An 897,501-nucleotide genomic window follows, 5' to 3' on the forward strand; every position below is an offset into this window, starting at 1 on the left:
CATTGGATTCTCAAGCGATGGTGTGACAGCAAAAACGGATCCGCTGATGCTGCCATCAGCTAGTGCACCATATATACCTGCTACTGGAACAGATGGGAAGTGACGGGTGGTTCTGGTGGACATTGATCCCATCGGCCTGGAAGGACCTTGGAACGTAGGGTTTTGTCAGGGTTAGGTTCTGCTAGGTACTGTGTACTGCCATCGCATGGGCATGGAAACGCAATCTTCATCTGGGTTGGGTACACACGGGCACCTAGGCACCTTCAGGTCGTGTCAACGGACTGGCAGCACCGGGCCTAGGTACCTAGGTACCTTACGCAGCAGACCTGATGAACACGCACGTCTCCCCGACCACCTCACCTTCTCCCAACCCTCCTACCAGCTCCCAGCGCCTACTGTGTACGGTGCAAGCATGTCGAGAGAGACCTGTCTCAGGATCGGCATGTGTCAATGCTCGGGCCCCGTCAAGGCCTGAGCTGTTCTTCCCCTGTTGGGTGGGCGACCTCGGGAGCCAAGAACCCCCAAACGCTTGGAACCCTTGGGCCAATCGACGCTGGACAACAATCAACCTTCCATTTCCGATCGCCATGCGAAAACCTGCAAGGCCCTGACCGGTCCCCAGGTCCCCATGACCTCGGTTCTTTCCGAGCTGAACTCTACCGAGCTCAGGCTCGCTCCCTACCTGCTGTGTGCAGTGCAGGCACCACACCCGACCCGCCAGCACGTGTTCGGGCTGCCCCAAGGGATTCCAGGCTTGGGTTGGGTTTCTCTTGAGCTTCATCGTTCTTCTTCGCCCGTGCTCAAGCCGACGTCCCCGCTCTCTCTCCACACTCCGCACGGCACCTGCACGAAGCCGTTGGCTTTTCTTTTTTTGTCTTGTTGTTTTGGTTTTTGGTTTTTGGCTTTTTGCCAAAACCTGGGGGACATCTGGGGTCTCCAGCTGGGGTAGCAGCCGGCGTTGTCACGTCGGGGTTAAACGACCCAGGGCAGCGGCAAGACATCGGTGTTTCTCTGCTCGTCGCTTAGGCCCGGTTTTGTCTTTTTTGGCAAGATTCCAACCTCTCGACGTCCCCGCCGTCCCCACGCTCGGCATCGCGTTCCCTTGGCAGGTCCGAGTAGCTGTCCGAGTGCAACGGCGTGAGACACGGCAACGGCCCGGTCGTCGCCTGCCTGACGTTACACCGGCGTCCATAGCTGCGGCATCAGGCTGGTGAATCGTCGAATCGATCGAGAAGAATAGCACCGAAGCTCCAGGCTTCCAAGCCGCCGCGCCCTCGACTTGTCGGCCCTTCCCTGCATGGGGCCGGTGACGACGACAACGTCGAAGACAACAGCTACCAAGGGTCCCCCCCTGGCAGCGATCGGCCGCCCCTGGCAGCATTGTGGTGATCCCCAATTTGGAAATACCTGTGTGCGCATGACAACGGTGGGAACCGGGAACCCTTTGGCCGCCGGCAAGGCCGTGGGAAGAGGCTAAGACTTGGGATATTTCAGAAGGCCTCTTTGCCCGTCATGGCCGGACTGGTTGTTCAGCAGCTCCAGGGCTATCTGCCATCCCTCCCAGCAGCCGTCAACGCAACCGGCCTCGTCCTGCCCGCCATGCACGCTCTCTCCAAGCTGGTCGTCCTGGGCTCCGCCGTCCAGGGAGTCTTTGGGCTTCCGGACGCGGCCGCCCGCGCTCGCCGCGAGGCCGTCCTCACCAAGCGCGCCGTCGACTCGTACATCGAGAACCAGCGGCCCATCGCCTGGGAAAAGCTGCTCTGCAACATCGGCCCCAACGGCTGCGCTGCCGCGGGTGTCGCCTCGGGCATCATCATCGCGAGCCCTTCCAAGCACGATCCCGACTGTACGTGATGGCCACCCGACCCTTGCCTCTCCCTCTCTGAGCACACCAGCTAACGCGGCATCGCCTCAGACTTCTACACCTGGACTCGCGATGCCGGTCTCGTCGTGGCGGGCCTGGTTGACTCGTTCGCCCACAACTACTCGTCCATCCTGCAGACCACCATCCAGAACTTTGTGGTCTCGCAGGCCAAGCTGCAGACCGTCACCAACCCCTCGGGCCGCTTCGCCGACGGCACCGGTCTCGCCGAGCCCAAGTTCGAGGTCAACCTGACCCCCTTCACCGGCGAATGGGGTCGCCCGCAGAGGGACGGCCCGCCGCTGCGCGCCATCGCCCTGACCCGCTACGCCAAGTGGCTGGTCGCCAACGGCTACAAGGACACGGCCAAGAACGTCGTCTGGCCCGTCATCAAGAACGATCTCACCTACACGGCGCAGTACTGGTGCGTGCAAGGCCGTCTTGGGGAGAAGCAAGCGTTACACCACGGCAGCTGACACGGTTCCCAGGAACGAGACGGGCTTCGATCTCTGGGAGGAGGTCCCCGGCAGCTCCTTCTTCACCATCGCCAGCTCCCACAGGGCCCTGGTCGAGGGCGCTCTCCTGGCTACTCAGCTGGACACCGAGTGCCGCGCCTGCGTCACGGTCGCTCCCGACGTTCTGTGCTTCCAGCAGAGCTTCTGGAAGCAGTCGGCCGGCCACATCGTCTCCAACAGTAAGCAATTCCTCCCCCCCAACAAGAAACGCGCGAGCTGACGGTCGGGTCCCTAGTCAACGGCGGCGAGTACCGGTCCGGCAAGGACGCCAACTCGATCCTTGTGGCCACCCACAACTTTGACCCGGAGGCCGGCTGCGACAGCACCACGTTCCAGCCCTGCAGCGACCGTGCTCTGTCGAACCACAAGAACTACGTCGATTCGTTCCGCTCCATCTACTCGATCAACAGGGGCATCCCCCAGGGCAAGGCCGTCGCCGTGGGCCGTTACGCCGAGGACATCTTCTACAATGGCAACCCGTGGTACCTGGCCACCTTTGCCGCCGCCGAGCAGCTCTACGACGCCCTCTACGTTTGGGACAAGCAGGGCAAGATCGACGTGACGCCGCTGTCGCTGGCCTTCTTCCGCGACCACGTCCCCTCCGTCTCGACGGGCAGCTACGCCAAGGGCTCCTCGATGTACAACTCCATCGTCAACGCCGTCTCGGCCTACGCCGACGGCTTCTTCGAGGTCGCCGCCAAGTATACCCCGTCCAACGGCGCCCTCTCGGAGCAGTACGACCGCAACCACGGCGGGCAGACGTCGGCCCGCGACCTGACGTGGTCGTACTCGGCCTTCCTCGTGGCCGCGGAGCGCCGCGCCGGCATCATCCCCGACAGCTGGGGCGCCGCCCTCGTCAAGAACTCTCTGCCGTCCCAGTGCTCGCGCGCCCAGGTCGCCGGCACCTACGTCGCGGCCACCGCCACCTCCTTCCCGGCCAATCAGACCCCCAACCCGACGCCCACCCCGCCCGTGTCGCTCCCCAACACCTGTGCCAACCCCAACGAGGTGTACGTCACGTTCAACGAGCGCGTCAGCACCCAGTGGGGCGAGACGATCAAGGTGGTGGGCAGCGTGCCTGAGCTGGGCAACTGGGACATCTCCAAGGCGGTGACCCTGTCGGCCTCGGGCTACACCTCCAGCGACCCCCTGTGGAGCCTGACGGTGCCCATCACCGGCAACGGCAAGACGGTTGAGTACAAGTACATCAAGATCTCCAACGGCAACGTCGTCTGGGAGTCGGACCCCAACCGCCGCGTTACCCTGCGCGGGGCGAGCTCCCAGGGAGGGTGCGCCGCCCAGTCGGTCTACGACCACTGGCGTTAAGGAACCGAGAAGCTTCCAGGAGGGTGCTTCTCGACGAGGGACCAAGATTCACAAAGGACCATGGAGGGATACGGCATCGCTCCAGCTCTCTGGGGTCGTGCGTGCATGTTTGCATTTCACTTCTGGTACATAGTAGCTGTCATAGAAGGGAGCATCTTTGAGCAATTCAGCATCGGTGCGGATGTCTTGTGCCAACCTAGGTTTTTCTTCGCTCCACTCTTGTCCTTTTCTGTGATTCTCGCCAAGTGTCGCTCCCGTCTTGACCGTACAACGCCAAGGCCCCCTGGGCCAAGCCCATCCATCATGGCTTCGGCTGGCCCAAACAGATCCTCTCCAGCTCCTCCATGACCACCCCGACGGCCCACTCGGCCGCGTCCCCAAAGTCTACGTCTTCGCCTCGGTCCGCCATGGCGTGGATCCCCGCCTTCCGTAGCACGTCTTGGTCCAGCACGCCTCCGTCGACGACATCGTCTTCGCCGGCGTCTCCGTCGCCGCGGCCATGCCCGGCGCCGACAAACATCCAGCGGTGGTGCTTGACGTAGCCGGGCCAGACCACCCGGTCGACGTAGCCCGGCGGGTCGGCCCAGAAGCCCTCGAGCGTGACGTAGCCGTCGCGGCGGGCGCGGCGGTCGAGGGCCGCGCGCTTGGAGGCGCGGAGGAAGAGCTTGACGTCGAGGAGGGCCATGACGGCGGAAAAGCGGGGCGGGGAGAAGAGGAGGAAGCCTTCGAGGATGCAGATCCTCGTCTTCGTCCTGGCGGCGGCGGCGGCAGCGGCGGCGGCGTTGCCGTCGGGGCTCGGAGGGGGGAAAATGTCGGCGCCGGGCCGGCCCGGTTGGAGCCAGGCGCGGACCTTGGATTCGAGGGCGGCCCGGCGGGCGGGGGTCAGCGGGCTCGGGCCGACCGAGTTGAGGTCTTCTTTGGAGTTGAGCGTGGGCTGTTCCCGCCGGGGAAAAGGGAAGCGGCGCGGCGCTGTGGTGAGCGAGGGTTCTTTCTTTATGAATGGGGGGGGGGGGGGGGGGTCATGGCTGAACGAGGGGAGGAGGAGGAGGAGGAGGAGGAGGAGGAGGAGGAGGGAAAGGAGAAAAGACCGGTGCGGCGCTTACGCAACCGTGGTCGGCGCGGTGGGAGAGGCGGCGGCGGCGGCGGGAGGTGGGTGTGTTGCTGCTGCTACTCACGGGTAGGGTGCCCGTCGCGCGGATGTGGACGAGGGCGGCTTCGAGGTCGGGGATGGAGATGGCCTCGGGACAGTCCCAGTCGACGAAACCATGGGTCTGAGGGAGTCTTTTTTTTTTTTTTTTGTTGTTGTGAGCGAGCGAGTTGGTTTACCCCCCCTCTCTACTAAACAAAACGAAAAGCAAAAAAAAAAGAGCGTCTTCATCTTACTCGGACTCGGGCTTGTAAAAGTCATCCTCGTGGAGGATGAAGGTTTCTGGGAACCAGTCACGAAGCAGCCTCGCCAGCGTGGTTTTGCCGCTCGAGGAGCAGCCGCTGATGCCAATGAGGATGGTACGCGGCTTGTCCATGGTGAAATTTACAAACGAAACATCAATATCATGCACCCATGATGGAGAGGATCCTCGTCTTGTCATGGAGAGGTTTGTATCTGGGATGAGCGAGACATGTGAAAGGAAGGTCAAGAGTGAGGAGGGGAGATGAGATGAGGGTTGAGGAGGGTTGTGAGTGAGGAACCGTGAGAAAGACAGTATGCAAACCGTGTATTGGATGCTGTCGGGGTCTCACCACCCCCTTCCGGGAGATGTTTATGTTCCCGTCACCCAACGCTTCGAAATCCTCCAGTTGCCCAAAGACCGAAGGCCGAAGGCCAAGAAGGACATGAGTCTCTTTTGTTTTTTTTTGTTGAAGTTCATGCAGGCAATCCCATCCATAGAGGACTCGAAAACAAAAAGCGTTGAGCCTTTGATTTGCATTAATACCACGTACAAACCCGAGCCACCTCGTACAGTGCGATTACAATATATACAAGACGCCCGGTGGGTCTTTGCGCCCTCGGGGCCTTGGATCCATCCAGCCCGGTCTCCCAGGGGCGGCGGATAGCATGACTTGACCATCACCTGTTTGCCTCAACCTTCGTGATGCCCCAGGACCACCCCCTTGCGCCAGCCGGGATCCAGGTTCCAGGAGGGCACAGAGCAGGAGAGCATGGAACCTCCCACCCCTGAGCTCTCTCTTTTCTCTTTCCAGCGGCCCCCAACCGTGCCGATCCCAAAGTGTGTGCGTGTGTGCGCCTTCCCTTCGGCCCGCATCCAAGCCCGTGATGATGTCCGTACAGTCCCCGTCGTGAAACTCGCTTCTTCTCTAGAGCACCGTTCCGGCGCCCGCCGTCCATCCATCCGCCCATGCAGCCGCATCAACCGCCCCTCCTGTCCCTACCGTCTCCGCCACCACCCTCAAATCTCCCCCTCGTCGTCCTCTTCCTCGCCGTCATCCTCCCTTCGCACCGCCGCCACCTTGCCCACGTCCACCGCCGCCTTCGCCGCCGCTACGGGTCCTCCGACGGGCTTTCTCTCTTCAGGGCCGCCGCCGCCGCGCCCTGCCTTGAACGCATCCACGCTCCCGGGGCGCAAGAACTCCTGAACGTAGGGCCGGGCGGTCTCGGCGTGGCGCGTCGAAATGTACCAGGTGACCAAGAGGATGAACGCGAACGTGCCAAAGTACAGGAGGATGAAGCGTGGGGACCGCCGGCGGCGCGGGGTGTAGATGGAGAACGCTCGGACCATCGTTGCCTTTTTTTTTTTTCTGGCTGTCGTTCTTTTCAAACGTTGGCTTGCAAGGGCCGTGGGAGGGATGGTGGTGGTGGTGGTGGATGTGCGCTATAAGTACGTGCGGCTGAACGGGAGGTGCAGATGCAAATTATATAGGAGCGGGTATGTCCGACCCAGCCGAGCAGGCGAGTCAGTCAGCCAGCGAGCGAGGAAACAAGCTCTCTGACGGACTCGTTGAAGAGGATGAAGAAGGAGGACCGGACGGGGCGGGAGAGAAAGAGAAACGCCAGCCGAAGCAAGCGAGGAGATGGAAAACGGGAAGCGTAGAACCAGCCAACGGCTCTGTGGTTGCAGCGCTGTACTATGTAGTAGGCTGTGGTGGTAGTGCCAAGCTTGGGTGCTTGGGTGTTCGGGTGTTCGGGTGCTTGAGGAGTGGACGCGGGAGAAAAAGAGAAGAATTGGTGACGTCGGACCCGTCGACGTTGGGACGAGGCGAGCGATGGACGGGTGGAGCCGCTCAACGGCTGCCGTGCAAGTGGACCCGCCAAGCCCAGCCACACTGTGTCCGCTGAGCACCGTGCACACGGTCCGCACGGTACGTTTGAGAGGCCTTGGGCCTTCGCTTCTAGCTATATGCGCGAAACCCTAACCCTCGACGATTGACGTCTCCCTCCGCTTACACGCTCCTCAACACAAACAACACCGAGCATAGTATATGTAAAATCCTCATGGAAGCTCTCGGGGCTTGGTCAAAATGAGGTGCGAACATTGATGAAAACCCAGTATTCCAGTACTCAACGGTAATGAACAATGCAAAACACCGCAACCCAAAATTTCCTAAATCTCGGTCTCAACGTCGGGGGACCGCCCAGAGAGACTGCCCACCCTCATCACCCGGCGTGCCGCAAACACCGCCTCGTCTTTGGCGAACTGGATGTTGCGCATGGGTTTCCTGTGTCTCGGCGTCAGCATCATGACCCTGGGGGGGGGGGGGGGGGAGGAAAGGTACATTCACCGTAATGAATGATCACGGAAAAAGAGAAGAAGAAGAAGAAGAAAAAACTCACCACTGCATCAACCCCCGGTGCTTTCGGTGCAAGTCCTTCTTGCGGTCGCGGAACTCGCGCCACTGCTTGAGCGGGTTCCTGCTCCTCGGCGACTTGCCCGACGATGTCGTCTCGTCCCCGTGGCTGTTCGCGGAGGGTTGCCTGTCAACGGCATGGCTAGGCGGCGGGTTCCAGGTGTAGTGGCCCTCCTCGCTGCTCGTCGCGACGCTCCCCTTTCTCTCGTTCTCGTTGGCGCTCTCGCCGTGCGTCGCGTCGACGATGCCCAAATCCACCGCTCCTCCCGCCTCCGTTGCCTCTTCCTCCTTTTCATGCTCCCTGATCCTGCTATTGTTGTTGTTGTTGTTGTTGTTGTTGCTAGTGCTGCTGCTGCTGCTGCTGCTGCTGCTGCTGCTCTCTTCGTCGCTCTCCCCCTCGTCGTCGTCGTCGTGGTCGTCATCGTCGTCGTCTTCTTCCCTAGAGCGACGGCCCACCACGCTCATCCTCCTTGCCTCGCCCGTGGCCACCAGCTCGCCCGGGTCGCAGCGGAACGCGGCGCTCCAATCCTCCCCGTCCTTGGACAGCCACCGCTGCTTGTCCTCGTCGGGCGCCTCGGCCAGCACCTCCCTCCCCTGGTCGAGGCTCTCCTCGTGCAGGGCCTGCACCTCGGGCGGCACCTCGGCCTCGACCTCCTCCGTCCTGGCCCCCTCGGCCAGGCACGCCTCCCACGTCTCGACCGTCTCGCGCGAGTCGTTGTCCACGACGAACCGCGCGTGGTCGCGGTCCGCGCCGGGCTTGAAGCGGCCGCGGAACCGCAGCCGGCCGACCTCCTCGACGTCCAGGTCCGGGACGCTCGCCACGTTGTCCGGCGTGATGTAGCTCTGGGCCAGGCGCGTCGGGTTGGAGCACCGCCAGATGGGTATGTCAAAGTCCTGCTCGGCGCCGTCGGGCACGTCCTGGAGCCAGAGCGTGGCGTAGGCGTCGGCCTTGCCCGGGCGGAGGGCGCCGCCGGCGAGCCGCGGCGCGTGGAAGGAGAAGAAGAGCGGGGAGCGGTAGCGATAGCGCACGGGGAGGCGGATGCGCCGGCGGGCCGGCCCGTCCTCCCCCGAGGCCGACGAGGGAGCATCGCCGTTGACGCGAACGTCCCACGTCAGACCGCCGCCGCCGCCGCCGCCGCCGCCGCCGCCGCCGTCGTCGTCGTCGTCGTCGCCGAACCGGCGGCACCTGTCGCGCCCGACCGTCGCCGAGCTGCCGCCCGTGCGCACGCGGAGCTTGGTCCGGTCCGAGGGCGCGTAGCCGACCGCCTCGACGGCGTCGGCCGTGAACTCAAAGGTGCCGACGTCGCCGAACCCGACCTGGGCCGGGGGCAGGCGGAGCTCGACGCTCCGGAACAGCAGGCTCAGGCGCACGCGGCCGAACCCGATGCCGCCCGCCAGCGGGTACCAGCGGGTGCACTGGCTCTTGGCGCGCAGCACGTCGGCGAGGCGCAGGGGCACGACGCCGAGGATGGGGTCGTGCTCGCGGTGGCGGGCGTCGCGGACCGTGACGGTCACGACGCACGAGCGCCAGTCGCGCACGAAGCGCTCGGTGCCGGCCTCGAAGATGGGCCGCGACGAGACGGCCTTGGTGCGCGTCTTGTAGACGAGCTCGTCGTTGACGAGCACGGTGCAGTAGGCGCTGGTCGCCGGCCTCGGGCCGGGCCGGCGCGAACTCGCGGCGCGTGCCGCTGCGGTCGCCGCCCCGGGAGCCGCGCACGTTGCGCGCCTCGAGGTTGACGATCTGGTGCACCACGACCGACAGGATGCCGCTGGGCCAGAGCGGGTCCGGCGGCGTGTGCATGACGGCGTCCTCCTCGGCCGTGTCGAGGGTGCCGCGCTCGTCCTGGAGCTCCGGGCGGCCGCGCAGGGCGGCGGGCAGCGAAGGGTCGAGCCCGTCGGTGCGCAGGGCCCGCCGGAACCGCGTCCTGCCGAAGAAGCCCACCTCCCAGTGCAGCTCGCCCGGCATGGTGGTGTCGGCCCGGACGCCGCGCAGCGACGAGACCTGGGGGAACATGCGGCCCGGGTGCTGCATGAGCTTCTGGATCGAGAGCGTCACCTTGCCGACCACGTCGTCGGCCGAGGTCCGGTCGCTGTCCCAGAGCTCGAGCGACAGGCGCTCGTCGGCCTTGATGACGTCGGGCGTGACGAGCAGGGCGCACGTCTCGGCGAAGATGGGGTTGAGGTTGTCCTGGATGACGCGCGTGCAGTACAGGGGCTTGCCGAACTTGGAGAAGCTCACGCAGATGTACGGGTCGGAGCCGCCGCCGGCGCTGCCGCGGCGGTCCTGCTTGCTGAGCCCGACGGCCTTGTGGATGCGCACGAGGAGCACGCCGAGCGCGTTGGTCTCCTTCTTGACGGCGTCGCCCTGCAGCAGCTTGCCGACGTCGAGCGTCATGGACTTGGGCGCCACGTACATGCTGGCCGCCGCCGCGATGGCCCAGTTGACGAAGCGCGAGATGAGCGGCAGGTTCAGGACGTTGGCGCCGCGGCGCACCAGCGGCACGCAGCTCGCCTCGACCTTGGGCAGGCCCATGAGCGTAAGCGTCAGCGTCTTGACGAAGGGCGCGTCCGGCCCCAGCGACACGCGCAGCCGCACCGTCGCCATGAAGCGCCGCAGCTCGACCCAGATGGGGAACGGCACGCCGAACAGGCCCTTGACCCCCGGGTACAGCACCACCTGCATGCCCATGTTCTTGTCCTTGGACGGCGCGTCGGACGAGGACGACGACGACGACGACGAGGACGACGACGACGCCGCCGCGTGGTACGCCACGGTCGCCTCGAGGTTGTAAAAGTCGCCGCCTTCCTCGTCGGCGGCCAGCTCGACGGGGTCCTTGGTCCGGCGGTCGCGCTCGTGCATGTCGCGCCGCAGCTCCTCGACCTCGCCGTCGGGCAGCGCCCGCAGGCTCAGGATGCGCAGCGGGTTCGACCCCTGCGTCAGGTCGTTGACCTTGACGCGCTCCACCACCTTGGGCAGGCTCGCCTGCATGACGTCCTCGAGCGTGTCGGCCACGGCGGCGAAGGCGTCCGGGTTGACGAGGCCCCAGACGAGCCCGACGGCCGTGTTGAGCCACTCGACCGACTCGGGGATCAGGTTGACGACGGCCGTCTCGCCGCGCCGCCGCTCGGCGCTCCACTCGCCGGCCCGGCCGCGCGCCACGAGGTCCTTGGCCCACAGGACCACGCCCGACGCGACCGCCGCCGCCAGCGGCAGCATGAGCCACAGGCTGCCCCCGCGGCCCGGCCGAGCACGGCGACGCCCGCGAACACGCCGAGGCCCAGCGCCTCGGCCCGCCGCTCCGCCTCGTCGAACGCCGGCTCGTGGCTCACGCTCGGCATCGGGTGGAACAGCACGTTGGTCTTTTCGCCGTGGATCGGCAGGTCGCTCGTCGCGCCCGCCGCCACCGGGGCCGGCGGCGCCGTCACGTCCTGGGCGGCGCGGTACTCCTCGCCGCTCTGCTCCGGCGTCGTCCGCACGGGCGCGTCCCGGCCCTCGAGGTTGGCGTTGGGCACCGTGATGCGCGGGTCCGACGCCGCCTTGAGGTGCTTCGACGATATGTCCTCGATCTCCACCTCCCGGCCCGTCACGGGGTCGTGCACGACGCGCCGGTTCTTGCCGGAGGCCTCGGGGCCCGCGGCGGACGACGACGATGACGACAACGACGGCTCCCCATCGGGACGGCGGGACGACGGGTCCGCGGCGGCTTGAGGCGGGTTGGACGGAGCCTCGGCTTGCGCTTCTGCTTGCGCCTGGTCGCGGTCGATGGCGGCGTCCCGGGATTTCTTGGACGGGTCCAGCGAGTCGACGAGCTGTTGGATGTTGGGGATGCGATGGGCGCCCGAGTAGTGGTGGCCCGGGGGCACGATGGTTTCGTCGGGAGCGGACATGGTGAGAGAGAGAGTGTGCGTGAGAGAGAGAGAGAGAGAGAGGCGAACGTTTACGTTGGTTCACCTGGGTCTCCCGATGGCGAAGGGGAGGAGCATGTGCAATGCGAAAGATGGCAGAGACAAGCACAAGTTCAGCAGGGCTGCTCCTCCATTCCTATCTTCTTCTTGTTCTTCTTCTTTTTCTTCTTCTCTCCATGACCAAAGCCAGGAAGCCGGGGAGGCGGAGGAAGAGAGGCGGAGGAAGAGGGGGGGGAGGGGGCGGGCAACCTGTTATGACGGCGCACCCACTCCTCCCCCCCCTTCTGACGTCTGTTACGTAGCTACTAGTATCTCTCTCTCTCTCTCTCTCTCTTTCTCTCTCATACAAGCTCAATGCATCCCAGGTCCCAGGTCCCAGGTCCCGGGTCCGGGTCGCGGGGATCCGATGGCCGTGGCGAGTCAGGCGATGGCCAACGGGTCATGGCTGTTGGCCTTGGAGTCGGGCCTTCGACTTTTGACATCCTGTCCCCCAAGCAGGCTTCCAAGGTGCGTGCAAGCATGCCTAAAAGCACCAACGCCGTGCAGAGGTGGGGGCGGCGGGCATCCATGACGTTGTTGGTGGCGATGGCAACCCGGGTTGAGCCCCGGCGGTTGGCCAGGACCCAAGCAAAGTGACGTCGACACCAAAGGTGCTTCATAGCCACCCGCCGACCGTTGCCATTCTTCTTGAGCTTGTTGTTGGACGTTCTTCGCTGGCGTTGCCTCTCTGCGCCGCGCTGGGGGGCCGCTCTCTCATGAAACGAGACGCTCCCACGCTGCAGCGAGGAACGTAGCCGTCGTAGCACTAGTAATAGCATTGGCAGGAAGAGTCCATTGGGCACGCGAGCGTCATGATGTATACCGTGTAGATCAATTGTACATTTTCTTATACACGGGAGCTCATATCATCAAGTCGGTTCATCCCGTCATCCCTATCGTCCCATCATAACTCATCACCAGCGCGCCATGGATCCCATGCGTGGAATGTACCAACCTCGTTTCATGACCCGATCAACCAGAAAACCATGTCCGGGCGCCGTAAACCCCTCGTTTCCAACCGCCATGCCCAACCATTACCCATCCAAATGCATCAAAGGATTTCTTGTGGTTCGCTTAGGAACTCACCCCTTCCCGCCATGGCGCCGCCCATCCCCTCTGCATGCCGCCCCCGATGGGCCGCGCCGTTAGCGTCGGCGTGTCCTCGTCCATCGCATCCGCGCCATCCGCGCCATCCGCCTCGCCAAGAGGATCATCATATGGACGACGATGGCCTGCCTCCATCCCGAGGCCGACCACACCGACGACGTCCAGCGACAGCCCCAGCCCCCCGAGCGCGGCGCTCGGGCCGTACCACCTCCCGGCCTTCGGGGCAGGAGCCTCGGCGTCCTCGACCGAGGTCAGGCTGCACGCGTCCGACATGTCCGCGTCCTCGCCGTGGTCCGTGTCGCCGTCGATCGAGTGCACCGACGAGACGGTGCTGGTGGTGGAGGCCATGCTCGGCGTGTGGGGCGGCGGCGGTGCGGGCTCCGCCGCGGCGCCCGTCGTGGTCGGGGTGGTGACGGCCATGTCGGGGAGGGGGGCTGCATCGCGGGGGGGTTGCAGCTGGGAGGGTCTTGTGGGCTCCTGCTGCTCCGGCTGCGCGGACAGAGGCCGAGCGTCCGAGCGCGCGTCGACGCCGTCGGGCTGTTGAGCCCGCGATTCGCCACCCTGTCGAGGCTCGTCGCATGGCTGCGCGGGCGGGGGCTGTGCCTGCGGGCGACGGGCGGGAGGGACCGGCACGGAGAGCAGGGGGGGCGGTTGGGCCTGAGGCGCAGCAGGAGCCGGCTGCGCCTGCGTCGCTTGGGCGACGGCCCGGGCCATGGCCTGCTGAAGGCGCGTGCGCGGCCGAGGGCTGGGCACCGAGAGGATCGGGACCGACGGCGCCGGCAGCGCTGTGCCGGCGATGACGGCGGTCGGCGGATTCGGGACGTCGGCGTGGCACGACTCGCCCTCGTCGTCCTGGCCGATGGTCCACACCCACCGGCGCTTCTTCTCCCGCCGCTTGCCGCCGCCGCCGCCGCGCTTCCGAATCCCTCCGCTCGTGGGCGACAGGGCCGTCGGCGTCGAGGCGTGCATGTTGGCCATGCGGCGACGCATCTCCTCAAAGGGCCCGGGCGTTTGGCCGCCGTCGCGGGTCTCGGGGGCGTCCGGCATGGCCTGGTCCGAAAGGCTGTCGCAGTCGTCCGAGGAGACGGACGCCGGCGAGACGGGCGTGTTGGTGGCGCTCGAGTCTTCGGCCAGCAGGTCGATGTGCGACCTGACGTACTTGGTGGTGGTGATTTCTTGGGTGAGCGGGCTGTGGTAGGCGACGCGGCGGGCGGCCTTTTCCTGCAAGCGCAGCGACTGCCGCCGGGGCGACTCGGGCGATTTGGTGCTGGGAAGCGGCGAGTTGCGCAGGATGCTCCGGAGGCTGCGCGGGTGCGTGTACGGCAGCTTGGCGTGGCTGCTTGCGGGGGTGGTGGTTCGCCTCTTGGGGTTCGAAGCCTGCTGCTGTTTTTGTTCCTGCTGCTGCGCGACCTGGGCGGACGGCGCCGTCCCGTCAAACGTAAACACCTGAGCGTGGCTCTGCTCGTGGGCTTGCGCCGACAGCGGGGGGGTCGCCGTCATGGCGCTCGGGAAGCACACCGGAAGGGCGACGGCCGCCGGCGAGATGGGCTGCGCGGTGACGGGCGTGTCGAGGTACGGCCCCAGGTAAGGGCCGGCCGAGGCCGGGTTCGCATTCCTCGCGGCGGCGGCACCCACGCCCTGCGTCTGCAGCTTCAGCACGGGTCGCCTGCCGAGCGCGGCGGCCGCGGCGGCGGGAGGGTGCTCTTGGACCGGCGTGGACCGGTCGACGGCGGTGGCGTAGACGTTGGAGAGGGTGTTGAACGAGGTGGGCGACGTGACGTCGACGCCGGCGGCGGCGAGGCACCTCGAGGTCCGCACGCTCGGGCCGTTCGCGAGGGCCTTGATCTGGAGAGAGAGCCTCGGCCTCTTGGGAGGGCTCGGAGGACACGACGCCATGTTGCAGCGTCGGATAGGCGACGGCGACGGGCGTCGGATAGGCGACGATGTCGGCGAAGCCTGGATGGATAAGCGGGAGCGGAGGCCACCCTGCGACTCTAGGTTCCTAAGCCAGCTAGGAAAGGCAGGTAAGACAGAGGCAAGGAGGCGAGCACACAACCTCCTCTTGGGCCAACCGACGCAAAAGGACAATCTGAGCGAGTCCCGAGGGGGAGGGGGGGGGGGGGGGGTCTGATCGCCGGGGAAGGCGCCTAGGTATGTATATGAGAAAAGAAAAGAAAAACAAAAAAACCTGCTGGCGGCTAGGGAGAAACAGCCCAGGGGGAGGGGGGGGGGACAAGCGCCGATCCCTCCAGGCTTTGAGGAAGCGTGAGGAGTCACTGGCTGACCCGCCTGCAAGCCTCCGGCACCCGAGCGGACAGCCAGAGACGAGAGACTCTTCCCCTCTCCACAAGCTGTTTCCGCCCAGCATGGCGAATCCTGCAGGCGCCATTCCGCGGCAGGCGACCAGGGGGGGAGGGGGCAAGTAGCGTACTGCGTATGTATGTAGGGTGTGACACGAGGGAGCAACGCAAGGCCGGCCAAGCCGTGTGGTTGGCTGTCCGGACAGAGGAGCAGCGGTCGCGACGAGTGGCCGGCACAAGCACGCTGCAGCGCTGCAGCATGCAGCGCACCAGCAGCGGCACCGCACAAGCGCCGTCGCCCCCCTCCCACCCCCAGGGCGCCGCCAATGGCGAGGCGGCGTCGGGCTGAGGGGTCCCACCCTCCCACCTGCAGGCCGAGTCACATCGCGTCTATTTTTCCCGCCGAGTCGAATTTAGAAGCACCCATCGATCGGTGCTCTGGGCGCTCAGCACCAGGACCAGGAGATCAGAACATCAGGACCTACACAGCATGTAGCGAGCGAGCGAGCGGACCGGGGGAGGGGAGGGTTGAGGGTGTCTCGGTGATGCTGGGCCCTGGCCTAGACCCCTGGGACGATTCCGGTGGCCTTCTAGAAGGATGACCAGGAAGAGCATGCAGTAGGTTCACGGTCGCGTTGGGTGGATGAGGGCTGATGATGATGAATGTCTGCACGGCGGTGACAAAAAAAATGAGGGCGTCTCTGTCACCACCACCGCGACGGTCCCGACCTAACCGGACCTGGCCCCGATCGAGAACCGTCGAGGGTGCAGCTAGGCCCGGCCGTGGGGTCTCCCGTTGGGCCCGGACCGTTGGACACGTACTTGGTCAAGCAGCGTGCCGAAGAGGCCTGCTCGCGTAGCCGATACCATGGAAGCACATGGACCACGGGCAGCCCGATGCTTGACGAAGAAGATCGTTACATGCTGATGATGCTGATGGTGTGCCACGCCGACGCCGGGCCGTTTGCCAACGTTCCGGTGGACGAGAGGGCAGGACCTTGCGCTGATCACGGGAGTCTGTTTCGTCGGTGGGAGGTCCGACACCCAGGATCTCTGCGTTGCGTTGAGCCCGGGGCCGGGGGGGGGGGGAGGGGACGAAAATAGGACCAGGCTAAGGATTAGTTAGTGCCATCGGGATCTGCGGAGTCGCATAACCATGTACACAGTAATGCCCTGCGATGCGATGCCCGGGTCGACGCCGGCAGAGCAAAGAGGGATTCTGGGCGGCCGGTCGGCGTTGAATTGCATCCCGCGACATGTTTCTGTTTCGACTTGTTTTTTTCATGTTCCATGGCAGATGAGATGAAGCCCACAACCAAAGAAAGACGACCAAAAGACAAAGCATTGGCAGAAGAAGAATGAGATGGTGAGATGAGATGAGATGGGATGAGATGGATGGAAAGCCAGCCGAAGACGCTCACCAGGGAGTGGGTGCGCACTGTGATCCGTACTGTGTACATCGTAAGCTTAGCCTACCTTGGCATGGCCCCACCCGCTCCTCTCCGACGCAGGTCGGGTCGGCCACTCGCAACCCTGGACCCCCCGGGTGGATCCCAGCCCCAGCCTCAGCCCCAGCCCCAAATTTAGAATTTGGCCACCGAGCCCAAGGGTTCGGGTTAACTAGTTGGTTAGTTCCCTGCTTGGTGGACCTGGCCGTGCCGGTCGTGGTCTGTACATACGCAGTACGCAGTAACGTTAGAGAACTGCACAGCACTGAGTACTGCGTAGCTAGTGAACTACTACTAGTGTGTTACTTTGTACCTTACCATAGTACACAGTACAAGCAAACTCCTCCTGCGTTGCAACCCTTGTCTCGCCCTTGGCCCGCCTATCCCCCATCTCCCTCCCATACTGCGTACGCCCGTCCACCCATCCACCCCCGTCTTTGCAAAGCCGAGAGCACTTCTCGAGCATCACTTACTATACACCCTGGTGCCCACCTGGGCTTCGTTCCCTTTCCTGCATGACTCGCCCCGTGACGTGTCGGCTCGTCACCGCCTCGGTCCAAGACGACCATCGGTGCCCATCATCAGGCCACCAGGCCTCATGGAAGCCCTCTCCGTTGCCGGCACCGCCCCTCGCCGTCTCCAGGCTCGCCGCCATGACCGCGTCATCCTCCACATAGTACGGTGCTTCCCACCCTGCTGCTGCCCCGGCGGGAGGCCCAGCACCATCGCGGCTGAGGCCTTGTTTGCGGGTTGTTGTTCCGGGGGGGGGGGGGGGGGGGTGGGGTTACGCGCTCTGACACCTCGTCGTCCTAGGACCTCGACTGCTTCTACGCTCAGGTAACTACGTAGCGTACCCACCGCACACTACTCTATAGAGTATACACGCCGCACGCACGTGGTCGTCGGCCCGCCGTTGACCCCTGGTTGAATCTTTTTTTCCCCCCAGTGCGTCGAGAACCGTCAACCCGCCCTCCGCGCCCTCCCCCTCGGCATCAAGCAAAAGGGCATCCTCGCCACTTGCAACTACGTCGCACGCCGCCATGGCGTCAAGAAGCTCATGACCCTCGCCGAGGCGCGCCGCGTCTGCCCGGACCTGGTCCTGGTCGACGGCGAGGATCTCTCTCCCTTCCGCGACGTCTCCAAGCGCCTCTACTCCCTCGTCCGCGCCTGCTCGTGGAACGGCCGGGTGGAGCGCCTGGGCCTCGACGAGATCTTTTTGGACGTCTCCGACATGGTCTCGTACAACGCCGACCGGCTCCACCCCGACGCCCTGGCCCGGGCGTGGTTCCGCCTGTCCCGGTCCGACCCGGAGGCGGGGTTCGCCTTTGACGCCTCCTCCTTTGCCGGCTGCGTCCTCGGGCCGGGCGACGACGAGGACGAGGCGCGCCGGCCGGCCGGCCCGGCCTGGCGTACGCGCCTCCTCCTGGGCTCCCACCTGGCCCGCTACCTGCGCGGCAGGATCGAAGACGAAGGGTACACGTCGTCGTGCGGCATCGCGACCAGCAAGGCCCTCGCCAAGCTGGCCGGGGAGAAGAACAAGCCGCGCAACCAAACCACCCTGCTCGCCGCGGCGCCCGAGCACGTCCTGGCCTTTGTCGACCCCCATCCGCTCCGCAAGATCCCAGGCATCGGCTCCAGGATGGCGCACCTCTTGCAAGGCTTCGTCCTTGGCGCCGCCGGCGGCGAGCCCCCGCCGCCCAGCGACCTAGGTGGCGTCTCCCTCACGGCAGGGCAGGTGCGCACGCACCCGGGCCTCTCCGCCGCCGCCTTGGAACGCCTGCTCGCCGGCCCCGGCGCCGAAAAGGGCGTCGGGCGCAGGGTCTGGGCGCTGCTGCACGGCCTCGACGACGCCGAGGTCAAGGCCGCCCGGGACGTGCCGACGCAGATCAGCATCGAAGACACCTTCAAGGGCGGCCTCGCCGCGCTGCCCGAAATCCGTCGGGCCCTGGTGGCCATCACGGCTTCCCTGCTGAGGAGGATGCGCGCGGATCTCCAGCAGCAGCAGCAGCAGCAGCAGCAGCAGCAGCAGCAGCAGCAGCAGCAGCAGCAGCAGCAGCAGCAGCAGCAGCAAGAACCCGCCGGCTCGACGCGCGACCCGGACGCGGCAAGCACAAGACCCCCGGCGAGATGGCTCGCCTGCCCGCGCACCATCCGCCTCTCGACCCGTCCGTACGTGAGCCCGGCCGAGAACAAGCCGTACGGCTTTGCTCGCGCCTCGAGGAGCGCCCCGCTGCCCTCCTTTGTCTTCTCCGCGTTGGCACGGAGCGCCGGCGGAGCCGACGACCGCCCCGACGACACGGCCCTCTCCCCGACCGCCGAACGCCTCGTCGCCACCACCCTCCTCCCTCTCTTCCACAAGCTCCACCCCGTCGGCAGCAGCAACAGCAGCAGCAACAACAACAACAACAGCAGCAGCAGCACTGCCAAGAGCGCCCGGTACAACATCGGACTAATCAACGTCTGCGTGACAAACATGTCGGGCGGCGGCGCGGGGGGAGCCGAGGGCATCGCCGACCTGTTTCGTCGGCAAGAAGAGTGGCTCGCCGGATTCCCAGTCGCGGACGGCCACGGCGGCCAGCAGGGCAGAAAGCGCCGCCGTGGCCAAGACGACCAGCCGGATACGAGCTCCCGCCCGCCGGATCCGGGCCGTCACGGCCCCGGAAAGGCCGAACGCAGCGCGGATGCCGGGACCAACCTCGTCGCCAGCCCTCGTGACGCGCCGCGCGGCCCCGAGGAAGAGGATGCGGCGTGGGAGTGGGAGGAGGACTCCCAGGACGGCGATGCCGACAGCATGACGATGGACGGGCACAACGAGAGCGGCCGCGGCGGCGGCGTCGGCGCCGCGGCGCTCTGCCCGCTTTGCGGGCGCGGCATCCCGCTGTTTGCGGTGGCGGCGCACGAGAGGTATCATGCTCTTGAGGAGGAAGAGGAGGAGGAGGAGGAGGAGGAGGAGCGGGGGCCGTAGACGCTGAACGCCTGCCCGCTTCTCGGGAGAATCCACGAGGACGCAAGAATCCTCTCGTGTGTCCAGCGGCCCAAGCCCTCGGACGCAGGACCCTCGGCACGAGACGTGCCAAACCTGTTGCGACCGTGCGGCGAGACGACGAAACGTTGCCGGTTGCGAAAGCCGGATGGTGTGCCGCCGGTCGCCCGCCTGTGCCTTGGGACCCGAGACAAAGACCATCGATCATCGACCATCGACCATCGCAGCGAGCAAGCTGCTAGTGTAGGCGGGGGGGAAACCCACTTGCCCGTTTCGGAGCCAGCTACGTTCCCATTGGTCGTCCGTTACCCTCTTTGTCGTGCGGATGAACGTTGGCCCGGGATGCCTGGGGGCGTAGGCCCCCGTCGCAATCCCTCTCCTGCTTGCCTTGCCTTGCCTTGCCTTGCCATGCCGGCCGTTCTGCTCTTCAAGCCAGGAACGCAAGCCGTGCGAGCCAACGCGGCCGGGCTCCATCCTTCAACAAGGACACGATCGTTCCGAGCTCGTCAGGGCCGCGGTCGAGAGCGTGAGGAGCCGGGATGGAAGCAAGGATCCGAGATGAAAGAGGGTCCGAGGGGGAGGATCTGAAGAAGCCCTTTCCCGACCCTGATGGGCAAAGGCCGATCGATTGCTGCTGCTGCTGCTGCTGCTGCTGCGGAGCGCCGGTCTCGACGGGCTGGAATCCCGGAAAGGGGCAGATGGCTTGGGAAGGGCGGTGACGTGGGGGACGGAGAGGGCTTTGCTCGCGCGCGCCCGTCGGGTTTTGTCAGAGCATCGCCGAGCCATCCGAGCGGAAACAAGCGTACCCCATCATCATGTACATTACCATGGTATATACCAGAAAAACAAAAAGAAAAACTCCATGCCCATGCGCACATGCTGCCCACCTCCGCCGCAGGTCCCCCCCGTTCGTGACAAGCCGCGATATTCTATCCTCCCCTCCTTGCAACTGTGACATTCGACGTCATGATATCGTACACGCATGCATTCTCGTCTCCTCCAAGTCCTTATATCCAGAAAAGGGGGGAGGGACTATGCCTCCCAACGCCTACCGCATCACCAGCTTCCCTCCGCCGTCCTGCGCCATGGCCATCTCTTTCCTCTTCTTTCCCTCCTTCTTCTTCTTCTTTTGCCGGCTCATCTCGAGCACGCTCGGGCCCATCCTCCCGGGGGCCACCTCGTCCACCTTCCTCCGAAGGTCGTCGTTGCCCAGGTGCATGCTCTCGAGCAGGTCGGCGACGATCCTCAGCGTGGCCGCCTTGCTGTGCCGGCCGTCGCGCACCTCGGGGATCAGGGAGCGCAGGGCTTCGTAGTTGTTCTTTGTGTAGCCGCGACGGCGCTGCTCGCTCTGGTTGTGGCGCTGGCGCTTTTCCTCCTTGGTGAGGTTCTGGCGGCGGGGCTTGGGCCCCGGGGCAGCGGGGCCGGCGCCTGCGCGGCGGCCGCCGCGGCCTTTCTTGGCCGGAGGCGCTTCCGGGAGGGGCGGCGCGCCGCCGGGCGGCAGCTTGCGGGGCTGGGACGCGGGATCGGCCGGCGCGGCCGTCGTGCCGGGAGCCGGTCGTCGCGCCGCGCCGTCGTGGGCGGGGGTCGGCAAGCCGCCGACGCCTGCGGCCCACGTCACGCCGTGGGCCGGCGCGTCGTAGCCGTCGCCGTCCTTGTTGCTCCTTCTCCTCTTTCGCGCCGAGCCGCCGTCGTGGTCGGCGCCGAGCGCGGGCTGGGGGGCGTGGTTCGTCCGAAGGGACCGCGGGGAGAAGGCCAACGAGTCCGTCCTCGCGTCTGGGGCGTGCGGCGGGAACGAGACGGGGCTCTGGGCCCGCGTGGGCGCGGCGCTCTCGGTCCTCTCGAGGCACTTGAGGGTCTCCATCTGGATGGCCGACAGGGCCTCGGTGGTGTCCTTGGCCGACCTGGGCACGAACGTGTTGCGGTTGAAGCTCGGGTCGGAGCCGAACCGCACCTCGTCGTGCGGCACGCGGGGGCGCTTGCTGTAGAGGCGGCTCCCGGCGAAGGGGCCCGCGGGCGAGGGGCCGCCGTGGTGGGGGCCGGCCGCGCCGAACGAGAAGGGCCCGCTCTGCGGCTGGCCGGAAGCCATACGATAGGGGATGGGGTGCTGGTGCTGGTGCTGGTGGCCCGGCTGGCCCGGCTGGCCGTCGGCGGGCGACATCGTGGCATCGTGACGGTACGTCGGGTGGAACGACTGGCCGGCGTGGGTGAGCGCGAGGGCGGCCGCGAAGGCATCGGCCTCGCCGGGCACGTCGGAGCGGTCGGGACGGGGCGGCTGGGGCTGGTCGGACCCGGAGGCGGCGGGCAGCATGGAGCCCAGGATGGCCGAGGTCAGGTGGGCCTCGTCGGCGTAGATGCCGTCCTCGAGCTGCATGTCACCGTACGTGACGTTGTGGCCGACCACCTCGAAGGGGGTGCGCCAATCCTCGGTGTGGATGTGGTGCATGTGGAACAGGTCCGGGAAGCCCGGCGGGTCGGCGGGGGCGCCGTTCTGGAGGGTCGAGTTGACGCCCAGGAGGAACGAGGTGAGGTATTGAAGCTCGTTGTTGTCGAGGAGCGGGTTGCCCGAGGGCGCGGGGGGCTCGTCGAAGTCGGGCTGCAGGGGAGGCTCGAAGCCGGGGTTGATGAACGAGGACGGAGGAACTGCGAGGGAGCTGCCCGTCAGGACGCCCCCCGGGGAAGGGGCTTCGTCGAGGGATTGCAACGGACGGGTCGGCGGGAGAAACCCACATTTGGAGCGGAAGCCTCCCGCTGCGGCGCCCATGGCGTGGTCCATGGCTGTGGCTGCGAGGGCCGAGGAGAGAGAGAGGAGCGGGTTGCGGGAAGCAGGACGGCGCAGGACGGCTCGGGTCGCTTTGTCGCCATGCAAACCATGCAGAAGCTATCGACGCATGCACGCGCGTTGGAAGCGTGGCGGCAGGCCCTGGCGGTCGTTTACCCAGGGATGACGACCAATGCGGATGCGGATGCGCTGGTTGTGGGCGACGTCGTTGTCTTTGCCGTCCGAAACCGTGCGCTTGACGTTGTTTCTATCGAACGAGGTCGTTTCGGGTGCCGGGTCCTTGGTCGCGGCGTTGACACGCAAAAGGCGGCTCCAAAATCCTGGCGTCGCCGGTTGCTGCGTTGGCTTTCCAGCAGGGAGGAGAGGGTGTGTCGAGTCTGCGTCGAAAGCGGTGATGAGGATGGTGAGGATGGTGAAAGTGGGATGTGCATGTGAGTGTGTGTGTGTGTGTGTGGTGTGTGTGTGTGGGGGGGGGGGGGGGGGGGGGGGGAGAGACAGAACCACATGCCAAAACCTCCCGCCAGAGTCAAAAAGTCGTCACCCAACAGAAGAAGCTCGTGACGGGAAGGGAGCGGAAAGCAAACTGGAAAGTGGGAACTAAGAGGGACGGACGGGACAGGCAGGGGTGGGCCCGGGTTCACGCACGGGGTTTGGCCTTGATTTGCGGGGAAGGCCTTTCTTTCCCTGAAATCCTTGGGGCTGTTTCAAGGTAGGAACCATCGACAACGGCCATTCCGAAGCATGGTCCATTTGGGTGGGGAGCGAAAGTCAGCAGGTCACACCCGCATTGGCAGTTTGCCCAGCGAGAAACGGCGGCGTTTGACTGCAAGTTTACCATGGTCATTGCTGGCATTCCTGGCATTTCTGGTTCGAGTCTCTCTCTCTCTCTCTCTCTCTCTCTCTTGTGGCTGCATGCGGAATCTTTTGTCGTTTGGTTGGCGCTGCGCTGTCTTACGCGGCCTGGAGGTCCATGCTGAATATTGTTTCAAGGAAAAGAAACTACCAAAAACAAACCAAAACTGCTTTCGGAAGGGTCTCCAGCATCCGTCTGCATCTGCATCGGCCCATTATTTTGTTTTGTTTTTTTTTTTTTTTTTCTTTTGACGAATTCCATACCTGCTTCTACGCTACTTACTACCCACAGGCTTGGCCCAGCGGTCGGTCAGGATGCTGCTCCCTGGCCCCATCTGCAACGGGGACGGGGGACCGCAAAGCGACAGGATCACATGCTCGATTTTGAAACTGGTTTGCCCTGCCTGCCTAGAACCCCGCAAAAGCTTCATCAGGAGGGCGCGCCCCACTGCCCCGGCTTCTGCGGCTTCTGCGGCTTCTGGGCAGGGGCTTGTCGTTGCTCCAAGCTCCGTTCGCGTCGGGCTCGTGCTCGGGGCGCTTTGCCCCGTTGGACTCGGTTGCTCTTTTATAGATTTTGACGTTTGTCCAGGCGCAGGGCGGGAATTTCGGACACGACAACCTAACCGCATCCATCCGTCCATTCATTTACCTACCTATCCAACAGGTCTTGGGGCATTCTTACTGGTTGGTGTATACAGTACATGAGGTCCAAGCCGGGGGTAATAATATGGATTCAATGCATCGCGATGCACGGGTGGTGCATACGCAGTAGTGTACAAGGAGTGTCCAGCGCCAGGATGCCGAGAGGAAAAGGAAACGAAAAGCTGGCTGGGCGACATGCGTGATTTGAGGAATCACTGTGTGGTAGTTAGGCGAGACCAAGAAACCCCCCCCCCCCAAAAAAAAAAAAAAAGACAAATTGGCCCGATCTTACACACACGCATGTCTGTCACCTAGCCATGACTCCCAAGCTTCATTGCTCATCCGAGAGCCACTCAGGGACGGGACGGGATGCAATGCTCCAAGTAGAATGACTACCTAACCTCGCTCACCATGGAGGAATCAAGGCCGGCCAGGCGGTTGCTGGTTGGGCAGCATCTTTCCCCCGGATTCGTTTCGTTGGCGCACGCTGCGTCACTTCCCCTTGGGGCTGGGGGCTGGGGGCTTGGGGCTTTCCTGCTGTATGTACTGCGTACGCAGTAATATAATTGCTGTGTACTAGTCCTAGTCGTGCAGGGCGGGCTGCTCCACCGATCGGGACTGGCCGCAGGTGCGAGGTGCGACTTGGCTGCATTGGGCAAGACCATCGGGGTGCCATCCCATTCCCGAATTCCTGGGTTCCACTTGGCTCTCTGTCTCTCTCCGCCTGTCGCCCTGCCCGCCTGCCGCCTGCCGCCTGCCGCCTGCCGCCTGTCGTCTGTCGTCTGTCGCCCTGGCCGCCTGCCCGCCTGCCCACATGCTCACATGCTCACATGGCACATGCTTCGATTTCCCATGATGCATGCTGCCAGAGGAATTCGACGGATTCCAACTCGCCCGGAAATGAAACCCAACCGGCCAAGGCCGCCATGCCATCATGACGGGTCTCCATCCTGAGACCTGGTCCACCCCCCAAACAACGGCTTTCCCCCCCCTTCATTGACTCGTCGCCGTGGCTCGTCGGAGCTGCTGCTCAGGTGGTTTGTGTTCCCGGGTTGCTGGCCGGCCGAAAGCGCCGGGGTATGCCTCTCTGAGAGATCCGAGGCAAATCCAACCCAACGTCTCACTTTCTGACTTTCTGACCGCGGCCAGCTAGTTATTCGTTTCTTTTCTTTTCTTTTCTTTCCATCCCTCCTCGTCATGAACCCAGGGGCCGCCATCTCTCCCATGGACCGACCACAACAGCATCAAAGGGAACGTCGCGTCTGACTGTGCGTCCAATTGAACCGACATCCTCTCACACACACATGCTCACTCGCACACATACACACGCAGACATCCACGATACCAACATCGCCAAACAACAACACCAACCCAGCTAGGCTCAGACTCTGACACTCGCCGGCTCGCCCTCTCTCCTTCGTCGCCGCGGCCCCATCATGGCCTCCGCGGCCGCCATGTCCAACGCCCCCCGCCGGTGGGACAGGGCCATCCCGCCCGTCCTGCGCCCGGCCGTCCGGGCCTACCTCCTGGGCTACGCTAGCGCCGTCGGTCCCCGGCTGCTAACCCTGGTGCTGCGCCATCTCGCCCTGGCCCGTCGCTCCGGCCGCCACACGCCCAAGCCCCCCGCCGGCAACGACGGCAAAGAGGCCCAGACGCCGTCCTCCTTCGCCGACGACCTCCGGCACGTCCTCGGGAGCGCCTTGGGCTGGCAGCGCCTCCCGGCCTTTTGCGGAGCTCTCGTCGGCGGGGCCACCTTGCTGGAGGTGAGCTGATGGGCACCAACATGGACCCGGCACCGTGATGGAGCGCATCGGGCCTTGCTAACGTCCATGTCCTCGCGTCCTCCCCCCCCCCACCCCGCCCCCAGATCCCCCTCCGGTCCGTCCTGGCCCGCCATGCCCACGGCCTCTCGGAGCTGGCCCGGACAAGGTGAGCGCTTCCCGCCGGCGTCCATCATCCTTCCAACGCATCATCGTCATCATCATCCTGACCATCCTCCCTTGTCCGCCAGGCTCGCCCGGTGGCTCGCCTCCTTCCTCTCGGGCTGGTTCAGCCTGCGTTGCATGCTGCAATCCAAGCACACCCCGAGCTTCACCGACGTCTTGCCCGCGGCGTCGCCCGACGGCAAGCCCGTCACCGTCCGCTACGGCGGCCGGACCCTCGACCTCACGTTTCTCGCCGTCACGGCCGCCGTCGACACCCTCCTCTCGACCCTGTGGCACCGCTACCGATCCTCTCCCTCGGTCCGGAACCGCCCTCCCTCGTCCCTCCTCAACCGCCTCGACGCCCTGGCCGCCCGCCTCGCCGACCCCGCCCTCTTCGCCCTCTCCTCGGGCCTCGTCATGTGGGCCTGGTTCTACCACCCCGCCAACCTCCCGCGCTCCTACCACAGGTGGATCTCGAGCGCCGCCGCCGTCGACGGCCGCCTGATCACGGCCCTGCAGCGCTGCCGGGACGGCTCCATCGTCTACGGCCGCGACACGGGCCAGGCCCCGCTGCTGCAGGCCATGTGCGACGACTACGGCTGGCCGCGCGAGTGGGGCGACCCCGAAAAGAGCGTCCCGTTCCCCTGCGAGCTGGTGCACATGGGCGTCGGCCCCTCGTGCGAGCGCCACGCGCTGTCGCGGTTCGCGCGGTCCTTCCGCTGGGCCATGGCGACGTACCTCCCCATCTCGCTGGCGCTCGGCGCCCGCCGCGCCCGCGGCCCCAAGATCCTCCCGGCCTTCCGCCGCGCCCTGCTCGGCGCCGCGCGGAGCTCGACGTTCCTGGCCAGCTTCATCGCCCTCTTCTACTACGGCGTCTGCCTCGCCCGCACCCGCATCGGCCCCCGCCTGCTCGGCAAGGACGCGGCGGCCCGGCAGCGCATCGACGGCGGCCTCTGCGTCGCCACGGGGTGCCTGCTCTGCGGTTGGAGCGTCGCCGTCGAGACGGCCGCCCGCAAAAAGGCCATCGCCCTGTTCGTCGCGCCCCGGGCCCTGGCCACCCTGTTCCCTCGCAGGTACGACGCGGACAAGCAGTGGCGGGAGACGCTGGCGTTTGCGGCGAGCGTGGCGGTGGTGGTGACGGCCGTCAGGGATCCGAGGGGGAGGCCGAGGGTGAGGGGCATGGTGGGGAGCGTCGTGGGGAGCGTGTTTCGCGAGTAGGAGAGGGAGGGGAAGAGAAAGAGGAGAGGGAGGGGAAGATGGCAGAGGCCATCTTGCGAGTGTACCATTACGCTGTACAATTCGTCAGGCAGACGGGTAGACTGATTGCACCTCTGCGGAGCAGGCAGGCAAGGCAGTCGGAGATGATACGCCTCAGAAGCATGGCGCTGTATATAATGTTAGGGAAAAAAAGGCGGCGCCGATGCAGCAGCGCCGTTTCACGATTTCTTTACCCTGGGTTGTTGGTGATGACAAACTGGCAGGCCTTGCCAATACATTACCGAGATGTCGATGTCAAATCGAGCCTCTCCGCATAGCATGGCCGGCTTGTATTCCTTTTCATATTCATGCCCTAGATCTACACCCGACCTCGACCGACCAAAGAGCCAAAGAGCTTCCTCTCGGCGGAAGATTTCCTTTCCCTCTCCCCCCAAAGCGTTCACCCTGTCTTCTTTTGTTTCATTTTGTTTTTGAAAGAGAGAGAGAGAGAGAGAGAGAGAGAAGAAAAAAAAAAAAAAGAACAATGCCAGAAGCCTCGAACATTCCTAGCCTTCAACTCGGGGAAAACGACAGCGGTACCAAGTTGCCAAAAAGAAAAAAAAGAAAAAAAAAAGAAAAGAAGAGAAGAAAAATAGCCGGGTCCTCACCAGGATCCTCTACAATTTCGGACCCCCCGATGATGATGACGACGACGAAGACGACGAAGACGACGACGACGACGACGACGACAACAACATCGACGCGGCGGCGGCCGCCTCGTCGCCGAGCCTCCTGCCCATCCCTTGGCTCAGCGGCACCCTTTCCCACCAGAACCTGCACGCCTCCTTTTCCAGCTCCGTCATGTCCACCACCTTGACGGGCGTGCCGCGCCGGGTGCCGCCGCCGCGCTCGTCGTTGCCCTCGCCAAACACGAGCATCTTGCCCGTGCCGGGGACGCCCCTTTCGTCGACGGAGAACGGGCTGACGAACCGCGGCCACTCGACCTCGTCGCCGCCGCCGCCGTTGAGCGCGCCCGCCGCGAAGCGCGCGAAGCGCCCGTGCATGGCGTCGGCGACGCGGGCGAGGCCGGGCCGGCCGCGGAGCGCGTCCGGGTCGTGGGCCACGACGGGGGCCTCGTCGGCGTGGTTGGCGGCGCCGTGCAGCGCCGTGGCCGCGTAGCGGTAGACGTAGACGTCGGCGACGCCGGCGCGCTGCATGTGGTGCGCCGTCTGCAGGACGGGGCAGATGTAGGCGTAGTGGGCGTAGGCGGCGTCGAGGCGGGCCCACTGGGCGCCCATGCCGCGCGGCACGCGGCGGTAGGTCGGCGCGGACGCCGGGTCCGGGTACAGCGCCTCGAGCCGGTCGAGGTCGGCCGCCGTCAGGCCCGGGATGAGCTCCTGGAAGAAGGCGCGAAAGTCGGCGTTGGTGGCGGCGCGGGGCGGGATGAAGCCCGTGCCTTCGTTGGTGTTGAAGCCCGTGACGATGGGGAGGCGGAGGTGGCGGGACGAGGACAAGGCGCGGAGCGGGAGGGTGGGGATGATGGGATCGGCGGCGGCGGGGGACGGGTCGGCGGGGGACGAGGCGGCCCAGGGGTTGGGCCCGTCGATGACGGGCTGGAACGGCCAGGTGACGGCGGGGGCGTGCTTGTCCCAGACGACCTTGGCGGCGCGCACGAGGGTGGCGAGCGGGAGGGCGCGGAGGTGGGGGACGAGGTCGGCTTCGGGGACGTGCGACGCGCCGGCGGCGTCGAGGAACTCGCGGAGCTGGGCGAGGTGGCGGGGGTGGGTCGGGTACAGCACGGAGCGGGCCGTGGCGGCGCCCGACTCGAGGATGGCGCGCCGGAACGGGGCCGGGCCGGCCCGTCGCGGTCGCGGTCGCGGTCGCGGGCGCGGCGGTGGTGATAGTGGATGATGTGGTGGCCCACCGAGTGGGCGCCGGCGCTCAGGCCCATGACGGTGACGTTGGCCGGGTCGCCGCCAAAGGCCTCGATGTTGGCCTGGACCCAGGCGAACAGCATCTGCTGGTCGCGCAGGCCCAGGTTCAGCAGGCCCTCGCGGGCCGTCGCCTCGCACGGCAGGAACCCCAGGGGGCCGACGCGGTAGTTGAAGCTGACGGCGACCAAGGGGGGCTCGGCCCAGGCGACGAAGCTGGCCATGTTGCGCTCGGCGCCGTGGCCGACGTTGAAGCCGCCGCCGTGGACGTAGACGACGACGGGCAGGCGAGGCCGCCGCCCGGAGCCGTCCCGCGCGAGGCCGTCGCCGCCCACGAGGCCGGCCGGCCGGTACACGTTGGCGTTGAGGCAGTTCTCGCTCATGTTGCGGCGCACGACGCCCTCGGCGGGGCAGATGGGACCAAAGGCGACGGCGTCGAACGTCTCGGACGAGGCCGGCAGGGGCTGCGGCGGGCGCAGGCGGTTCGCGCCGCCCGTGTCCTGGGCGTAGGGCACGCCGCGGAAGGCCTCGATGGCCTTGGGGAAGCGCCGCGAGGCGGGCAGCGTCGTGCCGACGTAGGTGCCCTGGGCGAGCACCACGGTGGGCCTCTGGGCCGAGGAAGACGGCGAAGGCGAAGGAGAAGAGCCGGGCTTCATGGCGGCTGCGGGAGGGGAAGGACGAGGAGGAGGAGGAGGAGGAAGAAGCGTGTCAAGCGATGCCGTCTGGGCGTTGTGTTGTGGCAAAGACGCACCCTTGGAGGGAGCGGCGGCGGCGGCGGTGGCAGCGGCGGTAAAGTCGAGCGACGAGCCGGGCAGCTGGTGGTAGTCGAGGCCGAAGCCGAAGCCGTAAAAGTAGATGCGGGCCAGCAGCAGGCCCAGGATCAGCGAGAACCAAACCCAAACCAGAACCGTCCAGCGGCGGGCGGGAGACGGCTTCGGGAGCTCGAGGGTCCACGACATGCCTCGAAAGGCCGAGGCCGAGGCCAAGGCGGACCGCGGGCGCGGGCGCGGGCGCGGGCGCTGGCGCCGGGGACGAGAGGGGTTTGCCGGGATCCTTTGCGACGCTCGGCCTAACAGAGCGCATGGGGCATCTCGGCATGGACGGGACGGTCCCTCGTGCGCCCCCCCCCCCGTGTGCGCAAAGCTCTGGAGGAAGCTCGGGGAAGCCTTGGGGGAGCTTGCAATGCTTGGGGTACGTGCGTACGCAGTACTGCCGAGGATGCGATGCAGGCGTTCGGCGCGGTTCCCGCCTCTGCTCAGCCGTCGGCCGCTACGCAAGGCGCTCACGACAGCCTCCGAGCTCGTACGCCGGGAGAGGGCGTGGCTAAAGGTTTCCGGCGGACCATGGGAGCTTGCGCCAAATAGGGGGAAATTACACCAGCCTCCACGGCCGGGAACAAGACGGATGCACGCGTGGGAAGCGAGACGGCGGCGATAAAGGTTCGGCTCAGGTATGGAATGCTACTGCGTACTGCGCATGCAATGCGACTGTTGGACTTGGCGTGGTCGCGCTGACACGCTGACGTCCAAGGCGGACGGCGGACGGCGATCCGTTCGCCCCTTGTGTCAGTGAGTCATGCAGCGCTGCTGGCTTCACGGCCTTGGAGGGTTGTTTGCTGTAATACCTGTACGGTGGTAGTTGTCGTATATACGTAGAGCACTGACTGTGCGGCGCAGCGATGCGGTGGCACGGTAGCATTGTAATAACGCAGCGCTGTAGCACCCTACGGTAGCCACCGTATTTCACCCGCAATCCCCGAAAGCGCACTGCGCACAAGCCTGCCCAGCTCCTCGAGAACCCCGATCTCTCGCTCTTGCAGCGCAAGCTTGGTCTCTGTTGTCGCTGCTGCACGGCTGGGAGAGCGTTAACTATCCTACACGAGAACGACATCCACGTTTTGCTCCCTTTGCGAGAGCTGGATCCAACCATGGATGAAAGGAACGACGAGGCGTTGTTGGTGTGATGCCGCATGAATGGTTCCTACCCCTATTCCTTCTCCCAAAAGATCCCAGGGCCAGAGAACGCGCCCCCAAAACACCCGTCTCCTCCGACGACCTGGATGCCTTTCAACGATACAAGTAGGTAGGATCGAATTCCTCGTCGGCCCCAAGGATGCATGCCCCCCATGGCTCAGCAGTCCCGTCGCGATGCGCAAACGCCCAGTTACGCCGTGGCTACCGTGTCCTTTCTGTCACCGGAGGGTTCCTCCGTGCCAACGCAACGCGTCGTCGTAAGCCTCGTCGCCCAAGCGCTCGTTGCAATCCCCCAGGCTCCCAAGACCCCCGCGAAAAGACACGGATGCCAGCCAAAGATGGGCTATTCTTCGCTGCTTGGCTGGCTGGCAGGCGAGCTCTCCAGTTCCTTTTGTTGCTCGTCGGAACGACGTGGCCGACCGGATCGGGGCTTGACATCAGGGGTACCTTCGCGGAGCGTGTATCGCACTTGGTGTTTCGAGAAGCCCGTGATTCGCACAATCTCGGCTTGGTTGAACCGGCCGTCCTTGAACAAGGTCAAAATCCGGAGACGGTCGTCACGAGAAAGGTGTCTGCGGCTGGCCATTGTTGATGTTGCTGCTGCTGCTGCTGCTGTCGTCTTGTTGGAAAGGTGTTTGCAGCCGGCCGTTCGTGGTGTCGGAGTAGCTGTTGATCAAGGAGACCAAACAGCGGTGTGTTTTCCACTTGTGGCTGTCGATCCTGGCGGTGACCTGGCTGGGAGGCCAAACTTCTGCACCACATCGCAGGACATAGTATTACCGCCCGAGTGGTCCAGGGTCCAAACCTCGCCGGCCTTGGGAGGGCTGCCAAAAAAACAACCTGCATCTTCACCATGACCTTCAAAGACGGACCATCACCATGGACAAATGGATGACAATCGTCTGGTTACCATGTCCTAAAAGCACTCTCTGCTTAACCATACCCTAAACACAAGAACCACGCAAGAATCCCTCAACGTCCTCGACTCCTGGCGTTTCTGTTTCTCAGGACCGCGCCGCATCCATCCATATCCATCCATACATACCCTAAAAGCATGCTTGCTTGTTGACAAGAGTCCCCTCTCCCCTTCCTTTCCTACCTAACCTCCAACGCCCGTAGGATAGAGATAGGCCTACTACGAAAAGAAAGAAAAAAAAAAAAGTACCAAAACACCCACGCCCTCGTCCAGGAACCCCCCCTCCAATGGTTACCACGCCGTCGCAATGCAGCAAAACAGTGACTCCGCATCCTCCCTGTCCGACACGCTCTCACCACACCTCGCAAGGTAAGACAACAAACATCAAGCCGCTCCCGCCATGGCCTCCGCCGCGCCGGCCCCCTCAGCAGCCGCCAGCTTCTTCTCCCTCTCCTTCTTGGCCCGCTGCTTCTCGGCCCACCGCCGCGACTGCTCGCGCGACCACTCGGCCGCCTCTTGCCTGGCCGCCCTGGCCGCGTTCTCGCGCTCGCGCCTCTCGCGCTCCCGCTCCATCCGCGGCGCCTTGTCCCGCGCCGGCACCTCCTTGCCGTGCAGGCCCGCCTGCGACGACGAGCGCGTGCTAGCTCCCGACGCCGTCGTGGCCATCGACGCCGACGTCCCGGGCCGGCCGCGCATCGGGAGGGTCGCCGACTTGGCCGAGGACGGGGTCGGCGAGGCGGTCCCAAGAAGGGATTGGCGCTTGCTGTTGCTGTTGCTGCTGCTGCTGCTGCTGCTGCTGCTGCTGCTGCTGCCGCCGGCCTCGGCGCGGGACCCGGACGGCGTGGCGGGGTGGCCCGACGGGTCGGCCTCTCCGGAAACGGCGGCGCGGCGAGCCAGGCTGGCGAGGTTCTCGCGCGGCAGCGTGGTCGGCGCGGCCAGGCTGGCGCGGATAGGGCGGGCCTTGAACTCGCGCTGGCGGCGCTCCTCCTCCTCCTGGGCCCGCAGCTTGGCCTCGAGCTGCTCGCGCTTGCGCCGCGAGATGGCCTCGCCGGGCAGCTCAAACTGTGGCACCGTCGGGGGCTTGGCCGACCTGAAGTGCGGCTTGGACGGCGTGTAGTGCGCCGGCAGGGCCGGCGGGCTCGACGCCTCCGACGACATCTGCGACAGTCGCTTCTCGCGCTGCTCCTTGAGCTTGCGCGCCACCGCCTCGCCGGGCAGCTCAAACGTGGGGACCGTCGGGGGTTTGTTAGACCTGGCGAGCGGCTTCGGGGGGAGGAGGCTCGCCGGCCGGGGCACCCGGCGGGCCGACGACGAGGCCGAGCCGGGCGCCGACGTCTCGCCGCGGTCCTCGGCCGACGGAGCCGGAGCCTTGCGGACCGACGAGCTGCGCTCCAGGGCCTTGCCGCGGGCCGACGACCCGCTGCTGGCGCCTACCCGGACCGACGCCGCGCGCCGAACCGGAGTCGTCGTTGCCGCCGTCGTCTTGGAGCTCGCGTCGGCAGCCGCCTTGCCCTTCTTGGCGGCAGCCTCGGGCGAGAGGACGGCGTGGATCTGCGTGGCCTCGCGAAGCGCCTCGATTTCCTCCTCGAGCCTGTCCAGCGCCTCGACCGAGTCCTCGATGCGGGAGACGGGCCGGGAGCGCTCGTCGCCGCTGCCGACGGAAGCAGGCCCCTCCCGGGTCTCGATGGCGTCGCTCATCTCCGGTTGCTGCTCCTGTTGTTGCTGTTGCTGTTGCTGCTGCTGCTGCTGCTGCTGCTGCTCCTCTGGCTCCTGCTGCTCCTGGAGGCTCTTCAGCCTCTCAATCTCCGAATCCATCAAAAGCCCAAACTCGGTCGTGCTTGAGATGCGGGTGGCTAGCAATGTGTACACGTTAGCTCGCTTGTTGCCGTCGTCTCCTGGGTCGTTGCCGTGATCGCAGGCAGAAGCGGATCGCGAGCGGCGTCGGCAGACCAGGTTGCAGCCAAAGTACAGCGTTTCGCCCGCCTCTCCGGGCCCTCCTGATGGCTCAGGTCTTCCCCAGCGGCCACTGCACGGGGGAGGGTTGCCGCCGCCGCCGCCGCCGCTGCCTCGGGCGTCGGGGCCGGCCGAGGTGGCCCGCTTGGGCGGCACCGGGATCGAAAGCAGCCACTCGAACTGACCTTGCTGGTGCTTGGCCAGCTGCTCCTGCGTGCTGGGGAGCTGCCGGCTCGCCTGAGCGAGGGGGTTGGTCTCCTCCCACGAGCCTGCGTCGTGCCTTTGTGTTAGCCGACCCCAGCTGCGCTTGCATGGAGAGCCGCCAACGTACCTGGAACCGCGCGCGGCGTCGCCGACCGGTCCTGCGACCTCGAGCTCGTGCGCTCGGGCGGGTCCCGTTCCGCGGACCGGTTCTCCTTGTCGTAAAAGTGCAGGCCGTCGAGCCGGCGTGTAACAGACTCAAGGCTCGAATTCCTGGGCTGGAGGGCGTGGACGCTGTTGAGCGGAAGCTCGCCCAGGGCGGTCGTCGTCGTCGTCGTTGTCGAGGTGCCCGACAACGGCTCCTTGTGCGAGTGGTCGTCGAGGATGAAGTCGTCGTCAGGGGGAGCAAGGGCGACGCACGGTCGACGGCGTGGAGCGGCGAGCACCATGGTTCCCTTAAAATACTGTTTCCGTCTTGGTACTGGCGTCCGAGGTTATTCCCACGCGGCGGCAGGGCCCGAAATTGTCAAGCCAAGATGGAGTCCAAGGGGGCCGGGGGGCTCTTTCAAGCCACGATGTTCCCGGGAAGCACGTCTAATTTCGCGATGCACAACACGCGATTGGCCGGCGCTGTGAATGAGGGGTGGTTCGGCGTTTGATCTTCGAGAACGGCAGCCCGCCCAGACAGAATCTGGGGATCTGGATCAATGATCAATGGAGGATGGTATTCCTGGAGACGGGACAAGCAGATAACTAGTTACGTGTACGTAGCACTCTCTGTACATACGCCAAGTTGGGTGTGTGAGGGAGAAAAGAGTCAGCCGAAGGGCCAAAGGAGAGGCATACTACAGGATTTTATTCGCCATGGTCGTCCCGGAGGGGTCCGTCGCAGGCTCCTGTTTTGTTTACATTGCTTGCTTTGCCGCTTCTTCTTGGCCGAGAGACGGCATCGCTTGCCCTCGTCCCGTTCGGTTCCCGCGTTGCGCCTGCTGCAACCTTTCCCCAGCCTTCCCGCCTTCCTTCCCTTCCTTCCCTTCCTGTCGCTCCGCAACAGCCAACGGAAACACGGAAACCGCAAGGCTCTCTCTGTCTTTGCCCCTCCGCGAAGAAATTGAAGCAGGAGCTTCGGCCCCGCTGCGGCTTGCCGAGCCCCTCGGTGCCTGCCCCAAGCCCCCAGACTTTTGTCGCGTGGCGCCAGGGATGCCTCCGCGGGAAACGCAACGCGGCGGCTTCGGAGCTGCACGCGCCCACTCCCTCTCTCCCCTCCCCCCTCCCCCGTGGGGCCTTTTCCCATCTGTCCATCTGTCTGGGCGTGGCACAGCGCAAGCAAACAGCCAAAAGGACTCGTGGGCCCGAGCTGCGTTGTGTTCTCCGTCTCGTCGCGTACAGTAGTTCGTGTACATACGGTACAAACACACACCGTGGCTGCAGACACACCACCTCTCTCTCTCTCTCTCTCTCTCTCTCTCTCTCTCTCCAGCTAGCTTTCTGGTCCATGAGGCCGTTCGCCAAAGTGTGTGTGTGTGGTGTGTGTGCGTGGGGATGGGCAGCACTGGCGCGGCTCATGACCCTCTCCATGGGTGTTACAACGTGGTCGGGATGCCACACGGCGACGGCAGAGAGCATCGGCTTGGCCTGGCTTGGCCTGGCCTGGCCTGGCCTGCACCCGTAGAAGCAGGGCGATGGAGCGGGCCACGCCCATCCCCTGAGCGTAGGAGCGACGACGATGACGACGACGCTTGCATGCATCACCCCGATTCCTCCCCGGCCGCGTTGTCGGCGTGCGCCTGCAACGTCGGAGCGTGCTCGGTGGGAATGCGGACCAGCGTCTCGGGGAGAGCCGCCCCGGCGCCGGCCGGCTCGGCGGCGGCGGCGGTGGCGGCGGCGGGTTGGGGAAGCTTGGCTGCTTCCGGTCAGCTCTCGCATTTCTTTGTCCTCCTCGCAGCGGAGAAGGCTTCGCTTACCCGATGCCATGTTGATGGCCCGCAGCACGTTATGCCAGTTGCTCAGCACCACGGCGATGGCTGGAAGACGGCCCCAAAGCGTCAGCGTCATGGCTGGCGTCACCAAGGCCGCTCCTTCGGTCCCGTCGGTCCCGTCGGTCTCGTTCGGAAAACACGCACCTTCTGTTCCGTCCGACAGCGTGGCCAGCTTCTGCTCGAGCGCCTCCATCTGGGCGGCCACGGCGGCGCTGAGGTCGCGCAGCTCCTTGAGGTTCTCCAGCTCGGCCTTCTTCTCGTTGACGCGCGCCAGCAGCGCCGGCGACTGCCCTCCTCCGAGATGGGCGGAGAGCGAGGGTTGCCGCATGTGCGAGGCCAGAGGACGAGGCGGGATTCCAGCCATGTTTATCTGCGTCTTTTTTTTTTTTTTAATATATAAGGAGCCTGCGATGTTGTTTTGCTGGACCTTGATCAGCCAGCCTGGATGGCTTGGCGAGCAGAGACTCCTGAGACTTGGTTGCATGCCCCGCAGATGCACGCGATGCGCGTGGCCTGAAGGAAGCGCGGGGACCCGTTCAACGGCGGGATGACTAATCCATAACTAGTACCATGTACATACAACATGTAGTTACAACCCTCCGACCTCCGACTTGACATGTCTCTCCCCTAACCCTGACGGCCCCTCGTTGGCCTTGTTGGCATTCGAACCCAAGACTGGGACCAGGCACAATGCCTTGTGGAAGGGCGGCGAATCTATCTCGGCCAACCATCTAGCCAGCCGTGTGTATTTTCACCATGGGCGCAGAACCAGACTGCAGCCTGCGTGCCAGACTGAGCCGTCATGCGTCGTCACCCGCTGGCCCTCAGGTCTTGGATGGCCACGACAAGCTGGGCGATGCCCACGAGCAGCTGCAGCACCGAGAGCACAGCCACGCCGATGCCCAGCAAGACGGCGGACCGGATGGTCCACAGCCGGTTCATGTCGCGGCGGTCCTTCAAAAGGGTCCAAAAGCCCCCCGGGTTCTGCGTCTTGACAAACTCCTGAAGGGCCATGAGCCGGTCGGCAAAGTGAGGAAGCTCTTCGTCGACGGCGTACGCGGCCTTGGCCGGGCCGGAGCGGACATGCTCGTAGGCATCCACGCGCCGCCAGTCCTCCCCGCAGAGCCTGGCCAGCAAGGGGTCCCCCTCGGAATCGCCTGCCGGGGCCTCGTTGAGAAAGGGCGCCATGTTGTCATTGAACCCGCGCCACCACCGCCACTGCCACCATCGGGGTTGGTATTGTGACAGGCTCAGCCTGTTGACCATGGATGCGCTGTCCTGGCCAAAGATGATGCGAAAGGTGAGGACGATCTCGCGATGGTACCTCTGGTCCCTCGACGACAAGAACTCGGCGTCGGCAGCGCCCGCGGTATCGGCGCCGAGGACATCCTGGAAGATGCCGCCAGGGGTTTCCTTCTTAGTTCAACCGCAAAATCATCAGGAGGCTGGCATCCTCATGCCGCAGATGCCCTTTGGGGCGATGGATCGAACGCACCGCGAAAGATAGGTTGCCTTGGGCCCGGGGTCGTCTCCGGTTTTGGGCACGGCCATGATGGCGCAAAACAAGGGATGCCGAAAGAGCTTGAGCACGTTGTCCCGGAGGTCAAGCTCGAGATGCTCGCACGAGGAGCTGGTCCACAGGATCCGAATGCCTGCCACGTTCCGGAGCGTGTGGAACGAAATGTTGGCGCTTTCCAGAGATCGGGGCGATGAGGCCTGATTCTGCGGCCGGAGGGAACGCGTGCCGGGGATAGGACCCCCGTACGTGCCAAAGTTTCGTAGGATCCCCGCCAGGGAGGATCCACGAGAGAGCGGGATGGCCCCAACGACCCAGGTCGCAGAGCTGACGTTCAACCCCCCGCGGTCAAGTTCAAGGTAGCCCTCCCGCGGCGGCAAGGCCGGCGAGTACAGCATGGTCAGCCATCCCAGGAGAACGAGGACGAGCTGGGCCTGGAAAGGCCGTGCATCTTGGACATCTTCCAGGTAACCCTTGCCCTGAAGAACGCGGACCAAGGTCGCCAACGATATCTCGTGCTCTTCGCAGATGGCGCTTTTGAGTTCTTCCATGGCGCGAAGCATCGTCGACATCGTCCCTTGCGTTTCATCCCGGAGTCGAGCCTGACGGACAAACTCACGCGGCAGCCGGGAAACTTGTCCGTTGAGGTATGCGGTGTAGGCAAGCCCATAGTGCTCCAGAAAACCATCCCTGGTCAAAAACAATCGAAAGAATCTTAGGTCGGCTAAGGCCCGTCATCTATACTTGCACCTGCACTGCACAAAAACACCTTGTTCAGCATGACGTACAAGGGTTTCGATACCAGGGTTCACACATGGCGGCTGGTATATCAGAAACGGCGTTGGATAGGCAGCAAAACGGAGGTCCCTCAGGGAGAGGCAGAAGAAGCCGTTCAGCATGGATGGTGAGGGTGCACAAGAGAAAGCGAAGAGGGTTGGGCTGGATCGAACGGCGCGAAAGTGCCGGGAGCTAGGGAGGTACTGTACCCAGGTACGCAGTAAGCAGAGCGGCGGGGTAGCCGGTTCGTGCTCAGTACGCACCTAGGTAGTAAACACCGTCCTCCCAATCCGATCTCACGTCGCCGTCAGCTTCCGTCTTCCGTGCTTTTGCTTGGTATATACCTGCTGCATACGCATCAGGCATCGAGGCATCCCGACATCCAGATGGCCTCTCCTGGGCCGCCCTGCCCGACCAGCATTGGGCAGCCGGTCCGGCTTTTCCTGGTGAGGAAGTCTACCCGAAGCCAATCAAGGGATCCAAGCACCTGGAGAATGTCGAAAATGCCATGCATGGGCATTGTGTTTTGCAATCTTCACGTTTTTTCATGGCGAGAAGCGCAGAGGGTGGGTTCCAAGCCTGGAAGTTGGGGGGAGGGTACGCAGTATAATACTGTGTAAGTGATGGCTGAACAGTGCCATCCGAGTCAATCCCGACGGTGACGCACTGTGCGTTTTTCGGGGTTTCCCCGTCCTGTTCCTGCCAGTTGCTGCAAGACCCACATCAACAGCTTGCCGACACGCTAGTCCGCCTTGGGAAACAAAGTAAACACGGCGCGACGGGACGACGAAAGGGCGGAGAAAAAGAACCAACCAGCCGTGCTGGCCAGCCTCCATCGCCAACCCCGTGATCCTCAACCACAAATCGCTTTTTTTTTTGACGCGACGCCTCGCCTTGACACCCCGAAAAACGCCCTCGCCGGCGCCTATATTGCCCGGCCGTTCACCATGGCGCGTCTCAACGAAGCCTCGGTGCCGATGGAAAGCCATCTCGAGATACGTACGTGAAGCCTACCGCCGCCGCCTCCTCCTCCTCCTCCTCCTCACGGATCGCGTCTCTAACCTCGCTTCCCCTCCCTCCGCACAGTTCGACGCAAATTCCTCCGCCAAAACCGCGACATCGCCCGCATCAACTCGGACCAGTCCCAAAAGATCCGCCGTCTCGAGAACGACTGCGCCCGCCTGCTCTCCGAGAACCTCGAGCTCCGCAGCCGCATCCTGCGCCTCGAAAAGCAGCTCGAGGACGGCAGCGCCCGCCGCATCGCCGACCACGCTCTCGAGGTCAAGGCCCGCCTTGAGGCCCAGCTCGCCGACTTCGCCGCCCTGCTGGGGTCCCTCGGGTCCGAGCCCCCCGCCAAGCGGCGCGCGTCGGGAGAGGGGATCCGCGCCCGGTCGCGTCCGAGCGCCGTCGCGCACCGCAGCCCGCCGCCGCACAGAAGGAGACGCGAGACGCCGGCCGAGGCCGAGGCGTCGGCGGAGCAGGAGGGCCGGCTGCCGCCCATTTTTGAGAACAAGACGTATCCGAGGGCTACCATGAGGTGCGTGGGATCGAGCAGGAAGCGCGCGGTCGGGGGGTGTGGAGACGTACTGATGGCACGTTGCAGCACCGAGGAGATTTTGGCCCTGTGCGCCGCCGCCGAGGACGAGAACGAGTCGCCCGACCTCGGGCCGCCGCCGATCTCGCGGTATGCCGACGGACCAGCAGAAGAAGACGAGGAAGAAGAAGAGGAGGAGGGGGAGGAGGAGGAGGAGGAACCCGTGAAGCAGCCGAGGCCATCGCCCGAGCCGGACCGCGTGCCGGAGAGCCCGGTGCGGTCCATGAAGCTGTCCACGCCGCCCAAGCTGGACTACAACAGGAAGCCGCTCGCGAGCCCCGAGCCGACCAAGGAGGCCGACGAAATCGTGGTGCAGGAACCGACGCCCGCGGAGCCGAAACCCGCGCCGGCGCTCGAGCCCAGCCCGCCGCCGGTGCGAGCGGGCGCCAAGAGAAAGTACGGAGACGAGAACGGGCCCACGCGGAGCGTTGGAGCGGGCAAGGAAAACGCCGCGCCGACGGAAAAGCGCGGCGGCCAGAAGAGCCAGGGCGGCCTGGCGGAGGCGGCCGGCGGCAAGCCCGAGAGGAAGACCAAGACGCCGCTGGGCCCCAAGAGGACGCCGCTCGCCGCCAAGAGCACCAACGACGACATGCTCTCGCCGCGCAAGGCGACGAACGGGAAGCCGTTGACGAAGGAGAAGCAGGACCGCGCTGGCAAGGACGGCGGCGCGACGCGAAGGCTCAAGCTCGACGCGGTCGTCCTCCCCGACCCGCCCGCCGCGGCCGAGATGGATTGCGTTTTGCCCTCGGCGGCGCCCAGCTCCCCGGCGACCCCCGACCGGCCGGCCCAGGAAGACGTCCAGCACGACACGCCGCCGCCCGCCGACATCTCGTCGACGGGCCAGACCGCACGGCCCACGCGCCGCACGCGGCCGGCCATCAGCTACGCCGAGCCGAACCTGCGCGACAAGATGCGCCGGCCGACCAAGGAGCTGTTCGACGCCGTCACGGGCGAGGGCAAGTACGCTCACCGGCTGAGCCTGACGCTCAACGGCCGGGCGTCGGTCTCGTCGGCCGACGACCATCCCGCCGCGGCGCCCGCGTCGTCCGGCAGCAAGCCGAGAGCGGAGAGAGGAAGCTCCGTGGCGGGGGGGAGCCACGGCAAGCCGAGCTCCTCGGCGGCAGGCGATGCTTCGTCATCGTCCAAGACGCAGCAGCAACAAGAACAACAAGCGCCGACCAGCCCCCTCGCGCAAAAGAAGCATCTCTCGGAGCTTCTCCCCTCCGGCGCCACCGTCACCGAACGACGGCGCAAACGCCCCTCGGCGGCGCCGGTCGAGGGCGCCGTCCCCTCCGAACCTGCCCCGCCTGCCCGAGAGCCGGATATTTATGATTTCACCGCCTCGTCCCCTGCACCACCACCACCACCAACAACAACAACAACAACGCTCCCCATGACGAAGAAGACGACGACCTCATCATCATCATCCTCATCTGTCTCTCAACCATCATCCGACACCGCCGCCTCCGCCTCCTCCGAGCCCGCCGCCCGACCCGCCCGCGCGGCCAGGAAATCCTCCATGGCCGCGGCCGCCGCGCTCCGCCACATCCTCGACGACGAGGACAACAGCAACGACGACGCCTACGAGCCGAGCGGCCGCGCGGGCGCCAGGTCGCGACCCGGAACCACGGCGGCGGGGGCGGCGGCCGGGGGCTCCGTGACGCGCAAGAGCCGGGCGTCCATGTCGGCCGTGTCCCTGTCGCGCAGGACGGAGCTGGCCGCTGCCGCCGCCGCCGCCGAGGCCGACGAGGACGTGGACATGGAGGCCGACGTGAGCGGCACGTCGATCGAGAGCGGCGGCGGGAGCGGCGAGGTGGAGATGGGCGCGGCGGGCCGAAGGGGCGGGAGGGTGGTCAGGAGGAGGAGCATGATGATTTGATCGGATGCCTTTTTCTCTATTTTTTTTCGACTTTTCCATGTCGCTTGTTCGTTGGCTGGTGGGATTCGTTCGGGTCGTTGGGAGGGGGAGGGGGGACGGAGGGAGGAGCAGGAGATGCGCAGGGCTTGTTTCATGGGGTGTTGTGTCGTTGTGTCTTTGTGTATCTCGAGACAAAGGTTGTGTGGCGTTCCCAGTTTGTTGCATCGGCCAGCGCCTGGCGTTTTTTTTTTTTTTTTTTTTCTTGTTTCGTTTTTTTGGTAGGGGGGAAAAAAGGTGTTGGGGATTTCGCGGCGCGAGGGATCATCATCATCATCATCATCATTACATAGGGATGGATAGCAGCAGCTTGCGGTGTTGGGAGTTGAGGGTTGGGTGTTCTCCATGTTGCCGGGCCTACGTAGCGCAGGGCCTAAGCTTTTCTCATGGATCACAATCATCGTTCACACGCCTTGGGTTCGAGCGTCGACCGGCTTGACGCTGCCTCGAGAGGGTGGCTGTGCGTATGCCGTGTGTACCTTGTGCCATTGGACAAGCCGACAGGAGATCCAAGGACAATGATTCATGGTATAATTTCTTCTCCGTTCGTGAACGCTGGCTCGGGCGCCGCAGGTGGCCCAGCCAACCCCAGGCCGTGCCAGCTTGCGCGCCGACTCTCTCGTTGTTCCCTCTATTAACAAACCCGTGATCGGCTGGGTTCCCTCGGAGCGGATCTCCCGCCCCCTCTCATCGGTCCCATCGTGTGCTCCGTGCTTTCTTGGTGTCCTGGCCAGCGTCCGAGGACCCAGCGACCCAACGCAAGCCTGGCGGCTCCTCTGTTGTAACCGGTCGGGGAACCGTGGATCCCTGAAACTCGTGGTTGTTTCTCTCCTCCTCCCCTTCTTTTTTTCGCCCGCCTGGGCCTGTGGTGGATGCTTGAGCTCTCCTTCCTAGGTATGTGCCGTGAAAAAAAAAAAAAAAACAAGGTCCCACGCCGTTGGCTTCGTATCCTCGTGCCCGCGTGCTGGGTTGCCTCATGAAGCTCCCGTCGGCTCGACAGGTTTGGTATACGTGACCTTTTCGACGGCCACGTTCTCGGCGCCGTTCTCGCCTTTCCTCAGCTGGTAGACGTAAAGGGTTAAGGAGATGCCTTGGACCTGGCGCAGCATGGGCTCCGTCAGCGTCTTGTTTCCCCGACAAAAACAAAGCCGACAAGATACTCACGTCCATCAGGCAGAAGCTAGGCACCACATCGTCGTCGTCGTTGTTGTTGTTGTTGTTGTCGCTGTTCCAATCGGGCGTCATGGCGCCGGTGGCGCTGCCTGGGTTCACAAAGAACTTGTCCATGTACTCGAAGCACTCGAACCGGTGAGAGCCGCCCGACCAGCACAGGATGTCCACGTCGAGCCGGTTGGCCTCGGCCAGGAGGACGTCGGGCTCGTCGCTGACGAGGGTGAAGCCCTCGAGGAAGCCGATGCGCAGGGCGCCGTGGGTGACGACCTGGGTCAGGGGCAGCGAGGCGGCCTCGACGTCCATGCGCCCGCGCACGAGGCGCAGGTCGGGCGAGATGCTCCGCAGGTAGTCGTAGGTGGCGCGGTCGGTGAGGTTGCCGAGGCAGAGGGTCTGGGCGATCTTGCCCGGGGAGAGGAGCTTTTTGAACTGGGGTGGGGGGGAGGCGGGTTAGACGAGCGAAGACCGAGGGACAGAGAAGAGGATCCGGACCTTGGGGGGGATGTCGAGGGCACGGTCGGGTATGTGCAGATCGCCGATGACGAGGATTAGGAAGGCCATGGTGGTGGTCTGGTGGTGTGGTGGTGGTGGTGGTGATATAAGAGACGAGGACGCGGCAAGAGGATGCGCGGATGCGAGGGGGGAAGCTCGGGAGCGGGAGAAGCAAGCCGTTGGCCAATGGGTCTGTCTGGTGGGAGCTCGATAGGCGACTGGATCGAACGGGTTTGGCGGCGATGCACGAACGCGGGGATGTGTTGAGGGGGCGGTCGACGGTTGGGATGGATGTTGACAAGATGAGGTGGGAAGCCGGGCAGTGGGTTGAGCGGGAGGTGGACGTGGACGTGGACGTGGATGTGGACGGGAAGCTGTCAGCCGCCGCCGCCGCCGCCGGTCAGGTCGAGCAGCTCGCTCAAGCGTCACGACACGGCGGGACATTGGGGGGGGGGGAGGGGGCGGTCAGGGTTAGGGTCAAAGCGGCTGCTTGGGCTTCTTGGTCCCATGACATAATAATAGGTAGTTACTGTGTACACAGTAGCTAGCTGTACATGGCCTCCCTCTGGCCAAGCTACAACCCCAACATCGATGGCAAACAGGTGTCGAAAGGGTTTCTTCCCGTCTCCGTATAGTACTCGCCTCTGCGCTCATGATACCCTGGCTCTGCAACCCTGGATGGCCCATCTCTTCCTGGTGGTGACCTATGCTCCTCGGCGAGGCATTGTACAAGCCTAGGTCGGTAAGCTACGGTACCTAGCTTTGTTGTCCGTCGTCGGGAAACCCGGGGGTTTCCGTCTTGTGTAGGTAGGCACTGCACGAATAGACCAAGACCGTTGCAAAAACGCATGGGCACGCCAACCAATTGGCCATGGTTGGACACCATGGGAACGACCCAACGGCGGGAGCCGAGCGTTCCAGTGTGGCAGTTGGGCAGTTGGGCAGTTTGGCCGCCAAATAAAGAATGCTCGGGTCTCGCTCGGCTTCCCGTTCTTGGCGCGCCGGCGTCGGGGTTCGGCTCTGTCCGCCCGCACGCCCGCGCGGCCGGGCCCGGCCCGGATGCAGCGCCTTGCTGTGTGTGCAGCAGGCCGCCATGCGACGGGACAACCGGGCCACAGCAAGGAAAATGGAGGGTTGGAGGAAGGACATGAAACGGCCGGAAACCCGTCTCTGCACCGTCTATAGTAAGCCAACGTTGGGCCAATCTGCTTGGTGCTTGATCAAGTTTCCCAAATCGGCATGGACCAGGGTCATGGCGAATCCCGAGGCTGCGGCCCGCAGAAGCTGGAACGGAATGGAGGGAGGGCAGGCGGCGCCCCCCCCCCATTTGATACTCGTGTAACTACCTTGTTGCTCTTGTTTCTCTTGGGCTCGGGTCGGCTCAGGTCCCTTTCGGCCAAACACAGCTCCATGCCAATCCATCCGCCCTTCTTCCTTTTGCACGCTGCGGTATAACCCAGAAATACCTTTGTAGGGCATAGTAGGGCATGCCATTCTCCCCAGGATCCATCGCCGCCTCGGGGGCTGCTCGGACGCTGTGCAGACGACTCGGCCAGCCAGCTCGTGCTTCGAATCCTGCTGCTGCCCGGACCCAGACCAGGTCCTGGACCTCGATGCCCCGCAGCGGCGACGACACCACCGACCCTCCGCAAAATCAAGACGCTTCTCGCCCCAATCACCCCGCCCGCCTCTCCCTCATCCAGCGTCACCTCCGTCCCGTCCTCCCCATCAACACCCCCTTCACCGTCGAGCGTCTTCCCGACACCATCGCCACCTCTCTGCTGCCTCGCTCCGTGTCGCGTCGCCTGCTGTCCATCCTGTCGCCCAACATGTCGTCGTCTTCGTCGTCGCAGCCCCCGCACGCCACCCTGCTCATCCCGGGCCCCATCGAGTTTGACGATGCCGTCCTCAACGCCATGAGCCACTACAGGTTGGTCCTTTTTTTTTTTCATTCTTCTTAGCAGCCATTCCGTTCTGACCTTTGCGTCTCTTCCAGCGAGAGCCACGTCGGCCCCGCCTTCGTCCGCACCTTTGGCGAGACCCTGTCCATGCTGCGCAAGCTCTTTCAGACCTCGGACCCGGCCGCCCAGCCCTTTGTCCTCTCGGGCTCCGGCACCCTCGGCTGGGACCTCGTGGCCGCCAACATCGTCGAGCCCGGCGACGAGGTCCTCGTCCTCGGCACCGGCTACTTCAGCGACGGCTTCGCCGACTGCCTGCGCGTCTACGGCGCCAACGTGACGGAGCTCCGGGCCCCCGTCGGCACCCGCCCCAAGCCCGACGAGATCGAGGCCGCCCTCAAGGAAAAGAAGTTCAAGGCCGTCACCGTCACCCACGTCGACACGAGCACCGGCGTCCTGAGCGACCTGCCCACCGTCAGCAGCCTGGTCCGCCGCGTCTCCCCCGACACCCTCGTCGTCGTCGACGGCGTCTGCAGCGTCGCCTGCGAGGAGATCGACTTTGACGCCTGGGGGCTCGACGCCGTCGTCACGGCCAGCCAAAAGGCCATCGGCTGCCCCGCCGGCCTGTCCATCTCCATGTTCAGCGCCAGGGCCATGCACGCCTTCCGCTCCAGGCAGTCCCCTCCGGGAGCTTACTTTGCGAGCATGGCGAACTGGACCCCGAGTATGTTTTTTTTTTTTTTTTTTTTTTTTTTTTTTTTTTTTTTTTTTTTTTTTTTTGTTTTCCCCTTTCCTCTTCTTCCCCGCGCAAACAAAACCTCCGCCTTCTAACCACGCCGCGCCGCGCCGCGCCGCGCCGCGAACCCCCACCGCCAGTCATGCAAAACTACGAAGCCTTCAAGCCCTCCTACTTTGCCACCCCGTCCCCGCAGCTCGTCCGCGCCCTGCACACGGCCCTGACGCAGATCCTGGCCAAGCCCCTCGCCGACCGCTTCGCCCTGCACCGCGCCGCCTCGAACCGCGTCAAGCGCGCCGTCGCCGCCCTCGGCCTCAAGCAGGTCGCCGCCCACCCGGACGAGCAGGCCCACGGCATGACCGCCATCTACCTGCCCGACGGCGTGACCCCCGCCGACGTCCTGCCGAGGCTGGCGTCCCGCGGCGTCGTGTTTGCCGGCGGCATCCACAAGGAGATCGCGTCCAAGTACATTCGGCTGGGCCACATGGGCGTGAGCGCGGTACGCTTTCCCTTGTCCTTTGCGATGCGAATCCTGGCTGACCCCATCGTCTCTTGTCTCGTTGGCAGACCGACCCCGACCGCGGCGACCTCGAGCGCGCCATCCTCGCCCTCGAGGAGTCCCTGGCCGAGTGCGGGTACAAGAAGCCCGAGTAAGACAAGGCGTGTATGATACTAATATCCGGGAGCGCGGTGCGGGAAAGGGTGTATGTGTACATGGGATTGCATATCTGCCTATCGTATATCTATCTATTAGTACCTACCTATCGATTCACGCGAGCCAAACCAAAGAGGAAGAGACGGGATGGACGCTACAAAGACACAAAAGATGGGACACCAGGGTAGACAACTCGAATAAATAGCCAATCGAAATCTCAAACAACAGGTGGTGGTATATCCTCATGGGAGCTGCAAGCATCAGTCGCAAACCATCTCCAATCTCCTTCTCTGGTTGTAGGAAACCAGGGCCCAGCAAGCAAAGGCAGACACGACACCGGACTCCTCCCACAAACAACCCTCCCCCACCCTCAGTTCCATTCTTTATACCCTTCCCAAGATCCATGACGTCTCATCGACATTATCTTCTCCATCATGATCATGCATAAAAAAAAGAAACCAAACGCGGACCCAGCTTCGATGCCACGTCATTGAAGCTGGGTTAAAAAAAAAAAAAAACATCCCGGCCCTTTCTTCTAAAAGACGCTCCCCATCACCGTCTTTTCCTCCCTCTCCTCCTCCTTCAACAAGACCTTCTCGTCCGCCTCGTCCGCCAGCTCCTGCGTTTCGTCATCCGACGGCACGGCTGCCGGCGGCAGCGGTCCCGGCGGCGGCGGCGGCGCCGAATCGTCAGCATCGTCAAGGATTTCTCCAACCGGAGCCGCGGCCGGGGCCGCAGCAGGGACCGAGGCATTCTTTCCTCCTCCTCCGTCGTCGCCGCCGCCGACGGCGCTCTTCGCTCTCAGCGGCAGCTTCACGCTCGCCCCCTGCTTGTTGCTCTCGTCGTCCCCGTCCTCGCCGCAGACGCTGCACGCATCGCCGTCGCTCTCGTTCTGGTCCCGCTCCGTGTCCGCCTCGTGCTCGCCGTCGCTGCTGTGGTGGTCGCCCAGCCGGTTGGCGCGCATGCCGCGGCCCATGCGCGAGGGCGGGCGGTTGTGCGAGCCGTGAACGTGGCGGTGCGGGCGGTGCGGGCGCATCGACGTGGCGCCCGTGGCGGCTGGGCCCTTGAGGCTCCCGGGCCGGGGCGTGACGGCTGCGCTTTGCGAGGCCGACGAAGAGGAAGAGGTGGCGGTTCCGGTGGGGATCGTTACCGTCGCCGATACGGCGGCGGCGGCGGCGGCGGCGGTGGTGGTAGTCGTCGTCGTCGTCGTCGTGGCGGTGGTGGTTGTTACGGCAGCGGCAGCGGGGTCGAGCTTGCTGTCACCGGCCGCGGACGGCTGGCCGAGCGGCGGCACCCCGCGGGAACGGGCGCCGTTGATGTCGTCGTCCGACGACAAGCCAACGTCGTCCCCATCGTCGCTGTGGCCGCTGTAGGTCCCGCCAAAGTCGCGGCCGACGTGCAGGTAGACCGAGCCGAGCGAGGCCGGGGGGTTCGGCGGCGGGGGGAGGTTGGGGCTCTTGAGATGGGCCCGCAGGCGGTCGTCGACCGAGATGAAGGACGGCGTGGCGTCGGGGCTCGAGACGAGCTCCTCGCGGGCCTTGTCGATGTCGATGCGGGGCCCTCCGGGGGTCCTGGTGCCGTTCTGGTCGCCGTCGGCCGCCTCGTCTGGCGACCGGAAGCGTTTGCTGGCGGTGGGCCGGCGGGTGATGAGGCTGGGGGTTTGAGTGCTGTTGGCGGTGCCGTTAAAGGACGGGTTGACGGTGGCACCGTTGGTAGTGCCGTTGGCGGCGGGGGTGGTGGTGCCGTTGGTGGTGCCGTTGGCGGCGGGGGCGGCGGTGCTGCTGCTCCCGCCGTTGGCGGTGGTATCGTTCTCGCCGTTGGTCAGGCCCGAGGCGCTGCTGGCCTGCATGTGGTCGGCCTTGACCAGGTCGGCGAGGGTCGAGCGGACGCGGAAGCTCTTGTCGTGGTTGCAGCCGTTGGGACAGCCTCCCCAGCGGCGGCGGACCTCGATGGAGCCGGTGCGGGCGAGGGTGGCCATGTCCTTGGAGCTGGCGTTGCCCTGGGATTTGGCCAGCTGGGCGGCCCGCTCGCGCTTGAGATCGGACCAGGTGCGCAGCTTGTTCTCGAGGATGTACTTGCCCTGGTCGTTGCGGCGCATGATGAGGAACTCGCAGTGGTTGATGTTGCGCAGGTCCTCAAAGTGCTCGACGCTGAAGTGGTACCACTTCATGAGGAAGACGCGGGACATGAGGCCGTGGGTGACGAGGACGCAGACGCTGGCAAAGTCGTCCTCGCCAAACTGGCGCCACAGGCTCTCGTTGAAGCCGCTGATGCGGTCGTAGGCGTCGGCGGCGCTCTCGCCGTTGGGGATGCGGTAGAAGAAGTGGCCGTAGTCGGCGCGCTCCTGCCACATGCGCTCCATCTCGGCGCTGCAGGGCTGAAAGTTGCCAAAGTCCTGCTCGCGCAGGCGGGGCTCCTCGTAGACCTTGATGTTTTCGCGCTTGAAGGGGCTGGGCTCCGGGTCGTCGCTGGTCAGCGTGGCCAGGATGCCTTCGGTGGTCTCGCGGGTGCGGCGGTAGGGGCTGGTGAAGAAGTGGAGGGTGTCGTCAGGGCGCAGCATGGCCCGCAGGCGGCGGCCGGCATCGTAGGCCTGCTGCCACCCTTCCTGGGTGAGCTTGACGCGGTGGTCGGGAACCGTCTGGTGGATGTCGCGGTTTTCTGTTGGGAGGGAGGGTGTGAGCGAGCGAGAACCAGCATCTTGGGGGGAAGAAGGTGGGCAGGAGGAAACCTACTGTTGCCCTCGGACTGGGCGTGGCGAATGACAATGATTAACCTTGGTCTCCCCATGGTTGGATCGCCGAATCAAAGAGCGTCTGGGTGCAATCCTTTTTGTGCTTCTTGCTTTGGAGGTCCTTTTTTTCGGGGGGTTCTCCTCGAGGGGGTTATGTCTCGGTTGTTTGTTGGGTCCAAGTTTGTTCGTCGAGCAAAGTCCAAGTCGGCGGCGGGCCAGTGGAAGTTGAGAGTTGGAGCCGAGCGTTGGCGGGGCAGAGAGGCACAGCAAAGAAAGTAGGCAGTTTCAGGTACCCTTGGGCTACTGTGCTAAGTGGGCTCAGGAGGACGGCAAGTGATCCAATGCCAGCAGCAGGCAATGGTATAGTCTTGTTGGGGGTTGTGTTGTTGTTGTTGTCGTTGTTGTCGTTGTTATCGTTGTTGGTGGGTGAGAAGAAGATGGAGTGGATTCTGTTTGCATTCCGGCCCGGAGGCAGCCGGGTGCTTGATATGTGCTTTCCAGTTCATGGACTGGATGGAAACTTTCCCTTGGGTTGAGCTTTCCCTCCCCCCCCATCATCTCCATCCATCCACCCCCCTCCCGCCTTCCCCCCCGGTCCCAATCTAGCATGGACAAAAGGGAAACGCCATCGGCTCATCCAGATTCCCGGGTCAGCTGCCTGGCACTCCCTGTCCCGTCTCTTGGAAGCCTGAATCCCTCGCAAGGACTCCCCTGAGGTGTCATGCTTTCTGGTCTGGCGAAGGTTCCGTCGTGAGAAAAAAAAAAAAAAAAATCAGGCCCTCGTCCGAGACGGGAGCACCCAGTCCACCTCACGTCAGGCCAGGTACTTTTCATACTGTTGTGTTTCCCCAGCCCGCATCTCTGCATTTTCTGCGTGCCTAATCAATCGACTGGCCGTCTTTGCCATGCATAAGCTCCTTTACGTATGCGCCCCCCACCTTGGCTGTTCAAGGTTTCCGCGTCTCTGCTGCTGAGGTGGTTTGCGACGGCAAGGCTTTTTCTGCTTGTCTCTGGTCGGCCGGTCCCCATTGGGCTCCCTGCTCTCCCTCGGGCTGGACGTGTCTCGGCAGCCCGTTGTGCTTTGCTTGCGATTGGAAACGATGGCAGGCTTGCAGGTGTGCAGGTTTCCGGCATCCTGCTTGGTAATGCCCTACTACACAGTACGTACACCACCCGCTAGTGCCCGAGCCGGGGCCCATCGCACCATGCACCACGCCTCTTGGGTCGTTTCCATCTCGGACCTCTCTGCCAAGGTCCTCCCGCCATTTTCCTGACAAACCTTTGGTGCCATTTCTCTTGCTTCTGGTGCCACCCCGCCTGTGCCGGTCCGGGTGGTGAGCCAGGGGGGGGGCGGGGGGTTCCCAGGCTGTCCGAGCTCGGGCGGTGGCGCCCGTCCGGTGAGCCACGCGAAGTTGCAGAATCCTCAACGGTTGGCACCGAAGCCAGGAGAAAGTGGTCGGTCGCTCGGCAGTTGCCCGCCTATCGCGACGTCGCTTGTCGGCGCTTGGGATTTTACACAAGCGCTAATCCCCCGTCGCCTGATTGGCCGGCAGGCGAGCGTCGCTCTCGCATCGGCGGCTATGCAAGCGCACGCTTCACGGCTCAACTGCATGGGATATTGCCCATGCAACCCTCTCCTGTTCCCATGAACACGATCTGGGGCCTGGGACGACTGCAGGTCCCGTCTCGTGATCTCGCCCTGTCAATCTTGGTTGAGCTCGGGCATCTCCGCGGCTTGTGCAACCATGTGGTGTGGCGGCGTGGCTGAGCCGCGGCGTGCCAAGAAATGCCAAGACCAGGTGATCTCGAGACGGGGAGGCTCGCCAGAGGCCCACTTTCAACGTGGACTTGGAACCTTGGGGACGGACAGCCCCGTGGGTGAGCTCACTTTCTTTCGCGACGCGACCACGACGCAACCAAGATCGCAACCCGCTCAGACACGAAACATCATCGTCCATCACCGCTTCAGCAATCCATCCACTTCAACCGCACCAGTCACAACCTCCCAAATCGCTCTTGTGTCACGTGCCTCGATTTGAAGCCTTTTTCACCACCACCACCACCACCACTACCACCACCACCACCCGGGCCACAAAGCGAGCCAAGCCCTCGACAACAGCTCTCAGCCCATACCCTTTTTTTCCCTCTTTTACCTCTCGAACCACCATGGCCACCCGCCCCCCTCCCGCAAAGCGCCGGAGGGCCCTCTCCCCGCACTCGGCCCAGGCCTCCCACCTCAACTCCCTCTTCAGCAAGCCCGACCAAGAGATCCGCCTGCCCCCTCCCCCCGGGACGGTCGACCCCCTGGGGCGCAAGCCCCTGCCCCCGCCGCCGGAGATCGTCACCAACGTCCAGGGCTCGTCGGCGGGCGCCGGGTCGGGCGAGTTCCACGTCTACAAGGCGGCGCGGCGGCGCGAGTACGAGCGCCTGCGCCGCATGGAGGAGGACCTGGCGCGCGAAAAGGCCGAGGAGGAGTTTGAGCGGCGCAAGGCCGACAAGGAGAAGGCGGACGAGGAGCGCACGCGCAGGAACCGCGAGAAGCGCGAGAAGGCCAAGCGGCGCAAGATGAAGGCCAAGGTCGAAGGGGCGAAGCCGGCCGAGGGCGGCGGCGGCGGCGGTAGCAGCAAGAGCGGCGAGGCGGGAGCAAGGGAGGCGACGGCCGAGAGGGACGGTCAAGAAGTCAAGGAGGAGGAGGAGGAGGAGGAGGAGGAGAAGAAGAAGAAGGTCGGCGGCGGCGAGGAGACCGGGACGAAAGGGCCGGCCGAGCAGCAGGAAGAGGGAGGGAAGAAAGAGGACGGCACGAGCAGCGAGGGGAACGCGCCGCGAAAGCCTCAGGCCTCGGCCGCTGGGAAACCGACGGCCCCGGCCCCGCCTCCGGTGCCCGTTGACGCGCCGGGCCTGGTGATTCACGACGACGACTGAGCCTTGCGACGCAGGAGGAAACCAGGCTTTTCTAGATGGGGAAAAAAACCGGTCAAGGTGGGCGGGGGATCCATTTGTCTAGAGCGTTTTGTTTTTATATTTTTCTCTTTCCATGGGATACGCACACACACGCACGATTACTGTGTACCTTGAATTTCTAACAGGGCGGAATCCGGCCCCCCGATAGACCAGCGTTTACCCGTTTATTTTATTTTGCTTTCCTCCTTGACTACGTACCCCCACCCCGCTTCACTCATCCGTCCCGCCGCCGCCGGTGCCCACACCCGGTTGCGCCTTTCTCGCGCTGCAGATGTCGTCGACCCTCAACAAGAGACACGCGGCCTGTTTTGTTACCCACGGGGTTAGCAACGCTGTCCATGCGTAGGAATGGCAAGAAAGAACGCAGCAAAATTACCTCGATGGCCGTCTTCATGCTCTGCACCTTGATGGCCTCGGGCTCCCACACGCCGTACTCCTTCATGTCGACCAGGGCGCCCGTGTCGCCGTTGACGCCCCACGAGCTCTTGCCCTCGGCGTGCTTGGCGCGCAGCTCCGTCAGGACGCGCACCGGCGACTTGCCGGCGTTCTGGATGAGGGTGCGGGGGATCACCTCGAGGGCCTCGGCGACCGCCTTGTAGGGCCACTGCTGGACGCCCTCGATGCTCTTGGCCAGCTGCGCCAGGCGCACCGAGACGGCCATCTCGGTGGCGCCGCCGCCGGGCGACAGGCGGGGCTGGAACATGACGTTGCGGGCGACGCCCATGGCGTCGTGCAGGTTGCGCTCGATCTCGTTGAGCACGTCCTTGGAGGGACCGCGCAGCAGGACGGTGCAGGCCTTGGGCTGCTGGCACCGGGTCAAAAAGGTAAAGTACTCGTCGCCAATCTTTTCGATCTCGAACAGGCCGCAGCGGGTGCCAACGTCCGACTCCTGCAGGTCCTCGACGCGGTTGACAATGGTGGCGCCCGTGGCGCGGGCTATCCGGTTGTTGTCCGTCTTGCGGACGCGGCGGAGGGCCGTGACGTTGGCCTTCATGAGGTAGTGCTGGGCCAGGTCCGAGACGCCCTTTTCCGTGATGACGAGGTCGGGCTTGACGGCCAGGATGGCGTCGCACATGGCCTTGACCTGCTCCTCCTCGATCTGCAGGATGCGGTTCCAGTCCTCCTCCTTGGTGATCTCGATGTTGGTCTGGGACTCGCCCTTCTTGTACTCGAGCGGGCAGTCGAGCAGCACGATGCGCGGGTTCTCGATGCGCCGCCGCATCTTGGGGTGCGTGATGTCCTTGTTGAGCATGACGCCGTCGAGGACGCGCGAGTCCTCGATCTCGCCGCCGGGCACCTTTTCAACGCGCGCGTACCGCTTGATGTCGACCTCGCGCCGCCCGTTGCCCACCTCCCACGTCACGGTGCGCACCGCCTTGAGCGCCAGGCCGCACATGAGGTCGGACCAGCGCGACACAAACTTGGTGCCGATGGACGCCGAGATGAGCTGGCGCATGGCCTTGTCGTCGTGGACGTCGATGGGGATCGAAATGTCCTCGATGATCTGCAGGGCGTCCTTGAGCGCCCGCTTGAAGGCCTGGATGATGACGACCGGGTGGATGTTGCGCTCGAGCTGCGGCAGGGCCTGGGCCAGGATCTCGCCGGCCAGGATGATGACGGTCGTGGTGCCGTCGCCCACCTCCTCGTCCTGCGTCCGGCTGAGCTCGATCATGCTCTTGGCCGCCGGGTGCGACACCTCAATCTCGCGAAGGATGGCGTGGCCGTCGTTGGTCAGCACGATGCCGCCCATGGGGTCGAGCAGCATCTTGAGCATGGCCTTGGGGCCGAGGCAGGACCGGATGATGTCGGCGACGCTGCGTGCAGAGAGGGCCCATGTGAGCGGGGTTTCCCGGCGGGTGGTCGAGGACAAAAGGGGGGGGGGGGGGGGGGGGGGGGAGGGGGGGAGGGGAAAGCCTACGTTTTGGCGGCGGCGATGTTGGACAGCTGGGCCTTGCGGCCGGTCTGCCTGTCACCGCTCTGGGTGTCTGCGAAGAAGGGGAAGCCATCCCCGGGTCAGCCAAGGCGCCGTGGAAGCGGACCGAGGGAGGATGGATAGGATGGACGCACTCATCACCAAGACAGGGGCCTGCATCTTGCCTGTCGTTGGCAGTACCTAGCCGTGCGGGATGGTGGTGTTGCTGTCGGAAATGGTTTCTATTCAAAGAGGCCCCAGCAGAAAATTCAAACGAAAAACGGAAAGCCGGTCGAGGGGTGTCGAGGATCCAAAGGTGGCTCAGAACGGCAGAAAAGAGGGAAGGGGGTTTGGTCGGTTGGTGTCTGTCGGGCTACGCAGCAAGGCAGCTCGCTGGAGTCGCTGCTCGAAGGTGGGATGCCCCGAAAAGTTCAGAACCGGGTGGAGGACCCACTCGAGCTCCCCTCCTATTCAAGGTGGGGCAAACGGATCAACACCGCTTCCACGTTCCGCCTCATCGTCGGTCGGACCAAGCCCATCAGCTCGTGAGATGCCTTTTTACTTCCATGGCTTTCCGGGCCTGGTTCATCAGCTAGTTTCATCTTTCGCAGACGACTTTGCATCCTTGGACAGTTTTCCACTCGACACTTTTTTTTTTCCACAGGGGGCCGATTACCACAGTAACACATTGGAGACTCTTTTTCTGTGTAAACACACAAGTCCACCCGCCCCCGCTCTCATGACGACGAGAACCATTTGGAATTTTCCCAGTCTTCTTTACTGAAGTCACGACTCTCGAACAAGACATACAATGCGCAGAGGTTCAACTTAACCCCTCTGTCCTCACCATCCCTCCCCAAGTAATCACCCAAAAAAATCCCAAATCCCAAGCCACCCACCCAGGTCTCATGATATACCAAGACAGAAAATAAATAAAGGGAAACCAATGAGGAAAAAAAATAAAACAAAAGAAACATCGAGCCCGGAGGCCAGTAGTTCACATATAGTCCACATAGAACATCGAAATTACATGTAAAAGAAGAACGTTGGGCGTCGGTGCTTGTGTTTCCCTTCCCTTCCAACGAACCGCCGAGGAACGGACCGAGGGTCGGGTGACAAGCACCAACGGCCGGTCATGGACAAAGAAAGCAAGAAAGGAAAAAAAAAAAAGACAGACGACATGATGGTTAGGCTTCGGCTACCCCGCGGGCGGGATCAAAAGTTCTGCGAGATCCCTGCCGTCTGCTGCGGGTAGTGCCCCGTGTTTTCGATGCGTGTGTTCCGCCGGGCCGTCACGTCCCGGATGATGGGCGAGCTGCCGCCGCCCGAGAGCTCGGCCGGCGGGTTGGACCCGGGGAGCTCGGCCGTGGGGCTGCCGTAAAAGTTGTTGCCGTAGGGATTTCCGCCGCCGTACTGGTCGTAGTATTGGTTGGGGTCTCCGTAGGCAACGCCCACGGGGGCGTCGCCCGACCCGTCCGACCGGCCCGCGGCGCTGTACGACGACGAAGCGTTCGACGGCCCGCGCCGCACGTCGGCGCGGTTCTTGGAGGCGGACGGGCCCATGGCGCCGAGGATCTCGCCCTCGGGCGAAGGCGCCGCGTCGTTCACCAGAGGCTCCACGGTGCGCGCGGTCGGCGAGGTCCCCACGTCCGAGTAGGCGCCTCCGACGCCGCCCGACATGGCCGTCGACCCTTTCCTCGCCGCGGAGCCGGCCGCCGTCGTGGAGCCCCAGCCGCGGTAGCCGGCCGAGCTGTCCTCGCGCATGTCGTACGCCGCCACGGCGGGAATCGTCGGGGTGGGATCCGCGTTGGGGTTGTAGCCGTAGTCCTCCACCTCCTTGCGCCGCTGCTCCTCGGCCGCCTTCCGCTGCTTCCGCCTGCGCCACAGGAAGATGCCCGCCAGAACAAGGATCGCGACCGCCGCGATGGGCACCACGACGGCGATGGCGATCTTGGCGCTGTTGTCGAGACCCCCGCTGGAGCCGCTGCCTGGGCTGACGGAGGGCGGGACCGACGAGGTGGGCGACGCCGATTGTCCCGGATCGCCGGGCGTTTGCGTGGGCGTGTAGTACGAAGTGAGGGTCGTGACGGCGGTGCTCGTGGGAACCACGGGGGGATCGGTGGGCACTTGGGGGTTGGGAGTGTCCGTCGGGACGGGATTCGGCGTCTCGGATGTGGGCGGTGGAGGAGGCGGTGGTGCAGGCGTCTCGCTGGTGGAGCTCGAGTCTGATGTCGGCGGCGGCGGCGGCGGTGACGTCGGCGTCGTAGGCGTGGGCGCGGGCGGATCGCTGGTGGGAGGTGGCGGCGAGGTCGGCTGGTCGGTAGGGGTAGGAGGGACGTCGGGAGGGTTGGTGGGCTCCTGGGGGGTGCCCGGGGTGGTGTTATCGGCCATGGCGAGTAGCTGCTGCCCTAACCGAAGAGAATTCCTGCGAGAGCGCAACGCGTCAGCCCAGCGTCCGCGTCGTGGGCGGGCACAATGTGTCGCTGGACACAGGATCGCCGGACGGGCTGGGTGTGGTACCCTGAGCGAGGGCGGCAGGGGGGGAGGGAGGCTCGAGGCGAGGGGTGGGTATTTGTTGTTGTCGGTGGGGTGGTTGCGCAAAAACCAACCTTTTTGGCAGAGAATGAGAGGAAGAGATCGCTCCGAGTGACCGAAGCCGCGGGTTGGAAGAAGGGTGGGCACCGAGGAAAGGGAGAGAGAAGGAGACTGAGAGAATCAAGGGACTGAGGCTGAAAGGACTGGGCCGATGGTTGCAATGGCGCGACGGTGGCTGCGCTCGGCACTGAGGCGTCCGTCCTTGCGCTCACCCGTCGGCGCAGCTAGAAAGGGCGTATAGAAACAAATAAAAAAAAATAAAAAAAAAAGACCAAAGGCGCTGCAAGCGACTAGTACATTGGCCCTTGATGGTACAAAGGTATGTACTGACCTCGCCGTGGTCGTTGTTGTTTGTTGTCGTCGTCGTCGAGAGGCACGAGGCGAGGTTGCAGACGCAAGGGAGCGACGGGAAGGGGGTTGGTTGGATCCAAAGAACGAAAGGGAATGGACGAGGGCCGTGGGTGCTGGGAACGAGAAATTGGAGGTGGGCGGCTTTCTATTTCGGGGCAGCTGGCATTGCAAGCCAGCCCATGGCTTCTCCATTCGCAGCGGGGAGGGGGGAGCCACTCGCAAGGAAGGGCTTTTTTCCCCCCCAGCGGGCTGTGCCGGATCACTTCCCAATCCAGTTTGGATGCTTACTCCGTCTCAAGGGCGTGCCTAGGTACCCAGCCATTTTCCGCACGACCTTTTCCTCCTTGAGGTCACACCAAAGACACGTGCTTCGACCCTTACATACTGCTACGTGACATCTCGTATCCCCCCCCAGCGGCGATCCGCCAACGCGACAAAACGAGCCCCTGACCTTGAAGAACGGCGGGCGAATCGACCATGGAGGAAACCGAGGCAGCGTTGGCGACCGGTTCGGACGACGGTTCGCCCGGCCGCTGCTGGCCTGCCCGGTTCCTGGCCTCGCCAATTTGAGCTCGGTGGGCCCCCTCCCGCCCGGCCCCCAAAGGACGATGTGACGACAGTTCCAGGTTCCTGACAGGCGTGAAAAAAAAAAATGGCTGTTTGGCGATGGCAAAGAAACCTGAAAGTTGGCTGGCAGCCGATACGCGGGCCGTTGTCCCAGAGCAGCACGGAATGATTCGAAAACAATACAATTGTGACCAAAAATTGTCTTGATAGCGGGCCTCGGAGAGCCACTGCCCGGTCATTCGCCTGACTCAAGCAAAAGAGAATGCGAGGGCTTTCATGCCCGGGCCAAAAGTGGAATCTCCGAATGCCTGCTCAGGGAACATCGCTCGGGCAAGGGTCATTTCCCTGGTCCCATACTTAATGCGATCGCCGCCGGGCTGTATCCAAACCGTCGGGCCGGCCGGACATGTCGTCTTCCTCGGGCGATGTTGCCAGCGGCAGAAACAGTGGGACAAGCCGTTTCTTGCTCCGTCTAAAAAAAAAAAAAATCGCCATCTGGCGCCCGCAGAAGTGGCGCGTGCTCTGCTCGAACCGCTGGAAAATAACGATGCTAGCCTACGAGCGAGCTCAGGATGGCCTCGTCGCGCCCCATCAACAATTCGGACGCACGCTGGAAACCAACGGACAACGGATGACAGGGCAGCTCGCAAACGTCGCGGCCGAGCAGCCTTTGACCCGGTCATGGCAAAAAAAAAAAAAAAAATGAAAAAAAATTAAAAAAAAAATAAAACCAGGAGGCAGACAGCTGAGAGAGACAGTATAGTAGTCTACATAGTAGTCGTGCTGCGGTTCTACGATACAGGCCGGCAACGAAGAGGCGAATTCGTCGCATGCCAATGTGCTCTCGGGCGCTCTTGATTTGCTCCACCTAGCTTGACTCCTCCGGCGACAAGTAAGACACGGAAGGTGGCGATTGACGTCAGAAACCTGTCTTAGCTCGGTGCTGGTTGGCGATGTTGGACAGGAAGCATGTGCGCCAACGCCACGCTACGGATGGGGTTGAAATGACACCCAAACGGAAATGACGGAAACGTTTTTTTCTTCAAGGCTCTCGGGGCTTGGAGAAACTTGGGAAGTTGATCGGCATGTTTCGAGCCGCGCCAAAAACCCCCCAGCCTGAGAGGGAGGCAGGCGCTGGGGGATGGGGATGCCACCAACACCATAGTTCATTCGATTTCCAGACCACCAATTTCAACCAACAACAGGGGCCTTGGCGCAACGGTAGCGCGTTCGACTCCAGCTACTCCAAGCCATCGAAAGGTTATCCGTTCAAATCGGGTAGGCCTCAAGCTGTTCACTTTTGCCGGTAGTTTTGGTTCCGCGCAGAGCCTTTTTTTGGCCTGGGACTCCACTGCATGAATCTCTTGTCGTCCGTCCGATGCTGGGCTCCACCCGGGAATGGATCCTGCAGGATGAAGATTGAAGGATTCGGGTGGCTGACAATTGTAACTTTTTTTTGTTGCATCAACCAAAAAGAAAAGGGACGACAACAGCAAACCGGAAATTCGGCCACAGCCCGAGGACGAGATTTGTCGGTCGGAGAGGTGGATGCGAAGCCCGGGCTGTGTTTTGTTGGCAGCCCGCTCCTGGCCCCGGAAGACGCTACTACGCATAGGCGCCTATATCAACATCCAATGCCGTCGTCTCCGGGCAACCCGCAGATGGCAAAACGGCTTTTGTAAGCGCGCGAGGGGTTGTGGATCGAGGCGGGTTGTTTATGTCATTGACTCCAATTCGAGGTTGTTGATTTCCTATCTTGGGGGGGCACAGACCAGATGTGAACAGCGCCCATCTGGGAGGATTCCGAGGCTTTGACAGCCGATGCAATCTCTTGCGGGACGTTCAGGTCCTTGTTTTTGTATTTGTTTATTTTTTTTTAATTAGAATCCGGTGTTGGTACATAGTTTGACCGGTGGATGGAAGAAGCGGTTAGCGAGCAGCAGAGGCAGTCAGGCCAGTCAGTGGAGCCGCATGGAAGCTTTCTCAGTGCCAGCACAGCGGGCCGAAGGCGGGGTTGCAGCAACAATCAAGAGGCTGGTGGGGTCAAGTCGGTCTTTTGGAGCTTCCATGCTGCCAACCCGACCTCAATCTTTCAGTCTCAAACTGTTTCTCCTTCTCGATGCTTCGTCATCCCACTCCCAACCCTCTTCCTCTCAGCGAACAGGAGCCTCGATCCAAAAACCTCTACCTGCCCCTTACCTAGTACTCCCCGCCGCATCTCCTTGACCGCCTCAGATCCTCCCGGTCTTTTCTTTTTTTCACAACCCAACCTCCCCCCTCCCCGCCTCCCGATCGCGACCAACCTGCGTTCTTGGTCGTTTCTTCTTCCTCCCCTCCCCCGCATCCCGCACATCCTGCATCTAGCACCTCGCCGGCGTCGTCGTCTCTCTGCAACCCGTTCGCTCTCCCGCGATTCCTTTCCCCCCCACCCCTTCCATTTGGGAATCGACACCCCTAGACAAGGCTTTGACCGACGATGCCCGTCTCCATCGAGGAGCTGGACGCGACCGTCCGAGCCTTCTATGAAGGCCGCGGCGAGCAGGTGCGGAATGCCTCCTCCCCCAGGCCGGTCCAAGAACCGTTTCGCTGACGCCTCACCCCCCTCCCCAACAGCAAAAAGCTGCGCAAGCCGCTTTGAACCAGGCACGTTTGACCCCCTCGTTGCGCCCCTCCCCCCGGGTCGGGTACCCCGCATCGACCCGAGCTAACCGCCGGCTGCAGTTCAAGGAAGACCCCGATGCCTGGCTGATGGTCGACGAGATCCTTTCGAGGGCGACATACGAGCAGACCAAATGTTTGCGCCCTCTTGTACCCCCCCCGTCCCCCTTCCAACAGCTCTCGAAACTGACAGCGAGACGGCAGTCCTGGGTTTGCAGGTTCTCGACAACGTTATCATGACGAGGTGGAAGGTGTTGCCACGGGAGCAATGTCAAGGCAAGCCGGCGATGCCTCTCGTGGATGCCACGCCGCCGACACCGCCCGGCTGACACGGTCCCAGGAATCCGCAACTTTGTCGTGCAGTACATACTGCAGTGCTCCAGCTCCGAGGAGTCCCTCCGCGCGCATCGTACCCTCCTCAACAAGCTGAACCTGGTGCTCGTCTCGGTGCTCAAGCAGGAATGGCCGCACAACTGGCCGACCTTCATCAACGAAATCATCTCGGCCTGCCACTCGAGCTTGTCGGTCTGCGAGAACAACATGATCATCCTTCGCCTCCTCTCGGAGGAGGTGTTTGACTACTCGGCCGAGCAGATGACGTCGACCAAGACGCGCAACCTCAAGTCCACCATGTGCGCCGAGTTCTCGCAGATCTTCCAGCTCTGCCAGGAGATCCTCAACAGCGCCACGCAGCCGAGCCTCATCAAGGCCACCCTCGAGACCCTCCTGCGCTTCTGCAACTGGATCCCCCTCGGCTACATCTTCGAGACGCCCCTCATCGACACCCTGCGGTCACGGTTCCTCGAGGTGCCCGAGTTCCGCAACGTCACCCTCCAGTGCCTGACCGAGATCGGCGGCCTGCAGACGGGCGGCCCCGGCCAGATCAACTCGTACGACGAGCAGCTCGTCAAGATGTTCACCGAGGTCCTGACCTCCATCTCGAACATCATTCCCCTCGAGATGGACCTCAAGTCGACGTACCCGCAAAGCAACTCGCGGGACCAAGAGTTCATCCAGAACCTGGCCTTGTTTCTGTGCAACTTCTTCACGGTGCACCTGCCGGTGAGCTTTCCTTGTTGGACCCTGTGCACCTCTCCCCGCCGCGGGGCTGACCGACGCCGCGCAGCTCATCGAGAACCTGCCGAACCGTGACTTCTTGACCCACGGCCACTACTACCTGATCCGCATCTCCCAGATCGACGACCGCGAGATCTTCAAGATCTGCCTCGACTACTGGCTCAAGCTCGTCCAGGAGCTCTACGAAGAGATGATGAACCTGCCCATCGCCGAGATGAAGCCGCTGGCGCTCGGCAGCGGCGGCGGCGGCGCCCCGAACCCCGCGATCCTGGCCAACTACCCGCTTCGCAAGCACAAGTACAACGAGGTGCTGTCCAACCTGCGCGTCGTCATGATCGAGAAGATGGTGCGCCCCGAGGAGGTGCTGATCGTCGAGAACGACGAGGGCGAGATCGTCCGCGAGTTCGTCAAGGAGACGGACACGGTCCAGCTCTACAAGACGATCCGCGAATGCCTCGTCTACCTGACCCACCTCGACGTCGTCGACACGGAGCAGATCATGACCGAGAAGCTGGCCCGCCAGGTGGACGGCTCCGAGTGGTCCTGGCACAACTGCAACGTGCTCTGCTGGGCCATCGGCTCCATCTCGCTGGCCATGAACGAGGAGACGGAGAAGCGCTTCCTCGTCACCGTCATCAAGGACCTGCTGGGCCTCACCGAGATGAAGCGCGGCAAGGACAACAAGGCCGTCGTGGCCAGCAACATCATGTACATCGTCGGCCAGTACCCGCGCTTCCTCAAGGCCCACTGGAAGTTCCTCAAGACGGTCGTCAACAAGCTGTTTGAGTTCATGCACGAGTCGCATGAAGGTGAGCGCAACCTTGGCGCCCCGGGACCGCGAGAGCGCCGCCCCTCCCCCTCCCTGCCTCTTTGCTAACCGAGCACCGTTTGCATCCAGGCGTTCAGGATATGGCGTGCGACACCTTCATCAAGATTGCCAAGTCGTGCAGGCGCCATTTTGTGGCCCTCCAGCCGAGCGAGAACGAGCCTTTTATCGAGGAGATCATCAAGAACCTCGCCAAGATCACATGCGACCTGACCCCCCAGCAGGTTCACACCTTTTACGAGGCGTGCGGCTACATGGTGGCCGCCCAGGGGGATAAGAACCTGAGGGTGCGCCTGCTCGAGCAGCTCATGGCGATCCCCAACGCCGCCTGGGACGAGATCATCAAGCAGGCCACCATCAACCCCGCCATCCTGCAGGACGCCGAGACGATCAAGATCATCGGCAACATCATGAAGACCAACGTGTCCGCCTGCTCGTCCATCGGCACCTACTTTTACCCCCAGATCGGCCGCCTTTACAGCGACATGCTGTCCATGTATGCCGCCACGAGCCAGCTCATCTCGGAGGCGGTGGCGCGCGAAGGTGAGCCGCGTTCCTCCCTTCCCCCTTCGTGTTTTGCCTCTTTTCTCGCGTGCCATGGATCCCCCTCGAGCTAACCGTCGACCGAGCAGGCGAGATTGCGACCAAGATGCCCAAGGTCCGCGGCCTCCGGACCATCAAGAAGGAGATCCTCAAGCTGGTCGAGATCTTTGTCGAAAAGTCGGAGGACCCGCAGGCGATCCGGACCGACATGGTTCCGCAGCTTCTCGACTCTGTCTTGGTCGACTACAACCGCAACGTCCCTGGCGCCCGCGACGCCGAGGTGCTCAAGGCCATGACGGCCATCATCACCAAGCTCCAGGGCCACATGGAGGACCAGGTGCCCGTCATCATGGAGAACGTGTTCGAGTGCACGCTGGACATGATCAACAAGGACTTTTCCGAGTTCCCCGAGCACCGCGTCGAGTTCTTCAACCTGCTGCGCGCCATCAACCTGCACTGCTTCCCCGCGCTCCTCAAGATGGACAACCGGCAGTTCAAGTTTGTCATCGACTCGTGCCTGTGGGCCAGCAAGCACGACAACCGGGATGTGGAGACGGCCGGCCTTAACATGTGCCTGGAGCTGATCAACAACATCGCCGAGAAGACGGACTCGCAGACGTGCAACGCCTTTTTCCAGCAGTTCTTCATCCCGATCCTGCAAGACGTCTTCTTCGTCCTCACGGACCAGGACCACAAGGCCGGGTTCAAGACGCAGTCGCTGCTGCTCATGCGCATGTTCTTTTTCGTGTCGCCGGCCGACGGGTCGCAGCCCAAGATCACGGGCCCCATCTTCGAGGCGAGCCAGGTGCCGCCGGGCACGGGCAACCGCGAGTTCTTGGGCGGCTTTGTTAGCACCCTGCTGCAGAACGCGTTTGCCAACCTGACCCCGTAAGTTTTGCCGGCCTCCTTTTTTTTTGCCGCGGTGCCTCTGGGGGCCGACGCTAACCGTGTGTTCGCCATGACAGGGTCCAAGTCACCCAGTTCGTCGAGAGCCTCTTCAGCTTCAACACGCAGTACGACAAGTTCCGGCTGGCGCTGCGCGACTTCCTCATTTCGCTCCGCGAGTTCGCGGGCGACAATGCCGAGCTGTACCAGGTGGAGAAGGAGCAGCAGGAGCGCGACGCGCGGGCGGCCGACATCGAGCGCCGCTCCAAGGTGAGCGGGTTGCTCAAGCCGTCGGAGCTGGAGGACGAGGAGTTGTGACTGGTCGGGGTGGAGTTTCGAGGCGAGCTTGCGCCGGGGTATGAGAAGGGCGGCAGAGAAGGGAACGACGGCATCGAGGCTGGGGACGGATGGGAGTTTTACGGGTTATGATGGCGGTTGGGAAGACACGAGGAAGGGGGGGAAAGGGGAGGGACGGAAAGGAGCGAGGCCGAGGACCGAGGCCCGATGCCCGATGCCCGATGCCCGATGCCCATCTCCCGCGGGTGCTTGCCTGACCTGCCTACTACCTCCCCTATCCCGGCTGCTGGGCCTCTTCCTCCCAAGGACTTTGGGAGGCGAACTGGCGGAGGGGAAATGGATTGGAGGCGAACAGATAATAATATCCGGTGTGATGTTTTTGTGCGCGCGTGCGGGCTCCTTCTAGCTGGGGGGCGGTGGCTTTTCTATGTGTGCTTGTGTAGTGATACCAATAGAAAACCTGAGGGTCCTGATGCGGCGTGGGTGCGAGAGCGGCGGCGGTGGTGGTTGGCATGTGTTGCCGTCATGAAGCGTCATGAAGAAGAGGGATGCGGCGTGTGTCCGTTGTGCTCGCGGTGTCGGCAAAACAGGAACGTCTCGGATGGCCGCTGCGGCATGCGGTGCGACGACGGTCCCATGGAGGAGGTATACGCAGCATACGCAGGCGGGCGTGTCTTGTGGGCTGCCACGATGGCGGGCGCGCTTGGACCGTCCATGCCTCCCGTTCCGGTGACGGGCACGGGGTGTCGGTCGAGCGTTTGAACGCGGTGGGCTACGGTGTCTGAGGGGAAGGAGGATGAAACTTGGTATTCTCCAACGGATCTGAAGGTCGGAGGGGCCAAGCGTGCCGATCTGCTTGGTTTTGCTACGAAGTAATGCTCCATAGAAGAATACGAGGAATTGAAACGGTGGAGAGAGGTCATCCATCCTCCGCTGCCGGGTATGGCTCTGACATTTGTGGGATTTTTCTTTTCTTTTCTTTTGTTTTTGTCTTGTATATTCTCAACGGGATCGTGTGTGCAGGTGCAGGTCCAGCCAGCGGTTTGGGCGGCTTGGTGGTGTTGACATGTTTAACGTGAATTACTTGTTTACTGTCGGGTACTGAATGTACATAGTTAGTTAGTAGCTAGCTCACTAGTTATACGGAGTCAGATCAGGGGGGGGGTGGGTTAGCGATGTCCAGGGGCGGCGACAAATGCGGCGGGCATCAAAGACACGGACGACATGGATTGGGCTGGGGGAGCTCAGCCCCGTCTGGGAACCGTTACTCTACCCCATTTTGCATCTCTATTGGCGTCAGCAAGAGCTGAAGAAATGGTGCCACTTTCTGTCTTTTTATTTTCTTGATTTTTTGTTCTTTCTTGTGCTTGCTTCCCGTTCGGCTTGAAGATTGCCGGCCCTGGAGAGACGAAGACGAAGACGACGACGACGACGACTGGACGCCGGATTTCTTTTGTTGAGGTTGTCGGCCGTCCGGCCAAAAAAGCCCCGTTGGGTCCAGGGGCAGAGCATTTCTGAAGTTCAAGGTTACAGCGCTGTACCTACTTGTACGGCTAAGCATCCTTAGCGACTGGTACCCGACATCAATGCGTCGTTGACTCGGAGGGGAGCCGGCCTCGACTCATGTTCCTCGGGCCATGAGCACAACGACCCCGACGTCAAGACAAAGGAAGCCCGTTTGGGGCCGTGAACAAGGTGCTGTACATGGTAATTAGCGGATAGGTCAAGGCAGACCATAACCACCGCCACCACCACCACCACCACCACCACTACCACCACCGCCGCCGCCGCCGCCGCCGCCGCCGCCGCCGCCGCCTTCGCCTTCGCACCCTCACGGCGACGGCCAGGGGCCCGCCATCCGAGCCCATGGCACCAACACCAGCGGCCAACAGCGGCGCCCGCTACCGCAGCGCCTCGCGCGTCGAGGAAATCGACGTCTGGGACACGATGCAGGGCCATCAGCTGCAAGGGGAAGGGGACTCGAGCTCGTCCGATGAGGGCATCCACCCTCGCCGCCGGCAAAAGTCCCGGTCCCGGTCCCGGTCCCGGTTGCGGTCGCGGTCGCGGTCGCGGTCGCAGTCGCAGTACCAGCACCAGCAGCACCAGCAGCAGCAACAGGCACATCAACAACAGCAACAACAACGCCTGCAGCCCCCTCGTTCGCGCCACGCTCGCTCCCTCAGCCACCCCTTTCTCTTTTTTGGTCGCGGAAAGAAGAAGGCCGGCGCTGCGGGAGCCGGGGGCGACGGCGATGACGACGACGACGACGATGACGATTACGGCATCCCCCGCGGCGGTGCGTCCGGGTCCGGGTCCGGGTCCAAAAGCTCGGGGGCTCTCGCGCCGCCGCCGGGACCCATGCGCGGCCACGTCCGAGGCCATTCGACCGCCGGGGTCCGGAGCACCAGCTCCCATCGCGACTTTGCCACCGGCCGCTGCATGACGTGCGCTTCGCTCGTCCGCTGGCCCAAGGACCTGCCCGTCTTCCGGTGCTCCATCTGCCTGACCATCAACGACCTGGCGAGGGCTCCGGCGGCGGGGACGCATCGCCGGACCGGGTCGGGGATGGTGGTTCCCGAGGTGGCCGTCACGTCGGACGACGCGCCGCCGCAGCAGCCGCCCGAGCTCAAGGGTAAGCAAAGGAGCGGTCCCGGGAGGGGAAAAAAAAAAAAAAACGACGGACGCCGTGCACAGGTTGTCGCATGCACGCTGACGCTCTTGGCAGAACGACCCATCTCGCTCGGCCATACCGGGTTGCTGGTTGATCAGTGCCTGCGCTCGTTCCTTGCGTCGGCCTTGAGGAGGTCGTCGCCGGGGAAGGGCGCCGTCCCGGGCCCAGGGGCAAGGGCCCCTCCTTCTCTTCATCCCCGGCCGGGTCACGACGGCACGCCGGCCCCTGCGAACCCGGCGTCTTTGCTTCCCCTGCGAGCCAACAAGCCGCTGGACTTGGAGCCGCGCTGCTTCCCGGGCTCCTCCCCGGGCCCGTCTCGTCACCAAGGCCACCGCCGCCGCGCTCCCAGCTGGGCTGGCGCTTCGGCGACATCCTCTCCCGCTTCGTTGCTTGACGGTCGGCCACCCGCGCCGGCACCGGCACCGGCACCAGCATCGGCACCGCCGCCGCCCACACGCCCTCCGCCCCCGAGCCCGGCCGAGGCGGCCAAGCGCATCTTTCGGCCCCTGGAGGACTACATCACGGCGAGCGTCACGTCCTTCGCCTGCCTCAACCGATCGTTTCTGGTCCCCCGAAGCCACCCCGCGAGCGGCCCCTCGGGACGCCCCAGGTCCCGTCGCCCTTCCGAGAACGTCGCCGCTCCGCGCAGGGAGGTCCGCAGCGCCAGCACGAGCCAGCCCGTGCCGGACCTCGACCCGAAGCTGCTGCTGCTGGGCGACGTCGCCGAGAACGGCACCTGGTGGACGGGGCACAACCCCGATGCCGGGCTCCCTCCTCAGAGCGGCAGGACGCTGCATCCCGGCAGGAGCCTCGACGGCAGCGGCGGCGGCGGCGGCGGCAGCCCCTCGATGGTCAGCTCCCGCAGCCCGCACATCGACTGGGCCGAGATGGACGCGTGGTACGCCGCCGTTCTCGAGCCGGCGCGGCGCTGGCGCGCCATCTACGAGGGCATGGTCGCGCAGGACCCCGCCCTGGCCCTGTCCCCCGCCGAGCTGCGAGACGTCGAGGCCCAGATCCTCGTCGGCCAGGAACGGGTGCACCGGGCCCTTCTCAAGGCCAGCGAGGCCATCCTCAAGCGCCCCGGCCGCCGCCTCCTCGAGCCGCAGGAGCTGCGGTTCCTGCTCATCCTGGCCGCCAACCCGCTCCTTCACGCCTGGTACACGCCGTACGCCGGAGCGTTTCCGCCAGCGACCGGCGGCAGCGCGGGCGGCGGCTCGTCCTCTCAGAGCGGCGCAGGCCCGTCGTCGGGGCGATACTCGGTCATCATCAAACGCATCGCGGGGCTCCTGTCCAACGTGAGCTCGCTCTGCCAAGACCACCTGGTCGGCTGGCTGGCCCGGTACCCGGAGACGGCCTTTGTGCGGACCAAGGAGCTCTTCTCGGGGTTCTTGACGTACCGGCTCGTGCGCCAGAACGAAAAGAAGTACCAGGCCGAGATCGATCTCATCGGCGGCCTGGTTCCCAGCTTCGGCCCCAGCTCGACGACGGCCGCCCTGCACGCGGCCCTGGGCAGCGGCGGCGGGGCGAGCGGCGGCAGCCGATCGGGCCCGGGAACCACGCAACGAGCCAGGAAGCAGCAGGAGAAAAAGAACAAGGTGGTGTACCGGGAGGATTGGCAGATCCGCGCCGCCGCAAAGGTTCTCGGCTTGTTGTTTCACGCCAACAACATGACCCATGTCCGGCGCGGCCCGTCGAACGAGGGCGACGGCAACACCAACAACAACAACAACAACACGAGCAGCCGCCGGTGGCACAACCTAACGCAGCGAGCACCATCCTGCGGGCTGGTACGAGCCCCGGGCCAGGTCCTCGCCACGAGCGATTTCTACATGACCTTGCTCGACGACTCCGACCTGGTGGTCGATTTTGACGTTTGGGAGAGCCGTCGCCAGCAGGCGAAGCAACACTCCCACCACCACCATCAGCAGCAGCTCCATCAGCAGCAGCAGCAACAACAACAACAACAACTACAACAACTACAACAACAAAATGAACAACAGCAAGGCCCCTTCACCTTTTGCCAGTACCCCTTCCTGCTGAGCATGGGGGCCAAGATGCGCATCCTCCAGCACGAGGCCCGCCGCCAGATGGAGACGCGCGCCCGCGACGCCTTTTTCGACAGCATCCTGTCCAACCGCCTCGCCCAGCAGGTCTTTCTCCTCAGCGTCCGCCGCGACTGCCTCGTCGAGGACAGCCTGCGGGCCGTCAGCGAGGCGGTCGGCGCCGGCGGCGGCGATCTCAAAAAGGCCCTGCGCGTGCGTTTCTTGGGCGAAGAGGGGCTGGATGCGGGCGGCCTGCGGAAGGAGTGGTTTTTGTTGTTGGTCAGGGAGGTGTTTAGTCCGGAGCATGGTACGTCTTTTTTTTTTTTCCTTTTTTTTTTTTCGTCATCATCGTCGTCGTCGTTGATGATGTTGTTGTTGTTGTCCGACTGCCGTGACTTCGATCCCCTCCCCCTTTTTTTCCGTTTCAGTGACTGACCAACCATCTCGCTCGTGGCTCTCGTAGGCCTCTTCCTGTACGACGAGGACTCGCGCTACTGCTACTTCAACCCCAACGCTCTCGAGCCGTCCGAGCAGTTCTTCCTCGTCGGCGTCGTCCTCGGCCTGGCCCTCTACAACTCCATCATGCTCGACGTCGCCCTGCCGCCCTTCGCCTTTCGCAAGCTCCTTGCGGCGGCCCCCGCCTTTTCTTCGTGTTACTCCTCGTCGTCCCCTGCGACCGCCACCGCCCCGTCCCCCTCGTACGCGCCGACCCTCGACGACCTCGCCGAGTATCGCCCGTCGGTTGCCCACGGGCTGCGCCAGCTCCTCACCTACGACGGCGACGACTTTGAAGACACGTTCGGCCTCGTCTTCTCCATCGACACCAACCGCTACGGCGCCGTCGAGACCGTGCCCCTGTGCCCCGGCGGCGCGACGAGGGCCGTCACGAGGGACAACCGAAGGGAGTACGTGGATGCCTACGTCAGGTACCTGCTCGGCACGTCGGTCGCGAGGCAGTTTGAGCCGTTCAAGCGCGGGTTCTACACCGTGGTGGACAGCTCGGACGCGCTGCCCCTGTTTCGGCCCGAGGAGATCGAGCTGCTGCTCCGCGGGAGCGGGGGCGTGGGCGAGAAGCTGGACGTCGAGGTGCTGAAAGGCGTGGCGATCTACGAGGGCTGGGGCAGCGGCAAGAATCCTGCTGCTGCTTCTGCCGCGGCGGCGGCGGCGGCGGCGGCGGCGCGCCGCGAGAGCGAGCGTCGGGCAAACTCCACCGCCGCGATGCCCGCGAGCAACAACCGCCGCTCCAACCCCCCCGACACCGGCACCGACTCCGACGCCGGCTCCGACGCCGACGCTTCCCCAGCCCAACGGCAGCCGGAAGCGCAAGACGACGCCGAGAGGGAGCCGACGGTCCGCTGGTTCTGGGACGCCTGGCGCCGCGCCGCGCCTCAGGACCAGCGCCGCCTGCTCGCCTTCATCACGGGCTCGGACCGCGTCCCCGCCGCCGGCGAGGCCGCCCTGTCCATCCGCGTCGCGTGCCTGGGCGACGAGTGCGGGCGGTTCCCGACGGCGAGGACGTGCTTCAACTCGATCGGGCTTTGGAGGGCCAGGGTGCCGCCTCGGAACAGTCAGGACAACGACGACGACGACGACGACGACGACGAGGATGAGCGGCGGAGGGAGGCAAGGGCGCGGTTCGAACAGGTGCTGTGGAGAGCGGTGAGGGAGAGCGAAGGGTTTGGCCTGAGGTAGTAGCTTGTTGCTTGTTGCGTGGGCGGGTGCGTGAGATGGGATGGTTGAGGGCAGGGGTGTGAAAACGAGGTGGGATGCGCGGGACGATGAGGAGCGCGCGTGCGCACGCTTCGGTGGATGGCGTTTGCACGTATGCCTAGGTATATATATACATATAGATATAGATATACATCTACATATCTGATCGTGCAGATGCCGTTCCGTTCCAAACAACGGCGCCCATGAGCCGCAGGGACGCTTCCAACCAATCATGGAAAGAAAATCATGCGATGGCGCGAGAGCTTCTTCTCAACACGGCCCGCCGGTGATGTCATGGGATTCCTGGGACAGAGGGGAACGTCCGAACTGCTCTACGGAATGCCATGCTGATTCACAGTACAGCCTAGCGATGGGACGCTCTGGCGTGCCAACGGTTCTCACGCTAGACATGTCATAAAGGAAATGGAGACTCGGAGAGATACATTCTGCACGGTGAGCTGCCTACGCAGATGCGCATGAATAACGGTCCTTGCTTGTTCCGTCTCGCCTCTGGGTCCCTTCTATCCCCTCCACCAAGCCCCCACCCCGAGCACAAACACGCAAACCAGCACGTCCCCGCGGACCCTGCCGGCCGCCTCGGCGTACCGCATCGCCAGCTCGACCCTCGCCTTGGCCGCCGGCGGCAGGAAGCCCGCGGCCAGGCCCAGCAGCCCGCCCGCGCCGCCGCCCGCCGCCGCCGCCGCCGAGGACGAGAGGCGGCTGCCGCCGCGGTCGACGAGCCACCGCGTCCCGAGCAGGGCCGCCTCGGCGGTCGCAAACGCCCAAAAGAAGCGGTCCCGCGCGGCGCCGAGGCCGTCGCCCAGCAGCGCGCGCTCCTCGGCGGACCCGGCCTCGGCCGCCGCCGCGCGGTCGCGGGCCAGCTTGGTGCCGGTGAAGGGGGTCGCCAGGACGACGTAGAGGCCCAGGGAGAGGGCGATGAGGGTGTGCAGGATGCGCCAGAGGGAGGCGGCTTTGGAGGGGAGCGGTGGCTGGGCTTGGTGTTGGCCTGGCCCGGCGCCGGGTGGTCGTTGTTGTTGTTGTTGTTGTTGCTGCTGCTGCTGCTGCTGCTGCAGAATGGCCGCGAAGGGGTTGGCGGGGGCATCACCTCCGGGTCCACCAGCACCACCAGCACCGCCGCCGAGCATTTGCATCATGAGCTTCATCATCGGGTCGTCCCCTTCCGGCAAGGTGCCCGGAGAAGCGCCGGCACGGGCCGGGGGGTCGAAGCCGAGCATCATGCGGCGGAGCTGGGCCTCGTCGAGGACGGGTCCCTCCTCCGCGGGACCGGCCGGTGGTGCCGAGGGGCGCGGGGTCGTCTTGGGTTCGTAAAAGTGCTCCGAGATGTCGACCTCGGCCGGATCGGGGTGGTGCTTCTTCGCCTGCTGATCCGACGATGTCGACGATGCCGCCGTGGCCGCCGTGGCCGCAGGAGCAGCGGGGGCGGTGGAAGACGGAGCGGGAGGGGGGTCTGGGACGCATCGAGGTTAGCCGCGGGCAGACGGAACGGACGGACCCAACCGACAGGAACGCCAGGCTTCCTCGTACTCTTGGGCACACCGCCGGCCAGGCCGGTGATCTTGCTCAGCCTGTCGCCGGCGCCGGCCTTGATCTTGGCCTCGCGGCGGGCCTTGCGCAGGCGACGAGCCTCTTCTTCGCGCGCCGCGGCGGCGGCCTCTTCCTCGGGGGTAAGCTCGGCCATGGTGGAAGCCGATGGACGTCAACAACGAGAGACACCGGCTTCTTTTCTTTTTCTTTGTGCCTCGTACAAGCCCGATGTGCCGATGACCGAGTCGTAATGGCGTGGTTGTGTGTGGTTCGTTGGGTGGTGGGTGGGTGGGTGGGTTGAAAGGAGGACGGACGATGGTGTTGGTGTTGGCTCGTTGTGTGTGTGTGCTGGTCGTCCGATGCCAGCTTACACCCGCACACGCCTTATCTTATCGAAGCTCAGCTCCACCACCCCCAGGGTTAGGGTTGACGGCAGCCGGAGACAACGCATCGAATTGGTCAGAGCCGGTCGTCAAACGAGCCCAGCCCTGTGACAGAAGCACGCCCGCTTCACGCACGGGGCAACACACAGAGAGAGAGATGGACAGGGGCGGACACCAAGACGGACAGGCTCAGCAGGTAGGTCGCTGCGAGCCGCGCTTTTTTTGCAAAACAAACCAAGACGAAGACGACACCCAAGGCGAAATGTACCACCAACAGTGCTCATTCATCATCACCAGTCTACATTCTGATCTGAGCCGCTCCCACCACCATGACAACCACAACGACTCGCTCATCACGCCCTGCTTCTTCTTCAAGGCGTCGCCTTGCTCATGCTGATCAGCCGCTTGAGCCCCGTCTGCATCCATGTTAGCACCGTCCTCTCTCAACGCAACGCGGTCCAGGTCGAGCGCGACAACAGAAAAAAAAAAAAAAAACAACTCACCATCCACTGCCCGCATTCTTCCGTCTTGGTCTTGAGCACCTCGGTCTGGATTCTCGACGCCTCGTCGTAATTCTTGGCCGCGATGGCCTCGGCCACCAGCGTCAGCTGCTCGATCGTGTCCGGCTTGACCAGCTCGTGGTTGTTGAGGTGGTCAAACAAGATGTTGAGCCGCTTCTGCGTGTCCCGGACCTGCGGCGCGAACGTCGCCGGCGCCTTGGCCGCCACCCGCTGCATGTCGGCGCTGAGCACCTCCACCAGCCGCTGCGCGTTCGGCGGGATGTTGGACCGGTCGCCGGGCGGCCGCCTCTCGGCCTGCGGCGGCGGAGCAGGGGGAGGGTCGCCGCCTGCGCCGGGGCGGGTCTTGGCGAGGCCGCGGCCCCTGCGGCGGCGGGGCGGCCCTAGGCGGGCCGGCGGCCGCCGCGGGAGAGCCCGCCTTGGGCGGCGGGCCGAGGGGAGGGCGCGAGGCCTGCGGCGGCGGGGCCGTCGCGAACTGCTGCTGCTGCGGCGGAGGCGGGGCGCGGCGTAGGGGCTGGCGGCCGCCGGGGAGGCGGGGCGTACGACGACTGGGCCGGCGCCGCCGCCGGGGCCGGCGCGTACCGGTTGGACGGCGGCGGGCCGGCGGGAGGCGGGTTGTACGGCGACGCGGTGCGCGGGGCAGGCGGAGGGACCATGGGCGACGGCAGGCCGGCCGGCGGAGGCGCCGCGGGAACGTAGGGGTTGGTCGACGCGTTGGAGGTGACGGACGACGGCCGGGGCGGGATCTGGCCCGCCTGGGGCGGCGGTCCACCGACGGCGTGTTGCGAGGCGGCCCGGCCTTGGGAGGCGGCGGCGGCGGGGTCGGCGCGCTCCTCTGGTACGCGCCGACGGCGGGGGACCTTGCAGGCCGGCGGCCGGGCCGGGGAAGGGGGCCGTCACGGGCGCCACGCTCGGGGTGCTCTTGCGCACGGGCGCCTTCACCACCATGGGCACGTCGTTCCAGTTGCCCACGTCCTTCCTGGTCGCGGCGGGAGGAGGCCCGGCGTTCCTAGGAGGCGGAGGGGTCGGCTGGCCGTACGGCTGCGGCGGCGCATACCCGCCCGCGGACGGAGGGGCGTAGCCGCCGCCGGCAGGAGCGTACGGTTCGGCGCGCCGGAGCCGGGCCGGGGCCGGAGGGCTGGATCAGGTTCGGACCCGCCGGGGCGTACGGGTTGGACGAGACGGCGGCGGGCGGCTGGTAGCCCGCCGGCGCGGCCGTGGGCGGGGCGCCGTGGGAGACGGGGGCCGAGGATTGGATCAGGCTCGGGCCCGCCGGGGCGTACGGGTTGGACGAGGCGGCGGCGGGCGGCTGGTAGCCCACGGGCGTGCCCGTGCGGTCGCGACGCGCGAGGCGGGGGCGGCGGCGTGGCGCTGGCCGGCGGCGGCCGCCGACGGGGACGCCTTTTGGGTGGCGAGGCGGACGCGGTTCCTGGCCACCTCGGCGGCGGGGAAGTGGGTGGGGAGCAGGTCCAGATACCGCTGGGCGACGGCGAGGTGGCCCTGGGACGCGACGATCTCGGCGTACTCGACGTACTTGTCGTAGAGGGAGGCGAGCTTCCAGCCCTCGCGGAGCTCCTTCTCGCCGTCGGCGAACCGGGTGACGTGGCGGAAGACGGTCACCTTCTCGATGAAGTGCTGCAGGGCGCGGGCGTGGATCGAGAAGCTCGAGTCGTTGGCGGTGGCCTCCTGCAGGCCGCTCTGCTCGGCCTCGGCGAGGGCGGCCAGCCAGATGTCGACCAGCTTGTCGAGCTTGGAGCCCACCAGGTAGCAAAAGGACGCGTCCTGGCGCGAGCCCGACTCGAGGATGCGGTCGCCGAGCGCCTCGCAGAGGTCGGGGAACTCGGACGGCTCGGCAAAGGTGCACAGCGTCACCATGGCCTCCTTCCAGTGGTCCAGGTCGGCGTTGTACACCACGTCCCACAGGTTCTTGTGGAGGATGGAGCCGACGAGGCGCAGGTAGCTCGGGGAGCCCTTCTTTTGGGCGAGGTAGGCCGCCTGCACCTTGTCGACGAGCTCCTTGCCGCCGCAGTTGGCCAGGAGGAAGGCGTCGGCGACGCGGTCCTGCTTCAGGGCGACGTCGACGGCCTTGGCAAAGTCGCCGAGGATGACGGCCCGCGTGATGCCGTCCTCGGCGGCATCGCCCTCGCCGAGGAGCCGGAACGGGTTGTCCGTCTTGGCGCCCTTGGCCGGGGCGAGATCCGACAAGAAGTCGTCCTCGCCGTCGTCGCCGTCGCCGTCGGGCCACGCGCTCGCCGCGTCGCCCTTTTGCGGCTTGTCGGCGGCGGGGCGGCGGCGGGGGCGGCGGCGGGGCGGCGGCGTCGCCGTTGGCCCGCCCGGCCGACGCGTCTTGGTCCTCGTGCGAAGCCTCGCCGTCGCCGGCGGCCTTGGAGAAGCCCAGGTGGTCGAGGATCTTTGTGCGGCCGTCCGACTCGCTCAGCGTCTTGAGGACGAGCCAGTCCTCCTTGTCCTCGTCCGTCTTGGCCTCGGCGGCGCGCTCGTCGCAGATGGAGGCGACGTCGCCGGCGCGGAAGGCCTCCTCGAACCTGTCGGTGGCGGAGCCGATGTCCGAGTCGACGGTGAAGCCCGTGATGAGGATCCTGGACGAGCGGGGCTGGCCGGCGGGGGCGTCGTTCTTGCGGAACAGGACGATCTTGCCGCCGTAGCCGAACGAGACGCCGACGGGCCGCTCGAGCCAGACGGGGGCGCGGGGCAGGGAGAAGGAGGCGCCCTGGATCTGGGTCGGGGCCTTGGAGAAGAAGTCGTCGTCGTCGAGGGCGGACTGGGCGGCGGGGACGGCGGCGGGGTTGGTGTTTTGCAGGGTGTGGATGGAGATGCGGCCGTCAAAGGAGGCGACGGCGACCAGGTTGGGGTGGCCCGGGTCGAAGCGGGCCGAGAAGATCCAGTTGGTGGCCTCGGGGAACTCGCCGTAGCGCTCGCCCGTCTGGGGGTTCCAGACGAGGGCGCGGTTGTCCTTGCCGCACGAGACGAGCAGGCCGGCGTCCTGCTGGCACCACGACAGGGCGAGGATGCCCTGGTCGTGGCCCTGCAGGGTGCGCTCGGGGGCCTGCGAGTTGCGGAGGTTCCACAGCAGGACGACGGGGGTGTTGTCGTCCGAGGTGCCCGTGAGGAGGGTGGTCGAGTTGTTGGGGTCCCAGGCGAGGGCGCTGACGGGCTTGCGGTTGTTGTTGAGCGTCAGCGACGCCTTCTTGGTCTTGAGGTCCCAGACGGTGACGAAGCCGCCGGCGCTGCCGGTGGCCAGGATGTTGGACACCTTGCGGTTCCAGGCGACGCAGTCGATGTCGTGGGCGGCGGCGGTGCCGAGGCGGAAGGCGGTCGACGTGTCGTTGACGTCCCAGACGAACAGCTCGCCCTTGGCGCCGGCGGTGGCGAGCACCTGGGGCCGGAGGGGGTTGAACTGGAGGGCCTTGATGGGGCCCGTGTGCTTGACGTCGCGAGACAGGAGCGCCTCCTCGCCGGCGAGAAGCTTGGCGGCGTCCCAGAGCTGGAGCGCGCCGTCCTCCATGGCGCCGGCGATGACGCCCCGCGGGTGGTCGTCGCTCGGGGCGCCCCAGGCTATGTCGTAGAAGCTGCAGCGGTTTCCCTGGGCGTCAGCATTCCGCTTTGGAACCCCTCCTCCCCGCCACGACCGGCCGGGGCGGCCGGGGCGGCCGGGGCGGCCGGGGCGTGCACGGGGATGTCTGGCTTGGGCGCGTACCGCGACTCGGTGCTGATGCCGGCTATGGGTTGCAGCTCGAGGCTCTGATCTTGGGCATCGAGGTGGAGGTCCCACAGCTCGAGCTTGGTCTCGTCCGAGAAGTCGGCATCGACGGCGCCGGACCGGGTGCCGGTGACGAGGATGGGGACGGGCCCCGGCGACCATGCAAAGGCCGCCGTCCGCGGGATCTCTCTCAGCCGGACCATGGTGTCGGCTGCGGCTGTGGCTGCGGCTGCGGTGCGTGCCGTGGACGGTGGACGGTGGACGGTGGACGGTGAGACGGCGGACGGTGGGCGGCGGACGGTGCGATGCTCGGACAAAACGAGCCGACGAGGAACGAGGGACTGAGGGGCTGGGCTCGATGGGGATGCGGGCGTCCTGGGGGTGGTTCGCAAGAAAAGAAACGCTGCAACAATGGGTAAGGGTGGAAAATCAAACCCACCGCGGAGGCCCTCCGGCAATGCAATGTCGAGCCGTGAGGGCGTGTGAGGCGAGGTGCAAGGGCTAAGAAGCGGGAGCAGCAGGAGGAGGAGTCGACCTTTTGGAGTCGTGGACGGTGCGACGAGTTGCCAGATTGCCTCGACCCGCCGGCTGTCCAGGGGACCGACGCCATGCGCCAGATGGGTCCCCTCCCAACGTCCAACCCTAACCCTACGTTACCCCTCCAAAAAGAGCTCCAGCTTCCAGCTTGGGACGCGACTTGCATTCATTCGTTCACATGCATGTCCTGGGCTGCTGCGTAGTAATATTGGCATTCATAGCATGACAGCTCAAGAGACCCAAGTATCTATCCTCTATGGGGTTTTTTTTCTGTAGGTTTTTTTTTTTTTTTTGGAACAACAACCAAGCTCCAGAGCTGCGCGTCCACGTTGGTGCCGTGAGGGAGCTTCCTTGGGGTCCTTGTCGGTTGGTGTCCAACCTGAAATGGACCCGACCTCCGCTGGAAAGCTGAAGTGGGGCTCGAGGTGGGAAGGTGGCATTGCATCTCCAACCCTGTCGGGCTGTCGCTGGGTCTCTCGACCTCTCGGGCACCTCTCACCTCCAACCCTCAACCTCCCTGACGCGTGCAAGAAAGCCTGCTTGCTAACACGGCACGTGATATCCCTTCCACCTTCAGAGCTGCCTTGGCTTCCTGGAACACCTGAGATCCAAGACGGGAGACGGCTCGGACGGGGGCTTTTTCTGCTGTCCTGTATCATAACTATACCTATACAGCATCACCCCCCCCCCCCCAAGCCGGACAAGACATCAAGTCCCCAAGGTCCCTGGTTACCTACCGTCCCACGACAAGGCCCAATTCATCCCCTTTTCTCATCTCACACACGCCCTACCATCTCTCTCGCTTTCACATCACCTCCTCCTCCTCCTTCCCCTCCTCCTCCTTCTCATCATCATTCTCCTCCTCTCACCTCCCGCACAAGTGCACACTCGCTCAAAAGGCAAACACCATGTCCGACGCCGCCCGCTGGAAAGCCACCGTCTACGTCGGCGGTCTCGCCGCCGGCGTCACCCCCACCATCCTCCGCGAGGCCTTCCTGCCCTTTGGCGAGATCGTCGACGTGTCGTTCCCCCGCAACGACCCCCACGCCAACGCCCCCAAGCCTCAGGCCCAAGCACCGCCTTTCGCCGGGGGCGGCGCCGGGGGCGGAGACGCCCACCGCGGGTTCGCCTACGTCGAGTTCGAGGACCCCGACGACGCGCGCGAGGCCGTCGACAACATGGACCAGGCCGAGCTGTTTGGCAAGGTGATTCGCGTCTCGGCGGCCAAGGCGCCCAAGTCGGCGACCGCCCAGGGCCTGCTGAACGCCCGGACGGCGGTCTGGGAGCAGGTAAGCCCCCCCCCCCCCTCCTCCTTCCCCCCACAGCCCGAAACCGCGCCATGGATGCGCGCGCATGGGGATCTGGAGAGCTCGGCGCGTGACTAACGTCTGCGACAGGAGGGATGGCTGGCGGAGCACGCCGTGAGCGAAGAGGACAAGCAGGCGGCCGAGATGGCCAAGCTGAATTCCGTTCCGGAGGATCCCATGCAGGGGCTCGAAGGGCTGGATGTTGCCGGGCCCAAGCCGGAATGAGGGGCCGCGGCCGGCGGGCCTTTCTGGTCGATGGAGGGTTGTGAGTTTGCGTGCAAAGCAACAGCAAGAAAAAAAGTTTTGAGGGACGAGGTTTTGTCGATACCCAAGGGCAGCATGGCGAGGGCAGGTTCGGCGTTGGGGATTACGGATTTGGGGATACATGGGTTCTCAAAACGAAAGCGGCGGAAAGAATGCGCACGGCCGGTCGGCCGCATCGGGTCACCATGGCGGATCACGGCATGTCGGGAGAAGAGATACGATCATGAAAAGGAGGAGGAGGAGGGGACGGGGGGCGGAGGGGAGGGGGAGAACAATGACAATGATACATCTTCAGGTCCCATGTTCTTGCCTGTCAATATACAAAGTCTCCCTCCCTCCCATCTAGAGAAAATTCTGGCGCATCATCCCTCTCTTCCGGAACCACCACCTCACCCGGTCGCAGCCTTCCCTTTTGTTTTGCCTCGGCTTTACTCCTCCTTCTTCTCCTCCTTGGCCTCGACGGCCTCGGCAGCGGCCTCAGCCACGGGCTCAGCCGCAGGCTCGGCAGCAGGCTCGGCGGCCGGGGCGGGCTCCGGGGTGGGCTCCGGGGCGTGGTGCTCCACGGCGGCGTGGTGGTGGTGGGCGGCCGCCTCAGCAGCGCGGTTTTGCCTCTTGAGGCGGATGGTCTTGTCGACAATCAGGTGGCGCGTGCTCGAGTAGATGGCAGCCGAGACGGCGAAGGCGACGACGACGGCTGGCGGGCGGGGCGGAACATGACAAGACATGCCAGCATGAGCATGATGAAAATCAACGCCAACACGAGCACGCGCGGCGGCATGCTCTTTTTCCGAGGGAGGAGGGGGGGGGAGGGAAGCTGCTCACCAAGGGGGTACAACTCAGGCGGGACCGACTTGATGCGGGAGCGGAGACGCTGCGAGACGGTGTGCGCTGTTGGGTTCGCAAGGCGTTGATAGCAGACTCGGGTCAGCCTGGGTCCTTTTTGCCTCTCTCTCTCTCTCCTGCCGGCAAGATGCATTGCCAATCCTCTTCACTCTCGTTTCGGGGTCGTCGCGGCCCAATTGGCCTTGTACGTACCAGCCTGCTCCTCCTTCTGTATCACGACGTGGGTTAGTCAGTCCGTACGGTCCCCTCCCCCACCCCAACCTGAGGTTCTGACGCAATCCATAAAAACTGGCGCAAAACGACAAGCCACTCACCGGGATCGGCCGCATCAGGCGAACCGTCGGGCGGAACATGTTCCGCATAGCCCGGGTAGCGAACATTTTGAAAGAGGAAAAAAAACGGAGGGGAGAGTGTGCCTTGGGGCGGACGGGGAAAAGGATGTGTTGCCGTGGCCTGTGTGGCGGCGGTGGTGGTGGTGGTGGTGGTGGTGGTGATGGTAGTGTTGCGCAGCAGCAAGCCCGCTCTGGGGTAAAGGAAAGCTTCGGGAAGTTGGTTCCAGGTCGAGCCATGAGGAGCTCGGTTCCCATCCTTGTTCGAGCACGTCCCCGCATTCCCATTGGGCAACATCAGCCCACACAACCCGGGGCCAAGCCCAGAGGGCAATTCCATTGCCCGGATCGCATGTGGGCGAGCAAAAAATCGTGGCGCATGTGGCATGCTTTCTACCGGGTCCACCGGGTGTGGCTGGCTCCCCCCCACCTTGCCTCCAGCCTGTGGCGCCGGGTTTCCGTCATGCCCGGGGCCCGGGAGAGGCGCGTGCCAAGATTTCCCGCCCAGACTGAAAGCTGCCCTTAGGTGACCTTTCCCAAGCAAAAGACTGGGGACCTGAGGTGGACTTTGCCGCTCTCCCATCCCACCCGCCTCTCTCCGAGCTCCGACTCGACAACCACACACCACACCCGCTACCCGCCGCTGCTTCAATTGACACCGCGATACGCTTGCCCACCATGTCGTCCGACGACGAGCGCGTTACCAAGCCCTTCAAGTTCGTCACTGGTATGTGCAGCCACCACCGCCGTCCCCTCTCCCCCCGGCCCGCCCAGGCAAATTGCCTCGGCGCGAGAAATTCCAGGATGGCCTGATCCGGGGGGTCCCTCCTCATCCTTTTGTGTGTGCACCACGTATGGGGATCAACGTTTCGCTGACCACGTCGCCAGCTGGTATGCACCCCCCCCCACCCACCGTTTTCCTTGTTGGCTTCGATGCAGTCGTCTTGAGATGCGGAGAGAGGAGGGGGAGGAGTTGTTTCTGTTTACGTCATGGAGAAAAGAAGAGGAGGGGGGAGGAAGGACTTGGGAGGAGGAGAAGGAGGAGGAGGAGGATCGGGGGTGATGGGACGACGGTGAAAAAAAAAAAAAAAAAGAGCATCGGACGGCGACGCAGCGACGACAAACCTCGATGACGGCAACGACGAGGACGATGCAACCGTTGGGGCTCGGGTCCTGGATGGCGCATTTCTAACGAGGACGCTCGCTTTTCCCTCTAGGTGTCGACGCCCGCTTCCCCAACGTCAACCAGACCAAGCACTGCTGGCAGAACTACGTCGACTACCACAAGTGCATCCTTGCCAAGGGCGAGGACTTTGCTCCCTGCCGCCAGGTGAGAAACAAGCCCGACCCTGTCGACGGCCCGCGTTTTGCCTTCTCGGTCGATCTTGGCTCGAGGAGGGGGAGGTGGTTCACCTCCAAGCTCGCCAGCCAACACCGCGACGGAGAGAAGGGCGCGCCCCGTGGACCCCAGAAGAGGCTCGTCTGCTAACGGTCCGCCCGCGCTAGTTCTGGCTGGCCTACCGGTCGCTCTGCCCCAGCGGATGGTATGAGCGGTGGGATGCCCAGAGAGGTACGTTTCGGGTGATTCACACACGCCAGCGCGGATCGACGACGTGCTTGCGAGAGAAGGAGAGGCATGCTAACACATCGCACCCATCCGCAGAGGCTGGCAACTTCCCGGCCCGTCTGGACCAGTAAAGGGAGAAACTTGCTGCTGCAGGTCGTCGAGGGGTAGAAAGGCGTGGCAGCCAGGCGAGGGACGACGACGTCATGGACCTTGTCCCGGGCTTGTCACGGTAGAAAGAGACTCGATAGGTGACGGCGAGGAATGCACAGAGAGTTTCTGGGTGTCCATTGTTGGCCCGCGCTCGTCATGGTGTGAACCAAGGACTCGTGGCACATGCATGTTGGATGCTGCGGTCGTCGCTCCAGCCGGCGAACCGCCGTGTCTTGTGATTCTGCGTAGTTGCCGTGATCAAACCTCCAACGCCATCCCAAAACGCCGCCTAAAGAATTCTCCCAACGGCCCATAGGCCATGTTCTACGCACGCCCGGTTCGGCCATCCGCTAGCACATTACAAACATCAACAACCTGGGGCATTCCTCCCGGGGGTTTCCCCGTCCTACTCGTCGTCCGAGCTCATAAACTCTTCGTCCTCGTCGTCGAACCCGGCGAACTTCTTGACCGGCGGAGGCGCCGCCGCGGGGTTCTTCAAGACCTCCTTTTCTTTGCCCTTGCCCTTCTCGTCGACCGGCGGCTCGGGCTCCGAAGGCGGCGTTGTGGCCTTGGAGCCGCCGCTCTCGTCTTCCTCGTCGTCCTGGTCGTCCCGCATGTCCTCATCCCCCTCGGACGACGCGCCGCTCCCCGCCGGCCCGGCGCCGCGGCTGCTCCCCTCCCCGTTCCCCACCTGCAGCAGCAGGTTGTCCCGGTACCCGCCCCGCCGCATGGCCTCGAGGACCGCCTCCCTCGTCCTCTCGCCGGCCTCCTCCTTCTCCTCGACCCACTTGCCGTCCATGAAGGCCTTGCCGCCGCCGCTCCCGCCGCTGCGTATCTCCTCCTGGCGCCGCTCCGTCATCTCGACGATCTCCTGCCAGCGCTTCCGGCGCGCCTCCTTCTCGCGCCGCTCCATCTCGGGCTTGATGGCCAGGTACTCGGCCAGCGCCTTGGCCTCGGTGACGGTGCGCAGGCGCCGCCCGTCCAGGTTGCGCGACGACCCGTTGTCCTCCTGCCCCGCGTTCTTCTTCTTCTTGGACATGCGCCCGCCGGCGGCGCGGAGCTGGCTGCCGAAGCCGCCCTTGCCGCCGGGCAGGGGGCAGGCGAGGCGGAGGGCAACAAAGTCATGGTCTGGCGAGAGGAGGCTGGAGAGAGGGGAGGCGGCGGCGGCGGCGGCGGCGGCAGCATCAGCAACAGAACGGCGCGGGACGAGGCGGCCGGAGAGGGTCGTCAGCAGGAGGCGGTCGATGGAGGCGTTGGGCGGGAGGCGGGCGTCGAGCTCGTCGGCAAGGGAGGCGATGGGGGTGCTGGGGGGCAGGGCGAGAGAGAGCGTCGAAGGGAGGCCGGTGCCGGCGAAGCTCGTGATGAGCACGTTGATCTTGCTGGGCGCCATCGTGTCGGCTGCCTTGTTGGACGGGGCGACGGTGGCTCGATGGCCGTGGCGGGAGCCAAAAAAAAAAAAAAAAAAAAACGAAAGGGGACTGGAAGAAATCGCCTGGCTCGCTTGCGATGGATGGTCGGATATCCCAACTCCAAACTTCACCTTCACGCTCGTTGTGTTGTGCTGGCCAGGATCACCGTCAGGCACAAAACATTCAGCTTCCGGAACGACGCTGGGAGGGTGTGAATCCCGCAAGGCAACGCGGTCCGTGTGTTGTTGCGCGTGGGTGGGTGATGGCCGTCTTCTCATCAAATCGTCCGTCTTGCCTTTGCCATGCGCCGAGCGGCAAGGCTTTGTTACGTAATCACGCGACGGGCAGGTTCCAGGCTGGAAGGCGGGCCAAGCCACTTTTGGCGCGGCTGCCACCAGCCACCAGCCACGCCGCATCGCGGGCCGCCCCACCCTCAGCTGCCAAGACCGGGCGCCCAGCTGTGGCGCAGGCCCCGCTCATCCCCGAGCCCTACCGGATTGGAATTTTGGCGCCGCGTGCCCACAAATCATCCGCCCTCTCTTGTCGTCCTGAATTTTGGAAGAGCTCGTCCCTGCAACGCCGACCCTCTCAACCCCCCCCCAAGACCAATTCGCAGATTGTGTCGACAACCGGTTCAGCCTCCAAGATGCTTATTCCCAAGGCTGATCGCAAGGCGATCCATGAGGTAGGTTGGCTCCTGGGAGCGCCGGTCCCATCCGGCAAACCGACGCGAGAAAGCAGAGCTGACGTGGGCTTGCAGTACCTCTTCCGGGAGGGCGTCATGGTCGCCGAGAAGAAGTAGGTTGCACCCTCGCCGATTCTTGGTTTTTCCCGAGCCTGCGGTTTCGATCGTCGTTGTCCCCTCGAGAGGCATACGCCGCCTTGTTCTCGACCGCCATACCCCGTCCGACGGCTGCTGCTGCTGCTGCTGCTGCTGCTGCTGCTGCTGGCTCCTCACGGCTCGAACCACCGCCGCCAGCGCCCCGATGGGCCTCCAACCTGCTGGACCCGGATGGCTAACCCGTTGCCCGCAGCTACGAGTCGACCCACGAGACGGGCATCCGCAACCTCTACGTCGTCAAGGCCATGCAGTCCCTGACGTCCCGCGGCTACGTCAAGACCCAGTTCTCGTGGCAATACTACTACTACACCCTGACCCCCGAGGGTCTCGACTACCTCCGCGAGTGGCTGCACCTGCCCGCCGAGATCGTTCCTGCCACCCACATCAAGCAGCAGCGCTCCCACGCCCCGCCCCGCGGCATGCTCGGCGGCGACGAGCGCGGCGAGCGGAGGTTCGGCGGCCGCGGCCGTGGCGACCGTGGCGACCGGGAGGGCGGCTACAGGCGCCGGGATGAGGACAAGGATGGCGGTGCGCCGGGCAACTTCAACCCTCAGTTGTGAGTGTTTTCTTTTTTCTTCTTTTCGTCCTCTCGGGACAGGCGGGGGGCGGGCTTTGGAAAGATGAGGAAAGGAAGGATGGTTCAGGATTTGCTAACCAGCTGGGCTCTCCCTCCCTCTTTCTCTCTAGCCGTGGTGGTTTCGGTCGTGGTCGTCCCCGTGAGGCTGCTGCTCCCCCCTCGTAAGATATGAGGGCGGATAATTTTGCACGCGGTCTCTCTCTCTCTCTCACTCGCATTCTTCTCGCTTGGGCTGCCAGGGTATGATGGCACATAAGGGCATGGCACGGGCATGTACTCTACTTCGACAGAGCAAGAGGGTCGACCGGCAATGCGCCCAACTCGCCAGGAACCGGAATGGTTTGGGCGTGGAGTTGGTGGTTAGAGAACGATTCGGAAAAAAGTCGCGCAGTCAGGGTCCTCATTTGCGGTCATAACGGTTTTTGCTCCCTCTCGGTTTCCCCCACGGTGTTGAGGCGACGGGCCGGTCGTCGGAATTGATGAGTTTATGAAGAAACCCGAGGGACGCAATCGGTTCGCCGCGTGGGCCGTGATAGTGGGGGTTGGTGAATCGAGCCGTGGTGGACAAGTTGAGTGCCTGGTGTTTTGCTCGCGGTGGTTCGTGCTAATGATTGGGGACCTCCCCCCGCCCCACGACTTTGTGCATCGTCGACATGTCTCTCTCTCTGCGCTCTGCCTCTTTGTCTGTCGCCATGCCGAGTTCTACATACGCAGTAGGCGGCTCGCGCCACCCGGGAATCGGTCGGCCGTGGGTTTGGGCCGACAACCTACACAGTGTAGGGGCCAAGCCTTTGTTGGACGCTGGCCCATGGGCTCCAGATACCCGGGTTTGCATCGCCATCCTTGCCTTGTGCAGCTTCTCGCTGTCGTCTCCGATAGGCTCTCCGTAATTCTTGGCTCCGGCTCAACGACAGAATCGCTAAACGGGCGCTCGTCTACTTATGTAGCAAGGTAGTCTTGGTGTCAAAGAGTTCTTGTACCCTTGCTCGATCAGCCGGGCTTTGTTTGTTGCCCCCCCCCTCCTCTCTCTCACACAGCTCGCTCTGGCTTGGCACCCCCCCCCCCCCCCTTTCCAGTCCTTTCCAGTTCAGACAAGATGGCTTCCCTACCGACGCTCCCGACGGAGATGAAGGCGTTGAGGTATGCTTCTTGAGCCTCCGGCTGGCTTCGTAACCGAGTTCATCGCAGGCTGATGATGATGGGGCCGCCGACAGATACAACAAGCCCGAGGAGTTCGAGATCGTCAAGGTGCCCCTCCCCACGCTGCGCGACGACGATGTTCTGATCAAGGTCAAGGCCTGCGGCGTGTGCGGGACAGACTTGGTACGTGCTGCTGCTTATCCTCCTCCTCCAGCACGGAGCCAACCCTCCAGGCACGCAAAACGGCGACGGGGGGTAGGGATGCTAACAGCCAGGGCCCAGCACATCCACGAGGGCGAGTTCATCGCCACGTTCCCGCTCATCCCGGGCCACGAGACGGTCGGCGTGGTTGCCGCCGTCGGGCCCAAGGTGACCGACTTTCGGGTCGGCGATCGCGTGGCGGCAGACGCCTCGGAGCCCTGCGGCCGCTGCTTTTACTGCCGCCGCGGCGACAAGCTCATGTGCGAGAACGTAGGTCCACTTCCCCCGACGGAAACGAAGAGGGCGGGGGGGAGCGGCGGACGACCGGCCGGCAGACCGAGTGACCGGGTGACCGATCGATTGAGCGACCGAGTGACTGACCCAAACGCCCTTCTCCTCTTGTCGTTTCTCGCCAGTGGATCGCCCACGGAATCAACGCCCCCGGCGGGTTCGCCGAGTACTGCGCGTACCCGCAGGCCAAGGTCTTCCCCATCCGGAACCTGAGCGACGTCGACGCGACGCTGATCGAGCCGGCCTCGTGCGCCGCTCACGGGCTCGACAAGATCCGCCCGCGCCTGGGGTCGAGCGTGCTCATGTTTGGCGCCGGGCCGACCGGCTTGGTATGGGCCGCTCTCTTTGTGTCTCTCTCTTTCGCTCTCTCTCCTTGATATCTTCTCGAGAGGGGTGCGTACGTGTGCGCATGCGAGCTGACGCTCTCGCCGCCCAAGATGCTCGCCCAGCTCCTCCGCCACAACGGGTGCTCCCGCGTCACGCTCGCGGCCCCGCCCGGCCCCAAGATGGACGCGGCGCGGCGGCTCGACGTGGCCACGGCGTACGTCGAGCTGCCGCGGGACGACGCGGCCCAGGCAGCGGCGCTGGACCGCCTGCGGGCCGAGCACCCCTACGGGTTCGACATTGTGGTCGAGGCCACGGGCTCGGCGCGCATCCTCGAGGGCGCCATCGACTTTTGCCGCCGGGGCGGGACGTTGGTGGTGTACGGGTGAGTAGAGTTGATCGATCCATCCATCCATCCATCCGTCCGTCGAGCATGGGGAAGGTGGGAGAAAAAAGGAAGGAAGCCGAAGCTAAAACAAAAGGAAAAAAAAACCCCGATCCAGCGTCTACCCCAACGCCGCCCGCGTCAGCTGGCCGCCGGCAAAGATCTTTGGCGACGAGATCCGCATCATCGGGTCCTTCTCCCAGCTGTACATGTTTCGTACGTCTTCCTCTCCCGCGTCCGGCTTCCCCCCCCCCCTCACAGAGAGAGAGAGAGAGAGAGAGAGAGAGAAAGAGATGCCTTGAGCTGCGCAAGGCTGACGACCAGGTACGAACCCGGCGCCGTGGGGGCGGGAGGGTTCGACCAACCCAACCCAACAGCTCAAACCATCGATTACCTCGACTCGGGCCTCATCAAGACCCAAGGCATCGTCAACAAGACCTTTCGGCTGGAGCAGTACGGCGAGGCGCTGGCCAGCATCCGCGACAAGACGGCCATCAAGGCTGCCATCGTGTTTGACGACTAGGGCAGGGACAGGCGGACGAACACGACAGGTCTTTGAGGAGGGGGGGAGAGGGATTCCCCCTCCGAAGAGACGGATGAGCTGTGTGCGATACGCTGGCACCGTCTCAGGGGAGGGGGGCACACACGGCGTCCCATCCTCTCCCATCCCCCGTCTTCCCCTGTTTGTCGTAGGAATGAAGGACCTACAGATCACACGCATCAGATGGTTCCAGAGAAAGACAAGTTGTTCAGTGAAAATAGCAAACAAGCATTATACCCTCATTTCCGCCCATCTATGTACAGTATTGTGTATGTATATATAGGTTAGCTGTGTGTGTGTGTGTGTATATGTGTGCGAATGCCATCGACAACCCCAACCCTTTCACACCCAAAAACAATGGTCATGCTCTTCTCCCCCTTCCCCGATTTGCCGTGCACCTAACAACCGTCCGTGTCCCACACAAGTCCAGCCAGAGGCAGCATGCCGCCCATCGGCCCATGAAAAGGTGAGCAACCCAGAGAGGCGCGTATAGGAGGGTGGTGGTTTTTCTTTTCGGCGCGAATGGGGAAGCAGAGGGGAATGATGAATACCACATCCAAAAAACGGAGAAAGAGGGAGGTCATCATGGCTCTTGGGGAGGGGTTCGCGTAGAAGCGAGGAAAGGGGTTGTTGTGTCTTCCCCCCCGAAGACTCCCCCTCCGCGAAGCCTTGACCAGAGAGAACAAGAAAAAGGAAACCAGGAACAAGCGATTGATGTAATTTTGCTGATGCGTGACGCCGATCCATGCTGCAAGAGTGAGAGAAACGTTTTTTTCCGCCGACCACACCATGATGATGACGACGACGAGACGTGACACCGAAGAAGAGACACCACCCAGAAGCAGTGAAGAACGAACCCGACGACCCGAACCGGTAGGGGGCATGCACCGAAGAAGAAGAAAAAAAAAAGAAACAACCAGCGGCCCGCGCGCGCCAGACACAGCCGAAGGAAGAAATGCACTCAAAACGCCATTTCATTCGTGTATCAGAGTACGTTGTTTTTTTCTTTTAGGGTTTCTTCCTCTAATCGCGCATTCCCCACTGCGGCTTCAGCGTCTCCGCCATGGCCGACTGGGTGAAGACCTGATCGCCCGGCAACCTGCTCACGCGGCCGGCGCCGTTGCGGATGGCGCTGGCGTGCAGGGCCGACAGGCCGCTCTTGTTGCTCCGGATGGAGCCGGCGTCGCTGCGGGCGTCCGAGTCGACAAACTTGCGCGGCGGCGCAAAGTCGAGGGCCGTGAAGGTACCGGATTTGCGGAGGAGGTGACTGGGAAAGCGAGTTAGCGTTTGTCTTGACTCGTGATCCATCTCCTCTTGGACGGGACAACAAAAAAAAAAGACTTACGGGCTCGGCAGGGCGGGCAGCTCCTCAAAGGCGTTGGCCAGCGGGCTGTGCACGGCGGCCGGGGGCCTGTACGGCCTCCGCTCGCCCAGCGGGCTCTGGGACCGGCCGCGGGCGCGGCTGGCGAAGCTCTCGGGCGGGGCAAAGTCGATGGCGCCGAGGATGGCGAGCGAGTCGTCCTTGAGCTTGCTCGGCGTGGGCAGCGTCGTGAGGTCGGCCGGCGGCGGCATGGGCTTGCGCGGGCCTCCGGCGCGGCTTCCGGCGCGGCTGCCCGACATGGCCGACCCGGCGCGCGGGCGGCCGTAGGGACCCGACATGGCGGAGCCGGGGCGCGACCCGCCGGGGCCGCCCATCTGGTTGGAGACGGAGGAGCCGGGGCGCGGAGGGCCGCGCATGTTGGGCGGGAAGGCCGGGCCGCCGCGTGGCGGACCGCGGGGGCCGGGGAAGCGCTGGCCCGAGGGGGGAGGGGTCATGGCGCGGCGCGAGACGGGCTGAGCGTAAGGCATGACGAAGGAGTTGGTGGCGGGGTCGAAGTAGGGAGCGTCCTGCATGTACTGAGGGTCGTAGTCCTCGTAGTAGCCTTGGCTGGCGCCCTGGCCCTGGCCCTGGCCGTGCTGCGGCTGCTGCTGCTGCTTCTGGTGCTGAGGCGGCAGCTGAGGCACCGGCGGCCGGTCCTCGGGCCTGGTCTCGTCAAAGTACTCCTTGTAAAAGGAGCGGATGCGGTTGGCGCGGTACTCGGGATCCTCCGAGTCGAGGATTTCCTCGGGCGGCAGCGGGCGGTAGCCGACCGAGAGGCGACGGTTTTCCTGCTGAGGGACGCCCAGCTGGCTTTGACGGGCGGCGGCGTTTTGCTGCTGCTGCTCGTACAGGTGCGACATCCTCTGCATGTTGCGGCCGCGGGGCTCCTCCACGTCCAGGTTCGCGTTGGCGGCGCTGTTGCCGTTGACGGGCGAAGGCGACCGGGCCTCGCGAGGGAGCTCGGGCATCTCGGCAAACTCCATGTCGCCGTACATGAGAGGCTCGGGCTCGGCGATGACGGGCGGCTTGGACCCGGAGGCCGCTTGCTGGCTCTGGGGCGCGGGGCTTGACGAACGGCTGCCATACGAGGAGGAGGCGCGGGAGTCGTCGTGCCGGGGCTGCCGGGGGCCCTCGGCGCGGTCGTCGGTGGTGAGGCCGAGGCCGATGTCGGAGGGCCTATCGTCGATGGGCGTGTCGACCTCCTGGGCCAGGGGCTTCTCGAAGGGGTTGCGGACCTCGCCGTACTCGACGGCCATGCCGGCGTCGGCCGGGTTCGACTGCGAAGGGGCGGGCGTGGGCCTCGCGGCGGACCGCTGAGCGACCGGCAGGGGCTCCTGGAGGGCGACGCCGATGGGGCCGTTCCCGTCGTGCGAGATGGCGGTTCCGATGGGCGGCAGAGGACCCCTGGGCGGGCTGCTCGGGGGCGACATGGACTTGTCGGACCTGAGGCGAGGGGGCGAAGGCGAGGCCAGGGGAGACTTGGGGTACGAGTCCTGGCGGTGGAACGGAGGAGGGCTGTGGATGGCGGGCGAGCGAGGACCGCCCTCGGCGCGGCTTTCGGAGCGGGTGTAGATGGAGCCGGGCTTGTTGCCGGTGCGGAACGAGCGGATGGAGCCGGTCTCGCTGGCGGCGTACTGGGCCACGGGCCGGTAGGGGTCCTCGTTGCCGTGCAGGGTCCGGGCGAGCGAGTGGAGGGATTCGCGGGAGCCGTGGGCCTCGGGGGGCAGGAGGTAGGGGCTCGTCAGGTTCATGTCCATGGACATTTGCTGGCGCTGGTAGCGGGACGGATGGCCGCCTTCCTTCTCGCGGCTGATGAGGCTCTTGCGGGAGCTCTGGGGGCCGCCCTTTTGCTCGAGGCCGAAGTCGAGCGACTTGTGGGGGTCCTCCATGTCCTCGAGCATCTGCTTCTTCTTGTTGCGGCGGTGCAGGTAGAAGAGGACCGAAGTGATGGCGATCAGAGGCAGGCTGCAAAGAAAGAAAAAAAAGGGGGGAAGCGTGAGCGAGGATGGACTTTTTCATGTTGGTTTCACGGCGCACTTACCACACGCCCAGCACGATGGCGATGGTCATGCCGGACGAGCCGACGGGCTTCTCGCACATCCTGGGATCGGAGCAGTCCTCGGTTGTCTGGGCGGCCCTAGGGACGATGACGCGAGACGGGGCTCGCATGTCCAGCGTCGACGTGGCCATGTCGAGCGACGACGAGCCGCGAGCCCCGATCGCCGGGACCCTCGAGCCCATGGCGTAAGGGCGTCCAACATATCCACTCGTTCCCATGGTGGACGGCCGATGTTCCTCCGCAAGCACCATCTATCTATACACGTTGGAGGCGACAGGTTGGCGGATCCGCAGCGGCGGGCGACAGGTGGTGGTTTGTATTGCGTGTTCGTGTCGTTCAAGGTCCTAGACCGGGGGAGGAAAGAAACGTCGACTCTATCGCGTGGAAAACAAGCTCGTCATAACAGTCGTGGCCCAAGAAGCAGCATCAAGAGAAGATGAAGGAGGGACAGATTTGTCCGGGATGCCGAGTGAGCAAGCTCTCGAGGGAGAGAAAAAACGAAAGATACAACGACACGAGCGGAAAGGCGTTGTTGGTCAGGTTCCCAAGAGAGGATGGGCAAACCCCGACAAGAAACAAAAAAAAAAAGAATGGACACGTCGGGGACGGAGGCGAGGCCGGTGACGCGAAAGCAAGAAACGAAGGTGGTGACGAGGGAAGTCGTCGCTTTTGTCGGCAAAGGTGTGCCAAAAAGGAGCGGAACGCCGGCGAGAGCAGGCTAGTAGTGAGTTGGTGTAGGCGGTGGATGGCCGGGTTGGAATGGAATTCCGCGAAACGAGTGGAATGATCGCAACGTCTGGAGGAGAGAAGGATGGCTTGGTCCGACGAGGCGAAAGGTCGGAAGGGGGGATTTCGCCGTCTGGCCTCCTCGACAACGAGAGCGGTCGTGGGGGGGATGAAAGGGGAGAGAGAGGTGAAAGAGAGAAAGAGGCAAAAGCGAGAGAAGGATTGGAATCAAAGAATTACCTTTGGGAGGTAGGTACTAACGAAACGGTAAGGGTGTAACTTGGTTGGGGAATTACGGACCTCAGTTCCATCTCGGGATCCTGAAGCGACGGCGGCTCTCGATCAGGGACCACAGAGGGTACAAGGGACCGCGATACCCCCCTAGCATGGACTCCTTGACGATGGCACCGGGGGGGAGGGACCAGTACCAGTATGTAGTGTAAGTTACGGCACAACAGAGTGGAAAAAAAGAGAGACCAGGGACCCAACAAGGGAACCGGGGACGGGAATGAACATGGGCAGCCAGGGAGGAAGGGGGGGTAAGCTAACGTTATCGCAACGCTTCCGCCTAAGGTAAGGTTCCTGAGGTCAGCCCCCCCCCCCCCCCCCCCGGACCCGTCTGGTTTCGGGGAGAGCAGCGGTGGTGCAGCGGTGGTGCAGCGGTGCAGCAATGCAAGCCAGGGACCGAGCGAGCGAGCGAGTGAGAGAGCGAGCGAAAGAGAGGGGAGAGAGAGAGAGAGGGTAAGAGAGAGACGGTCCATGACACCCACCCACGCCCAGGCGCATAACCGTCAGCCGGACAGGCCAGTCAGGCCAGTCAGAGCCATCCATCCAGTAGGTAGGGTCCCTTAGCCCTCTCCTCCACTCGTACGCAGTATGTCGGCTCGCTTCCCATCGCCGCCGCTGTCGCCGCCGCCATCACCGCCGCCGCGCGCGCGCCGTTGTGTTGGTTGTCCACTTTGTCCACTCTTCATCAGCGTCGCGGAGCTTCTGTCGAGCGAATGAAAGGCGCTAATTTCGTCTCGCTCACAATCAAAAAAAAGGGGAGGTCCCACGTGTGGGGCCTCCCCCATGTCCCGGGGCTGCAGTCACCGCTCAGGCACACCAATAAAATCGCTTTACGCCCGACAGGGGGTCCCCTGGTCGAAGGGAGCGGGCCGTTTGGGGAAGAAGGAGGAGGGGGGGAAACAAAGAAGCCCAATTGCAGAATGGAATCAAGTGAAGCAAAAAGCACAACTGGATGAAGAAAACGGAGCAGCTCTGTTGCCCTGCGCTGCTTTGCGCTGCTCCGCTTCTTCTTCAACACCGTTCGTTTTTTTTTTTCCCTCCCCTTCTTCTTCTTCTTCTTGAGAGCTGGCTGATTTTGTTTTCCATTCTACTCAATCTGTCTGAGGTGTTGGTCCAATGAAATTAAACGTCAGCACATAACTGCTGTGTAGGGGAACGGATCTGATCTCTCTGGTCATGATGAGCCTCGAGGTGGTCAAGTCGGTGAGACGTTCCAGTCTCCCCTTGCAGACCGTTCCAGGCCTCTTCCCTGTTGCCGGCTCCCGAAGATGCAGAACCCTACTGTGGTACCTGCGCAGCACCTCGCAGCACCTTACCGCACCGTGCTTGCCGCAGCAATGCATCCAGATGGCGCTAATCTCGCGTGCCCGGGAGCAGGCGCCAGGGGGGGGGGGAGGCCCGCGGTCCAGAACGGGGGAACCCAACGGAATAGGCAATGCACCAGAGCAAAGCCCTCGTCCGTCTCAGGGGACAGGAGAAACTTCTTTCTTTGCCGAGATGAAGGCACCCCCGTTTTTTTTTTTCTTTCTTGCTTTCCCCGGGGCAGCCCGGCGCGCTGTCAAAGCAACAAGACATTCCAGAACGACATTCTCCTTCATGCGTTCCAGGGTGTGTTTTGCTTTGTGCCCTTTTCACATGTTGCGTTGCTCCCTGCGGCCCTGCGTGGTGGCCTTGTGTTGTGCCACGCAGCCTTTCCCCCCCCCCCCCCCCCACACCCCGGCAGCAGCGTTGATGCTTGGATGCGCTGGCTGGCTTGTTTCAACCGCGTTTGTCGTCGCATCACGCTGCTTGGCCTTGAGCCGAACAAACGGTATGTAGGCACCTCATCGTGGCTGCATCGATTTGGTCGATTTGGTCGATTTGGTCGATTTGGTCGATTTGTCGTTGGGACGTATGTGCTGTGCGTCGTGGGGTCCACGGGTATGTACAGGTATGTTGCATCGGCTGTATGTACGACCGGCCAGAACGTCTCGAAGGCCCGAGAACACGCCTCGAGTCCTGACCCCAAAAAGGATCCCCCTTGACGTGGTAACGTGAGCCACCACGCGCCGTTGTGGCGGTCGGCTTATCTTAGGCGAAGGCTGATCTCATCCATGACAGCTCGCTACCCGAGGTAGCATTGGACGGGGGCTCACCACAACGGTGCTGACTGGCGATGAATTTCAACAGCATGCGTACCGCAACGGCGGTGAAATGCGCAAGAGCATGTCCGATTCTCGCGCAAGCCATGTATGTATAGTAGCTACGTAGTAGAGCAGAAAGCAATTCGAGTGAGCCTCCAAGACCCCGAAGGGTCAAGAGATCACATCAGATCATATCAGATCAGGTCAGGTCAGGTCAGGTCAGGGAGGAAAAAGAGGTATTGTAGGTCCAAGGTAGGTGGCCAACCGACGGCCTCAAGCCGCCCTACCTAGGTATGTCGCCCAAAGATAAACCGCCTCAGCCGGCTTTGTAATACTCGGGGGCGTACTCGAGCAGCCAGCTCTTCTCAATCTTGGTAATGTCCCGGATAAACGTCTTGTCGCCCGTCTCGACCACCTCGTGAAACACGACCCAGTCCGCCTTGCGGTTGAACAGCACCGAGCTCGGGTGCGCGTGCAGCACCGTCGATCCCGACACGGGCCGGAACGTGCCGTCGGGCTGCATGCGCGCCGCGTGCGCAAAGTAGCCCGCCGTGAGGCATCGCCGGATCTGCTCGGCCTTGCTTTGCGACCCCGGCGCTGTCGCCGTCGCCGTCGACGACGAGCCTCGGGTCTCCGCGTCGTCGACGGGGATGCCGAACCTCTCCAGGTACCGCTTCAGCTGCGCGCGGATGCTCACCGCCCGCGCCATGGCCTTGAAGTTGAGCAGGTTCTCCTGGCAGAACCTCGCCTCCTTCCTCCCCCGCGTCGCAAACGCCTGGTACGCGTTGAGCAGCGTCAGGTGGTCGCCCTCGTCGGCCGCGAACCGCCGCCGCGCGCTCTCGCTCCTTTTCCGCTCCCCCTCGTGCTGCACCCACGCGCCGCCGCCGAGGCTCGTCATGGCCGCGATGGTCAGCATCTCGCCGAGGCACCCGAAGCCCGGGGCCGCGAGCAGCGCCTTGGCCATCATGGGCTCGACGGCCAGCTCGGCCATGCGCAAGCCCAGCGGCCGCGTCAGCTTGGCGTACTCGTCGAGCGCGCCGAGCGCGTAGAGCAGCTCGAGCGCCCGCGCCAGCAGCTCGGCCGGCGGCGGGGTCAAAAAGTCGAACCGCAGCACGTTGTCGATCCCGAGGGCCTTGAGCTGGAGCACGACGGGCGCCAGGTTGGTCCGCTGCACCTCGGGCGCCGCCGCGTCGGGCAGCGCCAGGTACGCCTCCTCGGTGTACAGCCGGAAGCACTTGCCCGGGCGGGTGCGCCCGGCCCGCCCGGCCCGCTGCGCCGCCGACGCCTTGGACACGGGCGTCGTCGTCAGGCTCTCGATGCCCGTCTGCGGGTTGTACGCGCGCACCTTGACGAAGCCCGCGTCGACCACGTACGCGACGCCGTCGATGGTGACGGACGCCTCGGCAATGTTGGTCGCGAAGACGACCTTGCGGCAGCCGGCCGGCGCCGGCTCGAACACGTACATCTGCTGGTCGGCGTGGAGGCCGGCGTAGAGCGGCAAGGGGAGGAGGGACGGGGGCCCGGCGCCCGGCCGGGCGGAGCGCTCCGACACGGCCTGCACGGCCTGCTCGATCTCGTCGCGGCCCGTGAGGAAGACGAGTATGTCGCCGGGGCCCTCGGACGCGTGGATGTCCAGGACGGTGGACACGGCCTTGTCGAGGTAGTCCTCGGCGGGCTTTTCGAGGTAGAGGACGTCGATGGGGTGCGTCCTGCCCTCGAGGCTGATGATGGAGGCGACGGGGCCGGGGCCGGGGCCGGGGCCGTCCCCCCCCGTCTCCTCAAAGAAGCGGCGGAAGCCTTCGGCCTGCAGCGTGGCGCTGCTGACGATGATGCGCAGCTCGGGCCGCTTCCGGCGTATCTTTTTGAGCAGGCCCAGCAAAATGTCGGAGCTGACGGAGCGCTCGTGGGCCTCGTCGACCATGATAACCGAGTACCGGGACAGCAGCGGGTCGACGAGGGCCTCGCGCACGAGGAGGCCGTCCGTCAGAAACTTGATGCGCGTGCGCTCCGACGTCACGTCTTCGAAGCGGATCGAGTAGCCGACCTCCTGGCCGACCTCGCAGCCGTACTCCTCGGCCACCCGGATGGCGACCGTGGTCGCGGCAACGCGGCGGGGCTAGGGGCCCAAGGACCAGGGCCGGTCAGCGCGTGAAACCTGCCAGGCACCTTGCCTCGCCTCCGGGGAACGTACCTGCGTGATGCCGATGACCTTGCCGTCGGCGCACCAGCCCGCCTGCTCGAGGAACTGGGGGATCTGCGTGCTCTTGCCGGACCCCGTCTGGCCGATGACGATGGTGACGGGGGACGTCTCGACGAGGTACAGGAGAGCCTCGCGGTGCTTGGCGATGGGCAAGAGGGCGGCCGGCTTGTGGAGGGCCGGGATGAAGGCCGCCCCAAGGTCCAAGTCGGCCATGGTCGCCGGAACGAAGAGCACCGTTCAAGAGGGAAACGCTCTCGGCATCGAGACCATGGCTCTATGTCATGCCGCAGCACAAGCACGCCGTTCTCGAGACCGCACGGCCCAGAGCCGTCCGTTCAGGGAGCCCCGGCCGGCGGCGTTGCTGACAACGTCTATGGTAATAATAGCGGTAAACCTCGCTGCTCGCCTCACGCAACGGCTCCGTCCTGCGTTTCTTGGCGGGCAACAGCTTTCGCCGTGATTCCCTCGGCACTTCACCCACCGTCTGTCTCCCCTGCACGAGGTTTCCAGAGACGACGTGTCCGTCAGTAAAAGCCTGTTCCAGCCGGCGACGCAGATGGTGTTGCATTGTCTTTGGTCGACGAGACTTGTTGCGGGCGAGCGACGACCAACCACCGTCCGGGCTGCCGGCTGGCGGTCTCGTGCTGACGGCCGGCAAAGACAGGCAAGCTAGTCCCGTTGAGGGAACAGCCTTTTTGGGCGCCGAAAAAGCTCATGGGCCGACCTGCCTGGTCGGCCAGCAGCCTCCAATCCCCGTGAACAAACAGCTCATGAATCGGACGCTTGCAACTGCCATCGTGTTGCCCGGAGGGAACGGGTTCATAACTTGCCGGGTTCGTTTCCCACCTAGTCGGCACGCCCATCAAGGAGAGAGCACGTGCTCAGCCTAGCTTTTTGCCCGAGGACACCTACCTAGCTGGAGCCATCCAGAAAAAAAAAAAACAAAAGGTGAAAGCCTGGGATACGCTCCATCATTCATCTTCCCTATCCACCTCGCAAACTCCCTTTGCGATATCTCTCGGCCTTCATCCAGCTCGCTCTGCTCTGGAGAGCCGATCTAAGGCAGGATCTTGGAGTTTCTTCTGCCGCCCCTGAGGCCCTGGGGATTCTGCAACCATCTTCTTCTTCTCAAATCGAGCTTCTTTTCCGTGGACCGGGAATTGCATCCTGACCTGCTAGCAAGAATCTGTCGGATCCCCTCTTCCCCGGGATTTCCTATCTCAGGATCGTCGGATTGTTGCCTTTCTTCTGCCGGATCATCTCGCCGTCTCGTGGCGCCCCTCCCTATTGCTTTTGCCCTTCCCCCGTCTGCTCGATCTCTCTCCGCTGCTCGTCGGCCGGGGAGGTTCCCAGCAGCCGCGGCTCCGTTCCACCTTGCCGTCGGAGCCCACCGATGAGCGCGTGTTGCGTGCGTGAAGGGAAAGAGACGGCCCCCCGAAGGAATGAGACAGGATCTTCGGTTCCTCTCGGTCCCGTGATGGTTGGATGAGGCCGGCGGCGACCGTGGATGGTAGCACCGAGGGGACGTTTTGTTTCTCTTGTCGTTTGACTGACCTCCAGGCCACAACAGCGGCGCACATGACGTCTTCCAGGCTCTCCGCGACGACCGTCTCGCAGACATGGGCAAAGCAAAAAAGGCCGCTCCGGGGCCCGCCTCGGGCTCCCATGCCAAGGAGCGTCACAAAAGAGACCGCCGAGGCGCCCGGTATCTGGACCCCTCGGCCCCGGTGCCTCCGGAGTTGGTGGTCCGCCGCGAGCGGCCCCACATCAGCTCCAAGCACAAATCGTGGTTCGAGTTCATCGAAAACAAGGACAAGAAGAAGAAGCTCGAGATCGAGGTACCGGGCCCCGCCGTCTCTGGAGGGAGCCGCGCGGAACGCGCCTTGCTAACCTGGCCCGATCCCAACCCCAGTTCACCACCAACGTGGAGCCGCCGCCGGGCTTCGAGTTTGTGCCCATAGGCAACCCGGCCCTGACCAAGGCGTGCAAGGAGCTCTCGAGAGAGAAAGACGCCATGATCTTCATCGTCACGGTTGGTCAACGCACGCCCCCCCTTTGCGCCGCCCGCGGCTTCTGACAAGAACCTCTTCCTCCCAGGACGGCATCGGAGAGTCGGAGCACTTCAGCCGTCACGTGGACCGTGTTGGCCACCACATTCGCCAGTCGATCGTCGAGCAGGCGCGCTCAACGCTCAGCGAAGACGAGCTCAAGGGCCTCAACTCGAACCCCCTGGCTCCCGAGCCCATCCCGGAGAGCCAGGAAGACATCAACCGGCAGGCCGACGCGGCCATCCGGGACCTGTTCCCGCGCATCCCCAACCCGGACCGCCAGGCCATCATCGAGCACGCCTTCAACAAGGTACGTGACCTGCTCTCGCGCCCTCGCACGCCCGGCGCCCGGCCGAGGCCAGGAGCGTCCAGCCATCTTACGTTGCGATCTAGGCTGCGTCCGAAGAAGATGTCAAGAACGGCAAGGACGGTCGGGTCGGGCTCGCCGGCCATCTGACGCTTTCCAAGCGCGTGCAGCTGGCGGTGCTTGCGCATATTCGGCACAACCATACCAGGTACGACGAGCTGCTCCAGGAGAAAAAGGCGCCTTACGCCATGGTGAGGAAAGCCGTCATGCCCGTGTGCCTCGACATTTTGCTCCAGTGGCGGGGAGACGAGGAAACCGGACGGGACCAGCTCGACGAGATCCTCTGCGAAGTGATTGAAATCTCGGACTCGGAGAGCGAAGAATCCGACGGCTCGGACGACGATGACGACGACGACGACGAAACAGAAGACAGCAGCGATGACGACGAGGCGTCATCCGAGAGCTCCTCGGTCGAGGAGATCCCGGCAGACCGCGCCGCGGCCGACGAGAGGTCGGCGGCGGGGACAAACATGACCCCGGTCAGCGCCTCGACCGCTTCCCGGCCTGCCAACAACGCCGGGCCGGAGGAGCGTCCCCGGGCGAGCCACGCGCCTCAAAAGATCACCAAACTCTCGACCCAGGATAGGAGGGCAGCGAAGTGGGGTCGGCGAGGCTTCAACCGCTACCAGGCAGTTTTGGATGAAGCTCTGGAGCGACGACGGCAGCAGCAGCAGCAGCAGCAGCAGCAGCAGCAACAACAACAACAACAGGCCCAGGAGGCGTTTCATCCGGGCGGCGCGGTCCGCTCGGTGGACGACCCGCCGTCTTGGTTACGCGCCGACCGTGGCCGTCCGGAGCATCCCGCCTGGGCAGGCGGCGGGAGCGCGGAGCCTTTGTACTATACTCGCCGCCCGTACGGGACCCCGCTGCCCGCCGGAGGCGAGCGGCAGCAGCCGGCCGTCGCCCGAGAGCCCTACCGGGCATCGCCCATGACCATCGTCCGGGAAACGCCACCCCCCCGGGCCCGTCCGCCGCTGGCCGCGCCGGCCGAGGTCGAGCGCGTCAGCTACCAAGGCCAGGATCTAAAGGACTATCTCGTCCCATCCGTCGAGCATGCGTCCCCCGAGTCCTCCCCGTACTCTCGCTTCCAGCCGTCCAGCCGTCGTCCTGGGCAGGCCGTTCTGCAGCACTCGGAGAGGCTGGCCGAGGTGATGCAAGGGCGCACCTACCTAGCCGTGGAAACCCGCACCCCGCCGCAGCCTTCCCATGCTGCCTTCTCCGGCGAGGGTTTCATCAGGCTCCCTCCGCGGCCCGAGGCAGGCCGCCCTGCCCCCGAGCACCTCGCAGAGCCCTTCATCCATCTGAATCCGCAGCCGGCCAGGAGGCAGCAAGAAGAGGTTCGCGGCACGGGCCCCTCGCCTTCTGCAGCGAGCATGCAGCATCCCTCCGCATGGAGGGATGCCGCTCCGGCGAGACCGCATGAGCCGAGAGCGCCGCCCGCCTGGCTCGACCGCGACGGACGAAGCCTCAGGTCGGAGGCGCGCTCGATCGTCATGGACGACGCGTATGCGCCGCCGGTCCGAGCTCACGAGCCGCATCCGCCGTTCGCCTGGATCGACCGCGACGGAAGAATCCGTCGACCGGAGGCGTCCCCGGTCGCGACGGACGACGCGCCCTCGCAGCTTTGGCTGCCGCGAGCAGAGCATCCTCAACGCGCCCCCGTGGGCGATCGTGCGGCGGCTCCGGACTCCTGGGCCGATCCCCGCCAGGCAGGCCCCGGCTGGTCTCGATCCCGGACGCAGGCGCTTGACGCCGGAGCTGACCGTTACGCCGACGCGCCACGGGATGGCCCCGACATCATCGTGGTGTCGAACAAGTTTCCGCGGCAGCACGACAGGCGCCCGAGCCCCGTCGCATCGGACTACGAGGCTCGCCAGCAAGCGTACGCCCGTCCCGTGCAGCCCGTGGCCAGGAGCCTCTGGGAACCCGAGCCTTTGTACGCCGAGCGCTTTCCCGACGGCGGCGGTGGCGGCGGCGGCGGCGTTCCCAGGCCGGACCATGCTGCTGGTGCTCCGCCGCCGAGCGCCGGCTATGGACCCGTCAGGTATCCGGCCGAGCAAGAGCGCGCCGTCGGGATCGAATACGTTCGCGTCCACGAAAGGTAATGCGATCATTCGTCTGTCTGTCCTCTTGCTCCCCCCCCCCCCCCCCCCCCCCCCAACCCTACGATGGACACTGATGAACCACACCATGACGAACAGCGTCAATGCTCGCCGCTACGCGGAGCACGATTCTGCCTACGGTGCCACCAACGTGACGTACGACTCGCCCTCAAGCTACGCGGTTCCTGCGGCGCATTCGGGGCCGCTGCCCCAGCGATCGCGAACGATCCAACCGATTCCCAGGAGGGACTAGGTGATTTCTTGGATGACCGAGGGAGCTGCATCGACAGGAGTCGATGACGCGCCATTCGGATTTTTTCTTTGCCTTGTCAGGTAGGACCTTGGGCGATTGTCAGAGTACTACTATATACGTATACATCTTATCAGCACAGAGATGCATGGGAGCATCTCGGGGGTATGGTTGGCCGCCCTGAGGACGTTCTTGGCCGAATGTTGGCATTTACACACGGAGTTGCGGTTGTTGGAGCGAGATGAAGGGGTTGGCTGCATGGAAATGGTGTTCGGAAATACCCCCCCTCCACCCCCCATGTTTGGCATTTCATCGACAGGCATTGTAGGCATTGTACATAGCATTCGATGCATCGGTGTTTGGGAGCAAAGGGAAGCGAGGTTCGAGATGTTGGACGTTGGTACATGTGTCGGACCACCACGCCGAGACGACCTATCGGGGCGCTGCAGGAGATCCAAAGACAGCTTTGATTGAAACCTAGCTGATGGATTTCGAACCGAGGATGTCTTTACCTCGTGTCTAGATACGACATGGATACTTGATGCATGTCAACCGCCCACGCACTGGTTGCAACACCGCCCAAACGCCGTTCATGCCATGACAAACCAAGAAAAGAAAAGAAAAGGAAAAAGAAAAAAGAAAAAAACCGAGTTGATCGGGTTCAACTCTTGCTCCTGCTTCCCCCAACGCCGCCGCCGCCGCTCTTACGCCATCTTTACACCCCCTCCCCTTCTGCCGAGGACACCACACCACACCTCAGGTAAGCGAGGAACCTAGGTACCTAGGTAGGCAGATCAAGCCGGCACGGCCTGCCGCTCCGGTTGGCTCCGCGCCGGCGGTTCTTCCTCCTCGGCCGCCCCGGCAGGGACCTTTTGCGGCGGCTGCGGCAGCCGCAACGGGACGTCGGGCATGCCGTCGGGCAGTTTTTGCGGTGTCTTTGCGGCGGCGGCGACCTGGGCCTCGAGCGCCGCCAGCTCGTCCTCGACCTCCTCCTCGTCCTGGACGGACAGGCGGCCCGCGAGGGCTTCCGAGACCTCCTGGAGATGGCGGGAGGCGGTTAGACGACGGTTCTTTGCTTCCCTTGCTCTTGCTTTTCTTGATTTCTCACGCCTCTTTGCAGGCCAGGCCAGGCCAGGCCAGGATGGAACGGGGGGGGGGGGGGGGGGGGGGGGGGCAAAATAGAAAGACGGCACCTTTTGGTAGGCGATGGCCTCGGCCGTCTCGCCCATGAGCTTCTCGACGTTCTCGAGGCCGCCCATCTGGGCGTGGATCTCGCGGAGGACGGCGGTGCCCTGCCGCAGGCCAAAGAGCACGTCCTTTTGGATCTGCGCGAACTCGACCGACGAGACGAGGCGCTCGAGCTGCTCGAGCTGCGCGTCCGTCTTGGCGAGGACCGACTCCTGGTACTTTTTGCGGCGGAGGGCGAGCAGGGCGCGGGCGCGGTCGCCCCTGGCGAGCAGGGTGCGGGCGGCGTGGGTCTCGAGGGAGGTGAGGTGGGTGATCTTTTTTTGGTACTGGCGGAGCTTGTCGCGCTGGTTTTTGAGATCGAGGATGGCTCTGGATTCGGGGGAGAGAGGGCGGATATGGTTAGTTGGTTCGTCGGGAGGGAGGAAGAGGAAGGGGAAGAGGAGGAGGAGGAGGAGGAGGAGGAGGAGGACGAACTGGTCTTGAGCCGTTATCCGGCTGGACGAGTTCCCCATGGTGGCGGCATGGACATTGGGAGCTTGCGACGGCGACAACAAAAAAACAAAAAGCCGTCGTTGAGCAGCGGTGGAGGAGGAGGAGAGAGCGCCTGCGAGCGCGGCTGGATGTGTCGTGTGTCGTACAAGCGTCCAGTCCGTCCGTATCGGCCCTGGCGCTGGATCCCGTCTGGATGGCGGGGGATGGAGGTTGGCGGTCACCGAGGGCAGCCTCGGCGCGGTTGGTCAGACAGTCCCCGACGTCACTACGCGGCTCGACAGGGGTGGTTGGGCTTGCAGAACGGATGCGCCCGTCTACTGTACTATATAGTAGTAGTAACTTTGACGAGTTCCAAGCCGTACGTTACGGTACCTGGCCTGACCGGGGGGTGGGGGAGGCGGCAGGTAATTACTGTGGTAGTTACTGTGTATTGGTTCTCTGTCTGTGTAGGACCTTACAGTAAACAGATGCACCTCAAAAGCTTTATTTAACAAAAGAAATCCCCCGAGGCTGGCCTGGACCATAATTACCGGACCCCTTCAGAATTCCCCGTTTCATCCTGGCCATCGGGAGTAGGTTCCGTTGTACTTTGACGAGATTCCTCCCAAGGCATTGTGTAACGCATCTTGTGACGTTATCGATAGTCGTCGTCATGCGGCGCGCGGCTTGGGTGGGGTGGGGGGGGGGGGGGAAGGTCCAAGGCGGGGCGACGTAATCTAGCACATGGATGGGGGAGGCCTGGGATTCCCAAACACGCGCAAACACACGCATCCTTCTACATAGGTTACGGTCGACATTCTTGCCTCCCTTCTTCCCATCTTTGGCTGTCGGCAACATTCCCGGGCTGTTGGGAATCCCCTCGTCTGCTCCACCCTCCTCCCTAGCATCACCACAATCCGAAATTACAATGTCGGCAGAAGCGGTAAGCCACCCTCTCCCTGCCCCCTTTTCCCCCTTTCCTCCCCCTTGACCCAACACCTGTCATGAGCGTCTTGGCTTACCTTGTCCGTCACGTCTCCCAACAGACCAAGACGCCTCCGGCGCCTGAATCTCCCACCACAGCAAGACCTCTCGAGATGGATGACGACGACGTCCAGGAGACCGGAGCTTCGGGCACCGAGGATGCCGCCCGGTCCGGCGCGACGACGACGACGGCCGCGACGGCCGCGACGACCACCACCGCCACCGCCACGACCTCGGACGCCGCCGGATCCGCCGAGGTGCCTCCGCCCAAGCCCCCCCGGCCGCTGACCGAGGAGCAAAAGAAGCAGCAGACGCTCAAGGAAGCCTTCCCGACGGTCGACGACGCCGTGATCCGGGCGGTGCTCCGGGCCAGCGGCGGGCGCATCGAAGCCGCCTTCAACGCGCTGCTCGAGATGACGGACCCGGACGCGGTGGCGCGCGAGCAGGAACAGGAACACGAGGAGCAGCAGCAGCCGCCGCCGCGCCCTCCCCGGCCCGCCGCGCCGCAGTCGACCGGCGTCACGGGGGGCACCCCGCTGACCCAGCTCGAGGCCGACGAGCTGTACGCCCGCCAGCTGGCCGAGCACTACGAGAGCGTGAGCGCGTACGAGGCGAGGACCGCCAACCGCCACCATCCCGGCCACCACGGCGGCCGGCCGCCGCACCGGCGCGACGACTCGCTGGACCGCGAGCACAGCTTCATCGACGACGACCTGCCCGTCATCAAGGAGAGCCTGCGCAAGGGGTTTTTCGAGACGCAGACCAAGGTGAACGCCTGGTTCAACAACCTCAAGAAGAAGATCGACGAGACGTTTGACGAAGAAGAGGAAGAGCGGAATCGGCAGAACCAACAGGCCGGCAGCTCCTTCCTCGGCCGGCCGACGCGCGACCAGGCGAGGCGGAGCGCCGACTACGACCGCTACGACGCGGATCCGGAGCTGCTGAGCGACGATTTTGCGGGCATGAGGTTCCACAGCGATGGCAGTAAGTGCTCCCCCTTTCGGCAACGTGACAAAGACGGCCCCGGCCCGGCCGCTAACTGGGAAACGTAGCGCCCGTCCGGGACCCGCGTTCCTACGGCGGCAGCAACCCCAACCTCTTCAAGCCGCCGCCGCCGGCGCCCTCCAAGTCGCCCCGGCCCGGCGAGGGCCGCAAGGTGTCGTTCCGCGACGCGGTCGAGGACATCGACGCCTACCAAGCCGCGCACCGGGCCGCCTTCGGCCCCGGCTCGGGCCGGACGAGCCCCGGCGCCAGCGCCGGCGCGAGCTCCGGCGGCGCGGCCCCGACGGCGGCGGCGGCGGCCAAATCCAGCAAGTGGCAGCCGCTGTCGCCGGTCGACCCGAACCCCATCGCCGAGGCCGAGAACGATCCGTTCAGCCTCGGCGACAGCGACGACGAGCGCGACCTGGGCAAGGATAGGCCGGGGACCAGCGGGGGGATCAAGATGGAGGATACCGAGAGGCTGAAGCAGGCCACGGCGGACGCCATGGCCGAGAGCCTCGTGGAGGATAAGAACAAAGCAAGCGGAGGTAGCAAGGATGGTGGGAAATAAATACAGGGGGGGGGGAAAGAGGGGGGGCTCTTTGGCGATGGGGTCTTTTGATACGGAGAGAGGATTGAATGCTGGAAGGAAAAAGGAGCAAAGCTTGCGAACGTCTCTCTTTTGTTTTTTTCTCCTCCCAACGTCATGGTTGAGCCCTGAGCCCGGTGCGTGCGTGCGTGCGTGCGTGCGTGTGTCCAAAGGCCATCGCCATCGGTGGAATAGGATGTGGGGTCTCCCCGTCGTCGTGTTGAGCGGGATTGGGGAAGAAAGACAAGACACGACGTCAACCAACCACCAACGTCCCCCCCCCAAAACAGCGGGCCAAGCTTGGGATCGCTTCCAGCACTCGATCGAAGCCTTTCCCGGTCCCTCGAGGCTCATTCTCCACTCTCCCCTCTGCCCGCAACCCATGCATGCGGAGCCGTTGCCCCTGGACCGTCCGTGTCAGCCTCGAGCCTTGATGCACGAGAAAACCGGCACATGGCCCGACGCGGGCACCCCATTGGCGGTTCCCCAGGTGCACACTGGTACCTCCGGCGGAAAGAGTTCACGTCACCTGCTGCAACTCGACGCGAAAAAAAAAATAGTCGAGAGCTGCTGGGAAGAGGGGGGGGAGGTGAGGGTCAGGTGAGCAGAGTTGTCTTTTTTTTTGGGCGTCCCGAAGCCGCCCTCGTCCTGTTGTATCCCCAAAGTTTGTTGGAAGGGAGGGGGGGCAGGTTGGTGTGCGAGAGGGACAAGCATTCGTTTTCCGTAGAGGCTGCAATTCTGGGGTGTGTGACGGTGTAACAGTACAGTACGACAGTACGATACGGTATGGAATAACTACGTACCTATTAACTACTCCCTACTATAATAGTGAGCACACATTCCAGTCGCGTCCAAGACGTTGAGGATCGTTATCTCCTTGGGTGACAGAACATGGCATGACGTTCATGCTAGAGACGGGTTGATGAGAATAGAAAAACAGTCTGGGAATCCGTTTTTGAGACGATAGGATGCTCTTCTCGAGAAGCAAAAAAAATAAGAAAAAAAAAAAAAAAAACAGAAGCCCCTCATGGTTGCTCCCTTGCTTCTTTCTTCCTTGTTGTTGGCTCATGATAGCTGCCGAAGGAGTTTCCCGCTTCCACCGGTTTCCGTACCGTATCGGATTTCCCTCTTTCGTTACCACAGGTAACTAACGGTACACGGTACGTTCTGGTCATGGCCCCGCTCCGCCCGAGACGGGGCCTGGCCTGGCCGGCCGGGCCATTCTTTGGCACCTTTCAATCAACCGACTTGAACATCAACGACGGTTCCGTCCGTGCCCTTGGGTTTGGCCGCAAAAGCACAACATCCAAGCGGGATACCGGAGCTTCATGTACCCAAGTAAGTGTCTTTCCCCCCCCCCACCTTTGGCTTGTACAATTTCTGGTTTTTCTTTTTATGATTCCAACGGAGCGTCATGGTCTTCACGGTCGTCTCGTTCCCTGGTTCCAGCACGTCGGACATCTACAAGTTCCAACCAAGCGAGATGCGCTCCCTCCAACGCCCCGGCACCAATCTATCTCGTCCACATGAACTGACACCAACCTGCAGCAGCAGCAGAAGCAGCAGCACCTCCTTGCCCTTGCAGCGATCCTCCATCCATTGCTGCCCATCGGTGTCAGATTTGGGTGCTGATTCTCTAGTTATCTTTTTTGTTTTGTTTCGTTTTTTTTTCCCGAGCTCATCCTGAGGACCCGCGACATCTGGGTCCCGGCTCTCTCGCCTAGGCACATACCACTCGTGCCCAGCCCCTCCGGCGTTACCCGACATCGCATTCACCGGTACGCCTGGGCCATCGACAGGCCATCCTCTCCAAAAGAGGCCCCTGAAGCTGTCTGGTCCGAAACCCCGGCACCGATGGTTGACGCACCATGTGAGTAAACGGTTGAGCACCACTGCCTCTGACAAGCCCGTTCTCCCGCTCACCCCGGCCCAAAGGAAGTTCGGAAAGCAAATCCAAAAGCGCCAGCTCGAAATCCCCGAGTATGCTGCCAGCTTTGTGAACTACAAGGCCCTCAAGAAGGTGCCGTCCGTCCCCATCTCCCAAGGATCGATGCCGTGAGCCTCCGCGACCGCTCTAACACGCCGCACAGCTCATCAAGAAGCTCTCGGCCACCCCTCTCCTGCCTGCCCAGGATGGCGCCTTGCGCCCGGCCGCCCCCCTGGGCGCCGCCGACTCTCAGGCGGCCCTGCAGGCCAACAAGGCCACCTTCTTTTTCCAGCTGGTTCGGACGCCCAAGCCCCAGGATCCCCTCATGTCTCGCGGTTGTGCTCACGCCCTTTCAGGAGAGAGAGCTGGAAAAGGTGAACGCCTTTTACCTGCAAAAAGAGGCCGAGGTATATGGTCTTATCCGCCGCCCTCCTTCTCAAGGAACGCGCCGCTGACCTCCGCAGCTCAAAGTCCGCCTCAAGACCCTCCTCGACAAGAAAAAGGTCCTGCAGTCCCGCCAGGGAGCGGCCCGACGCTCCGCCAAGCTCACCACCCTCCAGGAGGGCTTCCAGCAGTTTGCCAACGACCTCGACAAGCTGCAGCAGTTCGTCGAGGTCAACGGCACGGCCTTCTCCAAGATCCTCAAAAAGTGGGACAAGACGTCCAAGTCGAGGACCAAGGAGCTGTACCTGTCGCGCGCCGTCGAGGTCCAGCCTTTCTTCAACGCGACCGTCATCAGCGAGCTGTCGGACCAGGCCACCACGAGCCTCCAGGAGATCGGCGCCTGGGCCGACGGCGAGGCCATCTCGTTCGAGGCCCGTCCCGAGCACGTCGTCAGCGCCCAGCCCCTGGCCGGCACGGACGAGGGGGACGCCGACACGCTGCTCCTCGACACGGTCCTCTCGGGGGACCTGGACGCGCTCAAGGACCTGCTGGCCCGCATGCAGTCCGCCGCCGTCCCCGCCGACGCCTCCCTGATGGAGCGCTTCACGCGAACCTTCCTCTCGGCCGTCCACGGCGCCCCCGCTCACTCCCTGCAGCTGCTGCTGGACACGGGCCTCGTCGACATCCAGTCCGAGGACGACATCAACGAGCGCAACTGCCTGCACCAGGCCGCCATCTACGGAAACGACTTTGTTCTCCGGTACGGCCTCGACAAAGGGGTGGCCGCCGACAGGACCGACGTCTACGGCCGCGTGCCTCTGCACTACGCCAGCATCCACGGCCGCCTCGACATGATGGACGCGCTCTTGGCAGGCAAGCTTTTGTGCCCCCTCCTCCCCCCTTTGGCAAGACATGATGGGGTTTGCGTGGCTGACGTTGCATAGCCGCCCCTCCAACCATCAACCTCATCGACCACGACAACTACACGCCGCTCATCCACTCCATCGTCCACAAGCATCTGGATTGCGTCGCCCGGCTGCTGGAACGGAACGCCCGCCTCGACCCCGTCTCGGACACGGACCACGTTCCTCTCAACATCGCCTGCGAGCGCGGCTCCCTGGAGATCGCCGAGCTGCTCCTCCGGCACGGCGCCCGGATCTTGCCCGACGCCGAGGGGCTCTACCCCCAGCATCTCGTGGCCAGGTCGGGCCAGACCACGGCGCTGCTCCTGCTCCTCAAGAACCACGGCGCCGACCTCGACCAGATCGACAAGCTCTACGGCTGGACGCCCCTGGTGCACGCCGCCAGCGAGGGCAACGTCCCCTGCCTCCGCGCCCTGCTCGACGAGGGCGCCGACCCCAACATCCTGGACGAGAAGGACCTTCCGGCCCTGTACTACGCCGCCTGGGAGGGCCACCTCGAGTGCATGCGCCTGCTCACGCCCTTTGACCGCGCGGGACCCAAGGCGAGCCCGTCGCGGCCCGGCGGCCGGTCGTCGGCGCGCCTGGGCCCCGCCCCGCCCCCCGTGCTCGGCCTCGGCAGCAGCAGCGCGCCCATCCCCATGGCGCTCGACGCCGACGCCATCCCGGACCTCGAGCTGCCGCCGCCCATCATCCCGCTGCGGCGCTACGGCCACAACTTCCTCGACACCAAGACGGTCGTGCAGCTCAGCTTCGACGTCCGGGACGAGCCGCCGCTGCTCTTCTTCCACGACAGCAAGTACCCCGCCGCCCGCCTCACCATCTCGTCCAAGGCATCGGACGTGATCCCCAAGAACATCATGCTGCCCTTCCAGGAGGACACGCGCCTCGTCTCGTTCCAGGTGGACAACTTCGAGTCGTTCACGCTCGACCTGGACGTGTTCCCGGCCTACGGCGCCAAGGTCATCGCCAAGACGGTCGCCCTGCCCGCCGTGTTCCGCGCCCTGCTCGACAGCAACACGGGCGTCGCCTGCCTGCCGCTCTTCGACCCCCGCCTGCGCGCCATCGGCCAGATCACCTTCCGCGTCCAGGTCATCAAGCCGTTCCGGGGCAAGCCGCTCGAGATCACCGACTTTGAGACGTACTGGAAGGCGACGAGCCAGGTCGGCGGCTCCGCCGTCATGACGCCCACCTTGTCCGGCACCCTCGGCGGCCCGGCGGGGGCGAGCACCTTCGTCACGGGCTCCAGCCTGTCGGGCGACTTTGTGCGCCTCTACGTGCAGCACACGGCCGACGGCGTGCCGGTCCTCTGGCCGCGCTGGACCGTCCGGTGCGGCGTCGTCGACGTGCCCGTCTCGCGGCTCGCCCTCGCCCAGTTCCGCCTCGCCACCGCGGGCTCCCCGGACGGCGCGCCGGGCTTCCGGGAGCCCCTCCCCGCCGACGACGTCGCCGCCGTCCACCGCATCCTCGCCACCGCCGGCGGCACCACGCTCGCCGACGCCCTCGCCCGCCTCCCGCGCGGCATGCACGTCAACCTCCAGGTGCTCTACCCGACGGCGGCCGAGCGCAAGCGCCTGGGCCTCCAGGCGCCCAGCCTCAGCGCCGATCTGAACGCCCGGGTCGACGCCGTGCTGGCCGTCGTGTTTGACCACGCCCGCGCCCAGCGCCAGCACGGCGCCCCGCACGGGCACGGGCCGTCGATGGCGAGGTCGGTCGTCTTCAGCTCGTCCAACGAGAGCGTGTGCGCGGCGCTCAACTGGAAGCAGCCCAACTTCCCCGTGTTCTTGTGCAACGATCTCGGCAAGACGTCGGGGCCGTCGCAGGAGGGGTTGGAGGATGGCGGAGGCGCGGCAGCAGAGGAGGGGGAGGAGAAGAAGGAAGAGAAGGGCAGCAGGCAAGGCGCGAGCTCCTCGATCAAGGACGCGGTAAGGACGGCGCAGACAAATAATCTGATGGGCTTGATCTGCTCCGAGAGGTTACTGGTAAGCATTGCCCCCCCCCCCCCCCCCCCTTTTCTCTTGTCGTGCCACGGCCACCATGCACGGCCGGCTAACCTCGCATCTGGCAGGACACGGTCCCGGCGCTGGTAGACGCCATCAAGTCGCACGGGCTGGCGCTCGTGGTGGATCGGTCCGGGACGGCGCACGCAGATACGGCGGCTCCCACGAGGTTGCCCAAGGGCGTCGATGGAGTGCTGCAGGGGAACGGCGTGTTGCGGTTTAACGAGTCGATCGACGTTTGAGGGTTCCATCCTCCATACGGCTATCCTGCCTGGCCTGGAATCCCGGGGTCACCACAGCCATGCGGAGCAGGGGATCGAATGGCTCTGTGCGCTCGAATCAAAACGAATCATTGTCGTTGAGGAGGGGGTATCATTGGACCGAATGATCTTGTCTAGGTGCCCACACACGCGCGCATACACACACACACACACACACACACACACACACACACACACACACACACACACACATATATATATATATATATACCATACATACATACACACGCATGATGACTCTTGGACGCCACGGGCTGCTCTCTCACCCTTCTTCTTCTTCTTCAGTTGTAAAAATAGTCCTTAGAGTAGCTCGAGCTCCATTCTCCAACAATGGCCACGCCGGGTGGGCCCAACTCTTGAACACCCGAACGCCCGAACGCCCGTGAAACCTTTTTTTTTTTTGTCTTTTTCCCTAAATACCCAACGGGTTGGCTACGCCCCTTTATACCCATACTTGAGCCCGCTCAGCTCCCTTTCCGGATCCACGCTCGCCATCATGACCTTGGCCCCGACCACCACGCCGTACACGACCCCGGGCAGCGCCCCGAGCAGGAGGGGACTCGCCCCCCCTGGCGGCGACGAGGACGCGGACCCGAGCTTGACGTGCTCCAGCAGCCCCGTCAAAAACACCAGCACCGCGAGCGCCGCGTTCAAGACGGGCAGGTGGCGCTCCAGCGGGGACCTGCTGCGCAGCCCGGCCGGGAGCAGCGCGGCGCCCGCGCCGAGGAGGCCGGAGCGGGAGTGAGAGCGGGAGCGGCGCCGCGCCAGGCCCAGCCCGCCGAGGCCGAGACCTCGACCTCGACCACCTCCCGCCGCCGCGGAAGAAGAAGAAGAAGAAGAGGAGGACGACGACGACGACGAAACGCCGCCGCCCCGAAACCTCGCGTCCAAGCTCGCGAAGCCCGTCTCGGCGGGCTCGAGGCGGGCCAGGAGCCAGGCCGTGGCGAGCAGGGAGGAGAGGCCGAGGAGGGGGAGGAGGAGGAGGGGAGGGCGCGGGGAGGGTCGGCGACGCCGGTCTTGGCGGCGGGGGAGGAGCCTAGCAAGAGGCGCAGGAGGAGCGGCGCGGCGGAGAGGGCCGGGAGGAGGAAGAGGAGGCGGGCGTGGGAAGCGTTGCGGGCGCGGTTTTCGGCGGCAAGGGTGGAGATGAGGGATTCTTGCTCTTTTTTTTTGTTAAAAAAAAAGGTGAGGTTAGCTTTGGTTTTTTTTTCTTGGTGGGTTGTTGGTTGGGATTGGGAGGCTGGACGTATAAGGCCGGGGTAGGTTGGGAGGTAGGTAGGTAGGTAGGTAGGTAGGTAGGTAGGTAGGTAGGTAAGGAGGGTTGTGAGGGTGTGGAGGTGCGTACCTTGTTCGTCGAGAAACTCGGGGGTGGAAGGGGTGGAGGCGTCATTGTCGTCGTCGTCGGAAGGGTAGTGGAATGTGCGGCGAAGACGGGTTGCCGGGGTGGATTTTGCCATGGTGGTGACGGCGGTGGTGGCGGTGGTGATGGTGGTGGTGGTGGTTCAACGTGAGGTTTTGCTGTTTGGTTGAAGGTGAAGTACTGCGTAGCTCGCAAGGCTGACATGCAGCCGAACGGGCACGTTGAATGACGTTGACGATGCAGGGATCCATGCAGGGACCGGGGGGTTTCCCTTGGCATCCACCATACGCAGTGTACCGCTGTAAGTAGGTGTACTTGCAGACATATAGTGGATATAGCGGTAGCATAGGGAGATGCTCTTCTACTATACTTAGGTCGCCTTTGCTTACAACCCGCCTTTGCAATTCCAGTCATGAGAAGAGAAAAGAAAAAAAAAAAAAAAACATATACAGTTTGCTTTTCTGGTACACTCTTTCATGCTCTGCGGCAGATCGGGCCAGGTCCCTGGCTCCAACTTTCCCATCTCCCTCTTCCTCATCTCCCTCCTCCAAGAGGCTAACAGGGAGCGGGTCGGTTGGTGATGGACATGGCAAAGTGGCTCGTCAGACAAAGAAGATCCGCGGAACTTGTGGCATGTGTATTTCAAGAGAAGATCAGACGGCTCTGGGATTTGGTAGGTCGAAAAAGGGAAGCAAGAGGATGTTGTGAGTTGGCCTCTGAGCTCGATAGCCTGATAACCCGCTAGTCGCATATCAACTCCCTCTCGAGGCAGTTAGTTATCAGCTTAACGAATCTGCAGAAATCCAAAGCTAGGTCCCTCCAAAGTGGGCTGAGACAGAGGAACAAGCACCTTCACCACGGCTCCAGCAAAACCACCCACCACACCAGCTCCTCGCCATGCTCTTGAGGTTAGCCCAGCGCAGGGCGGGTGCCCCAACCCTCCGGCTCTCGCCGGGGAGGACAACAACAACAACACCAACAACAACACCACCAACAGCCCGGCTCCCCCGCCCGCAACACACCCAGCGACGCACCCTCATGGCCGCCCCCAAGAAAGGCGACGGGCCCCTCCTCGAGCGCCGTCCCGACCGCGAGCTGCCCAGTACGCATACCTTTTCCCGGCCTTACGATGAAGAACAAAAACAACAACAGCAAAAAAAAAAAAAAAATGCTAACCCAACAAACCATAGGCCTCAACCAAATCCGGTCTCCCTGGCGCCGCACCCTCCCCATCTTCGCCCTCACCATCGCCGTCGCCTCCCTCGCCATCTTCAACTACCAAAAGCTCTCGAGCCCCGTCGTCTCGGCCACGCTGTACGCCCTGCGCACCTCCCCGCGGGCGCGCGCCGCGCTGGGCGACGAGATCTACTTTGCGCGGCGCATCCCGTGGATCGGCGGCGAGCTCAACCAGCTGCACGGGCGCATCGACGTGCGGTTCCGCGTCAAGGGGACCCGCGGCGAGGGCACGATGCGGTTCGCCAGCGTGCGGCCGAGCCCCAAGGGCACCTTCGAGACCACCGAGTGGAGCCTCCAGATGGACGACGGCGAGGTGATTGACCTGCTCGAGGAAGGCGATCCGTTCCGGGCCATGACGGGGGCCGACGGCGGGGGCCTCGGCGCCTACCTGGACGTCGACGGCGGCGACGACGACGGCGACGACGCGAGGGCCATGGCCAAGACGAGAGGGTTCCGGCAGAGGCCGACGTGATGCTCATCATCGTTATCGGTCATCATCTGAGCGAGCTGAGGTTTTGAAAAAGAAGAGGAGGAGGAGGAGGAATCTTTCAGAATCATTGAAGGGGAGGCGGACGGGACCTCTCTCCCTCATTTTTTTTGGGTTGTTTTTGGTTGCTCCCTACTGTACACTACTACATTCATTGTGGGCTCCTGTATGGCATGACATGTATGATACATGAAAACAAAACAAAACAAAAAAAAAAGGACAAAATCCGGTGTTTAAAAGGAAAAAAGATCTTGTACATGCCAACCTCCAAAATCTAAGCCATCACCTCGGCGTTGCGTCCTCCCTTGTCCTCCTCTTCCGCCGCCGCCAGGATCTGCTCGATTTCGTCGGCCTGGCTTTGCGGCACCGTCAAGCCGCCCTCGAGGAGCTCGGCTATCCTCTTGTCGCGGCGGGCCGCCTTGAGCTCCAGGTGCCTCTCGCGGGCCGCCTGCAGGTGGGCCTCGGCGTCGGGGAAGCGCTCCTCGAGCCGCTGGCGGGCCTGTTGGACAAAGTCGCGGGCCGGGGGCTCCTTCTTGCAGGCGTCCTGGATGCGCACGATGCAGCCCTTGGGCCCGGCAACGCAGCCCTTGACGACGACGATGCCCAGGTCGTTGTCGACCAGGAGCACGGGCAGGTTCTGGACCGTGACGCGCTGGTTGCCCATGCGGCCGGGCATCTTCTTGCCGGGCAGCACGCGCGAGCCGCTGCCCTGGCTGGGGCCGACGGAGCCGATGGTGCGGTGGTTGAGCGAGTTGCCGTGGCTCTTTTCCTGGCCCGCGAAGCCGTGCCGCTTCATGCCGCCGGCGAACCCCTGGCCCCGCGAGTTGCTGCGCACGTCGACGCGCTGCCCGACCTGGAACCAGTCCGGCTGGAGCTGCACGCCCACGGGCAGCAGGCCGCTCTCGTCGCGCACGCGAAACTCGGCCAGCACCTGCTTGGGCGGGATGCCCTTGGCCTCAAAGTAGCCCAGCAGCGGGGCGCCGACGTTGTCCGGGTGCCGCTCGCCCATGCCGACCTGCACCGCCCAGTAGCCGTGCTTGGACCGCGTCTTGTTGAAGACGGTCTGGACCCGGTCGAGCTGGAGCACGGTGCACGGGATGCGCGCGCCGCGCTTGCCCATGAAGACGGTCATGCCCTTCTTGACGGCCAGCACGCCGGCGCGGACCGGGGTGGTGCGCTCCTTGCGCTTGAGGGCGGCGGCGGGGCCCGTCGTGGGGGCGGGCAGGCCCGAGGTGACCTGGTTGAAGCGGTACGGCTTGGCGGTGCGAGGCGGGAGCGTCGACCACCCGGTCCGGGCGCAGCGGGCCGAGGCGGTTGAGAGGTAGGTGGAGGCGGCGGGGGCGGAGAGGGTGACGGGCGTCGGGGCCGGAAGGCGGCATGTTTTGGAGAGGAGAGACGACGACGGCGAGAGGGCGGATGGCGACGAAAGCTGCCGCCAGCAGCGGGCGGGCAGCCGGGGCGCCATGGTTGTGTGTGTGTGTGTGTGTGTGTGTGTTGTATGTATGTGTGTGTGCGTCTAAGAAAGACGGTGGGGTAAGTTGAAGCCGTCGATGTCGGCCGTTTGTTTTTTGAGGTCAATCGTCTGCGGGCTCAATCAATCATCGCCGGGTCGTACTCGGTCGGGGAGCTTCGGCATGGGTGTGGCGGCGTAGGGTGGGTGGGTGGTTAGGGGTATGGTCGGATCCCAGCCTCGACGACGACGACGGCGAGGTGGGTGGTGTGGTGGTGGTGTTGCAAGTGTGTTTGGCGGGCAAGAAATTTGAGAAGCGGCTCTTCCCGTCCCACCTTCAGAGGGACGACCGATGGCGCTTTTCCTAAACGGGTCATGCATTTCATCACCCTAACCCTCGCCTTCACCCCATCTTCCCCCAAAAGAGACCCCTCCAAACCCTCTCCAACCCTCTCCAACCCTCTCCAACCAACCCTCCATCCATCGCCTCTCATTCCCTCCCTCTCCACTTTGTCTTCACCCCCAAAGGCGCCCCCGGACTTACATTCTCCCCTTTCCAAAACAAGAAAAAGAGCAAAGAAAACAAAACAAAAGGGAAACCAAGCAGTGCGTCTCAGATACACACCGTCATCCTTACTACACACATACATACACACACAAAACAAATGGTCTACTACTTCACCTCCAACGTGGTCGACCCGCCGGCCTTCATCTACGTCGGCAAGGACAAGTTTGAGAGTGAGCCATGGCATCTTGCTTGAGACCTCGCATGTTTCCCTTACCACCAAATGTCCTAACACGGGTTTATGTATTGAGATGAGGACCTGATCAAGTATGGCTGGGAGGAGGATGTCTGGTGGGTTGCTCCATGACTCCATGAGTTTTTCTTTCTCTTTCCTGGCCACCCTTCTCACCTCTCACAGGGTAGGAAACCAACCCCCCCCCCCCCCCCTTCTTCCCCACGGCCTCTCTCCCCCGAGGCGATCGCCGTAAGCTCACCAGGGAATGCATCGCCATCGCTAGTTCCACGTCGACAAGCTGTCCAGCGCCCACATCTACCTGCGCCTGCGCGACGGCGAGACCTGGGAGAACATCCCGCAGGACTTGCTCACCGACCTGGCTCAGCTGACCAAGGCCAACTCGATCGAGGGTACGCAGCAGCTCAAGCTCGAGGGGAGGAGGTAGAAAGGGCAGCGCAATGCTAATGAATGACAAAAAAATAAAGGAAACAAAAAGGACAACATCACCATCATCTACACCCCCTGGTCCAACCTCAAAAAGGACGGCAGCATGGCCGTCGGCCAGGTCAGCTTCAAGGACCACAAAAAGGTCAAGAGGGTACTGGTGGCCCAGCGCGAAAACGCCATCGTCAACCGCCTCAACAAGACCAAGGTCGAAAAGTACCCGGACCTGCGCCAGGAGAGGGAGGACCACCTGAGGGAGCTGCGCAAGAAGGACCAGGCGGCGCAGCTGGCGAGGGTGAGTGCTTCGACGGAATCTCCATGCCTCTCCTACTTCTTTTTATCCTCTGCTTCTGTTGTTGTTGTTGTTGTATTTGCTGCTGCTGCTGCTGCTGCTGCTGCTGCTGCTGCTGACACGCCATGGCTCCGACAGAAAAAGGAAGAGGCCCGCATCGCCAAGGAGCGCGCGGAGAAGAAGTGGCAAAAGGAGCATGCGTACGACGACCTGTTCACCGAGGAAAACATGGAGAGCACCAGCAACCAGAACCGGGATGAGAACTGGGAGGACGATTTTATGTAGGCGTAAGGGGGTTGGGGGGAAAACAGGCCAGGGACTGTTGGTGTTGCCCCGAATTTCAGCCCAAGCCATGTTGACAAGACGCTGGTCTGGTTTTCTTGACGTTGCTCATGTCCATGGACAATCTTGCCCGCCTCCTTTTTCTCCTCCTCCTCCTCCTCCTCCTCATCCTTCCAACCATCCGTCACACCCCCGGCCCCCGCCCGCCAATCCCGCTCCCCATCTGATTCACGCTCGTGCCCTTGATGGCGTGGTCGCTCGGGTTCGCCGCCGCCTCGTAGATGATGTTGGCCGGCGCCCGCCCCAGCGCCATCCACTCGCCCTTGAAGCCAATGTACGAGATGCGCGTCACGTCCTCGTCGCCGTCGCCAAAGTTGTCCGGGAAGAAGAGCGCCAGCCGGCGGACGGCGTTGAAGCGCGCGCGGCGCTGGGTCACACGCGCGCGGCGGGTCAGCTCGCCATGTTCGTTCTAGAGAGAAGCTCGGGGGGGAAAGGGGAAGAGAGACCCTACCACGGGCAGCTCCTGCACCTCGGCCGTACGGCTCAGCTCAAACTCCTGCGTCGGGCTCGTCTCCTCGGCCACGCCAAAGTCGACGTCGTCGCGGTTGATGATGACGCGCAGCGTCTTGGGCGCCGAGAGCGAGTCGGACGTGCGCAGCAGGATCGAGTGAAGCTTGACCTGGCCCGTGAATCTTGCCCCGCCGTCAGCCTCGTCATCTCATCCACCGCTGTGTTGCTTTTCCTCTCTCTCTCTCTCTTTCTCTCTCTTCTTCTAGGAGGGGTGACCACACTTACGGCACGTTTACAATCAGCTGCTCATCGACATCGCTCTCCAGCTCCGGTTCTATTTGCAGCCGTTCCGCCCTACATGCGTGCGCATGCGTGCATGTGCATAGGTGTGCATGAGTAAATCGCCCGTCACAACTCCCCCGTTCCCAACGCCGTCTTGATCCAACCAACAACCCCCCGGGTGCTGTGAAAGATGCATAGGTAGAGAGTCTCAACCAGGGGCAACGGGAGCAAGACACCAACGAAAAACAAGCAGCATCAAAACAACAACAGCAGCAGCAGCAGCAGCAGCAGCAGCAGCAGCAGGCGGCGAATGAAGAATGAAGGTGAAGCAGGTTGTAATACTAAGAACCAAAGGAGAAAAAAAAGACAAGGAAAAAAAAAAAAGAAACTCACCAGGTCTTCTTGACAACATCCCTCGCCGCCCCGTGCCGCGCCTCGTTCAACGCCGTCACCTCGTCAAAGTGAATGTGCTGGTACAGCGAGTGCTGCAGGGCGGGCGTGATGTCGTCCGAGTGGTCATGCTCGCCGTGGCCGTGGACGTGCTCGTCCTGGCAGTGGTGGGACATGCTTTGGCCGGTTGTTGTTGTTGTTGTTGTTGTTGTTGGTGGTGGTGGCGGTGGTGGTGGTGGTCTACTGTGGGTTGGTTGCGGGGTTGGTGTTGGTGATGGTGGGGTGGGTTTGTTTTGCGCCGATGAGATGACCGTTTTCCTCGCGGCGGCAGTGTTTCCCGAAGAGTGAAACACCAAACGGCCGGGCGGTGAGCTGGTGGCTTACCGTTCCAGGGGCTGCTTCAAGAGCCAAAGCTTCGAGGTTGAGGAAGAGCGGATAAGGTTGCGTTCAGATGATGAGACGACGGTTGCCAAGGTTTCAGTGAATCAATGACACAAGCGGTGGAACGTGTGGAGGTGCATCAACAATTTTGCATGGGGCGGATCCGTCTGCATGGACAGGCACTGCATCCACTAATAATAATTCAAGTCCAGCTGGGCCTTACCTCACAGGACCGCTTACACCAAGCAAGGCTTCCCGGAAGTCCGTCTCATAACACAAGGCAGGACAGCTTCGCTGGTTAAACATGGGATGAATATGGCTTCATTTTCTTCCGTCATCACAAGGTATCTTGGCCAGCTCGGACTCCTTCCAGACAAAAATAACCCTCCCCCCCCCCCCCCTTTACCGAAACCCGCTCAGTCTAGCCTCGCTCTTCCTCTTGCCCTTCTTCATTACGCTTCTCTTGAGCGGCGAAAACGACGGCCTCCCGCCAAACAACCCGGGGAACACCTGCGACCTGGGCTGCGACGGCGTTTCCTGCGACCCTCCCCCCGCGCCCTCCTCCCTGCGATACTCCCTCCGAAGCGGCGACGGCGCGCGCACCCTTGGCGTCCCAAACGGCATCCTCCCCGGCGTCCCCAGCACCTGCTGCGACGCGAACCCCCACGGCAGCGCCGGCGGCTGGCTGTGGCCCTGAGCCTGGCTGTGGCCCTGAGCCTGGCTGCTGCTCCCGCCGGGTTGGGTCGAGAGGATCGGGGGCAGCTGGTGCGCCGACGACCCGGGCATGCCAAAGGACTGCGACGACGAGAAGGCTCCGCTGCCGAGCGAGTCGTCGCCAAAGATGCGTTGCGAGAGCCTCTCCGCCTTGCGGCGGCGTGCCTCCCATTTGCGGCGGCGGCGGTTGATGGCGTCCTCGGCGTCCAGGTCCTGCCCGGGATGCCACGTGATGTCGTCCGGGTCGGCGCCCAGATCCCAGCGCGACAGGGCCACGACGGTCTCGCCGTGGATGGTCGGCGAGGGGTCGAGAGCGGCGTACTTGCGCAGGCGGAGGACCGATGCGTCGCCGCGGTCTTCTTCGTCCGACGCGTCTTGGATCGCCAGGCCTTTGCCTTTGGACGAGCCGGGTAGTCGCAGCTGGGACGACGATGGCAGGATGGAGGGCGAGCTGGGGAATGGCAGGGAGCTCGGCGCCTCGGTCTCTGCGGACGTCCAAGATTGCGGCAGCGACGAAAGGCCGATGTTGCTGAGAAACATTTCTGCGGCGATGGCCCGCAGCGCTCTCTCCCGCGAAGCCCGGCAGGGGGCGTCGTCCGGCCGAAGCCCGAGGAACAGCTCTTTGAGCTTGTCGAGCAGATCATCCGGACCAAAGTCCATCAGCGGGCGGCGGGCCTCGGGAACGAAGCTCCAGTCGATGGCGCTCCGATGCAGCACGTCTTGTTGGGCATCCCACCGGCGGGCCAGTTCGAAAAGGCGGTCCTTGGGATGCTCCGCTGCGAGGTCCAACCTAAAAGCAACAACAACAAAAAGTCGTCAGCAAGCTTGCCTGAACGAGCCTCGTCATCGAGACAACGTACAGTGACTGCCGAGGCATGTAGCCGTCTTGTTTTCTCCCTTCGACCGCCTTTTCCAGGAAGTCGAGGTCGATGCCTCTCTGAGAGCCTCCCTGCCGTCCCTCTCCAGCCTCCCGACCCGCATCCTCCACCAGCCTCTGCGCCACAAGCCCCATGTCAACGCGCTGCTGCTTCCCTCCTTCCAGCCTTTCCAGCTCCGGCAACTCGAGACCGTGCTTCCCAAACACGATGCGTTCGTCAAACTCATCGGGCACGGCAAAAGCATCCGTCAGGCTCTGGAGAAGCTTGAGCCGCCACTTGCCGTGGCTCGTCAGCCGCTCCCGGAGATCCGGCGGCGGGACCGCAAGCCCTGGCTCGTCCGACCAGGCGCAGAGCGCGCCATGGACGGCCAGGTCCTGGCCGAGGGTCAGGATCTGAAAGAACCTCAGCCCGGCCTTGTGCAGGGAACGGCCGGCGGGCGAGGTCGGCTCGTTGCCGATGCGACGGCCCGCCGGCATGACGTGGAGGCCGACAAAGTTGGACGGGCTCTTGAGGGAGATGACCTCTCGGTGGTAGCGGACGGGGGAGCCCTTTTCGGGTTGGATGAACCAAAAGATGGCCATCTCGGTGTCCCGGGCGGAGCGGACGGCGACGAAGCATGCCTTTTGGCCGCGGACGTAGGCTCCCGGCGAGACGTCCATGCGGACGGTCGGGTCGTTGACGTCTTTTTGGTGCGGGCACGAAGCGAGCACGTCCAGGGCCAGCTGGCCCTTCTTGCCCTCGCAGACGGACACCCAGAAGAGCGACGCGCTCGTGAGAACGAAGGCCTGGCCGGCGTCCAGCCGCGACGGCGCCGCCCCCAGGATCCGGTGCGTGTCCCTGGGCAGGAGCGCTTGGGAGACGAGATGCAGCTTCTGGGACTCGAGGTCGAACAAGCGTATCGCCTTGGGGCCGCACAGCAGCAGCAGCCGTCGGGGCCGCCCATCGGCTTCGGCGCGAGGCTGGGACGAGCGCTTCTTTTTGGACCCTCGAGAGACGGCTGGCGGCGGCCGAAACGACAACCAAAAGACCCTGTGCGGCTCCGGCTCCGCCATGGGGTTGGGCGGCGGCAGCTTTGGGACGCAGCCGGAGGCCCAAGTGCCCTGCATCTTCAGAACCGGGGTGAGCTTTCGCGGGCGCGCGCTTCGGCGGCCCGCGATGTCCCACAGGCTCCAGCATCCCGTCTTGTCCACGATGACAAGCTGGGGCGCGTCGCCTGGGCCGTGCCGGGCGAAGCAGACGTCGGCTTGAAAGCCCGGGCCCGTGCGCTCGCGGGGGATGGTGAAGAGCGGGTTGACAAAGAACTGGTTCGCGGCCGCGGCGCCGCGGGGGCGGGTCGTTGGAGCGGCCGGCATGGGTATCATGCGCAGCTCGGGCTCGTAGACGGTGGTGGATGCGCCGTTGGAGACGAGCAGCCAGCGGATGGGGTCGGGTTTCCGCGAGTCGACGGCGAACTTGACGAGCGAGATGGGCACGGCATCCCGGCAACACTCGCCGGTGATGTTGGCGTCCGGGACGTGGAGGCGAACCCGGATGTCGGCCTCGTTCCAGACCCACTCCTCCTGGGCGAGGCTGATCAGGCGCAGGGCGTTTCCCGAGACCCCCGAGGCGACGGCGAGGACGGGATGGCCTTTGCAGGATTGGCCCCGCCTCACGTCGGCGACCTCGCCCACGGAAAACAGAGGGGTTGTCTCCGCCGGGGCGGGACCCCTTGCGGCCTGGGAGGCGGCGATTTCCTCCAGCAGCAAGGAGCCCATGTCGTCGCCAAGGAACGAGGCCTCTGGGTGGTGCTCGAGCAGCCAGTTCCTCTGGGACCGGGCGAGCTGGAACGGGCCCATATCGCTGGGCGGGGCCGCCGTCTTGGACGAGGGACACCATGGCTCAAAGGCCGTCACCTGTTTGAAGCGTGGCGCTACATCGACCCGTCAGCAGTCCAGGAGCCTCGAGAAGCACATGATCTACGGCCGGCCTATGCACCCACTCTCATCCTTGGCCCGATTTCTCCGGATCTGGCCCAGGGGCTGGTTGCCCACCGCGGGGGTGTAGGTGAGACGGCCGATGATGCCGTCTGCGGGGATCCGATGGGATTTGGCGTGGTGGCCATGCCTAATGGCGTTGCGTGTATCATCAGCCATTGGGACCTATTGCGACTCGGAGCGGGCGGCCGGTCGTTGATTTCATTCTTTTCATGAGACGCGACAGAGATGTGCGTATCCGGGGGGCGAATGGGGCAGATCGAGCAGACGGGAACCAGGGTGGACTATGGCAGCATGGGGCAGCTCAGGTTGTTAAGGTCCATGTCTTCTCACCGTGCACGAGAGAGGAGGGGTGAGAGGACGTTGATGTTGGTTGACAAAGGATGGATTTCCGAGCGAGAGAACCGCAAGCGTGAGAGCCGCCTTTGGCCCAGAACTTTTTAAGTGGAGCTGCCAACGGACGCGGACCAATGGGAGCACCGACGGATGCCAAGAACGGCTGCGTCTTGGCGCACGGTGTCCCGGAAACCTGCTGAAAGTGGCATTGAGATAAACATTCCGTTCGATTTGTGTCCCGCATCGATCGAATCCCGCCATCGCGTCGCAAACCATCTGCCCACCCCGCCGCAACCAGCTGCCGCCCTCCCCCGCTCCCTCCCTACCAAACGCCTGGGCTCCGAGCCGATCCAGGGTCGAGATACCCGCCCTGCCGCACCGAAATGTCAGCCTTCGAGCCCTCGCTCTCCACGAGCCGGCCGCCCCTCGGCGGGCCGTCGCTCGCCGACACCCTACCCACCATCAACTTTGGCTTCGACGAGCTTCGCGACCGCATGGCCAAGTTCACCGCCAAGTTTGACGCCTTTATCGAGCAGGGGCGCAAGCGCGTGCTCGAGGAGCGCAACCAGTTCCGCATGAGCGTGGCCGAGCTGCAGGGTGCGTAGCCCAGCCCAGCCCCGAGAGGAGGGGAGCGGCGGGACCCGAGGAAGAGGGGAAAAAAAAACAACAACAGGAACGCTGACGATGCGCTGCTTGCTTGCTTCAGAGGACCAACGCATGAAACGAAAAGACATTGAGATCCTCCAGCTCAAAACCAACACGTACCAGCAAACCATGGCCAAGGAGGCCGCCGAGACGCGCGAGATGCAGAGCGCCATCGCCGAGCTCGAAGCCCAACGAGACCGCCAGCAGGCCGCCCGGGACGCCCTGCGCGAGCAGATCGCCGCGACGCAGCGCGACATCGACGCGCGGCTGGCGGCGCAGCGGGCGCGCCAGGCCGAGCTCGAGGCCCAGGCCCGCTTCAACGTGCCCGAGCTCGACTTTTGGGTCACGAACCTGTGCTTGCGCATCGAGGGCGCGGGCGCCGAGGACCGGCTCAAGTTTGTCTACACCCACCTCGACGAGAAGAATTGGGAGAGGGAGGCTTGGTTCGAGCTGTGCACGGGCCGTCGGGACTACGACGTCCGGCATTGCAGGCCCAAGCTGGAGCGCGAAAAGGTCGAAAAGGTGCTGGAGCGGGTCAACGAGACGAGGGAGCTGGTTGTATTGCTCAAGGGCATGAGGGAGCTATTTGTCGAGGCGATGCGTTCGTGAGGAGGCTGGCGGTGGCGGCATGGACGCCGATGATGCGAACGGCTTGGCTACTGGCGTTGGGGATGGATGGCGGTTCATGGGCACGGAGGTCGGTTGGCTTTATTACTGGGCGCTTTGATACCTTGCGTATCCTTACCTATCTGACAATTTTGACTTTTGGAGATGACCATGTCAAAGTCTCTAGGTTGCTTCTCTCTTTCTCTCTCTACATGTATATATATATATATATATATATATATATATGTGTGTGTGTGTGTGTGTGTGTGTGTGTGTGTGTGTGTATCTGTGTATCTGTGTAGATGTGGCTGTTGACTTGGTGTGCTCGTTTGCGATCCGAATAACGAACCAGGCATGCTCATGCTCATGCTCATGCTCGCTCGCTCCAGCGCGTCAGGCCCCGCCAATCCAACCAACCACGCGCAACCACTCACCACCGCGATCTGCATCTAATTACCGTCACTCAACAACCGTCCTTCCACCATCAACACCCAGACATCATCAACCTACCACACAGCCCAACCCCCCACCCCCTTCATCGTAGCCTCTCTCAAAAGCAAGGATGCCGCCGCCATCCGAGCGCGCTGGGAAACAGGCGGCCGCCCAGCAGGCCGTCGACATCCTGCACGAGATTGCCACCATCCTGGTCCGTCTCATCCCTCAGTTCCCGGTGGCACATCACCGCTCACAAGCCAAGCTAACATGACAAAACCAAATACCTACAGAACACCCACCTCGATCGCCGCACCCTCTCCATCTGCATCTCCATGATCGAAAACGGCGTCAACCCTGAAGCATTGGCCGTATGTCCTTTCCCTCGTGCATTTTTTCCCCTTTCCCTTTCCCTTCCCCTTCCGCCCCATGCCATGCTTTCATGATTTCGTTGCACGCCCTCCTCATCTCCCGTTGTAACCATCCTCTGCCCGCCTGCCTGCTTGTCTGTCTGTCTGTCTGTCTGTGCGCCATGCTCAGCCTAACTCTCCGATCCAGATCGTCATCAAAGAGCTCCGGAAACGGGGGCAAGAAATCGAACTGGAAGCGGCGGCCGCAGCGGCCGGGGTGTCGACGGTGCCGACGCGTAGGCGATGAGGCTTCCTTGTAGCTACAGATCCGCTTTCCAGGAACCTCTTTGCTATTCTTTTCGTTTTTCATTCTATACCTACCTAGCACTCATGGTCTTCACTTCTCGGGCGGCGGGGCGGCGGGCGTCACGGGTATGCAGGGTGGAGCGAGCAGATGATGAAGAAATAACAACAACGACGACGACGATGACGACGACAGGCGTTCAGGTCAGGGTCGGATTCCGCAGGATAGGCCAGAGGAAAGGGGTGTCCCGAATCAATACTATTACGCATTTCTCTCATGGTCGCCAACAACAAAAAAAAAAGCCTTGTCGATTCCAGTACGCTACTACAAGCACAGCCACATTCCCCAACGTTGTCCTGTGAGTTGCACGATCCGTCATGAAGCATCGCAAAGCCAGAGAGTCCTGGATCCCATCGCTATCTCGCATTCTCGAACCTCTGGACAAAAAGACTCGACCTATGTGCCTGCCTGTCCAAATGCATATCCACACCCAACCGTCTGGAGAGCCAACCCCCCGTCCATGCCGTACGCCACTGTAATCAAGAAATACGATTCCCAACCCCCCCTTCCCCTTCCCCTCCTCTAATCCTACAAACCCAAAGCCGGAACAGCAGGCATTCTTTGGGCCGACCATCTTCTTCTTCTCCATCCCTACGCAACAAACCGCTTGCTCCAAAAGAGCGACCCAAGAGCACGGGCTTTAGCGATGCCCCAGAAGCAGGATATCGTCCTCCTCATCCTCCTCGTCCTCCTCTTCTTCAACGTCCTCTTCCTCGTCCGAGCTCTCCTCCTCCTCTTCCTCTTCCTCGTCATCGTCGTCGAACCCCGCGGCGCTTTCGGCCGACGTCAGCCCCGTCACGCGATCAGAGTCCCTATCACGCATGCCAAAGAGGTCGAGCATGTCGTCGTCCGCGTCGTCATACTCGTCGTCGTCATCGTCGATCGCATCCTCGTGCCTCTTCTGGCCCGGATCCGAGAGGCAGGTAGCGCGCAGCTGGTCCGTGATGGATCGCTCCCCGGCCGGCTCCTTGGGCGATGACGACGCCGCTCCTGCCGCCGCGGCAGCGTCGGGTCCGGAGGAGGATGGCGACGGTGACGACGACGACGACGACGACGACGACGACGAGGCCGGCCTCGCTGCGGGGTCCTTCGCCGACGAGGAGGCAGGGGTGGAGGAGCGGTTGAGGAACCGCGCCAGGAACGCGGCCGAGTACGCCGAGGGCGAGCTCGAAAGGATCCCGAAGCCGCCGCTGCCGCTCGATCCATCGCTGCCGCGCCGCGCCATCGCTCGGCGCGAGGCTCGGATCCGACGCCGCAGCTCCTCGGTCACGATCGCCGGGTCCAGCGCCACCGGCTCGTGCCGGGGCCGGTTCGGCGGCCCGTCCTCTTGGTCCCCGCCGGGCATGTTGAGCAGCTGCAGCTGGTTCGTGTTGTACGACCCGCACACGGCGCACTTGAGGCCGAGCCAGTGGTAGGGCGTCTCGCTCTTGGCGCGGCAGTCGTTGCACGAGACGACGGCGCGGGCGTTGGCGTAGTCGGCCGGCATGGGCTGGTGGAGTATCTCCATGTCGAGCTGGCGGAAGCGGGACTCCATGTTGACGCACGACTTGTTGCACAGCGGGCACCGGTACGACGTCTTCTGGAGCTCCTCGAAGCACTGCGCGTGGATGCTGTGGCCGCACTGCATCAGGGTGACGGGCCGGGGTGAGCTGAAGAGGTACTCGCCGCAGATGGGGCAGTCCGCGTCGGTGGCGCGCTCGACGCACTTGTGGCCGTTGACGCGGGACATGGAGATGCACGCCATGCATTTCTGGGAGGCCGGTGGTTAGCGTACCGACCAGTCATGCGCGCGCTGGTGGCGCGGGACGGCGAGCGCCGGCGTACCTTGCAGTGGAAAAAGTCCTTGTTCAGGCCCTGGCCGATCCGGCACATGCCGCAGTCGGGGCAGTGGTAGATGGGCCGGCCGGGATCGTCGTTCCAGAGCTTGCAGATGCCGCAGTAGTAGACCGACTGCTGCCCGCACTTGGTGCAGGCCCCCGAGGCCTTCTGGGCGCTGCCGCAGAGCATGCAAAGCATGTGCTTGGTCCTCTGGCGCGGGAGGATGTGATTCTCGACGGCGTCGTGACAGTACCGGCACGTGTACCAGCGCTCGCAGTCGGCGCACTGCAGCTTGACGTTGCGGCGATAGTGCTCGCAGCCGAGCTGGGGCTCCTCGCCGTAGCCGTCCTCGTCGGGCGCCTCGGCCGCCTCGGTCAGCCACCACTTGCCGGTGCCGTCGGAGGGTGGCGGCGGCTTCTTGGGCACGTACGTCGGGGCGCGGTCGGCATCGCTCAGGGGCAGGTCGAGCGGGCCGGACGATTCGCCCAGCGGGGTCCACATCCTCAGCACCGAAAGCGGCCCGGCGTGCGTCGCGGCCTCGCGCGCGTCCCGTGCGTCCGGGGGCTTGGGCTGGGCGGGGACGCGGGCCGGATCGCGCTCTGGGCGCCCCGGGGCGAGCCGTGGATCTGGGTGTACTTTTCGGTGAAGAGATGATGCATCATCCGGGCTTTCTCCTCCTGGGGCACGGCCAGCTGCTGGATGGCCTGGATCCTTCGCCGCAGGTCTCCCATGCCGTCGTCCTCGGGAAGCGGGCCGGGCGGAGGGCCGGCGGCCTCGGGCGCGGCTGCGAGCTGGGACGCATCGCGTCTCGTGCCCGGCTCTCCGGCACCGTCGTCGGGGCGGGACAGGACAGGCACGGGGTTCAGATCCGGAGGATCCGGCAAGGAGGCGGCGGTCGGGTGCGGCTCGGGTGCCCTGGCGGTCCTTGGCAGCGCGGCAACCTCGTCACATTCCAGGATCGCAGACGTCGAAGCGGCGGATTCTCTCTCCGAGAGCCCCGCGGACGAGGCTCGCCGGAGCTGCCGGTGGGCGGGGCGGTCGGCGTCGGTGGCCGGGGTGTCGCTCGGGGCGAACCCGGCCGAGAAGCGACGGGCTTGGCGGAGAACTGGCGTAATCAGAAAGTCCGACACCAACTGTGCCATCGCAAGGGAGATGGGGCTGCGTTAGGGAGCGCGCTATCGACCGGAGGTGGAGGGAGCACCGCTAACAGACGTTGGAGACCGCACTTGATGTTGTTAAGAGATGTTTCCCGGGGGGGGGGCGATGGGTCCAGTTGGGCGGGTTCCGCGCGAGTCGATCGGGACTTTGTCCCGAACCCGCCAAGCCTGGTTTCCCTGCGGTGGAGCCGTGCTCCGGCCGTATGATTGGCCGCCTCATGAAAAGTGGGAACAATCCGGGCCAATGAGGAGCACGCTAGACACGGAACGAGCCATCGCCAAGCCCAGCCTTGTCGTGCAAGCCACTTCGATTTCCATTTTTGGCAAAATCACATGCTCGTCTTCCCTGACCGCATCAACACGTCTCATCACGCTGTCAGGGATCTCCAGGTTCGCGAGGACTACGGGGTTGAAATGGGAATAAGCGCTGTGCTAAGCAACGCTAGGGGAAACCATCTATAGTACTGTGTACGCTGTACAAGCATAGACAAGGACTCTACATCGCTGGCGTCTCAACCCTCCCCAAGACCCCCTCACATCCAGCCCTCTTCCGACAACATAGGATAGTAGAGCTCATTGCCATCGACCTCGTCATCCACGATCCACTCTCCCATCTCCTCGCCATCCTCATCCTCATCCTCATCCTCCTCGTGCTCCTCCTCTTCATCCCCGATCCATCCCGGCTGCCCCTCATTCCCCTGCTCCCCGCCGTCCTCGTCCTCGTCATCATCATCATCATCATCATCATCATCCACAATCCACTCGCCCTCTTCACCCTCGTCCTGCTTTACCGCAAACACCGCCTCCACGCCCAGGTGATCCGACGCCCACGGCCTGGCCAGCCGCCCGTGCTCCAGCAGCTCTCTCTGCGCCCACGGATCCGACACCACCGCCTTCTTGCCAAACGTGTCGTAGCAAAGCACCGTGGCGTGCCCGCAGAAGAGGATCTTGTCCGTGCGGTGCGGCCCGATCGCCCTGACGTCCCTCAGATCCGCCGTGGGCCCGAACGTGGCGGCTTCCTTGTCCCTCTCGACGCCGCCCTGCTCGAGAAAGGCGTCGCGGAGCCTGTTTTCCGCCGCCGCCGCCGCGTCCCAGGCGGTCACGGCGTGCAGGTCGCCCCCGAGCACGCCCAGGTGCGCAAGCCGGAGGTGGGCGGCGGCTTTGGCGAGCACCTTGGCCCGCTGGCGGGGGAACAGGCCGGCGAGGTGCGCGGTGCAGAGACGGAAAACCCGCTCGCCGGCCTCGGCGGCGGCGCTGCTGTTGCGATTCGTCAGGGCCACGTCCACGAAGAGCAGGTCCCGCGGCGTCCCTCCCTTCGTGACGCCGCAGGGGACCCGGTACACCGTCTTGATCGGGAACAGGCGCGGGATCAGCATCAGAGTGCCCGACGCCGGCGGCGACGCGGCCGTGTCGGAAATGTTGAAGTGCATCTTCACCCAGAGGGTTTGGCGGAGCCGCTCGAGGCACGGCGGCGTCACCTCGCTGAGCATAATGACCGGCAGGATCAGCACGGGGCAGTTCTCGACCATGATTCGGAGCTGCAGAAGGATCGAGTCGATACGGGCGTCAAGCTCGGGCCTCCTGGCGTCGAGATTCCATGTCAAAACAGAAAACCGTATGTTCGTGCCCAACGCGGGGGCTGCCGAGGGCATATGTTCCTGAGCGGGCTGCCAGGCGCCGTGGCGCATCGTCAAGTATGGTTGCTCGATGACATCCGCGGGCTTCCAGCCTGACGGGAGCTGCATGTAGTTCACCATGATGGCGGCCTTGAGAGCTGTGATTGCAGAGCTATCCAAGCAGGACGCGATCGATCAAGATGGTTATCACTGGATTGAACCTTGGTGCGCAGAAAGCTACAGAGTCTCCAGGCGTTGGGTCGGGTCTTGGATATCTAGTGCGATGTGGGTTCTAGTAGAGCTTGTCTCCGTGTCGTATTTTTTCTGTCATGTCAGTTTGGATCAGAGAAGTCCGCTCCTGTCCTCGGGGCGACCAAGGTGGTTTATATAGTCGGGCCTCCTGACGTGGACGTTCCTTTCTTCATGACTAGACTTGACCCACCACGATGATTCTAACTCCCCATGACGGCGTCGAATTCCACGTCCTGTAGCTGTGAGTCAGGCGCCAGTGATAGAATTCATGGCGAGGCATTGTGCTGTTGACGGCCACGGTCTATTCTGCGACGCCTTGACTGTCACTATCCATGGGTTTCAACAAACAGGCCGTTGTCTCCATGATCACATCTAGAGCCAGAATATCGCTAGGCTCCTCTTCCTTTCGCTCAGGCATGGGTTGTCTCCTAACATGGGGAGCCCCTCCGATCCGAGGAATGAACACACGTATCCGTTGAATCTATTATCCCATCGACGCTCATATGAAGCGTATTGGAAACAAACGGCCGCGCTAAGCTAAGTCTAGGAACTACAGCGGAGCCCGTTTCAGTATTACACTTTCTGCTTCGCATCGCCCCAAGTGAGCTAACTGATGTGTTGGGAGTCGTGAGCAACCTTGAGTCATCAATGTAACAGATTTCAGAACCATTCGGAGTCATAGGTTGGCCTGGAGTCCTCGTACAGTGTAACCAAAGGGAGTGAAGGCAGGCACAGCGGATATGTAGAGGACGGAATATGTTTCTGATAAGTTCTAGAGTAATTAGGCGTGGTTTGATGCCCTCCATCGCGGGGGTGTGTTGAAGCGAGTCGAACGCAACATGATCAACCATTCTGAAGACAGCGCTTGAATGAATCCCTATTCTTTCCAGGATCCGCACTGGATGTACGGCCTCTGTTTGGTTGCAGTCCGTACATTCTCATCGCATCTGCCTCTTGGGTTCAAGACAAACCCAGCCATCGTACTGTCCCTCAACACAGAATGAGATGTATCAAGACCAGTCCTACAATCGGCCCGCCCGATCACTCAGACTCACTCTGCGTGTTTCGATGCCCTGTCGTGACCACCGTGCACGTGTGATATGCCAACGGCTTCTGGCCTTCGGGTCTTGTCCATTTCTCGTCTCTTCACCTCTCAGCCAGGTACAACGCAACCCACAAGAGTCGGTATCTAGCTGACCTCTTGCCGGCCCGGCCATCCTCAGCAGAGCACGTCAAGGCGATAGGTGGACCTCGATAAGCTGGTCTTATTTCCGACGATTTAGTAACGTTCTGTTCAGCTAGTGACGGATCAACACTCCTTGCATAAGCCCGGGGGGTTGGGTGGCGAGCAAAGCAACGCGCAGATGCGCGCTCTCGGGTCCTGAAAGTGCAGAAATGGACGACCTCAGCCAATCAGCAAGATATCACAGCCGAGGCTTGGACTACAACCCCTCAATGTGCAGATGCCTTTGGAGAACCCGGTGAGGCGTCGAAACGTGGCACTCTCACACTCCTGGTCGCCGGTCAAATTGGAAGCACCTGAGGAGCAGCAATAGACACTATTATGTACAGCACCAGAACGCCAACTCTCTATCGTTCATGTTTAGGATTCCAGGCCTGAACGTGGAGGCTCCAGGCCGAGGGCCCTGACACCGTCATAGTCTTCAAGACAACGGGAAGCCCCATCACCGAGAATGCTCGGTCTGTAGCGATGCTCCCTCAAGGGCCATTTCCTACAACTCATGGCCTACAGATATTGATATCCGAAGCAGTTGACCACCAGCAAGGTAGTTAGTTACCCTCCAGTTCAGGTATGGTTGTCTGCGAGCCCTCGTTCTCACCCCTCACCTTGAGGCCAATCATCCATCAAACTCTCACGCCTTGCATCCAAGCAGGTAGCGAGCTGTCCCCCTCCAGCCCCAAAAAAGGATGCACGCCTATCGCCATGCATCAAGCACTCCCGTATTGTCCAAGTAGAGTAGCGCACACCATGCATCTGGCGGACTTGAACCCCTCCGCCCGCCTCTTTTCTGAAGCCCTGTTTACCAGTCAATGCATGCGTCTTGTCAGGTTCCATTCAACACTTTTCTCATCATCACGCCACCAGCCAGCAAGTGCCTCGAACGTCCAATTCCAATGGAGACACCCCGATTGCTGCTCCCTTCCTCATTGATGACCCAGCAGCTCAGCCCAGCCACTCGGAAGGTCCCCTTAGAAACCCGGGAGCAGGGGATTGTGCTCAAAACCGCTCCTGCAGCGGAACCGGCGGTTGATATGACGGGCAATAGAGAGTTCTGAGTGGAAAATCCACCCGCCAAGGGCCCCGGTTCTACGTACTACAGCAGACCAGCGACGCGGTGAACCCCTCTACGCAGTCTTACGTCCCACCCCCAGCAGTTCGGGGACTTCACATACTGCGTCTGACAGTCCCAGCTCAGCCAGGCCCAGGATGTCCTTCTTGACTTTGTCCGGAATCAAATTCTTGTAGCCGCTCTTAGTCAACCGTAGCTACGGACTACGAATCACGAAAGCGACTTGCTGCACCCTCCCCCCCCCCCCCCCCCCCCCTCCCCGCTCTACTCTGTGTTGCCCGGCATGAACGCGACGTCTGGCATGAGAAGAGGATGTGGAGAATGGTGTCCTAAGAACACACCACCAGCCACCACCAAGCGCTGAGCCGGTTGTCTGGACCTGATGGACGAGAGTCTGCCTTGTTCCTTGCTTTGCCCGCTTTGTCCGGGTGGGTTGTGTCACGGCCGGGTTGGGAGCTCGAAGACAGCAATGCCAGGAAGAAGCTACGCCGCAAATTAAGGGCTCGTCGTTCCTGCTTGCCCTTGCACAAGGCCCCATGGAGACCGCGAGCGGGACAGCGGGCTCAGCAGGCCCATCCAAGCTACCTTACGTACTTCACCGTCGGCTTTCATGGACGGCACATCGAGACGCTCGTGGAATGCCGCGGCCAGGCCGCTGCCTCCGCGGTGGAGCAGCCTCCCAGCAGAATTACGAATTGTCTGGCCATCATGACGGAGCTGAGGTGATTGTTTCATCCTCCGGCATCGAGGAATCCTGCAACCTAACAAGTCGGGGGTATGAAACAAGCAGTCTCGGAAGCTTCCGATATCCCGATACGGCCTCGCTGGGCCTGCGTCACCTAACAACCAGAAAAAGAAAAAAAAAACAAGCAACGCATTCCAAGCATCCCGAGACGCTTCAAAACACCCTGCGGGCCATGGACCGCAACCCTGTGCCTGTGAATACGAAACTTTGGCGTCTCCCAGGACCATGACGTTGGTGATGTTGGTGAGACGGGCTCCACTCTCCGTGCCTGGCCAAGGCAGCGGTGATGGACCCGGCACCCGGATGGATCTTTTGAGCTCCAGCTGTCCTGTTCTGGCAGGGCACGGCGGGGTGCGTTCTGACGTGCGCGAGCGAAGCGGCCCTGCCAGCTGGTGGTGACCGACCTGTCAGCCGGGCATGCGATCCTCAATGGCGGCTCGTGTTTGTTGTGTTGTTGTTGCTCCGGCTCAATGCAGCTACTCGGACAAAGAACACCGAGTCGGGCCTTCGCTGGCCGACATGTGGCGGGGTGGAACCAGGCGGCAACATGGCGGGGGCCCCCAGGCCGTCGATTTCATGCCCGTTCCGTCCTTTGCGGTGATGGGGAAGCGTGGTGGCATCTTTGGCCTGGTTTGGCAGCATCGTCGCCGGGCCGGGACGAAGGTCCAGACGGCGGCCACCACCCCTGGGAACCTCGAAGGAGGCAAGCATCCAGGTCTGCCTGGAGCGCCTGGAGCGCCAGGCCGCACGCTACCCGGCCAAGACCACGGAAGCCTGACCCGCCCCGCTTCGGAGGAGCCGACCAACCACGGCGCGGAGCGGGGCCCCTGGCAGACCTGCCGACCCCGGCTCCGCTGCCCGACCGGAACGCGTCCCTGGTCCTCTCAGTCCGGCGGATCCGCCTTTCGGGCTGCTGTGCAGGTACAGCTCCGAGCTTGTGTACCCCGCAAGCGCGCAACGGAAGCCACCGCACCGGGGGCTGCCGCGAGCAGGACGAGCGAGCGGCTGACACGTCGATTCGCTCAGGGGGGGGGAGGCGACGGTGTGTCAAGGCCGGATCTGCTGCGCAACTTGCCAGGAACGAGCGACCCGGCGGCCAGCTGGCCCGGGTGGAGTTCCCGATGAGGTGTGCAGGACAAGCCGCTCCGGCATGATCAGGCTCGGGCGAGCCGACCATCGGGACGACGACAACACACGGTGCAGCATGGCGTACATAGTTTGTACATGGTGCACCAAAGAAGCGAATGGCGGAGGAATCGTCCAGCTGGCTGGCGGTGGATCCCAGGTGCAACCGGCCGTCGCCTCCCCTGGCTGCGCTTCCAGAAACGCGGCACACCTGCCTGATGGGGGCTCGGCTCCACGTCGATCAGAATCGCGGAAGCCATACCCGTGTGCGGCGTGTGCGGCCCAGCGCGAGGGGGGGGGTGAGAGCAACGGCTTTGGATTGCGTCTGACTCGTTGGCGGAAGCGAAAGATGCGGCCCAGCGCGGAAAGAACCAAGTTTGGGTAACTACGCTAGACGAAATTCCATCGCTTGGTTGATGCGCCGCAAGGCAGTAGAGAGAAAAAAATTGTTGTTGTTTTGCTTTTCCCACCTAGGTGCCACAGCTTGGCTGCGACTCGCGTTAGGCTCCCAATGACGAACGGTCATGGGTGTGCAAAGAAGGTTCTGGTCGACCACGAGGGAAGACATGGTTCCAAACCTGATTGATGGAAAACGCCCAACGTTGAATGCTCCATCGCCGGTCGTTACCAAGGCAAGGCGTGCCAACCGACGATGGAGCAAGCCCAAGCATCGAACGCGATGGAACGATGTGACGCAATTCGCAACTTGGCTGTCCACCAACGAGCTACGCGAAGGTCGGGTGCCCAGCAGGAACGGACGGCGCGCGCTGTCAGCTGGCAGGACCCGCCGAGCAGCAAGGAACCAACTGCCGAGACGGGCCCGGAATCTGATCTGGCAGACGGGACAGATCGCTGGCCAAGGTGCTTGATCCGGAGGGGTGCGGTACGGGAAGGGACCTTCTCTTGCCGCTGTCCAATCAGCCATCGAGACGGGGCCCGTGTCATTCCCAACAGCAAGGGTCGCTCGAACCGCCCCGTTTCGACAGCAACGCATCGCTTGGAACCGCCGTTGATTGGTCCTGACATAGATGAGACTCGGGAAGTACCGAGAGCCAACCAAGAACAATGAGGATCTCCCTTCATAGGGCTTCCAACAACACCGAGTCAGATGCATGCTGCCATTGACATTGTGTGTTTTTTTTTTTTTTTTTTTTTTTTTTTTTGCAAAGCGCAACAAGACGTTATGGCGGGGCGTCGAGGATGGAATTTTTCGAGATGTTTCAAATGGCCGATGATCCCATGTGTGGGCCCTGCGGAAAGCAACTGCAGATCGCCCAAGCTAACCCTGAAAGAAAATTTTGCCGATGGAACCCTGTTCCGGTCGAGAACGTGGAAAAAAATCCCATCATCGAACCATACCAGTGTGACTCAACACCATGAGTTTCCACCATGGCGTGAGAGAGGTCTTCTATGGAGTATGCAAATTTCGCACTTGACGAGCTCGTGACCCTCCAAGTTTTATTTTTTTTTTTTCGTCTTTGGTTTTTACTGTGTACAGCACCTGACACTTGGGAAGAAAGGAAGGGGGGTGGGAATTCCAAATGTCCCTCGTATCTCGAACCCCTCTGACACAACCCTGCTTCGCGGAACAAGCCGGCCTAGAACAATGGCCCTTGGACCTGCATGCAGGTCGTGGCTGAAAGCTCCAGTTTCTTCCGCCTTTTCGGTGGCTGATGACGACAACAACGACCGCAGCAACGACGACGACAACGACGATGGGTGCATGTTGTCTGATCGTCGGTCCCAGCCCTTCGATGTGATCCATTGATCGTCATGCCCCGTTGCCGCCAACCTCGGCCCCGACAGGTCGTCGCTTTGCTGGCCAGTCGACGAGGCCCGTGGTAAATGACGGAGAGCAAATTTCAGATTTGACAGGCCCTGCTGTGCAGTAAAGTACTTACCGTGTATTGCCCGGTGCCTCCAGGTTTCACGAGATGATGCTTTTCGGGGCCAAGCGCCGGGCGCATCTCTCCGTGCAACAGTCGCATCATCCACGTTGGGAAGGTCGTTACGCTGTAAAAGCGAAGCGGGGCTGTTCAGTGCCCACCAACTAACTACACTACTATAGTATATCATATCACGGTGGACGCTTATATCTGGTGGGTAAGCGGGAGTCTCTGCCACAGAGCAATATGAGGATACCTGGACCCTAATTTCCCTTCATCGAGAAGGGCCATGTACAGCGGCCGCGCTATCTCGGAAGTCCATGCCGACTTTTTTTTGGACCGGCGCGGCGGTTCTGAGGTTCGTGTATTTTGGTACGACTCATTACGCCGAAACGAAGCGGCGCTGGCCAAACCGGGATAGATGCCTGTCGCCGGCGTTTCACGATGGGACGGCATAATTATCATGAAGTTGCATGAACGCAGAGCTACTCAGAAATCTCTACTCTATACCGATCTCTCTTTCTTTCCAGGCAAGCTGGAAGCGGCCTGACAGAGCTTACGCAGTACTGTGTACACAGCAGAGGCGGCCTCTCCAACGACAGGCTCTCTGAGACATGCACGGCGGGCAGTGGGAAAGCGAGCGATCCCGTTGGTCAGCTCGGTGAAATGCCTTCGCTACCTTAGCCCTATCACTTCGTTTCAGGCACAGCTGTGGCAAATCTGTCGGCACCGCAAGCCAGACGCCGAGTCGCGGATTTTGGGGGGAAGGACGACGGAAACTGGCCGGGCTCGCTAGGAGCAAAGTTGCCAAATGTTTTTTTTTTTTTTTTCCTTTTTGCTGCATCGGGGCTGGAAGCCGGTTCTGTGCGCCGATGCAAGCGGTAGCGACCTCGTCAACAGTCGGGGGCAGTGTTGTTGCGACCGCCGGTAAGGGAGGTTGGTGATGCTGTTGTGTAACAAACAACCGTCGTTGGACCGCTTGCGCGTCACACCACCAACCACACCACAACACACCACACCACCGGCACCCGCAGGGCAGATCGCCGGTGTTTTGCCCAAGCCACGGACCAACCGGGACCCAACCGGGACCCAGCAGGGGGCCGCGCGGCACGCGGTCGGCGCGAACCACAGACCGTGAAACCGTTGCACCATCGACCGGCGGGCGTATCGCAGCACGGCGGTCCATGGCGCCGCAATCCCTTTTTGTTCCGGCCCTCCCCCTACCTTGTCCTCCCGGGCCGCTGCGCTGTGGCGACCGGCAACGCGCATCGCGGGTCAGGATGCAGCAAGGCGCTGAGGGATTGGCCGGTTCTGTGACTTGTTTGAGACCTCCACCCTCCTTCGGTATTTTACCAACTAGGCAGATAAACACTGACAAGAAGCTGAAGCTGAAGCTGAGAAAAAAAAACAAAGCGGAAGAGGGGCGCAAGATCGACATGACGTGCATACACCGCACCGACGCCAGCGACGGCGGGACGGTTTTAGGTCCCGCAACCGCCGCGCCCCGCGGGAAGTTCCGGGAGGCTAAGCGGGTGGCCTACTACGCAGTACTATAGTAAAACGTCACCTCCTGCATCCGACTGAAAGGGCAGCAAGGATGACCGCTTGCTTACTGCGCAGTTCTGTGACAAAAAAGATCGCGCTCAATTTAGACTTCTGATGGCTGCCGACACGGGGCGCAGCTGTTCCCTTGGGCGCTGCACAACGCAAGCCCTGGTCTCCATCTCGGGGAGAGAAGACGGTATGTCCAAGGAGGGGCCCCTTTGGTGATGCGAACAATGCGCGTCATCTGCTCCGCTCGGAATTCGCGGGGTACGGCATCTATGCACCACCGCGAGAAGCAGCGGAGCGGCCGGAAGCAGGATGCCGGGACGGCGAGCTTTTTTTTGCTTTTTTGCTTCCCTCCTCGCCGTTCCGACCTGCTCCCTCGGGCCCTCGGGTCCTCGGGTCCTCTGCTGGCGTACACCGCCGACGCAACTGACGTACGTGTGCGTCAACAAAACGCCCGTGGGGGACTCTGCTTTCAGGGAGAGTTCCGTGATCCAGTCATCCTGGAGATCAACAAAGCCGGCAGATCCAACCGCATCACATCGGACCAGTAACGCATCCAAGACCGGGAGGGGTGGTTGTCGACGTCATATCCTGCTCAGCCTTTTTTTTCTCTTTGAACCGCCCATTCGGAGTAGATGACCGCGAGAATCCACCATTGAGGCAACGCTCATGGCTGGAATCGCCTGCTGGGCCACCTGGCAAGGCCTGGCAGCGACGGTGCGAGAAGAGTGGCGGATCGAGAGGGTCGTCGTGATGATCCACGGGGTGCTTGAAGATGCCGGGCCCGAGAAGTGAACAAAACTTTTTGGTTCCCATTCCAAGGGGGCGACAATGGCAAATCACAATGGCGAACGCCAGCACGCACCTCGGCCTGGGGGGCTGCGCCGATGGAGATCGCGGTGGCGTCGCTCCCTCGCTCCAGGGCCTGGGCCCCCGTGACGATGACAAAACTTTGGGAGAGGTGGCCAGGGGAGAGTGGACAGAGCGATGCTGGTGCATGTCATTGTTAGGTACGTAATTCGGCGCCGGGTAAGGTGACCCCGAGGCAAAATCCGGGGTTGGCCACCAGCAACGAAGCGCCGAGCCCGCGGTACCTTAGGAGGCGGCTTTCGCTGCCGGGAAGGGTTACGGGGCCCGGCCGATGGTTACCTGACAACCAACGGAGAGACTCGATGGGTGATAGCTGGCGGGTGACTTGTGCCAGCAAGGCTGCTGCTGACGGGAACTACTCTGACACAAAAAGAACTTTTATCACAACAAAGAACCATTGGCGGTGAGATGGTCCGAAGGTAGCGGAAGCGATCGTTGCTCCCAAGTCTTTTTTTGACCCCATTGAGTCCCGCCGTCGGTCTGCCGTCTGCCATGGTGGAGTCCCAGCCTCTCGGAAGCCGGAACAAAGTCTCCAGCCAGCCCCGGCGGGATGATCTCTCTCAACCCCCCGTGCCGTGGTCTGGCGTTGGGAAAACGAGGCCGTGGCCGGGAAGCCCGCGTTGCGGTAATTAGTTAGTTGAGCGAGCCCTGATGGTGTACGATCCCCTAGCTCCATCGCACCAAGGGAACCCCCCCCATATCCCCCTTGGGCCACTCACAGAACTCTCGCGAACCACGGGGAGCTTTCCCCAGGTTTGGTTTCTCGAAGGGCGGCGGTGGATCCCTCCCCCTTTGACACAAAGTTCGCCGCCAAGCGGGCGGTGAAGCGGGGGCGGAACGTGCTCTTGGACAGTTGCGTGAAGGATTCCCCATGCTCTGGTTGCGTTGTTGCGTCGTACCAAGGGGATCCACAGTGGAATTTTTCTTTTCGCATCTCGAACGCCAGAGAGGGAAAATGATACGATGAGTCAGCTGGCCCCTTCTCCATCCCCATGCCCTCGCCGTATCCGCAGTGGCTATAGTACTAAGACGATGGAACAAACTCCTGAGGCTTGTTTAGCGTCCGGCGCCTTGAACGGGGTTGACGCTGGTTGCCAGAGAGCACGAACGGACGGGCAAGAAGCCCCTAGCGAGCCACATGACTAGTCACGATCGTGCCAACGTGCCGTCCCTGACCTGTATCAACTTTTTTTTCTGAGGGGCCCAACTCCACACGATCAAGGGGAAAACAAGGAAACCGTCCCGTGACCGTTGGCTTGGACCTCACCTGACGGAGGATGGTTAGGTAATAACCTAGGTAGGAACTTCAGCCCTTTGACGCTACGCCCCGTACTGCGTAACCATGGATGGCAAGGCCTGGGTAGGGAGGGGTGAAAAATAGTCAGTCAACGCAGGGTAACGTGGCACAAGGTGGCGGTTGGTGTTGTCGTTGTCCAGGGCATGTAAGACGGCAGGATGGGTCGTTTCGGAGAGGCCGGTAAGAAAGGGAGAGAGAGAGAGAGCCCAAGCTGCGGCGTCCAAGGCAAAGACCCGCTAGCTGACGAAGGGCATTGAATGCCCCGTGCTTCCATTCTAGTATAGGGGGTTGCGGGGATCTATGCTGTGTATGTGTATGTACGGCGTTGCGGCGTTGGAACCCCTCCAACTGGTCTTTGTTCGACTGGCGATGAAACCGACTTGCCCCACCTCCCGAACAAAGCGAGATGATGAAGAGCGAGAGAGCGCGGCCAATGCCAGGGAGAGAAAATAAAAAAACAAGGCCCCTCGTTGAGAAACGTCCGGACGGCTTGATGCCCGTTGGAGGAACGTCCTGGGCCAAAGATCAAACAAAGCGTTGAAGTCGAATGATGTCAAGCAATGTGGTCCAATGGGACAAGAAGTGTGGAAACCGGGGCACGGGTTGAGGTTGCGCTGCTGCTCCGCTTGTGCATCTCTGGCAGCAAGGCAACGGCCCAAAGATCAGCAAACCAAGACGGCATGTGCGGAGACGAAGCAATAAGACTGGCCAGCAAAGCTCGCTGGCAGGCGAGAGCCGGGTCAAGCATTCCAGGGGTACAGCGGAGAGGGGAGAGAGGAGAGACACACACAACATCGTAGCACGGATGGCAAAAAGGGGAACAAGAAAGTGGTTGGCCCGGAATAAGGTTCGGATTTTTGGATGGCTGTCAAACCCCGAGAAAATTTCCCAGAGGCGAGAAACCCACCACCGCAGTAGTCCCTATCCCCTTTGTATCCAGACCCCCAGTGCCTTTGGGCACCCACAAGCTCCAGCGAGCTGTGATCAACGCCAAATGTTCCGAAGTTCGAGGTCGAGCAACCCAATTGGGGCCCGACAGTCTGTCCAGTGTCCCTTCGCCCAACACCCGTTTCCATATCCCATACGGCTTTCCTTCAGCCCGTGATCCTAAATCCATACCGATGCAAGAGGCAACTGAACCCGCCCAAGTGTATCGCTGTGTAATACACGAGACCCATTCCCGAAACCCCAAAACAGAGACGCCTTGCCAAAAGCCCAATAAACAAGAGATACAGAAAAACGCGAAACCCCAACCCAATCCGAAATCCCGATTCCAAGAAAGACCTTTTTATGATGCTGAGCTCCGATGGATGCAATCCTTTTTTTTTGTTACAAGAACCGAGACCGGAAAAAAGGATAAAAGAAACGCCGCGTGCGGTGAAGACTGAGTCGTGACGGTCATTCAATGACCCGATGATGAGTAGGGAGAACTTGTCGTGCCATGAGGAGAGTGTGTGTGTATGTGTGTAATGCGCTGGTCGAGAGAAGGAGCGGATGCGAGTGACCTCTCATGCCGAGCGGCGGCGCTGGTTGCGGACCGACTCGAAGGAGCGGGCGTAGGCGCGCAGTTCCCTCGCGGCCTTCTCCGTCAGCTGGGTGGCGTCGGCGGTCGACGTCGAGGTTGTGCTGCGCATCGAGCAGAGGCTGGTGAAGGACGGCGACGGCGAGAGGCTTTGGGTCGAGCTCCTCCGCAGGCTGGGTTGGCTGCTGTTGAGGGAGAAGTCGTAGGCCGGGGAGAGGTAGGACTTGGGGCTGCTCGTCATGGTCCTCGAGGGCATGGCGGTCCAGTCGAGAGGCGTCGTCAATGCGGGCGAGCTCGCGGCCGAGCTGGGTGTTGATGACCGCTCATAGTCCGCCAGGCGGCAGGCTTCTGTGCAGTAGGTGGCGCCGTCGGTTTGCCTGTCGCAGCCGAGGCAGTACTGGGGTTCCCAATCGAACGACATTGTTGCGGTGGGGTGTGTTGGTGTTGTTGTTGTGGTGGTGGGTGGTGGTGGGTGGTGGTGGTGGTGGTGGTGGTGGTGGGCGATGCTGTTGTTCTTGTTGACTTGAAGAGAGCGAGAGAGAGAGAGCCAGGAGCTTCACGGGGTGGAAGCGTGAGTTATAATAAGCAGTTGGAAGAAGGTTGACTCATAGCAGACGCCAATTCGAGACAACAGTCGAAGTGGAAACAAGGAGAGTGGGTGTGTCTGAGGAGGATGGAGAGCTGTCGTGATGCCACAGCGGGAAGTGAGGTCGAGCAAAGCTGGGGGAAGCCTGGTTAAGTATCTTGGGCCGGCGGTTGCGTGCTAGTGCGTGACTGACGAGCGACTTGACGACTGAGGCAGAGAGCCCATGACCACCCAGGACCCACGGGGACTGAGGCACCCACACCTGGAGGGGTACGTGGCAGCCGGCTGCCAGCATGTATCTTTGGGCGGCGTTGCAGCCTCGAGATACCCAGGGCCTGCGCAGAATTGAGTACCCCTGCGGCCTGGGTTGGCCATCGCAAGTTGTGGGGCTCTATGTGGAGCCTGTGTCGCTGCGGACAGAGGGCTGTAATCTGCACTAATCCCAATTTGTCATAGTCTCAGGACAGGGGGCCTGGGGGTGTACGAAAAAGTCTTTTTGCGCACGACCAGGGGGGGTGTTGGCATAGCATGGCCTTGTCGTGGCACCACCCCCCGTCATTTGTGAGCCATAAGTGGAGCCGGTCGCTTGACGCCATCTTGGCGGGCCTGGGTACCATAACGGGCTCCGTGAAGGGGGCGTGAAGGAAGGAAACCTGAAGGGAGGGCGCGCGAGAAGGTGTGCTGCGTGCGCAATCGCCCATCCTCCATTCGCGATCCATGACGAGGCCGTCGCCATCTTCCCGCTGGGCGACCAAGGGCTCGCGCGTCATGAAGGGCGTGTTCATGCTATAATTTGCCAAGCCGCGCTGGCAAATTCTGTCTGTCTGAGGTGACTGAGGTGGGCTGTCTCTGTTCCAGTCGTTGCTCTGCTGATCGCTGGAAATTTTTTTCCATGATTTCTTCGGCTTGGTTCCATTCATCCCCGTCGGCTGTCAGCCGTGAACCGACAATGACGACTTCTCCCCCTGATTTGTCCGTCCAAGGCGAGAGAAGGGGGGGGGAAGAGATTTTTCTTGTCAGGCGGCCACTATTGAATGCGCAGCTCTTTACTTGGGGGTGCCGCTAACCTCAGGACGCTGTTTTGCGGCCTCAGACCTTGCCCGGCCTCAGCGATCAGGCGTTTCGCAACCTGCGTTGCTCTCAGACGGGCGCACCAGCTGCAAATTTTTCCTCTGCAGGACCATCCAATCGAGGTTCATGAGAGGCGTACGCCGGCGTCAATTGGCAGATTTTCGAATTTGCATGTCCACAGACCAGCAGCAGCTGTTGGTGCTGTGGTGTCCCTTGGTGCTCGACGGTCCCTTCATCATCACCATTATGAACTCCGAGTGCTCGTTTCTCTCTCTCTCTCTCTCTCTCTCTCTCTCATCCTTCACAACTGCCAAGATGGGAAGCCAGAGGAAAACAGCAGGTGCGAGGAAACCAGCAGATAGGCGCGTGGGGGGGGAGGTTGTCTCTGGCTCGTCCGATAGGATATTATCCTCCGGCAGCGCAGCATATCCGGCCCTTGGGGGTTGCAGAGCACACGCAACCTTCGTATCGCAGGGTACACTGGCCGATAGGTCAGGCTTGCTGCAAGCTGCGGCCGCTTCAGGCGGCTCGTTAGGACGCTGTACCTGAGCCAAACCTCGGGACACACTCATCACCAGCCGCTGCGGGGAGCAATTGGATGCGTGAACCTCAACAACGAGACCAGCGAGGGCTCAAGCTCTCATGCAGAATGCAGTACAACCCTGAGGTCCTGTGTACTGGGCAACAACCCCCAACCTTTCTCACCCATCCATACACATCCATACACATACACACACACAAAAGCCAAAGAAGTTCCTCCTCTAATCCGGCCTGCATCGAATTGGACCATACGGCACAACCCATGCAGATGCGTTATCCAGCCTCGGCTTGGCCGACCCCCTGAAAGGTACCCCGACACCCCGTCCTGGGAGAGGGACTCATCGTTCAATGGCTAGCAATCGTTGCCCAAGTCCCTGAGGAGGATAAGCGCCTTTTTTTTATCCTGCTGGTCTTGCTGCTGCAGGAAAGAAGATGTTGGCGATGTTCGCCGGACCCAAGAAACATTTCATCGTTGCCAATCAGGTGAGGAGGAGGACTTGCGCTACTCCCACGCCGTCGAGCAGAAAAAAAAAGACTCAAGGCGTGGGTGGAATGGGCATCTTGCCACTTGTTGCTACGATCTGGTTTCTCAGCGTGACATACCGCTGCATGGATGCTGGATGCTGCGAGCACCTGCCACCCCTTCGGGATGCCCATTTTGGAGTTGTGTCCTGTGACGGTCCCCGGTGGCATGTTCGCACGCCGTGAGCTGACCTCCAACTGGGACCATCCGTGATTGGGGAGCATGTCTCTCCCAGCCGCCACTGTTGTGTCTGTCGTACGGGGGGACGTCTCTTTGGGTCGTGGCCTGTTCTGTTTTTGTGTACACAGTACTCGATCGGCAAGGTCCTCCCCGCATCTCCCCGTTCCAACTGAGACAAGACGCCTAAGTTGGGGCGGGTGTCGCAGCTCAAACTCAGTTGAGGCCGAGGCAAACCGTACAGATCCGTACCGATCCATGGACAGCCGTCCAGGGCCGGCGCGAAAGAGAAAAAAAAATGGAATGGCAGGGAGGCAATGGGGGAAGGGAATCAACAGAAACGCCATGCATTATCATCATCGACATCGTCATCATCACCTCAGCGTTGAGATCCCTTTTGATACCAGATCTGCGACCGCCTGTTCTCCACTTTCCTCCCGTCCCCCCGAATCCCCTTGCCTGTCCTGCCGTCGCCGTCGCCCCGCCCGAACCCCCGGCCTCATCGGTCGGCCGCCGCTGTGGGGAAACGAGACCACCCTGCCCGACCTGCCCCCCGAGCTAAACCGCTTCTGATCGGACCTGCAGCTGTGACGACGAATCATGGCACGTCTTGTTGCAACAAAAAAAAGAGGCGCCCGTCCGTCTCTGTCTCTGCAGCGCAGAGGCATGCAGAGACGAGTTGGGGAAGTGCAGCAAGCAGTTGCGCTAGCAACACCAGTCGAAGAGGCATCCATCCGCCTTAGCCAGTCCCGCCGTCCCGTTTCAGCATGGCGTGCCGGCAAAAGGCCGCGCCCGAGGCTGCTGTGCGTGGGCCGGTCAGGAGAAAAGAAACCCAACGTCAGCCCAGCTCTTTGTTCGCCATCCCAAAACAAATCCATGACGTCCTGGTTCTGGCACAACACGCAGCCGGGGGCGTGTATGTACAGAGGACGCAGCGTAGTTGGCGTCAGAACCCCGAAATGGGATGCGTTAGGTATCATCGCCATGCTCCCCATGCTCCGTCCGGGCTCAAGACTCCATGTTCCACGTTTCAATATTCTGGCATCACCGCCTTTGGGATGGGCTTATTATCACTGCCCAAAGCCGGAGCGTTGGGAGCATTCCAGGACGTCCTGCTCCGGTTCCGGATCCCTGCTGATACAGGCTCCGATACATGGCGGACGCAACCCCGACACAGCACGGCCTATCTCTCTCTCTCTCTCTCTCTCTCTTTTGCTGCGTTCCTTTGCTGCCACAGCATCAACAACCTCGCCGTTGTCATCATCGGTCGTTCCACCCGCCCAAATCCGCAAAGATGCGATTTGCCGCCGGCCCCCACCCGACTCTTCATGAACCGACGCAGAGCGCGGCGAGTGTGTCACGTCGGAACCATCGACCAACGTCCTTTTTCCGACGAGACATTCCGCTCGAGGTCCTTGTCATACCCATCTCGTTGTGTTGCGACACAACCATTCCCTGACCCCATCTCCCGGCAGTTGACGGGGCCGGTGGGCATGGGAGCAAATCGGATGCGTCGCGAAGGACATGGGCAGAAGCCAAAGTAACATCATCAACTGCCCACTTTCTTTCGCTGCAATCTCGAGATTGGGGGGACGGTTGCGGAGACTGAGCGAGTTTCCCATCATCTCATCGGCCGTTCCCGCGGCGGGCCGTGGAACGACGCCCATGCAAGAATGCCCTCGTGGTCGCGCCAGACGGAGAGGCTATGGGACGATCCCATCCACTCTGGATGCGACGCTTGGCGGGGAGGGTTGCCTTACCACGTATGTGCATGCAATGACTGCGACATGGAGCCCGTGAGGGAGAGTGGCAGGTGGGGGTTGGGGAATCACGCCGTTGGTTCGGGCAACCTCCCGCTGGCGCATGCTGCCCGTTCTATGTACATTCAATCCGTAACCATAGCAGAGCATGTATAAGTAAAGGGAGGGAGCGGGGGTCAGCCACTGCTGCTGCTGCTGCAACTGCAGCTGCTGCATAACGCCCTGGAGGGTTGCGGTGATGGTGGAGCAAGTTTTGGCTACTGCGTAGTTATCTCGAGAGTCAACCGCCAACGGACACTCTCCCATCTCCCACGTGGAGAGTGGTGTTGGAGGCTGAAAGGGGGAAACGGATCCACTGCCTCCCACGGCATCCCTGGCGATTTATGTAGATGGCCGACGATCGTTGCAATCCCCTTTTCTCTCTCATTTCCCATGTTCGTCTGGTGTTCTCCGACTCATCTCCCCCCCATGTCGCGATCCCAAGAGGGAATGGTGCCCGCGGATTCCTTGGCTGCCGAACTCCGAAGGCTCCATCGGCCCCCCCTTGTGTTGATGAGATCATCATTGAGAAATGCCGGGGAAGAATGTTGAAATTTGTCGATCTCAGGGAAATCACCTGTTGCGCGGCTGGTCATGGCGATGGTGCCATTCTTTGGTGGGTTTTGCTCACGTTACCTACCTTAGCATGCAAGGTATCACGGCCGGCTTTGCGTGCTCCGTAGGTCCCGTGGTTGCGCCTCGCTGTCGTCATAGAATACGCGTCAACGCGCCTCCGCTTCTCCGCCGGGCATGCCTAGGATCGTCTGCGTCGCTTGTCGGTCGTCGTCAGCGGGCATCGACTTTGCCTCGGCAGCTCGCCCTGTTCTGTTGCGACCGCAGGAGCCCTATGTAGGATAGCCTTCGGGAAGGGCACGCACAATCCGTTGCACCAAGCCGGGTAGGCGACGACCAACAACTAGCGTGGGTTTCGGGTCGCGATACGCCGACTGACCCCCACGGCGACGGTGGGGGACAGAGATAGAGAACCCTGTGGGTTTCCTGCGGCCGGTCCGCCCAGCCTCCGAATCGTACCAAAGTCGACCTCGTCCGGTTCCGAACTCGTAACATACCGCGGCAGAAGGGGCAAGCAGGCAGGCAACGAGACGGACAAGAAAAAAAAAAGACACGAGGCAGGACGCACGTACATACGGTGGTAGGCCACACAGCCAGGGATCAACCACTACATGCTACGCTACGTACACCGGCCAACAAGGTTCTGAGCCAAAGAACATGGCGCACCACCATCCCCATCCCCCCTCAGATGAAACACGGCGAACGCGAGCGCGGGTGGGGGGTGGGTGCGAACACTTCGAAACCAGCGGTCGCCGGAATTGACCTTCCTGTTGTTCCCGAAGACCCAGCCCGATGGATAGCACCGATAACCATCTCGCAGCAAAGGCGGCAAGGCGGCTCCTCAAACGGCAGCCCGCCCCAGCTCACCGAGGCGCCGATCTGAGCCCAGAACACGGCTGAAAAGAAACAGCCTTCGCCCTACGACGGCTGTGGCTTGCAGCAGCCGGTCTGGCCGATCTCTCACCGGTGACGTGACATGGCTGTCATCACGGTAGGTGGTTGCGAAAAAGAAAAATGGAACAAAAAAAAGCTTCGGAGGAAATGTTCATGATCTCTACACAGTACTATAGCTATGCCGCCATTTGTGATGAGGCATGGCGACAGAGCCATCGGCAGGGATTCCGAAGCTATTCACACACGCTCCCCACGCCGATCGTTTCTTTTTCAACGTTGACCGAAATCAACCTAGCAGGTCCATAGACGTCACCCCGAGCCATGCTTCACGCCCGGTCGCGTGCATTTGGAGATGGATGAACAACAAATGTTGGCGATCACCGGGAAGGCTTCCCTGGCGTTGTGTCAAGCCGAACGAGGTACCTACCTTACACGGTAGTTCGCTGGCGGCTGAGGCGAGTGGCTCCGGCGGTGGTGAATGATGGACAAGCTGAACCACTTCGGTGAAGAGTCAATCATTCCTTGTAGAACCGAGGTTGAGGCGGCTTGTGCGGTGAAGCTTTGGCTTCAACTGGGCTTAGCGCCCCATGATTGGAGGCTCAGCGAAAGATGACGATGACCGTCCAAAGCGGAAATGCCGACGCGGTCGTCTTCACGCCCGCCCGCTGTGCTCGATCGACAGGACGCCACCTGCGCCATGTCGCCGTCTTGGTGACGATCCCCGTTCAAGGCAAGCCCTGAAGCTTGCACAACAAGGGGATAATGAAGAAAAAAAATGTTTGGAATTGTTTCTCCTCGAAGCTCGGGTTCACGGCAACGTCCTCGTCCCCGTTCGGCAACCCTCCTGTCTCAGCCAGCGTGCAACACGAGCCCGGAACCCTGAGCCCTGGTGTATACTGCGTAGTAGCGCATACTGCGTATTAGTACATAGTCCCCTGCCAAGCTGCCTGCCAGGTTTCCTGCGTTTGGCTTGTGCGCACACGGCGAAAGGAAGACAGCCGAGAGAGAGCACAGGGGTCCAAGGGATCCAAACACAGATTTCACCTACTGTGTACGCAGTAGGCTCGTTGATCCATCATCAGAAACTCGCCGATTGCACACCCTCCGCAATGTTTGAGCGGCTGGTTGATCTCAACCTCGATCCCGGCTTGGTTAGACTCCGACAAGCTCCCCCTAGCCGCAAAGAGTTCATGAGCCTGGACAAAGTTGACGCCATGCTCCCCGACCCCGGACGTTGGCTGCTGTCATGGTTGCATTGTGGCTAGCGCGAACGAGTTGAGTCACAGACAGTCAGCGCCAGGGTTTTTTCTTCACATTATCGAACAAAAGCCCAGTTCTGAACGCGATTCGCACAGGAACGGCCAGCCCCCTTGAGATCAAAACTGTTAGGTCCGGCGTGTCCGTCATGTTGGTGTATGTATGTATAGTAAGTTAAGGAAAGGAAAAATAAAACTTCGTGGTGGGGTGGGTTGGCAGGTTCCTCTGCAAACCCCGGGCTTCTGCATCTCTCCCTCCTAATGCAGCTCGGCGTTGCATCGCGCTGGTGGGCGGCAGAGCCGGGCGTTAACCTCAGGGTTCGTGTTTGTGTTGGTAGCATCTCTGCTGTGCTGCATCGGCGCGCACAGCTCTGCGCACACGCCTCGGAGGTTGCTAGGTCCGGGCAACGCCCTGCCCTAATCTCATATCCGATGGCCACCAGATCTGCGACGGCAGTTGGTGATGCTCTCTGTGTCTCTCCTCTCAAGGCTTGCCTTGCTGGGATGGTCGCAGTCTCGACGTTAGGCCCAATGTTGCCTAGACCCATCTCCGGGCGCGCATAAAAGCTGTTTCGCCAGAAAGGGTCCCTATCACCGGGGCACGGATGGATGGGGGAGAGCCACCCCCCTTTTTTTTCCCCCTTCACGAAACGGCCGGCAGATGCATGGAGAGCACGCGAGAATGGAGACGATGGGGTTCGTTATCGAGATCTCCTCTGCGAAGCCATCTCCTTTCTGCGGTCTTGGCCCGTGTGTCGTGCAGCTGGCCGCGCAGCGTCACATCCCATGGCGGGACGTCTCCAGACCTAAGGAGGGCCCCGAGCCTCGCTAGCTTTGCGGGTGCCTTGATTGGCCAGAGGTTCGACAAGGCTTGAAGGAGCCCGCTCCTGGACGGCTATCATTGGCCACGGCCTCGCCTTGGCTCCTTCTTCTCTTGCGCCCTCCCGCAAGGACCTTCGTTAGCGCTCCGGGGCTTTTCTTCCTTGGTGTATATACTATATGTACGCAGTGCTCGGTAGCTACCTGCTGTATGTATGTATGTATGTATGTATGTAATGTTGATGCATGCAAGATGCAACCCTTCCAGTCGTTCACGTTTGCTCCGTGCCGTGTTGGACGTATGAAACAATCCAGCGAGCGGACCTCGCGATGCGGGAAGGCAGAGTGCTCCAGCAACCTACTATAGGCAGGGTGCTTCAGCAAGGCAGGGGACACTACGTTAACTACCTAATACCTACTGCGTATAGTACACAGTGTATGTATGTACACTATGTATACACTTGCACGTCACATACCTACTACCTAGGGTTGAGGGGGGTGAGAAGAACAAGAAGAGCAGGGGATGGAAAAGTGTGAGCGTCTCGCTCGGTTGTGAATTTAGGGCGCCTTTTTTTGTCAGACAACTAACTCGATGCCAAGGCACACAAGAGGCGAAACATCGAGATGTTGAACAATGGAGGTTTTGAATTGCTTCGGGGCTCCAAGGACAGGGCAAAGAGCATGGCCCAGCCCGAAAGCACAAATTCCCCGTCCCCTCCTTTGCCAGACTGGGTTTAGGAAAGTTGCGCTCGAGGATCGCAAACAGGGTTGTCATCAGCCTCAACGGCTGAGTAAGGCACGACACAGCACGGGGTTTTTGTCATGTTTATCCAATGGCTCCCCTTTTTGGAATGAAGGCTTGCATCCTTCGCCAGAGACTTTCAACCCCCCTCCATGTTAATGGTTTTCGTGTTCCGGGGGGGGGTGGAGGAGGGGGATCAGGGTCAGGAACATGGGAAAACAGCGTTGGTGCGCCCATCATTCTGTTGCCAAGCCCCTTGCAGCAGCAACCCTCGTGGAAGAGCAAGGCAGCCGTTCAATCCCTGGACGAGCCTTGCGTTCACCCCCCGCAAATGCAGGCGTAGCAGAAAAGGGAATGGTGAGTTTTCGCTGACGGTCGGAAGACCGCCAATCAGGAATCGTTTCGGTCAACTCACCGAAAGCCCTAGAAAGGGTCTCACTCGGCAGGCCATCAGCCTGCAATTTTCTCCCTCTCCCCCCTTCTTCTCTCGAGCCAAGGATTGTGGCAGGGTAGCCTGTGTATGTACTATACATACATATTGATGAACAGAGCAAAAATGCTAAGCCAAGGTTGTGCTCGCGTATGCGTGTGGATGTATAGTATGTGCTCGTGCATGTTGACTACTAGTATATATGTGTGTGTACATACATATGGTGTCCTCAGCAACATGGATTTTGTCCGGTGTGCGGTTGGGTTGCAGCGCACACCGAACATCACGTGAGCGAATTCGAGCGCGGATATCCGTGATGCTCGGGACGAAAGGCATGGCAGCTCGTTGTTTCACGCCGACACGGCTTGAACACAGGGTTCCTGCTGGGGGACCGCCCAGGCGTCTTTTTGTGCGTCTTGGGGATTTTCCCGTTTCGCTCCCGCTGTCCAAGCATCAAAAACACCATCGTTCCCGCTACCACGGCGCTAGCGTCACGACCCAAACAGAAACTGTTCCCGGGACCGCAATGCTTCCCATGGACACGGTAACGATCGGGAAACAAACCCCTATCCGAGACGGGCATGGCGTTATCCAGGACGGAGCTCCGGCGCAGAGACAACGTGCGTGTGAAGGTTGGGGCCTGCAAACCACCCGGGGTGCTGTCGAGACGGTCTCGGGCACACGCATCGTTGGATGCCGTGCTCCTGCGACTCGGCGCCATCATGGCTGCTGAATTCTGGCCGGAACTTTTCATGTCTTGATGACACATCCGCTCCATCCATCGCCATCGGGCTCGTTTGAGCTCATGTGTGGCTGTTTGGGCTTGTCCAAGAATGGAATTCGATAGGGCGCCAAAATCTGGGGAAATTGGAGGCTGTGGAGTCTGATCCCTGCCGAGAAAGTGGAGCCTTGCGATCCGCAAGATCCTCCTCTTTTGGGGCACGGAATTGGGTCGTTTCGTCTCGTCTCGACGGACGGAAAGGCACGCTATGCGGTCGTTCGGAAGGCTCGGGGCTTTCGCTTGATGCCTCCAACAAGGAAAGAAAAGGCGAAAAGATACACTTTAGGCTTTTACATCGTGTACATACTGTGTAGGTACAAGTGTGCTAGCGGGCATCGGACTCAACAGGAAACCCGAAATCCAACGGTCATGTTCAGGCAGTTGATCAGCCACCAACCCCACATTGTCATCTTTCGTGGTCATCTATGTAGTTACTAGTAACTACATACAACTCACCAACCACGCGCTAACGAAACACCAACAATCTTGACCTTCACATGCAACGCAACCGTCAGGTGGATGGGAGGAGAAAAAAACACGTACCCCCCTGTGTGCATACCCCTGGCTTCTTCCGGGTTTGCATTCATTCAATGGGCCTGCCAGTGACGAAATGCATCCAAGGGGAGCGGGGAGGGGGGTGGGGGGGGGTGGTCATGAATTGATACCCTTATCTCGTCTTGGTTCACGCGCTAGCTCCGTTGAGCACCATGCAGTAGCGTCCTGCGCCATGCACGAGAGCAACAAGCCCCCTCTCAGTCCCCACCAGCCAGAGCGGACGGATGGAACGGGACCAGACAAGACCATGCCATGGAATTCCAATAGACCGGCGATGGTGATGCCGACAACGAGGAGGACGATGATACGGTTGGCGATAACGTCACCGACGTGTCAGCGCTGGAAGTTACCGTCCAAGAAGAAAAAAAAAGGCCACATGACACACAAATGCCTTGCCGGGAGGGGGGAATGATCCTCAAAATGTAGCGTACCGTGTTGTTGTACGCTCGGCGTACGGTCGCCGACGCTGCCGGGCGGGCTGGTGCTGCGACCCAATAATGTTCACCTTGCCCCAGGCAATCGCCACCACCTGCAACCGGCCATTTCAACATTGATGCACTGCGACGGTTTCGTCGTGAGGGAGGGAGGGTCCTTTTCACCTAAGGTGTGGCCGAATGATGAAAAAGCCCAGGTCCGAGGATGCGCGCGTGAGCGTTGGCAATCCTGTCTCTTAGTCTCCATGATCCCACCCGAGTCACACCACCCACCCACGCACACACATACAGACAGAGAGGGAGAGAGACAGAGAGAGGACACCACACGCGGGATGACGTCGTCAAGGAGGAGATCGGCGGCCTGCCTTCCTATCTCTGTCCGTCCATGTGTTTATCTGGCCCGGAGTAAGTACTAGGACGTATAACTTTATGTCGCCAACTCCTCCCGGCAGGCAACGCTTTTCCAGGTGGGTGGGGTAGCAGGCCGGTGTCCCCCAGACGAACCTGCAAAGCCACCGACGAACGCACTGCAGTATCCCGTCCGAGTGCGACGGCAGAGGCCAACGTTGGATTTGTACTTAGTACTAGGTAGTTATGGCCTGGACCTGAAACCGCTGTAAGTTGGTCCTGGCAGACGGCTAGCGGCATCGTCGGCTGATCACGAGCGAGGGCGAGCTTTGTCAGATGGGCTCTCCTGATCTACCTAGCTACACTCCGCAGTACTATACTATACATACACGGCGCCGGGCAGGGATCTGCAGGGACCGGTCGCACGCCATCAGGTCGTCCGTTCTCCTTGGTTTGCGCGATCTAAGGCGTAATGGGGGCTGGGCTGCTTGTGTTTCAGCACCAAGCTGCTCTCCGTGCGTCTCTTAACGGCGCTGCCCCTCCCCCCCCCTCTCGCTCGCGCTGCTGGGTCCCTCTCTTTGGCTCCAAGGACCCTCCCGCCATTGCATGCGTGATGAGACATTGGGAGGTTCGGGTGCGATGCTCAGGGTTTGGTGGTGGTAGTGGTGGTGTGATGGGGGTGGGTGGTGGTGTGTTGCACAGTTCACGCCATGGACGAGCGAGACCTGATTGACAAAAAGGCTGACTGGCCGGCATACTCGATCTGGCACTAAGCTATCTCTCCAGCCACACACTCCCCCACCCCGCAGGTTTCCCGAACGAGTACGTGAGAAGAGAGATCCAGGACGACGCTGGTGCTGATGTCTGATCCGGAGGGATGGCTGCTGCATTGCAGGGAAGCATTTGGGGAGGAGGAGGGGGCCCGCTCAGACGGGCATACTTCATGGCCGACAAGCCGTTCACTAGCTCCTACGTAGAGTACCACTTTTGGCACCATCAACGGTCTGGTGTCGCCACCTTGGCCGGCCCATTCAACGTCAACGACTCCCTCCCAAACAAAGGGACCGGCTGTACCCCCCACGCATGACCACACCCACTTCTGCTCCCACCCACCATAACGTACCCTCCATCACCACACCTGTCCCGCAACTCAGCGGTACGCTGCATAAGAGCCAGCAGCAAAGTACGGGGCGATGGTGGGAATCCAAGTGGGGGGGGAGGGAGGAGGAAAGATACTGAATCATGTCAGCTGAAACATCACATGCTCTCCTCAAGAGGAGAACGGCATCAAACAAACAAAAAAAAAAGAAGCTAGCGATCCACTTCAGATAGGAGAACGGAGGGTTGCTAAAATAGGAGATGGTTGCTTCGAGGAGATCAATCTCCGTTGGGTGGCTGTTTACAGCAACAAGTTTGCCACTGCTTTGATCCCCCCCTTTTCCTCAGCGCAAGCAAGGCTCACCTAAAAAGTCCCTCACCCCAAAGACCACCGGGTTATGCGTGGTCATGTCCCAAGTCACAAGACTTGACAGGTGACACAGCGTAGCAATCACATCCAACAAACTTCTTAGCCAAGACACAAAGCTAGCATCTGGCTGTTCCGTCATAACGACAGACACCACCACTGCTAGCCTTGTCCCTTATCGTCTTGTCCGACGCGGGGAGGGAGGGCTCATCTCACCACCTCACACCCGATCCACCCACCCATCTTCAACACCACCACTCACCCCACCTCCCATCTCCACGAACTCCCCGTTCGAGCACCCACGAAACTGCCTGGGCGGCGCAGCACAACAGATCTCGCATTCAGAAGGCTGACTGGGTAGGACGGGTGGCCTCCTGCTAGGCGACGAGAAGGGGGGAAGCTCGGCCTCGGCGGGATGAGGTGCGCACAGGGAACGGAAGATGGGGGGTGGGGGGGGGGATACACAGGACTGCAAGGAGACAATTGTTCATACACAAATATTAACGGAGAGAGAAAATAAATTTCTTCACAAATCTTACCATGAAGTAGGTATAGTATGCCATCCATCCACACGCGCCCTTCACCCTTCACCCCCATCCCACCAACTACTGTGTACATGCATACTTTGTAGACCTCACGGCGCTTGCAGTGGCCTACCACACGTCTTTCCTCGCTTGGCTTGGCGCAGAAAGTCTTTCCTGCTCGCTCGCTCTCGCCCTCAGCTCACCTGGTGGCTAGCCGTCTCTACACACACACCCCCTTCCCTCCCCCTTCCCTCCCTCCTCCTCCTCGGGATACGCCGCGTCATGTTGCTGGCGTTCTGAACCACACCTGTCTCTCTCTCTCTCTCTCTCTCCCGTGGCTGTGGCTGGCTGAGGCGCCGTACCGTCTCAAGCACGGTGCGTCCGACCCATCCAAGACCTCGGGTTTGTTTCAGTGCCTCTGGTCCAATCAACGAGAGAGAGACAGAGATAGAGAGAGAGAGAGAGAGAGAGAGATTAGGGTGAATGTCTTAGATGACGACAATGGGAACGGCTTGAAAATGTGTTCGCCCCTCGGGCCGCCGATGCTGGCTGCTCTGACCCTCGCGCCGTCTCCCCCGTCCTAGCCCGAAGGAGACTCGATGGTAAAGAAAAAAGGGCCGTGTGGCGCTTCTGCTTGGGCTTAGTGCGAGTTATCGCCGCGTGCTAAGGTATGTACTACAGCCATGACATCACACGATGGCTCACCTGGCCCATTGGTTCCTTGGTTTTTCCCTCTCGCTTGTCTCGTGGTGGCAAGACGGGCAAGAGGAGGCTGATGTACTATAGTATGAAACGAAAAAAAAAAAGCAATGGGGAGGGGGGATAGGAAGGAAACTAAGACAGCGAGACAGCAGGAGCCGTCAGCGTTGCAGCCCCGGATGCGCCTCTGGCCAGTCACCTCGTCACACCGAGACCGCGGAAAAACAGCGAGCATGTCTGGGATGATGACGTCGTAGGTAGGGCAGCCATGGGGTTTTGTCTTGATCACAGATCCCTTCTCGGTTGCATCGAGCCGAACAAAGCCTCCGCGAAGCGCACGGGGGGTGCGACCATTGTGTAGGGATATCGTTCCTGGAGGCTTGTGTGCCGTCCCATTCCAAGACAAACCGGCCACGGTATGATGGGATGTGATGCCAATTGTGGGCTGAGAGTACATCGCCATGCCCTCTCGTCCATCTCACCCACCCTCCGTCCTCTCCCCTCCCCCTCGAAGGATGTGTCAGTCGACCATGTCAAATCCGACCTGTTCACGCACCAAGTGTCTTGCTGCGTCATCGTGTACGTTGTAGCATCTTTCCATGCTTCTGAAGCCACAGAGAGCCGCTCGCCAGCCACAATGGCTACACGTAGCGACGTCCTCGCACAAAAGAACAAAACAGCACGCAGCTGGCCCGGAGATTCGGGCATGGAGAAGGACACCGGTTCACAAACAATCCGTCCAACGCTACGACCGGGCCGGAGGACCGAGATGATGATTTGTGCTTCTCTATGTCCTCATACAACAGCCACTTTGTGATCCTCAGAGCTTATAGACCACGGCGATCCTTGCTCCAAGGCCCTTCCACAACTCCACGATCAGCTGTAGCAGCAACACAAGGCGGAGACTCGGGCCGTCTTTGTACGCCCAAGTAGCACACCTGAGTTGTGTTGATGGCACAGATGCTCCTCGCTGCGCGAGGCGAAGGGCTTTCTTGTTTATGTGCCTCCAGCCCTTTTCCCCAAGAGTGAAGCAAAACAGACTCCTTCCACAATGAACAAACCAAGCCTGCCACGAGTCTGATGACCTTGATGTTGGTATCTTCCACCTCACCCCTTGACCCATCCCATACCTGCTTTTTGTGCCCTTACCCCCCGCTCCGAAATCGAGGACGACTCCAAAGGTACCGCTATCTAACAGACAAGCCCCGAGAAGCAGAAAACAGGTTTCCCATGTCATAATGTCATCATGTCTTTCATGTCATGTCCCTGCGCAATAACGCCGTTCCAGCCGTCCGTCCTTCTTGCCCCTTGCTCAAAGTAAACAAACTAATAGAGGAATTACGAAAGGAAAAGGAGAAATAGAATACAATTAATGGACCGAGAAGCCCCAGAGACGGGGGAAATACAAAGGAGACATCAAAAGAACCTTGACAGCGCTCGGCTTAGGTCGATAAAATCGACAGGCTTGGTGAGGTAGTCGCTAAACCCCGCCTCCGTGCACCGCTCCTGCACGTCCGACATCACGTTGGCCGAGAGAGCAATAATGGGCAGGGGTGGTCTTGACCCTCCGTTGCGGGCTTCCCAGGCTCGCACCTCGCGGCAGGCCTGGTATCCGTCTTTGCGCGGCATGTGGAGGTCGCACTGCGGCAGGCCTTCGTGTCAGCGGCGTCTGTGTTTTGCGTCGCAACGACGGTTGGGTTGGTTGGGGTGTGGAATGGGATCGGCGTGAACCGTGAGAAGAAAACGACTCACAAGAATCAACGAAAAATGCTTGCCGCCCCCCTTTTCAAACACCATATCCGTACACTCTACCCCATCCGTCGCCACCTCTACCTCCAGCCCAACCCTCTGCAAATACTTTCGCAGCACCTTCTGATTCACCGGGTTGTCCTCTACCAGCAACACTCGATATCCCTTGCCTCTTAGTCGTTTTGCCAAGTCCAGGTAGCTGCGCCGCTGATCCTCTACGATTCGCTGCGCCGACGAGCGGTTGAGGTCGATGCTCAGATCCCGCTCGCGCGCCGGGTCGAAGATGACGGCCAGCCGAGAGGGCTTGACGGGCTTGTAAATGTACGTGACCTTGTCGGCGAAACGCGCCTCGCTCGGGGTGCCTGCCATGAGTTTGGAGACGGCCTGGCGTTGGACCGAGTCGGAAACGATAAGGATGCGGATGTCGTGAGGGAGCTGGGATGTTGGACTCGCGATCTGGTCTACGAGGGTGACAATCTCTTCGTCTGATGGGAGGTTGATGACAATGTGCGTGAATCGGATGGCTTTGTCGCCGCTGCCGCTGCCGCTGCCGCCGCCGCAGAGAAAAGGGTACGCTTCGTCGACGGTGGAGACGGCGGTAATCTGGTGCGGTGCGTCCTTGGGCAGCGTCATCTCGATGTGTTTGGTGATGGCCTCGCGGCTGTGAGTTTGCGTGCAGATAACGAGGATAGAGTACTTGGGCGGCCGAGGGTATTGTTGCTTCGTGCCGAACTCCACGCCTTGGTGTGTTCCTGGCAGCGCTGCGGTTGCCGGCGTTTCTTCGGCCGTTGCAGAGCTGCACCCAGGGCACGGCGGCAGTTCCATTTTCAACAGCTGCGAGGAATCCTGGCCGCTCACGCGCGCCGCCTGGCTGAAGCGGATCAAGCCGGTCCCCTTGACCGACGAGACGGACGAGCAGCACGACAATCCGCTCTGCCCCGACGACTCCGACAAGTCGGATCCCGCGCTCGAGGCGCCCGTCACCGAGGCGCTATGATCGGCGTCTATCGTGACCAGGCTGCCCTGGGACGCCACGAGGGGAGGAGGCGAGACGGGCAATGCCATATCCTGCGGAAGACCAGGCGTCGGCTGCGGAGCCGTCGTTCTGTCCGGGTGGTCGTCGTTGGTCGGCAGGCCGAACCTTGCCGTGAAGGTAAAGGTCGAGCCCTTGCCGGGAACTGCCGTGCCCACCATTTTGCCGCCGTGGAGCTCGACGAGCTGCCGCGAGATGACCAGGCCCAAGCCGCTGCCGCCATGCTGGCGCGTGCTGCTGCCGTCGATCTGGCTGAAGGGCTTGAAGATCAGCTCGGCCTCCTTTTCGGTGAATCCGCGTCCCGTGTCGACGACGGAGAACTCGAGCATGATCTCGTCCGGGCGCAGCTGCTCTCCCCCCGGGGCCACAACGCGGCACCTGCTAAACACCTCGCCCTGGCTGGTGAACTTGATGGCGTTGCCGATGACGTTGAGCAGCACCTGGCGGATGCGCACCTTGTCGCCCTTCACCCAGGACGGCACGTCCTCCTCGACGACGTAGTTGAGCTCGAGACGCTTGGCGATGGCCATGGTGGATACCAGCTCGTTGACGTCCTCGATGAGGGAGCGCGTATGGAACCACTCGTGGTTGAGCTTCATCATGCCGGCGTCCACCTTGGACAGGTCAAGAATGTCGTTGATGATCATGAGCAAGCTGTTGGCGCTCGTCTGGATCGTGTTGGTGTAGTCGCGCTGCTCCTCGGTGAGGGTCGTGCCCTGCAGGAAGCTGACCATGCCCGTGATGCCGATGAGGGGGGTGCGGATCTCGTGCGACATGTTGCTGAGGAACCGGCCCTTGGAGTCCATGGCCTCCTTGAGCTTGGCTTCGAGGAGCTTCAGGTCGTTGATGTCGGTGGCGGATCCAAAGTAGGAGCTCTCGCCGTTCCCAAAATCGACGTTGTCGATCTCTACGCAACGGATCAGGTGCCAGCGGTATTCGCCGCTCTTGGAGCGCAGCCGAATCTCGGTCGTGTACGAGAGCCGGCCGCTGCTGTCCGTTGCGGCCTTGATGACGCCGTGTTTTGCGAACTCCTCAAGGTTAGGCGTCGGGAGGTTGGGGTCCGACGGCGAGGCCGCGCTGCTTTGGCCATCCAAGCTGGCGCCTCGGCAGCCCGCGTCGCTCCTCCGCCGCAGGCAGAAGGGGATGCGGCACTTTGCCAGATCGTCGGGATGCACAAAGTCCATGAAGCCGAGCCCAAGAGCGCCGTCAAAGTCCTGGCCCGTGTACGACAGCCACTGGTCGTTGGCAAAGGTGATGCCCTCGCCCTCGGTGGCGGTGAAGATGATCTGGGGGATCAGGTTGGCAAGCAGGCGGTGCTTCGCCTCGGACGCCATGATCTCCTCCTGCCTCGCCGCCTTGAGCTCGGCAACGTGCTGGTCGTGAATGTCCATGTACGAGCCCAAGAACTGCATGATGACGCCCCGCTTGTCCTTGGAGGCGACGGCGCGGGCGTAGAACCATCGGTACGCGCCATCGAAGCGGCGGATCCGCACTGTCCTCGAGAACTGCTCGCCGGTCCGAACGGACTGGGTCCAGGCGCGAAGGTAGTCGTCCCGGTCGTCCGGATGGATGCTGCCCCAAGGGTTGGCAGCCAACTCGCTCGAGGCCTGCCCGCGGTATGATAGGAAGCGGCTGTTAACCCAGACGATCTCGCCCGTCGGAGGCAAGGCTACAAAGACGTGCGCTGGCAGCGAGTCCAAGATGAGCCCCTTGAGCCGGTCCGACGGCGGGATCATGCCCGCGTGCGAGACCGAGCTGGACCTAGCCGATGGCGCCGCGGCGTGAGGAGCGCGGGGGATGGTCGAGCTGGGCGGAAGGGACTGGAATGTGGATGTAAAGTCGGCACCGTACGAGTGCAGCTTGGTGTGGTCGCGGGCTGCCGGTGTCGAGCCCACGCTGCCCGCACGTTTCCTTGCCGGGCCGCCCGCTCGCTCCCCGGGCGCCTGGTCCAGCTCCAGGGACAAGCTCCTCCGGGCTGCGGCAAGGGCAGCAGCCTCTTGAGAATCCTGCCTGCGCTGCTGCTGCTGCTGCCCCGCGTTGATGGTCGGGCCGAAATACCCTTCCGTCATAACGGGTGGCGTGTTCGTTGCGGTTACACGCTGGTCGGGGCCAAAGCCGGACGGCGGCGGCAGCAGCGGCAGCGGCTCCCGGTTCGGTGTGCCGAAAGGCGAGCTAACGGCGCTCCGAGAGGGGCCCGACGGGGCTGAGCACTCGCTTGGGCTTGTCAGGCTGTCGGCAAGAGAAGCCAGCGAGGCGGCGACGTCGGTAGGCGGGCTCATCGGCATGGAGGCAAGCGCTGAGGGGTTGATCAAGAGGGACCGGGATGGCGGCCGGTTCTTCTTCAAGCCGTTCAGCTCTGTCTCAAGCTGGGTATAGTGGCGGGCGAGAGAAAAGGTCGTGGCGAGGTGAGGGGCCAAGTGCTCGAGCGAGTGGCGCAGGTTGGACGGGTATGGGATGGTGGAACTCAAAATGGACAGAATGGCGACGGGTGAGTGCTTGTCCTTGACGGAAGGGCTGGGAGAAGGGCTGACGGGAGGAGCATGGTTGGCGGCCTTGCGGTTTGACATTTTCATTTCCATAAGCAAGGGATCTAGGCGGAAGGATGGATTAGGCTTGGAGAGCAGCACATGGGTCAGCGGGATGTGGAGCACAGTCCACGAGTTGTCGACGCCGATAGCTTCGGCAGGCGACATGGCTGAATAGTCGGGCGGCACCAAAGATGGGTTGAAAGAATCTTCGTCAACGACGGCGTCGGCGAAGAAGGGGTTGTCGGCTGGATCGGCCCTGGCGGCAGGCGTAGGGGCCGGCGACTGCGACCAGGGGGACGGCGGGGTCTGTTCGTACTCCTCGTACTTGGGAGTGGCCAGCTTCGGCGGCTCGTCGTTCATGCGCGAGGCCAGCGTAGGCTTCCTCTCGGGGGCTTGGGCTTTGGAGACGTGACCCGGGATAGGCGAGGCGGTGGCGCCGCTCAGGAACGATGAGAGCTTGGTCAGTTCATCCGAGCGTAGCCTTTTCGTCTTTGCGCCGCGGGGCGGGTCCCCCGCCCGGTTATCGAGCGATCTCCTGGAGCCTGGTTCCGGAGTGTTGAGGTAGGGGTACGTCCTGGTCAGCGCCACGACGCGGCCGCGTTCTAAGATGCGCATGACGCCGTTGTGGTCGATCAACGGGTCTGCCTCGTCGTTGAGCGGCCGCAAGACCTGCAGAACCCGGCCGCGTCCTTCCGTGGGGTTCGCAAAGGGCATCTCCCAGCTTGGAATCTTTTGGTCGGCCCCCAGAGTCTTGTCATGCTGCTCAAGGGCCTCTTGGTTCAGGACGCTCAGAACCTGGTCATGGTTGCAAGAGCCATCGCGGGTTGGGATGGATTGGCTCCTTGGGAGGGGGGGATGAGGCCGAGGTGAGACCTCGGGGCCTGCCACAGGAGGCGGGTCGTCGGATGGGCTCGGCTGGTCTTTCTCGCCGGGCGTGAAGGAATGCCGGCTCTGCAGCGGAGCCCGCTGAGGGGTCTTTTGTTGGCTGCTGCCGAAGGCGTCAGCCCGCGAGAGGCCCTCTGGGGGGATCTCATCGGCGCTGCAGGGTCCGAGGCTGGAGTCCCTGGCCAGGTATCCGAGGCTCATGTCGTCGCGCGGTCGGGCATTATAGGTTGCCTTGAGGCCCCATGGCACGTTCTCGATGTCTGTTGGGTCAGCAGGCACGGCGAGGGTCACACGCTCGGCCTTGTACATGTCCACCATAATCTGCACCACGGCGTTCCACCACGCCTCCAAGCCCGGCTCGGCGGAGAGCATGAGGGTTAGCTCGTAGATGTTTGGGCTTGGGTAGTCGTGGTGTTCAGGCGCGGCTTGCTGGCATGCCGGCGGAAAGAACATCAAGTTGGACACGGTCGGCGCAGAAGACGTGGAGGTAGGGGTGTCATGAGCCCGGAAGATGCCCGAAGGGCGGCGGGCGGCCTCGGACAGAGGCGTCTGCGAGGAGGCCGCGGAGGAGCGAGGCCCGGCTGCGGACGAGAGGCTGGAAGACGAGGCCATGCGAGGGAAGGGGTAGGATGGGGTCGCCAGGGACGCACCGGCCGGGCTTACAGAACCGCGAACCGTGTTTGAAGACCCGATCGAGGCCGTCGCGGACGTGTCCAGCGGCTCCGAGGCGAGCGACGGGGCCTGGAACGACAGGAAGGGTTCCTCTTGGATGGGGGACACTCGCATGCGGCCCAGGTCCGGCCGGCCCTCGCCTCTTGGTCCCAGCTGTCGCGTTTCCATGTGTCGGAGAAGCGTCTCGCGATACTCGTTCAGCTGCCTCTGCGGGTTCCCGACGCTCTCCGTCGAAGCCTGAGCCATGGCGTCGGGAGCTGGTTTCACTGGGCCAAGGTCTGGAAACCCCGCTACCTCTCTCCGGGGTGTCTTGTCCCGGCGGAGCGGGTCTGCCGTGCTGACCTGACCAGCACCCGCCTCTCCAACAGCGATGGTCCCAGGGCCTTCGCCACCCATCATGTATTGTATTTCAGGCACAACGATGGGTTGGAATGTGTCATGGTCGAGGCAAGGCGAGGCCAATGCTGAGTCAAAAAAAAAAAAAAAAAAAGAAATCAAAAAATAAGCTGCCTCTCTGGTTGCCGTGATGGCTGGCTGCTGTCGTGAAGTCGATCCGCGGTGATGTCGGTGGATGGTCTCGGGCACAAGATGAGGGGGGAAGGGTCTTTCGTGGTGAAGAAGGAAGAGGCGAGCGTGCGTGAGAGCGAGAGGGAGAGAGAGGCAGATGAGGACGATCGACTGTCAGTCAAGACTCAAGACCTGAGTCACTAAAGTCAGCCAGGACCAACAGAAGGCTTGGTGATGCCGTAACCGCTGGGGCATTGTAAGACATACGTCTGAATATCGGGGCTGGTTATTGGGGCTGGGTCCGTTCAGAGGGCGTATCCATGCAAGATATGCAGAGCGCTCAAAATACCCTTATGCAAAAGGCGTAGAGGGGGCACGGCAACATCAAGAAGACGATCGAGGGGGGCGGGTCGGGATGGATGCTCTTGTTGGGAGGGTACAGCAATTGGTCGTTCCCGTGGAGGTGATGGAGACGCCGGGGCGGATGCCGGGGCAGCTTAGAGCCGGGTCGGGGCAGGTGGAGAGCCGAGGAATTGGAACCTTGAAACTTGGAAAATGGCAGCTCGATTCAGAGGGTGAGGAACAGAACTTGGTCCGCCAGCCGGTTACCTAATGCTGCAGACATGGAAAAGAGTTTGGCAGTGGACAGGAGTTGCCAGAAAGAGCAACTATGACGTACGGGGGCTGTTGGCTCCTCCCAAAAAGAAAGAAAAAAGGGGGCGCGCGGCACAGCAATCCCGCAGCGAAGCCAGCAACAGAATGAACAACCCAGGGCTTTTTCTTTCCATTTGCCTTCCAGCTGGTTCCATTCGGACCCGACCCGGAGGGCTGACGGGGGGCCGGAAAACATGATGACTTATACCCTCCGTGGATTCGTCGTTGGTTCTTCCCACCTGCATATCCACCTGGGGTTGTCCGTCTGCCACCCAAGGAACGGGTGCATCGGTGGGACGGACAGCTCAAAGCCACCGGCACGCTCATTGGATCTCAGACACGCAGAACTGGTCACCCAGCCCTGCCGGATTGCGCCCGTCTTGGCGTGGGAAACCTGCAGGTAAGCGTTGAACCCAGGCGTTACCCACGGTGGGAGACAGGTCAAGCCACTGAACACCGGCCAGCTGGTCGCGCAATCCTCCAGCCCCCTTGGTCGAGTGGCAAAGGAACGAGGCCCAATGGTACCCACCTATAGGTGTATCGATGAGAGAAGAAAAAAAAATAAAAATAAACAAAAAGAAAAATACAAACGAAAAGAAAAGAAAAGTGACAAACATGTCCAACAACCAAGATCCCTGGAAGCAGATTCCAACGCACCACCCTCGCTGGCCGTGATCGGTTGGCTGATTTTCTCTCACGATCCGTGACGTCATCCCGCGTCCACGGGTCTGCATCTCGCGTTCCCCTCGGATGACGGGACCCACCTCGACAATGCCTTCTGATGGATCCCTTTGTGGCCGACTTGTGATCGTCGAGAGATAGAATGCAAGGTCTTTGGTTCTCCCCTTTTCTTTGGCTGTACCCACCTCTCTTCTGATGGCCGTTTTTTTTTTTCTTTTTTTTTTTCTTTTCTACAAACACACAAGTAGTTGTAAAACCATCATGTCATCATAGGTTGCAGGCTCAGGTTATTTCGGCTGCCACGTGCCCGCCCGCTGATATGGATGCTGATGTACCTTACCGGCTCCTCCATTCTCCGTGCGGCGTAACCAACCAGCCCTGGCCAGGCTGTCCTTAGTACTCGATACTCGCTTGCCTGAGGGGCTCCGTAGGCTGTAAGCTGTACGCAGTAGGTAGTTACTTCGCAGCACGCAGACTTACAGCACAGACGTGGTGCAGACAGTGTGACCCCGAACGGCCTGCCCCATGCGTACTGTGTTTGCGTCGAAGTGAGCCAGCACAGCTATCTGTCAGTGGACGCTGTTCAACTCGGTCCTCATCGACATCGGGACCCTCGACGCTTTCTGAAAATGGCCATCTATTCTTGACTCCATTTTTATCACTTTTAGAGCATTGTATTTTTCTATACCTATGCTCCTGTGTGTTCCATTCATCTAGGCTCTTGAGAACTGGTGTTTCCCCGAGCCATCCTAGCGTACTGCGGTGCAGTGCATATATTTCCACCCCCAACCAGGTCACTGCCAGGACCCACCACATAAGCCACAAGTGTAACTTACAGCCATTTACAGGTGGAAAATACGCATCACACCGCTGCTTCGTCTTCTTGGTCAACACTCGGACAATCACAATAAGAATGGCCAGCTGCAAACATCTTTCCAACAGCAGCAACAAACAACAATGGCTGGCCGCAAACACCTTTCCCGTGACGATCGTCTACGGATTTTGACTTTGTTTTATGATAGCCATCTGAACCAAGCCGAAATCATGCGAATGGGTTACGCAGTAAAGAGGCTTGGGAGGAGTTGCCCAATGAGTATTGGAAGGACTTGCTGGCTTCGATGCCAGAGCGCTGCCGGGCTGTGATCGCTGCGGATGGGATGCATATCCCATACTGAAATTTGTATGGTAAAATGGAGGAAACTGGTGAACTGAGAGGTCTGGTTTCATTGGTCTGTAGCCCCTGTCAAACGTAGTGGGTCAACAAAGTAACCTGTTTAGGAGTGGAAACATACCCCTAGGGGGTACATAGTACCTGAGTGTTGCTGCTGAAGGAAAACTCCAAACGCTGATTGGCTCGGGCGGACAAGGAGGCCCCACCCGACCACGAGGCTGCTGCTTGGGTCTGGAACACTTCTCTCCGACTTTCATCAGCCTCGTCCTTTTTTCTTGGGACGAGAGACCTGAATGCCCGGCCGCTGCTTGGCCCAGTTGCAAGTTTGTGCGGCCTGCTGCGGCCGACCTCGAGCCACCGTCTGCCCGATTTTGTTGCTTCGGACCGCCCTGCACACGACTCGTCCTCCCAATCCCCCCGTCTCCGATCCGCCCTCCTCGTTGCGTCGCCCGTCGTGCTCGCGGTCCTGCTCCTCTCGATTCAAGTCCCGACCCATCTCCTGACTCCCGCCCATAGGCCGCCCAAGATGGCCGACTCGGACGGCGAATACGTTGGCGACCTGTCGGACGACGAGCTCCAGCCCACGGGCAACGCCGGCGACAAGGCTGGCTCGCACGGCGCGCGGTCCAAGTCCGGCGGTGCCAGCAAGGGCAAGAATGGCGACGCGCGCAAGGGGGCCCGCACCAAGGCCGCCTGGGAAGACATCAAACGGTCCTGGGAGACGGTGGTCGAGACCGAGGACGGGGGCATCAGCATCGAGGCTCTCATCGAGGCCGAGAAGCGCCGCCGGCTCCTCCGCGACACCACGCCCCTGCAACGCGGCATCATCCGGCACCTCATGCTGGTGATCGACATGAGCTTCGCCATGGCCGAGAAGGATCTGCTGCCCAACCGATACCTGCTAGCCCTCAACTGCGCCATTGACTTTGTCCGCGAATACTTTGAGCAGAACCCCATCAGCCAGATGGGTATCGTCGGCATGCGGGACGGCATCGCCGTTAGGATCAGCGACATGAGCGGGAACCCGGCCGACCACATCGAGAAGCTGCGCACCTGGGCCGACCAGCAGGAACCGCAGGGGAACCCGAGCTTGCAAAACGCCCTGGAGATGTGCCGGGGCGCGTTATTGTGCGTAGAGCCGCTCACCACCTGCCAGCTTCCTGGCATGCCCATGGCTTTCTCGCTGACGCCCTTACCTCCCGCAGTCACACCCCATCACACGGTACCCGCGAAGTTCTCATCGTTTACGGCGCCCTGCTCTCGAGCGATCCGGGGGATATTCACGACACCATCCGCAGCCTCGTCGCCGACCGCATCCGCGTCTCCGTTGTTGGTCTCGCCGCCCAAGTCGCCATCTGCGACGAGCTCTGCGCCCGCACCAACGCCGGCGACCGCTCCAGCTATGCCGTCGCGCTGCACGAGCAGCACTTTCGCGAGCTCGTCCTGGCCGCCACCACTCCGCCCGCGACAACAACAACAACAACAACTTCAGGGCAGGATAACAACGGTGATAGCTCCAGCGCCAACAACACGACCACGCCAAGCAACCAAGCCTCCCTCCTCATGATGGGCTTTCCCTCTCGCTCCCTCGCTTCCAAGGACCACATCAGCCTCTGCGCCTGCCACAACCGCCCCACGCGCGAGGGGTACGCCTGCACGCGCTGCCGCACCAAAGTCTGTCGCTTGCCGGCCGAGTGTCCCGTGTGCGGCCTGACCCTCGTCCTGAGCACCCACCTGGCCCGCTCCTACCACCACCTGTTCCCGCTGCGGGGGTGGGTGGAGGTGCCCTGGTCCGAGGCGGGCCGGTCGGTGGCGTGCTACGCGTGCATGACGCCGTTCCCGGAGCCGCCAGCAGCTGGGCAGGAGAAGGAGAAGGGGCAGCAGAAGGACGGCTCCGCAGGAGGCGGAGCGCAGAAAGCGGGAAGCGCCCCCCTGGCTGCCGCCGCCGCCGCCGCCGAGATCAAGCCCGTCGGGGTCAGCGAGAGCGGCCGCTACGCCTGCCAGGTGTGCGGCAACCACTTCTGCATTGACTGCGATCTGTTCGCGCACGAGGTGGTTCACAACTGCCCTGGGTGTCAGAGCGACAAGAGGATCATTTCCAGACAGCTGGCGGGGGCTGGGAGAGAGGGTGAGAACGGGAACGGAGCCATGGACGGCGTGGAATCGCACAACGGGTTTGGGGATGCCATGGTGGTGGACTCTTAGCATGGCTACCTGCTCTCCCTCCATAGGTGTTTTGGAACCAGCACCGATGGGCGCTTTTTTTTTTTTTTTTTAGGACCACCATGTATCGGCCTGGGAGGTAGTGTCTCCCGAGACGCTGTTGGGGCATTGGGTTTTCGGCGTTTTGTTTGGATGGTACGCATGGTACGCATGGTGTGTGTGTGTGTGTGTGTATGTGGTTTTTGGGTCGGAGGAGGCGTTCTCGAGGCTGAATAGGTACCTAACTGATCTGAACGCATGCATAGAAAAGGCATCCATCCCCCCATGAGGTCAAGACAGGCAATGAAAATCAATACACATGAATGATCATGAATCATGATGATTACGAAAAAAAAGTCAGAGACGAAAAAAAAAAAAAAAAGTCAGATTGCATTTACGAGGAGGCCCCTCGATGCTGTTAAACCCAGCCTATGGTAATATCATGATCTCATGTCGTCCAACTCCCATGATGACTCGCTTGCTCAAACCATAAAAACATACAAACAATGCAAACAACCCTCCCCATCTCCCAACCTTCATAAACCCCTTTTTGTTTTTTTACAGATTCCCCCGCTCGGCCTGCTCCCTCTCAATCGCCTCGAACAAGCTCTTGAAATTGCCCGCGCCAAACCCATCAAAGTCGTTGCGCTGGATGATCTCGATAAACACCGTGGGGCGATCCATCAAGGGCTTGGTGAAGAGCTGCAGCAGGTAGCCCTTCTCATCGTAGTCGATCAGGATGCTCAGCTCCTCGAGCACGTCCATCTCCTCATTGAGCTCCCACCCCCTCGGCTCCACCTCGAGCCGCTTCCTCATCGTGTCGTAATAAGTCCTGGGCACGTCGATGAACTGCACGCCCCGGGCCCTCAGCGCGCGCACCGCGGTCACGATGTCGGGCGTCAGCAGCGCGATGTGCTGCACGCCGGGCCCGGCGTTGAAGAGCACGTACTCCTCGATCTGGGAGCGCTTCTTGCCCGGGGCGGGCTCGTTGATGGGCATCTTGACGAGCTCGTTGCCGGGCGAGGCCATGACGACGCTGCGCAGCGCCGAGAACTCGGTGCAGATCTGGCTGTCGTCGACGGACCAGAAGCGGTGGAACGAGAGGCAGCGCTCGTAAAAGGCGCAGGCCGCGAGCATGTCGTTCCAGTCCTGGTTGCCGACGCAGTGGTCGATGCGGGCGAGGGGCACGTCCGGGAAGGGGATCGGGCTCGGCGCCGCCGGCACGGCGCGGAAGCCCGGCAGGAAGGCGCCGCGGAAGCCGGCCCGCGAGATGAGCGTGTGCGTCGTGTCGCCGTAGGTGCGGATGGCGGCGGTGCGGACGAAGCCCGTGTTCTTGTCGCCCTGCGTCTGGGGCGGGCGCACCGAGACGGCGCCGGCGGCCACGGCGCGGTCGTAGACGGCGTCGACGTCGTCCACCTCGAAGGCGACGTCCTTGACGGCGTCGCCGTGGCGCTCGAGATGGGCGTGCATCTCGCGCAGCAGGGCCCGGTCCTCGGGCGAGATGGGCTCGTCGGCGGGTAGGTGCTCGGCCGAGCGCAGCGGAGACGTGAAGACGAAGCGCACGTCGCCGTTGGCGAGGACGTACGACGCAAAGTAGCGGCTGCCCGTCTCGAGGCCCCGGTAGGCGACCGTGTGGAAGCCGAAGAAGGTCGTGTAGTAGCCCGCCGTCTGCTTGGCGTTGCCTACCCACCAGTGGACATGGTCGTAGCCGGTGAAGGAGGGGCTTGTTGAGCTGAGGTCCCCAGAGGACTGGTAGGTCTCGGAGATGGCTGCGGGGGCCATGATGATTCCTGGAGGTTGCGGAGAACAGGAGATGACGATGACAATGACGACGACGATGATGATGATAAGCTCTCAGGTGCACGTGGGCGGTCTGGAACCCGTTGTTTACAGTGGGAGGCCGAAGTGATGGAGGCGATTAGAAACCTTCCAAGTTTATCGGGTGTTTTTTTTACTTGCCATTCCCGTAAGCAGGACGACCCGAGAGAGGGACGGGCTAGGAGACGATGGACTTATATGGCAGGAATCAGCAGAAGGAAGCCGAGCTTACGGAAACGGGCTTCGGCTTAGCAGCGGCCACGAGCGCCGTGCTACCTGACCTCTTCACGGCCGAATCCATCGACAGGACCCCCCTCCTCCAGACATGCATGGTGGGAACACCTTGACCTGGCGCGCTACGCCGCACAGTACATATCTGTCGGCTCGACGCAGAGACACAGCCCGCGTGTGGCGTCCCGAATGCTCACTATCAGACCAACTACCTGCCGTCCTGAAGCACCGAGGCGTAAGAGAAGCCGGTCTCCGGGGTTCAATGGCCGCCCTCGTGACTCCCTGGAGAGCAGCAACCCCCGGCGTCTGCTGCAGGGGCGGAGCCATCACTAGGGTTGTGGTTTCCCTTCGCACGGCCCTAGATAACCGTCTCGAAGGCTGTCTGCGCGAGCAATGACGCCGCTCATCGAATAAAGCCGAACCCAAGAGCAGTTGTTGATGTCCCGGACCACTGACAGTGGAGACGCGGAAGCTCACCGCAGCGCGTGGGGCCGGTCGCTAAAGCCGCCCCATGCCGCGCCTTGCCGAGAGCCGCAACATGGTCGATGCGCTGTCCCTGGGCCGATCGCACCGCGCCGCCCCCGACGGGGAGAGACGGTCAGCAACGGCGAGCCATTGATTCGCCGCAAGCAGGATAGGAGAGGAGGCACGGGGCCGCGGCAATCCAGGATTAGCGAGAGGGTCCCCATCGTGGGCTCCTCTTCAACGCACCCGTCAACTCGAGCATCTTTTTCTTTTTAAAACGACTCGAAGAGTGTACGTATCATTGTTGTATCGGAGATCCTGCGTACAGAGCGGTGGTGATCATTGACGGTTGCTTGCTCCGATATCCTCTTGAATAATCGATCGTATTTGTGCTGGACCGGTCGGGACCTTGCTGAAGGAATCAACCACCATCACCACCACCTCCTCCACCACACAAATCCCGTATACGCTCAAGTGCTCGTCATCACAATGGCGCACGTCAACTTGGGACGCACCAAGCTGAGCCTCCGGGACTTGCACGTCCTGGAAAAGATCAAGGACCCCGAGTCCGACCCTTCGCTCATGGTCCAGGTTGATACCACGCTGCCCAAGGATCCCCACCTCTCCGACCCTTCCGAGTACGAGCGCGTCGCCCAGCAAGAGCGCAACATCATCCTCTCCCTTCAAAAGCTCGAGACCAGCGGGACGCCGGCCGCCGACGTCATCGCCGGATACCGCAGCTGCGTGGCCCAGCTCGGCCAGCTCATCTCGGCCCACCCGCAGTACGCCAGCGCCCGCAACAACCAGGCCCAGGCGCTTCGGCGATTGTACGGTGACACCCTGCTCGTTTCCAACGCGCCCCGGAACCCCGACGCCCTGCTCTCCTCGGGGGTTGACGACGCCGAGAGGCGGCAGGCGGCCCAGACGGCGCTTGAGGCCCTCGACCGCGCCATCACCCTGCTCTCGCCGACAGCGCCGCGCTCCAGACTGTCGCCTCAGGTGGCCCGGACGCTGTCCAACGCCCACACGCAGCGCGCTGCCATCTACCTCGCCACCTCCAAGCTGCTGGGCGGCGAGGGGCCGTTCTCGGTGGATGTCGACAGGCCCGAGGCGGGGTGGTCGAAGCTGGATTTCGAGGAGCGCGCCTCGCGGGATTTCGCCATGGGAGGGAGGTACGGCAACGAGATCGCCCGGGCCCTCGCGGTCAGCACGAACCCGACGGCCAAGCTGTGCGGGCAGATGGTGAGGGAGGCCATGAAGAAGGAGTATGGGCCGGCATTTTCAGCGTGACGGTTCTAGCGTAATGACCAACAGGGAGGCATTTCTGCATGAGATTTCGGTTGGGTTCTCTTTTTCTTTTTACAACGGCGTCTTGGGTTTGGCAAGGGGTTCGAGAGAGCAACGGCACCCGGGGATCGGAGTCGGCGTTTTTGTCCATAGCGAGCTGGTGTGAGAATGTTACGTGCTCTTCAAGTGGTATGCGATGCGGCTGTGAAAGGTCCCGTGTGAGCGATGCCTCCCGACTATGTATGCCATTGACGTGGCGACGTACCGACGTAGCGCCTCGATGGTCTCCTGCGTCGTCCTGCCCTTCTCTTTCTCCTCGCGGTTGATCCTCAGGGCGGCCGCAGAAATGCCAATGAAGACGGCGAAAATCGGGTCCGCGACCCTCGAGATGATGTATACCGGCGCAGCCATGACCGTGCCGTTGGAGTTGCTTATGCAATGTGGAGCGTGGTGCGGTTAGATCGAATCACCAAGTGTTGCTTGCTTGCGCGTTACCGGTGGCACGGAAAGGGTCGAATTTCCCTCGATCCGTGTTTCCAGGTCGAGTCTGCTGCAGCACTTCGGAGCCCCGCGGGACCTCGACCGGGATAGGTGGGACCCAGCAAAGGTACGTACCTTGGGTGCCCACCACGCAACTGACCCGACTCCATGCCAAGACCCTTTCTGCCTGGCGCTTGGCCAATGACGCTCGGGCCAACCATTAGTCATCCATCCCAGCCAATGCGCGCCGTTTGCCAAACCCGCGAATTTTGGCAGCCCACAAACTCGAAATTATTCTCGGCAACGACCTCAAGCTTCTGTCTCGAACTTCTGTGAATCGACTCCAGGCTAGGCCCGAGGAAACAACACAGGTATGCATCTTCGCATTGGTCGATAACGCATTGTTTTTGGGAGCCAGCGTCCCCGGATTCCTTGTTTACTGACGTCCCGTCTTGCTGCAGAACCGACAACATGAAGTTCCTGAAGACGTCGAGGGTCTGCCTCGTGACCCGGGGCCGCTACGCCGGCAAGAAGGTACGCCATTCGCACACACCGGGTTTCTGTTTCGTTGTCGAGCCTGCCGATGGTTTGTGAGGGGGTTCGGGTCGGTTTCGGACGCGCTAGGGGGGAACGACAGAGTTTGCGGCCGTGACGTGGATGGGGGGACAGCTGGGCGCAGACAATCCGGGAGAGAGGATACGGGTGTTCGAAGAGGGGGGCGGAGCAGCTGCACGATGGAGCGAACTTGCGAACGAACGGACGGCAAAAAACAGAGCAGAAACGCTGACATGTCTGCTTCTCCCGGCAAACAGGTCGTTATCATCCAGCCCGTCGACAACGGCAGCAAGACACACCCCTATGGCCACGCGCTCGTCGCTGGCATCGAGCGCTACCCCAGCAAGATCACCCGCCGCATGTCCAAGACGAGGCAGGAGAAGCGCTCCAAGGTCAAGCCCTTCATCAAGGTCATCAACTACAACCACCTGATGCCCACCCGCTACACCCTGGAGCTTGAGGGCCTCAAGTCGGTCATCTCGGCCGACACCTTCAAGGAGGTCAGCCAGCGCGAGGAGGCCAAGAAGACGGTCAAGAAGGTGCTCGAGGAGCGCTACACGAGCGGCAAGAACCGGTGGTTTTTCACTCCTCTGCGTACGTCTTTTTTTTCCCAGACCGTCCACAAACATGCAATCCATCGCCCAACGAGAGCATCTATGCTGACCGTGTTTTGCAGGGTTTTGATCGGGTTTCCTCACGTTTGGCTGGGCGGGGCGAATGGTTTCTTTTCGGGGCTGTAAACAGCATTCATCGCGGAAATCAAAATCTGAGGCTCACTAGCTAAATACCACACGACATTTTGACGAAACGAACACCAGTCGTCCGGGATCTCCCCGTCTTCCCGTCTCCCCATCTCCTCGTGTCAGCAACAGCGCATTGGGTCGGAGGGGGGGAAAAGGACGAGCAGGGGCTGCCTGGTGGTGGTGGGAGAGGCAGCACGGAGCCAGCAGAGCACACCGCGTGGCTCAACGCCTTGGGCGTCCGTAGGCCGATTCATGATATCCTAGCCTAACAGGAAGAAACCCTCCGCCCGAGGAGGGGTTGAAAAGGCCAGCAGAGCCCTTCCAGCTGTTGTGTTGTACGTCCATGTTTTTCACACACCGTGACCATCCATGTCTCTTGACGATTGTAGACGAACGGAGGCTTGGTGGTGTTACACCACGCCTACGTGACGGGATCCCCCCATGCCAACGATTATCTCTTCCCGTTGGCTTGCAACGCATCTGTTTGTCTGGTTCTGGCAAACGGCCCCGTCTCTCTCCCCCTCTCTCTCTCTCTCTCTCAAGGATGCGCCAGTCTGCCATGGATAAACAGGTGGTCTGTGCCCACCCGCAACCCAGCACGCAAAGAAAGGTGGGGCGCTGCAAACCACCATGCGTGCACAGACCAAATTCCGTCTATATAACCACGTCGACCCCTCCACCAATTTTGGTCTCTTTTCTTCTTTTCTTCTCCAGCTCTCTTTGCCTTTTGGCTTAGATCAAGTGTAGTATCTGTTCTTTTCAGTTTAATCTCTGAAACTGCTCTACGGAGCAGATTTATGGATTAAATCAATTTTTGTCGCCGCCCGGCCGGCCTCTGGACTTGTCCACGCCGCTGGGCTAGTGTCTCCGGTATCACACTGCCTCCGGACGACGCGAACTTTTTCTCATTTCCACGCCCTTTTCATTGCAATCCTCGGGCTTGTTCTCGGGGTGTGAGGAAGAGCGCGCGCCCAAGCATGGACGGTCGGTGCAGAGCCTGTTGTTGGTCTACCCGAACCTCCTCCAGAAACACATAGTGAAGAGAGCAATCAGATATGTTGTCACCAGCGTTCCCTGCCACTCACGACCCACGACCACACTGATGAGCATATCGTCGTTGCACGTTCTATCGAGTCTATGTCCCGCCCATGGGGCCCTGATCATCTTCCCCTCCCCAACCATCTCGGCCAGTCCACCAGCAGCCTGCCAGACGAGCCACAACGGAGCAATGAAGTTCTGCCGCCCAAGTCACCAGCTCGCCAAAGCCATATACCATTCCCTGGCAGAGGATGCCCGCAAGAACCATTCATTCATCCATTTCATATCATCCATCCATCCATCCATCCATCCATCCATCCGTCAGAACCATCTCGTCCTTACCATGCTACCGTACCATGCCCATGTTCCTGTCCCTGCCGACCGTGTCTCATCCATTAACCCCCGTCTGTTATATATTGTTGTTGTCAGGTCTATGAAACAAGGAAAAGATAGAGACGAGGAAAATGAATCAGGGAAGGATTCACCACACAATCAAAAGCAGACGGAACAACAGCCATGTATACATGTGGGAGGGTAGAAAAAAAACACTAGCCGCCGGCGGCGGGGTTCCAAGTCATAGACGCAGACCGAGACAGATACTTTTCTGTTGTCATGCCCATTCTTCATGATCTAACCACCCACCCATCCACCCTAAGCCCTTTCCCCGCCTCTTCCAAAAAGAAATAACCCCCGCCTCGTTTGTCCTTGCTGTTACCGTGAACTCCAGTGCATTAAATCATTGTATGGTGGAAGAAAAAGTAGGGGGGGCGTGCGTAGCGATGAAGCCGGAAACGAAGTCAAGTCCCACGACGATGTGGATCCCCCCCTTTTCTCCAGTGTTTCTCTTGTTCGCTCAGAGCTTGGCAATGCCCATCTTGCTCTTGGCCTCGCTCAGGACCTGCGTCGCGTTGTCGTACGAGGCCGGGGCGAGCCCGCCGAGCAGGACAAACGTGGTCATGAGCACCAGCGCGATGACGGCGACGCGGCGCAGGACGGGCTGGCGGTTTCCAAACTCGGACCACTGGCGGCCGGCCTCGGCAGCGTAGCCCTTGATGGCCTCGTAGCCGAGCTTGTAGTAGATCATGCCGCCCAGGGCGATGCTGTAGCCGAAGAACTGCAGGCCAGTGACGGGGCTAGCGAAGAGGATCATGGACGCGACGACGAGCAGCACGTCCTTGAGGACGCCGCAGAGGGTGAGGACGAGGGAGGACGTCTTGCCGATCTGCATGATAACGTGGGTCAGCCACATTCAGAGCACGGCTGGCGGGGTAAGAGTCAAGGCGGCAGGCGTGCGTACCAAAAAGACGACGGAAACGTTGAGCAAAAAGGCGCAGAGGCCGTTCAGGAAGAAGTGAACAAGGCCGACGCGGTCCACATCGGCCATGCTGATCTTGGGAAGCTCCCAGAAGACGGCGACGACAAAGTTCATGACGGCGCAGACCGGCGCAAAGTAGTAGAGCGAGACGAGGGGGTCCATCTTGAACTCGGCCGAGCTGAGGAGGCGCTGAACCATGGTGAGGCGGAGGGCCTCGAAGATGATGCCCGTGATCTGGTAGATGAAGCCGATCCACATGAACCGGATCTCACCGATCGAGGCGATGATGACACCAACGACGATGACCGACACGTTCAGGAAGACCCGGAGATTGGGCTGGGAGACGCCGAGCATCCAGCTCGAGAACAGGACGGCAACAGGCGTGGTGGCCTGCAGGGAGAAAAAGCCGGTCAGCAGGCGACGTCGCACATGCTTTTCTGGGACGCTGCGCACGAACCTTGAGCATCTGGATGAAGGCGACGCTGAGGTAGAGATAGGCGCGGTTACCGCAGATCAAGCTCAAGCTGAAGAAGAAGCCGATGGGGACGATGGCGCGCAGGTAGACGCGGCCCGTCATCTTGACGGTTTTCCGGCCATCGAGCAGCGTCGTGTACCGGGCGAGGAGCTGGGTCATGACGGTCGCAAAGGCGAGGTGATAGGTGGTCAGGAAGACCGGGAACTCTGTCGAAGGAGTCTTAGCCCGCCGTCCTGTGCTCCCCGCCAAAGCTAACTTCTTGGGTCGCGTGCTTACCGAACTTGCGCTCCGAGAGGATCCATTTGTTGTAGAGAATGACGGAGGAGCTCAGGGCAATCCAGACGCTGGGAGCTGGTGTCAATGGGCTGTCCCTGGGCGGCGACCACGCTCTTTTTTCGGTTGCCCAAGCGGCGATGGCGCTGCTCACCTCACGTAGAAGGCAGGGTGGAGTGATTGCTTGGGGGGCTGCGCACGTTCGGCCTCGGGGTTGACGGTGGGGAGCACGGAGCCCTGCTCTCGGGGCTGCTCGCCCGAGGTACGCGACTTCTCCTCGGTTCCCATGGTGTTGAAGTCTGGCTGCAAATCGGACTCAAACGATGCGTCAATCGCGCGTAGCGAGGTGGCAGGAGAGACAAACGGGACGCGACGAGAGCGACGAACGACGGCGTGAGAAGCAATGATGGCGGATTTGTCGGTGACGGGGGGGGGGGGGGGGTTAGGAACGAACGGATCGCCGAGCTGGCTGTCGGGAAAAGATCGGAGACGACCCTCGATGGAAGAAGCTAGAGACGACGGGCAGCACTTGGACGGGTTGCGATCGGTCTCTGGCTGGGTGCAAGGAAAAAGAGCGGGCAGCGTCTGCGATGGAGTTTGTGGATGGGACAAGTCGAAGTTCGTCCCCCGTACTTGACTGGACTTTTTTGGGCTCAGGGGAGCGATTGCAACGCAAGGACAAGGGTGCAATACCACAAGCAGCGGGACCCGTTCAACTTGAAGATGGGACCAGGGGCTGTATGTGGGTCTCACAGCGTGGCGTTCCCAAGATCCAGACCGCACTGGACCTCCGATTGTGGGTCTTGGCAACAGTCAAGGTTGGGAAGAACCACGACGGGATGCACTGCACGCGGGGGGCCAGAGAGCTTTTATCACGGTATGTTTTCATGGTTCACGCCTTGAGGGAAGCGGGCTGAGAGGACTCCGTCGGTTCCATGGAGGTCTCTATCTTCAGGGTAGGTATGGACTTTATTCGCTAGAGGCGAACTGCCGTCTAAGGCAGCACCATCTAGGTACGCAGAGGTAGTAGTATGTACGTACACAGTAGGCTGATAGAGTTTGCTTGGCTGCCGCAACGGCAGGTCGTGTCTCGGCCGTTGGAAAGGTGGTGGAGGTGGGAATATTCAAGCTACTCGTGCCCTCTGCTTCTTCTCCAGCAGGAGGGCTGCCGACTTCGTAATCCCGGGCAGAACACGAGGTTGGCCCTCTCAGCACTACGTTACAATCGTGAATGTGGCACAGCGCGCTGTACCCCGTTGCTGACCGCCTTGAGTATGCCTTCTTGACAACAGCAATCTCCGCCGGAGAATCCGTCCCATACCGCCGTGTCGATGCCATGGCCCGGTTCAGCCTTGTCGTGTCAAAGACCCGAAGAGAGTTCAGCCCTTTCCCAGCAGCTCGAGAAGGCAGGAGGCTGTTTGGTTGGTGGAGCAAATCATGAAACGAGAGCGTTTGTTTGGCCTTTTTTCAACGTGTGAATCGCCACGGTTTCATACCGAAATGAGATGAGATGAGCGGAAGCGGACGGGATGGAGGGGGTTACTGTGTATAGTATTGTACAGCCAGGAAATTACCAATGGCAACCCAACCCAGATCGAGGGCAGCTACTCCGTCGACCACGTTTAACGCAGTTGAGCACAGGCGACGGGACCCTCCTCATCTCAGGTCGCCGCCCTGGACGGCTGCGGTATCCATGGGGTGTGGCGCTCCCAAGGGTAGGTGCCTATACGTGATTGTTTGACAAGGCCGGGTGATTCTGAGTGTTCAGAGCAGCTGTTCTACCGTCTCGTCTGCTGTAGTGGTGTACCCTCCTTGGCGCTATACCGCGGACCCCATCCCATGTTGCCATCGTGTCGATGTGTCTGTCTTGTGGGTGCCGCGCAAAGATGGCTTGAGCGTCCACGGCAATCCGAAACGCGGTGGAACCCAACATGCTGCATCTGTCAGTTCAAACCCCCACACCACAGGGCCTGTATTTCCCACTTAAAACCCCCAAAACGGACTGCGATGGCGTGCATGCAGAGGTGCCGACAGTCCTTTCGTTTCGGGGATCTTAGATGTTACCAGAGGACCGAGCCGAGGACCGCGTCGAGGACTGCGTAGGTCGAGGAGGTCCATGTGAGATCCCGACGACTCTCTTACCCAAATGGAAATGTTCTGGTAATGATTACCATAACGGTTATCGTTGGTGGCGCTTGGAACATGAATGGGACCCGGCGGGACGGGACGGACGTCGAGACACCTCATCTTGCATGCAAAGCAAACAAATACGTACGCTAATGATCGCCTTGGATGGCCAACGCCGGATGCAAGACTTGTCTGTGCCTCAAGACGGATACGACCCCAAAGGTAATGAACGAGCATCCATCCCGCCATCCCGCCCAACTGGGAGGTTCTAGACGGGCTCCATCTCTTATCGCTGGGGCCGCAATTTTACCGTATTCCCCAAGTAGGCACTGCAGTCGTCCAATAGACCCCTGAGCTGAGCGGGGCTGGCCCGTCTGAAGCCTCCAGCTCCCAACGCCTCCCTGGCAAGCGGAGGCGGTATGGCCCAAAAGTCAACAACAAACTCTCTTGGGTTGAAAAAGTGCAACCATCGCCTTCCAATTCTCAAGATCTCACTTGAAGCAGCCGCTCCAAGGTCGGTCACCGCCTCTCCACCCTCCTTATAGCCACCATCTGCTCCGAGTTGCTCAGAAGCTTCTCGCCTGCAGCCTCTTGTCACTTTCAGCGCTGACTTCCCATCCCACAGCTTGTCCGCTGAGCCCAACCCACCCTCGTTTCGACTGTTTTCTCTGTTGTCCAAGATGGCGGATATGTAAGTCCAAAACGACGGCGCAGCGTCAGAGCATTGGTACAATGCCAGAAAGAGCACCTTGGGTTGCTGACGAGAACCCCTCCCCCCTCAAGTAATGTTGACATCCTCGTCATCGGCGCCGGCCCAACGGGTTTGGGTGCCGCCAAGCGTCTCAACCACATTGTAAGTTCATGTTGCCGGTCAGCTGCCTTGCCGCACAGCCTTGCTGACGAGTTCTGAACACCCAGAACGGCCCCTCGTGGTTGATTGTGGACGCCAATGAGAAGGCTGGCGGTCTTGCGTCGACCGATGTTACTCCTGAGGGCTTTGTAAGTGTTCTCCCTTGCCCCTCATTCTCCTCATCCTCCTCCTCCTCCCTTGGTCGCGACCCCTCGGCTCATACGTTCAGCTCTACGATGTCGGTGGTCACGTCATCTTCTCGCACTACAAGTACTTCGACGACTGCCTCGATGAGGCGCTGCCCAAGGAGGATGACTGGTACCATCACCAGCGCATCTCGTATGTGCGGTACAAGGGCCAATGGGTTCCGTACCCCTTCCAGAACAACATCTCCATGCTGCCCAAGGAGGACCAGGTCAAGTGCATCGACGGGCTCATCGACGCCGCCATGGCGGCCCGTGTGGCCACGACCAAGCCCAAGGACTTTGACGAGTGGATCCTGCGCACCTGCGGCGAGGGCGTGGCCGACATCTTCATGCGGCCGTACAACTACAAGGTGTGGGCAGTGCCGACCACCAAGGTACGTTATCATGGACTCTCTGCCCAAGCGTCTCGTTTTTGTCCTCTCGCACATCCTAACAAGACGGTCAGATGCAATGCCAGTGGCTCGGCGAGCGCGTGGCCGCCCCGGACGTGAAGCTGGTGACGCGCAACGTCATCCTCAACAAGGTGGCGGGCAACTGGGGCCCCAACGCCACGTTCCGGTTCCCTGCGAGGGACGGTACGGGCGGCATCTGGATCGCCGTGGCCAACACGCTCCCGGAGGAGAAGAAGCGGTTCGGCGAGAAGGGCGAGGTGGTCAAGGTGGACGCGCACAAGAAGATTGTGACGCTCAAGGACGGCACCACGGTCGGCTATGACAAGCTCATCAACACGATGGCGGTGGACCACCTCGCCGAGAAGATGGGCGACCGGGAGCTGATCACGCTGTCCAAGGGCCTCTACTACTCGTCGACCCACGTCATCGGCGTGGGCATCCGCGGCGAGCGTCCGGAGCGCATCGGAGACAAGTGCTGGGTGAGTGCTGGACCTCCGCATGCATGTGACGTTGGGAAGGGCCAAGCTCTAACGCATCGGGCTCCAGCTGTACTTCCCCGAGAACAACTGCCCGTTCTACCGGGCCACCATCTTCTCCAACTACTCGCCGTACAACCAGCCGCAGGCGGACGTCAAGCTCCCGACGCTGTACCACGCCGACGGCAGCAAGCCGGCGAGCGGCGAGGCCAAGGAGGGCCCGTACTGGTCCATCATGCTGGAGGTGTCGCAGTCGACCATGAAGCCGGTGGACGAGGCCAACCTCCTCAAGGATTGCATCCAGGGTCTCATCAACACGGAGATGATCAAGCCCGAGGACGAGATCGTGTCGACCTACCACCGCAAGTTCGACCACGGCTACCCGACGCCGACGCTCGAGCGCGAGGGCGTTCTCAAGGAGCTCCTCCCCAAGCTTCAGGCCCTCGACATTTGGTCGCGCGGTCGGTTCGGCAGCTGGCGGTACGAGGTGGGCAACCAGGACCACTCGTTCATGCTCGGCGTGGAGGCGGTCGACAACATCGTCAGCGGGGCGGTCGAGCTGACGCTCAACTACCCGGACTTTGTCAACACGCGCCAGAACACGGAGCGTCGGCTCGCGCAGAAGGTGTACAGCGTGGCCGGCTCCTCGGGAAGCAGCGACATCCCTGTCCGCTCCAGCGGTCAGGCTTGAAAGGGTACGGGGGTACGGTACCTCGTCGGGGAGATGGGTGGGGGTTGAAGTTGCGTTGGGGGGTGTCGAGGGAGAAAAACGTGGCCGAGCCTCAGGGGAGGAGGGTGCATTTCGCCAAGGCAAAGGGAGGGGGGGGGGGAGGATTTTTCTGATGAGGATCTGCGCAAATGGTTCGGGCTTCCCGTGGCTGTTGCGCTGCTGCTAGATGGCTGTGGATGCAGAGATTCCAACATGCTCAGTAGAAAGAGAGGCAATCAATCGCCTGAATAATAGAACCAGGGCAAACCAACAAAGAGCTCTTGCTGAGCTGGTCTGCGGGACGACGACCACGGGGCAAGTCGTGTCAGTGTGCCGTTGGGTTAATCTCGATCTTGATCCCCTTTTGCTTTTTTTTTCCTGACTGAACCCACGGACCGCCGCGCAAGACGTTTGTCCTGCATTGCATGCGCCTTGGTCAAGATTGGCAGCCTGGTACAAGCGAGGAAGCGCAGGCTCCATGTGTGTTACGGCTCGGGAGGCCAGGCGGTTGGCCGTGGGTGGCTGGTGACGTCAATGGCGCGGGAGGGAAGACGAGGGGCGGGGGCCGGTTTCGTCATCGAAAAAAGGGTGACAGGGGGTCGATGGCAGAGACCGCTTCACAGTACATGATGGCCGTAGAAGAGCGCTTGAGGGGAAAACGCAGCCAACGTTGTGACGAGGGAGTCTGGCGAAAGGGGCTATGATGATTGATTTAAGGCACCTCACACCACCTGAAGGCTTGGGTATCCCTACGCTACCTGAGCTTCAGCCATTTCAGGGCCGCAGCGGAAACAGGAACATCGAGTCAGATGCCTGCCGAAGAGGATGCAGATCCCCATCGCTCTCATCTCACCGGTGATCCATCTTGGCAACTGGGAGGGTGGGGTGGACCGGCGCTCGCACCAGAGAACTGGGTGAGCCGAGAGGGTGACGAGGGAGGTGGGAAGGGACTTTACGCAGCACCCTGGGTAAGCGACGGAAAAGAAGGGAGGAAAAAAAAACCTCCTTGGATAGATGGGAAAAGTCCCGAGAGTCACCTCCTCAACCGACCGCCACTCTGCGCTTTTTTTTCTTGATGACTGACAGCCAACCTGGGAACTTGGGCACCGACGCACGAAATGGTAGTTGCGGGAAAACGTGCGTCCATCCATTTCCACGGCCCTGGAACCAGTTTCTACTGTAGTAAGTATAATAGTATACGCAGGTGGTGGGGGCCCCATGTCGTTTACGCTACTGTGTACGGCCATCATTGGAACTTTTGCGAGGCGTGATGTTTGGGTTTGGCATGCCGGGGTCGGTGATCTCTCTCTCTCTCTCTCTCTCTCTCTCTCTCTCTCTCTCTTATTCTCTCCCAACTTTTGACGTTCCGATGCCAGTCGAGCGTGTGTCTAACGACCAGGCAAGTAAGTACCTAAGGCATCTCTCGACACAGCACCTTAGTGCACAGGGCATGCTGCGTACGTACTCAGTACACCATACCTCGGGTCGTTGATGCATCGGGAAATTGTGAGGTGGACGCATTTGTGTGGATTTACCGTCCTTGGAACCCATCCAAATCCGTCAGAGAGGACGCAACATCGCATCCACCTCCCGTCCTGCCCACCTCCCGCCCTGCCCACCTCCCGTCCTGCCGCTCTTGCAGTCGCATCGGTTGGCTTTCCTTCCTTCCCAAGGTTCCAAGGTTTGGCTGACTGAGGGAGGTGGACCGGGAAGGCAAGTGGAGCCCGGTTTTTCTTGTTCGACTTGCCGTCCCATTCAGGCTACAGCACATGCCCAGCTTGCTCTCCTTCCAGCGTGTGTGTGCCTTCACCATCCCAACCAAGGCAGGGCCGGGATTTTGCCTGTCATCTGCCATCTGCCACCTCTCCCCCTTCCATTGTCCACTTCCACTTCCACCACCAGGCTTTTGGCACCCCGCCTCATGCACTGAACAATTTGACACCAACCTACGCAGTAGACACCTAAACAGCAGTACAGCACTGGACGATACGACGTGAGGTGGGAGAGTGTCAGCCAACTCCAACGTCGGCTCGTGGTGAGGGTGGTTTTGCTCAACCTACCTGTGAGGCGCATCTGACCTCTCTCTTTTCTTTTTGCGGTGTGTCGCCCACCAAGCACAATCCCGGCCAAGTCTCCATCCGTCCCGTTTCTTCCCCAGGGCTGTTTTCTTTCTTTCTTTCTTTCTTTCTTTCTTTCTTTTTTTTATTTTACAGCAGATCGGTTACCCTCGAACCTCGCCCAGCGCCCAGCGTCTGGCCCCGCCAGCCCCGAATCCGGTCAAGGTTCGTTGGCTCACCACTTACAGTTCCCGCACGCGCACGTTCGCCACCGGGGGCACGAAACCCTCTTCCAAGCTCCTCTGGCCGGGTTTACCCGCTTGTCTCTTGTTTTCTAAAGGGCAGGGTACGGCGGTGGACGGGTTTGAAGCTTAGGCATTCGTCAAGTCACGGATGGTGATTGCTGTTTCTGCATTTCACACACACCCCCCGCCTACGCTCAAGCTCTCGCAGGCACGCCAGGTAAGGTTCCCCGAGGACAACGACCAGCTTCCATCCCTGACTCGCCTCCTGTGGATATTGGTGGATCTCCCGGCGGGAGCGTCGACGTACCACGGCTGGGACACGTCCGCTCTGGCATCCTCTGCGGGCAACACGCGAACAGCGCGCTCACCTACCTGGCAGCCCTCTAGAAACCAGGCGCTTTCCTCACGTCTCGAGGGCTGCATCACCCGGGTCGCTGCGTGGACAGATACCCGGCTTGAACCAGGACAAGACGCCTCTTGAAGCCGCCGTCCCCCCTCCCCTCCCCCTCCCCCCCCTCCGTGCATGCTCACGCACGCCTCGGCTCATCCTACCTCTCCCTTCCACCGGCGTTTTGCTCTCGCGACTTAGGGGGTCGATCTACGGGCCATGCTCTTCCCTCTCATCATCGTTCCCTGAGAACATGACAGCCCTGTCGTCGTCGACTCCTGGCCGGCCAGCTTTGACTACTTGAGTCCCACCCCTCCCCCTCCTCCTCCCCGGGCGCCTGTCAGCGTCAACGCCACTCGACACCATGGACTCACCCGTCGCTGCCGCCACTGTCGACGTCGATGTTCCGACCGACCGCGCCCTGGACGACCAGCTGCTCGACTTCCCTCCCCGCATCCTGAGCCGTCTGAACCAGATATCGGGCTACACATGGGACGAGACGCGGCCGCCCTTCCACTCGACCTACGACAACTGGCACGTCTTTGGCACGAGGTTCGTGTCGCCCTACTCGACACCCCCTCTGGCTGCCAACCAAGCCGCCGGCGGCGCCGGCAACCCCCACTCGGCTCCTTACCATCACCCTTCCAGCCCCTCGGCCGTCCCCAGCCTCGCCCCCTTGAGTCGCGCTTCCTCCATCGACCACCGCTCTTATGCCTCCGCGTCCGAGAACGGTTCCTTTTCGGACCGTTCCGCCGCCAACACCACCACCACCGGCGACTCCCCCGTCATCGAGCAGCGCATTGTGGCCAGGGTGTCGTACCATGTCCTCCGCGAAGAGCGCGCCTTTTACATCTGCAAAAGCCTGGTCGCCAACGTCGATCCCGAAGGTTCGCGCATCGTCAAGCCGCTCGACGTGCTGCGTCTGCCTCCGGCACCGGGTGACCGAGGCCCCATCATCGTCGCCGTCTACGAAGACCCGGGGCCCAACAGCCTGTTCGAGCTCCTCGACCTTGGCCCCGCCTTCTACTTTGCCAGGAAGGAGGGGGACCGCTGGGAGGCGTACCGCAAGGAACCCCCGCGCCTGGCGCCCCCGGTCAGCCTCAAACACTTTCTCGACTTCGCCATCGGCGCGGCTCAGTGCCTCGAGATGGTCCACCACAGCCAAGGCATCGTGCACGGCGAGATACGCGGGGATGCGTTCCACTACAACATGGAGACGAACCAGGTCAAGATAGTGTCCTTCGGCTCCGGGCTGCGGTCCTTCGAACACGGCCTGACGAGCACGGGCTGGTCGGCCCTGTCCAAGACGCTGGGTGCCAAGCATAAGCTGCAGTACATTAGTCCCGAGCAGACGGGACGCATGACGGCCGAGCCTGACACCCGCACCGATATCTACTCGCTGGGCATCCTGTTTTGGAGCCTGCTGACCCAGCAGCCCGTGTTCCCGGGCGAGACGCCTCTCGACGTCGTCCAGGCCGTGCTGGGCCGGAGGATACCTAACGTCACCGCCATACGCATGGACGTGCCAGAGGTCATCGGTCGCATCATACAAAAGTGCACGGCCAAGAACGTGCACGACAGGTACTACTCAGCCGGCGGCCTCCGCTATGACCTGGTGGCCGTTCAGAAAATGCTCGGCGACGGCGACTCGGCTGCCCTGCGCGACTGGCACGTTGCCTCCCGAGACGTCTCGTCGACCTTCCGGTTGCCGACGCGCATGCTCGGCCGAGACCGCGAGCGCGCCGAGCTCGTCAAGCTGATTGAAAAGTTTGCAAAGAACCACGCCCTGACGACCGGCGCGGGGGCGGCCCCCTCGCTGCCTCGAAACTCGGATGCCTCGAGCTTCTGCACCGATGCCAACGAGGCCGGCGATGCTTCCAGCGACGGCGGCGTGAGCTCCGCGAGCGGCACGAACCGCCAGTCTTCCCCCGCCCGCATTTCCCAGGCGGACCTTCGGGTGCGAAGCGGCCTGCAGCAGCCGACCCCGACGCCGTCCGACTCGACGGCGACCTCCCTGTCCGCCCTCTCGTCCAACGCGTCAACCATGTCGGCCAACCCTCCCCGGCCGACGCGCCCGTGGGACAGACCCGCCGTCGTCCCGTATCCCGACGCCTCGCTTGGGCCCGACAGCTTCAACTCTGCCGAGTCGTCGCGCCTCGGGACCAACGCGGGAACGGAATCCTCGTCGACAAGCCTGGCCCGCCAGCTCGGCGCCGTCAAGCTGCGGAGGCACGGCCACTGCGACATCGTCCTGATCGAAGGGGCTGGCGGCGTTGGAAAGAGCTCGCTTGTCCAGTCGATCCTCCCAGACGCCCGCAGGCGAGGCTACTGCGCGACCGCCAAGTTTGACAGAGCTCGCAAGACGCCCTTTGGGCCGCTCCTGGGGCTGCTCGGGTCCTTGTTCCGCCAGCTCCAGGGCGAGAGGAACACGGACACGGCCCTGAACCAGTCGCTGAGGCAGTACGTCCGGCCTGTGTGGCCGACGTTGCACAAGGTGTTGGGGCTGCCGGACTTTCTCCTGCCGCCGGCGGATTCGCCCTCGGTTCTGCCATCCCCCACCGCCGCCCAGGATGCGTCGAGGCCCAGCCCGGAGCCGCGCGGCGCGTCGCGCGGCGCGTCGCCCGAGGTGACCTTGCCTTCGGCCGTTTGGTCGTCGTCGTCGTCCTCCTCCTCCTCGGGCCCCGTCGGGCAGAGCCCGCGCGACATCCTCCGGGCGGGCACGTCGGCAAAGACGAACCGGCTGATGAACACGTTCCTGGACGTGCTTCGCGTGTTCACCCAGCACAAGTTCATCTGCCTCTGCCTCGACGACCTGCAATACGCCGACGCCGAGTCGCTCGAGCTCATCTCGCAGATCATCAGCGCCCGCCTGAAGCTGATGCTCATCCTGACGTATCGTCCCGAGGAGATGTCGCCCGAGGCCGTGCTCGGGCAGCTCAGCCCGCCCAAGTCCGACGACATCCCCAAGGGCGCGGCCGGGCCATCCATCACCATGGTCAAGCTCGCGCCGCTCGGAGAGGACGAGATTGTTCAGTACGTCTCGGAGACGCTGTCGTTGCCCAAGGAGCGCGTGCACCCGCTGGCTCGTGTCATCCAATCCAAGACGCGCGGGAACCCCTTTTACATGCGCGAGATGCTCAGCGCGGGGTACCGCAAGAAGTGCATCTGGTACGACTACATGGCCGGCATGTGGAGGTACGATCTGGACAAGCTGGTTGATCAGTTCCAGGGGGAGCAGGACTACGATGTGCTTGACACGGCCTTCATCACGCGCCGCCTGAGCGAGCTACCGCCCGCGTCCAGGGCCATCTTGGCCTGGGCCGCCCTGCTGGGGCAGACCTTCTCGTTCGACCTCATCCGCCGGTTGATGAGCGGGCGTCAAGATATCGACGACTGTTCCGACTGCCCCAACGACCTCATCTTGAAGCCGTCGCAGGAGGAGGCCGTGGAGGGCCTCGAGGCCGCGATCCAGGCCTTCATCATCGTCCCGAGCGACCGCGACGATCACTTCCGCTTCGCCCACGACCGCTACATCCAGGCCGCCTCGGCGCTCAAGGAGTGCAGCACCCGCAAGATGCACTTCGTCATCGCCCAGGTCCTGCTCAAGCACTGCTCCAACGACCCCGCCCTCCGCGACAGCGCCGCCTCACACATCTGCGAGTCGGTCGACATCATCAAGAAGCGCGTCGCCCACCGCCGCCCCTTTCGGAAGCTGCTCTTCGAGCGCGGCAGCGAAGCCACCGAGAGCGGAGCACGCCCGACCGCCGCCAAGTACTACAGCAACGCCGTCGCGCTGCTGCAGTCGAACCCGTGGGACGAGGGCGCCGAGGACGTGTCGTACGTCGAGACCCTCCAGCTGCACCTGCACGCTGCCGAGTGTTATCTGTTCATGGGCCACCAGAGCGCCGCCAACGTGCTCCTGCAGACCATTTTCGACAACGCGCGCACCGCCACGGACAAGGCGCCCGCCTGGGTGCTGCACTCGCGCATCTACGCCCAGAGCGGCGACTCGCAGCAGGCCCTGGAATCGCTCAAGCAGTGCCTGCACGCCCTCGGCGTGGTGCTGGACGACTGCCCCACGCTCGAGGACTGCGATGCCCGCTTCGAAAAGCTGGTGGGCAAGATCACCACCGTCGATCGAGAGCATGCCCTGAACCCCCCGTGCGAGAAGGACCCCATGCTGGCGGCGGTCGGCGCCGTGCTCGCCGAGACGGTCAGCGCCGGGTGGTGGAGCGACTCGGTCGTGTTTTACCAGCTGACGCTGCTCATGATGGAGACGCACCTCACGCGCGGCGCGTACCCGCAGTCCAGCATGGCTTTTCTCAACATGTCCATCATTGCGCTGTCGCGGTTCAACAAGGCGAAGCTGGCCGCCGAGCTGGCGGGTATGTATCTTGAGCTGGTTGAAAAGTTCCGGGACCCCTTCTCGATGGCGAGGGGGTACATGATCTATGCCAACTTCATTGGGCATGTGCAGGACCCGATTACCGTCTCGGCCGGGCAGCTCGAAGGGCTGCTGGATTATGCCGCCAGCGCGACCGATCGCCTGTCGACCATCCTGAGCATAGGCCTTTGGGCCCAGCTGCGATTGTTCGCCAGCGATAACGTCGCCGAGCTCGAGGCGTTTTGCCAGTACGGCTGCGAGGACATCCCCAGCTGGCACCTCGACACCCGCGGCGGGACGATCCTGATCGCGGTGCGGCAGGTCTGCCGGGCCCTGCAGGGAAAGACAAGCGTCACGGACCCGCTGAGGGTCATGAGCGACGAGCACCACGACACGCCCACCTACAAGAGCTGGCTGGAGGCGCATACCAACAACGGCGGCCGATCGCTGCTCATCTACGAGACCCTCGAGATCGCGCCGCTATTTCTCTACGGCCACTACGAGCGCGCCATTGAGATCGGCCGGGCCTGCCTTGAGCGCGAGACGCTGCTGTGGTCGGCTCGCAACACGAGGCTGGCGATGCTGATCTACGGCCTGGCGCTCGCCGGTGTCGTTCTTCGCCGTCAGGGCGACGCGCGGTCGGCGGGCGACGTGGATGCTTCGCCGTCCAGGGAGGAAGTTGCCGGAACGGTGCGCGAGATCGAGATGCTCGTCGGCAAGATCAAGGACTGGCAGGTCGTCGACAGCGTCAACTACCTGGCGTGGTCGAAGCTCCTGGAAGCGTCCGTGTCGGAGGTGCTGGGGGATGTGGGCGCCGCGATACGGCAGTACGAGGAGGCGCTGGACCACGCTGCGGAGCATAACTTCACCTTTGAGGAGGCGCTGGGCAACTACCTCATGGCCAACGTCTTCGTCCGCAACTCGGCAGGGCGCTCGGCGCGCTCGGCGCTGCGCGATGCGATCTCGCTGTATCGCCAGATGGGCGCGACGGGCGTCGCGGATAAGATCGAGGCCGACCACAGCAGCCTTCTCCAGCGCGCCGCCAGAAACCCGCGCACCATGGACCAGGGCGTGCAGACGGACTTTTCGGCCGACGCCGCGACCGTCCAGTATCGAGGCGCCGTCGACAGCGACTCCCCCGACGAAAACCCTCAGGCAACACAGGCCGCCGTGGCCGCGCTCAAGGGCGAGCGAATGTCGGCCTGGCGCGGGTCGATGCAGCCCGAGGTGACGTGCGCCGGGGGCGCGGGGCTGCCCGCCTTGGACATGATCGATCTGCACGCGATCTTGGTGAGCTCGCAGGTGATCTCGTCGGTGCTGAGGGTGGACGAGCTGCTAAAGACCATGTGCGACGTCATACTGCAGACGTGCAGCGGGTCGGCGACGCTGGCGGCGATCGTGGTGCAGGACGAGGGGAGCCCCGAGGAGTGGTGCGTCGCCGCGAGCGGGGATCCGGAGAGGGGCGCCGAGGCGCACATGCCGGGGATCCCGCTCAGCGTGACGGACCTGGTGGCCGAGAACGTGGTGCTGTACTGCACGAGGTTCCGCGAGGTGATCTTCCTGCAGGATCTGATCAGCGACGAGCGGTTTGGGAACGTGGGCGAGGCGTGGCTGCAGCGCAACCCGGGCAGCAAGGCGGTCATCGCCATGCCGATATGCCACGGCGACAAGCCGCTCCTGGGGGTGCTGTACCTCGAGGGCGCCCCCGGGTCGTTCACGGACCGCAACGTCAGCGTGCTGCAGCTGCTCGTCAACCAGATCGGCATCAGCTTCTCCAACGCGCTCGCCATGAAGGCGGTCGAGAAGGTGTCGGCCGAGAACATCTCAATGGTGGAGCTGCAGAAGAGAGCGCTGGCCAAGGCCATCGAGGCCGAGGCCAAGGCCAAGGACGCCGAGGCCGAGGCGATTCGCAACGTCAAGCTCGCCGAGGAGGCCACCAAGGCCAAGTCGATCTTCCTGGCCAACGTGTCCCACGAGCTGCGCACGCCGCTCAACGGCGTCATTGGCAACTCGGAGCTGCTGCGCGACAGCAACCTCAACAAGGAGCAGCTCGAGATGGCCGACTCGATCCGCGTGTCGGCCGACCTGCTGCTGACCGTCATCAACGACATTCTCGACTTCTCGCGCATGGAGGCCGACAAGATGAAGCTTTACATCATCGCCTTCAACCCGGAGGAGATGGTGCGCGAGGTGGTGCGCGCCGCGTCGTACAGCAACCGCGAGAAGACGCGCAAGAAGAACGTTCGCATCGTCCAGGACATCAACCTGCCCCCCATGCTCATCTACGGCGACCCGATCCGCCTGCACCAGGTGCTGGGCAACCTGATCAGCAACAGCCTCAAGTTCACCGACCGCGGGTCCATCACGATCGGCGCTCGCATCGACGACGAGACGGACGACAAGGCAACCTTGACGTTCTGGGTCAAGGACACGGGCATCGGCATCTCGCCGCAGCAGCTCGAGAAGCTGTTCCAGCCCTTCAGCCAGGCCGACGCGAGCACGGCGCGCAAGTACGGCGGCAGCGGGCTCGGGCTGAGCATCTGCAAGTCGCTCATCGAGACCATGATGCACGGCACGATCCGCCTCGAGAGCCAAGAGAACGTAGGAACCACGGCGTGGTTTACCGTCACGTTTGAGAAGGCCCGCCCGGAGGTTGCCGCCGGCGAGGAGCAGCTTCTGTCCAACGCCGGGAGGTCGGACGGCAATCTCCCGGCTGCTCGCCAGCCCCCATCCCTTTTCAACGATGCCTCGTCTCCCACCGCCCTCACCCGCCCGCTTCGACCCCCGCCGATCGACCTGACCAATATCCCCAAGCACGAGCTGCGCATCTGCATCGCCGAGGACAACGCCATCAACGCCCGCATCGCCCTACAGTACATGCAGCGCCTGGGCTACCCCAACGTGGACACATATGACAACGGGCTCAAGGCCGTCGAGGGGCTCCGCGCGCGCGCGCGGGAAGGGCGGCCGTACCACATCATCCTGATGGACGTGCAAATGCCCGTCCTGGACGGGTACGAGGCGACGAGGCTCCTGCGCGGGGACGAGCTCGAGGAGGTGAGGAAGGTGCTGGTGATTGCCATGACGGCGAGCGCCATCCAGGGCGACAGGGAGAAGTGCCTCGAGGCGGGCATGGATGATTACCTAGCCAAGCCGGTGAGGAGCGAGGTGTTGCGGAAGAAGCTGGAGGCGTACTTGAAGCGACCGGCTGGCGAGGAGGAGGAGGAGAAGGAAAAGAGGGGGGAGAATGGGGTGAAGAGTTGAAAATCTAGGAAACGATCCCCCCCACCACGACACGATACGACATGACACGACACAACACAACATGAGAAAGGGGGGGACGGATGCTGGAGTCTCGAAACTTGATCCATCTCAACAATGCAATACCTAGTGTATTGGATGTTCCAAAGGGATGGATGTGCAACACAGGCCCTTTGTATCATCAGGTGGTCTGGCCTGGATTGTGGATCGTGGGGTTGGCAGTTTGGCCGCGGCCATGACGGCCAGGGGATTTGGTTTGGTTCAGGACACGTGAGGGGGATCTTGGTATTACACATGGGTTATAGGCGGGCACATGTCTTTTTCACTTTGGTTTACTCTCGTACGGATCGGTCGGTCGGTCGGTGGGTTGGTTGGTCATGAAGGGGCATCGGGTCATATACGGTCATCAGGTCATCGGTCCGGCTAGTGTTTGATGGGTTTAATCCCGGTTCCGGTCACAGGTTGGGTTGGAACATTTTGATATCAGAGAGGGTTGGGCATTGTAGCGGGCCTTGCCGCGGGGGCTGCATTTGGGCAGGACAGTTGAGGGGCATGATTTGGTGTTGGCGACGGCATGGCGGGGCGATAGGTGCGGCCTTATACCGCCTGGTTGGTTAGGTTGGTTTGTTGGTGTACATATGTAGGTGCATACCCCCTGACGATCTCAGTGGTGCCATAGCCACTTTTCATGCTCCTTTTATCCGTGGGCATGACCATTTCCATATATTCGTGTATCTATATTTATCACCATGTCGACCCAAGGAGGGAAAAGGGCGGATAAGTAGGTAGAACAGTCCCTCCGTGCACTATGTCTGCCGCCGCCGGTCACCCCTAAAGACTATGTATTGCCCACCGAACCCAACCGAGTATGTGCCCCCCCCTCCCCCAGTATGCAATTAGATTCCAGGCCGCCGACAAAGGGAAGAAAGAAGATCAAGGAAACAAGGGAAGAGATGACAAAAGGGAAGAAAACCAACCCCTTTCAGCATGCCACCACCACCACCACCACCACCACCGCTCCCACTGCCAACTCTTCCCTCCCACTCTAAACCAAGCCACAATCACCCTGTTCCCTCATAACCTTGCCGCCCACCAGATAACCCAACCTTATAAGTGTGTACAATTTTGCCAGCCTCGCAACGGAGACAGAGAGAAACAAAAGCAAAAGCGCCGGCAAGGAACACGCCCATATGACAAACACACACAAGATATACACATACATATACACACAGAGAAGGTAACAAAGATGGTCACCGCGCCTCTGGGCCGTCAGGTTGGGCATCCTGGGCCGAATCAGACGTCGTCCATGGCCTTGATCCTCTTCTTCAAAAACTCAAACGACGAGAAGAAGACGGCGTTGACGGCGCACGAGCGGCCCATGGACACGCCCAGGCCGCGGTACATGTTGCGCTGGAAGAAGCGGATCTTGACGGGCTCCACCTTTTCGCCCTTGGTGTAGAGGAGCGAGTTGCGCTGGTAGATGCTCTTGGCCGAGTCGACGGGGTCTGTGTTTTTTTTTGTTGGGTTTCATCAGTTAGTCGTGCGGTGGCGAGAATCACAAAGAGGAGGAGGAGGAGAAGGAGTAGGGAACACGGACAGATGAGGGCCCACGAAACAATGCCGCACAAGCCGCCGGCCACCAGCACGGCGAGCGGGTTCGAGTGGGTGCCGTCGCCGCCAAAGGTGGTGAGCAGCTGCTTGCTGCTCTCATACGTCATGAAATAGGTGGCCGTTCCCAGCGTGTCGCGCACTACAGAGAGGGAGACGCGAACGGACGGACGGTCGGCCGTTAGTCATCGCATGGCTCACTTGATTTCCGGCTCGGGGCCGAGAAAAGGTCGGGGGAGCTTACTCAGGTGTAACCTGAACCCTGTATACAGTCCTCCAAAGCCCCGGTGCTTGATGATGTTTCCCAGGGTTTTGAGGGTGCCCTTGTTCTGGTAGCTCGCCGCGATGGCGTGGCTTTCCGGCTTGGGGCAGTTCTTTTTGTCCGCCAGCAGGACGGACACCTGGGCGCTGAGCTTGGTTAATTCGAAGGGGCCTGATGCGCACACCATGGTCAGTCAGCCTGTGGATGCCACCTCTGCGTTCTCGCTGCTGCTGCTGCTGCTTCTGTTGTTGTCCTTACAGGCAATCACCGTGATGCAAGACCCCGCGGTCGCACCGGCGGCACCAAAGGTGGCGATGGACCACGCATTGGGGTAGGTCCCTGGCGACATGACATGCGTCATGACGTCGACGCCAAAGTGGCGCTTGATCCAGTCGGAGTAGGCATACTTGGAGCGCTGGTAAATGGAGAAGGAGACTGTGCGGACGAGGGTGATGCTGGCCATGGGGGCCGTGACGCCGCGGAAGAAGCCGCGCAGCTTCTCCGTCCGGTAGGTCTGGCGGACGCAGTCGATGAAGCCGGCGTAGCGGTAGGTTTGCATGCGCGTCTTGACGCTGTCCAATGGGAACGTCGTCAGGGTGGAGAGCACGCTGGATGCCGAGGCGGCGACCTCGGTGCGGTACCGCTTGACGAAGCGGTGATAGCCGGTCACGGCATGGCTGCCGAGGGCGCTGTTTCCGGCGACCGGAGGGCCGACGGGCGGCTGCGAGCTGCGGCGCAGGGCGGCGGCGGCGGCGGCGGCCCCGGCGGCGAGCCGGGGGTCGGGACAAAACTCGTCTTCGGATTCCACCTGGGCGGGCCGGCGTTCGTTCAATGCGGGGTGCCCTGGAGGGTGGGATTGTGTGTGGGTGCGCGTTGGCTGCTCCTGCTGGCCCTCGCGCTGGTTGGACTCGGCCGGTGACGAAGGCATGATGGGTAACGGGAGACCACGGCCGCGGGCCGGACCATCTTGGAGCAGTCTCGGGCGCTGGGTATGGTCGTGGGAAGCGGATAGTTCGGCAGGCATAGTCTCTGCCCGGCCCTGTTGGCGTGTCTCGTGTCTCTCCTTGTCGTCCGGTTGGGTTCCTGTCTTGTCTACCTCGTCCCATCCGAGTCCCCGGCGGGCGCGCCTCTTTCTGTCACGTCACGGGCTGGCGGCCAACGGGCCACGGTCTCGGGGAACCGCCGAGACACGGGTCCTCAGCGGTACGGTTCGCGAACGGGCCTTCGTCTTCCAGAGGGGGAGGGTCCATAAGAACCCCCTGCCGCCCTGGGAGATGAAGGGAGATGTCTCGGAGCGCTGGTTGTGGCCGTCTCCCTGGGGTGTTGGAATGGGGATAGAATGGTGGCCGTTGCAGAAGGCGGGAAGGGGGGGGGGGGGCCACCGAGGGGCGAGATATCGAGAGGGACGAAGGGTGGCGAGTCAGCACGGATCCAAGGGGCGGACAGGAGCGTATGAAGGTGGGAGCTTGGAAAAGCTCGGGGAGGGGTGTCGAAGAGAGTGGAGGGAGAGAGAGAGAGAGAGAGAGAGAGAGACGACGGGTCCGGCTGGGGTTTGGCCAGCAATTGGCTGTCAACGGCGGGGCTTTGGAGGTTGAGTCGGCCTGATTCGTGCAACCGGCGATAGGGAGCGAGGTGGGCGGAAACAGTAGGTAGTAGTAGTGAACCGGAGGGAGGGGCGGGCCAGAGCTGTGACAGTGCGATCGGTGTAGATGGGCTGCGGGGTTCCTGTTACGCCCCCAAGAAAGCTTGCTTGGAGTACTCGAGGGGCCAACGTATGAGCGAAGAGAGCTGGAAGCGTGTGTGACTCCCGTCTCCGGGGTGGATGTGGGTGTGGGTGTGGGTGGAGCGGTGGTAGATTTGGAGATGCAAGCTCAGGTCGAACTCTAAGCTTCCCGTTCCAGCTCTCCAATTCCCCCCATGCAGAGAGAGAAAGCATGGGTCGGCCTTGGCACTTACCACCACCGTACTGCGTAACTTACAATATAATATTGTACACCGCACACCGTATGTACTGCGTAGGCGCTGCCTACTGTAGTAGTTCTGTGTGGACAGAGGATGCAGCGGCGATCCGTGGGCCCGGTCAACGTGGGAGAGAGGGTTCGTCAGCGTCAGCGACGAAGAACGGAAACAAGCCGTTGGAGGGAAGTCGAGGTCGGATCGCCCGCGATTTCCACAAAAGCTTCCTTTCTTCCTTCCCTGTTCTCGGGTGGCCGGTCCAGGGGGGGCCAGGCAAGAGCCGACCCGACAATGGCTTCATTCCCATTCCGGGCCCACCCACCACCACCACCCACCCCCGACAGGGGCCTGGCTCCAGCGAACGTCATGCCGGGTTGCCCACCTGCAGCAAGCACAGCATCCTTTCCTCACCATCTTGCATCCAGCCCGCCATGTGCATATTGATACCCTTACACTACCTGCTGCGGACTGTGCCGACTTGACCAACCTCTAACAAACATGGCCAGATGCCCTCCTCCAGGATGCGACACCGGCTCCCTGGCCCGCCTGATCCTGCTGACACATGCGCCGATACCCCTGCTGCCACCAAGTTTGAGCCCTCTCCCTCGGACGCCGCGGCTATGGCCGAAACGACCCCACCGCAACAGACCCGTGACTCCGATTGCGCCAGGCCTAGAAGGGGTTCAGCGCATGGTATGGTGGGCTCGTAGGCTCGTCCCTCAGGCGTGGACAAGCCCATTGGCGTGTGATAAGACCCTGATAGGAACACCGCCGGGCGCCGACGGCCGCTTCGGAGCGGTTTAGGAGGAGCAGCGTGGGAAAATCCCCTCCCCCTCTCCTCTCTCTCGCCGTTACGCAGTACGCAGCAGCGTCCGGCTCCGATCAACCGGGCCGGGAGAGCTCGGCTATGAGACCCGGAGCCAAGGGGGAAAAAAAAGGATGCGGGAGTCCTGGCCCGTTGGGAAGCCCAGCTGCGCCAATGCACCCATCCTATGGGCAAAAAAAGCAGCCACCAGATTCCATTCCAACCTGGATGGGGCCTATGGTAAACCACCAACCCGCCCACCAGGCTTATCGCAGACACAGGCCCATCGAGTCGTTAAGCATGGCAATGGTGCGGTTGTAGTGTTCATACCGGTGGTCCGAAATGATGTCTGGCTCTCTTTACAGAGCACACACACACGCGCGCGCACACACACGCAGAGGGTCAGTCGGTCAGCAATCCACGGCTTAGAGGGTCGAAGAAAAAAAAAAAAAGAATGCTTACTTTCCCTTTTTCCCCCTCGCCTCCATCTCGGACCGGTCCTTTTCCAGCCTCATCTTCAGCTTATACCCCAGCCTCCTCCGTTCGTGCGTCTGCTCCCACCCGACCCGGCACAGCGTCTTCATGATCTTGTGCTCCAGCCCCCGCGCCTGCGCCGCCGCGTTGAAGAACCACACGGTGCGCCGCACCCGCTCCGGATCCAGCGTGCCCTTGGGGTCGCGGAACCCCTCCCGCAGCCGGTCGACCACCGTGTACCGCGACGGCTTGCTGAACTGCACGGCGCGCAGGGCCGACCGGAGGAGGTGTCGGTAGGCGTGGATGAGCTCGGTGGAGGCTTTGGTGGCGGGGGCTGCTGGGGATGCCATGCTTTTTTTTTTTCTTCACAAAGGCCGGGGTGTTGTTGATGGCTGACAAAGAGATGGGGAAGATGGTTTGTTGGATCATGAGTGTGTCAAGTCTGCGAAATTCTAGAAATTCAACCTGGGCTTGGCGCATAGGGATCCATCCAACGGCTTCAGCATCACCACCACTCCGCCTCTCTCTCACGCACCCCTTCGGGTCACTCACTCACTTGGCCAACAACCCACAACGAGCGGGTGAGGAAAGGGAGCAATTGACAAAATGAACAGGAAATCTGACCGATAGGCAAACTTGAACCATGAATGATCCTAGGGAAGTTTGTGTTTATCTTGTTTTGTTTTTCATTGTTTTTTTTTCACGTTCCTTCCAAACACTCGCTCCAAATTCTCAACGAGCCACACCACCTTGCCGAACAGGCATTGGAAAGAAGATCCAACGTATATTATACGCTGAGTGAAAAAAGTCCAATCCAATTCCACGATTTCCCATGTGTGCATGGCAAGGGGCGACCTGCGTCATCTCTATACAAAATTCCAAAATTCCACCCACCAGGCCAGCAAGTATGTATCATACATTCCCCATGGTCAGCCCCCTTAAGGGTAATCATAATTCCCACCCCCAGGGCCTGTTTTCCATCTTCCAAATCAATCCTCCTGCCCGACCGGCGCATAGCCTTCCCCCCCTCTCTTCCTCCCCAGCACCCTCGAGAACCATCCCTGCTGCCCCTCAGCCGAGGCGGCAGCGGAACGGGAGGAACCCAAGAATCTGTCTCTGACGCCACCGCGTCTTCCACTCCCTCCCACGTGGCCATCGAGCGGCGATGCTGGCGTAGCAGGAGGCAGCAGGGCGTCCGACTCGGCGCGGAGCGCAGGCGTGGACGCGCTATCGCCGGGTGTGCCGCGGGGGTGGGTGGAGTCTCCAAAGAGGACGTCCATGTCCTCGAGGCGGACGCCGCGGGTTTCGGGGTAGAGGAAGTAGACTACAAGAGGAGAGGGGAGGGAAAAAAATCGTCAGCCGGGGCAAGACCTCACAAGAACAGCGCTGCACGATAGGTAGAAAAGGGCTTGGTTTGTCCTCGTGAACGTACCCACGACGAAGCTCACGGCGCACCAAAACGCATGCACCAGGTACAGCCTCCACGTGATCCACTGCTGGAGGATGGGCGTCATCTCGCCGACGAGCCAGTTGAAGGCCCAGTTGGTGGCGGTCGACAAGCTGGCGCCCTTGGAGCGGATCTTGAGCGGCAGGATCTCGGGCGGGTAGAGCCAGGGGATGGGGCCCCACGAGTACCCAAACGCCGCGTTGTACACGACCACGAGGGCCACGACCAGCTGCTGCGTGGCCGGCACGTCCAGGTAGCTGACGTAGGCGATGAGCGACAGCGACGCCACCATGGCGAGGGCGCCCGACAGCAGGATCGGCCGGCGGCCCCAGCGGTCGACCATGTACCACGGCGGGATCGTCGAGAGCACGTACGTGATGCCGTTGAGGCCCGCCATGAGGATGGCGTCCTGCCCCTGCCAACCCGCGCGCTCAAACAGGTACGGCGCGTAGTACGAGATGACGTTGATGCCGTTGAGCTGGGCCAGCGCCTGCGCCGACATGGCGATGAGGACGCGCCGGCCGTAGCGGCGAAACATGTCGCGGTACGTGCGCTCGCCTTCCTGGCGGTGGAGGAGCACGTTGAGCTTGATGTCGCGGAACTCGTCGCGGGCCCGCGGGCTGTGGATGTCGCCGCCGCCGTACAGGTTGGCGATGACGAGCATGCCCTCGTCGTCGTGGTCGTGGTCCAGGAGCCACCTCGGCGACTCGACGATGACGAGGCTGCCGAGGCCGAGCAGGGCGCCCATGACGCACTGCATGAGCAGCGGCAGGCGCCACGACAGGTCGCTTTTGATGAAGCCGCAAAAGTAGTCGACCCACACCGACGTGGCGTAGCCGATGATGTTGCCCGTGAACTCGATGCAGGCCAGCTTGCCGCGGTTGTGGGGCGGCGAGATCTCCGACTGGTAAACGGGCACGATGGTCGAGAGCATGCCGACGCCCAGCCCGGCGAACACGCGCCCGGCCATCAACCAGGCCATGCTGACCGCAAAGGACTGCATGGCGCCGCCCACGAAGAAGACGCACGACCCGTACAGGATGGTCTTGCGCCGCCCGATCACGTCGCCGATCCGGCCGACCACGAGGGACGAGACGAAGGCGCCGACCTCCAGGATGGCCACCATGGTGGCGATCTCCAGGGCCGAGGGCTCGTGGAAATAGGCGCGGAAGTACTCGCCTCTGGAGAAACATTGGACGTCAGCATCCGGGCCGGCCAGCTTCTTCGACAGGGGTGTGCGACGAGGCGTTCGTACATGATGACCCCCGACATGACGCCCTGGTCGTACCCGAAGAGGAAGACGCCCAGGGATACAAAGATGGAGGTAAAGTATCTACGGAACGCGTCAGCCAAGGTGATGCTTGGCCCCGACGGGCTTTCTCGAGGACCAACAGCAACGGCTTGCCCGTCAGGCCGTGGATGGGGCTTCTACCGCCCATCATGATGGCTGCGAGCAGGCGTTCCGCGCAGGACGGCCTGCGGTGCGGAACCGTGTCGGGGATGCGGATGGCCTCCTTGAGGACCGAGGAGCTCCGGCGGCGCCGAGAGGAAGACCGGCTCCCGTCCGACGACAACGACGAATCTCGGGAGCGGCCGGGCCTTGGCTGGCGCCCGTCGGTCTCCTTTCTCTTGCTGCTGCCGTTGCTGTTCAAAACCTCCGCGAGCGGATCGTCGTCGCCCAGGGCCTTGCTCACCCGCTCGCGAAGCGGATCCTCCTCGGCGAGCTGCTCGGCGATGTCGGCCGTGTCAGTCCAGGAGTCGGATTCGTCGTCATGCGACTCAGACGAGCCCGGGGCGTCGGCGGGGTGGCTGTAGCCGTGACCGTGGTGCGGGAGGCTCCAGGATGACTGGTAGGGCTGAGGCGGCTGGTGGCGCTCCTGGGGCAAGGGGAGCGTGCGGAGAGGGATGTTGGAGGGGAGGCGGGCAGAGCTGGAGGCGTGAATCTTGCCGGTGTCGGGGCTGTTTGGCAGCAGCCCACGTCCGCGCGGAGTGCAGCACGGGATCTTACAGCAGCCAGGCGTGGGAAGTGGGGGGAGGCGTCGGCGCGGCGTGGGCCAGGGTCGACGATCGCGCAGGCGGAGGAAATCATGGGGCGGCCAGCAGGGCCTGGCTTGGTGGTGGTCGGGGTCTTGATAGGTTGGTTCAGGGTAAGATGGTGTTTGGGGTCACAAGGTCTCCTACACCGTATGTACAAGTGGCGGTGGAGCAGAGGGGGAGGGGTTGCTGCGTAGTGTATAGTACGAAGTGTACTGCGTACGCAAGGTGTATGGTATTAGGTAGCAGAAGGGAATTTGTTGCAGGACGGGAGCGGGACTTGGCCGATGATTGAACGTGCGACGTTTGCAGCCCTTCACACATTGTCGAGTTTCTCGCAGCGCCCTTACCCAGTGATCAGGGCCCACAAACATCCGGAACAGGCGACGCGGCCCGGTGGGCGTCTCTTTACGGCGAGGGGTCCCTGCCGTGGTTGACTGGATGCCAAGCCCGTCTCGGCACAGGTCTTGGCACGCGGTCGCGGAGACAATTTCCGCCTCTATGCTCGGGAAGGTTAGCTTGGTTTGCCTCTATTTCTTTTCTTCCGACCACACTTCACCATCAGCACCATCCGACTGCCCATCTCGTACAAGCTCGTCAATCATTCCTGCACTTGGGAGCCACGGCAACTCTCACAAGCTTACATACTGCGTACTGTGATAGCCCCTACACTCGCTGACCATGACGCGTTGGTGCACCGTGTGCTGCGGAAACCTGTGGGCCTGCGAGAGAGGGTGGAAGGGCCCGGCCAGAGGGTTTGGGGTACCACGCGCTGGGCCATGAAGGATTCCGAGGGGATGCAAAGGAAAGGCGTCTGGTGGAGGCCGAGGAGGCGTTTGGCACGAAATCCAATGGCTGATCCGATGGCAAAACGTAAGTGAGCCTCCACCTACCGTGTATACTAACTGCGTAGTAGGCGCGCCTGCGCATTCGAGCCGGGAGGGGCCCTGGAGATTACAAAAAGACAAGCATGCGAAAACAAGGGGAGCAAAAAGAAACAGAAACCATGCTCCCGCGGCCCGTGTCTAAGGGTCATCTGTGGCGTTCACGATCTGGAAGGATCTCCAGACCCGATCTGCAGGTGGCAGTCCAGGGGCCCAATTCCTCCGTCGAACCAACAGCTGGGCAAAAGACGCGAGCGCCCCCCCCCCCCCCCCCCCCCACAGCCTGGGCCATGATGCCTAGGTAGGTCGAAACCGACAATGTTCCAGGTCGCCCGTTCACTTTTTTCCGAGAGGCTTGCGTCAATAGATCCCCTCGGGCTCTTTGTCGCCACTGACATTTGTGGCGCGTCGTCGGCCTCGGACTGCCTTGCGCAGTACCGTCCGCGCCGTTGCGTGTCCATAATACATACTACACACCCAGCAAGACTGTTCGACTCATCCGCATTGGCGAGATCGCTGCTGGCGAGGTCGGAGACGTTTCCAACCGACTCCCGGGCCCAGGGATCGGGTTCCGCCACAACGGTCAAGCATTGCCTGGAACCAAGCCGTACGGGGAAAACGAAAAAAGACGCTGCTGTCACACCTGTGGAGGCGGGTTGAAATATCGATCGTCGACTTTCCAGCTCCGTTGCGGGACCCTCAGCCCTGCCCCAGGAGAACCTCCAGGGCGCAAAAACCACACCGTGTGCCCGTGCGGTGGGTGATGGGCGCATCCCGTACGAGGCAAGGCGCTCGTCGCTCAGATCTTAGCAGGAGAGCTGTTCAGCCTCCTCCTCTTCCTCCTCCTCACGCTTATTCTTCATGCACCTCCTGCCCTTCCAAGCTCAGCCACGTCCTGCGCGACAGATGACGAGCATGACAAGGCTGCCAAGATGATGCCGTCGTGTCTTCCCACGCCCGAGGAAACGGGCCGGCTGGCCACGGAGCGCCTTGGCGCCGCCGCAGCATCCCCAGATCTCTTGTGTGGCTTACAGGGAGGTGTTTCGGAGGAGACCGTCATCCAACAACTCATCATGCAGGCAGCGAATGAGGGGACTTCATGCCCGCAGCCCAACTCCACGTCCGGTTCCGTCATCGGCAAGCAATCAGGCGGCACGGACGGAGTACCAGGTTGGGCTGGTGAGCAACGCTGTCTGGTGATGATGCGATGATGATGATGATGATGAAGATTCAGGCATCATGATGCGAAAACACGTTCAGCGTTCGGCGATTTGCGCTACCTACAAACGCGGGAACTCGTCGTCCGAAGTTTGTTGTCAAGTGCCTGGCTTTGGGACGACGGCGTCAAGTCAAAAACAACGGCATCCAACACAGTAAGACGAAAGGGAGAGGGGGGGGTGGGGGCCGGGCGAGAACGATCCACAGGCGGTGCCGCCCTCGTTAAAACGGGAACGCTGAGATTTTTTTTTTCTAGACGCTGTCTCAGTCTCATATATAGTTACTGCGTAGGAACGTATGCTGCGGAAACTGCATTTGCGACATGCGCGTACGGTTGTGCCGCAAACCTTGGCAACAGCCGCCGCTAGCTGCCCTGCTGCATTGGCTGCCATGTGCTCTTCTCTGCTGCTCTGCTGCTTTCGCCGGGACCCTGAAGCGACGGGATGGCGGATGGAACAGCTGAATGAATGCTGCAAGGCACTGCGGAGTTTTTCAATGCAACGTTCCCCATCATCGACTTTTTGTCGCCTCCGAGGTTGAAGGAAAGTGGATTGGCGCTGAGTCCCACTTTGTCATTTCGCGAGGTTGAAGGCTGGGCGAGTTGCCGACCGGTTGCCTGGAAGGGGAAAGCTTCCCAGGCAACCCACCAATCGTGCGTGCCTGACGGGGAAGCGGGCCAACCCCCCCTGTTGTTGGAAAACGGGCGTTGGCTTTTGGGCAGCTGGTAGTGTGGCAGATCAGCCCGTGCTCAGGTTCGCTGTTCCTGCTGCCCTGCTGCATCAACCCGCCCCCCCCCCCCGGCGTTGGAACGTGTGCGTTCAACGTTTATATTTGCCGAGCTCAGGCCACGGCTGCACCTTGGCCGCCCTTTGGGTTCGTGCTTTTCCGCATCACCACCAGCCTTCCCGCTCCGCCCACCCAACCTTCACCCGGTGCGGCCTCCCGATCCAAGTGCCTCCTGCGCGTCCTCTTCGGTCCGAGTCGCCTTCGCTCGCCGCGCACGACCACGGAGCCATTGACAGGTACAGCCTGCGCTGAAAAAGGGGGAACGCTGTGTGGTCTTCGCAACACGCCGAGCCGTACACGCATTGCCCGGCACGAAACGCCTCCGATTGCGTCGGCTTCGATTCGGTTCTCCGCGACACGACATCCCACGCCAGCCCTCCGCAACAATCGGACGGGGAATACCAAGGGCTCGGTGGCCTGCAAACGACGCCGCTGTCGAATCCGATTGTTTTTCCGCCAGCAATTGCTCGTTGACGACGGGCGGTCGCCGGTTCCAGAATCTGACTCGACGATTGAGCAAACGACCCACCGCTCCCCGCCACGCGTTAACGAATCGTCAAGATGGGCTCGACAAGATTTGGCAACTTTGATGTGAGCGACGCGAAGCAGCACCGGCCGTCCCAGGGATTTCTTTTTGGCCGGGGGATGGCGATTTCTGGTCGCATGGGAGCTAACCGCCCGCCAAACAGCAATTTTGCGCCGACACCACCCTCCCCGTGTGCAATGTGAGTGCGCGCCCAAAAACCCTGCGTGGCACCCAGGAGAAAAAGACGACATGCTAACTCGCCCGCCCTTCACAGCTCCTCTCGCCTACCGACAACCAAGCGGGACCATGGGACGGCTGCGAGCTGAAGGGCATCCCGCTGTCGGGTGACCGCCGCCTTGGCAACCTGGGTTCGTCCTGGCCCCGTTTCTTCTGCCTTGCGACGACAGTCCCATTGACACTCTTTAGGGTCGATACTGCTCTGCGGCATCGCCATCGTCTCGACGCTGGGGCTGCTCGTTCGGTCCGAGAGAAAGCGGGCCGCCGTTGGCAGGAGGCAAGTCATGGTCCGGTCCCGCCACCGCCGCGCACCGTCGTGCTAACCGTGTGTGCAGAGAGATGCAGCTCTTCCTTCTCGGGTACTTGCTCATCTCCATCAGCGAGATCTTCTCCGTCGGAGAATTTCCCATCAGCTCCAAAGTGCGATTGGTACGTCGGCTTGCCGTCATGGGGGGTGCTCTCGAGCCGTCTCGCTGACCAACCATCCACATGCAGGCCTTTAGCGCGATCAACATCGGCGCCATCGCCGCGACAACATGGGTGCTGTTCCTCAACGCTCTCGTCGGCTACCAGTTCATGGAGGACGGAACCCCGATCTCGGTGGCTCTGGTCGGCGGCTCGGGTCTCGTCTTCCTCGTCGGCGTCGGCTACATCGCCCTCGACACGGGCTTCTCCTTCACCGGCTTCTGGAACTCGAGCCTCGAGCTCCCCAACCGCAGCATCGCCCTCTACGTCCTGTACCTGATAGTGCCGCTCTTGTGGATCGTCCTCTTCTTCCTCCTCGAGTCCGTCCTTGTCCTCCGCGTCCTCGGCGAGATCCGGCCCATGCTCTTCCTCGTCGGCGCCGCCGCGGCCTTCGCCGCGGGCCAGGTCTTCAACTTCGTTGTCAGCCCGTACATCTGCAACGGCACCTCGGGCGCCATCGACGGGTCGCTGTTCCAGACCCTTTTCACGCTTGTTTCGGTGATTCTTGTCTGGCTCTTCTGGTCCAGCATCACCGAGGACGACTGGGAAATGGAGCCCTTTGGTCCATCTTACGCCTCGGAATCCAACGCGATTCCGGGGAGGCGCACTTACGCCTCTGACTACAACACGATGTCAGGGACGCGTCCCTACGCCGAGACTTCGGAGTACAACGGCGCTCCAGGTGCGCGTTCTTACATTGACGGTCCTGACTACAGCGGGGTTGCCGGGATGCATCCTTCATCACGAGCCTAGAAAATAAATAAGCTTCTCGCCGCTCACCACAGGGGGAGATACCCGCGCCCTTTTTTTTTATTTTTCTCCTGGGCGCACCTCAGTACACAGGATAGGGTTATATCGGAGTTTGGCGGTTGGATGGGTTTTTCACGACGCTCTTTTTCCTATGCCTTGATGAACACATCCTTTTTTTTTTTTCATTTTTTGGGAAGCTCTTGCTCTCCCCCCTTTATTTTTCAGCTTGGCGGGAAACGTCGGCGTCCAGTGCGAATCGAAGCAACAACACAACCAATGACAGCAAAACGCAGACAACGGCACGCACCAAGAGGAGGTAAACGACTGGGTATGGGGTACGACGTAATACTTGGTGCGGAATGGACGACCACTTGCATCTGATGACCGAGGAGCGGCTGCGCAACGGCTGTGACGGGCCGGCTTATCCCGCTCGGGGCTGGGAAACGGGAGCAGCGCTGCGGGTACGGCTTCATCCAGCACGGTACGGTTGCGGGGGGGTGATGGCGGATGGGGAACGATGTAATGAGGCGGCATGGAAGCTGGCTTCTCGGGGAGGAATGGCAGGTGGCATCCATGTTGAACGTTTTTGTATCGAGCTGCCGGGATGGGTTAGAATATGTTTGGAAGCTTGGATACCCAGAGATGATGGAGAGCCGTAGCGTAATGACGGGAAAATTCAAGCATTTCGACCGGACTGGCTTCGGGACGGGTTTCTGTGCAATGGTGAAAGCAAGGTGCCGTATTCTCGACGCAATCCTGTCGCTACTACAACTGTGTCCCTACACTCCGTTTCTCCAGACTCCTAGAATCCGAAACCGATACTGGCGAATAGCAAAGAATCCAACGCAAACCACGCCCTCCAAGCAAAAACCAAAAAAGAAAAACAAAAAAAAAAAAAAAAAACCTCGTCATGTTGGTCATCTCACGGCATCCCAAGCTACGTCACATCCAGCGCCCTCTCACCACTTAGCTCCGCTGGATGCCCAGCTTCCGAGGATGGATCCGGGGGAACACGCCAGCGACAATCAGGGCCACGCCCAGCAGCACCGGCCAGAACTTTACCTCAAGCACCTTCTTGACGTAGTCCGTCTTAGCGGCCGTCGTGACCGTGGCGAGCAGCGAAATCAGCACCGCATAGCCAACCCACCGGTCTGCACGCCATCGTATCCATCACATGTTAGCAATCGCCTTCCATCAAGCGAACTCTCCGCCGGATAGACGCAACAAAATTGAAAAAAAAAAAAAAAAGCGGGGAGAGACGGAGGAGGGAAAGAAGAACGCACGATACTTCCACAGCGCCTTTGCTTGGTCCACGCCGCCCCAAACCCGCGGCACCGCCCAGATGGTCAGGCCAAACGCCCCCTGCAGGGCCAGCAGGGCCAGCGTCGCCACGCCCAGGTACGCGTGGGCCGAGTGGAAGTGCGGCAGGCCGTGGGCGCGCTTGTTGGCCTCGATCACGGCCGCGCCGGCCACGAGCAGCGCCACCGCCAGCGCCTGCAGCGCCGCGTGGGCCGTCTGGCCCGCGGCCTTGGCCTCGGGCGTGAAGGTGGGCTGCAGCACGAGCACGGCCTGCACGACGGCGACGACGCCCAGGGTCTGGAGGAGCGGGTGGGGCGTGACCAGCGGCAGGGCCGGGTGGGTGAGGACGGCGACGAGGACGGTGGCGAGCAGCACGAGGGCGCCGAGCTGGGCGAGCCAGGCGGTGCCGAGGACGAGGTTGCGCGAGAGCGGCGAGTCGGGCTTTTGGGTCGCGTCGCCGGGGCGGCCGAGGAGGGGGGCGCTTTCGGTCGGGGGGGAAGGGTCGGTCTCCGGGGCGGCGGAGGCCGGGCCGGAGGCGGTGATGGCGGGTGCCTCTCCTGAGGGAGGAGGTGAGGAGGACATGATGGGGGGGGGGGGGGGTGGCGGGGGTGATGTGCTGTGTATGTACTATGCAGATCAGGTCTCGGGAGAGAGAGAGAGAGAGGGAAACCAAGGAATGAATGACAAGTTTGTTGGCGTTGAAACTGCAACTTTGAGCTGGGCCTATTACCGTAGGATGCTGATCACGATGAAGCGGAGGAGAGGGGGTTGTTGCGTGAGGCGTTGGAAGCCTGTAGAAAGCTTGAATCCCTGTTGCACGAAACAAAGCTTCCGTCACGTCACGTCACGTACTTTTTGCCCTCTTATCGCTGCTGCGCGACCGCTGCTTTTCTGGGAGCGAGCGAGCATGCCGTCGATGGCGCGGTCGAGCCTGGCAATGACGCACCCAGCAACAGCGCCGACCAATGAGCGCTCCGCCGTTTCCCCAAACGGGGCCGCGCCGGCCGGGGGCTCACGTATTAGTTATGCACCGTACTGACATACGCTCGGGAGACCAAGGCGCCTAGAGCTCGGGCAACGCTGCGCTGCAGTGGCTTCCTGCAGCGTCCCGGGGTGGCCCCGCCCTCGGGATTCTTGGCGTCCGTCGCTGGGCATGCATGGAAGCCAAAGCCGTCGCTCCAACAAACGTCCTGCATCCCTGGCCTTGTCGGAATCGGGCCTGTTTTTTTACGTATCATCAAGAGTCGTGACTGGGCCGTCTCCATCGGGCTTGTCTGGACCCATCGGCACAGTATCCGTCACGGCTTCTTGGGGCCATCAGGCAGTTTGATGGCACCGCCGGAGCTGCCCGACATGACGCTGCTCTCCGGCGAGGACACCAACGGCCCTCGGTGGAGCCTGGAACGTTCCATGCAGCTTTCAACAGAGATAAGGACCACGAGCCCGGCAACGGGCCGTCCTGCTTACCCCCCCCCCCCCCCCCCTTGAAGTCCGAAGCGCTCGCCGTTGATATAACCTCATCTTCCCCCGATGCGTAACAAGTAACTACCTGAATCCGAGGTAGTAGCAGCGCTAGCTAGACCCTCTTCAGCATCTCTGTGAATCTGACCTCGCCACCCCTCATGGATGCCGTCGAGTACAAGCTTGAGGCCGTGCCGGCCACCCGGGTCCCGGCCGATCTGATCGACTCGACCCTTCGCGCGGGCCGTCTAGGTCAGTGATGTACATTCCTCCCTTCCCTCCTCCCCCCCCTGCCAGCTCGCCACCCGGCCCCGACCCAACCTCCCCCACCTGACTCGGCTCCTAGATCTCATCTCGTCGGCGCTCGGGGGCAAGATCCTGGGCTTCTCGGACGAGTGGTTCGCCGAGGCGGCCAACCTGATCAACCCCGCCGCCCCGATCCGGCAGCCCGGCAAGATGGTGTTTACGGGCGCCTGGTACGACGGCTGGGAGACGCGGAGGCACAACCCGGAGCCGTTCGACTGGGTCGTGATCCGCCTGGGCGTGGCCTCGGGCACCGTCGAGGGCGTCGAGGTGGACACGACCTTCTTCTCGGGCAACCACGCGCCCGCCATCTCGGTCGAGGGCTGCTTCAGCCAGGACGACGACGAGGTGCTCTCGTGGAGCGGCACGCGCGGCGGGTGGGAGACGATCCTGGGCATCGAGGAGTGCGGGCCGAGCCAGCGGTTCGGGTGGAAGCTCGATCGGCCCACGGACAAGCAGTACACGCACGTCCGGCTCAACATGTACCCGGACGGCGGCATCGCGCGGTTCCGGCTCTACGGCCGCGCCGTCCCCGTGTTCCCCGAGGACGTGGGCGCCGTGTTCGACCTGGCGGCGGCGCAGAACGGCGGCCTGGCCGTGGCATGCAGCGACCAGCACTTCGGGTCCAAGGACAACCTGATCCTGCCCGGGCGCGGCAAGGACATGGGCGACGGCTGGGAGACGGCGCGGTCGCGCACCAAGGGCCACGTGGACTGGGCCATCCTCCGGCTCGGAGCCCCGGGCTACGTGCAGAGCTTCGTCGTCGACACGGCGCACTTCCGCGGCAACTATCCCCAGGAGGTCCGGCTCGAGGCCATCGAGTGGACCGGCGAGGGGGACCCTGCGGCCGACGCCCCGGGCTGGGTCCAGGCGGCGGATCCCATCCGGTGCAAGCCGGACGTGGAACACCCGGCCGACAGCCTGATCCAGGACCGCGTGGTGACCCATGTCAAGCTCACCATGGTGCCGGATGGCGGCGTCAAGAGGTTGCGGGTGCTGGGACGGCGGGCGGTCTCTGCGAACGGAGCGAGTACGAAATAGTTGAACAACACGGCACAAGAAGGGCTTTTTGGTAGCGTTTCAGAGTAACTAATAGATAAACAATGAGCCCAGAGCTCTTTTGGGAATCGGGCATTGTCTCTGGCGACACGACCAGAGGCGGCGGTCAATGGCTCCAGCCCGGTCAGGTACCTGGGATACCTTGGCAGGTTGCACAACAGAGGGAGGACCTGACGGGTGTCTTTGTTCGCTGTGACGTAATTTACGGGCTCTCCCACGGCGTGGCTGACGACCCGGAAGGGCATCCAAGAAAACAGCCATCATCAGAACACGAAAGGAATACAGGCAAATAATGGACAGATTTCGGCCCAATCGACAAGCGACACGATCCAAGGCCGGGCATAATTACCTAGGGAATGAACAAGGTCAAGGGATGCATCCACCAGGCCGACCCTCCAGCACCACGTTGGGCCTGACCTAACAAGACTCACTAGTTCACTAATAACGAACTATGGAGTACACAGTACGTCCCCCCAGACAGACTCACAGACCGACACGCACGGGCCATCCGGCATGTGGGGAGAGGTTGAGCTTCGACGGCCCGTGGACCCACCTCCCTCTTTAGGCTTGGCCACGGCCCCTAATGTCCGGTCCATCTTGGAGGGGGGGGAAACTCCCAACTCACCCAGGAACCATCTTGACACAAACGACACCGGGACACAGGCGCTCGCCATCGCTACCTTGGCATCTGACCTCGAACCCTCGGCTTTCTCTCCCGTCCCTGCACATCCCTGCCCGTTTCCCGTTCCCGGTTCCTAGAGAGCACGACCGGCGCTCAGCGAGATTCCGGGCCCCATGCCTGCCGCCACTTCCGGGAGCGTGCGCACATGAACCCATGAGCGGCCGTCGAACGCCGCACGAACCGGTCAAGACCCAAGGCCATGGATCTCGGGGACTCTGAGGGCGGATTCGGCGCCCTGGGAGGCGGCGAGCCTCCCAAGAAGAGGGTCCTCCCCCCGGATCTGCCCACCTCCCTGGACGACAGGCGCCGCCCCGCCGACATTCTGGTGCCCGAGACGGAGCTCTACGACGGATGGCAGGGTGCGTTTGCCGACGCCGTGGCCCGGCCGGCCGTGGACCCTCGCTTTTCTTCCTGTCCGCCCGCGGGAGGCTCGGGGCTGATGAAATGGTGTGGACTCAAACAGGGCAGTCGCAGTTCCTGACGTCGCCGATCCTCGCGAAGCCCCTGAGCTTCAACGACCTGACGCTCGACGACAACTACGGCGACGACCTGACCAAGGGCGGCCCCGAGAGCGAGGCGCGCCTGATGGAGATGCTCGCCGCCCAGGCGGCGCACGCCGCCAGCGCCGCCTTCGAGGACGAAGATGCCATCGCCCAGGACGAGCACCGCTCCGAGGCGGAGAAGCGCGACATACTCCAAAAGGCCTTCATCATGGCCGCGAGCAACGGCAGCGTCGATTCCGTCGCCAAGATCCTCCACGGCAAGGCCCGCCAGTACATTGACGTCAACGCCCCCGACGACGAGGGCACCACCGCCCTCATCTACGCCAGCTGCTTTGTGAGTTGGGATCCAGCGCTCGCCCGGTTTTGACAGACGGAGCCCCCCCCCCCCGGAGCTGACGACGCGCGCTCTTTCCGACCTCTTAGGGCCACGAACCCGTCGTGCAGGCCCTCATCGAGGCCGGCGCCGACGTGGACAAGCAGGATCGCAACCAGTGGAGCGCCCTGATGTGGGCCATGACGAACCGCCACAAGGGCATCGCCAAGCTGCTGCTGGATAGCGGCGCCTCCACCGAGACCAAGACGTCCACCGGCCGGACCGCCTTCGACCTGGTCGCCGCCGACACCGACATGTCCTTTTACCTGAGCGGATACGGCATCGGCTCGGCCGGCACCGGCGACGACTTTTACAACCCGGGCTTCAGCCAGGACCGGTTCGAGGAGGAGCTTGCCGAGAACGAGATGCGCCGGCGCATGATGATGGAGAGCGCCCGCGACCTCGAGGTGGACTTGGGGAACGTAGGCATGGATGACCAGCCCGAGGTGAGCGATCCGCAATCCGGCCGAGAGGTTGGTGGGAGAAGGGCGGGGGGAAAGGTGCGGGGGCGCGAACAGCCAAGCTAACGGTGGCCGCAGTCGCCGGAAGAGCTGGAGGAGGAACAAGAGTTCGACTGGACCAGGTGTCACCACGACCAAATGTTTGTGTTCCAGGAGAACGAGCTGGAACGGATCCTCGACATCGTCATCACCAACATGACGCCGCAGCGATCCCCCTCGCAGAAGCCGGTGCCCGCCAACATGATCTTCCTCGGCGCCCGGTACGCGCACTACCACGCCAGCCCCGAGCTCCTGGCGAAATGGCTGCTCAGAGCCACGGACAAGATCAACGCCGTGGTCGAAAAGCACCAATGGGACATGACCATCCTGGCCTTTTGGATGTCCAACGCCACGCTCCTCGTGCACTACCTCAAAAAGGACGCCGGCCTCGTCGAGGCCACGGTCGAGTTCCAGGTGCAGCTCGCCGAGCTGATCAACGAGATCTTTATCCTCATCGTGCGCGACGCCGAGCGGCGCCTCGACAAGGTCCTGGACGCGGCCATGCTGGACCACGAGACGATCCCCGGGTTCGAGGACATCACGTTCCAAAACGAGTGGAAGATCTTCAAGCGGAAAAAGGAGGTCAAGGAGGAGCCCCTGGAGAAGCGGCTGCGGCCGCCGTCCCCCAAGCAGCGGGCCAAGCCGTCGCCGCGCAACGTCACGTCGCTGCTCTCGTCGACCTTGTTCGTGCTCGACCTGTACGACGTGCACTCGGTCATCACGGCCCAGATCATCTCGCAGCTCATCTACTGGCTGGGCGCCGAGCTCTTCAACCGCATCATGTCGAACCGGAAGTACCTGGCGCGCACCAAGGCCATGCAGATCCGCATGAACGTGTCGACGCTCGAGGACTGGGCGCGGCAGAACAACCGGCAGCCCGAGCACTACGAAAAGGGCGAGATGAAGTCGTCGGGCGAGACCACGGTCGAGGCCGCCCGCCGCCACCTGGCGCCGGTGATCCAGATGCTCCAGTGGCTCCAGTGCTTCTCGTCGCTCGGGGCCGACGACCTCGAGGCGCTCGTCGGCACCCTGCAGCAGCTCCGCGCCCTCAGCCCGCAGCAGCTCATCCACGCCGCCACCCACTACCGCCCCGAGGTTGGGGAGAAGGGCCTCCCCAAGAGCGCCTTGAAGTACCTCGAAGCCATCCAGAAGGAGGCCGCTCTCAGGAGGGAGCGAAACCGGGCCGCCGCCGCCGCCGCCGCCGCCACGTCACCCCCGGCGACGCCGGGTGGGAGGTTATCGAACGGAGGGCCATCATCGCCCAAAGCACCCGACACGCCGACCTACATCCAACCATCGCAACACAACGAGGAGGAGGACGATGCGCCGCCGAACCTGCTCCTCGACCCCGCGCTCATGCTGCCTTTTACGCTGCCCAGCGCCACCGACATGCTGGTGAGCTACGGGGCCGGGTTCGGCGGGGTCAATCGCGAGAGGGAGCGCAAGTACATACCGACGATCCCGCCCGAGTTTTTGGAAAAGATCGAGGCCGAGATCAACGGCGGGAAAGACTCGGGGGCACAGGAGGGGGAGGGGGAGGGGGAGGGGGAGGGGGAGGGGGAGGAACCCGAGGGGGGTTGTATGCGGGAAGGGATTGGGAGGCGGAGGGGTATGATGATTGACGAGACGCAAAGTCCGGTCATATCCCCTGGGTACCGTACGTCGATTGAGAAGAGAGAGAGAGAGAGAGAGAAAGAACAACGCCGTGGTTACAAGGGAGTTGGGAGAATTGCAACGGCCTAGAATTGGGCCTCCATTCTTGCTGCGTGCCTGGATTGTGAGGTCTTCCCATGATGACGGAGTGTGCGTCTGCGTGTCTGCCCTGTCTGTCCTATCCCCGGGGAGATTGTGTGCGAGGCGAGGAGTGGCTCTTGCTCCATGTTCCTCGCGCCTGCATGCATGCATGCGTGCCTGTGCGCGCGTGTGCGTATATATGTGTGTATGTATATATATGTATATATATATGTGTGTGTGTGCGTGCGTGCGTGTGTGTGTGTGTGTGTGTGTGTGTGTGTGGACGCAAGCTGCAAGGGACGAGAGAATTCTCACTGGACGACGTGGTTGGGTTGGGTAGGGCATCTTACCAGGACGGCTGCCGTGCCAGCTGGGCTCTCCAGCGAACAAACCACCACCGACACATCGCCGCCACCACCACCACCCACCTTTTACGATACATACCGCCGAGCATGCACGACCGGGCGGGAGATTGAGGGCTTGCGCCGCCCGCCCGTCCAACCGTCCCAATGCGATCTGCCGGCATTCGATATTTTCCGTCTGCCGGCCGGTCCAGGAACGGGCTGGCGAGCGGACGGCGCCCTGGATCTGCTGCCCGACATGTGCAAATATTGGCGCGGGTGGGATGTAATACGTTGGCTGGGTCGGCGAGACCCTGGGATCTGGGACCTGGAAATCTGGGACTTGGAGGAACGTGGCCGATGCTGTGTGGAGCTTCGTCCGCGACGCGCATGCAGCGCAAGGGGAATGCGATATTGGAGACGGGCGATGGTGATAGGATAATGATGATGATGATAGTGGGACATCCCGATCGTGAGGGATTATTTTACTTTTCCCGAGGGAGGGGAATCCGTCCATGGAAGACGAAGGGATCAGTTCTTTTCCACGGCTCTGTCTGTCCGGGTGCCAATTGTCCAGTTGGGTTGCGATGCTTCTCCCCCCCCCCCCCCCCCTCCCCCAGGATCCCATCGCGGGAGCTCCTCTCACCAACCAGATCTCCCAATTGCAAGGATGGTCATCTCCCATCCCACATCCCACCTCGACAAGGGGGTAAAATCTTTGACAGATGGCTTGCCTGGGTTGGCTAGAGGGGTTGCTGCGAGAAGTGCGTGACAACCGAGACATGCAGAGGAAGAATCAGCAGCAGCAGCAGCAGCAGCAGCAGCAGCACGGCAAGGGACGTTGAGCCGGTTTGCTTGCATGTCGTTGGGCATTGGCGACCGTCGGCTTACACAGTAGGATCTTCTCCCCCCCTGGCGACGGGGGCCCAGGTGGAATCTCCTCTCCCATCTGTCATGCTGGGTTCAGCAAGGCATATGAAGGCACATGAAGAGAAGGCGATGCGCCAAAAAAATGCCGAAACGCTGCCCACTGCCGCGGGATATGTATGTAGTGCGCAGCGCTGGCCCGAAAAAAGAAAATTTACCGCGTCCCGAGTGCTTCCTCGTCCCGTCGGGACCGGCGCGGGATCGGCCGAGTACGACGGGGAGCTGGCTAAATCGATGCCACGTCGCAAACGCCGCAGTGCCCGCTCTGTAGGTTGTAGGTGGTGGTGTGGGCGCATTTGTTCGATGATGATAATGATGTTGATGATGGGAGGAGGCTTTTGGGACGTCATCGGTCGTGTGCAAAGCCGGACCACGGACTCCGGGACCCTCCAGTCAGCATCCATGGGAAGCATCGTTGAGTTTGTGACCGGTCGGACCGTTGACCGGGCGTCCCGTCGCGCTACGCCATAGTGATGGACCCAACCCTGCCGTGCCACACCCACACCCACACACACACACACGCACGCACGCGTGCGCACACATATACACGCCGCCACGGGGAACTTGCTCCGGCCGGAAAAGGCATCATGCTTGGGGAGGACGGAGGGAGAGGAAGAGAGAGCGCCGTGAAAAAAGAGGCAGGCTTGGGGAAAGTGTGGGGAGCTGTCCGTTGACATTGGGAGTGGGGTTAGCGCAGCATGGTCAGTGCAGAAAACGCGGGGCAGTGGGTCATTCGTCAAGGTTCGTTCGTTCGTTTGCGGATCTCGGCCGCTTCATCCACCCGACCAGCAACCCCTCCTTCGGTCAAACGGTTTGCCTTGGCACGGAGGGTTGGCATGTCATTTGACGAGGCCCGGGTCTGGGGCGGGAAGTTGGACGAGGGGATTCGGCGAGGATGAGAAGACAACAAGGGCGGGAAGCCGACAACGATTCTCTTCTGTGGCAGAGCATGCCCGGCGCATTGGGCAAGCGACCGTCATGGTGGGCGGGTATAAGTGAAGCATGAAGGGACGGGGTTCTCGTCCACCGGGGCCGCAACCGAAGCGAGACATCTCCGGCAGAAGCTTCTGTCGGCAAAATGCAAAGCAACGTCCGGTTGCACTAGGCTCGGTGCTTTGGTGCCCGTCCAACCTTGTGAGTTTAGACTCTGGTCGCGGAAAGGTTGCATGCAGCGGGATGCGAGCTCAGGTTGGACTTCCTGTACCCATCCTGGCGGTCACACACGCCCGCCAGCAAACAGAAAACGGCAAACGGCAGGCTGGCAAGTGGCAGCCGAATGCTGGGCGGCTTTTCGGGACCCTACATAGCAAGGTCGACCACCTCATGGAGAGGGAGGGGGGGGGGGGGGGGGGTGTAGGTGGAGGTGGAGGTGGTGGGACACACCCGGACCCGACACACCGCATCACGGCCCACGGCCCGGGCGATCAGCAAGAATACCAAACAGGGAAGGGCCCGGCGTCGTTGGGCCATTGGGCCATGAGAGACGGGAAGGAGAAAATGCTTCAAGACGCCCTCGTGCCGCCCGGCCTCGGTTTCGTCTTCCTGATCTAGGCCACCGAGGGGCTCTACCTCTGACTTGCGCATCCTGCTGGAAGCCGACAAACACGCTTCTACTCTTGAGTTTGGCGCGGCCGTGGAACAAGACCGCGGCATCGCTCACCTCACCGCACACGGGATCGGACGGCTTGAAAGCGCATGACGCGCCTCCTCAGGAACACCCAGGCTTGGTCAGACCTGGTCGAGCGTCGCATGTGGAACACGCGGGAGGCCTAGACCTCGCAGGCCCTCCCTTTTTGAGAGATCCAGCGGCCTCGTCTCTCGCCACGCTTGCTTTGCATTGCGCTCTTTGAACCGCCGGGAACACGGAGGAGCTCGAGTGGACCGAGACGTTCGGGCGAGGACAAGGGAACAGATCAACGCACGACTCTCAGCCACCCTGGCTGGCGCGTCCTCACCCCCCTCCCACCCCCGCCATCATCCACTGGCTCAACAAACCATCATGGCTCCTCCAAGATTCGGCAGCTTGCGCCGGAGCAGGCCGGAAACACACCGTCTAACTCCCTTCCGAGACGACACGGGGCTTGTGGCGCTTCGATACGAGCAGACAAAGCAGGCCGAGCCCCCGATCCCCATCCCTCCGCCGCGAAACCCTCGCCGGCTCACACGCGGCCTCTCGGCCGAGACGACAACGACGACGACAACGACGGCGGCAACAAGGACAACGACCGTCACCACCTCGTTGCCGCTCCTCACCTCGTACACCTCAACCACCGCCCCTTCGAGCCCCGTCACGGTGGGCCCTCCGCGGGGCCTGTTGTTGCTGACGTCATTGCCGCCCGTGCCGCCACCGCAGGAAGAACACCCGTTGTTTCGCAACCAGCGAAGAGAGCCCTCCGAGGCGGAGCACGACCCAAGGAGACGCGACTCGGGTGCCCCGACGGTGTCGACAACCACGCTCCGCGAAGAGGGGGCCGAAGATCTGACCCGGCACAAGATGCTGGATGACTCCTGCGACACGCCTTGGGTCTATTCCCACGACGAGACGCAACCGCAGCAGCAGCAGCCCATGGCCAGCCACCTCCCTCGGCCCCGGGTGGACAATCCGCCTGCAGCGACGGCCGCGACCGTACCAACAACACCACAACCGCAACCGCAACGGCCGAGGGTCTCCACCACGCAGCGCGTCGAGGAAGCGCAAGCGCAGCAACCCCCGCAAGCCGTGACGCCCACCCGGTCACTCTCGAAAGCGCGCAAGATCTCGTTGAGCCTCAGCGCCAAGCCCAGCGTGAAAGAAGCCTCTCCCAAGAAGCTGCAGAAGAAGAATAAGCAGCAGCAACAGCAGCAGCCAATTCTTGGCAACGCTCCACGAACAACCGGACCTGTGGCGGTCGAGGCGGGTGCGCCACCGACGTTACCCCCTGCTCCAGAGCGGGGCTCGGGACAAGGTCCCGACGAATCGCCGGCCAGCCCCAAGCTCCAGCCTCCGCTCCGGTTGGTGGCCCCACCGCCGGCGGATCTCGAAGCCGGGGGTTCCCACTCCGCAGCAGCAGCTGTCGACAGGGGCCAGCCTCACGCCGACCAGCCCCCTTTCCCATCGTCTCCAGGTCCGCCCCCCACGGGTACTGCTGCCAGCAACGCCAGCAACGCCAGCGGGTCCAGCTCCCCGTCGTTTTCCCCCATCACGACTCGCATCCCAGACGATAGCCTCTGGGACGACGTGGGCAACGTGTCGTTTTCGCACCGGGGGAGCCTCATGCTGCTGGGCGGGAAGCGGAAGAAGCAGCCAGTTCCCGATCGCGACAATCACAACAACAGCAGCAGCAGCAGCAACGACGGCGCCGACCCCCCCAGCCACCAAGACAGCGATCGCCGCAAAAACCCGCCGCCGATCTCGTTCCCCCCCTCCTCCTCCTCCTCCTCCTACTCCTCCTCCTCGGCTGCCGCCATGGCCATGCAACCGCCTGACGGCCCCGGCATCCAAGAAGCGCATCCCACGCCCGCCATCAACTCTCACCATGACGGCCCTGCAGACGCTCCGGCTCCCGTCCTGGCCGACGCGCCTGCGCCGTCCGTCCCAAGCATTCGCGTCTCGTCCATGGACGTAGAGAGGGAATCACAAAAGGTGAGATCGCTCTATGAATCTGGCGACGACCTGAATTGGGAAGATGGCGCTCGCCTCTCGTTTGTCGAACGCCTCGAGCCCACCGCTGAGGTTCCGTCCGACGAGGAAGAGAACTGCGTGTACGGTTTTCCTTGCGTCTTTCTGGCTAGTGATTTGGCCTCTTGTGTCTTCTCTCTCTTTTTTTTTTTTTTTTCTCTCTCTCTCTCATGCGTCTTGGACAATGCCTTGCTGATACCCTGGATTCTTGGACTCTTGACAGGTCTTCCCGCCGCCTCGATCTTCCTTCACCATCGGACGCAACAGCCATCAACGGCGACGCTCTGCACCCCCACCCCTCAACTATTACGCCACGTTCGGCACTTTCCTTGTCTCCCCTACGAGATAGCCGGCTGAGGAGAGATTACGAGCCAGCCGGCGGCATCGAGGACTGGGCCGACCTCGACGGCGTCGAGGTGGACCGCTATGGCTTCATCACCCCGAAGCGTCCCGTCTCGCGCGCCGGCTCGGCGGCTGCCGGCCCCTCGCCCTTGGTCACGGCCCGCAAGCGCAACGTCCTGACGAAGCGCCCGTCCACGTCGCACTCTTCGTCGCTTCCCGGCGGCTTCATCCGCCCCCCGAGCCGCAAGGTGTCGGCCCGCTCGCTCAACACGTACACCTCGGAGCTGTCGTCCGTGTCGCGCCGCTCCACCCACTCGTCCATCCGCTCTGCCACGAACCGTTTGACCCATAACCGCGATCGCCGCTGGCTGGACGGGGCCTCCGAGATGCTCTCGCTGCAGGCCGGACTGGCGGGGTTCAACGACGACGAAAAGATGAGCAAGCTGCTCGAGGCCCAGAAGCGCAAGGAGGCCGAGCGCTCCGAGAAGTGGCGTAAGATGGCTATCCCGGTCAACAAAGCGGTCGCTCCCGCTTCTGCTGCTGCTGCTGCTGCTGCTACTGCTGCCGGCGGCAGGCACGCGCACACATCCTCTCTGTCGTCCTTCTCCACCACCAACACCCAACCAGCGCCCGGGGCCGTGGTGTCCCCTCTCGAGGGCCTATCGTACACGTTTGACACCACCTCGCCCAAGCTCATCGACCGCACCTGGAAGGGCATTCCCGACTGCTGGCGCTCCGCCGCCTGGTACTCGTTCCTCTCGGCCAGCGCCCGCGCTCACGGCAGCCACGAAACCGAGGACTTCCTCATAGCAGAGTTCCGCCGCCTGCAGGGGGTGGCGTCCCCCGACGACGTGCAGATCGACCTGGACGTGCCGAGGACCGTGAGCGGCCACATCATGTTCCGCCGCCGTTATCGTGGGGGCCAGCGGCTGCTGTTTCGCGTCTTGCATGCCATCTCGCTCTACTTTCCCGCGACGGGGTATGTGCAGGGCATGGCCTCGCTAGCGGCCACCTTGCTGTGCTACTTTGATGAGGAGAGGGCGTTTGTCATGATGGTTCGCCTGTGGCGGTACCGCGGCCTGGAGACGCTGTACCAGCCGGGATTCGCCGGCCTGATGGGCGCGTTGGCGGATTTCGAAAAGCACTGGCTCGGCGGCGCGGCGAGGGATGTCGCGGCCAAGCTGGTACGTCTCTTGTTCGCATCTTTTCCCCCTTTTGGCAGAACAGCAAAACTGACCACGTCTGCAGAACGAGCTCGCCATCGACGCCACCGTCTACGGCACGCGCTGGTACCTGACCCTCTTCAACCTCTCCATCCCCTTCCCGGCCCAGCTCCGCGTCTGGGACGTCTTTATGCTGCTCGGCGACTGTCCGCCCGACTCCTCCTCCTTCTCCCCGCCCTCCCAGCCGTCGTCCTCGACGAACCCCGCCGAGCCATCCAACCCCGACAGCCGCGAGGCCGAAAGCCGCACTCCGTCCTCGGCCTCGCAGCCCCCGAAGGGCCTCGACATCCTCCACGCCACCGCTGCCGCCCTCATCCATGCCCTCCGCGACGTGCTGCTCGACGCGGACTTCGAGAGCGCCATGAAGACTTTGACGGCGTGGATCCCGGTGCGCGACGAGGACCTGCTGATGAATGTCGCCAAGGCGGAGTGGAGGCGGCATCAGGAGAGAAAGCGGGGGGGGAGGCTGTGGGAGCGGGGCCGGGAGCAGCAGCCTCGGGAAAAGGAGAAGGAGAAGGGGAGGGGGATCGGGAGGTTGTGGGAAAGGGATAAAGATCGGGAAAAGGACAAGGGTAAGGAGAAGGATAGGGAGAACAACAGGGACAAGGAGAAGAAGGACGCCGCGACGGGGGCTTAGGGCCGCTTGTCTGGGGTTGATGCCCTCTCTTCGGATCCCCGCTGCTCTGGTTCATGGTTTGTGGTGGGCACGAGTTGGACCTCTGGTTCAGCGCCTTTGGTCCTCACAAGTCCCGCTCCTTGCTTTACCCTCGGCCTTTTTGCTTGTATTGTTTTCTTCTCTTCCCTTCGCCCGGTGGCATGCATGAACAGGCCCATGGTGTCGGGCTTGCTTGGTCGGGTCGGGCTGGGTCTGGAAAAGGCGCAGCCAAGGATGCGATTGCGTGTTTTGGTGGGCTTGGCTTTGGAGCCGGATTCTTTCTTTTGCGCTTCTTTCCGCCTTATTCCCCCCTTGCCTGTTAGCTTGGTTGGCCGTCTGTACTCTGGTGGATTCTTCTACTCTGACGGTTTGTTCTTTCTTCTCTGGCCTTTGTCCGCAGAGAGTCTGATACCCCCTTTCTTCTGTCCATGCTCTCCGTCCCTAGGAATCCTCTACGTATCCTTCTGCTTCTAATGCCCATTATTTATCTATTCATTCTACACCCACCCCCAATACTCTTGAGCTTACACCCCACACATTGATACCTTTTTCTTTTTTTTTTTTTTTTTACGCTGGGCAACAGGCCCTTCTTCTTTACCTACTATAGGTACTTGTTCACCTTGTCTTAGAACCTGCTTGGGGACGCGGAATGGTGAATGGGTTCAACGTAATGACGTAATGCCGTTTGTACGGTCCTGATGGGATAAATCCATGAGTGGAAGGACGTCGCTCCTTTTTTAGAAAAAGAAAAAAACAAAGAAAAGAAAAGAAAAGAAAATCGTTTCCCTACTTCGTACCTTGCCTCCTTCTACCCTGTTGTTCTTTTCCTCTAATTATCCTAAGGTATGTCAGGGGTTGCATGCTTGGTGGCTGCTGAAGAGCACTCTCGACAGCGCAACTTTATGGTGGATGGCTGCGGCAAGGCACGGGTCGCATTTGTGTCTCAGAGATGGTGCTTTCGGGGTCACGAGGAAGAGGCGGAGATTGTAGAGGGAAGACTGAAGGAGAGATACAAGATGCTGTATCTACGCCACCCCAAGCACCCCGACGCAACGAAAGCCCCTGTGTTGAATGGCCGGTCTATTATGCTGCTAGTGTTGTCGCCGCGAATACATGTACATATACACCTCTCCCAGCTGCAGCCGTGGTACCTATATTATCCGTACCCACGTGTCGCGTGGCCGAAATTCCCTGCCCTCAACCACTACAGATTGAAGATAAAATCGAGTTTTAACACCCCCGAAGCTACTTGAAACTGAAGGCCTCATCCCCAGCCTGTACGGCAGCAATCCTTCCCGGCGGGAGAGCCATCTTTGTTGTACGCTGCTGCTTGTTCCCTTCTGACATTTACTGAACAATTCTTCCCAAAAGGTGGGATTTTCATGGAAGAGCTGCTTGACCAAATCTTTCAGAGAAACAACATGGGTAGGGTAATCTATATCCCCTGCTCGAAGCTTGAAGTAGGCATTCGGATCGACTGCGCCCGTCTTCAGAAACAGCTCTAATATGGGCCCGTATTTCTTCCGATGGAAGTCTTCCATAGCCTCAAACTCGGAGCTGTAGATAATCTGTCCCGCGAAGAACAAACAGAAGATAGTCCAGACCGATTCCTTAGACCCCCAGGAAAACTCTGGGTCTTTCGACAATTCATAATATAAAGGACTGTGAAAACATACGGCTTCCTCGTTTGGTGACGCACCCTTCTCCAAGAGATATTGGACCGTGGCAACACACGGACTTTGAGACAGAATAGCCGCGAGCGAGAGAGACCGCTCGCCGTCATTTGAGTGTATTGCTTCTGGTGTATCCTCGAGTCTGCGTTGTAGGTATTCGGTGGAGCCACGAATTTCGAAAGCGACCCAGAGCAGATGGTGACAAGGTGATGGTTTCGCATTGGCGATTAAATTTTCGGTCGTATTCAATAGAGTACGATTAAGCAATATTAAATACCACCAACCCTGAAGATACGGAGTGATGCGTTCCATGGCGTCAAGACACTGATATCTCTCCTTCGTACTATTGTTCCAGGCCTCAAGGTCGTTTAGATTGGCTGCCAAGCCGATCAGGGAACTATCCCTAGGAATGGTACTATTAAGGAACGAAAGATGGGCGAGCTGGTCCTTGGCCATTAGGAAATGCTCGTTCAAGTTCGGGTATTTGGAGCGTATCTGGCGAACTTGTAGGCTCTGCTGTAAAAAGTCGTAGGCGGTACGGTGAATGAAGTCCACCTTTGGGAAGTCATTGCCCGAAGTCTCGAGAAGCCCTTTTGTCAAACTGACTCGATAATCCCCCAGCCTGAGCCGTCTCTCGCTCTCTTGATTTGATAGATCGATTGTGCTGGGCATTGGGAAGTCTGGGTCATCGAAAAGTTGGCCGATCCAAGACATGCTGAAGGTAGAACACCTCGTTCCGCGGCGGCGGGCGATGATGGCCCATAGGAGCATCTGATACACCGTGTCCCGGTGAATCGGATTGATTGACTCAATGAGTTCGTTGTACAGGGTATCCAGACCTGGATTCCGATCGAGAAGGTTGCGTAGCGTCCTCTCATCTTCGCCGGCTGCGGCCAGGTTGCAAAGCTCTCTTGTCATAAGAAGAACCCACATGAAGACTCCCTCTGCTTTGATCACTATCTCATCCACCAAGGATCGATAGTAGGGCTTTACATGTTGGAACGTGTCATGCTTCTTGAACATGTTCAGCGCCATCCTTCCGATGTCAGGTTCGGTGAGATGGTGGAGATGGACTTGTAGCCTCTCCGGGGCGAGCGTCTTGAAGTCTGTTTCTGGGCGAGAGCTGACGAGGAATTTGACATCGCTTCCTTGAGCCCACAGCCGTAGCTTTTCGCAGAGATCTGCGTAGCTGTGCCGTTGCGTAATATCATTCTCGAATTCGTCCAGGCCGTCAATCAAGAAACAGATGCGAATTCCTTTGGCGGAGCTGAGAGAAGCAAGCCTCCTTAGAGCCGCGTCAAGCTTGAGAGGCCGAAAGTGGTTCTGGTCGATATACGGTTCGCATGGAGTTACCGAGAAGGCCATTGTTGCGTCGGGGAAGACGAGGGGGATCAGATCCATACGGCGCACGAGGACAGCGAATAGCATGAACCGATAAAGCCCATCAAGGGAGTGCTGTTTCTTAGCTCCGGTCCTCCATGCGAAGAATGGAGCAAAAATGAGATGTTTGTGACCGGCCCATCTTTTCAGCTGCTCTTGGGTTCGCGCATGACCGGCGATCAGCTTCATCAATGTCGACTTTCCTGATCCCGCCTTCCCTAAGATGTGGAAAATGCCGTTTTCTTCAGCGAGCCAGCGGAGGAGAGATTCCCGCGCTTCTGCCTGGAGAGCCCGCGCTTTGTTCTGGAGATAACGCGCATGAACGTCAACGGCGATGTACTGGCTAGAGTCGCTGATTTTATCATCAGAATCATAACCTGTGACATTGGTGTCATCAAGAATCCACCGAAAGGTTCCATCAGCAGCGGTTGAAATCTCGTCTTCTCGAGCAAACATCTCTTCAAAGTATAGTTGCCGCAAGACTCTTGTCTCCGGGGTCGGCGGACGTGTCGCATCAAGCAACTGCTGGACTTTGGCGCAGAGTTCGTCGACATGCTTTTGGACTTTGTCACCCAACGCGCTCGCGCCGCCCAGGATTTCTTTGGCAAATGCCGATAGGCTTTCTTGGAGCCTCTTCAGGTCGTCAACGTTGGAACGGATGACATCAATATGCTCTCCGAGGCTGGCGATTTGAACCGAAGTGGAAAGCTGTCGCTCACTGTTTTCTGGTCAGCATGGATTTACCCTCGCTCGGCTCCTACGTAGGGGGGGCGTACTTCAGGATGAGAGAAAGGCGAGTGAGAATCTCGGAGCGGCACTCCCGAAGCTGAGCCATCAGCGTTTCAACCTCCCCCTTCTTGGAAACGGACCGAAGGGCCACCCTGACGGCGTCCCTCCTGGAAACCGTGGACGTTCTGGGATCTGGCTGGGCGGTCAACTTCTGGAGCTTTCTGGAGTTTTTCCGATAGCTTTTTGCAGTCGGCGGCCAGGCTTTTCAAGGCAGTTACATGTTCGGACTGCTCCAGGAAGTCGACCTCCAGCGCGGTGGTGACGTTCTGCAGTTCTTTGGTCACTTTTCCCCAGTGTTCGTTTTCCGTTGTCGAGCCAGCGTTGATCACTTGGAGTGTGCCGGTGATGAGTTTGTGTGAAAAGTCGATAAATGTCACAATGGACGCGGCGAACCCAACAGCCGTGGCAGGTTCCATCGCTGCCCGCTGCCTTGCAGGTTCTGAGCCGGTGATTCAGATGTCTCCTTAGCGGCTACCCTTGGGCGTCAACTGTCACCTGGAGCTGAGGCAGAAGGAGGAGGAGAAGGAGGAGGAGGAGGAGGAGGAGGAGGAGGAGGAGGAGGAGGAGGAAGTGATGTGGCGAGGCTGCGGTTGAAATGAGGGGTCTCACCTGGAGGCCCGATCCTGCTGCATGTGTGCCCGACGAGAAACGCCTCAGCCTTGCAACCTTCAAAGCGTTGTGAAAGCCAATGCTCGAGGAGGCGGTGTAATGCCAGAGCGTGGGAGTGCAAGAGCGGCTGCTAGCAAACACTTTGCAAACGCGCGAGGATTGCGATGGTCATGCGTATGCCTCTCAAGCTAGGGGCATGCCGGACTACCTGAAGGTATCTTGGACTCTTGTTCCCAGCAACTACCTGTCCGCCAACAACATGGAGCCTTCAAGACATCTCGGCACCTGTTTTGCGCCGTGGATGAGAGCCCTGCCCAGCACAAGTCGTCCGCTCTCCCCGGCGGAATCCTACTCTTGCAAGCGTCCCTACGTAGGGGGAGAGTGGACGGGATCCCGTGCTTTGCTGCGGGAATGACCGCATGTGCCAGCATCCTGCGAAATGACATCGAACGACGCAGGGCAATACAAACATAAAAGAGAGGAACAGCCTGATGTCGTTCCGGCACCGCTCGTGTTGTTTCTACGTTACCACCGGGCCCTTGTTATGATCCGCACCGCGGGTTGGGTCCCAAACCCTGCCAACATACGGTATCGGGGAGGGCGAAGCAGCTCGAAAAGAAACCCGAGCCGTGCTATTTTGGTTCTTGTTTTTTGGTTTGACCTTTCACGCAGACCCGGACTCCCGATTGACCGCGATTGCCAGGAGCGATTTGGCTTCGGAAACCAAACACCCACGGCGCTCGGCTCAATGTAACCCGCCAGCCTCGGACCGGGGACCGGGTCCCGGGAACCTCAAACTCAACCAAACCAAACCCAACCCCCTACGCCAGAGAATGGTGCTCAGGAACCAGAGGGTCAAGTACAGCCATGTGTTTGGGTTGGGGCGCGCGCGGGGGGGGGGGGGGGGGGGTTTGATGTGCCGGTATATGATTGATCTTCGGGCCCCGCGGCGGGGGAGACGGCATGAGCATGTTCCAAAAGAGTCATGAGGAGGAGGGGGAAAGGGGTTCGCAGGGAGGATCTGAGTTTGATGTTTCCAAAACTACTGGTTTCCCGTCACCTCATGTGGATGAACAACAAGTCTCTCGGTCGAGCGAGGATGGTTTCGATGGGTGAACGAAACCTCTGCCGCCAGAGAGGGGAAGGAGGGGGCAGTGTACGCCGCGGCGAAACGATTCAGAACAAGTCACTCCGCCAAACATGGTGTTGCTCTGCCCCAATCTGCGGGTGCGGGAGGTTTTTTTTTTTTTTTTTGTTTTGTTTGGAGGGAGATCGACAGGCGTGCTGCTCTATTTGTTATGCAACGATCTGTCCCGTGTTGCAAGCGTCAAGCAGGTGAGCGCAAAGAAGGCTGGTTGGGCCGTTTTGGGAGACGGTGCCGAGGATGAGAAAGAGTTGAGAGAACTGTACATGCGTGGGATGTGTTGCCTTGGATGCCTAGGTTCATGCCCCATACCACCACCATGCCTGGTGGCCCATGTGCCTGGCCGTGCTCAACACGTGTAAGCTGACGGTACGCCGGGTCGGGGAATGCAGCAGAGAAGGAACAGGATGGCGTGGTGGCCTCGAGGTGGCCAGCCCAGGCGGTCAGTACGTACATGGCACAGATAGCTTGGCGCGTCTGGTCAGGTCTCGCAAGTGGCCGAGTCGTTGCTTGGGGAGACTACCACGGGCGCGGTAGCAGTTCCTGTCCGCTGCGGGCACCATTTACGTAGTATTCTGGCTTGCCTCGGACACTGCTAGCATCCGAAGCACAGCGAATCCAGTCCGATGGTGGCTTCATGCCCATGCCGGCAATGAAGAAGAGGTGGCGGTAGGTGGTGGCACGCTCACTCCCGAAGCTCGGGAGTCCTGTGATTTACCGCCTTTTGATCCTTCTCGAAGGCCCTGAGGGCGAGATAATACTGTAAAGCGATTTTTTTTTTCTTTTGGGGGGGGGGGGGGGGCGGGAGAGAGAGGAGGTCAGGGTGGCTGAAGGCGAATCGAGATATGGCACCACCGTGTGGTTGGCTTACCGTGGAGAGCCCCCTTATGTCCGCTCCCGCTGTCGGCTTCCGAACTATAGAGGCCCAGGGCCGCAGGAGAATAACACGATGCGGATCATTGGAAGGGACATACACCGTACTGGGCCAGATGCCGCGATGCCCAAGGAGCTGACACGCCACGGTGCTTTAGTTCTGGGAGGGGGCGCTTCTCCCAATCCCAACAGGAACTTTTCCAAAAGCCTGGCCCTGCTCCAACACACAAAGCTTGCTCTGGCTGGCGTTTTCATGTCAGAAGGGGTTTTGCTGTGCCTCAGCCACTACATATCATGTCGTACGGCTTTTTGGAGATGGTGGTTGGCATCGAACTGGAAGGATCGGGCTAAGATCCATGGATACGACCGATCACATCGTGTGGGCTTTGCGGGCGATCCCAGCTTTAGCACAGCAATACTGTGGCATCTTCAGGCCAATAATACCAACGGAATGCTGCTGCGCAGTCTTTTTTTTTTATTTTTGGCCCCTCGATCAATGGGTGTGCCCAGACATCGACGCTGTCGAGGAAGTCTTGCTCAACAAACACCCTGCGAGTAGGAGATCGATATAGGTCAACAAGGAACTTGTGTTCCTAGAGGCGGCATCGTAGACACACGCCCAAAGGGGTCACTTGATCAGGGTACTTTTCCCCACCTCTTGTGCGCAGCAGTCCAGCTTGTCCCTCTCCTCTGGGCCGCCTGGTCCCGGGGGAGCGCAGCGGCGGCCGAGCGAGTTCCCCTCCCGGTGAAGCTCTGTTCCGAGAGGCGCCAAAGCGAGTCCCGAAAGCTCGCGGGCAGTCCGGGTGGTGACATCGGGCCGTGGCAGCATCTCCTGGTCGGGTCGCAAGTCTTGCTGCCTTTGGGACAGGGGCCGTGTTTCAGAATGCCATGTTCCGGGAGCCCACGGTTGGCGCAGATGGGAGTCGACAGTCTACTGGCCACTCTGCTGTGGCACGGGACCGGGACGTTGGTAAGGACAACACCCCAGGTTAGATGCAGAATCAGAGGGTGTTTGGCGGGTTATGAAGGGAGCTTGGTGGTCTGGGGCACCGGAAAGCGGATGGACCGCGGTTTTAGAGCATGTATGGGCTGCAAGCCTCTAGATCAACACACACAAAGCATGGCATGTCCTCCCCTGCATGTGGTGCGAGGTGGAGAGAGTTCAGCACGGGGAATGACAGGCCGGTGGCGCCTCCATGCGGGTATATAGTACTACTAGTATGAGCAGCAAAAGCAGACAAGCGTGGCAGGAGCTTGCTTCCATCCGCGCTACCATGCCGCTTGTCCCAGGTAGTGTGCGACAGCAAGAAAGAGGCTAGGATGGCCATGGTACATGACGGCGAGGATGGTGTTGGAGGTTGGACCGCAGCATCAAGGGCCGAAGAAGCCGGTTCTTACTGCCGTTTCGAGAAGAATGGCCGAGGCTTACACGGGAGGAAAACCAGACCTTCGAGAGCTCATGTGGCCAACGCTCGTGACGGTTGCAGCGGTTGCCTTGTTTGGCCACGAGACTCCTCGCAGCTGGCCTGACTGCAGTCGTGGGCTCGTCGTGCCGCAGAGGAGCGTCAGGGCTCAGGACCACCTCGGAAATTCTCGCATGCGGCGTCAAATGCGGTGTCTCTATGGATTTGTTCAGCACAAAGTCTTGCACGGTTCTTGGAGGGAGCGGCTGCGAATCTTGTCGATCTGATGTTATTAGGAGGGGAAGGGGGAGCAATCCCCCGCATCAGCAGCAGCGATCCTGTTTGGAGCCATGTCTGCTCCACAGCGTCAAAGACTCGGGTTCCGATGGCGGAGAGGCTGGAGCGGGGTGAAACCTGTTGAGGCGTGCTGGTGATTGTTTTGAATCGAATATCCGACGTGTTCGTGTATGAGCATCCCGCAGGTCCGCAATCCTGGTAACGACAGGATGGATGGATGGATGGATGCCCGCCGGAAACGAACGGGGGATTGACCGAACGAAACGACGCGGAATGTCCATCGCCCTCAGTTCCAACAGTGATCACACACGCTGGAGACGCCGCAATGGCTGCAGAGGCTGCAGAAGCTGCAGGCCGCATGCGTTGGGAGGGTGTGCTTGGGTGCGATGGATGATACGACGAGAGCCGCCGCGATGTTGCCCCCGGGGGACCTCCCCTCGCCGTGGGCCAATTTGAAACCTGCTGTTAGCGCTCACGACCTACTCACTGTCCAGCAGGCGGGTTCCCACGCATATCGGCTGCGTTGCATTGGTATTGATGTGTTTGACGCGTTGGCGTAGGGTGACGTGCATGGTGGTGGTGGATAAGAGAAGATGAAATGAGAATGACAAAAGTCCACGATCCCAGGAACGGCCTAAACATTCAGCCCCGATCTTGTGTCGGTAACACGGCGGCATAACCCGGCTCGGAGCCACGGGAAAATCCACATTTCGAGTTTATTGTTTATGCATTGAAGTCGAATATTTGCTTCTCGAATTTGCTGGAGCTTGGATGAACCGATGATTTTCGCACAATCAAAAATTTCCGTCGTCATCTGCCCGTGATTATGCCGCTCCCAAGGGGGAGAGCTGATCAGGCTTCTGATTTCTGGAAGGCTGTGCCTCCTCAGCGACTTGCCAAGCCTTTCGTTACCGCTTAAACGTTCGTTACCGCCAATACGCCATGACATGGGATGATACACACCTGTACACGTACACGTACTTGTACTGTGTAGTGTACACTACAGCTCGGGTAGCGTTCCACGGTCCCCCGGGGCTCGTCGAGTGTCAACCGGAAAGCAACAAGATATGACGAATGCAACTTGGTAAAACAGTCATGGTCATCTCGGCGGAGCCATGAGAAAAAAAAAATCAACCACTCAATACCTCCGGACATGGTTCGTCCGGTCCTCAAACTTGCGATGAAGGAGAAACCAACTTGAAGCGATATGTGAAGCAGCTCGTGTGTTCGGTTTGTGACGCTTGGACCAGCGAATCGCTGAATTGGATCGCTGAAATGTAACACAGCCATGCCCACACCCCCCGTCAACAGTTCAGGGTTGCCGGAACAAATGCCCGAACATCCGGAGGATGACGGATTTCCTCCGAGCCCTCAGGTCCTTGCTGGGTGTGATGGCGGCCTCCGTACTTCTCCTCCCCCTTTTTTTTCCTTTCTTTTCTCGATCCAAAGTCGGCAGCCTGGAAGGCATGTCCCGGTTGGTCTCTGCAGCCAAGAGGATACGACATGTAGGCTTTCAATTGATTTCTTCCGAATCGGTTCCCCCAGCAGATCCTGTCTGGGTGTTGTTCATGCTAAGGCTGGGCGGTCGTTGCCAGATCGGTGTCTGGTGGGGATTCAATAACACCTGATTGGCCCGCCTTGGGGAGTTGAGAAGCCCTGGCGCCTGGCGTCTGACGCACGGACCCTGCCTGACATGGAAGGAGGACCCCCTGCCTTGAAAAATAAACTTGTCTCTTGCCCACAAAAATCCAATTCTGGTTCAACAACTGCATTGAATTAGTTTGTCCCGGACTTGTCGACCCTTAACACGTCCTCGCTATAGCCAAGTGCCGGCGTTTTTTTGTCAGGCACCATACGACGCTATCGACGCTATGAATCAGCGTTCCGAACCCAAGCCCGCCGGATCGGTGGGACCCTCCTGCGAGTTCGGTTCGATCAGACCGATCGGCCCCGTTGGCGGCAGATCCTCTCAGAACCGAGCTCCGTCCCCCCCCTCCACCCCCCCGCGCGCATTGAGACGAGCGTGGCGGTGTGCTGAGCATGTGCGCAGCTGGCCGGGTTGTACATACAGTTGGGATAGCGGCACGTCTTGGACGGGGGAATCGAAAGAGGGCGGAATGGTCATGACATTGAGCATCGGGGCTCGAGCCGCCCCTCGATCGCCTCCGATAGGTTCCCATTGCCATTCATTCCAGTCCGGGCTTGGCGGCCTCGGTCCTTTGCCCGTACCTAGCCTCACCCTTTCTCGCTCGCTCTCTTCTTTTCTCTCGGCCTGCTGCAGATCCAACGTTTTACCCGCTTCATCGTGTCCTGAATCCCCCCGTCTTTGGGCGCTGCCGTGCCTACCTCCCGGTATTGTGGGCTGCGGCACGATAACACTCATCAGCCTCATTGCGGCAGAAAGACAGGCTCACAGATATCCCCGCGTCTGCCCTGCATCTGCCAGCTAAGACGCGGCTCGCTAGCAACATACCGCATGTCTGTTTGTGTGGATCATCGCTCGAGCTGCGCGCCTGCGTCAGCAGTTCCCCATCTTGTCTCCACGCCGGCATAACATCCAATGTCAAAGCGCCGTATCCTTCCTCGGCGAAGCCCCCTTCAAGGCGCTTCCCATCAGAGGACGTGCCGGGTCAAGATGTGCACCGGCAGGAGGCCGACCGACGCTTTGGGTTCTTGGTTACCTTCGGACCGCCAGGACCTTGGTCCCAGTTCCCGTCCCGCAAGCACGATCTCCCCGCGGCCTTGCAGGGTGGCCGCCAATAGCCCAACACAGCGTAGCACTACGTACACGACCCGTTGGTCATGCAGCACGCTTGTCTCTTCGATCGCCCCGTCCCTGCAACAGGGTCGACGAGGCATCCCACTGGCTGGCTGCTCCTCTGGAGGTGGGTTGCAGCCCACTCATGTGCCTGCCCTGCTGTCCTAAGCGGCTAACTTGGCCACGATGCTGCGCTCGAACCCAGACGGCCTCGGCTTACCTCTCAGGTGCGTCTCTCGGCCTTGGATCTCGTTGGGCCAGCATCAAATGCCTCTTCGCTCTGCCATGTTAGCCCCCCCTGGAAGCTTTGGGGTCTTGGTTCGCCAGTCAGTCGAAGCCCCAACAGTACCTCGCCTGGCACCTCGCAGCCGGCCGTTTGTGCAGATACACCATGTAACTACGCAGTAGAGAGTTGGCTTTTTGAGTCCTGGGCAGAGGAGAACCGCAGGCCCGCCCCTCCTCCTCGGCAGCCACGCTCCACGATCTTTTTGCTCGGCTGCGGTCCTCGGCAACGGTTCGTTTAGTCCCACCCCTTGAGCCCTCAAGCCCTCAAGCCCAGGGGGGGTCCTTGCTGGTTTGTCCATTTCCCTTCTCCTGTCATCATCGTCACCAGACGCGGATCAGCCCTGCGTTTCTTTCTTTCATTCTCCCAAGGAATCCCACCTCCCGCCGTGGTTCTGTGCTTCGTCACACGGCTCACCCCCTGACACAAACCGATTGACCAGGGCCCAGAACGGCGTGCTAAAAACAGTGGCTCACCACCCACCCTGTTCTGCATCTCCCCCATCTGAGCAAAAACGCGACTGGTCCAGCCCTGTCTCGCTCCCCTCCGGCTGGCATGGCCGTTGCCAGGATGAGGACCCCACATTCGCACACACCCCTAACCTGTTGTGTCGTCTTGTGTCCCCAGTCCCATCGGCGCTGAATTCCCGGTAACGTCATGGTACGGTACGGTACTGCACAATACGTACGGAGCATCAGGGCGAACGGGGCGTCCAAGCGGACGGATCACCAAGTTTTGCTTTGTTCTTTCGATGTCCGGGCCCGTGGCGCATGCTCTTGTTTCCTCTCCGCATGCTCGCTCATCAATGTTCCTGTCGTCGTGATCCCGCTGATCGACTGGCCCCGAGCGTCAGAGGACGGTCTGTTTACTCCTTACTCCCTCCCCCCTCCCTCCCTCCCTCCCTCCCTCCTTGCCATCATCACCCCCGGCTTCCCGTCTCGAGTGTTCCGCTACCCGTTTCGTTCACTGCTCAACCACTTCTCCGAAACCCTTGCGCCAATCTGTTCTCATACGCGCCGCTTTTAAATGAAGAGCTTAGGGAACCTTGGGGCGCCTTCTGCTCCACATCTTCCCGCTTGGTTGCTTGTTTGCTTGCCTAAACCGTCGACCACGAGGCCGGTTTACAAATTGCCTGCCCTTCCCTCTCGTTCCGTTCCTGGCTGTCCCGTCTCGTCCCCCGCTCGTCTTCGACTCCCAATTCATAACCTTAAATCACTCCCTTTCTTGCTGCCTTACACCAACCACCCTTTGCTTTCATATCAAATCCACAACCCACAACCCTGCCTCTCCACAGCGAGGCGTACGCTGTTGAGGTGAGGCGCCGGAAAAGGGGGCTACAGGAGGCACAGAGCCAAGGGTCCTCCCCTCTCCCGGCCTGACGCTAGCTCGGCCCCAAAGGTAGTGTGTGCTGTCGGGTACCGTCCTGGAGCAGCCGCTTGCTCCGGCTTGGGGACATTCTTGCGCTGCCCTCCACCCATCGGCCGGCCCCGCCTTTATCCAACCCCAGCAAACCTCTTATATTTCCATGCAGCACGCCAATGGCCAAATCTGGGTGGACTCTGTCATAGTACTTGGACGTTTCATCACCGCACACGCCCCGCCTGCTGCCTTCGTTGCGACCATCACTGGACTAGCCGCCACATCCAGCTTGTCTTCCCTCAAGGTTGATTCTACTTCTTCCTTTCCCGTCCCGGGCTTCCCTCCCTTTCCACCCCCCCCCCCCCACCCCCGGCCCCCGGTTAGTTTACCTGTCCGATCCATTGGACTAGCCTCAACTCGACGCACCTTTCACACCCCCCCTGTATATCACCCCCACAACACGGACAACCCCCGAGATACCTTTTAACACAAGTCTCTCCCACTTATTCCTTCGTCTCTTCTTCTTGCTCGGTCACATCCTCCGTCTTCCTCTCCCGCTCTCTCATCTACGAGGATGCTTACCATCGCCAAGCCAGCGCAGTACGGCTACCAGCCCGTCCATGACCTGCCAACCCCGCCGAGCACCTCCCGCCCATCTCCGCCGCCACTGACGTACCCGGAGCCGGGCCAGCAGCCGCCGCTTGCCACCCACGGGGCAGGCAACCCGCCCGATCGGCTCATGTCGGCGCCTCCTGGCCGTCTGCCCCCGCCGGCGGCTCTGCCTCCCGTCCAATCGCCTTCCGGGTCCGGACCTTCACAACCGCCGCCGAGCCTCTCAGGAGGCCCGTTTGGCCCGCCGCCGCCGACTCATACCCACGGTCAGAGTCTGGGGCAGCTGCCCCCAGGCCCAGCATGGAACGAGGAGTCCCTGAGAGCTTGGTGCACTGCCAAGGCCGAGGAGGAGCGTCGCAGGCAGCAAGAGGAGAAGACGCGACAGGAAGAGGAAAGGACGCGCCAGGAGAGCTTCCGCCTCGAGCAGAGGAAGATGGAGGCCGAGATCCTAAGGACGTCTCTGGAGGGCGGGATACCACCCCCCCTCGTCCCCGTCGTCTTCGCCGGCATGGGAGGCAGCACGCTCTCCCCAGTGGCTCTGGAATGGGCGCAGCAGTTCATGGCGGCACAGACGTCAGGGCAGCCGGCGCCCGCCTTGTTGCCTGCAGGAAGCGTCTCTTCGGAACCCTCGAGACGAGACTCGCACGCCCCATCATACGGACAGTACCCAGCCTCTGCCGGCGGCAGCGGTGTTCCATCCACTCCAGGCTCAGCACCAGGAGCTTCGAACCTGTTCGCTTCGGGATATCCGGGCTCCCCGGCAAGGCCAAGGGGACAAAGCGTCCCGGGGCCGATGACGGGACGATCGCTCCTCGGCAGCGCACCTCACCTTTCCGGCCCCAACAGCAGCCATCCGGGCGGCTCGTCGAACCCCCACCTCGGCTTCAACCAGCCGCAGCCGCAACAGCAACAAGAAACACAGGCATCGCCCATTTACTTCCATCACTGGCAGCCCCCGGCAACGCAGTCCTCAGGAGGACGGAGCGCGGCTGATCAGCCGGCGACACCCTCAGGTTCGTCCAAAGCACAATCAAAGCTCTCGAGGGGTTCGGAGGCGAGGATCTGGGGTCGCTGACCGGTTTCTCTTTCCGCCAATTAGGGGAATCGCCGCGGAAGCGAAAGGCGCCGGGCTCGCAGCCATCAGCGCCATCGGCGACGGGGACCCCTCGGCAGCGGTCTCCACCGTTTGCGCACATCGCCAATCCGCCCCCCGGGCGCCGTAGGGGACACTCGAGGCAGCGGAGCGACCTGGGATCCTACCGGCCAGGACCTGCTGGTCGGCTGCGCGCCGAGAGCTCGGGTCCTGGACGTGAAATGTCGCCGATGCTCACGTCAGGGGCCAGCTCGGCGCGGGACAGCGGCGAGCCGGCGTCATCATCCTCGACACTTCAACAGTCCCATCAGCAACATCAACAAACCCAGGGCCCGCCGCTCGCTTCTCCTCCCGTGCAAGCCCCGCCGTCCAGTCGGATGGGCCCGCATTCGGTTTCATCCCTGTTGTCGGACCACCCGCCATCCCCTCGAGCCGTGGCGCCTCAAGGCCAACACCATCCTCCGCAACAACAGCAACAACACGACCACGCAATGCAACATCCCCACCAACCTCAGTTTGGCGAAAACGAACACAGGCGCTCTCCGCGACCATCCGAGTCATAGCTTAACGGTGCTGGAAGTGGGGTCCAAGGATCTTCAGCCAGCGGCCAGGCGGTAACCTCGGAGCCTTACTAATTTCAGCGAATGTTTCAGCCTCGCGGAACCGGGCCAAACTTGGTGCGGTTTTGGGTACGGTTTCCTCGTTTCCCTTTGCGGTAAGGTCCAATTGCCCCGAGCCTGGGAGCGATTTCTCGCACCGTTGCGAGGGGTTGCGACAGGGGTTTTGTCAGCCTGTCCTTGGCCCTGTCCCTGGCCACACCCCCCCGCGACAAAAGACGCCAGAGAAGGGGGGAAAAAAGAGGGCAAGCAATTCCTGGAAAGGGAACGCGCGAGTCTCCGACAACGTGGGCCCGTCGACCATTCGACTCGCTCTTCGACACGGGCCGCTGCCCATCCGCACCAGCCAACGTCCCCCCCTGGCCAGGGACCGAACACAACGCCAGACTCTAAACGCATCATCTCCCTCGCCATCCGCAGCACCGCGCAAGAATTCGGGGGCCCCAGCAGCCCGTGGCCCATTGTCATCAGAAGTCCTCAACCGTGGCGTCTGAAGAAGAAAAGGAGCCGTCAAGGGGGAAGGATGGACATGACTTCCAAATCCGTTCGTCAGCCATGGACGACAGGGAGAGAGAGCTTCAATTCTTCGGATTTCTTTGCAGAGCGAGAGGTCTGTTTTTTTTTTTTTTTTTTTTTTTTTTTTTTTTTTTTTTTGGCTTTGCCTTTTCTTGGTCTGCTCTGAGGGGAGACGTTCATCTCCGCGTCTCCGGCCGAAGATGGGTTGATTCCAGAACCCTTTCTGCGGTATCTCTGGTGTATACTTTACCGTGTATTATAACATTCCTGGGTTTGTTTTCTTTTCTGGTTTATCCTTTGGGTCTGTATTACCATCACCAAGTTTATTTCTTATGGTTCTGTCATATGTATTGTTACACATATTTTGTGGTTTGTCGTTTCACTTCACTTTCCATGTGTCTTTTTGCGTTTGGGTTTTTTTTTCTTTTTTCGTTTCTCTCTCTAACCTATCTCTCTCTCTCTCCCTCCCTCCCTCTCTCGCAGAACGGCAGCTCCATAGGAAGCGGAACAACTTGCAAACGACGGCAGAAATGGGATACAAAAATCGAGGCTTGGATTTCAACGCAACTGTCTGATGGCCAACCTCGCCCCAGGGTATGTTTTGTTGTCAGGGCCGGTTTCCCGGTTCCTCGGTTTGCTTTTTTTCCCGTCTTTCGTTGCACCGCCCGTTGAGTCCAGGATTCACCGTGAGCACAGGGTGGTGTTGTGCTGGCTCTCGATGGTGCCAGGAGATGATGATGATGGCACGGAAGAAACAACAATAAAAGTACCTCAACATGGATAACACCAAACAATGATTTCCAAATCCAGAAAGTGGAGCGGTATTGAGTGGGTTGGGGGTTGTGGCAGTGGGGCCTTCTTGTACGTAGTGGGACCTGTGGTGTGGGGATATGTGTGGGGCGACCGGGGACCCCTGGAACCCGGCATCCAGTCCACGTTGACTGAGGCTCGGGTTCCCGAACCGTCAGGACTGGATCGAAGGACAACAAGCCTGGGGAGCTGGAACCTGGAAACGCCACGGACAGCCCCCCGAAAACAACCTAGAAAGGGCAAGAAGGTGAGAAGGCACGGACGATTTCCCGTTGTCGATGGCGCTTCGCCGTTCACACCGAGAGGAAACCCCCGGTCATAACGACTCAACATGCCCTTGCCTCGGGTTGTTTCGTGGTCTTTTGGTTTCCCAGGGTTCCATGCTGCGCGTTTTCTTGCTGCTCACTTCACCACCACGGTGTCCATGGTGTGACGGTTATGGTTGAGGCGACGGCGACGGTGACAGTGACGACCGTGATCAGGCCACGTCATGCTCCGTAATGAGAGGGGGGGCGGAAGGGGGAAGGGCAAAAAAAGGAATAAAAAAAGAAAAGTGGACATTGGGAACCCTCGGCCCATGGCAGCGTGACGAGGGATGAGGTGTCCGGGGCGACAACGGCGATGGCATTCTGGGCTCCTCTCATGGTACATACAGTAAAGTACAAACAATAGGGTCAGGTACCTAGGTATGTATTCCGGCTTTCATCGAGACGAGACATGGAAGCGTCGCAGATGCATGCGACAGGTGACAATATCCATACGTGGTTGGGATGCAAGACTATAGCGTCCTGTGGAAATCTTGCCATCCCTTGCTTTTTGCGGAGCTTACCTTGTCGTTTTGTGCATATGTACCGAGACAAACCCCCCACCCCCCCCCCCCCTCCCGTGCAAGGTACCGGGTACGGCTTGCAGACGTCTACTGTAGCATACGCAGTACAAACGACAGCGGACTAGCGGAGTGCGAGTTTCGATGTGGCTTGCAGCAGCAACACCAGCATCGGGAATCGGCTCCCTCGGGATGGGCTCACTCATGCCATGCCCTGGGCGAAGGTTGTCGCAGGTATATTGTTTCCCTGCAGCATGGCAATTTCCCACATCTGTCTGGCTTCCCACGATCCATGGGAAGTGAGGCGAGGTGAGATGCAGCAGCGAGGTGCAGCACGCAGCGCAGTGCCGCCATCAGCTCCCGGGGTCGCTTCCTATGTTCCCGCGTGTACATGCGAGACCCAGCCTTTGTCATCCACGGGTTTGGCGCGGAGGTATGCCCAGGTTGAGGATTCGGTCGTGAACGTGGGCAAGGCCCCCGTGGAGTCTTGTCGTCTTACCAAGTCATGACGAAGACGGACAAGTTTCCGATGAGCCTTGAATGCTACGAACAAGACGACCCCGGAGAGGATCCGCCGAGGGTGCATTTTTCACACACAAGGTCCCGGACCTCGGAAGGGCCAGCAGCAACGCTCTGAAGCAACGGGGGCTCTGCAGTGGATATGCAACAGGAGGAAAGCTTTCTTCCGGCCATCCATCCATTCTCATCACGGCCACAAGGTGGGCTGACTACTGCGTATGTACTGCGGAGTGTGTATAGTACAGCAGCAGCTGAGCCATGTGATACATATTTACCCTACATAAGGTACACTGCCTAGGCATGCAAGGATGAGGGGGGGGGGGGGGGGGCTGGTACCTGCAGATCACACCAATGTCCTGCAGTTAACCCAGTACGGGGGAATATGAAGTGGCACTCAGCGCTTATCAACCAGCCGCTGCCGCTGCCGAGCCGCGACCGAGGGGTCTGTTTTTGTGTCCCAACGAGGGCGAGAGGAGGAGGAGGCTTTTTTCATTCGACCTTGGGGAGCACAACGCATCGCCAACCTTCTGCGTCTGCCCGCCATGGTTGACGAAAGCGGAAAGTGATCGTCTCGGAGATGTGAAGAAGAAGAAGAAGAAAGCGCCGCTGCAAGTCGGCTGGGCCACGCGGTTTCGGAGCTGGGTGTGCTGCTAGCGGCCGGCCCAGCGGGGCTGTCATCCTGTATGTTACAGTACGTTACACAATACGCAATACATACGAAGCGTGGGACAGCGGGAGATGATGGAGGCGGTCGCCGAGCCTGGATGCGGTGCTGTGCTGCGCATACGCAGCATATTAGTATGGATGCCAGATCGAGTCCAAGTGCTACCTACTATACACAGTACTACCAACAGGAACATGGCCTTGCAGACATTGGGTGTTTGTCGAGGTAGATCTACCAACTAAAGTAACGTTGGTGGCCAACTTGGTGCCTGTGTCGGCCGCAAGCCTACCTCCCTTACCTATCCACGCTGCTTGGGTTGGTCCCGGTCTTGAATCCCAATCCACGGGATACGCTGTTACCTCCGCCCTCGGAGATCCCCTCGCCTGCGCTTGTCGCTTACTTGTACATGGAGCACGCAGACCCAAAAAGATGCTCTCCGGGAGGGTTGCCGAGGTGCCGCATCGTCAAGTCGGGTGAAAACACGATGACCCCGCGTTTCGGTAACACGGCCCATCTTTGGGCAGTATTCTTGCGCGGACAAGCGCCTGAGACGGTGCTGCAGAGCTTGCCCCAACGTGGGATGACCTGTTGGAGGGCAGGTCCGGCAGGTCCATCGTAACGTCGCTTGGATGTGTCGGTTTCTGCGCTCCGGAACGTACTGGGGACAAACGGCCTCGGAGGAACTCGACTCGCAAGTCAAAACAACACGGCACAGCTGTCAAGCGACAAGCGTGTAAGCGACAGATGGGTCGGGACGCACTCTTGGACCGAATAGGTAGGTACATACGATCTTTGCGACCCGTCTGAGGGTGTTTGTTGTCATTCGTCGCGCCTTGAGTGACCAATACGTTCAACTTTTTTTTTTTTCTTTTTTTTCTTTTTTTTTCAGCATCCCACCAATACCATCCCCAATACTAGGTACCTCTACGACCAACAGCCGCAGCCGCCAACAACGCTGACCCAACTTTGGTTCACGCATACCCCGAGTAGTGGTGTATCCATGTATCCACAGGGGAGAATGGAGCAACAAGGGGAACGGGAACTTGGATCAGCCAACGGCGGCATTTCCCGCGGCAGCGGCTGCTTGGATGACGGGCATGACGAGCAGGGCAACATGGCAGCATGACATGACAGTTCCCGCAGCCGAGCGGCGGCAAAATCGGGAATGCTACTCTGCAAGGCACCATTATCACAGAAGCACGCAGACACAAAAAGGCACGCGCGAGCCAAGGGGTCCTTGCTATGCTGTACGTATGCGCTTTGTTGGTGTCACTACTACCGGGGGTGGTTCGGTGTCAAGCCTGCCCTCGTGGTCGATGCGGCTGGGGGCGTCGCTGGCGATCGTTCCTGGACGATCCTCTGATGCAACATTGGCGGCCTGTTTGTTATGATGGATGCCGCGTTCCTTCATATGCGCTGCTCGGTCTGTTTGGTACTCCAATCAACTATGGTGAAGCCCCGACGGCGCTTACACGAGGCTGGGAGGGGGGGCAACGGTCACCAACCACGCGGCTCCCTCAGCAACAAGAACAACACACAGCACAGAGGCGGCTTGGTTGTGTCGCCTGTTGCGTTGACAGCATATTATAGACTCGCACACACGCACACACGCACACACGCACCGCCACCTACGTAAGAGACCATGATCCATTCATCTCCCTCACACAACGCCAGGGTGATATCATGTTCGCATGGATCATTGCAAAAAAAAAAAAAAAAAAAAAAATAAAAGAAAAATGTGACGGACGGTAACTTCAGTACGCGCTGCCCAGACCGTCCCAGTCGAAGGACCTCTACTTCTTCGGTTCCGAGCGATAAGCCCCATGGTGCCCGGTGGAAATATAATACCTCGAGCCCACCCGCCAATTCATCAAAAATGCTAGGGCACAATTAAGGAACGCTGCGGCTGGGCCCGGGTACCCATTTTCCCCGCCATGGCAGGGCTCGTTTTCCTCTTCCCCCGTCCTTCTCGCTCGGGGTTGAACTTTGGCCGATCGGATCCATGCAAAAAGAGCGTCGAGAGCCTGCTCTGCCCCAGCATGGTCGAGCGTAGCAACGGCACCGCATACCCGTCCGGAGGTACCGAGAAGCGGGAGGCCCGGAGCCATGGCGGCATCGCATACACCCGACGGTGTCAAACATGGGGTCCCGATATTTTCCAAGATTACATGTTTCTTTTTTTTTTTTTTTTTTTCCTTCCCAAGGTCCGGACCAGAGGAGCCGGCTCCCGAATTGGTTCCAGGACCACAACACAGCTGAATACGGCTGCGGTAGGGCGTGGAAGTTCCATGATGACGTGGCGGGATGAAGGGCATGGAGGTTGTGAGGGGGGGGGGGGGGGGGGGGGGCATCATTGAACCCTCGCCGGCTCCAGTTCTCGGCTTCTGCCCACGGGGGTTGGTAGCGTAGCGATGGCTTCTAGAAGGCGTCCAGAAACGGGGAAGACCGGAAGAATTCAAGGGGGGCAACTTAACCGGTGGGTTAAGGTACCTGAAATGCCTCTAGGGCCGTGACTACGTAATCCGCCGCGCCTTCCCCCCCCCCCCCCCCCAGCACCGGCCGCGCGACAAATTGAAGGTTGAACAGAACCCTGATCGCTCTCGAGGCTAGCTTGGCTACAAGAAAAGTTCGTAGATGAACTGCCTGATGGGTGGGCGAAGGGCGATGCCGGTTCGGGAGCACCCGCGTTTGACGGCGGCTGGATGAGTGCGGCATCTCGAGCTGGAGCACACCTTGATGCATGCAGGAGGTCCTCGCTCGACGAGGAAGACGGCTCAGCGCCACGTCTTTTCCATTCTCTGGATAACTCTGTGGACAGGCCGTTGGTAGGAAGGCATGCCCCTGTCTGGGAGCCCAAGATAATCATGTCGAGGGGACGAGCACACGGCGATGGCGCGTCTGCGTTTCTTGGTCATCAGGGCCTCAGATAGAAGTGAACTTTGTTGAGTAGATAGATAGCTTCTATGATGGATGCTTTGGGCTTTTTTTCTTTTTCTAAAAAAAGTCTTTTCTTGCTTTTCCTTTTTGATTATAAAATTGACAAACCCGTCACCGGGCAATAGACAGTGCCTGGCAGTCCCCTATACGGGACCAAAGATGGAGATGCAGTCTATTGATGAGTGTGATACAAAACCACCAAACTGCCAGGTTGGGAATACGTGAGTGTGAGTAAGCTTTGGAATTTGGTTGACCAGGGCTTTCCCTCCAGAAACGTCGTGAGACGGGGCAGGCAATGGCTTTGTTTTGGGTGCGTTCCAGAAGAGAAATAGGACAAGGCAGAGAAAGCCACTAGGAGGATATATAATTGAGTGAGAAGTGAGAAATGATAGAACGATACACATGTACTGTGCTGTGCTGTATTGTATCACCTCCTGTCTCATGGATTGAGTAAACAAAGAGCAGCTCTCCAGGGATTTGTTACTCAAGAGAGTCCCCATGTAAAAAAGAAAAAAAGAGCAAAACAAAGCCTGCGAGAAGCCGGTTCGAGCATCCCCGCGAAGGCCTAGCGGCTCTCCTTCCCATTTGTGACGTTTGTCGTTCAAGGCGTCTCCGGAGAAGGGTAGGATGGGGAGGTCAGAGAGTACGAACTGGGATAGATGAAGCACCGGGGCATACGGGTAAGTGCGCCGAAGGGCCCGGGGCGACCCGGACTGTGCCAGGCCGGATTATCGGCTCTTTGTAGACCGGACCACCGGGTGGTCCGACTTCGAGGAGGGTTTGTCGCCGTGCTCCCGGGGCTAGGGGGCTAGGAGAGTGGACAGTGATGCATGGAAGAGTTTGAAGGGGGTCCGAGATGCTTCGATGGGGGCATGAGAAGGAGGATGGAGCATTCAAAGGGACTATTCGTGGATGGGATATGTATATTATGGGGCAATGGGTTTTGGAGCCTCGACTCAGACGATTGTAGGAGCACTCCTTAGGATGCGACTTTCTGGCAAGAGAGCACCAGAAGAGCCAACCAAAGTCGCCCAATTCAACATGCTCACGCACTATGCGCACCACGACGAGGAGTACCTGATCACTGGCTGCTTAGGGAGCGGCGGATTTGGGTCGGTCTGGAAGGCTCGCCATCGCAGGACCGGTGACTGCATCGCCCTCAAAGTCTTGGTCCCGCGCCGCGCGGACTCATGCTGGTTTGAAACTCGCCGGGCTACGGCCCAGGGCGAGGGCCACATCCTCCCTAAGCTCGATCACGTCCGCCTCTCTTCATCGTCCCCACAGGTAGAGGCTCGGCTGACTTCTCTTGTCCGTAGGAGCACATCATTCGCTTTCTCTTTTCCTCCGGCTGGGACACCAACCGGGTGGTGATTGGCCTGGAACTCATGGACGGTTCTCTCAAGACGCTGGCCCGGTCGGCGCCCTCCCCGCTGCCGCGCAACCTTGTTCGCCGCGTGCTGCATCAGATGCTGCAGGCCCTGGACCATCTCGCATCGCTGGGCCTCGTCCACCGCGACGTCAAGCCCGACAACATCCTGTACACGACGACGTGCTCACTGCGGAGCTCCTACCCCGGAGTCCTAGCGGTCAGCTGTTACCACTTTCGGCTCGGCGACTTTGGCCTGTGCGAGTTTGAGTCCAATCAGCCCGAGCACTGCGGCACCTTTGGGTACCGGGCGCCCGAGGCGTACGGCTCGGGGTACTCGTCACACAAGTCGGACGTGTGGGCGTTGTACGTGACGGTGCTGTGGCTGTTGGACTTGGACAACTTCCGGCACAAGATGGCGGGGTGGGGGAACATCCAGCGGGAGAAGAAGATCCACGGGGCCATCGGAAAACTGGCCCACCATGAACAGGTCTTCGAGTTCAGGGGAATGGGCGAGTTCTCTCCCGAGGCCAGGATGACGGCCCGGGATGTCTTGGACGAGTGCTTTGGCGGCGAGGGGGTCGCCGAGAGGTGGGAGTAGAAGAAGAAAGCAGGGCCGATCCGAGTTGATGTGTAAACAAAAACGTCTTTTTTGGATAGAGTATTGAGTGGCTATCTGGTTCTAGAGAGGTCAGGTTATTGACGTGATGCTGGGCCGCGAAGGGGTTGCTGAGAGGGTTTCTGGATTTGGCAACTCGCCAATGTCGCAAGTCAAAGCGATGGACCGACCCAAACCGTCGGGTTTCTGAGTGGAGTCAGTACAGTACAGCGAGACCGTGCGGGAGTTCTCTCGTATGCCTTGAAATACGGAAACTCACTGTCTGATACGGTATGTTACAAAGATACGTGAGCAAACTTTCATGGTCGATTTTTTTTCCTCATGCTCTCTCTATCACACACACACACACACACACCATCACCATCATCCCCCATCCCGTCAACGTCAGAGTGAGAGAGACTCTTGTGAACCGAATACAACAAGGAAACGAAAATCACAGAGATTCTCATAATGGGTATCTTCTGAACTTAGATTCTAATTGAAAATCCCATCTCGGTTTCTTTTTTTTTTTTCTTTCAAAGATTTCTGTGTATACCCCATGATACCATGTCACGGCGACCTCAAGTGAACTTGAGACTAGGCCTGGACCGAGACGTCTACCAAGTCGTGCTGAAGCTCGAGGAGCAGCAGGAGGACGATACCGGGCGCCGGCCACGTCTCACCGTCGGGTCCGTTTACGATGCCATCAAGCGGTCCAACTCGAGCCTCGCCCGTCAAAAGAAGCGCCCGCTAGAGGACTCGATCGAGCGCGTGCTCGCCGTGCGCCAGCAGCAGGTCAAGGTGGACGAGGAGGAAGATTCGGACGATCTGCTCGAGGCCCAGGAGCGCGCTAGAGCCGCCAAAGCCGAGCGCGACCAGAACTTGCTCAACCGCCAGATCGCCAAGTCGTGGGGCTTTGCCAGCGAGAAACCCGCCCCCGGTTCCGGCTCGGCGACCACGCCCGCAGCTGCCACCACACCCGCTGCGACGCCGGACGCGATGCCCCCGGAAAGCACCGCGGGTCCCCAGGGGACGGAGACGCCCGCCGGGACCGCCGATCGCCAGCCCAACGGCGAGCCGAGGCCCAAGAAGCGGAAGGGCGCGCCCAAGGAGGTGGACCGCAGCCCGCCCACGGGCGTGTCCATCCTGGACATCGCCGGCGTGGACGACACGCTGGACAGGCTGCTGGACGAGGTCTGGTTCCCGCTCTGCGCCGGCGAGGCGTGCGAAAAGATGGGCTACCGCTACGACAACGGCGTGCTGCTCCACGGCCCGTCGGGCTGCGGCAAGACGACGCTCGCCCACGCCGTCGCCGGCAGCATCGGCTGCGCCTTCATCCCCGTGTCGGCACCCTCCATCGTGGCCGGCACGTCGGGCGAGTCCGAGAAGAACATCCGCGACGTCTTTGACGAGGCGATCCGCCTCGCGCCGTGCCTCGTCTTTTTCGACGAGATCGACGCCATCGCGGGCCGCCGCGAGAGCGCCAACAAGGGCATGGAGGGCCGCATCGTGGCCGAGATCATGAGCGGCATGGACCGCATCAAGCAGCAGACGCCGCTGGGCAAGAACGTGGTGGTGCTGGCCGCCACGAACCGGCCCGACTTTCTGGACCCGGCCATCCGCCGCCGCTTCAGCGCCGAGATCGACATGGGCATGCCGAGCGAGAAGGCGCGCGAGCACATCCTCCGGTCGCTGACGCGCGAGCTCAGCCTGGCCGACGACGTCGACTTTCGCGAGCTGGCCAAGCTGACGCCGGGCTACGTCGGCAGCGATCTGCAGTACGTTGTCAAGGCCGCCGTCTCGGGCAGCTGCCGCGGCAAGCTCGACGCGTTGCTCCAAAAGGCGCGCGCCGAGGCGGGCGACCCGGGCTTTCTCGCCTCGGCCTCGGCCAAGCAGCGCGACTGGGTCCTCCTCCAATCCCACCGCACGGCGCCCTGGGACGAGAGCCGCATCGCCATGGCCCAGTTCCGGGCGGCGGTCGCGCGCGTGCAGCCCGCCTCCAAGCGCGAGGGCTTCAGCACCATCCCCGACACGACGTGGGCGCACGTCGGCGCGCTGGGGGAGGTGCGCAAGCGCCTCGAGATGTCCATCATCGGCCCGATCAAGAACCCGGAGCTCTTCTCGCGCGTGGGCATCAAGCCGGCGGCGGGCATCCTGCTGTGGGGCCCGCCGGGCTGCGGCAAGACGCTCGTCGCCAAGGCCGTGGCCAACGAGTCCAAGGCCAACTTCATCTCCATCAAGGGCCCGGAGCTGCTCAACAAGTACGTGGGCGAGTCGGAGCGGGCGGTGCGCCAGCTCTTCGCGCGCGCAAAGTCGTCGGCGCCGTGCATCCTCTTCTTTGACGAGATGGACGCCCTGGTGCCCCGGCGCGACGACTCGCTGTCGGACGCCAGCGCGCGCGTCGTCAACACGCTCCTCACGGAGCTCGACGGCGTCGGCGACCGCTCGGGCATCTACGTCATCGGCGCCACCAACCGGCCCGACATCATCGACGAGGCCATCCGCCGCCCGGGCCGCCTGGGCACCAGCATCTACGTGGGCCTGCCCTCGGCCGAGGACCGCGTCGACATCCTCCGCACCATCTACCGCAACACCGTCGCCAAGGCCCGGCGGGACGCCGCCGCCGCCGCCGCCGCCGCCGGCGAGGACGGGGACGTCGCCATGGCCGACGCCGCCGCGGCGCCCGAGGTCCCCGAGGCGGACCTGGAGAAGGTGGCCCGCGACCTGCGGTGCACGGGCTTCTCGGGCGCCGACCTCGGGAACCTGATGCAAGCGGCCGCGCAGGCCTGCTTGGAGAGGGTGTACCTGACGCAGCGGCTCGGCGTCGACAGCGGAAAGGAAGGCCAGGCCAAGGTGGCGGCCATCGACCCCGTCATCACCATGGAGGACTGGGAGAGGGCGCTGGACGAGGTGAAGCCTAGCGTGAAGGATGCCGAGAAGTACGTGTTTGACGGGTAGGGAGGGAGGACTGCGTGCGTTGCGGTTTCAATTCAAGCGTGTGAACGGGGGATATCTTTTGGGCGTGCTGGATGGGGTTGAGATACCCTCTAGAAGCAAAACCTCTGGCTGGACCTTTGCCAGGCTACACATGAATCAAGGCGCAGAGGCCACCTCGGCTCCATGACCTCTTCTTGCGTGTCCGGCATGTTTGGGACCCTGGCTCTGCTCCCATCCTTTCGCGTGGTTCACGGTGCAACACCCCCTCGATGAAGCATCAACAAAACCCCCTTTCCATGGCTTCCACCGCCCACTCAAGCATGGATGGCCTGTCCATTTCAACTCAAGGGGGGCAGCTCACCAAGTCAAACGGCCATGCAAAGTGAGAGAGCAGAGATTTGTTTTTTTTTTTTTTTTTTTTTTTTTTTTTTTTTTTTCGCCACCCGCCCCATGAAAAACAGCACGGGTCATAAGCAAACACTCAAGAAATACGTACACAACATCGTCTAGTAGAGATCAGTTCCGGTTTTTTTCTTCCTTTTCGTCATCGTTAACCCCCCGTCCATCCCCCGCCTTTCTTCTCTATGGTACAAGTACAAAGTGGTGGTGGTGGTTGATGGATGGTATCGTTGTAGGTTGTGAGGTTGGGGGGGTTTCCGGCATCTCGGAGGAGTACCGTTGCCGCCTCGGAGAAGTTGCCCACCGTCTAATGGAAGGAAAGGACAAACGGACAAACACCCCCACCCACTTCTTGCGTTTCTTTGGATATGCCGCTCCTTTCCTCTTCCTCAACCCCGCAACGCCCCGTGAAAAGAAACTCGTTTTCGTTCGCCTGTGTTGGCCGGAAAGGCAAAGGGAAAAAAAGGGCAGGTGGTGGTACAACAAGGATGGAGCAAGGCCTTCATGTCCCGGGAGCGCCCGAAACTTAAGCCGTCGACTGCTTGAGGTAGCTGTAAGGAGGGAAAGGGAGGGGGGCCATGTTAGCCTTTTTGCTGCCGAGGAGCGAGTGGAGCAGAGCAAGCCTGGGAAAAAAAAAAGGGACATACGTGATCAGGTCGTTCCTGTCCTTCTCCTTCTTGAGACCGCCGAAGGCCATCTTGGTGCCGGGGATGTAGGCCTTGGGGTTCTCGAGGTATTTGAACTAGAGAGAAGAAGAGCGAGGTTAGACAAGATGGGCCAGACGGAGAGGCGGTGCCGAGTCAGCGTCGGCGGGCAACGTACCAGAGTCTCCTCATCCCAGGTAACGCCGGCCTGCTTGTTGGCGTCGGTGTAGGCGTAGTTCTCGACGGCGCCGGTCTTGCGGCCGAAGAGGCCGTAGAGAGCGGGGCCGATCTTGTTGCCGCCGTCCTTCTCGACGGTGTGGCACTGGGCGCACCGGGTCTTGAAGAGGTTGGCACCCTTCTTGGCGTCACCTAGGGAGCGGGGAAAGAGAGCCGTGTTAGCTTGCGGCGTTCTTGGTGGACGCAACCAACGTCTCGCCCCGTCCGTCCACGGCCGCTGCGGCGCATCCGTGGCTCGTTGCGGCGCCCCATATATGCCGGTCGTTGGCAGAGCTGAAAGGCCGGCGAGGGAAAATGGCGCAGGAGCTCAGGACTGCGCCGAGGGCTGACGGCGGGATGGATCGGGCAGAGCCAAGGACGCGGTGACTTCCAGAGACGGACGGGCCATGGAGGGGGCCCAACGCCGTTCGAGGGGGGAACCTCAAGAGCGGCTGGGGGGACCTCAATGGCTCCGTCCGGCCGTGGGAGGCGCGGGCGGCCGGGACGAGCAGAGACGGCAGAACGGGCACGTACCAGGAGCGAAAGGCATTTTGGGCGGTTGGGTGGTATTAAAGAAAAGGGTGGTGTCTAAACAAGGAGGCGTAGACGGGCGAGGGTACGTCGATGGAAGCCGATGTGGGCAAAAAGAAGGTCGAGTTGGCGGGTGGGAAAGAAGGAGAAGGGGAGAAGGGAGGGAGGAAAAAAATTCGAGGACCAGCTGCCGTGTTAACAACAAAAAAAGTTGTGGCAGGCTGATAGGCCGCCTGAGCCTTTCGGCGCCGGAAATTTTGCCTTGGCCTTGGAATCCCGGTTTTCCAGTGCCCGGTTGTCAGCCAGCGACAGCCGTTCCTGAGCTGCCAAGGTCGCGTCATGCCACCAAACCTCCCAAGACTAGTGGTGGAGACCGGGGAACGTCATCCACTTTGCGGTCAAAGACGGACCAATCGCAGCTCAACCGTTAGTCAGTGAGGGCGGGCAAAGTCGGGAGCGGTCGGCTCTCTCGCATCCGACCCTGGGGCTTTTTCTCGAGGGTTGAACGGGGGGCTGAGCTCTCTCGCTGGGTTTGGAGCCCTGAACCCAGAACCTGGAACCCGGAACCTAACCCAGACCCTCCAACCCTGAGCCTGACGTATGCGCTTTGAAGCGTTTGGTTCGTACCTCGTATGGACGCTGAGCAAACGGACTACTATACACAGTACTCAGTACATAACGTTACTACACTAGTACGCAGAATGCCAAGCAGCCAAGAAGGAGGCTAACCCCGAACAGGAAAAAACCGCCCAATCTGCATCACGTCACCTTTTGTCTAGACTGTTTTTTTTTTTTTTTTTGTTGACCACTCGTACGGCTCCCGATTGAGCCGCACCGTGTGCGCCTGTGTCCGAACCTCTTCCGGCCCGCCGAGCCCCGAAGCCGACCTCACCACCGCCTACGGCCGACGCCGATTGCCCACCCCCAAAGCCCACACATACTGTGCAGACCTGGTTTCCCCGACTCCCACATCCAGGCCCCGGACCCTCTCCACGTCTGCTCGCAACGCAAGCATCTTTTACACTTCACCCCTCCACCATGGCGTCGCCGGCCGCAACGCCGCCAGCTCGGCACCTCCTCCGGCAGGCCACGGGGCTGCTCCGCCGGCGGCCCTCTCCGGCTCCCCGCTTCCTCCTCCTCCTCCTCCGCCGCTCCAGCAGCGCCACCAAACCACCCCCCAAGGTCCTGGCCAAGCCCGAGCGCTTTACCCCGCCGTCGCACGGCTCCCGGCTGCCCCGCAAAACCCCGCGCCACTATGGCGGCGATCTCTCGGCCGAGGAGAAGGCCGCCCAGGAAGTCCGCGAATACCCCGGCATGCCGCCGGCGCCGGGGTCGCAAGCCCACCGGATCCTTCACAGCCGCTGGATTCACGTCGTCATCACCGTCGTACGTTGAATCTCTCCTCCCCTCCCCCCTCCTCGTCTTTCCCTTCTCCAACCCCAGAAAGAATAAGAAAAAAAAAAAGTCTACTAACAATTTGTCTACCGCAGGGCACCCTCACCTCCCTCGCCATCTACACCTTCGTGCTCAACTTCCAGCGCACCTCGCCCTTCGCCGACTTGCTCCCCGCCGCCTCCGACTTCGTGTCGCACCCCATCCTGTCCGCCCGCGCCCTCGCCGACGTGATCCGCATGCACGAGACGCACAAGGCCGAGCGCATCGCCGAGAAGCGCGCCCGCGAGGTCGAGGACGTGGCCAAGCGCCGCCTCTACCGCCGCGCCCACGGCCTGCCCGACGAGGTCGGGCTGTTCAACCAGTCCCTGGCCAAGACGAAGGCCGAGGCCGAGGCGGCGGCGGCGGCGGCGGATGACAATTCTCCCGTGAACGCGGCTGCGGAAGCTGCTGCTGCTGCTGCTGCTGCTCAAGGGGAGACGGTCGTGGGGAACGCGGAGGCCCCCCACGCCCACGGGGCGAGGAGGTTGAGCGAGCAAGAGCAGAAGGAGGCGGTGGACAAGGTGAAGAACAAGCGGTTTGGTATCTTTTAAGGGAGATGCGCTCTAGGAGCGGGGCTGCGCGCCTGGCCGGCGTGGCGTAGCGATGATGGCCCGGCGCAAGGTCCCTTGGCTCACCTACCTACTACACAACCACTTGCTGGTGGTGATGATGATGATGATGATGGAGGCAGATGGATGCTTCTGTACATAACCGCTGGGTGGGGCATGATCCCACGGTGCTCTCTGTACAATACCCTAGACATGACGGATGGGAAGGATGGCGATGGCGTTTGATGGGGACACAAAAAGAAAAACAAACAAACACAAGCAAAATGCCCGCTCCATGGACCCCGCTCTATATCCCATCCATGCATGACGGTTTCGATCCCCTACGGCCCGTCGCCACGACACCGCATCCAACCAGCTGGCGCATGACTTGCTCAAGCACCTAGCCCAAGTCGACGGCCTCCAGCGCATCCAGCACCTCGTCCACAACCCCGCCCTTCTCCAACACCTTACCCACCAGCGCTGCGAGCACCGCCCGGCTGGCACCGCCCCTGGGCGCCCGCCACACTCCTTCGACCGCCTCCGTCTCGGCCGTTCTCGCCTCGGCCGCCTTTTGCTGCTGCGCGCTGCTGCCGAGGTTGTTGAGGTTCGCCGCGCCGTACGCCGCGTTGGCCGCGTTCGCCACGCCCGGGGGCGTCAGGCGCGAGGGCGGGTCGATGGTGCGGATCGAGAGCAGGCGGAGGGAGCGTTGCGACGGGCCGGAGGCGTCGGCCGCGTTCCCTCCCGGGCCGGCCTGCGACGCGCCGCTCGTCACCGACACGGCCAGCGCGACGTCGGCGACCGCGAGCTCCTCCTTGGACGGGTCAAACAGGATGTTGTTGCCGACGGCCATGACGAGGAGGGTGATGGGCGGGCGCGCGGCGGGCCGGCCTCGGCTGGGGCTTCGCGGGAACAGGTACGGGGCGGCGGCCCAGTCGTCGTCGAAGAAGGGGTCTTCGTCGCCCTCGGACTTGAGGCGCGGCAGGCGGGTCGCGAGGAGCGCGAGGTGCGTCGTGAGCGAGAGCAGCGGGAGCGGGTAGGATAGCGGCGGGGAGATGAGGATGATCTGCGTCACTCCTTGGTCAGCGGCTTGTTCCCCTGTCCCCTTTCTTTTCTTTTTTTTTTTTTCCTTTTTTTTTGCGTCTCCGAGAAAGAGGAGAACCCCCCCCCCCCCCCCCCCTCCAAAAAAAAAGAAAAAAAGAAAAAAAAAAAAAAAAAAAAACTCACATCAATGTAAAGCTTCCAATGAAACCTCCGATTAATCCACAACCTCCTCACCAGCTCCCCGTCCGCCAGCAGCGCCTCGCTCAGCATCGCCGCCACAAACACCGTCCCCGAATCGTCGTCCCTCACCCCGGGGATCTCCACCGTCAGCTCGACCCACGCCGCCTCGCCCTTCCTCTCGCCTTTCCTCCCGCTCGCCTCCCCGAGGGCCCCTGGCCCCGCTTCCCCGTCCTCCCCGTCCTCCTCCCGCTCGTCGCCCGCCTCCCCGCCCCCTTCTTCGAGGAACACGGTATCGTCCCCGGCCCTCCTCGCCGTCCTCTCCACCTCGGCCTTGACGCCGGCGATCGCCTCGGTGCCGTCGGCGAAGCATATCCTGGCGCTGCCGTTGGCGCCGGGCAGGATGCCCGTCTCGGCGACGAGCGGGCGGAAGTCGTTGGGCCCCCGGCCGTCGGGGCGGATGGGCGGGACGAGAAGCAGCGAGTCGTGCAGGTAGGCGAGCTCGGCGGGGGAAAGGAGGACGTGGGAAGGGTGGTGTTGGGTGGAGGCCATGTTGGGCGGCTTGTTGGCTTGGGGAGGAGAGAGGCCGGTTGCGGGTGTGGGTTGTTGTGTGGGTTGTTGTGTTGCGTCGCCTTTGTTCTATGTCGATTGTCTTTGCTTCTTTTGGGTAGGAATTTGCACCTTGGTCTGGGCGATGAGGGTGGTGATGGCGGAGTCGTCTCGACGGAGTTGGTCGCTCAATTGGACAAGACGGAGGCTCCCGTCTGGCGATCCAAGCTCTCTGTCGCTGTCTGTTCCTTGGGGCGGTGGCTGCTTTGTTTGTTTGGGGATACGGTCCGAAATTTTGGAGGTGAGGGGCCACCTGAAAGGTCTTGGCAGAGCTGAGAGACGTGGGGCGGTAAGGCTGGGCGCAGCTGGTGGAGACCCGCCGCCGTTCACCTCGCTTTGGTCCCAAGGGAAGGTCGGTAACGTAACGAAACGAAACGTAACGATTACACGTGCATACCTGACGTGCGCCGGTTTTCCATCTGTACGCCTAACTCAGGTACCTACCCCTAACCTGCCCTGTGAAATCTGAAATCAAAGAAGCAGGGCAGCTCTCCCGGGTTTCACTATGGCACTCGATAGACGCCAAAAAAAAAAAAATCAATGGGCAAAGTTGGAGGCAACGTTAGGATCTCTATCGATGCTGGCTTGCCCTGGGTACCTAGGTACTTTGGCACCTGGGGGTAAGGTAAGGTACATTACCCTGCAAAGAGAAGACCTAGACCTCGAGAACAGCTCTGAGCAGCCGACGAGAATACTGTAAGTCTGACTGAGATGGTACAGCATCACACATGAATCTGACCTCTGTTATCTCCGCACCACCGCTCGACCTGAGCAATTCAGTCAATTAAAAAAATACCTCAAGATAACACTGTCAAGGATTCAATAAAACCGAAGCATACAAATAACGCATGCCCCTCAATACCTACCCCCCCCCCCCCCCCCCCCGGATGGCTGAAGATACGCCAGGTCCCGTCCCAATCTGACCTCGAGTCTTGGCATGGTGGGACAGTCGGGTGCGGTACCCACCAACCGCCTCGTCTCGCCATCCTCGCTGCTCATCTCCAGTCCCGTCTCTGACACACATCCACTCTGCTCATGCTTCTCTTGTGCCATGCGTGCCATCCTGAATCTGTGTTTGTGAGAAAGCAAATGCTCTCTTGTCGCGAATTTGCAAATATCATCACGGCCATCCCAACAAACGAACCGGTAGCAATGCGAATACCCCCGAGACTCTGACCACCACAATGTACCCTCTTTTCCTCTCTCTCTCTTCTCTCTCTCTCTCTCTCTCTCTCTCTCTCTCATTCCCATTTACATCACCATCCCAGAGAAAGCAAACAGAAGAAGCGCCCCCCCTTTTCCTCCCTAAACACCAGCCGCCGTAGTCCTCCACTTCTCGGGCATCACCCATCCATGCGTCGCCGCCGCCCTCGCGTACGCCTCCATCGCCTCTCCAAGCCCGTAGTCCCCCCTGCCCCAGGACGCGGCCCCTCGCGTCGCCTTGGTTCGAACCCCCGGGTGGAGCCTCGCCGGCCTGGGCTCTGTGCTGCACAGCGCCAGGCGCACCTGCAACAAGACGCTCTCGAGGCTCGTGACGGGACTCCACCCGGTGGCCGTGAGCAGCTCCATGCACATGGCCCCGCCGGCAGTGACGTGCCCGCCCCCGCCCTCCAGGAAGGGAAGGAAGCGCGGGCGAACGACGCGCACAAAGGGCGGGGAGAAGGGAAAGTCGGGCCCGAAGCGAAGCTCGAGGACGATCGAGGCAATCCCGGCAGCCTGCATGTCTTGGGCGAGGGGGAGGGACAGGTCAAAGCTGTGCAGCTGCACGATCCACTGGTACAGGTTGGCCAGGCCGTCAAAGTCGATGTGCCAGCCCAGCTCGTGGGGCGGGCTTGTTGCCTGGGTTGCTTGGAGCTTCTTGACCTCGACGCTCAGGGACCGAGTTGCCGAGGGTGTCGCAAAGGACGGCGGTTGGAGGCGCGGGATGGACGAGAGGTCGACGGCATCGGGCTGGAAGGTCGTCACGGCCAGCGGAACGGCAGCTGGAGCTGGAGCTGGAGCCGGCGCCGGAGCAGGAGCTCTGTCAACCCAGCGGTTAGCCTGGTTCGGCACAAAGCTTGGACGGGGCTTCGCGTACTCGGGCTTGGCCTGCTTGACGGGCTCCCCCGAGGCGCGCGATGCCGGCATTTGGGTCGGCAGGGCATCCTCGTAAATCTCGAGCTCGTCGCCGCTGAGAAACAGCAAGCCGTCGTCTGTGTCATCATCGTCGCTTCCCGTCTCGGGAGCTTTGCGCTTAGCGCGGATCGGCAAAGAGCCCTGGGAGACCGCCGTTCGTTGTGACATCGCCGACAGGGGGATCTGAAGGGGTACGCCGCGCACGCCGTACACCTGGAGATCCGGCGGCTGCTGAACAAAGGGACCACCCGAACCCCCCTGCGCGGACGGGAACGCGGGGGTGGCTTGCGTGCCATATGCCAGAGACCTCCGGGCGAACAGATAGCGGCACTGATGCCAATCCTCCTGGGCCACCACGAAGTGCGGGCGCCGGGAGACAAACTCTTCTGGCGCGTTGATGATTTCGACAAGGCTCATGCAAGTGTCGATCTTGAGGTCCGAGTTGGGCCACGGATGACCGAGCATCGCATAGCTGGCGCTGGTGTTGTACTGGGAGCTGAAGTAGACGCCGTGGCCAAAGGCGCGACCGCAGGAAATCTCGGTGAAGTCGAGGCCGGTCCGGATGATGCTGTGCCAGTTGCCCAGGTAGCTGCCGTGCCAGGCAAAGAAGGTGGGATGGTCGTTGGTGCCCTTACGCCCCACGACCTCGCGGAGCGCCCGGCGAAACCGCAGCTCCCTGTCGGGTGCGCCCTGCGCAAAGCGGAACTGCACCCATCCATCCATGCCGAGTATTCGCTCGTGTTCCCTGTTCCGGCCTCTTCTAGCGACCTTGGGAGCCGGCCCGCCTGCGGGCTTGTCTCGCCCTTGCAGCGGTGGAGCGAGGCTCGCCCGAGGAATATTCCTCGACCGTTCGATCTGGAAGATGCAGGATCGGTTCGAGCCCACGATCCAGGTGAGGAGCGACAGCGCCGCCGGGGAGACGTGCTCCAGGAAGCGGAGGCTCCTGTTTGGATGGCCGAGGAGCCATTCCTCGAGCTGGAGGATCGACGGAAGCGTGTCCAGGACCATGCGCATGGCGACTCCCTTCCTGGCGTCATCCAGGTCATCAAAGTCGGTGTCGTAGGGGAAGACGTCGACGACCTCGCCGTCGGACCACCGGAGAAGGCTGTCGACCGCGGGACCTGAGGACGGGCCGAACGGCGGCGGCATGGTATAGCCGACGGGGTCTGCTATTCCCGCTGGCAGGGCGGATTTGGACGTCATCTGGATCGTGACGGATTTGGAAGTTCCATGCACCTCCAGGATCCGCGCGTGCTGCATCACGGGCAACGTTCCCGTCAGCTTCCGCAACGCGAGCCACTGAGCCGGCGCCAGGCGCCTGCTGACCGAGCCCCAGATCCCCACGTCGTCGAAAACGAGGCGGGTGCAGTCGTTGGCGAGCCGGGCGCGCGCCGGCTTGGTTCCCCCCAGCACGTCCGGAACCTTGAGCCGCAGGCCTACCGGGAGAGTACGGATCGGGAGGCTGGGCTTCTTGGCGGAGGGGTTGTGAGGGACCTGACGTGGATTCTCCTGGGTGGCGGCGTAGCAAAGACTGACCAAGAGGTCGACGACGTAAGGTTCTGCGAGGATCTCGTGCTCGACGGATGGACCGAGCCCCATGGCCACGTACTGGAAGAGGCACAACGGGTTGGAGCAGACGTAGGGGCGCAAGGCTTCCAAGTCCTTGTCGAGCCGGCGGTGACACCTCAGGCAGTATTCGGTGCACTTGACAAAGTAGCGCAAGGCGAACTGCATGACGACGAGCGGAAAGCTACGCTCCTGGGATGGCCTCTTCTCCAACAGATGGTCGGGATCCAAGACCCTTTGCATCTCGGGCGCCGGAGCGCCGTCTTGGGACGTCGGTGCCGTGCCTTTCTGCGGGCCGGGAGGGAGCTTATCACCCGAGTCGAAGAGGCCCCTCGCTCTCAGGAGGTGCTCGTTGGCCTGTTCCCAGTCGAGCCCGTGCTCCTCGCGGATCTTGAGGAGAGAAATGAAGCTCTGGCACAGGAACGAGTCCATCGAGTTGGAGATGAGGAGCTTCTCAAACGCCACATCGCTGTCGGTCGGGCTTTCGGGTTGGGAGTCGTCGGCTGAGAAATGGCCGCGGTCAACAAACGCGCTGGTGGCCTGGCGCAGGGTCGGCTTGTACCGGTTGCATTTGCCAAAGCGGAACTGGACGTCGTTCTCGTCGGCCGCGAGTTCAAGAAGGCGTTCCAGGGAGCGGTACGTTGTGCCGGTAAAGCGAAGCAGGAGGACGGCATAGTCGGTGGGTTGGACGTCCCATGCCTCCATCGCCTGCTCCGAAAGGCCAAGCTTGTTGATGCGGACCGAGATGGAAACAAACCCGGACGCTGACGTTTTTCCAAACCCGTCGAGGAGTCCGACCCTGAAACCAGCCTTTCTCACCTGGCGGAGGTCCCATCTGATGCGTCGCAGGGCCAAATCCTGGTTGCCCAGGACCGCGCTCGAGGGGTCGAAAAGGGTGGATGCGACAGGCCCGAGACCGAATTCTTGTTCCTCCTCCTCGTCGTCGTCGTCATCATCGTCGTCGTCGGAAAGGTATTCGTCGTCCAAAGCAGCGCCAAAGTCGTCTCCGTCCTCGTCATCCACCTGGGTCGGGGAAACAGGCTCGTCAAGCGTGTCCGCGAGTGCCCTGGTGAGGCGATGTGCAAGCAGAGTCGCCATGTCGGAGACCGACAATCCGGAGAGGTAATCCTGGGCAGAGGCAATGGCGGCAACCACGGGCTGTGGGGGCTCGGGATCATTGGTCCAGAGCAAGAAGGTGTTGCCGTCAGGATACTCTTTAATATCGTGAGCAAGGGCTTGGATGACAACGGGGTTTGGAAGACTGGTATGCTGGTATGCGATGGTGACCTCGCCGTCGGCCTCGCCCTTGTTGATGCTCTGGACACCGGGGACGGAGCCTGTGGTGGCTAGCTGAGCCGCGACAGAAATGTCGGCTTGAAAGTTCTTGAATCCCATGGCTGTTGTCTGTTGCGTTCATGGATGGATGGAGAACTGGGCAGAGGTCGGAGAATAGGTGGGGGGGGGGGGGGGGGGAGGGTTGTATAGGCTCTCTTGAAGGACATTTGTTGGGCTTATTCCCTTCTTGGATCATGCCTATGAATTGTCTGACCAGTCGACCCCAAGCCTGGCGGGCAAACCCACGAGAACTGTAAGGATGGTGTGTAAGGTTGTTTGAGAGAGTTCTATGGAGGTGGTGGGACGACAGAGATGAAAGAGGGTGGGTGGGTAAGGTAATCGAAAAAGAACCAAGAGACAAGGCTGAACAGCACCGCAGTTGTGCGGTTTGGAGACTCAGGATGGCAGTAAGCGCACAGGACCCAAGGAAACTTGAAGCGGCCTGGTGTACTAGTAGGTGTCGGGGATGGGAAGGCAGGGAAAAGATGAGATGCAGCTTGGGAGCTGAAGCCGTGTGACTGCAGGCTGCGTAAGGTAAGGAGGTACTTCAAAGGGCATTTCCGGTCTCTCTCTCTGATGGTGAAACAAAAGGGACCTCCCTACCTGCCTAGGTACCTGACAGTGCCGGGCAAGCAGGCAAACGGGTGGCTCAGGTAGGCTTCCGGTCCATGGAAACGCAACTTTCAATGTCTCCTGGGCATGATTCATCCATCTTAGGGACTTGTGGAATTAGCCACCAACCTCACCTGCCTCCCGCATCCATATGGGAAGAAGGTATTTTGGGATCCAAGGAGGTGGGGGCCAACGGAGCGAGTCCCAGGCAGCAGCAGCACTTGGCGAGGCTGGAGGGACGATTAGAAGAAGGAATCAAGACACAAGCCATCTGCATTCCAGAAACTCCAAAGCGTGTCTGCGAGTAAAGCTTCCCTGTATGGTACCTCGGGTATGTGAGGTACCTCCGCTGTCTGAGGTATGACAAGAGGCTTGACGTTCTCCTCAGTGAAGCAGAAGGCCCAGGGGGGGAGTCTCGTTCACACCCTTGAACGGAGCTCTGTGAGATGGATCCGATGGCCCGTCCAGCTTCCATCAGCCTGAACCCCCCATCTTGCTGTGCAGGTCTTAAGCCTGGTACTATGCATGCTGACCAGGTCGTCCTGATTGACTACGCATTGCAATGGTCATGGCAAAGTGCCGAGAAGAAAACAAAACCCTCAATCAAGGTTGGTAAGCACCTTGTAGAACAACCACCGACGCTGGCCCAACAGCTGCGCAGCCGGCGTTGTCTGGGTGGTCTTGTGTCAGTGCAAGGGGACGCTCACCAGCTGTGTGCAGCTGTCATCCTCCCTGCGAAGAGGAGTCCACCAGCCCCACCTGGGCCTGGCAACAGCAGCGCTTCCCTGACCTGGTTGGGGCCATGGTTCATTCAACCTCGACATCGGCAACCACCACAAGACAAGCAGCTCAGTGGGGTGTTGTCAATTTGTGTTTTGTTGCAGGAGAATTGGCATTGCCATTTTATATCAGAGAAGCCCCAAAGAATACCCAAGGACGGACTGTGAAAAGCAGGGGCAACAAGGACGGGGAACCACAGCAAGGAACGAGCTCATCCCTTGGCGATACCTAGGCCACTCTCACTCTCACTCTCACTTTCAGTCTCGCTTTCACCCTCAGGTCCTCAGGGACCTTACCCACAACTTGCCTCTCATGGTGGCCTGGGACTCCCAACCCACCCGTCGGCGACAGAGCAGCGCTGCATCGGCCACACGGAGCATCGCCGCGCATGCACGTCAGCAGTCAAGGAGAGTTGTCCAGGCCCGATCCCAGCATGTCGCCGACCCGTTTCTGCAGGACTTTCTGAGTCCATCGTTTGACGCTGCCGCCTATCTCAACGCCACCCTCCCTCCACTACAGACCTCCTCCTCCTCCTCCTCCTCCTCGTCATCGTCTTCCTCCAAGGGTCCTGGGGGCTACGCCTCGGGAAACAAACCCCCGGTTCCGCTGGCCGACCTCTCCGCCCAGGCCCAGGCCCTCGTGACCCAGCTCAACGCCCACACCACCCGCCTCACCAACACCCTGACCGACCTCACCAACGACATCCTCCGCAGCGGCGGCCGTCTGGCCTACGAGGTAGAGCTTCTGCGCGGCGAGACCGTGGTTCTCGCCGACACCCTCACCGACGCCCTGGAGGCCGACATCGCCAGGTTCGTCCCCAACGGCGTCCGCGACGCCGTCCTCGAGCCAAGGACGACCGCCGCCGACAGCCATGGCGCAGCGCCGTCCCACCACCAACGCCGCGCGTCCATCCTCGGTCCCCGCCGCCGCCCCAGCAGCAGCCGGAGCAGACCGCCACCCTCCTGCCGGCACCGCCGAGCCCAACGCCGCCGCCGCCGCCGCCGCCGCTCCCCCCACCGTCCCTGACGAGCCGCCCTACATCGCCCAGCTCCGCACCCTCACCCTCGTCCGCGCCCGCCTCGACGAGGTTGTCAAGACCTTTGGCGACGCCATGGACTTTGCCTTCCCGCCCAGCGAGGTCTCGGTCACGTCCTCGTTCCTCTCCGTCTCGGCGCCCGCGCCGCCCGACACCCCCACGGGCGACGGCAGCGGCGCCGCCACGGGCCCGAGCCTGGAAGAGAAGGGCCAGCAGACCCTGCAGAAGCTGCGCGACGAGATCGCCGCGCTGCTCCAGCCGCCCTCGGGCAGCAGCAGCGGCGGCGGCGGTGGTGCCGTCGACCCCATCAAGGGCGTTGAAGACGCGGCCAAGCGGGTTACGCAGCTCAAGGAGCTCGCTTCCGTGTGGAAGGGCACGGCCGAGGAGAAGGGGCGTGCCAAGTTTGTGGATAGCCTGGCGCGAATGGTGGAGGACAGGCACAAGGAGCTGCTAAAGGAAATTCAACAACAACAACAGCAGCAGCAGCAGCAGCAGCAGAAGCAACAACAGCAGCGGGCAAGAAGCGGTAGTGTGAAGGGGCTAGGCGAAGCGGGGGCAAAAGCGGCTGGCAGCAGCGGAAGTGGTGCGGACGCGGATGCCGCGCAGGCAGACAAGGGGTATGGAGGCGCGTACGGATTGCTGAGCCAGTTGCAGAAGCTGAGGAGCGGGTTGTGATGGGAGGGGGCCAAAAAAAAAAAAAAAGAAAAAAGAAAAGGTGGAATGTGGCGCGGTGGTGTGTTCGTTTCGTGTAGGCAGGCGTGTGTGCTCTAGGCTCTAGGTGAGCGGTACGCTTAGAGAGGCCGCCGGTCTCTCTATCGAGTCCCAACCACGCAAGGAATCTCCACCATGACTTGCAGAGGAAAAGAAAATAAAGCATTATCCATCCATTCATCCACACACACACACACACACACACACCCTTGTCTACAAACTTTCAGCCCCATTCCCATTCTGGCTCCTCTTCCAAACCAACAGCCTCTCCCCAAGGCGTCCGGACTCCTTCCAAGAGATTCAAGCTCAGTGCGCCCTCCTCTTCCGGAAATCCACGCAAATCTCACCCATCAAGTCCGGCCCAACAGCCGCCACAAGCTCCGCAATCCTTGACTTGAGCGTGCCAAACTGTCCGACGCGCTCCGTGTCCCAGATGACAAGCTGCGACGCAAGAATCAGGTTATCCGAGAAGTCGGAGCGGAGCACGAGACCGTCCATGTTGAGAGCTTCCATCTCTGCGAGGGTGGGGATGCCGGGCATGTTGCTGGCCAGGAGGAAGGCGTCTTCTTCGTCTTCCTCCTCTTCTTGCGCTTCTTCGTCGTTGTCCGTGGTGCGGGTGGTATCTTGGCTGTTGGGGGAGCTGCCGGGAGGGCCGGCTGCCTGGCCGCTAGTTTCATGTTGTTGTTGTTTTTCTTGCTGCTGCTGCTGGTGCGGTCTAGGTTTCGACAAACAGACGTAGTGTGACTTGTCAAACAACGCCAGCGCCTCCGCGTCGAGCGGGTACCAAGCCAGATCCTCCGGATCGAGAACCTGCTGGGGCTTGTACTCGATCTTGTAGCGCATCTTTGCGCACCCGTGGACGTAGTAGCCGGGGTACCACCAGCGGTATCCCGCCTCCTGGGCCAGGGCGATCTCGCGCAGAGCGCCCAGCTTTCCCGGGTTGAGCCAGTGGATGGACTCGTGGTACAAAAAGTACACGGCGCTAACGCAGTCCGGAAGGAGGTCGAGAACGCCAACGGCCACAAGACGTCCGTCGATGCGGTAGCACTGGTGGAACGAGCCCACGGGCCGGCGGCGGCCGTCCGATCCCGCAACGCTGCCGCGCTCCAGGGGCGAGTCGCACAGGAAGCGGCGGAAGCCGTCGCGCGTAATCTTGTCGGGCGGCTCCCGGTGGACGATGCGCTGGTAGTTCTCAAAGACGGCGTACTTCTCCTCGGTGAAGGTATCGGGCTCCAGGGTGACCTTGAAGACGTGGTCTGGCACCGGTGGCGTCTTGATCACCCCGGTCTCGGGCTCGTGGATCCTCTCGACGAGGTCAAAGACGTTGTGTCTCCGTCGTGCCTCGGCGCGCGTCCGTGGATGCCGCCGAGCGGCTTCCCTAGGATACGTGGGCCCGATGATGTGGCGGTTGAAGCGGTTGATGGCTTGGCGCTGGGCCTTGCTCGGCTTGAACGCGGCCGAGTCGAGACGGAGGGTGTAGTGAGGACAGCATGAGTGCTTTTGGTTGGGCCGGTAGAGAAGGGTACCCGAACGCCTCCAACAACGATCGACAAGCTTCTGGTAAAAGGTTGGCGTCAGGGATGTCGCAATGGCGTAGTAAGAAAAGCCTGTAAACGGATGGTTAGATGGGCGATGGGCGGGGGTCAAGGGGTCATGGCACCGAGGCGTCGAGCGAAGCGGTTATGCGCATGGAGAGAAAGAGAGAGAGGGGGGTGGGCGGGGGGGGGGGGGGGGGGAGGACAAGGGCGAATGCCGGGAGGAACTTTCACGTTTTGCGGACTGACCACTGCGAGTCCTATGACAATACCCGCACTCGGAGGAATTGCTATAACCTAAACGCAGTTTTGGTCAGCATCGTGCTGGTGACGGAAAAGGCATGAACGCGCGTGGGACAGAGGCATGGGCAGCGGTTGTTCCAGGATGTTCATGTCGTGGAAGAGTCAATGCGGTGTGTGTTGATCCTTGTGTTCCTACACTCCCATCGTGGCGTCTTCCGAGGAAGTGTCCTGACCGGGGCCTTGAATGCTTGACAGATGGAAACGATTTTTTGGCCTGGACAGCGCGAGGACATGCCATCGATGAGGATGCTTGACCCGAAAGCGAAGACATCCCGTGAGTCCCGCGCGGAGTGGACCATTTTGTGGCTTTGTGGGAGACATCACCAAGTGCAGGGGGGCATGGGAGGACGTAGCGTGGCGGCTGGGGGTGTGTGGTGTCGTGAAGAGAGTCCGACCAACGATATGGCGGTATTCAGACACATGGTGCAACGGTTGGGTGAGACGACGCGAGACATCGGGGGCTCACCGATAGGGAAGAGGTACGAGTACCGCTCTGCGGCATCTTCCTCCACATGCACATTGACTTCCATTCTCATGTTGTGCTGTGTTTTGGGTTGCTGTGTCGCAGAGCAGGGAGGGCTTCCCCACGCTTGGTCTCGCGTGCTCGACACAAGGCGGCCGGCACAACGGTGGATGATAGAAGAAGATTGTGGGTCGGAGAGTTGTATCGTGCAGCAGCGGTGCGGGGGGGGGGGGTTAGGCGGTGGTCACGGCGGAGGAGGAGGCAGCGGTAGAGGTCGGGCTTAGAGAAGCATCGCGGTGGCCGAGCTGAGAATGATGGGCGCACCAAGTCCCGAAGCGTTGGTGTAGTTATATCCAGGCAGCCCTGGACGACCTGGTTGTCGAGGCTGGCGCCAGGCGTGCGGCGATCCCAAACGTCCCCAACGCCGAATTCGAGACAGATGGCCAGGTCGTGCCGGTCAGTGACAGACCCAATTCCGATGTCCGTCTTCGTGCCCGTTTGTTGCCAGGACCCCTCGGCCGGTTGCTTGTCTCAACGCCGAGTCCGTCTCCTTTTGGTGCCCCGCGCCGGCGGTCCTGTCCCCGGAGCGGGGTGGGGGTCGTTGTTGCTGCGGTGGAGGCGATGTGGGTTGGACGGCGCTGATTACGGCACAGGAACACAGGAATCCTGTCCGAGGTGGTCCGAAGAAGATGAGGGATGTCGCCGTGGGTGGATGGTGTGGGATGCCGCAGAGCCTCCCGCCGTCGCGTGATGCTTTGGGTGCCGAGCCAGGAGGCAAAGCGAGCTGAAGTCCAGCCCGGCTTCCAGCTCGTAGGCCGGCTGGAGCTGGACGAGCTGGCTGCCCCGCCGTTTATTACGCCGTGCAGTACGGTACCGTACAGCACGGAGAAGGCTCCGTCAGGGACACGACGGTCCTCACACCCGGACGCCGCCAACCATAAGATGCAGCCTTGGTTGCCTGAGGATGGGAGGTCGGTACCGGACATTGTGGCGGAGGATGCAGACAGACATCCCGTCTCCAGCCAGGGGTACAAAGGCTGTGCGACCTCCCGGGGCCGATGGCCTGCATGTCATGACTTACACCGTCCAGCAGCGGACGAAAACGCTGTCTTGGGATCGGGTTCCTGCTCCCCACGTCTTGGGCAGGTTCAGGGCTCCCGGCATGGAGGTGGAAGGTGGGAGGAGGGACGGGAGACGGCTCCACTCTCTTCTTTTCTCGTCAACCTTCAGCCTGGAACGAAGGAAGGACGTGGGCAGCTAGCTCGGTCCCGCCATCCGGGCAGGTCCGCCCCGGAATTCGTGGGGCGGGGCTCGTTGGCTTGAGGTTCACGTCAGGTTGCGTCTTTCTTGGGGTCTCGGGTCTTTGTGCGTCTTTCTCCCCTCCCCGCCAGGGACGCCCCGCCCCGCCTCCGCCCTTCAGGTCGTTCCATGAAGGTCTGTCTCCTCCCGACGGGAGTTCTCGCCGCGAGTTGGCTTCTCCCGGCCTGCCGTGACCACCACGCCGCCGCCGCCGCCGATGTGGGGTGCAGCGCATGGCCAGCAGCCACCCTTGTTCCCTGTTCCCGCTCACCAGCTGCGAACAGCGGGAATGCCAGGCAAAGCCAGGCACTCGTCACTGCTTGCCAGCCTGTCGGCTCTCGACCGTCTCGTCTCTACGGCTTTGGCCGGAGAGCGGAGGCATTTCGTGCAGTTTTTTTCTAGTCTTGTACTCCCCCCCCTCTCTCCCCCCCCCCCCCCCCCCTCTCCTCAAAATGAAAAGAAAAAGACAAAAAAAAAACCCCCCCGTACCATGAAGGAACTGCCTGACTCTGTACCTCCCCAACGTATAAAGCCCCTGTCTCTCCAGCTTTCCCCGGTCCCGAATAGGGGGCCCATCAACTCGAGCTGGGGGCAACCAGCAGCCCACCTACCCGCCCGCAGAGCAAACGAGCCCGAGATTTGACGCTTAGTTCGGCTCTTGCACGCCGAACGCCGCCCGCTCCATCTTGATCCCGTTCCAAATCTGCTCACCTGTCATTTTCGCTGCAACTTTGGCCGGCACCTGGCCTGCGACCCTGAGAGTGTCACTGGCTGCAACTTTTTCGGTTGCGTCTGTTGCCCCGTTGCGGAGTTGCAGCCATTTTGCCCCCGAGTCCATGCTGCCAAGCGCGTGTTCTGGTGAGAGCCGCCAAAAAGTTCTGTTCCGACAACCGCAGCCCGAGCCCCTAAGAGCGCCTCGACGACGTCTGGTCCGCCTTGCGAACAGCACCCGGCCAACTTTTCCCGGCCCAGGGTTCTCAGAATTGCTCTGCTGAGCACCCCGTTGGCTGGAGAGCGCATTCCGCAGCCGTTCCCCAGGCTCCTGGCGCAGGCTGACCGACCTCTGCTGCGATTCGGGAAAACAGGGGACCACAGGCCCGGCCTTGAGCACCCAAGGCCCTAGACGTTCACCTCGCATCGTCCCTCACTCGTGCGCCTCTCATTCCCCGAGACTTGCTCTCTTGTGTGGGCGTTTCCTTGGGTTGCGCAGTGATCCTTCTTCGTGCGCAAACCTGGACGTCAGAACCGCCGTTCTCTCTCATTCGCGCGCAATTCGAAAGACGACACAGCCTTGAAGCCTGCTAACTCACCGCCACGTTCGAGCTCAAAATATCGTCACCATGTCACGCACGGTTTTGTGAGGACGGGTCGCTCACTACCAATCCAGCTCTCTGGGGGACAGAGTTTGTTCTTTTTTTCCCATTCCTTTTTGTTCATTCGCCAACCAACCACCCGCAACCCCCCGTCAAATCAACAACAACCCATCAATTCCTCATCCGAATCCATCCATCCGACACCATGGCTGCCACAAACGGCAACAATCGCTCGATGGAGTCGAGGACGGGGAGGACCAACCAGAGTGAGTTTATTTTCTCTGTCTTTTACTGAGCACCCCGGCGCGCGCGCGATGACGGGGCAAGCCATCCGGGCATCGCTCCATGGCCGGGACGAGGTTGACTCATTCTCCTTCTACTACAGGATACAACGCCAAAGGCGAGCGCCTTGTCGCCGGCGTGGTGCCTCTGACCGAGGACAAATCCTACGTCATGCTCATCCAATCGACGCGCCGCAAGGGCTGGGTTCTGCCCAAGGGCGGCTGGGAGACCGACGAGGAGTGTCACGAGGCGGCCGCCCGCGAGGCCTGGGAGGAAGCCGGCATCTGCGTCCACATCGACTACGACCTCGGCGAGATCCAGGAGACGAGCCCGCGCAAGAAGTCGTCGACGTCCTCTTCCAAGGAAAAGGACGGCAAAGAGAAGGCCCGCTCCCTCTACCGCTTCTTTGAGGTCACCGTGACGAGCGAGGAGCAGGAGTGGCCCGAGCGCGAGAAGCGCATGCGGAAGTGGTTCACCTTTGAGGAGGCCAGAGAGCTGCTGAAGGATCGTCCCGAGCTGCAGACGGCGCTCGAGCGGTCGACCATGAAAAGGTAGCTTGTTGACACGAGCTTCTTGCCGCGGAAAGGGGCCGAAACATCTGCGGTCTTGCGCGGTCTTGGTTTACAATCCGGCGTCGTTCCGAGCGGAGTGGAGTTTGAGGTTTACGGTTCGCCAGGAGAATGAAAACGTCAAAAAAGAGGCAACGCGCTCGTCGCCTCTTTCTTTCGCATGGGACCAGGGGTCGGAGACCCGGTTTTCTTCTGGCTTTGTACCTGGCATCATCACCCTGGTGTTTTTCTTCTGTTTGGGAGTTTGCTTGCATGGGTCTGTACTAGATGGATGGGATATCTGCGCTTTGCTGTTGTCTTTTGAGCTGCCCTCCCCCCCCCCCCCCCCTTCCCCCCCTTATTTCTCTCTCTCTTTCTCTCTCTCTCTCTCTCTCTCTCTCTCTCTCTCTATTTCGCTGGTCCCAAATGCATATCATGCGTATCATCATGGGCCAGTTATCCAAAGCCGGTTGGTCGGTGGGTCGGACAGGCAGGTGGGCGGGCGGGCGGGCGGGCGGGCGAGCTTGAGTGCCACGAGGGATTCCAAAAAGAAACAAGACACTGGTACGTACTATACATGGATACATGGTAACGGGCGGAAGTTTGCTTTGAGGTGCTGCATGGTGGATGGGTTGGAGGTTTGCATGGGGTGAGGTTTTAGAGGCTAGGTACTTGTACGGGACAAATACGATGCGCTGAATGGTACCAAGGTGCTTTTCAAGGTCATCTGGGACCATGGTGTACCTAATAAGAAGCGGCGTTTTGGGGTAGACAGACTGGCATCCAACCGCCTGAGTGTACATGGTGCCAATGTTTCTGATAAATACATCTTTCCGTCTGCCCATTCATCCGTGTCTACGCTGTAGGCAAGAATTCGATTCCGTCCACCATACGTTGTGCCTTACGCACCAAGGTAATCGATTCCAAGCTATGGAGGAAGGGAAGCGTGCCACGGACCCCATCGCACCTGCCGTTGGTGATGCTCACCACCTCCAGAGCTCCCTCCCTCTCCCGAGCCATTCGTCACAGGCTGTCTCCTGCCATCGATGAATAAATCTTGACCAAATCAGAATCATCAACGTCCGCCACGGCCATGCACATGGACGATTTCTTGCTTTGCCATCATCATCCATGGCCCAACAATATCCAGCCCATCCACTTCGCTGAAGCTACGCACATATACACGTCCATCCTATCACAGCAAGACGACTTGCTCAACGATACCTTCTCGGCCTTGAGCTACCTACCCACCGGAGATCCCATCGTCGCCATGTCCCGCATCTCCATCTCTCTCAACCTCGGCACCATCCGCGTCTCCTCCACCGCCGACAAGAGCAAGATCAACGACAAACGTCCAAACCTCTCCCTCGAGCTCTTAAGCTCGTGCTTCATTGCCCTTCCCGTCGCCGAAGGTGGATTTTGTCCTCCTGCGGAGTCCCCGACAACCCCCAAGGACCTGCGCCGCGCCTCGGCGTCCGGCGAGCTCTGGATCGCCAAAGCCGGAGCTTGTCGAGTCGATGTCCAGACAAAGTTCAATGGACAGGTGCCAGACGAGGGGATGGTGGATGCGGGACTTGTGAAGGGGGTAGCGGATCTTCTCGGGGGGCTGCCGGTGGGTGTTGACAATTACATCCGTCCATGTCTGATCTGTTTCTTTCCCTTCGCAGCTAGAACCCACCACACGAACTCCGAACTGGGCCTGGGCTGATCTTGTCCGCAGGTCTGGCTCCGCACCGGCCTTGAGCTCCGGGCGAATCACTGCGATGCTGATGGCAGTACCAGTGCGGCCGGCAATTACGCATCGGCGTCGTACTTTCTCCACCATCCCGACCTCTCATCCGAGATGATTGCCCCAGAGGGTGTTCCATTGGCGCTCTTTGAGGGGCTCAGGTGCGAGGTTGACTATCGGTTTGGGAACGTGGAGAGGCGCGTTTCTGCGAAGGCCGAGGGCGGAGGGCTTATCATGCTAATCTTTGCCGGAGCAGACGAACTCACGGCAAGAAGACGAAACCAGCTCAGGATGCTGCCGACAGTACCGCTTTTGGCAAGGAAGCTGCGTCCACCGCTTTCTCTCTGCCTGGTCACAACGGGGCCCAAGAAGAAGGGGACGACCTCGAGCTGCTCGTTTCCGAGGCTATCGCCGCCATGGCTTCTCTCTTGGACTTTGCGTTTCAGAAGCTTGTTGGACTTAAGGGGATACAGCCGGGATGCAGAACGCTGAAGAGCACGATCTCGGTCTCCTTGATCGAGATGGCCCCAGCCGTGTGGAATCTCCAATATCTCCGTGTACGTGTCTTCTCGTGCGGCGAAAGGCTCTGCTGACCTTCTGCTTCAGGCCATGTCCATCCACGCACGAATTATTCCTTCAATCTCTTTGGGACTTGCCCGACTCTGCGGTACTCGATCAGCCAGTCTCCGAGCGAAGCTGGAAGCTCTTCGGTCCAGTCACTCTTCCGACGACGGCGTTCAGCTCGCATCAAGCACAAAGCCTCGTAGCATCCGTGAGGATGTACGGCGGTGCTTGTGGAGGATATGCCATACTCGGATTCCGCCAGACACAGGAAAGGGATTCTCCTCTATCTCGACAAAAGCCAAGACGAACACAACAAACCAACCGGAAGCCCTTTGCTGCCTCACTGGCCATGGCTTGGATCAGCTTACGCATCACTTTGGGGATTTCTCCGGGTATCCACGAATGGCCGAGCAATACAATTCAATGTTGGACGATGAGAACGCCATCTTGCCAGAAAACCTACCTGTAACCATGTACGCTGATCAAGGCCATCTACGCGAGGACGAGGGCTCGTCCGAGTGGATGCAGAGCTCTGAGGGCGACTATTTTTACACCGACGGACAAGGAAACGTCTACGAAATCGACAAGCCGGCGGTACATGAAGACGATAGCGTGGCAGAGTGGCCGTCAACGTACCACCTTGGTTGTGACGAACTTGGAGACCCTGATCAAGAAGACGCGGACGGCTTTGAAGAAGGGTATGACGAAAGCGACAACAACGCCAAAGAAACATATATTATATACGATGAAGTCGAATACTGGGCCCCTGTCCAAGGAGTCCGGTTTCCCCAGGAAAACACGCTCACTCCCTCACTCCCACCGCCATCATCACCATGTCCGACCGACTGCCTTCCCATCGACTGGACCGGAGATTGACCCAGCGTTAGCACGCACAATCTCCGCCAACAGAACCCATGGCTGATGGATCACCATGATCCAGAGCGCGAGCCTCGACCCGCAACGATTCCCCACGCCGCTCTCCAGGCTTGGTGCCTGAGAAGGGTTACCTGAACCCAAGAACCGAAAGGCGATCGATCGCAGCATTTCCTCCCGAGCCTTTCCGATCGACGCGGGGGAAAACCGTTATCCCAGGTCTCCGGACTCGCCAGCTTGTATGCGGGGCATGCGCGCTTCTGTGCTCGACCAGCAGCGCCCGTCACGAGGCTCCGTTGCTTTCCCGTTCCCTCAGCCATGACATCCGCCCCAAGATGCGACGCACTTCCGCTTATTTCTTTGCCGCAGGCCCCTTCTTGTTCTTGGCATCCTTCTTCTTCTGCTTGGCCGCCCTCTGCTCGGGCTTCATGGTGGCGTAGTGGATGTACCAGAGCAGAACGCACTGGCCGATCAAGACGACGAGGACGATGAGGAGGATGGTGAAGAGGATGGGCTGGTCGTTGAGGACGGCGACGGCCTCGGGGGTCGCGCCCAGGCTGAGGAACCAGTCGAATTGTCCCGAGGACATGTTGTCGTTGGGATGCTAGGTTTTTTTTGAGGGGAGGTGCGGTGCGGTGGTGGCGAGCGCGGGTGTGTGATTAGGCGGTTGGGGGTGGATGATTAGGCTGATGATGATAATGATGATGGCCGCCCAGCGGATCGGTGGTGAGGTGGGAGCGGGTTTTGCGGCAACGAGCGAAAGAGGAAACAAAAAGATTAAACAGCAACCGTACAAGCTTGGTTGACAGAAGGGAATGAAGCTGGGAAGAGAAGAGGTCTGGAGTTGTGAGGGCAGGCGAGCCGGCCGCTTGGCGGGAGCTATATGAAACCGTGAGGTCCCAGCGTCCCTGCGCTAACCGCGACGCTGCAAGGCCACGCTCTTGGCTCTTGGCTGGCGGCAAGCCTGGCCTGCTGTCGAAAGGGGGGGAGGCCGGTTTCCTGGGGGGTGTTTCAGAATTGCGACAGAATCAGACGACGGATTAGCTAAGCGGGTTCCACGGTTGCGATTGGTCAGGGCTCTTTGAAGAACGGACGACGGCGCAACTCGCTCTTGGCTACGCGAAGACCATCATCTCATCAGCACTGGGAGCTTTGATGGTACGGGAGAATGCCGTTGTCAGCATTGTATGTACATATGGGTGATCCAGGGTGATCCCACCGCCCTGGGGGAGGATGCCGTCTCCTGTCCGTGGTCACATGATATGTCACATGATCACGAGCCGTTTGTGGTGGAGAGGTTCGGGACGGGACCCATCGGCCCGGATTCTAGTCCGGTGTGTGGCCTGAGATGCCAAGACTTGGATGCCCCGCCATTGAGGCATCCATCCAACCCGGCGGGCCAGGACGGAGCAAGCTTGGACCAAAAAAATTCCCCCCCCCCCAAGGTCCGGACCCCGAGATCGTGGTGGGCAGAGCCCCGGCTGAAGAACAGGACGACCAAGCAACCGATCGGGAACGGCCCGCGGCTCTCTCGTCAGCCAGCACACAACACGCGGGGCTGCGGCGAGTCAATTGGATCCTCCCGAGAGCCATGAGCGCAGCACGACCGGCAGCGGGGAGGCTGCTCTCCGGAGCATGCCTCGCCGTGAGGCCCAAAGCAGCGGCGGCGACGGCCACGGCGGCGACGACACTACCGACCGGTGCGACAACATCACCCCACGCGGCCGTGGCCTCCGCCTGCTACTCCCCGTCGTCCTCATCACCATGCCTCGGCCGGGTCCTCGCCCGTCCCTTCCACAGCTCCCCACATCTCTCGGCCCGGCGGCGGCCACGGTTCGCCAACGTGCGCGCCTCCGACATGGGCCTGATGGACGACAAGCAGATCGACGACTTCACCAAGGACAAGTTCCCCAAGTACACGCCCGAAGAGCTCGCCCACCTCCGCACCCTCTACTCGCCCGAGCAGATGGCGGCGCTCGAGGCCGGCGAGGCCGCCATCAACCCGCGCGACCTCACCGTGCAGGGCCGCCTGCGCACCGACCCGTACCGCATGCCCTACATTGACGACTTTGCCGAGACGCAGCCCGTCATCGACAAGCGGGCGCGCAACAAGGCCCCGCCCGACCCGCACGCCCGCTTCATGGACCTCGACCAGTTCGCCCGCGACCTGATCGACTGGGCCGACAAGCTGCCCAAGGGCGAGGTGACGGGCAACCTCAAGCGGCTCCAGGACTTTGTGCCCGAGGCGTACCGGGCCCGTCCCGAGACCCAGTGGCCCGCCGAGGTGCGCGACGAGGCCCGCGCCAAGTTCCAGCGGTACATGGAGGGCGAGGTGGCCAAGCAGCAAAAGGCGCTCAACGCCAAGGGCAGCGACGCGCTGTCGGACCTCGGCGGCGGGCCGACCGACGCCGACATCCTGCAGTACATCCTCGAGCGGTCCGTCATGACGGACGCCAACCGGCAGACCGACTCGTCCATGGCCCCCGCGCTGCCCAACAAGGTGCCCGGCGTGGCGGGCCTGTACAAGACGGTCATCGACCCGGAGGACCAGGGCAAGGACGACCTGGGCATCTACCAGGACGTGAAGCGGCGCACGGGCATGACGGTGCGCGAGATCCTGAACCTGCGCGACAAGCAGCTGCTGGTGCGCTTCGTGTCGAACCAGACCCGTCTGGGCAAGGTGCGGAGCTGCTCCGTCATCCACATCGTCGGCAACGGCGACGGCTGGCTTGGGTACGGCGAGGCCAAGGGCACCGAAACCCAGCTGGCCTTCCGGAAAGCCCGCATCAACGCCCTCCTGAACCTGCGGCCCATTCGCCGGTACGAGAACCGGACGATTTACGGGTCGATCACGTCCAAGATCTCGGCCACGATCGTGAAGATGGAGGCGCGACCGCCAGGTATGTTTTTTTGTTTTCTTTCCTTTTCCCTTCGTACCAACTCCCATGAAAAAGGGAAAGAAAAAAAAAAAGAAAAAGCTGACCGATTTGTCTAGGCTTCGGCCTGCGCGTGCCATACCGCATCTTCGAGATGTGCCGTGCCGCCGGCATTCACGACCTGTCGGCCAGCATGCCCCGCGCCCGCAACCCCATGAACTCGATCAAGGCCGCCTACTGGGCTCTCTGCAACCAGCCCGACCCGGAGGAAATCGCCATGGCTCGCGGCAAGAAGCTGGTTGACGCCCGCAAGGTGTACTACGGCGGGGCTGTGTATTAATGTCGGGTCCTCTTTTTTTGTCTTGTTGTAAATGAACGAGTCTCATCTCATCTCACAGGCCACGCGTGACATGCATGGTGCATGGTGATGTGGGGGTTGAGATGGGCGGCCCTGTACTTTGTATAGAAACCATGTAGAATAGGTATCTTTGGTCTCGCCATGCGGTGTCTAGGTCGCAGGGGGGAAGGGAGGGGAGGGGAGGGAGGGGTGTTGCCCGCTGCTGTTGACAATGTGTCGATGCGATGGTGAGGTTCGGATTCGGATCGGATTCGTCCCAGAGGACGATACGACGCCTCCTCCACACCACGACGGCTTTCTCTCTCTCTCTCTCTCTCTCTCTCTCTCGGACCCAGCACGCATCAGGCATGCTCATGCGACGTAGCTCCTCGGTCCGGCGTCAACACAGGACCCCCCATCCACGCAGGGTAACCCGGGCCTTGCTTGCCCGCCTGCGTCCTCAACACCTTTAGAGGTCATTCAGACAGGACCGCTCGACCAAGCCGCCCCAGCTCAAGACACCAAAAAAGCACGATACAGTAATCATCATCATCATCATCATCGTCAACACAGCAACAGCAACAACATCAAATCCAATCACAATCCTCCCTTCCCAAGCCTCCCCGAAGAAACCTTGTCATCGCCCCGCCCTCCTCACTCGTCCTCCTGCCCATCATCCCCATCCCCATCCCCATGCCCCAGCCCTTGCCCGTGGCCGCCGCCGCCGCCGGCGGCGGCACCGCCCCAGTCGATCTCCTGCTGCAGCACGATGCTGTACACGCTCGCCTTGAGCAGCGTGAACACGAGGCTCGTCTTGCGCTCGAGGTCGCGCAGGCCGTCGAGTATGTCGGTCGCGGGCGCGCTGGCGAGGTGGTCCAGCAGGGCGGCCAGCTGTCGCGTGCGCGCGCGTCGTGCGGGTTGGGGTTTTCCAAGCGTCAACCACCGCTCATGCTCTTCTTTCCTTGCCTTGCCTTGCCTTGCCTTGCCTTGCCGCGATGCAAGGAGGGAGACGGCGAAGGGGGGCTAAGGGGGCCAAGGGGGCTAGGGGTGTGGTGGATAAAAGCCCCAGGGAGAGATGGGGGTTATCCTCTTACCGTTTTCATGTTCTCTGCTAGACGCTCGTACTCGTCCAGGACCTCTTGCTCGAGAGGGCTCAGCTCGGGAGGGGCGACGAGGAGGGAGCTTTGGGGTCTTGGCGGGTGGTCCATGTCTTTTTTATTTTTTGGAAGGGGGGGCGGAGGGGTATGTTCTTTTACGTCATCGGCTTGAGGATAAGTGAGTGAGTCTGGACGTTGGAATGAGAAAAGAGGACGCAAATAGCGAGGGGCCCAGCGGAGATGGAAAAGACGTGATGTGAGGTTTTGAGAGACGCGATGTTGATGTTGAGGATTGGGCAACTACGCAGTAACAAACGTTATAGCAACTGCTTGCTGTAATTATGGTGGGGACGAGGAGCGTTGCAGCGTTGCAGCGTTGCAGCGTGACGGTTTGTTACGAAAGGAGGTGGGTTGATGTAACATACGTCACCATGCGTTCTGCATCGATGAACACCGCAAAGTGAAAAAGAAGCCACGCAAAGCCGGGCTTCAGACATGCTACACGCCCTGCCCCTTAGGTCGTATCTCGGAACTTTGTGCGTGCTTCGTTGAAATCCATAATCGCCACTTGAACCAGAACACGGGGTTTCTGCCTCCATTCAAGTCAGCACTACCTCCGCTCCCGAACTCTCGCGGTCCTCCCGACGCATCGGTAGACACACGATCCTCTCCATCAGTTGGTTTCCTTTTGCAAACGAGACTTTTTAAAAGAGAGAAACCCAGACGACAGATCAACTAGAAAGCAAAAGGAGCGCGGATTAACTCTGAAAGGGGAAAAAAAAGGGGGAGGGGGGAAGAGGCATAGAACGCCCAATCCATAAACTCCGTCTCCGGCTTCTCTTATATAAGTAATATCACAAGGAGAGACCATTGGGAGTATTGTATCTGTCAAGGGTCCAAAATTTACCCCTCACCTTTTCCCCCCGAGACCCAAAGGAGTGAGAGACCCGGGGTGTGAGTTGGGTGAAAACGGGGGAGAAAGGAGTGCAGTGGACAGACAAACAGACAGACGAAACGAGACGGCCGACAACCGTCGTCGACAGCGCGCGCGAGGAAACCCTCCCAAAAAACCAACCCAACAACCCAAAAGATACCCGGACCAAAAGCAAGAAAAAAAAAGGAACAGACAAAACAAGCCCACCTCGAGAGAGAACCAACCAACCAACCATCCATCCATCCATCCATCCCCCCTCCCAACCTTTCGGCCCAACCCGCAATCCACAATCAAAACAGATCTCGCTTCGTGTGACGCCAGGCCATGACACGCCACGCCACATATCGCACATCACACGCCTACTACCCTTCCTTCCTACCCTCCTCCTTCCTTTTCCACTCTTCCAACAACAACAACAACAACAACAACAACAACCCACCGCAGCAGCAGAATCTACCGCTCGCTACCGCTCCAGTCATCCCCGTCGTGGTGCAGCGTGACGCTGTTGAACTCCTCGAACGGATCCGGCGTCTCGGCGCCGGGGGTGGCCTGCCCGCTCCCGCCCTTCTTCCAGGGCCTCGACCCGCTAATGTCGACGCTCTCGCTCTCCTTGACGTTGCGGAAGTTGATCGTGTCGATGCCCCGCCCCTGGTGCGGGATGATGGGCGGCTTCATGTGGCGGATCAGGGCCCACTGGGTGGTCCGGAAGAAGGGGTGCGACTTGATGTCCGAGGCTCCGGCGCGGGCGCCGAGGCGGCGGTTCTCGTCCTTGATGAGGAGCTTGCGGATGAGGGATTTGCAGAGGCTGGTGAGGAGGAGGAGGAGGAGAGGTAAAAGAAAAAAGTTAGCACGCGGCGGCGGCGGCGGCGGGGGGGAGAAAGAAACGTCTGGAGACCTGGGAAGGGAGAGGAAAGAAAGGGAGCGAGACTCACTTGGATATTTGCGGCGCACCCGCGTGGTCCGGGAACGGGATGTCCTCGCGCAGGATGTTGGCAAAGGTCGCGTTGCGGTTCTTGCCCTTGAACGGGGTCGTTCCGTACAGCATTTCGTAAATCAAAATGCCCAGGGTCCACCAGTCGACGGCGCTCGTGTGGCCGCTGCCCTTGATGACCTCGGGCGCGATGTACTCCTCGGTGCCGACGAACGAGTTGGTGCGGAAGTCGGCAATGCACGAGCGCGTGTCAATGGTCGGCAGCGAGTTGGGGCTCGTGCCGTTTTTGCCAATGATCATGGTCGGCTTGCCGCCGGGGCCGGATTGCTTGGACAGGTCAAAGTCCGACAGCATGATGTGGCCCGACTGATGCAGGAGAATGTCTGCGCGAGGTTAGCAGGGGTGGTGAGTTGAGGCTATTTCGGCGGCCGTGGGGGGGGGGGGGGGGGGGTCGCGGCCCACGTACTCTCGGGTTTCAGATCCCGGTAGATGAAGCCCATCAGGTGCAGGTACTCGAGCGCGGCCGTCACCTCGGCGGCGTAGAAGCGGGCGTCGTCCTCGGGGATGCATTTGCCCGGACGGGTCTGCAGGGCGCGGAAAAACTCGCCGCCGCTGCAGTACTCCATGCACAGGTAGAGGTAGTCCTCGGACTGGAACGAGTGGTACAAGGTCACGATGAAGGGGTGATTGCTCGTCGCCAGGATCTCCTGCTCGGCCAGGGCGCGCTTGATCTTGTTGCGCTTGATCATCTCCTTCTTGCTCAGCACTGCAGGCCGGGGGGTGATGGATTGTTAGCAAAGGGGCAAAACCAGACACGACAAAAAAAAAAAAAAAAAAAAAAAAAGACGCACCCTTCATGGCGTATAGCCGGCCGCTCTTCTTCTCCCTCACCAGGTACACCTTGCCAACGTCGCCCTTGCCGATCAGCTTGATCTTGTCGAAGCTCTGCGGGCCGACCTCGACGTCGCGGACCTTGATGGAATTGGAGCTGTAGGTGCGGCGGAAGGCCAGGGCCGACTGGTTCGGGGGCGGCGGCAGGGCGCCGAGGCCGTCGCGGTCCGCGGCAGCGGCCCCCTCGGAGCCGGCCGAGGACGAGTTGGCGAAGCCCAGCTTCTCGTCGTCGTCGTCGCCGCCGCCGCCGCCGCCCTCCTTGGGCTCCTTCTTGGGCGCGTCGACGGCGCCGGGCTGGCTCGCGTCGGCGTTCCCGACGGAATTGGCCGAGGCGGCGGCGGCGGCGGCGGCTTTGGCGCCCTTGGAGAAGAGGCCCTGGGCATTGGGGGCGCTGGCGACCCTCCGGAGCTTCCGGGCCAGATCCTCCTTGCGGGCGGCGGTGGCCTTGTCGGCAGGGTCGTCCGGGACGGCGTCGATGTGGATGGACGGGGTGTCGGGGGGGCTCGGGGGGACGGAACCGTCGTTGTGATGGCGCAGGCCGGGCTGGCCCTGGTGGGCAAAGTAGGGGTTCGCGTGGGCCGTTGGGCTCAGGACCTCGGGGTCGAGGGGGTTGCCTTCGCTGGCGGTGGTAGCGCTGCGGAGGCGACCGACGGTCCAAAACTTTGTCTGGCGAAAGGTGTGCTTGTTGCCGTCGGAGCGCGGCGTGCTGCTGGCGGCGTGGGCGGCGGTGGCGTTCTGGCCGGCGGGCGTGTCGGCCGCGCGGTCGCGGTCGCGGTCGCGGTCGCGGTTGGACGAATTGCGGGTGAACCAGCCCTTCACCTTTTGGTGAAAGTGCATGTCGCCATTGGCGGCCTTTGTGGATGGCATCCTGGCGGCGATGGTCGCGGCGTGGACGTGGCGGTGGTGGTGGTCGGCAGCGGCGACAGCGGCGGCGGCGTGATCGGCTTGGTGGTGCTCATGCGGAGCCGACCATGGTGCGGGCTCGCGGGCAAGAGGCTGAAGGAATCGAGGGTCGCCCGGCTGGGAGTGGTGGGCTCGTTGGGCGAGGGGCTCGGGCTGATAGCACGACCGAGGGAGGGCAGGGAGGAGGAGCGACGGAGGCGTGTTCTGGTGCTGGTGGTGAGGCTGTTGGCGATGCTGATGCTGATGCCGATGCTGATGCTGAGGCGGCGGGTGCTGAGGCGGCGGGTGCTGAGGCGGCGGATGCTGGTGCGGACTTTGGGGGACGGTGGCCTCCATTGAGAGACGGGCCACAGTGGGCGGACGCTGGCAGCCTGCGGTCCGCTTAGCGACAGCGGCCGCTGATCAACAGCGGGGGGTCACGGGACATGCCGCCGCCAGTTCCGGGGGATGGGGGATCCACTTCCCTCATCCCCTCTGCCCCGGTTTTGTCATCCACCACCACCACCGGGCACCACCACCACCCCAGGGCTCCTACCTTCCATTTCACTGTTGGTTCTTAGGCGGTACACCGTACAGTACCTGCCTACCGGGTACCGAACCTTCCAGGTTCCTTACCAGGGAACCTGAGCCACCGAACGTATCCTTTCCGTTTCACATTTCCCGTGGGTAAACATCCTAGATGGGAACCCCGTGCATGCCTGGTTCTGGCCAGGCCCTTCGGTGGCATCCGTCTTATCGTTCTCCCGTTTTTCCTCCCCTCTTTCTACCAGGGGCTACGTGGACAGCTACTTCAGCCTCAAGTCGTGGTGCACAGCATGGCGTGCGTGGTGCATGGTGCGTGGAGCGCAATTGGTAAAAACTCGGCTTGGAGGAAACGGAACCCCCCTCTCCCTCCTTTTCCCGGCCTAGGCCTCCCCGAGAGGGTTGGGTGGCCATAACGAAGGCACTGTGTACTGTGCGACGCAGTAACCAACGTTCGGTGGCTTGTAAGGACGCTCACTGCCCAAACTCTGCAAAATAAAGCAATTGGCCATCCATCCATCCACCCACCACACCAGCCGGGCATTTTCTTTTGCGAGTAGTACACGCAGTAGGCACTCTGCAGATAGATACGGTACGGAGCGTTCACCTTGTCGGATCCCGTCGGTTGGCCGTGAAGGCTCTCCTTTCTTGGCATCGCGAGCCGACCGCGTCATGGATCTCGCCATTCCCGTCGCGATCCGTCTCGGTGCTTACGGAAACCCAGAGAAAGGGCTTTCCGGGTTTCGACTAGCGCCCTCGTGTCCCAACATCGCATCGAACCTCCAACAGGCCCCGGGTGGAACTCGCCCACCTGCCCGGTTGGGAACCTCCGAATCCGAGTCGTCGGTGGGTTGGGAAGCCCGCGGGTTCACCTGTACCTGATGCTCAACCGGCCTTTGGACCGAGCAGATACACAAACACCCCTTTTCTGGAACCACAGCGTTTGCTATGTACTATAGTTATTACACATACCGTGAAGACGCTTGCCCCCTCCCCCTCCCCTCCCCTCTCCCCCACCCTCCCTTCAACCCAGAACGCCACCGCAAGGATGTATGATCTACACAGCGCCGTGTCCTGCGTGCTATACACCCAGGGGACAGATCGTTGGGCCGGCCGTGAAACAGCCTCCACACGCGCTGCTCAGGAAACAGCCATGCCGCGATCAGGCGAATGGGTCGGGTCGGGCTCCGCCACGGCAACCGGAGAATGCGGATCCTCGGCACTGGAACCAAAGCCCAGCCCGCCGGCGGCTTCTGCTGAAAGAAGTGGCTGGGGTTACAAAAGCTGGCTGCGGTGTGGATCGTCAGCGAGTCAAGCTGGCGTCTCGGTTCAAACCGCCGTCGCCCGCTCATCCACCCACAGACACATGCCACAGCGAGCGACCCAAAACAACGGCCGGGATGCCCTGGACAAGGATGGCCGACATCGACCGGCCCAGGGACCGGGCCACGCACCCATTCATCGGAAACCGCTGTTCGTTGGTATATCAAATGTCGTGTCTCTCCAGGTCGTACAGCGGCGATGGTCTCCTGTTGCCCCAGAGATAGGCATCCTCGATGGGTACCGTGTATTACGGTATGGTTACAGCCTCGAGGGCGGAATGGAATGTGCTCATGCATCATGATCCAATGGATAATAATAAACCACCGTCTCTGTTGCGCCGTCTCTCGCCCGCTACCCGCTAACCATCCAGGTCCAACGCCAACCTCTCCTAGACAGAGCCAGCCAGCCCCTTCATGGAAAAGAAACGCCCAAGCCATGAAGAGAAAGGGAGAGAAAGAGAGAGAGAGAGAGAGAGAGAGAGAGAGAGAAGCAGGTATTACAATAACATTAGAAGAAGAAAAAAAGGCAGCGGACATCACCGCACCACCCACCCCTCGACCTCCTCCCCGCCCCGCATCAACCTCTCCGCGTACTCCTCCAGCATCTTCCTCTTCTCCTGCCTCTCCCGCGCCGCTTTGGCGATGGCCTGCATCTCACGGGGGGTAAGCTCCGGCTCGGCCGGCGCGTTCTGGTCCTGCAGCGCCAGCACCCGCTGCACCCGCTGCGCTCGCCGGCGGCGGTCCTCTTCTGTCTCTGTTTGCTGGTCGCGGATCGAGGGCGTCACCTGCTCGCCGTCGGCGTTGAAGAGGTAGCGAGGGAGCGGGGGGTCGGCGTCGTCGTCGAGGTTGTCCGTCGTGCTCGTAACGGCGGCGGCGGCAACGATGCGCCGCTTGCTGATCCCCGTCTTGGTCAGAGGCAGGACGACCGCGGACGGGGTGGTGTTGCGCGGTCCGTCGCCGACGTGCCAGAGGAAGGGCGCCAGGTGAGCCGCCTCGGCGTGCGCGGCGAAGTCCTCGAGGGATCGGAAGGGCTCCACCGTGCAAGAAGCCCACCGGCAGCTGATGATGATGGTGGTGGCCGAGGAGGAGGATGCCGCGGGCTGGGCCGCCGCCCCCGAGGCCTGCCTCTTGCCGTGCACGACGTGGATGTGCTTGCGCAGCGTCTCGAGGTTCTGCAGCTCGGCCGGGCAGCCCTCCCACTCGCAGCGGAACGAGAGGAAGTGCGGGTTGAGCTTCAGGTAGATCTGGCGGGCCGTGGGCGCAGGCTTCCGGCCGGGCCGACCGCGCGGTTTGGGTTCGCCCGTGGGCTTCTTTGGCTTGGGCCGCGGCGTCGCCGATGCCGCCGCCGGCGTGATGCCGGCGCGCATGGCGGCGTACGAGCCGTGGCCTAACCTCCAGCCTACCGGACGGCCGCGCTTCTTCGGTTGGGCCGCGATGGTTGTCGGTGGCAGAGCGGGGCCGGCGGGCGGCGGCGTCGGAACGGCCGCTGACGCTGGCGGGAACGGGGGTCGGGGTCCTGCCGGCGGCATGTTCGCCGGCGTTTGCCCTGTCGCTCGTGCCGGCGGTCTGCCTCTGCGTTTTGGCCCTACAATGTCCGACTTGACAACGTCGGCCTCGTCCTGCTTCTCCCCTGCGGAATCCTCGGGGGGGAGAACGTGCGCCGGCTTCCGGGGGCTCGAATGAACAACGATCTCAGCAACAGCTTGCTTCGCCAACAAATCCGCTCCTGGAAATGGCAGGCGGCTGCCTGGTGTCGCGTCGGGGGCGTTCTCTCGACTTCGACGTGGCCCTGGTTCGGGCTCGTCGAGGTCCATGCCGTTCACCAAGTCATGCCGCCCTAGGCCGGCGTTGACGTCTTGTCCCGGGGCTTCTTCCCATCGTCTGCTCGAAATTTCTTCGGCGTTGTTCTCCGGCGCCCAGCCGTGGCCGCAAAGCACAGAGCCGTGGTTTCCGGGCTCTTTGCCGGGCTCTCCTTCAGGATCCCAGTCTGGGTCGTAAGGCATTGTGGGAGCGCAATACCCACTGCATCCAAATAAAAGGCGTGGCAGGCGTCGAGATTGCCGTTCGGCCCGCTCGCCTTGGGCCGCAAAAGCCGGGGATCACAATGAAGATGAAAAAAAAAAAATTAAAAGTCAACCATTCATCTGTCTCGAATTTCCGAAGGGAGTATGACAGGAAAGAAAACACATCAAAAGACGTCGATGGTGAAGATGGGAAATGAAATGAATTGTTGACCTTGGAGAGATGGAAGCGCACATCCCCCGCGGCCCTTCGTGGAGCGCCATAGATAACCCTTACCCTGAAACGCTGCCTCAACCCATACCGTGTACTATAACTATGTAACAAGATATAACTAGGCACTAACTTCACTTATTCAACCCTTACCCTCCTTGTACTTCAAACCCCTCCCCCGGGGCGAACCGATCCTCTTCCTCTCCCCAAACACATAGGTATTGCAAAAAGATGTGCGGTTTTGCTCCAGGATTCTCAATGGCAAGCCGGGCTGCGGCATGCCTTGTCGCGGGCTCTAGGCTGTAAAAGACCGGTCCACCCGAGATCGCCATCTGCACCTCCCGTGGTACCATGCAACAACCGCGGGGTTCTCATTATTAATCCGGACGTTCATGGATGCCCTTGCAGCTGCCAGCATCGTCATCTCGATGCATATTTAAGCCCAGGCTCTCCGTCCAGCTTGGGGAGTAGCCGTCCTTGGCAGCACAGCCCCGGCATCTCAGCATCCAGGAGCCCGTTCCCGGCGCGTTCCCGTACAGCCCTTGGAGTTTACAAACCTCAAGACAGACACCGAACCACCCTCCGCTCTCCACCTCCCGGCCAAGGACAATAACGGGCGCCATGTCCACCACCGGCGCCGCCCCCGGCCTCAGCAAAGCCTTCTACGCCATCATCGCCGGCGTCGGCGGCGGCACCGGCCGCGCCGTCGCCCTGCGCTTCGCCCGCACGTACCCCGTGGCCTTGCTCGCGCGCGGCGAGGCCAGCTACGCAGATGTCGTGGCCGAGATTACTCGGAACGGCGGCGAGGCGGTGGGCGTGAGGGCCGATGTCTCGGATGAAAAGTCCCTGGCGGCGGCTTTGGAGGTGGTGAAGGGAAAGTTCCAGGGGAAGGGCTTGGCGGTCGGCGTTTGTAAGTTTTCCTCCCCGTCTCGCTTTGGGATTCTCGTAGAATGTTGGAGGGGGGTTGTCCCGTTTGGGATTGGTAGTTTTTTTTTTTTTTTTTTTTTTTTTTTTTTTTTTTTTTTTTTTTTTTTTTTTTTTTTTTTTTCCTTTTTTTCTGGGGGGAAGGTAGAAAATAGAAAAGAAAAGAAAAGAAAAAGGGGCCGTTGGAGGGAAAGGCGATGGTTAACCATCTCCGGAAATGCGGAACGGGCGAGCAGTCAACGTCAGCAGCCCGGTCTCCATCAAGCCGTTCCTTGAGACGAAACTCAAAGACCTGGACCAAAGCCTGGCGGCCAACGCGTACGTGTCTATAATAGTCCTACGTCTTACCTGCTCTTCCCAGCGGGCCTTCCATGATTGACCTCAACCACAGGCGCGGCCTCTACAACTTTGCCCACGCCACCCTTCCCTCGCTCGTCGAGTCCGTGTCCGCCAACCCCCCGTACCCTCCCACGCTGCTCGTCACAGGCGCGACCGCGGCGCTGCGCGGCTCGGCGGGCTTTGGCGTGTTTGCGGCAGGCAAGTTTGCCGTGCGTGCTCTCTCGCAGAGCCTGGCGCGCGAGTTTGGCCCGCAGGGGGTGCACGTGGCGCATGTGGTTGTAGATGGGGTGATTGAAGGCCCGAGGACAAAGGGGTACATCGTGGAGGGGGTGGAGGACGGGAAGCTGAATCCTGCGGCGGTGAGTCCATTCTTCCCTGGGTCATGTTCCGTAACCCTGGGGTGTTGGGGTTGCTCGAGGTCCTCGGGGGGTACGCGAGTCGATGGGGGTGCTGACCGGTGAACTAGATCGCCGAGAGCTACTGGCATCTGCATACCCAGCACCGGTCGGCGTTTACACACGAGCTGGATCTGAGGCCCTACGCCGAGAAGTTTTAATTTTCATGTGGGGAAGGGGGGGGAGGGGGTCGGAAACGGCCTGTACTGTCGTCGCTGAGAGGAAAAGACATGTCAGTGCAACTCTGAGGATCCGGAGGTCAACGGTAGCAAGTTGCAAGATGGAAGCACGGACAACAAAACCGGGGCTGGCCGTGGTAGTGAAAAGAACCGCGTGCGTGCGCTTCGAGATCGAGTGTATTGGTCGTGCTCCCTACATAAGCCGGTCCTGCGCCTCGTCACCTAGAATACACACCACATACAAACTGGTTTCTTGCTGCCTTTGCTGATGGACTCGCCGCCGCAGTCTCCCAACATGACCGTTACTATAGAGTATGGCGTCTTCTCCCAGCGTAGGCGACGCCGGGCGGCGGCTCGGGAGGAGCGCACCCTCGGGGCTCGCTGCCCTCGCACGACCGCTCGCGGCATCCTTGATTGGTTTCCTCGGTCGCAAAACGACCTTCAGGTGTTGGGCGTCGCCTCGGGTTCCGCGGCGGCCCCGGGCTCGGCATCGTTTGCCTCCGTGTCGGCCCCTTCGCTCGCGTCCGCGGCAGCGTTTGGTGGCGGCAGACCGTGCAGGGCAGCCAGGCGCTCCTCCTCCTTCCTGAGGCGCAGCGCTTCGGTCTCGCGGCGCAGCTTCTCCAGGTTCCAGGTGTCCTCCTCGTCCTCCTCGTCCTCGGACTCGTCCTCCATCTTCCAGTTGCCGCTCTCGAACAGGGCACGACCCGTCGCCTCCTTGGCCTTGCGCAGCTGCTCCTCGGCCTGCTTCTTGTCGAGCCGCTCCTTCTTCCACTTGGCGAACGACTCCGGGGTGACGGGCGTCAGCTTGCCCGTCAGCTTATGCCGCTCCGACTCGATGAACTCTTCGAGGGTCAGGGTCTTGAGGGGGGACTTGTCCATCAAGGCCTTCTCCGCGGCTCGCTGCTCCTTGGTCTTGAGGACGAAGCTGTGCGGGACGGTTAGCATGAGCACGCCAGCGATGAGCCGGAAAAGAAAAAAGGAAAAAATAAACGTACCCAGGCGGAAGAGCATGCTTGTACATGCACTTATCGCCGTTGTTGGGGCACACCCAGAACCAGCCGTACTTGCCGTCCTCGATGGCCTGGATGAAGTATTTGCACACCTTGTCGGTGGTAGTGCGTTGGTTGCCCTTCTTGGACAAGACCACGGAGCGCAGCTTCTCCTCGTCCCAGTCGGCCGACGTCTCCTGGCGCTTCTTCTCATCCTCGTCGGCGCGCGTGTCCTGGTAGATGTTCTTCTTTTCGACCTTGCGCTCGACCTCGAGGTCGTGGGCAAACTTGCACTTCTTGCCCTTTTCGCAGTTGCCCTTCTTGTAGAAGATGCACACCACCGTCTTGGGGTCGACGCCGAAGGGCACCTTCTGCACCTGGGCCGGCTTGTTGAGCAGCATCTCGGCCTCACGCTTGGCCTCCTCGGCGGCCTTCTTCTCGCGCTCGCGGGCGGCCCGCTCGGCCTCGCGGCGCTTTGCCTCGGCGTTGGCGCTCGCGCTCGATTGCAGCTGCGCGATCATCTTCTTGGCCACGGCGCCCTTCTTGTTCTTCATGCCAAAGGTCTTGTCTTCGACAATCTTCTTGACGTCGGGCTTCTTGCCGCCCTTGTCGTTCTTTTTCGGCGGCATGGCGGGCGATGTCTGTCGAGTCTATCGGAGCTGTGGAGCTGTGGTGAGATGGAGCGGCCGTGTTGTGCGTCTAGGCACGCCGGCGGGATGGATACGTCGTGGGTGTCGTGGGTGATTGTTCGGTGGTTCGAGGGGTGGATGGAGCGGTGGGATGTGGCTGCAAAAAGGCAAACCAAGGCGGGGACGCAACCTTCGAGATTCGGTTGCTTGGCTTGGACGTGCGTCAATGTGAATGGTTTCTCGTCTCGGGTTTTGCCCCCACCGCCACAGCCAACCCTGACTTTGACGTCTTTGCCACCTGGGGGCCTCTAGGGTGTAGGCACGTGATCTCCATGTCGATGAACGTTGGTTGTGGGGGAGGGCGGGGGGGGGGGGGAGCGCGGTTGTGCCTGTCCCAGCTCAGCGCAGCATCGTTACGGTATGGTACAGCGTGCAGTACGGCTGGTAACGTTACCCTTGTCGTTGCACCTTGGACCGACCGGACCAGGCCTTGAGCTTCCCTTCCGGTGCCAAGCGCCAATGCTCTGGAAAGCTGTCCAGATCCACGCGCCTTCGAGAAGCACCCGCGACGACAAGCCATCCCACCCAAACCACTGCCCAGCGACCCTCTCCCGAATTGATTCCCCAGCAACTCCGGCTTTGTTGATTCAAACCCCCCTCTCCGGGCTCTCTCGATCGACCTACTGCACACGCCGATCCCCCCTCCTGCCATGATCAGCGACACGGAGCTCTACCGCCTTGCCATCGTGCTCGGCTCGGCGGCGGCGTTGCTCATCATCCTGTACCACTTCCTCGAAGTCAACATCGGCAAGAACGAGAGCGGCGCCGTCAAGGAGAAAGCGGCGAGGAAATCGGGGGCGCAGACCACGGCGGCAAAGACACGATAGACAGCATGGCGGAATGACTGGAAGACAAGCTGCACGAGATGGCAAGACGCCGCCACGACTTTGCAGCTAGGCACGGGCGACACACTGCGACCAGCATCTCGGGCTCTGGGCATCGTCCCGGAGGGGTGCACATTGGCAACCCCGTGTGTTGCTTGAGCGCATCCTCTTTTTTCTGAGACCGAAAAAGCAATGGGAGGGGGAGGGGCACCATCGGGAGGGGCTTGGCCTGGACGGCAAGCGATAGGGAGACGGACAGTTGGCGACCGGTCGAACGGTAGCGGCACGTGGAGGGGGAAATCGCTTTGAATGGACAGGCCCCAACAGTCTTGGGCATCCGTCCTGGAGAACCTTTGTGGACGTGGGGGAAAGGGGAAGGTGACCTACTAAGGTTGTGGTCATGAAAGATGCGAGGTTGATAGGTACGGGGTAGGCATGCTGGCCGCGATGCCTGCGGCGAGGGTCGGGATGACTTTCAATGATACCACCTGAGAGAAGCATGCGAAATCAAGGACCTCTGGTTTGTTTCTTTTTTTTTTATTGTTGAAATATTGAAACCTCTTTGTTGTCAGTTGGCTGCCGTTCCATTCTATGAAATCCCCCAGAGTCATGAATAATACCTGGGGGAATCCTGCCCTCCATCCTCCACCAGGCTCAGGCTATCACCTCGAGACTCGCACCGCACCGCCCCCCAGCGTTCCAGACCAGCTCATGCTCTGTACACTAGGCACGCCTGGCAGCCATCACACGTTTGATTGGCTGCGTGGCTTACGACATGGTTACGCGTTCGTACGGTCCCAGCGTCATCCGGCGTTCCCCATTACGGCTAATCCAGATTAGGTAAGGAGGCGGCCTTATACGGACACGCTGCGCCCATCTGAGCCGGCCTCGGGGCAGCCTTGGCGTTTTCTGTTGGCTGCCTGACTCTGACTCTGCGCGCTCTTCCTTGGAGAAGCTGGAAGCCCCGGGGGGCCGGTCTCTTTCTTCCCGCCCTGGCTCCAGCTTTTCTCGCGCAACCCAAACGCGCGACCCGCTTCGCCCTTCCTCCTTTCTCTCTCTCACTCCAACCCACCCGCCTCTCTCAACCTTTTGCCATTCAACCAAAAAAAAAACAACCACACTCTCGTTCATCGCGTTGGGCTTGCAAATCGACCCGTCTGCCAGAACGCCTTTCCTTTTACCATCAGTGACCACCTCCTCCAACAAGCCGACCATCTTTTCTCTTTGCTGCCTGACGGCACCGATCGCGAGTCGAACGCGCGTCGAGCAACCATCGAGGCACCAAGCCACAGGTGACTCTCGACCACCTTCTCGAACCTGCCACCCTTTCCCAACGACAAGCCAAGGCCAAACAAGCCGCCTTTGCATCGCGCCGCCCACCAAACACCAAGGGTTGCGCCTGTCGTTTCGCCATTCGCCTGTCAAGAAACCCCGTCTTCCTCGCGCCGACCACACATCCTACATTCGCCACCATGTCTGGCAAGCTTGACAAGTCTCTCGACGAGATCCTCTCGAGCCAGAGGAAGACTCAGGGTCGCCGCCGTTCTACCCGTCGCTCGTCCGGCGCCGCTCGGCCCGCCAACACGGCCCCGGCTGGTGGCATCCAGAAGAGCACCAAGCCCGCCCGCGGCGCAACCAAGCCGTCCCCTGCCAAGAGCGCTGGCCTGACCGGCGAAAGCAAGATCATGGTCAGCAACCTGGTATGTCACGACGCGCCCAATTCACCCCCATCATGGACATTGACGCGACGGCTGCTAACGCTTCCTCAGCCCAAGGATGTGTCCGAGGCGCAGATCAAGGTATGTTACTACCGATGAGGCCCGATGCCTGCGGACTCTCGTCGACGCATCTTTCTCGCCGCGCGTTCTATGACTCTCTATCCGGTCCTCCGCGGACCATGAGGGTGGTCCTTTGGTCCCCCTCACAGCCCTCCCCAGCGCCCGCAGGCGGCTGTCATGATGCCTAGTTCCTTCCCTCGATGCGCAGGCCCGGAAACCGCTCCCGCCTCTTTGCGCCATCGCGGCTCCGCAACCCGAAAGGGTTCGAGCCTTGGAAGTCGAGCGAGCCCCGACCGTAACTGCGACTCCATGTACCCAGGGCGAGCCTGGCAAGCTCCCGTCATCTGGAGACATGGCGTCGGTTGGAGGGCGACGGCGTCATCAGACGCGCCTGGCTGGGTGAGGTGTGCGCATCGTCTCGGCCGGCTGGTCACCGGACCGATGACGGCGCTCCAGCGAGCCTGGCAGTGAACCGAGGATGCATGCAGCTCTCGCACATCTCCCGAACGCATGCTTGGAGTGTCTGGCTTCATCCCGGTGGTGGAGCTCCGAATGCCCTTGCCGTCGAACTCGTTCGGCAGCGCAGCGGCATTGTTTCCTCTTGACGAGTTTTGTCACTTGGAATGGGACGCGCAAGTCCAGGTTGGGTTGGGATTTTTCAGCACGGTCGGGTCACGCCGCACGCACTGTCGCCTCTCCACAACGGTTCCGTGGTCCTCGGGCACGGAGTCAGTCGAACGGTCTCAGCGAATGTCGGACGTGGCTTTGCCTGCGAGTTGTCGGTTTCACTGCTTCGCTCGCTTCTCCTTCTGGCTCCCCTCCCTGGCGGACGACCTGCGATGATGGATATCCACTCGGACTTCGACCCGTCGACCTTGTCACGATGCAACGCGCGCGCGATTCCACCGTCGTTCCTTTGACGCTAACCACCGACCCCTCTCGATAGGAATACTTCCAGCAATCCGTTGGCCAGGTCAAGAAGGTTGAGATTTCGTACGGCCCCGGCGGCGTCAGCCGCGGCATTGCGCACGTCACCTTCCAACACGCCGACGGCGCCAGCAAGGCCTTCCAGACCCTCAACGGCCTTCTGATCGACAACAGGCCCGTCAAGGTAGGCCTCGGGAAACCCGCCATGGTGTGTTCTCGAACCTGTTCCCGAGCTCTAACGCCGTTCCAGGTCGAGGTTGTTATTGCCTCCGCCGATCTCATTCCCCAGCCGAAGCCGCTCGCCCAGCGCATCGTCCAGCCCAAGGCCCAGCCCAAGTCGGCTGCCACGGTCAAGCAGAACGGCGCCACGGCCAAGGCCGGCGCCGCCGGCGCCGCCGCCAAGGGCGCCAAGAAGCCTCGCCGCGGCCGCAGCCACCGCCCCGTCAAGAAGACGGCCGAGGAGCTGGACTCCGAGATGGCCGACTACTTCGACAACGCCAACGCGGCCGACAACAATGCCAACGCTGCCGCTCCCGCCGCCGCTGCCGCTGCTGCGGGCGGCGACGCGCCCATGGAGGAGGATGTTCTTTGAAGGAGGGGAAGCACGAAATACAAGGGTTATTACAGGAGAGGAATAGGGCCGCGATGGCCAGGAACCATGGGATCTTTTTCGTCAAATTTCGGGTTTCGCGTCATCATCACGTGTACGAAATGGGATTCGGGTCGGGTCGGTTTTACAGGCGGGGGTTCAGTCGGACGCAAGCTTCGACGTTGCTGCATTTCTCTCTATCACAGATTGACACCTCGGTAACGCTTGTCGGGGAGCTGTATATTTTGAGCGCTTTGTTTTTAGACAATGGTAATGTCAGCGTGGTTGCTGTGGGAATAGGGGCCCTTTCCTTTGCCTAACGACTGAATATCTTGGGGTGCTTTTCTATGCCATGCAGTCGACTCGCAGTAAACTCGAGTGAGGGATCCAATGTTGGATTGTTCGACGTGTCTTCTCTGATGTTTCTCTGTTTCTAGTACCAGGGGTCCGATGCCGTCCATGTGCTCCGCAGGACCTCCACACGCGACCAAGATTCATTCACCCTCTTGGACTCAAAACGTTCTACACAGTAGTCTGGATGAGCCAATCACCACCGTAGGTGGTCTGCAGAACAAGGACAAGGGGGTTGACGGGCCGCTGGCTCCTGGGGACTCGGGCCACCGGAGATGTCCGCATAAAGCAACGCGGGCGGTGCGAGTCCTGGGGCAGACGTTTCGGATGAGAAGCTCCCTGACGTATCGACGACGTTTTGTGGGTGCTGAAGCGGTCCCAAGCACGAGCCTACCCTCCCGAGTCCCTTCGGGCGGACCCTCGCGTTCCCGCGAAGTCGGTCACTGCCCGTTCAGAAGCCCCGTCCGGCTCGGTAGCCAAGGATCGGCACTTGGTCGCGGGATTGCTCTTCCCTGGGACCGTCCGACCAGCAATGAACGAGCTTCGGACCCTCCGAGCGCGCGTCGAGCACGGCTGTTGCGGCTCTCCCTGTCCGGACTCCCTCGACGCACATGGGGGGGATGGTGACCGACCAACAGTCTGGTATGGCACGGAGCAACACAAGACGCGCAGATGTTGAATACCCAATGCACCAGAGGCTGAACGGCGCGCCGCTCTCGAAGGTACGTCCCTCGACTACGCATGGATGCCGGGAATGACATCAACGAACCAGGCACGGTGGGATCAAGTGATGCAGCATCGTGCTGGGACCATCCAACGGCGCAGTGGAGAAGCTTGCGCACGAAAGCAAGCGGTTAGTGCCTGTATCGAACGAAACGTGCCGTGCATTAGAGCTTGAACTACCCATGCTGTATGGACGGGATAATATCTTAGCGTTTTTGCTCGACGTGCCGATGCCATGGCACGCTCGGCAATCGTGGTCGGGCCCATGTTGTTGAGGGATCCGGGGGCCGGAGGCGTGGGGAGTAAGGGAAGTACTACGTAAGTGTAAGAGGCACCAATCCGGGACTGCGGAGGAATCAAGTCCGACGAGTGACGCGGTCGGCTGGGTCGCCTTGGATGAATGGGAACTGCGTCTAGACAGTACTGCGTACACAGCAAGGCATGGTAGGGCCCAGCACCGAGCGCGAATCTGGAGTGCCATCGCTGGACCCAACGCAGGTACTGCGGCTGCGACCGCCGGCGCCAATATATCGCAATATACGCTGCCCGTTTACCGTAGCATCCTCCTCCAGCGCCGGGGGCGTGAATCCTGGCTGGCGGACGCGGTCTCATTTGTATTTAAAGCTGGGGTGCAAAGGGACGGCATGGAGAGGAACAGCCCCTCCTCCCTCACCACCAGCGAGGCCAAGCCCATCTTGAGGAGCGCACCGCCGTCACCGACTTCGCCGCCGCCGCCACCATGAAGTACCTCCTCGCCGCCCTGGCAGCCGCCACCTCTGTGTCGGCCCACGGCTGGGTCGACAATGCAACCATCGGGGGCGTCTTCTACCAGGCAAGCCTCCCCTCTCCTTCAGTTCCATCCATGTCCACGCCCTCTCTAACACGCTCTGCTCCAGCTCTACCACCCGTACCAAGACCCCTACATGGGCGAGTGGGCGCCCCCGCGCATCTCGCGCAAGCTCGTGACCAACGGCCCCGTGCTGGACGTGACGTCGATCGACCTCCAGTGCGGCGGCAGCACGGCCGAGGGCCAGATCGGGACCGAGCCGGCCCCGCTGCACGCGCCCGCCGCGGCTGGCTCGCAGGTCAACCTGCGCTGGACCTACTGGCCGGACTCGCACATGGGGCCGATCATGACCTACATGGCGAGGTGCCCGGATGAGGGATGCGATACGTGGCAACCGGGAGAGGCGTGAGTGTGCCCTGCCTGGGAAGCCGCCGACAAGAGCGCGAGAGGGGAACGCTGACGACGAGGTGCGCGCGACAGGCCCGTCTTCTTCAAGATCCACGAAGCCGGCCGGTACACGACCGACAAGGTCTGGCCTGACGACATCTGGGAAGTGGTATGTGCCTGATACAAACATCATCATCAACGACAACCCCGTCCTGCCCCCGCACGCACGCACGCAGCGGAGCAAACCACCCAGGCTAACCCCATGCCGCGTACAAGACCAAGCTCATGTCGTGGACCAACGAGGGCTACAACTACACCATCCCCGCCTGCCTTGCCCCCGGCCACTACCTCGTCCGCCACGAGATCCTTGCGCTGCACTCGGCCTGGGCGAAGGGCGAAGCGCAGTTCTACCCCCACTGCCACCAGCTCACCATCACGTCCGGCGGAAACGTGCGCGAGGCTCCCGAGGAGTACCGCGTCAGCTTCCCGGGCGCGTACAAGGATGACGACCCGGGGATCTTTTTTAACGTTTGGACCCGTACGTCTCTCTCTCTCTCTCTCTCTCTCTCTCTCTCTCCCCTTTCCTCCGTTCCCGAGGACGACCCACCCTCCCAGAGCGGCATGGAGCTGACCATCGGACGTTTGACAGCGGGTGACTACACCATCCCGGGGCCGCCGGTGTGGCAATGCCCCGAGTCCGAGTGAGCGAGCTCGTCTGTCTCTCGTGGCAAGGGAGGCGGCGTTGATGGGTAGAACCAGGACAAGAAGGCGCTCCGAGGAGTGGTAATTGGAGGGAAGAAACAGGTTGAATCTTTGTGTGTGTGTGTGAGAGAGACAGAGAGAGAACCGTAAACCCAAAGGAAAAACACCCGGTCAAACGCCAGCCACCCATCATCATCATCATCGCCAGTATCGTCATGGTCATAAAACAGCATAATCATAATCATGATCCTACAATGCAAGGCCCTGAAAACACCTCCTTCTCCTTCTCCTTCTCCTTCTCCTTCTCCCTCCCCTCGCCGTAGCCCAAAATAATAAGAAAAGAAAATGATACCCCACGGCCTAACCGCCTAACGCCCGCCATCCCATCCCAAATCCCACCCACAGCGCCGATTCTCCTGACCAATGTACTATATTAATGCATTCCAGCCCCTGGCTCCCCTCCCTCCCCAATCGCGCGCCTCTTTTTTTTTTTTTTTTTTTCTTTCAGTCCAACAGAGGGGGCCACCAGACCTCGTCAGACGGCCACGCCACCATGCACGCCCCCAGCCTCGAGAGCTCGGCGGCGTCCTTGGCGAGATAAGGCGTTTCGTCGGCCGGGGGGATGGTGGTGGCGGCCGACGCCGAGGTGGACGTCGACAGCAGCGAGCCGGCGGTGCTGAACGCCGAGAGCGACGACGAGGTGCTGCTCCGAGGGCTCGGGGCGGGTTCGGCGCGCGGCGAAGCGCCGGATGGGGAGGAGCGGGAAGGCATTTTTGTTGTTGTTATTGTTGTTGGCTGGGTGGTTGAGGGCGGCAGAGAGTGGTGTATAAGGCGGGTGTAAGTGGTGGAGCGACGATATGCGGTTGATGCCAGCAAACTCGAGGTCCGTCCACCCAGCAAAAGGCGCGTTATGGGTAAGGTAGGGGAGGTTGAATGGGTAAGGTAGGCATCAGGTAGCAAGGCTCGTGAGTGCGATGGTGTGTATATGTATACATGTATGTAGGTAGGTAGGTAGATAGGTATGTGTGGATGTGTATAAGCGCCCGGGCTCCGCCTGGCTCTTCCCGTCTGGCTCTGCTGGACCCAATAGCCCCTCGCTGCCAAACACCAGCACTAGTCCGCAACTAGTGTAGGCGATGCTGTCAGGTAGAAGAAGCTCGTGGTGGTGGTGGCGGCGGTGGCCACCCAACTATAAATACAACGAATCCCGAGTCAGTGATCAATGCGTCGGGATCCTGCCCCGTGCCAAACTGTTGAGTCTTGCTTGCCTTTCCGTAGTTTAGCAGACACGACGGATGGTAGCTGGAAACAAGGGCTAGCGATGCTAGTGTACCGCCCGGAAGACAAGGGGTTGGGGGAGGGGGGAGGTTGCAGGTCTTGACGAGACACCAAAAGACACCCGCTAAGCCAGGTGCTTTTAAAGTGCCATTCAGGCCCAAGCCCAAGAAGCAAAGGGGCGCCAAAGGCGGTCAAATCGAAAAGAGAACCCCGCTCTCTTCCATGATTCACATTTCGCATTCGAGGCAGTGCGAGCCCGAGGCCGCCCAGCTTGTCAAAGAACAGACGACACAAAGAAGCCAGGCATAAGTTAATACACTGTCCAGCCTGCGAGGTTGTGGCATTTGAGTGCCACCACGGTACAGAACCGTCCGAGCCAAGTCCGATGGGCTGGGGGGAGGGGGGGGGGGGGTGCAGCCGCCCGACTGCAGGCAACGGTAGATGGACGGTTTGCTGGCTGTGGGGAGTGGCTTGCGGCGGCAACGTCAAGTCGGTCAGGTCAGTTGGGCGTTTTGTTGGCACGAGGCCAAAGGTCGGTACGGTTTCAATGCGGCGGTGTCGCGGGGTAAGCACATTGCCATGTTTGCTTTGCACTCAGGACGTTGCATTGGGCGATGAGGTTGACGGGTTTGTCACGAGACAACCGATCGGGGTGTGCAAGGTGGTGGCCGCTTGGGAACGGATGCAGATGGAACAACGGGAAGCGAAGCGAACGACAGAGAAACAAGTGTTGCTGTGTGTCTCTGGGGTCTCCGCTTGTGTTCCTGGGGGGTGCCGTATCCGAAGCGCCTTACGGCCGTCTCGGACCCGGCGTCGGTTGCGGTTCGAACTGCCTGTGATGCCGTGTCATCGTCAGGCTTGTCTCACATGCTATGGGCCGCTCCCAGCATACCTAGGTATGCACCCAGGTGCGAGATGGGCGTGCCTGCGTACCTCTCTTCCTTCATCGCACGTCGGTCAGTCCCGGTCAGTCAGTCAGTCAGTCAGCCAGTCAGTCACGTAGTCATCCTTTTCTCGCTGCGCCCTGCCCTGCTGTCAGCTTGAAGCAGCCTTGTGGCTCAGCGCTTCAAACGTGATCAAACTTGGTTTCCCGTCCGGAGGCAGCGAACCATTCGATTTGCCTAGGTACCTAAAGTAGGGTAGGTAAGGTAGAGCAAGGCAAGGCAAGGTCAAAGTACGGCAAGGTAGGGGTTCCAGCTGAGGGCTACACCTGGTCTCGGAGGGTTCGGCGGGCCGCCTCCGATCACTGGTCTCGGGATCTTGACCACGTGCGCCGACGCAGCATCAGAGGCTGATGCGCTGCGCGCGGGGGGGGGGGGGGGGGGGGGGGGGATCACCCTTCCGAGGTTCCGTGGTCTCAAAATCCCGCGACATCGAGGACCCTGCAGGTTCCGCCCGAGACACCTCGATCTGATTTCTTGGTCTACCCTCCCTTACGAAGACATCACCACCTCCTTGGCATCCCTCACGATATCCTCGGCCTTCTCCTCCTTCTTCTCTCCTTCCTCCTCCTCGCCCTCAAGTGGTGGCATGTCGTCGTCCGACTCGTCGTCATCGTCGCCACCCGCGTCGTCGCCGCCGCCGAGTTTTGAGAAGTCAATGTTACCAAAATCGTTCCCTAGAAGCCAAGCGTTAGCCGTCTGAGGCGCGAGGGCTGTCGCCATGTGCCAATGTGCTAGAACACGCCGCCGCACGCGCATCTCCGAGACCGTTCAACCTAGGGCATTCACGTACCCATGCCCCCGGGCAGCCCCCCTAAGGTTCCATTTTAGCCCGAAAGGAAACGGGAAAACAAGGTGGGAGAGAAGGGGGCAGGGTAGGAACATGAAGGCCGTCGTGGAGATGGGTTTTGCAGTGGTCTGCGCCCCTGGGATCTCGGGGCCGAAAAAAGAAGAACAACGCCAAAAGAAAACAACCCCAATGCTACTCACCCATGCCGCCAAAGTTGGCAAAGTCATCATCCGCCGCCTCGTTCTGCTCGTCCTCGTCCACCCACTTGTCAAAGTCGGTCTTGAGGAAATGAGCCTTCTTGGAGTCCTTGAGCAGGCGCGGCCAGTACTCTTCCTTGAGCTCCTTCTTGCGCAGCTTCAGCTCGACATCGCGAGCCGAGTGGTTGATCTTGCTCTCCTTCTCGTCGATCTCGGCGTAGAACTCGAGGTCGAGCTTGTACGTCTTCTTGAGCGTGTCCGAGTAACCTTCGAACGACAGGGTGGTCGGCGTCAGGTCGAGCCTGAACTTGCCCGTCGGCACGTCGGGCACCTTGATGGTGAGGTAGATGAAGTTCTTCTCCGGGTCGCTGTTGGACGAGCGCTGGGCCCAGAGGACTGGCGGTGCGTGTTAGCGCTGGGGAACCTGCGAGGAAAGAAGGCTGCTTCCGAGGGAGCCGGCAAGGCTAGCCGCGACGGCCATGCCAACGGCGCCGGCTGCCAACTCTCTCCCATCTCCAAACTGCGCGGAGGCTTACCCTCGGGCGTCACTGTGGTGGTGGCCATTGCGATCTGCTCGGGACCAAAGGTGAGCTGGTAGTTCGATGGTTGGTAGCTGGTGGAGGAGGGGTAGCTCGGGGCTGGACGAACGTTGAGTGAGCGAGAGTGGGGTGAAGATTCGATGGCGGGTTTTTTTGCTTTGGGCAGAGGATGAGTTGCCGTGGTTGAGAGCAACGAGACAAGGTGACGATGCGATTGAATGCGCTATCGAGGTCGGATCACGACGGGGGGTCGAAAGGGGGAGAGGGGCGGTTGGTGGTTGCGAATCCAGGAGTTCAAAAGAGAGGAGACGGCGCAAAAGGTGGGATGCGCGAGGCTGCCAATTTGGGTGTGATGGCCAGGGTCACGGTGGAAATCGCCAGAAGCTCAAAGATACCGGCCGGCGCAATTGGCACGGGCCAACCTGGGGACGTGAAGCGGCAGGAAGCGGCAGGGCTGACGCCGCCTCGTTTCAGGCCTCGAGGTGGGGTTCTTCTCCCACTGCTGAGACGCTTCTAGAATGATGAAGGTGGTGAGGGTGGAAGCGGCGAAGAAGGCGTACCGAGCTAATTTACCACCTAGCACCTACCTCCGACCTCTTGGTTGGAGAATGATGATGGAGCTCTCTCTCTCTCTCTCTCTCTCTCTCCCTCTCCTTTTTTTTCCCCTTTCTCTTCCTCTCTCTTCCCCCTCTTCCCACAGGTTCAAGCTCACATCATGGGTATCTCAAGAGGTAGGTAGGTAGGTAGGTAGGTAGGTGGGGCTACAGTTGGTTTGGACATTTTCGGGGAGCAAGTTGAAGAGAGCGGCAATCAAGCGCCAACCTTCCTGCCATTGTCCGGGCTCTCCATAAAAACAGCCATGTTGGTTGTTTGGACAACCCTCGCCTTTCGACAACCAACATCATGTACTACCTGTAATAGTACCAGTACCAGGTATGGAACACTGCCCCCAACAGCTGCAAGCAAAAGGATTGGTCGAGCTGCCTTCGGTATCGATATCCGGGCCCCAAATCAGCCTTCTTGAACCCACCTGACCTACGGTACCTACCCAAGACACCTTCATGGCGAGATTTCACAAACTGCTGCGAGTTCTACCTCGGGTTGTTATTGCTTGGCTTCCATGCAAGCCCAGAGACGAAACGATGAGGTGAGATAGGTGGCCCGGATTGGCCGGGACCTGGGTCCTGGAAATCCATGGCGGGGTAACTTATCTGCTGCCCGTTCTGCGTGCTGTGTACTGCGTAGTACACAGTGGGTAATAGTTGGTTACCTGTTGCGGGGTCCCATTGGCAAGCGGCTGGCCAGCTGGCGGGGTCCTCTAGCCTGACGTCTGCTCAGCTGCCGGACAGCCCTGTCCTGATTAGGTCACCCAGCCACGGGCCCGGGCAACGTCGGCGGTCGGCCAGTTCTCCAGTCCCGCCAACCTGGAACCCGCCGCCGAGCCATCAACCACGACGTCAGCGTCGGCGCTGCAACACAAGGCGACCACCCTCGATCGCTGCGGGTACCGCCCGCATCCGTCGCCATCAAAGCCGCTCATCTCGAGCTGATACCAAGCTCACCAACCAGCCTCTCCCGCATCGTCGCCGCCCCCCCATCTCTCCCCCCCCCGCCGAGCGACGGCGAACCACCGCAGCCATGGAGACCCTTCGGAGCATGTTTGCAAAGCCCGACCCGCAGGCCCAGGTACGTCTGGTAGCCCCCAGCCCGGAAGAGAAGAAGCAAAGAGCAGGAACCCGCTCCCTAACACGTTGCCCCTGCCCTCCCCCCTCCCCTTCCCTTCGCAGTACCGCAAATGCAACGCCCTCCTCCGCGCCAACATGCGCAAGCTCGACCGCGACATCGCCCAGCTCAAAGCCACCGAGACCAAGACCAAGAACCTCATCATCGCCGCCAACAAGCGCGCCCAGCGCTCCCCCGACCCGGCCCGCCAGCGCCAGGCCCAGCGTGAGGTGCGCGACTTCGCGCGCGAGCTCGTCCGCACGCGCCGCGCCACCGACCGCCTCGTCACGGGCCGCGCCCAGCTCGCCAGCGTGCAGATGCAGGTCAGCGAGGCCTTTGCGCTGCGCCGCATCGAGGGCAGCATCAAGGCGAGCGTGGGCATCATGAAGGACGTCAACTCGCTGATCCGGCTGCCCCAGTTCGCGCAGACGATGCGGGAGCTGAGCGTCGAGCTCATGAAGGCCGGGGTGATTGAGGAGATGGTTGACGAGATGCTGCCCGTGGACGCGGATCTCGAGGTGGAGGAGGAGGAGCTGGCCGAGTCCGAGGTGGACAAGGTGCTCGGGGAGATCCTCAAGGACCGCATCGAGACGGCCGGGACGCTGCCGACCACGCCGCTGCCGAAGCAGCAGGTGCCGGCGGAGCAGCAGAAGCAGCCGCAGCTGGAGGAGGAGGACGAGGAGGACACCGAGGCGATGATGGATCAGATGAGGAACCGGCTCGAGGCGCTGCGGAGCTAGCCCGTCGGAGCAAGGTCAGAACAAGGTCGGAACGGCGAGCTGCTTGGCGCGAAGTCGCGCGGGATGCGCAGGAGGGAGACGGGCTTACGGAGGGAACCAGCGGCGTTGGGCGTTTTGGGTTGGGTTGGCTTCTTGGGCAAGCGGGCTGCTTTCCTTCTCCTTGGCTCTGAACACTGGCGGGATGCATGCTGGGAAGATAGGGTCGCTGCGGTATGCTAGGTGCTCTTCCATGGTGATGCCAGTCTGTGTCACGTCACATCTACGGCTGAAGGGTTGGCATGTCTCAATCTTGCCTCCACAGGCCCCGTTGCAGTTCAGGACGACCGCCTGTGCACAAGGACGAACCCTCCACCACGTCTGCCCGGACCCGCCCTAGGACCCCTCTGGGAGTTGGAATGTTCCCGCGGCAGCACACGTCTCCCGTTGTTTGTCCTGTCTGGGCATGAGGGTTGCTTTTCCCTAGGGCAGACAGGCTCCTTGCGGCTTGTCCAACTTCATCTCCCTACCTCGGGTACACTACCTCGGCAAGAGGATCTATTACTTGAAGGAGACCCACCAGGCTCGAGGCAGAACAGTCTACGTATATGGAGGCTGCTCGACATGCTGGCGTTACAGCTCGGCGTCGCCTCGCTTGCAGCGCTCCGTGTCCTGATCATCCTCTCGTCATATCGATCAAGTCGGGAATCAGGGCAAAGAACGGCGCAACCAGGCAGGCTCCCAACCGCGCCATGGTGATCTGATGCACTTGACGTCCCGTCCGGATGTGTTGTTGCCCAGAACCATGCCATGGCTGGCCTGCATATAGGTTGTTGTTCCCCCGGGCTCATAGTTGTTGTTGTTGTGACGAGTCGATCCGGCGCCCTTCGCCTTCCTCGCAAGCCCTTCCACAATCGCGCCGTCTGCAGACGATACAGTCCAACAACACGATCTGCCTTTCTCCGGTCTGCCGTCCCAACCGACATTCTGCGCCGTGGTTCGGGGATGCTGTCCACCTCGTCCCTAACTCGTCTGGCATTTTTCTCCCCTCCGTGCACGACGGCTTCCACCGTGGCCCAAGCTGGAACCCCCTCGCATCGTCACAAACGACAAGGAAGCGAGATTCAACCGGAAGCATGTCTCTCCCTTCACAGGGATGCTCAAAAAAATCCCCATCACGATAATCACCAGTTGTTAGGTATTACAGCCGCCAGCCGCACTGATCCGCCCGGCCCTGGACTAGACGGTAAGACTGGCCTCCGTTTTTTTTTTTTCCCCCAGGGCGAGGCGTGCAGCGGTGAGGGTGATTCGCCATCAAGCAGGACACTTGCCGATAATGTGACGGGTAGTGAATAGCTAACTATAGCAATGGACAAACGCGCCATGCGCATCAGAGCCAGGGAGCGTCGGAGCTAGGTACGACGCAGGGCGGGTCGCTTGCTTGCTTCCCTTGCCTGCACCATCCCGAGTCCACCCGGCACCTAACCGCGTGTTGAGACATGCAGAAAGCATCTAGAGAATTCCCTTCCCGCCGTTTTCTTCGCCCGCTTGCTTGATGCGATTGTGATTTCTCTGTCTGCTTCCGAACCCTCCCCCCCGCATTTCTCCCGTTTGAGCAGCTTTTTTTGTGATTACAACCGAGAGAACCGCGGGTGGCCGTCACATATCGGATGCATATGTGACACAAATGTGACGGATGGCCGTATTGGAGCTCGGATCCCCCACCCTTCACTCCCACACTCCCACACTCCCACACTCAGCTTGCTCAGCTCGTCACTCGTCACGTTGAACTTTGGATGGGGGGTTTGGGGGTCGGAACCAGGCCTGGGCTGAATGAACTCGCAATCTCGGGAGTGGGACGGGGAGTATGCGCGGGACGGAAAACGTGACTGATCCGACATGCACGGTTGATCATGGCAAGCCCGCAGGCAGGGCCTATGGGATGTGAAATGCGGATTGAACACATGAGCCCTCGTTGTGGTTGGATAGACTCTCCTTGCGCCTAGGATTGGCGCTGAACCCTGTGGGCGGTGACGACGGCGGAAGGATTGTCGAGTAGGAGTCGAGACAAACGTCACCTGCGTAGCGAGCGAGTTCCGAGTCGTGTGTTCGCAACCAGAGCAGCAGGCTCACCAATCTCCATCGTCTCTCAAGCCGAGGACGGCTGGACAGAAGCGCCCGCGCCAGAGCGCCGTGCCATGAGCCCAGCTCCAACGGCTGGTCGCAAACTGGTCGCAACCCCTCAATTTCCCCAGCCTCACCCTGCCGGTACCGAAAGGAATGAAGGCGATGCAATGGTCCGCAAAACACGGATGGCTTTTCGACCTATACATTCTCTCTTTCTCCCTTGCGGACAGCAAGCTGCCGTGGCCTCCGAGCAGGACCAAAGGGAGAGGATGCTTGATTTGCTCAGCACCCCTCCGACAGCAAAGTGACTCATCTTCAAGGACAAACCCATCCGCCTGTTGTCGCACAGCCTCACCGCAACTCGACATGTGGCTCCCTTGCTCCCGCAGGCCATTCGCGGGGGAACGGACGGGAAAACGGAGGGAAGGGGGGGGGGGTGTGCACTCCGAAAGATGGCTGTTTGCCTGTCAACGTTGGACCGCTAGCTTCCTCTGAGACAATAACATGATGAGCTGGCTATTGTTGATGTGCGACTGGATGACAAGTCCTCCTGGGCGGTTGGGCGGCCTTCATCTCTCACCTCGATGTTGTTCTTGTCGTTTGGTGTCGTGTAAGTCGAGGTCCACTTGTCCCCCCGGCCGTCCCCGTCCCCCGCCGAAGACCCGCATCCCCCGGAGTTGGCCCACATGGACTGCCGGGTTGATCTCCACCCGGGGATGTTGGGAAGACCCATGGAGAGCTGCCTGGCGACGACGTCACCGCTTTGCAGTGAGTTGGCGGGCTCTGGGTGGACGGATCCGCTTCTCCAATCGCTCCGCGAAATGGCGGCCTTATAGAGTCATTGGGCGGCCACGGAGGCAGCCAAGTCGTTGGCCGTCGAGACGGTGGTTTGAAAGTCACGCGCCTCGGCATGACGACAACCTCTCATTGCTGCCCGCTGGAACCGGGGCGCAAACATGGAACCGGGGCACAAACATGGAGAGAGCCTCGCACGGTTTGTCTGCACATGTACCTGTACCTGGATGACGTCGACAACGCCTTTGCTCCGTTTTGCATGTGAGACCGACAGACGCGCACACATACTATACACTCGCACACACAATACACACGCACACGCGCACACACACGCGCGCCAGGGTCGTCGTCTGCTTGTGCCTAAAGATGACAGCGATGCCAACACCTTCCGGCCTAAGCCAGATGGGCGCATCCGTGTGTCCGTGTGAGCCTGGGGGCTCTGGTCACCCCCGCGCAGGCAGAGGGTTGCGTGGAAAGCCATCATGACGGTTACGTGCTCTTTGATGCCCCCTCTTCATCCCCACGCGCGTCAAAATGAGCCCTCAGGACAAACTTGGAAACACCAAACACACCTCGCCCGCACCCCGCGCTTGAACGCATAAAAGTCGCAAGGCAGTGGGGGTGCTATCGTGATCCCAGCCTGGCGTCCCACGTGGTGGTGGAAGGTGAGTTTCCGACGCTGCACCCGCGCTGTCGGGAAGAAACGGAGGGACCAGGCGGGCAGGTGAGGCACCTCCACGCACCCTCCCGTCCTCCCCGCCCCTCTTTTCTTCATCGCAGGTAGGACAACCCCCACGTCCGAAAAACCTGGGGAGAGCAGCAAGTGAGCGAAATCCCGACCCGAAGCACCCCCACTCCGCTCCAGCCCTTTTCAGCCACACCAGCCTTCCCAACTTCCCCTTTCAGCGCCGGTGGCTGTGCCATCGCAAACAAACCCTGAAATGTTGCACACCCTCGCGCGACGGTCTCCTTCCCAGAAGGAGACCGTCGGGGGAGCGGCACAACGGACAAGCGTCCACGTGCACCCGTCCGCCGGGGGGCCGGGCCGAAGGCGTCCGGACCTCCCCAAAACAGCAATCTCGTCGAACTCGTCGACCTTCTTCGCCGTCTTGGTCGAGGGGTCTGGACCAGCCCAAGCGAGCGCAAGCGATGCCTCGACGCGACCCGACGGCTCGTTAGCGAAGTGAGCCGTTTCCCGGGGAGACCGCCCCCCCTGGCTCCCGGATCCTCTGTGCCCTCCAGCTGGGACGCACCAAGCCGGCGAGGGCGAAGCGAATGAAGAACGGGCCTCCACGCGCCCACGCCAGGCCGTCGCCCCGGGTCCTCTAGCGTGTTTTGTAGCACCGTCTCTTGTTTTTGAGCAACAAAGTTGACTAGTTCACTAATAGCGAGTCTGGGGAAGCAACAAGGCGAGTGCGCCACGCGGGCGTCTCGTACCATCCCAAAATCATTCGGGCTCCCACTCCGCCGCTGTGGCGGCCCCCCCCCCCCGGCAGCGACCATCAGGGAGCTAATGAAGCGCCTTCAAGGGGGTTGCAGATTTCTGGGACGCATGGTGGCTTTTTCCCTTTTCTTTTCTTTTTTTTTTGCTGCAAGGGGAGCAGGTCAGACACCGGCGGGCTGGAACACAATGCGCGCGGAACCAGGGGGATGTGGGGCCGGAGGCCACTCCCGGTGCTTGGCTGTGGCCGGGGAGAGAGTTCCGGCGCCAACTGAGCCGGGGGTTGGAGTGGGGAGGGAGAGGCGCTCATGTCCCAGATGGCCGGGTCAGCAGCACCTTCGCTTGATTGTTTGATCAGACCGTCCCGCTGGGTTGGGACCTCGTCGCAGGTCTAATTTTATTTTGCGTGATCCGCGGCATTGGTAAACTATGTACTATAGTTACATACTATGGTTAACGAACCATGAGAAAAACGGCAACGGGGGCGTGTTGGTTCTGGCGACGGAGCCACCACGGCGACGGGACCCGTGACTTGTGCCTGACGAACTACGTACCCTGGGGCACCTTGTTGGTCCCCCGCCACCTTGTCGCTGGAGCGAAGGGTTCACGTCAAAGCCAACGTTATGTAGCGCGGCAGCGCTTCAGGTGGACGCGCACGAAGGGGAACGGAAGGGAGCTGGTTAGCTGCCTTTGTCCGGAAGAACGATTGGCGTCGGGCTGGTTCCTGGATGCCTGGGAAGGGTGGCCACGGCGAAGCAGAACTGATAGCAGGTTACAAACACCACTTGAAACCAACGCCACTCGATTCATCCGTTCCTCCATGTTAGAACTCCATCGCAAAACATACTGCGTATGCTGGAAATGCCATGGCGGCTGCCAAGGGTCTTGCTGCCCCTCCCCGTGGAAACCTTCAACCGGCTGCCTCAACCGAGCAAAGCCGCGAGGTATCCGGCTGCTTGGGACCGGTCCCTATAGTAAAAGCCAGATGAGGCAAGCCCCCAAAAAAGAAAAGAACGTGGAACGAGATGAAGAGCGCCCGCGTTTCTTTTTCCCGGTTCGATTAGCATATCAACAGCGCCGGGAAGGGTTTCCGGGCCATTTTCGCTTCGCATCCCACGCGGCGGGCACTTCCCACCCGTCTGGCTCGCAATCTAACCCTGGCCCGAACCCCGGTTGTTTTCGTCGCGTCCCGGCTTCCGCGGTATCGATAACCCGGGTCCGACTCAGGGTTACCGAGGGCCCCAGCCCATGCAAAGTCTCCCCCCGTTCGCGTCACTTGCTCTGTTGATGGTGAAATATGCTGGATTACGAAATGGAAGAAAAAAAACACACACACACACACAGACAAAAAAGAAAACTACTATACACTAGGCACACTAGACCGACTTTTTCTTGTGCCTTCCAAAACGTGACTAGGAGATGGTGTGCTGTCGGTGATGTGTCTCTTTGGGGAGGCCGCAAGATACCACCTTCCGTCTCTTTTTCAAGCGCTATCATCTCTACTGTGTACAACACCATGACCGAGCTCCTCCTCGTGTTTGATAAGAAATGTTTTTTTTGTGTTCCAGGTTGTGTGGCCCCCTCCTCGGCTATCCGGCGGGTCAACGGGCGGGCGTGGAGCAATGGCGGTGCGTTGTGGATTCCCACGCGATCCGGCACGGCAAGAGGTGGAAACGGTGGACCTGGGGATCGCCCACCGTTTGCTCGCCGCGGCGGACGACGCATGGAACGTGGAACCACGACGGGTGGATGATCCCCCTGGCGCGCCAAGATTGGTGGATGATCGCGGGACCCGCCTTCCGGTCCGTCCGTCAAGCCGCCATCCGTTGGTGGAACAAGCAAGTCAAGGTCCAGACCCTCTGACGGGGATGAATCCGGGGTAAGAACAACGCAAGGGGTTGGCCGGCGTGTCCGTTGACCTCAGCTAGTGTGGCTCGCTGCCCGCATCGACGACAAGCTACGCGGACACGCACGCCCACGCATCCGGCAGAAAGGCGGTCTGCTCTGGTTGTTTCAAGACCGTCTCCAGGACCGATTTAGCGCTGGCAAATGCAAAGGCTGTTTTTTTTTTTCCTTCTCGATCCTGCATTCGCGCATGCACCTTGACAGGTTGTGCGTTGATGGGGGAGATCGGAGCTCTGCCCGACCAAAGATTTGTTGGTGGCTTACGGAGTAGCGTGTCTTGGGCCCCAAGCTGGGATTCCGTCGGACAGCAGCTGCGGAGACGGGACGGATGGCGGCGATGGGGCCTGTCCGTCATGCCATACTATACACTACCTGGGTGCCCGATTTCCGGACGCCCACGATCGGCGGTGGTGGTCTCGATCTGCATTTTGCTGTGCGTTGAGCTGGCATCGAGGGCCGCGATGCATTGTGTCTTTCCGGCCGGCAACATGCAGTGGAGCCAAACGTCCAGACCTGCAGGGCGTGCGGTGGCGAGCGGGCACAACTGCCCTCCCGTCGAGACCCTGGCCCGGGCGTACTACTATGTCTCGGGTCGGGTGCGATAACCTGAGATGGGATGGCCAGGGAGCATGGGTTCCTGGGTGAGAACAAAGCTGAGAAACACCGCCGACAGCATGCCGAACTCGGGTCCTCCGCGATGCGCGATCTACATTGGCACCCGAACATGTCGCCGGGTGCCGACGACGCTGCGGATCAAAGACATCAGCTCCCCTTCGTCGTCCTTGATGGCTTTTCTCTTCCCGTGCATGCTCCATGCCCTCGCTCGGTCGGGTCGCTCTCAAGGTTGGCTGAGGGTTACGCGCTCGAATGAAAGCGCTTGGCTTGGTCGATTCTGACAAACCCAACCTGTTCCTAAGTATATCCGTCCTCGTCTTTTGCGCCATCCAACCTCAAAAGAAAATGAAGGCTGAAGTAAGCAATGTTTCCACGGTGCCGCCCGTCGCTATGCGGCCCCAAGCTGGCTCAACCCCCCCTCTCCCCTCCCTCTCCCACCCATCCTCTTGACCGGTGATAACGTTACCCACACCTACGTGGTATCGGCGGCACATTCGCCTTTCACGAGCAGCTGCTGCAAAGCACTGTTGGTCCGGTTCCGTCTCTCCATCCACCACCTCGCTGCCTGACCCGTTCTCCTTGCCGTGCGCGCTTTGTCATTCCCGAGGCCAGCCGAACAGCTACCGTCGCACCGGCAAGCTTACTATGATGACCAGCAAGCATGATGACATAGGGCGCCGTCAGAGCCCGTAAAACCCAGCGACCAAATCATCGGGGCCCCTTGCTTAGGGCTGCGCCCTGCTGCACGCAACCCTTCCACTTCAACCCCCTTCCTGTTTGTCATGGCTGATTGCACATCCGACGTCGCACCGCCCGATGCTATGTAGTCCATGGCGAGTTGCCTGCCTTGGGTTTGTCGATATCGCGGCGGCCCTTTTTTTCCCCCTATCTGCGCCGTTTTTGCGCCAAAACGGAGGCGGGCAGTCTGGACTGAGAGCTGGCGATGCCTCGTCGCGATATCTCGCCTCCGTGTGACCCTGGCCTACTCAGGCGGCCTAATGCGAAACCGCCCGTCGCCCAAGCGCGGGGCGGGAAGTGTGGACACATGGACACCTGGATGATTCATTTCATTCCCTCGCGATCCCGATGGTGGCGCCTTTGGCATAAAAGAAATGAGCGTCCAAAGTGCGGCGAGCCCAACATGAGGGGTTAGGTCTTCCGCGATATCGCCTGAAGCGGTGCCCCTCGAGAGGTACCCCGCCATTTGTCGGCTATCGCGGCGGCGGCAGCAGCAGCGTTCTTGGCCCCCCCCCCCCCCCCGTCTCAACCGCCCTGGCCCCGCTGACGCTGATTGGGGACGCGGTGAGTACGTGTAGGGTTTGCAATGCCGCCGCTACGAACGCTCTCCGGATGAGGCGGTAGGTGTGAGGTGGACACATGCAAACAGCGCTTCCCATTTCCCGGTTTGGCATTGGCACGCACTGGGTTGGTTGCTTCGCGGGTAAAGGAAGGGCGCACACACACATACACACACACACACACACACACACACACACACACACACACACACACACACACACACACACACACACACACACACACACACCAAAATGGGACGTTTTTGTCAACACAACAACCGCCGCAGCTAAGCCAAAGTCAGCGTCATCATTTAGGCTACGTCTTGTCACCATGCGAGCTGGCGGCGCCTACCCCAGACACCAGAGAAACGTGTTTGATGGGTATCCGAAGTGTGGAGAGTTGCCAGAACGTGCCCAAACCTTGCTGCTCTGCTGGGCTGCCTAGTATGTGCCTATTCTGATCCGCGCATCGACCGGTAAGGTTCCTGTTGCGTTGGATCCCTCCGTTGGGCGATCAAACCAGCAAGAGACACAACATCAAAAGCAGGTTTTTTTTTGAGAGAGAGAGGGGGAGGGAGGGGGCTCGTAGCGATTTGCGCGGTTTGTGTGCCTGCGGGTAACTGGGGACGGCACCTTGCTGGACCAAACACTCATCACAATTTTCAACGACACAAACAAGCATCGCGATCCCGTCATCTGTCGAAACCAACCGCACTAGCCATCGCCAAACCTGTCGCTCAGCGTGCCCAACGCAACGTATCCAGCTGTCGTCTGGCATTTGTGACGGATCCAGAACGTGATCGACGCCACAGGGGGGATGTCGGCGCTTGTTTCTTCTTTACTCGTTCGCATGCCCGTTTTTGGCGGTGAGGTGCACCCCCTCAGGGATGTGGCGGCCTGGGGTAACCAGGGGGGGCTGGCCCCCGGAGCGCAATGCCGGGGAAGCGGTGGGAATCCCAGGATCGAGGGTCCAGCTGGGATTGTCGGCCATGTGGGGAGCAGGACGGGAGGTGTGAAGTCTGGATCCCCAGGGCCTCCGTTTTCTCCAGGCTGGCAAAACGGACACGGCACAACCCAAAATGTGACTCACCAATCCGGGCCGGCGGCGCTGGATTTTGGTCCTCGGTGTCTGTTGCAACCAACCATGGTCGGGTCTCTTTTTGGTCTCGTAGGTCGCAGCGAGCTCAGCCTCAAGCTGGGCCGCTGACTCCCAACTCAACGTTGCATAACTACCACGCTTCGCGTCCTCGGGCAGATAGATTCCCGTTCTTGCGCGCTCGTGTTGGTCCGTCGGCACGATAGGGCACTCCCGGGGCCCCTCTGACTGTTGTGTGCGACGAGATACGATACGGGTGGCGAAGGGAGCGAGAGGAACCGGCGGGCGGTCAGACACCGCAAGTCTTCGCGCCTCCGCACTAAGGCAGGCCAGGCGTGCGGTGAGGCACTGAGCGCTGCCGGCGTCATCCAAGCGCAAATCGCAGAGCGTGGGGGGTCGCCGGATGGCAATCCGGCCATGGAATTTCGAGAACGGAGGCACGCGGTTGGGCGTGAGGTTGGGCGTGTGGTTGGGTGTGCGAAGAGAAGGGGGGGGGGGGGTGGGGGGGGGTGCGAGATAATTTGGCCAGGCCCATCCCGCGGGCTGAACCTGACGGGCGGCGGGCAGCGTTCGACAAGACGGTGAGAGCCAGAAAGTCCCGTAACCTGCCTGGTACAGCGCACGCCTGGGCTTGGTGCTACACCTCCCTCTTTTTTTCGTCACACCCCCCCCCCCCCTCTCCCTTTCAGAGTGTCGGGTGCACACACACACACAACCCAGGCAGACAGTCAAGGCCATGATAAATTCCTGTCGGCGCCGCAACACGCCGCTTCTGTTATGTCCATGTTGTGTGTGTGTGTCCATGCTCTGTATCACACCCATTCCAAGTATTTGAATCGAACGGAGCCCCCCTTGCCTCGCATCGCTGCCAGGTTTTTGCTTTTTCAGCGCCGTTTGTTGCTTCTCGGGGAAATCGCATTTTAATCTGCCCCACGGCATCCTCATCTTTGGGACCGCTGACCCTTGCACGCCTCCCTCATCCACCCGCTCCCACCCCACGACCCCCCCCCCCCGACGTTCCGGCACAATCGCACACCCCCCCAAGGGATATAAGTCGCGCTTCATCCCATTTTCACCCACGACCCGCACACCGTCGAGCATCGTCATCACTCAACCTCTGTGAACACCACCGATCCGTCCTCAACCCTTCGAGACCGATCGGTACACGGCAGCCCATCACCTCTACGTCACTCTCGCATAGCAACCAAACGCAACCCTCCCCGACTTCAGACCGCCGCAATGTTCGGCTTCGGCTTCGGCTTCTTCTACGGCTCGTCGAGCTCGTCGAGCTCGTCTTGCAGCTCCAGCTCCCTCGACTCGTGCAGCACCGCCGCCACCCCCTACGGCACCATCTCGTCGCCCATGGATATCGCCCTGCGTTCCTCGTCTTCTCGCCGCGGGCCCGATCCCGAGTGCGCCTACCCTTCCTGGCCGCGCCGCCTCTCCCTCGGCGAGGACGACTCGGAGGAGCGCGCCACTTCCTACATTCCCGACGACGAGCTGTTCCCGGACGTTTTCGAGGACGACGCCAGCAGCGTGTCCAGCGCCTCGCCGGTCCACTCGCCCGTGGCCGCCCCGGCCCTCACCGAGGCCGAGATCGTCCAGCTGCACCGCGAGCAGCTCGCCTACCAGCGCGAGATGCGCCGCATCCTCCTGGCCGAGAAGGAGCTTCGTCGTCGCGCCGCCGAGCAGGACCACCAGCGCCGGCGCCAGGGCGGTGCCAAGCGCAGGACCGCCTCGGGCCCTTCCAAGAGGGCCAAGGGCAAGCTCCCGGCCATGGCCACCATCGCCGAGGCCGAGTGAGCGCCCTCACTTGCACGCCGATGCGTTGGAACGCACCCTTCCTCCACCTTTCACATGCGGGCCGCGGCCAGACCCGGCCGGACGGAGCCTGCTTGGATTTTGCTTGCATTCCCTGTTCGGTAAGTGCATGTGTTTTTTCCCGGCGCACCCGCTGACTCACCCCCTCTCACTCCATGTGCGAGCGGGTGGGTAAGCCGATAGCGTTGCATTATCCGAGCGCACCGCGTTTGCGGACCAATAACACACGTGGTTGCTAACACATGTCAACAGATACCGACACCGAGCTTATCTTGACGCTCTGGAGTTGCCTTGCCACCCCTCTTGTCACCGCCGGCATTTGTCGGATCTCTTCGTCACTGTTGATGAACAGCGACAAGTTGCCTCTCGCACACATGCCCTTCCCGGAAAAACAACCGAGGAAGAAGAGCTTTCTTTGCCGATGACAACAGGCATCGGCCTAACGGGCAAAATCGACATCGAGATTACGGAAGCAAAATTTTCGGCAACCCTGGGCACATCCAGAAAACCGGCTTTCTCGGTTGTGCCTGGACCGAAACCGACCTTTTTCGGTTGCTGGGGAGGGAAGCTCCTTCCCCCCCCCCCCCCCCACAGATGGAAATCCCAGCAGAAAAAAACGCTCGGCCCGTCTACCGCGGCAAAACTCTGGGGAACTCGCAATTCCCAGTGCAGCCGGTGTCAGCGGGCCGAGATTTTGCCGAGGATCTACCACCCCACAGACACCGATCCCAGCCAATGGGAGACGCCCATCGGTTGAGGTGTCTCGCTCTCCCGGGATCCAGGCCTGGGTTTTCCAGGTTCGCCGGGTTTGCTTTCCGGACCCTTGAGTCTTTTCAGTTTTTTTTTTTTTCTCTTAGTTGTCCTCTTTTTTGTCTTGTCCCGAATCCTGCTGGACGGAGCGGGGCACTGTGTGTTTCTCATTACCTTTTTTACCTTGTTGGTTTAAACCTAATGGTTTCTTCGGCTTCTCCGGTCGGTGGTTGACGAGCGGACAAGCTAAGCTTCGGCTTCGCGCTCCGGCGGGAGAGATGGAACTTTCTGTTTTCTTACTCTTGTTTTTGTGTGGGACCACATCGGTGTTTGCATTTTCAGGATCGGGCATTGGGATTACGGGGATGCATCATACCCTCGGGGCATCCAAGGTACTTAAAAGTTTTTTTTTTCTGGGGTTTTGCATTGTACACGGGACATGGGAGAGACGGAAAAGAGGAGGAATCAGTGCGACACTGACTTTGGGATATGGACACATGGGTATCACGGGATGAGTGAGCATTGGAGCTGGTTTTGCTTTTGTTGATCAGATACCCCTGACTTTTTTTGTAACCTTGGTGATACCCCCTTTGTAGCCCTAGTGGGCAAATATGTTTTTTGGTTTCAGAGGAGGAAAGGTTGGGCTTTGGGGCTTGGGTCCCCCAGGTCTGCTCTAGATAGCTTCGCTCTTGCAATGGCTTGGGCATCCTCAATTTGAGCATGACTTTTGGTCTGCTTACCTCTTGGCTCCCTTCATGCGCTATATGCTACCCTTGTGAGATGTCATGTCTTGTATGCCTTGTTACCGGCTGACTGTCCAATTCATCCGGTCAACAAAGGTACCACCTGACCTATCTCAACAGGTTCGATCTTCGGAGCATCTCGGACGATGATTGGACCTTGGCCGATGCTCTTCATCCGCATTGTATAACTCACCGTAGGCTACAGGTACCATCGCCACGTGGTAGAGCTGGTGTTGATTTGTGCCGCAGCATATACCAAATGACGAGACAACACTCTTCTACGTATCATAGTCAACCCAACCCGGCCACAGGACCCGAACCATAGAGCCAAACCACCGACCTCTCTGCGGTGCAGCACGCTTCAACCTCCCAGCACGGCAAAGTTGCTCCCCGGAATTCCATCCAGCATTGGGTCAACCGCCGTCCCGATCTGACCCTGTCGGTGCCCCGGATGCTTACTCGGGGCCCGGCCCATCCAGAACTGCCCTGACTCAGGAGGGGAGGAGACGAGAACGCTCCATGTTGATTGTCTCGGATTCGGTGGGAGCGGTGCCAACACCCCCAACACATGCGAAGTAACTACACAGTATTCCTCCCACCATAGGCCGCCGTGCTCATCCGGGGCCCCGGCCAGGAAGCGATCGACATCTGGCCGTCCCGTGCCGTGCCGGCGTTGACTATACGCAAACGCCCATATCCGAGGGGGCCGGGGGGTCGCATCCCGATTGGAGCACGGAGCAGCACCTCGTGCATCCCACCCGATATGTGCCGGAGGACCTACACCGTGGCGTAGGCGTGCAACTCCAGGACAATTCCTTCTGCCGTTGCGGCGATCAGCAACGGCGCTTGAACCGTCCGCGTGCCTCGCCTCCGTTTGGCGCCGTCGCTGCTTGGTCAGCGGTATGACATCTCCGAAACAAACCCGCGGCTGGTTGGGTGTTCGTGCCTGCGGGGCCCCTCGCTGGCGTTTGCTCGATGGCATTCTTTCCCCCCGCCTTTCCGTCTCAAAAGCCGCGCCGAGGATCAAGGAGCGTGCGATAGAGAGAGATGCCGTAGCTGGACGGGGATGGCTGTTCTCGAGGATTCCGTCGCAAGGCCGTTTGCTTGGAACCCTAGGTCCAACAGGCCGAGCCAGGGACCGAAGTAGCTCAGGGCCCAAGCTTTGGGGGAGGGAATGGTCTCTAGCCCGGGCTACCGCCGTTAACGTGACACACGAATCTTTATGTTCTGGTCAGGGGCCGCTGAGAGGAAGAGGATTACAGGCGGGTGCCGCTATTGCTACGTTTATAAAGCAGCTTGTAGGGTTACCACCTGTTTTCCAAACCCTCACTGCAGCCTGCCCTTCCGAGGAAGGCAATTAGCTGTAGGCTTCCCATAGAAAAATGGAGAGACGGGATATTCAAGACGTCCCTCGCACACATTGAGTCCCTGGGCGGGGTTGACCAGAGTGCGTCTGCGACAGACTAGGACCATGTCCATGGCATAACCGGAACATCTCACACACAAGACTCGGAAAATACAACCACCACTTCGTGGACCCTCAGAACGTTCGGTTTACTTGACTGGTCAACTCCCATTCCAATGCGTTTCCTGGTGACTCTCGTCTGGTGCCTTCCTCCGGCCGGCCTTCTCTCAGCTATCAATCTTTGCTCAACCCATCCTGGATGTATACAGGACCACCGGCGTTGCAAAAGAGCCCATCTTTGAGATTACGAAACGGCATATGGTGCCACAGACATGGGATGGTGCCGTTCATGATATCACCCAGAGAAGTTTCTTCCAGATGCCGGCGTTGCGTTGGAGCTCTCCATCTACCACGGACCCCCCTCCCCCCAGCGTGTCCAAGGAACGAGGGCATCACAGCCAAACAGCCAACCAGTGTTGGGTGCCGGGCTACCACCTTGAGAGCCAACAGGATGCGCTGTTGGCCAGAGCCGGGCAGCCGTACCGCGAGGCGTCGTTTGTCAACCGAGCCGGAGAGATGGGTAGCTGTGGCCAAGGGCTCAAGAACAAGAGATTCGAGGGTCATCTGTTCGCACCCTCCCAAACACTTGGGTTGTTCCAAAGATTGAAGCGTCCGATTGGCAACGCGAGCACGGAGCCTGTGCAGCTAGCGGCTCTTTTGAAGCAATGCGGCCAGAGGGCTCAAGCAGATGGACGTAGAGGCGTGCAAAGCCATCGAGGAAACGCAGGTCTGTGTAGATGGGTAGGGATCCGAAACCTATGGCGAAGGCCAGGACGGGCTTCACAAGACAGACATGAGGATGCTCCCTGCTCCCTGCGCCTTGATCAACATCGGAGGTAATAGTAGAAGCGGTCCCCTTTTTTCTATGTTTTCCTATCGTCCAAGGTGCTCTTGTTGACACGCTGCCTAGTCAAGCAAGCCAAGGGATACCGGATACCTCCATCGATTTCTTGCGTTGAATAGAGCCTCTGGCGCCACTCGGTGCAATCCTGCTTCTTGGAACAGAGCCCGCCTAGCATGGCCTCAGTGTCTATCAAGATTGGCTTCCCAGCATGCGAGGTAGGATGACAAAGCTCAACGAGACCCGTTGGTGTTGCCGCGCCTCGGTAGAGCCAGAGCATGAAAAGTGACACAGAACTAGCGAGAGCGTGGAGAGAGAGAGAGAGAGAGAGAGAGAGAGCGCTCAACCTGCAACCTTTGCGAAGAAGCTTGTGCTTCATGTCGATGGCAGTCCTGGCTCTTGCTTGGTTTTTGTTCTACCGTGCCTCTGCATGTCTACTATGAACTTCATGATGGTGATGCGCTCTGTTTAAATCGAGACGTTCTCATCAGGGAGCGAGAGACACATGAGAAGCACGGCAGGCAACCTATGCATCATTCGACTTTCCGTTGATAGCAGGGCTGCTTTGGAACTCAACACGATCCACGGCAGCATTTCAGGAGGGCCCCAGCGACGGCCGTTCGTCCATCAGGTCCTCGGCCTCAACGCCACGAACCGTGGATACAGGCAGGGCATCGAAGCTCCGCGCTCATTTCCAGAACCGCTCTCCAAGGCTCGAGATGCCACCCATGCCCCCGTAATATCTTATCGAGGCTTGCAAGGTAACTATCCATCACGGACAACAAGCGCCTCCTCGCCTCACCGCACCCATTCGCATCAAAGAACTGCTCGCCCGCGGACGTGCATACCTCGCGCCGTAGAAGGAGAACAAGAGGGAGATCAGGCCATACGATATTCCGCTCCGGCGGCTACGACCCACGGACTCTGCCGTCGACGCTGGCGGCGTTGCCGTGCGTCGTAGGGCATGAATCTTGGCGAGATCTTGCTCGTCACGCACCGGCGACGCGGCCGGGATGGTTGTGTGATGCCCGAGCCTCAGCTGGCTCGGCTAGCGCGTGATGGGAGGCGGGCGGGCGGGCCGATCCCTGAACAGGCCCGGAACGGGCCAGCGGCGCGGGCGGGCTTCATTTTCGCCTCCTCCGCGCCCCGGCGCGATCCTGTGGATGCGCGGAGCTCATCTCCCCCCCCCCCCCCCCCCCGGTCACCGTTCGTGTTCAGCAGGACTGCTTCTGCTGCGGTGGTTGTTGTTCTTGTTGTTGCTATCGTTGGATGGTGGTGGTGGCATTGGCGGCAACGCCACATCATGGAATATTGAAACGAGCGACGAGGCGACCCAGGCCAGAGAAGCATTTCTTGCGCGCCCACGGGCGAGAGCGAGCGCTGAGAGCGGGGCGACTCCTCAAGGACCTACGCCCCAAGGCCCCTTGAACATGATGCTCCTTTCCCCGTCTTGAGGATCGACAAGTCGCGGCGGGCCGCTGGAGGCCTGACCGCAACGGCTGGATGACATGACCCCCAACTCAAGCCAAGGTTGAAAGGCCTTGAGCCTTCCCACGCAGAGACACCGGTCCGGTTCAAGGACGGCTTTACTTCTGGGCATCGGGACTGAGGAACGACCTGGATGAGCTGGTGACGTTCCCTCCGGGAATCGCTGGCTTGCGAGTGAGGTCCGGAGGATGCCGAGCTCGACCGCAACTTTCCTCACAAGGAAATCCTTCCGGAGCCAATCTCTCATCCTCATCAGCCGTGTCCAGGAGGGCAATGAATGGCCTTGTTCGACGACACCAACGTGTGATGTGAAGTTCGGTGGAGGGGTTTGTCATCGCGGTGAAGACATCCAAACAAGCCGTGTGTGATAGCGTGGCCGGGGTTCAGGCCCCAGTTCAGCCACCCAGGCTTCTTTTTTTCCTTTTTTTCATGCATGACCGAGCTGTTCGTTGGGGCGGCCAGGCGAAGGTGGCGTTGACGGCCGCGGCTCATTGGGCTGGTGGCTCGTCCAACCGTTGCCGGCGGCGCCAGGTTTGCAAGGCACCCGCGACCTCTCCGCTGCTAGCGTCAATGGAACGGCCCATGGCGAGGTGCGTGATCCGATGCCCCGGCAGAAAGCACCGGGCGAGGGCGAGGGCGGAGAGGGCGAGGGGAACGAAGCGACACCGAGACGCTCGGCAGGGTTTGCATCTTTGGAGCCCTCTGTTGGTCATCCTTCCTCAAGGGGAGAGGAGGGTGGATCACAGCGAACCAGCAGCAGCCCAAGCTGTACGAAGACCAAAATAGACAACCTACACCGTAGATACGTACATACAGAACCGAGACAACCGATCCGGCCTACATGCTGTGTAAGCCGAGGGTCCAAGGCGACACAATTCGGATGGTGTGCCTGGCCCAGGAGGCGTTTGGGGTAGAAAGGACGTTTGTGTGTGTGAATGTATGTGCGCGTGTATGTGTGTACTGTGTGTGTGTGTATGTGTGTGTGTATACTGTGTATGTGTGTGTGGTTGATCCATCACACTTGGCTGTGGAGAAACGTATGAACAAGGGACTTGCAGAATGGCTCGGCGCCACGCTGCAATGTCATGAATGAGGTGAGAAATTCCATGGGCAGGGCGGCATGGATGAGGGGCCCCCATCCCATCGCTTTCAGCTTGGTGAGGCGGGTGACGAAAGAAGAAAAAGGCCATGAATGGAATTGTTCTCGTCGGCGCGGGACGGGTCACGAAAAGCAAGGAAAACCTGGCTGCCGCCGCCCGGTCCTTGGCTCTGTATAGTAGTAGGTTGCTTGCCGTCAGCGGTGTTGCTGCGTCGCGCTCTGACCCCTCGGGGCCTGCCCGGGTGCTGAGCTCAACAAAAAGGTCCGGCGTTCCAAGGAGGAGTTTCACTGGGAGGGAGATTTGACACTTTGGAGATCGGATCGGAAACCAGAGAGACGATTCGCTGTTGCTTAACGCCTGGGTATAGGGGGGGGGGGGAGGTGATGGCGTTTATGCAGCGACCAGGTTCGACAGCCCAAACACAGGAGCAGGTTTCCAAATCCAATGATTTTCTGTTTCGTGGGATGTGCTGGACCGGGAAGTTTTGTGCGGTGCATGTCCCTTACCCCATCATTATCATCATCATCATCCATATCATCATCATATCACCTTGGTCCCGTTCATGCTTCATGCTGCATCTTTTCCATCCAAGCTCCAGCGACCCGGAGCAACCACCGGCGGTGACATCCGGGTCTCCGGAAGCGCCGGCGAACCACCACCCGGGTCCACTCTGTCCGACCGTGGGGCCCGATGACCCCTCCATCCGGGTTGTCTTCGGAGAGCAATGCCGGCGTCCTTCCAGAAGAGGTGCCGACGTGCAGCTTTGGGCGTCACTGCAGGTCGCAGCAGGCAATGCACTCTTGTTGCCGAACGCTGCTCCCGCTCCCCCGCCGTTCTCTTGCCCACCGGTTCATATCGCCAAAGGGGTGGAGAGAGAGAGAGAGAGAGAGAGAGGAGGGCGGGAAGGGCAAGGATAGGCCCAAAATGCAACCGCTTAGGCCCTGGATGATGGTCTGACAGCATATACGATCCAAATCCAGGGGCACGCAGGGACCAGCAACCCGCGGTGCTTGATCGGTGCGCGCGACCGTGATACAGGGGCGCACCCCCAAGCCATGTCCCTCTCTCCTTTCGCTCCCCCCCTCCCCCCCTTCCTTTTCCTTGTCCTCACAGGGCCACAGCTACGGTTCCAACAGGCAGGCTGTCGTTAGGGCCTCTTGGAACGGCCGTCTGGGTTTTGTGGCCGGCCCCTTGACGGGCCTGAGAGCGCGCCGCGACCTGACCGGGTCGGCCGGCGGCGAGGACCGGTGTGGCAACGCGGGGGCGGGGCCCTCGCCGCCGCAGCTCGGCCGCCTTGACGCAGAGGCCGCCAAGGTTAAATCTGCCGTCTCCGCAGGAGGGAGGACCAGACCCGAGTGGCCTGCTGTGCTTGTGCGACACCAAGCCGCGGGAAGGGCTGCGCTCGGGTTCCACTGCCTGCGAGTGCGGCGTGCCTGCAGGCGGTCCAATTTGTTTGGATGCCCGTGCGGCAGCAGAGCAGCAGCAGCCGTCGTAGCAGCAGCAGCAGCAGCAGCAGCAGCAGCAGCAGCAAAAGCATGGTGTGTGTGTGATGTATCAGAATCAGCGTTTTGTAAAGGCACCCTGATGACTTGCCTTCCCCCCTCCTCCCCGAAGGAGGGTCCGATATGACGACGCCAGGACACGGGGTTGGCTCGGGAGGGACCGGCAAGCCCCGGAGGGCGAACCAGGCGAATCGCGTTTCCCCGATGCAGGGCCGTTGGCCGTGACCAAAGGTCTCGAGGCCGTCAGGAGGGGCGCCGACGCACGTGGTGTTGCGACGGAGGCGGTGGGCTGGAACGGCCGTGATGTGCATGCGACGAGGCCAGGCCCTCGCAACCAGCGCATCCCGATTCCGAACCATGGGCTGCTGCTGCGTTGCTCTGTGGACGAGGCAGGCCGTTGAGCTGCATACCATATGTGCTGCGTACACGCACGCCCATTTTCTCTGCGGGTTTGGAGCAGAGGGCCAACTTGGGCCAGCTTGGACCTGCAGCTGGGTTGATTGGCGGGGAGCGATGTCTCACCAGCACGCCCTCACACAGCCGAGCCCTTCAGACAGCCAAGAAGAAGCCGTTGATGGCTGGGAGGCACTTGTTTCGGATGGACGCCTTTCCCGCCACCTTCTCTCTCATTCACCTCGGATGCAAAGCTTACGCAGTACTGTGTATGGTACCTGCTTAGGCCTCACCGACTTGACCGGACCTATGTATAGTACCGTAGAGCGTGCACCCTAGGACCGGCAAGGGCCCGGCAAAGACGACGCAACCCGCGCGGTATCTCTGTCGGTCGGCAGGAAGCTCGACATGATCCAGGTCCATGCGGAATGAGCCGGGCAGGGCGAGCGGGGGGGGTTTTGGGTTGGGGTTCGGTTGGTGGGAAGGGCGCGCCAGGAGAGATCTTTTGTCCTGTTTTCCTCCTCCTCCCCCTTTCTTTCTGCGTCCCGCCGGCCGTCCATTCGTTCCACTCAACAAGCCCAACACGATGGAAACAATGGGAGGACTCGAGGCGAAGTGCCATGCGTGGTCCCGGACGGCGCCAAGTCCGTATCGACCGATCGCAGGCGGAACAGCGAGGTGTGAATTACAGCCGTGATAGCGGCTCTGATTGGCTGCAACGGGCAGATTTATCGGCCAATGGCCAGGGCATGGCGCTTAACTACCCTGTACCGCCCCACTTTCCCCGCCGCCAACCTCTGGCTGCAGGCCCCCCCCACTCGCCAGCGAGCCACTGCCAGCGAGCCAACCACGCCTCGCAAAACGACTTTTGACGTCCTCCAACCTTGGACCGCAAAAAAACCTCCCCTCCGAAACAAGAACAACAAAAGGAAAACCAAAAAAGACGTGACGTTTGTCAGTGGACGAGCCCAGAATGATCCATCATTTTCCCCTGGAACTGGGCTGGCCCGGGATATTCTCCCCAGGCACCAGACAAACAAAGAGAGCGAAGCCTCCCCCCCCTCCATCTCTTGATCGTGTTGACCGAGTCCACGGCCAAGAGGAGAGAAAATAAAAAAAAAAAAAACAAAAAGACCAAACAAGCATCGGCAGCAGTCCGATCCTCAAGCGGCACACCCGGCTGCGGGGCAGCTTTCCCGCCTGCAGATCGTTGCAACGCTCGCAGGCAAGGTACATAGCGCTGGAACCAGCCCCCTGGCAGCGACTGTCTCACATGCACACCCTGTTCTTTTTCCACGCCTCCCACGTCGCGCCCAATCCGCTCTCGTTGTGGGCGCCACGCTGGGGCGGTTCCGGCCATGCTGCGTGCTCTGGCACATGCTATACCACCCAGGATGCTGCGCATACTGAGTAGAAATCATTGTGGGTGCGCCTGCGAGCTCGTCACCTTCGCTGCTTGTGTTGTTTTGTTTTGTTTGTTGAGGAGCCCTCAGGTCCGCGGCGGCCCGAGGGGGGGGGAAAGGGAACCGGGGGAACGGACTCGAGAGGGGAGAGGAGATTCGATTTGATGCGAGAGAGTGTGTGCCCGTGTAAAAAGACATTCCTCATCCCCAAGGTGTCTCACAAAATCCGACCGAAGCAAGCAAAACGCCTAATTATGGACATTGATTGCATGGACCATCTGTGCTGGATGCTGCAGAACCAACCACGGCCCCATGGCCGATGCGGACTGCTGCGAAGCACCGCTCCGAACCCGGGCTAACGCGGCCCTCCCCACCAGTGACAGGGCCAGATCGAAGTCACTTTGCTGCCGCGGACCGGGGGTTGCTGTCCAGCCCGAACCACGCCGTCTTCTTACTCGACGGCACTACCCTAGCTTCCCTCGAGTCAATGCGCATGCTACAGCACCGTGTACATGCTGCCATCTGCTGTACCTACGCCCCTCCCCTCCCCTCCCCTCCCCTCCCCTCCCCTCCCCTTTCCCCCCTCGCCCCCGCGGAACCAGAGGGCGGCACCACCTTGGCCCTGGCCGGCCCGCTCTGTATCCTCAGATTGACGCAGCCGGGGGGGGGGGGGGGGTCGGGGCTTGCAAGCGAAGAAAGCCAGCGAGAGGCGCGCTCGCTCCCCCATGAAGAAGCAGCCGGCTTCATGGGTACCGGAAAGGGGAAAACAAGGCGTCGTTGTATCTTTTGGCTACCTTATATCGTGCTCTCGGCTCCAATCCAGTACCCGGTGGTCCCCGAGAGAAAGAGAGAGAGTAGAAAGAAAGGGTGGGAGCGAGAGACTGAGAAGAGAGGGCGTCCCGCTTCCGCTAAGCGCCAGCGTTGGCTAGGGTCGTCTTATTTTCCTGCACACACCCTACCTCGTGGCTACAGAGTGCACTTCTTGCTCCGGCCTGTCCCTTTTCTCTCGCACCCTTTTCCTCTCTTTTTGCTCATGCATGCTCCAGAGCGGTAAAAAAGAAGAAAACTTGGACCGACTCGCACCGCCTTCGCGCTTGTTCTGTGCGTGTAAGTGAGCGCGAGTGAGAGAGAGAGAGAGAGAGCAGAGAGGTGGAGCTGCATGTCTCGTTCGCCCACTTACACGCAGCCCAACCGACCACCACCACACACACACACACACACACACACACACACACACACACACACACACACACACACACACACACACACCAGCACCCACGCATCGAGGGACTCGTACCCTTTCCAGCCTACTCGCCGCCTCGTCCAAGCCGCCTTTCTAGGGCGCTGGGCCCCTTTACCGCACAAGCGCCGACATAGCTGCTGGGTGGTTCGTCTCAGTCTTTGCCGCCCCCCGTACGGCATTCGCACGCAACGACCTTCCCCCTCCCCTCGGATTCTCTTCCCCCGTGCATCTACACCGGCATCCGCTTTCTCCTGACCGCCCCTTCAACCACTTGCAAAACCAAGGCCCTCCCCGGTGCAACCATACGGCAGATTCAAGATTCCGTGCTTTCCGGCGTTTCCCTCACTCGGACGTTGCTTCGAAGCCCGCCTCCTCCTCTTCGCCCTCCAGGTTCCCCTCTCTCTCCACACACACATACACAGACGCACACACACACACACACAGAGAGAGAGAGAGATACACGCCGTGTTTCCAGGCCCCACGCGGAACCATACGGGAGCCGACGGCCGACGACATCCAACATCCACCACGCCGGACACAACACACACACACACACACACACAGACACACACACACCATACGCACACTTGCGGCACGTTGTCAACATATATGCTGCTGCGAGATCGCCTCGAGGCTCGGCATTCGTAGTCGTACCGACAACGTGGAGGAACCTACCGGCCACGGGAGTTGACAGCAGGAGGGAGGTCTGTCTCGTTCCATGTGATGCCGGGGAGGTTGACCCGCGTATTCCCCATCTCCTGTTTCCCGGCTCGCTTCTCGACGCTTCCGCGGGCGCAGATTGCATCCTGATCGGTAGGTTTCTCTCTTTCCTCCCCGTCCTTTTCGTTGTTCCTCGGCGACCATGCCGTCGGCCGCCGCCCGACCAGGTCTCGGGGTCCCAGGGGCCGACGGCGTCTCTCTCGCACCTCTCGCGCGACCGATCTCAAACTGCAAGCACCCGGCTGATATATGAGGGATATGATACAACGTCCAGGCGGGAATCCTCTTCGCGCGAACCCCCCCCCCCCATTTGGGGATTTTCTTTTTCTTTTTGCCCTATAGCTCAGCTCCGTAGCGGATCCCTTCCGCTTCTTCTCCGCCTGCTCTGCTCGCCGCCGCCGCCGCCGCCATGTCCGCCACCGGCCTCCACGGCTCGCGGAGCCGTGCCGGCTCGAGCACAGCAGCCCACGAAAAGGGGCGCCTCCCTCACATGCATCCCGGCTACGCCATGTCCGCCGCGGGAGGCCCGACGACCCCGAGCGGCCTTCCCCGCTACTTTGAGCCGTGCGCTGCGACGGCGTCCATGTTCCTCTACGCTCAGGGCACCTCGGTCGTGTGCTGCCACCACGATTCGCTGGCCATCGAGCGGCGCTTCGCCCGTCACTCGGAGGAGGTCCAGATCCTGGCCGTCGACAACCACAGCGACATCGGCGCCGGCCGGCTTGTCGTGAGCTACGACGCCGGCCAGACCGCCATCGTCTGGGACTTGATGACGGGCGATGAGGTTGCTCGGTTTGCTTCGTACGAGAACCTCACGTGTGCGGCGTGGATGAGGAACGGGAACGTTGCCTTTGGTAAGCCTCTTGTTGCGTCTCTCTCCCCCCTCCTCTTGAACGCCTTGGGCTGCTGACACGCGTTTCCTCCCTGCCAGGTAACTCGCAAGGAACCGTCATCCTCTTTGAGCCTACAACGTCAGAACACCTCGCCACGAGGACGCTCGACCAAATAGCCATCACGGCCATCTCACCAGGTGCCGACTGCAGGACGTTTGCGTTAGGGTGCGTGAATTCTCTCCCGCCAAACCTTGGCCCTTGGCGGAATGAGCTGGATGTGTGTCTGAGAACTTGCTGGTAGCTGACACGAGCCGCCCCCCCCCTTTTTTTTTCTTTTCGTCGGCCCTTTTCTTCCAGGTACCAGAACGGCTCGCTCTTGATCGCGACGCTTCAACCCAGGTTCACCATCCTTCACAACCTCACAACATCAAGAGGCCCATCGCCCATCGTGACGCTCTCATGGCACGCCTCCTCGGCGCGGTCAAAATCCGACATGCTTGCGGTGCAGACGCTCGACGGCGACCTTCGGGTCTGGAGCGTGTCCAAGACGCACAACACCGAGGATCCGGCCAAGGTGGTGCGCATCCTCAAGAGGACGGAAAACTACGTGGTCGGACCCAACTGGATGGGGTGGTCGAAGAACGGCCGCATCATTCAGTTTTCAGAAGGGTGAGTCGACGAGATGGACCTGCCAGGGCCGCGACGCGCAACAAGAGAGATGTACGTGCATGCTAAACGGGCCAACAGGGAGACGATATCCTGGGACGTCCGGACGAAACACGTCACCTACGACACCATCCCGACGCTCGAGACGGTCCGCGGCCTGGCCGTCTACGGGCCGGCGGCCACCCTCTTCACGCTGGGCGCCAACAACACGGTCCAGCAGCTCGATCTGAACGCGCCGGCCATGATGGTCAACAACGTGCAGCACCCGGCCAACCTCCTGCCGCCCTCGCCGCCCATCTCGCTCGAGGCCGAGGACAAGAGCCACGCCGGCAACGCATCCGACGAGCCCGACCCCAACGTCGAGATCACCTTCCGCCCGTCCGAGCTGTCGTCGGAGGCCGAGGACGACGGCCGCTCGCCCCTGGCCCGGTACCTGCAGGCGAGCGAGTCCGACTCCGAGTACCGCCCGACGACGCCCGCCTCCAACATCAGCCGCTCCAGCGTGTCCATCTCGTCGTCCACGTCGCAGACGGCCCAGCGCCGCTATCCCGCGTCGACCGCTTCTCGCGGGCTGACCGAGCACACCTACATCTCGACCGGCTCGTCGCTCCGGTCGGCGCAGCCGCCTCGCAAGAAGGACCGCGAAGCGCCGTCGACGACCAGCTCCGCGTCCCTCGGGAGCTCGCAGCCGTACCACCACCGGGCGCACCCGCACCACCACCTCCAGCACCACCACCAGCAGCAGCAGCAGCAGCAGCAGCAGCGCGGACCGTCACGGTTGCGCAACGAGGTGCCGCGCAGCCCGGACGACGGCCGCGTGTCGGACCTTTTCAAGTTCACCCGGAGCCGGCTCGCCGACGTGCCGTACAAGGCGCCGTCGTTTGGCGAAAACGCCCGCCTGACCAACGACGACCTGCGGCGGCAGATGCTGAGGACCATCTTTGGGTGGCACAAGGACATTGAGCATCTGGTGCGCGACGAGATGGAGCGCCACCCGCCGGGCTCGGCCGACCGCATCCTGCTGGCCCGCTGGCTCGGCGACATCACGACCGACGTCATGACCATGGGGTCGGCGAGCATGACGTCGTCCGACTGGATGCTGCTCGCCCTGAGCGGCATCGGCAGCCAGGCGTCGCAGCACAAGCTGGGCCTCGCCTACGTGCAGCGCCTGCTCGAGGCCGGCGACGTGCACACGGCCGCCACCATCATGGTCGCCATGGGCGACTACAACGACGCCATCGAGATCTACGTGTCGCACAAGAAGCACATGGAGGCCCTGCTTCTGACGTGCCTCTTCTTCCCCGCCGTCTGGGAGCGTCAGGAGCAGATCGTCCGGAAATGGGGCGAGTGGGCGGTTCAGCACGGCCAGCAGCAGCTCGCCATCCGCTGCTTCGCCTGCACCGGCCACGAGTCGAGCGAGCCCTGGGCCTCGCCCTCGGCCCAGCAGCTCAGCTTCCCCAGCATGGCGCAGACGGTGCCCGAGCTGCTCAGCCCGCCGCTGTCGCCGCCCGTCGCCAACGTGGGCCCGCAGCGCAGCATCGCCAAGTCGTCGGCCCTCAAGCTCATCACCACCTTTGACGGGCCCGCCAAGGCCAGGCTGCTCGCCGGCGAGGGCGGCAAGACCCCCGTCGCGGCGGCCCCGACCCCGATTCTCGAGTCGGCTCTTTCGCCCGGCGGAGACCCCGCCACGGCCGTCCTTCGCGGGAACCGCAGCGTCTTCAACACGCCCGCCTCGGCCCGGCCGATCCACGGCTTCGGCCGCCCGCGCCTCCCGTCCATCGGCGAGTCGCCGGGCTCGGCGCAGCGCGATCGCATGGCCGCCGAGGCCGAGGCGCGGCGCGGCGAGGATGCCGATGCGTCCGACGCCTCCCAGGATCTCGCCCAGGATCTCGCCGCGGATCTCGCCGCCATCCGCGCCCTCGAGAAGGCCCGTCCCAGCACGGCCAGCCCGCGGCTTGTCCGGGACAACGGCCACGGCCACGGCCACGGCAGCAAAGCCCAAGCGCCGCCGCCGCCGCCGCCGGGCCCCGCCGCCATGGCGGCCCTCATGGGCGACGGCCGCCCCCGGGGCAACAGCTCGCGCAGCCGCATCCCCGAGGGCCTGAACCTTTCGCTCTCCGCCCTCCAGAGCCCCGCGCCGTCCAACGGCATCGCGTCCCCCGAGGCCTCGACCGGCGCCTCCAACGTCATGCGCTACCACTGGCCCTCGCGCCGCCGCGGGCCGGGCTCCGCGGCCGGCTCGGTCGCCAGCTCGGTCGCCAGCTCCGTGGCCAGCTCGGTCGCGTCCGCCCACTCGGCGGGCTCCGGCGTGGCCGCCCGCAGCCACCGCCTCTACGCCGCCCGGGGCATCAGCGATTACATCCACAGCCTGGACGCGGCGTCATCCTCCCGCCGGCCGCAGCAGGCGCGCGAAAGCAGCCGCGACGGCCGCCGCGAAACGAGCCAAACCCGCCTGGGCCGCGAACGGTCGCGCGAGCGCGGCCGCGGGCTCGCCTCGGGCAGCGCCGTCGCCTCGACCGTCGTCTCGCTCCCCGCGTCGGCGAGAAGCTACACCCCCAAGGGCGGCAAGCGCTCGCCCAAGTCGCCGGTCCCCATGTCCCCCGAGGATCTCATCACCCTGTCGACCGACGACGGCAGCGCGGGCAAGGCGCCGGCCCGCGGCAGGCGGCGCGCGGGCGATGACTACTCGGACGGCGAGATGGAGCCGGCCAGCCAGCCGAGCACGGTCCGGAAGGTCGCGTACGCGGATCCCGATCGCGATCGCGGGAGGGGCGGGTCGAGGAGCCGGAACGCGAGCCGCGTTGGACGGGGTCGAGCCGGGCGAGGAGCCCTGGCGAGGGCGGCGGTCCCGGGGACGCCGGCGGCCGGAGCAGCAGCCATGCCAGGCGGCGGGCCGCGCCGCCGGCGTTGAACCTGCGCGGCCGCTCCGAGTCGCGCGGCGCCCCGCCGGCCCGCCGCTCGCCGTCCTCGCCCCAGCCCATGTCCTCGGCCGGGCTGCGGCAGCACATGTACGCCTCGGACGACGAGCAGGACTACCGTCTCGCGGTGGAAGAGCAGGAGCGCTTCCGCCGGAGGAACAACCGAAGCACCAGCCGGGCGAGCCGGGGCAGCCGCGGAGGAGGAGGAGGAGGAGGAGGCGGCGGCGGCGGCGGCGTCGGCGAGAACCTCGCATCGCCGACGTCGGTCCGCCACGGCGCCTCGGCGCGCGACAAGTCGGAGGTGCGTCGGACGACGTCGCACGCCGGCGCGAGCTCTCGGACCCCGCTTCCCACGCCGGCGCCCATGAAGCTCGCCGCCGACGCCTCGGGCGACCTCAAGGTGATCAAGGACGAGCGGCAGCTCAAGAAGGAGGCGGCGGCGCGCGAGCTCGAGGAGAGGAGGAAGTCGCTCGCGCGCCGGCCGTCGGCGCCGCCGATCGTGCACCCGGACGAGCTCAAGCCGGCCCAGCCGCAGCAGCCGTCGTCGGCCGGGCTCGCGCCGCTGCCGAGCATGGCGTACGTGCCCCCGAGGAAGGAGGATCTGCCCATCCGGTGCGCGAGCGTGGATCACACGGCCGGGAGGAGCATGTATGCCAACCGCAACAACGGACCGGCGATCGGGCTACCGGCGACGCCGCGGGCGATGCGGCTTGTGCTCGACGCCGAGGCGCGCCGCGGTCAAGGGAGCAACAACAGCAACAGCAACAACGGCAACAACATCATCCCCGTCCCGCCGATCCCGACCTCGTTCACCCAGCAGCCGCCGCAGCAGTCGCCGGGCAGGGCCTCGCCCAAGAAGGAGGCGGACGAGCCACGGTCCTCGGCGCCCAAGGACGACGGCATCCCGCTGCTGCTTCCGTCCACCGTGTACACCCCTCCGCCGCAGCAGCAGAACTTGCGGCTCGCGGCCCAGATCGGCCGGTCCCTGTCGGCGCCGCCGCAGGACCTGGTCCAGCCGCAGCAGAGCCACGGGCACTCTCGGCGCCCGTCGCTGCTCTCGGGACAGGGGGGCAGGCGGCCGTCCCATGACGCCGGCGCGGGCGCGGGCCCGGCACGGAGGCCGTCGCAGGATACCAGCGCCGGCAACAGCAACAACAACAACAACAACATCCCGCCGCCTCCCCCGCCGCCTGTCCCTCCCATGCTGAAGGAGCTGGCGCACCTCGCCCAGCCGCCTCCCCCGCCGCCGGCTCCTCTTCCGCACGTCGGCGGGCCCAAGCCCATCGTCTACGGCGGCAGCAGCAGCATCTCGGGCATGATCGAAATCGTCATGGACGACGAGCCGCAGGAACAGCCGCAGCCGCAGCCGCAGCCGCAACAGCAACAGCAGCCACCGCCTCCTCCTCCTCCTCCTCCTCCTCCTACACAACAACAAGGACAACAACAGGCCGTTGCCGCCGGCCACCAAAAGGAGCACGCGCGCGGCCGCAGCTCGGGCGACAACTCGATCGGGGCGCGCATCTCGCGGGCCACCGAGCGGATGCGCTCGGCCAGCCGCAGCCGCGGGACGCGCGGCGACGGCAACTACGAGCTCTACCCCGGCCCGGCGCCCTACGAGAGCATCCCGCCGCTCCAGACCCTCCAGGCGCAGGCGCGGGAGCAGCTCCAGCTCGCCCAGCAGTACCAGTACCCGCCGCACCAGCCCGGCGGCGGCCACGGCGGCGGCCACAGCCACCCGCCGGTGAGCATGGCCAACAACGGCGTTGGGTATCGGCTGCAGAACCAGGTCGTGCTGCAGCAGGTGCAGGCGCAGGTTGCGCAGCAGGAGGGGAGAAACGAGTTCCGGACGGGGCTGGAGAAGAGCGAGATGATTTGATTTGGTTTTTTTTCTTCTTTTTCTTTTTCTCCTCTCCCCTTTCTTCTTCTTCTTCTTCTCATCTTCTTTTTTTTTTTTTTTTGCTCCTTCTTCTATTCTGTCTTGCGCCGTTTCTTGGTTTTGCTTGGATGATGATGACCCTACCTGGGAGTGCGAGTATAAGGTTTGGATTATTATAGTCTTACCGGTATTGCGGTACGTCTTGCTTGGTGGTGATGATGACGTTGTTGGTTATTCGTTGGTTGGCTGGGAAGGCTACTGAGTATATCTTTTTTTCTTTTCTGTTGTTGTTTGTTTACCAAGTCATTCCAAAAACGTTCTCAGCTCCGTTGTTCTTTGCTTCTTTTTCTTGCTTGTTTCTAGCTTCTGTTGTTTTTCATTCTCATGACGTTATGACCAAGAGAAACCGCCGTTCCGTACGGTGGAGGAGGGAGGGAGAGCCGAAGATCAGATCGGCCATCGATGTGACCGACTGGCCGGCCGCCCGACTCGGGAATGGGAACGGAACCAAAAAGGTACAGAAACCTCAGACGGACAACAAGATACTGGCGGACTACATTGTTGCCTCACGGCACTGTGTTTGGAGGAGACGAGGGGTTTTTTTGTTCGATTCGACTGGAGGCGGCAGCTTTCTGCTTGGTGGGCTGGGTCTTGTAATGGTGTTTTTTTTTTTTCTTAGGAGGAAGCTGAGTACAAGTTCACTCGTGGACAATGGAAGTGACCCGGTTGTTTTCGTCTTGGTGTCTCTCGCTCCGTGTTGGGTGGTGCGTTGATGACGGGTCGCAAAAAGAGTGAGTGATGCCATATGGTGGTGATGCTCGTGTTAGTCGAGTTTGGTGTTGATGTTGTGGAGTGTCCAAACCACAACCCACCACCACCATCACCACCACCACCACGACGGCAACACACCTTTTATTTGTACAACCCTCATGGAAAGACGGTGGACGATGGTCTCGATGCACTCCGAGGGTGGTTTGAAAAAATACCGCCGAGCAAAAAAAGTGACAAAAATGGGAGTTGACATCCCCATCCCGCACCTCAACTCCAAGCCCCCAGCGATCGTCATCCAGCGCGCCACCTGACGGTGAAGATGCCTCTGCGGAGTGAAACCTCCCTGAAGTGTCATCTTCATTGCTTAGGGCCACGCGCAGCGATCGCAGGCTTCCCATGCGAGTGGGTGGCCACCGCGAGGTTCGTGCTGGGCGCCGCTGGGGGGATCTTACGGAAATGGAGCCAAGGTGGCAGAAATTTCGAGTGCCTCCTAAACCAAACTGACCATTACAGTCGACATTTTGCACTTGCGGACCAAATACATATACCCTGACCCACCTCCAAGATTGGGCTCTGCAGAGCCCAGGGTTAGGGGATTTGTGCCTCCCTTCTTATCGATAAGACCGTCCGCGACACCAAACGAAGCGACAAGGCAAGCCAACGCGCTTCCCACTTCTTCTCATCCCCCTTTCCCCCCCCCCCTCCCAACTTGCGATGCTTCCATCGTTTGACAGGGCGACAAGCTCTCCAGCCAGGTTGTTTTTTTTGTTCGACTCCGGAAGAGCCATGACCTCTTGAAGAGATGCGAGAGATGCGAGAGATGCATCCATTACCCAACGCTGCGGCGACCCAATTCTGTCAGCAACCCGCCAACAAGCCACGATCTCCTATCTACGGCGTAGCTCGAAACCACCGGTAGACCGCAACGACCGCTCTTACTCACCGTCAGCGGGCAACAAGAACAGCCGCCACCGCAGCGTGGCAAACGAAAATGCCTCTCCCCATGCCCATGCTTACCACCGCCCCGCACCTCTACATCCGCCGTCCCTCCCCCACCACCGCCGAGTTCACCGTCACTACCTGTCCGCCTCTCACCCTCCCGCTCCGCCTGCTCCTCTTCGCCCTCTCGCTCCTCCGCCTGGTCCTGCTCTTCGCCGCGGTCCTAACCCTCCACGCACGCCTCGCCCACCGCCTTCCCTACCTATCCTCTACCTATCCACCCGCACCAGCCGGGGACGACACCGACGCTCTTCTCCTCCTCCACCACCACCACCACCACCACCAGCATCAGCAGCAGCAACAGCAACAGCAGCAACAACAAGGACACCACCATGCCCCGGCCTCCACCGCCGACCTCGCCGCCGCCCTGAGCTCCCTCGACCTGCCCGCGCTCGTCCTGGCGCTGCTCGCCCTCGCGTCGCGGTCCCGCTTCGCCGCCGCCCTGGCGCGGCTCCTCGCCCCGGTCCCCGACACGGCCGCCTGCCCGCTCGCCGTGGCGGCCGCGTACGCGGCCGTGCGCGCGCGGCTGCACCGGACCGAGTCGGTGCTGGTGCTGCGCGGGCTGGGGATCCAGACGAGCACCGCGCGGGGGATCATGGGCGGCGTGGGGTCCTTTGCGACGCTTCCGGGCGCGGGGGCGAACGGCGGCGGGCATGGTGGTAGTGGTGGTGGTGGTGGTGGTGATAAGGGGGAGACGGCCAAGGGCGGTCCAAAAGGGGTGGGTGGGAGCCAAAAGATGGACGAGGGGCTGGGAGGTTGGTTGGGGACGGCCCGATCCTGGCTTTTGGGGTGTCTGACGGCGGGGTGGGGCGCGTGGGGGAAGCAGACGAGGTTTATTCCTACGGAAAAGATCCGGGATGTGCTCATCAACGAGGCGTTTCGCGGGTTTGAGGTGCGCTACTATCTTGCCGTGGTGGTCGAGGAAGAAGAAGAGCTGGTGGTGCTGTTCCCGGGGTTGCTGCCGCGGAGGAAGATTGTCGAGGCCGTCTGGAGGGGGATTCGCGGGTGTTTGTGGGAGGGGGAAGGATGGGACGAGAGAAACGGAGAGAGGGGGAGGATAGGGAATAATAATGGGATGGGCACGGGGAAGATGGATTAGGCATCTGCTCTGGGTATTGTTTGTTTCATGTTTCTATCCATCGGCTTTTTTGGGGGGGGTCTTGTGCCTTTTGGCGGTGTTGCTTGCTTGTTATTCTTCCGCATCGGCGGCTGTCCCTTCGGCGGCTGTTCCTTCGGCGGCCGCCTTCCTCGCCTTCATGACGGTCCTCCAGTTCTTGGTGTTGGCGAGCTCCTGGGCGCTGGCAAACCCCTTGCTCTGCGCCCACTTTTCGTTGACGTCCTCGGGCGACGGCATCAGCTGCTTCTTCATGACGGGCACGTACGTGCCCACCGACCTGGCCGAGTTGCCCCCTTCGAAGACGCGCTGGCTGGTGCTCGGCTTCTCGCCGCCCGCCGGCTCGGCCAGGCGCCGGCCGAGATCCGCCTGCTGCGCCACCGCGTTCAGCAGCTGGCCCGCCAGCAGCTCGTCCATCTTGTGCTCGCGCCAGGTCGCCCACAGCTGGTCCGCCAGCCCGGTGCTCCCGTGCAGCAACGTCGGCTTGTCCTCGCCCAGCCACACCCAGTCGATGCCGTCCTGGAGGTGGTGATCCACCTGGGCGTCCGCCTGGTGCACCTCGGGGGTGCTCCTGCCGCTCCCGCTCCCGCTCCCGCTCCCGCTCCCGCTCCCGCTGCCGCTGGTGGTCGGGTCCAGCTTGGGAAAGATGCAATCCCACAGCACGAGCGGCACCTCGTCCGCCATCGGGTAGTTGGGCTTGCGCGGGTTGCGCTCCACGTCCAACAGCTCCGTCACGATGGACGGCTTCTCGAGGCCCTGCCCGACCAGGAACAAGATGGCCACCATGTGCCGGATCTGGTGCCACAGAAACGCCGACCCGCGCACGAGAAAGTAGTACACCTTGGGGTGCGTCTTGCCGCCGTCCGGCGCCACGCCCTCGGGTCGGAAGTCCGACCCGGACACGTACGGCAGGGCCGACGCCGCGCCGTCCACCTCGACGATGTCGGCCTCGAACACCCTCCTCGTAAAGTTGCTGATCTGCTTGGCCCCGTCGACCTTGCAGAAGTTGCGAAAGTCGTGGACGCCCTCGTACAGCTTGGCGGCCTGGCGCATGGCGTCGACGTCCAGCCAGCCCTCGGCGCCCGGGCGGCCGCCGGGGTGCGCCGCGCCGGGAAGCGGCGCGAAGGCGGGCTGCGTGAAGAAGTAGTGGTACTGCCGCTCTCGGCACGAGAAGCGCGCCGAGAAGCCGGCGGGCAGGGCCGGCGCCCAGGCGAGAACGCGTATGTCGGGCGGCAGCAGCCGGTTCAGCACGCGCGGGTAGTTGATCTCGTCGGCGACGGGATCCCACGCCGGCTTCCCGTCGTCGATGGCCATCTCCTCCCCGCCGCCCTCCGCCTGGCCCGCCGGACGGTTGCTCCTCACGCGCAGCGCAACCACCTGGCCAAACGCGCTCACCCCGCGATCGGTCCTCCCGCACTTGGAGTACCCCCACGGCGCAAAGTCGATCTTGTCCGGGTTCTCGGGCCAGATGAGACAGCTCCGGACCAGGGCGCGCCACAGCTCCTCCTCGATGGTCGGCACGGTCACGTTGGCCTGGTACTCGAAGCCGCCGTAGCGCTTGCCGAGGTAGGCGAGCTTGAGCGCGATGAAGCGGGTGGAATACTTGGAGGGGTCAAGACCTTTTTTCTTCTTGGCCTGCTTTGGCTTGGCCGGCGGCGGTTGGGGGGTCCCTTCGGCGGCGGCGGCGGCGGCGGCATCAGCGGCAGCGGCGGGCTTGAGCTTCTTGTTCTTGGGTGGTGCAGGGCTCTGGGCTTGGACCTGGGCCTGGGCCTGGGCCTGGGCTGGGGCCTGGGACTCGAGGCCTTGTTCGAGCTCCCGGATGCGCTCGAGCAGGCGGTCGCGGGACCAGTCCCGGTAGGGGTCGCTCGGTGCGTCGTCGGCCATGGCGGCGGGCGAAGGCGACGAGGGATCGGGGATGCACCGGTACCAAGAGACGGAAAAGGCACGCAACGTGGCGGGTGGCGAGCGTCGCAGCAGGACGGGAGCGATGAAGGGCGTGCCTCTGGCTGCTTTCAGGGTCCGAACGCAGCTGGCTGCGACGGCCTTCATGTGAAGCTCAAAGCTCTCAAAAAACCTCCAATGCCAACCCCCCCTCTCTCGCTCACTCGAGGTACATGGGGACACGCTACACGGGCGTGGTGGTTCAGGTGGCGACAGGTGAAGGGCGATTGATTGTTCGATGAGTTCTGTCATGCCAACCTCGCCCCGCCACTCGTGGGCCGTTTTGCGAAAATAATGTGGGGAACGCTCCGATAAGCCCGGCGGGATGGCTTGATAAGGGAGGATACGGAGGAGGATGGCTGATCCGCCCGTAACAGGGGTGACTACTGTGTACCTACTCCTACTATACATAACCCAGACCCCAAGTGGGAAGAGCTGAGCCCCGGCGTGATGTTGGGCAGATGAAGCGAAGGTTCTCGAGGCATGAGCAAGAGTTGGCTTTTTGGTCATCATGGAGGAGCACACCATCACCATCCTGCTGCTAGGCGACGAGAGGTGTGGGAAATCAACCTTTTTGTCGTAAGCCCCTTGAACCGCCCGCCCGTTCGCTTCTCACGCATAGCTAACCCTGGCCCAGCCGCATCAGCCAAGGCCGGCATCACCTCCAAGGCCACGCCACCATCACGCTCCTCCGAGATATCGACCAGCCCTTCATCTTTGATGTCCGCTCTCGCACCGCCCGGTTCCGCTTCGAATTCTACGACACGGCCAGCCCGGAGAGCTGGCGCCTCCTCCGGCCCGACATCATCCTCCTCTGTTACGACATCAGCCAGCGGCTCAGCCTCATCCACCTCGAGCGCCTCGTCAGTTCCCCATTTTTTTTTCCTCTCCCTCGCTACCCAGAGCCCCATGGCTGACCCCCGCGGCCAGTGGCACCCCGAAATCCGCACCACCTTCCACAGCGACACCATCCCCATCCTCGTCCTCGGCCTCAAGCGCGACCTGCGCTCGGAAGACGACCCCAACGGCATCATCTATCCGCAGGAGGCGCACGGCGTGGCCACCAAGCTGCGCGCCGACAGGTACATGGAGTGCTCGGCGGTGACGGGCGAGCTGATGACGCTCGTGTTTGATGACATTTGCAGCACCGCGCTCAAGACGGCGACGCCCCAGGGCGGGCAGAGCGAAGGGGGGTGCGTGGTTATGTAAGCGGGGTTGCATGGCCAAACCTTGCCCTCCGCCGGGAAGCGTCGCCGCGTCGAGTCGGGTTCGCATCATGCCTCCACCGCGGGGGGCCCTGACGGCGCAGGGGTAAGGCTGCTGCTGTTGCTGATGATGATGCCGATGCGGCTGCTGCTGCAGCAGTCCGTCATCATCGTCATCATCATCATCTTCTTCTTCTTCTTTATCGCACCTCGCTCGCCTTGCCCCTCCCCCGCTCAACACCCGTTCTCGACCGAGGGCACGGCGTCCGCCTCGGCCTCGGCGGCCTCGCCGTCCGCCTCCCCCGGGTCCGACCTCCCCAGCACCTCGGCGATGATGTCGACGATCCGGTTCTGCTCCTCCTCGCTGAACCGCTCCTCCATGTCCTCGATCGCCGTGCTCAGCAGCGCGCTGGACGAGGGCCGCAGGTTGAGGATGGAGAGCAGCTCGCCCTTGGTCAGCTCCCCCGGCAGGCCGGCCTCGCGGAGACGCTCGAGCAGCCGCGGGATGGCCTCGGGGGTGTAGTCCTGCTTTTCTTCCTGGTTGGCGAGCGGGCTGGGGCTGGTGGTGAGGTAGGCCATGACCTGGGAGGGGGGAGGGTTAGTGTGCGGATGAGGAGGGGGGGTAAGTTGCGAAGAGGGAGACTCACCTCATTCATAATCTTGTGAGCGTTGGCGGGAACGCGGCGGTTGTTGGCCTTGTTGCTGCGGCGCTGGTCGAGGATATGTTGGTAGACCTCATAGTTGGAGAGGAGGGCGTTTTGGGATTCGAGGACCTTCATCTTGGGTGAGGTTTTGTCGGGTGTGGGGTTGGAGGACCGCTTTGCCGTGCAACGGAGCGTTGAAATCGAGACCCGATGGCGTACGGGTATTCCCTTCCAAGTACGATGGTTTCCTTGGGGCCCTAGGTCCTAGGTCCTGGGTTCCGTACTGTGGTACAACCTAGAACACGGCTCACGGTCGCCTCTCTGAAGGATCAGTCGTCAAAAACGCTCGCCGTCAAAGTCGCTGTGAAATCCCAGCGTCCAGACCCGTTTCCGACCGCCCCCCCCCCCCCCATGAACCATCGGAAGGCTAAAAAGTGGGGCGGTGTAACTTTGCCTCACGGGCCGTTGAAGCATTCGGTCTTACCGTTCCCCTGCCGGCCAATCAACAGCCAACGAAACGTGCCCCGCCGAAAAATTCTCGCGTCATCATTGCCCAGTCGCCGGGGCCAGCAGCTCAGAGCATGACATCGTCTTTCCATTCGCCATGGCACCGTTACGGCACACAGTTGCTCCGTACATACGCAGCCTGGCTGGGGGATAAGTCAACCGGTTGTCAGCGTCCATCCAGAAAAGCCGCCGCCATGAGGCGAAAAAAGTGCAAGGTGACAACAAGAACCCATGCTGGACTCGACAGGACCGGGCCAAACAAGCCAGCCAGGCAGCATGCGGTCTGGGTCCGGAGAAATTTTTTGTCGCTTTACACTTTTTTTTCTTCATCCCCCCCCCCCTGCAGCCCACGCTCTACCCGGTCCCACGCGGACGGGCCACCCATAAGTTACTTTGGTTTCCCTTTGAAGCATTGCCACCTTCGACGAGCGGTTTTCCCCCCGTACCGTCAACATCTCTGACTCGGGGTTTCAAGATGCTTCCTCTGTGATATCCCTCTTTTGCTTTCCCCCGTTGCGTTTCGACCTGGATCTTCTCTCCACTTTTTCCCTCCACGCGGGTCCCCCTTTACTGCTAGGTCCCTGCCCACCGTTCCCGTCTCGTGCAAAAACGAGCGCTCGGCCCAGGCTTGCACCCTCGGCAATTCCGCACACAGCCTTTTGTTAGCGGCCCTGCTCCGTTGCCTCGACTCCCGTCTCTTGAAGAAAGCCTTGACTTGGCTCTTCCAAACGGCATCGGATCCCGGACAAATCTCTGGAAGCACGGTCCTCGTTGTCCGACTCTTGCCTCGTTATTCGTCCGTTTTTTTTTTTTTTTTCGGCACGGCTTGGGATCTTTGAACCTTCCAACGCCTCCAGCCTTGCCGGCCGGCATCAACAAAGCTCTTGCGCATCCCTCCGGACTCGCCCTGGTTGCCTGCCGCTGCTCCCGCAAACGCACCACCCTCCCATCTCTCTTCTTGTCCCCGGAGAAAAGAAAGGGGGAAAAAAGAAAACCCCTTCCCCGGATTGCGCCATCGGTCCTAGCTCGACGCGACCAAGCCCCCTCCCAAAGCCTCAATTGAGCTTTCAACATGGTCCGCAACATCGTGGTCCTCGGCGGCAACTCGCACCCGGCCCTGGTCGAGAGCGTGTGCAACATCCTCGCCCTGCCGCCCTGCCAGCGGATCCTGACAAAGTTCTCGTCGGGAGAGAGCCGCTGCGAGATCCAAGACTCGGTGCGCGGCAAGGATGTCTACATCATCCAGACGGGCTTCGGCGGCAACGGCAGCCGCCTCAACGACCACTTCATGGACCTGTGCATCATGATCTCGGCCTGCAAGACGGGCTCGGCCCGCCGCGTCACCGCCGTCCTGCCGCTCTTCCCCTACTCGAGGCAGCCCGATCTCCCCTACAAAAAGTCGGGCGCCCCGCTCTACAACAAGCCCGCCAGCACCGACAACGGGAGCCGCAAGGACTACACCTTTGAGAGCGTCCCCGTCACCCCCGGCCCCGGCGTGCCCCGCAGCGCGGGCCTCACCAACGGCAACGTCCCGGACCTCTCGAGCCGCTTCTCCCGGGCCGCCCTCGCCAACGGCAGCACGTCGCCGGTGAAGCAGAACGGCGACCACCCCGCCAACGGCGTCAACGGCGGCCACCGCAGCACCGGCAGCTACACGACGCACGACTACGAGAACCTGACGCATGCCTACGCCTTTGAGGCCAAGCCGGGGTACAAGCAGTGGGTGGCGCAGGCGGGAACGCTCATCGCCAACCTGCTGACGTGCGCCGGTGCCGACCATGGTACGTAACCGACGCGGGAGCGGGGGAAGAGGGAGCTTGGGCGAAGCGGATGGCGCTAACGTATATCGTCCGTGTCTAGTCATCACGATGGACCTGCACGACCCTCAAGGTAATGTGGTAACGCGGGCAGCAGAGCGCAGCCTTTGTCGTCTTAAACCCTGTCTGCGTAGCAAGGGGAGGGGGGGACGGCATGGCGGCTCTGTTGTCTTGGCGCCTCAGCGCGCTCCGGCGAATGCTAACACGGTCGTTAACAGTGCAAGGATTCTTCGACGTCCCCGTCGACAACCTCTACGGCCGGCCGCTCCTCAAACGGTACATCCAGACGTACATCCGCAACTACAAGGATGCCGTCATCATCAGCCCTGACGCGGGCGGCGCGAAGCGCGCCACGGCCATCGCCGACGGCCTGGGCATCGAGTTTGCGCTCATCCACAAGGTACGTGGGGGGATCCATGCCACCGTCCCTTTTTTTTCCCCTCCTGATTCTTCTTGCAAGAGACCCGTTGACCAACCAACCATTTTCCTTTCTCTCCTCCTCCAGGAACGCCGCCCCACGAAAATCACCGACCGGCAAAACGCCAGCATGATGCTCGTCGGCAACGTCGCCGACCGCGTCTGCATCCTGATTGACGACCTGCTCGACACGGGCAACACCATCACCCGGGCGGCCAAGCTGCTCAAGAAGGAGGGCGCGACGACCATCTACGCCATGGTGACGCATGGCGTCTTCAGCGGCGACGCCATCAACCGCGTCAAGGCGTCGGCCATTGACAAGATCATTGTCACCAACTCTGTGCCACAGGACGAGCACAAGCAGGCCTTGGGCGACCGGCTGGAGGTCCTGGATATCTCTGCCATCTTTGCCGAGGCGATTCGTAGGGTGCACCACGGCGAGTCGATCAGCGTGCTCTTTAACTACGATTAAAGGGGCGATCCGAGGTAAGGGTTGCGGGAAGAAAGAAGAAAAAAAACAAGGAGTTGGAGTAGCACATACAACGGGAGGCTGGGGAGGTGAAACGTGCATCCAACATACACCGGATACGCCGGAGTCGGTAGGTAGGCGCCTGCCCTCCGGTCGTCCTACAGGAGAAGGATATAACTATCGGCGTGGGCGAGTGTCACCGCGGCATGTCCGGCATTTGCGGGCATTCGCTCGTCACACAAAGAGTTCATGAAATCTGGCGTTGGGGAGGGAGGGGGGTCTTATCTCATCATTGCTTATTGTCTGTTTTTTTCTTGCTTTTTCTTTTTCAGAGGCTGGGTATCCATTCCACGATCTGGGTAGAAGAGAGGAGTCTGGGGGAGAGATGTTCCAGAAACGCACAAGCACACGCACAAGCGCACGCATAAGCATCCGCATTACGCACGCACCACACGTAGAAGGCCCTGCAGCATGGATTGCATACACAGTAGGTGCCGTTGCATCGAGATGGAGCCAGCATGATGGACACTCTTGTTCGGCCTCATTGGGGAGGTGAGGCATCATCGTCGTCACGGTCCCGTTGGCGGTGGTTCTCTTGTTGTTTTGAACAGACGTTGCACATGATTCATGGGGCCCCCAATCGAATTTCGGTCCGAGATGGCAAAGGTGGGATGGAAGGACAGAAAGAAGAAAAGCCCATGGATGGGTTTGGTGGAACGTTGCGTTCGCACATGGCCAAACCGCGACGTTTTGCACCCACCCCTTCACGTGAGCGCCCGATGCCTATCCTCCAATGGGGTTACGGACGGGGGGCAGGACAGGAAGTTGGCATGTACGACGCCTTGGCATGGCCGTGTCGATCCGGGCGGGCCCCGAACTGCCGGCCGGCCCCGCATTCCTCCTCCCCTCGCTCCACTCCGGCTTGGCGAAGCCAGGGAATGACGTGAGTCGTTGGCGGTATGTGGCGAGAGGCCGAACGGGCGAGAAAAAGGGCACGAGAGGTTGGGACACAGGAAGAGGAGGAGGAGGTGAAGTGAGGAGGAGGTTGGCCGATGCAGGAGTTTGAACGCCTTGGGTAGGTAGACAGCCATCACGGTCCGCTTTCTTTTCTTTTGTTTTCTTTTTTTTTAATTCGTCTACCAAGTACCACAGTATTGAGAGCACTTGGGTTGGGAGAGAATCCGGACTGGCGGGTGGCGGGAATCCCTCCCCAATCGCGTCACCTGGCACTTGACCCCGGCCCGGCATCAGGCCAGGTTCTATCCATGTTGTTATCCATGTTGATAGGCAGGCACTTCATCATCACTTGAACCACCGCACAGAAACTTGAGAACCGGGCCTTGAAGAGTTGAAAGCCCTGTTCACCTTGTTAGGTCGCCTTGCATCACAAAATCTTTCTATATATCTCTCCTTTCCCCCACACACTCCCTCCAAAAATAGCTTCCTTTTTTTTTTCTGAGGAAAAGCTCACACAAACACACCGAATCCCCCCTCCCTCCCCCCCCTGATCGAAAAACGAACCCATCCACGTGCTGTTAGCCTGGGTCGAGGTTTGACACACCAGAAGGGTCCAGGCGTTGCCAAGCCTCCGCCAACGCTGCATCCACCGGCCCCGGACAAGCCTCGGATTCGATAACTGCCTCCCCGGAACACAAGACGGGACCGCCCGGACCGTCCGGGGGGTGGGCCAGCCGTCTCTTTTTCTATCGATCGAGCACCAGCGGCACAAATCAACTACGCAGGACGGACGGCCAGACTGGCTCGCGCCATGGCCAGGGGGTCGGACATCGGCGGTACAGCAGTGAGCGGTCCGGCAATAATATTACAAGAACAAAAAAAAAAAAAAAATCCTGGTCAATAAACTGCCAACCCAGCAATCGAGCGGCTCGCGAGCGGTTCGCTTCAGAGCGCTGCGCCCTGGCGAAGGCTTGGTCGGAGCATTGGCGGACCGGAAACTCGGCATCGTCCGTGGTTGTACCTAAAACTTTTCTATTCCCTGCTCTTGCTTTGACAAACATCCTGTCATTCGCCTTTTGTTTCTTTCTTTTTTTACATCTATAAATACTTCTGGATCTCTGGATCGTCCTTATGCTTTCTTGGTTCTATACTATACGCTCTCTCCCGGCGGTTCCGTTTCTCTTGGTTGCACAATCCCCCTCTCATCGGCGTGCAAGAGACACAGAGAGAGACAGAGAGATAACAATACCCCCCTAGCGCTTCTCGCATACGGGGTAAACAACGGAGACGGGGCTTCGTAACGATATTAGTAACAACATCCTGTGTCATCACCGACAGATTTTGTTGATTCGCGTACATTCTTTTTTTTTTTTTTTTCGTCTTCTTTTTTTTCTTTCCTTCTTTAAAGTTTCCTACGCCGAGAGCAGAACGACAGCAATGTCATCACCCGCCTCAACCGCCTTTTCCTCGCCCGCCTCCACGGCTCCCAACTCCCGTGTCCACCTCCCCCTTCCGCAGCAACCAGACGGTTACCGAACACCTTTCGAACACGACCCCAACCCCAACCCAACCCAGGACCTTGGGAGGGGCACCCTTCTCTCGCCCACCCCCCTTGCCGCCCCTGCCGCCGCCGCCGCCGCCACCACCACCACCACCTCGACGCCAACGGCGCTAACTCGACCACCACCGCCCGTCCGCTCTTCCAAGGCCCTTTCCACGCCGAACGCGAGGCACGAGCGTCGGACCTGGGACGGCGATGCGGATGTGGAAGAGGGCGAGGGAGAGGATAGCCGGCGAGGAGCCCGCCGAACGCGGTTTGATGTCGGTGGCGGCAGGCGTGGGCGTAGCGGTGCTCAATGCCATCATCATCATCATCATCAGAATCAGAATCAGAATCAGAATCAGAATCAGAATCAGAATCAGAATCAGAACCAGAATCTCCTCCGGCAGTTGCACCACCCGTACCAAGCCTACTCGGGAGAAATCAGCCCCGCACCAAGCTGGGCTCAGGGCTACTTCCACGGGCGTGAAGAGGCGACGGCCTCGCCCACGATTAGAGTGATAGATCCTCAGGACATGGAAAGCCATGAAAGATGTTGCTGTAGCGGAGGAGGAAAAGGGAGAGGAGGAGGTGCTGGTGCTGGTGCTGGTGCTGCGTTGAACAGGAATAGGAGCAGGAGCGGGAACGGTGCCGATAAGAACGGACGTCGGGATAGGAGCGGGAATGAGACCGAGAATGAAGGCTGCGGGAACGAGAGCGAGGGAACCACCATGACGACGATAACCACTGCAAAAAGGAGGAAGAAGGTGGGGTTGAGGGATCGAATCGGCTGTTTCCAGTGGACTTGGTTTACCATCACCATGGTGCGTCCTCCATTACCCCCCGTGTGCTTGGCTCAGGTCCCGGATAGCATCGCGGGCTATATATACCGCCCGTGGGGTGCGTATGATCCCTCTTGACCAAGCTGGCTGACCGTTGGAGAACAGGCCACCGGCGGTATGGCGAACATGATACACTCACGTATGTTCCCCGCCCCCCTTCTCTCTCTCTCTCTCTCTCTCTCTCCTCTTCTTTTTCATGCAGCTTCAGAGCGCTAACTGGCAAATAGTTCCCGGCCAGTCACGCTGGCTGCGAGGCATCGGCATGGCCTTCTTCTTCTTGAACCTTGTCTTGTTCATCATCAGCTGCGTCCTCATCGCCCTTCGCTTCATCTTTCGCCCGGGCAGCCTGATCCAATCGTTTTACGACCAGGTCGAGAGCTTGTTCATCTCTTCGATTGTAAGTGGCCCCACGAACGCTCCGCTCCGCTTGTGCCTGCTCCATGCTGACTCCTTCTCCAAGGTTGTCTCGTGAGTGACACCTCTGCTTTGTGAAGCTTCGCGCCTAGCTCCCGGCTGACCAAGCTCCTCACGCTTTCTTGCTCCAGGATCGCCACGATCCTCATCACCATCACGCAGTACGGCGCGCCCCACACGGGCCCCTGGCTCCTGCGCGTCATCGAGGCATGCTTTTGGGTCTACACGAGCGTGAGCGTCGTGGTGAGCGCCAGCCTCTACCTCACCCTCTGGTCGACTCAGTACGTCAACCTCTCCCCCTTTTTTTTCTCCTCCTCCCCACCGGCACCGCTAGACCACCCCGGCTAACCCTCCCCTTCCCCCCTCCCCTTCCTCTGTCAAGAGTCTTCCCCATCCATACCATGACCCCCGTCTGGGTCTTCCCCGCCTACCCCCTCCTCCTCTGCGCGCCCCTGGGGTCCAACATCCTCAAGTTCACCACCGCCACGGCCGAGGCAGGCCTGTTCTCGCCGCTCCATACGGTCAGCATCGCCCTCACCGCCATCACCGTCCAGGGCACGGGCTACCTCATCAGCTTCATGATCTGCGCGGCCTTCCTGTACCGGCTGATGACGCAGAAGCTGCCGCGCGATCACCAGCGTCCCGGCGTTTTCATCTCCATCGGGCCGAGCGGGTTTACCTGCGCCGGGCTCGGTACGTCCATCTTCCATACTACCATCCCTCTCCGCCTCCATCCGCCTCCTTCCGCGCCTCCCTATCCCAACCTCTTGGCAGCAGCCACCATGATCCATGTCGGACAATCCCAAGCTAACCACGTCTTCTGCTTCTTCTGCTCCTTTGCCGCCACCTCCAGTCCAGCTCGGCCTCCTCGCCCCCGCCATCTTCCCGGACAACTCCCCCTTCCTTACCGGGCCCCTCGTCCCCGCCGCGGCCTCGAGCCCGGCCCCCATCCCCTCGGTCCAGGCCGCCACCATCCTCCGCCTCCTCGCCTACATGGCCGGCCTCTGGCTCTGGGGCCTGAGCCTCTGGTTCTTCCTCGTGTCGGTCGGCTCGCTGTGGAAGTACCTCCGCCCCGAGAGCAAGGGCAAGCTGCGGTTCCAGATCACGTGGTTCTCGTTTGTCTTCCCCAACACGGCCCTCGTCACGGCGACCGAGGCCCTCGGGGAGGCCCTCGACAGCGACGGCCTCAGGATCTTTGGGTGCGTCCTGGCCGCCTGCCTGGTCATGGTCTGGCTGCTGGTGTTTTACAGGATGGTGGTGAACCTGTGGAGGAGAGAGCTGTACGTCTTGTTTTCTGCTGTTCTTGTCGCCCCTTCAACCTTCACCCCCCCCCCCCCCTCCCATGCTGCATGTCTCAACCAACTGACAATAAACAGGCTATGGCCCAAGGATGACGACTGAGCGTTTCTTCTTTGCGCCTTGACGTCCTCAAACTGCTCGCATGATATCAAGAAAAAAAAGCCATGTTTTTTTGGTGGTTGTGTCTACGGGAAATAAAAAAAAAGGATTGTAGGAGCGTTTGTTTTATCGGCGTTGTCATGATCGTTTCGCTCACCGTGTTTTTGTTCTGGCAACTGGATGTTTGATATAATACAAGGTACCAAAGGCGCACTGGATAGGTATATAGGCATCATACCCTGGAAACATAAACACAGCATAGGACGCCAGACGTCGGCCACCTAGGCTCTTCTTGTTCCTCAAAACCATGCTTGCCATGTATTATAAAAACCGTTGCCGCACGACGTCTAGCCAAGGAAACCAACCCAAACAATCAAGGGTGAGGTGGCGCACGGGTCTATTCCCTCGAGCGTCCCTTGTCCATTTTGTTCATTTCCCATCTTGATGCGCTTTCATTATATCCTCCTCCAGATGCTGCTCGCATGCACCCTGTGTCATCAGCGCGGCAACAATCCACACAGATCGGGTCTCGCAAACCAGGCGCATGATATCTCAGCCAAGAATCCCCCAGGCACACCCCACCATCGTGGCTTCATCCATCCGAGCCTCACTGCATGGTGTACTTTGGCAGCCAAGGGAACCGCTTCTTGACCGGTTCCGCAGAAAGAGCGCTCCCCGGTTCAACCTGCAAGCTGCGTTGGTAGATCTCCTAGACGTCATCGAGTCAGCACCCGCCGGCTCCTTTCTTTATCCTAGCTCAAGAACTCACCTCCTCGTCTGTCGCCAGCCGACACTCAAAAATCAACTCCCGAATGGTGTCATGCCGATGCAGGCTCGGGTACGGCTGCCCCTGGCTCTTCATGATGGGCAGCAGCACCTCGCCCAACACCTCAAACTTCTTCCAGTTGATGCGGTCCTCGTTCGGCCCGACAAATGTCGGATTCCCTTCCTCGGCCGACACCAGGTCACGCCGGTGCAGAGGCATAAACGGAATCCGCGGGAGCGGCGAGTTCTCCCAGGCGAGACGGTACGAAAAGTGGCTCTTGGACGTGCCCATGAGCAGCGACAGCCCCGCGTGACGCTTCGTCATCTCGTTGGGGATCAGCTCGCGCGTTTGCGCCAGACGCAGGATGGATGACCCGTTGAGCCCGGCCAGCACCGCGGCCAGGCCGTTGTAATTGTTCATCTGGCGCAGGCGGCAGGCAACCGCCATGATCTTCTCGAGGCATGGTGCGCGGTGTTTGGCCTTGTCGCGGATCAGCACCATGTTGGCAACCCATTGGGCGACGTGATTGAAGTGCGAGATCATGCGCGTCACGTTTTTGAGGCTGCGGCATTTCTCCTTTTGGTCCGCCGAGAGGCTCACGTCGCGCACCAGGTCACGGATCCGGAACGAGCTGAACATGATCCAATCGATGCGCGTCATCTCTTCGGCGATGTCGTTCACCTCCATCCCCATGAACCGGTGGTACCAGGGCTTGTTGAGGGGGAAGGTGGGCGACGGAACGAGGGCCGCGGCTTCGCGCTGATAGTCCTCCACCGAATAGAAGTGGAACCGTTGAGTCGCCTTCTCGCCGTGATGGGCCTCGAGCCCTGACACGTCTGAGCTCTGGGAAGGTCGCCGGGGACCCGACGTGCTGGAATCTTCCAGGTGCAGGGAGCTCATCGACACGTTGGCCGCGCTTAGCCCCTGGTCCAGGGAGCCGCCGTTTCCAGGCGCATCATCCGCCGGGTCAGATTTCTCCCAGCCCGTGTCGTCATCCTCGGCGACCTTGCTCTCCAGGTGCATCTGCATCTGCCGGGCGGCTGCGACGAATACGGGCTCCGTCAGGAGATGCGCAATCAGCTCCTCCAGGCTCCTCCTCGTCGCTGACCTGGCAAAATCGCCCGGGTATGTGGAGAGCCACTTGGCCACCACTTCGATGGTGCGCATTTGCGTCTCCGTCTTGACCAGGGGCTGCATCGTCCGGTCGGCCCGCACACGGTCCAGCCGTAGGCGGATGGCAGCGAGAAGCTCCGAGGGCGCCGCAAACTTGCGGTAGAGGCAGAGGAAGATGTCGGCAAAGTTCTGCTCGGCCCTGGACATCTTGGGGGCGAGAAGCCTATCGACGAGCTCTCCAAAGGTGACGCCCATCTCCCTGGGCGCCCTGTCATGGAGGGGGTCGTCGCCGCATTGCAGGGCCGGAACGTCGCCCGAATGGTGTTGCTGCGACTCTGCATCCGACTCGTCAACATCCAGAAACGATTCGGAGCGGCCGTCCAGGCGGATCCCAGGGGGCCGAAACGTGCTGGATCCGGGTGGCTGCCGATTGCTGTCCGGGACGGCGCCGGAGCTGCTCTGGTAGTCGGGCCTTGGCGACCTTGGAGGGTGACCTCGGTATTGGCTCTCGTTGGGTGGATTTGAAAACCCGCGCAGGAGCGAAAAGTCGGAGCTGGCTCGGCTGTGCTTGCTCTGCTGGCTGATGGGCCGTCCGTTGTGCGCGTCGGGAGGGGCATCCAGGTTGGCCGCTGAGGCCGCGCGGCGCCGGGCCCCTGAGCCCTCTGCCTTTTCTGATGCATCTTGTCAGCCGCGCGTGCTCCAAACGTGAAGCTTCGGATTTGGAGACCCCGGTCCGGCGCCGCCAGCTCGTCTGTTCAGGGCGCGGCGGGGACACGCCGGCAGCCTGATGGCAGGCAGACCATTCATTCGCTTTTCTGGAGGAGAGCACGAGGCTGCTTACCTTTGCGGCTGGCCAGGGCCGCTCGCAGCATGGCCTGCAGGCATTCTCGGGCAGTGCTCGGCGCGCTAGACGCAGTTCGGAAGTGCCCAACGCAGCTTTCATAGCTGGACGCGAGCGACGCCAAATCCGGATGCTGCAGGTCGTCGGGGGTATCACACTTGGTTGCCACCAGGACCGTTGGCAGGAACGAGTTCGCCAGCGCGGCTGTTCCAATCGTCAGAAGGACACCCGCCGACGGACAGGGGTGGTTTCCCACCACCCCAAGAGGCAAGACTTACACATGAGGGGGTGTACCGTCTCGGTAGTGACCTCGTTCATCGCATCGTAGAGGATCATGGCGCCGTCCATGTGCGGCACCATGTGGCCTCCGATCTGCTTTGGCCAGTGGACGGGCTGGCGCGGATCGAGCTCGATGCCCTCGAGGTCGAGCTCGACGAGGGTGACGAGATAGGGCGTCCCGTCGAGCTCATGGCGCAGAGATGTTATGTTCACGGTCGAGGGTCTCGGGGCTCGGCGGAGGTGTTGGATGAAGGTGGACTTGCCCACGCCTTCGGCGCCAATGACGGCGATGTTGATGGACTCCATGGCGTGGTTGGCATGCTCGAACTGGAGGGGTACCAGAGGTCAGCGGATGCTTGCTGTTGGCCGGCGAGAGGGGGGGGTGGCGGCGCGTGGCGCGCTGCAAGGGCGTGCATCGTTGGGTCCGACGGGCGTTTTGGTCGTTCCGTTGGGAGAGCGGGAGCGGGAAAAGAGGAAAGCGGCAAAAGACGGGCTCAACAAGCAAAAGCGAGCGGCGTACCCAGGGCGTCGTCTTGGTATCGCTCAGGGACTCCTTGCGCGGCGGGATCCACGGAGGGTTCCGCTCGTCGTTCCCGAGCGCAGAGCTCGTCGTCGGCAGGGCGGGCAAGGCGCTTGGCGGGCCGGGAGCAGGAGCGGGAGCGGGAGCAGGAGCGGGAGCAGGAGCGGGAGCGGGCGCGGAGAGCGTCTGGAAAACGGGCGGTGCGTGCTCGGCGTCGTGGAAGCGGAGGAAAAACGGGTCGTTGACGATGGAGGCGACCGAGTCTCGAATGGCCGGAGCGCGTGCGGGTGCGGGGTCGGGATTGGAGGCGGGAGCGGGAGGGTCGTCGACCAGGAGGAACGAGGTGTCTTTGAGGCCAGGGGCGGAGTGAAGATGGCCGGCGGCGGCGGGCGGAGCGAAGCTTGGCTCATCTGCACCTGAGCTCGTCGAGGTGCCAGCTGCCCGCGGCGGGGTAGCCAACGACGGCACAGGGAGCCGCTGCGGGAGCGCTGCTCCGGCACGCTCTGAGACAGGTCTGTTGTGAGCGTGTACCCACATTGCTTGTCAAGACGAGGACATGGCGTGCGGGTCAGGATTCAATGCTCAGCATCCAACAACGAAGCCGGCGCCTGTCGTGGCTCGTCGAGGAAAAAAAAAGAGGCTAGGGTTGCCCGAAGAAGAGACAGGTCCACGACTTTGTGCTCTGCTGGGCGCGATTGGGCTGCGCGGGATCAGGTAGTTATTACCTGTCGCTGCAAGACGTGATTTGGCCTCCCCGTCAGGGTGTCAGTCAGGGTCCCTTATTTCCCCCGGCGAGGGAGGGGGTTCCATGATACCCGTCAGGGGCCCTGGATCATGGTGAGCCCCAGGCGCAGCAGAGCTCTCTCTCTCTCTCTCTCGGGTCTTGCCTTGTCCCTGCGACGGCTGCCCTTTTTGCTTCTTTGATGGGCGGCGAAAGAAACCCAGGATTCCCGTCGCTGTTGTCGTTCCCGCTCGCAGCCCACGCCGCGAGCCGGGTCCGAATGCTCCGAGCTGCGGGTTGCCGCTGGACGACTTGCCATTTGGGAGATGCATGGGATGCATGAGATGCACGGGGTGCACAGGGCAGTCCGCGGTGGACGATGCAATCTGTGGCCGTTGCCCAATTGCCAAAACGGCCAACCCGGAAAACAGTGGAGGATCGAAGGCCATGCTATCCCCGCCCAACAAAACAAAAAGCACCAAAAATACGCCTTTGCAATGCTGAAGACTTGAGAAGGGGGTTTGGGTGCAGCGTTTGATGTTTGGGGGATGTTTGCGAAATGACCGGGGGCATTGCTTTCTCTCTCTCTCTCTCTCTCTCTCTCGTCCTTCCGCACTTGATCGCCCACTCCATCTCCATCTCCCCATCTCCAAGGAAGCTGCATTTTGGGTTCGGTGCCTAGTGTACCTAGTGTAGGTCAGGTAGGTACGGAGCAGGCAATCCACGTGAGGGAAGGTCGGCTTTGGGGTTGGGGTTCGCAAAGAGAAGCAGCTTCCCCCCCCTCCAATCGCGTGGACCTGAATGGACGATTGGAAAAAACATGGTCGGCTTAAGAGGGAGGAGCCCCTCTTCCCCCTGAGGGCTACACAGACGGATCTTTACTATAATACTGTGTAGAGAGATGTCCAATGGCTGGCTTCGCTGGAGGTCATCCGCGAGATAGCCTGGATGCCACAACGTCCTTTTGGCAGAACAACCCAAGAGGATTGGAACCATGATGCTAATGCTCCCCGGCTTTTTTTTTTTTTTTTTTTTTTTTTTTTTGTGGCAGCCCTCATCTCCCGACTTGCATCCGACGCACCGCGGGAGAGGGGATGACGTAGACGATTTGCTCCATCCGCGCTTCTTCCTCCTGCAATGGCTGCTGTTGCACAAACCGTCGAGTCGCATCGTACCACGGTATGTACCATACTATACGTACCGAGCGACGTATTAGCGATTGAGCGCGTGGTGTGCTGCTGCTTTACGTATGTGGCTGAGGCTGGCTGAAAAGCTGTCATACCTTAACCGTGTGCCTAGGTAGCGTACATACTGTGGTGCACAGCAGATCGTACACCCCGAACTCGAGCCTCGCTGGCGGGCCGAGCAGAAACAAAAGTTGGGCCGAGACTCTCTGCACGTGCGTGCGCTTGCCGAACCGTCCGCCAAGGTTAAGCTTTGTTTAGCCCCGATCTCTGGGGCCCTCCCCGAGGGCGGCCGGACGGCGGTCTGACATCATGGATGAGGGTGGTCCGAGTCCGGCGCCGGGACGCGCTGGGACGCGCTGGGATGCGCCGGGATGCGCCGGGGGTGGTGGAGGAGGCATCCCGCCTGTAGAAGTGTGGGTTTGACGGTTGCTGAAGAAGGGAGGAGTTGAACGCTGCCCGCTCGGCGATCAGAAGCCAGGGCAACCCGGGAAATTGGCCGAGCTGGATCGGACGGGGGGGTCGATAGCCCCCCGACCAAGAGCCCCTTCGCCCAACCTCTTTGCCTAGGTGATTTGGGCGGCGCTTGAACCTCGACGCTAGTTACCTAGTGAGCTAACAGCCATCGCACGAACGACTCGGCGAGCAAATCGACCAATACCCATGGGAGGCGTCCGTAGAACCCCTCATCAGCTGGTGGCTCTGCTGACGGGGGACCCCCGACCTGTCGGCGCAACAAGCCTGGAGATCTTCAGACCCAGACGCGCCCCCTCCTCCTCACCCAGGCAAGCGGTTGCTCAGATGAGCCCTCCTCATGGCCAACCGCAGTCCTCCCTCGGTGTCTTTGGCGCGAGGCCCGTTGAGTCAAGTGACCACCGCAACCCGCGCTCAGGTGATTAGCCTGGATCGACAGGTCCGGGAGGGGGCCGACATTACCCCCAATTCCCCAGGTTCCTCGAGGGGAACATCGCGGCATTTGACCAGCGGCCCCCCCCCCTGTCAATGCAACGCAACGTTCACTCGCCTCCCGCATCTTGAATCTGCAGTCACATCCACGCTCGCCCGTTTGGCCGTTGCCACCCACGCTCACACCCTCTCCGGTCGGCAGTCATACTCGAACGAGCCAAGCCGACCGTCGCTTTGCCTCTGCGTCCAGTTCTGGTCCATAAAATCCGTGATTGCAGGGGTTGGCAGAGCGGAATTCAAAGACAGAAACAAAGAGGGTGCTTTGTTTTCTCCACCGGGCAAGCCGACCGTGTTCTCCGAAACGGTTCATACTTGGATATATAATATATATATATATATATATATACAAACCAGACACAGGCCCAGGCCCAGGCCCAGGCCCAGGCCCCGGCCTCGGTCAACGCTTGAAAGGTGTTCCACACCTCGAGACCATACATCAAGAGAGCACGCCTCTTCTCCCTCCCTCCACACTCCTGCCTCGGAGGCCGCAACCTTGTCGCTCGCATTTCACCGACGAAATCACAAAAGACCGCATCTTTTCACAGCCCGCCCATCCAAGCCGACGCCCTTCAAACTACCAACGGTTCACACCCGCCCTGTGCAGGCTAGCCTGAGGCGAAATTCCAAAAGTCACCAGAACATCTCAAGCCACAGAGAACGGGGAAAAGGCCCCCGTGGTCCCTACAGCTCCAATGTTGGCGCTAGGCCCCTCAGCAACCACCATGCACAACTACCGAAGCAACAACACAAGGGACTTGTTCCCCGACCCCCGGATCCTTCATGGGAGAGCGAAAAAGGTGCCCCAAGGGCACTTTGACCCGGACGAGCTAACGCGTCGTCTGTACATTGTGCTGGCCGAGCAACAAGCCCGTGCCGAGCGGAAACAGAAGCTGTCGGCCCGGGCCGAGGCGTCTCGTCGGAGAGAGGCTCAGAACCAGCCGCCTGCTCCGCAGCACCGGAGCGGCGCCGGGCACCCGCAAACGCGGGAGACAACAACAAAGATGACGACGACGACGACGACGACGACGACGACGACGACGACGACAACCACGAGGCCGCGGGGGGCTGAGCATCCGGCCCCGGACCTCATCACACAGCTCAAGAAGTCCGCGTCGTCTGGGAAGAAGAGGTCTCAGCCGTCGACCACCAGCAACTCGGCAAACGACGCAGCCGCGGCCGCCCAACCGGAGGCCTACCACCACGTCCCCAGCCAAGCCGCCCAGCAATTCGCCCAGACAACCACGGCGAACAACATGCGCGGCGGGGAGCCCGTGCATGAGCTCTCCAAGCTCGCGCTCAAGTTCCACACCGAAGGCGGTCCCGGGGCTGCCGCTCTCGCCTCCGGCGGCAGCGGCGCCGACAGCTCCATGGGACCGGCCGAGTACACGCACGCCCTTCAGCGCACCATCTCGCAGCGCGAGCGCGTCTTTGAGCGCAACCAGTTCCAGCTCACGCGCACCTTGGAGGAAGCCGGACGGCTCGACCACAAGCTGCACCATGCCCACCATCCCCACCAGCACACCTTGGAGGGCGACCTGGCGCGCCTGTTCCCGGGCCTGGCCAAGCACGGCCAACAGGGCAACCACCGCCACAGCATCGGCGTTTTCACGACCGCCGCCAACGGCAGCGGCGGCGGCAACGGCAACAACAATAGCCACCACAATCACATTGGCACCGCCGCTTCGGCGGCCGCTCACCTCAACAATCGGCACTCCCTCGTCTGCCCCTCCGACGCGTGCGCGCTCACCCTCGCCCCGCTCCGCGAGGACGCGGTGGCGGCGTCACCGCAGCCCATCTCCCCGGTCGACCGGGCGCGCGTGGACTGGAGCCAGAGCGACGAGCCCGCCTCGCCATCGCGGACCGCGCCGGCCGGCTCGGGGCCGCGGAAGCTGCTGCTCATGACGCCGCTGCTGCGCAAGGCCGATTCGCTGCTGCAGCTCAGGGGGAGGAGGGGGAGCAAGGACTCGGAATCCTCTTCGGGGGCCGCGGGGGGCGGCAGCGTCGGCGGGAAGGAGAAGGCGCTGAGCGAGGGCGACGCGGCCGAGGCGCAGGCGGCGACGTCGCCTACCGCTGGCCCCGGGAAGGCCGGAAAGGGTGGGTTTTTTGCGAGGTTTCGGCGTTGATTGTTCCTTTCTTGTCTCTTGGGTTGGGTTGGTCTGCTTGTTGGTCCGAGGCTTGGTTGGTTTTGCATGGGAAGGGAGGCGGGGTCGGACGGGGAGGCCGGATTTTTGCTGCTTGCTAAAGGGGTCGTGGTTAGCATGGGACGAAGGGTTGGGTGCGGTAATGCTTTGATACCTGAATGAAATGCATAATGAAGGGATAGATGAAGATGAACACGGACGTTGGTCTCGGCTCGCTCGTTTCTCGGATCTTTTCGTTTGGCTCGCTCCGTAGTTATCTCCAACCGGCCACCCCCCGCCCTCGGTAGAGTGGCTTGTCCCAAATTCTCTGACAGACGGCTTTGGCAGTACCCAACATTCTCCCCGACAGATTAGCAGCATGCACCCATCAACATCGATCCATCAGCCCCCTTCCTCCCTCAACAACATCTCGACAATCCTGGCCTCCTCGGCCGCCACCTCCTCCCTCACCTTCTCCACCCCCTCGCGCTTCTGGTTCAACAAATGCCGGACCAACTCGCAGAACTCGCGTACCCCGTCGCCTGTCTCGGTCGGGTCGGTCCGTGCCTTGCGCAGCGCCTCGGCCCCTTTCCGCAGCCCCGCTTCCATGGTCCACGGTTGTTGTTGTTGTTGTTGGTGGTGGTGGTGGTGGTGGTGCTGTGGTTGCTGCGGCTGGCCGTGCCTGTTGTGAAACCGGCCGGGGCCTGCAAGGCGGGAAGGCGGGGTCGATTCGGAGGGGGGAAGGGTGGCTTCGTGGATGCGGCTCAGCGTGGCAGGGAGGGACGGGTAGCGGGCGAAGAGGTGCTCGAAGGCGCGGCGGTGGTCGAGGAGGATGCTATAGGGGTCGTTGTCTGCCGATTGGGAGGGTTGGTCGGTCGGGGGCGAAGGGTTGGTGGTGGGCGCGGCTGGCTTGGGAGGGTCGGGCGGGTGGTTTTCCTTGTGTTGTTTGCTGCAGGGGACGGAGCAGCTGGGGTCGTGGCGTCAGCCTTTTGCGGCGCCGGTGGAGATGAGGAGGAGAGGGGAGGAAGGGCAGCGTACTACGGCAGCGTGCACCGGGGGCACTTGTACTTGGCCGGCTGGGCGTTGCACACGCCGCAAAGCTTGGGTTCGGGGCGCTTGGGTGGCGGAGGAGACGGCTCGGAGTCGTGATCCGCTGGCAGCTCTGCGGCATTCGCCGAGGCCAGCTCGGACGGGCCCTCGCCATGAGACGGGTCGCTTTCGGGGTCGGGCATGGCGCCGAGGGAGGGGGGGTTAGCTATTGCGCTGTCGAGCCGCGCTATTCGAGATACGTAGTCGTCGATTGACCGCTTGGTAGGTTTGTTGGTGAGGAATGTTGGCGAAGAAATGCTGCTTGTTGAAGTTGAAAAGTTGCCGAGGTTGCGGTTGTCGGGGCGGTCATCCAAGGTGACACAGCGTCGGCGCAAAGCGTCGGAGGTTGCAAGGCACACACCGTCGCGTTTTCTTCCGGGCCGGTTGCGGTCGTGGTTCGCAGCCGCTGTGTGTTTGCCGCCGGGCTTCCACGTTGTTGCTGGCTTTCTGCAAGTGATCGGATCCCGGAGGTGCGTCCGTCCTCCCCGTCTCAACTTCGCGCTCGATGGTCGTGTTTCAAAGTCAACAACCGGCAGATCCGCGAAAACTTGGGCGCTCCGAGACCCACAATGACGCAAAAAGGCCATGCGGCTGCGCGGGACGCGGGGCGGGTCCACAGCGGCCGAATGGGATTTTGTGTTTGTCAGCCTCGAATTACCGATCTCCGAAACAGACAGCGGAAGATTGTTCGGGGCTCCACCACCGCCGGGTGCGTTTTTGAGACGGACTTGTTTCCTTCCAAGAGCAAACACCTCGCAGAACAGCCACACCAGTCAGAGACCGCCGACCATGCCGCCAAACCGGGTGCTGCGGGGCTTCGAGCCGCTCCTACACAGCTCGACTCGAGCTTCCAGGCCAACAATACCCACGCGGGTCTCCGCGCGATCGGCCGCTTTCCTTCACACTCGCACCTCCGCGGGCGCAGGAACATCCAGCGCCCGCCCTCACCTCCAACCCGCCCGGCCGCAACGGCATCACGCCCGCTCCCAACCATGGAACCTTTTCCTCCCCCGAACTTCGCGCCGGACCCTCTTCATCCAGACCGAACCCACGCCGAACGCCGACGCCCTCAAGTTCCTTCCCAACCATCGCGTGCTCCCCGAGGGGGTAACCGCGCCCTTCGTCGAGTACCTCAACCCTCGCAGCACCATCGCGCCTCCCTACCCCTCCCCGCTGGCCTCGCGCCTCATGAGCGTCGACGGCGTCACGGCCGTCTTCTACGGCGCGGATTTCATCACGGTCACCAAAGCGGCCGACGCCAGCTGGGCGCACATTCGCCCCGAGGTGTTTTCCCTCATCACCGAGGCCATCACGTCCGGCCAGCCGCTGGTGAATGTTTCCGCCCCGGCGGCGACGGAGCGGACGGATGAGACGGGGGCCGCGGGGGCACAGGGCGGCGGCGCCGAGGCTGCGGGAGGCGGGGCAGCGACGCCGGAAACGGACAGCCTCGCATACGACGAGAACGACAGCGAGGTGGTGGGCATGATCAAGGAGCTGCTCGAGACACGGGTGCGGCCCGCGATTCAGGAAGACGGCGGCGACATTGAGTTCCGCGGGTTTGAGGATGGCTACGTCTTGCTCAAGCTGCGTGGGGCGTGCCGGACGTGCGATTCAAGCACGGTAACGCTGAAGAATGGGATCGAGGGGATGCTGATGCATTATGTAAGTCCCCTGCTTCCCTGCCTCGTCGTTCCGCCGAAACAGAGCGCTGACGTGCGCCGCACAGATCGAGGAGGTCAAGGGCGTCCATCAGGTGTTGGACCAGGAGGAGGAGATCGCGCTCAAAGAGTTTGCCAAATTCGAAGAAAAGCTCAAGGCGCAAAAGAACTCCGAGGCTAACGCGGCCTAGGTCGTAAACTGCGGCAATCGCAGAGATTGGGTTGTCCAACCAGAGCCTCATGGCGAGATGGGGTAAACGTCTCGGGGCGTTCTCTGGGTGGTTCGGGTACCGAGCGGTATGGAGGAGCCTGGTTGCCCACGGCAGGATTCAATGATAGACCTTTCTGTGCATGGCAAGCTACAAGAGCACCACGTATCTTTGGTGATGGAGACATGGCCTCGTGGCAACATCTTTGTATAGAAATGCGGCCATGAGCCGAGTTCTGATGTCTGGATTCCGCTTACACCCACCCTCGGCGGCTTCTCCACCCTTCCTGTGTTTACCCGTCTCAACGGTGCCCTAACAGGACCCCAAGCCCCAACCAACTCTTCGTTTTGAGGATTGTGGGAGAGAATATATGGGGGTGGGGGGTGGGGAGGAAAGCTGGGCAGGCGTGTTTTCACGTTGATGTGTGATGTTTCTCACGAGAAACTGCTTCATACCAGCGAGCGGAACATCGAGGCCGAAGCGACAAGCAGCTGGATATGGCTGCGCATATGAAAATAAGAGCGGGGTGCGGGGTACCTGTGCCGGTGATAGGTCACCCGACCATGTGCACTGTAGGGCCGGTCTCTCCATCTTGGCATGCTGCAACCCTGTTGAAGGGCCCAGTGAGCCATTCAGCAGTTGATGCACGGCCTGGTCCGCCCACGGCCCGTCGCTTCTGGCTTCACGTTGGATGGCTACTATGCTGACGAGGGGCCCCGATCTGATCCGGCCTGTTTTTGCTCGCCTGGGTGGCTAGACAATGACGATGGCACTCGGCAATGCGCGGGTGACGAGCCAACCAGGCCGGGATGCCGTCCGATTGTGGCAGCGGCGATCGCTGTCGACGAGATGATCAGGACAGACAGGCTGATGACGGCAGGACGAGGTGCGGTGGGGCTGTGTGGCCGGTGCTGGGTGTTCGTTCAACCCGGGGTCTCGCAGCCAGCCCTGGACACGCAACGACGAATCGACGACAACGATAACGACAATGACGACGACAAGAACAGCGATGAGCAACGACAACAACGACGAGACTGACGTGGAGGACCGCGTGATGCCCCATCATGCATCTCAGCCCCCTCAAAAAGACCAGGCCAGGATAACCTGTCTTCCACTCTGCGGCGTCCCATCTTTCTACGGCTCGAAGAGCGGTTCGTGCGCGGGCAGATGGTGGTGAAGGGTGGTCGACGATTCTCGAATCCCGAGGGCGAAGAGGGGGCCCAGGCTGGCCCAATGGCCAATGGCGGTTGTCCCGAGACCTTCTGATACGGTCCCACTATGCCATAGATTGTAGTTGTGTTTGGTATTTCTGCGGGGTGCTGTACAAAGGTGTGGTTGCACTGCAGGCGCGGCGTTCTTCCTTGCATCCATGCTGGCATGGAAGGACGGGACGTAAGGGAAGAGAGCTCCCTGGGCTTCAGCCCGCGCCGGAGGGAACGAGAGGAGCATTCACGCAAGGACCATGAACTGCCGCCGGCGACAGGCTGGCTCATCCAGAAGCGCGGCGTGCCGGTGAGCATTTGGCGAGGCCTTGAGCGGGCGCCGGGCACGGCTTGGGTCCCGAAAGCTGCAGCCCCCAGCCTGTTTCTGGCTTGTTGCAGCGTCCAGGAGACAGGGCATTGCGGGCACCATTTCGCATGCGGAGAGGAAGCTTTTCTGCAGGATATGCATGGTGGCGGCGCGGTCAAGAGGGCCCCCTTCTCCTGGAGAAGATTGTCAGGAGGCGCCGCCGCAAAGCTGATGTGCGAAGCATCACGGCGGTGGCGGTTGAAGCACCAACCAAGTTGTAGTCCGTACGTATGGTCAAACCAAGACAAACCCTCCCCCCCCCCCCTTCCCTCCCGAGGATGTGGCACACGGCCCGCGCCATCGATTTCTTCGTCCTGCGCAAGCTCGGCTCGGGTTGAGATGGCAGAGATGGGCACGGCGTAGCCGAGCATGAGCGAGCTTTTCTTCCCATGCTCGCCAGCCAACCTTGGCTCTTCAAGCCGTCCTTCATCTTTGTTGTGATGAGCTGGGTACCAAAACCGAGCTTGGCCTGGCAGGTCCTTGACCAGACGGACATGAATCGCCAAGGTGTTCACCTCGGTCTGTGCCATGGACGAAAAGCAGAATCCCGCCTCTGACCGGCGCTCCCCTCCCCATCCGGCCTGAGATGTACATGCGACACCACGCACATATGACATCCCAGACCTCGCCGGGTGCATTGGCCGGGTGGAAGAAGGCCGCTGTTGTGCTTCCCACCCATTTGTGGCCAACCTTACCTGAGCATAACGCCGGCGAACGGAACGCGGAGAGCGGAGCGGAGAGGGTCGCATTCTCCGCCATCCCCCTGCTGTTTTCCATCTTTGAAGTTGTTGTCTTTTCACCCCCCCTGCTCCCGATCCGGAACGCTCTTCTTTGCAGAGCGACGGGCCCCGTCTGCATCAACGTTAGCTAGTTAGTTGAGACTTAGCCTGGCCAGGCCCACTCAACGAGCATTGGATGATGATGTCTTTATACAATAAAAGGTGGGCCAGGGCTATCTGACATCTTCCATCGTTGCGTCCAACAACAGCCCACGCAAGGCATCCAACCACCCGCTTGAGCACCTGACCCGCAGGAGGAAAAAAAAAAAAAAAAACCTCCTCCAGCAAAGAGACGAAGAGCAACCTCTCGCTCTTTTGTCAACTTGGAACCCGCGGAAAATCAGCAACGGGACAGGAGTCGACCAGCGTTTTGCCACAACCTGACAGCCCATGACAGTCCGGAGTGACCTTGTTGATCTTCCTTTCGGCTAGTGTCGCTAACCAACCAGGGCTCCAGCCACTGAACGTTGAGCGTGCCACCCCCAGCTTTCCCCGCTCAAGGTGTGAGCGGGACCCGTCTCCTGCCCAGTGTCCCCAGCGCACGAGCGCGCTGACCAGGGAAGCTCGCGCCTACAGGGCATCCCGGGGACCGGGCGCTCTTGACGCCTCCATATCTTCAACCTTTACCCTCGCTCTCTTCCCCCGCCCACCTTTAGGACGCCCCCCATCTCCCTTTCTCCTTTCACCCCCCCCTTTCCTCCCACGTACGACGTCTCCGTCGTCGCCTCTTGTACAATTCATTAGAAGACGCTTTTGGGCACCAACCCCATCTTCTCTCCCCTCTTTCGTCCCCCTTTGGAAGCTCGTCATCTCGCCGTCGCCGATTCGTCTGTCGATCGGTGTCCCGGCTCGCGACTGCAATGGGAGTGCTCGGGCTCGACTAGCCCTGCCTCATCCATCCACCAAATCTCGGCCGACGCCATCAAGCGGCCGCCTCTTCCTGCGCATCAATTGTCTGAGATCCTTCTCGAGACCCCCAGCCCTCGATTGATTGGCGGCGTGCTGCTGCCAACGGGCTGCGGTCCGAACCATCACGGCTCGTCCTCGTCGAGCGGCATCAACGTCAGCCCGAGGCTTGCGCGTGGGCGTGGTTAACCTCTCGGAATCCCAGGCCCTCCTCGTGTGCCGAGTCACACCACCCATCTCTCTACCACCTTAGAGCCGTGACGAGTTTCTCCAATTCCACACCGGAAAGAGCATAGACAGCTGGACGCAGAAACCCAGCGCCTCGCATAGACAAAACCTACTTAATTCTTTGTTGTTTGGTCCTGTAAGTCTCCTGCCCCTCCGCCAGCTCCCATGCCGGTTTGCGAGCGCGCATTTGCCGCCTGGAAACCCCCTTGTGGCGTTTGTTCCCCTCCATTCATCATCGCCATTGTCTCACCGTCTTCTTGGCGACTTGTCGTTGCATGCCGATCTTAACTGACCTAGAATCTCCAGTGGGTCGTTCCGAGACTCCCTACCTTTCGGTCGACAGCTACCTTTGTCCTCGCGCTCGGCTTGTGCTTTGGGTTTGGGTACCCCGCCATCGCACCCCTCACACCGTCTCTAGACCTTCCCCCCCCCTCGGCAACACCGGCACTCCCACCCGGAATCCAACCGTGACCATGAGCTCCAACACCATCAAGCCTGGTCAGACCTCCAAGCCGGGCCAAGGTGGCTTCCCCCCCGGCCCGCCCAACAAGGCGATTCTGCTTGAGAAGCTGAACAGACGATCCACCCCTGACTCGGAAGCGCTTGCCAGCTCGGACGACGAAGCCGACCACCGTCAGGAGAGCCATCCCCCGCCGGTTCAGCCACCCCAGCCGGCGCGCCGATATTCCTGGCTGAATGACACCTCTCAGCAGCCTCTGCCTCGCCAGGCCCAGAGGAAGGCATCTTTCGCCAGCGCCTCCATGTCCCCGACAAGCTCCCACCCGGCCACGCCCTCGACCGAGGCCGGGGTCGCCAGCTGGGGTCTTTCTGGCGTTCTTGGCCGGACGCACTCCGGCACGAGCGCCATCCCCTGGAGCTCCGCCATCTGGAATAACGAGAAAAAGGAGCCGCCCTCGCGCCTGCAGGAGGTCCTGCCATCGCCCACCTCGACCGTCCCCCCGGGGGGGTCAGGCAACTCTTTCTTCGGCAGCGACAATGCGACCCAAACTTCACCCGCCCCGCGGGATCCTCCCAGCTCCCAGATTCCTTTCCCGATCCCGCTCCACCCCACTCCCAAGACGTATCGCTCGCAATCCTACTCGGTGGGCCAGCTGGACCCTGATGCTCTCCCTTCGCCGTTGACCACCTCGTCCATCCTGAACCCTCGTCGGACGATGGGTCACCCGGCGCTCCAGCATCGGCCTTCGCGTCCCAGCATGCTCAGCGAGATGAACGACGGGAGCATGCTCGGCAAGGTGAACGAGGATGACGACGACGATAGCGGCGGCTCCCTGCAGGGCAGCCAGCACCAGGATGCGGCCAAGACGATCGAGATGCTCACGAGAGAAAACATGCTCCTGCGCCAACAGCAGTATCAGAACCACCGCCTCCGGCCTCGCGCCTCGACCGCGAGCGCGTTTGGCCTGAGCTCCAGCTACCTCCAGGAACCGGTGCCGGAAGAGTCGGACTATGCGGTCGACGAGCACGATGAGCTGAACGACCCGTCCGACCTGGCAACCCGCAGGGCAATTGGCCGAAGGATGAGCGAGTTTGGAGTTGCTGGTGGCCCGTACCGCCCTTCGTACCTGGAGAACAGGAAGCTCGAGAATGTCAAGAAAGCCATCTGGCAGAGCTCGCTCGGCTTTTCTGGTCTGGGTGACATCGCTCAAAGCCGGCGTCACTCGTTCGCCGACGTGCCGACTCGGCAAGCCTCCATCAGCTCCCTGGGCGACCATTTCCAGGCGGCTCATCAAGCAGCAGAAGTCGCGGCAGCCCAGGATGTCGGCCATGGCCAGGACCAATATTCCACCGGGTACTCTGAGGCCCACAGCTATGGCACCGCCAACAACCAAGGTAAGGATGCCGCCGGGAAATGTGGTGTGACGATCAGCTTGTTGACAGCAACGCAGTCTCTCCCTACTTCACTGGAGGCGCTGCTTTGGCGAGCACTCCCCAGCAGAATCTGACCCCCGCCACGACCTATGGCAGCCACTTCCCGTCTCCCTACTCGGGCCTGCCCGCCTCCTACCCCAACCGGACCAACTCGCCTCATCGCAACCTGTACGGCATGACGCAGCCGCGCCACAACCAATCTCTCCACATTGTGCTCTTCAAGTGCGCCAGGGCCGATGTATTCTACATTCAGGAGGGCACCGGTCTTACGGTCAAGCCTGGCGATCTGGTGATCGTCGAGGCGGACCGCGGCACTGACCTGGGTACCGTTGCGCGTGACAACGTCGATTGGCAGACCGCCAAGGAGCTCAAGGAGCATTATGCCGAAGAGCAATATCGGTGGCTCATGATGTACTCGCAGAATGCGGCCGCCGCTCAGGAAGGGGCGGCTGCAGGTCTTATGGCAGCCTCGAACGGCCTCCAGGGGAGCGCTGTGGGCGGAATGGGCCCGCCCAGCCATCACCATCACCACCACCACAGCCACCACCACCATCCGGAGCCTGGTGCTGGTGAGCTGAAGCCCAAGCTCATCAAACGCCTTGCCCAGGCTCATGAGATCCATGCCTTGCGGGAGAAGGAAGGCAACGAGGCGAAGGCAAAGAGGGTTTGCCAGCAGAAGGTCAAGGAGCATGGCCTCAACATGGAGATTCTGGATGCCGAGTTTCAGATGTAGGTTTTTTTTTTTTTTTATCCTGCATCCGCACCCAATGGTGACAACTCCGAGGCTGACACAGAGGCGGCAGGGACTGGAAGAAACTGACCTTCTATTACTTTGCCGACACGTACATCAACTTCAACGCGCTCGTCACCGACCTGTTCAAGATCTACAAGACGCGCATCTGGATGTCGGCCATCAACCCGGCGTCTTTTGCCAGCCCCACGCTCGGCCTGCAGGCTCCGAGCGGCGTTGGTCCGGGCGCCGTCGTCAACCGGTCCAACGCGTCCAACCGTCGCCAGGAGGCTCATCAGCAGGACTCGCAGGTGGCATACTCGGCGCATACCCAGCCGCCCCGTGGAGCTGCCCAGCCGTCGTTCGTTGCCCCATTGGGCCCTGATCGGAGCGCTGCTGATCGCGCGGTCGTCCCGGGTTCGAATTATCCCGGCGCCGGATACCCCTTCAACCCGTACGGCGCGTTCGGAAACGTTAATATCGCGCGGGCGTCGCCCGCGATGGCCTACGGCCCCGCACCGGGTGGCATGATGCAGAGCCTTGACGGTTACACCACTGCTACCGGCGTCCCGCAGGCCGCGGACTTCGCAGCAGCAGTGCGGGCTCGCTATCCAAGCCCTCAGTCGGCGGCCGGCAACCCGCATCATGATCAGGCCATCTCCCCGTTTGCGACGCAGGCAGACCTGCTCGGGTCATTCCAGGGATTGTCGCTCAATACCCGCTAGAAGCGGGAGGAGGAGTGAAGCGTGTCATCTTGATGGCGGTTCCACGCGCATGGACGACACACTGCGATGGTTTGGCTTTTTTTTTTTTCCAAGGCAGACCAGAAGGAGCCTCTTCTGTTCGTTTTTCCTCTTTTTTCTTCTTTTTCTTGATTCGGTTGTTTCGCTCTTCAATTCCCCTCGGATTTTAATATGCGACTAAACTTTGCCCGGGCTTCAGAAGATGAGACACTTCTTTTCTTTTTCTAGTTTTCCTATTTTCATTTTTTTCTTGTGTCCGTTCAAGTTTTACCCCTTCTCCTACCTCTTCTCCTCTTCACCAATCACGTCAGCAATCGCAGACAGATGGTTTTACATGATGAGACGAAAAGACTTTTACTTCCTCTTTTTTTTTCCTTGCACTTTTTCTACCACCCATAGATAGATACACTCGCAGATCACAGAGAGAGACGGGGAGATGGGGCCTGGCTGGTTTTGAGGGTTTCCACACGCACACACGGGTATTTGTGTATCTTTCTTCTTGCTTGCTGCTGAGAGAGACTAGAAAAAGAAGGGCAATGCAACGCAACGCAACACACGTCTTGGTTATGGAGGGAACTAGGGGCTCGGGCTCGGGATACCAGCGCAGAGTATACAGACAAGCAATTAAGATTTGGTTTTCTGGGGATGTTGGGCGTAGTCGGGCGTGCACAAACTGTGTCTTGAGATTTCACGAGGCTTCATTCGGTTACCTTGAACGGAGGGAGATGAGCTGTGAAGAATGCGTGACATGACACCTATGACCCAGACACTGATGAGGGGGGCGTGTTCTGAGATGTTGATCGGGGCTCGCCGTTTCAGGCAAGGCAACCTCTGTGCCGTGAGATGGTTCTTTCTCTCCGTACGCTGGCCCCTTGGATCGTGCCTTCCTTGAGGAAGTGATGTAGCTCGAAAGGGGGTAGTAGGTACGATTCACAACCCGTGTGCCTGACACCTTCCAGATGGCTTTCTCTCTCTCTTTTTCTTTCTTTTTTCCCTCGTTTTCCTCTCCCAGGTTCTTCGAAGATTCTCATGCCTGGTGATTTTAGACTTTGGGCTGCATTACAAGGAACAGAGTTGAGCACTCCAGACCATAACTCTGCACTTTCCCTGCGTCTCTGATTTCTCCATCATCATCATCATCGCTGCCGTCTCCATCTAGCGCGCAAAGAATCACCATGCCTCCCAAGCGAAAGAGCAATAGCACAGCGGTGTCCCAGAGCCAGCCCTCCAGCTCCCGCGCGCGCACATCAAAGGCGTCGAAGCCTCTCCTCGAAGCCGACGAAGATGACAACGAGAGTTTCACAGCGAGACCGACCAAGCGTGCTCGTGGGTCTACCGCGAAGAAGGCAGCGCATGATGGAGAGCTCGGTGACGATTTCAGCGCGGAGGATTACCCTGGACAGTGAGTCGTGTCGGCCCAACAGCTGTGGGGTTTTCTGCGGTGGTCTGCCGTACTGACGAGGTGGCAACTGGAAAGAGGTTTCTCTTCCTCCGCCAGGCCCTCTGCTACCATCGAGCAGCATCTTATGGAGCAGAACAGGAAGTCCAAGGAGTTCATCCAGGGGTTCAAAGAGCAGGTTGTCAGGGGCCGGGCGAGGGTGCAGGCGGAGCTTGCAAGGTTGAAGAATGAGCTGTAAGCACGCACTCCCTCTCCGCACACCCGGCTTGCCTGCAGTCTCTATCTACTAAACCTACTTTCAATCCGCCTGAGCCATGCGAGAAGAGATGCAGCTAACAGCCAAGCAGCGCCAGCCCAACCGATCCCTCCTCCTCCTCTTCCTCCTTCTCCAATAACGACACGCTCACCCAAGCCTACGCCATGCTCCAGACCGCCGCAGCTCGTGCCCTCCTCTCCCCGGCCGAGGACGGCAACCCTTTGTTCGAGCAGACGCAGCGGCTCCTGCACGCCAGTCGCACACTTCTCCAGCGCCACCGCGCCGTGAGCCGGGTGCGGCTGCCGGAGGACGTCTCCTCGCCCCGTGAGACGTGGCGCCGCGACGAGGAGGGCATGCGCATGCTGCTTGAGCAAGGGAGAATGGTCGGGGAAAAGGTGGTGGAGGGGTGGATTGCCCCGTCGGATGACAGGAAGCGTGGGGAGAAGGATGAGGAGAGGAGCGGTGGTGATAATGATGACGGAGAGGAGGGGAGGGAGGAGGCAGAAAACTTGGCCAGGGAGCTGTTTGTGTGGAAGAGGAAGAAGGACATGCTCAACGGGGAGGAGAGCTGGGGTGTGGCAGCGAGGAGGCAGATGGCTGCACTGGTTGGGCTGGTGAGCAGTTTGCCAACCGGAAGCAGGAAGTAACTACCTAATGGTAAAAGGGATGGGCCTCCTGTTTGCTTTCGATAGAGATGGAAAGATGCCAGAGAGAGGAAAACTGTTGCAAGATGTCATTTATTTCAAAGATCACCTTGCTCCAGGCATTTTCTGAATCCCATGATAGTTGCCTCAACCGTCACTTGAACAACACATTCCATTCGATGGTGATTGTCTCTTCAAGCCCCACATGCCTGGTTGGTGGTTGCGGGGCGGTGTCGGGTCCTGGGCCAAGTCTACATGTGGGGTTGCCAAGAGCATCGCTGCCGGATATGGGTTAGCGGCTTGGCGCCTCTGGTTAGGGCTTTCGATTTCCACAATCCGCTGCAACTCTCGAAATTTTGCTCTCTCGACTCTCACGAACTTGGCGGATTTCCTCACCCTACTAACCAAACAGGAATTCGAGGCCGGTGCGTACATCCCATTCCTCACAACGACGCTGCCCGCTCAGCAAGCTGTCCTTTCTCTCGATTTTGTTCTTTTCCCTGCTCGATTGGGCGACCAAGACGGCGAGAGGCTGACTTTTGCAACCCGCATTGCTACAGGTCAAAATGGGTGCCCTTAAGTACCTCGAGGAGCTTTCGAAGAAGAAGCAGAGCGATGTCGTTCGCTTCCTTCTTCGGGTTCGCTGCTGGGAGGTTAGTTAACGCGCCCTCGATCCCTCGATGCGAGACACTGTGGACGGCGGATTCGCTACGGTCGTGGTTCCTTCGATGAAGCAAAGAAGTCGACTCGACCGGGCCCCGGTCGATCGGGTTTCTTCTTTTCTCTTGAGGTCCCATGGGCTGCAGAGAAAACGTCGAACGCTGAACCACGACCTCGCAACCCCGTTCTTGCTATACACTCGTTGAACATTTGCTGAGAGTGCATCAATATAGCTCCGCCAGCTGAACGTCATCCACCGCGCCTCGAGGCCCAGCCGCCCCGACAAGGCCCGCCGCCTCGGCTACAAGGCCAAGCAGGGCTATGTCATCTACCGCGTGCGCGTCCGCCGTGGTGGCCGCAAGAAGCCCGTTCCCAAGGGCGCCACCTATGGTACGTTCTCCTCCGCCTGCCGGACTCTCGCGAACGGTGGGAACACAAAAAAAAAAAAGACAGCCCACTGACCCCGTCTTCTCTCTACAGGCAAGCCCACCAACCAGGGTGTGAACCAGCTCAAGTACCAGCGCTCGCTCAAGGCCACCGCTGAGGAGCGTGTCGGCCGCCGCTGCGCCAACCTGCGCGTCCTCAACTCGTACTGGATCAACCAGGACTCGACCTACAAGTACTACGAGGTCATCCTCGTCGACCCCCAGCACAAGGCCATCCGCCGCGACCCCCGCATCAACTGGATCGTCAACCCCGTCCACAAGCACCGCGAGTCCCGCGGCCTCACCGCCACCGGCAAGAAGTCGCGCGGTCTCAACAAGGGCCACCGCTTCAACAAGACCCGCGCCGGCCGGAGAAAGACCTGGAAGCGCCACAACACCCTGTCCCTCTGGCGCTACCGGTAAGCGTCCCGATGATAGGGATGGGTATGATGGCGAAAACGGCTGTTCGGATGGCGTCCTGGCTCTGGTCTTGGTTCTCGTGCAGCTGCTTTGCGCAGCGGCATGGCACCGTCACATGTCGATCCGGCTGGCGTGTTTAGGGCTCAGAATAAAGCCGAGGAAAACTTGTGCCCGCATCCGGAGCAGCTGGGGTGGTGGATGAAGGAGAAGAAGAGGGTTCGTTTTTTAGCTGAAAAGGAAAGGAAATGGACAGGTGCTCCTCATAGAGGGCCCATATGATAATTGTCCGCCGAACCGACATTTTACGAATGGGCATTGTGATTCCCCGGCGTGGAGTTGGGTTTCTGAAAAGGATTTTCGTTTCCCACTGCTGTCTCCCGCTTCGTTGTGCTGGTTTGCTGTGCGTGACGACGGTGTCCCGTTCCTCCCCTCACCTGGCTGCATAGCCCATTCGTGATCCGCGCCTCGCCATGTGACCATAGATGTGGGAGTGTGGTCTTTGAAACCGCTTATTCAATCCATCCTATCTGTCGGCCCTTTTTCTCTGTGCCTCTCTGATCCAGTTTGGTCCATCCTTGCGGCGGTCATCAAGGCGATGATGAGCATCCTTCGTTTAGCATTGGGCTCCCCCAGTTCTTATATACCAACCTTGCAGCACCGAAAGAGCGCTGGACCCCGTCGGACAGTCTATCACCAAGTTGGCCAGCTCAATGGAGAGTCAACCGCTGGCTTCCGAGCGCTCAAGTCAATGTTTGACGGTCACCAACCCCTTAATATTACCGCCTGTTGTCACCGCGCCTTTGATCCCCTGGTGTCCTCGAAACAAGATCCTGCTGCCCGGGCCAGCTGAGGTGTGTTTCGTTGGCCTACCCACCCCTCGCCGTCACACCCACACCCAAGTCACATCAAGCACAATCGCAAGCAAACAGACCTTGACGATGCAAAAGGGCATGATGTATTCTGCATGGCTCATCTCGTCCAAGTAGCGAAGGTCGGGTAAGGTTCGGCCAGGTAGGCCAAGGCCCAGTTTCAACCCAAGGTAGGTCTCGAAACCACCAACCGCCACCGGCGGCCACCAATTAGTTACCATGCCCATTGCCATGCCATGCAGCGCCATGTGCCATCATCATGATTCCCGCAGAAATCCCATGTATTCATCATCCCATTCTCTCTGTCCATCTCTCTCCTATGCCCGTATCACACATTCTCTCCTCTAGCTCATATGCACGTCCCCACGCTCCCTGCCTGGGATACTGGGGTTTGGGGATCAAGAAGCCATACGCATCGGGAACTGACCAAGTAGGGTAAGTTCTGAGTGAATGAATCCCCCCCCTCGCCCATTCCTTTCTCCTCCAGCCTGCGTGACCGCATGCCCGTGGCGTGGCAACTGGAAGCCAATGCTGAGGGTGAACACACTCTGCGAAATGAAAAGTAAAAAGACGAAAAAAAAACATCCGTCCCAGCAGAAAACATTAGGACTCCCTATCCATGATATCGTTTCCTCCGTTCTCCGTTTGTGGATTGTGGTGTGGTGCGAGGCCACCAAACCGAACTCCCACCATCCCGTCCCTGGAAACCCTCCAGCTCGTGTCGTCCACTGTCGCGAGAAAAGACGGATGAATCATCCCGTCCTTTTGCCGTAGCTGAAAAGGATAAGCCAGTCAACATGCCGAGGTACCAGGCATTTGATGATCCGAGGACGGTTGACCACGGTGGTTGTCCCAGCAGCCGCCGAAAGGGCCGACGTTGTTTTTCCTCGCCCACGCAACCCGCAGAAGAACCAGAACGATGAAAACCCCCCTGCCGATCCGAGCAGAGCTTTCGCCAAAGACCCTGCTGTGTCCTGCATCGCTTGGTGGCTTGCGCGACCCAAAGACGGCCATGATACATGGACGACGCAAATGGCTGCAAAGATTGCCCGGCTCTGGCGTGACCGAAATGGCGGGGTGAAGATCAGGAAAAGCGTGAAAAAGTTATCCGGGAGGATCGAAAATCTCAGGGGGAAAAACGCAATCGCAAAGGTGAAGTGGCAAAAATAACAGGGGAACTATCAATATTGGGGGAAGTGGGAAATGACAAGGGGGAAGAAGTGTACTGGGTCGAGCGGGATAGTGTACAACAAAGCAACCCTCTCTCTCGTTCTCGAGACGAGACCAGAGAAAGGCCTCGAGGAAGAGGTGCTTAAGCTCGAAAGAATTCGACCCGCCGCCGCCGCCGCAGCAGCGAAAACCATGTGATGTGAAATGTCATGAGGAAACCGAAAACGAGAAAAGAAAACCGAAACCCGTGCCATGTCGTCGCTAATGGTAACACAGAGATGTGGAAAAATGGTCGTGACGGTCGTAGCATAGTCTACGGAACCTTCGTGAACTCGTGGAGCAGACGAGGCGAACGCCGAGACAGCCGCCACGCTCGAGGTCCACGATGAGATGGCACACCGTGCCTTGCTTAGACCCACTGAGGAGGAGCCTCGCCGTTGTCAGCCGGAAGCGCAGAGTTGGCCTGAGGCGAGAAGTACTGGCCGCGCGGGGGCTGGACCGGGGGAGACTGAGGATTCTGCGAAGCCGACGGCATCGCGACAGCCGAGCTGCTCGGGTAATTGTTGGCACCGTTGGCACCATTGGCGCTGTTGGTGTAGGTAGCAGGCGCGGCGCCAGGCAGAGTGCGGCTGTTGTGGTTCGGAGCAGCGCGCATCGAGATCTGGCCGCTAGCCGGATCGGTTGGCAAGGCAGTGGGCTGGGCGGCAGGGCCCGCGCGGACCTCATGGTTGGTGCGGGCGTCGTAGGCCTGGATCTTCGCCTGAATGCGGCGGCCGTAGGGCGTGGCGCGAATGCTGGGCAGCAGAGGGCGGATGGCCTCGATCAGGCGGTTCTTGGCCGCAACCGGGGCGTAGTCAAGAGCCGTCTGGATGACGTAGTTGCCGAAAGAGTCGCGAAGCAGGCGGTCGATCTCGCCAGGACCCAGGAGCTCGTTGACGATGCGCTCGCGAGAGGCATCCGAGGAGCAGCGCAGGCACTTCTCGACGACATTGGAGCTGAACTTGTGCTTCGAGAGCGCGACGATGCGGCCCATGAACTGCTGCACCAGCGGCTCGGTGAACGACTCCTCATTCAGGTCAATGATGTACTGCACAACATAGTTGCCGAAGGGGTCCTGAACGAGAGTGACGGCATGCTCAGTGATGCGCTCGATGAGCCAGACCTTCTGAGCGCCATCAGCGTGGTCGATGCAGCGCTGGAGGACGCAGCAGCCATGGCGATGGGTGCCGACCTCAATGCAGTGATTGCCGACGGCGTCGAAGATGAACGAAGCATCAGCGGCGCTGAGCTTGTTCAGGCACTTCTGGATGACGTGGTTGCCGTTCAGGTCCTGGATGAGCTCGACGACCTGGTTGCGGAGCGCGTTGACAATCAAGTTAATCTGCTCCCGCGTGGAAACATGCTCGATCATCTTCTGAAGAGCCCGAGTGCCATGTTGGTTCAGGGCAATCGAGACCAAGCTCGGAGCAGCGTTCCGAACCAGCGCGGTGCGCTCCTCGTCATTGCAGTACTCCAGAAGCTTCTGGCAGAGGTAGTTGCCGAAGGGATCGGTCATCAGCTCCACCACGTGCTGGTTGGTCTCGAGCCAGATGGTGTGGATGTGCTCGCGGGTGCGATTCTCGAGCTGCTTCTGCAGGTAACGGCAGCCGTGCTGGTCCTTGCACAGCGAGTAAATGGTGCCGGTGACCTGCTCGAGCGGGAGGTTGTTGTAGCGGGCCATGGCTGGGAAGCGTTGTCAACACGTGTCGGATGCCAACGACGATGGGCGACCAAAAAAAAAAACTTACCTTCGCTATCCATCTGGCGGCGGCTCTGAATCACACGGGCCTGGCTGTCTTGGCCGCGGGCCGGAGCGGGGGGCTGGCCATAGAGAGGATTATAGCCCGTGTAGCCCTGGTGCGGCGGGTAGGCGGCCGGAGGGTTGCTGCTGGCGAGGGACATGTTCTGCATGAGCATAGGAAGAGCGCTGTAGGCCGCGGGCGGCGCGGGACCCATGGGGTAACCGGGAACCGGGGGGTAGAACGGATACGGCATGCCCGGGGCAACGGGAGGAGCGCCAGCAGTTCCGGCGGCAGCCTGGGGCTGCTGCTGGGGCATCTGAGGCTGGTTCATCGAGGGGCCGAACGGCGGAGCATTGGCCTGCAGGGTCGAGCTAATGGACGGGTAGTTGGCGGTCTCGCGGGTGCTGGACGAGGAAGCGTCGGTTGACAACTCGCGAGTGTGACGACCAGGCATGGCGCCCGCCGGGATGCGGCCGATGCTGGCATTGTGATTGTGGAAATGCTGCTGAGCGTGGTTGTTGGCGTTGACGCCCAACCCAGCGGTGCCGTTGGTCTTAACAGCCGTAGTCACGTCGCTGGCGGAGTAGGACTGGTGCAGCTTGGGAGGCGAAGCCAGAATGTGAGAGGTCGGGGGCGACACCACCGAGGAAGCCGAGACATCCGAGACGTCCTGGAAGAGCTTGGTCCCGTCGATGGAATGGCGGAAGTTGGCCGGGCGGGAGCTACCGACAGTGCTGGCCTCAGAAGGCGAGCCGATGGCGGCGCCACCGTTGAGCTGGTTGGATGTCATGGTTGACATACTCTGCTTGTGACGATGCTCGTTAATGTTGCCCCAGCCGGTGGAGGTAGGGTGATCAGGCCAGGTGGTCTTGGAGAGGACTGGGCCGGCGGTAGTTGTAGATGGAGAAGTCTTGTTTCGTTGGAGAGAAGAGGTTAGGGAGACAGCCAGGTCGGCGGGGAAAGAAAACAGAAGTTCAGTGCTGGTGAGGCGACAGAAACCCGTTCAAAGAAAATTTTACAGGAAGCGACGGAAGTAAGGAAGAAGGAAAAAAAAACATCAAGGGAGCAGCAAATGAAGCTTGCTGTAGGTCGAATGAAACAAAATCCGATCGAAATCAAATTTTCGACACGAAGGTGAAGTCGCCCGTTGGGGAGGTGGTGGGATGAATACACGATGAAGAAATGAAAACGGGTGAAAAAAATGAAGGTGAGTGAGTAAGTGGTGTGTTGTTGAGGTGAAAGTGGGTGTTTGGGTTTTGAAGGGGAGAACGCGTGGGGCGCGGAAACTCCATACGTTAGGACGAACAAAAGGACGTTTTGTTTGGGGAAAAGGGGAGGAATAGGGTGAAAATGCCAACCAAAACCTCTGGTAGAGGTTTTGGCCGACCAAAAACGACGGGAATCGAGGGAGGAATGGCGCCTAGAACCCAAAAACGAAAAAAAAAAAAAAAAAAAAAAATGAAGAGCGAGCGCTCGCATTCTGCCAAACAGAAAAGAGACCACGACTTACCATGCTGGAGTAGGTCTGCTGACGAAATAACGATGAGAACCCGTCGGCGGTGTTGACTTGAGCCGTCGGGGTCGTTCTGGTGGTCTCTGCCGAGTTGGAGTCTTCGTCTCCAAACAGAAAGCCCGTTGTATTGTTGCTGTCTTCGAGTCCAATGTCGAGGTAGGTTCGAGATCGGGTCACCGGCATAGAATACCGGTTGAGGCTGGTAAAAAGAAAAAAAAAGCCTGGTCAGCAATCGAGCTTGTGATTTTCCACGTGGAGATTGTTCGTGAAAAACAGTACAGGTTGAAGATGTAAGTAGCCCAAAGGCTATGGAGTGATGACGGTGATTGGTGTCGTCGCCCAGATTGTTGCTGTTGTTGTTCAACACCGTGGGGTGAAGGTGATGGAGTGAGGAAATGTTTGGGGAAACAAGATTGTGTGAGAGGAAGATGGGAAGAGGAGGGAGATGATTTCTGGTGGTAGGCAGGTTTTGAGGCTCACTCGAAGCCAGTGAATGGCCTGGGGGACGAAACCATCGCTATTCAGCAAAATAGGAGGAAATGGGGGGGGGGGGTGAGTACAATATTGTCCCGGTGACCGCAGATCTTGTTGTAAATAAGAAATGGGTCGTCAAGGCGTGAGAAACAATAGAGTGGAGCACCACTTCCGAGTCCCAACTGTTCCAGAAAGACAGCCAGACCACCCGGCAGAAACAAAGGAATCGATAGGGGACAATTTCAGAACAAAGCCAAAGAGCAGAAACCAAGCCGACAAGAGCCTTACGACAGGCGACTCAAATGGAGGGTCTGACTCCCACATCCATCCGCTTATCCAGGCCCGAACCAGCTCCTCTTGGTGGCTGATGAAACGCAAGGAAGACGGTAATTCAACAATACCACTTACGCATTCGTTGACCGGTGGCTCGTGGGATCCTGCCGGACAGCGGCTTCTTTCTCGTCTTCGTCGCTATTTCGCCGCGAGTTTGGCGTCGAGCGGGAGGGTAGATCGTCGAAAGGGAACCGCGACGGCAGGGTGCCCGAGAGGGGCGAGGCAAGGAGGGACCCAGATCGGACCGGGCGGCTGAAGATGCCCTGGGGAGACGTGACTCCAGATGTGAGGCTTGAGGTGGAATAACGGTTCGGCCGGGAGAAGATGGAAGGGAAGCCTGAGGAGTCGCGATATTCGGGAGGCGTGGTCGGCTCCGACTGATGACCCCCAAACCGGGCGGCCAGATCCTCCTGCATCTGCTGAAGTTCCCGTTCCTCCAACCGCTGCTGGGCGTCCAGCTTGTGGATCTCGGCCTCGAAGCGCCTCTTATGCTCGCGGAGCCTTTCGTAATCCATGCGTTTCTTTTCGAGCTGCGGGTCAAGTTAGCTAACTCTGTTGCCCGAACCAGGTCCAGAACGGCCGCATCAGTTGATCCCGCCCGGGAACGCGCAGGAGGCCGGCCTGGGAGCTCCAGCTCCAGGCCAAAGGGGAGCGTACCAACTGGACTTTATGCAATGCCTGTCGAACAAAAGCGTCAGCGCAACTCGCCCGCATTTGATGAACTTGCGGCTAGCCAGCCTTCAGCCTCCAGCCTCCGGCCTCCGGCCTCCAGTCTCTAGCCCTTTCCCATTCTCCCAAGTCCTGGACAACGTACCGAAGTCTGGGCAAAGTCTTGTGGCTCGGGAGGGCGCGTGATGGTAGAAATCGAAGACAATGTTGGTACACGGCCGTTGTCGGTGGTGAACCGGCGCGGCAGCAGAGAGCTGTTGCGGGAAGGGGATACGAAGACGCCGCCCAGCGCAGGGCCGTCGGCCCGGGGGCTCTGCTGGGATCGGAAGAAGTCGTGGTCCATGGTGTCGTCACCTTCGTCGTCGTCGTCGTCGTCGTTGTCGCCGTCGCCCGCCCGCTGCTGCTGCTGCTACAAACACACAAGATCTTGGTACACGGGGCGGCGCGCGCGCGCGCAAAATGGACGGCCGTGGACGAGGACGGGGGAGGCCTCTTCTTCTCTATCGATCTGCAGGGTGAAAACTTGTCAGCCATGCGCTGTCCTATCCCCCAAAACCCAACCTCGGCGGTGCGGCTGCAGGACGACAGAAATGCTGTGGGAAGGCAAGCGGCGACATCTCGAGCCTCCGCCACCCACGAGGTTGGCAGCTCGTCTTTTTCGTCGTTCTCGGGCCGCCAGTGTTGCACTCTGTCGCGGTGCTGTGCTGTCTATCCCCCCCCTTTTCGCTTGAGCTTTTTTCCACCTGCGACCTCAAGCTCCACGTTTTGCGCGTCCAGTGCGGACTCTGACTCGACTCGGGCTTGACGACTGGCACCCTGGAGCTCCTCTGCGCTCCCGCTCACCGCGGCAAAACCGAGACTCAACCCAAGCGGCAATCGAGTACTGACCTAGAGAAAACAAGTTCTGTTGGCACATGCAATGCGTCCTGGTGGCCCAGGCGCAGCAACAAGCAAACGGAGGAGGCCAAACAGCCCGTAAGTAATACAACCAAAAAAAAGGAGCGTGGGATGGAGGAGAGAAGACACGCTGGGAAGAGGTGCCGCCCGTCCACGTCTTTGGGTGGAGGTTCGGTTTATGGTACGCAGTGACCCCTCCCCCTTGTCAGACACACCCCAGCGCACGCCCTGGACGCACCCCTGGTCTGAAGTGTGGACTGGACGGAAAATGCCCGGGACCTTGAAGCTGTGGAGCTCCCCTCGCACGCACCGCGCATGCAGGGTGCCGCTGCTCTAACAACGGGTGGCGGGTGGTGGTGGTGTGGTGGGTTCTTCGTCTCTCCCACATGGATGGGGGTTCCTCGCTCCTCGCAGGCTCAGGTTCCTCGCTGGGCTGGGCGCTCTTCCCCAATTGGGCTGCTGTAAGTCTGAGGTGTCTCTCTTTCCCACTGCATCCATGAACCCCTGCTTGAAGAGAGAGGTTGGTGAAGGTGCGACTCGGGCTGGTCTTTCTGCAGCGCAGGTGCAGCAGCCCCAGGGCGGGCAGGCGCTACACTAGCACTAGGTGCCTCCAACCCGATCTGCAGAAACCGGAAGGAAGGTTTGGCTCTTTGGCCTACGGAGCTCGTCATCGTGGCTGCCCACCACGAGTTCCATCACGCACGGCCTGACGTCGACGTCAATTCAATCTCGAAACGAAACGAGCCGAGCGCCCAGTTCCGAGCTGCCGGCCGGCGATGAGAGGTTGCATTTCCCTTTTGCTCGCTGCGCTTGCTGCCCAAATCGAACGGGCCGCGCCAACCCCGGATTTTCCTCCGCCAGCTGGAACACGCTGTCTGAGAAACCCACCTCACCTCGGTTTGTGGTTGGCGTGCATTGGGCCTCGTGGGGCGGCACGCTGCAGACTTGTCTCCCGAGTCCTCCCAACCTCTCAAGATCTCCATGGACGCAAGCCTTGGAAGAGCCGCCTGCCAAGGGTGCCTACCTCTTTAAGGGAGCTCAAACACCGCAAGACGACCAGCAATGCTGACGCCATTACAACGCAGCCTCCGGGCCTCTCCGCCGACCGCCTCAGAAGCACAGGTCTCCCGACTAGCTCTGCGCCGGAGCACCGCGCCGAGGGGGGGCGGGAAGCGCCTCGAGGTACTTGGCAGGTAGGTAATGGAGGGTGTGCTGGAGCGGGAAGGTTCAGCCTTGAAATAGCAACAGCTGCGGCAGGTGATCTTCGCAAGCGGCGGTCAAACGGTGTGGGTGTGTGTGTGAGAGCGGCTCAACGCGGACCTGTCGTAGGTAGGTCAAGGTAGTGATGACCTGACACGAAGGAGAGGACCCTCCCCCCCCCCCCCTTCCCCCAATTCCCTCGTTGCACCTTTTTTTGGGGAAGCCGAATGGATGCCTATGTTCGCCGCGGCAAGCAGACTTCGAGACGTCATGTTGCGCATCCTACTTGTATGCCCTGCGCAAGCCTCAACCACGCACCTCGCCTTGCGGAGTCTGCGATGTCACCCTGACAAATTCTCGAGGAATTTACATCTTTGTATTGCGAGCAGTCCAGCTAGATACAAATTTCCCTCATCTTGGAGGTGCTGCCATGGCGCAGCCCCTCTCGTCTCGGATCACCCGTTCCGTCCATTACGAAGTCGCCTCGTTCGGAAGAACAAGACCGTCAAGCAGTGGCGCGAAGCGATGTCTGTTTACCTACTCTCGATGCTCTCTCGAGAACCTACTGCCCCTTTGTTTTCCGTGTCGAATCGAAACACCTCAGCTCTGGGTCATGCATTTATCCGGAGGCTCTCCCCAAAACACATCGAACCTAGCGAAACGAGTCTGCGGAGGGAGCCCCGAAGGTTGAAACAACCAGTCATGTGCACTGGGGACGGATCGACGCGCGACAATGTCCGGTTGGAAGTCCTGAGCTCCCGGCTATTCAGTCTGATCAAACTCGGTCATCCCCTGGGGCAGGGCAAAGACCTGGAGATACATACAGTAGAGTCGTTACAGAGTCAATTCGGAACTAATCCCAACGAGCATGGCCCTCCCCCAACGTCAACCCTCCCCAAACACCAAGCAGTTAGACCCTTTTCCCTCCGGAACGTCTGCAAAATGGAAATTACCTCCTGCTCGTCATGCTCGCTTCCCCGCCGCCGAACGGGCCGCAACCCCTCCTTGAGTGTTGGGGAGTGGAGCTCTTCCATGTCCGAGCCATCCCTCGACATTGAGCGAACCGAGAGAGCGGGATGACGTTGCGATCAAAGCAGGAGCTTGTTGTTGCCTTTCGCGGCGCAACCCCAGAATCTCGGCAAGCCACTGAAATGCGAGGGGGGCAGACTCTCGCGGTGCATCATCGGAACGCAGCAGTCCATCCCGCAGCGCAGCGCCGTGCGGAGTTGACGCCGGGGCGGGGGGTTTGACTTGGGGACGGCCGCGCTAAATCCCAACTAAATCCCTCCCTCCCCCGCCACAGCAGATCGTGCCGTCGAGGGGCAAGGAGAGAGAGAAAGGGGTCTTGGTGATTTGACAACGGACAAGGATACGCCAACGGCAACTCACCCTTCTTCTCCAGCGAAGGCCTTTGGGGTCTATTCACAAAGAGCTATAGCGGCGACATCTATCTTCTCGATATCACCTGCGGCGCTGCTGTCTGGAATTATGACTCGTCATTCCCGAGGTAAAAAGAAAAGGGGGGGGGGGGGTCGACTTGAGTTGTCCCGAAGGAGGGGTCGGAGCTGCACAGCGACGCTCATGCCCTGTTTTACTCCCCACCTCTCCTGACCATCTGCAGCCTTCGAAGGGTTCAAAGAACTACTGCGTAGGTCCCCATGGACAACTGGTCAAAAGTCGGTGAAGCATTCGGCTTCGAGAGGTGCCAGTGTGGCCCCGGCTTGCGTCAAGATCTGGAACAAGGGACAAGGGAGCCCAGAATCTCTGCGGATCTGGCCCGGACCTCGTGGGCGCCGAACCGGTGGCTCTCTCCGATCGTGGGTGACCTTGTCTGTGCCAGACCGCCTGCTCGGGATGGGGGTGGAGCGAGTATTCGACAGCAGCAGCGATGAATTCTCCTCGGCAGTGACCGGTGGCTTGGGTTTTGGGTTTTAGGTTTTGTGGAGACCGGGCAAAGGAATGGGTCTCTTGCTGATGGAGGCGCCGACTCTGCGAGGAATGGATCCAACATGTGAATCGATGATGTACTGTGTATAGGTGTCCTGTGAAGTGATGGTAGCCTTGAAACGGGAGTTTTTGTGAGCCAACGACATTGTGGCAAACCGTCTTTTCTTTCCAGAGAGCGCAACCATGCCTCGGTTTCGACTGTATTAGATTCTGGGATCCGCCTCTTCTGTTGTGAGCGTTGCGAGCGGAGCGTTGGGAGATTTCTGCCTGCGAGGTTAACAGGAGCGATCATGTTATATCTCTGTTGACCCCGCAGGCAGGCTATTCTCATGAAGAGCGTATTAATACTACCTGTAACTAGGTGCAGGCCTGGCCGGCGAGAAGAGTCATCGTACACTTCGACAGATGTCTGGTTTGTTCACAGTCCTCCAGGCCTCAGCTCATCACAACCCGAAATGCTTGAATACAATACTTGCAAAAGTCAGACGCAGGTCTTTAGGAACAACAACTTAGAAGCAATAACTCTTGTTGTGCATCAATACTGGACATTCCAGGCGTATGGAAGGAGGATTTGTTGGACATTGCCTGAGCTTCCAGGTCCAATGTCCCAGGATTGGGGCTCGTTCCCCACCGAAGAGCACCCCGTCCCCTCGCAGCTCTTATCGGCCGATAAGAGCCGCCTCCAACTTTCTCGGCCGCGGGGCAGAAAATAATTTTGGAGCACGTCCAATCCTCCACACCCAGTCGCCCTCTACGTGGTCCAGCTCTACGGACGACGGGACAAGCCGCGATGGGCTCGATCGACGACGGCTTCGAGGCCCTGCTGGAGCCATTCTACAATGGCAAGAAGCTTACCGATCCGATATCCACAAAGGAAGACAAATACCAGCTTCTACCAGCCTTCCTCAAAGTCAAGGGTGAGTCGCTCAACCCCCAGATGACTGCATCCACGGGCCGTCGAAGTGCTTGTCGGAGGTTCCAATGCCAAATGGCGCCGATTCCCATCATGCCGATGGTGGTTTCAGCTTGATGACGAGGGAGTTACGGCTAACCGGCGTCCCCTGCAGGCCTCGTCAAGCAACACATTGACTCCTTCAACTTTTTCGTCGAGCACGAAATCAAAGACATTGTTCGCGCCAACCGCTCCATCCGCAGCGACCAAGAAAAGGATTTCTGGCTCGAGTTCACCGACATCCGCGTCGGCACCCCGACCCGAAATGACTTCTCCGACTTCCAGGCACGCGATCACGTCACTCCCATGGAGTGCCGCCTGCGCGACATGACCTATGCTGCCCCCGTCTTTGTCGACATCGTCTACTCGCGCGACCGCAAGAAGATTGTTCGCAAGGACATCCCGCTCTGCCGCATCCCCATCATGCTCAAGAGCGCAAAATGCTACCTCAGCAACGCCTCCAACGCCCGCATGGAAATCATGAACGAGTGCCCCCTCGATCCCGGCGGCTACTTCATCATCAACGGCACCGAGAAGGTCATTCTCATCCAGGAGCAACTCAGCAAGAACCGCGTCATTGTCGAGGCGGACGAGAAGACGGCCACCGTTTCGGCATCCGTCACCAGCTCCACCCATGAGCGCAAGTCCAAGACCTACGTCATTCTCAAGAAGGACCGCATCGTGCTCAACCACAACGTGCTCGTCGAGCCCATTCCTATCGTCATCATCCTGAAGGCCTTTGGCGGCCTGTCAGACCTCGAGATTATGGAGCTCGTGGCCGGTGGTGACGCCCTGTACCAGGATGACTTCCTCATCAACTTCGACGAGGCCGCCAAGGCTGGCGTCTTCACCCAGCAGCAGGCCCTCGAGTACGTCGGCTCGCGCGTCAAGATGGGCGGGCCCAAGAAGGGTCGCTCCATGGCGGCTCCACGCCGGAGTCCCGTTGAGGAGGGCCTTGACGCCCTGGCGAACATCATCATCGCCCACGTCACCATCGAGAACCTCGACTTCTACCCGAAGGCCGTTTACGTGGCCATGATGGTCCGCCGCGTCCTCATGGCAGCTCACAACCCTAAGCTCGTTGACGATCGCGACTTTGTCGGCAACAAGCGTCTCGAGCTGGCTGGTCAGCTGCTCTCGCTGCTCTTCGAAGACTTATTCAAGGGCTTCGTCTCGGGCCTCAAGACGAACATGGAGTATTTCTTCAAGCGACCCAACCGGACCTCGGCCTACGACCCCGTCGGCCCCATCAGCGGCCAGGGCCAGTTCATCACCCAGGGCCTGAACCGTGCCATCCAGAGCGGCAACTGGAGCGTCAAGCGCTTCAACATGAACCGCGCCGGCGTCACCCACGTCTTGAGCCGCCTGAGCTACATCGCCGCCCTAGGCATGATGACGCGCATCAGCAGCCAGTTCGAAAAGACCCGCAAGGTGAGCGGTCCTCGCGCCCTGCAGCCGTCTCAGTGGGGTATGCTCTGCCCGTCCGACACGCCCGAAGGTGAGGCTTGCGGTCTGGTCAAGAACCTTGCCCTCATGACACACATTACCACCAATGCCGAGGAGGAACCTGTCAAGAACACCATATTCGACCTGATCCCCGGTGTCGACCCCATTCGCATGTTCTCGGGCAGCGAGATGCACAAGCCAGGGTCGTACATCATCCACATGAACGGTACCCCGTTCGCCTTGACCAAGGACCCAAAGCAGTTCGCCCACAGGTTCAAGACGATGCGCCGCCGTGGTCACATCTCGCCCTTCATCAGCATGTACATCAACGAGCACTTCTCCGCCATCCACATCGCCACCGACGAAGGCCGAATCTGCCGCCCGTACATCATCGTCAAGAACGGCAAGTCGAAGCTGCTGCCGGAGCACCTGCGGCTCCTCCAGATGGGCAAGGCGACGTTCGACGACTTTTTGAAGAACGGCATCGTCGAGTACCTCGACGTCAACGAGGAGAACGACGCGCTCATTGCCATCAGCGAGGACGACATCAACCGGTCGACGACGCACCTCGAGATTGAGCCCTTCACCATCCTGGGCGCCGTCGCCGGCCTGATTCCGTTCCCCCACCACAACCAATCTCCCCGCAACACCTACCAGTGCGCCATGGGTAAACAAGCCATCGGCGCCATTGCCTACAACCAGTTCAACCGCATCGACACGCTGCTCTACACGCTCGTGTACCCGCAGCGGCCGATGGTCATCACCAAGACGATCCAGCTCATCCACTACGACAAGCTGCCTGCGGGGCAGAACGCGACCGTCGTCGTCATGTCGTACTCGGGCTACGATATCGAGGACGCGCTCGTCCTGAACAAGGCTTCGTGCGATCGTGGGTTTGGCCGATGCCAGGTCTTCCGCAAGTACACGGCCGAACTGCAGCAGTACCCCAACGGCCGCAAAGATCGGCTGGGCGGCGTGCAGAAGGACGAGGAAGGCCGCACGATCGCCAAGCACGCGTGCCTGGACCGCGACGGCCTCGCTGTCGTGGGTTACCGCGTGCATTCGGGCGAGACCATGATCATGAAGGAAACACCGATTGACCAAGCATCGACAGGCATCGGCAGCGATCGTGGTTCCGACGACTTCAGGCCAGCACCCGTCAACTACCGCATCCCAGACCCGGCCTACATCGACAAGGTCATGGTGTCCAACACGGAGCGCAACACGGCCATCATCAAGGTCCAGACGCGCCAAACGCGCCGACCGGAGCTTGGCGACAAGTTCTCGTCGCGTCACGGACAGAAGGGCGTCGTGGGCATCATTGTCGAGCAAGAAGACATGCCCTTCTCGGACTCCGGCCTCGTCCCGGACATCATCATGAACCCCCACGGTTTCCCCTCTCGCATGACAGTCGGCAAGCTCTTCGAGTGTCTCACGGGCAAAGCCTCGGTCGTGGCCGGCGAGCGCGACTACGGCTTCGGCGACGCCTTCCGCTCCCACCCCGTCGAGGAGATGGGCCGGGTCCTCATCGAACACGGCTTCTCGTGGGAAGGCAAGGACTATTTCACGTCGGGCATCACCGGCGAACCCCACGAGGCGTATCTCTTCAACGGCCCCATCTACTACCAACGCCTCAAGCACATGGTCCAGGACAAGATGCACTCTCGCTCTCGGGGTCCGCGCGCCATCTTGACGCGGCAGCCTACAGAAGGTCGCTCGCGCGATGGTGGCTTGCGTCTCGGTGAAATGGAACGCGACTGCCTGATCGCCTACGGCGCGTCGCAGCTGCTGTTGGAGCGGCTGATGGTGAGCTCGGACGGGACCCAGGTGGACATTTGCGAGCGGTGCGGGCTGTTGGGGTACAGCGGGTATTGCCAGACGTGCAGCAGCACGAGCAACGTCACGCCCATGACGATGCCGTATGCGGCCAAGTTGCTGGTGCAGGAGCTGATTAGCATGAATGTCGGGGTGAGGCTGCTGCTGGAGGATCAATTCCCGCATCCGAAGTAGTAGGACGGGTTTGGCTTGGCGGCGGACAGGGGGTGGTAGGCGGTTGGCGAGCGGAGATTGCCGGGGAAGATGAAATCATGGAGGCTAGGGAGGACGGCGTTCGTGGTCAAGGGTTGGGTTGGTGCGCTGGTTCCTTGGAGTCGTCGGGCTGCGGGGATTTGCATGGCGGCGTCTGGACGGTTTGGCATAACCTGGTTTGATTTGAGCATGGCGTCGGGGTACATGTCGATGCGGGTGATTCTTGCTATCTGTTCCCTTGATACGAACCAGACCAGCGGTATATATATATATATCTATATATCTTTCGGCCCGCATCTTCCCATCTGGATGTGCCGCACTGTTCGGGTGCGCACACGTCCCTTGGCTGTGCAATGGTTTTCTTGAAGTTGTGTTCATCATCATCCTCATCCTCATCGGATGGCATAGACCAGAGCGGTGGTTGTGGCGGTCGTATTATCATGATGTCGGCGTATGGCTGTAATCTATCTGGCTCGTTGATACCCGCTCCCAAATGCGTCATGCTCGGTGGTGGAATCCAATCCAAGCGACCTGGCTGCCGCGCTATGGGACATGACCGTGCTCATCAGGAGGACCATAAACAGCCCCGCGCTGCTTTCGTGGTTGAGACTTGATATGGCTCTCCATCCTTTCCGGCGCATCGCTGCGCTTTCATGAATCCTTAATCACCCCTCCTCCTCCTCCTCTTGGCCCTCGCCTTCGACCCTCATCCTCTTGCTCCTCCTCCTCCTCCCCCCGTCTTCTTCCTCCCCTGACCCGTCCTGGCCCCTTTCCTCCTTTTCCTTTTCCTTTTCCTTCTCCTCCTCCTCCTTCTCCTCCTCGACCTCTCCTGCTTGCTGCTCCCCAAAACCGCCGCCACCATCGCCGCCGACTTCCACTCCCGCCCTCCCGGCTCCCTTCTTGTCCTCGCCGACCGCCCTCACCCCACCTGCCCAAACCTCAAACTCGACCGCGCCCCGCAGCCCGGGTCCCGACTCGGCCGCGTGCGACGCAAACACCACTTTCATGTGCCGCTGCCAGCTCGTCGCCGCTGCCGGGGTTTCCGCGGCCGGCGCGGCGCAGCCCCCCGAGCCAGCGACCGACGACAGCGGGCGGTGCATCCTCCGCCGCCTAAACAGGACGATGCGCGCCCCGAGCTGGGTCGTCCAGACGAGGCCGAGGGAGGGCGTTTTCATGGGCTGCGGCGGGGCCGGAAGGGGCTGGGAGGAGCGGGACGGCGAGGAGAAGCACGGCCAGGGTGGATCGTCACCCCAGCCCGTGAACCAGCGCTGTTGGTGGTCGAGGAGGAGCTGGGTCGGGAAGAACGGGAGGGGCTGGGCGGCGGTGGCGGACGAGGGAGGAGGAGGAGGCTGAGGAGCGGAGGACGGGGCGGCCGGGTCAGGGTCCGCTGGTGGGTGGGTCCCTTCGGGGATCGGGTGGACCCCGTCGTCGGAGTGCAAGGGGAGGTTGGGGATGGAGTGCGTGGGGGGCCGCGTGCGCGACGCGAGAGGGGATTCCTGCGTGTGCCTTGGGACGAGCCCCGGCGGCGGGGGAGGACGGTGCAGGGAGGACGTCGGGGTGGGCACCGCCGCGAGGCCGGGGCCGGGGCCGGGGCCGGGAGCGACGGCGAGGAGGGGATCGGCGCCGATGCGGTCCGCGACCTGGTTGGAGACGACGACGGCCAGGTTGTGGCGCTGGGCAAGGTCGCGCAGGTGCATGCCCAGCTTGAGCAGCTCGGCGGCGCGGGCGCCCATGTTGGAGCCGTGGCGGCTCCCGTTAGGGCCGCCGCGATCGAACTCGGCGCGGTAGTTGGCGGCGACCGAGTCGAGGACGACGAGGCCGATGCGGCGGCGCTCGACCTCGACAGGGACCTGGAAGTTGATGATGTGGTCCTGGCTTTCGAGGTCCGGGGTCACGGTGCTGAGGATCTTGTCCAGGGTCGGGCGGCTCTTGGGGGGCAGGGATCGGAAGAAGGGGTTGGCGGACAGCATCTGGGCGAGGCGGCGGGTGGAGAGGGGCGCCTCGGTGCTGAGGTAGAGAGCCGGACGGCCCAGGCCGTGGGGCGGGGGCAGCTGGACGGAGAGGAGCAGGGTGAGGAGGAGCTGGGTCTTGCCGGAGCCGGACTCGCCGGTGATCTCGGTGATGGAGCCGACGGGGATGCCGCCGGCGAGGGCCCGATCGAGGCCTGGGTCCAGCGTACTGATGGTGCGCCATCGGGCGGCGAGCGAGGCGGCGGTGCTTTGGAGGGCGGGACGGGGCTGGGGGACGGGACGGGGGACGGGACGGGGGACGGGACGGGAGCCGAGACCCGCACCACCGGAACCGGAACCGGAACCGGAACCGGAACCGGAACCGGAACCGGAACCGGAACCGGGATCGGGCCGGGCCGCCGGGGGCGTCACCGCCGCTTGGGACTCTTCCGAGACGCCAAGGTCGGCATGCAAGGCATCGAGGACGGCCGCGGCGAGACGGCGAATGTCCAGCAGCGGTAAGCGGGTGCGTTTCCCCAGGTCGGCGGCCTCCAGGGTCAGGAGATCGCAGGTTGAGATGTCATGTTTCTCCAGGACGGGCATCAACCTCGCGAACTGCCCGACGGGGAAGTGCGGGAGCACGCGCGACAGATCCGTCATGGGTCGGTCATGTGCAGGGCATGCAGCATGGCCGAGATGGGTGGAAGGTTTCCAGGTTGGGTTGGCGAAATGCCCAGCAGAACCCGGAGCCGGTTTCAAGTGAGACGCGTGCGCCTCGGTGGTACCGCGCCCCCGTCGCTGAAGCGAAGCCAAGTTTAGCAGGGTCGTCTCCGAGGAGGGTCGTCGCGAAACAGAAGCGAAAGGCGCGCCAGAGGCGGCTTGCGGCACAGTGCCTGCAGCGCCTTCTGGTACGGTGCGTCGACAGGACCTCAGGTCGCTCGGGTCGCTCAGGTCGCTCGGGTCGCTCAGGTCGCTCAGGTCGCTCAGGTCGCTCAGGTCGCTCAGGTCGCTCAGGTCCGGCAGCTGCCAGGTCGAGCTTGGCGCTGTTCGGCGGGGGCCGAGCCTGGGGGGGGGAAGGGTTTGGCCAATCATGTTGCGCCAGGATCAAAACTTTGTTGGGGGAACGAGATTGGATGAGAGGCCAAGTTCAATGCGCCCTCTGGCTGCGGTACTGTGGTAGCTACGACGCAGTACTGTGTACTATAGGACTGCGTCGTTACAAGAGGTGTGTACTCCAGTATGTAGTTACTGTGTACTATACTGCGTAGTATAGTATACATTCTACAGTACGCAGTACGCAGCAGTGAGGCGAGCGCATCCAATCAACGTGGACGCGACGGCCCACCACCACCACCACCACCACCACCACCCACCCGACACCAATTCCTTCCTCACTTTTCTTCTTCTTCTTCTTCTTCTTCTTCTTTTGCCTCCCCCTGCTCATCGGCAGCGACAGTCTCATTCCACACGTACGGTGTACTGCGTACGCAGTAGGTCGCCGACCGACCCCTTTCATCTGCACCACAGCCACCTGCACCCAGAAACCGCCCGAGAGGAAAAGAGCAGAGACCCAACGTGGCGTCGGTACGGTGTAGATTATGCAGCCGGGCGTGCAGGCCAGGCTGCCTTGCCAATCTACACGTGTACCAAATGTTCGACATGGCCCGTCCCCCAATCTGCACTGTCTCAACCTTTCGATGCCATTTCTTCCCGCCCTCGCAGGCCAAAATGCCGCTTATGGCCTTGTGGCAGCGACAGGGCTCGTTCGGGTCATCCTCTCTGCTTCCCCCCTGCAGCAGAAACCCCTGACCTCGTCGGTTCCTGAGCGTTACCCCTGTCCCTCGTGCACGCCCTTGACCAGAAACGGTCAAGCTCAAAAGGCCCGCTTCTGCAGCCGCCGTGTCAGGCCCCGGTCCCTCTCCACGCCTCCTCCACTGGCGATCGAGGAATTCAACGGGCTGTGCCCGGGGTCATCTTGGCTCGCAAGGAACAGCAAGGAACGCCGACCGGGCGCCTAAAGACGCAATTTCCAGCCACTGAGCCACTGGGCCGCTGGGCCACCGCCAGCGGACGGAACGAGCACGGAATCTAGAGAGAGCCAGAGAGACACTGATGGTCCCATAACGTGCAGAGCAACATCGGCTAGTCTGGGCACGCTTGGTTATTAACAAACACGACCCGGCTCGGCCGGCCTCGCTCTCCTTTTGTCTCTTTCCCTCTCCCCCCCCCTTTTGGGCCGACTCTCTTTTTTGCTTGCGACTCCAAGTCAGTCAGTCAGGTCGTCGACGCCACCACCGTCGACATCGAGAAGGCCATACAGGTGCTGTGGGTCGACAACGTCCGTCTTGTTGTCTCGCACAGAGGTCCGGCATCTCGGTAGCAACTCTCTCTCATCCGTCTTTTTCTGTCGCTCCTTTTTTTGTTTGCTTCATTCGTTTTTTCTCGTCTCGTAGCCGGCCAGCCGTCTTGACGAAACAATTCACCTGACCTCACCACGCTCTTTTTCGACATCCGCAACCTCCCAACCCCCCGCAACATGGCCGCCACAAGCCTTCGATTCTTGACGCTCCTGGGCGCCGTCCACGTCCATGCCCTCGCCTTCCCCGGCCCGAGGCCAACAGTTCCCGCCCCCCTTCCCGGGGAATTTTTTGCCTGGGCTCCTCTGCCGACGCCTGCTCCCAACGCCGGCCTCGTGCGTCGCCAGGCCGAGCTGCCCGACACCTACCTCCTCGCCCCCGACAACACGTGCGGCTTCATCAGCGCCAGCTCAAGTAAGGAGACGTCCCGTCTCTGGTCCGGTCCGGTCTGGCGCCCCCAAGCTAACACGGCTCGCTAGGATCCCCCTATGCCTGTGACAACGAGGCCGCCAAGTGTGCGTTTCTGCCGCCCTCGGGCCGCAATCCTGGCGTGGCCGCCTGCTGCGAGGGAAGCAGCTGCAGCTTTCGCACCTCGTGCGTGGTCAAGGATGACTGCGACAAGGACTGCCAGGCCGATGCTGGCATTCTCAAATGGTACGGTTCTCTCTCTCTCTCTCTCTCTCTCTCTCTCTCGCCGTAGCGTGCCGTAGCGACGGGACGCCAGGCCAAGCCAAGCCCGCTAACACGTCCGCAGCGATGACTTTTGCGCAACCATCTCTTTCCCCGGTGGCGTGTTAGACTACTTCTGCACCACCAGGAGGCAAATCGGCGTCGTCAGGGCCCAGACCACCCACGCCGGGGACCGCGATCGCGAAATGGAGACCGTCACGCCGACCCCCACGACCTCCTCCAGGAGGACGTCGTCTACCACCACCTCGTCCAGTTCGTCGACGTCATCGTCAACCCAATCGAGCACCAGGTCGTCGAGCACCAGGTCGTCGTCGACCGAGTCTTCTTCGACCGAATCCTCGACGTCTTCCGAAACCACCGAAACCACCACCACCTCTTCAACCGCCACGTCCGAGGGCGAGAGGGGAGCCCCCACCACGGCCACGTCGAGCAGCACCGCGGCCGCCTCCGCCACCGAGACCAACGACGCCGAGGCCGCCCCGGCATCCTCCTCGACCGGCGCCATCGTCGGCGGCGTCATCGGCGGTCTCGCCCTCGTCGCCCTGGTCGGCCTCGGCGCCCTCTTCCTGCGTCGGAGGTCCAAGAATGACGACGACTACCCGGCGCCGCCCTTCATTACGCAGCAGCCGATCGCGCCCATGACGCAGACGCCCGCCCCGTCTTACCCCCAGAACACCACCACCTCGTCCCACATGGCAAGCTACCCAGCTTCGAATGACATGTCCGGATACGGAGCCTCCAACAACATGTCGGGCTATCCGGCTTCCAACGACGTGTCGGGCTATCCGGCTTCCAACGACGTGTCGGGCTATCCGGCTTCCAATGACATGTCCGGCTACTCAGCTTCCAACGCCATGTACGCCGTCCCTGCCGCTGCCGGCGTCGGAGCCGCCGCCGCCGCCGCCACCCACGGCTACCACAACCAGCAGCATTACCCGCATCACCAGCACACCAACTCGTACTCGACCGGCCACAACCCCAGCTACTCCATGAGCCACGGTCGCAACCCTTACCCGGACCCGAGCCCCATGTCCGCTCCCGGTGCTAGCCCCCACATGCAGCAGTACCAGCATCAACCCCACGCCCCGCCCCCGGTCAGGCAGCCTTCCTACTACCAAGCCCACGATGCCTGGTCCAACCCCGCCGACGTTCCCGACCGCCGCGATAATTCCACTCCCGTGTCGACGTACAACGGCACCACGCCCGTCCAGCCGGCTTCCGCCCTGGGCCCGATGCCGGGTGAGCCTCCGTCGTCGCAGGGCAATAGCAGCGGTGTCCCGTTGATCCTGCAGCCTGGTATGGGTTACAGGCCGTACAGGCCCGCAGGAGCCTCGACGGCGCCGACTGTGTCGAGCATGTCGGCTGAGAGCCCGACTGCGGAAGCGAGGGCGGACGAGGCTGGGAACTCTACGCCGCAACCCGCTGCTGCGGCTGCTGCCGCGTCCGGTGCGGCGACGACAACGACGCCAGCGGGCAACCAGCAACAACAGCCCCAGGCCCAGCCTCAACAACCACAACAGCAGCAGCAGCAGCAACAACAACAACAACAACAACCTGGAGCGTCCGGTTCGGGAGTTGCGGAGCTGCCGTAGTCAAAGCCACCATGACTTGGTTTCTTTTTTTTTTCTCTTCTTTCCTAGCCCAACTCTACGTGGGCGAGGCTGGGACGTCTGTTGGCGAAGGATCGTGTTTTTCACACCCGTCATGAGCAGTATATAAAAATACCCACACCAAGACTACAAACAGAAAAAAAAAGTCATCATAGGGAGGCGCATTTCTCTTCCGTCACGTCATGGGAGGAGTTCTTTTTGGATATGCAGTTGGTCAGGTGTCTGGATGATTGGGATGCACATGAACCGGGAGAAGGTGTTGGGAGGCGGTGTCGGCATCGAAAATCATGCAGAAGGGATGATGCGCAGGATGGAAGACGAGCCGAGAGGCACATGACGGAGGAGAGCGGAGGGGAAGGGGAGGAAAGGAAAGGAAGGGGGAGGGTTCGGTGGATGTACTATGTTTTGGCATTGGCGGCAACACACACGAGACAACGACAATCACCGCCACCGCCCGCGCCGCACATACATACATTCATACAACCCCGGGTACATCTGAAAAGGTTTTAAGGCTATTCTATCTTCACTACTACTTATATACAGCGCCGCGCGCAAGCAGAGAGACATGGCGATCTCTCCGCCGCTCACTTGTGTTTGTGTTGGAACCTTCTTGTATATACATACTTAATCATGACCTTTTTTTTTCCTTTTGACGTTGGCCCCGATGGGACCTCCAAAGAAGCAAGCTGGACACGGAAAGGAGAGAGAATGTGCGATATGTTGTTGCATCAGACCTGACTCGACGCGCCATGGCTATCTGTTACGCAGAAAAGGAGAGCGAGGCCTCTGGCCGTGAGACTAGTAGCTGCAAGAGAGGCTCCGATTCACGTCGCACATACATACATGCTCTGGAGCACGACGAAAACCACTCCCACGTCCCACGTCCCACGTCCCACGTCCCACGTCCCACATCCCGCATGCATTGACATCAAGGCCAACAAGACATCGTATACATCACTCGCTGTCGCTATGTGCTGAACAATCCCATGGAGCAAAAACACGTGCATGCGCTTGGGCGTGCTTCCCCATCCCAACCTCCCCTCGTATCCACGCACGCACACGCTCTCTCCCAAGCAACCCAAACGCAAATCCAAACCAGGAAGATGCCAAACGGGAGAAAACCAAGGACCACGAGGCCAAACCCGCAAACGCTCGCATACGCCAACCAGCCAAAGAGAAAAGCAAACACGCCGCCGCCCGGCCGCTCAGTAATCCACAAGCCTCAGCTTCCTCCCAATGTCCCTCCTCCTTGCCTGCACCGCCGCCGCGGCCAGCTCCGAAGGCTTGCTGACCTCGCCCTCCCGGAGCGTCTCGTAGGGGTCGCTGCTGCTGTGGCCGTGGCCATGGCTGCCGTGGCGCCCTTTTAGGGCCTGGAGGAGCATGCCTGCGTCGAAGAAGCCGTCTGTTTTGGTTTTGGAAAGCGTCAGCAACCATGGGTTCATCCATAGGTATCGATCGATGCGATGGGAAGAAAGGGAACTTCGAAGACAGGGGAGAAAAAAAAAACGTACAGCCTCCCAACTCATCATCCTCGCTCAGCCCCAAGCTCTCCTCCGTAGGCGACGACACGGCCGCCAGGTCCGACCCGCCCCTTCTCGCTCCCACATCCGAAAAGCCCGTGATCAGCCTCCCCCGAACCTTGGGCCGGGGGTGAGCTGCCTTCCCCGGCCCTCCCGCCGGGGCCGAGGCGCCGCTCTCGCCGGCCCCGTTGGCCCCGTTGGCCCCGTTGGCCCTCGCCTTGGAGTTGAGCACCTCCACCTCCCTCGCCCTCGTCCCCCGCACCGCCAGCCTCGTCCCGTTCAGGCCCTTGCCCTCGGCCGCCATGAGCCTCAGGATCCTCCGAACCTCGAGCAGGTAGCTCTCGAGGGCCTCGACGAACCGCCGCGTCTGCCGGTGCCGGGACGACACGCAGATGCTGATCTGCTCGTCCTTGATGATGTACCCGATGCCGAACCCATCCCCGCTCACGGGGCCAAAGCCAAAGTGCCGCAGCGACGGGTTGCCGCAGTTGGAGGTGGAGAGGATGGTGGTGTTGAGCTTGTCCCAGCCGGCGTCGGCGAAGATCAAGGGCATGGGGTGGGAGACCCCGCCGTTGCCGCCGTGCTGAGAGGAGGAGCGGGAGGAAGAAGATCTGACGCTGTCGTTGCGGCTGCGAGTGGGAGAGTCGGAGGCGATGGCCGGGGTTTGGTTGGGGTTGGCGGTGCGGGTGGGGGGAAACGGCCCGTTGCTGTGGCTGCCGCTGCTGCCGCCGTCAAGGAGGTAGGCTGGCTCCCCGGGAGGGCTGGCGCCGATCGGCGAGCCACGTTCCGAGGCGTAGTCGGAGCTGGCGTAGCCGTTGCTGCTGTTGGCTCCGTAGGCGTCCTCGTCCACCAGGCGCTGCCAGAGGCAGAACAGGGCGTAGAGGTGGCGATCGCAGCCCTGCGCGCGGGCGCAGTCGCGCGTGGTGGCGACGTGGCGCTGGCAGGCGTTGCGAAGGGCGTCAATCTTTTGCTCGGGCGGGTTGTCGGCCCAGAAGGTCTGGACAAAGTTCACCGACTCCTCCGACACGGTGCGGATGGCTTCGGTGCGGCCGTGCAGGAACGTCTTGGTCATGGCTGGCTCGTAGGTGCACTCGACCCGGCCGTAGAGGCCGTAGTAAGCGGCCTGGAAGGCCATCTGAACAAAGGCGTCGGGCGAGAAGCCCGCCGAGGTGATGAAGTTTTTGCCGTAGGCGGAGAAGTCGAGGCACTGGAACTCGTTTTGCTCAATCAGGTCGGCCAGGCGGGTCTCGGCGAAGCGCACGGCGATGCGCAGCTCCGGGGCCATGTCCCACTCGAGCTTGTGCGGGGTGGTGTGGACGTCGCCGAAGCTCTCCGGATCGCGCTTGGAGGGGTCCGGGCTGGTGGAAGCCCAGAGGGTCGGGGCCTTGCCGTTGATGGTGCGGGCGAAGCGCAGGATGGTGTCGGTGTAGAGGTCGCTGGCGAAGCGGAGCACGGTGTGGCCGTCAACGCCCGTGTGCTCAAAGTTGATGCCGGCGCTGCCGTTCTTGCAGACGATGATCTGCAGCTTGTCGTACCAGCGGTTGGTGCAGGTGCCGATCTGGACGCCCTTCTCGATCTCGCTCGTGCCGCACAGCATGTTCTGGCAAAGAGCGGCGGCGGTCGTCGGCTCGGTGTAGTCGAGGCAAACGACAAACAGGGCCGAGTCGACGATGCTCAAGCAGTCGGCGTTGTTGGAGCCGGGCTCGCGGGTCAGGACGTCGCGCAGGCCGGACCAGACCTTGCGGTTCTCGGTGCTCAGGACGCCCAGGGCGCTCTTGGCCGCCTCCTGGATCGGCGTTTGGGAGGCATCGTCGATGATGGTCTGCAGGTTGATGGCGATATCGCGCTCCGTCATGATCAGGTCCGAGTTGTCGTCGAGCACGTCGAACCAGTAGAACTGGCCATGGCACATGACAATGATGTGCTTGGACTCGGGATCCTGCTCGATCTGGCAGCCGTCATCGGTGGGAACGCGTGCCGTGCCGAACAGGCGTGAATACTGATGCATGCACAAGGGCGTTCCCTTGACCGTGTCAGGCGGCAGCTCCTCCTTCCGCACGGCCCGGACGAACTCGAGCGCCGACACAACCAGCGACGCGGCGCGTGTCACCTGGTTGTTGCGGGCAGGCGTGGGGTCATCCTCGAGCAGGAAAAAGGGGTTCAGGTTGAGCACGACGGGATTGTCGAAGTTGAGGTACGAATCGTACCCTGTTTCGTAACGCGGTCAGCATCGGACGGGCTCCGCGAGAGCAGCGGGGGCGGACGGCTTACAAAACTGCTCGATGTAGCTGGTCCTGCCCTCGGCGTATTTCTTGAGCTTTTCATTGAGCACCGGGCCCTCGTGCCTCAGAAACTCGTGGACGGCATGGCGCGTTTCGGCGTGCTCTCGCGGCGACTGCAGGGGCTTCAGGGCGGCCAGGTACCTCTGGCACGTCTGCTCGAGGTCCGGGATGGGGAGCTTGGGCAGCGCATCCTGATGGGCATACGTGACACCGCCCTTGCGCTTTTCCTCGGCGTGGGGGGCCTCCATGACGCAGGAGGCAGCCTTGAGGTCCTCGCCGACGGTCGGCTTGGGCAGCGCAGGGTAAACTGGGATGGAGCGAGGGGTGCTCGGGGAAGACTTGGGGCCCGACTCAGCGAGAGTCTCCGCCAGGGGCCTCGGCGAGGTGAAGATGCGGACTTGGGAGGGCATGGCGGGTTAGCGAGGCTCTGACCGGCGGCGGGCCGTCAAGCGTAGAGAGGCGAAACGCGGGTGCGGATGTTCAGGCCACGCAGAGCGGTGCGGTAAAAGTAGTGACAATCTTGGAGGCAGTAAGGAGGCATCCCACTAGGAATGCTACGAAGGACAGGAGGGAGGGAGGTTATGAAGTACAGAGAGGGCTGGTGGATGGAGGGGGGGGGGGGGGGCGGGGGGCGAAGGAACACCGGGATGACCGGCTCAGACGAGAAGCTCCTCGGGTACATAGGGGCGGCGACCTGGGCGAGCGCGAGGAACAAACGACGAGCAGCCAGAAGATAGAGGCGACACGGCCATGTGGAACCTGCATCCAGAGATGCCGGGCAGGTTTCGCGTGCGGCATGGAGGCGGAGCCGCTGCGCAGTGTTCGGCGCATGTGGACTTTCGGGACATGGGCGCAGGACCTGCAGGCAGGGGGGGGAACGGATACGGCAGGGAGTGAATGACCAGCACGCCGAGAGAAGCAAGGCAACAAAAAAAGGATACGCACCGAGTGGACGAGACGAACTGGGGACAGATGCCGCTGCGCACCGGATCAAGCGATATGGCTCCGCAGGCCCGAGGGTGTGATGTGGATGGGGTCCTCTGGCAAACTGCCGACCATTCTCATCTCAGACGCCTGGAACGAGGTCGACCAAGGCCAGCTGACGTTGCACGTGGCAAGAACAGGAACAGGTAGCCCAAGGGCGACGAGATGCCGACGAGGCTACCGGTGAGAAGACAGAGATGGACGACGAGAGTCTCGCTCGGGGGACGGCCGCCGTGGATGACGCAGGTGTTGTTTCAAGGACTCAGAAGCAAGAACGGACGTGATCCCGTGGTCTATTTTCCGCTGGCAGGGGGCCTGGTGTGTTAGCAGCCGTCTACCAACGGGTCTCAACGCCGCCTGGGTGAAGGGGTCATCTGCCTGCGCCGGCGTTGGTGGCGGCTTGGGGTCGGGTCGCGTGGGACTGGGCACCGGGCTGTACATACAGTATACCGTTTTCTGGGGTTGCTCGCCCGTCGCTCGGCTGGCCCCCTTAGGATCCAGAGAGAATCTTCTCGTCTCTTGCACACGCCTCGATGTTCACGGAGGGGTACCTTGCCTCTGCGTACCGTAAGGTAGAGCGAGCGGAATGGACCCTCGCACGGTGTGCACCAGCAAAAAAAAAAAAGACCAGACGAGACGAAAGGCTCACGGGAATGACGTTGTGACACCCACACCCCACCTGGGGGCTCTCCCAGCTCTGTATGTACCCCAATCTGTTGCGGGAAGCGGATGAAAGTGGATGGGGATCAGCGAGGGGGGCGGGGCCCATCATTCGGGCGAGAGGATGTGCGGAGGGTGGCCAATGGCGTCGATGCTAGCTTTCCCCGCAAGTGGGAGACGTTGCACCGGTTTTCTTGACGTCCACGGCGGGCCAAAAGTGGGGTGGTCGGAAAATGAGGGGCAGAGAAGGGTTCGGGCTTGGGATTGGGATTCTCCATCACGTCCCCTCCGCTCTGGATCTCATGGACTCCATTCACAAGTGGACTACGGCATACCCCGTACTCCAGCCGCCTTGCCTGTCCAGACGCGAGATGCCCGGGAACGCAGAGCCCAGGGGACAGCGTGGCAAGCTATGCATTGGATTGCCGACGAAAGACGAGCCAAAACAGCTCGGGTTGGGTCCTGAGACTTGCCTACACGGTATTAGAGCATGCTGGATCCAGCAACCCGCCTCTCCCGAAACATGGGGATCAAAGCGAGATCCTGCGTCTTGGAAAGCATGTGAAACCCAGGCCGACCTCACCAGGTCCATTCCATCCCGTTCGGCATATGCCCCAGCCAAGGCCTCCCAACCTGCACCATCTGCACCATGCAACACGCAAGACGGGAACTCTGCACTAGCGCTGCTGCGCGCTCCTTGCGCAGGGTCAGCCCAAGTCCACCACGAGCCCTCCCGGCCAAATGGATCTGTGGGGCCGTCCAATATCTGGTCAAAGAGGTCCCGGCCCGGAGTGCCTATCCAAGCATGTCACACCCTTGATATGGAGGGGGGGGGGTGTTCTGCATGTCACTTTCAAGCGGACGGCCAGTCTCAGAATTACATAGCAGCACATGATTTCCAGTGAATCCTATTGAGCGAGATATGGTCCAGGTGCGCTGCGGCGCGCCTATCGAGGGCCCTACGCAAAGAAGACGACGGCATTGGCCCCGGGACACGGCATTCATTTCCCTTGACATGCCACCGCAGCCTGGATTTTGCACATTCCAAAGCTGGCCTCACCTGTACGGCCCGGATTGACGGACGGCGACAACTTTGAACTCGCCGACCTGCTGTATCACATGCGGTTGGCTGAAGTGTGCCGAACCAATCTCTGGCAACGGGCTTTGTTTCCCCCTTGACCAACGTACCCGCGGCTGTATGGCTGGCAACCCGACCCAACTCGGCATCTCCAGCTGAGGAACCCGAGTCATGGCCTCCTCTTCCCCACGCCAAACCTCATCCCATCTCGCCGTGGCCTCCGCCATCCAACGAGCCCCCGATTCGCATCTGACCTGCCAAGCCATCCCCACAACGTCGCTGGCCACATGGATACGCGGGGTGTGTCCGGGGAACGATGGACCCCCTGTCCGGCTGCTGCGGCACCAACCGGCACCATCCGGACGGACGGCGGATGGGTGGCGGATTTGTCGGACCTCGCGGTGGGTCCCGGTCTCGGAGGGGGTTGTCCATCCACTGCTTCGCGGGACCGTCGGTGACGTGCCAGACGCTATGTTGACGAGTCTCCGGTGTCGGGAAAACGTCTCGATAACGGTTCGTCCGAGCACAGTACACAAACGCGCAGGGCAAGCATCGCGTTTATGGGGTTCGTTTCACACCTAACGAAACAACGCGAAGGCCGAGCTGCGTGCCCAAAGAACCCCCAAGAAACGTGTTTGGAGGAGATCATGCCGTCCAGGTGGGGTTGTGCCGTCGGCGTCCAAGCATGATAAGGACGACAGCTTTACCAAAATGGCTGACAAACAGAACGCATTCAAGAAGCAGGGGAGCAACCGCCGGGCGTGGAAGCAGCCAGGCCGTGATGTCTCTTTCAAGCACTTAGCGACCGCTTGGCCCTGTGGCATACCTCCTAGGTAACATACCTACCTCGGCATCCAGACCAGTTCGCCAGCCCTTTGTGTGGAATCTCGCAGGTGACTCCTGCGTGTGGAATGCGTGGACAACAGCAACCTCACGAACCTAACCGCATGGAGAAATCAACAAACCCCTTCACTGGGGGCTGAACCTTCGAAGGGAGCAAGCAGATGGCTGCAAGTACGATGATGGCGGTGCGAAGGTGAGAGTCTGAATCATACAATATTCGAGAGTGTTAATTCGAAATAAGTCGAACCAGCACTAGGAACTGGGAGATGCTTCATTCTTGCTGGTTACTCGCTCGCCCGTCATATCCCATTACGACGCCAACGCCACTAGATGGATTATCCCCCTGTCTTCCATTGCGTGGTAAAGATATCATGAACCAAAAAAGAAAAGAAAAGAAAAGAAAAAAGAGAGGAAATTAAATAGAGAGCATGGAATGTGCTCGTTTGACTAGGCATCCAAAACATTGAAAGAGAAGGGGAAAAAAAGATGAAAAAAACGACCACAACCAGTGCCCCTCCACAAACAAACTCACCTTCTCTTCTACCGCCACCTCTGCCTCAACCTATTGTTCATACGACAACCCAACGTCCATTATCCATCATCTTGCATTCTTGAATCCTCCACTCAGTCAGAACCACCATTACGAACCCACTCTCCCTCCCCCCTCCCTCAGGACCGTCTGGAACCTGTAAGCGCCACTCCCCCCCTCTGCTCACCATCCATCCAGAATCCGACCCATCAACTGCACAAACCCTCAATGCCCACGTCATCGCATCGGTAGCTCAACCTAGGTTCCCCGCACCCTGCGTTTTGGTAAGGTAGATGTGGATAGTAGTAGCCCACCCTAGCCCATCAACCCTCCAACATCCCGTGGATCATCATCATCCATCAGCGGGATTCCTGATATAATGGCGGAAGCGAAGAAGAGAGCAAAGACTCGAACTCTGTAAGTAGCGAAATAGAGAGAGAGAAACGGGGGGGTGCGGGGGTGCTGGTTGGGCAGCCGGGACCTGTACCGGCTTCCGGGGGGATGGGGGGGGGGGAACGACAACGTGAAGGAGCGCAAAGGTAGTTGTTTACGCCGCTCGAATAAGTCGTCAAGTACAGCGAGCCTTTTTGGGGGATCTTTTTCCATACTTAGAAAGGCGGCTCCGGGGGATTCGGCGTGGGCGGCTCGGGCCCGGGCTTGGGGTTTGGTTTGGCCGCCATGACCAGCAACAAGTTGTTCGGGGGCTGGGTGGTTGATGACAGGTGTGGGTTGGCCATCTTTGTCCTGGATGCCGTGGAGGTGCTCGTTAGCGAGCGCCTTTGCTTGTCCTACACCGGAAGGGAAAAATGTAGAAGTCGCGGAAGGATTGGGCGGTTGTACGTTGGGGTGGTATGAGGAGGTGGACGACGTACCTTGGTATCCCTCTAGGACTGCAAAGTATGGCCTGGGTTAGAGTCCGGTGAGGCGTGGCCGAGTCCTTGGTGTTTGTCTTGGGCGTGGCCAGAGATCGCCCTACGGCCGTGGCGTGTTCTTGGTCAAGCTTGACAGGAAAGGTAAATCGGGGTTGAAGATGAGGCCCGTAACGTTATGTGCCCTGACAATATGATACACGCCGGTGATGGACTTTTCTCTGCAGGTGCTGCACGGTACGTGGGTGTTTAGCAAGAGACAAAAGATCAAGACAACGACCACCTGTGTCCGAGGACAAACTCCCAGGTGACACGATCTTTTAAACAAAAACCGGTTGTCAAACTGCCTCTCGGTCCCCTCTTCCCCCTCTCCCCCACCCAACACAAGCGTGGTACCAGATGGTAAGGCTTAGCCTTTGGAAGGGGGTGGACAAAACGCTGTTGCATCCCGAAGTGGGCAGGGGTGGTTGTGGGTGGGTGAGTGTTTCGAGCACTCGGACTAGGCGACATGTCATCGACACGGCCCGACAGCAGCGTGCCCAGCAAGTCGAGAAACAAACGAGCCGGCCACAACGCCCCGTTCAAGGCAGCACGTGCCCTTGTCTGCCTTCTTCTCTGCTTGACGAGGTTTGATCAACCCAGGTGGGGGGCCGAGTGAGGGATGGAAGAGGTGTGGCTGGCAGCCATGGAGAAACGCAGCCCCGTGAATGTTACCGTATCCTCCAGTTCTATAGTAGTCCATAGCCGTGTGCGTCTCCCGGCTTTCCCTGAGACGACGCATCTTCGAGAGAGAGCACGGCTAAAACCCCCCAAAAACAAAACTGGCGATTCCGGCCCGTCATCCTTCTTGGCCGGAGCCGAGGGAGTGTGCTCGGCCAGGGCAGGGATTCGTTCAAGGCCGCCCGTCGTGCTGGTTTTTCTGACGCTCAGGTGACGTCTTGTGCAAGCCGGCGGGCCTGTTGCCTGCTTCCTTGTAGGGCTTTCCGTGCTTGTGCTATCTGCATCTTTAGGGCGCCTCTTAAGAGGCAACCTTTAAGCCTCGATGTACTGGGTATGTCATCAGCTTGCAGATTGGCTGCAGGTTGCCTGGGGCTGTAGCGAGTGCCATGCCAAAGGGAGGTACCAAGGCTTAGGCTCGATAAGTATACCTCCATGGCAGGGTCTGTGCTGTTGCTCTAGCGCCCGGGTGGCAGGCGGCCGGGAGGGTTTGCTGGCTGCATTTGGGGGTCACAAGGCCGAGGGTCGAGTCCCAAGGCCTCGCTCGTCGTGTACGGGGTACGTTGGTGCGTACCTCTCTCCCCGAGAAAGGGGGGAGCGTGAACACTTCGCCCGAAGCAGCCCCCGTCTGTTACTGCCCAGATCTGTCCTGTTGACAGGGCTACCTAGGGAGGATGCCCTGCAGCGCTCGCCATCCTCGAGCATGTGGTGACTCGCGGGATGGCCGATCCAGTGGTGACACAGGTCCGAGAGCCGAAGGGGTGCAGTTCTTCAAGCAGGCAGGGGGGGAGGGGGGGGGGGACTGGCAAGGTGCCCTCACAATAGGAGCCATAGGTGGTACGGGAAGACGTTCGGATCCATCACCATGGCGGCGTGTCCGGATGGGCCCCTGAGTCTATGAATGCGAGACCGAGACGCACCCCATAGAGGTTTCGATGGGGCTCATATGGCGTCATGTGCCGTGTGCGCGTTTGCAGCTCCTTTGCGGTAGGATCCAGCATGGCGAAAGAGGCCCAGCATTTTTCTTTTCCCTTTTTTCCTGCTTCCCATGTCTCCTCAAGTTTCTGGAGCACTGGGCACTAACGAAAACGGCCCGGGGCAACCGGTGCCTGACCCCCACAGTGAAGATCCGGGATAAGAGATGTTTCAAAGCAGTCTGCACTGAGCCACATGCGCTCGCCATTTTTTCTTCTTCTCCGTATGGCGAGGTGGGAATGCGATGGAAATGAGAGGATGGAAGGGTGGTTCTGCCGAAAAAAAAAAAAAAAAAGAAAAAAAACCTTTGGAACCTAGGCGTGGTTTCCCGCTTCCCGTAGTGGTGGTAGTGGTGTCGGTGTGGAGGTGGGTCCTCCCTAGCACCTTCCCCCAGCATGACCCCCAACCCTGTGGCACTTCCTTATCAGGTAATACTCGCCATGTCCTCCAGCCCGCCTGGCGGGCAGGAACTTCCGAGCTTGAAGCTTCCAGGTCGAATTGGATCCAGATACAACGCGCTAGGTCGGATCAGCTCTGTGCACGTTCTGATCTGCAGGTGATCTTTTCCTCAACTCATACCACATGCAACGGGTTCCTCCATCTTTATGGCACCCCAAGCCCTGCCGATCGCCGAACCCCTGCCAATCCGACGCAAACCATCCCACGCTGCGAGCCCCGCTCGGCGGGCAGGCCCCTGTCCAGGGCGTCGGAGCGCTGTTTCTAGAAGGCTTCAACCGCCTGTCGTCGTCTTTTGGCGTTCGGCTCGCCTCCGACCCTCGACCCTGTCTCATTTGCCTCTCGCAACGACCAGCCTCACGAGGCTGCAGAGACTAGCACGGTCTAGGGCGAGGGAAGGCTTCAAGAACCTTCGTTGTTGATCCTTGTGAGCAGGTACGCTTTCGATAAGACTCGTGTCGCTTGAGGACAAAGTCGCGCCGTAGGGGCATGAGGGCGACCAGGAGCCTTGAACTGAACTGGCGGTTCGAGGTTTTGCTCGTCACGCGTACACCGTTCCCGCTCTGGCGTGCCGGGCCACGGCTGGAGGGTGTTAGGTGCGCTACCTTCTGGTAATGCTTTCGACATGGCGCAGGCATTCGACGCACGCGCCCTCACAGCCCCGTATGCACGATTCTGCACCTTATGCACGTCATGAGAAGTGAGCGCCTGATCTCTGTGTCACGTTCAGTTTGTGTACATACACACTTCCGTGTCAACTGGGACCAGGCCGGGGAATCCTGGATGACGGTGCATCAGAGCGATACCCCCGCGTAGTCGTCATCCCACGCGTTCAGATACGAGCCGTCACGGGAGCCGCCGTCGGCCGTCTAGAGGAACGGGATTCGAGCACGGAACTGACGCCGGGGCCTCTTCAAATGGCAGCCGCCTTGTTTTGATGGCACCGGATTCGCGCGGGGGGGGAGCTTGCGACGGTTCGTGAGCTTCCGAACCACCCAAAGTGTAATCCGGAGTCGCGTTGTCACCACTAGTCTCAACACACGATGCGTGGGGGTCGTGAGACTGGAGTTATCAGGGTACGTACCTCCATGTCAGACCTGGCGGTACGCATTACACTAGCCGACAGAAGAGGCCGGAAGGAAGGGAAGGCATGACAACATGAGCAGGGCTGGGGACGGCATGCTCGGATTACATAGACCTTGTTCAAGGCACTTGGCCCAGTCGAGTTTGGCGTCGGCACATGTGGTGTCTTATATTGTGTTATATAGGTAAGCTATCAGAGGAGGGAGAGGCATGGGCCAATGACCTTGTGGTTGCCTTAGTCTTGTCACATCTCCCCTGTCCGCAGAACCCTCCCTCGCAACACATACCATTCTCTTCCCCAATAAAACCAACCGGTTTATGTATATCACTTCTCTGCGGGGTAGGAGCCCGGTAAGCACGTGGCATGGCTGGTGAGATGAACACACTACTTGTACGTGGTCATGAAAAGGAACAAAAACGTGGCATCTTGGACAAGGCCGTGCTCCGGATGCTGATGTCTTGCTCCAGCCTCGACGGTGAACTCCTCCGATAATACTGTTGGTTTCGAAATTCAAGGATGTTCACCTGCCTGGCGGAGCATGGTCATTCCTGAACGGTTGACTGAAGATGCAGATACCAAACATGCCATGGCTTCAGTCCGCTCATCACAGAATGTACGTCGCCCGTTGAATTGCCTAGTCGATGTTCCTGCTTGGACGGACTGGGCTATGCGATGAACCCCGGAGCTGGCCTCAAGCTTGATTCTGAATGACTGTGTTAAGAAGGCAACATGGAGTCTGTGCACTGCAGGACAAACTCTCGTTGAACCTCAGTCTCTAACCCACTGTCGATTTTTTTTTCACCCCTCGTGGTCTTGATTACTGTTCTGTTTTGTCCTTCTTTCTCTCTCTCTCTCTCTCCGTTGCACACTTAAGCTCAAGAGACATCAGACGTGTATTACAGCTTGGACGCCCGTTGGAATGCCTGCCTGCTTCGGCAGACTGACGGCCGTTCATTGGCCCGCTGCATTCCCCGCAGTTTTGGACCGAAGGTCCCGGCTACCCAGCCATGCCAAGCATGCCCCACAGCTTGCATTGTGGTGCAGCGACTCGAAACGTCAATCTTTGCTCCATCAAAACCGCTCACGCCCCGCCATCCCGCTCCCCCCATCAATTCCGAGCTTGTTGCTCTCAAAGCACATGCCCGCTTTCAAGGACAGTCAATCGGCCGCATAGATTAGCCCTCGAGCTCGTCAATCACTAGACCACCTCCATTGGATGGCTCGCGGGGATGGAGACGACAGCTGGTGGTTAGGGTTTTGCGCACTTTTTTTTTCCGGCGTTGCGCAACAACTTTGGTGGCTCGACGCCAAAGTAAAAATGGCGCCTTCATCATATGCCCGCCCCGACTGTCCCACTCGGCATCTAGTAGCCGAGCAAAGGCCGAACAAAGGGAGGTTGGGATTGCGGCAGTGTATGTACACAGTAGGGCAGGCGTGTAACGCCCACGCCATGGAGAACTCCACAAGGAAGCAAACGTTAATCCACCGAGCGGAGTGCGGCTGTGAAGTGGAATCCAGTCTGACATCAGAGCGGCCTCCTCTTCTCTTGCCTTTGCTTTCCCTGTAACTTATCTCCGGCTAGACAACACGCAGTAGAAAGGAGAGAGACACTCCTCTTAGACGCGCATACGCCAGACACGGGATTCATCGCCTTTGCGACACAACCAGCGCCTGCCGTGTAATTCCACACCAACCGCACCAATGGCTCCTCTCACGCCGAGTTGGGTGCAGCCGTCGCACCCGGACATCCAGGAGGTCATCGTCACGGGCAATGCGGCCGAGTTCACCACCAAGAGCATCTCCAAGATCTCTCTCCCTCCCTTTGGCCTTTTCGCCAAGCTCGACTTCCCCCCGTGCACCGAGGCCCCCGAGCCGACCTACGCGACCGTCCAGATGGGCCGCGACAAGCACCTGGACCTGAACAGCGACCTGCTGTACATCAATCACTCGTGCGAGCCGTCTCTGGTCAGTCGAGTCCGTTGGGAGAGAGGAAACAGGAGACGGGGGCCTGGCCGCGAGACGACAATGGCTCTTGCATGGTTCAATTGAGTTAACGTGACGTCTTTGCTCCCTCTCCAGATCTTCGACATGGCCGCCATGAACATCATCGCCGGTCCCAAGGGCCTCAAGCCCGGCGACGAGCTGACCGTGCGTGACGCCCCCCCACCCCCTTGTACCCTGTCCCACCCCGCCTCTGGGATCATCCCTTTCCATACGGAGGGACGTTACCCTCCACGCTCTCCACTGACAACGCCCGTCTCCTTAGTTCTTCTACCCTTCTACAGAGTGGTACATGGCCCAACCCTTCGACTGCCTGTGCGGCACCCCTTCCTGCCGCGGCCGCATCGCCGGCGCGCGCGACATGACCGCTGCCCAGCTCGAGGGCGTGTGGCTGAACCGTCACATCCGCGACCTTCTCGAGGAGCGCGACCGGCAGCAGGGCAAGCAAAAAGCCGCGACCAACGGCGGCACCAACGGCACGGCGGCCACCAACGGAAGCGCCCCCGCCCAACAGCAGGCTCTGCGCGCCGCCCTGGCCCAGGCCGAGAAGCTCGTCGAGACCCTCCGCCAGGCCGCCGGCAGTCTCGACAACGTTGGCGGCGGCGGCTCCTTGAAGAGGAAGCGCGTCGCCGAGGCCGGCGTCACCGAGGATTCTCCGTCTGAGCCCGCCGGGCTGCAGCGGCGCGGTCCGACGTCAAGGGAGCTGTCCGGGGAGATGGGCGGGGATACGTCTGCTGCATGAAGGCCCCAGGTCTCTTGGGATGGCCTGCCTTTTCTCAGAGAAGAGGGTGAGCACCCCGAGGATCTGACCTCGAGCTTGGGCCGTGAATTTTCAACAATGACACGACTGGCTGGCTGGAGGGATGGCAAACGTGAGAGCGTTTTGTCAAAGGAGCGAATTGGACCGCAACAGATACCGGGAAAAGGCAGAAGAATCGACTCGAGAGAGCATAGCTATTTTGTTGGTACAGATACAACATACATTCAATATACACCAGGCGTGTATACGACATTCGTGAAGTAACGTGAGACGCGGCATGACGACAGTGAGTCGAGAGTGCAACCAGAGCCGAATCAGGAAGGACAAGATATAAAACAAGAAAAAGCAAGCCGCCAACTCCCCATGAGTGTCCAAGCCTGGTTTCGGTAACTATAAACCTCCGTAGAACGCCCTGCTTTGCCCTCCACCCTCCATCCCCCCTTGTTATTTTCCCCTCTCCTGTGGCGTGTCTTCCTGCAGAGCGCGTTGTCTGTCATGCCCGGCTTGTTAATATATCCAAGAACGTGAATGTTGTACACAGTACATGGTAGAGCACAGCGAGAAGGAGACCGCGGGGCTTCCGTGTCTCCTGTCTCGGAAGCAGCATGAACACAGAAGGCCAACCCACCCAGGATCACGGGCTGCCCCTCCTGCCCCACCGCTCGCGGGCAAACGCGGGGCACGGAGCATCACCGCCCTTGATCCCTCCGAGCAGCCAGTCCGTCAAGCCGACGACCTTGGCCCCGACACCCTTCTCCCACTGGCCTGTCTCCTGAACATGCTCGATGGTATGGCTCAGGATGCGTCCTTCGCTGTCAAAGTCGAAGATAAACAGCCCCGTAAACTCCTTGTTGGACGACCCGGACGGCAGCGCGGTGCCCACGGGGGCTTTGTACTCCGTCTCGCTCGTCACTGCTGGGCCGGGGGCGGCCGTCACGGCCGTCTCATCGGCGGCGGCTGCCGAACCATCCCCCCCTGCAGCTGCAGCGCTCCTCTCCTTCTTTTCCCGCTTTCCCTTCCCTCCGTCAAACCCCAACCAGTTCCTCAGCTTCCCCCCGTTCCCGCCCAGCGTGCGCCATCGCACAATGAGCTGCTCCCCCACCGCGCCCTCGGGCCTTCTGCTTCCGGGCAGGCTGGCATAGCAGGCGGGGCCGTCAACCATGCGCTCGGACAGGATCTCTAGGCGCACGTTGCCGACGAGGGGGACGCGGTTCCAGGCGATGGGGCTCGACCAGAGAGCGGCGATGTAGGCGACACGGCCGGTGACGGTAGGCAGGTGCGGGTGGGTTGAGGGGAAGAGGTGGAGGGCGATGTGCGGCGAGAGGATTTCTTGCGGCAAGGGAGATTGGAGGAGGGTGGGGAGGTGGGACTGGAGGATGCGCAATGCTGGTGAAAGACGTCAGCTAAGTTGAACGGTGTTTTGGGCAGAGGTGTGGGTGGAGTAGTAAGTCACACACTCTTGCCTAGCTTGACTTTGCGGTCATCGGGTTTGTGGTTCGGGTCGGAGGATAGGAGTGGCGGGTGGGAAGTGAAAAGGGCCACCTCGCCATGGGGATTTGCGCCGGCCCGTGTTGCGAGGAGGGTGGTCAATGGCCTGCTGCGGCTGCTGGAGGGGATGACAGCTCGTGGTTGTGGTTGAACGTTTGGTGGGTAGGAGTGCAGCCGTCGTTGTTGTCGGCGTCTCTGCTGGTCAATCGCTGACCATGTCGTTGTCCATGGCCGTAGCGCACATGCCGCGGAGATCCAGGCGGCATGGCCGCGGAAGGAACAGCGCAATCGTGACGTAGTTGGCGCCGCCATTTGGGGCGGATTGGTGTCTGTGGGCGTGTGCCTGCGTGTGGGCGTCGGGTGTAGGACGTGCGTGGTGCCTTGGATGTTAGCGTATCCCCCAAGACCACCTAGGTACTTCTGGGCTGCTGGCCGGTGATTGAAGGATCCAGAAGGTCCAGTGTCGCCGGATGATGTCAGTGCATGGAGGGTGGAATTTCTTCAGACCATTCCTGATAAGGCCCCTCGGCGCTGGAAAAGGTGGATAAGAAACGTTGCAGCGCCAGTGGGTGCTGTCAACGGCGGCATGTGGCTCCTTGCCCGGTCTACCCAAGTGGCTGACGCCTGCCAGCTGACACGCATGTGGCACGGCCGTTGCGTGTGATCATCGAGACGCAAACACTGTTAGAAACCTGTTTGGGGCACTCGATCGGAGCTTGTGCAGGAAAAGGTCAGAGTTCAGGCCATGGAACATCGCATCTCTGCAGAGAACGCTGCCGCCGTCAGAGTCATGCAATCCGTCACAGTCGGGTCTTTTTCTGGCAATACGCAGTACGTGTTGGGGTTCGAGCGCTCCCGCTCTCCGGCACTGTGCGTAGACAGTGCTTGGCGAGCTCGTTACTGTACAGGACTCTCTCCGATACTCCTCACGTGAGGGCCCCCTCCACCCCCCTGATGCCCCTGCTAGTTATCGCCCCCGGCCCAAGCTGGACGCTTGACCAATCGTCCCGACGCCTTGACGCAGCCGCCTTCCAAAGCGTTCATCACTTCGCCGACCAACCTGCTGCCTTGTTCCGCAACATCCTTCAACCTCTCCACGACACGCAACGAACCCTCGCTCGATACCACCACGACTAGTTCTCCTCCTTCTTTTTTTACCAGCTCCTCGCCAACCTTAGCCGAGCGCACCCTATCGTCCATTTTGCACCCCGTGCATCCACCACCATGAATCCCGAGTAGTATGACCGCCACTCCTCCTTCATCCCCCGGCGCTCTCCACCCGCCGCCTCGACTCCCGCCCCGGCTTTGTTTGCCGCGCTGTTGCTGACGCTTTCGCTTTTCCCTCGCAGAGTTCCCTCGCCAGCTTGTGGTCGCCCGACGACACTCTGCCCTCCGGGCCGGCAGACGTCCTCGGGCGGGCTGCTCTGATCGCGGCCGCTGACGCTGCTCCATGACAGATACGACTACCTCTTCAAGCTGCTGCTCATCGGTGACTCTGGTGTCGGCAAGTCTTGCCTGCTCCTGCGGTTCGCCGATGACACCTACACAGAGTCCTACATCTCGACCATCGGCGTCGACTTTGTATGTGCAGCCGCACCCGATCCCGCCGCCCCCGCCGACCACGGTGCTGACTCTCGCAGAAAATCCGGACCATCGAGCTTGACGGCAAGACGGTGAAGCTTCAGATCGTACGTCACCCCAAACAGCCCCGATCGCCGACGCGGCGGGCAAAGGCATGCGGGGTAGCGTAGCGACGGGAGAGCTGACTGATCTCGACACAGTGGGACACGGCCGGCCAGGAACGGTTCCGCACCATCACGTCATCCTACTACCGGGGCGCCCACGGTATCTGCGTCGTCTACGACGTCACCGACATGGACAGCTTCAACAACGTCAAGCAGTGGTTGCAGGAGATTGACAGGTACGCCACCGAGGGCGTCAACAAGCTGCTCGTCGGGAACAAGAGCGACATGGCGGACAAGAAGGTCGTCGAGTATACAGTTGCGAAGGTGCGTTTTCCCGCCCGGTCTTGCCATTCAATTTCCTCGCGATATGCTGACCCCGCTCCCAGGAATTCGCCGACAGCCTGGGCATCCCCTTCCTCGAGACTTCTGCCAAGAACGCCAGCAACGTCGAGCAGGCCTTCCTCACCATGGCTCGCCAGATCAAGGAGCGCATGGGCAGCAGCATCGCCACCAACAACACGAAAGAGAAGATCAACGTGGCACCTGGACACGGCGTCTCCAACAACCAGTCGGGCGGCTGCTGCTAAGGCCCTTGCTCGCCCATTTATCTGCCTGTCTGTCCTTCCTCGCATGCACGCATCTCGCACTTCTGCGCCAACCCAACCATATCGCTGCTCTGCTCTCCGGGGGTGTTGATGGGTTTCTTGCATTCAGATGGTTTGTTTTCGGAACACTACGGGGCGTGGTAGGTAGGTGGTTCTACGCGGGGGCTGGTAGGATCGAGAAGGAGGGGAAGGGAGGAGGTGTCGGGGAATGTGTTCCACGGGCGCTGGATGCTGGGCTGGTTTTTTTTTTGTTTCGGCGGCTGGCTAGGGCTCCTAAGCGCGTCCTGCGTCGTTCGCTTACGACGGCGGGCGCGGAGAGGGACGCCGTGGCTTCTTGGGGTTCTGGTTTATTTGGCCGAGATCTCGGGTCTCTCTCTCACCATATGCTTAGGAATCCGCGAGAGGGGAGGAATGACGATGGCTCGGGCGCGACTGGGAATGGGAGTTCGCCAGACAGATTCGACGTCGGAGCCAGGACTGATTCCGTTTTACGTCTCTTTTCTTCCCCCCAGCTGCTGCTGCTGCTGCCGCCGCCGCCGCCAGCGCCGCCGGCTGCTTGCCCCTCGATCACCTGCCTGCCTGCCATGTCTTGTTCCTGTTGTCCTCCTCTCTGCATTTCCGACGTCTTGGTCATAATCGGGGTTTTGCTTTTGAGTATCGACAATGCCAAAGTTACGTCTCTTTTGCCTTACTCGTGATAAGAGTGTGCGCGTAGTATCAGTGCCCCCGGGTCGTTGGACGGTGTCATACGCTCTGCCTGTCCGCGCCGTAAGCATGGCGTGATCGCTAGACCGTGGCACGACATACGTGCCTAACGCTAGGCCGAGGAACGGTGGTCGGGACTGACTGGATGAGGTTGTAGAATGCATAGGGCTGGTCGTACGCAGGGGGTGTGACAAGGAGCGGCGGCGCCCCGCGGGGGCGGGGCGGAGCAAAGGGCATCCTGATAATCACACCTGGTAGATGTTTTTGTTTTCCCATCTAACCCTAACCTTTAAATCAAAACCTCGGTACTCTTACATGTAGCTTCGTTCACTCGTAGGAAAGGCATAGGGGAAACTCCCTCAAGGGAAGAGCAGCAACAGTGAATCCCTCCTCCGGCTCAATAGCCTCCCCTCGATGGCCCCAACACGCCTGCGCTTCATCCCCGCGGAAGTCAATGTAGATCGAAACTGGTGGTATTTGACTCAACACCATCCAAGGAAACAACTCTCGTAGTCCTTTTCCGTAGCGGTCTCTCACCTCGGCTCGACCGGCGTGGAAGTACGGCTGCCTGGTCCAGGTATGCTGTTGTTATCTGGGTGGGTGACGCTAGATAGGTAGGTTACCGCAAAGGTCCGGGTTCTTTACCGGAACACTGGCGGCAGTCATACCCTCGAGATAACAACTAAGGATCAACAGCGGACCGAAAGGTATGGCCAATCGGCAACCGTCGGCCAGCTGGGCAGGAATGGCTTGACAGATGGACAGATGGATAGATGAATGTAGGGAGTTTGCAATGGATGTACACGGAGAACAAAAGAATCAAGCAAACTCTCCGAGATGGAAAGCTACCTAGATAATCGACCGTCAGATAGACCGACAAACAGATGCAAAGGCACAACGGGTATTCCAGACCCATCGCCAAACCAAAACGAAAGACGCCTCCCACCACCCCACCTTCTCAACTCCTTCCCATCGTTGACAAACGGACCAGCCAAGAAAACAAAAAGGAAAAAAAAAAAGGGCGGCCAACCGACAATGATCCTAGAAACGAAGAAGAATAACCAGGATCCCACACGTTTCCATTCTCATACCCGGCATCGGTCACCGCCATCACACCAACCCCAACAACTTCAACGCTTTCTTGCTCGTCCCATCCTCTCCGTCACCACCGCTCGCCCTGCCCCCACCATTCCCAACCCACCTCCTTCTCTGCTGCTGCAACAGCATCAACCGCCGCTGCCTCCTCCTCACGTACAGCGGCATCAACTTCCTCTCTTCCGCATCCTGCGGGAGGAGGATGCTGTCGACCTCGCAGTAATAGTCCATCATAAGCAACTCCTCATCCACGTCCACGTCCACGTCCACGTCTGCGACCCCCTCGTCGTAATCTTGGTTACCATCGCCGTATTCGGTGCCGACATACTCCGTGTACTGATCAAAGTCGTGACAGGCAGCGGAGGCTTGGCAGGTGCACCTTGACTGAGGAGATGACAACGGAAAGCGGGGAGAGCCCGCCATGGCCGCGGTGATGTGTAGACCCCGCGTGCCGGGGATGTAGTAGACGGGTTGCCAGGCGGGGTGCGGTTCGGTGCAGGGTGGGTCGGAGTAGTCGGGATTAGGGATGTGATAGTGCGGGGTGGCTTGGTGGGGGTTGGTGGTTGCTGTTGTTGTAGCGGCGTTGGAGGAGGTGCGAGGAGGGACGCTGCGCATGTTGATGTGATAATTCTTATTTTGGTGATGAGGTGGAGGCGGGGGAAGGGGATGGTAGTGGGTTTGCTCTTGTTGGTCTTGCTGATGTTGCCGTGGCGTTTCGAACCAGGAGGCCTCGCTCTCTGTGGGGGATGAGGGAGGGGTGATGACGAGGGTCGAGACGGACACCCGAGAGAGGTCTTTTGGTCGCCGGGGAGGAGGGCTTGAGACAACCGATGGGCTATCATCGGTGGCTACTGGCTGGGTCAGTTGGGCCTGGCCTTTGCCCTTCTTTGGCTGGAGCTGGGGGGCGGATTTATGCCTGTAGAGAGGCCGCTCCGGAACGTAGTCGTCTGAGATGGAGACGAGGGTTTCACGGATGGCTGCGACGAGAGCCGCTGTCTCCAGGCTGGTTGCGGATGATGCAAGAACGAAGCGGCCCTGGGAAAAAGAGCATGGCCCAGAAAAGGCGCTGGACGACTCGGAACCCCGGCGTGCGCCAAACAATCGGGACCCATCGTCGGTTTTTGGGAATGATGACTCGGCCGCCGAGGTTGCTTCTTCGCCGTTGACGATGCTAACCACTTTGACACGCTCCGTGCCCACGACGTTTTGGAGCGCCAAGACGGTCGCTAGATGCTCCGGAGGATACTCAATCAACAGCAGGCGGACGTCGGGATGGGTGCTGAGGTACGTCTCGATGTGGGGGACGATCAGAGCGGCGAGCAGGGCACGATCCGCAAACGGGTTGTTCTGTGTCTGCATGGTCAGAGGCTGTGCGGTGAATGCCTGCATGGCGTTGGCGATGAGGTATCTGCGAGCTGTGTTAGCCTGGCGCACCCTTGACATGTTCTGCCCGACATGATGGGAGCATACCGAATATCCACGCGCCCGCTCCGCGAGAGACTGCCTTTGGAACCCAACTTTTCTAGTTGGGTGACGAGATCGGCCAGGCGTTCCTTCTTGACGCCTCGCTCGGCGCCAACAGTGAGAATCAAGTCAATCTTGCTCTCCCCGTCGGGGCCTGAAAACAGATCGTTGCGGTTCAGAACCCCCCAAATGTCTTCTTCCTCTACAGGTCTCGTGACGTCCGTGGCCGAGAAAAGGAGCTCCTGGGACGGGAGCCGGGCCGCAAGGAGCGACCGCAGCAGGCTTTGTACCGCAGTGGCTGTATCCTCCTCGCCAACGCTGATCCTGTGTATCGTCGATGTTGCTGTCGACTCCTCAGGAGGTACCGTCTCGGAGGGGTTTGGAGAGTGATTTGGGGTCGGAAGCCCGTGAATCATAGCCTTCCGTTTCCACCGAGGATTGGCGTGAGCGTCGCCGCCGTCTTTCTCAACTTCTTCGTTCGATCCAACCTGGTCCTGCTCGCCTAGGCTCTTCTCAATTCCGAAAGTACTGGAAGAAGGGATCGGAGCCTTCGGCGTGGCTGGTTCCTCGGCCAGACGACCAAAGACAAAGTCGTGCACTTCGCTGGGCGTCTGAGGGGCTAGGTACACAACAAAGTCTTCAGGCAGAGGTAGGGGCAGTTCTCCGGAGAACTCGTCACAATCAGATCGGACGTCGTTTTCCGAGATCCCGTCTTTTGCTTGAGGAAGGCACTGGACGCTCGGAGGAGAACTGAGGACGGCGGTTCCGGGCACAGAGACTTCCTCGATTGTTGAAAGTTCCGTTGGAGACGGGTTCGAATGCATTCTTCTGTGACCCAAATACTCAGGAAGTCGGTCTTGACGATGGTCAAACTGCTGCGAGTCCTCGTCCATCACTGGGTTGGATGTGAGGGGACCGCGTGGCGAGGGAATGCGTATTCGCAATGGCGGTCGGCGGGCAGACGCCGAGGCCAGATCTTCGGCTGAGAGTCCCTCGTCTTCTGGCGGGGATGGGGGCCGCTGTTGTTCAGGAGATTCATGCCCCTCTGCCCTGGTCATGGAGGGCTGCCTTGTGGTTCTTGAGGGGATCTCAACCAGCTTGACAGTGAGGTCCATGTCTGCTGACGCCGGCTGCAGAAACTCGGTCTCCTTGTCGAGGGCATCTGCGGCTCTCATGGCACGGATTATGCGGTCTTCAAATGTGTCCTTTCCGGAGTCGACGTAACCTCCACATGTGCGCTGTCCGGTAGTCTTCGAAGCCGCAGCGCCCTCTTCTTGGTCCCGGCCTTCATCGGGCTTCCTTGATAGCAAGGAATCAGATAATGAGGGGGCCAGCGAGGAAACATCGGCGCTCGCCCGCCTCAGAAAGAGGGCATGCGCCTCCTCGACGCTGCACTCTTCATCATGTTCCATAATGGTCTCCAGACACGTAGTGTACGCCGACATTGTGCCGCCGTGAAGAAACACGAGCGGTTTGTCGCCTCTCAACGCAGAACGATGAAGGAACTCGATGGCCTCGGCGTGCCGAGCCTGGATGGCGGTGCGATATTGATGGATGAGGTCACGCTCGTTACCAAGAGCTGAGGGCTTGGGGTCCTTTAGATAGTGGGTAAGTCTCGGGAGGATGGCGATGCGAGGTGACGCCGGCAGGAGACGCAATTGAGCTGACACGAGGTCGTCTGGGCCGTCAATGGCAATGATGTGACCGAGCCCGTCTGCGGGAGAAGTTCGTGATGCCATGGTGAGTCCAGATCCAGCCAACAATCTTCAAAGAACGAGGGGAATGAGAAGTCTGGAGATCGCCACGAAGACGACCCTCAATCGGAAACAAGGAAACGAGGGATAGATGAGGTGCGTGTCGGCGAGAGATAAGATGTCATCGGCCCCTTGAACGCAGCTGGCGTTGTTGTGTAACTGATGCGGGACCAAGCGATCGGACAGGGAACGGTGGGTGGATTGAACAGGGGGGGGGGGGGGGGGAGACGAGATCGCCCTTACATACATGAGTGCAGGGTGGAATCCTCGAGGGATCAAGAACATGAGAGGGAAGCGCACGACGAGGCCATCAATATGAGCCTGAGGAGGAGAGCGAGAAGTGACGAGAGCAGACCTCGTATGCTGAGCGGCCAGGCGGCTGCAGGCAGCCTGAGTGCATGCCGTCGTGTATGGGATCCCCGTATGTGAGTTTGAAACAGACGGGGAGGCCGAGATGGCAAAGACAGAAACAACAACACCGAGAGCCGTGCTGCGTGCGTAACGTTGGAGTCCAGACTCTCAACTTCATTCAGCTTTGGAATGCATGCGCCGTCATGTTGCTCAACCGAGACGAAACCAAACGGGAGACTGCGCAGAATTGGGGGCTGACAAGGTTCGAGGTGAGGAAACCAGAGACGGGCCTCCTCTTGGGTGCGACTGTGTTGGATGAAGGGGGGCGTTGGCTCCTCTTGAGTGACAGGTTCCCGGTTGTAAGGCTGCGGAGAAGCGAGCAATTGGACTAATAACGAGGCCGATGATACATGGTCCAGCAGCGATGGCAGACTGCAGTACACCCCAACCCATCCCGTCTTGGTGCTCGGCTGGAGGGTGGATGGTGGCGTTGCCGGTGCTGCGATTGTGCTTCACCCGTGCCGCGTCGGGCAGAGTTTGCTTTCCTTTATCAACGCACATGCGAGAGGCGAGCCGATAGACAGTAACCGTCCGTACAACCATGGACCCAAGGGACGCGTGCGAATGGCAGCAGGGGGGCATCAACCGGGCATCCGAAACGACGCCAGTGCGATGCGAGAGTCCCAGACCTTGGTGATGGGATTGGTGAGGTGACATTCTACTGTCCCTGTGTCCGCTGTCAGTCTCTGTGGTGCTCGAACACAGACTTGCCCAGCGTTCCAGATATGGCAGCCGTCCTCTCTTCCTGTCTGCATTAAGCGAGTGAGCAAGCCCCCCGGCGCGTCCGCCACGCACTAGGCGCAGGACACCACCACACCACCGGGTGAAGAAGCTGGCTAATAAGCTAGCTCCCCTCTCATCGCAGTCCCTTGACAGTTTTTCGCCGACGCACCGTCATTCACGTTGTGCCATGTAAATGGAGGTGGCGGCCAAGACCCTGTCTTGCAGACAGCCGGGCTCGCTTCGGTGGCACGGCGGTAACCTATGCGAGGCCACGGATGGAGAGTGCAACCCTCGATTGCGACCACAGCTGCGCGCCGCTGCTCACCACCTCCCCTCCCGTCGGACAATTCCTGTCCCTCTCATCTTCTTCCATGGCTGAGCAGCAACGAAAATGGAGGGTGGAATGTCTGATGCCGGCGCTTGAGAGCCGTGCAGGGGCTGATGTCTGCATATTTTGGGAACCCTCGTGCTGACATCGGAACACGAAACATGATGAGGAGGACGAAGAGATGATAGACGCAGGAGAAGATGTCGCCATGCCCAACCTGGAAGAAGAGAGCGACAGACCCAACAGCCGGAAAATTGGAAGGAAAAATGGAACCAAACTTGTTTCCCCCCGGGCCGGAACTCCCATGCTTTTTGCGGAAGCTGCCGTCAAGATGGCGCCCTTGTCCTGCCCTGACTGGCCAGCACTGCGATGTTCCTTCCGCTCGACGTTGGTCAACCCTGTGGGGTAAATTGGCGCTAAACCGGGAACGGTACTAGCGGAGCTCTGGTACCTGGGACCAACTTGGAGCCAAAAATAGGGCAACGGCGATGGATGTTCAGCTTCTGTCGACATACCTGACAGTGTTGAAAAAGGGAAAAAAAATCCTTCGTTCAAGACCCAACAAGGCGTCTGCGCCATACCTGACCGGGAACGGAGAGAGAAATTCGCACCGCGTCAGCGCAAATCACCCAAGGATATACTACTACAGAAGCCCCGGCATGCGTCCCGTGCATGCCTGTCAACATCCCGGAAACACAAACCCCGCGCGGGCTGAACTGACCCCGCGACGGCAGAACACGGCAGAAATCATCAACGGAGATAGAGTGACCCGAATCGCCGGATACCTGGAGAAAGTAATGCTCATCCATGACAATACCGGGAGGCTGTCTTCGGACGCGATGCGACTTTGTCTCGCCCCGCGCGCTGCGACGTGACTCCTAGAGTTGGGAACATTCTGCGTGCTCCCTTGTGCTGCCACGGCACGGCATGGCATGACACGGAAATGTCAACAGGATGAGCGAGAGGCGGGACGGACGCGGAGACAGAGGCAGAGATGCTTTACAGATGGTGTGGTACTCTACGATCTGCATGGCTGCGGATCATAATTCGTAGCTGGAAGGGCGGGATTCATGTCGACGATGCCTGTTGCCAACAAGCCCTGACTTGGTCCAGGAGCCAGGCCCGTCTCGTTGGTGCCATGTCCCAGTCTGCTGTGCACACTTCTCCCACCTTGGACCGGCGAGCAGATCAAGTGCGCAGGAATAGCCCATCCATCTATAACGGCGGTAGAGGACAACCATCCCAGCCCAAGCCCATTCAAACCCCAAGCACGCCACCCCGTTCCCCCCTTGTCTCCACGGACAGGACGCACGAAAATCATGGCTCTCATCCGCCGCTCCCGTGGAGCCTAACGGATAGCCGCAGCCGGTTGTCGGTCCTGGCAATCAAACAGAATCGGACGGGGGTTTGTGGCGCCCAAGAAAACTGCTTGTACAACCCACCATGGTTGGTGAACCCCGAAGGTCCCGACGACTGGCGAAATCGTTCGCCCCCCCGACCGCATGCTGAGCGGTCATAACCATTAGGAGAGCTTGGACGTCATCTATCTCGGCAATCCGTCTATTGTCTATCATTCAGAGTCATCCTCCATGAGCGCGGCAAGCTCGGCCTCCTCCTCGGGGCTAAGCAGCCCTTCTTGAGTCTTGCTCGCCTCTTCCTCCTCCTCGGGCGGCTTCGTTTGCTCCGCAACGGCCGCGTCCAACCCGGCCTTATCCAGCGGCCATGCCCGGACCGTTCCGTCAATTCCCACGCTACAGATCCGCCTTTGCCCAAGCACCGCCAGCGCCGTGACCTCATCGTAGTGCCCCTGCAGCGCGCAGTAGAGCTTGCCGGACGCACGGTCCCAGAACTTGACGTCCTCATCCCGCCCCGCCGTCACAACCCACTGCTCCGTCACAGCCACGGCGCGCACGTGTCCACCGTGCTCCAGCGTCTCTTCGCACGCGAACCCGCGCGCCCGCGACAAGCACTTGGCTGTACCGTCGCCGCTTGCTGTCCACAAGTTCGCAAACTCGTCGTCGCCATCTAGGGCGAGCCGGTACACCGTCGTCTCGTGCTCCCGGATCGCGCCGCGCCCTGCGGCCGCTGTTGTGCTTCCGGCGACTTCCACCTCCGGCGCGGTCGCCGTCTCGTCAATCAAGCCCCAGTCCTCCAGTTGGATCTTCCACCTGCGGATGTGCGGGTCACTGCTGGCGCTGATGACAACGACCTCGTCGGGGGTGGAGGCGACATTGTCGACGACAAGGTCTTGCACGCTGAGCATGTTGACGGTCGTGTCCTGCATGGTATGCATGGCCAGTCCCGTCTCCACGTCCCAGACTATGATTTTCTTATCTGCACCACCGCTGATCAAGATGTGCTTTCCACCAACCTTCGCGCACGCCACAGCTTTGACAAAGTCCGAGTGACCCAAATACTTCTTCTTCACCGCCCGCGTCGTGATGTCCCAGGCCCAGATCGACTTGTCCCAGGACCCGGCAAAGAGAGTGTTGTTGTTGGGGCCGCCGACGGCGATGCAGCAGACTGGAGCCGTTGGGCCGCGGTAGGCTGTCGTGGGTTTCTCGGGATTCTGAACTCAGAGTCAGAGGACACATCAGGGGGCAGTAGGAGGCAGCCAGGAAAGGCCGGGAAACATACGTCGATGTCAACCAGCCGCACCACACTGGAAGCCTCAGCTACAAAAACGCGTGACGAAGGCAGCCTCGGATCAGGAATGGCAGCCAGAATCTTGGATTTCAGTGCGATCGGGCTGCCAAACTTGTTGCCAGCTTTGGCTGCCCGGCGGCGCTTCTTTTCAAGATCGGCACTGTAGAATGGGTCAGCCAGATACAGGTTTTGAATGGCACAGAAAAATGCTCATAGAATGACAAATAGACAGAAGAAAAAACACAGAAAAAGACATGGCACTTCAACTTACTCGGTCTCAAAAAAGTGTTCGGGGTTGGATGACTGCATTTTGGCTCTCCCAGTTGACTGATTCAACTGCAATGCTCACGGAATCCAGTACTCAGCAGCCCAGCTTCACAGCAGCGAGGAAAGAGAAAGCCCCTTTTTACCAAAAGGAACAAAGCGCTGCCTGCGTTTTTTTCTTTTTTTTTTTTTGTTGTTGTTGTTGCTTAGACACCTTGAACTGCCGTCTCCCCGCGATGCTCAATGTTGAGTATTATTCTCAGGAAAGGGGAGGAGGGGGGGTCAGGCGTCAACAGCTGTCGTATGTAGCGTTACGACGTATGGTAACGTTGATCGTCTCCGCCTTGAAGTGGGGTCGGTACGCGAAAAGGAGCGTTGTTAATTGGGAACGCGCTTGACGCGTCTCCCTTATCGCACCCAACCAACACCAGACCCCCCCCCACAGCACGACATCTCCCCTAGTCCCAATTCTAACGACGAACCGTGGTATCATCAAGTTACCAAGACGAGAGACAAATCGATTTCGTCCTGAGGAGATCCAATAAGCAAGCAACAAGGGGAAAAGGCAAAAGGGACCAAAAAAAGACGACGCCTGACGAAAAGCAACGCATGCCGAATTTCTCCCCTTGACCACCGACAGCATGGCGTCCTACATCGCCTCACGGCCGCGGCCTCGACCTGCCCACACTCAAGGCACAACCCGCTGTGTCTACACACCCGATGGCTCCAAGCTCATCACGGTCGGCTCCAACAACACCATTCGCCTGTACAAGACAGGCTTTGACGGCGAGCCCGACAACATCGACGACTGCCCGGAGCAGAACCTGGCCGTGGCCGCGAGCAATGACTTCTTCGTTGCTGGTTCCGAAGACGGCTGGATTAGCAAATACTCGCTTTCTGACAAGATCTTCGACTGCTTCCTGACCCAGACCACACTGCCCGTCCGTGACATCGCCCTCTCGTCCGACGGCAAGTGGTGCGCCATAGCTAGCGACGAGCTGACCGTCCGACTGGTCAACCCCAAAGACAACTCTCAGTATCTCACCCTCAAGGAGCACTCCAGCGCCACCAAGCATCTCTCTTTCGATCCCAAAGGCAGCCTCCTGGCCCTCTCATGTACCAATGGCGTCGTCTACGTCTACTCCATGACAGCCGAGCCCCCGGAGCTAATTAGCAAGATTGACGGTCTCATCGGGCGTGTCGACGCCGAATCCGATGTCTCCTGTCGAGTTGCATGGCACCCGGACGGTCGCGCCTTTGCCGTGCCTACCCCGACCCGAGACATCAAGGTCGTGTCCAAGGATGACTGGGAGAAAGAGCGCACCTTCTCGCGCCGTCACACTGGCGACATCACCGCCCTCGCCTGGTCCCCCAATGGCGCCCTGCTGGCTTCGGCTGACAAGGACAAGAGACTGCTCTTGTGGCTGGCAAAGGACCAGAGCGTTATCGCCAGCTACGATTACCCCGGTGTCATTGACATTGCCTGGCATCCCACCAAAAACCTGGCCTCGTTTACCACCTCGAATGGCGAGGTGTACATTTGCGACGATTTTGTGCCCGAGCAGTTCGCCGGCCAGCTTCGCCTTCCGACTTCGCCATTCTTCCACAACCCGGCCGAGAAAGCCGCCGTTCCCGGGCGTAGGCCACAACCGAACGGCGCCGCCAGCCTCCCTGCCCGACCACGACGGAGCTCCCTCGACAGCCTTGATGACCTGCTGGACGGCGACCTCGGAGGGGACGACGAGGACGACGACGGGTTTGTGGTTGATGATGACGGTGCCGGCTATACCCTGAATTCGGCACGAAAGCGGGCCGCCGAAGGTGATGACCTGCCAGGCCAGCGCCCTAGCAAGCGCGGTAACTTTCTCCAACCCCAAATCCATCCTCCCTTTCAGCCCGGATCTACGCCTTGGCGTGGTAATCGCAAGTACCTTTGCCTGAATCTTCTCGGCTTCGTCTGGACCGTCGACCAGGACTCGCACAACACCGTCACGGTTGAATTCTATGATCAGGAGTTCCACCGCAACTTCCACTTCACCGACACCTTCCTCTACGACAAGGCATGCCTGAACGACAAGGGCGCTCTCTTCTCGTGCCCGCCCAAAGACGATATCCCTGCCGTCGTCTTCTACCGGCCGCACGAGACGTGGACCCAACGGACCGACTGGCGCATTCACTTGCCCAAGGGCGAAGCCGTCGTGGCCATGTCCCTGAGCGACACCTTCATCACGGTGGTCACGACCGGCAACTACGTCAGGATATACACGTTGTTCGGCATTCCCTACCGTGTCTATCGGCCCAAGAGCAACCCCATCGTCACTTGCGCCAGCTGGCGGGACTATGTCCTGACCATGGGCAACGGACCCGTCGGCCCGGATGGCATGTGCCGGCTGCAGTACACCATCCAGAACATCAAGCGCGATGAAATCTGCCAGAATGAGGACACGGTAGCGCTCCCGGAGGGGGCTACGGTGAAAAGCGTGTTTTTCTCAGACAAGGGGGTCCGTCTTATTTTCTTTTTGTTGTTTCCATGCTACATCTCATCGTACTGACATTTACTCAGGACCCCTGCATCTACGATTCGACAGGCACACTCCTAACTCTCCTTCACTGGCGTGAGCCATCACGAGCATCCTGGGTCCCACTGCTCGATACGAAACTCCTTCCCCGCCTCGCTTCAGGGCGCAAGCACGAAAACTACTGGCCCGTCGCCGTCGCCGACAACAAGTTCTACTGCATCATCCTCAAGGGCGGCGACCAGTACCCTTACTTCCCCCGTCCCTTGCTCTCCGACTTTGAGTTCTCCATCCCCATCACCTCCGGCCCGTCCAAGCGCAAGAAGCGCTCCAAGCGAACCCGCAACCCCGACTCCGACACGGAAATGCTCTCCGGCACCGACGCCTCCGATGACGAGCAAGGCGAGGATGGCCAATCCCCCGAAGAAGCCGAAATCGCCGGCCTCCTCCAATCCTACCTCCTCCAATCCCTCCTGGCATCCCAGCACCGCGACCTCGTCTCCTCCCTCGCCCGCCCCAGCGCGTCGCAACGCGCGCGTCTGGCACGCCTCGACCTCGATACGGACAAGACGCTCCTGCAGCTGCTTGCTGCCGAGTGCCGCGCGGGAGGCGACGAACGGGGGATGCGCGCGCTCGAGGTGGCCAAGCTTATGCGCGATCGGTCGGGGAGGATGCTGGAAGCAGCGGGGAAGGTGGCAGAGAGGTATGGAAGGACGCTGTTAGGGGAGAAGATCAGGGAACTCGCGGAGAGGGTGGTTGGAGGGTGGGAGGAGGATGGGGACGACGAGGAGGAGGACAGAGAGGAGTAGATGGGAGGTGCAACGTGTGGGGGTTGGTATGTGGTTGATTACTTGGGCGGGTGAGGCATGACCGGTCTGGTTGGGAATATAATAAGAGCCCAGTTGGGGACAGGTTGGGTTCCGACTCGGATGGAGCCGGGCTTGGTCAACCTGGGAAGAGCCCCGATAGGATTGATTGAAGTGGCTTCCCTCAAGTTGGTTAACTGGCACGAAATGAAGATTCACGATATCGGGTCTCGTGTGGGATGCTTCTGAGCCAATATCCCACCCACGAACGAAAAAAAACGTTGAGACGTTGGGTTTCCTCATCTCGGCGTCAAGCTCGGGGGTTAGTGAGGACAGGGATTGTGAAGTTTACGGTTTCTGTGTTTACGATGTCCATCCATTTTGGAATACCGAGGGCTAGGCGTGTTATGCCGTCATTGCCATCAATCCGAGCCGGGTACCGTAGTGTTGTCGCGGATGGGGGATCTGAGAACCGGGTTCAAGGAAGTTGGGTCTGTTCTGCCAAGGTGGTCGGTTCTTTCTGGGTGGTGAGGCGCGTTAAGCGGCCGCGCGACATACCGTACACACGCAGCCATCATCGTCAATAAACAAACTTAAAACTAGGCACCTTAGGTACGGAGGGCGCCAACGGTCAGTGGCTGAGTGGTATGCCTCACGGTGGGACTCGACAGTGAGCGTCAGGGGCAGGAGGCGAATGTGAAGCGAGGAAGGAGAAAGAAGGGCGGAACGACAGCCATCGTTTCTCCGGAGGCGGTCGTTGATTGCCTGTGCCACCCAGCAAGGCTCTCAGCCGCAGCGTTCGAGAAGCAGATGCAGAATTAAATCTCGGGCTCCTTGATGAATGGTCTTCTCAGGTTCTTTGCCGTCAGACATCGGGGCATGTCTTGTTCTGGACTACTTGCACTGTCCGGCCACGGACTGCAGCGGCAAGATTGTATGTCAAGAGGGGTTTAGCCATGTTTGACAATCCACCCATTCTCATCGAGGCGGTTCATCGCGTCTTTGTCCGCGGCAGAACGCACAATGGCACAAGGGGGTTGCTGCAGGAGGATGAAAAGGGAAATCGGCACAAGGGGCTTCCTCCTTTCGCTCCACACCAACGATTTGCCTCTCGTCCAGCTCGAAAACTCCCGGGCCACGACCGTACCCTAGATGCCGATTTGACAGCATAACACGATCGGGGCATCTACTGCGTATGCACATACATACTGCGTGGGCGGTGGCGGCGTATGGGAGTAGCTTGCCCATCCCACGACGCGCACATGGTCGGTCACAGGCCCTGCTTTTGGTCTTGTGTAACGCGTGTGAGAACCAGGCAGCGAATAAGAAGCGGGATATTGCTGCTCCATCTATATTTCCGTGGCTTTAATGCCCGGCCGTCGGAACCAGAGATGTCGAGTCCCCGGTTCAATGGCGGACAAGGTGGATTCGGAGCTTGGTCCGTACGAGATGCTTCTACATATGCTCTGTGGAACGCAAGAAAGAGAAGCGAGCAGCAAAACCGCAGGTCTGAGAGGCTATTTCAGGCCAAAGCTCGGTATGATCTGCCGTTCCGGGGCGGGTTCCATGTGCCTCGGGTGATGGCCGTACCCAGTACAAACACTACGGTCGAGAGCAAGCTGGGTTCCGCACGATTCTGGGCCGCCGGTCAAGCTTCCAGGTTGACGGTGGAGTTCGTTGCGAACATATAGTACACTATGGCCGCCGACGGCCAGAAGCGACGATCCCATCAGTCTACAAAACACGGCTTGGTCGAAGTTGCGAGGGTTGAACGTGCCGTGAAGGCGGCGGCTTCACGGCACGTTGCTGTGAATGGACTTCGTTTTTGTGTTCCAGAGTCGGCTTTCTGGATGGGATCGCCGTTTCATGCCTCCCTGCCGGCCGCGGCGGGTGGTGGCAAAGAATCCAGAAAGGGCACAACCTGACTCGAACCCACGCACTCTGTTTCCGATTCGAGACCAGCGTCCGTGCGTGGCCGGCCAAGCTCGGTGCCGCCGCTCACTCCCGCTTCCCGGCTAAGGCCGTCCCCACTTGCTGTCAACGTCCTGTTAGGCCGGCCGCGGACGAGGACGAACAGGATAGTTTGCTGGCCGTCCCAGCGCCAGACGGATTTTCCGAACAGGGAACCCGTCTCAAGTGTGATGTGCGATCCACTTTGCAGAGGTCAACGTGATGGCAAAACGTACATACACAGTACAGAGCAAAGGTGAGCAGGCCTATTGAGGATAGCGCCTCGTGGTTGGCCTCCGGAGTTACGCCGGTGTGCGATGCAGAAAGGTTTGTTGGCTGATTCGGAGTGGGTGTGGCTGGCTATTTTTTGTTTTTTTTTTTGTCGAGGCTTTCCCACAAGGTCAACTGACTTGCCTTGGTGACTGCCAAACGTTGGATCTTCATCCATGGCGTTTGTTGCCTCTCAATATATAGAAGCAGCGTAGAATTTGCCCCGTGTCTTCGAATTGCGTTCCGAGTTCTGCGCCGAAGCTCTAGAACGCCCCAACGAGAGCTGAATCATCAGGAAGGCCACCCCCGTCCTGGATTTGTCGGCGACAAACCCAAATCAACCCTGGCTTCTGGAAGGGGCTCGTCACGGATCAGATCCTGGGGATGGCAAGGGAACCCAATGCCAAGCCCCACCTCCAGTGGTTCCAGCAAGGAAAGGACAGCCAGAGGTGAAGCCGGGCACGCCTGCCCAGCCTGTCCGCACTGCCATTGGAAAGTCAGAGGCTGACCGGAGGCCTTCACCTTCCTTCCATCCAACAGCGAGGTGTGAGAGACGCATGCAGTGCCTTGCAGGGGGATCCAATTCTGCACGGACACCAGAGACATTCCTCAGTGGATCTCCGGACGCTACCCATCTCCCTTTCGGCCTCGAATCGAATGCGAAGAACGCAAAACAAACGCGCCCACACAACACACACACATATAGTACACCACGCATCTAATCCATCCTCGACCCCCCCTCACCCGCCCCCTACATACCATTCTCCATTGAACCACTAGCTCCAATCCCCATTGGGACTCGCTCGGCTTACCGACGTCTGCCAGATGCTCTTGTCAATGTGCTCGGCGCGGTAGCAGTAGTTAGGGCCGCACGGGCAGAAGGCTATCTCTGCGCGGCTTCAGGTTCGCCAGGAATGGCGATCTTGCCCCTGTCGATGGGATACTAGTAGTAACGTTCATACACGACATGCGGAGCGCTCGTTGGAGAAGTTCGTGGATCTTGCCGGACAGTCCTGGGATGTCACGGCCTGCCGCAGCCTGGCATCTCGTCGTCAAAACATCCTTGCGGCCTCTTCCCTCCAAGCCCTGCAGCCCCTGGCCTGGGCGGGCCCTGGATCGTCCTCGTGCAGCTCTGCCAATCATCCCGGCTCAGAAGCTCCATCGGTATCCATCTGCTCGATAGTGAGCCTCGATTCCTTGCGCCACTCGCCAGCACCAAGATCGCCATTTCCTTAGGGGACCAGACGGGGTTTTTTTCTTTTTTTTTTCAACTCGACCATTCCCCGGGACATTATCCGTTGTCATTATTATCCCCTGTATCGATCTCTCTTGCTGCTCAGCCGCAGTCCGGATTGCCAAGATTCAAGAACGTGAACCTCAACCGCACAGCGGGAGAGAGGAACGCATACGCACGGGGCACTCTCCCGCGCTACACTCGTCTCGGCTCGGTCAGAGGAACCACCCTCCCCACGGCCACTGCTTGCTTCCCCTGTTAAACCAACACCAACCCGACTTTGGGTCCCTCCGAATCTTTAATACCAACATCGCGACCGAGTACCGCTGTCCCAGCTTGCAGAGCACCCGATACCTGAGAATCGGCGGGAACAGGGGACGTGATACGGGTTGTAGCCGGAAAGAAACACGTCGACAACTTCCGGACCCCCTCGGACGCCGCTCCAAAGAGCGCGCGCAAACGACTTGACCGTGATCGCGGGTCCTGAGGTACGGACGATGCCTAGTTGAGATCCTCGAGGCTGGTTCCCAGGCGGGCTTGTGCCAGTGCCAGGCACAGGGTGGAGCGCCATCACTTGCCGGCCCCCGAGATATCCTACCGGCCTCCGCAATCCCGGTGGCCTCTTCCCTGTCGCGCTCACCTCACATGGCTGATCTGTTTGTTTATTACCAGGGCAGATGGCCGCAGCTACTGAAACCGCACCGAGAACTTCGCGAATTGACGGCCCAGAGCCGTCCATGGGCGTGAGGACCATCCCCATCATGACCCCTACGCCTACCATCAAGATGTCGTCGCCTCCTCCAGGCGAGCCCATGGACGTCACTACCCCTACGGAGTCGTCCGCCCCGCCGTCGGCCACCAAGAGCCCCGACCGCGACGTCAAAGTCAACGGCGGAGCCGCCGACCGGTTACAACCACCTGCGCAGCAAGAACAACCGCAACAGCAACAACAACAACAGCAGCAGCAGCAGCAACCAAACCCAGAGAATACTACTATGGCTCCGACCGGCACGGCGGCGACCACCACCGTCCATCAGCCCAAAGTACAGACGGCATTCATCCACAAGCTCTGGAGGTACGCTCAATTCACAATTCCTCAACCTGCCCCGCCGAATCCTTGCTAAGACGCCTGGCAGCATGCTCGAAGACCCAAAGATACAACACCTCATCTCCTGGACCCCCAATGCCGATAGTTTCGTCATCCAGCCGTCGCACGAGTTCTCCAAAGTGCTAGCGTATGCGCCCCCGAGCTGACAATCCTCTCGCTCGCCCGACGAACGCTAATCCTAGATAGACAATACTTCAAGCATACCAACATCTCGTCATTTGTACGCCAGCTCAACATGTATGGGTTTCACAAAGGTATGTTGAGGGACAATATGACAGACGTGCGCCTCTGGATGGCCGGCCGCTAATCAGCGCGTGCAGTAAGCGACGTCTTCGCACACGGCACCCCAGACTCGACCTTGTGGGAGTTTAAGCACGGCAATGGAAACTTCAAGCGGGGCGACATGATGGGTCTTCGCGAAATCCGCCGCCGTGCCTCGCGCGCCACTCTGGGTCATCGAGAATACAACAGCCAACGGGCACCACCATCACAGCCGGGCACCCCCGCTGAGCCCATTGCCCCGATGCAGGACGCCACAAACCCGAGGCTCACCAGCCTCGAGCACACCGTTATCGATCTGAGCACGCGCCTGCAGCGTTATGAGGAGCACGCTCAACTCATGCAGGTGAAGTACCAGACCGTGGTGGACACGGTGTCTCGCCTGCTGCAATTCAACCAGGACCTGTCGCGCGCTGTGCTGGCCCTGGCGCCCATGGACAGCCCAATGCATCGTGATGGTACGTCTTGGCCTTCTGGCTCTTCTCTGCTTCCACTCTCATTGACACCCCCATCAGTCTCGATGCTCCAAACCGAAGTACAGCGCCAGATGGACGTGTTCCGCTCCATTGAGGAGCCCCACGACCCTGCCTTCGCCAGTCGCCAACAGTACTTTTCGGGCATCGAAAACGCCCCCGTATCGCCGCGTCAGCTGCCCCAGGACGATCCCCGGAGGACTACTCTGGCCGTGCCCCAACCGCGCCACCACAACTACCAATACCGGCCCCCGGTCCCCTCCAACCTCTCCGTTGCCTCCCGCCGACCCTTTGGGTCAATAGGCGGCAACAATACCCAGTCGTCGCCCTCGTCGCTCCGCGTCCAGCCGCCCCCGCCGCCCCCGCCTGGGCCTCACCCCTTGGCCAATGTTGAGCTCCCACCCGGCAACCTCGGCCGCCGTCACACAACAGCCGACATCCGCGCCCACGGCTGGCAGCCGAACCCCCCACCCTTCACCTCAGGACCGCCACCCCCGGGCCAGTGGCCTCCTTCCCCGAGCCGTCTCGCCCCGCAAGCCGCCGAGGACCAACGCATCCGCGACTCCTTCTCTCACTACTCGCTCCAGCCGCCCCAGGCCCACTCGCGGCCAACCACCCCGCCACCGCCGCTCCCGCACCTGTCCAACGGCGGGCCGCCGCCCCCGCCGCCCGCCGCACTTGACACCTTTGGTAGCTGGTCGTGGAACTCGGCTTCGAACAGCAACAACAGGAACCTGATGGTCAAAGATCATTCAGCGCCGCCTACAAGGCGGGGGAGCATGGCACACATCTTGAACCCAACTGACCCGACGGAGAGGATCGACGAGGATAGTATGGATCCAAGGGGTGAGGAGGATCGGAAGCGGAAGAGGCTGCAATGAGGAAGCACATTTCAATCTCTTGGTGCTAACCGCTGGTCGATCTGTCGGCTGGTGGTCGGATGCAAGTTGTCAGCCAGGCTTGCAAGTTGACACCGTTTCAACGACTATGCACACCAAAGGCGTACATCTCGGCCAGGCGGGCAGGCGAACGGATAGGTGTCAGTCTTGCGTGGTATTTCTGTCATCTCAGGACACTCGACCAATGCTTCAATCGGACAAATCAAGGAGGGTTAGATCGGATTTATTGGATCTGTTCAGGGCGGTTAGCATGCTTTCTTCTCTCTGCCATACCAGGGGTACATATAGCAATCAAGCCCGGGCCCGGACTCTGTGTTTTTCTTCATGCTCCGTTGCCAACCGGCGGCCCCTGGCGAGGTTGGGAAATCAACACCGGTAATTGCCACGCGATACCCTCACACTCCCTTGGTCAATTTCTTCTCATTGATTTTCTTTGTTTTTTGTTTAAAAAAAACTTCCAGGCTCCAATTGACAGAGCTCACGGGAATGTATCATTATTTACGTATCTACTTGTTTGTCTGCCTTACTATCGAACCGTACGTTTGCATTCTCTGTTTCCTTCTTTAAGGTTGTTTAGACATGCGGTTCATTATGCCTTGGGCTACACCACCGGGCTAACATCAGAGATTGGGGATCCTGTGTGTGGGAGGTGATGGATGGAGGAGGGGTTGGCTTCATGGCTGGTACAACCAGACGCTGGAAGAATATGGGGATGACCTTGGGTACCTTGGGCAGTAGGGTTGTGGATGGGTGGGAAGAACGGGCATCCATTATCGTCTTCTGGCGAACTGAGGCAGCTCTGCTTTTGCTATTGTGTAATTGGATGGGCAGAGTACAGTCGAGGACTTGGTCGTGTTCTTTGATCACAAAATCACCTTGGTTTCTTCTTTCAGTCCATGAGCATTATATTGCATACACGCATTCGCGACATGCATCATAGGTAGGTAATTGTCGACGGCCATGGTCCCGGGGCTGTTCGGAGCCTCTCTTGAGTTCTTGGTAAACAGCCGCCCTCGACCTCCGCACCCTTTTTCCATCCGTCACATTGTCGTCATCCTCATCCGTCTTGGCTTCTGTTGCCCCATTCACTTCCTCCTATTGCTTCTGCTTCTTCTTCTTTTTCTTCTTCTTCCGCTTCGCCTCGCTGCTGGCCGTCTGCTCTCGGTTTTCCGCCGGAGCCTTGGGCCCGGCTGCTTGCTCCCCGGCGTCCGTCATGACGGCATCCTCTCCTCCCTCTGCTCTCGTCCGCTCTTCCTCGTCTTGTGCAGCTTTCTCCTCGTGGCTTTTTCCGGCACCCTCATCTTCACGACGGGCTTTCTTCTTCTCCCTCCTCGCCCCGTCAACATCACCGCCAACATCGGGTATTACAGCAGTCTTCCTCTTCCTCACCAACGCCCCCCTCCCAACATCATCCTCATCCTCGCTTTCATCCGCCCCACCAGCGCCGCGCCTCTGCTTCTTCGCATGTGCCTCGGCAAGCTGCCTCGCCGCGTTCCGACCGAGGACCTTCTTTTGCAAAATCTGCTGCTCTGCGTCCTTCTTGCCACCATCCCTGCCGGTGGTGCTGCCGATCTGGCCTTTGTCCGCCCCCTTCACGGCCCCCTGGCCGCCGGCTTTTGAAGGCGGGACATAGCCAATGCCTGCGTTTTCGAGGCCGATGGTGAAGTCATCATCGTCATCGAGGGCGAGCTGGCGGCGGGAGATTTGCTGCTGTGGAAGAGAGGAGGAAGACGTGCTTGAGCCTGAGCGGAAGACTGGTGGGGTGGGTGAGGCAGAAGATGAGGATGCAAGGTGCTTGTTCTTTTGAGAGGATGACGTAGCGGTGGTAGGGGTGGACACCAGGGAACGGCGCTGGTCGAGGAGAAGAGAGATGCGGTTATGCAGTGCATTGAAGGCTGCGGCGGTTGGAGGTTTGGTTTGGGTATCGGGGTCTTCGAGACGGGCCATTGTGTGTTGATGTTGAAGCCTCCTGAGAGTTGGCGAGGTTGAAGTTGGTTGAACGGCCGGAAAGACGAGAACCAGTGATGGAAAATAAGTTCTGTTGCGGTATCCAGCAGTGAGTGCTGCTATAAATGGGTACCTAGGTACCTATTACTGCTGTTCTGAAATGCCGGGTTGTTTACACATGTGAGAAGAAGATTGTTTGAGCTGTGGACCGATGAGCGCGTGCGTGAGCGAAGGACATGGAAATTTTGATCTTCAGCGGAAAGAAAGTAACGATACGGTAACATTACGCCCATGATGGAATGGGTGTCCGCGCGTTCGACTCACAACCTTGACCTGAAGTTCCTTGCCGTAACTTCTACTGCTACTAAAGAGGCAAAAAGAAAAAAAAATAGGACCCTCTCTTTCTAGCGGAATTGTTTGGTGTTTTTCATATCTTGTCTTCTGCATCAGTCGATTTCAGATCACGGAAGGGCTGGACGACGTGGTTCGGGAAAGACTATGACGGATAACATCAGAAACCCCCAAGCCCGCCGAGATGTCTGGTGCAACCAGTCCCACAAAGACCTCGAGGACGAGGGTGGGAGGGATGCCACGATATTGCTTCTTTTTCAATTCGAATGATAGGATAGACGGCTACAAAATAAGCTCTAGCCTGAGTTGGGTAGGCGGACGGCCCTCTGACGGTCAGGTAACTGGTTTTTCCATATCTACGACCTGCAGGTCGCTTACCACCCGGCTCTGCCCAACCGTGCTTCCTGCAGTCAGCAGCAACGAGCTTTTAAAGGTCTGCCTAGACTGGGCCGATAGACTATTCGGTGCCAGTGGTCTCCAGGCTCTGGATACATGGTAGCCTGAAAGACATCGTGTGATAGGGTTCTTCCACCGCCAGACAGGCAGCAGGTCTTCGAAAGATCCGGGCGGGGGTCATGCGTTGTTGGTGGCTGTCGGATAATATATCCATGGTCCGGCTCCCCCTGGCTGCGGAGTGATGCCGGGAGGCAACCAAGACAGAGTTCACGGTGATCTCGCTCTGAAAGCAGTGTGTACTGTGCTGTACAAGTTGACTCCATGCCCTTGCCTTCAAGACTTCGATGGTCGACTTGAGCTGGAACCATTTCGGGCCTGTCCCGGGGCTTGATCCGGAGGCCCGCGCCTTCGCCGAGCGCATCTACTATGAGCTCAAGGCGGCCTTCCCGGCATTCGTGGCCGACTTCGAAAGCAAATTTGGGGTCTGGCGGAGGAGATGGTTTGACGTGCAGGCCTCGAGCTCGGCGGACAGGTGAGAGAGTCCAAGAGCAAGGGTGCTCTTGTCGCAAGAGAGACTGACATAGCCTGTCAATGTCTTTTTTTGGCGCCACCTCCAGCGTCCTCGAGTGTTGCGAGCTCCCTGAGTACGACGCCGTGCTGCTCCTGGGGCCCAAGACGATCCCGCTGGTGGTGTATGAACTGTGCAACCCTCAAAACTCCTTCGCAACCGTTCTGTGTATGAGTGGCCCAAACCCATGTCCTTCCTTACCGTGCTGACCCTCGGCGCCTGAGCAGATAACCACCTCGAAACGGACCCCGCAGTCAAGGTCAGCCCCAAGGATGTCCTCAACTACTTGACGCTAGACCGGCAGGCCAACCTGATCGTGGAGCTGAACCACGAACGGGCGCAACAGGCGCAAGCCGGAATCGAAGCATGGCGGCGGCAGACACAGACGGGACGGCAGCGACGAGCAGTAGAAGATAAGACATGTCACGTCTCAGAAGAGGATGCGCAGCATCCAGACCTGGACATGTCCAGCGCCGAGCATGCCGCGCTGGTGGGCATGGGCCCGGGAATCGTGGCCCATATCATGCTGGCATACGCGGCGGACAGATCTGGACCGTGGTGGAGGGTGATGCACCAGCTTGTGTGTGAGAAACCTGCGGCAGCTGTGGAGGAAGAGGGGGACACAAAGGAGGGCGAGCAACAGCAGCAATACGAGCGGTGGAGACGCTGGTTTGAACACATGGAACACCACGAGGCAGCCGAGGGGTTGAACCCAGAGTATTTGAGGAGGATGGGAATGCCGGCTGCGAGCGGTGGCATGTGAGAAAAGGGTCCATGATCAGCAAGAACGGCCAGGTGAAAGATTGAGTCTACGAGCAAATGAGGTACACAAAGCGAGGTGTTGAATCTGTAGGTAGCTACGGCTGTGACCCGGTGAAACCTAAGCCCCCATGCTGCGGTTAGAACCGGGGTTCAAAATGAGCGGCGTGGACACAAACAGCTCGGGCCATGGCGACTCGCCCTCGAAACCCCGAGAGTTTCAGCGCCCTTCGAGTTGGGTGGGCTTTTGAATGTGATTGTAAACAAAGTGGTCGAAGCTGCCTGGCCACCGCAACAACAAAATGACAACAACCAAAAAAAAAAAAAAAAAAAACACGTGAGTTGACCAAAAGCAACCTGGAACGCTGGCAATCGATTGTTCATGTCCGCGGCGCTTGGCTATCGACAGCAGCCCGAGCTAAAGAACCGAAGTCCGCTGCAAACCGCCCACAAGCGCCCGAGCCAACAGATTGGTCGCTGGTCGCCGGGTGATAACATCCGTGGCCGCAGCGATCGATTGGTTGCATCAACTGGCTCGGCAAGTCCCGTGCGCCCCTGCCGCAGTCAGCTGCACCGACTGCTTGGGGCTCTAGGGGGAGCGTCATTTCTCAAAAGCGAAGCCAAATTAGGATCAAGTTCTCTTCGTCAGAACCAAGAACAAACAAGATACTTTCTTTGGGGAATTTTGAATCCCGCCTCTCCCTCCCCTTTCTCCTTAGCTGTCCCTCATTTTTCTCCATCACAGCCTAATCTGCAATGTATCGCCTCGGTCGCAGCCGCGTGCTGGCGTCTGCCTTTGCGGTGCCTAAGGTTCGGCGAGCTCTGACTCGTTCCCCCTCCCTCACCCTTCCCCCTCCCCTTATCGCGGCTAACAAGACGCCCAAACTTGCCAGGCCTCGCCGTCGCCCAGAATCCAGAGCATCGCGCAACAGCAGCGGAGAGCTTTGAGCATCCACGAGTACCGCTCCGCCGACCTCCTGCGCCAGGTGAGACTGCGACCGAACAAGGACAAGGAGGGGGAGGAGAAAGTGCCGAGGCAGGACATCCTAGCTGATATGCGCAAACCCGACGCAACACGATATATAGTATGGCATCGATCTTCCCAAGGGCGGCGTCGCCCACTCCGCCGCCGAAGCCGAGGAGGTGGCCAAGCAGATTGGTACCGAGGACATGGTGATCAAGGCCCAGGTGCTCGCGGGCGGGCGTGGCAAGGGCACCTTTGACAACGGGCTCAAGGGCGGCGTGCGCGTCATCTATTCTCCCACCGAGGCCAAGATGTTCGCCGAGCAGATGATCGGCCACAAGCTCATTACCAAGCAGACGGGCGCCGCCGGCCGCCTGTGCAACGGCGTCTACATCTGCGAGCGCAAGTTCGCCCGCCGCGAGTTCTACCTGGCCATCCTCATGGACCGCGCTACCCAGAGCCCCGTCATTGTGTCGTCGTCCCAGGGCGGCATGGATATTGAGACGGTCGCCAAGGAGAACCCCGACGCCATCATCACCACCAACATCGACATCAACGTCGGCGTCACCGACGAGATTGCCCGCTCCATTGCCACCAAGCTCGGCTTCAGCGAGCAGTGCATCGAGGACGCCAAGGATACCATCCAGAAGCTGTACCGCATCTTCCTCGAGAAGGACGCCACCCAGATCGAGATCAACCCCCTGTCGGAAACCTCCGACTACAAGGTCATGTGCATGGATGCCAAGTTCGGCTTTGACGACAATGCCGAGTTCCGCCAGAAGGAGGTGTTCAGCTGGCGCGACACCACCCAAGAGGACCCGGAGGAGGTGCGGGCCGCCGACGCCGGTCTCAACTTCATCAAGCTCGACGGCGACATCGGCTGCCTGGTCAACGGCGCTGGTCTGGCTATGGCCACCATGGACATCATCAAGCTCAACGGCGGGCAGCCCGCCAACTTCCTCGACGTCGGCGGCGGTGCCACCCCCGCCGCCATCAAGGAGGCTTTCGAGCTCATCACAAGCGATTCCAAGGTCACGGCCATCTTTGTCAACATCTTTGGCGGTATCGTGCGCTGCGACGCCATCGCCCACGGCCTGATCAACACGGTCCGCTCGCTCGAGCTCAAGATTCCCATCATTGCCCGCCTGCAGGGCACCAACATGGAGCAAGCCCACCAGCTCATCAACGACTCGGGCTTGAAGATCTTTTCGATTGATGACCTGCAGAGCGCCGCCGAGAAGGCTGTCCAGCTGTCCAAGGTGGTCAAGATGGGTGCGTGGCGGAGCTGAGTCTTCTCTCTCCTTTTTTTTTCTTTTTTTTTCCCCTTTTTCCCGTTTTGTTATTTAATTTGCGTAGTATCCTTGTGCTTCGCCAAACTAACTCTTCTCCTTACAGCTCGTGACATTGACGTTGGCGTCGAATTTACTCTGGGCATCTAGAGTCGGGTAGGTGGCTGGAAACTAGGAGGTTGGATGGATAGACTTCGGGCATGGGGATACAGGAAGAGCCATGGCATTACGACCTTGCGCCATTGTGCGTTAACTTGTACATCCTGACCTACCAACCGTGGGGGTTAATGAAAGCTGTTTGTCCCTGGTCGCTGCAAGGTGTTCGTTGCTTATCTCTAATGGGTGACGAGGTAATCGCGGGAGTGTGGCTCCCACTTGGGGAGGTACATAGACTTGGCTTCGGCAATGGCATGCGTTGCTCCCTGATTCCTCCAGGGGTTTCTGATGTTGTTCTCCCATTCTTGCCTCCCTTTCGAACAAATCACCACCCTCTTCATCTGTCTCCCTACAACACCGCTGAGCCTCTCATAGCCGCTACGTCTTGTTTCACAGCTGAACCAAGTCAAGAAACCCCATGGCCCTTCCATCTGGGTGAGCCAACTCGTAATCGTCACTCTAAAAGAATTTCTTGCCAGTTCTTTCGGGGTGTTTTATCTCGATAGATCCACAATCGGCTGATCACGTCATCTATGGTGAAATTGTTCAACCCCAAAAATCTTCTAGAATGTGTCACAAGCTTAGGGGACGGGCATGTTTCGCAAGACATCTCTGGAATCCATCAACATGTTCACGTTCCCATCCGAGTTCTGTGGTGCCTTGCAAGATCCATGTGATATTGCCCAGACGCTTCAGCCCAACCCCTCCCCCCTCCGATCTCATCGAGTCGACCAATCGAAGTCTGAGTTTTGGGGCTCTTTATCCGGCATAAAGCAGCGGCCCCCAACAGCCCGGTTCGAAAAGCCATCTTAAGCGTTTCTGGGCAATGAGAAGAGAATGGATACGGTGGTGCTTGCTGTTTCTTGTCGTTGATATAAATCTCCTATCTGAGCCATACACCCCCTTTGGTTTGGTCAGCCGGCTTCACCCGCATTCCGGAAACCTGGACTTGACAGAGGGGGGGTTCACCTCCGAGAATACAACATCAAAAGCCAAGGCACACGCCATCATCCCGCCTCACTTGCCATGCAGGCTAGTGGATCAAGGAGATAGATAGCCCCCTTCTTTGCAGAGGCATTTCGGCCTACCAAACGCTCTAGTTATCAACCGACCCCGGTGCCCACACTCAACGTTCACCGGTCATCATGCCGAGCTCATCCCTTTGTCCCTGCTCCTCTTGCTTCAATGCGCCCACCCAACCGTTCGCTCCGCCACCGATACGGCAGCAATCACCATCACGCAAAGAAAGCAAAAACTATAGCGGCGGCAAGGGGTTGTTCAAGTTCAACAGGCTCCGGCGGACATGTAGCATCGAAAGCACGGAGTCGTCTCGGGTAGGGTTGTTAGAGGCAGCTCAGCCTATAGGTATCGCTGGGTTGGAGGGGAAGGGAAGATGATTGATGATTTTGGGCATTGGCGTTACTCAAAGGGATATAGACAACAGGCGTTGTTTTGGGAAAGGGCTGCTTCTGGTAGTTTACGGGAGGCATCATCAGGATCTGTATGTGGTGGATACCTATGGGAGACTCTAGGAACCTGGGGCACCTGCTGGGACGGGGAGTCGATGACTTGGGAGGCTTCTCTTTGGCAAACCGGTATTATGGAGAGTCGGCCAGAACATCTTGGAGAAATAGCAGATCATGACCGTGCTTGAGAGCTCCATGTGAGCAATGCCCACCCAGACTGTTTGACTAGCGGTGATTCTCCCACCCAAGACAAGTATCGTCCAGCCAACATCTGTCTATTTGCAGAAATCTCTTCCATTGGTGATAATAGTCCGGAGCGAGGCTAATCCTCGGTGATTGTTTCGGTGTGTTGGCCATGGTAACCGCACACAACCAGGCACGGCCCTCGCGTGTAGTAAACATTTGCCCTGAAGTGCACTCTTGCTGCCACTCAGCCTCGCATCATCACTCCCCATTTCCTTGCCAATATGTACCCGGGCAGATATTCCAACGGGTACATCTCAGCAGATTTCCAGATGTTATACCTCTGGTCGCCGTTGCTTTCGAAGGGTTGCTGGCAAGAGGGCCGGGTGGTCTTGTGGATGGTCTTGTACACATGACAATGATGCCCTCCATGCATTGCAGTGTCGGCAGAAAATAACCGGCCTCGATATGACTTCTTCTTTGGAGTTCTCTGGCAGATGAGCTTCGTATGCCTAGGCACTAAAAACACAGCGCTAAACGCTTTGCATCTTTGCGTATTTGATGAAGGAACCGACCCCTGGTTTTGCCTCATGATATTTTTCTAAACACCACATCTTAGGCCCAAGAAGCCACCCAGGATCTTGCTGTCTAAGAAGAGAGGCTCAACGTTTGTTTCGTCCCAAAATCCTCGACCAGTTCCTGCTGAGAAAGCTAGCTAGAGGTTTCGCAGTATAAGGTACGGACGCTTCTCCGACAAAAAGAATTGACGCAGGCAACTCCTGCTGTCTAATCCGATGGAAAAAGATGCCAGAGAGTTCTGATGGACATAGAAGAACAATAGCAACAACAGCAGGAGCAGCCGTAGCAGTGCTTGCAACGACTGTCCGAATAACATGATATCGAGCAACGCAGACAGAGTCACAAGCTGCAGCACAAACAGCAGACTTTCAGTCAAGATCCTGAGCACCAGCCCCCTGGGGAGGATGCGGACGAAGAAAGGAGAAGGCGCCGGAGGAGTCACCCACAGCGACAGCGGACATGGCCGCCGCCTGACGAGAAGGGCCAGGGACCAGGGTCAGAGCAGTCAGAGCGGTCAGAGCTGGTCAAAAAGGAGAGCTTGAGGACCGGCCCGGGCTCAGAAACATTTCGTCCGGGAGCGTTTCGGGATTTGGCGGTTGCTGCTGACTCGGTTCTGCTCAGGGAATTGGGGTGGCAGGGTTTGTTCGAGGGCTGATGACGACCTTGTGGCTGGGCTCCAGGGGAGCACAGCGAAGCATTGGGGGGTTGAAGAGAGATTATGTCTGAGGAAACGTCCCGAATCTGCACCGTAGAATGGGAGCTTGACTCACGGCACAGCATATGTATTCTTGCCTTGCAAGGGCAGGCGTCATGGAATGTCGTTTCTGTGGTGTATTATAGTTAGTGGTTTCGACCGGACTGTGGCTTGCACGCATCATGATGAATGAAATTACCCGCCCTGGACACTCAGGATCTGGCCTTGTCCCGTCTGGTGGTCACGAACGTGGTTGACAAGCTTAACATCGGAGATATTGTTTAGAAATTCCTCGTGGCAGCCCACACCTCGTCCAGAAACCCGGATGGCAACCATGCATCTTAATATCAAGCCTATTATTGCTCGAACCAGGGCTTCCTGCCGCAACCTGGGGCGACCGGCAGTGTCGTCCAAAAAGCGGCAATTGTCAATCTCGCGTGTCCGCGCTGCCGGGTCCGGGCGGTCATGCTCCTTGCTGTCCCTGACTGGGGTCCTGCGGTAGTCTCCCTTTAAGTTTGGGCCGGGTCCGAGATGGGCTTTCTGGAACGAATTGAGGTGTTGAGATGTGGTCGCAGGCCAGGGCCGACCTCTCCCAGCCCCTTTGGAACCCAATGACGAACGAGACTCCCAAGACACACGTTTCGGATCCAGCCGAGCGTTCGTTCCCCGACAAGTGGCCTGGGGAAAGACGGCCGACACGAAAAGAGCAGAGATATGGACGATGATTGGCCAGGGCGGGCTGCTCGCTTGTGGATTACAAGATCTCAGCGGCGGAAGCCCGCAGGTCGATCCCTGCGCCCGTTTCGTTTCAGATGTGCGTCGTGGCTGCCGTTTCGTGGCGCCATCGGCCGCCGAAGCCAACCTATGCAGCCAAAACCGCTTCTCGGCGTCGTTGTCGACATGAGATGCCGCGGTAAGATACCAAAGCATCAAGGACGTACACCGTCTGCCAAGTTGACAGCTCCAGCCACGAGTTATTGCTATGGGGTCACAAGATACGACTCTTGCAGTTGAGAAAAAAAAAAGAGAAAAACAAAAGAAAAGAACACAAGGGAAAAGAAAGAGGTCCCTGCCAGTGTGGAGTAGTTGATGAATCAGGTCGACCTGGGCGTTCAGGTCCATGGTATTGCGGCGTTTTGTACTGTACATGCAGAGGACAACGTGGAAGACACATGAAAAGCATCGGAGGCATAGCCCCATCAGCCGCCGCTGTGGCATGTCCTCAAATGGCTAAACATATGCATGTGTGCTGTCCCGTGCCACACATGTACTTGCACCCTATTCATGGGAAGGTGTTCTTTAGAAAGGAAAACTCATGCGTCGGTGCAAATACTGTGCAGACTGCGAGGCAGCAGGAGTCAGGTGTCCTTGGAGTTGTCTGCTTTTGCTCGTGTAATGTACGGTACGGTACGGAACGGAACGAACCTGGAAGCATCAGGTCCCTGGTCTGACCCAGGCGCGCGAGTGTGGGGACTTCGCGTCGAGGGGCTTCGCTAATTCAGGCCCGTCTTTGGTTTCCTGTCCCTTGTCTCCTTATTTAGCACGGCGCCAGCCAGATTTCCCAGATCCAAGCATACATACCAACACAACCGGGAGCACCTCACATCTGCCCTCGTGTCCACGCTGCCATTCCGGGGCACGCCTTACCATTCGCACCTATCTTGACAGGCTCTCACAAACGCCCAGCCCACAACGGGACCCCAAGACAAGGATCCATCCGCGACCTTCCTCAAACGCCCGCCCTCCCTGACATCGCCATCGGCTAAATTCCATGGGCACACGACTCCTGTCTTGAGCTTTCCGACACAGGGCTCTTCCAGTAATAGATTTGGCACTGTCAACCGCACACTACAACGACGAGAACGGGACACACTGCCGCTGCCGCTGCCGCTGCCGCTGGTGAAGCACATCCAGCCATGTCGGTCAACCAAGAGATAGCCAAGCAGCAGCCGGAGGAGGAGCAGCGACAGACAGACGGGATCGAGACACCGAAAGCAGAGACCCCAGCGACCCCAGAGACAGCACAGACAACGCCGGACCCTGACCCCAGGGAGACCGAGGACCGGCCGAGACCAGCCTCCAAAGACGGCTCTTACAAGGACGCTGAGGACCGGTCGAGACCAGCCTCCAAAGACGGCTCTTACAAGGACGCTGAGGACCGCTCGAGACCAACCTCCAAAGACGGTTCTGACAAGGACGCTGAGGACCGGTCGAGACCAGCCTCCAAAGACGGCTCCGAGAAGGACACGGTATGCTCTCCCGCCATGCGAGATGCGGGTGTTTGCCTGCCGCCGCTTGACGGAATGCTGATCATGCTACGCTACGCCCACAGGACACCTTCGAGGACGCCGTCGAGACCGGATCGGTACGGTCACTAACCAAACAGCTACGGCCCGTCAAGCGCCTTTCAGATTCCATCGACGAAGAGACAAGCTCCAACTACGGAGAGGACGATGCCGAGGTTCCAGTCCCGGAAGCAACAGCCAACGGCAGACCCGAATCGCAAGAAGCGGCGGTGGAAAAGAAGCTGCCACGGCCCATCTCCCCGACAGCCATCGAAGAGCTCGATAGCGTGAACTTGGACGATGATGCGACCCCTACCGTGGCTGCAGTTCCGACAAGCACGTCGAAACAGGACGAACCGCCGTCCAAGAGCACGCCGGCTGACCCTGTTCCGGAGAAGAGCCGTCCCCAACCTGAAAAGTCCAAAACAATGTCCCTCAGCAGCCTGACCAGCGCGCTACCGCCCTTGCCATGGTCGCCTCCTGCTGCCGCAGCTGCTGACACTCGGTCCAAGAGCCCGCCAGCCGCCGCCCCGGCCCCGGCCCCGGCTCCGGCTCCGGCTCCGGCTCCGGCTCCTGCGCCGACGGGCAGGAAATTTAATAGCCCCTTCTCCTGGTTGTCCCGGAGTTCTTCCAAGGAGCCACCTGCCCCACCGCCGGCCCCGTCAGGCAGGAGAAATACCGCGAGCTCCGTTGCTACTCTTACGAGCAACCCGGAGATGATGCTGAGCAAGCTGGAGGAGGGCGAAGGCCGAGAGAATGGCTCACGCAATAGCCTCAAGGACCGCTTCAAGGCGCTCCGCATGCGAGGAGAGGCTTATGCTCTCGTTGAGGAGGACAGGGAGGCCCTCAATGCCAACGACGGCGCCGAGACGGGCCTCGGGATACAACCCCCGCCATCCCCGTTGCCAAACAATCCGGACAAGAATCTCGCCCCAGGAACCGCCGCAGGAGTCACCGCTGGCCCGTCGACCATTGCAGATGCCCCCGTCGACTGGGATCTATGGCAGGCCGTCGTTTACGAGGGTCCTGCCGCCGTGGCCCGGTCCAGCCCGGAGGAACTGAACAAGGCCATCGCGACTGGCATTCCCAGCGCCATTCGAGGCGTCATCTGGCAGGTTCTGGCGCAAAGCAAGAACGAGGAGCTCGAGACCGTTTACCACGAGCTCGTCGCGCGAGGTACGGACAAGGAGAAGAAGGGCAAGGATAGGAACAGCGGCGGAGCAGCCATTGGCGCTGCCGTCAACGGGAACGCCAAGGGTTCTGGTTCTTCCTCGTCGTCTGTTCACTCCGAGGGCTCAGCCTCCAACGGTGTCCCTTCCCCAACAGACAAGTCTCTCTCCGATGCCGACAGGCAGAAGAAGGAGAAGGAGGAGCTGGCCAGGATTCAGAGGCTCGAGAAGACTATCAGGAGGGACCTTGGTGCGAGGACGAGCTATTCCAAGTTTGCCGCTGCTCAGGGCCTTCAAGAGTCCTTGTTTGGCGTCTGCAAAGCCTACGCTTTGTTCGACGAGGGCGTTGGTTACGCTCAGGGCATGAACTTTTTGATCATGCCTCTCTTGTTCAACGTACGTGGCCTTTCGTCTTTGCGATGTTCGCGGGAAGCTGATGCGCTGACAACACCTTAGATGCCTGCCGAAGAGGCATTCTGCTTGCTTGTGCGGTTAATGAACCAGTATCACCTACGCGAGCTCTTCATCAACGACATGCCCGGCCTCCACCTCCATCTCTACCAGTTTGAGCGGCTCCTCGAGGAACTGGAGCCGGCTCTTTATTGCCATCTCCGCCGGCGCGGGATCTCGCCGCACCTGTACGCCACGCAGTGGTTTTTGACTCTTTTTGCCTACCGTTTCCCCCTCCAGCTCGTCCTGCGCATCTACGACCTCATCCTCTCCGAGGGCCTCTCGGCTATCCTCAAGTTCGGCATTGTCCTGATGCAGAAGAACGCTGCCACCCTCCTGAACATCTCTGACATGAAGCAACTCACCGATTTCCTCAAGGACCGCCTCTTTGACGTCTACATCGACTCGAGCCCCTCGTCCAGTTCCATCCTTGAGAATGGCTTCTTCGGCAGCTCGTCCAGCAGCATCGATAAGGAGGTGTACCGCGCCGACCAGATGGTGCGCGACGCATGTGAGGTCAAAATCACCCCCGAGATGCTCAAGGCGTACCAGGTCGAGTGGGAGGAGAAGACGCGCGCCGAAAAGGAGCGTGAAGCGGAGATTGAGGCGTTACGTGCGAGCAATGCCAGCTACGCCATCCGCATGCGGAAGCTCGAGGAGCGCCTGCAACAGGTCGACGCCGAGCAGGCGAGTCTTGCTACCGAGCTGGTGCACACGAAGGTTGAGAATGACGAGCTGCGCGACGAGAATGAGGGTCTTAAGATACAGGTCCAGGAACTGCGCATTGTTATCCAGAAGCAGCCTGCAGAGCTTGAGCAGGCCTGGCAGGCCGAGCGCGAAGACTTGATGAAGCGCAACGCCAACGTGCATGAGGAGAACCAGCGCCTTGAGAAGGAGCTGGCGGAGTTGGAGGAGGAACTGGTGCAGACGAAGATGCGTTATGCCGAGGTAAGCCTTTTCCACCGCCTATCCGACATGGTCCGCCCCGTTGGTTTGGATCCTGTTGCTAACCGCAATCCGACGGCAGATCAACTCGCAACACGAGGCCCTGACGAGGAAGTGGACGGATCTCAAGCGGCAATTCCAATGAGCCGCGTCGGGTTGAGGAACTCATCCCCGACCTAGATGGCCAGCCCGAGTCTCGAACCTGAACCAACATGGACAGTGTAACAGAACCTCTCTCAACGTGAGACTCTTGACTTCTCATTTTCCGCTTCGATGGATACAAGAACATGGTGATAGAGAGGTATGGGGACCATTGCGGGGCCACGCGTGTGCGTTCAAGGGCAGGGATAGGAGCAGGGAAGTCCAGACTGAGAGCTTGGGGGGGGGGGGCTAGGGCATTAGAATAAGGTTGGGTTTGCGAAAGCTTTGTTTGTATAAGGTACGATAAAACGGAAGGCGCGTTTAGGTTTTGGGTTCATCGCTCCAGCATCACGTTATAAAATCCAAGCAAGCATGAAGACTCATAGACACTTGTTGTCGATTCGCCGATGAAAGGGGGAGGATGAGTGTCTGTGGGATGGAACTGCATATCCCAACCGCATCTCGAGGCGTGTCTGTCCGAGGATTATGCACATTCAACACAAAGGAGTCGTCGTAACTTTCGGTTCTTATTATGTACCCAAAATCCACCAAATGTGTCTGGAGTTGGGTGCTTGGGCCTTGTGGCTACCTAGGTATACTTTAAGTGTTTAATGGGATAGGAGAGGTCTTCCAACAATGAACTTTGCTTCAACATTTCCATTTCGCAAGAGAAGGGACATGGCTCCAGGCCAGCCTTTGTGTAGTCTATAGGAGACATCATGGAAGGCACATTCCCCGGTGGACTACATCGAGGCACACGCATCACAAACATAAGAACAGGACGGGTATGTCCCCTTCAAGTCTGGATCGATTGGGTCTGCTCGCGCTGCTCCGTTGTGGTGGTGGTATTCTTTTGTGTTCCATTGCCCTAATATCCCCCTGCCGTGCCCTTGTTACCGGTGACGAAGCAACTGGAAGAGACGTTGCGTTGGCCGCTTTTCCCCTCATGGCCACCGCCTCCCACTAAAGTGACGAGTTCGGCGGCATGCCGGCGACCGTAAATAACCCCATCAACACCAAGGCGAAACGCCGATGCAGCAATCCCATGCCCAGACTTATACCTCCAATTCCTCCCCACGCTACCACTATCTCCCAACGCCCAGCGTTTACTTGTGGTGGATCTTGCGCTGGTAGAAGGCGAGCTCCTCACCCTCAAGGATGTAGCCGTCGCAGCGGCCGGACTGGCCGGGGCGGCTCGAGATGACGGCGTACAGACGGCCGGCCTCGAACTGCTTCTCGAGGGCCGGGTCGACCTTGCCGTGGGCGGCGAAGCGAGCGGCCTGCTTCTTCTCGACCGACTTGCTTTTCTTGACCTCCTCCACGGTCTGGCCCTGCTTCTGCTGCCTGCGGCGGCCGAGGGGCTGGCCGTAGTGGGCCTCGTACCACTGGCGGAAAGGAGCCGCGTCGATCTGGACGACGGCCGACTTGGTCAGGGTGTTGGTGCGGACAAGCTCGTTGTTCGAGGGGTGGTCTGCACAGATTGGAGGGTTAGCATGCGGTTTGGCCTCGTGGGAACCAGGCATGTATGTATGGGCGCAGGAACGGGGCAACGTACAGGCAACAACAATGACACGGGTCTTGCGGGTGATGCCCTCCGAGGCCCAGGCGAAGTTACCCGAGTCGAGGCGGAGCGCACGGTACTTGTGGTTGCCACCGCGGGTGCGGACAACGTGGATGCGCTTGGGGCCGATACGGGTGTTGGCGGCCTGGCGACCAGCCTCGAAGGCTCTCTTCTTCCCTGTACGCAGCTGTCAGAAATGTTCGCATTTCTTTCTGTGCGTTGAACAGGCTCAGAACGCATGGGGTCGGTTTTCCACAGCGTGCTCTCCTCGCCCCGCCCTCCCAGCCAGCGAGGTACAGAGCAGAGAAGACCACGCCGTGGGAACCTCCCAAGCGGACCTTCGAGTGCCCCCGAATGCCGAGGGGCTATTATGTGGAAAGACACGCGGAACGGGGACGGAGGTTAGGACATACGGTAAAAACTGCAGTGAGAAAAGCCCATGTTAGCCACGACCGACCAGAACCGTCCCATCAATGCGCACAGGAGGAAAACCTACGCCCGCTTGGCGCCAGTGGCGGCGCGCTTATGCCGAGAGTCCCGAGAAATACCCATCTTGACTGTCTCTGTTGGCGGAGAGTCGAGTTAGCGGAGGCTCGTCGGATCGCTGTGTGCTCAAGGCGGGATGGTTCGTGCGGTTCGCGACTCGGTCGGAATCGATTCAGCTCGATCAAGAACCGAAAATATCGAGAACCAGGACGGTAATAGGGACTTGGTGATGCGAAGGGAGGGCAATTCGAACCTGAACGTTGACTTACCTCGCTGGTCGTTGGTCGTGCGGTTGTGAGAGTCCGGGATTCAGTTGTTCGATCGATTTTGGGAAATGTGGGCGAAATTTTTCGGCTCCCAAGTTGACCCGCCGCCGGGCGTGGAGCCCTATGCCCCACCATGGTTTTGCCAAGCTTTGACTATCGTTCCGCTCGGGTTCTTATCGGAGTCCAAGCCACTTTGAGCCACGCAACGCCCACTTCAGCCACAGCAACAGCACAAGCCGCCCCCATCATCACACCCCAACCAGGAACACATCGTCCCTCAAAACAACTTGCTGTATAACTCACAAACGTCACAATTTTTTTTTTTTTGAAACTCAGGTGGAGGAATCGGTAAGTGCCTCAAAGCAAGGCGGGTCAGGTACATATCAAGTAGTCTATTACCAACGCCCGTCTCCGTCCCGACCAGCAGCCATCGGAGCATCGGCCTGCACTCCGCTGCTCCCGGCTGCGTGCCCGTGAGCTAGAAAGACGGCGGCAACCCTAGCGAACAGAATACATCGGACAGCGTACACTGCAACATAAAGCGGAAAACAAAGCGAGGAAGGCTCATCCGTGGTCATCCATCCTTCATTCCTCCCCCATCCTCCGCGGCATTTCCATCTTCGCCCCTCCTGCACCCAATTCATCTGCTGATGCACCCATCTGCTCCCGTCCCCGTAAGAGTACCAATGTTGTCTCGTTTAACCCCCACCCCCCTGACAGGTCGGGCACTTGATGCCGTTCCTCATTCATCACCCTCTCTATCCACCACCGCTGTCATCTGCCACCGTCATCTTTGCGTGACGCTGCCCACTGGATTTAGGCAAAGCCAAAATAGTCGCTCCCGGCTGTGATGGCCTTGAGGAGCTGGCTCCGGAGGATCTCGTAGCTTTCATACTCGGGTAGATCGAGTTCTGAGGGGAAAAATGAGGGTTAGGATACGGTCACTCAAACGTGAAGACAGAGAGCGGGATGGAGAAAACTTACGGTTGAAGCACGTGTGCGAACTGGGAAGTCGGTCCTTGTTGCCGTAATCGCGATGGATGTTGAACCGGTTGACGCCGTTCATGCCCTCGAGCTCCTTGAATCCGTTGAGCGGCACCTTGGACGTGCCCGTCACGAACTGCAAGAGCTTGGCCCGCTCTTCCTTGTCGAACGACCGCACTGCGCGCCAGAACCACTGGATCTGTTGCGACGCCGCCGTGTAGTTGTGGTATTCGGTGTGGGCCTTCCAGTCATCCACGTCAATGTCGGGCAGACCAGAGATGAGCAGCTCGAGCTCCTGCTCCGTGAAGATGGAGATGAGGTCCGCGGGAATGATGTCGTGGAAACCTGATTGCAACACGTCAGCGTCAAACATCGCCAAATGACACACGGAACTGTGCTTACCCTTCAAGAAGTGCTCCATTTGCTCCTTGACCGACGTGAGCAGCTTGTGCTCTACAATCAGGCGCACATACTCGTGCTTGTTCTCCTCCGTGACCGGAATGTTGCGGCCGTTCTCGATGAGGTCCACCACCTTGGTAACACCAAACTCGTCGTCCTCGACCGAGAAGGTCTCGGTAATGATGTCGGTGATATCGTTCTCGAGCATCCAGACGAGCGATTTGTAGTAGTCCGGATCGAACGACTCCATGTCCTTGACCGACACGGGCTTGCCGAGGATGCGCTTGTACACGGCGCGGCTGAAGTAACAGTCGAGCAGCCGGCCTTCGTACAAAGCCTTGCCAATGATGCGCCCGATGAACTTGAAGAACATCAGGTGCTCATCATTGATGCCGCTGAGCTTGTTCGGGTGGAACGTCGTGCGGTCCGACGACACAGGGATGAAGAGCGCGTAGTTGGGGTCGAACATCTGCCGGGCAAGCACTTGGAACCACTCGCGCGTGACGCCGCCGGCGTCGACACCCTCTTCGCCATGGAATCGGATGTTGAGCTTGCCAAACTTCATCTCTGGGCCTGACTTGAAGTAGAGCGACTTGAACGAGTCGTGGAAGACGTGTTCACGCCTTACCGAGATCTGCAGAGGCGGATACTGCGGGCGCTGCTGCTGGCCATTCTTCGCGTGCACGCTCCGGTTGAAGAAGTTCCTCTTGTTGTCGAACTCAAGCACCTTAGGATTCTTCACCAGCAGCGAGAACGTGCCGGACATAAGCTTGGGGTTCTGTCGGACAAGCTCGTTCAGGATACGGCGGTGCTCCTCCGTGAAGGTGAAGAAGAGGCTTGCGATGCGGTTCTCGGGCGGCGGGCTGGACAAGAGCATGTCCTTGGCTGACTGGGGCTGCGATGCAGGGGCCTCGGTGAGCGCGGTGTTCTTGCAGACCACCATCAGCGACTCGATCAGTGGGAGAAGAATCGTAGCGACGTTGAGCATGTTTTCCCGCTGCCGAATCGCGCTGAGGCAGGCGCTCAGCTTGTTCCACATGGTCCCGAACGTCGGGTTCCAGTAGAGCGAGCCGAGGAGATCCTCCTTGCTCTCATCCGCCGATTCACTGCCCTCTGCGCCGCTGGGCTTCTTGCTCTTGGTGTCAAACAAGTGGTCCAACGCAGTCAGAACACGCAGAAGCTTGTTCTGCTCGGAGGCGCCAGGAGAGAATTTGGCGAGCGCTATGCCCTGAATCTCGGTGCCAGACTCGGCCCGGAGGATGTGCGGAAGGAGATCCTCCAAATCCGAGACAATGTTCTCGCTCAGCATGCGGGCCTGTGCGACGAGCTCTTTTCCAAACACCTTTTTGGCACCGGGGATGTTCGACAGATTCTTGATGGTCGAGATGGTGTCCCGGAACGTTTTGGCGCTGCACTCCCGAGCAACGAAAACCTTGATGACAAGCTTGAGGTTGTGCTCCGGGATCGTGGGCGGCGTGAGCTGCCGAACCTTCTTCTCTTCAGGCTTGGGTTCTTTGGTTGTCGAGCCTTCAGCCTCGGGCTGATCCTTGCTGGCGGACGGCGACGGCTCCTCAGTCGTTGTGGGCGCCGCGGCCGGCTCCTGAGTCTGAGTAGCAGACGCGTGCTCTCCCGACGCTCCAGCGGTTTCAACAGTCGTCTCAGCCTCGGCCTTCTTGGCCTCCTCCTCAGCCTTCTTCTTGGCTTCCTCCTCGGCTTCCCTACGCCGGCGCTCAAGAGCCTGCAACGGGTATGTGACCTTGTTCAGGAGATCAGCTAGAAGCTGCATGACGGATGAGCTCTCCATGATGAGGTCCCGGTCCAGCAATGCCAACAGGGAGTTGATGGCGAACTTATTGGCCTTGCTGTTGGTGGCGGTGTCCTTGGCCTTGCCCTTGCGGCTGGTACTTCTCTTGAGCGTCGACGCCACGGTCTCATGTTCCGTCAAGAACAGCGACGGCACGTGCGGATTCTTGGTGGCAAGCTCCTGAAGCAGGTCAAGGCACTGCTGGACAATCAACAGCGGCGAGACCTCGGAGTTGGCCATGATCTGAGTCGGCGCGTTGAGATTGGTGAAGGTTCGCTTCAGGCTTTGGGGTGTCTTGGTCTGGTCCTTCTCCTTAGGCTGCTTTGCCTTCAGGGAGAGCTGGCTAAAGCTGCGTTCGACGGCATCCATGTCGGTGCTGCCGTCTTGAAGGATCTGGAGGACGGTGGAGATTACCTCCAGGCGGTTCTGGCGGTTTCCGCAGACGTGCGTGAAGACGTCGAACAGGTAGTTGCGGATAGAGCTCTGCTGCGTGATGAACATGAGCCGGAGCAGCGTGGCCACGCCGGCCTTGTCAAGCATCTGCACGATGGTGCGTCGCTGTGGCTTGGTCTCGGCAGCGCCCTCGGGCTGACGTCCGGTCTCTCGAGAACGGCTCGCATCAGGCGGCATATGATGGAGACCGTGACGTTGGGCGATGGCTCGAGCCTCAGCAGCAAGCTCAGGAGGCAGGTGGTCCATGATGTCCGCGCCCTGCTCCAGCAAGACCTGCTCACGGAGGGCAGGGTCGAAGGTGAGAAGGATGCTGGCCGGGTCCATGTCCACCGGCCCGAGATCTTGTCCAGCGGCGGCAGCCTGTCTGCGCTGCTCTTCACGCTCGCGACGCCGGCGCTCCTGACGCTCTTGCTGGACGATTTCGTCGCGCAGCTCCGGCGGCAATGCTTCAAGGAACTCCTGGAAGACCTCGGTATTCTCGCCTTCGGTAGCGGCTTGCTCGCGAGCCTGGGAACGACGAGCGCTCACGGTCTGAGCTATGACTTCCTCTCTGAACTCCTCAGGAAGCGCGGCGAGGTACTCGGGATCGATCCCAAGCTCCGTGACATTCACTTCCCTGCCGCGGATCGTAAAGACGGTAGGCTGCTGTTGTGTTCCGCTCGGCTGCTGGGTCTCGGGTTGTTGGGTCTCTGCATGAGACTCAACACCTTCCATGGCTTGTGGTTCGGCCCCGGTGCTGGTTTGAGCAGCTGCCGCAGCGGCCGCCTCCTCAGCTGCGCACGCCGCGTCGGCCTCGGCTTGCTCCCGTTCCCGGCGCTCCCTCTCCTCGGCCTCCTTCTTCTCCCTGGCGGCTCTCTCCTCAGCTTCCTTGGCCTCGCGCTCTTTGCGCTCTTCCTCCTCACGCTTCTTACGCTCTTCTTCCTCGCGCTTCTTACGCTCCTCTTCCTGCCTCCGCTTCTCCTCTGCCCGAGCCCTAGCTTCCTTCTCACGCTGGATAGCAGCAGGCGCAAGGATCCCGATAATCGCCGCTGTCAACATTTTGGACTTTTCAACGTGGTTGTAGCCGAAGATCATCCTGGCCTCCTCTTGCCAGCGCTGTGCGGTTGACTCAGGACTGAAGGCGACTGCTTGGTGGGGTTCTAGATAGACCTCACGGCGCGTCTCCCAGCGGCTCTCGCGGCCTGACTGTCCCAGGCTCATGGGGAGGTTGAAATGGCGAAGCTCGCCGGCAGAGGTCCGCAGGTGGAAGCTCATGGGAGGACCGCCATGCGGTGGGAACGGGATGTTCTGCATGAGGTCATTGATAAACGCGAGAGGAGCATCGATGGGCGGGACGAACGATCCGGGGAATCCAAGACGGACCAACTGGACACCTCCGCGAGACCCTGCGTCTTGACCAGCCCGGTTCGCGGAGAGCAGCAGTGGGTTGATCCCGTCATCGGCCGCGTTAGCGGGGGGCCGAGGATGGGCGTGACGAATGTAGCTGCGGAAATCTGACGGCTCAATATCAGTAAGATGTTCCACAAGGTGCCGAATTTGGCGTTGGAGAGCGTCTATGGGCAGAATCAAATCCCCACCGGGGATGCGTCGCGCGCGCCAACCTTGTTGGACGCGATCGTCACCCAGGGATGTACTGAATCCCAAGGGACCACGGGGGCTTTCGCTAGGTGAAAGGGTATCAAGGAACGGGTTCCGCGCACCTCCATGCCGGAAACGGTGATGAGGCTCGATCTGGGCAATGTCCCAGCCGAGGCCCGAAGAAGGCATGGCGATAGCATGGTCGTCATCTGAAACGTGTCAGAGTTGACGAGTGCGCGGTGCGGGTGGGAAAATAGCAAGCGTATGAAGACAGAACTTACGGTCATGATGGCCATGGTCGTAGTAACCTTCGTCCTCGTCACCTTCCTCCTCTTCTTCTTCGTCTCCTGCGCCGTTAGTTGTTTGTGTACCTGAGTAGGCAAGCAGATATGAGTACTCACCTTCGTCCTCGCCGCCATCATCGATGTAGCCGCCGTCGATGTCATGCGCGTCATCGGCTTCGAGATCCTCCTCGCCATCGATGACATCCCGGAGAATATCGGGGATGCGGTTGAGCTGGTCAAGGCCGTGGTTGTGTATGAGATCGTGCATGTCTTGTGCCTGCTCGTCGAACTGGTGCTCCTCGTCGGCCTCTTCATCTTCTTCATCCGTCTCGCTTTCCCAGCCGGATGCGCCGTCATCTTCCATCGGATGACCCTCCTCGTCGACAATCTCAATGCGGTCCTCCATCTCCTCCAAGTCTTCGTCGTCTTCCTCATCCTCATCATCATCATCCTCATCGTCTTCGTCCAGATCCTCATCATCGTCCTCATCCATGTCCTCATCGTCGTCTTCGTTCTCACCCATAATTACCTCGACGACGCCCGGTTCGCCGGGAAGGCCTTCGATGTTGCCCATGCCGTCGAGCATTTCATCCTCCTCGTCGCTGGGATTCTCCTCGTCGTCCTGGGACATCTCATCTCCATAGTCGAGCTCCTCGTCATAGGCCTCGTCCTCATACATAGCATCATCATCTGCAGCAAGAAACGTCAGTAATGAAATCTGCGGGACACTACCATAACTAAGCAACATACCATCTTCCTCCTCGTCGGAGAAGTCGTCCTCACGACCAGGCTCGAGGATGCCTAGAGTGGAGTTACGGTAGAGATCGGGGGTCTCCTCGCGGTCGTCATCGAGATCCGAAATCGAGGAGGCAGATGCGAAGTCGTCTTCAGGCTGGTCAGTCGTGGGCACGGGAATGACGTCCGACTGGCTTAGAAGATACGCCGTTCTTGTCAGTGAGCGCAAGACACGCAGGATGTATTTGATTGTGCGCTTGACGTTCGGGAACGTGAGGTCAATGTCGGCAATGGATGCTGTGAGAGCGCTGAGGTATCCCTTCTCGTACATGAGGCGCTTGAGCTGCGCCTGGGACCGGCTTACGGCCGGGTCTGTCGCGCGCGCATCCCGGGATTGGGAATCCTTGTCCTTCTCGCCGATCATCAAGCTCATCAGCTCTGCCGCGCACATCATCTTGCCGTAACGAATCTCATCACGCTCGCCCGGGGTCGCAGCCTCCTTGTACGCACGAAGGACCGTGTCAAGCACGAAACGTCGAACGAAGAGGAGGTCCGAGTCATCATCATACTCAAACTGGTTGCGATTGCGATCGATAGGCTTTTCCGGAGTCCGGGCGACGAGCGCCACGAGCACTGCCTGCGCATGAGTCGACGTGGCAGCCTTCTTCTTGATAACGGTGGAGTCCATGGAGATGCTTGCCGGGCCCAGACAGAGGAGGTCGTTGAGAAGGTAGTTCAGAACGCTCGAACGAGGCTTGATAGGCGTGTTCGCCTGCACAGGGGCGCTCCGCTTGAAGTTGATGAACTCGATCTTGGCGCGGTTAAAGCTCTGGAGGAGCTCCGCCAAGCAGTTGAGAAGGAAGCAGCGGTAGACAAAGATCGGGTGGTCTTCCGCCCTGAAGGCTGACTTGGATGGCTTCTTTTCCTTGTCTTTCTGATCCGACGGCTGCTGCTCGGCGGATGCGGTCCCCTCTGTGCCGCCAGTAGAGGACTCTGCCTCCGACCCAGAGTCCTTGGTTGCCTGGCTTACTGACTCCCTGTCATCTACCTCCCGGTAGTTGAGCAACTCACAGAGCAAAAAGTGGATAACGCCGTCGGTATTCTCGAGAACAGGGCGCTTGACCTCAAAGGGCGTCTTGAGCGCATCAGCCATCTCCTTGTCCGCGGACTCGGTAGATGGCTTGACATCCTCGATGGTCAAATCCTCGGTCGCTTGGACAGCGGGCTCGACTGAGCCTTCCTTGGTTGCCGTGGGCTCCTCCGCGGGCTTTTCGGTTTCCTTGAGGGACAGGCTGGGGTTGCGGTCAAATATTGGTGTCCAGTTGTTGAGCTTGACGAGATCGTTGGTGACGTCAACGAAGAGCTCGGGCGAGCGAAGGGCCACATGTGAGAGGTGTCGCAGGTAGCTCTGCGGGTCGTGGTAGCTTCTCGGGCCCCTGGATGAAGACGACAATAACTGCCGGATCTCTGTCTCCATCGTCTGACGAACCATATCTTCATCCTCCACTATGTGACGAAGAATTATCATGATATTGTTCGAGATGTGCGCCTGGTTGAGGCGTGATGAGCCTCCACTGCAGAGCTGCTTCGCCATCACAAACAGGCGCATCAGATTCCGCTTTTCGCCGACAATCTTCGCTGTCGCATGGTCCCGAGTAAGGATGACCAAGATGCGCAACACAGACACTGCGAGGGTTTCTTCTTTGCCGATGCGTGGGAGGATGTCCAGAATCGCCGTGAGCAGGCTGGAGTGATTATCAGCGGACAAGTTCGGCTCCTTTACTGCCCATTCGGGCGGCTGGCATGGCTCATCCTCGCGCGACGGCGGCTTCCACCGCACTTCAACAGGCTGCTCGGAGTCGGTCAGGAGGGTCTCAAAGATGAGAAGGATGTAGGGAATCCACGAAGGAAGCTCCTCTTGAGCACTGGCCGGAGAAACTTTGAGAAAGCCGAGGTACTCTCCGATGTTCTCCTTCAGAGTTGGGAGGGTTGACTTGAAGAAAGACCGGCTCTGCAGTAGCAGCGACAACAAATGGGCGTAGGCAGAAATTCCGCGGCCGTTGGCCTTCCTCTCCTCCTCGTCCTTTATGACAAAGGGCATGAGGGCCTGTACAAGGAGGTTGCCAACCTCAACTCTCTTCTCCTCATTGTCGGGCTTGAGGACGGTGGCCTGGACAAGATCGCAGACTTCAAAGACCAGATCCGGATGGGCCCGGATGATGCCGAGGCAACGCTCAAACAAGCCATTTTGCATCTCGGTGCGCTCCTTGTCAAGGTCGTCCTTGGTGACGGGTGGGATTGCCAATGCTTGCTCCGATGAACTAGACGGACCGTCGACCCCGTGGGCTGGCGCCGCAGAAGTGCCCCCACCAACTTCTTCTTGGCTTCCTGAGCTCTCGCTTGAGTCGTCATCTTGGGACTCATCTGACGAGGGGTCCTCCTCGACAGCGTGGTCGATGGCATTCCTCATGAAATTTTCGACCTCGGGGCCGGGATCCAAGGACATGGGATCGGCGGGGGGGACATTTGCCGGCGCAGATCCGTCATCGGCAACTTGGGTTTCCTGTGGCGTTGGCGACGGCGGAGCCTGGTAGGCATCTGGCTCGGGGACCGGATTGCGACTGCCGGCCAGGCCCTTTGAGTGAGCGCGGCAGTAGTCCTCGGCGTCCTCGGGCTTACCATTCGCGCGGTACACCGCTTCGCGGGCGAGCTCTTCGTCGTACGTCCCGCTCAACTTCTTGATCTGATCCGCGTGGGCGGTCCACTTGAAGCGAACGGGCTCTATGTCCTTGAACGGCGATGGCGGGAGCCCTTTGTCCGTCTTGCGCCAGGCGTTCGATTCCTGATCCGCGGTTGCAATGGTCTTGATGATGTCGATGAGACGACTCACCGCGGTGGTGGGCGCCTTCTTGACGAAGTCAGACTCCCAAAGCTCGCGGGCGGTGGGCAGGACCAACACCCTGAGCTCCACAACAAGCTGGTTGGCCAAGTCTTTGTGGCGTTCCGCCGGTCGGGGGAACAGGCTGGTCTGGTTGAACGATTCGACCACGTGCTTGCCGTTCACGATGACGTTGTAGATGTCGAGAATCTTCTTGAGGCCAAGCGTAGCCAGATGCAGCTTGTGAGAGCCTTCGCCCTCAGAAGAACCTTTGGAAACCAGGTCGGCGAACTTGAGGAGCATCTTGTTGAGGAGGTCAATGCCGCCAAGGTCCTTAAGTGCAACCAGGACCGGCAAGACCAGGTTGGCAGACGGGCGGTCGGGCTGACGAGATGGGTCAATCAACATCTCGCGTAGCGCGTCGAACATTGCCAGCCAGTAGTGCAGATCGCGAGCCGCCAGCTCCTGCCCGGGGATCTCGAGCTGGTCAAGGATCGAAGCGGCCAACGTCTCGGCAAGCTTCAGGTGATGCGCTCTAAGGAAATTATCAACCCCGCGCCGCGGGAGCAGGACCTTTCCAATGGTTTGGAAGAATGGGAGCATGCTTGGTGTCACTGTCTCCAGAAGACGATGGATCACGGCGTAGCTCTTGTACTGAATGGACTCGCGCTCTTCTTTCGTCAGCTCCTTGGGCTTCGAAGGTGTCTCGGCTGGCTTCTGTTGCGCGATGGCTGGATTGGCCTCATCAGGCTTAGCCGGATCATTGGCAGGGCCCGAAGACGTTTCGGCGGCATCCGAGATGAAGGGCTTGTTGCCCGTCCAGTGCTGCGGAACGAGGGCGGCGAGAGCCATGTCCTCAGTGGTGACACCACGCACGAGGGGCCCGAGACGCTTGATCAGGGAGACGAAATAGTCAAAGACATTCACCGGCGGCATTGAGACAGTTGCTGACCTCGACGAGTACGGGAAACTCTGATACAGCGCCCGAAGCAATGCTTGGAGCTTCACGAGGGCCTTAACCACGCGCGTACCCTTGGCGACCTTACGGACGGACTCCTCGTCCCACTTCCCGTGCTGGTCCACAAGGGAGAAGCCGGGGACGATGAAAGGAGCAAAGAACGGGCCCGCACCCTCGCTTCCGAGCAGGGGCTCCAGGTCATCAAGAGCAGCGTGGATTCTGGTGAGGAGGGACGGCAAGCCAAGCACCTGGCTCGATTCGATGGCAGCTGCGAGGGCGTGGCTGAGAGAACGAGCGGCGCCGGTGGTATCGAAGTCCTCAGGAAGGCAGGACGCATCCGCCAATTCCAACAGCAGCTCAATTCCGCCGTCACGGACGAACGACGACTTGATGCTCTGGCTGTGGAAAACAGCGTTGAGGAATGACGCGACGGCGCCGACATACGGTGTGATCTCGTGTTGTGGTCCGGTTGGTTTTGACGCCTCAGCGCTGCTGGCATCTTTGCTAGAATCGGCGGTCTGGGTAGGGCCGGCGGTCGCGTCGGTCATCTCGACATCCGGATCGTCCGTTGTCGCCTTGCCCTTCCCCTTTGCCGGCGAGGCCGCGGTTTCCGATTTCTGGAGCAGCGATTCATCTGCGGTGACGGGCTTCCCGTCCGGCCCGACCACTGATACCTTGGCGCCCCAGCCTGTTGTTGACTTGGCCTTCGCGATGTGCACAACCCGGGCCACCATGTCGATGATGGCGTTGGAGATGGTCGGACGAAGTGCCGGATGGTGACGGGCCAGTTCGTCGAAGCTGCTGCCAACCACGTTGGCGAGGTCGGCTTCCGACAAGACTTGCACATGCTCAGGGCTCTCAAAGATCTCCAGGTAGACCTCAAGGGCACGGGAGGCGACGACCATTTTCATGCCTGTATTGTTCAAGGAAATGGAGTTCAAGATAGAGGGGATAATGCTGATCGCGTCATTCGAGGCGAGGACGCCTGGGGCCAGACGTCCTCTCGGCGCCTCGAGCATTTCCTGCGTTGGAGGGTGAGGCCGGTCGTCGGGCTCGAAGACAACTGAATCGTCATTGTCAGGCGGCGTGGCGGCGTTTTCGCCATCGCCGTGAGATTCCGCGCCAGACGTACCCGCGCGCTTCGGTAGGGCGACGGGATTGCCGGTAAGAGTCGTGAGGAAGCTCTGGATCATGCCAGACTCGGAAATGGCGGCAAAGCTTGTTGGATCGTTATTGATGAAGTCGCTTAGCAGGCCGGCGGCATTGGTCCAGACGAGAGACCCAAAGACGTGCATGTTCTCAGTGATGGTGAGGAGGGCGCCGAGCAGAGCCGAATTATCCACCAAGTTCCTCAAGAGCCGATCAATGTTGGTGCCAAAGGAAAACGCGTTCGTCATGACGTGGTGGATAAACTTGAGCAGCCATTTGAGCGTCTGCTGGTGATAGAAGGGGATCTCGTAGTCGACCGTGTGGGAGTGGAACTCGGGTTTCGTCCCCAGACCTTCCGCAACGAGCTCCTTCGACCGGGCAACCGTGTGGACGATCAAGTTGGAGATGGCATCAAGACCACCAGCATTGCTGAACACGGTGAAGGCCCCGTTGAATCCGTAGATGATGGTATCGAGGAACGCCAGCACCATGCTATAGTTGCGGGTCGCCGTCTTGGAGCGGAGGTTGAGGATCTCCACCATGATCTCCAAGAGCCCTGCGGAGGACATCTCCTGACCGATGCGAGAAGCCATTGCCATCTGGAGCGTCAGGGCGAAGAGGCTTGCGCGCCAGTGGTCGGCATCCGCCACCTTCCCATCGTCCGGTTCGCTCGCATCGTCCTTCATGCTCGCCACTGCCTTCCGGATGACGTACAGGAGAACGCCGTGGTTAACGTTTGCGTTCAGTGCTGCAATCACCTCCGAGTATTTGGTTTGCATGACGGTGATGGACTCCAGAGCTGCCAGCGCGATGGCCTGCAGGTGGAGGGGGGTGTCGGGGGTCCCATCGGCAGAGGGGTGGACGAGCTCGGCAAGTTGGTAGACGAGCTGGTAGCGGCGCGGTTCGTCATTGTCCTGCTTCAGAACCTTCTCAATGAAGGTGGCCTCGGAGTGGATGTAGGCGAGGTTTGTAATTGCCAGCAGACGGACAGCGAGGGCGAGCTGCCTGTCCTCCGGTGATCCCAACAGTGCCTTGGAGATCCTCAGCCGGTTCAGGAACTCGTACCGTGAGGCCTTGGGCATGTCGGCTGGGCATTGACTGAGGAGGCTATATGCAGACGTCGACTGCACCTGGACCTGCCGCACCTCAAAGGACCTGGGGCCGGAACTTGCGTGGTCGTCGCCGTGGACCGCATAGCTGCGGCCGCCCGGGCTCTCATCCGCGCCCGAGAGCTTAGACGAACGCGGGGTATGAGAAGAGGTGGTAGCGCTACGCCGGAGGGGAGTCGGGGATGCGGGCGCAGACGCTGAGCCACCTTCTCCCGCGTGGGGCTCTGCAGCCGCAGGTGCCGCGACCTCGGACTTTGGATAATAGACGATCTTGATATCACCCCACCCGGCCCAGCGACCATCGTCAGTGGAGCCAGCCGCAACGATGGCGGTCAGGTCGTTGGCGTAGACGATCGCAGCGTTTCGATGGCTGGGAAGCGGAGTTTTGTCCTTACCCTTGGTCGCCGAAACGGGGGTCGAGGGCGGAAGGTCGGCGAAGCGCACGGGGGAGATGGGCGTCTTGACGAAGGGCTGGGCCAAGGAGTGCACCTTCTCGAGATCAATGTTGTAATGATTAGCGAGTAGCGCGCTGCTCACATGACGATTCAGGCTGCCGACCCGCTTGATCGAGGCCTGGTAGCGCTGCGCGAGTTCTAGGCCAACCTCAAGGGTGGAGTAGACGACGCCAAGGTCTGTCGAGTTCAACAGGTCGTTCAGATGAGAGCTACTGGCGTATATGCTCCGGTTTCCGCAGTGCTGCAGAAGCACCCGGGTGAAGGTAAGGATGGATATGATGAGGTGGCGATCGCCGTCCTCCTTGTAGCCCAACTGCGCCAGGCGCTCCTTGGTAAAGGGCTTCTCGTCGAGATACTCGACGGGGGCGCCTTGATTTAGCAGCAAGTCGCACGAAAAGTCTCGCACCTGAAACCCATCGTGAAGCTTGTAAGTGGCGCAGAACGCCTCGAGGATGCTGTCGAACCGGTTGAGGAGCGGGATCCAGTGGTACAGATCGCCACGCGGGAACGGCCATCGCGTCGGGAACTCGTCGAGCTTCGACGGGATGAGCGGCAACGGAGTGGTCGCGGCAGAGGTGACGTAGTCCTGCACCCAAAGCGACTGGAGGAGCAATGAGTCAGCGAGGGTGGCTGGTGAACGGAGCGAAAGGGCCGGGGAGCAACATACCAGAGTCTCCCTGTGCTTCGGCTGCATGGATTTTGTAATCTTGCCCATCTTGACGAAGCGGCCGAGCGGCCGGGGCTAACGAACGAAAACGGTTCCCCCTCCACTACCCACGCGTCCCAGACGCGCGACAGCTTTGCTTCAGGTCTGTAGACCCACGACTCGCTGGACGCGCAGAGGGCGATGTTGGGTGCCTGTTCCGTGATGGACGCGGGAGGAGAGACCAGCGATGGGAATAATGGAAATGGCGCCCGCGGAGAAACCCGTGCTGTGGTCGGGAAGTAATCGTTCTACGGGCCGCGCGGTCTGTGGTTGCTTGGATGCACTCGGCTCGGCGATGGCGAACCTAGAAGCTTCCCCTCCAAGACGCCGAGGACAGCTCAAGACGAGTGCAGGTCGCCTTCAGAGTCTCGGAAAATCAGAGGAGGAAACGAAGGCAGACGACGTGGTCGCCAGAATCTCGATGTCGATGATTACGGTTGATGTTGACCAAAGTTTTCGCCAAGGTCCAGGTGAGTGGAAGGTTTGAAGGTCAAAGTACCAGAGGCTGTGGTGGGAAAGGCGGAGGGCCTGGTTGAAAGGTTCGAAAGGCGATGACGGAAGAGCTGGTGGTAACTTTGGTCAGGTACAAACCAAAAATGCTGCCGATGGCCGAACCGGTGCTTGCCGCAAAGAAATGGTACATACAGTAGTTACACCTCATTACGGTACGGTACCGTCAGCAACCTGAAGAGCCCAAACGAAGGTGGGGCAGAAGCGGCGGGAGCTCCCAGCCTTGGCCTTGTTTTCTTGTTCTATATGTCTTCATTACCTCCTCAACCTCGCATCCCTTGGAGCTCCATGCCCTGCTCTGCAGCTTCTCTGCCCTTTTTTCCGTGTGGGGGTCACTGCACGTTCACAAACTGCATCGAAGTACACAGTAGTTCATGGCCCGGACTTACGTTCAACAAGCGTGATGACACACAATCAACCCCACTTCTATGGCCAAAGTGGGGTCTTGGTTCTGCCCCCATACGCTTGAATACAACCATCCATGTACCGAAAAACACCAAACCCGACCTGAAGCTCCCTCACCCGGAGCTTGAAGGCATGCCATGGATTTTAGCCTCAGGCCAAGCAACTGGAATCTGCGGCGTGGACGTCGTAACATTGTATGTTGGCTATGGCTCTCCATGCAAATAAGGTCCGGTTAGATTTGTGATTTAGGGGACATGGATCCTTGACAAAGGCGCCAACAGGAAAAGTCAGCGCGGCACGGAAATCCTTTTGGTCCAAACCGGACGCTCGAGGTCGCGACGGAGAGGATGCGGATCAGTCCCCATCCGCCGGACGGCCTTTACCCAAGAGATTTTGCTGAAAATGAATCTTCCAAAAAAAAAAACTAAATAGTTTGCTGAATGGAAACTGGCTCGAGGTATTAGACTATACAGCGTGTGGCATTCTAGTGGCACACTTGATCTCTCCCACAGCGAAGTATCAGCCATGATCAACGGGTCGAGACGCCAGTACAGACGGTCCCAGGGGCTGTGGGCAGCGATAGGCATTCACAAATCAGATTCAGGAAATATGGATATGATCCTCGCGTTTCCCAGGTCGCATAACTGAGCTACCAACACAATGAGGATATCGGTAGGTTGCCGGACGATACCAGATGTTCCATGCTGCACAGGATGTCAGTCGGAGCAGGCAAATTGGTATCATGATAAAAAAAACCCATGAGTGACGAAACCCCCCGGGACGGGTAACAGGCCTGGCCAAGTGAGGCCGTGGCGGCGTGTCTTGGTTCTTCGTGGTTCTCCGTGCCTCCTAGCTCTAGCACCCCAGATGCTCAAAGCAAACCTAGACTCGTTTCTCCGGATTTCGCGGTAGCCATCTCTACCATGTACACATCCCAGATGAGCCAGCACGCCATAACCGTTTCCCAAAGCAACCCAAGACCCATTACCGAACGCCCCAATTTTACTTGCGGAGAGAGCTGGCGCGCCGGGCGCGGGCATCGGCCTTCTGGGCCTTGGCCTCGGCGACACGCTTGGCCAGGATCTGGGCGTACTCGTTCTAAGAGCAAGATTAGCTTCTGCGCCCAGAACTTCCCGGTCGTGGGCAGCTTGACATACCGCCTCATCCTTGACCTTCTCAGCCTGGCGGCGCTTGAGCGCGATGCGGTGACGCTTGTGCTGCAGGCGCTGGGGAGTGACCAGGCGCTGGATGCGAGGAGCCTTGGTGTAGGCCTTCTTGCCCTCACCCTTAGGCTGGACCTCGCGCCTGATGACGTACTTGCGGACCTATGGTTCCAGACATTCGTATCAGCGTCGGAACGTTGCACTCAGACTCTACCCGAACTGCGCGATGGGGATCGACGCAAATCCGTGGCAGGCGATGACGGGAAACGAGCAGCATCGAGCACGTACATCGTCATCCTTGCTGAGGCCGAAGAAACGGCGGATCTTGGTGGCACGCTTGGGGCCGAGGCGCTTGGGGTGGACGGTGTCGGTCAGGCCGGGGATTTCCTGCTCGCCCTTCTTGACGATCGAGAGGGCCAGAACCGAGAGATCGTGGCTGACGATGCAACCGCGGACCGACTTGCGCTTGCGCTCGCCGCTGCGGCGGGGGCGGTAGCACGAGTGGCCGTCGGAGAGCAGGAGGCGGACACGGGCGTGGGTCATGACACCCTGCTTCATCGGGAAACCCTGCTTGTCGTTGCCGCCGGTAATGCGGAGGATGTAGCCCTTCCACTCATCGCCAAGCGGGTCGCCGGCCACCTCAGCGCCCATCTGGTCTTGGTCAGTACGAGTTCGCGGCGGTTCGGAAAGGTTTGATCAAACATACGCGCTTGCTGTGAAGACGCCGTCAGCTCAGAATCCTCAGAAAATGGCTAGAGAAGTAACATACTCATAGAAGTGCCTCAGCTTCCGCTCATCTTCCACCTCGAACAGCTTCTGCGAGCCGTTCGCAGGGTACGAAATGTTCAGCTGCAGGTTGGTCAGTCTCGGTTGTCAAATCCAGAATCGAAACAGAGCATCGCGGTCAAAACAATGACTCTGTGGTTCGAAGCAATCGATATCGTGACGCTCTCACCTTCATTTTGTCGGTATTTGCTGAACGGCCGTCGTCGTTGATGCTGGCTGGGAGACTGGAGAAATCGGCGGGAGGAGGTTTTTGTGTGCACCTACGCCAGAAAGAAATCTTAGGGCACAATGACTGCACGTTTTGATTGGTTTCTGAAGCATTCAGGGACCCACCCGAATTTGTGTGGGGCCGCGCGCTCGCCAAGTGCCAGCCAGGGGCGGCTGGTTTGTGGGTCGAGTTCCAGCGCCTGGCCAAAAGGTTTGCCATTGACTAGTTATTATCGATAACACAAAACCAAGCCATCAACAGAGGGGCACAGAGCTTTTGGAGGGGCACTTACTGACGGTACTCCTGGCAGACAAAACGACAAACTCACCACTAAAGGAGCCGTATCGCCCACCGGACTCTGTTATATTATCCCAGGTCTTATTCCTCAAAACCACCACTTACAAAGCTTATTGCCAGTCCAGCACTGGCACCCAGTGCCCTCGTCCTAGCGTCGCCGAGTCTGTGTCTCGTTGAGGATGGAAGACGACCGGATACAGGTCGACTTAGGCATTGCCGCTGAGATAGAAGAGAAACACATTCAGGAAAATGCTCTGAAGCAACCCAAGAGGCGTTTCGTTGGCAAGCGGTCGGCGACCGAGTCCGGAAAGCCGGGTTCAAGCTCACCATCTATCGAGGATGGAGGGGTTGTTCCAGGTATGCCAATCAATGAGCGTCCAGAAGTGAGTAGGGGATGGCGAAGCTCACAGCAACAAAACAGTTACCCAGCCGAGGAGACCGATGAGGATGGTCAACCAAATTCCCCCAGAGATTCTCAACGATGAGTCCCTCAAGGAGGCAATAGCTCTCTTACCAGCCAACTACTCCTTCGAGATACCCAAGACTATCCATCGCATCCGCTCTTTGGGTGCCAAACGGGTCGGGTTGCAGATGCCCGAGGGACTGCTCCTCTTCGCCACAACCATTTCCGACATCATCACCCAATTCTGCCCGGGCGTTGAAACGCTCATCATGGGTGACGTCACGTACGGCGCATGCTGCATCGATGACTACACCGCGCGTGCCATGGGGTGCGACCTTCTGGTGCACTATGCGCACAGTTGCCTGGTCCCTGTCGATGTCACCAAGATCAAGACGCTCTACGTGTTTGTCGACATTAGCATAGACACGTCCCATCTGTTAGCAACCCTGGAGCGCAACTTTATGCCAGGAAAAACGATCGCGCTTGTTGGCACCATCCAGTTCAACGCCACCATCCACGGCGTGCGATCGGCTCTGGAAAAGGCGGGCTTCAAGGTGATGGTGCCTCAGATCGCCCCTCTTTCTAGGGGAGAGATTCTCGGGTGCACGTCTCCTAACCTTGCCAAATGCACGGACAGCCCGGTTGACTTGATCTTGTACTTGGGCGACGGTCGCTTCCACCTCGAGAGCATCATGATCCACAACCCGGGTATCCCAGCCTACCGTTACGACCCGTATTCACGCAAGCTAACGCACGAGACGTACGGGCACGACGAAATGCAAGATATGCGACGGGATGCCATCCGAAAAGCCAAAACAGCCAAGAAATGGGGCCTCATCCTCGGATCTCTGGGGCGGCAAGGGAACCCGCACACCATGGCCCTGATCGAGTCCAAGTTGACAAACTTGGGGATCCCATTTGTCAACCTGCTTTTGAGCGAAATCTTCCCCGGCAAGTTGGCGCTCATGAACGACGTTGAATGCTGGGTCCAAGTGGCTTGTCCACGGCTGAGCATTGACTGGGGGTATGCCTTTCCAAAGCCGCTGTTGACGCCATACGAAGCGCTAGTCGCATTGGAAGAGAGGGAAGATTGGGGCAAAGGGCCATATCCCATGGACTATTATGGTAAAGACGGGCTAGGAAGGACCAAACCGGCGGCTGGGTGAGCGACATAGATAGGCGAAGTTCGTTCAAATCCCAGCCTATCCAAGGGTGCAGAAGTGGTGAACTGCTGGATCCAAGCAGACCGGAAAGGTCGGGACCTCAAGGCTTGATTAAGCTCAGCATCCTGCCTCCTCCGTCCCTGTAACATTCACCGCCCCCTTCTAAATATCGGCAAGACACGTCAATGCCCTCTCAGTCTTTCCCCTAGGTTCTACTCGGTTCTACAACCCTCAACGACCGGCTCCGGCCTTGACGAGAACACCACCTTCCACTTCACAATCTCCGCAACCTCCAGCGCTTCCACGTCCCCTACTTCACCATCATCGTCGTCGTCCCTTCGTCCCTTCTCCACCCCTTCATTGTCTCTCCTCCTCAAGATGGCTACAGCCCTTGGCAGCTTCTTCACCTCCCCCTGCAGTCTCTGCGTCCCTCCCACGTACATCCATACACGTTTCATCCATGCCGTATCGTTTTCGCTCCCACCTCCGCCGGGCGGGCGGTAGTCGGGAAAATGCAAGCGACCGATGGTGACTGGTGGTAGTTGCTGGGTCTGACCGTCTTGGGCAGGGCGTGATGATGCTGCAGGGAGGTTGATGGTACCTTGTAGCTCAAGGAGAGCCAGGCCGGAGGGGGTTTGAATGACGGTTGGTAGTGGGGAGTTGGGGGACGGTGATGAGGAGGAAGCGGAGGGTCGGAGGGGACGGGGGTGAAGGGGGACTGGGGAGGAGTGATGGGGTTGGGATGATAGTGACATCTCCGAGATGGCTGAAGTCCGAGCTGTGGGGGTTATTGGGAGGTCGGTTTGCCGTCGTGCAGTTTGCCTAGATGGCTGATTCCCTGGCTGTCAAGTCGTCGTCGTGTCTTGGGCCTCCCTTTTGTGCTGATGAAGAATGAACAGGCTCCCGGACGACGAAACAACATCAGGCGAAACGTCTTGGGAGAGTATGAGTCGAAGATGGATTCAACTTTGTTGATATTCGACAAAAAGCGGTATTCTTTCAATCCGCTATGATCCCGTGGATTGAAGACCCGGGTGATTACTGTCTCGGAACGCAGCTGTTCATGTCAATGTCCGCACAACGGAATGCATGAGGCTAAAGAAAGTGGAGTCATTTCAGCGGCTTGGATAGTTGCATGAACCCTCCGATTAATGCATAACTATTCATAACGATGTCGTCGCCTCGTACGCTTCTGCCCATCACTTGTCAGGAAACATAGTCTTGGGCTGCTGGCAGTCTTAAGATTGTTTTAGATGTAAGGCTCCCAGGCTATTCAAGATGTTTGAGGTCCCAATGCGTCAAGAGGATGGTCCCCCAGTAACATCTGTGTGAACTTGAATTCGTCGCTTTTTTGGTTTGCTTTCATGGTACATCAGGAACACGGAAGCATCATGCAGTAATGCACTCGAGCAAGAATAGAGGTATATTTTCCAAAGGTTTACGGGCGACCTTGTGTCCTCTGAACATCCGACCTACGGTGTAAGGAAGCAAAGACTTGAAAGCAACATCACCCCAATCGCTCCCCAACGCCAATCGGTAGCATCCCAGCAAACAGCACAGTCATCTCATGATATATTCTTCATCCAGTGCGCCCACCTGCCTTACTCAACAAGGCTAAACTTATGGCTCACTTGCAGCACATACGGGTCGCTTCCCGGGCCGAACACTTGCTTGTCTAGCCGCCCCCACTCCGGGTGGTTGATGCCGTCAATCCAGTCCTGCACCTCGAGCACGACACAGCCATACTTGGGCACGGTGCGCGGGCCTCCAGGCCGGCCCTGAGCTGACTTGAGCGGGAATGTGCCATCCTGGAAGTTGCACGAGTACATCTGGAAGGCGTCCTGGTCCGAGTAGATGTCGAGCTTGATACCGGACCAGTCGGACCAGATGCTGGCGACGTAGTTATCCGCAGCGCGCCAATCGTGGGCCGACGGGCGGTTGACAATCCAGCAGTTGTCTGTGTGGAGGTTGATTGCGTCAGTAGATGTTCGAGGCGAGGAACAGAAGGCAAGGATGGAAGGTATATATAGGACGTACCATAACCAGTGCAGTTGAAGCCGCAGTTCCCATGAATTTCCGGGTCGCTGAAGCTCTTGCCAATTTGCTTCGGGGCGCTCCAAAAGTCGTTGACGGAGCCTTTCTCGTTGGTCAAGATGTCCCCCGTCGGGATTAGAATATTGTCGACATCGACACGTTCGGTGCTGTAGGGCATGTAGAAAGTGTGGTTGAATACGAGGTCGGTCTCGTCGTTGGCGAAGCCGTCCAGGTTCCAGTACGTGTGGCTGGTCAGCATGATGGGCGTCTTCTTGGTCGTCGCCACAGCGATGATCTTGGCGTCCCAGGTGAGGTTGCCGAGGGAGTAGGTGATGAAGGACACCACCTCACCGGGGAATCCCTCCTTGCCGTCCGGATCGACGATGGAGAAGGTGATGCTGCTGTTCGTATGTGACACGACGGTGAAGTTTCGCCAGTCCCAGCCGTCCGCGCCGCCGTGCAGGGTGTTGAGGCCCTGAGGATACTCCGGGGTGGGGTTTTCGTTGGGGGTGACTTTGAACACCTCGCCGTCGATCTCAAATGTGCTGTTTTTGATGCGGTTGGCATAGCGCCCAGGAACGCTGCCCAGGTGAGGGTGCGACTCGTCCGTTTCGTACGAGCTCGCTTTGTCAAAACCCATCACGATGTCCCGAGGTACTCCGTTCTTGTCGTTGACGATGAGATCCGAGATGGACGCGCCGTAGGGGATGAAGGCGGCCTTAATCCCCTCGCCATAGATCCAGTACTTGCCATTGGAATCTGGGTCGCCGTACGCCGATCCAACAAGCCACGCCCCGAGGGCCGCGGTGTATGTGAGACGCATCGTAAAGCCGTTGAGGGTTTGGGCAAGTCCTCAGCGCTATAGACGATCTATGGTCAAGAGCAGGCGGAGCAACCTTGTCGAACGAGTTGGATGAATGGAGGGGGAGCTCGGCTTAAGTCCACTGCCGGATTGGACAGACCATCTGACGAGGCAGGATCGCTTGGACTCAACCGAGCATGTGGTCCGAGAGGGCCGCACGGATGGATGAAAACAACGGACCGGGATGACACCGTATCACCCAAAGGGACCGTTCAACCGCTCGGCCCCGGAGCCCGGTTCCTGGCGTTACCGTCGGATGTGATGCATTGAGTTGCGGGGAGCGGTAGGAACTAAGAGTCGGGCCGCGGGTAATTCGTTCAAGACATGACAGGCAGGCCGAGCTGTCAGACGCAATCACGAGGTTGGGTCCCACGGCCGGCTCTCCGGCGGACCATCCGTGTCATCCGGGTGACGAGTGATGATAGTTGTGGGACGGTTGAAGTTGTTGATTTAGCCCGAGACGGCGGTGCAGTAGCATCAACAAGGGGGGCTCCACCACGGAGAAGTCAAGCAGCGAACTCCCAAGGTGAGCGTCTCCCCTTCGAACGTGGTACGTAGAGAAACTTCAAGGCATTACAATTCACCAACTAATCTCTTTCTAGTCTCTCATCAGAAGGTAAAGAGACTTGATTACGATGCTGTAGGTCCCGGGTTACGGGCGAAGTGAAGTCGGGGTCCAGTGTGGCTCACACATGAGCAAGTCCTGATTGGGAAGTCGGCTATCAGAGCAAAACACGACTAACTTCCACAGCGAGCAGCGCGAGTCTTAAGGGTACGTTTCGATATGGCGTTGATGTGACGTCGTCAGCGTCCTGCAGGATCTGTTCTCCGCTTGACGGGGATGGGATTGGCGCGGATCTACTTCATACACCTGTCGTCGGGAATGTGGCCGGATAATGCGGGGACGACCATCGACAATCGCCTGCCTCCCCTTGTCTCAACACCAAGACGTACTCCCCAGCCACCGTCTTTAAACCTACACCGTCTGTCACGGATCATCCCCGGAAGAAGCCTCAATACGAAACTGACAGAACTAAGCCCGTAGTTTAGGTCAACGTTATGAAAGGCATAACACCTTCTCCCTCTGACCATCGGTTACAACCGAGTGCTCGAGCGGCGATTGCCGGATTTCTTCCCGAGTCTTGATTGTCTGCAGGCACGGAACGGCACGCTACGTTGCACTGCGCATACAAGCCATCTGAAAACAGGCGCCCCAATAGCAGAGACAAGCCACGAGCCTCAACGGTCGGCCCGGCTATATCGAAGGCATCAAACAAAAAGGCGAAACATCAAATAGGCTACCCTGACATCACAACCCGAGCAGACCCATCCGTGTACCATACACATGCGATTCCCGATACAACAAGCATGAGGCAAATGCCCACTAAACAGTCTATAAACCCTTTCGTTGCTCTGTCCACCGCACGTCCTGCTGGCTCGCCCTTCCGGCAACCTCTCAAGCGTCAATCAAGCTCTCCTCCTGCCGCGGCGCCGTGTCCCGGGTGTCCTTGGTCGGCGCGGCTTTGCCCTTGCCCTTGCGGTCGCCAGGCGTGCGGTGGTAGAACTCGTTGAGGATCTTGGCAGGGATGCGGTTGAGCATGTCCTTGCGGTAGATGCGGAGCAGGCTCCAGGCCAGGTCGAGCGACTCGTAGATGGTGCGAGACTCGTACGGGCCCTGGCTGATGAAGGTGCGCTCGAACTTGTCGAGGAACTCGAGCGAGAGCTTATCCTCGGCCGACAGAGCCTCCTCGCCAATGACAGCCTTCATGGCCGCCGCGTCGCGGCCGATGGCATACTTGGCGTACAGCTGGTTCGACACGTCGCCGTGGTCCTTGCGCGTCATGCCCTCGCCGATGGCAGACTTCATCAGACGGGACAGGGACGGCAGCACGTTGATGGGAGGATAGATGCCGCGGTTGTGCAAGCCACGGTCGACGAAGATCTGACCTTCTGTGATGTAGCCAGTAAGATCGGGAATCGGGTGTGTAATGTCGTCGTTGGGCATGGTGAGGATCGGAATCTGAGTGATGGATCCGTTGCGGCCCGCAACACGGCCGGCGCGCTCGTAGATGGTGGACAGATCCGTGTACATGTAACCCGGGTAACCACGGCGTCCGGGCACTTCTTCGCGGGCCGTCGAAACCTCACGAAGGGCATCGCAGTAGGACGACAGATCGGTCAGAATGACCAGGACGTGCTTCTCGAGCTGGTAGGCGTAGTACTCGGCGGTCGTCAGAGCGAGGCGGGGTGTAATGATGCGTTCGATGCTGTAGGGAGTCTCGGTTAGCAAGTGCACCAATGCCTCCAGGTATATCAGTACGTACGTTGGGTCGTTGGCGAGGTTGAGGAACAGCGTAGTGCGCTCAAGACTGCCGTTCTCCTCGAAGTCCCGAGTGAAGAAACGGGCGGTTTCCAGGTTGACACCCATAGCGGCAAAGACGATCGAGAAGTTCTCTTCGTGGCCGTCATGGACCCCCTTGTTTGTCACGCCTTCGCGCTGCACCAGGCCGGCTTGACGACAAATCTGTGCGGCGATTTCATTATGCGGCAGACCGGCCGCCGAGAAGATGGGGATCTTCTGGCCGCGGGCAATCGAGTTCATCGTGTCGATGGCCGAAATACCGGTCGAAATCATCTCCTCGGGGTATTCTCTCGAGTAGGGGTTGATGGGGCTGCCGTTGATATCGAGAAACTCCTCGGCCAGCACCTTGGGGCCCTTGTCAATGGCACGGCCTGACCCATCGAAGATACGCCCCATCATGTCCTCCGACACACCGAGCTTCAGGCTCTCGCCCGTGAACTCGATTTTTGTCTACGCCAATTAGCACGTGCTCTATACCGTAGGGCTTCCATTGGCATTATCCCTCACCTTCTTGACGTCGACGCCCGCGGTGCCTTCGAAGACCTGGTGATCCATCAGCAACCCCACCGCGCGATTTCTATCCGTTTTGTTGCCGTACCTGCACCACAGCTCGGTTTCCTGCGCAAGGGGGTCAGCAGGCGGATGTCCCATGGGCTATCAGACGCCGCGCATCCAATGGATCACATACCGCGAGCTTCCAGAACCTGACCCGCGCGTTGTGTCCCATCGCCGAGGGTGAGGGTCACGATTTCATTGTACATGGGATTTTTGACCTGGCCACGCCGTCAGCGCGGGCACCTCTCAGAAGTACCATCCGAACCAACATTGTCGAGAATAACCAGCGGGCCATTGACGCCGCCGACGGTGTTGTACCGGATCCGAGGCGTCACCCGGTACGACGAAGACTCCCGGGGGTCTCCCATGGCGGTCGTAGCTGCGATTTGCTTTGGGTTTCGTCGAAAGAAGCGTCAACGGTAAGAGAAAATCGAGGGTTTGCTGAACGCAGGTGTGTGGCCGTGAGGCGGACGTTGGAGGGGATCGTCGGCGTTGGTTGGATGGGGGGACTTGGGATGCCGCAACGCTGCAAGCTCCGATGTGACGGCGACTGACGACGACGACATCGTGCCAAGACCCACCTACTCCCACTCTGGTCCCGCTGCCCCGCAGGGTGTTGGGTCTCAGCCACACATTGAAGCCAACAACGGCGCAGTGGCGGCGTCTCCCAGCATGGAGGAAAGCACTTAAAAAAGGGGGAAAAGATAGAAGAAAATCATGATAGATGATTGGATTAGTATACATTTTATCGATAAAAACGTTAAAGACATTTGTTTACGTTCCTCTACCTCTGGATTAGGGATAGTTGCAGGAAGCAGTTTACAAGTAAACTGGTCTGAGGTGTGGCTGGGCTTCCCCACAAGGGAGCTTCAATTGTGGCTGGGAATGTTCCGTTTAGGTAACATTGCCGCTCTGCGACAGGGAAGCTGGGACAACAGCTTCGCGACAATCCAAAAGCTCTGATACGTGAACAACACGTACGTAGTAATTGCATCACCATCAACCCAACCGACCGACGCGTAACCACCATCCCATGCAAACGAACCCTCCCCATTAGCGCTCGTCGAAAGGCCATTTAACTGGCCAGACGCCACCACCATGTCGTCCATTTACAATCTCGAGCCACAGCCGACTGGGTCGGTCATCATCCACACGACACGCGGCGAGATTGCCGTCGAGCTGTTCGCGAAGCAAACTCCCCTTACGTGCCGCAACTTCCTCCAGCTTAGTCTTGATGGATACTACGACGATACCATTTTCCACCGTCTCATTCCCGGGTTCATTCTCCAAGGCGGCGATCCGACAGGTACGGGACATGGCGGCGAGTCCATCTACGATGGCGGCGCATTCGGCGGGGATTTGGATCCATGGCCGATGGACCAGCGAAAGGGGAGGAATGCAGGCCCCATGGGCGTGCACTTCAGGGACGAGTTTCACTCGCGCTTGAAGTTCAACCGCCGTGGTCTCTTGGGCATGGCCAACGAGGGCGTCCCCGACAGCAACGGTTCCCAGTTCTTCTTCACGCTGGGCAAGGCCGAGGAGTTGACGAACAAGAACACATTGTTTGGCCGCGTGGCGGGCGACACTATCTACAACCTGGCAAAGATGGGCGAGGCCGAGGTCGCCGAGGACTCGGAGCGACCGCTCTACCCGATGAAGATCATCCGCATTGAGATCCTCGTCAATCCATTTTCAGACATGAAGAAGAGGGAGAGGAGAGTGCGACACGAGATACCCAAGCCGGTCCCTGCGGAGAAGAAGCCGAAGAAGAGGAAAGGAGGGAAACAGCTCCTCAGTTTCGGCGACGATGAAGGCGATACGGAGGAACTCCCGGCTGTCAAGAAGCCAAAGTTCGACACAAGGATTGTCATGGACACGGGTGAAGAGCCCACCTCAAAGGCAATGCCGGTCCGAGCGCCAGTCAAGAAGGAAACGAAAGAAACAAAGGAGTCCAAGACACAGGCCAAGGGGGAGCGAACCTTGGAGCGAAGGCGTTCTCCCACGCCACGGAGGAGCCCGGACGAACCGGAACAGCTTCCGGCGAAGAAACCGGCACCCCCGCCGTCTAAGGAACATGACAGCGACAGGTCCAGCCCTGAGGCGCCAGAGCCTCCCAAGAAGAAGTCGCTCTTGGAACAAACCAACGAAGCGATTGCTGCCATCAAAGCGTCCATGAAGCGGACCATTTACGAAGAGCCGGTCATGGAAAAGAAGAAGTCGACGCTCGAGCTGATGGTCCCAGAAACGGCAACCCGCGGGCGGAAACGGCGACCCGGAGCCAGCAACGTCAACCCCAGGGAAGAACAAGAGACGCTGGAGTTGCTGAATGCCTTCCGGTCCAAGCTGGAACATGCGCCACCGGAAAAGAAGGCTGCCCCGGAAGCTGCCGCGCAGGAGGCGGGAGACAACGGCGACGGTCAGGGCGAAGAGGCCGTCTGCGACTTGCACTTCATTGCCAACTGCCTAAGCTGTAGGGCCTGGGACAAGGAGAAGGAGGAGGAAAGCGATGATGAGGGTTGGATGTCGCACACGCTGACCTTTGCGGCCGATAAGCTCGGAAAGGACCTCAACTACCGGAAGAAGGCCGAGGAGGAGTTGGTTGTGATTGATCCGCTGGAGAAGGCCAAGACCATAAAGGAGAAGCGGGCGAATCGAGATGGCCGGTCAGATGGAGGCGGGTCACGAGTTTGGGACCGGGACCGGGACCGGGAGCGCGGGCGCAGGAGCGAGGTTGATCGTAACCGCGACCGCGACCGGGACCGTGACAGGGACAGGAGGCGGCGTTGAATGGATGTGCCAAGGACAGACGCCATGCAACGCTACGCAGATGCCGGATGTTGTTGAGTCAAACAGGTGTAGGATATCGTGATACCCATTGGCCAAAGATTCGGTGCAGGCCGAGGTTCTCATCGTCATATTGTAGATTGCCTGAGAACTGAGCTCTTGCTGGAGACGCGGGGGAGGGGATGAAGAGCTGGATAGAAGATGACTATCTCGCAGTAACTGTTTCTTGTTCTATGCGATGCATACCCTGCAGTCCTGGTCTGGCGATACGGAGCAAGGGCACGAAATTCAGGTCCCTTGCCATTGGAGGTTCAATGTAAGGAACCGCCCGGTCAGGAGACGAGAGCTATGGTAAATAAAACAAAGTCAAAAAGGAGAAGAGCTGGTGGTGGTCTTCGCGTTGTCTTGCTTCTAGAATAGTACGCAGTAGAGTCGGACTATGCTAAACTGGGGATGATCTCCTACCCCCTCCCGCTTGATCGTCTGATTATTATGTCATAAGTCGTGAGATCCCAGCGTGGCATTGTGGCATCAAACAAAGAACTTGAAAGTAGGAAAATCTGGGCTCGGGAATTGCATCAGGGCGCAGCATCCGTGGCGGCCGCCGTTGCGCTGGACCTACGCTAGCTTCCTCGGCTACTTATCAGGTACCCCGCCTATGGCACTTATCGCAACGCGCTATGATTGGCCCGTGGCTCGGAAAAATCGCTGTCCTCAGAGGAGACGATGGCCTCATTTTGGGTAAGCCTCTCTGGTGATGGAAGTCTTGGAAACATCAACCTGATTCAACAAGCAAACGCCACGCTACCCTCAACCATCGCGACACCATCATCGCAAGACCGCCCAACCCGGAGATACCGATTCACCAAGAAGAGCTGCCCCGAGCAAGCGACTTGTCTTCTCGTTTTTCTCCTCCAGAGCATCAACCCTTGTCCCAAATTCCACCAACCGGGGATCGAACCGTTGCGGGACGCAGGACGCATCTCAAGGTTGCTGACCGACCGCTGCGCATTGTTTGCATCGCTTCGAGGCTCTGATTCCCACAGGCGCCATCGAACATTAACAATCGGCCTGTGAGACACTCCGACAATAGTTTACTGCGGCATCAAAGAGCGACGTCGCCGCGGATTGCCTTTGCGCCCTTCCGGATGACCTGTCGCGGAGGAGACGTTGCGCTGCATCACTAGACAACCACGAGGCCTATCTAGGTCAAGGCATCGATCGCAGGACTCTTTCTGAGAAACCGATATAAAGTCGGGTTCGTATCCCATCAACTGCATCCTCGCCATCACCAGGCATACCATCGCATTCAATCTTCGTCCAACGAGCGACCCATACGATCCCGAGAATTGGCTGTTGACGAACGCAGTCGACCATCGTGATCCCGCTGCGAGAGCAACGCATTGCATACCCTCAATCTTCATCTAAACATTCACCCTCGCCCGCGGACACGCTCGATTCGCCTGTATACTTTTGACCGCTGTTACCGGCGAACTGTGCCGTCCCGGATCGGCTCCTGTCAGTTGACCCCACGCGCACAGGTGTTATGTCTTCACCCAACCCACGGAAACGACCTGTACCAGGCAACACTCCCATGGTACCTGTGCCACAGATGTCTCAGGCCTTCTCCCCTGTTCAGTCGGACCCCATGTTCAGGTGGAACGCCGTGGACGGGGCCGGCTTCATCGACCCCGCCGCGCCCGCTGTGAACTCGTTCTCGATGATGCCGACGGCCGGGACCTATCCGCAGGGGATAGCAACCCCTTCGACAGCGTTGGCTCGCCGCCAAAACAGCCGGGCCTTGGTTCCCACGGCCCCTAGAGCACCCTTTGAGCGCACGGCCGACACCTTGAATGGATTTGGGGACGATGCCGGTTACCTCCACACAGGGACCTCGGACTTGGACGAGCATGATAACATTGAACGGCTCGAGGAGTTGGCGCAGCGGGCAAAGAGGGAGGCGCAGGCGAAGCGGAAACAGATCCCCCCGTTTGTCCAGAAACTTAGCAGGTAAGGCACCCCACTTTCTCGTGCTATTCATCGGCGTCCTCTCCGGTGGAGCAAAAGCGCTGACAGTGTTTCTGCAGTTTCCTGGACGAGTCGCGAAACACAGACCTGATTCGGTGGTCCGACAAGGGGGATTCGTTCATTGTGTTGGATGAGGATGAGTTTGCCAAGACGCTGATCCCTGAGCTCTTCAAACACAATAACTATGCCTCGTTCGTGCGCCAACTCAACATGTACGGCTTTCACAAGAGGGTGGGGTTGTCAGACAACTCCATGAAGGCCAGTGAGAGGAAGAACAAGAGCCCGAGCGAGTACTACAACCCGTACTTCCGTCGCGGTCATCCCAATCTGCTGTGGCTAATCAACAAACCAAAGAGCGGCAGCAGCAAGAAGAAGGCCAAGAAGGAGGAGGTCGAGAACGAGAGCGAAGAGGATGGCGTGGAGGAGACGTACAGCGGCGGGGCGCTGGCGACTTCTCAGGCTGGACGTCCCGTGTCCAACGAAATCGCGCCCCTGCAGAAGAAGGACCTCTTGCACGTCAAGCAGCAGATCGAAAGGCTTCAACAGCAGCAAGTTGCTATCTCCAATATGCTCAACAAGCTGCGCCAGGATCAGAACCAGCTCTACCAGCAAGCCGTCCTCTTCCAGACCATGCACGAGCGGCACGAGAACTCGATCAACGCCATCCTTAACTTCCTGGCCAACGTATTTAGAAAGTCGTTGGAGGAGCAGGGCGGAGCGCAGACCGTCCAGGACCTGCTAGCGAGCATCATCCCGAATGCGCAGGGTCACGCCCAAACGCAGATGCCCCAGCCAGGCGGTGTCGTCGATCTTGGCGGGTTCGTCAACCAGCGGCCCCAGAGCATGACCGCCGTGGGCACTCCCAAGAGGCCGCAGCGCTTGCTGCCTCCCATTCCCGTCCACCAGCCAGCGAGGACTGCGTCTGTGTCTACAGCGACCACGATGCCGCCGACGCCCAAGGTCTCACAGACACCCCGGATGGGGACCGTCACTGAGCTCTTCGACGCGTCGCCTGGGGATACCACAACGCCGGCTTATGTCAAGAACGAGCTGCGGAATAATCCCCAAGAGGGCATGATGAAAATTATCCAAGACACCAACGCAGTGAACAGCGCGCCGGCGTTCGACCTGCCCGAGGTTGCCGCCAAGACTCCCGCCAGCATGAGCGACGACCAACGTGCACAGATGCTCAACATTATGGCACGCAGTAGCAATGCTTCGGTGCCAGCAACTGCCGCCACCGTCGCCGTGCCCAGCCCTGCCGTCTCCGTTCCAGCCGTTCCGTCGACCCCAGTGAACCCGAACATCGCGAGCCTTTCTCTCTCCTCGGGCCTATCGCCGATCCCAACAATGCCGTTCACGCAAGAAATTCAGAACACGGAGGCCCAGCTAGAGGCTCTCCAGCGACTCCAGTCCGACCAAGCTGAGCAGATCGACGCCCTTACGCAGATGCTCGGTCCGCTCAGCCCGTCGGGCCGCATCCCGGGCCTCGACGAGCACGGAAACCCCAACACCAACTACTTTGACAGCGTCGACTTCAACGAGTTCGTTAATCCCACCGCCTTCGGGGACCAGAATTTCGATGCCGGCGATCTTGATGGCATTGGCGCCGCGGACGGTAGCGACTTTAACTTTAGCCTTGATGGGCCCAGCACCACGACGACGACAGCAGCGGGCGATTTCATTCCCAGCGTGGGAACAACCGCAGGCCAGCCGACGACGGCGGTGACAAGTACAACTACGACTGCTGGCGCGACCAACGTGGCCAGCGCCGTTGCCGCGGACGCCGCCGCCGGTTCTCCCAAGAGTACCCCCAGCCCAGCGGTCACAGAGGAGATCGACCGTCCCGACTTTGGCGAGAGCCCCGAGCGCGGGACGAAGCGGCGGAGGAGGGCATGAATATGTCTTGTATTGAAGCTGCTCTCGGAGTCAGGTTGCCTTTCAAAGTTCGTCAGTTCTGAGATACACAGTTGGGGCACCCATTTTCTGTCGTGTTGAGGTGGGAGGTGAGAGTTTATGAGAGGGGGAAGTTGGTTGTGGGCAGGTGACGTTGCGATAGTGGGAGAGATGGCAGGAGGACGCTTGGATTGGTTTGCTCCTGAAACTGGCTGTGGGCTGGTGGCTGATTGCTTGCATAATTTCTTTTCTTTGCTGATATCCCCTCTCTCTATCATTTGGCAGGGATTCCCTTTGTCTTCGTTTATGTACGTACATAGGGGGTTGGTTTGTGTTGGTGGGATTTCGGGCGCGGAAGCAAGATTGATGGACGATGGGCGTGGATTTATGGAAGAGGGCGGTGGCCTTTTCTCTTAGGCATTTTCCTTTGGCGGGACAAACTAGAGTTGGATGTGCGTGCTTCCTTGAAGGAGCTCGTGCTTGGGGGAGGAAGAAGCACGATAAGAGGATACCTTAAAGATGCTGCAGCACTGATGTAATGAAGTTATGATGATGACGATAGGCAGTCAATCTATAGTTAACTTATTGAAAAGAGGCATACAGCGGGCAAGGGTTCCATGGTTGTGCCCCCGCCATTTTGCATGCTTCCAAGGTCTTGCTACTGCTTGATCGTGTTCGTAGTTAAATGCCACATGTTCTGGGTCTCAGACGTCATCTCCTTCCAGTCTGGAGCGCTGTATGTTCCAAGGCTTTTTTCACCACCACCACCACCACCTCCTCCTCCTCCTCCATTCCTCTTCCTCCTCCTCTGCTCCTCTTTCTCTCTCCTTCTTCTTTCTCCACAACAGCCAACCGTCAACTTCGGGCCTGGACTTGGCGTTGCCGTGCATCCTGCACATATTCATCATCAGTGAAGGATTGATAGCCGTTGATGGCCGGCAGGACAGGGATTGTCTCAATAGATGCCCGCTCTCTGGGCATTTCCCTCTTCGCCTCGCCTTGTTGGCATTGCGAGCATCGTGCCCTCTTCAGGTGGATCGCGGCGTCAAACGAGCCAACCGACCTGGTCCCTCGGTGCCAACAACGAAGTTCCCCGTACCTCACCTCCGCTCTTCATGGCCATTAAGATCTCTATCGCCCTCCTCTCTTCACTTGGCGAGGGGATTCGCGTGGATCGTCACCTTCTCAATCCTCACCGGCTCCAGAGGCCGATTCTTCTTGTCCACCTCGACAGCCTCGATCTTGGCGAGCGTAGCAAGGCTCTCGTCACCAAGCAGTTTCCCAAACACGGTGTTGAGCCCGTCAAGATGCGGCGCTGCGGCGAAGGTGACGAAGAACTGGCTGCCATTCGTGTTGGGCCCCTTGTTGGCCATGCTAACGACACCACGATCGTGGTGCCTTAGTCCGGGGCGTATCTCGTCGTCGAAGGTCGGGCCCCATATAGAACGTCCGCCCTTGGGGTTGTCGGGCGGGTTGGGGTGCGCAGGCGCGCCGGTTTGTGCCATGAAGGACGCGATCACGCGGTGGAAGGGCGAGCCATCGTAGTAGGAGGAGGCGCAGAGGGCGAGGAAGTTCTGTGAGGAGGCCTGTTAGTGGAGACTGGTTTTTAATCAAATCGAGCACTTTGGACGGATAGTCCCGACCGTCCGGGAGGAAGGGCGGGAACACGGTGCAGCCCGGTGCGGCGCAGACACAAGAAGCACAAGGTACGTACCTCGGCGGTTTTGGGGACACTCTCGCAAAAGACCTCGATCTTGAGGTCCCCGAGGGTGGTGTGTAGCGTTACGGACATGGTCGGTGATTAGTGTTCCGTTCAGGTCTCGTAGCCATCCAGGGGACCCGTGGGCGGTAATGGGAAGGCCCTGGGCAATGATGGCCGCAAGGGTTTGGAGAATGCTGAACAGATGGAACCTGAGTGAGTACCTTGGTTGATGTTATTTGGGGATCATGAAAGCTTGGCGTCTCGTTACAGATGTGGCACCCACCTGTCTCCATCAGGCCGTCGGGCGTGTTCCACTGCAGCCCTACGGCGGACACGATCTAAGGATCCATAGCGAGCGGTAGGAGACCTTGAAGCCCCGTAAGTTTCGTGCAGAAGTACCGAGATTGAACGGCGAATGGTGATTCGAATGCTTGAGACCACGAGGTTGGGATTTTTAACCACTTTCTTGCGGTGCAGGTACCTGACCTTTGACGTCATACTTCATGATCTAGTGACGTTCAAGTCTTCTTCGTACGGTACCGTAACACGTCTCGAGATGACCTGGGGCGTGGCTCGGATCAATGATGTGTGTGGGGAATGGTGGGGTTTGTACACAAACACTGCATGGCAGCCTGGTCCCAAGTTGCATCCAGGCATCCATCAATCCCGTGATACCTAGGCACCTAACGAAGGGCTGATGCTGGCTGAGGTTGTCTGCGCCAGAAGAGAAGCGCTGTTCTTTATACCGTATGTGAAGATGTAAGCGTTGGATATTGAAATTTGGTATGGCACTGTGTTCAACCACCATTCCTGGGCTTACGATTCAGTGGGAAGGGGCACCAGTGGGAGGTTTTCAAGTCCCCAAAATGGGGCATTCCCTGCAAGAAGTCCCGCCCAGACAGTGTGACTTTGAACAACCCCCATTACCTGACCGAGGAACTGACCTCCGAGCTTGGGGTGTTTTGTTTCATCACCTCAAGTGGCTGGTTGTCCGGGATCAAACCAGTTAATAACTCGCATTGGTACGTTTTTTCGGAGCTCGGACTTGGTGTTCGCTGTGTCAGAGACCCAGAGAGTGTTCTAGCAACTGCTTCCGCTTCGGGGGTTCTCCATCCCACACCACACCTCCAATCGCAACTCTCCGCCGCCGCCCAACTCAGGTCTTTCGCAGTCTCAAAGGGTTGGCGGCTCGAGGGGCCGATCCATTCAAACCCATCCCCCACCTTCACACCAACCCAACAGCTGCAGAACCTGGCCCAGGCCCAGGCCCAGGCACACCCCGGCCGGAGCTACATAGAAGCGAACGCAAACGGAGAGGGATCGGCTTCCAGTGCTGCTGGCGTAAGACGGGTCTTGCCCGGTGGTCTGAGCATCCCGTCCGCTTCCACACCGTCCCAAGAGCATTCACCTGCAGCCGAGACTTTACCTGCTACTACCAAGGCCCAAGAGAACCTCCGACGACGACCCTTTGCGAACGACCCGCTTCCCATCATCCCGCCCCTTGTCTTGTCGCCAATGTGACGCCGATGTCCACAACTTGAACATTAAGCCTTATCGATACTGCAGTTCAGCGCCGGCACCGCAGTTGACGAGCCCCTCCTCCACCATCAACTCCGACCTTATCCCCGTCCGTTTGGCCCTCCTGCCGCCGGCCGACCTCTGCGCCGAGGGCCGCCTCCTTTGTGGCCGGCGACAGCCGCCGTGTCCGTCCTGGTATCGGATCATTCACCTCGAACAAGCAAAAGGAGAGAACACAATCGCCCCGCTCTGACCGAGCCGTCGGCGATCGCCGACCGGCACCAGCGCCAGAATGAATGTCGCAAACATTCCCGCGACGGTTCGGATATCTGGCCCACCAAATAGCAGCTTCTTGGTGGGCTACCCGGGAATCTCTGCGACCTTGGTAGGTTGCTTCTTCTCCTTCTTCTACCTTCGCCGTCGCTTGCATGTCTGCAATGCGACACCGAGCCGACGTAGCACGCCGAGTTGGACCTTGGGCCTGATGGTGCTTCTACTGACCGCGCCGCCTCGCAGCCTCGAATCGTCGGCAAGGTCGAGATTCGTCCTGGCGCGGGCATCTCTGCGCCTGTCATGATTTCCATGGTCCGTATCTGCCTACAACGACGAGAGACAATACATCCGGCCGCCGAGAACGTTGCGAAACGTCACCTTGGGACGCCGCGGCGAGAGACGGTAGACCTGGTCGGGAAAGAGGTGCTCCTCTTCCGATGCGTCTCTGGAAAAGATGCCGAGAGCGTCATCGCCATGGACCTACCGTTTCAGATCTTCATTCCATTCGGACGCGGGGGCGAGGAGGTCAACCGCCGCATCCCGCCAGCGAGCCTACAGCTGCCGAGTCGCATCGCCGAGACATACTACGAGCTTGTCGTCACCGTCCAGCAAGGTCCAAGCACGCAAAACCGGTACACATTTCCGATCCCGTTACAGCGCTATGACACGCTCTCGACGTTCGGCATGTACAACCGGCCAGAAAACCGGGCGGCGACGGCTGATCACATCGTGACTCTCGGTATTTCGCTTCCCAAGTGGAGCTACGGACCCCTCGACCCCATCTCGGTCTACGTCAAACTCTCGCCGAATCCCGACTGTCTCAACAAAGCGAGGAGGGTTACAATACAAAAGCTCACACTTACCATCGAGGAGGAGATCACGTTCAACCCTGAAGGCGATGAGCCTACGAAAAAGGTCAACAAGATCGCCAAGCATACACAACCTGTTGGGACAAAGCTCCCCGACACCGGATACATCACGAGTTTGGGCCTCGTGCTGCCCGCGCGCGACCTTCGAGACCCAGACGGCACCATCAAGCGAGGCAAGCCCGCGTTCCCCATGTACGAAGTGACGAGCTTTACCACGACATCCACATTATACAAGATCGAGTTTTACCTAAGCATCAAGGTGAGCACCCACCGAGTTCCGTATGTTTGGCTCATAGTGCTCACGATTCTCTTCCCTTGCAGGCGCACATGACCTCAGCCAGGGACATCACATTACGATTACCCATTGTCGTCTGCCCGATGGATCAGCAGGCCTGCAAGGAAGAGATGGAGGCCATCGAGCAAGCGGCCAAGGACGCCTCGCACGTCGACCCCCACAACCCCGCGCTTCCGGACCCGGTCATCGTCCTGGCACACGAGAAGGAAGCGATTCGGTACCTCGGGCTATGCGAGGTGGGCGGTGTTAAGAAGATGCTGATTGAGTGATGTCGGGTGAACGCGCAAAACAGTCGGAGAATGCTCCATTGGGCTCCCTACCGATCCAGGGACGTGGGCCCCAAGCCAGACGGGCCAACATACGAACAGCCCCAGCACGTCCGAGGACGTGGATTCCCGTTCACGCCGATCTATGAACCAAGAGAGGAGCATGGCTTCTTGTCGATGAATCTACAGGTCCTCTGGGCGGGGAGCGGCTGCTCTCAGTTCGAGTCGCTGACCTCAAGCGTTGCAGGCGTTGGCGAGAGCTAAAGACCTGGCGCGAACACCATCACTAACGAGGGGCCACGGACGACACACACAGCATCTCTATGGATCCTCCACAGCAGGGAACAGGGCCCTGCTATGTGGAATGTTTTCCACAGCAAATGACAAAGGGAATAGGCCCAGGGATCAATACCCTGGGGCCGGCCTGACAGGGACACAGATATAGCGGTGATGGTGGTGCTGGAGATCTAGGAGGCGACTTGGATTTTGCGGCGACATGAATGATAAATGGCAAGGGTGGTTAAGGTCCTTTATAGGTTGCTGGCAAGGCGTTCTGTGTGTCTATGTTGGTGTGAAGCGGAGTTGGGCTGGGGTTGGGTTTAGGCTGGAGCCGGCGCGGACTCTCGGACAGGATCATTCTGGATGTTGAATTTGATGTAACTGATGTTCATACATTCCTCGCATGTCTTCCATGCCGAGGGCTTGGAACGAAAGCCGAAGGCCACATATCGACAGCCTCTTCTTGTTGCGGTTGGCTCGATGTCGTGCTTGAATTTTGGTTCCTACGCTTGGGATCTCAGCTTCCTCTGTTTCGCTTGACCCACTCCAGAGTAGTCGAGTCTCGAGTTGACAAGTTATATTGAGAAGGTCTCTTTGCACCATGTCGCTGGTCCCTGTGCACCATGTCGCTGGTCCCTGTGCACCATGTCGCTGGTCCCTGTGCACCATGTCTCCACTTCTAACCCTAACCCTTACACCCAACACTTCGTCGACTGCGCGCATGAAGCCATCACCACCATCAACATGATGGTCTTAATCAACCTCGCAGCGGCTGGATAGCTTCAAAAACGCAACACAAATCAAATAGCTATAGTTTATAACAGTAGGCCAGATAACATAATCTATGCAAAGCTCTAACCCCGAGGCGTCTCCAGCGTTATATCGTTATCGTATCCCGGTACATCGAGGTTGCGGGTACGGCTACCCGTTCGCGACGACGTATAGGGTTAGGGTTTAAGCCGTACGTACTGCGCCTTAACAAGAGACTGGCAACACCGATATGTTAGCTGCGGAATTAGTAGATTGGGCTGAAAGTGGTTGAAAAGCGATGCATTTGACTTGAATAGGTCAATTGAAGATGATGACTTCGATGGCTTCATGCGCGCAGTCGACGAAGTGTTGGGTGTAAGGGTTAGGGTTAAAAGTGGAGACATGGTGCACGGGGACCAGCGACATGGTGCACAGGGACCAGCGACATGGTGCACAGGGACCAGCGACATGGTGCAAAGAGACCTTCTCGTTATATTACCAAGTTCCGCTCCAAGGCAGTATTCATCTTATGCTAAAGGGGGGATATTATAGTCCTGATTGACTTAAGTCCACGGGCATGGCCCAATGCTCCAGAAGGGAAGCCCGCCATAACCCTAACCCTTCACACCGCCGTGGCCCCAACACTTGACGTGCACTCGCATTCTTTGCTGGCTTGAGAAATCAGCCATTGCTCAGCTCATCCCCATCTGGCCCCAAGAATCCGGGCATTGGTCTCGCTTCGAACACGATATCTGGATTTCTCCGAAGAACTAAATGCTCTGAATGTAAATTGAATACTCATTCATTTCATTCTCTTAGTTTCCCAGGGTCAGACACCAGGTTTGTTGCTCACAACTCTCGTTTCCACCAAAAAGCTCAGCATCAGTGGACCGTTCTTTTTTTTCTTTCCTCACGCCCATCGCATCCTCTTCATCATGCCCCTCGATGATGACGATAACCCCTCGCTTGCCCCGTCTGAAATCAACTTGATGACGGCAGCGCCCTCCCATGGCGGCTCGGCCGCTGCTGCCTCGGCCGCGGACGAGCAAATGACGGCGGAAGAGCTGCTTGAAGACGAGGGCGGCTCCGCGGCCCAAGACTTTCGCGCCTTTGCCACGGCCCTGCAGCACCGAAAGAATCAGTTCCGCAAGGAGCCCGGCGTCTCGGCCCAGACGATCCGCCGCGGCGAGAAGGACTTTGAGTCCCACGGCACGCGCGCGCAGGCGGACGCGCTGGAGCAGAGTCGTGCGGCGATGCGGGATGTGCTGAGCTATGTCAGGGTTCATACCGTCCCGAGCGGCCCGGGTGCGAGCAGCGGGAAGGTAGGGGGCAACCCCGTGAGGGGGTGGTACTTCCCGGGGTGGTGGGAGGGGTTCGAGGAGGTGGAGGAGGAAGAGGAGGCGGTGGTTGTGAAGGGGGAGGACGGGGAGAAGAAGGAAAAGAAGCCGTACGGTTGGATTAGAGAGAGGGTGGTGGTGTTGGAGGGGTCGTCGACGGCAAGCCAGGCGCTGGGGAGGGCGGTGACGGGGCAGGCTAAGGATCGGCCGGCGAGGGGGAAGGATTGGTTGTTGCCGGAGGAAGCGCTGTATTTGGTGGAGAGGGGTTCGTTGGATCTGTGGTGGCCGTTCAAGCCGCTCGAAGAGATCTTCCCGCCCGATGGGACCGTCGACGCGCAAGATCCGGGAGAGGAAGAGGAGACGGAGGTGGATGAGTACGAGTTTGGCATCCCGCTCAGTCTGCAGGCGGCCTACGCTCTCCTCATCGGCGACGACGGCGAACGCGGCAAGATCAGCCTGCAGAAGTTCCAAGTCTATTCGAACCTCAAGCGGTGCGGCTACAACGTTCTCCGCGCGCCGCCGCTGCCCAAGCCGCCGGCTCAGTCGCCCTCGTCGCCAGCATCACGACAAACCCTCTGGCAATGGCTCACCTCACGCCTCGCCAGTCCACCCCAACACCCGCCGTACGGGCCCCTTGTCCGGCCAGGGCTCTACCGCTCCTACGTCCCCATCTACCGCCAGATGGCCCTCATCTCTCGCCACTCGCCGTCCTCCTCAACATCAACGCCATCCTTCCAAATTCACTTTCACGTTTGGAAATCCGCCCAAAAGTGGACCAAACTCCGCCACCCACCCCCCGACTTCCGCCTCGCGGTCCTCGACGCACAACAAACCTTCGTCCCCTCCCTGCGCGAAATTGGTGCGCTCCTCGACTCCTCCCCAGCTGACCGGGGCAACCCGCAGTGGGCAGGTCATCCCGGAAGGATGTACGCGCGGCTCAAGCACGGGTCGAGAAACGTGCTCCTGGCAGTGGTGGATCATGGTGTGATTAACTACATGCGGTTTGCGGAGGGGAGCGGGTTTGTGGAGGAGCCGTTGTACGGGAGGTTTGATGCCGCTGTTGCGAAGGGGGGTGTCGCGCCGAAGAAGGGAGGCGGGAGGAACAATGGAAGGGGAGGGGTTGTGAGAGGAGGCAAGGGGAAGGGTAGGGGAAGGGGGAGGGGGAGGTAGGTTGGTTTGTAATATAACTCCCATATCGCGAGGGTTATGGATGAGGGGTATCTTGGAGGTTTGTGCCGGCGAGAGTGAACGCCATGTGCACGTGACCAAGGCCATACCTCTAGAGATACATGCAACAGAAAACCCATACGCGCCTCTGGAGTCTGGCACCAACCTAGCTAGGGTTGGCCGTGGTCTTTTGCGTGAATGTTGTACGCTGGAGTGATCTTTGTTTTGGGACTACGACGCCTGTTGGTGTTCTCTACATCCTACTAGAAACAAAAAAAACATAGTAGTTAATGGGCCTGCTCTCTGTGCCGTGCCATGTTTGTACCATCGGGAGAGTCATCCTGTGTCTGCCCCTCGAGCGTCGCCGGACCGCGGTACCTACCACAGTCGGCTCGGAGGCGGCTGATCACACTCAGCACATAACATGGAACCCTCCGGTTTCTTCGTATCCGTTGTCCAACTGAGTCTTGTCTTCCGTGTCACGCCTCACCTCCACGTTGCACAAGTTTGTCGTGGTGGTGGATTTGTATTCTTTTTAAAGTCCTAATGCCCGGGGCGGTCTGAACGAACCCAGGCACTTGGAGCCGGCAACAGACGACGCAATGCATGTTGTGGTTGACGACATCGTCTGGGTCTGAACACTTGGGGGGATCCTGGTCGAGGGCATTTTGTGCGCCTGGTGCTGCTCTAGCTGCGTCTGCTAGCTTACCTAAGCTAAGGTTGCTCATCACGAGGAGGTTGTGTGGCATTCAACCGTGGAAACCGTCTCGTTTTGCATATCCATCCCGAGCAGTCCGGGTTAGCGTCCAAGCGAAAGGCAACCAAGCAGGCAATCATTCCCCAAGGCCAAACGGTAACTCCGTCACATGATGGGAAGGTGGTGATGACGGTCGTTTGTAGTGCTGGTCGATCTCCAGCTCATCACGGGGGTCTGCCGTGGGCTTCCAACAGCTGTTGAATCATCGCTTGCAAGGAATACTAGGCCAAGAAGCCACTTTGCCATGACTGGTTCAAGCAACAACTCGAGACCAATAGATTGCAGTGGGATGTTGTGGCACCATGCGGACAACCGGCAAGTCACCCAACAAAAAGGGTTGCAGCCTGGCTTGGGTTGAAAAGGTCGGGATTCATCAGCAGCGCGCATCACTTCGACTTTGCCAGCCAATGGCGCTGAAGCAAGTGGGGCTTTTCCGGACAATGGCTTCATTTCATCATTGGCGGACGGACAGACAAGTCAAAATCTCGAGGCTGGAGGTCTTTTTTTTTTTTTCTTTTTGCTGATTGCTGGTAGGACTTGGGCACAGTAGGTACATACACGACAAAGTTTTTGTCGGGTGTCGCATACTCTGAGCACCGTATCCACGACTGGCGATGCTTCGATTCATTCCGCGGCATAATCATGACGGGAGCGGCTTGATCAGTGTGGCCTTAATTATTACGGGCTAAGCAAAGCTAATGTGAGAAGAATGCTGCTCAGAGAGGTTGTTTGTATCCGTGCTATTGGTACTGTGATGAGTTGCCTCTTGTCTTCCGTCCTCCGAATTGATTAGTTCAATTCCAGGTAAGCCGACAATGAGGAATCGCAGTGTGGCCCGCCGCGGCTCTTCGCGTCTTTGCTGCCTTTGCAACCCTGCGTTGCTACCTTCCTAAACGAGTTTGATTGAGACTTCTTAAAGACTCCATGACTCTGTTTACCCAGAAGAAGCACGAAGCTCAAGACGGAGGATGGCTCAACCGGGACACCCAGCCATGGAGCAGTTTCCACTCGTTCGCACGGTATCCTGGCACTTCGTTGGACAAAGACGAAACTCGGACGGTCGGCATCGCGTTTGATGCAATCGATAGGCTGTTTCAGACGGGCCTGAACTCGGGTGATCGGGATTCCTTCGACATCTCTCAAACAGGAAGGTCGAAAACTCAAGGGGTGCAGCCAAACTACACAATAATACCTAGCGAACCACACATTAGATTGCCAACGACGCCATGCGCTTACACCATCCGTTTCTTCCGCTCACCCATGCGCTGTGTTTGACTCTTCGCTTCCAATTGTGTGCTTATCTGCTGTGAAAGGGTGATGATGTCTTTTTGTTGGCTGCATCGCCCGGGGTGTTTCCCGGCCAAGGTCGAGAGTCGTTCGGCTCATCAGAGTCTCCACGCTGAGCAGCATGGAGTCCCCTTCGATCCGATCTTCCAACGGGAATACTGTTGGTTCAACAAAGACAAGAAGACTGAATCATTCCGTCATTCCGGTCCCGGGGGGGGGTCGGGTTAGGTTCAGGCACCGGACCTAACTTACATGAGGTGACGAACTAATGGAAGTCTTGTAACCTCTGCCCGTCAGAGTCTTACACCCCCTCCCCCCGGCCTAGACTTCTCTGGCAAATGGCCTTTTGACTCTCTTGGTTTCAATTGTCCTTAACGATATCTACCCACTCTGCGCCAGTTCATCCAGTCTCCTTCCTCCCTCCACCTTTCTCCTCTTCCACATTCTCTCTCACGCGCTCTCTTTCTCACATTCGGCCTTGCCCTCGTTTCCCACCTTTCCATCCCCATATCCTAAGGATCGCCACGTCAAGTAAACAACCACTTGTCGCACCATCTTGATGTCAGAGCATCCCGACCGCTGATTCCACCACCACACCACCTCCCTTGCCGTTGGCCCGATTTCCAATTTGGGACGTCAGCGCCTCCCAGCGTTCGACTCAAGCCTGGTCACACCCCACACTCCGGTCTTCCTCCAGCAATCGTCTCGTGCGCGTTGCGGAGAGTTTGCCACGCGGCTTTGTGGACAACAACAATCACAACGGCATGACTCCTATGGCTGAGGGCAACTAAAGTTTCTGAGTCCAGGCCATCTTATCTCTCAGACTCCATTCTCTCGTGACTGTCAGAGATTTGCTTTTCTTTTGCTACCTGAAGTGCTTTGCCACTGACAGGGTTGCCCTCCAATTGTTTTCCAAGGTAGGCGCATTTTCACTATCCTCATCTCCTTGTCTCTCTTTGGCACGCGTCCTCTGCATCCAGATTTGTATCCCCCCCCCCCCCCCCCCCACACACACACCTAACGCCCGCTGGTTTGAGTTTCTTCAAGTCCAAGACCAGCACCCTCGGGTTTGGGCGATCTGTCCACCGCTGGGGTTGCACGCCTCACAGTATAACCATGGGTCGGATCAGGGCTCCAAGTGGTCTACATCCAGCCCCCGAATGCCTTACCTTACATTCTTCGGCTTCTCACCTGGCTTGCTTCATACCTCTTCTCGTTCTCAGATCTCTTTTGTTCTCTTTCTTGTCCCGTTCCCCCATAGGTCCAGACCATAGCTGACTTGAACCGGATCCGCAAGCCCGAGTCATCGGCCGCACTCCCTAATTATAAACACATTGCTGCACCGCTGTCCTCGACACCGATGGACACTGTCTTGGACGCGGTGAGGTCAGGGGGCGCGCCAGCCCCAGTGGAGACGGTGCCGACTCAGATTGCAACAAAGATGGAGCCGCCGTCGAACGAGAACAGGTAGGTTTCTACCGTGACTGCCATTCTGTTGTACCCTGCGGCACAGTGTGGCGCAATCTCTCCTGGATGCCAGCCGTCTTGAATTACGCCAGCATCAAGCGGCGCAAGCAGATACGCCTGCAGCTTGCCGCAGGCCTCTCCTTCGCCACACAGTGTTTGCTTGTTTTTGGAGTTTGTTTCTTCCCGCCGGTTTCCCATAAATCTCGCGTTGCAAAGTCAGTTGCTGGGGTGGAGGGCCTAGGCAGTCCTATGTGGTGAGGTACCTTAGCTACCTAGGTACCACGGGACCCAACGTTGAAGTTTTAGGAATCCTTATCAAGTGTTTCCTCTGGTTTCCCTTCTTACTCATTTTGTCCTCCCTCCATCGAGATCTCGAGGTCTCTTTCCCTCGTCATTTTCAACTCATACACTTCACTCTCTTCTACATGACCATTTACTGCCCCTTGTTCTCTTTTCGAGACAAAAGTCACTCCTCATCTTCTGCTCTCTTTGGGCTGCAAGGGGTTGTCTCGGCTCTTGGACAAGCCAACAAGAAGCTTGCTAAGCTCGATTAATACGAGAACGACGTCACAAACCCTCAGACCCAGTCCTTACCTGCCACGACTGCAAGTGCAAAGGCAAGCTGCCTCTTTTCTTCTTTGGGCTCTATAGCTACCTTCATTCATCTTCAGGTTCCCGAGATGCTCCTAGCGGGCCTTGTTCCTTCCCACGCACCTTCAGAAATCCATTTTCTTCTGCTTTGCCCAAACAATGAGCTCGTGTCTCGGAGCATGCATGGTGTCTGCGGGATACTGTATCAACTGAAACCCACTCCGAGACTTGGGTCAACTTGAGAATCACTTTACACTCGGTCATGAATTACATTCATCCAGTCGACTAACAAAGACTTCTCATATCTAGCGACATAGAGGCTGCCAGGGCGGCAGTGTCTGCTGCAGTACCGTCACCACTTCCGGCCGACTCGGTTGCAAGGTCTGTTATTCCCATTTCATAGTTTCCAACTTACGAAACCAATGCGGCCGAGTTGGCTTTGCTGACAGCTCCTCAGTTCTGTTATCTCTCCACCAGACCTTGGGAACCAGCCGACCCGGTCACCACCCCACATGGAGCGCGCGGTACCAGAGACCAAAGATTTACCACAGAGGTGGGTTCTGATAGTTGTTGGGCTTGCCTTGAATTGCCTTAGCCAACTAACTTTGTTCTAGCATCGACGGCCACGAAGGCCAAGAAGAGTTCGTGGTCGTCCCGAACCACGAGGACAGCAGACTGGATGACACCACCGATGTGAACGACGACGCCAGCGACCTGCCCCAGGATGAAGGGAACGAGGACCTCACACCACCCCCTGATTCCCCGGCAGACGAGACCTTGAGCAGTGCCTCGAGCGCCCCAGCTGCCGCCCTTCACGACGAGATTGTCGTGGGTACCAAGGCTCACACCAAGGCTTCCCCTATTGGCCTTGATGGATCCGAAGACACCGTGATGGGCGACCCTGAGGACAGGTCCGTGCTTTCACACAAGCGCAAGCGACCTTTGGGTTCCTACGCAGAGTCTGTCGACAACGACCCCAGCCCGACGCCTACAGAGGACCTCGAGGTACGCCGCGTTGTTCGGCCCGCAAAGCCACCCGTTCCGGGGGTCGTGAAGGGCGTGCTTCTTGGCTACTGGCGCGACTCTCCTGCCGAGGATGAGGCGGATAAGCATGCCGTGGTTGGTTTCATTGACGTTCGGGACCGGCTGCGCACCCGCATCCAGCCAACCACCCGTGACGGCCGTCCTATGGACCACAGGTACCCGATTCCGCCCGGCCCGGGTGGTAGCTGGGTGACGTTCGACAAGGTGGCCTTTGACGCCCACCTCGTCGGCCACAACCATCATGTGATCAAGGAGTATGTCAAGATCCGTTCCGAAGACAGCCGAAAGGACGACTCCACGGAAGAGAGGATCAATGCGGATCTGGAGGCAATCGCGCTGGCTGCCGAACGCGTCCGAAACAACCCCCCTCCCGACGCCCCGGTCGCTCCCCAGGTGGCCTATGGCCCCGAAATCCCTGCCAACGCCGTGATCCCGAACCGGCCCGAGGCGAAGCGCCGCCGCTTGGTTGGATCCTTTGGAGTGCCTTCCGACTCTCCCAAGTTCGTCCAAAACACGCTCGATGACATCCCAGGCAAGCGCCCCACTCGGGTTCTGATCGGGTACTGGAAACACTCGAGCGAGGAAGACCCGGCCAACAAGCATGCCGTCTTTGGCGTGCTTGGCAGCAACGACATGTTCCGGGTAAAACTAACCCGAGAGACCCGTGATGGCCGCACCGTGATTGGCAACTTCCCCAGCGGCGCTGGTGCCTTGTGGATTCACTGGGACGAGGTCGAGTTTGAGCCGCATCTTCGGAACCTCAGCCGCAACGAGGTGAAGGAGTATTGCCGTGTTCGCCAACGTCAGCTCGATCTCGGCGAAACCCCTGCAGAACGCGTCGCCAACGAGACAAAGGCCGTCTATGAGGCTCAGCAACGGGTGATCCAGTCCTTGGCCATGGGAACAACCCCGGTCCGCCCTAGGGATGATCCGGATCTCATCCCCATCGCCATGAAGACAAACGGCCATGACCGCGACTCCAGCAGCCCTACGTCGCCGTTTGCTTCTGCCCGACCTGGTGCCGAGGAGCCCCGACAGCCACGGCGCTCCGACATGGGCGTCCGGGCTGCAGCCGTTGCAGCGGGTCGGCACCCCCTCCCGGATGTTGGCTTCCGCGCCGCCAATCGTACTCCATCTGGGCCCAACCCCGAGGCCATCGAGCGCACCAACCAGCTCGCCCGCCGCGAGATCGCCCGGCTCGAAGCCGCCCAGGCCCGTGCCGACATGCGTGCCGCTAGCCGCGAAGCTTCTCTTGCTCCCGTTGCTGCTGTTTCCGGGCTGCCCCACGCGGCGATCGCCCACGCCAACGGAAACGGGCATCATGCCCACAACGGTATGAACGGCGGCCACAACGGCTACGCTACGACCAACGGAATCTCCTTGCATTTCCAGGACAACGTGGAGAGGCTCAACAAGGTGTGGGAGTCGCAAGAGGCGAACCGCATCCGCGCCGGCAACGAGGATGCCAAGATCCACATGGGCATCAAATACCAGCGCAAGCAGAGCGGGCCATTCCAGGGCAAGCTCGTCAGCCAGGGCGTGATTATCACGATTGATGGGGAGGATTACGTTGAGTATCGCGTTCTCACCAAGCCCACGTTCTTCTAAGCCACCGTCTTTGCGGGAGGAGAGCTAGATTGTGAACAGGGTGGTGGTTGTTCGCTCTCTGCGCTTCTAGCTGGCTGCTTGGGGTTCCCTTCTTCGGCTTTTCATTCGTCCCTTTGCCTTTGAAGTGCGACGGTGGCTCTTGGTTCTCGCGGTTTTCGAAATGATACCCTAGTCTCGTTTTTTCTTGCTTTCTCCTGGTGGCTCGCGACTCTCTGTTCTATTATTATTACACACAGGGATTTGAGTAATGAACGGCGGTCAGTTGACTTTATGGGCTTCAGGCCAACAGGCCAGTTGCGTGAGCGAGCGGAACTTGGTCTCGACCGTGTTGCTCACTTCTTCCCGACCTGCGCCATGAGCACGTTGCACATCAGCTGCCCCCTTTTTTCCTTTCTTCTGCGGCAGATTTGTGTGTATATGAGAGGACTAATCCCGGGCCTGGAAGATGAGGGAATCTTGTTGGATGATGTTACATGGGTGTTCAGGCGTCTGAAGAGAGTTGTGGTTGATTATATTCTGAGGTGATGGGAGGGAGGGAGGTTGTGAGATATCCGTATCTGTCTGGGGTAGTTTGACCTGTTTGGATCATTTCCGTTGCCCCCTATTATTGTGTGGAACGTTTTGCCTACGTATTCAAGTTTGGTACTGCTCGTATGGTTCATATCATCCAGCAAAAACGCCTTTTCTCCTTTGATTAGGGAATATTGTAATTCTCGAGGTACAGACTCTGAAGGGAAAGAGTGAACATGGATTTGAAAGTATATCGAATTTTCGTCTAGACCCAAAACCTGGTATCTCAAATATTTTGACCGCCCCGTCCTAGAACAACGCACAACGCTGACAAAAGAAACCCAACAACCCATCGAATTGACCAACATGCTGACCGCAACATCCTCTCGCCCGTTTCTCTCATGGCTGGACCTCGCCATTCTCCTTCGCGTCACCGTTCTTCTGAGCCGGCTCGGCGTCCTCCTCGTAGCCCTCCACCTTCATATCCTTGAGACCCAAATCCTCTTCTTCTTCATCTGTCCGCTCGTACCACTCGACCGTCATCTGGTCATCAGGCTGGCTCGGGTCGTCGGCCAGGCTCTGGACGTAGCTGGAGGCGAGGGGATCGGTGAGGATGATGGTGAACTCCTTCTCACCATTGATGGCGGCGTTGAGGTCGTCAAAGAACTGCTCCCAACGGGTCTTCTCATCGATGCTCAGGCCGTCATGCTTGCGGGCCGAGGCGTCGGCGTCGGCATCCGCGTCAAAGATCTGGGAGTGCAGATCGTCGCGGACTTGGGTAAGCAAGCCCTCGACGGTAGTGAAGCGGCCGCCCAGCGTGCCAGGATTGACAGACAGGCTAAGTTCGGGGCACTCCATGGCGCAGCTCTCGCTCTTGAGGATGTCGCGGGCGAGGTCCACGGCGCTCTTGACGCGGATGGTGACCTTCCTGCCCTTCTCAGGAATCTCGCCACCCGTCTTGACGTCGTTGGACTTATAGCCGCAGTCGTCGCAAGATGTGTTCATGATGACGACCTGGCGAAAGTGGGGAATGTCGACCATCTTCATGTGGGTGGTGCAGGGGTGCAGGCAGCCGGGGCACGAGGCCGGGAAGGAGTAGACCTGGTCGGGAATAATGTCGCCGTTCTCATCAAGGTCGTTGCTCTGGGCGGTGTCGGTCAGGCCGAGGGCGGTGTTCTGCTCCCGAGTGCGCAGGTACTCGCGCTTCTCCCACTTGCCGACACCATCGCGAGGGTCAGGAGCAATGAAAGAATTGCCCGCCGGGTCGTCGACGGCGACGCGGAACGGGAAGGACTCGCCCTCGAGCATCTTCCGGCCCTTGGAGATGATCTCGGCGACCTTGGCGTACACCTCAGGTTGCTCCTCTTTCCTCTTCTCTTGGCCGTATTCAAGATCGTCAATGACGGTGGTGAGGAGACCCTCGACGTTGGTGAGCTGGCCCTTTCCGGCGGGAATCTCAACATCCAGCTCAATAAACTTGACAGTCGCCGTGTCAGACTTGACCACGGTGCGCTGGAAGTCATCCGCCCCGAACAGGCGGAGCTCGTAGCGAGCACCCTTGAGCTGGAAGGTGCCCGCAGGCTGCACTTCGTTGTTGGAATACCCGCACTTGTCGCATGAGAAAGACATGACAATGATTTCGCGGAAGTAAGGGATCTTGGTGAGCAGCATTCGAGTGACGCCGTTCTCCTCGCAGTTCATGCAGAGGGACTCGATCTCCTCAACCACCCTGCCGTCATCGTCGGCCGTGGCGGCCGCGGGGGCGACCTTCTCGACCTTGTCGCCGATAGGGTTGAAGAGCTCCGGCATTGTCGTGGGTGTAGCTGCGTCGGTAGGTATGTTCTTTGGAGGCAGAATTCCGTCTATACGCTGTCGATGACGGAGCGAGATTTTTGGAGGAGCAAACTTGAAATTGTTTGGTTTCGAAAAATGTCGACACATATGGCGGGGTAATACTTGATAGATAAGGGACTGCCCCGCGTCCATCGCTTTCTGTCGCCTGGGGGCGGGACCCACTGGGTTGGGCTGACCCTGAGCCAGTCAGGAGCCATCCATCCAGCACTTCCTGGGCGCCTCTGCGTCCTTCCCGAACATTCGGGGAGGGCCGAGAAGGCACGTGTTGAGACGAAGTCAACGACGATGGCTTCAACGCTGACTCACCCGACCGGGGCACTAGCAGGACAGTCACTTCTTGTCTAGAAAGTCGGCCAAGCTCAGGCCGAGCCCAGGTCTCGACGAACCGGACTGGCTTAGCAAGGCTTGCAGCCCTGCTTTCCGTGACTTTGCCCTCTTCTTACTGCCTGCACTCGAGCTTGTCGGTTTCGGCTGTGTGAGCTCGGCTTCGGTGGTCATAGACAAAGGAGGGGTTGTCGCCGCCGACGCCGCCACGCCAGGGTGGCCAAACATCTTCTCCCCCATCTTGCCCTTCATCTTAGGCCGCAATACAGGTGGCGGTGCCGGCAACTGAACATTGGTCACCCTGCTGCAACGACCACAAGTGATCACCTTGGCTGGGCCCGTCCTTGACTTCACCGTAGCAGCACCGGACTTTTTCTTTTTCTTGTTTCTGGGCCTCTTTTCGGAGCGGATTTCCATCTGGCTGCCGTGCCCAAGAAGCAGAATATTGCCGCAGCTGGTGCACACCTGTTGTCTCTGCTTGTCCGACAACGGCATCTCATGTGCAAACATGAGGTCATTGCGCCGGCTCATCAGGTACGCCGACGTCTCCGGGGAGGTCGCGGTGAGCAAATGGGCTGCATCCGTCAGGAAGCTCAACGTCGCGTTGAGATCCGGAGCGCTGGTCATGTTGTTGCTGTGATGAAGGTCTAAAGAGATCTGCTGAATGAGCTGTAAGACGAAGATGCAATTGTTTCTGTCGAGTTAGCCATGGTTTTTTTTATATTTTTTTTGGGCAGAGCACTCAAAAGTGGGTCCTTGCAACAACCAAACAGGGGACTCATCAACAGCCAGGTCGATCAGCGCTGGTGCTTCAAGACACATCACACCTGCGGGCAAGCGTCCAAGTTGACGATCATTTCCGTGGAATCTAGGCGCGCACAATGTCCCACTTGATGTCCTTGATGCTCACTTCTTCACCGGCCTTTTCGTCATAGTCGAACCACTCTCCCTCGGTCAGCTCCACGCCCTCGAACTTGGTGCCGGAGTCGATGCCATCCACGAGCCATTCCCCCTTTGGGAGAACGTCAGCGTCCCTATCTATTGTGAACATGCAGGATGATCGCACATACCTCGGGAACAAACTCGGTAAACTCCAGGCCTCGACAGTCAAACTCGAGTATCTTCCGGGGCTTCGCAGGCTCGGTTTGCTCGTAAGGGGTCGGGGCTGCCGTGATGCTCGCCGAGGATTCCCGCTATGATATCTTGTGAGTACCTTCTCCGGCCGGACAGAGAGCTCGGGGGCTTGTGACACACCTTGCAGTTTTTGCACCTCCAAACAAAGTTGGCCTCTCCCCGGCTTCCGCTGATCTCATTCGTTTCCTGGGTCATGTAAGTCTCAAGGTCGACATGGGCCTGAGAAGCTCAAGTCTGTCTTACAAAACGGTTGACGGCTACAGGATTCGGGTGGATCTCCCGGCAAGAGGTGCACTGCACCTTGAAGGTGTACCAGAAGGGATTCTCATGATCGTCCCTCGGCCGAAGGTTGGTAACCCTTGAAAATCATGAGTCAGCATTGGTGGCTCTTAAGGGCTTGGAACTCTTCGTTGTTGTCTGCAACCGACAAGACAGCTCAGTCAAACTTACCCCGCCAGCTCTGCCGATACGGTGAGGGCATACATGGTTGAAACAAACCAGTGACTTTGACGGACAGTGGAGTGAGGGTCTTTGGGAGTAGTTACGGATGTGTGCGGTCGTAGAGTACAAAGAAAATGATGACGCCCTCCTTCAAGGACAGAAGTTGATTGACCGGCGGGCCGCTCTTGGTGTTGAGGGGCACTTCCAGACCCGCTCCGGCTTGAGGCCGCAAAGAGGGTCCACTCGACCTCACCCACCTGGTCTTGGCGCTCTCAATTGGAGCTCAGATTTGTGCGCGACGGGAACCATGGACATGATTCCACCGGACTCAACCTGGAAAAACCTCAACAGTGGTCGACGGCCACAACACCAACGCCTCTTTTTTAGGTCAGCTCGGCCGACATGCTCCGACTATGCGGGGCGCCTGGTCGACGGCAGCCCAGCTCCGGGCATGCCGCTGCCGAGCCTGCCATGCACTGCCCGTACGGCCCGTGACAACGTCAACCGTGAGCACCGCCAGCAACCCGCGCCGTCGCAAGGCCCTCGCCAGCGATGTCTTCACCGCTTGCTACACAGCCATCATGGCCACTGCTGCTGTATTTGACTCCAGGAAGAAAGACAAGCGCAGGCGAAACCTCGATTACAAGATTGCCCAGGCCAAGAGCACCTTGTCTGCCATGCTCGAACGGTCGACCGCACACGATCTCGCCCACGTCGTTGACTCGCCTTTCCCGGACCTCACGGACTCGCGCCCGCTTGACAAGGACACCCTTATCCACGACCTCTGCAAGTTACAGCCGGGCTTCCTCCGTCTCCTACCCCACAATCGGAATAATAGACACCAGGTCGTCCAGCGGGTCCGCAGGATTCTCGGTCTCAAATGGACCAACGAACTACCGGACGCAAGGAAATCCACCCTGGAGCGATGCGAGGAGGTCCTCAACGCCGAGGAGAAGGAGTGTATACTGGCCGGTCGGGAACCCAAGACGGAGACGCAGATGGAGAAGACGACGGCTATGATCACGGACCTGGTGGACGGCCTGATGGCCGAGGCTTGGTGGGCGACCGAGAACGAGGCGCCGGGCTTGCATCCAAAACCTCACAGCCCAGACTCGGCCAGCACCATGATCCGCATGCTGCGGTCTGACGGCTACCCTCGCTATGCCCATCCCAGCCTAGATCCCGCCCACACGGTCCAGCAGCGGAACAGACTCAATGAGGTCAACCTCAAGATCATGGAACAATGGGTGTCCCCGTACCGGGAACGCCTCGTGGCCAAGATCTGCTACAACCTACTTGTCTGTGGCGTCCCTCCTGGCATCAAGAACTACAATCTGCTCATCCTGTGCTTTTCTGCCCTGGGCGAGCACGACCTGTCGCAGGTCGTGGTGGATTCCTTCTTGCATCTGAGCCACATGACGCCGACCGAGGCCACCTACCTCTGTCTGTTGCATCACTATCGGCTCAAGGGGGACATTGTCGGTTTCCACAGTGTCCTCCGGCGAATGTTTGGATACGACCCGCGCGGCATCGGGCTGATGCGGAGGACGGCCGATTATGTTGCACGGTACCGCAGCCTGCGGGAATGGGCTGCGACGCAGGACGTTTCGAGGGTGAGAGACCTCTATATCCAACGCGCGCCCCTCACCCAGGATGTTGCCGAGGCCATCATGGAAGGCCTGATCGATTTTGGGATGCTGCGGGAGGGCGCTAAGCTCCTGGCCGTCTGCCTCCAGGAGCGATGGATGGTCAGCAGAGACCTGCTGTGGAGGTTATTCCACACATGCCTGACGCTCCTCGACACGAACTCAATCAGGCTGATCGTCCGCGCACTGCTCGACAACATGGACCAGGTGTCAGAGATGCTCCTCGGGAACGACCCCAAGCGCTACGGGTTCCTCGTACGGCAGATACACCATATTGTGACTATTTTCCAGGCAACAACGCTACCGGGCCAGACGCCCAATGCAAACGGCGCCGACAGCGGACCTGACAATGATTTCCTACACCCAACGGAGCCCCAGAAGAGAATGCTCGACCACCTCGCCACGGCCATCTGGATCCGCGAAACCTCGCACAACACCGTCACATCATGTTGGTGGCTCAGGCACGCTTGCAAAACCCTCTCTGACAAGGATGCACCGCTCTTCGACCGACTTGATCGCGTTGACGTAGCCCTCAACCTTTCCGGTAAACGTGCCGCGAAAATGGCCAAAACCATCCACCTCCAGCGCGTCTCCAAACTCGACTGGCTTGTGAACGAAACCAAGATCTCAGCCCACCGCATCCGCAACGCAGAGAACATCATCTGCCGTACCCTCGCGAAACAAACCCCGCGCCAGCTGCGCACACGCGCACAATTCGACATGGTCTACCCCATTGCCGACCGCATCTCCCGTGCCCTGCCGTACGGCACCCCGGGCACCTTCTCCCACGCGGTAGCGAACTGTTTCCGCGCGAGCAAGACGCTGGATGCACGGATCAAGCTGACCCTCGTTGAGGCGCTGCCGGTGCAGTATGCTAGAATGTTAAAACAAGCGGAGAATGACAGCGGGGATGTGCCTCTAAGGAAGGTGATGGCGTATTTCGAGTACTATTTGACGGGGTTGCAAACCCGGGAGGCGATGATGCAAGAGGCGTTGGTAGATGAGGAGGAGGAGGAGCAGCAGCAGCAGGAAACAGAGAACCATCAGACGGAGGGTTACGGAGAGCCGGTGGAAGGGGTGGAAAAGGCGGATCCGTTTGCGAGGTTGCTGGAGAGGATACCCAGGCCTGGGAATCTGGTGTTTTGGAAGAAGAAGTCAGCGACGACGGAGGGGGCGGGTTATTAGGGGATCGCATCCGCTTGGGAAAAAAGGGATGCGTTGTATCTATTTTGTTGTACACTACACTTTGCATTCGGTATCCATGGAAGATAACTGTGTGTATATACCCAAGAAGGATAGAGGGCATAGAAAAACGGGATGAAGCCTATCGGGTGCACAAGGATGGACAGAAAGCATCCCCGGGATGTAGATATCGGTATGGTCCCCGCGGACTTCTTCCAACCTGTTTTCTCAGTACCATACCCCGCCGCCACCGGCAACAAAGATGACAAGAACAATTACGCTTTTACTGCAGCAGTTGCTACATACGAGGTCGCATCTGTAGCGAATGCGACAACAACGTTGGCAATGACGGCCGTCGTGACGTTGGGGATGAAAGCACTCGGCACAGGCGGCATCGACGGCTCCGACAGCAGCGATGACAACGGCAACAGTAGCTGCACTAGCAAACACACAGCCACCGCCGCCACCAGCAGGGACAATAGTTCCTAGTTGGTGGGAGGAGTGGAGGTGGAGGGAGGAATCGGAAGAGAAGATCGCCAGGGAGACTGACCGGGCGCCTCCGAGCGCCCAAAAGAGCACCATCACACACCACCCTCCCAATAAACCCGGCGCATATCACTTCCTCATCACGGCCCAGGACGCCCCCAAAGTACTTCGCGCCTCCGGAAGGGCCTCGGGGTTTCAGCCCCGCGGGTTGACGAGACATAAGCCCCGAATTCTTGGACGCAGGCGATAGGGAACTAAGGTGGTCGAGGGATGGTGTTGATACTTGGCATCTCCTTGCACACCAAACACGTTACTAATGGCAAGTATAGCAGCAGGGTAGAGGAGAGATGGACGGCGGTTCGTAGTCGGACAGCAAGGCGTCTATCACTGTGAGGGTTGTGCAGGCCATCAAGACATCTGCATACAAGCCATCCCGTCACTGCAATCCTCCACCCCACCCCTGGTTACATCAGGGACGGCCTTTGGGCACAGGAACGTTAAGGATGGAACTTCTTTTCAGCAGTTGTCTCTCCTGGACACATACGTATATCCTACTGCGCCCTGGATTTCCGGGTTGTCGGAAATCGAAACATGCATCACACTTGAAACCAGACATTCATTATCGCGTTTCCACGTGTATCTGACTTATTCCGATGGGCAGCACGGTCGGCCACGGTATTAAAAAGAAAAAAAAAAAAAAACCAAGGAAAAGAAAGGAGGGAAAAGAAAGATCTCTCGGACGAAGCTGTCCATACACTACACCACATACACCGTATGTAGTGCCTCCTGTCAGGTACGAACGGTGCAGGACATGGGAGATAAATGTACCCTGGGCTTTGACATGGTAACGCGTCACAAGACCATGCCCTTGGCGTTAGCGTCTCGCTTCAGAGGTTGGGGGGGTGGAGGTTCTTGCGACGTGTTGGTCACGAGGTATACACTTTTTTTTCTTTCTTTCCTTCTTTTGTCTCCTCATCGCAAGGTACAGCAACGGCCTCGACTTGAGTGAGATTTGGTTAATGTGGGATGGCATGGTCCGGAGACCGGTGAGACATCACCGGCTTCCACAGTCTCATGGCTTCAGGAGGGGTGAAATCCCCCCCGCCGGGAGAGGAGTGGATGCATGCGATGAATCAACCAAGCCACAGTACGTATATGCAGTGTACCCTACTCCTGTCCGTAGGTACCTCGGGTACTTTAGGTGAGGTTGGCAGCGGGCGTTTCAGTTATTGGCGATGGACGCATCTGAAAAGGAGCCGGAGATGTCAAAAAGGGGACGATCCGGATGGACTTTTTTGGCAAGATCCGTGGGGCCTCTCACGATCGGCCCAATGAGGGTCGCCGCGGACAGCACCGGACGCCACGGCCACTGATGAGTGGCTCGGACGGACCACCCGGAGGTGGCGGGGGAGGGGGGCCCGGATGGCTGTCTTCCAGTCGTTTCAGCAGCGCCTCGACTTCCAAACGACTTCTTTGTCTGTTCCTCGGCCAGGATGGATCAGCTTGCAGTTTTTTGCCCCGGATGTCGGATCAAAATGCCGCGCGGATTGGACCGAGTTTCCCAGGCTACCTAGGAACAGGAGCACCTTAGCTAAGTAGGTACCTTACCTGAGGTAAGGTGTTGTGCATACTGTGTTGTTACAGCACAAAACCATGAACGACTCCGTTCCCTTCCATCTATTGCCTCTTTCTCGTACATTTGCCCCCAGTTCCATGCCCTGATAAGGCGTTCCGCGTGATTTGCTTCGTACTTCCCAAGTAAACGTTAGCACATGCATTCAGTTGCCTCATCTCATCATTAACCAGCCGACGTCCATCTGAACATCCGGTGTCCTTCCTTCGGGCCAGCATGACATGAATCTTTTCCCCCTTGTTCTTTATGGATTGCACCCCAAACCGTCCCCCACTTCGTCAGCCTTCTCGACCTCCCCGAAGATAGACCACGTGGGAACCAACACCCGGCCCGGCAAGGAAACCTTCATCATCCCTGCACTCCACTCTCATCACTTCTTAATTTCTTCACCTCCCTCAGGCACCTTGCCTCCCTTTTTTCTGATGTGTCTCAGTTCTTCTTTCTGAGCCTTCAAAGTCTTCCCCCAACAACTGGGTCTAGCCGGGCTTCGTTTGGTTGGCATTTCCAACATATCGGACTCGAGGACGTGCCTGCCGTCGAGTTCTAGCAGCCTGGGTGGCCGTCTCATCGTGACGCGGCACTTGGCAGGCGGAGTCTACAAGCAGTCTTCTTGATATCGACCTGTAAACAACCAACCCACGGCATGAAGTTTGGTCGAAAGTGCGTATTGCCTTGACTCATCTGCTCCTCGTAGGATAGTGGATGCTAACATTCGCATGCAGCCTCCCCCGGAACCAGGTCCCTGAGTGGGCCGGTGCATACATTAACTACAAGGGCCTCAAGAAGCTCATCAAGGCCTCAGTCAGGGCAGCACAGGATGGAGAGCCAGTGGACTTAGCTGGTGCGAACTTCTGCTCAGCCACCAAGACCCGGGATCGTGTGCCACGTTCGAATGCTGACCTTGGCAGAATTCTTCTTTGAGCTGGACCGAAACCTTGAGGATGTCGACTCCTTCTACAACAAAAAGTTTGCCGACGCCGGCCGGAGACTCAAGGTGCTCCAGGACCGCTACGGGACCTCTCCCGATGTTGTCTCCAACCTCGATGATGACGAGACCGAGGAGCTCATGGGCGCCCTGCTGGAGCTGCGCAGCCAGCTGCGAAAGCTGCAGTGGTTTGGTGAGATCAACCGCCGTGGCTTCGTCAAGATCACAAAGAAGCTTGACAAGAAGCTTCTCAACAGAGGGGCGGCTCAGACCAACCCGGGGACGACAAAAACTCCCATCACCACCACCCAGCATCGCTACATCTCCACCAAGGTCGACCCCCGCCCCTTCGCGAAGGACAACACCATTGCTAGGTTGCTGTCCGAGATCAATAAGTGGATCTCGGTCCTCGGAGATGCCGCCCAAAATGTCGATGATGCCCGCTCCGAGCGCTCTACCCGCTCCCTGGGGCGGGCTTCGGCCATGGCCATGCTCAGCCTGCCGCCAGATCTCTTGGAGAAGATCGACCAGGCCATCCGTGCCGATGACGCCGATGGCCTTCGAGACAGCCTGGCCACGGGCAATCTGGTGAGGACCGCCGAGCCCGCATCGCAGCGCCTGCTGCTCAACCTGCTTCAACGCTGCATCTCGGCCCGCTCCAAGGCTTGCACCGCCTTCTTGCTGCCTCGCATTACGTCGCTCGACGAGCCCGACGATATCAACGAGCGCAACTGCATCCATCGCCTCGTCATCCATATCGGCCGCACCAAGACTGCCTCGTCCAAGAAGGACACGGACGAGCAGTCCTGGCAGCGCTCGTCCACCAACTCCGGCGCCCATCAGTTCCCCGGCACTGCTCAATACGCACAAAACTACCTCACGCCCGCCGCTGAGCCACTTTCGGCGCCCCGCGTCAGTGACTTGAAAGAGTCGGACCTCTTGACCAAGGACGACGAGGCCGTCCAGATGCTCATGTTTCTGCTTGACTCCCTCATGCCGAACCAGCGACCGGCTCTGAACGCCCGGGACAGTTTTGGCCGGATCCCGCTGCATTACGCTGCGCAGTTCGGCTTCGTCGTTGTGTGCCAAATCATCATGAAGACAATGCAGGATTGGGGCCAGTTCAATGTCGAGAACGGCATTGATGCTCCCGAGTGGCAGGATACGGACGGCAACGCGCCGGTGCACCTCAGCGTTCTGGGCGGCCACGTCCTGACAACCAAAGCGCTGCTGCAGGGCGAGGACTGGCTCGGCGTGAACGAGCGCAAGGCCGAGATGCGCCGGGCTATCTCAAAGTCCAGCGCCGTGCTGGCCATTGCCACCAAAGCCAACTTCTGCGCCATCGTAGAGATGCTAGTCCATACCGGCGTAGACATCAACTGGCAGGACAAACACGGCGAGACCGCCTTGCACATCGCCGCCCGTTTCGGTCATGATGAGTGCGCAAGAGTGCTGATCCGCGGCACCGCCGAGCAGAAGGCGAACCTCGAGCTCACCGAGAAGTCGTTCGCCTGGACCCCGTTGCACATCGCCGCTGTCGACGGCCACCTTTCGGTCGCGCAGCTGCTGGTCGATGCCGGCGCTGACGTTGACAAGCCCGACTCGTCCGGATGGACCGCCAAGGAGCACGCGGCCCTGCGTGGCCACCTCCCCATCGCGCGGCTTCTCGCTGCGCACAGCCGGCGCGCCGAGGACGACGAGGCGGCGGGGACAGCCACAACAAGCAACACCAGCAGCGGCTCCGAAGACGAGAGACCCAACTCGCCGCCCCCGCACGATGTGGTGGCGTCTCTGGGTGACCGTCGGTCCAACGTGCCACCGCGCCCCGCCGAGCCCGTCAAGTCGTTCGGCCACCGGTACCTCAAAGACGAGAGCCTGGTGCTCGTCAGCCTTGGATCCATGGACATGCGCAAGCACATCCAGCCCGTGACGCTGGACCGGGTGCCGTTGGCCGAGGCGCATACAACGCAGTTGGACACGGCCTTGTCCATCATGGTGTCGGCGCACGGCGCCCAAGGCGAGCCTACCATCATCGACATGCCGGTGCACGAGAACATCACGACGGAGCCCATCGTGTTCACCACGGCCGACGCCACCAAGGTGCGCCTGCTGTTTGACATCGTACCGACATACTCGGGCAACGAGAAGAACAAGGTCGGCCGCGGCGTGGCGTTGCTGTCGAGCGTGCGTCAAACGGTGGGGACCAAGCGCATGAACCTCCAGGGCGACGTGTGCGTGCCGATCGTGGGCGCCAACTTTGAGGTCATTGGGACTGTCAACTTCAACTTCCTTGTCATTACCCCCTTTTCACACCCCAACATGGAGGTGACGGAGCACCAGACGTACTGGAAGAAGATGACGTCCACCATGGTGATCGGCCACCGCGGGTTGGGAAAGAACCTCGTCTCGAATCGGTCTCTGCAGCTCGGCGAGAACACGGTGCCGTCTTTTATTGCCGCCGCCAACCTCGGCGCCCAGTACGTCGAGTTTGACGTGCAGCTGACCAAGGACCACGTGCCCGTTATTTACCACGACTTCCTCGTCAGCGAGACGGGGTTCGACGCGCCCGTGCACACCTTGACTCTCGAGCAGTTCTTGCACATCAACCCGGACTCGACACGAGGCGACGGCAGCAGCAGCAACGGCCACCACGGACCGCAGCACAAGCAGCTCAGCAGGATGAAGAAGCGCAGCAACAGCCCTGGGCCCCGTCAGCGCTCCATGTCGATGGACTGGCCGGCGGTGCACCACCAGCATCTCGGCCAACAGCACGAGATGGAAGAGCGCATGAAGCACACGCGCGACTTCAAGGCCAAGGGCTTCAAGGCGAACTCGCGCGGCAACTTCATCCAGGCCCCGTTCGCCACGCTCGAGGAGCTGTTCCGCAAGATCCCCGCCAACGTTGGGTTCAACATCGAGCTCAAGTACCCGATGCTGCACGAGAGCGAGGAGCACGAGATGGACGCGTACGCCGTCGAGCTCAATTCGTTTTGCGATACCGTGCTGGAGAAGGTGTATGACCACCTCGGCCCGGGAAGCCCGACGCGGCACGTCATCTTCAGCTCGTTCAACCCGGACATTTGCCTGTGCATGAGCTTCAAGCAGCCGAACATCCCGATCTTGTTCCTCACAGACGCCGGAACGGCTTCCGTCGGGGACATCAGGGCGAGCAGCCTTCAAGAGGCGATTCGGTTTGCGTCGAGGTGGAATCTGCTTGGCATCGTCAGCCACTCGGAGCCGTTTGTTAACAGCCCAAGGCTGGTGCGTGTGGTCAAGCAGCATGGATTGGTGTGTGTGAGCTATGGGGCAATGAATAACGACCCCAAGTTGGTTCGGGTGAGTTTCTCCCCTGTTTTTTACAAACAACAATCCTTTCTTTCTGTTTCTTTCTTTCCATGTTTTTCTATCTTTCAATGCTCGGGCTTGTATATCTGACAGCTTTGAAACAGCGCCAAGTCAAGGAGGGCATCGACGCCGTCATCGTCGACAGCGTGCTGGCCATTCGGAAGGGACTGACGGACGGCCAGCAAGAAGAGGAGGCGCACACGAAGCAGGCCAAGTCACCGTCGCCGTCAGCAGTAGTCAGCAGCGGTGAAAGCGACGGCACCGCAACGACGAATGACAGCAATGGGGCTACGAACGGTCACCTCTAGCATCTAGTACCTAGACCCCAGAAATGGCTACAACTGCGGGAGTGTTCGGGTTATTCAACAGCACCAGCTCCCCTTCCCTCCCTGTTTTGAGCCTCCGTGCTTTTAGTAGGGATACAGAGGGTTCGATTGGAGGAGGGGTCGAGACACCGGTGAGGCGGTTTGGTATAGAGCATAATACAGGATATAGGCAGAGAGGGCGATGTCGTAGGGAAGAGGCAAGCGTTGCTTCCTTCTCTCCTTCGGCCCCCAGCTTGGCGTTGGCCGGCGACAGACATCAGAGGCTTGGTACGGCGGTGCTTGTTCGATCTCTTGTTGTAGGGACACATGCTGTGCGTAGATCAACACCGGCTGGATCTGCCAAGAGGAAGATGAGAACGATCATGTTGACGGTTCTTCTCGTCTAGACGGCACAAAAGCACAAAATCGATGCAGGTCGAACTCGTTGCTTGTCAGCAGACAATCAGGCCAATCGATGATGGTGTCAAAGTGCGCAGGCACGGTCTCACTCAAGGTTGTCAGGCTTGGGAGCGAACAGATGTTTGGATGGGAGGACGGCTTGGCTTGGCTGCCTCCCGTTTGAACGCGCCAGCTATTGTGGCTGAAGTCTATTGCTCTGGTTGACGCATGTTCCTTGGTCCAGGAGATGACGACTCGACGGCAGCGTCCTCGGGTGACCTGGAACGGGAAACAAAGGGGGGAACAAATGGCGGATCACCACCCTCTTTGGCCTGCGGGCATGGTCTCGTGGGACTGCGAGGCTATGCTGCGCTCGCCAAGTTCAATCTGGGCGGGATAGGCAAGGTGATGAGTGATGGGGCGAGATTCCCTGTAGCTGCCCGCTAGCAGGCTCTCAGCAGGCAGTCCTTGTCGGCTCTGGAGGCTGGGTTGCAGCGCTCAACCTGCCTGGCTCGAAGGAAAACCGGGACACCAGCTCGAAAGATTCGACTCGTTTGGGATGGCAATGCGATGCTAGTGATGCCCGAGATGGGAAAATGGCCTGAGGCGCTGCAGCCGCGTGGGAAAATCCCCCAGGTTCCGTCACCTCAGTATTACACAGTAAATACCTATAGGAGGGAGGTCCGCGCAGCTCTTTGCCAGCGCTAAGCCGGTAGTGCGGGGCAGTGAAAGGACCGGGAGGTTGGAAGAGATTGGCTCCCTCGCTCTTCTCGAATCTCCCACAGGACCTTTCCAGTTCCATCCACGCCATCGGTTGCCATGGGGCCTGACGATGAGGTGCAAGGGTAGAAGAAGTCAGTGATGTTTCTGGTTGCCTTGATGATGCCAGTCAGTCGGCTCGCATGGCCATTTGGAATAGAGATTTTTAATTTATTGGGGCACCTCCCCATTTTTTTCCTTTTGCTCTCTGACCAGTCTCCGGTTTCTCGTCTCCAGGTCTCAGTGCCCCGCCCCCTCTTCACTATCGCATCCTGGTCGCACGCCACGCCGCAGCGCTTCCATCTGCTATCCCCCTCCTGCAGCCACCTAATTGTTCCCTCTCCCAAGCCAAGCTGCCCCTCTCCGTCACCTAGGTATCACACCTTATTTAGCCATCTGTCGGAGCACAAAGAGGCCGAGAGACCGTGCCGCGAGAAACACGGAAGCGAGATTATTAGCCCAACACCAGCTCCAGCACCCAACGCTCGACCCCGCCGTCGTGGAGCGTCCGCGTACGAAACGACTAGAGTCTCCCAACGGCTCGTTCGACACACCGCCTCGGGACATTCCCCGACACCTCGTCTACATCCACCTACCTGCTACCCGCATCTGCAGCGATGGCAGGGCCACCCTCCCCCGGCGGCGAGGGCCCGACCTACGGACCTCCACCTCTGCCTCCCGGCTGGATCGCCCAGTGGGACGCGTCCTCGAGGAAATACTACTATGTCCAGCTCTCCACGGGCGTCTCGCAGTGGGAGGTGCCTACCGAGGCCGCCCCCATCGGCAGCACCCCAGCCCCGCAGGGAGACAGCCCCTTTGGTCTCCCGGGTCGCGGCGCCTCCCCTCGCGACGGCGCCGAGATCATCACGTACCCCGACGGCAGCAAGACGGCCAGGTACCCGGACGGCAGGCTCGAGCCCTTACACCCACGCGAGGATGGAACTCCGGGTGACGGCACAAGAGCCATCGGCGGCCCTGGCGGGTCCAGTGATAGAGGTCTTGGGGTAAGTCCTTTGTTCCGTTGGAGCCTTTGCCGCTCTTGACATGTGCTGACGACGCTCCCCCGCCCAGTCGCTCCTCGGGACCGCCTTGAACAGCCTCGGCGGTAAGCCATCCGGCGGCTCGCAGGGCTCTGGAGGCCTGGTCGGTGGCCTCGTCGGCGGTCTCCTCTCGAGCTCTAGCGGACACAGCGGCGGCAGCGGCGGCGGCGGCGGCGGCAGCCTCGGTGGGAAACTCGCGGCGCAAGTTGCCTCCAACATCTTCTCGTCAGGCAGCAAGCCTTCCTCGCAAGGTTCGAGCCTCCTCGGCGGCCACGGCTCCAGCCATGGTTCGGGAGGGTTGGGAGGTGTCATCGGCGGAGTCGCCAGCCACGTTTTTGGTGGCAAGCATTCAACGGTAGGATAGCTACACTCGCGCCTCCGAGGATTCGAAAGCCGCGGTGCTAACCTTGGAATTTCAGCGCCAAAACGACTTTGGCTACACCAATAACCCCCAGCCAGGCGGCTACAGCGGAACCGCCCCGCCGGCTTCGTACCAGCCACCCTCTCAACCCGGCCAGCCCACCACGGCGCAGTCCTATTCGGGCAGCGCCGCCTCGTACGCCGCCTCGCCCTCCTCCCCTTCCCAAAGGGTCCAGTCCACATATCACACCCAGGCCCCGGCCCAGCAGCCGTCGTATCACCAGCAGAGCTACGGCCCTCCGCCGCAACAGAGCTCGCACCAGGGCTATCCCCCGGCCTCGGGCTCGTACGGCCAGCCGCAGTATGGCGCAAACCCTTCCTACGGAAGCCCCCACTCGTCGCCTTATCCCCCGCAGCATGGGTATCCGGGGAGTGCGCCGCCCCCGCATCATCAATCGTACTCGCCGCGGTACTAGCAGGGCTGCGTTGGTGAGGTGCGAGGTGAACGGTGGAGGAGATTCGTGTGGGGGGATCCGTCCAGGATCATGAGAGGAAGGCGTGTGCTGGGATATGCGGGGTGGATGGCTTTGCAGATTCTTCGTTTTCTTCTTGAAATGACGATTTCTCGGGGCATTTTTTTGGTTTCATTTTTTTCTGATAGATACGTTCTATGACTGAGTTGCGTCTGTTCATGAACCCTATACCATGCACCATGGACGAGTGGAGTTGAGGAGGGGGGGCGGGTTGGTTGGTTGGTTGGGGCTCAATGAGATTTGTTTCTGTTTAATACAAGCGTACAGCACAAAGTCCCTTCAACATGATTTTCTTCTTTTCGCCCTCGCTCTCTGTCCGTGTCGCCAACCATGATGAGGCACAGACATTACTTACGTGAAGAGATATTTGAATCTTATCCTCTTGGGAGCATCCATCTCTCGACGAGGGCTGCCTTAGGCAACGGCTCCATGGTGGCTGGCTACAACAGCCCTCCAACACTCATGGAACATTTGCACCGGGGATTGTAGGAAATGTCCTAATGTCACTCTTTGGGGAGCTCCAACCTGACCGCTCTCCTCCTAACCCCTCCTCTACCACCGCCACCGCTACCGCCCGAGCCCAGGCACCGCAGTGGTAAGATTAAACTTCCAACGGGGGATACCGTAGCTAGCTACCAACCTCCCCGTGAGCTTGATGGGACTGTTTGGTGGGCTCCTTTTGGCCCCAGGCCTCCATCGTGGAACAGCTGTTACCAAAATGATTATTGCTTCTTTAGGACAACCGCAACGATTACATTCCCCGTGGATGGAGTCTCTTCCTCTTACTGCACCTTCTTCCTCCTCCCCTCGTCCTCCACTTTTCCGTGGCCATGACTACTCCTCACCAGTTCGCGAATCACCCACCTCGCCCCGCGAGCTAGCCCAAGATACGCCACAGCCCCCACCACCACCAGGTAGACCACCGTCCCCGCCAGCGAGCGCGGCAGGACGTTGGCCAGGTACGGGTCCAGGATGACGTCGGCGTCGACGGGCGGAGGGAGGGTCATGAGAGACGCGTCGGTGGTGAAGAAATCTGCCGCGGCGAGGATCTGAAGGAGGAGAAGGGAGCCCGAGTTGGGGCCATGCTTTCGGGGGGCGGTGGTGTTTGATGGCTGGCGAGAGGCGGAGTAGTCCTGGAGGGAGGAAAGGAGGGCAGGTGTGGAATACACCGTTGAAGGGGCGTACGTTTTCAGGGCGAACGCCGTGGGTTGCTTGGTGTAAGGGTTAGCTGGCGCGCTCTGAGAGGGCAGATGACCTGGGAGGGAGGGAGCATACTGTGGCTGGCCAGCAAACGCGCACCTCGTACCGCTGGCCGGGCGTGAGCCCATCAAGGACAATCCAGGTTGCGGCCCCTTGGGGGTGCTCCGGCGACGGGAACTCGGCGCGAAGCTGAGCGCGGAGGGACCAAGCGTCAGGGGCAAGGGTGTCGAGGTGAAGGGCTGACAAGTCCTCGGGGACGGAGGCGGCGTTTGGGTCCGGGCCAAGGAAGATTGTCTTTTCTGTATTGGCAAGGACGTGGGCGATGAGCGCGAGGAGAGTGACGAGAAAGAGGAAGGCCGCCATGGTGAACTTTGTTTTCTTGCGTGTTTATGTTTACACTGGCTTCCTCTCTCCTTTTCTTTTTCCCCTTCCCCTTTTGTCCGGCTTGATCCGGACAAAGCCTACCGTGAACTGCCAGCCTGGCCCGGCCTGGCCTGGGCTCCACGGACCGTATCACGCTACGGAAGTGAGATCGGACGCCGAATTCGAGGCGGACGTGGGCTTTGTTAACGAGTTCCTTCGGCGCCGGTTAGGTGGAACTCCGGGGTCGTGAGCCTGGCCAACCGGTTCTGATGAGAGGAACGAAATGAAGAGGGCGGAGCCAAGCCCAGCGAAGTTACCCCAGACCGTCCGGGTGGATCCGGGGATGGAAGCGGGGGTGGGGCACCAGCCCTCGGGCAGCTGACCGCCACTGCCGAGCAGGGAGACCCGGGGGGCCAGGGACAGCTCGGCACAATCACATGCTGCTGGGGAGGTGCAAGTCAACCGGGTCTTGCCTGTCCGTTGCAGCAGCAAGCAAAGCAGGTGACGCAAAGGCCGAGGAAGCGTGCATGCGTTCCTTCCTTTTCTTGTGTTGCATGCAATGCCTCGAGGACAACAACATCGGGCTCGGCGCGGGTTGGTCGAGTCCACCATCTCCAGCCTTCTACTTTAGCTTCACACCGGACAATTAGACCCCCCAAAAAACAAATCCTTTTCCACCCTGATCCAGTCAACCGCAAAGGAATTGCGGCGAGCTCGGCCGATCGCTGCGCTTCCTCTCACGGCTTCTCGCGCTGCAACACCCACCACCACCACCACCACCATCCATCAATTGCATCCTCTTTCCCTCTTTCTCCCTCCCTCCCTCTCTTTCCCTCCCTCCCTCTCTCTCCCTCCCTCTTGTTTCGTCTGTCTCAACGGCCTTTCCGCCCCATGAAATCCACCACCATCCCGTAATCTACACCCTTTTCTTTTCCGACTGAGCCTGCTTGCGCCTGTCGTTGACGCCGTCGCCGTCGCCCACCATGGCGCCGACGCTGTCCAAGCCGGCCTCCCCCCGGGGCGCCGCCGCCAGCGCCCGCACCGTTCGCGCCCTTGTCTCGCAGCTGACGGCCATGTACCTGCGCAACCGCACGCGCATTTCCCGTGCCGTCTACATTGCCCTCTTCGTCGCCCTTGCCAACCGCATCCGCACCGGCATCGCTGACCAGAAGGCCGCCGCCGCCCGCGAGGCCCGCGCCCGGGCCGAGAAAGCCGCCTCCGGTACCCGCGCGCTGTCGGCCGACGACGAGGGCCCTGCCGCTTCCAAGAAGAAGGTTGAGCTGAACCGCGAGTTCCTCCGCGCCCTGATGCGCCTGGTGCGCATCGTCATACCCGGCTGGGCGAGCAGCGAGGCCCGGCTCCTGATCAGCCACAGCTTCTTCCTCGTCCTGCGCACCCTAATTAGCCTCAAGGTCGCCGCAATGGACGGTGCCATTGTCAAGGCCCTCGTCAAGGGCAACGGCCGCGAGTTCCTGACCCGCATCATGTCCTGGATGCTCATTGCGGTGCCCGCTACCTTCACCAACTCGATGCTCGCCTATCACCAGTCCCAGCTTGCCCTGCGCTACCGCTCGCGCCTGACCGAGTACATCCACGACAAGTACCTGTCCAACCTGACCTTCTACGGTATTTCGGCCCTCGACGACCGCATCAAGAACGCCGACCAGCTTATCGCCGTTGACGTTACAAAATTCTCAAACAGCTTGTCGGAGCTGTACAGCAACCTGGCCAAGCCGATGCTGGATATGGTATGTGTCCTTTTTTGCTGTCCCCCCCCCCCCCCCCCCCCCTTTGGAAGATGCCCGTATCGCTAATCACCCATCCCCGCAGATCATCTACACGATCACCCTCTCGAGGAGTGTTGGCGGCGAGGGTGTGGTGTTCATGTCGCTTCTCGTCCAGCTGTCGGCCAACGTGATGCGTGCCCTCACGCCGCCCTTTGGCAAGTTTGTGGCCGACGAGGCCCGCCTCGAGGGCGAGTTCCGCTTCCAGCACTCCCGGCTCATTGACCACGCCGAAGAGGTGGCCTTGTACCACGGCCACGAGGCCGAGAAGAACACGCTGGACAAGGGCTACTTCACCCTCATCAAGCACGTCAACTTCATCCTGCGTCGCCGTCTCTACCACGGCTTCATGGAGGACTACGTCATCAAGTACTTCTGGGGCGCCCTGGGCCTGCTTCTCTGCAGCGCCCCCGTCTTCGTCAAGCTGCCCGGTTCCGTCATCAACACCATGGCCGACCGCACCGAGAGCTTCGTCACCAACCGCCGCATGCTCATGAGCGCTTCGGACGCCTTTGGCCGCATCATGTTTTCGTACAAGGAAGTCATGGAGCTCGCCGGCTACACGTCGCGCGTCTCAACCCTGCTCCGCGTCATGGACGACATCCAGGCCGGCAACTACTCCAAGAAGCTTGTCTCGAGTTCGGGGACGGATACCAACGCTGCCGTGCTCAAGGGCCGCGGCAAGGTGTTCGAGAGCCCAGACATCAAGTTCATCGACGTGCCCATCATCTCGCCCAACGGCGACGTCCTCGTCCCGGCCTTGTCCTTCACGCTTCGCCAGGGTGACCACCTCCTCGTCGTCGGGCCCAACGGCTGCGGCAAATCCTCCCTCTTCCGCATCCTCGGCGGCCTGTGGCCCGTTTACGGGGGTACCGTCTACAAGCCCCACTTCTCTGACATCTTCTACATTCCCCAACGACCCTACCTCTCGCGCGGGTCCCTCCGCCAGCAGATCATCTACCCCGATAGCCCCCGCGCGATGCACGCCAAGGGCGTCACAGACGCCGACCTGGCCGCCATCCTCCGCACGCTGTCCCTCGAGCACCTGCTCGACCTCTACCCCGAGGGGTGGGACTCGGAGGCCGAGTGGCGCGACGTCCTCTCGGGCGGGCTCCAGCAGCGCATCGCCATGGCTCGCCTCTTCTACCACCGCCCGAGGTATGCCATCCTGGACGAGTGCACCAGCAGCGTGACGCTAGACACGGAGAAGGTCATGTACGACACCGCCAAGGGTCTGGGCATTACCCTCATGACGGTCAGCCACAGGAGGAGCCTGTGGAAGTATCACACGCACATCCTGCAGTTCGATGGGCAGGGGCACTACGTGTTTACCAGGCTGGATGCGGAAAAGCGGTTGGCTCTGGAAGAGGAGAAGGAGGATTTGGAGGTGTTGTTGAGGGGTGTGCCCGAGATTGAGAGGAGGGTGGCCGAGCTGACTGCCGAGTGAGGGGTTGTGTTTCAAGTCGTGAATGAAAGGGGGGGTGGTTATGGTGGTGGTGGTGGTGGGATGTGGCCTGGATGGTCTGGATGCTTGCATCCCTGATAAGGGAAGAGTTGCGATGGGCGGTGCGGGATGGGATATACCTGTATTTTATGGCGTCGTTATGATTGGTAGTGTCAAATCCGGAGAGGCCAGGAAAGGGGCCTGCTGGGGGCTTGTTTCTATCTGGAGCGAGTGTCCGGCCTTTGGATTCAACTAATTACATCATCGTAGAACACGCGGTCTTGGGGTCGGGGTACTTTGTGAACGTGTCATCGTGGTGGCGCTATGAGGTTATCTGGGAAAAGGCCGAGGAGCGATGGGCATATGTGAAAAAAGTAATAAAAAAAAACCATTTCGGGTTGTGCGTTGCGCAAGTGGAACAAGACAGACCCTCTGCTTGAGGCGTCATGCTGATGATAATCAAGCCAGTTGCCACATTGTTGATAGTTAGAGCAAGATGGTCATTGTCCAAGAAGGGATCCACTGTAACTTCAGTGAGATGGTACATTGTATATATGGACAGTGAGTGACCCCTTGTATTTGTAACTCTATAAAACGACCGACATGCGCCTTTTGCTGTATGAAAACCGAGAAACCAACCACTTCATTCCTTCATGACATGTCAGAGAACCAAAGCTCTGAATTGGGGTATTTATACATATAGACAAATAAAGAAAGACGTATGTATATCTGAACAGACTTGCCCTAATCCTCATCTACCCAACCCCACACTCCACATCACTTGCGCCCTGTTCCTCTCCAAGCCAACCACACTTGTCAAGGCAAGACCTTACAACCCGCTAGCCGCAGCCGTCGCCGCCGTTGAAGTCACCGTAACCGTCACCACCTCCACCTCATCGGTGCAGGCGGCATCGTCCTCGGCAGCGCTGGCGGTGGTAGCCTCAGCGGCCGCGTCCGTGGTCTCGGTCGCGGCCTCTGTGGTGGTAGTGGCCTCGGCCTCCTCGGTGGTGGTGGTCTCCGCAGCGTCCTCGGTGGTGGTAGTGGCCTCCTCGGCGGTGGTGGTCTTGGTCTTGTTCTTGTTCTTATTGTTCTTCTTCTTGTTGACGTCGCGGTTGTTGCCTCCGGCGGTAACGGTGACGAAGACGGTCGAGGCCTCCTTCTCGGTGACGGTAACAGCGGCCTCGGTGATGGTCACCGTAGCGGCGCCCTCGGTGACGGTGACAGTGGCAGCGTCCTCGGTAACGGTGACGGTGGCAGCAGCATCGCAGAGCTCTGTGACGGTCGTGGGCTCGCAGATCTCCGTGTTGAAGCCAGGCTTGGCACTCTCGGTGCTGATAATGACCTCGGTGGTGATTGTCGGCTTCACCGTGACGGTCTTGGTGCCGGTCGAGGTGCTGGTGGTGGTCAGGGTGATCTCCTCCTCGTCGTCGACGGCGGAGGTCGTGATCGCCTCAACGGCCGAGGTGGCCGAAGTCGAGGCGACGATCGTCGTGGTCTTGGTGACCTTGGTCTTGGTCTTGATGACACTAACAACCGTGGTGCCAACAGTGGTCTTGACCGTGGTGGTGAGGACCTGGCCGTTGCCGTTGCCACCAGCACCCACAGTGACGGTGAGAACCTTGGTCTGGGTGATATGAGTGGTCAGGGTGGCAGTCGAGGTGGCGGTGGAGGTGGTAACAACGATCTTCTGGGTCTCAGACGGGGTAAGGGTAGTGCCCGTGATCAGACCCTCCGAGGCCTCCGAAATGACGCTGGACGAGATGGACGGGACGGCGGTGACAGGGCACACGACCTCGGTCAGGATAACGGTGTCGGTGACAATAACGGTCTCGAGGATCTCCGAGGGAAGCTCAGCAATCTCCTCGGTCTTGGTCGGGCAGTCAATGACCTCAGGGAGGCACGACGTGATAGTGCGGACCTCAGTAGTCGACACGGTCAGGGTCGTGATGCCAGAGACAGCCGTCGTCAACGAGGCAGCGCTGGTGATGGTGCTAGTCTCCGAAGTGGTCTCAGACGCCACAACCGAGCTCGTGAGCGAGGCATCCACAGCGCTAGTCTCGGTCACAACCTCAGTGCTGGTCTCCGACGGGGTAAGGGTGGTGCCAGTAATAAGACCCTCAGAGGCTTCCGACAGAATGCTGGACGAAATGGAAGGAACCGCTGTAACAGGGCAAACCGTCTCGGTCAGGATAACGGTGTTTGTCACGATGACGGTCTCGAGGGCGGTAGAGGGCAGCGCAGCCAGATCCTCGGTCTTAGTCGGGCAGTTAGTGACCTCAGGCACGCACGAGGTAATGGTGACGACCTCAGTAGTCGAGACAGTCAGGGTTGTAATGCCAGAGATGGCATCGGTCAGGGAGGCAGAGCTCGTGACGGTGCTGTCCTCAGATGAGGTGGTCGTAGACTCGGTCTCAGACGCAGCCACGGAGCTCGTCAACGTGGCATCAACCGAGCTGGTCTCAGTCACGGCCTCAGAGGTGGTCTCAGCCGAGGTGGTGGACTCGGTCTCGGACGCAGCAACCGAGCTAGTCTCAGTCACAGCCTCAGTGCTCGTCTCCGACGGGGTAAGGGTGGTGCCGGTGATAAGACCCTCGGAGGCTTCCGACAGGACGCTGGAAGAGATGGAAGGCACCGCAGTGACCGGGCAAACCGTCTCGGTCAGAATAACGGTGTTCGTCACGACGACGGTCTCGAGAGCCGACGAGGGGAGTGCAGCCAGGTCCTGAGTCCTGGTCGGGCAGTCGGTGACCTCAGGAACGCACGAGGTGATGGTGACAACCTCCGTGGTCGAAACGGTCAGAGTGGTGATACCAGAGACTGCATCCAGGGAGGCGCTGCTCGTGATGGTGCTGTCCTCAGACGTGGTAGTGGATGCGATCTCGGAGACGCTCTCGGTCGTCGACTCAGTGGCGGTCGTCTCGGTAGCAGACGACTCGGTGGCAGTCGCGTCAATGGCGGTCTCAGTAGCAGACGTCTCAGTAGCGGTTGCGTCAACGGCAGACGTCTCAGTAGCAGACTCCTCAGCGGTGGTCGTCTCAGCAGCAGACTCCTCGGCGGTGGTAGTCTCAGCAGCAGACTCCTCGGCGGTGGTAGTCTCAGCAGCAGACTCCTCGGTGGTGGTCGTCTCAGCAGCAGACTCCTCGGCGGTGGTAGTCTCAGCAGCAGACTCCTCGGTGGTGGTCGTCTCAGCAGCAGACTCCTCGGTGGTGGTCGTCTCAGCAGCAGACTCCTCGGCGGTGGTCGTCTCAGCAGCAGACTCCTCGGCGGTGGTCGTCTCAGCAGCAGACTCCTCGGCGGTGGTCGTCTCAGCAGCAGACTCCTCGGCGGTGGTCGTCTCCGACTCCGAAGAGCTGGTGCTAGACTCGGACGTTGTGAGGCTGCTCTCCGTGGATGTAGTGATGGCAGCAACAGTGTCTGAGGTAGAAAGGTCGACAGACTGGCTGGACGAGGGGGTCGGCTGGGCCGCGGCAAGATCAGTCGACTCGACGATGGAGCTAATGACCACCGGACCCCTCCCAGCATCACGGAAGAGATTCCTGAGGCGCAGGTCGCGGGGATGGCGCCGGTTCTGGGCGGAGCCCAGGGCTGCGAAGAGGGCGAGACTAAGGTAGGCGGGCTTCATCTTGGCAGTGTTGTGCTTATATCAAAAGGAAAATATCAAAAATGCTCCAGGCTAAAGGTCAACAGAAGTGAGGGGATGCAGCGAGAGTCAACTCGGCAAAAGGGCAAACAGACACAGCTGCTCGCGAGAGAAGTGAAAGCTGGTAAACAGACAAGCAAAGGGAATGATGCTTGACTGGGGAAAAGAAAAAAACAACAACACTTGAGGTCGAAGGGAAGGAAGGGCTAAGGAGAAGGGAAGAGAACTGAAGAAACCGGACCGGAAGAGGCGTGGTCCGGGGAGCTTTTATCAACGCCATCCGCTCGGCAGTTCCCCATGTTTGTTGAAGAAGTGCGTGGGGCGACGAACGCATCATGGGCGTCAGAGCCCCATGGCAGTCTCACCACGCGACAAGGGGGAGGGAGGGATTCGCTGGCCGCCCAGCCGCCCACTCCACCAAGGCGCTATTGCATGGATCGTCGTGATCTTGGACCCTTAATCGAGAAAGGTTCTCTCCCCACCTGGGGACACCCAGCACGACGTTTCGACTCCAGACAGGTTTCCTCGGCGGTCATTGGAGGGCTCCGCCAGACTGGGGGAGTCTTCCCGCCCTGCAAGGGAAGGGCTCTCAGGAACGGTTGAATCTGAGACAGGGGAGCTAGCCAATCATGGCAGCCGGCAGAGCACAAATTCGGTAAAGGGGCAGCAAGGTCGCATCTCGTCGTCTTGGGGGGACGACGAGGTGTCGTTGATGGAACAGGGCATCGATGTTCTGACACTTGGACTGTGGATGCATGGCGTGCACAAAGTTCACCCAAAAGTCGAGAGCGGCTCTGTGTACATCGTGTAGCCTTTGCGAGCTGGAGCCACCGCTCAGAATGAGCGGTGAAAAATGAAACCGCCTCGGCGTCTAATGGATCGGTCGAAGCGCACGAGGGATTGCCGAACTATCCGCGGTGTTTCCGTGATGATGGGTGCCGATCAGCAGGCTGTGGAAAATCCTAGAGTAGCGTGGATTGGCAACCAGGTACCTTACATACATGGAGATCTGAGACGGTCAAGATGGGACGAGGATATTTTTTGGTTGTGTTGTCAGCCGACTTGCCCATGGACGAAACTCGGTTGTGTTCTTTCATGCGTGGAAGCCAAGACAGCCTTCTTTTTGGACTTGTTTCGATTCTGAGGAAAATGGCACTGGGTAACGAGGGCTAGATGCAACGCTGATGGTGTGAACAAGCTCCTGGCTACGACGGAAGATTCTGTGACGGGTATGTAGAGATGAGATCTCCTGTCGTTTCTGATCGTTTCTTGCGAGAGTCATCTTTCAAGTTTGTGCCGCCTTTCTTGTCTTTTCTCCGAGTTTACCGCATTCATGCCTAGGGCCACGGCACTTGCGCGCGACTGGTGAATAATGCCGATGGTGTCAAAATCCAGGAAACCCGCGATATGCCCGGGATGACTCCCTGCTGGACTCCGAGAGAACCAGAGAGTTGAAGATTGCAAAGGAGGAAAAGTGGGAATGCGAACGAGTTTCAGAAAGGGACCCACCAAGCCCCGAAACCGCACCTTTCGTCCGGAACCAGCCATGATTGGTCCGTCTAGCTCCGATTTCTCCGTAAAGGACCCACAGCCGCCGGGGCTTTGTTCAATGCGAAACTCGCTCGTCCAGCGTCAACACCACGCAGAACCCTTGACAACCCTGACGACACCCCCGTCAGACAAAACAAAACACCAGGGACGAAGGGGCTTGGAAGAGGGGAAGCCCGTCTTTGCATGACGATGCCGCGCCAGGATTGGAATCACAAGACTGCGGCCGTTGACCTGATCACCGTGAGGCTGTGCCGGGCCTGGCTCAAAGAATAAAAAAAGCTCAAACCTCAAACCTGGGAGGCTTCCCGTCGCTATTTTTGACTTTAAAGTCGAGAGACGCCGTTTTGACTGATGTTTGTCGTTTCCGTTCGTCGACGTGCCAAACATCGCTTGTGCACAGTCAAACGCAGAAGAGAGATCTGTTCCTGAGAACAATGTCGAGTGATTCTCCCAACGGGGTTGCCGATGGCCTCCGATCAAGAAACCTGGGTAACCGATCCAAACAGAGGAGGCGGTCTGTTTGAGTTCGTCCGATAACTGAATGTTGGCTCAGAGCTTCCCTCGACTTCTGGAACAACTTGTGTGCCGATCACTACGAGGGAGAGGCCATACACATGACCCAGACAGGCGTTCTCACTCTGGCAGAAATAGCTTTCTTGCTGCACGTGTGAGAACTCGCAAAGCAACGAAATCGACACACCTCTGTGATGGATGACCTATGTACTGTGTCCACGTCAAGCAGAGGGCGTCAGCTGACAGATCCAAGCAAGGGTTAGGGTGGAAGGTGGGAAGGCACGCCGTCTCCACCGTGTTATCTCAACGGAGACGGGTCTTCACCACGGTTCCCCCATCAACACCGTGTAGGGTACTCTGCAGATAACATCTCCGACGCGAGCAAGAGAGACGTTCACCTTCGCCTCCCATTGAATGAATCAGCGTTACAACACATCTCTACGACGTCCCAGGCATGCCGTATTGAGTGTCTCATCCTGGCTGCATCGGACTAGCGTTTGGCTTCTCGCTTCCACGGTGGGATCTCTCGGCCTTGTATCTGCTTTGTTATCCAGTAATTACCCGAGTTGCGACTCTATTGGCGTTTCATTGTCTTGAACACCAAACATGCGTGAGTTGATCGGCCACTTTCCAATTGAACAAGAGCCTGGCCACCTAACCGCGCATAGGGCCTCCACTATTACTGTCGTACTGCTTCTATCTTATCTCCTTCACCTCGGCCCTCCCCGCCAACCATCAGGGTATCTTCTCCAACACACCTTATTCCGACGGAAAACGGGGCGCTGTGGCCAGCGAGAGCTCAATATGCTCCAAGATCGGCATAAACACCATCGCCATCGGCGTGAGTGAGATGGCCACCTTGCCGACCCTTTCTCCTTCCAGACTCACACATGTTCGCTATCGTAGGGATCGGCCGCAGATGCCATGGTTGCCACCACTCTCTGTGTCGGCGTCGTTGGCATGTACCACTCAGGCATCGGCGGAGGCGGCTTCATGCTGGTCCGCGACAAGCACGGGAGGTATGAGGCCATCGACTACCGCGAAACGGCCCCGGCCGCTGCAAGTCGCGACATGTATGAGCACGACCAAAACGCCAGCGTCCGTGGCGGCCTGGCTGTTGCTGTTCCTGGTGAGCTTCGGGGGTTGGAGTATCTGCACCGGAAATATGGAGTGAGTGGCTGCCGGCATTCACGTATTCGTCATGAACAAACCCCTTACCTCTTTCTCCTGGATAGACGCTGCCTTGGAAGACGCTCGTCATGCCCGCCGTGCGTGTTGCGAGGGAAGGGTTCAAGGGTGAGTGAGCATGTCCGGGGCATCTCAGAAGCGCAATCCGTGCCTGGCTGCTCACAAAATCATAGTGACGGAGGATCTGGTACGGTACATGGCGAATGCGAGTGCGAATAACAATACCTTCCTCGTCGACGATCCAATATGGGCCGAGGACTTTGCCCCGAATGGTACGGACTTGATGCATGAAACTTCAAGGAGCTGCCGTCAAGACTGACTGACCCCAACTGCCAGGCACTCTCCTCCAACTTGGCGACACAATCACAAGAAAACGCTATGCAAAGTAAGTGAGCCATGGGAAAGCGAAGCCTGCCTGTTGCTAACATCGTCTAGGACCCTCGAAAAGATCGCCAACCTTGGGGCCGATGAGTTTTACAAAGGCGAAATTGGTGGGTCAGGCCTATGATGAAGTCAAAACACAGAGACGACTCTAACATGCCCTCAGCCCGGTCCATGATCGAGTATGTCCAAAAGATGAACGGAACTATGACCCTCGCCGACCTTGCCGAATACAGCGTCGACGTGAAGCCACCTCTGAGCATCACTTACGGCGATTACCGGCTCTTCACCACCCCGGCACCCAGCAGCGGCGCTGTCATGCTGAGCATTTTTAAGACCATGGAGCAGTACCCTCCAGAAGACCTTGATGATGCTAACCTGACGACTCACCGCTTCGTCGAAGCAATGAAGTTCGCTTATGGAGGCCGCCTTCAGCTCGGCGATCCGGGGTTTCTCAAGAACATCACCAAGTATGAACGTCTAATGTTCCGGAACGAAACGGCCCAGGCTATCTATCATCGCATCCTCGACAACCAGACCCAGCCTGTCGAAGCTTACGATCCGCTCAGGCTCTACCTCCCTGATAGCCACGGCACCTCGCATGTTGTCACGGCAGACGGCTCAGGCCTGACCGTCACGTCTACCACCACCATCAACCTGCTCTTTGGCGCACAAATCATGACGCCCGACACGGGCATCATTCTGTAAGTCATGCATGACAACGCCGACCTGATTTTGAGACGCAAAAAGAAATTACGAAACATCCCCAAACGATCCGATCCGTGACTGACCAACCCACTCCCAAGAAACGATGAAATGGATGATTTCAGCCAACCCAACAGGCGCAACGCCTTCGGCTTCGCCCCCTCCCCCGCCAACTACATCGCTCCGCGCAAGCGCCCGCTCTCCTCCATAACGCCCCTTGTCGCCGAGAACGCCACCGACGGCCGTATCGTCCTCGCCACAGGCGCCGCCGGCGGTTCCCGCATCATCAGCGCCACAACCCAGGCCGCGTTCCACGTCCTGGCGCGTCGAGAAGGTCTCTACGACGCTGTGGCTCATCCCAGGCTGCACCACCAGCTGCTGCCAGATGTGCTGCTCGTTGAGGAGGGGACTGACCCAGCCGTCGTGCGTGACCTGCATGCCAAGGGGCACAAAGTGCAGTGGATGAAGCCTGGGTTGAGCGCAGTGCAAGCGATCAGGAGAGGAGAGGATGGGAGGTTTGAGGCGGTTGGAGAAACGAGGCAAAAGAATAGCGGGGGATATACTCTGTGATGCACTGTTTAGGATAACTGCCTAACGGGCAAATTGAATACGAAAGACGCTTGGGCTACTTATTGTTCGCTTTTTCCAGTATCATTGCTCTCTGTGATCTCAACACACAACCATCCCTCACCGGCTTGTATCCACCACATACCGTCCCACCACCTTGCCCTCATGCATCAGATCATACACCTTCTGTAGCTCGCTCAGCCCAACCGTTTTGTAGGGTACCTTGACCAGCCCGCGCCGGAAAAAGTCAATCGCCTCCTGCGTGTCCTGGCGATTGCCGACGTAGCTGCCCTTGATGGTGATCATCCGAAGAACCGTATCAAACACGGGTGCCTTCAGATATGCCCCCGCCGGCAAGCCGATGCATACCACGGTTCCCCGGCTGCGTACATACTCAGTCGCCTGCTGGAAGGGCCTTTCACTCACCGCCAGCAACAGCACCGCATGCGGGCCTTGGCCCTCTGGCGTCGCCTCCCTCACCTCCTTCACCAAGTCTTTGCTGCTCTGGAAATCCACGTACGCGTCCGCCCCGAGCGCCTTGCAGCTCTGTCCCTTCTCCTCTCCGCCATCGATCGCCACCACCCTCAACCCCATCGCGCGCGCATACTGAATCGCCATGCTCCCCAACCCACCCCCGGCGCCCACAACCGCCACCGACTGTCCCGGCCTCGCCCCGGACTCCCTCAGCCCCTTGTACACCGTGATCCCCGCGCAAAGCACTGGCGCCACGGCCTCGAGATCGACGTCCTTTGGAAGCTTTGCCACGTGTGCAGCCTTGGCAATGGCATACTGCTGGAAGCTCCCATCCACCGTGTACCCGCTCAACAGGGCGCTGGGGCACAGGGGTTCATCCGCCTGCATGCAGAAGCTGCACGCCAGGCAGCTGCCGTTAAGCCACTTGATGCCGGCGTGGTCGCCGATGGAGATGTCGTCGACGAGAGAACCCTTGGCGACGACGACCCCCGCGCCCTCGTGGCCGCCGACCAAGGGCATTTTGGGCGGGATAGGCCAGTCTCCCATCATGGCGTGCAGGTCGGTGTGGCAGACGCCGGAGTACTTGACGTTGATGAGAACTTCATCGGGGCCGGGGGTGGGGACGGGAATTTTTTTATACGTGACGGCTGTCGACAAGGGTCAGTTTGGTGGTGATGAGAGGATAGGGACACTGGGAGAGGAGCAGGATGCTTACGGCCGCCGGGCTTCTCGACCACTTGGGCCCATTGCTCGGTTGGGATTTCTGCGGACATTGTGATGTGTTGTAGAAAGATGTTGGTAGTTGCTGGAGATTTTGTGGTGCTTGTGAGAGTTGCCGATGATATTGCGAGGTCTTGTTTGGGAGGCCAACACAATCGAGTAGCTATGAAGGCAGTGTGGCGTGTGGGTGTGTGATGATGTCACCAATACCGGAGGAGTTCAATGACGCGCAACGTTCGTCAAGTAGGTCTGTGCAAATGATCTTCTCAGGTGCCCGAGTTCTTTTCTGGCACACAGGCAGTGGAGATAGATGTGTTCACCTCTCGTCCTACACAACAGGCGACCTTCGCACCCCTTTTATGTTCTTCGGTCATGCCCTCGACCAGTTGTCCGCTCGTTGGCCACCCCATGCATGCGCATCCCTCACGTCCGACCGGCAATGGAGTGACTTGGAGGCTGCGGGGGTTCCGGTTTCCACCAGCATCCTGCACCAGACATGTTTCGATCTCCAGACAGCAGCGGGCGACTATGGACAACAACAAGCTTGAGGGCCGGATCCGCATTCAGGGATCAGCTGTTCCCCGCGGCGATGCTTACGGATCGTTGATCTCGGTCCACTTACAACTCTCTGACCATCACCCCCAAATGCTACCTCATTCAGGAGACACCAAGACCAGGTCACGCCACACTGACGTCCCGCAGTTCTCTGTTCACCTAACGTACATCGTGCTGGATGCAGGGCCCGACCCGGTGATGCAGGGTGGTACACCCCCCTTTGCCGCGATCAACGACAAAACCCGGGACAACTCTCGCGCAAATGCCTGGCCTCGTCCTCCCATGCAAATTTCCTGGGGAAACCATGACACCTTGTGCAGGTGGATATCCGGGGAAGCGGAACCACGCACTGAATGGATCCTCCAGGGCGGGGATATCGCCACCATAGGCATCGCACTGTACTTGTCGAGCATAGCGAAGGCAGATCACCCATTAGGCAAGACGCCGGACACAGTACACATCTCGCTGAGAACCGCTTACGACGACCTCGTCACCATCTGAACGACCCGTTGCAAATACTCCATAGGTCGTGTACCAAGATAACCCCTGTGACCGCCTGGACGAGTTTGTCTCCGCGCGCAGCCACCTGCACACGCTCTCTCCAAAACCCCTAGCTTATCCGTTGGAGCGAAACGGCCAAGCATCATCCACAGCACAAAGCCGAGGTCATGGATGCCATAAACAAAGCAAGGCACGGCAGTGTAACGTTCAAGCACTCAAACCCCGCATCTTACTACGCACCCGGTACCGACCCTGCATGCCGTAGGTAATATGTCCACAAAGATGCGTTCGGATCCTTCCGCACCGTCCTTGGGGACATATCAACCTCCTGAGATGGGCAGGCAACAGATATCCCAGAACCCACTTGCATATGCCCCTCCTCGTAACCAGAGACACGTAAAGCCAGGAACACGAGGGATATCCTCCCGCCCCCTCGCCGCCTGCCCGTCCAAAACAACCCCGCTTCAACATCAAGAAAGCGGGAGTCTAGCTTGGTATCGGCTACCGTGTTCCTGGGAGTCAAGTCGCGTTGACAACGATACTGGGGAGCATCACTTGCTCACATCACTCCTAGCCACGGCCGGATCGATCCGGCAAGTCGACACGAACAAAACTTCGGTTGTATCCATCCCCTTATCGGATTTTAACGCTGCTGCCTGTCCTTGCTCTAACTGTAACCCCTCACCCGCCCAGCTCTGACTCTTTCGAACCAAGACACGCTCGCTCCAGGTCATGGTCAAACACCCTGCTTCTTCTCCTCTATCCTCCATCTTACGAACCTCCGGGGCCGCCGAGCAGGGCGAATCTCCGCACGATACCGGGTCCGTATTCTTGATACTGTTGAGATGGTGGTTGTCGTTAGTCAGGTTGTTTCAGACTTTATTCCAACACCTCGCTTTTTATATCAGGAGCAAAAGAAAGGGGGAGGAGGAGGGGAAGAAAACAGCTTACCTCAGCCTTGGTATGGCAATACGAACGGAACTCCGGCGTCGAGCCCAGCAGGGAACCACCAAACCACGGCCCATGGCGCTGGCGCTTGTGGGTGACGACTTGGACCTCGAGACCACCGCTCTTCGCGCCGCCGGAGCGCATCTCGCTCTGGCGGATGCGGGCATCAACAAGCTGCTTGATGTCACGCTGTAACCTGCGGCCGAAATCCTTGTACAGGGTGCTGCCGCCCGAGAGCACAATGTTCTTGTACAGGCCGCGGCGCACGTCGATGGGCGACGACTGAATGACGCCATCGACGACGACGGGCAGGGGGGTCAAGAAGTCGGACGAGTAAATCTCCGGGTTGAAGAAAATCTCGGGCGCCAGGAAACGCTCGTATCCGACGTCGACCGTCACCTGGCGGCCGCCCGGCTGGGTGACGACGTGCTTGAGGAAGCGGCTGCGGTCGCGGTCGTACTTGGCAAACTCGTTGACAATGTCCGGGCACACGTAGCAGTACTCCTCCTTGATCTCTTGGGCCGTCTTGAGGGACGAGTCGGGCTCGCCGCGGTCGCGCAGGAGCGACTGCACAAAGTAGGTAATATCGCGTCCGGCGATGGGGATGGACTTGATGGACGAGCCGATGACGTAGCCCTCGGCGACGGGAATGACGTGGGTGACGCCGTCGCCAGAGTCGATGACGGTGCCGGTGAGAGAGCGGTCTGTCACCTTGGAGGAGGTCCACGAAGCGGCGAGCGCCAACACGGCCTGCACCGCGATGTAAAGGCCGGCGCAGTTGAAGGATTCGAAGAAGATCTCAGCCGTGTTTTCTCGGTTCTCAGGGGGGTTCAGGGGCTGGTGGCGGACGAGTGTCTGTCAGCAACAATGCGGCATGCACAATGGTCGAGGGTCGAGTGAATGACGGGCTCACCGGCTCAGTGAGGAGGAAGTAGTGGTCCTCGGGCTCAACCCGGAGGTACTTGAAGATGGAGTGAGACCAGAACCTCTCCATGTGGTCCTGTTCCCTCCGTCAGCGCTCCGTTCTTTGTTTGTTCTCATGGTCCAACCAAACCAACCCAGTTTTCAATCTGTCCGTGCCGAATCGGATAGTGCAGGCCATACCCTGAGCGTCATTAGTGATGCTGTCCCCTCCGCTTTCTGCCATACCCGGATCACCTACCGGGACCGGCAGCGGCGGCGATGGCCTCGTCGCCGATGAAAAAGTCGAGATCTTCAGTCCCTCGCTTGGCAGATAGATGGCCGGTCGGGCCGGCTCCTCCTGTCAGGAACGAGGGCTTCTGAGCCACGGCAGGCCGGCCGGAGCCGGAGGTGGCGCCAGCGGCGGGGCCCTTGGTCGCGATGGCAGTCGGGAAGACAAACGAGGGCGAGTCATTGCCGGCGAAACCTGTGACATGGCAACACGGGGCGGGTCAGCGGTGGGCGCGCAGGGGAGGTCGGGCAGGCGTAGGCTGAGGAGGAACGGAACGGACCTAGCTTGGAAAACCCCGTTCCGCTGTGAAGTCTCGTTAGCAGCCGACCATACTGTGAAGATGTGGTGGTCATGTGCGTCTTGGAGACGCAGTCATTCCCGCAGGTCCCTGTACAGCTCCAGGCAGTTCGGGGACGAGATAGTCGGTATCGACCTAGGAGCGGGGCCCAGGGGTAAGGGGATCTCGGCGGTGGACTTACTTGTCCATGACAACGGCGGGGGTTTGGCTAGCCATTGTTGCGGATGTAGTGCTGTTGCTGCTGATGAGCGGCGAAATGCAGCAACAGGCGAGGCGCAACGAACGAAGGGTGGTGGTAGTGTTGGGCGTCTGGGCAGGCAGTTAATGAGTTGAGGGTCCAGATTACGCGGTACGGAGCACCCGACGTCTGGAGCTTGGGGCTGGGCGATGCTGAGGTGGTGTGCCAAGAAAGCGGGCTGCCCCGCTAGGTAGGTACTGTGGGGCACAGCTCGTCCGGGAACTGGAGGGGCCGTTTGCAGCCTTCTACGCACTGTCATGAACACTGTGCGTTTGGGCAAAGGAAAGACCAGCAGGCCAACGCAAGGCTCGATGAGCTTTGACTGTCCGTTGTTGCGTATTGACGATGCAAGCTTATGGTACCTAACCATGGCCTGTCCCATTTGAACGGTTGTTTCATGACGATATAGCAAATGAAGCTCCAAGCCCAGCCTCGGGCCGTAGTTGGAGAGGCAGAAGGTTGGACTTATGATTTTACAAACCGCCTTAAACCCAAAGATTCCATTCCCGCCTTGAGGTGTTGTTTGTCAAGCAGCACACACCAACTCGTAGGTACTTGCACTTCAAAACTAAAAGCTCCAGGGGAACTTTTCTCGTCAGTTGCTCTTTCCATTCCACAGCACCAAACAGAGCCTTCTCTGCCTGGGCCGGGTTGAAGCTCCGTCCATCAGCCACCTCAGTCCCGGCTCGGGAATTTCTTGGAACCTTTCCCAATCTTTCTTCTTTTGTCCTCACCAATCCCCAGATCCTAGAAAGGATCCGGAGTTACTCATCTCAGGAATCCGGACACTCCGGGAGTAACTCATACACTCGTTTTCTTCGACCAGTCTGCTCTCATTTAGTACGGTTCCTTGGATCCTCAACTCGTCTTCACACCCTGAGCCCAGGACCGCTTCACCTTCAGTTTTCCCCTCCAAATCCCGTCTCTCTATTCCTTGACCGAGTCCCATGCTATAACCCACAGTCGACCACAAAACGAAAATGACCGACCACCCCTCTCCCCGGGGGCCTTATCTTGGAGCGGATGGCGTAGTCGACAGCCTCTGGAGACATGTCTCGAAGAAGCCCGTCGCCGCGATCTTCGTTCATGCTGGCGCTGGCTACCACAGTACCGCCAACGAGAAGTTCCATCTCGAGGCATGCCACGCGTAAGTTGTTAACCATGTGTCCCCCAGTGTTCATCTTCCTGACCAGGGCCAGAGCTGCTCGCCTCGGCATGGCATTCCTCAAGGCCGGCGCCTCTGCTACCCAGGCTGTTGAGGCCGCCATCCGAGTCCTGGAGGACAGAGAAATTACAAATGCCGGGTTTGGAAGCAACCTCAACATTGAAGGTATCGTCGAGTGCGACGCCACTATCGTTGACCATCTTGGGAGGAGTGGCGCTTGCGCTGCTGTCGCCGGTACGTGCAAGCAGTTGGTGTCTGCGGCGAAATTGGGGCCTAGCTCTGAGCTGACTGTCTTTCAGGAGTGAAGAATCCCATTTCTTTGGCCAAAAAGATTCTCGATACCAGCAGCAAACCCCTGTCCCTCCGCAGAGTTCCGCCAAACCTGCTTGTCGGGCCGGGTGCCAGGGACTTTGCAGAACAGCATGCCGTTCAGACGGTCCAGAACGTTTGCCTAGTCTCCAAGAACGCAAAGGACCGCTACCTCCGATGGAGCGAGGATCTGAGGCGCGCCGAGGCCCAAGAGATGGCTCTCAGCGCGCCCATCTCCGGCTGGTCCATTCCTGACCGGAAAACCCCGTCCCCGAGCATCTACGACAAGGCCGCCTATCCTGCCCACGCCATTCAACTGCGAGATCATAGCACTGCCATCCTCACAGGCATGTGGAACGAGGGTCAACCCGACTCTCCGGATAGCTCCGGCTCTCCCGTGGGTGGATTTGCGTCGTCTGGCGCTGCGGGCCCCCCGACCTCGTCCGGAAACACGCCAGGGGTTCCGGTGACGACGGTCCGTAATCCGCTTTCTCTGTTAAGCGCTGAGCTGCAGCAGCGCGGAACCACCTCAGCCCGGATGGGGCTGGGAGGCTCCGCGGGCCTGACAGCTGGGTCTCCGCAACACCTGCTTCCAGTCGCCCCGCCCTTGAGACATGGTGATAGAGCCACGGGTTTTGACGATTGGATGGCTGTCACGCCAGGCACTCCCGGATATGCCGACCTCGGCGAGTACACACAGCTGCGCCCTTCCGGCATAGACGAGGGAGCACCGACAACAGACATGATCACCGACACCGTTGGCGCTATCGCCATCGACTATGAAGGAAATATCGCCGCTGGTTCCTCGTCAGGCGGCATCGGGATGAAACACCGTGGGCGTGCGGGTCCCGCTGCGCTGGTAGGCGTCGGAACCGCCGTCATCCCTGTTGATCCGGTCGATGAGGATGGAACTTCGGTAGCCGCCGTGACAAGCGGCACGGGAGAGCACATGGCAACGACGCAAGCCTCAGCTCGGTGCGCAGAACGTCTCTTCCAAGGCACCCGACGAGGTCCGGGAGGGCGCGATGTGTCCGAGACCGACGAGCACACCATTCTCGATTCGTTTATTCAACAAGACTTCATGAATCATCCCGGCGTGCGCGGGCAACCCTCGTCCGCTGCCGCCATTGGCGTCATGGCCGTCAAGAAGGACAAGCATGCCGCGTACTTTTATTTCGCCCACAACACGGATTCGTTCGCTCTCGCATCCATGGCATCGACGGAGAAAGAGCCGCTGTGCGTCATGTCTCGTCTAGGAAAGCAGGGCGGTGTGGCCCAGGGTGGGAGGAGGGTGAAGCTGAACTAAACTAAACTGAGTGTTTCGGGTTGGACCGTTCGTAAAGAAAGGGAACTTAGTTACCGGGGTTGGTTGGTTGATGTCTCTGTTGTGGGCTGTGATCCTATCGACACAGCTGTCTGAACTAGGGGGCTCCGTCATGTACCTACCAACTAATACTGCTCACCTACTCACGAGAACGGGCCTGTGGTATGGTCATCGGTGTAAACCTAGAAACCATTCGTAGACAGCATTGGCCTGTCTTTAGTATTTACCTTGTAAAAGTCCCAGACAACCTATCACGCGACCTATGATTTAGCCTTGATCCCAATGATGGTTACCAAGCAGTCTAACTTGTTGTCTTCCGTGCCTAAGTGCCTTAGCCAAAGGCATACACTTAAACATACCCACTACTATACACACACACCCTCTTTCTCACTTATCATACCTGATCAGTGAGACACAGTGATAGATCCGAATTGTAAATTGTACATTAGAACTCTCTGTGTATTACAAAGATGGGTGAGATTTTATCAACCTCAGTCCTGGACCGTCCTTCTGCCCGAACGCCACGCAAATCAAATCAGCACTTTTCAAGTCCGTCCATCCCTCCTTGAGACGCCATGGAACGTTTGTCTTCTACAACCTCGCATTTGAGTGGAAGGATACAACCGCCCCTGAATGCTCCCTTCAATCCAAGTTCGATCGATTCATCATAATGGCGAACCACCTCACGTCTCCTCGACCATCACCGCCGCTTAGTTCGGTCCCGTCTTCCTCTTCTCTTTCTTTGCGTGGTCCTGCGATACTCCAGCCTCGCCTGCAGCAGAACCCCCACCGCCACCCGCAGCAGCATGCTTCGGCCAGGGCGCCACGACAGGCTTCTTCCCGTAATTACCCAGGGCCAGTTTTGTCCCGCACGTCAGGCACTCGGCACCGTCGGGTACCTCGCAGAAGATGCTCAAGCAGACGGAACACACAAAGCCCGTGTCGACGACGGAGCGGTGGCAAAAGCATGCCGCGCGGAAGTCGACGGCGTCGGCCGAGGGGGTGACGAGAAGCTCTGCCACGCTCGCGCCGGGGGGCAGTCTCCCCGTCTTGTGGTGATGGTGGTGGTGATGCGATTTGCCCCCCGCGGTGATGGTCTTTGGCTTCCCAGCGGCCGATGGCCCAGACGTCGCGTCCGAAGCAGCCGCGGCGGCCGGGTTGCGCGGGGCCGAGCCGGAGCCGAAACCAAGCATGAGGTACTGCAGCAGCCCCCTCGGCTCTTGGGCTCGGATGAAGGTGCCGTTGGTGATAAAGCTCGCCTGTTCGAGGAACGTCGCACGCCCCCGCAGCGAGAGCGTGTCGATGGCGATGCGCGCGTGGGCGGCCGCAAAGACGGCGTTCATGGTCGGGATGTATTGCGCCGGGGCGCTGTCGCTGACCGAGAGGATCAGGATGCGCGCGTGTAGGCCGGCGAGGCCACCTGCGGAGGTGGTGGCCGTTACTACCGGAGCGGGGCCGGAGGTCCCGGTTGCGACGCCCGAGGTGCCTGCTGCGCCGGCGGTGGCGGCGGCGGTTGGGGCGGCGAAGGAGAGGGCGGTTTTGTTGATGTGCGCCAGGGCGAGGGTGAGGGCGCCGGCGATTTGGGTGGTTGTTGATGAAATGTCGGAGTCGGTGGTGCTGTCCATGAGGGCACGAATGGAGGTCAAGAGGGAGTTTTCTATCCGGGCGAACTGGGGGAATTTGTTGGCTGATGTGTGAGCGAGCTTTGACGAGGCATCTGCTCGGCCGTTGGCGCCGTCATGGTTTGACTGTGCCGGTGTCGGCGGAGAGGGATACAGCCAGACGGCCCGGTTCGTGTGGGCTGCCAGCAGAGCGACCTGGTTCGAGTTGCTGAAGGCTAGATGGGCGTTGACAAAGACGAGTATGTTGGCTATCGCCTTGGATATGGGCAGCACGTCGCCAAGGGCGGCCCATGCCCGCGGGTTCGTGTCGATAATGATGGTACAGAGGGACGGAATGTCATCCGTGTTGTACACCTCATAGTGCTCGGACGCGTCGACGGCATCTTGAACACTCATCTTGAAACTGCTTCGGGTGACGGCCCAGCTGCCAGCGTATACGACACCGCAACCTCACACAAAACCGCCCGAGAAACCGGTTATTCGTCGACCAGAAAAAGCAAGTCGCACCCGTTCCCTTTCTCCCCTCGTTAGGTCGTGGTTTGCAAGAAGTGCATCCAGAGCCGACGTCGACTTTTGGGAGTGGGTTCAGTTGCTTCAGGAGCTCCACTCTAGCTTTTGGCGGTCAATGCTCTGTAGGTGATGAATGAAGTCATAGTCGAATGGAAATTCGAGAGCGCACGCGCTTTGGTGGCCCTAGTTCAGGTTCAAAAAAGTCAACGAAAGTCTAGAGATAGGCATTGAGAAAGATCAGCCTCTGGCTTCACTGAAGGTGGTGACCGTCAGGGACTGTGAGAGCGTCGCCTTTGACAACGTCAATCGAGACCTGACGGGAGCGGGAGGTTGACCTCCCCACGCTGCTGAGTCAGAGCGCTAAGCCATTTTGGGGAAGTAGTGGAAAGCTCTGGTGGGGCGATCAACTATCGTTCGAGCCCAGTGCTATCAAGATGGAGGGGTGTTGGAACAAGGTCGACGTATGTACCTTACCTCCACCCTCCACCACCAAAATCCACGAGATTCCCAAATCTCGCCCCCTTTTTGTCCACGTCAATCCTCATCGAGCTTTGGTCATGGTCGAATCCCACGCTTGGGCAATTTGAAAGTCAGAGAGAGTCATCCATGACTACTGATGATTCAATGGGACGCGTACACCAGGATAGGTCACCACCTACAGGTATAAATGAGAGCAGTTCCCCCGGCTGACATCCTCCGCTTCTACCTCCCACCAGATAATCAAGGACGAACAAGACAAGAGTCCGAGACCGAATTGTGACCGCCTCATAATAGGTAACTCTATCAAGAACACATCCTCCATACCCGGCAACACAGACACCACACAACCCAACCTCAGGCCACATCATCAACCTTCTCTCATCAACACTATACCACGTGACATCCATACCTCATACCTCATATCGCATCATTGACCTTACACCTCAATCCACATCAACAACCTTCTCCCTCACGCGTCATACCTCATACCCTGTACCTCATATCCGGTGCTCCATACCTTCCCCAGTCTCACTCACACCTCCCACCCACACACCTCACCACCAACCTCCTACACGACCCAGACCCGACTCACACAACTTGCTCAGTCAATACGGCCAAAATGTCGTCCCAGCTCGTCAATCCGGCCAACCCATACGCCGCCGAGAATTTCTCGGATCGCCAGAACCAAATGTTTCTGGTTTTCGCCCGGCTCTTTGGAGGCGGCCTCAAGGATGACCAGCTGATCGGGGCTCTCAAGGAGCTGACAAAGCTCTTTGAGGAGGACCCCGATCATGTCAAGAACGGTGAGCCCAGCATCTTCGATCACTTGGATGACGACTGCCTCGACACCATGATGCGTCATCACGACCTCCGTGAGAGCAATGAGGTCCGCAAGCAGACCATGATTGCCACAGCTGCCTTCCTCAAGGCCAGCGGTGAGCGAGGGGCCAACCAAATGCGCCAGTTCTTCTACCGGCGCATGAAGAGGAGAACCTATGATGACTACATCATCTGTTTCTGCGCCGCCGCAGGCCTGTTCCCCATCGCTGGCGATTTCATGGCCGATCTGTTCCTCCATGAGGGTTTCCTCTACAACCTCGGAAACCTGATGAACCACAAGTGGAAGAGCCGCAAGGTCGAGACGGCCTTGCTCGAAATGCTTCGCGTCGCCTGCTACCATCCCGTCTGCCTCGGTGCCATCCGAAAATACTGCCTGGACTGGCTTGAGGAAATGGAAACTCAGCCCACCGAAGAGGCCGTCGCAGCCTCGCTCATTGCCGATCCCGATTTCAACGGCCACACGGGCTCCATCGCTCGCCGCCGCCACTGCGAACACGTCAAAAACCTTGCCGGCTTGGTCCTGCTGCATCTTTGGGTTAGACCTCTCGCCTACGCCACGAAAAACGTCACCGCTGACCAGGAAAAAGTCGGCTTCGCCCGAGCCGTCGAGCGTGAAGCCTCCAGAATCGCAAAAGTCAATCACGCCAAAGTCGGATGGTAAAGACCAAGCAATAGCGAAGATCGAGGGTCTCAGTGCGCGTTTCATCGACTTGTTGCTACAAGGAGACTCCGAAGACATCCAACACTCGATAGAAGGAATCGCGTACGCAACGCTTCAGCCTTCAGTGAGGGAGGCTCTAGCACACAACTCCCAAGCCCTCCGGCGCCTTGTGGAGGTTCTGAAAACCGAACCGCCTAAGTCCCCCACCACCTATGCCGGTCTAAGTATCTTTGAACATCTCACTGCTTACAAGCCTGTCCAAACTGAAGAACAAAAGCGTCTGCAACAGCTCAGGGCATACGCCAATGCCGCGGGAAAGTTGCTGCCCAACCCCCTGAATGATGATGCCCATGTGGAAGAAAGGTGCAAGCTCGTCTTCGAAGCCGGCGTCACGCCGGTGCTTATCACCCATGGCAAGAACGGCTCTCCGGCCGCCCTGTCGCTGGTTGTTTCCATCCTCGGCTCCCTCGCCAAGACATCCGCCCTCCGGGGTCAACTTGCTCAGCAGGGCGCCGTTCGCCTGCTCATCTCGGCCTGGGAGATGCTACCTGATAGCAACACCGCTGCGCGCCGCCGGACCGCCGAAGCCCTTGCTCGAATCCTCATTTCCATCAATCCGGCCCTGGTTTTCCGCCAGATGCCACAGACCGCCGCCGTCCGCCCTCTCGCAACCCTCCTGCGTCCGGATCCAGACGCCGAGGTCCGCAACCTGCTGCCCACCTTCGAATCGCTCCTGGCACTGACCAACCTCGCGTCCACCGACAACGAAACACGCAAGATCATCGTCCGCACCTCCTGGGACGATGTCGAGGAGCTCCTGTTCAGCAACAACGCCCGCATCTGCACCGCCACCACCGAACTCATCTGCAACCTCGTCCAGAGCCCAGATGAGGCAGCGGCCTTGTTTGGCGACGGCACCACCCCTGGTAAAGCTGAGAATCGTATCAAGATCATTGTCGCCCTGGCCGACGCCGAGGACGTCAAGACCCGTAGTGCAGCAGGCGGCGCCTTGGCAAGCCTCACCTGCCACGAGTCCGTTGTGCGCAGGATCTTGGGACAGCCTCGCGGTGTTGCTAATATACTTGGCCTGTGTCGTGACGACGACGAGGGACTCAGACACCGAGGGGCTGTCGTGGTGCAAAACATGGTGGCTCACGAAGGGGAGGTGGGCAAACTTGCACGGGAGGGTTTAACAAAGGGCGGGGCAGTCCAGGCGCTCACGGAATGCGCCAAGAAGAGTCGGTCGGCCGAGGTCGTCCAGGCTGTGGTGGGTGCGTTGGAGGTGTTGTTGAAGGCTGAGTAAGATGAGAAACAGACGGGGAATGCACAGCGGAATCACTCTTCTGTTTATGTATCACAGCGAAATTTGGAGATTTTTGTTCTCAACAGCGAATCAAACAACCTTACATTTCCCCCGGCCTTACACCACGTATTGACGTCGTCGTCGTCGGGAAAAGCAGGGGAAAAGAAGCCCAGATTGAAGATGAGAGCCTACTCACAAGAGGGGAAGGGAGGAAGGTAGCTGAACCACAGCCATAGAACCCGCGGGGTCGGGGGGGGGGGGGGGGGGTATGCGAAAAAGCAAGCAGATGAAAAGGATCTGGAAGATAAGAGACAGAAGATAGAAAGCAGAGAAATGAAATGTTCCTCGGGTATCATGAACGCCATGTGATCCAAACGATGTGACTATGTTCCGTTGATGTGACCGAGAGAGTCCTTCGGCGGAGCGCTATGGGGCAACTATATAGACCGTGTCTGGCTAGATCTGCAACCAAGTACCTTGGTATCTAGGGGACCAAATGAATTGGTGTAAGTGAGCATCGTTCCCTCGTCTCACCTCTGTGAACAAACTGTACATATATCATGCCATTGATATTATTGCATATTATAATGTCGAAGTTGTAGTGTGCGATATGGATGTATGTGCTGTTCTTCCATGCTCAGATACAGCCCCTTCCTACTCACACCGATCACCTCCGACTCTATCCCATGTCCCACGCCTATAGAAGGTCGCAAAGGACCCCAAAATGGAAACAGACAGACAAAGCTAAATATCATACGGACTAAATGAAGCCCCCGTCATCACCCTATCACCTTCTGTTTTGAATATCTGTACTGGCCTCATCCCTCCCCAGGAAAACCTTTCATATCCTCCTACTCACCACCGACCCGACCATCCTCTTGCCCACATCCCCCTCCTTATTCACCCTCTCCTTACCCCCTTCCTTACCCCCTCCAGGGCCAGCGGACCTCTTGTTTCCAACACCCTCACCAACTCTGGCAGGGTCGGGTACTACCCTACCACCAGGTACGCCACAGGCGCCGTGACGCGGCCGATCTCCTGCAGCACACGAACGTAGGTATCCTTGGGTGAGTCTCCGGTACGGACCTGGCCGGATTCCATGCAGAAGGCGACGCCGGCGGCGTCGGCAGCCGCGTCGCGCTGTCGACGGTAGGGAGCGGTGCTGATGTGCTGGGTGAAGATGGTGAGCCAGCGGGGTGGTGTCGATGGGAGCGACGATGTGGTGAATGAGGAAGGAGTGGGGGGCTTGGAGGTGGAGAAGGGCTTGGTCGATGACCTCTTCGTCGACATTGGCCGGGGTATTGTTCTGGCGGTGTCGGTCAGCTTGCGAGATGCCTGGTCCAGGGTCGTCTGGCGGCTGTTGCTCACGTCCTCTGCGCGCGGCGGACACGAATTGACGGTTGCGGGTGCTTCAGTTCTTGCGGAACCATACGTCCAGGCCCTCGATGAGATACATGAGGGTATCCCCAGGGAAGCAGCGCTTCATGCCAAGGGCGTGCGCCTCGAGGTTGGTTTGCTGTTGTTGCTGCTGGCCACCACCGACAACGATCTCGACGAACTGAGTGGCGGTCATCACCACCATAGCATAGTTCTCGCGTTCGATGGTTTCCGGGATGGGCTCCCAATGGCCGAGATCGTCGTTATACCGGGCACGGACTTTGTGGCGCCAGAGGGCCACGTTCCCGACCGGGCTTGACCAGGTAGTAGAGATACTTCCAAATCGCGGAGGAGGGTCTCGGTTTGGATCCTGACATCTTCGGGGAGGCTGTCAGGGAGGTTGACGATCATCTCGGGTGTCAAGACCCACTTGTCGGTCCGGAGCTTGTTGACCTCAGTCAGGGCAGCCGCTCTCGCCTTTTCCTGTGCCTTTTCCTGCTTGGACCGCTCCTTTTCGGCTTCTCGTGCCGCAGCCTTTTCCAATATCCGGGAACCCATCGTCTGAGCCCCCAGGATCAGAGTCATCCAAGGCAATGATGACTGACTGAGTTCGTTGGATGGAGAGCGGAGGGTTGGTTAACTCATGATCTGGCGCCACCGGAAGGGGCGCAGAGCATCATGTGGGATCCTATGGCGCTGCAGGTCGTAATGAGAGACGTGCCGGAGGACTCGACGTGAAGTCATCAACGTCATCGATGACGATGGGTGTGTTGACCTTGGGCGGGTTGGGCTTCGTGGGGCTACGTTTCCCCGGCAAGCGCAGGCTGCTAGATATATCGTCCCAGTTGCATAAATCTAGTCGGGGCCGCTTCGGTGAAGGCACCCTGACTGATGGCCCATTTGATCCTTGACCTGATAAACCGGTATTTCCTGTGATTGCAACAACATCATCGTCATCGTTCTCGTCAGAGAAGGCCCAAACATCAGCGGCGGCGGATCAGCCAGTCGACCAAACACTGAGCCTGGAAATCTCCGTAAATCTCAATCCTTCAGTGCTTGCAACTGTGTTGGTGGTCTGTCTCGGCGCCGGGGGTCTCACGCATTGCCGCGGAGGAGATCCTGCCTCTGAGCTTGAGAGGAGAGAGATGACCTCGGGCATTGCGATTGTTGTTTTTGCTTTGTCATAAAGCAGGATACGTGAGATTTGCTTGACGGTCTGACGTGTCGGTTGCCCATGTGCTGAGGCGCTGACATGAGTCCCATGCCTGGTACCGTACCCTGGTTGTGATGAAACACGCAGAAGCCGATGACGACAATGTAACGCGACTGAGGCCTCGCGAAACAAACGCAGGGTCACGTGATCCATTCTTGGCACAAGGCGATGGGACCCGGCGCGACGCATGCGTTTCGTTTCCCGCTCTCCGTACAGTGCCGCTCGCCGTTTAATCTCCACGCTGCTGCATTGCGTTGGATTCGGTGTGACAGTGCCCTTGCGTTTGCATCCACTTTCGCTCCTCTTCTCGGCCTTCCTCTCGGCCGCTTCCATCACGACGCCATTTCGAACCCGGCCGCTCAGACCTCTCCAAACGCACCACTCCTCCCGAATGACTGTTACTAATCCATCCTCCTGGCCGGCTTGCAGATGGCTTTCCAATGATGACTCTCCGCCATGCACTTCTTCCCATGCGTGGCATCAGTCCAAGACGTCCCTGAACTAGGACCTCTGATGCCCCAGCTATCAGAGGACGGTTCAGATATGCTCTGGGCAACGCAATCGCTCCAGATGTTCAGATGCGTCACCCTGCCTGCCTTGGTATCCACTAGTGTATAGTATGTATGTACAAAGTACGTATACATAGAGGAACACAACAGGGTCGTCAAACAAATTACTGTGTAGTTAGCGGGGGGCGGAAGGCTGCAGGTTTCTCCCCCGCGCGGTGCGGCGGACGCTTGGAGCGCTGGGTTTCATCGTTTCATGGCAGGAAGAGGTCAAGGCGTGCAGCTCCACGCCATGCAACCCAAGGTGAATCTCGACCGTGGCTGCCCTGTTTTCAACGTCCTCCGGCCTATCACGGTTGCTGGCGGCGGAAAGGGTTCCGACGGCGGTTGAGCAAGCGCCGATCTCTCTGCGCGCCTCGCAGACCTGCCCTACCCCGCGCCCGCGGTCGGCCATCAAAGATCGTTGACATGGGTGTTGCAATCAACAATCTGCGTACGGTGTAGATGAAATGGGAGTGCGGTGCACGGCAGATGTCAACTGCGTGTCATCAGGACAGTAGCTTGGAACTTGGTAGGGTAGTGTAGATGTGTGCCGCAGGACAGTTGGAGTCCTGTGTCACAATGTAGTTCCCACTTCTGATGGATGCCGCGCGAAACCATTACCACCAAGCTGGTTCGGGCACAGTGCCGTTTGTCACTTGCCACCCAGGATCCGGCGCACTTGGCCTGCGTTGGGCGCACCGAGGTGTGGAAGAGCGTCCCACCATCCCAGCCGGCTCCTCGTTCCACATCTGGGGAACGGGACGGAAGTTTTGACGATGGCGGACGACAGACGACGAGGATTTGCTCCGTCGATGAGAAAGGCGGGTGCGCACTGGCCATGAGGCTAACCTAATGCTTGCGACTTCTTGACGCCATCGACCAATCGCTTCAGCGAACACAGTCCCCCCCAAGGCTGCATGCATGGCCCTTGATGGATGGCTTGTTCCTGAGATGGTGGGCCACTGACCCTGGTGGCCCCCCCTTGCCCCCCTACTTGGTGCGAACGGGCAGTCTCAAAGAGCCAACCGATACATGCCGCGCCGAATCACGGCTGCGATGGCTTTGCTAATCTTGCTTCTTCCAGGTTCTGCGAGCGATGAGGATGGGAAGCCTCCATATGCATTGAGTTTTTTTCCTGCTTCTTCTTCTCTCAGTTGCAGATTTCCTTCTTTTTTTCGCTCGGCAGGATCTGCTGCATGGTGGCAGAGGCAACAACAACCTGGAAGTGGTCCTTTCGTTGGTTCATCCCAGCATCCCCCCCCCCCCCCCGCCTCTTGATAGCCCCATGTGCGGATGAACTCGAGCGTCGATGAGAGAAAAAAAAAAAGAGAAGAACAAAAGCCCCAAACCAGACGGAACTCGATACTAGTACACTACATAACGCCAGCTGACGGCAGCTATCCCGCCTGACGTTAGAGTTTCGTCAAGTTTATCGCCTGGGCAGCCACCGGGTTAGCGCAGCTTCTCTTCAGGGGAGCGAACAGGAGCGCGTTTGCAAATTGCGCTTTCCCCCTGGTCAGGCGCAATCAAATAACCAAGGGGGTCGCTTCCCCCAAAACCGAGGGAAAAGGAAGCAACGTCCACCCGACCACCCCCCCAATTCCCAAAAAATAAACCGCGTCAGGGTCAAACCGGCCAGAAACAGGAGAAACAAACCCAAAACCTTAACCTCCCTCCCGTCTCTGACTGCGAAGCATATGACGCTGCCGTGTGCAAGCAGAGCATAATCCCGGCCCGCTGGGTCATTGCTTTGTCTGTCTGTCGTCTTCTGCTTTCACTCTATTTCGTTTGTTTATTTTATTTTAGTTTATTTTATTTATTTCGTTTTCTTGACGACACGAGGACTCATCAGAGCAAACATCCCCGAGACGAGGCAGCATAACAAGCCTACACAGTAGACCGCGGTTCGTCCCATCTGTCGCGGCTGTTCCTCGATCAGCCAGCCCTGTGCGGCGCGCATTGGTCTTTCCACTCTACCCCGACACGCCGATCAACGATCCGGTCGCAGACTACGCCGTAAACAGACCAGAATACCGACCGCCCCAAGCAGCGGCACCGCCCAGGCGCAAGTCGCCGCTGACTCTTCGCCCCCCTTGATTATAACCAGGCCGGCGCCCTTTCGCGCAGCCACAGGCCGCCAAACATGGCGAGCTCACCACCAAACTCCCCCCCGCCTGCGAGGCCGCTGAGCGCCATAATCCGCCCGGCCCCGAGGAGCAACAGCCGAATGAGTGTACAAAGCAGGACCGGTGGCGGCAGCCGAGCGTCCGACGAGGACGCCAAAACTGCCGTCAAAGTCGGTGAGTTGCCGATCCCCCTCCACCCCTCTCCGAGATCGACCTTGGAGTGGTCTACATCATTGAAACACCGTTGCTAACTTTTTGCTCTTCGCAAAAGCTGTCCGTGTTCGCCCGCCGCTGAAGCCCACCGACCCGGGCTACGAGCTCGTACCCCAGCGATTCCAGCGACCTATGGTCCACGTGCAGTCGCCGACTAGCATTGCCATCGACTCACCCCAGGGTCGGAAGCTCTTCGTCTTTGACCGCGTGTTTTCTCCCGATGTCGACCAGGCCGGCATTTGGGAATATCTCGAGGACTGCATCCAGGCCTTCACCCAGGGATACAATGTTTCTCTTCTCGCCTATGGTCAGTCGGGCGCCGGCAAGTCGTACACGATGGGCACTTCAGGCCCTAATGAGCAGGAAGACCCGGAAGCCATGGGTAAGTGCATGTGCACTGAGCCGCGCGTCGCTGGCTGCCATTCCCGTCAAGCGTCTCACGCATATCCCGCTGACCGCGCGCACAGGTGTCATCCCGCGTGCCGCAAAGGCCCTGTTCGAGGCGCTTGATGGGCCCAGGCCGGGTAACCCCAACCGCAACTCCATGTCGCAGCTCCGGACGCCGTCGAGGTACTCGATGCAGCCGGCCAGCTTCGCCAAGGGCGAGAAGAATTGGTCCCTGCGGGCGTCGTATGTCGAAATCTATAACGAGCAGCTCAGGGACCTCTTGACGCCCGACCACGTCCTACCGCACGAGCGCCCCACTGTTACCATCCGCGAGGACACCAAGGGCAACATCCTGCTCACCGGCCTGCGTCAGGTCGAGGTCAACTCGGTCGAAGACCTTATGAACGTGCTGAACCAGGGCTCGACGCTTCGCCAGACCGATGCGACCGCGGTCAACGCCCGCTCGTCACGTTCCCATGCCGTCTTCAGCCTCAACCTCGTCCAGCGCAAGGGCGGCCTCCTGCAGACCGCCCAGGGCGCCGAGAAGCGCCTGTCGATGCCTCTCGAGGCTCTCACCGGCAGCACTGAGGCTCTCGTCACCACCGATAGCAAGATGCACTTCGTCGACTTGGCCGGCAGCGAACGCCTCAAGAACACAGGTGCCCAGGGTGAGCGTGCTAAGGAGGGAATTTCCATCAACGGCGGCCTCGCCGCTCTTGGAAAGGTCATCTCGCAGCTGTCATCGCGCAACCCCGGAGCCCACGTGTCGTACCGTGACTCCAAGCTCACCCGTTTGCTGCAAGACTCGCTGGGCGGCAATGCGGTCACCTATATGATCGCCTGCGTGACTCCGGCCGAGTTCCACCTCAGCGAGACGCTCAACACGGTGCACTACGCTCAGAGGGCTCGTGCTATCCAAAGCAAGCCGCGGATTCAGCAGGTGGAGGAGGGCGACAAGCAGGCTATCATTGACCGTCTTAAGGCTGAGGTGGCGTTCCTGCGGGAGCAAATCCGCAGCGCGGAGCGGGGCGGGGCCGACGGTCGCAGGACCCTGGGGGGCCCTGGCGAGAGGATGGAGCGGCAGAGCGAGCGAGAGATCGAACTGCAAAACCGTCTGCTTAATTCGGAGGAAAACTACAAGGCTTTGAGCGAGCGTCATGCAATGCTCATAGCCGAACTTGCCAAGGCCCGCGACCGCGAGATGGCCGAAAGCCAGAACCACCACGACGACACCGCTGGCGAGACGGCCGACGAGCGCCTCATCCGCTCCAACCGTTTTGCTCAAGCCGTCGATCAGGTCGTGCTCGAGTACGAAAAGACCATTCAGTCTCTCGAACACTCGCTCGCAAGCACCCGTGCGACCCTGGCCATCACTGAGGGCAACCTGCTCGAAAAGGAGACGCGCTGCGCCTACACCGAGACCATCAACAATCAGCTCCAGGCCCGCCTGCAGAAGCTCATGGAGCGTGAGGCGAGCACCGAGAGCTACCTGCACGACCTCGAAGCTAAGCTGGACGCGAACACGTCGGGAGAGGAAAAGAACGCCGCCATCATCCTGGAGCTGCGCAAGGAGATCGCCCGCTTGCGCGAAGCCGAGGCCACTTCCGAGGAGTACATTTCAACGCTTGAGGAGCGCCTCGCCGAGGCCGACCAGGATGGTGAGCTGATGCAGCGCGAGATCGACCGGTTGGAGCAGGTCATCGAACGGCAGCGCAGCCTCGGCAAGCTGGACTCGCTCCTATATGAGCTCGACAATCTCCAGCAGGACGGACAGCCCCCCGAACCCGACCGCACTACTCTGGCCAACGGCGCCGGCCACCGTCGTGCTGCTAGTCGCAGCATCGCCGAGCACTCGCGCAGCCAGAGCCACGTTAGCCGCCACAGCCAGCTCGAGGAGACCATCCCGGAGACCGGCGAGGAGGATGAGGACACAACCGCGAAAGAGAAGGCCGCCGCCGCAAATGGCTCCGCCAGGCCGAGGGCGAGCTCTCGCATTCGCGAGACTGAATACGGCACCAGCCCGGCGCAGTCCAAGTTCGTCGCCGACAAGGTCGAGACCCTTACTCAAGAACTCGTCGACTTGCGCGTCGAGCATGAGACGGCCCTCAACGAACTCGACCTCCTCCAGGCCAAGTACGAGGAGGCTCTGCGCGCCCTGGCCGAGCTGCAAGACGTCGTTGACGAGACGCGGCACCAGCCAGCGCACCGACCGCGTGACTCGATGCTCTCGGTCGCCTCTCCGCTCGCGACCAGGCCGCATTCGTTCTTGTCTGATTCGAGGACGATCGACACGAACCATGGCACACATTCGTCGATGAAGTCATTGTCTACCGAATTGTCATCAGCCATGGATACTCCGGCGACTCCTCTCGGGGCATCGGATGCTGATACCATCGTGCCAAAGCTAGACGATGACAGCGCTGCCAAGCTCACCAGTTCTGAGGCGCTCGCCGCCGAGGTGCAGCGGCTCAAGACCATCGCCGCCGAGCGGGAGTTCGCCGAACGCGAGCTGGCGGAGCGGTACGCGCAGCTCGAGGAGCAGCACCAGCAGACCCTCGATATAGTTGAAGAACTCAAGACCGAAGTGGCCAAAGCCCAAGCCGCTAGTTTCGAGAGCGTCACCTCGCCCAAGGGCAGCACACCAGTTATCCGCCGCAAGTCAAGCCAAAACGTCATGATCATCGACCGTGCTCACCGTTCGTTCGCATCGCTGCGGAATATTGCCGCCGAAAACTTTGAGAACAACCCCGAGGTGATGCAGAACTTTGAGCTGAACCTCAACGTGGCTATGCACGAATTGCATTCCAGGTCGGAGCGGATCCAGGAGCTTGAGGCAGATGTAGCGACAGCCAAGAAGGAGATGGAGACGAAGATGACCATCATTTCGGGCCTGACAAGGGAGAGGTCGAGTCTGAAGGCGACATCGCCGATGGACATGGCAATGGTCTCAACACTGCGGGAGCAGCTGGAACAGAGCGAGATGAGGATCAGGGAGATGCAGGAAAAGCATGCCGAGAGGGAGAAGGAGCTTGAGGAGAAGCTGGCCGAGCTGCGTGAAGAGCTGGAGAAGCAGACGGCGAGCCTGGCTGCTGCTCGGAAGGCTCCAGCGGTTGTTGAGGTCCGGGAGACGCCGAAGGAGGAGGAGGAGAAGGAGGCCGAGACAGCCCGTGCCATCAAGCCCACCGCCGAGTCATCCACCGAGGAGCTCACCCAAGAACCCGCTACGGATGCTGCCGCCGAGGCTGTCAAGTCGGAAGAGCTCGCCAAGGAGGTTTCTACGCCTACCGAAGCGGTCGCCGCTCCCGTTGAGACAACCACGACCGACTCCACGGCGGAAATCGAGCTCCGCGAGAAGCGGATCGCGGAGCTGGAGTCCGAACTCGCTGGCTGGGAGGAGCGGCACAGCGTTGCCATCCAAAGCATGCAGGACGCTGAGGCAGAGCTGAAGAAGACCATTTCCGAGCTCGAGGCCCAGATCGCATCCGTCTCTGCTCAGCTCGCCGCGGCGGAGCAGAAGAAGCCCGATGAGGGCGAGACGGCCGATGCGGAGAAGGAGGCGACCAAGGAGGCCGAAACCCGCCAACGCAAGCTCATTGATTTCCTCCGCAGCGAGATCGACGACTACAAGGAGATTATCCACAGCAACCAGTCCAAGGTCACCGAGGCTGAGCAGCAGCTTGTGGCAACGAAGAGGTTGCTTGAAATGGCCGCCCACGACCGCGACGAGGCGACGGGCGCGCTGGAGACGCAGAAGCAGCTCGTTGCTGACTTGGAGGCCCGCGTTGCCAAGCACGAGCAAGCCGTCATGGAACATCAAGCGAACCTGGACGAGCTGCGCACCAAGCATACGGAAGAGATCGAGGCGCTGCGTGCCTCGTCTCAGGAGGATCTGGGCTCGCAGCTGGCGGCTCTTAAGGCTGAGCACGCCGATCGCGTGGGCCAGCTGGAGGCTGACCTGACCGAGGCGCGCGAGGACCTGATGAAGGTCGCTACGCAGGTCGCTTTTGCCGTCGGCCTGGACGTCAGCGTCGACCACATCTCGGAGCGGATCGATGAGCTCATCGCCAACCAGAAGAAGGCACTCGCTCAGGAGCAGGAGAAGCGCGCCGAGCTCGAGGGCCACGTCCTCGAGCTGTCGAACATCAACGATGCCGTCATGCGCGACCTGGAGGCTGTGAGGGCTGGGTTGAACGAGGTGCTCGCGGACGAGATGGCCACTGCCGTGCGCTCCAAATCCCCCACTCCGATTACCGATCAGGTTGAACTGGTTAAGCAGAAGGTGGCGGACCTCGAGACCAAGAACGAAAAGAACTCGCGCTTGGTGGAGGAGCTCGAGGACCAGCTGCAGAGCAACTACGACCAGGTCCAGGCCGCGAGCAACCGCCTGTCGATGCTCCAGATGGAGCGGAATCAGCAGCTCGAGGAGGCCAATGCAGCGAAGATCAAGCTGCAATCGGAGCTGGAGACGATTCGGGAGGAGTACGCTGCTCTCCAAGTATGTTTTTCCCTCCGCCTCGCCGTATTCACTTCCATACTAACCTCTCGTGTCTACAGTCGAGGTACGAAACCCTCCTCGCCAGCGACAACGGCCCGCAACGCTCCAACTCCCTCAACGGCCAAGTCCGCAAGAGCAGCTCCGTCACCTCCCTCCCCTCCCCACCGCCCGCCATCCCCCTCCCGCCCCTCCCCAACGGCTCTTCCGGCTCCACCCCCGGCACCGTCTCCCCCACCCCGCGCCCACCCAGCAAAGACATCGGCGGCACCGCCCCCCTGTCCCCCACCCGCGACCACCTCCGCGAGGATCACGAAGCACGCATCCAGCTCATCGAGAAGCAACTCAAAGCCGAAAAGCAACTCACCGCCACGCTCGAGGAGGCGCTCACGGATCTGGAACAGCAGCAGAATGCGTTCCGCGCCGAGTGCGAGGCTTGGCGCAGGCGCGCAGGAGAGCTGGAGCTGGAGCTCAAGGAGACCAAGGAGAAGGCTGCGGCTGCGCAGGCCGCGGCAGCTGCCGCTCAGCAACAGCAGCCGGAGAACCGGTGGAGTTTGCAGCAGGTGGAGGAGGAGAGGAGGAAGAGAAGAGATGCGGAGCTCGCGAGGGCGCATCTCGAGGAGAAGATGAACCTGATTGGGAAGAAAAAGAAGAAGGGAAGCCTGAACTGCTTCTAAGAGGGCAGATGGGGTATTTGCTTATTGCGGGGGTGGGGGAAGGAGGGGAAGGGGGTGTGTATGTTTGTCTGTCAGGGGTGGGGTGTGGCGGTCGGGGTGTTATTATGTGGTTGGGAAGTTGGCGAAGAGATGTGGACAGGATAAGGCAAGGCGGTGTTGTTCTTGGGTTTGAAGGGCGAGGACGTGGTGAGTGGCCCCCTTCTGGGGGTCGAAGTACTTGTTGGATGGATGGACGACTGTATATGGAAGATTCAAGGATGTGACTTGTGTCTGGTGATTTGGCGATGATGTTGGAGGATGATGATGATTGGCGGTGGTTGATTTCCTTTGTCTGTCTGCGTTTGCTTCTTTTTGCGCTTATTTTTGATTCCCCTGATGTTGAAGCCCCTTTATTGATTCCCCCTTCAAGCAAACCCCACCACACAGCCCGGCTGTATGTCTGATGTCACGCGGCTTTGGTACTTTATTTTCAGCTCATGATGACTTTCCTTTTCCGCTGTTGGAAGGAAAATGATGCTTTTTATTACTTTATATATATCCCTTTTTTTCTCTCATCCTCTCATCTCTTATTCAACACATGCTCACGCTACACTATGGTAATGCCCCAGCCCTGTATGTACGGATTCTACTGGACTTAAGGTACGCGCCTTGCACTTTGGCGTCCTAGCCGGTAGTAGTTACCTCAAAACTCTGATTGATGTCTGTATGGCGTTGCATGTCTCTGGTGTTGGCCGCCTGTCTTTTTTTTTTTTTTTTTTTTTTTTTTTTTTTATATTCATCAGTCTGGCTTCTCTCGTGACCTCACCAATCCTCTACATGAGCACATGGTAATATTATTGCCTCGGACATACCCCGTAGAATGGATGTATCTGCACACTGTCCTTCGGATTCGGAATGGTCTGGTAGGCGACCCCTGCCTTCGTTTGCTCTCTCCACAAAATAACTCCCAACGTTCCTAGCGTGGACTCGTGTACCATGCCGCAACCGAGGACAAGCTACATTCCAGAGCGGGCCGTTCGGCGTAACGGCTGCCCCGTTCGCATGGAGCAACCTGGTACCTAAACCCGACCTTGGCCCCACGCGGTTCCTTTCCTTCGTCTGGTGTATTGTACACAGTATAGCCATCGTCTATGGTTATGCGAGCATAACGTGTCTGAGATGATACTCGCAGTGCCGTTTGGTTGCCCTTGTGAAATTCATGCTGATAGAGCTTTCCCCACCCCTCCCCACCCCTCCCCTCCCCAGAGTCAACTCTCACACTGGCCACCCTCCTAGGGTCAGGGAAGATTGGTAGGTAAGCAGATAACAAAGGAGGGTGCTCTGGCGGCCCCGGGTATGCGGTTGGACCAGACTCCACCTTTCGGGGCTGAGGAGCTGGGGAAGGGAACGGGGGAAACGGCCCAGCCGACCTCATCCCTGACCTTGACGCTACTGTGTATACGAACGGGACGAGGTAAGGTATGGTCGGTCCAGTGGCAGACGGCATGGGTATCGTGTTACAGAACACCCATGCGCGACTGAACGGTAATTCATGTCCTGTGTGAAGCGTTTCTTGCGTATCTGTAGCCCCGCGAAGGCCACCGCTGTGGTGTGTAAACCAGTGACATGACGGAGGAGGGCATGGCTGGATGCTGGATTGAGCATCAAAACGGGGTAAAATACGTAAAATACGTGGTCGACGTGGAATGGGAATGTAGTGGTATTATTCCTTCCCATGCTTTGTGCACGTGAAAATTCAACCTGTGCGGCGATGTCATCCATCACGGTCACAATGACGTTGGTGGCCATGGAACAGAGATCTGTGAGTGCAGGGCACAGAGGAGGAGAAGGAGGGGGAGGAGCAAAAGGAAATGAGACACAAGAAAGACGGGCTTTTCAGTGATCTACATCGCTGCTGACCTGAGGAACATGGTGAACACCCGCCGCTGCCTTCGTCACCGAAGGCAGATCGTCGGTAGAGTTAAGGCGGGATGTCGGCAGCACCCGACGGCCAAGGTGGAACAAGACGGGGCCGCGACTCGGCGTGGTCTAGCAGATGCATACCCTCAGTGATGGCTGTTCTCCTTGCTGGGGTTTTCATCGAATTGAAGGTTGCACCCTTGGTACGGTGGTATTTGGGGTATTGTAGAGACGCAGGTATTTGGCCAAGCGTACCGTGCAACCGGCACGGGACCTCCCGGGGCTGTTCCTTGAGGTTGTGTGACTTCGGCATTGGCCAGCCATCCCCAACCTCTCTCCATGTTGCCGCCACCTCCATGCTGGATCCAGTTCTTGCCGGCAAGAGACGAGTTCAATCCGGGGAACGCCATCGCCGCCCGCGGATTGGGCTCAGCCGGTGACTTATGGAGAGACTGCGGAGAGGGATGTGGGGAAGACGATACCTTCCCGCGAACGTCTGGAGAACTGGACGATCCGAATGCCAAAAGATCCGATCCTTGTTGCAGCATGCCGAACACCGGAGAGCGAGATAATAGCCATTGACGTGCCCTGGCTTGATACCCCTTCGGTCTGTCGTCCTGCGCGCATCGCGGTTGCGGCGGTCCGAGCGAGGAGGAAGGGGATTCAGGCCAGCCAACGACACGGGAATGGCGAGCGCGAGACCTACGAGAGCCCAGTCTGCTCCAAAGCTCGAGTTACACAGTGTGCCATGACCAGGCTTGCTGCGTCGGGTTCATCAGCCCTAGAGACCCTTCCATCCCTGTCTGGCGGCCGGGCAGATGCTGCCTCTCCTCGGCCTGTGTGGGCGAGAGATCGACGCTACTGTATAGATCGCCTCCCAGTCGACCGAAATTCCGGCACTTGCCATCGCGAACCCCGGTCGGAGGGATGCCGCGTCGTCGAGTCGTTGCCCGAGGCGTTTTGCGGCCTAGGAGGCTTCAAAGCGACGGTGCGGATAGGTCGGGTATGGATCGGGATTCGGTCTCGCACGATGTGCGTGGAGAGCGCGAGATTTCACCATGAATGGCGCCGAGCACCTGGCGGCATGAAACGGGCACGTGTGCGAAGGCTGACGCCGAAAAAAGCTGAGACGCTGACCAAAAAGAGACGGTTCAGATCCAATCCGTGTGGGACTGTGAACCCGGCCCCGCGGGCCCCCAGTGATGGCGACATTTTGGCGCCGGAGGGTCTCATCGGACGGAGGGAAGACGGCCACGCGACTTGCAGGTGCTCTCAGCCTCCGCGTCATTACCCCTCCCCCACCTTCGGCGCCGATCTTTTCTACACCGTGCGTGCTGGGCCATGGTTGCCCGAAACATTGCTCCAGCCCCTCCAATGGCCCCCCCCGCCGGCCCTCCATTGGCTCTCCGTGGGCTTTCCATTGCGGCCTTCCATTGGCCTTCTTCCACCGGCCCTCTATCGGCATGGATTGGACCCGGACCCGGCGTGGATCCATCGCTGATGGATGACGACGGTACGTAGGTATGGAGGAAGTATAGTACTAGGGAGGTAGCACGCAGCAGGTACATTGACTTGTACCGTTACAGGCACAATTGGGGGATACCGGGAAATTTCCATTTCCCTGCACGTCCAGCACCCCTCCGTCGCATCCCTCCCCAATTCTCCCCCGCCGTTCCTTGACAACTTGGGAAGTGAGTGTCCACCGGGTCCAGTCCATGCCGGCGACATGCCCCTGCGGGTGAGATGTGAAGGTGCGGTTGCCGCTCTCGTCCGTGATACAAAAGCCCGCGCCTTCTTGATGTCCCCCCCGAGTGCGCCCTCCTGGCTGCTCCTGCTTCGTATCTCTCTTCACCCTCTCTCTCTCCTGCACTTCCTCTCGGTCCTCTCGGCTGCCCTGCCCAGCGAGGCTCGCCAACCTTCGTGCCCTTCTCCTTGTTCCCTTGCGACCCTGCTGCCGTCCCTAGACCAGCACCGCTGCCCTGCCATCCGCGCCGCCGACCTCCCCGCCTCCGCCTCCGTCTCTCGCACAACCACCAGCATGACTGCCAATGCTGACGGCGCGCCCAAGGCCCGCGTGGTCCATGAGGCCCACGAGGTCGACACGTTCCGTATGTTGTTCACGTCCCCGAAATCCCGAGCGAAGGCCGCTGCGTGGGGAACCGTCGCGCCCCGCCTTTGGTCGAGCTGAGAGAGAGAGCCCGGCGGGAAAAAAAAGCTAATCGTCATTTTGCTTGTCTAGATCCCCCGCAAAAGATGCTCGAGAGTAGGTTGCCAACAATCCGCGCTCTGCCGTGCGCCAAGCCTCGAGTCTGCATCCCGCACACTCTGCGGGGCGGCCTCTCCTGGGCGAACGGAACGCGAGACGCAGCGAGGCTAACCAGGATGCTACTATAGAGCACCCCAAGAAACCTCACTTGAGCGGTACGTCTTCCTCTCTCTCTCTCCCTGACCCACCCGACCTCCGCGACCGGCGTCGATCGGCAAGCTCCCGGCCCGCCGCGCGCGCACCCACACATGCGCACCCCTGCTACCCTCCCCCCGGTCCCCACCGGCCTATCTCCGCCTCCGGGACAGCCGTCATGGCGCCGTCTGGAGCATTCGCTGACGGTTCCGACCGCATGCAGGCATCGAGGAGTATCAGAAGCTGTACAAGGAGTCCATCACACAGCCCGACCAGTTCTGGGGGAGGCTGGCCCGCGAGCTCTTGACATGGCACAAGGACTTCAACACGGTGCGGTCCGGCTCCTTCCAGACAGGAGACGTCGCCTGGTTTCTCGAGGGTGAGCTCAACGCTTCGTACAACTGCATCGACCGCCATGCCTTCAAGGACCCCAACCGCGTTGCCATCATCTACGAGGCCGACGAGCCGTCGGACGGCCGCACCGTGACGTACGGCGAGCTCCTGCGCCAGGTGTCCAAGGTGGCCCGCGTGCTCCAGGAAATGGGCGTGCGCAAGGGTGACACGGTCGCCGTCTACATGCCCATGGTCCCCGAGGCCATCGTCGCCGTCCTGGCTTGTGCCCGCATTGGCGCCATCCACTCTGTCGTCTTCGCCGGCTTCTCGTCCGACTCGCTGCGCGACCGCATCCTCGACGCCGGCAGCCGCGTCGTCATCACCAGCGACGAGGGCAAGCGCGGCGGCAAGCTGGTGGGAACCAAGAAGATCGTGGACGAGGCCCTTCGTCAGTGCCCGGACGTCAAGAACGTTCTCGTCTTCAAGCGCACCGGCGCCGACATCCCCATGACCCCCGGTCGCGACGTCTGGTGGCACGAGGAGGTGGAGAAGTGGCCTGCGTACCTGCCCCCTACGCCTGTCAACTCGGAGGACCCGCTGTTCCTGCTGTACACTTCCGGCTCGACCGGCAAGCCCAAGGGCGTGATGCACACGACGGGCGGTTACCTTGTGGGCGCTGCCGCCACCGGGAAGTACGTGTTCGACGTCCACGACGGCGACCGCTTCTTCTGCGGCGGCGATGTCGGCTGGATCACGGGCCACTCGTACGTGGTCTATGCTCCCTTGCTCCTCGGCGTTTCGACGGTCGTTTTCGAGGGCACCCCGGCGTACCCCAACTTCTCGCGCTACTGGGACATCATCGAGCGCCACAGCATCACGCACTTCTACGTTGCCCCGACCGCCCTGCGCCTCCTCAAGCGCGCTGGCGACCACCACGTTCACGGCGACATGAAGCACCTGCGCGTCCTCGGCTCCGTCGGCGAGCCCATCGCCGCCGAGGTCTGGAAATGGTACTTTGAGGTGGTGGGCAAGGAAGAGGCCCAGGTCATTGACGTGAGTTTTTGTTCCCCTGGATACCCCCTGGGCCACCCACGCATCCCTCGCTAACCACCGACGTGATAGACGTACTGGCAAACCGAGACCGGATCCCACACCATCGCCCCCTTGGCCGGCGTCATTCCTACGAAGCCCGGCTCCGCGTCGCTCCCCTTCTTTGGCATCGAGCCTGCCATCATCGACCCCGTCTCTGGCGAGGAGAAGCACGGCAACGACGTTGAGGGTGTTCTGACTTTCAAGCAGCCGTGGCCAAGCATGGCCCGCACCGTCTGGGGCGCCCACCAGCGGTACCTGGACACGTACCTGAATGTCTACAAGGGCTACTACGTAAGCGCCAGTTCCCGGCTCTGATGCCTTTAAGCGAGTCGTGCTGACCATACCAGTTCACGGGTGACGGTGCTGGCCGGGATCACGAGGGTTTCTACTGGATCCGCGGGCGCGTCGATGATGTCGTCAACGTTAGCGGCCATCGGTTGTCGACGGCAGAGATCGAGGCAGCCCTGCTCGAGCACCCGGCCATCGCGGAGGCGGCTGTGGTCGGTGTGGCTGACGAGCTCACGGGTCAGGCGGTCAATGCCTTTGTCTCTATCAAGGATGGCAACGAGGCGTCGGACGCCCTACGCAAGGACTTTATCCTGCAGGTCCGCCGCAGCATCGGGCCGTTTGCCGCGCCCAAGGCCGTCTACATCATCCCCGACCTTCCCAAGACGCGCAGCGGCAAGATTATGCGCCGTATTCTGAGGAAGGTCCTGGCCGGCGAGGAGGACCAGCTTGGCGACATGAGCACGGTATGTTTATGCTTCAAAATCCATCTTGCTGCTTTGATCAGAGACTAACATGATGCTAGCTCAGCAACCCCGGTGTCGTGGACAAGGTTATCGAGGTGGTGCACGAGGCCAGGAAGAAATAATGCATGGGCGTTTGGCACTGGTTGGGGGAGGTTGGCGGTGGGGGGGAGAGGTGTACCAAGAGGGTTTTTTATACCACGGTCATGGGGGTGTTTTTCTGGGGAGGCGTGCATGGCTACCGATGATTTTTGGGGACAGTTGGTTAATTCCGCATCCAGTTTGCGCGTCAGATCGCTCTTCTGAATTTGATATCCACAGGTTTGAACCAGCATACATGATCGAGTTTAGAATTTGTTCTTAGGGTGGCACCCCTTCGAGTACGTGGCACACTACAATCCCATGCCGGAGCACTCCGCACTCGATGTGCGCGCCGCCACACAGCCTTGTCCTTCGAATAAGGCGACCATATGATGCCTCCCACATTGGCACTGCGGCGTAGCAAAGCCATTGATCTGGACTAGAAGTTATGAAGTTGGGACATGTTGGATACGTCGACGCTCGCTCGCTCGCTCATTCGCTCGGCGCCCCTCTCTTTACGGACCGAGATCGAGTCATGCCTGTGCCGCGTCGTCCGGGTGGCAGCGCTTGGTTGTGGCGGAGCATCTCGTCTTTTGGTGCAGGAGGGGGGGGTTCCTCTCCATCCACTGATCGCGTTCTCCTCCTCGCGTCGGTTCCCCACGCACGCATGTCCCGGCCTCCACGCCGTGCCATCACGGCGCCCCAACGAAACGCAACGATCGCTTTGGCCCCGCCGGGTTCCAGCGCCGGGTTCCAGGGATGATGCCGCTGGGCCCCGCGGAGGGGACTTACGGCCAAGTTCACCCCTGCCTTGTTTGACAAGGACGAGGGCTTCGTCACCGGCCGTGGCCTCGGGAGGAGGGATGATGGCGGGGTTGATGGTGATGGCACATTCGTGGGGGTTCCCCATGTCCAGTATCATCAAGTACCTAGGTGCCTACTAGAGGTTTGTTTTTTCCCACGGGCTACCACCTGAGCTTCTTTGCGCCTCTGCTACGTTTTCTGCCCTCAAGGCCCTTGCCGCCCAGGATGGGGGGGGGGGGGGTCGTGGGCAGCTTGGCTCGTTTCTCAAGCGTGGCTTTCCTGTGCCCGTGCCCGTGCCGTCCTCAGGAGGAGGAAGAACCAACGAAAATCCTTCGGTCGTTAGCGGATGGGTTGCCAGCGGATGGGACGTAAGGCCGTGCTTCAGCGTGAAGCACCGCGTTGAGCGGACCGGCACCGGCCGGCTTGAGCGGCGTTGGACAAGAAACTCCGTTGCCTGTTGGGCCAGGTTCCTAGGTCCCAACGGGATAGAACCCGGTGCCCGGGCGCCCCTCCCAAGCCTCCTCCATCCAGCCTTGCGCGGGATGATAGTGCCAAGGAAGCCGAGAGCTCACCCATGGTGACGGCGTTCCTGGGACAGAGACGACTTATTGGCCATGTCCATTTGTGGTCACATTCCGCCGTTCGCAGATTGTTTGCCGTTGACATCGACAGCATCGATCTACGGAGGGGCTGGGTGGAAGCCGCTGGTTATCGTGGATGCGGTTGGGTCACAAGGCGTCGGCGGTGGGTAGGTTGCCCGTATTGATCGGTAAAAAGGCTCGGTGCTTACTGGCATCAAGGGACGCGTCATGCTTTCTTCTTTCTCGGGCATCGCATCCAAGATGGGTTGGAAGGTCTGCTGCTCCGCCTCAGCGATGCATAGCTTGGGCGTGGTAGGCTGCTCTGATGGTGCCTTGGAGCCACTTCCAAGTTTTCGATCGGAAGTTTCAGAAAAAAAGACATCGGATGGGCATTTGGACCGAGACTGTTCGGTTTTGTCCTGCTCCCTGCGGCTCAAGTTCTCCAGGTATTGGCTCTACGCTATGAAGTTTACACGAGTATTGGCGAGTTTCCTGAATGGAAGCTCTGCGAGTTTTACATCTGCCGCGTACATGCCTGGCGCTTCCTTGTTGACGTGTGAAAGCGGGCGAGCTGATTGATGCAAGACCAGAGTAACAATCCTCGCGGAGTCCCGTAACGTACGGTACAGTGATGGGTTCCTCTCTGCTCGTTGGATGCAGGATCAGGCACATCACCGATGAAACGGGAGGCTGGCAATCGTAAGGTACGTATGGGTATAACCGTCCGGAACAACTCGTTCGGCACCCCCTCCCCGATCCGCGAGATAAACTTAGTAACACAGCATGAGAGCTCATACAGTGTGAATGGTTTCGGGGCAATGCGGTGCTGCGCTGGCAGTAACTACATACCTTAGTGTACGGTGGTACACTATAGTATGCAGCTGACCCAGCGGCCACCTACCTGTGTGTGAAGAGAAGACTTGCATGCAGGCCTGGTTGCTGCGGCTGCGGGCATTCCTCGTCATCCGGTGGGCGCTGCGCGGTGCCCAGCCTCCACCAACCCTTCAGACCGACCCGAATGAGGAATCACTGTTCTTGGCTCGAAAATACACAGTAGGTCCCATCTCAGCCTGTCGTCAGCCAAGCCTGATTGCCACTTCTAGAAACCAATGTCGACCTGGCGGTCGGCCAGCTTCTCGTTGCCTTCGTCATGGTTGGACCGGAAAGAAAAGAATTCCGTTGAAGGCGTTGAATTGCAAGGGCCGGCCTGGCGACAGGGAGTTGCTCAGATTTGGTTTGGGGTGAGATTCTGAAACCGAGACAGGGGGGGCCCGAGAGAACTTGGCGACATTTCGGACGGCCTGGGGGGTCCCGAGGGCCCAACTGGTCTCCTGGTGCTGCTCATAGTGTCCTGCTTCCTCCATATTCCCTTTCTGGTTGAGGGCATGTTCGAATTGTATGGACGGGCAAGCAGCATCCATGTGTGTTTAGAGTTGTGGGAATCGGGAGAGCGGTTGAGGTCATGGTTCTTCAGGTTTGAGAATCCTGGAAGAAACCGACAATGATTTGATTTGCCATGTGGAAACAAAACGAGGGCGGCGCGAACGTTGGCCCGCTCGGTAATCAGTGTCAGACGAACAGGAAAGAGGAAAGGCTCGCTTCTGAGGGACCCTGCCCCGGCGGACGGCTGACGAAAGCCTTACCTTACCCCGGGCCCACCTGCGTCACTCGCCACGACCAAACAGTTCGCACGGTGGACCCCAGGTCGAGCCTTGGCGGGACCTTTTTGGCGCTGGCGCCGGCAGGTGGGAAGCCCCACAAGCCCCAGCCCCCGTCCAATGCACGCCTGCCGCCCGTCTCTGTGCTCTCCCTCTCGGGCCATCCCATCGAGTGAGAGGCCAATCCGCCACACCCTCACCCACGCCCGAACCCACCACCCGACAAAACACTCTGCACTGCCACCAAATCTTCTTGCTTTTCTTCTTTCTCGCTTTCCCTCGTTCTCTTCTAAGCGCGAGTCGCCAGCCTGGTTCTGTCCTTCTTCTTCTCCCTTGGGAAAGCCCCAGCCTTTCTCTTTTTTTTTGCGACCCCCCTCAAACCCAGAGCACGCGCAAGAAACCAAGCCGAAGCGACGTCGATCGTTGACCGACCCCGACACCACCGACGACGGCGAGTCCCAGTACCTTTGAGTCGCAACCTATTGAGCAATCAGTTCCTTTCGCACCCGATCCATCTTCCTTCACGCCCGCCGGCCCGGCTCCTCTTCGATCGACTTTCACCCGGGGCATGCGAAGCGCAGCGTTGCAATAGAATTATGATTCTCAGCAAGGCCCTCGCGGCCGTCTTGACAGCTGCTGGCTGGTTTGTACAGGATGCGATAGGTGTGCCATGAGTCCGAACCCGGCCGGTCAACCATAGGCTGCGGTGCTGACCGAACCCCGCAGCGCACTCCGTAAAGCGGAACCCTCTCTCGGCGGTGGCCACGATTGAAAATGCCATCATTAATACCCCGTCCCACCGAGTCCACTCCGACTCGTCCTTTGACGTCCGCTTCGTGCTGTCGACCACCAAGCAGGAAATCCGCCTCGAGCTCCAGCCCAACCGGGACCTGTTCAGCGATGACGCCACGATACAGATCATGGCCGCCGACGGCACTGTTCGTCGAGCCGTGCCGGTGAACAGAAGAGACCATCGTGTGTTCCGGGGCGACAGCTTTGTCCGCCGGGAGGGCAGCTCGGACTGGCACCATGCCGGTTGGGCCCGGATCAACATGCACCGCGATGGGCCCAACCCCGTGTTTGACGGCGTCTTCACCATCGACCACAATCACCACCACGTCCAGACCAAGGCCACGTACCAGCAGACGTCGGTCGACGGAGATCCCGACTTGGACGACGGCAACGCCGCCGACGAGTACATGGTCGTGTGGCGGGACACGGACATTCAACCCACCGCCCACCACGACGACCTGAAGCGCGACCTGGGCAGAAGCCATGCGACGTGTGCCTCGGACAACCTCTTGTACAACAGGAACGGCGGCGACAACGTTTTCTACCGGAGCCTCGAGGAGGCCACCCAGGACACGTCCGCCTGGCAGATTAGCCCCAGGGCCCTGTTCGGCCGCCAGTCCGACATGAGCGGCGGCAACGGCGCTGGTGTGAACCTGGCCGACTCGATCGGCTCGACGCAGGGCTGCCCGTCCACGAGGAAGGTTGCCCTCATCGGCGTCGCTACCGATTGCACCTATACCGCCGCCCTCGGGTCCGATGAAGCCGTCCAACAGAACGTCATCCAGCTCGTTAACGCGGCCTCGCAACTCTACGAAAGCACCTTCAACATCTCCCTAGCCATCCAGAACCTAACAATCAGCGAAAAGGGGTGCCCCAGTTCGCCCCCGGCATCCGCCCCGTGGAACCGACCCTGCAGCGACGACTTTGGCATCGAGAGCCGCCTCAGCACCTTCTCCAAGTGGCGTGGTCAGTGGCAAGACACCAACGCCTTCTGGACCCTGCTCTCGACCTGCCCCAGCGGTCCCGCCGTCGGTCTGGCTTGGCTCGGCGCCGTTTGCCAGGAGGGCTCCTCGACCCGCGGCAACGAGACGAGCGCCGCCGCCAACGTGGTCATCCGAACCTCGACCGAGTGGCTCGTGTTTGCCCACGAGACTGGCCACACTTTCGGCGCCGTGCACGACTGCGACTCTGAAAGCTGCGGCGATGGGAGCGTCCAGCGCCAGGAGTGCTGCCCGCTGAGCTCAACCCCGGGCTCCTGCGATGCCAAGGCCCAGTTTATCATGAACCCGTCGACGGGTAATGGCATCACGAAGTTCTCGCCCTGCAGCATCGGTAACATCTGCAGCTTCCTCGGCCGCAGCCCCAGCCGTACCAAGTGCCTGTCGGACAACAAGGGCGTCACCACCTTTACCGGAAGTCAATGCGGCAACGGCATTGTCGAGCGCGGCGAGGACTGCGATTGCGGCGGAGACGCCGGCTGCGCCAACAACCCGTGCTGCGACCCCAACACGTGCAAGTACACGGCCGGCAGCGTCTGCGACCCGTCCAACGAGGAGTGCTGCACCGACCAGTGCACCTTCATGACCAACGGCACAGTCTGCCGCGCCAGCACGGGCCTGTGCGACCCGGAAGAAACCTGCACCGGCACCTCGGCCGGCTGTCCCGCCGACATCAACGCCCCCGACGGCCAGTCGTGCGGCAACGGCCTCACATGTGCATCGGGCCGCTGCACCTCGCGCGACCAGCAGTGCAAGACCTTCATCGGCAAGGACGCCACGACGTGCTCGTCTTCGGGTTGTGTGCTCTCGTGCCACTCGACCGAGCTGGGCCCCAATCAGTGCTACGTCCTGAGGCAATACTTCTTGGACGGCACCCCCTGCGAGGGCGGTGGCAAATGCTTCAACGGCAACTGCCAGGGCGTCTCGCTCTCCCAGCAAATCCTCGACTGGATCAACGACAACAAGCAGATCGCCATACCCGTCATTTGCGTCGTCGGCGGCCTTATTCTGATCGCCCTCATCAGCTGCGTCTGGAGCTGTCTCACCCGCGCCTGTCGCCGCAGGTCCCGAGCTTCGAGGCCGCCCCCGCTCCGGCGCAACTCCGGCTGGGGCGCTGCCGCGGCGTACTTTGGGCCGGGCACCACCCCGCCGATACGGCCCGGTCCTGCGTACGCACCACTCCCTACCCCTCCACATGGCGGCATGGGTATGGGTGACCCTTATCAGCCGTTTCCTGCGGGAGGGGGGAGATGGGAGCCTATGCGCCAGCGGAGCTTCCGGTACGCGTAAGCACGACGACCAACTGATGATGCCTGCGCGTTTGCTTGCTTCGAAGAAAAAAAACACAAAATCGCATATCCGCTGGCGGGCCTTTGATTTATTTTGCATTGGGCCTGGCTTTTGCTGCCTATACCCCACAGCCATCTGTCTGTTGCGGCTTTGCTGGGCCTTGACTTGGGCCCGGCAGCGGCAGAGATGATGTACACCATCGGATCGAATACCAACTAGGAGGGGCATGGTCGGATAGGGTTCGGAACATGGCACATTCTCTGACGCGCATACACGCTTGCGCATATGGATTTTGCATAGCCGGCGTTTGGGGGTTCTTTGATTCTTTTCTTAGGTCTGGTTTCCTAGCGGATGGGTTTGGTGGGATGGGATCCTTGGAGGTTTCGTAATTTCATCACTTTGCTCACCTGGGTTATTATATACATATGTTTATTATGTATTATTTGATGCTTGATGAACCATTTTTTTCCTTTAACGAGATCTCTGGTCTGCCATTGCGTGATATTTGGCTCCCCTGGAAGAAGGCTGTATAAATCTCACGATCCACTACTATCTCGTCAAGGCCTCTTCAGCCATTCTAGACAAAACAACTCCCTGCATAGAATGAGTGCGTTGCACACACATCTAGGTGCCGCCATCTCGCTTCCCTCCCCAGCCCTTCCCCATCCTCCCCTCCCAACATCTGGAACCGGTGGCTCTCGGATATGAGCAAAGCTTTGGACAGGGCCCCGCTACGAGGGTAAGTTTGAACTTCATCATCCTGAGCCCCCTCCCTTACTCTCTTCGCTAAGAGGTTAACCGACCCCTCTTCTCCTTCTCTTTCTCCCCTTGACGCTCAAAGACCGTAAACGAGCGAAATAAAGATGCTGCAAGCTTGCTTCATCGCTGTTGTTTCTGCATGGGGATTCCTGTTCTGACCCCGTTGATCCCGCCTCCCCTTTGCTAGAGGGTTCTTCATAGTAATAATAGCAGTTGGAGAGAAAGCAGGAGTAATCATGACAGGTTCTGCCAATGCCGTGCCGTGCCGTGGAAGTCGTCACTGGTGCCGTCGTCGTAGTCCAGGGGGCCACGGATGACGCGGTTGCTGTCCTTGCTCCGAGATCCCCAGATCGCCGCTTTGTCTGAACCGAAACGAACCGCCAAGTCCTCGGCGGGTCCTGTGCTCGTACCAGCCCGTGTCCTCGTCTCCGTCGGAGCCGTCGCTGGGATCCCTTCATGCTCGTTCCCGAAACCTCCGCGACGGTAGCAGAGGCTCACGGGCAACATGACCGACGGGTTGCGTGATGTGGAGAAGGCCCATCAAGGAAACGGCACGGGAGACAGCTGGAAAACGGTCGAAACCTTATACTTCCCCAGACGGGTCGCTGGCAAATCGGGGACCTTGCCGTTTGCTTGCCGCCTCCCTCGCGCGGCGGGACTGGGGGCTGGAGGGAAGAGCAGGGCCGTTGCCCGGTCTCTCGTCCTCGTTGTAGCCGCACAGCTGCTTCATGAAATGCAAGCGGGCGGCGGTGATGCTCTAGAGACAGAGAGAGAGAAGGAGAGAGGGGGGCGGGTTAGATAGGTAAGCGACCGACAAACGCGCGGGGTGCGGCGCCCGACTCGGAACTCACCAGGCCGGTGGATAGGGCATGCATCTCGAGCAGCTCGGGATTGTCGAGGAAAGCGATGGCTTGTTGCCGGGTCTCGGCCATGTAAAAGTCCTCCTTCTCAGCGCTGGAGCCAAGGGGGGTGGGAGTAGGGGGGGAGGGGATGTCAGCGAAAGGCTCCTCAGAGATGCTCGGCTGGTTTCATCATTGCTCATCAACGTCGGGATCTTACCGGCCGCTTCCAAGACGCAGCAGAGTGCTGCGCTCAGCCAAATTCCCATCGCCTAAGACGTCATCCTCGTCGTATGGATCCTTTCCCCGGGCCTGTCGGTGTCTCATATGGGGCGTGATGCTGTCATCGTCGGCCAACGAGGATGATGCGTATGCCGAGGAGAACCTGGACATGCTGAACTGAGACCTTGTTGCGGGGCTGGCATGGTAGCCGTGCTGCAAGCCCGAGTGGCCGGGTCCCGTCGACATGGCGAGTAGGTATGATTGAAACACCGAGCCGAGCTGAGCCTGTTCTGGCTGCTGGGATACTAGGTTTGTGTGGTTGAAGGAGGAAGCGAGTGAGATGGAGGTGATGGACGTGCAGCTGGAGTATCGGAACAGATGTGTAACGTATCGTATTATACAGTACATGCATTACAGCGCTTGCAGACGGCGGCATACCAGACACAACCCGTTCCCCGCAACGGGATGCCCTGATCAAGAGACAAGCCATGCATAAATCTACAACAGGGTCTGTCATCTAATAACCGGCTGCTATACTTACGCGGATGAGTAGAGTCATCACAACCACCTCGCATGTTCCCGGTTTGAACTGAAATTCAAAACCTAGCTGGTCCCTATGGCCTCTGTCAGGGCGAGGGATCATCGCTCCCAGTGACTGATCCTATGATCTCACCTCTGCCAACCAGCCGTCCATAGGTTTCAGGACACATTACCACCCCTTCCCTTTAACTTTCCACCGCCAGCGCCTTCACACCAACCAGCTTCGCCCCCTTCCCTTTCCCCTCGGTCGTCACGACAAAGTACTCCACCCGCACACGGTCGCGCACGACCCTGTACACCCTCACGTCGTTGCCTTCGCCGGCCTCCCGCACGGCGTCCACAATGACGTTGTACTGGCCGTGCGCATCCCAGTCGGCCGGGTCGAGGATCTCAACCTCGGCGTGCTCCGGGTCCCAGTGCTCGATCAGCTGGGCAAACTCGACTGTGCACAGGAAAAAAAAGAGGACCAGTTAGCACGTCGAGCAGGGGAATGACGATGGATGCATGGCACGCGAGGCATGAGGTCGAATCCGCCATGGCAGAACCATCCCAGACCTCCAGAAACCAGGCGGGGCAATCAAGCGTTGTAGAGGCAAAGTCAACTCACCCTCATCAGGCAGCCCTTTCCCGGTCTCATCCCACGCCAGCGCCACGGCTTCAAACGGCTCGTCCGCATCGCTCACATACACCGCATCCGGCTTCTCGCACACGCGTGCCAACAGCTTGGGCACCTCCACGCCCTCTTGCGTCGTGCGGAACGACTTCTTGTTGCCCACCGCTCCCTCCGCCGCCGCTGACACGGAGGTGGAGGAGGTCGAGGTCAGGGGCTCGTTGGCCTTGGTGAGGAAGGCGAGATAATCTTGGTCGGAGGTGGAGGTGGCCATTGTGTTCTCGTGGTTCGATGTGCTAGTATTGTTCGTAGGTGGAGCGGCGCTTGTCTTGTGTTCTGCTTCGCCTTGGGTGTCTTCCGTCGTCGAGCTCCTGCTCTGGCTCGAAACAGGAGAGGTACTGAGAAATGACGACTGCCTCGTCATAAACGAGTTGCGGTAGAATTGTGGCTGCGCAGAGTAGGGGGAGGCCGCCCGTTGCGGCTGCGGCAGGAGAGTGGCGAGATGTTGAGGGCGCCCAAGAGGGATCTGAGTCTGATGTCCTCGGGGGGATGAACTCTGGCAAGCGTTCCGAGAGCTCGAAAACGGTCGCTGGCGAGCAGGTTCTGGGTTTGAGGGCCGAGCGGGAAGCCGTATATGCAGTGGCTTGTTCGGCAGTGACAGCAGAGGTCGGCTTCGTCGAGTTGCATGCATGGTGAAGGCTTTAGGTTAAAGAGCTGCAGCAACTTGACAGGCCGGGTTGCAATGATGTAATCGCTGGTGCAGGAAAAAACGGACGCTGCACCATGCAGCAAGTGCGGGGCATTGAGGCCTCTCTCTTGTAACAAAAGGCGGCCTGTTCCGTGTAACATTAACGAATTTTACATCCAAAGGAACGAGAGGACCATCGGGCAAAGACCAGCACCACACCAAGAGATGACCAAAACAACTTGAATGCCTACGCTTTACACGGGATAACGACATCATCACCTCACACAAGCAGTCAATGGCAATTGGTTCATTTTCCCATTTCACTCATGCAGCCCTTTTCCTCAGCTGTCGAAGCTAATAGAAAAAAATCCGAATCCCCGAACCAGAGAGCAACGAGAACCGTGACACCAATGCCATTGTAAGAACGACGAAAAGACACTCAAGGAAAGGATTAGGCGTAAACAGCTTATGAGCTGGCCGCCAGATCCTTCTTGAGGGTACCCTGGATCTGCTTCTTCTCCGCCGGCGTCTGGAAAGCACCGTGTCCGAACTCGGACGAGGTATCGATCCACTTGAGCTCGACCTTCTCGAGCGCCCTGCGCGACTTCTGGGGGAAGAGCGACTTGCGCAGAGTCATGACACGCTTCTTGGTGCCCGGAACGGAGCCCTTGACCATGACGAAGTCGTTGTTGACCTCGCCGTAGCGGACGAAGCCACCCATCCTGTGTACAGTTAGCGACTCGGATCACCCAGCATGGCGTGCAGCAGGACTGGTGAAAAACGTACGGGGTGATCTTCTTCTTGGTGACATCGATCTCGGTGGCGGCGTTGTCGTCGGCGTCGCCCTTGCCGATGCGGTAGATCTTGTGGTTGACCGAGGTACGGTGGTGGTAGCCCTGCTGACCAGCGCGGGCGACCGTCCACTGCACGTGCGACGGGTGCCAGGCACCAATGCAAGCAACCTTGCGGAGACCCTTGTGGGTCTTGCGAGGCAGCTTCTTGGTGCCCCAGCGGGCGGTGACGCCGGAGAAGCCGTGGCCCTTGGTGACGGCAATGACGTCGATCATCTCGTCCTTCTCGAAGATGGTGTCGATCGACACGGGCTTCTCGAAGAGGGCCTGGCCGAAGGCGACCTTGTCGGCGACCGAGCCACCGTTGATCTGGATCTCCATGAGGTGGGCCTTCTTCTGCTTGAGGGGCGTCTTGCGGATCTGGGTGTGCGCCAGGACGCGGACGACGGTGCAGTACTTCTTGATGCGCTCGAGCTCGCGGGTGATCGAGGCACCGTTGTTCTCAGCGTACTTCTTGGCGTACTTGGTGAAGGCCTTCTTCTTGCTCTTGTACCAGTTCTTGTAGAAGCGGCGCTTGACCTCGTCGCTGAGATGCTCAGCCCAGACCGTGGTCAGGGAGCGCAGGCCACGAGGAGTCTCGATGTACTATATGGAGGGTTAGATATCATCACTCGGCCCTCTTGCTCGAGGTCACCCTCGGCCGGACAGCAATGACTTACGCCAACCAGACCCACAACCACCATCTATTAAAGATGTTAGCCATTGACACAAAAACTGCCAAGCGGGCTGGGTTGCGCGTACAGGCGGGGTATCAATGATTGTCACAGCCTCAACGACCTCCTTCTTGTGAGCCTTGGCGCCGGGGCGGTCCAGGTCGCGGACGATCGTGGTCATGCCGGCCTTGTAGCCCATCGCGGCGGTCAGGTGGACCGGCTTCTTAGGGTCGTCCTTGGGGAAGCTGTCCAAAAGATGCCAATCATTAGCTTCGGTTCGTCTCGGACCGGGAGCAGAAGAAACCGGGTGTCCGTCGAGAGAACTATCTACTTACGACTTGACCTTGCCCCTGTGGCGGGCAGCACGCTTGCGGGGCAGGTAGCCCAGCGAGCCATGGCGAGGGGCCTCGTACTCTGCCAGAGGTCAGCTTCTTGCGTCCGTTCGGGGTGCCGTAGAATCGAATCGTTCCCCGATGCGGGCGCATGGTCCGTTCTCCGCGAGAATCCGGTCGGTTGCAAAAGTCGGCGGGAGATTTCTTCGCATTGAAGGACCAGGCGATCCGGGGAACGAAGAGATCTGGGGTTCACTCACTCCTGTGAGACATGGTGACTGGTGTCTGCGGTTGGCGTGATGGTTGTTGAAAATTCCCCCGGGGCCGACGACGAAGAGGAAAAAAAAGGTGGAGGAATTTGATGTGGGATTTTTGTGTGGGAATTGCAGCGGCAGGTGCTCGGACCAATGACAGCGGAGCCCTAACCTGGGTTCAAGATGGTGGGGCATCGAGTGAGCTATATCACGTGATCTTTTCGAGCTAGAGGGTTAGGGTTGTTGTAGAAGACCCCCTCTCCCCGATCACATGACTTCTGATGGCTGGGGACCCGCACCGCAAGCATCAGGACTACTACCACTTATGAAACCTTCAAGTCCACGCATCGTGGAGCCATCTACAGAGGGAACGCAAGCGCCAGTCAAGTTTTTCAATCCATAACACCAGAAATACCCAGAGAAAACAAGACACGGCTTTCCCCAATTCCCATGTCTTTTTCAATTGATAACAGTTCGGCCACCTGCCACCTCCCGAAAACGCCAGGTACAGGTCAGAATCATAGCTACCGACACTCACATCGAGACACTTCGGGTGAGCAAGGAGAGAATAATGCCTCCGTTCGACGACACTACCCTACCAAGAACCTGTCCATCCACCATCCCATATCAACCACGCTCAAACAACGGACTCACTCCATCCATCTCTTCAAACAAAGCTAATAGAATAGTAAAAGACAAGAACTAAATCAATGAACAAGGGGGAAATAGTAAACCCCAAGCCGTCCCCAACATCATCACCAACCGTCATCTCCATCGCGTGACCTTCTCAAACCCCCTAGTTCCCATTCACCCCCGCAGGCGCCCCGTTCTTCATCTCTGTGGTTGTAGCCGAGTTCGGCGCTGACCCGCTCCCGCCCGGTCCAGGCGCGACCTTCTTATCCTCTTCATCATCGTCATAATTATCCTCGGTCTCGATCTTCCTCGCGGCACGCTCCGGTTCGCCCACCATCGGCGGAGGCGGAGGAGGGTGAGACGCGCTGGAATGTTGCTCCAGACGCCTCGCCTCCTCAGGGCCGGCCGAGTAGTCCTTCTTGACAGGCCCCGGTCCGGCGCCGGCAGGGCCCTGAGGCCCGTTGCTAGCGGGTCCGTCGTGCATGAGACCTTGCATGGATGAGGGGCCACTAGACGGGGCTTGCTGCATGGGCGGCAAGTGGGCCGAAGGAGGGTGAGAGGGCGGGTGATGGGCAGCGTCGGACGGGTGGTAATCGTTAGCGGCGGGAGGGTGACGCTGCTGGTCGTCGGCGCGGCGCATGTTCTCCTCGTGCTGCCTGCGCTGCTCCTCGGCGCGGCGGGCGTCCTCCATGCGCGTGCGGTCATCAAAGCGACGGGCTTCGGATGAGTTGCGGCGGTACTGCTCCATACGAGGAGGAGTCGAGGGCCGGCGGTGGCGCAGGTCTTCCATGCGGGCACGGGCTTCCTCGGTCGTGGGCTTCTTGGACTCGCGCTCGTCTTCCCACTCGCGCATCCGCTTGGGTCCGACCGACGGAGGACGAGGATCATGGTCGCGATGCATGCCCGCGTCGGAAGGCATGCCGGGCTGCGGAGGATGCGAGACGCCAGCTTCAGGGCCGTGGGGTCCCTGCTGGTCCGGATGGGCCGGGTATGAGGTCTGGTGTTGCGGGTACGCCGACTTGGGCGACGGCATCCGGTTCTCATGAATGGGAGGGCGGCCCTCGTTCCGAGGGCTGCCGGCACGGTAGGGCATCAGGGGGTTCGACCCAGATCCGCTGGGACCAGGCGCCGAGCTGGGCTGGAGAACGGCGGCGGGAGTGTGACCTCCGTAGTTGGGGTTACGAACCCGCGGAGGCTGCGATCCCTGGATCTGCTGCTGCTGTTGTTGTTGTTGTTGCTGTTGCTGCTGCTGCTGCTGCTGCTGTTGCTGCTGAGGTTGATGGTGCGGCGGCGGAGGCGGAGGCGGAGCTGCGTAGTGACCGGGAGGAGGGGGAGACGGCCCGCGCCGGTGCTGCTCGGGAACCCTGTTGAGCTCCTGGTACGGCCTCATCTGGTGCTCTTGCTGAGGGCTGGGGGGTCGCTGGGCGGGCCCGCCCTGGCCCCGAAAGGGCTCGCGTTCGCTAGCGTAGGGGTTCCGGGGCTGCGGGGGAGGGTTGATGTCCGAGATCCTACCAGACCAACCGTTCGGCCCAGCAGGGCCAGGATTCGGGCCGCTGCCGTTAAGCATGGGCTGCGGCTGCTGCGGAGGAGCACCAGAGCCCGAGCCAGCCCACTGAGGGCCCGGAGGGCCGACGGCACCAGCCGCCTGATAAGCCTGAGGATGAACATCGGTAGGCACCGGCGCTTGCTGGGGCGGGGCACCGCCGTTGGCCTGGGCACGGAGCAGTTGAAGGCGCGTCTTGATGTGCGGGTTGTTGGGGTCCAGCTCGGCCGCGCGCTGGTACGCATCCAGGGCGTCGGCGATCTGGTTGTTGCACGACTCGTACTGGTACGCATTGTGTCAGTATGGGCCGCCAGCAAGGCCGATAGAAGGGAGGGCAACTCACCAGGGTGCCGAGATCGTACCAAACCTCGGAGATCCAAGGGTTGAGCCGAATGGCACGAGAGTAGGCGTCGAGGGCGTCCCGGTACTGGTTGATCTGGTAGTACAGCACACCGATCGAGCACCAAAAGGTGGGATTCCGGCCGTCGCGGTACACGGCCTGTTGGTAGGCCTCGTAGGCCTTGGGGTACTTCTGCATCTGCATGTAGCAGCGACCCAGGAGATACCAGCTCTGAGCGTCCGATTGATCTGTTGTCCAGGGTGTCAGTCGGTCGTGCCATGAGCTGCCGGGTTGAAGGGATGGGAGGAAATTAAGACTCACCCGCTGCGACGGACTTCTCGAGATACTCGATGGCGCGCTCCTGGCTATCTGGGTGCTGGCTCTGCGTGTGATGGAGCCAGCCGAGCTGCTGCAGAACCTTGGCGTGGTTCGGATCGCGCTCGAGGACCCGGTGATAGGCCATCTTTGCATTCTCGAACTGAGGCTAGGTGTTAGCGCGTCAGAGAAACACGGCGATCTACGGTCGGAACCCACTTCTTTCTGCTGCTCGTGGACGTGGCCGATTTGGAACCAGATGTCCTCCTCCGTCAGAGGCGGCGGCGGCGAGCTGACGATGTACTTGAAGCACTCCAGCGACTCGTTGTACTTCTGCTGCTGCTTGTAGATGATACCGAGGCGGAAGTAAATCTCGTGGGCCTTGTCGAAGTCGGGCGCCATCTTCATGACATTGGCGAACGCATCCTCGGCATGGTCCAGCGAGCCGTAGCGGTCGTACAGGATGCCGATCCCGTACCAGAGCCGGGGCTCCTTGGGGTTGGGAAGGGTAACCAGGGCCTGCTGATAGGCATTGTACGCCTGTTGGAGATCATCCATCATCAGATAGCAGTGGCCTAGTGGAGGCGACATCAGCGAGGCATCCCACAACAAGGCGACGCGGAAACCCGGCAGCTGCACTTACCAAGGCATCCCCACGCCTCTCCGTTGCGGTCGTCGAGCTTCAGGATCGCCTGCAGGTACTCGGCAGCTTTAGGGAAGTCCTCGCGGGTCCGAAGCACCGAGCTCATGGCGTTCATGGCAGGGATCGAGTTGGGGTTAGTCCGCAGGGCACGCTCATACGAGGCCATGGCGTCGTCCAGGTTGCCCATCTGCTCGGCGAGGTTGCCGAGCTGGATCCAAACGGCCTCGGTCTGTTGCAGCAGCGTCTGGCGCGACGCGGAGAACGATTGGGGCGGCGGCGGGGGGGCGGCGCGCGCCGGGCCCTGGGGGCCGTGATGCATCTGATGCATTGGGGGCGAGGGATGGTGGTTGGCCATGGTCGCGGGCATTCGCGCGGCGATCACGGTGGGAAAGCGCGATAAAGCCTGGTGCCTCGGGGGTCGAGGAGGGACGTTCGCAAGCTAACCGAGAAGCGTATCAAAGCGTGCGCGATGATGTCTTTGGAAATAAGAAGGGGGGGGTTCGCCGTCGTCGTTGTGGACGGCCCGATGCGCTCGCACGGGTTCCTCCTTGATGAGCGTGTCAGGGCGATTGCCGACCAGGCCGACGAGACAACAAGAACGAGGTCAAAAAGGGTGATTAAAACGAGCAACAAAGTCAGAGCCGTCGAAAAGATGCTCGCTGGCGTCTGGGCTCGTGCCGGCCGGATGGTTCAGCGTTGGCCGACACACGTGGGCTACCTAGAGAGGACGCTGCAGCATGGGAAGCTGGAGTTTGGGGAAAATGTCAGAATGGGGGAGAGTCGGGCTGGGGAGGAAAGCATTTCGCTCCCGCAGTCCGAGCGGCCGCGTAGAACACCTAACCCACAACCGACAGGGATCTGGCAATTGTCTTCCCGTTCTTGTCTCGCAGAACAGCCAAGAAATGACACAGGGGTGGGTCGGCAAGGGGAAGAGAAGTGGGGATCCATTCGGCGATAAGCGGACTGTGATTTGGCCCGAACAGGGAAAGCGAGAACGCCTTTTGGGCATGCGACGACATGAAAGTTTGGCTGCGGGCTGCGGCTGATTGATCCCGTCTCTCCCACCCCCCGCCGTTTCGATCCCCGATGTCGCCACAGGCACGCAGGGACCGCTGGGAGGTTCCAGACAGGAGCCTACCCAGCCAGACACGTGTGCGGTTGCACTCCTCCTCCTCCTCTTCAGACCCTCCTCCTCCTCCCCCCCCCCTCTTCATCACCATCATCCATCCCTCCATGATGTGCAGGATGCGCATACAGGAATCCCCTCTCTCTTTTGCGCGTGGTGCCCGACGCCGAGGGAGGTAAACAATGCACGGCCATGGAAAAATTACCTGATCCAACAAACGTCCCACTGGAAGTTGCAGAGAAACCACCTGCTGTTCCGCCCCCACTGCCGCCCAGCCTCTTCTCTGGAGTGCTGCGTCTCTCTTCCCCAGAGCCCAGGGGAGGGAGCGTGTTCCAGAGCCAGCGGCTACCAGTACTGCGTAGGCCTTTTTTTGTTTTTGTGGTGGCCTGCCGTGGCGACAGGGGGGTGTGGTTCCACGGCCTGATGCCCACTCCACCCCTCCCCCCCCCCCCCCCCCCCCCTAAGGTAACTATGTTGCTAAGCAGGTAGTTAGGTTCTTCCCCATCCCCGTGCATGGCGCCAAGAACGACCAGGATCCACCCGCGCTCCGTCACCCAACGCATGCAACCCCGGGTTGCGGTGTGTGGGCTGCTGCATCGGTGGGAGAACAGACAACCGGCGGGCAACGGCTCTTGGGTGCTGCGTCGGAAAATACCAGACACGAAGCCGGCACACCCCCCTCCGACCGACCACCCGACCGACCGCCCGACCAAGGGGGAAGTTCGCTTGACCCCAGGTTGCGTTGTGTTTGTTGGCGGGCGGCATCCCGTCTCCGGTAAGGTGCAAGCCACCCCAGCCCCCCAATCCTTCCACACAGGCCGCGCCTGTTTTAAAGGTCGCTGAAGGATCGCTTCGGCGCGCGCGCGCATGATTCTGCACGTGAGAAGTTGCCAGCAGCGGCAGCAGCAGAAGCACAAAACCGCTCTCAGGTTCTCCACGGGATGAAACCGGCCCCAATTGATCACATTATTCCCGGGTCTTGTTATGAACGACCTAGGTATGTAGGTAGGTACTTCGTAGACAGACTTCCTCCGAGGCTGTGCGCGCAATTCGTCCGCAATGCTTCTACAATACATTTAGTTATCTGTCTCGTTCATCACGGCAACAGCAAAATGTTTCTTCGCATTCCCTCATTTCGGCTTGGCTTGCGACTATCCCGCAAATTGGCGGGTGAATGATCTACGTCGCACTGGTGCAAGCCGCGATTCACCCAAACAAGTCAGGAGCGAGCTCCGAAGGTGAGAGACGAAACATGCAATGGCCCTCTGATCCCCTCCAGAGCAGACCCAACCCCCTGGTCCAGGTGCGTTGTGTTGCCCTGTCGGTCTGATTGATAGAAGCGTTTCTTTTCTCTCCGGCTGCGCATCCACCCCGTCGGCTTGGCTTGCCTCGCCTGCTCATGATCATCCCGCGTCTCGATGCGATGCCCGGGTTCAGGGGCGTCCTCCAAAAAAGACAGAAAACCTTTTGAAAGAGAACGAGCGTGAAGCTCAGGTCAACATATATTCCCCTGACAGCGTTCGGCTTTTTTCTGCACCGCTCCAGGTCGTGCCGGCTCGGGCTATCTAACACTGGAGACCTCGGGCACACCCGACTCGTGTAACTAACGGTCGCCAGGCTGCATCTCAGGGCTCTAGGGTGAGATCACCAGCGCCAAGCGATGTTTCTTTCCAACACCCGACGGACCAGCCGTCCTGTCGCTCCCTGGTTGGGATATCCTGCAAAGAGTTAATTAATTTCCATATCGCTGCACTGTTCCGTGTCGATTGATACTGCGTACACGTGCAGATATTGCTCGCCCATGCCACTTGTTCAACACGCTCACGCTACCTAATGTAGCGTAGACCTACCGTTCAATGTTGTTGAGCGACCCACTTTCTTACCTTCCCGTCTCCTCTAATCCTGTCTTGGTGCCTTGGCATACGACGGGAAGTTTGACGAGAAGGAGAGGGGCCGGGCGCTAAAATCAAGGGAAGAACGTCCGCTCCGCTCCACCAGTGTTCCAGAAATCGCAGGATATGCGACGTCTCGGCAAATCACAAGATGGGATGACGAAGAACGCACAAGAAACCCAAACCACACAAGCAACCTTATGAGGCGCCTGCGACGCTCTCTGGGGGTTAAAACATAAAATTAAAATAAAAAAACGCCTTTTTCCCCCGTGGAGCGTCTAAAATGAAAGCGTTGCTGCTCGATTGTCATGCAGAACCAACAACCTGAGTTCTGCACGACGGAATTTTCCTACCGGTGATTGATGTGTCGTTACTCAGCCTCGTTCATCCCATCTCCGTCGCCTTGGGGATAACATGTAGACGAGGAGTGGAGAAAAGAGGGGATTGTAATTGTACGGGGACAACAACTCGAGTCAGACTTGGCTCTCGTTCCATGGCAATCATCTGTCCGTGCATCCTATTTCGTCCGTCCTGTATCCCAATCCACGAGGGATAGTGGGCAGTATCTTTGGGTACGTAGGATGCGTTGACAGGCATGAGTGTGGTGGTGCAGCCTTCGCTCGGACAAGGGGGCTCCTCTGGAGAAGGAGGGGGGGGGGGGGGTCCGGGAGGTAACGGCCGGCTTTCTGGGGCCCAGCGTCCTTAGAGGGCGTTTGTCTGGGCGTGCGTGGTGACCTCACTCGGGGAGTGTGTGGCGGGTTTACATACACCTATACAGAGTAGGTACCGCTGATCAGTGGAAGGGTGTGTGTGTTGTGGTCAGATTGCGTTTGCTACGCCGCACCAGTACCAGCGAGCCGCCGCGCTGACAGGCCCGGCAGGTCGCTCGAGTTGCAGCATGTGGCGCGCAAGGTCTCGGAGGCTTGAAAGGATTGGGAGGAGGTGGTGGCCGGGTGATGCGCCGCCCTGGGATAGCGATACATTCACGGCAGCGAACCGTGGAGGTCGTAGGCAGCAAGAGTCTGGGATGGATAAACGTGTTGTGTCTCGAGCTGGTTCGCCACGAGGAGACGAGACGAGGGCGTTTCTAGCAACACCCCCCTTCCCCCCGAGGTGGTGGTCGAAGCACAAGCCACATTTGATCGATAACCCTGCCGTCAAATCACCCCCCCTCCCTGCCCCTGCGATGGAACACCAACACTCTGTTAGGCACATCCACGCCTACGTCTTTTGTGATACGGAAAACTTCCATGTCAGGCATGCCTTGTAATGTGATGCGAGATGACACGAGAAATGGAATCTGTGTCCAGAGTTCCATTAGCTCTGTGCTGTGGTATGGACGGATATCACCTCGGCAGAATATCCAGGTCTCTTGTTTGAGCGACGAGACCGTTTAGGCAACCTGGGCCTCGAAGATCATTCTTGTCGAAGGACAAGCAACATGCGTTTTCGTGTAGCTACAGGCCGCCTGTCCGCTTCTGCCCGGAGTACCTAGGCACCTAAACCTCAGGGTTCCAAAGAGGCCCATCACCCTTCAACAACCTAGAGAAGAATTCTTCCAGCCAGCCCATGGCCATCACGGGTTATGCGAGACAATTCCATTGCAGAACCCGAGCCCAAAGTTCGGCTGGGGGATAGAATGTTGCTCGATCCTTGGTTGGTACCTTGTCGACGCGTCCACGCAGGTTGAGTAGGACAGCATTTGGTCTCGTACGGCCGCCCATAGGTAGGTATCGTGCGGCAGTACGGTGTCTGTCAGGCACCGTGGGCGAGTCGAGGTGCTGAGCGGTATGCTCACCATCCGAACTGGAGAGGGGGCGGGGGGGGGGGGGGGGGGGAAAGGGCTGCGCCTGGCAGCCTTGGCTCATGGTTGAAGTGGCTGGGCGTCCAGGGTTCTGTTCTTGCCCCGCCCCAGCCAGGCGGATGATTCCCCGGCTGCGGTCTTACCGTACTTACGCAGTACTGTGTACAGTAAAGATGGTGCCAAGGAACCGCCGTGATCGATAAGGAAGGGCAAGAACCTCATACAGCCCCATCGCAGACTGACAGCTGGGTCGTCATGTCACGCTTGACCCAGACGGCCGCCAAAGACCGTCCCAACATGTAAACAGAAACCGTGGTCGGCAGTTTGTCTCCATTCCCCAATCCCAGCGGCACCCCGGCGCCAGCCTTGCCTATCCGAATGGGCGCCGACCTGCCCGGCCGCAAGCCCGCTCCTCAGTCATCATCACATAGTTACAGTACCTAGGAAGGCCAGCCCGGTCTGCGGCAGCGTCGAGCTGCGCCGAACCCACATTCATCTGAACACGCCAACGTGGTAAGCTAAATTGGCTAGATGTATTCAAAGTAAGACATGGAGCGGTGGTTCTCTACACAAGGGGGGGGGGGGGGGGGAGGACGCGAGTGGACCCATTGGATGGACCTACGGAGTACTCCGTATAGGTATCGTGCATGTGCATCGACTCGACGTCTCCGGTCTCTTCCCAAAACAATGCGGCCGACTGCCTCGGCCACATCCTAGAACCCGTTTCTCTCGCAGCGGGTGAGGGCCCGCGACGCAGCTACCCTCTCGGCTTGCCATATAAAGGAACGAATGGAAGGATGTTTGATGATAAGCTCAGGGGCGGTGACGAACCGGATGGATCTCGCTAAGTGTCTAAGACAACGGAACGTCGCCATGCACGTCACGACTCGGACTCTGAGGCCGCTCGAATCAACGCTCAATAGACGTGCCCTTGCCAGCGTCCTTGCAATGTCACCTAAGACAGCCACCCTGAACCGGGCAGCAACCACGACGTACTGCTGCGTACTGTGTACGTATATCTTCCGCTGACGCACGGTTCTTCCTCTAAGTGTCTAGAGTAAGCTGAGTGCAGCCGGGTCCAGCCGAACGACAGCAACCCTCCATTGAAACACCATGAAAAACACATCTAGATAGTCTTACAGCTTAAATTACCTCAATGTAGCGTCCTTCTCTGCGCCCGTAGGCATCCCAATACGTTCCATAGCCTTATGAAAAGACAGGCGTCAAATCATGAAGTTGCCTGCCCTCCCCGTTTTCTCCCCCGACAGATGGATATCAGCTGTCGATTCAACTGCCTTCCCATTCTGGGGAACTCCTTCTACTCCAGACCGCTGCGCCGCTCCCAAGTTTCGCTGGAATCAAGATCCCTCCCCCTCCGTATTCCGTCCATAAACCGTGATGAAAGAATGAACACCACATCCATTACCCCCATGAGCGAAGACGCTCTCTTTTGTTGCAATAACAGCAGACGAGAAGGAGCAAACGTAGGGCCATAGCCGCTCCAGCCTTCTGCGGGGCCTCACGGCCTGCTGTTATCCGCATCCACATCCGGATTGTAGTTTGTCTCTCCAAGCAACCCCGTCCCGCCAGTGGTGTGCGCCGTCATGGCATTGGACGGCGTCGCTTGTGGTTGTGTCTGTACCGTAGGGCCTGTGGCCGAGGGTGCCGGCGGCGCAACGGCAGGCGGGACAGGGGCGCTCTGGGCGCGGGCGGCAGCGTTGGCAGTCGCGGCGTGCAGGCGCTGGTCAAGCGCACGGAGGGCAAGCGCCCTTCTCCTTTCGGCCTCGGCGCGGGCGCTGCCGGGCACACCGCGCGACGAGAAGCTGTGGTGGCGGTGATGGTCGCCGCGAGCGGCCGAGATGTCGGCTTGGCTGAAGGGCACGCACAGTCGCATGGCGACGAGTGCGTTGAAGACGTGGGCCGAGATGGCGGCCACCGCCGGGCGCACCGGCCCCGGGAAGAACTCGGCGATGGCAAACGTCTCGCTGGCGTCGCCGCGGAGGGAGCTCGGTTGGGAGGTGTCGAGGTCGGGGAATGCGACCTTGTAGAAGCGCAGGTAGGTCCAGCTCACGAGGAACCCGTAGACGGCGAGGAAGAAGGAGGCGGCAGTGAGCATGGGCGTGAGGCAGAGGAGGGTGATAAGGCCGATGTAGAGAAGAGGGAAGCGCGGGACGCGCAGCGAGAGAAGGCCCCGGAAGAGGGTCACGGTGTGGGCGGGAACGAGCTGGCTGAAGGCAACCAGGAAGGAGATTTGGATCGGGATCGTGCCGGCGATGGTCATGAGCCTGGAAGCAAAGAAGAAGCCATGTTAGTGTCTCGAAAATCCAATAACGTCCATCTCGAATCAAGTTGTGGGTGATAGAGGGTGGGGGGTTGGGAGGGCGCTGCATACGTCCACCGCTCGTTCCTTGTTAGGGCGAAGAACAGGATCGAGGTGCCAAAGCAAAGCGTGTTGGGCACGAGCGAGGTAATGAGCAGAAACTTTGCAAATTCCCGCGACGACCACGCGCGCTCAAGATAGCGACCGCCATTATAGAAGGTGGCAAAGGCGATCGAGAGGGTGAAGACGTTGCTCTCGACAAAGGTGGTTGTCAGGAACGTCCAGGGGTAGACGAGCGAGAGCTGCGGGACCAGGTTCAAATAGGGGATGACGATCTCGGAGTTGGCAGTCCACTGGCGGTAGCGGACTGCCGCGCTCAGGACGGACTGGACGCCCAGGACGATGAGCACAATACGCGTCACAGGCGGGATATTTATTCGGGGCGGCATGGTTGGTTGCGACGTCCAAGTTCAGTTCGGTGCCGTTCCTTGGAGGTTCGGGCGAAAGTGTCTTGGTAGCCGGGAACTGGTGCCCACACTTTTTGGTGACGGGCCGGAGACGGGCTTGACCCACTTCCATCGTCAGCCGTCAACCGGGCTTTTGCCGTCTGCAGGCATCTCCCTGACTTTTCAGGCAGGAACATGGAAGGGGTGCCGCATCTTGGCGCATGTGGCTGAACATCCCAACAAAGCTGCCAGCGGGCCAACAAAGAGCCAACACCCAGCTGTTACCGAGGACGCGCAAGGATGGACGACGAGTCTGCGCGAGGCAAGACAATAGCGGTAGGTTGAATCATGGATCCTCCAGCCAGCGTCACGGGGATGTCTCGAGGATTTAACGTTGAGACATCACCGCCATCCTCGCAAGCCCAGCGTTGTTCTCCGCCTTGTCTGGCCGAGCAAGGGTCGCTGCTTGCAAAACGCCACACTGTCACAGGAGCCCGCATGTTGGCCCGGACACCTGCTGCCCTGGTGCCAACGAAACATCAGGTTATCTCAGAGCATGCCACCATGTCCATGGCACCGCAATGCTGTTGCGATTGCCGATATGTACGGCGCAAGGCATCAACCTCCACGAGCCAGCTTTTCCATCATCGTCCCCGCAGTCGTGGATGGGAGATGCGCGCCACCGCTTGAGGTCGCCCCTGAAACATCCGCTTTCGCCGTTGATTGGCGCCTCCCTTGACCTGACAGATCCCCTCGCCGGGCTTGTTTCCTCGTCTCCCCCCCTGCGTGTGCCCTCTCTACACGTATCGCCGCGTCTGGATCCGACCGGGGTTGCAGCATGTCACGCGGTTCCACGGACAAGAAAAACAAACAACACACAACCGTCATCAATCCAATGTCGTTCGTGATTGATGACGCTGTGGAGTTGATGCAGGTCCGCCATCTGCCCCGTCCAGGTGGAGCGCCGAACACAGTTGCACAAGTGAAATTTTCCTCTACGCAGTAGTCTTCCAAGGCGATGGTCATCTGCAGCCGCGGCGTATGCGGACAACCCTGGCAGAGATCCCGTTCAAGCGGGTGTAGGATCAGTGTGGAGGGCGACCCGCTTTCTTGGATCTGTAACCTTACGTGTACGTATAGTAAATTACGCCTTGCCGAGGACAGGCAATGGATCTCGAGCTCCCCGACAACGGGAAGCGTTGAGACCACCCCCGACAGCCGGCCACGAACGCCAAGGATAGCGAACTTTGGCCGATTTCATCACCGGGGACCCTGATTCAAGGCGCTCCTAGTCTTGCACGTCTTTTTTTTTTTTTTGTGCAGGTGTCAGCCTCCTTGGTTGGGGGAGGTGGTGTAGAGTGTCAAGAAGCGAGCGGGAGCGGAGGTCACCGGCTGGAACAGGTGAAATTCAGGGTGACATCGGCGGCACAGACCGTCATCTCAGTGCGGGAAAGCCCAAGGCCGGGCGACCCCCATTCAGTTGAGATCCTTTTTCGATGCCAGACCGAGCCACAATGGACAGAGAGACAAGGTGAGGTGACGACGGGAAGCGGTGCGATGGGAGGGCCTCGGGCTTTCGCGAATGTATGACACAGCTCAAGCCACGGAGCAGGGGCAGACCAGGTCGTTGCATTCCGCGACGCCGATCTTGACCACACGGCATCTGAGGGCAAAAACCCGTGGTCGAATGGCGTGCAGGTCCTGAACATTCTGATTCTGACCTTCATCGTAATGCGAACCTTGAGTTCCACGGCTGGTCGGTGGGAAGCTGATGGGATGCTTAGGTAGCAGAATGGCTCGTTGCAGGACTCGCGAAGCCCATCTCGATGATATACGGCATTGTGTTGATTCTGTTTCCTTCCATGCATGCACATGTTTTGAGCGCTGTCTGAAGGACTCGTCATCCGAGCTGATGACGCCTCAGATCATCCATCCCATCCATCCCCTGGTTCGGTTGCCACGCATCTTGCCCAGTTGCGGGGCCACGCCGTTTGAGCGATTGAAGGTGCTTCTCGAAATGGCTTAGCGTGCGCCCCAGGATTCTAGGTTGCTCGCCTAAAACAGCGGCAGGGACACAAGACTTCAGGGCCCCTGTGGACCGGTGGGTCGTCCAGCGCCTTTCGATCCTTCACACACACAAGCACACCCGCACACCCAAACCGGCCGAAAGCCAAACCCGCACCGGGGGTCGCCCGTGGCCCCGTCAGTGGGTGCTTGTCCGTGTGGCCCAGACTTTGGTGCCAATCTCAAATCTCGGCCTGGCGACGTCTTTTCGAGGTTTCCCTTTTCACTTCACCTTGCTTGCCCTTCATCACCACCCCAATCCGACCCACGCCCCGAAACCACCATTTCGCCGGCACGTTGCGCGCGCACAATCGCGTCCGCTCATCGCTGCTGTCAAACATCCATCTCGACAACCGTTGCACGCCTTCATCGCCGCTCCTTGCCCGCCTTGCCCACCCGCTGTGACGGGCACACCCCATCGTGACAATGAAGGAGCTCCTGGACACGGACCGGGTCAACTTTCTCATCTGGAGGTTCGTCGTCCCATTTTCCGGCCTTTCCCCTCTTGATTCCGCCACGGCAATGGGGGAAAAGGGGGGTGCTGATTCTCCCGCCGGCCTCTCGTCAATGCTAACCTTGCCGGCTCTCTTTGTCCGGAATCCAGATACCTCCTCGAATCCAGTATGTGTTTGGATCGTATTGCATCACAAGGGCCGCGTCGGCACTCGGGGAGGCGGATTTGCCTCTCCCTGATGTTCGGGTGGCCGTCTTGTCCTCCTCACCGTAGTGCGCCTTGCTTTGGAGCGCAGGCGCGTGAGGACGAGAGCGGCGGTGATGCTGGGTGTGTGCGTGCGTGTGCGAGGTGAGGCAAGACTAACCCCCGAACGCGCAGATTATCGAGAAACAGCCGCCAAGCTGCAAAAGGAGTGGAGGATCCCGCAACCGCACCGGCAATTCGACTTCGCCGCTCATGTCAACACGTATGCGCTCGTGTCGCTGCTGAACAAAGGCCTCATCTACGAAGACTTTCAGCGAAAGTTCGCCGAGTCGCAAAAGGTAACTTTTTTGATCTCCTTTTATTCCCGCCCCGTCTGCGTTCCTGTTTCATTCTCGCTTCCCCAGGCGTCGCTGCCGGTTCTTTTGTTGGGGTTGCAGCCCGGCGCGGAATCGGCTGGTGTTGGTGTGCTGGCTGATCTGAGCCTTTTGCTGGCTGTGCATGGCCGAATGGAGGCCCGGATGGCTGGCTGGCCAGCGAAACCCAGGGGGGGTGGGGTGGTGGGTGCGCGCGCTTGCCGGGGTCCTGTCGCTGACAATTTGTCCTGCAGGCTTCCCAAGATGCTGCCGAGACAGCCGAGGTGGCCCCCCGAGGGGTGTTTGGGCCGTTGAAATTTGAGCCCGAGTTCGCGGACGGCGAGGACGTCGACGAGGAGGATTCCGAACTCGACGCCGAGGCCGACGAGATTGACAGCAACCCGCGGAAACGTGCGGCCGAGCTGCGGCACCATCACGACGAGCTGGTGTCGCATGGGTCCCCCGCAAAGCGACAGCGGCTCAGCAACGGCTACGAGAATGGGGCCGATACAGGCGCCGCGCCAATGGAAATTGACCAACGCCCAGACGCCGCCAGCCATCACGCCTACCCGTCACCACTCGAGGGCGAGCAGGCCGAGTCACCGCTGTTGCGCACCGAAGGCCCGTCGAGGGGCACCCAGGTGGACAAGACGCGCGACCTGACTCGCAGCACAGTGTTTCTTCAGCTGGGCGCTGCCGACGGAGCTCCTGACCACGAGGCGGCTGAGAGCCCTCTTGTGCTCCTGTGCGAGTGGAACCCGCGGGACCCATTGCTCTTGGCGACTGCCGGCACCGATGCGCTAGCCCGCATTTGGACGCTACCCTATCAAGACAGGAGGACCCTGTCCGACGCGGATCCCAGTCACGTGGATGCCGCCAGCCGTTCGGCCATCAACATCGTTGACGACGACCTGCCCAAGAACGCCACCGTGTCGGCCATGGCCTGGAGCTCCAACGGCGATCTCATTGCCGTCGCCGCCGAGCTAGGGCCCAAGTCGCGCGTTAGCATCTGGTCTGTCGACGGTACGAACCTGCATCGCTTTGACGGCCTCGACTCTCCTGTCACCAACCTCTGCTGGAGCCCCAATGGCACCCTCCTCCTCGCCATCTGCCCCGACGTCAGCAAGGGGCTGGAGAAGCCCGGGACCCTCATTCACATCTCATCGCCGTCCTTTGCGAACTCGATGTCGCACTCCCTCGAGCACGATCTCCGCACCGACAGCCTCGACACGACCTGGATCAGCGAGACCGAGTTCATCCTGTGCGGCGGCGACTTGCTCGCCTCGTTCCGATGCACCGAAAACGGCATCGTGCAGGGCCGCGAGTTCAAGACGGGCAAGGACGAGCGGTTCAGCCTGGTTGAGTTTGACTGGCGGTCGAAGCTGGTCGCGACGGCCAGCGAGAAGGGTTACATCGATGTGAGTGTCCTTGTCGCTCTCCCGGTGTTGTTTTGTTTACTAACCCGTTTCAGGTTTGGGACGAGGCGGGGAGCCGTCGCCAGATTGCCGCCCACGATGGCCCCGTCACCAGCCTTCAATGGCAACCGCTGCTGGGTGACCCCGATTGCCGGCATGAGCGGCTGCTGGTCTCGGGCGGCGAAGACGGCAATATCATGATCTACAACGTTCGGAGCGCCGATTCACTTCCCAAATCCATCATCAACATGCCGCCCCCGCTCGCCGTCAACAGCCTTTCCATGAGCCCTGACGGATCCTTTATCGCCGTCGCCACGCACGATAGGATCCTAGTCTGGAAGGTTAGCGATAGCACGGTGCCAAAGGCAAGCTGGGTGCCCCAGCCGGGTTGGCAGAGCCCCAGCTCGGGCTCGGACTCCGAGGATGTCGTCCCGTGTCTTGGATGGGATGCCGAGGGTCAGCGGCTTGTCTTTGGTTTGGAAAACAAGGTACGTGGATCCAAAACCGTGCTGTTATCCGACTTGGTCTAATGATTGATTAGCTTGCTATCCTCGATCTTCGCGACCCAACCCCGGAACTCGAGGGATGAGCCTGCTCTTGTAACTGGCGACGAAAAGATTCCATCCACTGCCCCAACGGACCGATCGCCAACGGTGTGCCATTGTTCAAGACCGTTCAAGGTGCTCCGGGCCCTGAGTTTTCGTTGCCCACCGTGAGGGCGAGTCAGAGCCGCGCCGAGGAGTTCTGAACAGCGTTGGCCAAGTATGCCATGCTCGATTCAGGCTTGGAAACCAAGCGGCATCTTGTTGGCATGCTGCCAGAAACCTGTGTAAACAGGCGGGCGTCGTGCACGTGGAAGATCATGCAAACAACTGGGCCATCAGACTTTCGCCAGCTGGATGGTGGATTCCACGGTAAAGAGCACCCGCGTCGGATGCCCGAAGGCGACTCTTGCAAGCCGAACCCGCATCGCTCCCGATTTTAATGCCTCGAAGAAATCTCGCTGTGGACGTTACCACGACGGACATGTTGCTGCTATAGTTCGACCTGGGCCCCATCCTCCATTTGCTTCATGGGCCTGCGAGGTATGCCGCGCCGTGGCTAGGGATTTAGTTTCTGGCCTGTATGCATGACGCTTTGGCAACTATCGATGATCTACTTCATCGAATTTCCTCTCGAGCTCCTGACACCACCACCACCATCATCATCATCGTTATCATCATCATCATCACAACCAAGAAAAGACGGGGCTTCGGGCACTCTCGCTTATGGCCTATTCAATGACGGATAGGTTGTTGTCTCCTTTGTTTTGGAGTTTCGGCGCATCGTGTGGGTAAAAAAGTCACCAGAGAATGTTTGATACGATTGGCGTTTGGGGAGTGTCCTATCCTCAGGAGTCGCACGGGGTCATGGGCGGCAGGGAAAGAGAGAAAGTTTGTTGTATGGTACGGGCGTATACGGTTTTGAGGGTTTTGTCGTGGGGGGTGGATAGGATGGTGATTTGATGACGGGCAGCTAGCGTTGGGTTGGTTTGAGTTACCTACTTTCGGCATCTTGTGAGAATATTTACGAAGCAAGTTTCGATAGTTGATCGGGGCTTTTGTTGCCTAGATATTATTTATTGGTTTTGAACCTGAGTTATGAGAGATCATTGTTGTTAACTACCTCGACAGTGTTGTTCAGGCCTGTCACTAGTAACGATGGTATATTTTGTGTTATCGTCGCGTGACGAGTTTGTGAGGATCGTGCTCTGGCGACCAGGGACACTAATACCCTCCGAGACCTTGGGTTGTATACGTCCATGATATTTCTTGAATTATTATATGGCTAACATTTCGGCCTATGCTGAGAGTGCTGGGTATTTCATCATCATCCCCATGTAGCCATGCAACTTTTTTATCCCTTTTCATAACCTGAACGCCATCCAATATGCTCAAGCCCGTCACCTCCTCATGCAAAACAACGCAAAATCGGCTTCCCATATGAACAGATACCGCTCGCTCCCATGAGTATCCCTTCTTCCTCTTTTCCTCCCCCAAATACCCCGCCATGCTAGACAGCACTCCTCGCATCCCGACTCAGCCTCGGTGCACTCCCATTCGCAGCCGTACCCAACGCCCCCTTCTCCTCCTCCATCGACGACGAGCCAGCAACCCCTTCCTCATCCTCGGGGAGAGGGGCGCTCGCCCGCTGAGCGTCGGGGTAATCCGGCGCGTACGAGCTCTTTGCGCGGATCTTGTGGCCGTAGAGGTAGAAGATGATGGGGATGGGCACCATGACCGCGGCAACGCACCCGAGCAGCGTTGACGCCCACTGGATCCCCATGCCGTCAAACATGTACTTGGCAAACAGCGGGAACCCGGCGCCCGCCAGCGAGCGCAGGAACGTGTTGGCCGCGATGGCGGAGGCGGCGAACATGAGGTAGGCGTCGACCAGGTAGTTGAGGGACTGCAGGAAGATGGAGGCCAGGCCGAAGCCCGTGAGGATGCCCGACAGCGTGGGCACGATCCAGTGGATGTCGGCGCGGTAGCCGGACCAGCCGAACCAGAAGATGCCGCCCGAGAAGGCCACGCCGCCGGCGATGACGGGGGGCAGGCGCCACTCGGGAACGGCGATGCCGTTGTTGGCGGACAGCTTGCGCATGTACCACGGCTGCTGGAGCAGGATGGCCAGACCGGCGAGAAGCTGGCCCACGATCATGCCGAAGAAGGTCAAGCCGCCGATGCCAGGCGACATGCGGTGCACGCCCTGGAAGACGAAGGGGTAGGCGGTCAGGAAGAGGTAGAGAAGGCCGTAGATGAAGGCCATGTAGATGGAGAGCAGCATGACGATGGGCTCGGTGAAGAGCAGGCGCATGGGCCGCGAAAAGTTCTTGCTGACGAGCTCCCGCAGGTCGAGCTCAATCTCCTCCTGCTTGGCGTGGATGCCCCAGTTGAGGGTCCTGCGGCGCAGCTCGGAGGCCTTCTTGACCAGGATGGCCGGAGGGTAGGTCTCGCGGAGGAAGATGAGGTTGAGGCCGAACGAGAGGAAGCCCATGAACGAGACGATGTAGGACGTCCACCGCCAGCCGAGCGACTGGTTTTCAATGATGAAGCCGCCGATGAAGGGGGCGAGCAAGGGACCGGTGAAGACGGTCATGGAGAAGACGGTCACGGCGATGCCCCGCGTACGGTTGTCGAACGTGTCGGAAAACACGGCCGCCACGACGGCGAGGGGGCAGGCGCCGAAGAAGCCGGCGAAGAAGCGCGTGATGAGGATGGTCTGGAGGTCTTTGGCAGTGGCGTTGGCGACGCTGAAGATGGAGAAGCCGAACATGGAGGCGACGAGGGGGAGGCGCCGGCCCTTGAGCTCCGAGAGGGGTGCCCAAAAGGTCGGGCCGGTCGCAAACCCGAGGACGTAGAGCGAGACGCCGAGGAGGGACACCTCGCTCGAGACGTGGTACTCGTTCCCCACGGCGACGGTGGCGGCGGAGAAGATGCTGGAGCCGAAGGCCGCGGTCATGGTAGTGAAGCCCAGGATGGCGGCCGTGAGGACTCTATCGAGAGAGGAAAAGCAGTCACAGTCAGCCAGGATGCTCGAGCCAATGGTAACGACAAAGTTCCGGCCCCGGGGGGAGGGGGGGGGGGGGGGGGACAAGCTCTCACTTCTTCTTCATGGGCCAGTTCAGCGCATGCAACGGATCATCCGGCCCGTCAAACTCAACCACATAGTCCTCCTGGTTGGGGAGCAGCGGCGGATACGGCTTGCCGCCACCAAAGCTCGGCAGGGGCTTGCGCGACTTGGCGCTGCGGATGCTCTTGGTGTCGCGGCCGACGGTGGCGCTGTGCTGGCTGCGGGCCGTGTGGATGCGGCTCAGCTCCGTCTCGTGCCGGGCGAGGTCCCGCTGAGTCGGGACCCGGCTGAGGTTGGTGGTGATCGGGGCGGTGGTCGCCCCTTGGTGGTGCGGGCGCTCGGCGCTCTCCGAGGACGAGGTTGATGCGGTGCTGGATTCGGACGTGACGCGCTCGATCTCATCGCTGGCCCGGCGGGGGACAGCGTCGAGCTCGGCCGCCTCGACGGCGCGGTCGACGTCGGTGGGCGGCATGGGTGGTTCTATTTGTTGTTCTCTCGTCCCTTGGTGCGTGTCCGTCTCTTCTGAGGAGGATGGAGCGGTCGAATGCCGACGTTTTTGGACACAAGTGATAAAGGATGTGCCTCGGGTGTGTCCTCGACAAAATACACAAGTGGCCAGGCAACAAGGGGAGCACCAAGTGAAGTATGCTCAGGTAGACAATCATTGGACCTGTGTGGTCTATGACGTAGATGCGGGTTGCCCGAAATGCCGACAACCCCGGTTGTTCTCAAGGAAAGATAGATATCTAAATGGATGGCAACAACGAGGGAATCCGCTCTCGTCTAGACATCCCGAGGGATCAGGCCTTCCCCCCCCCCCCCCCTAATAATAGGAAGAGAGGTGCGGAGCCCGCCGGCCTTGATTGGAAATGTCCCATGCCCGCTGGGCTGAGATCCACGCACCCACATCCTATGCATGGCATCGAACCGTTGCCAACCCACCTTGCGGGTGACGACGGTTTCCCTCTCTTTCCATCGGGGATAAGAGACGTGCAAGGGCCCGGCACGGTCTTCAGCGATACGGCCTCGGCTTTCGCGCTTTCGACAGCTTGGAGCGGGTCGGCGGCGGGGTGGTGGATTATCAATCTGGTTCGCCGCGGGCAACCGGCCTGTTCCTTGTTGCCCCTGGCGTTCCCCATGACGCCATCCAGGCGGTCGGGGTTGGCAACCTGACACCAAAAAGAGAAAGCATCGGTGTAAACAGACGGCCGTTTCTGTTTCGGACTCATTACAGCCTGATTCCAGCGTATCGATGCTGATCCGTTAGAGTGGACATCTTGACACCGTGCTGAGAGAGGGTTTGTTATTGTTCAAGTCTTTCCATCCATGTCTTTGCCGCCCGTCAAAGGGGCGCGACGATATCCAGCAGAATGGTACCCTTGGTGAGACAGGCGTTCGTCGGGAACCAAGAGCCGCCTTTGCCACCAAGCGTCATCCTAAGCGGCAGTTCCGTACCGAGGCTCCATCAAAGAAAAAACTACCGAGAGAATCCCAGGTGGAGAGCGGCTTGGAGCCATCCCGAAGAATCCACTATCCCCCTGTCTGCCGACCCCGCAGCTCGAACTACGCCACCTTAGTGACGAGAAAGCTTGCTTCAAGCAGCTTAGGTGGGTGTTCCTGAACATCTGAGTTGATGCGTAACAATTTGAAAATGCAATCCTTCCCGTCGCAGCAGTTCGAGCGCCTTCGCGATGCCCGAGCCGAGTCCTGTGCGATCCCACGAGATTCAACGTCCTAAGGATGTGTTGATGAACGTTAACGTTATCGCCTGGTAGGACTTGGTCCTCTTGGATGCGACGTTCATGCCCCTTGACGTAATTGCACAGGGAGGACCGGCCGATGTCAGCGGATCATGAGCCTGGCATTGACCAATCCAAACCGCCCTCACGAACTGCCGTGCGATTTCCCATGAGCTCCAGGGTCGCATGGCAAGGCAGGAACCTGATAAGATGGTGCAGATTTTTTTTTTCCTGGTCCATCGTCCATGGCTCTTTAAAAAGAGACATTGAATCCCCCCGGAATTAACATTCCCGCGGATTTCCGATGGTTCCCGACGATATCCATCGTCGGAAAGCCTCCGGTCGCCAACCACAGTGGTTACGCATCGGCCCGTTGGCATCAGAGCAGCGGGCAGCAACGGGAAGAAAAGCTTGATTTGATTATGGAGAATAATCACGATTCCCGGGACCCACCGGAGGGTGCCGCCGTACCGTGTTCTAGAACCATCAGCATCGCCTATCGTACTGGTAACCATCACCGCACTCCCCAGCGGTCGTCTTCCAGAAGATTGGCAGCTTCTTCCAAGCTCAACCCGGCCGTCTCCGGGTAGAAGCGCCAGAGGAGGGCGTATCCTGCGACGCAGATGCCCGCGTAGAGGACAAAGGTCCACGACGGCGTGAGGGCGTCCATCAGGAGCAGGAACGTCAGCCCGATGACAAAATTCGCGCCCCAGTTCGTGGCCGTGGCGATGCCGCTACCCAGCGACCGCACGTTGAGTGCGAAGAGCTCGCTCTGCATCCATGGCACGTTGCCGAGCCCGAGAGCGTAGCCAGCCACATACGCCATGATGCTGACCAGGACGAGGCTAGCCGCGCCTCGCTCCGGCGTTGCTGCCGCCGCCGCCTTGCCCCCCTCCGCCACGGAGTCGGCCGGCGGAAGGCTGATGATGGAGAAGCCGTAGGCTGCCAGGAGGAGACCGGCAACCATGAACGGGATGGACCAAAGGAGGATGCGCCGCCGGCCGATGCGGTCGATCAGGAAGAGGGCGGCGACGGTCACGGCGAAGTTGGTGACAGCCACCACCAGCGACGTCAGCGTCGGGATGGGGAAACCGAGCATCTCAAAGATGGTGGCGGAGAAGTACATGAGAGAGTTCTGAGGCCGTGTTAGCATCGGGCTGGCAGCGTGCATAGCATGGTTGAGGGGTCTCACAAATCCACATAATTGCTGCAACCCCTGGAGCAAGCAAGCAATCGCCAGGGCCCTCCGGTTTCTCTTGACCCCGAACAGCTCGCCAGCAGCATCCATCCACCCAGCCGTCGCCCCCCGGCTGCCGCCCCTGCTCCGTAACCTCCTCGCCTCGGCCTCATCCCTCACCTCAACCTCAATCCCCTTCACCGTCGCCTCCGCTTCTCTCCTCCACCCCTCACCGCCCAGCACCTTTTCCACCACCCTCTTCGCCTCCCCCGCCCTCCCTACCATGACCAGCCACCTCGGCGTCTCAGGCATGCCCACCATGACCACAGCCTGCACCACCGCCGGCAGCGCCCCCAACCCGACCATCCACCGCCACGCCGTATCCTTGTCTCCATACTCGCCGAGCACCCACCCCGTGACGTAGGCAACCACCTGCCCCAGCGTGATAAAAATCACGTTCATCGTCACCAACCTCCCGCGCGCGGCAGGGGGCGCCAGCTCGGCGAGGTAGAGCGGCACGACGAAGCTCGCCGCGCCGACAGCGGCGCCGACGACGGCCCGGCCGATGACCATGTGCCAGACGGCGAGGGCAAAGGCTTGCAGGGCCGCGCCCAGGGCGAAGAGGGCATCGGCGGCCAGTATCACGCGGCGGCGGCCCAGGTGGTCGGCGAGGACGGAGGCGAAGGGGGAAACGGCGAGCGCGAGGAGGGAGGTGCTGGACGTGATGATGGACTTGTCGAGGGGTGTCAGCTCGCGCGACGAGAGCGAGGTGCCGATGGAGACGAGGGTGGAGGAGATGACGCCCGTGTCGTAGCCGAAGAGGAGGCCTGAGATGCCGGCGCTGAGGGTCAGGAGGTAGAGGAAGAGGGTTGGCGAGGAGGAGGTTGGTTGGGGAGTGGAGGATGACGACGGGGGGTCGAGGGAAGGGGCATTTTCGTCGTCGGGGTCGGGGTCGAAGCTATCCTCGCGACGCGAGATCAGAGGCTCTTCTGCACCGGTCATGGTTGGGGCATTTCCGGTGATGTTAGCAGCGCTGGTAGCGTAGCCGTTGCTGTTGCGATCGTTGTTAAGGTCGGGTCGGTGCTAGCGTCGGCTATGCATTCCCTCGGATGTTGGCTGCCATCCGTCACTGGGTCGATGACGCTGCTGCCCCCTTGGATATCTTTTATCGATAACCTTGGCCCACTTGGTTATCGATAAACCAAGGTACATGCAGCTTGGAGAACCAATCATGGTTATGAAACAACGGATGGAGCTCGGGGCACCGTGCCGAGACCAGGAGCCACCAGGATGAAACAGCCAGCTGTTGACAGCACGTGCATCGACCCACGAAGAGAACCTCAACGTCCCTCGACGAAGCGTAAGCTGTGACAGGGGCGCCAAACGTCTCCGAAGGTCCCTGCTTGTCCTTGTCGTTGACCATCTTTTTTTTTTTTTTGTTTTGTTTTGTTTTCTTTTCTACCTTTCCCAACTATTCATTACCCTTCTACTTTGCTCCTGGACGCCTGTACACCAACTTCCTCGCATTGACAATCTCGCTGCTGCCGGCGTCATTCTCAACACCACTTCACCCGAACCTGACCTCCTCCCATTGACTGCAGCCGCACACTTCACCATGCCGCCGCCGCCGCCGCCACCACCGCCAATGCATCCCCAGGGCGACTCCTGGTTCGCCCCCCTCTCCATCGACCTCGTTGTCAAGGTCTTCAAGACCAGCTTCTTCCACCCCTTCATCGCCTGGATCATCCCGCTCTGCTTCCGCGCCCAAAACATGTTCTGGGACGCACCACCCATGCTGGTGTCGATTGCCTGGGCTTCCTTGATCTCGCTGAGCTGGATCGTCATCGGAATCAACAACAGGGTGGCCTACGGTCGGCCCCGCGAGGTGGACCTGAGCGAGGAGGTCATCGTCATCACGGGCGGCGCCAGCGGCCTGGGTCTGCTGATCGCCGAGGTGTATGGCATGCGTGGCGCTACCGTCGCCGTGCTGGATATTGAGGAAATGGAGAATGGTGAGGCTCGCGGCGTCACCTACTACAAGTGCGACGTGTCGGACAAAGATCAGGTCGCACGCGTCGCGGCCGAGATCCAGAAAGAGGTATGTCTTCCGCTCTGCCACGGCCACCCCATCCACCCGCCCAGCTAACAAACCGCCTCCCCCGCAGCTCGGTACACCCACCGTTCTCATCAACAACGCCGCCATCGTCAACGGCAAGCCTCTTCTCGAGCAATCCCTCGCCGAGATCGAAAAGTCTCTCTCCACCAACCTCCTCAGCCACTTCTACACCCTCAAGGCCTTCCTCCCCGCCATGGCGCGCAACGAGCGCGGCGGCACCGTTGTTACCGTCTCATCTGTCATCGGCACCGTGGGCGCTGCTCAGCTGGCTGATTACGCGGCTGCCAAAGCTGGTGTGTCGGCCCTCCACCGCTCGCTCACCGCCGAGCTTCGCCAATCCCACCCCAACATTCGCACCGTGCTGGTCACTCCGGGCCAGCTGAGCACGCCGCTCTTCTACGGGGTGAACACGCCGAACCGCTTCTTTGCGCCGGTGGTTGAGCCGGTGGATGTTGCCAAGGAGGTGATTGCTGCGATTGACAGTGGCAAGAATGCGCACCTTGCCATGCCGCTGTATGCAAGGTGGATTGATTGGTATAGCGTCCTGCCGGCGAGTCTGCAGCTTCTTGCGCGCAAGCTGGCGGGAGTTGATACGGCCATGACGACGTTCAAGGGGAGGGAGGGCATGAAGGGGGACAAGAAGGTTAATAAGAAGGAGGGCGGGTTTAGGATTCAGGCATTTTAACGCACGGCGCAAGCGTTAGCGGGCCATGAAAGAAGGTCAATGTAAGATAGCATCCATGTATTCGAAAGCAAAATATGGAAATACCCAATTCGAGTTGTCAGCTTCATGATTGTCATCTTCACGCTTGGCAGACGCACAACTGTCCATCTCCCTATGGGCACACGCTTATCGGCCAAGTGTTGTTGGACCCAAGAATCTTCCTCACTTGGCTGTACTCCCGGTCCTGTTCAGTTTCCTGCTCCCTCCCAAGCCTTTATCGGCTTCACCAAGCATTGTTACCACCTCAATCCCGGGCTCTTACATAGCGTACGGGAAGATTTGCTTGAAATCTACCCAGAAGCACTTACCTGGTTTCCTAACCTGATGTCTCCCCGGTCATCGGATGATAGACCATAGCTCTTGTGGGGGGGAAGGGCTGATGGCCACTGAGCTGTTGGCACTCTGCCTGAATATGTCACTGCCAATAGATCTTAAAGTCGAACGAGTTGGGTTCCTTGTTGGTCGGACCAAGTTTCTTAAGCTCCCGTGGTTCTGCGTGGTGCTGCGTCCGAATCTGGAATCTGGGCAGCCTGCGTCCGATGTCAACAAGTCTCGAATAACACCGAGGCAACAGCAATCTTCTTTGATCACCACAAATCTGCAATGTTTTTCCATTTGACCTTCTCTCGCCCGGCCATTCTTGTATTCTCCCTCTCTGACCATTGTCACTACATCTGGAAACTCTCCTCCAACCTTCCTACCTATTGTTCAACAACCCACCCCCTCTATTCTCCCGTCACCACAATGGGGTTCTCTAACCAGAACACTGCGCAAGCCAAACCGCCGGGGCCTTCTGGCGAGAAGCGCATCTTGTGGTCCAAAGAAACGATCGACAGCACGATAACCAAGCAATTCGTCTGCAGTCGTCTCGACCCCGAAGAAAGAAAACGACTTGACCGACCACTGGACCCCAGCGGCGACCTTACCGAAAGCACCTACTGGGAATGGATTGACACGAGGGCGAAGAAAATCTTCCTCATTCTCGATGACCTGGGGTGGGCAAACCTCATATTCCGCTTTGTTAACAACTTCGTGGACGACGGTGAGCTTCCACTCTCCCTCGACAAGCTTCAGCAACTCGAACTGCTGTACCCGAGGAACATCAAGACCGCGAAGAAGTTCTACGACCACCAATATCACTTCCTCGTGCGGCCCCTCCGCAGGGACCGCCATGTCGACTACGAGAACGATGAGGTAATCCCTCTAGATGTGGTGACCAAGAAGAGCAAGGCCCGCCCCAACGACAACCACGTCGACGTCGTCGCCAGCATCGAGATGCCGAACCAGCTCCTCAGTCGCTTCCGGATACCTCTCGGATCCGACCACCGCAATCGGAATGAGCTCCTGTCCGAGATCTACAGGATCTGCGATGTAGATGACGAGCACTTGCTCTCCTTCTGGGGCTCTTATACCCACCGAGGGCAAGGGTACGTCCTCTTGACACCGGCGGCCGAGTTCAGCCTCAACGAGCTCCTCACGGGCAACGTGCCCAAGCTGCTCAAGAAGCTGAGCAAGGCAGCCCGGCGGCAAATGGTGCTCAACTGGATCTACTGCCTGACAAAGGCGCTCTGCGTGCTGCACGAAGAGCGGCGCGCCCACGGTAACATCAAGCCGTCGGCCGTGATGTTCTCGGCAGACAACCACGTCTTCCTCTCGGGGATCACTCGCTTTCAAACCGACACCCTACGCGGCGCCGCTGGCAACACGACGTTCGACAAGGAGGCCTACGACTATGCGGCCCCGGAAAATGTGTTCCAGCCGTACTCGCCGTCACCCAGGCGTCCGCCGCCCAAGCCGCGACTCCCCCCCAGGGAGACTGTTCTCGGGAGCGACACCGGACCCGTCGACCACGCGACCGCGTCCATGTCCACGTCCACATCCACGTTCGCGTCTGCATCCACGGCAGCAGCAGAGGAAGCAAATCCGACCCAACAGGCCGCCGACATCTTCTCGCTCGGCTGCATCATCCTCGAGCTGCTCGGCTCCATCTTCAAACGACAAGGCAAGCCATTCGCATCCTACCGCGCGGCCAAGCACAAAGCCGCCGGGCGCGGAGCCATCCCCGACGCATCGTTCCACAGAAACCTGGACCAGGTGGAGCGGTGGATGGTGCAACTCGCGCGCGACGCTGAGGAGAAGGTCAAGGAGCGCGGCTATGACGACGACGAGGAAGGCGCCATCTTTGCCAGCATCACGCCCATGCTGCATGTCGTGGCGAGCATGTTGGCGTACTGCCCGGGCGAGCGGCCAAGCGCACAGGATGTGCACGCGAGCCTGAGGGGGATTGTGGACGGCCTTGGGGGATCGAGGCTCGCGCACTGCGTTCACCGGGACAGCGGTGTTGATTTCGGGGTTGGCGTGGAGGGCCACGTCGTCAACGGCCTCGAAGGGATGACAAGAGATGACGGGGGCAATGGGGAGTCAACGTCGGCAAGTCCGTCAACGAGTCTGGGTCGGGGAGGAAAAGATAACAAGGCCGGGAAGGAGAAACCCGGTGAGGTGGTGGAAAGGAGCAAGAGAGAACGGAGCCAGGAAGATGGGAGCAAGACGGATAACGCGGCCGGGGGTGGCGGTGCGAGGCGAAGTGTTTCGAGTGCGGGCAGCCATGCAGGTACGGCTGATGTTGGTGGTGAGACGGGAAGAAAGGTGTCGAGGGTGAGCCTCCTTTCAAGGAGGGGCGACAGGTCGTCGACGCCGTCGGAGTCTAAGATCTCCTTCGCCGACTACAGTCGGGTCATGGTTTTCTACGGGTAGGGGAATGGCTCTTTTCCTTGCAGCCAACATATCGCTTGCTTCTGCTGTTTCCTTGACGTCTCTTGTGTTGGTTGAAGCTGCTGTGTTGGTCGGATGTGATGTTGGTGGGGTGGAGGGGTTGCGGAGGCGGGGTTCCCTGATCCTTGGGGATCCGACCAAGCCCCGGCGACGTCATCGGATGAACGATCATGTTGGCTCTGGCCGTCTCAGTTGAAACAAGGAAACCGATTCGGCCCGCGATGCCGCGCTCCAGTATTCCGGGGGATGGGATGGGGGAAGAAATGGGGCCAAAAGAGAAAAGAAAACATGCCAACACATTTGAAAAAGACGCTTGGAACACCATGTATGGATGGGAGCGTGCCCAACAACACCAAGAACGTTTGGTCAGACAGGTTTTGGTGTCGCTCTCCTGTGAGCTGATGAGGATGGAGGTTGGAGTGGTGGACATTTTTCCAAGGTTCCCTCTCCAAGTCCGACGTTGGAAGCCGGAACCATCGGCAGCCTTGTGCTCGGACTGAACAATGCATCTCATCTACCGAGGCCGGACAAATTAACGGCGAGCCATCTACACGGCAGGTGAGGTGATCGTGGGACGGGAAATGGATTTCATGATGCTCTCTGCGTCTTCGCCAAAAAAAAAACGAACCCCCACGCCCCCCAAACCTCACCACGCAGAACGTACGCCCTCGGGAAGAAATGCAAGCCAAGAAATTTGGTGGGATCAGGCTTGATTGCACAAAAGTTGAGAGAGAGAAAGCTGCCGGACGGAAGCACCTGCAACAAGGCTTTGGGTCCCACCAGCCCCACCTGTTCCAAATCAGAGTTAGCGTAAAACTCAGGTGGGCCGCCCAGCCCAGGCCCCTTTCGGCTTGCGGCTCGAGCCCGCGGCTGCAGTTCGTGTTTCTTCTTGCACCTGCAGATCCGCCAATGGTGCGTCGCATTGACCAACAAAAAAGCCCCCAATCCCTCGGCCGAGATAACGGCTTTCAGCAACGATGTGATGGAAGATCAAGGAATCCTGAGTGGCTGGTGGGCGGACGAAGCGATGAGGCTAGTTAGTGATGGAAGGGAACCGGGTTACCTGAATGGTTACATCCAATCTCGAGATTCGGTGGTGGTGTTGTGTCGGGGGTAGGCTGGCGTTTCTAGCCTTGCCTTGGGAGACCTCCTGATCTTTGGGGTTGGTCTCCCTTCTCCTCCGCACATACATTCGCTCTCTTTTGTGCATTTATGTATGCAATTTTTTTTACTGGCTTGAGAAAAGGAAGATGCTTACATACTGTACAAGATCTTGGGCATCTCAGGTGGCGTCCAGATATTTTTGGGCAGGCGCGAAAAAAGAGAACTGAAGAGGGCTTGGGATCGAATGTTGATAAGGTTACCGCCTGTCCTGCCGTTTACTGACACGCTGCAGACACGGAACACGACCTTTTGTTCGCTTGTCGTGTTGCTTGATCGCTTTTGGACAAGGCTCGGTCACATCCATCCATCTCTCTCTCTATCCATCCATCCACCCCCCCCCCCCCCCAGCTCATCCACTTTGATCCACGACCAGGGCAAAAAAACCCGGCTGCAAGATTCTTCTTCTTTTCTTCTTCTTCTGACCCTGGCTACCATCATCATCATCATCTCATCAATTGGTTTCCCTCTTCATCATCATTCCCCTTATTCTTAATCCGATCAAGATCGCCACACCCGCTCTAGTGCCTTGAACCTTGCACGGGGCTGGGCTGTGTTACTCAAGTCAGCCCTGCATCATCACCGCTAACGTTATTTTGAGCTGCGCGTGCTGCAAGTCTGGCGGCCTGGTTGGGAGTCTGGCTGGCCGAACAAATCCCCTTTCTCCCATCCGCACCCGTGCCCCCTTCTTCGCTGCATTGCGGCACATACAACGCACTTCGCCAACAGGCTGATTTATCCATCCATCCGTCTCATCAGCAGGAGCAAGGCTCAGTCGTTGGCTGCTGGCTGCGCCGTTCCTATAGTTCTTTTTTCTTGCTTAACTAGCCGCCTTATCACCGCTCTTCCACCATCTCTCACCCTTACTTACCCTTATGAATCTGCTTCGCGTCCTGGTTGGCGACGGCAACCTTTGAACAAGCCTTTTCGGCCTTTCTCATCTTACCCGAACCGTCCCAAGGGTCTTTCCTATTTGTTGCTTGGCGATCTGGAGAACCCAAGAAAACCCAAGCCATGAAGAAGCTTCCTTGGCTTCTTCTCCCTGTCCTGCTTGGTGGCGGAGCCGCACCAGCAGCAGCGGCGACATCTGATCTCGGCAAGGCGGCCCCTGGCCATGATGCCGCTGTCAACCATCCTCATAACTTGCTGCTGAACAGGGGTATGTTGGACATTGAGGCCCCAAGAGCCCTGCCAATCAAAACAACACCGTTGCTGACGACGCGTCTTAGGCATCGTGCATCCTCCGCAAGATAAGCGCACCTCCACCTCATCGGCCCGCGCCGTCGACGCCTCCCGAGACCAGGACGCCCTCACCATTGACGTATCGCCGTCATTACCGGTGGGTCTCTCCTTTCCAGCACCGCCGACTCTCGGCGTAGCGTGCATGATGGCCACTAACATCAGCCTGTAGAACCAACCCAACCCCAAGACCAGCGCTCCTCTTCCTCCAAGAGATGATGAACAACAAGTGCCCACCACGCCGCTACCGCCACCACCACCAGATAGGCGCAATGGCCAGCCGCTCGTCATCACCCTCCGGACCCCCAGCAGCAAGACCCGCGCCAGCAGGGCCGCCGACAGCGAGCCACCAGATGCCAACCAGGCCGGCGCCAGCAGCGCGGGGGAGGCGGGCAACCCGGCCTCGGCGAACCGCGTCATTGCCGGCATGAGCGCGGGGCTCGTGTCGGTTATGCTCATCTTTACCGTGTTCCTATGAGGCCGGCTTGGTTGCCTGCCTCCCTCCCCTCCTTTCACGTGCCCTCATTTCCTCTCACGCTCATTGATCTTCTACCTGCTTTATCGACCTTCTTTTGAGATACCCCTTTTGGATACGACCTTTTGATGTCTGGCCAGAGAGCCGGCTGCGGGCGAAGCATGACATTGGCGATGCGCTTTTGGTTCGCCGCTTTTGTCTACATCATCGCCGCATACGATTTTGCGGCCCCATTGGCAGGGCCGGAATTTTGGATGGATGGATTCCATCGACGACAAAGGGAGCAACGCGCTCCGAGGGCAGGGCCACGAATTGTAATGGATGGATACCCCCGACGACGGGAGCAACGCGCTCCAAGACCAGATACCGACGACACGGAGGAGTGTTGACCCTCTGGGATATGCTGGATGGAGGAGGCGGAGTGTCCGCGACGGCACCGGCATATAATGCTTGAATGCTTGATGGAATGCGATACGCCGGGCGGATGAATGGATGAATGGATGGCTGGTTGGATATGCCTAATTGTTAATAGTTAGTTCCGACCTCCGAGGAGAGGCCGGCAGGCTGGGGCTCTCGAGGAAAGAGGGCGTCCTGCCGGGGAGGTTTGTGCCGATATCATCTGGCATGTAGATATCTTGGGAGTACAGGATACAGACCGAGAGAGAATGAGAGACATGCGCGGTGAAGTTGGGCTTGGCTGGGAACAGCAGCGATACACGCCGGCATGATGTTCACAATGCGTGCAATGAAGTTGTGAGGTGACCCCCGGAACCAATATCTGGCGTCTCTGTTGATATCGTACCTCGGAACCAAGCAGGCCATGGATTCAAGGACCAAGATGCGGAGTCAAGAAGCCCAGAATAGCCCTCCGACCGGCACAAAGAGCGACGCCACCGTCACCGCCGTCGCGACCACGCCGCCCCATAGCACCGACACAAACACCACACGGTCTTGCCACGCCAGCAGCGCCCGGTTGTTTACTGCGACCGTCTCTTGTCGCACCGCCTTGGCCCAGAACCCCTGGGCTTGGTGGGCTGCTACCCAGGGCTCGTGGGAGAAGTCGTTGGGCGGACCGAAGACTTGGAGAGAGGGTTTGTATTGGGAAGGGGTTGCCTTGGCGGCGGTGAGGGTGGTGGTGGTGGTGGTGGCGGTGGATGATGTGCTGGTGCTCCGGGCGGCTCGGCCGGGGCGGGTCTTTTCGGCGCTGTTGAAGTTGTTGCTGCCCCTGCTGGGCATGCCCTTCCTGAACGACCATGAGGATACCTCCGTCTCGGACCGCCTATGCGCTTCCCTCCAACCGTCCGCTCGCCCGTCCTCCCCGCTCGTTCTCCTCTCGTCCCTCTCACCGTCTCCTGCTCCTCCTCCTCCCGGTACTCCCGGCACTCCCGGCACTCCAGGCACTCCCGTCGCATCCTCCTCGTCCCGAACAGCGCCAGCAACAACTCCGCTCCCGGGTTCCCTTGCCGAGGAAGAATCCTCCCTCGTCATCCCGGCCTCCCAAGGCCTGACCTGCCTGCCCCCTCTCCACCACAGAATCACGCACACCCCGCGCCCCGCCGCCCACAAGGCCACCATCGCCGGCCACCACAGCCCCAGGCACACCACCCTCCAAGGCGCCGGCAGCCCGCTCAGCGCCAGCACCGCGTCCAGCACCGCCCCCAGCGCCACGACCAGCCCGGCGACGGCCCGGACGAGATCCAGCCTCGCCTTGCCGGCGTTGCGGAGGGACCAGCGCGCAAAGGCCGGGTGGGAGCGGTCGCGGAGGGACGCCTCGACGGCGGAGAAGGCCGGGAGCAGGGCGGAGGGGTGGGTCGTGTGCTGCGAGGCGACGAGGCAGGTCTCGCGGTCCCGGGCGGGGAGGAGGCGGAGGAAGCGCGGGGAGGAAGGGGAGAGGTAGTGCCGGGTGATGCGGGTGAGCTCGGAGCTGTTGGGGGGGATGGTGACTTTTGTGGTTGGTTGCGAGGGGATGTTAGCCGGCGTGTCTTGTTCTTGGGAGAAAAAGAAAACCAAAAAAAAAAAAAAAGAGTCGAAGGGGGGGTGAAGAGGTATGAAGAGGTGAAGAGGTAAAGAAGAGGGGAAGAGAGAGGGGGGCAGGTAGTAGAGAGAAACGTACAAGGCTGCCAGTCCGCCGGGCCGTTGGGCTCCGTGGGGCTCAGGATGGAACTCATGGGCAAAGGCGAAGCGGATGCGGGCGTGGTGGGCGAGCGGAGAAGGGGCGGCGACGGTGGTAAAGGCGACATGGCCTCGGCGGCCGCAGCGGTCCGCTCCGACTCCAGCTCCATGATGGCGAGGATCTTGCTCATCTTTTGGTGGCGCTCACGCCGGTGGCTGTACTTGACGAAACGCGACTGCGGGTTGCCGGGCTGGTCTGGGTTCCATGGTGGCGAGAGCGCCTTTTGTCGTGGGAGCAGAGTGCTCCAGCGTTGGACGTAGTCCCAGTACCCTGTGTGGTGCAGGCATTATTAGCTTGGCCCTGTCCCCCGCTGGGGGGGGGGGGGGTTGGGTGGTAAGGCTTACAGAGGAAGAACTGAAGGTTCTCGGCGTTGTGCTCGACGTAAAGGAGATAGTCCATAAAGTCATTCAGCGAACAGGGCTGCTGGAGGTCAGCTGCGGTTCCGAGGGGAGCTGCTACTTGGTCGACCACGACGACGTACCGGAGCGGCCCGGTTCTTGATGACCTCCTCAAAGGAGAGCTCTGGCGGTATGTCACCCCGCTGGGCGTTTGACCGGGTCAGGCTGTCCGCGTAGGCCATGGCGGGGGCTGGCTATCAAGAGGGGGGTCGACACCTGGGGAAGCTGGACGAGAGGGCGGTTCGACAGCGGGCTCCCATGTGGAACTCGAGGAGGAAGCGGGCAACCACATATGTGTTGGTGTTGAGGAGGGGGATAGCCAACCTTTTCCCCCTTCCCCGGCATGCTCATGCTCAGATGCAGTGAACTCAAATAGGTGTCTCAGAAGCCCGGAGCCACGAGGTCTCACCCACGAAACAGGGACTTTTTGGCCGGGCCGCAAAGCTCTCAGCACGGCATTCCCCGCGTGCATGCTATCCGAGCTCGGAACAATCTGCCAGATCTGGTGGCTTGGAGCGGCAATGCAAGCCCGAGGCGCGGTAACTAGGTAGCGCTACCGTCGACGAGGTGTAAGTCGACCAATCCTTGGCCCTGTGTCTCCCCTACCTGAACCGTTCAGGCCGCCGACCTGGATCCGACCCCTTATGCGTCGGCAGGAGGGCCGAGGCCGAGAGGCCAACCCCGCTCTATCGCTACCGGGCAGACGGGGTGTTGTTTACTATACACCGGTTACAAGCACGCTACATGGTCGCCGGCGGTTGCTTCATCGCCTCCGCATACCAAGACTGGCTGGCGGCGACACTTGGCGTCCCGTCCGCCCGTTCCCCCTTGCATGTATAGTACAGTGTATGACCCGGGAAGCCGGTTCTTGGCCAACATGTCGGGTGGCCCGTCCTGTTTCAGATCTCTGCGACCCGAGGCAAGCTTGGCGGGAACCACCCAGCACCGCTGGCCCGGACGCGCGAGACACTCGCTCATGCTTCCCCGGATGTTTGGCATCGAGATGGGAGATCGTGAACCCTGCGCCCCCGACATGTGCTAACTAACTACCGCACTGACGCCCTGTCAAGCGCCCAGCGTCAAACGTCAAAGGTGTCCAATGTCCAATGTCAGATGGGCGATCCTCGCGACGATTGTGGAGAGACGGTGACAGGGCAGCACAGGACAAGGGGCAGGGCAAGGCAAAAAGCAAGGCACCGAGCAACTACACAGTACGCAGTAATAGGGCGGACCAGATGCCGAGCAGAACAAACAGGCCCGAGATGGGATGGGGGGGAGGTTTTGTCCAACGTTGTCGTGCCGTGCGGCTCTGCTGCAGCTGTCCGTACTGCGTATAGTAAGCCCTTTTCCGATGATCTTGACTCGCGGAGCTGGTGCCGTCTTCCGCTCTCTGGGGTGCGATGGTTGCTGTTGGTCAACCCGGAGATGGCGATGAGCGTCGGCGGGCCGGACGCCTGCAGCGGCAGCTCCATTTAGCCAGTTTACGAGGATAGCTTCTTTGACGGAGGGCGCCCTGCAAACCCGGGCCCTGACTGACTGCCTAGTCGGTTACCGAAACCGCCGAATCAAAGTTCCCAATCCGGACGCCACGCACGCACGCACGCACGCCTGGTGGTTGGCAAGCTTTCCCGCAGACGATTCCGTTCCCGCGTGGCGTGTATCATCGACGCCAGGGAGTCGCAAATCGCAGACTTTTAACCACATTTCGGCTGAACAAGCCGTCCATGCATGAACCTTCTTGAAACTGCCATGGCTTGCGAGCGAGCCTCTGGAAGGACGGCCGGTGATCGGCACATCAAGGTTGGTACCAGTGCTTCTCGATTAGGGACGAGTTGAATGCCGAATCGGGCCGCTTTTTGTGACCAAAATGGAATCGGATTCAAGTCACACTGCGTACATACAGTCCAGGATCTGGGTGGTGCGGCAAGGGGCCGTCGCCGTCCTACCTACCGCTGCCTTGGTCTCGGTCGCCGCCGGGCCGTCCACGGGTTGGAAGAGGGGGCGGCTGACGTTGGAGTCTTCATCGTGCTCCCGCCTCGGCCCTATTTCCATCGTACAGCAACCTCCATGGCCTGGACGTGCGTTGAGGCGTTGCGAGCACGGCCGATCCAGGCCCTGCGCAGCACTCCCCTCCCCCCCTCCCCTCTCTTCGCGGCATGAGCATGAGAAACAGAACCAAACATACATGCCCAAACCAGACCATCACCGCGGTGATCCGCGAGCCTTTTGGCCGACCACATCTTCAGCCACGCAGGTTCGCCGATCACCAGAAGAAAACCATGCGCACGATACCACCGCCGGCCCGTTTCCCCGCAGGAGTGAAAACACCAAGATACCCGGAGGGGAAGGTACCGTCCCCCCCCCCGCCCCGGGGAATCCGTCATGGGATTATGTTTTGGTCTACCTTGACAACGCCAGACACGGATGGTATCAGATCCCAAGCCTGAACGACACGCGGTGCGGAGCAAAAGCCCGGCCGTTCCCAAAAGTTTGACTCCAAAACGCCGCCCAATGCACATGACCGCCCCTATTACCCACGCGCCCCAGCCCCTGTTCATCCACAACCCGGAGCACAGCCGGTCTACTGCTGCTTGGCCAAGATGACCTTCTCGCGCTCGCTCTTGCGCTTCTCGAACTTCTTGACCGAGTGCTTGCGCTCGTTCTCCTCGCGGCGCTTGATGGCCGCCAGCTCCTCGCGCTTGATCTCGGTCGCCTTCTTGACCACCTTGGGCAGGTGGCGGTGCCGCCGGATGCGCCGGATCTCGGGCATGTGGCTGTACCGGTCCAGCAGCGCGTTGTTGTACTCGAGCGCCTGTCGCTGCTTGGCCGTCTTGACCCCGCTGCGTTCCGAGGCGTTGGCGCGCCAGAGGCGGACGTTGCCCTGCAATCGTGTGAGCATCCAAGCGTTGGCATTGCCAAAGGGGGAGCGGGGTGGGAGGGTGTCGTACGTCATCGCTGCCGCTGAGGAGGTACTTGGAGTCCATGGTCCACATGGCCCGGAAAACCCTCTGCATCCGCTTGGTGTGGTAGATGTCGCGGGAGTGGCCTTGGTCGCGGCGCCAGATCCGGATGGTGCGGTCCTGCCCTGCATCAGCGCATGCCCTGCCTTGGATGTGAGATGAAGAAAAAAAAAGGGGGGGGACTCACGTAAGACCCGCTGACCAGCTCCTCGCCGGTGGGCGAGAACTCGACGTCCATGGCGGCCGCCACGTGGCCCTTTAGGATGTTTTGCGACCGGCTGAAGTTCCGGGCGTCAAAGATGTAGATGTTGTGGTCTAACCCTCGGTCAGCTTGGTTGCGCTCGCTCGCGGGAACCACGTCGCCGAACTTGACGCACCTTCTGATGCCACCGCCAGGTTCATGGCCTCCATGGGGTTAAAGACGACGCGGTTCGAGGCAAACTGCAACACGGTCTTGATGACGGGCACTGCATTCGATGGTCAGCCCCGCCTTCATGGAACAGAACTCGAGACAACTCACGGTTGGTGCGCAGGTCAAAGAGGATGACGGAGCGATCGGTAGCCACGGACGCGATGACTGATGTCTCGACCTGGTTGAAGCAGACGTCGGTGATGGTGTCGGTAAAGCTGGGCCACTGTATTGTCTGAGCGGCCGTGCTCTGCGCCAGATCCCAGACGCGAATGCAGCCGGCGCCGGACGAGGCGGCGAAGACGTTCCCGGTCCTGTGGACAGACAGAGACGTGTAGGGCCCGCCCTCCTGCCAGCTGGCGATGGGCGTGGTGTCACTGGGTGTGTTGTAGGGGTCCCAAAGCTTGATGCCGTCGGTCGCGCACGAGAGCAGCTTCTTGTCGTTGGTGAAGGTCAGGCCTTTGACAATGTTGGAGCTGCAAGCGGTTAGCATGGCGCCAATTCTCCCGGCCGGGATCGACGACGTACTGGGCGGCCGTCCTCCATGTTTCCTCGTCCCTCGTTGTAAGGTCCCAAACCTTGACCACGCCGTCGCCGGACCCCGAGGCCACCGAGTTGAGCGAGTTCTTGTCCTTGCACATGCTGTAGATGCCCTGGACGTGGCCGTCGCCCAACTGCCCAAGGAAGGGCTTGGCAAACATGCGTTCCCTGCCTGGTCAGCATCGCGGCCTGGTCATTCGAGGTGGTGGATTCTCACAGTTTGACGGCATTGAGCGCTCGTTGGCTACGGCAGCGTCAGCAGCGGCTTCCCAGCACTCTCCCGGCCCGGGGACACGCACTATTCTCGAGCCCGTTCGAACGGATGAATCTCTGGAGCAAGGTTTCTCGGGGCGCGCTGGACGTCGGAGCCCGGCGCCTGGGTCGCCGAGACGCTCCGGCTGAGAGCTTTGATCTGGGGAGGTGTTAGTCGGGGCTGAGAGGCAGAGGCAGCATTGGACGGCAGCGGAGGTCGAATCGTGCCTTCATAATTGGAAATGAGGGGGGTTGGTTGGTTGGTTGGTGCGAATCGATGAGTAGGATGTCAATTCTTGCGTGTTGATACAGGGGCCGTGTGTTGCAAGAGAACGAGGTGCTTTTGGCTGGGATAGACGTCGAGGCGGGTGTCGAACGAGATGCAGCTCTGATGGGATCTGCCCGTCGGCCTGTCTGCAGTAGTAAATTTTGGCGGGGACCGGCGGCAGAATCGCTCACCGCCCTGCTTTCCCAGCCACGCAGCCAGCCACAGAGCGGCCGAGTGCCAAGACCCAGCTTGACGAGGCTGAACACGGTCCCACCATTACGTCGCGTGCGGCAACCTAGCGGGCAGCGCTGCAGGGGCGCTCCGATCGCCCTGTGGGCTTGGGCAAGGCGGCGCTGGCTTGGGGAGCTGCTCATTGCTGCAACCACCACCACCACCACCACCACCACCAACAACAACAACAACAAAACCACCAACAAAACCACCAAACAACAAACACCGCCGTCACTCCTCCCTCACCCACCGCCATCACCACCACCACCACCACCACCACCGCAGCCACTACGACATCAAATATTCCTTCCCAACAAGCAGAACGTTGATTGCGCCGAATTCCCCCACCAACCGGCCATCACCCCATCACCCTCCCCCTCCCCAGAAACCACCCAGTATCCACCACCAACCATGGCGCAGGGCGACTCAGAGAGGGTGATCGAGGCGCAGAAGCTGGCAAAGACGGATCCGCGCAAGGCCGAGGAAATATTCAAGGACATCATCTCCACGGCGCCGTCGGTCACGTCCGAAGCCGCCATCCGGGAATACGAATCGGCCCTGATCAGCTTGGGAGAGCTTTACCGCGACCAAAAGAACACCGACGAGCTCGCCGGGTTGGTAACAAGGAGCAGGACGGTGCTGTCGTCGTTCGCAAAGGCCAAGACGGCCAAGCTGAGTGCGTCTGCTTTCCCGCGGGTTCGGGTTGCCTGCGAACCGTTGGCTGACACGCAATGCTACCTATCCTGTCCGGATGCACAGTCCGCCAGCTGCTCGACCTCTTTGAGACCATCCCCAACTCCCTCGACATCCAGATCGCCGTCACCAAGTCGTGCATAGAATGGGCCACGTCGGAGCGCCGGAGCTTCCTCCGGCAGAACCTCGAGACCCGCCTCGTCACCCTCTACATGGCCAAGCAGGCGTACTATGACGCCCTGACGCTCATCAACGGCCTCCTCCGCGAGCTCAAGCGCATGGACGACAAGCTGGTGCTGGTCGAGGTCCAGCTGCTCGAGTCGCGCGTCTACCACGCCCTCGGCAACATCTCCAAGGCCCGCGCCGCCCTGACCAGCGCCCGCACCTCGGCCGCCTCCGTCTACACCCCGCCGCTGCTGCAGGCCAACCTCGACATGCAGTCCGGCATGCTGCACGCCGAGGACCGCGACTTCCAGACCGCCTTTAGCTACTTCATCGAGGCTCTCGACGGCTACCACAACCTGGACGAGGCCGTGCGCGCCCAGGCCGCCCTGCAGTACATGCTGCTGTGCAAGATCATGCTCAACCTGGCCGACGACGTCAACCAGCTCATGACGTCCAAGCAGGCGCTCAAGTACGCCGGCCCTTCGCTCGAGGCCATGAAGGCCATCGCCCGCGCCCACTCGAACCGCTCGCTCGAGGAGTACGAGCGCGCCCTGGCCACGTACAAGTACGAGCTCGGCAGCGACGCCTTCATCCGCAACCACCTGCGCCGCCTGTACGACGCCATGCTCGAGCAGAACCTCATCAAGGTCATCGAGCCCTTCAGCCGCGTCGAAATCGACCACATCGCCAAGATGGTGGGCCTCGACACCCAGCAGGTCGAGCGCAAGCTGTCGCAGATGATCCTGGACAAGGTCATCATCGGGGTTCTCGACCAAGGCGCCGGCTGCCTCATCATCTTTGACGAGACCCAGCGCGACGAGGCTTACGACGCTGCCCTGGCGACCATTGAGAAGCTTAGTAACGTCGTCGACCTGCTCTACGCCAACCAGGCGTCTCTGCTGGAGTGACGAGGGGTTGCGGTGCGGCGAGGGCAGGGAGAGGAGCCGAGCACGGCCGAGTCGTCCTGTGTGTTGTAATACAACGAAAACACCCTCAGATATAGCCGTGGCAAGAAGCGAAACTCGGAGCAGTGCTTTGCTTGGTATCGAACTATCGGTATCCGCGTCCCATGATTTCCCACCCAACGCCTGACAGAACAAAAGAAAACATCCTGGTATAGACATGGCCTTGCGTCTCGTCATTCCCGTAGTCCCTGTTCCGATGGTATCGCGAACCCATACCCTTCCTCTCTCTCTCTCTCTCTCTCTCTCCGGATTCCGTACCAACTGAAGAACGAAAAAGTGCCCAAGACACACACAAAAAACATGTCCGCTTCGCACCATGACTCCCAGACGTGACTCGACAAGGAATCCGACACCATCTTTTTCTCGTCTTCTCTTCAAGACCTCAACACCAGACCCACTCCCTTCCTTCATGCCGTCACCGTGTACACACCTTATCCACTCAAGCCCTGTCCAACCCCCCTTTTTTACCGGGCCGTCATGTCCCTAACAAGGGGCACCAGCCCCAACCTCCTCCTCTCCGCGCCGACGAGCAACGCAAACACCCGCCTCGCAAGGTCCACCCCGTTCCACGCGCAATCCTCACCCTCGCCCTCGCCGTAATGCCTCACCTCCCGCAGGAACCCCTCGACAACCTCGACGTGCCACCCCTCCAGCGTCAGCGTTTCCGAGAAGCCGTGCGCCGACACCTGCTTGCCGACGAGCCGCCTCGCCAGCCACCCCCCCGGGCCGTCTTCCTCCTGGCCCCGGCGAGCCCGGAAGGGAGAGAGGGAGTACAGAGACGAAGGCGGCAGCGGGCCGCGGGCGAGCTCGATGCGGAACGAGGCCGGGCCGCGGCGGCGGGCCTGGAGGAGCTCGTCGAGGCGGAGCCAGTGGGCGCGCGTCCAGCTGGTTGGGGAGAGGGGTTGGTGGACGGTCTTCCGGGGCTTGTCTTTATGGGAAGGGCCCGGCTTGAGAGGGCGGGGGAGGAGCGGTTGCTGAGGGAGGATGGATGGAGGTTGGGTGTGGGCTTGTTTGTCTTGCTCATGCTCGTGCTGGTCAGCGAGGTGGTCGTGCTGTTCGCGATGCGCTGCTTCGGCTCTGGCGGCGGGAAGCGATCCGGATCGGGACCTGGCTCGAGGCCGGGAGGAGGGCGAGGGCGAGGGCGACGGAGACGGCGGCGTCGAGGGGGATGACATCGACAACGAGGGCGATGCCGATGGTGAAGGCGACGGAGCGGGGGACACGTCTTGGACATCGCCATGCCCGACGCGGCGGCCAGCTGGCTGACGTCCCGGCCCTTCGTCCTCCTCCTCCTCATCCCAACCCTGCCGTTGATGGCGGCGCTGGTGCTGGTGCTCCTCTTGCCTTTGCTGCGGCTGCGAAAATACGCTGCTGGCGAATTCGACAACCCTGCCTGGCGTTTTTGGCTTAAGAGGCGAGCGAAAGCTCGACTTGGTAGGCGACGCGGTGCGGTCGGGGAGCGGTTTGAGCACGCGGCGGGGGGGAGTGGACGCCTGTGTCACGTCGTTCTCGGTTTCGGCCCTTCTGTCCTCTTCAGGCGCCTCGGCGGCTCTGGCGGGGGGCGAAGAGTCCACCACCTGCGGCGGCTGATGCCGCTGCTTCACGCGAGACAGGGCGCGTGAGAAGAAGGCCGTGACTTGGCTGTTGCCGAAGAGAGAGGTTGTCGGAGCCGGGGCCGGGTCCGCAGGTTTTGGCGGCGAGAGGAGGGTGTTCTCACCTGACCGCTTGCGGGGGGTGAAGTTCATCTTCTGCGGGATGTGCGGAGGCGACATGACCTCCTGCTCCTCCGCCTCCTCCTCGTGCTGGTCCGGACTCTCGAGCGACGTCGCCCGCTTTGCCACGCCATGCTGCTGCGCGACGGCGACGGGGTTCTGGTTCGCCGGCGCCGGCCGCAACTCCGGAACTTCTGTCGAAGCCGACCGTGACAGAGACGCTCTCTCGACCTCCAGGCTAGGCCGCTCCACGCTCTGCCTCCTCGTCGAGAAGAGATCTACGCTCCTCCTGCCGGTCCCAATCTCCAGCGTCTTCTGCGGCACGGACGGAACCTGCTTCTCAGCACGCTCTTCGAGGTACTGCGAAAACAAACCACCCCCGCCCCCTGTCGCCTGGGCCCGAAGGGTCTGCACGCGACTTGTCCGCGCCGGTTGTGAGGGGAGCACGTTTGCGGGGAATGGCGGCTCGGTCAGATCCGGAAGGGTGGCTGGTGACGAGAAGAACGCCGCCAGATCCTTTTTCGGGGCTGCCGGACGGGCGACTGCCGGCGATGGGACTGGCTTGTCACGTCTGTGGTTCTGTGACAGCAGGCTGAATTCTTCTTCGTCGTTGGCCAGGAGGCTCCGGTCCGGACGAAGAAGCGGCCGCTGGCGGAGGGGACGGACCTGAATGGGCGACGGCTTGGTGCCCTGGTTCTCCTCCACAGCGACGCGTCCGTGGACCGGTGCTGCCGCATCGGAGGGTTCGACCAGCTCGTCACCGTATCGAGGGTTCCGGCGGTCCCGTCCCCAGAGGCCAGAGATCGTTGGTTGTTGGGGCGGTTCCACGTCAGGCTCCAAGCTGAAAGGCGCATGCCGGGACGTATACGGCGTGGGTCGCTGGGCCTCGATGGCCCAAATATCCACATCATCCTCCTCCTCTTCCTCCACCTCCTCCTGGTTGTGATGGTGCTGCTGCTGCTGCTGCTGCTCTTCGTGGACACCCCCGTGGGCTTCCTCTGGCGCAGCGGAACCAGCCAGCGGCCGGGAAGCCCCAGGGGAAAATCCCGATGCTGGCCACCGCGTTTGCGCCTCATATCCCCTCGACGGTTCCCTCGGCGACTCTTGGGCCACGCCATGAACCACTTCATCAATCCCTTCTGCCGGCTGCGCCCGCGCCGGGCTCTGCTCAGCCTCCCAACTCATGGTATCATCATCGTCCTCCACCACCACCTCCTCCTCCGCCTCCTCCTGACGCTGGCCATCATCATGGTCATGCATCCCACCCTTGACATCGTCACCATCACGGGCCTCCTCCCTGCTCCTCTCCCCCCAGCTCTGCCTCCTCGCTCCCGTGAACAAGGTATTTCTCGCGGACCGCTCACCGCCCGCCTCTCCCGGGTCCGGACCGAACGGGTCATCCATGCCCTCCGCACCCGAAACGACCGACATGCGGCCCGGCGATAACGACTGGGCGCTCCGCACGATAAAGTCCTTAACCTGGTTCAACGGGGCCAGCCAGGATCGCGACGGGGAACGCGTCAGCACGTCTGCGCGCGGCTGGGCAGCAGCAGCAGCAGCCGAAGCAGCCGCCGCAGCCGTAGCAGCACCGGCAGTAGCAGAAGCAGAATCGGGAGAATGGTAGGGGCGGTCGTGCTCGGGCACCGCGGGCATCGGAACCGGCGATTGGCTCGACTTTGGCACCGAGCTGCCGCGGAACGGGCTTCCCAGGAAGCTGTCCCCTGCCGGGGGAGATGGCGGGTCGGAAGTGATGAGCTGGAGGGCGCGGCCGGCACGGACGATGGGGGACAGCGACGGGCGGGGCTGCGGTTCGGGGACGGGGAGGTGAGCGGCGGCGGCGGGCTGGGCGTCGCGAACGACCCTGGCGGCAGGGTTCGCGGAAGGGAACCAAGAAAGCTGGTCGGCAGGGGTCTCGGTAGAGTTGTGCCGAATGTGCTGTGGTTGTTGTTGTTGGTGGTGGTGTTGTTGCTGTTGTGGCGCGGTCAGGTTGGCGATTCGCAGCTGGGCGTTGGCGACGGGAGGCGGTGATGACGGTAAGTGGTCGGTCTCGGGCGCGTCGGCCTTTGGCGGTTCCGGCCCAGGTTCGGGTTCGTGCTCGGGTTCGGGTTCGGGGTCCCGGTTTGCGTTATGGGTATCATGGTGATCCTGGTCGTGATCGTGATGGCCGTCGTCGCCGGTCTCGGACGGGATGGGCGAGGGTGTCTCATCAGGAGTCAACAGCCTATTCGTCTCAGGTTGGGGGTTGGAGTGGTTCACTTTTGATGGCCGCTCAACGGACGGCTGGATGCGGGCGTCCGGCTCCTGGGCCCGGAACAGTTGCCGAAGGGGCCGGGGCGTCGCGGCGGCAAGGATGGCCTCGGGTATCGAGGAGAAGGAATCATCGTAGGCGCTCGCCTCCTGGCGCTCGTTTTGGACCGGAGGTTGGGGCTCTGGTGGGTGCTCCGGGTCTTGCTGCTGCTGCTGCTGCTGCTGAAGGGTCTTCTCAGCAAGCCGTCTCGCCAGCGGCTGGGGAGCCGTCTTTCGCGGGCTTCTCCGCGGGCTTCTCTGCGGGCTCTGGCGTCTCCGTTGCGGTGAAGAGGGCGGGGCGAGTCGTGGGGGCTGGGTCCTGCTGTCGTTGGGGGTTGGGGCTTGGGTAGCGGCGGTGGCAGCGGCGCGTTCCGAAGTCTCGGCTTCGGCGGCGTGCTCTGGATGACGTGGTTGCTCCGACATGGCGTTCTGGCTTCTCCTCAGCGATTCCAAGGCGCCGTTGATGATGAGGCTCGTGGCCTCGCCGAGCTCCTCGTCGTGGGCCGGCGCCATGACGCTCGAGTTGGGCTGCATGGAGGGCAACGAGCCGAGCGAGATCATGGTGAACTCCTCGGCCATGACCGTGTCCTCAAAGCCGTCGCCGTCGCCCGAGACCGACCCGCCATCGCTGTACGAATCGCCGCCGCCGGCTCCCATGTCTGGCCAGTCGTACGAGCCAGGCTCCGAGCCGCGCAACGGGGACGTGTGCGATTCTGTCGCCACGGGCGGGCCTCTGGCGGGCAGCGCCGGGGTGGACTGGTCCAGCATGGTGGAGAGCCAGATGTCGTCTTCCTCGGCGGTGCTGACAAAGCGGCTCTGCCGTGCCTGCTCCGCCGCCTCGTCCGTGTCCATGGTCTTTTTCCTTGGCCGGCCCCGTTTTCGAGGCTGGCTCCCCGGTGCGGCATCCTCCTTGATGGGCGACGACGCCTTTCGCTTGGTGGGCTTGGCGCGAGGACGGGGGGTGGCTTCGAAGAAACCCGCGTCGGACTCGGGTCCGTTCTTGCTCGGCGACGACGTGGGCGCGTTGGCGACGCTGGTGGCGCGTTTGGCGGGCGTGCCGGGCCTCTTGCGACGCGTCGTGGCTGGCGTGGCCGACTTGCGCGGGCGGCCCCGCGGCCTCGGCGTCGTGCCGATGGGACGCGGGGCGGCGTCATCCTCGTCGTCGCTCAGGCCGCGCAGGGGCACGGTGGTGGTCGTGACGGCGGCGGTGCGGCGCGGGGACAGGCGGCCGTTCTTCGGGGTGGGCGACTGGAACAGACGGCGGCTGGTGCTGCGCGGGGCGGAGCGGGGATCGGCCTCGGCCTCGACGGTCACGAGCAGGCGCTGGGGCGCATCTTCGTCGCCGACGTCGAGCTCGAAGGTCTGGCGACGCGGCGTCGGGGCCAGAGGGGTGCGGGCCGCGGCGGAGGAGGCGTAGGCGGTTCGGACCGACTGGGCGGTACGCGCCGTCAGCAGCCGTTCGGCGGCCGGGGTCCGCTTCTTGATGGTGGACGGAGGCATCATGGGAGGGCTGAGGACGGGGTCGATGAGAGGATCGGGGGACGACCCCAGGTCCAGGGTGATGGTGCGCTCCTGCTCCTCCATCGCCGTACCGCGCGCGTGGGAATGCGTGGTATCGTCAGGGGCGATGGCGGATGGCGGCGTTGGCGGGCCGCATGCATGCGATGATGATAATGATGGTGGAGGTCAAGGTCGCGACGTGACTTTTTCGCCATCCATGATGCGCAAACCCGTCAAGAAAGCCGCCCGCCGCGTTGTTTATAGGTTGCCTCTTTGGGCCTAGTGCCGCTGCGGGCAGAGCCAATCAGCGCGCGAGCCACGTGCGCGCCGCGCGGGAAAAACGTTGCTCCAACCAAGACCCCTTGATTGACCTGACAGGAAAAAGCGGGGCGCTCCGCAATGACGGTTGAAGACCGGGCGTACTCTGTAACGTTGTTCCGTATTGTACGGACATTCTGTACTTCGTCCCCCGTACGGTCCGTACCAACTCTTATACTACAGCTCAGGCACTGGATCAATAGTCAAGGTACGATGTATGTATTAATTACTTTCTTGTACCATACTCCCAATCTCTTGGACGCTCTCTGTCTGTCGTGTAAGCTCAATGTATTTTCTTTGCTTGCTCATCACGAACCCACCGCGTACAGCGCCGGACAGCGCCGGACAGCATGGGGCCTAGGAAAGCACACCGACACCGTGCTGTGCAGCAGAACTCGTGCGCGTTACTACAGTACACTGCTGAGGTGTGTACCCGTAGGTCTCCAGCTCCAGTTAGGTATTACTAATGGCCCGGACCTTTGCCTCGGTCATGATTCGTGCATGCAACGAACGGCATGCAGCGACCCGAAAGAGCCGGCGCCCTGCACGAGACCGATTGCGCCGGATGGCGCAATGGACCGGCGACATGCGATATCAGATGCCTGGCCTGGTCTTGGTTCGGGACTCGGCCTTGGGTGGTCCATGGTTTGTAAACGCTGCTTTGAAATCGCAACAAAGGGAGCATACACCACAAACATGTAATTTATATATATACATATATACCCAGCGTCATCCTCCACCACCACCACCACCTCCTCCTCCTCCCTCTTCTGCTCCATCCCGTCCAATCGACAGTAAACTCGGACGTCCATCTTGCCATACAGGCTCGTGTCTGCTTGACTTGTCGTTCCAACCTGCGATACCAAGGACGCACCAATGGCCATCACCCACCCCCTCCCCCCTCACGGCGACGTCGTGGCCACCCTGAACTTCTACTCCCCGCCCGCGGACGGCTCCCCGCCGTATAACATCGCCGGCGACGTGCCCCCCGGCGTCACGCCTCGCAACTACGGCATCGACTCCCAGCCCGTCCTCATCCGCGACGCCCGCGGCAAGGAATCCGCCTTCACCCTCGACCACGACGCCTTCCAGATCCTCCAGCGCCAGCCCCCCGTCTCCGTCTCGGACCCCCACCCGGAGCCTTTCACCGACGACGCCTCCATCCGCGCCCGCTACTACCCCGAGGTCGAGAGGCTCCTCCTGAGCGTCGTGCCCGGCGCCGCGCGCGTCATCATCTTCGACCACACGGTCCGCCGCTCCTCGCCCTCGGCGCCCCGCCAGCCCGTCGCCCGCGTGCACATCGACCAGACCGCCCTCTCCGCCGCGAAGCGCGTGCGGCGCCACGCCGCCTCCCCGGAGGAGGCCGAGGCGCTGCTCCGGGGCCGGTACCGCATCATCAACGTCTGGCGGCCCCTCAACAAGCGGCCCGTCGAGTCCTTCCCGCTCGCCTTTGCCAGCTCCGCCTCGCTGCGCGACGACGACGTCGTCCCCGTCGAGCACCGCTACCTGAGCACCGGGTACGTGGGGCAGACGGCGGGGATCCGGCATCACGAAGGGCAGAAGTGGTACTACCTCAGCGGCATGACGGAAGAGGAGAGGATCCTGCTCGAGTGCTTTGACAGTGAATCCCTCAAGGACGGGAGCAACGTGAAAGGGGGCAGGGTGGCGCATACGGCGTTTGAGGATCCCAGGACGAGGGAGGGGGCCGAGGGCAGGGAGAGCGTCGAGGTGAGAGCGTTGGTGTTTGGGCCGTAGATGGGGCGGCCGTGGTGGGCTTGCTGAAGGAGTGTGAGGTGGGTTTTGGGGCGTGCCCATGGATGGCCATGGTTCATGATTTCCAACGGTATTCTAAACACAAAGCATGGCGTTGACACAAATGAAACCTATATTTCTGTACCGGAGGCACCAGAGAAACGAAAGTGCCAAGGAAAGAAAGAACGTCAAGCCGGGTATAAACACATGCGTCGCTCGCCGTCATGGTTAGACCATCCTCCGCCGCAGCGCGAAACGCCATCACTCGGTTCACATGGGGCCATGATCCATGGCACGCTGGTCGTCCATTAACCCTTCCATCCCTCCTCCCCATGCTGGATATATGCAAGCAAAACAAAGGGGAAAAAAGTCATCCCGTTCCAAGAAACGCCAGGCCAATCCCAAATCAACCCATCCCATGTCACAGTCGACCTATTCAACCGTACCATCCTCCCCTCCCCCCGGCGCTCAGATCAGCGCCTCGGGCCCTACCCACCCCTCCCTCCGCGTGCGCCCTTTCTGCTGCTCGTTCGGCTCATGGGCACGCCGCCCAGCTTGACCGGGGAAGGATTCGGCGTGCCGCTCGTGCCCGGCTTGGGCGTGGATGCGCGGTCGGCCATGACAGGCTCGACCACGTCCGACAGCACCGGCAAGCCCAGCTGCTTCCGGACCTGGTTCTCGCTGGGCCGCTCGCCCTGCAGGTACGCCACAAAGCGACGGTCCTGCGCCGGCATCGAGGCCGCCTCGAGCAGCTTCCGGCTGCCGTTCTCGACCGAAAAGTTGGACCCGACGCCGTGCAGCTCCTCGTACTGCTTGAGGGCCTGCATCACCATAAAGTCGCCATGCACGTCCTCCTGGTTGAGCGTCGACGGCACGTTGTACTCAATCTTGGTGCCCTTGAAGTAGCTCGACGGGAAGGACGGAGGCAGCTTCGGGTCCGCGGCGAGCATCCGGTCAAAGTTGCCTTGAAAGTCAAAGTTGGCCAGCATCTCGACGCCCATGAGCTTGTCGTCGACAAAGTTGTTGCCTCCCCGCCCGCTGCGCGTCGCGTGCGACACGTTGCGCTCCATGGCCGGCGCCTGAAGAGGCACGTCCGGCTCGTCCTCCTTGTCGCCGGCCCCGTCGGCCCCGCCCGGCGACTTGATCGGCCGCCCGTTGTCGTCCATCTTGGGCTTGTGCGTCAGGATGTACTTGCGTGCCGCCAGCGTCGCCGCCATGGAGGCCATGCTCAGCTCCTTGTCGGTGAAGAGCTTGTCGATGCTGTAGACGGCGCCCGTCGCCTTGCGGCCCGCCAGCCGGTCCGTCTGCCAGAGGGCGGTCGTGGCGCCGCCGTCGAGGGCCCGCCGCTGCGGCGCCGGCGACCCGTCGTCGTCGTTGGCCATGCGCTTGCGCTTCTTGTCAAACGCCATGTCTTCAAACTCGCGGCGCTGCCGCGTCGACCGCTTGCCGTGGGCGCCGCCGGGGCTCGCGGGGTTCGTGATGCTGAATTGATTGGGGTGGAGCAGGAGCGCCGATGCATCCGAGATTTCGAGCACCTCCTTCTCCTTGTTGAGCCGGGCCTTCTTGCTCATGATCAGGTTGATCAGGCGCTCGCGCAGCGTCTGCGACAGCGCTCGGAACTCGCGGTTCGCCGTTTCGACCTTGAAGGCATGCGTCGTGAGGTACTCGGACGTCTTCTTCTCGTAATCAAACTGCGACGAGGCGGCCAAGGGTCAATCGCTGCGCTCAGCGGCAAAGACGGCAAGGGTCGAAACAAACCTTGTACTTGGTCAAGGCATAGTCGCGCTGCTCCATGAGGTCTTGCACCTTCTCCATCCACTTGTTGAACCTCGGCCCGGCCCTGTCGAGCAGGGTCTGCGGGCCGTGGTCGGCGTCGTCGCCATTGAGCTGGTTCAGCCGCTGCTGGTCCACCTCAAAGTTGTCGAGCGGCCGGTCCACGTAGGGATCAACCCTCATGACGAGCGTGGTATCGATTTGGATCCTGTGAAGCTGGTCGCGGAAGGCCTGGTCCCGGTCCTTGCCGAGCTTGTCGGAGAGCGAGGCCAGGCGGTCGGCGAGCATCTGCCGGCGCTTGTCGCGCTTCGACTGTGCCGGCGGCGGCGAGCCGTTGACGCGGCGGTCGGGCCGATGGGTCAAGGCATCCGCCATGGTGGCGTCTGCCGTCGCCATTGCGTATCGTGTTCGAAGGGGGAGGGGAGGAAGCCGAGCGATGGGAGGCGAGGGGGGGGGGGGGCCAGAGCAAAACGAAGGATCGGTGGCTAAGCGGCTGGTCGGTCTTGATTTTGTTGTTTTGCGGCAGAGGTCTGGAGGAAGAAAAATTGAGGGATCAAAAGCAGCGAAGGTGTTTGGTGACGTCGATAGGATGGTCGCCCATAATTTGAAGACGTATATTGTGTGCGTGCGTGTGTTTTTATTGTGCTGGGAGACAATAGCAGCCGAACCTTGGAGCAAGGCTGGATTCGAGGCGAAGAGAACGGGCAAGAAGGCGGACAGACAAACTGCCGGGTGTAAGCCAAATCCCCATTCGGTGTGGCTGGTGCGAAGCCTGTTCCGGCGTCATCTCCATGGCTCCTGTGGCTGGTGCGCAGCCGGCCGGCCAATGGCCAGCAGGCGAGCTTAAGCCCGAAGCGCGCGAGCATGTCGTCCCCACAGTGGGGTTTGTGGGTGTGGCATTCAAGTCAGGTCTCTTTGGCGGGCGGTTGGAAGAAGGGCGTGGGTCGGCATCATCAGACTGGAGTCGGGCAACCAGGACATACAAACCACACTACGGCACGCTGCGTCCATCTTAGGCACGGCCTCCAGAGCTCGCCGAAGCAGGCTCTACCTCGTCGTCACCTCCCTCGTCGAGCCTCTCGGACGCAATGCAAGCGTAATCAACGACCCTTGCATCGTCCAAAGCTGCCCAGGGCATATTCCGTCGGCCCATCCCCCGCTTGCTTTTCCTCCTCTTTCACCTCGATGCTCATAGACTATCCAAGACGTCATCGAAATCGGCTCATGAAGCGCTGTTCATGATGGAGAATCTCAGCATCAACGACCCTGCTCCTCCCCCTCCCATGCCGCCCCATGCCCCCGCCGGCCCGGGAGGGATCCCACCGGCCCTCGGCCGGCCTCCGCCGCCCCAGCAACAGCAGCTGCCCGCTCAGATGTTCACGACGGCGGCCCAGCTGCTAGACCTCACCGATAGTAAGCCGACCGTCCAACCCACGGGATCCCTTGGGGCTGGACACCGGACAGCGCTAACGTCGGAGCCAGAAAAACTCATGGTTGCGCTACGCGACGGCCGCAAGCTCGTAGGAATCCTGCGCAGCTGGGATCAGTTTGGTATGGGCTTGCCATGCTGGAGAGCACTCGGCGAATCTTTTTTTTTTTTTTGTTTGTTTGTTCGGTCGGGCGTAAAGAACCCCTGCGTTAACCTCTTGCTCGTTTTCACGTCCTCCAGCGAACCTGGTCCTCCAATCCACCAAAGAGCGCCTCTTCGTGCCGCCGGGGACCGCGCCCAACCAGCCGCGCGGGCTCTACGCCGACATCGACCGCGGCCTGTTCGTGGTGCGCGGCGAGAACGTCCTGTTGCTGGGCGAGATGGATCTCGACAAGGAGGATGACCCGCCCGCGGGATACGACCTGGCCGATGTCGCCGTGGTCAAGAAGCTCGCCGAGCAGCGCAAGGCGCAGGATAAGGTGAGGGAGAAGAAAAAGGTCAAGCTGCTTGCCAAGGAAGGGTTTGATAGCGAGAATTTGGGTGAGGTCTTGTTGTAAGCTTGGGCAGAAGGGGGAGAGAGGAAGCGGCATGGACACCACGGCATCAAGCACGATGAGGGAAGAATGGCCGCTTGGGAGCAGAATATTGTGAAATGCTCGCCATTCGGTTTTCATGAGGGGTGAGGGTCATGAGGCCTCTACGGGGTGCGAACGATAACCAGTCAGGATCCAAAAAAAGAAAAAAAAGAAAATACAGGCTCTGGACATGGTGTGTCCTCCCAAATCTCCACGGAGCCAGAGTTGTTGAGGCGGATCTGATGGCCATGAGTTACGAGTCGTGCTGGTTTTGAGACACCTGGGCCATCGGTATCGAGCCTTTGCTCATCGGCTGGACACAAGCCCTTGCTCTACGTTTGCATGTCCTCTGGTGAAAATCGACCCTCCTTGACGTGGCGGAAGCGAGCGAAGATGACGTTCACGAGGACAGGAACCCACGCCATTCAGGAATAGAGTTCCGTGGTTGAGATTGGGTCAAGGCGGATTCTTTGGGTTCGAATCTTACCCCCGATGGTTGCTTTCTCTTGGAGGGGGCGGCCAGGAGAGGCGGCGATTGACCATGGCGCCGTGTGAATGGGGTTTGTTGATGTCAGGGGCCAGCTGAAAGCGCAACCCCGCTGTGGGGGGTGGCGCCGAGTGCCGTTGTTTTGGCGTCAAATCAGCGAACAATGGCCCTGTTTGTGGTTGCACCAACGAAACACCCTGCCGTGTAAACGCGCCCCTCGAAATCCTCCCGGCACCTCCTCTGTCCTCCCGAGGCAGCTTTGTTCTTTGTCACAAAACACTGCCAATTCCAAGCCACCACCGGCGTTCCACTGCTGCCCATCAAGCAGCCGAACGGCTTTGGTAGCAGAGCCCACCCAGCATCGGTCGGTGTGTACTGCTAGGTAGGCTCCAAGATCACGTCGCATCGGCGCGCATCTCCCGTCCAACCACTGGCGACGGGAACCAGCCCCGCTGGCTTCCAGTGGACCGGGTGGCTCTGCTGCCGCCGACCCTGGAACGGATCCGCTAACGGAACCGTCGCATGCAGGTCAAGCAGCATCATTTCGACGATAACTAGTTAGCCGTTCTCTGGTTCCTCGCCATGAGCTCCTTTCTCACCACCGTGTGAGTACCTCGTTGTTGCGTTCCCGACTTGCCTCCCACCACCCAGCAAACAGGTGCACTATGGCGACGGAAAGAGTGTAGCCTCCCTCCCCCATCCATCCTCCCCTCCCCTTCTATCGCGACGAGGCGCATCCGCTTTCGACTTGGGCGCTGCGAGCTCCCGCTCCCGCTCCCGCTCCGAGGGAACCAGGGTCTCGGCGAGCCCAAGGCGCTAGCGGTTGCGACACAGGCACGGAGAGAAAGAAGAGGCATAGGCGCTGACTCGGGACTCTGTCTTCTCGCAGCAACAACCGCAAGAGCCAATTCCGGCCCCGCACCACTGGCAAGGGCGGAACTACGAGCTACCAGCTCCGCCAGTATGCAGAGGCAACGCTCGGCGGCGGCAGCCTGCGCAAGGTGGTGAAGCTGCCCGAGGGCGAGGATGAGAACGAGTGGTTGGCCGTCAACAGTACGTCGGACCATGCGCATGATGATGGAAGGGCCCTTGCGAGCCGGCGGGGAGAGAAGATGACGGAGGCTGACGGAGCCCGTTCGCACAACCCAGTGGTCGACTTCTACAACCAAATCAACCTGCTCTACGGCGCCATCACCGAGTTCTGCTCCCCGCAGTCGTGCCCGGAGATGAAGGCGACCGACGAGTTCGAGTACCTGTGGCAGGACAACGAAAACTACAAGCGGCCGACCAAAATGGCAGCGCCCGCGTACATCGAGCAGCTGATGACGTGGGTGCAGAGCAACATCGACAACGAGGCGGTCCTGCCCAGCCGCATTGGTACGACGGCGGCCCTGTCCCTCTCCCTCGAAGCAACGCAAGGCAAGCAGAGAGCTAACCAGACGACCTTGGCTCCCAGGCGTGCCCTTCCCCAAGACGTTCCCGGCCCTCGTCCGGCAGATCTTCAAACGCATGTACCGTGTCTACGCTCACATCTACTGCCACCACTACCCCGTGATCCGCGAGCTCGGGCTCGAGCCGCACCTCAACACCAGCTTCAAGCAGTACGTGCTCTTCATCGACGAGCACAACCTGGCGAGCGGCAAGGACTACTGGGGCCCCCTGGGCGATTTGGTGGATAGCATGCTGCGGAGTGACTAGCCGTAAGGGTATCATGAGGAACCCGTGAGTAATGCGCCAGGCAGAGGTGGGGCTATGCTATGTGGGCTTGCTGTTGGTAATGTTGTCGTATGGCGGCGGCGTTAGGTTTCGTTTTTTTTTTTTTTTCCACGGGGCTCATCGTTTTGTTTCGGAACGGACGGGCAGAGGATGGATGGATGGATGGATGGATGGATGGATAATAGCATGCGGGATCATCATGGCGACTGCTAGGCTGTGCTCGGTAGGTAATTCGTGTGTGGAATTGCATGCGACGGATGTACTCGGGTCTGTGGGGAGAGGGTATATTTCCTGTAGGAATAGTCTTGAAGGGATACCAAGCATCAGCGTGCTGTGCATCCAGTTTGGTGATTTCGTCGGTTTCGACGCATGCAACAAGAATCTCCATCCTTTGACAAACCTTGGGCTGGGCCTGCGCAACTTCAAGCCTGGTGTGGAAATGCTGCAAGACTTCGATTGGAGGCGCGAGGAAGAATCGGGCGCCAAGAAATCTTGCCCGTCGGCCGGTCCATCCCGGAGAGAGCTTCGATTGTCGGCCTCAGGCATCCACAAAATTGCCGAGCGTTCAAACCTCCAGTTTCTCAAAACTGCAAACGGGTGAAGCTTCACGACAGTCGAGGTCTCCCGACAACCCGCGAATTCCACAACCCTTCTCCTCGCCCCCCGTCCGCCTCACGCCACCATGTTCTCGCGACAGGCACTGCTGCGCTCCGCGCGGACGGCTGCTCCGCAGCGCGCCTTTCTCGGCCAGGCCCGCACCTTCGCCGCCCCCGCGTCCTCGGACAAGGTGAAGCCTCCGGTTGCCCTCTTCGGCCTCGACGGCACCTACGCCACGGCTCTGGTACGACCTCCCCTGCCGGATCAATTGGTGGCGGCTGTTTTGGAGGGCTCTTGGAGGAAGGTTTTGGGCGGACCAGGGATTTTTTCTGGCCGTCAATGGGGGGATTGCCATGTGTCTGGGGAACCAACACATCGACTAACCTGCGCCATTTTGCCCTTCTTCCCGATCTAGTACACGGCCGCCGTCAAGACCTCGTCGCTCGAGCCCACCGCCAAGGGCCTCGCCGCCCTCGGCAACCTGCTGCAGAAGGACGCCAAGCTGGTCTCCATCCTGCAGACCCCGACCCTCTCGCCCGCCGACAAGAGCGCCATCGTTGCTGAGCTGCACAAGAGCTCGGGCGCCTCGGTCGACACCGTCAAGAACTTCCTCAGCACCCTCGCCGAGAACAACCGCCTCGGCCTCCTCCCCGGCGTCTGCACCAAGTTCGCCGAGCTCATCAGCGCCGCTCGTGGCGAGGTCGAGATGGTGGTTACCAGCGCTCAGGTAAGGCCCTTGCTCTGTGCCTCCACGACGGGGGAACCCTTTGCCTCCTCCATCGGATCACAGGCGCTGACAGAAATCGCAACGCAGCCCCTGGACAACAAGACCCTCAACCGCCTCGAGTCCGCCGTCTCCAAGTCGAGCTACGTCGGCGCTGGCAAGAAGCTCCGCGTCAAGAACCAGGTGCGTTTCGCTCTCTTCTGCTCTGCCTCGGCCCCGCACGCCTTGTATCCAAGTTTCTAACCCCCTCTCCAGGTCAACCCCGACATTGTTGGCGGCCTCATCGTCGAGGTCGGCGACAGGACAATCGACCTCAGCGTCTCCTCCAGGCTGGCCAAGATGAACAAGCTGCTCACCGACGCTCTGTAAACTTACTTTATCAATCTTTGATCCATCTCTTCCTCCTTTGTAGCAGCAATGGGACCGTGTTGAGCCGGAAAGACAGGGTCCGCTGGCACCACCAGCACGAGGCCAAGGGGTGAAGCGATCCGCAGACAAACAGCACCAACTCAAGTCAGGCTCGTTGTTGCCATGTCCAGAAGGGTCTGTCTGTGCGTGTGTAAGGTACATGAAAAGAATAGATGCCTGTTGATTCCCATGCCGATCCTCGGGAATTACCCTGTTGTTCGCCATCGGACTCCCTCCGAGCGCATGATGCTCCGCCGGCCTAACATTGGATATTGTGACCAACCCGTATATCCCACCGCCCATTTGCATCTCTGGGGAGGAAGGCCCAGCATGATAAGGGACCTAGTGGGCTTGATGGAGGAGCACACGATGGTCTCGACCAAGGTCCTTGAAAACGACCTGACGGCTTTCCAAGTAGGAGGCAGAGTTCAACGAAATATCTGATCTCTGGTGACGCAACCAAGCACCCAAAAAGACAACACCAAGATCAATGCACACGTGACATGGACGGCAAAGCCCAACATCAATACCAGAGACGATGGAAAAAAATGCAAAAGGAAAGGTCGAAATCCTGCGCCAGCCGCGAATCGAACGCGGGGCTCATCGATGGCAACGATGAATTTTACCACTAAACCACTGGCGCTTGATGTCTTGTGGATATCTTCTGCGTCCGGAATTGCGGATCATCACCGGCCGGTCCAAAGTGGATCTTGGAGGGAGAGGCAGCACCCGACCACACACCACAAGCGGCCCTACCTAGGTGCTCTCGCACAACCGGCGCGATGGGCTTGACAGACGCAAGCGCAAGGAACCCAACTTCATCTTGCTCCTCACCGCCTGCCTGGCTTCAAGGGCAATTCATCTACACGGCAGCTGGTGATCGGCCGGGGTCTCTCCTATGTCATGGCGAGGTCCATCGGGATTATCAAACGACAAGCAACAATTCCGTCCAACAGCGTTCATCTATAAAACCAAACTTGCCTCCAGAATCAAAAAGCAACTCAAGGGCATGCCCTTGTTCTTTTTCTTCCTTCCCGGCCGTGACACAGCGCAATCTTCAACCAAAGTTCAGGCTCACCTCCTTACCCTTCTTCTCTTCCTCCTCCTCCTTCTCCGCCTGCTTGCTACCACCTCCAACATTGACTTCGCCCCGGCTCACCACACCAGCGCCCATCTATTCCGAGGCTTGCGCCTCGAACTCGTCTCCCTCCTCCCATACCCCCTCGGCGCTCCTCTCCTGCCGAACACGCTCCAGCTGCTGCGTGATGTACGCGTGCAGGTGAGCGTCAGCCTCGGCACGCTCCTTGGCGCGCTCGGCGTCGATGCTCCCCGACCGGTAGTACCGGGTCTGGTGCTCCTGCTGGTGGAAGTACTCCCCGCCGTTGTGCCCGTTGGTGTTGGGGTACAGGGAGTTGCCGAGGCGGTGATGCGGCGGGTCGTCCAGGCCGTCCTCGCTGGCCACGCTGAAGTCGCTGCGCGCGGCGAGGGAGCGGCTCATGGAGCTGCGGCGGAGGTGGCGGCCGTTGACGGGGGAGAACATGGGGGATTTGGGCGTCTGCGCGCCGTTGGCGGCAGCGTGCCGGTGGAGGATGTCGTCAAAGTAGTGGGACATGCCGGCGCGGGGGGTGCGGGGGGTTTGGGGGAGGCGACAGTTGACACTAGGGAAACGTTAGCATCACGAGGAGGCGGAGGGGGGAGAAGAGGAGAGATAGGAAGGAGGTGGTGAGCAAGAGAGAGAGAAAAGAAAAAAAAAAAAAAGGCTTACCCGGTGTCGTGAATCATGCGCGCGATCAAGCCCGTCCATCCGCACTGGTGCGTCGCGCCCAGCCCGCGGCCCGTGTCGCCGTCAAAGAACTCGTAGAACCAGAGGTAGTCCCTCCAGTGGGGATCAAAGTCAAGCGTGTCGTTGCCCCCGTTGATGCTCCGCCGGCCGTGCTGATCGCGCTGGAACAGATGCTGCAGGCGATGCTGGATCTCCTCCGACACGTGCCCCAGGTGCATGTACTCGCCGGAGCCGACGGGGCACTCCACCTTGAGATCCTGGCCAAAGTAGAGGAAGAAGCGCTGCAACGACTCGACCAGCAGGAAGTTGACGCACAGCCAGATGGGACCGCGCCAGTTGCTGTTGCCGCCAAACAAGCCGCTGTCCGAGTCGCCGGGCACGTAGCCCACCGTGAACTTTTGCCCGTTGACCTCCATCGAGTACGGGTGGTCCTTGTGGTACTTGGACAGGGAGCGGATGCCGTGGGGGCTGAGGAACTCGTCCTCGTCGAGCATGCGCTTGAGGATCTTGACGAGGCGTTCCTCGTTGACGAGCGAGAGCAGGATGCGGTTGCCCTTGCCGCGGGCCGAGATGCTGTGCATCGTCCTCTCGGCCACGTCGTTGCGGTTGGCGATGAACCATTCGACGCGCTTCTTGAAGGTCGGGAGGCGGTTGACGAGCTCCGGCTCCAGGGTCAGGGTGGCGTAGAGCGGGATGAGCCCGACCAGGGAGCGGACGGGCATCTGCTGGATCCAGGGCCCGCCCCAGGAGATGGCGTCGTAGTAGAAGCCGTCCTCCTTGTTCCACAGCGACTGCTCGTCCTTCTGGCCCATGCGGAACGTCATGGCGTCGCTGATGAGGATGAAGTGCTCAAAGAACTTGGAGGCGATGTCCTCGTAGATGCGGCGATGCTTGGCCAGCTCCAGGGCAATGTTGAGCATGTTGAGGCAGTAGAAGGCCATCCAGCCCGTGCTGTCGGCCTGCTCGAGCGTGCCGCCGGTCGGCAGGGGCTCGGAGCGGTTGAAGAGGCCAATGTTGTCGAGCCCGAGGAAGCCGCCCTCAAAGACATTCTTGCCGTCGACGTCCTTGCGGTTAACCCACCAGGTAAAGTTCATCAGCAGCTTCTGGAACACCCTCTCGAGGAAGTCGAGGTCCTGCCGGCCGTAGAGCTTGCGCTCGATCTTGAAGACGCGGAAGGTCGCCCAGGCGTGGACGGGCGGGTTGACATCGCTAAAGTTCCACTCGTACGCCGGAAGCTGGCCGTTGGGATGGCAATACCACTCGCGGGTGAAGAGGTCGAGCTGCTTCTTGGCAAACTCGGGGTCGATCATGGCCAGGGTGATGCAGTGGAAGCTCGTGTCCCACGCGGCAAAGAAGGGGTACTCCCACGAGTCGGGCATCGACAGGATGTCGTCGCAATGCATGTGCTTCCAGGAGTTGTTGCGGATGCCCTTGCGGGTCGGCGGAGGGGGCGGCTGGTTGGGGTCGCCGTTGGCCCACTCCTCCCAGATGAAGTAGTAATGCTGCTTGCACCACATCATGCCGGCGAACGCCTGCCGCTGGATGTTGCGGAGGTCGTCCGCCATGGGCAGGGGGCTGATGTGGTAGTAAAAGTCATCGGCTTCTTCTCTCCTCCGTTCGATGATGTCGTCAAACTCCTCTTCGTCGAGATACAGCTCGGCCTTCCTCGTGAAGCGGAACCGAACCACTGGCTGGGGTTAGCATCCGAGCCGCCAGGCCGGAGGAGATCGCTCGGACGACACATACCAGCACACTCTCCTGGGTTCACGCCCCCGGCTTCGTTGAAGGCATACCAGGCGGTCGCCTTGGTGCCCACCTGGGCCGGGTTGACCGCCTCCTTCTCGCCGTTTACGATGTAGCGGTGAAAGGCGTCCTTGACGTACGGCGACTCGTTCTCCCCCTCGTACAGCAGCTCGTAGTTGGTGTCGTTCTCGGTGAAGAGCATCTTGGGCTGGACGTCCTCGCCGCTGGGGCCGACGCCGGGCGAGGGAGAAAGCAGGACGAAGCGCTCCCCGAGCTTGTGGTGCTGGGACCGTATCAGGTTCTCGTCGTAGGCTCCGATGGACGGCTTCTTGTCGGCCGGCTCGCGGCCCCAGGACCAGGTGTTCCGGAACCACACGTGCGGGAGAATGTGCAACGGGGCACGCTCGGGACCGCGGTTCCAGGCCGTGACGCGGAAGAGCAGCTCATCGGGGTCGTCGGCCTCCTTGGCCGTTTCGATGATGATGTCCCAGTATCGGTCGTCGTCAAAGACGCCGGTATCGAGGATCTGGTATTCCTTGTCTTGCTTGGTGCGGCGGGCGTTTTCCTTCAGGAGGTCCTCGTAGGGGAATGCCCTCTGTGGGTATTTGTATAGGTACTTCATGTACGAGTGCTGTAGGTTGTCATGTCAGTCTCGAGTTCGGGCTGGAGAAGGGGAGAGGAGGGGGGGGGGGGGGGGGTTGTTCAGGTCATCCGGGGTCGTCGGGTCTTACCGTCTGTCACGAGTCAACGTTAGCATGAGGCTGCTTGGTATTCGACATGGGAAACCCCCCAAAAAGGAGGGAGGACTCTAGAAGGACTCACGGGTGTGTTATCGAGGTGAAAGTGAGCTTCTTTGATGCTCTCGCCGTGATTTCCCTGGGGGTTGGACAGGCCGAAGAGGCGCTCCTTGAGAAAGGGGCTGGACGAACATCCAGAGTCAGCATGCGTCTGTTGCAACGACAGGCAGACCGGGAGAGACCGTTGAACGTACTCTTTTTCGTTCCAGAAAGCAAAGGCGATGTTTTGGTAGCCATGGGTGTCGCAAACTCCTGCGATGCCGTCCTCGCCCCAGCGGTACGCTCGCGACCGCGCATGGTCGTGCGGGAAGTCTAGATGGAAGAGAAGATTGTGTGAACCGCTGAAGCCAGGAGAGGAGGGGGGAGACCGGCCACAGAACCAGCCACGACTTACGGCTCCAGGCATCGCCATCGGCGCTGTAGTCCTCGCGCACTGCACCGGCGCTGTTAGCAACAACATTGCGGCCTGGTTGCCCCAGAGGGAGGGAAACTTGCCGGTCGCCCACTGCCGCTCAGACACATATGACCCCCATTTCTTCCAGTACTTTTTCTTCTCGCGGTCCTCGCGGAGCCTCCGCTCCTCCTCGGTGAGGTACTCGTGGTGATCCAAGAAGACCATGGTTGCGGCGCGCCCGGTTGTTTTCTCGAGCTTTCGGGGTTACCCGTCCAGCAACCTCGCTCCGCTCGGCTGTTGTTGGATTGCTTGGGGGGGCTCGCCAGAGGCAGACAGATAGGCACGGAGCGATTTGCTCGATTCAAAAGAAAGATGACCCAAAATCACTTGCGCTCGGAGAGGTTTTTTTTTTTTTTTTTTGGCAAGAAACCCAAGGAGGCAGAACTCTGACCCGGCCTCAAAACGGAGACCCTGAAATAAGGTATCAAAGGTTGGAAAACAAACCCAAGCTGGAGAGAGCCCGAGCGAGAGATGTGGGCACCTGTCCTGTCGTTTTTAGGTACCTGTGTAAAGACAGGCATCGGATCCCGGTGGGCAGCCCAGCCGGTCCACCATCTCATCCAAGGTGTTTTGCCCTGTGTTGGTGGGTTGGGTCGCTGACGGGACGACCAGTGACGTCAAAAGGTGCCTGCGGTGGCCCGGGACCCGGTCCAGATCCTGTTGGACGGGGGAGGCGGCGAGCCAACTGCAAGCCCCCGTCGGATTGTTCAGCCGAATAAAAAGACACATCAGCAACCCTGTCTGGCGGCCAAGGTACAAGAGAGGGGCATTGATGGTTGTTTGGTGGGGGGGGGGGGGAGAGGAGGGGGGGAGGGGGGGGTCGATGAAGACGGGAGTGTTGGGCTGGCGTCCAAGTCCAGCGGAGTGGATGCACAGGGGGGGGGGGGGGGGGGGTTCACAGGGGATAGCTCCATTACAGACGTCTGAGGTGGATCATGATTGAAGCCCGACTGTCCTACTTTCTGCGGTGGATGTGAACCGGATGGTCTGGCCCTACTGCACCGAACTCAAGGTGGTATGCATGCATGCAGACAGGCAGACAGGCAGGCAGGCAGGCGACAGGAGGTATAAGCTCAATAGCACCCATGTCACGGTTGATAACCGTTTTCGCCACCCATCTTCTTGTCTGCATGACATAGTTCAGGCACAGCTGCACCGAGACCAACCAACAAAACACGAGTCCAGCCGTTGATGAACATGTGGCTGGCTGACGGTGCCGGTCAGGTTTGTTATCGGTCTGTGCCGTTCGCTTGGTCCTGCGGTGGGAACGCGAGGCCCCTGGCCCAATGATGCGACCGGTTCCCAGCATTGCGACCCATCGCCGATGGATCCCGATGGAGATGCTGCACAAGACTCTTGAGTAATGGGATTCCTCAGTACCTAACTCCAAGATGTCGCGAGTCGGTCGGAACTGCCGCTCGCTGCTGCTGGTATGCTCCGTGCAAACATGTCCTGTCGCATAGCGAATCGCCTGGTGCGCCCAACCCGCAACCCGTGGAGATCCGAAAGAAAAAAAAAAGGCCCGGAACCATGCCCGCCCGCCGATGCATCATTACGAACACACCGCCGCCAAACGCTAGAGCTTCGCCTTGGGCGGCTGGCTCGGCGCCGTGGCGTCCAGGTTGACCACCACCTCCCGCTTCTTCAGCTCCTCCTTGCCTTGGCCTTGCTGGGCGGGCGGCTGCGTGCCAAAGAAGATGACCTGCACCGTCAAATCATCCCGGTAGCGCCTCGAAATCGGGGCGGGCAGGGTCAGCAGCGCTGACACCTGCTCCTGGTTCTTGCCGCCGAGCGCGTTGCGCACAAGGTGCGTCGCGGCGTTACGGTCCTGCACCACGAACCCATCCTTGGCCGACTCGGTCCACTGCCGCACGCCGCGGAACGGCGTCTTTTGCCCGTCGCCGGATTGGGCCGTCGGCGCCTCCACGGGCAAGCCGCCAGCGTCCCGGGCCCCAAAGACGCGGGTCCACACCGAGTTGAAGTGGCTCGGGGTCGAGCTCGTCGCCGCCGAGACGGATTGGCTTTCGAGCCACTTGCCCACCAGCCCGACGACCTCCTCGTTGGTGAGCATCTCCCACAGCCCGTCCGTAGCCATCACCACGAAATCCCCCTTCTCCGGCTCGATCTTGGTCGTCGTAACCACCGGCTCGGCCGTCACGTAGGGCGGGGTCTTGAGGGCGCTATGCGGCGACCTGGCAAAAAAGTGCCGGCGCAGCTCCTCGGTCGTCTCGCGCGACCACTTGTAGCTGGCATCCCCGAACGCGCGGGTCGGCTCCAGGTTGCCCAGGACGCGGCCGCGGAACACGACGTGCGGCTCGCCCGGGTGCAGGGCGCGCAGGCGCGCTTCTTCGTCCGGGTTGCTGCCCGTCTGGTCGACCGAGAGCGGGGTGGCGGTCCACTTGCCCGAGGGCGAGCGGCGGCCGAGGACGGCGCGCGAGTCGCCCGTGCAGGCCACGCGGAGGAGCGAGGTGCGGCTGTCGTAGAAGGAGAGGAGCGCGCAGGAGCCGGACAGCGCGGGGGCGAGGAGCTCCGCGGCGGCCGTCTTGTTGTTGGCCTTGAGGACCTTCTGCACGCTCTGGTGCACAATCTCGTCGTCCAGCTTGAGGAAGCCCTTCTTGATGGCCGCGTCGACCGCCTCGGGCGGCGGCGCCAGGTTGGACGCCCGGTAGGTTTCGTTGAGCTCGCGCGCCACGAAGCTGACGAGCGCCTGGCGGAGCTTAGCCGAGGTGGTCCATCCGCTGGTGGCGAGAACAGGTGGTCAGCCATCGGCCATCGTGAATGCCCAACGCGCTTCGCGTCCTTCCCGTGTGGAACACCTACGAGTGCCCGTCAAACACGCCCCAGAACATCCAGTCGCTGCTCCCGTCGGCCGTGCTGCGGTCGGGGATCTGCACAATCTTCTCGTCGTGATCGTCCTCGATGGGGTCGTTGCTCGGGAGCTGCGTCAGGTCGTAGCGCACCACGCCCTGCCCGCGGTTGACGAGGAACGACTGCTCGCTACGCCTGAGCTTCTGCGTAGCCTGTTCTGGCGTAAGCATCTCGATAACGCGCCGGCCGTCGTCGCTCGTGGTCTTGATGATGGGGCCTTCCCCAACAAACGTGCCCGTGTGCAGCTCGTCGGCGCCAATGACCAGCACAGTGCGCGTCGGTGCTGCCGCCTCGCCGGTCCCTGTCCCGGACGGCGCGGCGCCACTGGTGGAGTAGGCCCGCTTGCCGGCGACGTCACTGGTGCTCTCGCCGTTGTACGTGTAGTAGGCCCCGAAGCCGACGAGCGCCGACACGACCGCCACACTTACGCGTCGGAAGTACATGGTGGAGGAGCGGAGGGGTTCGGCGCTTAGCGATGCATCCTCTGCCGGCGGGGGGGTGCTGCTGTTGCTGGATCGCCGGGAGCCTTGAGCCGACGGCGACGTGGACAGAAAGCGGCGTGTTGAGGGGGCGGCGACGGCTGCGGCGGCGCTTCTCCGGGTCGCGGTCGAAACAGGAAGCGCTGCGATGCTCCGGAGCGGATTATAGAGAGCACCGCGAGCCGTACATCGGAGACCGGAGCGGAAAGCGTGGACCACAGCGCGACGCATGGCGAATTGCGGATTAGTTCCGTTCAAGAGCCGGAACGAGAGAGGGATCCTAGGGTTGGCTTGGTAGGCCCCGAGAGGTTGGTCACGGTGGCTTACCCTAACCCTGACCGAAGGAGGACGCTTCGACAAGACCGGAAATCGCGTGCATGTCTTAGTTGCTCTGAATCCTCGGCTTCCCAAGAAGGGTATAAGTGGAAACTTTCAAGCGTAAATTCTTCGACCTCAATGCTGAAGGGTCCGTCTACTGTGTACGCAGTAGAACTCTGCCGGTGGTTCCATGTTAGCCGCCTGGAACCACCGCAAGCCAATGCGCCCAGCATGCTTTTGTTGTCAACGTTGGGACCCTGGACGGGCAGCCGAAACCCCAAGTGTCCCGGTCGGAGCTTGAACGGGAAAGCAGGTGGACGCATGATGTATTCACATACAGGCTGACATGCAACGTACCGCTATGTAGTCCATCTTTGGCGCAACAAGACAGGTTGGTGTTGTTGTGTACAGTTCTACATTCTCGTGAGCCCTTCCGGTAGCCCCGAGAAGAGGATCAACCATGCTGGACAGTGTCTATTCACACGGTAATGCACGGTGGACTCCTCCGACGCTCAAGCCTCACATGGCATCTTGTTGCTCGACTCTTGAACCTCATGCCCCAGGACGTTCGAGGTTCTCTTCAGTGAAAAGAACATCTCGAGATATTGTGGAACAATTACGACTCTTTTGGCCCTGGAGTTGCTTTGCTATTCCGTTCCGCTGACATTCTCCATCCGACCCTCCTCCAACCTCGAAACAACAGCCGAGGTACATCACCCTCGGACGACTCACTCTCATTCATCCGACCGAAGCCACCTTCACTACTATACACACACTGATATTCTGACCCATCAGCCAAACACCCATCTTCCATTTTCGTAGTTGACTGTAGTGTGATCATCAACGGCTGCCTATCAACATGGCGACCACCGCAGCTCCGGACCAGCAGCCCGCGCCCAAGCTGGTCACGAACGAGGCCGGCTTCCAGGCGTTCGACACATATCCATGGACTAGCGACCGCGACTTTCTTGTAAGTTTGTTAAAGCCTCTGAAACTCTTCAAGGCACGAACTGACTAACACGCACGTACTATAGAAAGGCCTCATGATGACCCTGGGCCCAGCCAACCTGAACCCCAAGGCTACCGCCACTGATGGCTTCCATCGCCAGCGTGCCCTCAGCACGGCCCTGCAGGCTCGCATCTGGTGGTACACCTCTCGCTTCAACCTGCAGATCGACCAGACTGCCTACTTGGCCTACACCCTCGCCAACCCCTCCTCCTCACCCGATGCCCGGATACTGGCCCGCCTCGAGGAGATCGCCCAGCGCATGGCCGGCATCAACACCGGAGCCGGCGGCGACGCGCAACCAGCAGCCGCTCCAACGACATCTCCCACCCCCGCGGTTTCTTCTCCCCAGCCCCCTGCTGCTTCCGACTCCTCCGCCGCCCAGCCCGCCGCGCAGGGCGTCCCCGCCTGGCAACTGAACGCGCCCAAGGTCGACCTCAGCAAAAAGGCCGACGACGCCGGCGTCCACAACGCTGCCCCCGACGGCACCCCGTACCCAGAAAACTTCCAGGCCATCGTTGAGGCCGTCACCCTCGGCAGGCCGATCCCGGGCATCAAGGAGATCCCGGATATTGTCGAGCGTCCGCCGGTTCGTCTCCCAAGACCCCGTCGTTCTCTTGATATCCTGCTTGCCTGCCTATGTACCACCCGGCTGAACCTGACTGACAACATAAAAACCCCCGAAAACAGGGCATCACTCCCTTTGGCAAGCTGAAGCCGCCCCGCAAGCCATGGGAGAAGGACGAGCCGGCCGATCCTGCCGTGACCTCGGTGACCGCCCTTCTTGGTGCAGGCGGCGGTATCTTTGGCGACGTGCCCGAAAACGAGTTCCCGCCGCTGCCTGAAACTCAACAGGAGGGCGATGAGGCTCAGGAGCAGCAAGATGAGCAAGCCAGGCAGGCACAGGGCGGCGGCGGCGGCGGCGGCGGCGGTGATAATGGTGATGGCCAAACCACTTCTGCCGCCGGGGCAGCTGCCGAGCCGACGGCAACGGCAACGACAACGACAACGGCGGCCAACACCACAGCCCAGGGAAACTGATGCTTGTGACTCTGTCGATTGTTTGACTATTGTGGATACATTGCGTGTTGCGGTCAGTCTTATGCCCTCCCAGCGAAGGACGTCTTGGGCAGCTCGTGGCTCTTTGCTTGCGTCTCTGTTTGTTTGGCATCAAAGCGTGGCGAGGATCGGACGGATGATGGCGATGGTTATCGAAGGTTTTCCATCAAGGATTGGAACTGCGTAAACTAGAGTCCATGGAGGAGGAGTAGCAGGAAGGATGCTTGGATACCAGGGACGGACACCATGGCCATATATTTGTACATCCTAGAGAAACCCATGCAAACCGAATGCCATGCTAGGCATCTGATGGTTGACAAGGTCCGCACAAGGGACACAGTCACGCACGTCCACACTTCGGGAGAACACAACACAAATACATCTTCTCTCTCTCTCTCTCTCTCTACCCTGCCCCCCTCCAACTATGTACAAATCAAGCCAAGCAGGAGCAGACTGACCAACAACAAAAGAAAATACGTTTGGTGTGTCGGGGCACGAGGGTGGCATGAGTCCAAGATAGACAAGCACTCACTCTTCTTTGCCGAATGCTTTCCTATCTTCTCTACCCAGCCGCGCCATCCCCCCTTTCTGCATGGTTCCTCTCTCTCTCTCTCTTTCCTCCCTCCGCTACGCTCCCTTAACTTTTTCTCTACGCCCCATACGCCACCTGGCCCATGGGCCTATCCTCCTCCATGCCAGGGGCCATGAAGTTTGTCCGGGGGTCGCCCGTCTCCTTGGCTGCCGAGCAGCGGGCCATTGTGGGTGAACTAGAATGCCACTGTCAGTACCAAGCGATCGGTAAAAGCTTACAGAAGAAGGGGGAAAAATGACTGACCTCCTCGAGATGACATCCGTAAAGTAAAAGTTCTCAATAACCTTCCTCAGCGGCGCGCCGGTGACCTCGGCGCCCTTGTTCTGCTCCACCAGCTGGACCTTGCTCAGCTGCTGCAGCGCAACGGGCTCAACCACATCATACGCCACCAGAGCAGGGCTGATCTCGGCCATGCGGTCGCGGAGCTGGGCAACATCGTCATACGGCAGCGGCACGCCGAGGAACTCGCTCACGGCGCGAATGATCTTCCAGTCGGTGCGGGCAGCACCCGGCAGGCCGGTGGCGGCGCGCGTCATTTGGACGCGGCCCTCCGTGTTGACGTACGTGCCGGCCTTCTCCGTGTACGCCGCGCCGGGGAGGACGATGTCAGCGATCTGGGCGCCGCGGTCGCCGTGGTGGCCTTGGTAGACGACGAAGGCATCCTTGGGGATGTCGGCCTCGTCGAACTCGTCGGCGCCGAGCAGCCAGACAAACTTGGGCTTGGTCTCGGCGACGGCGGCCGAGGGGGTCACAAACCCAACCTCGAAGGCGCCGGCGCGCGAGGCGGCGCGCTGCAGCACATTGTAGCCGTTCCACTCCTCGGTCAGGAAGTTGGCGGCGTTCTTGTCGACGAACTGGCCCACCACCTCGTAGAAGGCCTTGGCGTCGGGGTGCTCGGTGACGCCCGAGCCCACGATGATCATGGGCCGCTTGGCGGCCTGGAGCTTCTTGCCGAAGGGGCCGGCGAGGGCCTCCTTGAGGGCGGCCAGGTCGGTGCCGAGGTGTTCAAACTCGAAGGTCGACTCCCAGGTCTGGCCGACGACGCCGATCTCGAGGTCGGAGCGCAGCCACTGCTTCCGGATGCGGGCGTTAAGGACGGCAGCCTCGTGCCTCGGGTTCGTGCCGACCAGAAGGATGCAGTCGGCCGACTCGATGCCCCAGATGCGCGAGTTGAAGAGGTAGTTGGACCGCACGTCGACGCCGTGGGCGAGGGGCTGGCCGCCGTTGGGCATGTCGAGAGCAAGGTTGTCCGAGCCCAGCCGGTTGGCGAGATCTTTCATGGCCACCAGCGACTCCACCTCAACCAGCTGGCCGGCGATGACCTTGAACTCGTTCTCCTTGGGCGCCAGGGTCCGGTACGCGTGGGAAATCTCGGTAAGGGCCTGCTCCCAGGTGATGGGCTCAAACTTGCCCTCGTGGCGCGCAAGCGGCAGCGTCAGGCGCTGGGTCTTGAGGCCGTCGCAGGCGAAGCGGGTCTTGTCGTTGATCCACTCCTCGTTGACGTCCTCGTTGAGGCGCGGGACGATGCGCATGACCTCGAGACCGCGCGAGTCGACGCGGATGTTGGAGCCGAGGCCGTCGAGGACGTCGATGGACTCGGTCTTCTTGAGCTCCCAGGGGCGGGCGCGGAAGGCATAGGGCTTGGAGGTCAGGGCGCCGACGGGGCAGAGGTCGATGACGTTGCCCGACAGCTCAGAGTCGAGGTTCTTCTCGAGGTAGGTGCCAATCTGGATGTCGTTGCCGCGGCCGAACGAGCCCATCTCGGGGGCGCCAGCGATGTCGTTAGCAAAGCGGATGCAGCGGGTGCAGTGAATGCAACGGTTCATGGACGTCTTGATGAGCGGGCCGATGTTCTTGTCCTCGACGGCACGCTTGCCGCCGATCTCGTGGAACCGGCCACGGTCGGCGCCGTACCGCATCGACTGGTCCTGGAGATCGCACTCGCCACCCTGGTCGCAGATGGGGCAGTCGAGGGGGTGGTTGGCGAGCAGGAACTCCATGACGCCTTCGCGGGCCTTGTGTGTCAGGGGCGAGTTGGTCTTGACCACCATGCCGGCCTGGACGGGCCACGCGCACGACGCAACGGGCTTGGGCGACCGCTCAACCTCGACCAGGCACATGCGGCAGTTACCGGCGATGGCGAGCTTCCTAAGCGAGGGGAAGCCGTCGTTAGCATCAGGCAGCACGGCGGCTGGGTGTCGCGCGTCTTCGGCGGCGGGGTTCGCGGGAGGGGGCCTTACTCATGGTAGCAGTATCTGCAGCTCGTCAGTCCAACCATGCTCAGCAGCACACAACCCGCGAGGCGCACGCGTACCTTGGAACGACAACACCGGCCTTTTCGCAAGCTTGGATCAGGGCGGACCCGGCTGCAATAGTCACATCAGCAAAACATGGACGTGGGACCACCCAAAATCGCATAGTCCCTCGTACCCTCAATCGACACCTTCTTCCCGTCTGGCAAGCGTCAGCATAGCGTCGACACGCACAATGAGAACCCCAACAGGGCGATGCGCACCAATTGTGAGCTCGACCTCGGCCGGCCGCTGTGTCGTCGCCGAAAAAGCCCGGGTGGCCGCCCGGGCCGGATGCTTGCCAGTCCGCCAAGCCGAGCGAGCCAATGTCTGCCTCAACATGGTGCCGTCTCGACGGAGTCTAAGGAGAGGGGAGATGGGGGGCAGGGTTGGGAGCTAGCGGTGGGAGCCCGCGGTGGTCGGGGGGTCGGGGGGTCGGGGGGTTCGTTCGGTCGAGGGGTTGAGGGTTGAGGTGGTTATGTTCCGTGGAGTTGGAGCTCGGATCAAGCGTTGTTGCGGACGTTTCCTGCCAGAGCCAGGCTGGGCCCCACCATGGGCGCTGCCGGCCAATCAAAACTCTCAATTTGTAAGCTCCCGGGCTTTTTAAACCCCCCCACTTCTCGCCGCGATTTGACTTTTTGAGCCTTTTCTCTCTCCATTGTACTTTTCCTGGGCACTTATTGTAGGAGAACTCGGTTGCTTCCACCGAGTCTTCCTCTATCTTGTGCTCTAGATTGAGAGATGGCTCCGTTTATGGAAGCATGTGAGAACTCTTGCGTTCGCTGAGCAACGCCTCTTACCGCCGGTTGCCACATTTTCTTGTTCGAGCACCAACCAATCTCGATGAATGCCTGATGCCAGATTGCCATGCAGAATTGAACTCAACGTCTGATTCACTACGAGCCACCCGATCCTCTGCGCTCCTCCGGCCGCATCCCGACCTCCTCGAGCCGCTGAATTTCCCTGTCTAGAAGAGCCAAGTACTCCTCCCGCTTCTTCAGCAAGAAATTCTCCACGCCGTGCAAATCCGCCACCGCCCTCTCGACCATAACGAGCAGGTCCCTGACGGCCGCGTCCCGGATCGAGGCTGGAGGTGGCCCGGCGGCCGGCGGCGGCACCGTAAGCTCAGACAGTACAATGTTGTGCACGTTGTAGTCGACGCCCGGCTGGGCGGGCGCCTCCATGTTGGCGATGAGCTCGTCAACCTCGCTCGGGGAGAGGCCGGGGCGGCGGCCCTGGGGCGGAAGCGCCGTCGATCCTAGAAGTTGCTGCTCCGCCTCGGCTGCTTGTTGCACGAGACGCCGCTTCTCGCGCTCAAACATGTAAAGGAGGTTCTCCCGGACGCCTTCACGGTGGTAGTCGATGCTGGAGAGGATGCTCTTGAGCCGTTCGATGCGGTCCCGTGGCGGTTCAAAGTGGGTAAGGTCGACATCTTGTAGCGGGACGAAAATCCCGGGCGCGATGTTGGTGAGCGGCGGGATGTGCTCCGAAGCTCTCGGCCTGGAGGTTTCTGGTTCTTGAACAGATTGCGGCATGCTTGACGGCTTTTTGGATGACGAGGATCATGCTCGAGGATGGCGGTTCTGGGCTCCAGAAGTGTTTGGAGGCAGAAACCCCCGCCTACGGTATTCCCAATTTTTGGCTTCCCCTGCGTTCATCAACTCCAACCCCGGGCCTCTTGAATCCTCAACAAACCCCGGCTCAATTAGTACACACCATCTGAAAAGTCCAACACAACCGGCTTTTCCAACAAGTCGATAATACTCTTCACAAACTCTTTATGCGCCGGGTCTGTTGATACGTAGTAGTCCCTGTCCTCGACGGACGCAAACTCGGCGACAAACCCGTGCGTTAGGCCGTTCTGCATCTGGTTCATACCCACCGGTCAGCAAGCCGGTTCATGTATAGACGGCCGACCTAAGTCCCAATCTGAAAAGAGCATGGAGGGAAACGAGAAGACAGAGCGCGTTGAGGTAGGAAATGTGGCGCACCTGCAGATCCTCGGGCGAATTGTCCCGACCGCCCCTCAGGGACAAGATGTAAGGCGTCTTGCTGGTCGGGTGGACGCAGTTGGTCTTGAGCGCAAGGAATCGATCGCAGGCCTAGGCGCTGTCAGCTGGTCATGATATCGTACACCACTATCGGGTGACAGGGGACATACTGCCTTGACGTCCTCGGGGCGGGCATCTGACTTGAACTGGAACAGGACGACGTGGATGACAGACATGGTATCAGCTCAGTAAGGAACCAGACGGGATCAGGCGGGAGTGTCGGCTTGGATGGGAGTACCGAGGCAAAGAATCCGTGGAACGATGGTTGTCCCAAGGTTCGTGGTGCAGTTTGATGTTGGGTAGTAAATTAAAGTGGTTGAACACCCAAACCCAACCCCGCACCTTGCTGCATTCCTGCGGCACTCCCATCTATACATGGCGGCTCCATCCACCCTCCCCGTCTCACCATTTCGGTCTCGTAGGACCAAGAGAAAGACACTCGATTGTCTGATGAAACATCATCCGTTAGGCTGGGTATATTTATCCTATCTTCCACGCCGTCGCGCAGAGCGGGCTCATCATGTCTCCATTATTCGCTATACACATCGTGGTGACAAAGGAAATGGTTGCTTGAGCGGCGGCTCAAAAGCCGAGACAATGCTGTATGTAGTATCTGGGTCCGGCGGGCAAGTGTAAGCGCCGCCTTTCCTCAATTCATCGACTGTGGCCTTCCCAACGCGACTCTAGGCGTGGTCTACAGCCAGGGTCGCCTTCATCAATAGGCGCCCAAGGAAGCGGTCCGAGTTTTCGGATCTCCCCTCGGAGAGGTCGTTTCGACCTCAAGGGTATGGTTAGGTTCGACGAGCATGGGAATACTCGCCGTCATGGAAAGTATTCCCTGTCGTTGTGGTAGGCGTGGCGGTGGTTTCGCAGCTCTGTAGGACGGCGTCATCTTGCTGTTAGCCGGCGTCCGTCCGGTAGTGTCGGAGGGCTCGGCCAGGCGTGAGAATATGTAGAGTGTGGGGATCGGTGGCAGAGACTGCGGTGGTTTGTGAGGATTGGTGCCGCGAGAGGTGGCTGTCCCGGCTCCAGAGCCTCTTCTGGATTCGGGATGTTGGAGGCCGCTGACCGAACATCGTATCGGGTGCCTCTGACGATGTTTCCGAGTCGCGGCGTCATGATGGCGAGGCGTCCCTACAAGACGTCTGCGAAGACACCGTCGGTCTCGTATAGGCTGCGCGCGTTCACCTGGCCGGCACAATCTTGCGAACATATTCGCGCGCAACCCTGAAAATGCCGCGCACGTGGTCCTCGAACCGGCGGTCTTTCCTCTTGCGCATCCACAAGAGGAGCACGATCAAGATGGCGAGGTCGATGGCGACGTGCTTACACACCGCCCAAAACAGCCACCCCAGCCATGGGACCACGCCCTTCTCCTTGCGCGACCGCCACTCCCGACCCGTGGCGATCTGCTCCCGCAGCGCCGCGATCTCGGCCGACAGCCGAACGATGGCCCGCTCCATGCGCTTCGTCCGCTTGTCGTTCCGCCGCGCGTAGTCGCTCTGCGGCTCGTCGTCGGCCTGGTCCGCCAGCTCGGCCAGCCGCCGCTCTGACTCGTCCTCCTCGCTCATCGGCCGGAGCACCCGCATCGGGCCTTCGGTGCCGCTCAGCGGTGTCTGGAAGCGGCGGACCACCGGGCTTGTGACGGGGCTCGTGATGATTTGCGTGCGTTCGGTCGCGATGGGGATGTGGCCTCCCCGGAGGCTCGCTTTCTCGCCCCGCTCCGATCGGCTCGACGTGCCAATCTGCCCGGAGGATGACGACCCGGCAGCGCTCGGGTTGTTGCTCTTGACCTGGTTCCAGACGAACTCGAGCTCGGCGACCAGCTCCAGGGCGTTGGGCGTGTTGGCGTACTTGTGCATGATCTCGATGAGCGTCTCGACGTAACGGCGCTTGGCCTCGGTCCTGCTCAGGCCCTTCTGCGAGTTCCACGCGTCCCATTTGTCCTGCTCGCGCACGAGATCCTCGCTGCTGGTGCTGACGCTGCCCGAGACGGCGACCGAGGAGGCTGTGGGCCGCTCCATGACGCCGTCCACGTCGCCCTCCATGGCCTGCTTGTAAAGACCGTACAGGCGCATGCGATCCGACGGCGGCGGCCGGGCCGCCCCGGTCTTGGGGATCTTCTTGACCGTGTTGAGGGCATGGACAAAGACTCGATCTGCGTTGTTTGCCGGCGTTAGCGTGCGCCGTGCATGCTTGAGCGTGCGGATATCGGGGCGACCGCCGCGGCGCGCTTACCAATTGAATCCGACATGGTGCATCAGGGTCGTGGGGTTCGAGCGGACGGTCGACGATCGTTTGAAAGGAATCGCTCGGGGGATTGCGGCAGAGGCACGAGTCGATTACGGGGACGTGGGGAGCAAGGCGCCCTTGGTTCGTTGAGGCTCGGTAGTGGCGTGGGGTCCAGGTGCAGCTGGCCGCGTGTTGAAGCGCGAACGGGGAGCATCAACAATAACAAATCAAGCGGAGGCCGTGGTGGCTTGCTGCAGGCTCTGAGAGCAAGAACGGGATTCCACCGATCGGACACTCACAGAGAAGACGGCATTCCACCTTTTAGCTTTCACCTCATCTCGGCCGAGGAGTCAAGCTGTCGCGTCATGTTCGGGTCTCCCGCCGGGTCGGTCGCAGTTGAAGGGAAGTTCGGCACCCCACTGCATTGAAGAGAGCAAACCACTGGACAGGCTCGCTGCGCTGAATTGGACACTGGCTGCTTTTGCCTCGGCATGCGCCAGCGCATGTCCGCTGCCATGATGACCTGCAGGCCCACTTTCCCCAAATTCGGCCTCCCCTGGCACGCGGACCGAGCCTGGGGAAACCTCCCGGACAGGCCTGATCTGAGAAATGTGGGTCCCGAGTTTGATTGCGGCGCAACATGCTTGACGTTGGCAGAACATGTGAAATGCAACCTCTCTGTCACGTCCGCTGCTTGGTGCTGCAGCCTCCGAATTTGTTGAGGACCCTTCTGAACATGGAACGGCGGCCGATCCCCCCCATCGGAGATCACCCACACTGACCAGGTTAGCACGTTGCTTCCGACTGGGGAATGCTGGAAGCTCAAACGGCCGCTTGCTTCCGGCGCTTTGCGGTCCGAAGTCACCTGGCTAACGCTTCTCGGCACCCCCGGTCCCACAACATACGAAACAGGAAGATGTGAATCTTAGGGGCAGATACCCATGGGTGTCTTTGAGCGCCATCGAGTTGCGCCGGCACGATCAAGTGAACGTCAACATGGATCAGAGCCACCTACATACACAGTAGGTCGGAGCATTGGGAAGCTGCTCGAATTGTCAGGTAGCGTAGGTGGCACTGGTGTTGTCGAGACCGGTGCTGTTCTAATGTTCCAAATCTATTGCCCCAACCCGTTCCTGTTGCAACCTGGGTATCTTCTCGAACATGGCTGTTTGCCCGGTGCTATGCCCAATCTTTCCCCGCACAATGACTTGGCCTTATTCCAGTCCCACATCGGAGCTCTCATCCCTGGCTGGTATCAGGCCTACGTTCCTGGCTGAGCAGCACTCTGCTGCTCTTGCTGCTGCTGCTGCTGCTCTTGCACCACCGCCCTCGCAGCCATGTAAGCTTGTTTTTTCTCCACAAACTTCTTGAGCAGCTTCTTGTTCTCCAATGCTTTGGCCGCCGCCCTCTGCCCTGCCTCCTTCTTCCCAAGGGCTTGGCCATAACCCAGCTGCAGCCCCTCCTCGCCCCAGCCGTGCAGAAAGCACCCCACAAAGAACAGCTGCTGGTTCGTGTCCCGGTCTTTCTTCCCGTTTGACGGGAGATCCCGGTACTCGATTCTCACACCGGGCACCATAATCATCTGCTCCAGCTGCGTCTTGGGGCTGATTTTCATGTCTCTAACACTCCCGCCGCCCTCCACCTCGCGAATCTGCTTCTCCAGCATGGGACCCCACAGAACCTTCATCCACTCCGCGGCGCGCCGCAGGCCGTTCTCCGGGTCGGAACGAACAATGGCCCCGACGTACGCCTCGAAGATGTCGCCCAGCACCTTGGCGCGCTGCTTGTCGCTGGCCGACGTACCGTTTGGCCGGCCTCCGAACCCGAACTCGGCGGGAAAGTTGGCGCGCCGGTCTAGGCCGTAGTGCTGCGAGAACTGGGACAGAGTCGCGTTGCGCACTAGCATTTCGCGGTACTGCGACGCGCGGCCCGGCTCGAGCGTGGGGAACGTTGCCGCGATGAGCTCGGTGGCGATCAGCTCCAGGTATACATCGCCTAGCCATTCTAGCTGTTCGTAGCTCGGGTCGTTGGGGTCCTTGCGCATGCCAGAGTGGGTGAGGGCGGCTGTCTCGAGGGCCGGATCAAGGACCGCCGGAATGGGTGGGTAGGCTCTTGTGATGGTGGAGGATGTCCATTTTGTGAAGACATTCCACGGCGGGATCTGGGGTGGTGGTCCGACGGGGGACGGCTCCTCTTTGGAGGCATCGGATTTTTTAGAACGCTTGGGAGCTGGTTCTTGTGCTGGATGGGCCGCTGGCGTTGTCGCCTCGGCCGAGTTCGCCGACTCGTTACGGCTACGTTTCCCCATGTTGAACGGTCAGGCGAGAGAAAACAACAGAGCAAGCGTAAAAGGAAGAGCCACCATGAACAATGAACGCCGTTGATGATTTCGGTCGGTCTTGGCAAATGAGATTGTTTTGGTGGGCTGCAACTATCACATGCCGATGATGAGAAGCGAGTATGAGGTAGTCATCAGGAGGCCAAGAGGAATGTCAGAGATGAATGTTGGTGTTGATGCCCTCGGCGAAGGCCGTCGGTGACATCGGAGTTGCATAAAAGTTGAAGCTTTGCGTTGTGCCTGGTGCTTCAAAGCATCGGCTTTGCTCGACAGGGGTGCCATGTGCTGGACCCACAGAGAAACAACCTGATTGGCTGCGCAAACATGGAGCCTTGGCGGCCGAGTCTCTCACAACGTCCAACATTTGGGTGGTCAAAGTTTCGACGTTCGCAGCAATCCGCCAGGCATTCCATGTAGCGGCAAGATGTCGGTTCCTCGCGCGCGGCTGCTCGACCTGATGAGGGTACGTTGGATCCCTTCCGGGTAGTCTCTATCCATCGACGGGACGGCATTCTGACCAACCGAGCCAGGCTCGATGCGAGCTCTTCGGGACCACCTTCAACCCGGAGGGGCTCCGGACGGGCAACAAAATCCTCCGCCAAAGACTCAAGGGTCCCGCGCTCGCCTCCTACTACCCACGAAAGCTTGTGACGCTCCGCGACTTCCAGAGAGAGTTTGAGCCGCTCCAACTCGAGGTGGAGAACGAGGAGGAACAGGATCGCCTCGAGCACATTGCAGCGTTGGTGACCCGCCATCGGCACCCGTCACGACCGGCCCAGTCTAACGTCTTGCAGTCTGAAAGCCCGTGGCAAGGGAGCACCAAAAAAGAAGAGGGAGGCTGGAGGAGGAGGTGTGTTTCTGTTGCGGTTCTCCTCTCGACAACGGCCCGCGCTAACAGGTTGCAGACAAGAAAAAGAGATGACGAACGACGCTTCCATGCAATGCACTTTGTACAATTACTGTATAGACGAGAGGAATGGAATACCATCTACATCACGAATCGAATCTCTCTTGCCCAACTTCCTCGTGGCGTCTTGCAGCAGAACTGAAAATGGGTGCCACAGTCGTGATGGCTGGCGAATCCCCAGCACAAGGGTCGTATAGTCTAGCTCGATGACATGAAGCTTCTTCCGATCGTAGAACCGGGCATCAGAGGGCACCAGAGTGACCGGCCAGGTTTCTCCTGCAAACCGCACCACTTGCCATCGCAAACCGAGCAGAGAGGTCGGGACCACCGAGACTCAAATTGCCGATGTCAGGCTGGCGTGAAGTAGACCAGGAATGGAAGTGATGGGACCGTGTTCTTATCAAAAGAACCGACCTATCGGCAGCAGTATCAAAGGTGAATGATGAGAGGACTTCCTGCCAGAATATTGGGGTCCATTTGACTCAAGGTGGGCAGATGTGAAGGCCCAAAGCGGGTTGAGATGCCTGGCTCCTTTACTGCGTTCCATGTGCCTTCTGCTTTTCAACATCTCGGTTCTTTCCTTTCAGAGCAAACTCTTCCATCTCGATCCCTTTTGGGCATGTTTTCCTTCCTTCTCTCTTTCTCCATCTCCTCGACTCGAGGTTCCTTGTCCTGCGTCTGCCTAACAGGTTCGCGCCTTCCGTGTTCTCCCCAATTCATCCTCCATTCTCCCTCCCCAACTTCGAATCCTCATTATCTGCCACGCTTTTCCCAGCAAACCCCGAACCAACCTCACATCTTCATCTTCTCATCTTCTCAGCTTTCCACCTCCAGACCAGACTTCCAGGGCACAACCTCTCAGTCCGCCCCGCCACCCATTTCCATCGTAAAGTTTGGGTCATATCGGCCTTGGTCGTTGTTCACTTCTCGCTGATCGGTCCGTCTCAAAGCCACAACTTTCTAACATTCATTCCCTGGACGAGAGCCCCAACAACATAACTGGGGAAGACATGATGGACCGTGACGCCAAGGCAAGTTCTCTGTTTCTCTCAACAATAATGGAAACGCCAGTTTTCGCCGTGCTTTTCGTTGCCTCTTTTTCTCGAAGCGTTTCGACGTTTTCTTTATTTCCATCAACCCAGAGCCTAACGTTCAATACCCCAGGACATCGAGGCTACCGAGTCACTCAAGAAATCCATCGACGCCCTGACCACCGCCCATCTCTCCGGTCAGAACAGCGCCAAAGTAAGCCACGCCGCTCACCCTACTTGCAGTAGTAGGACTCATCGTGACAGAAGTTGAAGATTGCCCACGACCCCACCTCCACCATGGAGTCGTATCCTATCGACAAGTTGTACGCGAAGCTCTCGGAGCAGCACTCAATCTTGCAACAGCAGCAGCAGCAGCAGCGTGACGAGCATAAGACCAAGGAGGACGAGATCCCTGTTACACGCGGACTTGACAGCCCGTCGCTGTCCTCATCCTTGCCTATCGCTCCTGGAGTCGAGGCCTTTTCTTCCGCGACCGTTCCGGCGGCCAGGTCTGCAACCACCACTCCGCCCGAGCCCACCATCACCAAGGAGGAGGTTTTGCGGCTCAAGATCGAGCTTGCGCAGGCTCGGAGCAAGCTTTCGCGCATGGACCAAACGCTGTCTCACTCTCGTAGCAATACGGACAGTGAGAGCGCGGTTCCGACTCTCGTCAAGCAGGACTATTCCTTGGTCATGAGCACTTCAGCCTCCCCCACATCGTCCCGGATCACTTCCGGTGGAGTGGTACTCAACGCGCCAAGCAAACTGCAACCGTTCTCACGCGAGCCCAGCTGGGCGGCACCGGACAACGCTGCTACAGACATCGGTGCCCCTATCGCGACGGTTGGCTTGAACCGCCCCGCAGACATCTGGAATGACCGGACAGTGCCTGGAGCCCTGCCGCCAAGTCAGATGATGGCTGAGGGAGCCCAGCCGATCCGGTGGCCCAACAACCGTGCGGGCACCTTTGAGCCTGCGTTTGCTCCCTCCGGTATGGAGGTGTATCGACAGGACCGAATCCTCTCTGACCCGGATACCATGCGGCCCATCGGACGGCGGGGCGGCCGGTTTGGCGACCGGTATGGATCGTCTGGTGGCTTTGGCTCGGGCTTTGCTCCTTACAACATGGGCCTTGCTCCGTTTGACATGGGCCAGGGCTATCCCGTCGGGCCTCAAGGCATGATGGGCGGCGGCATAGGAATGGGAATGTATTCGCCTTACCAGCAGCAACCAGTGGGGTCCGTCCTCTCTCCTCATGCCACCGAGTTCACTTCAGGCGGTTCCTCCTGGAAGGGCGAGGTACGTCAGCAGCATCATGACATCATGGACAGATGGCTAACTTGCACCCTCAGACCATGACCCCGGATGGCCAGACGTACATCTCGCCGACGACTGAGCCACTCAACTACCGCCGCCTGCTCGACCGTAACGTGACGTGCGACTGGAAGTACATTGTTGACAAGATCGTTTGCAACAATGACCAACAGGCCTCGATTTTCCTGCAGCAGAAGCTCAAGGTTGGCACCCCCGAGCAGAAGTACGAGATCGTCGAGGCCATCGTGGCCCAGGCATATCCGCTCATGGTCAACCGCTTCGGAAACTTCTTGGTCCAGCGTTGCTTCGAGCATGGGACTCCCGAGCAGGTTATCAAGATTGCCCAAGCGATCCGTGGCAACACCCTTAACCTCTCGATGGATCCCTTCGGCTGTCACGTGGTGCAGAAAGCCTTTGACTCGGTCCCGGAGGACTACAAGGCGATCATGGTCCACGAGCTTCTGCGGAGGATTCCCGAGACGGTTATCCATCGCTACGCTTGTCACGTCTGGCAGAAGCTGTTTGAGCTGCGGTGGACCGAGTCGCCGCCGCAGATCATGAAGTACGTCAATGAAGCCCTGCGCGGCATGTGGCATGAGGTGGCTCTGGGTGAGACGGGGAGCCTGGTTGTTCAGAACATCTTTGAGAATTGTCTGGAGGAGGACAAGGTATTTTACCCCGTCTCAACGTGCTTGAAGCATCTCTGACCAATCTCTGCAGCGTCCATGTATTGAGGAAGTTCTGGCAAACATTGACATTGTCGCCCACGGCCAGTTTGGCAACTGGTGCATTCAGCACATCTGCGAGCATGGCGCCCCAGCGGATCGTAGCCGGGCCATCGACCACGTCATCCGCTACGCCGCTGAGTACAGCATGGATCAGTTTGCGTCCAAGGTCGTCGAAAAGTGCCTGAAGATCGGGGGTCCCGAGTTCCTCACGCGCTATCTGGATCGCGTCTGCGAAGGCCGTGTTGACCGACCCCGAATTCCCCTGATCGACATCGCCAGCGATCAGTATGGCAACTACTTGATCCAGTGGATTCTGACGCACGCCTCTCAGCAGCACCGGGAGATTGTGGCTGCCCATATCAGGAAGCACATGGTTTCTCTCCGGGGCTCCAAGTTTGGCTCTCGCGTCGGCATGCTCTGCACGAACCATGCGGCCGCCACGCGGCCCGGCCCCGGCGTGGGCCCGATGCCGGGACGAATGGCCAGCTCCCGCTATGGCGGCGGCGGCTACCGCTAGGCGGATGCTTCACCAGAGGCCGAGATGAACCAAGGACAGGGAAAGCATTGCTCGCCTTTTCTTTCTTTTTGACCCTGGACCTGCGCCATGTGGGCCTCTTGTCTCTGGCAAACCGAGAATGAATTTCGCACAGCTGAGTTCTCCTATACCATATGAGACTCTGTTTACGAGCATCTCTGTCAGCACCTGATTTTTCCGACATCACCCGACATCCTACGCCCGGGAGGCTACTGCCCACCCGAGCTGCCTTGGACACATCATGGTTATGGATTTTGCAATATCGAACGGCTGCAGAAGGTGTATCGGAGGAGGGCTGAATCTGCCGTGTCAAGATCTAGTGGGGACAGTCCGCCAACACTCCCCTCCCCGACAGGACCGACCCCTCTGTCATCCGTTCCATTTATATGGCTCGAGGAATCATTGTTTGGCGGATATGGTCGCGGGGATGTTGCGGTTACAGGGTGGAGGGGAGAGCATGGGGGAGTCTAGTCAAGGCAGTGGCTTGGTGTTTTCATGTGAGGCAGAGGAAGATGGGAATCATTGATCGCTGGTGATGCGTGGTCTGCAGTGAGTTAACCGGCCTTGTCCATGTATACGAATAGTCTTGCTCTCATAGTCACTCGTTTATCGACGCGATGATTCTTAGATGGCTACACTGTGTGACAGGAGTGACGATGGAGCGAGCGTTGGTGAGACGGGGAAAGAGGAACAAAGATTCCGACTTGACGTTCATTACCGTGGTATCTAATACTTCACCCAATGAAACCAACCATCATACCGACATTGTTTGAGCCGTCCACCCAAGAAGGGAAAAGAAAACCAAGATCACGAACTGCAACTACACTGCATAGCCCTCTTTGTCCTAGGCACGCTCCCCGTCCACCGTACCTCCTCGTCTCTGTCGCCCTCGTACAAGATGCCGTCAAACTCTCGCCCGGCCCACGAGTCCTCGAAGGGGTGCAGGGCAAGATGCAGAAGGCGCTTGAGAACATCCCGCTCCCCTTCATGCTCGACGCGCCGGATGACCTCGTCGAGGATCCAGCCGCGGGGGACGAAATTGGGGTTGACGCGCTTCATGGCCTTGATTCGCTCCGCGTCAACCTCCGGGGGGATGATGCTTGTCGCATCAGCATCGGGGCTCTCCCCGCCGCTCCAGTCGGCCACGACACGCTCCCGCCAGAGGGCGAGCCAGTCCGCGAGCCGCTCCCGGCGGGCCTTGTCGTCGTTGCGGAGGGCGAGGGAGTCGTCCGAGTCGTCCAGGAACCGGCTTGCGACTTGCAGGCGGGAGTCCTCTTCGGCGAGGTCGGCCAGGGGGACGGTCGAGAGGCGGCGGAAGAAGCGGTGGAAGTCGAGCTCGAGGTCGGTGAGGACGTCGAGGAGCGGGGAGATGAGGACGTCGAAGACGTCGGCGGGCAGGGGGCTCTCCGGGCGGAAGCCAAGGCGGAGGGCAAAGAGGCGCTTGTACTCGGACAGGAACACCGACTTGTACTCGTCGCCGGCGCGGTTGATGACGTCCTCGGCGCGGGCGATGATGGGCGGGGCCGTGGCCTCGGTGGGACCGGCGGCGACGAAGTCGTCGGTGTCCACGTCCGGGCCGGCGCCGAAGAGCTCGGCGAGCGCCTCGCCGAAGCGGACCAGGTTCCACCAGATGATGGTCGGCTGGTTGCGGTAGCTGTAGCGGAGCAGGGCGTCGTCGTGGTTGGGCGTGTAGGCGGGGTCGAAGGTGTCCATGAAGGCAAAGGGGCCAAAGTCGAGCGAGAGGCCGAGAACGGAGGTGTTGTCGGTGTTGAGAACGCCGTTCATGAAGCCGTAGACTTGCCAGCGGGCAACGGTGGCGGCGTTGCGGCGGACCACCTCCCGGTAGAGGCGGGCGAAGCGGTTCTCTTCGGTCCCGGAAGGGCCTTGGAGGGTCTCGGGGGCGATGCCGCGAGGCGGCGAGAGAGCCTGGGCCTGGTCCGAAGGGTTGTCTATCCGGGCCGGCAGGGCGTGCCAGCCGCCGAGGACGTCCTCGGCGAGGTACGTGGCCAGGCGGCGGGTGAGGGCGCGCTCGCGGCGGGCGCGAAGGAGGTCAAAGGTCCCGAGACGGAGCCAGGACTCGGCAAGGCGGACGACGATGGCGCCCGGCTCGATCCGCTCGCGGCGCACGCGCGAGTGAGGGAGCAGGCTGATGGCAAGAGCGCGGGTGGTGGGGATGCCGAGCGCGTTCAACGCTTCGCTGACGACAAACTCTCGGATGCTGCTGCGCAGGACGGCCTTGCCGTCGGCGAAACGGCTGTAGGGGGTCAAGCCCGCGCCTTTGAGCTGGACTTCGTAGCGCCGCCCCGTGCGGGGGTTGGTGGCCTCGAACAGGCTGATGGCGCGGCCGTCGCCGAGCTGGCCGGCCCAGTCGCCGAACTGGAAGCCGCCGTAGCACTGGGCCCAGGGGTAGCCGGGCCCGGAGAGCGTCTCGGGGTCCCAGCCGTGGAGCTTGTTGCCGACCACCGTCTGGCGGAAGTCGTCGGTGTCGGCCTCGGAGAGGGCCAGGCCGAGATCGCGCATGGCGGCGGGCGAGACGGCGAGGAGCTCCGGGTCCTGCTGGGGTTCCGGGCGCACCCAGGTGAAGAGGGCGCCGCGGACCTGGCGCGGGCCGAGCTCCTCGCGGGTCGCCTTGTGGCTGTCGGCGGGGGTGGGGAAGAGAGGGTCCGGAGGGAGAGACGCGGTGAAGTGCCACGACTTGGGGAGGTCGGCAAGGGTCACTCCATCGTCGTGGTCCGGCCTGGGTGAGGCGTCCCTGGACGGGTTGAGGCCGGCCATGGCCATATACCGGATGCCGACCGAGCCGAAAAGAGAGGACGAGGAGGAGGCAAAGGAGCGGCTCCAGGGGTCACGGCAGTGATGGGCAAGGGCGAGACAGCGAGCAACGGGCCGGAAGTGCATGAAGCTGTCTAGCCTTGCCAACCTAGGTACGCCGGGCAGGTAGTGGTGTTGTGATGGAGGCTTGCCAGGGGTGGGGAATCCAGATGCAGGCTGAGGTGTGGGCAGATAACGAGGTTCGTGAGAGGGTGAAAGACGGGAAAAAAGAGAAATGTTTCGCAACAAGGGGACGGCTGATACGTCTTGCTGTGGCACAGCCTTTGCAAGGAATTGAATATCGCCCCTGGTTGTGGTCTTCTGATACGCTTGATTTGATCTGCCGCTGCCGAAGGGTGGCGTCCCGAGTTTGCGGGACGGCACGTCACGAACCCGGCCCCGCAGTAACGTTAGCTAGTTAATATTACCTGCAGTATTACACAGGACCTCGGTGGTGTAGGTATCTTGCGTTGTATAGCACAACCGACAAGACAAACCAACGAGGACTAGTTATATTAGCTACCACTTTTACCTTTGAGAGAGGCAATCTTCCAGGTCTCAAAATCACTTCTTCCCCCCTTCTTTTACAGACTTCCAGCGAATGACATTGGGATCGGAGCCGGCAATGATAGAGAACGAAACTCGAGGGATTGCGTCATGGCCGGCCCAGGACCTCTCGGGCTCGGGAGCACCCCCACTCTTGGCTGCAAACCGCTGCGGGGGACCGCCGCAATGCAGCATTGGCCAAGTAGGTCGCTTTGGACAACCAACAGCCGAGTCACACAGCTCCAATGACAACAGGATAGCGCAAAATGATGAGGCTTGGATCCCGGGTGTATCATGCTTAGCTCCGAGTTGCACCATGTTGTACCTTGACTGCCCCGATAAATAAATAGATGGGGTGTCCACTCCTTGGCCTCCCTCCGCGAGGTGTCCCGCCAGACCCTCCACCTTGACTCAACTCTCGCATCCAACAACACCCGCATAAGCAGAGCAGAAGCATCATGGCCGCCGAATCCGCCCCTGAACAGCCCCCCGCCATCCCGACGTTCAAGCTGAGCGACGGCAATGAGATCCCGGTGGTATGTTGCAACTCGAGCACCCTTGATCCCAATCCGGCTGGGTCCGCCCGCCAATGCCCGCATCCCAACGACTGACACGGTGGTCCTCGCTCGGTCAGCTGTCCTACGGCCTCGGCACCGCCCGCTTCAAGCGCGGCAGCAAGGACGTCCTCGACGAGAGCACCATCGAGTACACCCTCGCCGCTCTGAGGCAAGGATACTACCATCTGGACTGCGCCGAGGGTATGTCTTGCTTTCCGCCTTGTCCCCTCTATCCGCCATCCCTCCACCCCGCGGCATGGAGATCTAACGCCTGCTCCGATTCCCAGTCTACGGCAACGAAGCCGAAGTCGGCGCCGCCCTCTCCCGCGCCAACATCCCTCGCTCCAAGCTCTACATCACCACCAAGTCCTCGTGCACCAAGGGGGAAACCATCGACCTGGCCCTGACCCGCTCCCTCCGCAAGCTCGGCACCGACTACGTCGACCTGTACCTGATCCACTCGCCCTTCTGGGCGGGCGACATCTACTCCCCGGACCCGGAGGTCCGCGCCGCCGCGGAGCGCGCGCTGCAGGAAAAGTGGGCCGAGATGGAGGCCGCCAAGGACTCGGGCCGCGTCAGGTCCATCGGCGTGTCCAACTTCCTCAAGGAGCACCTCGAGGCGGTGCTGAAGACGGCGCGGTACCCGCCCGTGGTGAACCAGATCGAGTTCCACCCCTACCTGCAGCACCACGACGCCGAGGGCGGGCTGCTCGGGTACCTCAAGGAGAAGGGCATCGTGGCCGAGGCGTACGGCCCGCTGACGGCCGTGACCAAGGCGGCCCCGGGGCCGTTGGACGAGGTGTATGAGAGCATCTCCAAGAAGCACGGCGTGACGCCGGCCGAGGTCGCGCTGAGGTGGTGCGTGGACCAGGGGGTCGTGGCGATCACGACGAGCGCCAAGGAGGAGAGGTTGAGGGGGTGGGTGAGACCTGGCGTGCTTGGGTTCGAGCTGACCAAGGAGGAGGTGGAGGAGATTGCCCAGAAGGGGAGGGAGAAGCATTTCAGGGGGTTCTGGAACGACAAGTTCAAGGAGGATGACCGGAGGTGATGGGGGAGGGTGGTTGCGAGGGATCGGTGCCCTTCAGCGAAATGCGTTGATGGTACAGTTAGCGTTATTACTGTGTGCCTCGCTAAAAAAACAAGACGTGGCCGGCTGGTGTGAAAGTTCGGGACGAAGCTCTATTATTTGGTGACTTTTCCCAGGCTCTCAGAGCTCATCGTCCGACTCCGTCTCGCTCCCAGACGCCGGGGAAGCCGCGGCGGCCTTGGCAGGGGGTTTTCGGATCGGCTTCTTCACCGGATGGATGACGACATCTTTCCGCGTGCTCCCGGCTTTGCTCGCTCCCGCTGCCGTCGTGCCCTCTGTCCGCTGATGCTGCTGCCGCCTCGTGGGGGGTGGAGGAGCCAGGGCCTCGTCCTCGCTCTCGCTCGCGGTGGCATCGTTGTCCGTGCTGGTTTCCCTATCCTCCAGCTCGGGGGCCTCCGCAACCTCCGGGGTCTCCTGCGCCCTCGTCCCCGGACGCTCTTTCACGTCAAGGTCCATCCTGTCCACCCCGCGCGGCGCTGCCATATCAAATCCGTCCTCCGAGCCCGAAGACCCTCCGCCCCCGGCATCGTCAAACGCCTTCCTCTTTCCGCGCCGCGAGGGACCGGGTTGCGGGGATGCCTCTTCGGATGCCGACCTCGTCGCGGCCTGAGCCGCTCTTGCCGTGTCCAGGCGCGAGGGGTCGACCTTGGCCGTGCTCAGCAGGCGCTGCTGCTCACGAATTTTGATCTTCTTTTCGTTGAGCAAGGTGCAGAACTTCTCGAGCAGCTCGGCCTCGCGGTCCGCCTTGGACCGGGTCAGCTCGTCCAGCTGGCTGCGCAGCTCGGCGACCTGGGCCTCGAGGTCGGCCACCTTTGCCCTCTCGGACCGAACGGAGGCTTGGGCCTTCTCGCGCTCGAGGGCCACCGCGCCGCACCAGTCGAAGAGCTGGATGGCTTCTTCTTCTTTGTGAGCGAGGGTGAGAGCGCCGAGGCGTTGCTAGTCATGGCCCGTGTTAGCGACCGAGTAAGCTGGGGGTGGCTGGGCGGAGACGGAACGTACGTTAATCCCAGCCACGCGCCGCCGGATGGTGATGGTGATGGATTTTTCGAGGTTCGCCTCTGCGCCGGCCTCGATGCCGTCAACCGGGTCGCCGCCCAGGAGGAGCGACTTCAAGATGGCCTCCCATTCCTCCGGTGAGCAGGGGCTGCTGCTCGCCCGCAGCTCGCCGATTCGGTCATGGCGCACTGCAACGCATGATTAGCGCTCTGTCCCTCCTCCGCCTGTATGTCTCACCCCGTTTCAGGCGAGCCGACAAAGGACGGGCATGATGGACTGTGGTGCGTGACCTACGCTTGAGCACGTAGGGCGCCTCGCCCTCGGTGGCGACCAGCTTGACGTTGAGCGGCTTGGACCCCGACGGCGCAACCTCGCCGAGGATGAAGGAGCCTTCCTCATCGGTCCGTGGGATGCGAATAATGTGCGAGGGGGCCATGACGGGCGGGTAGGGAAGCCGGGGACACGGGACGCGGGACGCGGGAGGACCAAAACCAAGATTACTATAGTAATATGCGTTCGGGAGACCCGTCGCCGTGCTCGTTTGCGGCGTCCAGGAGATGACGGATGCGGCAATGGGGAGGCTGCCGCCGAGATGAAACGGCAGGTGAGATGAAAAAAAAAAAGAGAAGGTTGTCTCAAGGGCCGGCGTCTCTACCCGATGGCGGCTTGTCTCGAGATCCCGAGCGGACGAATGTGGTTATAGATGGCGGACAGCGGGGGGCAGATGGTGAGCGCGCAAAGGCGGGAGGGGAGTGTCTTTTTCCCAGCTCTATTTCACGGTTTATGCTGAAGACGGCATCTGGACAAGTTGCAATGGGTTCAGACAGCATGGACGGTGTCTCTGGGTTTTGAATTCATGAGACGCTCCATCAAGGGATGGTCTGAATTTGGAGCGTGGAGGGCTAGGCAGCAGAGGTCCATTCAGGCGATGCTGCCTTGTCGTTCAGGAACATCCCTCCAATAGAACAAGTTCAAGACATTTCGATTGGGACAGGACTTCAGCCGTCGCTATGGAGGTGCTGTTGTCATTTCCAATCCAACGAGCGTCGTCATGGATGCTCCCGATGCAGTGCAAACAAGGCAAGCAAAGAAAAGCAAGCTCCCGTCGGTTCGGCAGCAGCGTCAGTCCATGTGCTGCGTAGTAGTACAATAGGTACGTACTTATTATTTACACAGTATGTGTTGGGCCGGCTTGTTCGACTCCACATGTGGCGGCGTTCGGCAGAGAGGAACCGATCAAACTTCACGCTGTTTCCTCGACAACCACCATTTCACTACTACACAGTACACTACTACTATACACACCCGGCAGGACGTTTTCGTTCCGTCGGGAGGAACTACAGCCCATGGCCGATGCTGCGCGGTCTCATCGACGCCAGAAGCCACCTTGAACTGATTTCGGGCCAAAAGCGAAGAGAGCAGAGTTCATGCTAAGACCACCGGATGCTTATTCGAGGGGCGGGAAGGCGTGGCGTCGCGTCATGAACGCGACCACCACATGGCCGGAGCTCCGAAGCGCGGACACACCACAACCCGACAAAGTCCAGGGAACCCTGCGCTTGATCCGCGAACACACCATGTGGCTGGGAGAATGAGGGGATGTCTCGTTTGAAAGTGGTTTCTTCTCTTTTTGTTGCTCATTGTCTCTCCAAGGCTTGATATTCTTTGTGTTTGTTTTGCTGTCTTTGCCTTGATTCGAATGCCATAGGTTTGCTTGTCTCGGGGGGCCCCCCGGATTTTCCGTCGGATCCAACGTGCCTGTTCCATTGTGCCGTCGCGCGCCTTCGGGGACAAAACAGATCGCGGGGCAGTCCAGTCCGGCAGTGTCAGTGGAGTGGAGGTCGGGTGGTGGCGCCAAGAGGCCTAACAGTGGATTCCCGCGTCTCGTCCCGCTGGGGCCTGGCCGCTGCTGGCGTTGGTGGTTTCCCGTTGCCCCTGTCTTGTCCTTTCTGGGCCGCAGCTCAGGTCCCTCGTCTTCCTTCGCCTCCACACTTTCTGCCACTCTCCGTCGCATTCCTTTCGCCGACTTTTCCAGCCACAGCCAACCCACGGCAGCCAGCCAACACAGCCAACGTCGCAGGTTTGAAACGACGGCCAGTACCCGCCATTCGATTTTGCGACCAACAGTGTCACGCTTTTCCACGAGGCCACGACAGCAGTTAGACGACATTGTATAGTAGCCATTCTTTCGTCGACCCCGGCTCGCTCCAACCGAGAAACGCGTTGTCTTGCCGTCCTCGGCGTCGTTCCTCGCCTCGCCTCGCCTCGCCTCGCCTCGCATCGCATCGCTCGAATCTCGATGCACACCCGCTGCAAACGCCCCCTCAGCTCCGTATCCGCGTCGAAAAATCCTGTCGTGTCGCGTCGACACCGCATCGTCCGTTGGACCCCGAGGGCTTGTTGACGGGGGAGAGGCTTCGCTATCGACTATGAACCAACATCACTGACTGCATCGCTCCGTGCTACACGTCGCTGTGTTGGGCCCTCGAGGCCCAGTCCCCGCCACCCGGTCCTTCGCGCCCTAGCCATATCCACCGTAAACACGCTGCATCTTTGCTCTGCAAAAGCGCCGCAATCATGAACTCGTCCACCCTTCGACTCAAGGCACGACCGCCCATGGAGGACGAGATCGAGAACTGGGACGACGACGACTTCGTCTTTGACGGGGACGAGCTGGCTCTTCCATCGCTTTCCAACTCGGCCACCAACATCTCATACAACCGTCGCGACTCGCAATCATCGTTCCGGTCCGACTTTGAATCCGTCCATGGGGAGGAGGAACGCCAGGTCCTCTTGCCAGGCAATGACGAAAAATCAACCCTCGATGCCATCGCTGCCGCCGCCAAGGCCGGCATCCCGCTGCCGAAAAACGTGCCCCCTTCGGCCCTCATGGGAGGCACCATCAAGCGCCTGGGCGGGAGGAAAATCAAAAAGATCATCCAGGAAGACTGGATCGACGACCTCGTGATCCCGGACGGCCAGGCTCTGCAGATCAAGAGGAGAGACAGCTCTCAGTTCCCAGAAGTGCTCCGCCAAGTCAGCAACTCGGCACAGCCGAGCCCCTCCAAGCCCCCACGAGAGTCGCCGTCCGCCCTGGACGACCTCAAATGCTCCAAATCCCCCTCCGCCGGCTTCATCGACCTGGAACGCTTCCGCGACATTGACGATGAGGACTTGCTCGGCGACGGCGCCGAGACCATCAGGGTGTCGAAGAAACGCAGCATGCCGAAGCCCCTCTCGTTGATCACGCCCCCGACGCCCCAGAAGCCCGATGCCGATGCCGATGCCGATGCCGAGGATGATTTCGAAAAGGACTTTGAGCTCCCCGAGGACGGCAAGCTGAAGCTGTCGGCGAAGCGAGACATCCCCAAGACGCCCACCCTCACCTCTCTTCTGGACGACATTGAGTGGGCCGAAGGCAGCCTCGGCACGCGGTTTGGCGGCACGCGCCGCGAACCTCAGTCTGCTAGGAGCTCGTCCGTTGGCGCTTTCAGTCCCAGCCTCTCCAGCTCCATCGTTGAGAGCGAGGATGAGATCTTTGACGGCCTTATCATCCCCAACGGCCCGTTGGATTTTGGCGAGCGTCTTAAGCGGCGACGCCTGAGCCGTTCACCGGAACGCATCCCTGAGGAGCCCACCCAGGAGGAGCTGGCGGCTCAAGAACCTCCCAACAAGATCCTGGTCAAGGAGCACAAGGAGGAAGACAAGGAAGACTTTTTGAGCGGCCTGGAAATCGGCGACGGGGAGATTTTTGATTCCAGAAAATTGACGCTCAACCGCAACATTCAAGTCAAGACGACCCGGCCCGCCAGCCCGGCGCGGCCCAAGGCCTCTGTCGCCCTCAAGTTTACAAACAAGCCCGTTGCCGGCACGTCGCGACTCCCACGGCCCATGGCGTCGATGGGGTCGATGATGGGCCACGAACGGTCTCACACCCAGTCCTCGCTAGAGCCGGTCTCCGAGAGCGGCGGCCCGATACCGCGAGCCCATTCGAGGCGGTCTCTGTCTCGCATTGGACACTCAGCTCACTCTTCGGTCACCAGCGTCGCCAGCACCGGGACGGCAACGGCTCCCGCTGCGTCAAGCACGATGGGCCCGACGTCGCCGCGCCGGAGGGAGCTCGGGCAGAGAGCGTCTCAGATGTCCCTGAGGAACGATCCGACCACCTCCAACTCGCAGCTTCTCCGTATGAAGCGGTCGCTGCCCATGATGCACTCCCAGCAGTCGCCCGCGCGGGCGCCGTCGGCTCGAACATACGAGCGGCCACCGTCGCGGACCGATCATGCCAGCCGTGCACCGGCGGTGCCCATAAGGCCCAAGACGCCCGTGGAAAGGGTGCGTACGGCGGAGAGCGTGGCAACGGCGCGCAAGGCCCCTCAGGTGCCGTTCGTGCCGGCCGGGGCCTCGGCAAGCCAGTCACACAACGTCAACGCCAAGGCGTCTCGAACGCTCCGGCGCCATGAATCCGAAGCCAACATCGACTTCCGGTCCCACTCGCGCGCCGTGTCTCGGTCGGCGATCCGGTCGCCTAGTCCGCCACGCCTGCATCGTTCGGTCGAGAAGACGCCCGACCGTGGTGCCTGGAGCAAGCTGAGCCTGCCCAAACGGGTGCGCAACTTCGGCGACGGCCACGAGCTGGATGCCTTCGATGACCTGCCGACCTCCACGCAGGCCGAGGCCAAATACCTCAAGCAGCCTGTCACCAACCGACCGCCCACTCGCGGCCGCAGCTCTCAGATCCCGCAGCCGGACCGAACCGTGACCCCGTCGCCCCGCACGCTTCACGCGCCCCGCGTGGACAATAACGTGCCGAGCTTCGCTCGCGATACTGCTGCTAGCCGCATCGCACGAGAGACGAACCTGGCCCAGCGCAACCCTTCCGGCGTGATCGCGCCTCTCACGGCCCAGCGCATCGCCCAGCTCTCGGCCAGGAGCACGTGGAATGGCCCGCCGCAATCGCTCGTCAACATCGCCAGACCCAAGAAGCCCCGGAGGCCTCCGCAGTCGAAGCCGCAGCTGATCGCGAATCTGAACCCTCCTCGGGACCCCAAGGGTGAGTTGTTCTTGCTGTCCCTTCATCCGCTCTACTGGGCAAGGTCTGACCGACTCCCTGCAGTGGTCCAAGGGATGTGCTACAACCCGGAAACCTTACGGTGGGAGGGCAACGACCACGCTCTCAACGCCTTCGAGGTTCCCGCGTCATCCCCGTCGACATCTTCCGTGCCCGCCCACGTGATGCGCGACCGCGAGACGGCGGCGACCCCGCGGCCAGCGCTCATCACCAACATCGGCGCCACCAAGGGCGTGCAGGTGGTTGGCGGCATGGTGTTCGATCCGCAAAACATGTGCTGGCTCAAGCTTGCTCCTCCACGGAGCCGGTCCGACCGCAGCGACACGCTCGACGGGTTCAACGCCCTCGACGACGACTCCGAGGAAGACGTGTTCAAAGACATCCCGGACCTTGAGGAGCGCACGATTGCTTCCAGCGATGATGGTCGGGGCGGCGGCGGCGGCTACCCGCGCGTGAGCGATGTTCATCATCACGAGTGGCCCGTTGGGGAGGAGTTTGATGTTGGGCCCGAGTTTGTCCGCCGCCAGAGAGAGGAGGAGGAGAGGTGGAGGAAGAAGTGCAGCTTATGGATTGCTGCTAACGGCCAAGTCGAGAGGGGGGAGGCTTGGAAGTGGGCCATCAGAGATATCGTTATGGATTGAGGTCGGCGTGTTTCGTGAGGAGGAAAGGGAAGAGCTGGAGCGGGCCAGGGCTCCGGAACAGGTTCGGCGAAGGCCAGCCCGGGCCGGCGGCTAAGTCCCCCCCCCCCCCCCCCCTCCCCTTTTTTCTGCTTTTCTTTTGCTTCTTCTTGTTCCTCCTCTTCTTGTTTTTCCTGGATTGGAAAACCGCCCGGCCTCCGGTCGGGATTTTACCCACGGATTCTGCATCCGGACGGTGCCCGGTGGCAGATGGGATTTTCACGGATGGAAACAACCATCACGGGGCGAGAACCAAGGGGCGATAGTTCCCCGCGGTCGCCTGCGGTGTGACGGCCTAGGACATGACGTTATGATGATATGATGACTTTAGACGATAGATGAGTTACGATAACACATAGACGGTTATGGCAAGCCGGAATCGCTTTGGCTTTGGAACGGGTTTGGTAATATGATAGTTCTGCTCCACCGCCGTGCTTTGGGTTCCTGACCTAATGGTGGAATATTCCCAGTGGATGTTGGTGGTTTGCTCCTCCACACGTGAGATTGAGCCCAATGGCCTGGAGATAAGATAACAGCCCCACCATGGCTATGGAGGGGCGCCAAGCCAAGCGCAGCACGGAGTACCTACTGCGTAAATCGATGATGCTCGGTTGGTTTCCAGCATCGAACATGGCTCATGGGGCGTCCCTCCACGTGCTAGACGACCGACAGTACAGCCCATCAACGCCAACCATTGTTCCTTACAACACGAAACGAAGCCGGACCAACAAAGCGCACGCACCATACTACTAGCAACCGCAACCATGGCGACAGAAGTGGCCTTTGCCAAAACCTTCCTGGCCCTCCTCGACTCCAAACCCCAGAAGCTCTCCCCCGACCACGTCGAGGATCGGCGGAACTATCCTGGGACGCTGCCGGTTCGTGTTCCCTTACCCTTACCTTTTTGCGACGCTCTCTCCATCGATACAGGAGCTTCGTGACGACCGCTCCGTGGGATCGAGAGAGCCCCGTCTGCCCTCCCTCCCTGCCTCATGCGCACAACCGCTAACACACATCCGTCCCCGACTCAGTACATCCTCCCCCGCCACCCCAACTCCAAGCCCTTTTCCAAGCGCCGGCGCGTCGCCCCCGGCGAGGCCACCCCGTCCACCGCTTCCGACCCTGCCGCCGCCGCCGCCGCCGCCGCCGAGGCCGCCCAGGCCCCGGCGAAGGGCGAGCGAACCGCCGCCGTCCGGCTCCGCTCGCCGCGCAACCCGCCGCTCATCCACACCCTCCCGGCCGCCCCGCTCTCCCTCTCGCTCGGCGAGCTCAAGGCGCGCGCCGCCGCCGAGCTGGGCGCCCCCGTCGACAAGCTCAAGCTGCTCGTCAACAAGAAGCCCGTCGGCGACACCAAGCTCCTGGCCGACCTGGTCGAGCCCGCCGGCGCGGCGGCGTCGTCCGGCGAGGACGGCGAGGTGACCATCGAGCTGGGGCTCATGGTGCTCGGCGGCGCGCCGGTGCTGAACCCCCCGGCTTCTGTTCCTTCTCCTCCTCCTCCTCCTCCTCCTCCCGCCGCTGCTTCTGCTTTTGCGTCTCGTGCTCCTGCACCGGCGCCTGCCGCTCCTTCGGAGCCGGAGGCCGGCCCTGCGGATGCTGGCGCGCCGGCCCCGCCGCCGCCGGCACCAGCACCATCGGCCGCCTCGGTGCTCGGGACGGGCGCGTTCTGGGACGATCTCGGTGCGTTCTTGCGGCAGAGGGTGGGGGACGAGGCGGTGGCCAGCGAGGCGTTGGGGGTGTTCAAGGGAGCATGGGATGGGCGGACGGCCTAGGGTTGGCTAGGGACGAGTTTGACAGCATCTGGTAGATGAATAGGTAATACATGTCGGAGGATACGAGGCCGGTGGCTTTGTGTTCTGATCGTGACAAGAGAGTTCATGCCTAGCTCAACGCCCAAACATCCAGGGGCCAGCCTGAAGCTTCCCTCGCGGATAGGGCCTGACACTGAGGCGCCTGGCAGGTTTGCTATCTACCTACTTCACGGAGCGCGTGTCGATTACCGGTGCCTAAGCTCTTTGCATGATGGAACTGTTGCCTAGCACATAACATGTCTTAGCTTCCGGATACCTTATTATTTTCCCTTTCGAAACACCCGCAGGCCGCACTTCTAATAATACGAAGCGGTATGAAAAGCCAGATAGATCAGGCGTGTGTGCAAGGCGCTCGCGTTTTCCTCTTCCCGAACCCTCGGGCGGTAAAAAGAACGAGACATTCAGTCCATCAAATCAAATCAATCAACTACTGACAAGGGGAGGTGCTGTGCTGGACGGCCCGACAACGGACAACGGAACGAAACGCGACAAGAAAAACGGAGGTGAAAGGTAGAAGTTGGTTTGATAGAGGCGGTTGGATGGGAGGGGGGGAAAGGATAGCAATCAAGTGCAACACAAAGAAAAGTGACATGAAGAGATCTTTCCGCCTCTTTTGTGTGTTTTTGTCGCCCGTTCCCATTCCCTTCCCTGCTTCTGGTATGTCCCCCTATCCCATCTTAGACGGCGGCGGTGCCCTTGCTGACCGTCTTGACCAGCGACGACCACTCAATGTCATCGGCGTCGTTGGCCTGCACCTCGGCGGCGATACCAGGGAGGGCGCGCTTCAGGGCCTCCTTGGAGGAGGCGTACACCATCTTGGCCTGCGTGCGTTGCGTGTCAGCGTGGCCGGGTGAGGGAGCGGGACTGGGTAGTGGGGAGATGGAAGCCAAGGGAGGGGGGAAGGAAGAGTCGCAACGTACCAGGATGCCGGCATCATCCGGAGACCAGGCGATGAAGGTGATCTTGTTCCTGCAGGCGGGCAGTTAGTCGTGGTGTCCCGTCGCGTCTCCGACTTGCGCTGGTATGGCATACCGGGTGCCCTCGCCTGACGCGAGGTCGTACTGGACGTCGTAGACGGCATATCGGGGACCCTTGCTCAGAGCGCCCTGGCAAAGAGAAAAAGAAAATGGGGTGGTCAGCTGTTTTTCTCGCAGTTTGGAGGTCCAGTAAGAGCGCCAGTGAAACTACGTACAGTCTTGGTCTTGGACTGGGCATTCAGGAGCTTCTCACGGAAGTTGTCGTACTCGGGGCCATCCTCGCTGGTGCTCTCGACGACAATCTCCTTGTTGTCATCCGAGAGCTTGAAGATGACGTACGTGTACTTCTTGTTGAGCTTGAGGTCGTTGTAGGCTGTTACGCACTCCTGGTTGACGGTGGCTCTGTGGGAGAAGAAACACGCGGGTTAGCGCCTAACAGGCTGACTGGTTGTGTGTGCGTGTGTGCGGGTGAGCGAGCTGAAAGGGGTGCGGGGCAACGGGCGCGTTGAGATGCGGTCTGGTGTTCGAGGCCATCGCGTCGGGCGCCCATCGTTTTGTGGCGCTCGCAGCTTCCCTGACCAGCATCGACAACGACAGCAACGACGGCGACAAACCGCTCGAACACAGGATATCGCGGCTGCGGGGAGGAGCATCGTCGGTTGGCCGAAGAGGGGGGGGGGACTCGGTACTAACCCGGATTGAGACTGGACAACACGCTCCGCGTCAGCACATCATGGTCGGCAGACGCCGGCAAAAAAAAAGCGCGATGTCCCGCCGGCAGGCACCAGATCCCCGAAGGGACTGAGGAGATGTCTGCAGGGAGCGAAAGGAAGTTGGAAGGGGAACGCACCATGGTGACGGTGTTTGCGGTCGGTCGGTCGTAGATCGGGCTGTTGTTGGGTGGTGGGGAGGTTGTTTTCGGGGGGAGGGAGTTAAGCTGGAGCTGGTATGAAAGACCGAAAGGGAAAGCAGCTGCTACTGGATCAGGCCGAGATTGCACAGGAGGTTGTGCGCGCTAGGTGTCAGCAGAGAACGTTTTCCCGTTGATCGTGAAGATGAGAAGAGTAAAAAAGGCGGCAGGCGATGCGTGCGGGTCCAATCTGTCCTACCGTCGCCAAGCAGGTAGCTCGCCCGGTGGTTTGCGCGGCCCGGACGGCCCCCCGGCCAGGGGACGTGGGAAAGAGGGGTTGCCGTGTGAAGGATAGTTACCCAGCAAATTGGCAAGCTCAGGTCGCCATTCCCGTCAATCCCGTCGCCCAGCGTTTTTGAAAGCGGACAGCGCGGTACACGGCTTCAACCCCCCCCCCCCCCAACGCCACCAAACAGACACCAAGATTGAGGGGTTAAAACAACACCGATCAAGCTGCGGGAAAAACTTACAGATTGCAAGGCGGGCACTGTTGGGCAGCTACCTTTTCTTCTTGAATAGAACAAAGTCAAGAAAAAAAAACAAAAGGCTATGAACGACAAGAGGTGAAAAAGGAGAAGCAGCTGGGCCAGCTTGATGAGATGAGGTGGATGCTTAAGTGGACAGCGGGCCCAATAATGGAGGGGTCGAGGGGGAGGGGGAGGGGGGGAGCCAGGGGACCCTGCAAAAACGACAAATGGGAAACGGTGGGGCTCCGTTGCTCTCTGGTTGCCCCGGCCTTCCCAAGTTATGGTGGGGTGCAAGAGCGGTGACCGGGCTGCGGATGACCTCAGCGCGGGGTGTGTGCCTTGTTCAAAAACATCCTACGTGCTCCCATGGGTTCCAAAATCGCACGGGCTGAGAAAAAAAAAAAAAGAAAAAATCCCAAAAGATTGCAGGATCGCGAATCAATCAGAACGATAGAAAATCTCGTCACCAGCATCACTAGCGTCACCTCTTCTGCCTGTTTGGCCGCGGTTGACACCAAAACACCGCCACCTCCATGACGAGTTGCCCCGCGAATCATCAAGTCCTGTCGTCGTCATGACATGCCCCGCGCGTCCACGTCTCCATCCGTCGTGAATCATTATCAGGGTTTGCTGTTTGCTCTACTCTAGCTCAGCAAAGTCGTAATGTACAGGTGTTTCGTATCAACACAAGGGGATGAGGTGAGAGAGAGGGGTTTTACATGGCATAGTTACACATTTGTACAGTACCGATAAACACCAAGAGATGCACCCAACCCAGTCGCCGCCGTAAATCAAACCAAGAACCATCGCCCCGATACACCTTTTACCCCCCCTTTTCTTGTTATTCTTTTGTTTTTGGAGCCAAGCCTTCAAGTCATTTTACATCATGCCACCCATGCCACCCATGCCGCCCATGCCGCCCATAGCAGGGCCCTTCTCCTCAGGCGCCTCGACGATGGCCACCTCGGTGGTACCAAGCAGCGAGGCAACGCCGCTGGCATCAATCAGGCCGGTGCGCACGACCTTGAGGGGGTCGAGGATGCCGGCCTGGATCATGTCGACGTACTCGCCCCTGGCGCTGTCGAAGCCCTTGTTGAAGTCGCTGGCGAACTCGTCCGTCAGCTTGCCAATCACGACGGAGCCCTCCAGGCCGGCGTTCTCAACGATGGTGCGGGCGGGGCGGGTAATGGCGCTCTTGACGATGCTCACGCCAAGCTGCTGGTCGAAGTTGGCCGGCTTGAGGTCGTTGAGGGCGTTGCACGAGGCCTTGATGAGGGCGGTGCCACCACCGGGCAGGATACCCTCCTCGACGGCGGCGCGGGTGGCGTTAAGCGCGTCAACGAAGCGGTCCTTCTTCTCGCCCACCTCAACCTCCGAGGCGCCGCCGACCTTGATGACGGCGACGCCGCCAGACAGCTTGGCCAGGCGCTCCTGCAGCTTCTCCTTCTCGTACTCGCTGGTGCTCGGGTCGGCCATGACGCCGCGGATCTGCTCGCAACGCTGAGCAATGGCGTCCTTGCTACCATCGCCGTTGAGCAGGATCGTGTCCTCCTTGGTGATGGTGATGGAGCCGGTGGAGCCGAGCATGTCGGGCGTCACCTTCTCGAGCTTGACGTCGAGCTCGTTGGTGAAGACGGTGCCGTTGGTGAGGACAGCAAGGTCGCCCAGGATCGACTTGCGGTTGTCGCCGAAGCCGGGAGCCTTGACGGCGGCGACCTCGAGCTGACCACGAAGCTTGTTGAGGATGCACACCGCCAGAGCCTCGCCCTCGAGGTCCTCGGCGATGATGACGAGCGGGCGGCGGAGCTTGTTGGAGATCTCGAGCGCGGGGATGATGTCCATGGCGTTGGAGATCTTCTGCTCCGAGAGCAGGATCAGGGGCTTTTCAAACTCCACCTTCTGGGCCTTGGCGTCCGTGATGAAGTAGGGCGACACGAAGCCGCGGTCGAAGCGCATACCCTCCGTGACCTCGAGCTCATCCTGCATCGTCTTGCCCTCCTTGACAGTGATGACACCCTCCTTGCCAACCTTCTCCATGGCCTTGGCGATCAGGTCGCCAATGTGCTTGTCGCCGTTGGCGCTGATGGTGGCCACCTGGGCAATCTCGGCGCTGGTCGTGATGTCGCGGCTGTGCTTCTGGAGGTACTCGACGACCTGGTCAACGGCCGCCTGAATGCCGCGGCGGAGGTCCATGGGGTTGCAGCCGGCCGCAACGTTCTTGACGGTCTCGGAGAAGATGGCGCGGGCGAGCACCGTCGCAGTCGTCGTACCATCACCGGCGATCTCGTTCGTCTTGGACGCCACATCGGCAAGGAGCTTGGCGCCGAGGTTCTCGAACTTGTCCTTGAGGGAGATGGCCTTGGCCACCGTCACACCGTCTGAGCGGCGTCAGCCTGGGCTGTCCTCATATTTTTTTTTTTTTTTTCACGAACAGGGAAGGAGTTGGCGCAACTAACCCTTGGTGATCTTGGGAGAGCCGAAGCTCGACTCGATCAGCACGTTGCGGCCCTTAGGACCGAGGGTGGTGGCAACGGCCTTGGCGAGAGTCTCAACACCCTGGAGCAGAGCCGCGCGGCCCTCGACGCCAAACTTGAGCTCCTGGAGAGGGGTTAGCCATTGTTAATGTCTCTTTGCCAGCAATATCAAGGCGAGTGACATACCTTGTGGGCGAAGCGAAGCTGCTGAGCGGAGCGCACCCGGGCCGCCGCCAGAGGCGACGACATCGACGCCCTTGTCAACGCACGCTGCATTGTGGCTGGAGGATTAGAGGGATTAAATGGAATACAAGGAAACCAAGGACAGGCGGCTCTCGGCTGGGTATCACACGCAACGGAAGATTCGTGGAGAGGTCACGAAGAATGGGGAAGAGGGAAAATCGCAATGGTGATGTCGGGAATCGGTCTTGAAAAAATTCCCAAGGTTCACACATGCTTGGCCCGAGCTCCATCTGCGCTATTCCTGTCTGGGCTTAGCGCGCGGATTGAATCCTTGCAGCAGTTTCTGGAACCATCGGCACTCCGCCAGGCCGTCGGAGAAGGTCAAGCAGCGAAAAGAGGCAAAAAGAAAACAACAAAGAGGTAAAAAAAAAAATTCCACGGGCTGTGCGAAATGAACCGCGAATGGTGTCTACACAAGTTCTAGGTTTTCTTCATTTCTAAATTCCCAACAGCACCAGCTTCTGAGGGTCGAAGGTCTCCGATGCATCCCGGCCGACTCTCCGATCTTGGCAAGACGTCAGAGCCGGAGCGCTAGACTCGGCTCGTTCGGCTTCGGCTTGCGCCGGCCCGGAGATATGGATCCCACCGTTTCCGGAGGACACCCCGCGCTCACCACAACATCGAAGACTTGGGTCGTGTGGATGAGATAAACCCACCAAAAAAATAATGGTTGGAAACGCATCGCAATAGGGCACCAGACAATCCAGCTGGCCGTTATCCAGCCTGGACAGTCATGCATGCATCTTTGCAAGCAGGAAGGATCACAATGCGGAGGCATGCAGTGCATTCACTAACTCTCGGTCATTATCCCGTCTGCTCTAAGAAATACTGTCGGGGACCATCTGAGTCTCTCCCTCTCTCTATTTCTCCCTCTCCCTATTCCATGTGCCCCAGCACTGCTGCAGAATCGCCTCTCTCCGAAGCCGTCAAGTCCAGATTGCCATCGTGGCTTGCAACCCTGAGCAATCAACCCAATGCCACCAGGACCTGCTGAATCCTCCTTTCTTTACAGACATCCCCGCTGATCATACGCTGTGGTTAGTTAGCCTGCCAAGTGACTGCCCACGTGGGAAAGGATGCAAGACGGTACCATCATGACCGAAGTTGATATCCTGCGCACAAAACCGATGTCGAAGATGACGACGCAGTAGCGACCTGTGATGTTGTTGTCGGCGGTCACAGTGGCGGGCAAGTCCCAGCCCGCCACTGCTGTTGCTGTTGGCGCATATGTACCGAATGCTGGTCGTGTGAGGAGTGCTGCACGTGCGGCGGTATCATCGGGATGGCCATGAGTGGAGACGAGGTCGGCGGTGCGAGTGGTATGAGATGTGCGAATGGGAATGCAATGACGGGGCCTGAACTCGAAAGGTGACGATGAGTTAGACCGAGCTGAGGCCGGAATCTGTGTAGACGAGGCAATGTTAGCATCGAAGAGGTTCGTGCCAGGGATGGCGGTCGGCTATGACGGCTGATGGTGGTGTTGGTGGTGGCATTGCAGAGGTTGATGATACAGGAGCAGTCGGGGCTAGGCCAACCGACAGCTCACCGACGATGAAGCAGATATCATCGCCGTCGCTGTCTTGCCTTGAAACCGACTCCGTGGGGATTACCAGCTCGCCCACGAGTTTTGCATCATGACCCGCACCGTTGATAGAAACGTCAACACCACCCTAGGAATAAAAGTTTGTGTGCGTTACAGTTGCAGCGGCGTTTGCAAAACTGGAAATGAGCAGTAACGAACCCTCAGACTCCTGCTTGACGTTGGCCACGTCATTATCGGAAGCCTCCTCCTCCTTCACGGTGGTGGAAGGCTCCTCCTTGACCTTTGGCTCCCGTTTAACCTTGGGCTCCTTTTTCACCGGAGAGTCGATATCGGCACCGGCATCCTCGCTGTCGTCCTTGATAACAGCATCGGCCTGGAGCTTCTTTCCACGTGGAGCGGTGGTGCGCTTGCGCTTCCGTGAAGCAGGGGTCTTCGGCGGGTCGTCGGCCGCGGACTCGGAGCCATTCTCCTCCGAACCACCCGCCTCGTTCTGGACGGTGCCCGTCTTTCCCCCTTTGCGCGGGGTTGAAGGGTTAATGCCGTGCGCCTTTAGCAGGCGCTCGTACCGTTTGGCCCTGGTGAGTTGCGGTCAGCTATCAAGGCTTTTGGATGCATCTCAAGTCTCGAATTGTGCGGTCGATCAGCCAGAGGAACCAAACCAGCTGAGGGACTAGGCCAAGGGACCAGTAGATCGGTCTGATAGAGAGGCCAACCGATCGACCAACCAGCCTGGTTGATGAAGCAGTCCAATTGACTGCCCAATCTGGTTTCGTGAACCAACGGACCGACCATCAAGGAAGAGTAGACTTACGCAGCAGCCTTGCTGACAATGCCGGTATCCTTGGCGACCTCTTCAAAGTTCACCTGTAATAGTGTCGCCGTTACGGTTAACGGTTAGAGATGCCGACATTCGTCTCTTAGCGTCAACGTGTTGTGGGGAAGGTTTCTTACCTTGCCTGCCGCGGAATGCTTAATGCAGGCGAGCAGAAACTTGAATTGTCCCTCGTGGTCGGTGGGAGCCATCTTGTTCGGTTTCCAATGGCTGGGCCTTGGTGGATCCTGCGATCACGGTTAGTCAAATGAGCTGCGAGTCAAGGCGAAGGCGGTAAGGCTGACAAGTCTCAAGCAAGCTGGAGGTAGATGAGGTTGAAGAGGGTAAAGTAACGGAGGGAGGGTTGGTTCTGGAAAAGGTTTGGGAAATCTTCGTCGTGGCAAAGATGAGAATGTGGGACAGCGGGCGGCGGATCTGGGAAGGGTTTTGGATAACAAAGGCAAATTACAAGCATGGTAGCATTGAATAGAATGCTGGGTAAAACTCGGACACGTCGCTGAAAGAAAAAGACCGGCTGATAGACAAGGATAAGCCATGCAAATCTGGCTTGTGCGATGGGAAACTATTCATTGACATAATTACCAGTTTGTTGATGGGAAATCAAGGTCTGCTGAGGTTGTCTGGATGGCCAGTGGACAGGATTGAAGAGGCTGGCTAGGAGAAGGAGAATGCAGAGATGGGTTGTGAGTTAAAAAGGCCGAAGGACGCTGAGGCTTTGGACGCACAAGCGGCAGAATTGTCTAGGAACTTTAACCTTTCTGATTTCGAGCAAATCGATAGGCTCAAGCATCGTGGCACCATCTTTATCAACATCCAGGACGAGAAACAATGACCCTGAATGAATGGCCAATCTCCAACACGAATCTGATCCATCAAAGGATCAAACGCCTAGACCAAACCTCACCCAATTGCCTCGGTATAGAACGAATGATAAGTGCAAGAGCCTGGGCTTTTGTTACAAGACACACGTGTGGATTTGGGTATTCAGAGCTAGGTTGCTCTCTGGGTTATGCGCCTCAAGACGAGTGGATGAGGGATCCGTGGTGTTCACAAAAGCCACTGAGAATTTATCTCTGATAAGTCTAGAAGATACCGGAGTGATTTTGAAGAGCGTATATCAAGGAGCTCTGAATGCAAGCACTGTCAAAGGGCATAAGATTACAACCTTTCGTGTAAGCACAACCCTACAAGGCCACAAGGAAGTACACGAGACAATGCAATGACTCTTCAACCATGACAAAGACACTGTCTAAACGGGAAGTGTGATCTGGGGAGGAGAATTAGAAGGGCCATTTCATACTAATAGACTTAAGTTGCTAATGAGGATGTAAAGTGGGTAACGTTTCTGACGAGTTGATGTTGCTCGAGCATCACGAACTTCGTCCTCGATGTGCTCATTTCAAACAATTTCCAGCTCCCATGACCGCCTTCTTCCGCCATTTTCTTCCGTCAGACCAGCTTTCCCCACAGAGTGTCAGCTGCTGGCCGTGAGGTTTCGAAGGATCAGTCCCAAGGACGGTAAGCCGCAGGGAGGTCAGATTCTGTGTTTGGGAAGATGGAAACTTGCATTGGGGTATACCGCAGAGCTTGTCCATGTAGATGATGCTTTTCCGGGTTTCCTTTCGTCATCTGTCACTGCGTGTAAAAAAGAATATTATTATGACCATGATAGTTGCTTCCCGGTGCCTCAGGGACTCTCTGCATCTGACTAGGAGTTCTCAGTTAGATCTTCCTGTTGCACTTAGCACATATCATGATCCTTCATAGTCCCTCAGATTAACGTGTTCTGCTCAATGCTTGTATTGAGTCCTGAGGCCTTGCTAGATAGTGAAGCTCAAGTTTGTCCAGTAAGAAGTACGAGGCGTAAATTCAAAAGCCCTGGAATACCCCGTTTAGGCCGGCGGGTCCCCCAACACATCTGCGGAGTTGATTCTCGGTGATATCTGCCTTGCGGCCGAGTTTTCTTCTTTTGCATTTACTGGTTGCCGTCAACAACCAACCTCACTTGAAGAACGTTCCCGCAAGTTCAAGGAATCAGCCAGAGAGTAAGTCTTTCCTTTTCAGTTGCTTTCACTGCGACCCTCTTTCTTTCTCTGACCTCCTGAGACATTCCTTGATGACTCGGGACTGTTGTTTGAGAGAGCTGCTCTTGGCCTTAAAAGCATCAAATCTGATCCAATCTCTTTCTAGATTGTAAGGGGCGTTTACACATCGCCCGCTACCATCACCGCCGAGGTAGGTCTCTCAAGGACAAAGACCCTGGGATGGATGGGAGCCGCGTCGCTACAGTACTCGTCAAGTCATGCCGATCGGCCTTGTACCGGCGCTGAGAAATGGTGTCGACTGATCGCTTTCCACTGACGACTTCGCGGCCGAGCAGGACTAGAACAACTGTCAAGATGGGACGGCCCTCCAAGGCTGCGAAGGCAGCTGCGCAGACGCTTCTCCAGGCTCCTGACGGCGGCACCGTCGCCCGCCGCGGGGAGACCGCAACCCCCAATGAGCTGCGCTTTGCCTTCGCCCTCATGACCAACTTGAAGACCAAGCCGGATGTGGACTGGTCGGGCGTCGCGGCCGATCTGGGCATGTCGAGCACCAAGAGTACGTTTGCTCTTTCGCATCGATTTGTTCGTACGGCTCCCTAACGGTCGGATTCTTGCTATTTTAGGCGCAATCGAGAGGTACCGCCTCATACGGAAGCGGTTGGGACTCGAGTTTGGCCAGTCTCCCCATGCTACTGTCTCCGCACCCAAGAATGCCGCCACCGCTGCCCAGAACCACCGCAGCCGCAAGCGCCCTGCTGCTGCTGACGAGGACGTGGACAAGGAGGACAAGGACAACGGTGATGGTGATGACGGCATAAACCGCACTTCAACCGAGCAGCTTGCCAAACGGTCCAAGTCGAATTCCACGCTCCTTGCCAGCTGGCTTGAGGATGGGGCTGTGTAGTCTCAACCTTGCCACAAGGTACTGAGGTGGCTGCCTCTTCTGAAATCGCTCCGTGCCGGGATCACGCCATCCTTCTGGACTGATACATTGGTGTTGGACGGGCTGGAGAGAGTATCGGGACACCAGGATGGACAAGAGCCAGGGCCAGAAGATAGATTAGACGGTCATGGAAGTGGTGGATTCTGCTTTGTGCTCTCATGGAGGGGGATGGGGAAACAGGCCTAGTTTCTTGACTGAATCGTCTATATTTCCCATCCAGCTTTCAAACCACAACTCCCCAATGAATGGCATGATTATGACATGACTCTCTTTTTGAGGTGCAACAAAAAGATGTCAAAGACTAGACGTCTTCTCCATATTGCTCTTTTCATCTGGCTTTGATTGTCACGCAGCGGGCATTGCCGTGACACGTCCCTTCATGAATTTGACTAGCTCCTCTTGTTTCTCTGCTTTGACGCCACCTCTGCTAGACGTGATCGATGAAACAGTCCGAGAAATGCGTAAAAATGAGTCAGTCGGCGCGGAAGGAACCAGACAAACTCCTGGAAGCTAAAAGGTTGACAATGCAAGAGGTTCAACAAACTGCTTCACGAACTTACGTGACAGTCCAAGCTGAACAGCCTGTCATAGGCCCAGAGCACCATATCGACAATATCACAACATAGTAGCCATTTCATGGCATAAAACACCCACTGTGGGAAGGGCCATGTCCAAGACAGAGCTGGCAAACTACTCGCCCGCCAATATACCGTAGTTGAACCCGCTGAACATCCCGCCAACCCGCCGACCGAGCGTCTCCAGTTGGGGTTTTCGTCAACAACCTAGGAAACAGAGAGCCTTCAATGGAGTGAACATCAGGGAAAGGCTCCGACTCGGCTTGATCCGCCTATCGGCTGATGCACGTACCCCCTTAACGTCTACAGCGAACCCGTTGCCCGGCAACGGATATCGGACGAATGGTGTGCAACCACGTGAGGACTGCGCACGGACCACTAGCTTATTTCAACGTCAGTCCACCCCCCTGATTACCCCCTGAGTGGGAGACAACGTGGGTTGAGGCCGCGTGGTGGAGTTTGGGTGGTGAGAAGCATGCAAGATTGTAGGTTTTGCGAAAGGAGATTGAGTCAAAACGGGGCTATGAGCGATACTCAACGGCGGCCTCTCATCCGTCCCCATCTCGCAGACCGATCTCCCACCATCTTTTCTCTCTGCTGCTTCATGTCTCACTTGCTTCATGACGCTAGAGATTTGCAAGAGATGCTTGGCTAAAGGTTGTATGCTCTCACAAGCTTCACGGTAGCGGCGGGGCAGAGAATCGGGGAGATCCGGCTCTCTCTTCCAGTGAAAACGCCGTTGGGTTCTGTCTCGGGAAGTCTGGTCAAACGTGTTATGGCTGACGACTCATGGTTCCGGTCTCAACCCTTCTTCAACAGTCCGCCGGTATCAGAGATGATAGCAGACAAGTCACGTTGCAGAGCATTACGGAACGCAAAGAGTGGTAGGTAGAATGTGACGTCCCGATTGTATTCCCCGAAAAGCAATGCTACTCCATGAGAGAGATTCGTCCAAGCCTTAACCTGTCGCACGGAAACCCAAACCCTTCCCACCAGATTGCAGCCTAGTAGCCGGGAATGGCCAAGTTCCCCAAGTGGTTGTCCGTGGTGGGGTTTTAGCCATCCATGCTGCCCATTCCAGCGTTCCGTGTCCAGTTCCAGCGCCCGAAAAGAAGCTCGCCGTCCATCTCGTTCCGTGTCGTCCCCGAGAAAATCAAAAGGTCGAAATCAGCGCGGGGCGGGTCCGTCGAAAACGCTCCAAGAGCCGTGTGCCGAAGACGGTGCTTAGGCAAGGCCGGCCTCACTGAAGAACATCCAAACAAATGCGGTTAGCGATGCGGATTCCAGAGACTGGAGTGAGCCATGGGCAAGCGAGGGAGGGTAGCGACTTACTCATCGGAGTCCTCGACCTTGACAATGTCATGCTCGTCGTCCGACTCCTGCTTGACGTCGGGCTCCTCCTTCACCTTGGTCTCCTTCTTGACCTTGGGCTTCTTGGAAGGAGTAGCAACGGGCTCGTCATCGTCCTCCGGGTTGGCAACGGCCTTCTTGCGCTTGGCCGTAGAGGAGCCCGGCTCCTTCTTGGTAGCGCGCTTGCGGCCTGACTTTGGGGTGGCGGCAGAACCGTCACCATCCTTCTTAGCCTCGTCCTTGCGACGGAGCTTCTGCAGATGCTGACTGTAGTGGCGAAAGTAGCGTTAGCGACACTGGACTCGAGATCTGAAGGCCAAGAAGATCGATGAAATGCAAGCAGAATTGGGAGGTGACGAGGTGAGAAGTACGTGATGGCCTTGGCGGTGCACTTGTAGCCGAACTCATGCATCCGGAGCATGACGCTCTGGAGCTGCTCCTGGCTGGGAGCGAGCTCCTGGACCAAGGCCAGCAGCAGGTGGTGGTCCGCCGTGTGGTCCCAAGTCATGCGCTCAGAAGCCATGAGGGGCAATGTTTCTGATGAGAAGAGTGGTTGAGAAATGGGAGAAGAGGAGGGAAAGACGAAGAGTCAAAGAGCAGAAGAGATGAGGGGTGGAGGAGATCAAGTTCCAAGAAGCTTGAAAGTGGTTGTGCTCGGGGGAAAAGGTTGGAGATGGGAAGAGGAGAAGGAGTAACGGGGAAGAAAAAAGAAGCGGAGGCCTCCGGAATCCGGCGGAATGTGAAAAAAAGCAGAACTGGACGAGGGGTGATTACATCGCAGCGCTGGCTGTGTAGTGGTAGCCCTTCTCAGCGACCCGAGCAAGGATGCGATCCCACTCGACGGGTGTTGGAGGCGCCTCAATCATGATGGCGCTCAACAGCGAAAGATGCGCATCGTTGTCCCAGACCGTCGGATTCTTGGCGGCCTTCTGCTCAGAGCTCTTGGCCATCTTGGGCTCGGGAATGGCGGAGATGAGGAAAAGAGAGAAGAGACTCTGCAGGAGGCGATAAGAAAGCAGAGAAAGAGAACGGCTTGGGAAGACCACAAGTGGTTTAAAAGTGGAAGAGTGCTGAGGAAGGAAAAGAGAAGAAAAACGTCGACAATATGAAATAGGGGGAGAAAGGCCCCAGAAAACGGTGCAAAAGGCCCCGTTTCTAACGGCCCACCTGGGGAGATCAACGTACATCAAAGCGCCCTCCGTGAAGGTGTAACCCTTCTCCCGAAGAGTCTCCATGATGGCAGTGAAATCCTTGGCCGTTGGCTTCATCTGCTCAAGGACAGCAATGAGCACGTCGACGTGAGTGTCAGCGTCCCAGTGATGAAGACGCCGGTTCACGCGGCTCATTGTGGCAGCGCAGTGTTGTTGATGTTGCAAGGGAATGGAGTTGGAATGGCGGAAGATAAAAAGAGGAAGAGAATGGCCGGAAAGAAGCTCAAAGAGAGAGTGAGAGAAGGTGATCAGAGGGAAATAGGGAGAACAAAAGGAGTGAACTCGGCAGAAAAGAAAATTCGACAAAAACAAGCTAGGTCATCAAGCCCTGGAAAGACTCCGCCAGGCAACTCTCGACCAGCCAGACGACACTGAATCTGGGGAAAAGAGTGACATACCGGATAGCGTTCCAGTTCATATTATGCCCCCGTGCTTTCATCTTCTCGACGATCTGCGCCTGTTTGTCCTTCTCGATGGTGCCAACCACCTGAAGGATGATGTCGAACAGGTCCTCGCGGATCTCCTCCCAGCGAGGCATCTTGGTAGCGGCAGGGAATGAAATAAGGCGAGAGAAAGAAGAAGGAGAGGGAATGAAGTGGTCCGTGTCGTTGGTTTGCTGCTGAAGGTTGTGGATCGTGGGGTGTTGTAGGATGGAAAAAAAGATCGGAGAAGGGAGGGGTGAGGAAGAGCAAAAAAATGAAATAGGCAGCCCCAACAGAGAAATCTCGGCGCAGCAAAATTTTCGCAATGATCTTCTGATGTTTCCTGCTGTCGTCAGGCATGAAAATGCCTCCAGAGCTGCTCGGAAGCCGGCTGCCCTGAAGGGCGGAGGCACAGAGCTGTCTTCTCATGTCCGATTGTTGAACACAAGAACGCCGCCAAAGCAAAGAAAATGGAAATAAATGCGCAGAAAAGAGGCAGAAGAGGGGAAAAACAGGACCAACAGTAGCACTGAGATGAAAAGAAAGTGTGTTCCACATACCGAATGGCGTCCCAAGTGAAGTGAAAGCCGCGGGCCTCCAGGGCTGCCTCGATGCTGTCCTTGTGCTTCGACAGGGGCACGGTACCACCCTCGGTGGCGATTTTAACCATCTCCGAGAGGAGCACGAGATGGACCTCCTCGGTCCACTTGGTGGTGGCACCAGGGCCCCTCTGCTGCTGGGGCGTCGACGAGGCCGACGCAGGGCCTGACCGCTTCCGGGCCGCCTGGACCATGTTCGCGGGCGTGGCGGGGGCCGGAGTGGCAGAAGCGCCGGTAGGGCGAGAGGGAGACGTGCTTGCGTCGACCATGGTTGCGGTGTTGTCGGTTCTTGTGAATCTGGGTGCTGTCGTAGATGGTTGTGGGTTTGTTGTGAAAAGGCGTCAGAAAGTTGAGATCCCGAGATGAAAAGATGAGGTAGAAGAAAATTTATAGACGAGAAAGGCCGGCGGGGTGCCGAGGCGCTCCAGGGCTACGACGGGAACGCCGGGTACGACGGGTATAAGAAGTAAAGCCTATTGTGCGAGGAACATGAGCAAGGAGCCGGGGCCCGGGAGAGGCTCACATATTGAAATTCGCAAGCGACAAAGGGCTCCGATCTAAAGCTGCGGCGACGACATGGGCTAGGCAGAATACCATTGTCACAACGGCATTATCACAATGGCTGTTCAGTCTGTGTATGATATGGGAAGCAACCGGTTCCTCCTGTCTCGGTTTCCTGCGGGCGATATAAAGTTCCTGTGCCATGGCAACACTTTTATAGCTACGGACTACGAGAGTTGGATTCATGGTGCAGCGTGATGTTTTTATTCACAGCTCTCGGCTGGGCAACGGACCTGTCTCTTACGACCGCCCCATCGAAAAACGTCTCTAGGAAATCAAACCCTTCTCAATACAATCTAAGAGGTCAGCGTGGTAGCTCTCATGATGCATCCACTCCCAGCTCAGAGAAGAGAGACCATGGATAGCAAGCTGCGAGATCAACATTTCTGTATCCCACAAAACTGAGTGCTATCTCTGGAAATGGTTGGCCTAAGAGCGGAGTGGCCTGTACGAGACTCCTCCATTTACTGACCATCCTGTCTGCGTCATTCTGGCTCACTTATTCGGCCGGTTTCACTGCTCTGTAGATTGAGAGCCATCAATGGGCATCATGAAACAGGCCGCATCCGTGAGCGAAGAGCTTGAGCTAATCCCTGGGCGGCAGCTGACAACGTGTTTCTCAAGATGCCGCAGTATTCAGAGCATACCTTTTGGAAAGGCGTGCTTCGTATTTCTGGTTCTCGGCGTACCCTTCGTATCTTGATTTCTTTGTCATTCCCGAAGTCAATAGGGTGTGGTAGTGCGGAGAGAAGAGGCTCTGCGTTCAGCATCTTCAGGCATGGACTATTGAGCCAGCAGTCACTGCATTTATGATCCACAGGAAAGAGCTCTGAGATTTGCCTTGTTGGCAACAGCTGGGCCCTTTGATATGCGGCTGTCCAAGATGCATGCAGAAATTATCAAACAACGACTCTTACAGAGAGATCTTGTATTCTTCTGACCTAGCTGATTGTGCCGGAGGCTTATGATCAATGAATGACTTGCAACAAAATGTCAAGTCCCACCAATTTCTCAGCGGCAGGATGTGTGTGGCCTTCAGAAGTTCAAATGGGGAGCTTGGTAGCTATGTTGGAAATGGGTTGCCGGCTGCTCTTTGTTTCACCCCTCTGGCAATATTTGGCTACGGTGGATATCGCTGATGTCATGATCCTTCCCAGGTTCGGTTGCATCGAGATTCCCCTCTAGCACCGGCTGAGATTGGCTTCGGAGCAGCCCACCAAAGTCGCCTCCAAGGATCGTCAGACTCGATTTCGGGGGCTGCAAAATTTATGATTTAGGCTTGAAGGGTCCTTGGGACTACGATGCATGGTACTGGGTTGGACAGGGAATGGGTGTCTCGTGTGCTTGGACTTCCCTGATGCTCTTTGGTGTCTTGTCGTGTCCTCTTTCCATTGAAGCTAGCTCAAGACTCCATGTCGGGGAAAGATAAACTTCCCGTCCCCCCAGAGCCTCTCGAGCTTGAGGGGGAGATGCTCTTCATCTGGGGAGGGTGTTGAAGTTCTCTTGCCAAAGACTTCAGGGGATTGGCCAGTGTAGAACAGCCGCGGAAGATCGCCCGGCCAGTTCAAGCTACATGCCGAATCCTGTAATGGACAATATGTACATCCATCGCGCCGAGTTACGTGGTTGCATCTCCATGATGACATTCTAGACATTTACCATCTCAGACACCTCATCTCGTCGGAGGGCGAGGAGCATCCTGCCTTAAGCTCGTGATCGTAGTGATGCTAACTTTTTGGTCGTATTGCCACCCATCAGCTACACTCAGACAAGCAAACGGGATTTAAAGACCACCATGGGCACCTGACTCCACCAACGATCAAAACCTCCCGGTGGTGTAACTAGCAAACACATCCAGCTTACCCCAAGGAGACACCTGACGTCGCCTTTCTTTTTTCTGGTTCAGATAGAGCCAGATAGAGCCTATGAAATGCCTTTCTCATCATTGTGTCTGCTATTCAAAACAAAAGACATCCCAAACACAAGATCGAGTCGATTGGACAAACAGGGACATCAAGCAGTCGGTCAATCTTGGCGACCACGCCCAAAAGAAAAGTACAAAACGGTAGATTATAATACGCATTATGCATCTTCTCCAGCTCTTGACACACCCAAGGCGGCAAGACCTCGTAGCTTCCAACGGGTAATCGTACAACCGGCGCTGAACCAACGACCCATAGAGAAGGGGCTCGCATTGTGTGAGAAACCCAACCAAGAACTCCTTGGCCTGAAACGGAGCAAAGACCAAAAATATTCACAAGGAAAAGCTAATACGGAGAGACCAGCGCTCAAGGCCTATACTTCCTCGAAGAGCTCCTACACATCTCCATAAGTGTACCTAACGCAAAGAAAAACAGCCGTGTCAGCCAGGACCGCGCTTGAATGGCCAAGCGAGAAGAGCAAGGAGGGGATAGAACCGCAAAGAGCGGGAAGAAGTCACAAGAGAATACTCACTCGGTTGGATACTCGGCTGACGTAGGCGGATGATTCCCGCCCCCATTATGCGCCGCAAGTGCCGTCAACACAGCCTCGTCCTCGGCCGAGGTTCCCGCCGCAGCGTTCTCCTGTCCGCCGTCGGCGCTCGGCTCCAGTTTTTGCCGCTTTGGCTCGTGGCCATCCTCCTCGTCGCCATCGTCGTCCTCTTCCTCTTCATGCCCGACCACGCCAGGCAGCCCATCCGGCTCGGTCGTCATCGGGACTTGCGGAACCATACCAACGCTCAAGCTGCCGGGGTGGCTTATTTGCGCCGGCCCGGCAGGGTGAGCGACCGGCGATGCTTGAGCGGGAGGAGGCGGCATGTAAGGCTTCGGGGCGCCGGGTGCGGATTGCGGCTGCAAGGGATGATGGGGCGAAGCACCGCCGGGGGCACCACCGCCGGGCACGGCGTAGGGATGATGCGGGGGGGCGGTCAGGACGTGGGGACTCGGGTACTGGGGATGGAGTTGCACGCCAGGCGGGAGGCCCTGCATGTGGCTAGCCGGATGCGGCGGAGGAGCGGCGGCACCAGGCGGCGGAGGAGGGACGGGTCCGGGATGTAGCTGGGCCGTTCCAGGGGCGCCGACCGCGTGAGGGGGCGGCGGCGGCGGTGGGGCCGCATTGGGGGTTGCCGCCAGATCGCCGGCTTGTCCCGGGGCAGGGGAGGTGGTGGAAGCAGTAGTAACATTGGCGGCATCACCGGCGGCGGCAGGTTGTTTCCGCGGACGACCACGCCCTGGGCCGGGCCGACGGGTGATGGGATCCAAGGTAGGGTCGATGCGGCGCGGATTGCTCCCGTTGGCGAGGCCGTTTTCAGCCTTGGCCTGGGCTCTGCGCAGGCCCTGGAAGTGCTGGCTGCGCAGGATGTTAGCATTGCCTCGAAAGGAGACATGCAAAGCCATGCGTGGAAGATAACAGGGAAGCATTGCCCGTCATTTCCGCCAGCCACATGAGGCATGGGATAACTCGTGACTTGACATTGGGCACCAAGAGCATGTTCATCCACGCCGTCAACGCCAACCTTGACGCTGACGCCGACGCTTACGAGGCAACACAAAGACAACCGAGACACACGCAAACAAGATGCAACAAGCACGACTCACCGGCATCCCTCGTTGGTGAAGCCGTAGCCCAGAGAGCGCATGTGAGTGCCTATCGTAACCCATTCCGAGCCGCTGATGACGCCAATGTTCTTGACCGAGAGGATGGTGAAGAACAAGTCCTTATCGGCCTTGTCGTTCCAGTTTTTGTTCATGTTGGATGCGCTCGTCTGGAGGCGCCCGAGGGCTGGTGGTGGTGTAAGACCGAGGGTGGATTCGGTAGCGGGCGGGTCGCCAGAAATTGCTAAGGTTTGCTAAGGGAAGATGGAGGATGCGGCGCACGATGCGGGGGGGCCAAACAGCGAGGCAGCGGCCTTTATCAGCGAGTCCTGGCCAGGTGCAACCAGCTGTCAGCAGGCCGCGGCTCAGCTCTTCATTGGATGCGGTGTCTTCTGCGGCCTTTGTCCAATCAGCAGACACTTTACTGCGTATGTTGCCAAGCCCTGGCCTTGTCGATGCTCACGTGCTGTGGCTGCCTGAGGATGCCAATGCAGCTCGGGCTCCGTCTTCCTCCCACCCCCTTGCCTGGCTCAGCCGTGCTCTGCCCCTGCGTTTGTCTCAGTGGGGCGCTTATCCCGTCGCCGCTTGACCGAGACAAGCCAAGGCTGAAACCCCGTGATCTCGCGCCAATATCGTGATGAAGCGGGCCCACAGGTTACGACGCGGGTGCTGCCTCGGACGCCTCGACCGCCTCGCGTCGCCTGACTTTTTTTTTTCTGTCTCATCCCCACCGAGCTGCGAACCGAGCCTCGAAGCTGCACTTCGTCTGCACAGCCCGGGACCCAACGCAGCAAACAGCAGATGTCAGGATGGATGTCGCTTGGTGAGCTGTATCTACCTATCTATATGCTCTTCCGGGGACTGGAAAAGGCTGGCCGATGGTTTCGGCGAGAGATTGTATCCCGGGCTCTCAAGACATACTCGGTAGTTCGTATCGCATTTCGGAACGCCCAAAACACCACGCCGATAAATGGCCGCTCCGCGCCAATGGTTGCCAGGGATGTGTTACCCCCATGACTCACCTATCGCAATCAATGCGCCGCAAGAGCGCTGGCTTCCTTCCAAGGCTTGCTCTTTGTCCCCGGCCCTCTTTCGGCTGCTGCAAGAGTCGGTGTATCTGGGTGTTTGCTTCTTGCAGGAGGACGGTTCGAGAACAGAGACGCTATTCGCCCCATGGTGCAAACGCTGACTCCGGGCGAGGGAGCCGTGATGCCAACCAGGCCCACCTGTGTCTGGGAGGGTGCCACCGCCGGCTCCTCGACCAGGACAGGGATTCATGGGTTGCTGCTGCATCATGGGATTGCATTGGATGGAGGAGGAGCGAGGAGGAGCGATTGTTCGAATTAGGAAACCACTTTACGCGGTCGGTGCATGCGACCGCGTCTTCGCCCGTGCCAAGTCCCCGCCCCGATGCACTTCCATCACCAAAATTTCCCTCCTTTTTTCTCAGCAGTCCGTGTCCGGAAGCACAACGCCACCTTGGACACCTCCCAACAGAAACGAAACCCACCAATGACCAGGTAGGACCAGGCAACAATCCTACCCCCCCCCCCCCCCCCCCCATTGCCGTGGCAGCCGTCCCGGGCCTTCTCAATCCGGACACAATAAAACAAGGGATGGCCACTCCTCACTCCTCCAGAGTTTTCTTCTTGCTCTTCCTCTTCTCTTGCTCCTTTTCCCTTGGCTTGGGCGGAAAGGTGTGCTTTCTCTGCATTTTGGGGCCAAAGACTGCATGCCTTGAAAGGTCTCCTTCTCTACCCCTCCCAGGTCCGCGTCTCTGGTCGTTTGACTGGACACAAACGAACGAGCAGGCGGCACAGCGCTCGCCTTGTTTTCTCCATCCCCTTGCACCCCTCCCGCCGCTGCTGGTGCCGCTGCAAGAAGGTCCGGAGCAACCTGAATAATGGTAAAATAGCGTGCGCCGTGCACCAAGCTTGACATCGGGCCTTGTTTCAGGTGGACGCGAAGACATATAACCTGGAACCTCCTCGTCAGCCTCACCTACTCGCCATCCATCGGTTTAGTGACTCACCCCTCCACCTGCCAAGCCGTTGGTTTCGCTTCGAGGTGATTCTCGCCACGGCTATCGCTGCTCCGCCCGTTCATATCAAGCCTTGTCGCGCCCACCATTAGCCTCCTTCGACACGGCCTCTCCCAAGCGACACCCCCTCCCCTCCCCCTTTCCCATCCCCTTCAACAACCACCACCGCGACAGCCGCAGCCAGAGACATCGTCTCGAGGCCCGCCAGCATCGCCGCCATGGCCGGCAACAACGACTATGTCATGTCCCGCTTTCTGTTTGCAATCCTCGAACAAAAATGCCTGAAGGACGTAAGTTTTGGATGAACATGCCCAGACTCCAACGCTTCGACAAACCTGAGTGGCTGATATCTCCTCGTCTAGATCGACTGGAACAAGGTGGCCCGCAACCCCATCCTGGCTCAGCCCATCACCAACGGCCATGCCGCCCGAATGCGATTCTCGCGCTTCAAGTCCTCCGTCTTAGGCCTGGAGCCTCAGCGAAGGCGGGTGAGCAAGAAGAAAAAGGATGAGCCCATCAAGAAGCCAAAAAAGGAAGACGAGGAAAGGGCCAGCGGCAGCGGCATCGGCAACATCAAGTTGGAGCCGAAGTCTGAGGCAACGGCCTTAGCGACCACAAAGTCGGAGCAGGCCACCATATCCCCCGTGCCATCCCACCCCTTGCAGCCTCCGGCACCTATGGGGATCCCCGACCTGGTCAAGACGGAGGCGGAGAACGCCGCCAGACACAGCGAGGCCCGCTTCGTTCGCCAACCGTCTGTCTTATGCATCACCTCTCCGAGCATCAAGAAAGAGACCCTCCCCAAGCACGCTGCTGTCTCGGCGATCTCGGCTTCCGCTGGTCCGTCCACGACGCCAACGCCAGCGTCTGTTTCTGAACCCTCTCAAACCATGGCTGCAACTACCGACAGCCTCGCAGCGGTAGCACCAACGTTTTCGACATCCCAGACACCCCTCCTTGACAACACGAACTATCATCCCATGCCGCTGCGCCTGCCTACGCCCTGCAGCGATGGAGATGGCATGTCGGCTTTCCTCCGTCACACTCCGCCCCCCTCGGCTGTCGGCGACCTCTTCCATGGCCAGAACTCGTATCCGCATACGCACGCATACCAACAGCATCAGTCTCAGCATCACCACGCAATGGTAGGCGCCGGGTCGCCCCCGCTCTCTTCTCCAGCCTCGTCACCCTATGATCTCTCCCAATGCATGGACTTTGAGCCCTCGTCTGCGACAAACCACGGCTCGTCCGTCAGCCCCTGGCAATCCCAGCAAGCCCCTTTTCACGCTTCTTACTATGCCGCCGGCGGAAACAGCGGCAGTCAGACTTACCAAAACAGCCAAAACGCCGCTGCAGCCCCGCTCTTCCCCGTCCCGGTTCAGTTGGCTGGCGGGTATCCGGGGTATAGCAGCAACTCACATTTTTGCGATCATACCAACCTTCACCAGCATCATCATCACCAGCATCTGCAACAACGCTATCATCACGTTATTCTTTCTCATCCACTTGTGCAGCATCGAGGATGCACCGAGGAGGATGCACCAGGGGAGCCGGATGCCCTTGGCCTGTCGCTTCCCTTCATCGGCGACAATAACAACAACAGCAACGGGACGAACAGCCAGATTGCTACCATCATCCCTCCTCAGGCAGACCACGGGATGGGTAGGATCGGCCACAACCTTGGTCGCATTAAATTTCATGATCCGTTTCAAACCCAGGCTGAGCGCCAGAGTCAGTGTCAGACTCCAAGCCAACAACACGGTGAATCCCGGGCGAGAAGCCAGACTCCTGGACATGGAATCTCACAGAGTCAAGGCCAGGACCATAGCTAGGGACCGAGCCAGGGCCCGTGTGGCGGTGCTCGCGGGAGGGAAGGCACATAAGCTCCATGGGGCATTACCGATTGGCATTTCATGCAAGCCTGAATGGCAAGGTGAGACACTTCACCTTGATTCTAGGCCTTATGGTGCCCTTTTTGTTTTTTCTTTTGTTTTATTTTTTTTCTTCTTGATACCTCACATCTTTGCTTCCATTTATGCTTGCTTGGTTTGCCGCAACCAACGACCGATATCGCGGGATGGTTTCGGAGGGGAATCAGGGATGGGCCATTAGAGTCTTGGGAGATTGTTTGCTTGGATACGTTGGGTCCACAGAGGCCACACCAAGCGGATGGAGCATAGCGATGCTCTGACCCGGTCTGTCCATCCGTGTCGGCAGTGGATAATGTCTCTTGGAAACGGGGATTGATATGAATCATTGGGTCGCGGGTGCATATGACTTGGGTTGGACATGTAAAAAAATATTACGGATGTTGATGATCTTCAGAGCATTAATCTCCTTTTCTAATCTCTTGTGGTCCGTTCACCGTCTTCTGCCGTGTTGACCATTTGTCGTGGAGTCAGCAAAGCTCTACCTATACCTTTGGCTCCCTGTCACCTACTATCCGTCCCTTCGACAGCTACCACCTACCTACTTTGACGGAGATACCGAGTTCACAAAAGGCATGACTTTCCACGTAGGCACGGCATACATGAGTTCACTCAGTAACTTATAGTATGGGCGATTTCTTTCCCGTGCCTTCCATAGGACCGTGCTGCCGGCTCCTTTGTAATAACTTGCCAGAGGATCCGCTAATCCCTCTTCTGGTCTTCGAGTATTTATGCTTCCCACCTGCATATTCTGTCCGCCTGATTTTCGTGGATACCAAAAACTGCCTGGGTCGTCTCAACCTCCGATCTCAACGTTTCAGGCTCGGAAATACCTGTGGCCACAGCCTAGCCGTTATTGAGGCCGGGCCTATGTCTTTCTTTTCACCAGAGCATGGCCGAGACATCCTCCCCCATGCTATGATTGTAGTCCTTGGGTGGCTTGAAGGGCGGACCATTTTTCTCGCTTGTCAGGGGGTCTTCTATGCCAGAAAAGGAGCTCCCAGCTCGTCTCTTCCTTCGTTTCCAATCACATCCACGTTCTCAACAGGTGTCATATGGCTTAATACTTCGCTCTGATGTTGCTGTCCCAAGTCAACGTTGCCGAGCCATGGATCCACTTGTTCTCTTGACCACGGCAAGCCAGTGAAGATCTGACGTGTTGCCCCTGTTGTCGACCTCCCAGTTATGAGAGCTTACCTTCAGACATCTCCAAGATAGATGACCTTGGCCCTCGACTTTTGTCCATGGAAACCTAGACGGCCCTATCGAGGCATGTAGACGAGCTTCCCTTTGTCAAGGCGCAGTGCTGTGATTCATGCGCCTGTGCAGATCCTGAGGCCCCCGGTTCGTTACCGTGGTGCTTTGTTGACACAACTCAGGGACAAACCCCTTAGTCTATCCCCAGGACCAGGTTGACCTGTCCGTCCGGAACCTTCGTGGTGAGGCAGGACAATGGCGTCTTGGACTTCCTCTGCTGGGTTCCTTTGGTCTCCGCGTCTTGTCGTGACCTCTTGCACACGGCGAGCAACGAAAACTCGGCGCCCCTCGCCGCCGTGCGAGCCCAGAGAGCCAGATTCAGTCACAGAAGCTCGCTTATGTCGTCGAGAACCTCGCCGGCCAGGGCTTAACCCCGAGCAGATTGCCTTTTCTTTTGTGTTTACGACTTCTCCGAGTCCTCATTGACCGAAACCTTTTCTTTGGGCTTCTCTCCTTCGACCTTTTGGCTTTTTTCTTTCTCTCTCCACCATCGCCCGGCCGACCGGAGGAAGCCAAACAACACCACCGCGGTGCTATCTTTGCCTCGCCAGCTTGAGGCATCGCAAGAATAACGGTAAGTTGGTCTTATTTACTCCATCTATTTGGTTTCTCTCCATCGGAATCACTTTTCATGCCATTCTCTGCCTCCTTGTTTGTCGACCCGCTGGGTGCTCTGCCCGGGTTGAATATCTTCAACCTTCTCCTCCCCCATCGAGGGGATTGCCTTCTCGACCCCGCGGGCCTCTTCTCCATCAGGGGTCGTCAGCTCGGCCTCTTCTTTGAAGAAAGAGATCAAATCGAGGGCCTCAACTTTGCTCCAATCCCTCCACTTCCCGTCCAACACTCACAGCGAGCACTCGCCTTGGTTCCCTCTCAACATCTTCTCATCCGCACCTCTCCTCCGAGTCTTCTCACCGAGGGTTCTGCCCTCTCCCCTCTCTCATCAAGGAGTTTACGTCCTACACCAGGTTTTCATCACTGTCATCCCTTTTCACATACACCTCCTCGCTCATTCCCGAGCTTGGGTCATTTCATCCCCTCGCGCTCCCGACATCTCGATGATTGTTGGGAACAACTTTTGAACTCGCCCGCTAACCTCACCATCCTTCGATAGCCAGCTTCACCACTCTCTGGCCTCAGTTGGACCTCATAGGACTCGAATACCTTCTTCGAACATTCAAAATGCCGCCCAAGATCAAAAAGACTGACGCGGCCGGCGAGGAGCCGAAGCCCACCGCCCAAGAGACCTTTCTCTTTTACGCCATCATCAAGCACATGAAGGGCAAGCCCGAGATTGATTGGGATGGGGTTGCTCAGTTTGTTGGCTTCAAGAATGCCGAGACGGCCAAGGTATGTGATGCACACAACTCTGCCCATCCGATGTGGTTGGGCTTCTCTAGACGCCGGTCCCGTTTTGTCTTTGTCCCCTTTATTACGCTACAACGTCGTCCCTCTACGTTGTAGCCCCCCCTTTCCATTGTAGTCTCCCGCGCTTACATAATCGTCTCAACACCAGTCTCGCTATGGCCAGATCCGCCGTAAGCTCAACATCGATAACTGGCAGACGAAGGCTCGAGTGATCAAGAGGGAGGATGATGCCGACGATGGCGTGCATACTGCTGGCAAGGGCAGCATCCCCTCCACTCCGGCTACCGCTCGCGCCAACAAGTTCTCCAACCCGGGCACCTATGCTGGCGTCAAGAAGCGCGCCCTTGGCACGGCGAACAAGAAGACTCCTGCCCGTGCCGCCAAGACCCAAGCCAACATCAAGCTCGAGAAGACTGCTGAGCTCGACTATGGCTTTCTCCACGACGAAGAGCTCGATGAGACGACTCTTAAAGAGGACATCGATGTGAAGGCCGAAGAGGATGCTGCGTTCGCCGCCAACCCTCCCAGCAAGCATACCACCGGCTTCAGCCAGGTCAAGCAGGAGGAGACGAACATCGGCTTCGCTTTCAAGACCGAGGAGCACAAGCGTCCCTTCCGCTCTGCTGTCTTTGGTGGCGATGGCGCCGACGACAACAAGAAGAATGGTAATCATGACGACCCTTTCTCTGCCGCGCAGCTCATTGCCCAGAGCAACGCCGGGATGAAGGCCTTGAGCGATGCTATTGACAAGACGACCGCCATGATCTTTGGCACCGCGCCGATCGGCGGCGGCGCCATTCCTGGCAGCACCTGCTCCGGTCCTGTCGCCGCGGAGGCTTCTTCTCATGCCACCCCGACCTTCACGGCTTCGACCATGCCCGGCCTGACCGCAACGACTTCCGTTCCTGGCCTCCAGACCTCGGCTGTCCCGCCGACCGGCCTCTTCGCCACGCTCCAGCCTGGCGACAACGCCATGAAGGACGATGTCAGGATCAAGCTTGAGAATGTGATCCTCGCCGGCGTCACTGAAATCCAGGGCGCGCATATTCACCCTGCTTATATCAAGCATGTGAAGGCCAAGCATGCTGAGATGGCAGAGCGCGAGGCCAAGAACGCTGCTGGTACCGGCACGACCACCGCTGTTGGTAACATGGCCAACATGACCGCCAACAGCAACATGACTGGCAACGGCAACATGGTTGGCAACATGGCCAACATGACCGCCAACGGCACCCACATGGCTAGCAATGGCAACATGATTGGCAACGGCACCCACATGACTGGCGACAACAACATGGTTGGAAACGGCAGCATGGTTGGTAACATGGTCAACATGGCCGCCACCGGCGCCCACATGACCGGCAACAGCAACATGACTGGCAACGGCAACATGGTTGATAACATGGCCAACATGGTTGGCAATGGTGGCATGGTTGGCAACGGCAACATGGTTGGCAACATGGTCAACATGGCCGCCAACGGCACCCATCTGACTGGCAATGGCAACATGGTCGGCCAGGCGACCGCTGCTGGCAACCTGGCTGTCAACGGCGACGCCACCATCAACGCGGTCAGCACGGTCAACACGGTCAACACGGTCAGCGCGGCCGCCAACGGCGCCCGCATGGCCGGCAATGGCAACGTGGTCAGCAATGCCATCGTCCTCGGCGCCTCGGCCACCAACAGCTACACGGTTGGCAACGTGATCAACACGGGCGCCGCCCAGGGCACCGCAGCCCTCGCCGACGGCTCGAGCACCAACATCAACGGCTTCGCCCCCATCTCGCGCGCCCCCTTGGCCGAGATGCACGCTCCCTTGGCCGAGATGCACACCCCCTCGGCCGAGATGCGCGCCCAGGAGCAGGCCGACTTCCAGGTCCTCTTTGGCGGCGGTTCCGGCCTCGGTCCGGCCTTCGTCCCCCGCTCCGACGACGTCATCTACAGCCTGTACGACAACGTGGACCCGTTCCCCAACTCGGCCGGCCAGGACATGGACTGGCTCGACGAGATGTGCCGCAACCTGGCCGACTTTGAGGATGACGAGGCAAAACTTGTCTAGGCCGCCGGCATGCCTGCCTGCCTGGGGGAGTATTTCCCGGTCCTGCTCGACATGATCGAGGACCTGGGAGGCTTGTGACGCTACTGAAGCAGGCGATGATTCCTCGAAGGAGCGTGCTTGGGGGAGGGGGGGCATGCGGGGAAAGGGGCGGCGTTTTCTTTTGAGGCCGCGGATGGAAAAAAAAAAAAAGAAAAGAAAAAAAAAGAAAAAAAAGAGAGAGATGGGGAGGGTACAAGGAGTTGCGCTTACGGTTTCGTTTGACCTTGAGTGTAGATAAGGTGCCCAACGACGTTGGCGGCTTTCGTTTACTCTGGGATATAGGGGAATAACGGCGCCGGCATGCATGGCATGGCCGGGAAATCGCTTTTTCTACCACGATGATCTGCTTCTTCCGTGACTCGAATCGGATGGACTGGCCCAAGACATGGCGAAGCTAATATCTTCCCTTTGTGTGTATATGTGAGTGCGTGTGTGTCTTGTGTGAATCCTTACTACCCTTTTCGACATGCACATTATCCCCACATCGCCTCATCAGTCACTGTGCGTTGAGGTGTAGATGGTTGATAGCTTGAAACGACGTCAACCACCCGAGGACAAGATCCTAGCCTCATGGCGTATCTATTTCGTCTGTGTCCATCATCCACGTATGCCCAATTCAACAGGGCAGCTCCGTAAACCGAACGACCATACCGGACAAAGAACCCCCCCTTCAAACAGCAGGGCAACGGACGGCCCTTGCTTTGCTTTCATCAACCCGCCATGCATCAAGCGGTATCTCTGAAACTGCAAATCCGTGAAGGAGGGGACATTTTGCAACACAAGACAAGGTTTCTGTGGGTATATTCATTGAAGGTACGGGAGCGCTGCAAGAAGGGGGAGAGAGGTCGGGGGTAGCGGCGCCAGCCGTCAAGGAAATATGAACACCGCATGAACGTAGAAACCCCTTCCCCCACCTCATGACCTCCCACCGTCCCACGCTCGGCCCTTCTCCAAAGCTACCCAAGGTGTGGTATCAATTCCCAACCTCCAACAACTATCAACGCGCCGAGATGGGGATCTCAAGGAAACAGAAGGAAAAAAACACAACCAAACAAAACACCAGAGCTGGAAAAACAAGCTCGTGAGGTATCGTCCGTTCGTTCGCCCGCACATACATGAAACAAGAAAACAAAAGGCAATAGAAGGCACAAGAGCCCAGACTGGAGACTGGGAAATGGAGATCGACAGAGAGTTCCCCCCGCGCCGCATGGCGGGTAGCATGAGAAGGAAATGTGATTGGTAACAAGAAACAGATGACAAAAATATGGAGATGTTTACTCCTTAAAACGCCGGCCCTGGGCTGGCTGGCTGCTGCTGCTGCTGCTCTGCGAGCGCGCCGCCCCGTCAGGGTTGGATATCACTTGCCCGTAGTCCCGAGAAAACGACAAAGGTGGAGGATGAATAGTACAGTGTGTAAAAAGGCCGTGGCGTGGTGAAGCCCGTGAGGGTATCGTTCTGTATCGAGGTGCGGACTGCGGATTTGGCGTGAGGGGCTTGTGGCCTGCCCGATGGTTGGAGGGGTGCGAAGGAGGATAAGCGGAAAGGTAAGGTGAGTTGCCATCCCGGTGATGGTTCGGGATAAGTGGTCGCATGTTGTGAGACGAGGGGTTCCTCTCACGACTAGTAACGGGACCCGTTCATCGGCGGTCTGGGTCTCTCCCTCTCCCTCTCCCTCTCGCGGTCGCGGTCGCGGTCACGGTCACGGTCGCGGTCGCGATCCCGCTCTCTTTCGCGATCCCGTTCTCGCTCACGTGGTCGATCCCTGTCCCTGTCCCGGTCCCTGTCTCTCTCGCGATCCCTCTCCCGATCCCTCTCCCGATCCCTCTCCCTCTCCCGGTCCCGGTCCCGGTCCCGTGGGTCTCGTTCCCTTTCCCTCTCCCGCTCCCTATCACCCCGCTGCTCTCTGTCGGGACCCGGCCTGCTCTCCCCGTCCCTCTCAACCCCCTTGACCGAAACCTCGGGCACCCATCGCACCGACTCCTTGTCCGCCCACCTCTTCATCACCGCCAGCGCGGCCGCCACGGCGTCGTCGACCGTCATCCACGGGCCGACGGGGGCCCGCAGCCGGGCCTCGTCCACCCGCTCCGACAGGGCTTGCGCCTCGGGCCACAGCTGCGCGCGATTCCGGTGGTGCTTCATCCAGCGGCTGATGGCGCCCGACGCGGTCGCCGGGTCGAGGTGCGCAAACCCGTTGGTGATCTGCTCGAGCGCGACGACGTGCATCTGCGCGGCGAGCGCCTTGAGGGCGCGGTTCCCGCTCACGGAGCTCCTCAGCTCGCTGAAGTGCGGCAGCAGGGACTCCCAGGCCGCGATGTCGGGCGAGCGGCGCTCGAGCAGGCGCGCCTGGTTCAGCGAGTGGAAGGCGACCATGTAGGCGAGCATCATCTCGAAGTGGAGGGCGGTGACGCGGCGCTCGTCGGCGGGCGACATGTTGGCGCCGCGGTCGCGGCGGAGGTCGTCGCGGGCGTGCTTGAGCTTGGAACCCAGGCGCCCGTACTCGGCGTGGCGCTCGCGGTGCGACTCGGCTTGGGCGAGAGCCTTTGGGTCGAGAGGCTCGGAGCGGGTGGGGGGCCGGTTGTCCGGGGTGTGGCCTGCACCGGCCGCCGGCGTGCTGCCTGGGCCTTGCGACTGGCTGGACGTCACTCGAGACATGGCCGTCGCGGCGGGCTTGAGGGGCGTTGTCGGCGGCCGCGCCGTGATCACGTCGGCGGCGGCCTTGTTGCGCTTCGGAGCGGCAGGCTCCTGCGGGGCTTCTTCGACCGTCGCCGGCCTCTTTCTGGCGACCGGAGGAGCCGTGTCGGCGCTCTCGGACCGTTCCCTCCGGAGCGCCTCTTTGGCAGACTTGGACGGGAGGCTCAGCAGCACCTTGGCCCTCTTGGCCGTCGACTTGTTCAGCTTGAGGGTCACAAGCTTGGTCGGCCGAGCAGGCTTCTCCGCATCGTCGTCCACCGACGGCCGCCCCGGGGCCGCCGCCACGATGGTCGTCTTCCTGGCAGTGCTCGAAGGTTCCGGCGCGGCTTGCTGGTTCGACGCCTCCTTGGACGTCGTGGGCTTGCGCTTCATGTCGGCAAGGATCTCTTCGATGACGGGGGGCAACGTCGGGGAGAGGGGTTCGGGGATCTTGACGGCCTTTTTGGGCTTCGTCTTCTCCGTCGAGGAGGCGGTCGAGGCCGGCTTCTTCTTGGGCGGGCTCGACTTGTCGGTGTCGTGGTCAAAGAGCGCGGGATGGAGAGGCGACAAGAGCTTCGGGAGGGCCGGTTTCGTCGGGTTCTCTGGCTTTCGCGGGGTCGGCGTCGCGCTGTTGGAGCGAGCACGCGAACCGTTAACCTGGATTGTGGACCTGGGAGAGGCCGAAGCCTCGCGGTCCCGATCGAAGCCCGACGGCGGGAGACCGTTGATGGTGGGATGCAGCGACTCGTTCTTTGCGTCCTTGTGCGCTCTCTCTGTCGTGCTCGGCCGTCCTCGTGGCGACTCGGGTTTCGACGGCCGTGAGCGGCCGTGGTCGGCGCTGTGGGCGTCGGCTTTGGTGCGTTTCTGAGGCGACGGGTTGTTGTCGTCGGCGTCGGCGGGTCGTTTGCGGCTCTCGTGGTCGATTTTGGACTTGGCCGAAGAGGGTTTGTTCCTGCAGAGAGGGAGCGAAAGGTTAGCATCCGTTCCAACACCACATGCAAAGCCACCAGCCAGCCAGCGGTCGGGTGCTTCTCCTACCCTTCCCCGTTGGATTCGGGCCGCGTCCTTTCCAGCGGCGCATCGGGCTGCCGCGACGCGGCGGGCTTCTCCGTGGTCTTCCCCCATTCCTTCTTCCCGTCATCTTTGGGGGGCAAGGGCGGCTTCGCGTGGCCCGTGCCGTTGGTCTTGAGTTCCGCCTTGGCAGCCGACAGGCCGTTCTCCCCGGGGTGGGCGGACTTCTTTTTGTTGTGGTAGTCCATCAAGGACATCTTCTTCTTGGGCTCGCCGCCCTTGGCGACAGGTAACGTCGCCATCGCAACGGGCTCTTCCTCGCAGATATCGTACGCCGCCCGGGTGATGAGCACGCCGCGCTGCGCGGCCGAGATGAAGGTGGCGTATTGCAGACCCGCGCTTGGGCCTTCGAACAACCAGCCTTTGGGCTGGGGGTAGCGGCAGTTGAGAGACACGCAGAGACGGTGGGGTGTTTCTGGTAGAATGCGTTCGGCTACTGATTGAATCTCCTTGGCCGCTTCATCCATCGTTTCCTTCATCAACAAGACATCGGAGTCGGCATTGAACGAGACGTCGCGCACAATGCGAGGAAGCTGAAGCGGTCCGGCGGGATTCGACGAGATCGGATCGAGGGTGGTGTTGTGAAGCTGGTGCGAACGCGGCGATGGGTTGCTTGTTGGGTCAGGGCTAGGGTGTCGATGGGGGGGGTCAAAAGTCGCACGCCGAGCCGCGATGATGGAAGGCTGTGGACGACGCGCTATTAGCTTCCGCACGCATACCAATGTCATCGCTCGGCCATGTCCAGGTAACTCGAAAGGTGGGTGGAACGCCGACATCACATGCGCTGACCTTGTCACGCCATACCCGACGGCGCAATTGAGGCACGACCCGACCCGACCGGAAGACGGCCTGGTCTCCTGAGCCCATGCTCCGAGCAGCCGGGCGGAGGAGGAAAGAGAAAAAAAAAAAACATATCGTCACGTACCCGGCAAAGCGGTGGCAGATAGGCGTATCCGGGATGCGCGCGCGACTCGCAAGGCGCGCACGGCTCACACCTCCCTCCGTCAAGGAGGTCCAGCCACGCTGAGTGGTCGGCGAGCCTGAGCGACCTCTGGCAAAGGCCGTGGAGCCAAACGAGGCCAATGTCGGCGGTGTGCGACGTGGACCTCGCCTCTCCCTTGTGCGTGTTCACCTCCAAGTGTCGGCCTCGGTGTCGAGGGGGGAACGCGGGCGCATTTCTTGAAGCGCGAGCCCGGATCGGATCGTGGGGGGGAGGCGGACCAAGGGGCGCGCGTTCTCTGAGCGAAGAGGTCGTATCCGGTCGGGCAGGTAGGCAGGTAGGGTTCGCGGGGCAATGGGGCGGCGCGACGAGGATGGGGAGCGGCAATGCTCGTTGTGTGCGCTTGGTTGCGTGGGCGGGTTCGCGGAGCGCGATCGGGCGAGGGTGAGATCGGGGGCGTCTGACAGGCCTTGTGGCTTCCGGGACGCCAACAAGGGCTTGCTATCAAGGTCGCAAAAGGGAGCCGGCAGGCGACGAAGCGGCGATGGTGCAGCTGTGCCGTGGATCTCGGGGTGTGGCGTCGAGGTGAGGTGCGGGAGGCGTGGTTGTGGATGGCGGAGGGTGGATCGTGGGTCGTGGGTCGTGGGTCGTGTGGGTGATGTCTTGTGTAGGATGCCGAGAGTGGGATTTCCGGGGGGCGCGAACATGGACAATGACGGGAGTTTGTTGGGTGGAGTGGGGAGTGACAGGGTGCTCTGGTTCGGAGGAAAACGACGGCTGCCAAGGCTGCCCAAAGAGCAAACTTAGCTGCTGTAGCTGCTGTTCCATGCTACCTAGGTATGGCTGGTGCTGCCGCTGCTGGTGCTGCCGCTGCTGGTGCTGGTGGATCGGGCAGGTCGGCTGCGAATGACCCGGTTGGTCCATGGGTCCATGGCTTGACCCACGACCTTGTACCTAACAGTACGCTAATAACGTTATGTACCGTCCAGGGTTCACGTACAATACACAGTACGTACGCATAACCTCCCGTCCTTACAATCCCTTGCAAGTGGCAGTATCACAGTACAGGTCAGTCCCTACTTGTACTGTCAGGTACTGTACCCAAGTTCCATCTAGCATTACTGCGTACACCTCAGGCAGCCCATGGACCGACCGCCCGACCGACCACCCGACCCGTGCGGTACTGTGTACTAGATCCAAGTACACAGTAAGCAGTCGGGCACCCACCCGTCGCAGCCCCAACCCCAACCCCAGCCAAGTCAACCTGACCCGAGGTGGCATCCTCTTCCCGTTTCCCGTCTTGGCTCGACAGGTGAGTGGGCACATGGATAACGAGGTGGCGTCCGTCCATCCTGTCGGGGCAGGTCCTGGAAGGGTGTCGGTCCCGGTCCCACCCTCTGCACATACCTACCTACAAACGGTGTACCTTACCTGTAACAATACTCGTCCTTGTACTGTAGGTCCCTTCGCTACCTAGCTAGGTACCTGGGTCGGTAGGTAGATACTGTAGCAGGCACCGTACCGACGAACCGACCCAGCGGATAGCTAGCTTGCAGCAGCTCAGGCCAAACAACCTACAAGGCTCTAGAGAGTGCATTGTGCGCTACAGGAAACTCCAAGCACCAGACATAGGTACCTAGTCTCATCCAATACCCCCGCAGTAAGTGGACTGGACGTACGTCGTTTGTGTGAGGGCGCCATGAAGGACCTGCAGGCATCAGTCAGACAGACAGGTCCTGGTCACCCCTGGCGATGTCTGTCCGGCCTAGACTCTCAAGACATGGAACCTAACCCAAGACACGCTAGCCCTACAAAGCCCCCATGGATAGGCACACGGCACAACAAGTGCAACATCGCAGCCTCTCTCTGTCGTCCAGAAAACTTGACCCGCTCGGCCTCTATGGAAACAGTCGGCGCGAAACATCAACGACGTACTATGCTTATTGTATGCTCCGTTCGGCCGCCCAGTGCAGCGAGTTGTTTCATCTACCTAGCCTGCCCCATCGACTTCTCCCCCGCCACGCCAACCTAGGTATCCATATCAACCTCCCATGTCCCAGGTTACATATGTACATCATCAAAACAAATAGGTAACTCCAACACCATAAGGCATGCCGTAGAATCCATCAAGTAGTCCCACCTTCTTGGGCAAGCCGTCGCCGGGCCCAAGCCATCATTGACCCAACCCCCCGTTCTTCTCCACATGGGAGATCGGCCCCAAGCTCGTCGGTCCTGCCCTGCGTCCAGAGACACGAGCGGGCGCATGGGCTGCTCCGGCGGCTGCAAGAAGGCCCTGCTTTCTTCCTCGGCCTGTTCGGTCCTCTTCCGAATTACCTGAACCCGCCAACAACAGGGCGCGCCGGCCCACCTGTCAACGAGTCCAGCCTCTTCCTCTTCGCTCCGGCCTGCATCCAGTTCTCCGAATGCTCACGCCCCGCCACGCCGTTGCCGCTCCAGAACGGCCCGGGCCCTCCATCCAGCCCGTCGATGCCGTCTTTGAAATCCCGAAGCTCGGTCTCCACGCTTCCGACCCTCGCGCCCACTTGATCGAGTTGCTCCTTCAACAACTTGATGTCCGCGACGAGCTGGTCCGACTCCGGGTAGAGGTGTCGCAGGTACGCGATCATGTGTTCGGCAAGGCCGCGGGTCGAAAGGTTGTCGAAGCGAGCGCTAAGGACGAGCACCGAGTGGCGCACCGTGTCGACCTCGGCGGCGAGCCCCTGGCTCCTAGAGGCGAGCCCCTGGAGCTCCTGCTGGTCGTACATCAGCTTGGAGATCCGCTCCGACAGCCTGGCGTTCTCGTTTCGGAGTGCTTCGATGGCGGCGTTGAAGGCTTCCACATTGGTCTTGATGACAGCCGCCATGGCATCGGAGGGCGCTGATTCAGACCCGGGCGTTGTCGCGTGGTCTTGTGTTGATAATGATGATGCATCCCCACCGCAGCGAAGGGACGGCTTTGCAGCTGACGATGTCTCCAGCGCTTCGACGCGCTTCTTGGTGCCCGTCACATCCTTCCGGACCTCATCCACCTGCGCCCCCAACAAGCTGCCCACTTTCCCGACATAAGCCTGAACCTTGCCAAACAGCTCTTCTTGTTTCTTGTCAATCTCTCCCGGGATGGCGTCCAGCCTGCTTTGGACCTTGAACACCTTCTCATCAACATCGCCCGGGGCAGCCCCCACCTTGCTCTGGAGGCTGTCCACCTTCCTTAGAAGCTCCGGGAAGCCAATCGACATTTCGGCAGCCAGGTCGAGAGCCTCCATGTCCAAGCTGGATAGCTTGATCTCGTGTTCTTCCATCTTGCGATCCGCCTCCGCGAGGCGGTTGCGCAGGCGAGCAATGTCTTTGGCATCCGAAGCCCGTTCTCCGGACAAGGCGTTCACTAGGCTAGAGAGCTCAGAGATGTTGGTGGTAAGACCAGAGATGCTCGACTTCAAAGGTGACGTTTCGGTTTGGAGGAGGGCTGTGATCTCCGTCTTGGAGAGTCCGCTCTTTGCCGCCTCGAGATCTTTCTGTTGCTTTGCCAACTTCACCCTCGTGTCATCCTGGGATTGCTGGAACTCCTCCTGGAACTTGTGGAAACCGGCTCGCATTGTCAAGAGTTGGTCCTCGATACGCTTGACGCCGCCGTGCGTTTCGTCCTTGGACGCATTCACGGCCTTGGCGATTTTCTCGGACATATCCTTCTGTATATCCTTCACGGCATCTTCCAGTTGCTGCTTCATCTCCAGCCTCATCGCCTGCTTCATCTCTTCCAATCTCCGGTTCGACTCAAGCTCCGATTTCTTGCGCTCCCTTGCGCGATCGGATTCGATTTTCTCGAGGGTCGACCTGAGCGCGGCAATCTCGGCCTGGATCCTGTCGACGTCCGGCTGGGACGGACCCACGGTGGGAGCACGTGGCTTGTCCGCTATGATCCGTTCAAGCGATTCGGCCAGGCTGTCCACCCTACGCTGAGCCTTGTGTATCTGAGCATCCAGCGACGCGCGATGATCGAGGTGCTTCTTAAGGTGCATGTTTTGAAGCTCCGGGACAGAGGGGAAGAGCTCGGCATGTTTGGCCATCGATCGCTCGTACTCTGCCTTTCGTTGCTTCAACACCTTGTCGAGGGTGTCCTTTTCAGACTTGAGCCAAGCCCAGTCGCTGACTGCGTCGGCATAGTTCTTGAATAGCCCCATCGGCGTCTCGGACGCACCGCCTCTCTCGACGCCTGGCAAAGACGATGTTGCTGCCCCTTTGATTAGCGCGTGAAGCCAACACGTCATGACTGGGGGGCGTGGAGCAAGACTTACAGACTTTCCGCTGCAGCAACTGAGCAGCGGCGGAAATGCTCCGGCGGCGCTCATCTTCGCTTGGCATCAAGTCTCGACGGCGGTCGTCTGTGGGGCGCCGCGAGTAGGCGTCGGAAGTTCGGCCGGTGTACGCCATGAGGGTGATGGGCGATCTCAAGCGACACCGAATAACACATGTGCACAACCCGCATTCCCAGTCAAGCCCAACGGCACTATGCACCGTCTGCAAGACGCACGCCCGGTGCCTAGAATGACCGGCTCCTTTGCCAGAGGCAGGAGAATGTAGCCTGTCACCCGTGGCCTAGGTTGTCACTATTCGGCAGAGTGCCTGGGGTTCAGGATCCCACGTGCTCACGATGCACCCAGGCCCTACTGTGTAGAACCGAGCCCCCAAACTCCGGCGGTGCTGGGGTACGCACTCCGGAGAAGATTACCAGGACCTGAGGTGTCTGCAATGGCGGTCCGAGGAGGATGGGCTGCCGGAATTGGAAACTAGGGATAAATTAGGGGTGCTTTTCTTCGCCTAGCTTGCGGATGAGCCGAGGCAAAGTTGACGCTGTGAGAAATGGACAACGGGGAATCGAGACAGAATCCGAGGGGCGCGGGGGCATGCAAGATGAAAGGTAAGAAAGGGGTTTGTCGATGGGATTAGCGGTATGGTTGACTAACACCAACAAACGAAAAGATACTAAGCGGAAGCTTCGTTTGAGACGTCGCTGACCGATGTTCCTGCCGAGAATGTCCTTGACGATCCCCCAGAGATTTCGAACCAGGATTCCGGTGGGGCCCTGTGAAATGTGGCGGTCGTCTATGGACCCGGATAGCCAATGGGGACGAGTTGACCAACCTGAGATCCCGGCGAGCGCTTCTCAGCCCATTTCGCTCTGCCCTGCCCATCCAAGCGTGCTAGTAACGCTATGAGCCTACTTGAACGCTGCACAGTTATACACAGTAATTATAACTATAAAAAAAGCAACATGTTCCAATAAATCTCATCAAAGGCTCGGGGCGCTTCTTGCTTGCTGGCTCAGCATAGGTGTAAAGAAGAGCAAGGACTTTGCGCTACGTATACACCCATACCAGATCAAGCGCCTCCAAAGACGCAGTCAGCAAGAGCAAATCACCTGGAAGGTAGTTCAGGTCTGGCTGCATAGAGAGGTATCTTATGTGGAGTACCTATAACTAGTACCTGTACATACGGATCAAACGTATCGGATGCGTCCAATGTGCATCGAGGAGGCCAATGAACAGCCGGCCAAACTTGCAGATGATTCGTGCCAAGCAGCACGGCTGTTTGCTCATCCATGGATGCAGGCCACCTCTCAACACCGCAGCATACAGCGGAGAGCACCCGAGGTAACGTTATGGACAGACCTCGCCCGTCCTTCCACCCTGGAACGCAACGCTTCCGCCAGGTTGTATCAATGACCTAGCAGCCCCCTCAGGGAGGCCCGGATCAGGTCGCCCCGGGCAGGCGAACAGGAACTTGAGCAGCGTAACTATCCACGAGACATATCAGGACCTTGCTCCTCCAGAGAGAAGGGGGAAACATCAAAATACCTCGCTGTCCCTATCAGAACCCGTAGGAAACACCAAGAGTCGTCATTGCTCAGCAGCAGGTGCTCCGTGAAGACGATACATCCCATACATCCAGACCCGGACTGCCTGACGAAAGTGGGGCTGAGGCCCGGATCGGCCCCTGCTGTATACTGTGTACTACCTACGCAATACTGTGTACTGTGTACAGGTCCACACAACCCACCTCTACGCAGTAGATGGACGGACCAGTACAGTATGTACAGTGCAGAACGATACAGTACGGCAGCCACAAGAGGCGCGTGCTCCGGCGGATCACCAGCCACGCCCGCCCCAACCTGGAAGCCGAGCCAGTCCAGCTTGTCGCGTCTCAGCGCCGCGCCCCAAGTTCCTGTTCACCAGCCTTCCATCTAGCTGGTTACCTCGACATCACAAGCAACAATGGCAGCCGTGCGTATGCCCATTTTCCCCTATTCATACCCGGCGATCATCGAGGCGCATTGCTGACATACCGGATGCAGCCGGTTGTGACGGTTTCCGAATCGAAAGAGCTGCGAGGGCTCAACCTCATCGCCGCCCATTCCCACATCCGCGGCCTCGGGGTTGATGCCGACTCTCTCGAGCCCAGGGCCGCATCGCAAGGCCTCGTCGGGCAGGAAAAGGCCCGGAAGGCCGCGGCGGTGGTGTTGGAGATGATCAAGCAGGGAAAGATTGCCGGGCGCGCGGTGCTGATTGCCGGGCCGCCGAGGTAGGACCGCCCTTGGTGTGCACACCATCGCAATCCAACAGGCTTCGAACAGGGACGCTGATGTTTTTTTTTCTTCTTCGACTTTGTTGTCGTACAGCACAGGCAAGACGGCCCTCGCCATGGGCATGGCCCAATCCCTCGGATCCGACGTCCCCTTCACCACGCTCGCGGCCTCCGAGATTTTCTCCCTCGAAATGTCCAAGACCGAGGCCCTCACGCAGGCCTTCCGCAAGTCGATCGGCGTCCGGATCAAGGAGGAGAGCGAGATCATCGAGGGCGAGGTCGTGGAGATTCAGATCGACCGGAGCGTGACGGGGGGCGCCAAGCAGGGCAAGCTGACCATCAAGACGACCGACATGGAGACGGTGTACGACATGGGCAGCAAGATGATCGACGCCATGACCAAGGAACGCGTCATGGCCGGCGACATCATCTCGATCGACAAGTCGTCGGGCAAGATCACCAAGCTGGGCCGGTCATACGCGCGCTCGCGCGACTACGACGCCATGGGCGTCGACACCAAGTTCCTCCAGTGCCCCGACGGCGAGCTGCAGAAGCGCAAGGAGGTGGTGCACACGGTCTCGCTGCACGAGATCGACGTCATCAACTCGCGCACGCAGGGCTTCCTGGCGCTCTTTTCGGGCGACACGGGCGAGATCCGCAGCGAGATACGCGACCAGATCAACACCAAGGTGGCCGAGTGGAAGGAGGAGGGCAAGGCCGAGATCGTCCCCGGCGTCCTGTTCATCGACGAGGTGCACATGCTCGACATTGAGTGCTTCTCGTACATCAACCGCGCCCTCGAGTCGGACCTGTCCCCCATCGTCATCATGGCCAGCAACCGCGGCCACGCCCGCATCCGCGGCACCGACTACAAGTCGCCCCACGGCCTGCCCCTCGACTTCCTCGACCGCACCGTCATCATCAACACGCACGCCTACGGGCCCGACGAGCTGCGCCAGATCCTGTCGCTGCGCGCCGCCGAGGAGGAGGTCGATCTGACCCCGGACGCCCTCGCCCTGCTGACCAAGATCGCCCAGGAGGCCGGCCTCCGCTACGCCAGCAACCTCATCACCACCTCCCAGCTCATCTGCGCCAAGCGCCGCGCCAAGCAGGTCACGGTCGAGGACGTGCAGCGCAGCTTCAAGCTCTTTTACGACCCGGCCCGGAGCGTGCGGTTCGTGGCCGAGTCGGAGAGGCGCCTGATCGGGAACGACGGCGCCGTCGACTTTTCGGTCAAGGAGAACGGGACGGTCGTCGAGACGGCACCCGCGCCGGTCGCCGCGCCCGTCGCCGGCGGCGACACGATGGATACGAGCTGAATCGGAAGCGGGTGGAAACATGAGCGAGCGGTTCTTGTGTGTGATGCTGCAAGGCGTTCTGGTGATGGTTTGGTAAAATATACATGATTTTTCTTTTGCAGACGGACAATCAATCAACCAACGACGATTCCTGGCTTTCATGTAGTGTAATGGCTGTGATAGATGGGGAGGGGAACCAACGAAGATGGTACCTAGGTAGCGGCGTGAGCGGCGACCCGTGGCATTTTTTTTTTTTTTCAAACAAGGACACAACCATCGTCAAGGCCGTGTGGTGGTGCTGAATTCATTTTTGGTATCATCATCATCAGCCTGTGCGTGCTGTGCATAGTAAGTAGACACCTAATCATACAAACGACGCGACTCTGGTCCACCCGCCCTCTTCTCCCGCCGGCCGAAACTCGACCCCCTCCCCGAAATACCCGGCATCCTGCCACGCCTTCATGGTCGGGCCGTCAAAGGGTCCTTGCTTGGCCCCGCCGTCGCGCCCGTCCGTCCAGCGGAACTCCCACATCCTGGGCTGGCCCGTGGCGTTCTCGGCGTCCTCGTCGGGCCGCTCCGGGGGCTCCACCCACGCCTCGCCCGTCTCGTTGCGGTACTCGCGCGCGAGCCGCTCCCGCTCCATGTCGTAGATGTTGGGGAAGTCGCGCTGCAGCAGCTTGTCGGCGGCGTCGGCGATGGCGTTGATGGCCTCCTTGATCTTGACCTGCTTGGGGTCCTCGGGCTCCTTGTCCGGCGGGGCGGCCGGGTCGACGTCCATGGACTCGCCCCCTCCTGTTGGTGCTGCTGCTTCTGCGCCGCCGTCGCCGTTGGCCTTCTTGTTGGCCTTCTTTTGCTTCCACTTGGGTACCTTTTTCGTCTTGTTCGGCTTGGTCTGGCCGCGGCGCAGCCTCGCGAGGGCGTCGAGCGCCGTCTCCCCCGGCTCCAGCCTCAGGAGGAGCTCGCGGAAGAGGTCGCCCGTGCGCACGCTGTCGTTTTCGCGCTGCTGCCGGCGCAGCTCGGCCTCGCGGCGCTCGTGGGCCGCGGCGGCCTTCTTCATGTCCTTCTTGGAGATGCCCTCGAGCCAGCGGTCGTGCACGGCGTCGGCGTCGGCGGCCTTTCGGATGTAGTTGCCCGCCTCGTCGAACGCGCCCTCCTCCTGCTCGGCCTTCATGTTGAAGGCGTCGATCTTGGGCGCGTGCTTCTTGAGCCCGCCGCGGCCGACCTCTTCGTCGACGCCTTCTTCTTCCATGGCGGCCGCGATGGCGTCGTCGTCGGGCTCTTCTTCGTCATCCGAGGAGGAGGCGTCGTCGGGCCGATCGTCGAGCCGTACCTTCCCGCCGCTCTTGCTGTCGAGCTCCTGGCCTTCGATGTCCTTGTCGGACAGGAAGCGGACCTGCTTGTCCTTCTTGAGGCCGGTCGGTTTGCTGTCGGCGTCGCGATCGTCCTTGTCGTCGTCCATGTCGCCAAACATGTCCACCTCTTCCTCTTCCTCGTCCTCTCTGCCGCCGCCGACAGGGGCTTTCGGGTCGTAACGGTCCATCGCCTCGGCCAAATCCACGCCCTCGGCCTCCTTCCCACGGCGCCTACCGCGGCCGCGGGCTTCCGCGCGGGCCTCAAAGTTTTCGTTCTCCGAATCCGAGTCGTAGCCATCAATGTTGACGGCGCCGCGCTTGGTCCCGCGCACCGCCGTGCCGATGACGTCGGCGTCGAGGACGTCGTCGCGGTCTTCGTCGTCGTCATCGTCGCCTTGGCCAGGAGCCAGCGCAGACGGGTTGCGCAAATCGAACTTGACTCGTTTCGAGGTACCGGGCCCGTCGTCATCGTTGTCGTCGCCGCCGCGGCCCGCGCCGGCGTGGTGGGCACGCGCATAGGCCTCGCTGGCCCGTTTGGGGCGGGCGGCGGAAAATCGGGACGCCATGACGTAGAGTTTGTGCGTCTGGGACTGAAGCCGGCTTCAAAAGCCGCAAGACGGGAACGCTTGCGGCGAGAACCCCGTGTTTTTTTCTGTCGGATTGGAAGAGGTGGTTTGGACAATGAGAGCTTCGAGAACCTCGAGCTTTGAAGCTTGGCTCTGTTGGTACAGTGCCTCCGGTCTAACTATGTCGAATGTCCAGTGTGGCTGTCGGGTGTGGCTTTGTCTGTGCAGACGTCATCGATCCCAGCAATAATAAGCCATCCTAGCGTGTGGACAGCCAGAAAGACCACGCCATGCGCCTCACATTGCAGGAAGGAAAATATGTACACAAGCCCCCCCTCCCAAGAAAAAAAGAAAAGAAAAGAAAAGAAATAAACAAAGAATTGACGTGAAGCTTTTTGGTGTGAGCTATTTGGCTGCAACTAGGCCATCCAACGCTGCATTTTTCTTTTGTTGTTCTTGTTGTTGTTGTTTACCTATGTTGCGCCGCCCGAGCCGGAGCTCGCGCCACAGCAGCACGGGCAACCTGGAAGATCCACTGGAACGCAGGGTCCTCAGGCTAAGCTTTCCACCGTTCCACTGGTTCCGCTGACGGCAAACTGACGACACGCTGGAGCAGCCCAAGCTTGGGCAGGTGGGATGCTGCCCCTCGCTGCCTGCCAGAAACCATCAACCGCCACAGCTTCACCTCCCGACGCCGAACAACCTTGCACTTACAACCCGCACAGCACCCTCCCATCCACCGCGCTTTTCTTTGCTAGGTCTCTACACTTTGACACTTCCAACACCAACCCGGCGATTTCTTGATATCCCTACCCTGGCCTACCTACCTTCTTAGGTTCCTATACCTACCGGCTGCAACCATGGTGAGTCGCTGTCCCCTTCCCACCCCTCGTCCCCCCATCCCCATCCCCATTCATGACTGACTCGTCCTCTTCTTCTCCTTCTTCTCTCGTGCAGTATCACGGATATGGTCTCGACGGCGGCCTTCGGCACGGCCGAGCACAGCGTTTCGACGAATACTACCGATGCTACCCGTTGATCATGGCCCCCGGCGCCGAGCGCCCCGATCTCAACCACGGCTCCAAGATCTTCCTGCCCCCATCCGCCCTGGACAAGGTGTCGCGGCTCCACGTCCAGTGGCCCATCATGCTCGAGCTGATCAACGGCGCCACGGGCAAGTACACGCACGCGGGCGTGCTCGAGTTTACGGCCGAGGAGGGCAGGGCCTACATCCCCCAGTGGATGATGCAAACCCTCCAGCTGGACGTCGGAGATATGATCCAGGTCAAGACAACCTCCCTCGAGCTTGCCAGGCTTGTCAAGCTGCAGCCCCAATCGGTCCGCTTCCTCGATATCACCGACCCGCGCTCCGTCTTGGAAAAGGCCTTCCGCAACTTCGCCGCCCTCACCAAGGGCGACGTCTTCAGCTTCGAGTACAACGACGAAATCTATGAGGTCGCCGTCCTCGACGTCAAGCCCCAAACCGAAAAGATGGGCGTGAGCATGATCGAAACGGACGTCAGCGTCGACTTCGCCCCGCCCGTCGGCTACGTCGAGCCCGAGCGCCAGCCCCGCGGCGCCAGCGGGAGCGGCACCAGCACGCCCCGCAGCACGGCCCCGGGAGCCGGCGGCGCCCCTGCCGGCGGCCTGCTCCGCAGCCAGGGTACCATGGCGCAGGCCATCAACTACGCCGCCATCGCGCCCGGCTCGGCCACCGGGTCGCCAGGCAACTTCGTCGGCGAGGGCCACAAGCTGTCGTCGACCAAGAAGGGCGGCAAGGCTCCGGAGCCAACACCAGCTTCTGTCACCACCACCACCACCACCACCTCCTCCTCCTCCTCCGCCCCGATCAACGCGCGGAAAGCATCCGCCGCAGTCCCCCAGGGACGGAACGGCGCTCCCGCGCCCCTCAGGCTCCCTCCCAACAAGCTCTTCCTGGGCTACCCCATCATCCCCGTGAAGACGGCCGAGGACAAGGCGAAGGAGGCGGAAAATGCCAAGCAGCCGCACTTTGCGGGGAGAGGGCAGACGCTGAGGGATTCCGCCAAGAAGAAGGACGATGGTAGCAAGTAGGAGGGGCGTGCGGAAAGACAGCATGAGCGCGGGAGGTCGCTCACTCTCTGGTGGTTACGATGACGAGGGCGCATCGGGCGTTGAGTTGGGTCGGCGTTGGGGGGGCGGGGAGGGATTGGCATTGACATGGTCATGAAATAGACCCGGGAATTGTACTTTTGTGTCATTTTTTGGGGAGAACTCCTGATGATGGATGACTGGTACGGCAAAAAGAAGCCATGGCAATAATCTAGCCTTACAAAAAAAGAAAAAAAAAAATGAAACCGTAAAAACCGATGACCATGGGCCGATGAGCGGCAGGGTCTCTCTTCTTTGCTACGATCATGGTGTTTCCAAACGTTGGCTTGGTTAGGTTGCCATGTCCCATGCAAACCATCCCCTCCTATCTTCTCTGCGCACAAGGAATGATGATGATGATGATGATAATGATGATCATGATCATGATGGGCAACGAAGCAGCAAACCATTCAACGCTCGTTGTCCGAGCAAATGATTATGGCAATGTAAGGGTAGGGTAAGGTACTGTAGATACAACCCACAAACCTCCAGCAGCTCGTTAGCACGGCTCTCTTGCTCCCCCTCTCTCTCTCTTTCCCTCCAGGAGATCTCCTCTGGACCCCAATGAATAGTACAAACAAGCCCATGTCATGCAAAAGCGCCGGCCATCACCAGCCCACCATCATCCTATTTACGCACCCGCCGCCGCACAAGCCTTGCACTTCCACCGCCTGCCCATGGCGGAGGCCTCGTCCGGGTTGTCGACGCACCTGTCGTGGTACAGGCGGTTCGCGCACGCCTATGGCGATTCAACCAGCGTTAGTCCGCTTTCATTGGCATTCTTTTTTTTTTTTTTTTTTTTTTTTCACTCTTCTTTCTCGACTCTGAGAGAGAGAGATGAAAAAAAAGACAGAAAAAGAGAAAAAAAAAGATTGCTCACCTTGTTGGCACACACAACCATGGTCGGCACCGGCACGGACTTCCCGCACCTGGCGCAGCACCCGCCCGTCGCCTTGGTCCTGGGCGGGCGGTCGTCGGCGTCGTCGCCCTCGCCCTCGCCGAGCCCCAGGGCGGCGCGGCGCGCGCGGGCGTCGTTGAGCAGCCGCGTCGCCTCGAGCACCGCCGGCTCGGGCAGCACGCGGCGCGCGAGGAGGATGGCGACGTGCTTGCTGAACTCGTCGGCCCGGCAGCGGCGCGCCACCAGCCACGACGCGCGGTCGCGGACAAAGTGCAGAAAGTGGCGGGGCAGGTACTGCTCCGACGAGAGGTGCTTGCGCAGGATGAAGGCGTCCCACTCCTGAAGGTACTCCTTCTCGGCCGGGTCGAGGTCGATAAAATCCTGCAGGTTGTCGCGGTGCTTGAGGAGGAGCCACGAGTCGTCGATCTCGTGCTGGGGGATGGGCTGGCCGGGCTGGAGCTGCACCTTGCTGAGAGGGTCGAAGAGGGGTTGCTTGGTCTTGGGGACGAGGATCTTTTTGCGGGTGCGCTTGGCGGGGGGTATCTTGGGGCGGGCTGTTAGCATGGGAATGTCCGCTCCTGGTTTCTTTTGCAGAAAGAAAAAAAAAAAAAAAAAAAGACTTACCGTTCGAGCCGCCTTGGGATCGGCCGGTCCGTTGACCTCGCGGTCGTTGTCGGGACCGAGGCGGGAGGTCACCCACGAGTCGTCCCCGTTGACGTACTTGTCCAGATCCAACGGCTTGACCGGCAGGCCGAGCTGGTACACGCGAGGTCGCAGCGGGGAGCCGTGGCCGTTGGCGACGGGCTTGACCATGACGCAGCACCCGGCTTTGGGACGGCTCTCGAAGCGGAACTCGTATTGGGGGTGGCACTGGTAATGGGCGCGCAGCTGGCTGAGGCGGTGGTTCTCGGCGCCGCACAGCAGGCAGGCAAACTTGTCCGTCTGGACCTGCTCTGGGGGGAGCAGATACGTGATGCTGTGCTCATCCGGCTGGCCGCCCTCGTCGCCCTGCTTCCGCCGCTTCCTGGGTTCCCTGCCCACGGCGTTGTTCCACATCTGCTTGACGTTGTAGTTGATATCCTGCCTGGCACGGCGCGAGCGGCTGGGGGTGAGCTCTCCCTCGGCCAGCTCGTCGGCGTGCTCGTTGAGCGCCGCTCCCGGGGTCGGCAGGCGGGGCTTCACATCTTTTACGCCGTTCACCTGGGAGTCGATCCGATGGCCGGCATCGCCGTTGACAGCAACGGTCGGCGCGGCGTCGCCGTTGGGGTGGGATGCGGGCGGCTCGTGCGGGTCGATGACCGAGATGGAGGGCTGGACGTCCTTGGAATACTCCCTCGGTCGCAGCTGGCTGGAGATGGGCGTCATCCAGCGGACATCCAGGTCGAGGTAGAAGTTTGTGTTTGCGGCGTCCGCGGCCGCCTCCTTCTTGACGCGCAGACGAGCCGTCTTGCGGTTGCGGGTAGCGAAGAGGTCGGCGATGCTGGCGGCGAGCACCCACTGGCGCGACGGAAGGGTGCGGTTGTGGAAGGTGTCCTCGTCGGTGATGGGGACCAGGTCGGCCGGCGGCCAGTGCATGTCGCCGGCCGACTCGAGCTCGACCAGGATCGAGTAGGAGCTGGCCAGGCCGAAGACGGCGTCGTCGTCACGCTCGAGGAAGATCTTCTCCTCGGGGACGTGAAAGGGCCGGATGGATGAGAAGCGGGCCATGGGGGTGGAGCCGGCAGGATTCTTGAAGAGGCGGAGGTCGCACAGCTGGCTGTCGACGTGCAGGACAACGGGCTCGCCGGCCTTGTAGCCGCAGATGGTGAGCTTGCAGCGGGCCCTGACATGGACGACGTCGCGGACGTTGGGGGCGACCACGCCGTTGAGGATGCCGTTCTTGACGCGAGGCGCATCCTTGTGGCTGATCTTGAGCACCTCGATGCGCAGGGCGCGCTGGGCGGTGGCGTAACCCTCAAACAGAGGGAAGCCGTCGTAGTCGGTGTCGATGCGGCGACGCTTGGCAGGGCGCTGGGCGCCATCGAGGCCGTTGAGCCCGGCACCGCCGTTCTCCGACGGCGATGAGAGCTTGTTGCCCATGTTGTGCCAGTGGTTGGTGGCCTTCAGCCAGTTCCGGTGGAGGAATGGCAGGCCGCGATGGCGAGGGTGAGGTTGAGGCTGAGAGGGAGTCATGGCTGAGAAACTTCATGAGGGTCTCGGGTCTCGACAGCCACCTGACGCAAGGCGATAAAAGAGGCACGCGGGATGCTGCAGGATTCAGAGAGAAGCATCCATGGTCTGCTGAAAAGAGGACTCGGTGGAGGCTGCGGATCGCTGCCGGGCAGGTCCGGTCCTCACATGCAATCTAGGAATGAGTGTGAGAATCTTACTACTATGATGACCTTGGAATTGTGAAGACCGGAGACCATGGGATGAAGATCACCTATTAGAACCCCAAGAATCTTGCCTACCTGGATATGTCGTCGCCGGCTTTTTTTTTTGTTTTTCAAAGAGGGTGTCCTTCGGTGAAGACTGGATGGGGATCCGGGATGAAATGAGACAGCATGTAACCCCTGACCACAGCGGGCGTCGCCAGCGAGTCCCCAGGGACCCGAAGGGCTGTGATGCCGTGAGGTCGTGAGATGGGGCGGGTGAATAAAAGATGCAAAGCGGGAATTTGCAAGCGGACGGACGGCTGTGCAGGCAACCTTTCTTGCCGATGACGACCAAGATCCCCCAGCTCCGTCCGACTCGCTTCTGTCGTGTTGCCGCCGTCGAACAGCTCAAGACGCATGCAAGACGGGGTTCGAGTGAGATGCCAGGAACCAGCCGCGCGCGGGTTGGCAGAGGCCGAAATGGAACGAGAAACTCATCAATCTTGAGTCGCCGTGAAGATGGATAGGGGAGCTAAAGCTGAGAGATGGAAGTCGGGCCGCGGAGCCATCCAGGACGAGGAAACAAGAAAGAGAACGCGTACTGTAACCGGTCGAAGTTTACGAGCAACGGGTCCCTGGCGCATCTTGGAATCGCGATCCAACCCGCTGGCACGGTTAGGGAACCCCCGGCATGTGGGTCCCGTGCCGTGAATGGCTAGCCTGTGGCGCGGTAGGCCGCTACTTGGAGTTCCGGCGTCTCTTGCATGGAAGAATAAGTACCGCGCTAACGTAATACGGACCTCACCCCGCCGTCTTGTTGGATGGCAACGATATGAACTCGACCTTTTTTTGCTTCGAAGCAAACTTGTACATGGCAACGGGCAACGAATTGGGTTTGATTTCCTGGGCGCACTTGGAGAGGGTTCAAGGACCAAGATGTTCGATTTCTGCTTCTGCGTCCAACATGGAGAACAGGCCGGCGGAGGCATCTGCCGTCGCTTACAGCCGATGCGCAGAAACTCAAAATCAACCTCCGCAATGTCTCAGAGTATTTAGTAGTCCTATGTCATCAACCCCAAGGCACAACAATAGCGTCGTACGATGATCCCTCCGACAGAAACGTGGAAGCTTCTATCTATGACTCGAGCACTGTTCAAACATGAAATGTATAATCAGCCAACGTCTGCGGGGGACAAGAGAAAAGTCTCTACATTCTCTCATTATGAATCCACATTTTGAATGTTTGACCAGGTTCATCAACATCGCCAGACCCGTATTAACTATCGCCTCATCGACCTTCCCTCCCTCAGAGACCTCAGCAAAAAGCAGTTGGGGCATCAACACCCTTCTAACCGGAGAGAGAAGCGAGCTGGCCACCACATGGGGGCTCATGTGCCGGAGCATCTTTGCTTGGTTCATATGATAATCGCCACGGAGGATTTACAGATATTGGTGATCAATACTATACCTTCCGTGCTTGTCAGCCTCGCACAAGACGAACCCATCACTCATGTCACCACCTGAACGGTCCCGCTGTTCGACTCTCCTTGGCCATGAGAAAGTTTGGACTCATTGACGAATCACTTGGTCTCTGACTTGGATTACAATAGGACGTTCCTTGGAGCTTTTGTCGATTGAAAATCCCGGACCTCTCTGCCGGCCATAGTTTGCCTCTTGCACAGGATACTTCCCAGGAAAAATCAAACCCCAACAGCAACCCACACCAGAAAAAACGACGGCGCTCAGCAACGTTGTCGCCGTCGTGGGCACCCTGTGGGGTAGCCAGCAGCGGTACGCCGTGACGACACACTGATGCGGGTTTGGTACCCACCCAAACTATGGGCTATCGAAAGCTGCGATGTGAGCAAGGCTCTGCCAGGGAAGTGTGGATTCCAGGGGGACCGCGCCGGCTGACCTTGCATCAAACCACCAGGCGAGCGCAGTGCCCAGATACCTTTGGAACAAACGCACCGTTGAGCAGCGGTTATCTGTACGCAACATCTCTTCTGCTGCGTCCGCAGGAAGCAGGTTTTGGGCCGCGATGCCTGAGCTGCACTCACTCTCCGGCCACCCTCCTCCACGAAACACGGCGGGGAAAAGGAGAGGGCGCCGGGACATTGGTGAGTCTTGTTCCCGTGACCTCTACCGGCATCACACCGTGCCGTGTAGTGGCGTAGAGAGGTTTGCTAACGACCGCCCATCTGAGATAGGCGCAGCGTCGTCAACGATATGGACCCCGGACACGACGGCCCGCTGGCTCGCCGGCAAGACTACCACCCGGGTCCAGCCACTCTCTGACGTGGCCCAGACGCGAACCAGCACCCTGCGCGACTTCCCGCAGGCGAACCGCCGGACCGATAATCACGGCGGATGCGCGGCCGTCGTGCGCGGAAATAGCAACGGAAGAAGAGCGTACCGCTTCACCAGACGGCTGGTGGCGGAGGGTTTCGGCTCCGGGAGTGGGTCGTGAGAAGCCAAGCGCGCCGAGAAGGGTGTCGGCAGCGTTGGACGTGGGCGTGGAGGAGGAAAAAAAAAGCCATGGCCATCATCTCAGACGCACAAGCCAAGCTGCAGCTGTTTTTGGCCGAGGTCCTCGTCCTTGATGCTGACCTCTTCATGCCGGGCGTCGTGTGGGATCTGCTTCTGGCAAGGGCTCTCGACCTCGTGACCAAAGTCCTCTCCACGGGCAGCGCGAATGGCGAGCTCCCTCTCGCTTTCCGGCGTGGTGGGCACGCACTCGGAGGAATCGCTTGGCGACGGCAGAGGGGGCTCCCAGTGAGGATCGTCCAGGAGCAGGCGGGCAAGGCCCTTGTTATCGTTGACGTGCACGGCGGCGAGGGGCACGCGCAACAGGTCCTGCCACTCGGGCCCTACGGCGGCAGAGATGTTGGGGATCTCGTAGTCGCTGATGCCCTGTATCCACCAGCAAGGAAATACCTTGAGCTTGGCCCAGACGAGCCAGTGGGCGATGATGACGAGGGCGCGGGGACGGCGAGCGCGGGCGGCGTCGACGACCTCCTTGGGGAGGTAGGTGGGGAAGGTGATGATGCGCAGCATGACGTTGGGGCGGAGGCCGTCGGTGGTCAGCTCGCGATAGAGGGAGCCGAGCAGGCGCAGGGCCGTGTAGTAGTTCTGAACGAGAGGGTACTCTGGGTCGGTGGGCTTGATCGAGGTGAGCATGAAGAGCAGGTAGCTGGGAACGTGGCGCGCCGAAGCCTCAAAGTCGACGGGCGGGCGCCAAAAGAGCGCCGAGATTCCCGAGCTGTGGATGGTGGAGGCGCGGGTGACGCGGATGATCTGGCAGATGCCCAACCAGATAATCATCCAGTCGAGGATGGCGAGCGGCCTCGCGTCTTCGCCGCGGAACATGTGGGTGGAGAGGCCGCACAGGAGCAGCGAGGTGGCCAGCAGGGCGGGGTAGGTGGCCGGGTCGGCGGCGGCGACCGCCTTGCGGTACGTTTCGAAGGCGCGGCTGCGGTAGAGGACTTCGCGCGCGCTGGTGACGCCCAGGGAGCGGACGCCGAGATGGTTGGCGTGCATGGCGGAGAGGCCGAGCACGCAGTCCATGAGGAAGGGGTTCTCAAAGGCGTGCTGGACAATCTTGACCTTGAGGATGACGTCGACGCTGCGCTCCTTGTGCGACCCGGACGAGAAGGAGGCGTAGGTGGCCGCGGTGTAGAACCAGAGGAGGCGCATGTCCAGCTCGTCGCGGCCGCTGGGAAGGAAAAGGGGTTGGCTGGGAACGGTACCCGAAGCCGAAGCCGGGTGGGGGGAGAGGTCCTCGGAACGAGCGGCGACGACGAGCGAGGCCGACGAAGCGTCGGGGGAGACGGAGGGGCTGCGCCGCTTGTCGAGGTGGAGGTAGACGCATGTCTCCCGCCGCGCGCTGCAGGTGCGACAAGACGGGCGGCCCTCGTCGCATTTGACCTTGCGCTTCTTGCAGTTGGTGCATCCGGTCCTCGACTTGCGGTGCGGGCGTTTGGCATGGTAGGGCCGATCTCCCACGGGGGTGCTGGAGGCGGCCGTGGTGGTGGTGATAGGAGGAGTAGCAGCAGCGGTAATGGCGGGTGGGATTATGGGGGAGGAGTTGAGACTGGTTGTCGATGCAGGGGTAGGCGGGAGGTGGAGGGTCGTCGCCGTGATTGACATGTCTGGCGAGACTCTGGAGGTGGTGTCCATCATGGCTGTGCGAGGCATGGATGCGCCATGAGCTCAATGGACTTCCGAGGCTCTTAGGGAGCGTTGTACGATCGATGCCCGGACCGAGAGAGCAGAGAGCCGGGAGCCGAGAGCCGAGAGCAGAGAGAAGAAAGCATGTCAAGATCAACCAATCTCGGAGGGTGGACGTTGAGGATGGAAACGGAGGCCCAAAAAGTCAAAGAGACAGCACCCAGGTTTAATACGGAATCAGCTCGAGCGGATTGTTCCCAGCCAAGACTCTTCTCGGTATTGGTTTGACATGGATTCTCCGAGCGCTCCGCACTCTCTGCCCTGGTAAGGCGCGGAGATGTGCCCGCCTGAACGACTTTTACGGTAAGGCTGTCGAGTTGCATGCAGGTCAGCGCTCGGCTCTTGATTGACGAGACGGGGGGGGGGGGGGGGGGGGGCGGTTGGACCTCAGGGATCTGACGAACCATTGTGGATTCTGCCTAGGCACCCCTCCCCTTAACGTTACTTCACCCCTAACCCTGCCCCCTACAGAAAAATGAAGGGGTTGTAGGAGGTACTATGTGGTACCGTAGGTACCTTACCTAGGTAGTTACTGTGTATAGTACACAGTAACTACCTAACTATTACAAAGCATCCCTTCATCCACCCACCCACCATCAAGAGTTCACGCCTTGAAACACTCCATGGCATGAATCTCCACAAAGAACCCCAGAGCCACACGAGCGTAGATGAAATTGCTTTTTTCTTTTCGTTTGTTTGAATCAAGCATGTATTTTCAGTCCCCAAAAGCGTCATCTCTTACGTCACTCACCTCCAACATGGCCTTGGCGCTCTGATACGCGTCATCGCCCACCCACCGATACGGTATCTTACGTACGGTAACGTCTTTCCGCGGCCAATCCCATGTACATACGCGACGCGACGCGACTTCACTTTCACCCTCCCTCTCTAAACTGGCACGAGAAGGACAAGAAACCTCGGCATTTTGTCCAAAGAGACACACGTCGCAGAGGCCGGACTTAGCCGCCAACAACCATGACGGCCTCTTTGTTCCAGCTCCCCGACGAGCTCATCATCTCGGCTCTCGCCCAGGCATTCCCATGCCGCGAAGCCCAGATCCGCGCCCTTGCGACGCTGCTGTGTGTAAGTCTGCGACGGCCGACATCGCCTGCCATGGTACCTAGATATGGGCACAATGTCTTGCTGACCTAGCAGCCAACGGCTGCTCCGTGTCGGAACCTGGTCGTGTACGGCACCGAGGCCACAGGAAAGACGGCCGTCACTTCGGCTCTGTTGGCCCGCCTCGCCCCCCAAGACGACGGGGCCGACGACTTGGAGCCGCCAAGTCTCCGGTACGCCATCGTCAGCTCGCCCGAGTGCATCACCGCCCGGCACCTGTACGAAACCGTTGTCGCCAAGGTCGCCGCCGCTCTGGAGTGGTCCGATGCCCCCTCCCGCTGCGAGTCCCTTTCCCAGCTTCACGTCGAACTGTGCAAGATGCTCAAGTACCCGTCCCGTCCTTCGGGCTTCCGCTTCGTGCTCGTCCTAGACGCCATCGACCGCCAGCGGGAAGCTCCTCATACCCTCTTACCCGCCCTAGCTCGGCTCTCCGAGATTGTAAGCTCAGCATCCAATGTCCACCGGAGGCCCCCCCGGTTCCAAGCTGACCGTTGGACCCAGATCCCCTGCCTCACCACCGTCTTCATCGTCACCGTCCCATCACCCAACCTGCTCCTCACCTCGTCCGTTCCGCACCTCCAGTTTCCCACTTACACGAAGCCAGAGTTCGTCGCCATCCTCTCTGCGCGCTCTCCGCCGGCCCCCAACCCCCTCCCCAACTCCACGCCGCAAGAGACAACCGACCTGTGGGCGCGTTTCGTCGGTGCTGTGCACGACGCCCTCGCCCGGGCCGCCTGCCGCACCCTCCCGGCCTTGTCCCACTCGTGCGCCACCCTCTGGCCGCGTTTTACCGCTCCCGTTCTCGCAGGCACCCACTCGGCCAAGGAGTTCTCCAAGCTGCTCGTCGCTGCCCGCCTGCTTTTCCACGACGACCGCCTCCTCGACCCGGGCGTCCTCGCCGTCCCTCCCTCGCAACCCATCGCCAAATCAGCACCAGCACCAGCACCAGCGCCAGCACCAGCACCATCAGGGGACACAAAACCGCCCTCCGCCTCTGCTGCACCACCACCGCCACCACCACCGCCCTCAACTCCCTCCCGATCCTCATCCACGCCCGCAACAGCAACAGCCGCATCAGCGCTCGCCACCGCCGGCGCCGGCCCCGCTCTCGCCCGCCTCCTCCCCAGCACCGCGCGCCACCTTCTCCTCGCCGCCTACCTGGCCTCGCACAACCCGGCGCGGCACGACCTGACCCTCTTCTCGACGCACCACCACGGCCGCCGCCGCCGCCGCGGCGGGCTGTCCGTGTCGGGCGGCGGCGGCGGGCGCGGAGGCTCGCGGGCCGCCGCGGCCAACAAGCACAAGAAGATCGCGCGCAAGCTGCTCGGCGCGCACGCGTTCGTGCTGGAGCGGATGCTGGCCATCTTCGAGGCCGTGAGGGGCGAGTGGGCCGACGGCAAGGACGGCGCCGAGGTGCCGTCGGACGGCGACGTGGGGATGGCCATCGCGACGCTGGCGAGCTTGCGGCTGCTCGTGAGGGTCGGCGGCGGCGGGGACATGATGGATTCCGGGGGCAAGTGGAGGGTGAATGTTGGATGGGACGTGATTCGAGGGCTGGGGAGGGCGGTCGGGGTGGAGGTGGAAGAGTGGTTGATTGAGTAATACGATGGAGTCGATGGTCCCAAGAAATCGACGCGGGCTTTCCTTCGTTTCACGTTCGCAGGGTGGACAGAAGTCCGGAATGGCATCCATCTCGCATGGACCGACGCAAAGAGTGATTGATAGAGAGTCGGGAGGGGAACGGCATCAAACGATGCAACTCTATTTCCCATGCATGGCAATCTCGTCCATCCAAGCCCGCCCGCCGCCACCTTGCCTGCCCAGCGCCGGTCTCCTTTCTTTTTGTCGAACCATGCTGTACCCTGAAAACATACCTGCCATGAAGAGCTACCAGATGAAGGAAAAGAAAAGAAGAAAAAAAAAAATGAAACGCCCCTGGTCCATCCAATATGCACTATAACAGAAGGGAAAAAAGAAGCGGGAATGAGGGATGAGGGTCAAGGAATGAGGTCCCAAAACAACAAGGCAGATTCGAAATGATACAGTATTAAACAGAGCCCAACCGGAGTGCGTCGTCCCGACCGAGGGTCTTGCAAGACTGAGAGACTGGGACTGGACATCTGCGCATCTTCCCTCCCGCATTCCTTCTCCACTTCCTCTTCCAAAACTATCCTCCTCCTCCAAGACCCTCCTCCTCCTCCTCCTCCAAAACCCTCGTCCTCCCATCACCATCCCATCCTGGACATGCCATAATACAACGTTACACGTCGGATAGGGAGGATGACGATACCCCACCGGTACCATTTCTCATGCTGTGTAGAGTCCTCATTAGCGTCATCATGACCTCACCACCGCCGCCGCCGCCTGCGCGTCCCCCGGACGCCAGGTGTCCTCCTGCCTCGTGCCGGGGGGTCGCCAGCCGGCGTTGCTCGCCCCGCGATTCCGCCCGCCGCCGCTGCCGCCGCCGCTGCCGCCGCCGACGCCGGCGATGCTCCCGCCCAGGTCGTCCGACTTCTTGTTGTCGCCGGGGTGGTAGCTCCCGACCCGGCTGCTCGAGGCAAAGGCCATGGCGGCGGCGGCGCCGGCCGAGTCGGCCATGGAGGCGGGGCTATCGTACAGCCTCGCCGAGCCGTTCAGGCCGGCCGCCGGGCCGCCGCCGGGCAGGTGCTTGGTGGTGAGCGGGAGGATGGCGGCGCCAGGGGCGGCGGTGCGGGTCTCCGTCAGGGAGCGGGCGCGCTGGTCGGCCTTGTTGCGCTCGTTGCTGCGGTCGTAGAGGTAGAGGCCGAAAAAGGTCAGGGCGATGCCGACGGCCTGGACGGTGGTGGTGGGGCTGCGGAACCAGAGGATGGCGATGACGATGACAAAGACGCGCTTGATGAGCGAGGCGACCGAGTAGGTGACGGGCGAGACCATCGACAGCAGGACGAAGGCGAGGATGTTCTGGCCGAAGTGGAAGGTGCCGTTGAAGAGGTACTCGAGCATGAGCGGGCCGTGGTCGAGGGATCTGGGCCCCTGGTTCAGGTCCACGCTGCCGTCGTAGAGGAAGTCGCCCAGGATGCCGATGCCTTCGGACCAGAACCAGATGGGGCACGTGAGGATGAAGGCGAGGCCGGACGAATAGCAGAGCAGGTTGAGCTTGTCGAGCTTGCGCGACTGCGGGTTGGGGCCCTCCTGCTCGGCGATGGCGGCCTCGTTGAAGAGGCGCTTCGAAAAGATGTTTTGGGTCACAAAGATGATGGCGGCCAGCAGCGCGTACAGGATGCCCAGGAAGTGGCCGCCGAAGCTGTGCTTCCCGGAGCAGGCGAGCATGACGCCGATGGTGAGGGGCACGAGGGAGATGTAGGTGGCCCGCGGGTAGCGAATGTCGAACAAGAAGCGGTAGGCGAGCACGGTGAAGAGCGGGGAGAGGCCCTTGATGGTGTGGACGAGGGACACGGGGATCTTGGACGTGGCGTTGGAGCTGAGGAGATGGCCGCCGATCTGGAACGCGGCGAGGGGGAGCGTCGTCCGGATGACGTCGCGCGACGGGTAGCGGATGGGATGGCGCAGGGCGGGCACGGCGGCGCGCAGGCGCGGAAAGGTCGAGGCGAGCCACGAGAAAAGCACGCAGTAGGACGAGACGAAGGCGAACTGCACGACGGTCAAGGTGGCGGGCTTGTCGAAGGCCGTGAGAATGGTCTTGGAGGACGTGTTGGTGAGGGCCGAGGACCCGTACCACAGGATGCAGAGGGCCTGGGAGGGACAGGGGGGGTTAGAGGTGTCTGGTTTCTTGCCACGTTCTCTCTTTGCTTCCGGGCCACCTACCACCAGCTTCCACGACACGGGAGCGCGAAGGGCCTCGGCGATCTCCTGGGCGTTTTGGCTCATGCTCGCGGAGCGCATGCGGTGGACGGTCTGGGCGAAGCTGTTCTTGCGGCCCGTGCCGCCCTCCCGCGGCGCCCAGCGCACCTTGCTGTCTCTGCGACGGTGGCCGGGTGCCTGAGCCGCGCCGCCGTTCCCGTTGGCGATGCCGTTTGGCTGCCATCGCGGGGCCGGGGCCGGCGCCCCGCCGGCAGGAGCGTAGCCGTACCCGTAGCCATATCCATATCCGCTGTCAAAGTCGGGAAACTTTTCGGTCTGGGTCTGCGGCGACGGGGCGCGAATCTGGGAGGACGTGCGCTTGTGGGTGGCTGACGCCGTCGAGTGCGACGTTGAGTGAGGCATAGCGCCGAGAGATGGGTGGGTATGGATGCCAAAGCGGGCCAACGGGCGAGGATGGAGGGAAAAGACAAGGACGATGACGAAGACAAACGAGAGACAAGGACGTGGGGAAGTGATGCCGCGGCGTTCGAATGTTACGTGATCATGGCCTCCTCCCGGTCCCGTTTTGGTTGGTGACGGGCTGGACGTGGACGCTCGAGAGGGAACGGACGAGAGGCAACGGACCCGGGGGGGGACGAAGGGACACGAGCAAAGAAAGAAGATGATGGAGGATGGAGGGATACGAGGCCAAGCACTAGCTCTGACAGGCACTTGGTGATTGGAGATTGTCCATTAGCAATGGGGTAGGTTCCAGACCGCGCGCGGCAGAGGGGCGCATTGAGCGGTTGCGCCGAGAAATGAACGTCGACGTCTTGGCAGCCTGAGTCGAACCCCCCGACAGCCCCAGCGGAGGCCGACTCGTGCATGCGCCACAACCTGGAAGGGGTGGGGGGTTCCACCCGCAAGGCTTGTATGCACGCAGTACGCAGTACGTACCTCTCTGTACGCCACAGTTTCACCAGCCACACCGGACGGTCCAAGCTCACGCGTTCAAACTTTCCCAGGCCAACCGCCCGCCTGGCACTCCCATAAGGGAGGTCGCGAATCGGTGTGATAAGCTGCGATTGGACGTGATCTGGACCCGCAAAAAGCTTCGCGGCAGGTCAGGTCAGGTCAGCGACAAGCGACAAGCGACAACAACGACAAGGACAACGACGACGATAACGACGACGACCTATCCACGGCGGCTACGACGACGCCCACCTGCTTTTTTTTTGACCAACCACCCTCCATCTCGCCCGTCTAGCTCGCCCGTCCAGCTCGCCCGTCCAGCTCGCCCGTCCAGCTTGCCCGTCCATCTCGGAATCTCCCCATTGTGCATGCCAACACGCCCATCCGGCCCTAGCCCCCGAGCGGACAGCTCGCCGCAGTCAAGATGGCGTCGCAAAAGATGACCAAGAACCAGCTGCGCCGGGCGCGTAAGAAGGAGCAGAAGAAGGCCCAGGCTGAGCAGCAGCAACAGCAACAGCCACCCAACGGCACCCAGGAGGAGCCGGAAGCGGACAAGACGGACGAGATCAAGGACGCCGCGGCCGCCAGCTCGGTCGATCTCGAGGTCAAGAAGGATCCCGCGGCCTCCGACATCCTGGATGCCGACGGCCCCGTCCCCGACATGGTGGTGCCCCCCGAAGACGATCCCGCCTTTGCCGAGTACAAGCAGATCTTCCAAAGGTTTGGCATTCACCTGGCCGAGGAGGACGCGTCCCGCGAGGCCAACGCCGGCAACAAGGGCGAGGTCTTCTTTGACCAGGACGATGAGATACCCAGCGAGGACGAGGAGGCGCAGCCCAAGCTGTCCAAGAAGAAGCGCAAAAAGCTCAACAAGATGTCCATCGCCGAGCTCAAGGCCCTGGTGCGCCACCCCGAGGTGGTCGAGTGGCACGACGTGTCGTCGTCGGACCCGCGCCTGCTCGTTCAGATCAAGTCGCAGCGCAACATCGTGCCCGTCCCGAGCCACTGGTCGCTCAAGCGCGAGTACCTGTCGAGCAAGCGCGGCATCGAGAAGCCGCCCTTCAAGCTGCCCAAGTTCATCGCCGACACGGGCATCACCGAGATGCGCGACGCCGTTCTCGAGAAGCAGGCCGAGCAGACGCTCAAGCAGAAGCAGCGCGAGCGCGTCCAGCCAAAGATGGGCAAGCTCGACATCGACTATCAGAAGCTCTACGACGCCTTCTTCCGCCACCAGACCAAGCCCGATCTGACCCGCTTCGGCGACGTCTACTACGAGGGCAAGGAGTGGGAGGCCGACCTGCGCGTCTTCCGCCCCGGCGAGATCAGCGACGCCCTGCGCGAGGCCCTCGGCATGCAGCCGGGCTTCCCGCCCCCGTGGCTGCTCCAGCAGCAGCGCGTCGGCCCGCCGCCGTCCTACCCGACCCTCAAGATCCCCGGCCTCAACGCCCCGCTGCCGCCGGGCGCCTCCTGGGGCTTCCAGCCGGGGCAGTGGGGCAAGCCGCCCCTGGACGAGTACAACCGCCCGCTCTACGGAGGCGACATCTTTGGCCTCATGGCCCCCGGCCAGCCCGGCGCCGCCGGCGGCGCCGCTGCCGCCGCTCCGTACCAGGCCGCCGCCACCCAGCAGGCCCTCGCCGCCTACGGAGAGCCCGTCGAGCGCACCCTCTGGGGCGAGCTCCAGCCCCCCGCCGAGTCGGAAGAGGAAGAGTCGGAGGAGGAAGAGGAGGAGGACGAAGAGGAGGAGGAGGGCTCCGACGCGGGCGACCTCCCGCCCGGCGGCACCGACACCGTTACCGGCCTCGAAACCCCCAGCGGCTTCGCCGCCGGCGCGGCCGCCGACATGCACGCGCCCGTGGGCGTCGAAACCAGCATCGGCGGCGAGTTCGATCTGCGCAAGACCCGCCGCGGCTTCGAGACGGAAGAATCTTCGTACGGCCCGCGGCAGGCCTACACCGTCATCCCCGAGCGCCAAGGCCGCGCCGAGGGCTTCTTCGGCAGCGACAAGACGTACGACCTGTCCCGCGCCGCGGCGGCCGGGGCGGGCCTGCCCGTGCTGGGGCAGGGGTCCGACGAGGAGTCGCGCAAGCGCAAGAAGCCCGGCGACGTCGAGGTGGCGCTCGACCCGGACGCGCTGGCGGCCTCGGGAGGCAACATCTCCAAGGACGAGCTGCGGCGGAGGTTCGAGGAGGGCCGGAGAGAGGAGGGCGTGGGCGCTCAGTGGCAAAAGACGGCGTACGACGAGGACCTGAGCGAGATGATTGCCCAGGAGAGCAGGAAGAGGCAAAGGAGGGAAGAGGAAAGGAGGGCGGAGAGGAGGAGGTAGTAGTTGTAGTACATAGTAGTTTGCGGGCGTGGAAAGGCGAGGGAGGGTGTTGGCATCAAAGATGGGGCGTTTTCAGGGTTTTTGTGGTCTTGGAAGCTTCTTCTTTTTTTTAGTTTGTAATTCAACCATCCATAGGAAGAGGGATAGGGGCGTTGCGCCCTGTATGATACGGAGCCATCAAGGTTGTGCCGGCGCAAGAAGAGAACACTACATAGTGCCCGATCTTCATATTTCCGGGGTGATTACCTGTTGTATCGTCATCATCTCGAGGGAACATGAAGAGCCTGCGTGGCTGGTGTTTTCGATTCCGACCAATTGGATAGGCAGACTACCAGAAACAATCCAAACCAGCATACATGCCGGACTGCGGGGCCTGACTCCATCCACCTCTTCGCACTGCCCGCTGAAGAAGATGTACTGCGTAGAGTAACTACGAGTAAACACCGCCGGGCCTTGACTCGCCCATTGTTAGTCCCTGACTCACCATGTCATTCCAAAAGCGGGCATGGAGGTTCGAATACGACAGCATTCTCCTACTCCTGCCTGGCAGATTTGAATGAGCCGTACTGTGTTGTCCTGTGTTGTCTTGTTTTGTTGTTGAATGTTGCCGTCTTCTCGTGTCTGCCGGCTCACACCAGTTCGGCGCCAGTTCGGATCAGGCTGGCAGCATGTGCCCGACAGCTGTCAGGCGTTCGTGAAGCTGTCGACCTGGTGTCTGGTCTTGGCGAACCGGGCCCGAGCGTTTCCGGAAAGCCCCACAGCCCGAGCCCAGGGCCCCACCAATGGATCCGCCCCCAAGTCCGGTCCATTCGAGTCTCCCAGGGAATTTCCACACCTGCTTCCGGAGTCCGACACCTCAACCCTCGCAGTTTGTTGCGGGATGCATTCGCACTTGGCCCTGCGGTCGTTTTATAACCTTTCCTTGCCAAGGGTCAGGGATACATATTCTTCCTCGCCTGCCCGAGGCTCCCAGCGGTCTCGTTTCCCATTGTTCGCTTCGACGAGCCCTCCATGATGAGAACCCGCGGGGCTGCTGCCTCGAGCTCCGGGCTTGTCGCAACGAGTCACAACCTCCGGCCGCGCCAAGCAACCGGCTCCCGCAGCCAGCCGGCCGGTGGCACCGTCGCCAGCACCGAGGGGCGCATTACCCGGAGCTCCGCAATGCGTGCGCCGACGACCCCGACCCAAGGGTCCAGAAATGTCCCTGTGCCTCAGCCAACGTCGCACAAGCGCTCCTCGCCCTCGGACGGGTCCGAGGGCGGCCGTCGCTCCAAGAGAAGCTGCCGCGCGCTGAATGCGTCACCCTCCTTCGCTCCAAACAACGAACCCCGGGGCCGCGTGACAAGAAGCTTGACCATGCGCGCCTCGACCACGCAAGCCAAGGCGTCCGGGGCTGCGCAAAACACGGCGACGTCGCACAAACGTGCCTCTTCCCTTGGTGACTTTTCTGCAAGACGTTCCTCCAAGCGTAGTCGCCCTGTCCTCCACGAGCCAGGGTTCTACGCGGAAGACAGTGACAGCGAGAGCGGGGATGAACCCGCGAACCCCTACATGAGCCCCGATCCGGAAGTGGAGCCCAAGAGCAACATCACCACCACCACCACCACCCCGACCAAGCAGAGGGCTGCCAAGAAGGCTTCCCCTAAGAAGCCGTCGGCCTCGTCTCCCGGTCGCACCAAGAAGGCCACGGCGCCTGTCGTCGCCGACTCCACGGCCGATGAGAACCAGAATCCGGCCATCATCCCCAACTGGGCGTCGCTACCCCACCTCGTGCTCGCCCTCGTTCTCCGCCATGCGTCGGCGCCGCTCGACGAGCCCCGCCGGATCAAGTGGCTGATCGACACAGGCCTCCTGTCCAAGGCATTCATGGATGCCGCCGTGGACGTTCTGTATGAAAGCCCGCCGCTGCTCACCCGGCCCATGGCCCACGGCTTGGTGTCGCTGCTGTTGAAAGACGACGCCACGACGTATTACAACTACCGCTACAGGATCCGGGAGCTGTGGCTGGACGTCGAGAACGTCGCGTCCAAAACGTACAAGGGCAACCATCTCGACCTGACGTCTCTCATCTCGCACGCCCCACAGCTCAAGACGCTGCGCTTCTTTCACCCGAAGGACTTTGCGCCGTACCGGAATCTGGATGACAGCCTGCGCTGGCAGTATCCCGCGTCGCTCTTCGAGGCCCTCAACGGAGCACAAACCCAACATGGCACCGGTGCCCCGATTCGCCTCAAGGATTGGCAGTGTGCGTGACGTTTTCTGGTTTCGTCATCTCACCTCTTTCTTTTTCCCTTGCTCGCCTTTTTTTTTTTGTGTGTTTTTTTCTCTCTGGACCTCTCCTTTTCCCTGGGAGGAAAGAACTTCAACTAATGCAGCGGGCAGGGAATCGCCGATTGATGGGACGGAATTTGGACCTTGCTAAGATCGAGGCGCTTCATCGAACCCCGCCGTTCCAGCGGCTGAAGCATGTCTCGTTTGTGAACTACCAAGTGCCCTCGCTCGATGCCAAGGACTCCGAGGACGACGAGGAACTGGAAGCCCAAGACAAGGCCTACGTGCAATCCATGGCCGGCGCGATCAATGCTCTGCCCGACCTGACGCATCTCACGATGGAGTCGTCGACGGTCGCCAACGACTACCTATTTCCGCTCCTGCCCAAGAACCTCAAGTCTCTGGAGCTCATCAACTGCTGGGAGGTGACGGGCGAGAACCTCGCCGCGTTCCTCCTTGCCGGCGGGAGCAGCTTGGAGCGCTTGGTCTTGCATCACAACCAGTCGCTCAACCTGTCCTTTCTTACGATTCTGGGGTCCGCGTGCCCCAACCTGCGCGTCCTCTCCGTGGATTGCAAAACCTACAAGCTCCACGAGTTCCTGGACGACTCGGATCCCACCTACGACGAGCTCCTCACGCCCGAGCAGAGGCCGGATTGGCCTCCCAGCCTGGAGGCGGTTCAGATGCTCAACATGAAGAAGTGGTCGGACGCGGCCGCCGACACGCTCTTCCAGTCCCTCGTCGACGGCGCTCCCAGCCTTCCCCATCTCCGCTGGATCGAGCTCAAGGCCATGCTCGACATCCCCATCCAAGAGCGCTCGCGCATGAGGAACCGGTGGGACCACGCGATGCGCAAGGTGTTCCTCCGCGAGAAGGTCGAGCCGCAGCCGCTGTTCTCGCTGCGCCCTCCCGCCGCCGCCCACAAGGAGCAGGAGGAGGGCGCCTCCAGCCCCAGCAAGTCCCGGAGGCGCTCCCGGCTAGGCTTGGACAACGACGAGCTTCCTTCGCGCCGCAGCGTCCGGCTCGCCGCGAAATGGTCGGACCCATCCTCTCGGGGCGCCAGTCCTGTGCGGGAGCTCCGGAACGGCCTGGTGCGGCCCTCGTACGTCGAGCCGGATACGGACGAGGATGATTTCGAGGAGGAGGACGACGACGACGATGACAACGACGATGAAGAGGACGATGACCGCCGCCATTCTGCGAACCCCGATGCCGACGAGAACGGCGTCGGCGCCGGCGGTGGTGGTGCCCTCCCCGCGTCACCGGGCGCTTCTTCTGTTGCCACCCACGACGAGGAGCGCCGCCCGGCGTTCCGCCACGGCCTGTGCGAAAGGGTCGAGATACAAATCGACAACCAAAAGGTGGCCGAGCGCACGCTCACCATGGACGACTTCCTGGATAGCGACCAGGACGATCTGTCGGATGAGGACTGGGACGGGGACGACGAGGAGTTTGATACCGGCTACGCCTGGTAGGGAGACGTCGTGGCATGACAAGAGATGGCATGACATGACCAAGACGGGACACGTCAAGAGGGGCTTTCCTCTCCCCACCCCCTCCCACCATGGGATGGGACGGACGGGTTTCTTTCTGGTTTCTATTGTCCTGCTCTCTCTCTCTCTCTTTTTTTTTTTTTTTTTTTTTTTTTCACGGGAGTTGAAACACGTATGGACGGCGGCGGTGATGGCGATGACAACAACAACAACAAATGAATCCGTATGGCTTGGAGTTTGGGGTAAATACAGGGACGGGAGGCACATCTTTCCGGGAAGGTACCACGGGATTCATCTGCTTGCATGTTCCCCGGCGCTGGCGGCCATGTCTTGAACCGCAAGCTTCACGGGCTTCTTCATACCCTGGACCGGCGTTGGGGAGAGAGGGGAGGGGAAGGGGTCGGTCGTCTTTTGCTCACGCACCGGATGCGAGCTTGCTGATCGGAGTTGGGTTTGTTCGGGTTGGCCTTTCTGGGTTTTGACGAGGAATGGACTTCGAGGTTGGAACGTGCATATCTTCTCCGAATCGGGGCGTAATTCGTTGGGGGTGGGATGATCTTATCCGGCAGATACGGATGTAAATGGCGTAATGGAAAAGAAAGGCTCCCATGGAGTTGTCAAGAATGTGTTTGTCCTGTGGGGGGTGGAATGCCATGATGAAGCTTTTCCTTGCCACAGGTGTGGCACACATGCTCTGGCCTTCAAAAAGACACACGGTACCTTGCATGGTCATATGCGCAACATGAATGTTGGATGTCAAATCTATTGTGGTCCCATCCGTGGTGGTCGTGGTATCATCATAGCCCAAATATACAAAGTTGCAACCTTTTTGTTCTTTCTCAGCCCGCCGAATTACAGAATTACAACCTACCCTTCCCCCCCTGGGCCTTGGCCTGGGCATACATTTCCAAGGCTGCGTTCAACGCCGTCACGGTACCCTCAAACAGGGCCATGACCGACTCTTTGCCTCCCTTGGGCGGCTGCCAGCGCAGCTTCTTGCGCGTGCGCTCGTAGTACTCCTTGATCTCCTTCTTGCGGCGCTCGATGAGCAGCTGGCGGGCGTGCTCAGCCTCGGCGGCGAGGGCGTCGATGCGCGCGGCCGAGCGCCGCAGCGACTCGGCATAGTAGGCGAGCTCCTCCTGGGCCGAGGCGGCGGCGTCGCCCGAGAGGAAGGCGGTCCAGAACTGGCGGAGGAACTCGGTCGTGGTGGCGTTGGTGAGGACGCACCGCTCGGCAATGTCCGGGGGGATGCTCATGGGCGAGGGGTTGCCGTCGGCGAGGGAGCCGCCGCCGACGTCGTGCAGCTCGGAGCGCTTCTTGCGCATGCCCTCGAGGATCTGGTCCTGGGCCTTCTTGCGGGCGGCGCGCGAGCCAACGTGGGTGGGACGGGCGGCGGCGCCGGCTCCGTTCTCGTCCTCGTCCTCGTCGTCTTCTTCCTCGTCGTCGACCCCGATGCTCTTGCGCAGGTCGAGGCCGCCGGAGCCGTCGTCCTCGAGGGTCTCGAGGTCGGCCTGGACCTCGAACAGCACCTCGGAAGGGACTTGCTTCTCGTAGGCGCGGGTCTCGTCCGACAGGCCGTCCTGGTTGCTCGAGAAGAAGCGGCTCTGCTCGCGGACGTTGAGGATGATGCGGGCCGCCTCCTTGTCGCCACGCAGGTCGCGCAGGGTGAGGGCGTCCAAGGCGCGGTCGTCGTCGATGAGGCTCGCCGGGGCCGAGGGGTCGAGGTCGGACGGCGCGACGTTGGCCATGATCTTCTCGCTGAGGCTGTTGAGGGTCTTGATGATGGGGACGTTGCCTCGGGGCCTCATCTCGACGTCCTTGCGGTTGCCCGTCTTGAGGCCGCCCTGGTTCTCCTCGTTGGCCTCGAGGTCGATCATGTGGGGCACGCGCTGGGCGGCCGTGATCTTGCTGTAGCCGAACGAGTTGTCGGCTTCGAGGTAGCGGTCAAAGATGACATCCGAGTTGTCGTTTTCGGTGATGCGCTCGCCGCGGAGCTTCTTGGACAGCTTGCTCAGGAAGAAGCGCGACCAGAAGTCGCTCTCGGTGAGCTTGGGGACGTTTTCGTTGTATATCCGGCGCACCAGGGGGTGCTGCTGCAGGATCATGGAGATTTGCTCCGACGTGATGTTGAGGCGGAACTGGCCGTCCTCGGTTCGCGGCTTGATGGTGGAGAGCACGTTGTAGGCGCCCTTTTTCTGGTTGAGCTCGATGGCGTGGGCGCGGAGCAGGCCGAGGCGTGCGGACCAGAACTGGGCGTTGAAGGCGGCTTCTGAGAGCGACGGGGGCTTGAGGGCGAGGGCGTCGGCGTACGTCTGGGCCAGGGCTTCGTCCTTACGCATGAGCGATTGCTGCAGCTCCGCGTCGGCCTTGAGCAGGGCGTCGTCGAACCACTTCGGGGGCGCGGCCTTGGCGTTGGCCGTGCTCGCGAACGACAAGGCGGCCGAGGGGCCGGCGCCGTCAGCGGGTCCGCCGGCGACGGGCCGGGGCACGGAGGGATCATTCTCGCGGTTGGCCGTCAGCAGCTGCGAGAGCAGGTCGCGGATGGCGTTGGCCTCGGCTCGGGCGTCGGTCGGCGACGTGAACTGGAAGAGGAACTGCGAAGGGGCGGCGCCCTCGCCGGCGGCGGGCTTGGGCTTCTCGATGACGCGCAGGACGACCTTGGGCGAGCCATCGGGGGTCTGCTGCAGGTTCATGATGTTTTCGAGGGCCAGGCACACGGTGGGCGGGCCCGTGGCCGGCATCGGGGTCCAGATCAAGGCATTGCGGTCCTCGGTGAGGGTGAGGATGCCGTCTTTTTTCTTGTAGAGGGTGCGGCCGCGGGGGAGGGCCATGGTTGCCGGCGACAGCGCCGAAGCGCGACGGGGGCTGGATCCGGCCGGAGGCCGCGATGGCCGGGAGCGAGTCTCGGTCGGTCTCGCCTGGGGCAAGCCCTCTTTGGTGTGCTTTCGGAGCTGCTGGCTGGCTGTCTGGCTGGAGGCTGTGGCGTCGGCGGCGGTGCCGACAGGCTTCGTGCGCTGTCAGGCGGTCACGCAGTCGCAATGTAGCGTAGCGTAGCGTACGGCGAGCGACGGACGCTTCTTGGTCTGCAAAACGAAGCGAAAGTCGGACAATCCAAAGACGTCACCCTCAGGCAGCGTAGTGCCAAGCCAAGCGCCGCTAAGACCCTCGGCCCCCTGGCCCGGCTTTGGCTAGGCGCAGGCCTGTTGCGAGCTGGTGCAGCCGGTGCAGCCACCGTCCGTTGTCGAGAGCCCAATGGCAGGGATGGCTGAGGTCACGCGGCCGTGGCAATCCTCGACCATGTTTCACGGGGAGACGTAAATGGCTTTTTCTGTTTGATGAGGGTTCGCGGAACGGGGGGAGCTGTGGGGAAATGCAACTTGAAAAGAGGAATTGCGGGTTTGTCTTTTTTTTTTTTTTTTCTGAAAGGGGAGAAATGACCTCGAGAAGACTTGTGTTGCATCGGCGATGAGACTCTGCTATCAGGGCCACACCGTGTTTGGGATGCATGTACATAGATGCTCAACCGACTCGTATCGCCGTTGCTACGGAATACGGTATCAGCCTTCTCGAAATTCGCTATCGATGGCCCGGGGGTTTAGGTGATATGGATATAGTACGCAGTATGTAGAATGGATAGTGCGCTTCTCGCTCGTTCGTTCACTCGCTCGCTCGCTCGCTTCCGGGTTCTTGCCCGTTGCTCGGTTGTTCCCGAGTGGCAATGTCCGTTTGGGGCCCCAGGGAAAGGAGGGAAGGGGAGGGGCGGTGGAGGGGGGGGGGGGGGAGGGGGGGCGGGTTGGTCAAGAGAAGGGAAGTCGCAGGTTGGTAGGTATGGACTTTCCGTGGCGGGCATGACGGCTTGTCCAGTATGTACATACCTGCCTTATTCCACTATTCTGTACATAGGCACAGAAGCGCTGTATGCAGCTGTACGTATAGGTAGCTAAAGTGTGCAGAAGTACCTAGAGTATGTCGGGTATGGGCGTCCATCTACGGGAACACATGACATCGGATGCTTGCCCTGTGTGCCCGGTGTGCCCTGTGTGCCCGGTTCCATAAAGTTGTTGGACCTCCGCTGGGTGGTGCCCAGACCTGCCCGACGGGAACCCTGGAATGGAGATGCCAATGGAGATGCCAATGTCGGTCCAGTCCCCAAATCCCAATGTAGGATAACGTTACTGTTCGATTTGAAGAGCGAGGTGCAGCTTCCGTCCAGCCGTGGCTTGGCCCGCCCGGGGCCGGATTCGGTGGGTCCCCGCTCCCTGGTAGGTGCCGCAAGGACGCCTCCTCCGGACTCTGGTTGGTCCTGGCCGGACCCAACAGGGGCCTTCCTGCAGTGCCCGAGCCCGTGGAGAGCCGCCCCAGCCGGCGCATCCAGTCATCTGCCAACCTGAAATTTGCCGTCGTCATTCCCCGATTCCCAGCGTCTTTTTTAGTCCACAGGCCCGAGAAAGAAAGCCCCGGCTCTTCCTCGAGCAAACAAACCCCCAAAAAGAAAAAAAAATCCACTCCCCACGCTCTCCGTGGACACTCTTCCGCTTCTCCTCTTCCCTCCTCCTCTCTTCCTACCTAATCCTCCTCTTTCACCACCATCACCACCACCACCACCACCCACCCACCCCTAGCCCCGGACAGCTTGGAATGTCCCCGGGCCCGATACATCGTCCCTTGACGACCGAATTGCTCTTGACTCACCCTCCCTTCATCGCCGCTCCTTCGTTGCCGGTGCGTGTTTTGAAGGGCCCGACGGATCAACGGACATACGGGACTACCCAGTTAGTGCCTAAAGTTTCCGTAAGCCTCAAAAAAAGGATTGCCGACGACTCCGCGGGTTTCGATTTCCACTCGTTGCGCCGCTCTTGTCCCGGATCCGTGGCCCCCTAGCATTCTCGACCGACTCTTCCACCCTCCTCTCCTCTCCCTCTCCTTTCACCCCACACACCGCCACCCCAACCCGGCCACCATGCTGCGCACCTCCATCCGGGCGCTGCAGAGCGCCGCGGCGTCCCCGTCGCGCTCGCGATGCTTCGCTACCGTCTCCAGTCCCCTGGCGCGGCCCAAGCTGGGCCTCGCCGCCCGCCGCCCCGTCGCCCTCGTCGCCCAGCGTCGCCTCGAGAGCGCCCTCCACAGCCCCCCCGAGGCCAACGACAACTTCCTGTCCGGCAACACGGCCAACTACATCGACGAGATGTACCTCCAGTGGAAGCAGGACCCCAAGAGCGTCCACGTCTCGTGGCAGGTCTACTTCAAGAACATGGAGAGCGGCGACATGCCCATCTCGCAGGCCTTCACCCCGCCGCCCTCCCTCGTGCCCAACACGCAGCCCCTCGCCACCCTCGCTGCCGGCGCCGGCGTCGGCATCGGCGAGGGCGCCGATATCACCAACCACCTCAAGGTCCAGCTGCTCGTCCGCGCCTACCAGGCCCGCGGCCACCACAAGTCACAGATCGACCCCCTCGGCATCCGCAACACGGCCAAGGGCTTCGGCAACATCCGCCCCAAGGAGCTCGAGCTCGAGTTCTACCAGTTCACCGAGAAGGACCTCGACACCGAGTACACCCTCGGCCCCGGCATCCTGCCCCGCTTCAAGCGCGACGGCCGCGAGAAGATGACGCTGCGTGAGATCGTGGCCGCCTGCGAAAAGATCTACTGCGGCTCCTACGGCGTCGAGTTCATCCACATCCCCGACCGTGAAAAGTGCGACTGGCTGCGCGAGCGCCTCGAGGTGCCCCAGCCCTTCAAGTACTCGATCGACGAGAAGCGCCGCATCCTCGACCGCCTCATCTGGAGCTCGAGCTTCGAGTCCTTCCTCGCCCAAAAGTACAAGAACGACAAGCGCTTCGGCCTCGAGGGCTGCGAGTCGCTCGTTCCCGGCATGAAGGCCCTCATCGACCGCAGCGTCGACTACGGCGTCAAGGACATCGTCATCGGCATGCCCCACCGCGGCCGCCTCAACGTGCTCAGCAACGTCGTCCGCAAGCCCAACGAGTCCATCTTCAGCGAGTTCGCCGGCACCGCCGCCGCCGAGGACGAGGGCTCGGGTGACGTCAAGTACCATCTCGGCATGAACTTCGAGCGCCCCACCCCCTCGGGCAAGCGCGTCCAGCTGTCCCTCGTCGCCAACCCCTCGCATCTCGAGGCCGAGGACCCCGTCGTGCTCGGCAAGGTGCGCGCCATCCAGCACTACAACAACGACGAGGCTACCCACCGCAGCGCCATGGCCGTCCTGCTCCACGGCGACGCCGCCTTCGCCGGCCAGGGCGTCGTCTACGAGTGCCTCGGCTTCCACTCGCTGCCCGCCTACTCGACGGGCGGCACCATCCACCTCGTCGTCAACAACCAGATCGGCTTCACCACCGACCCCCGCTACTCGCGCTCCACCCCGTACTGCACCGACATTGCCAAGGCCATCGACGCCCCCGTCTTCCACGTCAACGCCGACGACGTCGAGGCCGTCAACTTTGTCTGCCAGCTCGCCGCCGACTGGCGCGCCGAGTTCAAGCAGGACGTCATCATCGACCTCGTCTGCTACCGCAAGCACGGCCACAACGAGACGGACCAGCCCTCCTTCACCCAGCCTCTCATGTACAAGCGCATCCAGGAGAAGCAGTCGCAGCTCGACATCTACGTCGACAAGCTGCTCAAGGAGGGCACCTTCACCCGCGAGGACATTGACGAGCACAAGAAGTGGGTCTGGGGCATGCTCGAGGAGAGCTTCGCCAAGTCCAAGGACTACCAGCCCACCTCCAAGGAGTGGACCACGAGCGCCTGGAACGGCTTCAAGTCGCCCAAGGAGCTGGCCACCGAGATTCTGCCTCACAACCCCACCGGCGTCGACCGCCAGACCCTCCTCCACATCGGCGAGGTCATCGGCAACTACCCGGAGGGCTTCAACGTCCACCCCAACCTGAAGCGCATCCTGTCCAACCGCACAAAGTCGGTCGTCGAGGGCAAGAACATCGACTGGGCCACCGCCGAGGCCCTCGCCTTCGGCACCATGGTCGTCGAGGGCCGCCACGTCCGCGTCTCGGGCCAGGACGTCGAGCGCGGCACCTTCTCCCAGCGCCACGCCGTCTTCCACGACCAGGAGACCGAGGACACGTACACGCCCCTCCAGCACATCAGCAAGGACCAGGGCAGGTTTGTCATTTCCAACTCGTCCCTCAGCGAGTACGGCGTCCTCGGCTTCGAGTACGGCTACTCCCTGACCGACCCCAACGGCTTCGTCATGTGGGAGGCCCAGTTCGGCGACTTCGCCAACAACGCGCAGTGCATCATCGACCAGTTCATCGCCTCGGGCGAGCAGAAGTGGGTCCAGCGTACCGGCCTCGTCGTCTCCCTGCCCCACGGCTACGACGGCCAGGGCCCCGAGCACTCGTCCGGCCGTCTGGAGCGCTTCCTCCAGCTCTGCAACGAGGATGCCCGCGACTTCCCCTCGTTTGAGAAGCTGCAGCGCCAGCACCAGGACTGCAACATGCAGGTCGCCTACCCGACCGTCCCCTCGAACCTGTTCCACATCTTCCGCCGCCAGATGAACCGCCAGTTCCGGAAGCGTAAGTTTTTTTTTTTCTTTCTTGGCTTGGATTTCTTGCGCCCAACCACCGGCTCATGGCTAACAAACCCTTTCTTCAGCCCTCATCCTCTTCTTCTCCAAGTCCCTGCTCCGCCACCCGCTCGCCCGCTCCAGCCTCGACGAGTTTGTCGGCGACACGCAGTTCCAGTGGATCATCGCCGATCCCGCCCACGAGACGGGAGAGATCAAGCCGCACGACCAGATCGACCGCGTCATTCTGTGCTCGGGCCAGGTTTACGCCGCCCTGCACAAGTACCGCGCCTCCAACAACATCGACAACGTCGCCTTCACGCGCATCGAGCAGCTCCACCCCTTCCCGTGGGAGCAGCTGCGCGAGAACCTCGACATGTACCCCAACGCCAAGACCATCGTCTGGGCCCAGGAGGAGCCGCTCAACGCTGGCGCCTGGAGCTACACTCAGCCCAGGATCGAGACGCTGCTCAACACCACCAAGTACCATGACCGCAAGCACGTGATGTATGCGGGCCGGAACCCCAGCGGCTCGGTCGCCACGGGTCTCAAGGCGTCGCATACCAAGGAGGAGGAGGAGCTCCTCGAGATGGCGTTTACCGTGGCCCAGGACAAGCTCAAGGGGGAGTAGAGCATGGAGAGAGGGGAAGACGACGTTGAGAAGGTGATTTTGTGAGCGGATTGAGTGGATAGATGGCGGTCATATCTGCTGTCGTCGACTTTGTATAACCACCTGAAAAAAAAACATTCGCATTGTATGCTTTTTTTTGAAGTTACATAGACCGTAGGGGAAAGGAGAAAGCACGGTGAATTGGTTCTTGTTTGTTGAAAGCTGGTCTTCTGCTTTCTTGCAGGCACGGACGAGCGGCGTCAAGACGGAAACCACCTTTACCATGTATAAGGTATCATCATCATCATCTCCATGTATAATACAATAAATGAGGCTATCCTATCCCTCTATCTGCGGTGGTCTAGGTGTCCGGAATGTGCGCCGACCCATGCCCATTCACCTGCTCCATGCCTTGACCCAAAGCGCTCCAAGGAACCTGCGGGCAGGGCGGGTACCTCACCGTATCCTCACCTGCCACGGCCTCACGACCCCGTCGTCGCCCGTCGTGACCAACATCTCCTCCTTGCCGCGCCCTTCGCCCGCCGCGGGGTCGAACCGCTTGCACCAGGCGATGTGGTTGATCTCATACGGGCCGTGGCCGGCCGCCACGGTGCCCAGCACGCGCCAAACGGTCTTGGGACGCGACGAGCCCGCTCTTCCCGTCTCTTCTTCCTCCTCCTCTTCCTCTTCCTCTTCCTCTTCCGTCGCTTCTTCCTCGGAATAGAGCGCAATCACGCCGTCGCTGCCGGTGCTCGCCACCAACCCCGTCTCGGCGCTCCACGCGATCGAGTAGACGTCCCGCGTGTGCACCTGGGGCAGCACCGCCGTGCACTCCCACTCCTCGCGCAGCGAGCGGCGCATGGTGTTGGGGATGCCCCGGAACGGGTTGCCGAACCCGCCCGCCTCTTGGCCGTCGCCTTGCTCGCCCTTGGCCTTGTCGTCGCCGTCGTCGTCGTTGTCATCGTCGTCATCCTGCTTCAAGCTCCACACCTTGATCGTCCCGTCCGCCGAGCACGTCATCAACCTTGGGAACTTCTTTTCTTGCTGTTTTTGTTGTTGTTGCTGCTGTTGTTGTTGCTGCTGCTGCTGCTGCCCTCCCGCCTCCTCCCACTGGACCTGCCACACGGTCCCTTCGTGGCCATCGAGCACCGCGACGCACGTCCACTCGCCGCCGTCGGCCGCGTCCTCGCGCCAGATGCGCACCGTGTTGTCGTAGCTCGCGCTGGCGAGGCACTCGGCCGAGTAGTACCTCCTCCGGGCGGCGAGGGCGCGGGCGCCGGGCAGGTGGGAGGGGCACCAGGCGACGCACTTGACGTCGCCGTCGTGCTCGTTGAGGACGGCGACGGTTTCCCAGTCGCCGTCGGCGTCGTCGTCTCCATCCGCGGGGGAGACGTCCTCCCAGATCCAGACCGACTTGTCGCGGCTGCAGGTCGCGAGGAACTGGCCCCCCGGGGAGAAGGCGAGGGACTTGATTTCGTTCTCGTGCCCCTCTAGGACGAGGTTGAACTCCCACTCGCGCTCGTCGGGGCCGTTGTCGTCGTTGTCGGAGCCGTCCGAGTCGTTCCGCAGCCGAACCTCCTTCTCCAGGGCGCTCTCGCGCTCGCCCTCGACGTCGTAGCTCCACAGCCCCGCCGTGGCGTCGAAGCTCCCCGTCACGAGCCCCAGCCGCTTCTTGTTGCTCCCGCGCGGCGGCTGCCAGGCCGCGGTGCGGACGGAGCGCGAGTGCCCGCCCGTGAGGGCGCTATGCTTGGTGAAGGTTGCGAGCGAGAAGACGGTGACGGACTTGGCGTGGGCGGTGGCGAGGAGGGGGAGGGAAGGGTGGGGGATGGAGGACCAGGCTCGCTGGTAGAGGTCGGGTTGGAACGGAGGGAGAGGGGTGATCGTCGCTGTTCGTTGTTGCGCTTGTTGTTGTTCTTGTTGCTGTTGTTGCCTAGGTGAACGGCGAGGGAGCTCGTCTGGGGAGGAGGTCGCGGCAGCAGCTGGCCCCGGAGGGTCGGCGGTCGGCGGTTCTGTTGAGGGGGATGCCATCTTGTTCCCGGTTCCCGTCTTCGGTTGTCGGGCAGAGGGAAAAAGGAAAAACAGGCGAGAGTTCTCAGGGATCGTAGGGCCAGACGATCTGCCGTCAAAGGCAGATTCGGAGGGAGGGAAGGCCGGGAGATGGGCGATGGGTGATGGAGTGGGGGGTTCGTAGGCGAGGCCGTGGGGTGTCGCTTTTGCTCTTCAAGGCTCGTGAGACGGTAACTAGTCAAGCCAATGGTGTTCAGACCAACCAAAGGACTAGAGGGTGTTAGGCGACCAAGATGCCAGAGCAAGACGGCGTCTCCGAGGGGATTTTGGCTTTCAGATGGATGCAACTTTCTCCAAATGCCCACGCACGGGTTTGCCCCTCCTTTTCCCCCTGCGAACAAGTCCAAACTCCGATCCCGCTGCCCCACCAAATCGATAAGACCCCAATCCTCCCATTCCATCCAGGGACGAAAGTCACATGGAGAGACACGCTACCTATGATGCAATGCCAAACATGCCCACAGTGGGAAAAAAAAAAAAGAAAACCAACATGGACGCTGCATCAAGCTTCCTTCCTGGTAGAGGCTTGCCTGTTTTCATTGGATCCATTCCGGGAGATTCATCGAGGCACGGCTAATACAAGAACCAAATCCAATCATAGATTCTCTTCTCTACTACTAATATTGCCAAAGCCTTCAAGCCAGTCTGTCATGGGGTCTTCATGAATGCTTGGAAAGTTCAAAGGAAAAAAAAAAGCATCAAAACCAAGCTACGCCATCTCACTGTCATCCTCTACCCCTACCAACCAAAGAGCCCAATGAATCTGGCCCCATCCGACAAAGAAGAGCCGCTACCAACGCCGACCGACCCATGATCCCCAAAGATCCCAGGATGATGCCAACCTGACCACCCACCCCTCCCACCCGCCACAGCCATGCATGAGAGCCATCTCCCCTCAAGATACCTATCTCAAACAAACAAACAAACAAACAAAAAAAAAAAAAAAAAAAAAAAAACCGTACCTGATCGCAGCACAAGGAACTTGGCTGCCTACCTACCCACCCTATCCCCCGCTCAGCCCCGCCTCCCGGAAATGCTCAAACGTAGCGGCGGCGGCGCTCCCCTCCTCCTGGCCCTGGTCCTCGTCCTCGTCCTGCATCCTCCTCTCGAGCTCCAGCCGCCCGTCCTTGCCCCAGTAGCACGCCTTCTCGGCCCCCTTCACGCACGCCTCCGTGATGAGCACGTACGGCATGGGCGCGTCGAACATGGGCTCGGCCAGCACGCGCTCCATCTCCATCTTGAGGCCGCGCGCGCCCGTCTCGTTTCGGGCGGCGCGCTCGGCGATGGCGTAGAGCGCGCGCCGCGTGAAGAAGAGCCGGCTCGGGTACGTCTCGAAGAGCGCCGTGTACTGCGCCACGAGGCTGTTGCGGGGCTCCGTCAGGACGCGGTACAGCTCGTCGAGCGACAAGGGGGTCAGCGCGCAGGTGTTGTGCAGCCGCCCGATGAGCTCGGGGATGAAGCCGTAGGCTTGGAGGTCGGCGGGCGTGGTGAGGTCGAGCGGTGTGAAGCCCCCGCTGCCGCCGCCGGATGTGGAAGAGGAGGGCGAAAGGAAAGAGGAGGGCTGGTGCGGGAGGTGGCGGTAGGCTTCGGGCGGGAGGATGTCCTTGAGGTCCGTCATGGACGAGGCGCGGCCGCGCACGTCGGAGCCGAAGCCGATGGAGGGCTTGGCCACGCGCCGGAGGACGATCTTGTCGAGCCCGACAAAGGCGCCGCAAAAGACAAAGAGGATGTTGGTCGTGTCGACAGTGTACTGGTCGGCCTTGCCCGACGAGGGAGGCGTCGCGGAGGGGGGCGTGGCGGTCGGCGAGGCCCCGTAGCCGCTCAGCGGGCTGCTGGTCGCCCGGGACGACCGGTGCGTGTCCTTGACGTTGATGGTCACCTTGGTGCCCTCGACCAGCTTCAGCAGCGCCTGCTGCACGCCCTCGCCGCCCACGTCGCGGCCGTTGACCGTCTCGCGCTTGGCGATCTTGTCAAACTCGTCCAGCACGACGATGCCGTGCTCGGCCGCCTTGACGTCGTAGTTGGCCTCGATCAGCAGCCGCTCGATGCACGACTCGACGTCCTGGCCAATGTACCCGGCTTGCGTGAACGAGTTGCAGTCGCTGATGGTAAAGGGCACGTTGAGCTTCTTGCTCAGGGTCCTGCAGGGAGCCGAACGCGATTAGCTATCACCACGGCCTCCAAAGGGGAGACCCTGGAAAGGGAATCTGCTTTGGGCACACCCACTCAAGAATATACGTCTTGCCCACGCCCGTCGGCCCGATCAGGAGCAGGTTGCTCTTGTCGATCCTGACGTGCTCCGGCGCCGAAGGGTCCTCCGGGGCGATCAAGTCTTGGGACGCCGACGGGGCTTCGTACGGGAGGGCATCCGGGATCGGGTGGATGGCCCGGCCGGGCTCGGCATGGCCTGGGAAGTCGTCTTCCGGGGGGGCAGCAAAAACATCACCGTCATGGTCATCATCAGCCTGCCGCCGGGATCGCGCGGGAGGAAACGCAGCAGCATAACGACGCTGGGGCCACGGCCCACCTTCGGCCGGGTGCGCGCGCGCGGTGGTGTTGTACCCGGCGCGCTCAAAGGCCTCCTGCTCCTGGGCGTGCTTTTGGCGCTGGAGCTTCTCGCGGAGGTGCTGGTCCTCCAGCTCGTGGTGCTGGCGCCGGCGCAGGTTCTGGTAGTGGTTGAAGATGACGGAGCATATCGTCTTTTTGGCACGGTCCTGCCCTACGACGTAGTCGTCCACCCGCTTCTTGAGGTCCCGCGGGTAGAACTGCGGGACGCCAAACGTGTTTTTGTTGTTGAAGATGGGGCCGCGCCCCGTCTCCTGGGTCGGATCGTACGTGCTACTGTAGCCCGAGTCGAAGGAATTGGAGCGGCGGGGGCCGGTCCGCAGGACGCTCGAGGTCGAGAAGCGGGAGGACAGAGAGCAAGCGGCGGGATGCCGGAGCCGGAGCCGGGAGACGCGGATCGCGGCCGAGGAAACCGAGGCGGCAGCGGCGCATGTCAGCAGCGCTCGAGGCCGGCATAGGACCGACATCATGAATGTCGGGTTGCCAGCATCGCTTGCGCAACGGAATTGAGGAGCTCTGGAAAAGAACCGAAAGGGTTCTTTGTACCGTGCTATTGATGGAAAGGCGGTATCCGGATGACACGACGTTCACTTAGGAGCAGCGTCACCGCATGTCCGTCATGGATGCCGAGGCTGCGACTTCGGGTGTAGGTCGGTCCAGCACAACGTTCCAGCGTCTAAGTGGTCGACCCATGCAGGGGAGGATGACACAATCGGACTCGCGTTACAAGGGGGGGGGGGGGGGGGAGCTCAGCACTAGCAGCGGCACCAGCAGCAGCAGCAGCAGCAGGGCAGCTGAAGGGGGGGAAGGGGGCGGGAGAGAGACCCACTGAATGGCGCTGACATGGGCCCCTCTTCAGGCCTCTTGACCCAAGGTACGTACTGTGTAGATAGGTTCCTACCGTAGGTGGTAGCTAATGCCCGCAGCGGTTCCAAGATTCGGCGTGTTTCTCGGCAAGTCCCGCGGCGATGTGGGGTCCTGCGCGACTCCGCTAACGGCGGGGTACTGAGGTGCTCTTATCAAGGATCAAGGCCTGATCCTACCGTACCTGAGGGTGGCAGCTAAGGGACCTTGAGGTTAGGTAGGTCAGGTCGGTCAGGTACCTAGGTACCTGACCTGATCCAGGTCGGGCGGAATTCCCGTCCTGCCCCTCTGCCCAACAATCCCGTCTTCCTACGTCTCAGGCCGATAAGGCAGAGCAGAAGAGAGAGAGAAAAAAAAAAAGGAGAGCGGCGTCCCATCTACCACCTATTCTTCCACGCTGCCGTCCGGGTCTCTGGAAGTTTGGTCGGTCGAGGTGTGGATAGGCGCTGGGGATGGCACAGGGGGCTCAGCACCCAGGTAGCCCACCTTCTGGGCTGTTTTTTTAACGCTCAACAATTTCCATGTCGTTTCAATTGGTGAGGAGGAGCAGGCATGCGAGATATTCTTGTTTGGTTGGCTCAGGGAGGCTGCAAGCCGCTGCCGAGGCGGGAACCCAAATCCATGATGTAATCTATCTCGCCATCCTCCTTCGAGCCTGGCCCCTCCAGATACCACCTGCAGCTCTGGACACGGGATCTTGGAAGTCGGAATCATTGCTGCGACCTCGCTTGCGTCTTGTCACATTCTTTTGACCTCGCCACTCCTCATCAGAGCCCAACCTCGACCCTTCCATTGCCCTACCCCCCTACCCCCCCTACCCCGACCACCAGAGATAGATATCATCACCCGTCGTTGCTCACAGACGCTGCTGCCCGCCCTTCCAAGACCGCCTCTCACAACGTCTTGTGCAACAACAACAGCATCTCTGCGAAACGGATCCCCATGGCTGAGAAGTCCGACAACACGCTCGTGGGCGGCCACATCGTGGGGGATGGCATCCCCAACGACGGCACGGGTGAGTCGTTGCAGTCGTGTTCTTGGATGCCCTGGCTGCTAACGCAACCTCTCCAGGAGTCCTCAAGCTCGACCCCTGGCTGGAGCCCTTCAAGGACGCGCTGAAGCGTCGCTACGCCAAGGCTCAAGAGTGGATCAAGAAGATTGACGCGACAGAGGGCGGCCTCGACAAGTTCAGCAAGGTGTGTTGGTGGCCCCCTCTCGACGGCTCCTTGCCGACCGATGGACTAACCCCTTCTCCAGGGAACCGAAAAGTTTGGCATCCGGGCCCTCGACGATGGCACCATCGTGTACCGGGAGTGGGCGCCGAACGCCATCCAGGCCTCCCTCATTGGCGACTTCAGTAAGTGTCCACGGCACGGCTGCCTCTTGTTGGGCGGAGAACCATCATGGGCCTTTGCTAACGCTCGGCAGACCACTGGGACCGGTCCTCCCACAAGATGAAGAAGGACGAGTTCGGCGTCTTTGAAATCACCATCCCCCCGACGGCCGACGGACGGCCGGCCATCCCGCACAACACCAAGGTCAAGGTATTTCGCCGCCAGGGCCAAGAAAGGAGAGAGCGAGCCCGAGAAGTCGAAGCTAACCTCTCTTTTTCAGATCACCCTCGAGCTCCCCACGGGCGAATGGGTCGACCGTCTCCCCGCCTGGATCAAGTACGTGACGCAGGACCTGTCCGTCTCTCCCGCCTACGACGCGCGCTTCTGGAACCCGCCCGCGTCGGAGCGGTACGTCTTCAAGCACCAGCGCCCCAAGCGCCCTGTCAGCCTGCGCATCTACGAGGCTCACGTGGGCATTTCCTCGCCCGAGCTCCGCGTCACCACGTACAAGGAGTTCACCAAGAACATGCTCCCGCGCATCAAGGGCCTGGGCTACAACGCCATCCAGCTCATGGCCATCATGGAGCACGCGTACTATGCCAGCTTCGGGTACCAGATCAACAGCTTCTTCGCGGCCAGCAGCCGGTACGGCGAGCCCGAGGACCTCAAGGAGCTGGTGGACACGGCCCACAGCTTGGGCCTGGTGGTGCTGCTGGACGTGGTGCACAGCCACGCAAGCAAGAACGTGCTCGACGGGCTGAACCAGTTCGACGGGACCGACCACCAGTACTTCCACGAGGGCGGCCGCGGCCGGCACGATCTCTGGGACAGCCGCCTGTTCAACTACGGGCACCACGAGGTCATGCGCTTCCTGCTGAGCAACCTGCGGTTCTGGATGGACGAGTACGGCTTCGACGGGTTCCGCTTTGACGGCGTCACGAGCATGCTGTATTTCCACCACGGCATCGGCACGTAAGCAACCCCCTTGCCTTCTCCCCCTTCCGTCGGGAATCGCGCGCTAACGAAACCAGCGGCTTCTCGGGCGGCTACCACGAGTACTTTGGGGCCGACGTCGACGAGGAGGCGCTCGTCTACCTCATGCTGGCCAACGAGATGCTCCACAGCCTGTACCCCGAGGTCATCACGGTGGCCGAGGACGTCTCGGGGATGCCGGCCCTGTGCCTGCCGCTCTCCCTGGGCGGCGTCGGCTTCGACTACCGGCTCGCCATGGCCATCCCCGACATGTGGATCAAGATCCTCAAGGAGAAGAAGGACGAGGACTGGGACATTGGCAACATCTGCTGGACCCTGACCAACCGCCGGTACGGCGAGAAGACGATCGCGTATGCCGAGAGTCACGACCAAGCGTAAGGCTAAACACCCCTCCCTCCCCTTTGATCTCTTGTGCTTTGTTGCGAACCGAGCTGACCAGCTTTTGTCCAGCCTGGTCGGAGACAAGACCCTCATGATGCACCTCTGCGACGCCGAGCTTTACACCAACATGTCGGTCCTCGCCCCCCTGACGCCCGTCATCGACCGGGGCATGGCCCTGCACAAGATGATCCGGCTCCTCACCCACGGCCTGGGCGGCGAGGGCTGGCTCAACTTTGAGGGCAACGAGTTCGGCCACCCGGAGTGGCTCGACTTCCCGCGCGAGGGCAACCAAAACTCGTTCTGGTACGCCCGCCGCCAGCTCAACCTGACCGAGGACCCCTTGCTGCGCTACCAGTTCCTCAACAACTTTGACCGCTCCATGAACCTGTGCGAGCAAAAGTACGGCTGGCTGCACGCGCCCCAGGCCTACATCTCTCTCAAGCACGAGGGCGACAAGGTCATCGTGTTTGAGCGCGCCGGGCTGGTGTTTGTCTTCAACTTCCACCCGACCAACAGCTTCACCGACTACCGCATCGGGGTCGAGGTGCCGGGAACCTACCGCATCGTGCTGGATTCCGACACCAAGGAGCACGGCGGCTTCTCCCGGCTCAACCCCGAGACCAAGTTCTTCACGGAGCCGCTCGAGTGGAACGGCAGGAAGAACTGCACGCACGTCTACGCCCCGTGCAGGACCGCATTTGTAAGTCATCCTCGGACCAGGTTCCAGGCGGCATGGTATACTAACGCAACGTGCAGGTTCTGGCGCTCGAGTCGACGCTGTAGAAGAAGGAAAAAATAAAAGGAATACAAGGAAAAGGGATCCGTCAGTCCATGTGGGAGGCCAGGAGTGTGTGAAAATTCAACATAGACTTTTTGTTTTTTTTTTTTTTGTTACCGAAAAAAAAGAAGCGATGCAAGAAGGATTGTACGTTAGATAGGGTGGGAGGCATCTTGTCAATCCATGAACTCAACGGACCGTTTTGGTTTTGTCCGGTTCTCAACCATATTAGTCGTAGGAAAACGCGAAGGGTAGATGCGGTCCCTGAACTGCCCAGCGATTACTCTCCCAGAAATCCATGTACCCTCCCACGATACGCAACAGCCCATAAACTCTCCCGAGCGCCAAATCTTCCAGAGACTTTAAGAGGTCCTAAAGGTCCCAGAGATCCCAGAGACCCCAAAGACCCCAGAAGTCCACTAACGAAGTCCGCCCCGAGGTAATAATTTCAAAAGTCAAGCATCCATAGCACGGAGTCAAAACAACCCTGTGGCTCAACTGTTAATTACCTACTTTGATGTTCCGGGAAGATGAAGAAAGATCCTCTGGCATCTTCCAGGCTCGAATGCCTTGCCCGGGCTTTCTCGCATCAGTATGACGGGAGTTGACCTAACCCAGTAGAGCTCGGAGCCGGATTCAGCACCGCAGAAAAGAAAAGCATCTGGGATGCCTCGTGTGCTCTTGTCACACCCGGCGGCACCGCAGGAAGCAAGGCAGAGCCGGCAACCTGGGACAAAGCTGGTTTCTTCCCATCAGCCCACCGCCATCTTCTTTCGGGCTCAGCCATCGTGCAAGTCAAGCATGGCAAGCCTCAAGCAATCTATGTTGAACCTCTCTTCCTATTTACCCTTGGGTTGGCCCTGACAATGGCAACCCGCAGAATGGCCCCCGATACCCGGCCCATGCTGGTTTACCACCATTATTACCAACGCCGCTGGCCTGGTATGGAACTATGGAACAGTGGGGATAGTCCCCTGCCTCGGACGGAATCCGGGCCTTCGCGACCGGGGTCGTATGGAGGCCTGACAAGACTGGCAGAAAATGGCTCTGGACGAACTAGGTATTAATCCCGGTGTTGCCATCGCCAGCCGTGGAACAGCCAGGCCAGCACCGGCGGCGTTCTTGGCCTTCACATGCTTGACGTAAGCAGGGTGAATACGCACGCCGTTGATGTCAGTGACACCGGCGATGATTGCACCTTGGAGCTTGTTCTTGACATCGTCCGGCTTACTATAAACCACATTTCCCCGCTATATTCGTCTATCATCTCCATCCCTGTTGGGCGCGAATCGGGATGCTAGGCCCGCGTATTGTGCTATTGCCTCCGGACTGCTGCGGGCCGACTCTGTCTCAGCCGGTGGCTCACAAATACGCTACACGCATATGTGGCTTGCAGGAAGGAGGAAGGATAGAAGGGAGGAAGGCAGGCAGTAGTTGAGGAGGACAGATGTCAAGACACCTTCATACCCCCCGCCAGGAGCCCGGCTCTGACACCAGGACCGTGGAAATCGGAGCCTTTCTGCTCCCGAACAGGTGCGAGGCTGGAGTCTCGAGCCTTGGCCAGAAGAAGCGCGCCGTAACGGAGGAAGAAAGAGGAGGCATGAAGCGGGCGAACGTGGGATCCCCCAACGGCCTCGATCCGGGTCGAGACCAAGATGAAGGTGTCAATACCTCACTGCAACGGACTAGGCTTCTGGAAATGTCGCTTCTGCTCGGCTCCCAGATATATTCTTGCTGGGGCTGGCAGAACGCCGGCGATGCTGTGCAAGTGGCCACTCGAGGATAATTCAAAGACGATACCGCAGGTCACGGAAACACATGGCGGATATACGCTCGCTGATAGTAGAGGCACTTTGGAACTTTTGGTGCCCAAGAGGGTCGAAACAGTTTTAGAACCAGCCAAACAAAACCGTTTCAATCCACAAAGCCCGCCCACATATCTTACGCAGCACATACCATAGCTGTGTGTTGTGTAAGATGGTGTGGGTGGGCTAGTGAGATGGGCTCCAAAGGGGAAAAAAGGGGGGGGGAATGCGCTGGGCATCAACCTCGGAAGGACGGCGAAACTCTGGCAGTTCAGCGCCTTCGTGCAGGAAGGGTTGGGGTTACAGGTGGAGAAATGCCTCGTTGTCAAACTCGTACGCCCGGGCGGCATTTGGCGTTGGGGATTGGCTCAGCCTTGGCGGCGATTGTGTATCCCGGGTCATTCCGGTGGGTCGTTTCGACAGCAAACGCTGAAAATTCGAGGGCACCGGGAGAGGGCAAATTTGTCACGGCCATGGAAGAGACAGGGAAGGCCACTTCAGGCACATCGATCACCACCATAACCACAACAATAACAACAACAACCATGCTCCAAAAGACTTAGGGTCAAGGGTTCTAGCGATAAGCTCTCCAAACCGTTTTCTTAGGGGGTAAGTTCAGGTTGCAGTTATGCAACAAACCGCAACATCAACAAAGCACCACCTTAAAATCCCGAAGTGAAGTTAGGTGGGGTGCCCACAGTTTTCCAAAACAAGAAGTCACGTGAAGACTGGAGCTCCGCAGCTCGTAGCCGGAAAGCTCGTCGAGAGATTTTCGAACCCGTTTTCTCCCTCCCTCCCGAGCCAATCTTTCTCACTGCCACATCGCCCACCCTCAAGTCCGCCCTTCATCATCGCCACGATGTTCAAGAGGTGAGTTGGCCGCCGGCATGCCGTCTCTAGAGACCTGCTATGCTTCAATTGGGATCAATTGGGTACTAATGCAAAGCTTTTTCTCCCCCCGCGCAGCGGCATTTCCGCCTTCGCCCGGACAGCTCGTCCGTCCTTCGCGGCGGCGACTCGTCGCGCCGTTCGCCCGACCAGCCTCAACCTCCGTGCTTCGGCCCTCAGCAGGTTTGCCAGCACTTCCAGCGTTGGCGATGGCAAGATCTACCAGGTCATCGGTACGCTTTTCTCCCCCTCTGGCGGCCCCGGGCGCCTTGGGCCGCCCGTCCCCGGCTTCATCCGGGAAAATTATGTTTTGCAACTCTTGGCTAACCGCGCAACTTGGACAACAACAGGTGCCGTCGTCGATGGTCAGTACTCCCTCCACACATGCACTCTCTCACACACACACGCACAACCCCGCATACACGCATACGTCCACGCCGCCACATCACCTTCACGAAACGGGTCTCGCTCCGTGCGCCCCGCTGCGCGGACTTGGTCGATCCGGTAGCTGACATGGCTGTGGGGTAAACAGTCAAGTTCGACACCGACAAGCTCCCGCCCATCCTGAACGCCCTTGAGACCGACAACAATGGCCAGAAGCTCGTCCTCGAGGTCGCGGTATGCACCATCCACTGCCTCCCCCCTTCCCTTTTCAGGGGCCGTGGTTCCCCGGACCGAGTGCTAACGGCATGCAGCAACATCTGGGCGAGAACGTCGTGCGCTGCATTGCCATGGACGGTGGGTCTTCACGGGTCCAGGACGCTCCGAGCATTGTCTAAACATCTCTCTAGGTACTGAGGGTCTTGTCCGTGGTGCCAAGGCTGTCGACAGTGAGTATCATCTTCTCCATATATCACGCATGCCCAGCTTGCTAACCGTCCACCAGCCGGTGCTCCCATCTCCATCCCGTGAGTTGCAACGCGGAATCGGTTCGTCCCTGGCGTGAACTGACCCCCAGAAAACAGCGTCGGTCCTGCTACCCTCGGCCGTATCATCAACGTGACTGGTGACCCGATCGACGAGCGCGGCCCCATCAAGACGGACAAGCGCATGCCCATCCACGCCGAGGCCCCTCCCTTCACTGAGCAGTCGACCACCGCCGAGATTCTCGTCACCGGTATCAAGGTCGTCGATCTCCTCGCCCCCTATGCTCGTGGTGGCAAGATCGGTCTCTTCGGCGGTGCCGGTGTCGGCAAGACTGTGTTCATCCAGGAGCTCATCAACAACATCGCCAAGGCCCACGGTGGTTACTCGGTCTTCACCGGTGTCGGCGAGCGCACCCGTGAGGGTAACGATCTGTACCACGAAATGCAGCAGACCTCCGTCATTCAGCTCGACGGCGAGTCCAAGGTCGCTCTGGTCTTCGGCCAGATGAACGAGCCCCCCGGTGCCCGTGCCCGTGTCGCCCTGACTGGCCGTAAGTTCCTTTTGCCGAGCTTTGATAGGCTCCTTGCATAGTAGCTAACTTTAAGCACAGTCACGATTGCCGAGTACTTCCGTGATGTCGAGGGCCAGGACGGTGAGTTTCTCCTCATTTCCCCCTTCTTTTTTTCCAGTCATTCTTCTTTCTTTTCCATTCTTCTTCTTAATCTTGCTTCCCTATCATATCTTCTTTCCCATCCTCGTGTCTTATCTCTCTACCATCCCCTTTGTTTTCCACTCCTTGCATTTTGTTTTTGTTTTGCAAAAAAAGAACAAAAGAAAACAAGTCCTTTTGCCATGTCACCCTGTTTGATACTTGCTAAGATGTATACTAACTAACTCTTTACAGTGCTTCTCTTCATTGACAACATCTTCCGCTTCACACAGGTTAGTAGCTTCCAGCTTCCTTCTTGTTGTCGTCTGGAGATTTTTTTCCTATCTTTCCTGATGGTTCTCTAATGCTGACCCTTGACATAGGCCGGTTCTGAGGTGTCTGCCCTTCTGGGCCGTATCCCCTCTGCCGTCGGTTACCAGCCTACCCTCGCCGTCGACATGGGTGGCATGCAGGAGCGTATCACCACGACCACCAAGGGTTCCATTACCTCGGTCCAGGCCGTCTACGTCCCTGCCGACGATCTGACGGATCCTGCCCCCGCCACCACCTTCGCCCATCTGGACGCCACCACTGTGCTGTCCCGTGGTATCTCTGAGCTGGGTATCTACCCCGCCGTCGACCCTCTTGACTCCAAGTCCCGCATGCTCGACCCCCGCATCGTCGGCCAGGAGCACTACGACGTTGCCACCCGCGTCCAGCAGATCCTCCAGGAGTACAAGTCGCTGCAGGACATCATCGCCATTCTGGGCATGGACGAGCTGTCTGAGGCCGACAAGCTCACCGTCGAGCGCGCCCGCAAGATCCAGCGTTTCCTGAGCCAGCCCTTCACCGTCGCCGAGGTCTTCACTGGTATCCAGGGCAAGCTCGTCGATCTCAAGGACACCATCGCCTCGTTCAAGGCCATCCTCAACGGTGAGGGTGATAACCTTCCCGAGGCTGCTTTCTACATGGTTGGCGACTTTGCTTCGGCCCGTGAGAAGGGTGAGAAGATTCTGGCCGAGCTCGAGCAGAGCTCGTAATCGGAGGGCGCGCGTGGTCTGTAAAACTGGGAAAGGACTCGGCGGACCTGTGTGTAAGACAGAAAGAATTTCTCCTCTGGCAAGGTGGAACGGCGTGATCCAACTTGTCATTCGTGGGCTCTGTATCAATTGAGTTGCTGTGTCCTTGGACTCTTATCTTGTCCCGGATGTGAGATGAATGCCCCCTGCTGACCCAAGCCGGGTGGTCCGGCCGGCCGTCCCTCAGGCTGATGGTTTCTGCCCGCTCTCGCACGTAACACGGCAGAAAACCATGCTCCCCCTTCACGCTTCAGCTTCTTGGACGAAGGGCGGAGTGCCAAGATGGGCATTCAACATATTTTGTTCTGCAGGATGGCTTTGATTTTTCTTGGGCTGCTCATCCCTGAATCCACACGCTCCCAAACCATCCGTCATGATCCATCATTGCTGTAGTCATTTCTCATAACGATCCCGACATCCCAGAGGGCCATGCACCACCACCATCCCGCGGATGCTGCTAAAACAACAGCACTTCCAAGGCTCGTCTGCTTTCCCTTCCCCTTGTCACCACCCTCCGTCCTCTCTCCCTCCTAGGAGGTGCCCTCCAGCCACCCCTCCCCAGCTCCCCGAGCAACCGCCACAGCACCTCCCCAGCCCCCTCCCACGGCCCGTACTTCACTCCGCGCAGCGAAGGATTCCCAGAAGCGACGGCAGCGGCCGCAGCAGCAGCACCACCACCACCACCACCCGGGGTCATGGCCGGCCCTCCTCGCCCCGCGCCCGCAGCCATCTGCACCATCACCGCGTCCGCCGAAACGACCCAGTTCGCCTTGACGTCCTTGACGATGGTGTCCACAAAGAACGACATGCGCGGGTTGGAGGTCGCCGGGGCTGTCCCGGGTGCGTCGTGCCCTGCCGCGGCGAGCTCCCGGCGCAGGACGCGGACGTCCAGGAGGGTGCTGGCGCCGGGACCGGGCCCATCGCCGGGCGGTGGTCGCTCCGAAGACGGCGAAACGCCCCCTCCGACGGCGGCAGCATGCGGCGGGGACAGGTGGGGGAGGAGCGTCTCCTCGAGGCGGCGGCGCAGCTCGGAGAAGAAGGCGTCCGCTTGTCGGAGGGTGGCGCGGAGGCCAGGAGCTCCCCCGTCAGAGGCCATGTTGTTGTATCCTTCTCCCTGACCGTCGTCGCCGTCGTTGTCGTCGTCGGCGTCGTCATGGATGCGAATTTCGCTGTTGAGCGAGTACGTTGCGAGGCTCGGGCGGAGCGCGTTGGCGACCGCGACCAGCAGCGTCATCACGTGCAGCTGCTCCAGCGAAGGCGTCGTTCCGTCCTTGAGCGAGGAAAACCACGCCAGGATCTCCCCCAGCAACGACGCCGCACGCGCCAGGTCCCCGTTGTTGTTGTTGTTGTTGTCGTCATCATCGTCGCCCCCGCCAAGGATCCTGAGGACGTCCTCGCCATCCAGCACCTCCTCGAGCACGCCCGCGTACACCTCGAGCAGGGTCCAGCACTGCGGCACCTGCGCCGACGCGCGCACGACGGCGGGGAGCATGAGCTCGAGCATGAAGGACGCGACGTGCCTGTTCCCCGCGACGGCGCGGCGGAGGATCCCCCATTCCTGCGCGAGGCGGTCGTTGCCGAGGGCCATCTTGAAGCTGTTGTAGAGGAAGTGGAAGAGGGAGCCGGCGGCGTTGGCATCCTTCTCGCTGAGGCGGACGCCGTACGAGACGATGCCGGCCGCGCGGAGATGCGGGTCTTGGAGGGGCGGTGAGTAGTCGGCGCTGGGCTGCGTGAAGAAGTCGTCGACGGTGCAGAAGCCGACGCCGTGGGACTTGATGAGCGAGATGATCTGCCGCACAAAGTCGATGTAGGGGCCGTGCTCCTCGGCGTTGCCGCGCAGGAGGCCCAGATCCTCTCGCATCTTCTGCATGACCAGCTGCAGGATTTTGGAGTACTCGTCCCGGTGTTGCCGCGCCTGCGCCGTCCCGCATCCGCGGAACGTGCGCCGCATGTGGTGGAGCGCGCAGGCGAAGTAGTCGACGTTGGCGTTGTAGTCCGGCGTGATCCCCATTGCCACGGTTGCCCGCTCCAAGAAGGGCACGTCGCGGCGCTTGAGTGCCTCGCCGAGGCGGTTTTCGTATCCCAGAAGCCTCTGCGGCTTCACGATGGCGAGCATCCACAGACCAAGGAGGTTGATGTCCAACTCTCGGAAGTCCAGGATGTCGTTCTGCACGAGGGACGCCAGGAACAGGGGGGCATACTTTCGCTCCGGCGTCTTGAGGTTCTTCGGCAGGTCCGCAAACAAGCAGTGCTTGCCGACCGAGAAGAAAGACAGCATGGACTAGGGGATGAGGTCAGCAGCACGCTCCATCAAGCTGGCGAGAGAGAGAGAGAGAGAGAGAGAGAGAGAGAGAAGACCTACCGTGACCCTGTTCCTGACAAGCCGCGCGGCGATCTTGGCTGCGAGAATCACCGTCTTCTCGACGCAGGCGGCGTGCTGGCCGTGGTTTCGTGACGAGGGCTCCACGGACATCGCCATCAGTGTGCGGGCCATCCAGAAAAAGTTCTTGGTCAACTGGTCGTTCAACAGCTGCGCGCCATGTTAGCTCCCCTCCGTGCTTTAGAACTCGGGCCGTGGTTCAAGGCATACCAGAACGGCGTCCTCCAGGAACGGCGCGTCGACGTTGTCGGCGAACTCGCTCGAGTAATGCTCCTCGGAAGCCTGGTCGATCCGCCACATTAGGTGCTCGATCGTGTCGAGCGCCGTGCGCAGGATGCCCCAGTCGAACGTGGGCGAATGGTAGTCGAGGCTGGTAAACACCTTCTGGAGTTGACCTGTGGGGAGGAGGAGGAGGAGGAATCAGCATCCGCCGCACTCGATGCAAAAGAACAGGGAAGGATTACCAATGGGGAGCGCATAGATCGCCGCCTCCAACGTCGGCGCGCGGTTCAGCACATCCAGCGACGCCCTGACCAGCGCGTGCAGCACGTCCAGCGCCGTCGCCTTGTTCTTGGCCACCATGTCGTCCAGCAGGCTCCTGGTGACGCCCGCCATCTTGTTCGCGAGCGCGCGGAACTGCTGCTCGATATCCGACGCGGCCGAGAGGTACTGCTCCAGCACCTGGTTGAAAACGTTGTTCCTCCAGGCCGCGAACGGCCGAAAGGCCGCCGGGCCCTCGCCGCTGGAGATGACAAAACGCGCAAGCTGACCCCAGGCCCTAATGTTGATCAGGCATGCCTCCTTGTGGGCGCTCCCGGGCACGACCAGCTTCTCGACCAGGTGCACGGCGGGCCGGAGGTCGGGCGGCGAGGCCCAGAAGAGAGCGCAGAGCAGATCGTGGTGGTTCCGCAGCGCGGCCAGCTCGTGCTGGTGGATCGTGTCTTCCTTGAGGTGCTGGCGGTTGTGGTTGGGGAGGGTTCTGGCGACCAGGTTGCGGACGTCGTTGACGAGACCGAATTTCCGGAGCTGCTGGATGGCGAGGGCCAGCAGCTTGATGAAGATGTGGAAGCACCGGTCTTCGGGCTCGATCGATAGCGAGGGGCGACGGTCGAGCTCTTCGAGAAACCTGGGGGATTTGTAAACCTCCTCGTTCCTCAGATGACCCAGGCTCTGCGAGCCGAAGAAGTCAAAGATGGCCCCGACGATGCCCGTGCACTTGCGCCATCCCCACTGGCGGACGAGGAAATGGCAGCGGGCCACGAGGGCGCGGCAGTAGTCGTTGAACCCGGGAGGCTGGCGGTGATTTTCCTGGTAGAGCGCGAAGACGCGCTTCAGGAGCTGCTGCGGCAGGGTCCAGCCCTCGACGGGCGTGGCGTGTCGCATGTCCGCGACGTGGATGCCTATGTCGTCAATCTCGGTCAGGGGCAGCAGCGTGAACATGTCCCGCCAGAGCCGCTCGTGCGCCAGGACATCGGGCGCGTCCGACGCCGGCGCGCGGCTGAGCATGACAGACTGGGTGACGTCCCAGAACGAGCTTCGGGGGATCGCGGCACGCTCAAGGAGCTTGATCATGACCGCCCAACAGTTGGCAAGCTGCTGGTCGGCCCGGATGCCCCTCTCCCGGAAGGCCGCGCGCTGCAGGTCTCCGTACAGGCTCCTCAGCGCGTCGGTGCCGCAGTCCAGGAGGTGCCGGATCGTGAGGGCGGCAAACTTCTTGAACAGGCCATCGAGCTGGAGGGACTGCACGGGATCTCCGCGGTTCAGGGAGCGCATGGCCTGCAGCATCAAGGAGAAGCGGACGGCGACCTCGAGATGTGTCCTTCTCGTGGCGTCCGCGGCCGCAGTCCAGTCGATGGATTCCAGGCGGCCGGCCAGGCCGGATAGGATCTCGAAGCACCTCGAGACGAAGGCCTTCTCCTCGAGGTCGGTCTGCACGCTCAAGGCGCGGAGGGGATACGAGAGCACAAAGTCGGCCGCCTCGATCGCCTTCCGCGCCGTGGCCTCGTCCGCGGAGCCGGATGCGAGCTGCTCCGTGACCCAATCGACAAGGATGCCCATCTCGGACGAGACGTTGTCGTCCCAGCCGGACCACCGGAGGGTTCGCCCGTCTAGCGAGAAGGCCACGGACGGCCGTGGGTGGCGAATGCGGCTTGACAGCCCGGCATCTGCCGCGTCCCGCACCAGCCCGCGCCCGATGAGAGTGCTCTCGTGGAAGAAGACGCCTCTGTCGAGAGGGAACACGTCGAAGTGGTGGGTGTAGTGCGTTCCGTAAGGGCCAAGGCCGCGGAGCTGGTTCTGCGGCTTGCCTCTGTCGTCAGGGTGAGCAGCTTCGCGAACGTCGATCTCGACGCGGGCCAGGTCGGCTGGCAAGGGGTCGTTGGCTCGAGCGTACTGCGGGGCCTCCACGTCAACCTGCTGAGGACGTCCCCTCTTAAGGAGCTTCGCGCGTGCGTTTTTCCTGTCTTGCTTCGGCACAGATCCGGCGCCATCGTCCTCGGGGCGTGGTGGCCCCTCGGGCCCCAGCGTCACGGGCTCGCGAAGCGTGAAGTCCACGTCCAAGATATGATCCGGCTCGTGGTCTATCGCGTCGCGTATGCGCTGGCTCCTATAGAAGGCGTCGAGCGTCCGCTTGCGCGAGATGAGCCGCCGGCGCTTGTTCACGCCCACCTCTTCCTCCAGCTGCGCGGGTTGTAGGCCCGGCCGACGGTCAGGGGGTGGTTGTCGTGGGGGTACGATGGAAATGCGAGGTGGAGGCCGGGGTAGATGGTTTTCCTGCTCGTCAACGAGGACGAACGAGTCGAGATGGCTTTGCCGGACCAGCTTTTGAGGTCGGGCCGTACGCGACCGGGATGCAGGGTTCGTGGACAGCTCCCGCAATGCCGGGCGGCCCCGTGGCTTTTCTGGCGGCTTGCGTTGCGGAGCCGGCACCTTGGGCTTCGTCCTACCCTCTTTCCAGTCCCTGAGGACGGAGAGGGCATCCACGTTGTCGGCTCTGGTCGCCAGGCTGATCAGCTTCTTGGACGGGCTGGCCTTGCCCAGAGCGACGCTCTTCCTGGCGCTTCGGGCGGCAATCTTGACAAAGTTCGGGGCGTCGGGCTCCAGCACGTCGAGGATGCTCAGGAGCGGCGGCGTTGACGCTCTCCGGGCGTAGGTCTCCGAGGCGACCCGTGACTGCTTTTTACCCTCCCGCCTGGTCGACTTCCGCTTCGAGGATCGCCCCAGTACCTGTGTGATCTTGGGCTGCCACGAAGGGACCTTCGCACGAACCTGCGCGCCGTCTCGTCGTTGCTTCTTCGTCCTGTGCGCTGTTTGTGGCGCAGCTCGCTTCCTGCTGGGTAGCATCGGATCTATTCTGTCCTCTTCCACGATAGATAGTCCATCATCATCATCGTCGTCGTCGTCGTCGTCGTCGATAACGATGGGTCTGGGCAGCTCCTTCACCGGCTCAACGACGCTAGGTGCCTGTTGCGGTGGTGATGGATCTTCATCCGACCCTTCGGAGTCCCTAAATAAGTCTAGAGGCACGGCGGTGCTGGACGGCTTGGGCGACGCTTGCCGTGGCAGAGCAACGCCCCGCCTGATGGTCCGTTCAGGAGTTGGCGAGGGGCTTCTTCGCCTCGATCTCCGGGGCGGGGGAACGGTCTTCTCCTGTAGATCAAGCCGGAGCCACGAGGCCGGTAGCACGCCACGGATGCGGCGTTCGTGTCGACGAACGACCTCAGAGTCGCTGCCGGAGCTCTCCGAGGAGCTTCCCGGCTCCTCGTTGCCAGGGTCCTCCGGGGACTCATCGTCGATCCGAATCGGGGAATCCGGTGCTTCCGGGGTTGGAGTGGGAGCTCGCGGTCCCTCGTCAGGAGCGGCACGGCTCTCTGGTCGTGGCCGAGTCGGTCCCCTCGGCGTGTCGTCAAAGTCCTCCTGCGCGGGTTCCTTGGCCGATGGCGGCGCGGGCGAGGACGACAGGTCCCAGATGGTACGCGGTGCAGGCGGAAGGGGCGGGAGGGCCGTTAACCGCCTGGGAGACCCCTGGGGAGACGATGAAGGTATGACCCTCCGTTTTTTATGCGCCGAGGACAAGATCCGAGATCGCTGACGTTTGAGCGGCTGCTTCTTTTGGGTCCTGGCGGGGGCCGGATGGAGGGCTTCCAGGGGTGGGAACTCCTCGTCGGAAAGCTCTGTGGTAATATCCGCTGGGTCGTTGCGGGGTTGCTGACTGCTCATCCGCAACGGGCGGCCACGACGAGGGGTCTCGGGGAGCGAAGGCGTGAGCCCCAGCTCGTCGTCGTCGTCGAAGAGGATGGGGCCGCTTTCCTCCTCGAGAGTGCTCTGGCCTTCCCCGCTCGCTTCCTGGCTATCCTCTTGGACACGGAACTCGGCCTCCTGGGAGTCTTGGTCCTCTCGCCGACGGCGTGCCGGCTGGGGATCCGGGATGACCTTGATGGGCTTCACACCGTGGGACTTCATGATGGTGGTGTATTTGGCGTTTTCGATGAGGTACGGGTGCAGCTGGATGACCTTGCGGGGGCGCAGTTCGCGTTGCGGCCGGACGGGGGGCTCGTCGGCGAGGCTTTCGATCATCTGCAGCAGCTGTTGCGGAATCTCCGAGTCGCTGGGGCCTGCTCGCAGAGGGCTCGGGGAAGCTCGCGGCAGCGATAGGGACCGAGGCGGCGTGGGGGTTCTGGAGAGGAGGGTCGCAGGAGAGGAGGCCGGCGAGTCCTGCGCTGCCGTGGCGAGGGCGCGGGGGGTCGGGATGTCGTCATCCTCCGGGGAGGATGGCCGCGGCGAGGGAGCATTGTCCTGGTCTCTGGCTGGCGGAGCTCTATCGTTGGCAGTGCTGCCGGGTTGAGGCGGGCGGTCGGTGGTGGTAGTTGCGGCGGCGGCGGCGGCGGCGGCGGCTTCTGAAGACTTGGTCCGCGGGGACGAGACGGCCGCCGGGAACTGGCTGAGGATCTGGGACGCCTGGGCTGCGGGATGCGCACGGAACGGCGAGGACGGGTGCGGTGACGAGCTGGGGAGGCTCCAGACGTCTGCCTGGTTCCTTGGCTTCTCGATCAACCTCTCGTCCTCCCGGGGCTCGGCCCAATTGTCGGTCTTGATGTCATCGGCATCGTCGTTGAGCTTCAGAAGCTCGACCTCGTCGAGTCCGTCCTGGTCAACGTCGCCGTCATCGAACTCGTCGTCATCCGAGTCGGGAACCTCTCCCAATTCCTTCCAACGCTTCATGATTGCGTATTGTTATCATGTCGTGGAGGTCTCGGGCTCTGCATCCTGATGCCCGGGGTTGAGTGTTGTTGTTGTTCGGACCAGGGTCTTGTTCCTTTTTGGGGGTTTGGTTTCCAGGGCATCATGGGTCTCTTTTTTTTGGATGACGACGCCATTTGACGCGTGCATTTGATGCGAGACGCGACGGGCGAAAGCTCGGGTGGGGCGAGCGGGTTGTAACGATACGCGGGCATTTCACTTCGGTCCCGTCGCCGTCGGCCGTTCGTTACCTTACGTTACCATACCATACACACTTTGGCTCACCTGGGCCGGGCATGCATCCCAGCACAAAGTCTTGCTTGTAACTACAGTGTACGTTTTCTCTCGAGATCATCCTCCCTTTTGTCATTGCCATCACCCCTCCCTCCCCAACCTGAAGAAGAGCGCTCTGGCTCTTCCCGGTCTCCCGCCATGAGCTACCAATCCAAGATCCTCACAATCGGCCTCGTTTTGGCGTTTGGGATTGGCAATGGTGAGAGCCATCCGAAGAAGGTCCAGCACCACCCTAGGGGTAACTCGCCATGTTGACCACCACCACCACCACTACCAGCGTATTATACGTTCAATCCGGCATTAAAAGAGCTCAAGGAGCAGCGGGAGAGCGCCAGGTGAGCTCTTGTCCTGGTCGGCCATGGCATTGGCGGCGCTTGTGAGCCCCTGGCTTACCCCCCGAGACAGCAAAACACAGGCGCCCCAGGGCCAGGTATCCACAGCACAACGGGAGGAGGAGCAGACACCCAAGTCGAATTGAGAAAGTCATCCCGGCGGTCGTCACGTTCCCGCTGTGATACCGGCTCTCCATGTGGAATGGCAGATCGAGCGTCAACGTGTACTGCGTACTGTGTAGGACAGTGAGCCCCGAAACCAGGCGATCCTCACAGCCGGTTCATGAGTCAGTGGTGTCTTTTCATCGACCCCAACCTATCCATTTGTCTCTTCCCCCCCCCCGAGGGTGCTGGACGGCTTGCTGCATGGCATCCAGGACGGGTTCCGTCGACTCGACAACCAAGCATTCGATCGCGTTTGCTCGGAGAAGCTTGGAACGCCCATTCGTAAAAAAAACCAACCCTCGTCCCCACACTAACGCTGGCGAGCTGCGATGGGGACGGACCGCCGTTGGGTACGGCTTCCGGGATGCAATGGATGTTTTGGCTGTCGAAAGGGCATTTGTGTTGCTGGAGACGATGCGTGCACCTGCACGGTAGGGAAAGGCACCTTGGTGTTGTCCTGAGGTAGTAGGGTGCAGGTAGCTTCGGTGCAGTCTTTTTCCATGGCAAGGAAGCGTGTCAACGGGGACGTTGGGATGGGGACGCCGAACCTCCATTGGCGGGTGGTGCGGGGTTGCCATGTCTCGTCTTGCAATTAAGCGGAAAGAACAGGAACAGGGGTGCCCCAATCAGGCCACTTGCAATCCCGAAAGCTGGGCCATCGACCCGAAGCCGAAAAAAAGCTCGTCCGTGCATGACTTCAGATCTCGCACACAATCCACCGAACCACGTCGACCACTCCCCAAGAGCTCCTGGCTGCCCGCCTGCGCCGGTGCAACTCAATCGGACCCATCTCCGCTCTACCCAAACCTCGACGTCGACTTCGGTTTTCCTTTCCCTCCCCCCCCCCCCTTGGACTCCGACCCTCCCAACCCTTTCCCTTAACCCCTCCCAGCAAAAGAAGAGAAAAAAAAAATACCCAAACCAACCACCATGCTCCGCAACGCCCTCGTCCGCGCTTCCCGGCAGTCGGCCACCACCGCCGCCCTCGGCTACCGGGCCGCCTCAACGCACGCCATCTCGAACCCGACGCTGGCCAACATTGAGAAGCGGTGGGAGTCCATGCCGATGCAGGAGCAGGCCGAGCTCTGGATGGCCCTGCGCGACCGCATGAAGGGCAGCTGGACCGAGCTCACGCTCCAGGAGAAGAAGGCTGGTAAGTTCCACCACGCCGATGATAAGAGCACCGCCGCGACCCGTTGCCCCCGATCCGCGTGCCCCCGATCCGCGTGCCCCAGGTGCCTCCTGCGGTTCGGGGGATGGCCCGAGACGCATGAATTGATGCGAGGGCGATGGAATTGAGGGTGGTGGTGGAAGGACGGATGGGAGGAGAAGGGGGGAGAGCTTCCGGATCTCGGCTCGGGACCTAGATGTCCCCCCCCCCCCCCCCCTACGTCATGAAACCACCCAACCCGCACGACCCCCACCCCCCGCTCATGATAGAGGCAATGGATGGCTGACGGGTGTGTTGTTGTTGTTGTGCTTTTCCCTCTCGACAGCCTACTGGATCGCCTTCGGCGCTCACGGCCCGCGCTCCCTCCCTCCTCCGGGCGAGGGCAAGAAGGTCGCCATCTACACTGCCATCGGCCTCGGCGTCAGCTTCGCCATCTTCGGCACCATGCGCGCCTTCGCCAAGCCGGCGCCCAAGACCATGACCAAGGAGTGGCAGGAGGCCACGAACGAGTTCCTCAAGGTGGGTGCTGCTGCCGCCGTTGCTGTCGTTGCCGCCGTCTCGCCGGCGCCGTCGTCGTCGTCGTCGTCGTCGTCGTCTCGACGACGGTCGCCTCCTCTCCGGCCCTGGTGCGGATCGCTGCTGACACGAATCCCCACCGCAGAACCAAAAGTCGGACCCGTTGACGGGTCTCACGTCAGAAGGCTACAAGGGCAAGGGCCACGTGCAGTCTGCCCCGGCGAAGGCGTAAAACACGACGGAGTCGGTTTTCTTTTGTTACCGTACATGGTGATGGCGGCGACCTTGTCCGAAACCGAGACGGGCCCGCGTCACCCGGAAAAGAACAGGAAGGGAGAGGCTGGCGACAACGGAGTGGTTGGGCATTGGGGTTGTCTGGAGGGAGGCATATTGGATGTAAATACTGTACAACGCTATCAATGCGACATGGTTTCCTTGCCGTCAGCTGAAACGGGTGTGAGCCGAGGCTTCCGACATGGAATGATGCTAAAGGACAAGAAAAAGTTTGAGCTGCTGTCTTTTCATCCAGGTTGGGTCCCAGGGGTAGGCGGTAGGATGCGGTAGCAACCTTGATATTGGAGGGAGGTCCCCATCGTGGAGGACATGTATCCTGGAAGCCGTTGGCTTCAGCTGCCTCCCCCGACCCCCGGCTAATATCCCATGGTAACGCCGTGCTTTTTTCTTGGGATATGTGTACCTGAGGCGTGATGATGTCGGGCCTTTGAGATGGACAAGAAACAGGCCCAGACGGTAAATACCGCACCTTGGACATCAGCGACCCCCCCCCCCCCCCCCCCCTTTGGCGTCAATTGGATTCCATTCCTGTCACAAAAGTCACAAACGTCGTCCTCCGTCATGCAGGCAGATGCTTCGTTACTTTTTTTTTTTTTCTTTAGGGATTTGACGTTCACCACCGACATGCACGAAACCAAACAGGGCTGGCTGCTCTTAGCTTCCGTTGCCAGAGCTCATCATCGGCCTGGGAACATGGCCCGGCGGCGTTGCGTCCCCCCCGTCAGGCTCGAGGGCTCCGTCATCATTGGCGGAAAATCCCCAACGGCTCCCGCCAGGTGCCCTCGTTCGGCGTGTGCCCTGATTCTACCGGCGTATTGGCTGCACCGGGTTCGGTAAGCGGAGCGTGGGGGGGGGCGGCCAACGCCACATGCTAAACCTGGACGCTGTCAATGGAGAATGCCGTCTTGGGGCCGACGACGAGGAGACCGACGCGCGAAAAGAGAAAAATATGTAGAAGCAAACCCCCCTGACGGTGTCTCTCCCTTCCATCCAAAAACCCGCTCCGACCATGGTCGCGACGGCCGACTCCCGTCTTGCCTCTTCCTCGTCTGCTGCATCGCAAAGGACAGGCGTGGTGCTGTTGCCGGCCCCTGACTGAGAGCGAGGACCGGGGCACGCTTCTTTTTTTTTTTTTTTTTTTTTTTTTTGTTTTTTATTACAAACAGTCGACTACCTGACCTAGGTAAGGATCTCGGGTTCTTTGAGCCTCTCGGAAGGTGGATGGATATGGAGGCTAACTACGATCCCTCGGGGAAGCATTGTGTGTGCTCCTTGACCTTATTCGGGTTATATTCCTTGGTATATCGCCAGAATCGATAGAGCGGCGAAGAAACAAGAAAAAAAGGAGAGAAAGAGAGACAAAAAAGTCCATCGTCGGGCAGGCCGGACACCGTGTTGCGTCATTGGTGGATCGGACGAGCAACATCCTTGCGCTTGCTCTTGCTCTTGCACTTGCGCTTGCCCTTGCGCTTGCCCTTGCGCTTGCCCTTGCGCTTGCTGCCCGTCACGACCAACCCTGAAGCCCTGGAGGCTTCTTCACATGCTTTCAACTTACAGACGGCCCAACACCAACAGGAATCAAGACCAAGACCAACACCAGCACCAAAAACCAAGACCAACACCACAACCCAGAGCTGAACAAAGAAGCCCCACGAAACCACCACCAAACAAAGCAAACCCAAGCCAAACCCACCACACACCGCCGGCCATGTCGAGGTTCGCAAGGGCCAGGAGATTCCTGGTCCCGCCGTTGGCCCTCGCTGGCGTTGCCGGAGGTGCCCTGTACTACGTCTACCGCCCGCGCAACATCCCCGGCTACGAAGGCCCTGCTGTGCCACCCCCCATCTTCGGCGCCGACGGCACGTTTAAGCTGCCGCGGTTCCCCCGTGTCAAGTCGCGAGCCGAGCAGATCGCCGACCTCAAGAAGAGCGGCCTCGCTGTCGCCGATGCGGCTGCCACCAAGAACAACAGCAACAGCAACAGCAAAAACAGCTACGAGGATGACGACAACGACGTCTACGACCTCCTGGTCATCGGCGCCGGCGCCACGGGGTCCGGCGTCGCCCTCGACGCGGCCACCCGCGGCCTCAAGGTCGCCGTCGTCGACCGCGGCGACTTTAGCTGCGGCACCAGCAGCAAGAGCACCAAGCTCGTCCACGGCGGCGTCCGCTACCTCGAAAAGGCCGTCTGGAACCTCGACTACGCCCAGTACGAGCTCGTCAAGGAGGCCCTCAAGGAGCGGACCTACTTCCTGCGCACGGCCCCGCACCTGAGCAGCTGGCTGCCCATCATGCTCCCCCTCGACCGGTGGTGGAAGATACCCTACTACTGGGCCGGCACAAAGTTCTACGACTTCCTCGCCGGCAGCGAGGGCATCGAGAGCTCCTACTTTCTGACCAAAAGCAAGGCCATCGACGCCTTCCCCATGCTCAAGCAGACGGACCTGGTCGGCGCCCTCGTCTACTACGACGGCGCCCACAACGACTCGCGCATGAACGTGTCGCTCGCCATGACGGCCGCCCTCTACGGCGCCACCGTCGTCAACCACCTGGAGGTGACGGGCCTGCTCAAGGACCGCAGCGGCCGCCTCTGCGGCGCCACCGTCCAGGACAAGGTCGCCGAGCGCGACGGCCGCCCGGCCGAGCCCTTCCCCGTCCGCGCCCGCTGCGTCGTCAACTGCACCGGCCCCTTCACCGACGGCATCCGCAAGATGGACGACCCCGGCTGCAAGGACATCGTCGCCCCGGCCTCGGGCGTGCACATCATCCTGCCCGGCTACTACAGCCCCGGCAAGATGGGCCTCATCGACCCGGCCACCTCGGACGGCCGCGTCATCTTCTTTTTGCCCTGGCAGGGCAACACCATCGCCGGCACCACCGACAACCCCTCCGAGATCACCGACGCCCCGATGCCCGACGAGGACTCGATCCGGTGGATCCTCAACGAGGTCAAGCACTACCTGTCCCCGGACATCAACGTGCGCCGCGGCGACGTGCTCGCCGCCTGGTCCGGCCTGCGGCCCCTCGTCAAGGACCCCAAGGCCAAGAACACCGAGTCCCTCGTGCGCAGCCACCTCGTCGACATCTCCGACTCGGGGCTCGTCACGTGCGCCGGCGGCAAGTGGACCACGTACCGCCAGATGGCCGAGGAGTGCGTCGACGCCGCCGTGCGCCACTTTGGCCTGCGCACCCGCCCCACCCCGCACCCGCCGCGCATCAGCGGCACCGACAAGCCCCTCGACGACGACGCCGTCCTCGACGGCTCCTGCCAGACGCACCGCGTGCGCCTCGTCGGCGCCCACGGCTGGAGCCGCACCCTCTTCATCCACATCATCCAGCACTTTGGCGTCGAGACCGAGGTCGCCAAGCACCTGACCGAGAGCTACGGCGACCGCGCCTGGACCGTCGCCGCCCTGTGCCGCCCCACCGACAAGCGCTTCCCCGCCCGCGGCGAGCGCATCTCGCTGCTCTACCCCTTCGTCGACGGCGAGGTCCGCTACGCCGTCCGCCACGAGTACGCCCAGACCGCCGTCGACGTGCTGGCCCGCCGCACGCGCCTGGCCTTCCTCAACGCCCAGGCCGCCCTCGAGGCCCTGCCCAAGGTGATTGACATTATGGCGCAGGAGCTGGGGTGGGACAAGAAGAGGCAGGAGGTGGAGTGGAAGGATGGTGAGTCTTTTTTCTTTTCTTTTTTTCTCTCTCTCTTTCCCTCTCTGTGACTGAAATGATGAACGAGGGCTGACTCGTAGCGCCAATCTTTCTCCCCATCTCTCTTGCAGCCGTCACCTTCCTCGCGTCCATGGGCCTGCCCAAGCCCATGCTCTCGGTCACGCGCAAGCAGATCGAGCAGGGCAAGATCGACTACAAGTCGTCGCTCGAGTACCGCATGTACTCGCGCCACGACAAGCCCGTCGAGGAGGAGGACCCATGAAGCAGAACGAATCAAGACGTCTCCTATAGCTCGGTTTGAATTTCGCACAAAAAGGGAGGGCGGCATGGCTGGCGGCGTTCCATAGGAGGGGGCTCACGCAGGGGAGAGAGGGAGGGGGAGGGGGGGAAGGAGGAGCATTGGCGTCTTTGTTTGCTTGCTTGCTTGCTTGCTTGCTTGCTTTCCTTCTTTCGTGGACCGGACTGTTCTTGGACGTTTCGAATCCATGAATCCTTCATCTGCTTCGTCTTGAACAACTCCATCATCTTTTTTTGTTTTCTTTTGGATCTTTTTTTTTTTTGTCGACTTGGGTTTGTTGATTCGGTCCATGATGGTTATGGCTAAGGCGCCCCAGGGCTAGAAGAGCATCGTCAATCCGTATGGTCTTCATATCGCAGCCGCGCCGTTCAACCCGTGGTGTCCACACACACCCGCTTCGAACCCGCCCGGGAGACCGGGCCCGGCGTTGTGTTAGACGAGGGGAATTACCCCTGTCGATATGGCGTCGCCGTGCAGATGGTCACGGCGTTGTAGGAATTGGTTGGAGGGAACGAGGAGGGTGTGTCCAAGGGGACGAGTGGAAAATGACAGTGGGACAAAGAGACGGGGGAGGACGCGTAGGGGTGAAGGCCTCTCAAGGCCGGATCGATATCAAGCCAACAAGAAACAACCATGACATCCATCGCCCTCTCTCTCTCTCTCTCTCTCTGGGTGTCTGACCCGGGTATTCTCTCGTATTGTACACTCTACATGCATCGTACAGGTCATGTTGTCCTTTCCAGCCCATTCTAACCAGGCAGGTCTGGCTCTGTAACGCCGTGCGCCGCCCTCCTCTTTTTTTTTCCCGACCGTACCCAATCAATCCATAAGCAGACTTATTCCCCGAGCAAACCGACCCGAGAAGGGAGGTAAATACGCATAGTTACCGGTAGGGAAAGGGGGAGGGGGAACCCCCGCGTTCGCTCTGGGAGCGGTTTTCTCTACCCGCTGCTGCTGCTGCTATTTGCCGGGCGAATCCTGGCCTCGCCCGTCGCGCCGCCGGGCTGGCCGTCATGATGCTGCAGGAACCCAAGGCCCCGGTGCGACCGCTTCTTCCTGCCGGCGTCGCCGTACTGCTCATCAAACTTTCGCAGCGCCTTCAGGCTCTCCATGTCGTTGCTGATGCTGGCGCTGATGTCGCGCAGGGCCTTGTCAAAGTGCTCGCGCGTGAGCGTGCGGCGCTCGGGGTATTTGTACTCTTCTTCCTCGTCTTTGTTGACGCCGTCCTCTTCGGGACCGGGGCTCTCGCCGCTCTTCTCCTTCTTCTCCCTGCGGCGCTCCGCCAGCCAGGCGTCCCGCGCGCGCATCTCGTCCCGGACCGCCGCCATGGCCGCCGAAACGCACAGGTTCTTGAGGTCCGAGCCCGAGTACAGGTCCGTCGGGGCGCCGGCGAGGCGGGCGAGGTCCACGTCCTCGGCGAGGCGCTCGTCCTTGAGCATGACGCGCAGGATGGCCTCGCGCTCGGGCGGCAGGGGGAGGTCGACGAGGATCTTGCGGGGCAGGCGGCGCAGGACCGCCTCGTCGAGGTCGAAGGGCCGGTTGGTGGCCACCATGATGAAGGCGCGCGTCTGGACCAGGCCGTCCCACTCGCGCAGGAACTGCGTGATGGTCTCGCGGTGGGCGACGCGGCTGCCGCTCGACTTGCGGGCGCTCAGCAGGGCGTCGGCCTCGTCGAGGAAGATGACGCAGGGGGCGAGCTTGCGCGCGAGGGAGAAGAGCGCCTTGACGTTGCGCTCGCTCTGGCCCAGGTACTTGTCGTGGATGTCCGCGGCCGACACCGAGAGCATGTTGGCGCCCGACTGCTTGGCCACCGCCTTGCCGAGCAGCGTCTTGCCCGTGCCGGGCGGGCCGTAGAGCAGGCAGCCCGTGATGTGCTCCGTCTTGAGCACGCCGTACGAGAAGGCGTCCGGGCGCACCAGCGAGAGCGTCGTCAGCCCGATGAGCGACTCCTTGGTGTCCTGGGGCACGACGATGTCGTCAAAGGTGGCGTGGATGTCCTTGGCGTCGATGAGCCCGGACAGGAGCTTCTTCTCCTCGCTCGTGTACTCCTGCTTCGCGGCGGCCCCCGGCAGGCGGTCGATGGAATCGCTGCCCGAGGACGAGCCGCGAGGGACGTGAAGAGGCGAGAAGTAGGGCGGCGCGACGCGGGGCACCGCTTGCTGCCAGCGGTCGTCCAGGTCAAGCACGAACTTGAGGGCGTGCGTCAGGTCGGGCAGCCCGTATCCTGCGGCGCGCGACCCGTTGCTGTGGCCGACCATGGCCGACGCGACGCGCGTCACCCACGGAGCATCGTAGACGTGAGCCCGGAGGAACTTGCTCATCTTTTGGTCCTCGGGATCCTTGTCGTCGAGCTGCGCCTCAAACTCGTCAAAGTCGATGGGGACGTCGCCGGCCATGCCGCGGAGCATCTCCTCGATGTTGCCGAGGTTTTCCGTCAGGTTGGACGTCTCCTCGAGCAGCCGGCTCGCCGCCACGTCGGCCTCCTTGGCCTGCGCGGACTGGAAGGGGATGACGTGGGCGCCGTCGCGGCTCAGGTCGAGAACCCGCTCGCGCCACTGGGGCGCCTTTCCGTCGCTGCCGGACGTCCCAACCACCATGACCGGCCGGGCGCGCGTAGACAGGCGGTTGGCGATGGTGTGCAGCTTGCTGGGGATGGACGGGTACAAGGCGCTGAGCTCCACATAGTCGTGCACGTGGATGAGGAAGGGCCGGTTGAGCCCTAGGTACTCCTGGAGCGCCCGGACGGCGGCCGGATCGGCGATCCCCGACCTCTCCGCGATGGATTCGGCAAGCCGGTCGTTCATGCGGTCCATGGACGTCACCAGCGTCTCGAGCGCAGCGCTCAGCTTCAGGTCGTCCCAGCGGCCCTCGGGCGAGACGGACCCCAAGGCGTCCCTGGCGGACGGGAGGATCGAGCGCAGGCGCGAGGTCAGCTCGACCGACACCACGCCCAAGGCCGGCTGCTCCGGGTCCGCGTTCGCGTCCTGGCGCGCGGCCAAGCGGCCGTTCATCTCGGCGGCGGCGTAGCCGAGCATGGCGAGCGGGCCGCGGGCCGAGTAGGGGTTCTGGCCCATGTGGCGGCCGAGGATGCGCGCGAGGATGTGCGCGTTGAGGTGGAGGACGCCGGCGTGCACGTGGGCGGCGACGTCCTCGACGATCTTTTTGGCCGCGTGGAACCCCTTGTCGTTGAGCATGCAGAGGACGACGGGAGGCCGGCGCTGGGCAGGCGGCGGCAGCGGCGTCCCCAGCTGGGCCTGCACGGCCGAGACCAGCTCTATGCATGCCGCGTGCTCCGGGTCGCGCCGCGGGGCCAGAGGGCTGAGGCGGAGAGGGCCGTAATCGCTTTTGCGGTCGAACAAAAGGCTCGAGATCCAACGCTGGGCCTCGATGGACAGGCCGTCGGGCGGCAGCCGCAGCGGCCGCCAGACCGGGCGATCGCCGATGGTCTCCAGAAAGTGCTGCCGCAAGCCCTCGATGGCCTCGGCGGTGGCGGTGGCAGGGTTGTAGGACAGCAACAGGGCCTGCCAGAAGAGGGCCTGGTGGAGGCGCCCAAGGGACAAGATGATGGGCATGAAGGGGTCGCGGTAGCTGTCGTCCAGGCCGTTGACGACGCTCCCGATGTCGGCGCTGATCTCGTCGTTCCCGACGGTGCAGTCCTCGAGAAACCCGGTCAGGTCGTCCTTCAGCTCCTGGACCGTGTCGTCGGTCAGGGCCTCGGCGTCGGCGAGGCGCTCCGCGGCGGCCAGGAGCCGGAGGCGGTCCTCGTCGGCGATCAGGACGTTTTGATCCAGCGTCGCCTTGCCCAGCAGGTGCAGGGGCGCCATGTAGACGAAGAACCATTGCGGCACCGCCAACGGGGGGGCTTCCTCGACTCGGTTGTTGCGAGCCGCGCGGGCGCGGGCCGAGCCGTAGCCGGCGCTCCTGAGCATCTCGCGTCTGGCCTCGGCATCGGCGGCAGGGGGAGCGGGAGCCTCGGCGGGCTGGTCGCTCTTCGCGGCGGCGTTCTTGGGGTCGCTGTTGCTTTCGGCGTCGGCGCCGGACGGGGAGGGGGCGGCCCCGGCGGCGTTCTTGGGGTCATTGTCCGGTCGGCTGCGGGAGGACGGGGAGGTTTGAAGGCCGCAGGCCGCACGAGGAGATCGGCGAGGCAGGCGGGTCCTCAGCTGAGCGAGGCTCAAGGATGCTGCCGGCCTCGTTGCGGCCGTGGCCGACAGCAGGGCGCGGGCCCCGGCGGCCGTAGCAGGCATGAGGAGCACGGGGGTTGGGGACGGGTGCGCTCATGCAATTCCAACTGGCCGCGGGAGCTTCGGCCGTTTGTCTAGGACGGAGGGTCTGCGACGCGTCCTGCGAGGTATCGGGGTCGCTGCAGCGAAAAGCTGAAGTCATGAAAGAGGTTGCCTGGCTCCGTCGTTTTTGGCGGGGAGAAAGCTGAACCCTGGAGGGGGAAGGGGAAGAGGCTCCGATTAGGGTTGGGGTTAGGGTCTATCTAGGCCCCTTGGGCTCTACCCATCTTGGCCATCTCACGTCTCGTCCATGTCCCTCTTCCTCCTCTTCTTTCTCCTCCTCCTCTTTCTCCTCCTCCTCCCTGATAGAGCCATCGTGCCTCATCCTTCTTTAATACCGTCGAATTCGGCACGTTTTGTCACCGGACGCCGTTCTTTGTTCATCCATGTGTCGCCGAGATCTTTCACTTTCCTCTTTCCACCATCTACTCTACCTAGGTACTGGACATATATGGACACGGGAAAAGCTCGTCACACAGGCACGGATGGCTCAACAGATGGATGCAGCACCAGATCGCTCCTCTATTTTTTATACAGATGTCCCCCCAATCTCTCTCTCTTTCCCCCGAGAATAGAAGAAAAACGCAAAAAAAACATTAAGCCGCCCTTGCCGACCCAGTTCATTTCATGCCTCTGACGTTGCCATATCCCATTGTTACCCCCCGTGTGCGCGCTTGTATCGCCAACCCCATCTAAAAAAACCGTGACCCCCCCCTCCCTCCCCCCCCAAAAAATGATGCGTTGTAAGAACCGTTATGAGGGTATATCCACCGCGCCTGTAACCACCAGGACCAACCGACCAACCGACCAACATAGCAATGCTAAAAGAAGAATCCAAAGTCTCTCCCCGCCCCAAGGAAGTAAAGAAGTAAGTGCAGAACAAACCCCGAAACCCCCGACTCTTCAATGATCCCTCACATTCCCGCGGCTCAGGACGCGCTGAAGGAGCGTCTTCTTGGAGCCGTTGGCGCGGCGGAAATCGCCCACCGGCACAAACTCCCCAACGCCCAAGATGCGCCCGGCCGCCTCCCAACCGTAGGGGTCCGGGTCGTCGTCGGGCACCAGGCTCACGCTCGAGGCCGGCTGCTTCCTGTCCGTCGTGTCGATCGACATGAAGGAGCTGGCGTCGGTGCTGTTGGTGGTGATGGTGGTGAGGCCCGTCTCGAGGAAGTTGGAAAAGTCGGTCAAGGTGAGCTCCATCGGGTCGTCCTTGGCGTGCGTCGCCGCGGGCACGGGCTCGGGTTTGCGCGGGCGCGCGGTGCTGCCGCTCGACCGCGGCTTGTCAGATCGTAGCCTCAGCCTGGCGGGGGCGAACCGCCGGGCTCCCACCGACCACCGGTGGCCGTGGGCGGCGGGGGTTGTTGAATACGGCTTTGCGGCCATGCCGGCCCTTCCGACGCCGTTTTGGAGATTGGCCGCACCCAGAGGCGCGCCGTTATCCAAGACGGCGATTGTGTAGCGCTCACCCGGGTGCGGATCCTCCCATCCCGCGGGCGGGCAGGGCCTTCGCTCCTCGCGGCCCCGCTCGGCCGTCCTGGTGCTCGACTCGGGGTCTGCTGGCAACCTAGACTCCGACGACGACGACGACGAGGAGGAGGAGGAGGGAGGAACGGCGTCTTCGGGAATCGGCATGACCTGTAACCATCATAAGGGGTTGGTGTTGCGGCGGTGGTGTTCCGATTCGCGGGCGGGAACGCCGACGTCGACGGGCACCGACGTGGCGCTGTTTCCTCGCCTGCTGCGGCCCACCCGGCTGAAGCCAAGCTTGGCGCTCATGCGCTTCCAGCCGTTGGTGTGCGAGCTGGGCGCCTTGTGCGAACCACCCCCCGACGGCGAGGTGTGGAAGCCCCAGTGCCCGATCGGAGGCGTGGTGGGCGGCGTCATGGGCTCGTTGTTGCCGGGCGAGGGCGTGTTTCCGCAATCGTTGGCAAGCCCGCGGTCGCCAGCGTCGCTCGATGTCGACGACGCCGAGCTCCTGGACCCGTGGCTCCAGGGGATGCTGAGCATGGGCAAGAAGGCGCCCCTGGGTGACCAAAACGAGTCCTCGGACTGGGGCAAGAAGTCTCGGTTCCGATGGCGCGACCTCGGGGGCGGAGGCTGCTCATGGGCATCTTCGGGAATCTCCTCGTGCTGCTTCTGCTGCTGCTGCGCCGCCACCGACTGCAGGAAGGGCCCCAGGACCGAGTCGTTCATGAGCTCGTAGACGATGCGAACCGCCTCGTCCAGCTCCGTCGGGCTGGGAGGGAAGGACGAGCAAGGCAGCGACAAGAGCCGGTTCCTGACGTGCGACGGGAGGTTCACCTCGCGCGGGGCGTAGGGCATGATGTAAGCGTTCATGATCTTGCGCCAGAGAGAGCAGACGTGCTCCTTGTTGGCGTCGGCGTGCTCGGCCGCCTGCTCGCCGAGATGGTCAGCGTAGGCCGACCTGTAGCGATCGGCGTCCATGGTGAACTCGAGCGTCTCCATGCAGTAGTTTTGGGACAGGAATGCCGTGAAGGCGCCGAGCGTGTAGGGCGGAGGGGCGATGTTGGTGAGAATGTCGCGCAGGGACGGCGGCGTCCCGGGATGGGACGCGGCCGAGGCCGGCGGCATGAGCGCCAGGCTCGCGGGACGCGTAATGGTGGTCATGGTGGTGTCGTCGTCGTTCAGATCCACAATGACGGAAGAGGGTCGTGAGGATGGTTGCGAAGGAGGCGCTGTCGGGGGCATGGAGATGGGTGAGTGCCCTCGAGCTTGGGCTTGTGGCATTCTTTCGGCGGGGGTCTCGGGCCGGCCAAAAGGAACCAATGCGCGGGTGGCTGGCTAGCTGGCTACCTGGCGGTGCAAGCAGAATCTCTGATGAATGGAAGCGAAGGGATGATGGCTCGGTGCTTCATTCCTCTCGATCCAGCATGGCAGCGCGGGGTGGCCACGAGAAGAGGGGGTTGGGTTCGTTTGTCAGCCCGCAGCGACCTGTGTTGATGTCACGCAGGGAGCTGCTGTGGGTTGCCGATGGGTGGAGCCAGAGCAGCGATGACGGGTCGTAAACGGCGACGGGTAGGTACGCAGTATATACGTCTAGAAATGGCGAGTCGCGTTGGGCTCACGGGTGCACAAATGGGAGGAAAGGAGAGAAGGGGGGGCGAATGACGCGAAGAGGGCGAGATGGGACGATATCGTAACCCCGTGGTCAAACTACGACAGGCATGAGGCCACGCGCTGGGCAGTGCCAAAGACGTCTCGATCGTCAGGCGAAGAACAAGAGCACCGAACGACTCCGGGCTTTTTTTTTTTTGGTTTTCTTTTTGCTCAGGATGGCAAAGAGGCGATGGCGGTGTCCGGAGCGAGGGCCAGCGTCCGAGAAGAAAAGAAAGGGTTGGTTAGGTGGTCGGCAGAGCGAATGGCGAACGAGGACGGTCCGTTGCGTATCCGAGTGAGTGACGGGGTAGGTTGGGTGATGGCGATGAGAGCGATGGGAAAGCGATGGGAGTTGGTGGTAATGGTGGTGGTGATGGTGTCGTCCGGCGGTGACAGAGACGTCGAGAAACGAGATCAAAACGGAAATCCGACCAAAGCACAGATGCAGGCGCCCGTCTTTTAGAAGGTTTGGGGAAGCATCCATCGGCAGCCGGCACGGAGAGTTGGGGGGGGGCCCAGGGCGGCAGGGGTCCAGGACCCCGACAGGGGCCCTGGGAGGGTACCGAGACGGGTTAATACCCCTTCCCTCTTGCGGATGATTAACCCACAGCAGCAACCCCAAGCGACCTGTGCCGTCGCTCCTGCCCTGCGGCCGGGTTTCACCGAAAACGGAGATCCCTACTGGCTCTGGGCAAGGCAAAAGGGGCAGCGGGAACGGTCGCTTCAGGTCGGTTCGCCTGCTTGAACTCCGGTCTCGCCTGTTCTGGCCCGGGACGGACGTCCGCGTTTCTCTTGCCTGCCCGTTCAATTAGCATTCTTAGTCTTCTTCTTTTCCCTTTCCTGAAACGGTGGATGTTGAGGGGCTCCCCTCTCAGCGCCCGGGGCAGCAGGGTAGGTAGCGGTGGCCTCTTTCTTTTCGGCATAGGGCATTCTTGCGCGACAAGACGCCCGCATCTACTAGGTACCTACTGTGTAGTATGTACGCCCGTCGCAGCGCCGGCAGCCCCCCCTGCAAGCCCCGCCGCCCCGCCCACCAACCGCCTGTTGCCAGGCCATTCCCATTCCTGCGCGGACCCTCCCACAATGGTGTCCCGGCAGCGGGCCAGCCGTCGGGTTTCGCTGACGACCTGGTCCCACCGTGCGTACTATCGCAGGACTTCGTGGCCAGAGCATCGAAGCTCCAGAAGGGTGGGGGGGGGGGTTAGGCTGTCGGCACGGCGGGGGCCGCTGGCACAGCAAATCCACACAACGTCATGCCATGGAGGCGGGCACGGAGCGGCGACGGCCGAACCAGGGCAGCAAAGTTTGGCGACTGGGCCACGACGACGACGCCTTCTGGACAGCTTGTAAGCGTTGCCTGCCAGCGTGGCTCTGCGGCACCCGGGCCAAACCACCCATCGTTGCCTGGGCTTCCCAGCCAGGTGTTGTTGAACCGAGGGAAGAAAGGATTGAACCCACGCCCGATGTCGTGCTGCGTGTGGGGACAGACGACCCTCCCTCCCTACCCACGCATCTCAGATTCCAGCGTCGCCTATCGAACCTCGAGCAGGCCTTCCAGAAACCTTCGATGAGGGGAGGGGCCCAACCACAGGGTGTCAGCAGCCCGTTGGGAACGTGCCAGGGCGAGTTTTCTTCCGATCCTATCAGCGCGGCGTCCTTTGAGTGCACCGCAGCCAGGCCACGTTCTACGCGCCCAATCACGTCGCCGGCGAGGCAAACAGTCGTCCGGTGGCCCGCGTGAGCCGCTGGCGGTAGCTTTTTGTCCTGGCAGTGGAGATGATGACACGATGGGGCGGATTCATTGGAATCGCACCAGTAGTGCCATGTGCGCATGGCCGAAATGGCCTGCTGCATATGATGCAATGTCGGGAACATGCCACCACCCCCCCCCCGGTGCAACTCTCGCGGACTGCCCGTTAGCTATCAACCAGCACCAATGTCACCCGATCGCGCGTCGTTCGGTTTGCAGTCATGCGCCCGTTGCAATCTTTGCTGCTGGTGTGTGTGCATGGCCTCCCGCTCTCTCGAGGGCCCTCCGGACACGGACACGGACATGCCTCCGTTTCGGCATCTTTGCGCCTGGGAAACGGGCCTGCCCGGTTTCTGGCTTGACATCAAAACGGACACGGCGACAAACAGCACAGCCGGTCCCGATGTCCTTCCATCCTCCAAACCAGCCTTGCGCCCGCGACCCACATGGCTTGATCGTTCAGACTCCAGCCGAGCAGCTACAGGGATCGGCTCCGTCTTGTCCACCTTGGCGGTGGGGTTCGCCCAGAGACGTCCCCACTTGCTTGCTCCTATTCTCCCCTGCGGTTGTGGGTGATGTAGTTATACTACGCAGTAGAGTACTTGGGTCACTGCCCGGCTGGGGCGTCCCGTGTGGAAACCAAGGCTCTTCTGCCGGAGAGGGTCAAGGGGAACGCGCGCGCGAACTCGCGAGACACGGCCGATCAGAGCTGCTTCTAGACACCTATCCCGGTACTGCATGACGCGGCGCAACGCGCTCTTCTTCCCACGTACTGTGTACACGGTACGCTCTGGGACTTGGCCCGGCGCTGTTGTTGATGATTTTTTCTTTCAACGGCCAAAGAGCATTGGAAAAGCCACCCTGCCCTAGCGGCACGTGCATGGCCACGGCTGCTGCAGGCCCTTGTCGCACTCCAGCCCGGCAGTTTGCTTCAACCCCACCATGGCCAATAGGTCACGGCAGGTTGGCGTCTTGGCACCTCGACGGACGGAGAGCCCGGCCATAGTGGAACGTAGAACCGTTTTCGAAATTCCGTCCTTCTCTTCGGCACAATTCCGTCCCATCCCGCGCGCACAATGGCGGAGGGGGGCGCTGCCGCGAGCCAGCTTTTGCTCGACGAAAGGAAGCCAGACGCGCGGCCGGCCATATAACTACACAGTAGTACGGCCACGTTCCACCTCGTCCGTCTGCCAAGCTTCCAGAACCGTTTCACAGCAGGACGGCTAGACGAATGAAGCGAATCGATCTCACGATTCGAACAACAGAAGCAGAAACGTACTACATACGTACATGTGCTGGCCGCGGCTGTTCACCAAAGGACTCCATCGTAGACCAACGAGAAACCTCGCGATGCTTCTCTAGCGGCACCGACCTGTCGGGTCAACAAAGGCCGCCGGTTCCACCAGCTCGAAGAGCAGGACGGTCCGTGCGACAAGACCCGGGGACGATTGGGAATCGGGTTTCCCCCCTGATCGCCAAATCCGCACCAAACGAGGCGGCTTTGACACCGCGAGACGCATCTTGCCCCTCGGTTTGTATGCGCTATTGACACCGAGGTTCGCAAACCGCCTCGATGGTTCCCCTCGCGTGTGTTTCGCTTGGCCGCTCGGACGCCGACGGCTTCGCTGCGAGAGCGCAAGGCGCAACCTTCATGTGACGGCTAGAGCCTCGTCGGGCACCAACCATCCAAGTAACTATGTAGCTACGACGACCAACTAGACCGCAACGCCCACCAAACCCCCGAAACATGCGCCAACGGTTTCCCTATCTTGTTTGCCAACGATATCGCCATCGAGTTAGCGGCCGCGGAGAGGTGTGATTGTCACCGTTACCGTTATCTGCGCCCTGCTATCTACGTAGTTATCTTCCTGGGCCCGTCGTCATGCTCATTGGCAGAGCTTTGTGCCGACACAAGTGAATGATCGCCGACCAAACGCTGAACCCCGCCCCCCCCTCCCCCACGAGGTCTCCCTCAGCCCTCAGAGAGAAGTAGGAAAAAAAAAAACCTCCTAATCGCCCCGCACTGGACCGTCGACAGATGAGCTTAACGCTAAGCCACCCGCCCGCCGATCGCTTCGTTTTTGCCATGGTGCAGCGCACGGGGCAGGGCCGCTAACCACGTTCCGGTGCAGGGAGCCGGTCCGGGCGCAGAGCGGGGCAGCAGAGACGGCTCCGTTGCAGAGCGGAAAACCTGTCACCCTCGTTGTCACGTCACGTCACGGTTCCCGCGCATATCAAACAAGAAAAAGCATGGCGACCGGCATTTTTGTTGGTCCAAGATGCAAATGGGTGTCAAAACGTCCAAGATGGAAGACAGGCGAGAGATCCCAGCCACCCTACCTACCTACCTTCCTACCTACCTACCTACGCTAGGTAGCTATGTGCTCCCATGGCGCAACTGAGAAAACGCCGGTTTCAAAACTATCCCGTCCTCCTTCCTTTGACATGGCGGGCTTGGACCCGATGACGGAGGCAGTTGGGGGTGCCGGGGCAAGCTGCTGAGGCTGGCCCTGGGAGACAGATGACCTCACCCGCCTCCTGACCAACACAAAGGAGCTTTCCATGGTTGGGTACCATGACGAACGGGAATTTCTCCACTCTCTCTTTTCAAGGATTTTTTTTTCCTTCTTCAGCGTCGACGGCCCTGATGTCAGCGTGGCACCGTTCCTTTTGGCTGTGCCACCACCTACCTGTGGCGGGGAGAATCCTCCCCCGCTCCCTCAAGGATCTCGCAGGGCTTCCATCCTTGCAACCGGTGCATAACGCTACAAATCGGACCAGGCTACGTCACCACCATCGTTTTGCACCATGTATCCTGCATCCATGCGTGTCTGTCTGTGTGTGCAGTTCGGCCGGGCCTTCTTCGCTCGCTTCTCCTCCCTCGCTCGCTAACTTGACACACGTACGTACGTATACACACACACACAAACACGACCGGCAGGCCATGCCGCTGTCTGTTGGTGCTCCTCCGGCCGAAACCATCAGCGACGCAACGGCTTGGCCGATGGAATTATGCCGCGCTCAAGCGAAACGGTGGTCCGTCACCGTGTCCGTGCCCTCCCGATCGGGTATCTGCAGCGATCAGTTGGCCGTCCCGGTTCACGGGTCGCCACGGATGGGTTCACCAGCTTCCTGACCGAGCGAAGAATTCGGCTCACAACCTGAGAGCTTGCCCGGATTCATGTCGGGTTATTTTTGCTTTTCCCCCCATCCTCTCTCTCATGGGCCGTCCGCGCCCTGATGGCCGGATAGCTGGCCCCAAATGGCAGCGGTGGCGGCGGTGGGCTGTGGTAGTCGGTGAGCTGCCAGCACGAGGCGCATGCCCAAAGACGGGAATGAGCGATGAGATCTGATCGGCGTCGGGTTGCTTGCCTGCTGTTTTCGGCCCAGATCCGACCCATCAACGTTTCCATCATCAAATCCGTTCTGCCGAACCGTTGGGTGGTTGCTGACACTTGTGTCACTTACACGGGGATTTTCGCCGAGGTTACCAACCCGATTCGGACACGGAACCATGCAACAACGGAAACACAATGAAATGGTGAAATGCAATGCGGCTCACGGGGGGCGTTTTTTTTTCTAGAAGCCTTCCTCTTCTGGGTGGTGCCAACGTTCGATCGACCACGTCCCCCCGTTCTTTGTTTGCAGCCAATCACGCAACAGCAACCACGGGTAACAACGGCGTGGCGGAGATGCAAGAGAGAATCGTTATGTAATTCCCCCCTGGTGGCAAACAAGAAAAAAAAAAAAAAAAAAGAAAAAAGACGTGGTGCAACTCGCATCGCATGGCATGTCAATTTCCCAAAACATTCCAGGTTGGGAATCCTGAGATTGGGTCGAAGCCTGATGGCGAGTGGAGAGAGTGAGACAGAGAGAAGCGGACCGAACAGGCGACGATCACCAAACAGGCCAAAACTTGCGAACGGGCCGGAGTAATCAAGCAAAGGTGGACCGGGGTCCGCCGTTGGCCGCCTGCCGTCCGGGAACCTTCCATGAGATTTCCAGAAGGCTGCGGCTGAGAACTGGAAAAAACAAAGGCCGGGCGTGGGGTGAGAGGGCTGTCTTGCGTCGCGTGCCGCCGACCGACGGTGCCACAGGGCGCATCGACAGATGTTTTTTTTTTCCTTCTCCGGTAGTCTGATTCTTTTCTTTTTTTTTTCCTGCCGTGTGATCGGGCCACATATCCATGCTTGGCGAAGCCATCGCAGATCAGCTTCGCTGCTGAGAGACTCCAGCTGAGAAAAACCAAGACGTATGGTGAATCCATCAACGCGATGGATCCTCTTTGTCATGGGTTCCATTTGTGCAAACGCTTCTCCGAGGGCGCGTCTGCTTTACGCTCCCAAGCAACGACCATAAAACACATACACACACACATACTATGCATACACACAAGAGCAATAACCATCGCCGTCGTTACCCTCCTTCCGTACACAGTAGACGCGGCAACGGGGATCTCCACCACGCAAGAAAGGCTCCCCGGCCGCCCGCTCTGGCGGCTGACGGCGGGTTCGGACACACGTATACACAGTAGTACACCCGCCGGCTGGCTTTCCGGTCGGTTGCACCGAGCGGAACCCTCGCTCGCCTCGTCGAGCCTGTTTTGTCCAAGCCGGGCTGTCAAACTCGCCCGCCAAGGTTTTCGGGGGAAATGCGTCGACGATTGACGATGCCTTGGGCCGGTCGCTTTGCTCGCTTGTCCTCTCGCTACTGCGGGCGGCGAGGATCTGAGCGGCAGAGAAGCGATCGGAAAGATCTCACCGATGTTCCGCCCTGCTGTTGCGTTGTTTGTTGATCCCCCCTCCCCCCTGGCCATGGCTGTCGAAGGGCGCCATGGATTCACCCGCGGCGCCGCGGATTCTCCGGCAGCGCGGGTGAACGATGCGGTTCAGCGAGCCATGCGCGTACCGTGAAGCCCACGCCACCCCGGTGCTCATGGTAGCTTGCGAGCAAGACGGCCACCGCGACCACAGAGGTGGCAGCTGGCTGAGGTGGTCAAGAGAAAGACGCGCAAAGACCGGCCGGCACGTCGCCTCGTCGCCAGTGCGTACAGACACACTATTGGCATCGTGCCGCTCACTAGCTTCCCCAGATTTGCATCCTGAGACATGCTTTCGACTCGTATATGCACTAATTTGTTACTTAGTGCTAGAGCATGTACTAACTACTGGTACACGCCGCCAGCTCGGGTCCCCTTCACCGCAGCGTCTCCAGCCCAGGTCGGGCGCTGCTCCACGGCTTCCGGGTTCCATGACCCAAGAAAATGCAAACAAACGCCGCCGTGGTTCTTTTGGCTGTCCACCGGCTGCATGCTACAGTACATACAGCGTCCGCGGTGGCCGTGGTTCTGGCGAGCATCATCAACATCAACCATGGAATCCGTTGGTTGCCGCGCAGCCCGGGGTTCCATTGCAGCACCCGAACCGACCGTAAACTCACAAAACCTTAACCCGGACACCGTGGGCGCCGTGGGCACCATGGAACCACAGCGACCCGTGAACCGGGTCGGGAGCACCGTTCGTGACCCTGATCCAACACAACGGAGATGAGGGTGGGAGACGGGCAGGTTGCGCCTAGCGACCGAGATGCTACGTCGTTTCGGCTTTTGATGTCATAGCCCTGCCATCGATAACGTCAAAACGTTACATCTGGCCACTTCCCCCCCCCCCCCCCCGCCAGGGCTGATCTGATGGCCATGACGTCCATGGGCCCTTGGCCCGACGTTTCGCCTTCTATTTCCCCTTCTGGGACGGCCGCTCACGCGCCGCGCTCGCCTCTCGGCCCTGCCGCCGGCCCCCCCCGGAACTCCCCTCCCCCACGTGCCCCCCGTCTCAGATTAACGACCTACGATGTAACCCTGCTAACATTCCCGAGGGCTTCCATGGTTGCTTTTGGATGGCGCGCCTGGGGGAGGAGGGGGGGCCTTTCGGAGGTTTTGTGTGGGGATGGCCTTCTGGAATCGTTCCGGCGCCCTCGACCGGGAGCGAGCCTGGAGACGGTGGTCGCGAGGTGAGAAGAAGAGCGTTCCTCTCTCGGTTCGAACCTTTTGCGAGATTTCCAGGAGCTGGAGGTTGTCGGCACGTTCGGACATCGTCTCCGGACAGGAGAAAATGACCCTGAATCAGCCTGTCTCTGGGAAAAAGGAAGTGGATTCATTCGACCGCGGAACGACAAGCCACTGGAAAAAGAAAAGCAATCGACGTGACCCCCAACCTTGCGTGGGGAGAAAACAAAGTGGCACGATGCGCACCTGTGCCGGAGCCCGCAAACAACAGCAACCCCCACCGTCATCATCATCATCGTCATTATCATCATCGTCAACAACACCACGCGCAACGGCCTTGAACCGAACCGTTATCACGGCCTATATCGCACATGCTATGATCTTCCTTTTCCCCAGCATGAACACGACTAAAACGTTGGATGCATCAAGCACCGTAGCGTACCGGTCGGGCGCTCAGGTGACTAGTAGGTCACTAGCGTAGGTACTGTGCGCTGCATGCATGGCTTTCCCCCCCAACCTTGGGTCGCAGCACTAGCCACACCATCACTATAAATAAATTGAACCGGCCCTGCATGGGTGGGGGGGGGGGAGGGGGAGGCGAGGGGCGGGAGGAGAGGCATGTGGCTTGTCCCCCTTCCCTCTCAAAAAACCACACCAACCAACGCTGCGGTTAGGGTTTTGTGGCAAAGGCCTTTTGGCGTCATGATTCCATACGCTAGATCCTCGGCTGCCTCCGGTACGCTAGTGCTAGCTCGATGGCGCTATACCGCCCTAGGGCATGACCCGGGGACGGGCCCCCGTCACCCCACCCCCCGGGCATGACGCAGGGCATCTCGGGAGGGAGGATCGGCAGCTGGGGAAAACTGGAGTTGACGCAGGCACGGGAGACACACGCGCACGCACGCAGAGCGTATCTACTGCGTAGACACGCGCATACACGCACACACACCACACGACGGGTGGATAAGCCCTCATGAAGTGACGTGACCTGACGTGACACGATGATAAGAGTGGTGGGGGAGGGGAGGCCAGAGGAAAGCAGAGGAGACGAGGAGGAGGGCCCGTTGCAAACCAGGAGCCCTTTTCGCCCCGAGCTCTGCTATCGCGGCTGTTTGATAACCACGGCGCCCTTGCTGACCTAGCGTTATGTAAAGTAGGCGTATAGCTAACGTTATACGTTTACGGCTATCGTTGGAGAAGGGGGCGTCCGCGATTCAGAGAATCCAATACCTACCTAACTAGCGTCCCAGAAGCCTCTTCCCCGCGTCGCGATATCCAGCCTCGGCCGGGGGGTCGGATGCTGCATCTGGCCCCCCTCCCCCCTCGCACGTTGGCCGTCCAACTGGGACTTGGCCAAGCTATGATCTGGAGAGCTCTCAGGTCGGATATGGAAACCCACGGACGGGAGGGAGAGGGGGAGGGGAACGGTGTAGATGTGTGTGTATGCCCTTTGTGCTTTCAGCTGGTCCTGAGGTGGCGTGGGTGACATTGGCTTGATGCTTTGACAGCTGCCGCCGTCGTTGACGCTGCCACCGTTGATTCTCTCTCTCTCTCTCTCCCCTCCATAGCACGTACAGGGCCGTTTGCTTACCAACGGCCGTGGGCTTGGGAAGAGGAAGGTACTCTGTCAGTGGGCTGCCATGCCGAGCGCCGGCCCCTCTCCGCGTGGGGGGAGGGGGGACTTTCTGACACAGCAACGTCGACATCATGCGAGTTTTGGTCGACACTACTACCGAGCAGCGTCGCGTTATGTGGCATCGCGTCCTGCCGCGGGACGTCTGGGGTAGCAGCAGGGCAACGGGCGCGCATGCGGGGAAGCAAAAGGGCCGCGCGGGAACTTGATGGAAAACGGGACATGCCCAAGGAGAGCGACTCTCGGTGGGGTTTCTCGTTGGGCATCATCGCCGCTGGCTGAGAGGGGGATGGTTGGCTAGCCAGCTGGCTATCCCGGGAGCTGCGAGATGCGCTACGAGACCGGGGATGCATCTGCCTGCAGAGACGAGGCTGCGGCATGACAGCATGCAGCGGTCCTAGGTACGATACGCTGCAAAGGCGGCATCCTTCTCCACGGTTCTCGTCGGTAGCTGGAACACCACCAAGCCGACCGAGACATCAAAGTTCCCCCATGAGGAACCACGTGGCCAAGGCGAATGGAAGCCAGGTACCGCCGTTGGCCCCGTTCTCGGGATGCTCACTTACATACACCACGAGACCGGCCACGATGTCAAGTGGGGCCACAGCTAGTCAGGAGCTGGAATGGCCTGATGCTATTGATAGTGTAGACCAACCTGTCAAAGGTGCTGACAGGGACCGTCCGCTAGGGTGGGCTTGCGTCGGCATGATGGCTCCTGTCCCTGTTCTCCGCAGAAGGCAAGGGGTCGAGCAGAGAAGCAACCCCAGAGGACGTGCACTAGTACGGATAGGAGACGACATGGGCGCTGACCAGCGCCTGACTGTGAACCTCGGAGGGTCGACGCCAGGCCGTCGAGAACGGTGACGCGTGAGAGGCTGGGTAAGGGGAGTACGGGGCCGTCCGGGGCTGTTCATCCTCACCTTCTTGGGACCCAGAGTGGGAATAGCGTCCCTGGGCATCGTGCCCGGGATGGGAAGCGTGGGCTGGATGGAAAGGTAGCACGCGAATGGCACACTCCTGTTCTACTATAGTTGTTCCAAGGCTGGTTATCGTGTTCGCAAAAGCCGGCACATGGGTCATATGGCATGATCTCGAACATCTTCTTTTGGGGGGGGGGGGGGGGTTCAAAGGTCGAATTCTCCTCAACCCCCCTCCCCGATGTGAACTTTGGCTCCCAGGCCTTCCACTCTCTCTCTCTCTCTCTCACCACATGAACTCCATGCCAAAAAAAAGAAATGCGCACTGATCTCCATGACAAGCTTCTCTCTCCCGCCCTGACGTTACCATGGCAGCGGTATCGAGCCTAGTGTATCGACGTCCCTTGTCGTTTCCCCTCCTCAACAAGCAAACCCCTCTCTCTTGCAGCGGCCCCGACCACGCCACTGCATCAGATATGGTCTGTGCGAAGACGACTGCCCTTGTGCAGCTAGTCTATGCAGCGTGAGAATCGAGCCGAAGAATGCTGCGGCTCACCGTAGTCCATTGGGAGAGCAACGGGTTCTGAACACCGTCGAGGTTGTGAGGCCTGTACCATAGGGTGGGAAGCGCAGCTGATGGCTAGGCAAGGAGTAGTCCACACTCCGTCATCTACCATAGGTCCAGACGAAGCGTTCGAATGAAATGGCAATGACAGCTTGTATTCGGCCACAACCCATTCATTCTCCATATCCAGCGCCTCTTTTCGGCGCACCAAGAGCTCCCAAAACACATGACCAAACGACCAGCGAACCTCCCTTCGCAGCCGGGGGTATCAAACACAGAAATGTAGTCCCATGGACGTCCAAGGCCGATCAGAGCAGCTGTACAAGCACAAAACAACGGAGGAAACAGCCCAAACAAGACCCGACCTCCTTCTCACCACACACGCAGTTCCTGACCGTGATCGATGCTCCAGCCTTTTCCCCTTCTCTCATCCTGATGTTCTGAACCAGGTCCATATCCAGACGCCAACCATGCTCCGCAGAAGAAGTGGAAGGTAGATCCCATCCCCCAGCTTCCTCGTTGCTGAGAAAAGAAAAAAGAAACAGAGACCGCGCCAAATGAGAAAGCCGTTTTTCCCCCGGAACGCCGTGATGTTGACCCCGTGCCATGTCATGTCATGATGCAGTCTATGAACCGGTTTTGTTGGTGTGTGATGTGAGCACGCCCGGATCGCCCGACGTGGTTGGTTTTTCCCCGATGGGTTGTTCAATCAACGCTCAATGGCGCAAGCTGTTGGTTTCAGCTTTTGGAATAGGCTCGCCGTTGGTTCGGACGGCGGCAGAGGAGGTCGGGTGGTCGGCATGTGAGTGAGCATGGGGGGTGATGTGGAGGGAAGCGATGATGATGTGTTGGCACTGGGATTCCATGTGCCTCTTTCTCAATGGATTCGGCGCTCATTAGCGCAAGCGGTTCGTTTGGACCGGTGAAATAGGCTCGCCGTTGGTTCGGACGGCGGCAGGCGAGGCGAAGGTGAGGCGGCGTGAAAGAAGGGTTGGTTGGTGTGGCTCAGGGGGGCAAAGTCGTCATCTCCGCATCGAAACATCAAACCCCGTCAAGCGAAAAGTCGCCCTTGAACCCTTCATTCAAAAGGACAGCCGCGAGACGCCTCCGCTGGAGCGTGAGCTGGTTGGCCCTGTAGGCGAGCCGGGGGTTGATGCCGAGAGCCAGGCAGATGGCGTTGGTGATGGTGAAGACGCCGCAGTCCCAGCCGTTGGTTTGGAGGGGCGCCTCGTAGTCGACGGCGCTCCACTCGTCCTCGACGAACCGGTCTTCGAGGATGAACCTGACCAGCTCGAGCAGCTTGCGCTTGACCGACTCGTGACCACGGCCCCCCCGCATAGAGTCGAGGTGGGAGACGGTGCGTCGGCTGGGACGGATGACCGCCAGAGTCCAGTGGCTCGCCTCGCAGATCGGAATGAGGATCGTGTCGATGTCCAGCAGGTTTTGCTTGCGGAGTCCGGCCCTACGCAAAAGACGACCGCAGCCGCTGGGACCGTGCGACATGAGGCGCGGCCAGAAATACGAGGTGAGAGCCGAGCACTTGGGCTCCTGGTCGGCCGCGCCCGTGGAGGTGTTGACGTACTCGGCGATGTACAGGATGCTGCCGATGATGACGTTGTCGTTGAGCCACGCGGTGGGCGGCAGCAGCTTCTCCTCGAAATCGCGCCTCGTGAGCGGCTGGCCCTCGAGGGTCTTGCAGAGCTCCGAGCTGGGGTTCGCCCGGGCGGCGTTGATGACGCGGTTGTCCCACTCGTCCGAGAGGTCGGTGATGAGCGGGCGCTGTGGTGCCCGAAGCCCCGTGCGCGCGGCCTCTTCATCGGCCTCCCTCTGGCGCCGGGCGGCTTCCTCGCGGAGGCGTTCCTCTTCCTGGCGGCGACGCTCTTCTTCGAGGCGGCGCTGCTCCTCGCGACGGCGCTCCTCTTCCAGACGCTTCTTTTCCTCAATCTGGCGGAGAACGCCGGCGCGGAGCTCCGCCTCGATTTGGCGATCGAGATGCAGCTGCTCCAGCATCTCGATGGAGGGCGCCAAGAGAGCATCGCCATCGTCGCCCAAGACCGTCTTATCGCCGGCAAAGGCTTCCTCGGCGCCTGTCGCTGCAGGCTCTTGGGCATCGTCGTGCGGCCCGGGCTCTTGAGCAGCATCGGCCGCCGGGTGCTCCTTGGTAGCGTCGTGCGGCCCCGATCCCGCAGCATCGTCGTGCGGCTCGGGGTTCTCCGCGGTCTGGGGTGCCGCGGGCTTCTGCGCATCCTCGCGCGGGGGGAGCGTCCTGTACAGCTTCTTCACAATCTCGTAGTCGTCGTCCCTAGGACGCAAGATGGGAGGCTCGGGACGCTCCGGCAAGTTGCGCGCGGACCTGGGAGGGCGCCACTCGGGGTTCATGAGGTCGAGATCGTCGTCCTCGGCAAAGAACTCGGCCAGGGTTTTGCGGGGAGGCTTTGGCGGAGGCGAAGGGCGGGGCGGGAACGGGTTCATGAGCACGGGACTGCGAGCGATCTCGTCGTCGTCATCGTCGTAGCTGCTCGTCTTGTAGTTGGTTGTGCGGCGGGAAACGACGGGAGAAACGAAGGTGACCTCGAGCTTGCCGTCCGAGTTGCGGTGCAACTTCAGACGGCGCATCCGCGGTGGGCAGCGGCGACGCCGTTCTTCTTCTTGCCGCTTCTTTTCGACCTCGTGCAGCCTGTCCATGTCGGATTTCAGGCCGCGAATGAAGCGCCCGTACCTCTCCTCGTAGTGTTTCAGGCCCATCTCGCGGTCCAGCGACTTGCTGTCTGGCCGCAGTTCGAACAGGCCGCCGACGAAATGGGCCTCCTCGAGTTGTTTCTTCGAGTGCTCATCGCCAAGGACCTCGGCCTTGATCTTGCGATGCTCGATGTTCTTGGCCTGCTCCTCCGTCATGATCTTGGAGGGGATGCGGGCGGGCGGGACGAAACGAGAGACGGGGGAGACGAAGGACAGGTTCCTCTTCTTCTGCGGGGTTGCAACGTAGCGAGGCGAGCCGGGCTCTGCCCACTCCTTGGACGGCTTGAGGATGCCCTTGGGTTTCGAAATGAGCTTGTACTGGCCGGGGTTGATCCTCTTGTCCCAGTCGTCGGCCTTGTCCGGCTCCGGATACCGAGCATCGTAAATCCCCGGGACGTCGACCTTGTTAGGGGACACGTCCTCGAGAACCGGAGGGTCAAGCGGGAAATGACCAGGCATGTCGTTGGTCATTTCGCGCTCCACTTCGATGTAGCTCGGGACCATCTCTTGCTTGTGGACGGCATTAACATCCACCGTGATCTGGGCCAGGGCTTCGGGCGTGGCTCTCGGGATCGGGCGAACGAGAGCGGCCTCGCGAAGGAAAAGGAGGAAGCGGCCGACGTCCATGGCGTCCTTCCGGAACTCGACGTTTCCGAGAGGCAGGTGTCGAGGCGGAGCGTCGTACTGCTGCTTGAGACGGTCGATGACCTCCTCGTGGTAGACGACTTCCATGACGCTAACGCACGCCCTGAGGCGGCTGTCGTATTCCCTCAAGGCCTTGTTCAAAACGGCGTCGACCTTTTCGGGCGGATCGCGATCATCGACGGGCCCGAACCGGTAGTCCCGGTACAGGTGCAACCCGATGCTGGCGCCAACATCCGTATCGTCGTCGACGCAATCCTCAATGTCCTCGATAGAGTCGCACTCGACGAGCTTGCCGTCCTCGATGCTCCGGATCTGCGACTTGAAGTTGGCGAGGAGGAAGTCAATCGTCTCGCGACCCACGCGTTTCCGGGCATCGTTGGCCCACGCCAGGTTTTCGAAGCCGTCGTCCGGGTCTTTCCAGGTGGACGGATGCGCCGTGTAGCGCTTCAAACGCTTGACAACAATGCTGCCGGTGGCGGGGTCCTCGCGGCGCGTGTCGACAGCTTCGTAGGCCTCGCGGCCCAATGTATGGCGCATCTTGGCTAGCGCGGTCGTGATGGGAGCGCCCATGGCGGCGACAGCGCGATTGATGAAGATGCGGGCCTTGGTGAGAAGAAACTTGTTGTTGTTGTTGTTGTTGGTGGTGGTGGTGGTGGTGGAGGTCGTGGCCTTCGCTTGTTGCTCTTGTTGCTGCTGCTGCTGCTCGTGTGCGACGGTGGGCTCGGTAGCGGCTGAGACGATGCGCTCCACGCGCCTGGCCCTCTTCTCGGTCGGCGATTCTTGGATCCGCGCGAGCAGATCCAGCTCGCCGTCCTCGGCACGGCGCTTGCCGTTCTCGTTGAGGAGCAGCTTGAACTCCGGCAAACGTCTGTGGTGGCGGCAGCGGCAGTGCCAAATGAAATCGTCCTTGCGCTGGAGCACACGCAGCGAGCGCCTCTCGTCGCCGACCAGGAAGAAACGCAAATGGCCGGATCCGTTCTCGGCCTCCTCGCGCGACGAGAAGATCGCTGGTGAGCCGCACCGGCAATTCCGCATGCGCTGGTCGTTGCGGATTGCCAGGTACAAGCCTCGGGCGAAGTTGTCGTCGCCCTCTTCTCCGCGACGCTGGCGGAAGCGACGAGTCTCGCTGGCGAAACCCCGAGGGGCGATCGGGGTGGCGGGCAGGGCGGCGGAGGGAGAGTTGGTGGTGGAGGGTGGCAGGGAGAGAGAGACCGAGGAGACGGAGCTGGCGGGAGAGGCGGAGGGCTCCCGGGGCGGCCAGGGAAGAGAAGCGGAAGGCAGGCGGGGCGGGGCAGGGGATTTGAGAAGACGCGCGCTGAAGAACGATGGACAAGAACAAATTAGCCAACTCGGTCCATGCTTTGTCTGGTGATTGTTTTTGTCGAACGTGCGTCGAACCGACCGGCCAGCAAGTTGGGTCGGTTCGAAAAAAAAAAAAAAAAAAAAGAAAGAAAGAGAGAGACACAGAGAAAGAGACAGAGACAGAGAGAAACAGAGAGAGAAAGAGCGAACAGAAGAAACAAGCGGAGGAAAAAGAAAAAGAAAGACCAGCCAAGCTGATCCATCGCTTGATCGGTGGCTCGGGGTCGATCGACGGGACTGAACTTACATGGCGTCGCGGCCGCGAAGAAGACGAGACCGCCGGGTGCCCGGCGAGACGGAGGGGCAGCGGCGACGAAAGATTCTGCCGGTGAGAACGGCAGGCGTGGTCTCGCGCGACCCACGGCTCTTGCGCGTGGCGCACGGGCTTGTTGGGGCTTGCGAGGGCATCGTTAGTGGCGGCGGCGACGGTGGTGGTTGCGACCAGAACGATGCTGCCGTGTTGTGGGAAGAAAAAGGAAGAAGGAAGGAGGAGGAGAAGAGGAAATTCGAAAACTTTTGAGTCCAAGTGGAAGGAGGGGCAGGAGGGACAGGAGGGGCAGGCAACTCGCCGCGGGGCCCATGGATCAATGCACCACGGGGAAGGTGCGCCGAGAGGGGGGGATTCCCAGAACCAAAACCTAAAACTCTAAGGTTTTCATTCCCGCGCTTTCGCGCACTTTTGCAGCGTCCAGCACAGGAAAGGACACTTCCATCCACTGGCCAACAGTTGAGACACGCAAGACGACGCCAGTAAGACAGCTTGACTTCCCAGCACCATCTCTCGAGACGTGGTAGGGATAAGACAAAGAATCCCAGTGTCAAAGGCTTTGTTACCAGATAGACCAGCAGGACGGGCGTGGTTCAGACACGCTTGTCCATGTCAACGACGATGGTTCGCCGAGCGCGCGATCGCATTGGCTACGATACAGGCTCGGGTCGTAGTATTTCTAGCGAATATTGTAGTTTCAGGACGTCAAGGCGGCGGCGCGCGAGGCTCGACGACGACGACGACGGGAGGTGTCGAAGACGGGACGAATGCCAACTCGCAACGATATCACTTGTCGGACAGACGGGGATCGATGGACGGAAGGGCTACGGTCGTCTCGTCCCAATCGTTGGGTTACGGGGCGCGGCGGATGGCGGCGGAAGCGCGGGCGGGCGGATGAAGAGACGTCGAGATCGCGACGCGGGACGCGACGAAGTGACGTTTGGTGTTGCGGCTCTGCAGATCCGGGGAATGCTCCCGTGGGTCCCTCTGACATTTCGCAAAGCCAAGCCTCCAACCCTGGTGTGCCGGAGGCTTGGGTGCGCTACCCAAAGCCCGAGACCCCTGTCGGATGGACCAGCCAGAATCGGATGTGGCGTTGATCCGATTTGACGCCAAGGGAACGGGAAGGCCATCTCGCGGGAGCAGCCTACATACGCTACGTTCATGCGACGGGGCCGTTAGGAACAGGAAGATGAAGAAGAAGCTCTTAGTTCCTTCAACAACTACATAAGGCTGGCATTTGGCCAAACGATCTATTTTCTTTGAAGTTACTGTGTATATAGTTCTATGCGTCTTTTCCTCAAGGGAAGGGAGGAGGTGCTTTGCGGAGGAACCAGCTCTGATGGAACCTCTTCCAGGCACCCCCGATGCGAGGAAGACAAACAAGTACGTAGTATAAAAACTCAAAGTGGCATTCTGAAAGCTGGGAAACCTGAAACTAGGTACTGTGTAGAAGCAACCTGGTCTTGGCAACCATCCACCTCGGGGAAACAGAGCGCCGACGAACGACTGCTTTCTCTCCTTCGAATGAACTCCAGGTTCAACGAATTGCCCCAAATGTGATGTTGTTGCGCGACGATCCTATTGCGCTGAAAAATGCAACCGACAGCGAGCAGCCGACTGGCAACAATTACGCGACCATATGGCTAGATGATGACGAACCATCAGCCCTGATAGAGCGGAGGTTGTCCTGTCGTGTAGGTGTGGGTGGGGGGCAGCCGGTCGTTCGTGTGACCAGGGATTTTTTTTTTTTTTTTTTCAGATACGAAGCTCCCTTCAGGTACCTTGGTCATCCTGTACATCATCATTCATCATGCTATTCACATTGATTTATTGGGAACCAGAAGGCACCTTACTTTAGGTATCGGTCAAAGGCGAGAGGATGTCTGGTTGAGGACTTGGCCAGCGAAGCAGCCTCCATCACAAACTGGGAGCGGAGTTGCCTGTTTTGGATCAAGTGAAGAAGCGGGTGTAGGATCCCCACCTTGCACTTCGTGTAAGGTAATTAGGTTAGCAGCCCGGAGGATGTGGTATGTATCTCTAGCTTCCATTCTCTAATAGTGTTTGAGAGAGTCGCAGGGATGATCATGGCTGGGACCAAGTCTGATCCCCTCAAGCAATCCACTTCTCCTCGACCCAGCCCGCTCCGGCCCGCGCCCGCCAAATCTTCGGCTGGTGGGACCCCCGAGTCCACGCTGCTCCGCCCCCGGAATGCACATGCGAAGGCGATATCCGTAAATTACTAGTAGTCATGTACCCTTCCTTCCATCCCCCACCTATCCCTCCATTTCGAGCGCATGTCACACTCGAAACCGTCCAGACCATCCGTCTCTTTTGTCCCGAGGATTTTCCAGGAGCGTGACATCGCTCGGTGCAGAACGGGGACAGGCGGTGGCGGCAGCGGGTGCGGAGCTGCCTTTCATGGTGCGGACGGCGGGTAGGCGGGAGGCGGACCCCGGCCCGGCCGGCTGAACTTCGGACAGAGGAAGCCGTCGAAGCCCCGTCCCCTCCGGTCGTTTCCTGTTGGCCGCTTGGTCCATTGAGTTGCCAAAAGGGCCAAATTCTCGGGGCGGATACGGCACCGACCGGCAATCCTCAGAGGTCTTGGTGTTTGTGTGGATGGCACCAGCCGCTGGCTGATGCTGAAGGAGTACATACATGGGTACATACGCGAGATGGGGTTCGGTCCGGGGTAGGAGACTCCGTCGCGTGCTTCCGACCCACATGGACCCGATGCACCACGGCGGTCTGACCAATCCATCCCGCACCTACTTATACGAGCAGGCTAGACACGATGGCTTTCTCTCTCTTTCAATTCATCGCCCAGTTCCAGCGCCCTGACCGACTAATTGATAGGGGGGTGCCAATTCATCATCAAGTTCCAGCGCCCTGACCGACTGATTGATCGTGGGATGGGTGCTGCGCCTCCTGAGGGGTGCGGGAGCTTCCAAGGGTTTTGCCATCTGCCAGCGGACGACGGATTCACCACCAGGGCTCTGACTAGGTACGGAGGATAGAAAAGCGGCCGAGACCCTGGGGCCGGCCTGCTGTGGTTGTTGTGGTTTTGGATCCGAATTGGTCGCCTTGTTCAAAGCACTTCCAAGGTTGTGTCGCGCAATCTCGGAAAACATGGCTCAGAACAGCGATTCTGCAGCGGACAGCACCGTCGAGGCTGTCTGCCACAAGGGCGGCGGCGACCCCGAGAAGGTCGAGGTCAACCGCAGCACCGCCGAGGAGGAGCTGGGGACCCCTAGCTCGACGACGACAACGCCATCACCGTCACCCGAGTTGCCGCGGTGGAATGAATCGGCCGTCAGCATCCTCCGCTTCGTCGGAACGCTGTACACGTTCTTCCTCATGGGCATGACCGACGCTGCCATCGGTGTATGTTGACCCCCCCCTTTTGACCCCCCTTTCGGTCAGCTCAGATGACACTAACACTTCGCTGCCTCCGTCCAGGCCTTGCTTCCCTACGTACGGTGACCTTACTGAACCTGCTTCCCTTGCCTGTTCATGAGCCCCCAAGGGGCGCTTGCTAACCAGCATCAGATCGAATCCTACTACTCCCTCACCTACACCGTCGTCTCGCTCATCTTCCTCTCCCCTTTCGCAGGCTACATCCTCGCGGCCCTCCTCAACAACCGGGTCCACCACCGCTTCGGCCAGCGCGGCATCGCCATCATCGCCCCCGTGTGCCGCCTGGCCGGCATGCTGCCCCTCGTCTTCCACCCGCCGTACCCCGTCCTTCCCGTTGTCCTCGTCCTGCTGGGCTTCGGCAACGGCATCGAGGACTCGGCCTGGAACGCCTGGATCGGAAACATGCACCGCGCCAACGAGCTGCTCGGCGTCCTGCACGGGTGGTACGGCCTCGGCGCCACCATCGGCCCGCTCGTTGCCACCGCCATGGTCACCAAGGGCCAGCTCGCGTGGTACACGTTCTACTACCTCATGCTCGGCCTCGACGCGCTGGCGATCCCGCTGCTCGTGCCGGCGTTCTGGCGCGCCACGGCCCAGGTGCACCGCGAGGCCATGACGCTGGCGGCGGCGGACGGCGGCAAGGGCGCGACGACGAGGGCGGCGCTGAGGCTGCCCGTCGTGTGGCTCCTGGCCATATTCCTGCTCGGGGCGGTCGGGGCGGAGGTGTCGCTGAGCGGGTGGATCACGACGTTTATGCTGAGGGTGCGGCATGCCGAGCCGTTCCTGGCGGGCCTGGTGTCGACTTTCTTCTGGCTGGGGCTGACGGCCGGGCGGGTGATGCTGGGGTTCGTGACGGGCCGGATCGGGGAGAAGATGGCCCTGACGGCGTATTTGCTGCTGTCGGTGGCGCTGGAGGTGCTCTACTGGGTGGTGCCCAACATTGCGGCGTCGGCCGTCTTCGTGACGTTTGTGGGCTTCTTCATGGGCCCGCTGTTCCCTGCGGCCATCGTGGTGGCCACCAAATTGCTGCCGCGCGACTACCACGTCTCGGCCATCGGGTTCGCGGCGGCGTTTGGCGGCGGCGGCGCGGCCGCGGTCCCCTTTGCCGTGGGCGCCATCGCGGAGAAGAAGGGCGTGGAGGTGCTGCAGCCCATCGTCCTGGCCCTCCTCATCGTCTTGACCCTGGTGTGGCTGATGCTCCCGGGCGGGCTTCGCCGAGGCGGGCTGGAGAAGGCGAGAGAAAACAACGAGAGCGTTGGCGAATGGCTGATGTGGGGGGTTCGCTTGGTGACAGGCAAGAGGAGGGGACAGCCAAAGTCAGGTTCCCGGGACCAGATCGACACAAGTGCTTCGTGACACCACCCCATCCATTGGGATTCGAATCGAGTTATTGGTCATCGTAATGATTCCAAAGACCCTGCAGGAGCTTCCGTGTCTTTTCGCACAAGTGGAAGGTTGAAGGTGGGAGGTTGGAGGCGAAAGGATGATCAACCAACAAAACAATGTCCGGGTTCACCTGGGGATCCCGTCATCAGGGGACTTAATACTGCGTACGTGTAATGCCTTGTGGTGTCTTGGCCCCACAGCACTGTACTATTATAGTACTGTGTATACTATAGTATACGCTGTACGCAGTACTGCGTAATGGACAGCGCACAGGCCCCACGCTTACCGTCATTGGCTGCTTCAGCCTGGGGTTATCCGCTCCTGATAACGTCACATGGGCAATTGCTCCAGCCTGTCCCAGAACAACAAACGTAACCCTCTCCCCCCCAACATCCCATCCTCATCCTTTTTCCCCGTGTTTCCCGTGGTCCCTTCGGCCCGCGCTTGACTACTCCTGCTTAGTGAAGATGCGAGATATCTAGTCAGAATCCGTCCATCATCACCTCCTGCTCGGCGGTCTTATCGGGCCAATTCCAAAGCGCCGCTCCTCGTTATCATCATCATCGTTCTCATCGTCTGCTGATCCCATCACAAACCACCTGTAGCATAGCTTCCTTCAAAATGGCGCGCGCCCAGAACCGTCCTCCGCCCGTCGGCGCCACCTCCGACAACCAATCTCCCGAACGAACCCCCCTCCTAGCCACGTACTCCCCTACCTCCCTCCCGGCTTCCGCCAGCCGGCCCGCCTCGACGCGCTCCTCCTCCTTCTCCTCCTCCACCTTCTCTACCACCTCCCGGTCCAACTCCGGCCGCCGCCGCCTCATCTCCCTCGTCGCCGCGCTGCTGTCGGCCCTCTGCGCCGGCTCCGTCACCGCCTTCTCCCTCTACGCGCCCACCCTCCAGTCCCGCCTGAACTACTCCCAATACCGCGTCAACGGCCTCGCCTCGGCCGCGAGCGTGGCCATGTACGTGCCCGTGTCGCTGCTGGGGTATCTGTGCGACCGCGCGGGCCCGGCGCCGCTGGCGCTGCTGGCGGCGGCGTCGTTCGGGGCCGGGTATGCCGGCGCGGCGGGGGCTTACTATCGCGCCGGCCTGCGGGTCGGGGACAATGACGGGGAGGGCCAGCGGTGGTACGTGGTGATGGTGCTGTCGTTCGTGGCGATCGGCGTGGGGACGTGTTCCATGTACATGAGCGCCGTGGCGACGTGCGCCAAGAACTTTGGGAGGGGAAAGCATCGCGGGCTGGCCGTCGCTCTGCCGATCGCGGCGTTTGGGCTGAGCGGGATGTGGCTGAGCCAGGTCGGGAGCAGGCTGTTTGGCGCCCCGGGCGACGAGGTGGATGTGGTGCGCTTCTTTCTCTTCCTCGCGGCGCTGCTCGTCGTGGTGGGCATCCTGGGATCGTTCAGCCTGCGCATCGTCAACGAGGAGGACCTGATCGAGGAGGCCGTGGAGGAGCTCGAGCGGAGCGGAATTCTTGACGGCAGCGCCATCTTCAGTCCGGGCCGGGCCGAGAACGGATACGGCACGCTCGATGAGAGGCGCGACGCTTCTTCCGCCGACGACCGCGAGGACGGAGCCACCCCCGTCAACGGCACGGCCCCCGCCCCCGGAGCGGGCGGCAAAGACGCTGCCGCCGACCGGTCCTTCGCCCAGCTCCGGAAGCACTTTGTCCTCAACGCCGAAACCCGCCGCTTCCTCACAGACCACACCATGTGGTGCTTCGCCCTGGGCTTCTTCTTCATGATCGGCCCCGGCGAGGCCTTCATCAACAATCTCGGCACCGTCATCAAGACCCTCTACCCTCCCGCCGCCCCGGACCCTCTGTCGGACCCTCCGCGCCAAACCTCACCGGCGACGCACGTCTCCATCGTCGGCCTCACCAGCACCGTCGCCCGCCTCCTCACCGGCACGCTCACCGACCTGCTCGCGCCCAACCCGCCGGCCCAGCACATCCAGCTCGCCGCCCCCGCGGCCCCCGCCCCGGCCCGGCGCTTCGCCCTCTCCCGCGTCGCCTTCCTCCTGGCGTCGGCCCTCCTGCTCTCCCTCGGCCTGTCCCTCCTCGCCTCGGGCGTGGCCCAGGACCACGGCGACCGCTTCTGGCTCGTCTCGTCCCTGGTCGGCGCCGGGTACGGCGCCGTCTTCAGCCTCACGCCCATCATCATCACCGTCATCTGGGGCGTCGAGAACTTTGCCACCAACTGGGGCATCGTGGCCATGTTCCCCGCCCTCGGGGCCACCGTGTGGGGGGTGGTGTACTCGGCCGTGTACACGCGGGCGGTCGGGCAGCAGCAGCAGCAGCAGCAAGAAAACACCCCTGGGAACGAGGGCAACAATCATTTGTGCTACGGCAGGGAGTGCTACGCGCCCGCGTTTTGGGCCATGGCGGGGAGCGTGTGGATTGCTTGCGGGCTGGTCCTGTGGGCGTGGAAGGGGAGAGGTGGATGGGCGCAGAGAGGAGTGGTTGTCTAAAGCGGCCGTTGGGATATCTGAGCAACCCGCCGCTCGTATAGGTTGCTACCAGCCTATGGGCTTGGCAGACACATACAGACACGCACATGCATACCATGCACACATAGACGCTCACACGCACACGCACCCGTAGACGCGCGCGTACGTACGTGCAGACACAACAACAAGCCCGTGAGAAAACTCTATAAGGTGCTCTGGACTATTGTACAGCCAACCCTCTGGCAGGATGCGCGCTTGCCCAAGCGCTCTATGCTCTATGTGAAGCATTTTCGCCGGAGCCAAAACAAACCCAGATCCCACCCCAGAGTTGCAGATAACAAAATGAAAAGGATCATCTCCTGGCCTAGAATCCCCGTGGCCTGCTTCGTACCGGTACCCGAAGGAGTGCAGCCACGGTCCGCAGGCGGGTAGTAGAGCAGTCTTCCAGGCCCCGAAACCGAGGAACCACCACCACCACTGGACCCCACCCATCATCGCGCCCCCTCTCTCACCCAACGCATTACCCCTGCTGCTGTCGGCGGGTAATTTATTTGGAGATCTCAACGCCGGCGGTGGCGCCGAGCATGCGCTTGACGTCACTAGAGAAGCCCGGGTTAGCAAGAAAGCCAAAGAGCAGGACAAAGCAAGAGGCGGAGCGGAAACGTACCCATAGATGGCGAACTGGAAGGCGGTGAGGGTGCCGACCATGAAGAGACGGGCACCGATGCCCGAGTACGAGCCGCGGAAGCCGAGCTCCTTGGCGATCTTGATGAGGCGGGCGGTGGTGCCCTCGCCGGGGGCGGCCTTGGTCTTGTTGATCTTGCTGAGCATGGTGTCGGCGGGCTGGGAGACGACGGCGGCGGCCAGACCGGCAACGAGACCGCTGCCGAGGTTGACGGTGGTCTGGAGACCGTCCGACATGTCCTTCTTGGGGTAGACGCGGTAGACGGACTCGGCGACCTTCTCGTACACGACGAACTTGGCCATGGTGTAGGGGACCCTGGGGTTTCCGTGTGAGCGAGACCATTGCGCCCCTCGGAGAGAAAGAGGGAAACGTACTGCTTGAACAGGATGGGGCCGAAGCCGGCGTAGAAGGCGCCGACGCCCTCAGTCTTCAGCATCTTGCCGAAGCCGCTGACCAGGCCGCTGGCGAAGGTGGGCTCCGAGACGAGACGGATACGGGTGGCCTCGAGCGGGCACAGGGCAATATCGGCGAAGAACTCGGCGAGGGCGGACGAGGCGAGGTAGACGCCTGTCCGGTACTTGGAGGCGGTGTCGTAGCCGAGGAAGTTGATGGACTGCTGCTTGAAGAACTCATAGCCGCCGAACTTCAGGGCGCCCTGGAGGAAGTAGCCGGCGAAGGTGGGGCCGACGCCGGTGAGAAGAGCACCGGCGCCCTCGTTCTGCACCACCTTCCTGAACCCGCCGATCATGCCATTGTTGTAGGTGACGGGGTCGAGCTGGATGCGGGTCTTGACGCTGCGGGCGAGCAAAGAGAGCCGGTTAGCCGCGAGTTCGCCGCCGGTTCGCCCGCACCGTCGAGGGAAGAGGGCACGCCGGAATAAGAAGGAGGAGCACGACGCGGCGGGGTGAGAAAGAGGGAGGGGGGGGGGAGGGGGGGGAGCACCTACACATCAACGGGCGTCAGGACACCGTGGGTGATGGAGCAGCAGACGGCGCCGGCGAGGGCGAAGCGGGAGTAGAGCTGGACGCCGCTCAGCTGCTGTGTCTCGGTCTTGGTCGCCATTTTTGTGAGAGGGAAGGGGGATATGGAAAAAGGATGAAAAAAACGAAAGGGAGGAACGAAAGAACAAGGAGCTGAGGGGAGAGTGGTGTTCCTGGCGCTACAACAGCCTCGAGGGTCTGGCAGCAGTCAATTGGGGGCCTGGTGAGCGGTTTGGCGGAGGTGTGGTTGGCAATGAGCCTTTTTGGAGAAAGTGAAGCAGGAGGCGTTGGTCCCCGTCCTGGATTTCTGGCTCAAGTTCGGGAAAAGTCCAGCCTGGAAAAAAAGTTTGGTCGGCAAATCCCGGACAGGAAACGGAAGCGGGTCGTGCACGGGCCATCCGGGCCACCTCAGGCACAGGATACGCAGTATGCAAAGGCCGAAACCGCGGGGCAGCGGGGCAGCGGGGCAGGTCCGGTGAGGTCCATTCGCGGGTCTTTGGGGCAAAGGCTTGGCGTCGGGTTGAGTGGGCCATTTCGCGCCAAAGCCTACCCTCTCGGTCCAGGCCCGAGGCTTCCTTATGCTCCCGTCCCCCTCCAACTCAACCCACTACCTACTAGTACACGGTAATAGGGAACTGTCGCCATGGCATTTCGCTGCAGAACCCCCCACTGCTCTCCGTGTCGGACATCCGGGGAGGGGGGGATCTCTACCGTCGCCACTGTTTGCACAACCAGATGGTAGATGTGTCTTGCAGTGTTGGCAATTCACTGAGGGGTCCGTAAGGTAGGTACCGTAGGTACCCTGACGTATCGATCCCGTCGGGTACGTAATATCATTGGCACCGTAGCCTTGAATACTCGGGTCGACCGCCAGCCAAGCATGCGCAGCATCACGTCGATGCTCGGCGGTTGTCTTGGCCCGACGTTTCTCGCTGTCGGGCAGCGCTCGACATTGGCCGCTCTCTCAGCGATATCTTGGCGCCGCGGCCACGGCCATCCTTTACGCAACGTCCGGCACCTCGCTGACTCAACGGGACACTCCCGATGCAGGGAGGGCCCGGATGTTGGATGACTTTGGCCGAGACAATGTCAAGTTCGCCCCTTGGTCCCATGTCCATGTCGCCATCCCATGTCCATGCCATCTTCAGCCTTCGGCCAACGGGACTGAAGATTTCGGACAACTACCGCGAGACGTTGAGCCGCAGCCACTCGCAAGGGATGTACTGTGGCGCACACAACTTGACCTTTTTCTTCGCTCAGCCCGTCCGCGCCCGCTCACGAAGCTCGTCGGCGAGCCTCAGGAGATAAAACTCTCTCGCCTCGGCCGGCAGCTTTTTGAAACTGTTGGCGATCCTGGCCACATCCTGCCTCCCCTTCTCGTAGGCCGCCAGGTCGCGGTTCCCGTAGACATCGCGGCCCGACGCGTAGTGGGCGTTGTCGAGATCCCGGAAGAAGACATTGACGGCGATGCTCACATCCCCGCCGATGGGTGTCGCCGTGTGCAGCCACAGCCGGGGCAGGAAGAGCACGTCCCCGGGTGACACCACGGCCTCGTGCGGATGCGTCCGCGCGAGCTCTGGCTTGTCGAGCAACGAGAACACATCGACGCCCGAGCTGGACGCCCCGGGCGCGAAGGAAAGGCGTTCGACGTCGGACGGCGGGAAGAGCAGCATCCGCTTGGAACCGCCGATCTGGCAGTAGACATTCGCCATGACCTAAGCAGCATGTCAGACGAACCGTTGGCGGACCGGGAGGGGAAAAGCGAAGCACCCACATCGTAGTGTAGCCACATGTTCACCGGCCCGGACATCCTCAGCACCGAGCTGAACAGCTTCTCCTTCACGAATGCCAACTGCGGCGGGAGCACAAAGTCCTCCGCCAGCGTCGGGAAGTCGTCGGCCAGCAACGCCGGCTTCTCGGACGGCTTGTCTCGCGAGAGCGCCCGCAGGTACAGCCTGTCGCCGCGGCCGGCTCGCCGCGCGAACTCCTCAAACTCGGCCGTGACGTACTTGAAATTCTTGGACGTGAAGTCCATCACCTGGCTCGCTGCTTCATGAATGACCACCTGTTGTTTGTTCACCGTTAGCTACGCCCGAGGAAGACATAAAGCGAGCCCTATAGGCACGCAAGGCGACGGACAGCCAGGTGAGAAAATGGTATGGTCTCTACCCACCTTGCGATCGGCCCCAACCTTGTCGACCAGGTAGTCCAGCGTCCATGCCGACACGCAGGATCCCAAGTTCAAACCTTCAATCACCACTGGCCGGTCGGCACGTAGGATACGTTCAAAGTCGTCTGCCGAATCCAGCTTCACCCGGGGAATCGGTGTCATCTCGGCCGAGCTTCCGCCGTCAGCGAGCGCCGTCCTCGCCGCTGTGGTAGGGAGGGGAGGAAAGCTCTTCTCTCCGGGGAGAATATCGATGGTCTTTTGATGCACCCATCTTGGAGAGACCGCCGAGACCGCAGGAGCCGCCTCCTTCTCCCCATCCACCCCAAGCCGGTCTTGCAACCGTATCGTGTACACCCCCTTGTTCCAGTGCGTTCCCATGGAGAAGCACGTCGCGCCGCCCCCCACGATGACAACGCTGTTGCTGTCGGGAAGGATAACCGCCGAATGTCCTGCCAGCAGCGGCCGCGGGATCTCCGCAGGCCATTCGAGCCGGCGAACAAGGCGGACCTCGTCTCCCGCGACGGAGAAGATGATGATCTCATCTTGGTGGCCCACTATGGTGTCCCTGGTGACTCCGCCCAGGAGAACAAATTCGTGGTTGCCCAGGGGGAAGCAGGTCGCGCCGAACCGCTTCAGCAGCCACTCCACGGCGAGGGATGGTTGCTCGCTCGATCCCTTCAGCTTGGTGAACGTGATCGTCGGTTTCTAGTGCGGTTAGTGATTGTTCTCGCCGAGGTTGGCAAAATCACTTCAGCATACCTTGATGTCTGAGACGTCGACCTCCCAGCCGACGATCCGGTCGCCCGGACCCAGGATGCGATCGGACACGAGGCCATCCGTTATCCCGCCTGTGAGAATGCCGCTGTACACACCTCCGTCGCTCCCGCTCCCGCATGCCACCGCTGCACCATACGCAGCTGGCGGCCTCGCTCCGGCGACGTCACATTCGATCCAACCCGCCTCGGGATGATACAAGAGGCAAGCATCAGATGCTTCGCTTTTGCCCCGACCGCCGAGGAGCAGCGCAAGGCCTGAATCGCCCAGCGCGGTTGCGGCATGCCGGTACAACGGAACGGGGAGGTCGTGCGTCCGCCTCCACGAGCTCGTTTCCTTGTCAAAGAGCCAGCAATCCTTGAACGGACTTGATGGGCTTTCGCGCCCGCCGGCCAGCAGGACCCCGTGTTTCCCGAGGTCCGTCAAGGTATGGCACATCCTCGGCGTTGGGCCACCCTCGCGCAAGGCCGCCGCAGGCTGCCAATCGCCTGCTGCCTCACCCCCGAGGCCGAACACGTCGCATGACTGCAACCGGCTCTTCGTTCCCAGCCCTAGGACGTTCAACAAGACCGTAGGCTGGCGCCCTGTCGTTCCCTCACCGCCGTCCAGCCGCATCGCAGCCGCAAATCGACGCTGGCCCCTCTGGCCCTGGCACTCATCGAACCGCACGGCCCCGGCCTGGATAGGGACCGGAATTGAGGATTCCCGCTTGGTCGGGGACGCCATGGCCTGGCCTTCTCCGCCCACGCGTGCGTGAACGACGCAATAGTGGCACGCAAAGATGGCGAACTCTTCCCACTCGTCGAACGGCTCGACCTTGTCGAGCTCTGTGCGGTCGGCGGGCTGAAGGAAGCGGGCGTCGGCCCAGGCCTGCCAGAGCGTCCAGACGCAGACTTGGTCCGCGGGCCAGCCGCAGGACGCGAAGCGCGCGTGCTGGTCGTCCACGGTCGGGTAGACGTCGACCGACTTGAGCGGCGTGCCGAGCTTCGTGAAGTGGCTGAGCATGGTGGCCGCGAAGGGGTGGGACGGGCCGTCGGGGAGGATTTGTTCGAGGAGGACAAACTCAGCTGGGGAGGGGGGGTCAGCGTATATGATTTCAAGAGCGAAGGAAGGGAAAAGGTCCGGGGTCAGAACCAACCATCTCCCACGGTAGAAGCAAAGCGAATCACCTCATCCGCCGCTGCCGTCTCCATGTACGTGATCGACACCTCCGCCACGAAGAGAAACCGGCACTCCTCCAAGCGCCCCCCGGCCGCGACCTCCAGACCTCGCCGCAGGGTCTTGAGGTCCCTCAGATCACACCCAACCTGTACGTACTGGTCGCTCTCCAGCACCACCCCGGCGCCAGGGGACACGCTCTCCTTCAGCCCCGTGAGCGGACCCCGAAGGTCGGGGGTGTTGAGCACCGTCTCTCGCTTGCGCGCAATCAGGTCGGGGAAGTCGACATCCACAAAGCGAGCGTTCGCGCCCGCGCACGACTCCGGGTAGCGAGCGAGGCACTGCCATGGGAGGGCGTCGCTGGAGAGCGGGCCTCCGGCCTCGGGGGCGTCAACGTCAGCCTGCGACAGCCAAACGGCAGGGCGTCCACGGCCACGCCGCGCCCGGCACAACAGCCAAGGGCTCGCCGCAACACGCCGGATTGGACGGGGGCAACTGACCTTCCGCACCCCAGGTTCACCACCACCGCCCGTTTCTTGCTCTCCCTCCCCGCCGCCGCGTTCTCACGCTCCGTCGCCCTCGAGGCCGAGCCACGCAAGAAGTCCCGCACGAGCGTATCCACCACCCTCATGCGCAGCCAGTAGCCCCTGTTGATGAGGGGCGCCCGGCGCTGGAACTTGCGGACAAAGTGCCGGAAGTAGTGCGCCTCGCCGGGGTGGTAGAGCTTCTCGACGCTGCGCTTGGAGACGATGCTGCTGTTGTTGGTCTGAGCCACAGACAAAGATGAGCCTTTCTGCGGTTCGAAATAAGCGAGAGGAGGGTGAGAGCCGTACCGACATGACCTGGTCGTCTTGAAGCTTTTTGGCCTGCTGAGCTGATTTGCTTGGGGCCGGGTCGCCCGGACCGGACGACTTGGAAGGCCTGGTCATTTCGCGTCACTTGATATGGTGAATATCGGCGCTTGAAGTGGGATGTTTTGTAAAGACAGCCAGAGCTCTACAAGGACTCGTGAGCGAGGGCGAGTGAAGTGCCCAAGTCAGGAGGGTATCCGTGGTGAAGCCATGAGTGAGAATTCATCCACTTACTCCACCTCCAAGTTGAGCGATCAAGGGTTAGGGTTGCATACGGGCCTCACAAGGGTCACCCGGCAACCGCAGCCCCCTGAGAGTCACTGTTTACTTTCTCCTGAAGTTGACATAGTGGCAAAATGGGTTCCCAAGATTGTCTGAAAGGATCTTGCATGTTTCATGTTTGAGGTATAGAAACTTATGCGCACCAGGCTGCAGCTTGTAGCGACACCGATCTTGTAACGTTATTTTGCTTGTGGAGTTACCAAACACAGACGAGTGGCAGGTGGCAAGCCAGCGATGCCGGAAGATATAGTTCATCGATGCATCCCATGGTCTCAAACAAGCTTCTTCACCTAGCTTTTCTATCCCAGGACACGTGAGATAGCAAAAGAGCCCCAGGAAAGTGGATATCGTGTCTCATACGTCTCGTCTGCCCGCTCTCAAAGACGATACGACTATGGGGGTGACTCGGAACGCTGCTAGAGAGCAATACGTCGTCTCTTACAAGCACAACGCTGACGAAACAGAAAACACAAACACAGTCAACAGCAAAGTTCCATCTCGATCTTTTCTTTGTTTTTCCTTCGAGTGGCGCGTTAAGTTTGGAGCAGATCATTTTCCAGGTTCTTCTTTCCCATTCCCTCCCTCTTCCAATCACTTTTTTCTCTTCATCCTCTGTAACTGCCTCTACGATGGGCAGCGGTCAGTTTTCCCACGCTACGTTGACCTGGCCAGACTCTCCTACGCAAGGGACGCTGAAAAGCTCCAAGAACAACGAATTCCCATCGCCCAAAGTGATGTGCCAATCTTTACAGTGGTCACGGCTCGGCATATGGTTCTGATGTTTCCCAAGGCAACCCCCCTCTCAACTCTCCAACTCTTCGCCAAGCACCGAAATCATGGATCGGCGCCGGGCTTTCACCGGCATGATTACTTTGCCTTGGAACTGTCCTCGCCTGGTCAACCAGCGTTTCGGTACCCGCAGTGTGAATGGCACTCTAACGGTAGATTGATTCTCCAATCGTTGCTAGGTAACATGGGCGCGGATCTCCGGGACTTGGATTGATGACCCCTCCCCCTCTCCCCTGAAAGATGATTCTCAGCCAGAACGGCCGAGCCCAATGCTTCTAACCAGCCATGAGACAAGCATCAACCAGTACGCTGAAAACATTCCTCGTGATCACCACCCCTCTCTACGTCCCAGTGTTCCTGCCAACCAGATGGCGTTGATACTAATATCCCCTTCCAACACCCGAACATCGGCCATCATTCTCACAGCATCATGTTCAACATAACCAACACCCCCGTCGCCGCCGACGCCCCGATAAACGCCGCCAGCTTGGGATGCGGCTCGCGTCTCTCCTCGGCGCCCTTGCAGAAAAACGCGTCGCTCTCGCACGCAGCGCACCAGCTCGTGGCGTTGGCGACGCCCACAGCCCACGCCATCTCGTTGAAGTACCGCCATGGAATGGCGGTACGCGTGTTGCCAAACAGCGGGCAAGGGACAGGCGGGAGCTTGGGGTCGGCCGAGCCGTTACGGTAGAGGAAGCGGACGTAGAGGTCGTCGACGGACGGGTAGGCAACCGTGCTGATGCTCCTGCGGCGGCGGAGCTTGGAGGAGTGGAGGTTGGAAGTTGGAGAGCGCTCTTCGTAAGAAGTGTGCTCGTTGTCGTCGGTGTTGTGCTGCTCTGACGGTTTGTAGGAATCGGAGTCAGAGCCGACTTCGTCATGGTTTGAAGACTCGTCATGACCGTGGTCGTCCTCAGGGTCTTCAGGGCCAGGCTGATTCGAGGACTCGACCTCGGCTGTCTCGCCATCTCTGCGGTTCGAAGAACACCAATCGTCCGCGTGGTCCTCCGAATCGGAGTTGTTGAGAGATTCGGCGCCGTTCATCTCGTCGGCGTTGACGGAGAAGAGCTCAAAGATTAGCGTCGCGCCTGGGGTCGGCAACTGCGTGAACAGATGACTGGAAGGCCCGGAGAGGAGGCCAGCCAAAGCGAAGAAGCTCAAGAACGGCTCGTGCGAGGTGAAGGCAAGATTTAACTTGTTGCGTTCGCCGCGAGAGGCCATGTTCTCAGAAAAGAGGGCCGCCACCCTGGATACCAGCGTCCTCCCAGCCATTGTCGAAACAAGCTTCTCCGTCGAGTTTCTCGAGCCCGTTGTTGGTGCATACTTGAGGGTCTGCTCTTGCCATGCAAGTTCCTGCAGCTGCTCCAGATCACCCAGGGTAAGTGCCGAATGGATTCCAGCGTCGTGGACCCAACGATAAACAGCGTACCCGAACAGCTCGTGGGCGTTGAAGAATGTAGCTTCAGAGGGTGAGAAGACATCGTGGAATACCTGGTTCCAGAGCCGACCATAGAGGGTCTTGCTGCTTTGGTGTAGGACATCGGCGAGAGGATCGTGGGGGAACGAGAGCAGTGACGTCTCGTGCTTGTTGCACCGACGAAAGCCATGGATCCTGCGAGAAGCTTCATCAGGATATCTCTTCTTGCGATAGGCTCCGAGTGCCCGAAACCTACCAAATCGAATCCGGATCGCGGTCAGGGTCGCTGGTTCGGATGATGGGGTACTGATAGCCAAACATGGGGTAGTTGACGATGGAGTTGTCGGCAAGCCGAGTATGTTCGGGGACGGTACGGTCGCACGAGACCTGCGGGAAGGGCGGATAGAGGCCCTGCATGAAGGCGATGGCGCTGGTGGCGGAGCAGCCATCGGCCGAGGCCTGGATGAAGAGCTGCGAATTGTCGAGCGTCTTGGGCCGAACGCCGACGATGCCGACGTGCTCGTCGGAGCGAGACAGGCGCACGTACCGGTCCCGGAACGCGGCTCCTAGGGCGTGCATTTGATTCGCACCGATCGGGGTGAGCTCCGGGGGCGTTGGCAGCGCTCGCGGGGTGTGGTCACCGCTCAGGACCTACGAGACCACCGACCACACGCGCTCCTGGGGCTCGGCCAACGCCCATGGGGCCAGCAGCGCGGTTCCGAGCAAGACAAGGTTCATGGTTTTGGAGAGAGAGAAGTACGCGATATTGGAAACACAATGCAGATGCTGGATTTAACGAAAGACAGCAACGAGAGAGGCAGAATGCTGCGATATTGTTTGAAGAGCGATACCGAGAGTGAGAGAAACGGAGCAATAGTGATGACACCGCCCAGCAACCCAGGGAGTCCATATTTGAGGTGCGCACCTCCATCCCATCAGGCTCCCGGAGTCGTCCTAGGCCTTCCTTTCCTTCCAACACGCTCCGGGGCATGGATCCCAAGCCATTCGAGGCCTCGCCTGGGCGTTGTTTCCAGCAGGCCCCTGTGAGCTGGGAAGGAGAAATACGTCTGACGAGAACCCCGCCTGGCAACCCACGGTTGAGCCATCAAGCTGCAACAGCGGCACCGAAGACCGGGGGAGCTCCCAAAGAACAAATCGATCAAGTAGGTACCTAGGTATTATGGGACATGATGAACCTCGAGGTTGCAGGAGAGACCCTCCTCATTACCTACTAGGTACCTACCTACCTACCTACCTACCGTAGGTATCGAGAATGGAGAAGGTCGGAGGTGCCGTGTCCCAGCTCGGGCTGGATGAGGTGAAGCCAAGTCGCTGCGTGGAGTGCGGCGGGGACCAGGTTCCCAGGTTCGGTACGGTAATAACTAACTAGACGGTAACTATTAGTCCCCTATTAACGGCCCAGGCCGGGCCTTGGTCTGCCAAGCCACAGCAAAAAGCCCGGACCTTCGATCAGGTCGTCTGCGCCCGCTGTTGGTAGGCTGCAGGTCACGACCTGCAATTCAGGTATGGACGTGCTGAGCTGCTGGTCTGCGACGAACCCTTGCGCGGCCGGTACCTTTCCACTCCTGATCGCATAGGCATACCTAGGTCCAACAATGGATAGGACCAGATTGTCGATATGACAACGACCTCGTCCGCTCCAAGAAATACGCGTGCCTGCTCTCGCCACGCCCTTCAGGCTCCACGACCCGGGACGCAGGGAAGAGGCGAAGCAGCCCCCCCTTGCGCCGTCAGCCCCCAAAGCTGGACTCAATAGTGCAGCCTAGCTCAGCCAGCTTACTATACGCAGCATGGCCGTTTGTTCCCAGGTCGCCATCATCACAAAGAAAGAGAGGCAACGGCTCGGGCAACGTCCTGCCCTGGAAGCTCCGCAGCAGCACCTGGGCTGCTGCTCCCCACCGCCCCTGGGGTAGCATTCGCTGACGCCGCCTGGGCGCTCGCTCAATTCTCCGAGCGCCGCGTCGTTGTCGTCGTTGTTGTAATGAATGCAATGATTGGAGATCTGGTGAAAACCTGACGGCTATTGGGGTGATCGTCTGGCTGCCGGTCTGGGAGGGGGGGATGCTCATGGTAGTGCCAGCACGTGCAGCAGAGCGAGACGCCATCATTGGTGCGATTGCCGCCTCGTCCCAGTTCGGCACAAGCGCGCTGCAAGCAGCCCGTTGAGATCAACACCGTGCCGGCCAGGTACCATGATGGGAGAAGCCGAGGGCAGGACGTTTTGCCCATGCCCCCAAAGCAATTCAAGCCGAGGACAGCAGCGTGGTGTTTTCGACCCCCAGCGGAACCCATGTCATCCCAGGGAGGTTGAGCCACCGCCGCTGTCGTGCCGCAGACACACCCTCCGGGCTGAGGGAAGCTCTCGCGCGCATCCCCCGGGGCGGCCGAGCAGAGCAACCGGAAGCCACAGCGGCGTGGACGCTCAAGCCGACGTAGGCACGACGACCCTTCCCCCCTCCAACCAACCAACCCCGGCAGCGAGGGTTCTGATCGAGTCTGGCGTGAATTTCGGCTCGTTCATCTTTCGTCTCCCTGCGGCAACCTTTCGTGCGACTTTTGATCGTTCGCTTTGCACCGAGTTGCACTCCTCAGACAGCGCATCCTCGTCTCTGTCGACAAACCCGACTGGTTCTGAGGATTGGTGTTCGGCTAGACAGGGCTGGCAGCGGTTCTCTTGGATGGTGCGACAACGACACCACCTCCCGCCGATGCACAGGACGGCTCAAGGATGACGGTCGCCGGCCCTTTAACCACGGCATTCGAGGCTCCGTCAAGCTGCTCGTCCGACGCTGCGCAAATCCACCAGGTTTGGTCCGGATCCGCCTCGAGCTATGTCGCCGGCCCGCTCTTTGCTCGAGACTCCCACTGCTTCCCGAGCGGCTACGGTCCTGAGCCGACCCGGTACTTCTCGCCCGGCTGGTGCCCCCGGGGGTACACCACGGCATGCTCCAGCGTCGCAACCGCAGGGCGAGAGACCGAGACGGCCGTGCTATGTTGCCCAGCGTACGTCGCCCTGCGGGAATCGGATCCGCACAAGACAGGCGGCAGACTAAAACGGCTCTCGCACCCGCAGTTACTACACTCTCACCTGTCCCACGGCCGGACGCTCCGACGCGCCCTCGTTGGCATGCACATCGACATGGACGAACGCGTTAGCGGTGCTCGCCGTGACGGTCGTTCGCGACGGCACAACCCAGGCCACCCCGACAGCGGTCTCCGAAACGGCCGGGGGCATCACGGCCTACGGCATCCAAGTCCGATTCCAATCCGGCGACCCGACGCCGCCCCCGACGCCGACCGCGACATCGGCGTCACGAACCGATGGCCCTGTACGTTGAGAGGCCCCGATCGGCCCCTGTGCCGTGCTGCGCATGTACTCACCTCGGCTAGGCCTCCCACTTTCCGCCCGGTTACTTGATTCCCACCCCGACGGCACCGCCTCCCTCGTCCGGCGGCGTCAGCACCTCCGTGGCGATCGGCATCGGCGTCGGCTCCGCCGTCGCAGCCCTCCTCCTCGCCGGCGCGATAGGCCTCTGCTTCTTCCTGCGCCGGCGGAGGAAAACGCCGTCGCACCCGGAACCAGCATCCCCCGCAGGCTCCGACTCCCCGCCCCCCGTCCCTCCCAAAGAACCCGCTGCGTCGCCCGTCCCGTATCGCTCGGCGGCCCCGCGGTACGAGCTCTCCGAGAACACCTCGCCGCCGAGGGTCGGTTCCCCGCCGTTGTCGTCGTCGTTGTCGTCGTCCATGTCGAAGCGGCCCGTGTCGAAGCGGCCCATGTCGACGTCGCCCGTGCCGGGGTGGACGCCGGCCTCCACCGCGGGGAGGAGGTACAGCGCAAGAAAGGATAGCCAGGTCCTCGGCGGTCGTTTTTGGGGGAGCGAGGCAGACCCGGCAGAGCTCGAGGCCCCCCGGTCGCCGCGGCCGCCACCACCGCCGCCGCCGTCATCGCTGTCGCTGTCGTCGAGGGAGCGTACGCATAGGTGCGCGTCGCCCGGATCCGAGAGCACCAGCGCGTGGAGCGATCGGGGGGCGAGAGGGGCGACGATGCCGAGCCCGTGGCTTTAGGAGCTGGAGGGAGGGAGACGATGGCCACGCCGCGCGAGGACGGATGGCCGGTGCGTGCCGGCTCCGCTCGATGGTGGTTGGCGGGGTTCGGGCGAGCGATCGACGGGCTGGGCCGGCGCGATCGCCGCGTGAGCCACGGCGGTTTGCGTGTTCCCGGCACGACGATGCGGGCATGCTCGGGTGCTTTGTATTCTGTTCATGATGGACGGCGCAGCCCTTGCACATGACGCATTCAAACTGCATTGCCAACAACTCTACCTGGAACGCATGGGAATGCCCTGGGATGAAGGCATGGCCAGCGGTTGGATGGGGGAGGAGCATTGGGACGGTTTTTTTTTTTTTTTTTTTTTTTTTTTTTTTTTTTTTTTTTTTTTTTTTTTTTTTTTGAGAAGGATACCTACGCGGTCATTGCTTTGGATATGAGTCGTTCATTATACCCCGAATAGAGGCATGGGATATTGGTTTGGGGAGGTCATCGTGGTCTTTGGATGCCGGGGCGAGGATGGAATTGACGAGTCTCAGGGCTCGGCACATGTTCCAGGAACGACGCTTCTGGCGAGGTCTGTCATAATTTCTAAAGCCAAGTTCCAATCTGCCATTGGAAGCATGTACCAGAGCTATCAGCATTGTATTTTGAGAGTTTGAAATCCATCGGTGATGGCTCATGATGCTCTGTGTGTGTGCGTGTAAGTGTGTGTGTGTATGTATGTGTGTGTGTGTGTGTGTTATTGTGATGGTTATTCGTCTCTGGTCTTGCCCAACTGGCAACGGCCATATGGACCCGGACATGCCAGGGCCCGCACCCCCCCGCCGGCTGCCAAGCCTTGCTCCCCAGCGGGCCTGGCGGAGGCCCGCCCAGCCCCGAGCCAGCCTTGTCACCGCCAAGCCCAAACTTACCGCAGCCTTGGCGGCCAACCTTCCGGTCCCAACCTTCCAGCAGTTCGCTAAGTCACCCTACCGACCAGGAACAAGCGTCGTCAAAGCTTCATCAACCCACCCGCGCACCGCGTCTCGGATCGGCCCTCTTCCCACCCGCACGGTTGCCAATCCTTCCCCCCCTCCCCCTCTCTCTTCAACGACGCACCACAAAGAAAAAACCGACCGGCCACCACCGTCACGTTTCGGCAACACCAACGATTTACGCGCGCGCGCGCCCGAGAAGAAAAATCGCCCCGGGCCGCCTCCTCCCAGCCGCTCAAGCAAGCTTCTCCCGCCCCGATCGGCCCGCCGCAAAACCCGGCCTCGGACCCGTTCCACACCCGCCCTCGCTCGTCTCCCGCGCCACGCGCGATCAACCTGGGCCTTTTTTCTTTGCCGGCGAGAGAGCGTTTTGCCCGCCGCCTAAAGAGCGTCGCGAAGGATCCCCGGTGCCTCTTGGGACGACAAGGAAGGCGACAAGGAGCCAGCCTAGCAAGCACAGCAAGCCACCTCCGATTACCCGAACGACGACGACGACGACGACGACGCAACCATGAGCTTCGTCCCCGTCAACCCGCGGCCGTTCCTCCAGGATCTGGTCAACAAGGATGTCATTGTCCGGCTGAAGTGGGGTGAGACGGAGTACAAGGGCCGGTTGGTGGTATGTTGACCCTGTTTTGTTTTTTTTTTTCTTTTGTCTTTTTTTTTTCCCCTCCCCCCCTTCTCGTTCTTGGTGGGGAGCCGATCTCTGCGAGGCGCCCCTTTTCCCCCCGCTGCCGTAAAGACGAGGAAAACAAAAAGCCAAGGAGAGACGATGGGGCTAACGGGTGCTGTTGCAACGCACAGAGCATCGACAGCTACATGAACATCCAGCTCAGCAACACCGAGGAGTTCATCGACCGCAAGTTCACGGGCACGCTCGGGCAGGTGCTGATTCGCTGCAACAACGTGCTGTGGGTGACGGCGGCGGGGGAGAAGGAGGATGGGGATCGGGGCGAGAAGATGGAGGAGTGAAGCGAGAGAGAGAGAGAGTGAGTGAGTGAAAGTGAGGGCGGGGTCTGTAGTGAAAGGAGAGGAAGAGGGTGGGGGCATGCATGAAGCGGAGGTGCGTCGAGAGAGAGAATTCTGGATGAGCAACGTGCGAGAGAGTACCTGAAGATGGGTCAACGTTGGCGTCTGCAAGCTCATCACGACATAATCTATCCAGCTAGAGGGCCAAAGGTCAACCATGTGGGCATGGGAAAAAAACTACAGGCAACGAATCACGGCGTTGAGGACATGAGAGAGAATCCTGTTGCAAGGTATCCAACCGTTACCTTGTCCAGAGCCCAAGGTGTCTCTGTGCAGCGCTGCACGGTGTACTACGTCTAGTACCATCGCCAAGGCTGCTGGAAGCTTTCACCTAGCATCCAGCCGGCAACGGTGTCAAGCAAAGGTCGCCCGAACCCAGGCGTCGGGTCTACATCAAGCAAGCCACCTTGCGGCTGCTGTGCAGCTCCGACGCGCCGACCTTGATGCGCGTCTTGGGCCCGACCCACGCGTACACCTCCACCAGCCACTCGTACCACACCTTGGAGTCGTCCGTCTGCCGCCACATGCTGACCTCGAGCTCGGTATCCTGCGGGAAGTAGAGCGGTTTCTGAAGGGCGTGCGTTAGCAACCGATGCGGGCGCAAAAGGAAAACAAAACATAAGGCACGTACCTTGAGCGGGAAGAAGATTGGAAACCACGAGATCATGTCCTTGCTCTTGCGATCGATCTGGTCGGGCAGGATGCTGATCTCGACGGGCTCCTTGCCCTCGCCCGTCTGCGAGGCGTACAGCACCGACTCGAAGAAGCCCGCCAGGCCGTGGATGACGCCGCGCGTGGGGCACACGAACGTGAGGTGGCAGTGGCGGGCGTTGTGCTCGTTGGAGCCGCTGGCGCCGGCGATGCTGCCGACGCCGCCCGTGGCGTAGCGCGAGATGTCGCCGTGCTCCTCGGCGAACCGCTCGGCGCGCAGGATGGGCACCGGGTGCGCAAACTCCCAGGCCTGCTGGAACCGCGGGCGGCCGGGCACCTTTTGGGCCACGTAGTCGATGGCGAAGAGGCGCACGACCCAGGGGGTCTCGAAGCCGTTGGGGTCGGTGGCGAGGCGGGAGCCAATGTCGGCGTAGAGGCGCGGCGTCGAGATGGGGCTCAGGTGGGCCGTGTACGAGTGCGGGATGGAGATGCCGTGCGGGCGGGCCATGTGCTTTTGGATGCCGTCCAGGCACTCGGGGGACAGCTCGTTGTCGCCAAAGGAGCCCAGCAGCTCCGTGATGAGCACGTCCACCTTGGTGATGGCGTTCTGGGAGCCCCGAGGCCGCGGCCCTTCCCACCCGCGCATGTCGGTCCTCACCAGGTTGACCTTGTTGCCCCACTCGACCTTGTTCTTGCGCAGCAGGTAGACGTAGGCGTCCTGGTTCTTCTCGAGCGCCCAGATCTGAATCGCCGTCCCCGTGGCCTCGGCGGCGCGGAGGGCGCGCGTCACGAGCGGCCCGCGGCCGGCGCCCGCCACCGCCACCACCAGCTCCGGCTTCGAGGGGTCTTTGGGGTCCAACGCCGACGTGGGCTTCTTCAGCTCCCTCCACTCGGTCATGGCCTGGGCGATGGCCTTTTCGTACTGGTCGTACTTGACCGGGTCGCCCTCAAACACCTCGTACGTGGCCGACTCGAGGTTGTCGGCGAGGGGCTGCAGCGGCGGCTGCAGCCAGTCCTGGAAGCTCGTGAGCGCCGGCGTCTCCATGGCCGAGTACGGCGGCTGCTGGCGCTCGAGAAACTTCATGTAGGCCACGTGGGCGTTGATGGCCGGCATGTGGGGCTTCCGCTTCTCCTTGAGGGCCTGGGTCGCCTCGGCGAGGGAAGGGAAGTCGACGGCCATGGGGTCGGCGACGAAGGAGAGCTCCTCTGGGCGCGGCCCGACGTCGCACAGAATGATCCACGGGATGCTCCTGAGGCGCATGTAGCGGTTGATGAGGGCCTGGTGGTGCTTGGTGAGGGACGGATGGCCCGCGCGGTTGGGCTGGAACACGTCCTTGCCGATGGTCAGGTAGTGGAGGGGCTCGGCGAACCAGCGCTCCTGAAGCGTCTTTTCGGGCACGCGGCGGGGGATCCGGAGCGCCACAAACAGCCTCATGGAGTAGTTGCAGACGGACCGGATCGTGTTCCACGAATCCCAGGTGGTGAAGATGTCAATCCCCTTGGGGGCGTCCTCCTGGGTCCCGTTCTCAGGGCCAAAGATGGACGAGAGGGTCTCGGCCGTCTCGTCGAGACCCGGCTCCCGGTACATGGGCATGTGGATGACAATGTTGGCGCGGCCGGCCGAGTGCAAGGCCTCGCGGATCGCGCGCGCATACTGGGCGATGCCGCGGCCGTCGTCGTCCTTCCGCGGCCCCGGGATGATGAGGGTCCTTGCGCCGCACCAGTTGGCGTAGGCAGCCTCGAGGTTCAAGACCTGGCGCGAGATGCTGGCAATGTGCGGGTCGGACGAGCACAGGTCGATCCAGGGGCTGAGGTAGACGGCCAGCGAGCCGATGTAGTCGCTCGGGTACAGCGACGTGTCCTCGTCGGTCAGGGTTGGCACCACGGGCCCCGGCAAGGACGGGTTTTGCAGCTGAGCGGCCGAGAGCCCATCCTGCCGAGCCCACTCTTCGCGCTCCTTGAGATAGGCCTTATACAGGTCCACAACCCGCTGGAAAAAGCGCTGGTTGGTGACCGGCGCGGTCACGAAGCGGAACTGGGGGGAAGGGGGGAGGGGGGGGGGGAGTGCAGTCAGCGTCGGTGGTCTCCAAAAAGCGCAAGCTTCGCTTTGCTCCCTGTCGTACTCACCCCGGTGGTCAGCAGCAGGGAGTACTGGTCATCGGTGAGCGGCTCCGGTCGGTTGGTCTCATGCTGGCCAATGTAAAAGACAGGCCGGCTCTGGCTCTGGCTCTCGAAGCTGTCGGATTCGGGGTTGAGGCCCCCGTCTGACGACATGGTGGGCTGGAGGAGCGGCTGGAAGCTGCGCGGTGGTTTGAGAAACGAACGAAACGAAACCTAGCGGATAAGACAGCCCTCGGCGGCGTCTCGGTGAGGAGCAGAGGGACACGGAGCTCAAGAAGGTCCACCGGCTAGACGGCCAGGATTGTGGGAGGGAAAAAAAGAACGAAGGATGGAGAATCGGCTTCTATATATCCATTCCCATGTTGGGTTTAATCGTCGTGAAGAGAGAATGAGGAGATGCTCCGGGTGACTTCCCAACCACCAAAACTCGGGCCAAACGACAAGAGAGAAAGACTATTATCTACCACATGACTGTACGAGAACCAGATTTCGGTTTGCTCCCTCCCCGGCCTTCCCACCCCGCGTGCAACCCGAACCGAACCCCAACCCGCTACCGATTCTTTTGCTGGGTTTTCAGGAGAACAGCAGGCATTGGACCTCAAGAAGAAATCGTGTGGGGTGCGGGGTCCTCAAGGCTTATCGATAGGAAAAACAAGGTCGAGATATGCGCGTCTCAGACTTCTTCAGCAAAATAGTCCAGGCAGTGAGAGCGGGCTCTGGAGGCAATCAGCATGAGGTACCGCAGGCAGGTGTACAGCGTGGTTTTTTTTTTTAAAAAAAAAAAAAAAAAAAAAAAAAAACAAACAGTTATGAACAGCAACCAGCAACCTTCTGCAATGTATACTAATGGCCTTACTCGAGTCCCAAAAAACAGTGGCATTGACACGGCCTCCCGATTCCCCAACCAAAGTACCTCCTTTGTAAATGGTTGGTTGGACGAGGTGAGGTAGGTACCTAGTCCAGGGAGTGAGTGAGGTGAGTGAGCCTACCTGGTAGTAGGTACGCAGTACGTACTATACACAGTACACAGTAATATTCTGGCACACATTCAGCAGGAATGCACCAACTACTGCGTACGGTGGGTGCCCATAGCTTATCGATAGGCCTCGGCGGACCCACCCTTCTTTGCTTTCGGCGGTCCGCCAAACAAAAAAGTTATCGCAAGCCTCGCTCTTACAAAAGCGTCCCGTCGCCAACCTTGACCTGCCAGGTATCCCCCAACTGCCCACCGTCGCTGTTCCGGCCGCCACGTATCGAACCGCCATGGCCGACTCAACCAAGACCCTCAAGCGATCGAGCACCGAGAGGGGGGGAAGCCAGGATACGAAGCGTCCAAGGACGGACGACAACGGCGTCGACGCGATGGCGGCGAAAGCGAACCCGTACCTGGCGCACCTCAACCAAGAGGACTCGGACGGCCCTGCCAGCCACAGCTTCAAGTCGCCGCTCGACAGGATGGAGCGCCACAACACCACCGCCGACCAGGCGCTAAAGGCCGAGGATTCCGACACCAACCCGTGGACCGGGCGGCCGCACTCGCAGCAGTACTACCGCATCCTCAAGACGCGCCGCGACCTGCCCGTGAGCAAGCAGCGCCAGGAGTTCCTCGACATGTACCACTCGGCCCAGATCCTCGTCTTCGTCGGCGAGACGGGTTCCGGCAAGACGACCCAGATCCCGCAGTACGTCCTCTACGACGAGCTCCCCCACCTCACCGGGAAGCTCATCGCCTGCACGCAGCCCCGTCGTGTCGCCGCCATGTCGGTGGCCCAGCGCGTGGCCGACGAGCTCGACGTCACGCTGGGCGAGGAGGTGGGCTACAGCATCCGCTTCGAGAACCGGACCGGCCCCAAGACGTTGCTCAAGTACATGACGGACGGCCAGCTCCTGCGCGAGGCCATGCACGACCACGACATGTCGCGCTACGGCTGCATCATCCTCGACGAAGCCCACGAGCGCACCCTCGCCACCGACATCCTCATGGCCCTGCTCAAGCAGATCGCCGAGCGCCGCAAGGACCTCAAGATCATCGTCATGTCCGCCACCCTCGACGCCCAAAAGTTCCAGACCTACTTCAACAACGCGCCCCTGCTCGCCGTGCCCGGCCGGACCCACCCCGTCGAGATCTTTTACACCCCCGAGCCCGAGCGCGACTACGTCGAGGCCGCCGTCCGCACCGTCCTCCAGATCCACGCGAGCGAGCCCGAGGGCGACATCCTGCTGTTCCTGACGGGCGAGGAGGAGATCGAGGACGCCTGCCGCCGCATCAGCCTCGAGGTCGACGAGATGATCCGCGAGTCCGACGCCGGGCCCATGGCCGTCTACCCGCTCTACGGCACGCTGCCGCCGCACCAGCAGCAGCGCATCTTCGACAAGGCCCCCGAGCCCTTCCGCAAGGGCGGCCGCCCCGGCCGCAAGTGCATCGTCGCCACCAACATCGCCGAGACCAGCTTGACCATCGACGGCATCGTCTACGTCGTGGATCCCGGGTTCAGCAAGCAAAAGATCTACAACCCGCGCACCCGCGTCGAGTCCCTGCTCGTCTCGCCCATCTCCAAGGCGTCGGCCCAGCAGCGCGCCGGTCGTGCGGGTCGCACGCGGCCCGGCAAGTGCTTCCGGCTCTACACCGAGTCGGCGTTCAAGAAGGAGCTCATCGAGCAGACCTACCCCGAGATCCTGCGCTCCAACCTGGCCAACACGGTCCTCGAGCTCAAGAAGCTCGGCGTCGAGGACCTGGTCCACTTCGACCTCATGGACCCCCCGGCGCCCGAGACCATGATGCGCGCCCTCGAGGAGCTCAACTACCTGGCCTGCCTCGACGACGACGGCGAGCTGACCACCCTGGGCAGCCTGGCGTCCGAGTTCCCGCTCGACCCCGCCCTCGCCGTCATGCTCATCTCGTCGCCCGAGTTCTACTGCTCCAACGAGATGCTCTCCATCACCTCCCTGCTGTCCGTCCCGCAGATCTGGGTGCGGCCCAACAACGCCCGCAAGCGCGCCGACGAGATGAAGCAGCAGTTTGCCCACCCGGACGGCGACCACCTGACGCTGCTCAACGCCTACCACGCCTTCAAGGCCGCCGAGCAGCGCGGCGAGGACCTCAAGAAGTGGTGCCACGAGCACTTTCTGTCGTACCGCCACCTCTCGAGCGCCGACAACGTGCGCGCCCAGCTGAAGCGCATCATGGAGACGCACGGCATCGAGCTGGTCAGCACGCCGTTCCAGAACAAGGAGTACTACGTCAACATCCGCCGGGCCCTGCTCGCGGGCTTCTTCATGCAGGTGGCCATGCGCGAGAGCGCCAACTCCAAGGTGTACAAGACGGTCAAGGACGACCAGCTCGTCATGATCCACCCCAGCACCGTGCTCACCGCCGCCTACGACTGGGTGGTGTACAACGAGTTCGTCCTGACGACGAAGCAGTACGTGAGGACGGTGACCAACATTCGTCCCGAGTGGCTCTTGGTACGTTGTCTTTGTGTTACAATTGTTGGCTTCTTTCATCTCGCCTTTTGACGGGAAGCAAGGCGCTAACATGATCACCCGCAGGAAATCGCGCCGCACTACTACGACCTCGACACCTTTGAAAAGGGCGAGATCAAGTCGGCCCTCACGCGCATCACCGAAAAGGTCCGCCGTCGCCAAGCCATGAAGGGCGGCAAATAGGGCGGCGGCCTTGGTTCCGTATCGGCGCTGGAAAAGGGCGACCTAGGGGTCGCTAATTCATCAAGGTTTGACGAGGTACGGCGTCGTGCCCGGGTGTGTGTTGGCTAGATGGACGGCGTTGTCCTGTTTTATGTCTTTTTTTTTTCTTCAGTCCTGCTCGTTGCCTGTCGCAGCAGAGTCGTGTATCGGGTAATATATCCATAGTATCACTTAGAATCTTCCTCGATGGGTTAGATCAGGGTGGGTAGCGCCAAATGCGTCGCATTGGCTTGGGGGAAGAATACAGACTTGGAGGTTCGTTTTGGGGGCTCCTTTCAAAGATGCACGTCAAGTTTTCCATCTTGAGGGGGGGGGGGGGGGGGTTCCTTAGGAACTTGTGAGCCGTGAACCGCGGGAATGAGAGCTGTGGCTGAGAAACCCGTGTTCAGTTGGCTCTGCTCAGGACATCTCCTGCCTCTCCATGCCGCAGGAACCATCACATCCACTCTACATACATAGTACGCTACAGCTCTCGCCCCCCCCACGATCAATCCGACCTCGATGACCCCCACATCGAGAGACAAGCAGCAAGGGAAGGGCCGGTTGACATGTTGGGATTGATACCACCGTAGGTAGCACGACAAGACGCCATGATGCCACCGTCAAGCTATCGGCCCGCCGGCGAGCGTATCTGGCCGGGGAGCCGCTCGGCATTTGGTCCGGCTGAAAACAACCAAAAAAAAAACAAGGGGTCGGGATACGGGATACGTGGTGGGTGGGCTGTTTTGACGTCTTTTTTTTTTTTTTTCTCCTTTTTATCTTCCGGAGGTTTGAGGGCAGGACAGGATCAGGCAGAGCAGGAAGAGTGCGTGTGAACCATCGTTCCTTGCTGATCCTCACCTCTACTAATTACGGGAGGATGTACCTCGCTGACCGCTGTTGAATCCAACGGCTTGACCTGGCAGCTTTGCAGCATTGGATCCCATCGGCTGCCTTTTTTTTTTTCTTGTCTGTCTCACGCTGTCAAGCGTGGCGTACACAGCAGGTAGGTCTGAAGCCCGATATGCCGCTCGAGCCCTGTATATCCGGAACCGGAGGCAAGCATCGGCCGGACATGCGCGGACGTTGTGTCGCTGTCCCATCCCATCCCATCCCATCTCATCCCATCCCCTCCGTCCATCCGTTTGTCTGTCCCGTGTCTCGTCGTGGCTGGGTCGGCCGGCGAAGTCCGACCCATCGTTGTTTGGTGGGAGGTTACAAGGACAGGGGGGGAGCTCGTTGTATACACAGTATGCCACTTCGCTGGAGGAGAATGTTGGTGATATCAAGATATCCTGTGGTGGGGGGGGAGGTTCGTATTCTTGCATCACCTGCCCTGTTGCAACCAACTCCCGAGCGGGTGGTGAATTACAGCGTGACATCCCGGCCTGGGGTTCTCTTTCTGTGTCTGAGAGCAGCCCTGCGTGTCTTGCGCATGTGCTTGAGGGGACTGCCTCGCTCTTTTTGCTCACTGCTGGTTCTGGTTTTCCTCTCGCGAGTTCCCACGGCCAAGGTGCGCCTGATCGAGGGAGGGTCCGGCTCTGGACCGCGGCTCGGAGGTTGCTTGTCTCGTCCCCTCGGACAGGGAGGTTCCAGGGCGCCAGAACGCGCATGTTCCAGAACATGGAGACGACAGCGAGCTGCTGGCGCGCCTCCACGTGGAGCCTGTTGGCCGGGTTCATGCCGCGTCCGGGAATCGGAACTCGACCCGGGTCCTGGGAGGGGGCACAAGGGGAGAGGGGGGGGGGCCGCGTGGATGTGTGTCGGTGTGTTTTGAAAGAAAGAAAATGCCCTTGTTTCCTCTTCCACAGCCCATGGGAAATTGCGCTCACGCTTTCATGCACCCCCGGGGTAACTGAGTTATTGCATGGCAAGATGTTTTGATCTCATGGTTTGTTACGGGGTCTTCTTGTCTTTTCACCTCACCTGGATCCCGAAACGTGTAGCTAAGCCCGTTGCAAGCAAATGTTGTGCCGTAAGTGTACGCAGTAGCTCCAGGGCCCTGCTGTCTCCCAAGGCCTTCTCCATGGGTCCCTCCGCTGCCCCCTTCTCCCTTTTCTCCAACCCATGGCACATTAGGTATGTAGACTCAGCCCTCCCCCCCTCCCCCCCTTGACGACCAAACTCAGAAGCGGTTCGTATTGCGATAAGGAATCCCATCTCATCCGCCACCGCGCCATTCCCAATCTCGCCGCGCCGCGCCGTGACGTGACGTGACGTGACTGTGTCCGCTGCTCGTCGTGGTGTTGCGCCATGTGGGCTCTGGGCTGATCGTCCCCCCCCTCCCACCCTCCCCCGGCGGGTGGATCTCCAGCCGTTACGCTAGGCACCTCGCTTGGCTGGTTCGGCTGGTTCGGCTGGCTCGCTAGCGCGCCCGCGCGTGGATCAACGGTTTCGGGGGGAGGGGGTTGCGGCCGGGTTCGGCAAGGCCCGGCCGAAGCGTCGAGTTCGAGAAGCTTGAAGAGAAACCTGAACCCCCAGGTGGGTGGGGAGCGGAGCGGATGGAGAAGCCGGGCCGATGCGATCCCATGAAATCCATGGGAGGAACACCTTGATGGGATGTCGCAGGGTAAGGAAACGTGCTTCGTCGTGTTGTCGCTCTTTGAAGGAGACAATCTTCTCAAATCCCCTCGGTGGGGACTGGCCATCGTAAGATGTCCTGGGGGAGGGGGGGGGAGGGGGGGCTGCCCATAGGCCGGTCCTCTGGCAGACAGGTTCGCTTGCTCGACTCGAAAGGGCTTGCAAACGTTTCGGAGGCGTTGGCGGCATCGCCAACCACCTCGGTCGTCTATAGTACATCCGTGACGCCATCCTCAGCAGCACGCACCGTGCGATGGCCCCCCTGACCATCACCTCACGGGGAGCCTCGCGTCAAGCTGCCCGTTGTCAACCACTCCAGGCGAAAAAAAAGGCGTGGGCGAGACTGGAGGTCCAGGCACAAGTTGTGAGCGAGGAGTTGCGTAGAGTTCGATGGAACGGTCTGGATGGATGTCCCGGAGCTTCCTCCATCCATGCCTGTCTCGTGTTTTCCCCTTGGCCTCGGGATCAACCCACGGGAACCCCCACCTATAGCATGCCGCTCCCGTCATTTCACCTTCTCCCGTCTTCTTTGACGGCTGCGTCGCCGAGCAGAGTCTACCTTGGGTTGCGGTGGTGAGCGGCGGGGTGGGCGGGCGGTGATTTGCGACCCCTGGCCACTACTGCTCCGGTAGCAGCACCACGCACCAACGCGGTGCTGGAAATTACCCTGAAGGCCTCGGTCGTCTGCTGTGTGCTGCCGCGGAAACAAACCCGCAGCAACCTAGTTACCTAGGTAGGGTGCAATCTCGATCCTTAAGGAGGCACCAAGTCGACTGAGCAGGTTTCCGGGGTGGCGTAAGTGCTCTGTTAGGGTCGCACCGTACAGGACTGGTCCATGGCTTTCCTACCTCTGCACTCCTCCCCAATTTCCTTGTTCCCAAGGTTCCTCCTGAGGTGGTGTTGCTAGTGCACTGGGGTGGCCAGGATCGGCATTTTAGGTTGCATGCTTACTGGCCTTGGGTGCCGACTGCACGCTGTCCCTCTTCGCAGAGAGAGACTCTTGATCGCCCTGTCAGCACCCAAATACCCTCCCCCCTGTCTTCCCGCCGGAAAATGAAAAGGGAGAAATAGGACAAGACTCCATGTCCGTCTCTGGTAAGACGTTTGCCATCCCGTCACTCCCGTTTGCCAAGCTCCGAGGTTTGGTGCCGGGGTTTTTTTTTTTTTTTTTTTCTTTCACGTTCTCCAAGCGACACGGGGGAGAGCCGAGGTACCCAACAAACAGAGGACGTAAGACCTGTGGGGAGGAGTGCCAAAGTACTGTGTACTGTCGGGATGCGCGGGGAGGTCCTCCAGCCAATGTCGGTAGTCGCTGTATGTACATACGCGGTGGTTCGTGCTGGAGGGTTGGGAGCTGGATCTGTGTCCGATAATGCAGGCCTCCCGCAGAAGCAGAAGCGACCCTTGGCAAGCCCACCGCGGACCGAGCTCCCTGCGACGCGACCTTACAGCCCTGGAGGTGGAGACAGATAGATGAGGTGATGGATGACAGACGAGGCGACAGCGGTGTCGGAGCGAGGGTCTATCGCCGAGGTCCCCTCTTCACTTGTTGTTCTGCGTGCGGCGTGCGCGGCATATGGATGCGTGGGCATCCCAGCGGTGTGGTTGGTCGGCCGGCAAATATTCGTAGCTCAGACGTTCCCGCCCATGCAACCGCCAGGAGTCTGATGCGTCGTGAAACAAACGCAGGCCGCTCCCATCTTGTTGATTCGCGGGCCTGCAAGTCTGGGCCCAATGGCGCGAGCCATCTACCGTCATGGTTCCCTCGATGGGCCGGAAGGGCAGTCTGCAGCTCTTCTTGTGCAACGTTGGGGTGTGGTAGGACCAGCTGCACGATCCTGCAGGGAGACAGGCCGGCTTTGTGTTGATGGGAGGGAGGGGCAGGACCTGTACCGGGCCTTGCGTGTCGAGCTCGACCCCTGGGCCAGCGTGACGGGGCGGCATTATCTCCTGATGGAAGACGGAGGCATGCACCCAGCCGGCCTAGGATGACCGCTGGACAGCTCTCGATCCCGTCTTGCCATCGGCGTCACCCTCCCCGTCGTCGACATGTGGAATCATACGCTTGCTCACCCTCGAGCGCAGACATCCATCGAATGAGATCCGCAAAGGGCAGAGATGGTGTATATTCGCAACAAGTGAAATCCGCATCCCGACCGAACCAAGACCGAAAGGCATCCATCCATCCAGGTATCAAGCAAACTATCATTTCATCGAATCCCATTTCCCATCAAAAGCCAACAAGGGCCCTTCGCCGCGAACCCGCAGGCCGCACCTCGCAGCCAAGCCTGGGTATCCCGCGCCACCAAAAGACCCCCCCTTGTCCTCAAGAACCTGCAGATGAACCACCCAGCTCAGGAAAAAAAAAAAAGTACCATAACTGGTTTGCTTCGTAGCCTTCCCCCCCCCCATAAACAAGAACAGGAAGATAACCTTGCGCGCCTCCGGAGAACTTTTCCGACCTGCCCTCTCATGATAAGGCAAGGCATCCCGATGATCATACGAGGGCCCGGGCAAGAAGATAAAACAAGGAACTTTCGTTGCAGATCATGACATCGTCGGCTCCGACTGTTTCTGGTTGTCGAAACACAGCATGAGAAGGAAAGAAAAAAAAAAAAAGAAAGGGGGGCCAGTTTCCAGCTGGCAAAGCCTTCTTCCCCTTGTGCTTTCGGATCAGTAGGCGAGCTGGCCTGGCGCGCCGAGGGCCGTCATGACGGGCCGCGGGGTGGCGCTGGTGGTGACGGTGCTGTACGGCAGGGGGCGCGGCTCGAGGGCCTTTTGGCGCAGGATCCAGTACGCGCTCGGGCCGGGCTCGTCGGCGGGCACGATCTCCATGACGGTGTACCGGAGGGTGCCGTGGACGGCCTGGGGCACGCAGATCTCGGCGTATGCGGAGGCGCTGGCGCCCCCGCCCCGCGGGTGGCGAGGCGGGGCGTGCGCCGGCGCCTCCGGCTCTGCCGCGTCTCTCCCTTCGGCCTGTTCGCGGGCGGCGCGGTTAGCCGGCGGCGGCGGCGGCACGGCGGGGACGAAACGGCATCGCGCCGACCTACCAGGCACATGGAGCAGGCGTGGCCGTTGCAGTACACCCAGTTGGGGCAGTTGTGCGTGTAGAAGTTTTTGCACCGGTACTTGTAGAATCCGCCGCCGCCGGACATGGTGAACGGAGGGTCTGAGCCGAACGTGGGCTTTGCGGGCAAGTCGGGGACTGTCCGCTGACGGTCAAAGAGGTCAGAGCGGGAGGGTCGCAGAGAGGGCTCTTAGTTTGGCGAGGTACCAAGGCCGAACGGAGCCATGGTGGTGAGGCCGGGAGGATGGCGAGAGCTGTTTTATACATGGCATGATGGTCGGAGCTTCGGGAGTCGGACGTCCACATGGGGGTGGTGGATTTGCACCGAACTGCACATGTACCAGGCGTGAAGGTCTTCTGTTGCATCCTAGCTGGAGTCAACAGGGGTGGGTGGCTGCCCGGGGGGGGTGGGAAGGGGGAGAGGGTTGCTCCATGCCATGTGTTTGAAGATGGCCATGCCCCCCCCCCCCCCCCCCCCCCAGCTCTGCCCCCGAATGTTTGGACTGAGCGAACCCTGTTTGTTCTGGATTCGTCGAACCAAGTTGACCTTGCTGCCGTCCGCCTAGGTGGTGGGCATGCGTGGAGGAACTGGGGACATGATGGGCCAACCGTGGTCCGACGTGAGATTAATGCAACAAGGCTCCAATATCTCGCTGCTACCCTCGACGAAGGGACCAGAGAGAGCCCGAGACGAACCTTGCCGTGCCACCCATCCAAGCTGCGCATGGTGTACTATACCTACGTATAGAAATAGCGGGCAAGTAACTACTTTGCAAGCTGGTGTCAGGGTACTGCAGCCGGGGTGAGGATGCGAGGCCACCAAGAAGTATCGCTACCGCAGCGGACGCACCGCTGCCAGGCCTTTTGTTGCCGGACTGTGGATGCGGCGGCGCCGGGCAGCTAGGTCTCGGCCTGGCAGGTGGACAAGACGAAATGCCGCTGGCTTTGAGAGGCGGCGGCGAATCGGGGGGTAGCGGTTCGGTTCCGGAACGGAAGTTGGCTGCAACATGCTGCTGACAGGAGGGATGCGCAATCCCGCTCCTGGCGTTGCATTAATACGGGCCGCATCGACGATTCTGCAGGTGTACACTACTCTACTATACGCTCCACTCCGCTACACGACCCTAGAGCCCGGAATAACTGCGACATGTACGTATCTACGCCCGTGATAAACCGAGCGTGATTGGGTTAGGTGGCCTGATTTCGACATCAACAGCGAGGGAGGGACGACATCTACAAGAACCGATGCTGGAAGTTTGTTGAGAGAGCTATTCAGACGATGATGCAAGACTCTCCATGGTCGGGTGCCTCCTCGTAGGCATGGTAGGTAGAGCGCTGGAGGGATGATGGGGGTGGGAATGGAGTCTCCTCGCAGCCCATCCCTCACAGCGCTGCCGCCAGCGAGATGGAGGGAGCCATATCCGCCGCTGGGAACGGAAGCCCTGCAGGGTCAACGCTGGATGCCGTTGCGTCAACGTCGCAGCGCAACCTCTTGAACCGGCAACGTTTCGTCAACTACTTACACGGGACGTTCTGGGACCCCGAGGTTGCCGTTCTGGAATGCGCCATCCCTTTCTCCCACGTTGCCGGCCTCAATGCATGGCGGGACGGGACAGCGTCGCATTCTTTCATTTGGCTTCCCAGAGGTACCCCCCGACATCGCATGTTGTCGTTGGCGCGACAGTCCGCCCGTGCCCGTGTCAAACCCGATGACAGGCGCGTGGCCGAACAACCTCCTCGGAGGACCGACCGGTGAGCTGGTTCATGATCCCGCGGGGGACCCCCCCCCCCCCCCCCCACGGACTGAATGTTTCGTTACCATCCCGCACGGACCGGTGGAACAACCGTCAACGAGCAGTGAAACATGCCATAGCACCGGTTCTGGCTCGGTGGTTATTTTGGATGCTGTTCCTTCCGGTTACCTACCGAGGTAGACCTCTCCAAGTCGGCGATCTCGACGGCGGAAAGCTTCGAGCCAGCGGCGAGGGGGGCCACCGCTGGCGGGCAGCACGGCACAGCTCATCACGACCACGCAGACCACGAAGCCAGCTTGACTTGTCCCATCTTGGTTGTTTAGCTAGGGTTACCTAGCTGAACAACCTCGACTTGGACACCCCTTCGCACGGCTGCGTCGGACAAGACGTGTGTCCAACGCATCTGAAGCAGGACGCTACCGTGACGTCCGGTCCGGTCTGGCTGGTCTGGCAGGAGATCCAAAAAAAAAAAAAGTCTAGATAATACCGACCCCTCTGCCTGCTTCGTGGGTCGATTGTGTAGCCGCAATGCCGTTCTTGATATGTACATACCTAGGCAGGGTGGTCTTCGGATGCAAGGTCGCCGAGCCGGGGATGTTCCGTCTGCGCGTCCGGTACGCGATACATGCCAGGCCGGCTCGGAGAACAGCCTGCATAATCTTACATGTTTGTGATCCATAGCTGCGAAGCTATCTCGCCTAGCAACATACGACCCAACGCGGCGGCAGACCACCGCCCAGCAGGGAGGAACCGATCCTCGAGTTCCCACGGCAAAGCGTTGTGCGGGGTTGGCGTTGATAGTTCACCTCACATCCCCCTTCCTCCCCCGTCCGTTTCGAGGACGACTTACACGTGCACATCCTGGCTTGATGACATGGCGTTGCCAGACCCAATCCATACCATTGTCATATCGTACGATGGCTGCAGCGGCGGGAGAAGAAGAACAGGCTTTGAGTACGGGATACGGAAACGACAATTCAGAACGCGCCAGGTCACACATCGCTCAACATCTCTGAAGCACTCCGACGTTGTCTTGATCAGAACAGGGGCACGGGGGCCCAAGCGGGAATACAAGCTCTTGAGACTAGGGTACAGCGACGGCGCGGAAGAATCTTTTCCTCTCCTGTCGGCAAGTTAGCGAACGAAGAAGCCTGAGCTGCCAAAAAGGAAAACAAGGGAGTACGTATCCTCGAAAGAGAGGGGTTGCCCATCCCGCCATTTCTGGAGAGAGGGCAACCAGGACCACCCTCCAATGGGCCCGTCCAGTTCCAAGCGATAGCCGGCTTTGAAGCGAGCGATGCTCTCCCCCAAAGCGTCCAGAGTCCGGCGGTCGGCGGGAACGGGTGTCCCAAGCACCGGACAAGCACGAAGCTTTGACTCCAACTCGAGATGGGTCCCGGGCGAGGTCTGTCCGTCCCCGTCGGCCGCCGTCCTGCAAAGCGCCAGGCTCGAAGCATCGCTTGCCCAGCTTGGCCGGTAAACACCCAACCCCAGCCCTCGCAAACCTGTCAAAACCCGGAGAGCGTCGCAAGCCCGTAGCAAAAGCCGGCCGTCAACAATGGCAAACATCTTGTCCAGGCTCGCGCAACTCTGAACCGCAGCACCCGTTACCCAGCTCGCCCGTCCCGGCCGAGCATCTTTCCGTGTGTGACGCACTGCCAACGTGGACTGGTTTTTGTTTCCTCTCCCGCTGTCGACAGGTCGAGGCAGAGGAGGGCGGGTTCCGCACGGACAAAAGACATCCCCAAAAAACCGTGCTATCATCTCCGTGAAACCGGAAGTGCCATCGTGTCAGGCCCGGCGGAGGAAGGGTCTGCCCTGAGGCAGGTTTGGCGTCCCCGCCGGAGTCGTAGGACGAGGGCCTACGAGGGCGAGGTTAATGCGCCCGGTCGGACTTCACAGAAGGAAGAGGGGAGGGTTCTGTGACACGCCGGGCGTCGAGCTGCCGCGACGAGGCCCCCGGGGGTCGGCACGAGTCGTGTGGCGGGCGGGGATACGCATGCGGATTGGGCTGGTGTTGGACCGAGAGGGTGCCGAAAGCGTGACAGGCCGGCGGGAAAGAGCCTTGTGATTATCATCCGCCTGCGTCTCCGTGGGAAGCCAAAGCAGCCCTCGCTCGTCCCGAAGTGACGATTCCGGCGAGGTAAGGTGCCGGCAGAGAGAAACGCTGGATGATCGTGTGGAGCCGAGGCTGCGCTCTCCCTCTCGATCCGGCCGGTGCCGCGTGGCAGGCGGCCATGAAGAGCATGCAGATGGCCGAAGCCGCCCAGGTGTATCCCGCCAGGCTGCCCAGTCGTCGGCCAACACGCCCCGCGGGCAATCCTTGCGACCAGAGTCCAAGATCCAGCGTCGCAATCCCGACGGGCGGCCTCAGGCCAGAGGCTCTTACCGCGTCGACCCATGGGAAAGGAGCGTTGCCCACCGGCGAAGGTGACTGGAGCCCGGGGCTGCCATTCCGCCTCTTGTCGCACGCAGGGAACGGGGGCTGCACCACTTTTCAGCGGCCAGCAGCGACACCCGACCCCGCGCGGCGGACGCTGGCATACAAGGCACCCCGATGGACCGTAAAAAAAAAGCGCAAGACTTTGTCGGAACCAAAAGCATACTTAGGGTTAAGTTCCGAAGCCGGTTCGCCACCAATGACACCTGGCTTGCCCCTCCCAGGGAGCAAGAGGCTGAGCCGCAGTAGATCCAAGCGCGGCAAGCTTGAGGGCACCCGATACGGGATCGAAGCTGCGGCGTACTGCGGATGGGTCCAGGGCACGACGGGGCGGTCATGAATCGACATTCCTTTCGGAAAACCGGAATCGGAGGACTGTGGGGGAGGCGACGTGCGAGAGAGGTGAGGGCGAAAGATGCTGGCAGGAGGAGCAGCGAGCTGGGTCAGAGAGCGCGGATTTTCAGGTTGCATCTCGAAGAATGGCGATGGATGCATCTCGGGCGGGCTTTGTTGGGTCATGCGCGCTTCGAATTGAGACGGTTTCCTGGCGGACCTTGCGAGGACATTGTGACGGGTTTGGATGTTGGGAGGGAAAAGAAGGGAAAAAAAAAGAAAAGAGAAGAGGAAGGGGAGAAGAGAAGAGGAAGCTCACTTACACAGTAATTACACAGTGAACTAACTACTCGGTAGACGCGTCGCGGGGCCACGGGTCGCGTCGAGCGGTGCCCCACATTTCTGTGGGGTCCCCTCCTCCGGCCCGTCGCCAAGTCACGAGTTTCGAGGATGGAGGTTCCATCCCGTTCCACTTTGACTTGCACTTCCACTTTCAACCATTCCCAAATCCTCTCCCAAGATGCAAGATCAGACATCGTCTCTGCCATCGTTTTCACCCTTCCCCTTGTTAGTGTTCAAGGCCAGGGGTTGATGATACCGGTGCATGGAAGCTGAGCCTGGGTTGTTTTTCTTTCGGGAGCCGGAGCCGGAACCTTGCTGAGCCAGGCCCCTCAGAAGACGCTCGCTGCAGCAGCGGTGGCTTCAACAGATCAACGGCCTGCCTGCTTCGGGCGAGCCATGATACCTAGCGTATTCAGGGACGCCTCTTAGCGGAACAATTGACCATCGCCTTTCGAGCCCGTGGATCGTTCATCTCGTCGCTGTTGAACATGGCGCAGCCGCCGGAGCCGGTGCGGTTCTCACAGTCGGCCAAGTCGGCACGCTCGCAGCAGCAGGCCGCTCGCGAGAAGCTGGCTTGGTCCATCTTGGGAGCCGCCGAAAAGGCCTTCAGCCCCGACGAGCCCGAGAGCTCACGGCAGCAAGCCTCCCGGGACTACAACGCCGTCATCCAAGGGCAAGCGCAAGAAAGCCATGCTCCGTAACGCCGGCCTCGTCTGACCGTTTTCCCAGTGTCGGCACAAGATCGCTTCTCCCCGCCCTCAACACCCTGCTCAGGAATGCCCCGGCCTGGCTGCGCCCCAAGATCAAGGAGGAGCTGACCCGCGTGTCGCTCCGGCCCGATGGCGTCCGGGCATCGCTCGAGTTCATGTTCGCCGCCCATCCCTCGGGCACCGTGACCGCGACCGAGGCTGCGGTGCCGCAGAAACGGGGGGCCCACATCACCCACCAGTCTCTGCAGCTCGCCGCCGGCATGTTTTCCAACGTCCCCGCGTCCGTCCCCGCCGAGGAATGGTACGCCGCCATAGCGCCGCAGCTCATCGCGCTTCTCGATGGAGACGGCGGTCCTGAGCTCGTCAAGGTCGCCTCGTACATCATCGGCTTCGGCATCCTCGGCAGGCGGTCGTCGGGAGTTCCTGGTAGGCTGCCCAACGTGCTGCTCTCGCGCGCGCAACCCGGCTGACAGCTGCAAGGCACGGACGGGTGGAAGCACTTTGTCGAGCCCATCCTGAGCCGCATCAAGCCTCCTCCGGGCTTCTCCCAGGCGGACGCTGAATCGGATGGCGTTGTCGATCTGAGCCGGCCCCGGGTGCTCGTCGACCCCGCCGAGCTGTTGACGGCGCTTCGCCGCCTGCACGCGCTGCTCGTGTCGCATCCCAACCCGGGCGTGTCCAAGCGCCTGATCTACGGGCTGATCCTCCAGCTCTGGGCCCTTGCGTCCTGGCCGGGCGATTCGCCGCCCGCCGGATCGGAGGTGTCTACGATCTCCCGGGAGCTGCTCAAGATGTACATGAGACTGCTACCCTCTCCCGATCTGGTCCTGCTGCTCATCCGGTGGCTGGGCTACGCGGGCGGCTACGACGAGAAGGAGCCCGAGTGGGCGTACGCGGCGGCAGACGACGGCCGGCTTCAGATTGTGGATCTACGTCGGTCCTTGGGTCGCGCAGCTCGCGGTGCGCTTGGGGTCGGGCTGGACGATCTGGACGCCAAGGTTCGGAAGCTCCTGGATCTCGTCGGCGCGACCCACTCGGACGCCGACATTGCCGCCGTCCTCACGGAGCTTCTCAAGCGATGGCTCAAGGCGTCGGGGCGCAAGAGGGGCGGCATAGAAATCCTCGAGCAGAACGATGCCCAGGAAGACCCCGTGGTTCAGATGATGGAGATCAAAACGCTCCAGGCCATCATGGAGCGGTTCCCGGAGAAGCTCGCCACGCAGCCGAAGCACATCCTCGATCTCGCCAGCGAGATATTGTCCAGCTCCGCCGAAAGCGACGACTCCGACGAGGAAGTCACCGGGGTGGCGCTGAGCCTGCTGAACATGATCATCACCACCCCAGGGTTTCAAAAGTCGCGCGTCGGCCCGGACGTCCTCGCCCGGATCGAGTCCTCGCTCGACCGGCTCTCCGCGGGCGCCACCCCGACGTCCCAAACCGCCTCCAACCTCCGCCTCCTCCTCCTCTACCGCGACGAGGTCGACAACACTCCGACCCCCGCCGCCCCGACCGACCGGCAAATCGAGGACCGCAAAACCTACAGCCTCGCCATCTCGTACGTCATGGACGCCGACTCGCCGCCGCCCGTCCGCTCCGAAGGCCTCAGCCTGATCGGCACGCTCATCAAGTCGCGGTCCCCGGTCCTCGACATCCCGGGCATCCTCGTCCTCCTGTCCAAGCTGGCCTCGGACCCGGACGAGTTCATCTACCTGCGCGTGATCCAGCTCTACACCCTCCTCGCCGACCGGCACCCGCGGTCCGTCGCCCGCGAGCTGACGGAGCAGTTTGTCGACGCGACGGAGCGCCACGGCGTCGACGCGCGGCTGCGGTTCGCCGAGGCGCTGGCGCAGGTGATCCAGCGCATGGGCGAGACGTTTGCCGAGACGGCGGCCGGCGAGGCCGGACACGCCCTGCTCGCCGTCGCCGGGCGGCGGGGGAAGCGGCCCCGCACCGAGGCCCGGCGGGCGCGCGAGGCGCGCGCCAGGGAGAAGGCGGACCGCGAGGCGGCGGAGCAGTGGGGCGGCGAGGTGCCCGACTTCAGCGAGCCCGAGACGCCCGCCGAGAAGGCCGCCCGCGAGCTGACGGAGCGGATCGTCGCCGGGTGGGAGTCGCAGCGCGGGGCCGAGGACGTGCGCGTGCGGGCCTCGGCGCTGGCGGTGCTGGGCACGGCGGTCGAGGTCAACGCGGCGGGGCTGGGGAGGGGGCTGATGAGGGACGCGGTGGACCTGTGCGTCGCGCTGCTGCCGCTGGAGAGGGAGCCGGAGAAGGGCATCCTGCGGCGGGCCGCGGTGAGGTTCGTGCTGAGCTTCGTGAGGGCGCTGGAGGCGGCCAGGGAGCAGGGGCGGGACCTGGGGTTTGGATTTGGCGCCGAGGCGCAGGATGCGGTGCTGCGAGCCTTGCGGTACGTGGCGGACACGGACGAGGACGGGCTGGCGAAGCAGCACGCGAGGGATGTGGTGGAGAGCCTGGAGAGCTGGAGGGTCATCCAGCTGCTGCCGTCGGAGGACCTGCAGGCGCGGCAAGCGCAGATGCTGGAGGGAGGGCTGACCAGGCTGGCGGGTTTGGCTGTCGACCCGGAGAGGTCGGCTGCGGCGGCCCAGGGGTCGAAGGCGAGGCCGAAGATCGAGGAGGTGGAGTAGAAAGAACGTTGGTACTATAGCTTGTTGTATGCATGGACATGTACGTCTGCTCAAGAAGAAGGTCAAGGTGCGCTTCCAGGTCATTACACAGTACAACAGACACGCACAGCCCTCGGCAGCGTGATGGTGTTTCATCAACCACACACAGCCCGCCAAGCCTTGGCTGCCCTCAGCATAACACCAACCAGGGCAGCCGTTGTTTTGGCTTCGTTACCGTATTATGGCGATGGCACAGGCATCTCCATCTGCCGCTTCCTCTGGGCCCCTCCAAGCATGCAACCAGCACCTCATCAACTGATGGCCGCCTTGTACTTATGTAGACGTAAACGAGGTACACAGGTAGTTCTTATACCCCCTCGTTATGTGAACCTGGTGGGTTGAGGGAGGCAGCCATGAGAATCAGGGTTAGGGTTGGTTATCAGCCGGATACGGCTTACCTGGGCTTCTTCTGCGGATTCCCGAACAGGTCAAAGCCGTGTGTAAATTCAACCTTCTTTCATTCCACGCCAGCCAACCTCGGAATAGCATCGCTCATTTCTCCCGACTCCATCGCAGGACAGCGCCTGTTTATCAACCCCATCCCACCGCGGCCGAATAGCAGCACGTCGGACCTCGACATTCTCGTCGTTTCCCCCCCCCCTCTTCCCGGTGCATGACCGACCATGGACCGAAGCCAGTCACCCAGCGCTCTGGGTCCCCGCCATGACGCGACATCGAGAATCCAGAAAACCGAGTCGGCCGCCGACCGCCTGGCCGCCCTCAAGGCTCGCGTAGCCGCCGCCGTCGGCGGAGCCAAGGCCAAGGGCGGCCTCAACACCCCTCTGCATCCGGCTCTCGCCGACCTCAGCGCCCCCGTCAAGCCGGCCGACTCGCTCCGCACCGCTCTCGGCAACCAGCGATCCGCCCTCGATGCGTCCAAAGGAGCCAAGGGGCCCCGGGTCCCAGGAGCCTCGTCAGGCCCGGATGGAGCCCGGGTCAACCCGTACCTCGACACGAGCAGCAGCAGCAGCGGCGGCGGCGGCGGCGGCCCGGCGCCCAAGGCGAGAGAGCCGCGCCGGCTCGTCTTCAACCAAAAGGGCAAATACATCCAGCAGGCCAACGCGCTGAGGCGGCAGGCGGCGCTGGAGGAGATGAAGAAGCGCATCGCGGAGCAGGCGCGCAAGGCCGGCCTGGAGGAGGATCGCGCGGTCGAAAAGGCGTACGTGGTGGAGGCGCCGCCGGATCTCGAGTGGTGGGACGAGGCGCTCGTCGACGGCAAGGACTACGGCAACATACCGCACTCGCTCAAGCTCACGACGCCCGACAGCATCGTGACGCTCTACATCCAGCACCCCGTGGCCATCGAGCCGCCCCAGGACAAGCTGGCCCCCGAGCCCAAGCCCATGTACCTGACGCCCAAGGAGCAGCAAAAGCTCCGGCGGCAGCGCCGCATGATGGAGCTCAAGGAGAAGCAGGCCAAGATCCGCCTGGGCCTCGAGCCGGCGCCGCCTCCCAAGGTCAAAAAGTCCAACCTCATGCGCGTGCTCGGCGAGGAGGCGGTCAAGGACCCGACGGCCGTCGAGGCGCGCGTCAACCGCGAGATCCAGGAGCGCTTCGACAAGCACATGCGCGCCAACGAGGAGCGCAAGCTCACCAAGGAGCAGCGCGCCGAGAAGCTGGCGCAGCAGCAGGCCAAGGACGCGGCCAAGGGCATCCGCGTGTGCGTCTTCAAGATCGGCAGCCTCGCCAACGGCCAGCACCGCTACAAGGTCGGCATCAACGCCACCCAGAACGGCCTCGGCGGCGTGTGCATCCTGCACCCGCGCTTCTGCCTCGTCATCGTCGAGGGCGGCGAGCACAGCATCAACAACTACAAGAAGCTGATGCTGAGGAGGATCGACTGGACCGAAGCCCTGCCCTCGCGCGACAAGGACGGGCCCCCCGCGGCGGCCGGCGGGGCCGCGTCGGCCGCCGCCGGCCACGACTGGCTGCGCCCGGAGGACGAGCGCGGCCAGCTCAAGGACATGTCGTCCAACAAGTGCGTCCTCATCTTTGAGGGCGAGACCAAGGCGCCCGCCTTCAAGAAGTGGGGGTCCAAGGTGTGCGAGACGGACGCCGAAGCGAGGGAGTTTTTGGCCCAGAGGAAGATGGAAAACTTTTGGACCCAGGCCAAGAACACCCCGCTCTGAGATGGCTTGGCCAGGGCCGGAGTTTGAGGAGGAGGAGGAGCGCATCGTTGCCATTTTGCGTGGGCGAATGATGGCACATATCCATGTATGCATGTACTACTACTATACGGTACATGGATTCGAGACGGACCCAGGACACCGCGTTGGGAACGGCCTGTTTGCAGATTTTGTATCCATACCCCCCCAAGAAGAAGCTAGTCTTGTCTCCTGTACGAAGCTCTCTCTCTCTCTCTCTGTCTCTCTTTCTCTCTCACTACTCTATAATCAGTGCAGATGCTGGCCAGAACCGAGAGCTTCTTGGCTGGTGGTTGAAGGATCCGAACGAGCCTGCCTGCACATTGCCATACACACACATGCACACATGCACGCATGCACACACGCGTCGGTGTGGCTAGTGTTCATTTCCAGGTTTGCTTCCAAACGTCACGTTCGAGCCCGACGCTGCGCGGCGCCCAGGCCATCCATCCATCTCGCTTGCTCATCCATGCCACCTAGTTATCCAGCGCCATCAGCTCCGCCTCGGCATCCTCGTCCATCTCGTAATCGCTCTCCTTCCCGTCCCACCCGCCCGCCGCGGCGCCGGCGTTCGCCTCCCCGTTCTCGGCCCTCTCCTGCTCGGCCTGCAGCTCCCGGATCCGCTCCTCGTCCATCTTTTCCTGGTGCTTCCGCAGGTCCTCGATGCTCCAGGTGCTGATGCCCTCCTGGTCCTTGGCGCGGAACGGCTGGGCCATGGTCCTCAGGAACCGGCGGGCGCTGCTCACGGCCATGTCGGTGCTCAGGTTGACGTCGGCGTCGAGGATGGCCTGCGCGATCCACTTGGGCAGCTGGGCGCGCTTCTTTTGAAAGCGGCGGTCGGCCAGGACCATGAGCCCGTAGTCGTCCTTGCCGCGCAGGACGCGGCCGAGGCACTGGGCGGCGTGGCGCATGGCGTCGAACGAGAGGAAGTCGTTCTCGCGGATGCGGTACGTCTCGCGCAGGAACTCGAGGCGGGCCTTGAGGATGCGCGACTCGGTGTACTGGAAGGGCACGCCGATGCAGAGCACGGCGCGGCCGTACTGGTGGTCAAAGTCGATGCCCTCCGAGACCTTGCCGCGCGCGACGCAGAGGAGCACGGCGCCGCGGCCGTTGCAGCAGGCCGTGCGGTACGTCTCGAGGGCGAGCGACGTCTCCTGCGCGTCGGGCGTCTCGACCAGGATGAGCTTGTACTTCCACACCTCGTCCAGGATGCCCATGCCCTGCCACATGCTGATGATGGACTCCATGTAGAGGTACGAGGGGAAGAAGACGACGAGCCCGTCCGGCGTGATCTTGGCGAACTCGGTCAGGAGGTTGCCGTAGTTGCGCACCACGCCGGGCTCGTTGCGGACCTGGAAGCCCGTCGAGATGGGCGACTGGTCGCTGCCCCGGGTCACGATGAGGGGCAGGAAGGACCGGCGGGCGAGCGTCATGTTGTACGACTCTTGGACGACGGTCGGGAAGTCGAGCATCTTGGGGTACATCTCGAGCGGCGAGAGCGTTCCCGACGTGATGATGACCGAGTCGAAGCGCTCAAAGACGGGCTTGATGGCGATGGCGGCGTCGAGGCACGTGAAGTGCAGCACGGGGTTCGGCACCTCGGCCGTGTCCGACTCGTACGGCTCCAGGATCAGGAGGAACCCCTTCTCGTAGGTCGCCACCAGCGTCGCGAACGTGGCCACCTCCTGCAGCGGCTGGAAGTCCTCGATGTTGGTGAGCTCGAGGGTCCGCACCAGCGAGGTCAGCCGCTCCGCGCAGAACCGCAGGGGCTTCTTCTCGATGAACGTGTACTCCTTGAGGTGCGCGAGGAACGACGGCGGCGTCTCGGAGATGACCTGCCGCACCTTCATCCGCGTCTGGGAGGCGTCAGCATGTCGCGCGATGGCATGGCGCCGTAGCCATCTCTTCTCGTGGGTGGCCGACCTTGAGATACTCGATAAACCTCCTGAGGAACGCCACAAAGTGCTCGGCCCTCCGGATGTTGCCGGGAACGGCCTCCTTGAGCAGGTCCGCAGGGAGGACTGCGCAGACGCGGTTAGCCGACGGACGCACAAGATCTCCGGGGGCTCGGCAACGTACTTGGGTTGGCCATAAAGGCGTCCTCTGGCTGGCTGTCTTCGGCGCCTCGGAGTCCTTGCACAAGCTTCTCGTACTCATCCTGGAGCTTCTTCTGGTCCGACTCTCTCATCTCGTTGATCTTGTTATCGAGGAACTGGGCGCCCCGGCTGGCCCGCCGCAGCGAGTCCTCGGTGATGTCGGTGCTGAGAGACTCGATGCACACGTTGTCGATGTTGTGGGCCTCGTCAAACACGACGATGCAGTCCTTTGGGAGGTCCTTGGAGACGCGCTCGGCGATCTTGGGATCCAGCAGATAGTGGTACGAGTAGATGATGACGTTGCAGTATTGCATCTGGGAGGAACGTCAGCGTTGGAGGCGGCGGCGCGGCGACAAGCAGCGAGAGAGCCCCACCATCCTCCTGGCCGTGAAGTACGGGCACTGCTTGTGTTGCTCGCCGTACCGCAAGAGGCCGTCCAGCGTCCACACGCCGTTGGGGATCAGGTTGTGGGGTTCGAGAAGGTCAAGATTCTGGCAGGGTGTCAGCGCAAGACCCCCGGACAACAAACGCGTCAGGCTCCCATACGTCATGGTAGACGCAAACCTCAACGTCCTCCCCTTTTTCCTTCTTCTCCTTGACGAAGCCCGCCGTCAGGCTGCGGCAACGCGCATCGACGATGTTGCCGCTCTTCTCCCGTCTCACCGACGGATGAAGGCACAGGTTCTTGCGACTTGTGAGCCCGAGCGCCCGGAAGTCCTCCTCTCGCCCGAGGCGTTCGGCACGAAACTTCATCAAGGCTTTCAGCTCCACCAGCGCCTTTTCGATCTCGGACATTGTCCCTGCGGCCGGCTGTCAGCGAGGAGCCTGGGATCCGTGGCAAGAAATGGGGCCCCGACATACGAGAACAGTAGACAAGCTTGCGGTGCGACGGATAGTGCTGCTGGTAGGCCACAATCAGCGACAGCAGCGTCACCGTCTTGCCCGTGCCCGAGGGCATTTCCAGCACGGCGTTTCCACCCGCATCGAGCGTCCCTGGGGCAGGTCAGCACAGGCCGCGCTTCTCTGTCCTTGCCTTTATGGAAACTCACTCTTCAGATCCACCATGTAGCTGGACGGTCACGGCCTGGGTCAGCATGATGGACGGAGAGAGAGAGAGAGAGAGCCAGCCTCAAACCTACGCATATTGCTCTGGAGACATGCATTAGCGCCATCTCCCCGCGACCCACGATGGCATCGAGTAGATACTTGCCTGGATAGATCCGGGGATACGGAAAGAGGACGGGAAGGTCGCTATGGTGGTGGTCAGCTGTGGCGTTCCGACTCCAGAGCCTGGCGAGGGGGATCGGCTGTCGGCAACGCATACTCGATGTTGAACTCCATTTTGGCGTCTCGGCTGGGCCTCTTGTTCTTCTACGAGCGGCAATGTGTCGGCAGTCTCCTTTTCAACCCGCGCTCGAGATCCCCAGCCCACCGTCACGGATCGGCGGATGCAAGATCAGGTTTCTTTTTCTGCACCCGAACTCGAGTGCACCTTGCGGCTTTGCTTTGTGCCCGCGAAGCGGCGGGCCTAAATATCGCTGGGACCCAAAACGATCCGGGGCACGAAGTCTTCTTCTTCGAATGGAATTCAGCACCTTGTCTGGAACTACTGCTCTGCCCCAAAGAAACGGATACTGATGGATGTTTGGTCCGATGGGCCGGTGATGATGGACTTTGAACGCCGCCGTTCCTCGATCGAGCTTCACCCAAACGCGGAAATCACGTGGTCACGTGCTCTCGTCCCCTGGGCGCTGATGGGCGTGCTGCCTGAGGCATCATCCATGCTTGCCGCGCAGACCCACGTCGAGACGGTTCGACAGTCGTGTCATTGCTCCTTGGTCGACTCAACTCAACGACAAAGTATGGAATGTCAACCAGACCCAAGCCTCCCGGATTGCATCTCACATCCAATCTCCCGCTCCAGCAGCCCTGGTCCAAGACGGGGCGAACCCTGCACAGACTGGTGTTCCCGGAACACATTGAGTGATGGGTTCAACCCCATACTTCGTTGAGTCCCATCTCGCATGCCGCATATCCCGTACCGCTCCAACGTATCCTTTCGTCACACGAAGGAATGCTTCGGCGCCGCCGGCAATCCCGAAGCATCCGCCCCAATGGACGGTCTTGAACACTCCACCAACCAGGGCCATGATATCCGCCTCCGTCGCGGCAACATCGAGCGCCTCGGGACCGTCGCGTTACAACGCCGGTGGCGACGTGATTAGGTCATGATGTTGATGTCTTGTCCCCCATGTTTTTTGTCATGGAAGCCTTCGAAACGTTTCATGCATGCATGCATCCATCCATTCCAAACTATGCGCGGCTCTTTGAGGATGCCAGGCGGGCTGGTCCACCGCGCTACCGTGCCACGCGGATGTCGCAGAGGACCAAGAACAGTCGACCATCGTGGTGGGGAGAGGCCATTTCTTCCGCGGACTCGAGATGGGGTATGTGAGGACGTCAGGCTCCGTAGGGTAGGAATGGGTGTCACCCGTCCAGACGCGAAGATATGCTGCTCCAGACCCGCCGACGTTGCGGATAGGTAGGGCCCTGCTTTCATGAAGCCAGCGCTGAGAGCGATGCCTCTTTCCCTGCTCTGGTCATGCCGCCGACGGTGCTCCGGGTCGTGGGGCGAGGACCACGTGGGTGTGGACCGGAGACCATGGCCAGGGGCGGGCGATGGCTTCAAGGCGAGGCGTTCCCCAGGACGTTCCCCCGGGCTGTCTGCACTGAAAGCTGCCTTGCGTCGCTCTCTACACCCTACGCCGTACGTGATGGATAGACAAACCCACGTAGTGGCCAAGACAAGAGCCCTCTTGCCAACAAGCACACCCAGGATCCCGGTGGGTTTCTCTCCTTGCCGGTTTCAGGTTTCAGATATCGGGTCTGTTTTTAGCATACCATCTCTCGAGCCCCCATCCCCCCATCTTCCAGATCCCTCCGCCACCCGCAGAGGCCGGTGTGTCCCCGCAAGCCAACGGCGGATCCCTCGACGACGGCATGGGATGTTTCGAAACATCCCGAGAGACCGTTCCTAGCGGCGCCGCAGCCCATAGCACCAGGATCCAAATCCCACACGCCTGCCCCGCCCACCCCATCGCCACGCTGACGCCACTTCCACGCAGGTGCCGGTGTCCTCAACCCACAAGAGCGGTCTTCTCCGTCCAGCACGTCTCGTTCGCCAGCTCCTTCGCACTCGACGTCACACTCGGAAGGTGTCTGGCCTGTCGGTCGGCCTGGCCGGCCGCAGGGGATGCAGAGAAGCTCGGCAAGCACGTCGGCGGCGCAGGGCACGGGATGGGAAACCTTCCAGAACATCTCCCTCCCTCGCCGCTAACGCGCCAAAGAGGCGCTGCCAAAGCAGGGAGGGGCGCGGCTGGGAGAGAGGCTATAGGCGAAACGCGTGGGGGGGAAAAAGTCCAAGGTCTGGCTGGTCCTCCTCCCCGTAACGCCGTTCTGCGGCGAACGCGATCGAAATCCCCCCCAAGAATGGGTGGCATGGACTCGGCGAAGGCAAGGTTGAGATTGGGGTAGGTCCTTTGGTTCGGCCTTATTCTCGCTCACCTGACCAATACCTCGTGCATTTTCTGACACGGGGAGAGAATCAGCTTCTCCATCCGTGTGAGGACGTCCTAAAAACGGACATGGTGCGATTCCTTCGTCCTACATGCGCATCTGCGGCCAATCCCCGATCTCGGGGACGCTCACGTTATCCGCGACGTTGGGAGCCCCAGACCAAGCTCAGGTTGGGCTCAGCATGGAGCTCGCTGCTGCTGCGCAAAAGTCCGGACGCGCTCGGAAGCGGAGGGAGGCCGTTCCGCTCGGCGGCGCAAGCGTCCCTTCAAAAACCCGTTGCGTGTTGCGTGGCTGGGCTGTTGGAGGAGGACGTTTGGGGGCCGTCACACGTCGCAAACCTGCAGGTCGGCGGAGGAGAAGGCTTTCAGCGATGCTCAGGTCGGCCCTTTGCTCAAGCTCCCGGATGCCCCGGCAACGACGAGCATCGCTGCCATTGCTGCCCCCCACCACCACCCCTAACCCAGCGGTGGTCCCGAACTGCTCTGCGCTGCGCTTGAGAGCGGTTGTCCACAAGCCGTCCACAAGCCACACTGCCTCCCCTTGCAGGGGCCGTGCAGATTAGCCGCAGGCACCGAGTTAAGCACCTGGTCATGCGGGGCATGGGACAAGGAAAAGCAACAAGTGAGAGTCCCCCCGGTCCTGGGTGCCAACGTGAAGTGGGCAAATTTCCCACCATCCCCCTGATCGCTGCATCGGAGTTGATTGGTGGAAAGCTTGAGCCCAGCGAAGCGTGGCCGGTTTGTCTGCAACCGTGACAGTGACGCTGTCGTGGGAACACACACCGAGCCACGAAAAAAGACGTTTCGTCCCCCAGCGCCGGGTCCCGATGCCGGATATTGCAGCCAAACCCCGTTTACCATGGCGTTGCGCCAGGTACCTTTCTGTGGAGCGGCTTAGGTGGTTGTGTCGCGCCCAACGCCATGCTTGATGCGTACGCTGCCTTAGGTAAGGTCGGTATGTGAGAAAGCCCCCCCCCAGGCAACGACATTTTTCCCCCCCAAAGGTCGGCAGTGGGCTGTGCCCAGAGGCTGAAACAACCAATGGCTGCCGGGGGGGAAGGAAGTTCCCGCATGTGGCTTCATTCCTTTCCCGCGCGCTGGGGTTCCCTTCCTTCAGCCCTAACGGCAAGCACAATTGGGGCATTGTTTGGAAAGCTATCGCTCCGCCCCGCTCTCCTCTGTTCCCTACCTGGTAGGTACCGATTGTTGTTGGTGGGGTCGAAACGTCCAACGGAAACAGGGAAAATAGAGACAGGCAGACCACCTAAAAATCATGCTATCGTCAAGGCAGGATCGGGTTGAGTTGCCCAAACATAGCCCTTCGCCGTCACGCGAGCTGGCCCGGTTGTAAGTACCGCGTAAGAGAGGTCGCTCATCACCCATCTGCTTTGGCGGCCGGAGCAGCATCGGGTGTTGGTGACGACGCAGCCTGCGCAGTGCGTTGGTGGTGATGGGGCAGCTACCTTGGCCCGTCTCAGGACAACTCAGCTCGGGGCAGAGCTGTCCCTGAGAGAGAGATGCCCGGATAGATACAAGCCGTGCAACGGCGACGTTCGCCATCGCTCCTCCGGGCTCCCCCACGAGCGAGGGCACTTACACATCGCCCGGGCAGCGTGCCCAGGCACCTACTATAGACGTGCTCTTTGAGCAGGGCCTGTGCTTGCTCGCCAAACCTGCTAGCTCCATTTCCTTGCGTTTCCTGCGGCAGGGGGGTCCGGGAGTTGTGAGGACCATCGCCCCGATGCCGTGGTTGGAACCTCGCGGGGCCAACAAGCTGTGGCCGGTGCTCGCGGGCCGCTCCGATGGCGGCCAGGCCAGCTCCACCAGAGCACCGCTGCTAGGCCATCACCAACCCGCCTCAACCCCACCGGCGTGGGTGGGGCCGGCGCCAAGGGACAAGCGAAGCCACGCTCCACTCCAGGCAACGGCTTTTTTTTTCTCGATGAGATGCTGCGACGGACGGGGGATCGTTTCCTGGGCCAAATCCCAATGGCCATGGAGCAAATCACGGGTCCATATGTGACATCAATAGTAGGCTGGGCGGTGTTTTTTTTATCCTCTCCAGAGTTGCTTTGGTCACAACCTATGTAGGGAGAGCCGTTGATGACCTCGCTAAGAAACCTCACTCGGTGCAGACCACCGGATTTGGGAGGGCGTGTCATCCAGCATCAGCACTTGTGCAAAAATGGTCCGCCAAGGAGAGCGTTCGCCTGGGAGGGAATAGAAATCACGAATCCAACGCAACGCCCAGGTTGAAAAACACAATGATACACCAAAGGTTTCCATCTTTGACTCTCTGTGCTGTGTCAGCGTTGACGAAGCGGCTTGATTCGTGAAAACGAACCACTTCAGACGTCACCCTCCCCTTCAGCCCCCGTAGGGTCTTGCAGCGACAGCAGCAGCAGCAGCAAGAGAACCGAAATAGCGCCCGAAAGCCGACACGAACCTGAATGTTGCGCATCGTGTTGGTTCCATTTCGTATGTGCGTCGTCGTCTGCATTCCACCAGCGCCAGCCCCGCTGCACCTCTCTTGGGTGGGCGTTTCAGGGTGACACCAACAACACCAAAAAGCCCGTCACGGGCTCGGAGCGACATGTCTCCTCTCTCTTTGTGTGTGTGTGTGTGTGTGTGTGTGTCTGTCAGTCTCCACCGCGGGGAGGACGGGAACCGAGAATTTTTGGGACGTTAGCCGCCCTCCAATCAGCGTCGCAGTCTAAATTTGGGCAAAATTCGCTCGAGCTATTTTGCCCACTTTCACCATCAGCAGACAGGTTGCGGTTGCAACCCACCATCTGCGTCTGCTTGTTGCGTTCACCCCCCCCCCCCTTCCCTCCCTCCTTTCCCTCCCGTCATCACCCGTTCCGGAATGGCTTCCTCTGTGGTGCAACCCCGGGGGATCAGGGCTGCCCCCTTGCTAGCGTCGAAATAGACGCGATAGCAAGCCTTATCGTAAGAAACGGAGGGAACAAACGCTCAAAGCCCGCCATCGGCCGAATCACAGCACGGTGGAATCGGTCCCCTCCCCCCCGCCCGCCCCTGGTCAGTTGCTCGGCTGTTTCATCTTGACGCTCCCGGACCCGCTTTTCAGCAGCGGAGCCCACAAGGCTGTGTGTTCCCCTGCTCCAAAGTCCTCAACGTGTGCGCTTGGCCCGCTTGTGGCCCTGGGACAGGCGCGCTGAGGGGCAACAAGCTGCGTCCGGAGATCTGACACTTCCCCCCCCCCCCCCCCGCCTTCCACGGGCTCCGGGCCCCTCTCTTTCCCGGATGGTCGGCGTGGCTGTGCTGCTGCTTGTGCTGCTTGCTTGCTGCATGCAATCCATCAGCGCAAGTTTCCTTTTGCGGGATGACGGACGTGACGTTTCTCCTCATTCTTTCTGTGGCTTTGTGCTCTAATTCTGTTCCGTCATAAGCGCCCAACCCCTCGTTCTGAGAGCTAGAGTAGGCAGATAGGTGGATGATCGGGCGAGGGGGCTTGGGGGCATGGTGACAATGGAATATGGGCAACCAGAATACATGGAGCAATGCACTTGTGGCGTTTTTCTTCCCATTGCTTCCACCAGCGTGCGGGGTGTGCGTGTGCGTGTGCGTGGTGTGTGGTGTGTGGTGTGTGGTTCTGCTCGCCCCATCCGCCGGTCCCGGTCGGTGAGGGTACGTACCGCCCGGTACCGTTTGACGGGCAGAAATGCCCGCCGGCGTTCCTGACGGACGCATGCAGGTGGTGGGAGCGCAGCGTTACACGCCGCACTTCCCGGATTCTCGGGCATGACCATGGCCATGGTCTCATGGTCATCATCATCATCATCATCATCGGAAAGCGGGCAAGATCGGCGGGGCTTGGAAGTCCCCCAACCTGCAGGTGAGCGGAGGGGAGGGAACCTTGACGGTGAGTGAATTGAACGTCAAGGTTGCTGTTCAGTCAGACCAAACACCAATGCGCGACCGGATAAGACGCTTCCCGCGATGCGGAAATTCCACTTCAGCGTAATTATCCAAGCCTGATGGCGGCGAGGTTGCTTCAACATGCGGTGGTTGACTGCGGTAGGAAGGATCATCTCCTTTTCCCCCTGCTTTAGTGTACGGCGAGGGTATTCTTCATTTCATTCCAGGTTGTGGGGGCCGGGCCCGTCCTGAGTTCGTAACAGGTCGCAGAAACGGGCCAGCACCAGTATGTAAGGCGCAGCGGTGGGCAGGTTGGCGATTGACAGATGGTGCGTGTCCCCTAAGCCACAGCAAAAGGGACGTCCCGACAAGAGGTGTCCCAGCTGAGGCTGGTACCACAGCTGGCGCGCCTGGTCCAGCCTCGCTGGGGCCAAGCTATTCCTGACCACCTAGGTACCCAAGGTGCCAGCATGGTCGAGACGTACGGAGGTCACCGGGATCACGGGACCGAGGGTGGTCAGAAAACGTCGTCGCAGTCGCGCCTTGGGGTCGGTGACGACTTCGCAGGGCACACTCTTCTCCGTTCCGGAGCCAGATCGGCGAGTGTTGCGGGAATGCAGGGTAAGCACGCTCTCCTGCAGCCGCTCATCGCCGGAATGGGCGCTGTCATTTCTGACGGCATGCGAGGCTGCAGCCTTTGATGCAAGCACGGGCGATAGAACCCCCATCCGCGGAAGAGGGACACCGAGGACCATCTCAAAGGCAGATGCGAGGCCCTTTGACGATGCGCCTGGTGTTTGCTGTGTACTGCAGGGCGCCCTATCCCTCATCCCATGCAGACAACCTATAGCAGATACGATACCTTTCCCAACTTGGAGCTTTGCCATTTTCTGCCACCGGTCGGCAGGTCGCAGCAGCAACTGCCGAGAGCAGCATTTTGTCAGCGCGCGCACACGCAGGAATGGCACCGTGCCAATGTAGCGTCCAGCTGTCCATCTCCAAGGATCTGGTGTGCTGTATCCGGGTGCCCTGATACCTTTCCTCCAAGATGCTACTGCAGAGAGGTTCCCGTCGGCCGCCCTGTCAACGCAGTATTAGTTAGCGAGCGTGGTGAGTAACGCACCCCGGAAATCAAATCTCGGCAGAATCCTTCGGATGTGATGTCCCGCGAGGGCGGCCGGGGAAGAAGATTAACTAACTACCGCACACATGGACGGCGCGGGATTTAAGGTGCTGAGACGCAGCAGAGGCCCGTTGTTGTCGGGCTTGATTCCCGCAAAACGACGCCCGATTGGGGGGGAGGAAGGGGGCCTGGTTGGACAAATCACCTCATGGCGCCCCGGTTCTGTTTCGCAGGGCAGGGGAGGCATGGGGAGCATGAGTGATAAACCCCTTACAAATCAAAGAGTCATTGGCAAGACGAAGACAAGAGGGAGATCGGCAGCGCTAGCCGAGGCAGCCGTTTTTACGTGCAATCGATGCCAAACCGCATCCATGCTCTCAGGGGAAAGAATACAAAAACGCCTTGCGCCTTGTATTGTATTATCGGATCGGCGCTTTTGCGGACCTGTGGAGAATCATCAGGTCGGCCAATTTTTGCTCGGCGCTGTGGGGTCCATCTCGAGCCTTGCAGCGCGCCTGTTACAGAGGGCCTCGTGTGCGTGGGCTTGTCTACCTACCTGATGTAGCTACTCCGTAGTGTGGTACAAGACTGCCTCTCCGGTGAGCCAAGCCGCCGGCGCCGCGAGGCTAGCGTCCTTGCGAGGCTCGGACTCGAGAGACAGCCTCGCGCCCGTCCCGTGCGACACATACCCGACGGGAATGCCCGTCGCCTGCGCCGATGCTCTACAGACTGATCCTGGGCGTGCTACGATGGGCCAAGCGCCTTGTGTCGGCAGAGGACGACGACGATGATGATGATGATGGTAATGATGATGCTTAGGTATCTAACGTTGGTATACTTTGCCAATAGAGACCATAGACTCCAAACAACAACGGTTTGCCCGGGGATCCTATTCTGAACGACGGGAGCACGGGAGAGTCCGGTGTCTGTTGGTTTTGTGAGTTTGGACATGCCTGGTTTTCCGTCGGGCTTCTCGACCTCAGCCACGCGGGAGATCAGAGCCGATGTGGCTTGCCGACAAGGCCCGTTGCGAGGCCTGGACCGGAATGCTTCAGGATCAATGCCGTGCCTGGAAGTCGGACCACGGGGCATTTGGGACTTGTGTGTGAGTGCGAGGTTCGTCTTCCGTTTCGAAAGGCGGCTCTGACCTGAACCAACTCTCCTTCCCTTTGCGTCATGCCCTATGTGGGTGATAGGACGGTCGCTCAACCGTCGTCGACAGCAACTCTCAGGGCCTGGGATGAAGGGGATTCGCCCTGTGGTGGGTGCAAATCCTCAAACAGCGCCGCGCCGCACAAAACCAAACAGCGTCACGGCCGGTTTGTTTCAAGTTGACTGCTTCCTGATCCTGCTTCTTGCTTTCACCATGACCCATTTTTTTTTTCGCAGCGTGGCTGAGCTCTATCATCACGTATTTGCAATGTACACTGCAGTCAGGGCTGTCTTTGGGCAGCCGTTGACAGTTGTCTGCGGTTACACACGAGCTGTCACTCGTCGCATCAAGCTCACCGGCGGGTTCCATCGATGTCACTCGGGACCAACGGGACTCCACTCGACGACGACCGGAGTGCGAGACGGGACGGAACAAGGTGTTGGCTCTGTGCACTGAAAGAGCGACGCGAGCAACATCCGTCGCCCGGCTTTGCGTTGTCGGGCTGAGAGTGTTGGCTGCATCTCTGCGACAACCCAAGTCTACGCAGTATTAGCGTGGGGTCCAGTGAGCCATGTACGCAGTAAGTGCGGCGGGGAACGGGCAGCCCAGATCATTCACAGTCATCGCCGTATCTTGGTCGGCGGGGCATTGAGGACCATGAAGACACCGAGGAGATCGTACCACCGCCTTCATGGACAACCCGAGACGGGTAACAGGCCCCGAGATCATAGAGGCCAAAAAATCGCTGCCTGGACGAAACCTTAAAAAGTCACCGTCGCGCTGCGCAGGGGTGTCCCGAGGCTGTGGAGGTGGATAACGGGCCCCCAGCAAGCCGGGGCCCCAGGAACGTAGAGCATGTACGTACCGCCATTGGTCCGTCATGGTGATGGCTTGGTACAGGCCAGGGAATGTAAGCAAGCCGAGGAATCACCGTCCCGAGCCCAATCGGAGCACCTCCTGCGCTGATTTGACGAGATCGCAGGAGCGAGTTGACGGGCCAGAGCACGCAACGGCGATGAGCAGACCGAGCAGCTGCGCGACGAGAGTTGATGCCTCTCGTCAGCACAGGGTTCCTGACGACCGGAACAGGGCCGCCAGGGTCGGGGATGAAACGGAACGGCAGCTGGAAACGGCGCCGAAATGGCATGGCTTCTCCGCAGCCGAGTGCTGCGGCCCCAACCTGCTGTGTAGCTCCATTGAAGATTTGCAAGACATCCATGGCTGGTGTAGAGTCCTGTGCTGCGGCATGCCATGGCAATGCCCGCAGGGACAAGGGGGTGACCGATGCGCTCGCTCTCACGTCCAGGCAGATCTCAAACTCATCTCATCCAAGATTAAACGTTGTGTGTGGTAACGTTAACGTCGCAATCGGGCGAATCATGATGCGCGGGGTGGGTCCCTCTCGGCTCCATCTCCCATCTCTTGACCGATCTGTCGCTGCACCTCCACGTCGAATAATAAATCTCCACCAACAAAGCTCACAAAGCTCACCAACAAACCAAACGCAAAACACACCACCACATGTGTGCATCTTCATCTTCCTCGTCGCTCCAAAACACGCAAAAAAAAAAAAAAAAAAAAAAAAAAAAAGCTGCCGGCTTTCCCGCCACAGATAAGCGTCAAGAACTGGTACCTGGTATGAGTTTGATGAGATCAGTCAAGGCTTCGTCATGGAAAACCCCACTCGAGCGCGGTGCTATTGGCAACATTGCCGCCGAAAGCCGCGCCAACCGTGGGGGCCGTGCTGCGCGATTGGGGGCCAAAAAGTGGATGCTCAGAGGTTCTCACATCGGCTGTCATCCAACAAATGCCGCCAGCCTGGGCTGGCGCGGCTGCGCTTATGGTCCGTTTCTCGGCAGTACCGTTTCTCGGTCGTTTTCCCTTCCATGGAGACAGCTCCGGCATGGCAGCGGCCGGTTCCACGTTGGCAAGGGCTCAGGACTCGGTATTTGTCAAGATCGGTCTGGGAGCCCGCGCGAGGCAACGGGCCATGCTCAACATTGACACATCCTTCACTTCACCTTCAATTTCCTGCAGGTGAAAATATGGACCCGACGAGACTGTCCATCTGGCCAAGTGGTGAGGTGAAGCTCAGGCCCAGCCGACAGCCGCAAGCGCTGGCCGCCTCCCCCGCACCAAGTCCGCCGCGGTGTCACCAGCTCCTGCAATATGGCTCCGGAACCTTGGACACGCGGAGAAGCAATGTGCGAACGCCATCGTCCTGGACATGTTGCCGCATCTCCAGGCCACAGCATTCTCTGTGGACCGGTCGCTTGAAACGGCTCGAGGCCAATCCCCCGTGCGGGGTGTGGTGGTTTGCTCATCCACGGACAATGCGCATTGAGAGGATTCGCATTGCATGGTCGCCGGCCCTGAGCAAACTGCTGCGGCCGCAGGTTCCCGTCTTCGCGTCCCAGGCGTTGAGATGGGCTCTGCAGAATTCCCGAGCCGTTTGCGACGCACACTCTACGTGCACGTACTTGGAGCGACAGGAACGGTTGACCGTTCCCGGAGCATGGGTCCTCACTCTGGACTCTGATGGCGGGGGGAATGGTAGCAGCGCACGCCCATGCCTCGCGCCCAGGGTTCGAGGAACAAAGGGCAAAACGGGAGCCAACATGAACGGTTCCTCTCAGCAAGTGGAGGGTACCCGACAGGGGCTCCCCCCTGCAGGTGGTCTGAATTCCCCTGCACCCGGGCTCCGTTGGGCTGCTCAGGTCCCCTGTCGCCCTCTGAGACGCTCTGCTCCCAACAGGGTGTAGCGTTTCTATTTCGAACAGCCCACCCATTCTCTGCCGGGGGGGGTCCCCGCACGCACACCCCCTCCCCCCCCCCCCGGGCTTGGGCCACGCCCTCCCGCCCATCGCAGATGCTGCCGATGTCAGTCGAACCGGATCCTTCCACTTCGGGGCGGGCCAGCCTTGTTCTGCAGCTTTGTCTCCTGCAGAGCGAGGCTAGTGCTGACCCGTACCCTCCCCCCCCCCTGCTCTCGTCTTGCGTCGTTAGCTGCACAACCCCCCTGCTACCCGGTCAGGTTCTCACTCCCACCATCACACGTCGCCAGCCCCCAGAGCTGGGAAAGCCAGCCATGTTGAGCTACATCATTAATAGTCAGGCAGAAACCACTTCAAGTTCTACAAATGTCTATAAGACAGCTTGGTTGTCTGCCTCATCGGATACGCCTGTTCCTTTGATCCCTCAGCCTGTGACACCTTCATATCAACGGGGTCGTGAACTCGATTCGAGTTTGCTCTTAGCACCACGAGTCCTTGGGACGTTGAGCATTCACGCAGCGTTTTCTCATCCCTCTCTCTCCCTCTCTCTCCTTGACGACGACCTCACATTCTCCTTCTGGTCGTCTCTCTCTGTCTCTCTCCCTCTCTCTCTCTATTCACCCTTCGTCTACCGTTCCTTACGGGAGAGCTTGACTGCATCTGACCACACCAATCGGACCTCTCACCAGTCCTTTCTGAGCGTGCCTCTTGTCTGCTGCTGCACGTAACAGCGCGCCGCAGGCATTCTTACACCCCCCCCCCCCTTCTCTCCCTCGCTCCCTCGCTCGGGTTCACCAACCATCAGCGCCTCTCGGACTACATAACTCGCGCCTCCCCCAGCACCACCACCCACCTCTCCTCGACATCCGCCATGGAACACACTCCGCCGCCTTCCCTCACAAGGTCGCCTTCGTCTCCTGCCAACACTTACTGCCCTTCGGAGAGGTCGTCGCTTGATTACCCTTCGCCGGGCCTGGTAGAACAGCAATACAAGATTTCGACCGCCTACGGGGAGCCGTCCTGCATGAGCCCTCCCATGGACCCTGAGCTCTCGCTGCCGCCCCTTGACTCGATGGGGCACTCGGACTGGAGCAGCACGGCCATGATTCACCCCATGTCGTCGGCCGCCGGCATCCCCGGAATCCTCTCGGCCGACTACCCCGGCTTCGAAAGCTATCCCTACGGCCACGACATGTACCACCCCCATCCGGCGAGCCACCCGCCCTCCATCCACTCGTCGACCCCCCCGCCCGCCGGCTCTGCCCCTCGGTCCCCCGCGATGCCGCTGAGGACGCCCTACACGCCCAACACGTCCATGCCCATGACCCCGCGCATCAAGATGGAGACGGCTTCCGACTACGGCCAGAGCGCCGAGGCTTCGCACTACCCCTCGCCGCGGTCCATCCACACCTCGTACCCCTCGGACAGCGGCGCCTACACGAGCAGCGCCTCTACGGGCTACCTCTCGGATACCGGGTCGACGACATGGCACAAGCCCGAGTACCCGGCGGTCGAGCCGGAGCACTACTACCCGGCGCCTCCCGCGGCTCCGGCGGCCACCTCTTTCCTCCACGACGTGCGGCGGCAGTACCGGGCGACGCGGCCGAAGCGGGCGCAGCGGCGGCTGACGACCAAGGAGGAGGCCAACTTCCAGTGCGAGGTGAAGGGGTGCGGCAAGCTGTTTAGCCGCAGCTACAACTTCAAGGCGCACATGGAAACGCACGACGAGAAGCGCGAGTACCCGTTCCCGTGCCAGGTGCCCGACTGCACCAAGAAGTTTGTGCGCAAGACGGACCTCCAGCGCCACCACCAGAGCGTGCACCTGCGCGAGAGGACGCACAAGTGCGACTACTGCTCGAGGATGTTTGCGAGGAAGGATACGCTGAGGAGGTGAGCTTTTTACCCGGCCCCGCGCGGCCCTCTTCGAGATACAAGGAAACAGCCTGCTGACTCGGAGACGCTCAGGCACATGGAAGACGGCTGCTCCAAGCGCTTCGACATCGGCACGCTCGACCTCCGGGCCGATGCGTACGACGCCATGCCCCGCCCCATGGCGCCCATGGGCCACATCGGCCTGCCTCCCATGGCGATCCCGCCCCTCTGCGGACCGAACATTCTGGCCTCCATGCCGCCCTCGATGAGGCCCCGGGAGCAGCTCACGAGCGGCGACCATTCGCAGGGCCACAGCTGGGGGAGGTGATGGACCCTCGTCGGTCGTTTTTTTTCTCCTCCTTTCTCTCTTTCTCTCTCACCCTCTGTAACTCAACCACATTTCTTGTTTATGGTTTGTTTGGGCATGGATTGTCTGGGTAGATACCAAAGGTGGCGGGCGTCGGGCTAAGGGGGGGGGGGGGGGGCGGCTTGGGATGTCTGGGTGGGTGTGTGGAATTCTTTTTCTTGTTCCTTTCCCCCCTTTTTTTCTTTTCCTTGAACGATCTGTATGAGTATGGACTGGTATGCGGTACGGCGGCACGGTGAAATTTTGGAATACGGAAGCATGGTGTTTAAGGGGTGATTATACACAATGGGCGGCGGGTGATCGGGTTGATATCTTCTCTTCTTTTTTTCTTGCCCTTTCTTGTTCTTTGCAGGACGGGGTATGAACTTTTATCTCTCTGCATTGAGTCTTTTCTATTGCACACTTTCCAGCTGTCTTTTCTCTTGTCTTTGCATTTGTGAAAATGGGTAGCGATTGGTACGCATTAGATTTGGCTCTAGAAAGGATCGCATCGCGGAGCTTGCGAGGGAGGAATGGAAACACGCGGATTTGAAATCCATTGGAGCAGCTCATCTTTTCCTCGTGTGTGATTGTGAACAACAACATGAGCCATGCAGAAGAGACACCAGGCCCCGGGGGGTTCTGAGGTGGCCTTTCAGGTTCCCCTGTGTCCGAACCTCTTCTTCGCGCCAGCTGTTTTTCTGCTCTCTACCTTTCCATTCCCTCTCATCAATGGGCCGGCCTTTGCTGGGCGAATCGTCATCCCCAGACGGACCCCATTGCATCTCGCGGGGCCGGACTGGCCCGAACTAGGCCGGGGCCGCTCCATGTCCTGGCCAGGAACAAACCCGCCCAACGGTTGACAAGTCGCCAATCACAGGGGGGGGGGGGATATTTGATTTTGGCAGGGATGGAGGAGGATGGCCAATGGTTTGGCGCAGCGCAAAACCGCAGAAACTCTCGGTTCCTGCTTCGGAGGGGGTTTCTCTGGACATTGGTCACCAAGCCGTGTCGACAAAAACACCGTCGGATGGTTTCTTGTCATTCCGTCATCGCTTGCTTGACCTCCTCACCCTTCTTTTCTTTCTAATCCCGCAGCTGAGATGAGGTGTTGCATTCCTGTCCGGTTCAGGGGACGGTACAGCATAAAAAAAAGGAGGGTCGTATCTGTAAGGCTCATGGGACGCATCAGGTCAGCTCAGCCTCTCCACGAATACCGCAAGGTTTCCATCAGCTGCTCCTTTGGTTTTCTTGTTTCCGTCTTGTCCATTTGCGACCTCGGGCCTGACCTGACTCGGAAAGGGAAACACGGAGATACACTGTCGTGACGCATCGCTCGCTCACCTTACACACCCACCCACTCACGCGCTCCCTCGCGCGCGCATACACACACACACACACACACACACACACACACACATACACACACACACACACACACACACACACACACACATACACACACACACATACACGCACGCACGCATTCTCTCTCTCTCTGCTTTTCGTTTGCTCGGTTGTGTTAAGGCTTCGTCCTGACTGCATGGGCTGGGTTTGCGCCCGGGAGCTATTTCATGGCTCCGACGGTTCAGCAGGGGCACAAGCAACCACGTAACGACTATCTTAAGACGTGAGCGTGGCTGCTGACACAGAACACGGCGCAACACACACACACACACAAACACAACAAGACAACGACGAAGGCCTCGCTTGGGGGCGGGATTGGGTGCTACTGCAGCCGGAAGGCCGCAGATCCGCGGGCACTATAGTACGCCAACGTTCGGGTGGCTTGCCAGTCATCTTGGTGGTGGTGGTGGTGGTGGTGATGATGATGATGATGAGAACAATGACACTCAGCCCCTCCTCTCAGCAGGCAGCCTGCCAGGAGACGACGGCTTCATGACCGTATTGGTTGATGGTGGCACGGGGAAAGGTCCGGACGGCCGAGCACCGTACGTATGTAGATGGCTACGAACGAGAGAGGGCTTTGGGCCAACCCACATGCTCGCCCACGCACGTCATCGCCCTCTTCTGTTCCCGCTTACTTCCCCGTAGGGCTGGCTGGCTGGCTCGCTGGTTGGCTGGTTGGCTGGTTGGCTGGTTGGCGGGTTGCTCTCCTTTCTCTCTTGGCTCTCCCCCCACCGTCGCGTTTATCCACCACTCGAGCAAAGGCAAGGCCATCTGCACGGCAACCGGCATGTCTCAAGCCTTTACGAAGGAAGAGGGACCGTAGCCCGGCGTCACACCCAGCCCCGTCAGCCCAGGTCGCTCGGCCAGAATTGCAGTACAGAAGCGAGCGAGCGAGCGAGCAAACATGTGCATTTTTGAGGGGTGTCTGCTGCCCTGGCCCTGACGGCTTTGACGCAGAGGATGCGCCAGCCAAGACGAGAAGGAGGGCGGGCTTTTTTTTTTCTTTCTTTCTTTTCTCACTCTCTTCTCATCCACGCACACGCCCCCTCCCTCCTCCTCCTCTCGCAGCAACTGGATCACCATCGCGTGGTTTATGGCTTCGGTCGGATTTCGGGTTCGGCACGAGAGCCGGAGCCAAAGGGCATTTTGCTGGCATGCGCTAACGAATAACGCAACGACGGCAGTTTGCAGCAAGTGCAGCAGCGGACCTCGGTGTGCGAATGGCGTGTATGCGTACGGAACATGTCCATACAGATGATTTTTTTTTTTTTTTTTTTGCTGCAAGCCACCAAGGTTCCCGGGGGAGGCGCGGCGTCTTCTCGCCGGGCCGTCCGCCCACCGTCCACTTGCCCCATCCATGCGGCTGTAATTTCGGCAGGGCTGGGCGGGGGGAAATGTTGTGTGCAAACCCCTGTTGGAAAGGATCTTCTTGGGTGTGAGCATCCCCGGGTCTTCTTCCACGGTCCCTGTGTCGAAATGGTGGGTTCCTGGTTGCCCTCCGGGGTTGCAAAACGGACGTTGTCTCTGGGCATCGCATGATGCAGGGCTGCCTTTAGGGGAAAGGAAACAACGCAAAGGCTTGGGGGTTGTTGCGCCTGTGCGCACGCGCAAGAAATCTCCGCGTTGAGGAGATCTCCCCCCCCCCGTCCCCAAGCGGATGCCAATCGATAGGATCGCCGCCGGCTGCCAGGGCTGCCCGGCCGGAAGCGCGGGCGATTTGACGCTAGGCCTGGGGCCCGGCTCCGACGGGGAGGGTCCGCGGGGGACCGCTGTCCTGGTCCCTACTACCACCATGTGCTCGCACTAACTAGTTATTAACGGTACGTAGCGCATGGCCCTGCAAAACGGCCCGAAGACAAGACGCTGTCGCGCGGTAGCGAAGAGCACACAAGCCCCCTCCGTTGTCCATGCCGTGCTTCGTGGGGATGACTTATCCTTTCCAGGTTGAGAGGTTCAGGGACCTTGTCGGATTTGTTCGAATGAGGTGCAAGAAAATGCTGATGCCTTGGGCTTGGGGGGGGGGGGGGGGGGGGCTAGCCGTCGCACTAGGCACAAAACGTTGATTTCTTTCCCCGCGACGTTTTCGGCGGTTTCTCACAATCACACGCGCCAGACCGACGTCCCGAAGAGGGAATTAATTAGTGCTCCCGTGGCCGTAGGGCAAAAAAAGCGGGGCCGGAGCAGCGAAGGACATGGCGAGAAACAAGCGCGGCATGGCCAACAACTTACACAGCTTCAGGTACCTTGGCTACCTACTATACTATACTGCGTACACAGCAGGTATACCCACCACTTTGTCCTTTGCCAGCACCCGCCGGCGCACCTTCTACCACGTTGATCGTTGCAACGTTGATGGACACGGGGTCCTGCGTTGAGCATGGAAGCGACTGCGGGACGCCGGCAAGGCCTCCATGATGCAGGTTGAATTGGGTCCTCGAGAGGGCGGTGAAGCTAACAGGCGGGAAGGCGGGGCAATGGCGCTCTGGCGCTTCTGCGTCGTCCGCCAAGAAACCCGCCTGCGTCGCCTTGCTGCGTACAGGACCGTCCACCAGCCTGCATCGACCGCGTGTCCTCTGCGTCGCTCCCCGCGAACAAAAACGTAGCGATATGCCCAATGCGGCGTGCTACCTACCCTACCCTACGGGTAGACGGATAGCGCACCACCTTGATGCGGTTGTTGCTCGGGCACGCTCGGTATTTAGCCCAGAAGTTAGCCCAGAAGCCTCCTTGTTTGTTCCACGCCCCCCGTGGTCGGAGAGCAGGAATGGACCTGTGCATCCCTCGATGCCTCTGACAATGGAGCGCTTTTGCACATCGGGACGGTTTCAGTCAGACGATGCGGACAGAAAACCGGCTTGTTGAGCGGGAGCCATGTGCCATGTGTCTTGGTTTGGGAATGATTGGCCTGAAAGAGATGCAGCATCTGTTTGATCCATGATTTCCAGACCCGTGTACGAAGAGAGTACTATACGTGACTGGAAGTTCTCTGTGGCGTCTCTGCTCGACGATTGGGATGTTACTTTAAGCTTCCCTGGCCGTCCCTAGGTCTCGTTTCCGGGCGTTGAACTTGATCATTTGTGCATACTTACTTGATCCTCGGGCTCTCCGGTTTTTTTTGTTTGTTTGTTTCCTACCCGAGTAGGCATTTTCTCCTTCGCACACCGACCATGACGCTCTCCTACACCGATCGCGATATCGTTCGTCGACGGCCACCACCCGCAAGCGGCCTTCCGACCCGTGGTTTTGGGTCGTTTCGCGTCTATCGCGTATATCTCCGGGTGAACCTCACGCGGCGCAACTCCTAGCCGCCGCCGCCGCCGCCGCTGCCCCGGGTTTGCTGCGCCGCTTTCTCGGCCCTTTCCGTCACCGTTGGGTGGTCAGGGGAGGAGAAGGGTGAAAGAACCGCACACGCGGAGGGAGGAGACCCGCCACCGCCGCAATCGTGCATCCCTAGGGCCGGCTTGGCTTGAGCCACGCCCGGCATTGACCCCTCAACGACGACGAGATGTCAACGTGAGAGTGGAAGGGCTCCGTGAGAGCGGGATGGAGGAGGATGGGGTTACGGGACGGCCAATGGCCTTTCCTCGATTCCTGCCCAGACCACTGTACCACGCTGTCGCTGCAGGGCGTTTGGTTCCAGCAACCAGGGGTTGGAGCCTCTGGCGGCAACTCCTCCAGCAAACGGTAACGTTAGGCATGGTACGTCACGGACGCTGTCTTTTGTAGGAGAGCGCGTCTCGGCCATGCGTCTTGCATGCGATGGGACACAAAAAAAAAATCATGTGTACAGACAAGACTGCTTCTCCGAAACCAAAAGGTCACAAAGTCACAAGAGACGAGCTCGGTCGTGGGCCCAACCCCTCGGGACCGGGATGGCTTTGTCTGGTTCTCATGCACGCGCGTGCATGCATCAACCAGGGTTGCTTCAAGGTTTCTTCCCGGGGGTTTCATGTGCTACTGGAGTGTGACGAGTATTCAGCCCAGCTGCTGATACCAAAGGGGCATGGGATCGGCAGGAACACGGTCCGAAAGACAATGCACCCGGCGAGGTCCAATTTCCATTGGATCCCGAGTTACGCAGGGCTGTGGTAGTTATCTGCATCGACAGAGCCAGGACCGGTCGTCCCAAATGGCAACGTCCGGGGGAGAAGAACGGTTGGTAAGTGTTGTGAAGGTGTTGGTTGGCGACTTGCGACCATCTCGGCTTGGGATGGAAGCCGGGACTCCGACAGACCAAGTGACGGCCCATACCTCTTCACAAAATATAGCTCAGGGAGGGGGGGCCAGCGACGCATATGGACCGCGATATCGCCGAGAATCCCCCCGTCATGTACCACGCGACGGCGGCGGCTCCCAACTGCTGTAGAATGAATGCCACCAATCTCCACGACTGCTGCTCTGAATAGGACCTAATTATTGGCTAGGAACGGCAGCGAAGGGAAGATCAGATCATCTCATGCATCCGCCCACGGGGCAGATGACGAGATCACCTCCCCTGGCCCGTCTGTGCAAAACCAAAACGAAACTCGACTCCCCCACAGAGCCAGCATCTTTTCCTGGTAGGAATGGTGAAAAGTCACCCCGCCCTGCTGTGGTTGAGCGCATGCGGCGAACCGCCCTAATCCCGCGTCGACAAGGTATCTCTTTCTCAGGGTCCACGGAAATCCAGATGGTCTAGATTTCTCCGGCAGGCGTGCGGGATCCGGCTTGTAGAGGGATGGCCGTTCTTCACCCCGGCCTTTCTGTGACGGTTCCCCGGCCAGACAGGAGGGAAGAGGCGAATCGTTGGAGCATCAGATGGGCGGGTACTCTTCCCCTCTCGCCCTGCTTCACTTCGGAGGGGTGGCTTGCCCCCAAGATATGTCGTTCCCCATCTACACAATCACTGATCAAAGCACGCATCTCGATGATCTTGAAGAACCAGACGCCACAAACACCGGATATCATCCGTGAACCGGGCTCTTTGACACCGCGTGCGCTTAGACGTCTGTCCACCGTTGTATTGTAAGGGGCGGGGAATGTCATTGATCGTGCCCCCCTTTCCGCGGCAAAAGTCAGGCGCATGCAGATCAACGTTAGCGCCGCCAACGCCGTCGATGGCCTTCTGTCATGTAGTTGACGCTCCCCATCGCACATAACGCTAATGCAATGCAACGGCCTGCCGACAGGAGTACAGTGCCGAGCTGCGGGCGTTGGCCGCGTGGGCTACCTACCACGACCCTGCACTTGACCGTCGGGCAGGATGAAACATGAGGGGTCTGGTGAAGGTCTAAGTCTCCGATTCAAGCTTCCCAGTGCGATACTCTGCCAGGTGCTGTACGATCCCTAGACCTGACGTCACCGGGCGCCGCTGGAGGATGGAGCGGAACTTAGGAACGGGGTTGGATTCCATCTCCGAAGCTTGTTGTTGTTGTTGTCCTTGGTTCGGCTTGGGACACCCAAGGAGCTAACACACACCGCACTGTCTTTCCATCATGGGTATATCTATCGAGGGGCCGTGCCCTGTGTTGCTTGGAACGTTGAGGGCGTTGGGAGATAGATGAAAACCAGGACTCAGAGAGAGAGGATGAAGCAGAGGGGTTCTGCAGACTGCTTCTTGGTCTCTGTCACCCAGATCGGGGGCCCTGATCCTACCCAGAATCTAACAGCTCTTCTGCAGGCCAATGCTACCCTTTTCATGTTCCCCCCCGTGCTTGTACGTTTTCTGTTTCGCCGGATAGCCGCTGGCCAATTCTATCTTTGTCGACATGCACGGATCGCGCCCATCCTATGTTAAGACCGCCCCCCCCCCCCCTTCTCCCTCGGGACGAGGTCATCGCCGGGCGGGGTGAGGCGAGGTCGAGGCAACCGTCGGGACGGGGACGGGAAAGAAATAGCAGCTCGTGCATTGAATGCATGCATGCATGGTAAAAGTGTCTTGTTTCAGATACAACGACGAATTAACTACCACCGTCAGCACCCAGAAAGGAACCGACCGGACCGGCCGTCATCCGCCTGTCCAGCGTTTGGCATGATCGATTAAGAAGCGTGCTGCCTTGCCTACCCATGCCGCCGGCACGGGCTCGAAAAAAAAAAAAAGAAAAAAAAAGGGAAGAAGCAACTTCCAGCATGCCCGCTTACCCATCATGGGCACGACGGCATGCTCTCGTCGGTCATGTTGTGGCCGATTCCTTGACGATGATACATGATGAAATGGCCAATGACTGATGCACGGCATGGCACCCCGTCCCGTCCGTGGGCGACTCACAAAACACAGCCATCACCCGCGCGTGGCAACACTTGCCCGTGGCGTCCCAGAGAGGGTCGCCGTAAACCACAGCAACGTTGCCTCCACATACCACAGGGCCAGAGCGGTTCTCGGCCCGAGCGCAGCCAGCGCCGAAGGTGGTAATCTGTCTGTCTACCTGCTGGTCGGTGACGTAGTGTCGTGATCTGTCCGGTGCAAGCCCGTCGCTCTAGCATACCATCGACATACAAAACACCAACAGACGACAGCAGCAGGAGCCATGCCGACATGCGTCCACGTGCAGGGATCGAGAGATGGCTGCAAAGGAATGATGCGTATCATGATTGTCTCGTACGCGGTGCCCGATCTAAAGTCTCGTAGGCATACACACACACACACACAACACCAGCATATCTAGTGACCATGCATGTCCATGGACGCTCATGGATGCCAAAGTATCGGCGGGTATGCCCTCCGTCTTGTACCCCAACCATTCTGATGTCATGTCTAACCAAGCCGCAACGCCCAGGTATTCCAAACGCCATCGCAATGCCCCCACGCGGTCTAACCCACCAAGCCTCCAAAGGACCGGTCCCCCAACAGAACAAAAGGCAAAAATATAACGAACAAACCACCAGGAAAAAGAAAAAAAAACTGCAACATCCAATCTCAAACCTCGCCAAACCTCCCGTTCCCCTTCTTCATCGCCCTCATGCTCGGCAACGTGTGCTGTCTCCCCGGCACGCGTCCCACCTCCAGACACAGCATGCGCACCAGGTCCTGGTTGGTCCAGTAGCTGGTGTGCGCGCCCAGCATGTTGAGGTACTGGATTTCGAGGGGGCCGCCGCCCGAGCGCAGGAAGTAGTCGATCTGCCCGTTGTCGTTGAGCAAGAAGGCCTTCTTCTCGGCGATCTCCTCGCGCGTGAAGTCGTGCACCTCGAGCTCCAGCTGCGAGGGCAGACGCGCCAAAGGTTTCATGTTGGTTGGGTACGAGTAGGCGTCGTGGCCGTCGCCCGATGGCGGAGCGGCAGGGCTCGCGGCCGGGGCGGCCGGGGCGCCCGTCAGCCCGCGCATGAAGGTGTTGCTGACGGATTGGAAGAAGGAGGTGTGGATGCTCGGGACGTAGGCGGTGCGGAGGCCGTCGGCGTAGAGCGGGTCGATGGTGCCGTTGAGCAGGTAGGCGATGGGGTCTTCCTTGGCGAGGATGTTGTAGATGTTGTCGACGGCGAGGCAGCCGAACAGGCCGACGTCGCCGACCACCTCCTTGGCGACCGCGTCGGCCGCGCTGGCGCCAGGCTTGAGGCGGCCGCGGCGGGGGACCAGGCCGCCGCGCTCGAGCAGCAGGAAGAAGCCTGCCGGGCTGCCGAGCAGGAACAGGTTGGTCACGTCGAATTCGAAGAAGCGCGTGTCGGGGGCAGGCGTCGAGAGGTCCAGCGGCCGCGGCACCCGCGTGGGCTGCCGGGAGAGCACCTCGATGGACATGACGCTGCCGAGCGAGTGCGCGATCAGGTGGACGCGGCCCTTCTCCGCGAAGCCGGGGTTGTTGCGGCACCAGAGCCGGTACACGCGGTTGGCCTCGCTGACAAAGGCCGCGATCATCTTGGGCTTCAGGTGCGACATGTAGAAGGGAATGTCAAACATGACGTCCGAGATCATGCTCCGAATCGCCGGGATGGTCGGCGGCTCGATGTCCTTGAGGGTGAAGCCGTCAGGGGCGTAGGCCGCCTTGCCCCCCTCGTCGTTGGCGCGGTTGCCGTCGAGATCATCTTCAAAGTTCACCAGATGCCGCCAGTTGACGGGCAGAACCATGATGCCGTGCTGGCCTGGCCGAAGGATCGACTTGACGGCGGGGGACTCGAGCTCAATGTTCACGGCTCGCCGGAGGCCGTTGACGGCGTGGGTAAAGTGGAAGCTCTCGACGCGCTCCGACAGCTTCTGGCCGATGCCGTGGGCCACGAGCACCAGGTCCGTGACCTGGCCCCGCTCCTTCTCCAGCTCGCAGCCCGGACAAGCCCCCTGCCGGGCCGCATGGCGAAGCTCCGTCGGCAAGACCGCGGCCGCCGCGGCCGCCCGGCGACGCGCCGCGGCTCGCTTGTCATTGACGCGTTCCCAGACGGCCCAATCAAAGCCGCGCACGACGGGCAGCCCTACGGCGATGCCCTTCATGATCTTGGAGAGGGGCCGTCGGCCGTAGTAGGCGGATGGCTTCTGGCTGGGCTTGAGCAGAAACGCCGTCGTGGCGTCCTTGTAGATGACGTGGGCTTTCGCGTACGTTCTCGCCTCGGGCGGGGGCATCGCCGTGTCAAGCTCCGAGCGAACGGGCTCGAGCGAGCCTTCTGCGGCGGCCTCGCCACGGAAGCAGCGGGCGGCGCAAAACGGATCGGAGGACAGGAGGGGCTCGGGGGGCAGGCCGTCCCGGGTCTTGAACTGCTTGTCTGCGTCGTCGGGCCAGAGGCGATGCGAGATCTTTTCCTCGCCCAGCGCGCCAACGTCGAGCGCCGACTTGAGCTCGTCTCTCCACGTCTCGGTCCAGGGTCGGAGCTCGCGGTACCCGGCCTCCAGCTGGTTCGCGACGCCGGGCTCCACCGGCACCATGGTGTCCCTACGAAGAGCGCGTTAGCGACGGCCGAGCATCTCGGAACACAAGACGGACGTACCTGTAGAACCACGTCGCCCGCAGCACCGTGGCGATGTCGTTGACGGGGGACCAGTAGAGGGGCTTCATCTGCAGCACGGGCAGCGAGACCATGTGCAACCTCGAGATGCCCACAGGAACCTCGACCGCGTCTTCCAGCTTGTCCTGCAGGACCGGCCGGCCGCGCTTCGACGCTTGGCTGTCCCCGCGGGGCCTCCCTCTCAGCGTGCTCCTCGGGGGTTTGTCTTTGTCGTCCGGCGTCGCGATCCCGGACGACCGGTTCGACCGGGAGCTTGGCTCGACGCGCACAAAGGGCTTCCCGGAGATGCCGTCGTCCAGCGGGGGCGGCCGCACGAGCCCGGGCCCGCCTGCCGGCAGGCTGGAGGCGAGGGGGGGGCCGTCCAGCGGCGGAGTCGCCGCACGCGATCCGAGGCTCGCCGCAAGCTGGGCCGCGGCCCGGGTGAGCGCCGGCGGCACCGACCCCGCCATCTCGGACGGCGTCGCCGTCCTTGCGGCCGTCTCGGACTCCATCCTCAGCCGAACCAGCTGGCTCATGACGGCCTCGAGGACGCGGTCCTGGTCCAAGGCAGGGAGCTTGCGACGGGTCAGGGCGCAGAACTCCTTCCTCAGCTCGGCGGACGCGTCGATCTCGAGCTCGGGGCAGCAAACCGGCACGCTCGCGGTTGCGGGGCCCGAGCTCAGCCCGTCGGCGGCCGGCGGCGGCGGCGGGCCTTCGCGGTCATGCTTCTCCTTATGTTTGGCGGCCAGCAAGCCGACGATGGCGGCCACCTTTTCGGCGACCTCCCTCTCCAAGGCAGGGCTGGGGCTGTTGGGGCGGCGGGCATAGTCATGGTTGTAGCGGGCACGATCGGAAGAAAGCGAAAGCCAGGCGCGCTCGAGCTCGGCGTTGTCGGCGGGCGAGAAGGGCCGCAGCGGCAGCTTGGCCTGGCGAGCGTCGGAGCTGGCAACAATGGTGGCGGGGGCGAGGGGGTCGTCGATGGGGATGTGCGACGAGTAGAAGAAGTGCGCTCGGATGGGGGGGATGTCCTCGAGGCCTTTGACGGGAGGAGGCGCCGGGATGGGGGCAAGGCGGCAGGGTGGTTGGAGGGTGTGGTGGTGGTGGTGGTGGTGGTGGTGGTGGTGGGAAGCGGCCATGGCTGCTGGCTGCTGGCTGCCGGGTCGAGGAGAGCTCGTGGAGGGAGGGGGGGGTTGCGATCAAGACATTCCTAGGAGTTTCTGGGGGACGATGGCGAGACGAAGACAAGATCAGGGAGAGCGGAAGACGCTGCACACCGCCAAGTGATGGCTATGGCAGCCACATGAAGGGGGGAGGGACAGGGTGTGGTCAACCCAAAAAAACGGTCCAAGCCAGACGGCGGGCAGCGTCCGAGACAGAGGGCAGCGCGAGAGTCGTCTGGCGCACGATGGACCAAGCCGCCGACGAAGGAGAAGCAGTCATGGACAAACAAAAGCGAGGCAGCAAGGCCTGGAATCCAACCGTTGACGTTGCAACTGCAGCAAGATGCAAGTCACCATCCAGGGCCGCCGGTTGTTTGTTGGGGCCAAGACCAGGATCGGGTCCTGGGTCTGATGACGTGGTTGGGGGTCAACCGGGAATTGTTGCCTGCGCGCGCCGCCTGCCGCCTGCCGCCTGCCGCCTGTCGCCTGTCGCCTGCCGTTGGGCTGTGGGGGAAAACCTGGGGAACTCTTGGCCCCGGTCACCAGGCCACCCACCTCACCTATTGGCCACCCACGAGGATCCACAATGGACGTTGTGTCCAGAGCCCAGGTGGTCGGTCAGCTGCTGTGCCAAGGGAACGGCTCTCTCACCGGGCCCCACGGCCAACCCTCCATCTCTGCCATCTTCCACACCCTGTGTACGCAGTACGAAGTAATTGCTGTGTGATACCTACCGGGTAGCTAACCCTGGGTCTCTTTTACTTTGACCCTCAGCCAGCCGTTCCTGAACACCTCCCTACACTACCAGCTCAACATTTGACATCAACCGTTCGGAGACCGGCAGACAGGACAAGAAAAAAAAAGACAAGCTGAAAATTTGAAACCGAGCTCATTGCAACCAGCCACCAGGGTATCCGCAAGAAAAAAAAAAAAAAAAAAAAAAAAAAAAAAAAGAGCAATTCCCGCCAGCCATACTCCGCCTTCTCCTTTTCCCCCTCCTCCTTCCAACGCCATGCCAAGCCATGCAACGCCAACGAGGTGACACCTCCATGGGCCCTGCTCGTTCCCGTCTCCGTCAAAGCCCACCGTCACGTCGGCTTCTTGATCACCTTCAAAAGCGAAGGAACCCTCGACATTCTGTTCAGGCCCACGCGGTACTTCCCCTTCCCCTTGAGGAGATCAAGTCCCTTGCCCGTCCCGGCGCCCGCGTCTTTGCCCCTTGTCTTGAGCTCTCCATCCTCCTGATCATCCTTCTTGGCATCATTGCCTGGTGCTTCCGGCGAGCCGTTCTCCTTCTCCTCCGTTGCGCCGCGTTCGCCAACGCCATCCGAGCCCTCGGCGCCCGAGGCGGGTCCGGGCTGCGAGTTGTGCTCCAGCTCCGAGAAGGGCCGAGCCGAAGGCTCCTCGCCGGCCGCAGAATCATTTTCTGCTCTTGTACGAGCCGTCTCTTCGACAGGGGGTTCTGGCTGCTCGGTCGGCTCAACCGGCTCAACAGGCGCAGCCGGCTCGGCCGCCTTGCTGGACGCGTCAGGCTTGCGAGGGCGGCCGCGCTTTCTTTTTGCCGGCGGTTCGGGCGGCATCGTGGCGCCGGATGCGGGTTCGGCCGCGCTCGACGCATCAACCTTCTTCTTCCGGCTCCGCTTGCTCTTGGCTGGGGCCTTCGGGCCCGGCGTTGCTGTTGCTTCCATGGGTTCGTCGTTGTTGGCGCCCTCCATCTCGGCCGCCGCCGAACCGTTGTCAACCGTGTTTTCCTCGTGCATGGCCATCTCTTCGCCTTGAAGGATGGGCTGTGGCATGCCGTCTCTCGCTGGATCAAACTCGTCCTCCGAGTCATCCACCTCGCGAAAGACCCTCTTCTTCCTGGCCCTGTTTGTCGAAGGAGGAGCCTCCAGGTCCGGTTCCATTCGTCCGCTGGACAAGATCGCCTTGACTCTGGCCTTTTTTGACCTCGTGCTGCTTGTCGAGGCGGTCATGTCGATCAGGACATCAGGGGAGGACTGTGGTAAATAAAAAAAAAAAAAAATTAGCCCGCCATCTGGCCTTGGAGGGGACACCCATTGAAAGGAGACAAACCTGGTAGCCCATATCCCCCACACCACCCGTTTCGTCAGTCCCATCCCCTTCCTCCCTGGGCAGACGGGCGTAGCTCGGTGTGGGGCAGACAACTGTAGCATCGCTTGATCGAAGCGAGCTGCCGCCGCTGATCTCCGGTACAAATGACGGCGGATGGTCCATGACCGGCTCCAGCGACCCTGGCTGCGAGGACAGGTGGATGACCCTGTACTCTTGCTTTTGGCTGGCCGTCAGGGTGCTAGGCTGAAGGTATACCGACAGAGGCAGGGTGTCTGGGGGGGTGGACTCGGTTTCTGCGCCGGCAGCGGCAGCGGCAGCGGCAACGCCATAAACCGTAAGCATGCCACTGCTGCTACCAGGTGCCTCCGTCGTGGCCGCCGCGGCTGCTTTCCTCTTCCGGTTGTTCTGTCGGGGTGCCTCCGTCGGCACGAGCATCACGGGGCTGCTGCTGAGCTCCTGCGTCGTCGTGGACGGCCCGGAAGCCGAGAAAGCCGCTGCGGGGACCCCTTCACGGACCCCTTCTTGGCTCCCCCGAGCACGCCTCCTGGCCGGCGGCGTCGCATCGGGAAAGGCATACGGGTCCAGCGTAAACAGGAGGGTGGCAGGGGGGTTTTGCAAGGGATCGTCCACCGCTCCTCCATCATCACCATGCTCCCGCCCCCCCGCTTTCTGCTCGGGGCTCGGCTGGGCAGCGTTGCGTTTTCCATACGTGCGGGCGGAGGCATCCCGCCTTGACCTGGCCGAGGAGCCTCCCGCGGCCTCCCGGTCGTCGTCGGCGCTCTTCCTGGGGGTGGGCACGCCTGTCAGGTCGACCACCTCAGCCTCCGAAGCTAGCGACCGGGTGGTGTTGGGCACGGTGTCGGGTATAAAGCTCTGGGTGTCGGCGATGGTTGGCTGCTGGTGCTGATGCTGGTGCTGTTGGTGCCGGTCGTAAATGTGCTGAAAAAAAGAAGGATCCGTCGAACCCGTGGTGGTGCTGTTGGTGTGGGACGCGGGCACTTCGATGTCGCGGGGCACGTCCCTCACGTCGACTTGGTCGGTTCCGCCCTGGTCGTTGTAGTTGAACCCGGCATCTTCCTCGCCAAACTCGCTGCCGTCGTCCTCGGAGTCGAGGATCTCCCTCGGAGGCATTTTTTTGGAGGTGACGTTCCACTTCTGCGTGTCGTTTGCGTCAAACGGCCGGCCGAATTGGCTGGTTGAGCGTCCCAGAAGAGTGTGTGTCGCGCGTCGGCGCATGCCCATTGACGCGCTGTCACGAGCTTGCCAAGAGTTTCCATTTCCATTTGGAGCCCAGCCCCACTCGGCCGGGCCAAGGAGCCAAGAGGGCCCCACTCTCCGTTGTGGGCCCGGGCCGCCCGCCTGACCGGCCTCAGGTCCATCCGCTGCCGCTGCCGTCATGCACGGTGGGGTTTTCTGCCACGGCTCACCGCCAAAAAATATTCTCGCCCAAAGCTCACGTCTTGCAATCTCAAACTCCCCGCCAATCAACCGACCCAAAAGGAAAACAAACCCCCGTTTGCGCCGACGACCGTCGACCTGCAGTCCCTCCCCCCCCCTCCATTCCCCCTCCCGACGACGACATCCAGCACCAATTGGCCTTGGGGAGCTTCCGTACGCCCGAATCGGATGCTGGATCTGCAGGTTGACCCTCGGTCCCGTCGCCCAGCATGAATATCGCACAGCCGGTGGCGTCGGCCATCGAGAGCGTCGAGTTCACCTTTCTGTCGGCCGACGAGATCCGCTCCATCTCGGTCAAGCGCATCGAAAATGAAACCACCTTCGACAGCCTCCTGAACCCCGTGCCGGGCGGTCTTTACGACCCGGCCCTCGGCTCCTGGGGCGACTCTCTGTAGGGCACCCGACCAACGGACGGCCCTCTGTCGCGGGAAGACGAGGGGGGAGGTCTCAGGCGTAGGCTGACCATCTGCCATGTAGTTGCCGCACATGCAATCTGAACCAGGCCCAGTGCCCGGGGCATCCGGGCCACATCGAGCTCCCGGTGCCCGTCTACCACCCCATCTTCATGGACCAGGCCTACCGCCTTCTCCGGGCCCAGTGCGTCTACTGCCACCACTTCCGCCTCCCGCGCCATGAGATCCACAAGTACACGTGCATGCTGCGCCTTCTCCAGTACGGCCTGCTCCACGAGGCGCAGATGATCGAGTCCTTCACCCCCAGCGATCTCGGAGACCAGCTGAGCCGGCTGAGGCTGACCGACGTCCCCACGCACGAGGACGACGAGGCCCAGGAAGAGGGCGACACGGTGCAGGACAGCAGCATGCGCGCCCGGGAGGCCTATGTGCGCAAGGTCCTGCGCGAATACAGGAGCAAGGTCAGCATGGGCGACATCCGGAAGGGCAAGCACGAGGGCGCCGCCGAGATGCGGCGCGCCATCGTCAAGGAGTTCCTTGCCGCCATGACCAGGGAAAAGCGGTGCCGGAGCTGCAACGGCATCTCGCCCGTCTACCGCAAGGACCGCTGGGTCAAGATCTACGAGCGCGACCTGAGCGCCAAGGAGAAGGCCGCCATGGATCAGGCCGGCAAGAAGGCGACCGACGCGCTCGCCCTGAGCCGCAAGAAGAGGCACGACGGCGACGACCACGACGAGGGGATCGCCGATGTCGACTCGTCCGACGCGTCGGCCGGCAGCGAGGGCGAAGGCGAGGAGCTCGACGAGAACGGCGACGTGGTCATGGCGGACGCCTCCGCCAAGGCGCGCCGCGCCAAGGCGAAGCCCTCGCGGCCGGCGCAGCGGCACCTCAGCACCATGGAGGTGCAGAAGCGCCTCGAGATGCTCTTCGAGCGGGAGCAGGAAATCCTCGCCCTGCTCTACCACGCCAAGCCCCGCCCCAGAGGCTCGAAGCCCGTCACGCCCGACATGTTCTTCCTCACCGCCCTCCTCGTCCCTCCCAACCGCTACCGCCCCGAGGCCCGCATGGGCGACTCCCAGATATCCGAGGCCCAGCAGAACAACCTGTACAAGATGATCCTGCGGGCCGCCAACAACGTGGCGCAGATCTCGCGAGAGCTCGCCGGCGCGGGCAAGGACGCGGTCTCGGACGGCAGGAGGACGAGGGACATGAGCTCGCTCTACCAGGCGTGGACGGAGCTCCAGGACGGCGTCAACTCGCTCATCGATCGCGACAAGAACCCGGTTCAGGGCGCCGCCGCCAAGCGGAACGAGGAGGGCATCAAGCAGAAGCTCGAGAAGAAGGAGGGCCTGTTCCGGAAGAACATGATGGGCAAGCGCGTCAACTACGCCGCGCGCAGCGTCATCTCTCCGGACCCCAACATCGAGACCAACGAGATCGGCGTGCCTCCCGTCTTCGCGCGAAAGCTCACCTATCCCGAGCCCGTGACGAGCCACAACTTCAAGGACATGCAGCAGGCCGTCATCAACGGCGTCGACAAGTGGCCCGGCGCCGCCGCCATCGAGAACGAGAACGGCCAGATCATCAACCTGCGGACAAAGTCCCTCGAGGACCGCATCGCCCTGGCGAACCAGCTCCTCGCCCCGTCCAGCACCAACCTGGGCGGCCAGCGCAACAAGAAGGTCCATCGGCACCTGACCAACGGCGACGTCGTCTTGATGAACCGGCAGCCGACGCTCCACAAGCCCTCCATCATGGGCCACCGCGTCCGCGTCCTGCCGGGGGAGAAGACCATCCGCATGCACTACGCCAACTGCAACACCTACAACGCCGACTTCGACGGCGACGAGATGAACATGCACTTCCCGCAAAACGAGCTCGCGCGCGTCGAGGCCCTCCAGCTGGCCGACACAGATCACCAGTACATCTCGGGCACCGCCGGCAACCCCCTGCGCGGCCTGATCCAGGACCATCTGTCCGTCGCCGTCGAGCTCTGCAACAAGGACACCTTTTTGGACCAGGGCGCGTATCAGCAGCTCATCTACAGCGCCCTCCGGCCCGAGAGCGGGCACATCACGGGCGAGAGGATCGAGCTCGTGCCGCCCGCCATCATCAAGCCGGCCCCCCGCTGGACGGGCAAGCAGGTCATCACGACCATCCTCAGGAACATCCGGCCGGCCGACTGCGGCGACCTGTGGCTGAACTCGTCGGCCAAGCTCAAGAGCCGCAGCTGGGGCAACGACGCTCCGGAGGAGGGCCAGGTGGTGTTCCGCGACGGCGAGTTCATCAGCGGCATCCTCGACAAGTCGCAGCTGGGCCCGAGCGACGGCGGCTTCGTCCACGCGGTGCACGAAATCTACGGCCCTTCGATCGCCGGGAAGCTCCTCAGCAGCATGGGCCGGCTGCTGACCCGGTACCTTGGCATGACGGCCTTCACCTGCGGCATGGACGATCTTCGCATGACGCCCGAGGGTGAGAAGAACCGCAGGGAGGCGATCCGCTCCGCCGCGCACATCGGCCTCGAGGTGGCCGCCAAGTACGTCTCTCTGGCCGACCAAAAGACGACCAAAGACGACCCGCTGCTCCTCGAGCGCCTCGAGGAGGTGCTCCGCGACGACAAGAAGCAGGAAGGCTTGGAGCTGCTCACCAACCAGGCCTGCTCCCAGCTCTCGTCCAAGATCACGCAGATCTGCCTGCCGGCCGGCCTGGAGAAGCCCTTCCCCAAGAACCACATGCAGTCCATGACGCTCTCGGGCGCCAAGGGCTCGCCTGTCAATGCCAACCTCATCTCGTGCAACCTCGGCCAGCAGACGCTCGAGGGCCGCCGCGTCCCCGTCATGGTGAGCGGCAAGACGCTTCCCAGCTTCAAGCCGTTCGACACGGACGTCCGGGCCGGCGGCTACATCGTGCAGCGTTTCTTGACGGGCATCCGCCCGCAAGAGTACTACTTCCATCACATGGCCGGCCGCGAGGGTCTCATCGACACGGCCGTCAAGACGTCGCGCTCCGGCTACCTGCAGCGCTGCTTGATCAAGGGCATGGAGGGCCTGCGGGTCGCCTACGACTCGTCGGTTCGCGACTCGGACGGCAGCCTGGTGCAGTTCCTGTACGGCGAGGACGGCATCGACGTGTCCAAGCACCGGTACCTGACCGACTTTGAGTTCGTCCTGCAGAACCTCGACTCGCAGCTGCCGCAGATCCGGTACCACGAGCCCGGCATGCAGGCCCTGTTTGAGCACAAGGACGAGGTCATGAAGCGCATGAAGAACGCCATCCGGTCGGCCAGCAGCCGCAGCCCTCTCGACCCCGTCTCGTCGCAGCTCGCCCCGACCGCCTTCGCCTTCGCCACCTCGGAGAAGTTCTACGCGCGCATGACGGACTACATCAAGGCCAACAAGCACGGCTTGATCAAGGAGAAGAAGGGGGCGGACGGCAAGAAGGGCCAGATCGCGCGCAAGACGGCCGAGAAGATCCTGGCGGCCAAGTACATCCGGTCCCTGGTCGAGCCCGGCGAGGCGGTGGGCATCGTGGCGGGCCAGTCGGTGGGCGAGCCGTCGACGCAGATGACGCTCAACACGTTCCACTTGGCGGGCCACTCGTCCAAGAACGTGACGCTCGGCATCCCGCGCCTGCGCGAAATCTTGATGACGGCCAGCGCCCACATCTCGACGCCGAGCATGACCCTCGTGCTCAACGAGGAGCTTTCGGAAGAGGACGGCGAGCGCTTCGCCAAGTCCATCAGCGTGCTCCCCCTCGCCCACGTCACCAAGGAGGCGGTGGTCCGGGAGCGCGTCGGCCGCGGCGTCGGGTACGCGCTCGCCAAGTCGTTCGAGATTCGGCTGAGGTTCTTCGAGGCCGACGAGTACGTCAGCATGTACGCCATCGACATCGCCGACGTGCTGGGCACCGTCGAGCGCAAGTTCATCCCGCTGCTGTGCCGGCTCGCCAAGAAGGAGATCAAGAAGAAGCAGAGCCACCACGGCAGCGCCGCGACGCCCGAGGTGGGCGTCAAGGCGGGCGTGGTGGAGATGGCGAGCGGCGGCGACCCCGAGAGGGCGCCGGCCGGGGGCGGCAACGACGACGACGACGATGACGACGACGACGGCGACGACGACGCCACGGCCGCCAAGCGCCGCGCGAACCGGTCCGAGGCCGTGTCGTACGGCCCCAACGACGACGAGGACGACGAGATCCAGCAGCGGCTGCAGCGCCAGACGGACGACACGGAGGAGGGCGAGGAGCGGCTCGACTTTGTGGACGAGGCGTACGGCGGCAGCCCCGAGCCCGACGACGTCATGGAGATGGACGACCCGACGGGCGAGGAGCGCTCCCGGTCGCGCGAGGCGCGCATCAAGTCCAAGAACGAGCACGTGGCGCGGTTCCGCTGCGACGAGGTCGGCGGCGAGTGGGTCGACTTCACGCTCGAGTTCGACGCCTCCATCCCCAAGATCCTCATGCTCAGCCTGGTGCAGGAGGCGGTGCGCAAGTCGCTCATCCAGCAGATCCACGGGCTCGGCAAGGCCACGTACGAATCCAAGCAAGGGCGCGACGAGGCCACGGGCGAGCCGACGCTCGAGAAGCTCGTCCACACCGAGGGCGCGAACCTGCGCGCGATGCAGCAGTACGGCGACTACATCAACCCGAACCGGATCTCGACGAACGACATCGCCCAGGTGCTGGAGGTGTACGGCGTCGAGGCATGCCGGAGCAACATCGTCCAGGAGCTGCGCGGGGTGTTCAGCGCCCACGGCATCGCGGTCGACCCGAGGCATCTGAACCTCATCGCCGATTACATGACGAGGAACGGCGGGTTTTCGCCCTTCAACCGGATCGGGCTGTCGAGCAACGTGAGCCCCTTCACAAAGATGAGTTATGGTGAGTTCTCTCCATCGGCCCTCTATCTCTTGGATGCGTAATTAATTCGTTGCCGCGCAGAAACCACGGTCGGGTTCCTCAAGGACGCGGTCCTCGACGGCGACTGGGACAGCCTCGCCACCCCGTCGAGCCGGCTTGTCATCGGCAAGCTGGGGACGATGGGCACGGGCTCGTTCGACGTGCTCACGCGCGTGCCGACCGAGTACAAGACCGCTGTGTTCTAAGCGCGTGCGGGGGAACCGGGGGAGATGTGAGGGAGATGATGTCGGTTGTGATGGATAGAGCAAAAGAGAGCTGGTAGAATCATAGAAGGGGGGGGGACAGAGGTGAGGGAGACATTGGCTCAGTATGGGTGGGCATGTAAACTGGATGGTCATGTAAGGTGCCGGAGTAATTATTGTATTCCACCTAGTAGTTATTCACACTAGAAAAAAAAATCATGCATTCCATGCACGCTGTCTGGTTTTCGGTTCCTTTTTTTTCTTTCTTTTTCTTATTTTTTTTCTTTTCTTCTTCTGCTTCTTTTTTTGTTTTTTTTTTTTGGGGGGGGGGGGGGGGGGGGAGGGGGAGTTGGTGAGCTGGGGAAAAACATGTCATCAAAGGGCGTCGGGACAAAGGGAAACGAGGAACGCAGGTACTGTTCGTAACTACATACTGCGTAGTTAACTACAACCTAATTAGCGCAGCCTTTCGCCGCCGAGCCCTGAGGCTCCCAAGGTTCCGATCCGGGAACAAATCATCCGCACCCCCACAGCTCCCGTCCCGACGCGGGGCTGGGCCAAGATCCGGGGGGTGGAGCGCCACTGTTAGGGACCACCGCGGTTCGCCTCGGCTTCCAAGCTCGTTTGCTTGCAGCCGGGCGTGCAGCGGCAGTGGGGCCTCCGAGTCGGTCGCTTGTCTCAACAAAGATGCATGACCCTGGGATAGGGACGTGTGAAAAAAGTACAGCGTTGGAACGCTGCGGCGAGCGTTGCTGCAGAGAACGTCGCGCCCCCGTCTTGGGTCGGGTTGTCTTTGAAAGGGCGCGTCCGTTCCCGGGAAGCGGAGAGGAGGGCCGCCGTTGTCGAGCTACCTCAGGTACCTAACGTTACTAACTCATGGATGGGCCTTGGCTAAGTGGAACTCATTGACCCCCCCCCCCCCCCCCCCCCGGGCCTTGTCTGGGGATAGATAGGTAGATAGTAGTACAGTGCATGGACGCTTCGAGGAAGGCGTTGCGAGACTACAAAGATCAAGGTGGGATCCCTCCCTTTCCTTCTCTCCTCGTCCTCCTCCTCTGTGATCACACGACCTTCTCCAGATCAGTCGCCAGAGAATCCTTCCCAAAGGTAGAGAGCGTGGCTCCTGAGTTATCACATGCTCCCTCGGACTTACATCTCCAGAACCCTCCTCCTGACCCAACCCCAACGCCTCACCACCACGCCCACCATCACGCTCAGAACCGCCGCCACCGTCACCATGGCCCGCCCCAAGGTCAAGCTGTACATCGACATTGTCAGCCCGTTTGCGTACATCGCCTACCACATCCTCCGGGTGCGTTGGCCTCTCCCAGCGGTGATCTGAATAAGGGGGAGCAGGACTAACACTCCCTTCTCAGCACCACAATGTCTTCAAGGCGTGCGACGTCTCGTACGTGCCCATCTTTCTGGGTGGGTTGATGCACAAGGTGAGCCTTTCCCCCATCGTGCCTATCCCCTGGTCCAGATCTGACATGGTTGGTTATCGTTTGCTAACGAGCATCGCAGTGCGGCAACAACCCCCCCGTCGGGATCAAGAGTAGGTTCACCACCCCTCCTACCACCACCACCACCGCCGCCACGTGAGCCGTGTTCACCCCGACGACGGGTATTCTGACGCAACCGACCACGAACACAACATAGACAAGGCGCAGTACATCGCCAAGGAACGCCTCCGCTGGGCCGAGCTCTTTTCCGTGCCCATGGTCCACGACCCGCCCGCCGAGTTCCCGGCCCCGACGCTCAACCTCGAGCGCGCCCTGGCCGTGCTGGCCGACGAGGACGCCGCCGCGGGCGACAAGGCCCAGACGCGCCTGGTCAAGGCGCTGGACGAGTTCTACTCGCTGCACTGGGGAAAGGGCGCGGCGGTGCATACGCCCGAGGTCATGAAGGAGGTGTTTGGGAGGCTGTTTGGCGCCGAGGGGGCGGAGAAGCGTAAGTTTGGTTCGCTCTTTTTCTCTCCCTCTCTTCGGATTCGTACCCCGTTTCACATACGTGCTTGGTTTGTTTGGTCTTTTTTTCCCCGGCTCTTCATCGTCCAGGTTGTGATAGCCCCTGGGCTCTGTTTTTTTTTTTTTTCCTTTGCCGAGACGATACCGGAATGCGACCGCGCGAACGGCGCCCCTCGGTCCGGGGGGTGATTAGTGATCAGTGATCAGTAATCATGCCGCCCCAACGCAAGCAGAAAGCGTCGCAGCTCTCCGCTCTCTGCGCCATGCAGCACCTGCAGACGCTTCTGGTCTCTCCTCAACAAACTCAACAAGCTCTCATCCTTCTATCCCTCGGTCTGATGATCCTCTGGTTCTCGTCTTACGTCCCAACCCCGGAACATCCGTTTCCGCTCGCCCGCCCGCTCCCTCTCCCTCTCCCCCCCTCTCTCCTCCTTTCAAGTTCATCACCGGGCACCGCGTCCACGGAACACATGGAAACGCCGATAACTAACAAAGAAACGGACGGAATCAGTCCTGGCCGCCATCCCCGCCCAGGGCAAGAAGCTCCTCGCCGCCAACACCGACGCGGCCTTCGACGACGGCGCCTTCGGTCTCCCGTGGATCGTGTGCACCAACAGCGCCGGCGAGACCGAAGGGTTCTTTGGCGTGGACCACATGGGACGCGTGGCGCAGTTCTTGGGCTTGGAGAAGCCCGAGACGAAGAGCCAGGGGTGGAAGGCTGTGCTGTAGATAGCGATCGCCGCATCCTCTTCTCTGCCTCTCACTCTCTCGCTCACACACACACACTGTCTCTCCCTCATATACACACAGTATACAAAGGATGCATCTCAATGTCTCCAGAGATGCTGGTCTTGGCCTGTCGTGATGATGCTCGACGTGCTATAATGATGGCCGTTCCTGAATCAACCGGGCTCGACCCGACTTTGTCTCTCATGGAACAAGACGCCCCTCAAGGAAAAAAAAAAACCCATGACATGCTTTCGTTCTCCTCGCCGACAGACAATGTTGTCCAGAGCTGCCCGCTTGTGGTGTGGACGTACGGCCGATGGATGCTGCGTGGTCCCACCATAGGTACTTGATTGATGCCTTTGGGGTCCCCGAAGGCCATCACGAGAACCCGAGAGAAACGACTTCATACCATCGTCGCCTGCAGCCAACTACACTGCGGCGTACACACCAGCCGCGAATCGATCGTGTCCAGGAAGGCAGGCCACTTTGCAGAGTTCATAATCAGGCCGCCTTTGGTCATTCTTCCAGACGCGAGATAGGGCATGCCGCAACATTATTACCCATCACGAACCCCCACGCAGCCGTTTGATTCATCGCACCAGGGGAGGGCAAGACCTAAACAAGCCTGGAACAACACAACCCTTGGAACACTTGGCCAGGACCACTGCCAGGATAGGGACGAGCGCGCCAGGGGCGGGGAGCGGGGCATCTCCACTCCACGCGGGCACGCGGGACTTGCAGCGTCGCTGCCATGTTTTGGTCTACGCGTCTTGGACATCGCGTTGGCTGCGCACAAACATGTTCGCGTCGCACGTAGAACAGCATGTTCCCAAGGGAAAACTCAAGTGATCATCAAACCCAGCGTTGGTATTAGCAGCATTCCCTAGCCGCCACGTTAATGTACAACCCGCGCGAGATCAGAACCCATCGCAATAAAAAGACAAAAACGCCATGTTATCCCCGTGTTGTGTCCCGTGCAAGAACCCCTCGCCCATCAAAGCGTCCCAAAGAGCTAAAGAGAAGAAGTCATGACCACCGACCCAGAAACCACCCAGAGAAAACTAGCAAACCCCAAAGAGAGTTCCTCTAGTTGCGCTCACCGCGGAGACGGCGGGCAAGCTGGATGTCCTTCTGCAGAGGTTGTTAGCGCGCGTCCTGTGCGGGCAAATGTTGAAGCGGGGTAAACACGTACGGATTGGATGGTGACACGCTTGGCGTGGATGGCGCAGAGGTTGGTGTCCTCGAAGAGGGAGACGAGGTAAGACTCGACCGACTCCTGGAGGGCGCCGATGGCCGAGCTCTGGAAGCGGAGGTCGGACTTGAAGTCCTGAGCAATTTCGCGAACCTGCGCGGGGGGGGGGGGGGGGGCGCGTTAGTCATTTGTCGGAGGCGCGACCAGAGATCGCGACCGAGGGCGATGGCGCCAGCGCGCGATGAAGAGAGAAACTTACCAGGCGCTGGAAGGGGAGCTTGCGGATGAGGAGCTCCGTCGACTTCTGGTAGCGACGAATCTCACGGAGAGCGACGGTACCGGGCTTGTAGCGGTGGGGCTTCTTGACGCCGCCGGTCGAGGGGGCCGACTTGCGGGCAGCCTTGGAGGCGAGCTGCTTGCGCGGGGCCTTGCCACCGGTGGACTTGCGAGCGGTCTGCTTGGTGCGGGCCATTGTGATTACTTTGGGTGGTGAGATAAGTGATGGATGGGTTGTTGGAAGTGGTTGTGATGATAAACCGCGATGGGTTTTGGGTTGTGGTTGATGATGTTGATGGGTGGAGTGGGCTTGAGTGGATGGATGTGGGAGTGAGTTGAAAGGGGAAAGAAAGCGGTGGGGGTTGCGAGGTTTAAGTAGGCGGGCGGGGAGTGGTCACGTTGCCGGCTGATTCGAAAAAAAAAAAGTGGGTGTGGGCTTGCGCGCCTTTGGGAGCTCGCTTTGGCATTGATTTGTGGCTGCCTTTTTTCAAGCGCAAAACCGGGGTCTGTTGCAAAGCAGAAATGGACCAGATTCCGCAAGCGAAACCGCGCTTGTTTTGGGCGGGAATTTGGCTGTGCAAAGCTGACGGTTGGCTGCACTGATTTTCTATTGGTCCAAAATCGGGCATTGATCTGGGCGGGCCTGGGTGGCCCTTGCGCACCTGCGGGAAATGTGGAGCTCGCACGGAGGCGGCGGCGGGTTGGCTTGCCTTGCCGCAATCCAGGCACTCGGCAGCCAACCACATGCCAGGATCCGGCTGCCGGGAACCACATGGAGCACGGCCAAAGTGGACGCACCACCCACATGTCAGATCGTGGGAGGCCCGGGGAACGGCAACGTGAAACCACATGTTCCCTTGGTCCAGAGCGAGCACGGGTGGAAATGGCGATGGCTGGGACAGAGAAGGCCGGGTGCACGAGACGGTCGCGTCTCTGCTAGGATCGCAAGACAGAGAGAGGGGCAGATGGGAAGCCTGGGCCCAAGCAGAGGCATAGCCTTGTCATGCGCCTTTGATAGAGCACATCCACCAGAGCAAGTCCATGTCGGCATACACAGTACACAGCAAAGATTTCCGCATGGCACCGTCGACGACCTCGAGTTCTCGGCGGCCGATGGTGTTGGAAAGACACCGTATTGCTGCGTCCGGACGGCAGAAGCCGGGCGTCTGGGACCAGCGCCATGACAAACAGGACCATCACATCATAGCGGCGGCGACCATTCAGCCCACACAAACTACATGGCCAAGTCTTGACATGTCTTGCTGTATAGTATGTATGTGCCCGAGTCGAAACTACTGCGTACACCGTACTCTTGGAGCAACCCACAGACAGGGAGACAACACATGTCCCCGTGTCACCCGGTACGGTACCTTCTCGGCGGGCAAGGCAGGGCAGGGACAGGGCAGAGCCGGATCGGGTGTGACACATGAGCCCCACGGGTCGCTCATCCGCGTTGGCGGTACGTACCCCGCCGAGTCCTGCGGAGCCGGGGGTGCAACGGTATCGCCATGTGTGGTTGGGATTCTCCCGAGTGATCAGATCTCTCTCTGAGATGGAGAGATGGAGGGGGGAGGGGGGGAGGGAGGGCTCGGCCCGTTGAGGCTCGGGACTGAGGCGCCGGGCCTTCCGAGTCGACTCGATCAAACGCAGCCTAGGGCCGAATTGCCTCGCTCGCTTTTTTCGCCTGTTCTCAAGGCCAAAAAAACTCCGCCCTCTCAAAAATGCAACCAGTTAAAAATCGGCGCGCGTCTTGGAGGGAGAAAATGGGAATGCTGTTTAAGGTTTAGCCCCACCTTTTCGCGTCCCGAATCAGCGGCAAAGGCACCACGGCAGGGGGCCCAGCTCGCGCGTCAAAACAGCCAAGCAAAAAAAACAGACCCACCTTGCAGCGAGGCGAAAAAAATAGGCCAAGGCTTGCTGATTTGATTTTGGGGGGGGAAGGCTGATCTGATTTGCGATGCATGCGCGTTGATTCCCGCTCCCGCGTCGCCACATTTAAACCCCGTTCCTCTTCCCCACGTCCCGCCTTTCCATCCTTCCCACATCGCCAACTTCCACCACTACATCATCATTTCAGCTTCCAAACAACCCACCCAACACCATCTATCAACATGACTGGACGCGGCAAGGGCGGCAAGGGCCTCGGCAAGGGCGGCGCCAAGCGCCACCGCAAGATTCTTCGCGACAACATTCAGGGCATCACCAAGCCCGCTATCCGCCGCCTGGCTCGTCGTGGTGGTGTCAAGCGTATCTCTGCCAGTATGTTCCCTCAGCCTTTCCACGCCGCTCGAGATGCAGGTGACTGACTTGTCCCACCAGTGATCTACGAGGAGACTCGCACCGTCCTCAAGTCCTTCCTCGAGGGCGTCATCCGCGATGCCGTCACCTACACTGAGCACGCCAAGCGCAAGACCGTCACGTCCCTCGACGTCGTCTACGCCCTCAAGCGGCAAGGCCGCACCCTCTACGGCTTCGGCGGCTAAACAGCCTCCCGGGGTCGACGAAGTTGATAATGACTTGGGTTCGGTTTTTCTCGGCGCGTTGTTTTTTCTACTCTCGGGTTATGGCTGGGCTGCGATGCTTTCCGGTTTGGGCAAACGGGTTGTTCTTTTTCTGTTCACACACAAACATCACGCGGGACTGCGCTGTGTATCATAGGACGGATGGTGGGATGCAGGGCGGTGACATACCAAATGCATAATCGACGCGAGCTGCCCCTGTGGCGGGGAGCGTCTTGATCAAACTTTGGGGTTCCTTTTTGGTTTGCGTGACGCGTTGATGTTTACATGGGCTTTCGTGGCGTGTTCGCGTCTGCGTCCCTGGTAGGCCCTTGCGGCCATGTCTCTCTTACAGCTTCTGTCTGGCATCCTGTGATCATGTCTGGCACTTGGCTTCCCCTGGTGTGGTGACTTGGCGTTTATTGTTGACTTTCTACCTGCAAGTGATGTAGCTTGGTGTGTTTGGTCAGGAAGTTGACTGCCTATATCTAGGCTCCTTATGCATACGTCTCATGGTGGTGATGGTCAACGTTCTTTGACAATGTTGCGGATGGATGTTGTTTTGGGATCGGTTCCGTGGGCAAAATGAGCTACATGGACATGTGGTTCGCGATCACTGCGTTCCGCTGTCTGCCACATCTCCGTATCGAGGATTGCCAATGGTTATGTTATCATCGCGGCCAGGTGTCGTCAACACTTTCGTCCTTGGATGACTTGATGTCCAGGCACATAACTCAAGAAATCCCGAGCTCGTGGTCAGCGCGGAAACTGTGCCTCTCTGTGTGCTTTTGTCATTGGTGACGTTGGCTAGTCATGATGTTCGTCATCGCTCCGGGACTCTGGGGGACGGTGCGCTCAAGTCTTGGTCAGGTTCGAGATTAAGATAGTTGTTGCCAGGATCCAAGTGACGAGCTATCGGGCACATGCAGTGATTTGTCTTGGCCGAGTAGATAAATTTTCGAGATCGTTTTTTTTTCTGTGTATTTCTTTCTTTTTTTTTTTTTTTCTTGTTATCATGTTCTGGGTTTATATGTGCACGGTAATCGTACAAAACAAGATAAAAAAGAAACGGAAAAGAAAAGGAAATAATCCCAAGACAAATCATTAGCAGTACCTGCTCGACATCCACACTGGAAATTGGTCAACTCCAGTCTTCACAATGCAAGTGGAATGAGCATTTCAAGATGTGAGGTAGCCAGGTCCAAGTTATCATTGAGCGGGCTGAGTAGTCTGGGCCGAGCGATGCTCATCTCACCGGGTCACAGAGAATGAGGAGCTGGGGTTCATGATACCATGGAGGTTTGTATCTTGAACTCAACACATCTCAACCTGCCCAACCCCAAAGCCCCCATTTCAGAAACCAGAAGCAAATAATTTAATTAGTCACGGGTGTTCTGCCATGATGGAGTGTGAGGGTGATTGGACTAGATATTACGACAACCGTACGTTGCAAAAAAAAAAAAAAAAAAAAAAAAAAAAAAAAAAAAAAATTAATAATAATAATAATAATAATAATAAATAAATAAATAAATAAAAAAATAAATAAATAAATAAAAATAGATAAAAAATAACAAAGAGACTACACCCCTCCACATGCCCCCCCCCAAAAAGACCAATCAACCCACATCCATGACAATAGACCAGATTCATCATTGCTCTGGAAAGGCAGCTAACCAAGGCAGAAGATCGCTATGACTTTGGGAGTTAGGAAATGTGCTTGGGGCAGGGCACATGGGGAAGACAGAAAACCGAGCACCCCAAGTTGCGCAGGCTTCACACCTCAACCCGGGACATTAAAACAAACACCCGAGCCCGCTCCAGCACCCCCGTTATCGATAATAGTAAAGGACTCGACAATACGTCAGCCATCAGCGAGAGAAGGCGACACGAGAAAATGATACATGGTTTCGTGAGGCTTGGGGTTGGTTTCTGGCAACACCCAACGAGATCCAGCGTCCAGCGTACCGATGGCGACCAACCTCCACCAGCAAAGTTCGGATTAAACATTCACATCTGAACCGGACACAGGCCATGCTCACATTTCATGCATATCCAGTTATCTCACCTGGTCGCGACCATGACTTGTCTGTGTGAGGGAGACAGCGTCACAAGGCACACGAAAGGCGCCTATCAGAGACACCGCCCAAGTTACCAGTCTCACACTGGGCGGCTCTCTCCTCCCACCACGTCCGAAACCAGAGGCTGACAGAGAACCCAAGAATAGGAAGATTATACTGATGAGCCAATTCGAGCGCCCCAGTCCCCCCCGTCGGGTTGCATCAACAAAGAGCTGACGTATACACCCGAGGGAGAAAATGGTGACATTACGTTGTTTATTCAGGTCTCATCAAAACGCTGCGTGGACAAGGGTAAAACCTTCACAAGCAACCCCTGTTGTCCGGGCATTGCCTACAAGCGATATCTCGATGGGCGAAGCTGCCTCCAGTCCCGCGCGTTGATTCTGGAATACTCGTCGGACATAACATTTCCGAGGAACCATGGACCGGAGGGATAATGCTACATCGGGGGTCTTGTTTCTAAACATAGGCCATGCGCCAACATCTGGCAACCCCCCAGGACTCAGTGGAGGGTTGCTCTCCACGATGCCATCGATATCCGGAGCCGATGACAAAAACACGGCGGTCACGGCAAGGTCTCGAGCACATCCTCAGCACCAACAGCCCAAGAGAATCCGCGAGAAATTGCATAGCCGCCGTCGAGTCAAGGTACCGGACAAGAATCATAACGAGCATGAAACACAAGGTCTTTGAAGAACACACACATTGAACTTGACCACAGCAGCTCGCTCCTCCCATGCACCATGCTCGTGTTTGCTTCGGGGCTGGAAGGGAACCGCGTGGAGGGGTAACCCCAGCGCCCAGGGTTCCAGGACGCCACGGACACGATACGAGACCCGAAACAGTGCATGGGGCTTGCGTCGACCAATCTGCGCGCGGGGCTGAGAGCCGACCCGAGCGTATGCAGTCTCTACTCCAATGTCTTGATTGGACCGTCGCCGCGAGCACGAGTTCAGAGCGTCGACTCGCACCGACCAGCACATCACTCGAGGCTGGGCAGAGCTCCCAGGATCGTAAGGTTCCCCCCCCTTGGCAATGGGCATCGTGGCACCCCCCGAGGTTGACTACAAAATGGCATGATGAACCTGCCGGGATGAAGAACACGGCGCATTTTATCCCCACCGTCCATCCTCCGTTCATCCTCCCAAGCCATTTGTGAGGTTCGATCCTCGACGACGACAGATAACTAGCAGCGTCAAGGAACGGTCCGCTCGAATCGTCCAAGCCACAACCAGGAACGCAACCATGGTCAAGTTCTCATCGCTCGCTGTCGCAGTCCTGGCTGCTCTCCCGTGAGTGGACGGCCCTGCTTCGTCATGGACACACAACAGCAGCAGTGAAACGCACACCCAGACATGCACCGTAGATGGGAGGGCTTACCGGCTGACAACGGATGCCTCCGCAGCGCCCCCGGGATCGCCAAGAAGGTGTGCAAGCCAAAGACAACGTACAGGACCACCACCATCACCACCACCAGCACCACCACCAGCACCGTCACCACCGGCCCCGTCACCACCGGCCCCGATCCCAGCTCCAGCCCGGACTGTGTCTTCCGACCGCAGGGCACCTGGACCCTGACCAACGATCCCCAGTGCGCATTCCGGTGCCCGACGCCGAATCCGTTCTGCATCGCGGATGGTGAGCCAAGAATCCTCCTTTCGGCCTTGCCGACCCCGGGAGAACCGGCGTAGCTCACACTCCCCTCTCTTTAACAGCGGCTGTCACGCTCCCCTGCGGCTGTACCAACCTCACGATAAGGCCGACGACCACGTCGGTCTGCGCGACCGGACCGCAAGACTGTCGTGTTCAGTGCTCCACAGGCTGGGGCTTCATCACCTTTACCGCGTCCGGCTGCCAGACGCCGGCTCCCACCGCGCCATGAGGGCTGGCGTGCATTGTTTTGGAGAGGGTGGGGGGGGGGGGATATAGGGTATTTGGTGGATGGCGGGACGTTGCCTGGGTGGTCACGGGCGAGCGACGGCGACAGATCGGAAGAGACAGGCCGTGGCGGGGTCAGAGGAATGGAAGATTCAAAGCCAGTCGCCGGTTGAGGCTGAAATCCTGCTTTTCGATGGTAAATATTTGACCAAATATTGAATATGGTTCTTTTTCCCCCTCGAGGAACGTCAAGGCAAATCAAATCCTATCGATATCCGGAAGCCATATTTTCTCCAGCGTGTTGAGATGGGCTTGCCATGGATGCTCCTTGCATCGGTGGAAATCCGGACGGATATGGATATGCCTCAGCCAACACGCGGTACCGAAGGCCCGGGCCGGGTAGAGATGCTGTGGCACCTGAATGCAGCGCAACCTGCGGGACCGGCGGACGAAATTGTTTCCCTGGCAGCGGCACCATCCTGGAACGAACTCTTGGGCCCCCCCCCCCCCTCGCCAACATCGTGACGACGATCTTGCTCGGGAGTTGGCATCCTCCCTCCCCTGACCGGCAATGGGGGAAGCGTCACGGAAAGAAGCAAAAGCAGCCGTGGGTATCTGACCTCGCTTGAGGGCCGGACCGGAAGTTGGGAAGGGGGCGAGAAACCCGGGGTTGAGGGGTCGACGGGCAATCTGGTGTGTGCTGTCTCACCCGAACACCACTCGGCTCCCCTCCCAAGACAACCCCGAGCCACCCCTTTCCGGCATTCACAGCCTTCGTTGGGGGGGGGGTGTTCCTTGCCTGCCTGTTTTTCTGGGCTCCCGACCCTGGTGGGTAAAGAAAGAAAGAAAGAGAAAGGAGAATAAAAACACCAAGAGAAAAAGGGGGAAAAAGAGAAGCAAAAACAAGAGGAAAGAGAAAGAAAGAAAGAAAGAGGCTCTGGGACGCCGGCATCCCCTTATATGCTCTGCCAGCTGATCGCGGATCCTTGAATGAAACCCTCTTCACACGTGTTTCGGCGCGCGTTTGTCGCGTCGACAGGGGTCCCGGTCGGGGCCGGCGTGGGGCCGGTGTGGGGCCGGAGATGTATTGGCCGTGCAGCTCCCAAGTTGCTGCTTTGGGCCCAGCTGGTGTCTTTCCTGACGTCATCTATTCCTTTTTCTTTTTTGTCAGGATTTTGTTTTCATTGTCTCTCTTTTTTTCCTATATCCCCACAGCCCGGTTCCTTGCATCTTGCAGGCCGTTGTGCATCATGAAGGATGGAGTCCGGTACATGCAGCTGTCATGTCTCAGCTCGTTTGATGCCAAGGGCTTTGGCTGGCCAAGCGCCATTTGCGCTCGGGGGTTGGATCCGAAATATCCAGCCACGTCCTGACCGGCACCTAGTCCTATCACTCTCCATGTAAGTGCCTTTTTTGATGGCAGCTGCTCTCAACGCTTCTTTCTCTGGCATGGTCGGCTATTGTCGGTTTGTCAGAGAGTCCCGGCAGTTCAACAAAGGCCGGGGTAACACCCTCAAATCTGAGTAACACACGCCGGTCGGGAAATTGATGTTCGAGAGCCACCCCGTAGTATCCTTGCCCGAGACTCAACGTCCTGGGGAGTTCCTTGACAGGATGCTCATCATGGACGCGATTTCCATCCGGTCAACCCGTTGATCGCCCATTGCCGTGGGCTAGTCCGCGGCAGATCGGCTAGGTGCTTTCTCTTCGGTCACTCTCTCCCATCTATACACAGTAGCATCACGGTACATGTCCAGCCGGGGCACAAACAGAAGGTTTCTGCCCTTCGCAGCTGATCTTTTCAGCTTCCCGCGCCTGCCTTCGTCTCTCCTTTGCCGCCTGGTGGTCAGCTCAGAACTCACGCCACTTGCCCATCGGGTGGGAGCCACCCAAGAAAGACCAGACATGGCACGAGGGCAGCGAGACAGGGTCGTTGTTGACTTTGCTGTGCATGAAAATGTCCGGATGGCACCCTGAGATTCAGGTGAAGTGGCAGGGGCAGGAGTGTAGATCGTGCGCTAGGGGAGAGAGGGTTCTCATCAGGTGCCCACTCAAGTGTGGACGTTGGAGGGCATCCGCAGCTTTCCATTACTCACCAAATGCTCCTGTCTGTAGTCAGACGACGATCTCTAGTCTGGAAAGCTGACCTTAGACCCGAGAATCCAATTTGAACGCATATATTGTGTCTTAGCCCCTGAATCGCCCCCAGATATAAACAAACACCAGCACCCACAACACTCGCAAATTACCCACCCTAGAACGGTCTGTTGAAGAATATTTGCTTGTTGTGGGTGATTTCGATCCACTCTGGACCAGAAGTCGCGAGTTCCTTTGCGGGAACGGGCCGAATAGCCTCTCTGAGGTCGTTCGTTTTCCAAGGCTACAAGTGCACGGCCCCCTGTCCACCACGCCGGCAAATTCCGGTGGCAGGCGTAACTGCCGTGGTCTCGAGGCTCCCGTAGACGCTCGCCGGCAGTCAGGAATATGCCGGATGGGCGTCCTGTCAGCCTGAGCCGCCACCCAACGTCCGCAGGGGGGCTATAGCGTGTACTATACACCCCGTCCTCCACCAGCCCACTCCCGTGAAGCTCTGGGGTCCACCAGAGAACAACGTCGGGTCGGAATGACCACCTTGGGTAGGACCGCTCGTCGTGAGAGGCCGTCTGGGTCCTGCCCGTCCTCCCTATCTCCCGACCATGTTGCGGCGTTGAGCCCTCGCAACCTAGAGCCGTGTCATTAGAATGTGGGTCGAGCTCCTGCCCGTCCTCCTCTACATATTCTCCTCTACCAGCCGCTCCAACGCGTGGACGGTGTTCCTTCCTGTCTTTGGCTCGCTGCTGCCTACAAACACGACTCCCGTGAGAAGGGTGTTCGTCCCGTTCCCTTAAAAACCCCCATCCCGTGGGTGTCTCTCGTCAGACGAAACTCTCACTTCCTTTCCCTCTTCTTCCCACGCTTCGGTTTAACAGCTTCGAGACATCGACATCATCGTTTCCCCAAACCCCAATCTTCCTCTCAAGAACAAGAAGAAGGTCGCTCCTTGATCTGTGTCAGCTGTACTCCTATCGTTCAACGCCCTCTGAGAACACGATGCCGACCACGAACTCCCCCAAAGGGGGGAACCGGCCCGCCCAAGTCACCGGTGACACGCCCATGGCGTCTTCTCTGGACGTTTCCGTTGAGAACAACGGCATGGAGAGGGAGAACGTCAGGCCTGTGGCCATCGCCCTGGGCGGCATCTCCGACATTGGAGGACTCATTCTCGGTTATGCCATGTAGGTAACTCGTCTTTCCTTTCCCCCCTTTGCTTGAGCCTTCCGCTCTTCTTGGCTCCGTGTCAACATTCGCGTCGCCGTCAGCCGTTCTGACCTCCCTTTTCTGCAGCGGCGATGTCTCTGGTTACTTCTCCATGCTGGACTTTGGTCGTCGCTTCGGCGTCTACAATGCCACCACTGGCGAGTACGACTTCGACCAGAGCCGCCAGGGTACCATCGTTGGCCTGATGCCCATCGGATGCCTCGTGGGTTCTCTTGTTGCGGGGAACATGGCCGACACCCTGGGTCGTCGATACACCATTGCGGTGGCGGCCATGTTCTGCATCATTGGCAAGGTCATCGAGATATCCTCCTCGAGCTCCTGGGTCCAGTTCGCTATGGGTCGTCTGGTCAGCGGTGTGGCCATCGGCGCCCTCTCCGTGGTGGTCCCGATGTACCAATCCGAATCCAGCCCTGCCAGGATCCGCGGCCTTCTCATCTCTACCTATCAGTTTTTCATCACGATGGGCATCTTGATTGCCGAGCTTGTCAACTTTGGGACCCACCACATGACCACATCGGCCTCGTGGCGCATCACCAACGGTCTCTCATTCCTGTGGTCTCTGCTCCTCCTTGTGGGCATCTTCTTCCTCCCCGAGTCTCCGCGCTTCATGTACCGCAAGGGTCGTGAGGACGAGGCCCGCCGCACCATTGCTCGGCTGGCCGGCCTTGATGTCAACTCCAACACGGTCACTCAGCAAATCAACGACATCCGTGTCAAGCTGGAGGAGGAGCGTGCTGGCGCCGAGACGCGCTGGTACCAGATCTTCACGGACAGCGGCATCCGGTCCCGCATGATCCTGGGTATTGTTCTTCAGGTACGCTTTTCTGCTGGCTCTTGAGCTGTGCGCTGCTGCCAGGATGATTGCATCGCTGACCAGACATCTCTGTCTTCCAGGCTGGCCAGCAACTCACGGGCGCCAATTTCTTCTTCTACTACGGCACCACCATCTTCAAGGCCACCGGCCTCACTGACAGCTACCTGACGCAATTGATCCTCGGGTCTGTCAATGTCGCCTGCACCTTTGGTGGCCTGTACGTGGTGAAGAAGTGCGGCCGGCGCAACTCCCTCATCGTCGGCGCCCTCTGGATGACGGCGTGCTTCCTCGTGTACTCCTTTGTTGGCCACTTTGCGCTGGATGCCGAGGACCCTGCTAGGACCCCGGCGGCGGGCAACGTTCTCATTGCTGTCTCGTGCCTTTTCATCGCAGCCTTCGCCACCACCTGGGGGCCGCTTGTCTGGGCTGTGGTGGCCGAGTTTTACCCCGCCAAGTACCGTGCTCCCGCCATGGCGGTGGCCACGGCCAGCAACTGGTTCTTCAACTTCCTGCTGAGCTTCTTCACGCCTTTCATCACGGCCGAGATTGGCTATCTCTACGGCCTGGTGTTTGGCGGGTGCTGCTTCGTCCTTGCCATCATCGTGTTCTTCTTCCTGATCGAGAGCAAGGACCGCACCCTCGAGCAGATCGACACCATGTACCTGATGGGCGTTAACCCCATCACCAGCAGCAAGTGGGACGAGAAGAGCCTCCCGACGAGCAGCTCCTCGGAGGACCACACCTCGCGTGAGTTTAATCTTCGTGACGGACAGGGAGATGGTCACAGGTTTGACGAGATCAAGTCAGCTTGAGGTGGAGGTTGTGACGTCGAAAGAGAGAGGGACAGGGCGTGTGTAAGATAGGGGGGCCAGGAAAGGGCTCTGGGGGTAATTTTTTGAGCCGATATCTGATGCTTTTGCTTTGTGGTGTCTGGCCTGGCGTGGGATCTGGGGGGTCGGGGCATGGCGGGGGCGTGACGCGCTTGCTACTTTATATTTATAGTGGTTTCTGTTGGGGGCGTTGCCGGCTGGTGATGGCTTTCCTTGCTGTACGATTAGCCGCAGTATGGGGATATGGCTTGCCTCGCGCACATGAGGCAATCAAAAGTTTTAGTCGTCATTGCTGACACTGCTGACAATCGCGAGATGGGCGTCCCCGTTGTTGTGGTGTTGTTGATTCATGCCGCCCTCTCATTGGCCCCTTGGCCCACCTCGCCTCTTTGATGAAGCGCTTGGTGATGAGGGCGATCATTTCTCTCCACGGCGTTACTTTGCAGGGCGAGGCTAAAAGATGCTAGGCTGGACAGCAAGAATACCTCAGGTAAGGAGGGGTGAAGCAGAACGATGGGGTGGTAGTAGATGGTGACCCCCGGCTGGCAACCCTTGGATGGTCGGGGGCTGAAGAAAGTCGCCCCTCTTGTCACGTTGTCCATGGTTTGCCACGGGATGATCTTGTGCATTCTTGGCCCCATCGTCAGGTTCATCCAACGTCCGAGGTTCGGAAACCCCACGGCAAATCCCCCAGGAACCCGTGTGTTTGGGGACTTTGCACGCCCAAGCGTGTTATCCACTGTGGAGTCTTGACCCAAGGGGGCAAAAAAAAATGGTTGATCGTCTCTCCGTTCAACGGCCAGGGACGGTTCGGTACATAGTGTAGGTTATGTGGTGTGCCAGACGGGATTTTCTTTTCTTGGTGGGGAGTGAGTGGTCTGTCGAAGCCTGCAGGACAGCATGCTCAAACATTGACCATGGCGTCCAGTGTCTCCTAATATATTAGTACGTAGGTATGAAGTGGTCATATCCACCTTTTCTAGGTACCTCCCCATCCTGCGTCTTCCCTTCTCCGGGGTCGCCTTGAACCCCGGGGGGAAGGAAAAGTTCTAGGGAGTCCTGGGATAGGGGACACCGGCAGTATCCACAACGGGGATTCGACTTTTCTTGTCATCTCCCAGCTTTTCGACTTGGTGCTCCTCATCCGCCGTTCCTCGACCGGAGGGGGGGATTTTGTGATTTACACACGCTCCTTCGCTCCATTGTCGCTGGCCGAGTTTGTCGTCCTACCTCCGTTCCCATCGTTGGTCCAAACCGCCCCATCGTCCGAGGATAGAAACCAGGCCTCTCCTCCAAGGCCTGCTCCAAGAACGGCCGCGACCGCGACTTGGATCCCTGGGATCTAGCGCAGAGAGCAGAGGAAATCCTCGACGGTAAACACCAGCGAGATCGTTCGTCTCATCAGGTCCAAGGGAACCCCCCCCCCCCCCCCCCTCTACGTCACCTATAACACCATCGATCAACGATCGGCGAACCCTTACGGTCTCGGGAAACCACGCAACCGAACAACCAGGCCGCCGTCAGTCCGCCCGATGAAGGCCGATAAGTCACCCCAGCGAGAGGCCGACATGACCTTCACCTCCGCCTCGTTGAGCGAAGGCGATGTCATCGCCACGAACAACTCCAGCCAGGACGCGACGGAAAAGCATGAGCAGCAGCAGCAGCGGCATCATCATGACCCCCACTTCCTCGCACCAACCCCGTCGCAACCGCTCCAGCCAGTCCAAACCGGAGGCGAGCTCCATCGTAACCTCTCCGGCCGGCATCTCAACTTCATCGCCGTCGGCGGGACCATCGGGACGGGCTTCTTCCTGGGCATGGGCACGGCCCTGGCCAAGGCAGGGCCGGCGGGATGCCTGATCGCCTACGTCTTCGTGGGGAGCGTGCTGTGGTGCGTGATGGTCTGCCTGGGGGAGATGGCGACGTACATACCGACGGCGGGCGCGTTCTCGGCGTACGCGACGAGGTTCGTGGACGATAGCTTGGGGTTTGCGGTGGGGTGGCTGTATTGGTTCGGGTGTAAGTCCTCTTCCCTCCTCCTCCCTTGGCTCCTCTTGTTGCCGGGCCGGCTGGCTGCATCTGCGCTTCTCTTTTCCCCACCCCCTCTTCGCTCGCCCTCTTCCCCCCTTTCGACGGGAGGGGGTTGGGCTGACGAAGCGGGCGGATGAGGGTGATTGGTTTTGGGAATCATGATGCTGACCAACTTGCAGGGGCCATCACCTACGCCCTCTCCCTCACCGCCGCCGGGTTGATTATCCAATACTGGGCTCCCAACTTCAACATCGGCATCATCATCGCCATCTTCTGGACCGTTTTCACGCTGGCCAACTTCCTGCCCGTCCGCATCTTTGGCGAGCTGGAAATGTACCTGTCCTCCCTCAAGGTCCTGACGGTCATGGGCTTCATCGTCTTCGGCATCTGCGTCGCCGCCGGCGTCGGGCAAGAAGGCGTTTTGGGGTTCCGCTTCTGGCACGACCCGGGCGCGTGGCACGAGTTCCTCGTCCCCGGGGCGGTGGGCAAGTTCGTCGGGGTGTGGGCGGTGCTGATCCAGGCGAGCTTTGCCTACCAGGGCGCCGAGCTGGTGGGCGTGGGCGCGGGCGAGGCTAGGGATCCCAAGAAGACGGTGCCGAGGGCGATACGGTTCACCTACTGGGGCATCATGAGCCTGTTCGTGGCGACCATGTTCCTCATCACCATGATCGTCCCGAGCAACGACCCGAGGCTGCAGAGCGGCTCCAGCGACGCGTCGGCGTCGCCCATGGTGATCGCCGCGCAGAGGGCCGGGGTCAGGGTGCTCCCGCACATCATCAACGCGGTGCTGCTCACGGCGGTGCTCTCGTCGGCGAACGCAAACGTGTATTCGGGGAGCCGCGTGCTGCTGGCGCTGGCCGAGGACGGGCAGGCGCCGAGGATCTTTTGCACGACGAACCGGCGGGGCATCCCGACGTGGGCCGTGGCGGGGACGGCGGCGTTCGGGCTGCTGGGGTTCCTGAACCTGTCGGCCAGCGGCGGCAAGGCGTTTGACTGGCTGCTCAACATCAGCGGCGTGGCCGGGCTGACGACGTGGGCAAGCACGTGCTTGTCGTATCTCGGCTTCCGGAGGGCGCTGAGGGCGCAAGGCGTGCCGAGGTCGACGCTGCCGTACGTGGCGCCGCTGCAGCCGTGGGCGGCCGTGTACGGGCTCTTCTTCAACGTGCTGGTCATGTTCACGCAAGGGTTTACCGTGTTTATCGACTGGAACGTCAGCGACTTCTTCGCCGCCTACATCAGCCTGATCCTGTTTGCGGTGCTGTGGGCGGGACACAAGCTCTGGTACCGCCAGCCGTTTGTCGACCCGGCCAAGGCCGACCTTGTCCGCGGCCGGCTTGATCAGAGCGATCGGCCCATGGTGGTGGTCGAGGGGATATGAAGGCCATCCGCATGAAAAAAAGGGGGGGAGGGCGAAGGGGGTCCGGTGGGCGTCGGGAGTAATAATTTTGTAGGGCATTCGATATCTGAAACATAGACACAAAGCATGAGGAGAGCCAAAAAAAAAGAAAGAAAAAAAAAAAAACAAGACAACCTGCAGTGTGCTTGAAATGAAGCCAGGACGACGGTGCCGGCGATCTAGTTCGGCCCCAACCCATCCCCCGATATCCTTGATAACAAAGCCCATGTTTGCCACGACGATCCCCATCCACAGGCTCCGTTCCCTCACAAAACCATATTCCAGCTCACCTTCTTCCCCCTCAGCATGGACAAGATGCTCACGGGCAGGAACTGCTTGTCCACCAGCGTCACGCCGCCGTACTTTTCGTGCAGCTCGCCCGAGTACAGCTCCAAGAACCACCGCTTCTCGGCGTCCACGTGGGCGCCGCGATCGTCGCTGCACAGGAACTCGTCGAGCGACCTCTTGACCCCCTTGCCGAGGCTGATCTCCTCCCTCTCGGGCACCTCGGTGAGCTCGTTCCAGCACCGGCTGAAGAGGACGCTCCAGGCCTCGCGGAACCGGGCGAACTCGTCGAGCGAGGGGAAGCGGGCGACCTCGTCGTCGCGGACGGCGCCGCGGGCGCGCGCGTCCTGGTCCGGGTAGATGTGCAGCAGGCGGCGCTTGAGGTCCGACTCCTTGGTGCCCTCAAAGACCTTCTTCTTGGCCGCCCACGCGGCGCGCTCGTCCTCGAGGAACCGGCGGACGATGTCGTCGGGGCTCCGGATCCGGTCGCGGACGAGGAAGAGGCCGACGAAGGGGTTGCGCAGGCCGAGGCCGCCGAGGTGCTCGGGGAGGTGCACAAAGGCGTCGGGAAGGTCGGCGACGCCGAAGCGGGCTTGGATCATTTGCTTGACTGGTTGGGCGGAGAGGGACGAGGGGAAGAGGGTCAGATATCAGATGGATGGATGGAAAGTTCAAAAGGGGGAAAAAAAAGGGGGAGGGGGAGGCAAATCTGTTTAAACGTACCGTGTTCGACGACGCTTCCCTCGGCGGTGCCGTCGGAGCCCGGGAAGAGCCGGCGCAGCATGGCCTTGTAGGTGTCGAGGACCCGGTCGACGTGCTCGCGGCCGAAGCAGTTGGCGGGCTCGCCAAAGGTGTGGCTGAAGAAGCGGCCGATGCAGCTGTTCCAGGTCTGGACCCACGACAGCACGCTCTTGGCCTCGGCCAGCTGCTTCTTGAGCTGGTCGACGTGGGCGACGACGAGGTCCTGGTCGATGGACCACCGGCCCGACCCCGGGTCGAGGACGAGGAAGCCGATCCGGACGGGGCCCGGGGGCAGCGCCTTGGCGACGGCGGCGTCGCGGCCGGCGGCGCCCGGCAGGTAGACGGAGCCCGTCTTGGCCCGGTTGAACTCGAGGCCGAAGACGCGGGCAAAGGTCTCCATGCTGGACCAGGCCCGGGCGGCCAGCCGGGGCTCGCCGACGAGCCAGATGTCGTCGTGCAGGCGGTAGAGGAGGAGGCCCGTCTTGCGGTGGACGGCCAGGTCCATCAGGAAGAGGACCAGCTCGCCCGTGAGCTTTTCGGACGCGTGGGCCATGGGCACGCCCCTCCTGCGGACGCGCGGCCCCAGGCGCGGCCGCTCGTCGGCCGCCTCGTCGAGGTTGAGCGGCGCCTCGAGGTACTTTTTGAAGAAGGCGAGCCAGCGGCGGTCGAAGCCGACGTAGCGCATGACGGCGTAGACGGTGCCGTGCGAGAGGCCCGTGGCGTACCACTGCAGGTCCGTCTGGACCAGGGCGACGGGGCCCGGGGGGCCGTCGCGGGTCTCGTGGGTGACGCCGCGGAGGCGGTGGGCGATGAGCTCGGCCGTCAGGTGGCGCAGGAGCTGCTGCTTGATCCCCGAGCCCTTCTTGCCAGGGGAGCTTTCGCCATCGTCGTCGTCGTCGTCGTCGTCGTCGCCGTCGTACCGGTTCCACCGGTCAAAGAGGGCGGTGTCGGTGGCGGGGAGCTGCGAGAGGAAAAACTTTTCAAAGTAGCTGTTCTTGCGGCCCGCCTCGACGGCGTGGGTGCGGTCGGGGATGTCGTTGTGGTAGTAGCGGTGGCGCTCGGCGTCGGCGTGGGACGGGGCCAGGTGGCCGTCGTCGACGTTCCTCGAGTACAGGTTGCTCATGAAGTCCCTGAGGGCGGCCTTGAGCAGGATGCACAGGCGGATGCCGATGTACTGGACAAAGATGAGCTGCAGGATGTCGTCGTCGGCCCAGACGCGGTACTTGCCGTTGAGGCCGCGGCGCGGCATGACGCGGATGCCCTGCGCGCCGGCGTCCCAATCCCACTGGCCCAGGTCCGAGTAGCGCATGTTGAGGACGTCGGCGATCTCGGCCAGGGCGACGTCGTTCTTGAGGAAGTCCTGGAGCATGGCGTGCTTCTCGTCGCTGAGGATGTCCTCGGTCAGGAGGCCCCTGATGGTGTTCTTGAGGACGTAGGCATTGAAGGGGGCCGTCTCGCCCCAGAGCGCTTTGCTCTCGTCGGCGATCCGGGACCGCAGCTTCTCGAGCTCCTTGCGGGACTCCTCGGTCGGGAACAGGTCGTCGAGGAACATGCACATCTCGACCTCGTCGGTCTCGAGCGGCTCGAAGACGACCGACTCGAACTTGTCGACGAGCTCGCCGAGGCGCTGGCGCTGGCGCTCGACGACCTCGAACGAGCTGGCGTCCGCGTCCGCGTCCGCGTCCTGGTCCTGGGAGGGCGGCTGGTTCATCCACTCTGCCAAAAGAAATGAGCTACACGTTCCTTCACGCCGAGGCCGTCTTGCGAAAGCATACCCGTCAGAAGCTGCGAATGCAGATGGGCCAGGCTGAACTTGCGGCTCTGGATGTCGAGCATGGTCCTCAGCTGGCGGCCGAAGCCGGCCAGGGTCGACACGGGGATGGAGGCATCGTAGGCCGACTGGTCGAGCCAGCGCTCCATGTTCCTGAGGCTCTTGTCCTTGTCGGCGGCGGGGTACAGCTCCTTGACGGCCTTGAGGAGGCAGGCGAGGCGGGCCTGCTCGTCGGCGGCGCCGTCGGCCTCGGCGAGATAAGCCCGCTTGCGGTCCTCGTACGACTTGCGGCGGGATTCCAGCTCTCGGACCTTGCTGAGCGTGATGTTTTGCAGGGTCTGGGACAGGACCGATGTGGGGGAGGCCATGGCGGGCAACGCAACCTAGGGTTCAGAATAGGGGAGGAAATATAGACGAGCAGATTCAAGAACCTCGGGCTGGCGATGGAGTCTGGGATGGGCGATGGGCAATCTCTCCAGCACCACCCGGCCGGCTCTCGAGGTCCTTTTGAACCTCAAGGTTGGAAGCCAAGTTCGGAGATGCTGTCGGAGACACAACGGACATTCGAGACAGGGAGCTCACCGCGCATCAACACGAGACCTCAGCTCCAGGCAGAACGGCCACGGGCCCCTGAAAGGAGGCGGAAGAAGCCTATGGCATGCATGGTACCGGGGCCGGGGGAGTGGTTGGGATCTACATACATCCTATACATACTACTACATACATACAAACTGCGTACATACAAGTAGGGGGCACCGTCGGAATGCCGGCGAGTGCCTGGACCCGTGATACTGTGGCGCCAGCCGTCGGACCTTGGCTGGCGCCGAGAACCTGGGATACCGGGCGCCGCTCATAGGCAGCAACCGGCACGTTTGCCAACGGTGGCTCAACAGCCACCGGCTTTTGTCACGGTACGCAGTATGTGTGGCACGCATGCCCGAGGTGTGGCTTGCGGCTGAGACACGCTCCCCTGGTTCTTCCCCGCAGGAGATATGTATTTCACAGTACTGTGTAGTTACATGTTTTATGCACAGCAGGGCAAGGGGTTGAATTTTGTACTAGTTACTGTGTATGATGTCGGAGACTTGGAGCGAAGCCGGATCAAACAAGGCTCGCTCACGTTGGCAGAAGAGAAGAAGACCGCAGCAACGCAACCAAAGACACCCGAGGTCACCGGAGAAACAGAGTCCATCAACAACACAGGCCGAGCCCCCAGTTGCATAAGCGGCAAAGGGAGCAGAGCAGCGCTGAGGTCTGAATCCCAACCGTGGAGCATGGTTTGTTTTGTTTGTCAAAGCGGTCGGCCGGGGAGGAGGTTCCAGATTGCAGACGGGGCGGTGACCTGAACGAGGGCTTGGCACATGGCCGCACAGCGCGGGCGTCCGATGCAGGGCAGACAGAAGCCACAGCCATCCAGGACGGTTTGCAGGTCCATGCAAGTCCCCGCCCGGGGGGGCCGAGAGAAAGAAAGAGGTGCTGTGTGCTGTGTGCTGTGTGCTGTGTGCTGTGTGTAGCGTGTTGTCAAGCTCCGATGACTTTCTACCCCGTAGTAACGAATTCGTTACGAGGACACCCCAAAGGGATCCAGGATCATACTAAGAAATGTAAAAGTGCAGCCGTCGCATTGGAATATTACGTAACGAAACCTGCCCGTACGTATATACTACTACGCAGTGCTCTGACCCCAACAGACTGGAGGGACTGACCAAGAGGAGCGAGTGAGTCATGTCCGTGTCCACGGCAAAATGCTTCATGTTGATCATGGCTGAGCATGGCCGTCGAAAGGACCAAATGGATGGTTTCGTTACATGATTACTACACAGTACATGCTCCCACCCTCTTGGTATGTTACTGTTGCAAGGGAGATGAGTGATTCTGGCATCCAATTACCGCAGAGACCACGGACGAGCAGACTCTCCCCCATCTTGAAGATGTCAGAGAGAAACGTAGAGAATCGATCCGACTCCATGAACTGGACTTATGGATGTTTTCTTTTCTTTTCTCTTTTTTGGTGTCCGCTTCGTCATCATGATGTTTCATCGAGGGTTGTTTGTACCGTGACGGGTTGTGACAAGCGGGGGGGAGGCAGCCACACGCAACATGACTCCAGAGAAGCCATGATCCCTCCCGTCATCGTCATTACGGTAACCGTTACGCGGCGGGAGCTCCGCTTAAGCGTTTATCCGCCCGGGCATGGAGCAGCTCCGTTCCGGTCTTTTTCCCTTCCGACCCCACCACCATCGAACCTCACTTCATGCCTCTCACTCTCTTACTCACTCACTCATTCTCTCTCTCTCTCAATCTCTAGCATTTTTCAACCTTGTACACTACCTACCTATACCTACCTCCACAGCTTTCCTACCTACCTAGCTAGCTAGGTATTTTTATTCCAGGATTCTGGATTCTGAATTGTTTGCCCTTTTCGTCCTGTTCCTGTTCCTGTTCCGGTTCGCTGTCCGTCTGCCTCCCATTGAGCGTTGAGCCTGGGCAGTAGTAATAGCAACACGCTTGCCACCCGAGCTGGGATCAAACGGATCACGGGCACATTCGAGCCCGCCGCTCTCCCTCTCCTCCTCCTCCTCCTACCCCCCGAACTCGGACGCGACAGACAGACAGGCTCGACGCCATGGCGGCTGCGGCGGCCTCAACAACGGGCTCCGGGTCCGAGGGCCCCACGAGCATCACCATCCTCGGAAAGGACAACATCATTGTCGACCATGGCATCTGGCTCGACTTCGTCGCCAAGGACCTCGTCGAAAACCTCAAATCCTCCACCTACGTCCTCATCACCGACACCAACCTTTACAAGACCTACGTCCCGCCCTTCCAAGCCGTCTTTGAGCGCCTGGCCCCGCCCAATGTGCGCCTCCTCACCTACGCCATCCCCCCGGGGGAGTTCTCCAAGGGCCGCGAGACCAAGGCCGAGATCGAGGACTGGATGCTCGGCCAGGCCTGCACCCGTGACACCCTCATCATCGCCCTCGGCGGCGGCGTCATCGGCGACATGATCGGCTACGTCGCCGCCACCTTCATGCGCGGCGTCCGCTTCGTCCAGGTGCCCACCACCCTGCTCGCCATGGTCGACTCGTCCATCGGCGGCAAGACGGCCATCGACGTGCCCATGGGCAAGAACCTGATCGGCGCCTTTTGGCAGCCCCAGCGCATCTACATCGACCTGGCCTTCCTCGAGACGCTGCCCCCGCGCGAGTTCATCAACGGCATGGCCGAGGTGGTCAAGACGGCCGCCATCTGGGACGAGGCCGAGTTCGCCTTCCTCGAGGAGAGCGCCGAGCTCATCCTCGGCGCCGTCCGCGCCAAGGGGCCCGACCGCCTCGCCCCGATCCGCGCCGCCCTCAAGCGCATCGTCCTCGGCTCCGCCCGCGTCAAGGCGCACGTCGTCTCGGCCGACGAGCGCGAGGGCGGCCTCCGGAACCTCCTCAACTTTGGCCACTCCATCGGCCACGCCTACGAGGCCATCCTCGCGCCCCAGGTCCTCCACGGCGAGTGCGTCGCCATCGGCATGGTCAAGGAGGCCGAGCTGGCCCGCTTCCTGGGCGTCCTCCGGCCCGGCGCCGTCGCCCGCCTCACAAAGTGCATCGCCAGCTACGACCTCCCCACGTCGCCGCACGACAAGCGCATCGCCCGCCTCTCGGCCAACAAGGAGTGCCCCGTCGACGCCCTGCTGCGCCACATGGCCGTCGACAAGAAGAACGAGGGCCGCCACAAAAAGATCGTCCTGCTCTCGGCCATCGGCAAGACGTACGAGCCCAAGGCCACCGTCGTCGAGGACCGCGCCATCCGCCTCGTCCTCTCCCCCTCGGTGCGCGTCACGCCCGGCGTCCCCGAGGGCCTGTCCGTCAGCGTCACCCCGCCCGGCTCCAAGAGCATCTCGAACCGCGCGCTGGTCCTGGCCGCCCTCGGCGAGGGCACCATCCGCATCCGCAACCTGCTGCACTCGGACGACACCCAGTACATGCTCACCGCCATCGCCCAGCTCCAGGGCGCCACCTACTCGTGGGAGGACGCCGGCGAGGTGCTCGTCGTGACGGGCCGCGGCGGCCGCCTGCAGGCCAGCCCGGAGCCCCTGTACCTCGGCAACGCCGGCACCGCGTCGCGCTTCCTCACCTCGGTCGTCGCCCTCTGCTCGCCCACCCCCGCCGCCGCGTCCACCGTCCTGACGGGCAACGCCCGCATGAAGGTGCGCCCCATCGGGCCCCTGGTCGACTCGCTGCGCGCCAACGGCGTCCCCGTCCGCTACCTGGAGAAGGAGAAGAGCCTGCCCGTCCAGGTCGACGCCACCTCGGGCTTCGCCGGCGGCCTCATCGAGCTGGCCGCCACCGTCTCGTCGCAGTACGTCTCGTCCATCCTCATGGCCGCCCCCTACGCCCACAAGCCCGTCACCCTCCGCCTCGTCGGCGGCAAGCCCATCTCGCAGCCCTACATCGACATGACCATCGCCATGATGGCCTCGTTCGGCGTCCGCGTCGAGCGCGACGCCCAGGACCCCAACACGTACCACATCCCCCAGGGCGTCTACCAGAACCCCGCCGAGTACGTCATCGAGAGCGACGCCAGCTCCGCCACCTACCCCCTCGCCGTCGCCGCCATCACCGGCACCACCTGCACCATCCCCAACATCGGCTCCGCCTCGCTCCAGGGCGACGCCCGCTTCGCCGTCGAGGTGCTGCGCCCCATGGGCTGCACCGTCGAGCAGACCGAGACGTCGACCACCGTCACCGGCCCGCCCGTCGGCTCCCTCAAGGCCATCCCCCACGTCGACATGGAGCCCATGACGGACGCGTTCCTGACGGCCTCGGCCCTCGCCGCCGTCGCCTCGGGCACCACGCAGATCACGGGCATCGCGAACCAGCGCGTCAAGGAGTGCAACCGCATCCTCGCCATGAAGGACCAGCTCGCCAAGTTTGGCGTCCACTGCAACGAGCTCGAGGACGGCATCGAGGTGACGGGCCGCCCGTACCAGACCCTGCAGGACCCGGCCGACGGCGTCTACTGCTACGACGACCACCGCGTCGCCATGAGCTTCAGCGTGCTCTCCACCATCGCGCCCCACCCGGCGCTCATCCTCGAGCGCGAGTGCACCGCCAAGACGTGGCCGGGCTGGTGGGACACCATGTCGCAGTCGTTCCGGGTCCTCCTGGCCGGCGAGGAGGACCCGACCAAGCACGCCGCCGCCGCCGCCAGCGGCCCGGCCGCCCGCGCCGGAACCGACCGCTCCATCTTCATCATCGGCATGCGCGGCGCCGGCAAGTCCACGGCCGGCCGCTGGATGTCGCAGATCCTGGACCGGCCCCTGATCGACCTCGACGCCGAGCTCGAGCGGCGCGAGGGCGCGACCATCCCGGACATCATCCGCGGCGAGCGCGGCTGGGAGGGCTTCCGCCAGGCGGAGCTCGAGCTCCTCGAGGACGTCATCAAGAACCAGCCCAAGGGCCACATCTTCTCGTGCGGCGGCGGCATCGTGGAGACGGAGGCGGCGCGGAAGCTGCTCGTCGCGTACCGCAAGAGCGGCGGCTGCGTGCTCCTGGTGCACCGCGACACGGACCAGGTCGTCGAGTACCTGATGCGCGACAAGTCGCGCCCGGCCTACTCGGAAGACATACGCGGCGTCTACCTCCGCCGCAAGCCCTGGTTCGACGAGTGCAGCAGCCACCAGTACCACAGCCCCCACCAGGACGGCGCCGAGGTCCTGCACGAGCCCCCGGCCGACTTTGCCCGCTTCGTCGACGTCGTCGCCGGCCGGTCCGCCCACCTCGACGACGTGCGCCGCAAGAAGCACTCCTTCTTCGTCTCGCTGACGGTGCCCAACGTCGGCGCCGCCCTCGGCGTCATCCCCCGGGTGGTCGTCGGCTCCGACGCCGTCGAGCTGCGCGTCGACCTCCTCGAAAGCTGGGACCCCGAGTTCGTCGCCCGCCAGGTCTCGCTGCTCCGCTCCGCCGCCAAGATCCCCATCGTCTTCACGGTGCGCACCGCCAGCCAGGGCGGCAGGTTCCCCGACGACGACTTCGACCTGGCCCGCCGCCTGTACCAGGTCGGCCTGCGCACGGGCGTCGAGTACCTGGACCTCGAGATGACCATGCCCGCCGACGTCCTCGACGCCGTCGCCGAGTCCAAGGGCTTCACCCGCATCATCGCCTCGCACCACGACCCCCAGGGCGCCTTGTCGTGGAGGAACGGCTCGTGGGTCCCCTTTTACAACAAGGCGCTGCAGTACGGCGACGTCATCAAGCTCGTCGGCACGGCCTCGCAGGTCTCGGACAACTTCGCCCTCGCCGACTTCAAGGCGAGGATGCTCCGCGCCCACGGCACGCCCGTCATCGCGCTCAACATGGGCCCCCGCGGCAAGCTCAGCCGGGTGCTCAACGGCTTCATGACGCCCGTCTCGCACCCGGATCTGCCGTCCAAGGCCGCCCCGGGCCAGCTCTCCGCCGCCGAGGTGCGCCAGGGGCTTGCCCTCATCGGCGAGCTCGAGCCCCGGTCCTTTTACCTGTTCGGCAAGCCCATCAGCGCCTCGCGCTCTCCGGCCCTGCATAACACGCTCTTCGGCGCCGCCGGCCTGCCCCATCGCTACGCGCTCTTCGAGACGGACCGCGCCGAGGACGTCCGCGACCTCATCCGCGCCCCCGGCTTCGGCGGCGCCTCGGTCACCATCCCGCTCAAGCTCGACATCGTGCCCCTGCTGGACGACATCTCGGACGCCGCCCGCGCCATCGGCGCCGTCAACACCGTCGTGCCGGTTCCGGCCGAGGGCGCGGACGCAAGCCGGCGGAAGCTCGTGGGCGACAACACGGACTGGAAGGGCATGGTCTTCGCCCTGCGCCAGGCGGGTCTCGTCCAGCGCTCCAAGCAAAGCCCCAAGGCCGCCATGGTGGTCGGCTCGGGCGGCACCACGCGCGCCGCCGTCTACGCCCTGCACTCGATGGGCTACGCGCCCATCTACGTCGTCGCCCGCACCGCCGAGCGCGTCCAGGAGCTGGCCGGCGGGTTCCCCGCCGAGTACCAGATCCGCCGGCTGTCGACGACGGACGAGGTGAAGGCCGTCGCGGAGCAGGACGCCCTGCCCGCGGTGGTGGTTAGCACGATCCCCGCGGACAAGCCCATCGACTCGGCCATGCGGGAGGTGCTGGTCGCGGCGCTGCAGGACGGCGGGGCGGCCGGCAGGGCCCAGGGGGAGCCGAGGGTGCTGCTCGAGATGGCGTACACCCCGAGGCACACGCCGCTTATGCAGCTGGCGGAGGACGCCGGGTGGGTCACGATTCCGGGGTTGGAGGTGTTGGCCGCGCAGGGGTGGTATCAGGTTCGTTTTTTTTTTTTTTTCTTCCCCTTCCTCTCGCCCCTCTTTTTTTTTTTTTTTTTTTTTTTTCTATTTCAGCAGGTGGCCCGGCGAGAAGGATGATGATGATGCTAACGGAGATGAAACGCAGTTCCAACTCTGGACGGGAATCACGCCGCTCTACGCCGATGCTCGCGCCGCGGTCATGGGCGATGAGTCGGCGTCTGCGTAGGACGGACGACGGCTGTTTGCCCTGGTTGAGGCGCGGCCGCCGTGGCAGGGGACGAGGAGAGGCCGGGGTGGGCCGCTGTTGATGACAGGGGAGGAGTGGCCGCCCGAGGAGTGTCGGGTTGACGAGTAGGGCAGCGTCGTGCTGTGGCTGTGAACCGCTTGCCGGAGCGGGCGGATGAAATTGTTGTATGGGGGTATCGTTCCTAGGTTTCTTTCCCCTCTTGTTTTAGTGTCCAGAACCCCTCCTGAGTCTGATAATACATACTCCTGGGAGGCTCCCTCTGTATTCTCTCCTCTATTCCTGGGGAGTAGTGATGGACAAAACAAAAAACCACCACGCTAGCCACAGGGTGTTCTTGTCCATGATTCCTCAAGAGCGCTTTGCCTGGCAACGGATGATGTTCGCGTTTTTTTTTTTTTTTTTTTGGGGGGGGGGGGGGGAGGGGGGGTTTGGTATCTTTTGGTATCCCTCCTCTGGGGTATGCATGGCCTTTGCAAACCCCTCATGCCTGGGTCCATGGGCTGGATGCCGTGCTCATCGGTAGCCACCGCACCAGGATCGGGAGCACTGCCACAAGCGGTTTACGTCTTCTCCCTCTCGGGAGCAGGCACGTTGATCTCCCCCCCAGGGGCTGAGAGCTGTGCGTGACGTGGGCATGGTAGCAGCGGTGGCAACGGTGACGACGGGTTTGTTTTTGTAATATTATCTACTTGGTCCCTTTTCCACCATCATGTCGCGACAGGCTTGGAAGCCTTGGATAATTAAGGCGGGGGGACAGGGGACATTCCAAGATTTGGCTGAGCACCTTGCTGCTTGCCTGCCTAGGTAGGCGTTGGGTATCTGATCTGACGAAAGGGCTTGCGTACAAACGGGATTGTGTAGAGGTGAGAGCATGTGTTGAGAGAGAGAGAGAGAGAGAGCTTGCTGTGGCCTGATGTTCCGAATCTATTGCTTGCCTACCTAGGTAGCTACAATAGCTAGGAGGAAGAGGGAAAAGAAGGGACGTGGGGGGAGTTGTAGAACCTTGGGAGGTTGGAGGTTCGAGGTTGGAAGCGAGAGGGCTTGGACCCAACGGCTTGTGTAGATCATGTCGCTTTGTCCTGCGCCCAACCGGAGAGCCCATGTTCCGCTGGCGTCATTGCTCAGCGTTGCATGTAGGATGTGCGATAACAAGAACAACAAGAGCAACAGCCAGTGAGGCGTGGAGACCTGAAAGAGTTGCAACACGCTCGTTATCTGCGGTTTTCTTGCACTGTGCTGCGCTTCGGACCTACACAGTACACGTAGGGGTCTAGAGCAACTAGTAATTAACTAACTAGTTACCTACTGTGTAGGTAGCTGGATACCAGCCACGACCATGCTATCCAAGTCTGCAAAGTCTTGTCTTGGATGGATCCAGCCTGCTGGGAGCTGGAGCCGGAGCTGGAACTGGGCACGCCGGAGACAGTGCTTGACCCGAACACTGGATTTCTTGTGCTGTCCTGGATAAAAGTTCCAGTTGTCCCAATCCCTCAACCAACCCGCCGCAAAAAAACAAAAAAAAGAAAAAAAAAAAAAAGGCAGCAGGCAGATCAAGAAGCCCGACAGGCCATGTCCACCCATTACGCATACGCAACCTCTCTTTCTCTCTCTCTGCTACTCTCGCATGGGCGAGCTACGTCTCGGAGCTAGCTCCGAGGAAAGGCGATTCAACCCCCCCCCCCCCCCCCCCCCCACGGACAGACCCACCAACCCTGACATAGGAAGCAGAACCCATCATACCGGCTAGTTACCAACGAAACGGCCATGCTTACAAGTATATCACTCATCATCACTTTACTGCGTACGCAGTAAGTAGCGCACGCACCCCGCCTGCCCCCTCCCTCCTCCTCCTCCTCCTCCTCCTCCCCCTCCGTTGGTCCGTCCTCCAGCCAGAGTCTACTCTCTGCTCCCCTTTCCCTAGCACGAGACAACATGGATAGATCCCTCTCCGGGCCCGCACAGGCACACAGACGCCGTGCCAGGCTTACGTACCTACGTAGGGACCTACCGTGATGCGCCCGGGTCTAGCCCATGATTCCAAACTTGCCAGGGACCCGACCCAACCCTGCCGCCCCGGACGGGGGTTCTGGTGGATCCCTGTTGGGGGTGGAAAGAAAATGAACAAACCAATCGCAAGAGGAAGCCCGCCAGCCCGGAAAGGGAGGAAAATCAAGGTCCATGCCGACTCTAGGCGTCATATGAGAACGCATCCTTCTTGCATTGCCGGCTACGCAGCACGTACCATCCAGGAAGATCCCCCCCCCCCCCCCCCCCTCTCTCCCTCCTCTTCGGGGTGTCTGTCCGGGCGAAGCAGCTCGGTCCCTTGTCCGCGCCGGCGGGCGCAAAGGAGTCAGGCCTGGGGGAGACGACGAGTCATTTCCATACCCCGCGCGCAAGACAAGACGCACGTCTTACTGCCGTGCTCCGTACTCGGTAGTTCGTACTCCGTACTCCGTAACCACCCCCCACCCACCCCCTCCCTCCAAGGGATATCATGTCAAAGGGCATTTCATTATCATAGCACACTCGTCCATAGAGGAGGGGGTTCAACAACGAACCCCATGGTATACTTTGTAGTTGGATTCGAAATTTTCACGTAAAGAGTCATGGCATCTCATTCTGTTGTTGATGTACTTTGCGACGACGAGTAAACTTTTGTATCTAGATACACCTCCTCCTCTTCCACCACCACCAAGCACCTAGCTGGCGCCAACGACGGAGCAGGAGCAACAGCGCAAAACAGCCAACCGCCACGCAGTCAACGCATCTCTGAAGCACTCGGCATGTACCCATTGATTTGACTTTTTTCTTCTTCTTTCCTCATACGTGACTCTGGCCGCAAAAGATGATGGACCTGTCCCGCTTCTGCCTGTCCCTGTCGTCTATATCCCTGACGCCTCACCAATCCCCCAGGTCCCATGACCCATGATGCCCGCTGATGCCATGCATACTTCCTCACGCGCATACCAGATGCTGTTCTTGATACACCAAGGGCTCCGAGAATGTTCCATGACCATGACATGCAGATACGAAAAGCCCCCTCGTCAAGAAGGGGGACATCTTGGCGCTCCAGAAACAGAAGGAAAAGAACCCTTGAGAAACAAAAAACAAATCAACAAACAACCTCCACCGGAAAAAAGTCCGCCTTAACCTGCCGAATGCTGTTGCGCTCAGTGTCTTTCTGCCATGCGTGTGTGTCATGGTAATAATATGTGTGTGTATGTGTTGTTGTTGTTGGTGGTGGTGGTGGTGGTAAGTGTACACAGTCTATTGCCCGATTTCCCATTTGTCCAAGTCCCCCTCCCCCGCCCCAGAAAAAAAAAATCCCATGTCATCATGACCTCATAAAGAGACAGGCCCAAGGAAACAAGACGCAACTGGAATAAACAAGAGTAAGAAAATGGAACAGGTGAGAAGAGACGCAAGAGAGAAAAAAAAAACGTCATCTTTCCCAAGCGCAAATCCCAGGCGCCGGGACGTGACAAGAGAGTTAGGTAATGGAATACAAAGGATGTAATGGGTTCAAGGTGACGCCGAGAATCGAAGATGAGCCTTGAGAGACTTGTACGCTCGCTCGCAAAGCGGTCGGCCGATGGACGGCATCCATCCCACCCGATGGACCGATGGAGCACGTGTTTGCTCGCTGCCGTTTTCCTGCCGTTTTGCTGTCGTCGAGGCCTCTCTGCCTTGTGCCGTGGAAAGCCTTGTTCATGGATGCCTGCTTTTTTTTTTTTTTTTTTGTCTGGATGCGAACATCAGGCGATGCGTGATCGACGGACTCGGCCGGGTCGGTTCGGTTGGGTTGGGCCGGTGTGCTGACGTCATTCGGACGGTGCTGGGTGGGTCTACCAGGAAGAAACCGAGGACGACGGAGATCGCCAGGCCCCACTCGCAAGCACCCGAAAGTCCTCGAAGCAGCGACCAGGGTGGTCCATGCCAAGACCCCACCGACTGACAGCCAGCTCCACAATGTCGCAGGCCTCGCGCCAGTGGCTGGCCCCCCCCCTCTCCCTTTCCCCGGCTGCCCTGCCCTACCCTGCCCTGCGCCAGGTGGGGCACCGTCGGCCAACCCCGAGTCAATGGCGCGCGCATTCGACTGCCGAGACAGGCCATCCGATCGTGCATGCACGTCTCGGCCGATGTGGCGCAGGATGGGTTGGGTTTGTTGAACCGAACGAAACCATCAGGGCCTGCCGCGCGCCGGGCATCGGTTGCGAAACCGGCGGCAAGGAAAGAAACCCAGCATCCGTTCACGACGACGCCCCACGCGCGTGGTGGTGGGCGCCACGCTTGCGGTGCTTGCCGGGCACCTCGACATCCGGGTGGCAGACGCGGTAGTGACGAGTCAGCGCGTCGGCGCGGCTAAACGTCTTTTCGTCGGTGCAAAGGTCGCAGCGGACCTTCTTCTTGCGCGCGTTATGGATGGTGTCTTCGTGCCTCGTCAGGTCGTAAGGCCGAGAAAAGATGGTGTTGCAAGGCTTGCCCGTGCTCGGGTTGATGCGGAAGCAGCGGTGCGGCCCCGCCTGCGACCCGAGCACCGGCTGTCCCGAAGCCGCCGCCGCCGCAACATCCGGCCGCCGTGCTCCGCCCAGGCCGTGTGCCTGCCGGTGCCCCTCGCGCTTGTGCTTCTGGAGGTCCGCCGGGGTGTCGAACCGCAACGTGCAGCCGTGATAGGTGCACGTGTAGGTCCCGCCGTCCGCGCTGGTGTCCATGGGCCGCTGCATCGCTTCCGTCGCCGCGCCGCTCTGCGGCCTGCCCAGGAATTGGAACTGCTGGTTCTGCTGCTGCTGCTGCTGCTGCTGCTGTTGTTGTTGCTGCTGCTGAGGCTGTTGAGGCTGCTGCTGTTGCTGCTGCTGCGTGGGCATGGAGGTCGGGGTCAGGAAGGTGGCGAAGGAACGGCTGCCCATAGGAAGACCCGTGAACATCTGTCCGCCCTGCTGGGTGGTCGCCTTGTTGATGGCATCCGCGCCGAAGCCGTTCCCGAAGCCCCGCCGCTGGGGTAGCTGCGGTCGTTGTTGTTGTTGTTGTTGTTGTTGTTGCTGCGGCTGCGGCTGCGAGGAAGGGAAGAGCGGGAAGTTGTCACCGGGGGTCTCGTGGAAGGCGAGCATGGCGTCCTTGGGCGAGATGGTCTGGGGCTGCGACGTGTCGGCCGATCGCGCGATGTGCTGGATGGCGTGCTGCATCGCCTTGGCGTCGGCGATGGCCTTGTTGCGCTCCCGAAGCTGCTGGGCCGTCGAGAGGCGCATCGGGGTCTGGTCCATGGCCGCCGCGTAGTTGGGGTGGAGCGGCACGGAGCCCACGGGAGAGTCGTGGTGGAAGGGCGAGCGGTCGTGCGGCGTCCCCGCCGACAGGGGCGAGCCGGCCACGGCCGTCAGATGCTGGCTGTTGGCGGCTTGTAACCTCTGGTGGAAGACGTCGTTGGTCGTCGGCGGAAGGGTGACGGGCTGGGTCGACGGCTGGCTTGTCGCCGCCGACGTGTTGATGAAGCTGCTCGCATCCAGGAGCTCGTCCGCGTAGACGTCGGTCATGGTCCGCTCGAACTTGGGCACGGTGGTGGGAGCCAAGGCGGCGGTGGCGGCGGCTGCTGCTGCTGCTGCTGCTGCTGCTGGTGGGTCGAGTGGTGAGCGGGGTGCGCCCGAGAGGAACGACAACAGAACATCGAGGGGTTCGGGGTCCGCCTTGAGCTGCTCACCATTGCGCTTGCGCTCAGCCTCGTCCGGCTCGCCGACGGGCGTGGCGGGGGACCCAGAAGAGGCGATGGAGCTCGCCACCGACGCAGGATGCGACCGGTTGGCGGGCCCAATCGGGTGCTCTAATGAGGAGGGCGCCAGCAGGCCTCCTGCCGCAGGACCTCTCGCGGGCCTCGGGTGCCTCGGGATGCTCGCCCCCGTGTAGGGGTACGAGGAGGGGAGGGCGCTGGCGGCGGCGGCGCCGCTGCTGGACTGGAAGCTGGGGTAGTAGTTGTCGTTGTGCGCCTTGGCGGCGAGGTGGTAGTTGACCATGTCGTCGGGGCCGCTGAAGGCGTGCATGGGGTCGCTGACGGCCTCGGTGACGGCGATGTGGGGGTGCGAGAGGGGGTGCGAGAAGGACGAGACGGGAGCGTTGGAGCCCATGGAGGGCCGGGAGGAGTCGCGGTGGTGCGGGGAGAAGCCGCATCCCGACGCGGGCGTCAGCTGCCCGTTGCGCCAGGGTTCCGCTTGCATCATGTCCGAGTTCCCAAACATTGGGGACGACGAGGAGGCGGGGGCCTGGCTGCTTTGTTCGACGCCTGCCGAGAACAAAGACGCCTCGGCGAGGGTCGGGGTGGGTAGCGTGTCGTAGGCCGAAAAGGGCGACGACTGGAGGCTCGAGTAGGCGGTGACGGGCGACGACGACGCGCTCTTGGGGTCGACGGCGCTGAAGCCAAAGTCGAGGTCGAGGTCGAGGTCGAGGTCAAGGTCCAGGTCGAGGTCGAGGTTGTTGTGCGAGGCGCCCGAGTTGAACCACGGGCCCGTCGGCTCGTCTTGCTGGTGAGGATGGTGTGGTTGGTCTTGCTGACCGCACTTGTTGAACACGGCGGGTTGAAAGGCCTGCGGATCGGAACGCGGCAGCTGTTGCGACGGCTCCTGCTGGTGCTTCTGCTGGTCTTGTTGGTTGTGTTGCTGGAAGAGTGGCCAAGTTTGGACTGTCATGGTGTCCATGCCCGAAAAGTGGGAGGTGCGAAGGTTGTAAAGGTTGTCGGTGGCAAAAGTGAGGGGCGGATGGATGGATCTGGGGCTACGTCTTATAGAAATAGACGTTGAATTCGTCGCCAGTGACCCTGATTGGAGAACGTGGAATCGATGCCTGTGACTCGTTCTTCTCTCGAGAGGACCTAGTCTTCCACTTGCCTTACATAGGTGCAGGGGGGTGATGTCATGAGGATTACCATCGATGGGATGGGCTGCGACCGGGGGATGGGCGAATGCGCTACCGTAGTACAAAACCAAGCCTGCCAGATGCCCTGCAGGGCGCGCTAACCGGCCTTTGCCGACTGCGCTGTCTTCGCCCGATACACTGTGCATTCCGCTGCACCCCCCCCCCCTCCCCCCCACTACGCCTCCGCTCGCCAGGGGGCCCGGGGACTTGGACGGCCACTCCTTGGCATGCCAGACTCAGGTTGACCGGCCCCGGCATCTGGGTGCACAGCCCACAGCCCGGGACATGCATCCATGACAGTAGCGCACGCTCCCTTGCCTGGTATGGTGTACACTACTGCGTACGCAGTACCTATAGTACTGTGTATGTGCACATGTACTATACACAGCCAAGGAAGGGCATGCAGCAAACGGCGGGGAATTTGCCGGACCATTCGACAACCAGGCCGATGCTCCCAGAACCTTCTGATCGCATTTGCAATCATGGAGCATCCAACGAATGACGTGCGCCTCGATCGACATGAATCGGCACACTGGATGCGACGCAGAGCACCGGCCGACTTGGGCCGGTCAGATGTTACGGCCTCGCGACACGACGGGCTTTGTCGCCGCAAACCTCACGAGATGTCCCGGTATGGGCCGGTTTGCGCGACCGAGCATCAAATCCATCCGATGGCTCTGCCCTGTAACTATTGCGCTGCACCTTGTTGATGGGTTTCCCACAGCCGTAGCGCACTGGCGGTACATGATGCAGCGCTGCTACAGTATCAACCCCAAGGTTCCGCGACGCGACGAGACGAAAAAGGCAATGTTTTACACTAAGGTTGGGCAGTCGACTGCCTTTTTTTTTTTTTTTTTTGGTCCGTGACATCGGCGAGATGCGACCCCCCAAAACAAGGTGCTGACGTTGTGTGCCGGTGTGAATCTTGGCCAGAGGCGTCCTCGCTCGATCCGACGCAATGCCAGATGCAGCTCGACATCGACGATGCACTCAGCCACCCATCCTGGTTGGGTGCAGCACCCGCCAAGATCCCCAACCGGCGGAAAGAACCCGAGCCATCTCCGCCGTCGTTTTGACACCTTGACACCACACAACATCCCCGGGGGCTAACCAACGTTTGGTAGCGTACGTAGCTGCAGGTACGGGACAGCAGAGCGGTTCTCACTAGCGTAGGCAGGCTTGTGGGCTGCCGCCGACTCGGGCCTATCGTGCGCGGTGCCTATGCAAACCTCTTACCCACACGTGCAGCGGTCTAGAGACCGGGGCCGTCGGTTTCCCATGGCATCTCCGCTGTTTTCGGGCCCCGCAACGCACCGTTGACTACAGCGTACATACCTACCTTACATACCACCACCATGCATCTTTTAGGTGTGGCTGTTCAGCAAGCCACGGCGCCCCTGCCTCCTTCGCCAAAAAAAAGACGTGCATTGCGCAACTCTCCAGACCCCCTCCCCCCAGCATCTATGCGGTTGTGGAATGCACATCTATGCAGCAGCATTTGCTGACCGTTTCGGGGATTCCAACGCGCTCCCGCTTGGGCGTCTGTTACCCGTGTGCACGGCAAGAAACACGAAGCAGCCCACGTCAGCGGGCCGGGAGGGCCCGTTTTGAACTGTGTGGACCGCCCGGTGGCTTGGCGGCTTCAGCTCCAGCGATCAACCGCTTGCATCGTTGATCCCTCGACCGGAGCAAACACACCTGTCCAGCTGCTCTCTGCCCTGCACTTCGGGAGGCCTTTTTCACACGCACACGCTCACACATACACCACACCACACACACACCACCGAAAAGAGTTTTTTTCCTCCACTCGCGCTTCATATACACAGTACTATAGAGATGGGCTTGGATGAGCAAAGCGAAACGAACGATGCAATTGGCCCGGAAATCCTCGTCATCACGAGAGCAAACGGCCTCGTGATGGGGCGGATCACATGACCAAACCGCCTGATGTCAGGATGTCAGCCAAGGGTTCGAACGGCACCCGGGGGCCCATGTACCTACGCAGTAATTACGCAGTACATTGAGAGACGCTCGTACTGCGTACTCCCTACTCCGCACCCCGTAGGCTTTGCTTTGTTTGAAACGGTTGAGAATGAGTCAGATGCGACTAGTGTTGCTATCCGCAATGCTCGAAGCGATGTTCCTTTTTTTTCCGCTGTGGGGGGGGGGGGGGGAGGGGGGCTTTCTCTCTCTCGCTCTCTGTCTCTCTCTCTTTCTCTCTCTCTCTCTCTCACTCACTCTCTCTCTCTCTCTCTCTCTCTCTCTCTCTCTCTCTCTCTGTGTGTGTGTGTGTATAGTATGTGGATGTGTGTATGTGTGTGACTGCTCGGAGCCGAGACAAGTGAGGAGCCGGAGAATCATTTCCCATTGGGATCCGACTGGTCATTGACTCGCGCGGATCCGTGGCGAATGGTCGGCCAGTTCGGATGTTGGAGCTCAAGACCGGGTGGATGCGGCCCATGCTCTACCGCCGTACTGTGTAAGTCGACTGTAGGGACGTCCGCACCTACAAACCAGCTCCTTACGTCAGCTGCCTGCCTGGACATTTGAAACGCCTTGAAATCCATTCGGAACGAATACGATATCGTCCTGCGACTTCGACTTGACTCGAGACCCGACGGAGCGATTCCAAATTCTGTCCTTTGGACGGCTGCCTGGCCGATGGCTTGCCACCGGTGTTCTTCCCGAGCAACAAAAGAAGCAGGAAAAGAACGGCTTGTAGAAGAGACTCTCGAGATGGATTCCTCCAACGACCAAAACGACTCCCATTCAGACCCAAAAGCCGTGCCGACGTTTGATTCGCCGGCTTCAGACACAGGCCCGACTCGGCCATGGCTGGGTTGCACGGTCGCAGGCCTGGGCCTTTCCCTTCCAGCAGGGCTTTTCCTCGAGCCGGATGCCGGCGCAAGGGTCGAGAATGCGGGGAAAACGAGTGGCATGATCGACAACAAACCCACCCCCTTTGGGCTGAGTTGCGAACGCTTGGGCCACCAGGGAACAACAGGCTCGAAACGGTCACCAACGCAGGCCTTATCATGACGAGACAAAGCACGCGACTTTCTGGGAAATCTCCATCTCCATGGCTCGATGCCCTGCATGCCCGCTGTCTGCATCGTCCGCTCGGTCGCATTACGTCCTCCAATTGCTCGTGGCAGGCAGGCCTCGCCCAACCTTTTTTTGGTTTTTTTTTGGTTTTTTTTTTTTTTTTTGATCAGAATTTTGCCGGGGACCTCGGCTCTCCAGGGGGGGGGGGGTTCTGTCTAAGAAAGGTATCTTGGCTGTCCGCCAACCAACGAGACGGACCAGGCCGTCAGCGGATGGGCGGTTTGATTTTCCCTGCCTTACCAGTCCACTTGGATTCCAACACCGTTCATTTATCGCATCCAACCTCCAACCCCCCCCCCCCCCCTGATCCATGGGACACCCTCGCTGTCAAAAAGGCCCCCATTCCTCCGGACTACCGGGATCATCCCGGGACAATGGACGCCGATCGTCTCGGGGAGCTACCAGAACCCCCGGCGGGAAACGCAGCCCTGCGTGCTCCGCTCCTTGCGTACGTACAACGGTTGAGCGTCGTTGTCGTTGCTGGAGGCCCCCTTTGTCAACCACAGCTGAGAAGAACCCGACATGCCCGGGGCCGTTCTTGTATGGCTGCTGCACGTCCGGGTGTAGGTGCAGAGGCTCCCTTCGGGAAGATGGCGACCCCTGATGCGCGTGGAGATATTCACGGCAGCATTGGGTCTGGCGCTGGCTATCAGCTGCATCTTTCACATGAGCTCTCTCGAACCATGATGCACACACACGCCTCTGCTGTATAGTACATAGATAGCAGTTGCTAGTACATACGGAGTTAGGGAACGGGCCAGACTGCACACGCCCCCACCCCACCTCCCTCCCCAATCATGGCTGGACCTAGGGTGCGGTAAGGTGTGGCTGGCCCCTCACCCCCTTTACCCCCCCCCCCCCCCCCCACACCTGACGTGGTACATCCTCGGGTTGAGCTCCACATGTCTTTGGGGCCCTCACAACATCAGCTCGCATGGTACGGTTTGAGAGAAAGCCAGCGCTTACACCACCCCGGAGGGAGAGGGTCAGGAGGGTCAGAAAGGCATTGCAGCGCCTCCCTGTTTACCGAGCTTAGGTGCAGCGCGGGTGCTGTCCGCGGAGTTGCCTATGTCCATGTCGCTCTTTGTTTTCCCTTTTCTGTACGCAAACAGCGAGGTGGTGCCCTCCCTCCCGCCCCCCCTTTCCCGCTTCCATGGTCCTGTGCGACCTCGGGCTGCGCCATACGCAGTAGTGTACATACATGCACGCCTGCCGCATCCCTCTCGAACCCCTGTCAACGAGATCGCGGCCCTCCCTCTTCGTCCTGGCCAATAAAAATAGATGCCCGAAGCTGCCGAAACAAGGCTAAACCAAGACAGGCAAAAGCCCCACTTGGCGCAGCTGTCGGCACCCCCGGCAGGTTTAGCTGACCCAGATGTCTGGGAGCAGCGGGATCCATTTCTGACCGTTAGGGCTTCGGGTTCGGGTTGCGCAGGTGCATCGGGGCCACGAGGGTGGCTTTGGCTCTGCCGAAGGCCGTGTCCCTCCCCATCC

At 60.4% G+C, this 897,501-nt stretch overlaps 237 protein-coding genes and 2 non-coding genes across 239 annotated transcripts; 117 read left to right on the top strand and 122 right to left on the bottom strand.

The window, feature by feature from the left end:
* Positions 1-1,297: 1,297 nt before the first annotated feature.
* VTJ83DRAFT_6475 (uncharacterized protein) lies at positions 1,298-3,702 on the top strand (the record flags this gene model as incomplete). The annotated part of the gene is made up of 5 exons (XM_071013190.1): positions 1,298-1,426; positions 1,495-1,846; positions 1,916-2,285; positions 2,350-2,555; positions 2,612-3,702. 5 exons carry the CDS (start codon positions 1,298-1,300, stop codon positions 3,700-3,702), a joined length of 2,148 nt encoding a protein of 715 aa, XP_070864102.1.
* A 301-nt stretch (positions 3,703-4,003) lies between these two features.
* VTJ83DRAFT_6476 (uncharacterized protein) lies at positions 4,004-5,291 on the bottom strand (the record flags this gene model as incomplete). Its single annotated transcript, XM_071013191.1, has 3 exons — positions 4,004-4,636; positions 4,878-4,983; positions 5,086-5,291. The coding sequence occupies 3 exons, from the start codon at positions 5,289-5,291 to the stop codon at positions 4,004-4,006; spliced, it is 945 nt and encodes a 314-aa protein (XP_070864103.1).
* Positions 5,292-6,110: 819 nt separating this feature from the next.
* On the bottom strand, positions 6,111-6,440 carry VTJ83DRAFT_6477 (uncharacterized protein; the record flags this gene model as incomplete). Its single annotated transcript, XM_071013192.1, has 1 exon — positions 6,111-6,440. One exon carries the CDS (start codon positions 6,438-6,440, stop codon positions 6,111-6,113), a length of 330 nt encoding a protein of 109 aa, XP_070864104.1.
* Positions 6,441-7,262: 822 nt separating this feature from the next.
* Positions 7,263-11,394, bottom strand: VTJ83DRAFT_6478 (uncharacterized protein; the record flags this gene model as incomplete). Its single annotated transcript, XM_071013193.1, has 4 exons — positions 7,263-7,377; positions 7,493-9,145; positions 9,180-10,733; positions 10,775-11,394. 4 exons carry the CDS (start codon positions 11,392-11,394, stop codon positions 7,263-7,265), a joined length of 3,942 nt encoding a protein of 1,313 aa, XP_070864105.1.
* A 1,131-nt stretch (positions 11,395-12,525) lies between these two features.
* On the bottom strand, positions 12,526-14,454 carry VTJ83DRAFT_6479 (uncharacterized protein; the record flags this gene model as incomplete). Its single annotated transcript, XM_071013194.1, has 1 exon — positions 12,526-14,454. One exon carries the CDS (start codon positions 14,452-14,454, stop codon positions 12,526-12,528), a length of 1,929 nt encoding a protein of 642 aa, XP_070864106.1.
* A 2,450-nt stretch (positions 14,455-16,904) lies between these two features.
* VTJ83DRAFT_6480 (uncharacterized protein) lies at positions 16,905-19,271 on the top strand (the record flags this gene model as incomplete). Its single annotated transcript, XM_071013196.1, has 3 exons — positions 16,905-16,982; positions 17,120-17,143; positions 17,253-19,271. 3 exons carry the CDS (start codon positions 16,905-16,907, stop codon positions 19,269-19,271), a joined length of 2,121 nt encoding a protein of 706 aa, XP_070864107.1.
* Positions 19,272-20,337: 1,066 nt separating this feature from the next.
* On the bottom strand, positions 20,338-22,062 carry VTJ83DRAFT_6481 (uncharacterized protein; the record flags this gene model as incomplete). The annotated part of the gene is made up of 2 exons (XM_071013197.1): positions 20,338-21,929; positions 22,017-22,062. 2 exons carry the CDS (start codon positions 22,060-22,062, stop codon positions 20,338-20,340), a joined length of 1,638 nt encoding a protein of 545 aa, XP_070864108.1.
* Positions 22,063-24,998: 2,936 nt separating this feature from the next.
* On the top strand, positions 24,999-26,705 carry VTJ83DRAFT_6482 (uncharacterized protein; the record flags this gene model as incomplete). The annotated part of the gene is made up of 3 exons (XM_071013198.1): positions 24,999-25,325; positions 25,430-25,491; positions 25,574-26,705. The coding sequence occupies 3 exons, from the start codon at positions 24,999-25,001 to the stop codon at positions 26,703-26,705; spliced, it is 1,521 nt and encodes a 506-aa protein (XP_070864109.1).
* Positions 26,706-27,361: 656 nt separating this feature from the next.
* On the bottom strand, positions 27,362-29,574 carry VTJ83DRAFT_6483 (uncharacterized protein; the record flags this gene model as incomplete). Its single annotated transcript, XM_071013199.1, has 3 exons — positions 27,362-28,507; positions 28,609-29,276; positions 29,367-29,574. 3 exons carry the CDS (start codon positions 29,572-29,574, stop codon positions 27,362-27,364), a joined length of 2,022 nt encoding a protein of 673 aa, XP_070864110.1.
* Positions 29,575-31,888: 2,314 nt separating this feature from the next.
* Positions 31,889-34,107, bottom strand: VTJ83DRAFT_6484 (uncharacterized protein; the record flags this gene model as incomplete). Its single annotated transcript, XM_071013200.1, has 3 exons — positions 31,889-33,357; positions 33,643-33,726; positions 33,789-34,107. 3 exons carry the CDS (start codon positions 34,105-34,107, stop codon positions 31,889-31,891), a joined length of 1,872 nt encoding a protein of 623 aa, XP_070864111.1.
* A 1,299-nt stretch (positions 34,108-35,406) lies between these two features.
* Positions 35,407-36,001, bottom strand: VTJ83DRAFT_6485 (uncharacterized protein; the record flags this gene model as incomplete). Its single annotated transcript, XM_071013201.1, has 3 exons — positions 35,407-35,561; positions 35,623-35,682; positions 35,782-36,001. 3 exons carry the CDS (start codon positions 35,999-36,001, stop codon positions 35,407-35,409), a joined length of 435 nt encoding a protein of 144 aa, XP_070864112.1.
* A 446-nt stretch (positions 36,002-36,447) lies between these two features.
* VTJ83DRAFT_6486 (uncharacterized protein) lies at positions 36,448-37,704 on the bottom strand (the record flags this gene model as incomplete). Its single annotated transcript, XM_071013202.1, has 2 exons — positions 36,448-37,026; positions 37,129-37,704. The coding sequence occupies 2 exons, from the start codon at positions 37,702-37,704 to the stop codon at positions 36,448-36,450; spliced, it is 1,155 nt and encodes a 384-aa protein (XP_070864113.1).
* A 1,173-nt stretch (positions 37,705-38,877) lies between these two features.
* On the top strand, positions 38,878-41,403 carry VTJ83DRAFT_6487 (uncharacterized protein; the record flags this gene model as incomplete). Its single annotated transcript, XM_071013203.1, has 3 exons — positions 38,878-38,929; positions 39,017-39,467; positions 39,534-41,403. The coding sequence occupies 3 exons, from the start codon at positions 38,878-38,880 to the stop codon at positions 41,401-41,403; spliced, it is 2,373 nt and encodes a 790-aa protein (XP_070864114.1).
* A 1,010-nt stretch (positions 41,404-42,413) lies between these two features.
* VTJ83DRAFT_6488 (uncharacterized protein) lies at positions 42,414-43,170 on the bottom strand (the record flags this gene model as incomplete). Its single annotated transcript, XM_071013204.1, has 3 exons — positions 42,414-42,536; positions 42,604-43,038; positions 43,102-43,170. 3 exons carry the CDS (start codon positions 43,168-43,170, stop codon positions 42,414-42,416), a joined length of 627 nt encoding a protein of 208 aa, XP_070864115.1.
* A 1,418-nt stretch (positions 43,171-44,588) lies between these two features.
* On the top strand, positions 44,589-46,389 carry VTJ83DRAFT_6489 (uncharacterized protein; the record flags this gene model as incomplete). Its single annotated transcript, XM_071013205.1, has 4 exons — positions 44,589-45,031; positions 45,098-45,723; positions 45,876-46,234; positions 46,303-46,389. 4 exons carry the CDS (start codon positions 44,589-44,591, stop codon positions 46,387-46,389), a joined length of 1,515 nt encoding a protein of 504 aa, XP_070864116.1.
* Positions 46,390-46,925: 536 nt separating this feature from the next.
* VTJ83DRAFT_6490 (uncharacterized protein) lies at positions 46,926-49,177 on the bottom strand (the record flags this gene model as incomplete). Its single annotated transcript, XM_071013207.1, has 2 exons — positions 46,926-49,048; positions 49,123-49,177. The coding sequence occupies 2 exons, from the start codon at positions 49,175-49,177 to the stop codon at positions 46,926-46,928; spliced, it is 2,178 nt and encodes a 725-aa protein (XP_070864117.1).
* Positions 49,178-51,287: 2,110 nt separating this feature from the next.
* Positions 51,288-52,043, top strand: VTJ83DRAFT_6491 (uncharacterized protein; the record flags this gene model as incomplete). The annotated part of the gene is made up of 1 exon (XM_071013208.1): positions 51,288-52,043. One exon carries the CDS (start codon positions 51,288-51,290, stop codon positions 52,041-52,043), a length of 756 nt encoding a protein of 251 aa, XP_070864118.1.
* Positions 52,044-52,292: 249 nt separating this feature from the next.
* Positions 52,293-54,174, bottom strand: VTJ83DRAFT_6492 (uncharacterized protein; the record flags this gene model as incomplete). The annotated part of the gene is made up of 4 exons (XM_071013209.1): positions 52,293-52,385; positions 52,459-53,896; positions 54,001-54,067; positions 54,150-54,174. 4 exons carry the CDS (start codon positions 54,172-54,174, stop codon positions 52,293-52,295), a joined length of 1,623 nt encoding a protein of 540 aa, XP_070864119.1.
* A 1,035-nt stretch (positions 54,175-55,209) lies between these two features.
* On the bottom strand, positions 55,210-56,385 carry VTJ83DRAFT_6493 (uncharacterized protein; the record flags this gene model as incomplete). Its single annotated transcript, XM_071013210.1, has 1 exon — positions 55,210-56,385. The coding sequence occupies one exon, from the start codon at positions 56,383-56,385 to the stop codon at positions 55,210-55,212; it is 1,176 nt and encodes a 391-aa protein (XP_070864120.1).
* Positions 56,386-58,711: 2,326 nt separating this feature from the next.
* VTJ83DRAFT_t141 lies at positions 58,712-58,795 on the top strand. Its single transcript has one exon. It is a non-coding gene; the product is annotated as a tRNA-Trp (tRNA).
* A 1,188-nt stretch (positions 58,796-59,983) lies between these two features.
* Positions 59,984-63,814, top strand: VTJ83DRAFT_6494 (uncharacterized protein; the record flags this gene model as incomplete). Its single annotated transcript, XM_071013211.1, has 9 exons — positions 59,984-60,049; positions 60,121-60,150; positions 60,229-60,301; positions 60,370-60,441; positions 60,506-61,227; positions 61,292-62,051; positions 62,141-62,611; positions 62,701-63,499; positions 63,577-63,814. 9 exons carry the CDS (start codon positions 59,984-59,986, stop codon positions 63,812-63,814), a joined length of 3,231 nt encoding a protein of 1,076 aa, XP_070864121.1.
* Positions 63,815-65,659: 1,845 nt separating this feature from the next.
* VTJ83DRAFT_6495 (uncharacterized protein) lies at positions 65,660-70,198 on the top strand (the record flags this gene model as incomplete). The annotated part of the gene is made up of 3 exons (XM_071013212.1): positions 65,660-66,425; positions 66,519-68,813; positions 68,970-70,198. The coding sequence occupies 3 exons, from the start codon at positions 65,660-65,662 to the stop codon at positions 70,196-70,198; spliced, it is 4,290 nt and encodes a 1,429-aa protein (XP_070864122.1).
* Positions 70,199-70,737: 539 nt separating this feature from the next.
* On the bottom strand, positions 70,738-71,915 carry VTJ83DRAFT_6496 (uncharacterized protein; the record flags this gene model as incomplete). The annotated part of the gene is made up of 2 exons (XM_071013213.1): positions 70,738-71,684; positions 71,762-71,915. The coding sequence occupies 2 exons, from the start codon at positions 71,913-71,915 to the stop codon at positions 70,738-70,740; spliced, it is 1,101 nt and encodes a 366-aa protein (XP_070864123.1).
* A 600-nt stretch (positions 71,916-72,515) lies between these two features.
* Positions 72,516-76,583, bottom strand: VTJ83DRAFT_6497 (uncharacterized protein; the record flags this gene model as incomplete). The annotated part of the gene is made up of 8 exons (XM_071013214.1): positions 72,516-72,560; positions 72,648-73,176; positions 73,245-73,461; positions 73,523-73,703; positions 73,765-73,971; positions 74,085-74,910; positions 75,005-76,249; positions 76,378-76,583. 8 exons carry the CDS (start codon positions 76,581-76,583, stop codon positions 72,516-72,518), a joined length of 3,456 nt encoding a protein of 1,151 aa, XP_070864124.1.
* A 1,242-nt stretch (positions 76,584-77,825) lies between these two features.
* Positions 77,826-78,449, top strand: VTJ83DRAFT_6498 (uncharacterized protein; the record flags this gene model as incomplete). The annotated part of the gene is made up of 2 exons (XM_071013215.1): positions 77,826-78,206; positions 78,315-78,449. The coding sequence occupies 2 exons, from the start codon at positions 77,826-77,828 to the stop codon at positions 78,447-78,449; spliced, it is 516 nt and encodes a 171-aa protein (XP_070864125.1).
* Positions 78,450-78,916: 467 nt separating this feature from the next.
* Positions 78,917-79,711, bottom strand: VTJ83DRAFT_6499 (uncharacterized protein; the record flags this gene model as incomplete). Its single annotated transcript, XM_071013216.1, has 4 exons — positions 78,917-79,182; positions 79,311-79,376; positions 79,524-79,539; positions 79,646-79,711. The coding sequence occupies 4 exons, from the start codon at positions 79,709-79,711 to the stop codon at positions 78,917-78,919; spliced, it is 414 nt and encodes a 137-aa protein (XP_070864126.1).
* Positions 79,712-80,338: 627 nt separating this feature from the next.
* On the top strand, positions 80,339-81,358 carry VTJ83DRAFT_6500 (uncharacterized protein; the record flags this gene model as incomplete). Its single annotated transcript, XM_071013219.1, has 4 exons — positions 80,339-80,387; positions 80,878-80,990; positions 81,167-81,230; positions 81,324-81,358. The coding sequence occupies 4 exons, from the start codon at positions 80,339-80,341 to the stop codon at positions 81,356-81,358; spliced, it is 261 nt and encodes an 86-aa protein (XP_070864127.1).
* A 425-nt stretch (positions 81,359-81,783) lies between these two features.
* On the bottom strand, positions 81,784-82,767 carry VTJ83DRAFT_6501 (uncharacterized protein; the record flags this gene model as incomplete). The annotated part of the gene is made up of 1 exon (XM_071013220.1): positions 81,784-82,767. One exon carries the CDS (start codon positions 82,765-82,767, stop codon positions 81,784-81,786), a length of 984 nt encoding a protein of 327 aa, XP_070864128.1.
* A 665-nt stretch (positions 82,768-83,432) lies between these two features.
* Positions 83,433-84,369, top strand: VTJ83DRAFT_6502 (40S ribosomal protein eS10; the record flags this gene model as incomplete). Its single annotated transcript, XM_071013221.1, has 4 exons — positions 83,433-83,471; positions 83,547-83,584; positions 83,821-84,183; positions 84,315-84,369. 4 exons carry the CDS (start codon positions 83,433-83,435, stop codon positions 84,367-84,369), a joined length of 495 nt encoding a protein of 164 aa, XP_070864129.1.
* A 931-nt stretch (positions 84,370-85,300) lies between these two features.
* VTJ83DRAFT_6503 (uncharacterized protein) lies at positions 85,301-87,068 on the top strand (the record flags this gene model as incomplete). The annotated part of the gene is made up of 7 exons (XM_071013222.1): positions 85,301-85,344; positions 85,419-85,527; positions 85,627-85,815; positions 85,962-86,165; positions 86,274-86,545; positions 86,664-86,761; positions 86,923-87,068. 7 exons carry the CDS (start codon positions 85,301-85,303, stop codon positions 87,066-87,068), a joined length of 1,062 nt encoding a protein of 353 aa, XP_070864130.1.
* A 1,041-nt stretch (positions 87,069-88,109) lies between these two features.
* On the bottom strand, positions 88,110-90,756 carry VTJ83DRAFT_6504 (uncharacterized protein; the record flags this gene model as incomplete). Its single annotated transcript, XM_071013223.1, has 3 exons — positions 88,110-88,353; positions 88,432-90,411; positions 90,488-90,756. 3 exons carry the CDS (start codon positions 90,754-90,756, stop codon positions 88,110-88,112), a joined length of 2,493 nt encoding a protein of 830 aa, XP_070864131.1.
* A 3,202-nt stretch (positions 90,757-93,958) lies between these two features.
* Positions 93,959-96,055, bottom strand: VTJ83DRAFT_6505 (uncharacterized protein; the record flags this gene model as incomplete). Its single annotated transcript, XM_071013224.1, has 2 exons — positions 93,959-95,758; positions 95,834-96,055. 2 exons carry the CDS (start codon positions 96,053-96,055, stop codon positions 93,959-93,961), a joined length of 2,022 nt encoding a protein of 673 aa, XP_070864132.1.
* Positions 96,056-97,461: 1,406 nt separating this feature from the next.
* On the top strand, positions 97,462-100,612 carry VTJ83DRAFT_6506 (uncharacterized protein; the record flags this gene model as incomplete). The annotated part of the gene is made up of 5 exons (XM_071013225.1): positions 97,462-97,680; positions 97,755-97,874; positions 97,940-98,200; positions 98,284-100,358; positions 100,459-100,612. The coding sequence occupies 5 exons, from the start codon at positions 97,462-97,464 to the stop codon at positions 100,610-100,612; spliced, it is 2,829 nt and encodes a 942-aa protein (XP_070864133.1).
* A 791-nt stretch (positions 100,613-101,403) lies between these two features.
* On the bottom strand, positions 101,404-102,309 carry VTJ83DRAFT_6507 (uncharacterized protein; the record flags this gene model as incomplete). The annotated part of the gene is made up of 3 exons (XM_071013226.1): positions 101,404-101,646; positions 101,803-102,166; positions 102,272-102,309. The coding sequence occupies 3 exons, from the start codon at positions 102,307-102,309 to the stop codon at positions 101,404-101,406; spliced, it is 645 nt and encodes a 214-aa protein (XP_070864134.1).
* Positions 102,310-103,196: 887 nt separating this feature from the next.
* On the top strand, positions 103,197-104,804 carry VTJ83DRAFT_6508 (uncharacterized protein; the record flags this gene model as incomplete). Its single annotated transcript, XM_071013227.1, has 3 exons — positions 103,197-103,211; positions 103,315-104,236; positions 104,305-104,804. The coding sequence occupies 3 exons, from the start codon at positions 103,197-103,199 to the stop codon at positions 104,802-104,804; spliced, it is 1,437 nt and encodes a 478-aa protein (XP_070864135.1).
* A 1,886-nt stretch (positions 104,805-106,690) lies between these two features.
* VTJ83DRAFT_6509 (uncharacterized protein) lies at positions 106,691-110,295 on the top strand (the record flags this gene model as incomplete). The annotated part of the gene is made up of 7 exons (XM_071013228.1): positions 106,691-106,692; positions 106,758-106,842; positions 106,913-107,044; positions 107,106-107,156; positions 107,214-108,006; positions 108,078-110,035; positions 110,122-110,295. Coding segments are annotated over 7 exons (3,195 nt in total).
* A 471-nt stretch (positions 110,296-110,766) lies between these two features.
* On the bottom strand, positions 110,767-111,788 carry VTJ83DRAFT_6510 (uncharacterized protein; the record flags this gene model as incomplete). Its single annotated transcript, XM_071013230.1, has 3 exons — positions 110,767-111,249; positions 111,345-111,493; positions 111,677-111,788. 3 exons carry the CDS (start codon positions 111,786-111,788, stop codon positions 110,767-110,769), a joined length of 744 nt encoding a protein of 247 aa, XP_070864137.1.
* Positions 111,789-112,588: 800 nt separating this feature from the next.
* Positions 112,589-113,399, top strand: VTJ83DRAFT_6511 (uncharacterized protein; the record flags this gene model as incomplete). Its single annotated transcript, XM_071013231.1, has 2 exons — positions 112,589-112,793; positions 112,882-113,399. The coding sequence occupies 2 exons, from the start codon at positions 112,589-112,591 to the stop codon at positions 113,397-113,399; spliced, it is 723 nt and encodes a 240-aa protein (XP_070864138.1).
* Positions 113,400-113,688: 289 nt separating this feature from the next.
* On the bottom strand, positions 113,689-114,879 carry VTJ83DRAFT_6512 (mitochondrial 54S ribosomal protein uL3m; the record flags this gene model as incomplete). The annotated part of the gene is made up of 1 exon (XM_071013232.1): positions 113,689-114,879. One exon carries the CDS (start codon positions 114,877-114,879, stop codon positions 113,689-113,691), a length of 1,191 nt encoding a protein of 396 aa, XP_070864139.1.
* Positions 114,880-115,529: 650 nt separating this feature from the next.
* Positions 115,530-116,625, top strand: VTJ83DRAFT_6513 (uncharacterized protein; the record flags this gene model as incomplete). The annotated part of the gene is made up of 5 exons (XM_071013233.1): positions 115,530-115,602; positions 115,681-115,724; positions 115,888-116,014; positions 116,090-116,343; positions 116,479-116,625. The coding sequence occupies 5 exons, from the start codon at positions 115,530-115,532 to the stop codon at positions 116,623-116,625; spliced, it is 645 nt and encodes a 214-aa protein (XP_070864140.1).
* Positions 116,626-116,806: 181 nt separating this feature from the next.
* On the bottom strand, positions 116,807-117,980 carry VTJ83DRAFT_6514 (uncharacterized protein; the record flags this gene model as incomplete). The annotated part of the gene is made up of 4 exons (XM_071013234.1): positions 116,807-117,049; positions 117,134-117,314; positions 117,418-117,486; positions 117,808-117,980. The coding sequence occupies 4 exons, from the start codon at positions 117,978-117,980 to the stop codon at positions 116,807-116,809; spliced, it is 666 nt and encodes a 221-aa protein (XP_070864141.1).
* A 607-nt stretch (positions 117,981-118,587) lies between these two features.
* VTJ83DRAFT_6515 (uncharacterized protein) lies at positions 118,588-121,909 on the bottom strand (the record flags this gene model as incomplete). The annotated part of the gene is made up of 3 exons (XM_071013235.1): positions 118,588-119,689; positions 119,760-121,686; positions 121,756-121,909. 3 exons carry the CDS (start codon positions 121,907-121,909, stop codon positions 118,588-118,590), a joined length of 3,183 nt encoding a protein of 1,060 aa, XP_070864142.1.
* A 560-nt stretch (positions 121,910-122,469) lies between these two features.
* VTJ83DRAFT_6516 (uncharacterized protein) lies at positions 122,470-123,340 on the top strand (the record flags this gene model as incomplete). The annotated part of the gene is made up of 2 exons (XM_071013236.1): positions 122,470-122,683; positions 122,793-123,340. 2 exons carry the CDS (start codon positions 122,470-122,472, stop codon positions 123,338-123,340), a joined length of 762 nt encoding a protein of 253 aa, XP_070864143.1.
* Positions 123,341-123,899: 559 nt separating this feature from the next.
* VTJ83DRAFT_6517 (uncharacterized protein) lies at positions 123,900-124,426 on the top strand (the record flags this gene model as incomplete). The annotated part of the gene is made up of 3 exons (XM_071013237.1): positions 123,900-123,983; positions 124,063-124,140; positions 124,328-124,426. 3 exons carry the CDS (start codon positions 123,900-123,902, stop codon positions 124,424-124,426), a joined length of 261 nt encoding a protein of 86 aa, XP_070864144.1.
* Positions 124,427-125,123: 697 nt separating this feature from the next.
* Positions 125,124-127,443, bottom strand: VTJ83DRAFT_6518 (uncharacterized protein; the record flags this gene model as incomplete). The annotated part of the gene is made up of 3 exons (XM_071013238.1): positions 125,124-126,233; positions 126,308-126,752; positions 126,812-127,443. The coding sequence occupies 3 exons, from the start codon at positions 127,441-127,443 to the stop codon at positions 125,124-125,126; spliced, it is 2,187 nt and encodes a 728-aa protein (XP_070864145.1).
* Positions 127,444-127,991: 548 nt separating this feature from the next.
* On the bottom strand, positions 127,992-129,215 carry VTJ83DRAFT_6519 (uncharacterized protein; the record flags this gene model as incomplete). The annotated part of the gene is made up of 1 exon (XM_071013239.1): positions 127,992-129,215. The coding sequence occupies one exon, from the start codon at positions 129,213-129,215 to the stop codon at positions 127,992-127,994; it is 1,224 nt and encodes a 407-aa protein (XP_070864146.1).
* An 11,405-nt stretch (positions 129,216-140,620) lies between these two features.
* Positions 140,621-141,055, bottom strand: VTJ83DRAFT_6520 (uncharacterized protein; the record flags this gene model as incomplete). The annotated part of the gene is made up of 1 exon (XM_071013241.1): positions 140,621-141,055. One exon carries the CDS (start codon positions 141,053-141,055, stop codon positions 140,621-140,623), a length of 435 nt encoding a protein of 144 aa, XP_070864147.1.
* A 15,211-nt stretch (positions 141,056-156,266) lies between these two features.
* VTJ83DRAFT_6521 (uncharacterized protein) lies at positions 156,267-162,489 on the bottom strand (the record flags this gene model as incomplete). The annotated part of the gene is made up of 3 exons (XM_071013242.1): positions 156,267-156,491; positions 156,603-162,395; positions 162,442-162,489. The coding sequence occupies 3 exons, from the start codon at positions 162,487-162,489 to the stop codon at positions 156,267-156,269; spliced, it is 6,066 nt and encodes a 2,021-aa protein (XP_070864148.1).
* Positions 162,490-165,256: 2,767 nt separating this feature from the next.
* VTJ83DRAFT_6522 (uncharacterized protein) lies at positions 165,257-166,935 on the top strand (the record flags this gene model as incomplete). The annotated part of the gene is made up of 2 exons (XM_071013243.1): positions 165,257-165,858; positions 165,936-166,935. 2 exons carry the CDS (start codon positions 165,257-165,259, stop codon positions 166,933-166,935), a joined length of 1,602 nt encoding a protein of 533 aa, XP_070864149.1.
* A 555-nt stretch (positions 166,936-167,490) lies between these two features.
* Positions 167,491-168,714, bottom strand: VTJ83DRAFT_6523 (uncharacterized protein; the record flags this gene model as incomplete). Its single annotated transcript, XM_071013244.1, has 1 exon — positions 167,491-168,714. The coding sequence occupies one exon, from the start codon at positions 168,712-168,714 to the stop codon at positions 167,491-167,493; it is 1,224 nt and encodes a 407-aa protein (XP_070864150.1).
* A 1,221-nt stretch (positions 168,715-169,935) lies between these two features.
* On the top strand, positions 169,936-170,736 carry VTJ83DRAFT_6524 (uncharacterized protein; the record flags this gene model as incomplete). The annotated part of the gene is made up of 1 exon (XM_071013245.1): positions 169,936-170,736. One exon carries the CDS (start codon positions 169,936-169,938, stop codon positions 170,734-170,736), a length of 801 nt encoding a protein of 266 aa, XP_070864151.1.
* A 168-nt stretch (positions 170,737-170,904) lies between these two features.
* Positions 170,905-171,144, bottom strand: VTJ83DRAFT_6525 (uncharacterized protein; the record flags this gene model as incomplete). Its single annotated transcript, XM_071013246.1, has 2 exons — positions 170,905-170,935; positions 170,999-171,144. The coding sequence occupies 2 exons, from the start codon at positions 171,142-171,144 to the stop codon at positions 170,905-170,907; spliced, it is 177 nt and encodes a 58-aa protein (XP_070864152.1).
* A 540-nt stretch (positions 171,145-171,684) lies between these two features.
* VTJ83DRAFT_6526 (60S ribosomal protein eL27) lies at positions 171,685-172,452 on the top strand (the record flags this gene model as incomplete). The annotated part of the gene is made up of 3 exons (XM_071013247.1): positions 171,685-171,747; positions 172,026-172,362; positions 172,445-172,452. The coding sequence occupies 3 exons, from the start codon at positions 171,685-171,687 to the stop codon at positions 172,450-172,452; spliced, it is 408 nt and encodes a 135-aa protein (XP_070864153.1).
* Positions 172,453-174,402: 1,950 nt separating this feature from the next.
* On the bottom strand, positions 174,403-175,900 carry VTJ83DRAFT_6527 (uncharacterized protein; the record flags this gene model as incomplete). Its single annotated transcript, XM_071013248.1, has 5 exons — positions 174,403-174,771; positions 174,847-175,254; positions 175,322-175,545; positions 175,616-175,683; positions 175,767-175,900. The coding sequence occupies 5 exons, from the start codon at positions 175,898-175,900 to the stop codon at positions 174,403-174,405; spliced, it is 1,203 nt and encodes a 400-aa protein (XP_070864154.1).
* A 2,519-nt stretch (positions 175,901-178,419) lies between these two features.
* Positions 178,420-180,354, top strand: VTJ83DRAFT_6528 (uncharacterized protein; the record flags this gene model as incomplete). The annotated part of the gene is made up of 6 exons (XM_071013249.1): positions 178,420-178,430; positions 178,523-178,592; positions 178,658-178,738; positions 178,819-179,169; positions 179,241-179,666; positions 179,734-180,354. 6 exons carry the CDS (start codon positions 178,420-178,422, stop codon positions 180,352-180,354), a joined length of 1,560 nt encoding a protein of 519 aa, XP_070864155.1.
* A 3,072-nt stretch (positions 180,355-183,426) lies between these two features.
* On the top strand, positions 183,427-190,710 carry VTJ83DRAFT_6529 (uncharacterized protein; the record flags this gene model as incomplete). The annotated part of the gene is made up of 1 exon (XM_071013250.1): positions 183,427-190,710. One exon carries the CDS (start codon positions 183,427-183,429, stop codon positions 190,708-190,710), a length of 7,284 nt encoding a protein of 2,427 aa, XP_070864156.1.
* Positions 190,711-192,000: 1,290 nt separating this feature from the next.
* VTJ83DRAFT_6530 (uncharacterized protein) lies at positions 192,001-193,601 on the bottom strand (the record flags this gene model as incomplete). Its single annotated transcript, XM_071013252.1, has 4 exons — positions 192,001-192,212; positions 192,305-192,457; positions 192,560-192,748; positions 192,836-193,601. 4 exons carry the CDS (start codon positions 193,599-193,601, stop codon positions 192,001-192,003), a joined length of 1,320 nt encoding a protein of 439 aa, XP_070864157.1.
* A 2,003-nt stretch (positions 193,602-195,604) lies between these two features.
* Positions 195,605-196,162, bottom strand: VTJ83DRAFT_6531 (uncharacterized protein; the record flags this gene model as incomplete). Its single annotated transcript, XM_071013253.1, has 2 exons — positions 195,605-195,695; positions 195,801-196,162. The coding sequence occupies 2 exons, from the start codon at positions 196,160-196,162 to the stop codon at positions 195,605-195,607; spliced, it is 453 nt and encodes a 150-aa protein (XP_070864158.1).
* A 639-nt stretch (positions 196,163-196,801) lies between these two features.
* Positions 196,802-199,348, bottom strand: VTJ83DRAFT_6532 (uncharacterized protein; the record flags this gene model as incomplete). Its single annotated transcript, XM_071013254.1, has 5 exons — positions 196,802-197,136; positions 197,245-198,440; positions 198,515-198,592; positions 198,652-199,202; positions 199,268-199,348. The coding sequence occupies 5 exons, from the start codon at positions 199,346-199,348 to the stop codon at positions 196,802-196,804; spliced, it is 2,241 nt and encodes a 746-aa protein (XP_070864159.1).
* Positions 199,349-202,742: 3,394 nt separating this feature from the next.
* On the top strand, positions 202,743-204,162 carry VTJ83DRAFT_6533 (uncharacterized protein; the record flags this gene model as incomplete). Its single annotated transcript, XM_071013255.1, has 6 exons — positions 202,743-202,772; positions 202,871-202,906; positions 202,982-203,075; positions 203,134-203,221; positions 203,280-203,373; positions 203,440-204,162. 6 exons carry the CDS (start codon positions 202,743-202,745, stop codon positions 204,160-204,162), a joined length of 1,065 nt encoding a protein of 354 aa, XP_070864160.1.
* A 963-nt stretch (positions 204,163-205,125) lies between these two features.
* VTJ83DRAFT_6534 (uncharacterized protein) lies at positions 205,126-206,040 on the bottom strand (the record flags this gene model as incomplete). The annotated part of the gene is made up of 2 exons (XM_071013256.1): positions 205,126-205,310; positions 205,443-206,040. The coding sequence occupies 2 exons, from the start codon at positions 206,038-206,040 to the stop codon at positions 205,126-205,128; spliced, it is 783 nt and encodes a 260-aa protein (XP_070864161.1).
* A 1,040-nt stretch (positions 206,041-207,080) lies between these two features.
* Positions 207,081-208,263, top strand: VTJ83DRAFT_6535 (uncharacterized protein; the record flags this gene model as incomplete). Its single annotated transcript, XM_071013257.1, has 2 exons — positions 207,081-207,171; positions 207,266-208,263. 2 exons carry the CDS (start codon positions 207,081-207,083, stop codon positions 208,261-208,263), a joined length of 1,089 nt encoding a protein of 362 aa, XP_070864162.1.
* Positions 208,264-209,162: 899 nt separating this feature from the next.
* On the top strand, positions 209,163-212,009 carry VTJ83DRAFT_6536 (uncharacterized protein; the record flags this gene model as incomplete). The annotated part of the gene is made up of 5 exons (XM_071013258.1): positions 209,163-209,322; positions 209,427-209,800; positions 209,890-210,285; positions 210,379-211,734; positions 211,974-212,009. The coding sequence occupies 5 exons, from the start codon at positions 209,163-209,165 to the stop codon at positions 212,007-212,009; spliced, it is 2,322 nt and encodes a 773-aa protein (XP_070864163.1).
* A 3,331-nt stretch (positions 212,010-215,340) lies between these two features.
* Positions 215,341-219,201, top strand: VTJ83DRAFT_6537 (uncharacterized protein; the record flags this gene model as incomplete). Its single annotated transcript, XM_071013259.1, has 3 exons — positions 215,341-217,082; positions 217,223-218,525; positions 218,590-219,201. 3 exons carry the CDS (start codon positions 215,341-215,343, stop codon positions 219,199-219,201), a joined length of 3,657 nt encoding a protein of 1,218 aa, XP_070864164.1.
* Positions 219,202-220,370: 1,169 nt separating this feature from the next.
* Positions 220,371-223,477, bottom strand: VTJ83DRAFT_6538 (uncharacterized protein; the record flags this gene model as incomplete). The annotated part of the gene is made up of 3 exons (XM_071013260.1): positions 220,371-222,990; positions 223,049-223,098; positions 223,142-223,477. The coding sequence occupies 3 exons, from the start codon at positions 223,475-223,477 to the stop codon at positions 220,371-220,373; spliced, it is 3,006 nt and encodes a 1,001-aa protein (XP_070864165.1).
* A 3,775-nt stretch (positions 223,478-227,252) lies between these two features.
* VTJ83DRAFT_6539 (uncharacterized protein) lies at positions 227,253-227,747 on the bottom strand (the record flags this gene model as incomplete). Its single annotated transcript, XM_071013261.1, has 1 exon — positions 227,253-227,747. The coding sequence occupies one exon, from the start codon at positions 227,745-227,747 to the stop codon at positions 227,253-227,255; it is 495 nt and encodes a 164-aa protein (XP_070864166.1).
* Positions 227,748-232,361: 4,614 nt separating this feature from the next.
* On the top strand, positions 232,362-234,603 carry VTJ83DRAFT_6540 (uncharacterized protein; the record flags this gene model as incomplete). The annotated part of the gene is made up of 3 exons (XM_071013263.1): positions 232,362-233,412; positions 233,499-234,048; positions 234,093-234,603. The coding sequence occupies 3 exons, from the start codon at positions 232,362-232,364 to the stop codon at positions 234,601-234,603; spliced, it is 2,112 nt and encodes a 703-aa protein (XP_070864167.1).
* A 6,690-nt stretch (positions 234,604-241,293) lies between these two features.
* Positions 241,294-242,348, top strand: VTJ83DRAFT_6541 (uncharacterized protein; the record flags this gene model as incomplete). The annotated part of the gene is made up of 2 exons (XM_071013264.1): positions 241,294-241,638; positions 241,698-242,348. 2 exons carry the CDS (start codon positions 241,294-241,296, stop codon positions 242,346-242,348), a joined length of 996 nt encoding a protein of 331 aa, XP_070864168.1.
* A 564-nt stretch (positions 242,349-242,912) lies between these two features.
* Positions 242,913-245,303, top strand: VTJ83DRAFT_6542 (uncharacterized protein; the record flags this gene model as incomplete). The annotated part of the gene is made up of 1 exon (XM_071013265.1): positions 242,913-245,303. One exon carries the CDS (start codon positions 242,913-242,915, stop codon positions 245,301-245,303), a length of 2,391 nt encoding a protein of 796 aa, XP_070864169.1.
* A 904-nt stretch (positions 245,304-246,207) lies between these two features.
* On the bottom strand, positions 246,208-247,091 carry VTJ83DRAFT_6543 (uncharacterized protein; the record flags this gene model as incomplete). The annotated part of the gene is made up of 4 exons (XM_071013266.1): positions 246,208-246,232; positions 246,329-246,423; positions 246,504-246,694; positions 247,076-247,091. The coding sequence occupies 4 exons, from the start codon at positions 247,089-247,091 to the stop codon at positions 246,208-246,210; spliced, it is 327 nt and encodes a 108-aa protein (XP_070864170.1).
* Positions 247,092-248,110: 1,019 nt separating this feature from the next.
* Positions 248,111-249,057, top strand: VTJ83DRAFT_6544 (uncharacterized protein; the record flags this gene model as incomplete). Its single annotated transcript, XM_071013267.1, has 2 exons — positions 248,111-248,458; positions 248,563-249,057. The coding sequence occupies 2 exons, from the start codon at positions 248,111-248,113 to the stop codon at positions 249,055-249,057; spliced, it is 843 nt and encodes a 280-aa protein (XP_070864171.1).
* Positions 249,058-249,454: 397 nt separating this feature from the next.
* On the bottom strand, positions 249,455-250,824 carry VTJ83DRAFT_6545 (uncharacterized protein; the record flags this gene model as incomplete). The annotated part of the gene is made up of 2 exons (XM_071013268.1): positions 249,455-250,117; positions 250,279-250,824. 2 exons carry the CDS (start codon positions 250,822-250,824, stop codon positions 249,455-249,457), a joined length of 1,209 nt encoding a protein of 402 aa, XP_070864172.1.
* A 1,362-nt stretch (positions 250,825-252,186) lies between these two features.
* VTJ83DRAFT_6546 (uncharacterized protein) lies at positions 252,187-255,957 on the bottom strand (the record flags this gene model as incomplete). Its single annotated transcript, XM_071013269.1, has 2 exons — positions 252,187-252,901; positions 252,959-255,957. 2 exons carry the CDS (start codon positions 255,955-255,957, stop codon positions 252,187-252,189), a joined length of 3,714 nt encoding a protein of 1,237 aa, XP_070864173.1.
* A 1,644-nt stretch (positions 255,958-257,601) lies between these two features.
* VTJ83DRAFT_6547 (uncharacterized protein) lies at positions 257,602-259,000 on the top strand (the record flags this gene model as incomplete). The annotated part of the gene is made up of 2 exons (XM_071013270.1): positions 257,602-258,114; positions 258,170-259,000. The coding sequence occupies 2 exons, from the start codon at positions 257,602-257,604 to the stop codon at positions 258,998-259,000; spliced, it is 1,344 nt and encodes a 447-aa protein (XP_070864174.1).
* A 342-nt stretch (positions 259,001-259,342) lies between these two features.
* VTJ83DRAFT_6548 (uncharacterized protein) lies at positions 259,343-261,410 on the bottom strand (the record flags this gene model as incomplete). Its single annotated transcript, XM_071013271.1, has 3 exons — positions 259,343-260,643; positions 260,806-260,868; positions 261,341-261,410. The coding sequence occupies 3 exons, from the start codon at positions 261,408-261,410 to the stop codon at positions 259,343-259,345; spliced, it is 1,434 nt and encodes a 477-aa protein (XP_070864175.1).
* A 2,744-nt stretch (positions 261,411-264,154) lies between these two features.
* On the top strand, positions 264,155-264,786 carry VTJ83DRAFT_6549 (uncharacterized protein; the record flags this gene model as incomplete). Its single annotated transcript, XM_071013272.1, has 2 exons — positions 264,155-264,215; positions 264,335-264,786. The coding sequence occupies 2 exons, from the start codon at positions 264,155-264,157 to the stop codon at positions 264,784-264,786; spliced, it is 513 nt and encodes a 170-aa protein (XP_070864176.1).
* A 3,511-nt stretch (positions 264,787-268,297) lies between these two features.
* On the bottom strand, positions 268,298-268,534 carry VTJ83DRAFT_6550 (uncharacterized protein; the record flags this gene model as incomplete). The annotated part of the gene is made up of 1 exon (XM_071013274.1): positions 268,298-268,534. The coding sequence occupies one exon, from the start codon at positions 268,532-268,534 to the stop codon at positions 268,298-268,300; it is 237 nt and encodes a 78-aa protein (XP_070864177.1).
* Positions 268,535-269,536: 1,002 nt separating this feature from the next.
* On the top strand, positions 269,537-271,161 carry VTJ83DRAFT_6551 (mitochondrial 37S ribosomal protein uS5m; the record flags this gene model as incomplete). Its single annotated transcript, XM_071013275.1, has 2 exons — positions 269,537-270,845; positions 270,941-271,161. The coding sequence occupies 2 exons, from the start codon at positions 269,537-269,539 to the stop codon at positions 271,159-271,161; spliced, it is 1,530 nt and encodes a 509-aa protein (XP_070864178.1).
* Positions 271,162-271,812: 651 nt separating this feature from the next.
* VTJ83DRAFT_6552 (uncharacterized protein) lies at positions 271,813-272,366 on the bottom strand (the record flags this gene model as incomplete). The annotated part of the gene is made up of 2 exons (XM_071013276.1): positions 271,813-272,049; positions 272,253-272,366. 2 exons carry the CDS (start codon positions 272,364-272,366, stop codon positions 271,813-271,815), a joined length of 351 nt encoding a protein of 116 aa, XP_070864179.1.
* A 1,276-nt stretch (positions 272,367-273,642) lies between these two features.
* Positions 273,643-276,250, bottom strand: VTJ83DRAFT_6553 (uncharacterized protein; the record flags this gene model as incomplete). Its single annotated transcript, XM_071013277.1, has 4 exons — positions 273,643-273,994; positions 274,122-274,503; positions 274,587-274,886; positions 274,972-276,250. The coding sequence occupies 4 exons, from the start codon at positions 276,248-276,250 to the stop codon at positions 273,643-273,645; spliced, it is 2,313 nt and encodes a 770-aa protein (XP_070864180.1).
* Positions 276,251-278,294: 2,044 nt separating this feature from the next.
* VTJ83DRAFT_6554 (uncharacterized protein) lies at positions 278,295-279,761 on the bottom strand (the record flags this gene model as incomplete). Its single annotated transcript, XM_071013278.1, has 1 exon — positions 278,295-279,761. One exon carries the CDS (start codon positions 279,759-279,761, stop codon positions 278,295-278,297), a length of 1,467 nt encoding a protein of 488 aa, XP_070864181.1.
* An 850-nt stretch (positions 279,762-280,611) lies between these two features.
* Positions 280,612-281,809, top strand: VTJ83DRAFT_6555 (uncharacterized protein; the record flags this gene model as incomplete). The annotated part of the gene is made up of 4 exons (XM_071013279.1): positions 280,612-280,900; positions 281,151-281,232; positions 281,306-281,612; positions 281,720-281,809. 4 exons carry the CDS (start codon positions 280,612-280,614, stop codon positions 281,807-281,809), a joined length of 768 nt encoding a protein of 255 aa, XP_070864182.1.
* Positions 281,810-282,268: 459 nt separating this feature from the next.
* Positions 282,269-283,445, bottom strand: VTJ83DRAFT_6556 (uncharacterized protein; the record flags this gene model as incomplete). The annotated part of the gene is made up of 2 exons (XM_071013280.1): positions 282,269-282,752; positions 282,823-283,445. The coding sequence occupies 2 exons, from the start codon at positions 283,443-283,445 to the stop codon at positions 282,269-282,271; spliced, it is 1,107 nt and encodes a 368-aa protein (XP_070864183.1).
* A 2,356-nt stretch (positions 283,446-285,801) lies between these two features.
* On the top strand, positions 285,802-287,626 carry VTJ83DRAFT_6557 (uncharacterized protein; the record flags this gene model as incomplete). Its single annotated transcript, XM_071013281.1, has 4 exons — positions 285,802-286,029; positions 286,099-286,128; positions 287,054-287,218; positions 287,285-287,626. 4 exons carry the CDS (start codon positions 285,802-285,804, stop codon positions 287,624-287,626), a joined length of 765 nt encoding a protein of 254 aa, XP_070864184.1.
* Positions 287,627-289,436: 1,810 nt separating this feature from the next.
* VTJ83DRAFT_6558 (uncharacterized protein) lies at positions 289,437-290,576 on the top strand (the record flags this gene model as incomplete). The annotated part of the gene is made up of 5 exons (XM_071013282.1): positions 289,437-289,529; positions 289,594-289,889; positions 289,965-290,040; positions 290,148-290,409; positions 290,521-290,576. The coding sequence occupies 5 exons, from the start codon at positions 289,437-289,439 to the stop codon at positions 290,574-290,576; spliced, it is 783 nt and encodes a 260-aa protein (XP_070864185.1).
* Positions 290,577-293,284: 2,708 nt separating this feature from the next.
* VTJ83DRAFT_6559 (uncharacterized protein) lies at positions 293,285-294,343 on the bottom strand (the record flags this gene model as incomplete). Its single annotated transcript, XM_071013283.1, has 3 exons — positions 293,285-293,469; positions 293,783-294,175; positions 294,316-294,343. 3 exons carry the CDS (start codon positions 294,341-294,343, stop codon positions 293,285-293,287), a joined length of 606 nt encoding a protein of 201 aa, XP_070864186.1.
* A 1,613-nt stretch (positions 294,344-295,956) lies between these two features.
* Positions 295,957-296,780, top strand: VTJ83DRAFT_6560 (uncharacterized protein; the record flags this gene model as incomplete). The annotated part of the gene is made up of 2 exons (XM_071013285.1): positions 295,957-296,004; positions 296,106-296,780. 2 exons carry the CDS (start codon positions 295,957-295,959, stop codon positions 296,778-296,780), a joined length of 723 nt encoding a protein of 240 aa, XP_070864187.1.
* Positions 296,781-307,272: 10,492 nt separating this feature from the next.
* Positions 307,273-308,611, top strand: VTJ83DRAFT_6561 (uncharacterized protein; the record flags this gene model as incomplete). The annotated part of the gene is made up of 3 exons (XM_071013286.1): positions 307,273-307,832; positions 307,908-307,955; positions 308,107-308,611. The coding sequence occupies 3 exons, from the start codon at positions 307,273-307,275 to the stop codon at positions 308,609-308,611; spliced, it is 1,113 nt and encodes a 370-aa protein (XP_070864188.1).
* Positions 308,612-319,911: 11,300 nt separating this feature from the next.
* Positions 319,912-325,795, top strand: VTJ83DRAFT_6562 (uncharacterized protein; the record flags this gene model as incomplete). Its single annotated transcript, XM_071013287.1, has 5 exons — positions 319,912-320,356; positions 320,434-320,560; positions 320,693-321,004; positions 321,083-323,740; positions 323,818-325,795. 5 exons carry the CDS (start codon positions 319,912-319,914, stop codon positions 325,793-325,795), a joined length of 5,520 nt encoding a protein of 1,839 aa, XP_070864189.1.
* Positions 325,796-327,557: 1,762 nt separating this feature from the next.
* VTJ83DRAFT_6563 (uncharacterized protein) lies at positions 327,558-328,664 on the top strand (the record flags this gene model as incomplete). Its single annotated transcript, XM_071013288.1, has 1 exon — positions 327,558-328,664. One exon carries the CDS (start codon positions 327,558-327,560, stop codon positions 328,662-328,664), a length of 1,107 nt encoding a protein of 368 aa, XP_070864190.1.
* A 90-nt stretch (positions 328,665-328,754) lies between these two features.
* VTJ83DRAFT_6564 (uncharacterized protein) lies at positions 328,755-330,563 on the bottom strand (the record flags this gene model as incomplete). The annotated part of the gene is made up of 1 exon (XM_071013289.1): positions 328,755-330,563. The coding sequence occupies one exon, from the start codon at positions 330,561-330,563 to the stop codon at positions 328,755-328,757; it is 1,809 nt and encodes a 602-aa protein (XP_070864191.1).
* Positions 330,564-331,131: 568 nt separating this feature from the next.
* On the top strand, positions 331,132-331,829 carry VTJ83DRAFT_6565 (uncharacterized protein; the record flags this gene model as incomplete). Its single annotated transcript, XM_071013290.1, has 3 exons — positions 331,132-331,199; positions 331,258-331,483; positions 331,551-331,829. 3 exons carry the CDS (start codon positions 331,132-331,134, stop codon positions 331,827-331,829), a joined length of 573 nt encoding a protein of 190 aa, XP_070864192.1.
* A 230-nt stretch (positions 331,830-332,059) lies between these two features.
* Positions 332,060-332,604, bottom strand: VTJ83DRAFT_6566 (uncharacterized protein; the record flags this gene model as incomplete). Its single annotated transcript, XM_071013291.1, has 2 exons — positions 332,060-332,407; positions 332,473-332,604. The coding sequence occupies 2 exons, from the start codon at positions 332,602-332,604 to the stop codon at positions 332,060-332,062; spliced, it is 480 nt and encodes a 159-aa protein (XP_070864193.1).
* A 1,444-nt stretch (positions 332,605-334,048) lies between these two features.
* VTJ83DRAFT_6567 (uncharacterized protein) lies at positions 334,049-335,682 on the top strand (the record flags this gene model as incomplete). The annotated part of the gene is made up of 4 exons (XM_071013292.1): positions 334,049-334,757; positions 334,837-334,866; positions 335,012-335,193; positions 335,299-335,682. The coding sequence occupies 4 exons, from the start codon at positions 334,049-334,051 to the stop codon at positions 335,680-335,682; spliced, it is 1,305 nt and encodes a 434-aa protein (XP_070864194.1).
* A 2,391-nt stretch (positions 335,683-338,073) lies between these two features.
* Positions 338,074-340,833, top strand: VTJ83DRAFT_6568 (uncharacterized protein; the record flags this gene model as incomplete). Its single annotated transcript, XM_071013293.1, has 8 exons — positions 338,074-339,000; positions 339,124-339,157; positions 339,246-339,415; positions 339,479-339,486; positions 339,564-339,713; positions 339,815-340,125; positions 340,286-340,712; positions 340,809-340,833. 8 exons carry the CDS (start codon positions 338,074-338,076, stop codon positions 340,831-340,833), a joined length of 2,052 nt encoding a protein of 683 aa, XP_070864195.1.
* Positions 340,834-341,437: 604 nt separating this feature from the next.
* Positions 341,438-344,886, bottom strand: VTJ83DRAFT_6569 (uncharacterized protein; the record flags this gene model as incomplete). Its single annotated transcript, XM_071013294.1, has 5 exons — positions 341,438-341,539; positions 341,600-343,380; positions 343,551-343,754; positions 343,829-344,156; positions 344,350-344,886. The coding sequence occupies 5 exons, from the start codon at positions 344,884-344,886 to the stop codon at positions 341,438-341,440; spliced, it is 2,952 nt and encodes a 983-aa protein (XP_070864196.1).
* A 3,026-nt stretch (positions 344,887-347,912) lies between these two features.
* On the top strand, positions 347,913-349,343 carry VTJ83DRAFT_6570 (uncharacterized protein; the record flags this gene model as incomplete). Its single annotated transcript, XM_071013296.1, has 1 exon — positions 347,913-349,343. The coding sequence occupies one exon, from the start codon at positions 347,913-347,915 to the stop codon at positions 349,341-349,343; it is 1,431 nt and encodes a 476-aa protein (XP_070864197.1).
* Positions 349,344-349,742: 399 nt separating this feature from the next.
* Positions 349,743-350,572, bottom strand: VTJ83DRAFT_6571 (uncharacterized protein; the record flags this gene model as incomplete). The annotated part of the gene is made up of 2 exons (XM_071013297.1): positions 349,743-350,307; positions 350,379-350,572. The coding sequence occupies 2 exons, from the start codon at positions 350,570-350,572 to the stop codon at positions 349,743-349,745; spliced, it is 759 nt and encodes a 252-aa protein (XP_070864198.1).
* Positions 350,573-351,218: 646 nt separating this feature from the next.
* Positions 351,219-352,278, top strand: VTJ83DRAFT_6572 (uncharacterized protein; the record flags this gene model as incomplete). Its single annotated transcript, XM_071013298.1, has 2 exons — positions 351,219-352,091; positions 352,156-352,278. The coding sequence occupies 2 exons, from the start codon at positions 351,219-351,221 to the stop codon at positions 352,276-352,278; spliced, it is 996 nt and encodes a 331-aa protein (XP_070864199.1).
* Positions 352,279-356,251: 3,973 nt separating this feature from the next.
* On the top strand, positions 356,252-359,126 carry VTJ83DRAFT_6573 (uncharacterized protein; the record flags this gene model as incomplete). Its single annotated transcript, XM_071013299.1, has 3 exons — positions 356,252-357,632; positions 357,689-358,400; positions 358,475-359,126. 3 exons carry the CDS (start codon positions 356,252-356,254, stop codon positions 359,124-359,126), a joined length of 2,745 nt encoding a protein of 914 aa, XP_070864200.1.
* A 2,883-nt stretch (positions 359,127-362,009) lies between these two features.
* VTJ83DRAFT_6574 (60S ribosomal protein eL15) lies at positions 362,010-362,951 on the top strand (the record flags this gene model as incomplete). The annotated part of the gene is made up of 3 exons (XM_071013300.1): positions 362,010-362,096; positions 362,337-362,493; positions 362,584-362,951. The coding sequence occupies 3 exons, from the start codon at positions 362,010-362,012 to the stop codon at positions 362,949-362,951; spliced, it is 612 nt and encodes a 203-aa protein (XP_070864201.1).
* A 2,445-nt stretch (positions 362,952-365,396) lies between these two features.
* VTJ83DRAFT_6575 (uncharacterized protein) lies at positions 365,397-370,100 on the bottom strand (the record flags this gene model as incomplete). The annotated part of the gene is made up of 6 exons (XM_071013301.1): positions 365,397-366,709; positions 366,775-367,678; positions 368,279-368,480; positions 369,164-369,618; positions 369,746-369,766; positions 369,903-370,100. 6 exons carry the CDS (start codon positions 370,098-370,100, stop codon positions 365,397-365,399), a joined length of 3,093 nt encoding a protein of 1,030 aa, XP_070864202.1.
* A 4,491-nt stretch (positions 370,101-374,591) lies between these two features.
* On the top strand, positions 374,592-378,209 carry VTJ83DRAFT_6576 (uncharacterized protein; the record flags this gene model as incomplete). The annotated part of the gene is made up of 2 exons (XM_071013302.1): positions 374,592-374,718; positions 374,869-378,209. 2 exons carry the CDS (start codon positions 374,592-374,594, stop codon positions 378,207-378,209), a joined length of 3,468 nt encoding a protein of 1,155 aa, XP_070864203.1.
* A 683-nt stretch (positions 378,210-378,892) lies between these two features.
* VTJ83DRAFT_6577 (uncharacterized protein) lies at positions 378,893-380,836 on the bottom strand (the record flags this gene model as incomplete). The annotated part of the gene is made up of 1 exon (XM_071013303.1): positions 378,893-380,836. One exon carries the CDS (start codon positions 380,834-380,836, stop codon positions 378,893-378,895), a length of 1,944 nt encoding a protein of 647 aa, XP_070864204.1.
* A 1,876-nt stretch (positions 380,837-382,712) lies between these two features.
* VTJ83DRAFT_6578 (uncharacterized protein) lies at positions 382,713-384,815 on the top strand (the record flags this gene model as incomplete). The annotated part of the gene is made up of 3 exons (XM_071013304.1): positions 382,713-382,947; positions 383,013-383,187; positions 383,288-384,815. 3 exons carry the CDS (start codon positions 382,713-382,715, stop codon positions 384,813-384,815), a joined length of 1,938 nt encoding a protein of 645 aa, XP_070864205.1.
* A 1,223-nt stretch (positions 384,816-386,038) lies between these two features.
* VTJ83DRAFT_6579 (uncharacterized protein) lies at positions 386,039-389,045 on the bottom strand (the record flags this gene model as incomplete). The annotated part of the gene is made up of 3 exons (XM_071013305.1): positions 386,039-386,235; positions 386,345-388,561; positions 388,625-389,045. The coding sequence occupies 3 exons, from the start codon at positions 389,043-389,045 to the stop codon at positions 386,039-386,041; spliced, it is 2,835 nt and encodes a 944-aa protein (XP_070864206.1).
* A 9,486-nt stretch (positions 389,046-398,531) lies between these two features.
* On the top strand, positions 398,532-399,573 carry VTJ83DRAFT_6580 (uncharacterized protein; the record flags this gene model as incomplete). The annotated part of the gene is made up of 3 exons (XM_071013307.1): positions 398,532-398,795; positions 398,910-398,978; positions 399,097-399,573. The coding sequence occupies 3 exons, from the start codon at positions 398,532-398,534 to the stop codon at positions 399,571-399,573; spliced, it is 810 nt and encodes a 269-aa protein (XP_070864207.1).
* Positions 399,574-400,225: 652 nt separating this feature from the next.
* VTJ83DRAFT_6581 (uncharacterized protein) lies at positions 400,226-401,391 on the bottom strand (the record flags this gene model as incomplete). Its single annotated transcript, XM_071013308.1, has 2 exons — positions 400,226-400,977; positions 401,049-401,391. 2 exons carry the CDS (start codon positions 401,389-401,391, stop codon positions 400,226-400,228), a joined length of 1,095 nt encoding a protein of 364 aa, XP_070864208.1.
* A 912-nt stretch (positions 401,392-402,303) lies between these two features.
* On the top strand, positions 402,304-403,351 carry VTJ83DRAFT_6582 (uncharacterized protein; the record flags this gene model as incomplete). Its single annotated transcript, XM_071013309.1, has 5 exons — positions 402,304-402,314; positions 402,537-402,660; positions 402,720-402,767; positions 402,861-403,088; positions 403,151-403,351. 5 exons carry the CDS (start codon positions 402,304-402,306, stop codon positions 403,349-403,351), a joined length of 612 nt encoding a protein of 203 aa, XP_070864209.1.
* Positions 403,352-405,184: 1,833 nt separating this feature from the next.
* On the bottom strand, positions 405,185-408,045 carry VTJ83DRAFT_6583 (uncharacterized protein; the record flags this gene model as incomplete). The annotated part of the gene is made up of 2 exons (XM_071013310.1): positions 405,185-406,577; positions 406,640-408,045. 2 exons carry the CDS (start codon positions 408,043-408,045, stop codon positions 405,185-405,187), a joined length of 2,799 nt encoding a protein of 932 aa, XP_070864210.1.
* A 3,374-nt stretch (positions 408,046-411,419) lies between these two features.
* On the bottom strand, positions 411,420-412,804 carry VTJ83DRAFT_6584 (uncharacterized protein; the record flags this gene model as incomplete). Its single annotated transcript, XM_071013311.1, has 3 exons — positions 411,420-412,418; positions 412,487-412,655; positions 412,767-412,804. 3 exons carry the CDS (start codon positions 412,802-412,804, stop codon positions 411,420-411,422), a joined length of 1,206 nt encoding a protein of 401 aa, XP_070864211.1.
* A 596-nt stretch (positions 412,805-413,400) lies between these two features.
* VTJ83DRAFT_6585 (uncharacterized protein) lies at positions 413,401-416,084 on the top strand (the record flags this gene model as incomplete). Its single annotated transcript, XM_071013312.1, has 2 exons — positions 413,401-415,260; positions 415,323-416,084. 2 exons carry the CDS (start codon positions 413,401-413,403, stop codon positions 416,082-416,084), a joined length of 2,622 nt encoding a protein of 873 aa, XP_070864212.1.
* A 4,128-nt stretch (positions 416,085-420,212) lies between these two features.
* Positions 420,213-422,276, top strand: VTJ83DRAFT_6586 (uncharacterized protein; the record flags this gene model as incomplete). The annotated part of the gene is made up of 5 exons (XM_071013313.1): positions 420,213-420,610; positions 420,672-420,770; positions 420,830-420,897; positions 420,964-421,380; positions 421,438-422,276. The coding sequence occupies 5 exons, from the start codon at positions 420,213-420,215 to the stop codon at positions 422,274-422,276; spliced, it is 1,821 nt and encodes a 606-aa protein (XP_070864213.1).
* A 1,113-nt stretch (positions 422,277-423,389) lies between these two features.
* On the bottom strand, positions 423,390-424,241 carry VTJ83DRAFT_6587 (uncharacterized protein; the record flags this gene model as incomplete). Its single annotated transcript, XM_071013314.1, has 1 exon — positions 423,390-424,241. The coding sequence occupies one exon, from the start codon at positions 424,239-424,241 to the stop codon at positions 423,390-423,392; it is 852 nt and encodes a 283-aa protein (XP_070864214.1).
* A 1,091-nt stretch (positions 424,242-425,332) lies between these two features.
* Positions 425,333-426,319, top strand: VTJ83DRAFT_6588 (uncharacterized protein; the record flags this gene model as incomplete). The annotated part of the gene is made up of 3 exons (XM_071013315.1): positions 425,333-425,520; positions 425,606-425,724; positions 425,784-426,319. The coding sequence occupies 3 exons, from the start codon at positions 425,333-425,335 to the stop codon at positions 426,317-426,319; spliced, it is 843 nt and encodes a 280-aa protein (XP_070864215.1).
* A 752-nt stretch (positions 426,320-427,071) lies between these two features.
* Positions 427,072-428,718, top strand: VTJ83DRAFT_6589 (uncharacterized protein; the record flags this gene model as incomplete). Its single annotated transcript, XM_071013316.1, has 4 exons — positions 427,072-427,125; positions 427,209-427,301; positions 427,402-428,551; positions 428,675-428,718. The coding sequence occupies 4 exons, from the start codon at positions 427,072-427,074 to the stop codon at positions 428,716-428,718; spliced, it is 1,341 nt and encodes a 446-aa protein (XP_070864216.1).
* A 4,844-nt stretch (positions 428,719-433,562) lies between these two features.
* Positions 433,563-436,640, top strand: VTJ83DRAFT_6590 (uncharacterized protein; the record flags this gene model as incomplete). Its single annotated transcript, XM_071013318.1, has 4 exons — positions 433,563-433,895; positions 433,979-435,496; positions 435,557-436,498; positions 436,578-436,640. 4 exons carry the CDS (start codon positions 433,563-433,565, stop codon positions 436,638-436,640), a joined length of 2,856 nt encoding a protein of 951 aa, XP_070864217.1.
* A 1,102-nt stretch (positions 436,641-437,742) lies between these two features.
* On the bottom strand, positions 437,743-438,749 carry VTJ83DRAFT_6591 (40S ribosomal protein eS8; the record flags this gene model as incomplete). Its single annotated transcript, XM_071013319.1, has 4 exons — positions 437,743-438,107; positions 438,192-438,374; positions 438,611-438,618; positions 438,694-438,749. The coding sequence occupies 4 exons, from the start codon at positions 438,747-438,749 to the stop codon at positions 437,743-437,745; spliced, it is 612 nt and encodes a 203-aa protein (XP_070864218.1).
* A 1,016-nt stretch (positions 438,750-439,765) lies between these two features.
* On the bottom strand, positions 439,766-452,450 carry VTJ83DRAFT_6592 (uncharacterized protein; the record flags this gene model as incomplete). The annotated part of the gene is made up of 8 exons (XM_071013320.1): positions 439,766-439,860; positions 439,934-440,278; positions 440,336-444,082; positions 444,290-444,376; positions 444,449-444,514; positions 444,569-445,141; positions 445,202-452,336; positions 452,403-452,450. The coding sequence occupies 8 exons, from the start codon at positions 452,448-452,450 to the stop codon at positions 439,766-439,768; spliced, it is 12,096 nt and encodes a 4,031-aa protein (XP_070864219.1).
* Positions 452,451-454,358: 1,908 nt separating this feature from the next.
* VTJ83DRAFT_6593 (40S ribosomal protein eS6) lies at positions 454,359-455,480 on the bottom strand (the record flags this gene model as incomplete). The annotated part of the gene is made up of 6 exons (XM_071013321.1): positions 454,359-454,454; positions 454,514-454,681; positions 454,808-455,170; positions 455,226-455,232; positions 455,289-455,368; positions 455,475-455,480. 6 exons carry the CDS (start codon positions 455,478-455,480, stop codon positions 454,359-454,361), a joined length of 720 nt encoding a protein of 239 aa, XP_070864220.1.
* Positions 455,481-455,989: 509 nt separating this feature from the next.
* On the top strand, positions 455,990-457,379 carry VTJ83DRAFT_6594 (uncharacterized protein; the record flags this gene model as incomplete). Its single annotated transcript, XM_071013322.1, has 2 exons — positions 455,990-456,167; positions 456,232-457,379. 2 exons carry the CDS (start codon positions 455,990-455,992, stop codon positions 457,377-457,379), a joined length of 1,326 nt encoding a protein of 441 aa, XP_070864221.1.
* Positions 457,380-457,588: 209 nt separating this feature from the next.
* Positions 457,589-458,131, bottom strand: VTJ83DRAFT_6595 (uncharacterized protein; the record flags this gene model as incomplete). Its single annotated transcript, XM_071013323.1, has 1 exon — positions 457,589-458,131. One exon carries the CDS (start codon positions 458,129-458,131, stop codon positions 457,589-457,591), a length of 543 nt encoding a protein of 180 aa, XP_070864222.1.
* Positions 458,132-458,977: 846 nt separating this feature from the next.
* VTJ83DRAFT_6596 (uncharacterized protein) lies at positions 458,978-460,233 on the bottom strand (the record flags this gene model as incomplete). The annotated part of the gene is made up of 2 exons (XM_071013324.1): positions 458,978-459,333; positions 459,414-460,233. 2 exons carry the CDS (start codon positions 460,231-460,233, stop codon positions 458,978-458,980), a joined length of 1,176 nt encoding a protein of 391 aa, XP_070864223.1.
* Positions 460,234-461,728: 1,495 nt separating this feature from the next.
* Positions 461,729-463,557, bottom strand: VTJ83DRAFT_6597 (uncharacterized protein; the record flags this gene model as incomplete). The annotated part of the gene is made up of 6 exons (XM_071013325.1): positions 461,729-462,539; positions 462,597-463,084; positions 463,142-463,177; positions 463,233-463,252; positions 463,323-463,407; positions 463,459-463,557. 6 exons carry the CDS (start codon positions 463,555-463,557, stop codon positions 461,729-461,731), a joined length of 1,539 nt encoding a protein of 512 aa, XP_070864224.1.
* Positions 463,558-464,287: 730 nt separating this feature from the next.
* Positions 464,288-465,976, top strand: VTJ83DRAFT_6598 (uncharacterized protein; the record flags this gene model as incomplete). The annotated part of the gene is made up of 1 exon (XM_071013326.1): positions 464,288-465,976. One exon carries the CDS (start codon positions 464,288-464,290, stop codon positions 465,974-465,976), a length of 1,689 nt encoding a protein of 562 aa, XP_070864225.1.
* Positions 465,977-467,519: 1,543 nt separating this feature from the next.
* Positions 467,520-469,900, top strand: VTJ83DRAFT_6599 (uncharacterized protein; the record flags this gene model as incomplete). The annotated part of the gene is made up of 2 exons (XM_071013327.1): positions 467,520-467,983; positions 468,061-469,900. 2 exons carry the CDS (start codon positions 467,520-467,522, stop codon positions 469,898-469,900), a joined length of 2,304 nt encoding a protein of 767 aa, XP_070864226.1.
* Positions 469,901-471,045: 1,145 nt separating this feature from the next.
* Positions 471,046-471,689, bottom strand: VTJ83DRAFT_6600 (uncharacterized protein; the record flags this gene model as incomplete). Its single annotated transcript, XM_071013330.1, has 2 exons — positions 471,046-471,471; positions 471,612-471,689. 2 exons carry the CDS (start codon positions 471,687-471,689, stop codon positions 471,046-471,048), a joined length of 504 nt encoding a protein of 167 aa, XP_070864227.1.
* Positions 471,690-473,409: 1,720 nt separating this feature from the next.
* VTJ83DRAFT_6601 (uncharacterized protein) lies at positions 473,410-474,823 on the top strand (the record flags this gene model as incomplete). The annotated part of the gene is made up of 3 exons (XM_071013331.1): positions 473,410-473,502; positions 473,634-474,518; positions 474,581-474,823. 3 exons carry the CDS (start codon positions 473,410-473,412, stop codon positions 474,821-474,823), a joined length of 1,221 nt encoding a protein of 406 aa, XP_070864228.1.
* Positions 474,824-476,784: 1,961 nt separating this feature from the next.
* Positions 476,785-478,356, top strand: VTJ83DRAFT_6602 (uncharacterized protein; the record flags this gene model as incomplete). Its single annotated transcript, XM_071013332.1, has 1 exon — positions 476,785-478,356. One exon carries the CDS (start codon positions 476,785-476,787, stop codon positions 478,354-478,356), a length of 1,572 nt encoding a protein of 523 aa, XP_070864229.1.
* A 3,401-nt stretch (positions 478,357-481,757) lies between these two features.
* Positions 481,758-485,107, top strand: VTJ83DRAFT_6603 (uncharacterized protein; the record flags this gene model as incomplete). Its single annotated transcript, XM_071013333.1, has 4 exons — positions 481,758-481,864; positions 482,765-482,836; positions 482,913-483,008; positions 483,070-485,107. 4 exons carry the CDS (start codon positions 481,758-481,760, stop codon positions 485,105-485,107), a joined length of 2,313 nt encoding a protein of 770 aa, XP_070864230.1.
* A 909-nt stretch (positions 485,108-486,016) lies between these two features.
* On the bottom strand, positions 486,017-487,426 carry VTJ83DRAFT_6604 (uncharacterized protein; the record flags this gene model as incomplete). The annotated part of the gene is made up of 1 exon (XM_071013334.1): positions 486,017-487,426. One exon carries the CDS (start codon positions 487,424-487,426, stop codon positions 486,017-486,019), a length of 1,410 nt encoding a protein of 469 aa, XP_070864231.1.
* A 375-nt stretch (positions 487,427-487,801) lies between these two features.
* Positions 487,802-488,422, bottom strand: VTJ83DRAFT_6605 (uncharacterized protein; the record flags this gene model as incomplete). The annotated part of the gene is made up of 1 exon (XM_071013335.1): positions 487,802-488,422. One exon carries the CDS (start codon positions 488,420-488,422, stop codon positions 487,802-487,804), a length of 621 nt encoding a protein of 206 aa, XP_070864232.1.
* Positions 488,423-488,663: 241 nt separating this feature from the next.
* On the bottom strand, positions 488,664-489,414 carry VTJ83DRAFT_6606 (uncharacterized protein; the record flags this gene model as incomplete). The annotated part of the gene is made up of 5 exons (XM_071013336.1): positions 488,664-488,807; positions 488,866-488,988; positions 489,050-489,115; positions 489,173-489,287; positions 489,380-489,414. The coding sequence occupies 5 exons, from the start codon at positions 489,412-489,414 to the stop codon at positions 488,664-488,666; spliced, it is 483 nt and encodes a 160-aa protein (XP_070864233.1).
* Positions 489,415-489,783: 369 nt separating this feature from the next.
* Positions 489,784-492,201, top strand: VTJ83DRAFT_6607 (uncharacterized protein; the record flags this gene model as incomplete). The annotated part of the gene is made up of 1 exon (XM_071013337.1): positions 489,784-492,201. The coding sequence occupies one exon, from the start codon at positions 489,784-489,786 to the stop codon at positions 492,199-492,201; it is 2,418 nt and encodes an 805-aa protein (XP_070864234.1).
* A 2,759-nt stretch (positions 492,202-494,960) lies between these two features.
* VTJ83DRAFT_6608 (uncharacterized protein) lies at positions 494,961-498,895 on the top strand (the record flags this gene model as incomplete). Its single annotated transcript, XM_071013338.1, has 4 exons — positions 494,961-494,977; positions 495,040-495,158; positions 495,226-498,578; positions 498,692-498,895. The coding sequence occupies 4 exons, from the start codon at positions 494,961-494,963 to the stop codon at positions 498,893-498,895; spliced, it is 3,693 nt and encodes a 1,230-aa protein (XP_070864235.1).
* A 1,772-nt stretch (positions 498,896-500,667) lies between these two features.
* On the top strand, positions 500,668-501,926 carry VTJ83DRAFT_6609 (uncharacterized protein; the record flags this gene model as incomplete). Its single annotated transcript, XM_071013339.1, has 3 exons — positions 500,668-501,054; positions 501,122-501,445; positions 501,510-501,926. The coding sequence occupies 3 exons, from the start codon at positions 500,668-500,670 to the stop codon at positions 501,924-501,926; spliced, it is 1,128 nt and encodes a 375-aa protein (XP_070864236.1).
* Positions 501,927-502,765: 839 nt separating this feature from the next.
* On the bottom strand, positions 502,766-503,546 carry VTJ83DRAFT_6610 (uncharacterized protein; the record flags this gene model as incomplete). The annotated part of the gene is made up of 2 exons (XM_071013341.1): positions 502,766-503,194; positions 503,259-503,546. 2 exons carry the CDS (start codon positions 503,544-503,546, stop codon positions 502,766-502,768), a joined length of 717 nt encoding a protein of 238 aa, XP_070864237.1.
* Positions 503,547-504,529: 983 nt separating this feature from the next.
* VTJ83DRAFT_6611 (uncharacterized protein) lies at positions 504,530-506,777 on the top strand (the record flags this gene model as incomplete). Its single annotated transcript, XM_071013342.1, has 2 exons — positions 504,530-505,294; positions 505,377-506,777. 2 exons carry the CDS (start codon positions 504,530-504,532, stop codon positions 506,775-506,777), a joined length of 2,166 nt encoding a protein of 721 aa, XP_070864238.1.
* An 826-nt stretch (positions 506,778-507,603) lies between these two features.
* VTJ83DRAFT_6612 (uncharacterized protein) lies at positions 507,604-510,396 on the bottom strand (the record flags this gene model as incomplete). The annotated part of the gene is made up of 1 exon (XM_071013343.1): positions 507,604-510,396. The coding sequence occupies one exon, from the start codon at positions 510,394-510,396 to the stop codon at positions 507,604-507,606; it is 2,793 nt and encodes a 930-aa protein (XP_070864239.1).
* Positions 510,397-513,084: 2,688 nt separating this feature from the next.
* Positions 513,085-515,322, top strand: VTJ83DRAFT_6613 (uncharacterized protein; the record flags this gene model as incomplete). Its single annotated transcript, XM_071013344.1, has 9 exons — positions 513,085-513,088; positions 513,147-513,319; positions 513,385-513,648; positions 513,714-513,774; positions 513,840-513,938; positions 514,003-514,051; positions 514,102-514,157; positions 514,214-514,751; positions 514,854-515,322. The coding sequence occupies 9 exons, from the start codon at positions 513,085-513,087 to the stop codon at positions 515,320-515,322; spliced, it is 1,713 nt and encodes a 570-aa protein (XP_070864240.1).
* Positions 515,323-515,439: 117 nt separating this feature from the next.
* On the bottom strand, positions 515,440-516,566 carry VTJ83DRAFT_6614 (uncharacterized protein; the record flags this gene model as incomplete). Its single annotated transcript, XM_071013345.1, has 2 exons — positions 515,440-516,440; positions 516,509-516,566. The coding sequence occupies 2 exons, from the start codon at positions 516,564-516,566 to the stop codon at positions 515,440-515,442; spliced, it is 1,059 nt and encodes a 352-aa protein (XP_070864241.1).
* Positions 516,567-518,340: 1,774 nt separating this feature from the next.
* Positions 518,341-520,223, bottom strand: VTJ83DRAFT_6615 (uncharacterized protein; the record flags this gene model as incomplete). The annotated part of the gene is made up of 7 exons (XM_071013346.1): positions 518,341-518,406; positions 518,521-519,354; positions 519,431-519,517; positions 519,576-519,622; positions 519,680-519,904; positions 519,990-520,012; positions 520,189-520,223. 7 exons carry the CDS (start codon positions 520,221-520,223, stop codon positions 518,341-518,343), a joined length of 1,317 nt encoding a protein of 438 aa, XP_070864242.1.
* Positions 520,224-521,225: 1,002 nt separating this feature from the next.
* Positions 521,226-523,025, top strand: VTJ83DRAFT_6616 (uncharacterized protein; the record flags this gene model as incomplete). Its single annotated transcript, XM_071013347.1, has 3 exons — positions 521,226-521,392; positions 521,445-521,644; positions 521,710-523,025. The coding sequence occupies 3 exons, from the start codon at positions 521,226-521,228 to the stop codon at positions 523,023-523,025; spliced, it is 1,683 nt and encodes a 560-aa protein (XP_070864243.1).
* Positions 523,026-523,753: 728 nt separating this feature from the next.
* VTJ83DRAFT_6617 (uncharacterized protein) lies at positions 523,754-525,061 on the bottom strand (the record flags this gene model as incomplete). Its single annotated transcript, XM_071013348.1, has 1 exon — positions 523,754-525,061. The coding sequence occupies one exon, from the start codon at positions 525,059-525,061 to the stop codon at positions 523,754-523,756; it is 1,308 nt and encodes a 435-aa protein (XP_070864244.1).
* A 1,213-nt stretch (positions 525,062-526,274) lies between these two features.
* Positions 526,275-528,459, top strand: VTJ83DRAFT_6618 (uncharacterized protein; the record flags this gene model as incomplete). Its single annotated transcript, XM_071013349.1, has 2 exons — positions 526,275-527,030; positions 527,083-528,459. 2 exons carry the CDS (start codon positions 526,275-526,277, stop codon positions 528,457-528,459), a joined length of 2,133 nt encoding a protein of 710 aa, XP_070864245.1.
* Positions 528,460-529,449: 990 nt separating this feature from the next.
* On the bottom strand, positions 529,450-530,394 carry VTJ83DRAFT_6619 (uncharacterized protein; the record flags this gene model as incomplete). Its single annotated transcript, XM_071013350.1, has 4 exons — positions 529,450-529,599; positions 529,676-529,765; positions 529,892-530,017; positions 530,173-530,394. The coding sequence occupies 4 exons, from the start codon at positions 530,392-530,394 to the stop codon at positions 529,450-529,452; spliced, it is 588 nt and encodes a 195-aa protein (XP_070864246.1).
* A 3,346-nt stretch (positions 530,395-533,740) lies between these two features.
* VTJ83DRAFT_6620 (uncharacterized protein) lies at positions 533,741-539,492 on the top strand (the record flags this gene model as incomplete). Its single annotated transcript, XM_071013352.1, has 4 exons — positions 533,741-533,897; positions 533,995-534,318; positions 534,404-538,818; positions 538,878-539,492. 4 exons carry the CDS (start codon positions 533,741-533,743, stop codon positions 539,490-539,492), a joined length of 5,511 nt encoding a protein of 1,836 aa, XP_070864247.1.
* Positions 539,493-543,429: 3,937 nt separating this feature from the next.
* VTJ83DRAFT_6621 (uncharacterized protein) lies at positions 543,430-546,091 on the top strand (the record flags this gene model as incomplete). Its single annotated transcript, XM_071013353.1, has 7 exons — positions 543,430-543,499; positions 543,631-543,654; positions 543,786-543,812; positions 544,016-545,178; positions 545,248-545,508; positions 545,565-545,969; positions 546,029-546,091. The coding sequence occupies 7 exons, from the start codon at positions 543,430-543,432 to the stop codon at positions 546,089-546,091; spliced, it is 2,013 nt and encodes a 670-aa protein (XP_070864248.1).
* Positions 546,092-549,686: 3,595 nt separating this feature from the next.
* On the top strand, positions 549,687-552,170 carry VTJ83DRAFT_6622 (uncharacterized protein; the record flags this gene model as incomplete). Its single annotated transcript, XM_071013354.1, has 2 exons — positions 549,687-549,753; positions 549,817-552,170. The coding sequence occupies 2 exons, from the start codon at positions 549,687-549,689 to the stop codon at positions 552,168-552,170; spliced, it is 2,421 nt and encodes an 806-aa protein (XP_070864249.1).
* Positions 552,171-553,512: 1,342 nt separating this feature from the next.
* On the bottom strand, positions 553,513-554,236 carry VTJ83DRAFT_6623 (uncharacterized protein; the record flags this gene model as incomplete). The annotated part of the gene is made up of 3 exons (XM_071013355.1): positions 553,513-553,686; positions 553,781-553,883; positions 553,989-554,236. The coding sequence occupies 3 exons, from the start codon at positions 554,234-554,236 to the stop codon at positions 553,513-553,515; spliced, it is 525 nt and encodes a 174-aa protein (XP_070864250.1).
* A 479-nt stretch (positions 554,237-554,715) lies between these two features.
* VTJ83DRAFT_6624 (uncharacterized protein) lies at positions 554,716-555,414 on the bottom strand (the record flags this gene model as incomplete). Its single annotated transcript, XM_071013356.1, has 2 exons — positions 554,716-554,972; positions 555,138-555,414. 2 exons carry the CDS (start codon positions 555,412-555,414, stop codon positions 554,716-554,718), a joined length of 534 nt encoding a protein of 177 aa, XP_070864251.1.
* Positions 555,415-556,294: 880 nt separating this feature from the next.
* VTJ83DRAFT_6625 (60S ribosomal protein uL3) lies at positions 556,295-557,937 on the bottom strand (the record flags this gene model as incomplete). Its single annotated transcript, XM_071013357.1, has 6 exons — positions 556,295-556,550; positions 556,615-557,264; positions 557,339-557,362; positions 557,421-557,577; positions 557,668-557,746; positions 557,925-557,937. The coding sequence occupies 6 exons, from the start codon at positions 557,935-557,937 to the stop codon at positions 556,295-556,297; spliced, it is 1,179 nt and encodes a 392-aa protein (XP_070864252.1).
* A 777-nt stretch (positions 557,938-558,714) lies between these two features.
* Positions 558,715-561,759, bottom strand: VTJ83DRAFT_6626 (uncharacterized protein; the record flags this gene model as incomplete). The annotated part of the gene is made up of 5 exons (XM_071013358.1): positions 558,715-560,376; positions 560,438-560,682; positions 560,756-560,912; positions 560,969-561,324; positions 561,393-561,759. 5 exons carry the CDS (start codon positions 561,757-561,759, stop codon positions 558,715-558,717), a joined length of 2,787 nt encoding a protein of 928 aa, XP_070864253.1.
* Positions 561,760-567,733: 5,974 nt separating this feature from the next.
* VTJ83DRAFT_6627 (uncharacterized protein) lies at positions 567,734-568,983 on the bottom strand (the record flags this gene model as incomplete). The annotated part of the gene is made up of 2 exons (XM_071013359.1): positions 567,734-568,499; positions 568,607-568,983. 2 exons carry the CDS (start codon positions 568,981-568,983, stop codon positions 567,734-567,736), a joined length of 1,143 nt encoding a protein of 380 aa, XP_070864254.1.
* A 2,487-nt stretch (positions 568,984-571,470) lies between these two features.
* VTJ83DRAFT_6628 (uncharacterized protein) lies at positions 571,471-574,059 on the top strand (the record flags this gene model as incomplete). Its single annotated transcript, XM_071013360.1, has 6 exons — positions 571,471-571,517; positions 571,649-571,665; positions 571,877-572,040; positions 572,310-573,473; positions 573,527-573,958; positions 574,012-574,059. 6 exons carry the CDS (start codon positions 571,471-571,473, stop codon positions 574,057-574,059), a joined length of 1,872 nt encoding a protein of 623 aa, XP_070864255.1.
* A 1,463-nt stretch (positions 574,060-575,522) lies between these two features.
* Positions 575,523-577,554, bottom strand: VTJ83DRAFT_6629 (uncharacterized protein; the record flags this gene model as incomplete). The annotated part of the gene is made up of 2 exons (XM_071013361.1): positions 575,523-577,005; positions 577,115-577,554. The coding sequence occupies 2 exons, from the start codon at positions 577,552-577,554 to the stop codon at positions 575,523-575,525; spliced, it is 1,923 nt and encodes a 640-aa protein (XP_070864256.1).
* A 1,781-nt stretch (positions 577,555-579,335) lies between these two features.
* VTJ83DRAFT_6630 (uncharacterized protein) lies at positions 579,336-581,000 on the bottom strand (the record flags this gene model as incomplete). Its single annotated transcript, XM_071013363.1, has 2 exons — positions 579,336-579,956; positions 580,014-581,000. The coding sequence occupies 2 exons, from the start codon at positions 580,998-581,000 to the stop codon at positions 579,336-579,338; spliced, it is 1,608 nt and encodes a 535-aa protein (XP_070864257.1).
* A 613-nt stretch (positions 581,001-581,613) lies between these two features.
* On the top strand, positions 581,614-582,799 carry VTJ83DRAFT_6631 (uncharacterized protein; the record flags this gene model as incomplete). Its single annotated transcript, XM_071013364.1, has 2 exons — positions 581,614-582,096; positions 582,164-582,799. The coding sequence occupies 2 exons, from the start codon at positions 581,614-581,616 to the stop codon at positions 582,797-582,799; spliced, it is 1,119 nt and encodes a 372-aa protein (XP_070864258.1).
* Positions 582,800-583,441: 642 nt separating this feature from the next.
* VTJ83DRAFT_6632 (uncharacterized protein) lies at positions 583,442-585,592 on the top strand (the record flags this gene model as incomplete). The annotated part of the gene is made up of 1 exon (XM_071013365.1): positions 583,442-585,592. The coding sequence occupies one exon, from the start codon at positions 583,442-583,444 to the stop codon at positions 585,590-585,592; it is 2,151 nt and encodes a 716-aa protein (XP_070864259.1).
* Positions 585,593-587,785: 2,193 nt separating this feature from the next.
* Positions 587,786-588,488, top strand: VTJ83DRAFT_6633 (uncharacterized protein; the record flags this gene model as incomplete). Its single annotated transcript, XM_071013366.1, has 3 exons — positions 587,786-587,930; positions 588,001-588,110; positions 588,183-588,488. The coding sequence occupies 3 exons, from the start codon at positions 587,786-587,788 to the stop codon at positions 588,486-588,488; spliced, it is 561 nt and encodes a 186-aa protein (XP_070864260.1).
* Positions 588,489-589,331: 843 nt separating this feature from the next.
* On the bottom strand, positions 589,332-591,238 carry VTJ83DRAFT_6634 (uncharacterized protein; the record flags this gene model as incomplete). Its single annotated transcript, XM_071013367.1, has 5 exons — positions 589,332-589,728; positions 590,029-590,428; positions 590,599-590,928; positions 591,003-591,078; positions 591,140-591,238. The coding sequence occupies 5 exons, from the start codon at positions 591,236-591,238 to the stop codon at positions 589,332-589,334; spliced, it is 1,302 nt and encodes a 433-aa protein (XP_070864261.1).
* A 2,399-nt stretch (positions 591,239-593,637) lies between these two features.
* VTJ83DRAFT_6635 (uncharacterized protein) lies at positions 593,638-595,451 on the bottom strand (the record flags this gene model as incomplete). The annotated part of the gene is made up of 9 exons (XM_071013368.1): positions 593,638-593,937; positions 594,005-594,136; positions 594,204-594,331; positions 594,394-594,483; positions 594,537-594,901; positions 594,954-595,133; positions 595,183-595,209; positions 595,265-595,377; positions 595,446-595,451. 9 exons carry the CDS (start codon positions 595,449-595,451, stop codon positions 593,638-593,640), a joined length of 1,341 nt encoding a protein of 446 aa, XP_070864262.1.
* A 676-nt stretch (positions 595,452-596,127) lies between these two features.
* VTJ83DRAFT_6636 (uncharacterized protein) lies at positions 596,128-597,482 on the top strand (the record flags this gene model as incomplete). Its single annotated transcript, XM_071013369.1, has 2 exons — positions 596,128-596,392; positions 596,476-597,482. The coding sequence occupies 2 exons, from the start codon at positions 596,128-596,130 to the stop codon at positions 597,480-597,482; spliced, it is 1,272 nt and encodes a 423-aa protein (XP_070864263.1).
* Positions 597,483-598,003: 521 nt separating this feature from the next.
* On the bottom strand, positions 598,004-603,121 carry VTJ83DRAFT_6637 (uncharacterized protein; the record flags this gene model as incomplete). The annotated part of the gene is made up of 2 exons (XM_071013370.1): positions 598,004-601,453; positions 601,508-603,121. The coding sequence occupies 2 exons, from the start codon at positions 603,119-603,121 to the stop codon at positions 598,004-598,006; spliced, it is 5,064 nt and encodes a 1,687-aa protein (XP_070864264.1).
* A 1,110-nt stretch (positions 603,122-604,231) lies between these two features.
* VTJ83DRAFT_6638 (uncharacterized protein) lies at positions 604,232-605,110 on the top strand (the record flags this gene model as incomplete). Its single annotated transcript, XM_071013371.1, has 1 exon — positions 604,232-605,110. One exon carries the CDS (start codon positions 604,232-604,234, stop codon positions 605,108-605,110), a length of 879 nt encoding a protein of 292 aa, XP_070864265.1.
* A 485-nt stretch (positions 605,111-605,595) lies between these two features.
* VTJ83DRAFT_6639 (uncharacterized protein) lies at positions 605,596-607,276 on the bottom strand (the record flags this gene model as incomplete). The annotated part of the gene is made up of 2 exons (XM_071013372.1): positions 605,596-606,798; positions 606,866-607,276. The coding sequence occupies 2 exons, from the start codon at positions 607,274-607,276 to the stop codon at positions 605,596-605,598; spliced, it is 1,614 nt and encodes a 537-aa protein (XP_070864266.1).
* Positions 607,277-608,118: 842 nt separating this feature from the next.
* On the top strand, positions 608,119-608,866 carry VTJ83DRAFT_6640 (uncharacterized protein; the record flags this gene model as incomplete). Its single annotated transcript, XM_071013374.1, has 3 exons — positions 608,119-608,293; positions 608,363-608,431; positions 608,550-608,866. The coding sequence occupies 3 exons, from the start codon at positions 608,119-608,121 to the stop codon at positions 608,864-608,866; spliced, it is 561 nt and encodes a 186-aa protein (XP_070864267.1).
* Positions 608,867-609,953: 1,087 nt separating this feature from the next.
* Positions 609,954-611,069, top strand: VTJ83DRAFT_6641 (uncharacterized protein; the record flags this gene model as incomplete). Its single annotated transcript, XM_071013375.1, has 4 exons — positions 609,954-609,976; positions 610,261-610,424; positions 610,521-610,748; positions 610,828-611,069. 4 exons carry the CDS (start codon positions 609,954-609,956, stop codon positions 611,067-611,069), a joined length of 657 nt encoding a protein of 218 aa, XP_070864268.1.
* A 700-nt stretch (positions 611,070-611,769) lies between these two features.
* On the top strand, positions 611,770-612,777 carry VTJ83DRAFT_6642 (uncharacterized protein; the record flags this gene model as incomplete). The annotated part of the gene is made up of 4 exons (XM_071013376.1): positions 611,770-611,928; positions 612,100-612,411; positions 612,499-612,591; positions 612,664-612,777. The coding sequence occupies 4 exons, from the start codon at positions 611,770-611,772 to the stop codon at positions 612,775-612,777; spliced, it is 678 nt and encodes a 225-aa protein (XP_070864269.1).
* Positions 612,778-613,388: 611 nt separating this feature from the next.
* VTJ83DRAFT_t148 lies at positions 613,389-613,459 on the bottom strand. Its single transcript has one exon. It is a non-coding gene; the product is annotated as a tRNA-Gly (tRNA).
* Positions 613,460-613,990: 531 nt separating this feature from the next.
* Positions 613,991-617,758, bottom strand: VTJ83DRAFT_6643 (uncharacterized protein; the record flags this gene model as incomplete). The annotated part of the gene is made up of 7 exons (XM_071013377.1): positions 613,991-614,474; positions 614,582-616,286; positions 616,346-616,973; positions 617,165-617,261; positions 617,334-617,451; positions 617,534-617,572; positions 617,635-617,758. 7 exons carry the CDS (start codon positions 617,756-617,758, stop codon positions 613,991-613,993), a joined length of 3,195 nt encoding a protein of 1,064 aa, XP_070864270.1.
* Positions 617,759-619,169: 1,411 nt separating this feature from the next.
* VTJ83DRAFT_6644 (uncharacterized protein) lies at positions 619,170-620,904 on the bottom strand (the record flags this gene model as incomplete). Its single annotated transcript, XM_071013378.1, has 2 exons — positions 619,170-620,331; positions 620,414-620,904. 2 exons carry the CDS (start codon positions 620,902-620,904, stop codon positions 619,170-619,172), a joined length of 1,653 nt encoding a protein of 550 aa, XP_070864271.1.
* Positions 620,905-622,117: 1,213 nt separating this feature from the next.
* Positions 622,118-623,305, top strand: VTJ83DRAFT_6645 (uncharacterized protein; the record flags this gene model as incomplete). Its single annotated transcript, XM_071013379.1, has 3 exons — positions 622,118-622,228; positions 622,293-622,853; positions 622,955-623,305. The coding sequence occupies 3 exons, from the start codon at positions 622,118-622,120 to the stop codon at positions 623,303-623,305; spliced, it is 1,023 nt and encodes a 340-aa protein (XP_070864272.1).
* A 667-nt stretch (positions 623,306-623,972) lies between these two features.
* VTJ83DRAFT_6646 (uncharacterized protein) lies at positions 623,973-626,548 on the bottom strand (the record flags this gene model as incomplete). Its single annotated transcript, XM_071013380.1, has 6 exons — positions 623,973-624,090; positions 624,159-626,063; positions 626,156-626,170; positions 626,230-626,281; positions 626,346-626,369; positions 626,431-626,548. 6 exons carry the CDS (start codon positions 626,546-626,548, stop codon positions 623,973-623,975), a joined length of 2,232 nt encoding a protein of 743 aa, XP_070864273.1.
* Positions 626,549-627,102: 554 nt separating this feature from the next.
* VTJ83DRAFT_6647 (uncharacterized protein) lies at positions 627,103-627,741 on the bottom strand (the record flags this gene model as incomplete). Its single annotated transcript, XM_071013381.1, has 1 exon — positions 627,103-627,741. The coding sequence occupies one exon, from the start codon at positions 627,739-627,741 to the stop codon at positions 627,103-627,105; it is 639 nt and encodes a 212-aa protein (XP_070864274.1).
* Positions 627,742-627,911: 170 nt separating this feature from the next.
* VTJ83DRAFT_6648 (uncharacterized protein) lies at positions 627,912-628,433 on the bottom strand (the record flags this gene model as incomplete). Its single annotated transcript, XM_071013382.1, has 3 exons — positions 627,912-628,073; positions 628,198-628,308; positions 628,368-628,433. 3 exons carry the CDS (start codon positions 628,431-628,433, stop codon positions 627,912-627,914), a joined length of 339 nt encoding a protein of 112 aa, XP_070864275.1.
* Positions 628,434-629,441: 1,008 nt separating this feature from the next.
* On the bottom strand, positions 629,442-630,511 carry VTJ83DRAFT_6649 (uncharacterized protein; the record flags this gene model as incomplete). Its single annotated transcript, XM_071013383.1, has 2 exons — positions 629,442-630,415; positions 630,496-630,511. 2 exons carry the CDS (start codon positions 630,509-630,511, stop codon positions 629,442-629,444), a joined length of 990 nt encoding a protein of 329 aa, XP_070864276.1.
* Positions 630,512-631,750: 1,239 nt separating this feature from the next.
* Positions 631,751-632,797, bottom strand: VTJ83DRAFT_6650 (uncharacterized protein; the record flags this gene model as incomplete). Its single annotated transcript, XM_071013385.1, has 1 exon — positions 631,751-632,797. The coding sequence occupies one exon, from the start codon at positions 632,795-632,797 to the stop codon at positions 631,751-631,753; it is 1,047 nt and encodes a 348-aa protein (XP_070864277.1).
* A 454-nt stretch (positions 632,798-633,251) lies between these two features.
* On the top strand, positions 633,252-633,749 carry VTJ83DRAFT_6651 (mitochondrial 37S ribosomal protein mS33; the record flags this gene model as incomplete). The annotated part of the gene is made up of 4 exons (XM_071013386.1): positions 633,252-633,290; positions 633,358-633,566; positions 633,622-633,677; positions 633,733-633,749. The coding sequence occupies 4 exons, from the start codon at positions 633,252-633,254 to the stop codon at positions 633,747-633,749; spliced, it is 321 nt and encodes a 106-aa protein (XP_070864278.1).
* Positions 633,750-635,062: 1,313 nt separating this feature from the next.
* Positions 635,063-637,324, top strand: VTJ83DRAFT_6652 (uncharacterized protein; the record flags this gene model as incomplete). The annotated part of the gene is made up of 5 exons (XM_071013387.1): positions 635,063-635,202; positions 635,275-635,411; positions 635,652-636,064; positions 636,118-636,747; positions 636,800-637,324. 5 exons carry the CDS (start codon positions 635,063-635,065, stop codon positions 637,322-637,324), a joined length of 1,845 nt encoding a protein of 614 aa, XP_070864279.1.
* Positions 637,325-638,149: 825 nt separating this feature from the next.
* VTJ83DRAFT_6653 (uncharacterized protein) lies at positions 638,150-640,240 on the bottom strand (the record flags this gene model as incomplete). Its single annotated transcript, XM_071013388.1, has 1 exon — positions 638,150-640,240. One exon carries the CDS (start codon positions 640,238-640,240, stop codon positions 638,150-638,152), a length of 2,091 nt encoding a protein of 696 aa, XP_070864280.1.
* A 917-nt stretch (positions 640,241-641,157) lies between these two features.
* VTJ83DRAFT_6654 (uncharacterized protein) lies at positions 641,158-642,304 on the top strand (the record flags this gene model as incomplete). The annotated part of the gene is made up of 3 exons (XM_071013389.1): positions 641,158-641,235; positions 641,334-641,457; positions 641,544-642,304. 3 exons carry the CDS (start codon positions 641,158-641,160, stop codon positions 642,302-642,304), a joined length of 963 nt encoding a protein of 320 aa, XP_070864281.1.
* A 159-nt stretch (positions 642,305-642,463) lies between these two features.
* VTJ83DRAFT_6655 (uncharacterized protein) lies at positions 642,464-643,775 on the bottom strand (the record flags this gene model as incomplete). Its single annotated transcript, XM_071013390.1, has 3 exons — positions 642,464-643,279; positions 643,343-643,527; positions 643,634-643,775. The coding sequence occupies 3 exons, from the start codon at positions 643,773-643,775 to the stop codon at positions 642,464-642,466; spliced, it is 1,143 nt and encodes a 380-aa protein (XP_070864282.1).
* Positions 643,776-645,916: 2,141 nt separating this feature from the next.
* VTJ83DRAFT_6656 (uncharacterized protein) lies at positions 645,917-649,051 on the top strand (the record flags this gene model as incomplete). Its single annotated transcript, XM_071013391.1, has 2 exons — positions 645,917-648,392; positions 648,456-649,051. 2 exons carry the CDS (start codon positions 645,917-645,919, stop codon positions 649,049-649,051), a joined length of 3,072 nt encoding a protein of 1,023 aa, XP_070864283.1.
* An 800-nt stretch (positions 649,052-649,851) lies between these two features.
* On the top strand, positions 649,852-650,856 carry VTJ83DRAFT_6657 (uncharacterized protein; the record flags this gene model as incomplete). Its single annotated transcript, XM_071013392.1, has 2 exons — positions 649,852-649,965; positions 650,119-650,856. The coding sequence occupies 2 exons, from the start codon at positions 649,852-649,854 to the stop codon at positions 650,854-650,856; spliced, it is 852 nt and encodes a 283-aa protein (XP_070864284.1).
* A 716-nt stretch (positions 650,857-651,572) lies between these two features.
* Positions 651,573-652,725, bottom strand: VTJ83DRAFT_6658 (uncharacterized protein; the record flags this gene model as incomplete). Its single annotated transcript, XM_071013393.1, has 6 exons — positions 651,573-651,716; positions 651,816-651,864; positions 651,928-652,001; positions 652,088-652,274; positions 652,566-652,576; positions 652,723-652,725. The coding sequence occupies 6 exons, from the start codon at positions 652,723-652,725 to the stop codon at positions 651,573-651,575; spliced, it is 468 nt and encodes a 155-aa protein (XP_070864285.1).
* Positions 652,726-654,128: 1,403 nt separating this feature from the next.
* On the bottom strand, positions 654,129-655,999 carry VTJ83DRAFT_6659 (uncharacterized protein; the record flags this gene model as incomplete). The annotated part of the gene is made up of 3 exons (XM_071013394.1): positions 654,129-655,627; positions 655,706-655,847; positions 655,910-655,999. The coding sequence occupies 3 exons, from the start codon at positions 655,997-655,999 to the stop codon at positions 654,129-654,131; spliced, it is 1,731 nt and encodes a 576-aa protein (XP_070864286.1).
* A 7,129-nt stretch (positions 656,000-663,128) lies between these two features.
* On the bottom strand, positions 663,129-663,777 carry VTJ83DRAFT_6660 (uncharacterized protein; the record flags this gene model as incomplete). The annotated part of the gene is made up of 3 exons (XM_071013396.1): positions 663,129-663,147; positions 663,237-663,521; positions 663,626-663,777. 3 exons carry the CDS (start codon positions 663,775-663,777, stop codon positions 663,129-663,131), a joined length of 456 nt encoding a protein of 151 aa, XP_070864287.1.
* Positions 663,778-668,363: 4,586 nt separating this feature from the next.
* On the bottom strand, positions 668,364-669,777 carry VTJ83DRAFT_6661 (uncharacterized protein; the record flags this gene model as incomplete). Its single annotated transcript, XM_071013397.1, has 3 exons — positions 668,364-668,385; positions 668,502-669,377; positions 669,626-669,777. 3 exons carry the CDS (start codon positions 669,775-669,777, stop codon positions 668,364-668,366), a joined length of 1,050 nt encoding a protein of 349 aa, XP_070864288.1.
* A 2,104-nt stretch (positions 669,778-671,881) lies between these two features.
* VTJ83DRAFT_6662 (uncharacterized protein) lies at positions 671,882-673,495 on the top strand (the record flags this gene model as incomplete). The annotated part of the gene is made up of 2 exons (XM_071013398.1): positions 671,882-671,953; positions 672,026-673,495. The coding sequence occupies 2 exons, from the start codon at positions 671,882-671,884 to the stop codon at positions 673,493-673,495; spliced, it is 1,542 nt and encodes a 513-aa protein (XP_070864289.1).
* Positions 673,496-676,030: 2,535 nt separating this feature from the next.
* On the top strand, positions 676,031-678,275 carry VTJ83DRAFT_6663 (uncharacterized protein; the record flags this gene model as incomplete). The annotated part of the gene is made up of 2 exons (XM_071013399.1): positions 676,031-676,198; positions 676,365-678,275. The coding sequence occupies 2 exons, from the start codon at positions 676,031-676,033 to the stop codon at positions 678,273-678,275; spliced, it is 2,079 nt and encodes a 692-aa protein (XP_070864290.1).
* A 1,927-nt stretch (positions 678,276-680,202) lies between these two features.
* On the bottom strand, positions 680,203-683,231 carry VTJ83DRAFT_6664 (uncharacterized protein; the record flags this gene model as incomplete). Its single annotated transcript, XM_071013400.1, has 6 exons — positions 680,203-680,217; positions 680,289-681,936; positions 682,023-682,394; positions 682,577-682,738; positions 682,981-683,106; positions 683,188-683,231. The coding sequence occupies 6 exons, from the start codon at positions 683,229-683,231 to the stop codon at positions 680,203-680,205; spliced, it is 2,367 nt and encodes a 788-aa protein (XP_070864291.1).
* A 2,094-nt stretch (positions 683,232-685,325) lies between these two features.
* On the bottom strand, positions 685,326-687,423 carry VTJ83DRAFT_6665 (uncharacterized protein; the record flags this gene model as incomplete). The annotated part of the gene is made up of 2 exons (XM_071013401.1): positions 685,326-687,223; positions 687,288-687,423. 2 exons carry the CDS (start codon positions 687,421-687,423, stop codon positions 685,326-685,328), a joined length of 2,034 nt encoding a protein of 677 aa, XP_070864292.1.
* Positions 687,424-689,264: 1,841 nt separating this feature from the next.
* On the top strand, positions 689,265-690,893 carry VTJ83DRAFT_6666 (uncharacterized protein; the record flags this gene model as incomplete). The annotated part of the gene is made up of 3 exons (XM_071013402.1): positions 689,265-689,273; positions 689,345-689,571; positions 689,669-690,893. 3 exons carry the CDS (start codon positions 689,265-689,267, stop codon positions 690,891-690,893), a joined length of 1,461 nt encoding a protein of 486 aa, XP_070864293.1.
* Positions 690,894-691,236: 343 nt separating this feature from the next.
* Positions 691,237-692,790, bottom strand: VTJ83DRAFT_6667 (uncharacterized protein; the record flags this gene model as incomplete). The annotated part of the gene is made up of 1 exon (XM_071013403.1): positions 691,237-692,790. One exon carries the CDS (start codon positions 692,788-692,790, stop codon positions 691,237-691,239), a length of 1,554 nt encoding a protein of 517 aa, XP_070864294.1.
* Positions 692,791-693,650: 860 nt separating this feature from the next.
* Positions 693,651-694,863, top strand: VTJ83DRAFT_6668 (uncharacterized protein; the record flags this gene model as incomplete). Its single annotated transcript, XM_071013404.1, has 2 exons — positions 693,651-693,653; positions 693,748-694,863. The coding sequence occupies 2 exons, from the start codon at positions 693,651-693,653 to the stop codon at positions 694,861-694,863; spliced, it is 1,119 nt and encodes a 372-aa protein (XP_070864295.1).
* Positions 694,864-695,551: 688 nt separating this feature from the next.
* VTJ83DRAFT_6669 (uncharacterized protein) lies at positions 695,552-697,990 on the bottom strand (the record flags this gene model as incomplete). Its single annotated transcript, XM_071013405.1, has 3 exons — positions 695,552-695,659; positions 695,801-696,361; positions 696,443-697,990. 3 exons carry the CDS (start codon positions 697,988-697,990, stop codon positions 695,552-695,554), a joined length of 2,217 nt encoding a protein of 738 aa, XP_070864296.1.
* Positions 697,991-703,377: 5,387 nt separating this feature from the next.
* VTJ83DRAFT_6670 (uncharacterized protein) lies at positions 703,378-705,123 on the top strand (the record flags this gene model as incomplete). The annotated part of the gene is made up of 3 exons (XM_071013407.1): positions 703,378-703,485; positions 703,558-703,959; positions 704,023-705,123. 3 exons carry the CDS (start codon positions 703,378-703,380, stop codon positions 705,121-705,123), a joined length of 1,611 nt encoding a protein of 536 aa, XP_070864297.1.
* A 735-nt stretch (positions 705,124-705,858) lies between these two features.
* VTJ83DRAFT_6671 (uncharacterized protein) lies at positions 705,859-707,724 on the bottom strand (the record flags this gene model as incomplete). The annotated part of the gene is made up of 2 exons (XM_071013408.1): positions 705,859-707,253; positions 707,326-707,724. The coding sequence occupies 2 exons, from the start codon at positions 707,722-707,724 to the stop codon at positions 705,859-705,861; spliced, it is 1,794 nt and encodes a 597-aa protein (XP_070864298.1).
* Positions 707,725-708,697: 973 nt separating this feature from the next.
* On the top strand, positions 708,698-710,596 carry VTJ83DRAFT_6672 (uncharacterized protein; the record flags this gene model as incomplete). Its single annotated transcript, XM_071013409.1, has 1 exon — positions 708,698-710,596. One exon carries the CDS (start codon positions 708,698-708,700, stop codon positions 710,594-710,596), a length of 1,899 nt encoding a protein of 632 aa, XP_070864299.1.
* Positions 710,597-711,607: 1,011 nt separating this feature from the next.
* On the top strand, positions 711,608-714,342 carry VTJ83DRAFT_6673 (uncharacterized protein; the record flags this gene model as incomplete). Its single annotated transcript, XM_071013410.1, has 2 exons — positions 711,608-712,841; positions 712,979-714,342. 2 exons carry the CDS (start codon positions 711,608-711,610, stop codon positions 714,340-714,342), a joined length of 2,598 nt encoding a protein of 865 aa, XP_070864300.1.
* Positions 714,343-715,220: 878 nt separating this feature from the next.
* On the bottom strand, positions 715,221-717,191 carry VTJ83DRAFT_6674 (uncharacterized protein; the record flags this gene model as incomplete). The annotated part of the gene is made up of 1 exon (XM_071013411.1): positions 715,221-717,191. One exon carries the CDS (start codon positions 717,189-717,191, stop codon positions 715,221-715,223), a length of 1,971 nt encoding a protein of 656 aa, XP_070864301.1.
* A 2,129-nt stretch (positions 717,192-719,320) lies between these two features.
* On the top strand, positions 719,321-722,531 carry VTJ83DRAFT_6675 (uncharacterized protein; the record flags this gene model as incomplete). Its single annotated transcript, XM_071013412.1, has 2 exons — positions 719,321-721,910; positions 721,990-722,531. 2 exons carry the CDS (start codon positions 719,321-719,323, stop codon positions 722,529-722,531), a joined length of 3,132 nt encoding a protein of 1,043 aa, XP_070864302.1.
* Positions 722,532-722,966: 435 nt separating this feature from the next.
* On the bottom strand, positions 722,967-724,538 carry VTJ83DRAFT_6676 (uncharacterized protein; the record flags this gene model as incomplete). Its single annotated transcript, XM_071013413.1, has 1 exon — positions 722,967-724,538. The coding sequence occupies one exon, from the start codon at positions 724,536-724,538 to the stop codon at positions 722,967-722,969; it is 1,572 nt and encodes a 523-aa protein (XP_070864303.1).
* Positions 724,539-725,580: 1,042 nt separating this feature from the next.
* VTJ83DRAFT_6677 (uncharacterized protein) lies at positions 725,581-727,609 on the bottom strand (the record flags this gene model as incomplete). The annotated part of the gene is made up of 2 exons (XM_071013414.1): positions 725,581-726,718; positions 726,804-727,609. 2 exons carry the CDS (start codon positions 727,607-727,609, stop codon positions 725,581-725,583), a joined length of 1,944 nt encoding a protein of 647 aa, XP_070864304.1.
* Positions 727,610-728,948: 1,339 nt separating this feature from the next.
* On the top strand, positions 728,949-731,497 carry VTJ83DRAFT_6678 (uncharacterized protein; the record flags this gene model as incomplete). Its single annotated transcript, XM_071013415.1, has 8 exons — positions 728,949-729,021; positions 729,078-729,202; positions 729,264-729,363; positions 729,435-729,550; positions 729,621-730,312; positions 730,372-730,707; positions 730,784-731,414; positions 731,471-731,497. 8 exons carry the CDS (start codon positions 728,949-728,951, stop codon positions 731,495-731,497), a joined length of 2,100 nt encoding a protein of 699 aa, XP_070864305.1.
* Positions 731,498-734,156: 2,659 nt separating this feature from the next.
* On the top strand, positions 734,157-736,741 carry VTJ83DRAFT_6679 (uncharacterized protein; the record flags this gene model as incomplete). The annotated part of the gene is made up of 11 exons (XM_071013416.1): positions 734,157-734,167; positions 734,264-734,418; positions 734,536-734,550; positions 734,718-734,803; positions 734,881-734,923; positions 734,977-735,015; positions 735,072-735,093; positions 735,151-735,602; positions 735,663-735,704; positions 735,957-735,994; positions 736,085-736,741. The coding sequence occupies 11 exons, from the start codon at positions 734,157-734,159 to the stop codon at positions 736,739-736,741; spliced, it is 1,560 nt and encodes a 519-aa protein (XP_070864306.1).
* A 496-nt stretch (positions 736,742-737,237) lies between these two features.
* Positions 737,238-744,380, bottom strand: VTJ83DRAFT_6680 (uncharacterized protein; the record flags this gene model as incomplete). The annotated part of the gene is made up of 4 exons (XM_071013418.1): positions 737,238-739,061; positions 739,143-739,310; positions 739,371-739,555; positions 739,625-744,380. 4 exons carry the CDS (start codon positions 744,378-744,380, stop codon positions 737,238-737,240), a joined length of 6,933 nt encoding a protein of 2,310 aa, XP_070864307.1.
* A 1,739-nt stretch (positions 744,381-746,119) lies between these two features.
* Positions 746,120-747,108, top strand: VTJ83DRAFT_6681 (uncharacterized protein; the record flags this gene model as incomplete). Its single annotated transcript, XM_071013419.1, has 3 exons — positions 746,120-746,342; positions 746,686-746,879; positions 747,022-747,108. The coding sequence occupies 3 exons, from the start codon at positions 746,120-746,122 to the stop codon at positions 747,106-747,108; spliced, it is 504 nt and encodes a 167-aa protein (XP_070864308.1).
* A 1,602-nt stretch (positions 747,109-748,710) lies between these two features.
* Positions 748,711-751,100, top strand: VTJ83DRAFT_6682 (uncharacterized protein; the record flags this gene model as incomplete). The annotated part of the gene is made up of 2 exons (XM_071013420.1): positions 748,711-750,838; positions 750,949-751,100. The coding sequence occupies 2 exons, from the start codon at positions 748,711-748,713 to the stop codon at positions 751,098-751,100; spliced, it is 2,280 nt and encodes a 759-aa protein (XP_070864309.1).
* A 977-nt stretch (positions 751,101-752,077) lies between these two features.
* VTJ83DRAFT_6683 (uncharacterized protein) lies at positions 752,078-755,380 on the bottom strand (the record flags this gene model as incomplete). The annotated part of the gene is made up of 1 exon (XM_071013421.1): positions 752,078-755,380. The coding sequence occupies one exon, from the start codon at positions 755,378-755,380 to the stop codon at positions 752,078-752,080; it is 3,303 nt and encodes a 1,100-aa protein (XP_070864310.1).
* A 939-nt stretch (positions 755,381-756,319) lies between these two features.
* On the bottom strand, positions 756,320-758,125 carry VTJ83DRAFT_6684 (uncharacterized protein; the record flags this gene model as incomplete). The annotated part of the gene is made up of 2 exons (XM_071013422.1): positions 756,320-757,051; positions 757,118-758,125. The coding sequence occupies 2 exons, from the start codon at positions 758,123-758,125 to the stop codon at positions 756,320-756,322; spliced, it is 1,740 nt and encodes a 579-aa protein (XP_070864311.1).
* Positions 758,126-770,443: 12,318 nt separating this feature from the next.
* Positions 770,444-774,556, bottom strand: VTJ83DRAFT_6685 (uncharacterized protein; the record flags this gene model as incomplete). The annotated part of the gene is made up of 2 exons (XM_071013423.1): positions 770,444-774,101; positions 774,396-774,556. 2 exons carry the CDS (start codon positions 774,554-774,556, stop codon positions 770,444-770,446), a joined length of 3,819 nt encoding a protein of 1,272 aa, XP_070864312.1.
* A 2,989-nt stretch (positions 774,557-777,545) lies between these two features.
* Positions 777,546-779,189, top strand: VTJ83DRAFT_6686 (uncharacterized protein; the record flags this gene model as incomplete). The annotated part of the gene is made up of 3 exons (XM_071013424.1): positions 777,546-777,800; positions 777,876-777,890; positions 777,966-779,189. 3 exons carry the CDS (start codon positions 777,546-777,548, stop codon positions 779,187-779,189), a joined length of 1,494 nt encoding a protein of 497 aa, XP_070864313.1.
* Positions 779,190-779,840: 651 nt separating this feature from the next.
* VTJ83DRAFT_6687 (uncharacterized protein) lies at positions 779,841-781,688 on the top strand (the record flags this gene model as incomplete). Its single annotated transcript, XM_071013425.1, has 1 exon — positions 779,841-781,688. The coding sequence occupies one exon, from the start codon at positions 779,841-779,843 to the stop codon at positions 781,686-781,688; it is 1,848 nt and encodes a 615-aa protein (XP_070864314.1).
* A 526-nt stretch (positions 781,689-782,214) lies between these two features.
* Positions 782,215-783,414, bottom strand: VTJ83DRAFT_6688 (uncharacterized protein; the record flags this gene model as incomplete). The annotated part of the gene is made up of 4 exons (XM_071013426.1): positions 782,215-782,266; positions 782,335-782,667; positions 782,727-783,146; positions 783,299-783,414. 4 exons carry the CDS (start codon positions 783,412-783,414, stop codon positions 782,215-782,217), a joined length of 921 nt encoding a protein of 306 aa, XP_070864315.1.
* A 1,174-nt stretch (positions 783,415-784,588) lies between these two features.
* VTJ83DRAFT_6689 (uncharacterized protein) lies at positions 784,589-788,363 on the bottom strand (the record flags this gene model as incomplete). The annotated part of the gene is made up of 7 exons (XM_071013427.1): positions 784,589-785,047; positions 785,107-785,397; positions 785,506-786,207; positions 786,262-787,343; positions 787,415-787,794; positions 787,935-788,200; positions 788,268-788,363. The coding sequence occupies 7 exons, from the start codon at positions 788,361-788,363 to the stop codon at positions 784,589-784,591; spliced, it is 3,276 nt and encodes a 1,091-aa protein (XP_070864316.1).
* Positions 788,364-789,776: 1,413 nt separating this feature from the next.
* On the bottom strand, positions 789,777-791,349 carry VTJ83DRAFT_6690 (uncharacterized protein; the record flags this gene model as incomplete). Its single annotated transcript, XM_071013429.1, has 2 exons — positions 789,777-790,965; positions 791,027-791,349. 2 exons carry the CDS (start codon positions 791,347-791,349, stop codon positions 789,777-789,779), a joined length of 1,512 nt encoding a protein of 503 aa, XP_070864317.1.
* Positions 791,350-793,519: 2,170 nt separating this feature from the next.
* Positions 793,520-794,856, top strand: VTJ83DRAFT_6691 (uncharacterized protein; the record flags this gene model as incomplete). The annotated part of the gene is made up of 3 exons (XM_071013430.1): positions 793,520-793,794; positions 793,865-794,120; positions 794,182-794,856. 3 exons carry the CDS (start codon positions 793,520-793,522, stop codon positions 794,854-794,856), a joined length of 1,206 nt encoding a protein of 401 aa, XP_070864318.1.
* Positions 794,857-796,327: 1,471 nt separating this feature from the next.
* On the top strand, positions 796,328-796,788 carry VTJ83DRAFT_6692 (uncharacterized protein; the record flags this gene model as incomplete). The annotated part of the gene is made up of 2 exons (XM_071013431.1): positions 796,328-796,435; positions 796,621-796,788. The coding sequence occupies 2 exons, from the start codon at positions 796,328-796,330 to the stop codon at positions 796,786-796,788; spliced, it is 276 nt and encodes a 91-aa protein (XP_070864319.1).
* A 445-nt stretch (positions 796,789-797,233) lies between these two features.
* Positions 797,234-799,770, bottom strand: VTJ83DRAFT_6693 (uncharacterized protein; the record flags this gene model as incomplete). The annotated part of the gene is made up of 3 exons (XM_071013432.1): positions 797,234-797,413; positions 797,477-799,531; positions 799,624-799,770. 3 exons carry the CDS (start codon positions 799,768-799,770, stop codon positions 797,234-797,236), a joined length of 2,382 nt encoding a protein of 793 aa, XP_070864320.1.
* Positions 799,771-800,880: 1,110 nt separating this feature from the next.
* VTJ83DRAFT_6694 (uncharacterized protein) lies at positions 800,881-803,283 on the top strand (the record flags this gene model as incomplete). The annotated part of the gene is made up of 2 exons (XM_071013433.1): positions 800,881-803,082; positions 803,167-803,283. 2 exons carry the CDS (start codon positions 800,881-800,883, stop codon positions 803,281-803,283), a joined length of 2,319 nt encoding a protein of 772 aa, XP_070864321.1.
* Positions 803,284-808,554: 5,271 nt separating this feature from the next.
* VTJ83DRAFT_6695 (uncharacterized protein) lies at positions 808,555-809,036 on the bottom strand (the record flags this gene model as incomplete). The annotated part of the gene is made up of 2 exons (XM_071013434.1): positions 808,555-808,857; positions 808,932-809,036. 2 exons carry the CDS (start codon positions 809,034-809,036, stop codon positions 808,555-808,557), a joined length of 408 nt encoding a protein of 135 aa, XP_070864322.1.
* Positions 809,037-814,305: 5,269 nt separating this feature from the next.
* Positions 814,306-817,166, top strand: VTJ83DRAFT_6696 (uncharacterized protein; the record flags this gene model as incomplete). Its single annotated transcript, XM_071013435.1, has 3 exons — positions 814,306-814,490; positions 814,547-814,953; positions 815,008-817,166. 3 exons carry the CDS (start codon positions 814,306-814,308, stop codon positions 817,164-817,166), a joined length of 2,751 nt encoding a protein of 916 aa, XP_070864323.1.
* A 662-nt stretch (positions 817,167-817,828) lies between these two features.
* On the top strand, positions 817,829-819,334 carry VTJ83DRAFT_6697 (uncharacterized protein; the record flags this gene model as incomplete). Its single annotated transcript, XM_071013436.1, has 1 exon — positions 817,829-819,334. The coding sequence occupies one exon, from the start codon at positions 817,829-817,831 to the stop codon at positions 819,332-819,334; it is 1,506 nt and encodes a 501-aa protein (XP_070864324.1).
* A 491-nt stretch (positions 819,335-819,825) lies between these two features.
* Positions 819,826-822,786, bottom strand: VTJ83DRAFT_6698 (uncharacterized protein; the record flags this gene model as incomplete). Its single annotated transcript, XM_071013437.1, has 10 exons — positions 819,826-821,205; positions 821,273-821,370; positions 821,429-821,759; positions 821,820-821,936; positions 821,992-822,245; positions 822,307-822,438; positions 822,495-822,514; positions 822,585-822,594; positions 822,656-822,696; positions 822,770-822,786. 10 exons carry the CDS (start codon positions 822,784-822,786, stop codon positions 819,826-819,828), a joined length of 2,400 nt encoding a protein of 799 aa, XP_070864325.1.
* Positions 822,787-834,820: 12,034 nt separating this feature from the next.
* Positions 834,821-836,149, top strand: VTJ83DRAFT_6699 (uncharacterized protein; the record flags this gene model as incomplete). The annotated part of the gene is made up of 2 exons (XM_071013438.1): positions 834,821-835,839; positions 835,915-836,149. The coding sequence occupies 2 exons, from the start codon at positions 834,821-834,823 to the stop codon at positions 836,147-836,149; spliced, it is 1,254 nt and encodes a 417-aa protein (XP_070864326.1).
* Positions 836,150-844,472: 8,323 nt separating this feature from the next.
* On the bottom strand, positions 844,473-847,593 carry VTJ83DRAFT_6700 (uncharacterized protein; the record flags this gene model as incomplete). The annotated part of the gene is made up of 2 exons (XM_071013441.1): positions 844,473-846,405; positions 846,461-847,593. 2 exons carry the CDS (start codon positions 847,591-847,593, stop codon positions 844,473-844,475), a joined length of 3,066 nt encoding a protein of 1,021 aa, XP_070864327.1.
* Positions 847,594-848,705: 1,112 nt separating this feature from the next.
* VTJ83DRAFT_6701 (uncharacterized protein) lies at positions 848,706-850,821 on the bottom strand (the record flags this gene model as incomplete). The annotated part of the gene is made up of 2 exons (XM_071013442.1): positions 848,706-849,614; positions 849,691-850,821. The coding sequence occupies 2 exons, from the start codon at positions 850,819-850,821 to the stop codon at positions 848,706-848,708; spliced, it is 2,040 nt and encodes a 679-aa protein (XP_070864328.1).
* Positions 850,822-851,357: 536 nt separating this feature from the next.
* VTJ83DRAFT_6702 (uncharacterized protein) lies at positions 851,358-856,660 on the top strand (the record flags this gene model as incomplete). The annotated part of the gene is made up of 3 exons (XM_071013443.1): positions 851,358-851,539; positions 851,626-856,436; positions 856,497-856,660. The coding sequence occupies 3 exons, from the start codon at positions 851,358-851,360 to the stop codon at positions 856,658-856,660; spliced, it is 5,157 nt and encodes a 1,718-aa protein (XP_070864329.1).
* A 1,234-nt stretch (positions 856,661-857,894) lies between these two features.
* On the top strand, positions 857,895-859,353 carry VTJ83DRAFT_6703 (uncharacterized protein; the record flags this gene model as incomplete). Its single annotated transcript, XM_071013444.1, has 5 exons — positions 857,895-857,969; positions 858,034-858,102; positions 858,182-858,212; positions 858,317-858,607; positions 859,136-859,353. 5 exons carry the CDS (start codon positions 857,895-857,897, stop codon positions 859,351-859,353), a joined length of 684 nt encoding a protein of 227 aa, XP_070864330.1.
* A 1,086-nt stretch (positions 859,354-860,439) lies between these two features.
* Positions 860,440-861,017, bottom strand: VTJ83DRAFT_6704 (uncharacterized protein; the record flags this gene model as incomplete). Its single annotated transcript, XM_071013445.1, has 3 exons — positions 860,440-860,484; positions 860,546-860,698; positions 860,805-861,017. The coding sequence occupies 3 exons, from the start codon at positions 861,015-861,017 to the stop codon at positions 860,440-860,442; spliced, it is 411 nt and encodes a 136-aa protein (XP_070864331.1).
* Positions 861,018-862,932: 1,915 nt separating this feature from the next.
* VTJ83DRAFT_6705 (uncharacterized protein) lies at positions 862,933-863,304 on the top strand (the record flags this gene model as incomplete). Its single annotated transcript, XM_071013446.1, has 2 exons — positions 862,933-863,080; positions 863,141-863,304. 2 exons carry the CDS (start codon positions 862,933-862,935, stop codon positions 863,302-863,304), a joined length of 312 nt encoding a protein of 103 aa, XP_070864332.1.
* Positions 863,305-866,642: 3,338 nt separating this feature from the next.
* VTJ83DRAFT_6706 (uncharacterized protein) lies at positions 866,643-867,279 on the top strand (the record flags this gene model as incomplete). The annotated part of the gene is made up of 3 exons (XM_071013447.1): positions 866,643-866,689; positions 866,803-867,035; positions 867,113-867,279. The coding sequence occupies 3 exons, from the start codon at positions 866,643-866,645 to the stop codon at positions 867,277-867,279; spliced, it is 447 nt and encodes a 148-aa protein (XP_070864333.1).
* A 3,086-nt stretch (positions 867,280-870,365) lies between these two features.
* On the top strand, positions 870,366-872,219 carry VTJ83DRAFT_6707 (uncharacterized protein; the record flags this gene model as incomplete). The annotated part of the gene is made up of 3 exons (XM_071013448.1): positions 870,366-870,550; positions 870,660-871,407; positions 871,488-872,219. 3 exons carry the CDS (start codon positions 870,366-870,368, stop codon positions 872,217-872,219), a joined length of 1,665 nt encoding a protein of 554 aa, XP_070864334.1.
* Positions 872,220-873,769: 1,550 nt separating this feature from the next.
* Positions 873,770-875,646, top strand: VTJ83DRAFT_6708 (uncharacterized protein; the record flags this gene model as incomplete). Its single annotated transcript, XM_071013449.1, has 2 exons — positions 873,770-874,256; positions 874,448-875,646. The coding sequence occupies 2 exons, from the start codon at positions 873,770-873,772 to the stop codon at positions 875,644-875,646; spliced, it is 1,686 nt and encodes a 561-aa protein (XP_070864335.1).
* Positions 875,647-875,930: 284 nt separating this feature from the next.
* On the bottom strand, positions 875,931-878,829 carry VTJ83DRAFT_6709 (uncharacterized protein; the record flags this gene model as incomplete). The annotated part of the gene is made up of 3 exons (XM_071013450.1): positions 875,931-876,559; positions 876,673-878,406; positions 878,466-878,829. 3 exons carry the CDS (start codon positions 878,827-878,829, stop codon positions 875,931-875,933), a joined length of 2,727 nt encoding a protein of 908 aa, XP_070864336.1.
* A 2,258-nt stretch (positions 878,830-881,087) lies between these two features.
* On the top strand, positions 881,088-885,984 carry VTJ83DRAFT_6710 (uncharacterized protein; the record flags this gene model as incomplete). Its single annotated transcript, XM_071013452.1, has 2 exons — positions 881,088-885,776; positions 885,904-885,984. 2 exons carry the CDS (start codon positions 881,088-881,090, stop codon positions 885,982-885,984), a joined length of 4,770 nt encoding a protein of 1,589 aa, XP_070864337.1.
* Positions 885,985-890,255: 4,271 nt separating this feature from the next.
* Positions 890,256-892,676, bottom strand: VTJ83DRAFT_6711 (uncharacterized protein; the record flags this gene model as incomplete). The annotated part of the gene is made up of 2 exons (XM_071013453.1): positions 890,256-891,610; positions 891,698-892,676. 2 exons carry the CDS (start codon positions 892,674-892,676, stop codon positions 890,256-890,258), a joined length of 2,334 nt encoding a protein of 777 aa, XP_070864338.1.
* Positions 892,677-897,501: the final 4,825 nt, after the last annotated feature.

This window comes from Remersonia thermophila, chromosome 6 (genome assembly GCF_042764415.1).
Source record: "Remersonia thermophila strain ATCC 22073 chromosome 6, whole genome shotgun sequence".
Taxonomy (NCBI): domain Eukaryota; kingdom Fungi; phylum Ascomycota; class Sordariomycetes; order Sordariales; family Chaetomiaceae; genus Remersonia; species Remersonia thermophila.